Raw genomic sequence first — 1,097,500 nt, forward strand, 5'->3', positions numbered from 1 at the left:
CTCTTGGCTTCATGCATTTCTCTCTGGTTTGGTCAGAGAACTTGGTCTGGCTCCTTTATTCACAGCGCAGTCTCGTTATGTAACAGCACATTCCACAACCTGCAGTTAGTCTCCTGCTGCTGTTCACAAAGCAGTGAGTCAGCTCCATTCTGGACTGCAGCACTGATACCGACACACATTAAACACTGTTAGACCATGTTTGTGTGCAGGGGGAGTACAGTTCCATGTTATTTGCACAGCATGGGCTTCCTGCACTCTGCTACAGGACCTGACTAGCATATTAAAGCCAGAACCTCCAGATAACGGTGAACTTTGAAGTGTCATCAACTTGTATTGGTGTCCATAAATATGAGTCACAGTGATGCATTGTTTTATCCACTGCAACCTTTACACATGCAACTTTATTAATTTATTTTTAAGTGCAGAGAATGAAACATGATATGACGCATTAAACAGAAATATCAAAAACAAAATAACCCAGAACAGATAATAATAATAATAACTTACAATCTATAGCCATGGGATTCAAAAACAAACAGACTCTTTGTACAAAAATATCAAAAGATCTGCATTATTTCAGTGTTTTGACAGCTCTCTTATTGTTTTCAAGTATTGTTTGGCTTCATTAACAAATAAAATGAAAAATGGCTTTTGATTTGAATATTTGCATTCATGAATATGGAATTTAGCTAGCAATAAAATAAGACTGATTTTATATATATATATATATATATATATATATATATATATATATATATGATATAGTAATTAGCTACCTTAATAGGGGAGATCCAAACAAACACACACACACATACAAAAAAGAAGTTACTTTTAATTTTCTGTATAGTAAAGTAACAAATATCTTTCCAAAAGCTATAAGAGTGACGGCAGTTCCAAAATAAGTCAACTGAATTACAAATAATAGCAGTTTGTATCTATAGCATCATTAAATGTTTGCAAAATTGATGTAAACACTAAAACATACTTCTTTTATTTTACTGACAGGTAAGTATTTTGAGGACCAAATTCAAATTCCAATCATTATTCCAGTTGAGGCCACCAATAAGATTATTCCAGCAGGACACTGCCTGTGTAACAGAGACTATTTCCTTCTGAAACAACGCAGCTTTATTTCACTTTAGTGGTTCTGCAAATCAACACATAAACTCACATGCACGGTTTACCGCTCAGCCATTGGCTACAAGTGTATTAATATGCGCAGAGCGAAGCTTCTCATTGGTTAAAACGCAGCGTTGGCGTTTATATAAAGTTCTTGCACGTCTGATTAAAATTCTGACTCTGTTCTCGGCTGGGTGGTGCTGCTGGTGTAGAGATCACTTTTTTTTCTTCTGACGCAGCATTTATTTCTGAATCAACATGTCAGGAAAGGTCGTGCTGCATTACTTTGACGGACGAGGGAAAATGGAGTCCATAAGGTGGCTGTTGGCTGTTGCTGGTGTTGAGGTTTGTAACAGGCTGAGCACTTTTTAAAGGGAGCCACAGACAGAGACTGTAGATATTCATGCGTTTTCTTATTGCGTTCACAGTTCGAAGAGGTCTATTTGACAACAAGGGAGGAATATGAAAAACTGGTGAATGGTAGGTTCTGCTTTTCTTGGCTCAAACTCCACAGAGGCTCACATAACAGTCCCACCTACGAGCTGCGTGATCCTAAAAGTATTTCTTATCTGAACTCCAGATGGAGCTCTACTGTTTCACCAGGTTCCACTGGTGGAAATGGATGGAATGAAGCTGGTACAGTCAAAGGCCATCATGAATTACATAGCAGGGAAATATAACCTCTATGGAAAGGACCTTAAAGAGAGAGTTATGTGAGTATGAATCTATAACCTCAGCAGCTCTTGATCCTCCTAAACAAGGACCCCTTCTCACACCCCTCTGCTGTAAACTGCTGCACATGCACTTTATTACACACACTGTGATGTACATAACCACTACATACATTACATACCATAATCCTTCAGAATAAGAGCCTCTCACACTTTCCCCTGCTGTAGTTAATGCATATATGCACTTAAACTTGTTGCAATATGCATATTTGATAAATATGTGACCTTTCCATTTGAATTTGCTGTTAATTCCCTTAGATGTACATGCTGTATATATGTACCCCAGTACGGCAGTTTGTGTACCATGTATTTTATGTCTATATATATCATTTTCTATATTTATTTTATTGGATTTAATTTATCTTGACACCTGCACCAAGAGAAATTCTTGGTGAATAAAGATTCTTATTCTGCTCAGGGAATTATCAGCAGGCCCGCTTGAATCCATGCAGACCAATGTAATGTCCTTTTTTCCTTTCTTTCCAGGATTGATATGTATGCAGAGGCTGCTCGAGACATCATGGACATGATCATGATGCTGCCCTTTATCCCACCCGAGACAGTAAAGAGTGAGCTGGAAAAAGTGCAGGTCAAAGCCAAAGTCCGCACCCTTCCAGCTTTTGAAAAGGTGTGCAGCTCCTCACTATGAACCCCTTTTCTACTGCAGGTCTGAGTGAGAATGAAAGGGGAAATCCACCAATTTGTAAAAAACTCTGCATTATTCAGTGCTTGAGAGTAAACAAAGTCATTCAGAGTGGTTTGATGTGAAAGGGATCATTGCAGGGAAACATATTGACATGGATTTCTTTAAATAGGTGGTGACAGGAACCAGGGGTCCTAATGTGTACACACACATTGGCTTTGTTTACATCTTAGACATAAAGGCCCAATCCCATTTCCCCTCCTGCCCTTATCACTTAGCCCTTACCCCTCCGTTCACGTCTAGGAGTAGGGTGTCCTTATGTTTGTTGAGATAGAGGGGTGGGGCGAAGTGTTGGGGCTACACGGCCCTGCAAGCGCAGGTTTTTCAGAGGCTCAATCCAAACAGAGTGTTATGCGAAAAAAGGAAAAATGGCAAGATAGCTGTGCAAACGACCAAAGAAACCCACAAATGTGAAAATTTTCTCAGTTAAAAATTAAGATAACCATTGTATTACCTTAGTTTAATGACACTTCAATGTATTATGGTCCTTTTCCTCATAACAAGAATAAAAAATTGCTAGTAGTATGCTGATGTCTCGGTAGCTAGCTAGTTTAATTTCCCATTCCACCTTAAATAGTCCAGCAGTTCTGACGCCTGAAGTGCCAGAATGTAACTGCTGCTCCATTTAAGGTGGAACAGGAAAATTTGAACAAGAAGATGCAGAATTTCAGAATTAGAAGTAAGCAATAATAAATAATTATCACCCGTCCCCCCTCTTTGAAGGCATATGATTCCCTAAATGTAACTAAAGCCCAGCAGTGAGGAGCTGAACTTTACCCTCCTCTGCTGTCACTGCAGACTGGCAGGGTCGCCTACAGAGCAGCGCTAGTAGCTGTTAATGAAGTAATGCTCTTTTTATCTGAGGGTCCCATTTCATAGAGGAAGATTTCAACCACTACAACTTATAACTCAGTTCCAAGGGGCAAGGTGACCCTGGAAAACAAGGGGAAGGGGTAAAAATAAGAAATGGGATTGGGCCTTAATAATGCAGTAATTTTGGAAAATCAGTGCAATGCCCCTCTAAGCCTTGTATTTATCTCCTTCTTTAAATCTGTCTGTGCTGTATGTCTTTCAGGCTCTCGGTGCTTCTCAGTTTCTTGTGGGTAACCAGCTGAGCTGTGCGGATGTCAACTTCCTTGAAGCTTGTCTGATGCTGGAAGAGGAGTTGCCCACTATACTTTCATCCTTCCCCAACATCCAGGTGAGCTGCGTGTAGAAACATGTAGAACACACCTTTACTGTAAAGCAGTGTTTCTCAACCCTGGTCTTGGAGGCCCACTGCCCTGCACGTTTTAGTGCTTCTCCTGCTTTAACACACCCACTTACTCAATAATGGGCTGTTAATGAGCTGATTAGTTGGAGCTGGTGTGTTGGGAGCAGAAAGAAAACTAAAAAGTGAACGGCAGTGGGTTTTCAGGTTTCATGAGAAACACTATTGTAGAGTAGCTTGCAGAGAAATCTGAGACTAAAGTCTGAGAGCTTTACAAAGGCCGTAGTGAAAGATGCTGTAATATCCCTCAGGGTTGCTGAAGGTCTATTAGTGTGGTAACTAGAATATGCAGCAAAAGGCCTGAAAACATTAAGTAATGGAACCCTAGTTGGCACTTTTAAGCAGCAGTGTCCAGTCTTATCCACAAAGGGCTCGTGTGGCCATATGGTTTCATTCCAAAGAGCAGGAGCACACCTGACCAACTGTTCGGACGCTGTGACCAGTAGAATCAGGAGTGCTCCTGCAGGATTGGAAAGAAAATCTGCAGCCATTTGCAGATACGAGTGGACACCTCTTCTTTAGAGGTTTCAGAAGTCAGCCTTTAACCTTCGTCTGTTGTTGAACAAAGGCCGGCCAAACTATTTCATGAAACCACTGAAATATTTCACCTTTGCATGTCTTTCTCCTGTTTCAGGCATTCCAAAAGAGAATGGAAGCCATTCCAACAATCAACAAATTTCTGCAGCCTGGCAGCCAGAGAAAGCCTGTGCCTGATGAAGTTCATGTAAGAATTGTGAGGGAGGTATTGAGCCATATTTACGAGTAGGAAACTGGAGCACAGTCACAAATCAGTAAAGCGCTTAGATGCTTAATTGTGCCTTATGTGGAAGCAGGATTAAATACAGCTACATAAATTCTTAACGTAATAATTCTTTTCTTTGCAAGAAGCACTGAAGGAGTCTGTCAATGCATCTGCTTATATGTTCAGCTACAGGCAATTCTGAGCGTTAACTGCAAGTGTCAGTCACACAGAAGCATTGGATACCTATAATGCTTTGACCATTATTATTGCATTGACACAAACTAATAATACACATGTATTGTGAGTACTAATAAGTTAAATTCTAGATGAGCTACTGAATGACTTATCTTTATCTAAATCACAGCTATCTTTACAATAGCTTTGTATAATCTGTACACTGCATAATGTTAGCAGTTATTAGGGAATAAGCGACTGTGCAATAAAAGTGTTTATTACATTGACTGCAAGTCTTAAAGTGTACTGACTGTCTGCCATGTCTTTGCATTTCTAGCAGTAAACGCATTTCTAGAAACTGCTTGTGTTTTTTTGATTATTTGAATAACAGCAGTGGCCTTGTTGGGTTTGCTGGGAGAAGGTTAATTTTTTTGCTGTATATCTCTGTGTCTATAGCAAAATTAGGGGACATGGTAAGTGTAAAAAGATTAAAAAATAAGCTTTATTTGGAATGTACAAGGTAAGTATTTTACTCAAACAATGGCACTATCACGTGATTAGTACATACGTGATCCAGAGTTGGTACAATATGTAGCACAATATCTTAAGAGCAGTTTATATCATGGCGATTTTCAGAAGATCAGCAGTCGCACAACCATCAGGAGGCTGAAATCAGAGCACAGAATGACCTTTGGTACACTGCTATTAGACAGAGACATGGGTCAAAAGTCTGAAACAGGACTGACCAATGACCTACATTTGCTCATATTAACTAAATGACCAAAACAAGCACCGCTGATAAGATCTACAAGACTAAAACTACTATAGAGGTTTTTTGACAGAAAAATATATATGAAAATATAATTTCTAAATCTGAGTTTTTATAATAACCAGCTTGTAAGCCAGCTATACTGACAGCTCAGCTTCTGCATTACATCATACTGCTGTATGCAAGAGTTTGGGCACCACTGGCCAAATTACATGTTGATTTTCTAAAACAAATGTATGCTTTTGTGCCTGTTCATGATGTACACTCAAAGCACTTAAGTCTTCACCCTCACAATAACATCCCATAGTCTTCTTATTCCTGAAACATCTCTCAGCTTTTCTCCATGTGTTCTATTAATTATAATGCAGAATTTCTGTAATGGTGAAAAGGACACAGCAGTAGAATGTTAAATCTCAAATCCTCACCTTAATCCAGTCATAATACCTGCTGGCATCAATTTCCCAGAATTCTTGAATCTCACCCCCATCACAAGTGCCAAAGAACCAGAAGCAGCTAGAACAAAGAAAAACATAGAAAAACAAGCAGCGTGGAGTCAGATTAATGTGCAGAAAACATTTCAACTCATTCATTTGGAATAAATGACGAATCAACAGGGGCCAATCTGTATACTCACCAAGCGAGGTCCATATATCATGAGGGTCAGAAGATACCTTATAGGCTCCATATGCAGATATGGTTCCAAAAAACAGTCCTGCTATTAATGATGCCAAGCTTCCTGTGCAGGAATAATGGCATTTAAACGTTACATCAAATAGATTAAAAATAAAAGCTTTGTCAAACATCTCAGTATGAAATGCCACTGGAACGTAAAGGGGAATTCCTCCATTTTCATAATTTCTGAGTCCTTGTGATGTAAACAGTCATTTAGAGTGGTTTAATGTGAAATGGCTCATTGTAGAGACTCAGATTTCTCTACAGTGGTGGTGATAGAAACCAGGAGTCGCCATGTCTACAACACAAACATAGCCATTTTATTCACTATCAAAAAACCACCAGTGAACCCATATGTGTCTGAGTTTTTATATGTAATGTCAATGATGGTAAAATAGGCATAAATGTGAAAAGCTAAGTTTTCTTTGGGGACTATTTTGCCGTACAACACCCTGCATGTACCCCATCCGCCCGCCATGAATGGACTGAAATACATTTTAGGCCAAAACTTCATCACAAAACAGTTATAAAACGTTTCAGACATCAGGCAGCATATCTGCAGTCATTTCATGTAATAACTTGCTGTGAGGGAGCTTTCAGAGGTGGACGTCTGGTTCCTATCACCACCACTGTGAACAATTCTGACTCTGTAAGTTTCTCCAGAACCGAGCAGTTCACACTTCACACCAAACCACTCTGAACGACTTTGCTTATATATTAATCATTTAATTACGCAGAACATTTGAAAAGTCGGTGGAGTTCTCCTTTAATGGGTCACGTGTGGACACAGCATGAAGAATGCAGGGCAACATTACAGGACTAAAACAAGAAGCTAACTGGATAGTTACCTTTTCTTTTATACCCCATAAAACCTCCAAACACAACAGCAGCTGCAAAGCCAAAGCCCAGCCAGTCAACTGCCATACTGTCCGAGAAACAAACAGACGACACAAAGTTGGTTTCCTACTCCACCTTCTTGTTCGAATTTTCCCGTTCCACCTTAAATGGTGCAGCAGTTACAGTCTGGCGTCTTAAGTCTGAAGCGCGAGAATGCGGCAGTTGTACCATTTAAGGTGGAACGGGAGAATTCGAACAAGAAGCTGATTTTCTCCTCGTTCGTCAGTGTTGTTTTACAGTGAATGACTGAAAGCTTCTACAGCAAAACACGGGCTAGCTGGCTTTAAGTAGCTGCTAGACAGACTATAAACACCTTACCTTGTAGCTCTGGCGGACAGAAAGGAATCTGCAGTTACTGAGGCGTTAAAACGAGCGAAAACAGGTAAAACTCGAGCTTCGGTTAATTCGCACTACCGATATTATCAGAGCTGTGTCACGTAGCTACGGCGTTCGCGTTACGTCATTAAGGAAGTAACGGCCTATCGGCAATGCCGGGGTCCAAGCACTAGCACTGTGGATTGTGTCCAGTAAAGGCGAGCAGGGCACAGTACACATTGGCATTTACTGAATAGCCTTTAAAGTATTCGAGCAAGATTTAATATTTTAACATTTTAAGCAACCTACATTTCAGTGCTACAAATGAAAACAAACACTGTGTTTCCAGCACCTACTGCTTGTGAATAATTCAGGCGAACGTGGCAAGAGTGGGAACATTATACCATACCCATAACGCTGCTGTCAGAACAAAACTTCTCCGTTTTTGATGTTTTTCAGTTTTTTACATAATTTGAAAATGCATGTCGTCCTTTACATTGCATGTAGATTTCATGATGAATCAGTCAAAAGTAATGGACCAAAATGGTTCCATTGATTTATATATATAGTTTTCTACATCATTTCAACACACCAGCATTTACATTAACTTACATTAAAAGGTAAGAGTGTTTTTGCCTTCTGTAAAGTTAATATTTTGGAGATACTTGTTTTTCATTGGACAGTGAGGACATATAAATATATATATATATATATATACATACATACACACACACATATATATATATATATACATACATACATACATACACACACACACATATATATATATATATATATATATATATATATATATATATATATATATATATATATATATATATATGCACATACATCCTATGACGGTGCCATATTTAAAGTCACTGAGCTCATCAGTACGACCCATTCTTTTGCCAGTGTTTGTGTATCGAGACTGCAAAACCATGTGCTTAATAGCAATGGGTGTGGCTGAAACACCTGAACTCCACAATTAGAAGGTGTGTCCCAATATAGTGTATGTATATAAGTGTGTGTATGTATATGTGTGTGTGTGTGGAAAGTGAAAAGATGCTATGTCTCGCATAGAAAATTTATTTTTGACCATAAAGTAGAGCTGATTTGATTAATCTGTGCATATAATGTCCAAAAAAATACTGCTTTCAATGTATATTAGTGAGATATTGAGTTCATTCATTGTTTATGTTTGGGAGCTTAGTTGTAACATTGTGTTAAACTAACCCTACTGTGTGTACTTCAACGTGGCTCGCTCCCAATTTGAGTTATTCATATGCTTCAAAATGATACTGTACTACAGCCACCAAATCGGAAAGTAAAATAATATAGAAGTGACTTATTTACACAACTAATTCAAAAACATTTGATTCCTGTAAAGTATGTAGAAGGAAAACTCTGCTTTTCTCATCTGTCTTAAGAACTTCCTTCGGTTAACCTCAGACCTACAGCAATGTTTCCCAACCTTTGTCCCGGAGGCTCCCTGCTCTGACACACCCACTTCAGCTCAGTAAGGGGTTGTTAATGAGCTGATTAGTTGGATTAGGTTTGTTGGAAGCAATGAAAACACTAAAACACTGTCTCAAACCCCAGAAAGCAGCTGAGGAAGGCCGATACGGTAAAGAAGCTTGTCCCATTTTGTAGAACCCTTCAAAATCTTCAATTACAGACACAAATTTGGTCTGACAAGTAGGGGACCAACATCAGGACGCTGAACTTTCTGTACAGTAATAAAAACATAAAACCATGTAAACAAAGTGTTTTTACAGTGACAGTTATCATATTGATATGCAATGCCAATAGTAAACACAAACACAAATAATATTATTAACAGGAATAATAATATCATTCATAGTATGTAGATTCAGTTTTCTTGCCTATTACAATGGCATTATTTTCTATTTGTATGTTGCTAGAAATGATTTGATAACTGTTATGGTAACTAATCAACTAGTGATCACACTACAGTAGTGTTTCTTTCTTTTTGTCATTACTGGTTTTATCTAAATGAAACAATCTCCCACCATCTATCACGTGTTACAACCCCTGGTTATAATAGTACTTTCATGTGCTTTGTGCTGCCATTTTGTGTAGCACAAAGCCATATGAAAAATAGCATAAACAGCTGTGATGATTTGCACCAGAGTTTGTAATGAAAATTTTAACTTAATATTTTTAAATATAAGTTTTGAATGTGTTATTTGACAGACAACTACCTCAACAACTAAATACAGTATAATTTTTTTTCAGTATTTATTGTGTCACTTTTTACATTTATTACAGTTTCCATTCTTTTTAGGAGACTCACTTTCAGTTTCTCAAAGAAATCTGCAGATTTTTTTTTCACACCTCCAAAGTTCAGTCTGTGTAAACAGTTTGGGAAACTTGTTTTTTTCATTTATTTTCCTTTGACTTTCGCCTTCCGTAAATATGTTCTGAGAAATGAATGACGTACTTAAAGGCTGTTTTTACTGGAGTTTAAATAAATGAAGGGCAGTCTGACTCTTTCACAGGACTGCTGTATGGCATCTCACTACGATTTCACACACACTAATCTTACTGCTATGGCAGACTGTTTATAAGTGTGTGATTTTGGGCACAGCTCGGTCCTGCAGTACCGCACAGCTTAGCCCTGCCTGATGATACAGACTCATTAGCTTGATAATCAATCAAGTGTTAGAGCAGAGAATGCACTGCTTACACTGGGAAACTGAAAGAAAGAGACTACATCTGTGGTTTAGATCATCAGTTCTCCACTCAATACTGACCTGACTCATTAAAAGCTGGACACGAGTACTGGAGCATATTTGACTGAATAAATATTTGCCTTAAGATTAACTTTTATTTAATTTGCTTTAAGATTTAACATTAAAAAGAGGGAAAAAGGGGTATAAACACTTTTTCGTCAGTAAAGCTCATAAAGGACAAATCTGGGCTTTCTCTTCAGTCTCATCATTAATAAAGTAAAAGCCATTGGTGGGATGGTCATACAGGTGTCACGGCCAGGGCAAGTCTAACTGAGTACCCAGGGCGCACTCAAAGGGCCTTGGCTAAAAATATTTGGTATATGAATTAAAGAAAATATACACGGTATATGATTTAAACAAAGATAACTTCTTTCTTCCATGGTTTGATGTGGTTTGTAAACACAAAGTTAGATGACGTGATGTTCACTCCTCAGTCTATACACTCGTTAATTCACTGTTTTTTGTGACATCATGAAAACCAGATCATTTACATAATTCTGTCTATTCACCCTACAGTAGTTTAGCTCCACCCACTCACACTGACATTATAAGGAGTGTTTTAACCCAGACTGCTTTCTGAATGAGGTGCAATACAAGGCAGCCAATCAGAACAGAGGTCTCAAAGGCACAGTAACAAAAACAGCCTATTTAATTAAGGGTCAAACAGAGGCCAGAAAGTGGTCATTAAAATGACTTGTGACTTTTTGGTACATAAATCCATACAAATGTTATAAAGTGAATTAGTGTTTTTACTAAATTAATACAGGTAAAATAAGTAGAGAGTTAATTTTGCATCTGTAATAAATAACGGATGCCTCCCCTTCTTCTCTGTTTAATATGAACAACGAACAGCCAACAGGAAAAACCTTCTTTGGTTCATTTTAACAATTCTGTCAATTCTTACAGCCTAAAATAAGTGAGGCTGTTGGAAAGTTAAGCAAATGTTTCAGAACATTTTTTTTCAAGAATGCCACTCATTTTTATAATTGGTTTTAAAAGAAAATGTAGAAAGAAATGAGAATTCTTTTTTGGTCCAATCCCATTTCTCCCCTTGCCCTGAGCCCTCCGTTTTGCACGTTCACGTCTAGGGGTAGGCTGTCCCAATTTTTGTTGAGATAGAGGGGGAGGGCGAAGTGTTAGGGCTACATAGCCCTCCAAATGCAGGTTTTTCAGAGACTCCAAACAGAGTGTTATGAGAAAAGAAGAAAAACCAGAAATATGGCTGCGCAAGCGACCAAAGAAACCCACAATTGTGAGAATTTTCTCCATTAAAATTACGATAACCACTGTATTGTCTTAGTTTAATGTCATTTTAATGCATTATGGTCCTTTTCTTTATAACAAAAATAAAATTCCCTAATACGTCAGTGTCTCGGAAGCTAGCTAGCAAAATTTTGAACAAGAAGTTAACAAATATCTGACTTCATATCACTGAAGAATTAGGGGTGGGTGATAATAAATAATTGCCCCCTCCTTTGAAGGCATATGATGCCCTAAATGTAACTAAAGCCCAGCAGTGAGGAGCTGAACTTTACCCTCCTCTGCTGTCACTGCAGACTGGCAGGGTCGCCTACAGAGCAGCGCTGGTAGCTGTTAATGAAGTAATGATCTTTTTATCTGAGGGTCCCATTTCATAGAGGAAGATTTCAACCACTACCCCTTGTGACTCCGAGGGGCAAGGTGACACTCAAAAACAAGGGGTAGGGGTAAAAAATAAGAAATGGGATTGGGCCTTAATGTGGGGAGGGTAACCATCTGTATTTTTATTTATTTTATTTTTAGTTAGATTTGTAATCATTAGTTGTTTTATTATTTTGGCATATGCTCATCCGTGAAGCCATCACCCTACTAACTTAGCATCTTATAAAAATAAACCTGAGCTGCTTTGCTGGTTAAAAAGTGTCCGGTGTTTGGTCCGGCAGCAGGTCTGGGGAGAGAACCCACTCTTATTTTCTGTTACAGCCTGATCCTAGACCGGGTCATAACAGAATTGGGGGCTCGTCTGGGATTTTACAGAATTATCCCACATACAAGCAGCATGAAGGCAATCCTGAAGGCCTAATGCTTTATTACACTCACAGCCATGCACGGTCACTGGTATGCGTGTAGAAATGAACAAATTTAACAGACAAAAAAGGTGTCATTAGAAAGTCATTTATTGCATGGTTTTATTGGTAAAAGCAAAAAAAGACAGCATACATTTATATGGCCTTCGGCTGACTCACACAGTCTGATATGTGTTGAGGAGCTGTTTTACACTAATATGGCTATTTCAGTCACACTGCTGCAACACGTATTTAAAGGTCTGGCATAAACGCAGCACCAAATTCAGTGACGGTCTCTTACATGTACTGTCCCACAGTTCAATGACATTGAGGGAGAGAGACAAAAAGAGAGAGAGACAGTTATCAGTAATGTAAAGGCCTCCATCTTCAGTATGAACAAATATTTGCTTTCTTAAACACACGTTAAAAAGGTGCTCAGTGCAGTTCATAAAATGCTGTGTAGAGTCAAGTTTCACTAATTTCATGTTTTTGGCGCTCAAAGCGAATAATAACCCAATATAGATGTTTATTTTTCACAAAATTGCTAGAATACTGAGTCTGGGAGAGAGCAAATCTCAACATAAATAAGGTGTCAGAGTACAGACTATAGCTTTTAAATGTACAAATAGAAAAAAATAATAGGTCCAGTGAAGACTGGCTAGCTGAATTTTCTATTTAGAAGATGGATGCCCTAAAAATCATACTCATGCAATTACCTCTGCCATTGCTGCCCATAAGGTGGTGTCTTCACTTTACAAAACAGTTTAAGGTTGTCATTTAAACACAGATGTGTTCATAAAAACTGACTGGCTTTATCTGAAAATACTTCAATAAAGCACTGATTACTTTTGGAGCCAGTGACCCACTGAACTGAACACGCCTTTAAAGCATTTGGCACCATTTATGATGAACAGTAACCCACATACAGGGACAGAAAGAGGACAAAAAACAAAAAAATTCTCAGGATGCACCGATAAACATGTTTTGAAGGCTGATAACAGATCATGAGAGATGTGCTGGTATCAGATACAGTCGTACGCAAAAGTTTGACCACCTCTAATTACATAATTTGTGAAGTTTGCAAAAATAAGATGCCATCTACAGAGAACAAACTTATTTTGTGCACATTTCAATGCAAAAAATGTCTATTTGCTGAGATTAAAATACTGAGAAAACAAAAAACATACTGGCAAATTTTGTATTTTATGTTAAATTCAGCAAATAAACAGTAATTGTGTATTAATATGTGCAGAAGTGTGTCTCTGTAGAGGATGTGTTCACTTATTTACATTTCAAAATCAACAAAACATAGAATTTGATCGGGGGCACCCAAACGTTTGCATACAACGGTATACAAGAGATTCATATTCACCCAGTCGTTTGCAGTATTTCAAATATGTACCTCCCTTAATTTACTAATTAAAGAGTAATAATAAAATACTCCAGATTGCTTGAGTATATTTGCGCTGTGTCAGCCAAAGTCGTATCAGTGCATCCATAAAAAACGTCTTTTAGACAAACACATTTCAGAGCAGACATTTCAATTCAGACCCAAGACCTGAAATTTCAACAACACTGTGTCGGTGTGTCAGTGAAAAGCAGAGTCCATCCACACTGGAACAGCTGCTACCACCAGATATGGACAGTGCAAATCAGATTTAATCACCAGGTAAAGTTTTTAGATGAAGGACAGACAGCAGGAGGTACAACAGATAAACACTGAGCCATAAAATCTATGCATAACCTTTAAAAACTGATCGAGAGCCCTTTCTGCACTTTCAGAGCTGCTACAATAGAGACGCCAATTTCAGATATTTTATAAATTTTTTTTTTAAAAAGAAATGATCAGTTTTCAGTGCTTGTTCAAAAAAAGAAAACATGGGTGGAAAAATAAAAACCAGTTCATTTTGCATTCACACCACCACACAGCATGCATACGCTATAATCTGTGGACATACAAGAGGTCATCGAGTTAACATGTTCTTGTGATACACAGGGATATGCTGGTTATATCTTGTAGCATTTGTGTAATCATTGATCTCAACTCACTGAACTCACTCAAATCCAAAAAAAGTAAACAGAAATCTGGACTGGTTATGACAGAAAACATCCATAAAGCACACACAGTCCAAATTAAATCTGACATCTGAACCCTGTGGACAGCTTTCAGGTAGAATAGTTTTTCAAAGCAAATATGCTGAAATTTGAAAATAAATTCTTATAAAAGCATTTTATGTTCAGTGCAATGAACAGAGCAAAATGTCATCGGAAAAAAAAAACTGCAAAGGCATTTTCACTGGAGGAGAGTAATAAATAATGGGCAACATGACTCAATGTATGAGTGCAATTACACAGTAAAGCACTGTAGGGCCAAAGTTAGACAAGAAGCTTTAGTTTCAAAGGCTTTTAAGTCAATCTAAATCAATACACAGTGCCACTGCTGGTCTAGAGGGGGAGTATTTTTGGAAATTCCCATGCTTGAAGATCATAAAATGTCAGCATTGTGCATGAGGAGAGACTTAACATCGTATTCCCATTAGAATGAACTTGCACATGGTATATTTTGTCAATGACAAGCTAAAATGTTTGCATATACTTTTTTAAAAAGGGACTTCTACCATTTTTGCAAATCCTCTGCATACTTAAATTGCTAAGTTGTAATCAGTCATTCAGAGTGGTCTGGTGTGAAATGCTCTGTTCTAGAGAAGTCAGATTAGTTCACAGTGGTGGTGAACCAGGAACCAGACCTCTAAAAGCTCCCTCAGAGAGCTGGATCTATAAAGTGGTCACAGAAATGCCGAATGATGTCTGACACACTGTTTTATGACAGTTCTGAGTTAAGGCCTGTGTACAGAAGTCCGGAGAGGCCATGAGGTAGATATAATTTTCTGAATTATCTTGAGATAACAAGTTAACTTTCTTGTGATCGCAAGACAACACAGTTGTTACCTTGAGATGAAGCGTTAACCATCTTGTCATCTCAAGATAAAGTTCTTATGAGCTAAGTTAATTATCTTGTGATCTCAATATAATGTTATCTTGAGATAAGTTAATTATCTTGTGATATCAAGATGAAGTTATTATCTTGAGATAAGTTAATTATCTTGTGATCAAGATAAGAAAGTTATTATAACAAGTTGATTATCTTGTAATCAAGACAAAGTTTTTATCTTGAGATGACGAGTTAATTATCTTGTAATCTCAAAACAACAAAGTTGTTATCTTGAGATGAAGAGTTAACTGTCTTGTGATCTTAAGATAGTTATTATGAGCTAAGTTAATTATCTTGTGATCTCAACATAATGTTATCTTGAGATAACAAGTTAATTATCTTGTGATCAAGATAAGAAAGTTACTATGAGATAAGTTGATTAACTTGTGATCAAGACAAAGTTTTTATCTTGAGATGAAGAGTTAATTATCTTGTAATCTCAAGACAACAAAGTTGTTATCTTGAGATGAGTTAACTATCTTCTGATCTCAAGATAATGTTATCATGTTAATCTTGTGATCTCAATATAATGTTCTCCTTCCCTGGAGGAACGTAATTTCACTCCACTGTGTACATAGATGGAATGACAATAAAAGCTTCTTGACTTGATCTTGAGATAAGTTAATTATCTTGTGATCAAGACAAAAAAGTTGTTATCTTGAAATAATGAGTTAACTATCTTGTGATCTCAAAATAACAATCCAGAAAATTATAGCAACAGCTCATGGCCCCTCCGGACTTCTGTACTTATGCCATTTGTTTTTTTTACTTATTTAAATGCTTTTATTGTGCTTTTATTACACACAGTACGCTGTAAATCTGCTTTTAATTACTATTTTAACATTTTCAGCATTTACATATAAAACTCTGATGGCACCTGTAGGTTCACTGGTGGTTTTTGATAGTAAATAAATGGCTATATTTGTGTTGTAGTCATGGCGACCCCTGGTTCCTATCACCACCACTGTAAAGAAATCTGTGTTGGTAAGTTTCTCTACAATAAACTATTTCACATTAAACCACTCTGACTGACTTTTTTAACATTTCATTGATCACATAATGTAGAAATTCTGGAAAATGTGGAATTCCACTTAAAACAGAGCCCAGATTATCTAAGAAGATTACATGAGTAATGCAGGGGGCATGGAATTGTATTATGGCGTCCTGACCAACAGCGCATCTATTGCGCAATACTGGTAAAAAGTGCTAGAGCAGCCCAGTAGAGGGAGTCCATGTGAAGTTCAGAGCAATTGTGTTAACGCTCTGAGGCTGCCTAGTCCACGTCTGTGATTTAAAGGCACGTACAGAGTTGATCGAATGTCACTGTGTCAAGCCTTTCTTTGAATTCGAACAGCTTAACAACTGCAGTTTTCATTTTCATGCGCAGTGTTGATGTTTTTGGGACAAAATAACCACCAGTAACCATTAAAAGCAAAACATTTGCAAAATAAAATAGAATACAGTAAAGCAATGCATATACTTATTTGTTTTGAGAATAAAATACTATAATTGAATAGCTATAGAGGTAACTGGGTTAGCTTTGACTGTTAAAGGCAGGTTACACTGTAATGCCCCATTACACTCTACCTAATAAACATGTATGCATTATTTACGCCAACAATACATCGCTCTCATCAATCAGGTTACACTTTATAAACTCAACACTCCTACATCCTGCAAGTTTGGCAATATTTTGTGATACATTTAGCAATTGTGCAAACAGGTAAAATTAAAAGCCCGCTTCAGTGGACTGTTTCGATTTAATTAGAGCAAAGAAATAATAAACATATTTGATGTGTAACACAATAAAAAAATCATGCAAAACCAACAGAATTAAAACAATCAAGATCCCAAACATACAGACAACATTATGAAGCAATAGAGATGTCAGAAGAAAAATAATTGCCAAAATCCCATCAGAATCAAAGCCACAAAAACCTGAACAGTGCTCTCTCTATGGGAAAGCAGAAGACAAAATGAGCCAATAACCCAACTAAACATCTCTTCCTTTCTTTTTTTCCACTTTACATGGTATTAAAGAGGATTGTATACTCCAGATGAGCTGGTGAAAGGTAAGGAAACCTGCATGACGCACATGTGTACGACCCAACAGAGATAACGAGATGAAAGAAAAGGGACAAGAAACGATGTGCTTTTTCCCTTAAAGGTATAAACTAGAGATGGCATATCAGTATTGATGGTTATCGGTATCAAACTGATATCAGCAGAAAATGCTGGATGGGATATCGGAGGGAAAAAAAATTAAAAATCTGATCCAATCCTGTAACTAATCTATCCTGAAACAGCACTCACTCACACTGCTAGCTGTGTAGTTCTTCCTGTGGGGTTAAAAGAGTGACAGTAGTTTCAGCATCATAGGATCAACATCTCTACTTTTTGATGCTTATCTTAAGAGATGCGCTTCAATTAAAGCTACACTATGTAAGATTACCGGCAAAAAACAGGCTAAAATATGGTGAGTGAATCAGTGATCTAAAAGTCAGAGGTGTCGGGTCAGATTTCACAGGAGTTCTCAGACCACGTCATCCATCTTTATGTCACACGATGTTTAGATCTCAAATGCTAAACCAACATTAACTGATGAAGATATGACAACAGCAGACAATTCCACATCCAAGTTTTGACTGAGTTCTCTCTGAATATTCTCTCAACACACTCGCAATCTTTAGATTCATCCTCTCAGGAAGGGGTCTGGAGCACCCTAGTTACAAAACGTTCTTCTGCACATTGCATGCAATTACACATTTCCACCAGAGAGGTCTCCAAATCCCTAAATCTTACCAGTATAGCTTTAAAAATAGCACATTTCAAAGTTTAGTTGTATTTAAAGAAGAAATGTCAAATCCGTATCGACCAGTATTTAAGGTTTCAATCGGGGCCCCTGAGCATGTGCAGTTTTGGAAGACCCACAATCTGATAATAATGCCCCCCTTAAAAAGAAAAACAAACTCTGCACAGTTAAATTTATGCAAATTTTTGTGTTAAGGGGCTTTTCACCATTATAAATATAGTGGCAGGGTACCTAATCTAATTTTTGCATCTGCAGTTGTGCCATGTTGTGCCATCTCTAGCTTAGACCTATTAAAGTTGTATGTAAAAGTTTAAACAGCCCCAGTCAGATCACGTTTTATAGATTTTCTAAGTGAAAATACGTTAACACATCCTCTACAGGGAAGACACTTAAATACTGCATTTTTCTGCTAATTGTTGTGCACAATTTCTAACAAAGTGGGAAAAACAAAACTTAAAAAAAGTGCTATAATTTTCGCTAAGGCGACATTTCATAGATTTTTCCCCCCAGTATGTTAAATTCAGCAAATAAACAGTCACAAAATGTACATAAGTGTGTTCTCTATAGAGGATGTGTTCACTTACTCCTGCTCAGAAAATAAACAAAACGTGTCATTTGACTGGGGTACCCAAATTTTTGAACGCAGCTACAAGAGCCACTTTTTTGCGCAAAAATCCTAGGATGTGTGAACACAGTGGGTTGAAAACTTAAGCATCTAACCAGTAAACCAAACATCTCTCCACTGATATGAGTTGGCAGAAGGTCAGTAGCTTCCTTTCTCTTATGGACTTATATGGACCCACAACCACCCAAGAAGAGTCCCACAGATCCAGGTTCTGACATACAGTTTTCTACCTGGTTCGGTTAACAGCATCGGCACAGTGAGGCCACTCAGAACCAAGAGTGAAGGCAGCGTCTTTGTCAGGCTAAGTGGTGACACTCGACCTTCTCCTGGGAACCTGCACTTTTTGCCAGGCTCATCAGACTCATAGAAAGTGGTCATCAGCCTAAAGGAAAGGGTTAAGCACTTTCTGAGATCATGTCAACTTAATACATCTCAGTGGAATAAATTATAAGCAAACACTACATTGCAATCTCAGTTACTGTTGCACTGAAACTGGAAAGAATATTACTGGCAAGGCTGCTAACGGAAGTGGGATTACTCACTTATCCTTAACCTCAAATCTCTCATGCAGCCACCTGCGGAAGAAGCCTGGCTCTGGAGGAATTTCCCTCATGTCCACTCGTTCAAAGTAGATATGCACTCTGGGGCATTCCTTGCACAGGAACTCTGTCAAAGTGAAGCAAGTTAAAGAGAAACTGATAACATATGTTGATAACATATATTAGACATTAATACAGTAAAAAAACAAGTATCTCTAAAATGGTTTAGGTCAACAATGATAATCAGTTTTAAAGGGGAGTTCCATGGAAAATAGTGATTCAACCTGTGGGCCTTGGTGTTACTGCTAGGTGACCTTGGCCATCTCTCAACCCATTTTTTCACCTTACAATGCCCTGCATGTACCTCTCCACTATGAATCATCAAAAATATATTAAAAATATGATTTAGGCCAAAAGCTCATCTTAAAACTACAATAAAACAATGTCTCAGACATCAGGCAGCATATTCATAACCATTTCATACCACTCATACCATCTCATATCACTTCAAGAGGTTAAGGTCAACAATGAAAATTAGTTTTAAAGGGGAGTTCCATAAATACTAGTGATTTAACCTGTGGACCATGGTGTTATCGCTAGGGGGCCGTTGGCCATCTCCCAACCCCTGACCACCCTCCAACCCCCCTTCCAAAAATCTGTTACAATATAGATTTAATGTAACGTTATTTTATACTGACAACTGTTTATTTATGACAATAAAACATCATATTTTTACTGAGCACTGTGATTGGTCAGGCAAAATGATAGACCACTATATTTATATTTTCAGTTTCTTTGGGGACTGTTTTTGTCTTAAAGTGCCCTACATGTACCTCTCCACCATGAGACATTAAAATTATATATTAAAACATATATTTTAGGCCAATAGCTTATCCTAAAACCATCACAAAAGAATGTCTTAGACATGAGGCGGCATATTCATAACCATTTTATGTAATAACTTTCTGTGAAGGAGCTTTCAGAAGCTTGAAACTCTTCAGACGTCTGGTTCCTATCACCACCATTGTGAACATTTCTGACTCTGGTAATTTTCTCTAGAATGGAGCATTTAACACCAAACCACTCTGAATCTAATTATACAGACATTTTGAAAAATCAGTTGAATCCTGCTTTACCATTGGTCTTCAATCAATAACAAAAATTTAGGAAAATGCAGTCCTCCCAGCCATTTAAAAGCATTTTACTGTCTGGTTGTTTGTCTTTCTACTGTGAAAACACATGGTTTAGAAGGAACAGCTCAGAGGAAAAGGAACATGTCCTGAGCATGATTTAAAAGTTCTGCTTTTACTTTCCTTGATTTCACAGAACTACAACACAGCTTCATCCATAAAAATAGTTTACTCAAATATTTCCACAAAGAACTGGTTTAGTCAAAGTCATAGTTGTCCTAACTGTAAGCTCAGCTAAAGATATTTAGGATTATATTTAGAAAGGACGGTGAAGTAGAACCGGTAAGTCATTGTGGTACATCAGTGTTCAAATACCAGTCTGAAGTATTTTAGCACCACCTCTACAAAATTCATGACAATCTTCTAAAATGAGTAATACAATGCAAATTCATACGGATGCACAGACAAACAAATCATGGAACCTGACTCACCCTTATGCAATGACTGAGGCACTTCTACAATAACGTGTGAAGAATGTAGTCATAATATCAATACAGCTACTTAGATGCCATTGCTGTTTATTCCTGTGAAAAACAGGATGTTTTTCGCATGACAAGTGACGGCTTTAATGTTTTTTGGGAGCACCAAAGCGCTTGGAAAAACAGCACGTCATACCGCTCGCTGTTTACAGGAAGTGACAGGAAATCCATATTTATGTATTCTAGTAACTCTGTTGTAATTAGAATGGACAAACAGTAACACATACCTCTCCAGCAAACAGGCGCATTGATAATTAGAAAAAATAAATAAGATGAATAAAAAAAGGAGGGGGACTAATGAAATACCATGAAATCTCCCGGACATCCCATCAAACATCATTATCTTAAACAAAACAATTGTGTTTTTGCAGGGAGAAAAGTACAGTAACCTACATTTGAGCTAAAACGTCAGATGCCAAGGCTTCTGATGTTTTAACACAACCATCACCTGTAAACATAATAGGATCAGGACATCTCTACTATCTGGATGCTGGGATCAGAGATGATCCTGGTATGTTTTATTGGCTAAATAAAGCCTGATCTACTTCCACTCTGTTGTTTCTTAGCACTCTGTTTACACCAAAAACCTTTATAGTATGCTAACATTTCATGTTATATTAAATATCTAAGTTTAAAAAAAAAAAGACTGAAATATAATATAATAAAACATGGCTTAAGAATGATCAGACCTATCTGATAACTGTCTGGGTATGCTCCTAATATTGTCATGAGCACCCTTGATTGACAGCCCTCAGTCTAACATGCCTAGTCTGCAACACCACTGAAAGAGAACTAAACAGTGCCAGCAAAGTAGGAAGAACAAGTGATACGAGTGCTACATACACAGGTGGTGTTGTAGACCCCGCTGTACTCACTCACTAAAACATTATGCAGGTTTAACGTGGTGACATCTTAAAAAATAAGGTTCCTATTTACTTTATTGCTGGAGAAGTAGCTGCACTCCCTTGGTAGAACTTCCAAACAAGCTCAAGGCCCATTAGTTGGAGAAACATAAGGAAAACAGGCTCCAAGACTTCGAACACATCCAAAAGAGGCGCTGCACAAGGCAGTCTGCTGTTCCTTTCTAAATACTACAGTTATCAGTGCATTGACTACAAAAAACACACAAGCAACTGCTGTGCAGGGCTGCAACTAATGATTATTTTGGTAGTCGACTAATCTGTTGATTATTTTTTCGATTAATTGATTAGTGAACGATTATTTCTATCACACCCTCCATCTCTGCTTCCAGTGGGCGTGGCGCCTGTTCCTGTTTTGTCTCACCTGCTTGATAGCTTAATTAAATGCATTTGTAACATTACTACATGTAATGACAAAAAAAGTGAAATAAACAAATTTAATAATGCAAATTAAAGTGCAAGAAGGATTTCAAACGAAGATAATGTGCAAAATATATAATAAATTTGCTTAAAGTGACATTCAAGTATGTAAAAGTAAAAAAAAGTCCATCCTATATAAAATCTTGCTGGGTCTGGAAGTCCAAAGGTTCAAATAAGACTTCAAATATTAAAAAACAGAACTTCTTCCAGTCCAAAATAACTATTAGCAATAGTTCACAAAAGCTTTAAATAGCAGTGCAGGAACGTGAGCATGTTGACGTGCTCTGGCGCGAGGCTGGCTCTCTTCTTTGAGGTGATGTTCCCACGCATTAGCAAACATAACTGAAAGAGTGTCTCTTAGCAAGCACAATCAATGAGCCTTGTTTTCCGACAGGTAAACTAACAAACATTACGACACTAACAATAGTTGGCTGAAGAGCGAAGTGGTAGAAAACACTTTTAGTGGCTTTAGGCCTGATTCTCACATGCTGCTTCTGCATGGCGGGAGCGGTGCGGCAGCGCGAGCACTACAGCTCAAACTCACTGGTCTTTCATACACTCAGCGTTTGTGCTGCAGGGCGGAGCAGCGAGAAAGTCATACAGACATTCCTTATTCCAGATGGATAAACGGCCATATGAGTCACTCTGATCAATAAAGATATAATTTATAAAAGAACACGGTATATTACTTGTCCTGGGCAGAATTCTGACTTCTGGTTCTCGTGGCTTATTTAGTGTATTTTGCTGTGTGACCCAAAAAAATCGGCGCCGGTCTATTCTCTAAACACCACGGCGCTTTAGTGCAGCTTCTGAAGCCCATTTCACACCAGACGCCGTAACAGCACCGCATGACGTGAGCGCAACACACTCCTATATTAATCAATGCAGCCTTTCACACCGGCTGCACGCGTCAGGGGGCAGCGCGGCGGTAACGCGCTTGTGATGCCCAAAAATACGCTTTGAGTCTATTTCTGTTGCGTGCGGCGTGCCAGCAGTTTCTATGCAGAAACAACAAAGAAATGCAATGTCTATCCTATAATATACAATCTAGGCTAATCAACAAATCTAGCTTTAACTCTTTGACAGGCTGACTGAAATCCCTTGAGTAGGTTAATGTTGTGAACACACAGACATCTCCTCTTTATATAGAGCTACATCACCTGGTGAGAAAGCCAGCAACAGTCAAGGAAGCTAGTCAAGATTTTTATTGTTGATCTCTTTTTGTCATCTACATCAAGTTTGTATGAGATAAACGGACAATGTAGACGTTTATTTTACGTGAAAACACAACACAAACAGCAACCGCTCTTGTTTCGCAACGCGTGTGTGTTGCGTCTGGTGTGAAATACCAAGCGTCGTGGAGTGGTTTCAGATTAACATGCACGCCGCGTCACATCCGGTGTGAAATGGGCTGGAGACGATCTGCCGCTTCGCACGCGCAGCCTGTGTGAAAGCGCTGACCGCTTGGGCGCCGAAATGAAAAGCATGGCTTTCCGCGTCGCTCACGCCACACAGACGCAGTAAGTGTGAATTCGACATCACGGCCCCAGGGTGCTTGCGTTTCAGATGCTCTTGCATCACCGTAGTGCTGCTGTGAAATGACATCTCTGCTTCACAGTGTCTTCATTTGACTTGTTTCAATTGTTTATTTTCGCTGAAATGCTGGCATAGTTTTGAAAGTTTCGGTCTCGCTTTTTTACCTCGCCTTCTTCACGCTCTCTCTGTCATCATGTTATTCATTAGTACAGAATTCAGTCGTGCCAATGGAATCGATATCACCCCCAGCACTTCCAGTAATGCGTTGCAGTTACAAATTAATGACGCGTCGACGATGAAATTCTAAGTCGACAAATTTTTATAATCGGCGTTGTCGATTATGTCGACTAATCGTTGCGGCCTTAAAATGTAGCACCTTTTCCTGGAGAAACTGCATTTTGTTCTTCTCTCAACACATCTGTGATGAAAAGAAAAGACAGTAATGACCTTGTGACCTGCATCTAGGGAAGGCTGGTGTGGCTTGATGACCGAATGAACAGATGAATGGGCAATCTTGCTAGCTCAGTTATGTTTGCTTGGTGGTTAGCTGTCTCTCTGTAACTCCGACTTGAACGGACAGAACGAGATCTTAATGGAAGCACAGTGTTGTTTAAGATGTGTTGGCTGGACAAACCACATCAGCCTAGTGATTGATGAGGATAGTGCTCTTCTAGCCGAAGCTAGCAATGATTAGGACCACCCATTTTATGTCAAGAGATGTAAATGTTGGCAAAATACATCGGCCATTAAGTTGACAACGGCAAATTATTCACAACACATACTTTGTACATGTAAGGTTGTACAAGATTATCCCACTTAGAAAGAGAACACACATTTAGGTTTTCTGGGGATTTAACAAAACTGTCTTAATGTCTGATCAGTGGAACTATTTAAAGTGGAAAATGAAATCTGTAAATAATAATGCCACTGTTTCAATAGCATTTAAGCCTGACAACAATCATCACAACATGGGCATGTAAAACGTGAGTATGAGGCACTCTGCTTTACCAGCTGTAACGCACCACGTCTGGTTATAAACTGGGTTTAGCAGTAACAGTGAGTTCAGAAACGAGAAAGAAGCGGCCAATTTTGCACGTGTTAGAAAAATCGTGAAACTGTAGGACATTCACAGCACTATAAAACGGACATTTCACTCGACTCGACTACTGCAATGCTTTGCTCATAGAACATCCTGTAAGTACAACCAACAAACTACAATTTGTGCAAAGCAAGAATATTAACACAGACCATTAAACAAGATCAAATTAGACCAGTTTTAGCATCACTGCACTGGCTGAATGTTTCCTTTAGAATCGACTACAAAGTTTTACTACTAGTTTTTAAATTTCTTAATGGTTTAGCACCTTCACACAGTTCTGAGTGCTGACAGATTTTGCTCCAAATCAAGCTTTGAAATCATCTAGTGCTGTTTCTCCATGTTCCACATGTGAAATTTAAAAAGAGCGCAGAGGCAGCGTTTTGTTTTTATGTACCGAAGATCTGGAACACGTTACCAATAAACATCTGTCAGGCTCCTTCTGTCAGTGTTTTTAAAAAAAGTTAAAAACGCATTTCTTTACTTTAGCGTTTAACAATTTTTTTTGTTCTTTCCTTTGTTTTTACTGGAATATTAATTTTACTTTTATTTTCTTGTTAGGTGCATTTTTATTGTATTGTTTTTCTTTTTTTTATACTTTTATCTTGTGCTATTTAATTGTAATTATTAATATATTCATTTTCTGCTATTTATTATTTTTTATTTATAATACTTTTTAGTGTTTATTATCATTATTATTATTATTATTATTAATAATATTAGAAGTATCCATGTAAAAAACAAACAACGATAAATCACTAGATTGGAGTGTAGACCACTAAACAAATATCAAAAATGATTTTACGTCAGCATTAATCAGCAGCCCTGCATATGTTACCTAAATAACATGGCTGTATTATCTTTGACAGCATAAATACTGGATTGAATTGATATCAGCCAACACTCAATACTGAAGTATCTGGAACCAATCAGGGGCCAAAAATTAAAATAAATAAATAAACAAATGACTGCAAATGTATGATGTATGTGCTGCAATTGTAAAAACTTCATCACTGTACCTGGCATTGAGGGGGCTGTGCGTCTTTGGCCATCTGCTGTCATTGTGCCCTCATAAGCTACAGTGATGTCGTAAACTGCGTCCAGATGATCCTTCATGCTCTGTATGGCTACATATGATGCTTTCATTCTTGGCGTCAGGATGTGTTTCAGTACAGCAAGACCTATGTAAGACACATAGGAAGCCAAATGTAAACAGTGGGTAACTAGGCAACTTCATTTCCAGTCTACTGTAAAGACTTTTTGGATGCAGCTTTGATATAAAAGAGTCGTATCTGCAAAGCAAAGAGCACAATTCTCTCTCACACAGAAGCAGAACATTCAAAAACAATGCTGGTAACTACATTACACACATTTGCACATAAATCAGTTGGGAGAGGAGACTATAAAAGAGGGCAATGAGCTAGGTTAACTAACTGTCTGACATGATTGATGGCACTAAACAACGGGAATAAATGTTTGGTGCTGCATTAACATCTAATTCAGCTTTACAGAACTACACAATTGATTACACCAGTGAGTTCTGAGGTAATTGTTCATTGATATGATCACAGTTGGAAGCTGTCCAAGCACCACAGGATTTTAAGCTAAGGACATTTCTATTTGGCTGTCACATCCTGTTGTGTGTTGGGTAGACACGCCATAATTCACTCATGACAGAATCCCACTGCGGCTCCATTCTAATTAGCATTATAAAGCTTCACCCTGCATTCAACTTTAATCATATCTACGGAATATTATATACATGCCTGACTCTGTCGCTCTCTCACACACACACACACACACACACACACACACACACACACACTACAGAACCCCAACAACATACATCAGGGAAAAACAAAAATTCTTCAAAGTGGTCTGTAATGCATGTTGGAATTAAATCATGTATATATATGTGTGTGTTTGTGTGTGTGTGTGTATATATGTGTCTATCTCCCTGTCTATCTAGTGGCACACACAGATTTAAGAAAATATTTTTTACCTTTAATAAAGGCTAGATTTTTGCTAATACAACGAATAAAAGACAAAAAGTGTATAGACACATTTAGGCTTTGCAGACTGACTCAAAGTATTGCATAGACACATTTACGTTATTTAACAGACGCTCTTATCCAGAGCGACTTACAATTTGGTCATTTTACATAGGTAGGCAAAGGAAGTGTTGGGAGTCTTGCCCAAGGACTCTTATAGGTATAGTGTAGGGTGTTTACCCAGATGGGGGATTAAACCCCAGTCCACAGCATAGAAGACAGAAGACAGAGGTGTTACCCACTACACTATACCAATCACCATGTATAAGTAAGTATAGTGTATAAGTAAGGACAGGTTGACATATCCTCAAACTTAAAAAAATTCAGTGCACTGTCTATTTATTTGCTTAACACAGTGTAGTGTCACATTTTAAGAATGTAAAACATAAGATGTGCCATAACTTTTGCACAAGCCCCATTTTATGTTGTATGTTTTTCACTATGTTAAATTCAGCAAATGAACAATTGTACATTAAACTGTGCAGAAGTGTGTTCTCTGTAGAGGATGTGTTCACTTATTTTCATTTAGCAGATCAACAAAATGTTATTTGACCAAGGATGGCCAAACTTTTGCATAGCTGGGAGCCACATCTGCATTTCTGACAATAATGAGTACAATTTGAGTACCGTATAAACACACACACACACACACACACACACACTTTTCACTTTGTACTATATGAGGCATCTCTTTCAAATCACCCCACATCATCATTGTTGAAGATGAACTGTTACACTAACCTTATGCCTCTACATTTATTTTATATATGCAGTACTGACCAACAGTAAGAGATCACCCTTTCATTTATTTAATTTCCCACACACACACACACACACACACACACACACACACACACACACACACATATATATATATTAGGGGTTCGGGAAAAACTCGATTCTTAGATGCATCGCAATATTGTGGGTAAGTGCAGCGCCCGGACAGTCTGCAGTGGCACATAACAAAAACACCAGTGGATGAGTGAGAAATCCGACCGGCTCCTTCTGCATTAAAAGCCAGGTTAGATCAGGAGTCACAACACAAATGATAAGAGCCGTTTTGTCCTTTCAGCAAAGTCAAATTTAACTGCTGCACCATTTAAGGTGGAACGGGAAAATTCGAAAGAGAAGCGAGTTCATTTTCGCAACTTTTTAGAGAAAGACAGTCTCTCGTGCAGATTTAACCAACCGCGCTGCTTATAAATGCGAATAAGTCCTCCAAATGTTCGTCTTAATCTGTTTTTTCGTTCGCTACTGGCGAGGCCAGACCTCGGTGCTATGTTGAGAACCAGGGCTTTCACGCTATGCTGCACACTTTGGAGCCGAGATTCAGCGTCCAGTCCCCCCCCAAACCGAAACTATAAAATGACTAAAGAAAAAGGGAAGTATGGCTGTAACGAGCTGCGTGGACACCCATTGCCACTGGATCTTATTTCAGGGTAACAGCGCATTTTATCGCAGATGAGTGGCAGCAGCGTCTCTGAATGAGAGCCTTCTAGTTCACTTGCCACATCACTTCCATTTACATTATGGATCATTACAAATACTTTGCTTTAAAACTACCAAGTCCTCAGACAGTAGGAAGATAGAAATCCTGTATAGAGAAAAAGATGCATCGAGATGCATCGATAATCGTTTTATAATCGCATCGCAGCCCTCTGAATCGTAATCGAATCGATCGCGGGGTGCCTAAAGATTCCCACCCCTAATATATATATTCATCTCAATGCTGAGGATGTGGGGTGATTTGGAACCATATAGTTGCTGAATAAAGTAAAGACTGTTAGGGCTAAAATTATGTGAGAAAGTCCTTTTTCCCCAGCATGGCTCAGAGAGGAGGGTACCTTCTTTAGCAGCAAAGGCCTGACTGTCACTGATCACTCCCTTAAAGTCAGGGTTATATCGCGTTCCCTCTGGGAAGATAACAAGATACATCTGTAGGGAAAACATAGTGGAACACAGCATTTAGCGTTTAGTACTGTTAGGGTATTTATGTGTCTACAGCAACCGTGGGACATGCCAATTTTAGGTAAGCGTAAATCAAAGCCTTCTAGCAATTAAGGGCATAACTTGGACATGTAAAACATCACAGGCACAGAAAAATCCTTCAGCTTAAAAAGACTGAGGTGAAGGACTTTACTCCAGCCCGCCAAGTGACAGAAGCGTCTTATAAGCCAGCTGGAAGGCTTAAGGAGTGTCATGGGAAAAAGTCATTTGGCAATAAATCCTCTTATTTCATATAGACATCAAGACGTACAGAGGAAGCATTTTAAATGTCTGGAAAAGGGGCTCACCCTTTTCACCCAATAAAGCAACCTTAAGAGCCGAAAGCCAAGAAATCCCAACATGAATCAATTGTGGTGAGCTTTTAGTGCACTAGGAGGGTTTTCTTCAAGATAAGCAATTCATGTACACAGCATATTTAGCCTTATGTGCTGGTATTTAATAGAAAATGTTGCGTACTTACAGGTGTTCCTAACTCAGCCTGAGACAAGAGTTTCCTTCCCATTATCTTTTCATTAAACTTGGCGCTCCTCTTGACATATATACCACCATGCTTTAAATGAGAATTGAAAGATATCATTGAAATTTCATAGCAAATACAGTTCACTAGATTAATAACAGTATAAAGTAAATTACACTTAAGCAAGAAAAAGTACCATAATTAAACATGCAGTACCTGCGAGAAATACCAGCCATACAGTGGAAGCCATTTCAGACCATCTTTTAAAACATATCGTACATGTCCGAGTGCATTTTGACGAATAGCCAGCATGTCAGCAATGATCCAATCCGCTGTCACCAAAACAAAGAAAAAAACAAATAAATACATAAAATACATGTTTCTCATTCATTTATAGAATTTTATAATAGACAGAATCTAATCAACAGGCAGGACTGATAATTCAAAAATACACGGATGAGCCAAAAGCAACAGTCATAAGCAAAATTCTGAACACTTTCAATTCCTACTTATTCTATTTAGAGTTTAACATATTAGAAAAAAAATAAAACAAAAAAATCTAAAGTGTGCCATAACTTTTGCACATTTTGTGTTTTATTTTGTTTGTGTGTGAAGCTGGGGTTACACTACATGTGGAGAGAAAGCTTTTTAATGAGCACAAGGCACAATCGAGTGTGTGTACATTCAAAAATACCAGACTGATCAGTTTTAAATCCATGAGCCTCACTTAAACATTTTTTCCTGCTGCTTTTTTTACTGTGTAACAGGAGAACATATGAGTTCATGTGGGTTTTGCGCGAGTTATACCGACCAAACGACTTGTCAAGCAATTTCACTGTCGCAGAAAAATTCCCAATGTCGGAATAAAGTCATGAGAGTCTTGCTAGAGTCGCGTCATCTCGATTGTTTAGTGTACGGTGGTCAGGATGGCTGTCTGAAGTCAGCATTTTTCTTGTCTTGATACTGCGATAAAATCAACTGTGCTTGATACTATCGCAAGTTTTAAGTCTTGGCAAAGTCCTGCAAATAGTGATGTGCCAGGGCCGCGTGTCACGGCGTGTGTAACAGTGGTGTAAGGAATGTGCAGAGGACTTTAAGAATGGCATTACTTAAAGGCATTTTTCTTTTTCTGCTTTCTGTTACAGTGGTTTCTAATTATGTTTGTTTTTTAATGGTTTAATTCATATCCCCCATTCAACAATGCTGAATCGCTGCATGTTTTGTTGATGTGTAAATCATGGTAAATAAAAAAGTAACTGCACATTTTACAGGTTCATTTAAAAAATCTTGGGTGATGATCTGCCAGAATATACAGCTCTACGGTGAACTGGGCTGAGCACCAGATCTATACAAGCCCAGCCAAGGTATCTTCCCATCTTTACCCCTACAGAGTGGAGAAGGAAAAGGGTTTCTCTGCTTATAAATTCCCACCAGATGCATGACGGGAAATAATCTTAAAAATCTAGTTGCAGTATTGATAATATTGACCCTGCAAGATTCCCAGTCTTTGCAGAATCATACTCTGTGGCTGAAAACTGTGATATTGTCTTTAGGTGTGAGAGGGTGTCAGACTTTTAAGTCTTTTCAAAGTCTTCTAGTGTATGGTCAACATTAAGTGAGCTCCGTTCGGTTCAGCAACAGCCTAAAAGTTGAGTACTATGTGATCCCTAATCATTACCAACCAGTCAGACAGTGCGAGATGCCCAGTCTTTTTATAATTTGTTAAGACTTTAAAAGTTGTGTAGTGAACCCAAGGCTTAAGTTGTAGAATTTACAAAACATTGAATAACAGAAAAGTTGTGTCAAGTCAAGTGAAGAAAAAATCTTCAGTATTCTGTACTATTTCCGTGGTCATCATTTAAATTTAAGCAAATTTGTGACACTGACCAAGGTCACACTTGTTTTTTTTAGTCTTGTTTCTTCCACTGAAGCTCATGTTCAGAGGAGTCTCAGGTAGATCTGACCTACTCAGAGGCTCTTGCACAAACGTATTCTCTGTAGAGGTCATGTTAGCTTATTTTCACTTAGAAAAGCAACAAAACATGTAATCTGATCGGGGCGCCCCATAATTTTGCATCCGACTCTGTAATATGATTTGAATGTACTGGTAACTGAACTGAAAAAAATAAGACTGCGTACATATTACTGATGGTTTTTGCAATCTACTTCATTACAACTGATTACACTCAGACTTACCTGTGGATTGATGGTTGGAAAGATAGACGACATTCTCCTTTTTCTTTGGTATGTCTCCATAAATGACAATCTGAGCCAACAAATAAGGACTTAACGTTAGAACACAATAATCAGTCTGCCTGCATAACTAAAAAGAAAAAAAAACACGCATTTATGAAATCACAATAATGAAACTCTTTGAGGTAAAAAGTCAGAACTTAAACAGAAAGGCTGGACTGATAACCACTTATTCATGACATGAAAAAGAGATAAATGATTAAATGACAAAAGAAAGCTTGACGCTCTGCAGTCACCTCCAAAATCTTGATGTCACAGTTAATATTACACAGAGTAACAGAACTAACAAATGAAGCTTATTCTAAATTTAAATTTCACTGATGTAGATCAGGGACACACTGACCTGGAGGGCCTGTGTCCAGAGCTGTTTGATAGTTTTCCTATTCAAACACTTTCACTTAACTTGGCAACTAACAGATTAGTTGAATCAGCTGTTTTTGAGCAGCGAAATCACCAAACTGTGCTGGACATCAGGCCACTAGGACCAGAGTTGCACAACCCTGCTGTAGATCCAGTGTTTCCCAACGCAATTCCTGGAGACCTTAAACTATAAACTGCACAGCAGTCAAGGGCCAAGATTGGGCAACATCAATGTAGATTTTTGACCAATAACCTGATTCAGATCTGCAACAGACACTCACCATTTTGCTGAGCAACAGACTACATGACTTTTAAACTGAAAGAGATCAGTGTTCTTTAACTGTGATCCTGGGTTAACTAGGAAACTGTTAATTAGTTAACATTTTTAAGTCCTTGGAACCACCAAAACGCACTGTCATATTCTTTACTTCATACCTTTCATATTTCATAAGATACATTCAAAAGGTGGGGGTCGTATGAGAGCTGTAACTGTCTCCTTTCCAGTCAAATAGATGGGTAATGTAATTTTAAACCCTAATTATAATAAAAGAAGCTGAACTCATCTTTTTCTACTAAAAGTCGACCCATTTTTCCACAAATCTGGGCTATAAACTGGATCTTAGATGGCGTCTCTTCAGTGATCTGCTCTGTAAAAATTATTTTTAATAAAATAATACACAGAGCGTCTAAGATTTGTGGTTTTCAACAGTAAATTGTGAGTATATAGCAATAGGTGTATGATCATAAAACATATTTTCTGTTCATTTGAGGAGCTTTTACAAAAAAAAAAAAAAATTACATTTATTTCATGCAGTTACTGAACAATTTGCCTTATGATTTGGGCGTGTAAATTCAGATGGAAAAACCAAAATATACCCACGAGCATAAGAGGTCAAAATAATAATAATAATTAAGCTTTGTTTACAGAGCTATTTGTGCACAATTCAACAGAAAAAAGAGTGGAAATGAGTGGAAATGTTACATCTGACCCCAGAGGCAGGGTTAATTGTCACAGGCTGAGGGGCTACTTATAAGATTTACTAGAAAATATACATGGTGGGGACCAAAAGTCTGAGACCACACTGCAAAGCTGGGATGTAAACCTGGAAATAAACTGAAAGTTGAAGAATTTAGAAAACAAAGAAAAGTCTTGACAAGTCAAACGAAGACATAATTTTCAATATTCTGCACTGTTTCTTGGTCATTATTTAAATTTAAGCACATTCGTGACTCCAACCATTTTAAGGCCTTTGTACAAAAAGGTCACACTTGTTAATTCTTCCACTGAAGCTCGTGTTCAGAGAGCTGTCAGGTGGATCTGATCTATTAAGAGGCTCTTACGCAAACTTGTGGAGTTTATTTTGTTCCAATGTGTAAAATTCAGCAAATAAAATAGTAATTGTGCATAAACATGTGCGTGTTCTCTGTAGAGGATGTTTAGCTTATTTTCACTTTGAAAATCAACAAAATGTGCTGTTTGACGAGGGGTGATCATTTTGATGTGAAGGTACTGCTAAATCAGCTGAAAAAAAGACTGATAGTTACAGTCTAATTCATTACAGCTGAAAACAATAGTGGAGTTCATGGCAGCTCGAGTGTCATTAAAGCAAAAGATACTGTACCAAATACTAATAAATTCTGAAATTCATGTTTAAATAGCTGCCAAAATCAGCTGACGACTATGAAAAAGTCCACAGGGCTGTAAGGCTGCTCTGTCTAAGTCTGCCATTCTTCAAGGCCAGTGGTTCTCAATCCTGGACCTGGATGATGTCTGTCCTACACATCTACGAGTTTCTCTGCTCCTGAAACGCCTGAGACAAAAAATGAATAAATAAAAGCCAAGTAATGAACAAATCCTTCCTGAGGTGAACTGGTGTGATAGAGCAGAACAATGAAACATGCAGGGCAGTGGTACAGGACCAGAATAAGCACCACTCATTGGGTCATAAGCACACACACAGTTTTAGGCAAAAGTTTGGGCACCCCTGGTTAAATTCCATGCCAATCTCTTAAGTGATAATAGGTTAGCACATCCTCTACAGAGAACACACTTCCGCACATTTTAACGCCCAATTTTTATTTGCTGAATTTAACATACTGGGGAGAAAAAACAAATGTAGCCTGTGTAAAGGGCACATTTTATATTTTATACCCCCTCCATTTGTTGAAAATCAGTAAATAAGTAGAAATTGAACACAAAAATGAGCAGAAATGCCATATTTAATTTTGCTCCCTATAGAGGATGTGTTAACGTCAACAAATTCAACAAAACATGTAATTTGACCAGAGGCACTTAAAGTTTTGCACACAACTGTACACGTACATACAAAGTCTGAGACCACTACTTAAACGGCTTCTATTTTGCATTATTTTCTAACTTAATACAAAACATGTCATTACAAATTATATTATCCGTATAACAATTTGAAAGAAAAGTAGAACATTTTAAATATTTACATAAATTTCAGAATTTCTTAGCATTTGGAATGTCAGATGAGTACATCAAATCCTGAACACAAGCTTCAGTGGAAGAGATAAGACAAAGAATGAAATGGGAAAAATTTGTACCTGTTTGCGCAAATGCATTAACACTGAGTTTACATGCACTCAGTGCTCCAATTATAATTTGATTTCTGTAGTTATCTGATTATTCAAATGGTCATGTTAACAGCACACTCCGATTTCTTAGATTTCTTAGAGTAAGGTCTGGAAATCTGATTAAGAAATCTAATAAAAAGGCTGGATTTTAGCTCAGTAATCAGATTTCTCAGTGCATGTGAACTACTCTGATTTCTTTCGGATTTCTCAGTCTGCGCATGTGCGAAAACAGACGGCGATACCGGAAAAAAGCAGCAGCGTCGCCGCGAGGCGCAGCAAAACACTTTTGGAGCGACTACATGCTTGACGAAACAAAGGATTTAAATGTTCTTCATCTTCTAGATGATATATGTTCATATTTTCAGGTAAAGTGGCGCATTTTTTTTTCTTCAGCAGAAATCTGATTACTGTCTGACTCATGTAGACCCAGAGTTTCCCCATTATCCGATTACTCAAGTGCATGTAAATGCGTTGATTGGATTACTGACCAAATCTGATTTCCTGCAGTTATCAGTTCATGTCAGAAACCTGTTCAAATTTAAACAGTGACCCAGAAATTCTTACAATTTCTTCTTCATTTAACTTGTCACAACTTCTCTTTATTTTGATATGTTCAAAATTCTAACATTTTCTAAAGTGTCTGCCTTGAAAGTGATGAGGAATATCCAGTCCATGTTCTATGAAAGTTTACTTACTTTCAGACATTTTTTATCGATTATTTTTTTTCATTCCATTATAAGTGTGTAAAGTATGCTTGTAACTCTGCGGCCTTCCAGATTTAATGTGATGAAGCTGAGCACTTCAGTGAGCATTAGAATGAAAGTCCAAAGGCCAGAGATCTGGACTGGGCAAATGTCATTCCTGTCCTGAATCAGCTAAACATTGGCTGTTTATTTATTTTAATTAACCTGTGAAGTTTCCTACCTTCTTTCACAAAGTCTTCACAAACTGTAAAGTAGTTTTGATAATATCTAAATATGAAACAGCTGCACTCTTCTTTTTTTGCTATCATGTCCATTTTAGTGCAAAACCCTGCAAACATGGCTTATTTTTTCAACAATTAAAAATAAAATCTTAGCCAACAAAAATTACACATTAACAAAAGACTGGATATGCCGGGATGAGGCCGATCAATGCAGCATAAACCAACAGGCTAAAGACTGTGACCTGGCACCACATCCACTCTGCCTTTTGAACACACCCTTGTGTGCACCTTATCAGTCAGGGCCTAAATAATGTGATTTATTGATACAGCGATAGCACCATATCTCTAACCTACAGTGACTGACCGTGTCCAACAACACTTCACGAATCAGATGTGCAGCGCAGTTAAAACTCACACCTTTTCAGGTGTGTCAGTGTGTTAGAGGGTCACCGAACTTGCTCTGCAAGTCAGCCAGGATAGTCTACATTACAGCCATCCATGTTGCAACAGAGGCAGTACCAAATAAATTACTTACTATGTTTGACCACGTAAAAGTATAAAAAGCTTAGAATGTATGCTTTACATTGTGCAGTTCACGTCTACTGTAATTTAGAAGGAATGTTTTCAGTCTGTAGTGTAACAGATATTTCTATACTGTAACCAACTCAATATATTTGCGCAATGGATGCATTTATCCATTTAGGGTTTCTATACAAAATTGTGTTCCCCCACCTTTGCAAGCAATTTTGCCTCTGTTCTGAAGCCTACACAGGGTAGACACTAGATCAGGGGTTCCCAACCATTTCTATCCCAAGGCCCACCTGTTTATAAATACAAAGAATAGCGGCCCACAGAAAAACTAAAATCAACTTTTAATTTTTCTTTTCTTATCTTAAGAGCTGAAACTAAAAAACCTGAGAATCAGAGCCTCAGCAAGATAGGACGTCCGTTTTGGCTCAATCACAGGTCCCAAAATTTGCAATCACGTTAAAAAATATATTTGCATAGATGTTAAAAAAGGGGGGAAAAAGCAAAAAGAATAGAAATGTAAGAGGTAGATGTGGACTGTGATTTGGAGCTGTAGTACATCACGTTTTCACTGAAAAAGTCCAAGACCTTTGGTCTCGAGATTTCTCTTTAGTTTTGAGGTTGTTTGTGATTAATTTGAAATAGCCAAACTTCACTCCACTCACCGGGCTTCTGGATTAGCGTCGTCACGATCAACAAATAATACAGGGACATTCACTCGAAAGAGGCCCCGAATATTCTGTTGTAACTCCCGTTAGGATGAAGCAATCTGAACCAAAAAAGTGCGCTACATACCTTTATGTATGTGTAATTGATTGCATTACATGCGATGCTGGAAGTGAGCCTCGTTTTTTTTTGTTTTTTCGTCTCATCACTCCGACGCAGGGGCATCCCGGCTTGCCCCATATACTGAAGAGCACACTGCATGTTGTGTGGTTCAGATTGCTTCATCCTAGCAAGAGTTATTACAGAATATTTGGGGCCTCTTTCGAGTGAATCTCCCTGTAATTAACCTTACTTTATATCTGCTTCGTCACTGGTTTATCAATTTGAGTTTAACCACTCACGTCACTGATTCTTGGCTAAAAATACGTTCTGATCCATGAGCCAAAATCAAATGTATATCTTCACTATTATTTTATTTTGCAGCAGTTTCTGGTGTAGAAACAAGAACAAACGAGGGTCTGTAAAGAGTGAGACGTCAGAACAGGCAGATTACGCTAACAGTACAGCACCAACGTGTCGCTAGAAGAGGAAAGCAAGCTCCCCTCACTTCATCATAGACTGCTTCCCACCAGAAGCCAGGGTTCGTGTGGAAGCAGACCACAGTTCAGCTGTCTGTTGCAGAGACGAATAGGGGTGATGTTTTCACAAATGTCAGAACAGAGCGAGCTAAAGGAAAAGTCTGGTAGGTCCACACCTAACAAGGCGGGTGTGAAAGCGCCCCGAGAAACTTCTCCATCTCTGGCTCACTAACTGTCTGCATTGCGCACCCGTGCCTCAAACTGACTACATGCAATGTTTTTATTTTTACGTATATTATTTATAATTTGAAAACGTTCGCTTCTTGATTCTTAATTATTAAGTTAATCTATTTTCCACTTATGTTTTTATGACTTAAAGTGAGGTTACCGGCCCACTAAGAACTACCATCTCCCCAGAGTTCAGGCCCGTGGACGACTACAGAGTCACTCAGGCCACCACACCAAATAATCTTGTGGCCAAAGTTAAGAATCTGTAGTAAGATTAATGGAAACATTTATCGAACGTACATTGTGTTTACAGTTAACAAGCTTGCTTTAGTACCAAAAAGAAGCCAGGTGTTCTTTAAAACAGATAACATTTGTTAAAAAATGTGCATTATAAAGAACACTGCTGTTGTGGTGACCGTGGTGGTCCCCCTGCTGAGCTGGTCTGCGCTCATGTGATCTAAATTACTTCGTACTGGTAAAGTTCTGCAGTGAGAGTCTCTTAGTATAACTGTAGCTTATTTACAACTTCATTTGTTTAAAATGTCGATTTTTAGAGTGATGTCTGCCTCCGAAACTTTATTTTGTTGTCTTAGCCAACACAAACCACAAGCACGCTCGGTAGCAGTAGTAAAATGTCTATAAAGTGTAAAGCTGTGACAGATATGAACATAAACCCACTGGCTTCAGTCATTTCAGTGTATGTCATTTGAGCACAGACTCAGACTAATTTAAATATTTAAATAGTTTTACGTATTTAAATAGTTTGGATTTTTAAAAGGGCCAACATTTTTCCTGTATTTTATTTTTTTCCCTTGAGGTCCACTTTGTACTGTTGTGGTTTTATGAACCAAAAATGTCATCGTTCATTTCTACATGACCATTTCCAACCTCTCTTTAGCCCTCAGTATTAAACAGGCTGTTTCTGTTACTGTGCTTTTAAGACAAGATAAATTTAGATAAATGAGCTCTGCTCCGATTTGCTGTTGTGCTTCATTAAAAAAGCACTCAGAGCTGAAACACTCCTTATAACGTCAATGTGAATGAGGGTGGGGATAAACTGTGGTAGGCTAATTAGGTTGATATATGTGAAATGAGCCTAAACAGTTTTTGCAGCTTAGTTTCCTCATATCGACTGTGGACCGGGGAATGAACGGTACGTTTTGAAATGAACCATGTTTACGTATTATTTTGAAATTCTTTAATTAAAACAAAAAACAAAATTCAGTTTTCCATTACACGAGCCCTTTATACACAAATAAGGTTTCAAATTGTGTTTTTATAAATATATTTTATCACACTACAGTATACTGTGTAAAAAAATAAATATACAGTTCTGAAACGACAATACGAATTTAAGTCATACATGGTACAAAAACATGATTTCTCACTGGGGGAGAGGGTGGGGTTAGAGTTCTGGTGGGAAAATTAGGAAACACACTATAGAATTTGTCATTATTCTGTGGGTCATTTAGTCTTGAAGACATCAAACTGCTTTGCCACACTTTCCTAAGTCTTTAAAATCATTTAATAAACTACGTCCTATATATTCTTCACTGATGTCCACAGATCATCAACAGTGGTTGGATTTTCCTCTCCACACATTTCCCAGTGAAACTGAACAGACAGGATAAACTAGTAGTTGGCAATATACCAGTTCATCTGGTATACCGGCTGAAATTCTGTTTAAGGTATTAGTTTTGTCGTTATCTTCATATGGTAGTGAAAATAAATGCAGATAACATGACGTTCAAACAGCTGAAAACACGCTGATTCCCTCCCTCACCTGTGCGATGAGCGGGAGTTTGAGGTAAGTCAGTCCAGTTTATTGTCAAAGGAGCGACATCAGATTGTAGTAGGTTAATGAGTTCGCATGGAGAAAAGAGAGTGGAAGGAAAAGCCAGTCTCTTGGGGTTGGCTGTTAGCTGTTAGCCCAGCATGGCTAACTATGTGCACCGCCTGTGGCGCTCCTCACTCAGCCAGCTACTTTAGCCCTCTCACACTGAAGTTATAAGGAGTGTTTCAGCCCAGAGGCGCTTGAACCAATGAGCCAATCAGAAAACAGCTCGTTTTCATGCACCAGTATTAAAGGCACTGCAAAAAAACGCTGGTTTAGTTCTAAAGGGATAAAGAAAAGTTTAAAAATTGTTGTGTATAAAAGAATTATGATGTCTTTGGTATGATAACTTTGTGGTAAAGACACCTGATGGGACCAGCTCCCACCTACTGTACATTCTGTAATAATAATAATACTTTAAGAGCATTCATGCATAGATTCAGGGATTGTCCAGAGGTGTTTATTTGTTGGAATAAGGTAACTGAAATGATCTCAGCATTAACAGCTCCACATTTCCTATTGCATAGAGATTACACAAACTACAGCCTGACAGCTGCCAAAAATGACTGTTCAGCACCAGCTTCCACCTCACACTCTTACAATCACACTCTGGTTGCAATCCTTTTTAAGACATCCTTTATTTAGAATTATCTTCAGCTAGAGTTAATAGAGCAAATCCAGCTACAGTGAGGATACGACTGAAAGGAACCGATAATGTGAAGATCTGGCTTTTATCATGAGGAAGTATGAGTGTGTGTATATATATGTGTATATACATTGATCAGGCATAACATTATGACCACCTCCTTACTATATAGGTGCACTTTGTAGTTCTACAGTTACAGACTGTAGTCCATCTGTTTCTCTGCATACTTTGTTAGCCCCCTTTTACCCTGTTCTTCAGTTGTCAGGACCCCCACGGACCCTCACAGAGCAGGTACTATTTGGGTGGTGGATCATTCTCAGCACTGCAGTAACACTGACGTGGTGGTGGTGTGGTAGTGTGTGTTGTGCTGGTCTGAGTGGATCAGACACAGCAGTGCTGCTGGAGTTTTTAAACACTGTGTCCACTCACTGTCCACTCTATTAGACACTCCTACCTTGTCAGTCCACCTTGTAAATGTGAAGTCAGAGACGGTTGCTCATCTGCTGCTGCACAGTTTGTGTTGGTCATCCTCTAATCCTTCATCAGTGGTCACAGGACGCTGTTGGCTGGATATTTTTGGTTGGTGGACTATTCTCAGTCCAGCAGCGACACTGAGGTGTTTAAAAACTTCAGCAGCACTGCTGTGTCTGATCCACTCAGACCAGTACAACACACACTAACACACCACCACCACGTCAGTGTTACTGCAGTGCTGAGAATGATCCACCACCCAAATAGTACCTGCTCTGTGAGGGTCCATGGGGGTCCTGACCACTGAAGAACAGGGTAAAAGGGGGCTAACAAAGTATGCAGAGAAACAGATGGACTACAGTCTGTAACTGTAGAACTACAAAGTGCACCTATACAGTAAGTGGAGCTGATAAAATGGAAAATTAGCGTAGAAACAAGGAGGTGGTCAAAATGCTATGCCTGATCAGTGTATATGTGTGTGTGTGTTATGTCTGGGTGAGATGGGTTGGGACAGGTGTGGGTGGAGGACAAAAGGGGTTGCACAACATGTCTGCTGGTTGTCATTTTATGTATGTGCTCAAATTAAAAAGTGATGTGTTTGATACACAAAACATCATTGGAAATGTGGAAAATGTAGCTATTTTGTGCCATTTAACCCAAACAAGTTTAAAAAGGGTTTCGGAATAAGAGCCTAATGTAGTTCTCTGGGCTGGGTTTCCCAAAAGCATCCTGGCACAAAGCTCACAGTCAAATGGGAGCAGATAAACACAGGTAAGATGTTCTTAAAACTATGAAGCTTCTGGATAAGGCAGACTCTCACCTCGACACCAGTGTAATGCTCGAAGAAGAAGAGGACCATGCTCTGGTAGACTGTGTAGATGTGGTCGTCTACTCTGTGGTACAGCCTGGCTGGCAGGACAGTTGACAGGAGACGCCAGACACCCCAGGACAGCAGGTAAGCCGGGGCAGTGCCCAACATGACAGCGGCTGGAAACCAGTACCGCAGAGAGTAGGTGTGCACGACCAAGGACAGCAGCATGTTGGAACTTAGGGCAGGAGCAGAAAACGGACTGGAAAGGCGGTGTGCAAACGGAGCTGACTAACCACGGTGCGGACTAATGACTGACAGGCATGGGGTGTCAGTTAACCTGGTGTCAGTGACGGGTGTGTGTGCAGCTACATGAAAGGCCCGGACTTCTGACTTACATGAACGAAAAACCGAGCGTCTTCACGGAAACTGGGCTTGTGCCGGAAGTTTCTGCAGGCGTTCCGTTCATATCAAAACACTTCGGTTTGCTGCGTCTAACTTCACGTTACACTCACTGGCTAAGTTACTTAGCGAGTCCCAAACCAAGCCTCTAAACACACAAACACGTACAGTTACTTCACAGAAGCGAGATTATCTGCCTTATGTGCGCGTCGTTTGCGGGAAAAGTGCAAAAATACAGGCTGCGGTTAAAGACGGAGCTAAATGCTAACTTTAGTAAAGTAACGTCAAGCGGGCTTTCAAACCGAGTCAGCCTAGCAACCCTTAATTAGCGCGTAGCTCATTAACGGGGCCACATAACGCCGCGGGGTTCGGTTTCGGGAGCCCGGAGGTTGTGAATCGGCTCGAACCGGACAGAAAAACTTCCGAAATTTCTTTCGAAATCTAAGTTTAGCTCGTTGTCCGCTCTCGCTGCGCCGAAGTCACCGCCACAGACCCCATGTTGCAAGAAGTGACATCAGCCGCACGGCAGTGTCGCCGCCGCTGATTGGCTGAAGCAGGACTTTCTGCGGTAACGGTTGCTACGGCGAGGACGACGCCTTCGTTCTAGTGAAGCGCGAGTCGTTTCGGGTTTGCTGGTACGGAGTCGACTCCGACTCTCGACTCCTTTCGCCTCTGGAATCGACTCCTCGACTCCACTTCATTTAAAACCTTGAGCCGATGATGCAGCAGCAGATATTAAGCTATCCTGAAGGCACACTCTTAAATAAAGATGGTTCAAGGGTTCTATGAGTTCTATATAGAACCATTGGCGAGCTTAAGTGGTTCTTTGTACGGTGAAATGGTTCTTCAGACTGATGGAGAATGTGTTGTGTGGTTCTGTATAGAACCTTTTTCAAAAAGGTTCTATATAGAACCATATACAACAACCATAGCTATATAAGAACCATAGCTGTTGAAGGGAGCTCTAGCTAAAACTTGGAATTATGTACTGAGAAAATAACCAAATAATATGATTAATGACAAAATAATATGATTAAAAAAACATTATTGGCTTGTTAACCAAATTTAAAGTAGAATTTTATTCCGGAGCAGCTGAATGTTCCTCTTTCCACAAGGCTGGATTTGGCCAGTTTCTTATTTGAATTTTATGTTCCACCTTAAGAGACACAGTATTTATCTAAATAGCCTACAGATACAATGTAACTGCAGTGCCATTTAAGGAATCATAAGCAGGTAAAAAAAGAACTCAACTGAAGTTACATGCTCTGTGAAAAGTATTGTTTACTATTGTTTTTTTTGTTGTTGTTTTCGTTCTTTGTACAGTTTAAAATCCTTCTTTGTTGAAGCCCCAATAATGAAAATGAACTTTGTTTTTCCGTAGCAGACTCGAACAGTCAACTCCAAGCATTTCGACTCTCAGAGTCACAGGCCGAGAGTCGGCTCCGACTCCCAAACGTGCTGGAGTCGAAGAATCGACTCTTTCGGAATCGACTCCCCTTCACTACTTCGTTCTACGGCGAACACGTGGAGAGCAGCGGTTGCAGCAGCAGCGACTACAAAACGTTTCTAATATCACTAAAAAAACCCACAGCTTTACCTTCTGTTCTTTATTTAGAGATTTTAAGAACGCAGAACGAGATTTCAATGATATAACAAGAATGTCTGTGCTTTCTCAGTTGAATCAGAGGAGAGTGGCTGTACTGTACTATGACCTTGAGCATTTGTGGCACATGGCTTACCAGAGCACAGAGCTCATGTCCCACTCAGGGCCAGAGTAAGATTCTAGGGTGCCCCCTGGGCAGTACAGCTATGGTGCCCCATCCCCACAAGCCCACTGATAATAACCTAAGACCTTTTGCGAAATAGATCTTGGGATGGTTCCACTGAAGTGTAGCTGGTTCTAGACTGAACCAGAGTTAACTCCTCAGTCAAGGCTTTTGTTGGGTGTGCCAATAAGAGGGCAGCAGCAAAGTTTTGTTATTTAAATGTAACAAAAATATGTTTTTAACCTTTTTAACTCCTTGAGACCACCAGTGGTTCCAAAACGCACTTCGTCATATTCTTCATAACTTTTATATTTCATAAGATACATTCAAAAGGTGGGGGTCGTATGAGAGCTGTAACTGTCTTCTTTACAGTCAAATAGAGGGGTGATGTAATTTTAAACCCTTATAATAAAAGAAGCTGAACTCACAATTTTTTTTTTTCTACTGAAAGTCGACCCATTTTTCCACAAATCTGAGCTATAAACTATAAACAGATGGCATCTCTTCAGTGATCTGCTCTGTAAAAATTACTTTTATAAAAAAAAATAAAAAGAGCATCTAAGATTTTTGGCTTTTAGCAGTAAATTGTAAGTATATAGCAACATGTGTATGATCATAAAACACGTTCTGTTAATTTGAGGGGAGCTTTTACCAAAAAATAAATAAATAAATAATAAATATTTACATTAATTTCATGCAGTTACTGAATAATTTGCCTTACGATTTGGGCATGTAAATTCAGATGGAAAAACCAAAATATACCCTAAATATTCATGACCGGAAAAGGTGTTAACACATAATTAAAATAATTTAAAATGTGCACTTCTGTGGAGCAACCTTCTGGTGCCCCTGGGCATTGGGTGCCCCCTGGGCAGTCACCAAGGTCACCCATATGGTAGATCCGGCCATGGTCCCTCTAGACGTTTCTGGCCAACCAAAGAACCCAAATGTGCTCTGAGCCAAAATAACCACCACTTGACTTATTTTGTGGTTTTATTTAACAATGCCTTACACAGTAATACACTAACTTAACACAGACAAACGTCCTAAAACATACAAACACACAAACACGTCATCATAGCCAGACATTAAAAATGAGCTGAGAACATATTACTGAGATAAAAACGTCACAGTATCACAGTCTGATCCACAGGCGATGGTCACTCCAAAACGTAGTTGTCATATGGAAGTAGCACTAGATGCGTCACAGAATCTAGATAAGAAACAAAAACAACAGATTTCAGGCTGTGCGCTCTTATACACATTTCTTCAGTTAATAATAAACAAACAGTAAATAAAAAACGAGAATTATATGATAATACAACTGATGTATATTCATAGAATTGATACAAATAATTAAAAATAATCAATAATTGATAGAAATTGTAATAACAGGAACAAAAACAACAAAACAACAATACTACTTCTATTACTATTAATAATAATGATGATAATGATAATAATAACCACAGATGCACCAATATGACAATTATGAGTCGATACAGACATTCATTACTTTTCACGCACATACATATCTGCCACTGAATATACTGGTGCTGATACATAAATATTTATGAAATATAGAAATCGGGATGAAATCTATCTAGCTTAGCATCAGCATTTATTTCTTTTAGGGGTACAAATGCAGCAAAATATATAAACTACTGACATTTTAGTGCAGCAGCCCAAACACTGTGCTTTTCCAGAGTATAATAAATATGCCATCACATACTGATTCTAAATCTACACATATATCTTTTTAATTTGCTTATATTGTTATGATTCCTAATTCCTAATGATGACTATTACAATTAGTATGTTATTTATATTAATAGCACCCCCGCTCATTCAAGGCTGCTACTGAATGTTAAAAAAACAAACAGACAAAGCTGGTGTGGGGGTTCACATGTAATTTGAAAAAGCTCACCTAAAATCCACTGCTCTGAGAGACACTTGGTCCCCTCGGGTTTTTTTCCCTTGTACTGCCCGATGCAGAGGCTGGCCTGCCGAATACTCCGGCACACACTTCCCCCACATAGCTGAATGAGCTCCACCAGGCTACGGCAGGGCGGCTGGGAGAGCGGAGACACAAACATGAGCGGCTGATCCTGGAACAGGTCCTGCTGGTGCTCCCCAGCCGATAGATGCTGCTGCAGCCGGCAAATCTGCAGAGAGAGAGAGTCCTGTTACGGCAAATACGCAGTAGGCTGGGAGGTTCTGCAGGTCCACACCCTGACCAAAGTGGTTCTTCAAGGGTTCTTCAGTAAAGGCAATTTCTCAATGAGAAATGATGATAGAAACAGAAATAAAAACAGAAAGCAGTGATTATTAAATTCTGTTTCTGATTCTGTTTGCACTGAGTTAAACTGAAAACAGTACAATATTTGACATTTTACCTTATGAGCTTTATTGTATTTGTTTGTTTTTTGTTAAATGTACAAATGTGAAGTTGGGACAGAAGCATGTTTACCACTCTGTTGCATCACCTTTTACTCAATAATCAATTTGGGCACTGAAGACGCCAACTGATCCAGTTTTGACAGTGGGATTTTTTGTCATTTTCCATTCTACAAGTCTTAGGCTGCCCAATTGTACAGGACCTTCATTGTCGTATTTTGTGTTTCATAATGCGCCACACATTTTCAATAAGAGGCAGTCAGGCCAGTCTAGCACCTGCACTCTCTGATTGCACAGCCATTCTGTTGTAACACATGCAGAATGTGCCTTGGCATGGTCACGATGAAACAAGCATTGACGTCCCTGAAAAAGATGTCTAGAAGCAGCATATATTGCTTAAAAATGTGTATAAATATTGCAGTGGAACCTCGTAACGTTTTTTAATGTTGTTGTTTCTTGCTCTAAGGCCCAACACACCTGATACAACTAATGAACTAATTAACAAGCCCATCCTCAGGTGAACTGGGTGCGTTAGGGTGAGGAAAACACTACAGCATGCAGGGCAGTGGTACTCCAGGACCAGGATTGACAACCACTGGTCTAAGGTATGTGTTTTGTGTTCATTGTGTCATTTTCTGTTGGGCAGTGGGGTTAGTTAGAGTAGGTTTATATCCACTGTATAGAGTGGAGAGCTATGGCTTATAGTCACCTTGCCTGCTATGCCCAAAAGCATTACGTGCATTTCTGCTAGGTGTTTAATAAAAGAGCACTTTTCGCAGCAGAATCATGGCCTTCCCTTTGTCTCACTCTACACTGATGCCACAATATCTTTCAGTGTTAATGGTGAATCACAGACATGCAATGTACCCATGCCATGAGGACTAATGCCCCACATACCAGGACAGACGCTGACTTTCGAACTTTATGCTGGTAACAATCTGGATGGTCCGTTTCTTTTTTGTCCAGGAGAACAGAAGATGTATTATTTCAATTAACAATCTGAAAGACTGACTTGTTAAACCACAGCAAACATTTCTATGCTACATCAGTCTGTTTCAGATGAGCTTGAGCCCAAAGTATTCAGCAGTATTTCTGTCGACATTATGGCTCTCACTGTGCACAATACAGTCTTAACATGTATTGGTAGATGCGGCAACAAACAGTGTTTATTGGAAAGTTTAGTACAACACTGAATTATAGGGCTTTTGTTTTCTGAAATCAAGGGTGTTAATAGGGAGTTTGTCCCCACTTTGATGCAGTAACAGCCTCTACTCCACAGCCCAATGCTGGGTGATTTATACCCCTCTAGCTGATGCTCGGCATTGGGCATGGTGATTTTAGGCTGCTCCCATTCTTTCATTTGATGTTAGCTAATGTTAGCTGGGGTTAGATTCACTTTCTCCTGAAGTGGCCCGGTACTATCTAACCCCTCACAAACAGCTCACTTTTTCTTTGGGACCCTGACACTTTCCAACAAGGCCAATGAAAGAGGTCACTCGAATTCGAACCCAGCCCTGCATCAAATCTTACAGAATCCAGTCTGCATAACTACATGCACATACACCAGCCCTAATATATAATTAGGCCTGCCAGCAGTCACAGATGATTGGTCAATTTTGTCACTACTGCTGCTTTCATAGTAGTAATTGGAAATAAATCTAACCACATGGCAATAAACCTCATTAGGCTTCTGGCAATATGGTTTATGTGAAACACTTCATTGAAAATCCAAGCTTAATTCAAGTTTCAAATAGGCAGGGCAAGGCCAAACCTAAAACATAGTGATTCATTTTATGAGAATGACTTAAAATTGTATTTATTTTAAGTAGATATGGCACTATCTCCGATACCAGTATTGGTATCGGGCAGATAGAAAATGAATGACTGGATTTCGGATTTGGCACATTTATTTATATCAAATTAAAATTCCTATATTTAAATAGTGAGATTGTAAATTATAATTCAAGAGTTTAACCGAAGAATAAGTTAAGTGGTTTTTAAATAAAGCAAAATGAAAAAAAAAAATGGTATCGGCCAATACTCAGTTTCATTATCACTCTAATTTCTAACCGTCTCTAATTTTAATATCAATATAACAGGACTGAAGTGTACGTGCAACTGGTTTGCATAAACCCAGCTCCCCTGTATTGACCCTCAGCACACAGTGGATGATGGGAACTCTATTGTGCTGGGGACGTGCATGACAGAGGTTTTTGTGACAGCTCTCAGTCAGCGGCTGATCGGGGTAATACATCAAAGATTACACACAATGGCATCCTCTGCGCCTCGTTTGCGCTCCTTGGGCTCCGAGCTGGACCGGCTATTCTCCCTGTCTGAGGGCTATGAATAGCGCAGGCACACACAAGCGGATTGTGCTGGCACCGCTCACATTCACACTGCTGCTGAGGGGGCTCGGGGGAGCTGGGATGTGCTCCATGACCATCATGGGTCATTGACAAGGCTGAAAGGGACAATCTGCTCTGGTTAACAAATACGCCTGGGTGCAGGACTGCATGCACCGCAACCGTTTTAAACTCTGAGGAATCTAGGCTAGGGGGACTGTTATGGGAGGGTTTCGAACTGTCACACTTACGGCATCCACAAAAGCAGAATATAGAAATAGGAGTTAACATCTGTAGTATGTTTTATTACAGTGTTAATTCATACTTCTAATCTCAAGCTATTTTAGGGTGCCTCGTACCTATTTTAATGCGCAGAGACAAAAGACAGAAACGAGCCTCTCAGGCTAACTCTGGCTCATTAATAGTCCTTAGATGGTTATTAATGGACACTGTCCCTGACAAATAAACGACTACAATTAAAATCAAATAAAAAACATGCATGTGCAGAGCATTCTACGTATTCATAAACATGTTGGGGAAGATGGGAGAAAATGCCCATTTAAGAATAATATCCATCAAATTTTAGCATGTACAGCATGATGATGCAACTAGCTACACACAGGCAAGTCAGAAAAGCAGCCGATTTTGGTTTTATAACACAAAAATAAAAGATTTATAAAGGTACATTTTGCCACACAATCAATAATTTGTGAAAATTGTCTATGTATTCTTCAAAAGTTGTGTTAGCACTCTGAAGTATCATATTTTAAATTAAAATTAAGGGCCTTGATCAATTTGTCTTAAAGAGTAAGCTATATTATAAAGATCAAAAAAGGTGGAAATATCTATTTTGTAAAATACAAAACAATTTTTTTTGCAATTTCGCTAATTCTTAATAGCGTTAAAAAGTAGAAAATTAAAAGTAGTAAATAAAAATAGTAAAAATAGCCATAAATTTATAGTAGTAAATTAATAATAATCATTACATTTTATTTGTTAAGTTTTAATTCTAGTCAATCTCTTAATGATCGCTTAATGATAGGATGTAAGGCTAATTCTAGCCAACCAGTGCAAAAGTCCAAAGTCCAGTGAATAAGTGTGTGTTTATGATGAAAATCTGACTAATTGAAAGTTTGGGGCAGAAGACTAAAGGGGGTTTTTGTCCTGTGTCTGAGAGGACTTCTTACCCTAAAGGTCTAACTTCACTAAATTCACAAATTCTGTTTCAAAACCAAATGAATTCCATAATAATCAAATATTAAAAATATGCAATGGTCCCGATGATCCTGATGCATTCATTAGAGAATACACATTCAGTTAGAGGTGAGTAAATATTAGTAATAATATTTTATCAATATCATCATAAAAAATGTGCTTTTTGGATCATACTGTGGATATTGTCAGTAATTATGATGACCAACCAACTTCAAGTTCCTTTAAATAGAGAACATAATAAGGCTTGTTTAATTGCATTGAATTTACAGCACGGTTTGGGAAATACTGAATAAAAATTATTAGACTCATAGTTTGTGATGGTTTTCAATGTGGCACTGCCAGTTCATTGTGTCTGCATGTCAAAATGTTGTAATTGTGAGTCTTTACTATTCTTTATGTGTCTCTTTAGTGTTCTTTATTCTATTTATTGTATTTTTATTTTTTATTACCCTTTTTTTACTATTATTATATATTATAACAGTCTGTGTGCTTGTCTGGTCTGTTCAGTATGTTACATGTCACATGAGTGCACTCCTAGACAAATTCCTTGAATGTGTAACATAGTTGGCGAAATAAAGTGCTTCTGAATTTGATATGTATTGTATATCGTCATATAGTATCATTATATTTTGCCAGACCCCACATTCAGTAAATGCACTGAGATTAAATTTGGCCCCACCATTCTATCAGGAGAAAAAATAAGGTAGGGAGGAGAGGTGGGGAGAATGTGATGGCAGCAACGCATCTCAAAAAAGTTGGAACAGGAGCAGCAAAAGGCTGGAAAAGTAAGTGGTACTAATAAAAAACTGCTGGAGGAGCAATTTGCATCTAACTCACATGACTGGGTATAAAACAAGCATTTTAGAGAGGCAGAGTCTCTCAGGAGCAAAGATGGGCAGAGGTTCACCAATCTGTGAAAAACTGAGTCTAAAAATCGTGAAACAATTTCAACAAATGTTCCTCAACATAAAATTCCACCATCTACAGTACATAATATCAACAAAAGATTCATAGAATCTGGAGAAATCCCTGTACGCATGGGACAAGGCTGATGGTCAATATTGGATGCTTGTGATCTTCGGGCCCTCAGGCGCACGGCACTTCAAAAACAGGCATGATTCTCTACTGGAAATCACTGCATGGGCTCAGGAACACTTCCAGAAATCACTGTCTGTGAACACAGTTTGCTGCGCAATCCACAAATGCATGTTAAAGCTGTATCATGCAAAGAAGAAGCCATATGTCAACACAATCCAGAAACGCTGCCGTCTTCTCTGGGCCAAAGCTCATTTAAAATGGAAAACTGTCCTGTGGTCAGATGAATCAAAATTTGGTATTCTTTTTGGACACCACGGACATCGTGTCCTGCAGACTCAAGAGGAGAGGGACAATCCAGCTTGTTATCAGCGCACAGTTCTAAAGCCTGCATCTCTGATAGAATGGTGTTGCATTATTGCCTATGGCATGGACAACTTACACATCTGGAAAGGCACCATTAATGCTGAACAGTTTGTAGAGGTTTTAGAACAACATATGCTCCCATCCAGACAGCGTCTCTTTCAGGGAAGGCCTTGCATATTTCAGCAAGACAATGCTAAAACACATACTGCATCCATCACAACAGCATGGCGTCGCAGAAGAGTCCAGGTGCTGAACTGGCCTGCATGCAGTCCAGACCTTTCACCAATAGAAAACATTTGGTGCATCACGAAACGAAAAATCCAGCGAAGAAGACCCAGGACTGTTAGAATCCTACATTAGACAAGAATGGGACAACATTCCTCTCCCAAAACTCCAGCAATTGGTCTCCTCACTTCCCAGACGTTTACAGACTGTTGTTACAAGAAGAGGGGGTGCTACACAATGGCAGACGTGGCCCTGTCCCAACTTTTTTGACGTGTTGCTGCCATCAAGTTCTAAACGAGTTAATGTTTTTCATGAAATGGTTAAATGTCTCACTTTCAACATCTGATATGTGTTCTATGTTCTGTTGTGAATAAAATATGGGTCGGTGAGATTTGCTAATCATTGCATTCTGTTTTTATTTACATTTATTTCCATTTTAAACAGCATCCCAACTTTTTTGGAATAGGGATTGTAGAATGTGTGTAAAAGTCAAAGATCCTCTGCAGTAGAAAAATTTATATTTTGCCTACTTTTACTGCTCTTTCAATGACCTCACAAACCAAACCATGATATGAACATATTCATTACCATACTAACCACGATATTACTCACAGCCAAACAGCTTATTGCCTATAAACCTATAAACATTTATGACATTATGCGGTTGCTTTTTCAATAAATTTATGGTAGAGTTTCAATAGCACTGATAATATCAGCAAGCAGCCACTCCAAATTACATCTTTCATTAAGAAACATCACTCCAGAGCCAAAAGCCCCCAAAACGAATGAGCTCTGTGGTTTCCACAGGTTTAGTGTAACAGCGGCCTCCTGCCAAAGCACAGGAAAAAACTAGATTCCTGAACCCGGCAATGACAAATTCCCCTCATCCAAATTAAAAAGGATCAAGCTTTGAATGCTGTAAACTCTGTTTAAGAAAAAAGGAGGACGTTGTGTCATTTCCTTCCTTGCACGGCTTCCTTTCACCATGAAACGTCCGAGGCAAACACAAGCCTCCCACGCGCGGCAGAGGAAGGTGATTCAGGCCGAACACCTGAACTTCGGCATGCGCGGTTCTGTTTTGATACCAGCGTCTCCCCTCTGTGTTCATCAGTCATTTTCAGCACACTTCCAGGACGTCCTCGCATCGGTGCCTCTGTCTAAACATCTTCCTCTCCTTTTCAGAGCAGGGTGGGCTATATGACAATACACTGTCTTTATGGAGATAAATTACATCACAACATGCTTTTCCGAGCACATTGTAGGCATACTGATATTAAATCACTGGGCAAATGAATGCTTTACAAAAATAGTGAAAATGTACCAATATGAGAATTATGGGCGGATGCTGATATTCAATACTTTTCATATACATATCTGCTGATGTCGATTCATAAACACTGGTAGTAGATTTACTTGGATTGGCATTATGGCAAAATGTTACATTTATTTCTGTAGAGGTTAAAATGCAGTAAAATAAATAAAGTGCAGATATTTTAGTGCAGTAACCCACACTCCTTAAAAAGATTGTGTCTCAAGGGTTCTTTAGTACAGAAAATGGTTCTATATAGAACCATCAACACTCAAAGAACCCTTTGCATGATTAAAAGGTTCTTTGCATCATAAAAGGGTCCTTTGCATTGGTGAAAAATGTGCATGAATATGCTACAGATGGTTCTATATGGAACCTTTTTGAAAAGATGGGTGCTACATTAATCCTTTTCATGTTTTTACTGCAAAGAAACCTTTAATCATGCATAGGATTCATTCAGTGTTCATGGTTCTATATATAGGTAATGGTTCTATAGAACCATAAACACTCAAAGAACCTTATGCATAATCAAAGGGTTCTTTGCATCATGAAAGTGTTCCTCAGACTGGTGGAGAATGTGCTGCAGTTGGCTCTATATGAAACCTTTTTGAAAATGGTTCTATATAGCACCCAAAAAGGTTCTTCTATTGTTACAGTGTCAAGCTTGTAACAATAGAAGAACCCTGCATGATCAAAGGGTTCTTTGCATCATGAAAGGGTTCTGCATGAATATGCTATAGACAGTTCTACACAGAACCTTTTTGAAAAGGGTTCTATACAGCACCCAAAAGGGTTCTTCTATTGTTATAAGCTTGACACCATAACAACAGAAGAACATTTTTGGGTGCTATATAGAGTCATTTTCAAAAAAGTTTTATATAGAACCACTTTCTCCATCAGTCTGAAGAACGCTTTCATTACGCAAAGAACCCCTTTAATCATGCTAAGGGTTCTTTGAGTGTTCATGGTTCTATATAGAACCGTTTTCTTTACTAAAGAACCTCTGAAGCACCATTTTTTAAGAATACAGCATCACCTGAACTTTCTGCTCTTCTAAAGTACAATAAAAACATCTTCAAATATCAGTTTGAAACATCAGTTGTCTGATGTTGAGCTGTCTGATGTCTGATGTTGAGCTGTCTGATGCCGATTTTTGTAGTTTTAGCAAATACCTGTTGATGCTGATGATGATACCAGCCATTCCTAAAAAATAGATTTAGACTAATTGTAGAAAGCCTTTAAACAATAACCTGTGAGACCACACAGTCAAATTAAAACTCCACAGTAACAAACAGCAGACTGGATATTAGCTCATTATGCCACCTACCAATTATTTCCTTTTTTTGTGCTCGTTTTTATTATGTTGAATAAAAACAAAATTGTGCATCTTATTTCTGGCACTATGCTCTTAAACATAAAGTGCCTAGAAGAGTTCTATGCCATTTTTGGATCCCTACTAAAAAAAAATAGACAGATCCATTTTTGTGAATGAAATTTGATTGTCAAGAACCTTCTTAAAGTTTTAAGAACTTCTGCCTAACTAAAGACGTAAAGGCTCTAAGAAAAACCCTTTACAATTATGTGATGGTTCTTTAACTCTTTAAAATGTTTGTCACAGTCATTAACCTCGTTTTCAAATACGACTCTTTAGTGTTGTTCTACTGTGTCGTTAAAAGAACCTGTTGTGGGAATTTTTACTGTTTTCTGGGTGCATTGTGCACCGTTTTCCTTTGAAATCTAAATATTGTGGTGCAAATTGTGGGTCATAAAGTATTGTTATATTACATTTTCGCCATATGATCGTCCCTATTTTTGTTCTGTATCTGCACTCTGTAGTCCTGTGTAATATACTGCTGTTGTGTGTTGCACCATGGGGCCTGAAGAACGACATTTCATTACAGTGTATATGTTAAGTGTATGCATAAATTATATTGAGGAATGACAAAAAAGACATCTTGACATCTTGAATTTCTACAACAGCTCTTACAGCAACCTTTCAGATCCCTAAAATGGCAAAGAGGTAAAGATAAAGCGACTGTCTTTACACATAACAGAGAGGAGCATCTCATATTTACTGTAAGACTCAGCGTGTTTATACCCAAGTTCTTCATAAAAGCTATGACGTACATCAAATGGAAAGTGTCGATGCTGATCACAGAGAAACGTCCTCTCAGGTGTTAATGGAAGTGACGGCTAAAGCCACAGGAGCACTGTGGTGATGTCTGTTCTGAAGGACCCCCAAGGGGTTAAGGACAAAACATCCTCTGAGCGGAATTATTTCCTCCCCACAGCACCTGCTTTCCTCATCCGTCATGTCAGCGTTATAGGCCATGCTCTATCACTGTCAATATTAGGGAAATTTGCTGGGCTCTTTAAAATGTAATGGAGCCTGTAGTGTCTCCCACACAACTTGAACATAAAAATATAAGCTTGTCAAAAAATCTGATACTGAAACCTTTAAACGGAGCCGATGAAAATACATTTTAATCCATAATCAGCAAGTGTAATGTTTTAGATGGACTCCCAGAGAGTTTGACGTAGTTGTTTCTTTCATCTGTTCTTTATGCACGTTTTCAATCTTCAAGATAAAAGTTAATTCTTTGCAGACTGAACAAGCTAAATTCAGCCTTGATAAATATGAGCTTTAATGTAATTTGTGCTTTAAAGTTCAGATTCAAAAAGGCAAGCTTAATCAGAGCCGTGAAGTTTTGGATAATATCTGGCCATTTTTTACCACTCTTCAATGGCAAAAGTGCCAAAACACATAAATTCATCTGTCAACATCATCAGGTATCTGTTAACATGAAAAAGTAAGTCCAAAAAGGTGAGCATCTGAGGAAAAGTCAGAGACCAAACCTGTCAAAACGGCTAGCAAGTACGTTATCCATTTTAAAGAGATGTTTCTGAGAAGATTAGATATAAAACTGCAAAAGAAAGGAGACAGTCAAATGAAAATACATGAAAAAACAAAAGTTTCCAAAACTGGATGTCAAAAAATGATAGAGCTACAGAGAAAATGGGGCTCCTAACAACCACCTGGAAGACCTGGTAGATACCAAAACTGCCCCCATCAGATAAACAGCACTTAAAGCTTTCATCTTTGAGAGAGAGGAGAAAATCAAGCTGCTTCAGATCTGAAAACATCCACAGGTGTTTCTGTCCATCCTGTGAGAAGACGACTCAGCGCTATGGGTCTGAAAGGATGTGTAGCTGTCAAGAAGAACCTCACTGAGAAAAGGAGACGGACACACCAAACAAAGAAGCTGGACAACGGACTGACCACCCCAGAGTCCAGACCTCAACACCACTGAATGTGTTTGATTACTTCAGAAAATGATCAACCAGCTTCTAAGACTGAACTTTGGAGGTGTGGCTGTAGATTTCTTTGAAAAACTGAAAGTGAGTCTCCTGAAAAGAGTGGACCCTGGAATAAAGTGTGGACACACTCAATACTGAAAAAATGTAATTATATTTGGTTGTTGAGGCTTCTGTATGTTTTTTGCTTTTTCAATCACACTGAAAAACGAATAACTTGTACTTAATGGCTGTTTTGACTGAAACTAAATAAATAAAGGGTGGTCTCTGACTTCCGCACAGTACTGCACTTTCGCTTGAGTACAAACGTGTTGAGTTGTTGGTAATTACGAGCTGCTCATATGGGCTATTTTTACTTAATTTGCCATAACACAGAAAAGGAATGAGCATGTATGACCGTGATACCAGCTATGTGAACTTCAGATGAATATTTTTAGCTGATGCATTAATAGAGATGAGGAATCTTATTAAGATGACATGAGAAGGACTTTATAAATGATTCCTGAATGAAAGCCAGAAAGTTGTCCCCTTTTATAAACACACTGCTTTTCAGCTCTTCTCTTGAAACAAATTCCAGACAACCCTCTCAGGATGGGAAATGGAAGCTAATGCTTTTTGAGAGTGCTTAAAAAACATCAATATGACGTGAGCGACAACTCAAACTTCTCAAACATCTCAAATATCCCTTCACTTAGGATCTGAGGGGCTTACAATCCTGTTATGGGTTAACATGGTCAGTGCTGAAGCTGAATTTGCTTGAGCAACACAGCTGCATCCTGAAGGGCTTTTTTGGAGTCGCAGTCTCGAAGAAAAACACAAATACTGCCATTGTTGTCCTGTCCTCTTCCACCAGCCTGACCCCAACTGTTTGGGCTTTCTCTGGAAGCAGAAGGAGCATCCAGCGGGAAGTGTTTAATTAGTGCCCTCCTGCTTCTGTCCTGGCTAAGAATCTCCTCAAGCTGCTCGGCTCAGCCAAGGGTGTCGGGTGGTGGGAGGGGCTTTGCCCTCGCTCCCCGGCCGCAGGAGCACAGTGCCGCAGACAAGAGCAGAGTGTGGGAGACCGGTGACGGGGAGAACACATGCTGGGAGTGGGGACCTGCCAAGTGACGCTCTGTTACTACACGCTGACATTTGTCTCCACCTCCTGCTTTTGCCAGAGTTATAAATGAAGCTCACGCACAGCGAGAAGACAATCCTGCACAGGGACACCCACGCAGATGCAGTTCAAGAGTTAGCAGAAGCTCTGAAGTTCTGACACGAGACCACTGGAAGACAATTCTCAAGCAATTCTTGGACGTCTCAAGCAAGAAAAAGCTGAACCTTTAGGCACAAAATGCTGAGAGCTGGAGTTCTCGTCTTGAGCTTCTGCTTCATCCTGGGAGAAGGGTTCTCAATAGGCAAGAAGCAGTATCAGATTCAGAACGGACCATGCAGCTACACCTTTCTTCTGCCGGAGCCAGAGAACTGTCCACCCAGCAGCTACAGCAACCTGGCGCAGAGGGACGACCCAGCTGATTACGAGCAGTCGGTCCAGAGGCTGGAGCAGCTCGAGAGCATCATGGAGAACAACACACAATGGCTGCTCAAGGTAAAATCTCACTTATTCTCATTCATTGTTGAAGAAGAAGACGTGCTTTTGCGCATTGCGACACCTTCCTGGATACTTATTTTCTGCATTCATGGAGGTTTTCATAGCTCTGATTTGTTTCTTTCTATAGGTTCAACCAAATTTATCTACAAGTACTGCAGATATAATTAAAAGCTGTTGTTTTACTGCTTGTTATCATCAGGTTAGTTCACTACAGAGGGCCTTAAAGCTTAAAAACTCCAAGGCAGGGCAGCGGGCTGCACCTGCGGAGTGACGGCAAAACTTTCAGAAGCCAAAAAAACAAACGTTTAGTGTGTTTCCTGGACCAATGTTGGAGCAATGCCATCGCAGTTCATTGTGGCTTCTTAATACCAGGAAGGAAGCGAACGCATATATTTTCACGACTAAACGTCAACTCTTTCAACGGCTTGTAAGACAGCACTGGAAGATGAAGATGCCTAACGTTAATTTATGACAAGTGCAAAATTCCAGGAAAACGAATAACATGTTTAGAAGTTTTCCTAGCATGTTAATTTATACTACATTTATAATAGGGAGGTTACCTATGTGAAGTAGAGGAGGAGAGTTCAGGGCAAGCATCCATACATCCACAGACGGTTAAATGGGCCTTATATGTGAGCAGAACAGGTGCATGTAAACCTCCTGGCTGGACACTTCTTTTTACCCCTTTTCATAGCTTTCATTTGAGTCACACTTATGACTCAAAACAATAAGTTGCTTATACATTACACTCTCTACACTCACTTTAATTGTTAACAAACTGTCTGGTGAGATTCAGCATTACCTTGATTTCTTTCTGTGGGTTCAAGCCAATTTCTACTTGGAGTAAATTAAGCTTAATGTAATGCACATGTAAATAAGAGATGCTCTAAACTGTTGCATCCATAAAAACCAAAATACAGCATCTGAAAAGTAGCCACTTATATTGCATGTGGTATTATCCATAGCACTTAAGTGTGGTTTAATTTGTGCTAAACAAGTTTTAAAACTGAATTAATTTCTCAATTTTCTGTAACCCAATCTAATCTGCTTATTAGGAACTTCACAGAAAGATTTTCCTACTAATTGACAGCAATAGAACATGGATATGATGAGAAATCTCATATCGTCTACAGAGAACACATGTTAATGCACAGTTACTGTTGCCAAATTTAACATACTGGAAAAGTTCTGGCACATTTTATACTGCTTATTTAATTTTAGTTTCTGTTAAACCCAGCAAATACATAGAAATTGTGCACTAAAATTTGCAGACGAATGGCATATTTAAGTTTATTCTTTGTACAGGATGTGTTAAAAACATGCAATTTCACCAGGGCTGTTTAAACTTTTCGCAGACGACTGCCTAATAAAGACTACGGGGCTACAAATAAACCCTCAAACAGTGCAGACAGATGTCTTGGAACTACACCCATATCAGATGTTTGTGCACTTAAACCTGTACTTTTCTACATCTGAGTTGTACCAAAAAACTGCCTGTGACAAGTGGAACAGCCTGTATGTAACAGAGCCCACAGAACGAGCCCTTTCTTTTGAGAGCTCCTGACGCCAAAGCTACAAGAGATGCTTTCAAGTTCAACTCATTTTAGTTAAATAAGCCAGCAGTACTTTATTCATTCATTTATTTATTTATAAGGGCTGAACTTTGCACCTTGTACTTGTCAGGCATGCAGACTGCCATTTCTGGTGCGCATGCAATAGCCAAAACGGAAGACTTTGAAATATTTCATCTTCATGGAGAGCATAGCGACAGTCTGGTGAACTTAGAAAAGAAGAAAGAAGAAAATTTTTGATGTTTAGTTCTGCTGTACTGATAATACACCTTCAATCAGGTGCATTATCACAGATGTTTTCCCAAACGTAGCTACTGGAAAGCAGGTTCGGATGCCTGGAAATGTATGCTGAAAACTTATGCTTTAAAATATTTAGGTAAATTAACTAAACCGATTGATTTCACCTCGAATGCTGGTATTACATGCTTGCGTAAGACTACTATGTAAAGTTCACGATGTGTGAAAAACAGCGTAAACAGATTTTATGGCATAGTTTCCTCTTTGACTGTAATGGTCTGACAGTATACCGGCAGTATCTGTAAACTCAGAGGAAAGGCTCTTCCTCTAAGCGGCACTTTCGAGGTCGGCAAGTCAAGGTCAGAGGAAAGCATTGGACCTCATCTGGCTGTGAGGTCACGCCACAGTTGGCATATTTGATTCATTAGCAGCCAAGGCGCATTTCGTTGGCTTGACGCTAAAGCGGTGTGTCGGCTCGTGGTCTTGCTTTCGTGTGAATGGAGCGAGCAAACAGCCTTTCCTAGAGGAACCCTTAGGGGCGCAAATAGAGTAAACAACTGATAAGATCGTAAGTCATCAATGGAACGTCCTGGTCACAGTTCCGATGACACCCTCCACGTGTGTTTTGCGTTCCACAAAACAGGCGAGGATGGAAGTCCTGAGAGGAAGACAAACAAAATTAGCACTGATTACCGAAGCTGTCGCCTTTTTCATTAACGAGTTAAATATATCCCGACCGCTGCAGTAGAACGCCTGGCTTCCGGACTTCGAGGGCATTAAGATGAACGGAGCAAACAACAGTAGATGCCGAAGGCCACTCTGATGTTTTTCCCCTTGTCACGTTATAGAAATGTTTTCACTGAGGATGCAACTCGTCACTCATCGTGTCCATCCTGTTTGTTTGAGTGCTGACATGTCTGCTGTTCAGGAACTCAACAGGAAAGAGAGCACGAGGACTAGATGAGGGCTGAACACGGGGCTTACAGCTGTGATGTTTGGTGCAGCTTAGTGAATTTGTTTTGACGAGTTTAATTGTACGACTTAGGAAGCGCTAATATGAAGTGCCTTTTTTAATAGATGTGATTTATTATTCAAATGAAGAGAGGGATAAACACAATGCCCAGTTGTCAGTCTGACTGTTCAAACAGAAACAGGCCTACATCCTACATTTTTCTTGTATTTTGTTTTTTCATGACTATTTTCCAGCCTCAGCTTCAATTTTCAATTTATCATGTAGAATTAAATGCGTGCTGTCGCATTTTGTACGAGTTGTAAGGGATGTATTGTTTTCTTAGGGAGGCCAGTAAGAAGATCATTACAGTGATCAACTCTGCCCGCAACAAATGCATGAACAAGCTTCTCTGCATCGCTCTTAAATAGAAAAGGCTGAACTTTAGACATATTTCTCAAATGATTAAAAATTGGACAAAAAATTAAAACACAAAATATAAAATATGACAAACTGCACAGGCCATAGATTATGATATAGATAGTTAGACAGATAGTTTTACTTCTTCCCTCAATCTGTTAAATTCAATAAATGAACAGTAACTGTGCATTAAAATGATCAGAAGTATGTTCTCTGTAGAGGATGTGTAAAATCAACAAAACATAATCTGACCTGGGGCACCCAAATTTTTGCATATGACTGCATGTAAATTATCTCTGTTTTAATTGGCTGCCCTTTATAGTGCTTCATTCAGAATTCGGTATGAGCAGAAACACTCCATATAACTTCAACAAGAATGGGCGGGGCTAAAGTGCTGTACGCATTTTTATATAAATGTGTTGATTTTTGTGACATCACAAAACTGATTTCAAAACAGGTTGTTTTTTGCAGCTTAGGTTGAGAATGAATGGCATATTTCGATTGTAATGTAACAATGTTTGAGGAAAATTTGGTTTTCCACTAAATGAGTCCTTTAAGCAAAAAATTATAAGCACAACAAATTATCCTGAGATAAAGATTCTACTGTTTTTACAGGGCAAGTGTTTAAGTGGAAAAAGAAGGGAAAGCTACAACTTTAACAGAGCTCTAGCTTACTGTAGATATTAATCTAGACTGATTACAGTTCCAAGACTCCTTTAAAAGCACTGCACTGAATCCAAGCTTCCATTCATTCAATGATTATTTATATTGGTTTAAAAAGTGCTAAATTAAGCAGCTCACTCAAAACAGTACAAAGCTTCAGCAGTAAGTAGGCAGATTTAAACCTCTCAGTGGGTTTCATGATTTGTTTAAAGAATCCCAGTTACTGTGCGCTTAATATAAAAAAAGAAAAAATGACAGCTCTTATCATGAGCTGTTATGATAACATACATGAGATGGGAGTCTATTTCCGCTCCGAAGTTTAGGTCACCCAAAATCTGTCCGGCAATACTTGGAATATTTATGGTTAACCACAAGCTAACTGTCTGAGACACTTATGATAACAAGACCACCTGTGCACATAGTGACAGCTTATGAAGTTTATATTAAAGGCCTCAACAAACCAAAGGACATTAGATCTCCATCAGCCAGAAAGGAACGAAGTGTCTGCCAAGAGCACATATTTCTGTAAAGCTGAGATTATTATGCATACTGAAAGTCAAGATACATTTAGTCTTTTGGGTCGGTTTGAAAGGGGTTATGACCCTTTTATGACAAGATCCAATTACCACTTCTCAATGAGCTCTGAAAATTAATTTACCCTGCAGTATATTAAAAGCTCTTTGGACCAGAACAAACCTGGCACAGCCTTCAATGAGTCTTATTCTGAACCAGCCCAGTCTGCATGCTTAAAACTCATTAATACTATCCTTTAATCATGAAAATACAATTCGGGACATCCAGACTTGAGTGCTCAAAGGAAGGGGAAAAAAGCCATGATCTACAAACAAAGGTAACCTTCTCTGAGAGCAGCGTTAGATAGAATATAGTTGTATGCACCGCAATTCAAATGACATGTTGTGAACATAAGTTAACACGTCCTTTACAGGGAATTATACAACAGTTAGTTCCGGCCGCGCAAGCTGATTGGTTAAGAAGTGTTCTTTTTTCACAAACACTATCACTCCACTGAGACGCCGCTGCTAAGCAACAACTTTGACAGCTGTAGGAGATGCTCACACCATTTTTTCACACCATTTTTACTTCTTACTTTGCCACAAACAGAAAATGGACACTTTTAAGATCACATTTGACCGACAGCCGATTTGGTCAGACTCTGAAGATGAGACGACACTAAATTCCCAAACTGTCATCACCACTGAGCAGCTTTTCAGTCGGCAGCTGTGACAGAAGAACAGCTAAACAACCTGGAATCAGCCAGAAATGAACCCAATACCATTCGCCAAACTAAATGGGCTGTAAGATGCTTTACAGACTGGCTAGAACAAAACAAGGAGCTGGAGAACGAACTGCTGGCTGAGCAGCGAGTGAGCGGAGTTCGTTACTCCGACGTAGCAACAAGCTGCTCGTTAAGGAACTATAATTTCGTGAAGGAACTGCGAACATTAAAACATATTAAACGCTGCGTTCATAACTTCTGAACATACGGAGCGCCGCTGTGACATCCTGTATGAATAAAAATAATGCATGGCAAGATAATTAAGTTGCAGCCACGACTTAATAAGACATGGGAATGAGATCCTAATGCGTGGTCACAAATTAGTAAGGAGTGGGAATGAGATCCTAATGCATGGCCACGGCTTAGTAAGGCATGATCTCATTCCTACGCCTTACTAAGTGGTGACCACAACTTAATTATCTCATTCCCACACCTTACTAAGTCGTTGTCACGCATTAGGATCTCGTTTCCACGTGCTAACAAGATGTGGCCACGCATTATTTTTATTTATACAGGATGTCACCAGTGGGGCTCCGTATAAACAGGCCATATACTATGTGTTCCTTTTTTTTCCCCCCAATGTATTAAATTAAGCAAATAAATAAACAATAATTATGCATTAAAATGTTCAGAAGCATGTTGTCTGTACAGGAAGTGTTAACTTATTTTCACTTAGAAAATAAACAAAACGTGTCATCTGACTAGGGGTGCCAAAACCTTTGCACACGCCTGTATGTATATAAAATCTTCTCTTTGTAAATCAGGGAAGTGACCACAGCTGGTAAAAGAGAATCATTAGCAGCGATGATAACATTGTCTTTGTATGTTCTCGCCAGATGTCTTATAGTGAGTGTATTTTCTATATACGTTCTTGATTCTTTAAATATCCTCCCCGATGACCTCAGTCCATCTGCAAAACTACAGTTCTACAACTAAACACAATAACAGGGTATCATTCGCATTAGGCAGAACAAAGAGAGGGTTAATAAGACTCATCACAACAGATCATGTTAAGCCAGAGAGGAGTAACAGCTCTCCCATCTCGGCACGTCCACAGCTGGCTTATTGCATCTGACCACACACCCTGCCTCTGATCCCTTCCACAGCTGGAGAACTACATCCAGGAGAACCTGAGACAAGACATGGCCCAAATTCAGCATGACGCTGTGCACAATCACACAGCTACCATGATTGAGATCGGCACCAGCTTCCTGACTCAGACGGCAGAACATGCACGAAAGCTTACTAGCGTCGAAGTGCAGGTGAGCGTCCCGTATACATGTACATGCAAGCTGTGTTTACTTATGTCTGTCCTCACCCTAATCTCATTCATAACGCTGAACTGTTCTGAACTTGAGGTTAGGACTTCTGGGAGCATTTCACAATTCCTTTCTCCTTAGTAAAGGGGTGGCCGATCTGGTAAATATATCACAAGACATGTGAAAACTCAATGTGTATCATCGTTTTTAGTTTCTCTGAGGTTTGATTAAGGCAAAACTAGTGCATAATACCAACAGCATATTACAGTGCATAATACCAACAGCATATTACAGGCTTTGAACACTGGTTAGTACTTCCGAACAAGTACTCATATACCTGTTCTCATATGAACCTTTAGAAACAATGGGCCTCATTCACCAACCATAAGAAGAAATTTCTTCTTTAAACCCACTTACACAGTTTTCTCAAAGATTCTGACATTCACAAATGTTTTTCTTATTTGGGATTTGTTCTTAGGTAAGAACAGAATCTACTCACACTAAAGAGCACAAAGGTGTGAACAGTTCTGTGATTTAAGAACACGACATGAATCTGACAAACTTTTTCTTAGGATCTTAGGAACAAATTTATATTGGATATATTGGAGAATGAGGCCCAGTGACATTTACGCTTCAGCTTTTATGGATCACTTCTAACACTTTAAGATCCATCATTTATGAGTCGTTTGTCTTCGAGTTCAAGAGCAGTTTTATTTTATTTTTTTTTTAATTTAATTATTTTGTTTGGCTAGTTCACCTTTTTTTAAATCATGGAAAGCAGCAAAGCACGAAAGGCAACACCCAGGCTGAGATGAGCTTAGTCATAGGCAGGTTGAGTTCAGTCATGCCGCTATTTGTCCGTAGCCTAAAAGCAGCGGTTCTCAAACTGGGGGACTGCAGGGAATACTACGGGGGCTGAAGTTATACATCTCAGAAGTTGTATGTCTAGTGTATATTGTAAAACGTGGTACTTGTTTAAATACTATGAAATACGTGTTAATTAATCACAATTTATGGCCACATCGCCCCCACTAAACAAGTTTTCGTTAAGTGAAAGTAATGACTGGGGCAGAGGGCAAAGGGCTGAAATAGCTACTCTTCACAAGTGGGGCCTTAGGCTAAAAATGTTTGAGAACTGCTGACCTAAAGAGATGCTGGCTACAGCGGCTGAAGTCAACTTCACCCCGTGTGAGACTCGTTTGCCGGTGTTCGCTGGTGTTCTCCTGTTTTAGCACTGCCAGAATTCACCATTCAAACAGTTCTAAGGCTCTGAGCACTCTGGTTTTAGTTAGCATCAACCCCACCAGTGCTCGGATACTCATACAAATACTGCTATGCTTACATATTTGAGATGATCCGACAAACTTGTCGTGCCTCCATGGAATACCAGCCACATAGCGTGAAAATCTGAATGCTGAAAAGAGAACCAATTACCAATGTAACAAATGAATACTCATCCAGTCGAAAATGTAAGTCATATGTAACAATTAAACCGAGCTAATTATGCTCTCTTTTTGTAATTAAACATTTAGTTGATCAGTGTTTTTCAAGAACACAGAAACATATGAACTACATGCTAAGACAACTGTGACAAAATTTATCAGGATAACAATAAGTACCGTCAAATTGTCCACACTCACTCAGTGAACTGGACAAATCCAGTAAAAAACATCCATTAGCTTTCTTCCTTTTGGACAATCGTGACTTTTTGACGAGGAAAAAAAAAAAAAACATTTCTCTTTCCTGCTGTTATCATTAATATGATACAATCATATGCATTGATTATAACAGATTATAATAATATTTACTAAGTATGTGCTAATTTTGTCGGGCAAAAACACCTTTGCGCTATAGTTACTCCAGTCATGTATGTGTATTCATTGTATTAAAAAAATCCTGAATTGTACAAAATAATTGAATCAAACTGAATCAAGTCTGAGAGGTCATGATACGCTCAATTGTTTGCTACAGAATAGTCACTGAATTGATTTGGAAAGAGCATCATAATGGCCCCATGGTTCTCCACAGACAGATGCTCCATAGAAAATGCATTGGCTTTTTTGCTGAGTCCACTTCCTTTAACAGTTAAACCAGAAAGGACAACCCAGCCTAAGAGTTCATTAATGAGGCCCATGTGCAGACCCCCTTTCAGTCACAGTAGCCCCAACATCCCCTGCCCTGTTTCTTTCCTTTATTGGAATTTGATTGTCCTGTTTTTTCCTGTGGTGAAAACAGATTTTTTCCACTCATCAAATGCTAGGATGCCCTGTGCTTTGACACCAAGTGATGTGTGAACATCCCCTTCCCACAATTAAGGTCTTTCACACATCCCAGCTCACATGGCACACAATGCCTCATCTTATGTAAATGGTCATCACATGGCCTGTAACCAGCAAAAGCCATGTTATCCTATACACTGGTATGAGTTATGAACCACAGCCTATTCAGGAGCCTTACAGTCAGCAGTAGAATCTGCCCTGAAACAGATTATTCTGGGGAAAAAGTGCAATTGTCAGAATTCATTACATAACAGTGGCTCATATATTTTTGCAACTGAGAAGGCCTGACGCTTTATGTAAGCAAGCCATCTTCCACAACGTGAACACCTTCAAGACATACTGTCATACTGAACTGAGTGAAAACGAAGTGAAAACAAAAAATTAAATCCCTACAGATCTCATGACCTTAATTATGTAAGCTTTCAGGAGTTCAGGCTCTGCCAAATAGTTCACTTAATAGCACATCTCTTCAAGGCTGTTACAATTAAAGCTTGTGCTTATCTGAAATACTTTCTGTGGGAAACGCTGTATGTCTTTTTCATCTTTAGGTTATAAACCAAACAACTCGGCTCGAACGTCAGCTCCTTGAGAATTCGATCTCCACGTACAAACTGGAAAAAGAGATTCTCTTGCAGACCAATCAAATAGACAAGCTGAATGAAAAAAATAGGTGAGTTTCTGTTTTAAATATATGTAAATGTACTCTACATTAAAGAGAATTCCACATATTTGTAAATATGTCTGCATAATTAACAAGTAAAGATGTAAACAATGTCATTCAGAGTGGTTTGGTGAAAAAGGCTCCGTTCCAGAGAATCTTGGAGTAAGAACTGTTCACAGTGGTGGTGATAGGAACCAGGCGCCTGAAGAGTTCAATGCCCCTAAAATATCTCCCTCAAACAAAGTTATTACATGAAATGGTTATGAATGCCTGAGACATTGGATAGTTCTGAGAGAAGGTTTCGGCCTAAAGCATATTTTTTAAAGCCATTCATGGTGAAGAGGTACATGCAGTGTGTTCAAAGGCAAAACAGTCCCCTCAAAAAAGATTTTTTTTTCCAGAGTTACCACTATTTTAACATATTTCAACATAACATATAAAAACTCAGAAGACGTGTTGGTGCACTGGTGGTTTTGGAAAGTAAATAAAATGGCTATATTTGCATTATAGGCATCTCAACCCACTGATTCCTATAAAGAAATCTGAGTGAATGACTTTGTTTACATCTCTCCTACTGAATTATGCAGAACATTTGAAAAAAAATCAGTGGAAATCCATTTTAATTTATTCAGAATAGTTATATATTCCTATATCTTGCCATAGCAGACACGGACTACCAAAATACAGTCCATTTCACACATTTTGGACTTGAACTTCATGATTAAAACTTGATGTCTTATAGTCTTCCAATGAGCCCAATACTACATATTATGCCCAAGTTACTGGGACTGTTACATTTAGATTTAGCGCATACAATGCAAAGCACTGTTAGGGTTTCTAAACTGACTACTCTTTTTGCTCTTCCAGCTTCCTGGAGAAGCGCATAGAGGAGATGGAGACGCAGAGGCAGGCAGAGTTATCGAGCCTCCAGGAGGAGAAAGAGCAGCTTAAGCTGCTGGTGGAAAAGCAGACCAACGTCATCAAGGAGCTCGAGCAACAACTGCTGAGCGCTTCGGCCATGCAGCAGGAGCAGCAGCAGCTGATAGAGAGGGTCAACAGCTTCATCCACACCATGTCTGTTCCCACCCGTAAGTGACTGCGTCAGCATCACAGCCAACCATCACACATGGGAATAGGGAGAAAAACACAGCTCCAGAACAATATTATGCTGTTCCACCTGTTTAAATGTTTGGGAAGTGTACACTCAATGTTACGTAATGTAGATCTAAAGGATCCAAAAGCATAAAAGGTAAACTACAACAGCCAAACAGATCCAACACAATGCTCAAAAAAGCATACAGTACTATGCACCTAAGAAAATTATAAATAAAAGGCTGTTTATTTTGGCAGTAAGCGTTTATCTGCTCAGAAAAACATTAAATATAAAATAACAAAAATACAGTAAGTAGTGATTTTTGTATGTCAATGTCTCGTCCAACCATTTCCAAACCTCTCCTCACTAGCAGCCTTGTATTATTTATAGTTATCACCCAATACCTGGTTTGTCTAATCAATACATCATAAAATTAAATCAGGAGCGCCGGGTTAAATTTAAACAAATCCATGTGATGGCTGGGGGAATCAAAGAGAAATCTACAACCAAACCTGTGTTCTTTCATCTAGTTCAGGCATGTTAAACTGGGGACCTTCCGTACCAAAGTGCTATGGAGATCAGCATTTACCCTCATCTAACACTCTGAATTCAGTTCATGAAGCCCTTGCTGATTAGCTGATGAGCTGAATCAGGTGTGTTTAATAAGGCAGCGTGCTGAAGTCTGCAGTGTTCTGGCCTATAAGGTCTGGAGCCTGACACACGTGATCTAGCTCCTAAAATATTAACTACATATTTCAACTACCTTTTACTGAATCCATGTTTGTTTGCATTAATCTAATGTTATATGGTGTTTTTACAAGCACGAATACATTTACTGCCAAGATTACTGACTATTGCACAGTCCTGTATGCAAACACTGACATAATACAGCTGTATGCAACAGTCTGAACACTGCAGTCAAATTACATGTTCTGCTGATTTTCTACTTGAAAATGCATAATTTCTATGCATTTACTAAATTTAACATAGTAGAAAAAGATAAAACATACAATATTAAGAGTGCCATAACTTTCGCACAGGTCACATTTCATGTTGCTTTTCGTTCTATGTCAAATTCAGCAAATAAACAGTAATTGTGCATTAAAATGTGCAGAGGTGTGTTCTCGGTAGAGGGTGTGTTAACTTATTTTCACTTAGAATATTAATAAAACATGTAATTTGACCAGGGTGCCCAAACCTTTGCGTGTGACTGTATGCCCAAATATGAGAATGTACTGAACAAATTAAGAAGTCTTAACTTCCATTCTCTATTTCCAGCTGGCAAACTGGCCATGATGCAGGACACTCCGTTACAGTACAGAGACTGTGCTGCAGTCTTCAAGTCGGGAAACAAAGAAAGTGGCGTCTACACACTAACCATCCCTGATACAAAGGAGCAAATAAAGGTAAGGAAAACATTTTAAAGCTTATTTCTTATTTCGGACACTACCAACGGACAGGCTAGTTCACAGGTATGCTTGACATTGGATCAGGAGGGGAAAAGTCCAGTGACTTTAAGGAATGTATTTCACTCCACACCGAGAACGCTACAGCCCCTTTGGATGAAGTTAGTTTTGTACATGCCTCAGCAGGCAGAGCCATCTCCTTAGATACTTTTCATGGGCAGTAATTTAAGTCTGGCAATATAACAGCCTTTTAACAGACATCTTACTGTTCTAAAAAAGTGAAGCTTGTTAAATGGGTGTGTGGGGGGCAGTGGCATGCCACATTCGACATGCAGAAAGGATGTTAATGCTTTTAAACATGCTACTAATATTGTTTCCATTTTCCAGGCATACTGTGACATGGAAATAGAGGGAGGTGGATGGACAATAGTGCAGAAGCGATTCAATGGCCTTGTTGACTTTCATCGGACGTGGAAAGAGTACAAAATGGTGAGGCTTCAGCACAAAAGGAAAATTTAAGGACACTCATTTCAAGGCATCAGATTCTATGGTGTTTAAGCTAATGGCCAACATGAAATACTTCGCAAGATGCAATATGTTATTTAAGCCACATATCTGTAAAACATTTTCTTCAAAAGGGATTTGGAGATCCTTCATCCGAACACTGGCTGGGGAATGAGTATGTCTCCAAGTTGACCAATGAACATCAATACACTCTCCGAATAGAGCTTATGGACTGGGAGGGGAATGCAGCCTTCTCTCAGTACGACCAGTTTTCCCTCAGCAACGAAGAGCAAAACTACAGGTAAGAAACTGGCCTTGCCCAAATCTAGCACTGATTCAGAAGCTGACTTCTTGTCAGTGATGTGAACAAAACACTGAGTAACATGTTACCTCAACTTTGCTACATAACATTGACATAACCATGCGATAAACATGTCATGGCAAAAATTAGCATATGACATCAGTACAGTTGTGTCAATGTAACGTAGCAGAGTTCAATAAAGCATCACCAATTATTGTTCAGTATCTTTAGTTGTCATTAGGTTTTGCACCAACACTGAAAACGTACCTGTACCAGAGCCGATACCGACACTTAAATACAGCATCAGAATCGGCAATAAAGATTAATGATGCCATGAAGCAATTTCTGCACCAGTAGAGCTTAACTGAAGCAAATGTTGTGAGATATATAGTTGGAAGCAAGCAGGGATAAAAATTCTCATTGGAAAATCAGTAACGCCAGTATTTTGAGGGACGACACAACCAGCAATAACTTCCACACATCAAACTTAACCCCTTAACATTCCAGGCTTATTACTAAGGCTTATTATTCATTAACTACAGGGACTATAACTAATGGGGCTTTTCTTAGGTTACAGAAGTGTGTAATAAAACTTTGGGCCCATTGGAGAGCCCTTGGCTTGGTAAGGGGTTATTTAAGTATTTAAAGATAAACCATGCCAAAGAGCACACAAAGGTTATCCTTAGTAAGTTTTTTGTACGTTTTTTGTGACATAGAACCTTTTTCACCAAAATAAAATCAAAATCAAAATAAAATAAAATCAAAACTATATCAATATCAGTATTTAGAGGCACCTATTGAGTAGTTGTCGGCAGATACTTGAGGAGGAAGTATCGGTATCGGAAGGAAATAAGGATGAACCCTTAATTGTCATGATAAAATGCCAATGGGAGAATATATCATCACCATATCAAACCTTATCATTTGAACATAGAAGATGCTCTTCACATTGTGTGACAATGTCATGATAAACAGACCAATAGAAACGCTCCAAAGTTTCAAATTACTTGGAATAAAATCTCTTTACATGAACTCACATCAAAAGTGAAGGAGATTTTTGCCTTCACTCCTCCAAAGTGAATATTTTGGACAGCTATGATATACAGTCCACTTTTATAAAACACATTGCTCATTCCACCTCACACTGCCATGAAATCTCACGAGAGGTGGCACACATTTGTCACTGTTCCAAAGTAAATATTTTGGCATCTGGAAATGGTTGTGGCCTATGAGATACAGACAGAGGACAACAGCAGCCCAGAGCTGTCTCCATTCTGTTATTGCTTGCCCTCAAACAGCCAACCACCATTATCCAGGAGCTTTCTGACCACATGACAATACTATTAAATAGGACAGCACTAGCTAACTGTTAATACTTTGTTGATACGATAAAGGCAAGAATTTGCTGTTGTCTGTTTTGAAGCTTGTGATAGATGGAACTAAAGACAGAGAGAGAAAAAAGAGACAGAAAGAGAATATCTTGGTTGTTCTAAGTCTGTAAGCTGATTTCATGCATCACCTCACTTCTTTACTGCAACAAAGGAAATGGCTTTCATCCTTTGAAGGCCCAGTAATATTAACCCCATAAAGGGCGTGACAGGCTTAAAAAAAAAACAAAATCTGATTGGCTCATCCACAGACAAAGCTTCGGAGACCTTATTCTTTTCTTTTCTTTTTTCTTACCCCGAAGCATGTTTTTGCATCAGTAAGCCTTTAAGGAGGAATGAATATCTTAATCTGTTTGTGCTGAATGCCCCCCCCGCCTCCACGTTTCTGTAACAGTAATTATGAACTTCCTTCTGACATTGTGTATTTCTGCATTTCCAATTACACAGGATACACCTTAAAGGCTACAGTGGAACAGCAGGCAAAATCAGTAGCCTTGCCCAGCCAGGAAGTGATTTTAGCACAAAGGATGCAGACAACGACAAATGTGTTTGCAAGTGCTCACAACTGACCACAGGAGGTAAGAATTAGGTTGATTTTATATGCCTCTATCTTGGGTTGGGCGACAAAAATATATTACGAATTTCAAGACGTTTTCTCGATACGCAGCACAATATTTAATTTTTCTCAGGTTTACTAAGACAAAAATAAGCCACATTTAATTAAAAAACTATGAATAAATGACTTTTATTCAACATTTCACAAAATGTACTGGTCTAAATCCAGTTAAACTGGACTAATTATGCTCTCTTTGTAATGAAATGTGCAGTTGGTCCATGTCCAAGTACTGACAAGATCCACGATATGCTCAGAAAACATTGTGACGCAATGTGACAATTTATCACGATAACAGTAAACACTGTCATTTCACCCACCTCTACCTCTACCTATGAATCTATCTGGCCTTTACTAGGCTTACTAGGCTTAACACACTGGTTCCTTCAAAATCTGAACTTTGGCACTTGGCACTTCCCCCAAAACTCAGCACAGAAGTTGAAAGGCGCCTTGCATTTTTTGAGTCTGGGTCACGACTCTCAGGCAAAATTAGCTGGGAGTTAATCACTGATCAGCTCATTTGGGAATTGAGCCCCTGTGAAAGCTGACATTAATGGTCTGGGAACTGCAGACTCACAAAGCTTTGAGTGGAGGTTCTCCGCTCTTTCGCTCTGTTATTCTCGCGCTGCCTCGTGTTCACGGCCCACTGCTAACTCAGCCTTTCTGTCAGGCACTGCAGAGCGCTGGGTCTTGGGAGCAGGCATGAGGGAATCCTAAAACCTTGGGGAAGAGTCAGAGATGACCGGGTCTAAAATGCTTAACGTGACATTTTAGGCAGATATGTTAATCTGAGATGACAGGGCTACGACCCCAAAGCATGAGAGATCCATCCACATGCTTAACAGTTGGCAAGGTGTTCCTTTCATCAATTACTGCTCTTTTTTGCACAAACATACTTATGATGATTGCGGCCAAACAGTTCCATTTTTAGTTTATTAGTCCAAAGCATTTGTTTTAAAAAACGCCTCGTTTGTCTGGATGTGCTTTGCCTACTTCAGACACTGACTTTGTGATCAGATAACGTTTCCTGCTGATCACTCTTCCATGCAGATCATATTTGTGCAAGCTTCGCTGCACAGTAGAACGGTGCAATACAACTCCTGTGACAGCTAAACCTTCCTGCAGGTCCTTTGCTGTCAGTAGGTTTTAATTTGCCTTTCTGGTCAGCATATCAGCAGTTCTGTTTGAGCGTTTTGATTGAGAGTTGATTTTCTTCCATAGTTCCCTTTAATTGTCATTGCTTAAAGATACTTTGGACAGCAAAAATTGTGAACTGGAAGCCTTTTAAAATCTTTTTATAGCCTAACCCCTGATTTGTAAACATCAGTTAGCTTCATTTTCAGATTCTCAGCCAGCTGCTTAGTGCCATCCACGGTTGTTGAGTGTTGACAATTCCTAATGAAAACTCTTGACCTGCCTAACCATCCTATTAAGTGAATTAAGGCTTAATCAGTTATTAATGTTGTTAGACCAGGGGGTTGGCAACATGCGGCTCTTGTACTGCCTTGCTGTGGCTCCACAGCTGGCGTTAATGTATATATGCTAATTCACCCTGTAACCCTGAAGGTTGGCCTGCAGACTGCTGGTCACCATAACAACACAGGCTGTCTCACCTAGCTAGTAGCTAACGAAAAGGCAAATAGAAACATTTAAGACAAACGTTGATAATTTGGAGATGAATAGACTTATTTGCATTTATAATCACTCCAGCTGGTTCCCTGATTCGTTTAACCTGCAACAAGAAACTGTCAACCAAAAGTCGCAAAGCTGAAGTCAGCTACTTGTTAGAATTTTCCCGTTCCACCTTAAACGGTGCAGCAGTTACATTCTGTCACCTCAGGTACCATTTAAAGAGGAAGCAGAAAATTCGAACAAGAAGCCGGCGAATGAGAAGCGACTTCAGCCTAGTAACTAGTCGAACGTTGAGAGAGAGACAACCTATTCTACTTCTACTGAAAAGTTTCCTGCCAGAGATGCGAGAAAAGCTATAGCGAGCTTTCAGATTTTAACAATTCCGACTGCCTTTCACAATTACACTCTTAAAAATAAAGGTTCCCAAATGGTTCTCGATTTACCTTCTGTTCTTCTATTCTTTAACCTTGAGTAGGTTCTTTAAACTTTAAAAGGGTTCTTCACACACACAAACTTCTAGACATTATTTCCACCCGTATTATTGCTTTTTAAACATTTCCCATATATTTTAATGATTGTGATAATGCTGAAAATCATACTTTTAGTTACAGATTTCATGATAGAAAGTTTTCAGCAAATGTTTGTGAGTAACAATCCTCAAACTGCAACAAGCAAACGCCAAAGTTCTCCACAATAAAAGACTTAAAGTTTAGTAAATACATGTTTGGTCTGAACGATTCTTTGTTTGTTCTTCACAGGCTGGTGGTTCGACGCCTGTGGCCCTTCCAATCTCAACGGCGTATACTATCAGCAAGGGCAGAACACCAATCGCTTCAATGGTATTAAATGGTACTACTGGAAAGGCTCGGGATATTCACTCAAAGCGACTACTATAATGATAAGACCAGCAGACTTCTGATCAACAAATGGAGAGTCAGTGAGGCAAAAAAGCTTTCACACCCAATAACGGAACCATATGTTTGGAGGATGAAACGCTTGACATTTATCAAGCTGTTCAGCGACGAAAGCCTTTTGTTTAGAGATGAAACCACTTGAAAGAACAAGCAGATTTAAATTAAGTATTAAATCGGTAGGAGCATGTGTGAAACGTAAAAATTTAACTATTAGGGCTCAGCACAGGGGCAAGTACCATTAAAAAGAAGTGTCACGGGCCACTTAGCTGCTTTAAAATGGACATGCGCTTATGGACTGAATGCTTGATAGGGTTTCCATTATTCCTCATGCAAAAAACGTAAGGCAGACAAAAGTAAATTTTCTAGAGTATCTATATATTTATGAGCATACTGTAAATACCACACAGTTACTTATTATGAGGATGTTTGATAGTGACAATGCAACTATGGTACAAAAGCAGCAAATGATGCATAAGTGTCCTTGACATCAGTATGGATGTGTATTATAGAAACAAAGCAAAACTGAGATGTTCTTTTGTTTACAGCTTTTGTTTTGCATCTGAAGTCAATTCAGTTTTTCTTTTTAATCAGAATATGTTTAGAACTTTTCTAGGAAAATGTCTAAAAACATTTTCAATGGAGCTTAAATACAAAACTATAGCATACAGAACAGGATTTGCACGATTGTCAAGGACGAACTTAATTAGAGTCTTTTTTGGGCTCACTGAACTTGCACAGGATAAAAAGGGTAGTACCAATTTTTAATGTAGAAAAAGGGTATGGATATAGAATATGGATGTAAAAATGGATAGGTTTTCTGAAAACAGCAGTGGTGAATGAGCCGTGTGTCGACAAATGTCTCAAATTCTCTAAAGGTATAAAAGTAGCAAATGCAAATCTGTTTAAAAATAAATTACAAAAATAGGACAGTCCAAAGAAGCCATTAGATTTAGTGCACAAATGTCTCTGACTGAGAGTAGAAAGTTGTATTTTTGCAACTAAATGATTAAATAATTACAGTTAGAGCTTCAGAACTCTGCTTAGTAAAGTACCATTTGCTGGCTTCGTGGGTTGTGCTGGCAATCTCGGTCTTGCTGAGGCCTAATCGCTGACATTTGGTAGCATCTGGGTCGCTAAAAATATTTTTTTTCAGCTTGACTAAATTTTTCAAAGATAATGGTTAAGCTACTACTGGCCTATTAGAGGATCATTTTAAGAATGAATCCTCTGTACTCTGAATAAATGGACCAGCTCTTTAGTTGACTTCAGTTAACTGATAAAGCCAAATGAGCAAATACTCAGCTAAAGTGCCAAAGCTCCATCACCAACAGCTTAAAAATGACTTCACATTACTCACTAATGACTTCTCGTTTTTTGGTTTTCACTCATTTATTTCCTTTGTGAAAGATTATCCAATTTATTCGCAGTAAAAAGGATGCTCAACTTTGGACATTATTGTAAAGATGTCTTTGTTTTTGTTTTACTTTTGCATTTTCTTTATGCAGTTTTCTGTTCTACAACAGAAGAAAGTTATCATCATAGCTGTTAACCTATGAAACAGAGTTGGCATTTTATTTTATAAGAAGATAAATTATTTTGTTTGTGGTGTCAAAAAATCAAACAACAAGACAACAAGCAATGGACAACATAAGTTATGGTTCATTTAACACAGGCTGGATTGAAAACTGGTGTATTTCAATGAGGCATTTAGGGATATTTATTTGTTTGTATTACACATACTTAAACTGTGTGATTAAAGGTGTAATTTTATTCAAGGTCAAGATGACATTAAAAGAAATATCATTACCATTAATGTTTTGCTCTTTATTTTCATTTTAACTTAGCTGAACAGTTATGTTGTATTTTCATTTCATTATAACTTTAGTACTATAGAGGGCAATCAGTAAAGTATACCAGCCCATCTGTAAAACATGGCTGCATGGGCATGAACGGCTCACTCGCCTTTAAAGAGTAGTGACAACTTTTAATGTTAAAAAAAAACAAAAAAAAACAACAGTTAGCATATGGATATACAACTGGATAGGTTTATGAAAACAGCAGCAAGAGGACAAAACTGAAGGCAAGTCTGCATTACTGGGCCGGCAGAGCATCTCCAGAGACGATACTTCGCTTCTGGTCTCAAAGGATGTCCAACAAAGTACTAGAACATTTCTAATTATGATTACGATCTTTGTCCAGCTATTTATGGTTCCCTAAAGCAAACTATTCATTATGTGGACCAGTACAGATGTGAATTCCCTCAAATTAAAGCTGACAGCAGCTGAACCTCATCATAGACACTGAGCGTGTTTACCTGCACTCAATATTCCGATCATAATCAGATTTCTGCAATTATCTGATTATTCAAATGGTCATGTAAACACCAAGAGTACAAATCCAATTAAGAAAATCTGATAAAGAGAGCTGGATTTTAGCTCAGTAATCAGACTTCTCGGTGCATGTAAATTCTTACTCTGATTTCCTTCGGATTTCGTAGTCGGCACATGTGTGAAACAGACCGCGGGACCAGAAATAAGCAGGCAGCATCGCCACGAGACGCAGCAAAACACTTTTGGAGCGATGCTGAACCCAAACATGAAATAAAGGTTTTAAATATTCTTCATCTTCTACACAATGTATGTTCATTATTTCATATTTTGAATTGAGTTTTACGTTACGTTTACGTCACGTCTTCTTCTGTGAGTTTATTGGCTGGTTGTAAAGCAGAAATCTGATTACTGTCTGACTCATGTAGACCTGGAGTTTCCTCATTATCTGATTACTCAAGTACATGTAAACGTGTTGATCGGATTACTGAAAAAATCTGATTTCCTGCAGTTATCGGATTATTAAGGTTATGTATACACACTCACTGTTTAGTTTCAAAACCTATAGTGCTGGAGTACTACAAAAATATTCACTGTCCAATTCACTTGTCCAATCGTCTGTGCATATCTTGTGGTTTCAGACAAATCCATGACTTACAGCAACTGTTATACAGGCCCTCGGGTCAATGATGGATGATTTCACAGCGCACAGAAACACTAAACGCAAGTGGAATGCAGCAAACCACTCCGCGTGTCTTTCCGACAAAAGGCCCATTGCAGTGCAGGCCAAACAAACAGGAACCCTACTGCACCCCTTTTCTAAGCTTTTACTTTCCTCCAAGCAGGAAGTCAACATTTCAGCCAAATCTCCTTTGAAACTCCTCAGCCTTTATTCGCATTGCTTCATACAGGGAATTCCATATGAGGCTTTTCAAAGTGTGTCAGGTAAAAAGTGGCGTCTTTCAATTGCAACTGCCTGTTTGAGAGACCTCTTAATTAAATGGATAATTACCTCAAAGAAAAACAAGATTAGGACGAGATTAGAAGAATGTTCCACTGATTACAAAGTGACAGGAAGAGAGAAAGTTCACTTTAAGCACAGGAAACTGGTGTAAGTGGAGTGAAAACTATTACATTTATTAGCATTATTTTAGATGTTGACTGCAGACCATGTGGCTCATTCTATAGTAACTCTAGATTTGATATATATATATATATATATATATATATATATATATATATATATATATATATATATATATATATATATCTATATCATCACTGGCCAAAGAAAAACAAGTATCTCCAAAATAGTAACTTTACAGGAGAGGGCAAAATGTTCTTTTAATGTTAACTTTTAATGTAAGACAATGGAAAGGGTTTTTTTCCCAAGCAATTTTGGAGCATTTCTATTGGTCCATTCATCACGAAATTATACAAACCAATAAAAAACAAAAAAAAAATCTAAAAAAATATAATAAAATCTTTTAATATAATAAAAAATCACAAAAAAAGTAGGAGATAAGTGCCTTTCTGTGAACAGCAGCTATATATATATATATATATATATACACACACACACACACACACGTACACACATACACGTTCCTTACTTTCAATGTGAGTCAATGTAACAATACATTATTCTAAGTAATTTTAGCCCATTTCTACTGGTCTGTTATTGAATTGTGACACAGTCTAAAGGGGAGCTGTTCTTTTCAAATTATGTATTTAAAACAGAAAGAGACAAAAATGGAAATACAACGTTTTGTTCCAACATTGGCGATGTATTGTCTACAGACAACTACATGCTAATATTCACTTTAAGGGGCACAAATGTGCAACAACTGAGCCACTATTCAATTTTCAACAGTTTATTATTCAGGCACTTAGCTAAACAGTGAAAGTCAAAGTTTATAGTGACATGCACTGTTTAGCTATGTGCCCCAGTAATTTAACTCAGCATCTTCAACGCATCACATCACCCAAGTGATAATTACATAAACTCTCACTGTTAACAACACAATTATATAATACATAATGTGGTTGTACTGTAAAATAACAATTCTGCTTATAGCTATAGTTCTTAGTGCCTAACGTGTATGTAAATGTAATCAAACCAATAACACTTTGTCCACCTACCGGTGCAGCAGGAAAATGATCAGATAGCTCATAAGGCTCCTCTGGAATCCACTGTCTGTGCTCTAGACACCATAAGATCTATAAAGAAATTCATTTTTTTCAGTGTGACCTCAAAATTGCATTACCATTGAATACCTCATATACTATCATATGGGGTGAACAATATGATATGTTACAAATGCTAACTTACACCACCACACTGATTCCCTCAGTACATCGAAGGTATCGGTGGAATTTCTAGAACACTGTCAGTCAGACTGCAGTGCTGAGAAAGATCTGCCATCCAAATAGCACCTTCTTTGTGAGGGTTCTATGGGGGTCCTGATCACTGACGAATGTGGTAAACAGGGGACTAACAAATTATTCAGTAAACTATAAAGTAAGTATGCACAATCAGACTCGTCCAAGACCAGAAACTGTAGATTTTTGCTCAAAACATGAAATCGGCAGCTCCGTGTTGCCAAAGTATGACGTAAATAAAGTGAGGCAGGTAAGCGCTCTCGAGTCTTTGTGCTAAATAGCCAGTTTCCTCTTATTTTCGATGTAGCACTTTATTTGGTTGATGTTATTTAAATAGGCAACTAAATTTAAATTGAAACATTTAAAATGACCGTTTGGCCCATTAAAGAGTAAACAATGTTGTTCATATTGCAAGTTTGGCTAATAAAAAGTATTGGAAATGTGCTACATGTGTATTCACCCCCCCCCCTTTCCCACAGCGTTAGCTTCAGATTAAAAAAAATAAATAAATAAAAAGGATAGTAAAAATTAGCCAAAAAAATCGTCCATCATATCAGAAATTAGAACCAACCCAAAAAAGAATCATGAATTGTGCATCCTTAGTATAAAGTGCACCTACACGGTAACTGGACCTGATAAAATGAACAGTGAGTGTAAGGTAAGTATACCTAATAACGTGGTCAGTGAGAGGTTACTGTACAGTCAAAATGTATCATGATGCTATTTTTGCAGTACCACCCAAATTTTCTATGCCACTACAGCGCTCTTTAACTTTTTTGAAACCAATGATGATATTTTAAACATAATTTTATTATATAATAGCTTTAAAGTGGGCTTTTTCAGAGCTCACTTTGTTTGTACATCTTTTTATATAGTAGTTACGAGTCCACAATATAGATCTTTAGAATGTTTGTGAATCACTGTTTCCCAGGCCTGGTCCTGGAGTGGCTCCTGTCCTGCACATTTCAGTTTTTTCCCTGTTTCAACACACCCACCAACTCAGGAAGGGATTGGTAATGAGCTGATTAGGTGGATCAGGCGTGTTGGTAGCAGGGAAAACACCAAGCACCTGTTTCTCTGGCAGGGATTATGCCTAGTACTGGACTAAACATTCCTTTCAGTGGAGAACCTCCATTCAGAATGCTGTGTAGTCCTGGCTTAAACCCTGTCCCCCCCAAAAAAATACAATCCCAAAATGTGCAGGGGAGGTGTACTCCAGCACCAGGCTGGGAACCTATAAAAGAAGACCTAAATCTTCAGCAACACCCACAGATATCTAAAGCTGACAAAGGTGGGTACTAGATTAATGACTGTGCTGATTCCTAACTTAAGACTGGCAGCATGTGCTATGGTTGGCAGACCCCTGAATTATAGAACTTACTTCTGTTTATTCTCAGTGAGATATTTATTTAAAATCTCTCTTTTCCACTTGCTACTTTACCACTTTGTCTTGCATTACATGTTTTTGCCTGTATAATGTTTTGATTGTCTAACTTTGCTGTTGCGAATCAACCTCTGGTTTAATAATACAGGGACTGCATACACTGTAAAATGTTTGCTGCATATAAATAATATTTACAACCCTGTTTCCAAACAAGTTGGGACGCTGTGTAAAAAGTAAATAAAAACAGAATGCAATGATATGCAAATCATTTAAACCCTATATTTAATTCAAAATAGAATGAAGGCAACATCATAAATGTTAAAAGTCAGAAAATGTATTGTTTTTGAAAAATATATGCCCATTTTGAATTTGATGCCAGCAACATGTTTCAAAAAAGTTGGGACGGGGCAACAAAAGAGTGGTGAGGTTGTATAATGCTAAAAAAAAAAACACCTGGTGGTTAATTGGCAACAGGTCAGTAACATGATTGGGTATAAAAGATCATCCCAGAGAGGCGGAGTCTTTCAGAAGTAAAGATGGGGAGGGGTTCACCACTCTGTGAAAGACTGCACGATCAAATAGTGCAACAATTTGAGAATAATGTTTCTCAATGTAAAACAGCAAAGAACTTGGGGATATCATCATCTACGGTACATAATATTAATAAACGATTCAGAGAATCCAGAGAAAGCTCTATATGCAAGGAACAAGGCCAAAAAAACAGTATTTGCTGGCCGTGATCTTTGGGCCCTGAGGCAGCACTGCATTAAAAACAGACACAATTCTGTAGTGGAAATCACTGCATGGGCTCAGGAACACTTCTGAAAACCACTGTCTTTGAACACAGTTCACCACTGCATCCAAAATGCAACTCAAAACTCTACCATGCAAAGACAAAAACCATAGATAAACAGGATCCAGAAATGCCACCACCTTCTCTGGGCCCAAGCTCATTTAAAATGGAGGCAAAGCAGAAAAGTGTCCTGTGGTCCAAACTTTGAAATTCTTTTTGGAAATCATGGACACTGTGTCCTCCGGGCTAAAGACCACTCAGCTTGTTATCAGCACGCAGTTCAAAAGCCAGTATTCATGATGGTATAGGGGTGCATTAGTGAAGATGGCATGGCTGACGTGAACATCTGTGAAGGCCCCATTAATGCTGAATGATATATACATGTTTTGGCAACATATGCTGCCATCCAGACGACGTCTTTTTCAGGGAAGGCCTTGATTATTTCAGCAAGACAATGTCAAACCACATTCTGCATGTGTTACAACAGCATGGCTCTAAAGTAAAAGAGTCTGGGTGGTAAACTGACCTGCCTGCAGTCCAGACTTGTCACCATTGAAAACATTTGCTGCATAATGAAACAAAAAATATGACACAGGAGACCCCAAACTGTTGAGCTGAAATCCTGCATTAAGCAAGAACTGGTAAACATTTCAGTTTCAAAACTACAGCAACTGGTTTATCAGTTCCCAAATGCTTAAAAAAGTGCTATTAAAAGAAGAAGTGGTGCAACACAGAGGTAAACATGCCCCAATGCCAACTTTTTTGTAACGTGTTGCTGGAATCAAATTCAAAAAGGGCATATATTTTTCAGAAAAACAATAAAATTTCTCAGTTTCAGTATTTAAAATGTTGTATTCATTCTATTTTCAATGAAATATAGGCTTTATGTAATTTGTATACCGTTGCCTTCAAGTTTTATTTACATTTTGCACTGTGTCCCAGCTTTTTTGGAAACAGGGTTGTACATATTTAAGTATTGTCTATGAGATAAATAATTTTGAGAAAGACACAAACTGTGCTGCGGAAGTAGCACGCACCCATTCAAAGGAGAGAATCCAACATCCTCGAGCAATGCCTAGCAGAACATTGAGGGTACGTCGTGGGCTGCCCGACACCACATGTGTGGTACTCTCACATACTGTGTCCACCACAGTGAAGCCACCCAAACTGTTGACCACTTGGAGCACTGTTTGCTGCTTCCTAATATATGCAACAGAAATCCAAACAAGAGAAAGATTATGTTTTCCAAGTGTCGGCATGTGAATGATGAAAATGTAACAATTCTTTCTTTATTTAATTTCCATGCTAAAATCTGTGTAATAGTGATAAATGGAATAAAAATACAATCTATTAGGTAGCTGAATATACTTACTCAGTAGGCATGCTAGTCATCACTAATGTTCTATTTTTCTGAAAAGGAAAAAAGGATATTATTATTATTAGGGTTAAAAAACTTCACAAATTCATGGTTCACAACAAGGACAAAATTCTCCAATGTCACTGTCCAAAAAAATGTTAAAATAATCCGAACACAATAATGTGTGAACATTTCATGATGAATGAACCCACAGAAATGCTCTGAAATTACTTTAAAATCTCATTACTTTAGCCTTTCTGCAGGCCCCTTAGCGGCCATTCTGCCAGAGTAATAGAAATTGAAAACTTAACACTCTGTATGTTAAATGTTGTGACTCTGTGTTGAGCTGCTAGTGAGCAATGAGAGGTGAAAGGGGAGGGGTGAAGACCCCCTGCAGTGAAAACTATTCACACCTCTCCACAAAGATGACCGTGCAGAGATAAAACAAACAACTGCACCTTTCTTCATATCAAACATACCTGCACAACTGACAAAAATGGCATTTTTAAACACAATAAAAACAGTTTTTGAAATGTTGACTCGCTTGCCTACAAAGACTGAAATCTAGTTTGCTTCTGGTTTTGTTAATTATATGCATTCCCATCATACAAATATATACCATTGACGTCATAAAAAATGCATAGTGCAATTGAGGGATCTCCAAAACAGGCGCTTCTGGGAAAAGGGTAACTTATAGAAGAATGCTTTTGCCTTCCAAACCTTACCATTTTGGAGATTCACGTCAACACTGAGCTCTTTTGATGAGGGATGCATTAGTAAGCAACACGTTAGAAGACACGACAGGCCACGCACTTGCATGAGAAACATATGCCGGATGTATCTGCATATTTGGTGAGCGGAGAGGAAACAAGTCCAAGGCCATGAAGAGGGAAAAGCGGTTAGTGTTGTTTAAGCACAGCAACGTGTCCCACCGCTCCATCCGTCCCCTGTACTCTGGCCCCAGGACAGCAGGTCCTCAGCACAAGCACATGAGCGCCAGTCGCGCGCACACGCACACACCACTTCCTCTCTGCTCCCACCACAGGAAGTTGGGGGTTCAGGTCCATCAGCACACAGAGAAGCCAAAACAGCTCCACAGTACATAACATGTTTATAGATATGCTTATTGGCAACTGTGACGATGTGCAGCCAGGTGTGTGCCCTCCTAGCCGTGCATCTGGGCAAAGCCGTGCATCGGGTCACTATCATTTTTTGATAATAAATATTGCTATGTCATCAGTACATTCTGTATTAAATTGAAAACAGAACAAAAACACAATATTTGATGTTTTACTCCAGAGATTTTTTGGAAATATACGCTCTTTTCAAATTCGATGCCTGCAACATGTTCCGAAAAATTTGGGACAGGAGCATGTTTACCAACTGTGTTACATTACCTTTCTTTTTAATGTCAATTAATAATCGTTTGGGCATTTAAGACACTAATTAATAGAGTTTTTAATATATATATATATATATATATATATATATATATATATATATATATGTATATTCTTGCCATTCTTCCGTAATACAAGTCTTCAGCTGTGCAACTATGCAGGGCCTTTGTTTTCAGTGGGGGACAGGTCTAGACTGCGGGTATGCTAATCTAGCACCTGCATTCTCTGATTATGCAGCCATGCGGCTGTAACACGTGCAGAATGCGGCTTGGTATTGTCATGAAGAAGTACAGACGTTCCTGAAAAAGGCAGCATATGTTGCTCCAAAATGTGTATATACATATCTTTCAGCTTTGAGGGTGTCTTTAGAGATGTGCAAGTCACCCACTGATACCCCCTCCCATACCAAGACAGGCCCTGGCTTTTTAACTTTACGCTGATAACACTCTGGCAGGTCCTTTACTTCTGTGGCTGAAGAACACAACATCTGTAATTTCCATAAATAATGTGAACTTGTGTCACAATGTGTCTTGTCAGACCACAATACATTTCTGCTGTGTCAGTCCATTTCAGATGAGCTTCAACCCTGAGAAGTCGGCGGTGTTTCTGGATGTTTCTGACATATGACTTCCACCCAACGTGGCATAGTGCAATAATGGATGCAGCAACAAACAGTATTTATCGACATTGGTTTGTTAAAGTATTCCTGAACCCATTTGGTCAAATCCATCACAGAAGCATGCTATTTTTAACGCAGTGCCGTCCAAGAGACAGAAGGTCAGTTTTTAGTGTTGTCCTTTAAGGACAGAGATTTGTCCGGATCCCCTGAATCTTTTGATGACATTATGCACTGTAAAGAGTGAAATACATGAAATCCTCTCTAATTAAGAAATGTTGTACTTACTTACTGATGTATTTTTTAGCATGGTTGCGAGCACTGACCCATCTTTGCTCATAAAAGAACTAGGCCAGGGTTTAGCAACATGTGTCTCTTTTACTGCCCTGTTGCGGCTCCACAGCAGATTTAGATTTTAGGTAAAAATAAAATAATCCTCCTTTGTAGTAAAATAAAGCTCTGCTGATCGTTCTGGTGTTAATGTAGTACTGCTAATTCGCTCTTTAACCCAGAAGATAGCACACAGACAACAATCTTGCCTAGCTAGTAGCTAACGAAAAGGCAAAGAGAAAGATTTAACATCGATAACTTGGAAAGAATGGACTTTTATTAGCAATACAGGTGGTTTCCTTATATGTCTAATCTACAAAGAAAAACTGTCAACACTAAAAAGTCACGAAGCTGAAGTCAGCATCTTGTTCGAATTTAACTAGGCCTTTCCTAGTTGCTCCGTTTACACCCAAGCATGATTAGATTACCCGCTCTTCACAACACCCCTAATCTTAAACTGCCCCTGTGCCAACTCTTTCAGTATGTGTTGCAATTACAAGAAGAAAAAACACAAGTTGATAAGGTAAAACAGTGAATTTCTTGTTTCTGTACTGCCTTCATTTAAATACAGTCAAAACAGACTTACAAAACACTGCTTTCGGACTTTATTTGCATTTCACTTACTGTCCCAACTTTTTTTTGGAATTGAGGTTTGTATCATTTAAGTGATCTCTCTCACTATCTTTAATCTCAGTGTTGTTCTCAGATTGAATCAGAGTGTGAATCAGAGGAGTTTCTAAATCACATCTTTTGCCAAAATCTTACACTAAACAACATCTGGATAGGATGTAAAAGAAAGCGGTTCTCACCCGAGCTACGGCTTTAGAATAAACGAGCATAGAGCTCAAGGACTCGAAAATAATCTTTTCATCTACCGATCCCCAAACCGTACCCTCAAATACCTTTCTGGACTTTTGGTCCATTTATCAATCGTCTGCTGATCCAGAAACTCTCTCTTATAAAAACACAGAGTTACTGAATGTTGGTGTATTGTTCAGACTCAATTCACAACTTTAAGTGTTATGACTGAGTACAGCTTTAGCTTCTGGGCCAGAGTCAATATGTTCATCATTCATCGGAAGAGGCTGCCCTCTTCACAGTACACACTGAACTAATCCTTTTGCTTTCTTTCGGTGAACCCAGAAGAATGTCAGAGAGCTCAGTGTGAAATGAAGGCTTTATCAAGTTATGCACGATTTCTCTTGAAAAGATTTCCATTTGACGTTTTTCCTACAACCGGAAAACACTGCACCATCGCCCTTGATGTTTAGGGAGAGAATGACAAAGCAACAGTGGCATTAGATAAGTGAATTCAGACAGCCGAACAATAAAATAGTGTCTAAAATCAATCTTTAAACATCAATCCTTAGACGATAAAAGTATTGTGGAAGATAGCAAACAAACACTTTGTGCAACTTCATTGCTCATAATACACTTAAACAACCAGGTAAATTCTGGTTCATAATAAGCAGAGAAGACTTGAACATGCTGATACCAAATGTAAATCAGATGTAAACATGATTCATTATGTAACAAACTACGTAACAAATTACATAAATACAGCACTGTGCAAAAGTCAGACACAATCCTTTTTCAATTTCCAGTCAAAACAGCTACTGCATATAAGAGATTAGATATAAGTTATATTAGACAGAAAATAATCTACTTGCATAAGAAAGGGAAAAAACAGAGTTTGCCGAAGACTCTTTGGACGACACAGAAAACAAGCAAATGGATTCTTGACAAAATCAAACCTAACACCTCACTCGAAACCCAGATAACCAAATTGAAGCTTGTTTTGGACATACGAGAAGAACCAAGGAAAGACAATTATGCTTTGAACATTTGAAATTAAAAGAGGAAGAGGACGACCAGCAACACAATGGACGGACACAATCAGATGTATCAGAAACAAGCCATTAAAAAGCCTAAAGACCCAAACAGAAGACAGGACATTATACAGAAACACTATACATATGCCCTGCGATGGACTGGCAACCTGTCCAGGGTGTATCCTGCCTTCCGCCCATTGACAGCTGGGATAGGCTCCAGCACCCCACCGCGACCCAGAAGGATAAGCGGTTTAGATGATGTATGTATGAATGTACTATGCATATGTTCGCCAGGAAGTGGAACTGACTGAATGGCACATAATAATAAAGGGTCTGAAAGGATGTGTAACTGTCAAAAAGCCCTCACTGGGAAAATGAAACAGACAAAAAAGAAGAAATAGTGGTCTTAGAACAACGGACTGACCACCCCAGAGCGCAGATCTCAATGTCACTGAATGTGTTTGGGATTACATGGATCACAAGAGTCAGAAAAACCAACTTCTAAGACTGAACTTTGAAGGTAAAATCTTGGAAAATTATTCCTACATATTTCTGAAAAACTGCTGAAAAGAATGGAGGCTGGGTTATATTACTTTTAGTTGTTGAGGCTTCTGCGCAATCTTCTGTTAAATATGTTTTCTACTCGTTTCCCCCAACACACCAAAAAGACAAATGCATGAAACTTGTACTCATTGGTCTCTGACTTCGGCACAGTACTATGCATTAAATAGTACTGCCAAGACTAAATGAATTAACTTAAGGTTACTTGCGGGTTAAAAAAAGAAGACTTTAAAATAAATAAAAATTAATAAAAGAGATGTTCCCTGAAACATGTGAGCACCATAAAACACTAGACCATCTACTTTTTATGGTTAAGGTACAAGTATGAAAAAGCTTTGGGCCGCAACAAGACGTAGAATTACTTTAGGATGTCCAACTAGGGCATTTCATAGACATGCCCTTTAGAAGTTCTCTAGCAACAGTGCTAAAACATAGACCACGCACAAGAGCATGAACCCAAGCACTGGTGTGAACTACTTCAAGCGCTTGTTTCCAATACACCCAGCACAAATGAAGGAAATTCTTTAGGGTATGACACACTGAGCTTGGTGGGCAGTTCTCGCACTCTGAGGCTTCTATTCACACACAGAGAGAGAGAGGGGTGCTCAACCACTACATAAGCAACAACAAACTATTTAAAAGGTGGTTGAGATGCAGAAGACTCTCCGTTGTTGTACGTTAAGCCAAGTTTTGACACTCCAGATCACACTACACTGTCACAGCTGTGGCTCAGTTATTCCCCCAGCTTATGAGCTGTAGAATCACCCGTGAGATCATAGACAGGATGTAACCAGTCAAGAGCACCTGCATCCAACGAACCTTCTACAACTTCAACCCCAAAGCCACCCTCAAGAGTATATTTGGTGAAGAAGTTACTTTGAGGTTGTGGAAACCAGTCCCAACTTTCCAAACTGAAAATTCAGACGAAATTGTCTTCAAGAGGTCTAAAAGACTTAAAAGAATGGGAGGTTAAGTGAAAGAGACTAGTCTCATGACTCACTGCTGTTTCCAATAACTGTCGTGCGAGATCCACTGTCGAAAAAGTCCCAGAGGAGAAGGTTCATCCCATTAAGCACTGATTTCAACCCTCACATTACTTATCACACCTGACATCAGGGCCCGGCGTGAGGTCACCCGGTCCATCTCTTTGATCTCTGCTGATACAAGCGAGCAGAATAGCTGCTATTGTAGATAAACCTATTTAGTGCTGGTCTTCTGGAGGTGAGGTGGAGAGCTTACAATGACGACATACGCCCATCTTTCAAAACCTCCACACAACGGAATGCTCTCAAACAAGCGAGCGCCGCGTCGGCTCATGACAAGGCTGAATGTGCCTTGGGACACAGGTCGCATGAAGTGAAATCAAACAGAGATCCTTGGGAGATGAAAGCCCTCCGAGCCACTCAGCAAAAGAGGGAAGTTCCGTCAAGGCTGAAGGAACGTAAAAGGCCAACTCGGCCAGGTGCGATGTCACAGATGCGAAGACGAGCCATGCAGGAAGCCAAGAAGACAACAAAAGAGCCAAGCAAACAGCAACTGCTTCAAAGACAATTATTATGCTCCATTACTGAGCCGTGCTACATTACTTCATAGAGTTGGAGTTGCAGATCAAAAAAAACTTTGAGTTAGAACGACACGGCAGAACCTATAAACCAGTTCAAAGTTTATGGGTCATTCTCCATTTGCAGTGGGAAACCAAGGTTGCAGGGCTTAAAAAGATGCTTTAAATATCAGGCACAGCTCCAAAAGTCAGTATGTACATTTACATAGTTGACCTAAGATTAAATAACACTTTTCCCTTATGATTCCTCTGATTTCTCTTTATTTATCCTGCTTCATAGTCGCTCTGCATCTGTAAAACAGCTTGTCACAAAACAAAGTTTTCAATATTTTAATATAGAACAATATTTTTAAGAGGTTTAACTTAGAAATTTGTATAAAACAGATTTATGTTTACTTTTTATATCATTAATGTTATACTACATTTGAAAAATATGTATTTTATTTAACAGATGTTGGTCACTGGTGTTATCAGGACTCATATTACATTTTAACATAGCATTTCCAGCTCTATTAAACTGGTTCTTTGGGTCGAGGCTCATCAGAGAGGAAGCATCTCAAGGCATGAGAAGGCGAGTCACACTCACTCACTGTATTTCATCAATTTACGAAAAACTTTGTTTATCAGGCAGCGCATAACCTTCTATGCGTCACTGGTGTTTGTGCTTTAATTGCTGGGTAATTAAAATTGTGTCAAAATAATGCCAAATATAATTTTTATTACTGATTTTAAATAGTTGCACTTGGTCACCTGACGGCCAGTGAGTCAGCCAATTTACAAAATCCTCAGTTTTAACCAGAATGTCACTGGAGTCACCGTCACTGGTGTTACACCATATTCATACAACACCAGTGACTGTAAAATGTGATTGAAATTGAGCTCTCCCTTTTGCATACATGATAACAGGAGATGTTAATGGACATAAGATTATTTAGTGCTGGAATGAAAGAAACTGATTTTTTAAATATGTATCCACCTGGATTCCCACTCCAAATGAAGGATGACCCTTACATTCAAATATACATGCACATCTAAAAAAACATTGGTTGTGAAGTCAAACCATTTTGGTGTTGGTCATGAAGCCCTTGCATTCCCACCACAACACGTTTCTCTTTTCATTACAATGACAAACAAATGGAGCCCTGCCAAGACGTAAACTCCCTCCTCTGACTGTATCAGATAACATTTCCTTTATTTCTTCATCGTTTAGATAAGGCAAGTCAAACAACTCGCTAACAATTCAATCACACGTTTATTGTCAACATGCTTTACTGAACAGATGGCTGAATAAATGAGAATGATATTCATGCATCATTCTATCAAACTACAAAAGGTTATAAAATAATCTCAATAAATAAAGTGATTGATTTTACCTTCATGTATCTGTCCGTTTTCATAAGCCCCTGCTTGCTACACATTTCAGAACAGCTGTCAGAGAGCCCATCTGAGGTGCTTTTACTGTCTTTGCCTACAAATGAAAATATGCAAAGGGGGGAAAAAAATAGTTCAGACTAGTGCAGCACACCACAGATGCATCTACGCAGCTGAGCTCTTTCAAAACCTTTTCTAACGTGTTGCCTCAGCAGACATAAGATACGTGAAAGGATGTAAGGACATGAAAACGTTTATTTAGGATTATAAAACAAAAGTAACATGTTTGCAAGTACATAAGCGTTTATCAAGCTGCAACCAAAACATATATGCATTTTCACACTGTCAAAAAGCAGAAAACAATCTCAAACAAACGAGAAAACAGCAGCTTTCAGAATTGATCAGTTAAGTGTGCAGCTGATAGTAATCACATTCACTGATGTTATTCTTAATACTATAAAACAGCCTTACATTTCACACAAAGCTATGAGTAGATCTGTCAGGATTATGACATTTTAACTGATGATCCACTGCCTTAAAAATAGCTGCAATTAACACTGTCCTTTTCCTAGATCCTGGCATGTAATGATTAAAGTCCAAGTCTAAAGTGGCCAGACTGGATGATTGGCTATCTTGCTTCCTAGCTGATGATACTTATCAGCTCTCAACTGATGACAGCCACAGCTCAAGCTCAAACCAACAAATTCTATCAAATGACATATTAATATACAATTATTACTGCTGCCCTCTCAAGACCCATGATGTGTCTCAACAAATGCATTTCTGCTTTCTTTGATTTTCATGCATTTGCCTCAACCCAACAACCGCGAAAGATAATTGCAGTTAGTCATGTACAAAAGTTTGAATACCCTTAGTCACATGACTGTTGATTTTCTAAGTGAAAATAAGTAAAAACATCCTCCACAGGAAATTTTAGAGCATGATTTCTATTTATTTGCTTGAGTTTAACATGTTTGGAAAAAAATATTTAAATATAAAATATATAATGTGTTATAACTTTTGCCAAGGCCACATTTCATGTTTGACCCCCCCCCCCCATATGTTAAATTAATTATTACAAACAGTAATTATGTATTAAACAGAGAAAGTGCTTGTTTGATTTTCTACATTATTGATGTTTTCCCCCAATATGTTAAATTCTGCAAATAAACTGTCAAATTGAGAAAGTGAAAATCAGTTAACACATCCTCTAAAGGAAACAAACAAACTTAAATGTGGCAATTTTGTGCCAATTTCAGAGCACAGTATTTATTTATTTGCCTGAGTTTCACAAATTGAACATATGTCGTGCTGCTGTCGGAACAAAACTACAATTTTACAGGAAAAGGAAAAAACCTACTTTACTTTTAATGTAAGTCAACAGAACAAGAGTTATTTCCAGGTCATTCTGGGCCATTTCTGTCAGTCCAATCATCATGACATTTACACACAATGTAAAGAAAAACAGGCATATTCAAATTATGGTAAAAAAATTTAAAACAACAAAAATGGAAATGCAAGGTTTTGTTCCGACAGCAGCTCTATATATATATATATATATACACATATATATATACACATATATACATATATATATATATATGTGTGTGTGTGTGTGTGCCAGAACTTTTGCACAGGCCGTTATATATATATATATTTTTTTTTCCCCCCAATATGTTAAATTGTATTAGGATGTTTTAACTCAAATTGCAATTTGACTAGGGGCGCCCAAACCTTTGCACAATTCTGTATGTAATAATTGTGACAGGTCTTGTAGCTGCTTTCGTATTTGTACATGAATTTTGCAGTCTTTTTAAATCCTGCTCTGAAAGTAGCTCAGGGATGGTACTTATCCTCCGAACAGGCACAGCCTGTTGAGGCTGGCACCGTTTCATTCTTGTTAGCAGCACTTTGGTTAGGAGGGTTTTTAACCATCCTTACTTTCTGAATAAGTGACCGAGTTCTGCTGGGTTCTCCTCCTCTGTCTCTTTGCAGCAGGCTCCTGCTTCATCTCCTCACATTTGGACACCACGGGCACTGCAGATACCTTGGACTCACTTGCTGAACCAGACGTCTTTGTGATCACTTCATCAGATACTTTAACGGACACCCTTCTTGAGCGCGATGCCTCTGATGTGTGTTTGCCATCGAAAACCTTTTGCCTTGTGTTTCCAGTGCAGGGCTCCTGAGGAATACTTTTGCGCCTATTTCGGTTTGGAGGCTCGAGGTCAAAGGTGGGTAAATTCACTGCTTTAGAAGATGAGTCTATCAAGACGACCCTGCGCCCTGGTGTGTTCTTGGCTGAAGAGAAATAGTCCTCAAACACACAGTCATCATCATCATCATCATCATCACTAGGGTTAGTCTCAAAGCTAGTCACCACAGGAGCTGGCTTTTTTTTAGAAGACACTTTTTGGGCAGTTTTTGGAGTGGTCAGGTCCTTAGGTTGAGCTAAACGATTGTTTTTGGGAAGAGAAGTGTCCACAGAAGGTCTTCTAGAGTGAGCTACATTCAAATCTTTCAAGCATATTGGAACTTGGCTTATTCCAGATTCCACACTGCTAAGAGGTGAACCGCTTCTGGATTTCTTAATATTATATGATGACCTTCTAGGTTTTTCATTTGCGCCATCTGCAGGTTTAGGAAGTGAGGGTGAATTTTTTGAGGATGTTTTATGCACGAAACAATCTAAGGAGGACTGCTTTGTCGGTCCAGAGCACGATGCCCTTGTTTTTTTACTTTGTGGTGCTGCTGGGGCTTTATTAGGCTCTTTAGCCTTATTTGAAGAGTGTGTAAATGTGACATCTGAGTGACGAGATGCCTTCTTAACTCGGCTTTTAGATCTCGTCTTTGTTAACGGAAGGTCAAAGTGTTCTTTATCCACTTCATCACTGCTGGAGTGTTGGCGGGTGTCTAACAAATCAGGCGCTTCTTCTTCTTCTGCATTAACAACAAACAAAGAAAAAAAAATGACTGCTGTCTGACTGTCACTGTCTGGTCATCCAAAATCCCCCCAGATATATAATTCCCTTAGTCATCCATATATATATATTTATACACGCACAAAAAACAGTGCCCTCCACAAATATTGCCACCCCTGAGCAAAACAGCAAAACAGGCTATAAAATTGTTTTTGATCTTTCATTCAAAATATTGAAATAAATCTAACCTTTATTTGAAGCATAATGATTGGAAAAAAAACAATTTCTTCAAACTTCATCATGTAATAAATATTTTTCTTAAATCTATGTGTGCCACAATTGTTGCACCAATTGTTGTTGTTGCACCCCTAGAAAGTCTTATGAGTAAAATAATTCATATTTTATGTTCTCAAGTTCACCTGAGCGATTAGGAAGACTTAAATGGTCAGCCATGACTTCCTGTTTCATTGGAGAAGATATAGGAGATGAAACACAAGCCAAATCCTCTTAGTCATCCATCGTTATGAGAAAGACCAGAGAAAGCAGCAATTATGTGCGACAAAAGCTTGTTGAGCTTTCACAAATTAGAAAATGGCTTCAAGAAAACAGTTAAACAGTTGAAAATGCCCACTGTTTCACTATCAGGGCAATAATTAAGCAGTTTAAAGCAGCTGGAGACACAAATCTGCCAGGAAGAGGACGTATGCCTATACCAACCCCACGCACAGTAAGGAGGATGGTTTGAGTGGACAAAGAATCTCAAAGGATCGCAGATGGAGCATTAGTTAGGTCTTGGTGTCAGAACGTCTCCCAAACTACAATAAAATGCTGCCCAAATGACTACACTTTGGGAGGGCTGCCAATAGAAAGCCTCTGCTGTCAGGAACCAACAAACTCAAGCCCCTACAGTTTGCCAGATGCTTCTGAAACTTTCAGTGGGAGTGTGTTCTGTGGTCAGATGAGACCAAAACAGAGCTTTTGGCAACAAACACCAGAGATGAGTTTGGCACAGATACAAAGACAGCCATGCAAAAAAGTACTCATCCCCACTGTTAAGTATGATGGTGGATCTGTAATACTGTGCGGCTCTTTTTCTTCCAAAAGCACTGGACAATTAATTTGGATGCATAGTATCACAGACTCCATCAAGTACCACCAGATATTAAAACAAAACCTGACTGTCTTAGCCAGGAAGCTTAAACTAGGCTGTGGTTGGATCTTTCAGCAGGACAATGATCCAAAGCACACCTCAAAATCATCACAAAAATAGTTCACCAACCACAGCATTAGGTTTTGCCATGGCCATCCCAGTCCCCTGACCTAAACCCCATAGAAAACCTAAGGGCTGAGCCGAAAAGGAGAGTCTCCACAGTGTGGACCTCGAAATCTGAAGGATCTGGAGAGGTTCTGTGTGGAGGAATGGGCTCAGAACACTTGCCCTGTGTTCTGTAGTCTCATTAAGCACTGTAGGAGAAAAGTCAGAGCTGTTTTCTTTGAAAAGGGAGGCTGCACAAAGTATTAAATGAAGGGGTACCAATAATTGTGGTAAAAAAAAAAATCATTTCATAATAATATTTCAGTTTTTATTTCATAGTTTTATTTTATTTGCTAACAAGATTTTTTACAGCCCATTTTGCTCATGTTTACCAGGGGTGCCATACAGTGTACTGTGTGTGTGTGTGTGTGTGTGTGTGTGTGTGTGTGTGTGTGTTTATTTATTTACTTTTTTTTGAGAACAAGAAACACTTTCATCCTCACCCAGCAGCTGTTTGCAGAGATCTGTTGGAGTCTCTCCAAGTGAGGGTCTTGGGGAGTCATCCAGTTCTGATTCCTGAATCTGTGAAGCTGAGAAAGGAGTAACAACAGCATTACAGTTAGAAAAGAAACACTGCAAAACACATGACATGTATTCACAATGATTGAGATGTATGTGAACATCTCAATCATGTTCCCACTTTGTTTCCTTACAACATTATAAAAGTACCATACTTCAAACAAAAACGGTGCTTATAGTGTCCTGACCTAATGCTGTATCCTCAAGACGTTGCTAGTCACAATACAAAGACACAAAACAATGCGCTGTAACACAGCTCAATACAATATGATCTGTTGTACTGTTACATCCCTAGTAGACACAGCACAAGCATCCTAGGTATCTGAGAACGTGCGTATTACAGACATCACATTTGAGAAAATTTAACCCCATATGAAGACAGCGTACCAGTGGGCGAGAGATTTTCACGCTGCGCTCTCATTTCCTTCAGACGCTGAGCCATGGTGTCAGCCCTTCTCGAGGAGGGGCTGTACACTATTCCATTCTCCTCATCAATAATGAACGGAGACGTATCTGAAACTGTACACACAGACACTTCATGTGAAGGACTAATGAGGAAGAAAAAAGCCACTGAGGAGGGAAAAAAAAAAACCTGTGTCTTGCCTATGGGGGATGAACGAACCAGGCCTTCCATCATTTTGTCCAACTTTCTCTTCAGTCGCTTAGGGGTGCTCAAAGGAACGTCCCTTGGCTGCATGCATCGGTGCTATAAATCCAAGAGTTGTTGGTTGCGATTTAAGATTAACACGTTGACAGTGATTATGTTAAAGAGAAAACATGCTTTCTGTTTAAGAAACTAGATCAACCAGCTCACCGTTCTTTTTTTCAATTGACTGAGCTTCGATTCCTCATGTTGAGCAGGGTAAAGGCCCTCATCGACATGCTCCGCATTTTCTTTGCACCTGCACAGACCAGTGGTGGGATAATAAAATTTCACCAGAAGCACTGTAACCTTGAGTGGTGGAGACATCTAATGGCCAATATGAGAAACATAAGCTCAATATTTCAGATTGCATTTACAGTGGCTTTAAACTTTACACAGGGCTACATTAATCAAACACCTCTAAATCACTGTACTGTCACTTTTTCACTTCATTAGCTTCTTTGCAAAAGCATCTAATAATTGTAGGGTTCAGGTGGTGGACTAATGTTGGACCAGATACCCTCAATATTTAAGGCACAGACAAAACAGTATGTTTATTTCATATAAAAGCTGCCTTCTCCTAAGCTCTGAAAACTGAATATGATGATTATATATTAGGATAGAGTAGTTATAAAGTCAAGGTTTAGCCAACTGACTAATTAGACAGTAGACAGGAATACAGAATATAGAGGTTAGCCAGCCAGTCAGCCAGCATTAATAATTAATAACATTTTAATACAGTAGTACTTTTTTGTTATTCTACCTGAAGCCATGAAGGAATTAGATATAAGACAAGCAGCGAACTACCAGCCAGGTACTGTTTGTAATCATGTTATATTAATTTTCCTTATTATAGAGTACTGTGTAAAATCACCACCTATCATTTATTTGATTTCCAGTCAAAATGGCCATTAAGTGCAAGTTATTCTCCTTTTTTTGTATCAGAGAAAACATAGCTAGCAGAAAATTTCACAGAAGCCTCAACAACTAAATATGATACTTCTTTCAGTATTTAGTGTGTCACTCTTTGTCTTTATTACAGCTTCCGTTCTTCTCAGGAGACTCGCTTCCAGTTTCTCAAAGAAATCTGCAGGGATATTTTTCCAAAGTTTAGTCTCAGAAATTGATTCAGTGATGTTGAGGTCTGGACTCTGGGGTGGTCAGTCCATTGTTCAGCTTCTTTGTTTGATGGGTCCGTCTCCTTTTCTCAGTGAGGTTCTTCTTGACAGCTACACATCCTTTCAGACCCATAGCGCCGAGTCGTCTTCTCACAGTGGAAGGATGGACAGAAACACCTGTGGATGTTTTCGGATCTGAAGCAGCTTGATTTTCTCTCAAAGATGAAAGACGTTTTCATTGGTTTACTGAGTGACTAAATTTAACCATTTAATGTTTTTAAAACAAATGGCATTATTCACACCTTTAAAAGGGGTTACCCCATAATATATAAACAGAGAGACAGTCAGGGACAATGCAAAATAAGCCAAAGTGTTATTTACACTATAGTCAATCAAACCAAAGGCAGCATAGTGCCATAATAAGCATGTCATGATCTACAAAACGGTGGTCTATCAGGTCTTGCACGGTTGTTGAGTCTCATTTTCTCTGTATCTTTTAATTAATATTTGAACTCTTGTTTTTTCCATCTTTTTCCCCTTGTCTTTCTCCAACCTTATGAAAGCAGATCATCTTATCTTTAATTTCCTCACAAATACCTCCTGAAAAACATATTTAACTTGTACCTAATGGCTGTTTTGACTGGAAATTAAATAAGGGTGGTCACCACTGTTGGGCAGTACTGTACATACCATGACTTTAATGTTTAGAGTGAAACATTTGGAAACAAGAAGTCATTAAGAGATAAATAATACAGTGTGATAATCTATTTGTATCCTCAAGCTCTCTGCCTGGAGATTTGATCATCGCTTTATTACTTCTGAAATGTGAAGTGTTTATAATATTAATCCAAAACCAGTTTGGATTCTGATTATCTAGATGATCTAGAATCATCTACACCTCTCTTCATCATTTTTCTTCTTACTTTCCTAATAATGTTTTTAAATTACAGGTTTACCTGGCCACCCAGTGGACAGATACAGTCTTCACACCCAGTTTCTTCGCTTTATTCCATGTGGACTGATGGCCATGTTTGAACACTACATGGGTGACTTGTTTGTTGAATGTTTTAGATACCTGCAAGGCAAAGTCATATACCTGAACAACTGGAAATACAAAATTACATTTAAAAAATGTGTCAGAGTAATGTTAGTGCTGTTACCTGAGCACCCATGTCCTGAAGCTGCTGAATAAAGGGGTTAGAGTAATTCTCTGTCTTGCTTGCAGACCACACATCAACATACGCCACAACATCTGTACAATATGAGAGAAAACACCAATTGAAGAAGACCAGGTAAAGTATCAAAAACACCCTATTCAAATATCCTTTTAACTGGATGTATATTGACAGTCACACAAATACATTTTGACCCATTTTAACTATTTCCAAAATATTTTATACTGATATGAAAAAGGGCACACTTTGCACAACGAGATTTCAATTTATTAAAAATATAATTTACTAAAAAAAATTTCATTATAATTTGTCAAATCAGACGTCTTTATTTCTTTATTATTCTGAATCATGCCTTATTTGAGCACCAAAAATACTCCAAAATGACCCAAAATATCCACCATAGCTCCTCTCAGCTTTATTTCAGATCAATGGGAAACACTGACGATACACATACAAGTGATGCACAGTATGTAACACAACAACGTTTTTCCTAGTCTGGTAATGGGCATCCCAAAAAGATGGCTTGTCAGTTAGGTAACTGTAACGATATTTGAATCATATCGTATCAGCAGATAATACTTGAGAAAAAGTGGACAAATGCTTAGATTTGATTGACAGAACACTTTTGCATTATTTTATTGCATTTGTAGCCCAACAATAATAAATAGTACATTACTTCAAAACAATAACCCCGGCAGAAGTAGTTCCACTTCCTACATCTAAGAAATGTTTATGTATCTGCATCAGCACAAAGCATCAGGCAATACAAAATATCGGATCTTGGCATCGCCCCCCCCCAAATTCAACATCTGTTCATCCCCATTATTAATATCTCCTTTTAGAGAATCTGTACTGTATATAAAGTGATCTTTAGTGCTTTATATCTTTGTTCTTTGATGTATCACTAATCCACTTTCCTATCAACTTTCTTTGCTAAATTTAACTTAACTAATGTACAAAGAAGTACCTTTAAGGACGGCTGCAGAAATCCTTTTTGTTGTCATGGTTGAGTAGAGGCGCCTTTGAGGACGGCTGTCTTGGGCCCTGCAGTACGACACCAACAAACACCACTTAACTGAGAGTACAACATACAGAGTAAACCAAATATATCACAGTAAAAAACACAGCTCTTCTTAAGTGAAATACAGCTAGTGACCCAACCTGTTTATAGTTCTGTCATTACTTAGTTAAATAGGTCCAAATTAGCAGGGGAGACCTAATGTACACCTCTGTTACTTCTACCCTAAACTTCTCTGCTGAAAAAAAACCTTCTAAACTGCTCTGCTGTTGGTTCCTGGTGGTTTTGTAATGACCTTTTTGATGGTTTAATATCATAATGCAAAGGATCCTATTGGTTTAAGTGACCTGTGACTGATCCAGACGCATTTGATGGTTTTCTAATAGGATCTAAATGTGTTTTAGAGGAAACCAGTGGTCTCTGTAACGGTAACCATTAAGCCAATTCCCATTAGAAAGCAACCCTACTGGATCGATTTGTCTTTTTCAAGCAAGGTTTTCTGTTAGCATTGTTCTTTTTCAGAGCTGTAACATCTTCAGCTTACTGTGCATTTATTACTGTCATGTTAATTCAAATTTCAGCAACAGCTTTGACACCGCCCCATATGGAAATCTGATATATGGCCATCAAGAGTCAGACATATGTTTCAAAATATATATACATATGTTGTGTACATTTATGGAAGTTTCAAATATTGGCCATTTGTGCTTAATATTTGGAGCATATGTGTCTGATAGGTGAGTAAACATAAGTGTAACATCTGGTTTCTATATTACCTGTTTGCTTTTAAATATTAAATAATTTAAATGTTTTGGTGAACAATATTCTCATTTATTTCAATGACGGTATTTTATACTAACTTTCACTTTATCAGGAAGTATGTGGATGAAAAATGCATGTCTAGATATTCTTATCCATATACACAGTCATACACAAAGGGACAAACAAAAATTGTTATGTAATAGGATGCTAGCATATATAATATATGCCATACATATGTGAACAATGTTTTCTGTCCATATGTGTAAATACATGTATTTACACATATGTTTCGTATATGTTGATATAGGGCTGGGCAATACGGCAATATGTATCCTTATCATAATAAATTATGTCACAATACAATACGCTTGAATGTACAGTGAATATCGTCCGTACTTGCAGAACACTGACCAACTGCATAAAAAGAACAAAATTAGTCCCATTTCACTGAATTTAACTGCGATACTGTGTGCAAGAAATTGAATAAAAATCACTGCGTTCACAGCTTTATCATTTTTTTTTAAATGCAGCACTTTTTTTTCAGATCAGATGTCTGAAACAATATTGTGACATATTGTGTATTGTGAAAATGTATCACAATATTAGATTATTGCCATATCGTCCACCTCTATGTTTAAATATACGGCTCAATACTCTCACTAAGCACTTTATTAGGAACACCTGTACACCTACTCATTCATGCAATTATCTAATCAGCCAATCGTGTGCAGCAGTACCAGGTAATGTTCATCCAAGCCATCAGAATGGGGAAAAATTGTGATCTCAGTGATTTTGACCATGGCATGATTGTTCGTGCCAGACAGGCTGGTTTAAGTATTTCTATAACTGTTGATCTCCTGGGATTTTCACACAGAACAGAATGGTGCAATAAAGAAAAATCATCCAGTGAGGGGCAGTTCTGCGCCTAGACGAACGACTACGCTAACTGAGATGACCCTTCTTTACAGTTGTGGTGAGCAGAATGCACAACACTTTGAACCTTGAGGACGGGCTTCAACAGCCTCAGCTTCCCACAGCCAGGGAAACTGAGGCTGCAGCGGTCACACAATCACCAACACTTGATAGCTGAAGACTGGAAAAACACAGCCTTTCTGCTGAGGCACACAGATGGTAGGGTCAGACTTTGGTGCCAACAGCGTAAATCCATGGACCCAACCTGCCTTGTGTCAGCAGTCCAGGCTGGTGGAGGTGGTGTAATGGTGTGGGGAATGTTTTTTTGTCACACTTTGGGGCCGTTAGTAACAATCAGTCATTGCTTGGATGCCAAAGCCTGTTTGTTGCCGACCATGTGCATCCCTTCATGGCCACAATTCTCCATCTTCTAATTTTCTTCTGCCTCAAGCTCCATGTCACAAAGCAAAAGTCATCTCAAACTGGTTTCATGAACATGACAGTGATTTCAGAGTTCTTCAGCGGCCTTCCCAGTCACCGATCTGAATCCAACAGAACATCTTTGGGATGTGGTAGAACGGAAGATTCACAGCATGAAAGTGCACCTGAAAAATCTGCAGGATCTGTATGATGATGCAGTCAGCATGGACCATAATCTCAAAGGAAGGTTTCCAACATCTGGAATCCATGCCATAAATACTTGAGGGTGTTTTGAGAGCAAAGGGAGACCCTACCCAGTACCTAATAAAGTGTCCCATATTTGTAAATGGTAAATTTCAAATAAACTAAAATATGTGTAATATAAGGGAAATCCACATGTGCTAATATATGTCATATATCTGAAATCCATATATTGCCAGATGTCAGATATCTGTATGGGATTAGCTGTGCTATGTTATTTACCGCTAATCTCTCACTGATCTACAGGTTCTGTACTGACCTTAGCATGTTAGCCAGCTAGCTACGTTACCTGGCGAGTTTCCATCAACCAAAGAAATGGCGTTTTTTAGGTCTACAACAACTGACCTCCAAACTGACCTCTATAATTAAATGTTTACGTTAAAAAACAGACCGTGGTGTAAAATATAAACTCATCCATCCACCGGCGAACCTCACTTACCCTTAGTAAACTGCGGTTAGCCGGGTTAGCCGTTTGTGTCCTTTAGCCACCGCTAAACCTCCAGCGTAGCAAATCACCTAAATATGACCACACAGCTCCGTCCAAAGACCATGACTGTTGGAAATGCGGATAAAAATGATAGGAGCTGCTGTCAAAGACCTCAGAGCTACTTTATCTACACTTCATGAAGAATATTTTCGCGGTACAGTTCGCATTTCTTCTTCTTCCTCGAGGTTTTCGTTACAGAGCTCAGTACTACAACCTATCGGACATGTTCGCGTTTATTTCCTGCGCTGAATTCATGCGAAGTTTACTTCAGTACATTCTTTAAAAAGAAGGTTCTTTCAGGGTTCTTTTGTAAAGGGAATGGTTCTGTTAGAACTATGAGTTCCATACAGAGCCATTTGCATGGTGAAATGGTTCTTTAGATTGATGGAGAATGTGTTGTATATGGTTCTATGGTTCTACATAGAGCCTTTCTGAAAATGGTTCTATTTAGCACCAAAAAGAGTTCTTCTATTGTGTAGAAGCTTGACATCATAACAATAGGAGAGCCCTCTTTTGTGCTATATAGAACCGTTTTTGAAAAGGCTATATAGAATCATATACGACACATTTTCCATCAATCTGAAGAGTCATTTCACCATGTAAAGAACCATTTAAGCATGGAATGGTACTATATAGAGGTCATGGTTCTAAATAGAACTATTGCCTTTTCAGAATCGTTTTTAAGAGGCTTTGTAGGTTAACCTTTAAAGAGCCCATGTCATACGTTTTTTGATATTATTTTTGACCCTGAGGTCCATTGTTGGTTTATGTATCAGTATTTATATATAACCATCTCTTACTGTGTATTTGTTTAAGACTGATACTTGTAAGTGGTCTCTGTTCTGATTGGTCTTGTGTTACGCTTCTTTCAAAAAGCAGTTTAGGCTAAAACACTGTGTATCTTTAATGAGAATGGGTGGGGCTAAACTGCTGTAGGCTGAGTAGGTGGGTTCAGGTAAAGGCTATGGTTTTTGTGACATCACAAAAACTGTGAATTTCAAATTGTGCTGTTTTTGCAGCTTAGTTCATATAAATAAATAAATATATACACCGATCAGGCATAACATTATGACCACCTCCTTGTTTCTACGCTCATTGTCCATTTTATTAGCTCCACTTACTATATAGGAGCACTTTGTAGTTCTACAGTTACAGACTGTAGTCCATCTGTTTCTCTGCATTCTTTGTTAGCCCCCTTTTACCCTGTTCTTCAGTGGTCAGGACCCCCATGGACCCTCATAGAGCAGGTACTATTTGGGTGGTGGATCATTCTCAGCACTGCAGTAACACTGGTGTGGTGGTGGTGTGTTAGTGTGTGTTGCGCTGGTCTGAGTGGATCAGACACAGCAGTGCTGCTGGAGTTTTAAACACTCTGTTCACTCACTGTCAACTCTATTAGACATTCCTATGTCGTTGGTCCACCCTGTAGATGTAAAGCCAGAGATGACAGCTCATCTCTTGCTGTACAGTATGAGCTAATCATCCTGTAGTCCTTCATCCGTGGTCACAGGACGCTGCCCACAGGACGCTGCTGACTGGATATTTTTGGTTGGTGGACTATTCTCAGTCCAGCAATGACACTGAGGTGTTTAAAAACTCCAGCAGCACTGCTGTGTCTGATCCACTGAGCGTAGAAACAAGGAGGTGGTCATAATGTTGTGCCTGATCTGTGTATATATATATATATATGTGTGTGTGTGTGTGTGTATGTGTGTGTGTGTGTGTGTGTGTGTACATACAGTGGAGGAAATAAGTATTTGATCCCCCACTGATTTTGAAAGTTTGTACTCTGACAAATAATTAAACAGTCTATGATTTTTATGGTAGCTTCATTTTAACAGTGAGAGATGGAATATCAAAAAGAAAATCTAGAAAATTAAATAATATTTAAATAAAAAATAATTTGCATTTCATTGAGGGAAATAAGTATTTGATCCCCTAAAAACCATGACTAATGTTGGCTCCCACAGACCACTGACACACTCTAATCTCAGTGAAGTCGTTACCTGCATGAAAGACACCTGTCCCAAATGGTCACCTGTATAAAAGGCCACCTGCCAACAGACTCAGTGACACTCCAACATGTCCACCATGGGCAAGACTAAAGAGCTGTCTAAAGATGTCAGGGACAAAATTGTTGACCTATACAAGGCTGGAATTGGCTACAAAGCCATAAGTAAGAAGCTGGATGAGAAGGTGACAACTGTTGGTGCAATTATTCGGAAGTGGAAGAAGTACAACATTACTGTCAGTCGACCTAGGCCTGGAGCTCCATGCAAGATATCACCTCGTGGAGTCTCATTGATCATGAGAAAGGCTAAAGATCAGCCAAGAACTACACGGGAGGAGCTGGTTAATGATCTCAAGGCAGCTGGGACCACAGTCTCCAAAAAAAACATTGGTAATACACTGAGACGTAATGGTTTAAAATCCTGCAGTGCACGCCAGGTTCCTCTGCTCAAGAAGGCTCACGTCCAGGCCTGCCTCAAGTTTGCCAATGAAAATATTAATGACGCCGAGAGAGACTGGGAGAAGGTGCTGTGGGCAGATGAGACCAAAATTGAGCTCTTTGGCCTCAACTCAACTCGACGTGTTTGGAGGAAGAAAAATACAAAATATGATGACCCTAAGACCCTAAGAACACCATCCCCACCGTCAAGCATGGTGGTAAAGGAATTATGTTTTGGGGGTGTTTTTCTTCTAAGGGCACAGGCCAACTTCACCGCATCGACGGGAAGATGAACGGGGCCATGTATCGCAAAATCCTGGGTGACAACCTCCTTGCCTCCGCCAGGGCACTGAAAATGGGTCGTGGATGGGTCAACGACCCAAAACATACAGCCAAGGAAACAAAGGAGTGGCTCCATAAGAAGCATATCAAGGTCATGGAATGTCCTCCTGACCTCAATCCCATAGAAAATCTATGGAGAGAGCTGAAGCTTCGCGTTTCCGAATGCATGCCTAAAAACCTTAAGGATTTGGAGATGATCTGCAGAGAGGAGTGGGCCAAAATTACTCCTGAAGTGTGCAAACCTTATAAAAAACTACAAGAAACGTCTGACTGCTGTGCTTGCCAACAAGGGTTTTGCCACCAAGTATTAAATGATGTTTTACTAGGGGGTCAAATACTTATTTCCTTTAATGAAATTCAAATGAATTTTTATTTCTCATTTCATGTAATTTTCTCAGTTTTTCTTTTGATATTCTATGTGTCACTGTTATAATAAAGCTGGCATAAAATTATGAGACGTTTCATTTATTTTTTTTGTATTAACTTTTAAAGTCAGTGGGGGATCAAATACTTATTTCCTCCACTGTATGTGTGGACTATATGGACTGGAGAGTGAACTACTTTTGAAACTAACAAATTACACATCAAAATCTTTTATTTCTTTGATTTTAAATGACATGGGCCCTTTAAGTAATGTGAGGAAAGCACATCTGTGTCTGATTCTCAGATTTTAACATGCCCGTTGTATGTTGATATACGCTTTCTGGTGGGGCTGCATTTTGGTGTCAAGTAGCCTTAAAATCTGAACATACAGTATGTGATGTGTAGCCATTTGCAAGATGTTTTTCATTGAAGTGATGAATTTGTTGAATCGTCTCAATTTAATAAATTGAATTTATTGAACTCACAGTGCTGTATTGGACTTGACAGCACTGCTGAGTTTATGCACTTATTGAATAAAATTATCTTGAAAAAGTCACAAAAAGACCTACATCAGAGTCAACTATAACCCTAGTTGGGTAACTGACACACAGCATGACTGAGCCAGATCCTATTCAGGCCACTGTTTTTCCTGCATTTTGGTCAATTTCATTGTTTTCTTGCAATATATATAATGATGAAACAACCATCCTGATTCTGTCCTCTGCTCTGACACCACTCTGCAACTAAAACATCAAAATGTGTTTCTGTTTAATAAAAGCGTTTTAAGTCATTCATTTATTTGATGTTTTTATTCTCATGAATGCATTACTTAATTTCCAGTAATCATAAAATATTGCTATTTTATCAAAAATGTTGACATGATCATGTTTTTTGTCAGGGGGTAAAGTTTTATTTATTATCTAGAAGTCTTTGAGTAACTTCACAAAATTGTTTGTACACATACATTTTTTGTGAACACACCCTCAAAAAACAACAAACAACAAAAGAAAAACACTTGTTTACTTGTGTCACACAACAGGAAAATGAGTCACAGGAAAGCACAGAGGGATGTGAAAACAAAGCACAGCTGCTTTACAAAGATTCAAGATTTCATGATTTCATTCAGATCACACAAAGAGAGCATTAAAAACTTTTTTTAATTCATTAAAACCATTAAATAAGAACACTTTTTGGTGGAATCAGATCTGATGCCATTTCTTCTGCCATTGTTTCTCAGAACTAACTAACTAACTAACTCAGTTTTGTAGCCAGGTTATGGTTTCCTACGTCTATGTGCCGTGCACACACAGGATTGACAGGCAAATACTGATGCTTATTTGTCCCGAGTAACTGGATGTTGGTGATCCACAGTTTGTGGTTTTCTCTCATTAATGAGTCAGGAGAAGCACAGAGACCAGATCTTTTTCTCTGAGCATGTATTTTATTGACAGCTGCCAGAATATGAAGAAAAAGTCTTCAAATATTATAAAATGTTCAGACTTAACCCTTGTTTGGTGTTGATGTGTGTGTTACTCAGTGGTCTGGTGGTCCCACCACATTATTGTATTTTTAAATCAATACAGCCATAATAATTTATGTAAAAATACCAGATGTTTAAAATATCACAAGTGGCCAGTGTAGGGTTCTCCTTTAGCAGCTGTAGCGAGTCAGAAGCCTGTCCATGTTGTCCACCCTCTCTCACACACACACCCACATATACAAACACACACACACACATACATACAAACACACAGACACACACACACTAACAGCAGGCCATGTAGGAGGAGAACAGAGTGAAGGACACAGCACCTCCACACTTTTACTCCCCCGCGGGTTCACCCAACACCACATGTGTAATATAGATGTGTGGGGGGTGAACAGAGTGAAGACACTGAAAATGGGTTATTTTATATGTTCTTCACAGAAAATGATCAAAGGCCAAGAATCTGAGGTTGAAATAATAATAAATCTCATCATTTTTTCTTTTGGTAAACATTGAAAATGGGTCCCACAGACGTGAACACCACACAAGGGTTAAATGTCCATGACCCCACCTTTATATACTGTACTAACACTATCTATTGATAAACAGTCAGCAAAACATCTCAGGCTAGAAATCCCTCTGGTCAGTGGTCAGCATTTGAAGTCATATACTTCAGTGTTTCAGGATTTGGTGTAAAAACTGAAACACTCTCCTGTTTTATATGGCAAAGGAACTAAAGCTGTATAAGGCAATGTTTTTCACACATTAGTTAACAGAGCTGGATGACATGGCAAAAATGTAATATTATACTTTGTATAGTTTTCGCGATACAAAATATGTCATTTTACTTATTTTTTCTGACATTGATGAGCTGGAAAAGACAAAGTAGTAAAAACTATGAATTCAATGATTTGTGTTCGACATTTCATATACTAAGCTGCACTAAATCCATTGAATCAGGACTAATTATGCTTCCTTTTTAATCAAACATGCAGTTGGGATGGATTTTTAAGTACTGACAATACAATCTACTCAGCAAAGTATATTGTGACATAGTGTGATGTAATTCATCACAATAACGAAATTATGATGATTATTAACTATGGAGCTGTACTTCAAATAAAAGTCAAACAATCTTACTTTTGAGTTCATGATGCAAAGGCCTGCCAATTAACTGCTGCCAGATGAAAACAGGGCTGGGAAGACTTCAAAAATCAGGTAGGTTGATTTATGCCTGCTTTTATCACTCTGTGGCAGCTTTTTATTTTATCTCGGTCCAAGATGGTGTGGAGCTCATGCTGGTGTGCCATGATAGAAATGAATATAAATTGAACCGTGATTAAAACATGGCTGATTGAAGAGCCACTACACAAAGTCAGTGGCATACCTTCATATTCTGGTGTTTCTGTCATTTTTTGTTCTTGTTGGATGTAAGCCTTGGTATTACTGACATCAGCAATAAACCTTTTTTAATAGTATACAGTCTTTAACAGTATGAAATAAATGTCATAGTTAAATCAAATGAACGTAAATGAATGCAAAATCAGGAGGTCTAAGAAGTCTAACCAGGACTCCTAGTTAGCAAACATGGAAAAGAGTAAAGTATTTGTGTTTGACACCACCCCACCACCCTTCGTTTATTTAATTTAGTCAAAACCGAAAAGTTATACACTTTTCAGCATCAGGAAAAAAACTGAACACATATTTAACTGAGAATTACACAAAAGCCTCAACAAAGTGCAGTTGCTTAAGTAAATGTTAGGGCCTATTTACACCTTGCATCAACATGTGTTTTCAGTGATTGCATCATGTTTGAATTTCATGTGACCACATAAAAGGCAGGTAGGTAGAATCACCCCCAATATGCATTGTGATGAAATTACAATTGAATCACTCAAACCTCACTGGGAGGTGGTCAGTGATGGATCTTGGTCTTCTCGGCCATTTGCCTCTGAGTGTGTGGAAGCACCATTCCTCTCCAGACTGGGGGTGGAACTATCCCACTTCTGGCACCAGTGTGGCATAGAAGAAGACGCGGGAAACACTGTGGTTTATCAAACAAATATCAAGGGAGAACTGCTGCTCAGTGCTCCTGAATTGTCATCTCTAGCCACACATGTCCAGTCCATGGTCACACAGACCCACTCCCACCAACCCACAGCCCAGCACAAAATATCACACAGATAACACATAAACACACTCCAGGCTAACAGCAAAAAACTATTTACAACATTTAAAGTCTCCCAGGCAGCAGCACCTCCCAAGAGCCTCTGTGCATGGCTGCTGTGGATGGTTATGCCTCCCACACTTTACAATAGTACAAAACACAAATGCCTTAACGTGACTGAGAAGTCTGAAATAGTGCAGCTAGGCTACCTGTCATAGCTGAAGTAAGGAAAAGTATTTCTCCGTTCTCAATGTTAAGCCAGCGTGTTTCCACATCACCCACTGATTAGAAAATAGTTTAACAATTTACCTTGTGTGGAAATTTATCACTGCCCCTCATCCACAGTTACACTGTTAGCTCTAGCATTAGCTTATATTTTTATTTAACCCACAGTGGCTGCAAGATTTCCCTTCACTTTTGTATAATCAAAGCAGTCTTTTTAAAAAATGATAGTTATTATGAACCCAACAGCCTGAATTTGTTTAGTAAAGGCATACAGCCCAGTAGCATCGTGTAATTCCAATGATTACAGGCTAACTAAACACATGTTTATTAGCTATATGTACAATGTGCATGCGCAAACATTTGCACATTCAAGTTTAAGCTTAATAAGTGGATTTTTGATAGTGTCAACTATTTTCATTACATCAGATAAAACATTTAACACAGTTTTGTGATTTCTCTACTCAAACACATCCACTAAGTGTGGCAGTTTACAGATGAGTTGAGTTGGGTTTAGTCATCAGGGAAATCAGAGTTGAGCACACCTGTACTAAAGTGACGTATTAGAAGGAAAGTTGTCAGTAGAACAGGAGGAGCTTCAGCTTTAAATCATAGCTAAGACAAGACGGCTGACAACCCTCAGACACTCTAAAATGGACAGAAGTATTGCTTGCTGCTCTGTTTTATTCGCTTTGCACTACTTGCCAAAATGACTTGGAAAAAGGTCTGGTTCCATTGACTTACATTAAAAGTAAAGTATGTGTTTTCCTTTTCCTGTAAAGTTACCATTTTGGAGATACAAGGTTTTGTTCCAACAACAGTGATACATACACACACATATATATGTAAAGCCTTGTGTAAAGCCTTTCCAGAAGAGTAGAGGCTGTTACTGCAGCTAAGGGGGAAAAACTCTTTTTTTTAAATATTCTTGATTTTGAAAGAAAGTTGGGTGAACAGTTGTCCACAAACTCTTGGCCATATAGTGTATAAGTGTTTGGTCTTGGTTTGAAACCGTAGAAACCCACAGGCCTCTGTTGAATCAGTTTCCAAAGCAATGTCAAATGCTTGTGTGCTGAAAGAAGCTTTGGACATTACTGACCATGTATGTTTTTGGGAAATGAACCAAGCATCGATGCAGTGGTTCAACATTACTATCGTGCAGCATGTAGAATCTGATTGTTAAGGTATAGTAGGTAAGGCGTACAATTTTTGTTTGGCTTTCAGTTTGGAAGAATATGCATTTATTTTTAATTATTATAAAACGAATCACTGATATTCTACAACTACTATTAACATTTTAGATTTATTCTTAACTGCAGCAGTGGTGCACAGGGCCTTAGAATTTCAGTGGGAGAAAACGGACACCAATTATACATTCTTTGTCACACAGTTCTGTGACAGAAAACAATACTGAAGTTGTTCTTTCTTGAGTAATTCTAAATGTTACATACTTCATTTTATTATTTTTGTAATAAATTTGATCTTACTATTTTATTGGAACTGTTGCCTTTGATGTTAATTCTTTTACTGTTCTATTTTAGTAAATGACTTTATTTCTAAGATTTTTAGTTTTCTTACTGTTTATTATCTTGGTTCTTTTACTTACTTTTAATGTGTTTTCATTATATTTATATAATTTTATTGCTATTTTTATGCTTGTTTCTTTTTTGATCTGTTGTTTTTTTAATAAATCTTCTTGTCTTGTTGATTTTCATTTGTTTTAGTTGATAAAATTCCTTTTTTCTTTTTCAGTCCCTGTGTAACTTGCTTGGCTACACTGTAAACAAGAATCATCCTCAGTGTACTTCTGAGTCTAAACAAAGGTTGATAAGTTAAAGATCCTCTGTAACTGCATGGATAATAGCCACATAAAATCAGTTTTGTAGTTGTAGCTGAATCCTAAATCTCTGCTCAGACAAGTTTATGAATAGTTGCAGTGTTCTGATTACAGCTAAGCATCTGCGACTGTAGGAGGAGTTTTGGTTGTAGATTGTGTTGACATGCACAGTGCACAACACAGAATACTATGCCGGCAGTAACTTGGCTTTGACTGTAGAATCCAGGTGAAGCAAGCATGCTTTTGACTTTTAGTTCTGTCAAAAGAGGAATTGAGCAACAGCATACATGTGTACTGTAAAAGGAAAGCACAGACATATTGTAAACTGCTGTGTTTAGTGACTGAAGGCATCTCGCAAGCTTTGTATGTGAAGACACACCAGGTTTTGATCAGGATTACAACCACTTCCATTTTTTCCTTACTAGAAATTTTCAGAACAGTGAAAAGTGATTGAATGTCCGTCATGTTGTCATGGTGTAAAACAGGATGAACTGAAGAAGAAGCAGGATGCAAGTGGGTTTTATTTAAATCCAAGACAAAAATCTAGGCAGCAAAGGAGAAAACAAGAAATGGGGAAACAAGACCAAAACTTTTATAACAAACAAAAACAGAGCACACAGGGTTACAAGGGAAAAAATACGGCAAGCAAGACAAAAACAAGAAGTTTAATAAAAACTGGGGAAAATGAACGAGAAACACCTGGGAACAATTACAGGGCTTTGCTACAGACCAGACACAGGTGAGGGGAATGACAAAAGGGCTGAGAAAGCAGTATCAAACACATGGTTGGAGAGTCATTCACTTTAGTTCTTCTGTGGCCTTTCAGTTCTCACAAGCTAGTTACAGCTGCCTTGTTTACTCTTTTTTATGCATGCCTGAACAGCATACCATCACATTACTATGTATGTTTACATGCACTCAATAATCCGATCATAACCGAATTTTTGTAGTTGTCTGATTATTAAAATTGTCATGTAAACAGCACACTCCGATTTCTTAGATCGGAGTAAAGTCTAGAAATCCGATTTTATTAAGTACAGCTTCTTGTATCTACACCCACTGTCTATTTTATCAGCTCCACTGACCATCTAGGAGCACTTTGTAATCCTACAGTTGCAGACTGTAGTACATCTGTTTCTCTGCATACTTTGTTACCCTGTTCTTCAGTGGTCAGGACCCCCACAGAGCAGGTACTATTTGGGTGGTGGATCATTCTCAGCACTGCAGTAACACTGATGTGGTGGTGGTGTGTTAGGGTGTGTTGCGCTGGTCTGAGTGGTGGAGTTTTTGAACACCTCAGTGTCACTGCTGGACTGAGAATAGTCCACCAACCAAAAATATCCAGCCAACAGCGTCCTGTGGGCAGCGTCCTGTGACCACAGATGAAGGACTGGAGGATGACCAACACAAACTGTGCAGCAGTAGATGAGCTATCGTCTCTGACTTTGCATCTACAAGGTGGACTGACAGGGTAGGAGTGTCTAATAGAGTGGGCAGTGAGTGGACACAGTGTTTAAAAACTCCAGCAGCACTGCTGTGTCTGATCCACAAAGAAGTTAATAAAAAAAGTCACATGTATTTAGGATCACTGAGACAAAGTATTATTACCGCCCCTTTAAAAGTGTTATACAAGTAAAATTGATTTAAATCTATTCTCCTATAAAACTCTTCCTCTGGATAGGGACTGAAAAGCAATGGCTTGTCTGATTGGCACTGGACATTGACTACTTGACTCAATAGTAAACATAAATTAAGATATTTTATAGATTTACTCCATTGATGTTCACTAAGTGGCGGATATTCGTGCCCCTGGCGACAAGACAACTAATTATGTTAGATCAGATTTTTTGTTTGTTAACTGTAACTGCGATTGCTAAGGTGACTGTGGTGGTTCCCCTGCTGAACTGGTCCGTCTGGCATCACAGATGCTGATTCACTTGCTGAAGTTTGATAATATGACTCTATGAAATACAGTCTGAAATGAAAAAGGTGTTAAATAAGCTGCAGTTGCACTGAGAGGATATCGCCGCAGTAACTAAACAGTATCTGGTGAAAGAACCTAGGCTGGATGAGGCCAGGGCAAGGGGGACCACCAAGAGACACCACACCAGTAATGTTCTTATTAATATAATAACATAATACATACATACATACATACATTATCTAAACCGCTTATCCTTCTGGGTCGCGGTGGGTTGCTGGAGCCTATCCCAGCTGTCATTGGGCGGAAGGCAGGATACACCCTGGACAGGTCGCCAGTCCATCGCAGGGCAGACAGACAGACATACACATTCACACCTAGGGGCAATTCAGCATGTCCAATCAGCCTGACTGCATGTTTTTGGACTGTGGGAAGAAACCGGAGTACCCGGAGGAAACCCACGCAGACACGGGGAGAACAGGCAAACTCCACACAGAAACGACCCTGGTCACCCAGCTGGGAATCGAACCCAGGCCATTCTTGCTGTGAGGCGACAGCGCTACCCACTGCGCCACCGTGCCGCCAATAACATAATATAAATTTTAAAAAAAAATTAGAAAGCATCTTTTTTTCAATGCAGCACACGACTGTTTTTTGGTACTGAAACATGCTTGTTCATTGCATATACAATATATGTACGTTAAACATGTTTCTATTATTCCGGCCACACATTAATTTCAAGATTCACTGGCTTGGTGGTCCGACTGGCCAGTGCAGATTATTACGTCTATCTACCCCTGGATTCACTTATCTTATCATTTCCTCCCATAAATATGTCTGTATGTGTGGATTACATATTCTGCAGTTCGCTTTCTTGCTGTCTTTCACTGAGGGCCTGCAGTATGTCTAATTCATCCACATTTTGGCACCAGTGTAGCAATAGTTTTTTGGGTTTTATGATCAACTCTCCTTCGCTGCTAACCGTTTGAGAACACATTCTAACGTGCAGTTTGTTGAGAACACAAATGGAGGCCAGTGAAGAGAGTGAGAGCTAAAGGAGTCAAACGAGACTCCTTTTATATCGCTGCTGTTGGAACAAAACACAAATCTCCAAAATGGTAACTTTACAGGAGAAGGAAAAAACATACCTTACTTTTAATGTAAGTCAATGGAACCAGACTTTTTTCCAAGTCATTTTGGACCATTTCTTTTGATCCATTCGTCATGAAATTTACATGCAATGTAAAGGGCATCAGACATTTTCACATTATGTCAAAAACTGAAAAACTACAAAAGTGGAGATACAAGGTTTTGTTCTGACAGCAGCGATATGTGTCTTCATTACAGCAATAGACTACCATGGCAAAGAGAACATGATGAGGGCTTTTATACTATCAACACAGATAATCAGTTGTATCTGAAAATAGTTGTTTTGAAACATGTCACACCTGTGCTTATGCTGCCATCTACTGTCTAGATACATTTCCTACACGTCATTGTCATATTGTTTCTTTTCCAGTATGATTGTGTTCATATGACTACATCAACACTAAGTAATTACACTGCTTGTGAACTTCATGAGTATATTGTGTATTATGCTCATTATGGACTCAGAAAGTGCAGTCAAACTGGCAGAGGTGGAAAATACTTGATTTAATACTATAATTCATATAATTTAGATTAAATGGTTCTTTGCATGGTGAAACAGTTCTTCAGATTGATGGAGAATGTGTATGGTTCTATATAGAACAATTTTAAAAATGGTTCTATACAGCACCAAAAAGAGTTCTTCTATTGTTATGATGTCAAGCTTGTATACAATAGAAGAACGCTTTTCGGTGCTATTGACAGAGATTTTGAATAAATATTCCCTTAATCAGTAATCAAATAGATTAGATGTTGTAATCAATAACCAAATAGGAAGTATTGCCTAACAGAGAATATTAATTTAACAAAGGGTCGGCCTTAGACTGTCTGCATAGGAGATTCTAGACACTGGAAAGCAGCTGGGTTCACAGACAGGCCTGTGTGTACCTACTGACCCAGTGAAGAGAGGGGCAAGTTGACCTTGAAAGGTAGAGCAGGCTGGTAAAAACCTGTTGAAGCCAGTTTTGAGGAGTGAGCTCATCAGGCGATGGCCAAATTGATGGACAAAGAGATGCACCTATTAGAGAATGAGCTAATATCAAAATTTGAGAAGGAGGGGGGATATCACATTACCCCAGATAAACAGTATATAAACTGTTGTTTGGAACACTGTTTTTGCGCAGTTGGGGTCTCTCGAGACCCTGTGCCACCTGATGCTGAAATAAAGAAGAAGCCTTTTTCTCCCTTCCACAAGAACTCAGCGGCTGAAGTCTTTTATTCTACTTTCTTTTATTTTTCACTGAGGTTTATTTTATTTTGCGTTTATGACGAGAACGAGTGATTAGATTTATTGAAGAACTGAAACACAGTTATAGAACAGATCAGGGTTTAATCATCCATATGTTGGGGCTTTGAGCAAGCAGGAATCGCACTTGGTCCCGACACTATATAGAACTCTTTTCAAAAAGGTTCTGTATATGACCATCTACAGCACATTCTCCATCAATCTGAAGAACCCTTTCATAATGCATAGAACACTTTAATCATGCAAAGGGTTCTTTGAGTGTTTATGGTTCTTTATAGGACCATTTTCTTTACTAAAGAACCCTTAAAGAACCATCTTTTTTAAGAGTGAACTTTACCCAAATATTTTCAAAATTGAATACTTAAATACTCTTACTCAATTACATTTCCAAGACATGTCCACATACTCAGCTGAGCTGACAGCGATGATTAATGGCCTAGATTATGCTGGTCAAATCAAACCACTGTTTAATTTGTTTGCAGGCTAATTTTTGGCCCTATAAAGCTTGTGGTCTGCACATTGTGGGAGACCTAAAGATTGAAATTCTCTCTGACTTGCATAAATTTGTGATAATGTCTGTGGTCTGTTGTGTTCTTGGTGCCATAAGTATAGCTGTAAAACAGGATTTTTCAGGAAGGTCCAGGAGGGAGGAGGTTTTACTGAAACTGGCAATATTGAGTCATACAGCAGCTATTAGCCCAGTCCCAAATGGCTCCCTAAGCCTTGCGGTCCCCCTCAAAGTCCATGCTTTGGTGACATCAACAACATGCAGACCTATAGTGCAGGAAACCTTGAGAGTGCTTAGTTTAACAGTATGTGTTTAAGACAGACTCATGCGATGTGCAGGTTCTGCATGTAAATCAGTCGTGCTTGTTTTTTTTAAATGAGCTAATCTGCTTGTCTACAGTGGATCAGTTAAGATTTATAAGCATGGTGCTGCTCGAGTGTCAAGTTAAGAGACAAATGCATTTCTACTCACATCTTAATAACTTTCTGTTCTCTATGTTGGTCAGCCTGTATCTCAAAGAATTCTGAGCAAAAGGCTGCTGCTAAGGCCTCAGTAAGTGTGCATAGAGGGCGCTAGTGAGTCTGTGACTCGCAATGTTTACAACACAAATACAATATTCTTTATATGAGTTATTTTATTTAATGCTAATTGTATTTTATGTAATGCTAATTGTAAAATAGTGGTGCATGTTCCTCTCCACCGTCAAAAGATTTTAAATATATGTTTTAGGCCAAAATTTTTATAGCAACACTATCGTAAAACAATCGCTCAGACATCAGGCAATAACTCTCTGTGAGGGAGCTTTTAGAGGTGGACGTCTGGTTCCTATCACCACCACTGTGAACAGTTCTGACTCGGTAAGTTTCTCTAGAATGGAGCGTTTCACACCAAACCACTCTGAATGAAGCAAGAGTGTGTCAGGATCCATTCTGTAATGTCCTTTATATAATCTTCTTAAGCTGGTATATTTAATTTGACTTGGCTGATACATATAGTTTAGTTTTTTGTGTTACACGGATAATTCTATGGTGTAATATCTTTCTATATAGTGAATCTAGTGCACAAGTAGATGAGTGAACAGTGGTCGGAAGCAGAATAGTACAGTTTAAAAGTGTACCACGTGCTTTGTATATAATATGTATATTTATATATGTATAAAGCAATATTTATATCGTTGCTGTCCAAAGAAAAACAAGTATCTCCAAAATGGTTTTTAAAATGGTTTTTAGGCAAAAAAGGGCAAAAATGGCCTTAATTTTTAATGTAAATTAATGTAAAATGATTTTATTCTAATTGATTTTGGGGCATTTCTATTGGCCCAATCATCATGAATTTTTCACGTGTTCAAATGACATAGAAAAATGAAAAAAATGGAGATACACGTTTTTCTTTGGACAGTGATGACATATGTATATATTACTTTTTGCTTTTTCACCTAAAATATTTTCATTCTGAGCAGCACATCATTATTTCATATAGTATAAAAAAGTAAGCATTCGCCCAGTTTCTGTAGAATCAGGTGGTAAGCCGATCATAGCCAGTTCTCTGGGAACTTGTCAATAAAACCAGTAATCATGCTGGGCATAGTGGTTTGCTTGGTACGGTAGCAAGATGAAAAACCAATATCATGGCTCAGGTGCAGTGTGGAACAAGGTAATGATCCAAAACTGCCTGAGGGGTCTTTGTTGATTCCAGTGGTCAGTAAATCTAGAGTATGATTGTAGTGAGTTGGCTCTGTAACATTCTGAGAGACACAACTTCAGAACGCAGTTCATGAGTTCATTTTAGTGGGTCTTGTATATGATAAAAATGAGCTGGATCTACTACATTATGAAAATAGTTAGCTATTTAACTTAAAGGGGAATTCCACTGATTTTTCAAAATTTCTGGTAGTTGAGATATAAACAAAGTCATTTAGAGTGGTTTGATGTGAAATGGTGCAGTCTAGAGAAACTTGCCCGATTTCTTTACAGTGGTGGTGATGGAAACCAGGGGTGTAAAGACAGAATGAAAAGAAAAAGCACTGAAGCTAGCAGCAGAAAAGAAAAGAAAAAGAATCTAAAGGGGAAAAGGTTGAACAGAGATCCAAAAGGAAAGACAATATCAGGGAGGTTGGTGAGCTGGACTGGGGAAAGTTCAACTCAGCCTTGATTCTATATCAGAGTTTTCTAAGAACGAGCTGTGCACTGTTCACACTCTAAGTTTGTTTTTCTCCTCGAGAGTGAGGGTGGTTCTGTGTTTCTTTAGTTTTCCCTCTTAAAGAGGTTTCTTTGAGCATGCCGGTATTTGGCGTCTCCTTTGCTGCTGTCTCTTTTCCCTTTGCTTCTCGCCACACAGTTACACCAAACCACATTTATTTCACTTCAACACCTCATATTAATAAGACTTTCACAGACTACAAAGACAGTAATAAATGAACGAGTGACTAAACGCTCAAAAGCTCCTCGCTTAGGCCCGCCAGTTTGAGTAAATATAATAAATCACACTAAATTGATTTCAGTAAGTTGTAAGGAACTGGACTGGTTGTTTTTATGCATTACTCTTAGAGTCAACATAATATGGTTCTGTACTGAAAGCAGATGAAGCAACATAAGCTGCGTTTAAGTTAGATCTACATAACAGTAGCAGCATTTGGGTACATAGTAACTCACTCTTGCAGCCATGAATGTGGCTAGATAATGAACTAAGGAGAATTAAGAAGTTGCATGCACAAATGAAGGTAGGCCGGTGAAAAACAGCACGAAGAGGGCGCGTAAAGCAAATAAAATAATATGCAAATAGCCAGTGCCAGGAGCCAGTGGGAAAGATGTTGAGTTTGCATTGATCAAACAAAGACTTAGCAGATAAATCTGTCAACTGATTGTGCTTCACTGAAACAACACAACTGACTCAGTTTCACTCAGATACACACTGTAACCCGTTCAGAAATTGTTTATTCTGGATTGTTTGTTCTGCGGCAGTTATTTTCTCCAGGGACTCTGATGGGAGAGCCTTCTGGTGCTGTTTTTCCTGAGTTCAGGGAGATCAGGCTAGACTACAGCTGGCAGACAAGCAAGCTAGACATAACTTAGGCATAGTGAGCTCTGTTAGTGAATTCCTTCCATGTGTGAGGCAAGGCTGGAACCAGAGACAGCCTTAAATAAAGCCTACAGAAGCTGTGTGTCCTTCAATAGCAGAAACACTGTGATACATTTATCAAGTAACATCAAGAAGAGAAAAAATATTAAAGAGTTCTTTTTTTGAGTGGAGCTAAGAAATATTCAGTTCTAATCCAGGATTCTGTGAAATGTTAAGTGTTAAAACCCTGAGAAATCATTTTATTAACTGTTTTTTTTGCCCATGAGGTCTTATATTCAGCAGTACTGGCTTTAGATCAAAGGTGCTGGCAATGAAAATGCAAATTTCAATATTTGCAGAATTTTGTTCCATCATCTCCACATTAAACATGTAAATCATGTAAATGCTTTGGCAGTTATTGTAAGTGAGCATCATTCGTGCTACATGCCATGTGCCATGCAGACTGTTTGTAAGTTTTTGTGGTGGGCTGGGGGGTGGGGGGGTTGAGGGGCTATATAATCAATAATTCAGTTTTTTTTTACAACAAAAAAATATGCTATTTATTTGTAGGTCTTATTTCAGACTCATTGCTACTGGATTTTCTGCCAAAATAAATGAGAGCACTTTATTTGGCCTCTTTCCCCAATCTTTCCTGAACATTTGACTGATGAAATATGCTGCTTATTTTGTATTATTTATTTCCCTTATTTCCCTATAAATATCGCAAAGTCACTTCTTTGACAATTTAAAACATTTTTAAATCTCAAGTCTGTGTGTTTTGTATGTTTTCATTTCTCTGCAGTAAACTTAACTTCCAATTTCTTTCTCATTTGTTTTTATCAGGAACTAACTAGGTTACATTCAAAACATGTTCAAGAAATATATCAGGCTCACAATCATTGCAGTTTTACTGCAAAATCTCCCCCATAAAACTGCGTGGAAATATTGCTGCCAATATTGTGAAAAGCTGCTGCAAAGTCAAGCATTTTAGACCTAAAAGGTTTTAGAACAATAAAAGGTCACAAGATCCTTCTGGGATGACTAAAAGCTATTTGACTGCTGTTAGTGCCACCTTTTAGAGAATATTCATTCTGCTAAACATGATGAATGAGCAAAAATAAAAGTTGTTAATGACCTTAGACTGAACACCGGCAACAACAAAGCATCAATCCTTGTCCTCTTGGACCTTACTGCTGCATTCATCTCCGCTGTTCATTGTTTACTTTTAGACTGACTTTAAAACAGGTCTTTCTAGAAATGTGGTTTTATCACATATCTGACTGAAACTTTATTTTGTTACCCTTGGTGAATTTGTCATTGAGAAAACATGACATTTATTGCGGTGTACCACAAGGGTCTATTCTCGGACCGCTCAAGTTTTCGTATAAATGCTGCCATTGAGCCATATCATCAGCAAACATGGGGTCAACTTCCAGGTGACACCCAGCTTTACATTTCTGTTGCAGCTGATGAAATAAGTGCTGTTGATCAGCTAGATTGTCCGGTATAATAAATCGGATGAACAGCAATTTGTTAAATTATTTTTAACAGTTTCTGAAATTCTACATAGTTTATGAATTAAGAACATACTAGGGAGCTTGATGACTTATATAAAATCTGTGCCAGACCTGAGTGTTATTCTTGATTCTGACCTTAGTTTTAAGTATCACATTGATTGTAAAACGATTTATTTCTTTTTAAGATTTTATTACATTTTGTTTTCATTATTTTATGCTGCCTTTATGTAAAGTTTATCATTTTATTATTTATCGGTTTATTATTACTCACTCTTCATCTAAGCTGCTTATCCTTCTGGGTCTCGAGGGTTGCTGGATCCTATCCCAGCATTCGTTGGGCAGAAGGCAGGGAACACCCTGGACATGCGCGCGCGCACACACACACACACACACTTATACCTAGGGGCAATTTAGTATCTCCAGCTGGCCTGACTGCATGTCTTTGGACTGTGGGAGAAAACCCATGTAGACATGGGGAGAACATGCAAACTCTACACAGAAAAGACCCTGGTTGCCTAGAAGGGGAACTGAACCCAGACCCTTCTTGCTGTGAGGCATCAGCGCTGCCCTCGCTACTTCACAAACTCACAAAGAGGGGCTGCTGAGCGCTAGAGCACGTAGCATGTCAAAATCCTGTGTTGCATTCACTACAGAGCTCCCACTTGCCTCTGGAAGCAACATCAGCACAAGAACTGTGGATCGGGAGCTTTATGAAATCGGTTTCCATGGTTTTGCAGCTGCACACAAGCCTAAGAGAACAATACCTACCATAATGCATACTAAAGTAAAGTTTGGTGGAGGAGGGATAATAATCTGGGGCTGTTTTTCAGAGTTTAAGCCCCTTAGATCCAGTAAAGAGCGTTAATGCTACAGCATAGAAAGAAATTTTGGACAATTGCATGCTTTCAACTTTTGCGGCAACAGTTTGAGGAACACCTTTTCCTGTTCCAGCTTCACTGTGCCCCTGTGCCCTCAGCAAAGTGACCTGCACAGAGCCTTGACCTCAACCCCACTGAACACCTTTGGGATAAATTAGGGCATCGATTGCAAACCAGACCTACTCGTCCTCATGCCAGACCTCACAAATTAGCACAAACACATTCAAGTCTTGTGGAAAGTCTTTTATAGCCTTTTATAACCACACAGAAGGGCAACTCTGTAGTCTTTGGAATGGAATGTCCAACAAGCTCATATAGGTGTGATGGTCAGATGTCCACATACTTGTGGCCATATAGTGTTTGTATAACATTTATATTGCTGTGATGAATGCAGACTGATCATTGCACCCACTGCAGTATATCTTTAACAAGATTTTTCAACAAAACGAGCCAAATCTGAAAGAAATGCATAGGATACACCGGAGCGCACGACCATAAATCTCTGATCTTTGTATTCCAGGTGTCGAAAAGTTGAGTTTCTCTAGCTCCAAACCATGGTTACACAATTAGACCGCTTCATGTCAGCCCAGATCTTTCATATCAGGATGTCTGGCAGTCCTTTCCTTGAGAACAAAGCAAATTCGAAGGGCAAATTCCCACTGCTTTGGTGTTTTGCTTCCCGCTTCAGTCGGGACAGCTCATTCCCTCTCTTCCTTCCGGCACGGTTTAAAAATTCATGTCTTCAGACAATTCTCCTCATCTCTTGTACTTTTATGACAAAGAACTTGCACCATTTGGAAATGTTTCAGTTATGTGTTGCTCTTGTTTGTGTCCATGGGACTTTCTCTGTTTAGTTTTTGCACAGTGCGGTCATCTTTTAGGTTATGGGCCCTTCTGTATTCTTCTGTTATTCTGCCCTCTGCTGATGGAAGCTTTCAGTAAGTGGTTCTAGATGAGAGTCAATTAAATAAATATCACTGGTTAAAAACAGGAACTTTTGGAATCTTTGGCCAGTAGAGGTCTCTCTTGCACTAGATTGAGCCCCTCAGGTTTCTACCTTGTTTACAGTCATAAGTGATAATATACTGATGTCAGTATTACTTTACATTTATATGGACATAATTATTGTTTTTTTATGCAGAAGTCACTCAGTGAAGCCTAACCAGACTTAATAGTGGTATCCTGCTCCAAACATTCAGCCAAGTGATGGTATGAGTGATAAATTATATTCAGAGTAATCTGAAGCATGGATTCAACTGTCAGTTTGTCTGAATCTGAAATCTGTCATGTTTCATAAGAATCTTGATTAGACATGATCCAACATGTGGCTGCCTTTTATTATAAGTTAAACTATGCAAACCAGGCAGATTTATAAAGCCGAATGGCATTTCTATACTAAAATACACTACATGGCCAAAAGTATGTGGACACTCCTAGGCGTTTCAGCCACACCCATTGCTAACAGGTGTATAAAATCAAGCACATAGCCACGTGGTCTCCATAGGCAGTGGCAGGTTGATCACGGGCCCCTAGGCTACACCTTGAACACCCCCTCATCCCTGTCCCCCAAAACCCAAACTTTCTATCTACCCACTACTGGCCAACAAGATAAAATACCAAGCACCCAAGTACAGTAATGAAGCTGTTAAATCGGTACACAGCAAATCTGAGAGCTGATTATACAGTAAGCTTTGAGATCAACCATACACTACATAATGGCACAGTTGACATCCACCTCCTTGGGTGAGTAGATTTTTATATTTATAGTTTAGATAAATATAAATACTTCTATTCTGCACCAGCACAAATTTTGACAAAGGGCTTTCACCACTTATGTTGGTCACCGGCAAAGTCATAAACGGTCTAAGAGTGAAACAAAATGCTACCTCTGGACAGCGAAAACAGCAGCCATTCTCTTGATACGTACTCACCATTTGTGAGTTTTCTTTTGTTTTAGAGAAAGACCTCTTCTGTTGTTTATGTTGTCTTCCTGATTGTGCAACATTCGCATCTTTGTTCTGACACGATTGCCGGCCCATTTTAGCTCAGCATGCCTGCATCTGTTCATCAATTTTAGTCCAGCATGCTGGGTCTGAGCTGTAAGGGCCAATCATTGTAATGATGGTGGGCACCAATCCCTGTGTGGGCCCACAGGCTGCAGCCTAGGGTAGGCTGTGCATTAATCTATCCTGTCCACAAATACTGGCAGTAGAATGGGTCGTACTGAAGAGCTCAGTGACTTTAATCATAACACTTCACGTCATAAGATGCCACCTTTGCCACAAGTCAGTCTGTGATGTTTCTGCTCTGCTAGATCTGCCCCGTCAACTGTAAGCGGAAGCCTCTAAGAGCAACAACAGCTCGGCTATGAAGCGGCACACCATGCAAACTCACAGAAAGGGGTTTCCATGGCCGAGCTGCTGCACACAAGCCTAAGATCACCATGCGCAATGCCAAGTGTTGGCTGGAGTGATATAAAGCACGCTGCCCCTGGGGTAGGAGTGGAAACACATTCTTTAGAGTGATGAATCACACTTCATGATTCATTATCTGGCACTCTGATGGACAAATCTGGGTTTGGCAGACACCAGAAGAACGGCACCTACTGTGCCCCTGTGCATAAAGTAATGTCCATAAAGACAAAGATAGGTGGTAGAACCCCAGTGGCCTGCACAGAGCTCTGACCTCAACCCCTCTGGGATGAACTGGAACACCAATTGTGGGCCAGGGCTTCTCATCCAACGTCAGTGCCTGACCTCACGAATGCTCTTTTCACTGAGAGGGCACAAATTCGCACAGACACTGCACAATCTTGTGAAATGCCTTCCCGTAAAAGTGGAGGCTGCTGTAGCTGCAAAGCGGGGCAACTCCTTATTAATGCCCATGGTTTTGGAATGAGATGTTCAACAACCTTATAAGTATGATTTGTCAGGTGTCCACAAACTTTTGGCCATGTAGTGTAGATCTACTTGCTTATGCTACACAGGGCCCTTTTAATAACTTCATGAGATTTCTTCTCACTAGGTGAAGAAAAAGGGCTCCAACGTGAGAAGAAAGTGGAACTCCCCTTTGATGCCTGCGGCCTGATGTTCTGCATTCAGGACCCACGCTAGCCAGGTCGAAAGGGAATGGCTCGAACAAGAGAACAACAATATAACTGAAGTAATCAGTCAGTCTCCCAGTCAATTTCTACTTTCATTTATATGTGCGTGCTGGAACATTTTGTAGCATGCCATAATATGAAAGGGGAAAAATATTAAGGGAGAGGCCTTCATCATTTCACACAGAGTTCATGATACTTTGATTATTGATGCATTTGATTACAGTGCAAGGCAAGAACTCTCGAAAAGCCGGCAGCTGTTTTTCTCCTGCCCATGTCGGCATGTCCTGGCATCTACCTGTAATTCAATTAAGCCTGGCGAGATGTGGGCTTCAGCTATGCAAGAGCAGATGCACAGGAGCCCAGCTGCTCAGAGACGGCTTGACACGATGGTACTTAGGTGTATGGCACAGGGTCTGAGGAAAAACGTGAGAGCGTCTCTAGTTTTGCTATTTTTGATTTTTTTCCTCCCTTCCCCGCTACAGTTGGCACAAGCCTAATGTGTGCGACTGAACAGCGAACAAAGCAGCTCGAGAAAGCTCTCACCATCTGCCCAAAGCTCTCCCGCACAGCTGCACCCCCTCCCTGTATCTGCGGCACAGCAAACAAAATCTAGCGTTTCCATCTAACAGGTATTATTCAGGGGGTGTTCTCCATGCTGGAGTTTTCTTATTTAGAATATCTTATCCAATGATTTACGTATTTGTAGTATATAATTAAGTCAGTTGTGAGCTATTAAAGGGTCACTCCTGCCAAGATAAAAAAATTTAACCATTGCTAAATATGTTGTAAACGTGACTCTTATACCTCTTAGTTGTGCCACGATAGTCCTAAGAGTGAGATTTTCAGGTTTAAGACTAAACACCTCTTCTAATGATGTAACCTGAAGGTGGGAGGAACTTTTGAAAAACGTTGGGGCTGATCTTTACTTGCAATGTCTTTTTTCAGTCCTGCTGATTGGCTAATGCAGAAGGAATTAAGGTTGCTAATGTTACTGCTAAGCCGATCGCCATTGGAGAGATTCCATGACATTCTTGCAAAAGCTTGCTGGGTATTGTAGTGAGAAAGCATTGATAGACAAAAAGGTTCTGTCAAGACCAGTGAGGCTGAGAGATGCAGAGCTGCTCTGTGAAATACTATATACACTATATGGACAAAAATATTGGGACACCTACACATTACATCTACAGGAGCTTTCATTACATCCCATTCTAAATCCATAGGCATTTATATGGAGTTGGTCCCTCAGCTGTAACAGCTTCCACTCTTCTGGGACACTTTCTACAAGATGTTGGAGAGTGTCTGTGGGAATTTTTGCTCATTCGTCCAGAAGAGCATTTGTGAGGTCAGGCACTGATGTTGGACGAGAGGGCCTGGCTCGCCATCTCTGTTTTAGTTCATCCCTAAGGTGTTGGATGGGGTTAAGGTCAGGGCTCTGTGAGGGCCAGTCAAGTTCTTCCACACCAAACTCACCCAGTCATGCCTTTCTGGACCTTGCTATGTGCGCTGGGGCTCAGTCATGCTGGAACAGGAAAGGTTAGAAGCGTTTAATAGTCCAAAATGTCTTGTTCTGCTGAAGCATTAAGATTCCCCTTCACTAGAAGTAAGGGTTCTAGACCAACCTCTGAAAAACAACCCCATAGCATCATCCCTCCTCCAAACTTTACAGTTGGCACAAGGCAGGTAATGTTCTCCTGGCATTCACCAAACACAGACTCATCCATCAGACTGACAGATAGAGAACAGGTCGCCATGCTTTACACCACTCCATCCGATGCTTCGCATTGTGCTTAGTGATGTAAGGCTTGCATGCAGCTGCTCGGCCATGGACACTCAGCCATGAAGCTCCTGGTGCACAGTTTTTGTGCTGATGTTGATGCCAGAGGAGGTTTGGAACTCTGCAGTTATTGATCAGTAGAGCACTGGTGACTTCTATTCTCTATGCATCTCTGTTACCATACGTGGTCTGACACTTCGTGACTGAGTTGCTGTGGTTCCTAAAGCTTCCACCTATCAATAATATCACAGTTGATCATGGAACATCTAGGAGGAAAAAAAAAAATTGCAAACTGACTTGTTGCAACGGTGGCATCCTATTACAGCCCCACGCTTAAATTCAGTGAGCTCTTTAGAACGACCCATTCTTTCACTAATGTGTGTAAAGCCAGTCTGCATGGCTAGGTGCTTGATTTTATACACCTGTGGCAATGGGACCGAAAACACCTGAATTCAATGATTAAGTGGTGTGTCCTAGTACGTTTGTCCATATAGTGTAACTCAACAAATAACATATATTAAGAAGCAGTTACTAAAAGGGGGGGTTACTAAAACAGGTGCTAATTAAGAACTTCCATGCAAATGAACACAGGTGCGACTTCATAATCTGCATATGAGCAGCACAATATAAACCCCCGTTTGGCTCACGTTCTTTCTGTGTGAAAGCCTGTTTCTGTCAGGTATGAGAAAAAAGAGCTTTTTAATCCTTCTGTTTCAGCCTCAACGTGACACTCATTAGGTCGAAATAATGACTTACTTTCTCAGGATTTGAGTTAGTAAGTGAAACTAATGGCCAAGTTGAAGTTTTTACTCTTTTTTTGATGTTCATTTCCAGCTGGTGGGATGAGCTGAACTTGAGTTCTGTGCTGAGTTCATTTCATTCAGAAACTGCAATATTGTAAAATCCTTGTGTAATTTCTCCGAGTGTGTCCTGGCTGTTTGGGAACGGTATGATTTTGAAGTTGGTGAGTGTGACCTGTTGACTGAGCACTGCATCAAAGGCTCTGACATTTCTGCTACAGTCTGCTGTTTAGGAAATCAGGAACTGCAGAGACAGAGTTTCAATATTTTACGATTGATTGTGAAAGAAAACCGTTAAATCATTGTGTAGGAAAAACTTTCTTAAGACACTTATATTTTGAAATTTGAGTTTAAAACATTTTTTGTAAAATAATCTTAATGTTTTTTTCCTTTTGCAAAGTGCAAATGTAACATTCTTTGCTTATGATTATGATTAATTTGATTATGACTATGATTAATCTGATTATTACGTTATTTGACTTAGAATCTCAAAATAATTACTTAATTTCTTAAAATATCAATTTATTATCTCTAAAAAGTTACTTGTCTCAAAATATTGACTTAGTATCAAATAATGAGTTTCTTACAATTTTGAACCAGTTTTTTGAAATAATGTCTATTTATATCAAAATATTGGCAGAGATGTCAAAATGATGACTTATTTTCTCAAACCTTTGACTTAGTATCTAGAAATAATTACTTGTTTTCTCCAGATGTTGGCTTATTGTTTCAAAATAATGGATTACTTTCTTTAAATATTGACTTATTTTCTCAAAATATCAATTTATTATCTCTAAAAAAATGACTTGGTATAAAAAAATGACTTAAATATTGAACTAGTTTTTTTTAAATAATGACTATCAAAATATTGGCAGAGATGTCAAAATGATGACCTTTTTTCTCAAAATTTTGACTTAGTATTTTGAAATAATGACTTTTCTTCAAATATTGACTTTTTCAAAATTATGGCTTACTCTCCTCTTAAAATTTTACTTTGTGCATCTAAATAATGACTTATTTTCTTAAAATTTTGACATAGAATTTCAAAATAATGTTGCAGTGATGATCCCCCATGGTCTTATGGATAATAAAGAGCTATTATGCGTATTTAGTAAATCACCATAGTTACTTTTTGATGCCAAAGTAGGGTTTAAGGATAAATGGCTGAAAAGGAACTGAATGGCGTGAAGCTCAGTAAAATTGCGCTTCATTGTAATAGTTTTCTGTTCCTTACAATTGGAGTCCTCCAGAAACAGATCTGTACACCCTACACCCTGCAGAACACTGAGGGAAGAGCTAAATAGACCTCAGGGTGTTGTGAGAGAAGGCTACTGAGTAGATGAGAAGGTGGCTTGAGACTCTGCTTTAAGCACAGGAGGGACCACAGCAGTACAAGTGCTTCAGAATTCTGACCTCTGGAGTTCGGTGTGTCTCAGCCTGAACAGTGGCGCTCATGATCTTGAGGAACCCTTGAAATATTGACGTTGTGTAGTCAGAGCTTAAAGTCACCCGGAGTTGGGTGAGGGATGATCAGTGAAAAGCAGGAAAGCAGCCACGGAGGGCAGAAGGGTTACACCCAAACTGAGCGACAGATGATCTCCTCCTTTTTTTTTGGTCAGGCTCTGTCTGCGGTCCCTGCGCAGCTGTCTAGAATTCTTTCGCTGAATATGCATGCCAATTAATTATTGATATGCTGGACCACTGACTGTCCAAGCTTCTGACTTAATGAGGGAGAAGAGGAGAGGAAACACTTTGCCACAAGTCACACTTCGCTTCCTTGTGTGTCAAGGCAAATCAGTTCAGCTTAACCCATTAGAGGCTACTTTACACAGGAAACGATAAGATAGATCTTAATTTTGGGTTTAGCGCATTAGAACACAAATTATCTCAGCTTTTGCGTTTTAATGAAGTGGATTTCTGAAATACTGAAGCTCTCTATTGTCTAGATTGGGACGTCGAGACATTTCAAAGTTAATGAGGTGATTTCAGCGAGAAATTAATCTCCTCATTATCATGCACAGACTGCATTCATCACAAGTATCTTAAATAAATAAAACACAAAATGCCAAGCGGAATAATTAAAAAATACTAAGCGGTGCCATTTACGCTGTCTTAATGTGTGTCACTGATTTTCATTGAGAAGCAATTTCAGCAAAGTTAGCCGTGGATGTGAATCACGAGCTGAAGTTCTCGGAGTTGTTGTGTGGAAAACTATCACAAGGCAGCACAGGCTTCGGATTAGTTATGAAATCCAGGACTCGCACCAACTGTGGCAGCTGAATGAGTTATGAGAGGGCAGCTGAATGAATTATGAGACAGGTTCCCACTGTAAAGATAAAGTCTGGTACATTCTGCTTCTTTCCTGACTACAGCAGAGCATTATCCAAACAGAGAAAAACAAATAAGCACATGCTTCTTTGTTAGGCACTCCTCTTACATTATTAAAGAGGATGTGTGTTGTGTATGTTTAACTGGCCTTGCTTATGTTCATGTACACTTTGCCTTATATATCCTTTAAAATTTTTGAATGGTGATCCACACTGTATTGATTATCTACAGGTAACGTTTCTTTGTCTAATTGAAATAGATACATAAATTAATAGGAACGCCCAGTGTCACTGATGTGAAGCATTCATCTTATGCATTAAAACTATGGTGCCCCCTTGTGGAGATTCTGTAGCTTGCTAAATGTGAGTGAGTGAGTGTTAGTTAGTTAGTTAGTTAGTTAGTTAGTTAGTTTGCTTGTTACTTCATTCATTAGTTATTTAGGCCCAATTTCACCCCTCACCCCTACCACTTGGCCCTTAGCCCTTCGTTTTGCACGTTCACGTCTAGGGGTAGGGTGTCCCGATTCTTCTTGAGATAGAGGGGTAGAGTGAAGTGTTGGGGCTACATGGCCCTCCAAACACAGGTTTTTCAGAGGCTCACTCTAAATGAACTGTTCTGATGGGGGAAAAAGAAAAACCGGCAAGATGGCTACAAAAGCAACCAAAGAAAGCCACAAATGCGAGTTTGTGGCTTTTTTCTGTTAAAAATCACGATAACCATTGTATTGTCGTAATGTCAGGTCATGTCAATGTATTATGGCCTTTTTTTTTCAAAACAAGCATAAAAGGCTGCTAGTAGCATGTTGATGTCTTTTTAGCTAGATAGCTGAATTTCCCATTCCACCTTAAATAGTCCAGCAGTTACATCCTGGTGCCTCAAGCGTCAGAACTACTGTACCATTTAAGGTGGCTTTATAACACCAAAGAATTAGGGGTGGGCGATTTAATAAATAATTGCCCCTTCTTTGAAGGCATATGATGCCCTAAATGTAACTAAAGCCCAGCAGTGAGGAGCTGAACTTTACCCTCCTTTGCTGTCACTGCAGACTGGCAGGGTCGCCTACAGAGCAGCGCTAGTAGCTGTTAATGAAGTAATGCTCTTTTTATTTGAGGGTCCCATTTCAGAGAGGAAGATTTCAACCACTACCCCTTGTAGGGGTGCGGGAAAAACTCGATTCTTAGATGCATCGCGATGCGGACGTGAACGATTCTGAATCCATTCATAAATGTCAAAAATCGATTTTCTAAATATTTAATTTATAACGTAATGTTGACGGAACGCAAAAGGCGGAACTGGAAGTGGGTAAGTGCGGCGCCCGGACAGTCTGTGGCGGCACATAACAAAAACACTACTGGATGAGTGAGAAATCCGACCGGCTCTCTCTGCGTTAAAGCCAGGTTAGATCAGGAGTCACAACACAAATGATAAGAAGAGCCGTTTTGTCCTTTCAGCAAAGTCAAACCACCTCGGGAGCCGCAACATTTAATGCCCAGTATGTCTCAGTGTGTGATAATGTCTTAGCATAGACTAAACATATAAACGAGAGCGCAGATTTACTTCGCTCTGCTTTAGCTTTAATAGCCGCTTTCCTCCCATCTCCGCCAGAACACCTTTCTTCAAAACTAGAAGAGTTTCTTGTAAAATGTCTCAGCGTCCGGCTGTTTTACGAGGCTGAAGTCGCTTCTCATTCGCCAGCTTCTTGTTCTAATTTTCCCGTTTCACCTTAAATTCTGCCTTAGGCGCCGAATGTAACTGCTGCACCATTTAAGGTGGAACGGGAAAGAGAAGCGAGTTCATTTTCGCAACTTTTTAGAGAAAGACAGTCTCTCGTTGCAGATTTAACCAACCGCGCTGCTTATAAATGCGAACAAGTCCTTCAAATGTTCGTCTTAATCTCTGTTTTTTAGGTCGCTACTGGCGAGGCCACACTTCTGTCTGTTGTCTGTTCTCAGCCGTTGAGAACCAGGGCTTTCGCGCTATGCTGCACACTTTGGAGCCGAGATTCAGCGTCCAGTCCCCCCCACCCCCAAAACCGAAATTATAAAATGACTAAAGAAAACGGGAAGGATGGCTGTAACGTGCTGCGTGGACACCCATTGCCACTGGATCTTATTTCAGGGTAACAGCGCATTTATCGCAGATGAGTGGCAGCAGCATCTCTGAATAAGAGCCTTCTAGTTCACTTGCCACATCACTTCCATTTACATTATGGATCATTACAAATACTTTGCTTTAAAACTACCAAGTCCTCAGACAGTAGGAAGATAGAAATCCTGTATTGAGAAAAAAGATGCATCGAGATGCATCGATAATCGTTTTATAATCACATCGCAGCCCTCTGAATCGTAATCGAATCGAATCGCGAGGTGCCTAAAGACTCCCACCCCTAACCCCTTGTAACTCTTGTAGTTCCAAAGGGCAAGGTTAACCAATTATACATTATGATTTTCCAACCTCTCTTTGCACCTTACAATTAGCTGCTGTTGTTTTGATGTCTTTAAGACTGATACATGTGAAATGACCTCTGTTCTGACTGGCTGACCATTGTTGTCTTGTTCAAAAAAACAGTTTGGGCTGAAATGTAAAAAAAAACATGCTGTTATCTGTAGACTGAAATCATCAAGAAAATCAGAAAAATAAACTTCATGCACTCCTTTTAGATGTCTGTACTCTTTGGATGGCTGCAGCTTATCGACAGACAGGAATAGTACAACGTTTAATAATTTTCCTCCTGTAATTTTTGCTCCAGTAGACCTCTGAGGTTATGCATTGTTCTGTAGCCTGCAACATGCCCAAATGTGAGCTGGGAGGAAAAATAAATAGTGATTTTGAAAAATGTGTCACAAACACAATAAATTCACTATGGTCTGTTTTTGCTGTGTTTGGCCTGAATGGACTGAGAAGCTAATGGCCTGTTTTGCAACTTACTAAAGTTTCAAAGAACTGCTCTGCATAGTGTAAACAGGGGCACATTTGTTTGAATGGGTTCTTGCCCATATTAAAGTCTGTTTGACGCACTGACTTATGTGTTTAACATTTAGAATCACTAATGAGTAGAGCACGATATGCAAAGTGAGGTTTGTTATAAACATTTATATTTATTCTCCTCTTGTAGCTTCTCAGTATGCGCTTGGAGGCTGTTTATCTTTGACCTTGTTTAATTAAGTCCAAGTCTTACTTGAGTAAGAGAATATGATTAGTGCAAGACACACCCACATCGACTCTAGGATTTATCACTCCCAGTTAAGGCACGGGGAGGGTGCTGTATGAATGGAGAGGTCAGATTAAAACTATGTGGGCGACTGCCTGCACTGCTACTGGACTACAGGGCACTTCACTGGGTGTGAGAAATAGTAATCATTAACATACCATAAAATAAAGGTACAGTGCAGGTAGATATTTCATTCATCAAGGTACAAACAATGTAAATGCTCCCTTAAAGGTACAACAGTGGTTTTCAGGTCTGATTGTGAACCTTAAATAAGTTTTTCCAGGTGAAAAGTTCGTATCTGTACCTTTTCATAATCTAATGTTTTAAAACAGAACAATAAAATAAAATGCCTGGAGACGAGACGGGGTGTGTGGAGACAGCACAACTTAAATATAATTTCAATGGATTATGGTACAGTTATGTTCCCTCACTGAGATGTACCCTTGAGGGTCCCAGTGACAAGAGGGGCCCTGCCCCAGTGACAGAATCATACCTTTATTTCTGAGAGTGTACTTGAAATAAAAGAATTTGACTATTTACTCACACTGACATGATCACACCCAACCATCATGACCACTGCAGATGGGCTTTTAAAAGATATGGAAAAAATATAACGTCACAATGCTTGATGACATGAACATCTTCAATATGTATCAGAATATTCCATTTCTGAGGTTGTACCAGTTGTATAATGGACAAAATGCACCTGCCAATCAGTAGTGCCACTTTTAAAAAAAGGCTATAAAAACTGTTCAATGGTAAACTGTGCAATGGTATAATGGGCTACATCCAGTCAACTTGTTTGTATTCAGTTTATGCAGTTACTGTATACTAATTGTTGTTGTTTTCAGCCCATAATTGCTCTAAATCAGTCTCTTTGTTTTACAAGTACTGACAATACCCATGATATACTCTGAAAAGCATATAGTGGTGAAACAACATATAGACAGGTTGTGTCGTCATTCTGTAATGGGCATCATGCCCTTATTAGGAACTCTAAGTTGGTTTTCTTTATGACAGAAATGAATGGCAATTTTGAAAACTGCTGCTATTACACCCTTTCATAGTTATTCACATTTTAATTATTATCTACAGATAAAGTGTCCTTGTCTAATTAAAATATACATAAATGAATGAGAATGCACGGGTCACTAATATGAAGCACTACTCATATGATGCATCAAAAACTGATAATGGCGCCCCCTTGTGGAGAATCTGTAGCTCGCTAAATGTGAGTGAGTGAGTTCGTCAGATCCCCTCTTGTGAGGACACGATTCAGCCAAAACATGACTATTGCAACATGCAATCTATCACTGCTGCACACTGAATTGACATCATAACTAGAGATGTGCACGGGTAGTTAAGAACTTGTTCAGCTGTTTGAGTTGCCAGTATTAAAATACTGAAATCACTCTCCTGGTATTCATTACATTTCATCATGGAAAGACAGAGAGGCTAGCATTTCAGGATAAGTGATTTTAGGTTTTAACAGGACTGTAAAATGCGACAGTATTGCAAGTAAGTTTATTATACTTCATTACTACAAAACATGAGTGCCTGAACATGAGCATGTTGCCACGGATGCATTCAGCGAGACTTGTTGTCAGACCAGGAGTTACATGATTTCAAATTTGTGCATTTCCATCTTCATTTTTCACTCTTATTTAATATTTATTCGCTATTGAGATAACCAGACTAGCTAGTGATAGAATTAAAACAGGCAAAAGCTGTTATTTTAAGTGTGGCATAATCATGACAATGCAGCATTTCTCCTGCCCGCCTGCTTGGATAAGTCTTCATCCTCCTCAAGTAGCTTTTTAATTTTTAAGGATCTTTTTATTCTTATACAAATTTCCGTACTTTAGCACCTGTAGAGGCTTCTGAATGTAAGTGTTACACCATTTAAGGTGGAACGGGAATGAGAATATGAAGCTAACTATCTATCTATCACTGTACAAGACGGAGTTACAGTTAGCAAAGAGGGGCTCTACACTGAGGTGGAGGTGGATCAGAATACTGAGGTGAATGCCGCTAGCCCTGCTAAAAAATCATAGAAACTATTAAAAGCTTCTGTTGGTTTCTGGTGGTGTTCAATAGTCACCTGATGGGTTGATATCACAGTGGAAAGGACTCTAATGGTTTAACAGGTGTTCTGGGAAGCATTGATGGTTTCCTAAAAGAAATTTTAAAGGTGTCCTACAGGACACTAGTAGTCTCTAATGGCCACTATTTAGCCAATTCCAGTTAGAAAGCCAAACTACCAGGTTTTAATCCTGATTGTCCTAATGGTCTTTTTTTTCAGCAGTTTAACCTCTAAATTCCTGAACATACAACTGGATGTAGTGTTTATAGTTTGTCTGAGCATTCTTGTGCCAGTATGGTTGAACAACTACTGGTAAATGTTGAACAGTGCTAAGGAAAGCAGAGCCGATTATGCTAGCACTAGCTTAGCAGGCTTACAATTTAGCTGGACACACCACAGACCAGGTTAGATCCTGTGTTTCTGTCACTTAAACTCCAGTCTCTCAACTTCTCTTGCTCAGATTTGAGTCTGTTTGCTAAACTTGCGGATATTGAACGTGTTGTATGAAAACTATTTTATTTTTGAGCTAATTTTTACTTCAGATGCTGCAAGGATGGAAGGAGATTAGCATATCTAATGGGTCAACACACAAAAAATGATTCACTGCCTCAGATTTGAGTATTTATCCTCTAAAAGCAGCCTCAGTGAAGTCTTTTTGAGCCAGAACCGAACCTGTGTTGTGAAGCTATTTTCTGGCCTGCTCACTAAGCTAACGTTAGCTCAGCAGTGGTTTATAAGGCTGTAGCATGCTACTGCTGCCTGCTGCTAGGACAGTTCTACACACCGCATTTGGCAGTTTATTAGATAGATGTAGAACAAATTTCTCATTGTCATGATTTTAAATACCAACATCATTAATTTAGTCTAGCTAACTGATAAAATATGTCTTAAACATTATGTAAGATACACCTTTGTTTTGCACCCTAATAAAGTAGCTCTGAGGCAGCCTGTTGTGACAGTTCTAAGTGAGTCGCTGCAAGTCCATCTCAATCACAATGTCCTCCTATAAGACATCAGTTTCAACAAAACATGTCCTGACATTTTTGTGCATTAAATCTTATGAAGAAGCGATCCAAGTCAATGTCATGTCGTAAAGAGTTTCAAAGTCGATTTCTGTAAACAAGCGTCCGCAGACAGCCTAATGAATACGGCTCTAAGCCCACGAGACATATCTGCTTAAATTTCTCTTAAAGCTCCAAAGCTGGTTTTGAGGAAGTGTACATGGCTTTTTATTGAATTTGGAGGTGGTGACCCATAGTGTCTGCTCTATCAGAAATCCATTACAAAAGTTCTTCTTCCCACAGACGGATGGCATCGTGAGAACTTATTACTTAATAGCCTTAAGTACCGAGCCCTCCCCTTCTCAAGGTTACTGGTGAATAAAAACAAGGTAATTAAACTTAACCTAATTTCCACTTGCCTCTCCCCCAGTTTGAGAGCAGGATAATCACTTTCAGCCCAGCACATCTTAGATCTCATAATGCAATCTGCTCTCCTGCTTATTATAAAACATTCCTGAGGGCTTCCAGTCTCTCAGTCAGACTCCAGACGAAGAAGAAAGGAAAAAAACAGCCTTGTGGAGCTGGGTTGAGCGACTGGCAGCAATGGTGAGATGCATCTGACCTGAAAGCACCTCGCAACATGGAAAATCACCGGCAGATTTTGATCTTTTGCCTGTTTTTTTTTTACTCTGCTTGGCAAGTTTAAGCAGACAACACATCTCCCTAGTATCTCCCCAGCTGAAGCTCACTGTCAGGAGCATCCCACAGCCCGGGCCGGCCTGCGCTGGCATTTATTTCCCTAAGGACTCGGACTGCATCAGCTGCACCAGCCTGCTGAAGGTGAACATGGAGAGATCAATACTGAAGCACGTTTATCAGCCTTTTTAACTGCAGGGAAATACTCCGGCTTTCTTTGTGCTCGCTCTCCTTACATTTATTTTGGTAGCTTAGATAAAGGCTGAGAGCCCATCGATTGCCTTTTATTTCTTTAAACGCTGGTCTGAAGGGTGACTGAAGTGAGTTAATTCATTATTTATTTTAGGAAGCATTTGGTCAATGAGCTTCATAAATTTTTCCATCACCTACCCCATCCAAAGGAATCTGGCATGGGATTTTATCTTGTATTATCTCTAGAAAAGCATTGACCAATAGAACGGGATGCTCTGGAGCAGCCGCACATTAGCCTAAGAGTCAGTGTGAGCCCCCCAACACTGGGCTGTGGAACTGTGTTCTCAGGAGTGATGGAGCTCCATCCAATACCTTTGGGATGAGTTGGAGTGATCCAGAACTAATCATCCAACATCAGTACCTGACCTCACTAATGCTGTTGTGGCTGAATGCAATCAAGTCCTCACAGCAATGCTCCAACATCTAGTGTGGAGCCTTCCCAGGAGAGTAGAGGACGTTACTGCAGCAAAGTCAGACAAACTCCCTATTAATACCCTTAATTTCAGAAGGAACACTGGAGAGGCAGGCATCTGCAAACTTTTGGACACACAGTGTACAATTTTTCTGGCAAAATATCCATGCTTTTTACAAAATAAACAAATAAGTGTCATAAAAAGCATTAAATTAGTCCTGTGGTGTTGTATTAAAATATATCAGACGATCAAAATAGTGGATAAATTACACATTCCTTTTGAGTCTTGTGCAATCAGGCTTTCTTTGCTGCACTAAAAAGAAAATACATTATTTCAAAAGCACTCAAACATCCCAGGGGCTCCAGAGATTTTTTACAATAGAAATATGTAAATTGTTCCTGTTTGCAAAACAGCACTATCTCAAAGAATAGCTGTGGCAGAATGCAAATAAAATGACAGTAATTGTGTATTTATTAATTCTGCATGCACGTGGGCAAATGTAATACTAAGAACCGATGTATTTTTAAGGATCTGGAAATCATGTGAGTAAGCATTTATGCGCTCATTAGAAGTGCCAGCAAGATATGTTGTTGACTGTATATGTGTATATATGTGCATATCTTCACTGTACAAAGAAAACATGTATCTCCAAAATAGTAACTTTCACAGGAGAAGACCAAAACTTAACGTTTGATGTGGACTCACTGAGCACTTTATTAGGAACACCTGTACATCTACTCATTTGTGCAACTGTCAGCATGTCACAAACATGACAGTGAGTTCAGAGTTCTTCACTGGCCTTCCCAGTCACCAGATCGGAATCCAGTAGAACTCCTTTGGGCTGCGGTAGAACGGGAGAGTCGCAGTGTGACAGTGCATCTGAAAAATCTGCAGGAATTGTATGATGCAACCGTGTCAACATGGACCAGAATCTCAAAGGAAGGTTCCCAACATGAGAAATTGAGGCTGTTTGAGAACAAAGGAAGGCCCTGTATTAGTACAGTGTTCCCAATAAAGTGCTTGGTGAGTGTAAGTTAATGTATTCCAAGTATTTGTTTTAAGTAAGTATGGGAACATTGCCATTGTGGAATATTTTGAGTGGACAGTGTTTTCACCATAGAGTTTATGTGGCTTGTAGAATGCATTACAGTCTTTGGCTATTAAACAATCCATGCAGAGCTGGAACTATCGCATCTTATAACTCATTCAAGATGGCTACTCCTGACAGTGTGGTTTCTCTTAACACAACCACATTTCCACATTTTGAGCTGCCTTTTTATGCATTAGCCTCAGATATAAGCAATTCCCAAAAAGCAGCCCTGCAAATATTCCAAGTCTGTGAAACATATAATGTACAGTTTTAGTGAGACAGCGTCACAGGGGTGCTGATTCAGTTCTGTGATCATTTTGAGGTTGTATAGTATTTAGCATATGGTACTGTCAAACAGCCATGAAGTACAAGTTATTCATTTTTCAGGAGATATTTCTGAGGAGATCATGCATAAGTAGAGGAAAGCCAACAGATAAGTGAAAAGAAAGAAAATAAGTAAAAAAAATACAAAGGAAAAAAATTAGAAGTTAGGTCATTAGGTCATTTGGGACCTCATAACTTAAAAAATGACAGGATTTTTAATTCCTTTAAGTATTAGTCACAGTGTTAAGACCATAGACTACTCCTTAAATCATAGGCCTATTATGTACTAAAGCTTATTATTCAGTAACTACAGGAAATTCAATGCAAACTGGTTGAGCTATTCTTAGGTTATAAAAGTGTGTAATAAAACTTTGGGCCTGCGGGTGGGCCCTGGCCATTTAAAGGGGAATTCCACCAATTTTTCAAAGTTTCTGAATAATTTAGTCTTTGAGATGTAAACAATGTCATTCAGAGTGGTTTGATGCAAAATGGTTGCTTGTAGAGAAAACTCAGAGTGGTGGTGATAGGAACCAGGGGTCATGATGTCTACAGCACAAATATAGAAATTTTAATTACTTTCCAAAACCCCCAGTGAACCTAAACATGCCTTTTGAGGTTTTTATATGTGATGCTGATGTTGGTAAAATAATCAAAAATAAAAAAATGTGAAATAATCTGAAAATCTGAAATAAATTTTAAATTTTCTTTGCGGACTATTTTGCCTTAGAACATGATTTATGTATCCCTCCACCATGAGTAGAGTAAAATAAACTATTTACACTACATTTTAGGCCAAACTTTTATCACTAAACTACCGTTAAACTATGTCTCAGACATCAGGATAAGTATTCATAACCACTGCATGTAATAACTTTTAGAGGCATTAAACTCTTCAGAAGTCTAGTTCCTGTCACAGCCACTGTGAACAATTTTCTCTAGAAGTGAGCATTTCACACCAAACAACTCTGGATGACTTTGTTTACATCTTAATCATTTCATTATGTAGGATTTTTGAAAAATGGATGGACTTCCCCTTCAAAACATTAAACACTTTTTATTTTTGCAAGGGCAAGCCAGCATCGTATGATGCAACATCAAGTTGTGTCCACCCTGTTATGCACAAACACAATGTATATAATAAAATATATAAATTATATTATAAAAACACAAATTCTGCTGTAAACTATAGAGTCATTTTCAGAGAGGTATTGTGTCTCCTTTTCAACAGTAATTCTTATGGCCCCTCAAAATCTTTTAGAGTTATGGATTTTGTTATAAAATTTAGTCTCTTTTCCCACCAGATCTACATCAGATATCCTTTTTCAACCCAAACAATAGTAACAGTGAACATCTTTTTCACCATCCAGGCTGCAATTAAAAAATCATCTCATCTCCACATTGAAGAAAATGGTATACAATGTACAAAATGTACTTTAAAATGATGGTTAACATCCCAAAACATTCATAAAAATGTGTTCATTCAGAGTAAAACTTGAAAAATGAATTGTTCCACAGTGTTTGTATGAAGTTTAATGACTATGCTGGGGACACCAGGGGCAAGTTATATTGATATTGACCCAGCTGCTGCTGTTTTCTGGAGTCCAGACCTCACTTGGGTGTGGAAAAAATATCCCTGAAAACTTATTTGAAAAACTGAAAGCAAGGCTCTAAAAGAATGGAAGCTGTAATAAAGGAAAAGGTTGGGCACATTAAATACTGGAAAAAAATACATTATATTTAGTTGTTGAGGCTAATTTTTATGTTAAATGTGTTTTCTGATTTTTTTCTTGACACAGAAAACTAACTTGTACTAAAAGGCTATTTTGACTGGAAATTTAATACCACTTCTGCACAGTACACACTCAGAAATAAAGATATGAACCTGTCACTGGGGCAGTGCCCCTCTTGTCACTGGAGCAGGACCCTCAAGGGTACATCTCAGTACCTTTTAGTCAGGGAACATAACTGAACCATAATCCACTGAAATGATATGTTCTAAGCTGTACTGACTCCACACACCCCGTCTCGTCTCCAGGCTTTTATTTTACTGTTCTGTTTTAAAACATTCGGTTATGAAAAGGTACAAATACAAACTTTTTACCTGGAAAAACTTATTTAAGGTACATAATTGGACCTTAAAACCACTGTTGTACCTTTGAGGGAACATTTACATTGTTTGTACCTTGAAGAATGATAATGTACCTGCACAGAACCTTCATTTCTAACATTGTAGTAGCTAATCTAGTTTAAGTTTTACAACCCCATTTCCAAAAAAGTTGAGATGCTGTGCAGAATGTAAAAAAAATTAATGCAATGATACGCAAATAATGTAAACCATAATTTTTAAAAGGAAAATACTACAAAGACAACATATCAAATGTTGAAACTGAGAAATTTTATTATTTTTTGAAAAACATGCCAATTTGATGCAAAACTTTGCATTTAAGGCGCACAATTGGACCTTAAAACCACTGTTGTACCATTGGGGCAACATTTAGATTGATTATACCTCGATGAACGAAAAATGTACCTGCACAGAACCTTTATTTCTAACAGTGTACTGTATCTCTGAGGATTTTTGTGTAGGATTGTATGTTTGTATATTCGTGATAGTGAAATTTGGTAATTTCAGATTGTTCCTCACATTAAATTTGCAGCTTGTAACTGATTGACAATTTTGGCAGCAACTTTTTGTCCCTCGTTAACTTTGAAAACTCCCATTTTCAAAGTGCTGATGGCCTGTTAATAGCCGATACACACGGCTAATTGGCATTGTACATAATATGATTTGCTTGTATAGCTGCCTTTGTAGTCGTGTTTCAGTTTCTTCAAAGTTAAAGACCTTTTTCATGCAGCCTTTCTGTTATTTTGTGCCAGCCCCCTGTGGTACGTGTCTCATCCTCTCTGAAGAGACAGGCTTGATTAACCTCTGTTATTGCGTTCACAAAAATATGAATGTAATCACAAATGCTGCCTCTTATGTTAGACGAGAGACAGGGTCTGTTCCACAAGGATCTGATTGCTCTGCCTCTGCCTTTAATAATTTTATTTTTTAAAAGAAAAAAAATCACAGCTTCTTTTTAAAAAACCCATACCACGAATAAATCTGTTTACTAAGTGAAGTAATTGATGATACAAGGCAAAGTGATATTTACCTGGAGATAGACAATACATCATAAGCTGCGGCAGAACCGCTAAAAGGGAATCATGAAATATTAATGGCTAATATTTTGAATGTAAAAAGTTGCAGAGCCTGCTTTGATCTTTTCAAAGGTAGGAAGGTTGACAGACTTGGAGAGTGGGTTTCCAGTGAGGGAGGAAAGAGAAGCTATTTTCGAGGACTAAGGACATGAAAAGAAAATAAAGTAAGAGTCTGAAATGGTACACTAGACTTCACATGGAGCTTTTGTTAATGGATCACCGCCAAAGCTCCAGACACAACAAACAGAACACAAGTTGCTCTAATGCATCGCACACGTTTAGTTCAATCCTTTTAAGGAAATGCAAAATAGTCAAGTTAAATTAAAATATTTTTTAGCTGCTTAAAGGCTTACCAGAATGAACCTTAAACCTGTTGTACTTCTATAGACTACAGGAAGTAAGCTTGAGACAATGTTTTGTGGTCTGTGTGTGATCGCTGACATGTTATATGTAAAGTACATCACTACTACCATCACCGCCTTTCAAAATATAACCTATTACTCAGTTGGTCTGACAAAAACGTACTACTCTTCATCTTACAGGGTCCCAGTTTTTCAGCTAGAACCACAAAACATTGCATGATTTAGGAGCCGTTTTTTGTACAGCATTGTACAGTGGGACACCATAGCAATGTCCTTACAACATATTAGCAACATAACATAGCATTAACCTAGCAACACCTTTGCAACCACCTGGGATATCATAGCAATGGCCTAGCAGCACCGAAGCAACCACCTGGGATATCATAGCAACAGCCTAGCGTCACCTTAGCAACCATCTAGTATAATATAGCATTGACCTAGCAACACCTTTGCAACCACCTTGGATACCATGGCAACAGCCTAGCACCTTAGCAACCACGTGGGATATCATAGCAATGGCCTAGGAGCACCAAAGCAACCACCTAGGATACCATAGCAACAGCCTAGCACCTTAGCAACCATGTGGGCTATCATAGCAATGGCCTAGCACCTTAGCAACCACGTGGGATATCATAGCAATGGCCCAGGAGCACCTTAGCAACCACTTGGGATAAGGCAATGGCCTAACAGCATCTTCGCAATCACCTGGGATATCATAGCAATGGCCTAACAGCACCTTAAAAAAGCCAGTGCTGTGGTATCGCTACTGGCTTTGCAGCACCATAGCAATCACATGGGAAACCATAGCAATGGCCTAGCAACACCATAACAACCACCTGGCCAAAGGCATTTCTAAGTAAAATATTTGATTTCCTCCATTTTTCATATTTGTCACAGTACATGGTTTGAAATCCTCATACAAAATGTAATATAACAAAAATAATTATTAAATTATTGTTTCATTTATTGAAGTAAAAAGCTTTACAACACCTGTGACTCATATGAAAAAGTAATTGCGCCCCGCTCCCAAAACTTAATAATTGGTTGTGCCACCTTGAGCAGCAACAAGAACAACCAAACGCTTCCTATAACTGAAGTTCAGTCTTTCACATTGCTGTGAAGGAATTGAGGCCCACTCGTCTTTGCAGAATTACTTTATTTCAGCCACACTGTGGAGCTTTTCAGCACAAACTGCCCGTTTAAGGTTCTGCCACAGCATCTAAGTGGGGTTCAAGTCAGGATGCTGACTAGGCCATTCCAAAACTTTCTTTTACTCTAAAACCTTAAGTTTCTTTTGAGCCATTCCGAGGTGGACTTGCACCCACGGATTGACAGATTGATATCCAGATATTCTCCTGCAGTATTTTCTGGTAGAGAGCAGAATTTATGATTCTATCAATTGTGGCAAGTTGTCCAGGCCCTGAAGCAGGAAAGCACCCCCACACCATCACACTACCACCACCATGTTTCACTGTCATTGTATTGTCATTGTGGAATGCTGTGTGAGCTTTATGTCTGATGTAATGGTTCTCTGTCATCCAGAAAGTTTTACTTTTGATGTATCAGTCCACAGAACACTATTCCAACAGGATTGGAGAGTCATCAGGATGCTGTTAGGCAAACATGAGACAAACCTTCATGTTCCTTTTGTATTAGCAGTGGTTTTCACTCTGCAAATTTCACTTAGATACCATTTGTGCCTGGTCTGTCTCTACTGGTGGAAACAGAAAGACTTGCAGTCCCTTGGATGTTTGTCTGGTTCTTTTCCTGGATGAGTTGTTGCTGTGTTCTTGGTAGGCCAGCCACTTCTGAAAAGATTCATCACTGTTCTTAATTTTCTCTGTTTGGAGATAATATCTCGCGCTGTGATTCACTATTTCTATAACCTTCTTTCTTATCTCTTTCAGATTTTTCTTTTCATTTCACATTGCGGGAAAAGTTCTTTGTAAGTGACGTTTAGATTCCACAGGGCTGGTGGTCATCAAGCCTGGGTGCGGCTAGTTTAATTGATCCCAGTTATAAACTAAATTTGGTCAATTGAGTTCCTAAATGGGCAAATTACCTTTTCACTCAATTGGTGCTGGATAACTTTTTTTCCCTCAATAATGAAACAATCATTTAAAAAAAAACTATTTTGTGATTTTTGGCCTTTATCTTGTATTAAATTTTGTTTAAAGATCTGCAACAATGACGAATGACAAATATGCAAAAACAGACGAAATCGGCTTACTTTTTCACAGCAGTGTAGATGAAATATTGATTCAGCTCTGTGTTTTGGTTGCAGTAGCCACAAGTACAGAAACGGGCTGCAGAAGACGTTGCGTTTCCTTAGATCTCCCTTCAGCTCTTTGGTTTCTTCTTTTGAAGTCGAGGCTTGTTTGCTCAGACGGAGTTAATGTTTATGAGAGGCGTTTCTCTCAGCTACTGGCTGCAGATATAGATGTGCTGGTTGGTAATTCCTCACCCAGGCTTGCTCTTCCAGCCTGAAGTTCAAGAGTGACTGCATGATCAAAGATGCATCAGCCCAAGCTGCCATGATGCAACTGAAAAATATATGTCTCGTGGTACTAGGTGAGCACATCTCACTATTCTCGCATTGAACAGTCCGGCTAAAATGTTGAGCTTTCTTCTTAAACAACACCTTCTCTGTTTATTCTTTATTCTGCCCCACTATATTATTTGCACACCTACAGTGCCACAGTTTATGCAAAGCTAAATGCGTAAAGAGGACTCAGATCTGAGAAGAGCCTCCTTGATTTTGACATATATGTTCTTGTGTTCCAGCTTCAACATAATGTCTCAAAATTGGAAAGAAGAAAAATGTAAAAACTGTTCATTCTGGTCCTTTTACAGACACTACCATTCAAAAGTTTGCAGTCATGTCATATTAATAATTGCTGCTATTTCATTAATAATAACTTAAACAGTGTGGGGAAATACTTAGCTAGACACCATAAGGTCTTTTAGGATGTTTTAAGTTCTTTGGGATCATCAAGAAGTTATTAAATGATGAAAATGTACTGTAAATATCTATTTGTTGTCATCTCTTGAAGACCGTAGGGTTCTATCAGCAGATTTCAAGTTGTCGTTGTCCAAACAAAAACAAGTATCTACAAAATAGTAACTTTACAGGAGAAGGCAAAAATGTTCTTAACTTTTAATGTAAGTTATTATAAAAAAAGAGTTTTAATTTAAGTTTTATTTGGAGCATTTCTATTGGTGCAATTGACATGAATATTTCACATGATATGAAGGGCAGGAAAAATAAATATTGACAGAAAAGGAGATAATATTTTTACATTTTTTACAGCTTCATACAAATCATTTGAAAACTAAAGTTGAAAAATAGGAGCATCATACTACAACTATTTTATATATACCTGCTACAAACTGGATACTACTGAATACAGCAATTCTAAACTGTTGAATGGTACTTTCAGCTGTACTAAGGCCTGATATATTTGAGTGGTTGGATCGGAAAGCTATTGGACCCAGCAGGTCTATTTGTATTGCCATATAAACTATGGAATTTTTGATAATATAGACAGCCTAATGAAGGCTGCAACAAACAGGCCTGATTAACTGCCTAAACTTTAATGTAATGAGGTTTATGTTAGGCAAATGTTTACAGCAGGCTCAATTTACTCTGAATTATGTCTGAATTATGTAGTCAAAAAGGCTGGAGACATTATAACAGCTATAGCTACCATCTTGACTCACTGATGGTCACCTCTCATGTTGCTTCACAGCATATTTGGACGGAAGACAGGAATAATAGTCATAAATAATAAGCTAGTTTGAATTCCTGGTCAATTATGGCCTACACTGAATGAAAAACTAACACCATAAACTGGCATAGAACTCAAATGGGCATATCGGATATGAGACAGGTAAGAATGATTATGTTTTTGTTTCTTTTTTTGTTGTTAACAAAACACTGTTCATTTCCATTTTTTGTTTTACTTTGTCAAAACAGTTCAGCAGTGATAGACATCAACTATTAAGAGGCCCATATAATAGAAAACTGAACTTTCCTCCCTTTGAGTTAATGTAGTGTGTAAACAATGTTAAAGTTTCAAAATGTACCATTTAACATATTCTTACAGTCCATGTATGGAAACTAAGCTGCAAAAACAGCCTGAAGTCACTGTATTTACATATATCCACCCACACTGACGTTATACGTCGTGAACCTGGGCTGCTTTTCGAATGAGGCACATTACAGGGCAGCCAATCAGAACAGAGCTCATTTACTTATAACAGTCTTAAAGGTTCAATAATAAAAGCAGCCTGTTTAATTACAAGAGATAAAGAGAGGTTGGAAAATGCTCATGTAAAAATGAATAATGATGGTTTTGGTACATAAAACCACACAAATGTAATAAGTGAAGCTCAGGAGGAAGCAGGAAAAATAACATACAAAAAAGTAGGATATGGGCCCTTTAAACTTAAATGCTGGAAAGCTAGTACCCCAGAGCCCTCTCAAAACCAGCCAACACATCAATAAAACTTTCCATCATATACATGATATAGATATTATATATTTCATCATATATATCATATATATTTTCAGTTAAAGCCGTCTATCTTGACTGTGCAACAAGAACCAGAGCTGATTAAACACCTCTCATCCTGACTCCCCCCTCAAAGCCGCAAGCTAAATTAAAAACTGTTTGCTGAGACTTTGTGGTTAATCCTACAAAATTTAGGGATTGTGAACTAAGACTGCAGTATTGTTAGGCCTGTAGGAAGCAGCCTAATAATGTAATGTGATGCAGATATATTAAGACTTGTGTTTTTTTATCATATTAATATTATTTTCTGCAACATTGAAAGGTTCTGCCGTTTTTCATCTTTTATTTTGGCTGATGTGTTGGCACCGTGCAGCTGTGAAGGTTTGGTCAGGTTGAACTTAAGGTGTATTCAGGGGTGGAAAGACTAGTTGTACTTAATTACCGTAGTATCTTGGAATATTGTACTTTTACTGTAGTGAAATTGAATATTTGTACTTAACATTTCCAACAGAAAAATATTTTTTACTCCTTATATTCAAAGTACTTGTTACAAATTTTAAAGTCCAGGAGATTCTTCTTAGGTTAGAGGTTAGAGCAGGGGTCAGCAACCCAAATGTTAAGAAGAGCCATTTTGTCCTTTCAACAAAAATCAAACCACCTTGAGAGCCACAACATTTTAGCATCTTGTCCATTTTACCATCTTGGCTGGAAATATGTCTCAGTATGTGCTACTAGTATAGGCTAATATAATACAAATGAAAACGCAGACTTGTTTTGCTCTGCTTTAAGCTTTAGCTCAGCTATAGCTGTTTTTTCTCACATCTCCAGCAGGAAACCTTTTTGCAGAAGTGGAATAGTTTCTTGAAACATGTCTCTCAATGTTTGATTTTTTACGAGGCTATAGTCAGCTTCTTATTCACCAGCTTTAATTTCCCATTCCACCTTAAATGGTGCCTGAGATGCCAGAATTTAACTGCTGCACTGTTTAAGGTGGAACAGGAGAATTCAAACAAGAAGCTGGCGAATGAGAAACTGACTTCAGCTTTGCAACTTTTTAGCGTTTGACAGTTTCTTGTTGCAGATTAAACGTATCAGGAAACCAGCTGAGTGTTCATAAATGCAAATAAGTCCATTCGTCTCTAAATTATCAACGTTTGTCTTAAATCTTTCTCTTTACTGTTTCGTTAGCAACTTGCTAGGCGAGATTGTTGTCGTTGCTTTGGTGACCAGCAGTCTGCGCACCAACCTTCAGGGTTAAAGGGTGAATTTGCAGTTATAGGCTACTTTACTCCAGCATTTAAGACCATTCATGTTAAACGAGTGTTAGAACGATCAGCAGAACTTTATTTACTACAAAAGAGGATTATTTTATTTTACCTAAAAATCTGATTCTGCTGTGGAGCCACAACAGAGCAGTAAAAGAGCCACACGCCACTTCGGAGCCGCAAGTTGCTGACCCCTGGGTTAGAGACTACACTTTTTAAACAGGTAATCAGTAATCAGTACCAACCCTGCCTAATATTGAAAACCCATTCAAACTTTTAGGCCAGCTCCACTGGTATAAAGGTATGTAATACTTCCTCCATACTTTCTTTGTTTTCTCTTTGATGGAAATGTCTGAATGCAGCAAAACGCTTAGAAGAATGAGTCTATGAGTCATGGCTGTAACGGATGAGAAAATGAACATTCGGTTGATTAAACAAAGCATGCAATGTGAAGTCTGATCACTCATTATCCTTTTTGTACTTCAGATGTTTTGCCAGCGAGCCCCGCCGTCTATCTCGACAGCGTAAAAGTTTCAAACAGCTTTTCTGTACAAGTCTCAGATGTATTCAAGTGGCATAGCTAGAGGTTACTTCTGGGAAAGAACTGCCAATTAGTTGTGTCAGTATAAATAAATGGCCTAGCACAATGAATATCAAATTAAAAATGCAAATGAACGCACAGTGTCTAATGCATATTAATCGAATGTTGCAACAATGGACAGAGGGGTTTAACTGTTCTTTGTAGGAAATCATCATCGAGAAAGCTTTTTTATGCCTGCCGTGTGTAGGTATACGGCTAATCCGCACATATGGCGCCTGAGGAGCGCAACCAATGTGGCCAACGTATGATATCCGATTCATGTTTTGAACCAGAACCAATCTGAGAACAGAGATCATAACCGACTCAAAGCCCTGGGCAGAGCTCCTCACAAGTTGTCTTTCAGCCCCAGGCATGTTCCCAACATCAGTGCTGTGCATGTACCATAAACTCCAGATTGTCACGCCGACTGATTGGTGTGCGTCGGCTCGCGCTCGCTGTTTGGTATTCTAATTTCACCTCACCTCCCGTTCCGTAATTGTGTGGATGTTTACCTGCTGTGGTATTGTCACCCAAGGTGCCTGCCGTGATAAAATGAGATCGCATCCTCCTCGAAATCCATAAATAGTGTAGCACTTGAGGCTGAGATCAGAGGGCAGGCTGCGGTGAACATTATTATTTCTCCAAGCCCTACAGCTGTCGTGCTTAGCATGGCTGGCTACAGCGATTAAAGGAGCGCTCTATATTTCTCTCTTAGGCTCAAAGTGCTAAAGAATAGGTTAGTGCTTTAGCAGTTGTTTTTTTTTTTTATGTCAGCTCGGTGTAGCACTGCAGGTGGCTTTTCAAGAGGAGGGAAAATAATATTTCAGATGTGTTCAGAAAGCAGTGGGTTTCATTTAATGTAATCCTTACAAGTGTCTTGTAAATGAATCAGCAGTTTTATTATAATAATGTGCTGCTCTTTCACACTCACCTTTTTATTGAGTTGGCTTAAAAAGGCCAACGTCCTGTTAGTTTTTATCAGAAATTTGCCATGTTAGTCCTTCCAAAGCTTTTGAGCTAGAATGCGGGTGTGAAATGCAGTGTCTCAAAATCAAAATTCTGGGGGGTCTCTAAAAATAACTCATTTTGATGTTATGCTATGCTACACAAATTCAGTGAAAGAATTGTTTAGCTCATTTTTTAGCTGCTTCGCCCACAAATCGGTGAGCTTTTGTCTATTTTGGTATTTTAACTAACTAGAGGTGCAGCAGTGGTCCGCCTCAAGGTGGCACTGTAGCAAATTGGTTCACCCAGTTGGTCCTTCCTAGCCTAGCAACTGTAACTATGCTCGAAATGCCTCTGATAAATTTTACACTATGCCGTAGCATATTGGTGAATCTGAAAACTCATCAAGTTTCCCAAGGGTTTGATGGAAAAAGTGATTTGTTACTCAGTTCTCAAACAGAAGACAGAAGAGATGTGTCTGACCCAATAAAACATGTGTAAGAGCACATTACCAAACTAGAAAAGAGCTTTTTCCAAAAGAAGAACTGTTTTTTGCCATTGAAGCTAATATCAGCACTGCTATAGCAAGTGAGTTAGCAGCCAGCCAGCACTGGAGTATCCAGCCAACATGGGACCCCTTAGAACCATGAAACTTTGCTCAAATATGCTGTTTATACCTTTTGAACCAACTCAACTTATGGTGTTCATACAGCGTTTCAAACAATTTTTTACCAAATAAACGAATGGAGTCATTCTGTTTATTTAAAACATAATGCTTATAGCTCTACTTATTATTACAACACACGCAATATACACTCTGTAGCAGCACATTAGCAACCACCTGGGACACCATTGCAGTGGCCTAGCAACACCATAGCAACCACCTGGGATGCCATTGCAATGGCCTAGCAACACCTTAGCATCCACCTGGGATAGCATAGCAATGGCCTAGCAACACCATAGCAACCACCTGGGATACCATTGCAATGGCCTAGCAACACTAGAGCAACCACCTGTGATAGTATAGCAATGGCCTAGCAACACCATAGCAACCACCTGGGATACCATTGCAATGGCCTAGCAACACCACAGCAACCACCAGCGATACCATAGCAATGGCCTAGCAACACCTAAGCAACCATCTGGGATACCATGTCAATGGCCTAGCGACACCACAGCAACCACCAGGGATAGCACAGCAATGGCCCAGCAACACCATAGCAACCACCTAGGATAGCACAGCAAGGGCCTAGCAACACCATAGCAACCACCTGGGATACCATAGTTATGGCCTGGCAACACCTTAGCAACCACCTGGGATACCATAGCAATGGCCTGGCAACACCCTAGCAACCACCTAGGATAGCACAGCAAGGGCCTAGCAACACCATAGCAACCACCTGCGATACCATAGCAATGGCCTTGCAACACCTAAGCAACCACCTGGGATACCATGGCAATGGCCTGGCAACACCATAGCAACCACCTGTGATTGCACAGCATTGGCCTTGCAACACCATAGCAACCACCTAGGATAGCACAGCAAGGGCCTAGCAACACCATAGCAACCACCTGCAATACCATAGCAATGGCCTTGCAACACTTAAGCAACCACCTGGGATACCATGGCAATGGCCTAGCAACACCATAGCAACCACCTGAGATACCATAGCAAAAGCTTGGCAACACCTTAGCAATCATTTATCAATCATCAAGCAATGCCCTAACAACAAGCTCCAATACCACATCAGCCGCGTAGTAAGCTGATGAATGGTATTTTCTGAAACTATAACAATGTTTACAAACCTCACTAAACTCTGAAATGATGTAATCTATGATATGCACTTAGATTAGTACTATAACGGATGACCACATTTACTAAAAGTTCAGTTTGAGGATTCAAATGAAATGCAAAGTGTAAAATGATCTAAAAGTTAGATTAAAGCTGCTCACCTTCTTAACAGAGCGAATATCCTCGAGCATTTGCAAAGGTTCGTAGCATGCCAGCTTTCTCAGCCAGGAGAACCTTTCTCTCAGAGGGCAGAGGCAGCCTGTTTAACACTCAGGCAATTCCAGCCCCTCCCAGCTAATAAAACACTAGAACTCAGTGGCATTCTGTGGCATTCTCTATCCATTACAGATGCATGAACTGAGCCTTAAATAACACTGCTCATTAATATTTTGAAAGACTCACAAGACTCATTTTCAGAACGTTCGTCTGATGTGTCATCCCTTATGATATACTCTAACTCTTCTAACTATAAATCCAATTTTAAAAAGTTGGAACAATAAATAAAAACAGAAAGCAGTGATTTGTACATCTACTTTGACCTATATTTGAATAGAAGCAGTACAAAGACAAGATATTTAATGTTTCACCTCGTCAGCTTCACTTTTTTTTTGTGTGTAAATATATGTTCATGCTGAAATTGATGCCTGCAACATTTTCCAAAAAAGTTGACCCTGGGTAAATTTAAGACTAGGAACTTAATGAAATATTTAAAAAAAAAAATCATTTTAAGCAGGTGATGCAATCAAGCTCCTTTAAGAGCGAGGAGGGGTTGAGGCTCACCGCTTTGCCAAAAATGCATCAGCAAAAAATCCAGCAATTCAAAAATAATATTCCTTAACCACAGACTGTAAGGATTTTAGGCATTTCATCCTCTGCAGTGCTTAATATTATCCAAAGATTCAGGTAATCAGAGGAATCACTGTGCATAAAGGACAAGGCTAAAAACTAAAAATGAATTCTTGTGACCTTCGAAAGGCCCTGCATAGACTCAGGAATACTTTGACAAATCATTGAGAATAAACACTGTTCATTACAGCATTCACAAATTGCACAGTAGAAGCCATTTGTCAACAGCGTTCAGAAACGCTGCCAACTTCTCTGGGCTTCAGTTCATCTGAAATGGATTGATGCACAGTGGAAATGTGTGCCATGGTCTGATGAGTCAACCTTTCATATTATTTTTGGAAATAATGGACGCTGTGTTCTCTGGACCAAAGAAGAGAAAGACCATTCACAATGTTACCAGCATAAGTTCAAGGGTCTATTATGAGCTGAGGGGTATTAGAGGGCAACCTGCACATCTGTGAAAACACAATTAATGCTGAACACATTTTGGAGCAACATACACCAATCAGGCATAACATTATGACCACCTCCTTGTTTCTACACTCATTGTCCATTTTATCAGCTCCACTTACTATATAGGTGCACTTTGTAGTTCTACAGTTACAGACTGTAGTCCATCTGTTTCTCTGCATTCTTTCTTAGCCTCCCTTTACCCTGTTCTTCAGTGGTCAGGACCCCCATGGATCCTCACAGAGCAGGTACTATTTGGGTGGTGGATCATTCTCAGCGCTGCAGTAACACTGACGTGGTGGTGGTGTGTTAGTGTGTGTTGCGCTGGTCTGAGTGGATCAGACACAGCAGTGCTGCTGGAGTTTTTTAACACTGTGTCCACTCACTGCCCACTCTATTAGACACTCCTACCTTGTCAGTACACCTTGTAGATGTAAAGTCAGAGACGATAGCTCATCTGCTGCTGCACAGTTTGTGTTGGTCATCCTCTAGTCCTTCATCAGTGGATATTTTTGGTTGGTGGACTATGCTCAGTCCAGCAGTGACACCGAGGTGTTTAAAAACTCCAGCTTTTTTTAAAAAAAAAAAACTCTTTTTTGGGATCTGTTGCAGGCATCTAATTTGGATTTGAGCATATTTTTACAAAATACAGTGAAGTTCATAAGTTAAAACATTAATTTAGTAAAGGGTTAAACAGAATAATCACTGCCTTCTGATTTTATTAGCATTTCACATACTGTCCCAGCTTTTTTGGAATTGGGTTTGTAGATAATATCTATGGTATAGCAGAGTGCTTCATGCTTGTCTTAAACTGTGTTGAAGAATTGGCAGTGCTCTAGGTCACAAAGATGTACTGGGAAGCTATATGTGTATAAGGATGAGACGTGTCCAGGCTGGACTGCTGCAGAGAGAAATATAGTGGGTATTGGCTCTGGCTGTAAGTAACTGCTGAACCTTTACAGTTCTGTGGATCCTTGAAATAAACAATTAATATTTACTCTTGCAGATTCACAGAAGGGAAAACTGATGTACATTGTTTTCTGATATAGCTAAACCTTGAAATTTTAACATTATATTCTTATTGGAGTTTTTAGTTTTAATATACATTAAAGCTGCAGAGAACTCTAGCGCGTCTTTCGATGATGTGATTGAATTATCTATTATTGTCATCATATCTTCATCAGTATAATGTTTATTTTGCATTTGAGACCTAAACAATGAGCTGGAGCTTCTTTTTGAACCTGTGCATGAGATGTTAATATGTAAAGACATAAGACATTGTCTGAAAAATTCCCACCAAATACCACCCGATGCCTCTGACTTTTAAATTATTTCAGGGTTTACCGTATTTCAGCATATTTCTTTCTCCTCATTGTTTAATGCTGCTTCTTTCACAAAAAATCTGACATTTTGCAGCTTTAATACAACAACAAGTAATTTTAGACTGTTTCTGTTGGTCCATTCTGGAGTATCAGGTCAGTAGAAAATGTCAGATGGAAAAAAGAACAAATCATACTTTTAGATGCTCATCTTAAAGGAATGCATCAATTAAATTTAGGTGATTTCAAAACCTGGAAAAAGTTTTGGAAAAATTTCAAAACTTGGAAAAATATTGCTGGCATTGAAGCTCTAGTCCACTGAAAGTCCATGAAATGATGGGTAGCTGATTTCACCAAATGGAGTTAAATAATCAGATAAATAAAAAGGTTTTTATATTACAGTGATGATATTGTAGCATCAGTGAAGAAGACAAAGCGGGAAACATTGGGCTTTAAAGGCAAATGATCTTCTATTGAACAGGCAGCCAGGGAAAACTGCCACTCACTGCCAATCAAGTGGCTGAGATAACAGGCAGGTCAATTCTGGCCAAACATCTCCACTCCATAGTAGACACCAACCCACACAAACTGAACCAAAACCTGACACAGAACAACACATCCAACATGTAAACACATCAAGTTAACAACAACAACTTACCTACAGTAAGGCCCAATCCCATTTCTTATTTTTACCCCTACCCCTTGTTTTCAAGGGTCACCTTGCCCCTCAGAACTGAGTCACAAGGGGTCATGGTTGAAATCCTCCCTTTGAAATGGGACAAACTTTAAATAAAAAGAGCATTACTTCATTAACAGCTAGCGCTGCTCTGTAGGCGACCCTGCCAGTCTGCAGTGACAGCAGAGGAGGGTAAAGTTCATCTCCTCACTGCTGGGCTTTAGTTACATTTAGGGCATCATATGGCTTCAAAGATGGGGGATGCGATAATTATCTATTAGGTCAGATATACGCCAGCGATAATTATCTATTAAGTCAGATATACACCAGCTTCTTGTTTAAATTTTCCTGTTCTACCTTAAATGCTGCACCATTTAATGTGGGATGGGAAATTGAGCTAGCTAGCTACTGAGCCAGTATGGATTTTTTGTGCTTGTTATGAAGAAAAGGACCATTATATATTGAAACGACATTAAACTGAGATAATACAATGTTTCTTGTAATTTTTAAAGAAGAAAATACTTTCATTTGTGGGTTTCTTTGGTCTCTTGTGCAGCCATTATGCAGGTTTTTCTTTTTTTCTCATAACACTCTGTTTGGAGTCTCTGAAAAACCTCAGTTTGGAGGATCATGTAGCCCTAACACTTTGCCCTACCCCTCTATCTCAACAAAAAACAGCCAGGAAGCTTAAACTGAGCCATAGTTTGGATCTTCTAGCAGGATAAAATTTGCACAAAATTGTTCACTGACCACAGAATTAAAGTTTTGCCATGGCCACCACAGTCCTCTGACCTAAACACCATAGAAAACCTGTGGGATGAGCTGAAGAGGAGAGTCCACAGTTTGGACCTCAGAATCTGAAGGATCTGGAGAGGTTCTGTATGGAGAAATTGGCTCAGATACTTTGCCATGTGTTCTGCAGTCTCATTAACCATTACAGTAGAACAAAAATCGGGACACCCTAGCCCTCAAAACGGAGGGGTAAAGGCTAAGTGGTAGGGGCGAGGGGTGAAATGGGATTGGGCCTAAATGTCTCTCCTACCGCGACTACGACACTCCCTCAGAGCCTCTTTGCTGGACGATGCCTCACGTGCTCCTACAGTGGCCAGTAGCAGGATGCCACAATGTATCATGCTGTTAGTTTTCAGTAATCAGCATGTTCTGCACCTTTGTTGTCCGTGATATAACGTCCACTTAACAGCAACTAGCAATAAACAGCTTATAGACAAACACACACACACTGACACTGTTCAATGGCAGTGGTTCTCAGTCCTGGTCATAGATCACCTCTATTCTGCATATTTCTCTGCTTTTTCCTCTGTTCAAACACAACTGGTTGAGATAATCAGCTAATTAACAGCCCTCGCTGAGCTGAAGTGGGTGTACTAGAGCAGGAAAACCATTAAAACATGAATCCCTCAGTGTGAATCAGACCAAGTCGAACAATTTGCACAGAAATAAACAAAGCAGTGTTGGAGACTCTAGTCAACTGCCTGGACTTGAGACCTTTAATTGACTTGTGACTTGAGACTTAAGACTCATGAACTTTCATCTTGAGAAAAAACATGAATAAAACTACATTTAAAACGCCAAACTTAATGTCGTAAATGAATAAAACCCTTTATTTCCAAACTTTTTTTTAGTTTTGGTGTGGCCAAATTTAAGAAAATCTGGTATATCTGATTCAACTTATCAGCTAATTATCAAGCCCTTCGCTGTTAGAAATAAAGATACTGTGCAGGTACATGTTTTGTTCTTCAAGGTATAAACAATGTAAATGTTCCCTGAAAGGTACAGCAGTGTTTTTAAGGTCGAATGGTGAACCTTAAATAAGTTTTTCCAGGTGAAAAGTACGTATTTGTACCTTTTCATAACCGAATGTTTTAAAACAGAGCAGTAAAATAAAGGCCTGGAGACGAGACGGGGTGTGTGGAGTCAGTACAGCTTAGAAAATATAATATTAATGGATTATGGTTCAGTTATGTTCTAAAGGTACTGAGATGAACCCTTGAGGGTGCCAGCCCAGTGATGAGAGGGACATTTTGTATACTAGTAGGACTAAAACATGATGTAAAGTTAACTTACATGAACCTCTTGTTTTGTATATTGATGGTTTACTCTGTTTACTGACAAATATGAGTGATAAATCATGTTATACCCCGTAATTGAAGAAGGGGGTTGCATCATCACTAGACTTCACTTTGACAGTCTGCTGTGGCTGCTGTGAATTATAAATCTGGCCATGTTTACATGAAAGTAAACAAAATCACTTTATACCATTTCAACACTCACTGTTTTAACCATTTAGCCTCTGTAGTGGTTCCTTAACATTATATCACATAATCACAAATTATATTTTAGTAAATTATTTCTTAACACAGCCATAAGGGTTCCACTATTTCTCCTCTTATTATGCTGTTGAGGTAACCGTGTCATGCTGTATTTGCTGTTTAAGAGTCTCGTATGTGCATTTTGAGTGACTGGATTAGTGAGCGGTTGGAGGAGGCTGGTGTTCGAGACAGCCACGCACTGATCGACCGGTCAGAGAGATTACATCCCAATAAGTTGACAATTAACCTCTGCCCAATGACAAAATAAGTCAGTCAAACAGTTTGGCCTGGGTTTAACCAGTGCATCAACTTTCAGACAGTATAAAAACCGCTCCCCCTCAGTGAACACGGAATGAAAATTCTCTCTCCGTGCAGTCAAAAAAGGATCGGAATGGAGGTCGATAATGAAAAACCAGAGCATCTTAAAGGAAGAATCTATTAGCTAAAGAGATGAAGGTGTCTCAGTTGGGCAGGCTTGAATTGAAATTGATTTGTCAAGAGCACCCAATTCCACAGGTTTTACTCCTCCTCTGTTTAATTAGACCCATGTTGGAGCTGAGTGCAAATTGTGGCCAGCTCTGTCATGCATTATTTTCTGAATCTGCGGCTAGGTGTGATGGTCATGAGCACCAAGTTACACACTGAATTGTTTTTAATGTGTAATGTAGAATAAGAATGTCATGAGAAGGATGGTGGCTGTCAGGTCAGGAGATGTGCGGTCCTGGAAGATGAAACACTATTCCATTAAAAATACATACAGCACTGTGCAAAGGTCAGAGACCACCCATCAGTTATTTCATGTCCAGACAAAACATGCCATACAAGTACAACAACAGGTCACTCATTTTACAGGAGAAAATCAAGCTGCTTCAGATTTGAAAACATCCACAGGTGTTTCTGTCCATCCTTCCACTGTGAGAAGACGACCCAGCGCTATGGGTCTGAGAAGCTGAACAAAGGACTGACCACCCCAGAATCCAGACTGCAACATTACTGAATGTGTTTGGGATTACTTGAATTGAGAGAAGTACAAAATGCAAAACCAACTTCCAACAGTGAACTTTGGATGTGTGGACATATATCCCTGCAGATTTCTTTGCAAAACTGGGAGCTAGTCTGGATGAAAGTTGTAATAAAGGTCAAGAGTGGACACACTGAATACTGTAAAATGTGGTATCATCTTAAGTTGTTGAGGCTTTGTCATATTTCCTTAAATATATATTTTCTGTTTTATTCTTGACACTGAAAAATAAATAACTTGCACTTAGTGGCTGTTTTGACTGAAAATTAAATTAGTGAACGCAATGAATTAAATTAATGAACGGATTTAATGTTGGCTGTCATAAAAAGGGCACTGTACAGGTACATTTTTGTCCCCCAAAGTACCCTTAAAGATACAACAAGGTTGTCCAATTATTAATGAGTTTTAAATGTACACTACTTTAAATGCACACCCAGGAGACAGATGCATATTTGTGCTTATCTTTTTTAAGTAGAAAAATAAAATTAAAAGCTTTGAGTCAAGACACCCGAGCATCAGTGTTTGTTCTCTGGATTCTCTGCTCTCCCAACTGCTACCACGACCCTATCTGGATTGAGCGGTCAAAGATAACCTTAACGGCAGCCCAACATTTCAACCCAGCCATCACTTTGGTCCTCAGTCTAACTCTGGTACCAATCATAATCCTAACATTGTTAGCACAGTTGAGAATTAAGTGAGCAGACAGTTTGTTAACAGTTTAAGCATCTGTAGATGATCTATCCAAATAAAGTTGGACTGAATTTTCCATGGCACTGCAGTTTATGTCCACAATATTCAACATGTAAGTTGTCATATGTGCAAAGTGTTATTACAGAAGTGTTTTCTTACATTGTAAAACAGATGTTGTCTTCTTTAATACTGTTTATTTGAAGTCAGTGAAACACTGGTGCATTTAACATGTGTTCTAGAAATGCCTTTAGCTTGTGTTTGGACCCACAGTGCAGTTTCAGGAAAAACTGTCCTAAATGAAACAGAAACAGTGAATCTGAAATGCAGTGTAAAGTGTACAACTATAGCTTAGAGTGTTATTCCAAGAACGTGTAACTTAGTCAACTAATGCAGATCCACCCTAATGGTTACATTTACATTTACGGCATTTAGCAGACGCTCTGATCCAGAGCGACTTACAAATGTGCTTTGTTGTCTACTCTGAGAATGTATCCTACCTAGTAGACATAGGTTAGAGAGAAAGCTGGTCCTGAGCTCAGATACTGCTAGAGACAAAAGCCCATGTTGATACCCAGAGAAAAAGAAACAGAATTAGACATAACGCAGTGCAATACAGTACATTTCAACTGAAAGTACTTGAATTAGTGCTCACTTAAGTGCTGTAAAGGTTATCATAAGCATCAGAACCTAAAGCAGTTATGGAATGAAGACTTTATCAGGTCTTCACTTAATTTCCCATTTCAAGGTCAGTTTATTTCCTAAGGATTTCACTTCCAGACCAACATCACCCGACACGTGGTCCGCTTTAAGGGAGTAAGTATGTGGTGTGTACTGATCAAGATATGCAATAAAATTTTCATGGAGAGTTTTCAGCAGTTTAGCGGCAGTAATTAGGTTGAGCGAAAGATGTTTTGCTTCCAGAAGCCAACCATTTTTGCAGATAATATGAGGAGTTAATGTTTTATGTGTTCAGAAAAATCCCATGACTCAAAGACTGCATAGCACAGAGTGCATGGAATGCAGCAATCCCAGACAAAAACTAAATAAAAAAAAACCAAACCATTTTGCCCTTTGCCTTTTTCAACTTGTGATACAACCTTGAAGTGTTTTTGTAGCTTCGTTTGAGTTTTATGTAATTCACATTCTCTAAAGCAGAATCTTTTCACTAACAAGCAATTCGATTTAGAGGCTTTTAGAAAGTTGTCTATACAAGCAGCTGACAGGTGCTTCTTTTTTTGTAACAGAGCCATTATGTTGTGCATTTCACGGGCCAGCAGTTTTCATTGTTGCAGTCACTGGTTTATACCGTTCTCGTGTTGGATAATGCTTTTAACAAGAGTGCTTCTCTCATCTTTTTCTGCCAGTCACAAAACGGACTATTTAACAACGTTGTTTCACAGTAAACATCCACCGGGGCAACTCCCAGAAGCACTGCGGGCACAAGATCGTTTTAAATAATGGAGAGAGGGTTTGAACGACAACGTCTACCATCCTGCAGCGCTCAGAACAGCACAATGCTTTTGAGACACAAAACCAATGTGTGTAGAGGAGATTTTGTCTTCAGCTCAAGCTAATTCCGATGAGATGGCCTTCCATTTCTAATAGCGTACCCCTTACGTGCTTCCCCAGTGTTTGGCAACAGCAGCTGTCTCATCTTTCCTTTCATTGCTTGGACACCAACCGAACGTGCCTACGACTTGATATACATTGATTAATGAAAGACCGCGCTTTCCAACAGACAATTAACCACTGCATTAGACCTGGCAACAGATGTTTATTTCATACAGCCTGGCAATGCCAACAAGGACAGAATCTAAATTCTCCTTAATGCTCTTAAGCAGCGTCATCAGCGGCACCAAAGACAGCTGACAAGTGAGCGACACGCACAGGATGACTTCACAGATTCACTCGCACGACCCCCATCAGGAATAATTAGCAAAATCAATACGTTGGCTAATGAAGCGTGTCGAAGTGCATTTAAAGAATTCCCAGTTGAGGCAATGCATTTACCGTCAATATGATGGAAAGTTGTAGAGGGTGAATTTTTAGTAAAATTATTGGGTACTGCTTCAGCATAAGGCCCAATCCCATCTCTTATTTTTACCCCTACCCCTTGTTTTCGAGTGTCACCTTGCCCCTTGGACATGAGTTATAAGGGGTAGTGGTTGAAATCTTCCTCTATGAAATGGGACCCTCAAATAAAAAGAGCATTACTTCATTAACAGCTACTAGCGCTGCTCTGTAGGCGACCCTGCCAGTCTGCAGTGACAGCAGAGGAGGGTAAAGTTCAACTCCTCACTGCTGGGCTTTAGTTACATTTAGGGCATCATATGCCTTCAAAGAGGGGGGATGTGATAATTATTTATTATCTTTGGTGATATAAAGCTGAAGTCAGTTATTTGCCAGCTTCTCATTTGAATTTTCCCATCTTAAATGGAGCAGCAGTTAAATTCTGCTGCTTGAGGTGTCAGTAATGCTGGCCTATTTAAGGTGGAACGGGAAATTTAGCTAGCTAGCTACCGAGACATCAGCATGCTACTAGCGATTTTTTATGCTTATTATGAAGAAAAGGACAATTATACATTGAAACAACATTAAACTAAGATAATACAAAGGATATCATAATTGAGAAAGTAGTTAAGTGACCCTTATTAGTGCCACAACGGGGGAATTTCACCTCCGCATTTAACCCATCCATGCAGTGAAACACCACATACACACTAGTGAACACACACACTAGGGGGCAGTGAGCACACTTGGCTGGAGCGGTGGGCAGCTCTGTCCACGGTGCCCAGGGAGCAGTTAAAGGTTAGGTGCCTTGCTCAAGGGCACTTCAGTCACGTGCTCTCGGCTCAGGGGATCAAACTGGCGACCTTTCGGTCACAAAGCTGGTTCCCTAACCTCCAGCCCATGACTGCCCCCCCCCCATACTCACATTTGTGTGTTTTTCTTTGGGCGACATCTTGCCAGTTTTTCTTCTTTTCTCATTACACTCTGTTTGGAGGGCCATGTAACCACAACACTTCGCCCTACCCCTCTATCTCAACAAAAATCAGGACACCCAACCCTACACGTGAACATGCAAAACGGAGGGCTGAGGACTAAGTGGTAGGGGTAAGGGGTGAAATGGGATTGGGCCTAAGACTGCCTTTATAAAGGGTTTATATGGCCAGGGCCCACCAGCAGGACCAAAGTTTTATTACACATCTCTAAAACCTAAGAATAGCTCAGCCAGTTTGCATTGAAGTCCCTGTAGTTACATAGTAATAAGCCTTAGATAGAAATAAGCCTGGAATTTTAAGGGGTTTAAATTAGTTTAATAATGGTCAATAATTAGGTCATAAACACTTTAGAAGCATTAATAAGCAGGTATAGCACATTAAAAAAAAGGGCAACAGTGAACTGCTTCTTGCCAAATAGTGAGTCCACATTCAGCTATGTTGTTAAACGTCAGATCTTGCTGATCTTACTTTGTCTTCTCCACCAGTCAGCATTAAACTGAACTAAAATCTGTCTGTCTGTCTGTCTTTTTGTCCACCAGTCAGCATTAAACCTGTCAGCTTCAGCAAAAACTTCCTGAGAGCAAAAGGAAGAAACCTTGAGAGGAACCAAGACTCAAATGGGGAACCCATCCTCTATCTGTCTGTGTCTGTCTGTCTTTTTGTCTATCTATTTATCTAGCTACCTGTCTGTCTGTCTATCTATCTATCTATCTATCTATCTATCTATCTATCTATCTATCTATCTATCTGTCTGTCTGTCTGTCTGTCTGTTTGTCTTTCTGTCTGTCTGTCTGTCTATCTATCTGTCTGTCTATCTATCCATCTATCTATCTATATCTGTCTGTCTGTCTGTCTATCTATCTATCTATCTATCTATCTATCTATCTATCTGTCTGTCTGTTAGTCTGACTGTTTGTCTTTCTGTCTGTCTGTCTATCTATCTATCTATCTATCTATCTATCTGTCTGTCTGTCTGTCTGTCTGTCTGTCTACCTCTGTTGCTTTGTTTACCGTTTAAAGTGCTGTGAGGTCAGTGGATTTGACTAAGAGTAAAGTTCTGTAAGATTGCAGTGATTCAGTGTTCGGAGGACATTGCACATTAAGTGCTCTTGAGCAAGGACACAGCTGAATCAGATGTACCCAGATACAGGAACATTAGAACCTACAGATCACCAGCATTACTGCCACTGTCCTTTTTTGCCCTTTCAGGCACATCATCAGCAGTTTACTACTGTGCAGTCTGTGGTTCCAGCCTAAGTCTGCCTAAGTCTGATTTATTATTTATCCCTGAGAAAAAGGGCCCATTGTTTTGTTGTGTTCTTCACTGTGAGGATTTTTTACAGTGAATCTTAAAGTCAAAGTTTTGATTCATCATATGTACAATATGTACATTGAAGTTCTTGTGGCGAGGCTTTGGTAATTTCTCTCTACAACACAACATACAGAGATTTATATGTACAGAAATATGCAAAAAAACGAAACATCAGGTTAATAAAAAAATAATCTGTGCCGTTTCAGTGTGAATATTTTGCAAAATGAATAAATACGCATATGTGCATAGGAAGTTAACATTACTATTGTAGTCAGAAGAATGAGGACTACAAGCAGTTTAGAATACAGTTATAGAATCATTTGCACAAATAAGTATGAACATATGCAGTGAGAGTGTATCTATAGCAACAATAAAGTGCCATGAATGCTATGAGTGATTCAATCACAAAGTGTTTTAAATGAACAAATACAGCTTTAACACAAAACCAGGCTTATTACATTCTAAGGCTTATTGTTCAGTAACTACAGAGACTTCAATGTAAGCTAACTGAGCTATTCTTAGGGTATAGAAGTGTATAATAAGGGTTTGGGCCTGCTGGTGGGCCCTGGCCATTTAAGGGGTTAAAAGCTGTAGTTATTGATTAGCTATTCCCAGCAGATTTCTCAGTACAGAGATTTCCATGAGGAGCTACTTCAGCTCAGTGACATTTGTTCCAGAGCAGTAGTTTCCAGCTTACTACTCTGTCATTTTTGGCTCATGTCTTTTCGTTGATGGCTCATGAGCGCTGACCTTAGCCAAATTACACAAGCCTGCAGATTCCAAGATTTTGTTCCAGACTTGGTTTCTGTGGTTTCCTGGAAAACTGTCTGCTGTACTGGTGAAAACATTCCACATTGTGGTTAGATTTTTTGCAGTATTTTTTTTTTCTACATTATTTCTTGATGGATTTTCAGACTGCAAAAAATAGTAATTGTCCCTTTACAGGGCTGTAGGGTTTTTCTTTTCTTGTTACACTAACAACTGAAGATTTTTAGGTCTCTAAATTATGCCAATTAGCTAAAATGTTCAAAAAACTGGCACTAACTTTTCCTTTAATTGGGGAGCATTTATTATGGTGCAGTAACCATTTCACCATTAAAGACTGCATGTGTGATTATGTTGCTTTAAAAAAAGACAAATGAAAGAAGCTCCTTTTGTTGGCTTTTTCAAACAAAAAGCTCATATCTGTTTACCACAAAAACCCATGAAATTGTCTGACCAAATTCACTGTAAATATGGACAAATATCCAAAATCTGAGATATTTATACGGCACTGTAGACCACCCTTCATTCATTTAATTTCCTCTCAAGTACAAGTTCCTCATTCTTCAAGACATATTTGTGTGGAAATTACATAATCCACCTGCATAAGGAAGGAGAACGTCAAAGCAAAACAAGTGAAAAAACAGGAGTTTCCAAACTGCAGGTTCAAAAAATTCATTAAAAGTTACAGAGAAAATGGGGCTCCTAACAACCACCTGGAAGACCTGGTCGACACCAAAACTGCCCCCATCAGATAAACAGCACTTAAAGCTTTCATCTTTGAGAGAGAGGAGAAAATCAAGCTGCTTCAGATCTGAAAACATCCACAGGTGTTTCTGTCCATCTTTCCACTGTGAGAAGACGACTCAGCGCTGTGGGTGTGAAAGGATGTGTAGCTGTCAAGAAGAACCTCACTGAGAAAAGGAGATGGACACATCAAACAAAGAAGCTGAACAATGGACTGACCACCCCAGAGTCCAGATCTCAACACCACTGAGTGTGTTTGCAGAAAATAGAAAACCATCTTCTAAAACTGAACTTTTGAAATGTGTAAAATACTAAAAAAGTCTCCTGAAAAGAATGGAACCTTGAATAGAGGGAAAGAGTGGACACTGTAATTTTCTGTTAAATATATATATTTTCTGCTTTTTTCCTGACATTGGAAAATGAATAACTTCTACTTATAATGGCCATTTTGACTGGAAATGAAATAAATGAAAGGGTGTTCTTTTGTACAGTGCTGTATACACCATGTTTTCACCATTTGCTAACACCAATGAATGTAGACATTGGTGAAGAAAGTGCTTGGATCTTTCAAAGCTTTGACTGCAACTCAGAGAACTTTTATCAAGACCTACATGTTGTCTTAGCTCTAATGACATGGCATGTCCTTGAGTTCGTTTCCTGTCTTTGAATTTAATCTACGTTAATGGGTTCATTCAGCAGACCTAAGTCTAAGTTTTGATGAAAGAAAGAGACCAAAGAAGATGCTTTGACATCTGACAAAGACTCACCACATATCTTGTTATTTACTGGTTCTCCAGAAAACTAAGGTGTCCTCTACCTTGAAAAGGCTCCACAAAACTGCCCTACTCATGTGAAATGATGTGAAATAGAAATTATCATCTAATTAATCTGCAGGCCTTGAATGAAATGAATGGCACAGTATATCAACTGCATACCAAGAGCAGGCTAATTCAGTGCCATGCGGCAAGATGGCTAACCTCTGAAGCTAATAGCAAGACAAACAAGTTCCTTCTCCCGGCTGGTATGAGCCACGATTCAGAATGTACTTTAAATTTGGAAGCTAAGGATGTCACGGATCCCATATTTACAAAAGTCTTTCACGGTTAATTGCAAATTTCATGTGATTGCTTGGTGGGTTGCTGCTCAGAATGAAATAACTCCCTCCTGGCTACAACTCAAGAAGAGAGAACCTGCAGTATCATCTTATATCATCCTTACTGATCACGTTTGTGGTTTGAGCATGTAGACGATCATTTTTTGTTGATTTTTGAAGAGATGAAGGCATGATGCACATGGTGAAAACAGAATCAAGTATAGCCTTTTGCATGTGCACATACATCTGTATAAAAAAGTTAAATACAATAAATAAATAAATGCAATTGTGTGCAAACATGATGTGTTTTGAAAAGTAGATAATACCATTTCTGCATGGAACAAACATAAAATATGGCACGTCTCCAAGTTTAAATGCACAATTATCACCTTGACAAAGACCTGAAATAAAATGTGCCGTATGTAAAAGTTTGCAGTCAGTCCACTAGTGTTTTTTAAGGACTCAGAGCTTATTTGACTCATTAGGCCTCAATCCAAGTCAGGTGTGGGCAACTCCAGAGTGTAATAAATTATGTGACCCTTTAAATTTCTCAGGGCAGGAGTTGTGCTTACACTCAACAGCTGTATCTCATCTAAGCAGCTGACTGAAAATCTGAACTAAAGATAACTGACTGTCAAAAAAACAAAAGAAAACTATCAAAGATATATAAACACATCCTGTTTGTAATTTTGAATATCTATATTGTTTTTAAGACATTTTAAGGAGAATTTAGAACTACTGAAGTCAAAACAAAACCTGGAAGACCAAGAAAAATCTCTGCTAGAACTGTTCATAGACTGGTCAGGAATGCAAAGCAAAATGCCCACATCACTGTCAATGACCTAAAGGAAATTTGACTAGCACAGCACATGTACTGGTCAACTGTGCAGTGTTGTTTACCAAATGTCATCTGCACAAAGGTTGGCCAATCCTGGCCCTGCACAGTTTGTCTGATCCAGGTAATGAAGAGGCTTTTAGGGGCATCTGAATAATAGTCAAGTGTGATGGATCTGAACTCTCCTGGGTGGTAGATGTCCAGGACCAGGACTAGGCACCACTGATCTACATAAAAGAGTTAACACAGAAGATCATTTCATCATGAAAGTCGATGTCTAAAGTATGCAAAAGAACACTCAGGTAAACCCGAATCATGTTGGAATCAAGTGCTGTGGACTTTTTGGCTACTTTCACAAAGGTATGTTTGGAGAAAAAAAGAAAAGCATTTCAATGATTTCAATGAAAGACAACCATGCTAACTGTTAACCTGGCAGTGGGTCTATAATGCTTTGGAGTTGTGTTACATCTAGTGGTACAGGAAATATTGTGGGGATAGAGGGAAGAAAGGATTTTACTACATATATACAGGTACTGGAAGCTACTGTTCCATAGAAAGTGAAAAAACTGAAGATGAAAAAGGTTGAATATTAAAACAATACAATGATCTATAAAAATACATCAAAATCAACCTTGAACCAATTCAATAAATAAAAGATTATGGTTGTCCCATGACTTAGTATTGAAATCCTTTGAGTAGATATGAAATGGAAGCATTTTGCAAGCAAAAGTGGATAAAAACCCAGAATCAAGAATGAAGAGACTGCTAGCTAGCCAAAAGAAGTGTGTGAAGGCTGGGCCGGGTGGGGGGTGGTATCCACAGGGAATCCACTGGTTGCATTGTTTGTTTTATATTTTTCCAATATGTTCAGTTCAGCAAAAAAATAATAAATGTTTGACCAAGGATGCCCAAACTTCCACATAACATAATGACTGTAGGTAGCAAATTGTACCATTTGTACCAAGGCATTTGCACATATTTTTATTTTTATTTTTTTTCTCTTAATTCCTTTGTCGCTCAAATGCCAATGCTGTTCATTCCACAGCAGGATGCCTCCTGGTTTCTCACACCCTCATGCACTTCAACAATATTGACCACTGCCTTCATTATCAACATCTAACTGCCCCTTGGCATGGATTTACTTTGGATTTGCTTCATTCTCCCATTAGTGCATGGGACCGTTCGCTCCCTTTTCAAGCCAACACTCTGTAGTCACATCACAGACAATCTGTCTCCACCGTTTGAGGGTGAACTTTGAGAACCTTCAATATTCAAACAAGCAAGAGCTGTCTCATGTATTTAGAGATAAACATTTTGATCTTATCAAACCATTGTACCATACGGTGTGCAGCTGTAAACAAACTGTCATTGGGTTGTCAGTTGATTACACAGCGCCTTACATCTGGTGGGACGTTTGATTTAGTTTTTTTTTTTGGGCCTGCACCAATGTGGACGAGCAGAAGGCTGAGGAAACATTTCAAAATCCACTCAGCCTGTTCTGCCTTGCGACGTAATTGGATCCTAGCCTCGCTCCTCAGGTCGCGTTGTGGATGATGCTCTCCCGCTCCTGTAGAACAGTGTGCACCACCTTGACCGTGCAATTTTTGCTGTGTCTTGTGAAGTCTGTTCACAGCGCTGTTTTTTTGGCTTTCGTTCTATCCTTAAGGAAAGAAAAAACCTTCTTCCTCTTTTGATGGCATAGTCCAAGTTCGAAGCATCAAAGCCAGAGTGAAGATGCTCTGATTTGACCACACTGTCCTCATTGTGACTCAGAGAGCACAACCCTGAGGTGAAGCAAAGAAGCGAAAGATGGCGATGGATCAGGGATGCGAGCTGAGTGATGCTATGATTCGATTTACCAGGCCTTCACGTTTTACTCCAAACTCACTGGAGAGCTCACCTTGGCCTAAGAATATGACATTTCTGTTGTACCTGCAAGACAGTTCATGACATTTGTGCTCTCTACTGCCAAGCCTCTTTCTTCTGCCTGTGAAATGTGAGGCGTGCTGCGTACCACCACTCCGGCTCGCGCTTTCTTCCACCTCTTTATACAGGAGACGTTATTGATGTATGTCAGAGTGATTTTTTTCGAGGCTCTTCAGAAGCTCGCACAATCTCTTTTAGTGCCACAGTAGTCTATTCAGGTCAGGGTCTTCTCCTTATTCCCTCTAAAGAGCCCGGGTCTGCTCTGTCCATTTCAAAACACTCTGCCAGTGACCAGCCATGTTAATGTGCTCTGCTAGATGGTCTGACCCAGGCAGACATGTTTACTTTGTTCTTCTTAAAATTCAGACCACACCAGGGAATGGAGTTTTGATTGAGTACAAGGAAAGTGCCTCCAAAAAAAGAGGCACTGCACCTCGAAAACATTCTGCATGGTGGTTTTCTGTGTTAAGTGATCTGCCTCCTCTTCTGGCGTCCTTTTTTATTAATATTATTATAGAAAAAATTCTACTTCAGATCAATAGACCTCTGAAGTTGTGTGTCATTTTGTAGTCTCACATCAGGAGCTCAGAGTCTAAGCTGGTTTTCTCTATGGCAAAAATCAATGCCGTTTGTGTCCTGTGGTAATTAAAAATGCTCCAAACCTGACATGTTTTGCCGTACAAACATTTTTCCTCCAAATGTCACTGGATCCTCTGAACTACTAGGTCGTTAACTCCTTACAATCCCAGGCTTATTACTCGGTAACTACAGGGACTTTAATGCAAACTGGCTGAGCTATTCTGAGGTTATAGAAGTGTGTAATAAAACTTTGGGTTCTGTCGGTGGGCCCTGGCCATTTGAGGGGTTAAGGAGTTGAAATATGACTGTTGCTACATGCAAACTAAGATCGCTGTGCACTTAACTGACATCATAAGACTGACCTCAACAAAACACCCCACACAAACCAGTAAGCTTCATCAAATGTGATAATTGAGCTGCTTTGGCAGTTTTAGGCTGCAATTTGAGTAGCTGGTGCTGGTATATAATAGTGTTGTTTTACAGTAGACTTACTGTTGTTCAGTGTCATTTCAGTGTGCAGATTGTTAGCTTGCTTGTAGCATGTACTGTATGTACTACTTTGACTACTTATCAAGCCCATAATTCAGGTAAACCTGTGAAAAATGTATGTAGGACAACATATCTGGTTGGATACTGTTTTGTTCCTCATCTTACCTTACTGAAACTAAAGATGATTGACTCTTACAAAGCAAAAGAAGAATATAAAACATATCTAAACACATCCTGCATGTAATTCTGACTATCTGAAATGTCATTAGGAAATGAAAGTTTAGGGGAATTGCTAAAATCAAGACACAATCTGGAAGAAAAATCTCTGATAGAAATGCTCATAGACTGGTGAGGTATGCAAAGCAAAACCCCCACATCACTGTCAAGGATCTACAGAAAGAGTTGGCTTCCTTAACAGTAGAAAATTTGTGTGAAGTCACTTCAGTGTGCAGGAGTGTTAGCTCACTTCTAGCATATATTTATAGCAAAATTCATATTTCGACTAGTAAACAAGCTCATAATTCAGAGGTTCCAGTGACACTTTAAAGTTTTGTTTTTGAGATACTCGCACATGTCACTTACAAAACTTTCGTGGAACATCCATTAAAATGTCTTAAGAATAATAAAGAGTTTATACATTACTAAACATGACCAAATGAGCATTCTGATCACATTATAAGACAAGAGATTTTAGAAATATTTCTTCCTAAATAAAGTTTTAAAAAGTGTGTATATAAAGTCCAATGTCATTTGAACCCACCATCCTCCTTGAAATGTTTTATACCGGTTTTAAAGGCGCACTGGAGCTGTTAATATAAAGGAAACTTATGCAGAATAACTGCAGAAAAATGTAAAAATGCTGACACAGAGCTGTCTAAACAAAACAGATTTTTGCTGTCAAGTTTTTCCCTCATAAATCAATAGTGCAGCATATTGTCTGGTTTTGTGTTAAGATGTCATGTCCTCTCCACCCCTGCAGTGCAAATGGTTCATTTTAAAGTGAAGGTACAGTTGAAGGTGTTCTGGTTCCATGAGTGAGTTTCTTGATGCGTAGGTGGATAAATCAGTATGTTGGTGAAGATGTTAGGGGGGCTTTGAACAACAGTCTTACATTGTTCACAGTGCTATACTGTTCAAGAACAGTTTGTTCTACAGTTTTGCTTTTATAGCTAAGACGCAATTCTTTGAACAAACACTACAGTTTTGGCCAGTTGTATGCAGTAAAGTCATACACAGTCAGGTTGCTCATATTAATATCCATAGCTTGCTGCATGCTAAGTAAGAGTCAGAATTATGAAGCTATAATAAGACAACGAATAGTGTTATGAAACTTTTGGCATGTTTTAATGTAGTGACAGGTTCTGATAAGGCAAGTGAGGATGGGCAAGGAGCCTACACATGAAATTCGCAAGGGGCTCAAAGTTCCTACCAGAGCCTGTGTTGGTGATTCTGGAGCCAAAAAGCTTCCCTAAGAAAAACTTACACAGAATCCTAAGACAAGCACTAAGAAGTTCAAAAGAATGTTTTTGAATGCAATTTGAATGAAGTTCTCAAATTAAAAGGCAAAAAATTGCCTTTGTGTATGAAATGTGCTACATAAATAAACAGGCCTTAATAATTGATGGGGTAAACCTCTTATACTGTAAGTTCTAATGAGTTTCACTAAATATAATTGTTAAAATGAACCAAGAAGGATTTTTTCCTGTTGGCATGTGTTTCCACCATCACTTCTTTTTTGCTACATTTTTAAATTAATCTTGCTTATTTTCTTAAAGTTTGTTTTTGTATGTATGCTATAGGTTGTCATGTACATGAAAAGAGGGTTCTTCAAGGGTTCTTTAGTAAAGACAGTGGTTTAAGGCAGAACCACAAACATGCAAACAACCATTTGCATGCTAAAATGGTTCTTTGCATGGTGAAAAGGTTCTCCAGGTTGATAGAGAATGTGTTGTATATGGTTCTATATAGAACCTTTTTGAACTTTTTTATATGGTTCTTTACAGAACCTTTTATACAGCACCAGAAAAGATTCTTCTATTCTTATGATGTCAAGCTTGTGACAATAGAAGAACCATTTTTTGCTATGTAGAATCCTTTTCAAATAGGTTACGTATAGAACCGTATACAACACTCTACATCAATTTGAAGAACCTTTTCACTATTCAAAGAACCATTTAAGAGTGCAAAGTGTTCTTATGGTTCTATACAGAATCGTTGTCTTTACTAAAGAACCCTTGAAGAACCATCCTTTTAAGGTTGTAGACCATCAATATCATGATACATTTTACACATTAACAGAAATTCTACCATATTTCCATTATTACAACTGTTATTCAGTCTAATCAGAGCCCAGGACAGCAAAATGAAGGTAAAACCCAAATTTAAAAATATATATATATCGTAAAAAGAAGTGATAGTGAACACATGAACCCTTAGTTCATTTTAACAATTATATTTAGTGAAACTCATTAGAACTTAGAGTTTTGCCCTGTTGGTTCTTAAGGCAAGTTTATTTATGTAGCACATTTCATACATAAAGGCAAATCAAAGTGCTTAATATAAATAAAAACAAAAGAAAATCGAAAGGGAAATAAAAACAAAGTGTTCAGAGTGAAAAAAAATAAAAATAAAGAGCTAAAAAGATGCAAAGTATCAGAGAATTAAAGGAAAATACAAAGAAAAAAGCAAAATAAAACCTTAAAAAGTTCATTAAAGCCAAAGGGCTTTAAGTGCAGTAAAAGTAAAATGCAAATTGTAAGGTTAAGAAAAGATATTAAGAACCTTTTTTTTTCAAGAATACGTCTTGTTCTTACAGTTGCTTTTAAGAGAAAAGACAATTCTTAGGATATTTTTGAAGAATAATAATTTATCTCAACTATCTCAAGTATGTATGTATTTAAGAAAAAAAGGCAGAGTTGAGACCGTTTTCTGAATTTGAGACACTTTTGTGAATCTGGCTACAGCTTAAAGAGTCAAAAAGGCCACACAACACAGAGAGTAACACATGAGTAGAAATGTATTTCACCCTTCATTAGAAAACAGGTCACTTTCTGACAGGCACAAAGAACAGAAATATCAGTGGTGCCATCTCACTCTTGTGTTCAGTTGCGATGCCAGTTAGCCTCAATACCTGAATTACAATGGGACGTTTTATAGATTTACGACTGGATGAATATTCTCTGGTTATTATTTTTTGGTGCCTGCACCTGCTCCGCATTTTTTTTACACACTACTGCATTGCATTTCATTTTTTTGTGAGATTGTGTCTCTTCAAATAGGGAGATAAAGAGGCACTGATTGAAGCAAACTATTATTATCAGCTCATTAGCATCAGAGGTGCAGAGTTGGAGGATCCAGTGCAGCCGCAGTGAGGCCGGTGAGCCCGGAGAGTGGGATGTATTCTGCCCGTGAGCGAGCCATGTTTTGGTTTCTCTCAGTGCGGCTCACCTAGGGGGTCCTTAACAATGCTGATGGATCATGACTCAGCAGATTCAACAGTTACTAACCAGTGAAGCTTTGATTTGCATGGATCACTGAAAGTCACACATTCACTGACATTTTAATCTCTGTGTACTCAGCAATGCTGAGTGTTTACCGTGTCTCTAGTTGGCTCGAAATCAACAACCTGCTCTACATTGTGGATGAATCCGAGAACAAAGCAATCAAAGCTCCAAATGTTGAGACAAATCCAGTCCAAGCCATCTACACTCTTAAAAGTAAGAGTCAAAAAGTTCTTTGGAGCCATAGAAGCACTTTTGGTTCCCCAAAGAAGTGTTAGCAGCAGGCCCAAAGTTTTATTACACACTTCTATAACCTAAGAATAGCTCAGGGAACAGGCATTTGAAGTCCCTGTAGCTACTGAATAATAGGCCTTAGTATGTAACAAGCATGGGATTTTATTGGGTAAGATGCAAACAATGTCATTCAGAGTGGTTTGAAGAGAAATGGATTATGGTACAGTTATGTTCCCTGACTAAAGGTACTGATATGTACCCTTGAGGGTCCCACCCCAGTGACAAGAGGAGCTCCGCCCCAGTGACAGTTTACTACCTTTATTTCTGAGAGTGTAGAGAAAATTAGTCAGAATTGTTCAGAGTGTTTGTGATAGTAACCAGTTTGTCCCTCTAAAATCACATAAAATCACACGAAATGGTTATGAATACGCTGCCTGATGCCTGATGACATTGTTTTCTGACAGTTTTTGACCTAAAATCATTTTTAGAATCTACAGACAGGTACATACAGGCCACTGTGATGCAAAATAGTCCCCAGTGAAACATATGTTTTCAGATTTATCACTATTTTACCATCATCAACGTTACATACAAAATTCGGAAAACTCATATAGGTTCACTGGAGGTTTCGATAGTAAATAAAATGGCTATATTTGTGTAGTAGTCATGGCGATCCCCTGGTTCCTATCACCACCACTGTGAGGAAATCTGAGACTCTATAGTTAACCATTTCACACCAAACCACAATTTTCTTTTTTTACATCTAATCTTTTGATTCACATAAAATTTTGAAAAACTGGTGGAATTTCCCTTTAGAAAAAAGAAGTTACCTTAGTAATGACAACAGTTACATACACAACTATGACAAATTAAAAGAACCCATAAATGTTTAAATGGTTATCGGCACAGTGAAATGGTTCTCTATATTGTGTATGGTTTGTTAAAGAACTTTTAAAAATGGTTCTATAAAGCACCAGAAGGGGTTCTGTTATTGTCACAAGTCAAAGAACTGTTTTTTTGTTCAAAATTCAACCCTTTTTGCTAAGATTGAACCCTTTTAAAGCTTAAAGAATCTCTACATAATGTAAACGTTCCATAGCTGTTAAAAGTTCTTCCTAAAACTGTACATGTCCAAGCCAAGAACCTTTTAGAAACATTTATTATGAAAGCTTTATTATAAATAATATGCATTACATTGACACAGTTCAAGAAGGCATCAACTGTGTTGATGTAATTTTATTCATGCAAATTTAACATGTTTAATTAAATGTTTAATTAAAACATTTTACTTTAATTTAGTGTGTGGTTTTATTAAAGCCAGATATTAAAAACTCTTTGTTGATGAGAAAACTATTATTGCAAGAAACAAAGGAGGACTTTGTTGAACAAGCTGAAATTAAATATCATACAGTATCAGACATCAGATTTCATTTACTGAATTTCCAGTAAAAACAGCCAATTACGACATCTTTCTATTTTTGTTAGTATCAGGAAAAATTTGGAAAACATATATTTAACAAAATTCCATTCTTTTCAGGGGACTCACTTTCAGTTTCTCAAAGAAATCTGCAGACATGCCTCCAAAGTTCAGTCTTAAAATTTGGTTGTATTTTCTGCTTCTCAGCATCCAAGCAATCCAAGTAAGAAAGGAACATCTGTGGATGTTTTCAGATCTGAAGCAGCTTGATTTTCTCCTCTCTCTCAAAGATGAAAGCTTTAAGTGCTGTTTATTTTAAAATGGGGGCAGTTTTGGTGTCGACCACGTCTTCCAGGTGGTTGTTAGGAGAACCATTTTCTCAGTAACGTTTAATGAATTTTTTGAACCTGCAGTTTGGAAAACTCCTGTTTTTTTACTTGTTTTGCTTTGACGTTCTCCTTCCTTATGCAGGTGGATTATTTTATCTAATCTCCTCAGAATAATCTCCTGAAGAATGAATAACTTCTACTTAATGTCTGTTTTGGCAGGAAATTAAATAAATGAAAGGTCTCAAATTTGTGCACAGTACTGTGTTTATTTATGGGAAAACTTAAGATATCTTAAACAAAGCTTGGATGATTTGGGCCAAGCCATTCATAAGAGTGCACTATTTTCTATCATGGCATTTTGTCAATTTTTTGGTCTTTCTGAAAGTGTTATGTACTTTTTATGTCCCACTATTGCCATTTTATTGCCACACCTACCCACTTTCTCACTCGAGGTATGTGGGATTCATTGCATTTATTCAAAACTGACCATCACTATTGATGCCAAAGTAACAACATGTCTTCGGAAAGTTGAGTATCATCATAGCTCCTTAGTTGTGAGGGACGATGGTTTGGGCTCCAAAAAGGCAGTTTGATGCTTCAACATTGATCAGATTGAAATTAACTTCGGAAGCTCGATGGAATTTACTCAGACCAGATTTTTGAGTCGCGTCCAAAAACAGTGAGACAACATTTACGTTCATCATCAGCATTCAAACACGCCCCAAACGTCCCTCTTCTCATCGACATTGATGCCAACATCCTGAAAAAAAACACAGAAGCAGGTGGTGCTTAAACGGCCCGCATAACAGGACGGAAAGCAGAGGAACTTGAAAAAACAGTACATGCACCTTTTCTAATCGCCGTGTTTCAGCACCACAGAGCGGACAGCGACACCAAAGCAGATGAAGTGACTGCCCTCAAAGAGGACGCACAACTAAAAAACTGAACACAAACAAACTTCTATCACAATAGTTCGTTAGGTACATACTACAGGAGGCAATGGGTGGGGTCAGCATGTCAGGTTTATTCCAGGAGGTTTAGTATGACTTTAGTCAACCACAATTTTAGAGGTGTAGCCTGAACCTCAATTCAAGTAATATTACTGCAACTGAATCATGACTTTCCAAAAAAGAAAAAAAAAATTGAGTAGAGGGAAAACAGTGTCTGGTCAAATGTCAGGTAACTTAAAGAAGTGCAGCAGGGCCTCTGAGCCATCAGCATAGGCACTAATAGTCTTTATTCTTCTCTTTTTAGGCCCTTTTGGTCTAAAATAAAATAATATACAAAAAGTCAGATTTGTGGCCAATCAGAAAGCAGTACAGATACTCTGACCAGCACAACATAATGAAATTAAACACAAAGGAATTAGTAATTAAATGCTAATAACTACAGGCAACTGAGTAAAAATTAGAGTCCTTTCCTCATTAATATACTTGAGTTAAAAGTATCATACAAAAGTATTATCATACATATTATCAAGTACAAATCCATACCCCAATTGATAACCAGGGAGAATTAATAAAGCTTTTTAAATACAATGTTACCTTATATAGACCTTTCTACCAACTTAGTTCAACCCCAGTTCCACATAAATAAATAAATAAATAAATAAATAAATAAATGCAAAACAAAACTAATTTAAAAAAAGTATTCAGAAATTAGATATTTACAAGGAATATGTTCTGATCTATTTAAACCCAAAGCATTAATACAGATAGCCTAAAGCCTTTTAGTCTAAAGTCCAAGTCAGTTAAAAATCCCAAATATGTCATTGCATTGTCTCTCATTGTCTCTCATCATCTCTTATGGTCTCTCATTGTCTTATATTGTCTCTCATTGTCTCTTATTGTCTCTCATTGTCTCTTGTTGTCTCTTATTATGTCTTTGTATCTTACTGTCTCTCGTTGTCTCTTATTGTGTCTTATTGTCTTTTATTGTCTCTTATTGTCCTATGTTGTCTCTTATTGTCTCTCGTCTCTTATTGTGTCTTATTGTCTCTTACTGTCTTATGTTGTCTCTTATTGTCTCTCATCTTTTTGTCTCTCATTGTCTCTTACTATCTCTCATTGTCACTTATTGTCTCTCATTGTCTCTTGTTGTCTCTTATGTCTTTGTATCTTACTGTCTCTCGTTGTATCTTATTGTGTCTTATTGTCTTTTATTGTCTCTTATTGTCTTATGTTGTCTCTTATTGTCTCTTACTGTCTGCCGTTCTCTCTTATTGTGTCTTATTGTCTTTTATTGTCTCTTATTGTCCTATGTTGTCTCTTATTGTCTCTTACTGTCTCTCGTTGTCTCTTATTGTGTCTTATTGTCTTTTATTGTCTCTTATTGTCTTATGTTGTCTCTTATTGTCTCTCATCTCTTTTTGTCTCTTATTGTCTCATACTATCTCTCATTGTCTCTTATTGTCTCTTGTCTCATTGTCTCTTGTTGTCTCTTATTATGTCTTTGTATCTGACTGTCTCTTGTTGTCTCTTATTGTGTCTTATTGTCTTTTATTGTCTCTTATTGTCTTTTATTGTCTTATGTTGTCTCTTATTGTCTCTCATCTCTTTTTGTCTCTTATTTTCTCTCACTGTCTCTTATTTTCTCTTGTCTCTTATTGTCTCACATTGTCTCTTATTGTCTCTTGTGGTTTCACATTGTCTCTTATTGTCTCTCATTTTCTCTTATTGTCTCTCATCATCTCGTATCGCCTCTTGTCTCTCATTATCTGGATTAAGCAATAGCAACTAATTGCAAGACAATACGTGATTAAAGCTTGATTAATGAAAAACATTGTCAGCACTTTCAGGAGATTTTGCGGAGTAGCTGATTTTCAGTTTACTTCTTTTGGCAGGAATCGCGTTGATGTAGCGCATCTTATCGACATGTTTAAATTATGTAAAAGCCGGTTTCTCAGTGTCCCTGCCTGCTTGGCCAACTCCGTTTAAAAGAATTTCAGCAGATGGCAGCAGAGTCACACTTTATATCTCCTGGCTGGTCAGAAATGGGGCCCTTCAGATTCGTGGGCACGTTTTTGTCCCCGGTGATCGTCTCACTTCCAGTGTGATGCGTGAACTGTGTGTGTGTGTGTGTGTGTGTGTGTGTGTGTGTTGTCAGTCTGCTTCATTTTGCTATTAGATGTTTATTAGGTCGACTGAATGAAGACGTGCCAGTTGTTAATCTACACAAATGGGATGCATAAACGCACAACCTCTCTCTACCCCTATCTCTCTCTCTCTCACCCACTCTCTGGCTCTTTTTGCGTGTCTCTCGCTCTGTTACGCACGCACACAGGTTTCATGTTGCTGTGTGGGAGGCGTCCTTTTCCTAACACGTCTAATGTGCGTGCTTGATTTTGCAAAAAGAAATGAGAGATTGAACTAAAATGAATGTAAAGATGGGTAAAACAATCTCTACACCTTTTTACGATCACATTCACGTCTTTTTTCTCTCCTCTGCCCCCGCAGCCCACCTTCTTATCTCTTTTTGTTGTCGTCGTCCCCCCCCCCGACCCCTTTCATCGTTGCCAGCTCACAGCGCTAATGTTGTAAGCCTGCTGTAGACGTTTGGTCAGGTACGCGCGAGCGGAGCAGCAGCGCGCGCGCCGTTGAGGGGAGGGAGGGCTGCTATACGTTCTCTCTCTCTCCTCTCTCTCTTTTTTTCCCCTGCATCGCACCGCGATGGTTGAGTCCAGCGCACTGCCTCGGCTCCCCCTGCTCTCTCCAGCCCATTCCGCTCCCGCCACCGCACCGCTCCGGCGCTCCGCTCCGTCTCAGCAGCTCCCTCTGCGGCTCCTCCTGGGTGATATGAGCGCGAACGCAGGCAAGCCCCTGCACCACGGGCTGCGCCACGACTCCTCGCCAAAGCTGGATCTCTATGCCTTACTGTGATCGCTGAAGAAGAAATCGGCACAGAGCGAGGAGGGCTGGTTTGGGGAGGGAGGAGGAGGAGGTGGAGGAGGAGGAGGGGAGGGGGGGCAATGCTGCGTGGAATAACAGCGGACATGCCTGCCATGGGGACATTCAAGCACATCCTGCTGCTTTTCGCAGGTCTGATCACCGCAGCGAACGGTGAGTTTCCAAAGTGCTTCTCTCTTTTTGCGGTGTTGGTTTTGTTTTGGCGTCAGCGCAATCGGCCTGGAAGAGCGACTGACTTCTTCGTCAGGTGTGCGCCCCCCCCCCTTACCCCTCATCACCCCTCATCCATTCCCACCAGAGGAGCAAACGCTGTGCGCTGATGCTTCATGGCTTTTTTGTGGTGGAGCTACTTCACAACAACTTGCTGTTGCTGTTGCAGTGTATAAGTTGCGATTGCGCCCGTTGTAAGCTGGCGCAAACGGATTGGAGCACCTGCTAGGCTTGCTGTCTGTTATTGAACGTAGGCTGAGACGTGGGGGGAAAAAATCCCCCCTAACTTCAATCCGAATGGGTGACTCATGAGCTTGTCAGTAAGGAGAAATGGCAAAATTTAGAATAAGGCTGCGTGGAAAGAGCCTACGTGTGCGCCTGGAGTGGCAAAATGGGAAAAGAATGGAAAGATAAAGCATCCAAGGGGATTTTAGTGCATTTTTTCTTATCTATTGAGGGAGAGAACTGGGGGACATATGGGGGGAAAAAAGTTAGGCCCAGCCTAATGGGCAGACACAGTGTGAGATAAACTTTTGTAGAGCACGGTGAGCCAATAAAGCCCAACGCAGCAGGGCCCAAACAGGCGTCCAGCCTCTTCTATTAACTTAGTCTGTTTGACATTGAGTAATCATCACGACTTGTTGACTGAGCCTTCGCCAGGCTGGTGCCTCCTTCACCACGACGCTGATTTATTTAACCTCACTCTATAAGACCATGATGACGGTGAGGGTGCAGCAGGATGGCGTGGAAGCCTCCATATCTGATCTCTAAGCCTTCATGGTTGAGCAGATTGAGGAGAGAACTTGCTTTTCAGCTGCTCTGACCAACCTTGGAGACCATTCATGACCGCAGCCATGCTGTCCAGCTCTACCTCTTTATTGGCGTTCCTAATCTGGAGATCCTAATCCAGTTCCTGGAGATCTACCACCCTCCAGAGTTTAGCTCCAACCCTAATCTAACACACCTGATCCAGTTAATGAAGGTCTTCAGGGGCGTCAGGTGTGTTGGATCTGAGCTCTCCAGGGTGGTAGATCTCCAAGAGCAGGACCCCTGTCCGTCACGTCCGGCCTGTTTGACGCGCTCTAGCTCCGTGCATGCGCTCACCGGCCGTCTGGACGCTTGATGTAAATTCGAATGTGTCCCCAAACGAGCCCACGTGCCCAGGTCAGCCCCCCGCGAACGCTCGTTAGGAGACAGTGGGAGGAAAACGGCGACGCAGTGCAAAGTGAGTGGAGTCAGATGATGCGCGCTCTCCACCTTAACCTCCATTCATCTCACAGCCAGTCTCATTTATTTATTTAACGAGCACCTTTTACCTTCTCTGACCGGTCCGTGAGCTGGCTGTGTGGTCCTCCTCGCGCTGTTCCAGAGGAGTCGGTGATGCTCGGGCCGCTGTTTTTCAAGCTGGAGAAAGAATCATTAGTTTTGTCATCAGAGTTAATGGCAGTGACGGGAGCTGGTCTTTGTTCAAAGGCATGCGGGGAATTTTGGGGGACAGACAATTAATCTGAATTTATCAGGCATGAGGTTGCGAATAAAAAAGGCAGTGCAATCTGAGGATCGATCCAGCACCCCTGAAGGGGAATTCCACCGATTTTTCAAAATTGCTGCATAACTCAATCGTTGGGATGTAAACAGAGTCATTCAGAGTGGTTTGATGTGAAATGGTTGTTTGTAGAGACTCAGATGTCTTTACAGTGGTGGTGATAGGAACCAGGGGTCACCATGACTACAACACAAATATAGACATTTTATTTACTGTCCAAAACTACCAGTGAACCTACAACTGTCTTTTGAGTTTGTATATGTAATGTGTGTCTATATATATATATATATATTAGTTGCCCTGCGATGGACTGGCGACCTGTCCAGGGTGTATACTGCCTTCCGTCCAATGATAGCTGGGATAGTCTCCAGCACTCCACCGCGACCCAGAAGGATAAGCGGTTTAGATGATGTGTGTGCGTGTGTGTGTGTGTGTGTGTGTGTGTATGTATATGTATATAGTTCCCATCACCACCACTGTGAACAATTCAGACGCTATAAGTTTCTCTAGAATGGAGCATTTCACACCAAACCACTCTGAACGGCTTTGTTTACAGCTGAACCATTAAATTATGAAGAATTATGAAATTTTGAAAAATAATTGGAATTCCACTTTTAAAAAGGAGTTCTTTAGTAAAGGCAGTGGTTACATATAGAACAACAAACTCCTAAAGAGCTGCTTGTATGCATTCTACACTCTTTGCATCAAATGGTTCTTATATAGCACCAAAAGAAAAGATTCTGTGACTTGAGTGCTTTCTTGGTGTTGTATTTTGTACAGTGTTTTTTAAAGAGCCATACACAACAGGCTTTCTGTCAGAGAGGGGAGTAATTTGACCATACACCCTTAAAATTGTTTCTTCAAGGTTTCTTTAGTAAAGGCAGTGGCTATATTTAGAACAGCGAATACTCAAAGAATGCATTGTACACTTTTTTGCAAAAAAGCGTTCTAAAACAAGAGGTTTTATGATCTGTAACAATAGCAGAGTGCTTTTTGGTGCAATGTTTAAAAAATACTTTCTTTAAAGAACCAACTAGAGCAGTTTTTTATCATAGAGAAGAACCGTTTAACCATGTTCATTTTTGCATTCAAATGGTTTGAGTGTTTGTGGTTCTGTATACAGTCATTGCCGTCACTAAAGAACCCTTGAAGAACTATTTTTAAGAGTGTATGTCTAAGTGGTTCTATGATGGAAAACCTGTGGTATATGTTTTCTTTAAACTGTCTAAAATGGCTCTAGGTAGCACCAAGGAGGGTTCTGTTTATAGAACCTTCATACTACAGAGTACCCATTTTGCCAGGAGTATAGTTTATCTGTGAAGGAGAAAGCTTCATAAGATTATCGAAGAACATATCACCACTGTCCAAAAAAAAAACTAATAATAATCACGTATCTCCAAAGTGGAAGCTCTACAGTAGAAGGCAAAAACGCTCTTAACTTCTAATGTACGTTACTGTAAAGAGATTGAATTTCTGAACATTTCTGTTGGTCTATTCGTGACATTTTCACAGACTGTAAAGGGCAGCTGTGTTCAAATAACGTGGAAAAAGAAAAATTGAAAACAATTGAAATACATGTGTTTTGTAATGGACAGTAATGATATGAGGCATTTCATCCCTATTTATGAGAAAGTAGTGCTGTATGATGCAAAGATGACCATTGCTGAGGTGTAACGAGCAGATTCGTTCTCTTAATCATGCTTCCGCATCAAACATGAGTGAAAAACTGTAGCACATCAACATTCAATGGACAGTGAAACAGCTCGATGCTAGCTTTATGTTACCCTGCACGTTTTTGCTCTTGCCAGTATGTACAATCACTCAGACTGTCAAGACTGAAAAACCGTCACTGCCAGTGGTCAGCAACAGTGTTTGATACAATCTTCTCAAGCATGAAAGGGACGCAGGCCCAATTTAACAACGTTACCCACTCGCTATAAGATGCCTGCTTGATGGCCCAAGGCAGATCCACAGTGACAATTAGATGACATTGAGTTGTTGCCAAACTGCAAGACATTCTGAATGTGTCCGACCTCAAGCCCCGCATGCAAATGTGACATTCGAGGTCTTGAGGGAAAAGAGATTGAGCAGAGGCCTTTCAAGGCCCCGTATATTAAAACGCAAAGGCCCATGTTGACTCAAGCCGCCTAATTGAGTTGAAATGTCGCTTTGTTGATTAATATATGTTAATTTCTCTCATGCACGTAATATTGATATACTGTTTAAAAGTATTTTACAGCTGGGATATTATTCAGAAGTTGAATGATTGGGCAGTGAAGAGATTTAATACGTTATTCTTATGAAAAATAAAGCCTCCACTTACATAAACAAACACGCAAACCTGCATGTTGGCCAACGTTGTGAGGCAGCTAAAAAGAGGCCTGTCAAATAATTAAAATGCTGATCCTGTATAAACATGCCACATCACTAGAATGAAGTTGATTAGTCTGGCAGATGCAAAGTTAGGAGCCAAAAACATCAATTATTTACTGGACAGCTGGCTCCGATGTGGCAGAGGAACCTTTTATTTTAAGTCAGTGACAGCTCTTCCCTCACCTCAAAATGTCCTGCCTGCGCTGGTGTTTATTTCTTTGTTTGCATCGTTTTTCTTTCTCCTTTCTTCCACTGATTGTTGTGTGGTCATCACTTCTGAGGCGTCTGGGTTCCGGACAGAATGGCCGATTTAAAGTACGCATGTAGGGGACTCTGTCATACATATATAACCGATTAAAGCATTTGCATTTCAAAGCAGACCCAGTCAGCAGAAACGGTGTTGCCTTTTTCATCTATTAATGTGATTTTAAGGTTATGGAGATCAGCAGCAGAAAAGGAGAAGGCCTAAATGGCTTGCAATTCAGAAAAATATGCATTTTAATTAGGCCTCAGGTTGGCACTGTTTTGGGCTCATTTGAACAAGGTTTCTTGTTTCTTGTTGCTTTTTTGTTCATTTTTTCATTATGTCTGATGTTCTGGCACAGACGAAGCCACCGATGACACTAAGCTGATAGATTTGAGACTAAATTTGGTCAGGCATTTTGTGAAGAGGGGGAAAAAGTGGCGCCAAAGCATGGGAAAAAAAGGAAAGGTGTGAAAAATGCGCTTGTATTATATTGAGTCAAGAGACTTCAAGGATTTTCTTTCTGAAGAGGCACTTTATATGCACTCTAAGTCTGGCCATTGTTCCATTTAACTGCACAGTTTCAACTTTTCCCTTCATGCCTTTCTTTCCCACCTCTCATACAAATAACGTCCTGATTCTGAAGGTAAGTTGGTGCAGAGAGACATGTTGGCGGAGCTTTAGTGATACCTAAACCTGGACTCAATATCAAACTCGTCCAAAAATGAAAAGTATCAGGTGCTTCAGAAAAACACAGAGAAAGCCGTGGCGAAGGGTGTTTATGTAGTGAATTATCGTAAAGCTGCACTATTCAGGTTTTGGGGATTTGGAGATCTCTCTGGTGGAAATGTGTAATTGCATGCAAAATGTGGAAGAACATATTGTAACACAGGTTGTGCTTCAGACCCCTTCCCTGAGTGGATGAATCTGATGACTGAAAGAGAATTCAAAGAGAACTCAGTCAAAACTTGGTGAAGGGCGCATCTTCTGAGGATGTGAGTGAATTATATACTATTGTCATCATATCTTCATCATTTGAACACTACAGTTGTCCTTTGCACTGTGTGGAAATTCCATGATGAATGGACCAATAGAAATGCTCCAGAGTGACTAGGAATAACATTTCCTTGTAATAAATAGCATTAAAATTTAAGAGATTTTTTTTGCCAGTCCTGTAAAGTTACTGTTTTGGAGATACATGTTTAGTTCTTTGGATGGTGATGATATCATAGAGATTTAGTGAGAGGTCTGTACTGCTATGTAAGAGGAAAGTATAGAATGACCAAAGCCAGAGAGAATTCAAAGAGAACTCAGTCAAAATTTGGTGAAGAGTGCATCTTTTGAGGATGTGAGTGAATTATATACTATTGTCATCATATCTTCATCAGTATAATGTTGATTCTGCATTTGAGACCTAAACATTTCCATTTACAGCATTTAGCAGACGCTCTTATCCAGAGCGACTTACAAAAAGTGCTTTGTCTATCTAGAGAAAGTATCTTTGCTAGTTACGAATAGTTTAGAGAGAAAGCTCGTTCTGAGCTCAGATACTGCTAGAAACAGATACCCAGAGAAAAAAGAACAGAATTAAACACAGCACAGTGCAATACATTTCATTGAGTGCATTACAATACATTACAATTAATACTTAACTCAGTGCTCATTTAAGTGCTGCATAAAGAGACGTGTTTTCAGTCTGCGTTTGAAAACCGTGAGAGACTCTGCTGTTTGAACAGCTAGTGGGAGTTGGTTCCACCACCTGGTTGCCAGGACATAGAAAAGTCTTGATGCTTGTCTTCTACGCATTATGAAGGATGGCGGGTCAAGCCATCTGTACTTGAAGCTCAAAGGGCTCAAAGTACAGTTTGAGTTTTGACCATTGGCATCAGGTAGGGAGGGGCTGACCTTCTTTCTGAGCCTGTGCATGTGATGTTAATACATAAAGATGTATGACATGGCCTGAAGAAGGAATTAAATCTGCAAAATCCAATGCCGCTGACTTTTAAATGACCATTTCAGGCTTTACAGGGTGAATCGCAGCAGCGCACACAATATTTTAGCCTGTTTTTATTCTCCTGACTCAGTAACGTTACTTCTTTCAATTCTAACAAAAATCTTACATGGTGCAGCTTTACAAATGGTGAAACTCAGTATCGCAGGTGCGCTTATTGTCAAAGAGTCTGGACATACGGATGGCCAGGGAAGAGGCGGACATGAGTTCTGCAGTCGACAGCAGCATCAGCTTGCCCATACAATCTCACTCAAATTGTGTAGCTCACTCGAGAGTTTACAGAACAGCAATTCAGGACAGCAGTCCCAGTCCAATATCTAGTGAATGGCTGAAGGCTAAACTGAGGACAGCATTTCTCAGCTGCCACCTTTGTTGACAACATTTAGTTCGACAGTGTTCGCGCCGAGATAGCGATAATCCGTGCTTAATAGACACGTTGTTTTGCATTTAATTTACCTTTACAATGGCCTGTAGTGAGACTGATTATAGTGAAGGCAGAGGAAAGCAAAAATGTTGCACTTTGTAGCAGCTTTGTGGAGGCAACAACTCCCCCACGCTCACTGCATCTGGTGAATCAGCATGGCGAGTTTAGACATGTTGCTATGGTTTTTACTGTTGATAGCCACACTCGTTAAAGTAAAGGTTCCTGAATGGTACTTGGCTTAGGTAAAACTATTAAATGGTAAAGAATCTTTACATTCTTTTAAAAAAAATCTTCTTGCACATCTCATGTGTGAAAGTAGTTCTTCCATTGAAAGGATGTTAAGGCAACCAAAAGGAGGTTCCTCTATGGTTCCGCTCCAAAGAACACTATATGACACCTTTATTTTTAAGAATGTGAGAAGAAGACCTTTGATATACAGCGCTAGATTGACAAATGCTCTGGCTTGGTATGTTTATCATCATCATTATCATACTATATCAGTGGTCAAAAAGGGAAAAGGCAAAGAAAAAGATTTAAGACGAACATCAATAATTTGGAGTCGATTTGCATTTATAATCACTCCTGCTGGTTTCCTGATACGTTTAATCTGCAACAAGAAACTGTCAAACACTAAAAATCATAAGAAGCTGGCAAATGAGAAGGAATGAGAATTTTCCCGTTCCACCTTAAATGATGACTATAGCTGAGCTAAAGTTTAAAGCAGAGCAAAATTAGTCTGCGTTTTTGTTTATATTTTTAGTCTATACCAGCACATTAGCACATACTGAGACATATTTACACCCAAGATGGTAAAATAGACATAAAATTGTGGTTTGATTTTTTGCTAAAAGGACAAAATGGCTCTTCTTAACATTTGGGTTGCTGACCCCTGTACTATATTATTGTCCATGTATCTACATTTTTTTCAATTCTTTTATTTTTCTACATCATTTGAACACTGCAGTTGTCCTTTGCACTGTGTGGAAATTCCATGATGAATGGACCAATAGAAATGCTCCAAAATGACTAGGAATAACATTTCCTTGTAATAAATAGCATTAAAATTTAAGAAAAATTTTGCCAGTCCTGTAAAGTTACTGTTTTGGAGACACATGTTTAGTTCTTTGGACTGTGATGATATACAGATTTAATGAGAGGTCTGTACTGCTATATAAGAGGAAAGTATAGAATGAACAAAGCCATACATAGAATACTACTGTTATTTAAAATGAATTCATTAATTGAACGCTTTATTTATTTTTACACCATTTGAAACTGATGGCTACGTTTTATACTGTGTGAACATTTCATGATGAGTAGACCAATAGAAGTACTTCAGCATTACTTGGAATAAAACCTCTTTACATTAACTTACAAAAAATTAAGAACATGTTCACCTCTTCCTGTAAAGTTGTTATTTTGAAAAAACATATTTTTTCTTTTTTGGACAGTGATATCACACAGACTTAACGACAAGTCTCTACTTGTATGTATGAAAGTATAGAGCCCAAACCCAGGGCTTGTGGGCCAGATCAGGCCCACGACACAATCCTATGCAAAAGTATTTTAATTTTCTGTTAATATTAGCCTGTTTCACAATGCGCTGCACTACAATCCCCAGCATGCACTGCAATGTAATGTGCGCTCTAACGACAATGTATTGGACAGTGGTCACACCTCAATTCTACACAGTTATGTGCAATTCCACACCAGTTGTATCACCAAACGTACTAACTGCATTTCAGCTGCAGTTCAACCAGTGTGAGCACCTAACGTCAGCACAGCAGCTCAGAAATTGAGTCTGAGTATTAATGAATTTGCAGCATAGAAAGGATGCCAAGTGTCTAGTTCAGGCAAATAGATAGGTTTAGAAGACCTACTTCCTGGGGACATTTAAATTTGGAATATTTGAAGTGCCCATGTAATATTTCAAGGTCTACTCAGAGCCGGTTTATGAGGAGCTTGGCCACTTCCTTTCCCCCCCATTATATCAAAAACAGGACAACTAAACAGCAGAGGGCGCCCGCGAGTGAGTCCTCAATGAAAGGGAGTGAATGGAGCTCAACGACTAAAAACTAAACAGTTAAAATAGTTTCTAATCTCTCGCCCAGAACGTTTCTTTAATTTTAGATTTGGATTTCACTAAAAAAACAAAGAAATCTCACCTGTATGTTTCCTTTTTTCTACAGCAACAGGTTTTTTGGGCAGCAGGAGGCGGGCTTTACTGCTAGAGCGTGATGACTGATTGGCGAGCGGAGCAGCTCATTGGCTGTTCGCGCTCACTGACGTCATGAACGTACATGAGGCGCTGTTTTAAACTCCTATAACTCGAGTTTAAAAGCTCTTAAAAACATAACATGTTAAAATGTTTTATGCTGTTCTGTGTTCAGGAAATGAATGAATTCTTTTACATTAAAAATGTTTCAGCATTTATAAACTATGATTTTGCTCAAATTGCTCCATATCAACCCATTCTTTTTGGACTCACTCAGGAGCGCCCTCTAGCGTTTGAGAAAACCGGAAGACATTGCAGAGTGGGAATTCTCCTCTCTGGTCTACTACAAGTTTCTGTATTTTACTGCTGAAGTTTTTGCGTATTTTGAATAAACAATGGCCAGATTAGGTCATGGCACATTAATTAAAAATGAAATAAATTCGTTGAGATTTTTTAATATGGCCCCTTTAGTGGTTGAGTTTGACACCCCTGGTATAGGTTACACATAGCATCGCACTGTTTTTTATTTATTCATTTGTTTTTCACCATTACAGCTACCTTTGACATTGTGTGAATGTTTCATGATGAATGGTCCAATAGCAGTGCTCCAAAATGATATGGAGTTAAAAGCTGTTACATTAACGTAAAGTGCTGTTCTTCCTTCTCCTGTAAAGTTCTGAAGTTATCTCAAGACAGTGACTTGTGCATTCTCTTGTGCATTCACTGAATATAAATATAAAATGCATCACAACAAACAAGCGCCTGGCTGACTATAACTATTACAGTAATTCCCTTAAAACAAGGAATTAAATGTGGCCGTGTTCTGAATTACATACCCAATTAACTACCCATTAACATTGTTACTCATTCATGAACCAATTAATATTTCAACCACGCCAGTTAGATGCAAAGTTCAAGTTCACACCAGCTGTGATGTGACTGAGCGATCACGTGATGCTGATCTGACGCGCTGCTTTGCTGGTCCATCAACACAGCGACAAAATATGAAACTAACTTGAACATCTAGTTCAATATTGGCTAAGTGAGTGGGAGGAGAGCTTTTAAATCTTCCTCTCTCTCGTCACGGCATTTCCCCAAACACTCCCACAATATCCAGTAGCTGGAGGGTTGGAAGAGTTTGAAAAATTAGTTAATTTTATTTAAAAATGCCATCAGCTCCGACTAAAAAACATGAGGGAAACATGATAGAGTAGAGTGCTGGAGCCATAGGCTAGCTGCGCACTACTGAGGCAGTCTGCTTTGGGAGAAAATGATGAGTTTATAGACTGTATCACAGGGCCAAGAAATTTCTGACAGAACAAACACCCATTTTTGAACCAGTGAGCTGGGACTATGCATGCGCTGAAAAGAGAAAAAATGGTCCAAATTGCTTTTTTTGCTGCGTATTCGTCATTCAGATACATGTGCTGTGGCAAATTGTTGACTGGATTTCATGTGAAGATGATACCGTCTTCGTGAGAGCAGAGCAACTTTACTTTAATGCTTCTTGCGCCCGAACACAGAGAAATAATTCATTTCACCAAATGGTTTGTGTTTCTTGCTCACATCTGTTTTGAATGTAGGCCTAGAAAAGTCTGTGGTGCTCACAATGATAGCTTCTTCAAATAACAACACATAGAAGCAGGCTCACGGCTATTGAAATGTGAATTCTTCCTGAAAAGTGATTGCCCTGGATGTTACAATTGACCACAACTGGCAGTGTAGAAAGGGAACCAAAAGGAAGCTTCTACTGTTCAGCTTGATCTTATGCACTAACTGAGATTTCCTCTGAATGAGTTCAACTGGCACCTTTGAAATGAACAGGGAGTGTCAGCGCTCCAAATTTAGACTACTGTGTAAGTTTTTTGGTGCTGCTGTTTCTGCTGTAGTCAGTCAGTACAAATATCAATATCACTATTATCATTTCAGTCGGAGCTGGAGGTCATGTAGGCAACTAGCCAGTGCTTGGAAACAGAAGTAGCATTATGTTTGATGCAATGCAGTGCGTTTTGGCCCAGTGGTGTTCAAGAAATGCCAAGAACTTCCTCTTTACTGCAGATAAGTCATCTTGATCCAAACCCAAATGGGTTTTGGAATATGTTTTGGGGATAGGCCTTTCATCAATATGAAATTTTAGCTGACGATTAACTGCATTATAAAAATATATCTGAATTGTCTTGAAGTAAATTTTGTTTTGTTCATTGTACGCGGCTATTAAAGAACATGTTTAAAGTAGCCACTGAAAGGGAAACAGCTGGGGCTTGAATAAACAAACATTACTCACTGCAAGGGTGTTTTAGCAATAAATCTGAAGTTTGAATTTGATTTATTTATTTTTGAATAAGTTTTAATTGTACGGCTCGCTTCACAGTGCAGTGAACAACAATGAAAAATACATGTAATAGCAGCTGAGTATCTTTTCTGTCTTTCTTTATTTTTATACTGAATAAAACAATCAAAGGCAACAGGGTTTTGTTCCTTTCAACCCCCAATAAAAAAAATATTTTATTTTTATGTATTTGCTTCAGCCTCAACTGAAAATGCATTCAACTGACATTCTGTTTGTTGTGATGTCAGGAAAGATCTGTGAAAGCCAACAACTGTGGAAAATAATTATGGTCACCAAATGTGGTGCTGATGTAATACGTGACTATTATTTATTTGGGAGATATCATGACATGAATATTTTGATTTGCTTATGATATTGTATTAATTTCATGAAAAAAAAGAAAAAAAAAATACTTTACTTTTAATGTAAGTCAATGGAACCAGACTTTTTTCCAAAGAATTTTGGGACATTTCTTTTGGTCCATTCATCATGAAATGTACACTCAATGTAAAAAGCAACAGGCATTTTCAAATTATGCCAAAAACTGAAAAACAATATACACATACACTGATCAGCCATAACGTTATGACCACCTCCTTGTTTCTACGCTCATTGTCTATTTTATCAGCTCCACAACACAAACTGTGCATCAGCAGATGAGCTGTCGTCGCTGACTCTGACTACATCTACAAGGTGGACTGACAAGGTAGGAGTGTCTAATAGAGTGGACAGTGAGTGGACACAGTGTTTAAAAACTCCAGCAGCACTGCTGTGTCTGATCCACTCGTACCATCACAACACACACTAACACACCACCACCACGTCAGTGTTACTGTAGTGCTGAGAATGATCCACCACCCAAATAGTACCTGCTCTGTGAGGGTCCATGGGGGTCCTGACCACTGAAGAACAGGGTAAAAGGGGGCTAACAAAGTATGCAGAGAAACAGATGGACTACAGTCTGTAACTGTAGAACTACAAAGTGCTCCTATATAGTAAGTGGAGCTGATAAAATGGACAATGTGCATAAAAACAAGGAGGTGGTCATAAATGTTATGCCTGATCGTTGTAGATTTATATATGGATTGATTCCATCAACATTTATCGGTAATATATTAATAGTTTAATTTTAGGCTGATACCATAGAATTTCCAGATAGAGCCCAGATAAAATGCTTAGTTTATTCCTTTGCACCAAAAGGGTCACTATGGATCTGAAAAACATCCTTTTGATAAATTTATATTGCATTGGCTTTTAAAACAAGCATATAAAGCAACAATAACTCCAGCTAACAAAGGACCATGTCGCTAATTGTTCCAAAATTGGTTCATATAAACCATTATGAATCACCTTCTTTGTTTACTTTCCATTTTTCACTTTTTTTAGTCACTTGCTGAGTATTTCATTTATATTTGGTATTGTATGTGCGATACCATGTGATTTGAATTGCCTGTATGTGGAAGTCATGCTCATTTATGATTTATAACTTTGTTTATTAACATGCTGTGTGGTATGAACTGCTGTAAACCTAATGCATTTTATATTACTCCATGTGTCAGAGTATCAGGTTGCAATTGTGTCCAAGGCTTGGTATCTAATATAGAGCACCATATTGTTGCTCTAATATTGAAGACAAATAAAATATATGGAAAAAAATGTTTGTGCATATGTGTGTAATATGTATGCAAACCGTGCTGAGCTGATTCTGTGATGGAGAAAAACGTCATGTCATTTGGAGACACTGAGAGGGGATAAGGACGTGTAATTATCTCCGAAGACATCACACGGGCATTTTAATTTGGCGTGTCTTACGTTTGTCAGTCACAGAGGCTCTGCTGATCTAGACGGGACTTGTTCTCTCTCTCTCTCTCTGCCACTCACTCACCTATTCTCTCTCACTCGCATGGTCCGAGTTCAAGTGTCTGCACAGGCTTGGCTGATCCGTCTGAAAAGATCGTGGGAATCCAGAACTGCAGAGAGCTGCAGTCTCGGACAATAGGATGAAATACGCCGTCCATTGTACACATAGCAAAGATACACTGAGAGTAATTGATGCTGTAGATCTGAAGGCAGAGAGACTCAAAGGAAAAGCTTCAGGAAACTCTTATATAACGCTTCAAGTAAATGCCAGCAAACTGATCAAAATCCTCAAAAGGGCAAAAGATACCCAAAAATAGGAGCTAGCAACAGCTCGCCATCTGACATTTACCTTTTTGGGGTGAATTTGGTGGACAATTGCCTTATGTGTTGTTCCAAACCTGTTGTAGATGCATTTGCTGTCAGATGTGTTTACTAAGTATGTTTGAACCTCTGTAGTTCTGTGGGGTTCAGCCTAAGAAGCTTGTCGAGGCCTTGCAGCTGCAGATACTGCTCTCCTGTTGGGGTACAGCAAGCCCTGCTGGTGACATCCTTCTTAGTAAAAATAATGTGTGACCATGGCTCAGTAAGGTGTGTGGATGAGATAAATTATAGCCACAAGAATGAAATAATTAAGTGGTAGCCACGACTTAGTTTGCAGTTCAGGTTGCAATTGTATAGGCCTTTGTATATGCCTTACTAAGTTGTGGCCATGACTTAATTATCTTATTCTCACACCTTATTAAGCCATTACTAAGTTTGCCATCAGTTGGCAAATATATAGTTAGCCACGAGTATCTTGTTCCCACATCTTACCAAGTCATGGACACTATTCAATTATCTCATTCTCATGGCTGTGACTTGGTTATCTCATTCTTTTGCTTTACTAAGCCATGGCCACAATGTAGTTATCTCATTTCCAGGCTTTATTACGTCCCTGCCACAACTTAATTATCTTGTTCCCGTGCCTTAGTAAGTTGTGGCCACTACTTAACCACTTAAATGGCCAAGGCCCTCCGGTAGGCCCAAGTTTAAATTCAAAAACTTCTATAATCTAAGAATAGCTTAGCTAGTTTGCATTGAAGTCCCTGTAGTTACTGAAAAATAAGCCTTAGTATGTAATAAGCCTGGGATTTTAAGGGCTAATTATCTCATTCTCATGGCTATGACTTAACTATCTTGTTCTCATGTCTTACTGAGTCTAGTTATCTCAATCTCATGGCTGTGACTTGGTTATCTCATTCTGGTACTTTATTGAGTCATGGTCACAATGTAATCATCTCATTTTCAGGCCTTTTTAAGTCCCATCCACAACTTCATTATCTTGTTCCCATGCCTTAGTAAGTTGTGGCCACTACTTAGTGATCTCATTCTTGTGGCTACAATTTAATTATCTTGTTCCCATGCCTTACTAAGTTGTGGCCACTACTTAACTCCTTAAATGGCCAGGCCCAAAGTATTATTGCACACTTCTATAATCTAAAAATAGCTCAGCCAGTTTGCATTGAAATCCCTGTAGTTACTGAATAATAAGCCTAAGTATGTAATAAGCCAAGGATTTTGAGGGGTAATTATCTCATTCTTGTGACTTCGACTTAACTGTCTTTTTCCCATGGCTTACTAAGTTATGGCCACATCCTGATTATCTCATTCCCATGCCTTAATAAGTTGAGGCCATGACTTGATTATCTCACTAAGTCATGGCCTCAATGTTATTATCTTATTCTCAGGCCTTACTAAGTACTAAGTAACTTAATTATCTTGTTCCCATGCCTTAGTACATTATGGCCTTAAGATAGGATATCAGTATCAGGGCTCTGTATAATTCTATAGATTTGTTAGCTGGCATTGTTGCGCAAAAAGGAACTAGGAAAATCATATGTACTGAGAAGCTATTGCACAGTATAGTTGTAGCATTAAACAATTGCATTTTTGCACAAGCATATTTTTTGGGTCTTGTTAACGCTGCTTTGCAAGATGTTCTACTCCACTGGACTTTGTGGTCACTCATTACATTTTGCGCCTTTCTTTAAAACAAGACACTGATGGTTGGTTTGAGTTTTAAACATAATCCCAGCAGCCTATACAGGACAAAATCATTACCCCCATTGCCTATTAGGCTGTTTGTGATGTTAGCCACTTTTAATTATTTGTGCAGCTATTCAGAGATCAGATTAGCAATCATTTGTAGCCGTACTGCTGAGGCTGGCCGTGATTGCTATTGATTTTGATCCTTTTTTTTAAATCTGTATAGTTGGACTGAAGCCTATTGATATTCACCAGCATGTGTTTAAGACACATGTCTGAAACTGACTCTTGCTTTCAACTTGTTCTGTTTATGAAGTTCTGCTTACATCGTAAATGACGTTAAGGCTTTTCCATCTAGATGTAAATTAGTCTAATCTGTTCTGTGGCTGAAAACGACTTTTTGTAACATAGCGGTTCCCATATGAGAACAAGTGTCTGAACACGGTGCGTTTCTGCCCCGATAAGGACTCTCATTTCAACCTGCCGTCTCCTCGCAGATCAGGTGGTAGATGAAACTCCGACTCAGGTATAAGCTCCTCAGGTGAATCTCACCTTGCGCAGGTTGTTTGTGAAGACGCAGAACTCGTCACATATCGATGCCGCCTGTACTCCATTCATCATTTCATGCATAAAAGTGTCTGACAGTGCGTCTTGTAGCAGTCCGTGTCGTTTGCCTGTCATTTCGGCTCCCCTAAGTAACAACTCTTATTTGCTTTCGCCAAGAAGCAATTGAGCATAAAGGGTACTTGTCAGCCATTGGCAGATTTGAAGACCCCCTGCTGTCAGACACCTACATCTATGATCTGTGAAAGAGTGCATGGCACATTTCTCCAGGGTATTGACTTAAATGATTTAAGCGAACGTTAAAATGTTATTACACGCCGAGAGAGAAGATTTTTATCTGTGCTAAACCAACTGGAAAGAGGAGGTGTGGCCAGAATGGTCAGCTAATCTTCAAAGTGCATAGTGTATCTCGCAGTATATCAAAGGTTCAGTCAAAAATGGACAACATCAAGGCCGTTTCTTGACATTTACAGGCCTTGAGTGACATCCTACTTGGAGGACCCCCACCCATAATCATATTATTTTCCACTCACATTGATTTTGATCTGGGAAAAAGTGTTTTAAATGCTGAGGCAAAGACAATAAAACATGAACAACTATATGCAGGAGAAATACAGTATATTAACCCCTTTCTGGAGGCCTACTAGTGGGACTTCCACAGGCAGGATGGAAAAAACTCAGATATTTTAATTAATATTATCAAATAAAACAGTTTAATTCAAAATATATTGAAAACTGTATTAAAATATTTAGAAAATTCTGATTTCATTAAAAATATTAACATTCCAGGAATTCATGGGCCTCAATCAGGCTGAGATTGCATTCTATGGGTACTGTGAAAAGCGGTTAAATTGCATACAGGATTGTGCAAATGTCAGAGTTCACCCCTTTACTTTAATTACTTATTTATTTTCCAGTCAAATTGCCATTAAGTTATTAATTTTTCACTGTGAGGGGAAAAAGCAGAAAACATACCTACCAGAAAATTACACTTACGCCACAACAGCTACTATTCTTTTCAGAGTTTTTCAAAGAAATCTGCAGGGTTTTTTTCCACACTTCCAAAGTTCTACCAGAAAAACTCAAGAGACGAACGTGAAGGAAGAAAAATATACTAATATAAAAATAAAATAATATTTAACAATTTGATAGATCCTGGGGGGGCAGTGTCCAGCACAGTTTGGTGATTTACCTCCTCATACACACCTGATTACACTTATCTGTTAACTGCCAGGTTTGATGGGAGTGTCTGAGTAGGGAAACCTTCAAACTGTGCTATACACCGGCCCTCCAGGATCAAAGTTGTGCACCCCTGGTCTAGATCGTTACAGATCCTGCCCTCTGGGCAACCAGATGGGGCTCAATTGGTCAGAGTAAAGAGTGACGTAGCACTGCAGTCTGCCTGGCAGAACCTGTGCTATAGCTTTCATTTCAGTCTTAGAAGTTGGTTGCACTTTCTGCTTCTAATGATCTGAGTAATCCCAATTATAGACTCATCAGTCCATAAAACCCTCCTCCACATCTCAGACTCTAGTGCAGATTTTTTCCTTTTTTGCCCGTCTCCTTTTCTCAGTGAGGCTTCTTAACATCTACACATCCTTTCAGACCCATAGCGCTGAGTCGTCTTCTCACAGTGGAAGGATGGACAGAAACACCTGTGGATGTTTTCAGATCTGAAGCAGCTTGATTTTCTCCTCTCTCTCAGAAATGAAAGCTTTAAGTGCTGTTTATCTGATGGGGGCAGTTTTGGGGTCTACCAGGTCTTCCAGGTGGCTGTTAGGAGTCACATTTTCTCTGTAGCTTATTGCAAACTCCTGTTTTTCTCACTTTGACTTGTTTAAGTGGATTATCTTCTGTCTAATCTCAGAAAATTCTCCTGTAGTCATTTGAGATGCTCCTGAGAAGGAAATATGTGAGGCAGCTGAGATGAGTTTACGTAGTTGTTTGTGTGAATGTTAGTGTCACTTTAAGGGGAAACATAAGGTCAGTTGGATCTTTGGGAGCAGCTTTTGTTGGGAGGACGCAGCTGTAACTGGCTGGGTTTAAAGTGGCAGGAGGTGCACAGAAGGTAGAGTGGACAAATTAAACAGTGAAAGATTTGATATTATATTTAGTTATTTGGGGTCTTTTGTATAATTGTCTGTTTAGTATATGTTTCCTGCTTATTTTCTGACACTGAAATATCTTGTCATTAAGGGCCTTTTTTACTGGAAATGAAGTGAAAGAAAGAGTGATGTCTGACTTTTGCACAGTCTGTATATGGAAACAAAATAAATAAAGTAACAAAATAAATAAATACTGAATGCTCACAGGCACCCTTAGTGGCCTGGGGGCCCTAAGCTACTGCTTATATGGTTTATAGCAAGAAATGGCCCTGCACAACATATAACAGTGTATTTCATTTTCATAGGGGTTTTCATTTTGAGTCCCCCACAGCCACAGGAGAAACACTCGTCTTAATATTGTAGTCTGTGGCCTTTTAGAAATGCGAAGGCCGTTTTGGTTTTCTTTATGTACATGTGACCGTGGGTTCCTCTCTCCTGCTGTACCCTGTGGGTAAAGTTTCAAAAACCAGTAACACATTATGGCGCATGGTAGAGTCCAAATGGCACTTTTGCAGCTTGTGAAGGACAGTGATCATATTTATTCCTCCATCTTCCACAATTTCCACTAATGCCTCTCACCAACCTCTTGACTTAAGTGTCAGTGGCCTTCATTCTTCATACTGGCAGCATCTGCACAGCGTTTGCATTGCATGAAGCCTCTGTGAAGAAGCGTTTGTTGCTGAAGTTGCTAAATTCTTTCAGCAGTATTTGCTGACGGTAAAGCTGCAGTGACAGAGCAGACTATTTCAGCTAAGCCATAAGTTCTCTCAGTGTGTGCTTAATCAGGAGCGTTTTGGATGATCTCTCTTGAGTTTATATTGTTTATGGCTGCGTGAGCCTCCATAGAAAGTTTAACAGTGTGAACAGCTACACTTTTAAAAATAGAGGTGCCAAAATGGGTTATTTGGAGTAATGAAATGGAAGAACCACCTCTGGTTCCCAGAGGAACATTTCTTTAAATAATCAGTGTTTGGGTAGAAGGAATCTTTTCAAACATTTCAATAGCTCCTACTAAATATACAGGTTCTATAACCATTAGAGATTTTTCCTAGAACCATACGTCCAAGCTAAGAACCATTTAGGTTTTTTGGAGTCATGCCATGGATGAACCACTTTTGGTTCCCTGAAGAACATTTCTTTAAATAATCACTAATGAGATGTTTGAGTATAAAGAACCTTTTTAAAGGTATCAAGAGCCTCTACCAAATACAGGTTCTATAACCATTAGAGATTTTTCCTAGAACCATACATCCAAGCTAAGGACCATTTAGGAACCTTTATATTTAGTAACTTGACAGTGGCCATACACTCTTAAAATGATGGTTCTTCAAGGGATCTTTAGTGAAGAAAATGGTTCTATATATAGAACCGTGAACACTCAGAGAACCCTTTGCGTGATTAAAGCGTTCTTCAGATTGATGGTGAATGTGCTGTAGATGGTTCTATTTAAAACCTTTTTGAAAAAAGTTCCATATAGCATCAACAATGGTTCTTCTATTGTTATAAGTTTGACATTGTCACAATAGAAGAACCCTTTTTGGTGCTATATGGAACCATTTTCAAAAAGGTTCTATATAGAACCATCTACGGCACATTCTCCATCGATCTGAAGAACCTATCATGATGCACAGAACTCTTAAATCATGCAAAAGGTTCTTTGAGTTTTCATGGTTCTATATAGAACCATTTTTTTGACAAAGAACCCTTGAAGAACCATCTATTTTAAGTGTATTGGTTTAAATTCAGAACCCTTTAACACAGATCATAAAATGAAATTTAAAACGTGATACTGGTTTAATGTCACAGCCTCCAAAAGCTGTTTTTCAGCACTTTGTTTGCAGCTGCTGTTCTGTCACGGAAATTGATGCAGTAGATGATGCTGGAGCTTCACAGCTTCACAGCTTCACTACAGATTTACTAGAGTCTTAGCAAATAGGGTTCTGTATAGTACCAAAAAAGTTCTATAATGTGTAACAGTAACAAACCCCTTTTTGATGCCATTTTTTCAAAGCGTTCATTAAAGAACCATATATAACACGTTCTCCATTATAGAGAAGAACCATTTTACCATGCAAAGAACCATTTATGGATTCATATGGTTCTTTGAGTGATCATGGTCCTATGCACATCCATTGCATTTACTAAAGAACCCTTGTAGAACCATTTTTATGGGTGAAGTACATGCTAAACCATATTCTTGAGCTTGTTGCTTCATTTTTGCACATTTTAAAGAATTAAGGTTGCAAAATGGAACCAAACAACTTTATTTGGAGTGATCGCATAAAAGAGCCACTTTTGGTTCAACATAGCCCAACATGGCTAGACGTGAATGTCTGGGCCAAAACATGAGACTTTTTTGGGCTAAATATGGATCAGAATGTAGACTTATTAGTCTAGGTGAGAACAAATTGAGTGTGAAAGTTCTAAACCAATTAATTGCCTGAAATGTATGGGGTGGTGATGTAATCATCAACATTTTCTGATGGACAACAAGAGAGTTACCAGTCCATGGATGAAACATATGTTAGCACGGATGAAAGTGCTCCAAAAACTCTCTTTTTTATGGGTGTAGCCAACCCAGCCAATGCTTAAACACAAATGCTGAATGCACAAATGTTAGTCAGGGAAGGTTCTATTTAAAGAATAGTGTCTTTGGGAAGAACTCTAGGATCACCCTGCTAAAGGAATATTGATTGACTAACTTAAAAGAAGAGAGGGCCATAAAAGTCACTTCCTCTCAGGTCAAGCCTACAGTCGCCTCCGTTTCCGGGCAATGCTCAGCGCACTACCAAAGTGGCATCAGTTTTCCCATTAGAGGGAGGAGCAGAGGTCATTTCAAATGGACCTTAGCAGACAAACAGTCCATCCATGTGGATAGATGGAGTCAGTTCATTCCATAAAGAATCTGAATTAGATCTAGACGCCACTGCAGGAAGGATGCATGACTCCAAAGTTTAAGATGACTTGGTACACAGCACTCTTAATAATACAGGTTCCTAAATGGTTCTTGGCTTGATTGGTATAGAACCTTTATTATGTGGACGTCCTTTAATCTTTAAAAAAGGTTCTTCATGCTCGCACATCTCATCACATCAAACTGAACCATCCATTGTAAGGTTGTCTATGGAACTACACATGCTTCCATACAAGAACCCCTTTCTGCACCTTGCAAGAGCTAATTCTGAGTCGAGTACAACAGAACTCCTGGGCACTTTAGATAAGTTTTCAAGCAGTAGAAAGACCTGGGATGACAGCAGAGTTTATCCAGTGCCTAGAGGTCCTGCAGAGCTTTCATGAGTGTTGAGTATTTAGATTAGTTTGCTCTGGAGCATTGTTTATTCCCATTGGCCTGATACCAAATTCATTAACCTCACTGAACAGTAATTTTGTATGTCCAGGGAACCTGGAGTAAGTGGTGTTCTTCGTCTAGGTCAAGTAATTATGTTTAGGTCACCTCTGTACGTTGACCGAAGAACATTTCTTCAACTAAACTTGCAAAGTATAAAATGTCACATAACCAAAGTTAGTCTGCCATCAGTAATTTGTTAGGCAGAGACTGTGTTACAGTCTATTTGGCATATTTGAGCTGCTAGACTGTTTAGCGGTATAGATAATGAAGTGTGCAGTTGACTGGGTTTTTCCAGGAGACATTCAAATATTGTATGCTGTGATACCACCCTTCCCCAGTGTGTGTTTTCCTTGCTAGCGCAGAATAAATTGCACTGGGGTCAGACCAATCCTCAGAGATATGCTTCTTTTGTTCTTCGCTGCTCTTCAGTGCTTGCTAAACAACATTCTTGAGCTTGTTGCTTCATTTTTACACTCTCAAAGAAAAAGGTGCAAAATGGAACCAGAAGGCATTATTTGGACTGATGCCATACACTCTCAGAAATAAAGGTACTAAACTGTCACTGGGGCAGTATCCCTCTTGTCACTTGGGTGGGACCCTCAAGGGTACATCTCAGTACCTTTAGTCAGGGAACATAACTGTATCATAATCCATTGAAACTATATTTCCTAAGATGTACTGACTCCACACACCCCGTCTCGTCTCCAGGCTTTTTATTTTATTGTTCTGTTTTAAAACATTTCAGTTATAAAAAGGAACAAATGTGTACTTTTCACCTGGAAAAACATATTTAAGATTCACAACTGGACATTGGAACATTTACATTGTTTGTACCTCGATGAATGAAAATGTACCTGCACAGCACCTTTATTTCTAACAGTCTAGAAGAGCCGCTTTTGGTTCAATATAGCCTGACAGGGCCAGACGTGATCTTGTACCTGAGTAACTAAGTAAATATTGGTGGGAATGTAGATATATTAGTTTGGGAGAGAACAAACTGAGTGTGAAAGTTCTAAACCAATCCAACACCTGAAGGCGGAACTCAAAGTATGGGGTGATGGAGCCCTCGTCAACATTTTCTGAGGGCAAGAAGAGCATCACTAGCCCATGGATGGCACATATATTAGCATGGATGACAGTGCTCCAAAAAAACTCTTACAATTAAGCATGTAGATGTGTCTTGTGTCTTGTGTTTGCAGTTAACATATTACATGCAGTACAAATAGACATTACCTTCTTCAAGGGAAAACAGTTGCATTAGTGACTTAACGATAGCATTTTACTAGTTAGCTTGTTTTACTATTGTGTTGTTTTGCTATTGATTGTATTCTGGGCATTAAAACAGCACAGACTAAATTTGCAGGTGGTTCTCCTTTAAAACCAAGAATAGCCAGTCGGTCTCTGCTTGATAATCTCCATTGCATTGCTATCACTACTAAACTGATGGCATAGCAACTTTTAGTTTATTACTGCTTCACCCAGAATGAAATAATTAATCCCACCAGAAAACAGCTTTTGCTGGGTCTGTTTGAGTTCTGCAACGACGGTGCATCCGCGCTAAGAAAAGAATAAGTCGGTATAGAACCAATTAATATCACACTGACACTCTTAATTTAGCTTGAATCTCGAAAATTATTTGCCTTGCTCGTGATAAATTGAATTTCCTGTAATGTAATCTGTTTAGGAAACACTCTCATTTCGCTGCAGCAGGCAGCACCTTGTGGACTGCCAGGGAGTCCCCGGACCCCGGTTTGAGAACCGCTGGTGTAATGGGCAATCCCACTGTGCCGTTGCACAGTTCAGTGCTTTGAAATTGTGTTTAAGAGAGCCCCGTATTTGATCAACAACTTGTTTTTCCTCATTTGATCTCGACTCCCTCATTCTTTCAGCAATTTAGTCTTGTACTGTATGCATTTTTGAGGCGTATAGTTTCCATGGCAACTGATGCAGCACTTATGTCGAAGATAGTCGGCGGAAAAAAAAGGGAAGTGCTGAGAAACTTCTGCCAGAGCTGCCTGTCTCTCTGTGGCCTCAAATTTGAAATCTGTATTCACGCAGGATGCCATTCGCATGATGGTGTTCATTAGCGGAACCCTATTTCCTTGTAGTTTTGGGGCCCAATCTTTGCCGAGCACGACCCATGAGGAGTGAGACCAGGAATGAAACTAGAATATTAGACGCTTTTCAGAGGGGCAGCAACGGGCTTCGGATTTGGTTAGTTAATTATAGATTAAAAAAACCTTAAAATGAGATTCAGGTCTCTGTTGTTTTGAGGTCTGGGTGGAAGTTTTTATTATTTTGATGGGTAATATCTCAAACTTCTTCAGCACATATTCTTTACTCATGTTTTCCTTTCATCTTGCTGTCTGACCACTTTGTTTGCTCCATCCAGAGTAAAAATTCTGTTGCCTGGGGAATATGCAGAATTTTTTAGCTTAAGATGGTATTGATGTGACATCTGACATTGACATTAGCATGTAATCGGCATTAGCCTTAGCATTTTTGCTTTTTTCCTTCCAAAATAAAAGATATTTTATTAATCAAACGGGATCAGAAGGGGTGGCGGACCCCTTTGGTGAAGGAATGTTCACAAATGTCTCCCTAGAAGATAATCCTAACTCAGCGGGAGAATAGAATCAGAAGGCACTAAAGCACTAAGGCACATCCATTCTAATGGATGCCTTATTATTCATCCAGCAGTCTAATGTAGTCTCTGGCTCTTGAAGAAATCTCCATAGAAGTGCTGATAAGAGCAATTCCTCTTTAAGAGCTCGAAACTTGGAGAAGTTTTTTGCTACCTCTTGTCTGTATGTGTACAGAATTGCCCTCTCCTCTAATAGCATGGGTGTGCTGTGTGAGCGGGGTCATGCTGATTGCGATGGCAGGACGTGGAAAACGAACAGCATGGTGCCCTTAAACCTTTCCCCTTTTGGTTTTCACGCTACTCAGCGCACACGTGTCGGGCCAGCATGTTCGCCACATTCTAATGAGCTGTCAGGCACAAATTGATGGCTTTAACTCTGGCAATTTCTAAATTAAATTCACGGCTGCATGTAAATCGTCACCGCAAAACATAAAGCTTAAGCTGATCTATTACAAACGGTCATGGCGAGGCCTGGCCTGAAGATTGCTTGCCGTTTGTTATGAAGCCACTGGGTGCCAGGAGTCAGAGGGAAAAGGATAAATGTCCTTTTATGTGAGAGTGTTTGTCAGCTCCCCCTGCTGCTCTCAGAATTCATGACGATGCCATTAAAAGAGCTTTTTGAAACCTGGCAATGGTTTTGAAGTTAAGCTCATGAAGAGAATTGAGGGAAAACTAATTGAGCCCAGAACACATAATGCACCCTGCTCACCCAACTCTTGTATTTCCTTTTAACAAACAAAATAAGATAATGGAAAAGTATGAAACACACTTCTGTATGACATTAATAACAATTTTGCTGAATCCAAAAGTAAAATATAGAGATTTCAAACCTCTTTCCATGAAACTTGATACTGTAAACAGGGGTCATTCCTTTTTTCAATAATCTCATTTTCCATGGAAAGGGTTAGGCCTGTCACGATCGTGACATTTTACCTGACAGTTATGACAATTTTCATATAAATAATTGCAATTAAGAATTTAGCTTTTTAATGTTGTTCACTGTATGCATCTGTCAAAGGGCCTGTAATGTGACAGAACCAGCCAGACCCTCGTGGTTAAAAAAAAACAAGAAATGAGGCTTTAGTTGTAAAGGGTTTGGCAAGAATCGTAGTTGGTGAACAGGCATATGTTAAATCTATAAAAGACGAAAGACAGAAGAGGACAAACATAACAAAGTCAACCAGATCCAAAAAAGGCAAAGTCGGAAAATCCAGAAACAAGGTCAAATACACAAGAAGGCAAAACAACAATCAGGAAACGCTCAGTAGCTCTACTAGGAGAAGCAATACCTCGCAAAGTATCTAGTCTAAAGCCCAGGCTTATAAACTAAACTAGGACTAGTCACATGACAAACAGACCAGGTGAAAGATCAGTATTCAGGTGATTGTGAATGGTGATGGGTGGATTGTGGTAGTCGAACAGTCAAGTGATCTCCCACATGATTCTGGGAAACAGAGTTCTTCTGTGAGTTGGAGTTAGAGAGGCGTGACAGGGTCTATAATTTAATGTAGTAATGGTGTGTATTTAAATTTTTCCCCTGAGGTCCACTAATAACATTTATGCTGTTTTATGTACCGAAATCTGTCATAATTCATTTTTACATGACCATATTCCACCCTATCAGGCTGTTTTTGTTACAGCACCTTTAAGATTGACTATCCTAATAAAGCCTCATTCCAAAAGCAACCCAGGATTGAAACTACTGCAGTAGGCTGAATATGCAGATATATGTAAATGTGTTGGTTTTTGTGACATCACAAAAACAGTGAATTCAAAATAGGCTGTTTTGGGCAGCTTAATTTACATGATATAGGCTGTTGGGACTGAGAGTGAATGATACATTTTGAGACTTTAACCTTTACATACCACATTAAGCTCTTGTATTTTCTAAAGTCAATTAAATTGTGGTTTACCATGATATTGGCCCTTTAAAGTACCAAGCTAAAGTAGCCAAATTGGCCAATTTGACTTCTTAGCTGTCAATTCTCATGGCTTTCAGCTTCCATTTTCTTGTTCATTGCATGCAGCTATTAAAATACATGGTGAAAAGTGGTCACATTGCCTGATGAGCTATGCTTCATAGCTGTCAATACTTAGTAGCTCCCAACTGAAATGGAAACAGCTGGAGCTCAAATAAACAAAAATTACTCACCACTGTGTGTTTTAGCACCAGTCAGAAGTTAGAACGTGTTTTTGTTGTATTTGTAAGATCCATGACCTATTTCTTTCCTCAAACCGATGCACCACGTCTCAAGTGTCTCAATAAACGTTTTCTGCTTGTTTTATTTATATGCGTTTGCCTCAATGCCACTCAAAAATAAATTAATTAACTAAAAAGAAAAGCAGCACTGAGAATCAGTCTGGAGGTGACTGTATGCAGGCCTAATTCAGTCAGATTCGTCGTCCACACAGGCTTGTGTTTTGTATCTCGACCAACATCTGTGTGGATTTGCTACAGTCTTGAAATGCTGGGGATGAGGCGGAATTTGACAGCCGCGCATCATGTGTAATCAGACTCCTACTGCTGTAGATTACTGGAGATTAACTGTTTCCGTTCTAAATGCTATTCATCGGTGATGAATAGCGGCACTTATGTCCGCTCTAGCATCTCAGCTGGGTTTAGAACTGTAGATGTGCCGATAGGTAAATGAGATCATGAAATCTGAGTGTGATTCATTACAGTGCTTGGTGCAGACTAGAATGCATATACTGTAGTATAGTGTTGTATGAATCTTCTTTAACAGACTAATCCCATTATGGCTCAGAAGGCTCATTTCTTAGGTTTGTGGGGTGTGTATATGTGTGTGTGTGGGGGGGTGCCAGCCCTGTCACGTGGGCTACAAGTAGATGCCTTCTATTGTACATATGGGGGCCGCGCTCCCCACTTCATTCCACAGTAGCTGATCGCAATCATTTTAATACAGTCGACCCCCTGAATGAGGTCCACGGGGGGAAATTGGAAGGGGTGACACACTCTGCAGACACGAGTCTCAGTCCGTATCGCTGTATCTTCCCTTTGCTTACAAATTGAGCCAGAGCTCCACGTGACGGTTGATTAAATGCTGCAGTATCAAAATAGTGGGTGGATGAGGAGGAACAACACAAGCAAAGCTTGGCGAACAAATCCACACTATTAAAATTGAAGGTTCTATAAAGGGGTCTTAAGCTTGAAGAAGAACCACTTTTGGTTCCTTAAAGAACCTTTCTACAGATGGTTCTTTAAGGAACCATGTTTCTAAATGAGGATCAAGTGCAAAGAACCTTTTTAATGTTTAGAGAACCGCCACATTATGTCAAGGCTCTACACCAATTACAGGTTTTTCCTACACTTAAAAAAGGTACCACAAAGGATTCTTTGAGCAAGATCATAGAAGAACCACTTTTTATTACCTACATAACCTTTCAAAGAACCTTCACAAAATGTAAGGTTCTATACCAGTTAAGTTTCTCCTACACTGTTAGAAAAAGGTGCCAGGGTTTTTGAGCAGTACCACTTCTGTTTCCCTAAAATGCATGTTTGAAAAAGAGACTAGTAACTGTGTTGAACCTGTTAAAGCATTTTAGAGAGCCTTTATAATCCATAATATAAGGTTCTATACCAGTTTAAGGGTTCTTCCTACACTCTCAAAAAGGTGGCACAAAGGATTATTTGAGCGATGCCATAGAAGAACCACTTCTTGTTCCCTTAAAGAAGCATGTTTGAAAAGAGATTTGTGAGTGTGAGGAACATTTTTAAGGCTCAAAGAACCTTCACTTCATGTTAACGTTCTGAACCAGTTAAAGATTTTTACTACATTATTAGAAAATAGTGCCAGAGAACAGTTTTTGAGCATTATCATCACATTTGTTTCCCTAAAGAACCATGTTTAAAAAAAGAGACTAGTGAGTGTATTGAACCTTTTAAAGCTTTTTAGAGAACCTTCACATAATATAAGGTTCTATACCAATTTAGGGGGTCTTCCTACACTCTTAAAAAAGGTGCCACAGATGCCATAGAAGAACTACATCTGTTAAAGAAGCATGTTTGAAAAAGAGATTTTTGTGAGTGTGAGGAATGTTTTAAAGGCTTAAAGAACCTTCGCATAATGTTAAGGTTCTAAACCAATTTTTTCTTACACTATTAGAAAAAAGGTGCCACCGAAGAGTTTTTGAGCAGAACCACTTTTGTTCTATACCTATTTAACACTTCTTTCTGGAATCTTTACATTATAAAGAGTTTTTTTTAAATGTTTACAAAAATGGTTCACTAAAGAATCATCTACTGAAAGGTTTTTATGGAACCCAAAGTGGTTCCTCTATGTTTCCCTTAAGAACCATGTTTGAAAATAAGGGTTCTTTAGTGATGCCATAGAAAAAACAGTTTCTGTTACAGAAGCATGTTTGAAAAAGAGATTTGTGAGTGTGGGGAACACCTTCACACAATATAAGGTTCTATACTATTTTAAGGGTTCTTCCTACACTCTTAAAAAAGGTGGCACAATGGTTCTTTAATAGTGCCATAGAAGAACCACTTTGGTTCCTTAAAGACGCATGTTTGAAAAAGAGATTTGTCATGGTGAGGAACCTTTAAAAGCTTTAGAGAACCTTCACACAATATAAGGTTCTATACCAATTTAATGGTTCTCCTACACTCTTAAATTATGCCACAAAGGGTTCTTTAATGATGCCATAGAAGAACACCTTTGGTTCCTTAAAGAAGCATGTTTGAAAAAGAGATTTGTGATGGTGAGGAACCTTTAAAAGCTTTAGAGAACCTTCACATAATAGAAGGTTCTATACCAATGTAAGGATTTCCCTATTTGCTCAAAAATGGGTTCTTTAGTGATGAAATAGAAGAACGACTTTGGTTCCTTAAAGAAGCATGTTTAAAAAAGAGATCTGTGGTTGTGAGGAACCTTTCAAAGCTTAAAGAACTTATAATAATAGAAGGTTCTATACCTTTTTAACGGTTCTTCCTGGAACTTTTAAATTATGTGAAGGTTCTTTAAATGTTTACAAAAATGGTTCACTAAAGATTCATCTATTGAAAGGTTTTTAGGGAACCCAAAGTGGTTCCTCTATGTCTCTGGATGAGTCTGCATCCGAACCAAAAAGCATTTAGGGACCTTTTTATAACAGTGTGGATAAGAAACAGCAGGAGGCAGGCGTGAACATTTCTCACGAGGGTAAATGGTAAATGGTCTCTCGCCTGGTGGCGATGCTACCTTGCTTTCTGCATCGTCCCTTAGGGCGTCTCCAGGTAATAAGTATCTAAGTAGGGATATCTATCATACTGAATGCTAGCATTTAGCATAAAGCAGGAATGCACGCTTCAATTAACCGCTTCCCTACAGCTGGAAAAAAATGGATCCAAAAATCAATCAAAAGGAGACTCAAGCAGGCATGACGAGGTGGGAAATGCATCACCCCCTCCCCCCTTTTCAAATCGCGTTATCTTCAATAGCCGAGGAAGAGGGTGGCATTTATTAATACAGTGACAAACAGAATAAAAATGGCAAAAGCCAAGGAGCTTAATCTGAATCTCTGAGATATCATTTTTTTCACTGCTGAAGGATCAAGAGGGTGCAGATCTTACATACCGTACTGCTGGGGGAGTCGTCTGCATACGTACGGCTCTAAACGCTTAGCAGAGAGCGCTTGAAACACCGAGCCCACGGAGGACCCCCTCACAACCATCAGTTTTAATGAAACCCTCTTTGTCGTCACAGTGATCCGTTTCCAAGGTGTAAATGAGACTCAGTTTTATGAAAGATGGTTTGCTTTCGTCAAGGGACTTTTGTCTCTACATCTGTGAACTTTTGTTAGCTACTGAATGGAAATCATAGCCGTGGTTCCTCATCAGTGCATTGCCACAGTTCTGGTGCCTCTACAAAGAGGCTCTTTCTGTGAAGTCAGATTAGACTACTCTCATGACAGACTAAAACAGCTATCATGACAAATAGTGGTGACCTAGAATTTTTTAGCATAATTAAACTTTTCTGTAATAAGCCTTCATTTGAATTGGCACTTGATTACAGTTGTAGGCTGATTGTTACGGGATTTCTTGTCACTTGGAATCCCTTGGAAAACTGGGAGTAGTCCGTCCTTCATTACTCCAGGCAGGTAGATGCCGGTAGGAGTTTTGGGCCCCCTGAAAATATCACGCGTGGTCCCCTTGCCTCACCTCATTTCCGTCAGCATGCCACTGCATTAAAATGTGCCAAATTATCAGTCATACTTATAAGATTCCAACTCTTACTTAGCATAAAGCAAGATGTGAATATGAATATGAGCAACATGACTGCATTTCACTATACTGTGAAGAAACTCATTTAATCAAACATTTGTTGCTGCTCAAAAGTGCAGCTGTTGAAGCAAAACTCAATGATGACCTGTTTTTGTCTACTACATGACGTATATAAGGACGACTGAGCTGTTGCTATAATTTTCTGGATTGTTATATTGAGATAACGAGTTAAGTATCTTGTGATCTCAAGTTAACAACTTTGCTATCTTGAGATTACAAGATACTTAACTCGTTATCACATGATAACAACTGTGATCTTGAGATCACAAGATAATGAACTCATTATCTAAAGATAAGTTTGTTATCTTGAAATAAGATACTTAACTCATTATGTCAAAATAACATCTTTGTTATAGTGAGATCACAAGATACTTAACTCATTATCTCAAGATAACAACTGTTTTCTTGAGATCACAAGATAATGAACTTATTATCTCAAGACAACAACTTTCATCTTGATCACAAGATACTTAATTTATTATCTCAAGATAACTTTGTTATACTGAGATCACAAGATACTTAACTCATTATCTCAAGATAACAACTTTGTTGTCTTGAGCTCACAAGATAATTAACTTAAATTATAACTACCTCATGGCCTTTCTGGACTTCCATACCAATAAACTATTCAAAGTGCATGAAAATCTCCCCAAATATACCCTTTCAAATTAAACCTTTACATTTTGAGAGAACATCTTAAAGAGCCCATATCATGAAAAACCCAATTTTCTTTGTTTTTTTGAAATAAAAAGTTACATACAGTCCATATATGGAAACGATGCTGCAAAACTGTTTTGAATTCACTTTTTCTTTCATGTCTTAACATATTTACACATTTACATCCACCTATACTGCAGTTTAGCCCCACCCATTCATGTTGAAGTTATAAGGAGTTTTTCAGCCAGAACTGCTGTTTGAATGAGGCACAATACAGTACAGCTAATCAGAACAGAGCTCATTTACATATATCAGTCTTAAAGGCACAATAACAAAAACAGTCTGTTTAATTCTAAAAGATTAAGACTAAAAGATAAAGAGGCTGAAAACTTGAAAAATGGTCATGCAAAAATGATTTGTGACTATGGTGCATAAAGACGTTATTTGTTGTCCTCAGATTTAAAAATCTAAATAAAATGTAGTATATGGGCCTTTAATGCACAAACAAATTATGAGGTTTTGTTGTACTACTGAATTATCAGGGACAAACTTGAAAATGCTGTAAATGAGCAGTAGTTTTACAGCTGCAGTTAGTTTAGCATATGCTTCCTTTCTATGAACAGCTCCAGTATATCTATATAACCCACCCTTACCTCTGAAAAACTGAGAGATATAGCAATTTTGATATTTGCATTGCTACAGGCATTGTATCTAAAACTAGGCTTTAATTTTAGTTTAATGAATTAAGCATTTCTCTGAAGAATTTGAGTATGCCTAAAAATAGCATGAAAATCTATACCTGCACATATAGACTGACATCTTGTGTCTTCTATCCATATTTTGTATAATATGGAATATATATATATATATATATATATATATCAATATTCTATCCCCTGTGTACCCTGCATCTCATTAATCTACCTCAGACTCACATATTGCATATATGGAAATGTGGAAACTGTACATATCATAGCTTATTTCCATAGCTTATATTACTGTTACAAAAACTGTACATTGGAATGGTGCAATACTGGTGTATATTAATGTGTACTTTAGTTTTAATATAAGTCAATGGAACCAGACTTTTTACAAGTAAATTTGGGACGTTTCTTCTGGTTCATTCAACATGAAATTTACACACAATATAAAGGGTAACAGGTATTTTCAATTATGTCAAATACTGAAAAACGACAAAAATGGATATACAAGGTTTTGTTCCAACAGCAGCAATACATGTATATTTTTTTTCTTAATTTTATTTTGTATATTTAAGTACTACAAGGGGGGTACGCACCTAAGATTTTCACTCACCTTCACACCTGTGTAAATGTGACATTATAATAAGCTTGATTTGATTTAATTTGATTTGAAATAAAAATATATCCAGCGACAATCTTTGGTGGGTCCTGTCTCTTCGGAGCTTGTTTGAATCCCCCCACTATGGCGCTCTTGGCTGTAGTTGTGCACTAGATGATGCAAAACATACATTAGCACAGCTGTAGTGAGAGCATGCACTTAAATCCATGCTGTAGTAGAGTATCTCAGCGCAACAGTCATAATGTTATGGTTGCAGCAGATCCTTCATTTGAGAGAGTGTGGAGTGAATGGGTTTTAATTCATGCATGCTGAAGGTGAGCTTGGGCAAACCGTTCAGAAGGAGAGCAGAAGAAAAAACCCAAACAGGCTAGATCATATACACAGAGGAAATGAAGTGGAAATGTAAAGGCAGCGTGAGCTCGAGCTTAGCTTTTCCACAGGAAAATACTTGCCCCCCACCCCCACCCCCACCAGAGAAAAAGCAGCATGTGAAGTGATTTGATTTTTCTTCCCCAGTTTTCCGTACTTCGTTCTTTTCCCTCAGTAATCCTCAAAATTTCACATTCATTTTTGAGGTGGTGCTCCTTTCTGATTTTCTTTCAAGTCGATTTATTGCTTTTTCACCAAGACCACTGGCCATGTAACTGCGAGATGATGTGAAAGCCGGTGGATCTGCGAGACAGGAGGAGTTAGTGTACAGTGATGGATGACGAGGCTCAAATCTCCTCCAGTCTTTTCACCTCTTTTGGCCTCTCTCTGCCAACCAGCACTTCTCCGCTGCCTTCTGTCGTCCAGACTTTTTCCAGTTTCATAATTGGTTGGCTCAGTCTTCAGTTGGAAGAAATTTTCCCTCTGGTGATTTATTTATTTATTTATTTTTTTTACTCCCCCCATCTCTACAGAATCGGAACAAGGCGCGTCACAGGATTCACACTAATTGCTATAAATGTAACCTGCGAAAGTGCTTCTCTCATGTCTCGCCTCTCATCAGGCGGGTTCGCAGCTATGGCATTGAAACATGGCTGTCTTCTTTTTAGTGCCATCTACAGCTCTGTGGAAAAGAAAATGGAACACTATTATTACTTTTAATAAGAAAAGAACATGTAACATTACTTGTCTTTTGGAATCTTTTTAGCGATGCACTGATATGAAACTTCTGGGCTTTATAACTGAGAATGAAAATCTTGTTAGGCCAACACTGATTTTAATGACTGATATTTATTTATTAACCTATTTTTTCCATTTTAACAGTTCACACTGTAATCCATATGTTAATAATCTTTATTTGTATGGTGTTTTCCGTTTTAGTTTCAATATCTCCAAGTGTTTTATACTGGATTATAAGTTAAACATTGGAAAGATAAAAATTACTATGCTGTAAATCAGGGGTGTCAAACTCAACCACTAAAAGGGCCATATTAAAAAATCTCAACAAATCCGTGGGCCAGAGAACGCCTGTGTTTTTACTGCTATAACCCAAGCTGACCATTGTTTATTCAAAATACACAAAAAGTTCAGCAGTAAAATATAGACACTTGTAGTGGACCTTGAAATTTACATAAATCCTTGAAATATTCCAGATTTAAAATGTCCCCAGGAGCTCAGTCTTTTAAACCTGCCTATTTGCTTGAACTACTTGGGCATACTTGGGCTCAATTTCTGAGCTGCTGAAACGTTAAGTGTATATCGTATATAATTTATGTATATAATATATATAATAAAGTATATTGGCTGAACTGCAGCTGAAATGCAGCTAGTGTGCTTGGTGATATGACTGGTGTGGAATTGTGTAGATTTGAGGTGTAACTGCTGTCCCATAGACCGTTGCTGGAGTAGCACAGTTGGTGCACTCATTACATTGCAGTGCATGCTGGGGACTGTAGTGCTGCCAATTATGAAACAGGCTGATGTTAATAGAAAATTAAAATACTTTTGCGGGCCGGATAGGATTGTGTCGGGCCTGCGGGTCTTGTTTTTAACACATGGGCTTTAAATGAAAACACCACAATTACAAACAGGAGACAATGAGCCACAATGCTAGGCATAAGCTAGCCTAAACAGATAATTTGAATGTAAAAACATGAGTTTGCATTCCTAATATTCTTTTGGAAGTGTATTCCAGAGTTCAGGAGCTGTATAAGAAAATGTTCGTCCACCAGCTGAGCTGTAAGAGATCCTAAGAATCTGCAGTAAGCCTGCTTCAGCTGAGTGAAGCGGTCTGGATGAGCTATAAGAGATCATTAAGATATGCCAGAGCAAGGTCAATATATATGTTCCTGTGTAAAAGTTATATATTTTCTGTTTTATTTTTTTCTGAAATATAAATTCTGCACTAAAATTAGCAGAAAATTGTATATTTCAGTTTCTTGTAGAGGATGTTGATTTCTTGTCACTTAGAAAATCAACAAAACATGTAATTTGGGTGTCCTGGGGGTGCTCAAACTTTTGCATATGACTGAACATCAGACCATTCTTTTATTTAGCATAGCGCCATGACACGACTTAATCAGCCTTTATTATTGTAAACAGAGCCATTTACAGTGACAGGTGAATGTAACATTAGTAGTCTTGCCCAGGGACTCTAATTGTTATAGCAGAGTGTGCTCATATTCACATGCTTGTAACATACCTATTCAGATGGGGACTTGACCCTGTAACCTCCTGTGAGTTGGCTGTGATGTCAACCTGAATTGTTGTCATTATCAGCTGTAATTCAAAATTGGGTCCATTTAATTGTGAATATTATTGCATCCCTAGATTTTTTACATTTACAGATTGGCAGAGATGTGCTAGACTCCAAACCATCATCAGAAATCGGATTTTAGCATTCAGGCACTTTCACGTCACGTCAAGCCGCTCTGCCCTGACTCATCGCTGCGCACTATTTACCAGCTCAGCTGACAATATAACATGGAGCTTTGTTTAGACCTGCGCTCTTCCTCCGCTGCTGCCTAGTTCACACTTGACTGACTGGCGCTCTGGCTACTACCTCTCCTCCTGGCCTAGACGGTGGATCGTGGTCTCTCTTGTTTCCAGCTGAAGAGAGCGGACCAGGGTTTCATAACCGCTGCAGATCAATGCTCCGGCACCTCGCAGCAGAAGGCCTCCCAGCAGAAGCCTCGCTTAATTGGCTGGACCACCGTTTCTGCAGCCCTGACGCTTCGCCCTGCAGTCCAAAGTCGCGGAGGGGGCTCGAGCAGAGGCCAGCGCAGAAGCAGAGTCTCCGCAGAGCTCGGCTGGCAGCTGTTTCTCCAATAAGGCCGCTTGATGGAACCGCTGTCACCGGAAACAGCACGCCGCAAGCCTGCAAACACTTCCCTGCATCTTCGGCTGCGGGCCGAAGTGCTCAGTTCCAATTTACTGCTCAAATCTGATTTTTTTTTATTTGGTCATTCTGTTCTGTGACAATATTAGAAGTAAACGATGGTTGACTGTAGCTAGCAACCGTAGAGATAACGCAAGCAGAAACTTCAATGACGTGTATTTATACACAACGTGACAAAAATGAGTTCACATTAATAACACATTAGAATGATAAATAATAAACACTACTATTTAACACTGTTAACTGCTCATACCATCCATAGTTGCACTCTGAAGCCCAGCTGCTCGGTACTGTTGATATGACTGTGTGACTGTAGCTCTCGTTCAAATACAGCTTTTAAATGTTAACTTCCTTTAATGGATCTCTTGATAAAACCAAATTTATTTCCAGCTACTGTCATGCTGTAAATTTGTTTATGACAAAAGTGAATTGAGTCTAAAGTAAGTAAAACACAGCTCTAAAGAGGCAACATCAGTAATATCAGTGATGAAAGTCTGGAGGAGGAGAACCATGGACAACGGTACTATGGACGTAACATCTTACGTTTGAACGTGCAGCCACTGTTGCTCTTACTGGACGTTGGTGATGTAAATTGGAAACTGTGTTTAGGCTCATGTTCACTGTATGTTTACACAGTGAAAATAATAGTTACTGCATGGTCAGTAGTAATAAATCAATTCTGATGAAGCTTATTTTGTCCACTCATATAGCTATAACACAATGCACTGCAGTTTAAATGGGAAAAATCTCTCTTTTTTAGAGTCAAAGTTGATCAAATAAGACAAATGTGATTAATCGAGATTAACTACACAAAGCAATGTGATTAATCATGAATAATTGTTTTAATCATTTGACGGCAATACAAAAAAACCAAACCATTCAGACAGAAATCCATTCACATACAGTTCAAGTCCATTAATAAAGAGTCAACTGGTTTGAGGGGTAAGAAATCCAAAAGCTTTATTGAGAGTTGAGATACCAAGTGAATAATCAATCTACAGGGTCTATCAGAATTACATTTTCAACCAAGGTGGGCTCAAGTGTAGCAAAGACTCATATGTAGTCCATTTGTACATAAAAAAATAAGGGACTTCAGCGATAAATCAGGACAGCAACATGTACCAGATGCCTTGAGGTCGCAACAACGTCTGGTGACAGGAAATTTTAACTTTAGAATTGACTACAGGGAAACCTGATTGGGTCTGATGGCTTCCTTCACTTCCAATCAGATTCCACTCTGAAGATCATCAACTCACAGAGTCTGTCCATCAATCAAAGCCCCCACAGCGAGTGCTGTTAGCCTTGGCTAAGATGTTTAGTTCTAGACTATGAAATTGATATCAAAGAGAATCAATCTTTCAAAGGTGTGCCAAATTTATTCTGTTCATTTTAAGTAATTAGCAAACAGCATCAATCCTGTTTGAATTCCCACCTTGTTTTTTAAGATGCTATTTTTGGCTTTGGAAAAAAATGACCTCAAGATGAAGAGCTGATTCCATAGCAGTGGCTGTCAGAACCCAGGTGATATTATGTTGCATGGAATTTGAGGCCTAGCACCACAGAGAAAAAACTTTTCTCTTCTGCTTGTGCAACAATAAGAAGACCATGTTCTCCACTAGTGGTGGGGGTTAGAATAGCACATTACAAAACATTAAACCAAAGAGATTCTGGTAACAGTTCACATTACCTTTTTAACATGACCTATATCAGACACTAGTCTGAACAGATCATGTTCATTGAATGGCCCACAACAATTCTACTGTCTGTTCAGAGATGCACTGCCGAGGGAGGTGGAAAGTAGAGGTGCTGAGGCGGCAACAGGACCCCCAGATTTTGGGATTGTTTAACTGCAACTGCGAAAAACTTGCACATCTGTATTGTTGTCTTTCATCACTTAACCCCTTTTCACAGTAGCGATAAAATGCAATTTCCACCTGTTTTGCGTTTACGTTCTTCAATAACACTGATGTGAGCAGGCAAATCAACACTGTTAAGTGCTTTTACTGTGTTTAAATGTTGTTTTATATTGTAGCAGTTATACAAGATTTTTTTAATATGAAGGGAGCTGCAGTTGTGCTGTCACTTCTATCACAGCAGGATGTATTTCACCCTCGTTGCTCACTAGCAGCTCAACACAGTCACATTTTCCACACAGAGTCAGCAGTCCTAGTTCATCTGATAACAGAGTTACAGAGGAAAATATTTTGATTTGACTACATTAATTAAAAATATCTGAGTAGATTCTGCTGGCGGAATGGCCACTAGGGGGCCTGCAGAAAAAGGCTAAAACACCTTCCCACATCCCTGGCACTACCACTGCCATCTGACTGGATATATCAGATTTTAATTCCACATATAAAGTGGCACATTTCAGAATTGGAAATACCAGATTCAGTGTCACACCATCATTAAAAAAAATAAATCTGTGTCACACATGAAGGAAAAATTGGATTTAGGCCAGTTTTTCCCGCAGAGCAAACAGCCCTCGTCACCCTGGATAAAACCTCCTTCGCTGCACTCACTAACTTCCCTTCTGTCACTAATCTGTGCTTTTGAGGTGCTAAGCGCCAAGGGGGCCCTTTAATCAGACCCTGCTGCTGCTACATATTTATGGTGTGCAACAACAAACAAAAAAAAGTACAGTACGGTTCTCAGAGTATTGCACCCTGGAAGCTGCACATCCGTGAGCAGGAACACTTGTCATTGTTATGGCTTCATCATTCCGTCACCGTTAGGCGCTGGCGCTTAGGGGTTATATATGTAGGCCCTGATAAAGTCAGGTTTAATCAGCTAATCAATCGTTTTTTCAGGAGCTGAAAAGTGACCATCATCTCGCTTACTGTTCGAGAAGGTAATAACATAGATCGGCCTTAATGAAACACGGGCGAGGAGACAAAATACATAATGCGCCACCGATGCATAAAGGGAGAATAACAAAGTGTGAGACTGATGGGCGTTGTTTATGGATCGCTTGCAGCTGTGGAAGGGGGAGGATGCCAACAATTACCAAGACTGATTTGAGTCCGTGATGCAGGTGACGCAGAAGGCCACTGTTGATTTAACCGTCAAAACAACGTTTATTAAAACCGAAGGCACTGCGGCACATAAATAAATAAATAAATAAAAGGGCAATACCGAATGAAAATGGTGCTTTGAGTTAGACACTGACAGGGCAAGTCACATGAAAGGAGACACAGAATGAAAGGGAATTTTAAAAGACCTATAAGCAAGTAGTTATGCCAGCAATGGGGATTGGGGGGGCTGGAGGGCAGGGGTTTATGTTGGGGGTGATTTTATTTGTCTTTTAATAGGTTTCATCTAGAAGTTCAAGAGAAAGTGTGCAGTTTTGTTGTCAGCCAAGATCAAGGATCTTGTACTTATATCATAAGTGCTAAATTATTATGGGAAGTTAGTGGCAGGAACGCATGGTTCAGTTTGTGTTGCCCTCAAAATTAACTGTTTTGTTTTTGATACGTGAGCTGGCAAGAATTTTCCACTGCGTAATCAGAGTCCGAAATCAGCAAAAATCAGACATTGTGTATATGATAATATAGGTGAAATTTTATATGTGAAACAGTTTTTTTTAACAGTGTGAACAGCACAAAATCACTGAATCCGACATTTTCAGGTCCGATTTGGTCCAACATCATATGTGACGCTAAAATCTGGTACATATCTGATATTTGGCAATGTGACCTTTGTTTGAACAATCAGATCAGAGTTCATGCAAATTCATGAAAAATGTAACCATCTCTATATTTGTTGTAAACATGCCTACTAGCTTCTTACAGTGATGCTGCAGCAGATTTTAAACTGGGTTAAAGATGAGGAAACCCCCCTTATGATGATGTTCTTTTTTGCATACAGAATCATGATCTGACTTGGGTTGTGTATATAATGTGAACTGTCAAAGAACTGAGCATTGTGTGCAGTGTGAACATAGTTACATAGTTTACCAGTGATGTATACACACACACACACACACACACACACACACACATATATATATATGTATATAGAGAGAGAGAGAGAGAGAGAGAGAGAGAGAAAGAGAGCTTTTCATTTATTTCCATTTTTTTCATTTTCTGTTTGTCACAATCCTAATCAAAGTCATTTCAAACACATTCACACAGTGGAAGGATGGACAGAATCAGCAAGAGTGGAGCTTGATTTTCTCCTTTCTTTCTCAATGGAAACTGAAAGAGGTGAAATGCTGGGGTATTGTGGGAAATGTAGTGTCTCTAGTGAATTTGTGATGTCATGTTTGTATCAAGTTTAGTCCAGCAATCAAAGCCAAAATGGGAAACTCTGTGGTTTGTGTATTGATTTCTTTCCTCTGATAATATATATATATATATATATATATATATATATATATATATATATATATAAAATGTTCCACTGACTAATTGGAGGCAATTAACCATCTCTATAAAAATGCTGGTGCAACTGAGCGCTAACTATCCATAAGTGTTACTTCATTCTCTCTCTCTCTTGTTCTCTCTCTCTCTCTCTCTGTCTGCTGAGAGAGGCTGACAGTGGTTTGATTGCAGGATGAGGACGTGGTGGTGTGTGTGCTTCTCCTGCTGCTCGGCGTCTGATTCATGTGTGACTCACTCTAACGCCCAATGCTGCTCTGGACCACTCCACTGAACACTGAACATGGCAGGTGGCTCACTCCCCCCCATCCCCCCAAACCCTTAGTGATGTCAGACTTGACTGTCCTGGGGGTCTTTTGGCCACACTGGGGAACGCACAGGCATGGAACAGGACTGTATCACCTTGAGAATTAGCTGTGCATGCTAGTGCGGCCCACAAGGGCACTGCTTATTTGTCCTCTCTATTAGTGCAGCCCGTATTTGGCCAGGACTGGAGCCATCAGGGGTTTATATGTTTAACCTCAGTCAACTGACAACCAGAGGCCGTATTAGGCCAGTGTGTCATTTTAGTGTGTCACATGTTGCTCTAGGGGCTGGCAGTGTTAGTTTCTTTTTCTGAGCTCTAAATATTGATAAAAAGCTGAAAATATCAGTTCTAGAGAAAAAATATATAAGGATACACAGAGTTCAAATTTTCTCTCCCAAATACTGATTCTAATTCGTTGTATCGGGCAGTGCAACGTTTCGTTAGTTGGTCAGTTTGATCCTTTGATTAATATTAGGAAGACAAACAGAGCTGGAAGGGTTACCTTAAAAATGTATTCTGATTCAGATCACTTGTTAAAAGTGTATGTCAAGTCAGAGTTTGTTTTTATAGCGCTTTTTACAACAGATGTCAAAAAGCAGCTTTACAGAAAATATCCAGGTCCGAGCCCCCATAAGCGCTGCAAATGGCGACAGTGATAAGGAAAATCTCCCTAAAAGGAACAGGAAGAAACCTTGTTAGGAACCAAGACTCAAAAGGGGAACCCATCCTCCTCTGGTCGACACCGGACAGCAAACAATGTAACCCGAACATTAGTAGATATGAATGGATTACTTTTCGTTTTCATTCCCTCAGTCAGAAGCTGATTAAAAGAAGCTATTAAGCCTTTTGCACCAGCTTCATTTTCTACCCACATGTTACTGTATGTATGAAATTGGCACACAAGCCTAAATGTGCCGTTTATGGGCTGTATGTATGTAAAAATGCAAAATGCCCTTCTCTTCCTCATGCATATGCATTTGAGGGAAGGCCAGGGAAAAAGTGGGTGGAGATGTTACACATGCGGCTGATTACATAATCCATTTGATTTACTAAAGTTTGAGCACTCGTGCCCTGTTAGCAACTCACTCTATTTTTATAATAATGCAATCTGATTATGCTTTTCCTTGTTGTAACTGTAACAGAATAGTGTTACCTTCTGTATCCAGGTTATGTTGTTACATGAATAGTGTTACTACCCAAGTCTAAAGACAAAGTATAATCAATTACACAGCAAAAAATGGTATCTTGTCAAGTGATATTACCTCAACAATAGTCAATAAATCTAATATTTCTCCTGTTGAGATTGTTATAAGCTTAATTTAAGATTACCTTATTTTTAGACATTTTACTTGTAATCTTATTAAGTAAATAATCTCACTATATTGGCAGATATTTGTGCTTTTAAGAAATGTGCTTGAACAAGCACAAAATTATATTTTTACTTAATTTTACTTGATAAAATCACATAAAACAAGTGAGAAATGTCTAGAAATAAATGAGATAATCCTAAGTGCACAACCATCTCAAAACTGGGAAATGTTAGATATATTGACTAAATTTAAGATCATTTCACTTGATACCACAAGATACCATTGTTTTGCAGTCTATGTACTTTATTGACCGTACACTCCAAAAAATAGTATCTTGTCAAGTAAAATTATGGTAAATCTAGTCAATATTTCTAATATTTCTCCTGTTGAGATTGCGGTAAGCTTACTTGAAGATTATTTAACTTATTTCCAAACAATTGTTACTTGTTTTGCTTGTTCTCACTATAGTATCACATACACATTACCTTGCTTGAAACAAGGTAAATTATCTGCCAGTATAGTGAGATAATTTTACTTAGTAAAATTACCTAAAACAGGTATAAAAAGTCTAGAAAATAAGCTAAATGATCTTATAATAAGTGCACAACCATCGCAAAATAAGAAATATTAGTTATATCAACTACAATTAAGATAATTTCACTTCACAAGATACTATTTTTTGCAGCATTTATCATTTGGCTCATGAGCTATTCCCAGTTGGAGAGCTGCACAGCATCACCAGGGCCCAACCAGTTATACTTAATAAGTCCTGGGATTTGAACCCACAACCATCCAGCTGTTGGCACGCCTTGCCTAACGCTATCAACCCTTTAATTACCTTATCACGGCCATTTTTCCCCCACAATTACAAAGAGAAGGCACAGTCGTTAATTAAGTCGCCATCACCTTTGATCATACACTATTTGCATACATCCTCAATGGTTTCTTCGCTCCAAACTGACTCGCCTCAAAGCAGGAGTGGCTCTTTTTGAAACAGTTGCTGTCATAAAAGCCCACAACAGTTCTGTGTGGCACAGCCAGTTATGGGAGCAGAATGGAGCAGATGGTTGGAATACATTGAGTCACTATGACAATGAATGCAATAGACCAGTTATGATGCCCTCAGGAAAGTCAAGACAAGAGAGTCTGCGAGCCTGATTGATGTTCTTCGCTCTGTGTGGAAAGGACGCCCCCAAGAGTACAGAGCTAGCATTCTGGAGGCTCCATATTCCAATGCAGATTCGAGTTTTTCGCATGGCTGATGATGACACCATGGCTTACTTGTCATCGCTAAAAAATCAGAGATTACATAAACGTGCAGCATACAGCGTTGTCTATGAGGGATATGATGAATTTTGTTCCAGCACCTAGGAGGGTGTTATGAATGCTAATGTGCGCCGTGCACTGCAAGCGCTCGCTGAGCGCTAGCCGACCAGCATGGAGTTATCCATTTTTGTGTTGCTGTTTGTAGGATTTTAGCATGAAAAAGTGGAAATAGCATGATTGTATGTGTGAGAGAGAACGAGAGAGGGAGATGAGGTTGTTTGTGAATGTTCATTATAAGTGAAAATGATAATGGTTGCAGGGTGGGGAAGAGGCTATTCTTAGGAACTGGAGCCAAGTGGCTCAGCATCTGGAGGAGATTACAGACATCTCTCCTTATTTTCTGCCTTTCTTTTGACTCAGCGTGTGGGAGTACATGCGTTTTCTGCTGCAAAGGAAGAGGAGGCCAAAATAATAATGATAAAAAAGACACTATAGATAAATCCACCTTTCTGTATGCCTTTAGATAAAGGAGAGCCCAAAGCCTTTGTGAAACGGCCTTTTCGCTACTGTTTTCTCAGCCCTGGTTCCTGATAATGGGATGATGCTTGTTCTAGCCTGCTCTTTAGAACCTACGAGAGGCAGAGTTAATGAGGGTAGAGTTTGATGAGGTTTGCCCCAGCCTCACCGCCTCCTTTTAACTCCTGCTAGCTTCTCTTTTTAGCTCCCGCAGTCACTGCTGGTTTGTCTGGAGGACTAATTTAGCACTGCCGTTTGTTTGTTGCAAATGTTTGTTGTTTGTCCCTCGTTTGTCCCTCGCCTTTAATTAATGTATTTAGGAGATGCACTCCGTGGGCAAGCGGAGGCGGTGCTTTTTCCATTAGGGTCCGTGAAGGCGTGAGACAAACCGCTGGACAGAATTAGCGGTCACTTAGACAACGGAACATTGTGTCCATCTGCTAATATGTACAGTCGTGCCTCAAAAAAAAAACATGATTATGATTTGATTAATTTTCTCCTGCAATAGTTATCAAAAAAAAATAAAAAATATAAAGACTGTAAAAAGGGTCATCTGGGGCAATTCCAAAAAGGTACTTTCAACTGAGTGGCTTTATGTGAGATCCTTCTAGAACCGTCCATCCAAAGGCTTTTCAGGGAACAAAACATGATTCTTCCATGACTGTGTTCTTCACTTAATCTCAGAGAAATTTGTAGGCTACATAGATAGCTGACATCTAGGCTACTGTTATGATTATGATTGATGCGCCTCTCAGTTAATCACAGTTGTCTCTAAACATTCCTTCCTCCATCAAGCAAAGGAAAAACTTCTACAGAGCTCATCATAACAAACCTGCAGTGAGAACGGCAACATTAGTAAATTAATCTGACTTATTAGAATAAGAAATGGTGCAATGGTGGTGCTGAGGAATTTGTGTTGCCTGGTTCATGCTATCTTGATCGTTTGGAACATGGTGCTGTTTTTGTTTCATTCATGAAGCTGAACAGTTTCACATTAAACCCTGTGGAAGACCAAACAGCTCAATGCCAGAGCTACTAACGGACAGACTAATGCTGGCTCTAGTTAATTATATTTGCCCAAATACAAGAATATGTTGGGATCAATTGCTAATTAGTAATCTTACAGCTTGATAAATCAGTCAGATTGAACAGGTCTGTATAGCACTCAAATTTCTGATTAATAAATTGATGTACAGATGCTATTATTTGTACTGTTTTATTAAAGTTTTCTCATGTAAAAGACGCAGAGTCATACTCATCATCTAACATCGCTGACTAGCTACTAGCTCCAGTGTTAGCTTTAGCATTAGCTCATCTGAAGGGGTAGCTTCCATTGCTAAAACCTTTCTTATTAGAATGGAAACTTGCCTCCTTAACTTTGAGTAACTAAACCATTTCCCTGGTTTGATTAATGTTCAGAATTAATTTTTTGTTCACTTAAATTTGCTTACATTCATATTTTGTCAGTTTTGTAATTAAACCGACAGTAATATATAAACCAAAAATGATATATTATTATTAATATAATCATAGCTCTTTTCTGTTTTCAGCAAAGTATTGAATATGGCTGCTTTAATAGGGATGCTTGTAATGTTACAAGGGTAAAAAATGCTTTTCCACTCTTTCTGAAAAAAAAATGTCTTTCCATAATGCTTTAACTTAGCTAAACTAACCTCACTAATCTTGGCTACTGCATTCTTTATTTGGGTCATTTTAGAACAGCTAGCTTGGCCGTTCTTTATTATGTATGCGTTTTACGTTGCTGCAAGTGTCTGATAGCTAATTTAGCTAATGTAAGCTAACATTTAAGGTAAGCTAGTGCTTAAGCAGCCCAGCCAATAAGCCCAGTGAAATAGTGGTGCTTATTGAGCATTAGAGCTTCTTTCTGTGAGGCGAATGGTAAAATTATGTATAATATCACCTTATGGTTATAAAACAGTGCAGTGTTCTTACTGTACCTTCTTAAAATACATTTTTTTCTGGGTAAAAAATGCTTACGGCTAATGCTTACATTAACAGCTAGCAGTAAACATTGTGACATATTGCTGCCTTTGAAGCGCATCTCAAATGCAGCTCGGTTCCGGATACCTTCATCACAACGCTGCTTTATAAGGCTCTGACTTGTGGAACAGCACGGGCAGTAAGACACCGAGCAGCTGCCTTCAGTTTGGACGCAGCTGCACTGTGACACTATGTCTTTTTTATTATTAGAACATACTAGACGTACTAGTCTTATGTATTTGAGGATTTCACCCACAGGCCGCGATGTTGCCTGTGGGGTGCACCGTGAAGAACACTGTGCTATGGCATCTCTCCAGAGAACCCTTTTGGCACATTCATTTTTAAGAGTTTCTGTCTAGATGTTTTCGTTCCGGCTCTTGTCATCTGTGATTATGAGGGGTCATAATCCTCTCAGCCCCGAAGGCCTCTTGCTTGGACTAGTGCAGGCATCCAAACGTGGACTTTCGGGACCTTTTCCAACTCACTGGAGTGCACCAGTCGAGTCTGTGCCTTTTTCTCTCGCCACAGTCTCATACACAGTCTTTTGACTGGAGGGTAGCTCGTTCCTTTCTGTGTTCCGAACTCTGGCACTGCCAGCTCCAGAAAAAAATGCAGCATGTTTTCTCAACAGTTGGCAGCTGTTCCTTAGTGTTTTGAGCTAGAATGTGCTGCGTCTTAATTTTTCAATAGCTTTCCTAATGGAAAAATAGAGAGGCTTAAGATTTCTTCCCTTCTGTGAAAAAGAAATGCATTCACTGGTTTTGGCTTGAAAGTGTAGCGACATGTTCGGGCTTTCAAACCAGCAATGACCAGCACTTTGCAAGCGTGTGCCAGCCTTCAGTTTATGCTAGCCTGTGTTGTTTCTTTTATCAGCGAGGCTATGGCCTGGAGTCAAGAATTGTAGCCCTTACAGGGAAGATTCACTCTGACTAAATGAAAATAAAGTTTTTTAGTTAGCAAATGAGTACAGGTAGCCACGCGCTGCTCCAAGCTGCAGGCATTTTACAAAAATTACATGTACACTCTTAAAAATGATAGTTTTTCAAGGGTTCTTTAGTGCTATATAGAACCATGAACACTCAAAGAACCCTTTGCATGATTAAAGGGTTCTTTGCATCATGAAAGGGCTCTTCAGATTGATGGAGAATATGCTGTAGATGGTTATATAGAGCACAAAAACAGCTCTGCTATTGTTACGATGTCAACCTTATAATAATAGAAGAACCTTTTTAGTGCTATATAGAACCATTTTCAAAAAGCTGCTATACAGAACCATCTACAGCACATTCTCCATCTGAAGAACCCTTTCATGATGCAAAGAACCCTTTAATCATGCAAAATGATTCATTTTTAAGAGTGACAGGGTTTAACCTGAGGTGCTCTGGAAGTGTCTTCTGGTGTAAGCCTTCTCAAGAGTAGGTATATACTGTGTCCTGTGTATTTACTGCATTGTGTTTAAAGGACTCATATCCTATATTTATCTTGCATGAGTTTCACTTATAACATTTGTGTAGGTTTATATACCAAAAACAGTCATAATTCATTTTTGTTCCACCCATTGTTATGCCTTACAATTAAAGGGACCATATCATGGACCCTCACTTTTTTCAAAATTAAAGAGTTTGACGTAATATTTAAACATTTCAAAGTTTCAAAACATACTGTTCACTACTCAGCCATTTATGGAAACCCTGTTGCAAAAATAGCCCATTTTGAATTCATTGTTTCTGTGATGTCAGAAGAACTACCTCATTTACATTCATAAATCTGTTCTGCCTGCAACAGTTTAACTCCACCCATTCATACTGAAGTTCTAAGGTGTCGTTCCACTCAGACTGCTTTTTGAATGAGGCGCAATGCAGAGCTACCAATCAGAGCAGAGCTCATTTACATATCTCAGTCTTAAAGGCACAATAGCAAAAACAGCCTGTTTAATTCTAAGGGATTGACAAAGGTCAGCGGTAAGTGGACCTCAATATGGACCTTGATATGGGCCCTTTAAACAGGCTGTGCCTTTAAGACTAATATATGTAAATGAGATCTGTTCTGATTGGCTGCCCTGTATTGTGCTTCATTCAAAAAGCAATCTGAGCTGAATCGTGATTTAAAGTGTCAGAGAGGGTGGGCGGAGCTAAACTGCTATAGGTTGAACAAGTGAATATATGTAAATGTGTTGGTTCTTGTGGCATCACAAAAACAATCATTTTAAAATGGGCTGTTTTTGCAGATTATATTTCACACTGATGATGAAGAGTGAATTATACACTTTAAAACAATGTTTACACACTATGACAAACTCAATTATTTGGGAAATGTGATAAAAATTCAGTTTTCCATGATATGGGCCCTTTAATGCTGGGCTTAGTTGAGCCTAATTGTATGTTTACTGTATTGTAGTTGGTATTATGCTGCACTTTCATGTATTGCACTCTATATAGTCTATGCCTTATTCACTTGTTCTATGTAGTCCTGTAAACAGTCTTGCGTCTATGTTGCATCGAGGCCCTGGAGGAACACTGTTTCATTCACTGTATGCTTACATATCGTTGGGAGGATTTTATCTTTGTTTTCTTGATATGTTCTAGTTTCAATGATGTAATGTTAAAACAGCGTCCAAGATCTTCCTACGTTCCACTGTTCCCTTAGTGTAGGCACTGCTGAGTCTACCAAAGATTCTGAAGCACTGTCTTGTTACCTTGTTAGGGTTACCATGGTTGCAGTATCATGTGCAAGCAAACTAATTAAAGCTCAGCCCAGCTCATTGTAGGATTATATTGGTGTCTCCTCACCCCGATTTTTAAAATCAACCTGTAAAATATGCATTTTTTAAACTTTTTTATATAGTATCAGGATCTACACATCAACAAAACCTGCAGGATTTCAGAATTTCACCATTTGCATGTAAACAAAACCATAATAAGCAAGAGAAAAGAGGAGCAGGAACAAATAAAATAAAAAAAAACAAACGGAAACGTGACCCCAATTACGATATAAATATATATATATATATATTTGCTGATACTTTAAAACACTAAATAGTAAACCTGATCTTAAAACTAAACAATATTTCAAATATAAATAGCAGCAACCTCAGCCAGAGACGTTATAAAGAACTCTGGCTGAGCGCAAAGGAGCCCAACAAAAATGGGGTTTCAGGTTGATTTTGTACAAAACCAGGCCTCAGTTTGGCTTGTTATTTATGTAGTAGATTTGTATTTTTACAGAAATTTCATGCACACTTACATTTTCACTCTCTCCCTCTCGTAACACTGTATCTATAGTTGCAATAGCTCTTGAGTTTAAGGAGTGGGTGAATGTGCCCTTGAACGAGACAGTGAATGATGAGAACAATGTGCGAACGGGCTGGGGTGAAAGGTGTGACGTGTTAATGTTATAAGTTTCGGGCCTGGTTAAAAAATATTCAGAGCTATAGCCCCAGAAGCTCAGGTCAGGCGACGACCCCGTCTGTCTCATAGGTTAAGATCTGGTGACTGTGAAGGCCATTGCATATCATTTACATCATTTTCATACTCATCAAACCATCCAGTGACCTGTTGGGCCCTGTGGACGGGTGCACTTTCATCCTAGAAGAGACCACTCCCATCAGGATAGGATGTAGGAGATCAGTCAGTATAACACTGTATTGATTTACAGCGATCCTTCTGTGATCCCTCTAAGGGGACAAGTAGATCCGAACCATGCCAGAAAACAGCCCCCCACAGCATGACATTCAATATGTTAAATTCAGCACATAAACAGTAATTGTGTATTAAAATGTGCAGCACTCACTTCACTTATTTACACTTAGAAAATCAACAAAATATTGATTTTGACCGGGGTGCACAAACTTTTGCATACAACTGTATATAGTTAGTCCATTCATGGATGGGTCAGTTTAGTTACACGGCATTTAGACGGAGAAGAGATGGTAATATTGTCCTTGTCTTTACTCTTTTAGAGCCTGTCTCACTCACTGGCAGCATTCACATCGTCTTGACAAGTGTGGGATGAGTCACTTTTTGTCTTAGAGCTAACTGACATTAGCATATCAGGCTAACACATGGCGAGTGACCCCTTAACCCCGTATTAGTGCTGAGTGGTTGGGTTTCTGGGTTTTTTTTCACTGTTTTGACTTTTTGGATTTTATGGAAATGTTTTTTTTTATTTTTTTAACCATCACCAAGAGCAAAACGCAGCTAGCTCAGACGACCTGTGGTGTGAATATTAGCACTAGCTGGAAACATACACTATATGTTCAAAAGCATGTGGACACCTGACCATCACGCCTACATAAGCTTGTTGGACACCCTATTCTAAAACCATAGGTATTCATATGGAGTTGGTCCACTTTGTGGCTACAAGAGCCTCCACTCCTCTGGAAACCTTTCCACAAGATGTTGGAGAGTGTCTGTGGGAATTCGTGCCCATTCAGTCAAAAGAGCATTTGTGAGGTCAGACTAGAGCACCTGGCTGGCAATCAGCGCTCCAGTTCATCCCAATGTGCTTAACTTTACTGATGGCACTATGCTGCAGAGTCCAGTGGTGCTGTGCTTTACACCATTCCAGCCGATGCTTGGCATTGCACATAGGGATCTTAGGCTTGTCTGCAGCTGCTCTGCCAGGGAAACCCATTTCAGAAAGCTCCCGACACACAGTTCTTGTGCTGATGGTGCTTCCAGAGGCAGTTTGGAACTCTGTAGTTAAGTAATGCAACGAAGGATAGGTAACTTTAACATGCTATGTGCTTCAGTGCTCGGCAGCCCTGCTCTGAGAGGCCGTGGCTGAGCTGTTGTTGCTCCTAGGTGCTTCACAATAATAGCACTTACAGTTGGCTAGGGCAGATCTAGCAAAGCAGAAATTTCACAAACTCACTTATGGCAGGGGTGGCTATGACAATGCCAGGTTTAAAATCACTGAGGTCTTCAGTATGACCCATTCTATTCATCCAGGCTATGTGGTTGATTTTATACACCTGTTAACAGTGGGTGTGGCTCAAACACCTGAACTCAGTAAAGTGTTATATGGGTATTGTAGTTTTTACGATGCCTACTCTGAGCTAACTGTGTTCAAATAACCTATGAAACTACAGCTTCTAAAAGCTTCTAAAAGCAGCTTTTAAAAATTTCAGCATATTGCTCAGCACTGCCTCATATAATAGGTCTTTCAACATCTGTCCCAACATGTTAATCAAACCACCGGGTTGTGAGAAACTGACATCTGCCCATAGCCGCTGTGTACTGAGGTAATCAAGCACTATCAGTTTTATGAACTCGGTTATGAAGCCGACTCAGACAGAGAGGAAGGGCGTGGTATCCTTGAATTTAATTGCCATTAGACGTACGGGTCTTTTCCGTTTTTATCTCCGTGGCGTGTATGCCGCTAGCACACCACACTGTGAACAACAGAAACGGCTGTCTTTTAATGCCAGACAGAGTCACCTTGTGTTTTATGCGCCGAGCTCATTGGCATTTAGTTTTATGCTGCAGTTGTGGTTGACAGTATCTTTGTTTTTAAGCTGTGATTTTTTTTTTTCCTTTCCTCTGATGTTTGATGTTCTTTTTCTGGTCTAGCATGACTCTGCGGTCGCCTCAGTGATATTGTGGGGCTGCCATTTTAAGTTTTGCTGTGTTTTTTAATAAACATGTAACAGCTACGAGTTTCAGACATGAGGAACTGTTCAGAAGCAGCATTGCTGCAGTCATGCTCAACATCCAGACAGAAGAGCTGAAGGTTATCCGTCAGAATGAATGTGGCAGGATTGCAGCGAGAGAGTGGTAAATCAGGGAATACAAGGCAACGTTATATGCACATTCTCAAAATGCCACCTAAAATGAATTTATTTCAGAGAAATATGAGGAAAAAATATATAAAGAATGCTGCAATTCAGTGTAACAATGAGGGTGCAACACTTTACTATGGGGTTCTGTTCTTAAGTCTACATGACACCTATATAAGCGTGTCATTACAACTGACATAAGCCTACATAACTGTTTATGAATGCTCATTCCAATAGGTGACATTCGCTATAAAGGTCGCATTTGCTGATTTTGATCAGAGTTAGCCTTTATGACAGTTGACACCTGTAGAAACAATTATTTAAAAACATTTTTAACACTTTACTGTAGGGTACTGGTCATAAGGCTTTATGACACCTGCATAAGCTTGTTATGATAACTGATATAACCCTACATAAATGTTTGTTAATGCCTATTCCAATAGGCATAATTCGCTAAAAAGGTTATATTTGCCAGTAAGCTAAAGTAGCCTTTATGACAGATGATGCCTAAGGATATAAGCATTTATAAACATTTATGTAGAGTTATGTCAGTTGTAATGACATGTTTATGTAGATGTCATGTAGCCTTATGAACAGAACCCTACAGTGAAGTGTTACCGAAACATTTATCTCCAAAATGAACTTTACAGGAAAAGGAAAAAACATACTTTACTTTTAATGTAAGTCAGTGGATTTTGAGCCATTTCTTTTGATCCATTCGTCATGAATTTCACACACACTGTAAAGGGCGAGAGGCATTTTCTAATTATGTCAAAAACTGAAAAATGACAAAAATTTTGTTCAGCAGCATCATGTAAGTGTCATGTAGCCTTATGAACAGCACCCTACAGTAAAGTGTTAGCAATGAGGCTATGCGGTAGTTGCCAGAGCAGTTGTACTATTTAGGAACAGCTCAGAAAAGCATGTCAACCTCATTTAAGACTGTACTAATGTACAAACTTTTCAAGCTGAGTGGTTGATTGAAAGAACTCACACACTGATCACAATGTGCCTCTGATAGATGTTAGCATGAATGTTAAAAACAAAACCCACAATGGATTCAGTTAGGGATGTAAATGATTGACCGATTAACTGTTAACCGACAAATATGCTATAGTTTGATGAATGCTGTCAGTTACAAAGAGCTAATTTTTTTGTTCATTTCCATAAACAGTTCCTATTTTAATCATCGCAGTCACTATTGGCAATTGGTTACTCTAGATACGCCTCCACAAAATTAAGTCTCGGGGGTTCTGAGAGGACGACTGACTACAGTGATGTACCATATCGATAGCAAACATATACAAGTGATAAGACAGGCTTTGTGTTGTCTGAGAGAAAATGTGATGCATGTTGGTGTGAGGGAATCACACATGGGTGTGCAGAATTACAGAAAAGCACGTGGAGGACAGTGATGGCCTTTGAGAGCCACATGAGGTTCACTGAGCTAAATCTGCCCCGGTCACAGAATGTATGTTTGTTTTATCTGGGGCTAATGAGACATGAGTGAGCTAATGAGCAGTTTATGGAACATTAGAGCTTTAGAATATAAAACGTTCGACAGACCATCGTTTTAATTTCCAGTCATTTCGTCAACTTTTTAGTTTTTGGTCATTTAATCATAAACATACTATATTTGCATCCCTACTTTCAGTACGTTGTACAAAGCAAGATTGCTCAGTTAGACAGATAACTTAAATCTGAAGGCAATATTATCTAATATTAATGTTGCTTAGCTCTTCTTCTATTAGACAATCCTGACTTGTAATGATGGAAAAACAAAAAATAAGAGTTTGATTTATGTAAAATTGTTAAAGTTTCAAAAACATTCACTTTCCACTCCTCACAGTCCATATTTAACCACTGAGCTGCAAAAGCAGCCCTTTTTGAATTACTATAGTGTTTTTGTGATGTCACAAAAACCAACATATTCATATATAACCACCTACAGCAGTTTAGCTCTGCATATTTAGGCTTAAGTTATACAGAATGTTTTTGTCCTGACTGCTTTTCTATCACTCAGAATACAGAGTGGCCAATCAGAACAGCTTGTGTCATTCTAGGCCTGCGGTCGGCAACCCAAATGTTAAGAAGAGCCATTTTGTTCTTTCAATAAAAATCAAACCACCTTGAGTGCCACAACATTTTATATCCATTTTACCATCTTGGCTGTAAATATGTCTCAGTATGTGCTGATGTACTAGTATAGGCTAAAAAAAATAATATAAAGGAAAATGCAGACTTTGCTCTGCTTAAAGCTTTAGCTCAGCTACAGCCGCCTTTCTTGCATCTCCAGCAGGAAACTTTTCCACAAAAGTAGAACAGTTTCTTGAAAACGATTGAGTTTTTACAAGGCTGAAGTCAGCTCCTCATTCACCAGCTTCTTGTTTGAATTTTTCCGTTCCACCTTAAATGTGCACCTACGGCACCATTTGGAACAAGAAAATTCGAAAAGAGAAGCTGGCTTCAGCCTCACGCATTTTTAGCATTTTAGTTTTCTCGTTGCAGAAAACCAGCTGGAGTGATTATAAATGCATATAAGCCCTTTCGTCTTCAAATTATTAATGTTCATCTTAAATCTTATTCTTTGCCTTTTCGTTAGCTACTGGCTAGGCGAGACAGTCTGTGTTGCTATAGTGACCAGCAGTCTGCACACCAACCTTCAGGGTTAAAGGGTGCATTAGCAGTTCTACATTAACTCCAGCATTTAAGATCATTTATTATTAAACTGTGTTGAACGATCAGCAGAGCTTTATTTTACTGTAAAGGAGGATTATTTTATTTTTACCTAAAAGTCTAATTCTGCTGTGGAGCCGCAACAGGGCAGTAAAAGAGCCGCATGCAGCTCCGGAGCTGCTTGTTGCCGCCCCCTGTTCTAAGGCATAAAGAGAGGACTGGTGGTACTCTTGTAAGGATGAATTATGCCTTTCTCACTATATGAAAATGCAAATGTTATAAGTTCTGGCTAACTGAGAAATCCTGCTTTGTGAAAGAAGCTCGAACAGAAAACTGATCACGCTGAATGATGTGTTTGGTAATTACAATTTATATCATCCATTTTATTATGACCTGTGAGCTTTAGTAGGCCTAATTATCTTTTAAACATCCTTAGAGGCAGAGTCCACTCTTCTTTCTAGTGAATTAATCTAGTTATGCAGGCCATTGTTATGGAGGCCTCTACTGCACTGTTGTTCATGATATTAGCACATTAGCTTTGTTGTGGTGTGCTGGTGCTAGCTGTAACTTACTGGCAAGAGATCACAGCTTTTTAGTGGCACAATTTTTCCCATCTCCAAGCTGCAGGACATTTCACAAAGCAAGAGGTCTGTCCAGTAGGACTGTCCCTTATCCCCTCTACCGCTGGACAGGCCTGACCTTTGGATTAGTTATCTAGCTAACAGAGAAATCCTATTTTGTGAAATTACCCCTCACATGGATTTGCAGGCAACATCTTGTTCATATACAATGCCTACAGGTGAGTCGACTCACCAACAGCTCCTTCAGCTGCACTTCAGCTGAGCTAATCTTGCTAATTAACCAAGGGTGCTCGAGGCAACGGTCACTGGATAATGACATTTCACCCTCGTTCACAGGTTACATGAAGTATGTTAAATGTTGATTTTTGTGCTTGGGCATGCAAACTAGGAGGATTGCTGGATATACTGAAGATGTAATAGGCCAATTATGTGTGATGATTTTTAATAGGCTGTTGCTGAAATCTTGGCCAAGTTGCAGTGAAAGAAAATACCAAAATACGTCTAGATGACTTGGATGAAGAAGTTTGTAATGCATGATTGAATTTCAATTTCAATTTGATTGAAACCGTAACTGAATATTGACTGAGTATCTTATTGTTGTCCCAAATAAAACTGCCCTGTAGCTTAAGGCCATAGAGGGCGATTCCACCGATTTGCAAAAATGTCTACATAATTAACTGGTTAAGATGTAAACAAAGTCATTCAGAGTGGTTTGGTGTGAAACGCTCTGTTCTAGAGAAAATTCAAATTCAAAGTCAGAATTGTTCACAGTGGTGGTGATAGGAACCAGACGTCCACCTCTAAAAGCTCCCTCACAGACAGTAATTATTACATGAATTGTTTATGAATGCACTGCCTAAAGCCTGAGACACTGTTTTATGATAATTTTGAGAAGCTTTTGGCCTAAACTTTGTTTTAAAATCCATTTATGGTGGAGAGGTATATGCAGAGTGTTGTGAGGCAAAATAGTCAACAAAGAAAATGTGTTTTTCAGATTTATCACTATTTTACCATCATCAGCCTTACATATAAAAACTCAGAAGACATGTGAAGGTGGTTTTGAATGTAAAGAAATCTCAGACTTTTCTCTACACTGCACCATTTCACAACAAACCGCTTTTAATGACTTTGTTTATGTCTCAGTGATTGAATTATGCAGTAATTTTAATATATCGGTGTAATTCCCCTTTAAAGTGCCCATATCCCACATTTTCTTGTATTTATTTTTTCCACAGAGGTGACATTTGTGTGGTTTTATGTAGCAAAACAGTTATAATTAATTTTGCATGACCATTTTCCAGCCTCTCTGCATCCTTAAATTAATTTCATTAACTAGGGCATATGCTAAATTGCCCCTAGGAGTGAGTGTGTGTGTGTGTGTGTGTGTGAATGTATATGTCTGTGTGTCTGTCCTGTGATGGAATAGCAACCTGGCCAGGGTGTTTCCTGTCTTCTGCCCAATGACCACTGGGATAGGCTCCAGCACCCCCTGTGACCTAGAAGGATAAGCGGCTTAGAAAATCTTTGTGTGTTTGTGTAGTTAGGGCATTTTTGTAACTGTGCCTTTAAGACTGATATGTAAATGATCTCTGTTCTTATTTGCATCAGTCTGGGTTGAAACACGGCTTATCATTTTAATGTGAATGGGTGGGCTAACACACAGTATACAATATGTGAAATGGATATATCTGAATGTGTTGTCTTTTGTGACATCACAAGAACAATGAATTCAAAACAGGCTTGATTTAAATATATGGCCTGTATTGATTAAGCTAGAGAATCAATAATATATTAAAAATTTTAACAATGTTCACCTACTGCTTTAAACTCTTTTATCATAAAAAAGGCGAATACAATTCAATTTTCCATGTTATGGGCCCTTTAACGTATGGCTGTCATCAATATACTCGCTCTCCTCGGAATTGTTCTATATAAGCGCAGACTGGAGTCTTAAATGAAAGGGCCATCTCTCAGTCTGGCTGTGTGCTGCCTCACCAGACTGCTTCCCTCTCTGTACCTCAGCCGTCAATGACAGAGGGGAGCGCGCAGCACCAAAGGGTTTGTCCCAGATCTGTATGGAGAGAGAATTTGATTGAGTGCCCACTGTATCATCCCGCTCCTCCTAACTTCTCTTCATGTGCCATCTGCATTATGAATTAAACAAACCCTAAGAACAATGCCACAACGCCTCAAGACCAGCCACAATTGGAACGCTGTTTGCTGTTCGAAACGCTCGCTATAAAGGTGATAAATATTGCAGAGCCTTGATGGAATGGCTCTAAATACTGCAGCTAATTGCTATCCAGGCACGAGAAACCGTCTAATCTAATATATATTTCAAGAGACCTGCTTCTCCATTTCGATGTGCACATGCTGTGGGTTTTATTTAGCACCCTTGATTGCATTGTTGATGAGGTGGCCAGCTTTAAGTTGGTGGCAACAATCAAACCAGTGCTTCTCATACCATTTGCAGGATTTAAGCAGTAGCTCCCTAATTCAAAATCTGATTAGTCTGAAACGGCGTTCGAGAGAGTTGGTATAGTTTGGTGGGCTGTGATATAAATCTGGCCTGAGACATTATAATTCTGGCTTAGCCTGCTGATATTTAAACAGATGTGCCAGGAATGCAGAACAGACATTCAGGTTGTTTTTCAAGCAAATTAAGTGTAAATGAAGGTAAAAAATATATCTTTATCTCACAGAGAAATATGGCTCATCTTCTATAGGTCTAGTCAGGACTAAAGGGGGGTTCACATGGTTTTTGTGGTCTGAGGCCTTTTTTTATAGACCTCTGAGGTTGTGTCATTCTGTAGTCGGGGTCATTCCTATATCAGGAACTTCAGGTCTAAGCTGGTTTTAAATAAGGGAGGGACAAAATATCAATAAGGCTTATCACTTTCTTTTGTGATACATTATTGATACACTGGCGCCAACTGTTGATTTATTTATTGAAACATGCATGCGCTGTAAACGCTCTAAACGGACTCTCTCTCCAATTTGATTTACCAGATTCACTACTTCATGACTCCACATGGTGGCGCTAATCAAATGAATAGAGTGAACCTGCGGTGAAGAAAAAGAAACTCACTGGGGAGCAACAGGGGGAAACAAATCAGACCAGCACTGTCTTCTTTTAAGTCGAAGGTCTGGGCCCACTTTGGCTTTTACAGCATTGAAGGGACGAATGAAACAGACAAAGACTGCGATTTTCAATAACTGTCTCGTTAAAGGACCCTCTAATTAACCTCTTGGGCCTCCTGAATGTCTCAAAATCACAATTCTAGGGGGTCCCTAACAATAAATTTATGATGTTATGCTGTTAGTTAGGGAAAAACAGATGCGCAAATACAAATTCAGAGAAAGCTCATTGTTTAGCCTGGTTCACCTACTGCCTTTGGTATTATTAGCTAACTAGAGCTGCAGCACTGGTCTGTCTCAGGATGGCGCTGTAGCAAATTGATGCACTCAGTTGGTCCTGTATAGCTGGGATAACTCTGAAAAAATGTAAAATATGCCTTGGCATATTTGTAAATATGAAAACTTGCCCAATTTCGCAAGAAACTGGTGTAAATTGATGCTTATTTCTCTAACTGCATTTCCAAAAGAAGAACTGTTGAACCAAAGCTGTTGTTGCCATTGAAGCTAGCATCAGCACTGCTAAGGTGGGTGACTTAGCATCCAGCCAGTGCTGGAGCAGCCTGCAAATATGGGCCCCCCCCGAATACCGAGGGGTATATGGTCAAAGGTAAGACGGGCCTTCAGTAGTTGTAATGCAGGAGGGATTAGTGATTGCGGTCCTTCATGGGTCTAAATCATTACAAAAAGCAGCTGTTTTAGTTTAGCTTGTTTTTGCTAAAAGCACCATGTTTGTTAGTTAACATTAACTTTTGCTCACTTTTAGTTGTAGGCCATGTATCAAAGTGATAGCTTGCTAGCACAACTGTGGTCTTATCAGGGCAGTGCATGAGATTTCAGATAAGTTTTTCATTGTTTTGTTATGTTATCTATAATTAACAAGTAAAAGGTATGGCTAATTTTAGCTATCCAGTTAGCTACTGCTAGCTGTTGCTTAGCAACATGGAGAAGTGCAGCCCAACAACAGCCTTCAACTTCAACACAAAAAAGTAAATAAACACCTGTATGTTTGCACACCTAATGTTATTTTTTGAATACATGTGAAAAGTCATCACGTGAAAATACATATTTTTATACACTTCACATGTGGAATAAATGACTTTTCTATTCTATGAAACATACTTCCTTTTTTGAGCCTTAAAAAATCCAGTGTGAATCCCCTAAACCTTTTGTTTCTTTTTGAAAATGACTCTTTTCGCATTGATGCAGATGATCTGCCTAATGCAGACTCAATGCATCGACACTATTGAGAAATTAATGCATTGTACTGCCTCTTTTCTGTGGAATATCGATTACTTCTTTAGGGCCTAATGCTCCCCTGCGAGAGGAGGGGAAAAAGTGTGTCCTTGAAGAAGCACACCAAGGGATGAGTCTGAGCTGAATTAATGTTGATAGAGGCTGTCATTTTCAGTGGAAAAGCCCAGAGAGGAATATGCATAAAAGCCTTATTCTCATCCCAGAACTCTGGCCACTTTAAAATGCACAGCAGAAGCTTATCCACGGCGGGAGTGAAAACGGAAGATAGCAACATCAAGGTACTGAACTGTGCTTGACCACAGTAAAAAGGCGGAATATGGAAATTTTCTCCGCTGCTTTGGCAAAATAATTGTGCATCTGGCAGCAAACAAGTGACCATTCACTGCAAGTCAGTTTACCACCTATTATATGGGGAAATGTATGCTTGTACTTTTATTTTGCAGAATAGGATGCTCATTAACATGGTTATTTCAGCATTTATTTTATTTTTCTTTCTTGTGAGGATTAGTCTGAAGACTCTAGCGGTCGGTGTAGCATAGTGGGTAATATCGCTGCTAGCAGACAAGGATTTGATTCTCTCCCCATGTACACACACCATGCTTTGCCAGTAAAAGTCTTTGGGCAAGACTCCTAAGAGTACATCCTCCTACTTCTGTAACATGATTCAAATGCAGGACACTCTGAATAAAAGCGTTTCCTATTGCTCATAAATACACACCGATCAGGCATAACATTCTGACCACCTCCTTGTTTCTATGCTCATTGTCCATTTTATCAGCTCCACTTACTATATAGGTGCACTTTGTAGTTCTACAGTTACAGACTGTAGTCCATCTGTTTCTCTGCATACTTTGTTAGCCCCCTTTTACCCTGTTCTTCAGTGGTCAGGACCCCCATGGACCCTCACAGAGATCCAGAGCAGGTGCTATTTGGGTGGTGGATCATTCTCAGCACTGCAGTATCACTGACGTGGTGGTGGTGTGTTAGTGTGTGTTGCGCTGGTCTGAGTGGATCAGACACAGCAGTGCTGCTGGAGTTTTTAAACACCTCAGTGTCGCTGCTGGACTGAGAATAGTCCACCAACCAAAAATATCCAGCCAACAGCGTCCTGTGACCACTGATGAAGGACTAGAGGATGACCAACACAAACTGTGCAGCAGCAGATGAGCAACCGTCTCTGACTTTACATCTACAAGGTGGACCGATAAGGTAGGAGTGTCTAACAGAGTGGACAGTGAGTGTTCAAAAACTCCAGCAACACTGCTGTGTCTGATCCATTTGTACCAGCACAACACACTGGGCCTTATTTTATACTGCAACACAGTGCTGAGAATGATCCACCACCCAAATAGTACCTGCTCTGTGAGGGTCCATGGGGGTCCAGACCACTGAAGAACAGGGTAAAAGGGGGCTAACAAAGTATGCAGAGAAACAGATGGACTACAGTCTGTAACTGTAGAACTACAAAGTGCACCTATATAGTAAGTGGAGCTGGTAAAATGGACAATGAGTGTAGAAACAAGGAGGTGTTCATAATGTTATGCCTGATTGTTGAAGATGTGCATGGTTAAAATCTAGCAGGTCACTCTGTTATACAGAAATATGCTTCACTAACACAGTTGTAGCCACCACATCAAACACTTTCAGTCATTGATCGTCGCATTGAGTCTGGAATTTGCACATAACGAAGGCCGTTGTTCTTTGAGTGTTTCTCTCGATGCTGTGGCATTTTCGAAAGAATTCTACTGATGAAATAATTGAACAGAAGAAATAATTGCCTGCATCAAGAGCATTCCAGTAACTCTACCTGCAAAGTAGAAGTGACATTGTGTCCTTGCAGGCCTCCATATGAATTCAGTTTGACCACTGAGCAGTCACAGAAGGCTGCTAGTCCACTGCATTGCCATTTCAGGATTTGAATGGTCCTCATGTTGATGCTGCGTGTAGATGTTATTCCACTCTGACACATTGTTAAACTTTGAAAAGGGTCATTCTATAATTGTGGGTACATCTCACGTCTCCACAGGACCTGTGCTGATCAGACATTAGAATCTATTACAATTATAAAATATAATAATATATTTTGATGAAGATGCATACAAGCTATAGGGAGTGTCCAAAATAACAGAAATACCACATTAATACTCATTGGCCTTTTTTATCTTCTACATTTATGGCTTTGTAGCATTGTAGTCCATCTATTGCTGCCCAATTTATCAGCCAGGGGGGGCATCATCTACCCTGTGCATCTGTGGAAAGGAACCACCATAGGACCACCACTGACCAGATATTGTCTCAGTAGCGTGACTTTATGTTATGTATTTCCTTCCTTAAGAGTCCAACATGGTAATCAAGGTTAATCGAAACCTTTATTAAAGCTATCATGTAAAGATCAGGCCAGATAATTCAGCCCTTTGTTCCTCATGTGGGAGATCAGGGTTCAAGTCCCACTTCAGACAGGACCTTGGCATTCAAATATCTGCCATTGACTTACATACATGTAATGGAGATATGAGGTTTTCTTCCGACAGCATATATATATTATATATATATATATTATATATATATATATGCATAAGGGACATGTTGTCGGAACAAAATAAATCTTTACAGGAGGAGAAAACAGTTTTTAATATTTCGATGTAAGTTAATATAACAGTGTTTTAATAAGTCATTTTGGACCGTTTCTATTGCTCAGTTTGTTGATGAATTTTGACACACTGTATACAACAGCTGGTAATTTCAAATAATGTAGAAAATGCAAAGATGGAGATACAATGTTTTGTTCTGACAGTGACAATATATTAATAAATGCATCAAAGATTTAACCCACCAACTCACAACTGTAGAATCACGTGTATGGTGCCTCTTCAAACACTGGATGGCAGTCGAAGGACTTTTAAGGATATGACTGATGCTATTGCAATTAGCTACCCTCGCAGCTGTTACACTCGAGTTCAACACGTTTAACAACATCGCTGGCTTTAATGACTCGGCATTTGTGAAGCCGGCTTGCTGAGATGATGTCTTTGGTGGGAGGTGAGGGATGAGGTTGTAGTTAATTAGATCAGATTGAGGCTGAAGTGACTACATAAATCAGATGGACAGATGGGATGGGCAGGGGAGGATTAATCATCTCCTTGCGTGCGGGTTCGCTCCTGCTTCGTGTTTACAGCGCACGGAGTGCCTTTGTTAAGCTTTAAGGCTCCGAAAAAGCGTCCTTCCACCAGGAGGCCTTCAAATTACAAGGCAGCGTATGACTTATTAGCGAGTCGGTGTCATTCCCGCTACTTGTACCAATATGGTCTCGCGGGCCATGCCAAGTCTCCAGCCTACGTTCGCTGCCGGGGTTTAGTTTTTCGTCCTTCTCTGAATAATATAGCGCATTGATTAGGGTGTTTGATGAATGTTCGGCCTGGACAGAGACAAACGCACACAAATATAGATCACGCCTGAGTACCCATTCTTTATCAGCATTGATGGGCTGCGTGATCATGCAGGCGTCTTGTTTCTGAATTTTTTTTTTCTTTCCAGCTCCCTGTAATTAACACCGAGCCCCGTGCAGCTCAGAACATGCTGCTTTTCAGGGTATCAATGGCTATTAGACGAAATAATTCAATTCGCCGGTGACTGTGGGGCAGCCGGCGGTCCTGCTGAGACTGCGCTTAAATGAAAGAAACAAGTGCACGCCTGCACGCATATGGCTCTTTTATTTGCCTAGGGTTGATGCAAAGGACACCCCACCTCCGCTGATTACTCCACTGTCTTCTGTTGTCCTTGGGGAACTGTGCACCAGAAGCAGGGGAACAGGGACATAATGGCAGGATCTGCATGTCTTGGTTTTATTAAAGGTATTCCATTAGCTTGCTGATTAGTCTGGGAGAAGAATAATTCGGAGGTATAAAGCGAGGCATGTCCCAGGGAAACATCATGGATCACTAGTATTGTGTGTTGCCAAATGGAGTGTTTATATTACCCCAAGAAATTATTGCGCCGAAAATTGCAGCGTGATGATAATGACTCATGCTGGCTGGAGGTACGTGTTCCTCGCTCTTCCTGCAGGCCTTATTGTTTGAGGTTGCAGAAAATCCACGCCGACTCGAGACGGCTCGGCTCTCCCCTGCGATTTTCCGGGCCTTTAGATTAAACGTTCTGATGCGGACAATGGCTGCAGAGAAGCAGAATGGGCCTTTACCGCATGATAAAAGACCCGAAACCCAGCCAAGCTGCCTCACATTCAATCACAACAACAAACATGTTTCAGTACAGTCCAGCCGTACATCTGTTCTCGCTGATGTTCCCGTCTTCTTTACAGCTCCTTGTTTACCTGTTCGGATTTGTGTATCTTCGTTCGCTGGTCTGACATGCCATGGTGTCCTGATAAGACCTCGCAATGTCCTCAGGTGTGGATTATGGATCATATCGAGATCAGAATGACCTGCCTGCAGACAGTGTGCACTATGAAAGCGGTGCTAGCCAGGGGAAGCATGTCCTTGAACTGCAAAATCGCTACCTCTCCTCTGGCCCTGGCGGGGCTGGTAATTAATGGTGCACAGAATTAGCTGGATTGAGGATTCAAACCCATTACCGGCGTCTGGGAGACAGAGACTTGGTCTGAATCGCCAGCGTTCACCACACAGGCCTGAAGGCGATGGCAGGTTGGAAGACAGGCCGACTTAATATGGCATTAATAATGCACATTATTCAATATCCCACCCTCTGTATGCGCTCAACTCTAATTTAAATATGGCAGTCCTGTTGAGTTGAGTGACCAGCAAGGTTCTGATGGCTCCTTCAGAGTAGCCGTCTTAAAGATTTTGCAATAATGGGTTAAAGAGTGTTTTTTTTCTTGCACAGTGAGCTCAGGCTGAGTGAGCAGTAATGAGAGGAGCAAGCTTCACCAACTGGCCTTTATCAATCATAAAACTATAATGATATGACCTCACCTCCGGTACCTACACAGACATTAAAGACCATCCTGGTTCTTGAGCAGTTTTTAAAATGATCAATAATGTTGGTCTGCCATATATAATCAGTCTGGGGAAAAAAACATATCAATTTTATGAATTCTGAGGTAATTTCATTGCACGTTCAAAAACAAGAATTGACCCATATGACAACCAATGGAACTTAGGGTTCTAGTTCTACTTCTTTAGGAGCAACATCATTTAAAATAGACTTATAAACACTGAAAATGTCTGCATTAGCATAACATCACCTTAGCAAACTCTTTACAAAGTGACAATTCTAAAAGTAGTACTTGGTGACTTTATCTTCACCTGGAAGAGTATAGAATTCGCTAAATTGTCCGTGGGCTTCAGCTGCAAGTGTTAGCAAACACAATGAAGATCAAGCTCAAATAAACAATCTACTCTGCCCTCTGTATATGTTATTGCACCTGTTGCTTAATAACTGTGATAGCTTTGCCTGCATAACAATGCCTGCACCTCTTTATTATCCCATTTAAAATGATTTAAAAATGGCATATGCCTAACCATTCAGCAATGAGCAGTGTTGCTAGCCCCCTTTAGGTCCTGTTGGTACTAATTTTGTTGGTACTGTTTAGAAAAAAAACCCATAAAACTGGATCCTTCAGTACTGGACTGATGGCCAGTGAAAAAAAGTACAGTTCCACATTTCTGATGTCAAAGGTTCTGGCACTCTGCAAAGTGGAAAAACACCTTTAGAGTTTTAAATAAAAGTGAATGCTGAATATGTATACTTAAGCAACAGAATGATAGAATAGAAGTGTTATTGTGAATATTCATACGTCACACAACAGTAAAAGCAAAAGTAGGTCAAAGATGCCGCAAATATTGTATCAGATGTGTTTTTATATTGGTGAGTCCCAAGAAAAATGTAGTAGCCTTTTGCATCAGAGAGGAAGAAAACTGTCACAATATCAGGTTCAGCTCAGCTTTTTTTTTTTCAAAATTCACCAGATGAAGCTGAATGTGGTTTAATTTTTTTTTTTTATTTGTTCCATGGGCAGAATGATGGCACACTAAATTGCCCCTGGGTGTGAATGTATATGTCTGTCTGCCTGCCCTGTGATGGACTGGCAGCCAGTCCAGGGTGTTTCCTGCCTTCCGCCCAATGGCCGCTGGGATAGGCCCCAGCACCCCGTGACCCAGGAGGATAAGCGGCTTAGAAAGTGTGTGTGTGTGTAATTAGTCCATCACATCTGCTGACCAAGAAGCTCGACTAGGTCCTAATTTGATGGCCTGTAGTCACTCTATTGAAATATTATCTTACAGACATTATCTAATGTGCCCATTTTTGTATGTGCTGAAGTAGAGTATTTGTAATGAGATAGATGCTGCATAATGTGTTGTTATTTGTAGGCAGAATGTTCTCAACTAATCAGACTGAGTCATTGGAACTAACTGTTCTGCAATATGTAGTAAATCCAATAAGACCATGATATTTTGAATCCTGATAAATATGAACAATAATCACAAATGCTTCCATCCAATGTGTTTTAGGTTTCTCTCGTAATCAGTTTGTATAAACAGTTTTTTTCTGAATTCTGTGGTAATTTAAAGCGCTTCCTTGCCTCTGAACGCAGATGATGAATATGCTATGTCGTAATAGATATAAAATGCTAACCTCAGGAAAACATGAATCTGACACAGGCCTGGACGCACAATAGCAACGATAATTTACTGCATTTTGCAGGACGTGAACATAATCCTGTTGTGCTCCCTCAAGTAATAAGCGTTTAGCTAAACATTTCGTCTTATTCAATCCAGCACACTTTTCATGTAAGCTTTCCACTTGGATAGTCTCTCTTGGCACATTTAGCCCAAGGAGATGGCGATGCCAGATGGCTGAAAGACCAGTCATTTCAGTGGAGATATGCATGTTCACCTCACAAAACAACTGATAATTGACTGAAAAACAGCTCCCTTGAGTGTAATAGGCCCTTGGACCCAAGGCATAACGACTCTTTTTAATTGCCTCCCCTGTCTTAATTCAAATTCTATCACTCTTGGAGCAAGATGGAAGAAAACGCCAGTCGCTCAAGGTGCACTGCCCTTGCTGCATAACTTAGTTCTTTGCTGGTATGCTGTATAGCTAATGATTTGTATTTTGTGTATTTAGTGAAGGAGTTTAGTTTGAGCTTTGCACTGCTTTGTCTAGATGTATGAATGATGAAATTGGCAGAGAACAAGTTTTATTTCTGTTTTTCGCTTAGATTTGGCTCTGAATGTTTCTCAAAGCTTGTGACTTGAATGTTCTGCTGAATTCATCGCTTCAAAGCCATTTTAAATTGCCCATTTCACTGAATATGTGATGCCAGATGTAGCATTTAGCCTGACGTTTAAGATTCTGCTTCTATGCACAGAAGAAAATTTGTATTTAGATATACACTGGAGTGGAAATGGGCCAGAGGACACCAGAACCCTGTTCCTGGGAGTAAAAGTTGGGACGGAACGGCATGCCGGCTCAGATTTAACAAATAATGGTAACTATTTCATAAACCACGTCAAATTGTTTTGCTCTGTTCTAAAGTGTATGCATGAAATACAGTGTCTGGTGAACGCACCACAAGTTCATCCCGTTCAGCCAAGGAAAGCCACAGTGTGCCCACCCAGTCTCCATGGTAATGCAAGCGGTGTGTTGGGAATGTGAAAGTAGCCAAGGACAATCAGTAATAAAAGTGTTTCACTGTGTAGTTTCTTTTAACCTCAGTGGCATCTTGTGGATATCTAGTCTACCCAAGATTGTTTTGGCAATTTGTGCTTTTTTGTTGAAAACTTACATCTGTGATTTCATGTTAAATGAGCATGTTAGCCAATGTGACTCGGAGCGTAATGACCAATATAGAGCTAACTAGCCTGCTAATGTCAGCCATTTCTCATGGGCTAGCATTGTAAACATGTACAATCTGTGATATCAACTCATCTACAGTAAAAGGAGCTAGACAACAGACGTTTTTGACCACTTCATAAAAGAGGTAGTTTAGTGTTTTGGTTGCGATTAGCTTGCTGAAAAATTGCTCTGTTGATTTTTGCACTTTCTGTTGCCAGTTATACTTAATTTTTAGTACTTAGTACTTCTTAATTTATAAAGCAGTTTGTCAATGTTTTTAATCATTTTGAAGACTGACTTCTTTTTTCTGCTCTCCATAGAAATGGTATCATTTATATTTAAGGAAAAAAATATTTAACATCCAAAGTTTAAGTAGCAATTAAACTGTTTTGCATGGGTGAATTCCTGATGTTTAATCAAAGCATTAACGATTATAAGGTCTGTAATGAAAATTCCACTTGATTTATTTGCAGCAATCGCAACAACAACAGTGCTGTAGGCAACATGCAGAACTATGGTGTTTCTGTTCTTTCAGCTTTAACAGAAAAGGTCAGAGAGCCCTAACATAAGGCAGTAATGTTAAGCTTCTTAGAAAAAAAATTCATGCTTTTAATTCTTCAGTTCAACACTAAGGTTCCCCCAGTAAATTCTGACCATTTCCAGCCCTGGATATGCATCTACAAATGACTCGGACTGTCAGTTATGCATTTCAGTGCTCAAATCTGCTGATCGAGGCCCTTTTTTAATATTTTTTTGCTTCCTTTTTATTTACGTGCTTTTATAAATCATTGCATATTTGAGACAAAACAAAGCAGAGATTTGATTATAGGTTTTATCAACCAGACAAGGTGGCAATTCCAAATATCAGGCCCTGGATGTAAATGCCGAGGTTTTGGCGCGCTGGATGAATTATTGGTGGTTTAAATGTGGAGCAAAATGTCACCAAAAAAAATGTCTGCCCGCGCTTCTTAATGCATGTAGAGTTAATGGGAACCCATCCTTTGGAAAAGAAATTAATACTAATTATGCTAATTAGGCTCATTGGTGTTGGAGTCATCGCAGGAAATAAGGAGGTTGTGACAAATCTCTCACTTGTCAAGTTCATCTAGTTTCTGCAGGCAGCCAAATGAATGGCACATGAGATAATCTAATAGTTCCTCGGAATGAATCACCATCTCATCTGCTCTGTCAACAGGCCACACAGACGGAGCAATAACATTCGCCTTCAATTACTGAGTGTAAATACTTTATAATACCTCTTGAAGTGGTCGGGAGAGGGGTTCCCATCTCAGCATGCAAAGTATGTGATTGAAAGGGGAATTCCACAGAATTTTCAGAATTCCAGCATACTTAAATCATAAAAAAAGTCATTCAGAGTGGTTTGGTGGGAAATGCTCCGTTCTGGAGAAACCTAAAATTAGAACTGTTCACAGCTGTGGTGATAGGAACCAGATGTCCGAAGAGTTTATATTCCAAGGGAACACGGTGTGAAATATTTTAAATTGTGTAAGGTATAATGCCAAAATTGAGTGTTATATTAAAAATTAAGTAAAGTTTGATACAAATATAAAATAGCATTGCCAAAATTTTGCTTATCAGACTTTTCTGAGAATTGTCTGGGTGTAGGCTAATATTCTGATGAGACTATGATGGACAGCCTCCATTCACCAACACTCCCAGCCTGCTACACTACTGAAGCAAAGCTAAACAGAACAGCGCAAAGAGAAATGAGTGAAATTGGCTCTACATATTGCTGCTGTTAGAACAAAACCTGAAAGGCAGACACACAGACATATACAATAACACACACATTCACACCTAGGGGCAATTTAGCATCGCCAACTGGCCTGACTGCATGTCACTGGACTGTGGGAGGAAACCCTTATAGACATGTGGAGAACATGCAAACTCCACACAGAAAGGACTCTGGTCACCCGGCTGGGGCATCGAACCCAGGCCCTTCTTGCTGTGCTGCCCCACTATTAGAAGACGTGTAGGTTCACTGTTCACATTGGAAAATAAATAAAATGGCTATATTTGTGTTGTGCACATTGTGACCCCTGGTTTCTATCACCACCACTGTAAAAAAATCCTAGTCTGTAAGTTTCTCTACAATTAACCATTTCACATCAAACCACTCTGAATGACTTTGTTTACGTCTCAACACATTCATCATGCAGAAATTCTGAAAAATCGATGGAATTCCACTTTAAGGAAAAAATTGAGCATTGAGGAGCCAGGTGCAGAATTTGATGGTGGATTGTTGGACTGTTTGGCCTTCGTCCGTTTGACGATACCTAACTTCAGTGCTGGGATATGAAAGTGAGAGAACGGTGTGCTGCTGTTGTTGACCGTGTTGAGCGACTACCTCATTGCAGTTTAAAAGGGCATATTTGACGAGAGCCGACAGTCTAAACAGAACTGGAAAAACAAACCAGTTTGGGCTCATTTGGACCTGGGCTGTAGGCAAATATTGGGCTAAGATGCTATGCTACTCTTACTGAATCCGCTTTGGAGGTTAATCCTACGCTGTGGACTAAACCTTTTTCTCTGTAGCTGATTAATATCAACTAAATCCTCTCTTAAAATGGTCGTATTATGGATTACGTTGCCTTTTTTTGTTTCCTTGCTCATATAAATATACTCTCTCTCTCTCTCCCTCTCTCTCTCTCTCTCTCTCTCTCTCTCTCTCTCTCCCTCTCTCTCTCTCTCTCTCTCTCTCTCTCTCTCTGTTGTACACAGACTCACAGTTCATGCTCAGTCAGAAAGAATAAAGGGACTAAATTAAAAATATATATTTATACATATTTACAGTGTCTCTCTATCATTGCAATGGTCTCGTTGTCTCTGATGAAAAGAATAAGAACAAAGTTCTAAGAATAGAATCGTGGGCAGCCGTGAAAGAAACCTTGTTTTAAATTAAGGGGTGAGATAATGTTGAGCTGTGCGATAATGTTTGCCTGAACTCTTTTCCAACTGAATTTTCCTAAATGACCCTGATGAGGTTGCAGTGTTCTGAATACAACAGCTAGAAAAATCTTGTTTTTTGTACCCCAAAATGGCTCTGCTGGGTTTCGTGCAGCCAATTAATGAGTCATTTAAAGAGCCCGTATCATGAAAAAACTAATTTTACTCACCTCATAAAAGAGTTGGAGGTACTACCTAAAATTGTTGATCAAAAAAACTCATTAACCCATCTATGGAAACTAAAAATACTGCAAAAACAGCCAGTTTTGAATTCATTGTTTCTGTGATGTCATGAAAATGACACATTTACATATATCCACCTACTCACACTGAAGTTATAAGGAGTGTTTCAGCTTGGAAATGAGGCACAATACAGGGTGACCCGTACAGAGGTCATTTACACATAACAGCCTTGAAGGCACAGTAACACTTGCCTGTTTAATTCAAAGGGATGAAGAGAGGTTGAAAATGGTTCTGAAGGCAGTGTGAATGGGCTGGACTAAACTGCTTTATGCTGAAACACCAGTCCTTACAGTCCATATATGGAAACTAAGCTGAAAAAACAGCCAGTTTTGAATTAATTTTGTGATGTCACAAAAACCAACTCATTTACATACACCCACCCATTCTGCCTATAGCAAATTTAGCCCTGCCCATTCACACTGAAGTTTACATGTTGCTGCTGTCGGAAGAAAACCTTCATGATGAACGGACCAACAGAAATGCTCCAAAAGTGCTTGGAAAAAAATCTAGTTCCATTAACTTCCATTCAAAACTAATGTTGTTTTTTCCTTCTCCTGTAAAGTTAACATTTTGGAGATACAAGGTTTTCTTCCGACAGCAGCGATATACCATTTCTGAAGCCACAGAAACAACAACCACCTGTTTAATTCCAAATAATAAATAAATGCTGGTAAATGGTTATTTACATAAGAAATGCACCTCGAGGGGGAAACTGAAATACAAGTAGAATGTAGGCCATGAGCTCTTTAATAGGCAGGCTGTGTGAGTGTCGTAGTAAATGCCTCAGATTATAAAGTAGCAGGTTTGAATCGCTTTATCCATCCATCCATCATCTACACCGCTTATCCTTCTGGGTCACGGTGGGGTGCTGGAGCCTATCCCAGCTGTCATTGGGCAGAAGGCAGGATACACCCTGGACAGGTCGCCAGTCCATTGCAGGGCAGACAGACAGACATACACAGTCACACCTAGGGGCAATTTAGCACGTCCAATCAGCCTGACTGCATGTTTTTGGACTGTGGGAGGAAACCGGAGTACCCGGAGGAAACCCACGCAGACACGGGGAGAACATGCAAACTCCACACAGAGATGACCCTGGTCACCCGGCCGGGAATCGAACCCAGGCTCTACCGTGCTGCTCCTGAATCGCTTTATGCTACATTGAAAAATAAAACGTTGTGAATAAATGATGATGTGCCAAAAGATGTTGTTGGAGCTTTTCCTGGTGTTTCTTTCCAGCCCAAAACAGACATCTTTAAATCTGGCCATTTTAACTGTAACTGTCAAAATAAAGGTTCTGTGCGGGTACATTTCACATTCATCAGTGTACAAACCCTGTAAATGTCCCCTCAAAGGTACGACAGTGGTTTTAAGGTTTTTAAGATTTTCCAAATACATCATGAAGGTAAAACTCTCAGCTAGCTTAGAGACCCTGATACAGAATTTCACTCCCAAATACCTCACCGTACAGAAGGAGGATGAGTTACATTTCCAGTTCATGTTGACTTTAAGTTCGTGCTTTGTTTGGGCACATGAGCTCGCCTATTGAATCTCTGTGAGGAGACTCAGCGTTGCGGTAAATTACAAACCCAATCACTGAAGTGAGCATCTGGAATGAACAATGGGACGCCACAGATGTTATACAAACTGATTCCGTTCAGAAGCACCAAAATCCAACCCTCAATCTTACTCTGAAATGGAAATAGCAAAAACAAGCTGAAAGTAGTTTAATGTATAATGTCAGCTGCTGTTACCTGAAGCACAAACCAATACAGTGCCTTATCTCTGCTAACTAGATTAAATTAACCAGATACTGAGACACATTTCCAGCAAAAGACCCAGCAGGTATAAGACACTTATTAAATTACCAAAATAATCCCCTATTTTTGAGTGTGTAGCTTAGTTGGGAATATACAGCACTGTGCAAAAGTCAGAGACCAGACAGACAAAATGGCCATCAAGTATTTTCAGGAGATCTTTCTGAGGAGATTAGTTATAACCATTATAATCCACTTGCATAAGAAAGAAGAAAGAGGAAAATAAGTAACAACCACCTGGAAGACCTGGTAGACACCAAAACTGCCCCCATCAGATAAACAGCACTTAAAGCTTTCATCTCTGAGAGAGAGGAGAAAATCAAGCTGCTTCAGATCTGAAAACATCCACAGGTGTTTCTGTCCATCCTTCCACTGTGAGAAGACGACTCAGCGCTGTGGGTCTGAAAGGATGTGTAGCTGTCAAGAAGAACCTCACTGAGAAAAGGAGACGGACACATCAAACAAAGAAGCTGAACAATGGACTGACCACCCCAGGTTCCAGATGTGACTGAAACCCTAGGATACAAAAATAAAAATGTAGAGGTCATTTTACTCGGCAGTGCCCAATACATTTTGGACTGAAGCAGAAGTATGAAGATAATCACATACTTGACTGAGGAGGAAAAATACTGGGCTGGGTCTTTAAGGGTGACTTTACGGATATATAGGATTTATCCTGTTTCACTAATGATTCACCTACAGATCTCTGGAAAGTAAAGTACTTATCCTATAATTTATTATGTTGTCTTACACCAACAGTTCTACAGCCAGTGTGGATAGAAGGGGGCTGAGAGGGTAACCTTGTCTTGTTCCTTGTTCCAGTGGGGATGGTGCTGACCTGTGCTGGTCAGCGTGGGCCAGCACACAAGGGGTATTCCACAGAGCGAAAGGGTATCTTAATTAAAGAGCAGCCAACTGTTTGCAAAAACAAAGGAAACTTTATTCAAGAGATGATCAAATGCTTTTCTGTGCTCTCAGCCGAGGCCTGTGCAGCCTATGTATGTGTGCTGTATTTGGGAAACCTCATGAACCCAGTCTGGTCACATATGGTCCAGGCTGTAAGGCATGTCTGGATGTGGAAGGCTTAAAGCCTGTAACTAATACGGTTCAGTGAAAACATTTTTTTTCAATATTTATGGTACCGTTATGATTTTCTTGCTCATAATTTGATAATGAGCAATAACGTCAGCAGTGTATGATGCAGGCCAGGTGCTAACCCATAACTGGCAGCTGTATGCAGTTCAGTTCAAGTTTACGGGGGCCTGTAATTCATCACTTCTCTCTGTAGTAAGCATGAGGAGGTGTCTAAATTCTGATGCTTAATATCTTTAAATATTTAAATATCATTAATTTTTCAGTTCTGGCCTCTCTTCTCTTTCTGTGATCTGCATAAACTTTGGAAAATCAAGATTAAGGAGATAAATAATTCACTGCTTTCATTCTGATGTGAGGTCTACCGGTCAGCTGCCATGAGCCAAAATGATACTATTTTCACTACATTTGCTGTGTTAATGTCTGTGGGCTGGACAAACATGGACATAGAAATGTGAGAATGGACTATGGAATATTCATGTGCTTTAATATGTAAGTGGTCTTTAGTTTGTGAGACAAAAACAATTCTACCTTTGTAAGCAAAATTTTGAATAGCCCTGGTCAGATGACATTTTTGTTGATTTGTTGTTGAAGTGAAGATAAGATACACTCAAACAGAGGACACACTCCTGGATGAGTCGTTGATGTGCTCGTGGTGAAGTTTTGGTGGGCCGGCCACTCCTGGGAAGGTTCGCCAGTGTTCCAAGTTTTCTCCCTTTGTGAATAATGGCTCTCACTTAACAATGGCTTTGCAAGCTTTTCCAGACTGGTAGATTTTAATGACTTTGTTTTGCATCTGTATATGAATCTCTTTTGTATGTGGCATCATGTACTGCTTCTGGAGACTGTCTATCCTGCGTCACACTGCCAGACAGGTTCTGATTTTGTAGCTAAGGGGGCAGTTACTTTTTCACGTAAGGCCAGGTAAGGCTGAGCGGCATTTTTCCTTCAATAAATGAAATCATTTAAAACCGGAATTATGTGTTTAGCTGGGTTATCTTTGTCCAATATATATATATATATATATATATATATATATATATATATATATATATATTTGTTTTGTTTTGTTTTGTTTTTGTTTTTTTTATTGTTTTTTTGTCCCCGTATGTTAATTTGACCGGGGTGCCCAAACCTTGGAATACATACAAATGTATATTGCAAATTAGGGTCAGTACAAAAGTACATTTTCCAAAATAGGTGCATATATAAGCAAAAACTCCAGTTTCAAGACATAGTAAGTTACAGTTCCAGTGAAAAGTGTTATTGTAATATTGTGCTCGAGCTCTTCAGTATGTTCAGACTTTTCAAGCCTTCAACAAACCCACTTTGATTTGTTTGCCGTGAGCCTGAAAACGTGCCTGGCTTTGAAGTCCTGAAGAAACCCTCCTTTAACAGCAGTGCCAGTGATCCTTGCAATGGCTCCTTCTGCTAGGTTTCTCTCTGGACAACTGCATGGCTTACAAGGCTGTGCCAGTGGGCTGGACTTCAACAGCTTCCACACCCACCCTCTAAGACAACTGATATTAATGGGCAATGGACTGAGAGAGCCTTGGACGGCCCGTGTCCAGTGCACCATCTGTCCACTCTCGAAGATCTCTGAGCCACATGCCCGTTCCGTAGAGCAGAAGCTCCTGGGAATTCATTACCACGGTTTGACTTCATCTGCACCCCAAAGGCCTTCGTCCTGCGGCAGAAATCGCTTCAAGCGTGATATTGAAGGAGTAATCGCCTTTCACTATAAACAAGTGATGATTGGACTCTCATTGACCTGCTCAATGATTACCTTTTCCTTTTTTCCCCTGGAAATAGACTTCAGATGGGGAGAGCACGAAATGAAAAAAGCGAAAAGGTTTTTTCTTCTTCTTCGTCTTAATAGGGTATTTTCTGAATGACCTCAACTGACCTTTAAGTCTGTGAAGAACATTGTTGGGTTTTTTTTTTTCTCGTCTCACCTGTGCCCTAGGAAACTTGTCATTACTTTTGGTTGAATGCCTGAAGAAGTGTTGCTGCTCCTACAGGATTAGTTCCTTTTCATACCCCATTTAGCCATTTAAAGGGCTCATATTATGGAAAACTGAATCGCTTTTATGAAATAAAAGAGTTTGATGTAATACATAAACACTGATTAAATTTAAAAAAAAGTAGTCCATAAAGTTCATCTGTGGACACTAAGCTGCAAAATCTGCCCATTTTGAATCCATTGTTTTTGTGATGTCACAAAATGTATACATATTAAAAAAAGAAACACTTCACCAAAACCCACCAGTCCATCTAGTCCATATATGGGAAGCAAGCTGCAAATATAGCCAGTTTGAACTCATTGTTTTTCTGTGATGTTTACATATATCCTCCTACTCAGCCTACAGCAGTTTAGCTCTGCCCATTTACACTAAAGTTCAATGCAGTGTTTCAGTCTGGACTGCTTTTTGAGGCACAATACAGGGCAGGCAATCAGAACAGAGCTCATTTACATACAACATATGTCCTCAACACTGTAAACTTAGATTAGTTGACTTTAAACATCGTGCAAAATTATTAATTGATTTATAGGCACTTTTTTAGTGATCCACACTTCTTTAGCATGCAAGGTTAACTCAAACAGCCCAATCATTTTAAATAGCTTCCACTGAGCTGGAGGTTCTCTACTTTTTTGAGTTGTGTTTACTCTCTATTAAGACAGGTCAACTTGAATCAGCCTAGTCGGGTTAACCTCTTGTTTAATTGCACTTTAATTGCAAATATCCGTCCGTGTGCAATAACTTTGAAACAACTCCATAATTTTAAATAGATTGTTTCATGCAGTAATGAATAAATAGCTGTATGTCCAATAATCCTGTCCATTTGTACAAAGAGTTATGAAAAATGAATAAGACAAGAATCACTCAAATAGCTTCAAGCATCTTTGCTATTCTGTTCAGAAACTGCTTTGGGGCTGATATTTACCTGAGCACTGATTCCTCACGTTTGACTGAACTGGTAAACCTGAACAAAACACCATCATGGTGAGAATATATACATTCAAGCTTAACATTTTAGCATGAGAATATATAATATATATGTTTTTTATTTTCTGAAAAGCAGCAAAACTACTAAGAATACTGGAAAGCGTTTTGGGGCCAAAAGACAATCTGTAGGACTTCTTGTTAATTGATCTTAACTACATCGGTCTAAGTAATTAAGCCATTATACAAGAAACACTGAGTGTTACTAGATCTGCTTTAGTAAGTTTAACAGATAAGTAAAATAAAAAGTTGCAAAACTTGCAATTGGTGCAGTTGGTATGTTACAGTGAAGGTCACAAAAACAGCTTTTTTAATTCTAAGGGTTAAAGGAAGGTTGAAAAATGGTCATGTAAAAATGAGTTCTGACTGCAACATAAACCCAGACAAATATTATAATCAATTTAAAGAAAAATGTTGGACATGAGCCCATTAAACATACCCCAAGCCAGAACTACTCTTTAGTTGAAAACAGAAAATGAACGACTGTTTTTCGTTTCATGAATACAGCATCGCTTTATAAAAAGTCCTTACGTACAGTTCTGCGTCACCCAGAAGACGTGGCGTCATCCATCACAGAAGCAGGAGCATTGTGAACGGGGGGCTGATTTATGGAGCTCGCCGGGTTGGAAAAGATGGGACCCCAACGGTGAAATGCAGTTTAAACTGCTAGTCAGGCTTATCCTTACGTGACGCTTTCGCCCTGAGAAATTTATCCCAGGCCTACAAGTTATTGCCGGGGACAGTGAGGAGCACTGATGAGTGACACAGCCTGTATACCTCAGTGTGAGCTCATTTCTCCAGCTGTCATATCATAGAATGACAAGGCAATGGCAAGAGCCGCCTCGTATTCGGCGGATTAAATCTAGAACTCACTATTGGATGTTTGACAAATTGAAGTCGCATGCCACCGACGACAAAAGGCTGATGTGCGTGCCAGAATCGGCAGCCGTTCTGCGGCGGAGCTGCTTCAGTAGACAGGTCATCCAGGCTGCTGCGGACAATCACTAAGCTAAAGAATGGCTACCCAGAACTACAATTTTAATCGGGGGGGAGCTCCGCAGAATGTGCAACGCCGATAACAGTCGTGCTTCATAGGCGGCCGGGTGCATTCCGGGCCAAAAATGCTGTGAGCTGCCCTGACAATGCTTAAGTGGCGCTCCATTTTCTATTCAGGGGGCCTTGAAAGTCTGCGGAGGCAAAACAGGAGTGTGTGGCAAAGATAACATACGCGCCTGCAGTTCAGAGGCAAGGCAAGGCTCATTTTACATGCCTTACACACTGGCACCATTCGCCTCATCACTACCACCATCGCAGCACAATCGGCCACTCATCTGACCAGACATGCCGCCTTTGAATTCATCTTTGAGAAAAATAAATAATAATAAATAAAAACCCAGCTGTGCTAAACACTTTCTCCTGCGCTACTTTCTCAGAAAGCATTTAAATAACTACGACAAGCGGGACTAAAACGCCCTCAGCCCTGCTGGATAAGTATTGATTCTCCTGTGTTACAGACTATTGAGTGTTGCGGGGCTTGTAGCAGACATGAGCGCCTGCACATGCAAACGCATGCTCACATGTAGGCCTCCAGTGCACGCTCAGGAATTCCTACAAAACAATGTGCATTCTGCTACGGTCTGGGGAATGGAATTGTGAGAATATGGAATACCTGAGTTATCGGTGAGATTACATGTGTCGCTGCTGCAGGCTTCACTTTGGGAAATCACTTTTTGGCTCACTGGTTATTTGCTTGTGCACTGTAGCATGCTGTTATGCCAGTCATTCTAGCAGCATGCCATACATCACCACCGCAGAGTTTTGCTAGGGAGTCTTCTTGTATTTTTTACCCTGCTCATCACAAGTTTGGGGTCATCTACTTTGCCTAAATCAGGGGTCGGCAACATGTGACTCTGGAGCCACATGCGGGTCTTTTACTGCCCTGTTGCGGCTCCACAGCAGAATTAGATTTGTAGGTAAAAATAAAATAATCCTCCTTTGCAGTAAAATAAAGCTCTGCTGATCGTTTTAACACAGTTCTAACAATAAATGGTCTTAAATGCTGGAGTTAATGTAGAACTGCGAATTCACCCTTTAACCCTGAAGACTGGCGCGCAAACTGCTGGTCACAATATCAACGCAGACAACAGTCCCACCTAGCTAGTAGCTAACGAAAAGGCACAGAGAAAGAGTTAAGATGAACAGTGTGAATTTGGAGACGACTGGACTGCAGCTGGTTTCCTGATATGTTTAATCTGCAACGAGAAACTGTCAAACACTAAGAAGTCATGAAGCTGAAGTCAGTTTCTCCTTCACCAGCTTCTCATTTGAATTCTCCTGTTCCACCTTAAATGGTCCAACAGTTACATTCTGGCCCCTCAGGCACCATTTAAGGTGGAACGGGAAATTTTGAACAAAAAGCTGGCGAATGAGAAGCGACTTCAGCCTCCTAAAAATCGAACATTGAGAGACATTTTTCTAGAAACTATTCTACTTTTGTGGAAAAATTTCCTGCTGGAGATGTGAAAAAAGCAACTATAGCTGAGCTAAAGCTTAAAGCAGAGCAAAGTAAGTCTGCATTTTTGTTTGTATTATATTTTTAGTCTATACTAGGACATTAGCACATACTGAGACATATTTACACCCAAGATGGTAAAATGGACATAAAATGTTGTGGCTCTCAAGGTGGTTTGATTTTTGTTGAAAGGACAAAATGGTTCTTCTAAACACATGGTGTTGCTGACCATTGATCTAAACGATTTTAATAAATGATCACGTTTTCTTGTTTAGTTTGCAGTACCTTAGCATAGGCTGAATCTCAAATGGCTCCCTACTTCCTCTAAAGTGCACTGCATATGCCCTAAAACTTTGGCTTGTAAACTCATATAGTGCTCTAAATGTTAGGTAGAAAGCCATGCAGCTAATGACTGAACATTAGTGGCTTTTTTTGACAAATAAAGCACTATTTGGGTGTAGAAGCCACCATTTCGTGACCTACATAGTGCACTACATAGGGAGTAGGAAGCCACTTGACATCCAGCAATTGTAATCTGTTTAGATCAGGGGTGTCCAATCTTATCAGCAAAGGGCCGGTGTGGCTGCAGGGTTTCATTCCAACAAAGCAGGAGCTCACCTGGATCAATTGTTTGAAGACGGAGACTGATTTAACGAGCGGAGTGAGGTGTGCTCCTGCCTGTTTGGAATGAAAACCAGCAGCCTCACTGGCCCTTTGCGGATAAGATTGGACACCGCTGGCTTAGATCTTGCATTTTCATTCATAGAAACTGAAGCAACAACCGACAGTGTTATTTTGGGAGTTGTGTCTCAGCCCATGCATTTAGTCCCTTTGTTATGATGCTGGTACTCAAACCATTCAGTTGCTTTGTGGTAAAACATTGACTGTGTTGTAAATAACAAACTGCACACCACACGTTACTCTTTATAGTAGTATACAGTATAGACCCATCTCAAGACCTGCCCCATTTTCTTTAGCCTTCCAGCTTAGCAACTGTTGCTAGTTGATTTTCTTCTCTTTAGCAGCACATGTTGGTCAAGAGATGCCTGCTGAGTTTTGAAAGACACCACGACAGAGATGACAAAAATAACTTCAAAAAATGTCAGCATTGGATTCGTCTGCATGGTAAACCTGTGTGGTTTCTAGAAACACTTACGTTTTCCTACATTTGCTAGAAGGTCTGTCATTTTATTTTACATTAATTGGTAAAATGAGCTAGTTGGACTGAATAATAAGCAGATGTGAGCCTGAAAAGCTGATGCTGTGTGGATTGTTTGGTTGAGACCAACTTTAGTGAGTTGCTGGTCAAACCATGTTATCTATGCAGTAAGTGAATTTTATTAAATAGACAAAGTAAGTAAACCCACCTTAAGATCAATAGAGAATCTGATGGGGTTTCAGCATTGCACAGAGCAGAGTAGCAGGAAAAAGGATTTTCCTTCATTTCATTTCTGTATACATATAAGGCTGAATCCAGGTTATTAAATTGTTCAGAACTAACTAGGCAGCTGGTTCTGTCCTCCTGAAATGACCTTGTTGTATTTTGGGATGCCATATATCATAAATTGCATTTGGGATGAAGTATATCTCTGGCTGCGTACTGGAATATTTGACCAGAGCCTTTGGGCCCAATCATTATTCGAGCAGTATGAAGTAGATTGTTTCTAACACAGCCATTTTCAATAAGTGCTTTTAACAATAGTTTGGAAAAGAACACTGTCAAACAATTATTTAGGCAAAACTTGCTCTTTATCCTGCACTTTAAATCATGAGCAAAGGGCTGTTTTATGTTTAGAAAACGTTGTATGCATGCTTCATATTCAGTTGAAAAGTGAATAGTGAAAACTATTGTAAATTATCAAGTGCTATTATAAAGTCATTTTCCGACCATATGGATAGTGTTCGTCCTGAATATCCTGTCTTCTGTTTGGGTCCTCATAAAACATGGAAATTTCACATGAAGGCAAACTTTGACAGGCAGTATACATTACATTTGTGCTTTTGGTAGATGCTCTTATCCAGAACAACTTACAATTTGAATCATATTACAGAGGTGGTAATGGTAGTATTAGGAGTCTTGCCCAAGGACTCTTACTGGAATAGTATTGCATGCTTGCTCAGGCTGGGAATCAGACTCCAGTCTGCTGAATGGAAAGCAGCTGTGTTATCCACTACACTATTCTATTCCAACCAGCTTTGTATATCCAGAACTTTGTAGATGCTGGCTCATCTGACATTTCATCTGAAATCAATGCAAATTGGATGAAGACTCTAGAAAATACAGTTCCAATGCTCTGTAGCCCAATACTGGAGACTTATACCGGTGTGGCTGCAAGGTGCAACACTTGGCAGTGGGTATAGAGAACTTAGGTTTATATGCAGCTGCTCCAGAGTGTCCCATTCTATTGGTCAATACTTTTCTATGAAGATTATACAAGTGTATCAGCAATGGGTGGACCCTAATGTGGCTGAGTCACTAATTAGAAGAGCCTGGGTGGATACTTTTGGAAATACATTGTTTTCCCTCTATCTGAGAACACCATACAGATCTTTCTTTAGTCATTCATTGCCTTATATTCAGATGACCATTTCATTGCACAGTTTTTATCTTGGTCACGAATGCAGCGCTGAACAATGTGCTCAGGATCGCCATGTCATAATGGCACTGTTGCGTCTCACAGCCAGGCGCTGGGATAAACAGTAGATGCTCAATTTACACCACCCAACTCGTGCACCCCCAGCCAAGGCTGTTCAGGGGCAGCCTTTGTCCTCAGTGTAACTCTTAATTAACGAGGTGAAGGAAAAATAATCTCCTTTCCCACTTACCACTCTTTTACTGCTTTGCGGAACGAGGCAAGTGCAGTGTCCAATCCATTAGCTGTCCTCCTGTATGTCCGCAACAAGCCAAAAAACACAATTCAGTCTGACCTCTAGGCATGAGTTTGCACAAATGGAGGGGACTAAGCAGGGAGTTGGTTTTGAAGCCATGCCCAGAGACGGACTGGCCTCCGCTGCTGTCACTGAGCCGGAAAGAGCACTCGCAAGTCTTGCAATATGACCCCATCTGCACACTTATCCAAGGTGAAATGAAACGAGCACAGACGTGTGTGCGTCCACACGAAGAGACCTACATACAACACATATGCAAACAGACATACATAGAAACAGGTCTCTTTGCCCTCCTTTGAACTGAGGGTCAGCGGAAAGCGGTTGTCCGTTTTGTGCAAAACCTAAGATTTAACGTCAATTATAATAGTAGTTTATTTGTAACTTATTTATTTATATAGCATACATTAAAGCAGGACAATACAGGTGGGAATTATAATTTTGTTCCTGTCAATTGTTTTTCAGATTTGTACATAATTGCTCCTACATGTCTTCTTTTAATCTGTAATCCTAAACATGTCAAAACACAACAGAAATACATTTATGTAAATATATTTTTTCTGTTTTAATTCATGCCCACAGCAAGAAGAGCCTGGGTTCAATTCCCCAGCCAGGCAACCAGGATCCTTTCTGTGTGGAGTTTGTATGTTCTCCCCTTGTCTGTGTGGGTTTCCTCCCACAGTCCAAAGACATGCATTTAGGCTGATTGGAGACACTAAATTGCCCCTAGGTGTGAATATGTGTGTGAATGTGTGTGTCTGGCCTATGATGGACTGGCGACCTGTCCAGCGTGTTTCCTGCATTCTGCCCAGTGACTGCTGGGATAGGCTTCAGCTCCCCCTGGGACACAGAAGGATAAGTGGCTTAGATAATATGTGTTCTAACATCATCCAAAGGCAGAATATTTGTTATATGTAAAAGTATGTATGCTTAATTAGATGCAATCTCGTTTATATATATATATATATATGTACATATATATATATATATATATATATATATATATATATATATATATCATTCTACCAAATTTGTTCAAACTCAGAGTTCAAAATGCATTTTGGACTGAAATCCTTTTGCTTTGAATGACCCTATACCTTGATGTTTTATTTTATTAAAACAAATGATTTAACGTTCCATTTTGTCACTAATAAAACAATCATAACACTACTGAAATTTTACCAAATGTTTCAGTAGTGACCATTTTTAATGTTCCAAGCTTATTTTCAGACTTTGGGACACATTTACTTCAAAACAACGGGATCTAACTGATCACCATGTGGCCATGAGGAACAGGGATGCAGCCTCAATATCTGCTCTAAAGTGCAGGGGCGTGGCTAAAATAAGGCTCCGCCTATGAACTAAAATTCTGTTGTTTCTGTGATGACACAAAAATTTTGTTTTCACTCATGATAAATCTAAATATTTCAACTTCACAATAAAAGAAAACAAAAAGGCATAAAAAACATAAAAACCCACCAAAAAATGTAAATATTATTTTCACAAGCATAAATTTAGTGTTAGGGTTTGGGACAGACACCTACCAATAGAAAGTTCCAAAAAATGATGATTTTGTATATATTCAGATTGTTAATGTCTCTATTAATGCCTTGGGGTTAAAGAGATCAGAATCCTTGTAAATATCTGAGGCCTGAATATGTCATTTTTTACTATGGAACTGCAGTTCAAAGTTAATTGATAGAATGGTCCTAAATGTTATTTTGGGGTCAACTTAAAATAAAAAAATATTTAACTTTAATATCGACTGGCAAACATTCATTGTGATATCTATTATTTTACAAAAAAACATACTATATTTTGCTATAATGTCTCACTTTCAAATGCAACTCAATGTGCTTTACAAAGAGACAATAAATAAGAAAGTAACATAAGACGGCAGCATAAATTAATAAAAGAAGAACAAACAAGGAAGGAAATTTAAATAAAATGAAGATGATGATGAATAAAAACTGGAAATTTAGCTTGGCAAAGCAATAAATAAATATGAAAAGCTAAACTAAGTTTTAGAGCATAAATACTAAAAGCAGCCTCATCACTTTTTTGTATTTTGCACTTGAGACAGAAAATAATCCTGTGTATGATGATTTCAGACAACATTGAGGAGCATATGAAAGGCAGCTTTAGTTGTAGTTTTCTGTGTCTGCCTATAGAGTTGATTCTTGCTCCATAAGCTGCCCTTTATTTGCATGTTGATTTAGTAAAGTTTAGTACATTTATTTATGAGCAGATGTTTATGAATAATGGCTGGGCAAAGACAACTAATGCAAAACTGTCAGTTAGTCACTGTACGAAGCATATTTAGAGGCTAGTGGTAAGCCTTTGCATAATTGACCAGAAAATGCATGGTGGGCTTAGTTTCACGCTCGTGTCCCAAGGGTACGCATGCTGTAAACTACACAAGAACTATAAGGAATCGACAGATGTCCAGGCAAAGCGAACAGGTATTGACTACGCCATGGATTGACGTGCTAATCTCCCCTTATTATCTGCTCGGGCAGTGGAGATACTGAAGCATGGAAACCACTCAGGCACTGAACCCTCAAATCCAGAGAGGTCTGAGCATTTGATTTTGGGCCGTGCTCCCTGGCACTCAGCCGTCAACTTATCTTAGCCCCTAGGTGACATGTAAGCACGGGAGGGGAGCAGCGCTGAGTTTCGAGAGCGCTGCTGGGTTTCTAACTGAGATGTGCAGCAAGAAACCTGCACAGCAGTTTCTGCTTTTTCAAAGGCGCAGCTCAGTCATACATGCTAACGACGGCTAACTAAGTGGCTACTGCTAATTGAAAGGTAGTAGTGTCAGTTAGCATGAGATTAAAGCAATGTCATGTGAAGCTTCTCTCATTCCAGGAGGCTAGAGCAAAAAGGTGAGCCTGTCCACTCAGCAGCAATCTTGGCAGTGCCCTCGGGCAGTCATTTCCAGTCATGCAAGACCAGCCTCCACTGGAATGAGGGAGTTGAAGCTGGTTGCTATGCTAACGATTCCAAAATGTATTTGAAATCACTAACAAATTTGACAAAAAATGGCATAAATAAATTCTGGCTAATATGTTTGCTCACATTTTCAAAACAAGGAGGCTTTGTCCTGCTTTTGCCTTCACTAACCAGGTGATTGGCTGTTGTTATTGAAGGAGGCGACTCTCTGTAATGATTAGCATTATGAGCTTTCCTTAATTGGGCCAGAGATTTCAGCCTGAGAACTTTCTGTCCAAGCCTGACTTGACCTGACTCACAGCACCAACTTTGGAGCTCAAATCTGAGCCAGTCCCAACAGAATTTTGCCTGAACTCAACCCGAACCGAACAACATGATTAACTTTTGTGTCCAACAAAATTCTGCCTGAAACAGACCTGAAGTGGTCCATCACCCAAAGTACCAAAAACCCCTGATATTTCTACTGACTTGTTAAATTAGTAGTATGTAGTAATAGCTAATAGTCAAGCTATTAAAAATAGTGATAGGATAAAAATAATATATAAAACGATAAATTGAATTTAATTTCCTTCTTTACAAATTTAATAAGTAATGCTTTCAAACAACATTAAACATTTTTATTCTATGTAAACTTGTCCTGTTCTTGTGCAGTGCTTATCTTTCACCTGTTTAATCTTAAAAGTCCACTTCTTACACAGAACATGTTACATGTGCCTTAATTTTTTGCCAAACAAATGAAATATTAAACATCCTTTTGCCTGCACTTAAGTGTACTCTCCTGAATCAATTCGCTGTTTTATTTCCTGTGCATCCATTTCTCATCCATTACTCCCTCTTAAATTTACAAGTATTTTCAAGGTAGTGAAAGTAAGAAAAATGTCAGAGTAAAAATAAAATGCAGGGTAAAATCAATCAAAGGAAATCCTGACTGTTAAGACATGTAAGCCTCAATATGATATCCAGTACTGCTGAAATATGTTGTATAAACTAAGCAAAATACTTTATTTATTATTAAAAATAGACAGAATTTGTGTACTTGTAGGTTGCTATTTTTGTAGTGGCATCAAATGGTTGTGCTCTTGCTTGTCCATTAAACAAAACACCAAAGATCTAATTTAACTCAAACTTTTTGTCTTTATTTCTGTAGAACTTCACAGAGTTCATCAACTTTTCTGTGGAAAAGGTTTCACTCCACAGCAACCATATTACATACTAGAATGCAACAGTGGTGACGCATAGATGGATTTTGGTTATTTGTCATGTTTTGTATTATAAACAAAGTGGACATTCTGTCAACATAATGGAAATCAGCATAAATATTTTGTTTGCATTAATATAATTACATAAAATCTTTTCACCTGTAACTCTGTTATCAGGTTAACTAGGATGCTGTTATCTCTTTGTGTGAAATGCTATGTTGAGCTGCTTATAAGCAATGAGGGACGAGAACTACTGCTGTGAAGAAAATTCACACCTCTCCACAAAGATGGCAATACAGAGATAAAATGGAAAACTGCAGCTTTCAACCCTGTAAAACTGCCCCAATAAGACTAGATTTCAAACACTATAAAACAATTTTATAAATGTTGACTTGCTTGTTCACATACAAAGATGAAAATACAGTTTGGCTTTCATTTATTTGAACTTTCAGTTTTGTAAATCATACACATTTCCATCATACAAGTATACTCCATCTGCATTATGAATAAACAAAAATCCTTCAGTTTAATGAAGGAAACTCCAAAACAGGTGTGCATTGCATTTTTTGACTACAGTGAAAAGGGGTTAATAGTATTGGAGATGTACAGCACACAAAAGGGGAAGGCTGGCTGTGAGAACCTGAACAAAAAATTTGGACCTGACCCGAGCCAAACAAATATTTGTGAAACAATCTCAATCCAAACTCAACAATTATTCAAGCTCTAGTCTCTTTCTCTGATAATGTCTCTGGGTATGACCAGAGCCCTTATTTGGGTACGGAAAGCAGTGCTAGAACTGACCTAGTTCCAGATCCAAAAAACAATACTGGGCCCACTCCAAACAGCACCTCCTCGCTGCCAACTACGGACATGGGATGAATATTTCAGCGCGGCTAAATCCATCTCTCTCCCATCTGAGTCCCCACATTGTCCCCACTCTTTCTTTAAGCTCCTAAAAGAAATGATGGGTGGGGATCCCAGCCTGAACGCTGGTCACACCTCCAGATGTAAAAGGCAAACGTTGTAACCCGGTGCGCTACTTTGGCAGCCGTTACATCAAAATTAATGGAGCTGTCAGAGCTATATATAGTGCTGTGGCAGCGCCATGATTTGGATTGAATCTGGGGCCTGGTCTCATTAGCTGCTTTCCCCACCTCGGCCAGCGGAATAAAGACGGAGCAGGCGTCGCCGGGTCACATTTTAATAGTTTTAGAGAAGGTGTCGTTGTGTTCCTGTTCTAAATGTTCCACCCTTCACTTGTGGCCTGTTAATAAGTAACATCTGCGGCCCCCATGCCCCTCCCCCCCATCACCTCTGAGTGGAGAATTACAGCAACAGGGGGAAAAAAGTGGGGACCCAGAGAGTAATTGCTTCAAAGGATAATAGGGTGAGTGATATTACTACTTGGGTGCAGTCTTAGCCACCATGGCAAACAATCATGGTTCTTGACAGCTAACAGACCACGGTATCATTATTAGGCGCTCAAGGTGTATTTATATTCCTCTCTTGCTGCTCCTGCTGCTTTTTTTCAAAGATGCAAGTGCAGTGTCTCTAGCCTGATGGGCCATAATTACTTGTCAAATTTCTAAAGCCCCCAGAACACCCTGGCATACATAGCCATTAAGTGCCCTCCATGCAGGTCCTTTGCACTTTGCAACTTTTTACCTGTACCAAAAATATAAAAACCCGACAAGGCATCTAACAGCTTGGGTGGAAAGTAGCGTTATAAGCTCTAATGCATTAGCACATGTCAGAAGTGGCGTTTTGACTGGCAGCAGAGCCAGCTTGCATCTTAATCGCTGGCCCCTTTACCCCACAGAGCCGTGTGAGAACACAGTGGGTGGAGTTTTGCTGAACAGAGCTTGTTACTTTCCATTTCATCATCGCAACTTGGAATATTCGCTTGTCCACCTTCTGTTTTCTGCTAGCAGTCAATTATCTCTGTGCATGCCTCCACATCTACGAGAAATTGGGAAACGTAAGCTACATCATTTGTAGAGTTTTGGTTTCCATAAAGCTGCAAAATGTTCTGAACAAAGCTCCTGCAACAGATGGGCATTTAGACTCCAATTTGCATTGCAGACAAATTATTTTGCATATAATTTTACGTAAACGTGGGCTTCTTGGTTTTAGTTCAGTACACTGTGGACGGACCAGCAGTGGGGAACTCTCAGGGCTTTCTAAGCCTTTTGGAGGCGTAATGATTTCTGTGAAATAAGAAAAATATACATGTCCCTCACTTTTTGTTTATTCTTATTTAATAGAATTATCATATGTGTGGTATTTAAACTCTGCACATATTGTAGTACTACTGGTAATTTGTGGTTGGAAACAAAAGGGTTAGGTTCCCTGATGGTTGAAACACCTAACGGAAACTTACCCAAACAAAATTTTGTGACCTCAGGAGCTCTCCCATTGGTTAGGACTTCAGGAGCTGAACTGAAGGCCTAATGTGTCAGATTAACAACATGACCTGTAGCTGACAATGGGATCAACCAATCAAGTTTCAGTTTTCAATTGGTGGAGCCAATTTCATGAGAAAAAACATCGCTCTAGGCCAGGGGTTCTCAATCTGTTCCACCTCAAGGCCCACCTTTTTATCACTAGAAAGCATCAAGGCCCACACGAAAACAAAACTCAATGTTTTTGCTTAAAAAAATGTCATTTTTGGGAAGTTTTCAACACAGTGGTATGTGGGGGCCGACTCCTGCAATACGTGCTGTATATCAGTGAACATGAAATATCAGCAGAATATTGGTGCAAGTGGAACTGAAAGGTCAGGTGTTTCTAGAGGCAAAGAGCAAAAAAATTTACGAAGCTGCCTTCGTGCACTGTTGTTGAGGGGCTTATATAAATGTTGTTAACTGTCTAAAACATTTTATATTTGCTTTTTTATTGTGAAGTCAATTATTTTTTTCCACTGATTTTTCTGACAAAGTGCCTTCACAGGCCCACTGCGGACCTCTGACCTCCCCTTAGTAAGGGTCCAAGGACCTCCAAGGGGTGTCTCGCGGCCCACTTCTAGTCCAGTGGTTGAGTAACCGTGCTCTAGGCCTTCTGGAAGTTCTAGATTCACCACTTAAGGCAAGATTACGTGGCAGCCTGATCAATGCATTTCAGTCAGACTAATGTGAACAGTCACCGTAAAGCTGCTACAGGGTGAAGTATATGCGAATGTCTTTTATAAGCTTCAGACAAAACATGTAATGGTTTTATACACTTCAGATGTCTGTGTTTAATCTAAAGTGACCAAAAATGTTTTTGTGAATCAGTGTCAGCTCAGTGCTAACATGCTACTAAAAGCACATAGGAACGCTAGCAGGAATTAGCATTGTCATTGCGGTTGGTTTTAGTTGTGACATTTATGTCCCGAGCTGAGGGCCTAGCTCCAACAGTCATGGTTCACCAACGCAAACCGAAGACGTTAACTTCCTCAGAGCTGTGGACATGATGTACGGCGCAGAAAACAGTCTTGTAATGCTAGTTGCATGTTACAACGTTTACTCATGTAAGTCTAATTTGCCTCCGTGTTTTGCAGCATGTAAGAGGCGCAGACACTTTGCTACATGCAGACGCTTTGCTAAGTGCACTATAAACACGCTGTGTCTCACTTGAGGTAAGAGGGTGAGACGTTTAGTGGTGAAACGGGCTCTCATACACACACACACATACACACAGCTTGCAATTGCTGAGCCTCTGCGATGCTCCGCCTTTCCACAGTAAACTACATAACAAAGCGCACGACCACAAACAAGTCCGATTTCCAATCAGCAAAGTGGTCAGTGAGAGTCTTTGTCTACTTTATCTCGGAGAGAACTCTGAAGACACACTCCTGCCTGCCCTCTCTCTCTCTCTCTCTCTCTCTCTCTCTCTGGCTCCCGGTCCCCCGGAAGAAATGCTATTAGTTTCCATGGCGACAATCTCCTTGTCTCATGAATAGAATTCTCTTGCACTGAGGACTGGGCTGCTATTTGCATGCCGCCTCAATAGCACTTGTGAGGCTGTCCGTCACCACTCGTCCAGCCACGTTCTTAGGAATCAAGGATTTTACGCCTAGGCCTTACTGACCCTCCCACGTGGTCAAATAATGAGGTCAGATAAGAGCCTTGCTTTGTTTGCCCAGCAGCGTCTCTAAGGACGTATTCTCTGCCATGACAATGCGTCTGCTTAAGAGATTCGGGTTCGAAGGACTCCAAAACCACTTGATTTATCTCAATGGGGTTTAGATAGTGAGAGAGTGGCTCCCCGTCCACGGCTCACTGTGGGGTGAGGTCGCAGTGCTAAATGAGATGAAAAAATTATGCAGATCAGAGATCCATGTGGTAATTCTCAGGGCTCTTCAGTTTGGGTTCTGGAGGGCCTTAAAGCCAGAGCACTCTGACCCAAACTCCAACACACACCAACAAACCAACGTTTTGGATGGTGGTCTATACTTCATGAATGTTCTCCCCCTTTCAGAACATTGTGCTCCCCTGTTTATATTTATCTACAATGTTCTCCCCCGTTTACACATTTCTGGAACATTCTCCCACATTCATGTTCTAGACTCTTCACCCCATAGACATTGCTCTGCAATGTTCTCCCCATTCACTTTCACTGGAATGTTCTCCCTCATTCAGAATGACGCGTTCCCACATTCACATATATCTACAATGTTTTCCCCCATTGCCCATCTTCTAGAACATTCTCCTTATTCGCCCTGATCTACAATGTTCTCCTCCTGTTCACTTTGATCTAGAACATTCTCTTCATTCACACTTCTCTGGAATGTTCTCCCCATTATCATTCTTCTAGAATATTTTCTTCTATATCACACGGTTCTAGAATTGTATCCCCCATTCACATTGCTCTAGAATGTTCTCCCTATTCGCACTAGAATGCTCTTCACTCATCCACTGTTCTAAATTGTTCTCTTCGTTCACATTTTTCTAGAGTATTCTCCCTATTTGCCCTGATCTACAATGTTCTCCTCCTGTTCATTTAGATCTAGAACATTCTCCTCCATTCACACTTTTCTGGTATGTCCCTAATTATTATTCTTTTAGAATCTCCTCTCTTATTCACATTGTTCTAGAATTGTATCTGCCATTCACTTTGCTCTACAATGTTCTCCCCATTCAGACTGTTCTAGAATGCTCTTCATTCACCCACACTGTTCTAATTTGTTCTCCCCATTCACATTCTTCTAGAATATTAAAACTGTTCTAGAACATCTTTTCTATTCACACTGTTTTAGAATGTTCCCCCAGTCACACTTTTCTAGAATGTTCTTCTCTAGTTACCCTGTGCTAGAATGTTCTTCCCTATTTACAATGTTCTAGAATTTTCACTCCCGTTCACACCATTCTAGAATATTCTTCCCAGCTCACAATGTTCTAGAATTCCCCCCCTTCACACTGTTCTAGAATGTTCTCCCTCCATTATGAAGTTAACATTACTTGTCTCAAGAAACTTGTCTCTGTTCTAGAATATATTTTCTATTCACACTGTTTTAGAATGTTCCCCATTCACACTGTTCTAGAATATTGTTCCCTAGTTACACTGTGCTAGAATATTCCCCCCATTCACAATGTTCTAGAATGTTCTCCCTTCACTGTAAAGTTAACATTTACTTGTCTCAGAATGTCTCGGTGGGCTGTGGCCTCCTCAAACATACTTAATTCAACTCAACAGTTTGTGACCAGACATCACCAAACTGAGCTGGACTGGTGCTCTCCAGAACCTTAACTGGGCATGCTTGATGAAGATGAGTCAAAGCCATATGCAGTATGTTCTCTTTCTCCAGTTTGTCCTTTTCGTGATGATGCCTCGTAGGTGCCTTTTAACTGAGACCATAATGCTGTATGTCCTTGTGCTGAAGGCTTCAGTGAGCATAGCTCTTATTTCACTGTTTCCCATCTGGTCTCTGATGCTTGTGCACGTGAAAGTCACACTTCCACACTAAAGAAAAATAACCCCTCCACACCTCTCCGTGTTTAAAAGCCGGCAATATTGTCCAGCTTCTTCGCCCGTACCTTTTTTTTTATCGTTGATCTTTAATCAGCTCCTCTTGATCATCTTGTGAGATAATCCTGAGCAGACGCTGATGAAATGTGAGGTGTAGGGATTGAGTGGGTAACGCTGGGGCTAGCGCTGGCGCATCTGCTCTGTTGACAACGCCTCTCATTTGTCACGGCTCTGTCAGCTGCACGCGCTATGAGGCCCAAGCAGAGGCTGGTCATAATGAGTTCAGAGCGCACTGCTCTCATGGGCCAGAGATGGCTAAAGCACACTGTTGCAGCTTTTTTGGATGTTTATATATTGGGTAATACTTTAATTAAACTCTGCTACATAACGTTGACATAACCATGCCATACACATGTCATGGCAGATTATTTGCTGTCATGAGTTGTGATGTACTGTGTACTGTAGTTGTAGTAATCTGCCCTGGTAACTTCACATTGTTACATCACTGGGCATAATCTTTCATGACAATTCACGATAGCATATGAATGATATCTCATATATTTATGGCATGGCTATGTCAATGTTATATAACAGGGTTCAAATACAGTCTTACCTAGACACTGGTTGAAATCCATTCTTTCAATAAAAACATATTTAACCCACATAAAGACTTCATTTGCATGCATAAGCATGGAATAACATATTTCTAAAGTAATACTTGAATAACAGTTTAGTAATCAGAAGATGACGAGATGGTTTATGGAGTAGATGATGCTTTGACATAAGGGGACTTATACTAAAGACTAATGCTTTACTGAAGTGTCATGTTCATAATGCTACATGACACCTGCATAAACCTTTTATGGTAGTGGTTAACATTGGCCTATTTAGGCCTATTTAGAAGCCTTCAAGTGTCAGTTTTCATAATTTTTGGGGTGAAATAACATCATAATTGGCTACACGAGCCTTTATGACACCGGACTCTTTTTAGACTAAGCCCTCATTAATGTTAATGTAAGTGTATGTCATTTGAAAGCTTTATATCTGTAAATGTGTTTAATCAAATGCCAGCCCTCGGTAAAGTGTTGCCAACTAGAATGACGGTTCTGTTTGTAACACTGTTATGAAGCATCATTGCCGAGTAATAGAGTTATTACATTTATTGTATTATAGAAAGAGACCTTTGTGGCTGCAGACAGGAAACCAGTGCAGTCACATAGATCTCCTTATTAGAAATGGTACATTTGTATTTTAAGTTGAGTATAAATATACAGAACTGATAAATGGTGGTCTTAACTAGGCCTCGGCCTTATAAGCTCCATTTCTTGGGAATGATGCTTCAAAACAGTGTTATAAATGGAACAGATGTCTTTCAATTTAATGTCACTGTCATTTACTTCATTAAACGTCTTGGACTGGCCAGAGTCCAGACCTTAACATCACTGAATGTGTTTGGATCATGAGAAGCAGAGAATGCAACCAACTTCTAAGACTGAACTTTGCAGATTTCTTTAAGAAAATGAAAATGTTCTGAATAGAATTAGCACCTGTAATAAAGGCAAAAGGTGGACACACTAAATACTTCTGTGTAGGCTTCTGTGTAGTAGAACATGTTGGATGAAAAGATACATTAGTATTTCAGCCCCTGATTCCTTGGTCTTTGCTCATTTTCTGTGAAGAACATATAAAATAACCCATTTTCAGTGTCTTCACTCTGTTCACCCCCCACACATTTATATTACACATGTAGTGTTGGGTGAACCCGCGGGGAATAAAAGTGTGGAGGTGCTGTGTCCTTCGCTCTGTTCTCCTCCTACATGGCCTGCTGTTAGTGTCTGTGTGTCTGTGTGTGTATGTGTTTGTATATGTGTGTGTGTGTGAGTGTGGACAACATGGACAGGCTGCTGACTGGCTACAGCTGCTAAAGGAGAACCCTACGCTGTCCACTTGTGATATTTGAAACCTCTGGTATTTTTACATAAATTGTTTTGGCTGTATTGATTTAAAAAAATAATAATGTGGTGGGTCCAGCAGACCACTGAGTAACAAACACATCAACACCACACAAGGGTTAAATTAAATAAATGAAGCGTGGTCTCTGACTCACTGTATATTATTTCTCATTTATAAGAAAAAGAAAAGTAAATTTTGATGTGTATTCTGCAGTGTTAAAATCTGCATTGTTTAAGTAATTATAGTGTATTTTATGTAAAAATATGAATATGAGAAGTGAAACTTTTGAACGGTAGTGTAATATGTGAGTTGTAGTGTAGTATGTGTTTCTTCTCCCATGCAAAGCCGCAGCAGTGCTGTTGATATGCTCCATCCTCCCCAGAGACTGAGCGCCGAGTGTGTGGCTGCTCAGTGTGCAGCTTCTTGGACAACCTCCAGGATTATAATTAACGCAGCCCCCAAATCATCTGTGGTATAGCCACCTGGGTCAGAAGATGAGTGCGCGTGTGTGGATGTGTGTGGAATGGGAGGCATCAACTACCACGGCTCTTTATTAACTCGACGCCGCACAGTATACAACTTGAGCAGCCAAGGTTGACATCCTAGCGTTGCCCCATAAAGCGTTTTTGCATAGCAATGAAAGAAAGGTAGCATGAACTGGCGCGTGGCTTTTCTTCCACCGCCGTTTACCGCGCTGTAAGTTACGAACGCTGTACGTTCCATTAATTTCAAAGCACACGTGCAATCCTGTAGGGACAGAACGTTATGGGCTTATTTCCCTTATGTGAGCTTAGTCATGATCTATGAGCTTCCTGCTTTCTAACAGTAATGGGCACTGATTCATCTCACCTAGGCTGCAGGGGCATCTCCAGCGTCGCAGGGAGCACTGATGTCGGAGTAATCATTAAATCAGGATGTCTGGCAAAGGGGTGACTGTCTGAGTTTGATGATTTATCAAATGCTCTTTCGGTGAAGATGCTAGTTTTACCCACAAATCAGAGCATATACGCTCCCGATGAATATGTCATTGTCAGCAGCAGCTGATTTGTAGACAGCACATGACTGGAATCAGCGCCAGCTGTGGAGGTTTGCTAATGCAGTAGTGGTGTTGTGGAGAAGCGAAAGAGAGCACTCCTAAAAATGAAGACTTCATTAAGGGGGTTTCTAAGTGGCGCAACCGTCTAAGTCAGCGGTCGGAAACAGGCGGGTCTTTTACTGTCCTGTTGCGGCTCCACAGCAGAATTAGATTTTCAGGTAAAAATAAAATAATAATCCTCCTTTGCAGTTAAATAAAGCTCTGTTGGTCATTCAAACACATTTTTAGGAATAAATGGTCTTAAACAGTAGAGCTTATGTAGCCTATAGCTGCTAATCCACCAACTTTTGACCCTGAAGGTTAGCACGCAGACTGCTGGTCAGATAGCAATGCAGCAGCACAGACAGCAACCTCGCCTAGCTAGTAGCTAACAAAAAGGCAAGGCGAAAGATTTCGGATGAACGTCGATAATTTGGAGATGATATGACTAATTTGCGTTTATAATCTTTCAGCTGCTTTACTGATACGTTTAATCTGCAATGAGGAGCTGTCAAGCACTAATAAGTCATGACAGTGAAGTCAGCTTCTTGTTCGAATTGCCGCATTCCACCTTACATGGTGCCGCAGTTACACTGTAGCACCTCAGGCATCATTTAAGGTGGAACGGGAAAATTCAAACAAGAAGCTGACGAATGAGAAGCTGACTTGAAGCCTCCTAAAAAGTCGAAAGTTGAGAAACATTTTACAGAAGCTGTTCATTTATAGCTTCTGGTAAGAAAAGTACATTTTGATATGTGGTATGCAGTGTTAAAATCTGCATAGTTTAAGTAATTATAGTATAGATTATATCAAAAATTATTAATATGACAAGTGAAGCTTTTGAACAGTAGTATTTTACAAGAAACTGTTCTACTTTGGAGGAAAAGTTTCCTGCCGGAGATGCGAGAAAAGCGGCTATAGCTGAGCTGAAGCTTAAAGCAGAGCGAAGTAAGTCTGGATTTTCATTTATATTATATTTTTTAGCCTTACAGCCAAGATGGTAAAATGGACATAAAATGTTGTGGCTTTCAAGGTGGTTAGATTTTTGTTAAAAGGACAAAATGGCTCCTCTTAACATTCGGTTGCTGACCCCTGGTCTAAGCATTGGCTCTGTCATTGGAAGTTCAATCCCTGGTGATGCCACAGCCATCTGTGTTTATGGTCGTCCTCTCTCTCTCTGGATGGAGAGAACAGAAGAACCATCCCTCATATTACTTCTTGCTAACCAACGTGGGCATCTGTTTAAAAAAATGAGCAGTTAGCATTTTCCTCCAAGCATGTTGAGCTATCCAGTGACATGCTTTAGCGGCAGTTTGAAAGATGTGGTGACCCATCATGTGTCTTGGAGGAAGCACATGCTAGCCTTCACCCTCTCTGCTGGTTAGCATTGTGTGATGGGAGGGACATAACTAGTGGGAAAAAAGCCTTTGATAAAATTGAATGCATCTAAAAGAAAGGTCAAAAAAGTTTCTACTTTATTTCTTGAAAGAGACACTTTTGATTTAAAAAAGATCTTTCAATGGATAAATCTTTAAAGGACCATTTTTCTAAATGATACATGGCATTCAAAGTTTCAAAAACTTTCACTAATTAAAAATAAATGTTCATAAACAGTTCTTGGCTTAGATGTATGGCTCTAGGAAACTGTATGTAAACTCTATGGCTTTGGGGTGGCCAGAAGCCTAGTGGTAGGAGAAGTAAGCCAGCAACTAGAAGGTTGCAGTTTCAAAAATATATATTAATGTTTCTTATAAGCTTCAAAAAACATGCAATGTCTTTTACCAGCTTCAAATGTCTGTGTTAACATACTACCAGAGTCCCATAGGGGTGCTAACAGAAATTACCATTGTTTTAAAAGTCTTCTTTCCCAGTTCACCTAGTTTTGACAGTTATGTCCCAAATTGAAGGCCTAACTCTAACAGTCACGGTTCAGCACTGCTGTACACTCATACCTATTGAGAATACAGCCATGTTTTCAAGAATTTTCTATGAGAATATTATTGATTTTCTACAGTAGTTAAGTGAAACCAATAAAGGAGACAAAGTGTGAGAGAAAACAGATTGATGTTCTGTGCCAAACAAAGGCGAACTGTCCACATCAGGAGTAATGTCCACTCACCGTATGAATTGGCCAGAAAGTGGAAAGTTGTTGGGAATTAACAGCACTAAAGGAAATGATTTCTCAAACCAATTTATTAGGAAACATGCACAATGTACAGAACACCACAATTAACCGTTCAGGATGGCTCTAATGAACGTATCTGAAAGGGTAGTTAGGGAGTATGAGCTGCACTAAATTGTGCATGAGTTAAATACAGGAGAAAGAAATGATTGAACACACTGATGGAGGCGATGGAGGTGATGGAGGTGGAGATAAGCAGCCTTTTCAACCTAATCTCTAACTGTAGCATATGGTCGATTACCATAGACAGTCATTTTGATGCATGTGATGACAGAAAATCTGTTGACTCGAAACACCCTTATACTAGAAGCCAGTGGCCAGTTGCTTCAACAGCTGCCCATTGGCTGAGTTTTGAGTCAGCAGGCTTTCTGTTCAGGGAAGCGCGCTGTCTGTGCTTGTCTGTGCTAATTGACCGTACGCTACAGATGCAGCAGATAGAGACTCGGTTGGAAAACACTGGAGTATTTCTTTAAGTACACAGAGCCCTATAACAATGACCATTAGGCTGGTAAAATTCCACCCTGCATTATTCATACTGAAAAACCGGATAACAGATAAAGCATGGAAGTGATAATCAACAGCAGAAGAACCCAGCACTTCCCCAGCGTCTTAACAAGGTCTGCAGTGCACGGTCACGGTGTAATAAGTGAAAAAAGAGCATTTGGCAGCATTTTGATCTGAACATTTTCGGGAAAACTGTGAAAAAACCCAATCCTACAGCTCGTGTTTGCACTCAGAGGGCGAGCTAATTTAATAGAATAACAGCGGAGCAGAACGTTATTCAAACACTCCGAATGCCGGTAATTAAACACAATGTACTGAATGCGAGCCACAGCTATTCCTTGGGGTTTCTTTAGAATCGTTTAGAAGTGCACATGACCTTACTTGTTGCCGAAGTACTCTCACCCACTTCCGCCTGACTCCGCATCTCAGCGTCGAATAAGTGCAAATATACCCTCCCTTTGATCACACCTCAGTGAGAACTTCAAATAAAACCCTTGACAGCAGGCGAGTTAGCTCACTATTTCCACAACACGCTCTTCCTCATGAGTGATCTCAATTAATCAGTTTGAGACTGAGGAATACGTGAGTGTGTCACGCAGGAACTAGGAGCATACTTCTGATTCTGAGCCATATTAACCCTTTAATGATGAGGTTATTTCTGCCTTTTAGTCTGTTCTGCTTTAGTAACATAATTTCTCTTTGTATTTATTTTCAGTGTTGGGAGTCATGTGGTACAAAGTAGAGCATTACAGTTACTGAATTAATAAGAATTACATTACTTGCATTAGTTATATGTCTCTAGAACAATGCTAATTGTTCATGATGCATTTAAATATATTTCCTCTATATAGATTATCTAGACCTTGTTTTTGTATGTAATTTGTATGTGCATGTTACCTTCACTGACAGCTGACTGTGTGACTTCAACTATAAGTATAAGCAGGAGTAAGGTCTAGAAATTCAATTAGGAAATCTGATAAAGAGCTGGATTTTAGCTCAGTAATCAGATTTCTCAGTGCATGTAAACTCCTTCTGTAGGATTTCTCAGTCTGTCCGTGTGCGAAAACATACTGCTGTACCGGAAATAAGCGAGCAGCATTGTCGTGAGATACATGCTTGACGAAACGACGGATTTAAATTTTCTTCGTCGTCTAGATGGTGTATGTTTCATATTTTTAGGTAAAGTGGTGAAATGATTAAAAAAAAAAAGCCGCAGTATCAAATTTGAGGTTTACATTGCGTTTACGTCACGTCTTCTTCTGTGAGTTTAATGGCTGGCTGTGAAGCAGAAATCTGACTCATGTAGACCCGGAGTTTTTTTTACATTATCTGATTACTCAAGTGCATGTAAACGCATTGATCAGATTACTGACAAAATTGGACTTTCTGCAGTTGTCAGATTATTAAGTGCATGTAAATGCCCTCACTGCAAGACTTTTTAAATGATGTTTACTGTAATTGGTATTGGATATTTATTTTTTTTATAAGTTTTAGGACTTTTAACTTAGAAGCAAAGTAATGAGTAGTGCTAGGAAGTAATGAGTAAAGGAACCCAAATACAGTTCTAGAGCACTTTTTAATTCAAAAAGGCCCTTTTTATCATTACCCTGATGAAAAAGATCAATATAATCCTTGGTGACCTGAATTGTGTTCTTAATTTGTGCGCACGCTCACTCTGAAACTATAATCCAACAATAAAGGCAGCGTGGATCTTCCTTCAGCACAAAGAAAGCTCCAATTCCACACGCTGATCTATTTTACCCTGACCAACATGGACATGTTTGTGTTTTAAATACCCTGATAGCAGATTTGAATGAGTTGAAAGGACAAAGCCAAAGACAGGGTTAATAGAAAAATGTTGCTAATGAATGCTAATCATTGTTTTGTGCATACTGCATAGTATCTTAGTACTAATGAACATCTAATGAATTCAGTAAAGATGATGCACAACCAGCCACTTTTTACCTTGTAGCTCCTTGCTGGTGTACAATTAAAGTCTATAGCCCATCTGTTGCCATGTATTCATGTTAACTGTCCTCTTGTGCTTCATCAGTGGTCAGTTGCGGAACACAGAGCAGCTCTTGGCTGGATATTGAGTGGTGAACCAGTCACACAAGTGCTCCACACACTAACATGCCACCACCATGTCAATGTCACTGCTGTGCTGAGAATAACACTCAAGTATTCTCTGGTCAGCTTCATCCCTGTGGTCAGAAATTGGCCGATGATGAATAAAGAAGAAGGTGGCTGACATGCTTTACATAATTTTGGCTGAAAAAATAAAAATGCTGAGCTAAGATGTTTCCAGTTGTTTAAAATAGAAATACTAGGTTCAATAGGCCTACAGGGAAATTTCAAAATATAGAACTTTACAAATCATTTTAACGGAGGATGAATTTTGATTGTTACAATGGCTTTAGTGATGAAAACCCTTTAAATTTTCATAGCTTTTAGTTTTTTTTCCTTCCTCGTTTCCACACAAGTTTTATTTCCCCCATCTGCCTGTATTTAGCAAGAACCGCATTAATGCTCAGTCCTGTTCCTTGATTGTGAGACATACTTTGGACCCCATTGTTTTCTAATGATGTATTCAGACGCTGAAAGTGCCAGTCCAGCAGGATGTGCAGATGCGAGCCCATCTCCACGATCGATCAGCAGCGGGCCGGCGCGTCTGTAGCCCAGTATCGCAGAGCTGAGGATGCGCATGCCGTTAACAGGAGCTGACACCGCTGACGGAGGCTCATTATGTACACAATGAACCATGGTGCAAATTCTGTCCCCCAAACTCGCACCGGTAACAGCTACGATGAAGCGGAGCTATATTTCTGGGCCTCACCTGGAACCACATGGAAACTCTATTGACCTTATGGATGTCCATATTGTGTGCTGACTCCAGGCATTAAAAAACCATAAAAGCCCTAAACAGGTGCAGTGAAGCAGGTATTCTAAAATATCACTTTGTCCTTCAAAAGTCTTTTGCTTGTTTTCTTTTCTTTTTTTAGATTTAGAGAAATACACCTGACAATAAGAGTAGTTCAGTTCTAAACCCTCATAATAAGCACTGCAATGACTTCTTAAAGAGAAAGTGACCAAAGAAGTCATTAGACCACAGATATTTGGTCAAATTAAATTTTATAGGTACCTACCAATAGTGGCCACTATGAGGTCTACTGCATAGAGGAACAACCAAGTGCTGATTTTGATTTAGCAGATTTTTTTTTAACCTTTGCATAATTTATAATGATTCAATATCTTTAATAAAACCTACAAGGCCACAATGTAAATAAAACATTTATTACTGAAATATCAGTTCTTTCAATAGGACGTCACTCTATGTTACAGAGAGCTGGGTTGAGAATGAGCTGTTAGCACTGAATGTGTCACCAATAACTTGTAAACAGGAGAGAAAACAATGTCTTTTAACCCCTATTCATAATTACCATTAACTACTAAACAGACTCAGAAAATTCATGTAGGAGTTTCTGTAGTTTCTGAGCTGGTTACTAGTATTTGGTGAATAATGTATAAACAATTTCAAATAATTTGTAGTAGTTTCTGAATAATTAATAGAAGGTACTGAATAATTCCTTGTAGTGAATAATGAACTGGATAATACATAGTAGTGAATAAGTGATAGTAGTTACTGAATAAGTCATAGTAGTTACTGGGTAATTCATAGGAGTTACAGGATGATTCATAGTACAACCCCATTTCCAAAAACGTTGGGACACTGTGCAAAATGCAAATAAAAACTAAATGCAATGATGTGCAAATCATTTAAACCCTATAATTTAATTGAAAATAGTACAAAGACAACATATCAAATGTTGAGACACAGAAATTTTACTGTTTTTGAAAAATATATGCACATTTTGAATTTTATGCCGGCAACACATTTCACTATATTTTGCACAGCCACAATATGGTGATCAAACTCAAGGCTTCTGAAGGCTGCCGTATGGCCAATAGAACTCCTCAGGGAGCTGGAAACTGACGTCCCATCTGGGAATAGAAGACAACTTCCTTTTTTCTGTTCTGGCGGAATAGGTCAACAAGTCAGTAACATGACTGAGTATAAAAAGAGCATCCCCGAGAGTCTTTTAGGAGTAAAGACGGGGAGGGGTTCACCACTCTGTGAAAGACTGCATGGACAAATAGTCCAACAATTCAAGAATAACGTTTCTCAACATAAAAAAGCAAAGACCTTGGGAATTTTGATCATCTATGATACATAAAATAATTTAAAGACCTAGAGAATCTGGAGAAATCTCTGTATGCAAGGGACAAGGCCAAAAACCAGTGTTGGCTGACTGTAATCTTCGGGCCCTCAGGCGGCACTGCATTAAAAACAGACATGATACTGTAGTGGAAATCACTGCATGGGCTCAGAAACACTTCTGAAAACCACTGTCTGTGAACACAGTTCATCGCTGCATCCACAAATGCAAATTAAGACACTGCCATGCAAAGAATAAACGGGATCCAGAAACACCGCCACCTTCTCTGGGTTTGAGCTCATTTAATATGGAATGGAGGCAAAGTGGAAAAGTGTCCTGTGATCTAACACATGAAAATTTTTAATTCTTTTTAACATCGCATCCTCTGGTTCAAAGGGGAGAGGAATCATCTGGCTTGTTATTGGCACACAGTTCCTAGTGCACATGGCATGGGTGACTTCCACATCTGTGAAGGCACCACTAATGTTGAAAGATATATACAGAATTTAGAGCAACATACGCTGCTTTCCAGACCACGTCTTTTTCACGCGAAACAAGAATTGATAACCATTTCACTTTCAAAATTACAGCAATTGGTCTCCACTTCAGTTCCCTTCTTTTATAACTACTTAGCAGTTTCATAACGGTTACTGAATGATTCAGAGGAGTTAATGAATGAGAAGATTAATAACTAAACAGTAAGCCTTGGGCTCAAGGGGTTAAAGCCTCTGAGTATTGTTCTAAACGGATATAAGGCTATAAGAGGAAGATCTGATGAGCTGTTGAGAAACCCTCGCGCTGCAGGGGGCACAGTGGCATGTGGTTTCAGTGTTTGTGTTTCTTTTAAGGGACGGCCTCTCATGTCAGTCCTACAGACATGACATGAGCTGTAAGCATCAGGCATGTGACATCAGTCATACTGTTCTACTTGCAGTATCTGTCAGAGCAGATCTCCTCAACTGATGAGCAGCCTCGGGCTAATTGTGCAGGTACTAAAAGTGATGTTGAAAAGGCATTCTCTGCCTGCTGTTACCCACTCAAAGGTTATCTACTGGGAGATGCAGTAGGACGTATAGATTTCTCCAGGCACGGGTATGGGCGTTGGAAGTAATTTTAGCAACAGTCATTGTATAGCATTGGAATGCATTATGCTTGTGCAGCACTCTGTGGTCTTTATTCATACACGCGATCAAACCTATATGAAACATATGGATGGCAAAGCAGAAAACAAGTATACAAAACCATAAAACATGCAGCTCAGTATAATCCAAGAGACACTTCTGCTGAAGAATAAAGATCCTAGCAGTGAAATAGAACGGTTAATCCAGATAAGCCGACATTTCTTCTGTTTGATTGCAAAGTAAATTAGATGGATAAAATCAAATAAAATTACACCTTCCTTGTTTGTATTCTTGGCCATGGATTATGTAGAAAAATGTACAAAATCTCACCGCATATCATTTTTGCAAGTGTGTTGGTCCAGCTAATCAAGTCTAAAGCCTCACACTGACATTTTGTAACAATATATTTCTGAAGGGCGCTGACTATAGCTGTAAAGATGTGATTGATGCTGTTCTTTTTGATATTAGAAAGGATCAATCTGTATCTCCTGTATAATACATCCTCTCCACATGCAGTATGTCCATTAGGTCTCCTTTGAATTCTTTGTCCCTTCGTCTATTAGAGCTACAGAAGCTCCACAGAGCAGCTTTCATCAGTTGGGGAAATAATTGCTTTAAAGTAAAATGAATGGCTTTTGCCGTTCATACGTGAAAGAGGAGATTGCTTGGGGTTTCTGCCGTGACTGTACGGTTCTGTGCTTTTTCACAGAAACGGAGGTAGTCTTCTATTCCCAGATGGGACGTCAGTTTCCAGCTCCCTGAGGAGTTCTATTGGCCATACGGCAGCTTTCAGAAGCCTTGAGTTTGATGACCATATCGTGGCTGTCCAAAAAAAAATGTATCTCCATTTTTTCTGATTTCTGATTTTTATTTTTGTACATCCTTTCAATACAGCAACTGTTTATGTTTTGTAAAAAAATTTATGATAAATGGAATATATATATATATATATATATATATATATATATATATATATATATAAATTTTGTTCTATAAAAAGAGGCCTGATATGTATAACTGAATTAGTACCCATCTATATATGCACACACACAGTGTAGTGTTTTAGTTTTTACATACGACTGTTAGTACAGTTGTATGCAAAAGTTTGGGCACCCCAGTCAAATGGCATGTTTTGTTGATTTTGAATAAGTGTAAATAAGTTAACACATCTTCTACAGAGAACACACTTCTGCACATTTTATTGCACAATTACTGTTTATTTTCTGATTTTAACAGATTGAAAAAAAGAACCATAACTTGAGGCCTGTGCAAAAGTTATGGCACATTTTATTTCTGATGTTTTATTTTTTCCAACATGTTAAATTCACCAAATAAATAAATAAATAACATTTGCATATTTTGGATTTGGTAATTATTTGCTTTTTTGTACTGTTTGCAGGATCATAAAGCTGATGTGGCAATAGTGTGGTTGTGTTTTTGGGATTGATCGCGTTTACAGTTTTTGTACAGATTTGTTCAAACACAATTTTTTCCGCAATATTATATATATAGATATATATATCTATATCTATATATATATATATATATATATATATATATATATATATATATATATAGATAGATAGATAGATAGATCTAGCAACACCTAAGAGACCTGGAATTTCAGCTTGAAGTTTGTTCATGAACTTTCCTCCTCTGATTAAGTTTGTCCCCGGTAGCGGCTGCGTTAACAGAAAATCATCAAAATATGTAGTTTGACTGGGGTGTTTTAAACTTTTGCATGCCACTCTACTCATGTTATCATGTACACAGCACAGGAGTATTTGGTTGCTTCCAATTAGTCTAACGTATCTTTAGACAGTTGACAAGCTCTGTATTATTAGGTTAAATTTCCACACTTAAAACTTGAGATAATGTTGTTGATGATGTAGGCAGTAATTAAAATTGCAGCACTTGCGATTACAAAATTGCACTCTATCAAATTGCGCTTTCAATATAAAAATGATTAATCTTTCAGCCCTACAAACATACTTCACTCAGCTGTTTGTGGCTTATTGAGTGACATCTACTAAATCTAAAAAAGCATCACATTGCTTAGAGAATGACTCTCAGACGAATCAGCATCATCAAATGATCTTCATTACATACTTTAGGGGTGGTGGGTTGTTCTGCAGTGGTGCTTGCATGAAGATAAGGTGTTTTTTTCCATCAAGATCCTATAGATAGCAGCAGTGACAAGACAGAGCTTAATATTAGTGCAAGTGTCACGCCCCCACACATGCACACTATTTCTGTTGCCAAGCAGCAAGCCCTTAATGCTTGAACGACAGGGTAATGACATTATACTTTTGGATGGCTCCCAAAGGTAGACTTCACATTGTAAGAGGAAACAAAATGACTCATAAGTCATATTGCTTAAATGTCAGACTCAGACGTCGTCGAGCCCAAGTTCTCGGTTTCACATCTTTAAATAAAGAACTGCAACGCTTGCAGCACAATAAGGTTCAAACAAAGCAACTACGTTCTCACCAGCTGCTAATGATTCTTCCATTGTGAAAGATAAGATGACTAATGTTTAGACATTCTTCTGAAATTTGAACAGATTTCCAATTTTGCAATAAAAATCCCATCTCTTTTGATGTGTTGAAGGCCACATAAAAAACAAGTAATTTGTATAATTGTCCCAAAGTGGGAAAAAATCTTAAGATCACCCAATTTGGATTATACTTGTTTTATAACTTGAGATTGATCAGATAAGAACATCAATGTGCCTTTTTTTTTGCCAGAAAGCGCTAGCATTATGTGCTAACATGTCATCATAAAAGGGACGAACGCCATTCAGGTGAACAGATGAAAAGGAGTTTGGTGCACGGAAAAGTGTGATTCATTCATGTCAAGGTTTTGGCTCGTAGTGAAAGCGGCTTTATATCCTTCAGGCTTTTATATCCTTCAGGCCAGCCGTACACAAAGTGAAAATAGGGTGAGAGAAAATAATGGTTATTGTAAGTGGAATTAAAAGCACATTTTCTTCCTTTCTAAGCGATGTGGACATGTTTGACTGAAGCCACAAGGGTAAAGACACACGCGAGTGTGAGGGGTGATTTACATGGGCTGTTTACAAACATGCTGTAATGACCATGCTTATTTGGCCTTTGTGCTCTTAGTGGATTAATGTATACCTCACTGATTGTCCAATTAGCCACTTTAGCATATTTTGACAAGGGCTAATTTGTGCCGGAACCAGTTCTGGCTCTGAAGAAACATGTAAAATAATCTTTTCTAGAAACAATGTGCTATATCTCCACAACAAATGTGGGAAATTTGACTAAAAGTAGCTAGCTATGAGATTTTTACTCATCACATGTAAGTCATGGCATGGCCTAGTTCACATTCATGCTCAAGTCCTTTTTGGAACATCACTACTGTGAATAAGCTCTGCAGAGTTGTTGAATTCAGGCCCAGTCACACTTGCGTTTGCCAGCGACTGTATTGCATATCGCTGTTGTCAAAGAAAACCTTGTATCTCCAAAATAGTAACTTTACAGGAGAAGGAAAAAACCTACTTTACTTTTGATGTAAGTCAGTGGAACCAGACATTTTTTGCACATCATTTTGGGCTGTTTCTTTTGGTCCATTCTTCATAAAATTTACACACAATGTAAAGGGCAACATTTTTTAAAATTATGTCGTTCAGAGTGGTTTGATGTGAAACGCTTCATTCTACAGAAACTGAGTCAGAATTGTTCACAGTGGTGGTGATAAAAGCTCCCTTTTAAAAGCTCCCTCTTAGAACAATACTACATGAAATGGTTATGAATGCACAGCCTGATTTCAGCGATATTGTTTTAAGATACTTTTGAGATAAGATTTTGGCCTGAAAACATATTTTTAAGATCCGTTCATAGCAGAGTGATACATGCAGGGCATTGTAAGGCAAAACAGCCCCTAAATAAAACCTTTTGTGAGAGCTATCACTATTTTACCATTATCAACATTACATATAAAACTGTGTAGGGTCACTGTTGGTTTGGGATAGTAAATAAAATGGCTTTATTTGCATTGAGGTCATTGTGACCCCTGGTTCCAATGACCATCTCTTAGAGCTGTTTCTCCACAATGAACCATTTCCCATCAAACCACTTTGAATGACCTTGTTTCTAAATTAATGACTGAATTTTTAAGAACTGTATTATTCTTTTAACTATTCTAATATTGTATTGATGTTATTGGTAAATCTATTACTGAGCTGCTCCCTCTTGGACCCAACAACAGTCTTCTGGAACCTGGTGATTTCCAAATATAGCACTCAGTTTGAGTGACGTAGCACAATGAGAGGGAAAAGCAGAGCCAGAGCTGTACATCGATGCATCTCTAGGGCCGACTCAACACAAGTACGTCAAAGGAAAATTTATTGGCAAGTCGTGCGCCCGGTTCCCTCATTGGCGCAGATACTCAGCTTCCGTCTGCTGAAGCTTTTCATCCGTCACTGACCAAAAAACAGCACACCTGCTTTCGCACATATGGCGGGATCCTGTACGGGCTCATGAATGCAGGATGTTTTCAGCTGCAGGGCCGCTCTTGACACATTGTAACAGAGACAGGCTGCTACTCGCCTAAAGAGGGAGGCAAACAAGCACTCTATCCGTATCAGAAACATGTGGGCGTTGCTGAAGCTTCACTGTGTCGCCCCATTATACAGCCATTCTTCCCACATGCACGGTCATGACTGAGCATTGCACACAGCTTTCGCCAGCATGAGCCACTTTACTCTGCTCTAATAGCCCTTTAACAGTCTGAAAATGCCATCCGATTTGATGCTCCATCATTATACCCTGCATGGAGAGTGGAGTTTTTAAGTCTAAGAATGACCTACTGATTGATGCGTGGAGTGTGGCCAAACGAATGATGTAAGGAGAACTTGCCAAAGGGTTACGAGAGTAAAGGTAAAGTCACTGATGGAGTGTCTCTGCCAGTTCATCAAAGCGGTGATGGATGGCCTCCATGGAGATTATACTGCTTTGCCAAATGCATGGTTCCTTATACAGCACGTCGAGAACTCAAGGGACTTTTTATTTGTACACAGAAATCAAGTAGAGACATTAATGCTTAGTTATTGCTGTTGCTTTGCTGTGCTGTTTAGAAGTCAATTCCACAATTACATAATTAATTACATGGATATTTTGATCAAATTTACATTTATTCATATTCTGTATTGAAACGACGATCAATGATACAAAAGCACACGATACACGATAATAACTTTTTGCAAAACTTAAATCATAATAAAATATCTTCTCTTCTACTTAAAAATATAAACATGGTGTCAATTGAAAGTTTAGAATCTGCACTTTCCACAGAGTACCAGTGGCAATAATGAGTTTCAGTCAAAACAAATACCAATTGGGTATTTCTTCTTTAAAAACTACTACGCTATGAAATGACCTGTTTTTATAAGTCATTTAATTTCTGATCAAAACAGACATTATGTACAAGTTATTAATTTTCTAGCATCAGAAAAAAAAAAACATATGTAAGAAAAAAATTACACAGCCTCAACAACTAAATATAATAGGATATTTTTCAGTACTGAATGAGTCGCTCTTTACCTTCATTACAGCTTCCATTTTCCTGGAGACTCACTTTTAGCTTCCCAAAGAAATCTGCAGGAAAAATGTAAGCAACTTCTAAGACACCTCCAAAGTTCAGTCTTAGAAGCTGGTTGATCATTTTCTGAAGTAATCAAACACGCGATGTTGAGGTCTGGACTCTGGGGTGGTCAGTCCATTGTTCAGCTTCTTTGTTTGATGTGTCCGTCTCCTTTTCTCAGTGAGGTTCTTCTTGACAGCTACACATCCTTTCATACCCATAGCGCTGAGTCGTCTCCTCACAGTGGAAGGATGGACAGAAACACCTGTGGATGTTTTCAGATCTGAAGCAGCTTGATTTTCTCCTCTCTCTCAGAGATGAAAGCTTTAAGTGCTGTTTATCTGATGGGGCAGTTTTGGTGTCTACCAGGTCTTCCAGGTGGCTGTTAGGAGTCACAATTTCTCTGTATCTTTTAATCATTTTCACTTTGACTTTCTCCTTACTTGTGCGAGTGAATTATCATCTGTCTAATCTCAAAAATATTTCCTCAATAAAAAATAACTTGAACCCATTTTGACTGAAAAAGGGTGATAAATTAATTTAAATTAATAAATTAAGGGTGGTCTCTGACTTTTGCACAGTATCGTAACTAACATGACAGCACACAGTATGAATGAGAGCTCTTTTGATTTGATGAAATCTGATCCAGCATTTGCTGTTGATATCGACACACTATCTACACCTGATATCAGATCAGTGCCACTATCAAATTACACCACATATTTCCTATCATCATGATGACAAACATATACATAAACATATATATAAATAAATAACTATGTGGAAATGATTCAGTGTCGAAAAAATAAGACCCAACATGAGATTAGAGGATCAAAAAGATCTCGCAACTCATTCAAATATCATTCACAATAAGCAAGATGCACTTAAATTTACTATTACTGAATACTGAATTCTAACACATCCCATATAATGTATACATCTAACATTCAAAGGAGGCCAGATGTAGGAAGGGTAATTTCTACATTAAGAAATGCAGAAAGGGTTATCGGGTACAAACCTTGGAGTGCTATGGCAGACTGACTCAAAGCAGACACGGAAGTATTCATTTGAAATATATCACCATAATCAATGGCTGACATGAAGGTCACCTGGGCAATTTTCCTTTCAATTACAAAACATGACTTATTATTTTGAAAGCAATCCCATTTTTTCCTTCGTGCTAAGCTTATCTATGTAGGTTTTAAATGACAACCTGCATTTATCTAGAGGACACACATTTAATTATGTCTCTATGCAGAACTGCAAATATTATTGTTGATGTAACTGACTGACCTGTAGACTAACACCTCTGTAGTTTTACCTCCTTGACCACCCGTCTGTGGATGAAATCTTATACCAATGTTCCAGCGCACTATTAATCATGACTAATCATGTTGTTTTGTATAGGTAATCATGATTATGTCTCATCCCTTACATGGCCAGGACCCACCGGTGGGCCCAACGTTTTATTACACACCTCTATAACCTAAGAATACAGTTTCTTCCCCCCTGGGTCATCAGGCTGCTGAAAAGCCAGTAGTGCTGGTGTATCGGTCAGTGGGCCTGTCACTACACTTCTGAGTGATCATCATGATGATCTCCATGGACAATCCACACCTCATCCACACCTCAACAGACTCTGATCTTACTGCACCTTCAATTTAGCAAATCTATGATTACACATATAGTTTGACGTCTTGTACATCTTCTATCCATATCTTGTATAATCTGGATGATGTACCTGCATCTCTTTTATTTATCTACCTCAAACTCACTAACAACAGTGCACAACAGTACATATCATGGTTTTATTTCATTCAGTGTTTTATTTTATAACTTATTACTGTACAACTGTACGTTTGAAATAGTGCAATACTAGAGTATAGTGTGTATGTCTGTATACATTTAGAGTCGGTGTATATATATGTTTTTCTTCTTATATATATATATAATTTTTTGTATTTAATTCTACAAGGGGCTATGCATTTTCACTCACCTTGCACCTGTGTAAATGTGATGTGACAATAAACGTGATTTGATTTGATTTAGTTACTGAATAATAAGTCTTAGTATGTGATAAGCCTGGGATTTTAAGGGGTTAAATTTGACCATAAGGAAAGATTTCTGTCTATTTAAAAGGACATTTTGTTGTAGCTATATGAGTGGACAAAATAAGCTTCATCAAAATGTATTACTTACTTACTTAATTACTTAATTACTTAATAATTCAGTAACATTCAGTGAGAACAACAGTGGCTGCATGTTCCAACCAATGAGAGTATATATATCAAATATATCATACACTATATGGCCTAAAGTATGTGTATACCTGACTATCACACCTATGTGAGCTTGTTGGACGTCCCATTCCAAATTCATGGCCATTAATATGGAGTAGGCCCTCCTTTTTGCAGCTGTAAAGGCCTCCACTTTTCAAGGAAGGCTTTTCGCGAGATTGTGGAGTGTGTCTGGGGAAATTTGTGCTCATTCAGTCAAAAGAGCATTTGTGAGGTCACTGATGTTGGCCTGGCTCGCAATCAGCGGTCCAGTTCATTCCAAAGGTGTTTGACGAGGTTGAGGTCAGGGCTTTGTGCAGGCCGCTTCACTAACTTATAACTTATATGTCATAACAGTACGTGATTAGCTAACTACTCCAAAAAACGTGCAAAAGCAGCCTTGTTTAGTCACAATTTGTCAAAATGTCTTTGCTTTGAACACACATTCAAAGCAGAACTATCAATGCAGCAAGTGTGCACATTGGAAGCAGACTGCAGAGATGTTCTTCCAGAGCTAAGGTCCACATCCTCCATACAGAGAAATGTGATGAGCTGTGTTGTTTCAGTATACATCTTTGGATGGTCATGACCCAAAACGGTTAAGAAGTGCTATTCTACTGTGTGCTGTGCTTCTGAAGCAGCCCTTGTTGAGCGTAATTTTATTTTTTTTTAACTGATCAGACATGCAGGTTTCACTGTCGGTGAAATTAGCTCTGCTTTTTATATCTCATCAATAGGCACGTTGCCAGTAATAGGTACTTGCACAGCAGTTTCACTTAGTAACCCGGGTTGCTTAGCAACCATCACTGTGACATGTTTTCACATGAACACGCACCACTAAGACTAGTCTAGTTATGTCTAGTCATAACTTTGGTTGGTGCAACAGATATAAAGTCTCTCCTGAGACTGGTATTAGCTACGATCAACTTAGCACTCAAGACCACTTGTTGGAACAACCAGCCCCGAGTGTACTTAAGTCACAGATTCTGTCATAGCATCATACAGTGCACTGCAGCTGGGCTTCAGCCTGCACTGCTATAGATGGGTCAAAGGGTCAAACTAGGAAAATGCTTTAGCTGCGTTATAAAATGAGTGGCTAAGCGTCAACCCTATTATCGGGAGATCATGAGTTTGATGTCGATGATACCACAGCTACCCGTGACTGGAAGACCAAGAGAGCATTGCTGGCCTCACTCATTCTGATTGACTCCAGAATGAGTGAGGAGCCCTCCCTTTGCCCTTATCATTCAGCATGATGCTAGCCAATGTGGTCATCTGTTAGCTGGCATAACAGAATTAGCTGTTAGTGTTCTTCTCCAAGCGTAATGAACTGTCGGATTATGTTACATTAGCAGCAGTGGCTGGCTTCATATGTCTCAGAGGAAGCCTTCAGCCTTCTAGCCCTGGTGCTGATAATAATTTATTGTGTTAATACGTTATTACTGATAGTCCTGGCACAAACGTACCAACACGGCCTCTATTCTTTAGCTTGGATATCAGGAATAGCTTTTAATAGTAGAAGTTGTACTATTAATTTAGTTTTTAATTACATTTTTACCTCTCTTATTGCATTTAATTTTTAATTTGAAATTTGAAATTGCTTCATATAATGTTAAATACTCTTAACTTTTATTTATTATTCATTTTTCCGCTCTTACCAGACAGTAACTATAAAAGAAGACAATCAAACTCAACTTTCATTTCTTCTATTACTGTTAAACTTTATCACCTGTCTGTAAGGCAGTTCAACTTGCCACCAGTATGAGAAGTGTATAATTTATAGTTATTATTATTATTATTATTATTATTAATATTATTATTATTAATAATAATAATAAATTGGAGAGTACATGTCATTTAAAAGCATTACGGCTACCTTATCACTATCAGGATGTATTAAGGGAAGATATTCAGCATGAAACCCCCTCACACTCGCTCCAGTGACACTCAGTTGAAATCTGTCTTACGTGCAGACATGCCATTTCTCTCTCTCTCTCTGAAACAAAAAAACATTAAATAACTTCAATTTCAATTGGCCACAGATGCATCTGCTGACACCTGGTCAAGACTGAGCACCTAATCTAACCCACTTTCTCCACTGAGGACTTTGTGAGAGCAATCTGTCCTGAGCTCAACAAACAATATTGTTTCACCATCCAAAGTCTCTTTGGAATGTCAAAGGCTTTGTAGCAATTTCTCTACCTTGAGAGGCTTAAAAATTGCCATTTGATCTTTTTGCTCTGTTCTTCTGTTTTATCTTCCTCAGGGAAACTCCACAAGTTGTAGAATTTGGTCTTTTTGTGCAGAGCATTGTCCTTTAACACTTAGTAAGTGCACCTGCATAACAACGATGCTCAATTATGGGTTACATTTAGAAAATGGGACAGCCACTGCCCTGGGCTCTATGTCTGTCTAAAACACTGCAAACATTACTGTAATTGGTCATTATACTAATACAAGGTTCTTTAAAAGCTTTGTTTTTGCCCTTTAAGGAAAACCTCCACTGATCTAACAGTGATACAGTAAACAAATTGCAGAACGTTGTGACCTAAAACAAATGTTACATGCTTAAAAATAAATTACGTCATAGAACAGTGGTCTCCACACCTGGTCCTGGAGATCTACATTCTTGCAGTCATGTACCAACCAGAATGCTCCAGCTAATTCACCACTTCAGTTCTAAGTTCTTCTTTGGCTGGATTAGATGCTTTAGTGCTAGGTGAGGGGGCAGCATGTTAGACGCAAGCTGGATCGAATCTCTTCAGGAGGTGGTTTGGTGGCTACTGCCATAGAGGAACCACTTGTGGTTCCCTAAAGAAATGTGATGGTTTTTAATCCTATCAATCCTATCCATGAACTGTTCTGATAATTTGGCGATGACCCCTTAAATCTCATGCCAAAGGAGTTACCACATTGAAACGTATCCACATGTGGAAGCGGAGTTTTCTGGGTGCTGCTGCTTTTCCTATCACTGTATAAAAGATGCACAAGGCCTCCTTTTTTGTTGGATGCACTGTGTGAGCGCTCGTTTCTATTCAGAGAGCTGTTTGGATCGGTAAGAGCTTACCAATATCCACGTTTACATGCAGCCTAATAATCCATTAATAATCTTACTAATAGCTCAATCGGAATAGTATACGTCCATGAATACACCTCAATCGGAATAGACTTGTCTCTGATTGATCAAGGTCGGTAATCCTGTAAATAATCAGTTAAATAGAAGAATAATATCTGTGTAAACACCTGTATCTGATTACATTCCCTATCGGAAAGTTTAAGTACGTTCTGATCATGCTCGTCACGTCATAGTGAAAGTTTATACCGTTCAACATGGCGGAGCAGAAACTGGTCTGCAGAGGAGACGAAGTTTATGCTCTGATCTTTAAAAGATGGCGGTGGGACGGACGTCCAGCTTATGTGTCTCAGAACACGACGTCTTCCTCTCGGCCTTCTTTAATAAGGACATGTGAAGGACGTTTTCCTGAGTCTGACATCATTTTAAAGTTATTAAAAACACAAGCGCTGCTCACTGCTGCTTGTCTCACTCGAACTGGACCTCACATGATGCTGGTTGTCATGGTAACATCTACTCTAAGTGGTACTCTATGCATGCATGTGGTTTTGGATCGGATTACTTGTAGTGAGCATGTAAACAGTGATTTTTTTATGTCAGAGTGTTGAGTAGAGTGAGCATATAGACACCTCAGTCTTCATCCAGAATCAGAATGTATTTAAACGGATTGGCAAAAATCTTTACATGTAAACACAGCTAATGCCTGGGTTCTTAAGAGTAAAGACAGAAAGTGACTGAAGTGTGACTTACAGATGTATGCAAAAGTTTAGGCACCCTGATTCTAAGTGATTCTACAGAGACCACGTTTCTGTATATTTTACTGCACAACTACTGTAAATAGCCGAAAAAAATGGCATATTTAAGTGTGCTCCCTATACAGGATGTTTTAACTTATTTTCACTAAGAAAATCAACAACATGCGTAATCTGACCAGGGGTGTTCAAACTTTTGCATACAACTGTATAAACCTATTCATGTGTTCTTGTTCAAAAGTATAACAAACTTAATCAAAATATACAAACTTTCATCTTTGTTAGATCACATTTTTTATATATCAAGTAAGTGTAACAACAGTGTTGAGAAAGTACGTTATGAAAGGAGAGGAGTTGGTTAAATGGCAGAAACATTTTTCACATGGCCTTGAAGGGTTAAAGGACCATTTTATAAGTAAATGTACAAATATGAAAAATCTACTGACACCTTAAAGAACATATATCATTGAAAAACGTTTAAAAATTTCTCTTGCTTTTTTTTCTTTTTAAAGCCCACTTACACAGTTTTCAGGAAGATTCTGACATTCACCAGTGTTTTCTTGTGTGGGATTTGTTCTTAGGTAAGAACAGAATCTACACACACTCAAGAGCACAAAGGTGTGAACAGTTCTGTGGGTTAAGAACACGTCAAGAATATGATGTAGACTTTTTCTTAGGATCTAACTTAAGAAAAAACAGATAAACACATATTGGCCCAATGAGTTTCAAAACGTTCACTCACCAGTCCATACATATATGCACAAAACTAGCACATTTTGAATTCATTGTTTCTGTGATGTCACAAGAATCAAGTCTATTACATACATACATTTATTAAGCCTCCAGCAGTTTAGCTCCACCCATTCACGCTGAAGTTATAAGGGGTGTTTTAGCTGTAAATGCTTTTTGAATGAGCAATACAGTACAGCCAATCAGAACAGAGCTCATTTACATATATCAGTCTTAAAGGCACAGTTTAATTCTAAGGGACAAACAGAGGCCATGTGAAAATAAAGTATGACCATCTTTGCTACATAAAACCATACAAACCGTATAAGTAAACATAACAAAAAAGGCCTTTAAAAGCCTTTTCACATAATGTAAAGGTTCTCTACCAATTAAAGGTTTGTCTTTAACCTGTACATCTGAGCCAAGAACCATTTAGGAACGTTTTTTTTTAAGATTGTACATTTACTGCAACAATTTACTGCTTTTCTCTGACATTCTACAGTGATACTGTAGAATCATGAGGGGAAAATGATGTGGAAAAAGTTTTAAGGCAGTGCGTCTCATTAATAGATGTGAAATCAGCTCTTCTGCTGAGAGTTAAATTATGTACCACTATCAGTATCATTAAGGAAAAACTTTTTGTGATATTTGTGTTCCAGTTCATTAGATCGGCTGCCAACTAGCTCAGAGATTCTCAAGCCAGTCTTTATCCCTCTGGAGGAGAACAAAACTGTGGACTTTCCTCAGCTGATAATATGGTTCTAATGGCATTTTATAAGACAATAGACTTAAACACATGCGGCGAGTCGCTTTTGTGCTGTGCGCTTATTTAAGGAGTCATTGTTAAAGCACAGCGAGATGAACTGGGCCAAAATCCAGAAGAGTGGCTGATATGTCTTGGGCAGACTCATGGGTACAGGAGGTAAAGTGATGTTAGCGAGGCTAGAGGGAAGCTGGAGATGAGGCAGTCTGTACAATAATACCAGACATGCTGGAGGACTCCTGATGATATTTCTGGCACGGTGACCCATGCAATATCTGAGGTCGTGGGATCAGAATAGTGTTTGCAGATTGAATCCCACCCTGATTGATTTACTTTTGGCAGCGTTCATGGGACAATGGCAGCTGGCTTCCTCTCTGGTGAAAACATGCTTATTTAACTCAGTGTGGCAGCAGATTTGGAGCCGGTCGTTGTTAGTTATAACATGGAGGCAAATGGAGTGAAAGTGGGGCCCTGTTAGATGGTTTGTGCGTAGACAGCAGTGTGGCGTGCTCACGGGATGCTTGCAGCAGAGCCGAATATAGAACTGCATGTGTTTGTGTAAGCAAAGAATTAGGTAATTATTTTTGATATATTAAATGCCTTTAGGTGGCAATCTGATTGGCTCAAATGTGGTGTTTATACACTATACGTCCAAAGGTTTATAGACACCTGCTCAGTGTTTCTTCTGAAAAAAGCAGTATTATTGGGAGTTTGTCCTTTCTTTGCTGCAGTAACAGCCTCTACTCTTCTGGGAAGGCTTTACACTAGATGTTGGAACATTGCTGTGAGGATTTGACTGCATTCAGCCACAAGATTAGTGAAGTCAGGTAGTGATGTTGGACGATCAGTTCTGGATCTCTCCAACTCATCCCAAAGGTATTGAATGGAGCTCCTTCACTCAAGAGGACGTAGCTCCACTGCTCCACAGCCCGATGCTGGGAGGCTTTATACCCCTCCAGCTGACACTTGACATTTGGCATGGTGACCTTAGGCATTCTATTGGTTAATCCTTTTGGGTGCACAGTTTAACGCATTATGTCAACAATGGGTGCACCTAGAAAGGCTGTCTGAATACTTTCGCCCATACAGTACAGTACAGTACTCATGCATTGGCATATCTTTTATTAAACCTAATCACATTTGTATTAATAAAAGATGATTTTATGTGGTTGCATCAACCACGTCGGGAGTGACTGTTGCCATGGATATCTTTAGTCTTCACTGGCAATCTGCTGGCAAAGGATGATCTATAGGCTGATGCTGTTTACAAGCCTTTCCTAATCTATTCATGAACTAATATGCAGCAAATTTTGAAATTGGATCATTTAGTTTGCACAAATCGCCAATTACAACGTTGCAAAACCATCCTCCACCCTTTTCCCAGTGAACTGCGCATGTTTATTGAATGAGTCATTTTCATTAGCACATGTATGACAGCCTCTGTATGCTAACCATATTTGAATATGAGTCTTACATTACACTCTATCTGATCTTTAAATAGGATTTCTTTGCTGGCTGCCTTCCATCTTTGATTAGGCAGTGTACTGTATGCATTGTTTTGAAATATAGGCCAAGCTACAGTACACAACGGAATGCTAAAATAGCACGAGCGTTGGTGTTGATGTTCTTACTCAAATAGAAATAGCCTCACTTTTTGGCTCTCAGGAACAAACTCTACTATTACAATCCACTGAGAGCACAGATAACTAATGATAAGGCACATTTTGCATGTTGCTAGCAGTGTATTAGGAGCTAAATTAAAAGTTTTATTTTAATATAACTTGATAAAATGAGCATGAACCACATGCCAAAGTTTTTTATTTGAAAGCTGGAATTTTGTAGAACTTACAGAGATATGAGGTTAGCTACATATATACAGTACTGTGAAAAAGAACTGATTATATCTGAAAAGCTGTTGATCTGAATCTGGGAAGAGTTTAGTTATTAAACACTAATATTAAAATTCATTAAAATGATGTTAATACAGTAAGTACGGGTTTTACCTATGGCAATGTGTTCAATCAAGTGTACTGGTGGGGATTTGAACATATCTGGCTGGGGACATCCAGAAGAAATCGGAAAACTGCATTCTTCTAAGCTCACAACTACTTTTTTTAATCATAAAAAAATTAAAGTAATATTGTTTTTTACTTGCAAAAATATGCTTAATGCTGATATAAATGGTTTTAAACAAGTTGCTTAGGTGCCTAAGACTTTGGCACAGTATTGGAGAACAGAGCTTAGCCTAGGCCTTTTTAGTTTTCAGTTTAAGAACAACATTACTCAATGAGTGATTGCATGTATTTTAGGTTTTTGACCCTCTATGGTGAACAGTATCATCAAAAGATTCAGAGAATCAAGAGAAATGTCTTTGTGTAAAAGGCAAAACTGAAAACCACAACCAAACCCCCATGACATTTCACACTGATTATGGAAATAATGGACATCATGTTCTCTGGGCCACAGATGAAAAGGGCCGTCCCGATTGTTACCAGTATAAAGTTCAAAGCCAGAGTCTGTCATGGTATGGGGGTGAATCAGTGGGTAACATCTTTACATCTTTAAAGGCACTACTAATGCTAAAACATATATATACACATTTTGGAGAAACATATGCTGGAATGTTGGAAAAAAATAAAATAAAATTATATATATATATATATATATATATATATATATATATAGAACATATTTATGAACTTTGAGGATATAACGTTTTCCCTCAAAATACATTGGCTCATTGGCTCATTGGCTCATTGGCTCAATCGCTCAATCGCTCAATCGCTCAATCAACTCCCTCCCTACAGAAATGCAGTAAGCTCTTTAAATAGACATCCACTAGTCTACGCAACCCAGCACATACCAGTCCTTGTCCTCTGCAGGGGGACACAATAAAGACCATCAACAATAAATGATAAAGTAAATACAGAATCCAAGCAAACTTTGTTCAAAATGGATATTTGAATCTTAACAAGCTAAAAACCCACAGAATGAACAAGATCAAATTAAATAAAAAAACATATTTCAAACTATATCAACCCCATAACCCCCCCAAATGGATCACTCCAAATGGATCACACCAAAAGGGTTCTACTGAGCATGTCCGAATTTACCCAGGCATTATTTAAGGACAGCTAAAACTAAGCTTGGGCCTTTTCCCAGACCAGAAAGTACTGCAGTCCATGTAAGTATTGTAAGTTATAAACTTGCTGCTAGTATAATGATATAAAGCCCAGTAGCATTACTTTAACTGTAAAAGGTGATGGTATGTACCAAGCTATGTAAAAGTTAATATTGCAGTGAGAAGTAAACAGCAGCATTAGGAGAGGAAAGTGTATGAACTACTGTGAAACTGGAGCAGAGACAGAACGGGACTGAAATAAGGGGGATATGAAAGGAAATAGGTTTAACTGGGGAAACTAGTTTGTTCATTCTGTCACATTCTACATGGTATAAATGTGAGCTGCATAGTTAGAGACTGTGGGTGCTGGTTTGGCTCGTCTGGAGTCCAGACCTGTCTCACTTTGAAAACACCTGGAGCATTACGAAGTGCCAAATATGACAAAGACCCCATACAGTTTTGCAGACCTAACGGAAGAATTGCAAAAAGTACACCTTTTAAAACTGGAGCAATTAGTGATGTGACACAGTGGTGAACATTTGAAGTGTGTTGTGAGCATCAAATTCATCAAAAGGTATCGTGTTTGTATACTGTTTAATTTAATACAGTTCAAACAGAATTTGCTAATCACTACTTTCCAAATTTATTTGCGTTTCACATACTGTCAATTTTTTTGGTTTCATTTTCTTTTAATTCATCACACAAAAATAAGAAACCTTACACAAGGCTAAACGCTAACACTAATATCTCACTATAGTATCACGTTAGGATACTTGAGTGGTCCATGTATACCATATATTGCAAAGGTTTGATCAAATAACATGGTCAAATATGGTGATAGTTTGTTGACTAATATGTCAAATTAGTCGATAATACACAATTACAAATAAGAACAGCTGAGCTGAGATTTCTTCTTTTATTTGACTGATTTAGTCACTGTACTATTGCACAATTTCACGTGTTACATTTATTCACGTAATGTTTACATCTACAGTGAATAGTCCAGAGTGTTTGAGCTGTTTCAGGGCCCCTGGCCTCACTGGGCTGTTCAGTAATTCATTCCTGCTCCCAAAGAACCACATCTGGTTCCCTAAAGAACCTTTTAAATGAGACGTTCCAATTAAGTTCTTTAAAGAATGATCCATTAAAAAGGTTCTTTGTAGAACCAAAAGAGCTTCTTCCATGGCATGGCTTTATTTTTCAGAGTGGTGATAAAAGAAGTGGAGTTCAGCAGGTCTGGTATTAAGGTTTAGTGCAAGGTGGCTGGTTGTGTATTGCTAGCTGTTCTCCTTCAGTAGGCCCCCGTTGATGCAGAGCAATATCTAGATTCTGCTCTTGAAAGATAAGGGATTTATTGAGCCTCGGGATTTCTTTCCATCTTCTTGTTTCTTTTTTTTACGGAAGGTGAACACGATGATCATCAGCCTTTTAGTACAGCATGCTACACTTTAGCAGACCTTGTATGTGCGGCGCATGTACAGCTAGTGCGAGAGGTGAGTGAACTTATTTAACGCAGTGCCACAGTCTGGGGAGGCTTATATACTATTAGACGTAAAATCCTATAGATCGTGTGAAAGCAGAATATGGCAATATTTTATCTCTCCTCCTCTCGCCATCCATTAAGTGCATAATGCAAAGCAGCAGGAGGGCAGGAGGTGGAGTGTGAATGTGTCCCAAGGGTCCTCGCCAATCACTCACAGATTAGCCGAGTGTGGCCACGCAGTACAGCTTAATGTCTGGTTAACGGACGTTACACTGTACCGTAATCCGAGCGCAAGCGATTTCCATTGAAAGATGAAAACAGACTAATGTAGTGTGTCAATGCTTAAATATGTGCTGCTGATAATGCATTCAGTACAGATGCTTCTTGTGTTTTTATGAATCATTTTTATATATGTACAGTTGTGTGCAAAAAATTGGGTACCCCTGGTCAAATGGCATCTTTTGTGAAGAAAAGTTAAAACATCCTCTGCACATTTTAATGCACTATTACTGTTTATTTGCTGACTTTAACAGATTTTATGTGTATTGTAAAGAAATTGTGCACTAAAATGTGCGGACAAAAGTCAGATTTAATGTCATATTTAAGTTTGTTCACTGTAGAGGACATGCTAACTTCTTTTCACTTTCAGTCAACAATCAACTAAATATCATGAGACCGGAGGCAATCAAACTATTAATGCCACTGTGACCAAATCCGAGAAACGCTGAGAAACTGAGCTAATTTTTGCCACACTGCACCAACACTAAAACCCAGAAATGATGTAGAGAGTAGGAGAGTATGGTCTATGTACAGCCTATATTACCAAGACAATAAAAAAAATCACTAAATGTTTACCTTACAAGTCTTTTCAGTCAAACAGAGTGAGCACACACAGATTTTGCTTCCACAAATGTTGACTTTTTGCCTCTGTTTAGCTAGCCTACATGTCTCCACCTGTATTGGGCAAGTGGTTATGATTGTGTTTGTGTGTTGAAAAGTGGGCTGAAATCACAGCACGTTTGGCAGGAATTTGCCAAAGAAGGATGTTTTAACGTTTAATTTTAATAATAGTGGCATTTTATTTTTTTAAATGAAGTAGAAATATTTTGACTTACCATGAGCTTAGTTTTAAAAAAAAAAAAAATTCTCATGTTTTTGTCACCACCAAAAGAGTTTTAGTCCATAGGTGGAGCCTTATTTTGGCCACGCCCCTGCATTTTAGAGCAGGAAGTGAGGCTGCATCCTTGTCCCTTGTGGCCACATGGTGAGCAGTTAGATCCCATTATTTTAAGGTAAATGTGTCCCAAAGTCTAAAAAACAGTGGAAATTTAGGAATGGTGACTATTGAAACAAATATTCTGCAATTATTTTTTTTTCTCCATGATAAGTCATTAAAGGAAATGAGTGGACACACTAAGTACTTAAATTGATATTATATTTAGTAGCTGAGGCTTGTAATTTTCTGTTAAATATATTTTCTGCTTTTCTTCATTGATTAAAAATGAATAACTTCTTTGCCATTTTGTCTGGAAATTAAATAAATGAAAGGGTGGTCTCTGACTTTTGCACAGCACTGTATTTTTTGATGAGCATATATTTGGAATGGTAACTGGGAAGTATTCTTTATAAATGAAATGGCAATTGAAGCTGACAATAATTTGGAATAAGGAAAATTACGCTATGTTTTCACAGCCTCATTTAAATATAAAAGCTTGTGTATTTGTTTGATGTATCAGTGAGTGATGACAGCCAGGATAGAGGGAACTCCCACATAATCATTAAAAATAAATCCATAAGTAGGAACAAACAGCCTTTTTTTCCTCTCCCAGCACCACAACCGCTTCAGATAAAATACCGCCTATCCTACATAGCACAGCCCTGATTCTGGTTTGTACAGAATGCCAAGAAAAGAAGCAAAACTCTGCCAAGGCTCAGAAAAAGATTTGATCTTTCCTCATTTATTTGTATCACTAAGATGGAAACATTGTTAAATGAATCATGTACTGCAAAGGATTTACTGTCCTTTCTTTTTCCTGCTGTGCTGTGCAGAGTGTAGAGTCTAGCTTGAGATCCTGTAACTTCAAGTAGGTAAAGAGAAAGTGCACTTCTCTGATGAATCATTCATACCTTCTTTATTTGTGTCCTTTCAGCCATTTTCTGATCTAAGCATCTGAGCTGAGATGGGATACTTTTTTTTTTTAACGTGTTTGTTTGGATGACCAAGTGTGACATGACTTTAAAAGCCAAAGCAGCCATCTTGAACGATGATATCCCGAGAACGCGGCCCAACGGTAGACCGGAGGAACTGTAAATCTGAGGTCGGACACCTCATCTGATGTTTCCTGAGCAGAACTTCAAGGACACAATCCGTCATTATGTTTCCTCATGAAGCCGCGAGAATAAAAAAAATGGTTATAAACACGACGTTAAAGCGAAATAAAGTCTGAAGGCCCTGGAAAGATACCACAGCCAGCTTGGCACATAAATATCAGCCTTGGGTCACTAAATCATGGCTTGTGCAGCGATGCAGGCCAGTAGATACATCAAACAATGAAAGAAAAATATCCCAGAGTTCCTCCCTGTTGGGTACATTGGCTTAAGTGATGTACTTAAACCTCTTGAACCTGAGACTTATTATTCAAATTTTAATCTGTAGACTGATTACTGATTAGGGCACAGCTTATAAATGTAATGCAGATTTTTAATGTAGTTACACAGATTTAAGAACATGCCTTAGGTAACTTTCTTGTATTCTTGTTATCTCATCTGTGGGTTTTGATGGCAACTGGACAGCACAGTCGCAGAATTATTTTCATCATACACAGCGTTGTTTCATTAAGCATATTCATTTTGCTGTGTATGTTTTTATAAGTACATAAACAACAGATTATATTGAAATAATTGCATCTAGACCATGTTTCTCAAACCACGAGACAGCTTCACACTGAGGAGGCATGACTGTAATTTGGATATAACTAGCTAAACTATTATCCTGATTTAGGCTGGTAGTTAAATCTGCCTTTGTGGATTCATACATGAGACAGTTGGAGATGGTGAGTCAGAATTACAGTAAAAAGCAAAACAAAAAGAGCAAAAGTATTGCTGTACGCTCTTATACAGACACATAAATAGAAGATATATGATAGAATATACTAAAACTACCATAAAATATAAAATGAGTGGAATTATCAAATTAATCTACTGAGATAGCAGCTTCAAAAAGCTCTGACAGCATTTCTTTAACCTCACTGGCATTCAGTCCAGTGCTATTACAATAAGTCCCATAAAAATCTACTGTTAAATGCATTTTTACATAATTTAATTGAACGCTAAAGTGTTAAACATGTTATGTATTCATACTACTACTACTGTTACGCTCAACAACAATAATATTTACTTGAATGATAGTCATGTCCAAAGATTTTGCTGTAACTAATGTTTGCTTCATTCACTGAAAAAATTTGACACAAGATTGATCTTGACTTTGTGTTGTTTTGATGCATGTCTTCACTTGAGTGACAGTAATGTCCAAAGACTTAAGGTTAAATGAAAAAATACAAGCACTATTGTGTCCACTTATACTTTTACTTACTGGTGCCTTGTTTTCGGTGAGGCCTTTTGTTTACAGACACTTAGGTTTGTTCTGTAGTGTTTGAATTACCTGATGGACTACAATTACCACAAACACTAGAACCTGCATCACAGCTTGCATCACTTTCTGGTTTCAAGTGCAAGTTGGGCAGTAGTTTTCTCCAAGAAGGTGACGGAGGCACTTAAGATGCGCTTAAATTATGTATGTTATGTTATGTCTATGTATGAAGACATATTCCTATTTTATTTTACTTATAGTTTACAATGCTTGATAAAATGTTAGATGGAAGACTTCACATAGTTAAAATTAATAATTAAAAATATGTGACACTTTTTTACCTGCATTTTTTCAATCAGCCTACCTTGGAGAAGACCACCCAGGTAGTTAGAGAATGAGCTTTCTGGTCTAGACTTTTCTAGCAAGCGTCACAGCTAGCACCTCACTCTGTTACAGATGATCCCACTGACACTCATAATGAGCAAAACAAACTTTACTTTTTCATTTGTAGCACAGATGTGTAGGTTGACTAAAAATACACACACACGTCTTCTAAGCCATTTATCCTTCTGGGTCACGGGTTGAGCTGGAGCCTATCCCAGCAGTCACTGGGTGGAAGGCAGGATACACCCTGGACAGGTCACCAGTCCAGCGCAAGGCATATCTAAAAATATAACCTTGCTAAAATATTTTATGAATGATTTAGCAAAAGCCAAACTGTGCTCCTGTCTAACTACTATAAATGATGCACTAACTACCATGAATTGTAGGTTATGTAGTTATGAGAGAGAGACACTGAGCATACAGGCCTGTAGGGTTGAAAGGGTTAAATAAAGACTCTGTTAGCTTCAAAATATGCACCAAAATCACTCATCCCTCTGGAACCACCCAAGCTCCATTAACTACATTATCTGCTTTTCCTCGTTAATTAAAACTTTCATTTGGCGCGTCTCTGAAGGAGTGCGAATGAGGATTTGAATGCTGACCTTCTTAAATCTGTAGCATTAGGTCTCTGGCTGATGAACGAAGAGTTTGCCTAAAGGTGGGCTCCAACCAGTGACCTGCCGAATTTGACGTGAACACTCTAGCAGTTGATTTAAAGGCAGGGCTGCCTGTAGGGCAGAGTGTAGCGGTGCTCTCATCTTTCTCCAGGAGTGAGTCCTCCCTTGCACTAGCTTACGTATGTCCCGGCCTTGCTCCGCTACACTAACATGGTCTAAATGCCAGTTTGCCTGGGGCTGTAGAGGCAGAGGTCAAAGGGGGAGGGGGGGTGGATGCGGCGAAACTCAACCAGTGCACTCAGACAATCGAGGAGGGGAGCTGTAACTTTTGCTTCATTCACTGAAAATTCAGACACAAGATTATTGATCTTGACTTCGTGTTGTTTCGAAGGATGTCTTCACTTGAGTGATAGTGATGTCCAAAGACTTAAGGTCATATACAAAAATACAAGCCCATCCATTATATTTAAAACCCACATATTGTACTCGCACTCTGGTAATTTGTTTTTGGTGAGGCCTTTTGTTTACAGGCACTTTGTTCTGTAGTGTTTGAATTACCTGATGGACTACAATTACCATAAACACTAGAACCTGCATCGCAGCTTGCATGGCTTGTTCCTTTTAAGTGCAAGTGGGGCAGCACTTTTCTCTCATGGAGGAACTTGTTCACCCAACGTGTACGTTCATGTGATCTATGTGAGGGATAAACAGAACACTAACGTTGTAAAATGAGTCTTGTAGTTTATTAGCTAGCTGGCATTTATCAGTGTGGCCTATTTTACTGGTGTTTTTGAACTCATATGAAGCAGAAATAAAACGTGGGTTAACTGTACATGTTTAAATTTCTCTTTAACATTACCATTTGTTGTATTTGTACAGATTGCTTTCCATTGTTTGACTGTTCGTTTCTCTCTTCTGGCCCGAGATGAAAGTAGTGTTGACATCGCAACTCGGCCAATTGGTGCTTGGGCGTTGCTAGGCCAGTTTTAAGGGGGGCTGAATCTTATTACAGTATATTGTGAATGAGAATAAACTATAGATGATTTGGACTAGTAATGTACATTTACTCAGAAAGGGGGGCTAAATAACATTTACCCTTACTATGTAAATCATCTGTAATTTATTTGTATTCACAATAAACTGTAATAGCAGGGCGAGACCTGGGGGAGGCACTGCTGCTGCTTTAATGCAGCGCTGCCTCTGCTGTGAGGCCAGAGATTGACTAACATAACGTTCAGCCAATCATATCAGACCTCATACATTGTAAGCCAATCACATCAGACTTGGGGGCGGGTCTCTGTTAATGAACTGCAAAGTAACCGTTAGCTGAGCTGAAGACAGGATTTTGGCTAAAAGCACACTAAAAAAAACATTAGACCTCATTCAGAATCTATAATATACAGAGAAACAGTGTGAAACGGTATATATCCACCTACAATATGGATTTGTGGCAAATTATGGTCAGTGTAGCTGGATATTTGCTTGTTAACTCTAGCTAGCTAACTTTAGTTGACTTTGGGTTTAAGTGAGGTAACAAAAAGAGGCTAGGCTAGCACTAAGGTTAGCTAATTAGCTAACAAACCAACTAGTTTAACCCACAGAGTCTCTGGTTTAACCTCACTTTACAGTGAGTGTGAGTGTGAACGAGCAAGAGGGATAGAAATAGTGTTACTGACAGCTCTTTACTTTCTTTGTTGTTAGATTTCTCTTCAGTATTTGGAAAGAATGACACCAGTAATGACACCTTGTATTGTTATTTGCAGTACGTTAATGAGTGAAAAGGCTGAACCTGTTTGCCAGACTCTTGTTTGCATTTTCCCGCCAGAATGTAACTGATGCAGCATTTAAGGTGGAACCGGAAAATTCAAACAAGAAGCTGACCAGCTTTGTGTGAAAGGTCATCGTAACAGTTTTGTATCCCTCAATTCCTCAACCTGTAGATGGAAATTAAGAGGCGGCAGCTCCGTCGAAGGTCGGTCAGATGAGATTTTTTTTACCAGTAAAAATAAATAAGTAAACAAGTAAATTTGATCCTTATAATTTCCTTGAGTTCTTGTAAATCTGAGCTTAATAAAGTTAATGTATTACTAAACCTAGGAAGAGAGATGACCCAGGAAGCTGATGGAGACTGACAGGACTGAAGGAGCATATCTAGTGAAGGTTAGTGATCAAGACGAAAGCGAGGTAGTTGTATAAGCTTTCAGTTGAAATTAATACTGAATTTAATTTAATTTAACTCAACAGAGAAAATATAATATTTGTCACCATGACCATGAAATGTTGTCACCTCACTTTTTAAACATGCCTACAGACCAAAATCACACTGTGTCTGATTGCACCAGTAAGACTGAACAGATCTATAACTTGTATGTTTAAATAATATATCTAGGACATTGCAGCTTATCTAAGAGAGAGGAGATGCACTGCTTGACTTCAGTACCTTCCTTGATCTGTGCCTGTTGTAAGTGGATGATATAGTGTTTGTTATTCTGGCTCTGTGCTTGATACAAATTACGGAGAGACAGATCTACTGTGTGCCAATTTGACCAGGTAACCATTTTTGATATACTTAACACGGCTGATGTACTTGACATTTTCTGGCTGATGCTGCTCTAAAAGTGCATTAAAACATTTTGGGGCCATTAAAAAAATTCTCTTTGGGGCCATGACCCCAGACACTCTTAGTAAGGGCTTAGCCCTCCTACCCATGAACCTCTAGTGATGCCCCTGTTGTGCTTTACTGAAAAATTTTATATACCCGACTTCCTAATCCGACTTCGAAGGCCGCTCCTCTGGTGCCTTCTGGTGGGAAACTCATTTTTCCAATGAAACCAAGACCTCATGAAAGCAGCAACTACGCTGAGGAGATGACTTGAGCAAAGGCACGCCATGTAGTGAGAGATGTTCATGCATTACATAATAGACTACAATTACCATAAGTACTAGGACTTGACAAAATATTTGAATGGATATATGTGTAGTCGTATGAAAATGTTTGAATGCCCCAGTCAAATGATATGCCCAGTTGATTTTCTAAGTGAAAATAATCCTCTATAGGGAACAGATGTCAATATGGCATTTTCTGCCAATTTTAGTGTAAATTAAGTCAATAAACAGTAATATTGTGTTAAAATGTGCACAAGTGTATTCCGTGTAGAGGTTGTACTTATTTCTCACTAAGAAAATCAACAAAAACATGTTATTTGACCAGGGAAAGTTTGTTCATCATTTTTTTGTATTTAAACAAGGATCATTCCTCCAAGCATGTGCCACAATATGATTGCTTTGTACATCCCTGTATATTGCTGGTGTCCGAACAAAACCTCGTATCTCCAAAATGGTAACTTTACAGGAGAAGCAAAAAACGTACTTTACTTTTAATGTAAGTCAATAGAACTAGAATTTTTCCCAAGTCATATTAGGCCATTTCTTTTGTTCAATTCATTGTGAAAGGACAACAGGCATTTTCAAATTATTTCAAAAATAGAAAAATGGAGATACGAGCTTTTGTTCCAAAAGCAGCGATTATAATGACTTTTCACTCCAGTCACAAGACTGGAACTGAAATGTGCAACAAATCTCGCAACAAAAATGAGATTTTCTATCAGCATCAGCGTTATTAGACGCCACATACTAAATAGCAGCGTAGCAGAACAGCACTAGTGCATTAGTGCTTTTTCGATAAGTTCAGTAAGTAAATTAAATGTGGCTTTTAATCTGAGACAAAACGTGACTCGGTCTTGACGTTCAACTCATGACTCCAATGCATGTATTCCTACATGAAGAGCAATAGCATGCTGTTGTGTTGAACACTGCTAACCTTGACAAGTCTGCAGTCTTTTTACTCTGCTGCTGCCAAAGGAAGGTCTAATATCACCATGTGCTGTTTGGCTCCATAGTGTAGCCCACTGTAAGACAGTGTTAAAGGCCTCCAAGGCCTCAATATTAAATCACAGGGCTACTCATGGGGCAGATATGCCTGGCTTAATGGAACATCCCCAAAATATGGTAATGTTGCTAACGTTGGACGAAAGCTGCTAAAATGCTAATGTTCCTAAAGATGAATGAATGCTGTAGGGCTCGGTTAGCATTACTGTGCAAATGAGATCGTGCTAAGTGGTTTTTGCCATCTTTCATTCATTGTTAGTCTTGTTAGCATTTTTGGCTAAAGTATTCCTTTGAAGTAACATCACGTCCCTCTTTTTGGCTGCCTCTGTAGCTAAACAGCGCTTCATTTGAATCTCCTCACACCGCTGACCTGGCCTCAGTATTCCTGTTTACAGTCTCTTGGATGTTATTTAGATAGATACCGATATGTCTTTGTTTTTAAATGTGAGCGAGGGTTCTTTGTCACCACATAAGTACGTGTCTATTTGTATTGGACATGGCATGTAGTTAGGGCATCATGGACTCTCTGCTGTTCTCTGATAACCTTTTAAGACTACACTAAGCCTTTTTATAAATGTGTTAGACATAGCTCTATGCTGCATTTAGGCAATAAATCACACCTGTCACCCTCCCTTTCATATTTCATCCGACACCTTGTTTATTTATTTATTTATTTATTTATTTAAGCCTATTAGTTGGTTCATTCGGTTCCAAGCTAGACGATAAAGTAAGTCAATTAATTACCCATGGACACGTCTGTATTAATTGTTTCAGAAGATTGTGGGTATTCGCTTAATTTCCGAGCACTGGCTCTTTCCCACAGCACACGCTATGTGTTGCATTGTTATCTAGGAAGGAGTCAGTGAGAGATAACGAGGCTATGGGATTTTTTGTGCGTGTGTGCGTGCGTTATCCCCTAGAGATCCTTCCCAAAATGACAGTCTCCATCAGAGTGCTGCTCCCAGCCTGTTATCGTCAGTGCTGCACAATTAATCACCAACACAGAACAATTACTCACAGATCTGTAATGATCTGCACTTCATTTCACTAAATATAAGGTACCTTGATTCATTACGGCTACTTAAATTGTCAAAGATGATCATGTTCTCTAGGTTATTCTCTAGGTCACCCATTTATATTTAAAAATATATGTGTATGTGTATATACACATACACACACTTATATTGTAGCCACCCACTCAGAGAGGCTTGGGAGGCATGGCCATGTGAGTGGCGTGCTTCTCAAAAGGGACATGTTGTTCATGTCATTGTTTATTAGTCTAAAGTGTGTTAGTGTGTTATTTGTGCTATTTTAAGATACAACGCAGCCAATCAGAACAGATCTCATCTGTCTGTCTGTGTTTCACCTACATTTTTTTTCAGGTCGGGTTGCAGACCTTTCACAGCTACCAGTGTTGTCGTGCATACATGGTGTCATCAAACATGCAGGGCTTGACGTAGTATAATTGCAAAGAGTTATTTTTTACTACGCTATATTTACACAGTGACTAAATGTTATACATTTTCTACAAGAAGTGTAATTGTGATTGTAAGAGTTATTTTAGAATCACTTAATTTATATACAAAGGGTTCATGTGTGACTGAGAGCTTTACATGTAATCATAAAGAATAATTTGCATATATTTCTGTAGAAATGCACAAGAAAAGTGTTAATAGTTCCTTAAAACTAATCAGTTGTACACCCTTTTTGTTTGTATCAACACTAAATACTTTTTGGACTGTCACTTCTATAGAAACGCCCAAATAGATCTGCGTTTGGTTATAAGGCCTTGTGAAGAATGCTATAGGAAGTTGATTGCATACGTTTGCAACCATTGCAGAGGGAGCTCTCACTGGTTTTACTCCATGCTTTAGCTTCACTTCTTATATTATTCCCTTTTTAGGAGTACAAAATAGGTTTCAAGGAAACTAAAAGCACCCCAAACTATTGTCTTTGATTTTGCAGAAACAATTTTTTAATGAAATTAATCATCTGTGTAATGATTTAAGCCCACTGTGACTAGATGCTAGAAGAATACGTTGCTCCTTCGGATCAAATCATCTCGTCTCTGATCAGTTCTGTGCTGTACTTGGGATCTGAATGTAGTCTGTCTTTAAATTATTTTGAAATAATTATTTTCAAAATTGAGCAAATACCACAAACACTGAGTGTTAGGAAGCAAGGTGAATTTGGATCGGTGTGTGAATTTGGCCGTTTGAGCCGTCCAGCCTGTGTTATTGAATGGGAATCGCTGCCTGTCATCTTAAAGCCACAGTAACAATTCTAAGGGATAAAGACAGGTTGGAAAACGGTTGTGTAAAAGAGAATTATTTGTTTTTAAATGTTATTGTTTGATTATTTTTGAATGTCAACAAATAAACTACAAGGAAAATGTGAGCTATGGGCCCTTTAAAGACTGGAACTGAGTATGCTAATTAGCTTGCGTCCTATGTGTCAGATGATGGTGTTTGATATTCAAAGTCAGTCATGTGAAGTTTCCACCTGGTACACATACCGCCAGATAAAGTGCTATTCAAATGAGGTAAAAAAAAACAGGATGGCTGAATGGATATTGAAATGATTTCCCTTTTTATTTCCTTTTTTTCTGGCCACTGCATATTTAGTGACACAAATGTCATTCATACTACTGTGATTATTTATGAGGTTGTCAATCATGAAATCCAGATAGCACATATTTACCTTATTTGCCATATTTTCATACAAATTTGGTAGGCGTCTGTATCGTATGACCACTGTTTTTGTAAACATCATTTTCTCCTTGCCATAATAATGGACCGCCAGTCTATTTTTGCGTGTGTCTCTTGAATTTCCCCTCTCTGGCCCCTCAAAGGAAGCTCAGAGAGAAAATACAGTGTGTGCTGTATTTTCAGCGCTGCTATTTCAGAGAGAGTATTCACAGCGGCGCATGCACACATGCCGAAACCATGACCACATAGAATCGTTTAGGACATTTCCCCAACTATGACATTAAAGTCCTTGACTGAAGCCTTTGTGGGGACTTCACTGAGCCTTGCTCCTTCCAGATGAGTCTCTCTCTCTCTCTTTCTCTGTTTCTCTCATACGCACACACATTCCTTCTCTCATTCCAGCCTGCGAGCCCCTGTTTCATATCTATCTCATTCGTTTGGCGTTTATTTCAGACACAGAATCCAATCAGGCTCAGTTGGCCTCTTGTCCTGGCTGAGGTTCTATCTAACCGGCACTGCGACTCTCTTATCTCGCCATGTGGCCTGCTCATAGCGGCCTGCCATCGCATGAGGAACAGACTTTAATACACCTGCTGCAGTGGTTTTCTCCATTGATCAATACATGGTCTGTCAGTCAACCTTGTCACACTGCTAGAAATAGGAGCCCCGCATTAACATTCCCCGGAATTCTCTTTTACATCTCCATTCCTTCCTTTTCCGGTTCTTGGGGCACACTGTGCACCATCTCTTATTTTTACCTCTAGGAATGTTTTTGTCCAGCTGAACGTTATAAGTATTAATTCAATTAATGATGTATCAATTCCTTTTTTTCAGACAGAGTACAAGTACGCGTTTTTTAGTACTCGTTGAGTACGATACCATACTGAGTAACCTACTTAGAATGAGGTAGTTGTTAGTGTAAATGAGTGCAATGTCCTTAACAGTTAATCAGTTAAAATCTAGCTGATTTCAAATTACATGCATTAGCTAGCTTTCTTACATTGGTTACCTTGAATCGAGTAGCGCTGCAGTGGTGAAGAGCAGGTTTTATCAGAAAAGTGCTTTTGTATGGCTGTAAATAAAGTAGCTTTCATAGTTTTGATCCTTATCTGTCTCTTTCAACAACAGTCTCTGTAGCACAGTGACAGCAAGAATCACATGCAAGGCTAACGTATCTGAAGAGCTCACTTGTGGATTCTTTTGTCTTGTTGGAGTCTTTTGTTTGGCTGATTGAGCTGTAGTTGAATGTCCTCTAAAGCCAGACATACACTGCCATTTTAGAAATCTTGTTCTTTGATGACACACTGTACGTTTGAATAGTCCATCATGTACGGACAAAGCCTGCGGTTTATATACTCACACTGGCCCATGTTTATCAAACATCTCAGATTAATAGTGCTGATTTGGTGTCAGTTTTTTGCCTTTTACATAGCATTGAATAGAACAATATGGACTAAAGAGGCCTGATCTAAGATCAGTGTTCTTACACTGGGGCCCTTGATAAATAAGGGCCACTTTACAAAAACGCTCAGTCCATGCTACGTGAAGTGCAGCATCTACAGAAAGCTTTGGCTGAAAACAGTTTCATATAAAGCTGTTTCATTCAAAATAACACACTGTGCACTAAGTACTGAGCAAACATGCTGAGAAACTCAGCTACAGCAGCTCGGCTAACTCTGTGTGCTGAAGCTGAAAGCAGTGTATGTACACAGTAAGATGATCTGTCTAAAGCCTGTTTTACAAATAAAAAATCACTATTATTTATACCTTGTAATTCTTTTCAGTCAAAGTCAAAGACTATGGTAGCAAATGTTGACTTTTTTGCCTCCATTTAGCTAGCCTAAATGTCTGCTGCATGTCTCCACCCATATTGTGGTTGTGGTTATGAATGGTTATGATTGTGATTTTTACGAGTGTTTAAAAGCGAGCTAAAATCGCACAATGTAAGTGTGGTGGGAATATGCCAGGTCAAAATGTTTAAAGTGACCTTGATAGTTAATTCTGCGTTCACATGAGAGAAAATATGCAAGAACTGAACCGATTCAAAGTATTTTGGGGTATAGTTTCCTAAGTTTAGTTTTGCCAGCTTTGATACTAACTTGCATCATATACCAGTCCTTGTGTAGGTAATTTTAGGTACTATCTAGAACAATTCATTGCCCAGATTTGTTGTTATCTAACAGTTATTATACATGCTGCCACTGGAAATACCTTTCTGCAATGCACAAAGAACTGGAACCTTTGGCACCAGAAAACTGGAACTATGCCTTTTCCACTAGTCCCCAAGTCCAGTCTCCTAGGCCGCTGGTCTTGTACCAAAGGTTCTGGTTTTATTTTGTTAGGTACCTGCTCACGATTGGCACCAAGAAGACCCAATGGTACTCAATTGTTCTCCTCTGTGTTTGTAACACTTGCAGCTGAAGCCAATGACAATTTCAAGTTCTTTACTCTTTCAGGCAAAGATAAAGTCACCAAACACTGTCACATCACAATTAATGTAAGCTAGTATATTAAGATAAAGTCCATCATGTTAATGTCTGAGTGTCATATTTAGAATTATTACTTTATAAAGGATTTGTTAAAGTAAGCTCCCTGCTGAAAAACAGCACAGGCGAGCATGAATTCCATGCTTGTTTAAGCTGGTTTATGCAGGTCTGGTGCTGGTAAACCAGCACACCAGCATCCAAAACACAACATATGCTAGTTTTGATAAGCTGGTGATCAGCTATGTTGATCTATACTGGTTGTTCTAGCTAGAAAGCTAACAATAAAACTATTGTACTGTTGGCATAGAGAAAGACACAGGGAGGCATGAGTCCACCATGAGAAGTGCTCTTTATTAAACACCAGGACAGAAAGGCACAAACAAAGCACTTAACTCACAGGGGAGGTCAGCACCAGCCACAGACAGCAGACCAATTCCCAACACAAAGCTCACTAACAACCCACATTCCCCAACACAGGATAACACAATAAACACATGCCACATACCTTTAATTGACAAACAACAACATAAGCAACATTTAAATCCCTTTACCAGAGGGCGTGTGCCTCCTGTGGGCCTCCTAGCGTGGCCATTAGCACGGCTAAGCCCCACAAACATCTAGAGGCCTGCGCCAGCCATTACCAGGTCGCTACACTATAGCACATATGATAGCCTCTACGGAAAGAGTGGTTTTTGTCATATATTTACACGCAACAGAGAAAAATATAGGCATGTTTCTGTGTAATTGGCATTTTGCGAGAGTGTTTGAGCACAAAACACTGCAGTACATCGTTTCATATCAGCCAATATGTTAAGCTAAATAAAACTAACAAGAAGGGTAGCTAATCATTAAGCAAGGCTATTATAATCGTTCCAGTCATCTCTCAAGTAGGTGGAAAATGAGCTAGAACTAAAACCAGAAGTTCCGGTGGTTCAGGTTTGGGTCAGTTCTTGTTTTTGAAAGTGCAGTGGAAAAATGTCCAAAAATGACCTCTTAGATCTTTACAACAGGACTGTAGGTACCTTGTGCTGAGACAGTTCAAGCCCATCATTCCGAAGATAACTGCTGTAGAAGTATGATTCTTCCAAACCATGCAATTTTGTGTTCTGTTGTGTACAATGGTGGCTTTTAGCATTGCATTGTTGTTCAGAAGAAGAGGAAGAAAATGCAAGTTATTGACTTACAAACATTCGGAAGCTGTTGTATGTGCTGTATGTCCAGACGCCAGCTTTTCCTACCTTTCTTCTGAAATTGAGGGTAGTAATCGGGAGTTTGCTGCAGTAGCAGCCTCTAGTCTTCCCGGGAAGGCTGTACACTATATGTTGGAACTCTGCTGTGAGGATTTGATTGCCTTCAACCACAAAAGCATTAGTGAGGTCAGGTATTGATGAATCACTCCAACTTATCCCAAAGGTATTGGATGAAGCGCTATCACTCTAGAGAACAGTTTCACTGCTCCACAGCTCACTGCTGGGTTTTTTTAGACCCCTCTAGCTGATGCTTGGCACTGGGCATGATGACCTTGGGCTCATGTGCGGCTGCTTGAGTGTCTCATTGTGTGCAGTGCTTTTCTGTGGAGATTATCCAATGGGTGCACCTTTTACATAGCTGAGTTCCCTAATTAGGAGGGGTGTCAAACATTTTCTCAGCATGCTTTATGAGCCCTCTCCCAACTGTGGAGATCACACACAACACAGCTGTGGAGTTTACTCATCTAAATCACACAGGAACGAGACCTGCCCGACACGAAATGAGACCCATTAAGTCCCAGCCGTATCAGGCCGCCATCTTGTACATATTTGTGGAGCGCTGATACAATCGTTCAAGCCCTGTGTCAACGTGAGAGCCAATTACATTTGTTAGAAAGAACAAGCATCACGCTCCCACACTAATAGCAGCAGGGGATATGATTTGAGCTAGCTGGAACTCCATCGTCTCCGTGCCCGTGTTGGATGTTGTTCATAAACCACCCCCCCCCCCCCAAAAAAAAAAGAAACATGTGGTTGTTCTGTTCGAGACACGAACAGGAGCAGTGAGAGGAATTTGTGGGAAAATAATGCTATCCATCTATCTCTCTCACTCTCTCTCCCCAGCCTCAAAAGCCCTTCAGCTCTTTTGTTTACGTCAGCCATGCATTATTTAGCGTCGCCTAGATGAGGGGAAACGCGCATGTGCCGGCAATTTGAGGCCCACCACCTCCGCCATGTGATCATTAATTAATCTGTTGTGGGTGTGTGATATGTGATATACTCTGTACATCATGGCTGAGCAAGGCCACTGGTTCTGCCAATGTTAAATGTCTGTGTGTTTTGCTCTCCCCCCTCCCTCAGCCCCTCAGTGACTCAGTGAAGGTTACGCTGCTCAGCTGGCGCTAAACAGCATCCTGTGACTGCATGAACATGCACATTTATACGTGAAGCGCTCTCCTTGAGTGTGGCTTTTTTCCGTTTTTTGCTCGAGTTGCTGGCTGTTTTGGTCAGAAACATGGAGCGCGCTGCATAAATTCCGGCGCAGGCTCGTAGCGAGCTGCTGTGTCACCATGGAAACGAAGGATTAAAGCAGCCTGCGCTGCAACTTTATTCATGTGTGGCGCAGGCTAAGTTTTAATGCAGCCCCGCAATCTGTCACTCTCAAATCCGCTCTCCGAAGTTCGCTGTCATTCACTCGTGCTAAAATATTCTGTTAAGTAGCACCGCACAGAGCTCCTGTGAAGCATTTTAGCATGTGGGTTAAACTGCACAGTGTTGGAACGGTCAGTAGGGGGCAGCGTGGCCTACAGGAGGGGAGACGATGAAGCTAGCGAGGCTAGCACATCATTTGTCCAGTTTGTGCCATTCAAAGCTCTCCGCACAAGAACTTAAAGGGGAATTCCACCAATTTTTCAAAATTTCAGCACACTTCAATCATTACTATGTAAACAAAGTAATTCAGAGTGGTTTGGGGTGAAATGCTCCGTTCTAGAGAAACTTGTGGAGTCAGAATTGTTCACAGTGGTGGTCATAGGAACCAGATGTCTGAAGAGTTTAATGCCTCTAAAAGCTCTCTCACAGAAAGATATTACATGAAAAGGTTTTAAATAGACTGTCTGATACATTGAATTATGATAGTTTTGAGGTAGGACTTTGTCTGAAACATATTTTTCAATCTGTTCAGGGCAGAGAGGTACATGCAGGGTGTCGTGAGGCAAAATTCTCTCCAAAGAACCACTATTTTACCGTCATCAACATTATACATAAAAACTCAGAAGACGCATGTAGGTTCACTGCTGGTTTTGGATAGTAAATAAAATGGCTATATTAGTGTTGTAGACATTGTGACACCTGATTTCACACCAACGTAAAGAAATCACAGTATGTTTCTGAATGATTTTGCTTACCTTTCAACATTTAAATTATACAGAAATTTTAAGAAAATGGTGGAATTCCCCTTAATTCGGCTTGAGATATGCAGAAGCCATTTATTATCTAATGACAGCAGACAAGGTTTTTTAATTTTGTTAGAGGGTTTCTTGTGAGCCAGTGTCAAGTATTAGCTAATATGCTAATATATTTGCTAATAATAAGCTAATCTCAGTAATCAGTCAGCGTATTAATAATCACTTCATGTATAACTTTCTGTTTTTAGAAGCATTAAGCTCTTCAGACTTCTTGCTCCCATCAAACCAATGTGAATAATTCTGACTCAGTAAGTTTCTCTAGAATGGTCTATTTCTTATCAAACTGCTATGAATGAGTTTGGGTTCCCCTTTAGGAATAGTTCAGCCAGTTTGCATTGTTTTCCATGTAATTACTACATAATAATACTGAAAACTTCTAAATAATGAGCCTTAACACATTGGTGCCCAACCGCTTTGTCTTGGGGAGCCATGTGCAATGATTGTGGTAGGCCAAGAAGGCAAAAACATACAAATAGAGATGGTGGGTGGGTTTTACAAGTGTGTTTCATAATATTACACTACATGTTGTTTCAGAAATACTTCAATTTTAAAGGGAAAATAAGTATTTAATATGTTATACATTGCATTAAAATTTATTTGTTCGCTCATTGACTGAGGGGGTGAGGTTAGGGTAACTTTATGCGGGCAAATCAAACGTTCTCACAGGCCAACTTTGGGTCTGTGGGCCTCACTCTGGGCAGTCCTGCTTTAAGATCTATTAAGCCTGGTAAGTTTAAAGGGTTAATTATGCAGGCATTTGGAAAAATGGGTGGAATTCCCCTTTAAATCCAAGGATCTGTAATAAAATAAAGGTGCCTAGTGTGATTGTGCAAACGTCAGTGTGTATGGCAACAGTATTGAATAAGTATATTAATAGCTGAAGGCCAGATTAGAATGGACCAATAGAAGCCAACCACACTGTGACTTCTGGTGTTTAAAAAAATGTACCTAGACTTTTTTTTATCTTCTTACTTTAGTCAAAGGTGAGGTAAGCTGTGATTTATTATTTTTTTTTCTGAATCCAAAGCTTTCAAAAGGCACATTAGGTCAAAAGAAGTTATGAATCTTTAAACAAGGTCATGTTTTTGAGGCCTGGAGGGGATGTATTCAAAATCTGTTGTGAAGTCAATGACTCACTCAATGAGATTTGGACATGTTCTCGATGCAGAGAGCAAAATGAATGTGTGAAAAAGGCATGCAGTTAATTACATATTGTACCAACATGATAATTAGGCAGTGAGTAAAATCAAAAACTGCATCGACTCCTATTTAACGTCTTTGTGTTTGCAGTATTAGGATCCATGTTTAGCGCACATTCTTTGAAAGAAAGAAATGTTTGCGTAATTGGTTTTGTCACCACATCCCCATTATTTCACAATTCTTGGTTGCCAAATGTTTTCAGACGTGAATTGCTAATTCATCATGCTGTCCCAGTTGACACAGCACATATCAATCAAACCATATCGAATAATAACCGACGCAGTGCCATGAATACCTTGCATGTTGATTTTTGGGCGCATCAAGCTGTGTTGGCTCGCCGCGTTCTCACTTCCACCCACTCTTCACATTTCGTTACACAATGGAAGTCTGGATTTGAAATTTCAGCAAGGATACATGGCTGTGCCAATGCGTGATGTGTTTGTGGATGAGAAATACAATGTGATTTGAATGGATTACTGCATAGTTTCTTACAGAGTGTGGAGCAAGATGTAAACATAATGTAAAAAGATGGGAGAAAGAGCATGAAAACATTTCAACTGCACTAATCTGCTTAACTTATGGAGTGTGAGTTAAGAATAAAGGAAGCCTGTTTACCATTCTTATCTACTCAGTGGACTGACGGTCAATATATACATTATACTTAAAGTCAAATAATCAAAACTAGTGTTAATGCTACTAACTACACTCCTAAATAGATGGTCCTTCAAAAGTTCTTAGAGTTAGTAAGGGACAATGGTTCTGTATAGAACCATGAGCACTCAAAGAACCATTTCCATGCTTAAAATGTTCTTCACATCGTAAAATGGCTCTTCACGTTGATGGAGAGTGTGTTTTTGGTTCTATATTGCAACAAATGGGTTCTGCCATTGTTACAGTGTCAAGCTTGTAACAATAGAAGAATTCTTTTTGGTGTTATATAGGATGCTTTTTTAAAAAGGTTCTATATAGAACCATATACAACATGTTCTCCATCACTCTGAAGAACCATTTCAACATGCAAAGAACCCTTTAAGGATGTAAGTGATTCTTTGAGTGTTAATAGATGGAGAATGTGTTGTGTATGGTTCTATACAGCACCAAAATGGGTTCTGTTATTGTTATGATGTCAAGCTTGTATCAATACAAGTATCATTTTTGGTGCTATTCAAAAAAGTTCTATATAGAACCATATACAGCACATTCTCTTAGCAATATGAAGGACCATTTCAACATGCAAGAAACTCTAATCATACAAATGGTTCTTTGAGTGTTCATGGTTTTATACAGAACCATTGTTTCTCCTAAAGAACCTTTAAAGAACCATCTTTTTCAAGAGCATACTAATTATTACAATGTAATCAAGTGTTTGCATATGGGCCTACATGCAAATGAGTGCCTTAGGGTGGCCTATATGGCCAAACGTATGTGTGCACCTGACCATCACACCTATAGGAGCTTGTAGGACATCCCATTCCAAACCATATCCAATGGGAGAAGAGCTGTGGGACACCTTATTGGAAAATCATCAACTTTTGGAATATCCAGCGTACTGAGAAATCCTGCTTTGTGAAATACTCCCTCTGGACTAGCAATCAGTATTTAAACAAGGTTGTGTTTAGGCATGTTTTTTGATACAGGCAAACTCACAGTAGAACATTATAGTGATGTGCATCACTGTGATATTCGGGTATCCGCCAGAGATATTCTTTTAACTGCAGGTAAGAAAAAAAGCTGAAAATAACTCGTGGATGGAGTTACTCTCTTAGGTGACAGCTCTGGTGTTACAAGGCTATAAAAAGTAGTTGTACATAAATTTAGCAGCAAGCAGAGGAATGCATTTGAAAACATGTTTTATTATTCAAAAACAGCTAAGGGGAAATCAGTAACGTTCTGTTGCATGAGTAGCAGACCCTGCCTCTTCAGATGAGCTGAAACTAGCTAAGTGGTACAACACTGGACGGAATCGTTTAGCCACTCATGTTTGGAGCACCTCAGTGTAATATACATACTTACTCACACATAGGAGCAAAGCTGTAACATTTTACCATCTTGTTTAAACATAAGCAATATTTGATTGAATTGTTAGTCTCTATATTTTCTCCATCTTTCTGCAATGAAACAAAACAAATACTTGAATAGTGATTTTAGTGTTAAAATATTGGTGCATCACTAGTACATTGAGGTAGACATCAAGTCCTTTTTCCAAAGAACTGAGAAAGAACTGACCAAGGCCAAAAACATCATGGAAATGCACATAGTTTGTGCTGTTTGCTGAGGGAGGTCTTGGAAAAGACCATAGAAACATTGCTGTCCAAGTAGCTGGAGGTGGATCTCGTCTCCTCATTCTACAGATGCTAGAAGAAGAAATGGCGTAGCCAAACAGAAAAACCGATAAGGCGACTGTGAAGAAGTGTGTCTTTAACACAGCCTGTGTTGGCTTGCTTTGGACTGTGGAAGAGCAGCGGGTAGAAGAGGATAAGTTGCCCACTTTGATTTTTCGGCGAGTCCCTTCAGTGCTTTGCAGTGCTCAGGGGCAAGAGCTGTTGTGCAAACCATTTGGGAGTCGACTATTGCCAAAAAGTAGTCTTTTTGTGCACGGATGTGCATTTCAACCACATCATGTTTTTGTAAGTCGTAAGAAAAGAACATCCTTTCTAGCTTGTCAAGGCTAAGCGATGCTCTTAAAGAAGTCTGTTCATATGAGGTGCTTAGCAAAGAAGCAGGCGAAACATATTACTGGCTTTATGGTATTCATAAGGAACTGGGTTCCCTTTTGTTTCAGCCCTCTTTTATAGATCTAGTTGACATATCTAATATTTATTATTTTGAGATTGCTGTGAGAATATCATATGATTTTTTTTTTTAACCTATTTTTAGACATTTTTACTTAAGTAATTTTATTAGCAAAAATGATCTCACTATTTTGGAAGATTTATTTAACAGTTATACTTGTTTTAAGTAAAAATAACCCTTGAAACAGGCAAAAATAGCTTCCAGTATTATGAGAGAATTTGATACAGGTTGAGGTAGAAGTAAAAGTAATGAGTAATAATGTTTTTCCATGAAGTAAGAAGTAACAGACAGAACTTTGACAGAAGTAATCAGTAATTTGTAGTGGGCAACTTTTGAGTAGTGACCCCAATACTGGAGCTATCTGTGCTTACATTAACACTACACACTTAAAAAGATGGTCCTTCAAGGTTTCTTTAGTAAAGAAAATGGTTCTATCTAGAACCATGAACACTGACAGAACCCTTTGCATGGTGAAAGGGCTTGTTTCATTGATGAAGTGGTTCTTCCGATTGATGGAGAATGTGCTGTATCTGGTTCTATAAAGAACCTTTTTGAAAACGGTTCAGTATAGCACCAAAAATGCTTAATCTGCAGTCACAAGCTTGACATTGTACAGTCTTAAAAAAGATGGTTCTTCTAGGGTTCTTTACAGAAGAAAATGGTTCTATATAGAACTATAAACACTCAAAGAACCCTTTGCATGCTTAAAATGGGTTCTTTGCATAATTAAAAGGTTCTTCAGATTGTTGGAGAATGTGTTGTTTTGAACAGGGTTCTATATAGCACCAAAATAGGTTAATGTATTGTTACAAGCCTGACATCATACATCGTTTCTTTGTAAAGAAACTGGTTCTATATAGAACTATGAACACTCAAACCTTTTTGAAAATGGTTCTACAGATTCATGAAGAATGTGCTGTCGATGGTTCTATATAGGACCTTTTTAACAAGGATTCCATGTAGCACCCAAAAGTGTGTCTTGACATTGTAATAATAGAAGAATACTTTGGGTGCTATATAGAACCCTTTTCAATAAGGTTCTGTATAGAACCATCTGTAGCACATTCATGCACATTTTTTTAACAATCTGAACCCTTTCATGATACAAAGAACCCTTTAATCATGCAAAATGTTCATTTGAATGTTCATAGTTCCATGTAGAACCATTTTCTTTACCAAAGATCATTTGAAAAACCATCTTTTTAAAGAGTATAACAATAGGAGAGCCCTTTTTAGTGCAATATAGAGCCATCTACAGCACATTCTCCATCAATCTGAAGAACTCTTTCATAATGCAAAGAATCCTCTGCTTATGCAGCTGGTTTTTAGAATGTTCATAGTCCTGTATAGAACATTTTTCTTTACTAAAGAACCCTTTTTAAAGAGTGTAGCATTATGTACAGTCTGCCGCGCTCTGTTCTGACTGGGCTGCATATTGGAATAGATGATTTAACATCAACTAGTACAGTATATCTAATTTGTTTTTGTCATGGGGCCTTCGGCTCATGGAGGCCCTCGGCTGCCTTCCTTTGCCTAGTGAATAGCGGAAGGACTGCCAATGGCTGCGCTCGCCTCTTCTTAGAAATAATAATACTGAAAGAATTGAAAACGTGTTTCTGCAAGGACTTGGTAACGCTTTTAGAAAGTTTTTGAGCTGGTTTCTTCAGTGAGCTATTATGCATCCGATTTTAATCAGTCTGCGCTTTCAGAAGTGGTGGGAACAAAATCAAAAGCATTTCAAAAAAAGTGGTTGGGACATGTCCCTGGCATAAATTACGGCTGTGCAAGATAGTTTTGTCACTTTTGCAAGTTACTCTGTTCATTTAATATATTTTATTAATGTGGAAATGATGTACACATTTGAATCAATGTAGTACCCTTTCAGCATAAAGCTTCATTACAGGGCCAATAAATGAGCCATAGCATTTGAGATGAACTTGATCATCCTGTGTGCACGTCTCGGCCAGCTGATCAGTATTTATCTGCTTTTAATACAGTGGATATTGATTAATTTCATGGAAAATAACAAAGTCTTGGATAGTGAGAGTCAACATGCATCAGCTCATGGCACCAAGGAGTCGCAGGTTCTGGAGGGCAAGTGCTCCACACAAAAATGAGCAGTTTGAATATGTAGCCTAATGCTGTTGAAATGTGGGTCATTCTGTTTTTTAAAATAGTTCCCACACATTGGTAAATAAGCTCAGCCGTTACACAACTACCTACCAGCGCCGGTGACATGACCTCTAAAGCAAGCGACCAAAATAAGCTTCCCTTCTACCTCTGCACTTTTCAAATGTTTTGAAAGGCAAACAATATTTATTCATAGGCTTTTTTATTTGCAGTGTGCCTTGTACCTTGGGAAACCTTGAATGCATCAGTTAGAGAGGGCTGATACTATCTGTGCACGCGGGGGAAAAACCTTGCATTTGTCTGGGAAGTGACATCTCTTGTGATATGTGTGCTCGATTTTTCTCAAGGTTGCAAAGGTGATTACTGGGGTCCAAGTTGCCATCAACAAAACCTCTGGAACTTTTGCTTTTTTTTATGGTTTATGTTCCTTTTTTTTCATAGACGTTCTTAGCGCAGTACAGTATGTGCCAACATAGACACAGTAAATCCAAATGAAATGGGCCTGATTTTGTAACAGTGTTTTCACCTACAATCCTAAAAATGCAGTCTTTTGGTTGTTGCTATTTAGCAAATGCTCAAACCCAGAGTTACAAAGTGCTCAGTAAGCAGTTAAAAGCAGCTAGAATAGTGATATATTCTATTCCTTTAAAATTCTTTAGTAGGTAAAGGGTCCATCAATTCAGTTTTTCAATTTTTTTCCTACTTATGTTGTTTAAGTGATTTTATAAACCAAAACAGTCATAATTCCTTTTTACTATGACTGTATGTAATATATATGTAAATGACCTCTTTTCTGATTGGCTGTCCTGTTTTGTACCTCATTGAAAAAGCAGTCCAATCTGAAAGACAGTTTATACCTTAAGCACGAATGGCCAGGGCTAAAGTGCTGTGCACTGACTAGGCTGATATACATAAGTGTGATTGGTTTTTGTGACATCACAAAAACAATGAATTGAAAGAGCTGTTTTTAGAGCTTCATTTCCATATTTGGACTGGATGAACTGGGGAGTGAATGAGTGGACAGTGTGTTTATAAACATGAACAATGTTGTATGTACATAATTTGCATGTATGTATACATATGTCTCTGTTGGAACAAAGCCTAATGCTTCATGTAAGTTTTTTTTTAATTAAAAACTAATAACCGTTTCACACACATATATGTATATGTAAAGTATGTATCTAATCCAAGTAAGCGGGTGGCTTTGACCATTAATTATGCATATGGATATTTATTGGTTTTTTTGTTTTTTTCTCCTGCAGATATTTGATTTTGCACACAGCTGTCGTGAATTGGTTGTAATCACAGCGCAGTGAAGATATTTTTAAACCCTGGAGATAATGTGCATCTACATGGAGTAAATTGATATTTATGGGTGATTCGTGACGTTAATTGTGTGCGATTAAGATGCACAACAGCAACAACTTCCACGTCCTCCGTAGGAATTATAATGCTTCTCTATTGGCTGCGTGATTGGTCCACGCCCCTTTAGGCATCCATTTAATTGTAATGTGTGTGCAGATGTCAGTGGGAGTTCTTTGTAATTGAAACATGGCATTTTTCATTCTTTAGATATGTTAATTACTGTGTCTTGTAGTGCTGCTATCCAAGCAGTCACCAAATCCCCATATGTAATAGTCAATTATAGCAAATAACAAGCCAGAGCTCCGTAGCATGCTTATAAAAAGAAATAATACATTCAACATGAACATGCAAAGATATGAATGGATCTTTCATCTATTTTTTTTTTAAACCAAAGGCAATTAAATTAATTGAATGAATTATATTTAAATGCTTAGAGCTATACTGTTTCATGTGGACTTATTTGTTGCTCCAGCTGATGTCATTCTGACTCGTATGAAGGAATATTTCTGTTGATTGCATGCTGCAGCAGAAATCTGGCAATTACAGTAATTAGTCATTATACACCTTGATGAGCTCCTTTAGCCATATTCAGCGAAACCTTTTCTGTTTACCTCTGGGAAGCTTTACAGACCAGTGTGACTGCCTTAGAGTCACAGCACACTGAATGTTAGTAGAAAACAAATCTCCAGTTGATTCGGTGGCCTTACTGCTTTACAGTGTTTGGCATGTTGATTTTGTTTATGCATAAATGAGAGTTTATGTGAATGTAATCAGGAAGCTGTTTGCCGCTACGCCAGCATGCATAATATCACTGCTTAAAAAGTCATAGATCACTTACGAGTAATAGGTCACTTATACAATTATTGTTAGCAATTGATTAATTAAATTCCCACTGTGAGCCATAATATGGAGTAATATGCTGTTATACAGACAATAACTTTGTTGTCAACGTCTTACCTTTAATGAACCTGATATGCTTGTGTCTTCAATGTCAAGCATTTTTCTATCCGACCTAAGCATGGCTCCTATACCCCAGAACCAGCGTGGGAATTTATTGACTGCTGACCTCAGGTTGGGCACTATGGTGATAACACCTACAAATCAATACAGAATACTATCAGTGGGACAATTAAGGCTGTATTTCTTGCCCTAGATTACAAGGCGGTCCGCGGCAAGGGCAGAGCAGCCTTGCGGCTTGTCACTACAAACGCTGCGTTCATCTGTATTCTAGGACAAGCGATGAGGGAAAGAAAGCAGCCTCACAGAACCAGAAACGAGAAACTTCTCAGGCCTGTATCAGTGTCTTCACTGGAAAAGTAATGAACATCAGTGCAGGAAAGCTTTCAGACTGAAAGCAAGTGTAAGCCATGAGTGCTCCTCCTCACTGGATCTTGTTTAGGTAGATCTTGCTATTTTCAACACAAAAGGCACTGTTGAAAATATTTCATGAAACATTTAAAATTTTAATTCTGTTACAACTCTTGAATAGTAAAAGGACCATTTGAATGATGCAGTTGAGAAAATAGTTCTTGGCTCAATCCCATTTCTTATTTTTACCCCTACCCCTTGTTTTCGAGTGTCATCTTACCTCTTGGAACTGAGTTATAAGGGGTAGTGGTTAAAATCTTCCCCTATGAAATGGGACCCTCAAATAGAAAAGAAAAATAACTTCATTAACAGCTACTAGCGCTGCTCTGTAGGCGACCCTGCCAGTCTGCAGTGATCGCAGAGGAGGGTAAAGTTCAGCTCCTCACTGCTGGGCTTTAGTTACATTTAGGGCATCATATGCCTTCAAAGGGGGGGAGGGGCAATTATTTATTATCACCCACCCCTAATTCTTCAGTGATATATAGCTGAAGTCAGATATTGGCCAGCTTCTCATTTCCTGTTCCACCTTAAATGGTGCAGCAGTTGCATTCTGGTGCTTCAGGTGTAAGAACTGCTGGACTCTTTAAGGTGGAACGGGAAATTTAGCTAGATGGCTACCGAAACATTAGCATACTATTAGCAATTTTTATGCTTGTTATGAAGAAAAGGGCAATAATACATTGAAACAACATTAAACTAAGATAATGCAATGGTTATCATAATTTTAACAGAGAATATACTTTGGTCACTTGCGTAGCCTTCTTGATGGTTTTCTTTTTTCTGAGAGTGAGTCTCTGGAAAAACCTCTATTTGGATGGCCATGTAGCCCCAACACTTCGCCCTACGCCTCTTTCTTTTTTCAAATACATACGTGGCAGAGAGGTACATGCAGGACACTAAAGCAAAGAAAACATTTTTCAGATTTTCCACTAATTTACCATCACCATCATTACACATAAAAACTCAGACACATGTAGGGTCACTGATGGTTTTGAATAGTAAATAAAATGGCTTTATTTGCATGGCGACCCCTGGTTCCCATCACCACCACTGTAAAGAAAATCTCTACATTGAGATTCCACATCAAACCACTCTGAATACTCAAAGAAGCATGAGTTTACAGTTTGCATGTATGCCTGGCTCATGCTGCCTTTACATTTGAGGCCAGAGGGCCAGTTAGAGCCTCAAGCATGCAGTAAATGGTTTGATTAAGTCCTTCAGTCGGTTATATTTTTCCATCAGTATTTCTCCCACAACTTTAAACATTGTAATGCTGGAATCTTCTTAGATTAGAACAGATTCAGGATTCAGAGTTATGGTTGTCAGCTGCGGTCCTGAGGGCCAGTTTTGTTTTCCTTACTTTAAATCAGCACTTAATTTAATAATTTAAGGAACAGGGGTACGATTCAAAAGGAGGACATCCTGTTTGAAGAGTGCTGAGCAGGATGTCAAATGATGAGTACTGGGACATCATCCCCTAAAGAGGGAAGTGATTTAAAAGAAGGGGAAGGGAAAAAAAAGACTCCAGTTGTGTGCAAATGTCGTGATATAGAGCTGAGATTTTCCACTGCGAGTATCTGTAGCTTCGCGAACTAGAAAGAAAAGCCCTTGCTTAAAGACGGTAGGACTTTTTAAGCTCTAAATAGATTTCTACATCATATGGCTGCAGTGCATGTGTCTTCTAGACATATTCGGTGCGCTCAGCGAGTGTCAACAACTCTCCGAGATGGTGCGTTCCATCTGCGGACTGTCAACCATTTCGCCATGGAGTCTGCTGGTATAAAAACACCTGTTTTATTTTCCCCGCTGTTAGCAAGTCTCAATTGTGTGCCAGCTGTGTCTGCTTGTTTTTCTTCCCCATTTTCAGCTATAGCTTAGTCAGAGCTAACATCATCGTCTCCTAAAAGAAGGCTTTTTTGCATCTGAACCATGATTTTGAAGTAATGCGTCATCCAGTAAGCCCCCATATGTTCGACGGATGAACATGTCGGCTGCCTTTCTTCATCTCTCTCAAAACGCCCAACGCTAAGCTGATGACTGTTTTCCCTCAGCAGAACATTATGAGCAGTTGCCCTCATCAACCTTTGCACCCATCACTGACTGTTAATGTGCTCACTGACTATATTTCGAGCCCGTCTAAAGGGAGACGGTTATTTAAGTTTTGGGCAAAGAGCTGCTCCATCAAACGGCCCTTTCCCTTCACGCTGGGGCTGCATTTGGGGCCACCGGTGATGGATAGGTACACAGTGGAAAGGTGAGGAACGCGCAGGCCTGATTGATGGAGAAGTGAAAGGATGGAAAGAACGACGGGTTCGCGACCCCGTGGAGAATACATGATTTAATCTCCCCCTAAATTTATTTACAGGGAGTCAAAGTGAAAAGAAGGAGGCCACACGCAGAGGGAATTAAAATGAAAATGTATTTATGCTCAGCATCGCGCAACAACTTTGCTGAGGTAAAAGGCTACAGTTCTTTTTATGCACTCCATTAAAACGCTGGCATCATTAAACCAGACAACAGCAGACCAGAAAAATGCAATCCAACATCTCTCTCAAACAAACACTTACCAATTACAAAAGGGTTGAGCCACATTTTAACACTGTGCTACTCTCATAAAAACTGCTTCTATTTGTTTCTTAAAAGAAATGACATTATGTGGAGGTTCTTCAAACTTTTCAAAGGTTCTTCACACTTGAACATCTCATTTAATAATAAAAATATCTTTTATTTATAGAGCACTTTTCATACTGGTGGCAGCCCAAAGTGCTTTACAGACAGGTGGCAATGTTTAACAGTTATAGAAGAAAATATGAGTATTCATTCAAAATCAAATTAAAAAGATAAATACCAAGAGATGTACGGTTTTGATTAAATGCTAAGTTAGAGGGATACGTTCTCAGATGTTTCTTAAATGTGCGAACTGAGCTTAACTGTCTAATAAAAGGTGAATTGAGTTCCAGAGTTTAGAAGCAGAATAACTGAAAGAGTCTCTCCACATTTTCTGTATTTTACGGAAGGTGTTTGCAGAAGGTCAGTGTCTACAGATCTAAGATCACGTGCTGGAATATAAACAGAGCGACTTCCTGTGATGTAAGCGGTGCTTTAGGGTCATTTAGAGCCTTAAAAACTAGTAGCAGAACTTTAAAATCTATCCTGAATGATACAGGCAGCCAGAGCAGCTCTTTTAAAACAGGAGTGATATGATCTCTCTGTTTGGTTGTTGTTTGAATCTGTGCTGCTGCACTTTGTACAAGTTGTAGAGGATGCATTGTCCTCTACACCCTGTACTTCCTTTGAAAGCCCAATAAGAAGATCATTGCAGTAATCAATTCTGCTTGTAACAAATGCATGAACAAGTTACAAAAGTGGTAGCCATTTTAATTGATATTCTCAAGTGTTCTTTCACTTTCATAGTCCATGTCCATATTTACATTATTTTTGGTTTCCCCTCTTTGTTCAACAGTATATCTTATCTGCAATATGTGCCCCACTTACCATTTACCATTCTTTGCAGTTTAACCTACAGCAGACCCATAACATTAAGTATGCTTATGCTCCACAAAGACAAGAGAACATGTAGGTCAGGGGTTGGCAATCCAAATGTTAAGAGCCATTTTGTCCTTTCAACAAAAATCAATCCGCCTTGGGAGCCACAACATTTGTATGTCCATTTTATTTAAGTACAGTTTCACCATTTTGGCTGTAAATATGTCTCAGTATGTGCTAATGTCCTAGTGCAGACTAAAAAATATAATATAAACGAAAATGCAAACTTACTTTGCTCTGCTTTAAGCTTTAGCTCAGCTATAGCTGCTTTTCTCGCATCTTTCTCGCAAACTTTTCCACAAAAGTAGAACAGTTTCTTGTCAAACAGGATAGAGCTGGAGAATCCGAATGAGAAGCAACTTCAGCTTTGTGACTTTTTATTGTTTGACAGTTTCTCATTGCAGATTAAACATATCAGGAAACCAGCTGAGTGCTTATAAATGCAAATAAGTCCATTTGTCTCCAAATTATCGACATTCGTTATACGTTTTTCTCAATGCCTTTTTTTGTTAGCTACTTGCTAGGCGATGTTGTTGTCTGCATTACTATGGTGACCAGCAGTCTGCGTGTCGAACTTCAGAAATAAAGGGTGAATTAGCAGTTCTACATTAACTCCAGCGTTTAAGACCATTTATTGCTAAAACTGTGTTGAACGATCAGCAGAGCTTTATTTTACTATAAAGGAGGAAATTATTTTTTTCACCTAAAGTCTAACTCTGCTGTGGAGCCACAACAGGGCCGCACAAGAGCCGCATGTGGTTTCCGAGTCGTATGTTGCTGATTTCTGATGTAGGTATTGGTGAATTGCTATGTGCAGCAAATACTTTACACAGTTTACCCTGGAATCATTTTCAGGCCAGGTGGTAGAAAAGGGTTCTATATGGCACCAAAAAGGGTTCTTTTATTGTTACAAGCTTGACATCAAAACAATAGTAGAGCCCTGTTTGGTGCCATATAGAACCCTTTTTAAATAGATTTTATATAGAACCATATAAAACACACTCTCCATCAATCTGAAGAACCATTTCACTATGCAAAGAACCCTTTATGCATGCAGATGGTTCTTTGAGTGTCCATGGTTCTACTTAGAAGCATTGTCTTTACTAAAGAACCATTGAAGATCCATCTTTTTTAAGAGCGCACCGTAAAATAAAGTGCTACCTCCCTTTTTGGCACCTTTATTTCTAAGAGTGTAGTCTAGTGATTTGCATCCTCTGACAAAAAAAAGTGCACTCGAGACAGCCGCGAAGTGCTGCCAGGGAGCCGAAAACAGGAGTAAGTTGAAATCAATGGCGGCATCTATATGCAGATACACTCCTGTCTGTGTACCCTCAGTTAATGGTGCTCAGCTGAGGGTGGAAAGATTTAGCCTTATTCAGAGGAAAAAGAGCCGGGGAGGTTGAAAGGACAATGGTATAATCTCTTTTCATCAAGGATTATACACCTCTTTAATGAACCCAAATGCTTCGCTGATGATCGGAATGCAACACGGCATGCGACGCAACGATTGGGCTTGTTTTGATTGCGTACTCTCCTGGTGCTAGAGATAAGCTGAATTATGATTGAGGGCGGGGGGTGGGGGGTTGTCTGTGGATAGCATGAAAGAAACACGCACACACAAATGCGAAAGGAGAGCGAGCGCAGTTTTCAGGGTGTAGGACATACTTCGGAGTCTGGAAAAGTGAGGTTTTATGCACCATCTGTATGTGTGACCTTTAAATAAGGGTACCTTTACGCTTTAGGCCTGTTCTTACTGTGGCTCAATGTGATGGGCCATAAATTATTATTAAGTATAAGAATAAGAAAATGTTGAGAAACAAGAATCAAGCCAATCTAAACAGTGTTCAAATACTGTTTTTTATCATTAAAATCTCTTTTGTTTTAAAGCAGAACATCCCCAAGATGATCAAATCATTTTATTGTATTCAAGGTCAGAAAATAATCTGTTTCATTGCAAAAAATTGTACAGGGCAAGATGTTACAGGAAGCACTGTAGGTTTGTAGTAGATTTAATGCACTAGAATGCATTATGAATGCACACAATGTATTATACATAAAGATTTAAGACATTGTTCCCGTATGTACTGTAAGCTGCTAAATGATAGATGACCTCATTAAAAGGAAAATGGGTTTGGGGCTGGACCTGCAGTTTTGGCCTTCATCATGATTAACCGTACAGTGATCACTGACTGGGGACGCTCTGTGGCAGCCCTTCTTGAAAGATTTTAGATTTTATTCGGCCTGAAAATACTTTAGTATTTTATCATCAATTTTTATCAATAACTTCATTTGAAAGGCCAAATCCATGTGAATCAAGATCACATAAAGAATGTATAAGGAATAAAGGTTGGAGATTGATTAAGGTCTTGTTCTTTGACCAGTAAAGCGTTATTATCATTATGCACTAAGCTTTATGCATTATGACCTGTATTAGTACATAACTGGTGTGGAAATCACTAGTAATCCCTATATTAGTTGTAATAATGCTCAGTAAATACTTATTATTATTATTATTATTATTATGATCTTAATTATGCAAATTATTGAGCATGGATTATCATCTAAATTCACAAACGTAAAATGGGCAGCATTTTATCCCTGTAAGTTCTAGGTACTGTCAAGTGACTTCTGGACTTTGTTTTAGCACTAATATCAGTTCAATAAGTCACTTTAAGAAGTGTTAGTCATCAGTAATTACTTTTTAAAAACTTTTTTAGCTTTCAGTAACTCAGTTTTTATTACAAATGGCACATTTAATCACAAATTTAATACCTATTTATTACTAAAATATATGTAAAAGATTGAATACTTCGCTAATATGTCAGTATTGTGTCCTAAACAAGAATTAAATGGCTAAAAGTGGATGGAATACATGTGGAATACATTTCACATCAGTTTTAGTGATGTATTAAACTCTTTTTAGGTCTTAAGTAATAAACTGCAATAAAGCAATGAACTTGACACTATCTAGAACCTCTAGGAATCAAATCCTGCCAATTATGTACTAATAAGATGTGAATTTGGATCACAATTCACGGTAATTTGCATGGCAGAAATTATTTGGAAGAAACTTACATGAACTTCTATCACGTTTTTTCCTTCTCTGGTAAAATTACTTTTTTTTTGGAGATATAAGGTTTTGTTCTGACAGTGATGATGCATGGATACATATCGCTGATGTCGGAACAAAACCTCATATCTCCATTTTTGTTGTTTTTTTGTTTTTGACATAATTTAAAAATGTCTGTAGCCCTTTACATTCTGTGTAAATTTCATGATAAATGGACCAAAACGAATGACCCTTGGTAAAAAGTCTGGTTCCATTGACTTACATTGCAAGTAAAGTATGTTTTTCCCTTCTCCTGTAAAGTGACCATTTTGGAGATATGAGGTTTTGTTCCGACAGCAGCGATATATAATATGCCTGTATGTCATATTTTCGTGTGGGCAGAGATGCTGATTGATTTGTTCTCCGGCTTCGTCCTCAGGTCAGCCTTGTGGTGGTGTGGTGCAAGGCCTGAACGGAACCATAGAAAGCCCTGGCTTCCCCCATGGTTACCCCAACTATGCCAACTGCACGTGGATCATAGTGACGGGAGAGCGCAACAGGATACAGCTGTCCTTCCACACCTTCGCGCTGGAGGAGGACTTTGACATCGTGTCCATTTATGATGGACAGCCACAGCCGGGCAACCTGAAGATGAGGTAGGAGATCCGTCTCAATCCAGCTGTCCTGGTTTGAAGCTCAGGTTCGGTTATGCGCAGCGTTTGACAGGATACCACTGTTGTCGTAAAAGAGGACATGAGTGATAACCCTGCCCTTCGTAGAAGTCAAACCTTTGTGTTGCGGTGAATACCCTCGGCCTTTGCACATGAATGCCCTCGGCTCGTACGAGCTCGCGCAGGCCAAGGGGAAGTACATTATCATCTATTCTGAATGTGCTTGAAGATCTCACTGGGCCTTTATTTAAATATAAATGGTGCCACTTTATACAAAGAGGACCCAAAAAAGCCTTCTCACCACGTATTGCTACCAAAAATATAAAAAGACATTCCAATTAAAGTTGTGGTGCAAGACGCAGGGCCCATAGTTGCCAAGGCTCCACGGACGACTTTTAAAGAATGCCAGTAGGTGGGTATTGTGGGCCTCATTTTAGAGAAGCTTAAAGTGTTTAATGGAAAGCTGTGATCAATAGGCGCGAAAGCAAAGTGCTCGGGCTCCTGGTGAAAATGGAGCGCCTATAATTAGACGCAGAATGCTTTTACGGGTCGGACGATTAACCCAAAGATTTGCGTAAAGGCAGTTACGAGTCATTTTGAGCTGCACGCGTTCTTTGGGTGTTGGGGGGAGTATAGAACTGAATGTTTACTGATCCAAAAAGGTGTTTTAAGTGAGCGGGTAACTGGTGGTCAAAAAGCGCTTTTGTGCGAGCTGATTCTGCAGAGCAAATCCATCTAAAGTAGCACTTAGGCCTCCGGTGATGTAGATGTGACGCACGTTTGCTCCTTTGCAGTATGAAGCTTGAAATGTATGGAAGTGGCCCACAGGCTTCAAATGCATTTGTCCCTGTACAATAACTGCTATTAGTGTTAGGTCTCTGATGTGGTTCAGGTTTTCTCTCTCTTCTCTCCCTCTTTCTCTCTTTTTCTTTCCGCCTGACTTGTGTGCTTCATTTCCACCGCACGTTTACAACCATTACTAAGTCTTGTGCGCCAACATGCAAATATCAATCGTAGAGAACAAACACGCGTGTTCTGTAGCCAAATTATAGAGGGTGGCTGACAGCCCGATATTTATCTCTTCTACAATTTTCGTTAAAAGACAACTTAGTCAGAATTACAGTGTAGAAAGCAACACTAATATAAACATGAATATCAAAACAGACAGCAACAGGCTTTTTTTCTTCAATGAGAGTTATCATTTAGGCTGTATCTGTACGGTTAAAGCTTGAAACAGCACAAAGTGGCCGGGGAGTCCATTTCTACAGGTTCAGCAGTAGCTAGAGACACGGCGTAAGTGATTTCACAGATGCTTAATGTACTCTGATCTGAAAGGCAACACATTGGACGGGTAGTTCCGAAGAAATAATACGTATGGTTTGGCAGAGGCTACTTCAGTCCAGTAAATCAAGGCAGTCAAATAAAGAGGCACTCTAGTGCTTACAAAACAGTACTTTTCTTCATAGTGTCCACTGTGTATCAGTGTAGTTATTTGATTTACTGTTTCTTCTGTTTGTACTGTTATTTTGATTCTTTCAACAGCCAAAAAGTACTGAATAAAAGCCCTTAAGTCTTCATATGCATCATAATAAATGCTTCTGTAATCAGATAATGCCCTCTTAAAGGTGCGCTATACATTCTGGAGAACAATTGTTGATATTTGAGCTCAACAGCAAAACAAACACACCCCTCCGTTTAGTGCTCCATCAGAAGCGCCCCCTCACAAATTCATGGACATGCATTGCCGAGGCGAACAGCGATTGTTTTGATCTTTCTGCCCATAAAACCCTTCACAAATGTTGTACAGACAAATACCATGATGTAACATTGGAGCAAACAACCACACAGCAAGTGATGTGACTAACGTTAGCAAACTGTCACTACAGTTACTGCTGTGAAGCTAGTCAGTTGCTGTCACAAACGTTAACAAAGTGGACAAAACAATACTGACCTACTGGTGCTGTGAAACAGCAAAAATAAGTTAATGTTGCCAACATGTCAAGCAGAAACAGAGCAATCTCCTCATCCCTTTTCATGCATTTCAATTCAATTCAGAACCATCAGCCAACTGTGTTTGCACACTGTGGAGTTAGACCTCTGCATTTAACCCATGAAACTGGCCACATACATGCACACTAGAGAACACACTTGCCCGGAGCAGTGGGCAGCCCTATCCACGGCACCCGGGGAGCAATTAGGGGTTAAGTGCCTTGCTCAAGGGCACTTCAGTCATGTACTGTCAGCCAAGGGGATCGAACCGGCAACCTTCCGGTCACAGGGCTGGTTCCCCAACCTCCGGCCCACGACTGCCCCTATTCAACTCTCAATGAACCTTAAGTCAGCTTCCTTTTCACCAGCTTCTTGTCTCATTACGCCTTAAAACGTGCAGCAGTTAAGACTACATTCAGGCGCCTCAGTTTCTTGTGCAAATTTTCCCGTTCCACCTTAAATGGTGCAGGCGCCTCAGCTTCCTGTGCGAATCTCCCACTCCACCTTAAGTGGTCCACGCACAATGCTGTGTGGGCAGCCACTGTCTGAGGAAGGCAAAACAAAACATGGCGAGGGCTAACATTTTCACACAGCGGCACTAACATGCATGCGCGACCAGAACCGGCTATGAAAACAAAAAAGAAAGAAGCTCAGATTACCCCAAAAACAGAGGTGGTGTGACTTCATTTGCTTCTCATCACTCCATCACTCCCCTATATCTTTACATAGAAAATAGTTGTTTGCTGCTATATTAACATACTGTATATACGACCTTTAAAGTCACGTCGAATGGTTGAGTAGATGTTCACTCTCACCTTTGTGAACTTTTGGTTGGTGTGACATAGTTCAAAATGTTCTCCTAGCAGATTTCTAAAACTAAGAGCATCACACATTAAACATCAAACGTGCAAACTAGACAATCTCACCGTTATCCCAAGTCTTATCAGGTGATAGAAACAAAGCTAAACTAAGCCTTTTGCACACAAAAGAAGACTAGCAAAAGGACAAATCAACAGATATCATTCTATTCTGTGGCGAGAGCTGGAGAAATGTTTGACGACGTCTCTCTGAAAATACCAGAAGGCCTCAGATCACTCTGAAAATGACTCATTTCCCCTCTCACGTGACCAGATCACCACTTCTGACCAAGCTTAGATTACAGCAAACTTGTGACCATTTTAGTGATTGTTAGGGTCTTGTGACTGAGTCTAAAATACATTGTCTGTTGAGCTGTTGTTCTGGGTTTGTTAGGAGATGGGGGTGGGACAGAGTGGTTGCCCCAGACTTAAGCAGACATGCACTGAACCCCTTTTCACCCCATTGACTTGAGAAGTCATGCACCATCTTGGTTTACCTTTATCTTTGATTCAACAGCTGGACTAACATAGTATAAGGCTATGCAGATAATGCTAAATTAACCTAGCTGGCTATATATGCTACTAATACAATACCAAATGACAGAGTACACACAATACTAATACAATACCAAAGAAATGAAGTTTTTGAATCTGATATTGTCATTTGGTTTAAGGATGATGTGATGTTTGGAGCTTGCAAATAGAAATACAAGGCTAATGTTAATCTGTTTTGGCTAATACCAACATTTTGACCTGCTGTAGGTATTTTGGAAGTTTTTGAAGTATTTTGGAAGATGAGACAGGCCAGGAAAAAGTGTAGACTTGTTATTTGTCTTCAGACTGAAATAAGAGCTCAGTTTGCTGAGTGTTATTGTGTATTTGTGGCCCTGAAAGTTTCGTCTCACAGCTTTAGTGGGTGCTGAAATTCTAAGTTTAGCTTTTTTCAGGCTGAGGCACAGTTCTCACATTAGTCACTTGCTGATGTATAAAGTAGACCTAGCTTTCTCTTGTCAGGAGTTGTTGTACATGATTGACATTTTCATGTATTTTATTATTTTTTGCTCCGTTTGAAAACATAACCAGCGCTTCACGTTTCACAAACATTTCATGACAAATGAACCAGTAGAAATGGAGATTTTTTTTAAATAAACATACATTCAGGCCAAAATGTTCATTTCCTTCTCCTATAAAGTTTTCTGTTTGAGGGGTTACAGCACTGAATTGTTGAATGTAGACGTGGTAAATCCTGATGATTTTTAACAACATCTAAAGTTCTGGGTCAGCACCTGGATTGGGGGAAAAGTTGATAGCCTTGGCAAATCTGCTTCTACCAAAGGTGCACTGTCTTTGCAACACGTTTCCAGACATCATCAATCTTGGATTAGAGTGTAGCATAGGCATGCAGGTGGATATGGATGCAGAGGTGTTTGAATAAAACAAGATGCTTGACAAAGTTTGGAACCTAAGTTTCTTCAAGAAGTTACCTGGCAGTGTCTAATAACTGCACAGATCACTTTGGATGCTTTCACATATAGCTTTTTGGTGCAGACCAATCAAACCTTTTCTTTGTAAACAACTGACCTGCAGACCACCAAAACCTAAAGTAAAGATAAGCTAAACTCAAACCGATGCAATCAATCCACCTTTATGCAAATTAGAGATTAAGTCAAGTTTTTTTTCTTTATTCAATTGTGAGGCATCTAGATATTCTGCATCTCTTTTATGGCGAGGCACTGAACAGGGTGAACAGGGTATTTTTTTAAAAACAATAGATATCACAAACCATCTTTGTCAGTTGATTAGTGATATTCATACAAATTATTTTTGGATTAGAAAATCTCCCTGATAAATTACATTTAGATATGCAAATGAGATCTGTCTAATCAAGCATGCATATTAAAAAAACAGCCTTATTGTTGTTTGTTGTTATAATATAAACATTTACTTAATTTGCAAAGCACAGTCTAGAGAGTTTCAGTGGTTTATTCTTTAATAAAGAAAAAAAAACATGGATTTTTTTTGATAATGTTCTTTAGGCTATTTTGTTGTACAAGATCTAGCATAAATTGGTTAAGATGTGCTTCTGTAATATCCTACAGAATATGGTTAGGAATTAACATAGAAAACAAAAAAAGATTTTTGGTACAGAATGCAAAGAAAAGCTAATTTTGAGAGAAACTATTTTAATAAGGTGCCTACACTAGCTGGTGAGATCTCAGAAATGTGCTCCATTTGTGGGATTGCTGTTGTTATTACAAAGTAAATAGACCTATTTGGATTGTCACTTTTTTTTTGTAAACATGAAAGTAACAGAGCACTTGTATATCTGCCAAATTCCTGTCAATTCAAAGAACACCCACATAGACTGCAGCGTGAAACCAAACAAACCAAAAGAAAAGAATATGATGTCTCTAAAAGCCAGACTCTGATGTGGACTTCAGCACAACAGCCTTAGAGTTCTGCAGTCAAAGACGGGCAGAAGCTGCTGGAGGAGCTGTGTGGGAAGCAGAGTTCTATGAATCTATGGCTGCCTTTAAGAAGGATAATAAAGAAGCTTGTTTATGCTTCAACAGGTGCTTAGAATGGAGGGCCTGTGGAGGTTGTGCTGTATTGTAGCACTGCTTCCACTGCCTAAGTAGCAGGTGAGGTGCTTAAGAAGCAAAGGATCATGACGAATGGTAAAAGAAACCATTAAATTATTTTGTATTTGTGAGGCAGATTTACTAACATTTTGAGCTGTAGCAAACTCCATTCTGACATTGAAAATGTCTGTCAATTTACTAAAGAGAGAACAGACTTTTTGCTACTTACTCTTCAGTGAAACCAATGAATATCAGTGCTTTATTTCAAGAAAACTATATTTTAAACTGTATTTTTGTAGTTGTCATGTGAGACTGATAGGATTAGCTTAGCTAATGTTAGCATGCTATAATGTTTCCACTGGACACTTACTACTTGTCAATATTTATAGCTGAATATTAGGTCATTTTTAAGGAAACGTTAATGTTATCTGTGTAAAAAATGTTATAGATGGCTAACGTCAGCCTACCAACCAAGTTTCATAGCTACCCTACTCACTTAAAAGGGTTCTTCAGTATAGAAAATGGTTCTAGGGTTAGGGTTATAATTCTTCAGACTGATGGAGAATGTGCTGTAGTTCTATGTAGAACCTTTTTGAAAAGGGTTCTATGTAGCACCAAAAAGGGTTCTTCTATTATGTTGTCAAGCCTGTAATAATAGACAAACCCTCATCATCATCTACAGCACATTTTCCATCGATCTGAAGAACCCTTTCACGATGCAAAGAACCCTTTAATTATACAAAGGGTTATTTTGAGTGTTCATGGTTCTATATTGTATTATTTTCTTTACTGAAGAACGCTTGAAGAACCACCATTTTTTAGTGTGTAGTTAATGTTGGGTAACTAGACAAACTTGGTTTGACTCTATATCAATGCCCCCCCCCTTCAGTGGGTGGTATATCACTTTGGATAAGGAGTAATTTAATAGTTTGTCATTACTGAGCAATATTTTGATGATTTTACATTGATTTTTTATTTTTATTTTTTTTAAATATAACAAAAAATTTAAATGAGCCCAGTGCTGGGTCAAAGTAGCCGTACTTTAGGGGAACACTAATGACCCAGTCTTTTGGGTTATATGAATAATGCCAGATGCCAGATGACAGATTAACCCAGCGTGTGTTCTGTTACACAGTGACCGAGCATTGTGTAATAGAAATGACCCAAATTGGGTTGTTTTTAACCCAGCATTTTTGGAGTGGATATGAGCCACTTTTACCTCATTATTTTGACCTAATGAGACTGAAACAGACTGATAAAAAGCCCTATTTCCCCTCTTATCTGGAGAAAATGGGCTTTTAGACAAAAAGCATGTGAGCCAAGCATGTTATATTGCCCTGGTCATATGTGAATTACGAAGTTGTTTATGGAGTTAGATTCATGCAAACAGAAACTTCAATTTAAATGCAGAAATCTGAATTTGAATATTACTGTTTTGAATCTGTATCAAACCATCTGAAATTGAATTTGAACTAAAGTGGAATTTAAAGGTTTGTAAAGAGGAATATAAACTCTAGAACAATTTTTATGGTTGGTGATGTACAAATTAACGTCTTAACGTTCTTTCTACATTTTTGTCATTTTTCAGTTTTTGACGGAATTTGAAAGTTCCTGTTGCCCTTTACATTGAGTGTAAATTTCATGAAGAATGGAATGAAAGAAATGGTCCAAAATGACTTGGAAAAAAGTCGGGTTCCATTGACTTACATTAAAAGTAAAGTATGTTTTTTCCTTCTCCTGTAAAGTTACCATTTCTTCCGACAACAGCGATAAATTGCAGCAACAGATGGTCTACAGTCAGTGCAAGTGTAACTGTACAGTGTTTCTGATAAAATGGCCAGTGAATGTTGGTACAGGGTGGTGGTGGTGGTTAAATTTCAGGGGTTCAACTATACATCAACTGTAAAATTCAGTTTCATAATTTATATTGATCTTTTACAAACCTTAAAATTCAATTTTAGTTTAAATTTAAATTTTAGATGGTATGATACAGATTCAAATTCAGAGTTTTGCATTTCAATTCAAATTTCTAACGACACAAATCAGACTATATAGTTGCCTGTGTTTATTTGCATGGAGGTCCTTAGCAGATAAACCATTAAACTGGCCGCCCCCACCAGCTCAGAGTGTTGATAGACTGTTGGTTATTACAGGCTCTTTGAGTAAATCTGCCCTCGTGCTTTCAGTGAAATGTACCAAGAGCTTATGTGGTTCCCAATAAAGTTAAGGTGGAGTTATGGTGTAGAACAGATTACAGATCTCGAATCTGTTTGTAGCCTTATTCCATCATTTGCACTGTTTGTACATAAAATAACTCATCCTCAAAGAATTTTATACGACTTCCTTCTCATTAATTTTTCCATTCACAGGCTGCTCACACAAGCTTAATGAACTTCTTATTGCCATTTTTAAGTGGTCTGAGAAACCTGCTAGAGGGAGTTTTAAAAAAAAATGATCCTCTTAGAATGGGCGAACTGGTGAAGTCATTATGAAATGGATTACAGTACAAATATCATCAAATTTAATCAAGTAATTAAGTCATCTTCTCCTTGTCTTTATCATCTTTCTTAAGAGGATGATTATACGTCCCTTCCCTCCCTCCGATTAGTGATATTGAACAGAACTTGATACATATATGCAGCTAACTGAAATCTTAACGGGTGCCGTCATAAATTAATTACTTTTAGAGGTCGTAATCCTCTTGGGGCATCTTAAATGAGGCGACACCATCTTATAGGCAGTTATTGCCTATATTGCTGAGCATTTTGAAACAGAATCTCCAAACACATGCTTCCGAGCCGGGAATAATCACAACAATGTTCAGTTTTAATAAAGATTGATGTCAGTTTATGAATCAGCGGCTGCCGTATTATTGCAGGATATGAAACTATTGATGCAGCTGCAATGCGATATCGCAATGTAATGCGGGAGGGGTAAAAAAAAAACAAAGAAAAAATGCCATATTGTGATGTCTTTATCAGGGGTCTAAAAATAACAGCGCATGCTTGTTGGACTGTGCACAGAGACTGCATGGTCTGACAGATGAAGTTATGACAGCAAATTGACATCCGGAAGTCTTTGATGGCTGGTTCAGTCGGAATGAAGACAAAAAAGAAGAGGCGTTATGTATGTTTAAAGCATTTGCTTTAAAGAGGAATTCCACCATTTTTTAAAAAAATCCCTGCCTTAAGATGTAAGGTCATTCAGAGCAGTTTGGTGTGAAACACTTCATTGTGAAGAAGCATAAAAGTCAGAATTGTTCACAGTGGCGATGATAGGAACCAGACGTCTGAAGAGTTTAATGTGTCTGAAAGCTCCCTCACTGAAAGTTATTACATGAAATGATTATGAATTTGCTGTCTGATGTCAGACACATTATTTTATGACAATTTTGAAAACGTTTTGGCCTAAAAAGTATTTCTTTTAAATCCATTATGCAGAGTATTGTTTTTTTTTATCGTTATCGTGATATGAGTCTCTGCGATAAACACATCATTAAGGGCTGCTGTGACAGTAGATCAAATGAAGTCGCACACAGGGCCTAATTGACATTATTAGCAGTGTTAGAAGCTCAAAAAGTGCTTTGCTGTGCTTGAACCCTGTTCACCCGCACAAAGAACAAATGACTTAACCATTCAGCTAAACAGTCAGTCACTAAATACCCACATGCACAGCTCAAAGACTATTCTATCCTGAACTACTAGCCTAAAAAATGCTTAAAATGTGTTTATTCCTGCTGTCATGGTATGGTAACATGTAGCAGTAATGGGTACTGTCACAACAAACCTGCATCATCATAAGGAGCATTTAAAAGAATTTAATATATGGATCATTCTACTGAATTAGTTCAAACTGTAGTCCCACAGTAAAAAATAAAACCTATTTAAAAAGCAAGTAAGGATGCTTTACTTAGATATTCACAAGTATTATGTTATGATCCTTATAAACTCAAGGCATAAATGGAGATAGTAGCAACTAAATATACACAAAAACATCATTTATAGAACACTTTCTGTTGGGAGGTGTTTGAACCTTAACCTCCTAACTTGTAAAAAGAATATTTGTTTTTTTTGTATTTTCTATCTTTATGATTTCTTTTAAATCGAAGTTTAGATTTGTCATGAGTTAAAAGATTAAATAAAAAAAACTGTATTCAAAAAATGCTGTCCCACATTTTCGTGTCACTACTGAAACACAGAGTTTTAGTCAGTGGGCAGAGCCTTATTTTAGAGCAGGAGGTGAGGCTGCATCCCTGTCCCTCATGGCCACATGGTGAGCAGCTAGATCTCATTGTTTTGGAGTAAATGTGTACCAACCTCTGTAATTAATTAATAAATTTAATTAACATGATTAAGTAAACTTAAAAATATTGTGATGTGTGTGTACAATTGTGTACAAAGCTGTGTTTGCTGGTCCTACACTGGATGGCATTTTTGAGTTCTGCTCAAAATGAGCTAAAATTGTCACCACTGAAACATTTAGTAAAGTTTTGGTTATGGTATGATTACGGGATGAGTGACAAAATGGAATTTTCAATCAGTTGTTTTAATAAAGTAAATATAATTGAGGTGTAAGATCACTCAAAGCAAAAGGATTTCAAAATTTTTAGTCAGTTAAAAATCCAAAATGTGATTTCAACTCCAAATTTAAAGCAATTTGGAAAAATGATCCTCATATTTATTTGTTTTTGTACGTCTGTATTGCAAATAAAAATATACATATTTTTGTGTTTGTACTCTGAACTATTGAACAATAGTTCAGGGAATCCTGAATGTTTTTTGACTGATGCACCTCATGGGTCTTGCTCACGTTTAGCAGGCTAGACATTCTCCACAAGGGGCGCCATTAGCAGTCAAATAGCTTTTGATGCTTCATAAGAGCAGCACTGTACATCAGTGACACCTTGTTCAGCCTTATAGTACACAAAAATATGCATGCAGTTCTGAGGTAATTGATTATTAGTGTCTCATTATTTTTATTTTGCACAATAGTGAATGGTCCTGTGGCACAATAGTGAATGGTTGTAATTTTGTGGGTCTTTTTGCTATTTGCTTTAAGTTTAGAGTTTAGTTAGAGGCACACTATTTTGATAATTTATGGCTTCAGCTTTATCAAACATTGCATTGTATGTCCATACCATGCAGCCCTAGTGGAGAGGTACATGCAAGGAGCTGTGAGGCAAAATAGTCCCCCATGAAAACTGTTTTCTTTTTGGAATTGCCACCATTTTATCATTACCATTACATATAAAAACTCATGTTCACTGGCTTTGAATAGCGAATAAAATGTCTAAGTGTGTGTTGTAGACATTGTGACCCCTGGTTCCTATCACCACCACTGTAAACAAATCTGAGTTGATGCATTTCTCTAAACTGAATCATCTCACCTCAAACCACTCTGAATGACTTTGTTTACTTCTTCACCCCTGAATTATGCAGACATTTTGGAGAATCGGTGGAATTCCCACTTTAATAAACATGCTGGTGTAATGGTTAGCATGCTAGCTGCTCGTTCTGCAGCGTTTAAGCATCAGATCTGATGGTACTGACACTGTGTGCTCGTGCTAATTAAGCGGAAGCCATTACCAGAGGGCGTCTGTGGCGTGTGTGAGAGTGAGACAGAGCGGGGAACAATGCAGGAGAGCTCAGCGCAGCCTGTCTCATGGGCCATGATGGAGCCGTGTCTTAGGGGCTTTTGAGACTGACACCATACATACTGTGACCGCAGTGTCAAAGCAGGAGCTCGTGACACACGAGCTCCGTCTGTTAGCTTCGCGCTCGGCCACGCTCCGCTCATGGAGTTAATACCTATGCCGAGCCGAGCGTCAATCAACCGGCCACGTCTCTCTCCCCGGACAGCCGCTGTGTCTCCCCGCCACAAGGTGTCAGTGGAACCTTAATCCAGGTCTTTTTATGCTAATGAAATGCACGCATCACGCATGCATAACAGGGTATCCTACATTCAGCGAGAGAAAAATAGGCCACGCACAGATAACCAGTGACTTGAACAAATCCAGCACATGGGACAGAGATTCAAGCTAGCCGAACTAAGAAAGGCATTTTTTATTTATTTAGTTTTTTGGGGAAAGGGTGCTTTAGCCTGCTTGTCTTTACTTTGATAATTCTATAAGCTCCTTTATTCATACATACAGCAAATAAGGCAAAGTTTTTCACCCCCCCACCTCCTTTCTTTTCCCTCTAATTTCTCACAGATTGGCAGAGAAATTGAGGAAAGTGACATGCAGAGTCATCTGTGCGTACAAGGACTGAATATTGAATGCGGATGGATAGAGCAGGCCTGAGCAATCAGAGTGATCAGTGCTTAAACTGTCACTCTTGTGCAAGCCGAGGCATTGCATAAATACTTCATTTGTAGACATGTCGCATGAATACTGCATCAGAAACGCTCAGCACTCTGCACCTGAGACACATGCACGTCACTTGCCGAAAGAGGGGTCCAGAGAGAACGCGCTGTCCAGTACAGCAGATCCAGCTCCCCGTCATCCTGACTGATAACACACATCATGCTGCACAGCTTTCCTCCCCACCACGCACCTGCACATGGCGCACATGGCGTCCACAGTCTTTCTTTACAGCCAGGACTTTCCAAGCCTTTGCAAAATACATGCAAAACATCCACAACGTTGAAGTTAACACTTCTTTGAAACAAATAAAGTTTATGTTGGATAAAATAAAGCATAAAATATAAGACTTTAATAACTTGTGCAAGCCACGTTTTCCCCCAGTGCATTAAATCAAGCAAATAAACAGTTATTACGCATCAAAATGTGCAGTTCCCTGTAGGGCAGGGGTGTCCAAACGTTTTTCAAAGAGGGCTAAATCGTATCGTATCAAAATACATGAGGGCCGAAATTTTATTCACAAATGATTTTAAATGTTACATTTTGAAAATATCAGTGCAACAGAGCTTTCTTTGAGCAGCCGTGTTTCCTATCACTGTATCAAAGGTGCAAGAGGCTTCTTTTATTGTTAAATCGCTCATTCAGAGCAATTTGCATCAGTAAGTGCTGTAACAAACTTTGTTTATAAAGATTTTGTTTAGAATTGTTCAAGACTAACAACAAAACATGTTTAATGTATTAAGTTTATTCCTATTCTAGCATTCAAAATATGATTTGTGAGACAAACCAAATGAAAATTTGAAAGTTTTCAATTTTGTTATATAATGTTCTTTACATAACAAATAAATGCAGCAACTGCATTCAGGAATGAGCAGAGCAAATTAAACTGCATATTTTGTACCACCTTAAACAATAAAATATATTGCCTGTCCCTATGTGGAAGCAAGTATAAAGAGGAGTAATTTATGCAAGGCAATACAAGTATGTTTACTTCTCTTCCAAAACAGACCCTGTATACTCAGTTACATATTTTCCAGATTATCATAAAGAGCAAAAAAGATCTCACGTCTCAGTTTTGCAGTTGGTGTCTATAACCAATGAGGAACCTTTGTCCGAAGGCCTAATGATTTCTCAGAACTAAAAAATACATTCCTGTAATTTTTATTTAATATAATCACCCTGCTTGTTGTGTTTAATCTCCAAGTGTTTTACTGATACTCTATTTTCTCTTTCTAACAGTGCTCTTCATTGTTAAATTTTGGTTGGAAACAAAAGGGTTAAAATCTTGAAACACTCAATGGAAAATGATCCAATCAGCATTTTTTCCTGTGTGGTATCTCGGTAGATAAAGCCAGTCGAGCTGTCCCATTGGTTAGGACTTTTTCAGCTGGACTGATTTGTCACAGACTGTAAATACGAGTCATAGTCTGATTAGTTAGTTGTTAGGGAATGGAAAACAGCAGCAGGAAGAAGTCACTGTAAAACTGATACAAGGTAAAATACATGTTCATGTTCATGTACATAAGTATCAAATAAAACATATGAGCTTTAACAAGCTTTAAATGTTTCTATGCACCAGCATTAGCTTAGTGCTAACATACTATTAGAAATCCCATAGGGGTGCCAGCAGTAATTACCATTATTGTATTGTTTCTTTTTTTTTACTAAATTTTGACACCTATGGTTCATTTTGAAGGCCTAAATCTAATAGCCATGGTTTGCCAATGTCTCTAAACATACCTGATAAAATATATGGTTAAACTGTAAAAGTTAATTTCAGGAGATCCTTTCAGTTTAGTTATTCTTACAGAGATCAGAAGATTATTTAAATTTAGTCTGTGTAACATGATAATTTTCTTCTTACATTCTGATTTTCTGCAAATATGTTACCACCTTCTGATGTCATTGCATTCTTGCATTGTGCTCAGCAAATGTGTTTGAAGTATGAGAAGCAAACTGTGAGAACACAGTCACACTAACAAATACTTATAAATAGCCAGTTGAGGAGCAGTCCCACCAATTAAAACATTCTACATAATTTAATGATTGAGATATTAACATTCAGAGTGGTTTGTGATTAAATGGCTCATTGTAAAGGAACTTACAGACTCAAATTTCTTTATAGTTGTGGTGATAGGAACCAGGGGTCTGAATGTCTACAATATAGCCGTTTTATTTACTATCCAGTACCACCAGTGAACCTACACATGTCTTCTGAGTTTCATATGGAATGCTGATGATGGTAAAATAGTAGTAAATCTGAAATAATAAGTTTCTTTGGGACTATTTCCCTTACTTGCCTTGCACGTACCTCCCCACCATGAATGGATTTTTTTATGGAACATGTTTTAGGCAAAAGGTTGTCACAAAACTAATGTAAAACAATACCCCGGGCATCAGGAAGGATATTTATCAATATTTAATGTTTCCTGTGAATTTCTGTGAGATTTCTCTTCACATGTCTGGTTCCTGTCACTACCACTGTGGACAGTTCTGACTCGGTAAGTTTCTCTAGAACAGAGCATTTCACACCAAACCACTCTGAATGACTTTGTTTAAATCCTAACCATCTTAACAAAGTTAAACCTTCACTTTGCAAGCTGTACTTCTTATCTAGTTACCACTGCTATGACAATGCTAATGGTATTTGCAACGTTATGTTCATTCACTTTACCACACTCTGTTTCATTTTACTTATGGCAGCTCTGGCTTAAATGAAAGATTAGTTTGAATATCAATCTACACCGATCAGTCATAACTTTATGACCACCTCCTTGTTTCTACGCTCATTGTCCATTTTATCAGCTCCACTTATTATATAGGTGCACTTTGTAGTTCTACAGTTACAGACTGTAGTCCATCTGTTTCTCTGCATACTTTATTAGCCCCCTTTTACCCTGTTCTTCAGTGGTCAGGACCCCCATGGACCCTCACAGAGCAGGTACTATTTGAGTGGTGGATCATTCTCAGCATTGCAGTATCACTGACGTGGTGGTGGTGTGTTAGTGTGTGTTGTGCTAGTCTGAGTGGATCAGACACAGCAGTGCTGCTGGAGTTTTTCGCCTCAGTGTCACTGCTGGACTGAGAATAGTCCACCAACCAAAAAAATCCAGCCAACAGCGTCCTGTGACCACTGATGAAGGATTAGAAGATGACCAACACAAACTGTGCAGCAGCAGATGAGCTATCGTCTCTGACTTTACATCTACAAGGTGCACTGACGAGGTAGGAGAGTCTAATAGAGTGGACAGTGAGTGGACACAGTGTTTAAAAACTCCAGCAGCACTGCTGTGTCTGATCCACTCGTACCAGCACAACTCACACTAACACACCACCACCACGTCAGTGTTACTGCAGTGCTGAGAATGATCCACCACCCAATAGTACCTGCTCTGTGAGGGTCCACGGTGATGTAAAATGCCTGATTGGTGTATAGTCACCCCTCCATGTTCATTCTCAGTTTATTTGAGACTTTTAGGAAGCATAAGACATTTTGGAAAGGTGTGTGTTTTACAGCGACGTTGTAATCAAGCTGACAGGCTACATTTGGGTCACAGTGAAGCTAAGGTGACAGAGTGGCACCCCTTCTTCCTTTTGCTTTTTTGCATTGCAGATTCTCTCCCAATGTGTTCCTCCCATTTTTGAGCTCTTTTCAAAGTAGAACTAAAAAGCTTCTAAGGGACTTTTGATGCCAATGCCCTACAACCTCATACAACCACGTCCATATTTCACAGAGGGGATTATACTGTTTTCTGCATGACCACCCCTCTTCCTATGCCAAACCCAACTCTGTGTTTTTGGCAAAAAGCGCTGTGTTGTTCTCATCTCACTATAAAGCCCAATTACAGTCGAAGTTTCAATTACATTTAGCAAAACGTAGGCACTTAGGTTTGATGAGAGTGTGAGCTTTGTGCTGCTAACCTTTTCAAGTAGCTTGTTTGCATACAAGTGCAATTTTTTATAGGTAAGTTCTTTATGAAGTGTTTCTTTTTCAAATTTATAGGAATATTAGCATTTGTATGTTTCTGATCATTGTTGGTAGATTAAATAAGTTGTTTCAACCCCTTTTCACAGCAGCAAAGCTCACGTATAATCCGATGTTTTGGACAGCCCTCAGATGGACTATGCATTCCTTTCTTCAGTAATGTTGATGGAATATTTCAATATAAATGTGTATGATTTACAAAACTGGAAGCAAACTGGATTTTTATCTTCACTGCTGAGCACAGAAGTCCATATTTTTTGCAGCAAGTCGTTTGTATTGTGTTTAAATTCAATTTCTGTGGCATCACACATTTTAATGTCAGTAAAGCTCTCTGTTTGGTCTCATTTAATGTCTTTGTGGAGAGGTGTTGATTGTTTTTACAGCAGGGGTTTCTCACCCCTCCCCTTTCCCCCCCTTCATTGCTCTTTAGCAGCTCAACACAGTCACAATATTTCAAACAGTGTCCTAGTAAATCTGAAAAAGGAGTTACAGGGAACGCGATGTTTTATTTCATTTCATTAATTAACAGATCAGTCCGTTTCCATTCACCTGGTGGCAACTAGGGGGCACTGCAGAAAGAGGCTACAGAAGGATATTAAAAATATTGCTGGATTTTTGCCATGTTTTGAGTGTAATATTACATTTTAAATTATTTTTTCCTACCTATTTTAGCTTATCTTCTTGGATGTCACAAAGTGCTGATGCTTAGGTGAATTTCTTTTGTTAATCAGTTCCAATGCCTAGTAGGATGTAGGATATAAAAGAATTGATGAAATCCAGCTACTTTGTATGTGTACCTTTGTTCGAATGCATCACATAGATCCTGTATCATCTGGTTCAGATGTATGCTTTTGAATCTTTCATTTTGAGATGATAAATGCAGCACCAAAAGTACATTTATTGTGGAAAAAGAACTATAAATGCCTCTCTGTTGGGTTCTTATGGAAATATGAAGAACGCATGCTGGAAATATGGGAGCTACAGGGTATACATGCTGTTGTGAAGAAATCCGCATGCCAAATCAGGGATAAAAGGCTCTGAGTTATCCCCGAGTGTTTTCACTCGCTGCCTTCGCCTAGACCCCACAATATACACTTTCCAATTTACAGTGGATCAGTGGCCACATGGCTGCTTCTGCATGCGTCATTTCAGTGAAGGAGGTTTTATCTGGCCCTGATAACGCTTCGAATAACAGATTCTGTTCGTTCGTAGCGGATATGCTTGCTAATGTAAGGACAAGGCTTTGAACAGGGTGAATGTCAAACGTATGTAACATACATTGATTGTCACTGATAAACCAGCTGCTGTCCAAGGCTGCCGTTGGCATTTGCATGCACTGGGACGAATTGAGAGTGAGGGCTGAATCTAAAGGTGTGCTCTTTTGGAATGACAAGAGTAGAATCAGTTGTGCCAAATCCAAAGGGAAAGGAAGTAGTTAATTAGTAGACTAGTGCAATTAAAGGTTCATTAATCCAATTAGGTTTGCAGTTAAACTCAGAAAGACAGATTCCCCTCAGGGGCCAGAGTAATTCCATTCCTGGTGTTGCTTCTTGTGTATTTGGTGAATGGAAGGTGTATTGAATTTGCTTGGTTTTACGGGAAGTGAGTATAATTGTTGGAGAGAGTTTCATCTGGCTCTCATGCGGGTCAATTAACTCTGACAGCTGACTGACCTTATCTCTTTGCAATGCTGTATTGTTTTGACAAGTGTACAGTAGGTGGGTTCCCAACATATGGTTACTCTGCATTTGTTGTCTATTCAAAGACTGCAGTCACTACGCTGAGCATTAGAAGTGGAACTGCAGGGAATTCTCAGGGCTTGGGTGTAGTGCTTTTGTTGGGCCTCTTTCCAGATTCAGAACGATTTACTTAATAGCTTGTTTTGCTAGTCCCACACCTGGGTTGCCAGATTTCAACAATCTTTACATATATAAATGTGTTCATCATGAAACTTAGAGTAACAGTTTTCAAATTATATGTATAATCCAGAAGAAAAAAAAAAAACATGACGTATCAAATTATTTAAAAATGCTTTTGTTTACTTGTGTGCTTTTTGACATATATAAGATTATTAAATATACAAATATTCAGTGCATCCAAATATTCATTTTAGTTTCTTTTTGCTTCCAAAAGTCTAAAAATGTCAGGTACAATTGTCCAACCATATACAGTGATTAAGTAAACTATCAAAAAAGATAATTTAGTTAAATAATTTTTTTTTTTTTTACTAAATAGTTAAAACAGTTATGATTTTTTGTTTGACAACTTTAAAATAAAAACCATGTTCAAAAATAAGGCAACTTTAAAAACATTCAACTCACTAAAACCTTTGTTCTTACTTCCTGAAATGTCAGGCAGCACAATCAAAAACAACAGACTTTTATTTTGCCAGGCTTTTACGAAAGAGGAGTCAGGGTATTGTATCATAAAGGAGACCCCAAGTGACCTACAGGGTTCCGTGTCAAGATCAGTAGCCCTTTCACATATTTTGGAAATGTGATTTTCGAGTCATGGGTAGAACGGTTCAGTTTACCATGTTAGGTTGTCTGACCTCAAGGATAAAAGTTTGAGTGTCTAAGTAGATGCCTGTTTAATTTTAAATTAGTCTGAAAAGTCAGGTGGCACAAGCAGTAGTGGTTAAATGGTGCAGCCAGGCAATTAAAAGCTTTGATAACACTGCATATAATAAAGATATAAAAGGCACATGGATATAAATGCAAATATGTATGCAGATATAAAAATGCATATCATGTCCCTTTTAGAAAGATTTTATAAAATTGTAATTTTTAAAACCTTATACCTTATTTTATATATTAATTATATTTTATATATATGTATGTGTGTGTATATATACATGGAACAAAACCCTGTATCTCCAAAATGAGAACTTTACAAAAACCTACTTTACTTTTAATGTAAGTCAATGAAACCAGACTTTTTTCAAAGTAATTTTGGGCCCTTTCTGTTGGTCCATTCACCATGCAATTTACGCACAATGTAAAGGGAAGCAGCCATTTTCAAATTATGTCAAAAACTAAAAAAAACAACGAAAATGGAGATACAAGGTTTTGTTCTGACAGCAGCGATACATACATACATATCAAGCCAGTAAGAGTAAAATGTTCTCATGCACTAATCTTCCTGACTGTGAACCAGATATGAACAAAAGTGGTTTTGAATAGAAATTGAATTAGTGGAGATATTCAGACAGAATGGCTTATACAAAGCCCCATTAGACATGACTTTTTTCACTCCCTGAATAGTTAGAATGAATTGTTGCTTCATGATCAGTTACAATAATATTTGAACAACTCTGGAAATAGATTCTGGAATGGAGCGAGCTTTAGCTCTGTAACCCAAGGTCACAGATCCAAATCTCTCCACAGGAACAAAGAAATACCAGAAATCTCCAATGTTTAATCTTCTGTTGTGCTATTGATCAAGGTGAGATATGATAGATACGGCGCAGAAGTTCCCACTTTGAGCAGATGTACTGAACTCTTTCTTTCAAAGAGACTTTTTATTGAATGATCAAAACCGTGCCATACAGAAAAGAAATGTCTTTGGTCAAAATTTCATTCCTAAAATCAACCCTTTGTCATGCCAATAACGCACACTGCTTAGAAAAAAGAGAACCGTAAGAGGGCTGGAGGGCTAACAAGAGTTACTTGATGAAAAGCTGCTCCCCTATAACAAGACTACTCAATTCCAATCCCAGAGGGATTAGACTGAACTGCAAAGTTAAGTGTTTTCCCAGCATGGCATGATAATTAGCTTGATAATTAGCCAATGAGTTAAATCAGGGAAAGTACTGAACCTTGCAGTGTTGTGGCCCTCCAGGACAAGAAGTGCCAGTGTTTCTCCAGTAAGGGACAATTTCAGGAACCCCAAAGTGTTTGCACCTGAAACTTTTTCTTTCAGGACACTGCAGCAGAGGTGCACGCTTCCAGTCCTGGATGACCAACACAGTTCTTAATTTCAGGGGGTTCCCTGCTCCCTGGGCCAGTTCAGTTCATCAGCTAAATGTCAAGCCCTACATGAGTTCCACCAGGTTTTAGAGTAGAGAAGACACTAAACCCTGTACACGCTCAAAGATAAAGATCCTGAGAGATTCCAAAAAGAACCACTCTCAATGTGGAGGTTGCTTCTTTACACTTGCATGTCTCATTTACTAAAATGGTTCTTTAAAGAATCATGGTTCCGTCGGGTTTTTCTGTGACCTCTCTTCAAGAACCCTTCACTCTTGAAAAAAAAAGTGCCACAAAGGGTTCTTTGAGTGATGCCATGGTAGAACCACTTTCAGTTCCATAAAGGTTCCAAAAGCGATTCTAAAAAGAACCACTCTCAGTGTGGAAATCTGTTCTGTGCACTTGAACATCTCATTTACCAAAAGGGTTCTTCTATGACCTTGCTCCAAGAACCCTCATTCATCATCTAAGCTGCTTATCCTTTTGGGTCACAGGGGCGGGGGGTGCTGGAGCCTATCCCAGCACTCGTTGGGCAGAAGGCAGGAAACACCCCGGACAGGTCACCAGTCCATCAGAGGGCAGATACACAGATACACATTCACACATTTTACACCCAGGGGCAATTTAGTATCACCAATTGGCCTGACTGCATGTCACTGGACTGTGGGAGGAACATGGGGAGAACATGGCTACTCCACACAGAAAGGACCCTGGTCACCTGGCTGGGGAAGCAAATCCAGGCCCTTCTTGCTGTGAAGCAACAGCGCTTCCCACTGCACCACCATGCCGCCTTCAAAGAGCCCTTCGCTTGGTTCTTTACCAATTTAATTTTTCCCTCTATTTCCTTTTTTTATTGTGTGGAGGTTCCATAAACCTTAAAAATGATTTTCATATGCACACATCATTTGCCCAAAATAGTTCTTTATAGAATCATGGTTCTTAAGGGTTCTTCTATGACCTCTTCTGTTTTCAAGAACCCTTCAAGAAAAAAAAAGTGCCACAAAGGCTTCTTTGAGTGATGCCATAGCAGAACCACTTTCGGTTCCATAAAGGTCCCAAAAAGGGTTCTAAAAAGAACCACTCTCAGAGAACAGAGATCTGTTCTTCGCGCTTGAACATCTCACTGACAAATGGTTTGTGATTCTTTAAGGTTCTTCTATGACCTTTAAGAACTTTTCGCTCATTTAAAAAAAGGTGTCACAGTGAAACATTCTTTGAGTGATGCCAGAGTAGAACCGCTTTTGGTGACCCCTAAAGAACCATATTTGAAACAGAGATTTGTAAGTGTGAACTACCTTTTAAAGGCTTAAAGAAACTTCGCACAACATAAAGGCTCTTTACCAATTTAAGGTGCACCCTTTACATTATATGCCGGTTCTTTAAATCTTAAAAATGGTTCTTCGTGTGCACACATCTCATTTGCCAACATGTATTTTTTAAAGAATCTTGGTTCTTTAGGGTTCTTCTATGACCTCTCTCCAAGAACCATTCACTCTTAAAGTGCCACAGAGTGTTCTTTGAGTGATAGTATAGCCATAGTAGAACCACTTTCGGTTCCATCAAGGACCCAAAAAGAGTTCTAAAAAGATCCACTCTCAGTGTGGAGATCTGTTCTCGTTTACCAAAATGGTTTGTGGTTCTTTAAGGTTTTTCCATGACCTAGCGTCAAGAACCCTTCACTCATTTAGTGTCACAAAGCATCATTCTTTGAGTGATGCCAGAGTAGAACCACTTCTGGTAACCCCTAAAGAACCCTTTAAAGGCTTAAAGAACCTTCACACAGCATAAAGGTTCTATACCAATTTAAGGTGGCACCTTTACATTATATGAAGCTAAAGAACCACCCACTGAAAGGTTCTTTAGGGAACCAAAAGTGGTTTTTCTATGGCACTGCACAAAGAACCCTTTCTAGCACCTCTACTTTGTAAGAATGATTGGAAATCATGTGTGCTATGCAGTAAGTCTATGAGAAAACAAAACAAATCAGGACGTTCGCAAAGCGGTCTGCCAATATGACCATTCTGATTTGACCCTCTGAACATGCACGGCCACAAATTGCTTTACCTTCATACAAAAAATTTCCGTTGGAACAAAACCCTGTGGATTCCCTTTATAAAAAAAAAAAAAAAAAAACACCAAGACATTAATATGACACGGGCCTGGCCAGTCTGACTCCCGCAACCTCTTTTGATTTATTATAGCTGTCACAGACAGACTCTTCTCCGAGATGATGCCTGGTCACGTGACCTGCGCTGCACCATGAAACATTTTTTTCCCAGGCAGCTCCTTTCATCTCAGGCTTCAAAACAAAATCCTATACATATTGAAGATTAGGAAAAGGGGGAAATCTGTGTTTGCCCTCTCTTTCTCTCCATCCAAGTCCATTTAGATTAGCGCAGATGTGGCGTTTGGCTGCTGCAGAGTCAAATGCAGCTCCAGCCACCAGCCCAGGAGTAATTATGGCTAAATACTACTGGTATGGGGTTGAGGAGTAAGTCCGTGCGAGCACAGTAATAGAATTAGTGTAGCATCGATTTCTATGATTCTACGGATGGGAAAAGTGAAAATGTAATCAACAATGTGGCAAAGCTGCTCAGCGGGTTAATGCATGTCCCAATTCGACCTTTGTTATTTACTTAATACCTAATAGAGGCACCAACAACGGCTGTGCAGCATCCTTGCATGCTGCAGCGATCTTTAAATGGGCCCCTCGCTATGTTGGTCATTTCCCAGCATTTAAAGAAGGATGAAGGGTTTTAATTCTGCACTGAAAGCCGTCGTGATGAGATCCTGTATGGCCTGGGGCTGTCGTGCAGTTGTTTGCACGAATAGTTGACCCATAACAAGTCATCACCTTTCTCAGCACCAGGCAGTGCTCTTTCATCATACGCTGAGAGGACTCGGGCTACTCATGCGTTACACCCCCCTCACCCCCCCCACCCCTGTAATCTTGATTCAGAAGTGTCGAGAATTCGCCACTGGGCTGGAGTGCCTCCAAATTGCTTGCCTCTTCAGTGCTGACTTTGCGGGTGCATGAATAAATGATTTTGCCAACAGTGGATAAAACCCCTGTAAGCTTGTGCCACTGTTTTAATTGCTTCAGCCACGCTGTGTGCATACAGTGGCACGGATGAGGATGGAAAAAACACACGCCAGACATTTTGCCGCCTGTTTTGGCCCCTCACTTCTGCAAAACATACACGTTCTTCAGACGTCTTGATCATTTTAGAGTGGCATTTATTAGCTGTCAGTGTGGTACTTAAACATGACCTGCAAAGCTTCCTAAAATGCTCCACATGAACGTTTCTGTTTGAAACAGACACAGACGCGTTCATATGTGTTAATACTAGCAATAAACAGCACTGTGCTAAAGTTTTAAGCACCTTGGAAAATTGGATTTGACATTACAGTCCCACTTTGTTGTCTCTAATAACTGTGTAGTAACACTTCAACAGTACATGCAACAACAGTGTAACTGCTGGTGATGTATGCACTGTTGCAGATGGATTACAGTATTACAGCTTATGCAATTACATACGGGAATCTTGATAGTTGCAACAGCATTTTTTCTCTTATGTAATTACATATGTGTAATTGGGTCATTACATTAGTATGAACCGAGGCTTTTCTGATTATAAGAGGTGGTTTATATTTGCCTACATGATTAGAGCACATTAATCTGCTCAAATGACAGCATTCCTAACACTTGGCTAGCTCTAACAGTATACCAGTGGTTACATTATTGTTACAAGTATTGTTGTATTTACACAGTTATAATGTACAATATAAAGTGGGACTGACATTACTTTTCCACACTAAAATGCAGAATACAAGCCAACATGAAGAGCAAATGTCTGTTACTTTGTTTTTACATCACTAAAAAACAGGACACTGAATTTGGATTTAAAAAACAAAATGCTGAATTAGTCAATCTTGAAATGTGATCAATGTACAGTTGTAATTCTTCCCACTGTGCATCACATACAATCTTCCAGAAATGCAATCATTTCAGACAGTGAAAAGTGAAATGCAATTCACAAGTTGCGTTTAAATAACAACATACAGAAAACATGTAAAAGTGAACAAAGATCTGTCAATTTGATTAGATTGTTTGTAATACTGAGTGGAAAGCATTATAGCTGCATATTGACTACATGCCAAAGTGGATTGTATTTAATTCTGCCATTGTGTTTTGCTTTTTAAATGTATATATTCATGTAATTTTTTTCAGTAAAGAGGTCAAGCAATGTGAAGACAGTGTAATAGGGGTTTTTCTTTTCGTTCTGGCACAAAATAGGGTAAAATTACAGTAAATTACAGGCTATTCGATGCTTTATGATCAGAGTGTTTGGACCACAGAAATGAACAGTAGTAAGCTGCTAAAAGTCTATTTAAAAATATAAAAAGGACAGTAATCTCCTGTAATGCACCTGTAATGCAACTCAGTAGCCTGCAATTTACTGTAAATGTACATATTAAAATTACTTCTAAGTTAATCAAATTAATTTTTTTATTCATTAATGTCAAACATGCATTTTTAAAATGTAAAAAACACAGTTTGCAGACATTTTAACTTTGCTTACAATTTGCACAAATCGATAATAATAAATAATAACATTTTTGTCAACACCTCAGTGTTCTAGCATTTACACAGGTAAAGTACATAAATAAATAATACGGCATAAAACTGTAAAAGTCCTTAAAACCTAAATCATATGAATGAAATAAACATTTTAATTAAATTAAAATTTAGAATTATGCCTTTTTAACTCGGTTGCTGCCAAATCCAGTCATACAGTGCTGTGCCATACAGCTCAGCATCAACCTCACAGTAATTTGCTGTGTTATTACAAAGAAAATCTTAAGATGAGTTGATTTCACAACAAAATGATGATTATAGTATTTTAATGTGAAAAGCTAGTGCTGGCAGCAATTAACAGTGCCTGTCACTATGGAAACGTAATGTCCTGTGTCCACTGCATCTCACGTTTTTCCACTGTAGTGGCTGCATTTTAATTTGGCACAAGCTCCCCTTCATATTCTTCATCCTGTAGTCGTTACTTTACCGTTTGCCTTCTGTTTAGTTTTTTGTGCGAATGTTTCCGAAGTGTTTCGTGAGGCCCGTACCATCCATCGTCGTGTAATTATGCATTATAGTGTGACCAGCCGAGACTTTTTTGATGTTTTCCCCAGGCTCTCCAGCTGTTCTGCCTGTTTGTCAGGCAGACGGGTCGGCGCTGATTTCCACGCCATGCTTACACAGAGAAAAAGCTTGAGTTGTTATCGCTGTAATCTCGCATTAAAAAGTGCACGGTGCATTGATTTAACACTTCTCCGATCCTTTGGAGTAATTGAATGAAGATGTTTAACGCGTCCTCTTTTAGACATTGCTTCAGCAGACAAGAGAGCATCGCCAAACAATTCGCAAAGGCTAAAAGGCTAGTTGATAGATGCAAGGCGGGCTTCGTCAAGGCTTTTTTGCCATTGTCGCAGGTCAAACAGGCCACTCTCCACTCTGGAAAGTTGATCTAACTTTTGCTGATGACCCTCCTCCCACCGCCACCCCACCCCGTTATATAATTGCATGAATTAAAACTGTTGTTGTTAGTTAAAGTAATTCATCATTGCTGTGAAATTGACCCAGCAAGTCAACAGAGCATGTTGCGATTCATCCGTATGCATGGCTGAGGCGAGAGGTGCAGAGGACTCCTAATGCAGTAACTGAACTGCCACTCTGCCTTCAGCTTTTGCTTCATGCTCTCAGCTCAGGCAACCATACTTAGATTTTTTGATAGATGTTCCAGCTTTGAAGCGACGAGGTCATTAAAAGTGAATCGATTTATTCGCGCGCACGAAAGCAAGAACCACATATTGGCGAAACAGCATGTTCCCCCCAGGAACTGATCTTTTAGTAACAGGTGGCGTGGGATTCGTGCATATTGTGCATTTTAGATTGAGCACTTCTGTCAGCGTGGTACTTTAACCTGACCTGCAAAAAAGGCTTCCTGTAATGCTGCATAGAACTACAGTCATATGCAAAAGTTTGCACACCCCTGGTCAAGTTACATTAATTATACATTTTCTTTAACATATTGGAAAATAATAGAACAAAAAATATTTTGGTTTTTTTTTCCATTACGTTACATTCAGCAAATAAACAGTAATAGTGCATTAAAATGTGCAGAAGTGTGTTCACTGTAAAGAATGTGTTTACTTATTTACACTTATTTACTTATTTACATTTAGAAAATCAACATGTCATTTAACAAGGGGCACCCAAACTTTGCAAATGACTGTACTCTGTTTGAAATGGCTGCATTGATAATTATTTTTTAAATATTTTCACAATCTAACAACATACAATACTGTGCAAAAGTTCATCTGGGCAGTAATATTACTATAAATACACAAAAAAAAACATTAATCCAGTAAGTTTGCCTGTCAGTGTTGTCATTTTACCATTTCTAAACCCACTTTGTGGAAGCCCAGTACTAATACCTGGTTTGGCTAATCAATACCTCATTAAGTTAAATTAAATGTGCTGCTGATGTAATTTAACAAATCTATGTGAAGGCTGGAGGCGTCCAAAAAAAAAGTTTTTTCCTTCACAAGATGAGCACTTTTTTAAAATGAAGAAATTCCTGTTTCTTTCTGTGTCTTTGCATTTATTTGCATATTATCTAATCATTTACTGTGATTTTCCAAGCACTTATAACTCAGATAAATGGTTTTAAACAGTGTGCTTGGGTGCACAGTACTGTACATGCTAGAGCTAGGGCTGGCTGATATGACTCTATATGAGTCTATATCATTTATCCCAATATGCTTTTTCTGAGAACATTGTGGGTGTCTGCAGCACTTCTAGAACACCGAACAACTGCATGTGTGATATAATAGGGCAATGAGCCACGAGATGCCGTGCATTACAGTGATTTTAATGAGTTTACAAAAAAACGGCTTCTTACATTACCAGTCAGTACGCTCAGTGGATCATGTGAGCAGCACAACATCCCGTTCACATCTTTCACATCTTTCACAACATAATGTTATTTAGTGACTTGGCTAATTAATACAGAAATCAGCATTTGATATAGATATTTGATTTAGAGACAGCACCATAGCTGTCTCTATATCAAGTATTTTAAAATGCGGAACTAACTAAACTAACCAAGCGTCAACAAATTTAGATTTTACAAATAGTTATTGCAAAAATAACATCAAACAACTTGAAAACATGTTCCTGCTACACAATGTCTGCAAATATTCACAGAGATTTGGACCAATTATAGAAAGATTATAGAGAAAAGATTGTGATTACTGAAAGATTGTGAACCACAACAATCAGATTATAGTAACTGTAAACACTGCGTAGAACATTGGATTAGATGTCATAATTTTATATTAGTAATTAGTTTTTTTACCAACTGTTTTTTCTTAAATCGTTCATTTTTCCAAATGTTGAACATCAACAATATCATTATACACAGTTTATATGTGGCACTACTGTTTTTCTAGTGCATGTTGTCTGTTTACAAGCCTAAATTTCATGATATATATTGTGTATCATGAACATATTCAAGTATTATAATGTTAGTTTTTCTGAAACTGATGGTAGAATCTGAATTTGGCAAGTTGATGTCTGGTTACAGTGTTGAAACAACATACAGAAACACAGCAGTTGCTAAGGTTTAAGTCAGATGTCAATAAAATGTGTAATTAGTTTGCTATTTTTTAAATAAATTGATCTAAATTGTGAAGTTTTTTTCATAATTGTTCATTATTTTGATGTTTCGTGTCTTCGGCTTTGTTTGCTGACTTCTTGGCCATGGCTTTATTTTATCTCACTGTAACTACCCTAGTTAAGAAAAGGTAACATGCATAGAAATCTAAAACATAATGCTGTTCAAAACTTCATTAGAACAGGTCCTGGTATTATTCTTAATTTAAAGTCATTCATGTTTATTGTTGTTTTACAGAACTAGAAAAACTCCACTTTAAGACCTTTAGTTTGTGTTGTGTTTTATGTGTTGGGGGGCTGTCAAAAGCAGAAGAAAGGAAAAGGTCAAGCCCCTCACCTGACCCTTATCCCTTTTGTAGTGTTGGACTGACCACACGCTGCTGCAAATACCTGCTGTTGTACTGTAGGTGCTTGAGTTTGTTCTGTACTTCAAACAATGTGCTAAACATTTCCCACCGAGTGTGTTATTGAGGCCTGCAACAGAAAAACATTCTCTCAATCCAGCCAAAACTCTTCAGAGCAACACGCATCACACTTCAGGATATTCAGATGCTTTTTTGGCATGAAGAACGCACACAATTTCCTCTTATGTTTATGATAAATGCTACAGAATGGATTTTTCCTGAAATTCAGACTCTCAAGCGTATATATTTCACCCAATTCCAGCCACATAGGTGTTAAAACGACAGAGTAATCCATCACAAGCGATGACCTTTTCCATCGAAACGTGTTCGGCTGTGGAGTGCGTGCAGGCCAGCGCGTGGTCCCTCTCGTTAGGCCTGCGCTCGTGGCAAATTTAAAATGTTTACCGTGAATAGTCTAATCAGCGTTGAAGCAATTCTCACTGTAGTGTGGGGGGAAAAAAGAAAGAAGACAGAAAAACAGTTAGGATGTGTTTATTCCAGTATGGCGCTACACTGCAATACATCAAGTGTGCCTTACTTTTGGGTGGGGGGTGGGGGGAAAAAAGAGAAATCCCATCATCCTTTTCTAGCACAGCAGTCACAGTTCATCTCCATCCCACTGTGCCTTGTCTTCTCCAGTTCTTTATCAAATTTGATTCCCTCTTTGTTCGCCCTCCAACCCAAATGCGGCCCACTGCAAGCCTTTACCTTTGCAGCTGTGATAAAATACCCCTCGCTATGCTGGAGTGACAATCCGGAGGCCCCGAGCCGAGCTTTTTTATTATTATATTTTTTTTTATCGGCGCAGAAAGCCGCACTGGTGTTCACTCGAAAGAGAGAGAGAGAGAGTCGGGCGAGCGACATGTGAGGTTGCTGTCATGTTTTCCTCCTTTTTAGAATTATTGTAATGTGTGGATGGGAACGGCAGCGCTGGGGCCCCGCTCGGGCTTCCTGTGGGAGAATAATTGCTCTGGGGCCTGCGATAAAGAGCAAAGAGAGGATGAACCTGCTTCTCTGAGTGATAAAGAGTGTCATAGAGGAGGCCTAGAGGAATATTATGAAGGTAGAATGATTCCTTTATGAATATGAATGTATATATAAAAAATGGCCCTAATGCTGATGTATGGATGTAAGGGGGGTTTGGGCCAGGTTGGAGGTTGGATCGGGCCGTTGCTTAGCTCAACAGATGATTTGCATTACAAAGCATTTAAGGCTGCTACTTTTAAGGAATTATTTGAGGCTGTACTCTGAAAATGAAGGAGAGTTTTTACTGTTAATCTCTGTTTATCCTGAACGATACATCGTCTGTGCAGATATACAGTGATATTGATGTGATATTAGTGTTTTGGTCTTGGACTCGAGAGCGTAAATGAATAGACTTGGTCTCGACATCATTCGGACTCGGTCTTGGGGTAATATGGACTCGGAAATTGTTTCAACAAAACTTTCAAACAGAATTAACAGTCCTTTCTCTGCATGTTTATATAAAACCTGTTTACTGCAGGTTGAGGTTTTAATTTATCTTTCCATGAAGGCTTAACTGGGTAGTATTTGTTTGTTGATGTTTACTGGTTACAACATTGACATCCTCTGAGGGCAGATCAGAATGATACTGGAACTATGTTTTCATTTAATAATTGAAAATGGATGTATATTGTTTGGTTTATATTCAGTTGACTTTAGGTGGTGATTCTGAATGAGTTTTAGAGAAGAAGGAACAGAGCACCTCACCATTTCTCTGCTGTCAGAACAAAACCTTGTATCTCCATTTTTATTGTTTTTTCACTTTTTGACATAGTTTGAAAATGCCCACCTCTCTTTACATTGTGTGTAAATTTCATGATGAATGGAACAAAAGAATTAACCCAAAATTACTTGGATAAAAATGTGGTTCCATTGACTTACATTAAAAATAAAGGATGTTTTTTCCTTCTCCTGTAAAGTTACCATTTTGCAGATATGAGGTTTTGATCCAACAACAGTGATTTACTTCCAAAAGTTATAATGTAAGGTTGGACTAAGATCATAACATAGTAATAATAATAATGAATAATATTTTTAGGGTGTGTTATTTAATGCGGTCACCTGGTCTCAGTGTTGTCTCAGGCTCAATGTGTCCTGATCTTGGTCCTTAACTCAGACTCGCATCTAGTGGTTGACCACAACACTAATGGACACTGTGATATTGCTGTTGAGTTTCAGCAATATTTCAGCGATACTAATAGATCATGATGTAATGACCAAGAACTTTCATGTTTTTCAATTTTATTTTGTGCACTTTATTACTGATATAGGGCAACTGTATGGAAATATTAACATTTACAATACTGTTTTGCTGAAAATGAGTGAACACATCCTCTACAGAGAACACGCTTAAATATTGCATTTATCTGCACATTTAGTGCACATTTTCTATTTATTTGCTGAGTTTAATATATTGGCAGAAAAACAAAACCATATATATATATATAATGTACCATAATCTTTACACAGGCCATGTATGTTTCTCAGTATGTTAAATTAAGTAAATAATCAGTTATTGTGTATTCAAATGTGCAGAAGTGTGTTGTCTGTAGATGCGCTGTAATATGATTCAGCCTTTTAACTTAAAGTAAGTGACCCGGTTACCTTAAAATGAGTTCATTGAACTTCTACTAGTAAGTTAACAGAACAATAATCTGCAATTAAGTGTTTTACATTCTGTTCTGTTAACCTATTTGAAGTTCAGTGAACTTAAAATTTTAAGGCAACCAAGTCACATACTTCTTTAACTTAAAACATTGAATCATTTTCTACAGTGTGATGTGTTCACTTACCTTCACTCAGCAAAATGACACTTAACAAGGAGTGTCCAAACCTTTGCATAGGACTTTATGGCAGGTTTGCAATTTTAGCTTAGAGTAGCTTAGAGTAGTAGAGGAAGCACAGGCTCACTAACTTTAACACAAACGTAAACATTATCTGATACCATGATACATCATTATATTTGAAATATATTGTAATATAAAATATTATTGATTCCATCTAGCACTGCTCTACATGCAAAGCAGCTTAAATTGGAAAATTCTGAGTAATTACTTTTTGTTCTGCTCTACTATTCAAATAGTTTGACACACAAGGTATTGTTATTGATATTGGCAGATATTAACATTAGAAATGTTCAGCATTGTCTAACAATTCCCATATCGGTGCATCCCTAAATATTATTATGTATAGTGACTATGTTGGACAACGTCTTGTATATGGTCCTTGAATAACCTTTTAATATAGTTCTGTATAGCATCAAAAAGGATTCTGAAAAGCATTATTGTTCAATCGCCTTTTTCTAATTAACCGTTTTTTTTTGTTTTTGTTTTTTTTGGTAAAACCACTTTTCCTAACAGTGTACATACAAACAAAACATGATTTGGAATCTGCATGTTTGACTGAATTTCTCTGCTTGTTTAATATCATATTACTATCAGCTGATATTTAATGATACCATGTTTTTGTAACACAGGCAATTCAAACACAAACAAGTTGTCTATCAGAAGAAATAGAAATCCATACAACCTCAAAACATGATACAAAAACCAGCTTTAAGGTTGTTTCTAATCATCGAGTGGTTTTGTTTCTGAAGGCACTGACCAGCACGTTCCTCACACCAGAGGGGGAAGATTGATACCAGTGAGGAAGATCTTTAAGAGATAACCAAAGAGATGAGAGAATGGGATGGAATCGTAAAAAAACGTGGATAAGAGTGACAAGAGATGGAGAGATACAAAGAGAAAGAAGAGGAGTGAGAGAGACAGAGGAACAAGAAAGCATCAGGGGAACTGGCTGCAGTCAGACTTCCTTGAAGAGAGAAATGAAACCAATGTTCAGTGTTGTATAACTTTTGAAAACCCCAGGGCAGGGGCAGAAATTGAACAGTGTAAAAATAATTAGAACACCAGGTGTGGGCACAATGAATCTGAGGCAGCGGCTGTTGACAAACCAATGCGGCCCTCTTCCTTTCACACTGTGTGAAAACTCAATTTCAAGTTTCCTCCATAACGTTTGCGTGGCGACCGAGAGCAGACAGTCAGCGGACCCCGAACAAAGAGTGGGGAGAAAAAAAAGAAACAAGTCAGATCCAAGGGCTGAAATCAATCGCGCTAAAATACTGAATTATATACGCTGCTTATAAGCACACAGAGTCAGTAGAATGGTAGCAAAGATGATATCTCAGTGGCCTACAAAGATAAGTATTGAAAGGCAGTTATTAGTTACGCGGTACAATCTTAATGGTTTTTGATGGCTATAGCTTCACCAGCATGGACATTATGGTCCATGGCCAATTGCTTTTTGTGAAGTAGTCCACCATCATTTTCCATGATGAGCCGTGAGTGAGTAATTTATGGATTTCACTGACTCAAATATGTAACTGGAAAAGGTCAGAGGGTTTGATGTGTGATCTTCCTCTTCATTAATGAATTAATTGTGTAATAGGTTTTTACGACACATGACCACTGAGGCTGGCCTGTTTCTAAATGCTAATTTATTTTAATATCACTTTATGGTGGCACTTCATTTTCAGTGGTCCTTTTTAGATGAAACAAACACTCAACAGTCTCTCAGTAACACGTAAAAAACATATGAGGGTTAGGATTAGGTTTTGGGCTGAAGTTAAGGTTAGTGTTAGGATTAGGTTTTGGGCTGAAGTTAAGGTTAGTGTTAGGATTAGGTTTTGGGTTGAGGTTAAGGTGAGGGTTAGGGCCAGGGTGAGGGTAAGGATTAGGTTTTGGGTTGAGGTTAAATCTAGGGTTAGGATTAGGGCCAGGGTGAGGGTAAGGATTAGGTTTTTGGGTTGAGGTTAAATCTAGGGTTAGGATTAGGGCCAGGGTGAGGGTTAGGATTAGGTTTTGGGTTGAGGTTAAGGCTAGGGTTAGGATTAGGGCCAGGGTGAGGGTGAGGGTTAGGATTAGGTTTTGGGTTAAGGTTAAGGCTAGGGTTAGGATTAGGATCAGAGTGAGTGTTAGGATCAGGTTTTGGGTTGAGGGTAAGGCTAGGGTTAGGATTAGGGCCAGGGTGAGGGTTAGGATTAGGGTCAGGTGAGTGTTAGGATCAGGTTTTGGGTTGAGGGTAAGGCTAGGGTTAGGATTAGGTTTAGGGTTGAGGTTAAGGTTAGGGTTAGGATCAGGTTTTGGGTTGGGGTTAAGGTTTTGGGTTAGGATTAGGGCCAGGGTTAGGATTAGGGCCAGGGTTAGGATTAGGTTTTGGGTTGAGGTTAAGTTTAGGGTCAGGATCAAGGCCAGGGTGAGGATTAGGTGTTGGATAAGGTTTGTAAGGTTAGGTTTTGCGTAATAGAAGTAACATATTAACAACGCATCTACTTAATGTAAGTAATGTATCAACAGAACATCTACAATATATTTACTTCATGCTTCACTACTGCTACTGCACTGGTATGTTGTTGATGTGTTACTGATAATCTGTTAAGAGTTTATTAATCATCTACAAAGGACCACTCCAACTTAAATGTTACCTGCTTCTTTTGTAAGTGAGCAAACAGTGGCCTCTTTGCACTCTTTTCCTATGTTAGTGTAGCCTCAAACCTGTTTTGTGGTGGGCAGAGCTGTTAGTAATCTAGTTCACTAGCTCCTCTCTTCTAGTTAGCTGCGACGTTAACATTTAGTAATTTTGCAGTTAATGAACAGTTAGGTTGATGGTTTGACATATATTGGAAGATGGATTAAAAATTGTGCTCTGCATTCATTCATTAACCCATCCCACTCGAAAGGTTCCGCAGCACAGTTAGCTAACACAGGATTAGATGATAATGACTCAAATATGAGGAAGTGTAGTCGAGTGACTGGTGTTGGAAGGATAGATGAAATTAAACCTATTCTGCCTGCTAGAATAAACAGTATAGACCAGTATTGTTGGTCAACAGTGGAATCAACATATCACTGCTGTCAGAACAAGCTTATGTTTCCAAAATGATAACTTTACATAAGAAGGACAACAACGTATTTTATTGCTAATGTAAGTCAGTGTAACCTGACTTTTTTTACAAGTAATTTTGTGCCATTTCTCTTGGTCCATTCATCATGAAACTTACATGCAATGTAAAGGGCAAATACCAATTTTAAATTATGTTAAAAAAAAGTGAAAAACAACAAAAACTGAGACACGGTTTTGTTCAAACAGCTGCAATTGAAGTTGATATGCTCATCACCAGCAAAACCAGCATATGTTGTGTTTTAGATGCTGATGTGCTGGTCATCCAGCATGACCATGCTGGGTGATCAGCTAAACCAGCACCAGACAAGCATAAACTAGCTCAGACCAGCTGATGACTGTTGTTCAGGACCTCTAAAGTTAAAATGTTTTACATTATTTACTCCTCACTGCAGGAGCTGAACCCTGTCGTAAACAGCTGCATCTCTCTCTCTCACTCTCTCTCTCTCACTCTCACTCTCTCTCTCTCTCTCTCTCTCTCTCTCTCTCTCTCTCTCTCACACACACCTCTCTCTCTCTCCACTGTTTGTTTACTTGAAAAATGCCCTGTTTGTTTTACTTGTAAAAGCAACCTATGTGGTTGTGCGTGTTGTAAGAAACTATTACAATTGAATTCATTAATGAATGGGAAAATATTCCAGTCAGCTGTATTTAATTAGCGAGTGCAATGATGTCATGTCTAAACTGAACTCTTAAAAAAGGTGGTATTTCAAGTGTAATGGTTCTTTAGATTGACAGAGAATGTGTTGTAAATGGTTCCATATATGACCTTTTTGAAAATGGTTCTATATATCACCAAAAGGGTTCTGCTCTTTCTACAGTGCCAAGCTTGTAACAATAACAGTACACTTTTTTGGTGCTGTACAGAACTGTTTAATGAACCATACCCAGCCATACAAATGTTTTTTTTCCATCAATTTTAAGAACCATTTCACCATACATAGAACCATTTCACCATGCAAATGGTTCTTTGAGTGTTCATGGTTCTATATAGAACCATTGTCTTTTCTAAGGAACCCTTGAAGAACCATCTTAAAGAGTGTATTTTACTTGAAAAAAGAATTAGGTGCAATATATAAAGATCAGAAAAAAAAAGCTGAATTCTTTGCAAAAATACTGAAGCTGAATGATAAATTGCCCATGAATCCAAGCAGTAAGATGGAGGTCAAAATGGCTGTGTAGAACTTTTTACAACATGTCCTTAATTTATCACATCTAAAACTTTTAAATGAGCTCAGTGGAGCTGAATTGCTTAAAAAAAGTATACCTGGAGTGATTATCTTCATTCAGCTAAGTTAATTTAAGTTTTAGTTGTGATAAATTGAAGATCTCTCTCTTTTCATTCATTCCTTCTTTCTATTTAATTCGATCCGTTGTAGAGTGGTGTAGAGCAATTCTTTTGCTGATTATTTAGGCAGTTGGGTTTATTGAATCTTATCATCTACACAGTCAAAGTCATCAAGCTTTTCATCAAAAACTAAACAACAAAAACAGACAAAAAAGACTTAATAGGAATTTCACAGGAACTAAGACAGGTGAGATCAATCATGTTCTTTTTGTAATGTAGAGTTTTAAGTTACTTCAGTGATCTGAAAAAAGCATATAGAGTTCAGAAAACCAAGTTAAAAAAGAATCAAAAGCAAAAACATAACGCACTGGTCACCTCCCCTGGAGATCTACAGTAGTGTGGACATGGCATTCCAAACAATTAATTTCCAAACAAAACAGCCATTAAGTAACTAATTCATTATGAGCATCAGGAAAAAATGGAAACATATATATTTAACAGAAGCCTAAACAACTCACTATTATATAAAATGCTTCAATGTTTAACATGTTCACACTTTCCCTTTATTACAACGTCTGTTTTTTTCAGGAGACCCACTTTGTGTTTTTCAAAGCCATCTGCTCTGCCAAAGAAGTCAGTTGCATTTTCTTGTAATTATAGTCATTCCTGTAGTTGGTGGTAATCCCCAAAACATTCAGTGATGCTGAGATCTGGACTCTGGAGTGGTCAGTCCATTGTTCTGAGAACACCAGCAGCTTCTTTGTTTGACATACAAATGTTCTTCTATTATGATGACATTGAAATTAACTAAATAAAGGATCTCTGACTTTTGCACAGGACTGTTTTGTTTTAACTGTGTTGAACACTGGTGCCTGTGGCTTTATGACTGTGACAGGGAGCAGAGCGGCTCATGATATGTGGCATAAAAGCCAAAGTTGGTCAAGATTAGCCTTGAAGTTCATGAGTTATCTTCACTGCTTATTGACAAAGGTCTGCTAAATTCATACACTGATTGATACTTGATAATACACACAATACACCAGAAATTAGGTTCTTCGATGGTTCTTAGTAAAGGCAGTGGTTCTAAATAGAGCTACTAGTTCTATACATAAACTTCTGCATGCTTAAATGAGTCTTTGCATGGTGAAATGGTTCTTCAGATTGTTGGTGAATGTGCTGAACCTTTTTGAAAAGGGCTCTATATAGCACCAAAAAGGGTTCTATTATTGTAACAAGCTTGTATTGTAACAATAGCAGAACCCTTTTTTGGTGCTGTATAGAACCATTTTCAAAAAGCAACCATTCACAACTCATTCTCCATCAACTTGAGGGACCTTTTCACCATGTAAAGAACCGTTTAAGCAAGCAAATGGTTCTTTGCTGAAGAGCCCTTTTTTTTAAGAGTGTGTGTTACTAGTACTACCACTACCGCTAATAATAATAATAATAATAATGATAATAATAGTGATAATAATGATAATAATACAACTACTAAACCTACTACTACTACTACTAATAATAATAATAATAATAATATCTAAGTAATATCTTTCAAATGCATTTGTTTTGATGTCAGTTGTTTTTTTTTCATAGCTTACTGAAATGAAGTAAAATCATTCATGAATAAATTGATAGAGACTTCAGTTTTATTTTGAAATACACTATATATTATATAATATTTTTACAACACATTCTTTAATATACAACAACTAAAAATATTGTGCTTATAAATTATACAACACCCATTTCCAAAAAAGCTAGAATGCTGTGCATAATGTAAATTAAAAAAAAATTCAATGATGTGCAAATAATTTAAACCTACTATTTTCAATGAAATATGGGGTTTAAATGATTTGCACATCATTGAATTTTGTTTTTTTCGTCAAATTTTGAATTTTGTCAAAATGGGCATAATTTTCAGAAAACAACAAATCAAATGTTGAAACTGCGAAATTGTATTGTTTTTTGAAAAATATATGCCCGTTTTGAATTTGATGCCAGCACCACGTTCCAAAAAAGTTGGTACAGGGGCAACAAAAGGCTGGTAAAGGTGTGTAATGCTAAAAAAAACACCCAGTGGTCAACATTTGATATGTTGTCTTTAAAGCATTTTCAATGAAATATAGGGTTTAAATGATTTGCACATCTTTGCATTGTTTTTATCTACATTTTTCACAGCGTCCCAACTTTTTTGGAAGTGGGGTTGGGCAAAAATGAGATTCCCTTTTATAAATTTAATTTTTTGTACTATATCATGAAACCTGTCTGCTCACAACATCATCCTGTACATGATAAACTCAGGATGATGATACAGTAAATATTATTCGGGGGCTTCTTCCCCATCTTCTCATACTTTGTTGCCAGCAACCAGATTCTGCAGTTTAAATTAAGTCCAGTGTTGATTTAAAATAACCTTCATGAGCTCATACTACATGATCTCTCTGCAGTCTGAATGATAGTTATCTTTTAATGTGCTTACGCATCGTTTCTTGCCAGCTCTTAATTTCGCACCTGCTGTTTCATTAGTTAGCAATTAGGTTCTTCAAGGTGAAAAACATGGTTCCTGAACTAATTCACACTCAATCTTACAGTGGTAAATAACTGAATGTAGCGCTGAAAAGGCTGACCTATTTACTGAGGAAATAAGGATGAGTAACTGAATGGTTTGATATTGATGATCAGACAAGACATGTTTCGAATCCAAATTTTGCTTCTTTAGTTTAGAACTGGAGCAGCAAGGCTAATGTTGCTAACACATACTAGGAATCAATAGTCACCCAAATAGCCCAAATCATTTTTTGTAAAAATATATCACCAAAACGTCCCTCAGGCCACTCAAACCACATCCAGGTCTTCATTAAGGTCGAACAGAACTGTCAATGTGGTTTAGAGCACAGTATGACTTACTGAGAGCTATAAAAATGAGCCAAAACTCTGAGCAGCCACTTCAGACAACATGGTCTATATTCACAAACTACCACATTTAAAGGAAAGCTGATCTAGGATTAGTATTTGTGATAATGACTGTCATAAATATGGAGGAATCTGATCCAGTATTAGCCCTGCTTTGTGAATAAAAGCCTGGCTACCCATAAAGATGAATTTTTTTGTTTTATTTTTATGATTCATAGTAAGTCTTACTGTGCTTTACACCACATCAACAAGTCTGTACAATCTTAGTGAAGACCTGGAATAAAGCGAGCTGAGTTTTGGTGATTTTGGTATTTTTACAGAAACCATTTGGGCCATTTTGGCTATTTGACTGACTACTGAGCTGTTTGTTAGCCTCATAGGTCTGGTTCTAAACTAAAGAACTAAATTTCTATGTCTATGTCTGGGGTACACTCTCATAAACAAGGGTACGAATCTGTCACTGGGGCAGTAACACTATTGTCACTCAGGTGGGACCCTCAAGGGTTCATCTCAGTAACTTTAGTCAGGGAACATAACTGAACCATAATCCACTGAAATGATATTCCACACACCCCGTCTCGTCTCCAGGCTTTTATTTTACTGTTCTGTTTTAAAACATTCGGTTATGAAAAGGTACAAATACGAAATTTTCACCTGGAAAACTTATTTAGGGTTCACAACTAGACCTTAAAACCACTGATGTACCTTTTAAGGGTACATTTATATTGTTTGTACCTTGATGAATGAAAAATGTACCTGCACAGAACCTTTATTACTAACAGTCTAACTGGAAAATTGGGTCAATTTAATTTTTTTGAACTATTCATTTTACATCTGTAGCTGCTCTACTACTCTGTCTAGTTTAACTAGCAGACAAACAGTGACACGGTCAGGGATGCTGTAATAGTAATCTGAGTAATATATCGAGTGCTTGACCTTCAAATACAATAAAAAAAAATGTCAGTGTGTCCATCTCTATTGATAAATGTGCTTGTATACTTCAGAAACTAGCAGATGTACTGAATAAATAATTATGAAACCTAGACCCAAAGGGAAAAGAGGGTTTGAAGAACATGTCTATAATACATTCAGCACAGAGTGCCTTATGGTCTGAACTGTCCTGGAGAAAAAAAAACAACAACAAATGGATCCCCAACTACACTAAATGCATCTCCTCTACATCAAGAATTTGTTTTTTAGGGCATTGAGTGCATCCATTTATTTTTTCTTATCCAGCCTTAACACAGCTGGTGGGGAGACTCTGCCTTTGAACATATTCCCGTTTGCCTCTCACCACCTCTCTGCAGCCCCGGAATAAACAAATGAAGAGAAAAGGGAATGGATAAGTTGAAAAAAATTCAATCTTTCTTTATTTTCCAAAGACAGAGAGTTTTTCAGTAGTGGAAACAAGAAAAAGTGGCATTATATCCACTTTAAATGAGAATATTACATTCTCTTTGCTGTTTTAACTCTTGAATAAGGATCAAATCATATTTTAATTAGAATAGTGTAAAAGTACAAACCGTTTTCTGTTTAATTGATTGCATCCTAATCTCGATTAAACCTTTCCACAATATTTTCAAAAATCAGTGTTTAAATTGCAGTGTTGCTAAAAAGGAAATTGCATCACACTCACAGAAAAGCCTTTAAACATTATTTAACAAACAGCATCTACTAGGTCTTTCATGCATTCGCTCTTGTTCTTTCAGGACTAAACAAAGACGGACGCTTTGATTTGCATGTCAGAGTCGTCACTGTGTGAACACTTACGCAGAGAACTGTGCTGGTCAGAAAGAAGCAGGACATTACATACAGGAGGAGTGCTACACCTGCTCTCAGAGATAGATCTACCTGTAGAGTTCAGATCCAGCTCTAATCAACAGACACAATCCAGCTAATCAAGCTCTTCACGGGCGTTAGCAGCAGGTGTGTCGGATTGGCGGTGGAGGTTAACTCTGCTCATATTAGGCAGAACTTAAGGAGCAGAAGTGGGACTCTCATTCATTTCTTTAGCTAAGACTGTTTTTCCAATAGGTACTTTTAATTAGATTATGATTGCTGATTTTTAGTATTATGTACAGAAATCAGAGACCACTTTTCACTTATTTAACTTCCAGTTTTTAAGAGTCAGAAACAAAAGGAGAAAACATTGAAAATGGCACAGCCTAAATATCTCAGTATAATATCAATAATTTAATATACTTCCACTCTTTACCTTTATTACAGCTTCCATTCTTTTCAGGAGACTCACTTTCAGCTTCTTATAGAAATCTGCAGACACACCTCCAAAGTTCAGTCTTAGAAGCTGGTTGATCATTTTCTGAAGTAATCAAACACATTCAGTGGTGTTGAGGTCTGGACTCTGGAGTGGTCAGTCCATTGTTCAGCTTCTATGTTTGATGTGTCCATCTCCTTTTCTCAGTGAGGTTCTTCTTGACAGCTACACATCCTTTCAGACCCATAGCGCTGAGTCGTCTTCTCACAGTGGAAGGATGGACAGAAACACCTGTGGATGTTTTCAGATCTGAAGCAGCTTGATTTTCTCCTCTCTCTCAGAGATGAAAGCTATAAGTGCTGTTTATCTGATGAGGGCAGTTTTAGTGTCTACCTGGTCTTCCAGGTGGTTGTTAGGAGCCCCATTTTTTAGCTTTTAATTATTTTTTTAAACCCCAGTTTTAGAAACTCAGATATCTATCTTATTTTCTTATAAATATTTTCTGAAAAAGGAGTACTTTAAACTTAATGGTAACTTTTTACTGTAGATTAAATGAATAAAGGGGGGGCCTCTGACTTTTGCACAATACTGCATGTGTGAATTGTACCAGAAATTGTCATATTGTATTCAAAGCTAGACAAGAGATTATTTTTAAATACTTCTAAATGCTTTTTGACCCTTTCTCTCCATCAAAACATGCCTCTAAGTCAAGTAAGTAGGTTTGGACTTACAATAATAAAAGTCACATCAGTCTCTTGATATCTCTTTGATTCAGAGTGATAATATAAATATGGCTGTCAAGTTTTGGAAGACTGAAGAAAGTGAGCAGGAATTCAGTTTTAATACGGTTATTTTCATGCTGTAATGTCAGTTACTGGCCAGAGTCCATCAAAGTTGGTAGGCTGACTCAGAGCCAGACCATATGTCTGTGCGTCAAGTTTGGTAAGGATTAGACAAAGCTTTAAAAATTACAACTCTTCTTTAATCTCTATAAGTAGTCAGGCTGTGGCAGCCTTGCAATGACAGAATATATATGGTTGCACTATTTTACTTACTCTTTTGAATTTGTGCAGGTTTTTCAAATAGTGTAAGCTTGCTCAAAAGCCCAAAAACTATCAAATAAAAGTGTCAGCAAGGGTTCTTTGGAGTGATGCTGTAGAAGAACAACTTTTAGCTCTTTATTCCTTGTGTGGTATTGATGTATTTGTTACTCAGTGTTCTGCTGGACCCACCACATTATTATTATTATTATTATTATTATTATTATTATTATTACATACATACATCATCTAAACCGCTTATCCTTCTGGGTCGCGGTGGGGTGCTGGAGCCTATCCCAGCTGTCGTTGGCGCTACCCACTGCGCCACCATGCCGCCCGTTATTATTATTATTATTATTATTATTATTATTATTATTATTATTATTTAAATCACTCCAGCCATTACAATCTATGTAAAAATACCAGATGCTTAACATATTACAAGTGTCCAGTGTAGGGTTCTCCTTCAGCAGCTGTAGCCAGTCAGCAGCCTGTCCATGTTGTCCACACTCACACACACACACACACACACACACACACATATATACAAACACATACACACATAGACACACACACACTAACAGAAGCCATGTAGGAGGAGAACAGAGTGAAGGACACAGCACCTCCACACTTTTACTCCCCGCAGGTTCACCCAACACCACATGTGTAATATAAATGTGTGGGGGGTGAACAGAGTGAAGACACTGAAAATGGGTTATTTTATATGTTCTTCACAGAAAATAAGCAAAGGACAAGAAGGTTGAAATAATAATAAATCTCATCATTTTTTCTCTTGGTAAACATTGAAAATGGGTCCCACAGACCTGAACACCACACAAGGGTTATATTACATTTCTTAGTGGATGATTTTTTTGAGGAACGATTTTTGTAAATAATAAATAAGATGAGATGAAGTGTGGAAAAACCTTAAGCTGTAAAGTGAAGTTTAAAATAAAGGTTCTGTAGCATAAAAATGTTTTCTTAGAACTGTATGTCCAAACCAAAGACATTTTAGGAACCTTGAGGTTTAATTAGGGAACCATCAGGGCCTTTTAGGCCTTCAGAGCATCCTAATGATTTCTGTGTAACAAAAAATACATCTGTATAATTTACAGTTAATTTTCTATTTATTATAATCATCATGTTTGTATTTTGAACTCTGTGAGTACTGTAGCAGTGCTTTTAATTCATTGTTAAATTTTGGGTGGAAACAAAAGAGATCAAATCTTGACACCCCCAATGGAAAATCATCCAATCAGGATTTTTATGTTCTGATCAGAACAGATGTGATGCATTTTACTTATGTTTTTAGGTGCAATGTCATGTCTGAGTGTTTGGAGCAGCAGAAAAATAATAGATTTTCTAAACTTTCAGTGCTTGGAATGCTAATAAATTGTAAGTAATGTCAAGAGAAGGAGATAATTACAAGGAACTATAATTAATCCAGTTGATCTAATGAATGTTTCTACTTACTGAGCCTATAATAGCTTCCAAGCTACTCATAAAATATTTAGTTTTTATTTCTATGAAATAGAAGCGTTCCTAATAAACACATATCTGAGGCAGGATACAGACAGTTTGAAGCCAAAATCAGGTGCCAAAGTTAATGAAACCCCTTGTTTTATTACCACATTAAAGACAGCAAGCATTCTTCTCTCAATCATCCATGTTTTTCCAGAGAGGCTCTTTCCAGAAAAACCGTTCAGCTCTTTTTGGGAAATTACTCTCGGTGACAAGATTTCCATTATTGTCTCTTTCAGAGTTTAACAGCCTTTCTCTCCTACAAGCTCCAATTCTCACTCCTGGCCCATTTTTTAATTGCTGTCACTCTAACAGCTGTCATCCTCTCACTGTCCTGTTTGCCACCTTCATCATCGCCAGTCACTGAAATTAGAATTGACCAGAGAAGGCTGAGAAAAGGCAGAAGATAGATCATGCTAGAAAAATGGCCTGCTCTGCAGAGAGGGGGGCAGAATTTATAGATTCATACCGTGGCCGTAAACAACAACATGACCTCTCTCTCTCTGGATACATGTTGATTCAATTTGTATCTATTGATGCAGTAGTTGCAAATCTCTAGGTATACGGTTCTTTTACTGATGTACTAGTGTCAGGGTGTCTCTGCCAAGGGTTCTTTGAGGAGACCTTATTTTGAGGCTTCTGGAGCTTCACTGGTTTATTGAAAGTGGCTCCAAAGTGGGCTTTCCGATAGTCAAGGAATTCTCAGAGCTTTTAAAAGCATACGCTTATAACAAGATGCTAATTACGGTGTCAAAACACCATAAACATCTTCTGGAGATAACAATGCAGAAGCACATTATCCCTCTAAGATGAAGGCGCTAATAACAGGATGCTCCTTCATGGAGGTACTATGATAAGCTACACATTAATTGCTGCTTTGGTCATGCGCTCGAGGTGAAAATGATACAAGAATCATTTAGTCATTATTGTACAGCTTTTCAATTACAGTATCTCCCAACATCAGTGGGTATAGACCTTCTGCGTATAGAATCAATTACTTGGAGCTGGCCATTAGAATAGGCTGTTCCACACCTGTGCGAAAGGCAATTAGAAAAGTGGTAGACTGGCTAATGAAATACGGAAAGCTCCTTAAAAGTGGTGCCAATGATTTCGACTTTATTTGTCATCTGTTTAAATGCCCGTTGCGCGTTGGCGAATGCTTATTGCCCCTATGGAGACATGATCACGCAGGTCATTATGGCCGTGTTTAGAGATCTGAATGCGACTCGACATGCAAATTAGTCTGGTTTAATTCTCCGCCGCAACGGTTCGTCATCAAAGATTTATTAGCGTGCCGTTTCCGTGTCTACGTAACGCATCTGTTGGCTGCAGTCTGTTGCTGATACGCAGTAAGAGAAGGCAGGTGCTGAACGAGCTTGTCTCACTGTAGCCATGAATCAGTGGAGTTCAATGAAAAGCGGCCCGGCATGTTTATCCCCTGCCAATACGTGCTCTTTTGAACCCTTTGATTCATGAGAACATGGATAGATTTACAAAGACAATGGAGCTTCAGGGCAAGGAATGCACCAGACCTTATGCATAAATCAGTGTGAACTCACGCTATTTCTGTTTGCACACAGGTAAAAGGGGCTGCTCAACAAACACGCTGCTCTAAAAGCATCTTCTTCTTGGTGTAAGCATGGGTAGGTCAGAGGGTGGAGGGGTTCACTTTTGGATGAGCATTAAGTGTAGTATGTTTTTTTATTTCCCCCCATTGCTTTGCAAAGCAGCCAGTAAGCATCTGTTCCGGTCTTTTGCATTTAAACTATAATCCGAAAAAGAGCTAGTTTTTCATTGGGATTTATGAAAAATGAAAGAAGCTCTTCATTGGAATTCTGTATGTTAAGTGAGACAGACTCATTTGCTCTTTTGATGATGTTTGATATTTGCTAATGGCTTTACAACATATACCAGCATTTAATTTTACAATATATTGAATCAGTTATAGGTTTGTCCATTTGAATGAACATACGCTCTTTAACTCCTTAAATTGCAGGCTAATTTTTACACAGTACTGTGCAAAGGTCAGAGACCATAGTTAATTTTTTTTTCCTGGTCAAAATGGCCACCAAAAACAGGTTATACATTTCTCTTGTGAGAAGACTGGACAGAAGATAATCCATTTGCACAATAACAGAGAAAGTCAAGGCCAGATCTCAACATCACTGAATGTGAAAAGATAAATGCAACCAACTATTAAGACCAAACGTGGAAAAATATCCCTGCAGATTTCTTTGAACAACTGAAAGTGAGTCTCCTGAAAAGAATGGAAGCTGTAATAAAGGTAAAGAGTCGACACAGTAAACACTGAAATATTTGATATCATATTAAATTGTGTAATTGTCTGCTAAATAAATGTTTTCTGTTTTTTCCATGTTAGCGAGAGTGAGAAATTGAAGTATAGGCCTGCATATGGGTCTCTAGAAGTTTAAGAGGTTTAAAGGGTGTGAGGTTATTGATGGGATTGTGGATGTTTCTCACAAATAGGTGATGGTTTGGAAAAACTGAGTCTGTTGTTAAATTTATTATTGGCAGTAAACAGTTCTAACGCCAAGCAATTAACAATAAGATATGATTACAAGTCAACAGTTCTTTATATACACTATTATGTCCAAAAGTATCCAGACAGCCCTTCTAGTGAGTACATTCAACAACTTTAAGGTTTAAGCATTGACTAATAGAATGGGATGTTGCACACGAGACTAAGATCACCATGTTCAAAGCCAAGCATTGACTAGAGGTGTATGAAGCCCCCCAGCATTGGGCTGTGGAGCAGAGCAGCTGTGTTCTCTGGAGTGATGGAGCTCCATCCAGTACCTTTGGGATGAGTTGGAGTGATCCAGAACTGACCGTCCAACATCAGTACCTGACCTCACTAATGGTCTTGTGGCTGCAATTAGATCCTCACAACAATGTTCCAAGCCTTTCCAGAATTGTAGAGGCTGTTACTGCAGCAAAGAGGGACAAACTCCCTATTAACACCCTTCATTTTCGAGGAAACGCTGGAGTCTACAAACTTTGGGACACAAAATGCATCTACATAATGATTCCTTGTTTTTTTTGTTAATTGCCATATCAATACAGAATTTGATAGATGTGTACAGTCATATGTGGGTTTTACAGCAGCTCAGCCAATCAGATTTTAAAATTATCTGTTTTTGTAATGTTCAATTCAGTCAGCCGTGTCTGCACTTCTGATTTTTTTTTCTGCTTATCAAGAAATAGCATGTCAAAAATGTAAAAGTTTATCAATTTGAATATTAATATCTCCTATTCTACAATTGTGGTAGAGACTGAATAGGTAAAATCCACATTTATTACAGATTTTCCGCTTTTTTCAGTGAGAAAAAAGAAACAAGTACGAAGTAATTAAGCAAAATATAAGGAGGGGTTATAAGGTTTACACGCCACAGGGAACCTAACAGGGTTAATATTTTGTTCTTTGTCTCTCCTGGGCAACTGATGCTCACTGCATCAAGGTGGCGATCAGAGCTGGCAGTGCTAATTTTCTTAATAAAACCATACACCATACCACACAGCATGCTGATTATTCATTAAGCCCCTCATATAATTGGTTTTGGAGGGAGCGTATTTTGAAACGGTTTCTCAGGGAGAGAATGGTTTGTCATTCCGGCAAACACAGACATATCGGCTGTTCTTCAGTAGGCTACTTTATCTGTAAATATCCACAGTAATCGATGTAGATGGTCACAGTGATTGTAATGATCAATGACAGCACATTGTGAAATGCATCCCAATTGCAACCTGTTATTAGAGTATAACCTCCACTTCTTTACTGAAGGATTTTTTAAACCAAAATATTGTCAATACATGCATAAACCATAAGTGGTGAGGATGAGGACAGACTACTTCAGTTTGTTGTGTTCTCTGATCATCCGAGGCCAAACTGGAGTGCCTGTAATGCATTTGAATAACCACAGGCATGATGTGTGCTTGCCCAGAAAATAGCTTTAGGCAAAGGGAAAACAAAAAAGCCCTCCAAATGTTCAGATCACATGGGCAAAGATTTCATTTTTTATCAGCTTGTCTGATACAGCCATAACACAAATGATCATTCAGCCCTAACAGATGAAAGTCCAAAAGCTTGAAGGCTTAATTGTGCTGAACAGGTGAATTACAGAGGGTCATTTATCATTTATGTAGGACGAGACATCAGATAGAAAGTTGAATATTAAACATGAGGTACAAATATATAGAAATTACAAATAAACAGTAATTATGCTAACTTATAGTAATTGTGTTAACTTATTTACACTTAAAAACATCAACAAAAACGTGGCTCAAATGAAAAATCAACATTATACTGATGACAGTAATAGATAATTCGGTCTCACTTTATTTGGGTAGTCTACTATAGTCTCCTATAGATTATCTACAGATGTTCAAATTGTTAACAAAGTATCTGTTGAAACTCTGGTGATTCTAAACAGTGGTGGGGTTAGGATTAGGATTTGGACCAGGGTTAGGGCTAGGACCAGGGTGAGGGTTGGGTTTAGGTTTCAGGTCAATTTAGTCAAATTAGTAGATTGACAGTTTAGTTGAATGTAACCTGAAAGTATATTAAGTATTTACAAAGCACCTGAAGTGGACTACCCAAACAAGGTGTTACCGATAATTCACTTATATCCTCAGAAGACACATCTTTTAATAAATTTTGATTGAGCTCTCATTGAATTTTCTTTCAACATGCTTGCAATCAGATAATCAGATTCATCTGCTTGGGGAAGGGGTCCAATACGCAACCCATGATACAAAATGTTCTTCCACATGTTGCATGCAATTGCACATTTTCACCAGAAAGGTCCCCAAATCTTACATAGCGCAGCTTTAAATGTGCCACAACACAAGGGTTAGGGCTAGGACCAGGGTGAGGGTTTGGTTTAGGTTTCAGGTCAGTTTAGTCAATTTAGCAGATATTTAGTTGAATGTAATTTGAAAGTAAATGAAGTATCGACAAAGCACCTGAAGTGGACTATCCAAATAAAGTGTTAGAGATAATTCACTTATATTCTCAGAAGACACATCCTTAAACAAATTTTGAGCGCTCATTGAATTTTCTTTCAACACGCTCGCAGTCAGATAATCATTCATCTGCTCGGGGAAGGGGTCCAAAGCTCAACCCATGATACAAAATGTTCTTCCACATGTTGCATGCAATTGCACATTTTCACCAGAGAGGTCACCAAATCCCCAAATCTTACATAGTGCAACTTTAAATGTGCCACAGCCTTGGTACATGTTACATTGTATGTTTTATTTTTTTCCCAGTACGTCAAATTCACTAAATAAACTGTAATTGTGCATTAAAGTGTGTAGAAGTGCAATGCAGCAAAAAACAGGGGTGCCCAAAGTATAACGATACTTCAGTCATTTAATCAGATGTCCAACAGCCAAAAACTTAATTGCGCTAAATAGGTGAAAAATCCCAAAAGGTCGTTAATCTTATGTATGATGAGATGAGACGTCAGATAGAAAGTTACAAATGAGCATAATGTAGGTTCATGATTAAATACTATTAATGGAATGCTGTAAAAAGAATTAGACACCCATAAAAGCTAATGTGGCTAACCATGAGTAAAAACAAATGGGTTCCAGTTAGCGTAACGAATGGTTACCTCATGCACATCATGCTAATTGATCCCTACTGGCATTGACTCAACGTTTTGAGCGTCCTTTCAGGTGAGTGGCACATGTGATTTGTTCGGGCTTTGTAATAAATGGCATATCATCCCACCGAGGCCATGTAATCCTGATAATTATTCAAAGCAGCAAATGTGACCTACGAGGTGCCGTTAAGAGCTACCATAAGAAGCCGCGTGGACGATAGTGGTATTAGCGCTGGGGCAAGTTTGGCTCATAAGTATGCATGAGGAGCAGAGATAGTGTGATTATACCTTGTTTTAAGGGTTTGAAGCGGACCCTTTTGCTATGTGTCACTCACGTCATGTGTCACTCAAGCCTCAGCTCAGCTGGCACTCAAATTACCATAATCCAGAACTGCAACACAATCTTGTCGACCTGTAATCATTCAAGAGTGGTCACTGTCAAAATGATGTTATTCCTTCAACATTTTAGGCTAGCAGAATTTACATTTTTCGAGTAACCAGCTTGAAATTACATGCCAGTCAAAGCTCAGGTATATTGGGGAAATAAAGGAGCAACTGCAGTGTTGTGTCGGGGAGAAAAACATGATTAATGTGTCAAATCGAGTTCCTATCGCAGCTGATTCTTATTGTGCCTTAGGTGCAGCTGAAGAGCCCCTTATATCAGACATAGTCAACCAAAACTGTATGTATGTTAAACAAAATCATGAATAAAGGGGTTTTTGAAAGCAACGTTATTGCCCACCAGCATCAGCCTGGATTTAGTTCGTCAGAGTGACAGTGTCTGATTTAAAGACACTTTGCAGACTTTATTGAATGAATATGAGATTCAGTAGACTGCCGTGCATGTCATATTCGTTTATTTGTTTATTTTGGCTGAAATTCTTAAGTGCAATGGCCTGTATCGGGAGACTAATCAGCCCTGCTCTCAGCCGTATGCCCCGCGCATTGTTATTTTGGTCCATGCTCTCAACGCAGCTAAGAATATCCCCTCAAAGTTGGCAAGCTCTGCTATGAATGGAAAATGGGGCAGCTCTATTGATACCTTATGAATTGTTCAAGTTTCGGCTCAGCTTTTTAAAAAACTTCAAACGGGGTAAACAATGGGGCCTTGCGGTCTGTTTCTAAGCCATACATTCTAGGCCAATCCAATTTGAATGTGATATTTTATGATGCTTAATTCAATGGTATAAAGGTGAACCCAGAGAAGGTACTGCAGATGTGAATTTAGCACAATGTGACATACAGCTCAGAATCCCCAGAGAAGCAGATGACCCACTATCTGATGAGTATTTGATAAAAGTCCGTACAATATTAAATGGTAAAATAATTATTACTTTTAGCTTTTTTATAAAACATGAAACTATGTTAACTTTCTGTTTCAGAGCTCTAGTTTCAGATTTCTACTTTCAAATTTCAAATAAGTTTTCTGCTGCTCCGCACTGCTAGCTAACCAGCACACTCTCAGTTATGTATCTCCAAGAATAAACAAGAGTTTTCTAGCTAGCTTGCTGTCTGCAGCATGAAGAAACTAATTTTGCACGCTTTAAGGCTGACTTTATTGAGTTTAGCACTTGCTGATTGCTAATGCTGTATTTTTCAGGTCTAGGCATACATGAAATGTCTTTGTAATATGTTAATTAAGAAATATGATCAGGTAATAATTGTCTGAATTCACAACGCTGAAACATGGTAATAATGCAAGTAAATGGTCACATTTCAGTTGTAAGCATAGAAACATGGAAATGGCCTGAGGCGATCTGTATGATCCGTTTGATGGTATAAGCTTATAAAGGTTTACATATTCCTTAAAAATAGTGTGCAAATGATAAAATGAAGAAAACATTTATTTTTGAATTTGGCAAGAGCAAAACTAAAGTGGAATATATTCATTTTTAATAACCACTGCCTTAGTAAGTGCTAAAAAATAAAATAATATTAATAAAATAAAATAAAATAAAAATAATATTTTGGTTAAGTTTTAGAGTTTATCACAGTATACAACAAAATACTGTACTTAAAGAAAAAAAAAGTAAATTATGTACTGTAAAAAATAACAATGTTTAGGCCTCTACAGTTTATGAAATGTAACCATTAGCTTGCATTTACTACCATGTTTGGTCATTGAGAATGTAGATCATTACTTCTTGTTCATACTTTATTAACAGAATTTTAATTAGCAATTAATGATTAATGATCAATGATTAATGATTAATGATTATTTCTTATTATGGTTATAATTTTTGTATGGTACACAGAGCATCACACTAACACTCTCTCGACCTGTTCAGATGATCTGAACAGTAGATGCCTTTGGAAAATTAGGCCCTGCTCTGTTTTACCTAATTATGCTGGATCCCCTGGATTAGCATTTTATGCTATGTGCTATGAAAATATTAATGAATTAATGTCTTTATTACTATATTCGTGTTATGTCATAAATATTTTGCATTTAACATGCATTTAACTAAATATCTATAAAATTCACCTTAATTTTGCCTAACTCTAGGCAATCTTAATAACCCTTAAAAACTTCCCTAATCTAACAACCTTCACCCTGATTCAAAACCTAACCTATTAAGAAGAAGAAGAAGAAGAAAAGTTGTTTTATTATTAATCATCAAAGAGAAACATTTTTCGAGTTATTATCTTTATAGAAAATTCATGTTAATGTGTATTACTTTGTATTAAATTACATTTCTAATTTATTAACAGATCTTTAAATATTTTATATCTTGAAAATGTTGCGTTTCTAAAACAGAGGGGGGCTGCATTAGTAAAATCGCACTGTGAGCACGGAGTTTGTCAGACTGTCAGTGTGCAGCAACACTTAGTGAGGCATGAAGCCGAACTTCATTACTTTTTATGTGTATCAGCATTATTTGATTATTATCCATCTACACAACAAAATGTTCACATATGTCAGGGGTGTGTCCGCAAAGGGCCGGTGTGGCTGCAAGTTTTCATTCCAACAAAGCAGGAGTTCACATGATCAGTTGTTGAAGACTGAGACGAACTGATTAAGCCGTTGGATTCAGGTGTGCTTCTGCTTGATTGGAAAGAAAACTTGCAGCCACACTGGCCCTGTGTGGATACGACTGGACACCCCTGTCTTATATAATTCCTGCCAGTAATATTGTGTTTTACTGTTGCCATAAAAGCATTAGTTAGTAGGAGAATATGGTAACTAGGAGTCCTATATTTACCTAATTTAATGTATGAAATCTGCAATTTTTTTGAAGTGCTAATATTGTATGTAGGCTATAGCCTCTCAAAGTTGTCCCCTCCCACTTCAAATCTGCACCCCTGGATGTAGGGGATAACGATCCATGTAGGATTAGGCAATTACATTCTCAATGCTAGGAATAGATGTGCTGGCAGATATACAATACTTTTCTCTGGAGGCCGTCTGCATAGCCTGTAGTTTCTAAAGATGGAGAACTGGAGGAGGTAAGACTGTCATGCGCAGTGCAAAGATTGACTTGGGAATAAGGAGGGAAAATCCAAATTCTGTTAGGAAAGTGCTTAAAAAAACAAGAACATTAATGACCATTATATAGAGCCCATAAAAGAGGAAGTGCACACAATGAAATTGCTCTTGAAATAAGATGTGGGATGCAATAAAACAGATATGTTTCTAATCTGGGATTTAAAACACGCCCACACGAAGACATATTACCTAGCATTTGCATGGAGAGGCACAGCATAAAGCCTGCGTGACAGTGCCTCGGCTTTCTCCCTAAGGATTACAGAGCCATACTTGCCGTAATGGGCCTATAACAATGCCAGATTAAGTTGATGGTCATAGTGGAACTGCACACTTTATCTAACACCTGTGACCTTCCCTCTAATGTCTTCTGACGCAGATTACCTTTTGACTTTTCGATTCACTGAGCTATATACACTTTACATGAGTATCCTTTGACTTTGTGGAAAACTTTGCTTTGATGATTCCCGTGGGATTTCGTTTTGCTGGAAGCGGGTGACCTTTAAAGTTACTGCTACTGTTAATAGTAGCCATTCTAATTTAAGCTAAATGATGAGCAACACATTGTCAATAGAGCTACATAAAGGGCACGGTGGAACTAAAGGTCTGTAGCAGCTGGAGCAAAGGCCTGCATTGCCGAGGATAGCCTTGAATTAAAACTGCACATCTGCGTGTGAGTGGTGAGTTGATCTTTAGGAGAGCTTATATGCAAATGACCAGGAATCTGGGCTGAGGTTCTGCTGCAGGGCATTCGCTGCAGTACAAGTAGACCCGCCATCAGACAGCAAGTAGGGAACTTCAAGGAGAAGGAACAAACTGTCAGAGCTCAGCCTTCAACGATTGCTAGACATCTGCACCTGCACCCTGCCACGAAAAAAGTTTCAGATATAGACAGTTGTTGAGCTGTAAAAAAAAAAATTCAGGAGGCATGGTGGGTTCAGCTGACAAGGGTTGGGGGGAGTATGTCGTCTTATAATGTAATAAGCCTGATATTTGGTATTTCAAATGATGCTTTATATACCAGACTTTTTCACTTTCATAATCGTCTTATACACTACATGGCCAAAAGTATGTGGACACCTGACCATCACACAAGATTATTGACATCCCATTCCAAATCCATGGGCCTTAACAGCCTCCGCTCCTTTGGGAAGGCTTTCCACAAGATGTTGGAGTGTCTTTGTGGGAGTTTGTGCCCATTCAGTCAAAAGAGCATTTGTGAGGTCAGGCATTGATGTTGGATGAGAAGGCCTGGCTTCATCCCAAAGGTGTTCAGTGTGGTCGAGGTCAGGACTCTGTGCAGGCCACTGACTTCCTCCGCAACTCGTCAAACTATGTCTTTATGGGCCTCACGTGATCCTTAAACTGTTGCCACAAATTTGGAAGCATATAATTGTTAATGTCTTTGCATGCTGTAGGATTAACGTTGCTAGAAGGGAAACAGCACCAGACCATTATCCCTCTTCCACCAAACTTTACTGCTGGCACCATGCATTCCAGTATATAGCGTTCTCTTGGCATCCACCAAACCTAGATTCATCTTTTCCACTGCTCCAGAGTCCAGTGCTCTAGTGCTCTACACTACTCCAGCTGACACTTGAAATTGCACATAGTGAGCTAAGGCTTGTGCGCAGCTGCTCGGCCATGGAAACCCATTACATGGAGATCTTGATGCACAGTTCTTGTGCAGATGTTGCTTCCAGAGGCAGTTTAGGATTCTGTAGTAAATGATGTAACAGAGGACAGGCCATTTTTTCAGTACTCAGCAGCTCTTAGCTATTTTGTGGGAGAATGCTCAGCTTTCAAACATAGCCATCTTCCATCCTCAAGAAAACTCAGTACTGCTTGCTATATGTAATGCTAGATAATTTATTGGTGCCTCTCCACCTGTTAATTATTTAATCAGCGTTTTATTCCACCGAACAAAACTTTCTGCAGCACTTTTAGAATATCAGGTTGGCATAATTCCTTCAATTATCAGTTTTAATAACCTCACAGATCTCTCAGGGGTTAATACTGGTTATCGTGTCTGTATTTCCAATTAAAGAGTCGACAGATGTTACAGTATTTTTTGGTGTTCTCTACATTGGTTGGGTTGCCATGTCTAGCAAATATCTCCCACCCAAAGTTTCCTTAAAGTTTTCATCAGAAACTGAAATCTTATAATGCTCTCCACCAACCATATTTTCAAACTAGCCAAATTTGGTGGGAAACCGTGAACATGGCAACCCTGACAGGTCTGCGCACTGCGCCAAACACTCCAGAGCACTATCAAAGAAAAGTGAAGGCGCCTGACTCCACATTTTCTGTAGGTGTGTGTGTTCTACTGTGATCAGAACTCATTTGTTTGAGATGAAGAACTCCTGAAGTGTGTAAATCTCGCATATGGATGAAATGAAAATATCGATAATAGAGATCTTAAGAAATCCAAAGGGGAAGAAAAGGGAGGATGGTCAATTTACAAGAGGGATGGTTTTTGTCCTTTTTTATCCTCCCCAAAGCTAACACTGAAACTCGCCCATGACAGCACTTGATGGCTTACTGTGCATTAGCCCAGTCTCTGCAAATTAGTTACACAGTTTTTGCTAAGATTTTAATTTCCTGAAGGTAAAGATAGGAGTAGGAGATATAGCGGCAATAATCATATTAATGAAACTATGTGCCCTTGAGAGTCCACATTTCCTCTGCCAACAGGAAAAGTCAATTTTGTTGAGGCAATATAAAGGAGGAAAACTCATTGCAGGCAATAATCTAGGTTGTCATAATGAAAAATTCACCTAGTTTCATCTCAAATGCTGAATGCATAAAAAAGTTGATTTAAAAATAATAATAAAAAAGAAGTGTATATTACTGGTAGCCCATTGGCCATCAAGCCTGTGCACAAAAGCAGGAGGCTTGTTGTTGTTGTAGTGCAGTACGCTGTCCTCCGAATAAGATTGTGTTTCTTTTTATTCATTTCTGATGTGTGAACTGGCAACCCTATGTAACTAGGTGATCGTATTGAAGCCTCTTTTTGATTTTTTTTTCTAGAGTTGGTCATTAAATGACAAATTGGTCACTGAAAGTAATCTTTGTCTTACCTACAATCCTATGCAAAAGTTTGTGCACCCCTGGTGAAATTACATTTGGTTGATTTTCTAAGTGAAAAAAGTTAACACATCCTCTGCAGACATGCACATTTTAGTGTGCAATTAGTATTATTTCACTGAATGTAGTGTATTAGGCAAATATAAAACTTGGCCTGGGTAAAAATTGTTTTTCCAAAATGTTAAACTCAGCAAATAAATAAAAAATTGCACAATAAAACTGTAAGAATAATGTCATATTTAAATTACCTATAGATGATATGTTAGCTTATTTTTGTTATAAAATTACTAAAACATCATTTGCATGAGGGTGTTCAACTTTGCATATGACTGTAAGCACTTCTCTGTATGGTTTATGGGCATGTAGAGCAGTGTTTCTTACTCCTGGTGAACCACAGCGCTGCTGAGTTTCAACTATTCCTTGACTCAGCACACCTAATCCACTTAATGAGGGCTGGATAATCAGTTGATGAGCTGGATGAGGTGTGCTGACTGAGTCAGCTGAAACTGTGCAGTGCTGTGGGTCACCGTAAGCAGGATTAAGAAACACTAGCTAGGTTTCCATCCAAGTATTTTCATGCAAATTTTGACAAATTGAATAAAAATGACTTGGTGGAGACAGAAAATATCAAAACTTCCAAAATTCACATAGAAGTTTACACAGAGATTATTTTCTTTGTTGCCATAAAAAAAAGAAATGTGATAAATTTTGGTGGAAACTGCATTTGGACAGTAAATAATGCAAACCCGGATAAAATAATAAAAGGAGATTCTGTTATGCAAATCAATAGCCATTAAACATAAAAGAATGCAGCAGGGACCATTGAACTAATAAATAGGTTAAAAATAGGTTAAAGTGTTAATTTGTCGTCACAAAATCAGCATGTAATTTGACTGGGGTGCCCAAACTTTCGCATATGACTGCATGTTGGCACAATACTTTTTTCAAGAGGCCCTGTAGCTTCTAAAGATGGAGAGCTGGAGAAGGTGAGACTGTCATGTGAAGCGCAAAGATTTACTTGGGAAATAAGAAAGGAAATCCAAATTTTTTTATAACCCCATTTCCAAAAAAGTTGGGACGCTGTGCAAAATATAAATAAAAACAGAATGCAATGACATGCATATCATTTAAACCTTAAAATTATTTGAACATAGTTCAAAGATAACATATTAAATGTTGAAACTGAGAAATTGTTTTGTTTTGTTTTGTTTTTTTTTTTAAGTAAATGCCCATTTTGAATTTGATGCTAGCAACATGTTCCAAAAAAGTTGAGACAGGTTTAAGCCGAATGGTCCCTCTCCACTTTGGCTCGGAGGATGCAGTGTCAATGATTGCCAAAAAGAATTTCAAATTTTGATTTGTTGGACCACAGGACACTTCACTTCGCCTCAGTCCATCTTAAATGAGCTCAGGCCCAGAGAAGGTGGCAGTGTTTCTGGATCCTGTTTGTATGTGGTTTATTCTTTGCATGGTAGAGTTTTAAGAGTTTTTAGAGATGCAGTGATAAACTGTGTTCACAGACAGGCTTTCAGAAGTGTTCCTGAGCCCATGAATTGATTTCCACTACAGAATCATGTCTGTTTTTAATGCAGTGCTTTCTGAGGGCCCGAAGATCACAGCTAGCCAATATTGGTGTTTGGCCTTGTTCCTTGCCTTCAGAGAATGACATGATGTACCGTAGGTGATGAAATCCCCAAGTTCTTTGCTGTTTTACATTGAGAAACATTATTCTTGAATTGTTGCACTATTTGCCTGTACAGTCTTTGACAGGGTGGTGAACCCCTCCTCATCTTTACTTCTGAAAGACTCAGCCTTTCTGAGATGCTCATGTTATTGATCTGTTGCTAATGAGCCTAAGTAGTTGTAAGATGTTCCACCAGGTGTTTTTTTCAGCATTACACAACTTTACTTTTATTGCTCCTGTCACAAATTTTTTGGAACAGTGTTGGCATCAAATTCGAAATGGGCATATATTTTTCAAGAAACAATAAAAATTTCTGTTTTCAACATTTGATATGTTGTTTTTGTACTATTTTCAATTAAATATAAGGTTCAAATGATTTGGACATCATTGCATTCTGTTTTATTTACATTTTGCGCAGCGTCCTAACTTTTTTTGGAAACAGGGTTAAAATGGAAAATGGTTAACAGTAAATGACTGTTATATAGAGCACATAAAACATTCAGCAGGAGGAAAGACGGAAATGAAATTGCTCTCAAAATAAGATGTGGGATGCAATAAAACATATGTTTCTAATACCTTTATCTTATCAAAGCAGAAAACATAAGTGATTTAGGGCAGTAAACAGATATAAAGTGCCCTGGAGCTGATCTTCAGACATTTTATTATGTCAGTGTGTTTTGTCTTTGTGCTCTTATGATGTGAAATACGGCCATAAAATGAAACAAAACAGCAAAGAGAAGCTGTTCAGCATCAAAGATTTTTCTGCCAGCTTGTTCCATTTTTCTCAGAAGTGTCCCAGAAGTCAAACTTAAAAGGTATTTGAGCAAGATTGATCATTTTTTATACAAGCAACCTAAACATCTCTGCTACAAATGAAATCACAGATTTTGTTGCCAACACCTACCGTTTGTGAACAGTTCAGCTGAAAGCAGCATCACTGCAAATGTTACAGCTTACCCATGGGTGGAGTTACTTGTAACAGATGGAGGAGCTATTTTAACAGTCACTGAAAAGACTGGTCATTTGAAGCGAACATAATTAATTCAATAGTTTTGTTTTGTTTGAACCAGATGAGCTTTTCTTAAATAAAACTTAAATATTTGCTTCAGAATAAATATGATTAATCGAAAGAAGCTGCGGCAATTTTATTTTAACCACAAAGTGGTGGAACTAATAGCAGCACAATCAACTATATAAAATATCTACGTTAACTTTTACCCAGCATTTTACTTAGAGTTTTCAATAGAAATTGAATTTTTTGATAGAAAAACTATCAGTGCTATATGTATATATATATATATATATATATGTGTAATGAACATTATTATATATATGGAATGAACATTATTATATATATTATATATAAAAACTATTGTATCAATAAATCGGTAGCACAGTGATCCCTTGGATAGAGTGATCTGAGAGTCACTAATAAATGATGGGTGGATCTTCAGTATTTACATATTTGACATTGTGCAGAAGAAGAGTCAGATGAAGCCATAATTTCTGTTTGAAAAATGCTCTTTTATTGAGAGGAAGGGAAAACAATGCCACTTCAAAAGCAACTGAAAATTGAGGTAGGTCACTCCTAGCCCTACTCTTTCTTCTGATGGTTATCGAACACAAGCGCACTCTAACTATAACCCCAAGCTGGGCACAAAAAACAGAATAAACACATTTACACACTGTAACTGAGGAACAACATAACATTAAATAACAGCGTAATGTAATATTAATCTCAAGATAGATCTTATAAAGACTAACACAAACACGCATTTAGGTTAACATTACATGCTATTGGATGGAGATACAAGTAAACAAGAAAATTATATATATTTTTTAATTAATTTGAAGTAATCTTTGTTTGGGGTGAGGCATGCATGTTTTTGCACTGTGGATCATAAGATCTTAGTTACACAGCTGAGTTGTGTTGACTAAATCATTAAAGTAAAATTTCTTTTTAAAAGCGGCTATTCTGTGTCGAACATTAATCAAGATTCAGTAAGAATCACAAATGAGAAAGAAGGCCATGGATGGAGTGTGGCTTGTGACACTTTTGCTCCGCCCACAACACTGGCTGGCCTTTCCATTGGTTGAATTATCATCCATATTGCTACATTTGAAGGCAGTCATCACCATTCAGATTCACTTCTCTAGCTGTCTCACTCTGCTGCTTCTCCTGGCGTAAGACTTTGTCTGTAGGTGAATGAACAGCCAGTCAGTGATGAAATATGCAAATAAATATATCAAGGAATTATTCACCTCTTTGTTCTTGCTGTCACACCCATTACAGTTTAGAGTTGTTAGGAGTTTGGGGTTTAATCATCTGCTGGAAGGTGTTTGATGTGAAAATTACCTTATGGTTTCCAAAAATGTGCTGATAATAGAGTGACAAATCTGTTTCGAGAGATAGTGATTAGATAGTAGTGATTTTTCACCTGAGCTTTGCTGAAAACGGACTATTAGATTGCTTTTTAATGGGAGTTGGCTTAATGGTTACCATTAGAGACTACTAGTTCCTTGTTGGACAACTTAAGCTCCTACTTGGAAGCCATCAAATGCATCTGGAACCAGTCCCAGAACACCTGTTAAACCATTAGAGTCCTTTACACTGTGATATCAACCCATCAGGAAAACACAGAATGCCACTGGAGATTATTGGACACCAGCAGGAACCAATACAAACTTTTATTGGTTTGTATGATTTTTTTCAGGAGGGAAATTTTAGTGAGGGGGAAAAAAGGCAAATTACGTAAAAGAAAAACCTTGAAAATACAGAATAGTACAAATACAGACTGTAGCCAATCTCTTGTCATAAACAACTTGTCAAATACCCAGTACGTCATTCAACATTGGTCAGTTTCTGGTTGTAGATCAGGTATTGTTTGGGTGATGGACCATTCAAAACACAGTATGTCAGTGTCACTGCTAGGCTGAGAATGATCTATCATCCAAAAATATCCAGCCAAAGTGGCTCTGTGGTCAGAAACCGCCCAGGGCTAAAGGATGGCTAACAGAAATTGTGCATCAACAGATGTGCTATAGTCTCTTAGGACACTTTTTCCACTGCACAAAGCACCAAAACCTTTTGAAAACTGGAACTACGCCTTGTTCACTGCCAATCTGTCCAGAACTGAAGGGTCCAGTTTTATGGTTTTTGGGACATGCTCCAGACTGGTTCCAGCAGGGATTAATGCTACTTGAGGGTGTTCTTCTTTGTGTTTGCTAAAGAAAGCCAACAACTATTTAGTGAATTCCTTATTCTTTCAGGTTAAGATAAAGTCAGTAAGCACTACTACATGTAAATAGTGCTTTGTCAGAGCATAGTCATCGTCAAAGCACCAGAATCTAAACTAGGATGGTATGTTGATATGTTGATTGCTATTTTTAGAATTATTACTTTGTTAAAAGTTTGCTAAGGAGACACAAACTAGTGAGGAAGCTAATAAAAAGAGATTTTACATTGACAGTGTGAAATAGAAAGCTTTGCTTGATTCTGTGGGTGAGTCTGTGTAAATGTAGATATTTTTGTGAGAGTGTGAGAGCAGAACAGTGCTGTACGTTGTTTCATATAAGCTGATAAGTTAAGCTAACGTGTAGCTAATTAGCCAAAAACGGTTCTTGGCAACTCCGAGCACTGTTGAATTTCACAGCACATCACAGTGCACTGCTGAGCATTTTGCAATTACTACACTGTTAGAAATAAAGGTTCTGTGCAGGTACATTCCTTTTTCATCAAAGTGCAAACAATGTAAATGTTCCCTCAAAGGTACAACAGTGGTTTTAAGGTCCAACTCTGAACCTTACAAGTCACACAAGTCTTTTGCAACCTAAAAGTATGTGTTTGTACCTTTTCATAACTGAATGTTTTAAAACAGAACAATAAAATAAAAAGCCTGGAGACGAGACGGGGTGTGTGGAGTCAGTATAACTTAGAAAATATCGTTTCAATGGATTATGGTATAATTATGTTCCCTGGCTAAAGGTACTGAGATGTGCCCTTGAGGGTCCCACCCCAATAAAAAGAGGGGTACTGCCCCAGTGACAGTTTACTACCTTTTTTTCTGAGTGTATGTTACATTGAAGCCATGTTGAGACCAGAGAAAGCCATTGCAGATCACATGTGGCTTGAAAATGTACATAGAGTAAGCAAGTCAGTCTTTGAGATAAGTTTGGAAAGTTTCATTTCATTAAATGAGTTTTATTATCACCCTCACTGTGACACATTCTATGCAGTGCAGCAGCGCTATTGTACAGTACCTACTGCATAATGCTATGTGTTATGTCCAGTTTGTGGTGGCCTTTACAGCGGTTCCAGCTGTCTCTCAAGTAGAAAAATGAATTAGAACTAGAACCGTACGTTTGTGTTGGTTCTCATTTGAGTCAGTTCTTGTTTTTGATTGTGCGGTGGAAAAGCACCCTAACTGTACACCAGAAAGACGAAGCTACGAGGTAGGTGTTTCTAATAAAGTGGCCTGTAAGTGTACCAATATTTCACAATTAACCCCTCAGATACTAGAGCCACTGTCTTTAATGTGCCAGCGCAGAACAGCAGAACATGCTGTACTCGGTCCACTCCCTCCATTCTGATTCTGAGCTGTCGCTTTGAAATGTGCCAAAGTGTGATTTTCAGCTCAGAATCACAGTAAAGCGTCACATAATTATAGTAAGCAATAAAGCATTGCTCGCAGGCTGGGTGCTTGAACGAGAGGAGTTTGCGAGTGTTAGCATGGAAAAGTGAGATATTACCCTGCTGTCAGCCATGCAAGTGCATTCACAATCCAAATTACAGCGTCTAGGCCCACCGTTGACATGTCGTGAATGCTGAAAGCTCCCACTCTAACACCCTGGAGGAGTATGGGCAAGGTCACCGTGTTTTATTTGCTTCATAGTCTGAACAATACTCCTTCTTTAAAAAAAGAGGCCCTGCTTTAAAAAATGCACGTTGTTTATGCATTGATTTTTTTTTGAAAATCTTTGTAGAAACACACAAGCTTCAAATATTAGCAGGATGTACATCAAATAAATTGATTGCCGCATGTTCATTAACCACTTACCATCTCTTGGAAACCTAAGCAAACAGGAAAGTGCTCATAATAACACTGCATTGCACTCAATACCATAAAGTGTCTATTCAAACAAGCATGTCTTGCACTTGCCACCTGCAGAAAGCTGCCCAGCGGGGTGTGTTCTTTAACACATTTAATCAATATTTTCTGAACTACTTGCCACTCAGTTCTGTTTCTTTAGAAAGGGTTGCTGCTACTCCATATTGACTGAGTTTAGCCTTGCTATAGGTTCTGTAGTGGCTACTTGGCCCTAGCTACTGTGGCTGTGCTACTTCTGTAGGGCTCTGATACCACTGAGTTTGAGCAGTCTCTGTGAGCAATGAACCGTCATACAGCTACAATTGCCCAGTGTCTTTTTGTCTAATTTGTTAATTCATCAACGTGTCATCTTCATTATTTGTGCGTTTCATTGCGGCTCCCATAATCACTCCTGAAAATAAAGCGCTGAGGCTTGAAAAGAATAAGGCATGAGTGCTCTGCAGAGGTCAGACGGGAGAAAATCTGCAGTTTTCCCCTTCAGCTCATCTATGCAGATACCAAAGCGATGGCTGGTACTTCTCAAACACTAGTCGTGTGAGGAATGTTGTCTATATATAATGAATGCTTTGAATCTGAAGCTTAAATCACACATTACACAACAGTTTATTATTGCCGTATTTTCAGGGTTGGGAGAGTGACGTTAAAAATGTATTCCAGTACAGATTACTAAGGGCCGATCCTGGATCAGATTCCTCCATATATATGACAGTCATTGCCACAAATACTGTTTCTAGATCAGCTCTCTGACTCCTGAAGAAGCCCATACTGTGTCCTGCTGTAAAGTCTTTGCGACCTTAATGTAGATCTGGATATGAGTTGAGTTAGTTGAGAGAAGTTTTGGTGTTATTTTTTACAGAAACAATTTGGGCTGTACACAAAAAAAAAGGTACTAAACTGTCACTGGGGTGGTTCCCTCAAGGGTACATCTCAGTACCTTTAGTCAGGGAGCATAACTGAACCATAATCAACTGAAATTATATTGTCTAAGTTGTACTGACTCCACACACCCCGTCTCGTCTCCAGATTTTTATTTTATTGTTCTGTTTTAAAACATTCGGTTATGAAAAGGTACAAATACAAACTTTTCACCTGGAAGAAAACGCATTTAAGATACACAATCGGACCTTAAATCCACTGTTGTACCTTTGAGGGAACATTTACATCGTTTGTACCTTGATGAACGAAAAATGTACCTGCACAGAACCTTTATTTCTAACAGCGTGGGTTGTTAGTGATGTTAGCCTTGCCGCTCCAGGTATAAACTAAGGAAGCAAAATTTGGAACCCAAACGTCTTGCATGATCGACTAAGTGGAAAATTATCTAATTTTGATTTGTCGCAGAACTATTCTTTTAAGATATGTAATTTGTAACCAAATCCAAAGGATTATGATATTAAAATATTGTAATCTGATTACTTTTATCTTATTTTAGATTATTGCCTTTTTAAGATGTAATTAATTATAGACAAGAAAAAAAAGTGATTTCAACACTACATTAACATAGGCATACAGGAAAAAAGCACTGTTTTATAAAACAAAATGATATTGTGGTGACATAATTGGCTGCACTTTATAGGTGCAGTGTGTACATTCATATATCAAATACAGGTTATTAGGTATTCAAATAAGGCATGTGTAGTTAAGAACAAAATAAAAAAAGTAAGAACATCTATATTATTGCTGAACTACCCAGCAGGCCAGCCTGTGAGAGTCCCAGTCTTTTACTGACTGACTGACTGACTGACATCCATTGTTGAAATGTGAATGTGCAAACGTCACATAAGACAAACTGTGGGCAGCACAATAAACCTAATTAAATGAAACCAAGTCGACATGCCCCGATGTAGGGCTCAAATATGAATAATAAAAGGAAAGGGAAATCACTGAAACATGTCATGGGTCTTAGAAAAACAACAACAGCTCTGCATAATAATGAGAGCAGCAATACAGCGGTGAGTACTGAGTGCTTATTTAAGCTCAGGCTGTGTCTGACTTCAGTTGGTGATTCTCATTTTACAGTATAAGCAGTGTTATTTAGATTTTTTTCACTCTTTCAGGTGAGGATAAAGTTATCAAGCTGTACTACACGACCTCCAAGTGCACCAGAATGTAAACTGGAATAGTATTTTGACATGTCGATTGATGTTTTTATAATTATGTAACTCAAACTATCGAATTATAACCACTGCTTCACCTGTTTTTCCCCATTTGTGTATTCTAATATTTTTGCTGTTTGCTGTCCATTGTTGACCAGAGGAGGATGGGTTCCTCTTTTGAGTCTTGGTTCCTCTCAAGGTGTCTTTCTCTAGTTTTTCTGTGTCACCATTGGCAACGCTCATGGGGGCTCGGACCCGGATTTTTCTGTAAAGCTGCTTTGTGACAACACCTGTTGTAAAAAGCGCTACATAAATAAACCTTGACTTGACTTGACTTTTTATAATTATCACTATGCAAAAACATTTGCCACTGTAACATTTGCTAGCTGGAATATGTGATATAGTTATTATAATACATGCTTTTGCTGAAGAGTGATGTTTTTAGCTCATGTTTTTACATTTTCAAGAGAAACTGTAAAATTTCTGGGGTTCTGGATAACACAAGGAATTTGTGTGCCTGAGTGTGCATAAAAAATCATTTTAGAGCCTGGTAGAGTCTGTTATGCTAATTACAGCCCTAAAATCTGCTATTGTGTGACTTTATGAAGTTTTAATGAAGGATTTTCAGTAAAAGTGCAATACAAAGTGAAAAATATCACTGCTGTTGGAACAAAACCTCATATCTCCATTTTTGTTTTTCAGTTTTTGACTTAATTTGAAAGTACATGGTGCCTTTTACATTGTCTGTAAATTTCATGGGGAATGGACAAAAAGAAATGACCCAAAATTACTTGCAAAAACGTCTGTTTCCATTGACTTACATGAAAAGTAAAGTATGTTTTTTCCTTCTCCTGTAAAGTTACCATTTTGGAGATACGAGGTTTTGTTCCGACAGCAGTGATTATGCTGCTTGAATGTCTCTCAAGCTTCAAAGTGTCTGTATGTAAGCCGCAGCTCCTGTACGTAATATTAAACCCAGTGTGGTGAAGTGAATGTATATGATTTTTAGCTTGGCGCTAACATAACGTTACAAATCCCATAGAACGAGGACGAAAATTAGCATTGTCGTAACGGTGGCAGTCTGATAAGCAAAAGCTCCTTATTGCTATCAGCACAGCTACGCATCGCGTCTTTGGCTTAAAGGTTCTTTTTTTCATGGTCACGATTTTTTTGTTGCTTTTCTCCTACTCCGACAGGAAGTTGCTACACAAAGAATGGAAAGCATGCATCCTGTTGTGTGTCTTCTGCGCCGAGCGGCTCCCGAAATTCTGCTTCGAGGATGATGCTTTACTCCCCCACATAATCTGTTTGATTTGATGTACTGTAGGTTTCAGGTTATAAGTGAGTGGGTGGAATAATATCGGTGTCCTCGTTTTTACTCCAGTTTTTACTGGCACATGCTGGCAGAATCACACAGCATTCGCATACTTTTTTTTATTTCTTGTGTCAGGTTTCAGAGGCCTATTGTACGTCTGAAGTTTGCTGGGGGGAATATATCAGAACGCTGACATTTTTCTGCCCCTGTGGGTCAGTGCCTTTCAGCAACATTTTAAGTGTTTTTCCACATTACGCACCTGTGCAGCCATGCATAAGTTTACTTACAGTATTGAGAGTGCTAGTATCGTTGGCTGTTCTGAGTGCGGTGGCACAGGAGTGCATAGACCAAAGTGAGGTGACACTGTTCGCTAAGCAACAACATTCCCTGGGAAACAGTACAGACTGAATAGATTGAAATAGTAGCTGTGGATACATCTGTGATATATGGTAACATCATAGAGAGCAGCATGTAAATTAGCATGTCATTAGAACTCCTTAGGGTTTCTGGTTAGCTAGCATTTGTCATAGCTTGCTTTTAATGCTAGCCTGCTAGCTCACTTCAAGTCAGATATGATCACCCTACTAGTGTGATAGTGCTCTTTAAAATATGTTATATTACCATAACAGTATCTCTCAGATATTATTGTTCTCAAACAAAATGTAATAGCAAAATATTAGCATCTCTCTGGGTTTCTGATTACCCAACAATTGTTGTGGTTTGTTTTTAGCTAGGCTGCTATCTAGCTGTCTAGTGAGACAAGTGAAAATCTCATAGTTTCTATGTTCTCAAAATGTGATAACACAATATTATTAGTATTTTTATGGGTTTCTGGTTGGTCTATACTGGTTTATGCTGGTCTTGTGATGGTACCAGCATCCTAGACACAACATGTACTGGTTTTGCTGGTGATCAGACATGCTGGTCTATGCTAGTTTTTATAGCAGCCCTGCTGAAAAAAGAACCCGTTAAGTGTTTCTGTTGGTTCCTGGTGGTTTTGGCTTTTTTAATGGGTTGATATCACAATGTAAAGAATCCTAATGGTTTAACAGGTGAACAGTGGTAGATTCTATGTGCATTTGATGGTTTTCTAATGGGATCTAAAGGTATTCTGCAGGAAACTAGTGGCATCTATTAGAAACATTTAAACCATTAGAAAGCAAAACCATTAGGTTTTAATCTAATGGTTTTTAATGGTCCTTTTTTAAGCAGAGAGACATTAGCAGACCACTGATATAATCTATAATATTTGAGCAGCAAACTGACATTCTGTTATCAAACAAAATGCAATAGCACAAAATTACTAGCGTCTTTTGGTTGGCTGATGTATATGAGGTTTTTGACTTTTTTAATGTTACCCTGCTAGTTTTGCTTCAGTCTGTATAGTCAGACATTATGCCCTATGGTGTAATATCAATTTGACATTATTATTTTATCAAACAAACAAAAATATCACACTATCATTAGTATCTTTTGGAGATTGTCGTTCGCTGATATGTTCTTAATAAGAGCCTGCTAACTAACACTGGTTCTGCCAAAAAAAACAGCATGGACCAGCATCGCTGATCACCAGAAAATCCAGCCTACATTGAGTTTTGGATGTTGGTATGTTAAACCAGTAGCTGAACCAGCACCAGACCAACACAAACCAGCTCAGTCCAGCATGTAATTCATGCTAGTCTAAGCCATTTGTTTTCAGCAGGGGGTGTAATAATTCCTGAGTGACAATCTGACATTCTTGTTGTTTTAACTGTATGTAGTTTTACCAAAGATATCAAATCATAACTGCATTTTCACAGAGTATCAATACCTCCAACACTCGCTTTTGTCATGTTGAAGGATCATTTGCTAATATTTAAAATTAACATACTGGAATACAAATTCATTTCAAAAGGTATCAAACAGTGAAGTGCATTAGACAGATATTTGAGAAATACATTTACATGGGTTTATTTTCTGTAGTACATTTCTATGAGTAATTTCTCTTGAACATTTAAAAATAAATGCATCTTAAAATAAATTTAGTTAATTTGACATTATATGCTGAAATACATTTTAGTGTTTGAAATGTACGGGAAATGAATGGGAATGCAATGAGTGGGAAAAAATGGCTGTTATATCTGAGTGAGCCCGCTATGACGACACATTTCGCTTTTTACGGTCCTGTCAGGACGAGTTCAAGCACCTTTTCAGTGTCAGCCCACATGAGTGCAGTGAACGATTTTATCATGCAAGACTAGAGAATACAGGGCGACAGATATTACACAGTGTAAAGAGAATTTCATCACTAGATTATGGGGGAAGATCATGGTTCTGAATTGGCTGTACAATTTTTTTTTAGCTTTTTATGTCGATGTAGATTATTGTCTTGTAGGTTCTGCTGGTGCTGTGGAGGATGTGAGCAACTGAAAAGGCTTGATGATCACAGTTGGATGTTGTACAGAATAAATCTGCTGCTTGCCTTATGATGTGTGCATAATTTTGATTGTAATGCCTGTGTGTGTTTATTTAATGTAGATTTGTCTCTGTACTCTGCTAGTTAAGCTTTTTGTTATTGTGTATTTTAGGCTGTTTCATGGGTTTTATTAAGTGCAAATTTTGTATTTGTAATATAGGTATTTTAAGCTAACTCTGGCTCACTTACAGTTCTCTTGGTACTGTTTATTAATGGGCACTGTCAATTTTACCAATAAATTAGTAAATGAAGTTCTGGTCAGATATCGAACAAATGATCAGGCGGTGCAGCAGTGTGGTTATGTTAGCTTATAATAACATATGTAGTGAGTCAGTACATAATAAATACAAATTTGAGCACATGCTTGGCCCCTGCAAGACACTGATGACTCAATTATGTGCGACATGGATGCAGAGACAGTATGCAACAGCGTGCAACATCATTAACTGGACAGCTCATCCATTATACTGTGCTTAGCCATACTGCAATTTTTAAGATAGAATAATTCAGTAATTTTACCAACATTACATCAGTCATGCATAACAACGTACAGTGCAATTCAGCCTTTCTTCATTCGATGAACAATACTAACATAATGCCAATTTCTGGTGTACCTAAGCAATTCATAGTAGCTGTAGCTAAAACACAGACAACTGAAGACCAAATAGACAATCAGTTAACAATTTGGTAACCTTTCATCTGACCCGTCCAGTAAAGATTTAAACTTAAAGTCTGTAACTGAACGTTTCTGAAGGAGCCTAATTAGCCTGTTTAGCTGTCAGTCTGTTAGCAGGTCAGTCTGCTTTATTGTCGTATTTTGCCATGAAATTAATAAATAAAGCCCAATACTAGTAAAAAAAAAATAGCGTGTAATGTATGATTTTGTAGGTAGTTAGTAGTGAACATTACTGCAGCTTTACTTGATGTTAAAGTACATAAAGACTACTGCTAGTGGTTAGCTAACTAGCTAACAGGTTGCTATGAACATTTAGTTAGAACAAAATTGATAATTGATAAGTGTGAAATCTTAACATTTAATACTTTTCAAAGTGCAGAGGAAAGTGAGACAACATTCAGGAATTGTCTTCTATTTTAAACCTTATGAACGCTGAGCTGTAGACGTGGCACTATTTCCAGTCAGGGTGCATAGTAACAGTCAGCGCTCACAGTTTTTATGGTAAATTGTGGGAATGAAAGTGCACTGGAACGATTTTGACACCCTTGAAAATGGCTGACTCCCTGTTCAGTACCCTGACTTCTGAACTGGGGAGCTCAGTCGAGGTTTTACAGTTAATGGTAATCTCAAAGCTTGACTTTGTACCTTCTATTTGTTATCCTTGCCTCTTCCAGTTACATCGTTATTTGAGACATATATCACCTTGCCTGAGACTGTTTGAAATCTGGCTTTAAACCCGTCATTACTCACATCTGAGAGAGAAAGGAAAGCAAACAAAAGAGCAATACTAAGCTATAGTTTCTTCATAGGCCCACGACTGCAGCTCGGGCATCATGAGGAGAAAGCTGTGTAAAAGTGCTTGGAGGCCGTGGACAGGAGCTCTGTCAGGAATTCAATTCTGTAGCAGGCCAAGAGAGTTGCTGGCCCTATGATTGATGCACTTGTACTGCAAGTCAAAGAGAGCCAAGGCTTGCTGAGCCATGTGATGGATATACCAATATATTGTGTCTACACCACTGGTGGTCACCACTGGTGTGCTCACCCTTTTACAGGATGACGAATGTTACACCTGGTGGCCATTTCACAGTATTTTTGAGAGGGTCTTAGAATGCAGGGGACTGAGTGTGCCTTCTGGAGAGATTACTCATCGAATCTAAAATTATGTAGGTTGTATATACTCTTTACAAAAATAAATGGACTTTGAACAAATTAGTTCATTTTATTGGTTTTATTACCTTTGGTCAACAGTATTTTGGAGAAACAAGAACCCAGTTGCTAGAAAGAGCGATGTAGTCCAACCTGCTTTAGGTTCTTGTCCAGCCTGCAATAACTTCAGTCATTCTTTATTGATTAAGGGCCTACGTTCCATCTTTTCAAGGCTCTGTTGTCAGCTATCGTCCAGTCAGATGATAAGAAACGAAAGCACCGTGAATCGCCAGAGCGCTCCTGTTCACAACGGCCCAGCCGCCAAAGATATAACCTAAAAATCCATAATATGCGGAAAGGGAAAGGGGAAAATAAAAATATTACAGCTGAGCCCATAAAATCAGGCGTATAAGGCAACCTGAAACAAGTTAGAGTATTTTTTATTATTTTTTATTTTTTCACAGCTTCAGTTGTTCTGCAGAGGGGTTCAAACAGCCACTGAACTAAATCTTTCCAAGGAGAGAAGGATATTCAGTGTGAGCAAAAGCTGCCCTCGTGGAGCTAGCTCGCTTTAAAATGTACGACAAGCCTGAGAGAGCAGCACTGCAACTTTTCCCTCAGACTTGAGACAAAAGACTTGATTTTGTGCTCATCTCAAGTCTTCTGTAGCATGTTTTTTTTTTCTTTTTCTCAAAGAATTAGACCAAAGAAAATCCCTCAAAGAAGCGGCGCTGTACAGACGCAGCTGCACATAACCCGAGTGGTCATATGTAGCTGAACTGTCTAATTTTAGGTTCTCCTTAAACATCAGAGCAAAGACATGCTATTGTCTTCCAAGATCACCAGCCTGGGATTACATCATTGTGTGGAGCTGCTCCCTTCTTTCTCTTACTGTGCTCCAATTATTTGAAGAGCACACTTTGAAGGTCAGATCCCCATAATCATACCAGTGATGTTCTGGGGAGTAATTACATATGCATCTCTTATTTTGGAAGAACTGAACAAAAGAACACAAGGAAGTTTCAGGGTGGGTTCATTATCCACCCTGAAATTGCTTTGAAATTGCCTCCATCCAACATTTTTGCACCCCTCAAGATGCTCTTTGCTTTGAATTCATTGAAGTACAATATAATTAAGGTGAGGATCAAGTAACTAGGGAAAGTACTGGATACTCCTGAAGTAATTTACGTAATTTGCGCTTTGGACTTCATATGTAGTCTTTTAAAATCCCTACATAGCCATGCTGACCTCTGCTACCACTTGATTTGACAGATCCACACCGAATTTTTATAAAAGCATGCCTGGTATGATAATTGCCTCTGAATTAACACTACTTTGAACATCGCTGTATTATATTTCTGGCCATTGTGCAATTGGCCATTTATGCAATTTGTTCAAAATGGCTACCTTATTTTAGCCCCAGTTACAGACATTAACAGAACTCTTTTTCCTGCCTGAATAGTCTGGATCCTCTCCTGCTCAACTGTTTGGAGTCAAGTTTCAAATTCATTGGAGGATCTACCAGTTATTTTGGCTGAGAATTATGAGACACTAGCCACGTTTACATGCAGCGTGATAATCTGTTAATTAATCCAACTAATAGCTCAATCAGAATAGAATGCATCCATGTATATACTTCATTTGGAATAGACTCGTCTGATTGAGGCCATTCGGAATACAGTTTCTATCCGAATGAATGAGGTGGGTAATCCTGTAAATAATCCATTGAATAGAAGAATAATAGCCATGTAAAGCCTGTATCCGATTACATTCCCAATCAGTATGTTCTGATCATGTGTGTCACGTCATAGTGAAAGTTTATACCGTTCAACATGGCGGAGCAGAAACTGGTCTGCAGAGGAGACGAAGTTTATGCTCTGGTCTTTAAAAGACGGCGGTGGGACGGACGTCCAGCTTATGTGTCTCAGAACACGACATCTTCCTCTCTGCCTTCTTTAATAAGGACATGTGAAGGACGTTTTCCTGAGTCTGACATCATTTTAAAGTGATTAAAAACACAAGCACTGCTCACTGCTGCTCATCTCACTCTGACTGGACTCACGTGATGCTCGCTGTCATGGTAACATCTTCACTAAGTGGTTCTCTACGCATGCCTGTAATTTTGGACCGGATTACTTGTAGTGAACATGTAAACAAAGATTTTCCATCAGATTGAGTAGAGTGAGATATAAACACCTCAGTCTTAATCTATAATCAGAATGTATTCAATTGGATTGGCAAAACTCTGCATGTGAACACAGACACTGTTCAGTGTTTCATCAGACTTTTTGTTTATTCTAGTTGCATTTGTGGCCTTAACGCACAGGAATCACTGCATCTTGTTATTAAAATGGGTGAAACTTTCAGAGTTTAGATTAACGAGTGTTAAACTTTATGAAAGCACAATATAAATTCAGGTATTTGGACAAATATTAGACGAAACTTTCACCTTATTTCTGCTCTATTTACGGTAACCGGATGTCCCATATTTCTTTGGGCAGTCTGGTACAGTGCCTTGCAAAAGTCCTAAACCCCTTAAAAGTTATCAGATTCATCTGGGGTACAACTGACACACAGATCTTTAAAAATCTGCAGATCTTTAAAAAATTCAAATGCAGCTTTCATAAATATTCAGTCAGTAACAGATTTTAGTCTGTTGGGGTAAGTTTGCACACGGTTTTCACCTGTTCATCCTGGCAGATTTGCTCCTGACTGTTCAGATTGTTTGAATGAAGCTTGTGGACCACAATTTTCAAATAGTGCCACAGATTCTTGGTGGGCTTAAGATCTGGATTTTGACTTGGACAGATGAACATTCACTTTTTTTGTTGTTCAAAATGGAGTGGAAAAATGGAGAAAAGTATTGCACGTACACTGCAAAAATACACAAGTCTATCACAAAATATATATAATTATTCCATTGAATCGAGCACAAAAAGCCAGACATAAGCCAAGCAAGTTCACAAATCCGGAGGCCTTCCTCTGTAATATTCTTTTATCCTGATCCCTGATCCTTGTCTTTGCAGCAAAACCTTCTTGTTGTTCAACCAGTCCTGCGCTGCTGTGGTCTTGTGCTTGGGATCATTGTCCTGCTGGGAGGTGAATTTTCCCTCCAGCTTTAGTTCTTTAGCAGACTGGAGCAGGTTGTCTTGCAGAATCTCCTTGTATTTTGCATCATCCATTTTTCAGCAGTGTTCACTGAGATATCCAAACATTTCAGTCTTCATTTTCACAGCTTTCCTTAAGGTCCACAGTCTGACCAATGGTACCTGAATTAAAGGAGTCTTTTATCTAGAAAAAGGTGATTTTTTTTTTTTTTAATAATTATCAGATAGAGGCCAACTTTAAGCCAGCAATAGCTTTCATCTGTGTAAACACCACAGCACAGGGGTTGAATACTTATGCAAACAGCATTTTTTTAAGTTAGTGATTTTTGACACAAAATATTTCTTTATAAAATCATTTCATCACTTTAATTAATTTTGAGGGTCAGTCTTTTAAAATAAAATGTGACAGTCTGTCAAAGTGTCATTTGTAATCCAGATGAACCTGATTACTTTAAAGGTGGTTGATTACTTTAGCAAAGCAGTCAGCTTGATTTGAGGTATCCCAGCCTTTTCAGTTTCAGTTCATTTGACTACTTTTATTGTTGGACCAGTGTGTAAAATATGGCAAAAAAAAGTCCCGACAAACTTAAGCCACCACATTTCATCTGCTAAGCATTGTCAAGATCTTTGTCTCTATTGATATCAGAGCAGTAGCCTCTTCTAAATTACACTGAAATGCCTAAAAGATTCGGTCTATTAAATGGAAAACTACTTATAATTGGATAATTATTGTCATAAAAAGGTGGTAAGTGCAAGCAAACCTGCAATAAAGCTGACTATAATGCCACATGTTTAAGCATGAAAGTAAATCAGAGGAAACCTGAAAGTACTGCATAGTTAGATGAGGTAAAATGACAATATTAAGTACAAAGACTAAAGTGTTCTTTTCTATTACTTGCTGTGGATCCCTGATTTAATTAGCAGCTGCAGACACAACTGTGCGTTTAATAAAAGCGAAAAGAGTATCTTTAAAATTAGATGTACTTTCATTATAAAGTCATTTCACTATATTATAGCTCTACATTCTTTCCAGAGGTTTTATTGGAGTACCATAGCGTTAGGCTGTATAAAAATCTGTTAACCCTTAGAGAAAGATGTTTGTTATACTGTCTATACTAAGCTTACAACACGTTGGATGGAATAAAATGTAAAGATCTATAAAAATCTTAGTACGACTCATTCTTCTACATCTCATACATTGTCTTTGTAGCAGGTATAACTTCATAGTTCTTGGAGATTTTTTTATTTACTTTCCTCATTAAACACATTACATTACAGTGAATTTTAGTGCAGGTGTGTTTGTACCGCCACCTGGATGCTCCAAGTAATTATTCAATTATGAGATACTGAACTGTGTCTTTTAGCTTAATAGCTAGAACCTATTAGACATATCAGTGTAATGTAATGTAATTAAACTGTCTTGGAACATAAAAAGTTTCCCAAAGTAATTTAGTACAACCTATTACATTGGGTTTTTTCTAGGTATGCAAATTTTGACATTCAATTTAATACATTTTATCAATAACAAAATGTCATTAGTCTGTGATTAATTATTAATCAACAAGCCTAAATTCAAGCTTGCAAACCATTAAAATATCAATTATAAAACAGAAACTTCTAGATCTATAAGCTGAAAAATGTTGTAAAATACCTGTTATACGCACACTAATGAGCTCACACCTCAACTACATTCTGTATTAACGCACAGAGATATTAAGTGTTCTTTGGATGGACCATGGAACTTAGTGCTGATAGTACTGTACGAAAACATGTTTAAACTGAGGAGCTGACAACTGTAATATGTTCATGATTTTACGGCCAAAAGCTAATAGTTGATGAAAAGATGGAATATATAACAGTGGTCTCCTGAAAGGTCTATATTCGAAAGCTCTGTCCTATTTACCAATCATTACTAGCCCAAGTCAAAACAAACATAAAGACCAAGACCACTTTAGCTTAGTGACCCTCTGTAGCTCTTAAAATCTGACATCATCCACCACAGCCTTCTCCATAATTCTGCACACCCATGTATAATGTCCTCACACCACGTGCGTCAGTGTTTCTCTTAGAGAACATGGACCAAATATTTGTCTGTTTTATTGCAGATGTAAGACCATTATTTTAATATGTGCTAAACTTTTAGGAGGCCTTTCCTGCAAAACCGGTTGCCTACTGCATCTTCATATATACACTGTAAACATGTTCCTCAGCTTGAATGATAATCATATCAATTCAAATAGGAACTGTTGTTTTGTTGGAAATGAAATAAATGTTTTTAGCATTGGTCAAACAATCATTTATTTCTCTGTTAACAGCAATGTCCAGGCACCTGCTAGGCCACCTCTGACCACTAGGAGGGCTGAGCGGTAGCAGCTGTGGGCACCCTACTTAAGGGGTGCTCACACACTGCTCAGTGCTCAGTCTTGAGCTCACACTAATAAACGCACATTGCTCTGACTCAGCCAGTAACCTCTGGATCTGTCTCAAGTTTCGAGTCTTTACTTTTCACAAATTGTTTTCCAGCATAAGTATAAGAATCTCTTGAGTGTGACTCTGAGTTTAGGGAGAGGCGAAGGTGAGATTAAAGAGAGGAGTATTTGGTTTCAGTTTTTGGGAGCTCTTAGTTTGGGTCATCAAGTCTTTAGTCAGCACAACCACTGTCCCCTTCAGTGATTGAGGGGGTTGATTCCCCTCCCGTGACCAGATACTTTCCTTGTTCCTGTTTTAATTAATTTTAATTTTGTTCCTTGTCTAGTTTGTTTTCCCAGCTCTTAGCTCCTTTTGTTTCTTCTCTGAGTTGCACCTTTCTCCTGACCCTCAGTTGCTCTGCTCTTGAGGCCTAGTGTCCGCCAGGTGATTCATCTCGTAGTGCTCCCACCTACTAACATAAGGGCTTTGTGTTCGATCCTCCCTCAGGGTGAACCCCCTGGTGCATTACATATTTGGTTAATCATTTAAGTTCCAGTTATTAACTGGTAAGTAAAGGAGTGTAAAGGAATGCCTGCTGTTGTGATCAATGGCCATGTTTTATAAGAAAGGGTACTGTCTCCCATATATAAGAAAGGTGATAGATGAAAAACTATGTAGCCTAATAAGTGCAGTTGTTTTTGAGGCTCCCCCACCATCCTCTGGACCCTTCTGTCCTATATCGGACCACGGAATATCTCACTGCCCTTGGATATCCATATTTTGACTTACCAACAGAACAACCTCACTAAAGGTCATTCCAAAAATTCCTTGAAATCTACACCCAAAGGAAGATGGTGCTGTGGTGGACCGTTGGAGTCATTTGGTAAAGTCATGATTGAAAGGGAGCCAAGTCCCCTCTTCACTTTGAGCTAATGCACTCTGAACTGACCCCTCCAGAAACACAGCTGCTCCAAAGCTCAGCTTTGATACGTGATGTAATAAAAACCCAAGACAGCTGAGCTGCACTGCCATCTCACCAGTGTTTGCGCCTATGAGAAAAAGAGGAAACGCTACAGCTGCCCAGTGAACGGGGCAAAGATTACAGCAATTTACCACCTGGAGTATGTTGGCCTTTAAACTGCTCACATGGGTGAGACAACACTTGTCAAGCTGAGTTTGGACGAGTGCAGCAAGGAAATTAGGCATGTGTGCTGATTGGGTTCTACTGGTTTACATATGCTTTATAGAAATGAGAATATGAAGCCAAACAGGTTGAAGCAAATGGTTGCAAAATGCAGCGAACAATTTTTGTTATGGTAATCATTTTGATGCAACAATTATGATCTGCAGTAATGATATACAGATTTTTTTCCCACAGTATTGTCAGCACGCCTGCTCCTGCAGTTTTTCATAAGCATAGCTTTTTACAGGTAACAGGCCGCTGTCATAAAGAAACAACTCATTTCATGCATGGTGAACCAGTCAACTCTTAAATTATTTCACCGAGAAGAGCTAAGATCTAACACATTCAGGGCTCTAGTCTGACGGCGGAAAATCCTGCCTGACAGTTTATGAGACACTGGGCACGTCAAGGTGAAGCCTGCTAATGCATATGCGCGGCGGTACCTGGATTCTCTGGAGGAATGTCTAAAGATGTTGGTTTTAACATGCATACATTTACAGTGGCTGCTGAGGCTATGTAAGACTTTTAATCATAGCCTACCCCCGTCACACCTTGGTAGAGAACTGCAATGAGTGATTGCTTCATAGTTCGAATGAGTAGTAGCTCAATAATACTGCTTACGACAGAGATGACGCTTCCATTTGGACTGTTAAATGCATTTCTGGGCCTGTTATCATAGCTCATCAAGCTCACCTTAAAATACCTCCTGTTCTAATAACCTGCCACTGCTTATTGCTTATACTATGCCGTTTTTATAGACCTGACAGTAGCAGGAGGTGGGGGGTTGCTTATGCAGTGAGTTTGAGGTAATACTGTGAGGCATTTGGTGTGAAGAAATTTAACTGAGGGATGTCAGACGACATCCTGATCTGCTCACTGTCAAGGCGCTTCACAGGCAGAGCTAAGAACCCGAGACAGTGATTTGCGTGTTTGCGAGATATGCATATCCTGAGGAGAACGCTACCTAAACTTCAATTCAATGCACTTCAAACTATGTGGCAGATAGCATGTCGTGCGAAGCGAATGCTTTCTTTTCGCATTTCCCAGCATTTTTAATTGTATTTGAGGGGAAAAAAAAACATCAGCATGCATACAGCTTTTGCATCTCCTTTTGTATATCCTTGCGTGGGCTTTGAATTTACAATACACTCCAGCAAGAAGGAAGCAGATGAAAAGTTGATGCTGTTACACAAAGTCCCCTAGCGTCATTCAGTCAAAGGGGCTGCCACTGCATGACAGCGCAAGCACCTATAAATTTTGACCTTACATCATTTTCAAAGGGCTTATCCTGTTTTACAGTAATGCTCCCGTCTATCTCCACATCCGCTGGCACATTGTTTCCAAGCAGACATTTTATGCCAAGCCGCCTGCGTTTGGATATTTGAATTCATGGATTCACAATCTCCCATCCCAGCATCGTATGTTAACAAGCCCAGGGAATACAGATCTTAGCATAATATTCAGCTTAACATGTGAGGCACAACGCGGGGATCCATTTGGGTTGGCTGAGCACCGCCCCATTATGCGCCGGCCCACAGACGAATAAATGCATTCCGCAGGTGAATAAGACTGTCATTTGCAGGGCTACATTTCAATGGCATTCATTTTTCTTTCAGGCCCCCTCCATCCATTGAGGCTAGATGAGAAACAAATAAATGATTCAGCGGAGTTGTCCCGCGTAACAATATCAAATGAAAGATTGATACACCACTCAAGTTCGAAATGAGACAAAACATGGAATGCTGTGTAGAACAAACACAGCATCACTGGTCATAACAACGGGGAAAAAATAAAAGATTGATCAAAGACACGCTTGCCATGACATGATAGTTGCTTCACCAGAGAAAATGGCAACATATGTGCAGCTGGAGGCCTGCGAGTCCGAGCAGAGGTGTTCAGAGCGGTGCATTCGAAATGTACGTTCTTAAAATAACTAATGTTTACTAGCAGAGCTCTGTACTATAAGCAAGCTTTCCCTTTGCAAATGAGGCTGATTTGGGCCGATTTCTTTGGAGCTTTAGGGGGCCGGAATTGTTCAGCTCTGCTGTTCTGCTGCCCTGGCAAAGCAAAAGCAGAAGACTGAGCCATCCGAGGTTACCACCTGAAATTTTGGCTTTAGATTGAAGGTCACTGGACTAGCAGCACTTAACTGTGCTCCCTGAAGAATGAGGCCGTTGTATCTACCAGGGCTTTCATCAAATGAACATGTCTGATCCTTCACCTGCACGCCACAGAGGCCGCCTTTACTTCAGTAGACCTGGGTTTGATCTCCCTCCTGTGCCCTTGTAATTTACCTGGGTTGTGGCAGAGGTCAGATGGTACCCAGAAGCCCAAGGCTAAGAATGTGTGGTCAAAGATTCAGCCTGGTGCGCTCTGCCTTTCAACAAATAACAAATGCATCCGAGTTGTTGTTGTTGTTGTTGTTGTTGTTGTTGTTGTTGTTGTTGTTGTTGTTGTTGTTGTTGTTGTTGTTGTTGTTGTTGTTGTTGTTGTTGTTGTTGTTGTTGTTGTTGTTGTTGTTGTTGTTGTTGTTGTTGTTGTTGTTGTTGTTGTTGTTGTTGTTGTTGTTGCTTTTTTGCTGGACTGCCCAGCAGGCCCCTCTGCAAGAGTTGATATCTCTCACTGAGTCACTGACTGACTAACTGACTGACTGACTGATTCCCATGTGCAAGCATCACCCGAGACAATCAGGTGGTGCTATACACCATTAAATGTCATCCACATGTTCTCCCAACACTACTGATATAAGACTAACAATGGAAGAAAGAAATATATTCAATAAACACATCATTCTAATAACAGGTACAGTAACACATCATACTATTTGTATTTGAGCTCTAGCTGTGTCTGACTTCAGTTGGATTTTTTTCTTCATCTTGCTATATTTAAGCAGCCTTAGGCCTGATTCACACATACTGCGTCTGTGTGGCGTGAGCAACGTAGATGGTCTTGCTTTTCATTTCGGTGCCCATGTTAAGTGGTCACCGCTTGCACACAGGCTGCGCATACAAAGTGGCAGAACTTTCCAGGCGCCGCACTGAAGTGGTGCAATATTTAGAGAATAGGCTGTCTTTTCACGCACCGCACGTGTCACACAGCAAAATACACAAATAAGCCATCAAAATCAATGAAAATTTAACCTAAGACCATATACAAACTTCTAACATTCTGATCTGCAAACAGATTTCCCAGTTTGTTTTCCAGGCCTGAAACTTTTGCCTAGGTCCAGGTCAAACAAATTTACCGTGCACTTTTATAAATGATATTTTTGTTGAGCAGAATGACTGAAGTGACCATTTATCCCTCTGAACAAAGGAATGTCTAATTTCTCACCGTTCCACTCCGCAGCACAAACGCTGTATGTATGAAAGGCCAGTGTGTTTGAGCTGTAGCGCTCACGCTGCCGCATCGCTCACACCAAGCAGAGGTAGCATGTGTGAATAAGACCTTATTTAGCTATTCTTTACTCTTCCAGGTGAGGATGAGGTTATCAAGCACTACAAGAGTGCACCAGAAAGTAACTTAGTATAGTTTTCTGTAGTGTCAGTTGCAATTTTTAAACGATTACTTTGTAAAAAAAAAATTGTTCTCCAATAAAACAATGAAACATGCATTCTATAAGCTATTAGCATGCATGCTAGCGCCTAGAGAATGTTTTTATCTCATGTTTTTATAATAGAGAAAGTGTACATTTTATTTGACACATGATTCTGAGCAATTGTAGACACTTTGTGCAAAGATATGTGTAAATAGAAATCATCAGTTTGATGGGTTTGTTACTATGTTAATAGTCTGTTTATTATAATTTAGATCCAGCTGCACAGCCGGCTAATTAATCTATACTGATTTATTCGTGACAGTAAACACACCATGTCAGAATTATTAAATAAATTATCAAACGAATCCATGGAGAATACAGAGTTATCTGCTGCTGCTCCTTTTCCTGGATAATGATAGTGTATCATATTTCCTTGGATGCCACTGCTATAATAATAATAAGAGACATATAATTTTACTGTTTACATAAGGTGGCTTAATTTGCTTAAACAATTATTGTACATTCTACTTATTATTATTATTATTATTATTATTATTATTATTATTATTATTAGTGGTAGTGGCGGTAGTGGTAGTGGTGGTCATAGTACCCATCACACACTGCAGGCTGACTGAAACATTAATTTGCCATCCAATACATAACGTTTGTGGTGTTCTTTTTTTTTGTTGTTTTTTTTTCTAGCCTATGGCATTTCAGCAAAACTAGGTTTGCCCAGTCTTGTTTGGTTTATTCCCCAGCCACATCTACCTACACTAATGTCCAAAAGTATCCCTTTTAATGAGTGAATTAAGCTGCTGAATGTGCCCCCACTGCTGACACAGATGCTCAACTGAGCAAACACAGCTTGTATAATTTCCATAGAAAAGCATTTGGATGCTCTGGGGAATCTGCACATGAGCCTAAGGTCACCATGCCCAATGCTAGCTACAGGAGTGTGAAGCCCTCAAGCATTAGGATGTAGAGCAGTGGAGCTGTGTTCTCTGGAGTGATGGCGTTCCATCCTGTACCTTTGGGATGAGTTGGAGTGATCCAGAACTGATCATCCAACATCAGTACCTGACCTCATTAGTGCTCTAGTGGCTACAATCAAATCCTCACAGCAATGTTTCAACATCTAGTGTCAAGCCTGCCCAGAAAAGTAGAGGCTGTTATTGCAGCAAAGGAGCAAACTTGCTATTAAATGCTGGATGAGCAGTTGTCTACAAACTTTTGGACGTACAGTGCAGAGTCAGGCTTCTGTATTTTTAGTCTAAATTTCAGGCATATAATGAGGGAAGCCGCTGATATGTGCTGGTGACGTGTAGTGTTTTATTTCCTCCTCACCCACTCAGGCCACACTCATGTTGTCCTGGAATTACCATAATTATGAGCTTCTTACTAGGAAAAAACACATATTGAAGTGTTACTTTGCGTCTCAGGATAATTACCTGTTGAGAGCACAGGCAAGAAAATTGCAAGCAAGTGACCGCAGTTTCCAAGTTCTGACGTATGTTGAGTGACTCTTATCTTGCACTACAAATGTGGTTCAAAATTGCATAAGGTGGTCTATCAATAGCTTGGAATAGCTTAGAATCTGAAGAAGGAATAAAGAGAAAATAGTTTTGTTTTTTTTTTCTGTGAATCAGCATTCTTGAACTTTGTCACTACAATTCAGCTCGAACATAGTCTGAGCTTCCAAGGAGCACCAACCTTCAGACACCAAACTGTGCTATCAGTATTGGTCACCAGGGGGCATCTCCTAGCTGTAGCCTTTTATACGATGGGCCAGAATAGTTCTTTACAATGTACAAACCAAACTTGCATATTGGCTGATTCCGATGATGAAATTAATTTGCTGCAAAAGTTAAAGAGTGAAATACTTTCAAAATAGTCATTTCAAAGTAGTTAGCGGTTAGCAAGACAATGCTTGGTAAGTGGTAGTTATTGCTTCTGTGATTTTGAGCATTTTCAATACATATGACACGTTTGTGAACATAAGCACTTCCTCTCAGAAATAAAATCCTCATAACACCATGCAGTGTTATTAAAAGATACTAATTATCACTTAATCCCAAATGGCCCCCTGCTCCCTATATAGTGCTCTGTGTAAATATGGCCTCAACACTTAAATAGTGCACTTTTTGTCTATTAGACAGCCATTTGGGATTCAGTCTTGGTTGCTATTTAACATGTGAAGCACTGTTTGGGTGTAGAAACCAAAGTTTCAAGACTTAAATAGTGCACTATACAGTCCAATATGTTAAATTCAGCAAATATACAGAAATTGTGAACAAACATTAGCAGAAAATGCCATATATGAGTTTTTCTGTAGAGGATGTTAACTTATTTTCACCTAGAAAATCAGCAATCCATGTAATATAACTGGAGGTGTTTAAACTTTTGCACACAACCATACGTCACACACTGTTGTGATGTCAGCACTTATCTAATCTCAGATGTTCAATATACCCAAAGTATTAGCAAACAGATAAGTATTAATACGAGCTGTTTTAGGTTAACAAAGGTTTTTTTCTTTATTGAAAAGTAATAGTGAACAATTTCAACAGAACGCAAGGGCTCCCGAAACTTTTAATGCAAAGTGTATGCATGAGAGGTTACCAGTTCATCCAGGTGTGTGTCATGTTGTCTTTATATATGTGTATGAAATGGATGTAGCCAGATCACAAATTTGTTATTTGTAATGTAATTTATTTGTATTCACCTGCCATAATATATATAAGAAAGAAAATACTGGAAGGATGGTTTTAACATGAACCTGATTATTGCAATGTCTATAATGAACATTTTAAAGGGCTCTTCTCCCCACATACAATATCTTCATAACACAGAATAAAATAGAATATATGTGTTTTAATGTTTTCTAAAGAGCTTCATGAAAATATAACTCTATGTATATTTCAACATCTAATTTTAATATGCTGCAACATATTTAAAGTATCTGTATTAGTATCTGTATTCATTTACTAATTTTGAAGTTCAGTTGATATTCAATGAAATGTGGCATTGGAATCCACTTAAACGACTCTCTCTTTTTCAGGTTGTCTGGCTTCATGTTGCCGTCGCCGATAGTAAGTTCGGGGTCTATACTAGCACTGTGGTTCACCACAGATTTTGCTGTGAGTGCCCAAGGATTTAAAGCAATCTATGAAGGTAAGAGACAATGGTTTTTGCTCCAGTATTCAAGTCTGGCTCATGTTTATGTTTTTTGTTCATTAGAGGGCGAGTACGCCAGACTCTGCAGGAGAGAAAATTTGTATGATAAGTGAAATGTCACTAGGGAGTACAGGAATTGGCCAGCAAGCATGTTAGCCTCCATTTATGCGGTGAAGCTCATGTACTTGCTATTCCTCAGGGGCACTGCCTACAAGATCCAACTCCCATTTCAAGGAAAGTTTCAGATCTGTTTTTTGTTGTTTTGAGAGAAGTTGACATCTTTGTGCCCCTACCCTCAATTTTACCCCCTCAAATGGAGACTGCTTAAGGCAGATTCCAGGCAACTGTCTCCCACAGGTCCCTCAGTCATTTGCAGGATTTCCTGGAGTGGAAAAAGGGACATGGAGATATCGGCCTATTGATCCTCAACAAAGAAATTCATATAAAATGTATCATAGTAACATTCTCAAGCACAGCTGTTCACTATAGAGCCACTTCTCCCTCTAGTGGACAAAAATCTGATGAGTACTTTGGTTTGCCTTCTTATTTCTTGTTAGACTGGAAAAGTGAAGTTGCACTGACAGCATCCCATAACGGATTACCGTGCTTGATAAATAAATGTTTTTTTTCTGGCACATGATGTTAGAATGAAAGATGGTGCAATGGTGCACTTATAGTGCCAGAGGGGCACTCTTGGGTTTTTAAAAAGTGTGCTGTCATTGCCTCATGTGTTTGTCTTTGTATGCTAGCCTCCTCCAGATTGATTGCAGGGCTTGGGTAAAAGTAGACTTATCCTCCCTGCAAACGTATCAATGAGCTCTTACAATTAGTTACAGGATTAAAGGAGGCATCCCGGGCTCAACTGGACCTAATTCAATGCCAGCTTTGCTCCTCTGAGCTATTTGGTCCAATTTAACTAGAAAAATGAGGGTACGGATATGATCCCCACCAGCGTTCTTATTCACCTTAACACTTGCATAAGAAACTTGGTTACATCCCTTCTTATATTGCATATTATCACTCATCCGTGGCATGGAAACTCTTTTTGATGGAGGCCCTGCAATGTAGTGATTTTGCTTTTAATGGTGGGTTACTTTGTTTGAATGGATGTGACTGAAAATACCAAGTCAAGTACAATGAGAATTTCCACTGATCATCCTATTGCGCAAACCTTTTATTGCAGAACCAAGGTCTGATCTCGTGCCTCACGATTCCTCAATCACGTACAGGTCAGATGTGCCAAATTAGGGCTGATTTTGGATACTCCTCAACCACCGAGAGTTCCAGGAAAAAGCAATGGCTCATAGATTTTTTATGGCGTTTAAATATCCTCAGAGCTTAACCCAGGGCCTTCTCTTTGGAACAGATTCAGGCACTGCCGTGTAGGGCTCAAGTGCGTGCCTCACGAGACTTCTGGCTTATGAATGATGCACAACCATGTCACTACGTTACAAGACCTATCTGTTTAGAAGCCTATTTTCATGCTTTATCCCCCTTTTAACCTCATCCTGAATATGGATTACTGCCATCAACTCACTGTTAGCATGAGTCTCTTGGCTGCAAGCAGCTCTGCAAGGTTTTACATATCTAAAAGTCGGGTCTCTCACGTTTGGCATTGCCCATTGTTGAGTGCCAGAGAAGCACAGTCTATTTTTATGACCATATGGCAGTTGTTGAGACACTGCTGTGGAATGCAGATGTTCTGACAATGTGTGCTTTGTACTCGCTGTGAGACAAAGATCCTTTTCTCCGTGTGAGGTGTTATTCCCACATTGCACTAGAAGCAGCCCACAGTTATGCATCATGCTCTCATTACACAACTAATCATCCATTATGCCGCGTCCTTTGCTGCTCAGGTCGTGCCGGATACAGTAGACCTGCGTTTAGCAGGTCCGGATCCTCTGCGTTTGATGCTCCTTCTTATTCATGCTGCTTGTCACAATCACTCACTTGGATGCCACATGAATCTTGCCTTGATGTAGTCCACACTGTCGCTGACAATTGAGATGTTAAGAAATTGCTTTCCGATTCCGTTCCGCTCGCTTGTTTTTATGTGTATTAGCCAAAGTCCACTGAAGTCATCACTGTCTAACAGATACAATGACTGTGTGACCTTTCTCTGTTATGCATTAGGAGGCTCTTGCACGACTACAACCCAATCCATCAGGTTAATGGTGTTTTATAAAGGCGTTCCCTCTGGTGGCAAGAATGAACACTGGCTAACACAGTGCAGCTTTTTTGGGGTTTTATTTTTTGCTACAGCCTAGCCAGAACTTACAGCCTTGGGTTTTCAATATTAGTGTCTCATCGGTTAGAAAATAATAATAATAATAATAATAATAATAATAATAACTTTATAATGACAGTTGCTTCTCTAGAGAGTTTGAATTTCTACTACTATGGTAAATGTTGGATAACAGAATTGAGTCTTTAGAAGTGTAATAACAGAAAAGCACTCTCAGTGCTTGCAGAAGGCCACTATCTCCAGATCTAAGACCATGTATTGAAACATTAACAGACAGACATTCTGTGAGGCATGCAGGTGCTTTAAGGTCATTTTTACAGCTTTAATAACTAGTAAAATAAAAAAAACGTCTATCGTAAAAGATACAGGCAGCCAGTGGAGTTCTTTCAAAATTGGGAAGCTATTTTCGCTGCTCCATTTTGTACAAGTTGAAGAGGATGGGTTGTTTTCTTAGGAAGCCCATTAAGAAGAGCATTACAGTTATCAACTCTGCTGTAGTGCATCAACAAATTTCTCTGCTCTGAGATAGAAAAGGTCAAACTTTAGCAATATTTCTCAAATGATAAAAAGCTACTTTAGTGACTGTGTTTACATGCGGGATAAAACAGAGCTCAGAATTGAAGATTACACCCAGGTTTTATACTTCAGATTTGGTATGCAAAGAAAAAGAGACTAGTTTCCCACAAGGCAGCTTAATCTTAGTACCAAGGATTGTTTTCTTTCCTAATTTAGTTGTAGAAAATTTGTGACATCCATGGAGAAATATCTGACACACAACTGGTAAGCCTGTCCACAGGGTCTTGATTTCCAGAAGGAATGGTGGTATAGAATTGTGTGTCATCAGCATAGCTGGAAAAAACAATTTTTAAACATAACAAAGAGAAAAGTAAAGGCCCTAATATTGAACCTTGTGGGACTCCACAAGAAATGTTATTTTTTTACGAATGATTGCCCAGTGAAAACAAAAACTATCTATTCATTAAATATGATTTCAGCCATTCTAAAAGCATCCAAAGTACACAGTGCAGACAGATAGCAAAAATAACAACTATTTTTTGAGGTTTCTGTGGTGTTTGGCTGCAGAGAAGTTGAGATGCTTTTATGTAGGCCTTTTCAAAGTTTATTTTCAGAACACTGTTTGTCACGTTTGGTTAGTTAGTGATAGTTAGTGATGGCACGAATGTGAGCCGTGGCAGGACAACGACATAATTGGTTTCATTCTCTGTTCAACAGGCTAGATTAGCACTCAGCAAGCTTGTGAAATGAAGATCATTATGTTTTAGACAGCAAGTATTCCTGTTATGCCTCAAACAATTCTCAAGTTGTTTCCATAGGAGAAAAAATGCCCGTGTGTGGCTTCGCCTTTTCTTCTTTTCTAAGTGTTCAAATATTTGGATGGAATGCTGAAGTGTTGTTGGAGAGGAGCCCCAGGCTGATGAGTTAGAGCTTGGGAAACAAAAAAAAAAAAAGCTGGTGGCTTAGAGGCGCTTAAGTTCATAATGTGCACATCTAAATGTTAAAGTGAGTAGCTCTATTTCATCCAGCCCCATTCGGCGCTGTTTAGATCATGTCATCCATAATCATCCCGCAGGTTTCCCAGCAGCCTTTAGAGCAGGGCTTATGGGCCATTACACCAGACTAATTGTAATCTATTTGCCTGCAGAGTGCTGAGTGGCACAGCAGTGTGCTAGATGAATATAGAACCTAGAAGCAATTTTCCCTCCCTTGATACCCCCGAAATCCAAGATGGCAGTGTTTGCTGATTTGATCAATAGTGCTGCAGTTAATTAAGAATAAATAATAAAAAAGAAACCCCTGTCTGACAAGTCTCGACCTGTAACTAGCCCCACACACTTAATATTCTTCCCTTTTCTCATATTCATACTTTATAGATAGGCCAAAAGACAGCATATTTAAGCAGTTAATGATTGGCTCTCAGACCTGCTCAGCCCTCATATCTCACCCATTTTAGCACCAGTTTGGTTAAAGTGTGGAGCTTACATGACACCAGATGCCAATACCAGATTTAATCCCAATCAAAGTACAGTTGTATGCAGAAGTTTGGGCACCCCGGGTCAAATGACATGGTTTGATGATTTTCCAAGTTAAAACGTCTCACACTCTTAAAGAAAATGGTTCAATATAGACCCATGAACACTCAAAGAACCATTTGCATGGTTAAAGGGTTCTCTGCATGGTGAAATCGTTCTTCAGATTGATGGGGAATGTGTTGTGTATGGTTCTATATAGAACTATTTTAAAAATAATTCTATATAGCTTTAAAAAGGGTTCTGCTATTGTCAAGCTTGTAAGAATAGAAGCATCATTTTTGGTGCTACATAGAACCATTTTAAAAGGTTATAAAACAATATGCAACACATTCTCCATCAGTCTGAAGAACAGTTTCACCATGCAGAGAACCCTTTAACCATGCAAAGGGTTCTTTGAGTGTTCATGGTCCTATACAGAACCATTTTCTTCACTGAAGAACCATCTGTTTTAAGTATATACTCTGTGCACAAAAGACTGTCAAACAGATGGGCTGGAATACCTGTGATTTATAACGGAGTACATGCATTAGGGTTGCTGAAAGAATGGTCAGTCCTCAGCAATCTGTCCAGCGATGAGTGAATATGCCTCGCCATGTTCAAGTTAGAAGCTGAGGTGCTTACATATTTTGTAATATTTGCTTAGCATTGTTTCATTTTAGGTATTGATTTGTGTTGAATAAAACCAGTTAAATTATTTGTTCTCACATGATTTTTTTTTTTTAGATTGAACTGACAAACCAATTGTTGCAGCTGGAGTCGGGGTAGATTGTCTTTGCTGTAAAAGCTGGAGTCGGGGTAGATTCTCTTTGCTGTAAAAGTTGGAGTCAGGGTAGATTCTCTTTGCTGTAAAAGTTGGAGTCTGGGTAGATTCTCTTTGCTGTAAAAGTTGGAGTTTGGGTAGATTCTCTTTGCTGTAAAAGTTGGAGTTTGGGTAGATTCTCTTTGCTGTAGAAGCTGGAGTTTGGGTAGATTCTCTTTGCTGTAGAAGCTGGAGTTTGGGTAGATTCTCTTTGCTGTAGAAGCTGGAGTTTAGTAGATTCTCTTTGCTGTAAAAGTTGGAGTTTGGGGAGACTTTATTTGCTGTAAAGGTTGGAGTTTGGGTAGATTCTCTTTGCTGTAAAAGTTGGAGTTTGGGTAGATTCTCTTTGCTGTAGAAGCTGGAGTTTAGTAGATTCTCTTTGCTGTAAAAGTTGGAGTTTGGGGAGACTTTATTTGCTGTAAAGGTTGGAGTTTGGGTAGATTCTCTTTGCTGTAAAAGTTGGAGTTTGGGTAGATTCTCTTTGCTGTAGAAGCTGGAGTTTAGTAGATTCTCTTTGCTGTAAAAGTTGGAGTTTGGGGAGACTTTCTTTGCTGTAGAAGCTGGAGTTTGGGTAGATTCTCTTTGCTGTAGAAGCTGGAGTTTGGGTAGATTCTCTTTGCTGTAGAAGCTGGAGTTTAGGTAGAGACTTTTCTTGAAACTGTTGAGTTTGCTTTGAACCTGTTAGCTGTAGTTGAGCTGTCGTGCTGGAATTCCCATTATCTCTGTGCTAGCGTCTATACAGTCTGTTCTCCTCCTCCGCTATCACGTGGGCACATTGTGCTTTTGTATCGTTTTAATCACTGGGAAATAATGCTAATCTTGTTTGCTTTTGAGGTCACTGCAACCGAGCAGTTGCTGCTCATATTCAGTGTCTTAAATTAAGTATCTCATCAGACCTTTATTGAAAAGATGCAAAGAAATGAATCTTTTTTTTCTTTTCTTTTTTTCACCGCTGAGACTTAGATAAGGGAAAGCTCCACCAGGGCTCTGCTCCAAAAGATATGAATCAATTAATTTCCCTACTCGCAGCCAAACCCTAAGATAGTAGCTGGCCTGTCAAAAGTGATGAGAGTCCGACCAACATTTAATCAACCCTGCAGAGCCAGGATGTGATACAAAGGCCGGACAAGTGGAAAGATTGGATTACACTCAGGGACTCCCTTTGGTTATCATGGGCACTGGTCTCTTCCTCTGTTTGGTCTCCACCCCAGTCGTCTGATGGTGCTTCAGCTGTCGCTCTCCAAGCTTGGTGAAGTCTGATTGTGGCAAAGGTCTCATGTTCAGAGAGACAGGTCTTCATTCTGCAGAATACTTAAGAATATGAAAGAATAATGACCATTATAGAGAAATATCATTTTTGAATGCCTTCTGCATTAGATATCTCTTGCATAACATAATTCTGTTATACTGTGTTTTTTCCAAAAAGATACAGTATGTTTGCTGTAGACTACAGATCCCTGCTGCTGACATCCCATCCATCCATCCATCATCTAAACCGCTTATCCTTCTGGGTCGCGGTGGAGCCTATCCCAGCTGTCATTGGGCGGAAGGCAGGATACACCCTGGACGGGTCGCCAGTCCATCGCAGGCTGCTGACATCCCGTATAAATAAAAATAATGCATGGCTAAGATATAGTAAGGGATGGGAACGAGATTAGGCGTGGGAAGGAGATCCTAATACATGGCTGTGACTTAGTAAGGAGTGGGAATGAGAATTAAGCCTCGACCACATCTTAATAAGGTATGATCTCGATCCCACGCCTTACTAAGCCATGACTTAATTATTCTGTTCCCGTTCGCATTATTTTTGTTTAGATTTGATGTCTCCAGCAGGGCTTCGTAGTAGTACAGATACTGTAGACCAGTGGTTTTCAGACTGGTCCTCAGTTGCCCCGCATTGGTAAATACATGGTAAACATTGAATTTTGTAAAAATAATTGTAAATAAAAACTATATTTTTATATCAGAATTATACCAATGCAATTTTTGGTCTCAGTTTATTTGGATAGTCCACTATGGTCCCCTATAGATCATCTACAGATGTTCAAATTGTTAACTATCTGTTGAAACTCATTGATTCTAAACAGTGGTGGGGTTAGGATTAGGATTTGGACCAGGGTTAGGACTAGGACCAGTGAGGGTTGGGTTTAGGTTTTGGGTTGAGGTTAAGGTTAGGGTTAGGATTAGAACAGGTTTATTAAAATTATGGTCAATTTAGTAGATATTTAGTTGAATGTAACTTAAAAATAAGTTAAGTATCTACAAAGCATCTAAAGTGGACTATCCACATAAAGTGTTAGCCAGTTTTTAGTGGTATAACAATGCATAGAATTTAAATACTGATTTGATACAGTTTTGTCTTAATTTCACATTTTTCAACAGCAAAAATAAGGAGTGGCTGAAAATCCACCTTACGTTAATGTTATTGTTTCCATTTTCAGTTTATTAGAGCATTCAACATTTCAAAGGTTAAAACTTACAACAAGAGCTGTGCTTTATAATATCATGACCTAAAGCTCTAACTTCGAGCTAATATATTAGTCCCAAGCTAACGCACTAGCCATGAGCTAAAATGCAACAGTGCAATGATACAGCTCAAAACAATGATATACTGTAGAGCCACAATAATACAGCATATGTACTGTTGTTACGTATTGTTTTATGTATTGTAGAGTTTTGCCAGCCTAGGTGTGGTTGGTTTGGCTGCATTGCCCCTTTCATAACTTCATTTACAATCTAAAGATCCAAAGTTTTGCCGACTACAAGATAAAATCTTTAGTAGGCCCCCAGAACAGAAAAATGACCATTTAAACTTCTGTTTCTCACCATTTGATTTATTGTGCATGTGTTACAACCAAGAGCAGCTGGGGGAAAAATGAAAAATAAAGACAGGAAAATAAGCACAGTGTGATATATGGGGCCGATTAAACTACATTTACATTGATACTGTGTTATTTTTGTTGCACTCGGTACAAGTGTTCCTCACCACAGAGGACCGAGAGTCTAGACAGAGGAGTAGGCCTTAATAAATCCCTCAAAAACACGTCCAAATCATACTGATTGAACGATGCTAAACAATCACAGTGATTGTTCATGCCGCAAACCAAATGGTAGGCTAATTACACAGCAATGAGAGGACTATAGAGGGCTGAGTATATAGGGGAATATAAGCCCACTTGCACTTTTAATAATAAATATTTGACAAATACAGTGTATCTCATCCAGTTCACACATCTTCTCTGTCTATTGCCGTGAGCTTTGAAAAAGATTTGAGTTTGAGATGTCTGTGTTGGTACAGAAGGACTGTCCTGAGCACAAGCTAAAGCCAAAATATTCTATATAATATAATTTTCAGAACTTGGTGGAACAAACAAGGACAGTAAACACAAGAAAGTGTTAGTATCAGTATATAATTAGGTTAATTGTGGGAATTATTAATGGAAATCTGTATTCTTTTGATTCTAAATTAAGAATGAATTTTTTTTTTTTGGTAAAATTTTGTGTGTATTTGAGAAAATGCATGGACTCTGTAAGCCTACCACCAATGTCTATGGTATTTGTCAATAGATTCAAAAGAAGACTTTCATTGACAATGAATATCTACAAGTAAAATGTTATTAGTAGATTGGCATCCGCTAAATTTATTAATAATCCGCTAAGTTTATTAGTTCTTATTGTTTGCTATTTTTGAAATAGTCTTTTTGTTATGCATAAGCTTCTTAATTACAATAAATATTCTTTTCTGAAATAAAACAATGACTTGCTTTATGGCAACACAGGTGTACCTCTTTAAGCCCAGTCCAGACTTTTCATCATTTCTGCTGTATATTTCATTTATTTTAAATAAAATGATTCATATACAACTTGCTTTATGTTAATGGAGAGATTAATCTATAATTTCATTATAACACATTGCTTAAAACACGTGAACATGTAACAAAATATGTTTATTTAGATCTAGGTGGGTTTTCTGGGGGCTTGCGTATTGCACATACTTGCCCACAGACAGAGGCCTGAGGTTGCAAATCTGCGAATGAATACTGTTTGTTTTTACCCTTTTTGACTGACCTTCACTTCTGGTTCGGGTCCAGTTGGAATATTCTAGAATAATAATGTAATTATGTGAAGAGACAATTTCAATCTCACTCTCGCCCCATCATTCTGAAAAGTGGTGATGCTAGGCAGTACTGATAAAATTCAATATCGTACCATTTTCCATATTCCATATTGTACTGTGGTAATTGATATTTACTAAACCAGTGCTTCCTGAATGCTGGTAGAATGGCTCACAAACCTGAAATAGCTTGTTTGGTCCTGTTTTGTTCTGTTTCATAAATGGCAACCAGGCAGAAACCCCATTTCCAGAAAGGACACTTACTATTTATTTAGCTTTTAATTAAACTGTTCTTCTATATAAATCTGAAGCACTCAGCAGGTAACATTAAATGTCAGGTCCTGGATAGCTTGGGTACAATGCACAAGACAGAATTTAAAAAGCTAAAAGCAAACAAGGTGATTTTATAGCTATGATGTTGTTATGGATGCAGTTCTCATTATCTGTTGATACTGTTAAAACTAAAAATGAATTTCCCAGCGTAGTGGCATCCCACCCAGCACTAAAATGAGAAATGACAAGAAGATGTAACGTTGTATCATTTGATTAACACAGTGATCAAAAAACAATTGAATTATGACCTGCGGTTGAACAGCTGAGCTGGACAATCGATTGCTGCTTATTGCCAGACGATATGGACGAGCGAAGCCGGTTCCAATGAAATTTGAAGAGTTTAGCCCTTCATTGTACTATATTCTCTTCACTGTCTACTTTGCCAAGTCCAGTTTTGTCCTGATGCTAAATCTAGCTGTAGTCTCTACAGCCACTATTGTTTTTTCAAACGCAAGGCTCTAATATGTTTCACTGAGGACTTTTCAATGCCATATTGAAACACTAACATTACATTTTACATTTACCAGAGTGGAGCTGAATCCTTTTTCATAGATCTTGATGATGTGTCTTTAGATAGACTTGGGGGAGCCCACTTTTGTTTTTTTGTTGTTTTTTTTTATATAAAGTGGGGATCTTTTCCTTCTGTTCACAAAAACTCAGCGTCTGAAGTCTTTTTGAAAACTCAGAATTAAGTTATTAGTGTAAGTGTACAGTCAGTGTTAGAGATCCAACTATATGTCCAGGCCCTGACCTGTAGGGCTGGCTCTGGGTTGCGACAAGCACCCTGCAGGGGGGTCATAGACTCTATCATGTCATTGGACAATGATGGGTCTTTGGATAGAGTTGGGGTGACCACACAATCTGGGGGGGGTCATAGATATCGACCATGTGTCTTTTGTACAGAATTGGGGGACCCCACACAGTTTTTGGCAGAGTGGTCATAGATCTCAGCTGCGTGTCTTTGGACAGAGTTGGTAGAACCCATGCAATTCTTTGGGGGGAGGGTCACAGAACTTGACTGTGTGTCTTTGGATAGAGTTGGGAGAGCTCACACAATTTTTCTTTGTGTAGGTCTGACTTTGCCAACCACTGCACTTCTCTGCTCGAAAGGACAGAGTCTTATCTTCTGACAAAGCCTGAGAGCAAAACTCTCCCCACTTGTGATACGCCTTAAAATAGATTTTTTTATTTTGACCGAAATAATTTACTTTAGTTGGATTATATGAACACTTGTTCATCAAAACACCAGAAACTTATCTGGAATTGTGATTTGTCAAAATGCCCACAGTACATAATGAAGAAAAATACTGTAATTGCTTAGATGGCTTCTTTGCATATGACAACTTTATTGAATATCAGTATTGCAAAAGCCAACATCATGGTAACATTTTAGAAATGATAAATTGTGCAGCACTGGTTTTTATACACTTTAACTAATAAAGTATAATTTTTCTAATCAAATATTAAACTCACAGCAGTGCTTTGGTCCTCCAGGTTCTCATTTAGCTCCTTTACAGTAGTAGGTGAAGAATACGGTCATAGTCATAGTCTTATGCTTCCCTAAGCTCTCGTGACAAACAATATAAAATATTCCTCAGCAGCCCATTACTATCTATGACCCCCCCAGATTGTGTGGTCAACTGCAATGCTGTTGAGACTTATTTTTTTCTCCTCTTTTCTTTTAGCAGTTACGTCTGAAATACACCCGAACTGCGCAGAGCGCCTGTGAATAAGTAGTACTTCTTGATGTGAAAGCACACTGGGTGATGACTTCATCGATTTCTTTTTTTTTCCTCTCTATGTATAAGATATGAACAAACTGCTAGCTTCGTCTGAAGACACCTACAGAAATTCTTGATCTGCAACAAATCCAGCCGTGCAGAAGTCGCGTGCTCAGCGTTCTTTGGCCTCACCATTATTTCACCTCTGAAATTTTCACAGGGGATTAAGCGTTCCGTCTGATGCAATTCTCATGACATTTGAGGGAATTTCGTTCTCCACATGGCAGTAAGGCGCTCATGTTGCTGCCGCTTGCTCTGTGCACAAAGCATGACGAGAGTCTCTTCTTCCCAGAATTGGGTTCGAAATGCTTTCGTTTGTAATTGCAAGAGTTTGACCAGTAAGCATTTTTTTCATAGCTTTCATTTTTTCCTCCCATGTCCTCCTGTGGCAGCAGGGCCATGCCTAGTCTAGCAGGGCCAGGCATGATCTCATAATGACAGCACACGTCTGAGGATAAACTGCTCAGCTTTTGGTGCTGGATTGTGGCATAATCTGCTGCATACAGGAGTATGCCTGGGGCCATCTTTACCTAATAAGTGACATAAGCAGCTGCTTAGGGCCCAATGGCTGCAAGAGGGCCTCCTTACAAGTATTTTTACTGCACGGTGCTTGAGTGAGGGGAAAAAAGCAAGTGGTTATTTGAGTCTCAAAAATGATTGTAGAGCCAAAATGAGGAGCCAAAAAGCAGAAAAGAAAAAGAGAAGATGAGGAGAAAAAGCTTAAAGATAAAAGTATGTTTTATTTTGTGGTGATAACGTTATGCCATTTGTTCTGGTTTGTAGTTGGACAACAAGTAGTCGATCTGGGGTCTGTCTAACAAAGCAGATTCAACCTGAACAGACTTTCTGACTGGGTTTCAGCTTCACAACGCCCATCAAAAACAAAAGCAGTTAACAACTTTCTCTGATTAATCCACATGTGCATGCACATGAAAGCACGACCATGAGCAGCCAGTCTCATGAAAAATAAGGGAGTTGACGAAGAAGGGCAAAGAAATTATCCCAGCTTATGTAGAATGTAATGTAGAAAGTAATGCATTAATAACAGTAACAAATCAGTGCTCTTGCAACTACTACCAGGGTTTGAACCAACTAAGCTTAAAAGTTGTCATTTAAATTAGAACTTATTAGAACCCATAAACAAGCATCCAATCATCAGCAATATACAAAATAGCCAGCTATACATTTATATAATTTATACAACTAGTGGTTGTCATTGTTATTAGTTAGCTTCTAATTTTACAGTGCATCATCTAGCAAGATGGGAGCCCAAAGATCCTGATTAGGGCCCCTCAGAGGCTAGAGCTGGTCCTGGGTTCCCCCTTCTAATCTTCCACCCCCAAATTCTTTTAGTATGTACTGCTTTAACATGTGTGCAATCAATAAAACAAGCAAAGCAATCTCGCTACTTCAACAGTATCATTAGCTAACAGAACTGTCTACTTTCCCACCTTCATTTATCCCAACATTTCTTTTAGCTGTCCCCAGATGTTCTTGTTATGAGATCATGTCTGGCTCTGCAAGACTAGGCCATGTTGGGACCCTTAGAGATGCTTAAAATTAGCCTGGAAAGGATGACGTGCAAAACTTGACTTGCAGTGTAAAATTGAAAAAAGAACTTTCTGAGAAATTGAATATATTAATTTCAATATGAAACAGTAACGTTATAAATGTGATCAGTCATAACTACAGTATGACTAACGACAAAATCAGAATTTCAAATCTACCTGATGCCAAATAGAACAGTGTGTTCTTGTTCTTGACTGTACTATAATAGTGTACTATCACAGTACTGTAATAGTGTGGTATTTTCAATCTTGACATTAGGTCAAGGTTTTAGTGATATGACAATGAAGACTTTACAAACTGAATCTCGCTGTAGTGCTGGTCATATCCATGTGTGACTTTTAATAGGAACAAAAGATATAGCTGATATAACTTAAGAGGATGGTGGGTGCATACATTTTCACAGCTCTGTCTCTATATTTGCACTCCATGCGGTCGTGAATCCATTTTCATTTTACTGTGACGCATGATATATGACCTGTTATTCTTTTTTTACTGAGCTACAATTACATGCTTCCTGGAATAATTTACGGAAAAGAAATGTCCACCGGAGGGAAGCGAAGACTTGAGTTATTGCTTCTTATTGCATCCCCCGACCCCCTGCCATGGTGACATCGATTGCCTCGCCACCGAACGTGACTTTTTGGTATCAGAGCACAGGTAATGCCCACGGCACTGATGGACTAGCTTTGATTACCTCCAACAGTCAAACAAATCGTTAGCGTCAATGAGTGGGGGAGTACATCCGCACATATATGCGCACACACACACACACACACACACACACACACACACACACACTACAGTACAAACTACCAGTGTTGAGGTAATTATACTTTGTATAAGTGATCCATTACATATTACTAATTACTAATCTCAAACTGTAATAGAGCTTATAGAGTAATCACACTACTCATTACCTTATTTCTATGTTAAGGCTTTCTGTGTTACACTCCCTTTATATATGAAACCGTTTTTAACAGGGGTGGGGGGATTGGTTGGGCCCAATCCCATTTCTTATTTTTACCCCTACCCCTTGTTTTCAAGTGACACCCTAACCCCTTGGAACTGAGTTACAAGGGGTAGTGGTTGAAATCTTGCCCTACAAAATGGGACCCTCAAATTAAAAAATAAATAAATAAATAAACTTGCTTCATTAACAGCTACTAGCACTACTCTGTAGGCGACCTGGACCCTCTTCAGTGACAGCAGAGAAGGGAAAAGTTCAGCAACCTCGCCGCTGGGCTTTAGTTACATTTAGGGCATCATACGCTTTCAAACGAGGGGGTATAAGACAATTATTTATTATCGCCCACCGCTAATTCTTTGGTGATACGAAGCTGGCGCTTCAGGCATCAGAACTGCTGGACTATTTGAGGTGAAACGGGAAAATTAGCTAGCTAGCTACCGAGACCTTAGCATACTATTAGCGATTTTGTGCTTGTTACGAAGAAAACGACCATAATACATTGAAACAACATTAAACTAAGATAATACAGTGGTTATCGTATATATTTTAACAGAAGTGGTAAGTGGTAGGGGCGAGGGGTGAAATGGAATTGAGCCTTGGTCTAAGATGCTACTATGCACATGATTAGTCAATCATCATGCTACACCCAATGTTTTGTATATGCTTCTAGCGGCCAAAAAAGTGAACCTAAACTTCCGGAGTGCTACTGCGGTGATTGCTGTGCAGGCCTGGTATTGAAGGCTACGTTGATCAATAGAGGAGGGTTTGAATGCATCACTTTGTATTGGCTGAATTTTAGGAATGCGCTGGGAAGATAGATAAGCTGACATTTTCCAAATTGGTGAATATTTTGATTTGCTTTTATCACTAAATATCTACCAATTTATCTACCGCAGTCTTACACCCAGTATTTTCCTTTGCTATTCATTCTGCTGCATTGATGCAGTCATCATATTTTTGATTTATTGATATTTTTATTTTATTTTTTTTATCTTGGCATCACTTTTGTTCCTGTCTTCAGTGTTTTTCAATCCTGTATTTGCAGCCCTGATAAAATGTTTGTTAATGATTTCCATTCCTGAGGATTTCAGGACTGCAACTGCTAAAAATAATAATGATAATAATAAAAAGTTGTGAACTTTATAATAATTTGAGCAAACTAAAGACCTGTTAGTGTTTGTTTTAGAGTGGAGTTTGTATTTTAATATTCCATTTAAATTTTTTTTTCAAAACCTGCAGTAATGCTGTGTTTTCATTACAGTGAGCCGAATTGCTTCCCTGCACAGCTGCTGGCCTCTTTGGGGGCTCATCACTAAAGCACACGCAGGTTGAGGTGCAAAGAGGGAAGGTGCATGTAGAGCTATAGGCCAGTTCTGAGCACCAAAGCAGCCGGACTATTATATTATTATTATTATTATTATATTGACTGTACTATTTTTAAACTAAAAAAATGTATCTAATGCAATGACATTTGCATCAACTGTTAAATCTCCTACTTGTTGCGGCTTCCAGTGTTAAATCTCACTGCGTGACTGTGGACATGACACAGTAGGTTGTGATCTGATTGGCCAGTCAGTTCATTTGCATAAAGACTCTCCAGAATGAGAGAGCAGAGTAAGAATGTGCATCAGCCGTCTTGTGTCAGTTATATTTATGAATTGTATTTAGCATTTAACGACGTTCTGTTTGATGTAAATAATAGAAAAAATCTAATGGAAAAAGACACATTTTGCATGATGTCATCGTTTACATCACATATATGCTACCTAAAATTTAGCACCCCCAAATTAAAATACCTTCAGCAGAAAGCAGCCAATAGCAACCTACACGTACTCAAAAGGACAAACACTGATGTGATATAGGCTGATATGTTTTAAATTTCATGAGAAGATTTAATCCCATCATTTACATTAATTACTCCGCCTCCAATAACATACCATGTTTGTGAATGAGATCTGTAAGTGCCAGCCTTCTTCTGCCAACTTTGCATTGATTCTGTACCAATTAAAGGTTTCTCCTAGAACCCTTATGTGCAAGCCAAGAACCTTAAGGAACCTTTTCTTTTTTCAGTGGTAACCCAGAATAAAACTACTACACTAGTGTTCACTTTGGACCTTCATCCCGTCATGTCATGGTGGTTATACTGAAAAAGAAACACAGCAGGAGCTACATGGAACCTTTATACATCCACACGCAACTCCTTTTAACTGACCCATTAAGTGCTCACAGCAAGCTGTGCAATATTGATTCCCTTTCTCTCCCAAAAAACCACGTCACGCTAACTTGTATCTGAGAAGTATGTAAATTAGGACAAAAAAGTTGATATTTTGATAAATGGACTGACCCACTGTTCGTCTGGTCAATGAAGTGATGTTCAAGGACAAACTTCTCAGGACACGGTGCCCTACCTACAATCCATTAAAATGTAATCTTCCTCCCAGAGTTGTGCCCTTTTCCCTCTAAGTCTCTTTGCACTTAGCTATACACTAAAATGGCCACTCTCTCTCTCATCTGAACGTCCCTCAGGGAGGCATTCTTGTCAGGTGAGTTCCTCCTGTCCTTAAGGGACTCAGACATGTGAAAAGGAACGCTTGGAATCAAAAAATACGTGTATTTTGTGGAAGCAGAGAACCTGCTTTTGTGAGCACTGCTGTGCAGTGTAGTGTTTGAATGCAGTTGTCTGTAGAAATGACTGCACCATTATAGTGATGATTATTATTTATCAGGCCTTGCATATAGTATACTAGCATTTATTGGTCTGTGAAGAGCAGTTTTTATGGGAATTAAAAGCAAAACATTAGTTTATTTTAACTACTTAACAACTTATTTTAACTACTGAACTACTTAAGGACAGAACATTTATTAGACAAATATGTGTGTATATAAACTGTAATTTGACCGGGGGGTGTTCTGACTTGCAGATGACTGTAAATAGCCTTATAAGCCATTTGTGAGCATCTCTAAATGTCCATATAAAACTTACACAGTACTCTTGTTATATAGTGTATAACAAAATCATAATAACTTTACCCGTACTTGAGTTTAGCTTTAATAAAGTATTACTGTTCTTTTTAAATCCTTAATAACCATTATAATTTTCACATCTTCCAACTGAGGAAGCATAGCTAGTCTTCACTAAACAGGCAGTGTTTTTACTTCTTTTACATCTTCTTTTAAAAGCTTCTCATTTTAGTTATGACAAGCATGGCATTTCTTTATTTTAAAGCTAAAGCTGCTGAACATGTTGGACTGCAAATGTTAGCTTGCTAAGTTAGCTAATGGGCAGACAATAAGCGTAATGTGACTTTGAGTACTGTACCTTCTTTCTATGTGGAGAGCTCACACATTTATTGACTAATTTAAAGTAACTCATAGTAATTACTTGGATAATTTTTCAATGAACAACTTTTTTACACTTACTGAAGTAATCGTATTAATACTAAATATAATATATAAAATACATAAATAAATAATAAATCTGTACACTATTCAGTTCTGTTTTTAACTGTTCTGCACAATAACGATATTTTACATGTACTTAAGTTGTTGTACATGCTTCTTATTACTAATTATATAATAGTAAATACTGAATATATACAGTAAATAAACAAAAGTAAGTTTTCTTAAGCATCTAATAAATATAATCCAATAAGTAAATGCCATCTAGCCCAGCTGAGTGTGTTTTATTTGTGATGCAAAGCATAGATTTTACCCAAAATAAAATATTTTTAAATGTACCTGTATAAATATCAGGACTTATATGTGAGTTAGGTTACATACAGTTAGTGTCGGTATCGGTACTTGGTATCAACCGATACTGAAGAATCAGGTATCAGTATTGGTATTGGAAGGGGAAAAGTGGTATCGGTGTATCTCTAGTTGTAAATATTGTGACCGCTGCTTCCTATCACCACCACTTTGAAAAAGTTGGTATGTTTCTCTACAGTGAGTTGAAAAATTAGTGGAATTCCACTTTTTAGAAAGAATCTTAAAATGTTGTTGAAATAAAGATAAGGACGTGCTGTGTATACATTCTAATAAGGTTTTATTTAATTCAGTGAATTCCCAACTGCAGAACACTGTATATTTTAAGGTGATATGGTGCATCCAACAGTTACTAGCATAAGCGCCAGTTTTCCAGGCAATGATTAAGCCTAGTCTTGCGCTAAATTACACTGTCGATGAGCACTACCCATCGAAAATCGCTCAGGCTTGTACTAGGCCTACAGGCCCACGGAGCTGCATGCACACTCAAACTAAAGCGTGCTGTTGCTTTGCTGTCCGTGTTTGCTCATGGCAAATCATTAGCAACGCTGTTGTCATTGTCTCAGCCACGCTTGGCGATATAAACATGGCTTTAAAAATGGATGAAGTACTACATTAGCTCATCCTCTGCCCTTGACAGTACTCCGGGCATTTTCTCACCCTCCCACCCCATGCTGTGCTGTATGCTCATTTTCTTACCTTTAGCTTAAAGCAAACGCATTTGCTATTCCAAGATCCTATTTGCGAAGATGGTCGAGACACGTTCACTCATTCAAATCTGCTTTGCTGAAGTCTAATGAAAGAATGAAATTGAATATAAATTCAGGTTAGCTTGGCTAATTATGTGTAATCTGTGCAAGTAAAATGAGAACAAAAGGGAGAAAGGAAGAAAGACAGGAAGAGGAGAGAAAAAAAGCTTTTGAGGCCAAAAAAGGCTTCTTGGCACTTAAGAAGTTCTTTCAGAAGTGACCCTTATGTTTCCCGTGCTCAGTACAGCTCTGTATTGTGGGATTGTGGATGTTGCACATTCAGCAGATGAGGGACAAAAGCTCCTTCTGAAAGCCAGGGACTTGGAGCAGGACCCCCGTGTGGTCTTCTTATATTAGTCTGAAGGATGTTGGTGAGACATTAAGCAGTCATGCCTGGCGAAGCTGACAGAGCACTTGATCCTATCGTATCCATATCGCTGACAGTCCAATCAGAGAGTTTGGTGATGTTTGGTTCCCTTTCACTCATTAAAGCAGAATTCCGCTTATTGTTTGGTATATTTCTTTATGATTAAACGGTAACCAAAGTCATTCAAGGTGGTTTGCTGTGAATGCTCTATTCTAGATACGCTTACTGATTCAGAGTTTTTCACAGTGCTGGTGGGAACCAGATGTCAGAGTTTAATGTCTCTAATGAGCTCCCTCACAGAAAGTTATTACATGAAATGCTTATTAATATGCAGCCTAAAATCATAGACATTGTTTTACCGTAGTTTTATAATATGCATTTAGTCTAAAACAAGTATTTAAAACCCATATCACCACCACCTGAGCTGGTAAATTTCTCTGTGATGAACCATCTCACACCAAACCACTTCGAATGACTTTGTTTACACCTTCATGATATAAAAATGTAGAATTCCCCTTTAAAATCTAGTAGCTGGGATGCATGCTTATCATGCTTACATACATACATCATCTAAACCGCTTATCCTTCTGGGTCGCGGTGGAGTGCTGGAGCCCATTCCAGCTGCCTTTGGGCGGAAGGCAGGATACACCCTGGACAGGTCGCCAGTCCATCGCAGGGCTTATCATGCTTATCATGCTTATTATATTAAATTTGTTGAGGTGTAGAAGGAAGCCTAAACCTATAGTGATGTTTAAAAAAAAGCAATGTTACTTCAATTAAAGAATGACTGACTGAAGTAAAGTTATAAGTACTGTAGCAACACTCTACTAGCTAGCGCTGGCTCTGAGAGGCTCAGAAGGTGTGGCCATGCAAGTGGCCATGTGTGGAGGCTCATGGTAGGTGCACACTCTCCATAAAAGGGACTTTAATATGTTTAAATGTCATTGTTTGTTAGTGTAAAGATGTGTTAAGTGTCATTTGTGTTATTTTGTGCCAGGGTGTTTTGTGTTGGGTGCTGGTCTACGTGAGGGTGAGGCCTGTGGCTGGTGGTGTCCTCCCCTGTGAGTTCAGTGCTTTGTATTTGCATTTCTGCCCTGGTGTTTAAAAAAGAGCAATTTTTGTGGTGGAATTTTGCATCTTACTCTACATCAACACTACAGTACCTTTCCAAAAAATACAGAATGCAAAAGTAACAAAGGTACTCTATATTAGTTTTAGAGATTGAGACCTCTCTGGTTTAAATGTGGAATTACCCACAAAATATGGTGGTTTTAGTATTTAATAATGTGGATTGCCCTTCAGACTCCTTCCCTGAGCTGCTGAATCTGATGATTGTGAGTGTGTTGAAAGAGAATTCATAGAGAACTCAGAACTTGGTAAAGGTCATGTCTTCCGAAGTAGGTGGGTGAATTGTCTACTTTTGTCATCATATTTGCATTTGTGCTTTTTTCTGAAGCTGTGTGTGTGATATTAATACATAAAGACATGGCATAGTTTAAAAATCTCCCAAGGAAATCTGACCTCTAACTTTTATTTTAGCATTTTTTTTCATCCTAACTCATGGTACTTTTTTCAATTTAAACAAAAAAGCGATGTTTTCACACATTTTTGACCACGTTTAGACGTATATGGCCCAAACTGAAGGCCCAGCACTAATAGTCACTAATAGCCACTGGTGTAATTGGAGGTTTGTGTGCTACTGTGTTTTCTATCAATGTATAAAAGAGGCTCCATGCTGCCTTCATTGTTGGATGGTCTTTTTTGAGTTAGCATGCGCACACATTCATGGTTTATTATTGGTTCGTTTCATTAGAGTAACAATAAAAGGTGACTGATATGAGAAATACTTTGTGCATTTGTTTGCTCAAAATGGTTGTTTGTGACTGAAATAGTAATGTTTACTAATGTTTAATAATGTTTTTTTTTTATAGATCATGCACATTACATATTATAATAAAGGCAATGACAGCATTGAGAAATCATGTTATTAAAAGGAGAAATAGAGCAGAACACTTTCATGTTGCCTTCGCTTCAGGCCATTTTCAGGTTGTTGATGTCAGTAATTTATTTTGAAAGTCACCAGCCCTCAAGACGGCAATAATACAGATGGCTGGATTAGTGTTTACATTTAAGAGTCTGTAAGCCATGTCTGCTACTTCACTATAAATAAATAATAATAACAAAGTAGATTGTGGGCAAAGATCTGCCAATATCTTTACAAAAGAAAATCTGGAGCTGTTAAAATGGCACTACATTAAGAGACTGGCATGTTGTACATCAGTGAGTCATGACACGAATTAATTACTTCCCTGAATTCCCTGAAATAGGGTCTCTACAATTGAGTACATGCAACTGCCTCTTTTTCTTGGACTCTTTTGAGCCGGTTCTGCTGAACCTGTCTTTGTTCAGGTCTCTGTGAGGACTAATTGGTGATGCTTAATTTAGAGCTGCAGGTGAGTGAGATGCCTGTCATGTGTCCATCCTCATTGATGCATTACTGACAGTTTTGAAGTCTTGAAGGCCTGTCTGTGTTAGCATTAGTGTGACCTGAGACTGAAATTACCCCGTGGCCACTTGCAGCTTCACAATTCCTGGAATGGTTACTCAGCTGTCATTCTAAGAAAGGGTGCAATTTTAATACTCTGTCTTTTCCTAGTCGAGTGTGATGCTTCCAAAACGTACAAAAAAGTACATGACTAAGGCCTTTGATGAAGGCTACTGCCCTCCAAGTATGCTAGAAGGCATATAAGTATGCAGGCCAGTAATTCTTCACCCACTTGTGCTAATGTGGCTAACTATGGATGTAAGCTAGCGGGTAAGAGCTAGCGTGTAACAACATGATGCAAGACATAGTGTTAATTGCCTCAAACTAGCTTTCATTTATGCTAGTAGTATAAGCTTTTCTGGTGCAAAAAGCTCTTTTAAGTCCAGAAATATACATATGAATACAAGTATGTGAACACAAATCCCTGCTGAAAAAGGCAGCACAGACCAGCATGAATTCTATTCTGGTCTTAGCTGGTCTAAACTGGTTTATGCTGTTGGTTGACCAGCATCCAAAACACAACATATGTTGGTTTTGCTGGTGACCAGCTCTGCTGGTCAGTGCTGTTTTTTTTTTTTTCTACCATGGATGACAATGCCCAGATAAGAAATTGCAAAAGCACAGTCCTGCTGTACAAACTCACTGTGCGTTCTTACATAACCATGACTGTTAAAACACTCAATACTTAAGCTATAGAGGACAAATGGAGCTCGCTTTGTGCACACAGGGGCACAATCATGCTGGAACAGGAAAGGGCCTTCCCCAGTCTGTTCCACAAATTTTGAAGCAAATAATTGTCTAGAATGACTCTGTATTCTGTAATATTAACATTACTCTTCACTGGAACTAAGGAGGCCAAACCCTGAAAGCAACCCCAGCTCATTATTCCTCATCCACCAAACTTTACTGTAGGTACTGTTCATCAGCCCGTTAGTGAAACATGATTTCCACTGCTCCAAAGTCCAGTGGTGCCGTGCTTTACACCACTCCAGCCGACGCTTGGCATGGCACAAGGTGATCTTAGACTTGTGCAGTTGCTCAGCTATGGAAACCCATTTCATGAAGCTCCCGACATGCCGTTTTTGTGCTGAAGGTGCTTTCAGAGGCAGTTTGGAACTCTGTAGTGATGCATCAGATGATAGGCAATTTTTACGTGAATTGAACACGGAAGCTAGTAAGAAACAGTTTTCCGTATGTTAGCAACATTAGCACTTGGGGGAAAGTCAAGTCAAGTCAAATTTATTTGTATAGCGCTTTTTACAACTGATGTCACAAAGCAGCTTCACAGAAATCCATTAAAGACAAAGTTTTAACATAAAATGTAAATCCTCCAGGTGAGCAAGCCAGGGGCGACAGTGGCAAGGAAAAACTTCCTTTAGAGCTGGGGAAGAAACCTTGGGAGGAACCAAGGCTCTCAAGGGGGGCCCATCCTCCTCTGGTCAAACTACCTACAAAATTATTATACTACTAATATTAGTAGTAGTAGTAATAGTTCTTATGGAGCAACTTAGGACATTTTGTGAGTTCAGACCATGCTTTCAACATATGGTGGAAGTAAGAGGGAAGACTGATTAAGGGAGGGGGGAGAACTCTGAGAACTTGGGCTGGAGTTCTAGGCAGCTTCTGCCTGTAGCAAGAGGGATAGACTTCCATCATAGCTGTAGCAGGCCTGATGTAGGACAGAACAGAAGGTGAGGATGTAAATGTGAGGCCGTTAGACTGGAAGAGGGAGGGGTTTCAGGCATGCCCCCCCCCCAAACTTCAGTCATAACATAACTACATTGACATTATCGTCTAGTTGTCAGTTCTACACATCTGCCAGTTAAAGTCTGTTATGTATAAATGGCCTTTAATGTGGCTCTGTTTCCTAATGTCAGAATGTAAGCTGGTGGGGAAACAGCTTCTATTTATCTTAGCAACATTAGCATCGCTGTGTAAAGTATTTTTTAACAGTAGGATTATCACTTGATAATCAGGTCTACACTTTTACCTATCACAAACCTATTTATGGAAGTGTGAGTTTGGCATTGATCGTATCCTCATACCGTCACATTCACCTATCATTCTGCTAGAAGCTTGGCTAGGCAGCAGATGTGAATGTGATCTCCCAGCTGCCCGTTGGCGAGAGCACGCATTAATAAGCACACTCTGTAGCATATTGTATTAGTATGCAGGCCTGCTGGCTGTCCTGAGTCCGATGCCAGAGCCCTCAAACTCGGCAGCCCCATGATAGCATGTGTGAAATGCATTAACTTCCCTTTAATTGCAGCACCTTCCCACCCTCGCAACTGAAGTATGCTGAGCAGGTTGAGCTCTGCAGTCCAGGAGTATCTCACCTTTAGACAGCGACTGTGCATCCCAGCGCCCATGTCAATAGCATTTGGTTTAACATCTGCGGCATGCAGATTTATTTATTTATTTATTTATTTATTGGCTAAAAATATTAAGCATTGACGCATCTGCGTCCCCATGTCTGTGCCTTACTTCTGCAAGTGAATAGCCCAGTGCTGATCTTACAACAGCGAATCTTTTAGACGTGCAATCAAAATGCATTATGTAACTGTGTTTATTTTTGGATCACGGCGTAATTAGCACACAGGACTTCATTTTTAGAAACAGGGTGCGAGCAAATGGCCACAGACGTCAGTTAATCAAGGCTTTTCACCAGACCTCAATTACAGAGTGACAGATAATTTGTCTGGGACGGATGCTGTGGAATCATTCGGCTCTGACATCGAAATGGTACAGTCGAGACTCTTGAATGCAGAGGCAGCAAATCAGATGCAAAAGAGGTTAACGTAAACTGTGACCTGTTCATTCCACTCATTCAAGAAGGAATCTTCCTCCTTCCTTGTAAACATCTCATGTGCACAGTGCAGTCCATAAGTAATCGGACAGTGTACAGGCAACTCTTTTGTCCAGCACACTGGATTTGAAATGAAGGAACGAATGCAGCTTATGTTGGCTTTAATTTGAGGGCATTTATATTTGTTGAACAGCTTTTTTTATACGGTCACCAAAAGTAATTGGACAGATTACCTTAATAAAAATGCAATAATTGTGATTAGTTCTAGTTGCAAATCCTTTACGAATCCTTCAGTCAATGGCTGCCTGAAGCCTATTACCCATAGACACCACCAGACACTGAGTATTACTCATGATGCTCTGCCAAGCACGTAATGCATAACACGGCCATTTTCATTTTCGGCTTGCTTCACTAAGTGAAAAGCATTCTTAGCAGGTTCAGGCCAGGTGATTGGTTTAGTCAGTCTAGAAAATTCCGCTTTTTGTCCATGAAAAACGGCGTAATTACTTTAGCGGAATGTTATGGGTGGTTGCCGAGCTGTAAGGTGAATCTGTCCAGTGAGTTTAGGCCTTTAGTTAGTCAAAATGCTTCTTTTCAACTTCAGAATTCCTCTCGCTGCTGCCATCGACAGTTAACGCGTGCCACCATGTTTCACAGGTCAGGTGGTATGTTTAAATAGTGAGCAGTTCCTTTTTATCTCCACTCTTTCTTCTTTTCAGTTAACCACTCCTGTTATCTTTCAAAGTTCTCCGGGTCATTTGCCAAGTTCATCAGTGAAATCTTACTTTTTACACCAATTGATTTTGACCAATCGATTTATTCTGCGTCTTCAGTCTCATCATGGCCTTCTTTGCTAAAACTGATAGTAAAGCAGGTCCAGTTAAATCAGCTGTAGAACTCCTGATAGCTCTCTTGTGCATGAACTAATGATGCAGTGACATGCAGCTGACCAGGAAACAACTGAGCAGCCAAATGTCCAATTTCCAGTCGTCCATTAAAAGGCCCATTTCACGCAAAAGCAGAATTTTCCTCTTTTTTCTGTAAAAGTAGTTTGGCGTAGTAGGTAGACATTGTTAAAGTTTAAAAAATCCTTTACACTTTAAAGTCCATACTGTCCGTATATAGAAACTGAGCTGCAAAAACTGCCTGTTTTGAATTCATTGCTTTAGTGATGTCATAAAAACTAACCCATTCACATATATCTGCCTAATCAGATTACAGTAGGTTAGCCACACCCATTGAATTGAATCAGGAACAGAACACGACGGCCAATCAGAACAGAGCTCATTTACATAAATCAATCTTAAAGATGCAGGAACAAAAACAGTTCTAAGTGATAAAGAGAAGTTAGAAAATGGTCATGCAAAAATAAACGATGTTGCTTTTGGTACATAAAAACACAATGTTAAGTGGACCTCAATGGAAGCAGTAAAATGTAAGAAAAATGTAAAAGGGCTGTAATTTATGAAAGTGTCTGAAAAAGTCACCTTGAGAACCAATAAACTGTCTCTCCATCCATCCTTCTTTTCACCCACTTGCATATTTTTCTATGAAAAAAGTAAACTCACTATTTAATACTTTAAATCTGTACCAACTGGAAAGTAAAAGAAAAACCCAATAACCTCTGAACGGCGCACTTACGCTCCCCTTAACATTCGCAATCAGTCACGCAGTCAGCTGTCACAGGGTAGCACACACGTACAGATTGCACACAGTCATATTGATATTAATAATAATTTATAATTAATTATTATCTCTTTTAGAGACTTACGAGTAACACAGATAACGTAGTTCTTATCAAGTCAGTAACTATGATTATCACTATCCAAAGAAAAACATGTATCTCTGTTTTTGTCGATTTTTCATTTTTCTACTTCATTTCAACACACCTGCTGTCCTTTACGTCGTGTGAAAATTTCATGATGAATGGACCAATAGAAATGCTCTAAAATCACTTGGAATAAAATCTCTTTCCAATAACTTACATTGACAGGTAAGAGTGTTTTTGCCTTCTCCTGTAAAGTTACGATTTTGGAGATACTTGTTTTTCTTTGGACAGTGACGTTATAAGAATTCAAACTGTGATGCATTACATTACTTTGTTACAGGAAAACGTAATCACATTACTGTAACACGTTACCTTGTCCCACATTCCTCCCAACACTGAGAATGACTTATAGTCCCTAACTGTACATAAGCAAGGTGCGTCCACATAGTGCACCTATACTCCTCTCAGTGTAGGTAGAATGTAGGTGTACCTAACAAACTGGCAACTCAAATGCTCATCTTGTTTTTGTCCCTCACATTTTGAAATATGTCTTTGCAGCGTAGTAGACAAACATAAAACATAGGGCTCATTTAGATTTCACGGTCATATACCACCTACTGAGTATGGAGAGAACTTGCTGTTACTTTGATAGTCTGCGTTTAGCGCAATATGTCAAAAGCCATTCGGGGCCAATAACTGGAGCTTAACTATATTTGTTTTCTGTATCTCGCTGCCGACTGGCATTTTGGCACTTTCTTGGATGGGCTTGCTTTGAGTTGTGGCCTGAATTCAAAGTGCTACACATGTATTCCCTAAGCCTTGGAGTAATCAATTCATTGATCTCCCCCCTAAATCCAGGTGCAAATTGTATAACTCACAGATGTAAGAGCATGCTTGGCATTTGGGAAGAAACGAGGGCAGCCCACTCTGCGAGGTCAGTTGATTATTGCCTGGTGTGGTGGCCAGTGCATATAGGTGAAGTGTGGAGTTATTTTAGCGGCGCCGTATGTCTGTTTTATCTCAGGCAAACTTATCGGAAAATGACTTCACCCCGAGAAACAACATGACAGAGTGAACTTTTTTTCCACAGCGCCCTCCCGCTGATGACTCGATACAGATGGTCGCCCGATTCCTGGAAAGTAATTCCATTAAAGCACAGCCAGATAAATAAGTTTGCAAGAAGTCACAGTCTATCCAGGACACATCAACAATCTAGCTTTGCACTCTGTGCTGAAGTGCTAAAGAAGGTAAAGCAAGTGTTGGAATGTGCCCAGTCAATAAGACACCTCAGTGTGAGAGCATGTGGGGAAAATAACAGGCTGAGGTGTGACATACAGTATTTTAAGGGTATTTAGGTAACAGGAAGTAAATGTGTAGGCACATGATTGATATGCTTATTCTTGGTGGGGATGCACGGATCCAACTTCTTTTTTTCCTGATATTCATTCCGATATCTGAACTTAGGGTATCGAGAGATTATTGTGTTGCATGCAAGCTCTAACTAGTTTTTAATGTCTTCAAACAGATTTTAAATTCACAGAGCTAATCATTTTAGATAAATAAATTAAAACAAATATTACAAACAACTAAGAGAAAAAAATAATGACTAGGCCTAATGTGAAATGATTTTATAGAAAATGTTGCTGACACTGTTAAAATTTTTTTACCCATTAAAATGATTTACTAAACTAATTTACAACGTATAACTAAAGAAAGCTGGTAAAGTAAATAAGACTATGAGTAGAAAATGAGCGATAAGTGGAATTTTGTCTAATATTCTGCTTAACCACTGGTGGGTCACCCAGAAAGCACTGAGCAAAATGCCAGTGGACCACCAGCTTTGCCATCAGCGGGCCAACAGTGGCCCACTATCCTCTTGCTATCAGGGCTGTACTAGTGCTATTAAGCCAAATATTCACATATTGTAAGTTAAGGCTGATAAATGAATCATTTATGTAAATTGCAATTTAAAAAATCATCGTTTTCAAATCACAAGAGCTCTAATTTCACTGAAACTCAAAGTTTTAAGTGGGGAATTTTTTATCTAACGTCACACCTAGATAGCCATCAGTTATTGAATTGATCTTCAAGCATCAATGTGCTAATCTGATGTTGTTTCTTAATCTTTTTTGCACTGCAAATTAGTATTGAAACAAAAATTTTGTTCAAAAGGACTCCACGGCTACCGTAATTATTTTTTAGAAATACTGTAATCATCTTTTAGAAATCCTATTACTACAATAAAACACTGATAAATCTTTTGCAATCAGGCAAGAAATACAGCTTTAACTAGTTGTTGTACTAGAAGCACAGAAGTAAGAACATTTCTGTTATTTCAATAGAGGGCAGACACATTTCTCAGCTCAATAAATGACCATTAATTAATTAATTTTCTTTTTAAAGGGAAAAAAAATCTTTTTAAATTATGAATTTAAATATGTTCTTTCCTCTTAAAGACAGCAGTGAGCTGTGAGGAGCACTTTACGTTGTCCATCACATGTCTGTCACGTGATCTCATGGTCTGCTATAAATCAATGTTTATTCAGTATCATTACTGCCAACTTTAGGGGCTGACGACTTTCATCTCGCGGTCAAATGCATTAATATATATTCAGTGTCACTGTGGCCAACATTAGGAGCTGCTGACTTTCACTGATAGTGTAATGTTAATCCAACACTGTTGACATTGAAATTTCAACTTCGGCCAAAATGATGATCCTGGTGAACAATCAATGGATCAGTGTCTGGGATGGAGCTGTGAACTGCCTGTAGATGAGTTAGATCAATCAGATGCAGAGTTCAGTGTTTGAGCCTGAAGCCAGAAAACGTGGATATCATCGCTGTGCAGAGAAAAACATGTACCTTCATTTTTTTGTGATTTTTACTTTTCTGCATCATTTGAGCTCAGCGGCTGTCCTTTACATTGTGTGATGAGTGGACCAATAGAATTGGACAATTGCTTAGAATAAAATCTCTTTTCCATTAACTCGTATCAAAAGTTAAGAATGGTTTTGCCTTCTCCTGTAAAGTTACTGTTTTGAAGATAGTTGTTTTTCTTTGGGCAGCGATGATTTGCTGGTTGTCTTGGCATAAAACAGGCCTGGATCTTTATTTATAGAACATAATTACAGTCACAAAAGTGGTCAGAAGTATTGCAATTAGATATTTCCTCCAAATCATCCAGCCCACATTACACACTGTGTTTTCTCTTGTTAAAATGCTCCGTCTAGTAGCAGATTATGTTTGTGTCTCTCACTGATTCAGCAAATCTCAGTGACTGCAATGAAAATAATCACAACTGTGCTAGTGCATTAATGTATTCATCTCTTTATCACAGAATATATTTAACCAGTATTTCTTAACAATTATGCACCAATATTCTTTGGAGGATTAGTCAGATTTGAGTTGTATTGTTCTAGAGCAGGGGTCTCAAACTCAAATCACCTGGGGGCCACAAGCCAGACGGTCTATTCCAAAAAATTATCAGTATGAATTTTAACTATATAAAGTTTTTCATCCAATATTTTACATAGTGTTCTGTTAGAGCACGTGTGTCAGGCTCCAGTCCTCGCAGGCCAAACCACTGCAGACTTCAGCACACTGCCTCATTAAACACCTGATTCAGCCCTTCAGCTAATTAGCAAAGCCTTCATGAACTAAATTTAGAGTTTTAGAGGAGGGTAAACGCTGATCTTTACAGCACTTTGACATGCCTGTGTTAGAGGTCAACCCCACTGAACGCCTTTGGGATGAACTGAAATGTTGATTGTGAGCCAGGCCTTCTCATCCAACATCAGTACCTGACCTCACAAATGCTCTTTTGATTGAATGGGCAAAAATTCCTACAAACACAGTGGAGGTTGTTAAAGCTGCAAAGGAGGCCGACTCTACCTGAATGTCTACGGTTTTGGAATGGGACGTCCATTAAGCTCATATAGGTGTGTTGATCAGGTGTCCACATACTTTAGGCCATATAGTGTACAACCACCTCCGCAGTACTGCTTTGTGAAAATGACACCGAAAATATAGTTAATTTAGCTTTGAACTTGTATTGTTATTTTTCTTTTAGATACAACATTGCAATAATATCGTAAACCATGCTAAAAGGTCAGGTAAGTATTGTAATATAAAATGTTTATATTGTCTTTTATAAACGTTAGTCCTGTAGCGTGGACCAGGCATTAGAAACAGAATTGAATGTGAATTGGTCACATCTAGCTGTTAATCAATACTGATACCACATACTGGATCACTAGTGAATATAAACTGGTGCAGATAAACTTCCAGCAGATACTCTTTTGTGTCAAGTGCATCCCTTCTCCTGTGCGCAGTGGAGGTGGAAATTATTATCAGCATGGCCTGATGAACAGAATTAAAAGAACTATTGCGCTAATTTGTTCTTGAACATTGGCCATACATTACTGCAGTAGCTCAGGAAAATAAATGACATTGTTATTCCTATCTCCTCATGTGAATTAAGCCTACGTTTTCTGCTAGCGTGCCACAGCGAGATACTTTAACCGGAGTAGATAATAAACTCTGCCAAATTAGATACAATGTTGATTTGTTGCTTCAGTGAATATCGGATTGAAATTCAAATAAAAACCTTTAATGTCATGCACCAACTGGGCTGCACTGCTCCTGAATTGCTCTTCCTGGCATCTACAAGCAGCAGCTGGCATTGGCGTTTCAAAGAGGAGAGGCATTTTTATTTCCTTTAGTTTGCTTCGATTAAAATCAATGTTCTTAGAGAATTATATCAGCATATTGGCTGAGGATGAAAGTGCTTTGAAGGAATCCCTATGGCCTCTTGAAGATCGTGCCTCACTCGTTTGGAAGCGCAGAGTTGATAACAAATGACTTTGCCGACATGCTAGAAAATGTTATGGAATAATTAAGTCCTATTCAGGGCTGCCAAATGAAGCGGGAGGGAAACAGGGGTGGTCAGGAGAAGTGTAACCTTAAGTGACTTCCTTCAGCGTGAACACGTGGGGTTTTGTGGTATTTTGGAAGAAATTATGTGTTTCAGGCCATTGGGGATTTATTGATCTTCTAAAATGAAAGGAGTAATATAAAAGTGAGACGATTGTGACTCAACTCTTAGATTGAATCAAAGTCGGCGGCGTTATTTATGTAGTAGCATTTGTCTCATGTTGTGATAAGAAAGAAAGTAAGACAGAAGACATCTACAGTACATTTTGTGGGCTCTTTCATTTAGTTGATGTGATAAATTTCCCATGGGCCTCAAAGCTGGCTACTCAGCTCAGCTGCTGGATTTTCTGATCGCATTTCATGGAATCGACTTCACACGCCAATGACCGACATGATTCCAAAGAGACAGACTTCAGATAGTGCTGGGCGGCATTAATGGCTAAGAATGTCACTTACCTGATAAGTAACATTCTTAGCCATTAAAGGGCCCATATTTGTCTTGTATATTCACGGTATTTTATCAAATATACCTTTGTAGACACCTGCTTCTCTACAATAAAGTTGTTGATAGTGAGTTTGCCCCCCTTTGCTGCAGTAACAGCCTCTACTCGTCTGGGAAGGCTTCACACTAGATATTGGTACATCATTCCCAAGGTATTGGATGGAGCTCCATCACTCCAGAGAACACAGTTCCACTGCTCTACAGCTCAATGCTGGGAGGCTTTATACATTGGGCATGGTGACCATTGGGCAGCTGCTCTAGAATGTCCTCTTCTACTGATCAGTGCTTTTCTATGGAGAGTACACAAGCTGTGTGTGCAATTGAACACCTGTGTCGGTGATGGGGCACCTTAAAGTAGCCGAATGCACTCATTAGTAAGGCTGTCTGGATACTTTTGGACATATGGTGTATATTAGGGTATTTAAGTGATATTATGATATTGAAGTTTGCATTAATGAAGTTAATAGACCCTACTAAGGCTTCCAAATGGAGCCCTACATAGTAGTAGAAACCAGACAGAAACCACATTTACTGAAATTAAACTTACTATTTATTTAACTATGTAATTTTAACTGTTCTTTCAGAAACACCTGGTAAGTGACATATTTAGCCACATCCTACATTTGTATATTCACAGTATTATGTCAAATGCACCTTTGTGCACCTGCCTCTGTACAATAAAGTTGCTAGTAGTGAGTTTGTACCCCTAAGAGGCTCTACTCTTCTGGGATGGCTTTACACTAGATATTGGAACATCATTCCCAAGGTATTGGATGGAGCTCCATCACTCCAGAGAACACAGCTCCACTCCACTGCTCTACAGCTCAGTGCTGGAAGGCTTTAAACGCATCTAGCTGAGGTTTGACATTGGGCATGGTGACCTTAGGCTCATGTGCCCCTGCTCCAGAGAGTCATGTTCTATTGATCAGTGCTTTTATTTGGAGAGTATACAAGCCGTGTGTGCAATTGAACGCCTATTTCAGAAACAACTGGTAAGTGACATTCTTACCCATTAAAGGTCCCATATCCAATTTTTTTTTGTATTTTATTGATTTCATTGATGTCCATTTATGACATTTGTGGATTTCTATCTTCTTCCATTATCTCCTTTGAATTAAACAGTTGTTTGTTACTGTGCCTTTGAGACTGATATAGGTAAATGAGCTCTGTTCTGATTGGCTGCCCAGTATTATGCTTGATTCAAAAAGCGGTGCGATCTGAAACACTCCTTATGAATGAGCGGGGCTAAACTGCTATAGGCTGAATAGGTGGATATATGTAAATGAGTTGTTTTCTCCGACATTGCAAACAGTGAATTTGAAAACATGCTGTTTTTTGCATCTTAGTTTCTGTGACAGACTGTAGGAACCGGGGAGTGAACCATATGTACTGAAACTTTAATAGTCTTAACATACTACATAAAACACTTTTATTTAAAAAAAAAAAGTAAGGAAAGTTTGGTTTTGGTTTGGTTCAACGTATGGACCCTTTAACTGTAAGATCACGGGCACCAAAAAAAACAAAAACAAAGAAAAACAAAATAGAATGAACAGAACTTATCAATACCACTGAAAAAAACTGAAAGGTGATGCTTTACTTGAACCCTGCTGCATAACATTAGCATAACTATGGCATAAACATGTGATGGCAGATTTCATATGCTGTCATTTGTTGTTATGACAGATTATGTCCAGTGACATAACAGAATCATATTACCATTACGATTGTCATCACTGCTATAAGGAGAAAAACTAGCATATAAACTGTTATGATATTAAACATTATGGCATGTGTCTAGACCAGGGGTCAGCAACATGCAGCTCTTTTACTGCCCCCTTGTGGCTTCACAGCAGCATTAGATCATCATCATCTAAAACCACTTATCAGGGTCGCAGGGGGATGCTGGGGCCTATCCCAGCTGTCATTGGATGGAAGGCAGCAGAATTAGATTTTTAGGTAAAAATAAAGTAATCCTCCGTGGCAGTAAAATAAATATTTGCGGTAAAATAAAGCTTCGGTGAGCATCCAAACACACTGTTCTAATAAGTTCTAATGGTAAATGGTCTTAAAAGCTTGAGTTAATGTATAGCTGCTAATTCACCAGCTGTTAACCCTGAAGGCTGGTGCGCAGAAAAGGCAAAGTGAAAGATGTAAGACGAACATTGGTAATTTAGAGATGAATGTGCAGAGTCATTTGCATTTATATGCACTCCAGCTGGTTTCCTTATACGTTTAATCTGCAATGACAACACTAAAAACCACTAAAAACTGTCAAACACTTAAAAGTCGAACCTTGAGAGAAAGTTTAAGATACCGTTCTTGCGGAAAAGTATCCTGCCAGAGATGTGAGAAAAGCGGCTATAGCTGAGCTAAAGCTTAAAGCAGAGCAAAGTAAATCTGTGCTTTCGTTTATATTTTATATTTTTTAGCCTGTGCTAGCACATTAGCACATTCTAAGACATATTTACAACCAAGATGGTAAAACGTTAAACCAATAAAAGGGACAAAATATTGTGGCTCCCAAATTGGTTTGATTTTTGTTGAAAAGAGACAAAATGGCTCTTCTTAACATTTAGGTTGCCGACTCCTGGTCTAGACAGTTACCAGTAATGACATGTTTATGACAAGTTTATGTCAGTGTTAAGTAGCAGGGTTTAATTAAAGTGTTTCCAACTAATATCAATAGCAGCGTAACAGTACTGATGAAACTTCAGATTCAAAAATGTAACCATGTTTACATTCTCAAGGCTTTGCCTGCTAAGCTTTTCATTGCTACAAGACTCTTAACAGCCAGTGTGGCAGTTTTCATTGTTTAAAGAGCTGCATCCTCTTCCTTTCCTGTATTATTGAACAAAAACCCCCCGCATCTCCCATTCTCACCCCAACAAGTGGTATGAGAGACAGGTCTCCTCTTTGACAGCGAGGCTGGCCTGAGGAGACCTGAGGGAAAATGTTTATTTTTAGTTCCCTTTTGCAGAGACCGTCTTGGGAGCAGAGGGCACTGAGCTGTGGATGATTTCCTCAGTCAGCCCCATCCCAGTTCGCTTGGTATTCTGACGACCGTCCACCTCCTTTGCCCTCCAGGCCCAGACAGCACCTTTGGAGTTTTTGCTTTTGTAGACAGCGAGTGCTGGGCGAAATTTTTTTCAAAAGCCGACCCGTCGTCAGTGGCGAGTGATTAAGGATTCACAGGAAGTTCTTTTTTTCCCTGCTGGCCAGAGACAGAAAGAGGCCATCTCGCATACAGGGCATGGTGGTCGTCTGTGGTCTGCTGACAGACCACAGTGCCACCGTGTCCGTTTTACTAATGGACGTTCCTGACGAGTTGGACTGCTTTCCAAGTAGATTATAATAAAAGTTTCACTATGTACTTTCTTTGTATACATACATACATACATCATCTAAACCGCTTATCCTTCTGGGTCGCGGTGGGGTGCTGGAGCCTATCCCAGCTGTCATTGGGCGGAAGGCAGGATACACCCTGGACAGGTCGCCAGTCCATCGCAGACTTTCTTTCTATGTGCTTTAAAAATAAAGATTTCTAAAAAGGTTCTTTGGAGAGAGGCCATAGGAGAACCAATTTTGGTTTCCTAAAGAACCTTTTAGTTAAGTGATTTTGTTTGAGTTTTACAGAACAGATTCTAAAATTCTGATTGGCTGAGTCCAGTTCAAGGCCTCAGTATAGTCACACCAATGTCCACCTAACACCTGAATGGTTTCTCATTGTGTCAGGTCACTTAAAACTGTTGTGCTTTGTACTAATAGATGAAGTCAGAACCTGGTCTTGTTTAAACTGAGAGGCCTACAACTTATTTTCTTTACTAGGCTAAAAACGGCTCAAATTTACTGCATGATTCACTGTGAAACTGCAATTTTAAATGTTAAGAATATATTACTTGAATGTTTTACAAGCTTCAAATGCCTGTGTTTTCCTCAGATTCTTTTGTAACTAGTATTAAACCCAGGCTGGGTCTCACTTGGCTCCCTATTCCCTACATAGTGCATTATGTGAGCTGTAAAATTGTCTTCCACACCCAAACATTGCACTATTTGACTAGTATGGAATTATGCACATGTAGAATCACAAATGGCTCTTTGTCAGACATATTATGAGCTGTTTGGGTGCAGGAGCCATTATTTTCTAAGACCTATGTTGTGCACTATGTAGAGAATAGGACGCCATTTGAGAATTAGCCACCTGAATGGGAAAAGGGATAGGGAGATTGTTGGCTTGCTAACATAACATAGATACAAACAGATATGCTGGAAATTAGTAGTCATAATTAGATGAGCAAAATCTTTTAAAAAATATCTGCATAAACACTGCTATATTATATTTTTACTATTTATTTACAATGATGCCTTCCGCCCAATGACAGCTGGGATAGGCTCCAGCACCCCACTGCGACCCAGAAGGATAAGTGGTTTAGATGGTGTGTGTGTGTGTATTTACAATGATGGCAGATGGAAAATCCTCCTTTAGCAGTCCACATTTGCTTGCCAGCAGTATTCCAAAATAGGCATGTGCTGGTCATAAAAAAACTGTCATGATTATTGTTTAAGCTTTTATTATGGCTTGTGATACGATCACAATGTTCCATTATAAAACAAAAAAGAACAACATTTTTAAAAATGTTTTAATGTCATAAAGATACATTCTAAAACAGTACACATGTGCAAAGTTTACAATAAAAACATAATTAAAAACAAAAAACAAGACTATTAGCAGTCAGGACTGGAGGTGAGAACCTGCTGTAGAACATTGAGACCTTCACCAAGAGCTGTGAAGCTGCTCCGAGATAAAATAGCCTACAGCGTGGAACATTCTACTACTTTACCAACATATAATTGCCATATACTGCACTGTATGATCTGTGTGTATGATAATCATGAACATGTGACACGTGAACTCTGTTTATCGAAAAACACTGGTGATAATGCTAATTTCTGCAAGCGGGAATATGAGATTTTCCTTTATATGTTAACATCAAGCTAATGACGTTGGAGTTTCTCCCCATTGGGTTCAATACTACACAACTCTAGAGTACATTATAGACTATTATAGAACAAACAAGGCATGTAATAGACATTCAAGCAACTTATTTTTACTTTGTATAGTAAAGTTTTTTAATGAAGCCTGCTAGCCCTTTAGCAGCCTGCTGAGCTGCTTGATAAACAAAACCAAGTTAGAGTTTGGTGTATTTTTGTGCTTTACTTCCCACACATGAAGCTTGTGACTGCAAATATACATGTTTGTAAGAATCATGATGGGTGAGATGCGAGTTTTCATCTTTTTTAAGGAGAAAGGTTCTCTGTCTGCTCCTCCTTCTGCTGTGCTGTGGCTGTTAGGATTGCTCGTAATAGGCTTGTGAAAGCAGTGCTGCATTTAAAATAAAAAAAAATCTGATGAAACTTCAACTTGTTTGACTAAATTACAAAGTGGCCACGATAACATTACTATGTGTGTTTAATACCACTGTATACAGAATTACCAAATACATGTCTAATCCAAACTAACTACTTTTGAAATGAACTACATTTCTTGGTTGAAGAATTGCTTATTGTGAATATTATTAATAATAACAATATATTTATTTATTTTTTTATTTATTTTGTATTTCACCATGTTTTATGTGGTTGCTGTTTTATTAAAGTAACAAGCCACTTGAGGTCGTACATTAGTGTTTCCACTATGGGTAAGGAGTAATCTAGGCGCGTAAAATCACAGTAATTCACAGCTTTATTTTAAAAAACCTTGTCTCCTTTGACCGCTCCGGAATCTGCTCTTCTCTAAAGCAGAACACATTGCATCAAACACTTTTGCGTGATTTAAAAACATTCGTGTTGGTGATTTAAGATGATGTTCTCAGTCCTGATCGAGTGGAAGAGTGAGGCGGCCGAGCAATAGCCTAATCCTCTCAGAGCAGACCCGGGTCAAACGTCAATAATGAACTGCAGCTAGAACGGATGCCTGTAAGCCACCCTCCTGCGCTAGTGCTAAAGCATTTCTGACCTTTTGCCATCTACTGTGGCGGCCTGTTCGTCCCAGCGTTCCAGGGATGTTAATGCCGCGCAGCATCTCTGCAGACTCCGGCTACTAATCTTACATTCTCAGGACATTCCCCAAACCTCATAAGCAATCAAAGGGGCTGCTAACAGATGACAGCTCCCCAGCAGAGCTGGGGGGGGAAACACCAGAGCCTCCGCAGCCCCTCACGCTAATAACCCGTGTCAACACTGCGAGTTAAAGCCTGCGCTTAATTAAGAAGGACAAACAGCGGCAATCGTTTCCAGAAAGCTATAACCTCTGGTGACTTTTCAAATGAGTTTTAAAATGCGACCGTGCCACAGGGACTTTGCGGCACCATGCCACAAGTGCTCTCTGTCTCTGCCTGTCTCTTCTTGTCTGCTCTCCTGGTGCTCTCTGTGCTCACTGTGACGAAAGGTGCAATTCAAGATATGTATTTTTAAAGCGTATCATAGGAGGGTTGATTTTTCCTTTTGTTCTAAGTTGAAGAGATATTGGTCGACAGTTAAATAGATAAAGCTGATTAATCTATATTTAGTAAATGATGCATAAAACCACTACTCATGCTACAATACAACTACTGCTAGCAAAAATAGGTTCTATATAGAACCAAAAAGTTATAGGACTTTTAACAATAGTGAAATACATATCTGTCCAAAAGTTGATAAAGGGTATTAATGGGGAGTTTGTCCTCTTTTGCTGCAGTTACAGACTCTTCTGAAAGGGCTCACTAGATGTTGGAACATTTGCTGTGAAGATTTGATTACATTCAGCCACAAGAGTATTAGTGAGGTCAGGTACTGATGTTGGATGATCAGTTCTGGATCACTCCAACTCATCCCAAAGGTATTGGATGGTGCTCCAAAACCCCAGATAATGCAGCTCCACAGCCTGATGCTGGGGGGCTTTATACCCCTCTAGCCAACACTTGGCATTAAGCATGGTGACCTTAGTCATGTGTGGCTGCTGCAGTGTGCCTTATGCTATTGGTTGGTGTTTTTCTATCAAGATTATATAGTCTGTCCTTGCCCAATTGAATTCCTGTCAGCAGTGAGTGCACCCTAAAGTAGCTGAACTCACTCATTAGAAGAGCTGTGCAGATACAGTGTACATAAAACCGTTAAAAATTACTTTGAAGAACCATATGCGGAGCCATGCAATGAACGCTTTAAGCATTCACGTTGTCCTTTGAGTGTTCACAGTTCAATATACAGGGTGATTCAAAAAGATTGATCTGATTTCAACATGATTTATTTGACTTGTAAATCATTTCAGATCAATGCAGTGAACTGTAAATGGTTTAAATAAGCATAAAGTTTATGTAATTTTACAAGTGATCAATATGAACCTCCTCCAGCTGTACGGACAACATCAACGCCATAGTCAAATTCATCCCATACTCGATTGAGCATGTCACTGTACTCACTTTCAGTGGGATTTCAGAGATCATCCAGTGTTGTGGAACCAACGACGAACACTCTGAGCTGTTGGAGCTTCACTGCCCACGAAAATCACGTTGCAGAGTTATGACTGATTCACTCTTATTGAAGAAGAGAATGCAAAACACTTTCTGCTCAGGGGTCTCATCTCCTCACAGACTGAAGGGAGCCATCTTCCACTGACAGTCAAACTTTATGACCCCCTCTTTCAATTGGTATGTGATTGGTTCCTAGACACCTCACGGTTGTAAAAATATGGTGCTTTGGATGAATCCTTTTGAATCACCCTGTTTAATAAAAGTAATAATAGTACATTTTATTTCATGCTCCTTTAAAAGTACTCAAGTTCACTCTACAAAATATTAAATAAATCTTAAAAATATAACAATTACATTTAAAATTCAAAGTTAAGACCCACAAAAAAGTCCACAGCAGTACAATTATTCAAAAACCATAAGCGTGGGAAAAACGTTTTAAGTCAGGATATGCATTTGTATATACAAATGTATATAATAATAATAATAATAATGATAATAATAATAATAATAATAATAATAATAATAATAATAAACATTGTATTTTAATTGCACATTATACACATTATCTATAATAAAACATAATATAATGATAGAATCTAAATGCCTGAAATCAAATGGCTAATCGGACAAAATAACAGAGATTTGCATGATAAGACATAAAAGCAAAGCATTGAAAATAAACCAGAAAATAACTAGAAAAGATTCAAATAATAGCAGGTTATTCATTAAGACAGTAATCCTTGCTTGCATAAATGTGTAAATTACAGTTGCCCACCCAGGCGAACAATTAAAATGTTCAGCTTTGCAGAATTATTTCAGTTTAAATGATCAGGTCTGAAAAGCACTGCAGGTTACTTCTTTATGTGCTGCCAGCTTGCTGTACACTGAAGCTTCCCCTGATGAACGCAGGTGGATTTTAACCCTGCTGGTTGTTCTTACCCACGGTTCAAAGGAGCAACACTGTCAAAACATTATTAATTTCTGCCACAACAGAATCACAGCAGTACTCAGGGATATCTGTTAAAGGGTTGCTGCCCTGTGTGCTGTTGCTGAGAGGTTGGCATTGGAATCGGGTTTGTAGGTCTCCTGAGCAATAATTTCAAAAGGTCCTTGATTTGACACAAATCTGACATGTTGACCTTAAAGCAACAAAATGATGGCTCCTGTGTTCACATGCGGCAAGGTTAGGTGACACGTTTTGTTAGATGTAGGTTTTCTTCCACTGTCCGACTCTTTTGTGGCGCGAACAAAAACTGGAAATCGTTTTGAAGGAACTGTTGAGGAAATAAAAGAAAACTGCGTTCGAAGCTGTCGCTTTTAATTCGCCGAGGCCGTGCAGTGAACATCAACAACACACAAACTTAAACACTTGCTGTTCCAGCAGGCAAAACTAAGAATTCTTCCCAGCAATGTCAGTACGAGCTACTTTCATTTTACCATGGAGCATTCTTTGAAGACCCCATATATCTCTCTTTTTAAAATAAGAGTCTGACGAAGTGTCTAACCTTTGGTAACGTTTTTAGAACATACTATTAACTCAATCCGTATGGTCCATATATGAAAACTAAGATGCAAAAACAGCCTATTTTGGATTCCTTGTTTTTTGTGATGTCATATTCAGCCTATATTAGTTCAGCTCTGCCCATTTACACTTAAGTTATAAGGAGTGTTTCAGCCCAGACTGCTTTTTTAAATGAGGGCCAATTAGAACAGAGCTTGTCATGTAGAAATAAATCCTGACTGTTTTCTGTACAGAAACCCCCACAAACCTCAGGGAAAACAATAAAATACAAAACACGTAGTGTGTGGTCCCTGTAATGGTATGTCAGTAGTGCACTATAATTCTAAAAGTATCCAGACAGCCATTCTAATTACTGAATTCAGCTACTTTATTTATTACCCATAGCTGACGCAGGTGTTCACACAGAGCTTGTACACAAATTTCCATAGAAAAGCATTGACCGATAGAATGGGATGTTCTGGAGCAGCCACACATGAGCCACACCATGTCCAATGCTAGGCATCAGCTAGAGGGGTATAAACCCCCCCAGCACTGGACTGTGGAGCAGTGGAACTGTTCTCTGGAGTGATGGAGCTCCATCCAGTACCTATGGGATGAATTGGGGTGATCCAGAACTGACCGTCCAACATCAGTACCTGACCTCACTAATGCTCTTGAGGCTGAGTGTAATCAGATCCTCACAGCAATGTTCCAAAGTCTTCCTAGAAGAGTAGATGCAGTTAAAAGCAAAGAAGCACAAATTCATACTCTTGATTTAATAAATGCTGGATGAGCAGGTGTTTACAAACTTTTGGATGAAAGTGTGTGTCGTTTTAATTATGAAAAAATATCATATAATTTCTGACAAACTTAAAAAGTTACTCAAAAGTTATAAGCTGGCTGGCCTACTTACTTTTGATGACTATATTCAGTGGATTACTGTCACTGGAGAGAAGTATTTGGGCCGTCCAACATCTATCCTCCTTTTTTCCCCACATCACACTTATATTAGGGGTATGTTTAATAAAATTCAATATCACAATATTTTCATAAATATTTTCATGGTATCAAATGATAGTAAGACGTAAGAAAAATGATAGTAAGACAAGTTTGCGTTCATAGAGCTAGCGAGCTTTAGTGCTGCTGCTTTATCCCTGAGCGCCAGAGAATGTCTTACAAACCTTTCGATGTACATAATGTGGTCAAAAGTATGTGGACACCCCTCCTAATCGTTGAGTTCAGGTGTTTCAGCTACACCTTTTGCTAACAGGTGAATAAAATCAAGCACAGCTATGCAACCTTTACAGACAAATACTGGCAGTAGAATGAGTTGTACAAAAGAGCTCAGTGACTTTAAACGTCGCACTGTCATAGAATGTCACAAATCAGTTCATGAAATTGCTGCTGTGCTATATCTGCCCCAGTCAGCTATAACTGTGAAATGAAAGCAACTACGCAAGAGTGCTGAAATACGTAGCACGTAAAAATCGCTTCCAAACCACCTCTGGAAGGAACGTTTGAGAAATGGGTTTTCATGGCCAAACAGCTGCACACAAGCTTAAAATCTCTGTGCAAAGCCAAGCGTCAGCTGGAGTGGTGTAAAGCACACTGCCACTGAATGGTGGTAACGTGTTCTCTGGAGTGATGAATCACACTTCATTATCTGACAGTCTGATGGATGAATCTGGCTTTGGCAGAACGCTATGCACTAGAATGCATAGTGTCAATAGTAGCATTTGGTGGAGGAGGGATTATGGGCTGGGACTGTTTTTTCAGGATTTAGGCTGGCCTACTTACAATTGTCTAAAATTTTAGACAATTATATGCTTCCAACTTTGTTACAACAGTTTGGGTAAGGCCTTCTCACCCAACATCAGTGCCTGACCTCACAAATACTTTTTTTGACTAAATGGGCAAAAACTTCCACAGACACACTCCAAAAAAGAGTGGAGGCTGTTGTCACCACAAGAAATAAAGGTATAAGGTATACCCAACAAAGGTATAAACAATGTAAATGTTCCCTCAAAGGTACAACAGTGGTTTTAAGGTCCAATTGTAAACCTTAAACAAGTTTTTCCAGGTGAAAAGTACATATTTATACCTTTTTATAACTGAATATTTTAAAACAGAACAATAAAATAAAAGCCTGGAGACGAGACGGGGTGTGTGGAGTCAGTACAACTTAGAAAGTATAATTTCAATGGAATATGATAGTTATGTTCCCTGACTAAAGGTACTGGATTGTACCCTTGAGGGAACCACCCTGGTGACAAGAGGGTCAATCCCAGGGACAGTTTACTACCTTTTTTTTCTGAGAGTGTAAAATAATGCTCATGGTTTTGGAATGGGACATCCAACAACAAGCTCAGATAGGTGTGATGGTCAGGTGTCCTCACACTTTTGGCCATATAGTGTGTATACATGATGACATGCTATTTTAAGCTCAAAATCATTTTTATTTCTCATATATATTCCAACACAATATGTTCAAATGATATCACAGCATGCATGTGAGGAAGAAGAACTCACGTCTGATTCAACATAAGTAATACATGAGCAGTGGCAGTGTGTTCCAGTTACAGTTCGCCTAAAGAGTGAGTCAGACAAACACTCATAGAGCATCCCCCTCTCTCTCTCTCTCTCTCTCTCTCTCTCTCTCTCTCTCTCTCTCTCTCTCTCTCTCTCTGTCATACACATATGCACGCACACAAAAAATCATAAATTTTAATCATATTCTGTGTGCGTGAGAAGTCTTAAACTGGACTTGTGGAAAGAAACGTACATGACATTCTGCATTACTTAATACCGAGGGCGTACCCAAGGTAGCTCAAGGACTTTGAAGTTAACCAAAAATATAAAATCAGGGAACATAACTTTGCAGCAAAAAAGACTGCTAACAGCCATATGATAATTTGCTAATTACTCTGCGCTCTTTTGGTTGCACTTTGAACCCATGCGCCCCAATACAGCCCTACAGAACAGCGCTTCAATTTGGAGGGACTACGATAACATCACTGTTCTGCAAGGTAGGAAGAAAATGCAGTGATTGGGGAGGAAAGAGGAACCGCAATATCCACCTAACCGCACATTACCCTCTTCACCACATGCAGTGCTGCAGACAAAAATCAGTAAAAGGTAATTTCAGAGAACAACTGCTCTAATCTTCTGAGGACTGATTGGGGCAGCAGACATATTGAAAGCAGAATTGTTTTGCAGTCTCGGGGAGAAAGCTGAATTGAGATTTTTCAAAATATGTGCATTTATTGAAACGCTGCAGAGCACATGACACTATGGCACCAGTGTGGCAGAAAGAGATGATAAACAGTGCTGTGCAAAAGTCAGACCACCCTTTCATTTATTTAATTTCCAGTCAAACCATTATTAAATACAAGTTATTTATTTTCAGTGTCAGAGAAAAAAAGCAGATGTTTAACAGAAAATCACACAGAAGCCTCAATGACTAAATGTAATATCAAAATTTTCAGCATTTAATGTGTCCACTCTGTGCCTTTATTACAGCTTTACAATTTGTGTATTTTTTTTTCTGTACTTCCACAGTTTAGTCTTAGACGTTGGTTGCACTTTCTGCTTCTCATGAGCAAAGCTGTCTGTTTGATAAGTAGGTCTTGGTCTTCTCAGCAGTGTGCTTGAGGTTGTTATCTTGCTGTAGAAAGAATTTCTTCCCAGTCAAATGTTTTCCAGATGACACTGCGTGGTTTATCAAAACTTGAACATTCATGAGGCCTTCAATCAAAACAAATCACCCAGTCCAGATGTTATTATACATCCCTAAACTCACACTGATCCTACACCGTGCTTGAATTATGGTTGATGGTTCAAAGAGTCTTTCAGTGCTTCTCCAGCATATATACTACCTTATTTTACCTGCATTCTAGATCTTAAATATAGACTCATTCGTCCATAAGACCTTATTATTTATGTCAGATATCCAGTTTGTGTTCTAGTGCAAATTTACTTCTTTTTTTGTCTATTGACTTTTTTCAGACAACTACACAACCTTTCAGATCCACAGTGTCGAGCTGTCCTCACCGTTTTGACTGGAAATATATACATATATTTATAACATTATAAATGTATAGACTTAAAACCTTATAAACTCATTGTTTATTTTTAAATTCAAATTGCCAGCTTTCCTTTATATTGTGTGAACATTTCCTAATGAATGGACCAACAGAAATGGTCCAGAATGATGTACACTGAAATTAACCTTTTTTATTCTTACGTAAAGTTACCAATTTAAGAAGGTTTTCTTACAACAATAGCAATATATAGATCATTCTTCCGAATTGGTTCAAAGTCAGAGTTAAAATCATATCTTTGACTTTTAATTGACTTTAGACTATTTTTTTTTTCTTTGAGTGACCCTATATCTTAATTATGATTATTTTGTTAAGTTTGAACATGCCTACAGTCTCTCTTCCTGCTCTAAATGCAGGGGTGTGGCTAAAATAAGGCTCCGGCCATAGTCTAAAACTTTGGGTTTTCAGAGTGACATGAAAACATTGGACAGCATTTTTAAAATAGTGTTTATATTTAAAAACTTAACTCATGATCTAAACCTTTCAACTTTAAAATAGATCATAAAGATCTTCAAAAAATGGGAAAAAATGTATCATTTTCACAAGTGTAAATTTAGGGGTTAGGGTTTGGTGTAACGTGACAGAACCAGCCAATACCAGTAGTCAGTAACAGGCGTAGTTCAAATCCAAAGAAGACAAAATACAGAAAAAGGACAAACATAAAGATGTGATCAGGCAACCAAAATCCAACAGTCCAAAGGCCAAAAGGCAAAGCCAGGAAGTCCAGAAACACGGTCAAGTTCACAATAAGACAAAATAGCAAACAGGAAACGCTTAGTAGCTCCACTAGGAAGTTTCTAGTCTAAAGCCTGGGCTTATAAACTAAACTAGGACTACTCACATGACAAACAGAGCAGGTGTAACAGATCAGTATTCAGATGATTGTGAAAGGTGATAGCTGGATTGCGGAAGTTCTACAGTCACATGGTCTCCTGGAGGTTCTGGAAAATGGAGTCCTTGGGTGAGTCTGAGCCAGAGGGATGCGTGACATTGCCAGAGGGATGCGTGACATTTGGGACAGACACCTCCCAAATGAAAGTACCCTATAAATGATGATTTTGTATATATTTTGCTCATTAATATCTCCATTAAAGCCTTAGGTTTAAAAAGATCGTCACATAATCCCTGTGAATATTGAAGTTCTGAATACTTCATTGTCTATTTTAGATCATTTCAGACTGCAGTTTGAGCTAATTTGGTAGAATGGTCCATAGAGTCTCCATATAGTCTTCATAATGGAAAAATGATGTTTATTTGTGAAAAAATGAAAGTAACCTGTCTTATTTGTCCTAGCATTGTAAGCAGGAGACATTGCATGTAATCAGTTTCCTATTCCTTCTAACATTTCCCTTTTATTATGATTGTATCTGCCCGCTTTGTTCAGCCTGAACTGTTGAGTGAAAAGTCTATACTCTGAAGATGATGTTTGTTTACTTCACACTGCTTGGTCTCCTTCACACATGAGTAAATGCAATGGTTATGTGTTGATTGGGTTTTATTGTAAATAACCTGTGCACTCTGACCAAGCGTGAGACATGCTCTAATAATCAGTGTGGCTCGTCTCAATATCTGATGTTCTTAGCTGTGGAACATTTGGGAAAAACACTGTCTGTTCCAACCCGCACTGTTCACAATGAGCAGCATTAGCGCTTAGCTTCTTCCTCCAGCTCTCGGTGTCATTTATCAGTCTTCTTGCAAGGAAGCTCAGGAAATGACGTTAACCCTCCGCGAACCGTGCGGAGATGAGTTACTCATTTTCCGCACGGACGCTTATTTTTGCTCATGCATTTGAAAAGTTTTGGAGGTTACTAAAAATGCACCGTCACACTGAATGCTTTTAGTGAGATTTGTATTCCTGTGCTTGCTTCTACTTATAGAGACTTTCTTCAATGCTAAAAAAAACACAAATCTTTGCAAATGGAGCTCGTCATTCTCCACGAATACTACATTAACAAGTCGTAAGTAGCTCAGAGAAAGTGGCTACAACGACTGACATGTCAGATGGCATTCAAATCCAGTCCAACGCCCCCTAAACAGATGGTAAATAGAAACAGGCCTCAGGTCATAAGACAGCTCACATCAGTGGCAGAACGCAAGTAGTCAGCAGGGCTGAGGAAGTGAAGCAGAAAAGCACACCAGGTGTGCAGAAACATCAAGAATGCAGTGATGGCATTTACTGTGATTAAAGTCACTATACAAGCAATAGGCTGAGCCATTCAAGGCACGATACAGACCACCACTGAAATCTAGTGGTGTGTGTGATTTGTAGACCGATATATGTGTAACAGAAGCTTGTTTGTAGAATTTTGACTTGCAACTAAATGTCCGTATAGGAGGAGATTAATAAGAGCAAATTCTTTAGCAGCTTTTCAGATGTAAATTGGTCGTGAATGTGAGGCTTGATCAATGTGGTCTTTGGTGGACGAGAAAAACTGATGCGTATCTGATGTGCCGCAATGCGACTCAGTCAGAACAGCCAGATCGGAATTCATGCGACTTTTACGTCAGTCTAACTCGACATTCATCATAATTTTGCACTGCTGAGACCTCATTAACATTTAGGCTGATGTTTCTGTACAAAAAATTAGAAGAGACTCATCCAAAACCCTCCGTGTTCAAAGCGATTTCAAAAGAAATGGCTGAATGCAGCCGTAGAAGAACGAACAGTTAAAAGTCTGAAAACAAAGTTTAAAGAATCCGAGGACACGAACCAAAGAAGTTTCTGCGCCCTTTTTACGGTGAGCTCCAACACATTCTGGGTGATGAACCCAGCTGTTAGCCAATGAAGCTTCATGATGGCTCCTGTGATGCTGGTAAAGAGTGACTGGTGTTGCTTACAGTCTACCTCTGGATGAGCCACGTGAAGCACTGTTCCTTTGCGCATGTGGGTTGGTTTAGGAGCTGATCTGTTCAGACTGATGTCGCATACAGGTCACATTTAAAAGATAATGTAAACAGCCAAACAAAAAAAAATCAGATTTGGTGACAAAGTCAGATTTGGGCCACTTTTACCTGCTGTGTGAATGTAGCCTTTAAAACTGATATATCCAAATGATCTCTGTTCTGACTGGCCACCTTGTTTTGTGCCTCATTAAAAAAGCAGTCCTGACTAAAACACCCCTTATAACTTCAGTGTGAATGGGTGGATATGTTTAAATGTAGTGGTTTTTGTGATATCACAAAAATTCAGAATTAGGTCAGAAAGGGCTGTATCCTTCTGGCTTCAACACGAGTGGGTGGGGCTAAACTACTGTAGGTCTAATAGGCATATGTATGTATTAAGAAGGTCTTGGTGATGTTTACAAGAACAATATGGATTCAAAAATGGGCTGTTTTGACAGTGTATATATATAGTATATATAGGGAGTGAAGTGTACATTTTAAAACTTTTAACAGTGTTTACATACTAAATTAAAATTTTTAAAAAAAGATGGAAAATGGTTTGGTTTTCCATTATATGAGCCCTTTAAACATGTAGCGAAGTCACATTGATCATTTCGTGCCTTCTTCTAGACCTACTGTACATGTAGATTTAATCATCAAACCTGCCTCTGCTGTAAATCACTGACCGAGCCCCCCGAGGTCATGTGTGGTCCCGCTGAGCGATAGGCATTTCAAGGTTAATGGTGAGAGCTTGTATTAAGAGAGCTCTGTTCAGTGTTAAATGTCATGTCGGCAGACACATAGAACCAATATCTCACTGCGTGGAATAATATGGATGGTGATGTATTGTGTTTATATTGGTTATTGTAAAAGTATTTAATGAACTCATCTGACAAGGATGATTTAGCCTATTAAATTTGTCTTTTGTTTAGTATCCTAATTAGGCAAAGTAGTAGGTTTGGACAGTAAGAATTAGAGTATTGCCAAGCTATATTACAGCATATTATGGAGAAACAAATATATAACAAAAGAATGAAATCAGACAGAATGTAGGCATGACAGTTCCTACACAGTTTCAAAGGCTTCATTAGCCAACCATGAATTGTATTTGCGTGTGTTAGAGCTAATGTTAAATAGTCTTGTTATATTTTTATATCTTGTTTTGACAATTGATTATAATTCCTACATGACCTACCGGACAGCTAGCTAGGCTCTAGGCTAGCTCTGTCCATTAACTTTAAATGGGACAACATCAGGGCTCCAACTTGTATTTTGTGTATTTTCACTTTTGATTTTTGATGTTCTCCATGTAACTAGCTTAGAGGAGCAACTAGTGACAGCTAGCCAACAGCTAACCTCCACAAAGGGTTCAGTATCAGATAAGTTAGAACAATTGAATCACCTCTGACAGTGATGGATATTTCATTGACCTGACTGCAGCACACACAGGCAAATTCACTGATGATCCAGTCACACTGGCCCTTTATTTATCAAATTTGTGTAGAAACTAGCACAGATTCACATCCAGAGTGAAATCCAAATTATTCTGCATCTGATTTATGAACCTGTCATATGAGCGCAATCAGTAAATCATCTATATGGAAAGAAGTACATATGATTTGCATATGATTTGCAAACGACACCTCAAATTTTATGCCATATACATAACATTAGCATTAAACATGTGCAGGTCAGGGAGCCAATAGAAGTTAAGTGTTCAGCAAGTTCATAAGTCAGTATTAATCCTCCTCAATGGAAAAAATTCACTTCTACATGGAATACTTTTTGATGTGTATGTGTAGAATTGAGGTCTTCTGGAAGTGCTGGATCTCTGAAAGTGCCATAATTGCACACCTGTGATCACTGAATTTTGGCCTTGCGTTTTCTCTTCATTACAGAGCCCTGCTGGTGACATCCCGTATACACAAAAATAATGCATGACCACGACTTAGTAAGGTGTGGGAATGAGAAAATTAAGTCGTGGCCACGGCTTAGCGAGGCGTGGGAATGAGATCATGCCTTAAGTCATGGCCATGCCTTAGGATCTCGTTCCCACACCTTACTAAGTCATGGCCACCCATTAGGATTTTATTCGCATGCGTTAATACAGCACGGACACGCATTGTTTTTATTTATATGGTATGTCACCAGCAGGGCTCCATACTTTACCATAAGTGAGCTGCATAAAACATCTTCAGTAAAAAGTGGAAAGTGAAAAAAATCCATAATTATAAGTTGAATTTTAGTTTAAATTTCAGCACCTATAACATTGACAGTTGCAAAATGTACAAAATTAACAGCTTGATATATGTACCTGAAGGATTAAACTCAAGATAACTACTTAAGATGTTTTTTTGCAAGATAGATTGTATTGAGATTGAGATCTGATTGTATGCTATGTTTAATCAATAACTGCCTTTATAAATACAAGTGCATGGGTTGTGTGCTAATGGCACCTTCTATAGTTGGGCAATATTATGATAAGCAGTATGGTTTTCTGAGCATGTAGTAGGTACTAGTGTTTAAAGAACACTGACCAGTTACATCTTTCCTTACAAAGAGAGCATAATCAGTTTCTTTTAGTGGCACTACTAGTGCATTGTAAATACTGTTACATGGTATTTTTGCCATATCGCCCACCCTCACTGCCTGCAGCGCTGTTGCTACTCTGCCAATCTGTTTCATCATTCTATCCCAGGAACTACTAAACAGTGCTTGTATGAGGCCAGAGACAATGCGAACCCTGTGGGGCTTCCTCTCCGAGGCCGAGCTGGAGTCTAGCTGTTTGCTCGCTCGTCCGGGCTCCGCTGGACTCCTCATTTAAGAGAGACTGATAGAGGATTTGCTGGAGCATTGCTCTGACCTGGCGTTTTGCTGATAGCACCAGTCCCGGCTTATTCATGACACAGACAGTATTAAAGAGGACTGTCTGTATCGATGGGATGGGACGAAGATGGCTGCAGGCGCTGAGCAGATAAATACAGTGCCTCGCCACAGAGTGTTGTGCATTATTTTGGGCAAAAGTGACAACTTTACCATACAACCAGCGAGCGGCCAGCTTTCTGGTGGGTTTTAAGGATCAGGGAAAGGCAGCCATCCTTCCTCAGAGTGCAAAAGAGGCAGGAGAGGAAATAATCTGAATTTAAATGAGCGATGCACATAACATAGTAGCAGCAAACAACCAGCAGGTGAGATTTCCTGCCTAGATGGTGTTGGAATAGCAGAGTATTAGTCTCGATATAGAGTCACTTAACAGAGGGCTAAACCTCAACAGGGGTCAATGGTAATGCTTGCAAAGGAGGAATAAAAAAAGACCTCAGCATGTCCATTTGTCATGAAATTGTTCTATATAGAACCTTTTTGAAAAGGGTTCTCTATAGCACCAAAAAGGGCTTTTCTATTGTTACGATGTCAGGTTTGTTACAGTAGAAGAACCCTTTTTGATGCTATGTAGGACTCCTTTTAAAAAGGTTCTGTATAGAACCATCTACAGCACATTCTCCATCAATCTGAAGAACGATTTCACGATGCACAGAACCCTACAGTCATGTAAAGGGTTCTTTCATTGTTCATCGTTCTAATATAGAACCAGTTTCTTTACTAAACGTCATTTTTAAGTGCGTACATACAAATACTGTTTCACTATGTAGAGCAGCAGCAGACTCCTCCAGGTCCTAGTGCCCTGCTGTCCATTGTATTTTTAATTTGATGAGATGGATAATGGATCAACGAGAAAAACTATTGATGACAGAACGATAATATATCAATAATGAAAACAAATAACGTGCATATATTTAGGGAGGCTAAAGAAAATGTTGGGGGGGGGGGTGGTGTTTAAAGGCCTGGCATGAATCTTTTTTGGTGATTGGATTCCATAGAGAATGTAGATCTGGCATTGACTCAGAACATCTGTTTGAGTGACTGAGACATAAATGTGCCGGATTTCTAATAAAAACTTTAACGTTCTTCAATTAAACATAAAGCTGTGCAATATCTCTGCCATAGCTCTATTATATTGTCTTAAATTTTTAACAAGCACTTAATGATAAAATATTTTTTGCTAATGTTTATTATCATATAAATTATGTTATAAACCTAAATAGCATTTAAGCCCATATTTTATGGTCAGTTTGACAGTTTAATCGTGCCAGAAATTTATGAGGGCTGGGCTAATAGGCATTTTTTGTTACTCTCCTTAGGAAAATATATAGCCTCTATCTCAAAAAGACTAAGATCTGAGGGAGTTTAATTTAGATAATCAGAGATAGAGATTATTAGAGTTAAAGATCTCACAGAAGTTTGGCATTTTCTTCTTACTTTTTCCATCTGTGCTGTTAAAAGGTCTGTTGTTCTCACTTGAGTTATGAACAGTAAAAGGAAACGATACCATTTTCTCTCCAATTTAGGAAGTTTGAGGGTGCAATTTCCCTCTCAAACCAAGAAAGTCCACAAACGTCCATGGGAGAGCTCAGATTAATTAGAATTTTAATGATCGCTCTGCCACCTCGCTGTCAGCCGCTAATGCGGTGAGGTTGCCTTGCTAATGGACTACTTAAATGGATAGGTTATAAAACGGTATAGTTAACCTTTAAAGGACCTTTAAGGAGGATATTGGATAGAGTTTGTTGGCGCTAGACTGGGCCATGTCTTTAACACATATGTGCAAATTTCAGATGAGGCTCGACAGAGCGTAAAGCGTAACAGCATCAGATATCTAAAGGCGCAGATCAGCACTTCGGAGCGAATGGAGGAATCTGGCCTTCAGAGCTGTAGGTAGAAACTGAGTGTGTGGATCTTGTGTCATGTGTGTTGCCCGTGTTCTGTTATGTGGAAACAATGTGCTGCGGGTAAGCGCTGCGCGTGTGCCGTCTGTGCACGCCAGAACGCTACCTTGCTGTGTTATTATTAGCCTGTGTCCTGAAGCACTGTGTGCTTTAAAGCCTCCTGTTTACTGAACTATAGGGGAATACATAGTGTGTTTGTGTGTGTTGCCAAAAGTGAAATTGTGCTTTGTAAAAAAGAGCAAAATTGAAGCTTTTAGATCTAATTCTGATGAAAATATACAGATTATACTATACTGCAAAAATACTGTGGTTATGGATTTAATGTTTCAGTGATTGTTGTTGCAGATATGAGAAAGGGTTGCTTATGTGTAGGCGATATGCAATCTTGCCTATTATAGCTTTGTGAATGAGAAGCAGTAAACATACACTCATTACAAATAGTCATTACAAATGCCATTGATTTAAACGCAGGGTTGGCCTGAATTATTTGAATACTTGACTGTTCAATTGTTATGTTGATATTTCTGTACACCGTTTAGAAGTGATCTCTTTTTCAAGCCACACATTGTATTTGAGTTGTATTGTATTGAACTGTATTGTATTGACTTGTAGCCTAAACTATACATTTCATCAGCGAAGGCCTTTAGAACAGTAATTGCATATATAGAGAAAATGTTAAACATAAATAATAATAATAATAATAATAATAATAATTTACTGTAATGGCACTCTCACTGTGCACTTTAGACTGTAAATACTGCTGATATTCCTAGTTGTGTTTGTACTCATTGTGTTGGAACTACTTCATACCACTTCTCATGTAAATACAACCAATCTGTCTAATATGCTATGTAAATAGGCAAATAGATGTTCTTCTATTTCTACGCTCTCATACATGATTCTATACAGCACCTTTTTGAAAAGAGTTCTATATAGCACCAAAATGGGTTCTTCTATTGTTAGAAGGTCGTATTGTAATAATAGTAGAACCCTTTTTGGTGCTATATAGAACCATATACAACACATTCTCCATTAGTCTGAACACTTTTATGATGAGGTAATCATGCAAAGCGTTCTTTGAGTGTTCATGGTTCTATGTAGAACCATTTTCTCTACTAAAGAACCCTTGAAGAGCCATCATTCTGAACAATATGCAATAACTATACAACCACTGTGCATTGAACATTAGAGGAAACAGACCAGCTGTTGGTCCAGCAATAATAGTCATTTGTTTTTTTATCAGTGTACTGTTACTCAACAATATTTTTTTATACATTTTTTTTATTGTTTTAAGTAATTTTATCTTGTGAAAGTTTCTTATTCCATAGGCAGATTATTAGACTTTCTTAAGAAGTAATTTTTAAACAAGTGAAATCATTTACCAGTAGAAAAACTCCCATAAAATAAAATCTATCAAATCTTCTTATATTCTTATGACAATGTTATTAAAAATTATTAGAAATAGTGACTACATGTAAGATGTTTTCACTTGGCATGGAAAGAACTATAACCACCTTCTAAAAGACCTCAACTATAAAACATCTTTAACTGCGTGGAAGAATATTTAACTAGAAAATGTGGTACTGGAACATAATCCTACTCTTAAATGTAAATTTTATTTTGTGGATCAGAACCGCAGACTTAAATCTGACTGACCTGTAATAACAATAATACAATAATAATAAAAGAACACTTTGCTTGTGTATACATTCACTTTATGGACTACATGCAGATTCTGTTCATCTTACTGTGTCATGGCTCTCTTATTACTTTGTACAAATATGTCATTCTTCTCTATTTACTATGTAGTGTGTTGTGAAAGCTGTTCATTTCAGTTTGTCCAGGACTCTCGATTGTTATGCGGGTGCTATTTTAGCCATTAGTTCAAGCTCATTTCATTAAAAAAAAGAGTGAAGCCCTCCTGAGCGTGAATTTTTGCTTCTCGAAGGAAGAATCTGACACTTCCAACCGGCACAAGCGGCGCACTCGATAATGAAAGAAGGAAGCCCATGTGTGATGAGGGGATATTGGACAGCGACCCCTTTCCGTGCGCTCTAATCAATGGGAGCTTTCACACATATCAGGCCTTTTCATTCGTATGCAAATGACGCGAGTCCCGGCGAAAAAGTAGGATGGACTTCCTGGAAGGATCAATGAGCCCTAAAGAAGCGGGACATGGGTTTGTGTCGAGACGAGGGCATGTGATGAGATGCCACTTCTCACCATCACTATGCTGAAGGAGGGAGGGAGCAGAAGACAGAGACAGAGAGAGAGAGAGAGAGAGAGAGAGAGAGAGAGGGGACTGACTAGCTTATGAGAAAGGCAACTGTCAAAAAGGATTTGGCCAGCTTTGGAAAAGAGCAAGATGCATGAAAATAATCAGATGTGTGGTTGTTGGAAGGCAATGCAATTTCCATGCAAATTCATTTTGTTTTAGTTCGCCTTTTATTGTGCCTTTTGTTTACCCTCCCTTTATTTTAGCTACACTTGTTTCTTGCTGTCCATTTTGTGCACTCTATTAGCAATGTCAGTATTATTATGCTAAACACTAAATTCAAGTGCTCATTTTGAATGTAGGTTGCAGGTTATATAAAGGCCAAAACTCACATGTAGAGCTGTTAGAGCTGTTGCTGTGAAAACATGCACCAGTGCTTGGACCAGTGATATGTGCGTATATATATATACATGCAAATGGGGGACCAACTCCATTAATCATTAATATGAATGTAGAATGGGATGTCATAAAAGGTCCTGTAGGTGTAGCGCGTAGGTGTCCATACAATATATACATATGTATTGCTGCTGTTGGACCAAAACCTTTCTATCTATCTCTATGTATCATTTTTGTCATTTTTCAGTTTTTGACATAATCTGAAAATACATACTGTCCTCTATATTATGTTTAAATGTCATGATGACAGCACAAAATAACTTGGAAAAAAGTCTTACGTAAAAGAGCAAAATTGACTTACATTAAAAGTAAACTACCATTTTGGAGATACAAGGATGTGTATATATATATATAAAATCACTGTTTTTGGAACGAAACAGAATTTGAAAACATAAAATCCAAATTTTATGATGGATGGGCCAATAGGAAAGCTCCAAAACTACTTGAAAAAAATCTAGTTCCTTTCTTTTTCATTCAAAGTTAAGAATGTTATTTCCTTTAGTTACTATTTTGGAGATACAAGGTGTGATATATAAATTATTCTACATTCTGATTGCTCTGAAGTCAAAATTGAAATCACAGACTTTTAACTGACTTGGACTTTAGACTAAAATCTTTTTGCTTTGAGTGACTCTATACTTTAATTATATTTGCTTAATTAAAACAAATGATTGAAAATTCCATTTTGTCCCTAACAGAACAATCATAACACTACTGAAACTTTATTCAACGTTTCAGTAGTTTCGGTTGTGACTGTTTCGGTTTTGACAATTTTCAGCTCATTTTGAGCAGAACTCAAAAAATGCAAGACAGTGCATGACTGTCAAACACAGCTTTGAACAGCTGTACACACAGAAAATCAAAAGGCTTCGTCTATGGACTAAAACTCTCTGTATTTGAGTAATGATATGAAAACATGCAACAGCATTTTTAAAATAGTTTGAACTCATGATCAGTCTAAACCTTCCAACCTTATTTTAAAAGAAATCAAAAAGATCTTTACAAAAATGAAAAATAATATAAATATGATTTTCACAAGTGTAAATGTAGGGGTTAAGGTTTGGGACAGACATCTCCCAACAGAAAGAACCCTATAAATTATGATTTAAAATACATTTATCTTATTACTATCTTTATTAATGCGTTGGGTTTAAAAGCCTTTGAATACATTGTTTTCAGAATTTTTTTTTATTTTTTATATTTTTTCTGTGGGACAGCAGCTTGAACTACTTCAGTAGAGTGGTCCATGTATATATAAACCAGTACAAAACCAGTAGTGAAAAGAAGTCAGTCCTTTACTCAGGAGCACTGACCACAGAGTGCATTTGTTTTGTTTGCCAACATATTGGCATCCCATTTCGTTGGTGCCATTTGTGAAGCTTGGAGCCCCCTACAGGTCACCATGGGGAGGTGCATGACCACAACTCCAAGCTCTTGAGTTCTCCCCACAATACCTTTCGTCAGCTAGAACATGACAGCTGCAGCTAAACAGCAGTGCAGCAGTGTGATGACACCTTCAACTTTGTGTGCATATAACCAAAACCAAAGCAGTGATTAATAAAGATGGCCTCAAGCCTGGCCATTTATATTGAACGCAGTCTGTCCTCACCTACAAAATGCTTAGGTTACTTTTACGGCTACAAATGACTTGCAGAGCAAATATTTGCTTTGAATCAATTCTCTATTTGCAGATTTAACATATCTGCTGGCTATTCAGCTGGAAATTGCAATAAATATGATCTAAGCGGGCTGGAGTTGCCAAGATATGATGATGGTTCGCCGCATATAATAAAGCCTTCATGATGAGGTTTGCAATTTGCCATCGGACAAAAACAAACAGATATCTCAATGCCAGTGTTTTCGCATTCCCTCCAATACTCCGGCTGAGGAGAGTAAACAAGTACATGATGAATGGAAGTGCAAAAGAGAAAGTTCCCTAATTTGAAAGTTTTGTCAGTAAATACGATGAACAATCAAAGGAGGGCTTTATTTCTATCACTGTCCTCAACTGAACATTGAATGGAAACCTTCCAGCTTTGGGTTTTGTAGGCCTGTGGCTGGTGCTCTCATTTTACTTTTGAAATCCTCTAAGTGAGAAGAATAGAAGAATGCAGCAGCATCTGAGTCCTTTATCGTTTTCAGCACAAAGCAACGGCTCATTCCCATTTCTGCCTCTCATCCGGTCTTTTAAATCAATTTAATACACATATTCCATACTGCATTAAAGACTACCTGTAGATAAAGAGGCTCAAAGTACACTTCTGTACTTTGGCACACTGTAGTCCTTTGAAAATAATGAATGAACACTGATAACAATTCTTATAATTGTTACCATTAAGCTATGTTTGGTTTGCAGCAGACACGAAAATGCTGTTTTCATTGAAGGAGATGCAAGAGGCGGGCTACATGCTATTTTTGCCAACACTCCATTTCTACCTCTTTTGAATCCTGTCTTTTTTTCCTCCGGCCTGTCCTTGGATGCCAGACAAATCATATACAGTACTTTCAGAGACAGAAGCCTAGAGGTGCTGTCATTTCAGGGAGAAACGGCTCTAAAGCACCTTGACAATGCACTCTTGAGTGAGGTACAATGGAAGTGCCGTTTATAGCTGCCACAGCGCTTACTCACATCGTCTGGATGGAGACCATACACAGTAAGCCCACCTCTGACATTAGTGGGCCTATGACCAGGGCTGCACTTAAGGAGGGAAAGGGGACGGCGTCAAGGGGCCTTGCCACTAGGGGGGGCCCAAGAGGCTGAGTGTTGTTTTCAGAAGAGTCTCATTCCAAAATGATGTATATCCATTTGTAACAGTTCTGGATGTGGAAGTGACACATAATGAAAATCAATCATTTTAATTCCTCTAATAAAGGTGGTGTTAATCATAATTTAGCACTGATATTTCTTGCACGTGTATAGCAAACTAGAAGCAAGATAAGCGCAAGAACTGTGCGTCGGGTGCTTCATGAAATGGTTTCCAAGGCCAAGTAGCTGTGCAGCCTTAGATCACTATGTGCAGTGTCAAGCACTGAGTGGACAGGTGTGAAGCATGGACTCTGAAACACTCTATATTAATATTAATGCAGATGGTTTTGGGATATAATGACCAATAAGCTCATATAGGTGTGATGGTCATGTGTCCACAAACTTTTGGCCATACTGTGTAGCTAGCTAATAGTGTTTGTAGATTAATATTGCTAATGAGCTCCATCTGTTCAAACAGTTAAAGTGGAATTCCACCACTTTCTCAAAATTCAATCACTGAGATGTAAAGAAGTCAGAGAAGTTATCATCAATCAAAAGTGCTTCTTTCTAGAGAAGCTTACAGACTTACTCTACAGTGGTGGTGATAGGAACTTGGGGCCGGATTCACGAAAGTGTCTTAAGAAAGAAAATCTTCTTAAATTTGTGTTTTTTCTTACCTTCATTCTTAAGAAAAAAAGTTATGAAAACTTGCTATTCTTCAAATAACTTCTTAAGAATTATCTTATTTTCTTTTCCTAACAATTGTCTTAAGAATAATTCTAAGAACAAGTGGTTTTTCTTGCTGGTATTCTTGTTAATGGTACATGGTAAAATGCCACGTAGCCTACATAAGAAAACAATGAAGATATTCTTAAGAAAACCTTAAGAAAATAATTAAGATTATCTTGAGACAATATTTGAGAACTTATGAAATTCTTAGTGTTTGTCTTAAGAACCTTTGCAAGTTTTTTCTTAAAGTTTTCGTGAATCCAGCCCGAGGGCTCATGATGTCTACAACACTAACATAGTCATTTTATTTACCCTCCAAAACCACCAGTGAACCTACACGTCTCCTGAGCTTTTATATGGAATGTTGCTGATGGTAAAATAGTGATGAATCAGAAAAAAAAGTTTTATTTGGGGACTATTTGACCTCACAACACCCTGCACGTTCCTCTCCACCATGAATAGATAAAAAAAAAAAACATGTTCAGGGCCAAAACCTTCTCAAAACAATCACAAACAATAGAGAGCAACAGACTTTTTCATGGACCCAGTAATGTCTGTGTGCAGACCTGCCTACAACACCAGACTCTTGTTTTGTTTCTCACAGGTCAGGTGCCGTCACCAGCACTATTGCATAATGGTCCAGCTAACGGTAGTGGCTTTTTTAAACACCGATGTGTGTCCTGCTGTTGACATAGCCGTAACACTACATGACACTATGCACTTATGGAGCAGACATCTCCAGTGCACAACATCTGCGGCTTGCTAAGAGTATTTCTTTTCCTGCTTCTAAAAGCTGACACATACCACTGAGTGCTGATGACACAGAATGTGGGCTATATCTCTCCTGCCCAGATTTGCCGTCTCTTCTGAGTGGGGGGTTTTGCTGGCTTGTCATAGTGTTCACTCACAGCTGCTACAAGGTATAAGCGTAGCTTTGGTGCCTGAGTTATGACCTGAAAACTCCTTCGCGAAACGTACGGGTGGCTTAGGAACAAGGCTTGTGAACGAAAGCCCAGGCTTGTTGGGTTTACCCTTCAATGGCAGAACAGATTTAACCTTTTCATGCTGAGGCAAAAAGTAGCCATTACTGCCTTTTTAGAGGAGATGTGGCAGGAGGAAATGATGGTCTGCTCAGATTTTTTGGATAAATTGCCTCTATAATCATGTCTTTTGTACTCATAAGTCTGTCAAAACTCACCAGAAAGGTGATCATTCCAGCATCTAATTGCGTTTTCTACGTTTTCTACTGCCACACCAGCTACATCTGTATAACAAAGGTGCATCATATATGACCAAGTTTGTCCAGTTCAGAAATTTTGTAAAGATGACAGCATCATTTTTTTCTGAAATCTCATTGGCTAATGCAGCTTTGAGTCCGATGAAACCATTTTTTTACATACAGAACCAAATCTAAGTTTCTTTTTTTCTCATTTTACAATTACCATTGGATGACGTCCAGGAGAAGAGACTGATTAATAAAATCAAACATAACATAACTAAACAACAAAGGCTTTCTAGGAGGTAATCTAGTATCCAGTTGCTAACAGGACCATTTTACAAACATCAAGGGTTACACAGTTACACAATACAGACATGCATACATATCACCTTTTACATATCCTCTTAATTGCTTGTGATAGTTGCCCTAAATAGGGCATTTTAGGATCTGTTTCTCCCAGTATTTTGTAAAGTATTCCATCCTCAGTTGTAACATAAATGTAAGTCTGCCCATTGAGTAACTTTCATGGACACTTTCAAGCCACTGTTTTGTTTTTTTTTGGGTTTTTTTTTGGTGGGTCCTGCAGCTTCCATTTTTTTGTTATAACCTTTTTACTAGCTAACAAGAATATTTTAAGCAGATATTTATCTTTCTTCCCTACTAACTGGAGTACTTTCCCAAAATAAAGATTCACTCATGAAAACTCATGCATAATTCCAAATAAGTCCCCAAAAGAATTTCCAATCTCTTGCCAAAAAAGCTGAATTATTGAACAGCCCCCAAAAATATGAAAAATAGGAGTATAAAAAACCTAACCAAACATTTCCAATTCAATGTTCTTAATAATCTTGAATGTGATGTTGAAACTATCCATCTGCAGAAGTTGTCCCAATCTTCATCTTTTTGGAGATTTATATATTACATTCTTCTTTCCCATTTTAATGTTATATATGAGGTTGAGTCTCCTTTAAAAATCTCAGTTTCTAAAATGCCTATGTGAAATTGTACATGTGAATTCCTAGGCCTGTTCTGAAGGACATTACAGAAGCATCAGTATATTCCTGCTACCTGAATTTATGCTAGATTTCACACTACCAAATGATATGAAAGACAATTTTATTGGTTCATACCACACTGTCACAATATAATTTGTATTTCCACAATGGTAACTTTATGAGAGAAGAAAAAAACATTGCAAGCTTCAAGTATAGTGACAGTATTTATAGTCTTGTCATTACAACTAGAGATTATTATTGATAGACATATGATATTATAACCAAATTATAATAACCTAGAATATGCATTTGTGAGCTATTAAAGTGACACAGATTAGATTAAAAGAAACTTTATGGCAGTCATGGCACAGCTCAGTGTGTGTTTACGGCAAGGCAGGTAATAATGTATTATACGAGCTGGGACTTTCTTTTGCACTGACTGTATATGTTAACAATTCATAAAGCAATGTCATTTCAGCTATATATAAGTACACAGTAAAACAAAACGACATTCCTTCAGGACTATGGTGCAACACAGGAGCACAAAGTGTAAAACAATACAATACACCTAGTGCAGACAGTACAGTGCAATAAATACAAAGGACTTGCAATAAATACAAAACAGAACACAGGCAGTACACAGTACTGAGAGTATGTGGAGCTGTGCAGAGCAGGATGTTACATACTATGACATATTAGCAAATAGCCTAGCATATATGAGCATAGCAGTCACTGAGGTAGCAACCAGAACAACGGAATGCAGTATTTAGTTGACCAGATGTATAAATTATATTAAGTATTTCAGTGTGAAATGCAATAATTATATTTAATAACAGTATCTCAGACATAGTCTGGAATTGCAAGAAGTGAGGAGCAAGATGGTGTCGTATTGTCATATGTGCATGTGTGTTTATGTGGGTGTCCATCAGTTTACTTTGTGGGAATTGAGGAATCTGATGGCTTGGGGGAAAGAAACTGGCTGGCTGTGAGGGCCCGAATACATAGTGTTATATATTATTTTAAGTATTTATCACCACATTTGTTATACCGTATGAATGCATTATAACATGTTATGAATGGTGTCTTGCAGACATGGTATTTATAGAAAGTTTTACCGAATATGTTTTACATTTCAGTCACCTTTTATTGTTCCTATGAGCGAGCACATGCTCATAAACATTCGCAGTGCATCCAACAATTAAAAAAGCCTTGTGCATCTTTCATACAGAAACATTGGGAGAAACAAATTCAGAGTAAATTAGATGCGTATCTCCTGACTGTCAGAGACACAAAGCAGAGACAGATCCTGACCAAGTACAGACTCATGGACCACAGCCTGGCCACAGAACAGGGCAGGTATAAAAAGTCCTGGCTGCCCAGAGAGGAGAGGCTGTGTGGTCACTGTATGACAGAGATGCACTTTCTTCTTCACTGTGAAAAGTTCAGACCAACACTAGGAATTTAAACACAAACATGTTCAACCAATTAATCCCACATTTTAAAAAAATGTTCATAACTAAAGAAATTACAGATCCTGAGGGCCAGTGGGTAACATACCCCCCCCCATACCCCCACTCTACTCAACCCCGACATTACACAACTTTGTTATACATTAAATATATATCATATGTTTACTAATTAGTATCATTATAATCACAATGATAATAATATTGTAACATTGTAATTCTAATAATGAATATGCTTATTATTATGTGTCCTTTTGTCTTATTTTGTTTTCGTTATTGTTTTCATTGTTCATTTCCACTATTCTGATGCTTTAGTAATACTGTACCTCACATTCATGCTAATAAAGCAATTCTGAATTGAATTGAAAAACAGAAAGCTCCAAGTCCACATGCCACAAAGCTTTAATTCCACATAGTCCATTTTGCTATCTCCAGCGAAATGCCTTGAAAATGCACCCTGGTATGATGTTGCTTTTTCTTCCACACATTGCTTCATCAAAACTATTGTCTTTTTTTTTCACACTGTCACTTGTAGAAGCTTAATTGACTGTTTAATTATGATCTAATTGAACTTTGGTGGAGCAGTTTTTACACACCATGAATATCTTATCTCTCCATGTACTGAGCGCACAGACCAGCACAAAAGCACAGTCGCTCACCTCTAACTTTCAGAGGGAGTCTCAGTGGACTGATTATGCAGCATTATTTCACAGTGAGGAGAGAGGAAGAGGAAGTGACTCTGTTCTGATGACCTGAGAGCTAAAGGTTCACTCCCAACTCCCAAACCCGCCCGTGCCCCTTGGCAGCACTACTTAAACTGATGAACTTTTGCATAAATCACCCTCGTTTCATACCCTTTAGATGAAATTCATTTAAATCAAAGACCACCACCTATTTCTGGGCACAATTAAACCAAGAGACTGGGTTGTAACACTGATTCCCTTTCACTTATGAGGCCAAATGGGAATCCAGCAGTGGTTGGCTGGGTTGGAGCTCACTAAAGCGTGGGCACTAAAATGTGGCATGTCATTTGTTAGTGTGGACCAGGGGTCACCAATCTTATCCACAAGTGCCGGTGTGGCTGCGGGCTTTTCATTCCAATCAAGCAGATGCACAGCTGATTCCACTTGTTCAATCAGTTGGTCTCAGCCTTCAAATAATTGATTACAGGATCTGTCGTCCTGCTTGGTTACAATGAAAACCTGCAGCCACGCTGGCCCTTTGTGGATAATGTGCTCAATGTGTGTTGGTCATCTCTGGTGTAGATCCTTCGAAATCTCCAACCAAAGTACAGCCCGCTAGCACACTGAATAGAACTGGAAAAGTTCATCGAATTCTTGTGCTAATGCTTCCTCCAAACTGGTTACTTCTGCAGATTTGTAGGTCCAAGAATATTAATTTCTGCAATTTAAGCTGTTAACAGCTGCCAATCTATGTGCTTAAAGCAATTGTTTAGATAAACGCAACACAGTGGTTGGTGTACGATGTTCGCTTCTTTGATTTTGCACTGCAGTTCTGAGGCTAACATTGATACCTAGTACACCCTACCAAATAGAATTGTGCAAATTGCACACTCAAACTGTGTTGAGTTGTTAAGTAAGCTTAAAAGCTGTGTTTCTCACACCGTATGACACACTTTTTTTCTGTAAACGTGGACAAAAATACTTAACATGCGATCCTGAATGGCACAGCTTTACAAGCATTGGCCGTATCATTAGGATATTCAACATCCGTGGCCAGAAGCAGTGGTCCGTTGTAGATGATTAATAAACTCTTAACAGATTATCTGTAACACATCAACAACATATCAGTGCAGTAGCAGTAGTGAAGCGTCTGAATACACTGAAGTAAATATCTTTAGATGTTCTGTTGATACATTACTTACATTAAGTAGATGTACTGTTAACATGTTAACTTCCATTACCCAAACCTAACCTTACCAACCTTACCCAAAACCTAACCCTCACACTGGCCCTAATCCTAACCCCTAACTTCAACCCAAAACCTAATCCTCACCCTGGCCCTAATCCTAACCCTAACCTCAACCTCAACCCAAAACCTAATTCTAACCCTCATATGTTTTTGACATGTTACTGAGAGGCTGAGTGTTTTTCATTTAAAAAGGTCACATAATTATCTCCTCTCTCTTTGGATAGGCAGGATGACCGGTGCACCTCTCAGTGCGATGCTAACTGACGCGGGCATCTGTTAGCTAATGTAAAAAAAATAAAAAATAAAAAATCAGTTAGTGTTCTCCTCCAAGCGTGTTGATGTCCAGTGACATTGCATAAGTGGCAGTTTGAAAAGCCATGGTGGAGCTTCACACGTCTCAGAGAAAGCTTGTGCTGGCCTTCAACCTCCCAGCTTGGTAGCATTGTGTGATGAGGACACCTAGCTAGTGGGTGGAACCAGACATGATTAAATTGGGGAGAAAAATGAAGGAGAGATGACCTTTAAACAGAAGAAATACCAAATATGTGTTTGACATTTGAGTAAAAGTACATTTGCTTTTCAAGTAATTATCACTTTATCTAATTACTAAGTTATGACAGAGTACATACAGTGGAAAATGGACAGTCTACACACATTTTTATCATTCTGACCGTATGCTAAAGCATACTGGATTTGGATTTCAATGCCAGCTTTGGTGAGAGCATATTTACATATGTAGTTGTCGCTGCCTTTCAATGCAAATGTTGGAGAACTCTAAGAATAAGTAACTACAACCATAAATAATTGGGAAAATGAACATGCTCTTGGTTTATAGTCCTCTACTACTTGGTCACAAATCCATTCTAGATCCATTATCGTAAACGCCCAGTGGACTTTAGCTCAGGTGACTGACTTGGCCATTCAGGAATTCTTAATTTTAGTTCTGAAAAAAGCTCCTGGTGCCAAGCTTACCAGTGTCTTCTTACATCTTAGCAATGTACCGAACAGTTGATTTTGGCACATTTAATTTCTTGGCTCTGTCTCTGATTGATTTATTCAGATTTTTCAGCTGCACAATAACCTGCTTTAAGCTACATTAGCGTTTGCAAGGGCCATTCATCTGAATGGAAATTGCTGCAATGAGTAATTCCACGTCACAGACTTCGGGCTGAATAAATTTTAGTGTGAAAAACTTTGGTGACCTTCGAAACATAAATTCACATTTTCAACCAACAGTGTGACTGCTTTGGCTGTATTGACCTCTGAAGGGGCGGGGCTTCATATAGCTACACTGAATCCCTATAATGTATCTAAGCACAAACCATTTTACATTTTCCCCACTTGCTATAAATAACTACATGAAAGAGAGACAGCATGATACACAGTCAGAAAGGGGACTATCATTATCTCTACTTTTGTTAGCCAGCTTGCTAACTGCTATGTTAGCTCTTTGGCTAATTGCAGCTGCACACGTCACCCCTCTGCCATTAACCATGCTAATTATCTATATGTTGTTGCTACAGATCCGTGTGCCGCACTTTGCTGTGGAGAGTATGTAATTATCTGATGTCATTGTGTTCATGGGAGTTAGCTGGCTGGTTAACTGCACCAAAATGGCAGGATTTTTTGGGCACCAGTCTTCCAGACCAGCCTGTGGCTTTACTGAAAATGATGCTTCTGTGGCTCTCATGTTCACAGCAGCAACAGACTCCAGATGTAAATGGCACTTCTGAAATCTCAAGACCATTTTTTGGCTCTCTTGTGCATGAACTAATCATTCAGCAACACACAGCTGGCCAAGAAATTGTCCACTTATTTGTTCTCTGCTAAAACACAGGGACTATGCATAACAAGGGCTGTAACTGGCACTGCATTCACCCAAAATGGGCATATGTACCTGTAATTTAGAGCTGACAGTCTGCACATTAATGTCATGGGCAGCATTTCATTCCAAATTCAGTGTGTTGGAGTACAGAGCCACAATAAAAGCTTTGTCTCTATCAAATGCATATGGGCTGCACTCATACATTTAGCATAGTATTTATTGACCTGCTCCGTGGTGAGAGATTCTTAATCATGCAGTGAAAAAGTGGGCTGGAACAGTTCGTGTTTACATAATCAGCCCACATTACACAGTTTAGTATCCCTCATATTACATAATAATAATGAACATGACTTCTATAGCATATTATATACATTTAGAATGCAGCTGAAAGTGCTTTACAATGCAGAATTGAGCACAAAGACATGAAAAAGAGAAAAAGGTAGTCAAAAATAGAAGCAAAGAGAAAAATAAAATAAATGCAAAGTAATAAAATTACAATGTAAAAAAAAATAAATAAATAACAAATTTTTAATAATTTACTTGCAAAAGGAAGGCCAGAATTAGAGCTAGCTAAATGCTAAAGTAAAGATTTATTTTTTTAGTTTTGACTAGTTTTACCATGTCAGCATGAGTAGTAATTCTGTATCTATCTTATTTTTTTCATGTGATAACTGTAAACTGTATGTTGAGATTTTGGACATAATATGTAGCTGGGAAACTGAAGTGTTGTCCAATAATGTTTCAGCTAAATCAAGAAAGTCTACGTTATTGTTTTATATCCTATTCAATGTCTCTGAGGCATTTCTGGGACACCATGCAGTTTGCAATTGTCACTACAGGCATAAATCTCTCAAAATAGTGCAGTGCTTCAAAGGACATAAGAATGTGGCTTCATTATCACTGCTTGAAAAACCCTTATGTCCATAAAATCCAACTAAATTAAGAATGGCCAGTTAAACTTTACAGGCTGCTGCTAACAGATGCTCTTTAATTTGTTCATATATTATATTCTTTGTAACTAGATATACTCTATCTACCCTCACTAGAGTAAGCTGAGCAGGTGAGCAAAAAGCTAACCGGCTAACACTCCAATAATAAGACTTCGTGTTCAAGCCTTCACAAAATGAGTTACTTAAAAACTGAGAAGTGCAAAGTGAAAGATATGCAGCTTGACTATTACAAGCTTAAAATATCTGTATTTAAACTAGAGCTGACATCAGAATGCAACATAATGCTGGGCTGACCCTGCTAGCTTGGCACTAACATACCATGTGAGGAGCACGATCTTAGCACTAGTTTAAATAAGTCAAAACTTAAGCGAGTTAATAGATCTCTGCATTAAACATTGCTGTGTAATTATACTGCTGTATGGTTTTATGCCTGTACCTAACTGTGGCAACAAAATTAAAACGAATGAAATTAAATTACTTTATTAGCATAAGGAATTCATGTAGGCTATAAATAGAATCTCTTTCTCTCACACAGGTTCAGATTTCTGTTGACACATCAGCTGGCACACAAGCATTCCAGCATCCCAATAAATCACATTAATCAAGATTATTTACATATTTATTTAAGCTATCATGTCAGGATGTTATTTGCATTTATATTTAGCATATCATTGCTGTTGGAGCAAAACATTGTATCTCCAAAAGAAGTAACTTTACAGGAGGAGGAAAAACAGTCTTAACTTTCAAAGTAAGTTCATGTAAAAATGATTTATTCTACATAGTTTTGCACCTTTTTGGTCCATTTGTCATGAAATGTTGACACAGTATAAAGGTCAAATGATGTTTTCACATTATGTAAAAACATGAAAAATGGCCAAAATGGAGATGAGTTGTTTTGACAGCGACGATATATATAGTCTGTTTACACTTTTCAGGACGTTCTGTCCATAAGCCACTCAAAGCATCATGGTGGATAAAGAGGCCAGTGGGTCAGTGAATAGATACTGATTCAGCAGCACCTTCACTCTAATGCTTCACTCTTAAGCAGGAGCACTATCCTGAATGGAATACTTCATCTTTTCACTCTTCCGGTGGCCAATTTCCAGATTTACGAGCTGCTGGCCACCACTGTCCCCTCCCAGAAAGTATTTTCCATTCACGGAGCGTTGATGCAGCCGTAAATATCCGAGCGGAACCTGTTGTGAATTTGCCTCCCGTTTCCCTTTTGTGGCTTTTTCGTACGGGTCGTTGATAAGGAGCTGAGTTTTCTGTCTGGGTTCTGGAATTAATTCCCATTGTTTCGGAGGCGCTCATTACGGCTGCTATGCATGGACTGGCCTGTCGATACGACTCGCTCCGTCAACTGAGGAAAATGGCAGCACGCGGCTCGTGTGAACCGTGAAAGAGTTCAATGCGGCCTAAAAACGCATTTATGCTCTGCTGCTCCGGGCCTAGGCATGGAGGCCTGGATTTACAGGGGGAGTTTGCATGCGCTCCCTCCAAACCATTACCTCGATCAATAATGGAGGCTGCCTTCAAAAACCGCCCAGCTGCTGTTTTTATGTATGTAATGAAATTGTTCCCCCTGTCTTCCACTAATAAGTGAACATTATGACATAGATGGGCAACGAGCCACTTACATGAACTGGAGTAGTGCTTTGGGTTGCATGATATGCGTGCAGTTATTGTGCCCAGGGGGTCCAATATAATACATAAACACTGGGATCAGAGAATTGTGTTGATGCCTGGAAACCTACTAACATGCAGAACATTGCTTGTGAATTTGTTTAGCAGTGTATATGATGATGGCTTATAACACGTTTAGCAGCTTCTGATGTCCTTGTTATTGTCCCATCGCTCTGGTTCACTCTCTTAAAGAAGAGCTTTGCAAATGTCCTTGAGGGCTTGCAGGACACTCACTGTGACCATTTAAAGCTTGAAAAATCTTTCTGCTTCATTCTTCATCAAATGTGTCCTCCATACCCTGGCCTACCGATACGCATAAAAGTTGAATTGTGTCATAGCTGATGAAATAGTGCACGTTCTGCCAAGGATTTTTTGCTTGATAGCGTTGGGGTAATGTGGACCAAGTCTTTGATTGAATTGGATCCCTGCAGCATGGAGTGATCATTGACTTCCCATTGAGTTCGCCCACAGTAATGGAGCTCTGACGGAGACGGGGGAGCGGGGTGACCGTACCTGGAGGAGCCCAGAGGCCACTCTGAGTGTTATATGCCTTTAAGGCAGTTTACTCAAGTGTGACAGCCGGCTTGACAGTAACGGATGACAGCCGACTAACACTTCAAAAAAACCTATTTGACCTATTCTAGTCCGAGGAGATGGCAGAGGAATGAAGTCTGAGGCGTGAGTTAAGCTGATGAGGCTACAAAAAAGTAACCCAAAACTGCCAGAGCTTGCGTTTATCTTAGCAGATTTGGCCGCAATCATACCGCTATTAAAGCCAGCTTTTGACAGTATGGAAGGCACCTGAAGAAAACCTGGGAAGCTTCTTTTGCCACTGTAGTTAGAAACAGGGCTCCAAAGTTTGTACAGTGATTTTTAGGCTTACTGAAAGATTCTTAATTGAAACTTTTCATTTACTAAATATTAATTAGGGACTAGTTTTAGACAGCGTGCCAAGGTTGTTTGCAGTCACACGATTCCACTGACGCACAAAATCCAGATGGAGCGCAGGAGGTAAAAAGCAGAATGGACGAGATGGAAGCGAGCTCGTGCTGTGCTAGTTTAGACAGTATTACGAAGGAAAAGTATAAACAGAAAATCACAGCATATGTTGGACGTGATCGATGTTATGAAAAGGAGCGATTTTTCGACTGAAATAAGAGGCAGCAGATATAAGCAGCTACCTCATCCTCCAGACATCCTTCTACTCTAGAAAACAAATGAAAACATACAAAAGTATGGAAGCATACAACTTTACAAGGCTCAAGTTGGCTTCCTGTTCTAATTTTCCCATTCCACCTTAAATGATGCAGTTATTGTTATAACACCTGACACCAGACTGTAACTGAAGCACTATTTAAGGTGGATTAGGAAAATCCAAATAAGAAGCTGGCGTGGCAACGTAAGTTATTTACATTAGGCTGTATTTTGGGTAACTGTTAACCCTGATTTAGGTAGTAGTGGTGGCTGGGTTTCGAGTTTGACTTTGCTACTAGCCTCTGTTTTTGTGTTGAGATGTCATGTCCTCTCATATATAAAAGTTTAACTTAAGTAAAGTAAAGCTGAAGTAGAGAATGGCTCCAAGACTGAATTTCATACACTATAGCTGGATAAACAAGTATGTTTGTGGAGATTTTAGTGGACTAAATGAAGTATCTGTCCTATAGAAGTCAAGAATTGCTCATCCAGAGGTAAACAATCACAACTGCCAACGAACGCCAGTCACTCCCAGAGGGTCCAGTTTCGGCCTCGCCAGCATCACAGGAGCCGTCATGAAGCTTCATTGACTGACAGCTAGGCTCATCACCAAGAATGTGTCCGAGCTCACCGTAAAAAGGGGACGGTCACTTATTTGGTTCTTGTCCTCGCATTCCTTAAACTTTGCTTTCAGACTTTTAACTGTTCTTTGACACTGCAGCCTCGTTCTCCTACGGCCGCATTCGGCCATTTCTTTCAAAAGCTCTTCAAACATTTTGGATTTTGGATAAGTCGAATGTCGAGTTGGATTGACGTAAAAGTTGCATGAATTCCGATCTGGCTGTTCTGACTGAGTCGCATTGCCACAGATTGGATACGGATTTCAGTACCATATATGAAAGCATCTCAAATCTGAATTGAAAATGTCGGATTCAGTGTGTTTTGCTGTTCACACTGACACACAGACACACATCTGTGTCACACATGAGGAAAAAGATCGGATTTGTGCCACTTTTACCTGCTGTGTAAACAGAGCCTTATATTCATATTCACAGGTTGCTGCATGCCAAGTAATAGTTAGAATTAAAATTGTTGAATTGAAAATTCTGGCATATTTTAATGTTGTGACAGGTTGTGCCAAGGCAAAAGAGGTGATGCAAAGTGGCCAAATTTTCAGGGGGTTCAATATCCCTCCTGGCGTCTCTGCATGGTGTGAACTCTTGTTTACAATCTTGCTTAGTACCTTCATCACCAAGTTCATCCCAGTACAGTGGAGACACAACTGGTTAGGGAAAAACATCCTTTGTTGACGTTTTCGGTACAATGACGGGTCGCTGCCTCGATTTTGATGCCACTCATTAATTTGGGATGAATTACTCAGCACTTGTTTGCTGTTTTGTGAGGGCAAACCAGGCTACAGAAGAGCACAGCAACAGCGTTCCCTCGGGATATTTGGAATAAACACAGAATGCTGTTGCATCAGATAGTGGCTGTGCCAACATAACGTAACCCAAGGATACAACCTGCCTCTGGATTTAGGGTGGTGTTTTTTTTTTTTGTTTTTTTTTTGCACCTGCACAGAGCCAAAATCCACAATGACTCTGAAAACGCATTTTCTATTTCCAGATACAGCAGTGGTGAAAAATGATTGTAATCTGTTCAATTAAACATCTCAGCTCGGCATCTCATATCGCAAATCAAATAACTGATTCACGGTGGGCTTTTTCCAAGAGCACCCAGTTTATGTCAATATATTGAAAAGAAAATTAGTTCTAAACATAGGTCTGAAGCCCAGGGACATGGCAAGCTTTTTGATTTCAGGCTTATGCATATCGCTCGGGCCTTTCATGTGACTAAAACTGTCTGTAAATCTGAAGTGTTTGACCTCTGTGTTTGCATAAGAGGCTTCACTTCAAAGGGCACAACGAATAAAAGGCTACAGTCTTTCTTTATTACAGTATTTTCAGCTAATCAAACAGGAAGGCCTTATGCTAACACTGAGCCAACGTTGTATTTAACGTTTTATACAACTGTACACAAATCTATAAGGGGGTTTACCCACTGACTGAAAAATGGGCACCTGTGGATGATGAATACTGCAAGTAAACATGCATAGAAACATTAACATTGGTTATATTTTGTATTTCTACTTTGTAAGACTATGAGACAAACTCAATCAATCATTCATGAATCCATAGGGATAATAAAAAAGTGGAAGAGTTCTTGAAGTCCTAGTTGGCAAGGATGTAGTGGTAAGGTGGGTAAAATGTCCAACTGCATGACTGCAGATGACTACATACACACTTAAACCAAGCATATATTTTCCTCTCTTTAATCAATGTAGTGTTTTATTTCATGTGAGCTACACTGCAGTTTGGTTTCCTGTATTGCATATATGTTAGTACTTTATGTAAATGAAAGGTTTTAATATTTAAATGATACCAAGTGATACTGAGAGCGTTTACATGTACTAACAATCTGATAACTCCAGAAAATCGGAAATTGTCAGTAATCCGATCAACATGTTTACATGCACTTGAGTAATCAGGTAATGGGAGAAACTCCAGGTCTACATGAGTCAGACAGTAATCGGATTTCTATTTTGCAACCTGCCAATAAACTCACAGAAGAAGACGTGACGCAAACGTAATGTAAAACTCAAACTTCATGCTGCTGCTTTTTTTAAAAACATCACACCACTTTACCTAAAAATATGAACATCCATCCAGATGAACAATATCTAGAAGATGAAGAATATTTAAATCCTTTATTTCGTCAAGCATGTATTTGGTTTCAGCGTCGCTCCAAAAGTGTTTTGCTGTGTCTCGTGGCAACGCTGCTTGCTTATTTGCGGTACCACTGCGCAGACTGACAAATCTGAAAGAAATCAGAGTAAGAGTTTACATGCACTGAGAAATCTGATTACTGAGCTAAAATCCAGCTCTCTTTATCAGATTTCTTAATTGGATTTCTAGACGTTACTCTGATCTCAAGAAATCAGAGTGTGCTGTTCACATGACCATTTAAATAATCAGATAACTGCAGAAATCTGATTATGATCAGATTATTGAGTGTATGTAAACACACTCAGTGCCTTTTTATTGAAGTTCTATATGAATAAAATATGAAATAGCCAAAATTACTTTAGTGTAGCGTTTCATTGATCTTAAGTTTTCTAGCCACATGTCTAGTTTAGTGGTGTGTCTGGACGGGGGAACCTGGAATGGACATTTGATTGCCCCACACTGAAGCTGGTAGTTGAAAGGTTATTAGATTGTCAGTCATGGATAGGGCCGTATGTCGTCTGCTGATTCTTTTTAGGAATTGGGAGAAAGTGTTTCTGTTCTGCCCTGTCATGGACTGACGACCTGTCCAGGATGTTTCCTGACTTCTGCCCAATGACCGCTGGGATAGGCTCCAGCACCCCCCAACCCAGAAGAATAAGTGACTTAGATAATGTGTGTGTGTGTGTGTGTGTGTGTGTGTGTGTTTCTGTTCTACTAAAATCAAATTATTCCACATTTTATTCACTGTTCATTTAGTTACAAACTGCATGACCTTTATTAATACTGGAGGCAGCACAAAGAGAAATGTTTCAGCAAAGCTGAAAGAAAACCGGTACAGGACCTTCTAGTGACATAACCAATGAAAATATTCATAAAGGTTTATTTCAGCAAGCAGCAGTTATCATAAAGGCTGGTCAGTTTCACTCCAGGAAGTGTTAAATGCTTGTTGGAAGAAACCTTCATAAGGATCATTCTAACAAAATTGGTCCAAGTCAGAGTTTAAAACACATTTCAGATTTGAAAATTCTTTTGCTTTAGTCTTCATTTGATCAAAATAAATAATTGAACATTCCATTTTGTCACCACTGAAACAGAAACGACCAAAACATGATTTAGAACAATTTTGGCTAATTTTGGGCAGAAATCAAAAATGCTGGCCAGTCCTTGACTAGCAAACACAGCTTTGAAGAGTTATACACATTAAATCATAATATTTAAATTAAAATAACAAAGTTTACAGAAAATATGTGTGGCAGTGATTATTCTTAATGTTCCACACTGATTGTCAGACTTTTGGACATTTACTTGAAAACAATCTAACTGCTCACCATGTGGCCATGAGGGACAGGGATGCAGTCTCACTTCCTGCTCTAAAATGCAGGGGTGTGGCTAAAATAAGGCTCTCTCTGTGTTTCGATAGTGACATGAAAACGAAGGACAGCTATTTTTTAATTAATTCTTTTTATCTAAAAATTAAGCTTATGATAAATCTAAATCTTTTTTATGTTTTTATGTTTTTTTGTCTCTGGTTTTGTTCTTGGTGGTTTTCATGTAATTCTTAGCCATGTTTCCAAGTAAAAGAAATTGAAAAAAGTAAAAGAAATTGAAAAGATCTCTAAAAACATTTTAAAAATCCAAAAAAATGTCTGTATTGTTTTTACAAGTGTAAATTTAATGTTAGGGTTTGAGACAGACACCTCCCTATAGTGTGTACCCTATAAATGATGGTTTTGCATGTATTTAGCTTATCATTCTGTCACTGAATTAATTGGCTTTACTGTGAGAATGCAGTTCAAACTAATTTGTTAGAATAGTCTATAAATATTTATATAGGTGTACGCCATAGTGAAAGTGATATGCCATTGGTCCCTTTGGCTCTTTTCACATTGCATTAATGGAACTGGGAGGTCTGGAAGAGCATTTAAACAGAATGGAATCTGCAGTCATAATCAGTGAAAACAAGATATGTCAAGAAAACCCTATAAGTGAGACAAACAGCATTTCAGTGTGTTTACCCTCCACTGCATTCCTGAATGTTGGGTGCTGATGTCCCACTGCTGTTTTAAACTTAATTTGAGTTCTAGCCTCTTTATTTTTATCGCTGAAAAGAGTGGGCCTCGTTTTATCAACTAAATATGCAAGTACACTTCAAGACAACCGCATCTAATATATATCAAGCAATATTCTGATGACATTTGATGCATGCATTGTTCTTAATTGGCTGACCAGCTACATAATACAACTAAAGGTAGAATTCATCTTAATAGCAGGAGGAAAGCAGAACAATGGCTGGAGACAGCATTGTGAATACTTTCCTCTCTGTCTTCAAAGGGGAGCTTCAAAGGGAAGCTCTGGTGCTTGAGAGAATCAATAAAGAATGAAATCACAGGATGATAAAAGTGAATGCCTGTAATCGTGACCCGTTTACTGTACGTCTCGTGCATGTGAAGGCTAGGTAGGCATGCCTCTAACTGATCAGGAAAACAAAGCAGGATTTGGTTAATGGGCTCTGTGCTTTCAGCAATTAACAGTCTGAGCCAGGGATCAGCGCTCTACATTCACCAGTCCATACGTCTGATTGAGCGAGTCAGACAAACGGGCCGTCACAGCCCTGCTGTCTCAGAAGGACAAACTGTAAACCTTTCCAAGCAACGCACCAAGATGGAATAATTTCTATTCATCTGTAAGTCAGTTTGTCTGGTTTTGAGCTATGGAATGTTGTGGTTTAACAGAGAGAAGCTTCACTGTCACTGTTTGACTGACTGGCTAACACTAGCTTGATTTTCCAACTATCTAAGTACCTTTGAAATTTTCCAAGGCCACTTCTGAATGTGTTTTTTTTTTTTTTTGCACAAATTATTGATACTTTAGAATGACTGATGTGATAATACTGTAGCTTCTTAGTGATTTTAGGCAATTTTAGACCCTAAATTGCAGCTGCCTTTTGAAGGCCATTACAGAGAGCATCATCATTTCTTTTACGCCACATGGCCAGTAGTGATGTGTCAACTTGGTTTCTAAGTGAACACCTGGGGTGGACTCTCATTGAGAAGTCTTTTTTATGTTTTTTTTTGGTCTCTGGTTTTGTTCTTGGTGGTTTTCGTGTAATTCTTAGCCATGTTTCCAAGTGTACCTTGTTAGTTTTTCAGATTTTTTTTGACAGTTTTTCTGCCTTAAAAGATATGATAGATAATACTGTTTACTTGGCTAATTTTGGCTATTGAAGAGCCATTTGGGAGCTGAAAGAGACAACTCTTATTGATCTGACTCACTGAAAATAGCCGGAATGCCCAGAAATGGTACCACATAAACATGTTTGGAATAAACTTGGATGGAAATGTAGATTTAGACAAACACCATCTGCAGAATTATCTCGATAAATTATTTTGAAATGAAGAGTTTTACCCTATAGCTTGCATTTACCCAATATAATATAGTTACTATACATCTGGCAACTAGGCTAGCTCCTAATATTACTTAATAATTTATGATGATAACTATATTCTGCACAGCCAGCATGTAACACTGTTAACATCCAGTGGTTCTCTGTGGGCTGGAAGCCTATATGTTGCTAAACTGGTGCATTGCCACCCTTCTTCAGGTCATTGTTGTCCATTTCACTCTCTACCAGTGAGTAGATCTAATGAGGCTCTTTGTTTCATTTGCATATTTACCAACATTTTTTTGCTAGACTAAAAGTGCCATTCAAAACAAGTATGTATGTCATTATTTAGTTGGTGTTGAGTCATGTTTTGTGTTATTGCATTTTCCAGTATTGCAAATGCAAATGGGTGTTAACAGACTATAAATAGGGCAGACTCTAGAAAAAAACAAAACCAAAATAAAAATCTTTATATAGCATGTGTCGCAAGTTCATCTAAAGCTGTCTGATTTTTAAAGAGCTAAGAACCCCGGTGTGTTATCTTCTCTTCATGACACCCCTGACATTTCCATTACATGGGTGCAGCTTCACCTCAGAGGCTGTTGCAAGAGCTTACACCACCAGCTCATTTTGTGTAGCTTTGGGATACTGAAAATTGGTCAAATATATGTTTCGCTGCTTAAAAGGTGATTGGGTCAAACCAACATGTTCTGTCCTGCATTGCGGTCCTTTTGAAATACATTCTTAACTTTTAGAAGTCAAGAGTTATTACTTTCGTTTTGCTGTACTGTTCAAATGTAATTACTTAAATGCATATTTAATTACCAATGGAAATGATGCTAGAGCACAGTGTTGTAGCGTGTTGCAGTTATAGCTGGAGGGCTAGAACGCAAGGGGAAACCAGTGGTGAGTTAACTAATGCCATCCATTTCCTGCTGACAAACAGGAAATAGATGGGCTCACAAACACAATGCCACCGTGCCATACGACACCTATACATGAACAAGTGAAGTAGCAGACTTTTAACTAACAACAGCACTAGCTCTGTTTAACAGCAACATTAAAATTCACAGTGCTAGGTAGTTGTGGGGGAGAATGCAAATGAAATGGCCACCATGCAGGGCTCAGGCTTACAACAACATATTAGTGTTAATGTTGCACAAAACACGTATTCCCACATCACCACATTATGTAATAGGCTTGCCCAAATGTTGCATACACTACAACAGCCTAAAGCAAAAGTTATGTTGGCAGCTTGAAGCTTAAATCTTCTATCCTCCAGCACCCCGAAGCCAGTTTTAAATGGCTTCAGTGATGCAGCACAAACAGCAAACCCGAACCACTCCCAAACACCAAAGGTCTTGATTGACAGCTCAACATAAACATGTATTGCTACTCATAAATGAGCAAATGAAGTTTATATAGACAGCATTTGAGCATGCCTATTAACTGTTAAGTGTTTGAGTGTCAACACAAGCTAACCTGCTGTGATTATCACTTATCTTATCCTAGCTATTGGCTACTTTTAAATAGCATTATTTCCTTCAGCATGTAGTCCTACATCATTACAAAAAGCATGCATGTTTGATCCAGGAAGTCACAGAAATGTACTGTAGGGCGAAGCACAAGAGAAGTTTAAATGAAGTGTCAGCTGCTGAATTGCGGCAGCTGCGAAAAGCTGGCAGTCCAGGGGGGGTGGGCTCTTCTCCATATGCAGAACATAAGAACTCTTAAAATTGTGCCTGGTGTAATGTCCTGTAAAACATTCATTTAAAAGTACATACCCACAAAATTTACTTAACATACATTTTATAACAAAAGCTTAGCAGCGTTAGCTGCAGTGGGTGAACATAAGCAAACACGCCACTGTGTTAAGTGCATGTCTAGAAGCTTCATGCAGTACTGCAAATGCACCGCAGCTCTTTAGAGCACACACAGAATGTCCTCTGAAGTGTTTGATGTTGCCGTGAAAGCGGTTGTGATATTTTCCCATCTGTGTATTTGTGGGTAGGCAGGAGTTTCAAAATTGACCATGCTGAGAACTGGGCATCGCAGGTGAAAATAGCCTGAGATTTTTTCCAGGCTTGGAACAAAGCAAAAGGAAGAAAAGCTCAGGCTTCTCAGTTATTTATGTGGGATTTAGGCACTGAGGCACAACGAGTGACATTTCCCAAATAACTCAGTCAATATATTCCTCTGCCTTCAATCTGTCATATTGTATATTCTGACATATTGTCTGTTAGGCCGCTTTAGCCTTGAGTCGCTAAATACAGAAAATTAAGATGCTGATTGAAAGCTCCAGAATGCTGATGTTGCGCTCTTTGGGGGGTGGAGGTTGTTCACATTACAGTTTTCTGAAGGTGGAAAAGATGCAAAGCAGAATGCTTCTTGGTGGTTCACACTGCTGTGTTTTTCAAAGTGTTGTTTTGGGCTGTGCATCTCCCTGTTGCTGTGTACTGTTTTCTATTTCTTATTCTATATTTGTCAATTTGAAAATGTTATTTTACATCCTCTCAGATCGCTGCCTCATGTTTATTTTCAAATACGTTAACCTACTTGTGAGGGTTGGTCCAACAGTTGGAGGAAAAGATGGAATTGGAGTCAGTATTAGGTAGGAGTGGTAATCACAGGGCACGATGATCTCACGATACTGCGATTCTGTGATACTCAAAATATTGCATGACAATCCTCTATGATTCATCATGATATTTATGTAACTGAAGAAAATAAAATACTCCTAAGTAGGCAAATAGCAGGAATGATGTATTTATTAGTGTCACAGAATTTGACCACCAATGTTCAAACAATGTACAACAAAGCGCTGAGCTCAGCTTCATGCCTCTTTAAACACACATACACTGACTGCGTGTGTCATCATTCCAATGTGAAATAGCCATAAACTGCCAGAGAGCAGAGCAGTTCTGGGGTTAAAATCTCTAAAGGTAGAACACGACAGTGCCTCAATAAAATCTGTATGACGATGAAAGCGATAGACTTAATAACACTTGTAGTCCTCAGGCACGTAAAAGGAAGTTTTGATTAAAAAACAGTGTTAATTGTAGGCTTTGAGTTGTGGCAATGTTAGCTGTTTTCTCAACAACCAGATCAGGACGATGATGGTGGATATGCATGTTCGTTGTGTTGTCTGTGTACTTTATCTTAACAAGACAGTTCTTGCAAATCAGTCTGCAATGAACATATCATGACACAGCAATGTTCAATGCAAAAACCTTCACTTGTAAGTACTTTTTGGTCACCAAATTACCACCACGAGTCTTATACAGCACACCGTGTTGAAATTTAAATACTCCTGCACCCCAACAGTGTATAATATAGCTAAAAAATATTTATTAAAAATAGTCCTAGAAAATCATTTGTGACTCAGCCACATCCATACTCAACACACAGTGTGTTATTTGGCTGTCGACGCTAGAATTTCAAAACCTCCATAGCTAGCACACTAAGTACATACAGAGTGTGGGATTCAGCCTGGGGTTGACGTGACTTCTGACTGAAACATGAACATTTGAAGCATGTGATCTATTCAAGTGACAGTTTTTAGACTTTTATATTGCAGTTTTACAGTGAATCATTTCATAAGTACTTTAATTCAAGGCTGTGATATTAATGATGGAGTTGTTTAGGCTGTTGGTTCTTTTAGCCTGTTAGCTAGCTGACCAGCCTAGTTCTAGTTAAGAATATAAGTCTCCAGCCCCTCAGTTTAAACAGAAAATGGGTTCTTACTTCATCAATATACTCAGTGGTTCTTACGAGCAGCATGAGTCAAAGAATATTCCATTAACAGCACGAGGCTTTCTCATGATGTGATGCAGAAATACAGAGTTCAGTCGCTGTGATGCGGTCATACATGTGCATATATCATGTATTTTACAACAGCTTCAAACACAGCTCAGCCAATCAGATTTTAGGACTGGAACTATCCGTTTTATAATAGACGTTATAATACTGCGCAGTGAAAGTTTACACTTCAGATCCAACCCTGTAACAGCGCCCCCTAAAAAGCACACCTGCTTCTTTTTAAGCATGAGAAGCAGCGTTCCTCATATTTAAACAGCCATGATCTGAACTCCTGCTTACAGCTGTAACTAAAGGCCTGCTTTACCTTTCATATGATGAGTCAACACAGATATAAATGCTCATGACGTAAACTACTTGACCCCGCGGAGCTGAACTTTTTTCTACTCGGGGTGCCTGAAGTGCTTCGTATAAAAGACAGACGCACATGGTGCACAAAACCAGTGAACAGAAAGTGCCTCTCCCTTTGAAAACAATTGGAAATAGGCGTGTTGGTCCGTGTCGGTACAGTGCTTCCCCCCCCACCCCAATACTGCAAAAAGCATGTAATATGTACAATGTAAAAGGATGCAACACCCTGACATTCACTGATTTTAGCATCATTTAGCAGACAGAGGCTTGAAAATCATATAAATCAAAACAGTCAAAAAAGCTCCATGTACTGAAGCACTGGAACATTTGAAAACTCTGAATGGAAATTATTTTAGTGTCTCATGGTCACCTGGTAATTAGGGCCTGTGTTTGAAGGCATTCAAGGCTTTCAGAATTTTGTCACTGTGTATGGATGTCAGCGCTCAATACTGAAACAAATTATTCCGTCTTATCTGTCCTTAAATGTTGACTGTGTCTCCTAATGCATGAAAACCTGAATTAATTAATTTCACAGACAAGTGAATGAAGGGCAACGATCATGCAACAGATTGAAATTGGGCAAAAGGAAAAGGAGAGGAGCTCTCATTAAATATTTATCTATCAATATACAACAGTTGCTTCTGGCGTTAATAATGGGTGGCCGCAGCACAAAGGCAGGAGGCTTTAAGACTACCGAATCAAAAGGCTCTCCCGCTATAAAAGAGCAGTATGCATGTTAGAGGAAGTGTGTAAAAATGAGGGACGTGTACGTTTTCCAGCCAGACGGTAAATGTACACATTTCCTGCAGCGCATGTGTTTGTTTGCAGTGCTGTCTTTCCTGAGGAATTGTTTTGATAAACCCACTAATATTGCAGCTTTAGGCTTATAGCAGTATCCAATAGGATACTTCATGAGTCCCAACAGGCACCACATAGTATGTAAACTAGAGATGGAGCAGTACTTTTATCTTAATGCTTCATGTGGACCTCCATTAGCAGCTGCTACCACAGCAGCTATTCTTCCTGGGGACACTGCTTTTTCCTTATTGATACCAACATTGAAACCTTGAGGATTGGCTGATTTGTCCTCTTTAAAAGCTACTAAGTTTTAAAATGAACTATTTTTAATAGAAGCACTTCACTTAAAGTCTAAAAGTGAAAAATAATATAAGTGAAAAGTAAAATAATAATAATAATAATAATAATAAAGCAATCTCTACACTCTTAGACTTCTATGCAGGTAAATTTCTCGTTCATTAAGGTACAAACAATGTAAATGTTCCCTCAAAGGTACAACAGTGGTTTTAAGGTCTGATTATGAACATAAATAAGTTTTTCCAGATGAAAAGTTCGTATTTGTACCTTTTTATAACCGAGTGTTTTAAAACAGAACAATAAAATAAAAAGCCTGGAGACGAGACGGGGTGTGTGGAGTCAGTACATCTTAGAGAATATCATTTCAATGGATTATAGCTCAATTATGTTCCCTGACTAAAGGTACTGAGATGTATCCTTGAGAGTAAACACTGTAAATACTGTAAACACATTTAATGTATGTTGAAAGCAGTTTTTTCTTTGTAACTTCACTATTGCAGTATATTTTCATTAGCATGTTTAATATATATTTTTTAGTAAAAAAATTTTCCATAACTCATGGGAAACTTTGTTTACTCACCACAGTAAAATCAATCTTTTGTCAGTGAGGGCAGCCCATAAACATAATATCCATGTTTATAGGGTAGTATAAGGAGGAGATATTGGCATTATGGCCTGGTGATAATATAGTTATTCATTTTCTACAAACTCGTTTCCAATGTTTGTGCAACCAGAGTAAACAATTTTGTGGACTGTCACTGAGCTCTGTGACAAAAAAGGCTAGAAAGTGAAAGAAAAAATAACACAAACTAAGGATGCTTATATTACAACCTATTACATTATTAAAAAATGGCGTGTTGATCAGGACTAATTCATTAGTGACTATCTGTGAAGCTGCTCCAGAAACATGCTTTACTGCAGTCAAAAATTTGCTCAGTGCCTTCCTGAAGAAAATGGATCCGTTGGCAGTGAAGCCCCCCGACTTCCAGAGGAGGATTAGTGTTTTGCAGGCCTAATCTCACTCTTTCCTTTATTGAATTTCCAGGACTTAGTCCTGCGGCCAACCTTTCCTGAGACTCTTTCAAGACTCTTTCACAGCAATACAGATTTTCTTTTGTGCAACAGTGATAAATTCATAATGCCATTCTTTTAGGTTGCTCTGAGATTGCATCAACACCGAACTGTGAACCTTGAATGGAACACTAATAATTTAAGCACATACGTAATGATTTGTACACCATCCATTAGAAGAGTTCTGATTTATAGACTTGCATGTTGAGCCACACAAACAGTGAAGGCGTACTTAATATACTTTATACATGAGAGAATCTATTCAGTTTGGGAGAGCAGAGCACAGACTAACATAGGGGTAGAATGTAGCACGGATATTTTATGTACTTCTCCAAGTTCAAATGGAGCATTCTTTTGTTTTCTCATAGCAACGTCATCTGCACATTTTGCCAGCAATCAGACAGATTTTCCCTTAAGAGTGTTTTAGTGCCGTAAAAGTAACTTTTATCATTAGTGGTTTTGTTTACTGAACTGTGTTTAAGTCACATAATTCACTCCTATATTACAGGGTGTCCCAAAAAACTGACATCATTTCGTTGTCTATTAACAGCCAATTCTCCCTCAAATGATCTCAAATTTTAATAAAATGTGTAAAAACTAACCAAGTTTAATTTTTAATGTTTTATTTTTCAGGTTGAAGAACGGCGTTCAATAGAAATGAAAAGGCGTTTTGTGTGTTCGAATATGCTCAAACAAAAAAAGATTCAAAGAGGAAGGCTGTCTGTGCAGGACAAAGGGGTCTGGACGACCACCAGTATCAGAAGATATTACATTTGTGAAGCTGTGAAATCAGTTATAAAATCTACATCCCTCTGAATTTCTTGTTCGAATTTTGATAAATAATCTTGTATTGTTCAACATGAAGCCTGTTTAATTTCGTTTGCTGAGGACATGTAGTTACTCAGATAGTCACATCTCAAATGATGTAAATTTTTTGGGACACGCTGTATTTTAATCTCCATTTGTAGCTGTAGGATAGCTCTGTTGAAGCATGTGAATAGCTCACAGTGAGACCTAGCCAGGCTAAAGTACAGCCTCCACACAGGGAGTAAGCTTTAGCACAGTGTTACGACTAAACCTCCCAAAGTAAAAGTGGCCATGCATTATTTTTATTTATACAGGATGTCACCAGCAGGGCTCTGTAATATTTTAATTTTATTAGCTGATATTTGCTCTTCTGCTCTTTTTTGTGGCTAGAAATATGTGCCACATTTGAAAGAGCTTATTTTCACCAATCATGATTAATTTGATGAATATTTTTATTTATTTAGGTTGGTTTAAATAACAAATAACATGCCGCTTATCCTTGTGGGTCATGGGGAGTGCTGGAGCACTCTCTCCACTTTAAGCTGAATTGTTTATGAGCAGTAGGTGCTGGAAACAAGGCCCATGTTTTTGTTTGTAGCAGAGATGTGAAGGTTGTTTGTGTATATTTATATATATAAAATGTTTCTTAAATTCCTATAACATTATTAAGCAAAAAGCACTACAGTATAAACAAACCACTTTTGTATTGTCCAGCCCTAAATGCTCAGTGTCTGTGTGAACAAAGCATGAAAGAAGAGCATTGTTAACCAGGAAAACACAACTGTAACCTTGTCTGAGTGAAATGTTCCAGTCGGCTGCTTTTAACAATGCTTTAAGCTCACTGGCAGGTTTTGGACAACCGCTAACACAAAGCAAAAGCCTCCAAGTGTGCTGTCTACATGCATCAAGTGTGCTAGTTATGTACCACATATAGCATTCTCACCCTTCACCTCTTATCCTGCTTCCATTGTGTTTTGTAGAAATTCATCTCGTTCTAACCTTGACTGGCTTTGCTCGAGATAGCGTGATCTTTTTTGTCATGGTTTCTCCGACGTTGTACCCCAGTTTAAACACCTCTAAAGCCCAGAACCGAACAGTGAATCACTGGAGACCAAGGGGAAGCCACACCTGTGCAGTGCAGCGATAAAAGGTCCAAGTTAATTTCCTTTATCTCTTGTGATGTGTGGAAAACACGTGAGTCATCGTGGCCCCACAGCTATAGTTAAACACAGTGCAAAGCATAGTTTCTGACAAAAGGTGTCGCATGCATAATGTAAAAGCTCACACTTGTGATAACGATCCTTTGAGGTGGTACCCTTTTTTGGCTTCACCGTTTTGGTTTGAATGAATTGTTGGAGTCAAATTAATGTTCTCTCGCACTCCCTCTTGGAAAAATTCAATAGGAGATTGTGGAAAGAAGCCATAATAATAGATCGTAATATTTGTCTAGCCAAGTTCTCATCGAACATGTAGGTCAAGAGGGACTAGGTAAGAGAAACAAAACAAGAAAAGTAGCCTCATCAAGTCGATATTATTGACTAGCAGCGCTTCCCTCAAATGTTTTAAGTCACTGAACTCACTGAACTGAGATGAATGTGATTGATAAAAGACAATGTAAAATTGTAGCATATTCCGAAAATAAGTCTTTGGTAAGGATATACACTGTTCAAAAGTATCCAGACACCCTTATTAATCAGTGAATTCAGCTGCACCCAGTGCTGACACAGGTGTTCAATATACAGTATAATCTGCATAGAAAAGCATTGACCAATAGAATGGGATACACCGTGCCTAATGCCAAGCATGGGCTAGAGGTGTATTAAGTGGAATTGCATCCTCTGGAGTGATGGAGTTCTATCCAATACCTTTGGGATGATTTGGAGTGATGTTTGTGATCCATAACTAATCAATCAACATCAGAACCTGACCTCACTAATACGATTAATCATGATTAACCACAAAAAAAATGAGATGAATCGTAATTATTTATTAATGCAATTGTTTGACTTGGTTGCAAATTACTTGCAGTAAATTATGTGACATCTGGACATCACCAGACCTTTAGTGCAGCTGTTTTCAGTTCCTGCTTGTTCTTTTAGGGCATGCTTGATTGGATTGAGGTCAGATGATTGACTTGGCCATTGCATAACATTCCCCGTCTTTGCCTTCTCCGGTTGCTTCCATGAAATGCTTCATGTCATTGACCATCTGCACTGTGAAGCACCATCCAATGAGTTTTGATTTGGCTGAATCTGAGCAGAAAATATAGCTCTATACACTTCAGAAGTCATCCTCCTGCTTTGGTCAGCTGTCACATCATCAGTAAACACAAGGGAACCAGTTCCATTCACAGGCTTGCATGCCCACCCACTGACACTACCTCCACCATGCTTGACAGACTAGCACACTGACTGTTACTGACTCTAGCCCGTCAGTTCTTGCACAAGTTGTCATTTAATGCTGTGCAGAGACTGACCCACCATTTAAATAATATCTGGTCAGCGGTGGTCCTGTGGCGGTTCCTTTCCACTGATGGATGGGGTAGAGGGAGGACCATAAATTGATGGGCTGCCTGATAAAATAGCCTAAGAGTGTAAGTACAGCAGGTGTATTTTGGTCCAAAATACTTTCAGACAAATTAAGACGACTCCCATGCAGTGGTCCTGATGTAGGCTGGGGTGGAAGTGGCCTCACACTGTGCTTTCGTTGTCTCTATCATACCAGTGAAGTGGTAGACGGGTGAGGAAGGACTGAGCAGTCCGATATCTTAATTGGGTGGTGTTGAGGCACCCAGGAGGTGTTCTGCAGCGGCAGGGCTGAGATGCAGGCTAGAGGGCTGACACCTGACTTTGTGAAGGGTTGAGACAGGACACAGTGGGGCGATAATTGACTCAGGTAGGCCCTGATATTTGGCATGGGCAGATAAGGCTTGAAACTGAGGAGACAGACTGTTCTATACACTAAGCCCTGCTGTTTTTTGTGCTATGTGTGTACTGTATTAAGATATTTAGCTTGCAGCTTCCTGATGGCTTCAGCATCTCTGGTTCTGACAAAAAAAGACATATATCTATATATGTTGTGCAGTTGCGTTTATATAGATTTGGTGAAAGGGACTGAGCTTGAGGGTTGCGGCGTGGCAGAATTTAAGTTTATTGAATGTTTTCATGCCAAGGCTGAGCAACATAGCTGCCTGTCTTTTGTAATAAACTGCTCATAGTCAATGGATCATAGCATCTCTCTTAGGGGACTGCAGAAGCCTTGAATGCAGAGCACTACTGGAGGGTGTTAGGAAGACACTCCAGGAGACAATTTTACAATGTTCACACTTAATTTCACACCATGTAATGTTGAAAAACGCTATTTAAGTGATATACACAGAATGCGGATGCGAGTAACAACAGATTTTAGGCTCTTAGGCCCGAAGCACAGTGGTATTATTTGGGAATAATCCTGTGTTACATCAAAAAAATTGGTGGGGCAAAAACATGACTACTTTTTTCCCTCTGGAATCTGGTGTCAATGTAGGAGAAGTTATAATACAGTTATAATGTTTTATATGTAAGTTCTTATATTTTATATTACAATTTAATGTTATGTATGATATGGAATTCTTACCAAAATCCCACCAGACCTTTAATGCAGTGCTTTGTGTTTGCAAAACATGCAATTGCCTTGTTTCTTTTTGACTGCAGTTCATTATTTTTGTTTTTAAATATATGATTCTGTTTCATGTATTCTGTTGAAACACAACCCTGCACAGAACTTTAAGAAGAGTAGAGATGCACAGTGATATTGGATTTATTCAGGTTTTGGCAAATAGTTGTCTGAAAACAATTAGTGGCCTCAGCCAGATGCTTAGTTTTGACCGATATTCCAAGCCGATATTTGATGACTTATTTATTATTGTACTCTGAAAGAGCTGAATGTATCAGCATATGTGAAAAATATCAGCATCAGTCCCTTATGAAAGGATTCTTCTTTAGGTCTTTGTGTGTTGTCATTAGATAAATGGAAAAAGCGGTAGACCTGCTGAATACTGTAGAAATGAATGAGCACGCATTGCAGAAGGATGCATGCAGTACATTATTATTAATCACACCCACACAGCAAAATCCCTAGTGTTAAATTAATTCTTACAGCGTTCATTTGTGTCCAGCTGGAGCGCTGTAGGTGTTCATTTAGCAGGTGTTAAAGGAATGGTTCAATAAATAATGCTACCGAAAATGAACAGGTAGCAATTAGCATGGTGAAAATGTAGGACTGGCCTGAATAGTTTGGAAAAGTTAAGTATTTGTTTGTTACATTATTTCAATTCTCTGAATGGTACCTGGAAGCTTCGTCTTTTTTTCAAGCCATAATAATTTTAGCCTAATCTACAACACTTTCCATTAGCAAAGACCTTTATAAAGAGCAGTGCTTGTTAATATATGAAAAATGTTTAAAAATAGTTGACTATTTCATAAATTCATGCCAGGCATCCACATCACCTCGCATCAAAGTGCAAGAAACTGCACCACTTTTTACATGACAAGAGAAGAGATGCCTCAGAAAGGTGCATAATGTGTTACAGCACTTTAGATTATGTTATGCAAAATTTACAATAAGAGGCTGGTATACCTTGGAGGCATGACAACTGAAGGTTATTCAGTGATTCTACTGCCTTGCAGTGTGTTCCCTGAGCTCGGTACCACCACCAGGAGGACAGGCTGCACCAGCCAAGTGGAGTACCTGCCAAGCTACTTCCAGGGTGGTCCATTTCATGTTTGGATGAACCTGTAGCTCCAAAAGCTTCTAATCCTCTGTAACTCGTTCTCAGTGCTGCTTTCCATGACAAAAACAAACAAACAAACAAACAAGGCAAGCTATCCAAATAATAAATACTGAATAAAGTGACTAAAAACAACTAAAACTAAAACTGATGTTGATTAATAAAACAGTTCTATTTTATTACACCTTCAGCATCTGCATGACTCATAAAAGCTATTTTTAAACAAGAGTGCCAGAAACTTAGGTCTATAATTACAGACTGTAGTCCATCTGTTTCTCTGCATACTTTGTCAGCCCCTTTTACTCTGTTCTTCAGTGGTCAGGACCCCCATGGACCCTCACAGAGCAGGTACTATTTGGGTGGTGGATCATTCTCAGCACTGCAGTAACACTGATGTGGTGGTGGTGTGTTAGTGTGTGTTGCGCTGGTCTGAGTGGATCAGACACAGCAGTGCTGCTGGAATTTTTAAACACCTCAGTGTCACTGCTGAACGTAGTTGGTGGACTGCTGATGGTAGTCCACCAACCAAAAATATCCAGCCAATAGCATCCTGTGACCACTGATGAAGGACTAGAGGACGACCAACACAAACTATGCTGAAACACATGAGCTGCTGTCTCTGACTTTACATCTACAAAGTGGACCAACAAGGTATGAGTGTCTAATAGAGTGGACAGTGAGTGGACACTCCAGGAGCACTGCTGTGTCTGATCCACTTGCACCAGCACAACACACACTAACACACCACAGATGGACTACAGTCTGTAACTGTAGAACTACAAAGTGCACCTATATAGTAAGTGGAGCTGATAAAATGGACAATGAGTGTAGAAACAAGTCATAATGTTATGCCTGATTGGTGTGTGTGTGTGTGTGTGTGTATGTATATATATATATATATATATATATATATATATATATATATATATATATATATATATATACACACACATATAATGGTAACTTTACAGGAGAAGGAAAAACCTTCTATACTTTTAATGTAAGTCAATAGAACCAGGCTTTTTTTCCAAGTCATTTGTGACAGTTTCTCTTGGTCCACTCTTCATGACTTTACACACAATGTAAAGGGCAATAGGCATTTTCAAATGAACTGCAGTACCGAACACACTCAAGTACTCAATACTTAACCAATACTATGGTTAATTATGATATGTAAATATTACTATTGGTAACTTTGAGGATAAGTATTCGAGTATTCATTCGGAAATACCACTGAGTACTCAAAGTCTATAAATTGCTGTTTGTGCCAGCCCTATTAAAATGACATCGTGCTAACTGGTGGCTACAGGTTTTCATTCACTGTCAGATACATTAGAATGCTTGATTTTGCTGTTCCTTTAATTCAGCTTTGTAGGTAACAGCACTGAAGATTTTGCTGTGTTGTTTCACTGAAAAACATATGGCTATTATCTGTCTTTCGGTGCAGAAGTTGGTTGTTCTGGCCACCTTGCTGAAACAACAGGAAAGAAAATGTGACGCTCGTGCGCTCGCTGTAAATCAGGCCCCCTGGAGAGTGTTTGTCATTGCTTATCTCGAGCTCTCTCAGTGGTGCGAGAAACAAGGCCCTTACAGTAAATGGCCTACGTGTATAATAGTGTACGTTCTTCGCCTTCCTTTTATCTCGAGGATATTATGGAGGCGCCAAGATCAATAGGTACCGACGCATCTTCAGTAAACACGCTCTTTAGGGCTGCTTTGTTTCGCACCTACTCCCAGTTCTACTCAGGCCTGCGTGTGCAGCCTGGTGCTTAAGAGCTGCATCATATCTAGAAGACAAATGCACTTCTACTTGACAGGTGTGTGCTGGTCACGGCTAAGTGTTTACTCCGTCTCTATAGAGAACACCCGTTCCCTGCACGCTACCAGCAGGATGCAGCATGTAAAAATGCTCCCGCACTGGCAGAGCACACTAAAGATTAATCATAAAACCTGGCCTAATCCCTCTTGCATGCAAATGCATATATGTGCATGTTATATATGTTAAATGTATATGCATCTGTAGGTGTTGCATATGCATGATGCATGTAAATTCACGAGCACATTCCTACCTGTGTTATTAGTCTAGTTATACATTAGGGATGCACTAATCATTAATTTTTATTTGATACAGATTTCTTCACAGCCAAATTGGCTGATAGTGGTGTTTTTTGGCCAGGTGGCCTTTTTTTATCTTGCACTGTGAGCTAAAGGAACACATGAAGCACTCTAGCACACTTCTAGTACTTTCTATGAGCCAAAGTTACAACAGAAATAACATTATGTTGTCTTTAATGGCCCAAATTAGCATTTTAAATTCTTAAATGAAAATATGTTGTCTATTTAAATAAAAATGAATTTAATAAAGGACTGCATTGAAAGTGAGAGGCTATTTAGTCCTATGTAATTATGATACAATATTTTGGTACAGGTGTAGCAGCGGAAGTGGAGGAAATGGATGTTGCATATATATAGAAAAAGTCCATTAAGAGGTCTAGAAGCTGAAAGGTTGGACCAATTCAGTCAATGACGGAGCCAAACCAAACAGTTTTGTACATTGTTAAGAAACAAGAATGTGCTAGTGAACTTTTTATCATCATCATGAACTAAAACTATTAAATACATCAAGTGTTAGGACGTGTCAAATTCAGGGACAAGTCATTGTTTAGCCCTTATCACCCACAATCACCAGCTTCTGTCGTTGGTATTCTCAACTAACTAGTGATGCAGCACTGGTCCGCCTCAGGGTGGCGCTGTGGCAAACTGCCTCACCCAGTTGGTCCTTCATAGCTTAGCAACTGTAGCAATAGCCAGGACACCTCTGAAAAGTGTGCAATGAAAAGTGCAGCATATTTGTGAATCTGAATACTTGCCCAATTGCCTTTCTAAGAGACTGGTGAAAATTCTTACTTATTTCTCAAACTGAAGACAGAGGAGGAGATGTGTAAGGTCTCAGTTAATGTGAGGAAGGGCACATCACCAAACTAGAAAAGAACATTTCTAAAAAGGAGAATTGTTAAACCAAACAGTTTGTTGCCATTGAAGCTAGCATCAGTGTTCAGCAAGAGAGTTAGCAGCTGCCAATGCTGGAGTAGGCAGCCAACATGGAATCCTCCAAAAAAAAAAAAATATTTCACACACTGAGGTGAAATCTATGGGTTACAGACCTCAGGCAAACTGCAAAGAGTTTGCCAACTAGTACCAAACATGGCACTTTTAACATGTTAAAAACGTTTTAATAATTTGTCTAGTTTCTTATGGTCCACTGAAATGAGGGGCTATATATAAAAACTGTGATTCCTACATAATTCACCTAAGATAGCTGTAAGTGCTGTCAAATTAAAACTGTCCTTTAACTTCAGTTCTAATGCAATGTGCTGCAAAAACAGAAAAAAACTGTCCAAATAAAATGTAAGCTATTTACATTCTACACTGTAAAAAGGTAGATCTTAGTAAAGTTATCCTTGCATTTCATTGTCTATAGATTTAACTTTTCTTTTTAATTTTAAACAACAGTATTAAAAATAAAGGTGCCAAAAAGCAACAATGCCACAGAAGAACCACATTTGGTCCCTAAACAAAGAAATTTCAGTGAACAGCTGTTTAAAGAAACATGTTTGTATGTGAGACGTAAGTAGCCTTTTTAAAGTTTTTAAAGGTCTTGAAGAACCCTTTTAAAGTTTGAAGATCCTCAATGTAATTTAAAGGCTCTTTGATTTAAATGTTTTTCTTAGGACCGTACATCTAAGCCAAGAACCCCTTAGATAAAAACATATGATATAATATATTGTACAGGCCAGATTTTTTTCTTTACAGTAAATTTAGCAAAAAAACACATTGTGTGCTAAAATCTGCTGAAGTATGTTTACTGCAGAAGAGGCGTTAACTTATTTTTACCAGGGTTGCGCAACCTTTTGCATACGATTGTACCTCAATTGAATATCTGAATACAACTCTCAGTTGCTTCTTAACCATCAGGCTGCTCTCAGTGGGTCGGCTGGTCGGCCGGTCAGGGCAGATCCAGCTACGGCCGGCCACTGAAAATAACACGCAGCTGCAGCATTTCTGCAGGAAACTGACTCATTTTCCCTTCCAACTACATGCATCTTCATTTAAAGCCTCGTGCTCACCTTTAAATTTGTCATACTGGGTGCAGTGGGGATTGATGACCAAAGCCATCATGCAGCTGATATAGGGGCTATGTATAGGACTTTTGTAACAATAGCTCACACGCCTCCGAACAGTGGCTGCGGTAATGAACACAAAATGGCCCTCCCTGTTGTCTTCTAATGGGAAGCTCGATAACAACGACGCACTAATCAGGTTATTTGGTAAGCCAGTGTGACTGAAGATCACTTATTTCCCCACACAATGGCTGACAGAATTAAATTCCAATCACAGAGATGTTTTTGCGCCGGCCTTCTTCATCTCTGCTCACTCACCCCCTTGTTTCATGGTGAGAGAGTTGATTTTTTTTTCCCAAAACATGAGCCGTGGAAGCTTTTCTTTTTTTCAGTGATGAGGGAATCACACCAGGGAGGATACTGCGTCCAGCAGATGTAATCTAATGCATACGAGGCCTAGAGGTTGTGAGAAAAAGGTAATTAGCACATGTTTGCAATACACTGTCCCTTATCGCACACCATGGCGAAATAGATGGTCTTTTAGGCATGACAGAATTTAGACGTTGACCATTTATTCAGAGGGAACAGCCTTCATTGATTTTTGCATTAGGGGTGCCTCTGGTGAAATATCATTCTCAATAGATATGACATAGTAAGGTGAGAAAAGTAAACTGCTCACTTCGTAGGTCCCCACACAATCGTAAAAAGGTGGCATGGACATTAATCTGCACCACAAAGTGTTGTGCCGGTGAGTCCACTTTACATGTTGTGAGAGTTGGTGGCTCAAGTTAGGGCATCGTCCTGAATCTCCAACTAAGAGTGTGAGGAGACACTGTTATATATATTCAGGTTATTTAACAAAAAACATAGACAAAGTCATTTTTACTGTTACTTATATTCAGATACAAACCTGAACGGGGTGTGGCTCAACCCAAAAACAGTCATGAATGGTACTGGGATTGTGCCAGAGTCCTTATAAAAACCCAACAAAATTGTGCAGGTTGTTCTCACTACACTGAAATAAAGGTGCTGTGCTGGTACATTTTTCATTCATCAAGTTACAAACAATGTAAATGTTCCCTCAAAGGTACAACAGTGGTTTTCAGGTCCAATTGTGAACCTTAAATAAGTTTTTCTAGGTGAAAAGTTCGTATTTGTACCTTTTCATAAGCTAATTTTTAAAACTATAAAATAAAAGCCTGGAGACGAGACGGGGTGTGTGGAGTCAGTACAACTTAGAAAATATCATTTCAATGGAATATGATAGTTCAGTTATGTTCCCTGGGAACCACCCCAGAGACAAGGGGTGTCTTGCCCCAGTGACAATTTAGTACCTTTTTTACTGAGAGTGTACTGCATAATCTTGGTAACGGCCCTGGACAAGAACAGACTCCTTTTTCTTTGAATGCGGAGAGACATATAAACTAAAAACTGGTAAAATCTGTTTAATGGCACACAAAGAATGTTTTTCAGGTTGTTCCTGTTACTTTGTACGTGCCTAACTCCACAATATCAACCATATCATGAATAAATACATTATATATAGGCCTTGATTTTTGCTATAAGAAGTGCTCTTTATTAACACCTCCAGAAAAGGTGCATAAACACAGCCAGGGATAGGTCACTATCCCCACGCTAACCCACAGCCCAAAAATAACACATACACACAGCTTAAACTAAAAAATGACAAAATTAGCAACAGTAAACAACCCTTTGGCAGAGGAGGGCTGGGCAGCTCTGCCCCCTCTGCGAAACGGGGCACATGGCAAATATTTCGAATGATTATTATTCTGTAGATTGGAATTTTAGAAGTTTGTATTAAAGAAACATAGTTTTTTTTACAAGTTTATAAGTGTATGAAAAAAAGTCTACAAATATAATTAGAAATATTCAGAGGGCAGCACATATTCGGATGGAACCCATTATGTATTTGTATTCAGGAACACCCCTTCTCCGCACCCTCCTGCAGAATAGCTGCCCTTCATCGCTGGCCGCCAGTGTTAACCTGTATTTCCCCCCCCGCAGTTCTGCACTTCTGCAGCCCGTCCACCAAAGCCCTCAGCTCAGCTGCGATTCTCCACACTCTCTGATCCGTGTCATTCTCCTGCCAGGACGCTTCGGTCTGCCTCGTCCGTGCCTCTCCAAGCAGCGCCATGGCGATGGCCTGATCCTGATGAAAGGAAATTGGAAAAAAGCTCAGCCGGCCCGAATTAGGCCCCCAAGCCTGTGTCAGCCCGTAACTACCCTATTGATCTCTCACTGTGTCAGGGAAATGAAGAGAGGTGCAATTAGGTGCTGAGGCACTAATCAGTGCTGGGGTTGCCATTCAAAACAACCCAGCTCTACAGTGGGACTCCTGACAGCATTATTAGCGAGAGACATACAGAAGCAGTCAAAGAAAATTACCGATAGACACAAAGTGGTTTAACTGGTCAATTGCTATCATCAGAGGAGCATTAGGACCGAAATGATTGTTTAGGCAGAGTGAAAGTCAATCATTTGTTGGCCCGAGTGTCAAGAAACATATGGGAAGCCCCGCCTTCGGTCTCGCTGGCAGCTTTTTGAGAAATTATGATATCTGCGTAACGAGCAATAAAAGTTGGGGGCATACGGAGATGTGTGCTTGATAAAAAGAGGTGTTTCTGAATAATTGCTCCCTGACAAGCCAAATGAAATGGGTGCCTTTTGGAACCGAACAGAAATACCACAGATTGCGGTGTTCAAATTCCATTACATTGACCCTCATTCCTTGCCACCGATCGCTAATCAGACAATAAATCAAATGTTTACCAAACTGTATGTTCCCTCCAACGCCGGTGCGGCAGAAGACACCATCAATTGAGAGCGTGATTAATGAACATGGCTATTCCAGTTGCCTGTGATCTCTCAGGGGAGAGACATTTCCAAAATGAATTATTGCAGATTAAATCAATCGCAAGTCCTAAATGCTTAAAATAGAGCTGGAGACAGACAGGGTTTTTCTCTCTAGCACTGGTACCTAGCAGTGTGATTGCATCCAAGTCTGAGCCCACTCTGAAGCCCAGACTGCTGTATATGAGAACTGTGGTGCTAGCATCTGAGGTTTGCGTTCGTTTCCGTGGTGTAAAACAGTGCCTGCCAACATTTCATTGACCCAGCTAGAAACTTGTTAAAGAAGAAAGCGGTGTACTTCTGAGACACGTGGTATTTGAGAAACCAGCAATGTATATCTGTAAATCCAGGTGAATCAGCTTTTAGCTCTTATGCTAATTGACGAAGCTTGAAAATGTCAGCCCTCTTGGTTTATCGCTTTAGGTTTCTCCCGGGGCGCCAAAACTTTGTAACATCTTCCCACGTTCTCCGGCTTGATCTTGGGGATGAAAGTGTCTTAATATAGATGTATCGTGCCTCGTTGGGAAGAGTTGACTCTCATGGTTTAAAATTCAAAACAAAGTATGCAAAGAATGCACTGGAGGAAAAAGTGCTTTGACATTCATCCAAGTACAGTGAGAAGTACATTCTTAAAGGGAAGCGTACATAAGTCGAACCTTCATTAGCATTTTAGTGGATACCTTAGAATATGAGGAAAGAAATATGTAAGAGTGGTTGATGTTTTTGTCAAAGGTGTAGATAGTCATTAAAAATCAGTGTAGTGGTATTTGGTATGTCATTTTTGTGGTATTTTGTGGGTTTTCAACCCAGTCTCTTCCAGCTGCATCTGTAGAATATGATTGAAATGGGCTTCCAAAGGCTGCAAATTGGTCTGCCATATTTTTATAAATAAATACCTGAATGCCAACAAAGTTATTGTTATTTTAGCTGTCTACCACAGAATATTGGAGTTGAAAAGTGATTGCACAAACTAAGATAATCAGAAAATAATTCCTGAAATCTGGAACCCATCACCAGAACCCACCTTTGGTGGTGGTCTATCAGGCTTTTCCTGCAGCTGTGTTCAGCTCCTGCTTGTTCTTGAAGTGTTCTAAGTTTTGTTACACCTTCAGTTAGTGAAATGCTTGCTTGATAGGATTGAGGTCAGGTAATTGACTTGGCCATTGCAGAGCATTCCCCTTTTTTGCCTTGAAGTCTTGGGTTACTTTGTGTCATTGTCCATCTGCGCTGTGAAGCACCATCCAGTAAGTTCTGGTTTGGCTGAATCTGAGCAGATAATATAGCCCTATACACTTCAAAAGCCATCCTTCTGCTTTGGACAGCAGTCACATCATCAATAAATACAAGAGAACCAGTTCTATTATGCCCAGCCAATAATACTACCTCCACCATGCTTGACAGAGAAGGTGGTCTGCTTTGAATCATGAACAGTTTCTTTTTTTCTCTCCTTACTAGTCTCTTTCTATCATCCTGGTATCATCATCTGCCCATAGGATGTTGTTCCAGAACAGTCCAGGCTCTTTTTTAAGTGTTTTTTCTTTTGGCTAATCTGGCCTAATCTGGCCTCCCTGTTTTTGAGGCTTACCAGTGGTTTGCATATTGTAGTAAACCCTTTGTATGTACTCTGCTATACCCCTCCACCATACTTGCACCAGTGATTGATTCCCAAGATCTTTCAGCGTGTGCCCACTGGCCTATATTCTATGTTTTAAATCAGTGGATTTTCTTTTCTTTTATGAGTTTTATGAGAAATGTTTTAAAATTGTTGTCCATGGCAATCAACCATGTGCTTCAGATGGAGCAGATAGGGATTAGGTTGAAATGCATTGGAGCATCCCCTTAATCTCTCTTAGATGTGCACACACTTCAGTTTCTTATGTTATACATACAGCACTGTGCCACTTTTAGGCACGTCACGTTTATGTGACTTGATTACTGGCATCTTCTTTCAGTGTCACATAACAAACAGCATATTCAGTCAATAACAGGCTGGACGTTTGAAGCACATATGAGCTGGCAAAATGATCCCTCCCTCCCAGCATTCGTTAGACAGACTAGTCCCCAAGGCTGATTTGCCTTCCGGGGAATTTTGCCTTTGACACAGTTGTTTCCACTCTGACAGGATCCAGCGATGCTCTTTGACACTGCCCTCGGGAATACTGTGCTGGGGAAGCTCAGTCTTCATCCAGAACCGTCACTACATGTAGCACATACTGACCTTACATTTCATCTCTCACTCTCTCTTTGCCATTCCGATTAAGGAAAGGTTCTTTGGTCAGATATAAATGTTGATGTATCTTAATGTACATCTTATTGTAGGTCATATTCTCAGGTTTTTTTTTAAAAAAAGCAATAGTCTTCTTTGCAGTGTGTACATAAAATGGGTTATTTTCACTCATATCAAAAACTTATTGGTCAATGGGGAACTAGAACTGGTCAAAATCAGTTGGAATAAAGTCTTCAAAATCTTTTCTTGTTATATATAAAGTAACCGTTTTAGAGATTGTGACAAACTTAAATTGACCATTAAATGCTTGAGGCCATCTTGCTGCTTCTGTGTACTGAGTAATGTTTGATTTTTGCTTCTACATTTTAATTAAATAAGAAAAATACCAAAAACATCTTTTTTTTTCATATTTTGGGTATATTTACCTTCAGCTCTCATCTTCATCTTCATCAAAGCATCTTCATTGATATGAAGTACAGATTTTGCCTAAATAACAATTTGACAGTTTCCTTTTCCAAACTGTTGTTTAAAGCACATTTTAAAACTCTTTTGCCAAAAGTGCTTTGACCAGCTGAAAGGTTTTCAGTGCTGACATCACAAGAAAGAGATGAAAAGTGTGGGGTGTGGCATTATTCCCAGATTAATATTCACAATGTTTACATGTGTGATATTGCTTTACTTGAAATAAGGCATGAAAACCTAAGTTATTGCAAATGGACAGACAACATGCTCATGAATATTTCAAACATTTTAAAAAATAACATATAATTAAGATATACACCATGTACCAACAATATATATCTATAAAGTGCATAAAGCATGATGTTATATATTGTCTTTACTGTCAACGGAACTGGAGATTTCCACATTGCTGTTGCTTTGGTTAGTTTGCTACTTGTTGATTTATTGATAATTATTTTTCTGACATGCTGAATTGATAAACAGATATTGTCTATTAAAGTTTACAGAAAAATATCATATTTAAATTTGTAAATTTAAATAGAGAGGATGTGTAGAGGATGTGTACAGGATGTGTTAATTTAACTTAACACATTAAGTTTTTTAAGTGTTTTGCATATATATGAAAATATATGAAATAATTAAATTACAAAAGGCGTTATAGAACACTTTTTCTTCTTTATACACTGGGTGTGAGCATACCAATATCACCAGTATCGATAGACACTGTATTGTGATACTATATATTTATACTTACTTTGTATGCTACACTTTGTATCTCCATTTTGGGGTGGGGGGGGTGGGTGGGGTATCTGCTGCCCTTTATATTGTATTAAAATTTCATGAATGGGCCAATAGAAATGCTCTAAAATCTTTCTGCATTAACTATATGCACATATATGTGCAGACTTGAGCTTGTTATTAATTCACTGGGCATTGTACGCTGCATTTGTATGAAAAACAAAGAGCTGTTCGTCTCCCTTGTCTGAGCAGTCTCCAGTCTCAGCTGAGAGTATTGGAGTAGGCTCAGATGTGAAAACTTCATAAACATTCTCATGGAACCTGAAATCTCTAGAGAATTGTTTTTTTTCTGGCTGTGTATGAAGATGAAAAGAGACTCTGATCTGACCCAAAGAAGTGAGTGAGCGTGAGGTAGTACATGAAGAACAAACCGGACAGTGAATGGCACATGCTTGTGTTCATCCCTCCACTCTCAGAGCACCATCACCCAGCCAGGAACATGCACTTACGCATGTCTTATGTTTCTCTGTGTTGTGTTTTCCAGTGCTGCCCAGTCACACATGCGGAAATCCGGGGCTCATTCCTCGAGGAATCATTCATGGGACGAGGTATAACATCGGGGATAAAATCCGCTACAGCTGCGTGATGGGATATATACTGGAGGGTCACGCAGTGCTCACGTGCATTGTGAGCCCTGGGAGTGGTGCATCATGGGACTTCCCAGCACCGTTTTGTAGAGGTAAGATATGTACAGAAATTGTATATATAATTTTGCACATAATTTTACAAAAAGATATTTTTAGATTCGTAACTATTACTTGTATATAGTACCAGTCACAACACCTACTCATAGAAGGGTTTCCATGTTGTTGCTATTTTCTACATAGTGGTGACATCAAAGCTGTCAATTAACACATATGGAATTACACAGTGCCCAAAAAAAGTGATAAAAACATCAAAATCACATCATATTTTAGTTTCTTCAAAGTAGCTCCCCTTTGTCTTAATGCAGCTTTACACATTCTTGATCATTCTCTTAAAGCAGCTTCATGAGGAGCCACCTGGGACATGTTTCTAACGGTCCTTACCTTGTTTGCTGAAAAGCACCTGTCTACATTTGTCTATATTTATCTGTTTCACACATTTCAGCTTTAAGCCTGTAGATCAAATTGTCTTTAAGATTATGAAACATATATTCTGTCAGATGTGTCCACGTTTTTGATTGGTACTGTACTAGAGCCCAATCTCATTTATTTTACCCCTACCCCTTGTTTTTGAGTGTCACCTTGCCTCTTGGAACCGAGTTACAAGGGGTAGTGATTGAAATCTTCCCTACAAAATGGGATCCTCAAACAGAAAAGAACACTACTTCATTAACAGCTACTAGTGCTGCTCTGTAGTGACCCTGTTGGTCTGCAGTGACAGCAGAGGAGGGTAAAGTTCAGCTCCTCACTGCTGGGCTTTAGTTACATTTAGGGAATCATATGCCTTCAAAGAGGGGGCAAATATTTGTCACCCACCCCTAATTCTTCAGTGATATGAAGCTGAAGTCAGATATTTGCCAGCTTCTTGTTTGAATTTTCCTTTTCCACCTTAAATGGTGCTGCAGTTACATTCTGGTCTTCAGGCAGCAGAACTGCTGGACTATTTAAGGTGGAACGGGAAATTTAGCTAGCTAGCTACCAAGACGTTAGCATATTGTTAGCATTTTTTTTGTGCTTGTTATGAAGAAAAGGATCATAATACATTGAAATTGCATTAAACTATGATAATACAGTGGTTATCACAATTTTTAACTGAGAAAATACACAGATTTGTTGGTTTCATAGATCACTTGCTCAGCCATCTTGCCGTTTTTACATTTACTCTGGAGTGTGCTTCTGAAAAACCTCCGTTTGGAGGGCCATGTAGGCCTAACACTTCATCCTACCCCTCTATCTCAACAAAAATACCCCTAGGCGAAAATGCGCAAACTGGGGAGCTAAGGGCTAAGTTGGAGGGGTGAGGGGTGAAATGGGATTGGGCCTAGGAGTGGGCAAAATCATGATATTCATCAATATCATTATAGATTACACCATATTATGTCACAATATGCTTTTCAAAGCATATCAGTACTTTGAGAACACTGATCAACTGCCTATCTCATTACAAAGCATAAACAGATATATATTTCTTATGTTGAGATTGTTGTAAGCCAATTATAAGGATATTTAACTTATGTCTAGATATTCTGTACTGTTTTTAATTTATTTTATCAAGTAAATTTATCTCACTAAAGTGGCTGATAATTTTGCTTATTATTTCAAGCATATTTCTTAACATAAGTCAAATGATCTGCCAATATAATGAGAAAATGAGATTACTTGGAAAAAAAAAATATGTAAACAGTAAAAAATGTCTAGGTGTAAGTTAAATAATCTCATAATAAGCTTACAACAATCTCAACATGAGAGATATCGGATATATTGACTACATTTAAGATCATTTCACTTGCCAACATACCATTTTTCTACCTTTCAGACCAAAGTTCACTCAGCCCTGGGAGTTCATTTGTGCCTCCTTCCCAAACAATGTAGCGTCTGAGTCATCCCAAGATTTTTATATTTGCATGCAGTTGTTTGTGTAGATACTTGTGGTACCTTAAGTTGGAAATTGCCTAAGGAGGATCCGGACTTGCAGAGATCCACATTTCGTGTTTCAGAGGTCTCAACTGGCTTGCTTGAATTTTCTCGTGCTATCTGGAACAAGAAAGACGCTGACTCTAAAGGTTAAATAGAGCCACAGGTGCACCCCTAATTAACTCCTGATTATGACAATTGGCCAATCAGAAGCTTCTAAAAGTCATTACAACAATTTCTGAAATCTTCCAGACTGTTTAGAGAGGCTGTCAGCTTGGTGTTTGTAAAGTTTTGAACCTACCAGAAATCTGATACAGTGAATTAAAGCTGGAATAAATCCATCTTTAATCGACTGTTTTAAAGTGACCTCTGATATGAGCAAAGCAGAGTAGTTGTAAAAATTGAGACTGAATGTCTTTAGCCTATGCTCATATAAACGATGGTTCTTCTGGGGTTCTTTAGGAAAGAAGATGGTTCTATATAGAACCATGCACACTCAAAGAACCCTTTGCATGATTAAATGTTTTTTTGCATGGTGAAATGGTTCTTCAGATTGATAGAGAATGTGTTGTATATGGTTCTGTAGGGAATCTTTTTGAAAAGGGTTCTATAGAGCACCAAAAAGAGTTCTTCTATTCTCACAAGTCTGATATAATAACAGTAACAGAACCATCTACAGCACAATTTCTAGCAATCTGAAGGACGCTTTCTTGATGCAAAGAACCCTTTAATCATGCAAAGGGTGCTTTGAGTGTTAATGATTCTATGTAGAACCATTTGCTTTATTAAAGAACCCCTGAAGAACCATCTTTTCTTTTTTATTTATTTATTTATTTTTACCATTTTTTGTAGCTGTTTGTATACTCAACTGTAGTTTCTCTCACTGCCTGGTGCATTGCTTGCTTTATCATTTTGTATACAAATTACTTTTCACTCACCATTTTTTCATGGTGTATAGAGTAGGCTGCACAATATGGACAAAATACTAACACACACACACGCACACACACACACATTATCTAAGCCCCTTATATTTCTGGGTCGCAGGGGGAGCTGGAGCCTGTCCCAGTGGTCGTTGGGCAGAAGGCAGGAAACTCCCTGGACAGGCCGCCAGGCCATCACAGGGCAGACACACAGACATACACATTCACACACACTCAAAATACTAATATTCCAATTATATACACGTTATATAATCCTGCATATCCTGCCTGCAAGATATTCAGTCTATAAGGTAATATGGTGACTGACTTGCATTATTTTTTAACCAAATTTACTTTTGCTGGATGACATGAATACTTCGATTCATCAAAACACCCACAGAAACACTCATCCTCAACCCTTATTGGTCAAGATGCTCACAGCACACAGTATAAAGCCTTGTGAGACTTATTGCAGACTTGTTTGCAGCTTTCTGCAAAATCAGTATGGCCAATATTGCAATAAAGATAAAAATAATGACGTGCAGTTTTGTGATGTTGGTACAGAGGTACAGTGCAGCGGTATAATGCTAGTACTTGTACTGTGTAATGCATAAAATGTTTCTTTTTTAATTACAAAACTATTTTCTCTATAGAACATAAAAAGAGGTCAGTTGTTAAGCACATTGCAACCATATGATATCAAATACATACTACAATGGCTTTTCTTTCTTTCTTTTATTGTTTTGGTCAGCTGAAGGAGCATGTGGGGGCACATTGAGAGGGACAACAGGGACCATATCCAGTCCCCACTTTCCCTCAGAGTACGAGAACAACGCGGACTGCACGTGGAGCATCCTGGCAGAGCCTGGAGACACCATCGCCTTGGTCTTCACAGACTTCCAGCTGGAGGACAGATATGACTTTCTAGAAATCAGCGGCACAGAAGCCCCCTTCAATATGGTGAGTAAACAGACCATGACCATGACTGGGAGCAGAACGCTGCTATCTGTCCTGATCTCAGGCACCGTAGCATGCATTAAAAGAAGAGCATAATCAGTTTGAAATTAGGGCTGAGGATAATAACACAGGTTGAATGAGTAGGATGTTGTTGCAGAATTGTTTTCTGATCAATAGCGAAAGCAGAGACAGGGGCTAATCCTGCTCATCTAACAACAGGGACGCGGTGGAGCTCTCTTTGCATGCTCAGGAAGGTAATATTCGAGGTAATGTTCCCTGCTAGACCCTCCAGCAGAAATGAAGTGGCGTCTCAATTGATCCCACTGATGGTTTTGAAAACACGTTGCTCCGTTCCTCCCACTGTTCAGACCCTCCTACTGTTCAGATTGGTTACCTAGTCATTAGATACAAGCTGGGTCATTAGAGACATGCTGGGTAGGTGGAATGTGTTTATTTGGCTGTTAAGACAAGGAAGAGAAATTTTTAAATACAGCAGTGTACCTTAATACCACTATACCGCACAACGCTGAGTTAAACTGTCTCGGAACTTATCATGTTACCTAAAAGGATTATCTAGTACTTTGGAGTTTGTACCTTACACTCACTTGGAAAATACCTAGAACATAATGGACTGCAAAAGAAAGCGATACTGTTTACTTCTGGCAGCTGCACCATAATTATAATGCTGAACTAGAGTACCCTTCACACTCCTTTTCCTCTCTAAGTTTTGTAATGATGGGCAAATTGTGAGAGGTACCATAGCGAGAGAGAGAGAGAGGTAGAGAGACTGAGAGTTCTGTGCGAAGATTCTGGCTGAACTCCATTAACTTCACGCTCGGCGAATAAACACGTCCTCACTCGTGATGTAGGGGGCATTGTGGAGGCAGTATGGTCGGTTTGGCAAACTCAATGAAGGCCTGTCACAGTTAAATTTGTTTTTCTTTTCTTTTTTTTTCCTCCTTCTTATTCTTCTTTCCCTCTACCAAAAACAGAGGCTTGAGATCTTACAGGAATGGCATTATTTCACTGGCTCGGTATTCATCACCTTTTTTTCTGTTCGAGCCGCATACGAATGTGCCAGAATGAATCTGCTGGGCTTTTTGACGGGCGTAATTTCAGGGGCCTGATATGGTCTATTTCGGCAGCCTGTTAAGGAAGAGGATCTTGAACTCCGCATGCGTTTGCTTGAAGTTTTACCCAGAGGCCTCGGAGGCAGGTGGAAGTGTCAAGGCTGAGAATTCTACAGTGTGGGCTAATAGCCCTTGAGAGACTGCCGTTTGAGCATTTGAATGCAGCTTGAATTAGGTGTGCTGGAAGGCAGCGTCTGGGACATTGGCTAAGCAAAGTCTAAGCTCCACTGAGCATCAGTGTCAAATGTAAATCAGATCTGAGCAAAATCAGTCTTGTGTCCTGCTGCCTCTCATGTTCCCTGTGTGAAGGATCCATCTGGGTGCTGCACTGGATAAACAAGGAACGGGGCACTACCCACAGAGAACGGCACTTCAACTACTTGGAAGAGAGCTGCCAAGCCTCAGTTGCTCGTTAACCGGCAATAAGTTGATCTAAGATTCGGTTACGCTGCTGCTAGCATGGTCTCAGATGGCGACGGTGATTTGTTTCCAGTTTAATTAAAATGTTTGGGGAGATTGCCCTACAATGATAAGGACAAAAATTATGATTTGTGGAGACGGATGAATGCTTTAGCCGTGCCACTTCTAAATTCTGGCCAGAGTAATTAGCATATTTCCTATGTTTATGTGGTAGCTTGCTTAAAAATTGAGTTATACAGTACTGCAGAAGGTCATATTAAAAAAGGTGCTCCGCAATACATTTCTCATGCATGTTCTTCACTAATCACTATACAGAGTATTGATACTTTGATGGTTCTAAATGATTCATTTATAACAGAAAAAGCTGTAGGACAGTATGAAGTTCACTTATATTTTATTTTTTTTCCAATGAAGAGTTTAACCTCATCAAAACTAATGTAACACCAGTGCTACATTCAGAGACCTTTAACTCTTTACTTCATTAAAGCCCATGTGTCAAACACAAGGCCCGTGGGCCAAGTCAGGCCTGTGGCACAATCCTATTCGGGCCACAAAATTATTTAAATTTTATATTTATATTAGCCCAATTTTACCATGAGCTGCAGTACAGTTCCCAGCATGCACAACATAACATGTGCTCCCACCCCCTCCTCAAAAATGATCTCTGGGACAGCACCATAAAAACAAAAAAGATGTCAGGCGTTTAGTGTAAGCAAATGGGCAGTTTTTAAAAACCCTATTGTTCACTGAGGATGTTTAAAGAGGTTCAACAATTATCTACAGCTAGTAGTCTATTGTTTAATGTAGTCTATTGTTTTATATAAAACAATTTGTTTTTATTTAAAATTATTTTTGAATCGTTTAAGGATTCAGTGCCTGTTTTTTTGCCGTTGTAATTTTGCCATATTTCGAACAAACAAAGGCAAGTTAGGGTCATGGCAAAATGTTAAGTAAACATAAAATAAAAACACAGCTGAGGCACAGATTTGTTGAGATTTTTTAATGTTCATAAATATTTGTTTTAATGTTTATAAATAAATATTTAGATCTCTGAGAAATTATTGATTTGTTTCACCACAGTAACAATTAAAAGCAACTGAAAGCTGTGAAGTATCTTACAATTTATGTTTAAAATGGTAATTTGTGACATTAAATCTGTAAACAAGGTTTTTCAACAACTTTTCCATGAATAATTAGTATGCTGTTGTTGGTCTGTGTTTTAAAGTTTATTATTCAAACATATATATTGTACAAAATATATTTTTTGCAGTTTCATCTCATAAACACATTGACAAAGTTGAGTTATTTCTTTTTACTTGAGCTACATAATGCTTGTTTTGGTTCACATCCTCACAAGGAAATCAATAAAACTAAGGGATTCAACAGTTAAAAGTAATACGAACTCTTCTTTCTCATGAAAAATATCAGAAATGAGAAACAGATATGTGGACACACTGCAGCTTAAAACTTAAAGATGAAAAACAAACATTTTTCTGTAGCACAGAGCTCCAATTGATCCACTATATTATATAAATGCAGTTTATCTGTGTAATGATTATGACACTCAATATATTTGGACATGATTTGAGGTGGTTTCATGACAGTGACCGAGATAAGCTCTCCTGATGTGTCTCATTTCACAAGATAACCAGTCAAAAAAGATGGTGGGTAAAATGGAACCAGGGAGCGTACACAAGGCTGTACATTGTGGCAGTTTAGTTCAGATTTGCCATTTTAAAAATATTTAATTCCAAGATAAACAATAATTCACTGCCATATGTACCATCGTCTACATTGCTATCATTCAGGTTTGGCAATAGATGATGACCATAGCTTGAGTGGTTCACTCACTCCCCCTCTGCCCGGCTGTGATTTCCGGATGCCCCACTCAGGATTTAGTTCTGATGTGGGGCCTGAATAACTACCAAACCACACTAACAAGTTTCTTTTCAGAAACACCAGCATGTTCAATGTCTCTGGTTTAAGCAGCTTCTCTGGCATCACCACATGAGAAAGGAACTGTGAATATGGACTGAGTAGCTCCTCAGTCTGTAGGTTAGGGTTAGGAGCAGCCTCTCAGTCAATATTCGCTTCACTTTTCTGAAGAGCACATTAAAAATAAGCCCAGATGATGCTAGAAGTGCATTAAAAAATATATCTAAATTTACAAGGGATGTGCAAATTGATGCATTTATAATGTCAACATAGTCAATGAATCAAAGCAGTCCTAAAAAAAAGTCTTAAAACTTCTATAAAACTGTAGGGCCGCAACAAACAACTATTTTGATAGTCAAATAATCTATCGATTATTGAAATGAATAACCAATTATAGGGATTATGAATCGCTCAGTTAGTGTTTCCTCTTAATATGCTCCAGCATGGAGGATGTGCTCCCATGCCAGCTGAGGTTGGCTTTACAAATAGCACAACTGACAACCTTTTTTCAGAGTTTAGCGTGAAATGCTCCCACAATTTTTGTTCTTGAGGCTGCTGTCGTGCTTTGGTTAACTCTCCAGTAGGTGGCAATGTGAAAAACATTCCTAGTTAGTGCAAGAAACACGCGTGATGACGTCACCAACTAATTGACTATTAAATTAGTTGCCAACTAATTTGGTCATTGATTTTAGTCGACTGAGTCGATTAATTGTTGCACTCCTATAAACTGCTATGCTCAAAGCATCATGATTTAAATGAATCAGAACTGTTTAGCCCTATGATAGAACCATGCCGACCCTTTGAGGAGGTCACTGTAAATGTGCTGAGTCAAAATGAACAAAGTATTTTTGTGTTTTTAATTAAACTGGCAAAAAGTATTTCATACTGCCCCCTAGGGAGGGGAAGAACAGAAGACTGCTGTCTCATTACATTTCCCAAACCTTATCAAAAGCCCTAGACACACTTCAAAAGTCCTTGTCTGTCTGCTGCTTGTTCTGAATGGGGGACTGCTCGGTGTCCTTTTTAGGTCGTCTTGAGTGAGTTTAATTGATTGGAGTCTCAAAAAATATTCTGGGGGAAAAAAAATACCTGCAGTCAAAATATCCTGCTCATCCCATTAAAAACCTGGCCTGCGTTTTATTTTAATGCCACTAAAAAAAGAGATCAATACTCAGAATGCTTTGAATGTCATGGTGGAGGAGAGGTTGAGGGGAGACTGTGCTGTAGTGATTCGTATGGAGCTTCGGAGCACCTATTTGTTAAATGCCATGACTCTGCTATCGGAGTGGCTCTGTGTCGTGGTATTCCTCACTCATCCTCTTTGACAGGAAATGTATTGTTTAAAGCCCCCAGAAGCGTTGGGGGAAAATCAACTGCGGCGAAATCGATAGCTCAATAGCACAGGAACGCAATAGCATGAGAGCAGAACGTTGTGACAATTCATGCTCTTGATACTTCGTAGTGGTTTCAATTTTCCTTACCACCACTGCTTTGAGACAAAATGCTCTACTAGCATTGGGTTCTTTTACACCCCTACACTGCAGCAGTGTGCAGGGTTTCTTTTTGTATGTGTGCATTTTGTAGGTGTGAAGAATAGCTGTGTGCTGCAGTGGTGTACTGGTGTTATTGAAATCTCCGACTAGCAATCTATTCATGCTGTTTTTACAGATTTGACAAGGTGCAGGCCGATGGAGGGTCTTTTGAATAAAAATACGAAAAACCTGTGAGCTCTACTGACTCTCACAGTAGACTGATCTTCAGCCGAACAGAACAGAAAATTCCTTAAAGGGAAATTCCACTGAATTTCAAAAATGTCCGAGTATTTCAGCCAGAGATGCAAACAAAGTCATTCAGAGTGGTTTCATGTGAAATGGTTCATTGTAAAGAAACCCAGCCACTCAGGTTTCCTTAGAGTGGTGATGGTAAGAACCAGGGGTCACAATACCTACAACCCCAGTATAGCCATTTTATTAATTACACTGTTAGTAATAAAGGTTCTGTGCAGGTACATTTTATGTTCATACAAACAATGTAAATGTTCCCTCAAAGGTACAACAGTGGTTTTAGTGTCCAAATGTGAACCTTAAAGAGGTTTTTTCAGGTAAAAACCTGTACCTGTACCTTTTCATAACCTAACATTTTAAAACAGAACAATAAAATAAGAAGCCTGGAGACGAGACGGGGTGTGTGGAGTCAGTACAGCTTAGAAAATATCATTTCAGTGGATTATGGAACAGTTATGTTCCCTGACTAAAGGTACTGAGATGTACCCTTGAGGGTTCCACCCCAGTGACATGAGGGGTACTACCCCAGTGACAGTTTAGTGCCTTTTTTGCTGAGAGTGTAACCAAAACCACCAGTGAACCTTCATGTGTCTTCCGAGTTTTTATATGTAATGTTGATGATGGTTGCATAGTCATAAATCTGAAAAAACACATGTTCTTTGGGGACTAGTTTGTCTCACAACACCCTGCATTTATCTTTCTACCATTAATGGTTTTACAGAATATGTTTAAGGGCAAAGTCTTCTCCAAACCATCATAAAACAATGTATCAGGCATCATACAGTGTATTCATAACCATATTATGTAAAAACTTTCTGTGAGGAGCTTTTAGAGGCATTAAACTCTTCAGACAATTCCTGTCACCGTCACCACTGTAAACGATTCTGACCATTTCACATCAAACCACTCTGAATGACCTTGAATACGTCCTAATCATTTAATTATGCAGACTTTTTTTTTTTTAAATCAGTGGAATTCTCCTGTAATCTATTTCTAATTTCTGTTTTCATTGTATCTAGAGAAACTGTTTTATTCTGTTGCTTGGCTTAAACATTATTTGTTGTTTTCAAGCATCAATTTCTCCAAATAAGTTACTTCAAACAATAAATAGCATCTAGGAATAAGTTAAATGTTCTTACAACAATCTCAAAATGAGAAATATAACATATATCTACTATATTTAAGACATACTTGCCAAGATCTTTTTTTTTCCAGCGCACAACAACAATATGAACTTGTGTTCATGGTTTGTTAAGTTTGTAAAGAATTAATTATAGCCTAAGGTTTTCCAGAGCACTGCATTTTTTTTCAGACTCTATAAAGCCACAAATGTCCATAGGCTCATTTCAAAAACATTTGCTGGTCAACAAAACAAAAAGAGCATTATCATTTTTGCAGATCATAGTCTAAACAACATCATCATTAGCTTCAATCACTCTTTCGTCGCATTGTTAATGTTTTGTGATGCTAATGTTTTACACTCAGGCCCAAGTGTTTTTATTTATTTATTTATTTATTATTGAGGAAGCCATTAGGATGTTGGTGCCCTCAAGTTAAGGACTTTGATAGAGATTCGCTGGGACACAATGGAATGAGACTGTGGAGGAAAGATTGATGCCTGACAGGTGGTCACGTTCCGAAGTCGCGTGTCTGGACAGCCTCCTCTTCCGAGGAAACTCGCCGATTGATTTTGGTGAAGCAGATTTCCGGCGTGCGGGCCTCGCAGACAGACGCCTAGCCAACTGTCATGTCAGGTTTTGTCACTTAGTTGCGGAATGAGGACATCCTTTTTTTTATTGGTGTCACATTGCATGGCATGATAGATATGTTCATATCGTCATTGAACTTTAGTGTCAGTCTTGGATGTGGACCCCGTCCACACAGACACACGCATGTTCCCTGTAGTGCGTTATGTGTGCCAGAGGAAAAAATAGAAGGACGTCTTACATGTTTGTCCCAGTTGTGAAGGCCATGTGTAAGATTTGACAGTGGTTTGGTCTTCGGCTGTGGGCTGTGGTGTTAATGTACATACAACAGTTTAATTCAGTTGTAGAACATTTTACATTCAGGGTTTGGAGGGTTACTTTAAAAATATACTCCTAATAACCTGCAAAGGACTATGAGATTCAAGTACCATTATCCTACTGCTCTCTATTACTTTTTGATTGTCATACAATTGAATAAATACCAGAGTAAAAACGATTTCAGCAAGACAACCTCCTAACAAAAGATAAACAGAAATGCACAGAAACAATAAAGTTAATGAATTACAGTCTGTGCTTTATGCTGTCTGGCATCATCCCATGGGTTATATGGGTGCAAACCCAGAGGCCTGAACCACTAGGGGGCCCCCGCAGGCAATTATGACAAAAACTGTTTTGACTCATGGTGGGAAGTTTAATAGCAGCACAGCGAAACTAATTTTACAGCTGATCATAATTGTAACTTCCCACATTTTACCAAAACGTCAGCTTCATTTTCTCCTCCAATCACTGTTTTACTACCTCAGTCAAGCTTTCAGTTTTTTTAAGTGGTCAGATAAAATATTTTCCATGCAAGCTGTGGCAGCATGCTTTAGCTTAGGTTGCTAGGTGGTTTTGGTTTTTGTGTTTGCTTGTTTTTGTCATCTTTATTATGTATGTTTCAGCTGTCCGATTTCAATTAATGTCATGTTCCTAGAATTAAATGCTGTGTTTGTAAAGAGTGGATGGATGCTTGGTTTTGTGCAACCAAGTGCATTGGTTGATGAGTTTATGTTAACCTGTGCTTTCATGAACATGTAAGTAATACTGCTATTGTTTTGTCTCGATTGGAAGAAATTTGCAATATAGCAAAAATGTGCCCAACCCCATGTTTAGTACACTGTTAGAAATAAAGGTTCTGTGCAGGTACGTTTTTCATTCAACAAGGTACAAACAATGTAAATGTTCCCTCAAAGGTGCAACAGTGGTTTTAAGGTCCAATTGTGAACCTTAAAAACATTTTTACTGGTGAAAAGTACCTATTTGTACCCGGTATTTGGCCTGGTATTATGTATGCTGTATGTCTGTTTGAAAATTATCAAAGATTTTGGTGCAGGTATTCAAGAAAGGCACACATAGTTTGGGATATAAAAATAAACATTGGAATATTGAGCTCCTTCAGTTGTATTTGTTGTGCATGGTCTAACTAGAGCTGGGGCAATATGCCAATATTTATCTTTATTGTGGCAAAAATGTCACAATATTTCACAATAAACTTTTCTGAGCACCATGTTTCATTATAGAGAGAGCATAATTAGTCCTGGTTAATTGGATATAGTGTAAAACATTGAATTAAAATAGTTTGTACTGAAAGTTTTTGATTTTTTTAATGTTGTGCTACTGGCTTTTTTTATGCCTGTTCCAACATATTAGATGTCAGAAAAAGTAAAGATTCTGCCATATCGTTCACCACTAGGTCCAACCCTCGAAACTGATTCAGTTTATACCTTTCAATCTGTATGAGTCTATCAGCCATGGCTGCATGCTGCTGTTCTCAGTCCAGGTCATTTTCTGTGAAATATGGAAAGCTTTTTATCCCAACTCATAACTTACAACGTTCCAGCGAGAATATAGACCTACATCACTGCCAGTCGTAACAGCAATGAAAGAACTTGCAAAAGAAAATTGAAATTTACCACATAAAAAGCAAAACCTAGCTTCGCTTGGCTATCAGTTATAAGTTAACATCATTGCCAGAGTAAATGTGCTGTTTTTTGTGAGATTTTTTTTGTGTGAGTTTACTGATCACCACATGCTGCCTCCGTTCAGCAGAGCCAGAGTAGTTTCAATGTAATTCTGTCGGGAATCGCTCAGTTTTATAATGTATCTGTAATCTGATTATTGTCTTTTTTCTGTAGCTGTGATGGAATACACTTACCTTTTTTTGGTATCCTGGTTATGTAATGCCGTTACATGTATTCCATTACTGCCCAACCCTGTTTACAACAGACATTTTCACAAAATGCAGGTCCAGGCCCCTAATGAGCATCACTGAGGGTGACAGTGGCAGCAACAGCTCCATAATAAACACTGAGGGGAACCACGACTCAAAAGGAGAACCCATCTTCCTCACTGCACTGACGAATAGAGTTATGTTCAAAGTAGTAAGATTACAAGTAGGTTTAAACAGAAGTGCTTTCCTCTGCAGCTGTGAGATAAGCCAGTGTCTAATGTTACAAATAAAGAAAGTTAACCCTTAAGTCTCCCATTAATAATAGCAAAAGTGCAGAGTAGCAAGCGTAGCAGTTCTGTAAGTAGTGTGGTTTCTGAGTAGATTGTGTAAGTAGACTTTGCAAAATGAGAAATGGTTTATTATTTTAATAAAAAGGTATGGGTAAGGTCTTATTTTGCAGATAAAAAAAATCATCTTTTACATTTTTGCCGTGTGTTTGTCATTTGATTACGTTGAAACAAATGCAAAAAAGCTGGAAGCACAGTGTAATGTAGGGGCTGAGGCTGGTTGCAGGTGCAAAGTGACTTTATTAAGGGCATTATGATGCTCGTTGTCGTAGCAGGCAGGGGTCAACACACAGGCAGGCAGGAAAAGATGCAGATCCATAATCAGACAAAACAAATAGAGTAGCAGGGGTCAAAAACAGAGAAAACCAAACACAAGAAAAAGGCTCAGAACTCAGGTATTGAACACAGGTAGCAACACAGAGACTTTGCAAACACGTAGTGGAAACAAAGGAGTATATGTAGCGGTCTTAAACAGCTCGAAAGGAGCTGCAGGTGCGTGGGAGAGGAGGAGAGTGGGCGGGGCCAGGGAGAGTCCAAGTCAGTCTCCCCAGACGTCACACAAAGACTCCACCTGCTGAAATAGAACGAAAATGTAATTCCTTACACGAGTATGTGGGTAATCATGTACTCATTCACAAGTTTGGAATCACTTGTCATATCAATTATTGCTGTTCAGTGTAATTGAGTGGAATAATTAATAAGAATGCACTGCAGATTGAAATGTTATAAACAAGGCACCAAAATGAAAACCCTGATGAAGTCCTCATCAAATTGTTTGTTTTGTTGATTGAAGCATTGAGCAAAATTTCTATTTATTTGCTGTGTTTAACATAGTTGGGACAAAACAAAACGTAAAATGCAACATGTTCCTTAACGCTTGCACAGGCTATTTTTTACATTTTCCCCCCAGTATGTTAAATAGAGCAAATAAACAGTAGTGGTGCATTAAAATGTGCAGATGTGTGTTCTCTTGTTCTCTATAGAGGATGTTTTAACTTGAGTTCACTTCAACAAAACATGGAATTTGACCAAACGTGCCCAAACTTTTGCATACAACTGTATGTGGCATTCTGGATATTAATTTTATTGGTCATTCTCAATGGGATCAATGGGATCATTTACAGATCTGTTTATCATGGAAATTCATCTTTCTACAAATTGTTTGAAATCTAATTTTATACAAGTTTAAGCAAAAAATTGTTTTATATTATTCTAAACACTGATTCCAAAATTTTTAATGTTAATTCCACACTTTAGAACTCTTTGTCTTTTAGAACTTTGTTGTGTTAAATGTATACAGCAGTGGTCACCAGCCCTGGTCCTAGAGATCTAGATCCATGCATCTCCCTGAATCTACTTCCAATCCACAATCTGCCATTCCAGCTCCAGATAGTTAGCTTCTTCAGAAGTTCTTGATTGGCTGGATCAAATGCATAAGTATTAGGTAAAGATGTGGGCAGCATGTTAGAGACAGAACTAAACTCTGCAGATCTCCAGGAGGAGGATTTGGTTGCCATTGGTGTGCAGGATGTTGCATCCAGGAACAAGGTATGCAAGATCTATATGAGTCTAAAGCAGGCGGTGAGACCCTGCAGGAAGTAGCAGTTGTGAAGGTCGCTGTAAATCATGACAGGCGGCCAAGAGGGAAGTGATGATAGGCTAAATATGGAACAACAACCTCTACTTTTAAAAAGAAAGGTGCCAAAAGAGTGTTGTCTGAAGTGATGCCATGAACAAACCACTGCTCATTAAAGAACCTTTCCATAGTTTAACGAACCAAATAATGTAAAGATTAAGGTTTTCCCTAGAATCATACTTCCAAGCCAAGAACAGTTGAGGAACCTTTATTTTGAAGAACATATCATTCATTTTAGCTGTTAAGCATTATAGCTCTTAACCATGAATTTGATTAATATCTAAACAACTCTCTTCTTCACATAATCCCCTTTTGATATACAACATTAACAGAAAAAAATCCAACTTCTCCATTCCTTAACATGATTTTCATTCCAACAGAAGGGAGAAAATGGAGAAATCTGCACACTAATAGTTTGCAGCCCTCCTGTCATTCCCCACACTGATCATAATCTGATCCACAGACTCCATTCCCAACGCTTTATTGCCAGCAGTCATCAAAGTCCAGATGGGCTTGTTCTCATGACCTCACTGAGTCGGCTGCTAGAGCTTGAATGAATTTTGCAGCAACCTCTGAATAAAATAAAGGCTTTTTCCTCTTTGAAGACTTTACGGCTCTTTAGTTATTCATTAGAATCCTTATTTAAGGCTTCCCTCAACTTTATTATGTGTATCAGAGAATCATCTGGTGCTGCTAGCTGTCATCTCAACATTTGTTCTAAGGAATGAAAACAGTTGCAGGGGAATTGCTGTGATCACGTACCTGTAAGATCAGGCTGCTGTACCTGATAGTACTATTTGGATCGAGACTGAGTGACTACTGGAGCATGTGCTGCGTATCAAATAGCCCTAGTCTTCTGGAAGCCCCTTAGACCCAAAAGGAAGGTCAGAAGTTGGACTTGGAAGAAGAGTTTAGACTTGGACGCAATGGGGAAAATCATTTAAATCTGAGATGAGACTTCTTAAATAGCAGTGCTGCAGGATCTACGTCAAACTGCTGCCTGGTGACACTGTGGTCTTTTATTAGAAGAAACTTAAGACAGTACAGATATGACAGCAAGCTGCGGAAGTTGCCTTATCAGCTTATATTAGCTTATCAGCCATTGTGCGTAAAGCTATCATTATTACCACAAACAGTCCTGTAAAACTGGCACAGAATGCAGTGACGTCCAAATGTAGTCTTATTTAAACCGTGTTAGCAGTGTTGCTTATCTCTTTGGAACTATATGCTCATTTAACAAGATATATTAGAATGACATACTTATTAATGTCTTCATAATTCTGTGCTTGAGATGTAAGCAAAGTCACTCAGAGTGGTCTGGTGTGGAATGGTTCATTAGTAGAGAAGTAGAGAAACTTATCGACTCAGATTTCTTTACAGTGGTGGTGATAGGAACCAGGGGTCACGATGTCTACAGTGCAAATGTAGCCACTTTATTTTCAATCTCTGAACCTACACATATGTCCTGAGTTTCATATGTAATGTAGATGATGGTAAAATAGTAGCATATCTGAAAAAATATGATATATTTGGGGACTATTTTACCTTACAGCACTCTGCATGCACCTCTCCAACATGTATATGCTTTCAATAATATGATTTGTGCCAAAATCTTACCTCCAACTATCGTAAGAGAGTCTCAGGCATCAGACAACATATTTGTAACCATATCATGCAACACTTCTCTGTGAGGATGCATTACAGGCATTGAACTCGTATGTCTGGTTCCCATCACTACCATTGTGAACAATTCTGATTTGGCATGTTTCTCTAGAATGGAGCATTTCACACCAAACCACTCTGAGTTATGAAGATGCATATTAATTATGCAGGCATTTTGGGAAAATGTTGGAATCCCCCTTAAAAGTGGAGCGAGATTCTGTCTCACACAAGCATGAGAGTATCATGAAAAGGTAATGCCTTCATTTTTGAGCATTGATTGCATTGCTAGTTGTAATCCCCATTTATCGACGTCCTTAAACGCAGGTTGGATTCTTGCCGCTTCTCCACAGCTTTGCTCTTCATTACCGTTTGGTTTGCACTCTGCAATTTGAGAATTAAGGTGTGTTTTTCTTCCTCTGCTTCCACGCCAAGCTCCCTCACAGTTTTGTCTCCTTTCTGCCGTCTCCACTCTTCTGTGCTCCAGCATCTTCAAACAGATTGAGCTCGCTGCTACAGGTTTACTCTCCCCCGTAGCTTGACTCTCGTAAAAGTGCACTTTTTTCTTGCTCTCTTACCTCCTCTGCCTCTTCAGCGCAGACTGGTTTTCATGCTCCGCTGAACTTCACTTTCCTGAAAAGAAATAGAGGGGCCTCCAACAGCACCCTCCGTTAATTGCAAGTCACTGTGGCTTAATGCCAGACTCCACTGTTCTCTCCGTCTGCCTCACCAGTGCGTTCTCTGTCACGGAGAGGATATGCGGGCAAACTAACTGTGGATAACAGCTGAATAATCAAACCTGTTTTTGTTCCTTGGTATAAATTACTTAAAGCACGAGGAGTAAGAATCGACCCTGTTTGTTAATTTTCCATAAAGTAGGGAAATGGCTGGTCTTAAGCAAAACATGAGTGAGTAATAATGAATGCTGAATACTCAGCTGTCTAAAGTGAAATGTTCAGTGAAACATGCACACTCAAAAGTCTGCTGAAATTGAATTATTCATTGATTGACCCCCGTGCTAATACTTTGGCATTTTAAAAGCAGAAACACCAAGATATTGCCATAATAATGGGCATCTTCACAAGCTCTCACGTCTATAAAACATATTACCAGAGTAAATGTTAAGAATAAAAGCTAGGATGACTTGGTATTAATATGTATCTGTCACGATGCTGCCCCCTCAGACTACCTGCAAAGGTTGCACACCCATCATCCAGCTGACACAAGACACAGTTTCTTGTATTTTCAGCCAGCCAGCCAAGTCATTCTGAGAGGAAGTTCAGTTTAAGACACCTTAAAAGCTCATATCATGGAAAATATATTTTTCCTCTCTTTCTTCAAATAAGAGTTAGTGAGTATGTTAGCACCGTTACATGTTTCTATGCACTCACTAGTCCATACAGTGCATTTAGAGGAACAATGCAGCATAAACGCCCCGTTTTGAATTCACGATTTCTGTGATGCCACAAAAACCAACAGATTTGCAGATATTTGCCTGATTTCACCAACAGCACTTTAGCTCTGCCCCTTCATACTGAAGTTATAAGAAGTGTTTCAGCCTGATTGGTTGAGCGGGAAGCTATATCCAGTAGCACTGGGGTTGGGATAAAACACAAAATGGTTAATCAAAACAGCATGAGATAAAGATATATATTTTATCGCATCCATGTTACTTCTTATATCCATTCTCCTTCTACTACACTACATGCCCAATTTCATTTTCTGTACATTTTGTTTGGCAAATGCGGCACTGTCTCCTAGCGCACGTATCAACAATGTGCAGATACAGCTGTATCCAAAAGTTTGAACACTGGTCAAAATAACATGTTTTGTTGATTTTCTATGTGAAAATAAGTTGACACACCCTCTATAGAAAGCACACTTAAATATGGAATTTTCTGCAAATGTTAGTGTGCAGTCTCTGTTTATTTGCTGTGTTGAACATATTGGGAGAAATTAAAAGATAAAACATAACTACAACGTTTGCACAGGTCATATTTTACATTTTAGTTTTCAAATTCAGCAAATAAACAGTAAATGTACAGTAAATGTGCCTTAAAATGCGCAGAAGTGTGTTCTTGGTAGAGGATGTCAACTTATTTTCACTTAGAAAATCAACATTGCACCAGGGGTGCCAAGACTTTTGCACATGGCTGTATGTTGGCAGGCACCTATACGTCTACACATAATGCACATGTTTGCAGATTTACAGATGCAGAAGTGTAATTTGCCCCTTAGGTCTTCGATGAACTGCATGACTTTGAAAGTCCTAACAGATTATAAAAAGACTGTATCTCACACTGTCTCACTTATTTTATCAGGTTTTTTTTTTGGTGACCTGAAATACTGGAGATCATACAACAACACCTTATAAGTTCTTGCTGGACTGAACTCACCGAACTCACACAATGTCACACACCCTCTTATTAATAGCAGACCAGACAGATAGCAAAACCAACATGGACCTGTTGTTTTCATCACCATTTGTGCTGAGAAAGTAAAGAATAAACTTGTAAAGAACATCTGGATGATGATCATGGATGTACTGATTGTACTTGATTGGGCTCTGACCATTAACCCAGAAAAAGCTCTACCTCACACATGAATGTCTGGCTGCCATTTTTCTTTACTTGCTTGATGTATTTACTTGGATTGCACTCTGAGTTTTCATTGGCCATTAGTGGGATCCATTCAGGGTGAGTCATCAAAGAGTATAAACTACTAGACAGTGGCGAACCATGACTATTAGAGCTAGGCCTTCAGTTCGGGCCATAAATATCAAAAATGAGGAAAAAACACCTCTATGTTAATGCTAATTTCTGCTGCACTCGTATGGGATTCTAGTCGTATGTTAGTGCTAAACTAACAGGGATTCACATGAACGTTTTTTGGCCATTCTAGATAAACATGAACATTTGAAGCTTCTGACAGACGTTATATTTTACTGGTAACATTTTATTTGGAGTGGTTCTTTGTAGATGATTAATAAAAAACTTAACAGATTATCAGTGGCACATCAACATTTTAGTGAAGCAGCAGTAGTGAAGCATCTGAATACACTGAAGTAAATATCTTGTAGATGTTCTGTTGATACATTACTTACATTAAGTAGATGTGTTGTTAATATGTTACTTCCATTACGCAAAACCTAACCTTACCAACCTTACCCAAAACCTAACCCTCACCCTGGTCCTACACTCTGAGAAATAAAGATACTAATGTCACTGGGGCAGTACCCCTCTTGTCACCGGTGTGGTTCCCTCAAGGGTACATATCAGTACCTTTAGTCAGGGAAAATAATTGTACCATAATCCATTGAAATGATATTTAAGTTGTACTGACTCCACACACCCCATCTCGTCTCCAGGCTTTTTATTTTATTGTTTTATTGTTTTAAAACAGTAGGTTATGAAAAGGTACAAATACATACTTTTCCACTGGAAATTATTTTTTAAGATACACAATTGGTCCTTAAAACCACTGTTGTACCTTTGAGGGAACATTTACATTATTTGTACCTCGATGAATGAAAAATGTACATGCACAGAACCTTTAATTCTAACAGTGTAACCCTAACCAAAACCCTCATATGTTTTTGACATGTTACTCAGAGTTCATTGAGTGTTTGTTTCATCTAAAAAGGATCACTCAAAATAAAGTATCACCCTTTTACCTTGTATGAGTTTTACAGTAAAGAGCCCATAGAGCTGATGCTGTTTTCCATTTCTAATATCTGAGTAAAACAGATTGAATGACTATCTCTCATACTTGCATTCAGTGACATGTGTAGAACATCCAAAAGGCCCATACTGACTTTATCACACAATTGGTCCCATTGTAAAGCAGTTGACTCCACTGTCAGCTCCTAATTATATTAGTAGTTACTCTGACATGTAAGACCTCAGTTCAGCTCTCGAAGTCCTGGCCAATGGGAGAGCTACTTAGGTACCACATGGAAAAAAAATCCTGATTGGATCATTTGGGTGTTTTATGTTTATCCCTTTTGTTTCTGACCAGTAATATATGAGTTTTACTGCAATACTTCTAGAGTTTAAGTACAACAAACATGATGATTTTATTAAATACAAATGAACTAATAATTACAGATGTATTTCTCTGAAGGCCTAGAAGGCCCTGAGGGTTCTCCACTGCTACTAAATCACATCCAGGGTTGAGTCAAAAAAAGAAAAAAAAAATCAAACAGACTCGATGTACTCTGACTGGTCTGAAAATCTAACAGGAAGCAAAAAATCTTGCACACTACTCGATTTTCTCTCCCAACTATCGACTCCAACTGCCCCAAAAAACCAGATACTAGAGCCAACCAGCACAGACTTAACCCGGTGCCAAAAACAGGTTAAAATGGTGTAGTGCAACTCTGGCTGTGGGGGCTTTTTTCCCCCTATGTTTTATCTTGAATTATACCACTGTTACTTCCAACTTTGCAATGTGATTAGCTGAAAGGCATTCTATGAATGCCAGCATCTCCTAATAATGGCACTCCGAACAAATCTCTTTAGGTATCATTCTGCCTTATTCACCTGTCATGTAGCAATGACATGCAGTCCATTAAAAAGTAACAGCCAGAAACCTGCCAAAAAGGCAACAACTACAAAACTGAAATGCTACTATTGTAATCAACAAAGCTGTTTACATCAGATGTGAGTGGCAGAGCACTGTTATTGACAGATGCCCTGTTTCTATTTTTGACACATTGACAATTTTTAACATTTCTGCATAATTTAATCATTGAGATGTAAGCACAGTTGTTCAGAGTGATTTGATGTGAAACAGCTTATTGTAGAGAAACTTACCAGCTTCTGATTTCTGATTTCTTTACAGTGGTGGTGATAGGAACCAGGGGACGCAATGTCTATAATGCAAATACAGCCATTTTTTTACTGTCCAACATAAGCAGTGAACTTACACGAGTCTTCTGAGTTTTTGTATGTAATGATAATGATGGTAAAATGGTGCTAAACCCAAACAAAAGGAATTATCTTTTGGTACTGTTTTGCCTTACGACATCCTGCATGAATATCTCCATCGTGAATGTATTTTAAAAACATGTTTCAGACCAAAATCCTAAAGCAAATCCATCATAAAACATTTTATGTAATAAATTTCTGTGAGGGAGCATTTAGGGGCATTAAATTCTTCAGACGTCTGGTTCCTATCACCACCACTGTGAACAATTCTGACTTGGTATGTTTCTCTACAATGGAGCATTTCACACCAAACCACTCTGAATGACTTTGTTTACATTTTAATCATTTAATTATGCGTAAATTGTGAAAAATCAGTGGAATGCCCCTTTAAATACTGTGGTTAAGCAAACTGCCTTTTGTCAAATCATAGGTAAACTAGCCAAAAATGGATGAGGTTAAACTGATCCATGAGGTGGAAAAAAGTGAGCTCTAATTTTTATAAGGCCGTTACTACCCTGCTGGAAATTTCAGCTAGTAGCACCATGTTTTTAATCTGCCATGAGCTGAGATTGCTTTAAATGTGCTATTGCTTTTAAACAGTCTGAAGCTATTAACTGATTTGTAGTTTGTTTACATTTTGTCTTGGCCAGCAGACGTGACATTTCCAGTGTATTTAGTAGCGTTTACATGCAGCAGCACTAGATCTGGGCTATTTTTCTTTGCGGAGTGTGAATAAACTATATTGTAAATTTTTTTGGATCAAAATTGTCTCAAAATCTAATAATAAAAGTCAGTAATGAAACTGTGGTGGTATAATCAAAATAATACACTGGAGATTGTGTGATACTTTGATATTGGCACTGTTGGTAACTGTTAATTCTCAAAACTATGTTGTCACAAATATAGACCTCTGTACTTTTTCCAGCAAACCCTCCTGTGAACTCTCAAAATGATCTACCAATCCCCCCCACCTCCACGGGGTCAGCCAGTGCCTTACTGTACTCTAGTGTATGGCTGCCAGTGATTATGCTTGTGTGGGTACTTACATCACCCATGACTTGTGACATTTTTGTTTCTACCTGCAAATAAAAGATTTATTGTTTGAAGTGCAACATCTGTTCCATCGGTCAAAGCTTGACAGGCACCTGAAGCAAAGAAAAATCCAACTGCCACGAAAAAGAAATAAATAAGTAAAATATCTCATCGTGCAAGGAGTGAAACATCGCCGGAGCCTTGTTACTGCTGCAAAACTCACATCCTGGAGTTTCTGGCTAGTGCTGTCGCCGTCTCTTGTCGAGCCCCTTGTGCTGAACTCCAGACAAGGAGTCAAGCACTAAGCTCACATCACATGACAGCAAGTTTACGCACCTGAAGTTCCAGCGGACGGATGTGGGGAAAAAGTTTTAATAGGCATTCTAGAAGTGGAAAAGAAATAAAAAAGAAAGGAGGAAAAAATAGCTGCAGGTAAAAGAACGAAACATCCGGAAAAGACTGAAGCCGCATCTTTCCTTTGTGTTCAACAAAGCAAGATATACTGGTTTTCCCTCAATAATAAAGTCAATATTAATAGGCATAGCGCTTTCTTCTCTCTCTCTCTCTCTCTCTCTCTCTCTCTCTACACTCTCTCTCTCTCTCCTACCTGTGACTTAATCCGTGCGCTCCAGTGTGTCACAACAAACACGGCGAACATAGTGAGATTCCTTTAAAAGCAAGCAAAGCATAAAACTCTTTAATGTCCACATCTCGACGTGGAGATTACTGGCACCCTGCTGCTAACTGAAGTAATGAAAGGCAACACGCAACTGTTGACAAGACGCGTAATAATTAGGAATCGGAAGACAAGAAGTGTTTGTTTCAAAACCAGACATATTTATGCAACTGCAGTCATAACTTTTAATTTGCTGTCCTGCTCGTCCTGCTATAATCAACAGAAATTATAGGGAATTAAGCAGTTTTGATTAAATGTATATGTGTGTGCGTGAGCTGCATAAGATATCATAAAGGCTGCGGCTTGGAGCAATGCAGGAAGAAGTGCTTATTTAAAGGGGAAATCCACCAATTTGTCTAAATTTCTACATACTTTATTGGTTAAGATGTAAACAAAGGCATTCAGAGTGGTTTGGTGTGAAATGCTCCGTTCTAGAGAAACTTAACAAATCAGAATTGTTCACAGTGGTTGTGACGTCTGAGGTGTTTAATACCCTCCTCATAGAAAATTATTACATTAAATAGTTATGAATTTACTGCCTGATGTCTGAGACATTGTTTTATGGTAGTTTTTGAGAAAGTTTTGGCCTAAAGCCTATTTTGGAGTATGTCCCATATCCTACATTTTTACATTTTTCACTTTTTCTCTTTTATTTATTCACAGTTTATGTACCAAAAACAGTCATTATTCATTTTTACACAGCCATTTTCCAACCTCTCTTCACCTTTAGAACAGGCAGTTCTTGTAACTGTGCCTTAAGATTGAGTTGCCCTTTAAAATGCATGCATGGCGGAGAGGTACATGCAGAATGCTCCAAGGTAAAACTCTTTTTGGATTTGTCACTGTTTCAGCCTAAACATTACATATGAAGGCTATTTAAATGTAGTTTCACTGGTCATTTTCGATTGCTGTATTTGTGTTGTAGCCATTGTGACCCCTGGTTCCTACGACCACTGCTGTAAATAGCCATGAAGTTTTACAATGAACCATTTCACATCAAACCACTCCGAATGACACTGTTATTTCAACAGTTAAATTATGCAGACATTTGAAAACAAGTGGAATATTTTCACTTTAGTCTTAACAGTGTAACTTCATCCTATATTCTCTTATTGCTTGTCTTTTTTAATTTGATCTATTGACTAAAATAAGCAGCTTACAGAGGAATTTTCAACCAAACAGTACAAACAATTTGACTGGATTAAGCAATGTGAACTGATTGCAAGAAAATAAGGAATTGTAAGCTGACTATTTTAGTACAAGTCAGGGTTTTCTGTGTATAATAACCCACAGGTGTTGGGGATAATGAGGAAATGTTCCCACGAGGGGGGCCAGGAGGAGTCCAGTGACAAGCCCAGAGAATAATGATGAAATTTCATCTTTAGCGTCATAATATCTATCTTTTTTTTGTTGTAGTTTAGCTAAATAAATAAATAAATGAATAAATAAATCAATTAATAAATAGAACAAAAAAAAAAATAGGCTCTTCAGGCGACCCCCAGCGTTCACCTAAAAGAGCCGACTCAAAGAACCGACTCATTCTCGAAACAGCATCGCTACTGTGTTATTGATTGCGATCTGAACTAGGGCTGTGGTACTCGAGTCCGGACTCAAGACGTATTTTATTGTCTTGAACTTGTCTCGGACTCGGTAGTCTCTGTACTCGGGCTTGTTTTGGTTTCGGACAACGGTCTCGCCACATTGATTTTCTGGTCTCGACCGAGTCCAACCACCGTTTACAAAAACCGGTTTCTTTCTGTTTAACGGTCGCCGGCGCGCGCTGACTCTCCCTCAGCAGCTCAGCGGTCAAACTGGGCCGGAGCGAACCGGAGTTTAGCGTCTTTGGTTCGTCTTAACGTGAAACAGAGCTGAGCTCCGGTGCTGTAAGTTGATGGAAATGCGAAGGGTTCCGTAATTTAATCTTTGTAAAACTCATTTTAACTGTTCAGTTGTGATAAACCACCTTTAACCTCGCCCTCCAAGTTCGTTCAACGACGTTTGTTTAACCGTCATCGGTTTAAACGGCCCTTCTGTCGATGCCACCCCGTAAGTATTGGCTAACCTTGGTTGGTTCGTTTATGCTATTTCATTATGTTTTAACTCGGTAAATAGATTTGTTTAAACCTCAACAAGTTGCATAGGTTATGTGCTGTTATTTATTCTGTTAAATCTGATTACATTTCTGTCGCAAAGGTAACTAACGTTAGCCGGGGTTTGTGTGCCGACTGTAGTTAGCTTAGCTGTTATGACTGAGGAAGGTAGCGTTAACGTTAACTCAAACATTTGTTCATACATTAACCCTGTGTCTGTTCATGTAAGTGTAGTTTTTTTTACTGAATTTGACAACTTTGCATTATGTTTAGTCTACTGTTTTGCTAGCTAACTAACATTACCCGTTTCTATGTGTAACAGTTACGTTTGCGCTTAGCTAGTTAACCTAGTTAACGCTAATCAGAATTTAAATGGTTAGCTGTGTTTGTTAGGCTGGTTCACAGTTTGGAAAGCATGTTTGATTGGATGGCGGTAAAGTGCTGCACAAAGAGGAACCGTAAGTTTTAGGTTATGTATAAACACTATTGGACTGTGTTGTGTTGTAGGTGGGCAGCACGGTGGCGCAGTGGGTAACCCAGGGCTGTCGCCTCACAGCAAGAATGGCTTGGGTTCGATTCCCGGCCGGCCGACCAGGGTCATTTCTGTGTGGAGTTTGCCTGTTCTCCCTGTGTCTGCGTGGGTTTCCTCGGGGTACTCCGGTTTCCTCTCACAGTCCAAAAACATGCAGTCAGGCCAATTGGACGTGCTAAATTGCCCCTAGGTGGGAGTGTCTGTCTGTCTGCCCTGCGATGGACTGGCGACCTGTCCAGGGTGTGTCCTGCCTTCTGCCCAGTGACAGGTGGGATAGGCTCCGGCACCCCACCGCGACCCAGAAGGATAAGCGGCTTAGATGATGTGTGTGTCTGTGTATTGTAGGCTCTTAAAACAAGGGGTAGATGATTTAAACAGATAAAAGGACAGGAAGGGTTGTTGATTGGAGCATTTTGTGTGGCCAGTTCAAAGGGTTTGGTTTGACTGTCGTTTCTGTCAGAAATGAATCAGAATATATTTTGATATAATTTTGATGCACAAATTCAAACAAGGAGTACTTAGAACAGCTAAGTAAATGATTGGATTTAATGAAGCCATCAACCCAAAAACAGATAGGCTGTTGTTTTTATCACTGTTTCATGATATTTCATGACATAGCTAATGGTTGAATAGAGTGAGTATTATTTGCATTAATTCAGAGAATTGAGTATGGGCATTGGTTGGATTAATTGAGAGTGTGCATTGATTGCATTGAAACTCCTTCTTTTAGATTTTTCCAGTAATTTGTATGAGATAAAGACTAATTAAGGCCTGTTCTTGAAGAGTACTCAGTTTTTTGGGGGGTTTTGTTAGTGACCCAGTCCTGCTTTCGTTTGAACTCCAACAAGTTCCAACAAGTCGGCGCTGTCAAAAAAAAGGGAGTATCCCTTTTTTTTTGCGATTTTTAGTTTTCTACATCGTTTGAGCTCAGCAGCTGTCCTTTGCATTGTGTGAAAGGTTTTTGCCTTCTCCTGCAAAATTACCATTTTAGAGATACTTGTTTTTCTTTGGACAGTGACAATGTCATATCATAATTTCCTGATCAAAATGGACAAAAGCAACCTTAATAGAAGTTGTGTAGGTTAATGACAGTCATTAAAGGCTAGAGCCATGTTTAAAAAGCACTATTGATAACTTTGAGTCCAAAGATTTGTATTAAACATTGGTATTTCACGTACTGTATTACACTAAATCCAGTTAAATACACAGAATTATGCTCTTTGTAATCAAACATGCAGTTGAGAAGTGTTTTCTAAGCACTGACGATATCCACAATGTGTTCAGAAAAGTGTATCATGATATATTGTGACATAATTTATCACGATAAGGATAAACATTGTCATATTTGCCAGCCACAAGTGTTACACATATTAGGTGACATCAGTTAAGGCACAAAAAGGCAGGCCAGAAGAAAAAAGTCCCTGTAGCCAAAGTCTTAATAGCACCCAGAGGCCTTCTCAAGAAAACTCGCTGAGGCCTCCCCAGCCTTGATTTACAACGAACACGTGTAATTTAATGCTGCAAATTGCTTTCTCAATCTCCACATTGCAAAATTTGTCAAAACTCGAACACCTAATTAATCTCATCTTGTAATGATTAAAATGCAGCGCTCTGCAAATTTTCCATTCAATTTATTTCTCTGTATCTGACCGTATATTTGATGTCTGTTGCCCTTTTCAGTCGCTGTTAAGATTCCACTGAAATGAGAATCTTGTCTTTGCAGGCTCACTGGCATGAATCTGCCATCGCCTGTCATCAGTAGCAAGAACTGGCTGCGGCTGCACTTCACGTCCGACAGCAACCATCGACGGAAAGGATTTAGTGCCCAGTATCAAGGTAAGGGGGGTCTGTCTGGGGAGGGAAGGTCTCTCTCTCTCCCTCTTTCTCTCTCTCTCCCTCTCCCTCTCTCTCTCTCCCTCTCTCTCTTTCCCTCTCTCTATCTCCCTCTCTCTCTCTCCCCACTCTCTCTCTCTCTCTCTCTCCCCTCTCTCCTGGCAGATGTGGGACGCTTGGCAAGTGAGTGACGGCATGTCGCCTGGCATGCTGTCCTGTAACATGGCTAAATATGACATCTTGGCTTGTCTTGGCGACTCTGTGCTGCAGGACCCGAGCTCCTGCTGTGGACTACAGCATGCCCCCTCCACCCCCCGTAAAAAGCAGGAAATAAATTACGGAAACTGCAGAGGATTTTACATCTTTCCCACATGAATAACGCAAAACGAGGCATTTTTATATTGTTTCCATGAAATGAGTTGATGATCGCGCATGCAATTTGCATAATGAGCAGGTGATGCAGCGCAGCCCGCGAACGTGAATATTGAGTTTCGCACAGATCCTGATGTTTCCTTTTCATGTGACAGGAATATAGATTTCTCTCAAATCGAGGACCTACTTTTCAGTTTCTGCGCGTTCTATAATGCATTATACAGCGAGTAGTATAAATGCACAGCATCAACAGATGTGTGATGTGCGTCATTTTTTCCGTATCACAATAAGTAGGTTATCCTCACTTGCAAGGTTAGCACACTAACTTTTCCTGGGAAATAAAGATAATTTCCTATAACAGATCTTCTCCTCTTTTGCCCCAGCGCTTTCTCATTATTGTGTGTATCCTGTTTATCCTTCGAAGAATAAAAAAGAGAAAAAAAGAACAATAGCATCTTTCAATTTCATTACAGCCTACTGATGGGGTGATGTCACACTGAGAGAAAATTATGCAAAGTTAATTTATCTCATGATTCTTGGGTCATAATTGGCGTCCCATGCAGCATAATTACAGGACTGCAACTTATGAGCTACACCAAAATCCATATTGGCTCCAGATGATGTGAACATCCAGGAAATGTCCTTCCAGTGAGGTGGCTGCTTGCAAGTGTCCTTATATGTCCAAACGGCTCTTCTGGTTAGTAAATTAAGCTACTTTCAGGTGCACACACAGGTGACACAGGTGTTCAGTTGCCAAAGTGTAACACAAGAATAAATACAAATACAGTAAAAAGAAAATGCAGTAAAATATAAGTTAATTGAAAGCATACTATAATCCTCTTTATATATAAATAAATATATACAGGGAGATTCACTCGAAAGAGGCCCTGAATATTCTGTTGTATCTCCTGTTAGGATGAAGCAGTCTGAACCAAAAAAATGCGCTACATACCTTGACATATGTGTAATTGATTGCAATACATGCGATGCAGGAAGTGATCTCCGTTTTCTGCCAGACACATGAAGGGGTATGGGAGGTATGCCCCTGGAAGTTGCAAACAGAGGTTAAATGTCGCGACGGCTGTCCGGCGCTTACGTCATTGTTTCGATGCAGGCCATCGCGGCTTGTTCAAAGCTCCATATACTGAGGAGCACATTGCACATTGTTTCAATCAGATTGATTCGTCCTAGAGAGAGTTATTACAGAATATTCGGGGCCTCTTTCGAGTGAATCTCCCTGTATCTTTCTTATGTAAATGAAAACATTGATTCCAAACTTTTACACACATGCATATATTCAGATTCATCCAAATTTCAGGCCTGTTTAAAGCTCTGTGTGATTCAGGGTGTTCTTTAATTCTTGCGTTCACTACAGTCATGTTCCCTGCTTCCCCCTGGCTGCGCTGCTGTCAGTCCTGCTCTCTCTAGTCACTGTGTTGATGAGGGAGAGCACACCTGAAGCCTCATTTGGAGGCCCAGTACAAGACCAGCTCCTCCAGGGTTACATGCTAGTGGCAAGAGCTCATTGAGGTGTTGGCACATTATGCCACTCTGGTACTCTGATCATTTTTTGCTAATTGCGTGAATGGATTATAAAGCGCCCTACATTTTCTTTCAGTGTTCTTCATCCCTATCCTCTCTCTCTCTCTCTCTCTCTCTCTCTCTCTCTCTCTCTCTCTCTCTCTCTCTCTCAACAGTGAAGAAGGCCATAGAGCTGAAGTCCAGAGGAGTAAAAATGCTTCCGAACAAAGACACAAACCACAAAAATGCTGTCTGTAAGTATGCTGTTAAAGCCCAGATTCAAAGATTTTCTTTGTTCCCTTGTACTATTGTTATATGTATGTGTGGCTTTATGTACCTAAAACATCATAATTCATTTTATCGTGACCATTTCACAACCTCTGTTTATCTCTGAAACAAGGTGTCTTTGCTACTATGCCATTAAGATATATTTATTCCAAAATTAGTTCAAGCTGATATGTATGGAGCAAAGTTTTAAGCTTGCTCAAATTCAAGAATGTAGACAAGATAAACTTCAGCCACTCTTCACAGATGTCTGAATGGATCCTTTGAAAGGCTGCAGTAATACAGTTTGAACACCTCCAGTCAAATGACATGTATTGTTGATTTTCTAAGTGGGAAAAAAATGAATACATCCTCTACAGATAACTTAAAAATACAATTTTCCTGCTAATTTTAGTGCACAAATTTTAGTTTTAATATAATTTTTAGTGTTTACCATGGAAAATTAATACATCCTGTACAGATAACTTAAACTTGCCATTTTCCTGCCAATGTGAGTAAACAATTTTTAGTTTTAACATAATTTTTAGAGCTTAACATGAAAAAAACAGAAAATATAAAAAATACATATAACTTTTGCACAGTCCGTGTTTTATTATTTATTTATTTTTTTACTTAGAAAATCAACAAAACAAGTCATTTGATGCCCAAACTTTTACACACGGCTGTAACTTTGCTCTCTAACAGCCAGGAACAGCACAATCTTTTTCCCTCCACTTTAGTAACTCCGCTAGAGACTGTCTGCAGCCTGTATGTTCTGGGGAGAGTTTAACAAACCTTTTTATTTTAATAAAAGCAGGAAAATTCATAACAGGATATTGGCCCTCAAAGCATCAGCTGTCTCCGGCAAATCACTAAGCAGTGTGACAGGAAGAGCCCAATGACTGAGACTCCATGCGTAAATATTTCATTGATAAAGCCACATGGCTGATGTGAAGTGAAAAGTTGTGTGTTTCAGAAACGTATCAGTGGGGTTTAACGCATCCGCCCCATCGAGTTCAAAGTAGCGGAGATACAGAGCAGATCTGAAGCTTCTAAAGCTAAATATATTCCCCATAGGGGGTAAAAAAAGTGTATCCACACATTTTTTTAATACACAATCAGGAGCAGTTACATAAAGCAGTTAGGACTCTCGGCACCCTCTTAACTCCTGCCTTGTTTCTTTCACTCCTACAAGCAGTCTTGCGGTGTTTGTTGCTGCTCACATGCCTCACATCCCACCCTGTGTCCCTAATGCATTCGGTAGAAGATGCCCTTGACGAAGCTCCAAATCCTCCTGTTAAACACCAGATTATACCGTATCAATAATTTGGCCCATTCTCCGCTTCATCAAGCGTGTTTTGTGGCAATTAACACCGCAAAAGGCTGCTGACTCCACTAATATAATGCACTTCGACTGTGCTCTGTCTGTAGAATTCACAGAGTACATTTACAGTACCAGTCAAAAGTTTGGACACAACAGTTTAACTGCATGTATTTTAGAATCTTAACAATATTTTTGTTTAAACACATTAAGCTTAGATGTTTGAAAATTAGTTTATTAACTAATATGCATAGTAACATTGATGTCTGTGAATTACTTTATTTCTAAAACAGCCAAATGTTTAGCATATGTGGAACAAGTTTTGGAAAAGTGTCCTAGGTGGCTCCTCAAGGAACTGCTTGAGATAATACCAAGAGTGTGTAAGTGTGTGTCAGCATCAAGACCAAGAGGGGCTATTTTAAAGAATCTACCGTATAAAATGGTTTTAATTTGTTTACCACTTTTTTGCAGCATTACATGTGTTAAATACATAAAAGGCTGGTTTACAAGGGAAAACAAAAGCATTGCTGTTGGGCCCCAAGTCTGCGCAAAATAAGGCTGCACATTTTATCCTTGACCTTAATGGTTGGTGTAACACTTGGATGCCAGTTTATCATTTGAGTCCTATATCAGTTATATCTCTAAGGCATTATCTGCAGTTTTTTTTCACTTTCAAGAAAATCTTCATCCCTGCCTGCAGCGTTTGTCTCCGTCCACAGGAGAGCGTAAAAATGAATCAGAATGATCACGTGAGCATTCCAGCCCAGTAAAAGGTGATAACACCTCATTACATTTGATGTCAAACGAATATTGCAAGCATGTTTACCATGCAAAATGGAGCATGCCGTGAAGCTGAAGCAGAGAGTTTCTAAAAAAACTGACAGCTGCGTTTGGTCGTCCACACAAAAACACTGAAAACTAAGGTGTCTGTAATCTCCACCCTGGAGTGTTTTCAAAAACCTCTGTCTTCAGTGAGGTTTAAAGCCTTATTAACCAGTGCAGACCACTTCACTCAGCTGAAGCAGGATTACCGCAAACATCTAGGATCTGTTGCAGCTCAGCTGGTGGAAGATCGTTTTCTTATATTGCTTCTAAACTATAGAATAGCATTTATTTTGAATGCAAGATTGAAATGTGTTTTTAAATCTAGATTAAACTATAATTTTTATGCTAGCACATGCCTTGTAGTATTGTGGCTCATTTTGTCCAGAAAGTAATTGTGCCATTATTTTCAATTTGTTTCTTCATTCTGACATCACTATCATTCTGAAATGTGGACCTGTAAGCAGGAGTGTCCAAACTTTTGACTCATACTGTATTACAGTATTGGATCATCTTATTTAGAGATGCTTCGATATAATTTTTTTTAAAATTGAGTACGAGTAGATATTTTTAGTGCTTGCTGATACTGAGTCCAGTAACATACTGAGTAGTCTACTTAGTTGTTAGTGTAAATGACTGCAATTTGCCTTAACAGTTAAATCATTAAAATCTAGCTGATTTTAAATTAAGTGCATTAGCTAACTTTGCTAACTACATTAGTTACCTTTGATGGAGTAGCGCTGCAGTGGAGAAGAGCGGGTCTCTTCTGAAGTCTTTTGTTTGGCTGGTTGAGCTGTAGCTGAATGTCCTCTAAAGCCAGACATACACTGTGTGATTTTAGAAGTCTTGTTCTGTAAGTCACTGTAAGCTGATGACCATCATGAATTAACAAAGCCTACGGTTTATATGCTCACATTGGTCCATGCTACTTAAAACGTAGCCTTACAGAAAGCTGTCTGTAAACAATTTTAGATAAAGCTGTTTCATTCAAAATAACACACTGTGCGCTGAGTAAAAACAGCAGCTCGGCTAAGCATGCCGTGCACTGAAATGTAACGTTGCACGGTAGGACAATATACTCTCTGTACAGCCTATTTTGCAAAGAAAGTTGAAAAAAAACCATTAATACCTCGCAGTTATATTCAGTCAAATAGAGTAAAGTCAGTATATATGGACTTTGGTAGCTAGCAAATGTCAACTTTGTTTCCCCTCTGTTGGGGAAAAGGATGTGATTGTGTTCGTGTGTGTTAAAATAGGCAGGAATCTGCCAGTCCGGAATGTTTGAAGTGACCGGCAGCTTTCTGTCCAACCGCGGCATCAGAAACTCTCCTCTGTGTGGGCGGAGCCTCCTTCATTGCCAGTTTGAGTGGTTCGTTCATTAGTGCGGCATTATACACTCGGCTTACGGCACATAGTACCAGCTGGTGTTGGAATGTTGGTATCTGAATTTTTATGAACATGAGTACAATTAAATGAGCACAGTATTGGACTGATACCAGTATCGGTAGTGGTGCGTCCCTAATTATTAAATTATAACAATGTAATAACTATTACATCTAAGTTGTTACATTCAAACACATCCATTGGGGTTCCTCTGCCAGTCCATCTACACACAATACAGTGTAACTGTATGCGTCATAAGTGGCTTCTCATATACACAGCCTATAAGACCTAAGCCTGAGCATATCTCTATATTTCTGACTGCAACTTGGTGGTATGTTACAATATCATGAAATAACTGAACAAAAAAATTAAAGATAAAAAGTGAAAGTGCAAGAGAATAACACACAGTGCCTTGATCAGATCTGTTAGTATATTTCTATTTTTAATTGAGAAACATAACTAGTGCAGATGCTTCCAGTCAGGTGTACTACATGATACAATTAAGCAATTAATATCCTATCATGCTCTGTGGCGTGTACAGAAATGCGGAGCAGGCCCAGTTGACCTTGATTTTTGAATCAAAATGGCAAAAGTCACAAAGAGTGCTTAACTGGCCAGTGTTTTAGTAGGAACAGTGAATAAATTGACTTCTGGATTTAGATCAGTAAATAGACATTCCATGAGTGTGATGCTTGTGCATTGAGGGGATATATGAAGAAAAACAGAAGAGTCACTGTTGCTCAGGTAACTGAGAACATCAATGCAAAACGTGATCAGACAGCAAGAACAGTCCATCCGCTACTACACAGTGATGGATAATATAGTAGAGCTGCAGTGACTAAACCTTCATTACAAAAACAATTGACTGTTTGAGAGTTCAGTGGTGTAAAAACCATCAGCGCTGGTGTACAGAGATGTGGGGAAAAAATGTGACCGGGTCAGATGTTTCCTGTATGCGAAAGTCTTTGAACATCTGAGAAAATGATAAAAGATATTTAATAAAGCTATTAAAAAAACACTGACATTATAATAACAAACAATTAAACAATATATTGTGATCCAGTCCAGTATTTACAGTTACCATCCAATACCTAGTTTATCTAAACGATCCAAAGCTTATGGAATTTAACAGGCCCATATTTTACAATTTTATAGTATTAAACTGTTTTCCATGTCCACTTATAATGTTTGTTTGAGTTTATGCAACAAAAAAGGTTCATAATTCTTTTCTGTGTGAACATTTTCCAACCTCGTTCATTTCTTAAGAATTAAACAGACTGTTTTGGTTACTGTGCCTTTAAGAGAGTGACACATGTAAACACAACAGAGCTGATTGGCTGTTCTGAATTGTTTTTCATTCAAAAAGCAGTTCAGACTGACGCTCCTTATAATTTCATTGTAAATAAGTGGGGCTAAACTGCTGTAGGCCGAATAGGTGTACATATGACATCACAAAAACAGTGAATTCAAAACAGACACTGTTTTTGCTGCTTAATTTCTATAGATGGGCTGTGTGCACTGGAGAGTAAATGGTACGTTTTGAAATGCTAGCAGTGTTTACATACCACAGCAAACTCTTTTATTTAAAAAGAAGTATGGTACATCATATGGGCCCTTTAATACATCCATGCAATAGCTGGAGTGCAGGAACCAGGAAGCAAATGTGTGTTCTTCTAGCCATATCAACGTCTTAATAACTATTAAAAAAACTAAAATGTCTTTTACTTTTTACTCTATATGTTTATTTGCATGTTTTCTAATGTCTGTTGATATTTTACGATATGCCATGGATGCTCAGGCGATTTCAGGGTGGTATAGGAAAGACGAAAAGCAGAGAGCGAGGAAAAAAAAATCATGCCCCGCTTTGATCACGCAGAATCACTTCTGAAACTCGTATCAACAATCAGAGGCGATGACATTTGAAGACCACATCAAACGGAAGGACATGACAGCTGATCAAAAGGGTTTTAGTGAGCGAGCTGCTGGCCCAGACCGCTCGTAAATCCTCTGACCTTGCGCTGAAATCGCATCCCTCGCCATGGTCACAGATAGACGCCCCGGCACAGGGCAGGTAATGCGATTCTATTACTAGTTAATTAACTCTGTGTCACATATATCAAATGCATCCCCCAATTATGCTCCTCCTTGACGGTATTTCCTCAGACCATCTTACTGTTTTGCTTGCATACTGGTGGAGCATTTAGTATTTACTGATGATTAGATGTTTCCTTCTGCATACGTTTTAAAGGGCCCATATCCTGCATTTTTCTTGTATTCCATTTTTCCCACTGAAGTCTTCTTATGACATTTGTGTCGTTTTATGTACCAAAAACAGTCATCGTTCATTTTTACATGACCATTTTCCAACCTCTCAGTATCCCTTAGATTTAAACCGGCTGTTTTTGTTACTGTGCCTTTAAGACTGATATATGTAAATGTCCTCTGTATTGTGCTCTATATTGTGTCTTATTCAGAGAGCAGCCCAGGGTGAAATACTCCTTATAACTTCAGTGTTAATGGGCAGGGCTAAACTGCTATAAGCAGAATAGGCATATATATGTAAATGAGATGATTTTTGTGACATCACAGAAACAGTAAATTCAAAACAGGCTGTTTTTGCAGCTCAGTTTCTATACTTCACAAAAGTTTTGGACCCTCTGAGAAAACTTAAAACTATTTGTCTGAGCAGTAAGTGTTTATTTGCTCAGAAAAACACTAATATTAGAATAAATACATATCAGTATAAAAAGTAGTGATTTTGCATATGTCACTGTGTTAATTTAAAGGCACACTATACAATTCTGGAGAATTGTCCCCAAATTCATGGATGCACATTACCAAGTCGATAGTCACTGGGCTGGCAGACATGTCTTTTTAGGTCTTAATGGCCATAAAATCCTTATTATCCGGACTAATTAAATCCGGACTAATAACATGGTACAATGTTAGAGCGAACAACCATGCAACAAGTAGTGTAACTAACGTTAGCTCGATTGGGGTTTAGCAAACTGTCGCTACAATTACTGCTGTGAAGCTAACCAGTTGCTATCACAAACATAAGCAAACGGGACAAAACAATACTGACCTACTGGTTCTGTGAAACAGCAAAAATAAGTTAATGTTACCCACCTGTCAAGCAGAAACAGGGCAACCTCTTTTATCCCTTTTCTTGTTGTTCAACACTCTCGCGATGAAGCTGAAGTCAGCTTCTTATTCACCAGCTTCTTGTTTGAATTTTCCTGTTTCACCCTAAGTGATGCGGCAGATACAGTATATTCAGGCATCCCAGACGCAGAATAGAACTGCTGCATGATTAAAGGTAGAATGGGAAAAAGCGTATAGGAAGCCGACTTCAGCCTCGTCAACTTCAAAGAATATTCAGTGGAGGAATATTTAGAAGGTGGCTTTCAACTGAGCACACACAGTGCTGTGTGGGCGGTCACTGTCTTTGTCTCTTGCAGAGGAAAAAACAAAATGTGGGGAGGGCCAGCGTTTTTACAGGGCAGAACTAACATGCACGTGCGGCCAGACCAGCTATGAAAACAAAAAAAGGAGAAGCTCAGATTACAACACAAACAGAGGGGGTGTAACTTTATTATTCAACTATATCTTTACATAGAAAATTGTTTGCTGCTATATTGATGTTTAGAATGTTGTGTGTAGAACCTTTAGCTATTTCCAAACCTCTCCTTCTGGAAGCCCAATATTAGTATCTGGTTTGGCTAATCAGTTCTTAATTATGTTAAATCAGGTGTGGTGGTGATGGAGACTAACAAATTCGTATGATGGCTGGAGGTGTCCAAGAGAAATCTGGAACCAAAATTTGTTCTTCAAACTAGCTCATATAACATCAACTACTTTTCTCAAAATACAAAGTTCTCATGACTTTTTAGTATATTTATGTTTATTTGCATTTATTCGAATAATATATGGTGTTTTTAAAAGCAAAAACAGACGTATTGTCATGATAAAAGGTTTTGAATTAAGTGCTTAGGTGCCTAAAACTTTTGCACAGTATTGTATGTATAATATATATATTTTGGGATGGGTTATTTAACATTTACACATGCATATCTAATGTGTATGTTCATGGGGCTCATAGGGGCTCTTGGCCTAGTGCGAAGTCTGCCCCTGTTTTCCGTGTGTGAACGGTATGGCATGTCTTGAAATATTATCCATGTGTGTTTACATACTGCGTCAAACTCTTTTATGTAAAAAAAACATAAAAAATAAAAATAAAAAATGAGCGTAAATGTTTCCATGATATGGAAAATAGTGATGAATGATAAAGCACCATTGAAGGTGTTCCTATAGCAGGCCGGTAAAGAAACGAGTCCGTGTACTCGTGCATGAAATTCAGTTTAATTGAAAACCATCTCAGAGTTTTCAGCATATAAATTGTTTTGGATTTATAAGACTGGGCTTTGGAGGAGCAGCAGTTTGAGAATGTTTTATGAAAAGATGCCATGCTATTTCATTCCTTGGTGATGCAAACACAATGGAAAGAAAGAGGGAGAGAGAGAATGCGAGAGCGCGCGCGAGAGAGAGAGAATGCGAGAGAGAGAGAGGTCTATTTCTACCGCCCTGCGCCTGCAGCAGAATCTGTAAGCTGACCTAATGTGATTTTGGCCAGTAAATGAACCCAGGCGGTGTCAGGGAGTGATGCAGCGTTTGAGGTGAGAACGCAAACGCGCCGTGGCTCAGGAGGGCCGCAGAGTGGACGTGACGGACACTTGCTGTGACCTTTCCTTGTTTTCCTTCTTCTCTCTCTCTCCCTCTCTCTTTTTTTCTCTCATGTGCTCGCTCTCTGTGTCTTTTATGGGAAATAGCCTTGAGCCCCTGATCACTAAATCCCCTGTCACCACAGCTAGAATAGATATTTCATCTGCGAACGCAATCCGCCCAAGCCCAGTGATGAATACTGCACCTTTCTCCAATGTACAGGATGCTGTTTTAATTCTGCACACCAGCCCCATTTGTTGTTTTCTATGAGCTTTTATTCATTTTTTTTTTTCTTCAAAATTTCTGGAGGTGACTTTGAAATTCTCATAAGCTCGGAAGCCATGTTATTTCTTTGTCCTTAAATCTGATGCTCCCAGCTCAGAAACATTGCATTCTTATAAATAAAGGTGCTAAAAGGGGTTATTTGGAGTAATAGCCTGCGGGAACCACTTTTGGTCCCCCGAATGACGTTTCAGTGAATGATTCTTTAAAGAACCATCACTGTAAATGAGATGTGCAAGAAGCCAGTGTTGTACAGCTCCATAGATTTCAAATAGGTAGGAAGCGGGAAAAAAGAAGAAATGTTAGATGTGTCTGGAGTATTACAGTCACACAAAAATGACTTAAATACATAGTTATAGTATAATATTTTATCACAAATACAGCATTTTATGTATTCTGATTATTAAAATATTGCATAAAATATCTAGAATATCTTTTAGTGTGTTGTTTCATTTCACACTAAATGGGCTACTACTATTTATTTTCAGAATTTCTGAAGATGCCCTTGAAATTGAATTAAGTGTTTTACTATGCCTTTAGGACTGATATACGTAAATTACGTCTGTCCTCATAGGCTGCCTTGTATTGCGCATCATTCAAAAAGCAATCCGGACTGCATCACTCCTCATAACTTCAGCGTGATTCAGTGGGGCTAAACTGCTGTACACTAAACTGAAATGACATCACAAACCTAAATTCCAGACAGGCTTAGTTTCCATGTATGGACGGTGTGGCTGGGGAGTGAATGGCATATCTTCAAACTTTAACATTGGTTTTCTAAGGAGCCTGGCTGGTGACATCTGTATAAATAAAAATAATGCGTGGCCACGCCGTTTTAACTTGTGGGAACGTGATCATAATGCAGTGAGATAATAATAGTGGCCATGACTTGATTAGGTGTGGGAATGAGGTAATGCCTTATTAAGCTGTTGTCAAGGCTTAATCATCTTGTTCCCATGATTACTAAGTTGTGGCCACGACTTAATTATCTTGTTCCCATGGCTTACTAAGTTGTGACCACACATTATTTTTATTTATACAGGATATCATCAGCAGGGCTCCGTAGTTTTCAATGATATGGGCACTTCAAAAGAGTATAATATTTAATCAAGTATACAGGTTTTTACAGGGGTCTTTTATTTTAAAATAGCAATGGAAAAAGAGTTTTCCATGATATGGACACTTTACAATATTAGAATAAACTTTAATCAAGTATACAATATGTATTTTTTCTAATTATTGACATTTTAAGTAAAACATCTAAAAATACCTTCTAGTATGTAGTTATTATATTTCTATGCGTGCTATCTAGGCTATTGTTCTGAATCTGTTTATTTTTAACGTTTCTGAAGGTGCCTTTGAAATTCCCATAAGCTCAGAAGCCACATTATGTGTTTGTCCTTAAATCTGATGCTTTGAGTTCAGAAACTGTTACATTCTTACAAATATAAATGCTAAAAAGGGCTCTTTGGAGGGATACGCTGGAGGAACCACCTTTTGGTTCACTAAATAATGTTTCAGTGAGCGATCCATCATTGTAAATAAAAGGTGCAAGAATAAAGAATCTTGTTAAAGGTTTAAGAACGTCCACATGATTTAAAGGTTCTGTACCAATCAAACATACATTCAAACCAAGAACCATTTAGGAACCTTCATTTTTGTGTGAAAATTCTGATGTCCATCTCTATAAACCATAAACCAAACCAATGGTGTGAATACTGGCGCGGTTATGCTGCTGTGTCTGCAATAGATTTTGATTTTAAAGCGCAACTGAGTGGAATTTTCCTGTGATTGAAACTAATGGCCCTGATCTTCTTATAACATGAAGTAACGATTTAGAGGGCTATTTTTCTGATCTGTGCCTGGAGTCACTGTAGGCCTTTTTTTCCTGGTCCTGCCTGACACATAAAACCTTCTCATGTCAGCGTTTCTTCACTACTCTCTCTTTAAGGCAGCAGCTTATGTAGAGAATGCTGCTCTTTGGTGAAAAATCACTTTCTTCTCTTATGTGTGCTAGCCCTTAAATGCATAGCTCAGGTTCCTGGGTTATTTTTATAAAATGATTTATTTTGTTGTATTTTATTGTATTTTACTTTATTGTCTATTTTCATTTACATTTTTCAGCATCAGAAAAAAAGCAGAAAGCATATATTTAACATAAATTTACACAGAAAGCTTCCATTATTTTCAGGAGATTTGCTAGCACTTTTTAAGGAAATATGCAGGGATATTTTTCTACACCTCCAAAGTTTAGTCTTAGATGCTGGTTGAATTTTCATGCATATTCATTCATAAGCATGTGGACAGAAACTCCTGTTTATTTCCTTATTTTCCTTTGACTTTCTTCTTCCTTTTGAGGAGAAAAATGAATAACCTGTACTTAATGGCTGCTTTGACTGGAAATTAAGTAAAAGAAGTTTCACATACATAAATCAGTGATATTAAAATATGTTGTTGCAGACACACATATAAAATGATTTTATTACGATGTTAGAACTCTACAAATTCATACGTTTCAAAAACGTAGGAGGTTGTAAAAGAATAGAAAAGAAATGTGAGATTAACTAGAATGATGAACATAAGGAAGACGTTGTAATACACTTAATATATGAGAAGTGGTGTAAGTGGTAAAACATCTAAAAACACCTAGTATGCAGTTATATTTCACTCCACACTGCATAGGCTGTTACTGAAAACATTGACAGCAATCATTAATACCACAAACCTGATTCCTGGTTAATGAACAGTGCTGTAAGTGTGGATGATCTGAGGTATGCCTGAACAGTTAATGAAACATCACATTTATAGGTTAAAGGTTATGTGTTGATTGAGCCTTGTTTAATGTTCTGTGATATTTACTCTCCATTCTGTTTATTTGATGCAGTGAGTCAAGGGGGGATGGCGGCGGATATTTGTCCAGATCCAGGGATTCCAGAGAACGGGAAACGAATTGGCTCCAGCTTCCAGTGAGTCCTCACCCTGCTTCTCTTATTTGCTACACTTGTCCGGTGTAATAGGAGCTGCATGGCTCTGTCGTAATTAGAGCCGACCCTGCTGTTTGACATATGCAGTGTGAGCCTCCATGCCGCTGCGCCGTCAGGGCCTGGGACGTACAAGTCAAATTTGCTCAATTACAGATGTCCTAGTGGAGTTATATTGCCCCGATCGCAATCTGAATCATTTTCGTAAGTGCCAATAGCATGTTTTGAGCTAAAGTTTGTATTTTTTGTAGAGAACAGAGCCAAACAGTGCACATATGTAGTAAAATTAGCAAACCTAATCCAATTTAGGCTGCTAACTGATTTAAAAGGCTGAATGACCTGGTCTACCTTTTGGACCACGTTTCTGAAATGGCCGTTTATGGTTTTCAATAATGTACTACTTCCATATTTCAAGGTGCTCTAACATGCACAAAGTTGTGTACTGACATGATGTTACTACTAAATGTTTAATAGCTGTGCACACACACCTACGGAACAGGTGGTTATGTAGAATCACACACTTTCACTGTTCATTGGTTTTGCTGTGGAGTGTTTGGTACAGGGCATGCACCCACAGTCAGGGTTGCCAGGTCTGCAGTTTTCCCACCAAATTGGGCTAGTTATGCAGTTACGGACAACCATTATAAAGTTTCAGCTTTTGATGGACGGCTTTTAAGCAGAGGTTGCGTTGGAGATTTGTTGGACCTGGCAACCCTGTCCACCCAAAAAACAGGTATGATAACCGCTGTTAGCTAATGAGAGATGTTTGAAGCTAATAAAACTGAAAATGGCAACCTATAAGCTTAATAATTAGTTAATTCAAAACACCTATAAAAATTTTAGAAAATGTTGCACTGCCCAGCTGCATCTCCAAGGTGAGACTTGATAAACTAACTTAGTGGCATATTACTGCCAGAAGTGTTGCTACAGTAAAGTGTAAATGCTATATGTTGTTAAATGTTGCAGAGAGTTTTGTCAGAGGGAATAAAAAGCTGATCAAAGAACTAACATGGAGAGGCACCAGTACATTATTTGGCCGTTGACCAAGCACTCCAGTTTTACATGTGGCTAGAAGAAATGCGGCTGGCAATCAGAACACTAGAATTACAGATATTACAGTGGCTTTCGGGCTATTTTAACGTTCCACTTAGTTCCAAACTGCACAGATTCAGGCTTAAACATGCCTCACTGACGTAAGTGAAGATGGTTGGGATGTAATAGAATTCAAGTATTGGCAATAAACATTCACAATATAGAGATGAAGAAATGAAGTATGTATATTCAGTCCATGTCACATTTTAAAAAAGGCAGTATCTGTCAGTGACAGTGATTATGAGCCACAGTCTAACCAGGGTTCAGTCAGATATTAGAAATGTAAAACAGTGGCAGCTCTATTGCAGGACTCTTTACTAAAGAGTCACTGTGAAACTGATACGTAGAAGGTAAAATATATTTTACAAACTTCAAATGAAATGAATGTCTTTTATAAAGTCTAAATGGCCATGTTGAAAATGTTCATGTGAATTGCCATTAGCTTAGCACTAACATACTACTAAAATCCCACAGGGGCACTAGCAGAAATTAACATTACATTAGAGGTGTTTTTTTCCTTGTTTTTTGCTGTCTTTTGACATTTACATCCTGAACTGAAGGCCTGGCTCTAATTATCTGGGCTTGCCACTGAATCGATATATAACAAGCAGAGAAATTTTGGAAAAATAATGAATATACATGTTCAGTCCATAGTACATTTTCTTTGTAAGTATAATAAAAGATTTGAATTTGATGAGAATTTTTGTTTTTGACGAAAGAAAAATTACTCTTTACAGTTTTTGTCATGTATTTGTCATCTTTTGAAGTCAAACACTGAATGAAAAAAGTAGACTAAAAACTTTCAAAACAGAATGTAAATCAAATGTAAATGCAGTTGTTTACAAAGCTAATCTGTAATGAATTATATAATTGCATAATTCTATTGAAATGACATAGAAAAATGGGACATACTTACGCTTGATAGTTCTCAAGCTCATCCGGAAGACGCAGCCTCCTCAGTGTAGCCTGAAGTCTTGTCTCTAGCACTCAATTTAATAGAACTGCTTTGGGACGACTGAGAAAATAAGGGGGCTAAACTGGGCCTGAAAAAAATCCTTGTTTATTGCAGGTTTAGTGACTGGAAGGCGAAAGTCCGGCTGCTGAGACAAGCGCTTCGCGAATTGCATTGCTCTCCCACCACCCTTTCCAATTTGACAAAAAGAGAGAGAGAGAGAGAGAAAGAGAGAGTGAGAAGGCCTGCGAGCTTGCAATGAATGTGTGTGATTTACGTAGCAGGTCATTCGCTGACGGTCATTTTTTTCCCCCCTCAAACTCCCGCAGGGTCGGAGCCAGCATCCAGTTCTCCTGCGATGACAGCTATGTGCTGCAGGGATCAAAGAGCATCACTTGCCAGAGAGTGACTGAAACCCTGGCTGCCTGGAGTGACCACAGGCCGATCTGTCGGAGTAAGTGCGAATATGGCTCACCCCGGCCCTGTCCCGACACTTTCTGTAAGGACATTGTCAAATGCTGTTAAGCGAGATGCGCGCCACATGCCAATGAAGAGCAAAGCCGTGCAATCCATAGTTTTATCCGGGGTAGCATCTGGCAAGGCCTGCAGAGTTCATATTCTGGTGCACTGCAATTTAATCACGCACATGCACAAAAGACATAATCCAACCACCACGCCATACGTACTGTTAATGCTTTTGTTTACACATAAATCTAAACATGAAGCTGTACATATTATGATGGCCCAGCAGAGAAATAATTCACTGCTAAAAATTATATCATGTCAAGTGAAATAATGTTAAATCTAGTTAATTTATCCACTACTTCTCATCTTAGATTGTTATAAACTTATTATATAAAATTATTATAAAATATATAAAATTATTTAACTTTTTTCTAGACCTTTTTATTTTTTTAACTTGTTTAAAGTAATTTTATTACATGAAAATATCTCACCATGTTGGGAGAAATTTTGCTGGTTTCAAGCATATTTACAACAATCAAAATTATCTACAAAATAGTGAGATCATTTGATATATTGACTAGATTTAAGATCATTTCACTTGCCAAGATTCTTTCTACACTGCAAAAAAATGCTATCATAGCAAGTGGAAACATCTTAAATGTAGTTAATACATCTAATATTTCTCATTATGAGATTGTTATAAGAATATTAGATTATTTAACTGATTTCTATACATTTTTAACTGTGTAAAGTAATTTTATTTAGAGAAAGTCTTATTCTGTTGGCAGACCATTTAATTTTGTTTATTTAAAGCAGTAGTGCTCGAAACAAAGTATATGTCAGTGTAATAAGACACTTTAATATAATATGATAAAATGACAAGCAAAAGTGTCTAGAAATAAGTTAAATAACTTTGATAATGAGAAATACTACGTGTTTGCTACTTTTAAGATGTTTTCACTTCCTAAGATATCATTTTCAATTATTTAAGATGCAAAGCCTGTGCACTCTTTTGTGGCAGCCTTTCTACAAAGTCGTATGATGTACAATAGCCTTTTTGTGCCCGTTGCAGGTTTTTGGCAAGGCATTCATTCTTTGTTTCCCATCCGCATTCTGTTGTTTCGTGCATCCGCCTAGCAAATTAATTAGACGTGATGTTTGCTTTAATTACACTCAGTCATTTTGAGTGCCTACCCACAGTGCCTCTCTTCACATCTCAAAAATGCACTAACCTGGACAGAAGCCTCATTTAAATACACAGTTTCAACTTTAATTAAACTTTTGCTTGCTTTTTGCAAATGTGAATGTCTTCTCACTGCACTATGGTGAATTGATGAGTGGTGGCACAAGGAAAAGAGTCTGACGAGAGCTTGTTCAAACACAAGATTCCGGACCAGGGATTTGCGTCCCTTATATTTTAAAGTTTATGGAGAGTTTTGTAAAGTCTAATCAAAAATATAGCCAGTTTTTTTTTTTTATCACAGTTTAAGATTGACAAACTTTTTTGTTTAAAGCCCGTAACTGATGGCCATGCTGCCAAAAATGACTGATTAGGCCAGGGGTCGGCAACATGCGGCTCTTTTACTGCCCTATTGTGCGGCTCAAGAGCAGAACTAGATTTTTAGGTAAAAATAACAGTTCTTCTTTGCAGTAAAATAAAGCTTTGCTGGCCTTTAAACTGCAGGTTGGCATGCAGACTGCTGGTCACATAGCATCGCAGACAACAATCTCGCCTAGCTAGTAGCTAACGAAAAGGCAAAGCGAAAGATTTAAGGCGAACATTGATAGTTTGGAGACTAATGGACTTATTTGCGTTCATAAGCACTCAAATGGTTTCCTGATACGTTTAATCTGCAACGAGAAACTGTCAAACACTAAAAAGCCAAACACTAAAAAGTAGCTGCCGCATGAGAAGATGACTTAAGCCTTGTAAAAGATTGAACATTGAGAGACAGTTTACAATAAACTATTCTACGGAGATGCGAGAAATGCGGCTATAGCTGAGCTGAAGCGTAAAGCAGAGCAAAGTAAGTCTTATTATATTTTTAGCCTGCACTAGTACATTAGCACGTTCTAAGACATATTTACAGCAAAGATGGTACAATAAACATAAAATGTTGTGCCTCCCAAGGTGGTTAGATTTTTGTTGAAAGGACAAAATGGCTCTTCTTAACATTTGGGTTGCCGACCCCTGTCATAGGCAATGTATCAGAAAAAAAAACTAATCTACGAAAACAGGAGATATACAGGGGAAGAAAAAGTCATCCAGGTAAAACTCTTATCACTGCCCTTATCTTCTATAACTGCTCTTAATAAGAGTGTCTGCATAAACAGTACTGTAAATAGTACTTCTTTCACTGCCTCAGACAGCGCCTCCTACAGTACAACATATCATAGCATATGATTCGTGCTCATTCGTCCACATGTTTATTTACTGAAAACAGACATTGATTATTTCTAATTTCTTTGTTACTGTATTTTAGTTCTTATTGCAATAAATAGTCTAAATATCTTTGCCAACAATTTGTTTACAAGTCCCGTTGCATTTCTTAAAGGCTGTTTCATCCAAATAAGTGAAAAATCCCTCTTTTAAGCCATTTTAGAAAGAATGCATGAATATTAAGATCATTTATTGCTGAAAAATATAATGGCCATAAGTAGAAGAAAACATCTCTTTATGTTACTTTTAATTAAAATGAAATGCTGAAGCTTAAAAGTAAGAGATGTAAGCATCAACAACACAGTCCAGATGCTGAATCAACCGAACAGAATCAAATTAAACATAAACATTTAATTAATAACTCAAATGAAAGGAGCTGAGTAAGAAAAAAGATTAGGTTTCTCACAAACATACTTATGTACAAGAATTATCATTTGAAAACACTCAGAAGTCTAAATCCATCACAGCTGTCCTTAAGTACATGTAACTGAATAAATGTATGGTTGCTATCCTCTTCTGTTAATATATGATAAGAGGACAATGTGAAAGTTTAAGCTTTAAAGTTAGGGCTTATGGAATTATTTGAAGGCTGTTAGAAAATACAAGTTTTCCTCTGTCTACAGAGCTGTCTTCAGTTTAAATGCAAATTCCTGATTTTATCCAACTCTACTATAAAAGTAGGGCAACTAATTAATTTAGTTGGGAGAATCTTTCACTGAGATTTCAGTTGCAGTATTAAAGATTAAAGATCACACTGATAAAAGTCAAGAGGTGAGTTTATGCAGAAATGTTGTGGAAGACCTTGCCCTACCTTTCTAAACTCGAACAACTGAATTTTATTACACCGCATAATGAATCATACAGAATAACCTCCTCACTCATGCAAACCAAACTGAAATAAGCAAAAATAATGGTTATGGGATTTTCTCCTCTGATTCCTAGGGCTTGTTTATGTGCTGCATTAAGGGGTCATTTTGATTCTGAAGCCTCTTTATTCAGCAGTATTGTGTCTGTTTCATAGCTCTTATGTTCATTACCCCTTTAGGCCTTAAATAAGTTAGTTTACACCAAAATTGCTTTGTTGTTCACATGGATTCTACTGACAAAAATAGGTTTTGAGTGAGAAGTTCAATTATATAGAATATAAAACATAAATAAAAAATAGAGTTGTTGTCGCTGTTGCTGATGCTATGTGCATGTATTGCTTTATAGTGAATATTGCAGTATAGTGAACTAAACTATACTGAAGAATATGCTATTCATTTATTATTAGCCATTTACCTTTTATGATGTCTTTCTGGAAATGAAAATTAATTCATAAAAAATGGCATCTTTTAGATGGCTGCTATTTTGGATTTAGTGAAGGTTTTATAGTGTTGTTCTTAGAATTAGCAGCTATTCTGCATGAACGTGTCATTTGTTGTGTATTACAGTATATTACTGTTTTTCTTGCTTTTAGAAAGATCTACACAAGGTAGAGATCATGAAGTGTTTTCCCTGGGGATGCATTATATTTTAGTAGCTGATGTATTATTTGACCATAAATGAGGAAATTCAATTACTGTTATTATCAGTCTGACATTGGAATTATAGACAATAATTCCAAATAATGATTTGGCACCCTTTTAGCCTATTTTTAGTGCTTTATTTTTAAGTAGTATACCTGTTTTAATTCATTTCTCATTCTTTGCAACTGACCTAAAAGGCATGGTGTATAACATGCCATAATAGGGCTTCTATCCAAACATTTTTGTAATTTTTTTTGGAAATGTTGGTAAAAGAAAGTGTAAATTGAATATGACATGACCAAACATGTGACTGCAAAATCATCACTTACTGACTCCTTTATCGTTTTCCACATTTCTCCTTTGTCAGTAGACCAACTATTCCACCTCATCCAACTTCTTTTAAGCTATTCAGGCATTTTTGTTTGGAATTCCTGTTTTTTTTCATCCTTTTTTTCAAATTGTATGAATGAGAGTTATGAAATTACAACATTTAACATTGTTAAATTTTCAAAATGTACCGTTCATGCCTTCATTCCTGCCGTTTATATATGGAATGTAAGCTGCAAATACAGCCTGTTTTGAATTGTTTGTTTCTGTGATTTTCCAAAATCCTAATTCCAAAAGGCCTATTCAGCCTATCAGCCTATAGCAGTTTAGCCACACCCATTCACACTGAAGTTATAAGGAGTGTCTATAGAAGCGTATTTGCATATACCAGTCTTAAATGCACAGTAACAAAAAACAGCCTGTTTAAGTCTATGGGATAAAGAGAGAGTGGAAATGGTCATGTAAATTTGATTAATGACGATTTTTGGTACATAAAACCACACAAATGTTATATGTGGACCTTAAAGGTAAAAATAAAAGTGAAGAAACATTTAGGATAGGGGCCCTTTAAAGTTTTAAGAACCACAAACCTGTAATGTGTAATGTTATGTGTCGACCACTACAAGGCATTAATTTGGAGTACCATATCAACCCAGAAATTCTACACCAGCGCATCCCTAGTCTCACCCAAGCAACATGCTTGACAGTGGACGCTGTTTTCTCAGGTTGCATGTAAGGGTTAAGCTGAGACCTGGACCGGTTGCTGTCTTGAAAGGCAGTGAGGACACAGGCCCCCTGAAGACATTAATCAAAATTAAATAAGGCAGTATTTCAGACCTTGAGGCAGAGGAGTAACCGTGTTTGACAATTTCTTTGCGCAATTCCCCCACATCGCTGATTGATCCCGACACTTTTTGTCTCGGCATCGCCAAGTACCCTCTTTAAAGATAACACTTAAATAGCTTTTTCCCCCCCCCTCTTTCCGGGGATAAGTTAGGGGCTGAAGGTATAAAACAGAAAGTTAAAAAACTCTTTAGCCTCATGATTTAATAATTCCCTGCGGGTTTTCTTTTTTAGCGCACCTCTTGAAGAGAATCATTGGTGATCTCAAGAGATTATTTAGACTTAATTACAGACTACGTTGCAGACCTATAAATGAGGAATGGCTCCGTTTGACTCTTCCTCGTTCATTCAACACACTGGCTGTTAGGTAATTAACAAGCCTTCCGTTTTTAGTGGATTGTGTGTAACATCCATTTGCAGCTACACAGACGGGGCCAAAAGCCACCGCTGATTCTACAGAAATGTGAATGAAATACATTTATTTATTTATTTTGCAAAACAATAGTTAAGCAGCGCTGTTAATTTATAGGTGCTAATCATATAGCCATACCTTTATTATTACTCACAGCAAATACTGGCAGCTACAACTGAATCCAAATCATTCTTTGCTTCTTGTGAATGAAGAAGCTAAGAAGCTGATGATGTCTGTTGTTTAGCATCTAAGCAATGAATGAATGAGTACCTTTTTTTCATAAACAACTGATGGCCAGAAGTTAATCAATGAAGCACAAAATACAGCATCACACCACAGCAGTCTACAAATCATTAAAAATAAAAGTGCTAGAAAGCATTCTTTGCATGATGCCACAGAAAAATAGAAAAATATGGTTCTTTAGAGAACTATATTGTAAAATGAGATTTGTGAGTGTGAAAAGCCTGTTTAAAGGGCCCAGAACATGGAAAACTGAATGTGAAGTAGTATATTTTAACATTATTACATTTTCAAAATGTGCTGTTCACTCCTCTGTCAATACAGTCTATATATGGAAGCTAAACTGCAAAAATAGCCTTAAAGACCTAAAGTTCTAAAGTCCTAAAGGCACAGTAATAAAAACAGCCTGTTTAATGCTAAGGGATAGAGAGAGTTTGGAAATGGTCATGTAAAAATGAATTTTGTCCATCTTTGGTACATAAAGCCACACAAATTTTGAAATTGCTGAAGAACCTTTACATTATGTGAATACTGCGAAGATTTATAACTGAAAACAAGTGAAAAGCAAAAGAAAATCTCTTAAATGTAGTCAATAGGTTGTAAGAATACTACAAGATTATTCAGCTTGTTTTTATTATGTGTACTCCTTTTAAAGAAATTGTGTTATTTCATTGGCAGGTCATTTTACTTGTTTTGAGAAATAGTGCAGATAGTTAGCCTTAGTTGTAGATAGCCTATTTTAAGAAATGCATAAAAAGTAAAATGATATGCCAAGGGAATAAGGCTTTAATGAAAGAGAATCACTTAAAATAAGTAAAAATGGCTAGAAATAAGTTCTTAAGTATTCCAACAGCAGTCTCATAATGAGAATTAATGGATATATTGATTAAACTTGAGATGTTTTAACTGGCTAAGATATTCATGTTTGCAGTGAAGGTTTTTTATGCCTTTATAAGGTTATTCACACTCTCAAATCTCATTTACAAAAGTGGTTCTTTAGGGAATTAACATGGTTCTTCTGTGGTGTTACTCAAAGTACCCTTTTCTAAGAGTGAAATCCCGCTCAATACTGGTAATATTAAGTCTTCTGAGTTCTAGAAAGAAATTTTGTCGTTTATAGAACAGTCCACTGCTTAGGGGTTAAAGAAGGATTATTGTGCTCCTTTGCTTTTGATGAGCCTCTTTATAAGGGTCCTTTTTATGTCTGTGTTTTTTTTTTGTGTGGGGACTTTACTCCCAGAGCTTCCAGAGTGATTTCAGAATGTCCTCAAAGATGAACGTGAATTCCCCATTTGAGAATATCTGCAGCCTAATCTCTTCACATCTCTACCTTTCCAAAGCCCTGGCAGAGTCCCACCGAGGATCAGATGAGGCCACAGTAAAGATGCCAGCATGTTCTTTCAAGTTGCCAATGAAAATCCTCGACTAAACCCAAGGGACCATGAGCAGTTAATACCTGCTCAGAATAAACTTGGTGCAAGAAAAAATATGTCTACGCTATGCCAGAGATGGAAATTATACAGAGGCGTGAATCACAAACGAGGCCATATTTACAGACTGGTTCTTTTAACATTTCCAAATATTGAATATGATACAGGGTTTGGCATCGTGAATCCATACAGTAATAGTAATGACCAATGTTGGGTTAGTTGCTCAAAAATTATAATTACAAGTTTACTTTTACTCACTACTTCCTAGAAAAAGTAATCTCAAACTAACCTCATTACTTTACTTGTTACTGTGTAACTCTCTAAAACCCCACAAACATCAGTACCAATTGGAAAGTAAAGGTGAAAAGCCAGCAGTCCTTTTAGTATTTTATTTAAAAAGAAAACAGAGTAAACATCATTTAAAATGTCTATCAGTATCCCTGCTTTCAAACAACACAGTCAAATATACTAAGAACAGCTGATGATGTTTAAAACTGATAAATTTGCCACGAGAAACAGTCTAAAGTAAAAGCTTAGTGTTGTTTCTGACTAAAAATGAAGTCTGTTTAGAAGAGGATGGATTTATATTAGTGTGATTGAATATTTCGACAGGTCAAAGCAGTTCCTGCAGTTGCGCTGCTTATATTCAGAGTTGTGCAGGCAGATTTAAGAGAAAACACACGCATGATAATTACATACAAGACAGTTAAAGATGATCTGTGTAGAGGAATATATATTTAAAATACCTCACTCATATTTAATATTTCTCCTCTTGAGACATAGTCATATGCAAAAGTTTGAACCCTTGGTTTTGTTAATTTTTTAAAAAGTGAAAATAAAGTATTACATCCTCTACAGAGAACAAACTTAAATATTTTTAATTCTTAAACATTGTTCTGTACATTTTTGTGCACAATTTTTGTTTTTTGATGAGTATAACAAATTGGGAAAAACAATAAACAACATGGCTTTTGCATAGGCCATACTTTATGCTTTATTTTTTTTTCCAAATATGTTAACTTCCACAAATACACAGTAATTGTGGCTAAATCTACATTAAAATATGCAAAAGTGTGCTCTATGTAGAGGATATATTGGGTTATTTTCATTTAGGAAATCAACAAATCATACAATTTAACCAAGGATGCTTTGGTTACTTGCTTTGATTTTGGTTATTTGATTTAAGTGGCCAATATCTTATATTTTTCTTTTCATTTTTTCCTCTGACTCCATTTACAACATTTTTGTGGTTGTATGCACCAAAACAGTCATATTTTATTTTTACATGACCATTTTTGCACTCTTTTCTTTAAACAGGCTGTTTGTTACTTCGCCTTTAAGACTGTTATGATTGGCTGCCTTCTATTATGCCTCATTCAGAAAGCAGTCCAGACTAAAACAATCTCCTTTTAACGTCAGCATAAATGGGTGGGGCTAAACAGCTGTAGGCTGAATAGGCAGATATATGTGAATGTACTGGTACTCATAACATCAAAAATACACTGAATTTTAAACAAGTTGTTTTCACAGCTGGGATAGGCTCCAGCTCCCCCGTGACCCAGAAGGATAAACGGCTTTTGTGTGTGTTTTTACAGCATAGTTTCCATATATGGACTGTATTGACTGGAATCGTATGTTTTGACACTTTAACAATGTTTGCATACTATTCTTATTCCAAAAAACAAAGGAAATTTTGCTTTTACGAGATAACAGCTTCTTAATAGGTTGAGTTGGAAATGTGATAGCAGATTAAGTTTAGCCAGTTTTAGTAAATGTTGGATCAACAACATACACAGCACTGAATTTGAAATTCGTTCCATAAATCAGTGAAGTTCAGGTAAAGGGTGTTTTTTTTTGGAGTGCTCCTTTGCCCTTCTTCAGTTTTGCATTATCTTGTTTGTTTTTCTCACCTTTACAGCAAGAACCTGTGGCTCTAACTTGCGAGGTCCGAAGGGTATTATCACGTCTCCGAATTACCCCGTCCAGTACGAGAACAATGCCCACTGCGTATGGGTCATAACAGCGGTAGATCCGGAGAAGGTGAGTCTGCATTTTTTTTTTACTTTCCAGATAAAGCATTGGAACGAATGGTTATGTGGGAGAACAGTCCTTTTCTGAGAGGAGTCAGAGCATGCTGTTCTTGTGCAGAGTACAGACAAGCCTCCAAGAAACATGAGGCTGTAGTCTTGCATAAATGTCAGGAAAACAGTTTGAAATATTTCTGAGCCCATGAGCATAGTGGTCCGCCAAGTTTTTCATAATGTTCAACCTCTTGCCCTAGTTGTCTAAATTATTACTGTCACTTCCATCTTTGTGCCTGATTAGTTTTAACCACATATCTGTAGCTCTGTATCTGTCTGAGCACTTGCATTACGATTTTAATGGACCACAGTGACCTTGACGTGAATGGGCGTAACAGTGCTTCATTCAGCCATAGACACTCAGATATTATCTAAAATAAAATGTAAGTACATGCTAGACAGATCTATATTTCTTTCCTGTTGCAGTTGATTTAATGTCGGTTTATGTATGCATGGCCTAATATAATTGTATCTGCAGACCTTGGAATAAATGTTCCATTGTACTCTGTTGTCATTAAGGATGCATTAGAAGTAAGCCTTACCTTTTGACATTACAAATGAAACTGATTGCATTATCGCTATAATTGACATGCTAATGGAGGTTTACATATTTCCCCCTATTTATGTGCCATGTTAAATATCAATTATCATATAAAGCAACTGTTAAAAGCACAAATACACCTACCATTACTTTACAGTGTTATGCAAACTTTGCTCAGTTTTCTCATTTCCTTTTCCCCCTCAGAGCTCACTGCAAATCAATAGAGTGTGACAAATTGCTGTTTTCTTGAAAAACTGCACGTCATTAAAATGAGTCACTGTACAAAAAAAGCAGACATATTCTGTCTAGTTGCTACCCTCGATTATCTACTGCAGTGGCAAAGAGAACATCAGATCCATCATATGGATGTGCTATAGTTTTATCAAAATTGGATTACAGTTGAATACGAAGGTTGGGGCACCCTGGTTTTGTTGAAGTGAAAATATGTTTGAAAGTTTGAACAGTCCCTGTTTTGTTGATTTTGTAAGAAATACTAAGTTAATACACACACAAATCTGCACATTTTTAATGCACAATTACTGTTTATTTGCTGAATTTAATGTATTGGGTAAACAAAATAAAACATAAAATGTGGCCTTTGCAAGAGTTATGGTACAATTTATATTTTATGTTTTATTTTTTTCCCAATGTGTTAATCTCAGCAAACAAATAGAAAATGTGCATTAACATTTGCAGAAAAAGTTCATAGTTTGTTTCTTATAGAAGATGTGTTAATCCTTTAAATGGCCAGTTTTATTACAGACTTCTATAAACTAAGAATAGCACAACCAGTTTGCATTGAAGTCCTATCAATGCAAGTAGTTAATGAATAATAATCCTTAGTGTGTAATAAGCCTGGGATTTTAAGCTCTGATGGCTAACTAACCAAGCATTCCACCAGTTTGGGTTCCTCAAGTTCAGCTGTTGATCATATAACCTCTCTCTGAGCTAATTGAGACTTTGTTGGTCCTTCATAATTGTAATCCAAAACTGAGATCTATTCAGACTTTCTTAGATTAGCAAACTTATTTTGCAGCAAAGCATCACATAACAGAATTCCAATTTAAATACTTGAGTGACTGAAACAGTTAAAACTGCAATGCCATTTTAAGCTATGTGATATAGTGTTGTGAAGAAAAGCAACATACATGTTTTGTATTACACAAACATTTTTGACTGTGTTATCAGTTTCACCATCAGCGATGCCACAGCCATCCATGGATAGGAGTCTAAGAGAACAGTCTTCTGTCTCTCTGGATGGCCCTTTTTCTCCACTCATCACTCAGTGCGATGCTAGCCAATGCGGGCATCTGTTTGTTGACATAACAGAATTAGCAGTTAGCATTTTCCTCTAAGCCAGTTGAGCTCAGGGGTTTAGCCACGGGAAAGCCTGGCCTACCCAGATTCGTCACAGACACAACCAGTAATGTAGGGAAAGAATATTTCATTAAGCTGCATTTTTAAAAATAATATTTGATTTGTTTTCTGTGACTACCGTCATTGTATTATTGCCAGTCAAAGTAATTATGCAAAATAAGGTATAGTCCAGTCAACCAATCCCAAGCTTTTTATTTAGCATCTGTTGCTATCCGCAGTTGCCTCAAGCCTTCAGGTCTTTATCAGCATGCCAGTGTTAAAAAGCAATTTTGATGCTCCAGATGTACTTGGGGCATGTGTAAAAGTGGGATATTGTATGGTAAATAAACATTTTTCACGCCCACGGTGACAGTATGCTTTATCCTAGGATGATCAGGTTTAAGTTTCAAGTTTACTGTGATTTTTTTTTTACACGTATCTTCTGTCTGCCTTTTTTTTTCCTTCCCAGTTTCTCCCCAATTTAGTCGTATCCAATTCCACCCAGCAGTTAGGACTCCCCCAATCACACGATACCATCAGTGCTAGGAGGGCGAAAGCTAGCACAGGTGTCCTTCAGGACCTGTGAAGCATTGCCGCATCTTTCGAACTGCCACTAACGTAGCGTCGTTGAACAGCTGAACGTGCTCCGAGAAAAGCGCTGACCTCCAGTTCTGTTACATCAGCCAACAGACGCCTGCACTAGCTAGCATCCACTGGGTGATGCGGGAGACGGGCGGCCATCCTACCCACCCAGAAAGTGTGAGGCCAGTTGTGCTCTCTTGAGCTCCTGGCCATGGATGGCTGTAGCATCACCAGGGATTGAACTCCTGTTCTCCTGATGATAGGGTCAACGCTTAGGGCTAATGCCCGTCCACTGTCTGATTTTAACTTGTTTTTGTCAGCTTCATTGGGCAAAAGATATACCTGTGGCGAGCAGATGAGTGCTTTATAGTGAAGAGTGATGCAGTGTTGCTTGTGTTTAAGCGAATCAAGCGTTCTTGTTGATGCGCAGACAGTCTTGGTATTGTTTGTATTGCCATAAGGCGGAAGTGTTGGAATAGGTAAGGTGATGACTAGGCTGCTGTCAAGGAATAGGCTATGATGTTATGACATTGTGGGACATTTGGAAATGGTATCTATCTACAGTTTTCACAGGCCTACCCAAAAATTGATTTCTGCCTAAATCATTGATTGAGCTGTCCAATGACGTTGCATGAGCATCAGTTTAAAAAGATGCAGTGGCATTTTACAGTACTCGGAGGAAGCTTGTTCTAGCTTTGTGTGATAGGGAAAGACCTGATTAGTGGGTGGAATTGCCCACTGCTAAATGGAGGAGAAAACTGGGTAAAAACTCAATAAAAAAGGAATAAAGATATAAAACCAATAAATCATAAATTAAATTACAATAAATACAAATTGAAGTACATATAAAATGAATTGAGGTGTTTGCATATCAGAGAAATATGTATAAAAGTGTGAAGGAGGGAGGGATAGAAAGAAAAGATAAGAGGAGGCAAGATGCTTCAAAGCCAAAGGAGAGACAACATGAGTTCTTTTAAGGTATTTGGGCCATCAGTTATAGCATACAAGAGAATTAAGGCTGTTTTACCAGTCCGAAGTGATGCATGTTAATGACGAACAGCGTCCAACAAACTACACCAACCCCACTGTGGAACAGAAAATTAAGGCTAGTGTTGATGCACCCAGTTGAGAGTAGCTTCTGAGAGGCCCATAGTCATTTATCACGCTCTAGCTTTATGCCTCTGTCACTGGCCGAGCATCTGGTGGTGATGAGCACATGCTGTTTCTTTCGGACACGCTCGGCCCGTGTTCTCCATCATTGTGGTGCTGGAGCCCCGCAGGATGACTGCTTCTCTGTCCTCCCGGTGGAATGAAAACATCCTTTGACTCTGCCTCTTCTGAGAGGAAAAGGCTCTTATGTACGGTGTGCTTCTCTGGCTAATGGGTATGTTGGTGGCAGTCATGGTCGCAAATCTGCTGGGGCTCCACATGTTGTGACAGATTCAACTGTGGCCCATCACTCAACGGCGTCTGCATGTTATAGCCTACTCTCTGTTTCTTCGGCGGTGGAGTGGTGTGGGACCATCACAGACTCGGGAAGCAGAAGTGGGAAATGTGTAGAGACACTGTACTTAAGTGAAAGTTCGGGTACTGTGTCAAAAACTTACTCAATTAAAAATGGATGCATAGAGCCACAAATATACATATAAATGTGCTTGAGTATATAAAAGTAAATGATTAATGTAGAAGCCTAGATCAGCATTTCCAGTTTTATTGTTTTTTAACATTTAAGTAACTTCCAGTAATACCCCTTGCAGCCTAAACTAGCAATTCTGCCTCGTCTTAACACTTTACAACAAACTCTTCTTGGTAAAATATTCGTAAAAGTACACTTAAACACTAGGATAAACTAGGCATGCATACATTAGAGGTCTGCACCAGTATGAAAATGAAGCCTGAACCCATCTGTACTTTAAGACCTACACAACCAGGCCCAGCTGATACTGCTATATTTAAAACCCAAACTCGACCCAAACCTGTTCGCACTGACATTAAGAGAGACTGATTGTCACAGTTTTACAGGGCTTTGCTTTGTTACTAAGTGATTGAGTTGATTGATAGAAGATGTGGAGTAAACTGGTAATTTTCACATCTGTAATACACTAAGTGTATTTATGATCAGTACATTTTTGTGGAATTACTGATCGTACCTGACAGAGAACAGCCTTCACCCTCTTCTCATAAACTTTTAGCCCCCCCAGCACCAAAGTTCTTCATGCTACTTCTCCTACCGCAGAAATGCTTAACTCACTTCTCACAAATTTAACAAGCAGAGGAAAGGGTTTGCTGTAACCTTTCACCAACCCAGTACATCGCTCTCATCATCCCCAACACGTTCACCCACTCCTCAAACTCTGAAGCTATACTGAATACTGCTAATGTTATGAGAGAGAGCAAGTGCAAAAGTGAGAATATCTACTACATGAAAAATCACTCATTAAAAAACAGGTCTGAGCTTAACCTGAGTCCAATGCTGCATGTAAAAATTGGCTTTAAACTTAATATTTTTGCCAGGTCCTCTTGAGCTCAGGTCAGGTACAATACATAGCATACATAGTGTAATGCTGTCATAACCACTGCATTGCACAGTAGGATCCCTCACTCAGTCTCTGTCTAGCAGCAACATTATGTGCTCCTTCAGACAAAGATTAGCGTAGAAGCGGGCAGTTTCGTTTGACACTAATGTGAGTCTGAGTGGATGGTAAGTAACTGGACTGCTTGCTGATTGAAAAAAGAAAAAAAAAAACAGGTAAATCTTCTGGCCATTAAAATTTGGAACAAGTCCTTTGAAGGCATAAAGAAAAATGTAAGGAGTTTTTTTTTCTTCTTGGAAATGTAAATAAGTACAAGTATTCAATTTCAGTAATATTTGAGTAGTACAAGTACAAATCATCCAAAATCGTTCAAAGTAATACTGAATTATAGTAGTAAAACACAATTTAATATCTCTTATGTGCATAATTGTCTGCGATGGACTGGTGACCTGTCCAGGGTGTATCCTGCCTTCCACCCAATGACTGCTGGGATAGGCTCCAGCTCCCCCTGCGACCCAGAAGGATAAGCTGTTTAGAAATAGTTGATATATACAAATCCTAGTGGAATCTCAATGGATATATGAAGTATACCTGTGTATCTTAAAGACTACATCATTGGTATCAAGGTATGTGGATGTCCCTGTCTTGCTTCAGAAATACCAAGTGTGTGTGATCGGGAGGTGGATTTTCTCTCATGTCAGTATATTCCCCAGTGATGAAACCATGTTTTTCTGAAGATACAGCACCAGTTTGGCAAAGTGAAGGTCAGCCTCTTCAGGTACGCTTAGTTTGCCCATCTTGGCTTTGGTTCTTTCAATTTGAGAGGAATAGATTTCCAATGCATTTGACTGGGCAGCCTGCTAACTTGCAGATTTAAGACCTGAATGAAGACTTCCTCCAGCTTTGGCAGGAACCTCTGAGGGCTGTGGGCTCTCAGTGCCTGGGGTCAATCTTGTTAGCTCCCTCCACTAGCTATCCTCATCTCAGAGGTGTTTCTAGACTGAAATTCCTCTGAAAATGACTCAAAAAAGCATAACAGACTAATATTTATTTGTTTTTAAGTTGTCAGAGAGAATATAGTATCACCAGTACGGTACGTGTTTGAGAGTGAGCCCAGGAGGCTAATTTTCATCCATTGTCCCTGGTGAGATGTTTAAAGGCACCCTAAAGTAGCTTACATTCAAAATTACACATTGACACTGTTCTAAAACAAATGGAATATGACAAAATAGCATGCAGAACAGTTGAAAGGCACAAATGGCAGAGTACACTGAACATACAGAAGATACAATAGCATGCATATAGCTGTTACAGTCAGGATGGTAGAAATGCACATGTAACAGGGAAGCAGAACATCCATGAAGCCACATAACATTTTGATACAGGAAGGCAAAGATGCAAAGAGGCAGGAGGGAGAGACAAAAAGTGACAAGACTATCAGCTAAATAGTCAGTAATATGACAAAACAACACAATGATTTACAAATCTGGCTTTGAGAAAGTCACGACTGACCTTTTAACCCTTTAAGGCTGACACAAAAATGTGGCAAATTTTTCTGTTAAATCTGCTGTTCTCCTTTAATAACATGATATCTCAGTGCTATTATGTCTTTTTGTATGTGATCTAACAAAGCTGAAAAATTGTAGATTGTAGATTGTAGAACAAAAATCGCATCATGCATATGATACTCTGCATCTGAATGAGCTTGTGCACTCACTCAGAAAAAGTCATAGCGCATCCAACAGTAAAGGAAGCCTCATGCATCTTTAATGCAGTGATAGAAAACACAGCAGCATGCAGAAAGTGCTGATTCTGCACAGATGCACTTTATTATGGCCAAACATTCATATGCTGTTTTCTAGTTTTACAGAACAACTGATGATAGTTGTGTTTTCATATATTATTACAATACTGTTACAGTAATATTACATACTGCTTGATACAGTATAATCTGCCTGTACTGTGAGTGTTTTCCCAGAATTTAACACAACATGCTGTAGAAAACTGCAAAACACATTTAAAGTGTCACGCTGGTCTGAACACAGTATAATATTGTAGAAATTACAGAAACCATTACAGTGTGTTTCACCCAGAATGTGTTATTTTTTTGCAACAATCTGTTATATTTAAGAAACACATATTTTTTTACTGTTTCTGTTGTAAATTTACATCACTTCTTTACAGTGGAGACTTGATGTGTAATGGTACTGAATTCCATTTATGTAGTGCCTTAAAAAATGTTGGTTGGTTAAAAGTAGCCTTACACTCCAGACTGTCACTGCAGTGGTGCCCTCAAGGGTACTTTTAGATAAGGTAAATTATTGTACCATATCCTATTGAAATGATAGATTTTTAAGTTGTATTGAGTCCACACACCATGTCTTGTCTTCAGATTGTTCTCAGATCATTAGGTTATGAGAAGAGTGCCTTACTTATTCGAACTTAAACCACTTGCTTTTAATTGTGTACTTTCGGTAAACTTTTATAATGAGTATCAGAACACATTGGGAAACTAGCAAATCTGCCATATCCACATTACTAGCATAGTAAATGGCTTTACGTGAGAAACTAAAAGCTAAATGATATCTTTATTTAAATGGAGGCTGCCAGGCCTACATCAGCTGCAGACACTTTACCTGTAATATTATAAGTGTCTGCAGGAGGGAAAAAAAACATGAGCACAGAAGCTTGCTAGACGCTGATATTAAGTATTCTGAGGCAGGCTCTGCACGCTGGATATCTGTAACTGAGTGAAGATATAGATCTGCACACAACTGGACAGCAAGCATGGAGCTGACCAAGACTCGCAATAGCCGCCCCATGCAGCACCACACACTTTTATGTTACTGTGATGCCCAACGGGTGTGTTTTCACCATAGAGGGAGTCAACAGTATTTTGGACTTCTTTGATATCTTCTCTTCCCAAGTAATACCAATTTCTCTCTATATTTAGTTCATGTTCACAGTACTTTTGGCTGCAGTTTACTGTGTTAATCTTTTTTTTTTCTCTGCAAGTGCTAGTTGGCTTTAAGAGTTGAGGAACAACAGGACCCTCCAATACAGCCGAAATGTTTCATATTCATAGGAATTTCTAAAGTTTATCTGTGAAAAGGGGATGGATAAGATGAATGGAATTGGAACATTTAAAGACACTTTGCTCGTATTTCAGCTTATGCATCAGGAACAGGTTTATGTTGGGTATATTTTATACAAAATAAAGGCATCATATTCTGTGCTAATGGCTACATCACAAGATAATAAAAAAGGTTACGATTAAACTCCTTTAGGAATGTACGTTGTCACTCTACTGTTCAAGAGTTTGGACTCACTTGTCATACTAATAATGGCTGTTTTTTTAATAATAACATTGTATATTGAAATACTGTAAGCTAGACACCAGAAGATATTTTCAACTTATTTTATTCAATATTCTAAATCTTTCATTCACAAGAAGGTATTCAATGATAAATAATATACTTTAAATATCTTATAGTCATTTCTTGATAAGTTTCTGCCTTTGATCATTACTTTTGAAAGATGAGGAATTCTAATTATTAATTTTAATATAACATCATGGAATCTTCTAAAGCTCTTCTAAAGCTCTGTTCATAATTTTAGACATCTAAATTATGTCCGTGGTTTTTATTACTAATTAGTTAAAACCTATGAAGTTGTAGAGTAGAAACATGAGGAACAAGAGTTTAAATTCAGACTAACTGCTGCTGCATTGTAGATTTTAGCAAAGATTTATAATGGTGTGCTGTACAACAACGTCTTTATCTCATTAAAATCAGCCGTTAGAGTAGTTGGTAAGCATGCATGTCTTCATTGGTCACAGTGAAAAGCATCAGCACATGGAACTGGAGCTGTCTGAGTTGTACCGTGCTTTCTATCAATGTATAAAAGAAGCAGGATGCTGCCTTTATTGTTGGATGCACTTCAATAGTTTCTACGCAAACTTGCACATCAGGAGTGAATCCAAGGGAGGGGCCACAGGGGCACTAACCCTGCTATAGATATGTTTGGCCCCTTAAGTGACCCTCTCTTTTTACCCCACGTCTCCAAGCACGTCATTAATTAATATACATGCATAATTGCCGCCTTACTGTTGTTTGAGACCAAGAGAAGCAGCTACAACTCTTATCTGAAATTGATGCACCTTGGCCACTGACTGAGTAACTAAAACTACCTTTCATGTCATGCTAATAACATGTCTCTGTAAACTTATTCATAAGAGCTTTGTGATATTGTATTGTTTTCTCGTTTGGTTCCGCTGGTTTCACACCACAGCTGCTAAAGTGGACCAGATTACACAAGGCGATGTTTGTTTGTGGGTCAACAATTTTGGAGGGATGTAATCACTCTGTCATTGTCACATTTACCACCATGAAAATGTAAAAATAGAAATAGAAAATATAATAAACCATATGTTATGTCTGCTTCTTTACGATCGGTTTACCTATTTGAATTTAACCAATCAGGTTGCTGTGATTCAGGTGACAAAATTAAAATCGTATCTTTGCTATTATTTCTATTGCCTGTCTGCCGTTGTTATCAGCAGCTCATGCTGCAGGAACTGACTCTGTAAATAGGAAAATGTTACAACAGGCAGATAATGTGGACAGTACATCACTGATGTGCATTGAGAAAAGATTCTGGTGCTTAAATGTCTTGTTTGGTGTGGACCGTCGTAAAAATGTGTTCCCACTATCAGCAAAGTCAAACAATTTTGATTGTTTGAATGCTGATTGGTGAGTTTGACTGTCTCTCTGTTCGTGTTGGTCAGTGCTCTGTAAAGTTTAATTTCTTTCTAATGTAAGCGTTCTGAGCTCATAGCAGCAGCCAGAAAGTGGGGGGTCGTCACCCCAGTACTTTGAAAAGTGGTGAGTCAAAGGTCTGCTTGCTCCAGTGGTTCCGTCAGCTCTGCTTGGCTCCCTTTTTTATTCTCAGAGAGCACTAGAATGCTTAATTATCATGTTAAAATCAACAAAACTTTCTCCTGGGGGGCCAAGCTTCTGGACCACGCTTCAGGAAATTTCTGAATTTGTCATGTTATGGATACATTCAAAGTTTGCATGTCTGAATGTGGTAGTTGTGAAATTATTAGTGTCATGATTAGATAGTTTATGTCTGCAGCTAAATGTGAAGGCATTTATTTGGCCCCTGGACAGGATTGGTGGCCCCATTATGGCCCCGCCTAAAAAATCTTAGAATTGCTACTGGTGCACACACAATCAGAATGCACTTCATATTGCAATGAAAACCTTTATTATTGATGTGTTGATTCCTATTCATGTATTTGCCTGATCAAAATGTACTCATTTTTAGCTTTTGCTAGATAATGTGCTTTACACATTAGAATAAATGCAACAACAGCGTTGAGAGATGACGTTGTGAAAGCAGAGGAGTAGATAAAAGGCAGCTCTTTTGCTTTAAAGGCAAAACAAGAGCATTAAAGGTTTAGGCAGATGGATAATGCAGTGTATTTTTGGTCAAAAAAATCTTGGCTTAGCCACCGAGATGTAAAACGCAAAAACAATAAATACGGAAACTGCTTAGGGTTTTGTTTTTGTTTTTTATCTTCATTTCTAGATGAATGGTAATGCACAAAACAGTCACAAACATTTTCAGTGAAGAGCATTTGAGAGCGTCTGCTCTCGCTACTTGGAACAAAGGAAGGCAAATCAGAGCCATTGAACCAGTTGTCAGACTTTTCAGTTTTGTGTAAAACGAAGAAATCAATAGGCCGCTAAAACGTTGTAGTCAAGCCGGTTGAAGGAACAATCACCAAGACGTTCTGTCACGTTAGGATTGTGTTTATATAGAGCGTGAGTGGTGCTTTTCGCCTCCTGCTAAGTCTTGTGTAAAAAGCGTCTTTACTTTTTGACAGGATAATTTAAAGGGCTGTGGTTTGGACTTCTCGTTGAAGCCACGCCAAGCGACTCGCTTCTAAACAGTTTGACATCTTACACCGATTGCCTTTTAGGTGCGTCTGGGGTCCATAGCTGGCTCCCTCAAAAATGGCCGCTGATGGCTCAACTGGTGTGACCTTGTGCTGGTGTTTTTTCTTGTAGCGTTAATGGATGCTGTGTGTGTGTCTTTGTCTGTATGTCTTTGATCCCATTGTCATACACAGTTTCTAGTGTGATCAGTTAGACACATTTCTATAGGCTTAAGAGCACTTTTAGAAACGGAAGCGTAGTTATTGTTGTGCTTAGAGCATACCAGATTGAATCGAGTGACACTAAAGTACCTTAAGAAGCTCTTCATAAAGTTATATTATAAAATCCCTGGTGATGGGGTGATGTGTCGATGATTTTTGGCTTTGCCCCTCAGCGCTCCACTTTGCTTCGTTCTTCCGAGAACACTGCTCCACCTGCTAAGGTTACGGCTGCAAAAAGGAAGGAATATGAGTGATAATAATGTCTCTTTAATTGCCCAGTTGAGAGAATGTGAGGATGCTGATAATGGGCCTGTCCTAATTAAGCTTTATTTTTTTCCTCCCTCCTCCCTCTTCCTCCTTCAAGCAATCTCTCCTCAAACCCAATTTTCTTTCAACTCACACATCAAATGCGTGTGTTAGCTGCTCTGTCTCAAGGCTTTGTTCTTCTCCATGCAGCATCCATGGCTGAACCTCTGCAGCTGGTTTTGATTTAAACAAATTTATTAAATTACCATGTTATTGCTCTTAATGTATGTCTTAATGTTTAGCCTTTGTACGTCTCATGCTAGCCCCCATTTCTTACCCCCCTCCCCCACAATGATTCCTCTCTCAGAACATAGAGTAGCATACAACTGTTTGGGGTTACATGAGTACCAGCATCATCTTCCCAGCATATTAACCTGTGGTTTCACTGTTTGTTCTTTTTCCAGGTCATCAAGCTGGCCTTCGAAGAGTTTGATCTTGAGAGAGCTTATGACACCCTAACTGTGGGTGATGGAGGGAAGATCGGTGACACCAGAAGAGTGCTCTACGTGTGAGTGTTCAGAGAGCTTTCTTAGATATAAGCCACAAATACCAACATTCACTAATGTTCAGAAATCAGCTCAGCTCTTACATATTCATAAACTACCTTTTTACAACAAAAACTACCTGCATCTTACACTTAACATGTAACATTAGGGTGAAATTCAGTGCAAGTTTGTTTGCACTTACCGACGTTTTATTCCAAATAGTCTTAGAATTATGAGATGCAGTCATAAGTAAAAGTTTAGTTGCCCCGTATCACATTATAGGTTTTGTTGATTATCTCTCAATAGGAACAAACTTATATATGCCATTTTTATACAAATTTATACATAATTTATTTACTTCTAAGTTTAACATATTAGAAAAAAATCTAACAAATTTAAACTGTGCCATAACCTTTGCACAGGCCACATTTTTCCCAGTATGTTAAATGTAGTAAATAAACAGTAATTGTGCATTAAAATGTGCCGAAGTGTGTTCTCTGTAGAGGATGTGCTAACTTATTTTCACTTAGAAAAATCAACAAAACCTTATTTGACCAGAGGCGGTCAAATATTTGCATACATCTGTATTTTACTATGTTATTTTTCACCTTAATAACTAGAACCTATTAAGCATTTCAGTGTATTTAAGTAAGACTGTCTGGTTACTTACTAACTCATGTTACTCAGAATAATTACCCAGTACTTTGGAGTTTGTTTCTCTTGGTTAATACATATGGAACTGTAATTAGCCAAATTTCTTCTCCTAGTATGGATTGAAAATGATCCAAAGTGTTTCAATGTCTGCCCAGCAGGAAATAACATCAAATTATACCATGATTTTGTTATTGTGTACAATAACTACAACATCAGAGGGTTAAAAGCAAATAATTTTCTCTCAAATACAACTGCATACAAAACCAAAGCTAGATTACTCACTGAATATTAAAGAGTGCAGTATCCTTGTTACATGTGCGTATCTAAATCATGGTGTGGATCCATTTTTGTGTGTGCATTGCAGTCTGACAGGCTCCAGTGTGCCTGATTTGATTGTGAGTATGAGCAACCAGATGTGGCTGCATCTCCAGTCTGATGACACCATCGGCTCTCAAGGCTTCAAGGCCATATATGAAGGTGAGTCGCAGTCATCTTCTGAAAAGAAGACAGCCTTTCATGTGTTCCTTCTTCAGTATCTTAACATCAGTATTCAGTAATAAGAATAAAGATTCATAATCTTTATTATGCTCTACGGCTCTCACAATAACTCGATTAACCTTGATGGCCCAATAAAAAAATGTGTGTAATTTTTCATGAAAGTATGTAATTAAATATAATAAATATAATACAATTTTAAATAAAATGTACCTCCTTGATTTGCATGGTAGCAATGCATATTTTACATTTTTCTGTTGATGTCTCTTATAATAAGAAACCTGATATACTCACCCGTATGCATTTTTTACCACAATGTTTATATACAGTAATGTGCAAAGGTCAGAGACCACCCTTTCCATTAGTTAATTTACAGTCAAAACGACCATATATACCATAAATTACACAGAAGCCTCCAACACTACATATAATATCAAATCTATCAGTATTTAATTTGTCCACTCTTTGCTTTTGTACACTACTGTCACTCTTCCCACTCGCCCATCCTTATTGAATGTGTCTGAGATTGCTTGGATAGTCAGAACCAACTTCTAAGACTGAACTGTGGAGGTGTGAAAAAAGTAATAATAAAATCAAAGAGTGGACACACTAAATACTGACAAATCTGATAATTGTTGAAGCTCCTGTGTAATTTTCTGTTAAATATGTTTTCTTTTTTCTTTTTTTAACTTGAATTTCTAACTTGAACTTAATGGCTGTTTTGAGTAGAAATTAAATAAATAGAAGGGTGGTCTCTGACTTTTGCAAGTAGTGTATACTATATACAAATTTATGTATATTACATATATATTTACTGAAATCATTTAACCCCTTAAATTCCAAGGCTTACGTCCTAAGTTTTGTTATTCGGTAATTGCACGACCTTCATTCATGGATTTATTCTTAAGGTATAGTGCGTACCTAGAATGGGAAAGTTCTTGGATGAACGGGGGAAAGCTGTTGCTGAAATTCCAAGTGGTTGCTAAGGTGTCGCTAGGCTATGCTGTGGTGTCCCAGGTGGTTGCTAATATGTGTCTATCTATATTCTGTTTATATATATATATATATATATATATATATATATTTACACACACACACAGACACACACACACACACACACACATCTGTATATAATGTATAAGGATATAAGGTATCCTTTCTGACATCATTTGTGTTATTTTGAATTTTCTCAAGATTTCACCATGCATTTCTTTTTGTGGGGAAAAAAGTTTCATGGTTTCATGACCCGTGAAAACGGTACAGTAAGTTGGCCTCTTCAAGTCAACTAAATAATCGATAACCACTGATTGGCTTCTATGATTAGTCATAGGGTTTCGTTGGTTAATCTGATTTCTGTTTTTGTATTATTGTTTCGCTATCCTGTGTCGATCAGAGGAGGTTGGGTTCCCCTTTTGAGTCTTGGTTCCTCTTGAAGTCTTAGGGACTTTTTCCTACCACTGTCGAACTTGATGTTCACTTGAGGCTTGAACTTAGATGTCTAAAAAGCTGATTTCTTATAAAAAGAGCTATACAAATTTATTTGAATCAGTTTGAATTTAAAGACATTTAGACTCACCATTTATAAAAAAGAGGATAGAGGGTTCCTAGTTTATATTTTTTATCCAATAAAATATTTTAAATTCTTTGAAAGGCAATGCATAATTCGTTATTGTTTAGTTAAGTCTGTTTTTATTGTTTAACCTTTTGTACAATCTGTGATTAATTGATTAATTGTAAAAATAATTAGTAGATCATGTAGTCAGAAGTGATAGCCCTGGTATGCTCCTATGAGAAGAATGTTGGTACTCATATTTGTTACTTTTTCCCCCCAGTGGTTCTAATAGCTTTTTTATCTCTTTTCACACGCAATTTTGCAAAATGGTTTCAGCCAAAGCGACGTTGAGTTGTGCCAGCTTTGCCAGCCGCGTGCAAATTGAAAACAAATGGACCGGCATATGTGCTGTGCAGACATGTTTGAAATGCTTGAACGAAATGCACTACCTGGTCTTCGGTGTGTATGAAAATAGCATTAAAGGAAGTTTGAGAATAAAATAAGCATCTGTTTTTATAAACGCTAATGTGTAGAAGCTGCCAATCCAGCAGGATCTGTGATTTTTTTTTTTTGCACATCATCAGATGGTCAGACTAACAGAATCTAATTTGTTTAGCACATTACAATAAACCTGGCTTACATTGTCATGCGCTAAGTGGGTATGGAGTGACACTGTTGAATAAGCTGATAGTATTAGAAGTAGTAGTAGCATGTTTGCTCAATTTTTTCATGACCAAAATGTGTTGTTTCAACAGGCTGGTGTGGAACCGATTCCCCAGTTACAGCACTAGCCACTCTAAACTGTAAGCTCACAATTGAGCAATTCTCACTGTCTGGATAGCCTCAGCACAATGACACAAACCCAATTAACTTTGTGTAAACCCAATTTCACACTTGTGCTTCTAGTCACGTTGTCATGTTTGACAACAGGCCCACCAGGGACGGCCGGCTGGACATTTCGCCTGAGCCTCTCTAGGTGTCTAGCACAAATGCATCTCTAATCATTTAAAAGTTTTGTTTTTCTGACAGCACGGCTTTGCTTCTATTGGTAGGCATCAGTTAGAGTGGAGTTAATGAGGGGAACAAAGTCTAAACTGTGTGGAATTTGCAAAACCAATAATATCTGTTCACAAATGTTCCACACTAGCATGAACAATATGGTGAGGGTTAGCATTGTTCTCTTGGGATTGGCAGCTGATAGAGCAGAAAGCTCAAAGATATGAGATTAGACCAAGCAATTAACACCAGTGTGCACATGTAACTGAAATGCTGCCTCTACTGAAAGATGTAGGAGTAAAACTGAACTAGCCTGCGGGCCATCCTGGTTAGTCACTCCACAACCAGCCTGGCTTCACAGATGTTCAAACCATCTGGTCATTTCCATATTCCCTCAGATTTCTGCACAGGCTTGATGATTGGCTGCTGTTCTTTGCCTTACTAATATTAGACTAGAAATGTACTGTATGTGTGGAAATGTGCTTTAATGTTGTTTAAATATATTTTTGTTTGCTCTCTCAGTAGAATCTCTTGATTAGACTCAGTGATGACAAGATTACTTGATTAAGTGATGTATGCATTTTTTATGTTTTAAAACTTGGATGGAGTGAAGCAACAACAACAAAAACCCAGAGAAGAGCTTCTGAAAAACACTGTTGCCTAAAGCATATTTTATCTTCTTACTTAAAGCCTCAGAGAAAGTAATCCATGGTTGCTTTCTTATTACGTTCAAGTTGCTCTTGTCATAACACAGTATGCAGGTACATAGCAGGCCCTATGAATTACTGGTGAATATCTATGTGTACTTGTTAGTTGTACATATTCTACATTATATGTACCATAACTTTTGCACAAGCTAAACGTTCAGCATTCAGCAAATAAACAGTAATTGTGCATTAAAATGTGTGGAAGTGTGTTCTCTGTAGAGGATGTGAACACTTGTTTAAAGAAAAAGCTTCAGAAAAACTTATTTTCACTTAGAAAAAGTTTTTTTTTTTATTTTTAATTGTAATATGTGTGTTTGTCTAAGCAAAAAACTAATGATGGTGATTAGAACCAGTCAGTCAGGGTGTGGCCTCAAAAGGAGTGATTCAGTAATTAGGACCAGTCACAGTCAGAGGGAGTGGTCTCAGAAGGAATAATGCATTAATTAGGACCAATCACAGTCAAGGGGAGTGGTCTCCAAAGGAATGATGCAGTAATTAGCACCAGTCACAGTCAGGGGGAGTGGTCTCAGAATTAATGATGCTGTAATTAGGACCAATCACAGTCAGGGAGAGCACACCACACTGCACAAACTCAAATCACTGCACACATCGTTTTGGCCAAAAACACGAAGTTTTGCTTTGAAGCATTGTTTTCGTTTGAAGTATACTGTCGGCTTAAGACTTTTCACAGTACTGTATATAACATTAGAATTTTAGAACCACTCTTAGTTAGTTAGCACCCAATTTAACTAGATTTTGAATAGTCTTTATAGCCATGTTCGTAGCTGTATGTTGTATTTGTCCTTTAATGTTTTATATAAAACTCAATTTTTTGTATTTTTTTTGTGTGTTTTCTAGGACTGAATTGAGATGTTTCTGAAAAGCCTTTTTTAGATATTTGTTTTTGCATTAAACTGATGTTGGTGGATGATCAGCGTAGGAAAAGAATATTTTCCTCTTGGATACACAAGTTTGAAGAAATTGGGCCAAGGAAGGCCCCAAGGCTAGAGCAGAGCAGATTTACAAAAGAAAAGTGATTTAGAACCACAAACAAAGCGAAAAGCACTTCTTAAAAGCTCCCCATCTGTTTTTGATCACATGCTGTTAATTTTGTTTTTAGGTTTGCCAAATTGCTCAAAGACAGATTCACTTAATATTTAACGCAAACAAGAAGTCAGATCCATTTGCCTGCAAGTGTAAATGCATCAGGCATTATCAGACACTTACGATAATGGCACAAATGGAATTTTGACCAGGTAAATGTGTTTTCATCGGATAATTGCATTAGCATTGATTTGGATTTAACGCCCTCGCTAAAAGTAGGCATGCTGTTCATTTTCCACGGCTGTTATTGCCCTCTACCTTTTTGATTTTGAGTTAGCTGAGGAAGGTTTCCGACTGGGGTGAGCGGTAGGCTAATTGTACATTTAGCCATTGACTTCTCAATCATGAGATCAGCGCGAGTCCGCTTTGAAGACGATAGCCCAGCGTCTTTGCGGATCGGACGGCTAATTGCCGCTGGCAGCTGCAGAGGTATTTAACTTGCTCTTAACACCACGCAGAGGTTGTTGAATCGGTGGTGAGGAGACGGAGGGGGAGAACTCATCCCCCTGCAGATTATTGGCTGGCTGGGTCAGTGAAGCGCTTGCTGCTGAGTTGACACCGTGGTTGTTAACACCAAAATGAACTCTTCCAGAACGTCATTCATTTGTCACTGTCATTTTATGCTGGTGCAAAAAACTACCCCAGGTTCACCACCTGAAAACGCAGAGAAAGTCTAAAGGAAGTAAAGAAGCCCCCCCCGCTTCCTCCTGTGTTTGAGTGATGAGGCTGGCCTTCACTAGATATAGATTATAGATATAGATATGAATGTAGGTATACATATACGTATTGTTTACATCTATTACTTGCACAGAATACTACTGTTTACATCTGTTAATGCACTTTATGAACAGCTGCTCTACATACTGGCACTACGCACATGTAACTTGCATTTTCTTCAACTTTGCACACATAACTGTACTTTTGTTTTTAGTGCTATTCTTATATTTTCTATTTTCTATTTTTTTTCTCTATTTTTCTATTTTTTATTCTAAGATTATATTAAGATTATATTTGGTGAATGGAGGAACAGCAAAGTAAGAATTTCATTGTGCAGTGTAACTGCCTGTTTCTGCTGTGCATATGACAATAAAACTCTTGAATCTTGAATCTTGAAACGTATAGTTGCCTACATATAGTTATTGAGAGTGAGGAAGATTATTTGTGACCAGGCTGTTATTTCTTACAATGTGGTTGTTTTTGTTGTTCCATCAGGTACATCAGTGCATTATATGTAAGCTATTCAAATAAATGATGGTCAGGTTTCTGTTTCTGTTTATTTAGTCTTTCTTCTTTAATTTGTTTCTCATTCTTTCATTAAACTAGTACATGAAATGTTTAAAAGAAGCCATTTAACCAGTGAATTTATTTATTTATTTAATTTCTTTCTTTCTTTTTTCTTTCTTTCTTTCTTTCTTTCTTTGTTGTTTTTTTTTTCTTTATGCATTTCTATATTTCTATAATAATGTGTCATGACATGTAAGGTAGATGCCATTTAATCAGTATTTCTTTTTCTTTCTTTCTTTCTTACTGTTTCTTTCTTTCTGTCTGTCTTTCTTCACTAGTATATGTCAAAGCAGCAGAAACCTTTTGTAATTTCTCCATTACTTTATTTCTCATTCTTATATTATGTTGCTACCTACAATGCTTAATAGAAAAGTTTCTTTTTTTCTTATCTAATACAACAATATTTCTTTTTCAGTTATTTCTTTATATATTTTATGTTATGTTAGTGCATAAAACATTCAAAAGAAAGATGGTAGATCATCCATTTAATCAGTAAAATGCCTTTCTTTCTCCATTACTTTATTTATTTACTTTATTTTCTTTCTTTGTTCCCTGTGTGTTATGTCAGTGCAACAGAATTGCACTCATCTCAAGAAAATCTCACGGTTAAGACAAACAGAACTTTGACAAGTCTTTTATTTTTTCTTTCCTGTACAGAGATCGATAAAGGAGGGTGTGGAGACCCGGGCATCCCAGCCTACGGCAAGCGAACGGGAGACAGTTTTTCACACGGCGACGTGCTGACCTTTGAGTGTCAGGCCGCCTTCGAGCTGGTCGGCGAGCGGACGATTTCGTGCCAGCAGAATAACCAGTGGTCTGGAAACAAACCCAGCTGCGTTTGTGAGTCCTCTTCCAAAAGCGAGCGGCCGGCTATAATTAACGCTTTGCCATTTAGGATGATTAATGCGCTGCCCTGGTAAGGGCTTGACGGATAGATGGTGCGAATCCGAATGCCAGTGGGTTGGCCGGGGAGACGGTCATTCCCGAGCAGACTGTTCTCAGGATCAATTATTACTCGTTCATTTAGTATGTCAGTGTTTTACAAATGCTCAGCCACCTAGCTTGTCTGAGATTGTCATTTATTGTAAGGTGTTTGTGATGGTTAAGGTGTTTTACTTAAGATATTGCTTTGTAGATTGGGCCAAGTGCCTGCTGAATTAATAATTTTGTTGTTGTTGATTTTTCTGGGCCAGCTCCGGCTGCCTGAGTCACAGTCTACTCGCACTCGCCAAACAGTCTGTGTGAAGATGTTAAAATCATGTTTGTAGCCCCCTCCTCCTTGATCACTGTATTAGACTTTGAAGCCAAAAGTTCTATTATCTAAAGCCCATAGAGCTATTTAGGGGCCCCGGCTCTTAATGCTTGTTTTTATTAGGATTCATGTTATTTTGTTGTCCTTGATTCCCAAAAATGAAAGCTTCAATGAATGAAAATGAATGTCCCTGAATCAAAGTGTGTAACGGATTGTTCTGCCTCTCTTCTTCCCCCTGCAGTTTCCTGCTTCTTCAATTTCACCGCCCCATCAGGCATCATCCTCTCCCCCAACTACCCGGAGGAGTACGGCAACAACATGAACTGCGTGTGGCTCATTATAGCCGAGCCGGGCAACCGGATCCATCTCATTTTCAGCGACTTTGAGGTAGAGCCCCAGTTTGACTATCTGATCGTGAAGGATGACGGCATGCCTGAGCCCACCACCTTCGGCACCTTCTCCGGCAAGGACGTGCCCTCTCAGATCGCCAGCAACGGCAACATCATGCGCCTGGAGTTCCAGTCAGATCACTCCAACACTGGGAAGGGCTTCAATATCACCTATACAAGTAAACAATGTTTTATTATTGCTGAGAGTATCTATAAAAATGTGTGGCTGAGAGTATCTATAAAAATGTGTGGCTGCTACTGGTGTTTTAGCTATACAACCTGCTTTTATCCAATTTAATAGTTAATTAAACATGTATCTTTCATTGTCCACACCAGGTTTATTTGAGATTACTTAAGAACTCAATGTGTTTTGAGCTAAGCGTATGATTTTAGAATTTTTTTTTGTTATGTAGTATATATAATAGTCCTTAGTGCCACATTGTTTCATTCAGCTACACTGATTAGATATAATTCACAATTGTATATCATTATCATGTTTTTATTCATCCAAGTTCTGTCACTACAATACCTAGAATGCATAACACAAATACATCAATCATTATCAATCCCTGTGATATCAACCAGTTCTGACTACTAGCATAGCCACTGCTTTTTAAATACAACCAAGCTAACATTAGTGTACCTTTTATCTCAGTCCGTAAACAACGTAGCTTTTTCTTTAAATTCCAGTAAGGTTTTTAAATATCTTCACATTCAAAAACTTCTCTAGATATCCAGGTAGCTACCATGCAAACTTTAGCATTAAGCTTGCTGTCCTCCTGGAAGGTCATTTCTCTCATTTGAGCAATCCATTCTCTCCATCGTAATGATGTTTTGCAGACAGTTACCACAGTTACACAGTTACAAAAAGATACTTGGCTTTCTGGCAGTAACATTGACTCTCTGACTTCATTCTGCATTTGCCAGCTAGGAAAAAAAATACTAGACCTGTCAATTGAAACAATCATAATTAATTGCATTAGTTTTGTAGTTAATCATGATTAATTGCATTTTCCTTACTTACTCAAATTTGAAACTAAATTTTTTCGTCCATTTTTGTACTGTAGCCATGTGAGTGGACAAAATAAGCTTTGTAATAAGAACATATTTATTACTTAATTCAACTTCAACATAAAATCTTGTAACAAGAAGAGTAAGTGACTGCAGTTTCCAGTTTTCATTAACGTCCAGTGAGAGCAAATGTGGCTGCATGTTCAAACCAATGAGTCAGTCAAATATATCTACAGTCAGAGGTTCCAGCTTCTCTGCGATTGTAGCGTCTCACTTTCATACTTCTGTGTTACATCTTGCTCTAAAGGAACTGGAGCTTTCCACTTTTGTTTGTTTACAAATTGTTGAATTGTTGTTCTGCCACAAGCGTTATCGAGCGTTACTTATACTACTAATATTGCTAGCATCAGCACTGTATTTTGCTTGCAAATTATCAGACTTGATGTACTTTGTTGATAAACAGATTCACAGCATGGCTGTAGATGGAAATGACTGGTTTTATTAAGAGAGCCACCAATAGAACTTCAGAATTTTACTTGAGAGGGCTAAAGCAATAGTGTGCTGCAGCTGAGATTCAGCCTGGAACTGGGGGTGGTTTAAAGGGTAAAACCAGAAAAGCATTAATGTTTCAAAAATTTGTGGCGTTAACAATTTGTTGCATTAATGTTTTAGTAAAAAGTTAACTTTAACACTACTACAAAAACAGAAACGTTTCAGACAGCCCCTCACCAAAAAAGTATTTTCTACAATTCCTCCCACCTTTAACATACTTCAGAAAGACGTTCTCATGGTCTTTAAACCAGAAAATCTCACTCTAGGGTCAAGTAGATCTCTGTTGTAGGATGCAAATAGGCACTTCAACAGCAGTAGTGATGGCTCAGTTTTTCATATTGACCAGAGTGCCCCTTTAGAATGCAGTTTGCATGATGCTATGGGTGAGAACAAGTTTTGACTGTTTATTTAGCAATATTAGATTTCTAGCTGAAGGCCCATCCTTTCTTAAGTCTTTCACATTGTAAATTCATTAATTTTAATAAATCTGGATTCAAATCCACACATTGTTCTGACAGTAATATTACTTCTTACTATAGACTGCAAAATTACATCTAATCCAAAACAAAGGTGCTAGCAAAACACCTTCATTTAGTAAGTGCATTCATTTCATATTGTCCAGTGGACCCTATTGTGCTAAATCGCTTTGCAGGGTTGTTCCTTTTTCATGCAGTCAGGCAGAAACGTTCTTCAAGGATATTGCTTTATTTCAATCATGCATATTTCAGAGCACTTCATTCTAACAGAGTCTGATTGATTGGCTCATTTGTAACATCGACTATTCAAAAAGGTGATTATTATGAAATCTTTTATTAAGTGTATTTCCTCTTTTACTGCACAAAGGACAGCCTTGACTGAATTCAGCTTTTCAAATCAGCGTGTAATTAACCCTCAATTAACCCTTAACACCTGTGTGCATTGCTTGTTCGCATATGCATGTAAAAAAACAATGAAACTTTGAGTCGGTTTCTTACTTTTTAATGATGCATAAGCCATATGATCCCAAAAGAAATGTACCAAAAGAGGCATTTGGGAGAATTTGTGAAACAAAACCTTGGCAAACTCCCTTTAGAATGTTTCAGTTTCAGATTTACTCAAAGAGAGGAGCTTTGTTGAGTAGTAGCTGCAAACATTTGGTTTCTGCAGGCTTTGGAGAGGAAATATAATATCGCGTCCAGACATGCCATGAGGGAGAGAATTGGCCACACCACCGTGCTGTAAATTGTCTCTACTGGTTCTGTTTTTACACCGTGGTGGTCCAAAGCACAAGCCAGTCCAGCTAAGTGGGCAGCTCCAAGATTTTTACTCCTTTTCCTCGTCACTTCTGCATGAAAATATTTTTTGTTACCAATTTTTATAGTAACAGAAATGTTTAGCCATTACTTTGTGGATATTGGCACATGGATAGTAACGTGATTAATTTACTCAGTTCAGTGCATTTGAGAATCAAATGATCACACTTTTATTTACACTTAAGGACAGTGATTTGCAAAGGTTTAGTCAAATTACACTGTTGATTTACTAAGGGAAAATAAGTTAACAAATCCTCTACATCCTCACACTTGTAATACACTTTCCATTTGGAAAATTTAATATATCATAAACAAAAATAAATTTGGCCTTTGAAAAAGCTAAAGGACATTTTATATTTTCTCTTTTTTTTTCCAATATGTTAAACTAAAATAAATTAATGAATAAAACTGTGCACTCAATTTAACATTTAAGTCAGTTTAAGGCTGTTTTTGGACCTGATACTTTCGTACTTGTACTCGAGTTTTTTTTTTTGTTTTTTTTAAGCTACTTTTACTTCTAATTGAGTTTATATTTCCTTTAAGTCCATATTTCCTTCTGTTAATGGGAGGCTAGATGGTTAACACAAACTATGAACTGGCTGCAGACTCTAAACTGTTCACCAGCAAAAGAGGGGTTTCTAATGAAGTGGCCATTGAGTGTATCGCGTTCGTCTTAGGAGCTAAATGCAGACAGACTGTGGTTAAAGAGGAAAGTGGTCAGTAGGGAGCACCAACCAAATGTTACTGAAATAGAGGAACAGCAATTTGGAGCTGCCAAACGGCATTGCTGTGTATGTTCGCTGTTGCACAGAACCAGTAAAGCCAACAGAATACAACACGGTAAAATCCCCAGTGGTGATTTAACATGTAATATGTTCAATTCCAGCAGGACACGAAGACTGTAAGAGTTAATTCAGCACTGGGATTTTTCCTGTGAGAGGTTTTTTATTGTCTGTCATTTTGCAGTATGTAGAGCTTGGTGGCTGGGTGTTTTTTTTTTTTTAATGCTATTTAGTTGTAGCCAATTCCACCCATATCTAGGAAGAATCCTGTGCTAGTCAGCAAAAAAAACATATATTTAACAGAAAATTACACAGAAGCCTCAACAACTAACTATAATATCCAAGAAGGTTATATTTTCAAGATTATTTTTCCACCATTTTTATCCCAGACATGTCTCAGTGTAAGTGAGCGCGTGTGCATGTGCAGGTGGTGGATTCAGCGGCTTGTATGTGTTTGTTTTTAATGTGAGATGGTGGCTGATGGGGGTGGTTTGTTGGGGGTGTGGGTGTCAGGTGATTGCGTGGTTTGATATCTCTGCAGTGGAAGCTGTAGTAATGGGGTGTGACCCTCTCAGACAGGAAGAGACATGTCCCAATACGGAGCTGGAGTGTCTGGCAGAAAGGCCCGTAATAACAACCACACTGTCAGCGGGGTCGTAACCTCGGCCCTAGTGCCCTCGTCCCCATGCATTAGCCATCCTGCTGCCACAAGGGTGGAACAAACAGATGTTTCTCACCAATTGAGGGCCACAAAAATAGCCTGGCAGGGATTTTGTGTGCTGGAGCTCCTGCGCCTATCGAATAATTGAAGGATCTCGTCTGACACTCGTGACACCCACGTGTCACTCAAAGAGCTGCCCACGTCAGGCATTAGAGGATAATTGGGAGTTCACACAAAAAAATCCAAGTCAGGTCTCATGTTCTTCAAGCTAGGAATGGAAAAATAATGTTGTCAGATATAAATATAGGAGCACAGTTAGGCAAAATCAAATTTACACAATTTTCTCCTTACCCCAAATGTATTCGATTTACCAAGACATGCTTGCTGCCCAAATGTTTGTTTGCTTGGACAAAAGTAGGTCACAAACCTGAACTTTGTGCACATTTGTCCATTTTATAAACAGGATACTATACAGTGTCAGAAATCACTTTAGCAAGTCTATTAGAGATGAACAGCTTGACGTGTTTTGGGGCAAATGTGTGATGATTTTGTTTAACATATTCGAAACCATGAAGCATAAAATATAACGTGCCACAACTTTTGCACAGGGCATATCTTACATTTTATATTCAGCAAATACATTTAAATTCAGCAAATAAACAGTAATTATGCTTTAAAATATGCAGAAGTGTGTTCACTGCAGAGGATATGTTTTCATTATTTTCATTTAGGATATCAGCAAAACATGTCATTTGACCGGCGGCGCCCAAACTTGTGCATGACCGCATGTATTGTGCAAAAGTCTCAGGCACCAAAGCAAATTGTTAAAATCTGCACAGTAATAGTTTTTTCAGTAGTAAAAACACCTTATATCATTAGAATTCATACAAATAAACAATAATGTAGTAAAAGTAACAAGAATATCTTTCAACAAAAACAACAAAATGTAATTTGACCAGAGGTGCACAAACTTTTGACTGTACATTGTCCAGTGCAAAACTAAACATGCATTAAACATGTCTATGTTGATTTGGGGTAATACATTAGATTTTTTTATTTTAATGATGCATTTTTATTGGATTCTTTTTTTCAGCCAAGCCAGCTGATGTGACCAGCACTGTGCTCTTTAGCATTCTGTCTTTCTGACTCCAACATTGATTTTTTTTACTCTCATCTTCATCCTGCAGCGTTTGGCCAAAACGAATGTCATGACCCCGGCATCCCCATCAACGGCCAGCGCTTCGGAGAGCACTTCTTACTGGGCAGCTCGGTCCTTTTCACATGTGATGAGGGCTTCATCAAAACCCACGGCTCTGAGTCCATCACCTGCGTCATCCAGGACGGCAACGTGGTGTGGAACGCGGCTGTCCCTCGCTGTGAAGGTAGGCAGCCTCGTTGTCTTGCGTAAAGTTCTTTAAGACAGAATAAATGACCTCTGCTGCTATGTGTGATATGGCTTTCATTTACTTCGAAGTATTTAACAAGGGATGCATTGTTTGCCTGTTAAAATAACACAGATTAAATAAAGCATCAAAAGTAAAAGAAGACTGGTTTGGAGCAAAAATCTGCTGAAACTGGTCTTAGCCAATTCCAGTATCGGAATTTATAGTGACTTATAGTGGTAGGCAAATGTAGTGTTGGAAGTAGGAGAAGAAACAGTTAACAGGGAATGAAAACAAAAACTGAAAGCATTTGATAAACATAATACATTTAATAAACATAATAAAAACTTTTTACTGTTTTTTTGGATAAGTGACATAGTGACAGATTTAGTGTAATTGCTATTGTAATAAGCCTAATATTGTTATGTATATATTTTTCTTAAATGGATTACTTACTAGGGAGGGGCACAGAATGACATGTTCGCATGAAACCAATATAGTTTATAGAATAAAATCAAAAAACTAAATGTAACTGGGACAAAATAATTATTAATCATGCAAAAGAGAGACCTGCTCAAGCTTGCTCTGGTGATTTATTCCAGAGGTATAATGGAGAGGCAGTAAGGTGCTCTCTGGTAATGAGGCTTCAAATAACAATACAGTTACATGGGTGATTTTTGATTTTTAAACACAATATATAAGTGGTGTGAAGTGAACTTTAAGTATTAATATTATTAACCCTTTAATGCTGAGACTAAAAGGCCTTCTCATTTTGTGTCACAAGCTACATCCTTGTTTTGACACTCCTTGTCCATTTTATCAGCTCCGCTTTCCATGTAGGAGCACTTTGTAGTTCTACAATCACAGGCTGTAGTCCATCTCTTTCTCTGCATACTTTGTCAGCCCCCTTTTACTCTGTTCTTCAATGACCAGGACCCCCATAGCAGGTATTATTTCGGTGGTGGATCATACTCAGCACTACAGTGACACTGTTGTGATGGTGGGGTGTTACTATGTGTTGTGCTGGTACGAGTGGATCAGTCTGTACAGTCTGTAATTGTAGAACTATAAAGTGCACTTATATGGTAAGTAAAGCTGATAAAATGGACAAAGAGTGTAGATGCAAGTAGGTGTACATAATGAAGTGGCCAGTTGGTGTTTGAATAGGAATATACTTCATGCTTCAGTCAAGCTGTGCGAGGTGGTACTGTTATCCACTTGCCATCCAGCCTCATGCCATGAAATGCTTTCCCCTCAGATGCAGGACTGTTTTGGGTTTAGAGGGGAGGTTTGTTGATAGTCTGATTTTTCTACTTCTCTTTCCCAGCTCCCTGTGGTGGGCATTTAACGGCTCCAGCAGGAGTGCTGCTGTCCCCTGGCTGGCCTGGCTACTACAAAGACTCCCTCAACTGTGAATGGGTGATTGAAGCCAGGAAGGATCATGCCATCAAGATCTCTTTTGACAGGTATCGATTTTGAGCAAGTTCAAATTCATAGCCATGACCCCAGCTGAAGTCCCTCTTTTTTTTTTTCTTTTCATCCCCCATATTTTATGTTCATTACCTCCTGTACCTAACCTCTAAACTTCTTAATTAAAATTTTATTAAACTAACTTGAGAGTGAAGAACGCTGATATTTGTACACATACACTACCATTCAAAAGTCTGAAATTCAGTAATTCAGTAAGAACTTCCATAAGAAATCTTATAAACTAGACATTTCTGTTGGTCCACTCAATGGGCAACTGCCATTTTCAAGTTATATTAAACAAAAAAAATATTTAATTCACACAGAAATGATGAACACATCAAGTAAATTCATTGCATTTAAATCCAGTTCAATTCAGATTCAGTAAAAGTCAAAGCGACCACTTTTCAAATATTAAGCATTATGAATGTTTATTTCATTCTAACTTCATTCTCGATGCTCTGAAGTTGTTATGGAATCATCTACAGCTCTGCTTATCATTCTGGACACATCTTTCAGCTTCCTACAACATTATTTGAAACCTATTAAGTCGCAGAGTTTGAGTGTCATATTAGAATTGTATTTGATGTAATTCAAACTAAATTGGCTTTACATTGTTGAAAATGATGATTCCAAATTGTTCTGGTCCCTGACAGTTTAAGGGGTTAATCATTCATAATCCTGTTGAAATACCCGGGCCGTAAGCATATGTTCTTGCTCTCTGCCGCTGTCCCCCTACACGCACAGGTTCCAGACCGAGGTTAATTACGACACGCTGGAGATCCGTGACGGGCCCTCCAACTCGTCGCCGCTGATCGGAGAGTACCACGGCACCCAGGCACCTCACTTCCTCATCAGCACCGGCAATTACATGTACCTCCTCTTCACCACCGACAACAGCCGCTCCAGCGAGGGCTTCCAAATCCGCTATGAGAGTGAGTCAACCTTCCCCGGGACTCTGCGCAAAAACATTTTGGCTCAGTCCAGAATGACTCCCTAATTGACGTGTAGAGCACTACATAGCGCGTAAAAGCCATTGGCTCATGCCCTACGTGAGTGCACTTTAACAGCGAGCAGGGAGCCCATTCGGATTCAGCCATTGCTTCATGTTCGGCAATAGCTCTGCAATGCTGGCGAGTCTGATTGGAAGCTGATTGGAGCCGGTTGTCTCCTTAGTTACAGAGTTTCAGGCCAGCCTCAGTCTACAGGCTCTGCTAAGACAAACGAGTAGCATTTCACAGCAGATTCAGTGATAACATCACGTCACCAATCATAATAATAACCAGAGGCAGTAGATAACTATAAGAGTGGTTACCAACCTTATTGAATTATTAAGCGTGCTGTAAGAGAGAGTTGAATATGGAAGGCTGTTAAAATAATAGCTGGGGGACGTTTTATAAATAGCGATTTACAATGCAATTAAACTTTAATATTATGTTGATATTATTCTATGAATTCTTTAGAATCCATGCTGTGAGCCGAAATAGTGAATATATTTAGTCCACAATGCTTATATTGTCATCTTAATTACTGTGAAACCAGGGGTGCAAATTTGTTCTGAGAAGTGTGTGTGTGAGGCGGAGGGGGGGCTGACACTGAAAGCCTGTAGCCTACATTCAATACTAGCACCAGATTTCACACATAATACTGGGTTAACAAAATACCATAATTACAGGATGTTTAATACTGTTTATGTCAATATTAAAATACATAAACAAACAATTTTAGTCATTTGTAAAAGTTTGGGCAGCCTGTTCAAAATACATGTTTTTTTCTAAGTTAAAATAAGTTAATACATCCTCAGTGCTTCCTGTTTCTGTTTATTCTGTATTTTTTCTGTTTTATACTGAATTTAAAAAATTGGGTAAAAAATAAACATAATATGTGGTCTTTCAATTTATGGCATATTTTAAACTCATAAACACGAATTAAACAAGCAAATAAACATAATTCATGTGTTACAGTTAAATGCCATATTTAAGTTTGTATTAAAGTATTATTTCAGTATTTAGGAATGTGTTAACTTCTGTTTTTTACTTCTAATTTGACCATGGGTGTTGACCAGGCTTTGGGTATCACTGTATCAACAGCGTGTACATGTGTGGAGGCGTTGTAGTGTTCATGGATAATACTCATGTAAAGTTAACAGATAAAAGGTAGTGAATTTAGTTTTTAGGCATACTGACAGAATTTTTTTCAGTTTTTTCTTGACACAACTGTACACCCACTATCCGCAGTACGTTTTCACAGTCGCAGTCGCCCTCTGTTTAAACTTGTAAAAGCAATGATATTATTGTTTTGGGAGATTTAATGGAAAATACTATCAATAAGATAAGCTTCAGTACTTTGTTTGACAACCATCCTGCTACCCCACAAAATTTATCTACCCATTCTGCTACCCCCTCAATTTTTCACCAATGTAGTTAACATAGTAATTAGACCTAGATGCGTAGAAATGCACTGCTTTATTTCTTTGAAAATATATGTGCACCATCACACTGATTATACTGTCATTCCTAAAAAATGCATAAGCCTTCTTGACCAGCGCCAGGTGATTAGGCAAATTGTTTCCAATTGCTTTCTTTTTTCAGGGCGGATTGAATGACACCGTTGTAATATAATGCACCGCATAAGGAGAGAGAGAGAGGGTTGAGAGACCCAGTCGCAAAGAGAACACGGAGGGGGTGGCTAGATTCACTTAACAGATATTCATGACTCACAATGAAGTGATTCTGACAGCACACCTTATGCAACCCTGCTATCTCCTCTGAAACTCATTGGAGTTGATGGATTATTATTCAGTTATTTCAAACCTCTCTCACAATCTAGTTAGAAGCCGCGAAAATAGAAATCGCCTTTAAGATCCTCCTAAAGATAGAAATGTCCGCCCAACCCTGGACTTATATAGCAGGAAATAAGCTGAGGGGCACAAAAAGGGAAATGTCAAGGGATTTAACTGCATTAAGAAAGCCACCACATTAACCGAACACTGCATTAAATAGTATTCTCTATTTAGAGAGACTGTCAGTTAAAGAGAGAAAGAGAGAGAGCTTCGGGGGTCTAACCTCTGCTGATTTATACTGTATGAAGTGCTTTTGACACCACTCTCTGTCCAATTTGGGCGCCAGAGGTGGAATGAAAGAGTCTTCTCCGTTCCCGCAGGCATCATGATGGAGAGCGACTCGTGCCTGGATCCGGGGATTCCCGTGAATGGGAAAAGGCATGGGAACAATTTTGCCATTGGCTCTAGAGTGACGTTCAGCTGTGATCAGGGCTACACTCTGAGCGATGACGAGCCTATTGTGTGCGAGAGGAACCATCAGTGGAACCATGCTCTGCCCAGCTGCGACGGTAGGCCTCTTCTCAAAAGTCTAGTCATATCAAGGAGAACTTTGTTGTCGCATCTGTATCCCATTCCAAAGTTTAGAGTGGTATTAATTTTATTCAATAATGGCTTATACAGTGAAGTAGCATGTAAACATTGTTAAATTTTCAAGACATGCCATTCACTGCCCCAGTCCTTACAGTCCATATATGGAAACAAAGTGGCTACAAGAATCCATTTTGCAGTCAGTGCTTTTGTGATGTTATTTACGTGTTTACCTATCAGCCTATAGTTAGCCCTGCCCATTCAGCCTACAGCAATCTGGCTCTGTCTATGCATATTGAAGTCATATGTAATGTTTCAGCTCTGAATGCTTTTTGAATGAGGGCAGCCAATCAGAACAAAGCTAATTTACATATATCAATCTTAAAGGCCCACTAACAAAAACAGCCTGTTTAATTCTGAGGGATAAAGAGAGGTTGGAACAAGGTCATGTAAAAATTTGTGGCACTGTTAAATGCGTTGTTAAATGTTGATCTGTGGCACGAGATCATAAACATTTTGTTTTTCGCTGTTTATTTTACAGCTGCAGACTTTCTTACACATGCATGTATGTCCTCATCTAGACCTCTACTTGTGCTGCTTCCTTTATGATTACCGATAAAGAAAGTTTATTCCTCTTCCTCATCCCTGTGTTCTGACCAGTAGTCCAGAGTGAACCACACCCATCATCAACACATTTGATTTATTAAGGGGGATTGATTTTTCAAAGCTTAGTGTCTTACATGTACATGGTGGCACTACACACATGCATGAACGCAAGGAGAGAAGCAAGAAGTTTAATGCCTAAGGGATACAGAACTCACACCTATTTAATATTTTGGGCCTCATTCACCAGCTGTTGTTAAGAAGAAATTTCTTCTTAAAACCCACTTAGGTAAAAACAGAATCTACACGCACTTGAGCGCAAAGTTGCAAACAATTTAAGAACGCATCATAAATCTAAGGTAAACCTTTTCTTAGAACCTTTCTCAAGAGCAAAATTAAGAAAAAAATTAGAAAAACATTGGTGAATGAGGCCCAATGCGGACGAGCATCATTAGTACCTACAGGAATAACTTTCCTAGAAAATCTATAGTTAGTCAGGTTCCCACTATGGTACAGTACCTGGCTTTGGTATACAGATAACTGTTACTGGCTCCCTGAAAGGAAATGCTATTTTCATGTACTGTAAATAGAATCACCTATAACCACTTTTAACAGACTTCTCGATGGGTATCTCACTGAGTGGAGCAAACTTGTTGGACACATGAATTGGAGAGAAGTATGGGGGAGCCATAAGATTAGTTTCGGCTCTCCATGTATGATGCTGAGGTACCACCCATTCACCCTGCTGTTGTGGGCATGCTGTCTCTCCCAGAGGCACCCAGAGCCTCTGACAGTGAGTCTGAGCCCTGCTTACTAGCCCTCCTCTTTTCTAATGTCTAAATGCACATCTCTGTTTGTATAATATTCTCTGTCAAGCTAACTAATTTTCAACTTATTATAAATAAAGTAAGCAGAGTCACTGATGACAGAGAAAGAGGAAGGTAAATTGGCTAAACATGTTGCATTTAGAGCACAGCAAAAGTCTGCCATCTGATACTTATCTTGCTTCATCGACTGATCTGATTATTTATCAAATGTGTCTTGAGGATGCGATGGGGAAAAAAGTTGCTGAATGCCTGTGGTTATAATTGATTTCAAATTAATGTGAAACTATGTGTACAATTTCTACTTTCCCACAAATCATTTGGAACTTGTGAAGCAAAGTACAAACAAACCTGTGAAGCTGTATCATTCTAGGATCACATTAGAATCATTTGTGCACATATATTAGTTTGGTATGCCTGCAAACAGTATTTCCAAATTTTTAAACAGGGATGTATGCAAGCTTGGAACGAAACAATAAAAAAACAGCTGCCTCAGGGCATTGCATTGAAATAAAAGACAATGCCAGTGCTTCCTGGACCACATGGCACATATGACCAGGACTACACACAGTACAATTAAGCAAAACAGTGAAGTGCAATACTAAATCGTAACAGGGCACAACTAGGCCCAAAGCCCAACAATAAATTAAATATAGTGAATACAATAAAAGCACAGGACAAAACAGTGTAAAAACAAAGAAAACAGTATTAAACAATGTGACTAGTGCTTAAGTACAGACCTGAGTAGATTAACTGTAGAAGTATATAAGCAGCTTAGCATAATGTAAGAAAACTTTGCATCTCTAAAATACCTTCTTTATAAGAAGAAAAACAGTGAAAAATGAAACGTTCACAGAATGGCATTTTCTAATCACGAGTGAAAAAGGAAAAATAAGTTTTCTTATGACACTGACGATGACATAGTACAATTCATAGGTAGTCCATTGCAGATAGCAGTATAATAATACATAACACCAGCAAAAACTGTTCCTGAGTGGTAAATGTGGACGCTTCAGAGAAAGAAGCTGTCGTGTGATAAAGTGGCTAGTGCAGTGGGGAGTAGCCCCATTTTCTCTATCTCCTCCATTCCCCATTCAAATGCACCAGTGTTGGGAGCCATCCAGCTCATGCCTTTTTTATCAGGGTGAGAAAGGGTAAGCAGTCTCGACGCTCCCCCGAGACGTCCATTTTTGATGAGCCGAGTGCTAACCTGAACGAACAGTTTCAAAGATAACTTTGTAGATGGAGAAGAAGGAGAAGGAGGCCATAGAGAGTCACTTGGCTAGATAGGGAGGAAGTAGCTACAGGAGAGTGCTCACTCAAGCTGTTTATCTTATTTGTTTCCTGGCTGTGGGAGGGATTGAAATAAGCGTGTGGAGTGTTTTCCAGTAAGTGCAATCAGGCCGCAGCCCATTTGGTTTCGGAATCTCCAATTTCCTCCTCCGACGGCTCCTTATCGGCCGCTTGCCTTTTTCCTCTAATAGACTCCGATTCAGCCTGATGTGCTCTCATCAGAGCCTGACCTTCATTATAGGCGGGACAGCTGTATCCACAACTGTTCTGGGAGATAGGAATGTATGTTTTGGAGACATATGTTGTGCGCTTGAGTTGACTGTCTATTCCGTCGGCTAATATTCGTAAATCTTCAGCCTCTGCTTGCGTACAGCATAGGTTTGAGTTAATGCTAATAGGCTCCCTCAGAAAGAGAAGGAATATTTTGCCGGGATTGGTTCTCACAGCTGCTCCTTGCAATTAGATACGTTTAGGCATAAGATGCTTTATGGCATTATGGAAACGATGAACTTGAATATGATCAGATATCTAATGACCAGATAATCGGTTCACCAAATTTCTCAGCAATGCCTGGGACTTGAGATTGGAAATATTTATGGGTCTCCAGAAGCTGGTATTACAGAGCCTGAATCAGCTGGCCTCCTGGGTTTGCCATGGTATTGCAGACAGCGCTTATGAATATGAATGTGAGAGGTAATAGCGTTAGGATTTGAACAGTCTTACATTCTCATATGAACATCAGCTTTAAGATCCTCTTTTCAAGACACAGTGTACTCCCAGTGGCAGGGGCATAGTTACAGGGTGCAGGGAGGACCAACCCCTCATCTTTCTTTAATACAGTGATAGAAACATAGTAGTTCAAAGAAAGCTCTAGTTCTACAAACTTCATAAAATGATGTTACTGATGTAATGATGCAAACAGTAGTACACACATGACCAAACTCCTCAGATGACAGATTTAAAGGAGTGGATTTCTCTTTCCTGGGGTAAGAACTTGGCTAAGTTTTACTAATTCCTATAGGCTACTTATCCTGCTGGTGAGTAAAAATAATTGATTGTGGTGAAGAAAACGAAGTGAAATACTACAAAAAAAAAAAACAAGAAAATCACTGTTCACTGCTTCTGCTGTGGAATTAATTGACCCTTTACCTATCAGCTGTTACAGTAGCAAATATTAGCCAGTTGAATGTGAGGCAAGCAATCATGTGTTGTGTTTAATGCTCAAAAATGTATTTTCCTTCTGACAGTGGCAATGGGTGGGTAATTTTCTAATGATTTGGCTGTAATGAATTTGGCTAATTGGTGGTCACCATCCTCACTGTAGCAATGTGTCTGGGGCTTAATGGTTGTCAGCAGGCCTGCAAAACCTGTATTCAGCCCTCTTTCAAATGAATTTCAGGATATGCGACTGACCCATAGTAGCGACTGTAGCAGGAGGTGTAGAAGATTTAAGACAGAGTTTAGTTGTTCATTTCATTGTTCTTTTTGATGTTTTGTGTTGATCTACCACAGCAGTGGGCAGTATAACTATATATTAGGATATCTGGGTCCACTTCTGTTCTCCTTGTACACTAAATCATTGGGATCTGTGTTAAACTCACATGGACTTATCTTTGCTATGCTGATGACACCCACTTCTTTTTTCCGTCCACCTCCCAAATCTCTTTCTGATATATTTTCATGGATAGAGACTCACCACATGAAACAGACAAGAGAACTCTACTCTACCTTCCTGTAGAGCACCACACCGGACCTTTCTGTAACTGTTGAGTCTGTCCATCATGCAGGTCTAAAAATTTTGGAGTGATCTTAGCTCACCAGCTTCATTTCTCAGATCATGTATCATCTATCACCAGATTCTGCAGGTTCCAGCTTCACAACATCAGATGAATGTGATCATCTTGATTGCAGAGTTTGTTACTACTTGTTCATACTCTAGCCATCTCTCAAATTCTTTGCTCTCCCAGACAACAAGTGAGTATACAAAGACTCTATTAATACAACAAAACAAAAAAGGAAAAAAAAACCAAAAAATCTAATAAAGAAATATAAGTTAAATACATAGGTTTTATGTAACATACTGTACAGCCTTTGTATGTTTGTAAGATGTAACAAATTCTATCAGACATCAGCTGTGCAGTTGTTCAGTGTATATTACATAGCAGTCTACTGTTAAATTGCACATTGTTGTGCATGAAAGGACAGAAACATCTTCATATCTGGGGGGTCGGTTTTGGTGTCTACCAGGTCTTGCACGATTGTTGTCCTAGTTTCTCTGCATCTTTCAATCTTTTTTTGAACTGTAGTTTTGGAAACTTCTGTTTTTTTTTCACTTATTTTCCTTTGACTTACTGCTTCCTTATGCAGATAGATTATCTCATAGCTTATCTCATAGCTCCAAAAGTAAAGTACATTTCTCTAAAGTACTCCACTTTAGAGAAATGTACAGAGTCAGAATTTTTCACGGTGATGGTGATAGGAACTAGGTGTCTGTAGAGTTCTACCTCTAAAAGCTCTTTCAAAGAAAGTCATTACATGAAATGATGATGAATGCAATGTCTGATGCCCTAGACATTGTTTTGAGAAGATTTTGGCCAAAAACATATTGTAGCATCAGCGTAGAGTAAGACACAGGGGAGGCCATGTTTCCGCTACGAGAAATACTCTTTATTAAACACGAGGGCAGAAACATACAGAAGCATGAACTCGGGGGAGGTCACTACTAACAGTACACTTCACCCTCACCAACTAAAACCACTCCACGACACAGAACAACACAATAAACACATACTTTTAACTGCTGAACAAAAACAGAAGCAACACAAATATCCCTTTTCCAGAGGGTGTGTCCCTTCCATGATCCTCCTGGCATGGCCATCAGTATGGCCACACCTCAAGAGCATCTTGAGGCCAGCAGCAGCTGGTAGCGGTTCACTACAGTAATTTTTAACCCCTTAAAATTACATACTTATTACATACTAAGGCTTATCATTCAGTAACTACAGGGACTACAGTGCAAACTGGTGGAGCTATTTTTAGGTTATAGAAGTGTGTTATAAAACTTTGGGTCCGCCAGCAGGCCCTGGTCAGATAAGCGGTTAAAAGCCATTCATAACAGATGGTACATGCAGGGCATTAGAAGGCTAAATAGTCCCCAAAGAAAACTTTTTTTTTCAGATTTCCCACTAATTTATGATTATTAACATTACATATAAAAACTCAGAAGAACATGTAGTTCACTGTTGGTTTTACATAGTAAATAAAATGTCTATATTAGTGTTGTGGACCCCTGGTTCCTAGCACCAACACTGTAAAGAAATGTGACTCGTAAGTTTCGCTACAATGAACCATTTCCTGTCAAACCAGTCAGAATGACATCGTTTACATCTCAACCACTGAATTATGCAGAAAATTCTAAAAATCAGTGGAATTCCCCATTAGATTGTGTGCTCTGGGTAATTAACCTCAATTTCAGTTTATTACAGTCTGCTTTTAAGTGGAATGGCCAGTTGATAAGGTCCATAAGGTTCAAAGGTCATGGAAAATGCTACATTGCCAAATCTTAGCTTATTACTTACTCAGTTCACACATGTATTTGCTTGCACACCAAGACTGTCCAAGTCTTCCAGAGAGCACTGATAAAAAGTGTGTGTTATTTTCCTCAAACGTTAAGAGCTCTCTGCTCGTGTACTCTAGACACATGCTGGGGTGCTATGCCATTACTAGACTTTATTTGTCTCACAGTGAAAGAGCTATTCTCGCTGATTAACTTTCCATTGTGGCCTGGGGCGTATATGATAACATGCACACCACGAAGCTCCATTTAATCACCAGCATCACTGTAGCCTGAAGAGCTGGGTGGGATCACTAGCGCAAACACCATACGCTTGCTTACAAAAAAAAACTAACAGTGCTATTTTGGGAAGAGTCCATGTCCAAGTACAACAAACCTGTGTTGTGCTATATTTGCTAGATTAGTTTCAGGATAAAATGTGGTGATTCAGAGTGTTTTACATTTTTACAGATATACAAATGTGTATGAGTATGTGTCATATATATATATATATATATATATATATTATATATATATATATACGATGATTTGACTTATGACGATTGTGTGCTTTTATGTACCAAAAAGAATCATAATTTTCCTTTCTGTTTTCCTTACAATTAAACAGGCTGTTTTTATTACTTTGTTTTTAAGACTGATTTGCTGCCCTGTATCGTGTCTTGTTCAAAAAGCAATTCTGATTGAAGCGCTCCTTACTTTTGCATGAATGGGCCGGTGGGCAGGGCTGAAGTGCTGTAGGCTGAATGGGCGAATATATGATGATTTGTTGGTCTATGTGACATCACAAAAACAGTTTAAAACAGACTGTTTTTGCAGCTTAATTTCTATATATGGACTGTATGGACTGTGCAGTGAACAGTATGTTTAGAAACGTTAGGGATGTTTACATACAACATCAAACTTGTTTCACAAAAGCAAATTTTGATCTTGCTGTTTTGTTTTTCTATGATATGGGCCTTCTAATATGTTCTTCCTCTTAAGGAAATTTTCGTTATATTCATGAGAAACACTTAATTGTTGTCTCCTATAGGATATGGGTTATTTGTCGTATAAGAATCAGTTCTATCTTGATTTTTTTTTTACAGTCATAAATTATGTAAGATATGTTTTCAGTTTTAATTAAACGTGATTTGTGTTTACGTTTAATCTGATCAGCGCCTGAGGACAGAAAAATGTTGAAGAAACGAAATAAAAGCTTACAATTTTAAAACTTGTCCCAAACAAGAACTACAAGTTATGGAGGAAATATACAACAGGAAAAATTCATCTTGCTCTTTTATAACAATTATATATTTGTGAGCTCATTAGAGTTTTAGAGCCTCACCTTTTCAGCTCTACGTGCCGGTTTCCCGGACCTGGATTACGCGTAACGCTGGGCTAAATTTCAGTGTCGGGTCAGTTTTAATGCATTCAAAATGATTTGAAACCTGTAATATCACAGTTATTTGGGTATAATAGTTGTACATGTCCAAATATACAGAATTGTGATTTACCACACAGTGAGATTTTACATCAATTTACAGTTAAATGTTTTCGTTATTGTTTTCTTCTTTCTGCTTTTTTATATTTCTTTATGTTAGCTTGTGTTCTGAGGCTCTTCTCATTCATTTAGTCTCAGGCTGTTTTTCCTCTCTAGTCGTGCGCATGAGGTTAAATAATGTCAAATATTTAATTCTGTTTTGATACATAAGCGCATGGACAAACAGTATTTTTTAATTTAGTGCTTGCAGAAGTGAAACTGTGCTACAGGCAAGGGCTAGATGTGAAGCCGGAGGAAACAGCCAATAACAACAATGGGGAGAATCACCATTGGAAATTCTTTTCGGTCTAGGCTTAGTCTAACAGTCTAACACAAGTGTGAAGCTGATGTAAGGTCAAGAAATTGTTAAAGAGCATCAATATGGCAAAAATAGATCACAATATTTAAAAACATTTTTACAATACATTATATATATTGTGGTATTTTGAAACACAGTGCACTAGTAGAACCAAATTTAAAGCTGCACTGTGTAAGATTTTATTAGATAAAAATAAGTAATGTTACTAAGTCAGGAGAAAAAAAACACTAAAATATGATGCGAGTGGCTCTCTAAAGCCTGAAATAATCTTTTAAAAGTCAGAGGCGTTGGGTCAAGAGTGTTGTGGACCACATCATATGTCTTTACATAATAACATCATTCAAAAAGAGAGTCTCAAAAAGAAGGCCTGACTCGATGTTTAGGTCACAAAGGCAAAATCAACATTATACTGATGAACATATGATGACAGTAGTAGATAATTCACTCCCGTTCTCGGAAGTCACGTCCTTCACCAAGTTTTGAATTCTCTTTGAATTCTTTTTCAATGCGCTCGCAGTCATCAGATTCATCTGCTCAGGGAAGGGGTCCAGAGCACAACCTAAATCACAGCATGCTCTTTTGCATGTTAAATGCAATTACACATTTTCCACCAGAGATGTCGCCAAATTCCCAAAACGAATGTAGTGTAGCTTTAAAAATTAAACAGAACTAAATATGCTCTCTTTTCTTTAGGTACAGACAATATCTGTGTTATGCTTTCCACAGCAAACACAATTTATTATGTTAACAATAAAATATTGTCATATTGCCCACCTCTAAAATGGTGACAGCCACCTAAAATGAGAAATAGCACAGATGACGGTTGTGGTGTTACAAGCTGATTTGCATATTACATGCCATATAGAAATCTAATTTCAATCCAACTAACCAGAGACACCTGTAAATGTAAATGAGGTAATTGAAATCTCATTAAGATACAATCAAGATAAAACCCACATAAAATAACCTGGCATAAACTCTTACTTTATTTTGAAGTAAACAGGAAAAGTAACCCCCAACCTATAGCTCAAGGACATCTTGAGGCCTTTTTTCATTTGAGTTCATGCTGAACTAGACTATCATCTGTGGCTCTTCACCTTATGAAAATTTGCACTCATTCACCAACCATTCCTAAGAAGAAATTTCTTCTTAAAACCCACTTACGCACTTTTCACACAGATTCCGACATTAACCAATGTTTTCTTTTTTGAGATTTGTTCTTAAGAAAGAACAGAATCTGCACACACTCAAGAGCACAAAGGTGTGAACAGTTCTGCGCTTTAAGAACACGTCATGAATCTGACGTAGACTTTTTCTTAGGACCTTTCTCAAGAACACATTTAAGAAAAAACTTGGGAAGATGCTAGTTTATGAGCCACAATGTCGTGGCCTCCAATTTGTTAGTAATTAACAGTTGGTTAAATTCTCATCTACATTTCTGTTTTCTCATTGTCAGTAGTGTTGTCTGTCTAAGTAACACTGGGAAGGAGTTTAAGTTTGTTTATGGAATTTATAAAGTGCATATTAGATTCTCAGTACCGAGGGATATTGTTTGCAGAGTCTGACCTAGATTTCCATATCAAATCCGCCAGGACTTTTTTTTAACGCTGCAATTTCTTTGAGTAATTTTCACCACAATTGGCATACTAATCAAATCCAATCTTAAGAGGCAGTCCAAGGCCGTAATCATTTGCATCTCTGTATTACCTTTTTTAGTTAGCAAAATAAGAAGATTGATATATAAAGCTATATATGAATAATTACAGAGCATCCGTGTCCCAGACTGCACTCCAGGTGTTTGGAGAATGGTGGGGAGCCCTTTGTTTCAAATAAAGCTATACTGAAATCATGCTTTGAACTTACCCATCAATAATTGAAAACTGTATGTGTGCTTTTTTCCTCCTTCTTCTTTTTCTTCAGCTTTGTGTGGTGGTTATGTCTACGGAAAAACTGGGACCATCCTGTCTCCTGGTTTTCCAGATTTCTATCCAAACTCATTGAACTGCACATGGACCATAGAAGTTTCTCATGGGAAAGGTAAGATGAAAGGTTACGCCTGTGAAAGAGTAAAGATTATAAGTGGCTGATAATTGTAGACACTTTGACTCTGTAATCCCTCCACCCTTATCAGAACTTTCAACATTAAATTACTTTGATTGTATATGCATCCTCCGCGACCCAGAAGGATAAGCGGCTTAGGAAGTGTGTATACACATCTAAAGATAGCAATCCAGTTGCATTGATTTTGGAATGTTAGAACTGATTATAATCAGTTACAATAATACTAAATACAGTATGTGTTATATTTGGCCCAAATAAAATCTTTAAATCCACTAAATACATTTAATTTTAATTGAAATGTCACTTTTTGAAAATAAATGTGCTAAGAACGGAAAGCTTGGTACATTTGGATTATTATAAACAAATAAAAATATTTGAGTGTCATAATCAACATGTAGATAAACAATATTTATATAATATAGTAGATCAATTGGCGCTCAATATGGAGCAATAAAAAGTGACTAGAGTTCATTATTCTGTTTTAATGTTTTGGGTTTTTTTTGGGCTTTTTTTTTTACTCTAATTCTCACAGTGTGTCCACATATGTGTTTCATATTACTGATATTTATCCTTTTTTTGACTTTTTAATTAGAAAAAAATTATTTGTATTACTTTTAACTGTTGAATCCATTAGCTTTAATGGTTTCCTTGTAAAATATAATAATGTGAACCAAAACAACTAAATGTTCTATGGCAAAAAAAAACAGTTGCGATAACGAGATAAAATTGCAGAACACTATATTTTGCAAAAAAAAATACATACATATTTATTTTTACAACTCCCATCATATGTTATGTTTGTGAAAATAACCCATTTTATTATCTACATCCCAATACCGTCTAAACAGTTCCACCAGTCAAAATAAATCAGTACCAAAATAGTCTAATTGTATCAAATGATGGTGAAATTTGAGATTTCACGATGCACTGAATCATTTCCTAAAGAATCGTAATCCAATCAAATCATTATGAGGTCAGAGATTTACAGCCCTGCAAAATTACCCTTGATAAGGAATTTACACTCGAACGTTCCCTCGCTGCTTTATTATCCGGCACCCTGTTGGGGGTGATGCGGATTTTTCGTCTTTTCTTCTCGCCAGTCCCGTGCACCCACCGCAGCCTCGCTGTGGGTGGGGAAAAAGCGCAGCCTCCGGCGTGTGACGGACGGCGCTCTAATCTCATCTCTCGCTCCGCAGGGGTGCAGCTGGTCTTCCACACGTTCCACCTGGAGGACTCTCATGATTACCTCCTCATTACTGAAGACGGGAACTTCGCTGAGCCCGTGGCCCGCCTCACGGGCTCCGTGCTGCCGCCCTCTGTCAAGGCCGGCCTGTTTGGCAACTTCAGTGCACAGATCCGCTTCATCTCTGACTTCTCAATGTCTTACGAGGGCTTCAACATCACCTTCTCAGGTAGGTTGTTACTCGCTGTTGCCATGACAACTGATCTCATTGCTTTTGTGAAAAGTGAAAAGTAACTTTATTTTGGCAGTCTTTGAGAATCTAACCTTATCATTAATCAACTGAATGTCAGTTAACATGAGCTTAACTTTTACGTAGCCCTAAAAGCAGCATTCAGTTTAACCCTAACCTTAACCACAACTCAAAGCAATTCTAATCGGAATCTTAACCCTAAACTAGTTTTATCCCCAACACTAAGCAGGACTGTGTGGTGAAAATCAACCAACTGAGTCTGTTGAAGGGCCCATATCATGGAAAACCAAATATTTGGAATAAAATTGTTTAATGTGGTATGTAAACATTGTTACTCGTTCCAAAACGTGTTATTCACTCAGTCCATACAGTCCATATATGGAAACTGTTTTGACCATTCAACTATTTTGAATGCACTATTTTTGTGATGTCGTGAAAAACAATCATTTGCAGATATATCTGTCTATTGTACCAACGTCAGTTTAGCTCCACTCATTTATATTAAAGTCATAAGGTTTTTTGAGGCACAAAACAGGATAGCCATTCAAAAGAAAGGTCATCTACACATCAAATCTTAAAGGCAAAAACAGCCTGTTTAATTCTAAGGGATAAACAAAGTTGTCAAGTAAAAATGAATTATGACTGTATAAAACTACAGTTATGCATTATAAGTGGACCCCAGGAAAAAACTGAAATGCAAGATAAATGTAGGATTACACAGTGTTCCTCTTACCTCAAACAAAGTTAATCTTTTAAGGTATATTTGGTGTTTGAAGTTTCTTAAGTTTTGCACACAACTGGCTAATATAGTTAGCATGTAATTAAAGCTTATAGCCACTGGGTTAGCGCTGTGAAAACTGCCTTGTATTTGTGGTTTCTGACACTGTAAGACAAATAAAGTATATTACATAGCTAGTATAGTAGTACATGGGGCTTCCTGAGTGGCGCAACCTTGGTCCTATCATCAGCTAGTTCAGTCCTCAGTGATGCCACAGCCCTCCACGGCTGGAATAGAACATAATAGACTTTGCTCTGTCTGAATGGGAAGATTGGTCCTCCCCCTCTACCACCCCCTACCCGCAATTTTAACTCAGAGTGATGCTAGCCAGTGTGGGCATCGGTTAGCTAATGTAACAGCAGTTAGTGTTCTCCTTCAAGCATGCACAGCTGTCCAGTGTGAACTGTGCAGTTTCTAAAGATACGGTGGAACTTCATGTGTCTCAGAGGAATCCTACCAGCTTGGTAGCATTGTGTAATGGGGGGGGCTTGCAAGTGGATGGATTTAGACACGATTAAGTTGGGAGAATATTGGTTAAAAAAAAAAAAGAGTAGTACTTTTGTCTATTTTTATAGGTATCAGTACAAATTACAATAGCCTCATTGTGTCCGAAGTGCAAAATTAAAGAAGAAAGTTTTGTAAATCAAGCATGTCTTGGCTGATGGACCATGTGTGGGGTGAAGATTGTATTAATGCAATTTTTTGCAAAACTATCATTTTAAGAATCTACTGATTTTTGCCAGGCAGTCTGTTAATAATTTCAGCATCTGTAGATAATCTATCAAGGACCAACCAAATAAACTGGGTCCTTCAGTGGAGCTGCATATTCTGCTAGATTTGTTTATTTGTTTGCACTTTGCAAGGCTTTTTTATTGATTTTTTTTGAATTCCAATTGCCTCCTAATCAGTACAGTGCTGTGTCCTTCACAGAGTATAATCTGGAGCCATGTGAAGACCCTGGGGTTCCAGCCTACAGCAGGAGGGTGGGCTTCCAGTTTGGAGTAGGCGACTCGCTGATGTTCACCTGCTTCTCGGGCTACCGTCTGGAGGGAGAGAGCAAGATCACCTGCCTGGGAGGAGGCCGGCGCGTGTGGAGCGCAGCCTTGCCCAGGTGTGTGGGTAGGTGGACACATGCTTTTATTATCCTTACGATGACCAAGAAACAAAGGCCATGTTCACTTTAAAAACAAACACCAGCATTTTTGTGCCACATCTCTATAGCACAGTCAGTTACCATGGACAGTAATCCAGTGCTCTGAAAGTTGATGAAGCTTTCATCATGTGTCTGTACTAGGGTTGTAACTTGTATTCAATGCAATATATTCTCATAATTCAGTTTGATATCAGCTGCAAAAAACATTTCTTTATTTGAGGTATTTATATTGTTTAAAATGGAACCCAAAACATCCTAGAAGAGAATTTTTTCCTGTTTCATTTCAGACTAAAGCCTTGACAGCTTTGCGAAAGTGGCACTTTAAACATGCAAAGTAAAAGAACAGGCTTGTCCCCTTGGTTGCCACCTCTGACAGGCTTTCAAGCTTGGCAGATCAACAGCAAACTTTTCAATGGCAAAGGCGGAGAAATAGCTTGTGAAATTTGCAGTATTTTTGGAAAAATACGTCCATTATTTCAAAAAAAGAGTACACACAAAGGTCTCCACTCCAGTGTGCATTTGAAAGCTGCAAACATAACACTGTCAAATAGGGAGTCCAAATAATTACTATTTATAAGGGCAAAGCAAGCTACACTGTAATAACTTCACAGAAGTTGAGTAAAGGTGTTTTTTGAGCTTTAAATTGATGAAAAATTTTGCTTTTGTTCATCTAACCTAATATTTCACTTTGCGTTGTTTCATTCATTTATTTGAGTTACCACTGCAAAAAATGACATCTTAGCAAGTGAAAACATCATAAATGTAGTCAATATCTGTAATATTTCCCATTATGAGATTGTTGTAAAATATTATAAGATAATTAAGATAATACTTAAGTTCAATTTGTTTACACACATTTTTAGTATTGTTTACAATTTACTGTTTTATCTATCATTGTCTGATAATTTTACTTATTTTGAGAAATATTGCTTATCTGCCGCCACTGGAATAAGACACTTTATAGAAATAAGTTATATAATCTTACAATGTTCGAATAACAAGAAATCTCTTAATAAGAAAAACTAGCTTTACTAACTACATTTAAGATGTTTTCATTTGCTAAGATTTCAGGTTTTTACAGTGTGAACCGCTTCAACATTGACCTTTTCCTGTATTCATATTTGAGCGTCTATTTCTCCCTAATTGGCATCATAACACCATAACATATTCTTAAAGTTTATTTTCAGAGACCCCCCAGAATTCTGATGTTGCTTTCATAGGGTCCAAAGGGTTATTCGCACCTCTCAGCCCTAAATATATTCAAAAGCTATCAGATGTCTCCCTAAATCACATTAGAGTTTTGTGTGGAGTATATTAGCTCACTAGTTTAAAGAGTTCTTTGCGCTTTTTGTGCTTTGTTAAATAAGGTTTGACACCTGCAACACATACAAAGCACAGAATACAAAGCCTTATGAGTCACTGGCTTAGTATTATGAAATACTCACCGCCTGAATACCTAAAAATACTAGCAGACAATACAGAATTCATGACTCAGACACTAATTTAGTGAGTGTTAAGTGAAAGATGTATAGCTCTTATGCTGGTGAGTCAAGATGAATTTGGTCAAGATGCGGCACTTACAGTATAGGTGGAGTTCTCCGTGCTCTTTTTGTCCCTCCACAAATGATTGGCTGAATGTTGCCTTACTTTGAACTTTTCTAATAATAAATCAAGCACATTTTGTCAAATTGCATCGACAAATCTCTCATTTTATTAAAGATGTATTTCTAATGGAACTTGGCAGAGTAGACGTTCTCGTTCTTTTTTCAGAGCCCAAATTATGGCCAAGGGTATTTGTGGAAAGGAATAAAGATGCTGGCTAAATGATCAGTGCTTATTGTGCAGGGCTTTCAGATGAGATTATTACTGTAGTTAATCATTTAACAGTGTGTGTGTGCGTGTGTGCTCATTTGTGTGACTGTGTGTGTGTGTGTGTGTGTGTGTATGTGTATGTGTATGTGTGTGTGTGTGTATTCAGCTCTTTATAGAGACCTAATATCTTCAAGACAGCTATACACCAAATGTATATAATCTGGTTGAAAGTGACACTTTCGGTTTGATAAAAACAGGCATACAGTGAAGTATGAAAATCTAACACTTGACATATATATTGAACATTAATGAAAATGAGGCAGGAATTAAAAATGCTGTTTGTTCCTTTTGTCCCTTTGCTCCTCCGGGTCACCATAAATGTGTTCAACAGTTTGAGTAGGAACAGATCAATAGTGAAACACTCAAACTTGTTGCAGCTCTATATGGTACCTCTAGTTTTTAGAGGTGTTGCTGCAAACATGCATTTAGTAGATCCTGCTGGTGTGAGTTCATGGCTGTTTCCTTGCTAAATGATGAACACTTAATTGACTTGTGTGTTAACAGTGCCCCCAGCTGCCAGACTGTTAGATGCGAGTTCCAAAGCCATGCTTTACATATTAAAAAGTATGTATTTTCTGTTATCGGAGTTAACAGAGGTGCTCTGGAATTCAGATGCCTTTGTGAAAATATGAAATGTTATACTTCAGAATTTTACAGCTTTTAATACATACAGTGCAATAATATTTAGATAGCTGCTTAAATTAAATTTTCCAGCATGGCAGTTTTTGCCTTGACTTTTTTAGCATTGTCAGCGTTATTATGTTAATTCAAAAACATAAATAAAATGACAAATTATACATAAAAGAACTCTCTTCTGAATTTCGGTTTTGGTTTCAGTCAAGATTTTTTCGTTTCAGTGCATCGCTACTCTAAGATGATGGAAAACATGAATAATTTCCTCTTTAAGGTGCTCCCTTTGCTGACACAGGTGAACAAAACGCTCTGAAGCAGTTGCACATGAGCTTAAAGGCACCATCCCCAGTGCCAAGTGTCAGCTAGATGAGTATAAAACACCTAAGCACTGGGCTGTGTAGCAGTGGAACAGCATTCTCTGGAGTGATCCAATACCTTTGGGATGAGTTGGAGTGATCCAGATCTAGACATCCAGCATCAATACCTGGCCTCACTAATGCTTTTGTGGCTGAATGCAATAATACCCTCACAGCAGTGTTCCAACATCTAGTGTAAAGCCTTCTCAGAAGAGCAGAGGCTGGCACTCCAGCAAAAGAGGGGACAAACATTATAAACTTAAACTATTAATACGCTTCATTTCAGAAGAAATGCTATATGAGCAGACGTCTGCAAACTTTTGGACACATTGTATGCCCCAGCAGTATTTAGCTATAGCCATACAGAAGTCAGTGGAAATACCCAACCAAGATAGTAATACAAACGTGTATGAGTATGTTTGAGTGTGTGTCTCTGTCTCTAATTGGTGCAGCGTCTACAAGAATTTTTAGCTTTCAGAATTTGAGATTTATTTATTAGCTTTATAAAGTGACATATTAAATTGAACATTACTTTGTCGCATGCAGAGATTTTGACTTTTTATTCAATACAATGTCCCCATTTGTTTCGTCTCCATATACTCCTCACACCTCAGTAAACCTATGAGCTCATGTTTCATAGTATAAAAAACTGTTGAAGAGCTCTACTGTAGTTGTTAGAACGAATCATTCCGTTCAGAATCTGGGAAAACAGTTTTTTGTTTTTTTTTCCGTGCATTTCAGGACCCGTGTATTTATATACTTTTAAAAGTTAGGCTATCAGGTAGTCACTGCAAGAGTTGTGGCTCTGGCTGCAGAACTCAAGGTCTTGAGGCAACATCTGCGTATATACTAGAGCTACAAGAGCAGAATATTAACGACAAGGACATCTGATTCTAGTGCAGCCCTGGGCCTTTGTGACCAACACCTAACTAATGCATAAAGCCCTGCGTTAATTAGTATTCCTCGGAAGTTTGCTGTTGTGGTGATTCATCAAAATGACAAAGGCTCATATTCCAACTGGTGCGAGAACCCTGACTGGCCTATCAGCAGGAAATAGAGCAACAGCTGTCAGGGCGCTGCTAGCTTAATTATTTCAAGAGAGCGCTACTTTTAGGGACAAGAGCCTCTACTTTAAGGGATGGCTTCAGGGGAAGATAGGTGACTTTTGTTGTTGAGCTGGCAGGTATTGTATAATATAAGGAATCTGATTGTTTCCACCCTAAACTCTTTCGTTCATGTGCTGCGGTTAGTGGTGGGATGAAAATTAAATTTTAGCATCATAATAACTGACTGAAAATTCACAATAAATGTTTCATGTCAATAACAGCATTTCACTTCTGTCAGAACAATTGATGGGCAGATTATCTCAATCTTATCTTAATATAAAAGACAACACTCATATTTGGTTCTGTCTTGTTCTAACATGTTCAGTGCTGTCTATTGTTTTGGTGTTTCTGCCACTAGCTTAGTGTTTACAGAATTAACTCTGCACTTGTTTATTAATCACAGGTTAAAGGACAGAGTTTGACCAACCGGACAAACACAAACAAATACAAACATTTGGTTGATGTACTGTTCCTGTGTTTGATTGTTTGAAGACGCTAGGATGCACTCTGTCCATCAAAGGTGGAATATGTTTGAGTAATAGTACTTTGTTATTGTACTGTAGTAGGAGATAATGTGCGTTAGTGATAGGTAAGGGGAGCACCTGTTAGATACAGGTTGGGACTAATGCTGCTTTCAGGTGGTCTCAGTTTTATCATAACCATCTGTAGGTACCACACGAACGCACTTCGAAGTTGGATGATGTTCTCAGGTACGTCAGAATTTTTGGTGCAGAACGAATTGGCGCTGTTTTCCTCATGGCGGAGGAAAAAAGTTAATGGTCAAACAATGGAATGCAATCAGATAAACTGTAAAAATGTAATAAATGGTAAAAGTTAAGTACATTTTAAACATGTGCAGTTAATCCAGATTTTATTTCTAATTTATTTAAGTTAAAAAAATACAGTAAAATAGACCAAAACCGCCAGCATAAATGCCAGCTAGCTACACTCATTTTATAAACTCAGTATTCTGTTTCTCTCACATAGATCACGTAAACGTGCATGTCAGTCAAAAGTTTCTTTTCAAAGAAAAGTACCCCCCACTTGCATTTGAAAGCAGTGAAACATTTACTTGAAACATTTACTTTTTACTTTAAGTACTTCAGTATCTTTAAAGCTGCACACTTTTTGACTCACTTAAGTATATTTTGACTCCATACTTCCACTTTTAATTGAGTAAAATTTTGACACAGCCTTTGCTCTCCACCTCTGTTCTCTATTCATTCTAATTATTTGGGCTTGTCAGTTCTTTTTCTGGACATTCTAAGGCCAACTGCAAACACTGGAATATTCATCATTGTGCGGTCAGGGTGCTCTGGCCTTAAGGGTCAAATTATTAAAAGAAGTTTCACAGGTTTTACTTTCATTGAGTGTAAGTGCATGTAATCAGTGAAAAGCAGTATGATGAAAATGATACATTGAAAAACATGGGAGAGGCCTTTTCTTGTATCTTGAAAAAAATGGAGTTAGCCCTCCACCCTAACCCTGTTCATCTCTCTTTATCTCTGTGTCTCTCTCTCTCTCTCTCTCTCTCTCTTTCTCTCACACCCTCTCACCATTCCTCCTCCCTCTGTCCTCCGGGTTCTGGCCAGCTGAGTGTGGTGCCTCCTCCTTGGGGAGTGAGGGGTACTCCTGTCCCCAAATTATCCGAACAACTATGACAACAACCACGAGTGCATTTACCGTGTGAGGACTGACAACGGCAAGGGGATCCAGCTCACAGCCAGCAGCTTCCAGCTCCGAGAAGGAGACTTCCTCTTGGTAGGGCTGATCGCTCTCATTTCAGTTCCAATTTAGTTGAAATTAGAGGTGGGAAATGTGACAGTAATTTATTGTTATAGTGTTAAATTACAACACAATACGCTGTTCTAAGCAAATTGTGGATATTGTCTGTACATAAAGGACAATGAACAGCTACTTGTTTTACTACAAAGAGAGTATAATCTGTCTTGTTGATAGCATTCAGTTGACGTCACACCTGTCGCCATCGCCATATTGTCAACATACCACCGTTCAATGTGGCGATGACTGCCATGACAGTGATGCTTACAGAGCCACTGCTTTGTACATCGTTGGTCAATTAAGCATCCTGACACATAAAATATAGCCACAGTGTGTTGCGTCGCTTCAAAAAAAAAACAAAAAAATGTACAGTTTTATAGCATCTCAGCTGTCCGACGTTGTGAGAGGAAAGAAACTGAAGAGCTGAGCCAGCGAAGGAGAAATTTTGGGATTTCCACAGGTAGACAATTAGGACTGTAGTTTTGATCATTGTCAAATGCTGAGGGGCTCCCGAGTGGCACAACCGTCTAAGCGTTGGCCCTATCATCAGGAGATCGCGAGTTCGATCCCTGGTGATGCTACAGCCATCCGTAGCTGGGAGTCCGAGAGAGCACAATTGGCCTCGCTCTCTCTGGGTGGGTAGGATGGCCCCTCCTTCTCCCCCCATCACTCAACGCGATGCTAGTCAGCGCAGGCGTCTGTTAGCTGACGTAACAGGTCTGGCGGTTGGCGCTTTCCTCCGAGCGCGTTCGGCTGTCCAGTGACGTTGCGTGAGCGGCAGCTCGAAAAGAAGCGGTGGTTGGCTTCACAGGTCTCGGAGGAAGCCTGTGTTAGCCTTCACCCTCCTAGCGTTGATAGCATTGTGTGATTGGGGGAGTCCTAACTAGTGGGTGGAATTGGAAACGACTTAATTGGGTAAAAAAAAAAAAAATGCTGTTTATTGCTAACTATTTATGTCTAGATCTCTTATGCCTTAGCTAGACAATGAATGCAGGAAATCTCAGAATGCTAGCAGGGCTCATATAACTGAAGCTAACACCAAACCAACACTGATTAACCCTGTCAAACACAGAGGAGGGCGGATGCCTGCCATGATCCTCTGCACGTGGCTGCTGTCGTGGCCATGCATCCAAGCTCCTCACAGCCAGCACCAGCCAGTAGCAGGTTACTATAATGGGAGTCTAGCGATTTGTATGCATTTATCTCTTACGATGTGTACGCTGATGCAGTATTTACTGGACCACAGATGTCTGGATGTGTTATCGTGGGCAGTAACACATAATCGAGACTCAAAGATAACTTATTGATTTAATATGGATCAACATCTTCGATCAAATTGACTTTTTTGTTATCTTAATTTGGAAGTCATTGCCAGCATTGACTGCTCAAATACATTATGCTGACGTGGGTTGATTTTTCCAGGTTTTGCAAAAAATGTCTTTTGAATTCAATTTAGTTCAGCGCAACGAAACATTAAATATAAATCATTGCACAGAAAGTTTGTGATAGAATGTATCACATATTTATATCAGGCAGTACTTCTGCTTTTATTTTGTATAAACTTATCAAACCTTAGAAAACTGAAGTACTGTGATGTGTTGCATAACGCAAAAAAGTCTACAAGTGTCCATTTTACGTTTTTCCTGTATCACACACCCTTAGCTGAAATATAATTTCATTTTATATGTATAGCATTTTCTACAACAGACAATGTCACATAGCAAGCTGTACAGAAATCTGCATCCAGACACTTCATGAGTGTCACAGAGGGTGAAGGAGAAACACCGATAGGAACTGAAACTCAAAAGGAGAACAGATCAGATAATTATAAATTCACAAGATTATGATGTTGAAACTGATCTCTAGCAAAAAAGTGTAGATAACTGGTGTGGTTGGTGGTAGTGGGGTGACTTGTGTGCAGTTGTGGTTACCAAAGGTTCTACCATCGCAGTTAGCAGGCTTGCTTACTCGTCTACCACAGACAATAAGACAAAAGTAAAGATGATAATACATCATATCACACAGTATCTCTCTCATGCGTTTATAGCCAGTGGGCAAGAGATGTGCTTAGACACTGGTTAAATTAGTCTTTGCACTGTTTTGGAGGTTCAGAGCTATGAAGGGCTGCCCTTTCAGAGGTTGAGTTTGCTTGTCAAAGTTCACCGAAGTTGAATTGAGTACACCTGCCAATTATTGGCCTTGATATTTGTGATGTGAAATCGCACATAAACAGTGAATTCCTTTGAACTGAATGTAATTTTACTTGCAGAATTTCACTGATAAATGCATGTATGACTGGGCCTTTAATATGAACCAGTGGGAATACGGCTTCATAGTGGCTGCTACTGCTACTTTTACCTATGCAGCATGTTTTTGGCCATTTTTGTACATATCAGCATGGCATACAGTGTCATGAGCAAAGTTTTATAAGGGTGTTTATTGACTGTTTAGTTTGGTATGATGTGATGAAATTAGCAGTCTGTAAGATGTTGGTCATAAGCTTCTGTTAGCTTCCTGTCAGCTGTTAGCTACGTTCTGTTTTCATCAGAGGTCATCACAGCCAAAGCAGTAGCACTAATGGTTGAAGATGTAAATATGCCAAAGTTGAATTAGATGTGAAATTTTGCACATGAAATTTATTCACCCCAGAGGTTTGCAGTGTGGAGCAGCTAATCGTTGCAAATTCCACTGAAATGAATGTAATTTAGCTCAAAAAATGGGCTCTCAAAGGCAAGTGTTGCAATTTTTAGCTAAGCAGCATGTTTTTATCCATTTTTCTACATATCAAGATGATAGATGGTGTCACAACAAAGTTTTAACAGGTAATATATTAATGACTGTGTTTTGGTGTGAAGATTTAGGCATGCTTTTTACATCATTTTAATTGGAGGTTATAAGCTTCTATTAGCCTTGTAGCCCCAGTGGAAAACCTATTAAGCAAAAATTTAGTAGGTTTTTAGACTCCTTTAAGACAGAATTAATAGAATTCTGACTTCATGCTTTGACCTCCTACTCTGGAGCATAAGTATGCATGCCAAGTGTGGCTCCTTCACACCCTTCAGCATTTTTAATTCACTGCAAACTCCCCTCCAGATCAGCCCGCACCTCTCAAAGGTCGCCTGTTTAAAGAGAAGATAATAGATTAATAAGGTACCCCAGCTTAGTGTGATTAGTGTGGGCCGTTTTGCGCGGCTCTGCCGAAAATTAAGAAGTTTGATGGCAGAGTTTTGTCCGTTGCGTCATCCTCTGCTGTTTGCCGCATGGTTAACATGTAAGAGCTTGTAATCCACAAGGTACCCGGCATGTGACTTTGCCAAGGCATTAACTATTCATAGATTCATTTAAGTCTCAGCGCTCAAGGCGCCCATAGCTTCATATAAGAAAGGAGCTCCCTGAAGACTACTGTGACCACTAATTAAGTAGCCAGAGTGTGAAACAGTGAAACAGCTTTGCAATCAGATGCACATTAATCTTTGTTATAGTCTCATTCCTGCGGTATTTCCATTAATCCCAAAAACATTATTTCCATGAATGTGTTACGGCTAATTGACTCCATTACGATCTTATTCGATACCAGGCGCGTAATTCCAACACGTCCCTCGGCAAGCTCTTTTCCGTTAAAATGATGACTACGGTTAATTCTGGCTTCGTGAGCAATTCCAGAAGTGATTCTTTTGGCTTGGTGGTATCTCTGTGTGATGCTTTGTTTTATGTAGCTCTGAAGATTGGAGCTGGAAGCATCTCCTCACTCTGGCAGAGGATTCCCATTCCTCTGCAAACTGACAGCCTGTTCTACACATGCAAGCCAGAGTCACATGATCATCTATTCCATCAGGGCTTGAAACAATGTCCTCCGCACCAGAAAAGTGGAAAACTGCTGCTTGACGTTGATTTATGACCTTTAATATTTCCTACCGTGCTGCCGTGTTGTTGCTTTTTTTCTTCCTCTTTTTATGGAGGCTACTGTCTCAATATGAATGTAATATCCAAAAGCAATTACAAAATCAGCAGAGACACCAAATTCAACATTTTGTTTTGGGGGGCAGAAAAAAAAACCTCCCCATGAATATTATGATGAGATGCATGCGGCTGTCTCAAGAACCGTTTTTCAGACAAAGCCTTGAGAAGCAGTGCAGCAGTCCAGCTCTCAATAATGCTGTTCCTGTCTTCTGTCCCTTCCTTTTTACAGGTCTATGATGGCCAAGACAGTTCGTCGAGACTGCTGGGCAATTTCACAAAAAGCGAAATGTCCAACGTCATCATCAATAGCACCTCCAACCATCTATGGATTGAGTTTAACAGCAATGGGACAGGAACCAGCAAGGGCTTCAAACTGATATACACTAGTAAGTGATTTCCTCAAGGTACTGTAACATAGAAAACTTTACTATCCTTACTTTTTAAAATAAAAATAATTTGATGTATGTAAACACTAAGTTTGACAGTGTACCATCTACTCTTTAGTCCATATGTTCTATATGTGGAAATGAAGCTGCAAAATCAGCAACATTTTAAAGTATTATTGGTGATTTCACAAAAAAACAAGCCATTGACACACACAGTCATATGAAAAAGTTTTGCACCCCTGGTCAGATTACATGTGAAAGTAAGAAAAAATAACACACCCTCTACAGAGAACACACTTCTGCACAGTTTAATGCACAATTACTGTTTATTTACTGTAAAGATATTGAGGGGAAAAAATAAAATATGGCCTGTGCAGAAGTTATGGCACAATTTTTAATTTTAGGTTTTATCTTTTTCCGATATGTCAGGCTCAAGTAAATAGAAATTGTGCACTAAAATGTGAAGAAAAAAACATATTTAAGTTTGTACCCTGTAGAGGAAATCAGTAAAACCTGTCATTTGACTGAGACTGTTCAAAGTTTTGCAGACCACTATATATTGAAACTAAGCTTCAAGAACAGCCCATTTTGAATTTATTGCTTTTGTGACATCACAAAAATCAAACCATTTACATATATCGACCTCTTCAGCCTGCTGCAGTTTATCTCCATTTTTGTGTTATTGATTAGTTTTTTGACAGATTAAGTTTGGGAAAATATACCACAATGTTGTTGATTATATGCAAATTACACTGTAATTTTCACTGAAACCATTTAAACAAAAATAATGATAATGATGGCAATGAAACAGTAGTAATGAAATAATCATTTTTCTTTATTTTCCATCATCATCTTGGCTCAGCTCAGCTGAGAAGCAGTGGGGTAGATGAGCGCATTCTAGTTCCGTTCCAGGCTGTCTGGTTTACGATGCCTTTGAAAGTGCTTTAGCGTGCAGTTGGAACGTGGGGGGATAAAATGAGTCGTACGGCTACAGGGCAAGCGCACAGATAAAAGATGATCTTTCAGCCGAGCATATGTTGTGCCAATATTAATTTGAAACTGCCTGCTTTGGGCGGCGGATGCAGCAATCGCAGCAGGCAGGTGCCTTTTTTATAGGACAACCTTTATGTCATTATTAAGCAAGAATCAGCCCCCGCCTGCCAGGGGGTTGATTTCAGTGGACAGATGTCCTTTTTTCTTTAAAAAAAAACTCTTTTACATTCTGATGACCTCGCCTCCTGTTCGGTTCCCTTTCCAAGGCTTTGACCTTGTCAAGTGTGAAGAGCCGGGCACCCCTAACTACGGCTACAAGATCCAGGATGACGGCCATTTTGCCAACACATATGTGCTGTACAGCTGCAACCCGGGATACACCCTGCACGGCAGCAGCACACTGACCTGCCTCAGTGGAGACCGTCGGGTTTGGGACAAGCCACTACCATCCTGCATTGGTAAGAGCATGCCTACAAATGATCGTGTTAGTTATTCACTAACAAATGTCTTGACAAAGTCTACAGTTAGCCATCAAAGCCAATGATCATGAAAATGTTTTGTAGTATTGTAAAAAAAAGGAGAGATTTATTTAATTTATTTAATATCCAGTCAAAACAGCCAGTAAGTAGAAGTTATTCATTTTTCAGGAGATATTTCTGAGGCAATTAGATATCCAAGATAATCCACTGGCATAAGGAAGGAGAAAGTCCGAGAAAAATGTTTCCAGGGGTTTCCAAAACTAGAGTTCAAAAAATGATTACAAACTACAGAGAAAATGGGTCTGAAAGGATGTGTATGTTTTAAGAAGCTCTCTGAGAAACAGAAATAGACAAAAAAAAAACAAAGAAGCTGCTGGTGTTATCAGAAAAGTGGTCCAGAGTCCAGACCTCAACCACATTGAATGTGTTTTGGGATAACATGGAATGTTGAGAAACAGAAAATTCAAAACCAATTTATAAGACTGAACTTTGGAGGTGTGAAAAGATATACCTGCAGATTTCTTTGAAAAACTAGAAGCTCGTCTCTTGAAAAGAATGGAAGCTTTAATAAAATCAAAGAGTGGAAACACTAATGCTGATAATGTTTTATATCGTCGCTGTCCAAAGAAAAACATGTATCTCCGTTTTTGTCAATTTTTATTTTTTTACGTCATTTGAACACGGCAGTTCTCCTTCACATGATGAATGGACCAGTAGAAATGCCCCAAAATCAATTAGAATAAAATCTCTTTACTTACATTAAAAGGTAACAGTGTTTTTGCCGTCTCCTGTTAAGTTACCATTTTGGAGATACGTCTTTGGACAGCGATATTTAGTTGTTGAGGTTTCTGTGAAATTTCCTTTTATATTTGAATATTTTGCTTTAGGATGAATTTTGGTAAAATGCAGCAAAATTGCAACTATGAGTTTAAAAGGCTTTGTCATCATCATTGTAATTTTAATGATGTATAATCACACACACATCCTTCATTCAGTCATCTTCAGTCAATCACCTATTACATGACTTAAAAGATCTGCTCATGATAAAAAATATATATATCCTATTACCAACTGATTTTTTACATGTGCGTTTTTTACTGAAATACATCTACAGTTTAATTTAACTTTCTTCAGCCTTTTACAGAACCATCCCATTAACAGAAATTATTCAACACAGAGGGGAGGTATTGGACCACACAGTTACGTCATGTGCTGCGATAAAAAGTTTTCCCTGTAGGATGCATGTGTGTTTCTTCACTCTCCACTCTCCTCACTGCTCCATTTCTTCAAATGCAATTAAAGAATTGATACATCCTCAAAGATGTTGGATTTCAATCGATTTCCAGGTCACAGGCTGAAGGACGGAGGAGAGAGGAATCGAGGACACAACAATTAGGCTTTTAAGATCCCCCCGGAGCGCTTTAAACAAAGGAGCAATCCGGCAAAAAATCCAATTTGCTTACTTTGTTCTTACCCCAAATGTAGCTGAGCAACCAAGACATGTTTGGAGTCTTATCTCAAAACACATAGGGTGGTTTAGTAATCCCAAACAGACTTTATGAGGTTTCTGTTTATCCATGAAACTGGACAAAATTAAGTCACATAGCTAAAAACAGTAGTAATGGCCGTATTAACTGGAGTCTATCTATAATTTTTATGTAGAAGAATTTCAACAGTTAGACGCCACATAAGCAAAACTATTTAAGATCGCTTAACAATTTGACATGGTTTGAGGCAAATTTGTTATAATTTACTATGCGGTTAGCACCATGCTAATTGTTGAGGTGTTAGCTTCCATTGCTTATTAGCTACATTAGCCTCATAGCTCCAGTGTTAAAACTAAAGAAGCGTACTTCAGACATCAAAGATGTTTTAGCTGACTGGCTACATTTAGGATCAAACAGCGTTTGCCAAACTGGCCATGTTAGATTTTTCTCTGAACTGTTCCTTTAAAAAAATTACGTTTGTCATCAGAGTAATGAGAGAGAAGTATTTTAAAACCATCCCAGCTTCAGTCTGACTCTGTTATGGAATATTAGGCATTGGGTTTGTTTAACTGTTGTGCCTCTTCACTGATTGAAGTGATTACTCTCTCTCAGGCTCACTCTTTGTTTCAAACATTTTGCCTGTAGTACAAAAAGATGTGAAGTTTCTACCCTACGTCACAAATAATCCATTAACTGCTTGTCATCATTTGTCATTATTTACAAAAATAGTATCAGAGGCAGATGAGAAAGGAAAAAAAAGGCAAAAAAAAAGTTCTGGAAATAATAAAATGATTCATTTCAGCAGTACCGTATTTGAGAGGCTGTCAAAAACATCAGCAGAGTCATTTATAGCTGACTAAGGAAAGTTTACTTGAGAAAGATAAATGTCATCGCATGTCTCATGGAGAACTTCTTAGTGTATGGAAATGCTCAGTCAGGCGCAGAGTACTGCTAGTGATAGTCATAAAGTATATTGTTTGACAGAAGATTAGTCAGAAACTGGTTGAAGAAATGTGAAAGGTCTCTGTGCAAGACCTGAATGTTAATTTGTTTAATAGTGGATTTCGATCGTGTTGTTGAGGCTGCAATAGGCCTGTATAAGAGCATGTGAGGCAGTAGAAGTCTGCTGTGCTGTGTAAGGTAATGACTTTTAAAACCCACACAAAGGAAAATATTAGTACAGTGCTGCTCAAGTATAACAATACCAACCTAAAAAAATCCTGCGAGTTGAGCTACAATGGGATGATCCTTGCCTGCGCTGTCATGTTACTAACGGTAGGCCCGAGTCTTTGTTAAAGCAGCAAATTTAGCTGCTACCTACTCTGTAATTTTCCTTTCTTTTGTTTGAATACGCATGCAGATCTGACTGTGAAACATACTAAATCTTCACACTGTCCTGGTTCATTCACCACTATAAGAACATGCACTGGCTGCTTTATTAGAAACACTTACAGTACCTTGCAAAAGTCAGAGACCCTTTATTGATTGATTTGTTTATTTCCAGTTAAAACAGCCATGCCTTTTTTCAGAAGATATTTACGAACATTTCTGAAGAGAATAGATGTAAGATTCACTTGAACGACCCCTAGAAAGGTCTTTTTGACCAATTATTTATACCACAACAGAGAATAATTTTAAAAACTAATTTTGTATTGTTGGAATATGTTACAAGAAATGTCTGGAAAACAAATTTCAATTATGGGTTTTGCAGTTAATTTATAAATGAATCCATATGGGTCAGTACTAGTATTACACAACAGAGGCCACATGTTATCTTTCACATTAAGTTCTTTCTTAAGTGAACAAAAAGAACAATAAAAATTCTGTTGCGTATTGGTAGCTTTTTCTATTACCATGCAGCAAAAGTCTTGCATTTTTACTGCTAAATAGCCAGTCATACTGACTTACACAGAAAATTTGATGAAATGTTCATAAATGCATAAGTACTTCACAAAATTAACAAATATATATAATTAACATCTTTTAGTATAGTTTAATATTAATTAGGACAGATTTGGCTCGCAGAGATGAAAACAGTCTAATGTCTGCCAGTGGCCTCGAGATAGAAACACACTCTGCTCCTTTTTGTCTTTTTAAATATTGAGCTCATTAAAATGTCAGACTGAAATATACACTAGTTTAATAAAAGTAAGTGAACAGTAATTTCGGGTTTTTTTTTGTCTGAATTATCATATAAAAATTTTAAAACTGTCAAAATAACTGTCTTGGCCTTTGAAGTGATAAAAGAGGGGAACATCAAAGGGAAAAAAGTTAAAAACAGGAGATAACAAAACTGATTAAAAGCTGCAGAGAAAATGAGAATCCTAACAACCACCTGGAAGACCTAGTAGACGCCAAAACTGCCCCCATCAGATAAACAGCGCTTAAAGCTTTCGTCTTTGAGAGAGAGGAGAAAATCAAGCTGCTTCAGATCTGAAAACATCCACAGGTGTTCTGTCCATCCTTCCACTGTGAGAAGACAACTCAGCGCTCTGGGTCTGAAAGGATGTGTAGCTGTTCAAGAAGAACCTCACTGAGAAAAGGAAATAGACAAGGAGAAAATTTGCACTAGAACACAAACTAGATATCTGAGAGGAAAGAAGAGGAGGAAGGTTTTATAGATTGATAAGTCTAAATGTAAAGTGGCAAAATAGACCAGATGCTTGCGGTAAAAAAAAAATTGAGGCTTCAATATAACGAGGATCAATCAAAAAAGAGCAAAACAAGCGATGGTTAAAACCAGAGAAAGACTACTAATGGTCTTTAGAAACATCAAAGGGATTGTCGAGAGCCAAACAGAGGTCAAAACCAAGAGGCAAAACACGAGAAAAAGCAGACCAAGCCAAAAAGGACACATACAAAAAACCAAGGTTAGAAAAACAAGCCAGGTCAAACACAGAGCAGCAGCAGAGAAAGAACGCTCGATATGCACAAGAACAGTCGGCAACACTTTATTTGGAGTGGTCCTTTGTAGATGACTAACAAACTCTTAACAGATTATCAGTAACACATCAACAACATATCAGTGAAGTTGCTGTAGGTGAGCTGTTAATATGTTACTTCCATTACACAGAACCTAACCTTACCCAAAACCTAATCCTATCCCTAACCTTAACCTCGACCCAAAGCCTAACCCTAACCTTAACCACATCCCAAAGCCTAACCCTAACCCTCACATATTTTTGACCTGTTTCTGAGAGTCTGTTGAGTGTTTGTTTCATCTGAAAAAGACCACTCAAAATAAAGTGTTGTCACCGAACAGGCTGTGACAGTACTTCACAAATCAGTGAGCAAAGTGAACCGGTCTTTATAGGATGAAGTAGATGACGGTCAGGTGTGGCTGGTCAGAACTCAGGTGATTGAGATCTGGAGAGTGGTCAGTGATTGGCTGATGCAGGTAGGGTGAGCGTCACGTGCTCTCCTGGAGGATTCTGGGAGTTGGAGTATGGGAGAGGATCAGTGTACAGAGTGTTACTGACTAAAGAGCTGGAGGGAGGCATGACACTAAATTTATAATTGAGATTTCTTGGATCGTGAGAAACAGAAAAGGCAACCAACTTCTAAGACTGAACTTTAGAGGTGTGAAAAAATATCCCTGCAAATTTCTTTGAAAAGTTGAAAGCAAGTCTTCTGAAAATAGTGTATGCTGTAATAAAGGTAGAGTGGATATACTAAACCCTGAAAAAGCTAATACTATATTTAGTTGTTGAGGCTTTTTGTTCTTGATGCTGAAAAAATGATACTTTAAAGCCTGTTTTGACTGGAGATAACAAATGATGGGTGGTCTCTGACTTTTGTACTGTACTGTATCTTATAGCTCCACCCTGCTGGTTTACAGTAAGTGTATAGTGAAGTGGCAGAGTGCAAGTGTCTTTTTTAACTGTGATATACAGAGTGCATCCATAAGAGACTTTATTCAGTGTAATTACATGGAACTGCGAGGCCAGCGCTTAGCTGAGAGATGAAGTAAGGATCTCTCTTTGCTCAGAACTGCAGCAAAGCATCTGCGATTGGTTTTTAAAACAGCCCAGCAGTTTTCGAATGTGCACCTTTGAAAGGAGACACATGGTGCCGTTCCGCATCGCTCCAGTCCCCATGCCCTAATTAAAACGCCTTGAATGAGATATACTGCAGGTGCTTGGCATGGAAAATGGATGATATTGCCCAGAGCGGTCATTGTATTCATTTGTTTGAATTAGTCAACATAATAAGGCCGTTTCCTTTCCCTTTGAGCCGACTTCATGTTTCACACGAAGAAGAAAGACTGTGAGAACTAGCAGGATTCTCAAAGCACTAAAGCAGACTGGGTTGTTTGGAATAAACTGTTGTTCAGCCGTCTTGTTGATATACGGCACCAGTCAAAAGTTTGTCCTTTCTTACTGTTTTTGATCATCTTAGAGACATTTTGATCTATAGATTAATTGTTTAAAGGTTTGATGCCTAAGTTTAAAGGTGATGCCTAGGTGTGAATTTATTTTCAAAACAAAAAATGCTGAATCAAAAAATGCTGTTTTGAAATTGCTCCCCCCAAATACAGTTTCAGCAACAAATGTTCAGCATAAATTAAATAGCATGAAGTAGTTTCAGTAGAATAAAAATGAAAAAAATGTCATTTTATTTGTCATCATCATTTCACTGTTATTGTAAAATGTGAAAAATATAATAAGGAATAAAATGTGTATATAAGGATTAAGCAAAAAATAAAAAAAAATACCCTTCTATAAGTAGGTACTGTATTCCAAACTCGTCTTAGTGCTGCTGCAGCTTATTTGGGTCCCTGCAAAAGGCACGAATAAATACAATATTGTTATCTTATTATGTCATTTATAAGTAGGATTTGGACAGGGTGTGCAACCTAGACCTGCAGAGAATGCAGGAGTGCCTGTAACTCATGTTTGCATGTTTGTCACAAACAGCATGTATATGAACTTCAAAAGAAAATGCATTGTATTGTGAAAGACTGTGTTTTTCTCTGCAGAAAACAAAAATATACTCAATTCTGATGTGTAAACAACCTTAAGTCGTGTGTGTGTATATATATATATATATATGGGTAGAATGGCTGCCCCTCTCCCCCCATCACTCACTAAGTGTGACGCTAGTCAGCGCAGGCGTCTGTTAGCTGACGCAACAGATCTGGTGGTTGGCGCTTTCCTCCGAGCGCGTTCGAAAAGAAGCAGTGGCTGGTTTCACAGGTCTCGGAGGAAGCCTGTGTTAGCCTGTGTGATTGGGGGAGTCCTAACTAGCGGGTGGAATTAGAGACGACTAAATTAGGGGAGAAAATCGGGTAAAAAAAAAAAAAAATCTTCAACTCAGCAAATAAACAGAAATGGTGCATTAAAATGTATATATTTGCATATATGCATGTCGTAATGTTTGTACATTTTATTTATGCATTTTTTCCCCCAGTATGTTAAATTCAGCAAATAAACAGTAACCGTTCCTGTGCAGAAGTGTGTTCTGTGTAGAGGGTGTGAAAACGTATTCACTAAAAAAAAAACAAAAAAAACGTATTCATTAAAAAAACATGGAATTTCACTCGGGGGCGCCCATTCTTTTGCACACAGCTATACATCTACAGTCAAAAAACACATAAGCAAATCGATTTGAAATTGAATTGCATGTGGTGTGAGATAAATGTGTGATGCAAATGATTGGCTAATAAACAAACAAATGGCTAATAAACATCTATTACTTGATAGCTACATTAGCCTCCTGACTCCATAGATTATATTTGGAGTAAGGTTGAAAACTGTATAAATTAACTTTCTATCATTTGTAATATCTGTGAAAAAACTTAGTACATGCAATAATGTTTCTTTTTTTTGTGCTTCTCTTGCCTAGCGGAGTGTGGAGGCCACATCAGCGGTGCCACATCTGGTCGCATCCTGTCTCCTGGCTACCCGGCCCCCTACGACAACAACCTCCACTGCACCTGGTCCATCGAGGCTGATACAGGGAAAACCATCAGGTACCGAAACCCATGAATTCCTCTCTGGGCCCCAGCTTGACAGCAGGGTGTGGATTTTTCACTGCACCTCTGTTAATTCCCATGTAATTCCCACACAACGTATAACATGGCATGGTGATTGCATCGCCGCCCTGCTACGAGGCCTACCGCTGGCTGGCATCTGTTACTTCAAGTCCATTATCGTAAGAGTAGAGGGGAGACAACGGCGAACACAAGCAGAGATAAGCCAATTAGGCTTTCAAAAATGGGCTGAACATCAGGTAAGCCAATTCAGTTTAAAGAAGAGATTGCGGCAATAGTGTGATTTGACAGCACTGCTGGATGCGCTCCATTATTTCAGAATGGAAAGGGTTTTTTCCCTCAAATTCGCACTCAGTGTCTCCCTCTCGGTACAGAAATGTCGAGACCGGTTGAAGTATTTGAATAAACAGTTCTGTGTTTACGCTCACGCCGCCACCGAGGGAGCCCAAAGATGTCCACCCACACGTCCCAAAGGGCCAGTTAGCGTTGTTGTGACTACTATTGATGAATGGCTTGTCTGCAATGTTTTCGCTCCGCTAACGTTTGCTGTAGTTGACGTGAGGACAGGCCGCAGCCTTGTTGGATCTAAATAATCGGAGCTGCAAATTTGCACAGCAGCCTTGCAATTTTGAAAGGCTGACTCTAAGCAAATAGCCAAGGGGCACTATGGCACTGCACACAACCTCATAAGGAGGAGGAGATGGAAGGGTGAAGATCACTTTATGTGCTTTCTCTGTTCACATGTGAGTTAAGAAGATTTTACTGATGTGGAAACTGGGCCCCGAACACAGTTTAAATAATTACAGAATGTGGAAATTATTTAAAATCTAAAAAAAAAAAAACTGTGGTGTACAAATTAACACTGAGTTACATTTACACCCACATAGTTGAAATATAGAACATAAGTGTTGAACTATAAGACTTAAGAGAAATTTAAATCTGTAAATATAAAGTTAACTAGGCTTTCAGCTGGTTTGAGTACAGGCATCTACTGTCCACTAACTAATTGCACTAAATAGCACTGATCAAAATCAGCAGTCCTAAGCTCTGAGTTAAATTTATTCCCACAGGGTTGAATTGCAGGACTTAGAAGCCCATATCATACATTTTACTTGCATTTAATTTCTTTTTACTTTTTATCTGTATTTCATTTCTTTAATGTTTGTGTAGGTACCAAAATGACCATATTCAATTATTACATGACCAGAAAGCAACTTAGGCTAAAACACTCCTTTGAACTTAAGCAACAGCTGGTGGGGCTAAACTGCTGTAGGCCAAGTAGGTAGATATATGTAAATGTATTGGTTCTTGTGACATCACAAAAACAGTGATTTGAGAAGGGCTGTTTTTGCATCTTAGTTTCCATATATGTACTGTATGGACTGGGGATGTTTTGAAACTTTAACAATGTTTATATCCTGTTTAAAACTCTTTTATTTAAAAAGAAAAGCAAGGAAATGTTGTTTTTCATGAAATGGATCATTTAAGAGTTAAACAATAAGACCTTATAGTCTAATCATGGGACTAAAGTATTAATTACAGATCTTAACTCATCTTTAATGGTTGAACCTATGGTTCTGTAAATCTGTAAATCAACAATTATTGTGCTACACTCACAAGTAAAGAATAATAACAGTCTTATACATTCAGCAAACAATCTAAATACACAAATTAATGACCTGATGAATTAGTGAGATCAGCTTTATCCTTTGTTAATTTCAATAAGTAGTACGAGATTCCAGATAAGCACTCTTCCTTGGAGTTAGAGTTACTTAAGAATACAAGTGGTGTACTGGTCAAGGAGTGACCATGTTCTGCATATTTCTCTGCTCTAACATACCTGATTCAACTATTTAGCTAATTCACAAGCTCTTCCTGAACTGAAGTACACTGAAACACATAGTGCTTGGAATTTACATGATTCAAATGTGTCAAGTGGTTGCAGATGAATGAAATATGTTACATGAACACAATTCTCGCTAAATAGGTAAAGTGAAAGACAGCAGTTGTGTTGATGTAATACATTTTATTTTTGTGCAACCACTTGACACATTTGAATCATGAAGTTTTTTTCTTTAGAGCTAGGAAAACACTGTAATGTGGGCAGCTTGAACAGCAGGTTTAGGAAACAGTGATTTACAGCAGTTAGTGTGAGTTTGACCCCTGGAGCCATGAGATTTATCATTCAGTAATTGCTATTAAAAGGGAATTCCACCAATTTTTCTAAATGTCTGCATAATGAAATGGTGAAGATGCAAATAAAATCATTCAGAATGGTTTAATGCGACATGCCACTCACATGTTCACAGTGGTGGTGATAGGAACCAGACATCTAAAGAGTTTAATGCCTCTAAAAGCTATATCATAGAACGTTATTACATGAAATGATTACAAATACACAGCCTGATGCCTAAGACATTGTTTTACAAAAGTTTTGAGAAGGTTTTGGCCTAAAACTTGTTTTTAAAAGCCAATCATTATGGACATGCATCTACAGGGTGTTGTGAAGCAAATAAGTCTCCCAAAAAGCTTATTTTTTACATTTACAACCATTTTTACTATCATATTACCATCAACATTACATATAAAAACTCAGTACACACATGTAGGTTCACTGGTCATTTTGGATAGTAAATAAAATGGCTATATTTGCATTGTCCCCCATGGAAACACAGCCCCTGGTTTCTACCACCACCTTTCTCGAAAAAAAATCAGTGAATGTCACTCTACAGTGCACATACTCAAGTTTCTGTACAATTCTTAAAGTCCTTGTTTGACTCAACAATTGAATTATGTGGAAATATAAAAAGGTGGAGTTCCCCTCAAACTAATATGTAATATATTTATGACCACTGGGATAGGCTCCAGCGCCACCAGTAGTGTAGTGTACAAGAAAAATATTGTATGTTGTTGACACCTGCTATAATTCTCATTTTGGTGAATTTCTCCACTTGATTCAATGAGCTACAAGTGACAACCCTAAAGGCCTGTATATGCGCCCATACTCTTATAGACACATATAAGTTTGATATGTAATATGCCTTAGTATGTAATAAGCCTGGGATTTTAAGGGGTTAAGAATCTTTGGCCTCTAACAGTTAAGAGAGTAAGCATGTATGTTTTGACGTCTGCAGCCTCCACTTCATCGTCTTCGACACGGAGGTGGACCACGACATTCTGAAGGTGTGGGACGGCCCGGCGGAGAGCGGGATCCTGCTGAAGGAGTGGAGTGGTTCCCTCCTGCCCGAGGACACGCACAGCACCTTTAACATCCTCACACTGCAGTTCGACAGCGACTACTTCATCAGCAAGTCAGGCTTTTCCATTCAGTTCTCCAGTAAGCAGCTCCTGCTCTCCCTCTCCAGCTTCCTCTTGCTGTCTCTCACCCTTGTTTCATCTCCCTCACTGTCATCATATCCTCTATTCTGTCTGTAGTTTCCAGCTTACGCGTTTCATTCCTGTTCTATTTATTTCCAGCGTATAGTGTCAGAAATATACCGCTCAAAGGGCCCTAATTACTCATACATGCTGCTGTGAAACTTGTATAATTAAACTTGTGCTTGAAATGTGACAAAGTAGATGAAATAGGGCTATTTTTTGTATCTCTGTAGATGTGCAGCATATGCATATGGACTCTGTCATGTGAGTTGTTGGGAGGCTCACAGCATGGCATATTTAGAGGAGAGCAGCTGTCTCTGCTTCTCTCGCTCTCTTTCTGTCTCTCTCTATCTCTCTCTGTCCCCCCTCCCATCCCTTGGTGTCTGATGTATGCCCCACTGATCTTAAACTAATCTAAAATTTATCTGCGTTACTTCAGCTACAACTGCCTCAACCTGCAACGACCCAGGCATCCCCCAAAACGGCAGCCGCTATGGGGACAGCAGAGAGCCGGGAGACACCATCTCCTTCCAGTGCGACCCAGGCTATCAGGTCCAGGGAGTGTCAGAGATCACGTGTGTCCAACTCAACAACCGCTTCTTCTGGCAGCCTGACCCTCCCACCTGCATAGGTCAGTTGCAGCTGCGTTTTATGTTTCCACAGTGCTTTTTTCTTTCCTTCAAAGTAGTCCCACTTAATATAAAGTGTCTGTTATAACTGTGTAGTTACACATTAACAATACATGCAGCAACAATGTAATTACTGTTGATGTATTTAGTGTTACAGAAGGATTCCAGAAGTACAGCTTATGTAAGTAAATGTTTGTATCAGCTTCAGTTTTACATGTAGTTACACAAGTGTGTCTTGCGTAGTTGCCAGAACATATTTTCTCTTATGTAATTATACATTGTGTAATAGAGTGAGGGTACTTACATTTGTATTAACTGTTTTTCCAACAAGACTTTTCTGATTGTAACATGAGGTGTTTAATTACCTACATTAATTACAGAATGGTTTAATACCAGAAATATTAGGGTACCAACACAAGTATATTGCTGCGCCTAGCTAAATGTTTCCTTGGTGTTTCCTGAGCAGATGCAGCATAACTGCTCTCATAATGTAGGTATTTAAACCATTCTTGTGCCAATCAGAGAAGTCCTGTTGGACAAGCAGGATTTCATACAAATGTATGTAGTAGTTACATTGTTGTTGCATGTGTAATTACACAGTTTTTACAGACAATATAGTGGGACTGCAATGACTTGATGAGGATTTTGAAAGGATTTTCTCTTTACCACAAATGTAGTCAATTGGCCAAGACATCTGAAGTGTGCTGCTGTAGTATTGCACTGGAGCTAGGAGGTTAATGTAGCTGTAATGGAAGTCTGTGGGGACATTCAGACAACGCTTTATTTCTTTGAAGCAGGTTAATGCATTTGATTGACAAGCAAGATTGAGACAGTGAAGACTGAAACAATCGATAAACATTATACATTATCCCCTCTTTATGACACATAGGGGGATTTTGGGGGGATTTGGAGACTTCTCTGGTGGAAATGTGTAATTGCATTTAATATGCAGAGACCATTTTATATAGAAAACATATATAATAATAAATAGAAAACTCTCTTTCACGTTCAGATGGTGGTAGTCTTTGCGAGGAGCTTGAGGCTAAATATGCTCATAACAGCATTAGGTAGCATTTTCTCCATGTTGAATAAGTGATTTGAGAGATCGTTTTTAAAACTAGACATGCATTTTGCAGAATAGAGGACGGCTTTTCAGTCGCGATGTGCAGTGTTCCATCAACAATAGTGAAACAAATTGTGTTTGAGAATTTGGATAGATGTGGCTTGAACGTCCCCTGTGTCACCCAAAATCTTCAATCCTAGATGACAGAGACTTGAGTTACATTAGTCTTGTAGCTCCAGTTCAAAATGATGTAAATTTTATTTTTCTGCCAAAACATCTCTTTGGCCCAGTGGTTCTCAGATCTGGTTCTAGAGTATAACTGCCTTGTACATTTTAGAGTACCCTGCTCCCAACACACCTGATCCAAATAATGAACTGATGAATAAGCTCTTCCTGAGGTGAACTGAGTGATAGAACAGGAGAACGCTATGACATGCAGGGCAGTGCTGCTCCAGGAGCAGGAATGGGTACCACAGCTTTTATCCTTAGAAGTTATTGCCAGTGATAAAAGCATGTTCTAATTTTTATTATTTTTGACACTGAAACAACTAGATAAATTCAGAAGTGCAGACGCAGAATAATAATCGAATGTAATTCATTACATGAATGTCTTAATATTTATGTAAGCAATTATGCAATGTAAATCCAATGTATAGCAAACCAACAATAACTCTAGACTCATGCTTGTGTTCAGAATATGGCTTTTGACTTCACAGACTGTTTGTCCTTGCATGTAGAGCACTTTGTAGGAATTTAAGGGAGTTATGTAACATTCCTCCAAGCACAGCTTTATAGGAGCGAGTCAAGCTGCTAGCTAGTTTATTGTTTCCTAAATTACAGTGTGCGCTCGCTATTGCCTGCTCCTGGACCTCTAATTGTTTTCTGCTCTATTCCTTTTATTTCCTTCACCACCTTGTGCAGATGTTGAGGACGAGCATTGTCTAGCATGTGTTGGGAAGCCATATGCGTCAGGGAGCACATTTATCAGAGAATGTCTATATTCAGATTGTGTCTCCAAACCGGTTGCCATGTTACTGCACTGCAATGTTCTCAGTCGCTCTTAAGAGCTCCGTGACTGAGGCTTAAGCGCTTGTGACCAAGGTTGTTTTCATGCTTGGTGACTAGCCAGCCTGGCGGTATCGCTTAGGTCACTGCGTTTGATATATTAATTATTACTTTCAAGATCGAGAAGTGACATTTACATATCCTTCCAGATAATTGTACCGAGCTCTACTAAATCTTCTTGATAATTCATCGCATTATTGATCTCCGCCTTTTTTTATGTTCCCAGAGTCCTTCAACTGTTATTGTCCTTCAGATAATGAACCCAGAGTAATCACTGTGTAATCAATTCAGCGAACGCTGTTCATCGTCTGCGTGCGTATGTGTGTGTGTATTTATTGAAGCCCTCATGTTAAAGCTATCTCTCGCCCTCGCTCTCCTTGTTGTGATAGCTACCTGTGGAGGCAATGTGACAGGACCTGCTGGGGTAATTCTATCACCCAACTATCCTCAGCCCTACCCGCCAGGAAAGGAGTGTGACTGGCGAATAAAAGTCAGCCCGGACTTTGTCATCGCTCTAATTTTCAAAAGGTAATGTGCTCGCTCGCGGTCGGAGGCCACCCACTCTGACTCTACCAGATGGGCGCTTGCATTATACTGATGCATGTCACGGAGTGGGAAACAGTTACAGACCAGGAAACATTGCCTTCTTTCAAAAAAAAACAAAAAACAAAACGGACAGCACAACAAGTCTCTTTCTTTCATTCATGAAAATTAACGTTTTACTTTTTACGTCATTCAGAGTGGCTTGGTGTGAAATGCTCTGTTCTAAAGAAGCTTACTGAGTTTGTACTATTTTCAGTTAAATATATGGTTTAAATGATTTGCACATCGTTGCATTCTGTTTTTATGTACATTTTGCTAAGCACTCCTGGTTTCCAAATAAAGTGGTTGTATTTGTGTTGTAGACATTGTAACTCCTGGTTCCTATCACCACCACAGTAAAGAAATCTGAGTCAGTCAGAACTGTTTCTCATCAAACCACTCTGAATGAGTTACATCTCAACAGCAGAATTATGCAGGACTTTTGAGAAATCAGTGGAATTCCCCTTTTACCCTTGTGTTTAGATTGGGTTAGCTTTTTTTTTTTTCCCAAGTCTGTGCATTTTCTATTCTCATTATTTTGCTATAATGAGAGGTTGTCTAGCTAATGGTAAGATGAAAACCGAACCTTTTATCCTATGTATGACAGTCAGGATAGTTGACAATGTTATAAACGAATGTTGGGTAAGTTCCTGTCAGCATTTCACATGCCGCCATGCTGAACTCACCAGTTAATTAACCCCTAAATGACTACTGTTTACAGTTTGTTTGTGTATTCTTGTGTTTGTGTTTGTGGCTTTCTGTATGTTAACCCACAGAAACTGGTCCAAAATTCCGGACTTCACCCGGCTCTCCCGATTACCCACTTCAACAATGCCATAAGGGATTTTGAGTATTTTGGGAAACTGTGATGAATAGTATACTGGAAATAATTTAGGTGTCCTGAGTATTTATTAGAGATGGAGCAATACCAGTTTTCCTGTACGGGTACCATTATTGAAACCTTGAGTATCAGCAGATACCGAATGAATATATTTTCTTTAAAAACTACTAAGGTTCTTTTCTAATTGAATGACTTCTAATGATTTAAAAATAATAGCGACTCAGTCACTGTTAACCGCGCAGGAAGAACTATGCAGCTAATACAGTGAGAGTGTATGCTGTTACAGTATAGATTTGTTACAGGATTGGATCACATTCATAGTTTTTTTTTTATTCAATATGCGATCCACCATTTTCTGCTGAAAACAGCCCAGTGTCGATACTCATCTATATCAATATGCCATCCCTTGTATTTATGTTATTTTAACTAGAGATGGCATTGATCCAATAATGGATATCGGTATTGGGCACATAAGAAGACTAAAGCTATGACAACAAGAAAGACCACTAACTTTACTTTCGTTGATGGAGAAGATGTGGAAATGGTGGACAGCTCAGATTATTACCATCAGAGGATCCAGCGCTCAAGAAGTATGACACATTGGCTCTTGGCAGAACAAGGACGAAGGAGCTTGAAAAGATCTTTGAATGAAATTATTTGTCTCTACAAACAAAGATCAGAACTGTCCAGGCTTTGGTTCTTTATGGATGTGAAAGCTGGACAATAAACAAGCAAGACAGGAAAAACATTGATGCTTTTGAACTTTGGTGTTGGCGAAAACTTCTAAGAGTACCTTGGACTGCAAAGAAAACAAACAAATGGATTCTAGACAAAATCGAGCCTCTGCTCTCACTCGAAGTCCAGATAACCAAACTGAAGCCCTTATTTTGGACATATTCTGAGAAGAACCAGTTCAATGTAAAAGACCATTATGCTTGGAAGAGCTGAAGGTAAAAGAGGACGACCAGCTACAAGATGGACACAATCAGAGGAATCATGAACCAGCCATTCAGAAGCCTGAAGACCCAAACAGAAGACAGGATATCCTGGAGAAACACAACCAGATGGTCACCAGGAGTCAGACACAAATCAACAGCACTTAATAATAATAATTGGGCACATTTCAGCAAAAATTGCTAGATTTACAACTACATATTTACATATACATATGTAAATATCTACATACAACTACAAACATTTTTTAAGCCATTTTAGAATCTGCAGCTCTGTCATACAGGGCACATCAAAAAGTTCACTGACTCTACTGAAGGGCAGCATTCATAAACCTACATGACAACTGCAGGAGCCTACAAAAAATCTGTAAAGGTTTGTTTCAGCAAGCATCAGCATCATGTCACCTGTCATAAAAGACTTGTGCAGACCTCATGAACCCTGCCCTTCAGTGAAATGTAACCAAAATTGCTTCATTCTATACAGCGTTTTAGCTTCATGTTAATTATTTAATATTTGTGACTTTGTACAGGAATAGCATATATCATTTTATACATGTCACTTTTTAAATATCTACAGCCAAAGTGGCTTTGTTATTCAAAACATTCATTACAACCTTTACAGTTGTAGTGTCTATTATTGCCATGTATCTCCTAAAAAAACATCTATTAATGTAACTGACCTTGTAAGTGGTATTTACAAATGATGTAAAAACAAGAAACGAGCGTTCACATGACATATCATATGATAAAGCTATGTTTATACACAATTAATCTGCATTTACTTGCTGTCATAGTACATATAACAATCAGATTCTGTAGTGAAAGTCCATGGGAGTAATCAGCCTTTCAGATTTATAATGAGAATTGAGGCTACCTACCTGTCTCTGCAACAAAACAAGCTTGACAAATCAGCTGTGTCCTTCATTTCTTTCTCCTCCAACTTCTTTTGGGGCCTCTTTATCTAGATATTGATGGAATACTGGTGGTGAAGAAAGGCCCGAGAACACATGACAACTGTCTCTTCAACGTCTTCTAAATGATAAAATTCTGAACTTTCCTTCATTGCTCAGTCCTTAGTACTGCTTTCTTGTTTATGCAGCTTTAACATGGAGCCCAGCTACGACTTCCTGCACATCTACGAGGGTGAGGACTCTAATGGGCGGCTGATCACCAGCCTGCAGGGCAACCAGGTGCCTGAGCGCATCGAGAGCAGCGGCCACAGCCTCTTTCTTGCCTTTCGCAGTGACGCCTCCCTCGGCATGTCTGGATTTGCCATTGAGTACAAAGGCAAGTCCCTCACCATCACTATCAAAGGGCCCTGCACTCTTGAAATAAGTGTGCCAAAAAGTTCTGTGGAACGACATCATAGATTAGAAGTAAACAGAAGTGGTTTATCTATGGAATCGCTCCAGAGAACCCTGTTATTTTTAAGACTGTGGGTAGTGTTGTAGGGCCAAATCAGAATCAGGCTTTATTGGCCAAGTATGTTTTGCAAATGCAAGGAATTTGTAAATCTTCCGTTACGCATTAGCTCACAATGCACAGTATGCTGACAAAAATAATGCACTGAATTTACCTCATTCATATGCATACATAATTTCCATATTAATGAAATATATCACATCAATGCACTTACTGCTAAAAGTAAGTAAACTGAAGTCAAAATTGTGTTGATGTAATGTATTTTATTCACATGGAAATAAGGTATACATTTGAATCAAGCACATTGAATGCATTACTTTGCAGCATAGCTCCCAATAGTGCTTTTTAGAAAATGAATGTCATATTAACATCTCATCCATACCACTCAACTCCAGTGGTGGGGACTCACTGCCCTGGAGTTTTAAGAATTCTCTGTCCCGAAACACTTGATCCAACTCATAAGCTTATTCTAAAGCCTTTCATAGAAAGGAGTGTTGGGGCAGGGACTGAAATTTGGAAACACTGTTATAGGATATTTTAGGCCTTGAAAGAATGGTTTAATCAAAAAGTCCTGATGTTGCCTTTATGACAGCACACAGCCACCAATACATTTATGGAAAATAAATTATGGTAATTGGCATCTACCATGTTTCCATTCTTACAAGGGCATTTCTAAACTGCTGGTTTTACTATGGCCCAGTCTTTTGGTGTATTTCCACCAGGCACCGTGGTCCAGCACAGTATGTTTACAAATCCAAACCTAGAACTGTTTGTACTTTCCACTTAAACAGACACATCATTCACTCCAGTGACACCATGCAGTGAATCTATGATTATTCCTATTGACCAAGCAATGGTTTGTATCATTACTAGCTCCACCCATTCATTCCAGCTTGGCCACTTGGTACCTTGGTCCAAGAAGGCTAGCTAAATTCAGCATGGGTGTTCAGGTATAGCACATGTTATTTGGCAGTAAAAATTATGACAAAAAGCGTTATTACAGATTTGCAACCACAGCAATGCCCAGTACAAAAATGGCATAAATTAATGGGGACAACTCAACCTCTTTGTTTGCCAGTCGTAAGGGCAAAACAGTTTGCATTTACAACAGAAAGCTGCATCTTTGACTGAATACTCTGACCAGGAAAGGTTAAAAGATTCTCTTTTCTGCTGAAGTACTGGCGTGGGCACAGAGACACTCTTATTTGCTTTGATGTGTGTCTTTGTCCTTCAGGTCTTCTCACTTTTCTACTTGTGATTTTATGTGTGCATCATTAGTTCATGCTAGATAACTGACACAAGCTTGCAAAATGAGAAGCTGATAAATTTACATTGGGCCTCATTCACCAATATCCTCCTACGTTTTTTTTCTTAAATGTGTTCTTGAGAAAGGTCCTAAGAAAAGTCTGCGTCAGATTCATGTCGTGTTCTTAAACCGCAGAACTGTTCACGGCTTTGTGCTCTTGAGTGTAAGTAGATTCTGTTCTTACCTAAGAACAAATCCTGGATAAAAAATTGGTGAATGTCAGAATGATCTAGAAAACTGCACAAGTGGGTTTTAAGAAGACCTATCTTCTCAAGAACGGTTGGTGAATGAGGCCCAAGGTTCCTTTTATTTAAAAAAGAAATACAACATTAGTGGTGTATTAAAGGCAGGTAGACTATATAAGTGGCTAATTTAACTAATGGCTTTGATTTAACGGTCTAATATGAATTTTTGGTAGGCGCTAGTGGTTAGCCCCTAACTCAAGCATCAGCATTACTCTGGGTGCTCTGTTTGTAACATTTATATAGCTGTGCTGCTAAGTACTTGCCTACAGCTAGCTCTTTATTGAGAACAGTTGCTGTACAGTCTGATATGGAAACTGAAAGTGTTCAAAGGAAGTATGGTGGGTCATTGTGGGAAATGTAGTGTCTGTAGTGAATTTGCACATGTTTGTGTTTATTTTAGGCCAGCAGTCAGGGTTAAAATGGGAAACTTTATAGCTCACAGTTTGACTTTTTCATATGCTTATAGTGGGGCATGGCAGCATTTAGGTCTAGAGACACCCCTGCTTTGTAAACAACTGTAGCTGTTTTCTTTAAGAAGAGCGTAATCTAATGATTTGGTTCATGAAATTGTGCATTGCAGGTGGGCCTTCAGAATTTAAGATTGTAATAGACTCTTTAGCTCTTTCTGGACACCTTATCTTGATAAATAAAGTCAATGGTTGCCTAAGCAGTTAGCTCGGATTACATGTTAGATGAAGTGCAATTGCAATTGCATTAAGAGTCTCTCTGGACTGTGGAGTTAGTCTAAATTAAAGTCTGAATGGCTTTTCCTTGATTACTTAGATCGCTAGATTAACACACATTGCTGCTTACTGACAGTGCAGTCATATGTATGTTTATTTTATGTCTGTGGAGGCAGGTGATGCTTCGGCCATTGCTACTATCTCTTCTATTCAGCTTTGTGATCATTAAGAGAAGAGGAAATCCAGGGAGGAGAGTAGCTGATGGAGGTCAGAAGAGTCTTTACGAAGCCCACGCTTCATTACGCTTTATATACTTAAGATGCTGTTACTGACATTCCTTGAAGTAATATGTGGAATTTTCTTACGCCGTCACTCGTTGTGCATCACGTTAGAGCGAAAGAGCCATGCATCTGTTTAATAGCACATTAAGTGTTCGGTGGAGTAATAGCCGTTCTGTCATTAGTCGGCACGCTGTTAAGTGGTTTTGCAGCAACGTGCATGTGTGTTGTATATTAAGTCAAATATTGTGCATCCATTTTGCTATATTATTAACCTTTCTACTTGAATACCTAGTAATTTTCCTCAGGGGCAAAGCATGTTTCTCTTTTCTTTAAAGGATGTACTTAACGAAATGCCAAAGCAATTCAGCACAGACAGCACGTCCACCCCCCAAAAAACATGTAATGTGGCTTTTTAATTCAGATGGCCCGCCCACCTTTCATAGTGACTGTGGTTATTTTGAAATATAAAACATAAACTGAGCATTTCTTTTCTTTTTCCATGCCTGGACTACAAAGCTGCTGTGTTTTATTTCCGAGCGCATTGCCACTTTTCAAGCAGAATATACAGAGCACCAAGTGATACTGGCCTGTGATGCTTGTGAAATGAGAGTTTCTCAAAGCCTCTGGGTGCAATCACACTCTAGGCCTATGCATCTTGCCCAGTTTTCTCTTGAAAGCCTTAAAAGAGACAGGATCTGAATGGGTATTTGTATGGAAAGCAATTCAATTCGAGTGTTGTGATTATTCTCATTTAAATCCCAAGACCTCACCTAATACCTTTTGTCTTATTTTCATACCAAATCGTTCATCATATTTAGTTATAATATTACATTGTTTCTCAATTCTGGTCAGGAAGTCCCATTTTCCTGCAAAGTGCATCATTTTCCATACTGACTTTCCATACTAACATACCCACTTCAGCACAGACTTGTCATCTTCAGTTATAACAAAAGCTACATGTGAGAAATTTTCTCTGTACAAATTATTTCTCACATGTAGCTATTTTAAATGACTGGAGAAATTCAGTTAAAAATGGCAGATTCCAAACTGTCAACTGTCAGCAATTTTTTTTTGTGTTCAAAAAGAGAAGATATTTTATCATTTAAATTTAATGAGGTGTTTTTTCTTTGCCATATTTTGATCATTTTTGACATTGGAACAAACAAAGAAGTCAGACATGCAGATTTTAACTTGCCGAAAGAGAACGTAAAATGAAGGTAAGTTATTTTGAGACTTTGGCTTTGTCCCCTTTAACTCATTAAAATCTGCCCCAGAGTATTTGTGACATGTGCTTGTCCATTTTGGTCATAGTAAACTGAATCAGTGTGTGGGAATTGGACCTTTCTGCATGCTACTGTTTCCTATTACTGTGTAAAAGAAGCACAAGCCTTTATTACTGGATGATGAGCGTGAGCACACACTCGAAATACGATTAAACCTTAAAGGCTTGTTTTTGATTTGTTAGAGTAACAACAATCATTTCAGTAGGACTCACCAATGACTGATTTCGTTTCTCGAACTTTCAGGGTGAATAAATTTAACTTTGGTGAAGATTTTGCACAAAATATCCTTAGGAACTCATTAATTTTGGACTCACTCTGGAGCGCCCTCTAGTTTGACAAACTCGGAAGACATTACTGAGTGGCAGTTCTCCTCACTAGAAATTCTCTGGTGCTACTGCTTTGGCCAGAAGCAGAGGCAGCTCTTCATATAGCAGCGCCGAACCTCTAAAACAGAGGAAATGCTAATTTTAGCAGTGTTTAAGCACAAACCTTTAGACCTTGTTTCCTCACTAGCTCTAAACAAACACATGAAAGAGAATGTATAATATGCAGTCAGTTGGGAGACAGTCTGATTATCTTTATTTTTTTTGTTTCACTGGTTAGCCAGCATGCTAAATGGAATGCTAGTTTGTTTGCTAACCACAGCTGCAAGTCACCCCACTTTACCCATGCCAGTTATCTTCACTTTTTTTTGCTACGCATCAGTGTGCAGTACTATGCTATGGCAAATGATGAGTTTAGTTATCTGACATAATTATGTTCATGTTTTTGTTTTTAGTGTTTATGGTAGATTAGTTAGCTAACTCACTAACTGCAGCTGCACACAAGTCACCTGACTGCCGCCAACCACAGCTATCTACATTTTTTTGCTACAGGTCAGTGTGCAGCACTATACTATCATGGTTATATTATAAGTATAATGATATAAGTTAACTGCATCAACAAGGAGGATTTTTTTCTAGGCTGGTCTCCTGGTTGTCATTTTTCAAGGTAATGTGAAGTGCGGAAGTCTTGTGTGACTGCAGCTTTATGCTGTTATTAACTTCAAAAAGGCAGTGTATGAAACAAAATAAAAATCTGAGCATTGGTCTTTCTGATCATGTTCTTTGTATATCAGCATAAAAGTGACTACATCATTGAGAAACTGCATTCTTGGTAATCCTTGGTGGAAACACGCTGCCTGTGTTTTGGTCACTAGTGTCATCTACAGTGTCTTGTTTGTTCTAAACCGAAGGCCTTCGTCTTTGATTTGGCTCTCCTGTGCTCTCGAGGTGCAACACTATTGATTCCAGTTCTCCCTGCAAACTCATTACTCCTCACACACCGGCCATAAAGCAAGCAATGCCTCAGTCCATTTGCCTACTCTCCTTAAAGGTGAGCGATAGTCGCCGCTGAATAACTCATCCTTCCCAAGACAGAGTCTAATGCTCGCTTAGCCATAATGCAGCAGATGGGATGTGACATTTTTGATGGCAAACAGTGCAGCTTTCTCTTCTCCCCTGTCATTTGTATTACCTTTTTTCCACTTTTAATTCATATCCTCACTTAGCCGGTATATTTTTTTCTTTTTCTACAAAAGTCAATCTCCAAACCGTTATTGTTCATCACACACCAGTAGGCACAGTCATTTGCTGAGTTATTGGGTGAAAGACGCGAATATCAAAACAGCGCCATCCGAGCCGCTCTCCTTCTTTAAGGGCGGGAGGGGAAGAAGAAGAGCGTCTACTAATTATGAAACCCAGATAATGTGTTAATGCTCAAACTCAAATTCTAGTCTCACCTCAGCGACTGGTAACTGTAGGCGTACACTTAAAATGAAGGTGCAAGGGTTCTTTTGGAGCGATGCAAGAACTGTTGGTTACTTAAAGAACCTCTCAATGGATAATTCCTTGAAAGTAAATGAAACCTGAATTTCAAGAACCTTTTCAAAGTTTAAAGAACCTCCATGTAATGTAAAGGTTTCATACACCCTTTATATTAAAGGTTCCCAAAATGCTAAAAGCACAGTCTCAGACATCTCAGTTAGCTACGTTATAGCTGTATGTTTCATGCCATCACCGTGTCATCTTAGTGTCACATTTCAGCATATTGGACTGTGATAGGTTCATGCTTATTTGTGGCGTATCATACTAAGCTGCTGCATAAAGCCTCACAAATCACCTTTTCTATATAATCATATGTCAACCAAGTTAACAATTAAAAAAAAAAAACGCACATTTTTGTCTGTAGGGAGTCTTTAAACAACTATCCACTGAAGTGTTCGTTAGGGAACCAAAATGAGTTTTTGGCATCACTCCAGACAACTCTTTTGGCAGCTTTTTATTTTTCATGAGTGCAGTGCAGACTCAGCTCAGGTGTTGCTCCTGTGTTGTTACCATGTACCTGCTTTCTTTTTATTGCTTAGTTCTTTGTTTGTTCTGGTTGTATAAGGGTTTCATTAGCACCTTGAACATGGATGGTTGTTCAGTCTCAGGTTATTTTTCCAGGATTTAAGCGTTCAGTGAAAAAATATTTACACAGTTTTCCTTTTACCTCAAAAATAGTTGATCAGCTAAGACATATTTTGCTTCTTTAGTTTCACTCTGGAGCTACAAAGTGTAACGTTGGGGCTGAGGCAGGTTACAAGTGCGAAGTGACTTAATTAGGGACATTCAGATACTCAAGGTTGTAGCAGGCAGGGGTCAACATACAGGCAGGCAGGAAAAGATGCAGATCCATACTTGAAATCAGAGAGAAAAGCAAGGGTCAAAACCAGTAAAACCCAAAGACAAGAAACAGGCTCAGAACTCTGGTAAAATACACAGAGACTTCACAAACACACAGTGGAAACAAAGGAGTATATGTAGCAGTCTTAATGAGCTCCAACAGGAGCTGCAGGTGTGTGGGAGAGGAGGAGAGTGGGAGGAGCCAGGGAGAGTCCAAGTTGAGTCTTCCCAGAGGAGGGGAGATGTGATACAAAGCTGTTGTAGCTAACAAGCTATGGATTGAATGCCACACTAGTTAGCACTGTGCAGAATTAGCCTGAATCGCATAGCTAAGAACAGCACTAGTAGCCCACTTGAAGCTTGAATTTAACTTTTGTCCATTTTTATGAAAGACGGTGTGTTGCACAGTCTCAGAAACCACATAAGCAAGTCTATTTGAGATTACTTAAAAGGGAATACCACCAAAGTCATTCAGAGTGGTTCAGTGCTCCATTCTAAAGGTGATAAGAACCAGATGTCTGAAGAGAGGTTCCTATCACCACCATCCTGAAAATCCTGCTAGAAAAAAACAGCATAGACCAGCACAGCTGGTCACTGGTAAAACCATCGTATGTTGGTTAAAACCATTTAAGTATGCAGGAATGCAAAAGATTCAATGGAATTCCCCACTTAATAACTTGACATGCAGTTTACCCAGTGTTAGTTGGTGGTATATAAGCTTTTCGTTACTTATTAGCTGTATTAGCCTTGTAGCTTTAGTACGAAACAAAAGAAGCAAAGTTCTGACAACAAACATGTCTTGGCTAATACATTTAGTGAGAGTGAAGAAAAAACTGTACATTGGATTTTTTTTTTATCAAAATATAGCTTTAAATTGAAGCTGTTGAATTGATTTCTTTACAGATTTCATTGATTCTCATCACTTGAGTCAAAGCCGTACTTATTATAGTTACCCGTGTGAATTTGAAATGACGTGCCTGTTTTAAACGAGGCGTAATGCGCTCAGCGTGCGCTCCTAATTCTTCCCTCGCTGGAGGAATTTGAGGAAAACAGTGTTGTGCTGGAGAAATCTGAGCGATATGTTCTCCTTCCTCACCTCCTCCCACTTTCGGCAGTCCCTGAAGCACGAGCAAAGGGAGAAGTGGGCTGTTAGCTGTCATCCCGTTTGGCAGCCCCTCCCAACGCCACCTCCACAGCTTTCTCCACTGCCCGTTTCCCAACGGCTGGCCTGCTGCTGCCCTCTGCCAGCTCCCCTCGTCCACTCCAGCACTGCTGGACCCTCTCTAATGCACAAATGGCCTAAAGCTATTTTTCCTGCTGTTCACCCCCTCTGGATCTAGTTTCTATCTCTCTGTCTTTCCTCTCATGGCTGTTTTTCTCATTTTCACTTTACTTTCTTTCTTTCTCTTTCTTTCTTTATCTTTCTTTCTTTCTTTCTTTTTTCCACTTCACCTTTTCTAACATTCTCTCTCCTTTTCCTCCTCTTATCTCTCTCCTTTCCCTGTTTTTTTTTCACTCTTGCCTCTGTCTTTCCCTTCTGCTTCTCCTTGACCTTCTCTCTCCTTTCCTCTTCTTCAGGATCTTTCTAATATTCTCTTTCTTCCACTCCTCTCTTACTCTCTCTTCCTTTCTCATTCTCACATATCTCTCTTTCCTTCCTTGTGCATCTCTACTCTGCTTTTCACCTCTATCTAACATTCTCTTTCCTCTATTCCCTCCTTCTCCCTCTCTTTGCTTTTTATTTCTCACTTCTTCTTTTTCATTTCTCCTTTCCTCTCAATTTCTCTACTTTCTTTCTTTATCTCTCTAACCTCCTCTTTCCTTTCCTGTCTCTCTTTCATCCTATTTTTCTCTATTGTTTGCTCTTTCTACTTTTCAGTTTTTCATCTCATTCTCTCTAACTTTCACTTAACCCTTTACTTGTTCTGTTTTTCATCCCCTCTCCCTGTTCCCTCTCTTCTGATCTCTCTCTCTTTCTTTCTGTCTGCCACACTCTGTCCCTTGGCCGCCAGTATACTGTAGTGGCTGACAGTGGGTTAACTTCACCGCTGACTCTCGTGCTGTTGTGGGCTGCTGCAGCATCTGATTAGCGCTATTCAGGATCAAAGCTGGCTTTAATTGAATTACAGGTATTAGTGCCATAACTTTTTTTTTTCCACTCGTACTGCTTGGGCACAGTCGAGCAGGAGTGTGTGGGTGGGCGGTGTGCTTTAAAGTCTGCGGTGGTGATTATTTCTTGTAAGTGCCTTTAATGGATCTTGCCAATGCTCTTTGAAAGCTGATTACGTTAGCGCAATTATTCATTTGCATCAGTTGTATCGTTTCCTCCTTGTTCTTGCAGAAAAGCCGAGGGAAGCGTGCTTCGACCCTGGAAACATCATGAATGGAAGCCGGCTGGGAATGGACTACAAACTTGGATCCACTGTCACATACCAGTGCGACTCGGGCTACACCACCTTGGGCCCGGCCACACTCACCTGCATCATTGGAGCTGACGGAAAACCTGTGTGGGACAAAGCTCTTCCTACATGTAAAGGTAAGACTCCTGTGATTTGCTTTCTGGATAGGGCAATCAAACAGACTCCCAACATAATGTGTTTTTCTCCCTGGCCACTTTATTAGAAACCCCACCTTTCTGGTGTACTATAGACTGTAGCTCATATGTTGCACAGTTTGCATTAGTCATCCTCATCAATGGTCAGTTTCTGATGACAGGGCTGCTCTTGGCTGGGTATTTTTGGGTGGTAGTCCATTTTCAACCTGGCAGTGACACTGTCCAGACCCCAGCAACACCGCTGTGTCTGATGCACTTATACTGGCACCACTTCCTGTCTACCACAGAAACTGACAAATGATGAATGAGGTAAAGATGGGGGCTGTCAAATAAAGCCTCTGCCTATTGTGGGTGGACAGTAACCGCAAGTACAAGGTATGTGTTTCTAATAAAGTGGCCAGTGAGTGGAAGCACAAAGTTGATGTTTCTAATAAAGTGGACAGTGAGTAGAAGTACAAGGCAGGTGTTTCTAATAAGATGGCCTGTGGGTGGAAGTACAAGCTTGGTGTTCGTAAAGTGGCCAGTGAGTAGACGTACAGGGCAGGAGTTTCTAATAAAGTGGCCAGGGAGTAGGCAAACAGGGCAAGTGCTTCTAATAAAATGGCTGGTGAGTGAAAGTTCAATGTGTTAAGGCTCTTGATCACATATAGATTATTACAACTGCAAAATCCAGTTGATTAACTCCAGACCTTCTTTCTTTTGCAACTTTTTGGGATTCCAGCCCTTTGATCCACCTTAATTTTTGCGTTCTTTCATTTTGTGCAGTCAGATGCATTGCATCGACTTATGCGAATTTGATTAAGCGCTCCGTCATCCGGAGAAGCCCACAGCACCCTTCTTATCAAAGACAGTATTTGTTTTCGTTTGTTTTTGCCATCCTGAGAGTTAATTGATTTAGCTCTTTGTTCCACGTATTTTTTCTTTTTTTCACCGTGCCAATAGTGTTATTCATTGGTTTTAGAGAGTGCGTTTGGATGCTGCCTCTATTGAATCACACGGGGGGAGCCAGACGATCGCCTTGCAAAGCCTAGGGCTGAGTTCTTTTGTGCCCTATTGACAGGTGGGACAGCTCGAGAGGTGACAAGTGACACTCACAAGTGACTCACTCTCTCTATTCTCTCTCTCTCATATATTATCTCCTTGGACGCCCCTCCATTCCCGGTTCTTACCCCGTACTTTTCTTTGACACACTCTGTCCATTTCTCTTGAATCCTTTTTTCCTTTTCTCTCACACAGCAGAGTTGGTATCAAACAGTCTTCTGTATGCCAGATCAGTCCCAGCTCAGCTGCTTTTTCTGCCTAATGCCCTTACACACAAACACACCAGGAGAACCCTATAATCCGAGGATATGACAGCTCCTTTGTTAGAGAGGCCCAGTCGCTTACATCTTTGTGTCTCTTCCTTGCAGTACCTAGAGTTTACTCTCATGATAATATTCAGTATGTGTGTGTGTGTGTGTGTAAATATATATATATATATATATATATATATATATATATATATATGTGTGTGTGTGTGTGTGTGTGTAAATATATCATGTAGTACCTGTGTGAGCAGATAGAGAAAGAAAAAGAACAACTGTGGCTCAGATTTACAAATAGAAGTCTGGGAACATTTTTCTTAAAATTAAAGGTAAGCAGTCACATACAGCATATGCAAGTCTGACTAACTTTCCACCTTCAACCACTATAAAAGAAAACATGCTGGTGTTGATTCTGAAGCTGTAGAATGGTCAGTAAATGGATAAAGATCAAGATAGCCTCTTATTCAAATTTTGGTTCCTGTATTATTCAAATTTGGAAAGGGAGTATTTAGCTGCTACTTCAGAAACCTGTTAAAAATTTAGCAGCTTATCCTGTCTCAGTAGTACATACATTATCTAGCTAACTACATATAGCTGGTTAATTAGCTTAAAATACAACTTATTCTGTACACACATTTTCCTGTGGTGCTAATTTAGCTCTTGGGCAATAGATCCTTAGTTCTTTTTCACATTTACAGACTATGTTAAAAGCCTAATAACTGATTATTAATCATTTCACACACATGATCATAATATTTGTTTTTTGAAGCCCTCGTATGCTTTAAACAATATCAACCAATCTAAACCAATCTAATAATTTATGAATCAACTTGTAAATTTCAGTGTAATGGGTTCCCAAGCCTTAAGTAAAGGCATGTTGGGTAATTTCCCACTAGAACTTAACCTCAGGGTTCAAGTTGTTATTAAGATAAAAGGCTGCCTGTTTTGAGGCATCCAAGATTCAGAGATTGTTTTTTTTTGTTGTTTTGTTTTTTTTGTTTTTACAAAAATTTCAATCCAAGTAATCACCCATTAGCTAGATCTGCCCATTTCACTTGATGCTACCAAGTTGGGAGAGTGAAGGCAAACATGGACTTCGTACGAGACACATAAAGCTCCACCACGTCTTTTCAAACAGCTGTTAATGCATTGTCTTTGGAGCTCAATACGCTTGGAGGACAATGGTAACTGCTAATTTTGTTATGTCACTTAACAGATGCCTGTGTTAGCTAGCATGACCACTTAGAGAGAGCTAGAACAGTTATGTGCTCTCAGACTCCCAGTTGCTGTGCAAAGAGATTTGTTTTTTGTTATTTGAACTTTTTTCCAGTTATGAGTTTTGTTTTGTGTGTTGTAATCTGCAAATGAATGAATGAAATTTTCATTGTTTAACATTGCCAGGTTATAAAAAAGAATAGATTTCAGCTTGTGTACTTATACTTTTCACTAGTGTTGTATATTTACTCTCTGTAAATGTGTTTTGAGTTGTTCATTGTATACCAATGGCAATATCTTAACCTTCACAGTGAGCCTTCTCTTAGCCTGCTGTGTATTCTCCTTACCTCATAAACCCAGAGCGTTCGGAGAACACAACAGGGTTATGTTGCTCTACACAGTGCCACGCTGCTAATATATTTAGCATTGCGAACACCATTGACCCCAATCTGAGGGTCAAGCAGGGCAGATTCCAGCAGGCGCCGGTTGTGTGACCTCTTTTGACAGTGCTGCGATGCTGATGCTTTTCCAAGGCTCTGCCTCATTTGTACACTCCGCCAGCGTTTGTGCATTTGTCCTCACTGATGGAGTGCTTGGCACCTTGCCGTCCTGGGCTTCCATGCACATGTCGTCACCGTGGCGGGGACGTATTTTCTTCCACAGGGTGCTGTTTATGAGGCGAGCTTTCTGGGCCGAACGGCTGATGTTGTGTCATACTGTACATGATGCATCATTCTTGAGGGAACTAGCACATAATTCGTTGTGGCACAAGAAAAGCTAGATTTGATGTTTATTTGCGGTATGCAAAACCACTGGTTCTGTATGATTATTGGGAAGAGGAAAATGACACTACATAGGTTTTTCATTGGCATGGTTGACGGCAACACATTTTGTTCCTACCTTTGAAAAAGTCGATCACGGGTGAAAGCACATGTTCAGTTTAGGGACATGTTCAATTCAACTCCATCACTCCAAAGAATGCAGTTCCACTGCTCCACAGCCCAATGCTTGAGGGCTTTAGAACTCTCTAGCTTACGTTTGTCATTGGACATGGTAATCTTTAGTTCATGTACGGCTGCTCCAGAGCATCAATGCTACAAAGTCTGGATAAAACTTGTCCTGGACTGTATTTTCCTTGCAAAAGAGAATCTCTATTTGGCATACTGTGTAGTACAGGACTAGACCTAATATAGTGTATGTTAACCCTAGATTAGAGTTATCACCAACATTTTACAATATTATATACTGTCAGTAATGTCTGAATGTTAAAATCAGATTTACATTCAGTTTACAGTTTGTGTCAACAGGTTAAAGTCTACACGTCTGAATTATTTTAATTAAAATAAAATGACAGAAACACTGCAAAAATATAAAGGATGGTTTTTCTTACCGCAAAACAAGACTGTTTGCACAAGAGTAATTTATCATGAAATTTAAATTATAATAAAATTTTTCTTTTCCTACTCACAAACACAAATGTGGTATCGGTTGAAACCTTTGAATCTATATTTTTTGGTAAAATTTCTCTGCTTGTTTCAGTGAGCAGACATAATTCAACAAAATGTAAGAATTTCTGGAGACATTCCTATGCAACACTTAAAGCTTTATGATATCAGCTTTTCTGATGAAAACTGGTCTATGAAACCAACTCATCCCAGCCTACTCCCCAGCATGATCGCAGGTGTTATGAGCGTCAATAAAGTCACAAGGAGTGTAATGATATTGGAGTGCACTGTGGGATTGATTTTTTCTTTGGACAGTGTGCAGTTGACTTGCACTTCTGGAAGTAAGTGGATTATACGGGCGTTTTAAGTGTACTCATTTGAGGTAAAAAACATTTTCAGTTCAAGTGAACTCAGTCATTGCACCATACAGTGCGGTGCTTTGAGCTGTGGCTCTCAGTCTTGAGTCATTCTAGCCCAGCAGTCTGAGTGATATTTTTACAACAGGCACAACCTCAACCTTGTCCGTGTCTGCCAGGCAAAAGCTTTTAATTATTAATTGATATTATCTATACAGTCATCTGCAAAGTGAAAATAAGTTAACACCTCCTCTACAAGGGACAACTTGACTATGATTTTTTTTTCTGCAAACTTTAGTGTGCACTTTATATTTATTTTAAAATAATATTTTAATATAACAATAAGAATAATAAGAAAATCATTAATCATTTTAGTGAAACACACAGCTTTAGCTTTCCCTATTCTTGTAGAACATTCCGGTATTTGAGATAATAATAGAATAGATTCAAAAATTAGAATATTCAGTAGTTGCAGCTTTAGTAACATTAGCCACGTTTACATGCTGCCTGATAATCCGTTAATGATCTGACTAATAGCTCAATCAGAATAGACTAGTCCGATTGAGGCCATTCGGAATACAGTTTCTATCCAATTGAACGAGGTGGATAATCCTGTAAATAATCAGTTAAATAGAAGAATAATAGCCATTTGAACACGTGTATCTAAATACATCACCAGTCGGAAAGTTTAAGTATGTTCTGATCATGTGTGTCGCGTCATAGTGAAAGTTTATAATGTTCAACATGGCGGGAGCAGAAACTGGTGTGCAGAGGAGACGAAGTTTATGCTCTGAGCTTTAAAAGACGCCGGTGGGACGGACGTCCAGCTTATGTGTCTCAGAACACGACGTCTTCCTCTCGGCCTTCTTTAATAAGGACATGTGAAGGACGTTTTCCTGAGTCTGCCATAATTTAAAGTAATCAAAAACACAAGCGCACCAGCTAAAAACTCTGGCAAAGACACCGCTGCTTGTCTCACGCTGACTGGTAACGTCTACACTAAGCGGTTCTCTACGCATGCACGTAATTTTGGATTGGGTTACTTGTAGTGAGCATGTAAACAGAGATTTTCCATCAGATTGTTGAGTAGAGTGAGCACATAAATACCTCAGTCTTAATCTATAATCGGAATGTATTCAGTCGGATTGGCAAAAATCTTTGCATGTAAATTTGGCCAGTGTGGCTAGGATAGTAGCTGAGGTAACAGACCATTAGCATTTGTTTGTTTTTTCTGAGTGCGAATTTGAAACGTCATCTACTATTGATTTTTGTGGTCTTATTCTGGCTTTAATGCAGTCATAGCAACAGAACAATAGAGCAGTGCTGGAGGCTACCGTGTGGCAACCTGTTGACACCAAATGTTAATTAAAGTTTTAATAGTAACTATAAATAACTGGGCTTATTAGGTGCTTTTTTTAGTTAAAGCTATTGCCAAAGCTTCAGTCTCAAGGCTCTTACAGACAAAGGGAGTGTTACCTTATAAAGGCAAATCCAAGTCATTGGTACATTTATTATTTAATACAAATTAATAAATACACTTCGGGCTAAATTCTGTAGAATGTCTCCCCTGCCATCATAGATCTGTGATCATTTTCATTCAGTCTTTGTCCGGTTCTGTCCATAGCTGTAGGAGAGGCCTGTGGTGGCCGTGGTTCATTGATTTGGAGATGGAGGTTAATTCTTTCAGCCTTCTTCATCTACCCCCTCTTCACAGCACTTTAACAGAGAGGTGTGAGTCTGGTTGACCCAGTCCATAGAGCACTGGTGATTCACTGCGCTTTTATATCCAGCCACAATGGCCTTCCCTTATCAATAGTGCTAGCTTAAAGGAGAAGTTAATGAGCTAAATAGCTTGTTTTGGCACTTTCAGCAGAGGTGCATGCTCCTAAACAGCCTGCTGAAAGCCAGGAGGATTTGACGGGCGGACTTCGACTGGGGTGGGTGTCCGGCTTTATTTTCCCAAACACACAGGTATATAAAAAAGCTTTCACTGGCATTGAGGAGGCACTTGGAAAACCAAGAGAACGTAAAGCAAATATTTCTTTTTCATGGACCATTTCTTCATATTTTCTGCCACTTTTTTCCTCCTCAGAAATCAGTTGTGTGTCATCTGCAGGAGAGGAACCAGCACAGCAGCCCTTCTCTCCGTTTCTGTCCGTTTCATCCACGGCTCGGCACAATTCATGAAAGACATGAATTGGTGTGTTAAAGCCATAGGCCAGGTTAATACATTTAACAATGTAACAGAAGAGTTACTGATGCACAGTGGACCCCCAATTTGTTCAGGAGTGACCACAGTTGTGTTTATAAGCACACTAAAATTGACTAACTGCAGAAAAGTAGAGTGATGGTGAAAATAGCATGCATACTAATAATCGAGCTAGCTAATATTACCTTAGCAAAATGATCATTCTAAAAATAGCCAAAAACACATCAACAAAACATTGCTAGTTTACATTCGGGTTCATTGAGTGATCATGTACTACTGCTTGGTGCCTTTATCCTCACATGGAAAAGTAAAGAATTCCCTAAATTGTGTTTTCATAAGTCTTCTTAATAATGGCAGTTTCACCTGTAAGTATTAGCAAAGACAGAATAGAGCTTCCAGCTGAAAACAGCCGTGGCTTGAGCTCAAAGAAATAAACAGAACTTGCTTGCTGTAACACGTGTGTTAGCTTTTTGTCAATGAAAATTTTTATGCAAATTATGCAAATTGTATGGAATTATGTTGATTTCAATAGAATTCATCGCAGTGGTATAGCATCACAGGTTTCCAAAGTAATTCAGACACATGAAGTTGAAGCAGCAACCGGTATAGCACAACTGCTTTAGTTGTGTTGACCACTGAAGGACTACTGGTCCTTTTTAATATTATTAAGGAAGATCCAAAATAAAATTATATTTCTTCCCAACTGGCTATAAATGAGTACATAAAAGAGAGGCAGTAGAGGGTGCAGTCAGTCAGGTGTGTTGATTAGGTGGTAGAGGAAAAAAAGATGGCCCCTTAAGAATAAATTCCATTTACTGTAAATAAACCTAGACTTATTATTATTATTATTATTATTATTATTATAATAATAATGATAATGTTTTTGTTGTTGTTTTGTTATTGTTATTGTTGTTTTGGCAATGTTATTATTACAAAAAGCAATTTAAACAAAGCAAGAGCAATTATCTTTGTATGTTTTTCACAATTATCATTCAGTTGTTCAGTGTAAATAATTATTAGACATGACAGATCAGGTGTGGATAAATCTCTTTAGAGCTGCAAAACTCGCAGGCTCATCAGAAGAAGACTGAAATGATTCCCAAAATGTTTAACTCCCCTGGTCAAATAACATTTTTGTTGTTTTTTTCTACGTAAAAATAAGTTACCACATCACAAAATATGGCATTGTTCTGCACATTTTAGTGCACAATTTCTATTTTATCACCTACTGGGGGGAAAAAACATAAAATATAAAACATACCATAACTTTCTACATACATGAGTCCTTAAATGTGATCAGATCTTAATATAAGTAATACCAATAGACAAAAAGAACTCTATAAAACAAATAATTTAAAAATATTTGAACAAATAGAACAAGTTTGTTGAACAAACGATTGTTTGCTTTTAGTCGTCGGTGTGACCCCCTTGAGAAGCAATGACCCCATCCAAATGTTGTTCAGCCCAGTACATTAACCTGGAGGAATCTTGGATTGTTCCTGCTTTAATTGTGGTATTTTGGTGGGCCTTCTTGCATGAACACCATATCTTGGGTTCTGCCACAACATTTCTGTTGGATTAAGGTCTGGAATAATTAATTCCAGTAATAGTCTTTCGGCAGGACCCATGCTGTTACGACGTAGAGGACATCTGATCTCTAGGTATTAGGGCAGAAATTTACATACTGGTAAAGGGATCACAAACTTTCAAGCGTTCATTATGTATCTGTATATATGATGTGTGTGTGTGTGTGTGTATACAGTGCTGCTTGAAAGTTTGCATAGCAAATAAACAGTAATTGTGCATTAAAATATGCCGAAGTCTGTTCTTTATAGAGGATATGTTTGGGGTTTGGGGGGACTTTTTCTTACATTTTCACTTCAAAAGGAAACAAAAAACAAAACTTCTTTTTCTTCCAGTAATCATATTTTTTTAGCCAGTCCTGTACAGTTTAATATATACACATAGATCGCTGTAATCCAGATTAGATCAACTGACCCTAAAAACTTCCCACGTCAGTGAATTCCAAAATGAAATTTCAAACTTCAAGACCCTTCAGTAAAAATGTAAAAGCAATGTAAGTTAGGTCTCTGAATCTGAACTGACAGACGCAGCATTGCTTTAAGAACCTCAACCCCCCCCACCCCCAAAGAGCTCAGAGTGGCAGAGAAGGCAGGCAGTCTTGTGGCGGATATGCAGATCAGGAAGAGGGAGACAAGGAGAGACTCCATTTGAATGTTAAGCTCCGCTCCTGCGACGGCCGTCTCAGATGGGAAAAAAAACCCTCCTAACATTCTCGCGTTCTCTTCCAAAAACATTTCTCTCCTGTTGTTCTATTGCCTAGTCATGACTGAGGGTTGATGGGAGTTTGCACGTTCTCAGGCAGAATCCTCCCAAATAAAATCAATAAGGTGCCTGTTAGGCCTCTTGTCTCCAGTCAGTTTAACAAGCGTGAGCCACTTCAACAAAGGCGAGGCGATCAGATAGGTGTGTTTTAGTATTGTTTGTGGCAGGTTAATAAGAGACGAGAGAGACAGCGCTTTTACTTCACACTTGCGGCCCAATGAGGAACTAGTGGACGTTTACGTGGCTGAGATTTTTTCTCTCCCTCTCTCTCTCTCACAATCTCGTTCTCCTCGTCTTTTAGAATGCTGATGCACTCAGAGCCACTTCCTTGGGCTTTTAGACAAAACTAATTAGAAAGGGGTGAGATTCCTTTAAATAATGAAGGATTCTCTCCCCCCAACCTTTTTTTTCTCAGCTCCTCTTACCCAAACAGATCTTTTATTCGTTTCCATAGTAACTAAAAGACTGTCTCAGTGCTGGTGAATGAGGAATCTTCCATGGCTCTGTGTAAAGGGGGGGTATGGGGGGGCGCAGAGCGGTAGAACGGCGCCTCCCAGAGGCTGAGCGAGGGCAGAGCGTGATTTCAATTTAGACAGTCGTCTGCGTTTGTGATTCCGTGTGCAGCGCTGTCTCTGTTCAAACTGCAGAAATACAGCAGTGTGCTGCTCTCCTCTGTTAGTACTGTCTCCCCTCTTCCCTCTCTGACCCTCCTCTCACTCTCTCTCTTCTCTTCTTTCTCCTTCTCTCTCTCCCATCTCTCTCTCTCCCTCTCTGCTGTTCAGCTGCTACTCTCTCAGTCACCTGTCTCTCTCTCACTTCCCCTCTTTCTCTCTCCTTCTCTCTTCCTGTTTCTCCCCCTGTCTCTCGCTCTCCCTTTGTGTCATCTGGGTTTTTCCTACCCTCTCTCTTCCTCTCTCTCTCTCTCTTTCTTTGCTTCTTCCCTTTCCCCTCTCTCCCTCTTTTCCTTCTCTTTCTCTCTCTCGCTCTCTCTCGCCACCCCAGGCCTCTCTCTTTCACTTTCCCCTCACTCTCTTGTCCTCTTTTTCCTCACTCCTTTCTTCTCTCTCTCCTGTTTACTCTCTCTTACTCTCTCTGTCTGTCGATTTCCCTCTCTCTCTCTCTCTCTGTTCATTTTTCTCTCTGTCTTTCTTTCACTCTCTGTTCATTTCCCCCTCTCTCTTTCTTTCTCTCTCTCTCTCTATATCTCTCTCCCTCTCTGTCTGTCCCCCCCTTCTGTGTGTGTGTGTGTGTGTGTGGCTCGTCTGTCTGTGTTCGTGGATGAGAGTGGGTCAGGTGGCGCCGCATCTGTTGTCATGAAGTCCATGCGAGGGCTGAACACATGGGGTGCTGGATTTCTCCCTGCATTCAGCCTGGCCCCAAACAACACACTGCTGACCAGTGGCATCATGCCCATTGACTGTCAGGCCAGCGTTTGGGGAAAAGTAAATAAATCAACCAATAAATCACTAACAACAACTTACTATATTAATATATTGTACATTCAGTTTCTGGAAAGTGAAACGAGTGAGGAAGAGAACCAAAAAAACTCAAATTATTAACACATTGGTAACTTACAGGATTGACTTTATGTAGTGAGACCATTCCGTCTTTATCACAGTAATGCGCGGCTCCATCCCATTCCATTTAAAACCTGGTATGTGCGGTAGAAACATAGCCTCCTCTCCATGAAGGGTGACATGATCACTTGTTATTGGTGGATAATAGACAGTATTCTCATTGGCGATGTTGTTGATGTTTCATCAGCATAATGTGTTTGAGCGGTCAGTGCCAGCTCTGGCTTCCATTCAGGATATCAAGAAAGTCAGTTTGATTGAAGGTGTTGATCCGTACCAAATCAATAAGTTATTTTTGAGTTCCAATTATGTGTTATTGCCTCCAAAAACATCCATTCATCCATAATTACCTTAAATACTGCATCAGCCTGCACACCGCAGGAGCTAAAAGCACACAAATTGCTAGAATCATATAATTATTTGGTCTGTGGAAGGGTCAGTGATATTCTGTCTTTCGTACCATCAGCTACACTATCAAATGTCGTCATGATCACAAAAGTGAATAATAGCTGTGTGCCAATGTTTGATGTTTGGTGTTAGTGTTAGCTTGACGTTGGTTTAAGTTACGTAGCCCTGCTAACGCTCTGATGTTAATCGGATTGATTGATTAATTGATTGATTTTTTTTCCAATCAATTCATTTCGGTGGTAATTGTATCAAGATGTAGTTCCCTGTTGTAACACAATACACGTAAACATACAATGTAGCACATATATAATAAACAATATGCAATACAGTAGACAATATACAACATTTAGTATTTGAGAATCATGAACAAATACACAGTAATTTCATCTGTGCGCTCTTACAAAGGCTCTAAATCTTATGAACAGACTATAAGAAAACATACTACTCAAAAGAGTTTAGTAACCTTATCACAGTAGAAGAAAACCTGTTCTTGAAACGGGTTGTCTTAGTTTTTAAAGATCTATAGCGCCTCCCAAAAGAACATGGTTGGAAAAGATGGTACACTGGATGAGAGGAATCTTAAGATTAAAACTCAAGAGAGCGCTGAATATAAACAAAGTCAGCTAAAGGAAGAGGTATTCCGGTTATCTTTGAAGCTTTACCGACAGTACCTTGCAATTTATTACGAGGTTGAATATCTATTTTTTAGGTGTTTATTGCCTGGCTAAAACATAAGGGATCTAAGCATAGTTGGTCAGATTGCAAGTCCATCATCGATCAGCGTCAGCTGTCAATCATGAACTTTCTCAACACTCGAAAATGATCAAAACTGCATAATTCCTTCTTCACCTAACTGTCTGTCTGTGACAGACTGATGAGGGCAGACTGTGGTAGTTATGGGGAGACGGCTGAAGGTTTTTCTTGTTTATTTTCGCTATCCAAAGATTTGTCCTTCACTGGCTGAGCTCTTTAGCCTCTTTCTCCTCATGATGTTGGACAGCCAGGATGCAATAAATGCTTATTTATAATTTATAATTAGTTTTTTTTTGTTGCTGTTTTTTGCTATAACCATGAACAATGCAGGACATCACAGCTATATTTTATCTGTCTGGATACATTATTGACGAACAATGAACAAACAGGGGCACTTCTGTCGCTGCTGTCATCACCGCCTTGACCGGTAGCATGTCAACAATATGGGGGCGGCAAGAAGTGTGACGTCAATCGATTACTATCTATATCCCATCACAAAGCCTAGAATGCTGCATGTGTGTGTGTAAGAGAGAGAGAAATACATTTAGAGTGAGACTCAACCATCCAATCAACATACCAACTGTACACCAGACAACAGAGCTTAGAACTGGACTGTCTTGTCCTAAACCTGACACCAGCAACCCTAAATTCGTAATTCTTTTAAACAGTTGTGTACTTTTTTCTACAGAGACTTGTATACTTTGTTCTATATAGACAAATACCAAATAGCATTCTAATCACAATATATTTGACATATCAGAAAAGGCCTTCGAATTCCTTTGCAATTTGGTCACTGGTAATACACGTATGTCTAATGTAACCTAGGTGACTCAGTTTGCTACAGAGAACACACTCTAACGTTAACTGAGAGCAAATTCATCTTCAAACCTTAAAATGCAATATGTATGTTTACATTTCGTGTTTGTGTGTGTAGGCTGGGGGGAGGGCAGGGAAGGATGGTGCCACCCCAAAAATGTAGTTTGCGTGATGCCCCTGCTGCTAACAACACACAATGAACTGCCTGTCTGCTATAAAAGGAGAGACCTTTCCTGCAGCGAACTGCACTTATGCAATAGCACACACACCGAAGCTGCGCATCGTGATGGTGTGTGCAGTGCTGATCAAATCTGTGCTCAATGACAGACCGTGACACGCACTGGATAAGAAAAGGTTGAGTACATAACCAGTGTCATACTTTAACCACAGAACAGATCAATTGTTAACTCACAGTCCAGGAATAGCCTGTGTATCACATGCGCTCTGTGTTAGTCTATGTAGGTTACATTATTTTGATCTCTTTTGACGGCTGCCGTTGCTTTTTTTTTCCGAGAAGCAGAAGCAGAGATGATAATTTGTCCCATTTTCTGCGCTCTCTCTCCGCATAAATATTGGCTAAATCTCTCGGCTTGTTCCGCTGACATTTCAGTTCACGGGCTTCGCAACGCGAGCGTGCATCAAAAAGGCCAGTGACACGCAACAAGACAATCTATTTTGCAACAATGTGAAGTTCGTCGGGTTTGAAGAAGTCTGCTAGTTTTAGTCTCCAAGGTCTGCTTCAGATTTTAAAGGCGAAACTTAAATTCACTTCTTTTGTTAATGTCAGTGTTCAGTCTCGTCACCATGTCAGTGGGAAGAGCCAAGTTTTTCAGTGCGCGCGTTTAATATGGATGAGGAAGTGGTTTGAAGTAACGAGATGAGCAACTTAAAGAGGGACAAAATGTCAAAAATCCAGCGTCCTTAATGTGAGAGGCTCTTGAAAGTAATTATGGGAAGTTTATGCTGTGTTAAGGTGTGCGTCGAGCACCTATTCAGCTGGAAGGTTTCTTTTACGTACAAACTGCTTTATTATGAAAATGGTAAATAATTTAAAAATAATAAGAGCCAAGCATAGGAGCACCTCAGAGGTAGGAAGAAGAAAAGCTGATGATGGGAAAACTCCAGGGCTACATGAGTCTACATGACACATGCAGCTCTTCAGTTGCATTGCAACCAGCCTGTAAACACAGGTGTTGGTGTAGATGTGATGTCATTACTGTAAAACAGAAATTATAATACCTTTTTTAATTTTTTGTAACCTTTTTAGGTGTTTATTAAATTGTCTTTATATTAAGCCTTATCAAGCAAATAGCCGGCCATAGACTGTCTACTTGTTGATTAAACAATAAGTCATTGGCCAGAGTACTTTTATTTGTGTTATGTCATAATTGTTTGCACATCATTTATATATATGAAGACATCCAAGTATCACTTTGCCCAGACACTAACTATGTTTACATGCACACCGATGATTCAATATAAGTCTAGGACTACTGGTCTAATTAAGCTAAGCATGTAAATAGCACAGATTATGTTGCCATGGTCTTAGCTGACTGAAGCTTAGTGTAATTGACTAGTTTTTAAACAGCAGAAACTCAAACAAGGACAAAATTAATTGTCATGAAGACATTTACAAGTATAAAGTCAGACTCTTAAGTCTCATGCACTGACCGTGAAACTCACACTTTGGGGCCAGATCTCACAGTTTCACATCAAACCTTTCAAATCTCACACATTCTTTAAACTAATACATCAGTTTTTTTAGACTGAAACTAATGTATTAGTACATATAGTATGGAGTATTATGTGTATTATTATGTATAACATAGAGTTGGCCACTGTATGCTCTGCAACATGAGACATTATGCAGTCATATGCTAATTCTGTAATGGCCTTCTCTGTGCCAGAGCTTCCCAGCCACTGGTCTGTGGGCCAGTACCGTGCCATAGATTGTTTGATAAAAGGCTCCAAGAACACGGCAGCAGGCAGAAAGCTAGCAGCAGCCCCTACAGCTGAGGTGGCACCAAGTATAGCGTTTCCTCATTTCTGCCTGCGTTTTCTTTTAACACTACCAGAAGAGGCGCGACGTGATATGCGAAGTGAGTTATTTCCACGGCACTGTTTTTGTGAATGAAAAACACTGTACATTCTCACATGCACATTTGTTTTGAAGGCTCTTTCTGCCAAGGCGCTTCAGTGCAGCCAGGACCAGTGGAGATGGAAGAAGTTTTTTGAATGTTATTGATTACACATTTTATTAAAGAGAAAAGTATTTAGAAATAATATTGACTGATATACCATGAACATTTTACATTCATGTCCGTAAACGCTATAAAGGTGTTTTTTTTTTCTCTGTATGGTGTACAAGTATGCAGACAGTGCTACGTGTATATAAAGGAAAGTGTACATGCACTAATCTTATACATAGCCTCTGTAAATGTCCACTTAGACTAACTGAGAACTTACTCTGGCTGTTGTGTGCTTGTTAACCTTTTAAACGAGACTCAAGCTAGCAGGTTTAGTGTTGACTAGAAACTAAGTTGATGAGTATAGTTCATGCAGACCTAAATAAAGCTTATGACCCAAAAGTTAACACCTGGTTTGCAAGAAATCTTCATTTTAGAATAGGAAATTTCTCCTTTCACGAAGATTCCTGTAGTCATTTGAGATGCACATCAGAAAGAAATATGTGAGGCAGCTGAGGTGAGTTTAGGTAGTTGTTTGTGTGAATGTTAGTGTCTCTTTGAAGGGGAATATAATGTCAGTCAGATCTTTGGGAGCAGCTTTTGTTGGGAAGATGCAGTTATAGCTGTTTGGATTTAAGATTGGAAGGATGGAAGAGATAAAGTGGCAGTAAAGTGTGGGCAAATTAAATACTGACAGATTTAATAGTACACATAGTGTTGGAGGCTTCTCTATAATTTTGTTAAACAAATGTTACTCATTTTTTCTAATTCTGAGCTTGTACTTAATGGCCATTTTAACTGATAATTAAAGTTCTCAGACTTTTTCTCATTACTATGTTTTTGTGCACACTCATGTTATGCAAGCGCTGACTGTTGAAAATTTGCAAAAAAATAGAATGCAGAACATCAGTTATACACATTTAAATTAAGTTGCTGACATTGAAATAAATCACATGAATAAATTCTGTCCATGTGTAAAGGCTTTTAGTGTGTGCATCCATCCAAGTGTTTCGTGTTTCACTCCCAGCCTTCGCATGGAGAGCATGGGTGAAGGTGATGTGATCAAAGGTGCAGGAGGGAGTTTGATATGCAGACGACCAGAAACCTCAGCTGCATCCCTGACATCCCTGGCTTTTTTTTCCCCCCGTCCATCTAACCCCCCAAACCCCCCTGCCTTGTGCTCACGGAGGCATTGTGAGCAGATGAAGGAGCAGACCAGTGGGTGCCAGAGCCCAGAGGCTTAGCACAGGCCTGGTGTGCTGAGAATCTCAATTGAAGATCATTGTAGCAAAGAGCAGAGGGTGGGGGGGGGGATGAAAGGAGCAAGGAGAGAGAGAGAGATCACAGGTGGGAGGGCATGTGGTGGGGGGTTGGGAGGGGTCGTAGTCCAGGGTTCTCTTAGTTTGAAAGAAAATGACAAGCTGGGCTGACCAGAGATTTAGGATCCAGCACAGAAGAACACAGTGGTGTTAGAAGTTCTCTCCAGGTTCATCAGTAAGCCTCAACATTATTGGACTGTTAGCATAAATGGCATAGGTTTATAATCTACAGCAGTGAGTTTTTAAACTGGTGTTGCCTCAGGACCCACATTTGTCCTTTGTTAAGTCACCACCCCAAAAAAATGTTTAGGTAGTGTCATCGATTTTGGTTGAATTTGGTGGACCCGGAGCTCCTTTGTTACTAGTAGGATTAGGAATACATGAGTAATTCTGTTTGAAATGACCTCATGGTAAGGTAGCGACAAAAGCCAGTAAAGCCCTATTTAAGATGGATTAGTATGTCTGAAGTTATTAGTAATCTGCTAAATTGTAACTCAGGCAAAAAATACCTTCTATAATTCGCCAAACCTGGAGCTCCCTCAGTAAAAGATTTAGTTCGAATCAACCTCACAGTAGTGTAACAAGAAAACTGGCTAATTGAAAAAAGCCTGAAGAAAGACTGTTTACGACCTGAAGACTAACTGCTAAAATGTAGCTCAGTTTGACCCAATTATTTAATCCACACGTTGGTGACAACAGATGTCACCCCACACCAAAATGAAAATGTCATTTTTTTTGTTTGTTTTTTTTGTGTCTGTTTTTTTGGTGCCATATTTGCCATTCAGCCGCACAATGGTTGCATCCAAAGCCCCTTATTATTACGAAATTGTATGTTAAAAATAGCTCACCACCTTTAGTATACTACTTATAGTAGCGTGCAGTTCTGGATGCAGCCAGTGTGTTATTTTTCAGAAGAGTGGCACTCGTTGCATAACATTTACATGAATGTCCATGCAGCAATGTTTCGATTAGGGTGATTTAGGGTAATTTGGGGACGGTAAACAGATCCTTTATCCTTTATGAATCGGCCAACTTTAAATCACTCTCACATGACATCGCCGAACCTCAGCAGTTCCTTTATCCTTGGTATTACTGTAGTCTACAACATTTTTGCTGATGGCCTAATTAGGAGAATGAAAATGAAATATCTTTAAAATACTTCTTGCATTGCGATATCTGTCCAGTTTGCGGACATTTGTTAAATTTAATTAACTTACTTTGCTAGCCTAATGCTATTCTATCTGACATGAACTTGAATCTAGTTTTTGTTTGTTTGTTTGGTCCAGTTTAATTTTAATCTCAACACTCAAGTGAATGTGTGGGCTGTGACGTTTTGATTCATACTATCTGGGGTAATTTGGAAAGTGGGTGTGTTGGAGCACAGGAAGCACTAATATGTGTGGAGCACTGGTACTCCAAACGAGAGAACCTGTAAGAGTTCTGTAAGAGACTGGAGTTGACACTGGTAATTACCCGCCTTACAGCCGTGTCTCTGACCTTCCTGACCATGTGTGTTTATCCATGTGCTGTCACGCGTGCATGTGGCATCTCCAGTGCTGACCTGGATTAACCCTCCTACTTCTCAGACACCTTCGACACCTCTCATTACTTTATGTCTGACTGTTTTTCAGTCTTAGCTTGTTAAAACAGATGGAGAAACTCTGTCACATGCAGATTTTAAACTTGAAATCTGTGCCAAATCCGCATGAAAAACCACACATTCATACAGCACAGGACAATTAAAACTTGGGTAACACTAGTCACAACACAACCACAGTATACAGTTAAGCAAGGAAAACACATTGTTTTGTTAGGATCTGATAAAATGTTATTTGGTGAAAAGTTTTTGTTTTGTGACAAAAAATCCCATACATTTTTCCATATTTTTTTTCCAGAAAAAATTAGAAATGATGACTGGAATGTTTCAATACAGGATGTAATTTGAATATAAATGTAAGTGATTAGATGACTAACTCTGTAATTAAAGGGGAATTCCATCAATTTTTCAACATTTCTGCATAGTTCATTTGTTGAGACACAAACAAAGTCATTCAGAGTATTTTTTGGTATGAAAAGGTTCATTGCCGAGAACTTACCAATTCAGATTTCTCTACCATGGTGGTGACTAGAACCAGGTGTCGCAAATATAGCCATTTTATTTACTATTCAAAACCATCAATGACCTCCATGTGTCTTCTGAATTTTTATATGATAAAATAGTGGTAAATCTGATAAAAACACATTTTCTCTAGGGAATACGTTGCCTTGGAATGCCCTGCATATACCTCTCCACCAGGAATGTTTAAAGAAAAAATCACTCATTTCATTCATCAAAATCATTCATAACCATTTGATGTAATAGGAGGTTTTAGAGGTGGATGTCTGGTGTTCATCACCACCAGTGTGGACAGTTCTTACTGGGTAAGTCTCTCTAGAACAAAGTATTTCATCATACCACTCTGAATGACTTCGTTTACATCTTTATGGCTTAATTATGCAGAATTTTAAGTGTAAATAAGCAATTATATATAAATCATCATGCAATGTAAGTTAAATGTATAACAAAACGATGACAGTAATAACAGAACACGTCTAAGGGTTAATAATCAGTATTATTGGAATAGCAGTTACTGGCTTCAGCCTGCTTTCCCTGCACTTGAGAAGAGCAATCATGATGGTTTAATTGTTGCCCATTTTAGCAGCAATGACACAAAGCTAATTAAGCATTAAATCAATGCTAAAGCCAAACAAACAGAGGTAAGTACATTTTCCAGCCTGATATTATTGGCTTGCTTTATCCAATATGTGTTTCAGAGTGACATGGTCTGCTGGGTACAGGCTGCATTGATGTAATGTTATTGGTCTGTACAGAGCCACATTGTTCATGGACAACGATTAGACTAGATCTGAGCTGGGCTGAGATCGAACCTTGCTGGAGGTACTTGGCTATGAATAATCCTTGAAATAAATCAAATCAAAATCAAATCATGTTTATTGTCACATCACACATTTACACAGGTGCAAGGTGAAAATGAAAATCTTAGGTGCATAGCCCCCTTGTAGAACTTAAATACAATATATATATATATAAAAGAAAAAAGAAATATATACACAGACTCTAAATATATTCACATATACACAATATACACTAGTCCTGCACTATTTCCAGTGTACAGTTGTACAGTAATAAGTTATGAAATAAAACTGATATATACTGTTGTACACATTTCCGTATGTGCAGTTAGTGAGTCTGAGGTAGATAATAAAAGAGATGCAGGGTACACAGGGGATGGAATATTGATATAGAAGTCTTCCAGATTACACAAGATATGGATGGAATATCTACAAGATGTCAATCTGTATGTGTAAGTTTAGATTGCTAGATTGAAGATGAACTGTGTGCAATTTACAATTTAAAGTTATATGTAATAATAATCATGCTAAAAAGTTCTAGATAGAACCATTTGCATGATTAAATAGTTCTTTGTTTGGTAAAATGGTTCCTCAGCTTGAAGGAGAATGTTACATATGGTTCTGTACAGAACCTTTTTGAAAAAGGTTTTTAAAAAGGTTCTACATATAACCTGAAACACAAACATATTCGCCATCAATCTCAAGTGCTATTTCACCATATAAACTATTTAAGCATGCAAATATTTCTATGTAGAACTCAAGTTTCTGAATGGAACCATTGTCTTTACTAAAGAACTGTTGAAAGCCATCTTTAAGTGTGTATATAATGGATTTTTAGGATAGGCTGTCTCCAGAGTTGACTGTAAAATGTGTGCATGCAATGAGACAATTTAAAGATCTGAACAATATTATTGTAGAGCATATAGACAAGCCTAAGGCGTAGAATGCTGGCACAAGACAGGCCAAGTAGTCATCACCAGCAAATTAGCTTTCTTACTTTCCTAGTCATTTTGCATTTGAATGGTCTCCTCATTGGACTCCATTGATGGTACGGTATTAGAAATATATTGGTACCAGACTTCCAAGAGCTCTTCAGTTGATTGAATTCATGTCTTGTGACATATTGAATGGTGAGCGATGGCTGTTAACATGTGTTTCTCTCCTTTTAGCTCCTTGCGGTGGTCATTACACGGGATCAGAGGGAGTCGTGCTGTCTCCAAACTATCCTCACAACTACACTACAGGCCAGACCTGCTCTTACTACATCACCGTCTCTGGAGAGTTTGGTGAGAAAATAAGGGCTGCTGAGCTATCTGGTCTTATTTTGGTTTTACCTCACTGGCGGTTTCTTTTCATTAAAGTCGCATTGCATTCTCTTTGAACACATTTCAACACATTTCATTCCTTGTTAGTCACAAATTATTATTGCACTTCACGACAACTGACACAGACCTACATAAACATTTATAAACACTTCCAATTCCAGTGTAATTTGTCAAAGGTTGAGTTTGCCAACTTTGATGTCAACATAACATCTATCTCAGATCACACTGATTTATTTTTTTAACAGGTTGTCATGACACTTTCTGAAGTAAAGTGGTATAGATCTTGTAGCTCAGTGTATGTCAGTGACATGCTGATATGACATACCTTGCCAAATCAGGCTGGTTGAACTAAAGTGAGCATTTTCTGTGGCCCGTAGGTAAGGTGAGTTTAATTGTGTTTATTAGATTTAGTATGGCTAAAATGGCTAAAAGTATGAGGACACCCCTCCAAATTATTGAGTTCAGTCGTTTCAGTCCAACCCTTTAGTAACAGGTGTATAAAATCAAGCACCATCTCCATAGAAAGACCTTGGCAGTAAAATAGGTTGTACCGAAGAGCTCAGTGACGCGGTACTGTTGTAGGAAGCCACAAGTCAGTCTGTGAAATTTATGCCCTGCCAGATCTGGCCAGGTCAACTGTAAGTGCAATTTTTGTGAAATGGTCTAGGAGCAACAACAGCTCAGCAGCAAAGTGGTAGACTGCGCACACTCACAGAGCAGGGGCTGCCAAGTGCTGAAGGGCATAGTGTGTAAAAATTGCCTATTCTCTGTTGCATTACTCACTACAGAGTTCCAAGCTGCCTCTGGAAGCAAAATCAGCATAAGAACTGTGAATTGGGAGCTTCGTGAAATGGGTTTCCATGGCTGAGCAGCTGCACACTAATAGCTAAGGCTATCAGATCACTGTGCAGTGCCAAGCGTCGAGTGGAGTGGTGTAGAGCATGCTGCCACTGGACTCTGTTGCAGTGGAAATGTGTTCTCTGGAGTGATGAATCATGCTCTGCTGTCTGGCAGTCTGATGGATGAATCTGGGTTTGGCAGATGCCTGGAGAACACTACCTCCCAGAATGCACCGTGCCAACAGTAGGGCTGATGGTCTGGGGACGTTTTGCAGGGTTTGGGCTCAGCCTCTTAGTTCCAATGAAGGATATTGTTAATGCCACAGCATATAAAGAGATTTCAGGCAATTACAAACTTCCAATTTTATGGCAACAGTTTGAGGAAGACCCTCTCTTGTTCCAGCATGGCTGAAACCCTGTGCACAAAGCGAGCTCCGTAAAGACATGGTTTGATGAGTTTGGTGTAGAGGAACTCCAGTGGCCTGCACAGAGCCCTGATTTCAACCCCTGTGAACACTTTTCTGGGGAATTGGTACATTGTTTGTGAGCCAGGCTTTCTTATCCAACATCAGTGTCTGACCTCAAATGCTCTTTTGACCGAAAGGGCACAAATTCCCATAGACACACTCCAAAATCTTGTGGAAAGCTACTATGAAGAGTGGAAGTTGTTATTAGAGCTTGACTGATACTGGATTTTAAGACTGATACTGATAAATATATATTTGAGGATTTGAAAATCCGATATATCCGATGTATTAGCCAATATTCTTTTTTTCTTCTTTTTCAGAAATATATAACAAACATGACATAATGCGGTTTAAAAAAATACTGGGCAGAATATCTATGAGAAGGTCCTTTATTTCTCACAAAACATGCAAACTGTGAAACGTGAAACTGTGCGAACGTATAGTTTCTCCACCTCATTTCAGGAGCTAAAACTAAATTCTTAAATTCTTTTGCACATAGCTCGGCTCTCTGTACCTCATTCTTCAAGTGCAAATAAGATCTCATTTGCTCCTTGCACAGTGGGCATACTGTGACCGTGTGCAGGATGCTTTCCACTTAGGAAAAGCAGAAAGAACAGAGAGTTGCTCCACCTCATTTCAGGAGCTAAAACTTTCCCTCACAGGTCTGATCTCCATAACTCAGTCTGCGCTGATTTTGGAGATGCAGCAGCTCCACCTGAGGCGAAGCACAAACAGGCCGAGCGTTTTTAAGTGCAGTAAGATCTCCTTCGTTCCTCACAGACTGAGCAAACAGTGACACAGTTACTGTCCATTTTGGAAACGTGAACATAACGTGAGGCACCAGAATGTTACTGCTGTACCATCTAAGGTGGAATGGGAAAAATCTGGTGAATAAGAAGCTGGCTTCAGCTTTGTCTTGTAGGCAGAATAAGTTAAATGCTATAGTTTAATCGCTCAGTAACGTTAGCTGTTTTCCCCTGATAAACATAGCATTAGCTAGCTTTGTGGCTAACCTAATTGAGCAACGAATAGTGTTAAAAGTTGTGGCAAGCAGCCAGAGTATTTTAGAGCTAGGGAGAAAAGATATTGAATCATAGTTTTTCGCTCCCTAGAAGTGCCACACTGTTTCTTAAATAAATCTACAAAGTTTGTCAGCATCTTAGCTTACACTGCTCAACAAGTGTAATGAATGTAGGCTAATTTTGCTGTTTACCTGACGGGACCAGCCTTCACGTTACTATAGCAAAAGCAGGCATGGCTGACATGAATGTTGCCAGACTTATTTAGGGTAAGAGGAGAAGTGATGGGGATATTTTTATTATTATTTAAGTGATGCATTTCATGTACACTTATCAGATCTTCATCATGCAGTAACATTACTGTGCTTGACTCTGCTTTTGTCAGTTGATTGTGAACATGGTTGAAGCATCTGTCATCCGTCTCTCTGTTATAAGCACCGATATGGATTTATCTGCTGCTAGCTTATATGGGCTGATAACATCGGCACGCCAATTTATCGGTCAGGTTGTTATAACCACAAAAGGGGGACCAACTCCACAGTAGTACCTAGTTTTGGAATGGGATGTCCAACAAGCTCATATAGGTGTGATGGTCAGGTGTCTATGTACGTTTGGCCATATAGTGTATGTCATATCGTCAGCATTATATTATTAAGGTATACATAAGCTACAAAGTCAGTTGTCATAACATGCCAAAAAAGTGTCATGACACAACCCTGTGTAAGGAAAAAAAAATATGTAAATTAACACGTTAGTCTTTCTAAATGTTTATGGATATTGAAGTCAATTGTCTTGGTAAGCTTATGTAGGTGTCATGTAACCTTATGAACTGGCCTACGGTAAAGTGTTATCAAATAATGTATTGTAGACTTAAGACTATATTAATTTTGCCTGGGGAGGTACTATAGTTTCTGTGATAACCACTAGATCCCTAAATCACGTACTGTACAAATCTGCAATGTCCATAATTTGTGTAGTCTGACAGTGATAATTGAGTGAATGACCTTCATCTGTGACTCACTGAATCTGCAGCTCCCTCAGTAAAAGTACTGTTCAAATTGACCTCAGGGTAATGTAATAACAAAACCTGCTAACAGACTTCTGAGGTTCTATTTTGTAGTTGGCAACATGCTGAAAAAGGACTGTCTAAATCATTTTTTCTAGGAAGGAAATTGTTTTTAGCCTGTGCACATTTTCATTCATCATTATTACCAACACTAGCCACTCAAACTGTAGCCTACTACTGACAAGGCCACTTAACTACCACATTTGAGAAAGCTTGTGGGTTTGGGCTGTGTATTTTTGGTGAGGTTGTCAGTCATATGACTTCAGTTCAATGTGCAGAAACTTGTATCTATCACGTTTGTAGCAAAGTTTCTATTTCTCAACTATTTAACGATAGTTCTAATTTATATGGCACAATGATTATTGGAGAGATATTGGAAAATGTACATAGTACAAAACATATAGGCTTTCATTTTTGCCATAAAATACCCAATCATAGACAAATACAGAGCTAGTTGAACTGCTTTATGATGCACCCTCAGAGGTCTATAAACACATTGTGCATTGTGTTGGTTTTTGTTACTGACTATGGCTCCTGAGAGGTAGCAATAAGGTGTATGCCCAGATGAAATTTGATGCTCGAATATTCGTCGCATCCAATGGAAAAATGCACATTTGAATGTACAACATGTTCATTTGAATGTTTAAAGCTCTGCTGCGGCTGCTAGTATGTTCCAGATCAATTAGTTACTAACACTGTCACAAACAACGACTACCAAACAGCAGGAGGAACATGTCTTTGCTGATCATAAATAAACAAAACAGCTATTTAATTTAGCTTAGTTATAATTTCTATATGGATATTTACAAACATAAGACAGTTTGTTAGCAGCTAAGTCACTCTGAAAGAAGTGATGCTTACCTAGCTGAATAACTAATGGGCAGAAATATGTTCGCAAATGGGGTAAGTTAAGTAAATGAACTACTTCAGATGGAAGAGTTTTATTTTGACAAGGCAGCCCTGCAAATGTGGACACTTTGTAGCACAGTAATTACTTATAACAAGGTTTATAAGGTGGAGTAAGAAAGTAATCTGCTAGACTAGCTGCATGGCTAAGCTGCTGCACAACTGTTGTAGCCAGTTTTAGACCTCTCGCTACAATCAGTGTGTTTGCATTTTCAGCACAGCCTACTTACATTTACATTTACGGTATTTAGCAGATGCTCTCACCAGAGCGTCTACAAAAGTGTTCTGTTGTCCACGCAGAAAATGTATCCTAGCTAGTACAAATAGGTTAGAGTCCAAACTAGCCTTGAGCTCAAACATTGCTAGAAACAAAAGCCAGTATTGATACCTAGAAAGAAAGATTCAGAATTAAACACAGTGCAATGCAGTAAATTTCAGTAAGTACTTAGATTAGTGCTCACTTAAGTGCTGTACAAAAAGATGGGTCTTCAGACTGGGACAGAGTCTGCTGTTCAGACAGCCGGTGGAAGTTTGTTCCACTACCTGGGTGCCAGGTGCCAGGACAGAGAATGTGGCCACATAACATTGACATAAACATGTCATAAACATGTCATAGCTGTTATGTTAAATGCCGTTGTCATGACAGATTTTGTTCAGTAATATAATAGTGGCATGTACAAGTCGTTATCATATCAGATGTCATTATATTTGCTTCAGTATAGCGTCAGTGTGCTGGAATTGCTGGTAGTTTAGCCTTCTAGCTAAACTAACATTAGTCTCTGGTTCTAACTGCTAACATGGATATTAATTAGAAGTCTTTATTCTCTAAACTTGCGTAGTGCTTCAGTGAGCCAGAATGAACCTGTATGGTTTTGTGTAAAGCTGTTTAGACCTTCTTGCTAAGCTAATGCTAGCTTCTAGAGCTAACAAAGACATTGAAGTAAAAGTAGCTGAAGCCACCCAGAAGCACAGGTTTACATCCTCAGATTTGAGTGTGTGTTCCCTTAACTTGCGTGAGTTTCATTGAGTCCGATTGAACCTGTGCTGTGGTGGATTGAAGCTGTAGCATGCTAAGCTACTGCTGTAGAATGATACCTGCTACTAAAACAGCTCTACATGCCTTGTTTGACATTGTATTAGATGTGGAATATAAATTTGGCGCCTTCATCAACAGCTTACTGCACACTCCAGACATTTCAAACAAGTAAGCTACAATATAATCCTAATGATACCTGTCCCTGCATAACATTTACTTAAAAATCAGGCATTTACCAAAGTGATGTATTCTCTGCAAAATAATGTAGTTTTATTTAAAATAATTTAAATTTAAAACTGGGGGCAGTTTGTTTTGTATTCTGATCCCATCTGACAGCTTTAATGGCCAGGCTGTGATAGTTCAGTCAAGTCTGTCTATGCAAATTTGGAGAGAATAGCTTAGAAATCAACCTGTCAAATCTCTTGGAAATAACATAATATAATATCTTCTGGTAACACTAATGCAAATAGCACTTTAATTGCAGCTTTAATTTAGTTACAGGCACTCACAGACTTGTATGATGTTCTTTCATGTTCATATTATTAAAATTAAGTGATTTAAGCAAAAAAATTAACCAGTTTGTAAAAGAAAAAAAAAGGCTGAAACATAAAAAGCTCAAAGAGCTCCTGTGTTGTCGCGGAGCTTTACGTATAAAGTAAAGCTCTGGCGGCTGAACTTTGCAGATGGAAAGCCTGAGGGCCATGAGGAAATCCTTTAGCTCTGATATTTACATAGAAGCAGGGCCAGCTCCCCTAGGGCCGTTTTCCGTAGGGCTTACGCTGGAGGCGAGGGCAAATATCTAATTAAAGAAGAGATAATAGAGTCATCTTCACCTCGGATGCGGCACCCTGCTGCCCCGACACACTGCACCCCAGGTTTGTAATTGTCTGCTGCCTCCCTCCCAACAGGTATGTGTGACCTCTGGCATCCCTGAGAGCTTAAGTCACCTTAGCATTGACCAGAGATAAAGGGAGATGCGCAGCGTGGTTTGTACGCATGGAGAACACTTACATTACAGGTGTAATAGTAGTGGTAGAACATGAAGAACATGGGTAGCATGTAACAAACAGTGACATATGGTCACTACACTGTAAGGTATGTGAAGCACTGCCATCTGGAATTTCCCAAGTTTCAAAGACTGTTCTGCACAAAGTCTTATACCAGTGTACTAATCTACATATAAAGCAATGTACAGGATTGTGTCAATGCACATTGTGATCTAATCAGATTTCAAGGCATATTTTGGTAAAGTAGCAAATTTACATCTTAACTCAAATGTAGTTGATCAGCTAAGACATGTTTGCTTCTGTAGCTTTGGCCCTGGAGCTACAAGGGGGTTTGCAGCTAGCCAGTAATGGAAGCTTATAGTGCACTCATTAACATCATCAGACTGCATTTGTAAGTCACTTGCCTCATGAAAAATCAAATTTAGACAATTTTCCACTTTCCCCAGATGTAATTGCTCAGCCAAGGCATGTGTGGTGTCCCAGTTTTCCCAATGTTTTTATTGTAGCTCTACAGTTTGAGGGAGGTCGTCCATATGTTACCAGGATCTTCTGTGTCCGTTGTCCTGTGTTTGCTCTTTGTTACCATGGCCCTGTGTTCATACTTCTGATGTATTTTTAAAAAGTACATATTCTGATATTCTGATTATAGACAAGGTTAATTAATGCTGTGCCCTGACTTATCAAAAAACGGTTTGCCTTACAAAATTTACTTAGATAGCTGATTAGCTTACCAAGGTTAGCATAGCTGAGGCAAGTATACTCCTGCTAAACAAACTACTCCTTGTTGTGCCCTGTATGTCACATCATGTAAAGAATATAGAGCCCTGGAAACGTAGGGCCCTGACAAAGGACTGTTGGAACATATGACAGTGAAAACACAGGGCTCTGGAAACATAGGGCCCTGGGATCACTGGACAATGGGAACATAGGGCCCTGGGAGCATAGAACCCTGGAAATAAAGATGTGCTCCCCTATAATTCTAATGTTGCTATCAGAAGAAGTCAGTAGTCATCCAGTTCCATTAAAAAATGCCCAAAACCCCTGAACCTTCTTAAACCAGATGAAGGTCTTCATTAAGGCCGCACAGACTTGTCGATATGAAATTTCACCAGACTTTGGTCTAGAGTGAGTCACTGAACATGCCACTCAAGTCCTCATGACATACTGTTATTTATAACAATAGACAAAAGTTTATATTAATTTAGATTTAAGTCTGTTTTTAGCTATATAACATACTTTCATCCATATGTTGAACGGCATATCAGATGGTGTCAGAAACAACATTGAAACACACATTTTTGTGAGGTTACATTTTTTTCTTTTTTTTCTTTTTTTTTAACAAAATATCACATTTGTGAGTCACAGTGTGTGACCTTCCTCGACGTGTGGTTCTTGATTCAACCAAAGCATTTTCCTTGTTCATGTCTCCACTGCAAATATATGATCTAAAGAAAGATTGCGCAGTGAGAGAATGCACACTTCAGAGTAGACGGATGATGTGTGCAAGAACACTTTTTATTCACACATAAAGCCATCAGAGAGAATGCATCTGTGGAGAAATTAATAAAATGTTTAGGGACTTTATTTAGCTGCAGGTACGCCCCCATAGCGCATATGATAGTGACACGCTCAACCTGTTCTGCTTTGCCTCCTCAGTTGTCTTTGGGCAATTTGCCTATTTCCAGACAGCCATGAATGACTCTGTCGAGTTGTTTGATGGGCCCAATCAGAACGCCAGGCTTCTGAGCTCCCTGGCTGGCTCTCATTCTGGTAAGTAATAGCTTTACATTGTTCTTACTGTTTGTTGCTGCTTTGTGTTCACTTTGAAATGCGCAAATGTAAAAAAAGATGAACCGGCATATATGGCTTCTGCGGCAAGCAGGAAAGACAATTAAGTGCATTGAGTTTAGCAGCGAAGGAGGTCATGAGCCAGGCTTAATGGCTTCATTCAGGGAGGAAAATATGGTTCCTGTGGGAGCAATACAGTAGCACATCTTTGCTAATCATTTTAACTTATTTTAAACTTAGAGTGCATGGGTCCATTTTCCTGACGAATTCTCGACCAGTCAGCAGCTTGAACAACCTCGAACCAGCACTGAGTTTTTATACATAATTTTCATAATGGCAGGTTTGTTTGTTTATTCATTGCTCTACGGCTTTTGGCGGTTTTACACCCTCGCTCGCTACTTTGTTAATTCCTCACAGATTCCTATTAAAATAAATTTTTATTTTAGACACAGCCTCATGCGGATTTATTGTTGGTGTTACCATTAACGGCGAAAGGTAATAAACCGCCTAAAAGGGAATCGGCCCTTAATTCCACGCTCTTCCTAGGATTGATGAAGGCCATTGGACATAAACTATTTGTACGGCACTTTGATACTTTCTGCTTTTATGGTCTGTCGTGCAACAATATAATCCCCCAAAGATGTGCTGTAAATTCCCAGTGTTTCTGTCTGAGCCGTTGAGCCCAGCAGGCCAGAAATCCCGCCAGGCCCGTCTATTCACGCTAGAGCTTTTAACCCTGCAGGCTCAACCGAGCGCTCTGCTTATCGTCCGTATCGCTGAAATTAATCTGCCTGCTATTGTGGTTCTTGCTGTTTGTGTGGATTTCGTATTTTTAGACTCCTGTCTTCTCTTATTGAGACTAACACAAACGTACGGCTCTCAAAAACACCTTGGGCAGTTGTGGACCGCCTCTGGAATCTGGTCAGCTGTTTGTTATTGAGCTTTTTGATGCACATGTGTATTTCGAAGGCCCACCTAGGCAGGGGTACCCAAGTATGTCATTTTCGAGGACTCAATCAGGGAGCCCATGCAAAGCCACTTGGCAGGCCGATCTGGCCCAAGGCTTGAGCCCTGGGCTTTTCTGAGCAAGAGAAAGCCTCAGTTTTTCTTCGGCTATCAATCTGTAGATGTCCCAGCACTGCTTCTTCTCTCTCCCCTGCCTTTCAGCATGTCCAGCAGGGACACTTTGGTTATTAAGCCATCCGTCTTATATAGTAGCTCAGCACTGCGTTTATTACAGTACATTTGCTGCCACATGCAACTCCAGAGCGGGGAAGGGGTGGGGGTGGTGGTGGGGGTCTCAGGGACTTAAACGTGATTATTTGGCATATTTCTGTGTTGCAGGAGAGACCTTGCCCTTGGCCACTTCAAACCAGATCATGCTGAGGTTCACCACCAAGAGTGGCCCTTCCGCCAGGGGATTCCATTTTGTTTACCAAGGTACGCATACCCTCACCTCTACTGTATTAACAGGTCACCTTAAAGAGACAAAAAGCTCTGCTTTTAATCTTCTAATCTCACACGCAGATCTCTACTCTTCCAGTATAGGAGCCAGTGCTTCAGCAGCCAGTGGCTTTTATTATAATCATGATCCTGTTCTTTCATTACAAACAAAATTATTGTTTGTGGTAATTCAGTATATGCTGCAGATTAGCTAAAAAAATTATTTGTTTCTGTAAAGTCTGATTTATACTTCTGAAAAAGATAAACGTATTTGCCTGGCGATGCAGAGAAGGGGTTTAGGGATAATCGTAGCTCACAGAGGAGCTGATGTGCACAGCTCTGAAATCTCAACTACACGTGTAAATCTGTGAGGCTGTATGTCAATCAAACCCTCTTTGGTTGAGCGTTGATGCTAATCCTTTTGCACTGGGGTTGGAACAACAGCCAATTGGAACTAAACAAAATAATTGACTTTAGATGCTTAAAACCTGCTCTTAAATATTCATTTAAATATCAGTTTTCTTAAAGTTTGACATACACACAACAGTAAAATCAAATATATAAGTAAAGAACTCTAGATAGATGGATAAAAGACAGATGTATGTGCATATGTATATAGATACAGAAAACAGCTGGAAAAATATACAAAAATAATATAAATGCTGCAAATATGTAAGTTACACCTTGTGGCAGACTTTATAGCCAGAACAGTGTATCAAAAATACAACGTGCTTATTTAGCTCACTAATGGAGTAATGTAATGATTTGCATTTTTTAATTACTCCATGTTACTGTCAAGTTGCACGGAAATTATGTTGCAGGCAACTCACAACATACAGGTTGCATGAATGTTTCACCATGTAAATCCAGCCTTATGTATATACTGATTTAGTAAATGCAGCGCTGCCCCCTAGTGCATGTGTTAACATTATGTAGAACTATACACTACACCTACACTTCTTAGATTCACAGGTGCAGAAATGTAATTCAGTCCTAGAAGGGTCATTGGGCCACTCAAAGAGCTTGGCATTGTGGCGGGAGTTTTAGGGGTCTGGTGTGCTCATCAGCATGCTTGAGCCGAGCCTCCGGGGGAAACAGCCCAAACGGTTCAGCCGGAGGAGCCAGCAGCTGCAATCACAGTGTCATAACCAATACACAATAGAGCCAAATGAAAGAGGGGTGCTGGAATGTGATGTAATTTGTAATGCATTTACCTCTAAATGAAGTTGAATGGGGGAATAATTTTTGAGTGGCTCTCGTGAGAGTGGTGGAGGTCGGATCTTTGCGGGTTATCCCCAAAGTAGGAGCTGTTTTAATTTGGTTCCTCCACCTAGGTTCCTACTGGCATATATAAATGACTCTTCTTACATTTTATTTAACTATTTCTCACTTGTAGCTCACTGCACCAAGCACGTGCAGTGTCTAAACTTCAAATTGGTACCAGAGTTCAAATTTTATTCTGATTTGGATTTGATAAAAATGTATTATTATGTGTGCGGTCTTATTTTGCAGCAATACAAGCCTATGTAAAAAAAAATGTAAATATAACCAAATGTAAATCTTATGTAACTAGTAATTAGTAATAATGTAATTTAAATTGAATGTATAGTAACAGTAATAACTCAGTACCTGACTGGAATAGTGTACAGTAGGACATGTCATGCCGTTGCCCTTCCCCCTCCGGTTTAAAAGAAGCCATAAACGAGACGTGTGAATTACATGCGCTTTTAAAACTCTCTTTGTCAGCTGCCTCGTAAAAACGGCTGATCTATTAGGGATCTTTTCATAGGCAGATTTTGCCGCACGCGTATTGCGGGCAGTAGCGTGCACACTTTGTCTCTTTTTATCTCTCCTTGCCATTTTATGGGGCAAGGCATAGGATGGGGGGAAGGAAGGGAGGCCGTGAGAAATATTCCCTGACAGTTAGGACAGTTCATTTGGCACATGGAGGCAGCGGAGCGATGGTGCTGAGTCCTCCCGGCCTGCTTCTGCACATCCACAAGCATCAGATGAAAGTCAGACACAAGCATCGGCGGCATCAAAGATGCTGCAGAGCTCCGCGGGAAAAAAAGTATCAGAATCCAGCTAAAATGTCCATACAGTCCTGCAACTCTGTGATGCAAAGTTCAGAAGGATCCTGCTCATTCAAGCTAAGGGGAACACATTCTCTGTCATTTTTTTTTTTCAATCCTTAGAGAGCCGGAGTTTTTAATGTTTTTATACTATGTAAATATAATTACGTAGTTAAATATTTGATTATGCAGTTAGTTACACAATGAATTACGTTCTGTATGAGGACACTGAACTGAAAATGCTTATTATAATGCACTCTGGGAGACGCCCAGCAGGGACACGGTTCTAGGTGCTACCGTAGCCTAACAGCTTGTTAATGCCCTGTATTTGTCTGTTGTTCTAACAGTAAAATTGAATAAAACATTGCATGTACACATTGTTTAATGTAATGTAACAAGTGGTCTAAAATTAAATTGATCCTCTCTTGTATCATGTATTTAAATTCTACAAGGGGCTACGCACCTAAGATTTTCACTCACCATAGCACCTGTGTAAATTTGATGTGACAATAAACGTGATTTGATTTGATTTGATTACTTTTCTATCAGTACGTTTTCCCAACATGGCAGTTATCATCTTTGAAACATTGCTATTGTCGATCATTGCTGATGTCTGATTGCATTTCCTGGGCCTAGTGTAACTCTGGACACACATGTGATTTTGATTAGAAGTTTCAAATTTCACTTCTGCTTATTTAATTGAGTTACAAGTGAGAAATAATTAGTACTGAATTACACCATGCTTTTGATATTGCTGGCTATAACCGCAGTTAAACCTTATTTAGATTCCTGAGTTAATTTGTGAAAAAACACCACTTTTTCTGAGACGCTTCTACGCATGTTTCCTTTCATACATAAGCTACAGAGCACAAAGGCTGTCAGTAGCCTCGCCACATTTTTTAGTTAGCCACTTGACTGTTTTTACTTCCACGTTCCACAGTACAGAAGCTCTCCTGCTATTCCTTCGAGATGGTATTGTCAAGCGGTAGCCAGCAGCCCACATTCTTACAGTTAAATAAACAGCTGAAGTTCAAACATAAATAATATAACAGCTGTAGCACAAGGAGGAGGATCTCAGAATTCTTAGTTGGTTTCAGTTAATTGGGTCCTTGTTATTTTTTGTCAGTTCTCATCAAACTCCACGTAGAAAGTTTTGTTTTGGATGCATTTTACTAGGCCCGTCATAATTATTACATAATTGCTTGACTGTAGGTTTTTTTGAGCTGATTGCAATCATTTTCGCTGGCCGCAGCTCCACAGTGGTTAGCTTTCACAGTCATATGTTTATGTTGTAACAAACAGAATGTGAATTGGGGGTGTTTTTACCAGCTGGATTACAGAAAAGGCATGTTAATAAAAGAAAACAGAAAATGCATTTAGATTATAATAAAAACAACAAAAGCTTCGGACTGGTGCTATAAGCCTTTCTAGGGCAGCAGAGAGTAATGTTCATTCATTTGATATTTGTAAATAACACCTTTAGAGGACGGCAGTGAGTAATGTTTATTTGACTTTTGTCAAAAACACCTTTAGAGGGCAGCGGTGGGTAATATCTGTTTACTTGATGTTTGTTAATAACACCTTTGGGGGCAGTGGTAAGTGATGAGTGTTTATTTGATGTTTGTTAATTACACCTTTAGAGGGTGGCGGTGAGTAACATTTGTTTATTTAATATTTGTTAATAACATCTTTAGAAGGTGGTGATGAATAGCATTTGTTTATTTGATGTTTGTTAATATCACATATAGAGGGCAGTGGTGAGTAATGTAATGTGAGTAACATTTTAGGGCTGAACTTTAGTTTATTAATAATTGCATACCTTAAAAAAAAGTACTATTAATTGTTAATTGCAGTTATTTATCAGGTTTCATGCCTGTGACGGGCCCAAATTGTACAAGTTGTTGTTACTCTTACAATGATGTGCTCAGATTTTGCAGTTCATCCTGTACCGCTGTAATAAAAGTAATCAGATTAATAAACCAAACAGAAGGATAACAATGTTGCCTGATGTTATTGATGCACCAGTATGTTGGTCAGGTCCTTGAAATTGTTCGTTCTCATGCTGCATGATGCCCCTGGTGTAAAGGCACATTTACATTGGCCATTCGTGTTGGTTCGTTGTGCATGGGGGTTTGCCAGCTCTTACAATCTCTAATTACAATAACGGTGCTTCATTCGAAAAACATGGACAATAAAGGAGACTTGTGTGTTGAAAGTGGACAAGGTGCCATACAACACATCTGCTCTGTTTTGATTACAAATCCATTTGCGCCCATCTAGCCGTGCCACGCACCAGTGATACCCAGTGCAGCTCCATCCCAGAGCCCAGATACGGCAGGCGAATCGGCTCGGAGTTCTCCGCTGGCTCCATTGTCCGCTTTGAGTGCAGCCCAGGATACCTTCTCCAGGGATCTAAAGCTATTAAGTGCCATGCCGTCCCCAACGCTCTGGCACAATGGAACGACACCATCCCCACTTGCATAGGTAAGCATTCGTCTCGATTTCTATGAATAATATTTCCGTTTTGTTTATGCTTTTATTCAAAACACAGACAATCGGAGAGGGCTCAGCAGGGTTGGAAGGCAGTCAGAGGGCTTTTTACTGTTAAGGCATGAGGGTGACATTTCCAGTATGAACACTAACCTAGCACTGCCCAAATGCACAGTGCTTTAGCCCCTGAGCAAGGGACATAACCTGTACGCTCTCTGGAGGAGTGTAGGGCAGCTGACCTTGCGCTCTGACCACAACTGTAATAGCCCACTGGGAAATGCTGAATGAAGGAATTTTATGTTTAAGAAATCCAAGTATTGTAATCAGAATTGGTTTTACATGTCATACATGATATTATTCTTACAAGACTTTGCAGTTGCAAACTTTAATGCAAGCATAGTAACAAGTTGCTTAAAAGTAAAGGTTCCTTAATGGTTCTAAAAAAATCTTTGGTAACACTTTACTTGAAATCTACTGTATAACATTGACATAACCATACCATAAAAGCATCATAGCAAATGTCATATACTGTCTTGAATCGTCATAAGTTTTGTTCAGTAATATAACAGTGTCATGTTACTATTACCATTAATTGTCATGACAGATACCAGAATGTTTGATGTTATGATGAGTAACTGTAGTAGACTTAATTAAGTCATCTAAGCACTGGTCCTATCATCAGGAGGTTGCAAGTTCAATCCCTCAGTGATGCCACACTCTCTTTCTCTGGAGTTACGTTTTTACTCATTGTGTTGTAAACTTCCTCATACCAATATCCTGCTCTCATGCAAATACAACAAATCTGTCTTTTGTTGTATTTACTCTCTCATACTTCAGCTTATGCCTGTCTTTTATTTCTGCTTAGTTAATGTCTATTGTTTATTTCTATTTTTATTGGTGCCTAACATATGTGAATTTATGTACAATTGTATGTCTTGCTACTGTAACACTGCAATTTCCCTTAAGGATCAATACAGATCTAGCATAATTTGATGGTGGAGACTTATTGAGCACAGCTAAATTGAGGGAAAAATGGATAACAAATGTAAATAACAAACATGGGAGTAGTGATTTTGAACCTCCACCGATCTTTACTGTATGTCTAAAATACATGATGTACAGATTGAATGGTATATACAGATTGGACAATAATGCTAAAATGCAGACATTTCAGTGTATACCAATTTAACAGTATATTGTCAATACAAGTATTCTTCTTCTAAAAAAGGTTTAACCAACTTATTAAAGGGTATGATTTTGCAGACCAGAGATCATCACCTTTAAGCTACGAGCCCATTCACTGAAAGCAATTTGAGAATGCTGGCTTTTCTCTGGAAGAAGATTTGGAGGCTTGCCATTGTTCTGGCAACCTTGGAGCAACTGTTTGGGTCAAGTATTTTAGCTTCAGGGCAAAATGGCAGTGTTCACTAGGATTTAGAGTGTCAACCCACTGTGTTAAATTTCTTGGCTTGACAGCATCTCTTAAGAGGCACAAGTTCTGTCCACAAGTTCTGGTTTGTTTTGCCCATAGCCCTGAGCCCTGTTTCTGGACTTCTATTCGGAAACCCATTTGCTGTCAGATTGCGACAACGTGGTTTTTGGAGCCTCTGAAACACTTGCTGATGTGCATTTTTCAGTCACTCGTTTTTTTTTTTTTTTAAATACTCTCACCTCTTGAACTTTCCTGGCAAAGATTTGCCCATCGGCACATTCCAGTAGCTCATGAAATATGCATCATTCCATATTCAGTAGACTTAATGAAACTTGAGTATGCGCTACTTCCACATTCTGCCTAGACTTAGAAAGCCAAAGTCAGGGAAGGAGGGTTCTTCTGCAAGATTATTTTTTCTTCAGTACAGCTGTGAAAGCACAAGTGTCTCTAGAAAGATGATTTTTTTTTTTTTGCTTGGCATGCACCATGCAAGGATGCAGTTTTAGCAGGACGATGATAGGCATAGTTCACGTTGCTTGAGGGCAGCAGCATCCTATGCCAAAAACGATTCGATAGAGTCTTTCCTGCTATTTCTCTAAACCTGCCTCTTCTTTCCTCCTCCTCCACAGTTCCCTGTAGTGGGAATCTTACAGAAAGACGAGGCACCATCCTTTCCCCTGGCTTCCCCGAGCCCTACGGGAACAGCCTGAACTGCGTGTGGAAAATCGCTGTCACTGAAGGAGCCGGTATCCAGGCAAGTACTGCAAAGAGGCACACCAAAACTCATCAGAAGCGGCCGAACGACACGGCAGGCTGGAGCACATTTCATCTCAGAGTCACCCGCCCAACTGCTGAATTACAGTGGCTAATTTTAGAGTTGTGAAATAGGCTCGGTGCAGATGGCGGGAGCAGTAAATAGCATGAGGATATTTTGGATTTTGCAGTTGCATCAAGCGAAGCTTTGGCAGGATCAAACTGTAGAGGCCAAAAAGACATATACAATAACAATGCATCACCACACACTGATGAATATCCAGTACAATCCTAATCCCAGAAGGTGCGAAAAAAGTAATGCTTCCACAACAGTCATCATTTAGAACCTTTTGTACCAGGCAACATTATAAAATGAGAATTGTAATACAGATCGTTCTGTTTCTAAAGTCTGATCCGCGCTGAAAGTCACAATAAATTCTCATATGGCAGCATTAATTGAAAACTGTATTAATGTGCCAAAAAAAACCCACATGCTGTTCACTGAATAATCTTTGACCATTATGTTGCTTGGAAAAAATAGACTCCTGTTAATGAGCTACATTGCTTTACAAAAAAAATGTTTATTGCGATCATTATTAGTAATAAGGTCTTCATTGAACAGTGGTGTATTTCATTATATTACAGTACTGTGCAAAAGTCAGAGTCCATCCTTCATTTATTTAATTTCCAGTCAAAACAACCATTAAGTACAGGTTTCATGTCTCCTCCACCTCCAAAGTTCAGTCTTAGAACTTGGTGACATTTTCTGCTTTTCACAATCCAAGTAATCCCAGTGATGTTGAGGTCTGGACTCTGGTGGTAGTCACTCCATTGTTCTGAGAACACCAGCAGCTTCTTCATTTTCTTTTCTCAGTGAGGCTTCTTGACAACTACACATCTTTTCAGACCCATAGCGCTGAGTTGTCATCTCAAAGTGGAAGCGTGGACAGATTTTGGATTTTTTCAGATCTGAAAATCGCTCAAAGATCTCACAAAGATGAAAGCTTTAAGTGCTGTTTATCGATGACGACAGTTTTGGTGTCTACCAGGTCCTTTTAATAGTTTTTAGAACTCCAGTTTTGGAAACTCCTATTTTCCACTTACGTTCCTTTGACTTTCTCCATCCTTAGGCAGTCAAATTATATCTAATCTCCTCAGAAATATGCCCTGAAAATTAAATAATGTTTCCTAAAGGCCTGTTTTGACTGAAAGTTAAACAAATTAAGGTCTCTGACATTTCTATGTTGTTTTATAAACACAATGCGCCAGGAGAGGCTGTACATTACAGTGATTTTATCATGGTTAAGGGGGGTTTAAGTACTTTGCTTTGCATGCCTAACAACAGCCCATAAAATTGCTGTAATGGATGACCTAACATGTTTTATTGGTTTACTCTAAAGCAGTGGTCACAAACCCTAACCTGATCCATCTTATTATTGCCTTCATTGTGTCAAGTCTGCTGCTTAAGTAGGAGAAACCTTTCCAGCACTTGTATCTAGAAAGTTCCTCTTCAGTGTTTGCTCATGTGAGACATCAAGATGGCCTTAGTAGATTGTACATGCCACAGCTTAATGACCTTCCTCAGCTGCATCCTTAGCTTTCAGGCACATCACTTGGTTTGCTAAATGAGGATTTAGGTTTAAGATCTCCAGGAGGAGGGTTGGTGACCACTGCTTAAGAACTACAACACTGGTAAGTTACATTAGCTCCCCTTGTTTGCAAAATGAACATTTATTTTCCTGATTGCCTCACAGATCCAAGTCATGAGCTTCGCCACAGAGCACAACTGGGACTCCTTAGAGATATACGATGGTGGCGACATGACTGCGCCGAAGCTAGGCAGCTTTTCAGGTGCGTTTGCTCTTCATTAAGCTCTTTTTAATGGCTTGTTCCGGTAGTCAGTCCATTAGGCCGACGCCACTCTGGCAGCACATGGTGACTGTGCTCGTCTCCACATTGTGTCATTCTTTCTGAGCTCATTATTTTTTTATATCACAATAAAAGCTCGTTGCCGGTCTCTTCCACTGGTTTTATGCCCTTGAAATTGTGGAAGTAGTGAAGTTGGGAGCAGGCCAAGGCCGCCCCCGTGCCATCCTCTACACAACAGATGAATGCCCTCATTTAAAAGTTGGACGAATAGCAGTATCAATTCCAGAGACCTTTTGGGATCCAGTTGGCAGCTCACGTTGCTTTCTCTTCGTCCCAATTAATTACAGCAACAAGATTCCTACAACTAAACAGCTGTGTGTGTTTAATTGAAAGACTGGATGTTATGACTGCTGCAGACAATGCCATTAGTATATGTGTCATTAATTTCCTTGTGCGCATAGAGCATTTTAGCGTTAACTGTCCATGCAGGAGTGTAAAGAACACTGAATTGACCAGTACTTGAACCGTTTTGTTAATTAAGGATGCCCGCAGCATTATTTATTTTTAAACATGTTGTCTTTTTAGGATAGGAAAAATCAGATTTTAAAAAAAGAAGGAAACAAGTTATTATTATTATTATTATTATTATTATTATTACTATTATTATTATTATTATTAACAAAAAACACCATTCTGGTTTTTGAATAATAATTTGTTAAAATAATCTTTCTTTTTTCTTTTTTTCATTATTATTATTATTAAATCAAGAAAGAAAGATGCAATCATTAAAAACATCAGGAAGGTGCATCATTTGCTTTTTGTTTATTTGTTTGCTTGGATTGTTAAATTAAGTAATAATTAAATTAGTGAATGATGATGGTAGCAATATTACTACGAATAATAATAGTAATATTTCTAAAGCAACCCAACATGCTTCACATTTTTCCTATTTTGTATTGCAACAAACAAATAATGCACTTGAATTTTCTAAAAGCCTGATTTTTTCTAAAAGACTTTTACTTTTAAATAAATAAATCATATTAGTCATCATCTACATCATCTTTATTTTTAAAGCCAACATTTGAGTGCAACCCAACATGCTTCACATTCTTGTTTACATAAATAAACATTCAGTGGGTCAAATCCAGTCTACAGGAAGTAAGACATTGTCTGCAGTGCATTTTCTTTGTACAATATATTTATGTAGTACAGCAACCAAACAAAGAAAAGCGCTCACAGCAGGAGAGCAGAGACGCTGAGGTCCTCCTAAGAGGGAGGAGGCTTAATCTGTTTCTGCTGCTTCTCCCGGCGGAGAGATTTGTGGCCAGGCCTGCAGCAGCACTTTCAACATGCCTGCGCCGAACTCGGCCCCAGTGCTGCGCTAGTGCACCAGCGAAAGGTCACTCGGCTGGGGAGCATGGGCTGCTTTTGGCTACATTCATCCTGGCATGATCTCACACCAACTCCAGCATAGCTTTCTTTCCCCACTGCCCTAATTCTCCCAGCACACTTGCTAAACGTTGCGACGCCCACTCACTACCCAGCCCAGAAAAAGCTCCGAAAGTTCACCTGATGCATTCCTGTGATCAAGAAAGCTCACATGGTGATGAAACAGGCATTTCTTCTTCATTTTTCACTTACGGTGATGTAGAGCCATTCTCAAACATGGCAACAACATGACGTGACCGGGCTGCGTTTGATGTGGTGTTTGGTGGCCCATTTAAAACACGCTAGCCCCTCGTCCATCGTCTGACTGCTCAGCCTTTTTGTCTTCAGCCTGCTTTCTCGTCACAATCAGCCGTTTCATTCTTCCTCTAGTCACAAATCCATTAGGATAATACCCTTAATTAAACTGTCAGATATGTTTTGTGTTCCTGTCTCCCCTTTCTTTTCATCATACAGGATTAATTGCAGCTCATCACATCCCAATTCAATTACAAATGTGCAAGGTTTTTTTTTTTTTTGTTATCGTTCAAAGATATTTTTATAATTACTTACCTCATTTGGACAGCTTGCTATGATACATTTCAGTATTGTGAGATGTTATTTAAGTCTTTTAGGCAGGTCATACTTTTCATACTTACTTTGAAGAATGAAGGCATTTAATTACATGATTGTATAAAACAACAGTAATTCAAATTTTCCATTAAAACTGATGGATATATTAAAGGGGCATTCCACCCAAAATCTATTACATAATAATGTGATTCCTCACCATGAAGACAGTTTAGAGGAATTCCGCCAAATTTTGCTGCAAAACAAGCTCAGAATGCATTAGCATGTCAGGCGATTTTTATATTTCCCCATCTATTTATTAGAGATGTCCTAGCACTCATAGCATTACTATCATCTCATCATTCCATTATACACAGTGGGTTTTTTTGCAGCTGGGACTTTTATATGGAAATTTAGTCTAGTTTGTTGGCCTTTGGTGGCATTCACTTTCCTATCTCAAACTGCTGAGTCACCCAGCTGCCAATTCATTGCTGTTTTATTTTCCAGCTAGAGCAGATAATTAAGTTGGCTTGGGGAAAAAGTCATCTTACTGTTCTTCAGTTTCTTCTTCTTATCATTCTTATTCTTATTCTACTTTTATTTTTAGAATTCTTCTTCTCCTACATTTTTTTCAGCCTATCATCCACAAACCTTCAAACCTTACATGCCGTTTTTGTCCTTACATGCCCGAGTAAGCCAGAACCACCAGTACTGGTTCAAATACACTGATTGTCCAAATGTTTGTAGACACCTGCTCATGCAGCGTTTATTTTTAAATCAAGAGCATTAATTGGTGATTTGATTATATCTTTGCTGCAGTAATGGCCTCTACTCTTCTGGGATGAGTTTATAGAAGATTTGCTGTGAGGATTTGATGGCAGTCACAAGAGCACTAGTGAGGTCAGGTACTGATGTTGAATGATTAGTTCCGGGTCACTCCGACTCATCCCAAAGGTACTGAATGGAGCTGCATCTGTTCAGAGAATGCAGTTCCACTGACCCACAGTTTAACTAACGATGGGGGACTTTTTTACCTTTCTAGCCGACGTTTGGCACTGAGCATTGTGGTATGCAGTGCAGCTGCTCCAGAGCGTCCTGTTCTATTTTTAGCACTTTTCTAAAGAGATTTTACACACACATATATATATACATATATATAATTTAATTAACTATAATTATATATAATAGTATATATATTATATAAGCTGTGTGTGTAAATGAACGCCTGTGTCGGCGATAAGTGCACCTTATAGTAGCTGAATTTGAGCTGAATTCTAATCAGGATGGCTGTCTGGATACCTTTGGACATACAATATAGTATGCAGATTTTGCACTAAGAAATTGTGCTGCCTGGGAATGACTGAATGACTAAAATTCCTTGCATAGGCTTTTAATTTTAATGTTGCACAAAAACACTCATGTTGCAGGCTATACAAGAATGATCAGGTAAAATGTATTGTAAATGTTTAATGAACAGGTTTTTGCAAAAATTGAGCCATCTTTAAAATTGCTTATTCCTACACATCATGCAAAAACAACAGGCTATGGTTGGTCATTTTGTAAATAAGTAAAAACACCCCTTTCTGTTAAAGTAAGTGGTTCTTGGTGATGCTGCTAGCATTTTATTTTCTCCATGTTTTCATGACTGCTGTTGACCTAAGGTCAAATGTATCTGAAGAGGCTAAGTAGGCTGTCATAGCGGACAGCACCCAATCAGAGCACACTGTATTAACGTAGAAGCAAATCAGCTGCTGGCTACAGGTGCATTTCATTTATTTCCATGTTGTTATTTCCTTTAGTATATAGCCCTGTATTCATTAAAAAGATATGGATTTTTGATAGAAGGGGTCATGGAAGTGTGTGTTGCTTTCATTTCTTTTGGTGAATAATTTGGTCAGACATTGTGTCTGAGTATTTTGTTTGTTTGGTCAAAAACTGTCACCCAGCAGCCAATGAACACCCTAATAGGAAACCTAACTGAAACACACACCCACTTGTTTTTCACCACTCATCTTTGAGCCTTTCTCATTTATCCCTTCATCTTCCCATAGAAACCACTTTCAACGTTTTAGCAATAGCTGTTAGACCTGGTATAAAAATTTAGTTCTTGACCAAAACACAAACTGCACTTCATATGAATAGAACTCACCTGTCTAATCCAGTTATTCATTTATTCGTACCTCATCTCATAGAAACAGTTTGACTTCATTCTCCTTCATTTTTTTGAGGCATCAAACATACAGCTATCAAATATGATCAAACTATTCATAAGTTGACCCAAAAAATGACAATTTCATGCTGACTGCAATATCTCGGCACATTTTTTAATTCTTAAAACCTGCTTTTCTTTCTTTCACTTGTGCATCCTCCTGTAGAAACCCAGTCATTTTCTGCTTTCAGCTACAACTACTACATTTTAGAGAAAGTGTATGGCTCCATAAGCACACGACTGCTTTTATATTGAGAGCACTCATCTATCTAACACTGCTATAGAAATTGAGTGATTTCAAGTTACAACCAATAAATCTTGTAGAAACAATATTTTGCTCTAAAGAACTTGCATTTCACACTGGTAGCTTAATGATAGTCACATTTCTAGTCACATAGTTTCCACGTTTTTCTTATAGGTTTCTGATGGACTTTGGCAAGCCAAGTTCACAAACTTTACTTTGCAGTTTCTTCTAAACTTCATAGTGAATAATCTAACTGAACTGTAGGTTTTGAATGAAATTCTCTTTTTTGGCTGAAGTCTGAGAGTCAGACATGCAGTTTCCTTCTATTTCTGTTTTCATGCCAAGCCATTTGGCCAGGCATAAGATCAGCAGCATGCCAGTTGCGTGATTGACAAGCGCAACACAAAACTGCTATTTATTGCTCCTTTAAGGTCTTCTTTAAGCACACGTGGGCGCGACCTCTTTTTACAGAAATTAACACAGCATAAATGTACCATAAAGCCTTAAAGGAAATGTTTACTTCAGTGTATGCAGGAAGAACATTCCTCACTCTTCCCACGAAAGGACCACCCACTCTAAGGCTGTTCATCACTAATAGAGGTATTTCCTTAGAGGTATTTCCTTGTCATAACAATTGCTGCTGGCATCTAATGTAATGCACTACTCTAAATGTACCATATTCAATCCGGCAAAATCTATTTAGGCTCATCACACGCTCATCTGACAGGTCTAAGAAATGCGGCAGATTGCCGTCTAGCTAATGGAAATGAAGGAGTGCTGAATAGCCGGACACTTGACGAGCTCTATGGGGCTGTCAGACCTCATCCAGAAATTATTAGTCAAGTCATTCAAGCGCAAAGGAGCATTTTTCAGGCTTCAGTCATCAGCGTAATGCACTGGGACTAATACATGCCTACTACTGACTAGAACAGCATGAGTCATACTATCACAAGATCCACACATTACAAAATGCATGTCACGTAGGAATAGCTTGGCCATCATTGGTCGCTGGTTTTGAACACTAGGGTTCAATCATACACTCACTGACCACTTTCCTGTGTGTATTTTCTTAGGGTCCATTTTAGCTAAAAATTGTGAGAAGACAGCTCAACTCTATGGGTCTGAAAGGATGTGTAGCGGTCAAAAAGCCTCACTTAGAAAAGGAAATAAGACACAAAAGAAGTTTCTGGTGTTCTCAGAATAATACCGAATGAGTTTGGGATAAATTGGATTGTGAGAAACAGAAAATGCACATGACTACAAAAACTCAACTTTGGGGGTATGGAAAAATATTGTGCAGATTTTTTTTTGAAAACTAAAAGTGAGTCTCCTGAAAAAATGGAAGCTGTAATAAAGGTAAATACAGAAAAAATGATATTATATTTAGTTGTTAAGACATCTGTGTAATTTTCTGTTTTTATATATATATATATATATATATATATATATATACATATATCTCCTGAGGCTGACAAATAAATAACTTGTACGTAATAGCCATTCTGACTGGAGATTAAATAAATCAAAGGTGGTCTCTGACTTTTGCACAACACTGTAGGTGTAGTTTGAAGTTTAATTACCAGGACCAGCCCTGAGCAGATGTGCGCGTGGTGGATCATTCTTAGCACTGCAGTGGAAGCTGACATGTTGGCGGTGCCAACAGCACCAACAGCATCATGTGGGCTTGTGTGTCCTGTGACCACTGATGAAGGACTGGAGGATGACTTACACACACATACAGTCATGCCACCACCACATCAGTGTCACTGCAGTGCAGTCATGCCACCACCCAAATGATACCTATGGTGGTCCTGTGGGGGTCCTCACCATCAAAGAACAGGGTAAAAAGGAGCTAACAAGGTATGCAGAGCAACAGATGGGCTAGAGTCTGTAGTTGTAGAACTACAAAGTGCACCTATATGGAAAGTTTAGAAAACGGACAAAGAGTGTAGATACAAGGTAGGTGGCCAGTTATTGTTATTTATTTAAATTTGATTGTATTCAAAGATTTTGAGATGTTTTCTTGATTTTCTAAGTGTAAATACGTTATCACACCCTCTGCAGAGAACACATTTCTGCACTTTTTAATCCACAATTACTGTTTAATTGCTGAATGTAATGGATTGGGGAAAAAATAAAACGTTAAATGTGGCCTGTGGAAAAATGATGGCACATTTTATGTTTTCTGTTTTATTTTTATTTTAAACTCAACAAATAAATAGAAAATGTGCACAACAATTTACAGAAAAATGCCATATTTAGTTAAATATGTTAACTTATTTTCACTTCACATCCACAAAACACAGACGTTAGACCAGGTTGTTCAAACTGTGTGTTGCTTTAGTATTTTGTCAACTGAATGGATGACAGACCACATGCTTTATTCAAAGCTTCAAATACTACTGCCAGGAACAGTGAATGAAAACAAGATTGAATTATCTTATTTGTGCCCCATGTTCACATTCTCCATTAGCAACGTTAAGACTGTTTCTGTGTTCTTTTCTATGTTCGTTTCTATGTTAGCAACATAATTTTCATTGAATTTTTGAGTAATGAATTCCTTTAACCTAAAGCAAAGGACCACATTTGTGTGATCCATCTGGATTTCAACATACTGAGCATGTGCAGTCTTTTGTTATTCATTTTTCTTAAACAGATTCGTCTTATTTACGTTAGATACGCAGTGTTTGAAGTCTACCTTAATTCCCATAAGGACATCAGTAAGAGAAATAGGAGGGGGGAACAAATAAAGAAAGGGAACCCTGTGGGGAGACTGATATGTTTGTTTCTGGTGAATGCTAATGATTACTCATGTTCCAGCTAATATAGGCCTGAAGAAGTCTGAATTACAGCTTTCTTTTGAAGAAAGGTTGCCAGGTAATATTATAAATGACAGTATTTGTGCTGTACATGGACTGCTGTGTTAAATAATGCCACAGGCATGCAGATGCCTACATGTGAGGTTTATTAAGGTGTAAAGACACAAAGACAGCTTTACAAATACGAAAGGATTCATCATGACACGGACAAATATACAATTGCTGCTATTTCTATGCAGTCATTCTGTTTGCTGCATTTCAGTCAGTTTTGAGCTATGAACAAACTGTCAATCAGTTCATTCTCGGCATGCGTACATCTGCAGCATGCTATATAAGCGAATGTCCACCTCGCATGTAGTTGAAAGCATTATGAGAAAAGTGAGGCCACTCAAAGCAGAAATAACATCCCTGTTTTCCTTTCTTTTTTGAGTAGGATAATGATTGACTCCCCTAGAGACATGAGATGAAAGTTCTTTCATTATAGCTTGGGTGTTAGAAGGCCAGTGACAAACTTCAATTACAAGGGCCTGTCAAAAAAAAAATATGAATTTTTTGTTCCCCCTTCAGTTCTCTTTTTACTTGTCTTTCGTTTCATTGGATGACCTCCAAACAGAGCTCGCCTTTCATGAGCGAGAAAGATTCCTGCAGCATGATTAACAGCTGCTCACCTTCTCCCGAACCGCCGTCCTTCTGTAAGCGCTCGGCTAATTTGGCCGACCTCGGCTCGAAGGCGCTTTAGAGTTCTGCTTCTCTTCTCTCGCTCACACGGCTCTCATATTGTATTCCAGGTACGACAGCGCCAGCCTTGTTGAACAGCACCTCCAACCAGCTCTACCTTCACTTCCACACCGACATCAGTGTCGTTGCTGCCGGATTTCACCTTGAGTACAAAAGTGAGTACACACACTGACGTATGTCCATACATAGAGAGAAGGAGATGTGTGCACACATAGTACTCGTGCAAAGAAGGAAAAAGAAAAGTGAAAAATAGTATGTTTTAAAGCAAGGGTGCTCAATCCTGGTCCTGGACATCTATCACGCTGGAGATTTCAGATCCAGTACACCTGGCTCTAATATTCAGATGCTCCTGAATTCCTTCAGTATCTGGATCAGGTGTGTTAGATTAAGGGTGGAGCTAAACTCTGCAGGGTGGTGTAAGTAGCATAAGTAGTTTGTAGTGTGTCCAGGAATTCTAGCAAGTCGTATTATGATGTCCATATGTCATGAACAGTAGAGAACAATAGAAAATAAAGATGATAAAAGTATTATTCAGATATCAGTCATTTAATTTTCAATGTCCATTAAATTCAAGTCTTCCATTTTTTCAGAGATATTTCTGAGGAGATTAGGTAGATAATCCATTTGCATAAGGAAGGAGAAAGAAAAAATAAGTGCAAAAACTAGTTTCCAAAACTGTTCAAAATATTATTGAAAGATACAGAGAAAATGGACTGTCTATCTGTCCATCCTTCAACAGTGAGAAGACACCTCAGCACTATGAGTCTGAAAGGATGTGTAGCTGTTAAGCCCTTAATGAGAAACGAAAATAGACAAATCAAAGAAGCTGCTGGAGTTCTCAGAACAATGGCCTGACCACTCCAGAGTCCAAGCTTCAGCATCACTGAATGTGTTTGGAAGTATTAGATCATGAGAAAACTGGACTTTGGAGGTGTGGATTTCTTTGAAAAACTTAATGCGAGTCTCTTGAAAAAAATGGAAGCTGTGATAAGGGTGAAGAGTGGACACACTAAATACTAAAAAAAGTGATATTTAGTTGTTGAGGCTTTGTGATATTTACTGTTAAATATACGCTGTTTTTTTCCTGACACTGAAAAATAAACAACTTGTACTAAATGGCTGTTTTGACAGGAAATGGAATAAGTGAAGGTTGTGTAATACTCCACAACTTGCATAATGTTGTGGTAATGATTCTAATATAATATACACTGTATTATTATATTAATTATAATAGCAACAGTAATAAATATGATAACAACAAGTAAAATGTGAAGTTATTGTTCAGCAAAGCAAAATTAATGATTACAACAATAATTTAAATAAAATGAAAAAGTAACACAAAGTAAAAAATAAATTAAATGCTCCTAAAACAAATGAAGTACCAAAGAAAAGTGAGTTTGACAGATTTTCCACAATTTCAGCACGGTCAACAATTCATGTTTAACTCAAGCACAAAGTTCAGATTCTGTGAAACGTACTGCATGATTCTTACTATTTGAATTCTTTGGAAAGTTGTTGACATAGATCAGTGAAATTCCACTTTAACTTGTTACTAGACCATCAACAAAAGGCAAGATCTGTAAAGCATGTGTCACCTAAAGGTGTTTACTTATTTGCTGATGTAGTGTTTAATTTGTTCACAGTGCTGTGCCTTTCATTCACCCTTTTATGTTGTAATTGCTTAAAATACATTTTGTAGATAAATGACAGCTCTGTAGCCTGCGGCATTTTTACACTTGGCACACTTTGGTCCTAAAAGCTCCTTAAATGCTGGTGACATTTTTGGAGAGAGCAGCGTGATGGAAGTCATTTTCTGGAGGGATGTCTTTAAGTCTCCAAGGCAAGGTGCTGCAGTTTGGGGATGTGCAGTTCTCCTTTGTATTCTGAGATGGGGTCCCGGCCTGTGACCTGAACTCTGATAGCATCAGGGATCCTCCGTCTCCTTAAGTATGTGTGCATGTGGCGTATGGCCTTTTGTCCACTAGGCCCTGATGTACGCCAGCTCTCCTAATTCACTTCCCACATCCCACATCCATTTGTCTATTTCTACCCTTAGTCCACTCAACTGGACAGCCCAATTTGTCTGCCTCTCTGCCTGCATCCATTTAGAAAGCCGGTCAGTAGCTAGTGGCTAAAACAGCATAGCACAGAGTGATGCCCCCGTCCGAAAGAGCATTAAGCACTTCCCTTATCTTAATGCCTGCCATTGTGCCTATCAGGTAGCTCCGAAAATACTGCAGATATCTTTCACTCCTCCAGCCCTCTGCGCTAAATCACCATAAATAAGTGAACTCTAAAGGCGTCCCAGAGTTATGGCACACTCTGTCAAGGGAGAGTCCAATTAGGCTCCCTGAACCGGAGGTGTAATGGCCCATGGTGGTACAATAATAACAATCAGCTCGGCTGTGATAGCGGCTCAGTTGAGCATCTGAACACAGGATAAAATGTCAAGTCTGAATTACTGACCGCAGCGTCCATTATGATTCCCAAACAGAACTGCTATTAGTGCAGAAATAGTTGTACTTTCATATGGACAGCTTGCTCACTTGCTCACCTTTACAATTGGCTGTAATATGGGTGTGACCAGTGTGGCTTTCAAGTTACTAAGGATGCACCAATCGTTCATTTTTATAGTTGATTTCTACATAGCCAATCATTTTTGGGCAATTTTTAAGCAGCAACAGGCTACAAACACAGTAAGATTGCTAACCCAAAATGTGCGCTTTGCAGGTTAAATTAACAAACTAATATAAAACATAGTCTGAAAAGATTTAAAGATATGCTTGCACCTGAGACAAAGCATTTAGAGCATCAATGTGCTATAAAAGTAAAAACCTTATTGTTTTTATAAGGATAAGCTTATAAGTTATTGGACTAAGATACATACACAAATCTAACGGTTTAAAGTTCCTTTTTTATTATTTTTAGTTTATTTTATTAAAATGATGTGCAGTTTCTTTTTTGGGCATTTCTCAGACTTCATACCAGTGACAATAAACACAAAAGACTGACAGCTGTCTAGCAACATCGTAAGTCATTATCCACAAATTTTCAAACCTAGCTATTTATAATCAATTTAGTTGCTTTTTCATGCATTTTGGCAGGTTTCATAGTAGGTAAAAGCTATTAGAATCACAGTCTGTTAAAAGTGACTAACATGCCAGATTCAGACAGGCCTGAAATCACTAAGAAACACCTGTAATAATTACATTATCCAACCTCACCGTGTAAAACTAATCTTATCCAAATAGTACTTAGTTGGGTCCAACCACTTGGCTAACAAAATTACTTTTAAACTTTCAGACAACCAATTTTTCAGGTTTAGTTGTCCAAAGGGGTCTGAAAAGCTGGTGGGATTTGGGTCTTGTGTACTTTAGTCTCTAGTATTATAGTGCTATTTTATTGCACTTGTGTAACGTGCATGTAAACATGACACCCATTGTCTGTGACACTGGGGGAAATTACTGAGCATTTTAAAAGCAGGCTGTTGCAACAGGGCCACCCGCTGAGTGCTGCAATCTAAACAAAGGGAGCATAGAAAGCGTCCTCTCTTACACCCCTAACCAAAAACATTGCTATGGTAACGTCCCCACTCAGCATTCGATATAATATGGAATTCCCTCAAATAGACCTGCATGTTAAATGGAGATGGTTGAAGGACACATTTGGGTTTCCATCCCATGCTCCAGTACTGACCTATTACTACAATAATCTTTTAAAATCTTTTAAAAGCTCTGTAGCTTTTAATCAGTTTTTGAAATAATTAGAAAATAAGACTCCTAACAACCACCTGCAAGGCCTGCTTGACACCAAAACTGCCCCCATCAGATAAACAGCACTTAAAGCTTTCATCTGTGAGAGAGAGGAGAAAATCAAGCTGCTTCAGATCTGAAAACATCCACAGGTGTTGCTGTCCATCCTTCCACTGTGAGAAGACAACTCAGCGCTACGGGTCTGAAAGGACGCGTAGGTGTCAAGAAGCCGTCACTGAGAAAAGGAGACAGACAGAAAACAAAAAGCATTTGCAAAATAAACTCAACACTATCTCCTATTACTGCTGCTGGTGTTCTCAGAACAATGGACTGACCACCTCAGAATCCAGACTGAATGTGTTTGGGATTACTTGAATCATGAGAAGCAGAAAGTGCAACCAACTTCTAAGACTGAACTTTGAAGGTGTGGAAAAATATCCTTGCAGATTTCTTTGAAAAACTGACAGTGAGAGCCCTGAAAAGAATGGAAGCTGTAATAAAGGTGAAATGTGGACACACTCAGTACTGACAAAACAGATATATTTAGTTGTTGAGGCTTCTGTGTAATTTTCTACTGTTAGGCAGGCTTGGATGAACATGAGAGGTTTTGCAGTTGGTCAGTGTATTGACGCTTGTCTCTTGCTTTCTGTGTTTTGTCCAGCTGTGGGTCTGACTACCTGCCCGGAGCCTGTAGTGCCGGCCAATGGCATTAAGAGCGGTGATCGGTACATGGTGAACGAAGTGGTGTCGTTCAGCTGTGAGCCTGGATATGTACTGCAGGTAAACCACTGAGCATCTCTCTGCACAAACACACACTCTTATAATACTGTACAAAAGGAGAACACAAAATCAATATGGTAAGAAGAATTTCTTGTTTTCAAAAAATGTTTTTGACACCTTGTGAGATGGTTGGAAGAACATAAGTACTTTTCAAGGTAGCAATTCCGCTACCAGCACACCTGATTTAACGTAATGACATGTTGACAAATCTAACCAGGTATTGGATGGTAACCACTGCAGGTGTGTAACAAGGTACAAAATAATGCTTTACTGTAATGTAATTACTTTTTCCTGTCAGAAAGTACTGCAGCATTAAAGGTTAAAATCTTTTAATTACATTACCGTTCCTGTCTTTCATTACTTGCTTTACTTGTATGTATCTAGAGCCCGATTCAAGCTGGATTAATTTTACCAGAGGAGTTCCAGTAATGTAATTTGTAGGGAGTTCAACTGGTCCATTAATGTGGGATAAAGCATCTTTGTAATTTTCCCAAATTACCCTAAATAGCCTGGATCAAAGTGCATTCACTTTAATGTTAAGATCGGAATTATAGGGCTCCAAACAAACAACCAACAAATTGAACTACTAGATCAAACAGCATTAGGCTAGTAAAGTGGGTTCATTCAACTTAGCAGATACCACCCAACAGGACAGAAATGCATTGTCGATTTGGAGAGGACTTCTATTGCTGAAGCAGCTCAGAGTTTGACGAATTTTAGAAGGTCATTCGCTCCGGAATTATTACTTAGCAGACTTGTAAAAACTATAGACTTTTTTTTCATAAAAAACCCAGCCTCATCCTAACAGACCACACTTGATTTTCACTTCAATCATTTCAATTAATCAATCTGGCCGCACCTTTTTCAAAGGCAGGGCTACTGACAGGCCTTTTGAATGATGTTTAACAAGATTGGCTATTTCTTTGCTTTCCAGCTGGGTGTGAGTTATAGAAAGTAACATAGAAGTAAATTTATAAGTGGTAAGATTACTTTTTTCTGTAAGTATTGAGTAAAGTAATCCCATTACAGGTTGCGAGAAGTAATCACTAATAGTAATTTGTAATAGATGACTTTTTTGACTAACTATGCTGATAGGAAATATTGGACAAGCCCAACCAGGTTTTGGATAAATACTACAAAAAGTGTCTCCAGGAGAGATTTGGAAATGGTAATATTTTTCTTTCTAGAGATGGCGCAACGCCACTGAAGAATCCTTTTCTAATCCTCCATATTTTCAGCTGATATCGGCCAGATACCAGTATCGCATCAGTCCCATCTCTAACTGTTCCTTTCTTTCTTTTTTAGGGTCATTCTCACATAACGTGTATGCCAGGGACTGTAAGACGATGGAACTATCCGCCTCCTCTGTGTATCGGTATGTCCCCTAATAATCAATTCTGCTTTATTTTAATTATACCAGTACAGCTTACTCATTACTCTCACTGATGCGACATGCATGGTACACCTAATAATACAAAAGTGCAAGACAGAGCACAATAGACACAGTAATAAAGTCCATTACAGTGCTAGACAGTTCACGCAGTGCAGATAGCTGACAGGACAATAAATGCACGCGTGCTCCATGGCACATCATAACTCACTGTAAGTTTAAAAAAATATTATCTCACGCATGATGTCTTGCTTATACTCCCATCGTTTAAAAATTCATGGCATGAAACTGGCGATGGTTCTCTCGATGTTTTTGTATGAATCAGCCAAGTGTGGAGGGACCCTTCACGACATGAGTAATGTGATCCTGAGCCCGGGCTTCCCTGGCAACTACCCCGGCAACCTGGACTGCACCTGGAGGATCCTCCTGCCCATCGGATACGGTGAGCCTGCTGAGAGCAAATGAGCCACTGCCGTGAGTCGATTGGCTGCAGCTGTAGGGCCACAAACACTCTCTCCTTGGGGAAACTGACTTATCTTTCACACATCGCTTCACTAGACCTGGATTAGTAACTGCAGAGCTTGAGGCCCAGTCGCATTTCAGTTCGCACGGTTCCATTCAGCAGGTTGAAAATCAATTCGCTGGACATTCAGTAAGCAGATTTTTTTTCAAATAATTAATGCCTTTCACTTCATGAATGTATCGCCAAAGGCTGATGGGAACTGATGGAATCGACTCTACCTGGACGTATAGGTTTTTCTGTGCTTTATCTATTAATATTGAACATGTTAAAAAAAAAACCCATATGCTACCAAGATTCTGTAATATTCTAAATTGTTATCCTGGTGCTTTTGTGCTTTACCACCTGATATAAAGCATCAGACTTTGGAGGACAGCATTATAAAACGCAGTAATCTGCATTCATTAGTTAGGTGTATACATTTCCAATGCATGAAGTACACTTCTTTGCTGCTGGAGGAGAAGGAGGAAAAAAAAACATCTATGAGACAGCGTCACCGTTTAATAGAAGCCGACTGAAGGCAAGCTGTGAGAAGAATGGCCATGGCATCAGACATCACCCTGCACCATTGGACTCAAGACCACTGATAGCCAAGCACTCAGCTGGGATCAGAGATCGGTAAAATAGCCTAAAATCACACTCAAGTAGAATTATTGTTTCTTCCATAAAGTAATGACTCAAGTAGAACATCACAACTTCAGTAATACACATAGAACAGGTGAAAACATAAGTATATTCTTATAACCTAAGGTGACAAAGACGTTCTTTGGAGCAGTACTACATTAGAGCTGATTTTGGTTACCTGAAGAACCTTTCACTGTTTCATTCTTTAGAAATACCATTGTAGATGAGATGTTCAAATCTAAAGAACCTTTTTCAAAGTTTAAAGTTCTATACAAGTTAACAATTTCTCCTAGATCCCTTATGTGCAAAACAAGAACCATTTGGAGACCTTTATTTTTCAGATTGTACTGACTTCCCTGTAGATTTTAACTGGAACTTTGTAGTATATCCAGCATATATGAGCATAGGAACTGCAAGAAGACTTGTCCATTTAAGGGATATTACCAAATGTTATGGCTCAGAAGTAAGAGATGTGAGTAACAGCAAAGTTGCCATTAAAACAGAATTAGTTTAAAAGAGTGAAAAAAATGAATTAAATGTAAATGACTGTCGCAAGCCGTGTCTCACGGATGCAGCCAGGGAAGACTGCATTTCTCAGCTATTACGTCATGGATGTCGCGATTTGTAGGATCCTTTAAATGCAGCGAAAAAATGTGTCCTTTCTTTGTGAGAAAATGAAGGACTCTTCACTGGTATATCCTTAAAGAGCTTCAGTCACTCACAATACTTCTTGCACAATGTAAACTGTTTGAAAAAGAGCAGAAACAGACGCAAGAGGTGAGATGCTGTACCGCCAGACTCCGTAATGAAAAGTTTAATTTTATGTTTTTAAACGTGTCCTGTTGGCGTGTTAGTTCAGCCTGCTCAGACCACTAGGCTGGTGTACCACTGTTAGGAAGGTCTTTCCTACCCCCACTGCAGCCTTTACTTTATATTAATTTAATTAACTGTCTTAACTTAATTATCATTCTCAACTGTGTATTGTCTCTAAGCCCTTTTCATAATCACGCAATCTACGCAATTCCTGAAGAAAATGTGACATGCTTGCACCGTCTGACAATGCAGGAATTTGAAACTTTATCTCTCACTTGAGCAGTTTTGACAAGAGTTCTTGATCCAACTCTGTCAGATGTGCCTGGCTATAGCTCTAACAGTTCAGAGACACTGGGCAAAGTGGGCAGTGGCCACCAAACTCCTGCAAACGCAACTGGGAAAATCAGTTCTGAGCAGACGATGTGCCAAATAAATGTGACTTTCAGTCACGCTAGTTTTCTCACTTCTCCTTTATCAATTAACTAACTTTTCTACCTCACCCAAGCATAAAAACTTTTTTTTGCAATATTTATAGCTAGATTAAGGGAAACTCCTGACATTCTCGCTCCAGTGAAATGGAAGAAAAACTCACATACTCATAAAAATCCATGGATGAATGCGGAAATGCACCAGCTTAAGAGAAATTATCGTACATCAGAGCACTTAAAGAGGAAAACTAAGCTGCATATTCTCAAAGAGCAGGTCTCCACCTACAATAATGCTATGAAAATATCCAAACAGTCATACCTCTCTAGTGTAATTAATAAACACAAAGATAATACAAATATACATGTGTGTATATATATATTTGTACATATATATATATATATATATATATATATATATATATATATATATATATATATATATATATATATATATAAAAGTTCTTTTTTCAACCTTTGACCGACTAATTAACCCCAACTTTTTTGCTAGTGTGTCTCATGGTGATTTATCTTGTAAAATTTGCAAAGAGTTTGCAATTCATTAAGCCTTAATAAGACAGAGCAGACGTAGCTCAACCAGCTGAAACAAGCTCCTGTAACCTTCCTGGTAAGCCACCTACATCAGTAATGGCATCTTTCTCTGCTATTAATTACCAGGAGCTGACAACTGTCATAAACAAATTAAGTTTTAGGGCCTTTGCTTTTCTCTTTGTACATGTTACCTCTAGGTGATGTTGGGATGTTAGGAAACATAATATGGATTTCCATTCCTTCTGATAATCAAGACTGTTGAGGCTTACTGGCTGTGTGTCAGACATTTCTCAGTAGACATCAGAAAATCTTTCTACAACTAAATCATGAAAAAAAAATGAATACTGATCGTTCATACTAAAACTGCTTTAGAGGAGAAAGCTGCTCTAGGAGAAGCTTGGCTCTTTAGCTTAATTTACAAACCTGAAGTACGAAACCTGGGTGTGATCTGGGTCTAATCTTAGAGCTCTGTTTTATCCCACATGTAAACACAGTCACTAAAGTAGCTTTTTATCCTTTGAGAAATATCGCTAAAGTTTGACCTTTTCTATCTTAGAGCGATGCAGAGAAACTTGTTCATGCATTTATTACTAGCAGAGTTGATCACTGTAATGCTCTTCTTACTGGACTTCCTAAGAAAACAATACATCCTTTACAACTCGTACAAAATGCAGCAGCACAGATCCTAACAAAAACTGAACAGAGACACCACATCACTCCCGTTTTAAATGAACTGCACTGGCTGTCTGTATCGTTCAGGATAGATTTTAAAGTTCTGCCACTAGTTTTTAAGGCTCTAAATGACCTTAAAGCACCGCCTACATCACAGAATGTCTGTCTGTTTATGTTCCAGCACGTGATCATTTTGTACAAAAAAAGAGGTGGATGAAAAACCATAAACTGTCGACTTTCAGTGAACGATACTTGCAAATGCGTCCTGCTTTCTCATCGGTCATGTTACAGTTACTCGAATTGAATCTGAATAGAAGCAAATGTATCATTAAAAAAAAACTAGTTAATTCATCATGTAGCACTGAGTAAATGTAAGTCATTAGAAAGCACATGTGATTGTGATTTATTCCATTTCTAGTCACCCCTGAGCTCTCAGCCTTGTGGTAGCCAACACTTGGGCCTACTTTTAAAGAATTTCTCACTCGCAGGCCTGCTGGAGTAATGATTTATCTTTTGGTGGCTGTAAATGGAAAACATTCAGACCATTTTCTAGTCTAGAGGAAACAAAGCCACTGATTGGCCTTTTCTCATTAACTTGATTGAATTAACAGGGCAGGTTCGTCCATCAGTAGCTTACCCAGATAGACCTGTTTGAAAAATGCTGCTTTGGAAGGCGCTTGTTTGAGGATTTGTTCTTAAAATAAAGATTGCCCTTGTCAACCTCTTGGCTGTGGCTTTGAAAGACACAGTACAGGCCTACTGCTTCCTTTTCTGCTACATTACACTCCACAGTCTGGCCTGCCAGCATCTCCTTGTTACACTGTTTTATTTATCTCAACTTTCGAGATTATACGCGGTCGATTCAGCTCTCCAGCCTCATTGAGCTGGAGTCATTTGGTTGCGCTTGCTTTCTGCGGCCTCGTCATTCAGACGAGAGCCGAACAAAAGGGCCTTTCCAGATGTTAACGAGGCAATTGCTTTTTGATTAAAAGAAAAAATTGTTCACACTTGCCCACACGCTTCTTCTTCCTCTCCAGTGTGACTTAAGAAAAATAATGTAACATAGCGAGCTGTGGGTTTTTGACAAAGAACCAGGAAGAAGATTAAACACAACAGACAAAAGCGATGACTTACTTAAACATCTTTTTAACTGGTTCTTTTCAATAAATTTAAAATGAATTAAACTGTCCTGAATGGATCAAATCAAGCACTACACAGTGGTTATGTCTATGCTGTAGGCTGAAGACTGCTAAAATATGAACGTGATCATTCACAATTTAACCACATTGTAAGACTCAGAGTTGATCCCACAATAATCAATTTCTCAATTCCAAGCATTTGGGAATTGAGAGGCTGACTCCAAACCTTTGGATGTTTAAGTTTGCTTGCACCCATGCACACATGGAGTGTGAGATATTCTGCTGTCACTGTCTGTCTGAATACATCCTTCCACAGCACATACATTGATAGTCCAGAAGTATTCACTTTAGACACAGTGGACAACAGAGTAATGTGTAAAATTTCTAATGAAAAATTGGCTTTCAATGAAACAGTTTTGCCAGTGCCCAAAACCTTCCCACCTGAAGGAGTGGACAGAGGAGAATCAGACACTTTGCAAGCCCCCCATTAGTCAAAAGTTCATTTAGCTAGTTTTAGCTCTCTACATTTCCTAGCCAAGGTCAGTTATAATTAATATTAAAATACCTTTGCTCTTCATTTTTGCTAGATGTCCTTCTATATGTCTTGGTTTTCAGAATCAAAGTTATTGTATGTAATCAACTCCATCAATTCCCATCACTTGGAATCAGAATCAGCTCCAAATTGTATAGAATTTAACAGCATTAATACATCGTAACATATTGCAGCTGTTTGCTGCACTCACAGCCTCTGCTCTTCTGGGAAAGCTTTGCGCTAGATGTTGAGACATTGCTGTGAGGGTTTGATTGAGCATTAGTGAGGTCAGGTGCTGATTTTTTTAATGGTCAGTTCTGGATCAGTCCAACTCAGCACAGAGGTATTGGATGGAGCTCCATCAGAACACAGTTCCACTGCTCCACAACTCAGTGCTGGGCTTTAGTCCCCGTTTAGCTGATGCTTGGCATGGTGGCTTGGCTGGGCAAGGCATTGTGACCTTAGGCTCATGTGTGGCTGCTCTGGAGCATCTTATTTTTCTGACAATGGTTTTCTAACTAGAACACCTGTATCAGTAATGGATGTACCTTAAAGTAGCTGAATCACTAATGAGAAGAGCTGTCTGGATACTTTTGGACATAATTTGTCTCACTACAGAAATATAAAATATTTTTATCCATTTCCAACAGAATCTTTTCATACATTTCTGTGTTTCACAACACTGGTGTCCACCCATTTATAGGTAGTGTGCAGTGCTGTCAAAGGCTCAGATGCCATGACAATAAAAAGCAATATTTCAAGGCCTGTCCAAGCCTTCACTAAAGATCTCACTTTTGGGTTTTCTTTTGTTATTGGATTGTCTGGAGTGTAGCTTTTTTTTTGTTGAATTAATTGTCGAATTGTTGTGCTGTCAGCAGCGACAGAGTGAGTGAACAAAATGGCGAAGGAAGAGCTCAAGAAAGTGTTTTCTTTCGTTGTACAACAGAATCCTGAATGACTAATGGCCACTCTAAAATTGCTTTGGCCTAAATATGTCAAAGATGACGTCACATCTGTTATGTGGAAAAATGCTTTGTCTACAGGAGCCCTAGTGGTCCAAAAATGCATCTGTTTTGAAGATGCTGCTAACTGTGAATAATGATAATGGTGTTTGTCCTGGAGTGACATTTCATAGGGCTTTTTTAGCTTGCTGTCTTTGACAGATGGTCTCTGTTTCTTTTTGATAAATAGGCCCATATATAGAATCAGAAATTATCTGCACAGTAGTTACTATGAAACACAGTCCTGTTACTATAGTTATTGTATCACTACTGTGCGGATACATGTAGTCCTGATGGGTTTGGGTGGTGATGTCCTTTAAAAGAATGAAAGAAGGCCCAAAATAGATCAGTGTAACCTCTTTAAAAAGTCGTTTGTTTAATACGGTGTTTAACAATTTTAAAACCAGAGAAGATTTTAAAAATGAGCCTATAATAACTCTTAAGAAGTAAATTCTGTTTAAAATATTTCCTTTTCTGCAGTTTCCACATAGCTTCACAGTTCATAAGGAGGCACTTAATGAGCAAAAGAGGCTGTGCGAATTTTCCCCGCAGGTGTTAATGTGAGTGAGAAGTGGTTGGAGCTTTGCCCATTAACAGCAGTTCAGCACACCGGCTGCCCTTAGTGTTTTTAGCCACGTCATGCTTTCTTGGCCAGGCTCAATTCCAGCATGAAAAAAAGCATCTGGGCTTTTGCTCAGTTTCCCATGTGTGTTAAGAATTCTAACCTGGCAGTGGTGACGAAAACGACAGCGATACTTATCAGAATCAAGTGCTTTTTTTAGATATCAGTGCTCGTAATGTAGGTTTGAGGTAGGGTGCTGTGCAAAAGTCTTAGGCCATCTAAAAAAAAGGCATGTAAAGCTGTTAATCTGGGCAGCAAATGTTTTATTTGTTAAAAATAAAAATACTAACATTGGTATAAACAGTCCATTACAAGCATAACTATTTCCAGAGCTCCCCTCGAGGAAGCCCAGTTATCATCCAATACCTAGTTTGTCTAATAAGTCTTTCGTTGAATTATATCAGGTGCTTATGAAAAAAAACAAATCCAAAATCAGATATCAAACCTGTGTCCTTGTAACTGCATCATTCAAACTAACATAACTATAACAAAAAAAAAAGAAAAGAAATTCTCGTTATAGCTGCACTATGTAAGATGTTAGAACTCCCGTTTTTAGGCCTCGTCATACGTCTTTTCATATTAACGCCACATGCACAGACTCAAAAAGAATATTCAGCTTGATGTTTATGTTTCAAATGCAGAGTCAGCACTATACTGATGAGGATGTGATTCTGAATCACAATCACAATGTTACAGTGTTCTTCTTGCATGTTGCATGCAATTACACATTTCCACCAGAGAGGTCTCCAAATCCCCAAAACGTGCATACTTTAAGTTTACTGTACTTTTTTGTGTGTTTGTTTTAATGTCATTCAGTGTTTTGTACAGATAGAAACGTACATACTACCTAGATAAATAATTTTTAGCACTTTTCAAGGCTGTCTAAAGGCCATTACACACCAAACGCAACATGAGTGAACAACATAAGAATGTAAAACATTCTGTCGTAATTTTTCTGCATCAAAACTATGCACACCGAGCCACGACGCAATTTGTTTTGCAAGTTTGCACCATGAAAAAAATGAACAAACAGGCGGAATGCCTTCAAGTGACAAAAGGGAGGGTGATAAAGTAGTTCAGCACTTTCATTGTCAAAAAATCACGTTGGGTGTGTAAGATATCCATTTCCATACATGCTCAAATAAATTTGTCATCTGAATAAATTCTGCCTTGGTTTTCTCCACGTTCTGCAGGAGCGCACATCCAGATCCTCAACTTCACGTTGGAAGACAACCACGACTTTCTGGAGGTCCGTAACGGACCCCAGCACAGCAGCTCCCTGATTGGTCAGTACAGTGGCAGTCAGCTCCCGCCTCCTCTACTCAGCACTACACATGAGACGGTCATCCACTTCTACAGTGACCACTCTCAGAACCGCCAGGGCTTCAGGCTCACTTACCAAGGTGAGCTCTGCTCCTTCTTCATTTTCTGGGATGTGCATGGAAGAAGCACTCTCTGATAGACGAGAGCAGATCAATAGTGTAATGATTCTTCAAATCCTGACATTTCCTTGAGAATCAATCTCTACATAGTAATATTGATAGCAAGTAGCAAATATTAATAACCAGTAATGCATCCAGTAGTTTTAACCTTTAGAACTCTGAACCTTTTGTTACATACTAAGACTTATTATTCAGTAATTACATAGAAAACAATGCAAACTAGCCGAGTTATCCTTAAGCCATAGGCGTGAGGAATGCATGTCTGGTACTGTTGATGGTTCAGTATAATTTAAGAGCTTAATGTTTATTTGAAGCTGAAAAAAATGATAGTATCACAATTTTAGGATGAGGTTTACAGCGATAGACACTCATACATCCATAATTTTATGAAATGACTGTTATTTCTTGAGGAGCACAATTTTCAGTAATAGGTTGATCAATAGGCACATACTGGCTTAGAGTGGACAATGTAGTTAAAAGCAATGCAGAGACTTTCAGATATTGTAGTGATGTCTGCATTAACCAACTGTGACTGTATACTGACTTACAAGTATAGTGGCAACAATATGACACACCAAAATTGCAGTATTGATAGAAAAATGAGGAAAGTTCCCTGCAGTGTGTGTAATTTCTAGAGATAAGCCTCCCCCCACATGAATATACCAGAACATAATTGAATATACATCCAATACGATTTTCCTCATCATTTGATCAGGACATAAAATAAGGAGATGCATCTTGCCCTGGGGGGAGCTCCTTCCCCTAAGTTACCTTAAAGTAAAATTAAAAGTACTAGTCTCCTTTAAGGAAGTGTTTTGTGTCTGATTAACATTTACAGTATTCTGGGAACTTCCCTTTAGTGTCATTTTAACAGAAGCAGAACAGAACGATCCAGTCAAAACAAGCTATATCAGGTTTGTAAGACATTCTGCTAATACTTTCCTGAAGGGCAGCATTCGTATGGCTATGTGGCACCTACATAAGACTGACATAAACCTACATAAACGTTCATAAAGGCATCAGCTGTGATGAATGTCTTTTTTGATGTCATTTCACATCTGAAAGTGTTATGACAACTGATGCTTGTTGCAGTAAGCCCTCATAAATGTGTATGTAGGATTATGTGAGCTGCAATGAAAGGCTCAGGTAGGTGTCATGTAGCTCTTCAGTAAAGCATTACCAACATTGTTTTAACATCCACGGGAAACATAGGTTTATGAGTGCCATCTTAAATATCATCGAAAACAGTAGCATGTTTGGAAAATGTAGCGATATTGAGTTTTATCAACATTGCCCAGTACTATTTTGAAAATACTGGTATTGGGATGGTAGCCTTGGTATCGCAAAAGAAAATCACCATCATTCCCCATCCTTACTGTCAGAGCGCCTGGATATCACGTCCACTCGGCATCTGCGCAGGAGTGACAGGCTCTTATCCGAGAGCATCTGGGCTCCTCTGATCATGAGAAGCGTCTCCGGCATCCCTCTGTCTAACATCACTGGAGGGGCTCTCCATTATGACAGCTCGTGCCTAAAAGCATTTGAAATCAATAGGCCGGTGCACGCATACGCCATGCTGCCGGTTCTCGCTTGATAAAAATAACCCGTCATTGTCCGCGCCGTGCACTCACAGGTCAGCTTGTTCGCGCGCCGCCTCTTGTATTTTCTTTTCTTTTCCAGCCTGATGGAGGTTCAGGAGTTGAAAATATCTCGGCCTATCCTTGATCTTCAGCTTTCAGTGCCTGTTTGCCCGGGGAAAGAAATCAATGGGGTGTTTTGATATCCTAGAGACAGACTGCGGATAGATGGATGCATTTGTAATGGACGATAATGAATGAATTGCATGCGAAATAATCTCAGATATCTGAAGGAAGGGATTTCTGTGCAGGGGCGCAAGAGATTTGGCTTAATCTTACTTAATCACTCATAATACTATTGAAATCACACCTTAATTGGATGATCGACATGTTTTCCTATATTGTTGTGCCATATCTGAGAACTCTTGTCTCATTGCAAATGATGAACAACATCTTATTTCTGTTTTTTTCTTTTTTCCAGCATATCAGTTACAGAATTGCCAAGATCCATATCCATTCCACAACGGATATATTGTCAACAATGACTTCAATGCAGGCCAATCCATAACATTCGAGTGCTTCCCTGGATACGTATTGGTCGGTCATCCGGTGTTAACATGCCAGCATGGAACCAACAGAAAATGGAACCATTCATTTCCTCGCTGTGAAGGTAAGCAGCATGAGGGAAAAGTAAAAAGAGAGCATTAATACGATTTTTGAATTTTTGATTCTTTTCTGTTTCTTTTGTTTTTATTGATGTAGAAGTGAGCTCTGACTCCGAATTTAGGTTTGCGTTCGCTCCAAGTTTTTCAAAAGGAGCATTTGCCTGCTTTTGCAGGCTTTAAGAGGTATTATCCATCCATTCTGTGCTCCCAAAGGTCTTTTTAATGATGCTCTTTAAGTGAAGTGTTGCTGCTTTGTGTTACTGGTACAGTACAACAAGGACTGCAGTGTTTTTTTTTTGGTCTTTCAAAGCTGTCTTTTAAATTAAGCACCTTGAAGACTGAACCAGTGGAGACCCAGGCTACAGGGACCTGGTCTGAATTGCAGCCTTGATGATCAGTGAGAGCGGTGTAGTGTGAAAGCTGTCTGGCCTCTAATCAATCAATAACGCTGCACTTTTCCCTCTTCTTCTGTCGATCTCTGAGCATTAGAGACCGCTGCCTTCTTCTGTTCAGCACCATTCTCAGACTGAACCACCCCCCATCTTGTCCCATGATCCTCTGATAATCCTGATAATTCCAGAACAGACGGCCATGGTCCCCCGCCTGACACTGTCGTCATTAGTATTATGATGTCGCATTTCCCGCAGCTGATCGTATGCCGCGAATATCGCTCACAGTAAGATGGATGAGCGTTGCGCCCTTGCTCAAACTGTATTTGTCTTTGTGTGCAGCGCCCTGCGGCTACAACGTGACGGCTCCAAACGGCACCATCTTCTCGCCCGCCTACCCCAACGAGTACCCGGACTCGCAGGATTGCACCTGGCTCATCACCGTGCCACATGGCCACGGCGTCTACATCAACTTCACACTTCTGCAGACTGAGCCCGTCACCGACTACATCGCAGTGTGGTGAGCGCTACCACTGACCTGCAGTAAAGTGATAGATTGGCCAAAATTTTTAAACTGACCAGCTTTCCCCTCACCCCAGGTGTAGTCAGCCAAGACATGTTTGGTGTCTGAAGTTCTCAGACCTTCTTCAGGTTTGCACTGGAGCTACGAGGCTAATGTACAGTCCTATGCAAAAGTGTGGGCACCCCTGGTCAAATTATGTTTTGCTGATTTTTTAAGTGAAAATAAGTTGACATTTCCTCTACAAAGTACACTCTTTTGCACATTGCACATTTACTGTTTATTTGCTGGAAAAAAATAAAAGCATAAGTTGTGGGCCTGGGCTAAACTTATGGCACGTTTTGTATTTTATGTTTTTTTCCAGTATTTTAAACTCAGCAAATAGACGTGCACTAAATTTTTATTTGTTTTTAATTTTTTAAGTGTTCACTTTAGACGATTTGTTAACTTATTTTTACTTAGAAAATCAACAAAGCATGTTATTTGAATGCGGATGCTTAGCTAACAAGTAAGAGAATCATAATGCAAACTACATTCCTAAAGCACACTCTCCTCAAATCAGCTGATAAACAATCTCAACTAGACTTGCCTATGTAATTTCTGAAGCTATATCAATGGTGGACAAAGTACTAGAGTGAAAATACTTGAGTGAAAGTGAAGCTTCCTTGGTGCAATATTATTAGTCAAGTAAAAGTAGAAGTGCTCTATATTTTTACATGAGTTAAAGTACAGAAGTACTTGCATTTAAATGTACTTTAATTCAAAATCATTATTGTCATTTCTTCTCATCTCAGATGTGTTGAGAAAGGGAAAAAAAAATTTAGATTCTCCCGGACACGGTGCTACATTTGACACAGAACAGCAGCAGCAGACAACAGGGCAGAAAGACAATAAATATGATAAATGCATACAAACTATACAGATACACCACAGTAAATTCTTCTGTACAATATACATTAACTATACAACCATTAATTACAAGACGAGAGAAAACAGACCATTCTAACAGTCCAACATTTCTCCTCTTGTGTCTTCAGTTTAGGAATCTTTCCATCTAAACTCCTGGGATATCCAGTATCTGATTTAAAAATACTCCAAACAGTGTCTGAAATCTGAAAGCTTGTCAGAGGTGCCTAGGCCTAGTTACAGTTATTAAGCTGTAATGGGATATTCACTATTGAGGGGTGAGATATAAGGGAAGGTTTAATGTGTCTGCGTTACATATGAAAATTCATTCTTGTGGAGGAGGTAAAAATGATGATATACTGTGAAATGTAGCAAAGTGAAGGTAAGTCTTAATGGAAGTATTTCAAGTACAGATACCTTAAAAAAAAAAAAACTTAAGTACATGTACTTTGTTACTGTTCATCACTGCACTGTCTGACATACCGTTACCTAAAAAAATGGACAAAGGTATGGAAAAAAAGTTCAGACTTCATAATGGCCACTGTCAAGGCCGTTTCTGAACAGTTTGGAAGGGCTCTAGACAGCATTTTATTTGTGGGACCCCCTAACTACCCCAGTCTTGTCTATGCAAGAATGAAAAAAGTAATACTTTATTCTCTTTAATCAAGCAGAATCTATAAAATTCCATATATAAAATCAACAAATGATGAACAAATACTGTGTACACATGGGTGGCTTGGGTGCCCTAAGCTTACTGCATATACTGCTTATTGCAAGAAACGGCCCTATCTGCTAGTGTGGTGCAACTTACTTTTGTCCGTGTCATACAGTGTCAGAAACCACATAAGCAAGCCTGTTCCAGATTTCTCAATGAACTGATGTAATTTCAGTAAAGGGTGTGATGATTTATGCATGCATTTAGCACAGTGCTTATAGGTGGAATATGAGTTTCTATTACAAGAGAGCTAAAGAAGCCAACTTTGGATATTAAACATGTCTTGGATGGTGGACTACATGTGATGTAAGGAGAAAACTCTGTCAGTTTGATCTTTAAAAAAGTAAGAATGTATATTATATACACAGCTGTTTAAAAGATTGAGATCACTTGTTATATTAATAGTTGCTGTTATTTTATTGAATGAATGTAGTAAATATCGCAGCAAACAGCAATGTAGGGGACTAAGCACTACAACTCTAGTAAGGCTAGTGATGAGGTAAAAGAAAACACAAAATGGTGCTATAATGCCAGTCAACCTGATGGGCGGATGACATCACATTTTGCAGGATCCCCATCATGTTTTGCAAGAGAAAAAGAATAATAATATGTACTAATAATAAACATGCTTTGACCCCTGATTATCTATTTACAGTCATTTCTTGATAGACTATCTGCCTTAACATCACCATGTTTCAAACTTGAGGCATTCCAAATGTTAATTTTACTAAAACTTTTATTAGAGCTTTCTCTGTTATTATGGAATCCTCATACTGGCTGCATCTAACATTTCTTGATTTTTACAGCTTCCAACAAGTTAGCTGAAACATAGGAAGGTCTTATAGTTCTAGCATCATAATAGAATCATTTCATACACATATCTACAATAAAATGGTTTGATACTATTAAAAAACTAATTTCAAATATTTCAATGGTGCAAACTTTTAGTAATGTAGTGTAAAACAGTGCTGAGTTGCTGTATAACAGATAGGAGTTCTTCATAGCATGAACTATGAGCTTCACAATGATTTAACTTTGAACCACTTGGTGTATTCATTTTTGCTTCTTTCTAACAATGGCAAAATGTTTTGAACCCATTCCAAGTAAAAAGATTGATCATAGTAATTAAATGTTTCATGTAGTGAGCTAAATATGCATGAAAGTGACAGAAATTACAACTTGTATGACTTGTTCATGACATTATAGAGATTTCCTCTCAAAACTGTTTGGCGCACTTTTGGAACATCATACTAGTAATTTGTATTGCATAATTAGAATTCCTCCTAAGTGGATCAAAAAATGTGTAGCAATGGAGAAAAAGGGCCCTATCTCGGCCCTTTTCTTAGTTATGTAGGCCATTAATCTTCGAAAGCCATTAAAAGAGTGAAGTAGTCTGTTAAGTCATCATTTTTCCTGTTTTCATTCAACACGGCCTGTAATGTAATGGCTTTACATGAAAGTCAGCACAAATCGAGCCATAGATTTGAAAGTAAATCAATTTTCTCAAACCACTCTGAAATGGCGAGGCGTTATTAAACCGTTTAATGCAGGAATCGGGAGTTTGTAATGTATTTCCAATGGTGCGTCTGCTCTCTTTCAGGGACGGCCCTGAGCAAAGCTACCCACAGCTTGGAATCTTCAGCGGCAATACGGCCCTGGAGTCGGCCTACAGTTCTTCCAATCAGGTCCTTATCAAGTTTCACAGCGACTTCTCCACGAGTGGATTCTTTGTCCTCAATTTCCACGGTTAGTTTCTCTTCTAAATGAAAATATTGTTTAAAAAATATTGTCACAGGAGTGAAATACATACCATGCATGGGACGCTCTGATAGTTGAAGCATAAAGCAGCATGACGGCAGCTGCTTCTGATGACATCAGCGTTATTTCTCCATATTACATGAGTCCAAAATAGAAGCCTCTTTTATACATGAGTCCAAAATAGAAGCCTTTTTGATATCAGTGTCAGCATGCAGGCCTGTGTTGACAAAAATGTGCAATCTTTAGTGTAAAAATAAGCCATGCTTTCTTTTTTAACCTCAAATTTGTGAGTCAGTATGAGGCAAACATTAGCATTATACATTTGTTTAGATACAGTGTGACCTGTAACTGTAGTCTGTGAGAACACTTTTGGAAACATGCAGCGCATTTTGTTTTCATACTGTATGACTATGTCATTAATATGATAAAGATGTTATAGAGCTGTAGGCAAAAGTTTGGGCACCCCAAGTCAAATGATAGGTTTTGTTGATTTAAAATTAAGTACACATCCTCTACAGACAATACTTTTATCTATATTATAATGCAAAGTATTGTTTATTTACTGAATTTAACATATTGGAAAAATTAAAACAGAAAATTTTGACTGTGCCATAAACTCAAGAAAATAAGTAGAAAAATGCACTAACATTTGCAGAAAAATGCCATATATAAGTTTGTTCCCTGCAGAAGATGTGTTTACTTATCACTTTGAAAATCACCACAACATGTAATTTGACTGGGGGATTTTAGACCTTTGCCTGTGGCTGTGTATAGCATCTGAGATAAGGCATATAACTTCAGTACATTTCTGTGTTTTTCAGCTTATCGTCTCAAGAAATGCCCCCCTCCCCCCACTGTGGAGGAATCAGAAATACTATTTGAAGATGAAGACTATGAAATAGGTATGTGTGACACTGCTAAGGCCATAAAAACTCGAATATGTGTTTAGCTGAATCACTCATTTTCACAAAAATGTAAAAAAATAAATAAATAAATAAATAAAATAATAATAATAATAAAAGGGAAGATGTGAGAAAATGTGAGACAGAGAAGTTACACTTGGGGTCTTCCTCTCAGGGAAGATGGGGTTTCAGACTGACAGGAAATTATTAAATATGTAGCGCATGTCAGAGGATGAAAAGCCTCGTAACACTCTTTCCGATGACTGCCATGACACTGCAGTGGAGGTTTAATTTTGCACCAGGATTCAGGTGCTGTTGATTTTCAGTTATCAAGGTCACACGGTATAGTGACAGACCAGTGAATGCATGTTTCTTTAATCTACATTTAATAGTAGTATGATGAATTTAAAATGTTGTATATCCATTTATAACAATTTTAGATATGACGAGTTTTTGAACAAAATAACTGGTGTATAATGGAAAATACATTTTTATATCTGTAACTAAAAGTGGTCTATAATGTGTTGTAAAATGAAACCTTTTACATACTAATAACAGTTATAATACAAGAAAAACAATTAAAAGAAATAAAGAAAAAACAGGTAGTACTACTAAAGGTAAGTAAATGTGAAAATAAAGAAATACAGTACTATGCAAAAGTCAGAGACCACCCATTTTTCACTTTTCACTTCATACAGCCATTAAGTTGCTCATTTTTCAGCAGGAAACATAGATTTAACAGATCACACAGCCTCAATAGCTGTGTAAACATAAACGAAAACATAAGAATTTCCAAACCGTGCAAGACCTGGTAGACACCAAAACTGCCTGTCAGATAAACAGCACTTAAGGCTTTCATCTTTGAGAGCTTCCTTTCATCTTACCTCCACTGTGAGAAGACAACTCAGCGCTGTGTGTCTGAAAGGATGTGTAGCTGTCAGGAAGCCCTCACTGACAAAAGAAATAAGACAAAAAAGAAAAACTGGACAGGTCCCAGATCTCAACATCACTGAATGTGTTTGGGATTACTTTGATCGAGAGAAGCAGAAAATGTAACTAACTTTTAAGACTGAACTTTGAATGTGAGATGTGGGAAAAATATTCCTGCGGATTTCTTTTGAAAACCTGAAAATAGGTATTCTGAAAAGAGCAGAAACTGTAAGCAAGGCAAAGAGTTTATTAACCCCTTACATGTCCAGGGTCCACCTGCAGGCCCAAAGTTTTATTACGCACTTCTGCAACCTAAGAATAGCTCAACCAGTTTGCAATGAAGTCCCTGTAGTTACTGAATAATAAGTCTTAGTATGTAAATAAGCCTGGAATTTTAAGGGGCTAAAACTGAAAAAGTTGATATATTTAGCATTTAGTTTTCTGTTAAATATATGTTTTCTGGTTTTGAAAAATGAATAGCTTGTACTTAATGTCGATTTTGACTGGAAATTAAATAAATGAAGGTGTAGTCTCTGACCCTTGCACAGTACTATGTGTTTTTAGTTGTTTTTTTACATCAGTGATAGAGGGAAAAACATATTTATAAGTAGTGAGTTTCAGACTGGATTTGGTATAAAAACAAAAGGCTGTTTCACCACCGCCTTCAAGCTTCATATCAAAATGTGCAGAAGGCTAGCACTGGATAATCTTAAGACACAGCTTGGAGAGATTCTCAAGGAAAGAGGCAGCCAGTGGAGTGATGTTAAAACTGTTAAAAATGTAGTAACAACAAATCTGCATTTGCTAATTGTACATGATCTTCAGAGGAATCTTATAATTTGGTGTAATATAGCTGAAGGTTTTGCAAGTGTAACTCTGTTTCACCCTGCAGGTGATGTTGTGAGATATCACTGCTTTCCTGGGTTCACCTTGGTCGGCAACGACGAGCTCACCTGCAAGCTTAACTCCCACCTGCAGTTCGAGGGCCCTCCCCCGGTGTGCGAAGGTAAATGATAACATGAGGTTCAAAGTCAGGTTTAAAAACACAGCCTTCAGAGATACCTGCTGAGGTGATTACCTTACAAGTAGAAAAAAAGGGAGAAAAGGCAACATGGAGGAGGACAGAAAAGGGTCAGAGATCATCTATTTATCATTGAGTGGTGGCTAGAGTGCTTGTGCAGAGCTTTGCTCAAGACTTTATTCATAGATAGGGGATACAATGCAAGAGCAAAGGAAGGAACTGATAAAAACAACCAGCCAGAAATAGTGCAAGAGAGCCAAGCTAACTGGAGAGCTTTCAGCTATTGGAGTGATTATTCATTTTAGCTGAGCTACACCATACACTGCATGGCCAAAAGCATGTGGACACCTGACCTGTCCATCACACCTATATGAGCTTGTTGGACATTCCATTCCAAATCCATGGATGTTAGTGTGGAATGCCCCCCCACACACACAGCTATAACAGACCCCACTCTTCTGGGAAGCTTTCCACAAGATTTTGCAGTGTGTCTGTGGGAATTTGTGCCCATTTATTTAAAAGAGCATTTGTGAGGTCAAACACTGTTGTTTGATGAAAAGGCCTGGCTCACAGTCAATGTTCAGTTCATCTCAGTGGTGTTCAGTGGGGTTGAGGTCAGGGCTCTGGGCAGGCCACTAAGTTTCAAACCATGTCTTCATGGACCTTGGTTTTTGCAGAGAGGCACAGTCATACTGGAACATGAAAGGGTCGCCCCCAAACTGTTGCCACAAAGTTGGAATTGTCTTAAATATGTTTCTATGCTGTAGATTTGACATCACCCTTCACTGGAACCAATGTGCCTAAACCCTGAAAAACAGCCCCAGCCCATTATTCGTCCTCCACCAAACCTCACTGTTGGCACTATGCATTCCAGTAGGTGATGTTATCCTGTTATCTGCCAAACCCGGATTCATTCATTAGACTGCTAGACCATGAAGCGCGATTCATAGAACACGTTTCCACTGCTCTAGAGACCAGTGGCGGCGTGCTTTACACCGCTCCAGCCAACGCTTGGCATTGCGCCTAGTAATCTTAGGCTTGTATGTAGCTGCTTGGCAATGGAAACCCATTTCATGAAGCTCCTGATGTACAGTTCTTGTGCTGATGTTGCTTCCAGAGGCAGTTCATAATTCTGTTGTGAGTGTTGCAGGAGAGGATGGGCCATTTGTCACTCTATGCACTTCAGCACTTGGTATCTTTACTCTGTGAATTTGCATGGTCTACTGCTTTGCAGCTGAGCTGTTATTGTTCCTAGACACTTCCATTTCACAATAATAGTACTTACAGTTGACTAGGGCAGATCTAGCAGGGCAGACATTTCACAAACTGAGTTGTGGCAAAGGTGGCATCCTATGAAAGTGTCACGTTTAAAGTCATTGAGCTCTTCAGTACAGCCCGTTCTACTGCCAGTGTTTGTCTATGGAGATTGCATGGCTATATGCTTGATTTTGTACACCTGTTAGTAATGGATTTGATTGAAACACCTGAACACAATGTTTCACCATCTGGTGTACAGCCATCCCAGAAAAGTAGAGGCAAAGGGGCACAAACTCTATTAATACCCTTGATTTCAGATGAAATACTGGATGTGCAGGTTTCTCCAAACTTCTGGCCGGATTTACTAAATGGTTACGGTGACACTAATGCAGTTTGCACATGCAAAAGCACTCTCAGCTGATTTGTTTTCACAGCTGCAGGTTTTAGTGCACCTCACTTCATGAATGTGCATTTTAGGGGGTGGCACTGGTGACCTGACAAAATAGGGGAGGAGACCAGTAACCAGCTGGAGCTGTTTTTTAAGCTAAAGAGAGGGAGGTTCAGTTACTTTGATAATGGCCGCTCTACTGAAGGCATGACAGAAGACAAATTTCTTATTAAACACAATCGTGTCTTTTTGTCTCTTTCTTTACAGTGGATAATTCTACTTAATTCTTAGGATTATCTCTGTTGTTAAAGTTTCAAAACCATTAATTCCAAAGTCCATACTGCCCATACATGGAAATTAAACGGTTTAATTAGCCCATTATAAATTCACTGTTTCTGTGATGTCATGAACTTTCAAATCATTTACACATAGTCACTTATTCAGGCTATAGCAGTTTGGCACTGAGTGTTGTTGGTACATAAACCTACACAAGTGTGTAAATGGAAATCGTGGAAGAAAATAAAACGCAAGAAAAGTGGAGGATGTAGGCCCTTTAAAGGTAGAAAATGCAAACAAATCCACAAAAAAATCACCAAAATAATATAAAGTAAATGTTTAAAGGTTTCTTCCTGTAACTGTTGAAATGCAAGTCATTGTTTTGGTTGTGCAAAATATAGGACAGACATTTTTGGGACAGTCCTGTGAAATACAGAACAAATGGTCACCCTAATTTCAAATTGGCCAGTTTGCAGGTGACGTCCTTTACATGACATTACCACAGTAAATCACTTGCAAACTAGCTTGAGCGCTGCAGGTTTTACACACTTCTTAGTAAATCTGGCCCATAGAGTGAATCAGAAGCTGCTGTCCATGGTTCTGGAATGCCCTATGTCTTTCTGGCTGTCCTATAGTGAAGAACAGAAGCCGCTGTCCATGGTGCTGGAATGTATTATGTCTTTCTAAGCAAACCACAGAACAGTAGCCGGTTCTACACTAGTTTCTTGAAACTTTACACATGTTCATGCAGCTTGTATGCAGTCGGGAAAACATGTTAGTTGCTGTTCTTAGACTGAGGATCTTCCTTTGTGTTTTTTTTTTTGTAACCTAAATGTAACAGGTATCGTAGACTGTATGTTTGAAAGCTCTTCAAAATGTCTTGGCATCGAGTTATTATGTCTGCAGTCAAAGCTACTTAAAAGCATTTAATGCCTTTTGGGCCCATATCATAAGAGTAATGCAGCATATAAAGCCCCTCCAAGTGCACAAAGCTGCTAATGTGTTCTCCAGAGGTTTCAGTAGTAAATCTAAACAGTTTGATGTGTCTGCAGTTGTTCTACAGTGCCACAAGGAAACAAGCTTTCTCTCAGTTTGTTTCCATCTCCCTCATGCCCACAAGGCACATTAATGGGAAAAAAAAACAAAACAAGAAAAGGACTTTTTTGTCTTATCAACTCAGGACTCATTCCTCAGGTGAAACCAGGAGAAACAAGTGTGTTAAACATGTTCAACCAAAGTTTCAAACCTCACTCAAGAGGCTCGGCTTAGAGCAGCCGATCACATTGTTCATTGTTCTTTGAGTTAGTCTGATCACAGCAATTCTTTTCAAATCCCTATAATGGTCTCCCTGCTCTTGTCCTGACAGCTCAGTGTCCTGCGAATGAGGAGCGTTCGATGTCTTCTGGGGTGATTCTGAGCCCGGGCTTTCCCAAAAATTACCCCAACTCCCAGACCTGCTCCTGGATCATCAAAGTGCTGCCCTCATTCACCATTTCCATTTACGTGGAGATATTCCAGAGCGAGAAGCAGTTTGACGAGCTAGAGATCTTTGACGGTAAACATTAGGGACGTGCTGGTTCTGGGCTGATACGATAACCAATAATTAATACCTTAATTTGGCCAATACCATATTAGTAACAATAGCAACACTAGTTTTTGACATTTTAAATTAATACTATAACCCATATATATGTACAGTGAACATTAGATACTGTTCAGATGGGTTTAATGTACACACGGAGGTGGTGTATGTCATTTTACTGTAGGACAATCTGTATGTTTATGACCACGGGATGAGAAAAATCAATTCATGCATTGGCGTTATACCAAAAAACGCAATACACAGCTGTGCACAAGAAGAAATCATGTCCAAACATTTAATTTAATTGTAATTACATTTATCGTAACCATTTACCTAGTTGTATGAAGTGAATGCAGTGTGTCGTTAGCGTTACTGTTAGCTTGGGAGTTTGCAGTCAATAGCACAGCATAAAATCAAACTTTGTTCTGTCATTGTACATGTTTTAACATTCCAAGTCAATTTGAGACAGGAGAATACATATTGGCTTGATTTGGGGCACAGAGAACTAGAGAATCATCGCTGTCATGCAAAATCTCCAACTGTTTACTTCACTTTTTTGCATAATTTGCTATCTCCAGTTGCCATTTGCACTGTGTTAAAATTTCATAAATGGACCAAGTGAAATGGTTCAAAATTACTTGGACAAATATCTCATTGCGTTATCTTCCATTGTAAGTTAAGAATATTTTTCTTTCTCCAGTAAAGTTACCACTTTGGACATACAAAGTTTAGTTCCAGCAGTGATAAAAAGCTTCTTGGAGCTCCTTACTTCTATAACATTAAAACTTCTTTTCCACTGGATTTGATGGAATATTTACACTGCAAAAAGAAAAAAAAACATCTCAAGTCTATGAGATTGTTGTAAGAATATTATAAGGTTATTCAACTTGTTGCTGTACAGTATTACTTGTGAAAGTAATCTTATTCCATTGTCAGCAGTAGCATTTTACTTGTTACAAGAAATAATGCAGAAAATGTGTTTGTTTCGAGAAATAAGGTGCTTTAGTTAGATAAAAATTGTTTACAATTCGTTAAAAAAGTGTTTAAAAATATGTGCCCAGAAATTCAATAATCTGAGAATATTCTAACAATGTCAGAATGAGAATTAATAGATATCCTGACTAGATTTAAGATGTTTTTGTTTGCTATCATTTTTTGCAGTGTATATGTCAATCTGCACAGGACCTGCAAATATTTCTACAGTTCATTTTGTAGTGGCTAGGAGCCTTAGAATCTTTACCGACGTGGGAGAAAAATGACTGACACAGCTAATTCTGATAGAACTAAATCACTGAGAAATACTATTTATAATGACATTACCCACCCCATGTAAGCCTAATTCTGTTCCAGAGGTATTAAGCCAGGTTAAAAGTATTAAGATGGATAATTAATTAATGTTACAAAGCTGTGAAACAGCTAAATTAGACATTTTTCAGTTATTGTTTACATATTTAAATCACACACAACAATGTTGAATGTTAGGCTAAAGGAATGGTTTGGCAAAAAATCTAATTTGCTCAATTCTCAATCTCTCCCAGATGTAGTTGATCAACCAAGACATGTTTTGCTGTCTAAATTTTGCTTCTTTAGTTTGGAACTGGGGCTACAAGGCTAACGTTGCACACTAGAACTCAACAGTCACTCAAATAGCCCAAATTGTTTCTTTAAAAATACAGCACCGAACACCTGCTTAAACCACATCCAGGTCTTTATTAAGGTTGTATAGACTTGTTGATTTGGTTTAGGTCATAGTATGACAGTATTCAATTCCAATATTATAGTAATAACAGAATTTCCTCATTAGTGGGGAATAATGTATCAGCCGCTGATATATTGTGCACCCAAAGTAAACATTTCTCATGACCTTTTGCTTCAGCGCCCCCTTGAACTTTCATTCTGTCTCACTGAAAGTAGGTCTTGCCTAAGATATTCAGCTCTGTTTTGTTGTGGTTGTCTTGTTTTGTTTCTCAGGACCATCTGGCCAGAGCCCCTTGCTGGTGGCACTTAGCGGAAACCACTCGACGCAGTTGAATTTCACGAGCAAGACCAACCAGCTTTATCTCAGATGGTCGACTGACCATGCCACCAACAAGAGGGGGTTTAAAATCCGCTACACAGGTTTGTGCTTCGTGTCTGTATTATAACTACAGCATAGCCGCATGATTTCATATTTTGAAAGCCGTTCGGAAGCAGATACGTCTCGCAGCTTTGATATATTGCAGAGACGCTCCCCGTCGTTAGTGTTTGCTGTTTGTTGCACAACACAACAGTCTGGTATTGGGCAGCCAGGGAATGTGAGATACCAGCAGTGGACAACATATTCTGTTTTTCTGCCTTTAGTGTCAGGGTGGATTACTTCCTAAGCTTCTGGCCTCCAAGGCTCTTGCTTTGGATCCAATTTGGGTCAAAGAGGGAGAGGAAGTCAGCTTTTTCTAAGTTAGCCCTCATTAGACTAGGACCAGACGTTTCGTACCTTCAGGGAGCCGTTGCATGGGCCTGACATAATGGAGGTCAAAGATTCCGTAATGAATTTCAATGAATAGCTGCCGCATCCCATGCATCGAACCTACATTTCCACCAATGGCCAAACTTGATATATTGTGGACAACAGCCCTGTGGCTATGATTATTCTCCATCTCTCTCCCTTCCATCTCTTCTGTCAGTTTGTCACATGCACACACATAAAGACACATTCATGAGGGACCGATATGGAAATTTTTAGGCGCAGTTGTTTTTCACGTACATATCTACTGATAGTGATACACAAATATTGATAAAATATAGACACTGGGACATAATAAAAACAATAATAGTCATTCGCTGCTATGGAGGTTAGCTCATTGTCAACTGAGAGAAAGTTTCTCAATCCGAAAGAGATTTTCGGTTGCTGCTATGCAGGTTAGCTGGTTGTCGGCTAAGGGAAAGTTTCTCGGTCACAAAGACGTGTTTGCTTGATGCTACTTAAATTGGCATGTTGCCAGATGAGAAAAAGTTTCTCAGTCCGAAGGAAATCTTCACTCGCCACTACAGAGTTAGCTTGTTGCCAGATGAGAAAAAGTTTCTCAGATGGAAGGACATGTTCCTTCGCTACTTAGATTAGCTTGTTGTCGGCTAAGAGAAAATTTTCTCAGTCAGAAGTAGATTTTCACTGGCCACTACGCTTTTAGAAATAAAGGTACTATACAGGTAGGTTTTTAAACCGTGGTTTTAGGGTCCAATTGTGTACCTTAAATATGATTTTCCAGGTGAAAACTACGTACTGGTACCTTTTCATGACCTGATGTTTTAAAACAGAACTATAAAATAAAAAGCCTGGAGACGAGACGGGGTGTGTGGAGTCGGTACAGCTTAGAAAATATCATTTCAGTGGATTATGGTTCAGTTATGTTCCCTGACTAAAGGTACTGAGATGTACCCTTGAGGGTCCCACCCCAGTGACAAGAGTGGTACTGCCCCAGTGACAGTTTCATACGTTTTTTCTGAGAATGTAGAGAGGCTAGCTTGTTGTCAGCTAAGGGAAAGTTTTGCAGTCCGAAGACATTTTCACTTGCTGCTATAGAGGTTAGCTCGTTGTCAGCTGAAAGAAAGTTTCTCAATCTGAAGGAGATTTTCAGTTGCTGCTATGCAGGTTAGCTCGTTGTTGGCTGAGGCAAAGTTTCTCAGTCAGATGGAGATTTTTACTCGCCGCTAGAGAGGCTAACTTGTTGTCAGCTAAGAGAAAGTTTAGCAATCCAAAGACATTTTCACTTGCTGCTATGGAGGTTAGCTCATTCTCAACTGAGAGACAGTTTCACAGTCGGAAGGAGATTTTCGCTCATCGCTGTAGAGTTTGCATTACAGAGAAACCTACCATTTATTTTCATGGGGTTGCAAATGCAGTAACATCAGTAAAATACAAGTAATTTACTGCAGCATACCAAATGATGTGTTTTTTTCAGATGATAATAATTGTTGTCACTCAGATCTGAACTTCAGTCTGATACCATTTTTTTAATGCAGTGATCTGATACCGATATGATTTCGATATCATGGTGCATCACTAACAATTATTCTCTCTCACTCTCTCTATGTCTCTGTCTGTTCAGTTCCATGCCCTGTTATTATTCCAGTTTATTTCCGCATTTCCCTGCTTCCTCAGTCCTCCTTTGAAAGAGTGAGCAGTGTGTGATTTTACCCTAGGAAGCCACTTCTCTCACATGGAAGCTCAGCATGCCCGACAAATAATCATTCGGGAAGGCCTCTGAGCAGCTGCACAGTTTGTAAACACTTTGAACAATGAAGGAGCGTCGAGCAGAGCGCCGTAATGCACCTCCATCTCGTTTTATCTTTGAAAATGGCGCTGAGAGTGAAGACTCGGCCCTTTCCGCGGGGCTTTTCTTTCCTTTCTTTAAACACTCCATTGGGTTTTCATTAAACTAAATTAGAAAGCTGTGTTGCATGGGATTTTTTTTAATGAGGTCTAGACACTCTCTACCAAGACTGAGCAAACGTCTTCAGCTCAGTTAGTGTGATGCTGCACTTGATTTTATTTGTCTAAAGTGAGATTAGCTCTAAGCTCCCCAGAGCCTCTGTTTTTGCACGCAGATAAATCAGCTTGTATCATTTTGAAATGAGTTCGCTCATATTGACTAAGTTGCCTTGCTCAGCTGTAGTTATCTGTTGATTAATCAAAGCTTGACAGATAGTAATTTTTATTTTTGTTGTTTATATATTATTTATTTACCTGTATTATTAATTGTATTCCATCTTACTGTACTTTTGATTGTGTTTTGCCTTTTCTTGCTTATTATGGTTTCTAAGATGCTCATGGTTACTTGTGTTCACTACATATATATTTTTTACTTTATTAATTTTATTTATGAAGATTAGTACTCTTGCGATATTACTGCTATATTGCTATTACTGTATTACTGTTGGTATGTCCGTCAGACTCTCAGTTGAGGCTACCTGGTAGCATCTGTAAGAACTTGTGCTAAGAGACTAAAAAGTTCAGCAGTGCAAAAAGAAAATATAAAAGCACAGATAGAAGCACTTGAAAGACTTAAGAAGTATTTGCAAATGTTTTCCATTAAAAAATAAGGTGGCTCCACAGGATATTTAATACAGACACACATTGAAAACTGACAAAATATGAAAATAGGCCAATATAAAGCACAATAAAGGATTTTGTAATTCTGTAGCTGCCCCTTCAGATGAGCTAACACTAGGGCTAAGGCTAAAGCTAACACTGGAGCTAAGAAAACTCATCTTAACATTGCTGTTTTAGATATGACATTAAAAGAAGCGCTGGTAAATATTGTAACAGATGACATTTAGAGCCTGTTGACGTTCACAACATTTTCAGTTTCAGGAATTTAAAAAATCATCACCGCTCTCCCCATTAAAGAGGAGTTCCACTGATATTTCTGAATAAATCATTAATATAGAAATAATTTCATTCAGAGTGGTGTGAAATCCTCTGTTTTAGAGAAAGACAGAATTGTTCACAGTGGTGGTGATAGGAACCAGACATCTAGAGAGTTTAATGCCTCTAAAGGCTCCCTCACAGAAATTTATATGAAATGGTTACGTAAATATTTTCTGATTTCTGAAATATTCAGAATAGTTTGGAAGTAAGCTTTTAGTCTGAAAATGTATTAATTTGTTAAGAGGTACTGTAAGGCAAATAGTCCCCGAAATCGGGGCCTTAAAATTCTCTACAACAAAGCATTTTGAACCACACCACTCTGAATGAGTTTTGTTTACATCTTAATGACTGAATTATACAGAAATTTTGAAAATCAGTGGAATTCCCCTTTAATACCTTTCTCACCTCTCTCAGCCCAATAATTCTGACTAATGTACTACCAGTGTCATTCTCACAGCAGGTTTGTTCTGAGGAGTTTTGTTGGAATTTTTCCTTCACTGATGATTCTGATATCCATACCACTGTTGGCTCTGTTGCTTTGACAATGCTTAATTTTCCACATTCTCCACAGCATGGCTGTATGAGCATTGCTCGCTGTGTATCTGTCTTGTGTTTTGTTGTCTTATTAAATGTGATCCAGGTTATTTGTGTCTGCTATACAGTGCTTTGGGTATTTGAAAATACGTTAGAAGTAATAGTCAATATTAGGGTTTAAATAATGTTAATGATAATACTTATTTGCGTAAATTGACCTTTATACTCTCTGCAGTTTCTTCCCGCTTTACCGTTGTCACATTGCCGTCATTCAAAGTTTTTATGACCAGTAATTTCTTCCTTTATGGTTCAAGTAAACAGTACCATATCACCCCCTATGCTTCCTGAAGTGTTATGCCATCTGTAGGAAGGACTGTGTGTATCGTGTGAACATTACAGAGCATTATAGAGCACTGTTTTCAAATAAACAATGCAGCAGAGTTATTCCATAATTAACAGCATAGACAACAAACTGAGCTTGTAGGTCAGGGGTTCTCAAACTGGGGGCCGCAGGGGGCAGTAAGATGTTGTACATTCCTAGCTAGCAGTTTTTAGTTGTCAGTTTATTTATATTTAAAAATAAATGTATTTATTTTTAAAAAGTGGTATTTGTTTAAAACATGGTAGCCGTAATTGTTTACACAGTTTTCATTTTTTGTCCAATCTCCACAGCGGCTTATTGCAGTGTCAACAGCGCGCCCAAGAACGGTGGGGTGATTAACAGGACGAGAGAGCGACCCGGCAGCAGGATCCAGTACTACTGCAACACAGGCTACAGGCTAGTGGGGCAGCGCAATGCCACCTGCAGACTCCATCCCAATGGCCTGTACCAGTGGGACGCCCCAGCACCACTTTGTCAAGGTAAACTCCACCCCTCCCCTCCTTCTCCCCACTAGCATCTAATATTACATGTTTCTTAGACTACTTATTTGGATTTCTATATATTATTTGTCAGTGAAGTTATTTATTATGTAGGTTGGAGGAATACAGTTAGAAGAACACAGGTTTGGTTCTTGACTTCTTGGTGCACTCCAGCAATCGCATGAATTCCATCAGCAGCACAACTGTATCAATTGAATGAAGGATTGGTTAGATAAACTAGGCATTGGATGGTAACTAAATACTAGACTTCCTTGAGGAGAGATTTTGGAGATGTTTTAAATACTTAGATATGTGAACTTAAAGCTCAGTGATACCTTTTATCACCCTGACCAAAAACTGCAAATGTAAGTGTATGTACATAGTATGCATGGACTATTCTGTTGGGTTCTATTTGCGATCAGTTATAAGATGGGTATGCTAGGAAGCAGAACCTGGGCTATTTTTGTAAGCGAGTGCTAAATGTGCCAGTGTTAATGAACTGTTAGGCAGAGTTTGAAAAACAGGAACTGAGATCATTTCGGTCAGTGGTGGATTAATTTGACAGAGAGAAGCAGCCCTACAGCTGTAGCAGCTAGCTAGAGAGATCAGATGAGTAGAGGAGGTCAAAGAGTGACATGTTGCTCTCTTGATGAACTAGTTATTCTGAACACACCCTTTTCTTCCCCCTTACCTTCATCCTTCTCTCCCCATCGTATCCATTTTGCAAAGCTGTGCAGTCCAACCACGACGCTTTAGGCTAGGACTAAATAAGCTGGCTCGCCAGCTAGTTCAGCTACACATCTCGGATTTTAAGTCCAAATTGGGGGGGCTGGTCGCTGCATGCTCGCCCTCCACTATGGGCCCTAGTGCAGCTGTCCCCCTTATCCAATGAGATTTGACTGTACGCACATTGAACAAGGGCCAGTATGTCCAGAATTGTCCAGGCACCGCCTTGTTCAGCATTTCATCTGAAATGAAGAGTATTAATAGGGAGTTTATCCCCCTTTCCTACAGTAACAGCCACTACTCTTCTAGGAAGGCTTTACACTCAATGTTGGAACATTGCTGTGGGAGTTTGATTTCATTCAGCCACAAGAGCATTAGTGAGGTCAGGTAGTGACGTTAGCTGATGGCCTGCAAATGGTGCTTCAGTTCATCCCAACAGCATGTGATGGTGCTTCATCACTCTAAAGGACATGATTCCACTGGTCCATAGTCCAATAGCAGGGAGCTTTACAGCACTCCAGCCAATGCTTGGTACTGCATATGATGGTCTTAGGCTTGTGCACAGATACCAGAAAACTGCAGCAAATTTAATGGCTGTAGTTTTGTATATTTGTGTAAGGGCTGTAGTTTTGTGTTTGTAGTCATGTGTGTCAAAGGTTTATTTGTATAATTCTATCGTCATTGCTATTATAAGTGTATTTCGAGTCAGTATGTTTTCTGTTTTTTTCTAAGTGAAATGTGTTAAAATTATTGTTTGTGGTAATTGACAGTATGATACAGGTGTGGCAGATTAGATTGAAAGACACTTCCTTTAATTAGAAGGGGTGTCTGGGCACTTTTGGTCATAGCGTATGACAGTATCTGTCACCGTGCCGATTCCATTACATCTTTCTGATGAGTAGTGCTTTAGAACACGTCCTTTGTCCCAATGTCTTTGGAGCGTTCAGTCACGGCGAGACAGATCCGTAATCGAATGTGTTTGATGTGTCTCGACCTCCTTTAATTTCATTGTTCATGCTTCTCTACTCTGTTCATTGGACAGCTAATTTTATCCTTCGCCCTGCGTGCCACTGCGTCCCCCCGTCTGTGCTCCTTTGCTCCCTACCCATCGTCCTCCCACTGTCGCCACAGAGAGAATCCTCTCTGTATGTTCATTAGCAAGGAAAGTTGCCGAGAAAAGGCAGTGCATTAGCATAAAGGTGGGAGCGGGCTGAAATTTATGCAGGGCTAATTGTTTTGGGGGACTGTTATCTGTGCATGCTTGTTTGAGGGAGTTTATGTGAGACAATTACCTGTTTAGAGAGATTGGAGAGAGGAAATGTGGCTCATGTGGAAGTGCATGCCCCCCTCCACCTCCCCCCACACAGCTGTTTTCTGGCTACAAGGAGTTATAATGGTAGCGTTGATCCTCCCATTATCTAGTTTGGTTCCGACATGGTTGTAATCCATATGAGTCTGAAGATGGTTATTATCATCAATCAACATGCAATCATGCACTGGCATGTTTGTGAGAAAATGTCATCTTTTGTTAGCAACTGGTGTGATTTCCACAGCGCTCCGCTGGCAATCTGCAAGATGGTTTATGCAATCACACAGTTAATCCGAAGCTTTTAGGCTGTTAAGATGGCGCCCGAGGCTTCACTGTTTTAGGACGTTTCAATCAGCCGTCCCCTGCCAAAAATGTCTCACCTAAAAAAGAAACCCACCAACATTTCAAACGAGGAGTCTCATTACGGGTAATCATGGAGAGCTAGATGACACCTCACCAAGGACTGGAGGTTACAGCATTAATATTCTTCCCTCATCTCGAAGCAAGTGGAACAGGCTTGGCTCTGCCCCATCTGCGGAGCCAAGCCAGCCAGAATGTGAGCTAATTAAGGCCAATCATTTCTTTAAATGGTGGGAACAATCCAAGCAGTCAGTCTAGAGGTCAGCTCGGGGCAGGCCAGGGCTCGGGGCGTGCTTTTTTTATGTCCTCTCTACAGTGACCGGCCCTTGATCCATTCTGACACAAAAGCGCTTTAATTGGTCCCATTGCATTTCCCTGAGCGGAGGAAACATCTGTTTGCTTGCATGTGTCTTTAATTTTTATTACAGATCCAGCCATGCTCCCAATTTAACTCCCATTAAGCAGAGGAAAAGATAAAGTGGCTCGCACTGGGCTTTGTGTTTCTTGCTCCACTTTGCTTGCCATTTCTTGTAACAACTAAATGTGATCAGAGACACTGCAGTATGTATTTAGATTAGATACAAACCAAACGTTGGTGTGTTTAAACCACATGGGTATGAGATGTTGGAAGTGGGTTTTAACTATTTCCTGTAAAATGAAGTAATAAAAATAGTAATAATATGTTTATTCCATTTTGCCTTAAAATGCAAATAATACACTTTTTCAAACTGAAATTCTTTAAGCTTAATCATCAAAAATGATGGGCCTAGCTTTGGGATATCACAAGTTCGATCCCAGCGATGCCACAGTTATCCATTACAAAGAGTCTAAGCGAGCGTAACTAGCCTCGCTCTCTCTGAGTGTGTATTATGGACCACGCTGTCCCCTCATCACTCAGCTGGGGTTGGCAGTTGCAAGGTTTTGGGTTTTAGTCTCTGAATGTATCCATTTATTGAAGCAAAAAAGGGTTGTAGTTCACCCCCCTCCCCCCACATTGTTTGGATAGTCATTAATAATTTGATCATCCTAATAATCTTAGGGTGGGAATAATAATCACGATTACATTTTCTTTTCTTAAAATTAAATGGTTCTACGCCTTTATGGCTAACAGCTAGTGAGCTGACTAACATTAACTTAAGCTAAGCTAATCTTAGGTAGCAGTAATACAATATTATCTAAATATTAGTTATTTGGTGATTTATCAACATGAATCTGACATATCTGTTTTTTCTGTATTGAACATTACTGCTTCTGACCACTGCTCTGAATATGGAGCTGTAAACGTGCATGATTAGCATTAGCTATTTTAACTAATTGCATAAATACCAAAATATAGTAAGACATTCATATTAAGATTAATGTAGTTAACTAAGATAACCTCTGCTGACAGATTTTAAGTAATAAAAAGGAACCTTGTAATATATGGATATTGTTAAAATCGCTCACTATCTTTCAATATCTGTGGTCTCTTTTTAGCACATGTGTCAAGGGAGCTGTGAGAATGGTGGGGATTGAGAATGGTGCCTTGCAGCCATATCTCACTCTCCCTAGAGTCACTCACTCTCCTGCTCTTCTGTGTGTATTATTTCTGCTCCTGGCTAGCTGTAACCTGATGTAACACCCAAACCCTGCCCTATGCCTCCCTGCTGAAGTAAGAGGAAGAGCACAGAGAAGCAGAAATTTGCAAAACTAAAGTTGCGAAAATGATGAAAGATACTTTAAACACAAACGTTGGTAGGTTGCCAGAACTGTCACCATCAAATAAACTGTGCTCAAATTACTTGTACATCATCACTGAATATAATTTTGATTGCTTGGACTGTGAGAAGCAGAAAATGCAACCAATTTTTAAGACTGAAAATATCCATGGAGATTTCTTTGAAAAACTGAAAGCAGGCATATTGAAAAGAGTGGAAGCTGTAATGAAGGCAAAGTGTGGACAAAAACTACTGAACCTTTTGATATTATAATGATAACTTGCTGTTAAATTTGTTTTCTGCTTTTTCGTGATGCTGAAAATGAATAATTTGTTCCTAATGGCCTTTTTGAATGGAAATAAAGTGACTTTTGCACAGTACTGTACTGTTTTGTTGTCACAGTCTGTCAACCACCCTCTACCCTTTTCACCAATGGTCAGTTTCTGATCATAGGACCACAGCTGACCAGATAATACTTGTGTGGTGGTCTATTCTCAGTGCAGCAGTGAATGAAAATTGCGAGTATGTATGTACAGATAAGACAAATATTTAAATCAACCCTTTGTTTGTGCCTCTCCAAATAAAGTATTTGTACTCAGGAGCGTCCCTAATAATGACTGTTGTGTTTCCATCGGCAGCTATCTCCTGCAGCGTTCCAGAGAATCTAGCCAACGGCTCCTTCCATGGCCTGCAGTACACCGTGGGCAGCAAGGTCCAGTACCAGTGTGATGAGGGCTACCAGGCGGAGAGCGCCGCCCTGCTGTCCGCCATCTGCCTGGAGGACGGCACCTGGAGCAATGCGGCCCACCCTCCTCGCTGCTTACGTGAGCCCCTCCCTGCTTTTCTGTTTCCATACCAACAGCATGTTCAAATGTCTTCTGCTTTAATTGAGCCCATTGCAGCCAGGACCCTCTGTCGACTCACATCCACCCACTGAGAACAGTGTAGGCCAGGTAATTGGCCAAATGAACGATAATGGCTTGATTTTTTTCTCACGGTTTGGTACTCAAACGAGACAAATGCTATGGTGTGGCATGTCCTCCCCCCTCCCTTTGCACTGACCTGAATTACCAGTGGCCCCTGAAGCAGTCTGGGGGTAATATATGCCCGTGGTGCCGTCAGCATAATGGCTGCATATTATGCGTCCCCAGGTCAGTGTCCGAGATGTTCATTACAATTGATGGTCATGGAAAACGAAATGCAGCTTCTGTTTTCTTTAGACTCCTATGAAAGGACACATGAAAAGCCATGTGATGTCAATAAGTTTTATTCTAAACTATTTTTTTTACTTACTAGAACCTTTTGAAAGGCCACATATTTATTTATACTCCACTTTCAGAAATTCCTACTTCAACCTTAATATATTCTTTTCTTGAAAAAGCATGCAGAACATTGCAATTCTGCCTATTATGACAAGAACAGAGCAAAATATGAAGAAGAAATATGAAAAATATGGCATTTATGGTCTGTGTATCAAACTGAATATGTGCAAGCCTGTTATGTAACTGGAGCAAAATACAACCAGTAGCCGCAACAACAGCATCCAGCCTTAATATATATATATATATATATATATGTGTGTGTGTGTGTGTGTGTGTGTGTGTGTGTGTGTGTTTGTGTGTGTGTGTGTGTGTGTGTTTCTTTTTGCTTGTGCCTGTTGCCACAAAGTTGGGAGCATGTAATTAGTAATTCTCTAAAATGTCTTTGTATGCTGTAGCATTAACATTACCCTTCCCTGGAACTAAGGAGCCTAAACCCTGAAAAACAGCCCCAGACCATTATACATCCTCCACCAAACTTTACTGCTGGCATTATACATTTCGGTTGGTAGCGTTGTCTGTCAGACTACTAGATAGTAAAGCATGATTCATCACTCCAGAGAACATGTGTCCACTGCTCTGGAGTCAAGTGGCGGCATGCTTTACACCACTCTAGCTGACACTTGACACTGCGTATAGTGATCTTAGGCTTGTGTGCACCTGCTCAGCCATGGAAACCTATTTCATGAAGCTCCCAGCGCACAATGCTTGTGCTAACGCTGTGTGCTTCAGCACTTGGCAGCCACACTCTGCGAGTTTGTGTGGTGTACTGCCTCGTGGCTGAGCTGTTGTTGCTCCTGGATGTGTTTGTTTCACAATAATTGCACTTACAGTTGACCGGGGGAGATCTAGCAAATTTCACAAACAGGCTAGTGGCAAGGGTAGCAGTGCCACATTTAAAGTTACTGAGCAGAATGTCCCATTCTACTGCCAATGTCTGTAAATGTAGATGACTGTGCCATGGCTATGTGCTTGATTTTATTCACCTGTTAGCAATGGATGTGGCTGAAACACCTGAACTTGGAGAACATTGTAAGGTAAAATAGTACCCACTGAAAATTAATTGTTACCACTATTTTACCATTGTCAACATTATATATAAAAAAAATACATACATACATACACACACACACATATATATATATATATTTGTACATATAAAAAATGAAGGCATATTTGTCTCATCTGTACATATATACTTTCAACTTACTCAAAAATTCAGATAAAAATTTGTGTAGTTCTCTTTTAATGCATCAAAGCCGAAGAATGAATGCCCTGATGGTACATCTCAAACTTTGCCTAACAGCTAAATTGCAACTGAATGGGTGAATGTAATTACATTGTTTGAAAGGAATCTAAAGAAAACCAACTAGACTGAACGTCAGGCTGCTGAAGAATGGCGTGCACTTTTGTTACTTTCTCTGGCCCAGGCCTGCTTACCTCACTTCACATGGGCTTTTTCCATTAATGCTTTCTTGGCTTTGTGTCCCACAGCGGTTCAGTGCCCCAACATTGAGAGCATGCTCTCGGAACACATGGTGTGGCGTCTAATCTCAGGCTCGCTGAACGAGCTGGGGGCGCAGATAATGCTAAGCTGCACTCCTGGCTACTACCTGGAGGGCCGGAGGACTATCAAGTGCTTAGCCAATGCAACCTGGGGAGGACTGGAGGAGAAGTCAACCTGCAAGAGTAAGCCTGCACTCTAAGACCCAGACGCACATGCACATATTTGTTTTTATGCATACCGTACTGAGCAAAAGTCTCAGGCATTTAAGTACATTGTTTAAAACCATTTATCTGGGCAATAATGTGTTTGTGCTTGTAAAAAAATTAATTTCACATTAGAATAAATGCTAATAAACATCAATACAGTAATACAATACTATATATATATAGTACAGCTGATTCTGGGCACATCTAAAATCTCTTTCTTTCCCTGTTAACAGCTGTTTTATATACTAACAGCTAACAGGATTTTATATACCTCGATGTAACACGTACATATTACCTATAGCACTGTGAAAAAGTCAGAGATCACTCTTCATTTTATTAATTTCCACTCAAAACAGCCATTAAGTACAAGTGATTCATTTTTTTATTGTCAGGGGGAAAAAAAAAGCAGAAAATGTATATTTCACAGAAAATTACATAGAAGCATCAAAAGCTAAATATGATATAATTTTTCAGTATTTAGTCCATCACTCTTTACCTTTATTACAGCTTCCATTCTTTTCTGGAGACTTACTTTCAGTCTGTAGGGCTATTTTTCACACCTCCAAAGTTTAGTCTCAGAAGGAAGTTGGGCACATGTTCTGCTTCTCATGATCCAATTAATCCTAACTTTAGATTTTCTAAATTTAGACTGACTCCAAACCCTTAACCTAACCTTAACCTCCTTAACCAAAGAGGATTTTGCTCTTTCAGTTGTAAAAATGTAATGTAGAGCTTTGTAAAAAAAAAAAAAGGCACTTTAAGACATTAGGAGTTGTGTTGATCCTAAAATTGCAGGGATAGTGCTGTGTTTCTCTGGTTTTACTACAGATTCAGGACATTTAAGTCCCTTTTAAAAAACAAGCGCACACACAGACCACCTTCCACACTCTGAGAAATTCATTTGAAAGCCAGACAAAAAAGAAAATACCACATTGTTTGACTAATTTGCCTGTAAGGCTCTTGACGTTTTTTAAGACCACATTTCTAATTACTGAGCGCCGTCCATTGTGTATTTATGAATCTAATTTATTAGAATGGTTAATATGTCAGAAATCCGGCCCTTCTTTATACCATGCCCGCTTTATTTCTGTACTGATCCCGCTTTATTTCTGAAGCCTAATCCCCCAGATTTGGTTTGCAGGCGTAAGATGGGGGCTTGCACTGCCCGAGCTAGCTCTCTCTGACCACGCTCCTGTTTCATCCTCTCAGACAGGCTGAGTAAACAGCACTCTGATGATTAAGCCATCAGCTGGAATGTGTTTTATCTAATTAGGGGTCACGGAGCGAATGTAAATATTCTAATCAGAGAAAGCTTAAGTTTTGTAATGTGTTTACCCACTCTGATGAGTTTAACAGAAAAACCGGTGCTGTTCCACGTTACTGAGCTTTTGGACGTCTTTTTGATCCAGACAAGCCAATGAGGGATCCATGTGTGATCGCCCTCTCTAATGTTTGAGGAAAAATATGAGTGAGTGTTTCACTGTTTAAATTGGGAGCGCTGTGGTGTGGAGTGCTGCTAACCACTGCAGAGTTCAGCTGGAGTTCACATGAACAGTAGCTGCTGATTCACCTGGGCTCGAACGTGATCCGACTGCAGAGCATATGCTTACAGGGTTAGCACTTCTTCCCTGATAAATTTGGAACATAATTCTTTTCTTTGCCATTCGTAACAAAAACACACAACTTGGTCTTTCATGAAAATCAGATTTTAGCTGATGATTACTTCTCATTTTGCATAATTGCAGTTGTAACTGTTAATTCTCGTCCTACCTAGCTGTCAATACATAGTAGCTCCAAACTGACCATAGACACAGGTCAAGCTCAAATATATAAACAATACTCACTGCCACCCTCTAAAGATTTTTATTAACTAACATGAAATAAACAAACATTACTCACTGCTGCCCTCTAAAGGTGTCCTTAACAAACATTAGTTAAACAAACGGTACTCACTGCTGCCCTCTAAAGGTGTCCTTAACAAACATTAGTTAAACAAACGGCACTCACTGCTGCCCTCTAAAGGGTCCTTACAAACATTAGTTAAACAAACGGCACTCACTGCTGCCCTCTAAAGGTGTCCTTAACAAACATTAGTTAAACAAACGGTACTCACTGCTGCCCTCTAAAGGTGTCCTTAACAAACATTAGTTAAACAAACGGTACTCACTGTTGCCCTCTAAAGGTGTCCTTAACAAACATCAAATAAACAAATGCTACTCACTGCTGCCCTCTAAAGGTGTTATTAACAAACATTAAATAAACAAACTTTACTTACCACTGTCCTCTGAAAGTGTTTTTCACAAATATCATATAATTGCGCTCGGCTCAAGTAATTGCTATCAGGCACAAACAGGCTTTGTGCTAATTGTATTCAGTGGCAGAGCAAAAGATCAGAAACAATGGTATGAAAGCCTATCAGTATCAGAATGAACATGTAATATGTAAAAATGCAGTGTATTTGTGTGTTTGCATTTAAATCTCCTTCTTATATTGGCAATGTTGTGCTCAGAATGAAAATTCAAATTGAGTTCTGCAGTTTTAATTTGCAATTTGATATAATCATATTGATCATATAGATGCTTTATGTGTAGCTTTATTTAAATTCAAATCTACTTCCACGTAGATTCACACGCTCGATTAAACGCTTTCTCTTGGGGTTGTGTGTAAAGACATTATGCATCACATGTGGCTATATTTCTCTTCTTTACCTCATCTGTTAATGTAAGAATAGCTATAAACTGTTTGGCCGCCTTATCCACTGGGAGTGCTGCTGGCTCCGCCCTGATGGGATAATTGACAGGTCGAATGCATTTTCAGAATCATTTTAGTTCAGAATGAGTGCAGTAGGTGAGAATATGTAATTACAAACATAAGCGGCACTGTTTCCCATTTACATCTGAATTTTGCTGTCTTTCTAGCTTGGTGCTTTAATAATGTAATTTAAATGCATTTACTAGAGAGTGAAAATGCATAAGATAAATTACATTTTAATTATCATGATGCCATTATTGTGTAATCACAATAAACATAAATATACAGTTCTGGAAATACATTTTAATTTAAATAAAGGTACTCATAAAGCATCCAAATCTTTGTGTAAATGAAATGTCCATGCGAGTATAGCCATGGTAATGAAAAAAAGTACTGAATTTGAATTTTGAGCTCAACGTTGCATATATGAGGGGAAATTTAAATGCAGATATACAGATACGTTGCCATTTTACACATTTCATTTTCATTTATTTTGATACTGATATGCTTCCATATAATGATGGATTTGTTTCCTTCAAGATGTAAAAAATGCACCAATCCCAGTCTTTCCTCACGCTGCTCTCTACATGTAGGCAGTTGTCACAGTTGGCAAGAACAGCCAGTTCTAATAATTAAGAAACTTCCTGCCTTTTTGTAACATGTTGGATTTCCTGTGTTGTTTGCAGTTATCTCCTGTGGGGAGCTCCCTTCACCTCCCAATGGCAAGAAGATGGGCACCCTGACCACCTTTGGTGCAACAGCCATTTTCATGTGCAACACGGGCTACACATTAGTAGGTTCTCACGTGAGGGAGTGTCAGGCTAATGGCCTCTGGAGTGGAGTGGACACTAAATGTCTGGGTAAGTGAACTTCAAACTTCTACATGTCTCTAGGCTTTTAAAGGCACACTAAAGATGTTCAACACCAGGAATGCCCTGAGACTCAGACAGAAGAGGTCAGGGACCTGAGGGATCTCTCTGAATCAGCAACCTATTTAAACAGACGACATGTACAGGTACTCCAGGACTCGGTTAACCGTTCCGGGTACCAGGTACCAGTACCTTAATGTTTTCTCTTTTTTGGATTTACACATTATCATGCCTTTTATAAATACAAAATAAACCTGAATGATGTAATTGATTTTTAAATTGATTTTTTCTCCACACAATAAGACCAAAGTTAAATAAATATGTAAAAAGTAACAAGAATTTCTTATTTTGAAAAAAAAATTTGTGTGTGCTATTTTGAGGAACATAATTTGGTTCTAGATCTCCTGGATACTTCTGGATTATAACTACAAATAACGCTTGGCTTCCTCAAGGTTTGGAAATAGTTAAATGAACACAGTGATATATGTAAAATTACTATTTATTGTTGTAAGTAGCTCTATTGTTAGATCTGTAGATCTCTTAGCTCATCCAAAGATGTGCAAGTTACTATGTGACACAAAGACATACTGCTTTAACCTACAGCAACTAAAATATAAACTTTTTAAAATAATAAATCATGTTTTTTAAAAGGTACTCATCTGTGTGGTGCCGAATGTAACTCTTTAAATTAATACTGTCAGGTAATTTACCACAGCTTAAGTGAACTTAGAAGCAAATAGCTAAAGTGAAAAAGCACTCAGTTATAAGATGTGTAGGAAGATGAACCCAAAAAGCCCAATTAAAGACCAGGAGTCAGGATTTAAAATGGAAAGATCTGAAGTCTCAGATAGATAATTTTGAAAAGTGAAACCAGAATTAAAGCACCATAAAATCCAATAACAGCTGTAGTCTCTCCCCTCTACTCTTACTCCACATATAGAATGCTCATACTTTAATGCAGATCAACTGTAAATCAAATTAAATGAATTGTAATAACTAAACAAAATAAATCATCGGTCAACATTAATCACTGTAGGTGGCATCATATTCACATCTTCTTGTCCAGTTTCGATGACCATAGTCTACCATCTTCTCCTGGGCACAACAGGGTCTTTTCATCTCAACAGCAGCCTTCAGCAGGGACACTCAAAACGTCTTGCCCCTGGAATAATACAAAATACAAAAACAGCAGCTTACAAAACAACAACCTTCAAGGCCTAACAAGCGATCACACACCACAAAAACAGCAGAAAGAAAAATCTGATGTTCTCTGCCTCAATGTGAGCAAGCCAAAAGGGTGACAGCGGTGGGGAAAATCCCAAAATTTCGCTTTCAGGAAGAAACATAGAGAGGATTTCAATGAATGAAAACTTTTATTAATTGAAAAATGTATTTTATTCCGAACAGAATTCCATTCTAATGAAATCTAAATAATTTGCACTGAAATGTTTTGATTTTGGTCCAATAACATTTGAACTTTGTTAAGATAAAAAAAAAGTTTGTGTAAACAGATAGATTGAATGCAAGTGTGCGTTGCTTGGGAATTGAGCTGTCCCCAAACTTTTGAAGGACCGTGTATCTAAAAAGTCCTTTTGAAAAGCAGTGGCAATATGCAGTTTGATGCAAACAGCGGGCTTTTCAAACAGCAGATTGTGGCTTTGAGCGATTTATTATTAGATTATGCCATAAGACAAAGCAGACATCTAATGCACCTTCTGCAGTACATAATCCATCGCCCTCTTCTCCTGCTTCGCCATAACGCGGGGGCTATAAACACGCCAGAATCCTTAAGCAAGCAGCAGAGGCAGATGAACTGAAACACGTCGCTGTTAGAAGAGCGCACTCCCTGACCCTTAGCCGCATCGCCCGCTGCTTGACCAAACAGTACTGAGGGCGTTTCATCAAAATGTCAGCCACTGACTGCTGCAGAACAGAAAGCAGGACTGCTGTCTCTCTCACTCAGCCACTGTTTAACATGGCTTTCGGTTGCCGTCTCGATTCATATTAGCTTGTCACGCATGCTTTGGTTTCTTGCGGATGGGCGTTAATGATGCAGCCTTGTAACTGTTTGTTGTTTGTCGCACTTTTGTCATAGCTGGCCACTGTGACTCGCCCGATCCCATTACTAATGGCCACATCAGCGGCGATGGCTCCAGCTACAGAGACACAGTGGTCTATCAGTGCAACCTGGGATTTCGCCTCATCGGAACCTCGGTGCGCATCTGCCAGCAGGACCACAGGTGGTCGGGGCAAGCACCTGTCTGTGTTCGTAAGTGTCTACAGGTTTAAAAATAACCTGCTTTACTGCTTTAAAAGGAAGGTTTGCAGATTTTTTTTTTTTTTTTTCTTGAAATTTTCCAACATGGCTTTAGCCTGTGTGTGTGAGAGGGGTGGGTGCTGAGTTGATTGCTAGGCTTTACCTTGAGTTTCAACATGTCGATTTATTCAGCTCATAATGGGGTTGAAACTGGGGTTTGGCCTAATGCACATCCATTATGTTAACTTCTTAAAACTCAGGAGATGTGCGAGGGCTCCCAGGTGGTGCAGTTGGCTAAGAAGGCGGCACAAGTTAAGTTTTCAAGCGAAATCACAGAAATTAGTAACCAGCAGTGCGAGAGGGCTTTGTTCCTCTCTCACTGTCAATGCAAAGCAGGGGCTGAATTACAGGGTAGGTTGAGAGGAGGGGTCTGATCCCCTTTAAGTAAGACTTCACCCCTCAGAAGCTAAGTAAAAGAAAAGTCGGGGGGTCTTTTGCTACCATGTTATTTGAAAGCGTTCTGCATACACTCACTTCAGAACACATGCATAAGCATTGAATGCTTACCCAGCCATCACCATGTCTTGGAATATCTTAAGACACACTTATGAAGACATATTAAGACATCTTAAAGCATTTCCTAAGAAACCAACTATTAGCTGGTTTTAAGATGAGAAAATATTTATTGTTGACAAAAAACCTCACATCTCCAAATTGGCAACTTTGCAGTAGAAGGACTTTCATTGGAAGTTTTATTTGATGCACCTGGTGTTTCCAAATTATGTCAAAAAATAAAAAAATCGCAAAATTGAGATGCTCCTGTTGCTCCAACAGCGTCAGCATGGATGAAAAATCAGTGGAAATCTCCCTTTCCAGTTATCACCATTTGATTGGAACAATTTGACTCCTCACTGGATCCTAGGGTATCTCATTATCTTGTGTTTTTTCTCAGCCATTACCTGTGGGCACCCTGGAAACCCAGCCAACGGGCGGACAAATGGCAGCGAGTTTAATCTAAACGACGTGGTGAACTTTACTTGCAACACAGGCTACGTCCTGCACGGCACGTCACGGGCCCAGTGCCGCATGAACGGCCAGTGGAGCAACCCTCTGCCTGTTTGCAAGGGTAAGAAGCTTCTGCACTCACAACTTCTTCTGAACCCTGGAGCACACTTCCAAAACTCCAAACAGACATGAGCTGGAACATCATCTCATTAACCACAGTAACTTCTAAAGAGGCTGTTTGACAGACACACTGCACTGGCTGGGTGTTAACCAGGCCAAAGCAACATTTGCGATCAGGTCCAATCTGTAGCTGAATGACAACAAGCAACTTTCTATAATTTCCATGATTACAAACATGTTGGTTTGAAATTTGAACAGACATTCTGGCATGATGTAGGACTAATCATCAAACGCATCTTGCCTCAACAGTTAATTACAACAGAAAGGTGTGTATGAAATTATAGATGGCTGTCAGGTGGATTTGAGTCATGACAACAAACAGGGACGTATCTGCATACCTGGTGTGGTGAGATATGCCTAGCTGTGCTTTACAACTCTGTGGAACCAATGCAACATGTAGCCAGGTACACTTCACAGCATGTATAAAACGAAACATCAACCAGGGACTGCTAAACTGAAACCTTGCCTGTAGGTTTAGACTGTGAAGTGTGTCTTACTTGCTAGATGAAAGGGTTGACGTTTGCATTTGGCACCAAATGCGACTCTTTGGCACTGCCGTGCAGATGCTCCACCCTGTGCGGAACACCCTGTTCCTGGATTCAGTCCAGAAAAATGTGTGAATTTGAATAAAATAACTCGATTTGTCGTTGTCATTCCCATCAAAACCGAACCCTCTTTGGAACTCTTTGTTATGCCAAGAGTCACAGTCAGTACTGAGATAGCAAAAAACATTCCACCCTTGTTTTTGTAATATTATCGTTCTGCTCTCATAGAATTACATTGTCGGTCTCATATTTTTCTCATAATATTATGACTTTATTTATGTGAAGCTTTGACTTTTAATCCCATAATATTTTGCCTTTTTTACCAGAATGGATGAGAATATTAAATATTCATATTAATCTGTCTGCTACAATAAAAAGTTTATTGCTTCTTTGTTCTGCAGTAGCCCTAAAAAGCTGCTCCAGCCACTAATTGTGCAGCTTCTTGAAAGACGCAGACTTTGGTTTCACCAAAAAAAAAGTCGCAATTGATTCCCCTTGCTTTTCAGACTTGCACTCTTTTAGCCACTCCCAGCAGGCTTTTACTTTCAGAAGGGACCCCAGGAGCACACAATTTCACTTTGCAAAAACATGGCCAGAGCTGCATATCCCATGAGAATTAGCTAGGTGTCAACATGCTGTATTTAAGATACACATATTCCCTCCTGGCTGTGGAGTATAGCAGGGCTAAAAGCTGTGACCTTCAATATCACAATGTGAGCACAAACATTGCAGTAACTGTGCCTTATTTGGCTCTTTTCACCCCAAATGAATGTGCTAACCCTTTGAGACTTATTACTTTTGATTTACTGTTCAAATATAGTTATGTAATTTAATACAACAGTGGCAAACCATGACTATTAAAGCTAGGCCTTTAGTTTTGTGCTATAAATGTACAAAATTCAGTATGTAATGAAGATAACGCTAATCTTTTAATAACACCCCTATGGGATTCTAGTAGTATATCACTGACAGCGATTCATATGATCGTTTTTGGCCATTCTAGATTAAAATCTTTTTCTGTGCCAAGGAGTGTGTCGAGACAGCAGGGTTTTCAGGAATTATATCTTTCATTCAAAGTGTGCTCTGTCTGTCTGTCAACCCAGTCTGACAACAGTTCAAGCAGACAGACTTTTCTACCTTGTATTTCCCCTGCAGCTATCTGTACATAGTCAATAGATATTCCGTTGTAAACGCAAACAAGCATCTTTTTATGCAATTACTAAGAATAATAGCCATTTTGTTGTAAATCAGGAAAACACCTATGATTAAAAGTTGAGCTAGACACCTGCTAGCCGTGTGAGCAGTAAGCTCTGCGATTTTAAATAAGTAAATACAGAAAGGAAATAATTTTCTTTCTAAAGAAAGAAAGTAAAATAAACCACGCACAGACATTTGTAAAAGATATTCTATGTTGTATTTCAAGTTAGTGACATTATTATATGTTTTACCTTGTGGCAGTTTAACAGTGACTCCTTCAGTAAAGAGGCATAAAGCAGCATAACACAGCCATTTTTCTGATTTTTTCTAACTGAAAAGCATTCACACTGAGATGTATTTGTCAGGTTAACGCTCAAACTCACTGTCAGTGGTGTTTTTAGAGTTTCCAGAACGCCTGAAGTGGTGTTTTTTCTCATGGTGTTGCCAATTGTAATTTAAATCATGATTGTTAATTACGCTGCCAGTTCCTAATTAGCTTCACAAAAAAGAGCACTACAAGCTCTATGGTTATATAAAATAAAAATGAACCAAAAATTACAGACATTCTCTGAAGGCCTAGAAGGCCCTGGGCTTTTCCCATTAAATTACAAAGTTACTCATATTTGTGCTACACAGTGAAGTACGTTTACATTAGATTTACATTCTCAGCTCTGAGCCTGCAGTTGTGACTTTGCTGTTCGTTTCAGGGCCAGGAACTTACAAACATGGCAGAATGTAAAGAATGTTTTTCTCTCTGTACATAAAATAACTTTCCAGTTCCAGTCTCCTGTTCTACATATGAACACTCGTGGCATAGATTGAAAATTTTGAATCTGCACTTTTGACAAGATGCCTCTTTCAGTGAGCTATAACTAAGAAATAATTAATATTGCATTGCACCATACTTTGGTTGGGTTAATATTTTATGTTTCTGCTTCAGTGTTTTTTTTTACAGTTTTTAAATTATTTACGTCTCCTTATATCCAATTTATTGAGACAATCATAAGGCACGCCGTCACTCCACTTAAATACTGCATGACTACTGGTGCTTATATGCTGTAGATCCAGTTCAGATTTCACACTCTCTTTCTCTCTCTCACACTGTCAGTCTCTAATTGATAATCTCTGTTGCAAAAAAACAGGATTCCAGTAACCGTTGTCCATTTATACACTTTTAGTACCCCTCTGTTCTCCTTTCCGAAGGGCCTTAATTGATCACCAGGACACTGGCAGCTGTCAGCGAGGCAGTTACAATCTGTTTTGTTTCGCTTGGGCGTTCAGTCCTCCACTTGTTTTTCCTGGTGAAAGGACAGTGACTGAAGACAGTATTGAGCCAACTTGGCATGGCAGGAACAGCAACTTCTAGTCGCCTTGGTTCATTGTCAACACAAGTTGTCACGCTTGATTTCAAGGCAACAGGGTTTGCAGGAAGTCTGGCAAGTATTGTCTAGGAATCCCAAGGGTTGCAACTGGTGAAGGAGGTTGCGTCCTGTTGCATCGTCATTGTTTACTTATGGCGGATAAGTTAGCATGTTAAAACTAACCCCACTTGAGGAGGCATTCCTGACTCTGTTTTACAGCCACACCAGAGGGAGAAAAAATAATATAGGAGTGAATTCGGTGACTTATACACAACTAAGCGAAAAACAGTTACGATGAAAAAAGTGTTACTTTTATGGTGCAAAAACAGTAACACTTCACTGAAGGACAGCTTTCTTAAGGCTACATGACACCTACAAAAGCCCTTCATGACAACTGATGTAAACCTATATAGACATTTATAAACGCAGATTACAACAACTGTTTAATATCATAAGGTAAAATGATATCAAAATTGACAAAAGCATCTGTTATGACAACTGACGCCTGTTGAAAACCTTTATGTTTATGTAGGTTTATGTCAGTTTCTATCAAAGGCCTATGTAGGTGTCACATAGCCTCATGAAAACTACGCTATAGTAATGTGTTACCCTTGTCTTAGGGGTGAATCTGGAGAAATGTCTGTCAAATAGCTGTCAAAATTGAGTGATAATGTTGCTATGGGAATATGCAGTGGTGACCACAAGCATGTTACATTTTACCATGTGTTATTGCTAGAAAGCTGAGACTTTTCATCTTTACACCCATGTTTGAAACTCAAAATATGCTTAAGCGTCAAAAGTGACTCAAAATGATGGAGCAGGTCACAATTCACCCCACTCTTCAGTCCTGAGTGTCTCCCAGCTTACATCCACAACTGAGGGGACAGCTCCGTCCTCCAAACAAACTGTAGGGTGGTTTTTGGTTCTGTCCTCAATGACCTGTATTTAAAGGACTCCACAGAATCCCCCTGTCCAAGGTCTCATTCCACTCTCTCTGCCCCTGTAACCTCTGACCAAACTCAGTTAGTTCCTCCTCTTTTGTATCATGACCAAACTGTTAAGAACTGTCCACTTAGGTGAGGGTAGGGCAGCACCTCAAAAAGGCCTAGTAGAAAATGAGTTGCCCACATGAGCCGTGGTTCTCAAAGATGCACTGACAGCTTAACGTGACTCAGAAAAAGCATGTGCTTGCCTTTATTCTGCCAGATTGGTGCCGTCAGATAGGGGAAGTAACATTTGGGGAGAAAATTGAACAAGAGTTAAAAAAAAAAGCTTAAGAGAAAGTAAATATTCTCTTCTGCTGTGCCTTAATTCTGCTATGTTTTGCAGTTGTCAGCAAAATTACTCGCAGGGCCAGCTGTGCGTGTTTAAGTTTTAGTTAGTTCTGACAATTTGGCCAGCTGTACGTGCTTTACTTTTAGTTAATTCTGACACTGTTGTGAAAGCATTTGTATTTATATGCCTTTAAGCCTTTATGCTCACAGGGTCCTGCTGGCCTTTGTGTTCTTCCATGCTAATAATAAAATAACATGTAGGAACTGTAACGAAGACAAAATAGCATGAAAAGTTTTGCCATATCAAATGTAATGTGTTTCTGCCCATAAAATGAAAGTGCATGTGCAAAAGTCAGAGACAAACTTTAATTTATTTAATCTCCAGTAAAAACGACCATTAAGTACGAGTTATTCATTTTTCAGGAGGTGTTTCTGAGGAGATTACATATAAGATAGTCCGCTTGCATGAGGTAGGAGAAAGTCAAAGGGAAAAACAGGAGCTTTCAAAACTGCAGCTAATGATTAAAACAAATGATTAAAAGATACAGAGACAATTGGGCTCCTAAAAACCACCTGAAAGACCTGGTAGACAAAACTGCCCCCATCAGATAAACAGTACTTAAAGCTTTCATCTTGAAGAGAGAGGAGAAAATCAAGCTGCTTCAGATCTGAAAACATCCACAGGTGTTTCTGTCCATCCTTCCACTGTGAGAAGACGACTCAGCACTATGGGTCTGAAAGGATGTGTAGCTGTCAGGAGAAGGAAACAGACAAAAAGAAAAACATTTGTAAATCAAACAAAGAAGGTACTGGTGTTTTTAGAGCAACAGACTGGCTACTCCAGACCTTAACATCACTGAATGTGTTTGATTTTATTTGGATGGTGAGAAGAAGAAAATGCAAAACCAACTTCTAATTGTTAATTTCTTTCTTCTAAAAAAAAGGGAATGACTTCTACATAATGGCTGTTTTGCCTGTAAATCAAATACATGACATTTGCTCAGAAGTTAAGTTCATGATTGCTGCATATTTTTTTGGATTTGCTAAATGAGAGCCAAACTATATTGCGAGCAGGTGAGTGATACGAAAAGAGACAGAGAGAATCACTTTCCTTTGCTCATATTTTCAAAAACAATGTCAAGAATGAGGTTCATTGAAATTGCTCTTTTTCCTCCTGTTTAGTGTCTTCGTCTTTCTCCCTTACAGACATTAAACATCAGCTTTGTTTGTGCTCCTTGTCCCCCCTGCCCCCTTTTCTCTTCACCTGGTAGTGGTAAACTGCTCTGATCCTGGCTTCGTGGAGAACGCTGTTCGTCATTCTCCTCAGCGCTATCCCGAGAGTTTCAGCTACACACACAGCGTGATGTATCACTGCAAGAGGGGCTTCTATCTGCTCGGCTCGTCTGTGCTCACCTGTCAGTCAAACGGCTTGTGGGACAGATCGCTTCCTAAGTGCCTTTGTGAGTAACGCCTCCGCCACCGTCTCCCCTCCACCCCTCTCTCTCCTCTGGGTTGATGCAGCCACAGAAACAGAGCACAAATCAGGACTGACGGGAGATTACTTGACTTTATGTGACAGAGTGAAGGTTGTGTTTAAAATGCTTCGATGGTAATTGTAAAATCAGAATCAGCATTGGTTTTGTTTGGCCGAGAAAGATAGCACTTGGAAGGAATTTATCTTGGCAGTAGCTAAAAAGACTGAAAAGATTAAAAAGCTTAAAAGAAATGTAATAGCAAGTAAGCAAACTTAACAGAGGAACAATAACTGAATACGTAAATTTAATAATTAGAACTTCCATGCAAATGAAGACAGGCGCAATTTCATTATTTACATATGAGCAGTGTAGTGTAAGACCCCATTTGGCTCGCATGCTTTTTGTATGGAAGCCTGTTTTCACCAGGTAGGAGAAAAAAAAGACTTTTTTTGTTTCAGGTTCGAACGTTGACTCATTAGGTTGAAATAATGACTTATTTTCTCTTTTTTTTTGCTTAGTGAGTGATTACTTGTTGAGAAAATATGTAATGTTTTAAGCATTACTTTAATAAAATAAGTATAATAATAAGTTCGGCATTATAAGTGAAATTAGCAATTATTTTGACTTTTAGTGTTGAAACGCCTATTTTAGGTCGGAGGAAGGAGCTGTAGTTGAGTTTGTTGGGAACTTTTAAACATCTGAAAAAACCTTTTGGTGAATAGTTTGTCATATTTAAATCAATATTGTATATAGTGTTATTGTATATAATAGAAAAATGGAACCAAAAATTGGAACCGGGTGATTCCAAACTTTTGAACCATGCATCACTTCAACACAGAGGATTTTGTTGTGTTTAGAATGTCTATTGATTTTTTTTTGTATGTACCTACTAAACAGTATGCATAGATACACTGAGGAACAGTAGTGCAGGAACAAATATATGTAATTCTACAAAGTTCACATACTTAGTAGGTATGTCTGATAAAATGGCCAATGAGTGTAAATTGGGTATACCCAATAAACACAAATCTCAATATATACAGAATACAGTGTAATGATTTAATTGAATTTCCGTTTTAGTGACAGGAGCTGTGTAGATCTGTGCTCCACTGTGCACACTTTTACAGCCATTAAAAGAAATTTAATTAGATGTTTGGTAAAGTGGTCAGTGCAGTGAGATTATGCAGTAAAACCTATAAACTTTGTTTTCTGTTTTTCCTTCTCTCTCTGTCTCATTCTCTCCTATCTTCCATGTCTCCTGTAGCCATATCCTGCGGTGATCCGGGCACGCCGCCCTTTGCTGTCCTGTCGGGCAGGAATTTCACGAACGGGGCACTGGTGCACTACTCCTGCAGCCAGGGCCGGATGCTGGTGGGCAATGCCACACGCCAATGCCAGGAGGATGGCCGCTGGAATGGCTCTCCGCCCTACTGCTCTGGTACGCCACCTAACAGTCAGAGGCGAGGGGATTAATTCACAAAGCAGGATTTCTCACTTAGCCTCAGAATTTAAAGCGCCTATTTCACAGGAAAACACCTTTTCCTTGCTGTTTTGAAATCAGTGTTTTATTTGAGTTTATATATGTTGTTAAACGTTTCAAAATATCATTCACACACCAGTCAATATGTCCCATGTGATGTCACAACCATGAACATGTTTACATATGACCATCCATTCATCCTACAGCAGTTTCGCCTCACTCATTCATATTAAAGTGGTAAAGACTCTTTTAGCCAAGACTGAAAGAGACACAATACAAAGCAATCAGAACAGACATCTTTTACATGGATAAATGTTAAAGGCACAGCAAGAAATACAGCTTGTTTAAATCTAGGGGAAAAAGGGGTTGGAACATGCTCATGTAAATATGAATTATGACTGTTTTAGTACATGAAGCCACACAAAGGCAAAAATGGGGAACACAGGGAAAAATAGAAGACTAAATAGTAGGATATGGGCCTAACAAAGTTATTGGACAATTCTCACTTTTGAACTATGTAGCTCACTGAGAAATCCTGGTTGGTGAAACAATCACAAGGACACTGATGATGATTGTGACTCTTGAGTTCAGTCCCAAATGTGTCACTCACATGCCTTTGACTCATGCAGTCCCAGACAATAGCTATTGTTGAAACCTGAGCAGTCAGCATTATCTCAGCTGTTAATGATCTGCAGAGCAGGTGCACAACCCTGCTACTGGTGATCTACTCTAATGCAGATTGTAGGTCCAACCCAAATCTGTCACACCTCATCTAGTTCATCGGAGTCTTCCACAGCCTCTGCATGTTAGAGCCAGGTATGTAAAGGTTAGATACATGAAGGTTAGAACTAAACCATGCTGTGGGCAAATCTCCAGTGGCCGCTTTGGGCATCCCCGACCTACATGTGTTGAAACGGTGAAACATAAATGCATCTTTTAGGATGTGCTGCTGCATATGTATTCATAGTCTCGGGCTATACACTGCCTGTCATTTTCAGAATGTTTTAATAGTAAAAAGCCTGCTTTCTTTGCATGAAAAAAAAATGCAGAACTTGAGGGAACATTTGACAGAAGTCCTAAGTTGCAGTAAATGGCTTTTCCTGCACATTTTTCTCCATGTTGTAATGTTATTAGCACTTATACCTTTCAGATGTTTAAAACATTTAGAATTTAAAATTATTCTTGTTTTGCTGTACTACTTGAATGTAATTACACAGTTCTATAAGTGATTACATAGTTACATTAGAAATCACATTTACACTCTTTGACAGGTTCCCCAGAGTTTCAATATTAAAAGCATGGCAAAATATGAAAATGTTTTTTTTTCCTTTCTGCAAATTGCACAACAGTAACTTTCTATCAAATTCAAATCATAATAAAATATAGCTTTTACTACTTACAAACACGAGTGTGTTGTTACTTGAAGGTATTCATTGTGCACTTCTCACAAAATTTCTCTGCTCATTTCAGTGAACTAAAAGTGAGAAATAATTCGTATGAAATCACAACCTGCTTGTTGAGTATTATCTCTCATTGCTTTAGAACTGGTAAGGGTTGAACTACCTCAGGGACAAATTAAAGGGAAATTCCACCAATTTTTTTTCACCAATTTTCCAAAATGTTTTGCATAATTAAATGGTTAAGATGTAAGCAAAGTTGTTCAGAGTGCTTTGGTGTGAAATGCTCTAGAGAAACTTAATCAGTCAGAATTAATCTCAGTGGTGGTGATAGGAACCAGACATCTGAAGAATTTGATGTTGGTAAAAGCATTAAATGCTAATGAATATACTGCCTGATGTATTGTTTTATGATAGTTTTGAGGTAGGTTTTGCCTGAAATAATATTTTTTTTAAAAATCAGTTTATGGTAGAAAGGCACATGCAGGGCATTCTGAGAGAAAATAGTTCCCAAAGAAAATGTAGTTTCTTTCAAATTTACCACTACTTTGTGATTATAACCTTTACATTATAAACTTAGAACACCAGAGTGGGTTCACTGTTTTTTCTTTCTTTTGCCATAATAAATATAAAATGGCTGTATTTGCATTGTAAACTCTAAGTCTGGTTCCTTTCGTAAGTGTTGTAAAAATTCTGAGTATGTAAATTTTTCTACGGTGAACCATTTTACATCATATCACAAGTGACTTTGTCTCAATCTTTATGTTTAAACCTAGAATAAATGGCAGAATTCCCCCTTTAAGATGTGCTTTTAATGGAAAAGAAAGCTATCAAGTCATTATGTAAGCATAATGATGAACATGAGGCTGACCCAATTAGTCAATAGTTTCTTTGTGCTAATAAAACTTATACAGAAGTTACAGCCAAAAGCAGGCGTCCCCAAACTTCTGTATATGAGTCAGCATCTTTTCTAATTAATTGGATGGTTCATGCATGAGAGCTGTCTTTGATTTCCAGGTGGTAGTCCTGGCTTTTGCGGAGACCCCGGAATCCCCCCTCATGGCTCTCGTCTGGGTGAAGAGTTCCAGGCGAGGAGTCTCCTGCGCTTCACCTGCGAGGCAGGATACATGCTGATCGGCTCGTCGGAGCGCACCTGCCTGCAGAATGGCTCGTGGAGCGGCACCCAGCCCGTGTGTGAGGGTAAGGGTCACAGATGGCTGGCTGGGAGGGAGGACGTAGGCACGCAAGCACACATACACATAGTGCTCACACACCACCAGAGCAGCACTGCGTTTTCGTGCTTAATTCGTTTGGAACTGGCAAATGCTGTTGCCTCCCGGCAAACAGCAGGGTGCACACCCAGTTGCAGAGTCGAGAAAGAGGTAAACTTCTTAGGAGGCACAATAAATCATTATGAGTTGTCTTTGCTTTTGAATCAGATCTGCAGATACCCAACCATGCTTGTACTCTCAATCGTAGATCCTGACATTCTAAGACCCTGTTTACACCTCATGATTTCAGGTGATTAGGATCTGGATTGTATCCTGATTTGATTTTAGCCACATGCATGTACACTTGGTAGTCAGGTGCATCTACGTTTAATCGGACTGAGATCTGATTGCTGTGTGTGATGGAATATGCAAATCTGCTCAATACATGGCAACTAATTACCAGTTGTTTATCCATTCAGCCTCTTCATTTGCAATTTGTTTTGCACAGTAGTGTCTGTCCATATTCCTATTAAGCATTTTGTTTCATCAGGTCCTAGACCATGTGCGTCCTCCGTGATTATCTTTCTCTCAGACACAGATTATGTGCCCAGTGACGTACTGCATGGGGAGGGGTATTGGTTGTACTGGGAGGGGTTTTGGATGTTCTTGCAGAGATGGATATGTTTACACTGCTGTAACATGTGGCTCAAATGCATCTCAGACCACATCCTGAAGTGGTTTGAGCGATTCAATTGGTGTCTGTTCTAAATGCATCTTGGGTGTGTTTACACTTGCATTTTTACATAGCTTGGCCTTGTCCAGATATAATCCTGATACTAAAGACACATGAAGTGACCAGATGTAAACAGGGTCTAAGTGAACAAACTTTGGCATTTGTTCTGCAAATTTTATAATTTCTGTTTATTTGCTGAGTTTAAAATATAAGTAGAAAAGATGCCAAAACATGTCATTTGACCAGGGTTGCACAAACGTTTTGAATATGATTGTAGACCTGTGGTTGTCTGTTATCCAGAATCAAGTTCTGTTAGTACTCTAAAATAGATTTTTTGCTAGAGCGCCTAGCAGGCCCGACTACAACAGTCCCTGTCTCTTAATGAGTCACTGGCTGACTGAGTGACAGACTTGCACCCATTGTTGCAACACACATGCACAGTCATCACATGAGACAAACAGTAGGTGAACGCTACACACTTAACTAAATGAAGCACTGTTGTCTCCCCATTACTCATCCTTATGATATGTAAGGCTTACTCATCCTCTATATTTCGGCAGTACATGATCACCTACTGCACCAGAATGTAAACTGGAATAGCAGTTCGAGCTGTTTTATAATTATCACATTATAAAGAGTTTATCATTAGCTAGTTCGGAAGCTATAATGATATAATGGTATGATAGCAACTAGAGAATTTTATCTGTGCATACATTTACAATCTTCATAGAAAATGGTAAACTTGCTTGACTTTATGCATGTTCCTGTTTAACTGTAGACAATTGTGTGAGTGTAAGTGCATGTAGAAATCATCTTTAAGTCTGTTAGTTAGTTCTTTGGTATAGCTATGCTGATAACTCTTAGACTGTTATTAGCATAATAACATAATCGCATGTGCTTGGTATATAATAGTGTTGAAGTGTATATAATAGTGTTGAAGTGAAACCAACTACAGAGAGACTAATGCCTTCAGAGGTCTGTTATTAGTAGCAGTAGTAGTAGTCTGTGTGCGAAATACCCCTTGGTATTTGGAGGGTCCCATGTTGGCTGCCTTCTCCAGCATTGGCTGGCTGCTAACTCACTCACCGGCACTGATGCTAGGTTTAGTGGCAGCAAAATGTTTGGTTTAACAATTCCTCTTTTGGAAATGCTCTTTTCTAGTTTTGTAATGTGCTCTTCCACACCTTAACTGAGATCTTACACATCTCAGTTAAGTCATAAGTCTCTTGGAAAATTGGGCAAGTTCTCAGATTTAGAAATATGCTGTATATTGTAGGCATATTGTAATTTTTTTCAGAGGTATCCCAGCCATAGTTACAGTTGCTAGGCTGTGAATGACCAACTGGGTGAGCCAGTTTTCCATAGCACCACCCTGAGGCAGACCAGTGCTGCATCACTAGTTAGTTAAGAATACTAACGACAGAAGCCGCTGACTGTAGGTGAAGAAGTCTTCTGTATTTAGCACATTGGTAGTAGTAGTGTGATAGAAAACTTGTATTTTTTGACAAAAAGTGGCTAGTATAAATTTAAGTGGGCCTTCACCAGACACTGCAGGCAAGTGGACTGCAATGTTATTTTTAGCACATAAGGCAAAGGTATATCCTATACCACAGGCACATGAATAGTACAAAAGCCACACAGCCAATCGCGGTCCTGGAAAAAAAAACAGGCTTCCCTAGTCTTGTTTATATGCCGACAGGCCTAAAATCAGTAATTGCCTGTTAATTCAATGACACTAGTTGATGGGGATACACAAAAGCCCCCATAATTACTGCAGAGTGTAATGATACATTAAAATAATGAGGGTTTGTGAAAAGATTGCTCTAACCAATGCGTGTTAGCACACAAACACCAATTATTTAGTTACTGGACAGTTGGCACTGTTTTAAAAATGAATGCCAAGGACTATGCTGCAGTGTTCCAGACAAAACCAACATTCATTGCAAATAAGCAAACTAAATATAAGCATTATGTATTGTCTTTGTGATAGTTTATGAAGCAAACCTGCCATAATTTCATGCCTAAAATATGTATGTTGGTGCAGTATTATACAAACAAACTGCAATAATTGTGCCACAGTATATGATGAAAGTCAAGTTTTCTTGTAAATAGGCTTTGCAAATCAAAAATAAGCTTCAAATGGTGTGCTTTATCACCACTTGCAAGCATTTCATACTAAAATATGCAAACAGGTCTAAAAGGTAGATGAGAAAAATGCCCCATGATAAATGTTAGTGGTCTTTTGTCAAACGTAGAACATTGTGCCAACGAGCACGGCGAGTAGATGCTAGTATGCAGTGCGATTGTAGTGTTTATTAAAAACAAATCTGTCCGGCAACACCTCCTCTCGTCTCACCGCTGATTTATTCCTTTGTTTGTTTTCGCTGCCAGACTGAGTACAATAAGCCCATGGATTGTGTACACGAGATCAATAAGATGCATTATTTAGAGGCCATTCATAATTGAGTAAAGGGCTTTAACGGCTGTTTTAAGGCAGTAGAGATGGATAAGCGCGAGGGGGAGTGCAGTTGGGGGCTGCTGCACTGTCCTGGGGATACAAATAACAATGGCCAGGTACTAAATGTAAATTCTAGGACACAGGGGAACACTAACCTGCTGCCACTTGGAGAAAAAAATGACTTCAAGTTTGGAAATATATCTGCCTATTGCAGCAGCTCAACTACACCTTCTACTGAGATCTTATTAACTCTTTATTGAACTCCTTTTTTCTCTATTTATTAAAGCTGCTGTGTATATGGTGACTGATTACATGAGGTAGAGTTAAATCTGCTTTCAGTAAGGCCTGTGAAGTGAAATGATACACTTGCGCTGATTACAGTAACGATTATCCTGATAAAGATTAACCATCTTGAGGGGTTAAAGCTGAAGACGTTAACACTGTGCAGGATTGTTATGTGTTGGGCTGTGCATTATGTTAAAAGGGGCTGCCTCAGTTACAAGCTTGTGATTTAACTTGGAAACCATCATTTATCTTATATACAGGATGTGTAAATCTGTGTTTGCTTAAGGTAGTATTAACCTTTTATACAATTACTCAGCACCTGTGTGATAATTAAGAACGTTAATTAGGGACTTTTGGATTTTTGCCACTGAAGATTTTTGCCCAAAATTGTCAGAATTGGCACTTTGGGTTTTCAGCCAAAAGATAAAAGAGGTCAGAAATTTTGGTCAAACAAAAGATTGAATAGTTCTTCAATTAAATGTCAAAATCTAACACTTAACAAATCTGAAAAGGGATTAAAAACACAATTTTCTTCGCTCTCCTGTGCCGGTTGCCGCAGATGTTTTCAAACAGTTTGAGCAGCAGTAGATTAACAGTCACACACTCAAACATGCTGCAGCTGCGTTCTGTATGGTCTTTAGCTTGGTTTTTTAGCTTTAGCTCTGATTTAATTTATTGAATTTAATGGAAATTCCACAATGCTGAGTAACTCAGTGTCTTTTGGTAATAAACTTTTTCACCTCTTGTTTTGAAAGTTGTTATCGCAAACACTTGCATTTTTTAGATCCTGCTGGTGTGGGGCTTCTGGCTGTTTCTCCTCTAAATGACGAACACTGAAGCAACTTGTGTGCCAATAGTGCTGCCAGACTGCTAGATGGCAGTTCCAAAGACACATCCAAGCTCTTTACATATTAAAAAAATGAGGTGTCTTACATCATTATAGGTGCTCTGGTATTCATCTATAGATGCCTTTATATATTTTTTATATGATATTTTCATAATTTTACAGCATAATCTTATTTAGCAAGATGTTTCAAAGTAAAATTAGCCATCGTTTTCTCAGTTCTCCTTGCTAACATGACAACAATCGCATTTGAAGCATCATTAGTATTATTACATTAATTTAAAAGCAGAATTAAAAGAAGCAAATTATATACAAAATAATTTTCTTTCTGTTTTTGGTTTCCGAAGGTGTCCTGAATTTGGAGTTTCAGTTGAGCATTTTCATTTCGATGCATCACTGATGTTAATGCATTTAGTCAGATTTGCTTAAAAATCATTAGAAACCTCTGTAAAAACGTGTGCACAGCGAGCCCCACTCACAGCACGGATACACACTTCAGAGATGTTGAAATAAGGTCTCTATTTAAGGGATAGACTCTAATAAGCTCGCAGATCTAATGTGGTTAATTACAGTTACAGCCCTTATCCCAAAATGCCACTCTAAATTACTCTCCAAAAGTCTCTAATTAGACTAAATCTTAATGTATTTGATTTTAATGGCCTTCTTTTATCAGGTACTTGACCTGCCCTACTCTCTTAAAAAAGTGTACTTAATGGGCTTTTGATGGGGTTATGAGGTTCGTGATGTGACCATTTGTGACCAAACAGGGCTCTTTTTTGTAAGATTTAACTTGCCTCTTTGCGGTCTCAATGACTGTAGCAGCATAGAAAGATTCAAAGAATATTGTAGGCAGCTGAATGAACTGCGGCAGTGGTGCATGTCCCACAAGGTCACTGGTTGGGACCACTTTATGATACGCCAAAAAAAAAGGATTAAAATATCAGAGACTTGGCTTCTAATATTCATGGTACTGTGTTACAGCACCCTTGAACAAGGAGCATCCACAAGTCGTTCTGAAGGCAGTGATTTAAGTGGTTCATTAACTCTTTAACGTTCTGGCTGGTGCTGTATAGGGACGAGCGGAAAGCCCCTTAAGGTTTCGACAGCAGTGTTGCTACATTTGAAAAAAATGACAATGTTCTGAGGGTAATTGGAGGTGTTTTGCATAATTGTGCCAGTCCTTGGCGAGAGGTTTTCTGCTGCTCTCCTGCTTCTTTGTGACAGTTATATGAAGCGTTCTCTTCTAATATGCTGCTTCCATTGCTTTCCCAGCTGTGTCCTGTGGAAATCCTGGAACTCCAGCATTCGCCAGAATCGTCTTCAGTGACGGCATGCTCTTCTCCAGCTCAGTAACATATGCCTGCTGGGAGGGCTACAAAACGTCTGGCCTCACCACCCGCCACTGCACCACCAACGGCACCTGGACCGGCTCGGCCCCGGACTGTACAGGTCAGTGCCACGCTCTTCTCTTTAAATAATAGCATATTTTTATGTAACCATTATTGTAAGCATTTTGTGTACAGTCACAAGAACAAATCACATGCCATGTAATTAGAACACATGTTTGTGTTAAAATGTGAATAAATCTGGCACTGATATTGCTATGTTGTCTTTAATTGGATTAAAAAAATGTGTTGTTTTTCTAATGCATGTTTTCAGAGCATAAAACCTCATTTCTAAACCAAAGCACAGAACCAACCATTAGCATCACGCCAGTGACATTGTGCTAAGTGGTGGCTACTAGCTTTCCCTAATTGAACTGTTGTGTGAGGAGAGGTCATTGCGATAAATGGATGGAATGTGTGTGGCCACCATGCTTTTATTCCTGCTGGTCCTGTTCACTCTGCACCTCCATCAATGGAACATGTCATCTTCATTTCAGTTATCAGCTGTGGAGATCCCGGCCCTATTGCCAACGGAATTTATATGGGGAATGAGTTCACCTTCAATAAGACTGTTCGCTATCGTTGTAACCCTGGCTATGTTATGGACCCTCCGGGGCTGGACACTCTCCGCTGCTCTAAAGACGGCTCTTGGAACCAGACCAAACCGAGCTGCAGAGGTAAAAAAAAACAGTCATTATCAGAGACGTTATATTACTGAGATACCCAGAACAGAGAAATAGAGAGAGAGAATTTATCATGGCAACAAGGAGCAAAAAAGTGGGAGCGTACAGCTGTGCGTTGCCATGGCAATCAAGTCTTGCATTAGCAAAGATAACCACAGAGCTAGCTCACTTAGCCGGCCGCACGTGTGTGATGCGCACGTCTCCTAGATAAAGCTGTTTGTGACGAACGTAGCAATTTAACAGATGTATGATTTCCATGCAGGCATTTCCTACACAAGTGCTGCTTGTGGATGCTTTGTGAATATTGGCCAAATTAGCTTTAGTGTGCATGAAAAGAGAACGTGGAGTGGTGGTTTAATGGCTGGACCATCAGTACCCATTCATTCTCAGTTAGGCTGAGAAGGTGGGTAGGCACATCTGGTCAGTGCTCCACATCTGGAGCTCTGTGGGCACTTGCATGAAACATCTCAAATATTTGTCTTCAATTAAATACTTTAAAGATAAATTTACCCAGGCTAAGAGATGTACTTAAAGGTGAATTCCACCGATTTTGCAAAATTTCTCCATAGTTCAGTGTCTGAAATATTAACAAACTCATTCAGAGTGATTTGATGTGAAACAGTTCATTGTAGAGAAACTTACTTCTTTACAGTGGTGGTGATAGGAACCAGGGGTCACAATGTCTACAGCAAAGACATAGTCATTTTATTTACCATCCAAAACAACCAGTGAACCTACGCGTGTCTTCTGAGATTTTATATGTAACATAGTTAATGATAAAATAGTGGCAAGTTTTCTTTGGGGCTGTGTTGTCTTACAGTCCCTTTTTGGATGAATGCATTAAAGAATAGGTTCCTAACTTTGGTCCTAGAGTACGAGCTGCCCTGCACGAGTTGGATCAGGTGTTTTGGGAGCAAACACTAAAATGTGCAGGGCAGGGGCTGTTGCAGGAAATTTGAAAACTATCATTAAACACTGTCTCAGGCATCAGGCAGTATATTCATAACCATTTCATGTAATAACTTTCTATAAAGGAGCTTTTAGAGGCATTAAATGCTACAGACGTCTGGTTCCTATCACCACCACTGTAAACAACTTTAACTCGGACAGTTTCTCTAGAACAGAGCGTTTCACATCAAACCACTCTGAATGACATCTTAACCATTCAGTTATACAGAATTTTTTAAAAAATTGTTGGAATTCCCCTTTAAGGGACAAGTGAAAACCTAAAGGGCCATCTCACAAGCATGTTTAGTGAGAGCAGTGCTGTAGGTCACTAATCTAGTGAATGTTTTTACGGCAGTTATGTTTTTATTTCCTGGGTTTTTTTTAAATAGAAATAAGTGTAGGTTTATTTAACTTATCAATATATAATTATCGCATGACCATTTTTCCAACCTGTCTTTAACTTTAATCAGGCTGTGCTTTTAAGACCTGTATTTTTACATAAGCTCTGTTCTGATTGGATGTCCTGTATTGTGCCTTGTTCAAAATGCATTTGAAACACTCCTTATAACGTCAGTGCGATTGGGTGGGAGTTAAACTGCTGTAATTTTAAAAAGTGGATATATGCAAATACATTGGTTTTATATAAATGCATGACAAAAATAATTTATTCAAAATAGGCTGTTTTTGCAGCTTAATTTCCACATGTGGACCATATTGACTGAGAAGTGAACAGTGTTTGCGCATTGCATTAAATTCTTTTATAGTATCTCAAAGAAGAAGCAGCAAGGAAAATACATTTTTCCAGGTTATTGGCCCTTTAAGGCCAAAAAAGATGTTTAATGCAAACAGCCACTGGTTGTAAGCCCTGTGTGACATCATCCAGCGTTCCTGCTGTTTCTGCTTGTGTTCGGGTGTAGGGCGTGACGATGCAATCAGAAAAAAAAGTGCCAGGAGAACCGTTTAAAGTCTAAATATCACAATGGCATACCGGAGTCGCTGGCATCCCCACATCAAAAGCCTTTCTGATGTTTTGATCTTGTTTTGAGTTCTGTCTGCGGCGTTTCAGCCCCCCTTTCCTGCAGCGAGCGGGATTATTCACTTACAAACACTGAAGGGATGTTACCTGTGAAACGTAAGATCTCCGCTATCAGATGTCAGCCTCGAATCGCATCAAGCGGCCAGCATGCGCAGCTAGCAAGCACAATCTGGTCTCTTAAGAACCTGGCATAGACTATTTTGGAACTTTTTTTTTGCAGTGCAGCATGAGAAATACAGTGCATGCTCTGTGCGAGCGGTGGATTGAGGCAGTAATTCCAGCTAATCATCTCTTTCTATCCCCTTTTGATTCAAAAGCACACATGCCCTCCCTCCTTGCAAATGGAGCGTAATGATCAAGGAAGAAAATGGCAAATAAATAGCTCTAAGGCTCTTACGTTAGCAGAGCGTTTCTATTTAGACCCGTTGCTCTCAGAATCTGAGAGGAGGTCTGAGGTTGCTGTTGGAATTATATCTTCAGGTCGTGATGATAATGACAGTGATGACGATGATGATGATGATTATGTATTTATGCCTGCAGTCATCATGTGCGGCCAGCCCCCCGCCATTCGCTATGGAAAAGTGGAGGGTTCTGATCTACAGTGGGGCTCCAGTGTGGCCTACAGCTGCTTCGATGGCTATCAGCTCTCCTCTCCAGGAATAGCCACATGCGAGGGGAATGGGACGTGGCGTGGCGACATCCCTCAGTGTCTGCGTGAGTTTAATGGATTAATGCTTTACCACAAGCAAGCACAAACACAACAAACACAATGGTGGTGTTGTTTTTTTGCGTGTTTTAGAAATTGAGAACAAGGCATCCTCTTAAATTGTAAGAGCTGTAAGTCGTTCTTTGATTTCAAACAGTGGGATTTCAGCAAAGCTTTAGAAGTAGCAACAAAGCTTGTAGACAGAGTACTTTCATTGTATGCTTCAGTAGCTAAACTTCCATTCAAAGGGTTTTTAGGAAAATTGTTTTTTTTTTTAGTGCTTTGAATCGTTTTTTTGCCGACGAGATGTTTGCTATGGAAACAGAAATTGTCAGTAATATTTCATAAATGTAGACAAATTTAGTGTGATGCGTACAGATTTCCTTCATGTGCCTCTTACAGCAAACCTGTGGCGTAAGTTTCATTTCATTTTTGGGGCGACCCTTTGCTTAGCCTTTGATGCTCAAAAAAGTTCTAAAATTAGCTTCTTTTAATGCAATTCCATATACACACACAGATCTCTGATCTCTCTAACACAGATTAGTGTAGCCCTTTGAGGGCAGAGAGAGAGAGAAGCATGATGATGAGACTAGAATGTTCTTTATCTGAAGACTAGACACTATGGTCCAAAGCCGGACTCCTGGCAACCCTAGTTAGGCATAAAGTTGTTTGTAAAAGTTTGAACACCCTATTTAAATCACATTTGTGAAAATTTAAATATAAATCTGAAACATTTGAAATTCCTAGGTGAAAATAAGGTGAACACATAAGTTAAGTTATAGTTAAGTTGGTTAACACATTCTTTACAGGGAATAAACTTAAACATAGCATTTTTCTGCTAATTTAGTGCACAATTTCTATTTATTTGAGTTTAACATATTGGAAAAAGTAAAACATAAAATGTAAAATATGCCATTACTTTTGCACAGGCAACAGTTTTTTTTTTTTTTTTTCTGCAGTATGTTAAATTCAGCAAATAAAGTATGTTCTCTGTAGAGGATGTGTTGTCTTACTTTCACTTTCAGAAAATAAGCATCATGTCATTCGGCCAAGGACTCCCAAACATTTACATATGACTGTATATTACAGCCATGAAGAACAAGATTAAAATAATATAGAAGTCAATTCTGTGACCTCGAAATGCTCAAACTTTTGCATATGGGTGTACGTCGGTTTCATGCTAACACAGGGCTACATCTTCAGATGTAGAAGCGTTGTTCTAGGTGTGAAGAAGCAAATCAATCAGTAGGACTTACTAGAGTAGTTAGCTAGCTGTCACTAACAAGCAAGTCCAGAAGCAATGAAAATGACAAACTATCATGTTGGCACATACCTCATGTAGAAGATGACGAGTCCTTGTCAGTATCCAACTTGACATTTGTGAGCTCTTATTCACTCATCTGAAGAGGCAGCTTAAGTGGCTAATAGCTAATCCCACACGAAAACCTACTTGGCTGTTTGTGAATGATAAAACACGTTTCTCTGCCTGACGCTGTATTTTTGTGCAACATCGGTGCTGCCATCTAGAAATGTGAGCATACAGCCATACATTTTCTTTACTATGTATTTATTTATTTATTGTGTTTTTGTTTTTGTTTTTGGTTTTTTTTTTGGCCGTTGTTTTCTTTCTCTGTGATTAACCGGATATATGTTCATCTCCTACATATTGCTGCTGTTGGAACAAAACCTTGTATCTCTAAAAAGGTAACTTTACAGGGCAAGGAAAAACATTCTTAAGTTTTAATGGAAGAAAATGGGAAAATAGTTTTTTCCAAGTAATTTTGGACCATTTCTATTGGTCTGTTCATCATGAAATTTTGATACAACATAAAGGGCAACTGCCTTTTTCAAATAATTTAAAAAAATTAAAAAAACAACAAGAATGGAGATACAAGGTTTTGTCCTGACAGCAGTGATATATTAGAGTATGAAAATTGGTCTGAATGCTCATCTCTAGTGACTACATGGAAATAGTTTGCACGTTTTGTTGTATTTTTGGACCTGTTCAGAGGGATGTTGGTTGTGTTATAGGGTTGCAGCCTGTGACAAGTCACAAAACTGTTTTGACGTTTTCGATACTAGGGTTGACATAACACAAATATATCCTTTAGCCAGCTCTTACTGTCTACATGTTCCACAAGGTATACAAGGCATACAGCCCAAATCTGTTGCTAAAGCCCGCAGGTTTTGATTGTAAGTCTTTGACACAGTGTCAGAGGTAATATTAAAAATCCATGTTAAAAGTGCGGAGGAAACTTCAAGCCCTGAAACTGTTGTTGTTTGCTGCCTTCAGGAGCGAGCAGCAGCCAAACCTCCAATAGTTCCTACAGCAGTAACAACCCAGCAAGCAATTCTGCCTCCATAAAAACAAGTGGGCAACACAGCAACATGACAGACAGCACAAGAATAAGAGTTGAGCCTGTACTGGGCTATTTCTACTTATTTTGCGATGTTTGTGATTGACACCGCATATATACAGTGCTTTCCAGAAATATTGACCCCTGGTAAGACTGAGAAATAAAAGGCTCTGATGAAATAGCAGCTGAGGTAAAATTATTCAAAGAAAAAAAACAAATTGCTATACATTTTTTTTTTTCCAAAAACACATATGCCATTGTGTGGACAGTTCGAGTACACTACCATTCACAAGTTTGGAATGACTGTGTTCAACAATTTGTAACTGGGTTTGTTGCAGGTACATGTGAATATAAAACTATAAAAATGTTAGATGTGTCCAGAATGATAAACTGAGCTGCATGATGAAACTGCAAAACATTGAGGAAAAACGTCCAGAATGCCTCATATTTGTGGTGATCAGATCTCAAGGCAGATAACATGTTGAAGAATTACTGTAGACAATAACAGTATGAATATTTTAACATTTAATTGCTTATTCATGCCCCTCATTACAAAAAAATGGACCAATAAAATAGTCTAAAATTATTTGGAAAAAATCTTCCATTACAATTTAAGAATGTTTTTCTTTCCCCTGTAAAGTAACCATTTGTATAAGGTGTTGTTCAGCCTGTGATCATCGCTGTACAAAAAGAAATGTATTTCCATTTTTATCACACACACAGCAGCTGTCCTTCACATTGTGTGCAAATGTTATGATGAATGGACTGAATGGAATGAAAAATTGCTTGGAATAAAACGCTTTTACATTACATTACTTAATTATCTCATGCACTGAGTGTCCTTCACGTTGTGTCCTGTACAGCTGTGTTATGTGGGGACCCCGGCACCCCTGCAGAGGGCTACAGAGAGGGGATCCAGTTTACATACAAGTCGGAGGTGGCGTTCTACTGCCGCTCACCTTTCCTGCTGGTGGGCTCCCCCAGGCGAGTTTGTCAGGAGGACGGCTCCTGGACCGGAATCCAGCCCTCCTGCATCGGTGCGTATATATCAGCGTTCCGACAGTGGTAAACAGATTACCAACCCTTTAATCACCTGAGGCTTGTAGTTCTAGGATAGTGATTAACATGTAACGTGTAATTGTAGATCCAGCATATAATGCGTGTAAAGATCCCGGAACCCCTGCGTATGGAATCCCACTGCAGGCTCAGGGATTTGAGGTAAAGAGTTTGAGTTTTTGAAAAGTTTTATTAAAAATTTGAACCAGAGGGGTCTAAACTCACAGTTATAGTTTATATGTGTTTGTATTTGTTTCTAATGTCCCTCAATGTTTTTTATGTTTTTTTAGGTGGGGAGCAAAGTTTTCTTCAGATGCCGAAAAAATTATCACATTCTAGGGTCAACTACAAGGACGTGCCTGGAAAATCTGACCTGGAGTGGCATGCAGCCTGAGTGTGTTGGTAAGAAAGCATTCAGAACACACCAAGTGACTGTTATGTGGTTAGTCTGTGTAGGGCCATGCTCAGGAGGTCAGTTTAAAAAAGGGCAACCTGAACATGAATTAAACTTACAAGTACAATATACAGCATATTGCAAACATTATCAAGATGAGTCTAATCAGAGCAATCATAGTGCTGAGATTTTCTGAAGACAGCCTGAAATATCAACATTACTGCCTGAGCAGGGATGTGAACCCTCGTCACCTTTGACGAGCTTTGTTACCCACTATGCTGTCTAATTTCCATGAACCAATGAGTTCTAACTTTTTTTAAGAGCTCCATGGAGCCTCACATAAATCTTTTTTACAAAATAATGTTTAGCAAGTTATTAATGCCCCTCACTGCCAAAATTATTTTTGTTTTTTGTTCTAAATAACCACATTATTTCCACAACATGCAGGATTTTCAGCACTGTAGTGATGGGGTTGGTGTAACTGAGGGGGCTGGTACTGCACCAAGACAGCTGAAGTTTGTGGGACTCAAGCCAATCCACTAGCTTTAATCCCAGGCCTGCTATGCTAACTGACTACTATGAACCAGAAATAAAGAATGACCATATTAAAACACAGTCAGTGACAGATATGAAGCAAGGGAGGGAGAGATGGAGAAAGTGTTGCGAGTTCGTGTTCATTTTTGGGTTCAAGACACACTGGCCAGCCCAAAGGCATGTCATCACATTTTTCATAGAGCATGAGAAAAAGCATCTCTGAGTGTAGAGGACGTCTAGAGGAAAAGACAGCCTGGATGGCAGTAGCTGGGTCAGTTGCTAATGCAATTTTTTGATTTATTCTAATCCTTTGTTTGTAAATGTTCTCCGAAGGGGTGTCATGTACTTGAGCTGAAACCCCTTTACGTCTTTCCAAGTGATTATGTCCTAAAGCTCTACATATAGACTTAACTGCAGAAAAAACACAGAAACAGAAACAGCAAGGGCCCGTTTCAGATGGAAATGATCGCTTGCAGTGGCTGATTTCCAAAAGGACAAAAGTGGGGATTGCTGGCCTCAGCAGAAAGAATTAAAGTTAGGCAAGTTTAAGCCGCTTGTACTTGGGTTGTAAATCTGTGGGCGAGTTTGACAGCCCACTCCGTGAAATCCTCGGGGCTCCTCACTCATATAAAGCGCCTTCACTGTCTGAGCCCAAGAGCGTGAAGACACAAGTCGACTAACGGCGAGGTGTGAAGACCCGGTTCATATATTATGTAAGGTAGCAGCACTTAAGGCATGTTCCAGAACTTTTCCCTACAATGGCGCAGCTCCGTTCGCGGCCCGTGAAGTATTACTTTGTGTGGGAGTCGGCCGGCTGTGCGTCGATCAGAAAGCCTCAGTGTCGTGCCCTTCCCCAGCTTATTCTCTCTATATTCTTTTCTTGTTCCTCCTTCTGCATAGCACACGCCTGCCGGCAGCCCGAGACACCATCTCATGTGGATGTGAGGGCCATTGACCTGCCGACGCTGGGCTACACCCTCATGTACACGTGCCAGGATGGCTTCTTTCTGGCCGGTGGATCCGAGCACCGGACGTGCAGGCCAGATGGCAGGTGGTCAGGCAAACCTCCCGTCTGCAAAGGTACTGACCTTTACCTGTGCCGTGAGAATCGGCTGGATGTTCAGTGTAATAGAAACGTTAACCCATGAACTACAGCTGAAAAGAGTATCCAGTGATTTACTGGGTGCTCAAATGGCTTTCTGACAGTGTGCTTCAGTGCCCATGCCTACTTAACCTTTAGAAGTCTTAAGGTATTATCACTGTTTTACTGTACTATTTAAATGTATAATCTAATTGCTATACTATTTCAGTGTAATTTACGTAAGTAATTACCTAGTTAATTACGCAGTGAATTATACTTACAGTCAATTTATATATAGTATATATATATAGTGAAGAAAAAATGGCCTTTTTATCCGCTTATCTGTTTTTGGCAACAGTATGTAAAAATATTATCTGGGTCTCTAAAAAAAATGATATATTTTCTCAAAATATTGTCTTAGTATCTCTTATTTTCTCAAAATTTGACTTTATATGTCAAAATAATGAGCTGTTAAATTTCAGATAGAAAGATTTTGATATATCAAGACAATAAACTATTTCAAGATACTAAGCCTATATCTTTAGAAAATTTGTCAACATTTTGAGGAAATAAGTGATTATTTTGAGATACTATGTAAATGTTCAGAGAGAATGTTTTTTTGAAAAAATAAGTCAGTATTTTGAGGTACTAAATCAATATTTTGAGAAAATATGTCATTATTTTTAGATACTACTATAATGTTTTGACAAAATAACACATTTTTTCAAGATACAAAGTCAACATTGTGAGAAAAAAAAGTTTTTATTTTAAGTTACTTCGTCGACATTTAGACATACTGCTGCCAGAAATTATGGTCAGAGAGGCCATTAGGTAGTTATAATTTTCTGGATTGTTATTTTAGGATAACGAGTTAATTATCTTGTAATCTTAAGTTATCAAAGTTGTTATCTTGAAGTTAATTATCTTATAATCTCAAGATAATTATCTCAAGAAGTTATAATTAACTTGATAACTGTCCAGAAAATTATAGCAATAGCTCATGGCCTCTTTCTGACTTTTGTAAGAAACAGAGAAGGAGATTTTTTTTTTCTCATCTACATGGTGGTTATGGGCTTCCATAACAAATGGCAAAATTTTAAAGGATATGTTTTTCTGTTTGTTTAACAAGACAAGTGCACACAACATTTTGTTTAATTTAAATCATAATACCTACTACTACTACAGTACTACATAATACTACTACTACTACACTATGATCTGAGTTAATATCTAAAGTAGACTGGAATAGAGTTCTGGACCCACTGACAGGTCCTCAGGGTTAAAGAGGTTAAAACTGACTTTGCTTTTAAGCATTGCTTGCATTAGGAATACATTACATATAAACTTCATCCAGTAGGCTGACGAAACCCTATACGGTCTTGACCGCTGCAGCAGCATATGATATGACACATTCAGGAATGCTAATGAATCATTCTATGAGGAAAAAATATGAATTTAACAAGGAAGCTTTAAATAATAGTCATTATCCATGTTCATGCATGTAAGGAGTGTCAGAGCGCACCTGCAAAATGTCAACTTATCAATTATTTGTCCTGTCTCCTAGTTGGACCCAAAATAAACAGCAAGTCAAAGGGAGACTCAGACGTACAGAAAAACAAGATTCGGGGTACGTAACCTTTTCTGAGCCGTTGCTGTGGCCGCTGTGCCTTCGTTTTCAATTTGCCAAGAAGCTTCCATGTTGAGGTCACCTGACAGACAGTTCTAAAACAGTAGTTCTAAATTAGGCTGAAAAATAGCATAGAATAAATGATAATGCTCATAGCTTGTGATTGTTTGGGGAAACAGTTTGCTCTCTAGTCGTGTACTTACAGCATTGATAAACTGCGCACTAATTCCCACATCATGCATGCTAATGTGCAGTGTTATGTTTGTATTCTAAATTTTATTCACGTCTGTTCAGTTCCCGCGGACGTTTTCTCTTTAAACTCCGGCTGGGCGGGCTTCTATGAGTACCTTGGCAAGAGGCAGGCTGCCACAATAACCGTCAATGCATTCAATGCCACAACAAGCCGAGTCAATGTCACTCTACTGGAGCAAAGCGGAGTGCAGATCAAGCTCTCAGGTAAGTTATTAAACATTTAATAAAGTCTCATCACCTCATATTAAATGCAGTATTGAATGCATAAGCAGTAAACATGACAAATCAGCATTGATGGCTGAGGGCAAATGACAGAGATATGTAAATACCACAGTGTACGTTACACCACCTTTTTAGAGAAGCTATCATTTTTAGAAATGTAACGGAATTCACAGAACCACAGACCAAATATTTAAAAAAATTAACGCAACACATGACTTCTGTATAATAAAACAGTATTTTGTCTTTGACCACAAGAAGAAGCATTGTTTTGGATGCCTTCTATAATAAAGAATGGAAAGAAAGTGACAATAATAATTGTTATTCATCACCAGTTTCTACTGTGATATTTGACTGATTCTGAACCCATTAATTTTACAACAAAATGATTCCAGTTGAGCGTGTTTCCTGCCAAACATGTTTCTTTACATTTTTCTTGTCTTGTTTATTGAGCCGGGCTTCATTTGAATTTAGACCGTTTTAATTTTGGCGTCGAGATAAGTGTTAAAATTGCATTTAGTAGTGAAAATTGAGAGTCTTATTGTTCACTTTGCACAGGAACGTACAAGAAAGAGGAAAATCATCTGTTACTGAAGGTCTACCAGATAAGAGGCCCAACAGAGCAGTATTTCAGTAAATTCAAAAATGACAACTGGGCAATGGATGGATATGTGAGTACCACACAGTTATGCTAGCTTTTTTGCAGAAGCTGTTATTTTTAAAACAGTACTGGGCCTCACAACACCTACACAAAAAAAACGTGACTGATAGAAAAAAATCCTGTGAACATTCTTGTGACGGGCCTTGAATCTTGAAACAGAATAGTCACTCATCCATGGGCTTGCATAAATAAAGGTTGTTGTATTTGATTACTATTTTCTGCCTTTTCTCTTTTTTAAATCCAGGTGACAGCAGAGTCTGAGAAGAAAATGTTTGTTTACCAAGGTCATATCCACAGTAAAGATTTTGGGAAGTTTCAGCTGACAAGACAAGGTACAATGATACCTGCATGCACTTTTGTTTTTGTTTTATTTAATGAAAATTGCCCATATTTATCAAACCCAAGTCTCTTACGGGTCAAAAGAGCTGATCTGTGTGAGCTATCAGGCCTTGTCCCCTGAAATGTTTCTTAAATATATTTCAAATAGTGTAAAATTGTTGCTGTTGTAACAAAATTTTGTCTTTTGAAAAAAGAATTTATGAGAGAAGAAAAGAGCACTCATACCTCATGCCAGATCATTTCTATTGATCTATGCATTGTACAAAGGGTGGTTTACAATAGAAAGGAATTTGAGTATTTAAAGGGCCCACATCATAGAAAACTGAACTTTCTCACCCTTTTAGAAAAAAAGTATGTGCACATTAACAATGTTTTAATCTGTACTGTTTACTCCATAAATAGAAACTATTTTTTTTATGATGTCACATTGACATATAACCACCTATTCAGTCTACAGCAGCTTACCCCACCCATTCACACTGAAGTTACAAGTTGCAATGAGGTGCAATACAGGACAGTCAATCAGAACAGAGCTCATTTACATACATCAATCATAAAGACACAGTAACAAAAACTGCCTGTTTAATTCTAAGGGATAGATATAGGTTGGAAAATAGTCATGTAAAAATGAATAAAATTAATTGCTTTTGATACATAAAAGCACATAAGAATAAAATACAATAAAATTGCAGGATATAGGTCTTTAATTTAGAACTTTGGATCTAGCTGGTATAGTTATGTTTAACTTTGTGCTAATTGCTCACACATTTTCTCCCATTACAATTACAGGTCTTATCACAACAGATTTGGATTCTTCCAATCCTTACTATGGCACAAACAGCAGCTCAGTGGCGGCTGCTATACTGGTGCCGTTCTTTGCTCTCATTCTGTCAGGATTTGCTTTTTACCTCTACAAACACAGGTAAGCCCCTCAGAGAGCACACCCTGCTTTAGCCATGACGTTCTGTCCATTGTTGGATGTTGATTTGCATTTGTCTCGCTGCAGTTATGGGGAAACTCCTGTGCCCACTCAGTAAATGTGGCTGATTAGCAGCAAGATTGATTAGAAGTAAAGTTGATACATTTCACATTTTAAACTGTGGCATTGTTTGTGTAAAAATTTTCAAAAAAAGGAAAAAAGTATGAAGAGCATTGGAGTTTTCCTAAGTTTACCAAAGCAAGCAACAGACGAATGTGACATGCAGTTAAAAAAAATCTGTCATGATGGGTGACAATTGCCCAATTATTAAAACAAATAAAAAAATTGGCAGGGTACTATCACAAGAGACAGATGACAATGAGAGACCCAAAGACGTAATCAGGGCCGGCTCCAGGTAAGACCCCAGAAGCTAAATCACTAGGCAACGAGCCCTCTGCTGCCACATCACCATCGTCTCCTTTTCTTTTTGCTCATCTCGTCAGAGTGAGAGGAGGATGCACGATGTGTGTGGGGAGGGGGGTTTGGGTGGTGTTAGGCCTGTCACAGTTATTACATAACCAGCTGTTGTTTGAGATAATCGCAGTTATTTAAGCTGATCACAGTCATTTTCCTCTGTCGTTAGATTCAACAATCACACGTTTACATCAACAAACAGAATATGAGTTGGATGCACCTTCAGGCAAATAAATGTAAAAATAAAACACTTTTATTGATACACATCATTGGTCTAACACAAACAACAAAAGCTCTTCTGTAACACTGTACTGTAGGGCAGTGTTTATAAGGCTACATGACACTTGCATTAGCTCTTCATGATAACTGACATAAACCTACATAAACATTTATCAAAGCATATTCCAGCTGTTGTTGCCTGTTATTGAAGGCTGCTTTTGTCCACTTTGATCTGTTCATCTTTTATTGGTAACACTTTACCGTAGGGTACTGTTCATAAGGCTACATGACAACTGCATAAGCTTGTCATGACAACTGACATAACCCTACATAAATGTTGATGAATGCTTATTCTAGTAGGTGTCATCTGTCGTAAAAGCTAATTTAGCTAACTTTGATCAAAATTGGCACGTTGCGTTTAGTGTTTATAAATATTTCTGTAGGTTTATGTCAGTTGTCATTAAAGACTTGTTTTAACGGTCCATCTACCTTGGTAATGTTTGTTTATTTGAGCTCCAGCTAAGTCGATCCTCAGCTGGACGTTCTCCTCTACCTTCGGTAAAAACCCACAGTCTTACAGAAAGACGGTTTAGCTTAGGGGGTGGGTGATATGGCAAAAAAATAATATAGCAATACTGGGAAAAGTACGTGTTATTATGTTCAGTTTGTCTGAGGTTTGGTGATTTGGAACAGACAAAAATGACCTGAAGTGGCACATTTAAAAACTACAAAGTACAAAGATGTTTAAACATTTCACATACTGCACTGCGCTAAATCCAGTCAAACAGGACTAGATATTCACTCTTTATAACGAAAGCAGTTGGTCAGTGTTCTCTAAGTACTGACTATATCCACAATAAAATTTTGTAACAGTGATGATAAAATATTATTTTGCTCACCTTTTAGCTAGTTTAACTAGTTCTTAGCTACTCTAAATGATCACCCTGCACTGTTAGATGACCACTAAGTGCCCCAGAATGCAAACTAGAATGGTGTGTTTGAGTTAATTACTGAAGGTCTACAGGTCTAAATAATTAAAAATTATTATTTTTTTTTAATATATTGTAACTTTGTTAAAGTAACCCTAGATAGTTAAAATCAACATCATAATTGCTAACTGCAATTATTTATGATAATTGTAAGATAAAAGTTTCTGATCGTGACAGGCCTGGGTGGGGATGGTAATGGGGGGAGCCATGCTACGTTTGTGGTCTTCATCTCTGTCTCTAATTCTACCAACTAAAAGCCATCTTGTTTATTTTCCGTTTATGTAAATGTGCCACCAAAATGTCATGAGTCGTTTTCTTTTTCTTTTTTTTCTTTTTTTTTATTTGGAGTTGAGGGTCTTTGAAGTGTGATACAGCCCTCGCGCTCCAGAGGGGAGGGATTTTGAATTTGGTTCGAGATGCAGGTCATTTATTTAGATTATCGTACAATTTGTGTGTGACCATAAATCATGGCTGCGGCGGGGCAGCTGGGGAAGGGGCTATCAGTTACACTTCTCTAACTTCTACGGATTGGGGAAAGCAGTGACCTTTCCAGAGCGGGATTATTTTAGGCCTTAATTATTAGAGCCGAGAAGAAGAAATTTCTCCCCATCAGGCCTTATGGAGAGAGGCATTATGTCTCTAGCTTGTTTCCTGGCATTTTTTTTAGCTTGTGGTCATGATGGTCATGATGTGTTTTTTTTTGTTTGTTTGTTTGTTTTTTCTGCATGCAGTACATAATAAATGTGCAGTTTTTGGCCAGCAGGCATAATAGCCTCCCACTCACATTGATTCATGCTCCAAAACAGGTTGGCAGTAGTTTGAAAATGGGGTTTGGATGTATATGTTGTTTTTATATGTTAATGGCAACCTGCTCAAACACAGGGGGCTTTCTGCAGTCGCTCAGTTTTACACGGCTTCCTTTATTGGAGGAAGTTCAGCAGGGTCCAGGCTCCCAGTCATCTTTAACATTTAACCTTACCTCATTGCTGTGGAAAGGCTTGGCTGGGCAGTGCAGCATGTTAAATATCTGCTTCAAAAATGCTTGAAATGAGTGCATGCGCGGTCAGCTGGGGCAAAATACTGAAAGAGAAAGAAAGTGAGATAATGAGGTTGGGAGGTTTTTTCTTTTATTTTTTAACTTGGATAGCACACATCTGTCTCTCCCCATCTCTGGACGAGGGCATCATGTCTTTTTATTTATTTTATTTCTTTTTTGTAAGGCTCGATCTAACATTTCTAATGTCTATGTTACTCTTTAAATCATGCAAATATATAAATATATATATATACTTTGGAATGCACTGCTATTTTTGTGAATGTCCTACTTTGGAAGTTGAACTCTTACAGTGTTAAAAAGAGAGAGATAAGCCTCAAGCTTTGGCTTGTTTCCAGTGGTAACATGATCGATCTCTTCCTTTGGCAGAACAAGACCAAAAGTACAGTACAATGGCTACGCAGGGCATGAGAACACAAATGGTCAAGCGTCGTTCGAAAACCCGATGTACGACACCAATATGAAGCCGACGGAGGCCAAAGCCGTGAGGTTCGATACTACGCTCAACACGGTGTGCACAGTAGTATAGCCTTCGTTAGCAGCTCCGGACTGCACCAGCGTGCTCTATTTCTTTTTCACTGAGCGCATTTTGGGAAGTGGGCGTGAACTTTACTCCTCCGCAAGCTCACTCTGATCATTTCCGAACACGGACGGCTATTTCTGTTTTTTTAAAACAACCACAAAAGACAAAAAAGGGTCAAAGATACAAAACTGAACCTTTTTTTATCTGAAACTAAGCTCGCGTGCTGTCTGTGGTCATAACAAGTGACCGGAGCAAGGAACAACACCACTAACAGCACACATAGGATGAAAAGGATTTTTTTTCTATCCTCTCTTTTTTCATGTCGTTCTTCCCCTCCCTTCCAAAAAAAACAAAAAAAAAAACAAAAAAAAACAAAAAACGAACAATCGGGAAGATGTTGAAGTGTCTTTAAAAGCTGCAAAGTTGCTCTGGCCCAGTGTATTTTCTTCAGTGAAGACGAAGGGACAATGAACAGAGCAACTGGACTGTTGTGGCTCAACCACACGTCTCCGACAGAACTGGGGATGTTAGGATTAGCGCAAGACTCTGATCTCTGTGCTGTGGACGAAACGGTCAGCCGCTGTGTTGGAGGGGGAGGAAAAAAAAGAATAAAAAAACTTTATCGCACAAATTTTGCACTAGTATGAGAAGGACATGAACTCAAATGAACACAGAAAAAAAGAAATAATATACAGGGTTTCCGACCATATGTATATAAACATATAATTCCATATCCATAAAGAGCATGATGTCATGCTATGTCTATCAAGAGAGAGTCTGATTATATTTTCGAAATTAGCTCTGCAAATAAAGTTCTGTTTATGTTTACATGAGACCTATCTGAAAGGTTATAAGGACACACTTTAAAGCTTTGAAACTGTTCTTTTAAGCCAGCCATTCCATTTTTATTTCTCTTCATTCCCTTTCCCTCCCGAAGCACGTTTGACGCGGACGCTACCGTCTACTCGCTGATCTAATCGGAAAGAAATGTCTGGTCAAGCGCTTTGACAAGTCTAGACGTGAAGCGTTTTTTATTTTTTTCCACTGAATATTTAGACACTCATTGTTCAGCTTTCATGTTCATTTACACCTTATTTCTTCTTCCATTTTTCCTTCTGCTTGATCTCATCCCACTTTGCTTACAGTGTATCAAATACCTCTTGTGCGGAAGGATAGATTTTTTTTTTTTATTGTGCGAATCTTTATTTTGAAGAATGCTGCACTTACGTTGAATCACTGTTTTTCTGTTGATCTGTCGGTAATCACGTGTTCTAGGCCATCGTCTGATGCCTTTATGAGATTTTCCAAGTTAATTCTGTTTTTGTCATCTTTCCCCTTTTGTTCCACTTTGACTTGTCCTGTATCTCCCCACACAGTTCTCTGAGATACAGAAGCACTGAGATGAAGATGAAACATCCTCTCGAAGAAACACTGCCTTATTAGAGATTCGTAAGCATGACGGGGCCGTTACGATTCCCAATGACATGTATCATCACCTAGTTAAAGAGTCTAGGGCTTCTTGGGTGCATATTCACTGTGATTTTAATCATCAGTTTGCTGGGTTTTTCTGACCATGCTGGTAAACAGTGCATGTACTCAGTGTAAATGCTCACTTTTTTTTTTAATTCTGTAAACTACCTGATCCCAGTTTTGTTTTTCTTAAAAAAAAAGAATATGCTGTCATACGCACTGGCGCTTCAACACGTCACTGGCTCAGCATCCAATGTACGCGACGCCACTGTAACATGTTTGCTTCTGAATATCACTGATTTTCGAACAGATTGTAAAGAATCTTGAGGAGTGTTGTCACACCATTGTGTAAAACCCCAGACATTTGCTTTATCTCGACGCAGTGTTCCTAAAACGCTCTACAGTCAAATCCCTCTGCCAGACAGAACCGTGTTTATGCACAAGTTATGCACTGTTCGTGCTGTGATGGACTGGTCAGGTTAAAGTGAGCCACTTCTAATGGTCTTTGGTTCTGTCCCCCTCAAACTGCGAGCGCCATCTTACAACAACCTAGATAATCCACATCTTGCCTTTCTCCAGGCTTGCTGCAATAATGTCGACTTTTCTTTTTCCCTTCCATTTCCCCACCTCTGTAAAATAGTTTACCAACTTGACAAGCTGTAAAACTGCGTTCAGACCACCAGTCACGCTCTTTACTCACTCACATCATTCTATCATGTGCTGCTGACTTGAAGTAGGTGCAAAAGAAAATTGTTTTTGTACAGAAATATATTTTTTATGAAGAATTTGTAAAATTATTAAATATGCTGTACTTTTTTGATTAAATGTAGGTAAAATTGTTAAAAATAAATGTTTTTACTGTATAAAATGTAAATTAATGGTTTATCTACCTATAAGTATATATCTATGGTTGAAACATTTTCCAGCAAATGTCAGTATGTACGAGCTTTTATGGCATATCCCGCTCGTATGTGTTCTTTGACGTGAGAGAAAATGATGAACCTTAGAGAACTGTACTACAGATTGTTAAAAGACACATATTTTGAGAAATATTATTTCAGATAAATATTAAAGTATTTTAAAATATAGATTCACTTTTCTTTCCATTCCACTATGTGCTCTTCCAGGGAAGAACAATACAGGTAAGTAATGGCCAGGTGCTGCTAATAACGTATTTTACCAGAACTCTCCAATCTAATACAGACAAATTCAGATGGAAAAATGTATTTATTATCATAAACTATGTAATCTGGAAGTAATTAACAGTGATGTTTTTGTCATTTTTGATGTTTCTTTTGGCTCTGTTCTTGAGCACATCAGAAACTGTGAAGCTAAAGTGCACACTGCCAGCCTTAACTCAATGATACGCACGTCCATTTTGGCTCAGCTATCTAGGAATTATAGAATTACAGCCCTTTTTATACATAAACCTCTAGGGATGCACAGAAAAGAAAGCCCAAACTGAAACCAAAATTAAGACACACCTGGCTGAAAACTGAAACCAAAGTTTTTTTGTTGTTTTTTTGCTCTTGTATTTATGGGCGGCATGGTGGCACACTGGAGTCTGGGTTTGATTCCCCAGCCAGGGTTCGTTCTGTGTGGAGTCTGCGTGTTCTCCCTGTGTCTCTGTGGGTTTCCTCTGGGTGCTCTGGTTTCCTCCCACAGTCCAAAGACTGGTCTTTGGCGAATTGGAGATGCTAAATTGCCCCTAGGTGTGAATGTGTGTGTCAGTGTGCATGTCTGTGTGTCTGCCCTGTGATGGACTGGTGGCCTGTTCAGGCTGTTTCCTGCCTTCTGCCTAATGACCACTGGGATAGGCTCCACAACCCAGAAGAATAAGCAGCTTAGATAATGTGTGTGTGTGTGTGTTCTGTTTATGCTTTGGACTAAATATACTAAACATAAAAATATGATATAATAAAGAAAATACTCTTTTGTTCTTGATCAAATCTGCAAATCTAAAAACTAAAAGTATTACAGTATGTAGGCCATAGTATGTGTCTGTGAAATCCAGCATTCAACAGAAAACGGTCATCCAAGGCAATGAATCCCATAATTTTTGGATGTTTTATTGTCTTTTCAAGTCCTGTGGCTACAGATGTGGTTGTGCTAGTAGTGGATTACCTCTCTGCCTCTGTTGTTTTGCTATATTATGCATATCGAGGTGGATGTTGTTTTGTCAAGTGATGTCAAACCACTTTGAACCAAAATTTTCTTTTTTCTCTTTCAGTCGGAAAAGTGGCACCTGTGACGGTTTTTGTCCAAAATGTTTCAATGGCCAAAATTTTGCTGTATCCCTATAATTCTTCCATTTTTGTGGATGAAAAGTATTCAGACAGTAGGTTACTCAACTGTTAATTGAACAGCTGCATGTTGCTGTATCAATAGTTCATGCACAAGAAAGTGAACAGAAAGTTTACATCTGGGGTCTGTTGCGGTCATCTCACAAAACTCAAAAAAGATCTAATGCCAGTAAAGCAGATCATGATGAGGCTGAAAGATCAGAATAATCAGAAAACGGTTCAGAACATTAAAAATGTCAAAGTCTGTTGTTTAAATGCACCAGCAGTGCTTGGAAGACTACAGCAGTGGATGACCAAAGAATACTTTCAGAAACTTTAACAGATCAAGAACGGTATCCAGGATGTAGGCACAGATGTGTCGAAGACTAGCAGAAAGAGAAGAACACACCCGCACGACTTCAGAGGGTTCATCACAAGATGAAAACCACTGGGAAGCTTCAGGAACGGAAAGGCCAGGTTACAGTTTGCTGAAAAGTACATAAGAAGCCTGTAGAGTTCTCAGACAAAGTCTTATGAGTTGCATTCCAAAACTAGGCTGCAGTCTTGGTGGGCTGCATTCCTAGAGCGCTATGTCATTCAAGGCTGTGCCCATCAGAAGAATTCTTCAAACACGGCAGTGAAATGCAGCCTACATTCTGACCGTTTTCGAGGATGGTACTGAAGTGTCCTTCACAGTCTTCTGTCCACCGTAATTCTGACCCGAAAAAAGTTCAAGAGAAACACTGAAAGGTGAAACAGCTGCATCTGCAGAATGTGTTCAAAAGTAAGTGGTTAATATAAATTGAATTCCAAAAGCTTGTAAATGGTGAAGTTGATATTTTAATTAAAGGTAGCATGTGTTTGTAAGAAGGCCTGGCTATACTTAGCTCATTGGATCGCCAATACTAACAGTAAAAGCTTTATACAAGTTGTTCATATTGTTTTAAAAGGCCAGTAAAATATACAGTATATACAAACTGTTTTAGAGGGTGTAAATTGAATGCAGGGAGTGAAATGCACCTGATTTCAGAGTTGAACAGTTTTTAGCTTGCAAAATAGCATTTTATTACAAACGAATGTCTTGCTTGCTAGCTTTCTGTCATTCACATCAACAGTGTTTTCTCAAATTTCAAATTCTCCTACAGCAGCGCGGCCAGTGGCGGGATGCCACATAGGCTCTCCTTCAAGTGTCAGTCATCCTGGCAAACTCTCAGAGTTCAAGCAGAGTTCCTGGAGGGGCACGCCGCCTCTTTCGCCTCCCTCCAGCTGGCGCTCTGCTACGGAGCCTCGCTGCACTGCTTCTTCCACCGTCTCCACTACCGGTCCTCATCCTGCCACTTCTTCTGCAGTCTCTGGCTGGGCTCAGTTTTCTCTGCCGTTCGTCTTTGACCTTTGGTGCCTTTGAAGCAACATTCCTCTACAGGCTGTTAGGGGGTGCAGTCCCACTTCTGACACCAGTGTAGTGTGGTGTAGTGTGTGTGTGTGTGTGTGTGTGTGTGTGTGTGTGTGTGTGTGTATATATATATATATATATATATATATATATATATATATATATGTGTGTATATATATATATGTATATATATATATATATATATATATAATTCACTCTTAAAAATCGCTTTATAATTGGTATATAACTTTTACATTATGTGGGGGTCTTTACGACATAAGAAAGGTTCTTCACATTCACACATTTCATTGAAGAACCATCCATTGAAAAATTCTCTACCAGATATATTTTTTTCTGTGGCATAGCTCCACAGATCCATTTTTGATGCCTTTATCTTTAAGAGTGCAGATAAAAATACCCTCAAAGCTGACATTCTGCACTTTAACTTTGTTTCATTTCCGGTGTGCTAGAGTACAGAGCTGAAACAATAAAACTGTATCAGTGTCCAATTGCTTGCAGAACTGCACAGTATGATCAGCTGTGCCCCTGCACTTCTAACACCCTGTTTTAAATATGCCAGTTTATTCATATTGGAAATGTTATTCACAAACCAGTAGGGTTCTGTTTTTTCTTATTGAATTGGGCCTTATTGTGTTCACTGTTGTTTATACGTCCTGTATATGTTACACTTCCTCTTAATTACTTTAGACCTACTTCTCTCAGCTTTAGTCACTGCATATTTGGCTCACCAGTCAATGGTATTGATCTGAGGTAGCCTCCTTCTGCATGCTAGACGAACAGTGGCTGATGGACCTCTGCTGGTTCTTTATAATTCCTGAAGGTGATCACATGCTGATTAGAAATGCCACTGATTCTTAACATTTTTTCTATGAGTAGAGCAGCGTCAGTTACTGTATCCATACTGTAGAAGTAAGAAATAAATATCTTGACAGTTGTAGATGAAGAGAACATGTTTTTAACTCCATGTTTTCTGATTTTTTATTTCATTGTCTTGTATGCAAAAATGTGGGCACTCCTGATCAAATTACATTTTGTTGATTTTTTTAAGTGAAAATAATCCTCCATATTCTCTAGACAGAACACACTTCTGCACATTTTAATGCACAATTACTGCTTATTAGTTGGATTTGTTCCAACTAATTCCAAACTTTTGAATTGTGGTGCAAACATTTTGCTGAGTGAAAATAAGTTAACACATCTTTTACAGAGAACATACTTAAACATGGCATTTTTCTTCAAGTTTTACTGTGCAGTTTCTATGTCTTGCTGAGTTTAACGTATTGGAAAGAAATAAAAAATAGAATATAAAATGTGCCATATATTTTGCACATGCCACATTTTGTATTTTTTTCTTTCCAATATGTTAAACTCAGCAAGACATAGAAACTGCACAGTAAAACTTGCAGAAAAATGCCATGTTTAAGTATGTTCTCTGTAAAAGATGTGTTAACTTATTTTCACTCAGCAAAATGTTTGCACCACAATTCAAAAGTTTGGAGTTGCTTGCCATAATAATAGTTAATTTCAAATGTTAATTTGAATATTATAAAAAGGTATTTGTAGAATTCATTGAACAAGAAGCTATATAAATATCTATTTACATAATTTTTTCTTTTTCTGCCTTCTGACATTTGATCTCCTAGAAATACGATGAATTCTGAACTTGAAATTTATTGAACTTATTTGGTAACATTTTATTAGAACCCTGCTACATAACGGTGTCTTAACCATGCCATAAACATTTAATGAGAGATGTCAGTGTCATATTACCACATTTCCATTACCATAAATTATGACGTATGTCATAAAATTTGATGGCTATTTACAGTACATGTGGTTAAAAATTAGCATGTGATATAAGCTATCATGGCATCTGTAATTATCAGTAATGAGATCTTGAAATTTTAATATTACTGAACACTGTCATGACAGCTTATGACATTATATGACGTGTCATGACATGTTTATGGCATGGTTATGTCAGCGTTCTGTAGCAGAGTTAAAGTAAAATGTGACCCTTAACTCGCAATGCTTTTTTATATTTTTATTTTTATTGAATGCTTTCTAGTGTACTACTAATTATTTGTAACCTGTAAAATTTTATAGAACTAGCAGCCAAATTAGTTTTATTGTATTGAAAACATTTGAAAAGCACCTTTACAATGGCAGCGTTCTTTTGTTAAATTATATAATAATTTTTAGCCGCTTCCCTCCTCTCTTATGTCCACGCAACTGAAAGTGAGCAAAGCATAAAGAAATATCACATTTTTGTCCCAGGATAAGAGGTGAGTGAGTAAGTTATGCACAGGAACATACTTTCTTGGCTCACTCACCTGTCTGATGGCTGTAAATGCGGTTGCACTTGGTTGATGATGCTGGTTTCTTGCAATTGAAACAGCTCGTTCCTGGCATGAGGGGAAAAATCTATAATCAGTGCAATCAGTGGCGCATGTTCAATTTATCTTGCTCAGTTCATGTTTGCTGATTGTGGCTCCCATCCAGTTTCCTGCTTATGTCCTCTCAGCCTTGTCATTAGCTGTGGTCGAAGGGCACACCTCTGGAGCTCATTAGCTTTAAATGCTAAACACTCGCTTAAACAGAATCATGAGTAAACACAATCCGCCCGGTGAGCCGCTCTGAGTCTGTTTACACCCATCATTATTCCTGATTATTCATTCAGTGTTCGTTTACTGCCTAAACAAGAAGTAATGTGGCTCGTGGTAGACAGTAAGACTTGTAAACCGACTCCACTGGCAGAGACCAGCATTAACAGGTGGGCTCAGTTCTACGCTAAAGTGAAGCATTTACTAACTGAAATTTTATCACAGATGTGAGAAATGGCAAAGTCAGTCTTCACGTTTGACGCTTGATTTTTCTGTGACTGGTGCGGTTTGAAGTGAATCCTCCATCTCTGTTCACATTACTTGTGTGCAGAGTTGAGTTTGTTTCAGACAACAATAATTTTACTGCTACTCGTACATTAATGAAGAACAGGTGTGAGTAGTGTGTCTAAATATACTTGATGAGTGAAAGCCAAAAAGTCTTTAAACATACTCAAATATATTAAAGTAAAAAATGTTTTTGTTTGGTGTAGCAGCTAATTGTTACAGGTCCCCTCAGAAAAAGACAGACTTGCACAGTAGTGTGCGGTTTCATTTTAAATTGATATAAATTTGTTAGGATGTATTAATATCAGTACACTAAATTGAAAAATAGAGATTTAAAAAGTAAAGTAAATGTATGTTTTTTCTTCAAAGTATCCAGTTAAAAAAAGTAATTTTCCAAATTTTCCACTACTCAAGTATTTTCCACCCAGTCTTCACGTTTTATTACAGAAGTACGTTAAGTTAGTAAGTAAGTAACACAACTTCTATAGAGAATTTGATGACACTTTATTTTGAGTGGCCCTTTTTAGATGAAACAAACACTCAACAGTCTCTCAGTAACATGCCAGAGACATGTGTTTAGGGTAAGGATTAGGTTTTGGGTTGAGGTTAGGGTTAGGATTAGGATTAGGGCCAGAGTGAGGGTTAGGTTTTGGGTAAGGTTGGTAAGGTCCGGTTTTGCGTAATGGAAGTAACATATTAACAAAACATCTACTTAATGTAAGTAATGTATCAACAGAACATCTACAAGATGTTTACTTCAGTGTATTCAGATGCTTCACTACTGCTACTGCACTGATATGTTGTTGATGTGTTACTGATAATTTGTTAAGGGTTTATTAATCATAATCATTAATACAAATGACCACTCCAAGTATATTATTACAGAGAATTTTAGTGCACAATTATGGTTTATTTGCTGAATTTAACATTTTGGGAAAAGTAAAAGTTATGGCACATTCCATTTTTTAGTTTTTTGTTTTTTTTTCCCCAGTATGCTAATCTCTGCGAATAAATAGATTTTTTTTTCTTCTCAGAAAAATGCCATACATAAATGTGTTCCCTGTCGAGGATATAGTAACATATTGTCAATTAGAAAATCAACAAAACTTGTCATTTGACTGGGAGTGTTTATATAAATGTAAATTACATAATAATTACATAATCACATAATTTTATATATGTGTAAATTTATGTAAATTGCCAACTGAGGGCGCAGTAGGTGTACAGGTGTTCCTAATTAAGTTCTTTGTAGGTGTGTTTATATATTAAGTTTTTATGTGCTCAGTTTTTGTGAGCTGTTACTTTTGTACCTCTACAAATTGTTTTTCTTTTACTGAAGTCAATATTTCACTGAAATAACAGTACTTTTACTTGAGAACAGAACAAGAGGTCATGATGTTGATTGGTAATGTCACCTCAAACCGAATCACGCTCAGCTCAGCTGACAGAAACTGCAGGTGATTTCTGTTCCACTTCGGTGCTGCAAAACATCCAATAACCAGACATACGGGGAGAAATAAAGGCTCATTGAAAGAAGGCTACTGTAGAAGGTGTCTTGCTTGTTTTGAATGAAAAAGCAGTGGCCTACTTTCAACTGTGTCTCAAGTTTGGTGTTTGGTGGAATCTTCAGCAAACTTGCTGGAGGCAAAACTTGAGCTTAAAAATGTTACTTGTAGCTATAGTGACAGTTACATCTGGTGTGCCTTTTAAAATCTATCACATTTTGGCACGCTGGTAGAGAATCTGATTTTACACCGTTTGACATCCCAGTTTGCCTTCCTGTCATTCACACGCTGCAGCATGCAAAATTGAGCTTCAGCATTTATAATTAAAATCAAACGTCTTGCATAAGCGCTTGATTAAAGAGCCGCATTGGACTTGGAGGTTCTTGTTTTCATGAACCTTCTCCAAACGAGCCATTGCAAAAATTGTTTAGCCGTGACAAAAGAGGCACCTCACGCAGGAGGGGGGGGGGGAAACACAGCTTCAGATGGCCACTCAGCCTGACTGGGCAGTGTTTGCTTGACTACAAATAATAGCTGTAATTCTAACGGTTGTCCGGGGACATTGCTGTCACTACGGTTTAAGCAGAAGCTGTGCTTTCTTTAAAACAGGGTTCTTAGGCTTGTGAACGGTGCTGTGACTCCTAATAGAGTTCTGAGTGCTAGTGTTTATTTGTTTATTTTTTTTTAATGGTTCCTGGATGGTTCCTTGGCGGTCTGAAGAATCATCTCAGTGCAGCAGTGATGAAGCAGAATGAGCTGTGGCAGAGGCAAGAGCGGTGACATCTCTTACATCTGTCATCAAGAAATCACAGGGTCAAATCACTTTATGATACGCCCTAAGTTCACAATGAAATGTCAAAGACACGAGGGCTTCTAATATTCCCAACCCTGCTTTTTATGATTATGTCCCCAAGCTGTTGTGTTAGACTTTGGAGAAACCTTTCATGCCAGGTGGAATCATTCCTTGATGGTTCTTTTCACAGCCTTGAAAGGGCTCTTTTATAGGAAAACCTGAATACCCCAAGCATTTTTCTTAGAAGAGCATTGGAAAGAAAAAGATTTACGGTCTTACAGCGCTGTGTCACATCAATCTTTCAGACCCTTTACTGTCAAATCTAATCTTTCTTCTCGGCTTTGTGGAGAAAGCAAAAATGAACCCTTTGTTGTTCTGAATATCACCTTATAGAATACATGGTCCTAAACTGGCCAAAAGTATGTGGACACTCTTCCTAAATATTGAGATTCAGCCACACTCATTGTTAACTGGTGTATAAAATCAAGTACATAGTCATGCAGTCTCTATAGACAAACGCTGGCAGTAGGAGGGGTCATACAGAAGAGCTTAGTGACTTTAAACATTGCATAGCATGCCACCTTTGCCACAAGTTTTGCCCGGCTAGATCTGCCCTAGTAAAAGTGTTATAAACGTGAAACAGAAGCGTTTAGAAGCGACATCTCAGCCACAAATTGGTAGACCACACAAACTTACAGAGCAGGACTGCTAAGTGGTGAAGCACATAAAAACCTCCTAGCCTCTGGGTACATCACTCACTACAGAGGTCCAAGATGCCTCTCAAAGCAAAATCAGCTCAAGGACTGTGAATCGGGAGCTTCATGAAATGAGTTTTCATAGCCAAGCAGCTACATACAAGATGAACCAAATTAGTGCACAGTGCAGCTACATCCATTAATATATGAAAAAATACAGCTCAGGCTGATCAAAATTTTATATATCACTGAGCTTTAACTTCACATGTCCAAGTATTTAAAATATGGTATGGAATGTATCATTATTTACACTGGAATGTTTAGGTGACTGAGCTGATTATAGTGTTGTCATATTTCATGGATGGGTCTCATAGTTAATAGACTATTACATAATATACATTTTGTCTGGAATCACTTATTGTAAACAAACAACTGCAGGCATCATAGAAAATGGCATGTAAAGTTGTTTATCTAGGCAGTTGAAGTTTGTGTTCTAGAAACTCTAATATTAGAATAAATCATAAGATAAAGGAATCTTCTCTATCTTTGTCATTATTATTCAAAGGTCATACAGTGCCATGAAAAAGTGCCACCTCCTGATTGCCTCTATTTTTGTTTGTCACACTAAATGGTTTCAGATCTTTAAATAAATATAAAATAGGAGAAGATAAGGAAACATAGACAGTTTGTAATCTTCTCATTTATAGCAGGGAAAAAAAGTTTTGCAAAACCTATATCACTCATGTGAAAAAATAATTGCTTCTCTAAACTTAATAACTCCTTGTACCAGCTGTAGTGGCAAAACTGCAAGCAAATGCTTTCTCTAAGTGGAGATAAGTCTTTTTGGCCCACTCTTCTTTACAGAATCGCTTTAATTCAGCCACATTTCAAGCTTCCTGCCACAGATCCTGCCATAGCATCTCACTGGGGTTTAGGACTTTGACTAGGCCACGCCAAAGCCTTAATTTTGTTTCTTTTGAGCCATTCAGAGCTGCTTTGGATTGTCATCTTGCTGCGTAACCCAAATTGCGCTTAAGCTTCAGATCACAGACTGCAGGATTTTCTGGCAGACAGCAGAATTCATGGTTATGTCAATTATGGTCACCAGCAAAGCATCCCTGTATCATCACACTACCACCACCATGTTCCACTCTTGATATGATGTTCTTATTGTGGAATACTGTGTTAACTTTTTGATACTATGTTAACCTTTTGGTATAATGTCCTGTGGACTGATAAGTTGAAAGTGGATTTTTTATGTCACATGTAACAGGTCCTATTACATTATGCATAAAAAAAATCCACTTTCAACTCATCAGTCCACAGGACATTATACCAAAAGGTATAGGGCTCATCAATATGACACAAGCCCTTTTGTTTAGCAGTGGTTTCTGGCTTGCTTTGTGAGGCATGCAAGGCCTGAAGTTCCCTTGATGCTTATGTAACTTCCTGGATGAGTTGCCACTGTGCTCTTCGAAGAGTTTTGGTAGGCCAGCCACTTTTCTCCACTTGGCGACAATGGCTCTTGCTTTGGTTCACTGGAGTCCCAGATCTTTAAAAAAGGCTTTGTAACACTTTCCTGACTGATATGTTTCAAGCTGTGTATTTCAATCTATTGCAGATTTTTTATTTTTTTAGCCTATTTCACATCACTAGAAAGGGTCTGTGTAAGTGATGTTTAGATTCAACAGGGCTGGCAGTAATCAATCCTGGGTATGTCTAGTTTAACTGATCCCAGTTGTCAACCAAATTTTGTTAACTAAGGAGCACATACTTTTTCACTCAGTTGGTATTAGACAACTTTTCTCCTTCAATAAATGAAATGATGATTTAAAAGTAATTTTATCTTAACTCGTATTGTCTTTGTCTTATGTTAAATTTTGTCTGAAGACCTGAAACAACAAGTGTTACATGTGCTATAAGAGAAGAAATCAGGAGGGGCAGATCCTTTTTCTGGCACTTCTTGTGTTGAAGAGAAAGATGCTGATTATAAGCCACCAATGAAATGTCACTCCATGTCATAAATGCAGTTTGAGAGAAGGCCACTCAGCTCTTGTTCTGAATAGGAGGCCTTTTCAGGAAATGCAGTTGGTCTTTTACAAAGAGAATGGTCAGCAACATGGTTTCAAAAGATTTATGTCTCTCCTACCCTTTCGTAGAAATGCATTAGCTTTTTGTTTATTTATTTATTTATTTGGATGGCGCTTCACAAAGGTATACACAGAAGGTCTTTTCTTTAGACCTTGTTTTGGATCTCGGTTGCTTTGAACTCAGGAGAGTACTGGCTCTTCCTATGTGAGAAACTCTACAAAGTTGTATAAGGGCACTGCAGCCCAAGAGGGTGGTGATGGACAAATATTTTATTTTCTGCTAAATAATAAATGACTTAAAAATTCCGAGCGTGTGGCTTTCCCCCTCTAGGGACAGTGGCTAAATTTGTGCCTAAAGCCAGAAATGTGAAAAGTTGGAGAACGAATGGCATGCTAATATGCCTAAATGGAGAAAGATGCCTATGGAAATGAAGGCGAACCTCGTCGCACTCTGATTCTACCACAGTCCACTTTGTTTACCATCCTCGAGATGAAAGTTGGAGCAGTTTTTTATGAAATATTTCTTTGAGAGTACAGAAGGTTACATGTCTTTGTCAAGAAGGATAACTGGGTTGAATGAGTGCAGCTGGCTGCCTTCATCTTTATAGTTTTTGCTGTCACAAGTCTTTCTCAGTCGAGTAAAGGCAAAGTAACTGTGAATTAGTGTTCTCCAGACTGGCTTTGACATTAGACAAGAGTTCAAGGAATGGAAATGGCTTTTTCCAGCTTGATGCAGTCGGCAACAGTGTAATCTGCATTATGCTTTAAGAGAGCTGTCTTTCAGTAGCCTTCATGATAGCAATCAGTTCTCCTACTCAAAACAGATGGAGGCAGAGCGTGAAGAAGCAACATGATCAGATTCAGAGGCATACATTATGTATGCACTCTTAAAAAAATGGTTCCTAAATGGATCCTGGCATGTATGTATGGTTCTATGAAACAGTCTTGACTTGGTATGAGAGATGGCACAATACCATGTTTTCTTTTTGATTGTCGATACCGATGTTGCAACCTTGAGTAATGGTTGATATCAATATCTTTTCTTTCAGAAATTGCTAAGCTTTAAAATGAGCTTTTTTTGTTGAAGCACTTCACTTATGAAGATCATCCAAAAGTATTCTATGCTTAAACCATGCAAACACTGTATTACCCCACGGAAGAAATAAACAGTTAACATCAACCCAGCTACAGTGCGGTGGAAAAGTATTTGCTGCTCCCCGTCATTTCTCCAAATGGAGAAAACTTCTCAGTCATCCCAGAAGTGGCTGACCTACCAAATTTCATCCCAAAATGTGGCTGAAAAACTTTGCAAAGAAGACTGGGCCAGAATTCCTGCTGCTAAATTTGGCACAAGCAGTTGTTAAGTTTGAGATGGCAATTACTTTTTCACATGGGAAATAATAGGTGCTATGAGCCTCCGCTTCATGAGATAAATGAACATAATTTTGTTATTGGACAAGTTAGATGGTTGTTACTGGTCATAAAAACCAATCAGTGTCACTGATTCGAGGTGGGCCCATGTAGAGCAAGTCTCTTCCCCCTTATCTCCAAGGTCCAAACTTTACTGGTAAAGTTATGTTGGTGCTGACTGAGTAGGAACATTACAGGCAAAAGGTTAAATTAAACATATTGAACATACTTTAAGTAGTTATGAATTAACAGTGACATATCGTGTTTACCTTGTAAAATATTCAAGTCTTTATTTTATATGTAGAAGTATTGCAGTTAATAACTAGATACAAACATGCCCTCATGAGATTCTGTTAATATGACTTTGCACTCTTTCAATAATCTGCATAAAAGCTGCTTTAGAGCTCCCCCTAGTGAAGAAACATCAGCCTGTTAAAGATGTGTGAGTTCCAGGCCTTTTCAATGAGGTGCTTGGCATCTAAAAAGTTTAACATTTCTTTATTGCATGCATCTACCGTAAGAGATGATGTCCACCTCTTGATTTGTTTGATTTAGTGGTTTATCTTTGTGTTAACATACTCCCAGTTTACCTACAATTTGATAACTTATACTGCACATCATTTTAGTGTGAAATATTTTCATATATTGCTCTGCTTAGATGTAGCCCTTTTTCCTTAACAATAAATACCTCATATTGGATCACTGTCATCTCTACTTCACTGCACTTCTGCTATCATTGTCTTTTGTCTCTGAATAGGCCCCTTGCTGGCGCATTAGGCCTAGGTGTTTTGTGCTTGGACCCCGCATATTTCCACTTGTGGCCATATTTAATTTTATTTATCGTGTTTACAGAGCTGACAAGAAGGAAAAACTGAGCACTGGTTGTACCAGCTTTTATGCATGTTGACCAGTATCCTGCTTCTTTTAATGAACCTGTGTACTGATAGTACACAGGTTCATTAAAGTAGTGATTTTCAAAAAAAAAAAAAAGAAGAAGAAGAAAAAAGGTTATTTACAGGTTGAGGCCAGTTTACAATTGAAATTCCAATTTACTGGTCCTTGAACTGTCCTCTTGTAATGTTCGTAATGATTAGTAGCTGCATATAGTGCTCTCTACAGCATGTAGGTAATATTCATATCTAAAAAGGGCACAGCATGTATTAGTCTGTTCTATGGAGTTACAATGTATGAACACAATGAAAAAAACATGAGTTGTCATTAATGTTTCCAGCGGAAGATTATTTTCAGTTTTATTGGCCCTGCAATAAACATAAATATAGTATCACAAGGATCTTCTGTCATGAGTTCAAAGGGCATAACATTGATGTGTGGGTATATGTATATCTATATATGCATGGTATGCGCTGATATCACACAGAATAATTTATCATTTTCAGGATATTCAGAGAAGAGTGTGCATGGAATTACTCCAGCATTCTGGATGCACCTCACTACCGATCAGTTTTGCAGCTTGACACCCGGCGTGCGGCCTGCATTTCAATACGGCTAACCGAATCTGTGGTCAACAATGGAAGCCACCCCTTCAAAGCAGAGGAAGAGCGTGAGTGAAAGTTCCATCAAACAAATCATCGTTGCACTTGTCAGTTCAAATGAATGGCGAGATGCCTCATGAAATAAGAGCAGTGCTCTTGTTGATGCTGCTTCCTTTCATTTACTCGACGGATGCGGGTGTTCAACCTTTTCATGTCAACCTACTTCGCCAGCATCAATCTGAATTTGACCCGAGCGAGACAGATCTTTTTCCCCTTCTTCACCTTCCCTGCCACCCACCCCCCAACCCCCCGGTCGTGGGCCAAAGTTGACCGAGCTGCCTTGCTGAAATATTGTTAGGTAATAGAATGCTTCTCCCTTTGACAAATTTTTTCTCAATGGAATGACAAAGTCCTTTACTTTACAAGGCCCTGTCTGTTGTTGCTCTTTGGCAGGACCAGAGTAGCAGTTTCATAGCATCTTTCCAAGTAATACTTCCTGATATGAGCCTGCTTCTGTAGCAGCTGAATGAATTACAGTAGGGAGGAAAACATCTGAGGCTTAATAAATAAAGCCAAATTCATGACATGGTGATCCTATTTTTCAAAGCAACATGGAATGTTTCCTTTCAAATTCTGTTGGGCATGCCAGGCAGCAGATTAGAGCGTACAAGGGAAACGGTGAGTAAAACTTCACTGCACTGTCTCTGCACAGAAAACCACCGTATAGAGCAGCGCGCTTCCGAATGCTGTTTGCTATTGTGTAGATTAAAGAAATCGAGGCTAGCAAAGCAATGTGGAGGGGGGGGTAAATCTAATGCTGATAATCCTGCAGAGGGGTTTTTGTTATTTTCCACAGAGAGAAATGATTAAGACTCAAGCAAATGCAAGCGCTGCAATGAAAAGCTTTCGTTATTTTGTTTGTCCAAAATAAAGCAAGTTTAGCAATGTGCTGAATCTGAGACATGACTATGTTAATTTACTTGAATTATTGATAATGTTAATTTACTTGAATCCACTTCAGAAGCTTAAATGATGGGAATGTTCTCACCACTCATTTAAACTTTTGTAGCCACTTAGATCAATCAGTCAGTTGATCAACCAGCCAACCTTTATTTAGACTCACAGAACATTGTGGGTGGCCCTCACTTGCAAAGTAGCCAAGTATGACATCCAAAAAAACAGGGATTGAAAACAAAAAAAGTGAAAAAAACACTTGCAAAATATAATTTGCAAAAAATATAATTGCTAGTTAAAAGTATTAGATTAAAAAATCACTAAAGGGTTGGCGTAATATCCTGTCACTCTCTGTCCCCGTCTTTCTGTTTTTGCCTTTTCTTGTTTCCCTGTGTCATGTGCTTTTGTTTACATCTATCATTTGCGTTTGTTTTCTAGTGCCATGTGCCTTTGTTGTGTTAGCTCCTCCCCTGTCCTGCCCTGACTTCAGCCTTCACTTGTTCCTTGTTACCTAGTCCTGCCCTTTCATTAGTCTCGGGTGTTCCTTGTCTTCTGTGTTAGTTTTTATACCCCTGTGTTCCTGAGCCAGCATTGTTTGATAATTAATGTTGATGTCCCTGGTTTAAGTTTGTTTGTGATCTTTGTGTTCTTGTTTCTCTGCTCTGTTTTCTTTGTGTTCGTCTAGACTTTTTGTTTCATAGTTTGTCCACTCAGTTTATGTTCTTAGTAAGGATACTGGTTTCAGCGTGAATCAAAGCTGGTACAATCAGTGCTCAAAGTGTTTCCTTCTCTTTAACAAAATAAAATAATAATAATAATAATAATAATAATAATGCAGTTGCAAGTAGCAACACACATGGTCCAAGCATAAATTGGCTCTTTGAGGCCTATTCAACAAAAACAAGTAAAATCAAAAACTAAACGGTCAATCAAAATTAAGTTAACAACAAGAACAAATAAGAAATAAGTGAAAATACCAATTAAAAAAAAAAAGAATTTCAGCTTTATTTCCTGATATTTACATCTAGATGTGTTAAACAACTTAGAACATGACACCTTTTGTTTGAACCCAACAAATTTTCAAGAGACATACTGGAACATGTGACTGACAAGTATTTCTTGTTGCCCATTTGTGCCCTGTCACGTTGACCGTTGCACCCCTTAAATGGCCAGGGCCCACCACCAGGCACAAAGTTTTATTATAAACTTCTATGACCTAAGTATAGCTCAGCCAGTTTGCACTGAAGTCCCTGTAGTTACTGAATAATAAGCCTTAGTATGTAATAAGCCTGGGATTTTAAGGGGTTAAACAATGAATAGCTCTGAATGTCTACTCTTGGTTTGAGCACTGGGTTTCACCTGTGAAGACTGTATATGTTATTAAAAAGGATAAACCAGCATGAAGATCAGAGAGCTGTCTATAGGAGAAAGGCAAGCCATTTTTTAGCTGAGAAAAGAGGGAAAATTGATCTGAGCTGTTGCACAAGCACGGCATAGCCAATACAACAACTACTGGTGTACTAACAACCAGGCGTTGAACAGATCAGCCATGGAGAGCAACAGCAGTTGATGACAAACTTTGTGAGAGCTGTGAAGAAAAACCCAAGTGACATCGCCAACAAGCACCACAGGGCAGAGGTGAAAAGTGGTAGAAATATAGAGGCTATTCTACAAACCACTTATCAGCAGCAAGAATTGGAAGGCAACATTGGTACCGGCAAAAAAATACAAAGATGAGCCATGTTGGAACAGCTTTATGGACTGAAGAGACCAAGATTAACCTCTACTAAATGTACTGAAAAGGCCAAAATGTGGAGAAAAAGATCTGCTCATGATCACATATGAGCGCATTGGTCAAGCACGTTGGAGGTAGTGTCATGGCTTGGGCCTACATGGCTGCTTCTGGAATCTGTTGATGGTGTAACTCATGATGGTAGAAGCAGAATGAATTCAGAAATCACAGTCTGACTGCCAATTTACAGAGAAATGCATCCAATCTAATCAGGTGGAACTTCATCAAGCAGAGAGACAATGACCCAAAACACACTGCCAACACAACAAAGGACTTCATCAGGGGAAACACATGGAAGGTTTTAGACTGGCCAAGTCAATCACCAGTCTCAACCCTATTGAGTATGCATTTCACCTCCTGAAGAGGACATGAAGGGAGACCCCAAAAAAAGAAGCTTTGGAAAAGCATCACAAAAGAAGAAACAGTTTAGTGATGTCAGTGAGTTGCCCGCTTGATACATTTACATTTACATTTACAGCATGTAGCAAACGCTCGTATCCAGAGCAACTTACAAAAAGTGCTTTGTCTATCTAGAGAAAGTATCTTTGCTAGTTACGAATAGTTTAGAGAGAAAGCTCGTCCTGAGCTCAGATACTGCTAGACACAGAAGCCCATGTTGATACCCAGAGAAAAAAGAACAGAATTAAACACAGCACAGTGCAGTACATTTCAATGAGTGCAGTACATACATTACAGTTAATACTTAACTCAGTGCTCATTTAAGTGCTGTATAAAGAGACGGTCTTCAGTCTGCGTTTGAAAACTGTGAGAGACTCTGCTGTTCAGACAGCCAGCGGGAGTTCCTTCCACCACCTGGGTGCCAGGACAGAGAGAGGTTTTGATGCTTGTCTTCCACGCGTCTTGAAGGATGGCAGGTCAAGCCAAGCTGTACTTGAAGCTCGAAGGGCTTGAGTTTTGACCATTGCCATCAGATAGGGAGGGAGGGGCCAGTCCGTTTTTGGCTATGTAGGCAAGCATCAGGGTTTTAAATCTGATGCGTGCAGCTACAGGAAGCCAGTGAAGGGAGCGTATTTATTACAAGCAAGGAGTATGTAACCAAACATTAAATGTTATTTACTTTACTTACTTTAAGACTATCTGTTCCTATTTTATTGCTCACCTAAAAACTGAGTGGTCTGCTACCAAAAGTGCTGTATCCAAAGTGTCACATCTAGATGTAAATATCAGCAAATAAAAGCTGAAATTCTGATCTCTTATATCCGTCTTTTGATCTCAAACCCAAATGTCTTAAACAAAAGAATCGGCCTTGCTATTCCAGCACTTTCAGAGGAGACTATGTAGCTGAACAGACCTGATGAAATGTCTTCAAAATTATACCACAAGTCCAGTCGCTTTGAATTACCACTAGTAGATCAGTGGTCCCAGTTCTGGTCCTGAAGTACCCCTGCCTACACATTTTAGGGTTTTACTTGCTCTAAGGCTTGTTTCACTCATACTACCCTTGTGTATTGTGAGGGATCTGGAAAGTCTTGTTTTTCATTTCAGTGCTCAAGTTAACAGGTCAGAGCTTCACACAGGCGGCATAAGCAGAGCAGCAGAGCAAAGTTTTGAAAACTCCCCCCATCAATCTAATGAAAAACTTGTTGGGAAACTACCCAGTTTGGCAACACCAAAACAAAACATTGAAATATTACATGTGGGAATCTAGGCACCTCATAGATCAATTTGATTTAATTCAGGGTCCCAAGATGCAATTATAAAATGGTTCTCAGTGGATCATGATGCTCACTGATTTGTGAGTTCTACATCAGGCATGTCAAACTGGGGACCTTCCGGGCCAAAGAGCTGCGGAGATTAGCGTTTACCCTCCTCTAAAACTCTGAATTCAGTTCTTGAAGGCCTTGCTAATTACTTGATGAGCTGAATCAGGTGTGTTTAATGAGGCAGCATGCTGAAGTCTGCAGTGATTTGGCCTGCCAGGACTGGAGCCTGACACATGTGGCCTACATTACGCTTTTGTCCTGCATTGGTCATTAACAAGCAGTATTAGCTTAGCTGAATTTGAATGTAGCCTAAACTCTGCACACTTGTTAAGTATGTGTTTTTTCACCATCTAATAGTCTTAAAGTAAAACTTTTAACTTCAGTGAAACAACATCTTCTATAATCTTTGTCACTTACTGTTACAGCACAGCTCAGTGTTTTTATTTTTCATCAGAAATGTCGGGTACTGATGAATTAATTCTTTAAAAAGCAGTGCTGTGCCAAATTTTGCTCCTTTATGTCTCTGTGTACATATGAGCTTATTTTACATTAGAGCAAATGCAGAGGCTACTTAAAAGTCTGATTATGAGGTTTTGAATCAATTCAAAATCTTTCAAGACAGAATTAATAAAATATTCAAGACAGGGTTGCTCCAGGACCAGGGATGGGAACAGGAGTGTTTCTGAGCATTTTAAGTCCAGGCTTCTTAGGAGCTCCGGGTCATCACTTCCACTATCCCCCCAGCTGTGACGCCCCTGATTGGGAACCACTGTTTTAGATGATGCTGAAAAGAGTTCAGTGTTTACAGCTTTGGGTTTCATGGCGGTACGTCTTCCAAGCAGATTGAGGTGACTTTAGGAGCACAGTGAATATGAGGCAGGGGCAGTGTCTCTGGGACTGGGTTTAAACTGCAGTCACTTTCCACTTGCAGCTTGGAAAGCTCCACACGCCCATCGGTGGGACTTTGTGTACACAGCCATGTCGCAGACCATAGCAAGGATCAAGCCGACTAATCTTCGGGTGATTGAGGCGTCCTTTGCTTTCGGATTCATTTCACATGATTTAGAGTGAAAGGAGCTTAAAGATTCAGCATGTGAACATCACAACACATCAGAAATGTTCTGCTAATCTGCAGATGCAATAATAATGGTAGTTTTCCCCAACATAGAAAGTTTAGTAAGAAGGCTGATTTTGAGAAACTGCAGATAACTGCAGAATTTAGGTTAATAACGTACTGAATTGGACCGACTAACACGGCGTTGTAGCTCAGTGTGAATGTGCTTATGAGCAATAAAACACTGTCAGCTGTGACAGCTGAGTAAACAGTGAACAGAGTCACACCAGACTGCACTCAAGCCTGCCTAAGCTAAGAGCAAAGTGAGACACAAAGACACACACAAAATGTCCTGCAGGCCTGTCCATACATTTCTTATGACTAATCCCTCTACCACCCATCAATCTGTTAATAAACTAATAACCGTCTAACTTAAGTAAGGTGACCAGATTTTATTACAGAAATCTGGGGACATTTCCAGTTTGACGGTCAATATACCATTAAAATATCCAATGTTTTTATCTATGAAATAAAAAAGGGGGGACAGTTCCAGTTTCATGTATTTTGGCCATGGTAACCGCTGTACTGTAATAAACTATGGTGAAGGCCGACTGATGAAATTGTACGCTAAGTAAGTAACTTTGCAATCCGTGTCAGAAAATCATACAGTAGCTACCATGGTGTGTGAAGTGATGGTAAACTATGAAAAAAGAGACCCATGGCTACAGAAAAAAGACCCGTGGCTACAGCCCAATAGTCAGAACCTAAACACACCCCTGGACAGCTTCAGGTCTGGAGAGACAGAGACGCTGCTATCAACATGTGCCATATGTCATATATGGATGGCTGAAAAAGTGATGCAGCTTAAAAAATGATGCACTATTTGTAGATCACATATGTAGATTGTATGCCTGTATAAATCAGCCTACGTTTCACTTGTCAGTGCAATTTAAGCCTCTGCTTTTAATCCCTGGGTTACCTCATGTCTTAAAAAGATGTCTGTGGTGATGCTGGGGACTCAGCTGACACTTGATAGCTTCTGGTCGAGTTTTACACAGCAGTATTCTCCAAAACTAGGTGAGCAAATGGTAGAAGGGGTCAGTAGTTAGCTGCAGCCCCCTCTGTTGGCCAAAACAAGCACAACCCAAGACGTCTGCCCATCTGCTATGCTGCAGGCCTTTATTAGGACTTTCTTGTGTGTTTTTAATCCACGGTTAAAATTCACGGTGATGCCTCCAGTCAGGCACAGGCCAACAAAACCGGAGACTGTCCCTGAAAAATACAGGGACGTCTGGTCACCCTGAGCTTTAGTCGTTAGAGACAATGTATCAAACTTTGGCAGCAGTAGGCAACAGTACTGTGGAGTGTAATTGAAATCTGACAAACGGTATTTTTTGGAGAATTATTCAACTTTAATCAGTGATTCCCAGTCTCAGTGTTGAATAACCCAGTGCTCTGCATGACTTTGTTCTTTTCTCTCTTACCTAACATGCCTTAGAAAGCCTTCTGTGTGCAGGGAAATTAAGATTTTTATAAGCTTCTATCAAATATTCCACTAAACGAAAATGACAAATTAGAATTCTGAACATCTTACCATTACTTAGGTATGGAGTTAGCTATTGTTAGCAAGCTACCATTAGATCAGTTGCCATTATAGCACTTTGAAATCCCTAGCTGCATATTACAAATGGCCTTCTGTCAGTAATGTTGCATAGAAATACAGTAATTGAAGGTCAAATATATCCTTCAGTTTGCAGCAGCGCCAGGGCTGATAGAACTTCAGTGATCCTTTCATTATAGAAAGACAGCCTGAATGATTTTTTTCATGCAGTTCAGTTCTTAAAGAAAAGAGGCAAAACAACTTGAAACGGTTATCTAGTTTGGATAGCTAGTATGCTAGCTAGACAAAAAAATTAATTTAGCTTAAGTTTTAGTAAGTTACAGATCACAATTCTTTAAATGTTACTAAAACTGAAGTTGGACCATGCTGGCCTAAGCTGGTTTATGATGGTTTATGCTGGCCTGGTGCTGACTGACCAGTATGACTGCATCCAAAACATAACATAATAGTTTTAGGTGGTTATCAGCTATGCTGGTCTGTGCTGTGTTTTCTCACAGGGTAACCAACTGTTTCAAATTGTTTTGTCTCTTTTTTTTTTTAATATTGCATTTACTGCATGGAGTGCTTCAGTTGTGTCCTCCAGACTGAGGGTTTCTCTATTTTGAAAGGCTCATTATTTGTCAAACCTGATGGGCTTTAAGTAGGGTTTACTTTTGGACAGTGCAATGTCTGCAGATAATAATGAGACTAAACTAAAATGATCTACTCATCTACTCAAGGCTCAGACCTTTACCAGAGACTCGAGATTCGACTCAGACTTGCATGAAGTGACTTGTAAACGTTTCTGGTTCCAGTATGTCATGTGAACATGTTACATGAGCTAAAATTGGCTAGTACAGTGTGCACTGAAATACACTGAAGTTCTCAATTTCAGACACATGGACTAGAACTGAGAACCACTGAGTATAAGCCAGTTCCTATGTTAAACATCTTCAGCTCTGTCCATATTCTAACTCTGTCTGTAATCATTAGCATGCACTCTTTCACTAACCTAGTTCAGGTGTGTTGGGATTAAACAAAAATGTATAGTCAAGCAAAACTCTTGCTTTAAAAATCCTTTTACACTAGTAAACAAGCCACAGTTGGGCCCCACATTGTAAATGTTAGTTACAGTTACAGAGCCAGATAAAGCGTTCAGAGTATGGCCTTTTCTGATGAGAGAAACGGTGAGAGATTAAGCCACAGTCCCTTAAGTACTGCTGCCATTGACACAACTGCCAATTTTGGCGTTGCAGTGCTGAAATGCCAGCATTGATTTTATGCAGGGAAGGAGAGAAGCAGAAGCCATGCACAAATGCTTTCCAGCGCTGAGGAGCACGAGGCTTTGTTGCCTTAAATCCATGTCCTTATTAACTCCTTATTAGCAAGTAAAGCACCAACTTCCAGGGCAACAGAAATTCAATGAAATGTCCCTGCAAAACAGCACTAAAGCTCAATCTTCTAGAAACGGCTTAAAAAGCAAATGCTTAAAACAGAGAAACTCATGAGTCCTGCAGTTCTTTTTTTCTGTATTTTCTGCTGTCGGTTGATTAATGAGAATTTAAAATGTAATTTGAAGTTGTAGTTTTAATGAATATTATATTAAGTTAGAGGAAATTATTTTATTTGAAAAATGTATTCATGTCATTTTGGATCTGCTGATTACAGGTGAATAGAAAAGGAACAATATTTAAATATTTATGTTGCTAAAGACATTTCCGAGTCAGTTTTGTTTGCATCTTCAAATTCTATTTTTAAAAACAATAAAAATGCATAATTATATGTTGAAGCTATAAGCAAGCTCATTCGGAGTGGTTTGGTGTGAAATGCTTCGTTCTAGAAAAAAGTCAGAGTTGTTCACAGTGGTGGTGATAGGAACCAGACATCCACCTCTAAAAGCTCCCTCACAGAAAGTTATTAAGTGGTATGGTTATAAATACACAACTCGATGCTCAAAACATTGTTTTATGATAGTTTTAAACATATTAATCTAAATTGTATTTTTGCTTAAATCTGTTCATGGTGGAAAGTTACATGCAAGGCGCTGTGAGGCAAAATAAGCCACAAAGAAAACTTACCCTTTTTAGATTCATCAACATTACATGTAAAAACTCAAAAGTGGTTCACTGGTGGTTTTGGATAGTAAATAAAATGTCTATATTTGTGTTGTAGACATTGGGACCTGTGGTTCCTATCACCACCACTGTAAAGTTTCTTATTTCCCATCAAACCACTCTGAATGATATTGTTTATATCTCAATCACTGGATTATAAGAAAATTTGAAAATTTGATGGAATTTCCCTAATACCTTGTTAATTTCATGACTGTTTTTAACTGGTGTAGGAAAAAAGCAAGTTAAAACAGAGTCTCTGTGCCAGATGTCTCAAAACTGATGCTAAAACTAAGCTGACCCTTAGCATCATTGCACACAGCATGGATCTCTCTCCTGATTTCTGGTCATCCAGAAATGCTTTGGAATGTTCCTGAAAAGAAGACATGCTCTTGTTTAAAAAGGAGCGGAGCCCATGACTCATATCTCCCCCTGTGCCTGTGGCTCTAGTGCCTCACATTATGCTGCTGCACTGTAGTCAGTTTTTTTCTGATTTGATTTGATTTGGTTTGAAACATACTGTAGGTCGGTGTAGGACACCCCTCACTGACCTAGAAGACATCAGGATTCAAAGCAGAATTACAATAGATGCCAAGGGCAAAGGTCTGGAGCATCTCCTGCTCAAACAAGAACCCCACCAAGATGTGCCGGTGGCGTTCAATTCAATAACATGTTCCAGTGTTAAAGGTATCACTAAAACACTGAGTCTAACGAGGAGAGCCAGTCAAAGTGGGCCAAGGACAACCATGTGTAATAGCCAAACCCGTAAACGCTGTGAGCTTCACTATATAGATCATTTATGACTACACATTTGTATGCAAAAGTTTGGACGCCCCGGTCAGATTTCATGTTTTGCTGATTGTCTGAAGTGAAAATAAGTGAACACATCCTCTACAGAGAACACACTTCTGCACACTTTACTACACAATTGCTGTTTTTTTTTAATAATTAAATTGTTAAAATATTTACATTCAGAGTGTTTGGATGAGAAAAACTCAGCTTTACAGTAATTTTAGCTTAAAACATCTAAAATACACTCCATTCATGTGAGAGCGTTAAATGCAGGCCGTTGTTTCTCTGCGATGTACCATCTAACTTTGTTTCCATCTAAACAATTAAATTATTCAGAAACTTTGAAAAAACAGTGGAAGTTCCCTTTGATGCCTTGTTAATTTTATTATTATTTCAAATTGGTTTAGGCAAATGCAGGCAGAACCAGAAGGGAAGGTTTTCTAATTTTACGTTGGCTTGACGAAGCCATTGGTCTGAAATCACAGGTGGTTAATAAGGTGTTGCTCAGCTTGTACTGTGTTATCCCAGGTGGTTGCTAAGCTTTTGTTAAGCTATTGCTGTGGAATTCCAGGTGGTTGCCAAGATGTCGCTGTGGAATCCCACAGTGGTTGCTAACATACTGCTAGGCCATTGCTGTGTTATCCTGGGTGGTTGCTGAGATGTTGCTATGGATTCTCAGGTGGTTACTAAGGTATTGCAGGCTGTTGTTTTGGAAGCCTAGGCGGTTGCTAATGTGTTGCTAGGCCATTGCTATGGTATCCTATGATAGAAGTTACTAGGCCATTGCTATAGAATCCCAGGTGGTGCTATAGAATCGAAGGTGTTGCTAGGTCATTGCTATGGAGTCGCAGGTGGTTACTAAGGTGATTCTGGGCACCTAAAGACTTCAATGCCTCTAAAAGTTACATTACAGAAAGGTATTATATGAAATAATTATGAATATGCTGCCTGATGCTTATGATATTGTTTTATGACCGTTTTGAGAGAGTTTTGGTCTAAATCACATTTTGAAAATCCACATTTTGAAAGTGTGCTATATTAAATGCCAACCAAATATTTTTTAAAAACAGGCCACATTTAGATGTTTAAATATGTTCTTCTAAGTTCTGAGTTAGAAGTAATCCTTTAGAGAGAGTGTTTTGAATTTTTGGTTTTGTTTCAGGTGCACACATAAGAAGACAGCACTTTACATTTCATAATTATAACTTTTCTGGATTGCTTGTCATTGTTAGTGAGATATTTTAAACTATAACAAGCCTTTGGTTTCGAAAAGTAGGCTTCTCATTATATGAACCCCAGTCAAGCTTGCTATCTCTTCAGAAGCTAGTACAGCGAGCAGAAGGCTTTGTTAAGAAAGCAGTGACTAACATGCCTGACAGATCCTCTGTAGAGGTCACCGGTGACCTCCGCTACATTATTATGTCTGGTTCTCTCTGCTGGTCCATCGCTGGGCTATGTGATAGAGCTGAACTCAAACTGCTCCTGACAGTAAATGTGAGTTTAAAAGTATCAAGGGCAGGCCTGACCTGAATAGCGATGTGAAATCAGCATTGATTAGAGAGCGGAGACAGACCACGAAAGCCTCAGAACATGTAATAACACAGGAAGCAGTCGTGTCTGTCCTCACGTGGAAAAATATAGCACTAGCTAAATAATGTGTTGGATGATCACATGGCCATTACTTCAGCATTATATCTATAGCTTTAATACCAACAGTAAGCCAGCGCAGCATCTTACTTGCTATTATTTAGCATCTCTGCAATGATGATTTACACAACATGTTTTTGCTAATCACTATTACTGCACCCTATGATGCTTTGCTTGATCTAAGGGCAGAAACGTCTGGCAAAGTGTAAACAGACAATATATAAATGCATTTGAGAGCCAAAACCATAAAGTATATGCCATTACATAGCAATGTTTAATGTAGAAATATTTTACCTCTCCTAAAGCTACATCATGTAGGTTTTGGGGATGTTATTGCATGCAACATGTGGAAGAACTTTTTGTAATGTGGACTGTGCTTCGGACCCCTTCCCCGCACGGATGAATCGGATGATTGCGAGCGCGTTGACAAAGAACTCAGTCTGAACTTGGTGAAGGACGTGTTTCTGAGAATATGAGAAAGTTGTCTACTACTGTCATCACATCTTCATCAATATAATGTTAATGTTGCATTAGCAATCTAATCATCGAGCTGGACCTTCTTTTCGAACCTGTTCATGTGACGCTAACGTGCAAAGACGTATGATGTGGTGTGAAAAACTCACCCCAATGCTTTTACCTTATAAATAACTATTTCAGGTTTTACAGGGCAACTCGCAGCACCACACACACCATATTGTAGTGTGTTTTTTTTTTCTTCCGACTCAGTAATGCTACTTCTTTCAACTTTAACAAAAATATTGTACAGAGGACAACTTTAGGTCTAATAAAAAGTGCTATGGTAATGTGACGGAACCAGCCAGACGCTCGCTGAGGCTTTACTTGTAAAAGGTTTGACAAGAATTGTAGTCGGTGAACAGGAGTAGGTACAGAAGTACAGAAAAGGACAACATAACAAGGAAGTAATCAGGCAACCAATTGCAAAAAGGCAAAGCCAGAAAGTCCAGAAACACAGTCAGAACAGAATAAAACAAAATTCGCACAGGAAACGCTCAGTAGATCTAGAGCAGGGGTGCACAACTCCGGTCCTGGAGGGTCGGTGTCCAGCACAGTTTAGAGGTTTCCCTGCTAAAGCACACCCACTTAACCTGGCAATTATCAGATAAGTTTAATCAGGTGTGTTGGATCAGGTAAATCGCCAAACTGTGCTGGACACCAGCCCTCCAGGACCGGAGTTGTGCACACCTGGCCTAGAGTAAGGCGCAATAGCCTGCAAAGTATGTAGTCTAAGCCCAGGCTTATAAACTAAACTAAGGCTAGTCACATGACAAACACAGCAGGTGAAACAGATCAGAATTTATGATGATTGTGAATGTTAATTGGTGGATTGCAGAGATTCTACAATCACATGATCGCCCAGGGAATTTTGGGAAATGGAGGGATGTGTGACAGCTATGATGATGCTAGTTCTACTAGTGACCCTGGTATTTTCACCATGGTTTGTTAGCGCCAGTTGAGTTTTAGCATCAGCTATAGTTTAAACACAAACATTTTAAGGTCATAACAAGCACACAAGTAACATATTGTTTACTTTGTAAGTTGCAGTATTAAAGTAACTCCTTCTTCAAAGGCATGAACTCCAAGTCTGTCTTTTATTATTGAAGTGCTAGCCTGTGAGCTTTCTGCTGACCTGCTCAGCCTACTCTACTGAGAGCAGAATAGATCCAGTTATAAAGAGAATATGAATTGTAAATAAGAGGCTGATAGCAGCAACCAGTGCTGTTCAAATGGCAGTTTGTCAAATGGTTGGATTTTATAGGCACAGAATTCAACAACAGTCAGGCTTTTCCAAGCAGAGATTATGAAGCTACATTATCTTCTGAATTTGTGCACTTGTTCCTGTTCTTGCCGTACTTTCATCTTTACTCAGCTGTAAACTACACATTGTCCCAGAATGCCTCAGAGACTCATAACCAGATAAAGATTCAGAAGACTTTCTTTTACTATGACATTAATGAACACTTTCCTTTCCAACTCAATATTTCAGCCGTGATCTCAAAATACAGTGATCATGTGAATAATAAGGTGGATGATTTCTTTTTCAGAGTACTTTCTAGACACTACCACACTTATCCTTGACCATATGTTGACATAAGACAGAAATTAGGAGAAAACCAATATACTACATTTTGCAACCTAACCTAAACCTAACTAGTCTTGCACTTTTCAGAAAGTCGTAATGTACATGTTGTCACTGTTGTGCAAAAACCTTGTATCTCTATTTCTGACATTTTTCACTTTTTGGTATAACTTGCATAATGTAAAGTTTCCCTTTACGTTGTGTTTAAATTTAATGACAGACCGATATAAATGGTCCAAAATACTTGCAAAAAATCTTATTACATAAACTTCCAATACAAGTGAAGAATGCTTTTCCTTTTCCTGTACAGCAGCCATTTTGGAGATACGAGGTATTTGTTCTGACAGCAACAGTATACAGAAATATACATAGATATATGAAGGCGTAGCCGTGGTGGGATGACCAGGAGTCAGTACATTTTTCTTAGACACCTTTAGGTCAAGGCCTAACTTTTACTCCTCTGAGGCAGCAGTATCTTTCCACTGATGCAAAACCCTAATATCATGCGCCATTGAGCTTACTTTGAATTTGCTGCAGCGGCAAAATTGTTTGTAATGGAAAAGTTACCAAAAGTTGTTGTGCATGGTGTCTTAGAAGTGTATGAAAGGTGATATTTTCTCTCTGAGTAAAGAGTAACACCTCGTCTCGGCCATTACATTTCGGTGGGCAAGTGCTTTATTTCAGTCATTATCATATTATTGGTTTCCAAGTGCTGTCAATCTTGCCAAACAGCCACGTTTAAGTTGCCCGTTGAAGTTCGACCTTCGTCTGCATTCATTTATAAAGACACTGAGCGTTGGCTTTCCTCTGCTTCACAGTCTTTTCAATGATGCAATAGCAGTTTATTCCTGTTCAGACGTGCCCCCCTTCCTCTTTCTTTTTCTTTTTTCACCCGTCTCTTAATGACATCTGTGCTGGTCTTCCATAACACATAATTCAGTATGACTGATGTTCAAAAAAGAATGTCACATCTGCCAGGCTTTTAAATTGGCCTGCACGTGAGTGAATTCTAATGAGGAATTGTGCTGTGCTCTCTTGGCCCACGCGTGATGCAGATGAGAGCTGACATGCACTGCTGGAGGTGGGGAGGAGGGTTGGGGTGGTCTCCCACAGGCTTTGACAGACATACGGATGGGCAGATTGATGTGAATCTGTGAGTCGAGCTCCTTACCCTGGTGCCACCAGCACTGTCTTAACTTTTGAGACCTTTTGTAGATGCACCGAATGCAACACACAACGATGACTCACAGAGTTACAGTGTAGATTTAGATATCTATTTATGCTTGACATTAGCAGTGAATCTATAGCTGTTGAGGGCGAAACACTGAATGAGTAGACGCAAACTTCATGGAGTTTCTTAATGAGTCAAGGGCTGCTCCTCAAAACTAAGGCTCCACTTTGAAACTTTTATGCAACTTTAATTGCTTTAAACTTGCATGAAACTAAATTGCATTTGAGTTGCATAATGTAAAGCGTCCTGCAACTAACCTGTAACCCAGCCATAATGCCTGCAACCCTCTCAATTTTTTTTTCATGAAACAGCCAAGATAAGGAGTTTATATCAAACCACTGATTTCACTGGTTCAATGAAAAATTAAAACAGAAGATTTGTTTAGCGTTTTGTTTTGTCAGTTTTCTAAAGCTTTAAGCTAATGTTCTGCAAACAGCTGGTAAGAGCACTTTAAATGTTAACTTGCTGCCATCATGATCTTCATAGCTAGATTATTTTGGAGATTCCTTTGGGAATCAACGGATGAATATTATAACAGAAGACCCAATGCACTCCTTGATGAACTTGTAGTGCTTCTAGAACAGAATGAGCAAAACATCAAGTACAGCCACAATGTCTACATTAAGTTTCAAAGTGAAAACATACACAGAACAGATAAAAATGTCAAATATACAGTTTGCTAAAGAACTGCAGATAGATATGTACAATGACAGCTGGACAAATTACTCAAAAATGATTAAAATGCTGCACACATGCAAATGTAAATATGTATCAAAACCTAAACTAGTGGAGTAATCACATGTGTGGAATGCAACTTTTGAGTTGCTTCATATAACTGCCAAGTTGCACAGAAATTATATTGCAGACAACTCACATGCATCTAGCTGCACTAAAGTTTCACTGTGTAAAGCCAGACCAATAAATAAGGTACCAGCCAGTGGCAAAATTTGGTTTTTGTCATTGTTTCAGTGGCCCCCAAAAAATGTCTGTTGACAAAGTCACTTTTTTCAGTACCTTAAATATTATCTAATTAATTAACTGATTGAGTAAAGATGGGCTGTTTAGACCTACTTGAATGTGTCTTCTTGCCAGTTGCAAAGGGAACAAATGGAACTGTGTGTGTGTGTGTGTGTGTTTCTTTTGTTTTTCAGTTAGCATAAGGCTAATTTCCACTGTAGCACCAAAAGGGTTCTCTATGCTGTGTTACTGCCAACCTAGCAGTGGTGAATACTCACATTTTGTGGTATTTATTAAAAATATGTACAGACACAATACTGTCACTCAAGTAACATACATACATACATACATCATCTAAACCGCTTACCCTTCTGGGTCGCGGTGGGGCGCTGGAGCCTATCCCAGCTGTCATTGGGCGGAAGGGTCAGCTCGTTTCCATCTTTTAAAAGGGGGTCCTTATTACAATACCTGTAGGGTGCATTTTTGTATCACTGTTAATCAGCTTTGTCACTCAAGTAACATATTCTTAAATTTGTACATCTTAGGCTTCAGTAAAGACCAAAAATTAAAGCCTGTTTCTGAATATTAATGGAAGTGACTGTTGGCCTGTTGTCTATCCGCTTACCTGGTCAGCGTACTCCAATGAGGGCAGAATATATTCCAGTTATCGAAAACAGAGTACAGACAGTTGCATAGAACCTGCAACCAGCATCCAGAAGTCTCTCATTATTTTTAAGTAGCTCTTTTAAGAAAATGGTGTTTAAAAATACGTACACTATATTGCCAAAAGGATTCACTCACCCATCCAAATCATTGAATTCAGGTGTTCCAATCACTTCCATGGCCACAGGTGTATAAAACCAAGCACCTAGGCCTGCAGACTGCTTCTACAGACATTAGTGAAAGAATGGGTTGCTCTCAGGAGCTCAGTGAACTCCAGCGTGGTACCGTGATAGGATGCCACCTGTGCAACAAGTCCAGTCGTGAAATTTCCTCGCTACTAAATATTCCACTGTCAACTGTCAGTGGTATTATAACAAAGTGGAAACGATTGGGAACGACAGCAGCTCAGCCACAAAGTGGTCGACCACGTACAATGACAGAGCGGGGTCAGCGGATGCTGAGGTTCATAGTGCGCAGAGGTTGCTTACTTTCTGCAGAGTCAATCGCTACAGACCTCCAAACTTCATGTGGCCTTCAGATTAGCTCAAGAACCGCGTAGAGAGCTTCATGGAATGGGTTTCCATGGCCGAGCAGCTGCGTCCAAGCCTTACATCACCAAGCGCAATGCAAAGCGTCAAATTCAGTGGTGTAAAGCGCCGCCAACTGGACTTGTGTGGAGACGTGTTTTCTGGAGTGACAAATCACGCTTCTCAGTCTGGGTTTGGCGGTTGCCAGGAGAACAGTACTTGTCTGACTGCATTGTGCCAAGTGTAGAGTTTGGTGGAGGGGATTATGGTGTGGGGTTGTTTTTCAGGAGTTGGGCTCGGCCCCTTAGTTCCAGTGAAAGTAACTCTTAATGCTTAAGCAGAACAAGAGATTTTGGACAATTTCATGCTCCCAACTTTGTGGGAACAGTTTGGGGACGGCCCCTTCCTGTTCCAGCATGACTGCGCACCAGTGCACAAAGCAAGGTCCATAAAGACATGGATGAGCGAGTTTGGTGTGGAAGAACTTGACTGTCCTGACCTCAACCCGATAGAACACCTTTGGGATGAATTAGAGTGGAGACTGCGAGCCAGGCCTTCTTGTCCAACATCAGTGGCTAACCTCACAAATGCGCTTCTGGAAGAATGGTCAAAAATTCCCATAAACACACTGCTAAACCTTGTGGAAAGCCTTCCCAGAAGAGTTGAAGCTGTTATAGCTACAAAGGGTGGGCCGACATCATATTAAACCCTATGGGTTAAGAATGGTATGTCACTCAAGTTCATATGTGTGTGAAGGCAGACGAGCGAATACTTTTGGCAATATAGTGTATGTGTGACCTAGAAAGAATTAAGCAATAGACCAGATGAGGGAGTATGTTGCCTAAGAATATCATGGCTGTAATTTTGGATAATTTTATTGCTGTAGACTGGAGAATAGTCTACTGTGAGAGACCATGGGGGGCTAGTGAAACAAAACTGTAATGAAGAAAAATTAGGATAATTAGGGGATTTATACAGAATATGTATTTTGTCTGTACAGTATTCTTGTCATTTATCACTCATGTATTTATGCTTTATTTTATTTTTGTAAATCTCCACTTATGGGTTGTAAAAACCCATTCCATCTTTTTTACATAGGAGTTTGTGTATCATGGTTCCCTTTATTCACACTCACTGACAATATGTTACGCATTGCATTTATTGATTTGATTTATTGACCATGCCATATATTGCATTTACTACATATCTTGTATCTGGATACGGTTATACAACACAGACATTGTTTACTTCACTGAATCATCAAGGTATTATTACATGGGGAACATGCTCCCATTTCCAGTGATGGAATTACAAATTATTATTTCAGCTAGAATTACTTCAAAATGCTCGAGTTATCTTTGCATGCATGTATATCTGGTGCTGTTTGTGTTGTTTCCTGGGAAACAATACAAGATCTGGTCTACCTCAGTAATTAAGGCGAAAGCGAGATCGTGTAACAGCCTACAGCCGTTCATTAAATACAGCTTATGATGCCATCACACAACAACTTCACATTATAATTCAATCTCCTTTATTATAACTGTGCAAGCAAGCGGCATCGCTGTGCAAGCAAGCAGCATCAGCAGACACGATGTAAATATGCTGCTTTCACAGTTTCGTTCCTCGCCTCTGTAATGGGTGTAATTGCCGGAGCGCTGGTGTCAAACACAAGCCGAGCCGTGGCGTGAACAAATGACGACTCATGGCAGATATTAATAACGCCCTGTTGCTTACGCCTTGCTGCCACGTCTCCATGGCAACCTCCAATCACTACACACCCCTGCGTTCTGCGCCATGTTGGGCTACGTCACTCTACTACAGCCTTTTGCTACACACCAGTAGGCCTCGTTTTGTCTTTCTGCAGTTGGCATCTTACCCTCCTTAGCAACTTGAGGAACTATAAGCAGATTTTCTCTATGAGAAAAATGAATACCATTTTTTGAAAGTTGCCTTTGTCACACTTGTGGTATGGTAGAAGTGTTCCAAGGCTGATATAATGTGTATATATGTATATATTTGTAGATATTATATCCTTTTTTCCCCTTAATGTCACTGGATCTTCATTTCACTTCAAGAATCAACAGTATATTTAATTTGGCCAGGGGTGCCCTACACTGTATGGTTCCACACGACACCTGCTCATCCAAAATTTCATCTAAGAGGATATCTTAATGATATTCATAGTGTGTTTGTCCCCCCTTTGCTGCAGTAACAGCCTCTGTTCTCCTGAGAAGGTTTACTTTAGATATTAGTACATTGCTGTGAGGTTTTGCTGTTGCTCCTAGAGAATGATAATAGCAGTAATATCACATACAGTTGACCAGGGCAGATCTAGCTGAGCTGAAATTTCACAAACTGACTGGTAGCAAAGGTGGCATCCTATAACAGTCCCTCGTTTAACCCACTGACCTTATCAGTACGACCCAATCTACTGCCAGTGTTTGTCTAGGGAGATTGCATGGCTATGTACTTGATTTTCTACACCTGTTAGTAATGGGTGTGGCTAAAACACCTGAACTCAATAATTACGATTCCATTTAGTGTTCTTTGGTTAAGAACAGCTGTCAAAGTTAGAACAGATGTCAAAGAAAAGCTCTCAAAGTTGACTACCTCAACATCCCCTTCATACCACTAGAATTATGTGTAGTGTTCACATCTGTTTGATTTTGACTAGATGTGATTTGGTATCCATATATCTTTTACCCCCCATATCATGGTTTTGTAGCCTAATGTTTCTGGAGTTCTACAGATATTTCCTGAAGAAGTAGGTCTGTGTAATTTTGAATACAGCTTTACTTCTCCCAAATCTACAAGACATGCTTTCTTGAGAATATCACTACAAACAAAATGTACTAAGCTCCTGTACATTTAGCTTTCAGAAACGAATGATTAATATTGTTTCTGGCCTGTGCTGTAGGCTGTTTCAGTGGGATTCTGTGCAGCATGTTTGCCTTTTTTTCCCCTCGTTTTCCGTCATGCTTTTCGATTGCTCCACTAAAATCAAATCAGCAACGACGCTTTGACTGTTCACAGATACACATAAAAACATCCTCTCCAATTCAGCTGATTTCTGTCTAATCACGCTCAGCGCATGAATGATTTTCTCTCAGAGACTATGTCGTTCAGTGATGGAGTCGTGCTTGCTCTCCCTCTTTCTGAGATTCAGAGATCAGAAAAAGACCAACAGATGGCAATCCTCAGTAACAACACCACAAAATATGCAACAGTCCTGCAATAATTGCCTCATGTATTAGACTGTGAATCACATAAGCTTCCTAGCAACAAAGACAAAGATACCTTTCTTCACCCTGCCTGAGGCATACTCAACTGTAGTCTGCTTTACAGCTCTATGTGGAGGCAACCAGCATTAATGATTACTGACTGCACCTTGTCCTTTTATTTCAGTCTGACACCAGAGCAATAACGTGAAGGGTAAGCACCCATACATACGTGTGGCCTTAATTAGTGAGGCTTCATCTGTATAGAAGATAAATATATATTTTTTTCCATACTCTTAAATGAACAGAAACATGTTCCACAGTGGTATGCAAAGGTCTTGGCACCCCGCCAGATTACATATTTTGTTGATTTTTAAAGTGAAAAGAAATAAACACAACCTCTGCTGCAATCTCTTTTAAAAGAAAAGTTTTTTTAAAAAATATTTGGTCCTGCTAATGTCAATGCACAGTTACTTTATGTTTGGCTATTGAAAAATAGAAGAAAATAAAATATTAATTGAGGCATGTGTGAAAATTTTAGACATCATTCCAGTTGTAAAGACTAAGAACTTAATGAACCCATTAGGCCTTAATCGACTCATTTGTACTGGTTAGGCAGGTCAAGAATTATCATTAGGTATTGTCAGCTAATGAGCATAATGAATTCTCTAACTCTTCAAACCCTGGTCTAACAGTCAACCACCATGATCTCTAAGCAGCTGGCTAAGGATCTGAAAATGAAGCTGATGCCTCCAAAGCAGGGAGAAGGCTATAAAAAGGTATCAAAGTGCAATTAAGAAATGACAGTTAAAGAGAATTGTGGAATCAAGGCAAGATCTGCTTGAAGATCATGACATTTTCATATAGATCTGCTTTGGTGCACCATTCTACTGTAAGCATTTCTTACACGAACATGATCTGTATGGAAGAGTCATCAGAACGAAACCACACCTGCGACCTTGTCACAAAAGTCAGTTAATCAATTATGAGAAGAAAAAGAACATCTAGATAAGCCAGACGCATCCTGACAACAAGTGCTGTGGACTAAAGAAGTTAAATTGCAAGTCTTTGGCTAAAAATAAGAGCAGCATTTGATGAAAGGAACACAGTGTCAACTGTTTAGCATGAGGGTGGATCTATTATGCTTTGGGTTTGAGTTGCAGCCAGTGGCACATGATGCATTGCACAGGTAGATGGAAGAATGGATTCCACTAGCTATCAGCAAATTCTGGAAGCAAATTTCACAATAGGCCGTGATCCAAAACTTACAAACAATCCACCATGAACTACTTTAAGACACAAAGGCTGAAGCATTTGGAATGGTCCTGCTAGTCCCCAGCTTTTGCTGACTAAAAGGTGGTGTTACTAAGTACTAGCTTAATAATGTGCCCAAATTTTGTTTTTTTTTGTTTTTTTTTATATATATATATATATATATATATATATATATATATATATATATATAAGTTCATGAAATGGAAAGTAAATGTGCACTGACATTTGAAGAAAAATCTTATTTTGTAGATACTTTGCTACAGATATTGTTTTTACTTATTTTAGATCTCAAATCAAAATATGACAGTTAAAGAAAACTGGAGTTTTCTTTAGGAGTGGCCAGACTTTTGCATACAATTGTATATTGTTCAATATCAAAACCACCACAGTTCATAAAAAAAAACCCTCATAAATCATCATAATGTTTTCATATGTCCACTTGATATTCATTACGTTACCTTTACTCTGGTTGAGGATGAGACATTAATCAATGTCTCAGCTGAGCCAGGGTGAAGATGTACTGCATTTGTTTCAGCAGAGAAACGATCTACACTGTATATCCAAAAGTTCCCGCATAAAAGCTCAGGTGTAAACACACCCAGGATGCTTTGTGATCCCATTATTCCCCCAAACCTGTCTGTAATTCCCCCATCACCTGTCTGTAAAGCATTTTGAGCTGCCACCGGCATGAGAAGGGCTATATAAATAAAAAATATTATTATTATTATTACTATTATAAAAAGATCACTCAAAATATATTCAGAGGTGGTCAGAGACGAATCTTGACCATATTCAACACAAGTATAAATGATCTACATACACTTATGTAAGCGTAATTGTATGCAAAGTTATCCTGAAATCAAGAGCCCTCTTGCACTCTAGATCAATGAAGCATTCAAACCAGGCTTCCTAGTTCATATAGTAAAAGAAGGAAACAGTAAAGAGAATGAAACTGGAAACAATGTATGTGTTGATGTGCTTTTTACATGGGAAAGTCAGAGGCGAAGTCAAGTCACGTTTATTTATATGCCATTTTTTACAACAGACATTGTCACAAAGCAGCTTTATAGAAAAATCCGGGCCCAAGTCCCACTGAGCAAGCCGAAGGCGACGGTGGCAAGGAAAAACTCCTTAAAAGCAAGAGGAAGAAACTTTGAGAGGAACCAAGACTCAAAAAGGGAACCCATCATACTCTGGTTGACACAAGTATTTCGATTAATGAGTGATAACAGATGACCACTGTTAGTGGCCTATCATAGAAACAATAAGAAACAGATCTATGAAAATCCCTGACTATTACTGATGCGCTTCAGTTTGGGCCATAAAAATAAATATTTTATGAAAAAAAGGAAAAGGACACCTCTGCTATAATGCTGATTTCTGCTAGCATCCATATGGGATTCTAGTAGTATCTTTTAGTGCAAAGCTAACATTTTTTGCTGTTCTAGATTAAACATAGACATTTGAAGCTTGTAAAAGACAGTCCATATATTATATTTGAAACTTGTAACAGACATCAACACACATTTGACCTTGCAGGTATCAGTTTTACAGTGACTCAGAGTCTTGGTGCAGAGCTGCCATGGTTTCTAACATCTGCCTGAAACCTGGCTAGGCTACAGCTCATATTCACAGTCAATGACATCTAGAACTTCCAGAAGGCTGAGAGTGATGTTTCTCATCATGAACAGGTCCTTGTCATCGTAACTCAGAGCATGTTTGGTAGTTTCTGTCACTTTCTAATTATGTTGGTATTTAATCTGAGGATTCACAACTTCAGTCCAGCTCCTGAAGGCCTAACCAATGGGAGAGCTTGCCCAACCGTTTTTACCTACATACAATAGAGAATAAATCCTGTGTGCGTAATTGTCTAATTGGGGTTCCATGAATTTAGCCCTTGTGTTTCCAACCAAATCTTAAAAAAGAAAGTAGTACCATAATACTTGCAAAATTTAAATACAACAAGAGAACACTGATGATTATATAAAATAAAAATGAACTAAAAACTTAGAAGCTACGGACATTTGACAGAAATCATTAGGCTTTCTCTGAAGGCCTAGAAACCCCTGAGGGTTTTCTACTGGGGAAGGTTAAATCAGATCTCATCACCGGGGATGCATTTTAGTGAAAAGTGTAAATGTAATCATATCCAGTGTATATGGTATGATCTGATCGTTAAACACATGTTAATGCAAGTGTATAATCACATTGCCGCTTTAATGTGCTCTGTGCACATAGTAGGTCGACATCCATAACAGATGGTGTCTGTTCACCTCGAGGACAACTGCAAGCTGACGTTTGCCATTCTATACCAAGAATGAAGGTGCAGCTGGCCTGAAAACATGCTGTTCTGGTTTTAGTTAAGCATACACTGAAGTGCAGTGACACGTACTGTGGCCACCTATATTTGCTTCTTTTGTTACTATGTGTATATGTCAGCCGTGTTAGAGCTAAAGGTCAAAGTAAGACATCAAACGCACGTAAGCACTGTGTGAATTTAGGAAGGAAGGTTGAGTATAATAGGATTTCCGACAGCCCGTACAGTATATTCAGCCAACGGCACTTTGTGCTATGGATATTCTTAAATTCTTAAACAGTGTTTAATCACAAAGTCGTACTTTGAAGTTCAGAAAGTTAGTTTCAGAGGACAGGAGGAGGTCTTTGATCACTGCAGGGGTGAATTCAATTTATGGGAGGCCCAGACATAGTCACATAAAGGAGTAATCAAAGAGCTTGAGTGACTATCAACAAGTTACGCCCTTAAAAGAAAGAAGGCAGTCGTGCCCCCGGACTACTGCAAAGCTAGTTCAGAGCAACCCTTTTCTAAATTAGTTGCCACTTTATTTACTGTGCTGCACTGATTTTTAAGTGCTCAATTAAGTATTGCTACTGTAACACGCATTATACAGTGACTCTAGACTCTTAAATCCTCTCATCTATGTTTCCCTTCGTCTTTACCCCTGAGAAAAAGAAGCATGCTTCAGTACACTATATGGCCAAAAGTATGTGGACTGACCCCATCTCACCTGTATGTGCAGTATATTGGATATACTGTTTCAAAACCATGGGCATTAATGTGGACTTGGCCCCTCTTTGCATTTGGAACGTAGTATAAATGTACTACTGAATGTACGGACACACTTGGTACTATTTGAGGCACTGGAATGCATTTTAAATTATATTTTAATTTCACTAAATAAACTTAAAAACATTCAGCGAAATTAAACATATTTAAGAGTAGTTTCATATTTAAGTGTATACTTAATTTTATATTATCTTGGAATAACTAAACACAATTTAGATTCACTTAGATGTTGAATTCAGTTAACTTAAGCAATTGTTAAGACATTACACTTTAAATATATTTTAAATGTAAACATATGGTGCACCAATACAAATATTTGATTGCTAATTAGTTTTAGTTATATTGTATACTGTAAAATTCATTGCTTTAAAATATAGATCTTAAAATATGCTTTAGTTTATGTATGCTTCAATATATCCTTATTCAAGAGTAGAATTCCTTAAATTCTAATAAAGTGTAATTTAAAAAACGTAATTTTACAAATATACTTTAGAAAATACAGAAGACTAGATTTTAGGTGCTTTCCCATAAATGCATGGATTTTTTTGTACTCTCTATATACTACTGATGTATACTATATGGTCAAAAGTAAGTGGACATACCCCTTGCTAACAAGTGTATAATATACCATGCAGTCTCCATAGACTAACACTGGCAGTAGAGGGGGTCGTACTGAAGAGCTCAGTGACTTTAGATGTGGCATCTGTCATTGCATTGTAAAAATTGAAGTATCTTGCAGCAACAACAGCTCAGCCACAAACTTCAAGTGCTGGAGTACTTAGCACGTAAAGATCACCTATCATTACAGTACTCACTACAGAGTTCCAGACTGCCTCTGGAAGCAATAGCAGCAGAAGAACTGGATGTCAGGAGCTTCATGAAATGGATTTTCATGGCTAAGCAGTTGCACACAAGCCTGAGATCACTATGTGCAATACCAAGCGTCCGCTGGAGTGGTGTAATACACGCCGACACTGTGTTCTCTGGAGTGATGAATCTCACTGCACTGTCTGGCAGTGTGATGGATGAAGCTGACTTAGGCAGATGCCAGGAGAACACTATGTACCACAATGCATAGTGCCTACAGTAAAGTTTGGTGCAGGAGGGATAATGGGCTGGGGCTGTTTTTCAGGGTTTGGGCCCCTTAATTCCAGTGAAGGGTGAAGTTAATGTTACAGCATAGAAACACATTTTAGACAATTATATGCTTCCAATTTTGTGGCAACAGTTTGGAGAAAACCCTTTCCTGTTTCAGTGTGACTGTGACCCTGTACACAAAGCCAGCTCCATAGAGGAGGAACTGACCTCAACCCCACTGAACACCGCTGGGATGAATTAGAGCTTTGAGTGTGAGCCAGGCCTTCTCATCCCACATCAGTGCCTGACCTCATAAATACTATTTTGACTGAACAGGAACAAATTAGCACACAGACTCACTCCAAAATCAGGTAGAAAGACTTCTCAGAAGACTGGGGGCTGTTATAGTTGGGGGGCAGCTCCATATTAATGCCCATGGTTGTGGAATGGGATGTCAATCAAGCTCATATAGATGTGATGGGCATGTGTCCACATACTTCAGTAAAGGTAAAAGATGCGAGTCTTATGGTAAACCAGCAGTTTTTAATTAAACCGTGAGACTTGACAGCTGTTTAGCAGGTTAGTTAGGGGTCTTGTGACATCGCAATAAGCCAATAGGCTAATTTTCTCATCATGCTTTGTAAATGTAGCATTTCAAGCCTGTGGCACGCGTCATTGAAAATAATGTGAACATTTGTATCCACGCATAATAAATATGCATAATGAAGCAGTAGGCTATTCGGGTCAAAATCTGCTCCCGTACGGGGGCTCCTAAATTGAAATTCTGGTTGCATTTTTTAAAATAAGAAGGAGTGAATGTGAGCATTTTCCTCACACTGTAGAAACCAGAAAATGTAGGTGTAGATTTCCTGATTATGTCTGTTGTGCTATGGAGGCCTTCACAGAAATCTGGTGACTTGCTTGTCATTACTGACGACTTGTTGCTTCTATGTCTCAGGTGAAGTACAGACAAAAACATTTTGCTTATGCAGACAAATTATCCAAAGTGTGTTCAGCAAATTTGAATCTGAATTAAAGGAACAGAGGCTGTCAGAGAGAACAAGCGCATTAATCTTGCTCAAGGACATCATATAAAATATGGCATATCTAATGAGCAAATGTCAATCCCATTAAGATACAGTAGGAATGACAAGTGCCTGCACAGCACAGCCAAAAGTGCCTTTTACATGACCTGTGCTCAGACTACTTGCAGCAAAAGTCTTCTGATAGCATTTGCAGTCATTACTGAAACAGAAATCAGAGAAACTGCAGCAGCGAGCAGAGGAAATGCTAATGAGCCCATCACAAAAAGTTAACTGGAGACACATGTTGTTCAGATACTTGTTTTAATTTAGCTGGTAGTGCTTTTCCAAAGATCTGATATGTAATTAGGCATTGCAGGCCCCTGTAGCCTAAACATGGATTAAAGTGGGTTTTTACCCTTGTGAAAGGAAAATGCTTTCAAACATACTTTTCAAATTAAGAAAAATACATATTTTAATGTCTACACACAATATAGATACTGACACAACTGTACACATATGCCTTACAGAAGGACCCAAGTTAGCTTCCATCAACACTGTACAGACAGAACTGATCTCCCTCTTATTCATAATGCAGCTCATCCATGGGACCCATTTTCAAACTGATCCTTCACAACCTGCAACAGCATATTCATTATTTATAATTTAATGAAATGATAAATAATTAGGCTAATGTAAACATTTAGATTAACATTAGATGCTAGTGGGTGGAGTGGCATGCTGTGAGAGCAGTTTGTTTGAGAAATAACAATAGCAAGTAAACAAGGAAATTACAGTGAAATTTTTTATTTATTTAAAGTCATTTTTGTGTGGAGGCCCCATACAATCCTAGTTACACCACTGGAAATAAGGGAAGAGAAATCGTTGTGACATGGCAGTTTGCTTATTGACATTACCAACTTATTAAGCTTTGCTTTGCAGACTCATATTAATGTGTTGATTTACTTAGTTAAAGTGAAGCAACTGGTTTCCCCACTTTTGTTCATGTAAACTCACTACAGTTAACAGTGACCTCACAGCAAGTAGGGCCTGGGTTCGATTCCCCGCCGGGCGACCAGGGTCCATTCTGTGTGGAGTTTCCATGTCCTCCCCATGTGTGTGTGGGTTTCCTCCCACAGTGCGAAGACTTGCAGTCAGGCCAATTGGACATGCTAAATTGCCCCAAGGTGTGAGTGTGTGTGTCAGTCTGTCTGCCCGGTGATGGACTGGCCAGGGTGTTTCCTGTCTTCCACCCAAGGGCCGCTGGGATAGGCTCCCCCCGCAACCCAGAAGGATAAGCGGCTTAGAAAATGTGTGTGTGTGTTATATTAGCCAGTATAACTTTAAATTTATGTATATATTTTTTTAAATTTTTTATTCTAGAGCCAGTTTTTTTCCAGACCACCTAAAAATGTTATTCATGGGTTTTTTGACAAAGGTAATAGTTCTATATAAAACTGTGAACACTCATAGAACCAATTCTTTGCATGGTTAAATGGTTCTCTATGATGGAAATCTTGCTGTAAATGGTTCTTTAAGTAACCTTTTTTTTTGACTCACTGATATGATTACTAATCGTCACACTTTTTAACTATAATAAATTGATGACATTTTTTATCAGTTCTCCTCATGATTTTTTTGTTTGTTTGCTGTTAAGTTATTCTCTTGCTAAAGGTTAGGTATGATACATTTCATATGTGTTTATTTTAACCATGGTGGTGTTTTGTTTTGATAGTCACCAGTTCAGCATGTATCACCATCATACAGTTAATCAGGGGTTTAGTCATAAGGGGCTCATTTGACATGACTGAAGGTTTGGCCCTCTCCTCAGGAATATTGCTACTTATCAGCACATTAACAATAAAACCGCAGGTCATCCATATCAGCTAGAGACGTGACGCTATTACCAGTCAGAAACTCTCTGGCACAGCTGATGTGCCCTGTTTTTATAGTGCATTTTTAAAAACTTTTTGACCACATACAATAGTGCATTTATTCTTGTAGGCAGGAGTGCAAATAGAGGGTATGCAAGCATATCGTTACTGTCGAAACAAAACCTTAAATCTCCAAAACGGTAACTTTTCATGAGAAGGAAATGTGTTCTTAACTTAATGAATGTTTTAATTAATCGGTCATTTTACATTTTAAAACAAGCTCTGCTCCAACGGCTTCGTTTTCCCTCTTTCTCGTCTTTTTTCCTTCGCGTCGTTTTTGCAGAGAACTGTGGGTAACTGAAGGCCTGGAAGGATACATCTGTTGCATCCTCGAAATCACTCAGAACGAAGCCTGCATTTTGAGGCTGTATACGAAGGGTCCTTCACTTTAGGACAGCCTTCTATGACGTAGCGGCCGAGCAATACAGAGCAGCCTATCAAACAGAGCTCATTTACATATATATATATATATATATATATATATATAAATACATATATCAGTCTTAAATGAACAGTAACTAAACCAGCCTGTTTAACTCTGAGAGATAAAGAGAGGATGGTAATGGTTGAGTAAAAATGAATTGTGACTGTTTTTGGTAGATAAAATCACACAAATATTATAAGTGGAACAAAAACAATGCCTTTTAATAGTTTCTGTCTGTGATTCTATGTTAAGAAATGTATGAAATGCTGTTGGCTGTAGTCGCCTATGCATTGGCTCATTAAATTTAGATGAGACTTTAAGCAAAGTAGAACAGTTCTCTAATGGCTCTTTGCAGAACTCCCTTTACTTGAGCCAAAAAAGGTTCCCCAGGCCCGGTCGTGGAGTGTCCCCCTGCATAGTTTTCTCTGCAGTTTAAACACCTGGTTCAACTTTTGAAGGACCTGTAATTAGCTGATGAGTTGAATCAGGTGTGCTAGAACAGGGAAAGAGCTAAAGCTAAACTGTGCTGTAGAGCAGCACTCCAGAACTGGCTTTGGGAAGCGCTGCCCTTCAGGGTAAACTGAAGAACCTTATTCGTTTAAGTGTCTGGCCACTCAGGGTGTCACTTGATGCACTGTTGTTGGCTGCCTGCTAATTGCCGTGCTATCAAAAGTGGGCTGTGCGCTAATTAGCAGAGGCAATTCTGCTGATTTGAAATGCTTTGCTTGCCTGTTTTGCTGGAGTTAGTAAGGCAGGTGGTGAATGCTGTGGCACAGTATGTTATTGGGATGGCACTGCATGAACTTCCCTGCGTTCAGTAAATTAGTTGTCTGGCCAATCTTGTAGTTTCCTATATTTTCTTGTATTTTCAGATCAGCTTTTTTGTAGTTTTATGTACCAAATATGTACATAATTCATTTTTACGTGACCATTTTCCAACCTCTGTTTATCCCTTAGAACTGAACAGGCCGTTTCCATAACTATGCCTTTAAGACTGATATATGTAAATGAGCTATGTTTTGATTGGCTGTCCATCATTCAAAAAGCAATGAGCTGAAAGTCACCTTATAACTCCAGTGTGAATGGGCAAGGCTAAACTGTAGGCTGAATAGATGGATATAGATGGATATAGACAGACAGACAGACAGACCGATAGATAGATTACTTTATAAATCCTAGAAGGAAAGTTGTCTATTACAGCAGCACAAAGTACAGTAAAGAGCAAAACAAGAGCAAAAGTATTGCCGTACACTATTATACAGATGCATAAATAAAAGGAGTAAAGGTATATAATGAAATACCAAAACAACCATCAAATATAATGTGTAGCACAAAAATAAGTTAGATCGCATAAATATTATGCAGGTGACAGTGCAGTGGATATATGAATATGAGTCGGTTCTTGTGACATCACAAAAACTGTTTTTGCAGCTCAGACTAGGAAGATAACAGAACTTTAACAAAAGAAATTGGAATATTACTCTATACACTGATATTAATAAAGCTGTGCACAAAAATATTTTTATCTTTTATTCCTTCATAGAAGGATGTCAGAGCCACCTTGACAAAGGGGAGATAAAGACACAAGGCCGTGCTGTTGGGCAGCAGTGATCAGTGAGTGGGCAGAGTCATTAGAATGCAGTCCTGTATTATAAAGTCTCATCCAAGATTTAAAGCAGACGCTCTTTATGTGCTGTGACACAGCAGAAGACCTGAACAGCACCTAACAATTGTAACAGGAGTACATCGAAACATGAGTAAAAAAAATCTACATGATTAAATTAACATATAAATATCATTTGATAGTGGTTTGATATGAAACGTTCCATCCTAGAGAAACTTCTCGTTCATGGTGGTTAAAGATGAGACATTTCTTTAATATTTTAAAGAAGATCACTTTATTTCCATCTTTTATCAAAAAGCACAAGGGCCTGAATGCCGAATGCACGGTCAGTACTTAGTAACTCTCCCTTTGGCAAGAATCACAGCTTATAAATGTTTTTTTTGTAGACAGAGAGTTTTTCATTTATTCTTTGGGGGATTTTCATCTATTCTTCCTTGCAAAAAGGCTTCTAGTTCTGTGAGTTTCTTGGGCCGTCTTGCATGTACTGCTCTTATGAGGTCTAACCACAGATTTTTGGCGATGTTTAGCACATGGTTTCAAATCTGTGTGAAGGATTGTTTAAGACGCTTATGAAGCCGTTTCAGGTCTTGACAGTTTTTTTTTTTGTTTTTTTTGCTGTTTTTGTCTCCCGGTTCTTTAAATATATGATAATACAATCTTTAAAAGGTAAACAGAAACATCAGCCAACTTGATGAGATTACAATATTGCTTCTGCCAGCTTTCTTTACTCATGCTGTCCTTGTCACTGGCTACTATTATATGTCACTCCCTTTGCGATGCTTGATCCTAATGAGAGTGAGTGTAGAATTCAGACACTCTGCTCTTGTGCTTAGATTACAGCTGATGGTAGAAGTGCAGGCGTGAGGCTTTTCCTCTGTAGTTAAGCCTGAGGCTGGCCCTGGGCTTCTGTGGAAAAGATGGAAAAGAGCCATAAGTGCTGCATTGTGTACCCAAGAGCAGATCTGGGAAGGAGTTTATAAAGTCAGACTTAATCACTTTTAAAAGTTATGAAAAGATCTGTTAAAAAAAGATTATATTTCCTTCTGGAACAGTCACACAAATCTCCACTTATTAGAGTGTAAAAAGTCATAATTAGCCCCAAAGTCACGAATGTGATACTCCATACAAATTATATAAACTATATGGTTCCTTGACATACAGTTGCATGCAAAAGTTTGGGCGCCCCTGGTTAAATTCCATGTTTTGTTGATTTTCTAAGTGAAAATAAGTTCCTCTAGATCAGGGGTATCAAGCTCAACCACTAAAAGGGCCATATTAAAACATCTCAGCAAATCTGTGGGCCAGCTGTGTTTTTATTTTTTTTTACCTAACTTTTTGCCATGACCCGAACTGGCTATTGTTTATTCAAAATATGCCAAAACTGCAACAGCAAAATAGGCATTAATGCTTAAATATTTAATAGTTAAAAATAATTAAAACTGCCTATTTGCTTGAACTCGACACCAGGCATCTTTTCTTTTTGTGTAACCGCTGGCCCATAGATTGTTGTTGGGGGAAGGTGGGGTCAGAACACATACTGTGTTGCAGTGCATGCTGGGGACTGTAATGCATCTCAGGGTGAAACGAGCCAATAAGTATAGAAAATTAAAATAATTTTGCAGGCTGAATAGAACTGTGTCACGGGCCTGACTTGGCCCATGGGCCTTGTGTTCGACACATGGGCTCTAGAGAGAACACACTTCTGCACATTTTAATGCACAGTTACTGTTTAAGGGGGAAAAATAGATGGCCTGTGCAAAAGTTATTGCACGTGTTATATTTAAGTATATTTAAGTTGTTTTGTAGAGGCTGTGTTGATGTATGTGTATTTTCACATGTAATTTGACTTGTGGGGTATTTCATACGACTCTGTGCAAATGACATCGCAAAATTAATTGATTCAAAACAGGCTGTTTTGCAGCTTAGTTATCGTATATGAACTGATATAAAAAACTCTATCAGTTATCAGTGTTTACATGCTACCGGAAACACACTCACACACATTTTCTAAACCGCTTATCCTTTTTGGGGGTGTGGGGAGCGGCTGCTGGAGCCGATGCCAGCGGTCATTGGGCGAAAGGCAGGATACACCCTGGACAGGTCACCAGTCTATCACAGGGCAGACACACAGATGCACATTCACACACACACATTCACACCTAGGGGCAATTTAGTGTGTCCAGTCGGCCTGACTGCATGTCTTTGAACTATGGGAGAAAGCACCCGGAGGAAACCCACAGCCTTCTGTTGCCCATTATTATGCTTTAAAAATTTACTTTCACTTCAAAAATCAGCAAAACATCTAATTTCTAATGAACTTTAGCACAGATCTGTAGTGATGTAATGTTGTTTTAAACCATCTGTTGTTACAGGAATAAAACTCGCAGCGATCCCTGAGGCTTTCAGGACTGTGCAGTAACACGGAGGACGCGAGATGTGATCATGTACTGCTGGAAGTCTCAAACTCATCCCTTACGTAAGTGTGAAATCTTAATACCGCGAGCTGTTTATTTTTTAATTGGGCGCTCCCTGTTCCCATGACAACAGACTGTTTCTATTTGAAATCAAACATATTACGTATGCTTTATGAGCTGGTAGGAGGAGAGAACACAAAGCTGGACACTTGAAACCTCGCAACCGGTAGCGTGTGCATGTTTGCACACACATGCTGAACGGGTGCCTTCGCTGCTCGGTTATTTGGCACAGGCTATCTGTATGGGAATCATGTCTCAATGCAGACTCCAGTGCAGCCAGAATATATCTTTCTGCCTCAGTTATTCATTCTGCCAGACCCAAAATTGAAGTCACCTCATTTGGGGGATGGGGAATAGATGGGCTATATAAGAGTACCTCTCCCCACAGGCCACGCGCTCTCTTTGAAGAAGCAAAATCTTGAGTAAGGTAGGTTGTAAAAAAAAATACCTCCGAGATCATTTTCAGGATCATAACGTGCAACAGAAGGACAAAGCAGACAGCGGTCTTAACGTCATGATGATATCTTGTTTTTTTGTCTGCTTTAAAGCACCCCTATCATGGAAAACTACATTTTTTAAACAGGATTTCGATGTAGTATGTAAACATTGATATGGTTTCAAAATCCATTCACTGTCCAGTCCATACAGTCCTTATATGGAAACTAAGCTGCAAGAACAGCGTGTTGTTTTGGAAGAACTGATTTTCTTTCTTTAATTTTAATGTTTTAATGTACATTCTTTAATTTTAATGTACATTCATGTAAAGAGATTTCATGCAAAGCTCTGTTTGAACATTTCTTTTGTTCCAAACATCATGAAATGCTGAAAAGTAAAAGTCACAAAAATGGATATATATATATATATATATATATATATATATATGTGCATTTTTAGACAGCATTTTAGACAGCAAAATCTGAATATTAAGCCTCCAGCTGTGTAGCTCCACCCACGACCTAGCTCCATGAAAGGTATAAGTAGTGTTTCTGCCTAGATTCCTTTTTGGATGAGCCACAGCCAATCGGAACAAAGGTTATTTGCATATATCAGTCTTTACTCTAAAATGCATGATCCAAAAACCTGCACAAATACATGATAGGGGTCAAAATCACCCACTTTGGAATCAGTGCCTTTAAAGAGAAGGTATTCTTTTTTTTTTCTATTACCTTTATCTTAATCTTTTAATTTTTCAGTCAGGTTTATTTGATCACAATTGATACAATTGATCAAAATTCTGTAGTAAATGAATTGTCTTTTACAAAGACTAGTAGCCATGTATTTTTTTTTACCTCAAAAAATGTAAACTTGACATTGACAAGTTTATCTGTAATTTAAAGTGTAACTTCTTAGAACCAGTTATAAATGTACATCATGTAGACAGTATGTGTTAGTCATTGTTATTAGTTGGCCTCTAAATTTACGGTCCATCAGCTATCAAGGGGGAAGCCTAGAAATCCTGCTTAGGGACCCCAAAAGGCTAGAGCCATTTTGAAGATTTGGAGTAGTGATAATTTTTTTTTCAGAACCTGTCCAACAAATGTTGAAATGACATTCAAAAGGCTACAAACAGTATTTTTGAGGAATACACAGAATATGAACAATTAAATGCTTTTATGGATAAAATATTCCAAAAACCACATCCTATCAGGTCACCCTTTATGTGTTCTAGAGTTAACGGTACATGCTGTTTAATTCTGAAGAATTAAGAGAAGATGGAAAATGATCATGTTAAAAATGAATTATGTCTGGTTTTGGTACATAAAACCACACAAACCTCACAAGTGAACCTCAAGGGAAAAATATAAGAAAAAAGTAGGAAAAGTAGGATGTGGGCCCTTTAATCTCATTCGGCAGAGCCAGTCCAGAGCTCACTGTACACATCCACTTTTGTTTTCAGCACAAAGCTCATGAGGAGAATCTGAAGGGATACAGAAACTAGTGGTTTTGCCAGCAGTTTCATAATTAAGATTTATTTATTTTTACTTCTTTATTCAGAGCCTTGAGTGGTCCCGAGGGGATCGTTTTCAGCAACACAAGACACATTTATAGCAGCTGCTTGATTTTCTCTCTCTGGTAGATGGCAAATGAGACCACAGATTTCACAAATAGATGGTGGAAAAAATAATAGAACGGTCTGTCTTGGTCTCTGGAGGAGGCGGTGATGGTATAAAACCTTGGGAAAAAAAGCAATAAAAGATCTCTCAGATTAGCTGTGAGGTGGAGCTGAAATTGAAATTGATCAACTACAGCAGCTATGAATCTGAAACCAAGAGGGAATAAAACATGGGGCCGAAGTACAGTATGTTGAGGATTTCCTGAGGGCTTGCAATTTTTAGGGACCCTGACATTCTGTCATTAGCTGGGCAGGAGATGGAAATGCCCCTGTATAATAAATTGACATGACTGGCACATTTAGATGGACATTAACTAGATTGTTAATGCATTAAAGTATATTTAACTAAAAGAAGCTGCTGTCTAATGATCATATAAAGCTAATGAATCTCTTAACTGTAGTTAAAGACACAGAGCTGAGTAATAAGAAGGAAAATATTAAAAAAGCAATTTCCACACTTAAAAAGACCTGCTGCATTGTTACATTACATTCCTGCTATATAATGATCATTTTTGGTATCATTTTGTCCTGTATTAGTGGAGGTGTGTTATACTTTTAAAGCTTTGTGTACCTTCAAGTTAACTTTATGCTCCCTTTTATTCAACTCCATCTCCAGCTTCACTCAGCAGATAAATCATATCAGAAACGAGGCCTCAAAGCTCAGCGGCTCAACCCTTCACTTCTGTAACGGCCAGAAATATATAGTCTCATTTTTAGACTCTCTTCTGACAGAACCCTGCCTTAATGTGTCCCCCGAGAAGATATTTTGTTGAGTAAAGGAAAGATTTTTCCCCAGAATTTTATATAAATATATATGTGTGTGTGTGTGTGTGTGTGTGTGTGTGTGTCTGTGTGTGTGTCTGTAATATCATCTATTGTATTATATATAATAATATATAATATTATTAACCAAATATTACCATATATATATCTTGAGTAAATGAAAGCTTTTTCATTTTTCAGAAGTGATTATATTCTAATTAGTACATATATATATATATATATACACATATATATATACACACACACATACATACATGCATGATTTTTTTTTTATGCATGCTTTTCACATGGTTGTCACTGTTGATTATAATAGTAACCAAGTAATCTTCCAATCATTGTGATGATTAATTGAGTAAATAGAGTTTTTGAAAATTACTAACCAAAAAATGGGCATAAAAGGACACGATGTGGCCAAAAAAGCTTTATCATTAGGCAAGTTGCCAACTAATCACTTCTGATTCATTGAAGGGGTTCATTTTAATCAACAGTTCTTTGACTGAGTTGCCAAATTGAATCAATTATTAATGACAGCCTTAGCATTTATTGAATGTTTTTAAATGTGCTCACAGAATTATTTCCACTCATAATCTGAAGAACCATTTCACCATGCAAAGAACCAATATAGCATGCAAAGGTTTCTTTGAGTGTTCATGGTTCTATATAGAACCACTGTCTTTACTGAAGAACCCTTGAAGAGCCATCTTTTTTAAGAGTGTGTGTGTTTGTGTATGTGCAGATTCAGTCCTGCCTTTTAACTGAAACACTCATACTGTTACTGACTTTTGACCTGTGCTACTTGTACTGATGCTCTGTTGACGACAGTATAAATTACCCAGCAGTAGTAGTTCAAAGCCAGTGAGTAAATAGATTGCAACCTTTCTGGCTTTTTGCCCATTTATGAGCAATTTGGATTTCCATTTTGACCATAACAAGAGCAATCATCTTCGTTTATGCTCTTGTTTTTCATGCTGCAAAGAGCAGTGGTGGATTTCGAGGATTTTACAGTTTACAGCGTGGGCATTATTAGTCCCCTTCTGCGAAATATGGCCTTGTTTATTTTAGCATTCTGTGCAAAATCAATTTTGGATCCCTTTGTCATTTTTTCCCTCTGTGACTTGTCAGGGAAGATATGTGGTAATACTCCCAGAGGAGACCCCAGTGTTGTGGGGGACAATAAAAAGACAATGATGTCCTTACTTGGTTCAACCTTTTTTTCCTTTTATTGAGATCCTTTGTCCTCAAGACATTGCCTCTCCGGCCAAGGAGAGATTGACCGTTGCTCCATTTAAGCCATATATAAGTACAAAACTCCTCCATATATAAAAGGGACTGGTGTAATTTCAGTCTGACTTTCAGGGGAATGGACCACAAGCTCTCAAGGCATCCATTCTTATCCCCCCAGTGAGCCGCGGGCCACACTGCCCCCGAAAATTGTAAACAAAGGAAAGAATGATCACCTCCATTTTTTGTCCCAGCCTGTATTTTAGAAGCCTTCCAGATTAAGCAACTTTAGCACTTTGGGCCAAAGGCAAGGTGAAATGCTGCCCACAAATAATTGAGATATATGTTCTTTGTCATTGAGCAAAAGCCTGTGCCAGCATAGAAGTGCTTCTTACTCTTTGATTCTTTTTTTTTGAGTCTTTTTCTCCTTTATCTTCAATCACATTTGAATTTTAAAAAATGAAATTAACATTCTTAAAGAGTTACAGTTGTATGTAAAAGTTTAAGCACCCCTAAACAAAATACAAAGCTATTTTGTTGAGTTTTAATAAACATTCCTGCAAGTGTTAATACATCATTACTTTATATTTGATTAACGTAAACTTAAATTATACAAAATAAAATGCTAATTGTGGCATGTGCAAAAGTCTGGACACCCCACTAAGTCAGTAATGGTCAGTTCTGCCAGAAAGACTCAGCAGGCAAGAGTGAAGGAGGACAATGTTTTATATCCTCAATGGAATTTTACAAGTGAAAAGATAACAATTCAGCATAAATTTAAGAGTCTTTGGTGTAGGCCTCGTCCTCTGTCCAGGTCTTGGGGCATCGAGTTCCTCACTGATCCTGCCAGATAGAGACCCCCCCCCCGACAACCATACAGGGAGACAATTGGTGATGGCGGTGAGGAAGTTGGGGAACGTCAAAACGTAGGCACCTGAAAGCAGCAGAACAGGTACATAAGTCGAGCATTTAAAGACCAGGCCCGTGATTGGTCAGGAGTAATAAATGAGTGACGAGTCTTCCTGGCAGAACTTTTGCTAAAGCTTCCGTTAATGCCTTTTGTAGCCATTCTTTTTTGGAGAATGTGAGCTGGAAACACTTTGTTGTCTTTGCATAGCCTTCCCCTGTTTTGCAGGGGTAAATTAGCTTCAATTTCAGATCCTCAGCCAGCAGCTTAGAGGAGCCCATGGCTGTTGAGTGTTAGCATGAGGTTTGAAGAGTCAGAGAATTTATTATGCACTGGATTTGTCATCAGCTGACAGTCCCTAATGGCAGTGCCTGTCCTGCTAGTCCTAACAAGCCAATTAAAGCTACATTATGTAAGATTTTTTGTTAAAATTAAAATAAGTAGCATTACTAAATGAGTTTTATTTGTAAATGTCACATGCTCAGGCTCAGAAAGAAGATCTGACTTGATGTTTAGATCTCAAATGAAAAATTAGCATCATACTGATGGAGACGATGACAACAGTAGATAATTCACTTACATCCTCAGTTCATTCATCAAGTTTTTAATTAGATCTCTTACACTTCTCTTTCAGCGCACTCGCAATTCAGGGCTCTAAAGCACAACCAATGTTACAAAATCCAAATCTCCAAAACTTGCATAGTGCAGCTTGTTTTGACTAATTTATTTGCTTTTGATTGGCAACTGCACTTTCCTCATGTAGGAACCTTTGTATTGTACAAACCTCAAACCTCCACCAAGGCTATCGCCATGCCTCCTGGCACTTATTCATAATGGAAAGTGCTGTGTGCTCTTGCTTTATTAGATTTACTCCATCATTAAGTGTCATTTTTGCTTGGTCTGAGAACTTCCTCACACACATGAATTCATTTTTTTTCCCGAAGGCACCAGAGAGTTTTCTCATGGAGTGCAGGCTTGAGACTGATAAGTACTGCTGTTAGCCAGATGATGTGCTGATAGCAATGTTTACAATGAAAGATCACAACTAATCTTACCAATAAACAGGAAAGATTGTCTTCCTCTGCAAGCAGCTGAAAACTAATCAGTTGGAGCAGCTTCTCATTTTGCATATGGGTTCGCAAACCTCCGTTCGGTCCACCAGGGAGGTGTGCTTGGCTGAATCGTTAAGACGGCAGGCTTTCAAAGCATCACACTAGGCTTATGTGGAAACAAAGGGGATATGATCAGTTGTGGACAATAAGGAAAACAAATTCAATCTTAAATGGGGTCCTTTTTTCTATTTATGGACATTTTGATGGATGTTCTTGTTATTCGATATGCCTCTTACTTCAAAGGAGGACCTCAAATATACTCTAGCTTCATGTCAGTTAACTGAAATAGCAAAGCTTTTGGTCTGAAAGCAAAAAATATGATTTAAAAAAATGATGTGCATATTTTTTTTTAAAACAATACAATTTCTCAGTGTAAACATTTGATATTTTGTCTGTACTATTTTCATATACATATACATACTTAAAAAGGTGGTTCTTCAAGAGTTCTTTAGTAAAGAAAATGGATATATATAAAACCATGAACACTCATAGAACCCTTTGCTTGAATAGAGGGTTCTTTGCACTGTGAAAGCGTTCTTTAAGTTGATGGATAATGTGCTGGAGATGGTTCTATGTAGAACCTTTTTTGAAAAGGGTTCTATATGGCAACAAAAAATGTTGTTCTATAGTAAAAGTAAAAGAACCCTTTTTGGTATACAGCACATTCTCCATCCATCTGAAGAACCCCTTCACGATGCAAATCATGGAAAGTGTTCTTTGAATGTTCATATTTCTATATAGAACCATTTTTATTAAGTGTATAGGGTTTAAATGATTTGCATATCATTGCATTCTGTTATTATTTATATTTTGCACAGCGTCTCAACTTCTTTGGAGAAACAAGGTTGTACTTTAATGAACATGATAATCAGATTAAATAGTCATGCTTTCATATAGATTAGGGACAATTACCTGCTAGCCAGTTTCCCTCTAGGGATTATCAGAACTAAAGTCAGATTATAATTTGACAGTTATATGCTAGCCAGTATATCTCTTACTTCAAAGAAAACCTCAAAGATACATCATGGCAATCAGCTGACATAGTGATGCTTTCAGCCTGAGAGCAAACAATATAATTGCTTTCAAAAAAGCGGTTATCAGAACAAACTTGACCATTATTTGTTAGCCAATATTCCTATTCCTTCAAAGGATGACCTAAAAGATACTTCAATATTATGGCAATCAGCTGAAATACTGGTGCTTTCAGCCTGAGAGCAAACCTTGGGAATAGGGATTATCAGAACAAAAGTCAGATTATAATTTGACCATTACCCCTGCTCAAACCAGAGCAGCGGGCTCCAAATTCTTAAGCAATTGTACTCTCCAAAAAGGGCTGTGATGGCACTCTGAACCCATCATTTATTCCAGGGTATTAGAAGAGGAAGATCAGTCCAAATGTGCAGCTTGAATGGCTAAGTGAAGCGCTGTAGGCCACGTATCCCTGCAACATTATCATTTTAGCTCATTTGAAGTGAGAAACAGATCGTCTGAAATAAGAGAATTGCTGATGGGAGCGACCATCAGGCCTGTCTGGTTTCCATAGGGACCGGTGCGCCGGTCCGCCTGCGATGTCTCCACGCGTCTGAGGGGGATTGACTCTGCCACGTCGCACCTGAGAGAGCCGGGGAGAGGCTTGTTCTCATCGTCTAAGGTTCTGAATCAGTGTGAATCCGGCCTAATGGAATCATTGGATGGAAATGGGTTCTGACTGAAGGACGGGTAGGGGGAAATATTGATAATCACTTTTGTTTTCTCGCTGAGGAGCATGACACCGAGCGAATCGCATTTTCTATTACCGGTCTCCACCTGGCTCTATTATCACTGGACAGCAGGTGATAGGATATGCTGCCTATGAGGCCGGATAACTACTGCTCTCTCTCTCTCTCACTCGCTCTCTCAGTCACTCAGTCATGGTGTCTGTCGAAAGGCACCAGCTTAGACCCAAATGGGCTTTGGACATACCTTTCACGGGTGCGAAAGGATGGTAAATAATATGGGCCCCCTTATTGCCTGACCCTCGCAAAAGGCGTTAGCTGTCAGTGTAATACGTTGGGTCATTTAATTTTCCACTGCTTTCTGGATCCCCCGCTTCACCCCCCTCCACATCCCCCACCCCCCTCCACCCCTTTTGTTGTGCTTGACAAATATAAGATGAGTTAACCATTCTTTTCCTCTTTTTCTCTCTCTTTCTCTCTGTCCGTTGCTCTTCTCTCCTTCTTCCCTCACACTAAAGCGCATTTTAAGGTGAGCAATTGCATCATTTACCAGACTAGACATTAAATACGCAAAAGTCTAGGAATCGTATCATTTAATTTCATGTATTGTAGCTCGACAGCGAACGGTTGTGCCTTCAAAAGTACCCCACGTTCATTAATTTCACTTAAAGCACGCTCAGCAACTGGAACCAGCGTAATAAAAATCAATGGGACCGCCATGCAAATATTCCTATTAAGAAATGGAGTGTTCTAAGCAGTTCTGCTTTCTCTAACCGGCCACAGCGGCCGGCCTATGATTGTAAGTGTCAGTGCTTATTAATCAGCCTCTTATGTGTCCTCTGGTAAGATGCATCCAAAATTGGTATGTTAGCTTATATATTGATGAGGCTCTTTGGCGGAAGAGCCATGCATTTAATGCACTTATAAGTGTTTGCACCATAAAAGCAAACAAAGAAACAAAGTTGCATTTCTCTGCATTTGATCATTTTAGTGTGGTGAGCCAAGGTAGCTAATAGGGGTGAATCTTTAAGATGACAGCGGGTCGATTTGATTTGCGATTCTCTGGTTTTCTGTTTGAATTATGAGAATTAAAAACGATGTTTGAGAATTTAAGAACTATTCGGTAATTCCATTTAGCAGTTTGAGCACATTTAAGAATTACTGTAATAAACTAAAAGTATTTATGTAACACTAGAAAGGCAAAATTCCTAAACAAACTAAGTTGGCTTGACAAAGTGAACTGATAATCCTTCAAAAGTTGAAGCAGTAATTCCAGGCAGTTGCTGCGTGCTAGGTGTTGATACGAAGTTGCTATGGTATTCCCACCCTTTTTGCTAGAGTGTTGCTTGGTGGTTGTTAGATGGTTGCTAAGGAGTTGCTAAGCTGTTGCTGTGCTATCCTAGACAGCTAGGCTGTTGCTGTGGTAGCCAAGATGCTTGCTTAGGTGTTGCTACTCTGTCGCTAAGGTAGCCAAAGTGGTCACCATGGTAGCCAAGGTGGTGGCTAGGCTGTTGCTATGGTATCCCAGGTGGTTGTCAAGGTGTTGCTAAGCCATTGCTATGCTATGCCAGGTGGCTGTTGCAAAAAAGCCCTATATGTTGTGCATAACATATTTTTGAGAATGTTTTTACATAAAATCTGTCCAGTTTCTTATAGTAATGTTATTGTCACAGTGCTTCCACTGCTGCTCTGCTAATAGAGGACACTGTTTACGGTAACACATTTAACAAAATCAGAACTGCAAAATTTCTGTCTTTACTTTTTAATGCAGAACTACTTATGAGGGACAGTGCTGAGTGGAATACAGTCAAATTTATAACTTATTATGGCACATAGTACTTAGTCTTCATCTAAGGTCAGATATCAAAGCTGCCATTTTCATTTGGCCTATCTGGCTTTTGAGAGAAAAAGTTTGTCAAAGGCAAGTTTTTAAACTTGATGTTACCTGCTAACCTCAGTCCAGTTTCCAAAAGTCATCTCAGTGTTGAGATCATCTTATACGGTAGAGAAAGTGTTGGCTGTGATGCTCGATCTACCATTCACAGTTTCTGTGATTGCCAATAAGCATTTTCAGTTCTGAGTTCTCTTCTGAAACTCTTCCTGCAGGGGCACAGCAACACTCTGTTTGGACAAAATCATGAAGAATGTTTTACTTTCTTCAATATAAAAAGCACTCAGTGTCCACAGTTTCCAAAATGCTTTAGTTCTCATCTCACTCAGTCTCTGCCTTTAACAAAACTGCATTTCTGAAAATGAAAATTTGCAAATTACACAACTGTTAGACTTAATTCCCGAACCTTTACATTAAACATTAAAATAAACTGCATAAATTGGGTAGCAGTCCTAGCAGTGTATTAACAAAAAAAAAGCTAATATGAAATGCAAGATATTAAAATTAACTATATAATAACTATATCATATTAAAGGAACATTATATGATTTAAAATTGAAATTATTTAAAAATAATAAAAATGATATAATTAAAAATGATAAATTAAATAAAAAGGGTGAAAATAAAAGAATGTGCCAATTTAATGTAATGCAGAGCAAATAAATCTTTACTGTTTCACAGACTTGCATAAAATAGTGGATCTACCTTCATGCCAACAGTTGTTAGTGTTCATGAGGTGATTGTGCTGTGAGTGATAAAGTATTCCTGCTGTAAGAACATTAGTGTTGATGTTTGGATGTAATGTGTTTATTCTGAGTCCTGTTTGCATTGTTTTGGCAGCTGTACAAAGTTTTGGGTATAAAATGAACTGCTGAGCTACATGCTCCTGCAGAAAGGGGTAGGAAGAGTTTTTAAAAAGTGAACTTGGCATAGAAAAAAATGCTTAGCAGTTGTAAACAACTATAAAAAGTCATCTTTGTGCTAAAATCATCAGCCCAGTATAAATAAGGTCACTAAATAATCAATAGGTTTATTTTAAAGATAATTTCAGCACAGGTCTTATGAAGATGACCTGCAGCGAACTTCTCCCTGTCCTGTTCATTTGTGAGAAAACTCCCAAACTCCCCCTTCCTATCCCTGTAGTACACTGGAACTACATACGGTATTCATTGTGAGGCCTTTACTGAGCTGAGTTAGGCGTATAGAGTTTAAGCTCTCCAGACCTGGGATTGAGAAACAATGATGTAGGCCATAAAAAAAGCAAAAACTTGAGCCAGTCCTCCTGATCACTTCTGAGAAGTCTGAACACACAAACCCTGACCTTTGTATACAATAAAGCTTGATATTGCTTTTGCCTAACTGTTCAAAAATGAAATAATGCCAGATAAAGGCTAAATGATTTTACAAATGAAAAAAATGATGCAGTTTTCAACAGTTGAATGAACCCTTTAAACGAAAAGATAAATAGCCTCTGAAGTCATCTTGATGGTTACTTCCTTGTCTTTGTTCGTCCTTCTAAGGCATATTTTACATTTGGTTCATTCATTTACTACGCATTATTCTTCACCTTGGTTATAGGCAAAAAAAAAAAGAGAGAAAATCACGATTCAATCAGTCGTCTCTTCACACATGCAATGGAATATTTTATCAAGGCAACCTTGGCGCAGTGTTCAGAAATCACAGTCATGGCTGATCTGAGCTTAAGATGTGCTTTTCTTCTTTCAGTAGGGAAGTCAGATATTGATTTTATAAAGGGCTTTTTATTTGGCTTCACAGGGCAGCGGCCTACACAGTCAGGCCAGTGTAGAGAATGGCTTGAAGGTTGACAAGTCCTTCCCTACAGGTCTGTCCTGGCTAACCTGGGTGTGCTGTCAAGTAACTCCGTCCATATGATCTGCAGATGATAATCGCTGTGACAGAGTGATCCGAAACAGCCAAAGACAAATATTTTTACCTCTGAAAACTGTGTAGAACAGGCACGTGTGCAGATACATCCCAGAGGGGCCTCGTCCCTCACTGACCCTTTGCTTTCGGACGGTGCCGTCTTGGTTGATAACTGTACTTTTATATTCCTTCCGTTTCAGTGAGATGAGGCTCAGCCTCACCCTGCGAATAGAACTTGTGGGCCAGATTGAGTTCTACAAGATTCACTGCTCTTGGGCGCCACCTCTGGTGCAGTATGTCTACCAGTGTTTTTTTTTTTCTTTTTTTTTTATAGATGCAATTATTCATAACAATTATAACACACCACTACAACATACACAAATACTACACTAAATGGGTAAATTAACAGCAGCAAAATACTCTAAAATAACAAAATGAAAGCAGACAAACAAACAATAGATACATAAAAACTAAATAAAAAAAAAAGCATAATGATAATCAGACATTACACACACAAACACACACACACACACACACACACACACACACACACACTCATCTTCTAAGCCACTTATCCTTCTGGGTTAATCAGACATTAGGGGAATCAAAATATATTGCAAAGCTCCAGATGTCTGAGGAAAGTGTTGCTCTTCTTATCATTCATCACTTTAAGAGACGCATTTGCAAATTTGTTTTCATGAATAAATATGTTTGGCAGATAAAATAATTGACAACATACTTAAGGGAGCCACCAGTGGTTCTCCTCAGTAATTCCAACCTGTCACGCGTCACCACAGCGCTGGAATTCTGATAAAACGATGATGTATTCCATAGATGCAGCAATGTTCTTATTTCAGCTCCATAACAACCTTGTAATTCCAAGGATTCCGTGACATTCAGTGGAAGACTGTACACAGGACAAAACGTATCAGGTGTGGAACCTTCTGGTGGATCACGAAGCGTGATGTGGCTATTTTTTTTTTTTCAAAAATCTCGTTCTTTTATTGCCATAGAGAAATCCAGCTAAGACCCAGAGTTGCATATATAGCAGTGGGCAGTTGTGGGCTGGAGGTTAGGGAACCTGCCTTGTGACTGGAAGGTCATTGGTTTGATCCCCTGAGCCGACAGTACGTGACTGAAGTGCCCTTGAGCAAGGCACCTAACCCCCAACTGCTCCCTGGGCACTGTAGATAGGGCTGCCCACCGCTCTGGGCAAGTATGCACACTGCCCCCTAGTGTGTGTGCATTCACTAGTTTCACTGCACGGATCGATTAAAATGTGCATGTGAAAATTCCCCATTGTGGGACTAATGAGGGTAACTTAACTTAATATGGGCATGACACTGACTACAGATTGACACGCACTGTTAGAGTTATTGTGGTTATTGTGAACAACAAGCAAGCATAATGTTGCCAATAAGGGGAGTTAATGACTGTCTACACTAAGTTTTCATTACTGTGAAAAATAGAGCTTGCACGGGACTCTGTGGAGCTCTTAAATAGAGTTATAACTAAATGCTACATAGGGATTAAATAGTGTAGTGAGTAATGCCATGGCTTTGTGTGCTGGCAAGTGGGGTTTAAATCAGTAATGTTAGTGCTTTTGGCTGCCTTTGGAGAAACTCTGAACACAACGTCTGGTTTTATCTGAAACGTGATTACACTGCCTCTTTTGATAACAGGGATTGGAATATACAGTGAACTAAACTGAGTTTAATTCAAGCTGCCCTTTTTACCCCCTTGATCCCCATAAAATGTCTGTGCGCAGGCCTGTACCCGGTGACCTATTCATATCTCTGCTGAAATAGTTCAGAATTTCCAATAGATGTGTCTGCGCTTATCATTTTCATACCTGCTATTGTGGTTAATGTTATTATATTACCTTCAAAGTTCTTAAACAGACTCACAGGCTAAAGATAGTACAGATGCATATTCAAACAAATCTTGACCTTTAATTCCTGCAAATGAAAAGAATTTCCTGTCTTAGAAATATTATCATCCAAGCTATTAAATTGTTTTTAAATTATAACTTTTCTGAACTGACTAGATTCCTTTACTGTGTGGTCTATAGAGGAGAGCAGGGCACAAACTAATGCAGGGTAAAATGTAACATGGATTTTTTTTTTAATTAGTTAAACAGGTTTAAGTAGAACAGGCTTTTAGTCGTCTTCTTGTATTCTCATTGCAACCTGACAGATATTTCTCCATATTCAGCGTAAAGGCCATAAAAATACCATGAAAGTAACTTTTTTCATCAGTGATTTTCTGTTACTGTGTTGCGTGTAAAAGTCACAGAATTCACTCCTATATTATTGTAATCTCTCTCGGTGGCTGTAGTTTAGCACTGTTTACAGTCTTACAACTAAAGGCCTCAGCATACTTCTTACAGAAATGATGCTCGCCTGGCATTTGCAATCAATATGATGTGCTTCTGCTGAACTTCACGAACGAAGACGCTATGTGACAAAGCCTGTGATTGGTCAGTAAAAAAGAGGTGTGCCATGAAACAAAGATGGACAACAAGAAGTATGCTGAGCACTCATTGTTAAACATGCTAGCATTAAGTACCAGAACATACAGGTTATCTTATATTTAGGTTGACAGGAGGACGAGGCTGAAGTTGGCTTTCTATTTTCCGGCTTCATGTTCGAATTTTCCTCCTTCCTCCTTCCCTCCTCCACCTTAAATGGTGGCAGCATTCTGGACTCACACGTCGTCATAGTTAGAACTGTGATAGAATCGTTTTCCACTAGTCATGGAACTTATAAAATGTTATAGCATCATCTGCATTAGTGGAGCATCCACAGCAGCCAAAACGTAACCGCAGAAAGTATGCGAGGCGCTTTCAGCTTCACGCTACCTTCGAGATTTTCATTTCACAAGAAGTACACTGAGGCCTTAAGCCTCCTACAATGAACAATGACAGACATCCATACCCCCTCCCCCCATATGCATTCAAAACAGTGCATTTTTTTGCACAGACTCATTGACAGTGTGCTACAATTATAATGTAATTAAAATATTTCACTTTTACTATGCTAAAATTTCCTCTTTTACCCTTCCCTACTCCTCTTCTAAAATAAATTCATCACATTTGACCCACTCTCTTTTCCTTTTTTCTACAGCAAACGTGTTTTGGGCAGCAGGACGCTAACATTACTGCTAATGAGTGCTGATTGGTTGGCGAGCAGAGCAGCTCATTGGCTGTTCGCGCTCACTGACGTTATGAACATACATGAGACGCCGTTTTAAACTTCTTTAAATGAGTTCAAAAGTGCTTAAAATATAACAGCTATGTTAAAATGTTTTATGCTGTTCAGTGTTCAGGAAATGATTGTATTCTTGTACATTAAAAAATGTAAGCATTTTTAAAATATGATTTTGCTCAAATGCTCCATCTTAACTCATTCATTTTGGACTCGCTCGGGAGCGCCCTCTGGCGTTTAAGAAACCTGGAAAACATTGCAGAGTGGGAATTCTCCTCGCTGCAAGTTCTTTGATGTCACTAAAACACATGCAGGCTGAGGTGCAAAAAGGAGAAGTGTGTGCAGAGCTGTAGGCCATTTCTGAGCCCAACAGCTGCTTAATATTGTTTTTTTAACTTAAAAAAAAATGATGTCATGCACTTAGAATACATTCATTTTTTATCAATCGATATATCTGCCGCTTGTTTGAATGTGTGCTCTCCCATGTGTGTTTGAGTGTGTGACTGTGGGCACGGCACAGTTGCCGTTCCTCACATCAGCAGTCTGACTGGACATCCCTCAACTCACATAAAGTTCATCCAGACGGACAGAGAGCAGAGAAATCAGGGTGTGCATCACCAATGTAATGTGTCAGTTATGTGTGTATATTGTCGTCCCTCACCATGTTATAGAGAGTTGTGACACACTCTGTTTAATGTGAATTATCTAAAAAATTCAAATGAAAAAAAGGCAGATTATTTTGTATGACGTCACCGTTCACATCACGCATATACTGCTTAAAATTTCACCACCCCTCTACTTCAATGTGCAAGCAATATCTAGTAAGCTTTTTGGAACAGAACCCTTGTCTTAAAAAGTATTATCGTCCAAGCTGCCTATCACCCGAGCCAATCACAGCCAGTGCTCTGCTGGAAGAAAGTGAGGGGAGGAATGCAATTTTACAGTTTGGCACATTGGATCTCACTAGAGCAGGTTGCCACGAGTCCAAAACCCCAGAGAGCGAGCAGCTCCCTGCAGTAGTCCTCCAAAAGCATTCGAGTCAGTGTCCTGTAAATAAATGCCAAGCCTCCGCTCCACCCTCTTCTTCTGGAACGGCTGCTGTCCGCACAGCTTGCCATTGTCTTCCACTTGGCCTGTTAAGAGCTGGCAAATATGCAATTAAGTGTGGCTGCATACTCCTGTGAATTTCAGCCTCGCTCTCTCTCTCCCGCGCTATCAATGCAGCTGCATTTCCACATGACTTGTCGGCTTGATTAGCAGTCGATGAAAAGAGATGAACTCTGGGAATTTCGATCCCTGCTCCTCTCCACAAACAGCCCTGTCATTTTGCATTCTTGCATCATTTCCAGATTTTTTTGTAAATGCTCAAGGTACCTTGCTGCTCCCCACTTTCAGCAGGATTTTCTTAACTCCTTGGCAGGGGTAGCTCATTCTTAGCTCAACAGAAGTATGAAAGCTGGGAGCAGTTTTTAGTAGCAAAAGGTTTTTATTTTCGGGCTGGTGCCCGTGATGGTCCCATGGATGTAGAGTTTGGAGGTACGCGGCACAAAAAAGAATTAATGCAATTTGGGATTAGACCAGAAGATCCGGATCACTAATGAGCAAAACAACCTCCAGCTAGATGCTGAGTTTGTTTGGCTGGGGCACAGTGGAGCAGGGTCGGGCTCGTTTGCGGCAGCAGCCACTCTGTCACCTGCCTCGAGGCTGTTCCGTGAGGGCTCTAGGGTTTTTTTCGCATGTTTCATGGCTCACCTGCAGTATAGCCCATAGCCTTTAGCCATCAGTGTGCTGGAGGTGTTCGGTCTCCACATCTCCCCGCTCTTCTCTCTCGATGCTCTCCATCATACACCAGCTTTCACGGGAGCACGAGGTATCCCTTCAAGGCTCGTCTTGGAAGAGAGTGCTATTTTTTTTTTTATAAAAAGGGCCTGCTCGGCTCACTGCTGCACGGAGGAGCGGTAACAAGGCTCGGGAAATCTGCACTCCCAGACCGGCTGCAGCTTGCCAGGCTCTTGCTGTGGGGCAGCAGTGGCGCTGAGAGATCAGTATTACCTCAGGTTGTCTCCAAACTACGAATCAGTGGGAGATTTATCAAAGCAGGAGGCTCGGGTAGCTTTGTTAAAGCTTTGTCATGTTCGGCTGTAACCCACATCGTTGGCCTTATTTATGCAGAACAAACCTGTCATCCTCAATAAACGATGCATGGTAATAGGTGACAGAGTTGCTTTCTCCTTTTTGCCAATTTATTCAGTTTTACATCCTATAATTTGTAAGGAACCTGAAGTGTGGGGGAAAAAAAAACAGAATAATATTTCATAATGTAACATATACCTCCTCTACCTGAAGCCTCTTGGTCATGGTTTATTTAAGCTGGAGAGGAAACACTAAAGCAGAAAACTTTTATTATGAACTTGGAATGGAAGAGAGGACAGAAAGAACAGGAAGACGAAAGGCGACTAGCAGAAATCCAGTGAGGGGGTCCACTAACCATCACTTGAATGTTCTATGTGCAAGAATGTAAGTTAGCAAGTGTACACGGCAGGGTGGCTATGACATGGAGAGCTAGGCGTCAGTTTCTTTTTGCAGTTTCTTTTTGCAGGAATGTCAGCAGGTAGAGTGAAGTGAGCTGACTGACTTCCATTGTTGAAATGTGCATATACAAGAGTTTCAAGGGATGAGGGTGCCACCATTTGAATACCAACAATACCACTTTACTTGAGCCCTGTTACATTCAGACATAAAAACTCCTGAGCACTGAAAAAGGTTCAGAAACGAATCCCCTGTAGCCAGATCCAGTGGCTTCATTCTTAAGAGAAATCCTTAATGATTTTAGCATAAATTTCTGGTCTGAGATTAAAATACCGGGATAATTGCTATGGAAACAACAAGTCATGTCCAAATATTGCACTATTTTCTGGGTATTTTGATTTATTTGTAAAATTTGTGGCTTACTATAGAATGAAATTGTTAAAAGGTCAGTGTGTATGAAATCTTCTTTTGAGACGTTGCATCTGTTACATACCAAGGCTTTTCTAAAAACACTTCATTTGTGTTTTACTGGTTCAGAAGTGAGCTTGGACCCCAGTGATTGCCACTTGCAGTGAAATCTGTAGATGGTCATTCAGCTGTAATAGCAGTTGAGACAGATGATCAACGTGTTCTACATATATTTCAGACAAAAACCAAACCTAACCTGGTCGTCTTTGTTGATAACCATCATTTACACGTTCATTTTTTTGTCCACCATTTACAAAAATAAGTGAATATGCAAAAATGTTAGTTCTGATAGAAAAATGACACACTATATCTGTGGATGGCTGAATAATGACAGTGAAATGCTACTGTACTGTAATGATGAAGGGACTCTCTCTTAGAATTCTCTGCTGACAGTAGACCCCCCTCCTCCTTCCTAAATTTTTTTGATGGCCTATATTTTATGCCTTATGCGATTATTTTATTCACTTCAGTTTGCTCATCTAATGTACACTGGGTAAGCACAGAATACATGTAGAAATAGGGCGACTACTTGTGCAGATGATGCAACAAATTAGGTATTTAACGTTTAGTAAATTGAACTCTGCCTAGCTGCAAAACTCATTTACAAACACATCTCAAGCTACTAATTCTAGCAGAACGTCTAATGATAATGATAATGCTAATGATATAATGCATAATGCTAATGCAAGCTAGCCAGTGAAATTCTCCAGTGAACAACAATAAAACTTATTATAAATGCATAGATCACTGTAATCCAGTGGCAGAAAATTAGAGCCACTGAAAAACTGATGTTTGGTCAATCTGTTATCAGACTAATTGAGACACGGTTGTCTCTTTGTGTGTGAAATGTTGTGACATTGAGGGGTGAAAAGGGAAATTCCACAATTAAAGCAGGCACACATGTATTATATTATATTTGGCCCATCATGTGGTCAGGGTAGAATATAAGAAGGGGGGCTGCACTTTGAGTTGCATTTGAGAAATACAGCTCAACCACAGCTGTATGATTTTAGTAGCAGGCTACTGACCATCACTTTTACTTCTGAGAGGAAACGAAACCTCACAATAGGCCATTATACACACACACTCTTCCAGACTTCTCCATTACGTTTGTTACATCTGTGCATACAGCTGAAAAACTGACCCAGTGAGATGAGGTGTCAGCCGTTTGTCGGCGTATTTTGCCTTTTAATGAGGTATGTTTGCGTACTGTAGCAGTGCTCTTATTTGCTTATTTCCCAAAGCCGAAAAACAATACTGCATTTTCTCAGTCCTCAGTTGTAGGGTATAAAATTATCAACGTGTCACTGCCACCGTCATTGGAAAAAGATTTTGTAACCAAGCAAGTAAACAGTCTCGCTATAACATTTCTAGAAATGAGACAACAGCAACATGTATCACTAGGGAAAAATGAAGTACATGCTTCAGATGTATTTCATATAGGCCTATATTTGTGACTTGCTTTGCATGTTCTTTTTCTGCAGGCCCCCTAGTGGTCATTCTGCCAGTGGAAGCTATATCTCAGACAGTTTTTAATCAATAATTAATAGCATCTAATAAAATATGCTTTGTTATCAGATTAACTAGGACACTGTTTATGAAAAGTTGTGACTCTGAGTGGAACTGCTAGGGAGCAGTGAGGGGTTAGAGGGCGAGGGGTGAGAACACCCGCTGTTAAAAAAATACACATCTCTCCACATGATGGCTGTCCTGAGAAAAAATGGACAGCTGCAGCTTTCTTCAAATCAATCGATCCTGTACAACTACCGCAGTAAAAATAGTGTTTAAACACAATAAAATGCTTTTGTAAATGCTGACTTGCTTGCTCACCTATTAAGATGAAAATCAAGTTGCTTTTGTAAACAAAACACATTTCTAAATATATTCCATCAACATTATTGAAGGGAAAAAATGCGTAACTCAAATGAGGAATCTCCAAAACAGGCAGAAATTATATTTTGTGGCTGCTGTGAAAAAGAGTTAGATAGCATAGATAGCTTGCTTGTGAGAAGACTATTGGTGAACTTGTAGCCAAATCCAACTTAATCCATTTAAATGGAGAACTGTCTTAATAACATGAGTGTAAATGAGTGCAGTTCTTCAGCCTTTGTACATAGTGCAAAAAGTACTCAGAGATGCAAAGGCCAAGTGCCTGATGATCACTCCAGTGCTATGAAGATGTTCGCACTAAAACAGATAAAATATCCAGACATCAACACATGGTCATTGCTGCTGCAGAGGGGGCACGCAAGAGCAGTGAAACTGAAGGAGCCCAGTAGGCACAGAGAGACCCCAGGGGTGACTGACCCACCATCTATATTCTCGATGCTGAGCCCATTGTGCCTTGCTGAAGCGGATCTTGGGCAGTGTTGTAGCCGCGGGCGAGACACTCCGCATGCACATTTGCTCCGTGAGCCACCCGGAGGCCATATAAAATATAAAAATTATTATACATGCCAGCCAAGGGGGCACTTGTACAGTCTGCAGGAGAAAGGTCAGGCACTCAAGCCCCACCCCTCCACCCCCCAGGGTTTGTCTGGGCACATGTCTGATGAAAACTACCACTTGGAAATGAAGTACTTGTGCATGAGCTTAACCTCCACCTACTAAATGAGACTCTGACGTCCACACATATCTTTACTGATGAAATGTATGTTAGACAGAGGTGGGTAGCAGCACATTACATTTACTCCAATACCTTTACTTAAGTAACTTTTTGAATAAATTCTACTTGTATGAGTCATTTTAATAGAGGATACTGCATATTCACACTTGAGTCTATAGTCGTGCAGATGAATAGGCACCCCTGTTTAAATGACGTTTTTGTTGGATTCTAAGTGAAAACGTCCTCTACAGAGACACACACACTCTGTGAACAAGACACAAATGACAAGTTTGACAAATGACAAAGTTTGTCTCTTGATTTTTTAACTTATTTTCACTTAGAAAATCAACAAAACCATGTTACTTGACTGTTTGCGTACGGCTGGGTTTGTAAATGAAAAAAAGAGTAACTTTATGTATATTTTTATTTTCATTTTTAAAGCACTTACCTCATTTTGTTCTTCCTGAGATCATTCCAATTGGTGCCTTTGTTGTCTATTAGCCACACCCCCACACCTTCATCAAATCACAATGATGTCACATTTACATGAGTCTGTTTTTGCCAATCAAGCGTAGCTAGTTACATGCATAAGGCAGTTGGGGGAACTTGCGCTGTAAAAGTGAAGCAGTGATTCTGCAGCATAACAGCCACAATGGCTAAAAAGGGGTCTATTTTGTGGAGGGAGACCACCCCTGGACTCATATTAAAGATATGTTTTCCACACAAGGTACCAAAACCAGCAATCAGTGTTCAAAATATGGGTGCCAAGAAGAGTTCAGCTCCCCTGAAAGGGACTTGAGCTCCCTTAAAAACAATAATATCTGAAGTTTGAGGGGTCATGAGTACTGAAAATGAAACATTATCCTAATTTATAACAATATACTTCTGCTCTGGCTCACCTATAACGAGGCACAAGTGTTGGTTGTTCATGAAGGCATGAAAACAGCTCTTCTCACTGGTGACTGTATGTGTGTGTTATTTGGTACAGCACATCGTCTGTTATTGCTCAGTGATCAGTCGTATTGTTAATATATGGTTGTTGCCTTTAAATGTCATTGTGGAACAATGGCGTCTTAGTCCTGTGACGTAACTCACTGATTGAGTAGACTTTTTTCCAGACACTTACTCTTAGCGATCAAATGGTGTAGCATATTTAGCTAAAAATCTGCATCTGAACTACAGGGAGGTTTTGCAAAGCAGAGAAGGAGCAGAGTGGATCTTTATGGGCAGCGTTATGGGTGGGAAGTTCAGCACCACAGCACACATCATACTAAATGGATAGACTCAAGAAACTGGCACTTCCTGCAGTTTTATAGAGGAGAAAGATGAGGAGAAAAAGTCCACCAGCTTTAATTCCTCCTAATAGACATATAAACTTTAACAATGTTAGTAAGTGCCCTGAACACCACAACCAGCAAACAGAGAGAGACAACATTGTATTTCTGCATGATATTAAACGACTTACCAAGCTATAGTGGGGAGGGCTAGTAATCACCTCTTAGCTAAGCCTTTTTTTGGCCAACTTCAGTTGTACTGTAGAGGATGGTATATATACCAGTAAATTAATATTGGGCTTCAATCTTAATTTTTTTTAATCACAAAAGCAGGTAAAACTGCTCAGCCCCTTGTTCACTCCCCAGTTCAATTTTTTGATTGGTTACCTTGTGAAAGTGACACCTGACGAGCAAAGGTCTCTCTGTCCCCAAAAACATGAACACACAGCCCTGCCTTACAATAAGTGTCTCTGTAGGAAAACCCAGCGAATAAATGCTGCAGAGAAACCAGCCCAAAACTAACAGGAAAAACATTTCCCAAACATGCTACAATCATTTTGCTGTGCACTGAAATAAGGCTCATGATTTTATTGTCAGGTGTTTGCACATAAAGAAAACACAATTAACACAATCGCTTCCTTTAAGTTTATTTGTTTGGCAATTATTGTGTTCATGTAATACATTTTATTCATGTGCAACCATCTGACATATTGTAATTATGTCAAATCAAAGCACCATTTTTAGTGTAAAGGGTGTTTTTGCAGCATTTTACTGCATTCTATGCATAATCATGTTAAGGTTCTGTTTTTGTCCCGCCCTGACAAGCCAATCTGATTGGCCTGCTTTCTCTCAACACATCATAACTGAGCTCTGATTGGATCTCTCTGTATAGTTGTCCTGGCATTTAGCCTGTACGGACTGCGAGATAAGGCTTACATTTAAAAATAAAATGTGCACAAATATTTATTACCTATTTTTTCTATGTTAACAGAATATTTTAGATGTAAATACAAAAGGAACATAGTTCTTCGCCAGCGATCAATGAAATGACCGTTTTTGAATCTTGGCCCGCAGCCTATTACTAGCGGCTCCAAGAATAACAAAGGGACAAAGTGGACTATATTTCAGTACTGAATGCAGCAATATGGCTTGCTGTGATAAAGAGGGACCACTGTTCTCCCACTAATCACTTAATCACAGATAGCTAGTTATGCAGATGGATCGCATTCAAGAGTGACATCCAAGAATGGCTAGCTGACAGTGTTCCCCACAGGCTACATCCGCAGTCTGCCTAAAGCAGGCCTGCCTAGTCTTGTTAAAAAATAAGAAAGCAATTCATCTGTGTGGTTCTAGGCTCTGCAGAGCCGTTCATTAGAGTGACACTGACTTCTGTGCGGACGGAAGGAAAATGAATGAGTCCCACAGGGTGTGAGGACACCCTGCAGAATCTCGTCGTTTCTGAAGTTCATACAAGAACGAACTTAACCTCTGTAATTGCCATGATGAATTCCTACCATGTACCGTTGCATGATGAAGGGACGAGAGGAGGAAAGGCCAGGTTATTTTCTCTGTTCTCTTGCTTTCTCTCCGTTTCTTTCTCCTCGTTTTTGCCACTGTAACTCAAGTCAAAAGCAAAGATTCTGCCTTATGGAATGTCACACGGCGAATGGTATATTCCAGAGCGCTTCGCCTAATGTCATCTGACCTTTCATTACGACACCAGTCCTAATTGCATTTAGAATAATTACACCACATAATCACTTCCATTGAGATCATGAAAGCCATAATTAGAATGTGTAATTGACATGCTGAATGGAACAATGGGGTCTCTGAACCTGCCACTGATTAGGATGCTTGCACTTATCAATGGCCTTTAAAATTCTCTGAGTAAGGGAGTCTAAATATCAGTTCTGTTTTTCTTGGGTAACAGGAAGAAGCTACATGTGTGTTTGGCATATTGAGTACTGGTTATTATTTAACACTGAGGATGCCTCATTAACAAAACACAAATGTTCTTCATGTTCATATTGAAGTCTTTTTTTTCCACACTTTTTTCCCCATGGATGTGGGCTGTGCCATATTTTCTTCATTAAATGTTATCGCATTGTGGGCCACTGTAATGTAAAGGCCATGATATACTGTCATACGCAAAATTTTGGGCGCCCCTGGTCAAATTGCTTGTCTGGCTGATTTTCTAAGTAAAAAATAAGTTTATAGATCCTCTACAGAGAACACACTTCTGCACATTTTAATGCACAATTTAACACATTGGTGGAAAAAACAAAACATAAAATGTGGCCTGTGCAAATGTAAATCAAATTTTACACATGAATTACTTAGCACATGAATAGAAATTGTGCATGAAAATATCTAAATGTGTTCTCTGTAGAGGATGTGTTAACTTATTTTTACTTAGAAAACCAACAAAACGTCATTTGATCAGGGTGCTCAAACTTTTGCATCATGCTTCATTTATGTAATTTCCAGTTAAAACAGTCATTAGTTGTTTATTTTTCAGCATCAGAAAAAATGGAACATATATTAGACCGAAGTTTTGCAACAACTAAATATGAGATTTATCAGTATATAGTGTGTCCACTCTGCCTTCATTACAGCTTCCAGGAATATTTTTCCACACCTCCAAAGTTCAGTCTTAGAAGTTAGTTGCACTTCACACCATACAAAAAAACCCAATTACAGATTTAGACTGTATTTGTCTGTAAAGCCTTACTATATTGTCTCCTTTTCTCAGTGAGGGATTCATGACAGCTACCCATCCTTTCAGACCCATAACGCTGAGTTGTCTTCTCAGAGTGCTGTTTATGTGATGGGGACAGTTTTGGTGTCTACCAGGTCTTCCAGGTGGATCTTAGAATTTTAGAAACTGTTTTTCCATGTTTTTTCCTTTGACTTTCTCCTTCTTTATGTAAGTGGATTATCTTCTATCTAATCTCCTCAGAAAAATCTCCTGTAGTCATTTGAGATGCTAATGAGAGGCAAATGTGTGAGGTTAGCTGAGGTGAGTTTAGGTAGTTGTTTGTGTGAATGTTAGTGTCTCTTTGAAAGGGATCATAATGTCAGTCAGAGCAGCTTTTAGATAGATAAATTCAACTTTGTCATTGCTCAGTACAAGTACAAGGCAACAGAATGCAGTTAGCATCTACCAGAAGTGCAAATAGTAGCAAAAGTGTATACACAATATATATATATATATATATATATACACAATTACAAATATATCTATGAATTATATATATGTATAAATAATGCTATAAACACAATATATACGGTATGTTACATACTGTAAAAAGCCAGCTTTTGCTGGGAGGACGCAGCTGTAACTGGGTGGGTTTAAGACTGGAAGGATAGAAGAGGTAAAGTTGCAGTAGGTGCATAAAAGTAAAGTGTGGACAAATTAAATATTGACAGATTTGAAATTATTCTTAGTGTTGGATGCTTTTGTGTCGTTTCTGTTAAATAAATGTTTCCTGTTTTTTTCTGAGACTCAAAAAGAACAGTGTGTACATAATGGCTGTTTTGACTGGAAATTCAATAAACACAAGGATGACCTCTGACTTTTGCACTGTACTGTTTTTTTAAATTGAGCTGAAATCTTCCTGACTCATATCAAAAGTTTCATTTTGATTCAGTTTGACGAATCAAAGTGTTCAAGCGGTCCAGCAAAAATAAAAAAAAACTTTCAATCAAAATATTTCAAAATAATATTTGCCTGTATCTCTTATATTGCAAGGGATGCCAATGCAATGTGTAGCAATACCATCGCAATAGATTTTGTCCATATCACGCGGCTTCAACTCGGGTTCTCAGTGACGAAGAGTGTCAGCCGGATCAATGTGTCAGATCAGCTGAAAACTTTATCTCATGAAACATTAACGAGAGAAATGGAGAGAGTAAAAAGAAAACAAGTAATAAGCAGCGTAGTTTGAGGCAGTTGCAGCAGCTGTCAAGCAGCAAGGCAGCTGTGTGGTTCGAATGTCAGTTTGTCAGTCTGTGGCAGCATGAGTACCATTTCTGGATGGTTTCAGTTTGATGGACACTCTTGTGTAGGGTCAGTATAGTCTCAGCATTTCTAGCCATCATGATTTGGTAAATGATGCCTGGATTCGGGACAGTTTCCCATCGGATTTGAGTGGAGTGAGTCAGGTTGCTCATGTGCACTGCAGACAGAAGAATTAGGACAGTGTTTGTCAGTCTAAGTTCTGGGAATCCCAAGCTCTACATGTTTATTTGAACTACGGTTTATTCAGTCTGATGAAGAGTGTTCTCGAAATGTCACGGCACACTGGTGAGAATTAAGACGCCCATATGATGGATCCTGAATTTTTCTCTCTTTTTTTAAATAAAGTTTCCAAAACCATTCACTTCTGAGTCCATACGGTGCATATATGGAAATTAAGCTGCAAATACAGCCAAATCTGAAAGGCTACACTGATTATGTTGTATTTACTTGCATCGGGCCAATTAAATTTAAAAATTAAAAATTTTGCTGGTCACAAAGGCTTTGATGGTTGGGCCATGAGTTGCAATAGGTTGTGAACCCCTGAGCTAGGAGAAAAGTAGCGTCATCACTGAGTAGTCGCCAACATGCTCATATAAGGAAATCTGCGTCTGGTTTTCACTATGGAAAAAAATGATCTGTGTTTTTGATGATGGCTGCTATTAGGCCCTTTGGTAAACAATGTCCCAAAGCCAATCTGTTTTTCTTCCAAATATCAGTGGATCCTCTGAGTTATGAGCTGATTTAAGGAGTCACAATATGAATATTCCTACATGCAAACTAAGTCTGCAGTGAATCTCGTCTAGAAAAAAAGTCATCAAGTATCATTAGCCACATTTACATGCAGCCAAATAATCGATTAATAATCCAACTAATAGCTCAATCGGAATAGAATACGTTAGGGGTGGGAATCTTTAGGCACCTCACGATTCGATTCGATTGCGATTCAGAGGGCTGCGATGCAATTATAATTTCTATTTTCTTACTGTTTGAGGACTTGGTAGTTTTAAAACAAAGTATTTGTAATGATCCATAGTGCATTTATGTCCAGTATCTTTTATTAATAAAACAAATGGAAGTGATGTGGCAAGTGAACTGGAAGGCTCTCATTCACTGCTCGTTTGGAGACGCTGCTGCCACTCATCTGCGAAAAAATGCGCTGTTACGGTGAAATAAGATCCAGTGGTAATGGATGTCCACGCAGTACATTATATATTCTTTAGTGATTTTATAACTTCAGTTCTGTTATAAATTTAATATTTATTGGACGTCCAGCTTATGTGTCTCAGAACACGACTTCTTCCTCTCGGCCTTCTTTAATGAGTACATGTGAAGGACGTTTTCCTGAGTCTGACATCATTTTAAAGTAATTAAAAACACAAGCGCTGCTCACTGCTGCTCATCTCACTCTGACTGGACTCACGTGAAGCTCGTTGTCATGGTAACGTCTACCTCCAAGTGGTTCTCTATGCATACGTGTAATTTTGGATCAGATTACTTGTAGTGAGCATGTAAACAAAAGATTTCCATCAGATTGTTGAGTAGAGTGAGATATAAACACCTCAATCTTAATCTATAATCAGAGTGTATTTATTCAAATTGGCAAAAATCTTTGCATGTGAACACAGACATTGTGTGGTTGGTGATGTGCCTGTATAAGGAAATCCAGGTTTTGTCCTCTGAATATTTTTCCTCCAAATATCATTGGATCTTCTGAGCTGCGAAGTGAACTATGAACATTGCTTCATGCAAGATAGGACCGTAGTAAATCCAATCTCATTACGTCTATAGAGTTATTTCATTAGCTGGAAGAAAAGCAATGATTTATATTTGAAGGACACTCTTATAAAAGGTAAGGATGAGTGCAGTACAGTGACATAACTTATCCAGACAATAATGTCACCTGGAAATAGCTGCTGGAATCAGTCATTGTCTGTACATAGTTCAGCACTTCTGAATTTCTCTTAGGGGCTTCTGTTGACATATAGTAAGTGTTCTGCTAGGTGTTTTTCCCTCTGGCTATCCTGCTTAACTTTTCAGTGCTCAATGCAAGCCTGGCCACTTGTTAGAATACTGACGTACGTAAGTGCCATTTTGAAATTACACACATGACTAAAGGTTAAATGCAAATGCCAATTACCTTCACATAATCATGAAAGCAGTAATTATCTTGTTCACAGTGTTGCTTCAGTGGCTTGCAGAGATTGAGCGTGTCTGCCGTGCCGTTAGTGTACAGTCGATTATTTAATGATTTTTTTTCTTTCTTCTGCACAGAAACATATAAGTATAATGTCTACTGGGAAAATGGCTAGAGGCGATCACAAACTATCAGGAGAGAGAATTCGGTACTGATGAGGATGAACTGAGACTCCTCGAAAGGCGCACTCTACAATGTCAACATTTGCTTTGAGGCAGTGCCCTTTGTTTATTTCTGTGTATATATACGCTTTGCGTTTGAGCTCCAGGTTTGCAGTTCACGAAGGTGGCAGCAGTTTTTCAGAGACAGAACTGAGCCCCTAGGGCATGAGTGACTCTGGCTGTGTTCTCACCCCACCACCCACCACCACCCCAACAACCCCCACTCACCACCGAGCCAGCCGACTGGCCAGCCTTGTCGGGGCTGCGCTCATGCTCCAGCTAAGCATAATACATAAACATTACCATAGCCTGAAGATGTTTATTCGCTCAAAAATGAGGCATTAACAAAAACCAAATATCATACATACATGCATACATACATTTCTCCTCATTTTAAATTATTCATAATGTATTTATGTATGTATTTGAGTATTTTCATAACTGCTGTCATACTAGTACATCTCTGTAGCACTTGGGAATGGATTATGCAGCAGGTGAATGTAATGGAAACAATTTCAGCTAAACTGTGATAATGATCCACCTTCAGCTGCCCCAGTATACGACTATTGGACTTTCATTTTTTAGCTGTAGTATATTTACAGACAGGGCTCCAAACTGCTTTGAAGAACAAAAACAAAACCAGAAAAACTAATCGTCCTGCTCTGAACGGAAATATTAATCTGAAATCCTTGTTGCTGGTTAGCAAAGACACACACACACACACACACACACACACACACACACACACATTATCTAAACCGCTTATCCTTAACTTGGACTTGTAGCTCCTTATATGAGTATATGCCCCCTCTGCTACCATAGCACCCTCTGGTAAACAATTCTGGGTAGCTTTATTTTGGTCTGATAGCTATATTATTGAAAAATTTATTGATTCATAAACAATAAAATGCCATAACCTGTGTGTGAACATGTCCCCATCTTTACAAACACAGCAGCTGCTTCCAGCAGCCGAATTAAACCTACTCTTTAATTACAGGCTGACATACAGACTATGTGAATGGAAATGTTATGCTTGTGTTGGAACCCTAGAAAGGAAACATTAAAATATTGATTCCGCTCAGAGTTATCCGATTAGTTTTGTTCATTTCTGAGCCTTGCTTAGAACTGAGTATAGTAGGCCTACATGTGCTCAGCCCTGTCCAGCCTTGGCTCGAATGAAAGAGTCTGGAAATGCCACTGCACTGTCCAGAGCATCGAACGCTACCTCAGATTTTAAAAACAGACCAGTCAACCATAAAACAGGGGGTAATGAGTGTGGCGAGCGTGCCAGCCAAGAGGCCTGAGCGTTGCGTGAGTGGATAATGCAGTTATTAACCTGCCGACATTGGTGAATATTAACAACACTCGAGCCGGAAATTAGAAATACCGTTTCCATAACTCGAGTCTGCTCCGCATGCTGGAAAGAGTGACACCCCAATGTGTTTCTCTAAGGGAGAACAACAAAAGACGTGTAACCCGGCAGGGGGGGTGGAAATAAACCCCTCAACGTCCCAAGAATTCGCAGCCCAAGCCTGAGCTGGTGCCTGGTGTCAAAATCATCTGGTGGATACTCAGTGTGGCGAAGCCCCAGCGATCCAGAGGTTAATGCAGTTTCTAAGCTGCCGTTGTTTTTGTTTTCACCTCTCAGCCACAATGCAGCTGGGGACGTATCAAACGGAGAGGAAAATAATGATGTTCAGTCATAACAACTAAACAGAAATTACAATGCAGGCATGTTCCGCTGATAGGCAGTACGCTAAGCTCTTGCGAGACGTCTCCCGTGTTATCTTCAATTAAATACAGTCTATCTGGCATGCATAGAAAACACTATAGTGAGGATAAGTCCGCGGGGTTATGTGAGTTTTACCAGTAATAAAATGAAAGAAAGTAGTAATACTGTAAAAGTACACTGTCAACAGTTGTTTTCACCTTGAGTGCAAATGCGCGTAATGTTAAATTATGAAGTTAAACAGACTGCGCCCTCTGTGCCAGGCATTTCTGTTTTTTAACCTCTGAGAAAAGGGCGAGGTTGGAATGGATTAGGAGCGACAGGAGAGGCACCTCAGGCACAGCCAGCGGAGAAGGCCAGAGCTGAATAAGTGACACCCTTAATCTAACGTGACTTTCAGAGTCCTCCGTGTTTAAATGAGTACTTTTGGAAAACTCGCTTCCTCTGTGACGATACATGTACAGTAATTACAAATGGACAGGTCAGGTGAGAGTCTTGCATAATAGAGCAGATCACACCAAATATACAGTGACAACAGGCTGAATAAAACAAATCATGACATACAGTTGTATACAAAAGCCATAGTCAAATTAGTTTTGCTGATTTTCTAAAAATTAATTACAAACATCCTCTGTGGAAAAAAAAATAAAACAAAATGTGTGCCATAACTTTTGCACAGGCCACATTTTGTGTTTTATTTTTTCCAACAATATGTCAAATTCAGCAAATAAATAGTAATTGTGCATGAAAATGTGCAGAAGTGTGTCTCTGTAGAGGATGTTTTCACTTATTTTTTACTTATAAAAAAAAAACATTAAATTTGACTGAGGCACACACATGGCATGCAGCTTTATGCAGATATGATAACGATGGTACAATAAGTATTTTGAAATCTGCCTTTTCTAAACTGCTTTGCATCATTTAAATGTGCCAAAGATAATGTTTTACTGTCTTACTGCAGAAAATTACCTGAAAATACAATGAGGTCCATAAGTCTGAGTGAAAATGTTTTTGATTTTTGAATTCTTTTCTAAATTAATACAGTTTTCATTACAAATTATATTATCCACTAAACATTCTGAGTGAAAAGTAAAATATATACATCAATTGTATAATTTCTAAGTATTGGAAAATTCTTTTTGTTGACATTTTGTTCAAAATTCTAGACATTCTGTTGTTTATTTCTAGATATAAATAAAAATCCCAGATTCTCAACATGGCCTTAGATTTTGGACCCCACTGTAGATGCAGAACATGATGAGAAATAGTTGTTGAATTTTGCCAATACTAATTCATTGTATGTGTGAGAAAAAACAAATCTGAGAAACTAACGGCAAAGACAGCATCCATGATTGTGTTTAGATGTACCTGTTATCTTTCTAATAGTTTTAATGGGCAAAATAGCCTATAATATCTGTGACTGCTTGATACTGATACCATCAAAGACTGACCTAATTTCAATCTGTAACCTCTGCTGTGGTACAGGTGGGAAAGCCTGTTTTCTGGTGAAATTTTAAATGCTTAAGATTCTAACAAGGCATTATCACCCCTTTATACCCCAAACAAACAACATTCCTAACACTTATTTAATGTAATGCCATGTGTTTCACATCTATAGAACCTGGCTTTGCAGAATATAGCTGTTCAGAATTGGGTTAATTCAGTAAGCTTACTCACAACACAAAACATACAGTCATAGTAACGGCCAAATGCACTTCAGTGGCAACCTAGTGGTTTACCAGTAGGCATATGGTGTACAGCACTGTACAAAAGACCACCCTTCATTATTTTAATTTCTAGTCAAAACAGCCATTAAGCACAGGTTATTTATAATTGAGTTTGGTGGAGTTTAGATATAAGATAATCCACTTGCATGAGGAAGAAGAAGGTCAAAGGAAAAAAGTGAAAATAGAGGAGTTTCCAAAACTGGAGTTCAAAAAATATTTAAAGTTATAGAGACAACTGAACTCCAGACTAACAATTGTGCAAGACCTGTTAGACACCAAAACTGCCCCCATCAGATAAACAGCACTTAAAGAGAGAGAGGAGAAAATCAAGCTGCTTCAGATCTGAAAACATCCACAGGTGTTTCTGTCCATCCTTCCACTGTGAGAAGACGACTCAGCGCTGTGGGTCTGAAAGGATGTGTAGCTGTTCAAGAAGAACCTCACTGAGAAAAGGAGACGGACACATCAAAGAAGCTGAACAACAGACTGACCACCCCAGAGTCCAGACCTCAACATCACTGACTCTGTTTGCGATCACGAGAAGCAGAAAATGCAAAACCAACTTCTAAGACTGGACTTTGAAGGTGTAAAAAAGTAACCCTTTAGATTTCTGTGGAAAAAGGAAGCTATAATAAGGTCAAAGTGTAGACACACTGAACACTGAAAAAAGAACTGATTGATTAAACTAATTAAACTGATATTTAGTTATTGAGGCTTCTGTGTGGTTTTCTGTTAAATACATATGTTCTGCCTTCTTAGGCTACAAATGAATAACTTGTGCTTATTAGAGTATGTTTTTAACTGGAAATTAAACGATAGGTGGTCTCTGACTTTTTCAAAGTATTGCATATTTCCATATCACATTGACTACACCTCTGGGAGGTGGCATTGAGGAATAATTCTGAAAGTTGTATTGTACATTACCTTGTGACCACTAGAGCTCCAGTTGTACCTATTGCCTTTTTAACTTTTCCATTTCATTTACTATACTGGACTCTCGCATGTGATTTGTTTGCAGGTTTTGCACTAACACTTTGACGCTAAGGCCTTCTCATGCTTCACTGCATTCATGTTTCTCTGCTTTTTTCCCCATTTGTTGGAGCAAAATGCATCTAAAGAGCCCAGTTTGAAAATTAAAGCAACTAATAATTAGCTAAGGGACAAACTGCAGCAAAATCATTGATGGGGAAGAGGAACGCAGCGGCACAATAGACTGGGCATGACACAGCACATCTGTCTGCCTTCTGATAAAGCCATTGTCTGTTGGTCTTTTGGAACTGGGTCCAGTGCAGGCTTGCCTTAGGTGACCATTGCACTTTCACAATGTGCTTGTGGGAAAGGGAATCCTCTAGCCAGGCAGTAAACAGATCCTAATGCCGTCCTCACTCGCTGAGAATCGAGAGGGAGCGGCCTAGAAAGCGGAAATCAGCAAAAATGCCTGGCTCAGGCCAAAGGGGTTTAGATAGACAGTGAATGGCGGTGGGGATCCTAGCCGCTAACCCAGACAGGCTCTGCGGATTGTGTGGAAAGCAGAGGTAGGAGTTTCCAGCCTCTGCAGCAGTGTGTTTGGGAAATGCTTAAGGCCCGAGACTATGGGCATCGCTTCTTTTATAGCCGACTTTCCTCTAGAAGAATGAATAAGGAAGTTAGCTTAGCAGTTATGCCTGATTGCTTCGTCAGTAGGCTAATCCTGCAGCCGAATTAGATTACCACCGCCTTAAAAAACCGGAGCACAATCGCCAATCAATGCCTCTCTTTCCTCACAGCCACAATCAACCAAACATCGTGTCTTCACACATTCATCCGTGTCTTAATCTTCCCAAAGACGTTTAGCAGCAGCATAATCTGATAGCCTAGCATTTCACGGCCCATGCGTGCAGCTGTGATTTAGACGGGGGGGGAAAATCGCTGGGCGTCTTTTTTGAAACACGCATTGTTCACGCCTCAGAAGCCACTGGCTGTGGAGTTCAGGTTTGCATTAGAGCCCATTCAAAGAGCAGCAGCAGTGCACACAATTCTGCGTGTTGCATAATGTGCCTGTGCTATCGTGGCAATGATGTGGGCGGGGGGGGGCCTTTTGTTTTGGATTTCTAAGTAGGACAACTAGCTGAACGGCTGATTTACCCACAGGTTCCACTGCCTCTTCCTCTCTCCATCCCCGTTCACCAGGGCCCGCACGGCACACTCAGACGACCCACATTTCCCTTAATCCGCCGTATTGTTTCGCCTGTGCTGGGGAATTACAGCAGGCACGGCACTGTAAAAACAATGGCACGCCAAAGTCCTCATATCCGAAGGCCCAAATACTCCGCTATGTTTTTTTTCCCCTTTAATTTTATTTTATCTCCACACTGTTGGAAATCGTGGCCCAGATGAGGAGACTCCACTCGCAGGAGAGCTCATTATTCCCTCTCTTTCTCTCCGGCTCCTACAGCTAAAGCAGTCCTCTAATGTTCCACTTCATTTCAATTTAAGGAGTTCAATAGGTTTGCGTTTGTCTCCTGCACCCACATGCAAACATTAAATCATTGATCTTAATCTTATTTCATTTTAAATGTATGTAATAGTCCAGGCCAAGACGAGGCATGATGCTCTCAGTAAGGGAGATGGGGGAAGGTTATAAGAAGGGCTAAGTTGTAACACTCTCAGTTACCCCCAGTTATTAATGGAGGTTAAATGTTCAAACTGATATCAGCAGTTTCTGTAATTTACCTGGATGTGTTAAATGTATGCTAGTTTCCAGACCCATAGTCAGACATTCCGGGGGCTTGACTGTAACTAGCTATGAGTACATGAGGTCCAGACCTCGGTAGTTTCAAAAGGATTCGGAAGGGTTTTAAGAGATTCAGTGTGGAAAAAAGTGACATAAATACCGAAAGTGCAGTGACTAGTTCTTGGCTGACCTCAGAGCAGCTGTGGCTCGGCCATAGACTTAACTGCTCGCTCTGTTTATCTCTGTTCGAGCCGCTACACATCCCTGAGAGTAACTTTGACTTCTTGAGATGTTCAGGGATGCAGCACACAAGCTATATGCTAATAAATCGCTATGGTAAAAGTGTATCTAGCTTCTAGTTTATGAGCGCAGTTAACATATTAAGATTGTAAAATGCAAACCCTGTATTTCATTTTGGTTTGGACTGATCGTAATGTTGCTAGCTAAGTCAGCATGCTTTAGTCTGCTCCAGTAACTGCTCAGGTTATGCTGCAGGCTCCATAGTTGGCGATATTAGTGATTAGATGAGAAATTATATTGTACATATTGTATATTATCATAACATACTACATCAGCATGGGAAAGTTCACTGTTAACTAGCGTAGTGATGGTACAGCATAATGTAGCTAACTTTATTCAGAAATCAGCAGCTACAATAGGCTGTATTTTATCTCATTAACTGTATGAGTAGCTGCCTTTCCTGTTAGCTGGGCTTTGGTACAGACAGCCTTTTATAACGAATGTTTAATGTGTGCTTTTTCAGTAACAGAGATGCAAAAGAGACAAGCAAAGTTATGGATGGGTAAAAAATGGCAAAAAAAAAAACTAAAGGAGAGGCCTGTGGTTGATGAGTTTATTTACCATGAGATGTAGGTCACATTTCTGCAGAATGGACATCAATCTAGCCCTGGTGAGGAGGGCAGGGGCTTAACCTGATAAGACATTCTTATCCACAGAGGCTTGAGAGACATGAGAGTCTCATCATGTTTCAGTGGGAAACACAAATGCAGTGTTAGGAGTCTTGCCCAAAGATTCTTACAGGTGGCTTAAAATTATGGAGTTTCTGCCCAAATTAAACTCCATGCAGGACAGTAGTGTTAACCACCACACTCTAACTGTTCGTTCACATTATTTGTGTCAAGTTTGTCTCCTATCTTTTCGTGTTTAAGGCCTCTCTTGTTGTCGTGTCTGTGCGTGTACATTGCCCAGCTTCTTACAAGAAAATCTGGTAGCACTTTGCAGTAAGACTACCCTTATAAGGGTTTTAATGAATGTTTATTAGTTATTAACCCTCTAGGGTCAGTGAACTCACCTGCACATCAAATTAGATTTTTTTTTTATGTAGGTTTCTGTATCTTTGCGATAATCCAGTACAGAAATACAGTTCAAACATTTCCTGTATCTGTAGAGTTGTCCTTTCCATTCCATCTATCACGAGATCATATGTGACTCACATCTGGAGTTATGGGGCTATGAAGAGGGGGTTAGATACACAACATCTGCCTCTCACTGTGTAATTTGTGGATTGGTGTGTCTGTCTACATTTTGTGTGAAACTCAGGAAATCACTAAGGACTGACCCATCACGTTGAAAACCCTTCATTTCTCATTCAGTCTACATCGTGTGAAATGGCGTGCAGAGAGTTTACAGCTGCTGAAGTTGCTGCAGCAGTTTTGGATGCGATAAAGATGAAACACATGGGTGTCATGTTATAGGCAATTGCTTTTAGAGGCGAATTTAAGAAGACATGCACAAATTTAGAAAATAACCTTAGAGCCCAGAGGGTTAATGGTTATTAATCAGGCCAGAAACACCTTAATAATCATTAATAAGCAGTTATAACAAAAATAATAAGGGCAGCTGTTAAATCTGATAAATATGTTTATCCGATGTATAATGCTGACTGATGGAGCAGACAGATTAAGATAAGCAACCAGCAAGATCTGAGCTTTAACAGTATAGATGTATGTAGGCTCACTGTTTGGCAAGCAACAGCCCCTTTTTATTTATGTACTATAACTGCTTATTAATGATTCTTAAAGTGTTTGTTACCTAATTAACTGATATCAGTTTAGAAAGAAATGAACAGCTTATGTCAGGATTCACAAGATGACTGAAAAGGGTTTAATGAAGTATTTAACATTGTATTGACATAATAGACCTTGAGCGAAAGTGGCAGACAGTTGTTCCATGTATAACAATGCCACAAGGCATCATTCGCGAATAATCCAACTTCTAAGCCAGAGGCCTAGTTAAGAACACCATATATCAGTTCTAGATATTCTTACCAAAGTACAGTTTCTTCTGTTAGAGAGAGAGCTGAGTAAATCAGCTCTTCATATCTGCAGAAACATGTTCTCTTAACAGAAAGTGTCCATCATAATAATGGACTGTACTAACTGTAATATCTTATATCATTTTAATTATAATATTTTAAAATTGTTTAATATTATTATGAATATTACATTAGAATATTTCATACAACTGATATATGGTGGTCTTAACTAGACCTCTGACTTATGTTTCATTACTGGAGTGATGCTTCATAACTGTTATAGAAGGAACAAATGTCTGTTACTTTAGCAGGCCCTCAGTGGCACCACAAGAGGGAGGAGATGGGATTAGGACAGTTTCAAGGACCCCGAAGAGAGAAGGGCCCACAAAGCTTCTTAATTTCATTCATTGAATAATTAAATAAAACATAATTTTGTAAATACTGAGATAAGCCGTTCAGAAATACTTAGATATTGCTTTTTAAGGTCTTTTTATTTGGGGTTTTGGTATATAAACATTAGTTTCTTTCAATACAATAAGAAAAATATAATGCTTAGTGAATACGTACATATGTATTTCATCAAGGGAACAAAACTCCCCTTGTCAAAAAAAAGGGAGAGCGGCTGTCAGGGTCATCAAGGAATCCAAGATTTAATACACAGCATGTATGTATATACCATCCTCTCATCATTACATGCTATACGTTCAGTTCATTTTATTATAGGTTCAGCTGAGAGTTGTTGAAGTAATTTATAAAAAGTTGCCGTATACTATGGAGTTTACTGGCCTTCACTCTCTGTAAAAATGTCATTTTTTCCAATTCAAAGCTTTCCAGAATCTCTTTCATCAGAACTGAGTAAGCTGGAGGTTTTGTTCGTTTCCAGTTAAATAGTCTCAGTCTGCATGCTAGCAATGTAACAAATGTAATTACAATGTATTGATTATTTCACATATTTATAGTAATATCAGTCTGTGTGCTAGCAAAGTAACAAATGTAGTTACATTATGTTGATGACTGGACAGTACTGGATTCGTGATTTTAACACCTGACCAACCTGTAGCTGGATCTGTATCAAGGGCTTTGTCCAAAATGTCTGGGAGAGACTGATAAACTTTGGGCCAGTAACTGGTAATGTTAGGACAATTCCAAAACATATGATGCAACGATGCTGGCGCTTGTCCACCATGCTTACAGGCCAGATCTGTATATGGAAACATTTCAGGAAGTTTTCATTTGGAGAGATGTAATGTGTGTAAACTTTGAACTGAAATAATCCATTTCTAACACATACCAAACATAAGTGAGCCTGTTTCTGTGCTTTAGTCCACTGTTCATTTGAAATATCTGTTCCTAGGTCCTCCTCCCATGCTACTTTTAGATGCTATAAAGTTATTATTCAGTGACTACACAGTGCAAACTGGCTGAGCTATTCTTAGTTTATAGAAGTGTGTAATAAAACTTTAGGCCTGCCGGAGGTGGCCATTTAAGGGGTTAACAAGAGGGATAGGCCAAAGCGATGAGTCCATGAGTGAACTAGTTGGTTTATTGGGAAAAGAAAAAAAGATGAAATTTTTTTCTTCACAAAACTACAAATTTCTAGAAATGTAAAAAGTGTGAGTGAGGTTCAGTTTAGCCTGCAGTTGTTGGAATGTGGCAAAGACTTTATTAATTAACAGGTCTTTGAATGAGTTTCTAACTTTTTATACCAAGTGTGGAATATTGAGTCTGAAAGAGATGGTACAGATGAGTAGCAGTCAGAGGGTCAAGGATGGAGCTTACTTGCCATCCAAAGTGTCTCCTGATCTGTGACCAGATTTTAACTGTGTGCAAGATAACAGGGATTGGTGGCAGATATAAATGGGGTATGGGTACGGCCGAATAAGTTAGTGCTGGTAGAGAAGAAGGGGAGCAGTAGTGACTTACAACACTTGACCACTCAGACAGTTTTTCCTGAAGCCAAAATGAAAGAGCATGACCAATAATAAAACTGAAAAAAGGGTAGCCCACATACCCCCCCTGTCATTTTGTAATTTTTTAATTACTAATTATTATTTTTAATTCTAGACTCTTTTTGTTCCATATAAATGAAGAAATATTGCTTTTTTTAAAGAAGTTATTCAGTGCTTATGCATTCATTTTTATGTTAGTGGCCTTCCAATAGTGTTATTTCCTGCTGGCATTTCCTGCTTTGAATGTTTACAAATAAATAAATAAATAAAAATAATAAATGAAAATGTAATGGAATAAATAATAATAAAAATGTACCTCTCCGACTGTCTAGGTTGTAACAACAAAGCTGTTGTATTTGACATCAATAACAAGTATTTGATTTCTTCAATACTGTTATTTGTATCAAATATAAGTATCTTATATAACAGTTTGAAAAAAAACAGCACAAGCAGTGTTTCAACCCCCCCCCCCCCCCCCCCCCCCCACCACTCCCTCTTACCCACTAGAGAAAAACACTGAGCGTAATAACCTGAACAAAGCAGTGCTGCTGTTAATACATTCACCATCTCAGGGAATAAACAGCCTATTTAGTTCCCAGCATCGATCCATTGAACTGAAGCCGTTCAGTCATTTCCGCTGCACAAGTCTATAGCTGCCAGTTTTCAAACTACCATTTAAAACATGTAAGCACATAAAACAGACGAGCGCTTAAGCAGACACGTCTAACAAAGCGAAAGCTTCATCAGACACTCGAAATATTGTGTATTTTTCTGCAAACTCAAAAAGTTAATAATTAGAGGGAGCGGAATGAAACGTGGTGGTGTAATTAACATCATTCTGAATGAAAGCAGAATACTAATTGGTTTCAGTAGGATGACTTGTTTTCGCACCATTCAGGATTAATTGGATATCAAATTTGAATTACAACAAAGATATTAATTTCCTCTGTGCCGTTACTCAGCTTTGATTCTTGGACAGATTGTGTATCTAGCTTTTCTTAATGTTATTCTTTGGTGATGCTCGGCTTGCAGCGCACAGATGAGGTGCTCGCTGGCTGATGAATTACTAACGGACTTGTTTATAATTGAAGAGGTTTTCTTCCCTTTTTTAGTTCTGAGCCTTCATCACCCTTCGCGTCTGCTCTCTCTATATTACACAAGGGGCGCCAACGTTATTTCAAACAACGTACACAGAAGCAGCGGTTTTGGTTCTGTTTATCTGTGTTTTGGGTGCAGAGTTGAAGAGAGGGCAATTAATGAGGTCTTTCTGGAACTGCATTATAAATGACGCTGTTACCTCGCAGGCCGGTCCCTGGAAGCCCGCTGATTGTGATCCTCAGTGCGAGTCGATATCGTTCAGCTCTATCTTGGGCAGGTGCACTCTTGAGCAAGGCATTTAACCTCTGTTTACTCCAGGGATCCAGGAGTAGGCTGGACTCTGGGCTCTGATCTTTACCTCTGTCTGTATGTCTACATTCTAATGTGCACCAATTTAATAATGACATTCTAGTACTGGAGTGGTTCTGTAATGGTTCCTTTGAAGTTAATTCTGTTTTTCAGACCGTAAACATCATTTATTGTCCTCTGAAAAGCAAATTCATGTCTCCAGCAGAGCTATGGTACATACTGTTCATGGCCAGAAGTATGCGGACATGCCTCCTAATTATTGAGTTCAGGTGTTTCAGCTACACTCATTGCTAACAGGTATATGCAATCAAGCATATAGCCATGCAATCTCCACAGACAAACATTAGCAGTAGCTTTCATTTTTCAGTGTCAGAAAAAAAGCAGGAAACATATTTAACAGAGAATAATACAAACTGCCCACCAACATGTGCATCTAAAATGGCTAATAGAGATATTTCTAATGCACCTGCATTAGCAAGAGGAAAGTCAAAGGAAAATAAGTTAAAAGACCAGGAGTTTCCAAAACTGGAGTTTAAAAGCTACAAAATGGGGCTCCTAACAGCCACCTGGAAGACCCGGTAGATACCAAAACTGCCCCCATCAGATAAACAGCACTTAAAGCTTTCATCTTTTAGAGAGAGGAGAAAATCAAGCTGCTTCAGATCTGAAAACATCCACAGGTGTTTCTGTCCATCCTTCCACTGTGAGAAGACGACTCAGCGCTGTGGGTCTGAAAGGATGTGTAGCTGTCAAGAAGAACCTCACTGAGAAAATGAAATAGACAAAAAAAGAGAACATTTTCACTACAAAAAAACTGAACATCTGGAATGTGAGGAAGGTTTTATAAACTAACTTCGTAATTGCGATTATTTGGTTTGTGAGAAACAGAAAATAAGACCAGCTTCTAAGACTGAACTTTGGAGGTGTGTCTGAAGATTTCTATAAGAAACTGAATTTGAGTCTCCTGAAAAGAATGGAAGCTGTAGTAAAGGTAAAGAGTGGACACACTAAATACTGAAGAAAGTGACATCATAATTTTTAGTTGTTGTGCTTTCTGTGTAATTTTCAGTCAAATATGTTTCCTGTTTTTTTTCCTGGTGCTGTAAAATGAATAACTTGCACTTCATGGCCCTTTTGAATGGATATTAAATAAATGAAGGTTGATCTTTGACTTTTGCACAGCACTGTACTTCGGTCTTGTTCTCCAGAAGACAGGACTAAGACAACTTAGGCAGAGATATTACTTTTGTATATCTCCAGCTTGGCCATACAGATCGAGTGCATTGTCAGCAGCCACACACGTTACGGCTGGAAGAATGTCAGTCAAGCAGTTTGATGTTCAAAAATCAATGATCAATTTAAGATAGAATGTTTTTTTCAACAGCAGTTTAATCACAAATACTTGATGTCAAACTGCGTCGTCAAATTCGCCAAGGCCCAAAAAATGCATCGCCAGCCGATCGAAGTCTGTCTGACGCAGCAGTATGACTGACACCGCTGAATAAATGTGTCAAGAAATGTGCACAGAGACGCAGCTCAGATTTGTCAGTCTTTAACAGATTGGGGGAAATGGTACCCCTGGCTGTTGGCTTGAGCCAAGCTGAATCAAAATCTGTACTTGACAGTATTCAACATTTTCTTTAAAGAGATTTTTACATTTTTCTTGTACAACTACAAGTTTATATTCATCTACAAACTACACTATACAGCTCAAAGGTACCAATTCTAATTTGTGGATTCAGTGTTTCTGGCCACACCCACTGCTAACAGGCATAAAATCAAGCATACAGCCCTGCAATCTCCATACCCAAACACTGGCACATCGAGGAGCTCAGTGCCTTTCAATATATCACTGTCATAGGAAGCCACCTGTCAAATAACTCAGATCATCATATTTCTACCTTGCTAGAGCTGCCCAGGGCAACTGTAAGTACTGTTACTGTAAAGTGAAGCTGTCTAGGAGCAACAACAGCTCAGCCACGAAGCGCTAGACCACGAAAACTCACATAGCAGAGCCGGCGAGTAGAGGTCTGCACGGCCCTGATTGTTAATACACGCACCCGTCATATTCAACCACTAATCATGTCTGCCTACGCCCGCAAAATCGAGTCTTGCCCATTTCCATCCCGCCATACTTACTATCTTTTTAGCCTTCAACCAAATGCCATGCCCTGCCACACCCACCTACTTTGGGCTATGCATATGCTCCTCATCAACTGCTGCCTGTGTTTGCTGTAATATGCTCCACTGATGTAGGACGTGTCTGCGCAAAACCTTGTGACACGTCGGAACCTCCAGACCCATCACACCTCCGCACACCCAGCCACACAAATAAATGTTTCAATATTGCAAAAGAAAAGTAAATATTTTGTATATTTTATGCTAATCAAAGCCATGTGAACTTGCAGTGGCACCACACAATGAGCGAACAAACACAGGGGCAGCAACACAGGCAAAAAAAAACAACAGCAGCGTAGCAGCTTGGCTTTGCTACTAACATTATTTTTTTCTGTGTCAGCGTTATATTGTTACCTAATTACTCAGCTGAAATTCATTTGAAGCCAAAACAGAGACTGCGGCCGCAGCACAGCATACAAAGCCAAAAGAACTTCTTGTGGAAACAGTTTGATTTTGTGATTTAGATATTTACTGGATGCTCTACAGCTTCATGTGTTTACTGCAATGTGTTTTTGTCTGCAGCACTCTTGCAGCTCATTTGTTGCTTGCCTGTTCGCTTCTACAAGCAGCCAATCCCATCCCACTCAGCCAGCCATAATACCCGCCCGCACGAGCCCACAACTTGTTGGCTGGTTTACCTGCAATGACTGGGGTGCTTCAAAATGAATCCCACCTGCAAATTATTTAGCAGATCATGTGGGACTCACAGGTGAACCCCCCTTTGCAGACCTCTTCTGACAAGTGCTGAAGCATGTAGGAAGTGAAAATTAGCACTGGAGCAATGGAAACACATTCTCTGGAGTGAAGAATCACTCTTCACCATCTGGCAGTGTGACAGACAGGTCTGAGTGTGGTGGACACCAGGAGAATGCGACCTGTCTAAATGCATTAGCCCACAGTAAAGTTTGGTGGAGGCGGGATAATGGTCTGGGGCTGTTTTTCATGGTTTGGGTCCCTTTGTTTATTTCAAGATAACAATTTTTGTTATCTTGAGATAAAAAGATACTTAACTCGATACCTCAAAATAACAAAATCTAGAAAATTATAACCACCTCACGGCCTCTCTGGACTTCCATATAAAGGTCTGTCTTTATTGATTTTGTTGTTTTTGGAGATTTTATATATTCCGTGTTGTTTTAAGTGCTGCACTGATTGTGTTTTGAAGCAGGCTGGTTGTGATGAAGGTTGGTCTTGTGCTGTTCATCTGTAGGTTGATGCACTTGATGCTGATAATATGTGCTGTCCAGCAGCAACCCTGCACCTCATGGAGCTGGCCTGTAACTCCCACTCTCCTAAATTTAGCAGGATGAAGGTTCTCTACAAGGAGAGTTATTAGCGCTCAGGTAGCTTTTGTGTGCACCATTAAAATGGAGGAAGTTTCATAAATAACAGTTATGGTCACAGTTTTGGTTATGATGTAGGGAACATTGAGTTCATCAGCTAGGTTGTGGATGACTACAGGCAAAAAACACAGCGGGGTGGCATGGAAGAGTGGAACTTTAGCATCAGTGACACAGTGAGAACAGGACAAAGCAGGAGAATCTGGTGTGAGACTGAACGTCTGTGTTAGAGTGATGAATAACGGCGCCAGCCTCCCAGTTGGCAAAGCCACACCGCACCACTGCTTTTAAATCACTTAACTCTTTTAAACTCTGCTGTCAGTAGTGGACGTGTATGTGTCCACACTTGGCATACATCACTGTATGCAAATGGAGCTTTCTGTGTGCTACTGTGTTTTCCAGAGGTGAGAACAAGTCACTAAGATGCAAGTAACAGGTAAGACACTCAACTCCCGAGTCAAGTCCCAGATCAAGATAGTCGAGTCTCAATTCAAGTCCCGAGTGAGTACAAGTCCAGAGTCTTAAGTCGAGTCCCAAGTCAATAGTCCTAATCTTCGAGTCCTAAACAAGTCAGTCTGCATTCTTCAGCTAATTTAAAGCCATAACACTGAATAAAGGTAACAGTACTACAGCCTTTTAATGACAGCGTGTCAGTGGTGTGTGGCTGTATATTCATTTTTCATTCTTTTTTTTTTCCTTTCCAACCAAATACAAAATCCATGATACACACATATCCACACTCTTAAAAAGGGATGGTTCTTCAAGGGTTCTTTAGTAAAGAAAGCGGTTCTAAAAAGAACCATTAACACTCAAAAACCTCTTTGCATGATTAAAGGGTTCTTTGCATCATGAAAAGGTCCTTAAGAATGTGCTCTAGATGGACATATATAGCGTTTTTGAAAAGGCTTCTATACAGCACCCAAAAGGGTTCTTCTATTGTTACAATGTCAAGCTTGTAACAATAGAAGAACCCTTTTGGGTGCTGTATGGAGCCCTTTTCAAAAAGGTTCTATATAGAACTATCTGTAGAACATTCTCCATCAATGTAAAGAACACTTAATGATGCAAAGAACCTTTTAATAACGTAAAGGGTTTTTTGAGTATTTGTGGTTCTTTTTAGAACCATTTGCTTTACTAAAGAACCCTGGAAGAACCATCCTTTTTAAGAGTGTGTGACAGACGCACTGGTATACACACAGAGTAGTGCACTACACACGAAAAGAATTTTAAAAGTACTACTGAACTTAATTAAAAAAAGTTTTATATTTGAAAATAGTTTGAATTGAATTTAAACCAAAAAAAAAAACTAAATTACCAATCTGAACAAAGTTTACAGAAAAGACGAAGCTGAAGTCAATTTTTTTCACCAGTAGCTTCTTAGTCGAATTTTCCAATCCACCTCAAATGGTGCAGCAGTTACAGTCCCGCGCCTCACTGCTGCACCATTTAAAGTGGAACGACAAATTCCAATACGAAGGTGGCGAATAAGAAGTCAACTTTAGCTTTGTGGTCAATGTTGCACTTGTTTTACCTGCAGAAGCTGTTATAATCGGTCAAATAGAGAGAGCTGTGTTTCTTTTGTTTTGCTACCATGAGGAAAATGGTCAGTTCGCGCGTTAAGTTTCTCCAATAACATGGGAGTTTAAGTGCTGAGGGCAGTTGATGCTCGCTTATTTCCAGCTTATGGAGGTGAACTTGAACTCTAACGCTTCTCTTGTTCTCTGAAATGAAATAACCTGAGCATAAGCTCAGCATCGAGCACCTGGCGACGTTGCTGTATATTCAGTTTAGGAAACGAATCCATTCCCATGACAAGTAACCAGCAGTGTAGCGTCTGCAGTCTGACTCTCTCCATGTTTCTTCTGCTTTGTGTCTCGAGTCTTTCCGAGTCTTAAGGCTGAAGTCCGAGTCAAAGTTAAGTCTCAAGTCATCAAATCCCCTTTCACATCCCCTTTTTTTGGTAACTTGTGACAAAATAAATAGGCATGGATTTTCAGCTTTGGTAGATCATGCACTTTACATATCAAAATAACTGTATCAACAGCTTTAAAAAATATGTTACTAAAACAGAGGAGTTGCTTCAAACACAGAAACAGTTTTGGAATTTTTGCTATTTTTTTTATTTGAAATTTCTAATCTATTTTAAATAAATAAGTAAATAAATACAATTTGTGTGCCTCCAATAAGCTAAAAAGGCAGAGCCAAGTCCCCACATTGGGCAGTTTGACTGATTCCCTTGGCCTCACATCAAACAGCCAATGGTCACCCAAAGTGAACACTGGCCATAAGCTCCACGTCTGCAAATGCTACATGGTGGGCACCTGGTGTGGAGCCCCTTTGTTCTTGTAGTGAGAACGCAGTCAGATTGGAGGGGCAGTAACCACAGGCAATTGGTCATAATGCGCACCTGGCCAGGCAATACATGGGGACAGGCTGTCCACTGGCTGCTGTGAGGGCACTGTTAGCACTGGCTGAGGGTGGCTGCTCAGAGCTGGAAGCTGAGGACAGCGGCAGGAATGATTGGAGCTCCCCCGAAGGCATCGCTTGTTTGTTGTTCCAGCAGGTGTGGTTGGCTCTGTTTACCCCAGCTTCAGGACGCCTAAACAGCAGGGACCCAGCAGTAAATACGGATTAAAGTGTGTTCGCCTGCCGTATGTTGGAATCTGGGCTGCCTCTTCAGACTTTGTGTTTAGACCAACCGCTGAAAGTCCACAGAGCTGCTGCTGCAGTCTGTTTGCTGGTTGCATTGGACTTTGGTTTAATTAGGCTAGTTTAGTTATGGAATAATAACACTGATGCCATGTGTGCAGCAATTATTATGAACATTTCACCCATCAGCAGATGGTACATCGTTTTACATAGATAATAGTATCATTTACTGGAGTTTATTATTATTAGAAATAATTATAGCTACATCGCATACGCCAAACATGCTGCTGGGGTCAATCCATATTTGAATACAGATGATGGAAATTAAATGAAACAAGCTACGAAATGCACTTACTGGCGCTTTCATTGTACCTGGTAACCATATGGCCAATTAACTACACATGCAAATCAGTTTTACAAGCTTGAACACTGTTGGTTTTCTGAGTGCTCTCAAGTGTCCAGCAGATCTCAGTACTGCAGAGTTTATGAAGCACTCAACCTACATGTTCTGTGTCCTCTATAAAAAGATTCCGATGACTGTTTCATGTGCCAGATGATCATTATATAGAAATTAAACAGATAAGCACAAAAGAGCATGTGCATGTTATTGAATGTTATTATTAAATATTCGACTTTTCCATTTTTTAAATATTTGTATTATAAAATGTATAGAATTTTATCAAGTATTTGTTGCAGCTCTAGTTACATCTCATGACCACTGTGCAGTGGCCAATAAGACCCTATATCAGGGGTCAGCAACACGTGGCTCCGGAGCCGCATGCAGCTCTTTTACTGCCCTGTTGTGGCTCCACAGCAGATTTAGATTGTTAGGTAAAATAAAATAATCCTCCTTCGCAGTAAAATAAAGCTCTGCTTATCATTCTAACAGTTTTAACAATAAATGATCTTAAATGCTGGAGTTAATGTAGAACTGCTAATTCACACTTTAACCCTGAAGGTTGGTGCGCAGACTGCTGGTCACCATAGCAATGACAACAGTCTCGCCTAGCAAGTAGCTAACGAAGCGGCAAAGAGAAAGATTTAAGACGAACATTGATAATTTGGAGACAAATGGACTTACTTGCATTTATAATCACTCTAGCTGGTTTCCTGATACGTTTAATTTGCAACGAGAAACTGTCAAAAAGTTGCAAACTCAGCTTCTCATTTGAATGTTTCTTGTTCCAAATTAAACGGCGCAGCAGTTACATTCATTTAAGGTGGAACGGGAATATTAGAACAAGAAGCTGGCGAATGAGAAGCTGGCGAATGAGAAGCTGAATTCAGTGTCATAAAAAGTCAAACGTTGAGAGGCATTTTGCAAGAAAATATTCCACTTTTGAGGAAAAGTTTCCTGCTGGAGATGCGAGAAAAGCAACTATAGCTGAGCTGAAGCTTAAAGCAGAGCAGAACAAGTCTGCGTTTTTGTTTATATATTTTTAGCCTGAACTAGTACATGAGCACATACTGAGACACATTTACAGCCAAGATGGTAAAATGGACATAAAATGTTGTGGCTCCCAAGGTGGTTAGATTTTTGTTGAAAGGACAAAATGGCTCTTCTTAACCTTTGGGTTGCCGACCTCTGACCTATTCATAGTACAATTAAGAACACTTTGCAAACTTATAAACATGCTGCAAACACAGAAAACACTTTCATAAACATGACAACACCTGACCTGCATTACACAAACACACTGCAAACACAGAGAACACTTTCATCAACATGACTACATCAGAGCTACATTTTACAAATAAACTGCAAAGAAAGAAAACACATGCAACTTCACAAACGCTGCAAAAGCGTCACAACACAACGGAAATCTTTCTGGAAGACTCAAAGGGCTCAAAGTGGATGGAATATCTGTGATGGAAAACCACTGACAGAAGTAGAGAAGACCACAGACACTCGGACACTCACATCCCAAGTTCATGGTTAACCTGGCTGGCTAGTTTGCTCTCTGACATGTCACAGCTGTGCTGTGGTAGTTAATCTGGTATTACTAGTTAAACGTTTGCAGCTACACTCTGCAGCTAATTCCCATTATGATACAGTGATGTTAATAATCTGCTCAAATAAAAGTTAACTTACTTTTACCGGTGAATGTTTGTGCTGCATATAATATAAAAGTCTGAATGGCTCTGTCCTCTCCCGAGTGTCCTCTGGAAGCATCTCCATTGTGTTGTGACTGGCTTATCTGCATTGTACGTCTGTTCATTGCTGCAGTTCAAAATATATCCAGTATGCAGCAACAGTCAGGCTGAAGCCCGGCTGCTCACGCCTCTTTGTTGCTATAGATACGATTGTAGCTCTCTTGTTCAAATACAGCCTTTAAAAGGCACATAGATGCTAAGAGTACAACAAATTTGAATTAATGTTTTATTTATCATCATTACGATGTTAGTTTTAGATTGTTTAAGTTGTTTTTTTCACTTTCTTGAGCTCTTCTATTTGGCTAGTTTACCTTTTTTCATCATGGAAAGCAGCAGTGAGGGCGACAAGTAGGCCAAGATGAGCTCAGTCATAGCCAAGCTACAGAGAGAGATTCTGTCCAGTTCCTTGGGAGTTAATGCATTAAGTGTAGTATGGTCATTACTGGTCATGTTTTATGTATAGCACCATTATATCACACATACATTAAATATTTTCAATAATTTAAGGCCCATTAAAATTCACATATAACCAAAGCAAAATAATGCTAATTGCACCTTCATTAAAGATGCATTTTGCACCTGAAATATTGAAGCAAGGTAATTTTCTGACACTTATTTATTTATTTAACGTTCCATGCTGCCATTTAATGACAGACAAAGCCTCTGCTTACAGTATACTGAGTTGTTATTATTATTTATTTTGTGTGAATTGCGGTAGCACTCCCTGAAGGCAAGAAATTAAATAAGTGGCTGATAAGTAAAATACTGTAACTGTGCACTGTGCCGTGAATGGGAAGGTTCACTGAACCTGAAACGGCAATTTACATTTTTTACCAGGGCTCCAGATGGAAAACAGCGACTTTTAAAAAAAGATATATTTAACGGCTATTCCCAGCATGGGTTCCCTGCTTATTCTAATCAATGCTGAACGGACGCAAACTTTCATCTTTCATAAAATCACTCATGAATTATATTCTGCCCCTTTTTGTTCCAACGTTTGCTCCTATGCGGCTTCCTCCTTGATGCTGTCCCCTTGTGTTAGAGCAGTATCTGCTGTATGCACCTAACTGAACATGAAACATTAGGAGCGACATGCACTAAGCCCTTAGTGCCAGGTTTTAGGCTCCAACAGGATGCAGTATGCCCAAAAAAGCATGCGGTCTATAAAAGTGAACCTAAACATGCAGGTTATGCATCATGTACATAAACAAAACACAAAATGTGTTCCTGTTCGTCATACATATGCATTTGAGGGAGGACTGCAGAATTGGTGCTGATTATAACATATTCCACAATATGCTATTGATTTATATGGATCAGTCCATTCAAATCAATTACATGTAAGATTTACTGAAGTTTTGGTGGAAAGGCACAAAAACAAGCAAAAGTTAGTGGCAGTGTCTCAAAGGCGTGCTGGGGGGAGACGTCTCATAACAGCGGCTCCGTGGCTAGATGAAAGCACAGGTAGTGCTGTAGTCAATAAAGCTACAACCAAGTCAAGAGACTTTTAGTAGTTGAGTCCAAGTCAAGATTGAGACCAGGAGTGTCTATATATATATATACACAAACTCTTGGTCTCAATCTTACATATATATATCCCTCAGATTTGTTCATTTCATACAAATTGTACATTCATTGATTATACATTACACATATTAATACATAGTATACTTTTTTATAATAGATTTTGTAAAATATGACATTAATTAGCGTATATAGCTTAAAACATTATTAATTTTAACACTATAATATAGTATATATTAGTATTAATATAATATAATATTAGTGTAGACTATAATATAGAACTTAGTCAAACTGTAACTAGAGGCAGTGGTGAGGCTCTCTGTTGCTTTCTTTTCTACAGCTTATTCAGAATCACCACATAAAGTCAACTGATCATAAACTAAACTACATCTATTTATTACATGAAAAAACAGTAATAATAACATACCAGTCTGCTCTCAAGGGAGGTTTGAATTTTGGAACCAATGAAGATCAACAAACAAATAATGCTCAGGCAAACTCTGCTGGAAAACATGAATTAGATCCTCAGCCAGCAGATTTTATTTAAACCTACACAACAGTGGTTTTTAACCTGTGAGCTGCAGCCCCCAGTGGGCCATGGCGGTACAGCAGTTGTTGTTTTTTTTTTAAATGCAAAAATTCATTATTTATTTGCAAAAATAAAACATTATGTTTACAAGCAAAATGCTAGTTATTTATGTTCATATTTTCAAAGCAAGCAAAAACAGAAACACAGCAGTGAACACGCAGCTCTGGGCTTCACATGCCTAAGAACTGAAAATGAGTAACTACTGCTCTGTTTGCTCAGGGGTCTTATCAAACGAAGCTTTGAAACCCAACAACTCACACCTTCACTCGGAGTGTGAACATATCGAATATGTATCTAAATCTGTTGAATTGAGGCAGAACTACCTTTGCTGCTTTCCTCTCTTCAGCCTGACCTCCAGCACTCTGTAGCTGCCAAATCAGCTGTCTCATTAAGCGAGTCAGAAAAAAACGTAGAAAAATTCACAGAAGCTTTCGTGGTTGTTTGTGTGGGCTGGGAGTTGCAAAAGTTTGGGAACCCCTAATGCAGAGAACGGACTGTTTTATTCTGTTGATTCTGGTTTTGTTGATATTCAATAATAATTTAGCTTCCAGTTACCTCAGATGGAGTCATCACACTCACCTGGTCTCAACAACAAAATGCACTTTACACAGAGACTGAGAAAAGACCAAGTCCAAACGAGACCGAGACTGCTAGTTAATGGGTTCAAGACCGGACTCGAGTATTAAAGCGCTGAGCACAGGCCTCAAAGAAAGAATATTTGTGCTGAAAGAATATTTGCTGACAGAATGACACTATTTCAGCTCTTTGAATTGCACTGAATTCCTTCTCAAATTCCAAAAAAATCTGTTTTTTTGTCCAAAATAAAAGTATGTAGACTGCTTTGGTGGGAAAGAACTTCACTTATTGAAACTGCTATCTCTTCATCATTGAACTGGCATTCTCTCTTTTGTCCTGAGCTTATTCACAGCTTCCACTGTTCCACTTTGCCTTTTAACAACAGTCCAGTTAGCAGGTGGTTCTATGCACAGTTTGCATGCTAAGCTACAGACTAAGTAAACTGAACATTTTTAGGGGCATTGTGAGCATGTTGTGGGCGCATGAAGACACATTTTGCGCTGCGCCTTCTCATGAACATATGTCTGGTCCTTAGTCTTTGATCACTTGTCTTTGATCAAGCTTAGGCCTGTTTCACAGAACGTCCTGCTCATGTTAGCAGGTCAGAGCTTTCACAAAGGCTGCACAAGCAGACAACAGCTGTGCCTATTTTTTTTCTGCATGCAACACACAGCAAATTACAGTGAAATAGGCTATGAAAATCAATGAAAATGAAATAGAAAACCAAATAAAAACTCTATTAAACACCAATTCTTCAATTCATGACAAAATACTAGTTTCATGCTGCTTACACAAGGGTGCAAACTTGGTTTGACAAGTGTGGGGGATCAACATCAAGAGGCTTAAACGTACATGCAGCAATTCAAATGTAAAACTGGGTAAACAAAGTACGTCTATATTACGTTTCTCACATGCTTTATATGTCAGTATGAAAACACAATATCACATTCAGTAAAGATATTCAGTTTTGTTGCTTAATACTAAAATTCTTAGTCTGATCTGCAAGTTTTTGTAAACATTTTAGGAAATGTTTATAATTAAATTTTTATAAGGAAATTGTCTATTAATCACTGTCATGGCACAATCATAGTACATAGATGTACTTTTTTTTCAACAACCTTCCTCTGACCCTCCAAATTACCTCAAAAAAAAGTGGAGGGGACATGTCCCCCTGCCCCCCAAAACATGTGCATACACATTTTCCAGTAGGTCTACCATGCTTGAAATGATCGCCCAATCGCAAGTCTGAAAGCTGCAGAGAGTAAACAAATATATGTTGCTCTTTGACGAATTATATTTTTACTGAATGGACTACCGATTTGGAAAATATGGTTGGACGCTGAAAGAAAATGTTGGTAGAACACCGAATGTGTGAATGGCCATCATATTGTCCTCTTGGAATTATGAGGTTCTATCTAACATTTTTGTCAAAATTGAGTGTCACATGTTCTTATTCTGTGAGGATGTCCTAACATTATGTGAGGTGTTTTTTTTTGTATGCATTTTTGGACTCTTTATCTAGAAAAGAAAAAGGTTCTATCTCCAAGGTCAAACTTAGTTCTATAAGGTTCTATCTGTGAGCCAATCAGCACTTCAAGTACACACAAGAGAACCAATCTGGTTCTGCTTCTTAATCAGGTCGCCGCTCTGCTCAGTGGCCCCAGGAAAAGTTTATGAAACATGTAAACATGTTGCTGAAATACTGCATGCAGTTCTTTAAAAAGTCTTACTGTCTTAAATTTTTAAAATATTAACGTCACACTTCCCGGTTCTCAGTCGGACCCACACTTGATTACGAACTCCAATTCCCAAGATCCCTGGATTTGTCATGTGACTCCGCCAACCAGTCATTCACCAACAAGCAGATCCCAGTCACCTGAGTACTGATAGCCATCACCTGTTTGCCTGTGTATAAATGCCTGATCCTGCTTTGTTTATGTAGTTTTTTAGATTCTCCCGTTGGCTTTGTTTACCTGTTTGTTAGATCTTCTGGTTCTGATCCTCGCTGGTTTATGATTATGGTTTTGCCTGCTCAGATGTATTGTGTTTTGCTCTACTCGTTTTGGATCTGGTGTTTTTCTTATCAATCCCTTTTTCAGTAAAACGGTTTATTTTATATCCGCAAGTGTCTGATTCGTCAGCCCAGTGTTACAATTAAGCCTTGAAGGTAATTAAATAGTAAACATTCAAATTGATAGCTTAATTTCACAATAAATATTAATTTCATTCATTCATCCATCTTTCCTTTTTCTTCTTGCTCTTAAAATAAGACATTTTGTTGCACTACAGTCAAAATTTCTGATATAAAACAAAACCTCACACCTTTAGACCTCTACACTGGACTATATCTATCAATTAATGCTTTTTGACTAAGAAAAAGATGATTTGTCCTTTAAAAAAGAAGGAAATGTCATAAAAAATAAATAGAATGCATTATATTCATGGAATGCATCAGATTTATTGTTCTGATAATGTAGACACTCTGTAATAACACTAATTTTACGTTTTTAAACAATTTACGAGTAAACTGTTCGTGTTTCTTTAAAATCATGTTTTGTCAGATAGAACCTTATAATTCCAAGCAGAAAGTGAGTTCTTAGGATTAGAAGGTTCTATCTGCATTTGACCTGCTCCAAAAAACATTTACACTCCTTTACAAATCTGATAGGATTTTGATGTTGTACATTTAGAATAAATTCAGGGTGTCTATCACTTTCATGTATGAACGAGGCGTGTTCTACAAATCAGTTTTGCTATTTGGAATGAAAAATCTTTGAAGCTCAAAATCTCAAACCTGCTCAGAACTCAGACAGAACCTTATAATTGCAAGGGGACGACATGTGAGCTGTAGGACCCATGTGGTTGCATCGCTCATGTCCGAGGTATATAGATCCCATCCCATCCTATATCATCCTCTCCAGACAGAGCACTGAGATGGCATTACTGCATTGATGTTCTATTTCAAGAGTTTCTGTCTTTTCAAAGGAAAAAGGGCAGAGGGGATAAAAAGGCCTGGCCCATGTATGTTGCCACTGTGTCCTCCCTGCATTATTACAGAAACCACTCTCTGAAACGGTGAGCCGGGGCTTCATTTTTGCTGTTGCTTTCTGGAGAACCAGAGCCGCGTTACCGCCACTTGATTTCTGGCATAAATCCAATACCATTTGTGCATCAAATCTGCTGCATCGGGATCAGGAGGGTGCGCCATTGAACCGCTGTTGATTCATTTAAATTGGCTTGAAATGCAGTTTGAAAGCTACTTGTGCCGGGCAAACCCAAAATAAATTCCCAGATTGGACCAAAGCCGTGCTCTGGGAACAGTCGGATATGTGAATACAAGACGAGTGAGCGCGTTTGTGCCAAGGTGCTGGCTTTAAGACCCTGTATTTTACAGCCTTTGTTACTGTAATTGTCTATAAAATATATAGACAGGATCAATATATCCATGGGGCTGGCGTACCTCAAATGCCTCCACCTATTAACGAAAGCATTTCCATATTATCATCCACTCTTCAATATTCCAATCATATTCTCCTCATTTCCTAATTTTGTTCAATGGCGAAATTTGCTTGGGGCAAGGTTGGCTCTTTTGAAAGCGGTCCTCTTTATGCAGTTCAGAGCAAAACGCCTATAATTTGGGGACTCAACACAATTTCTGAACGTTTAGCAGTCTACCATGACAGTCAAGTTTGGGGACGTGACTGTAATTTTAACACAGGCCGATATTCTGCTGGATGCTCCCAACAATGGCTGTTAGTATATGCAGGCTTAGCATCTGATCTTTATAAAATATGTATTAGTAAGATGTCTTTTTTCTCCGGAAAGCCAGCGCGCCTGCTTTCTCACTTTTAGCTGATTCATAGAGCCGGCCCCGCTCTGTGAAAGGATTCTAAATGAAACTGTCTACACATTCTTACTGGAACATTTGGAGTGACTCTGTTTTGGGAGTGCTGCACTATCAATAGCCTTTGGTCAGAGATTGCAGCCTTGATGTCTCATGCCATGGGTTTTCATCTCACAGCTTCCCCTCTGTCTTTTAACAGATAGCTTTAGTGCAGCTCTCTGTCCCACACTGCCATAGATGCAGTTTCAAAGTTCTTACAGATTTCCAACTTTTACTTCCTTCCGCTCGTGAAGCAATAAAAGGGATTTAGCATGAAACCCAGTGCGATTAGTTTGTTAAAAAGCAATTAAGCATTGTTGGTAATAAAATCTAATGATACGCATTGAGATTTTGTTAAACTGTAGCTCCCTGTTGTAGTGAAACAAAGTACATTCATCAAGGTGGATTATAACAGAAAAGATCTGTGAATTTCCTAACCACAGGAAATTACTGTAAAATCAATGTCATCTCACATCGCTTTTCATGTGTCTAACTCATTTCCTTCAAGGCACTTTCTTCAACAACAAGAAGAAGTATTCAAACTTCCCTTCAAGGTAAAGTGATTTTGCAAATGTATAGTGCCGTGCAAAAGTTAGAGCACCCTCATTTATTTAACATCCAGCCACATAATTCATTTGTCAGCAGTGCAGGGCTTTTCATGATCCAAGTGATCTCAAACACATTCGGTGATGTTGATGTCTGGACTCTGGAGTGGTCAGTCCATTGTTCAGCTTCTTTGTTTGATGTGTCCGTCTCCTTTTCTCAGTGAGGTTCTTCTTGACAGCTACACATCCTTTCAGACTCATAGCACTGAGTCGTCTTCTCACAGTGGAAGGATGGACAGAAACACCTGTGGATGTTTTCAGATCTGAAGCAGCTTGATTTTCTCCTCTCTCTCAGAGATGAAAGCTTTAAGTGCTGTTTATCTGATGGGGGCAGTTTTGGGGTCTAACAGGTCTTCCAGGTGGTTGTTAGGAGACGCACTTTCTCTGTAGCTTTTAATACTTTTTTGAACTCCAGTTCTGCTTTTTCACTTATTTTCCTTTGACTTTCCTCTTTTTTTTCCTCAAATTGATAATCTTACATTTAATCTCTTTTAGAAATATCTCCTGAAAAAAAAAAGAATAAGTTGTCCTTGATGGCTGTTTTGATTGAAAATTATATAAATGACTAATTAAATGATTTTTGCACAGTACTGTATTTTGGTCTGATATGCCCCAGTCAGTATGCACACATTAAAGACCCAGTTAAGAATGGTGGTGAATGGTAGGATAGTTTCTGATTTAGCAACAACAGAATCAATGTGCTACACACAAATGAACAAGCCAGCTATTTAATTCCAGGGTAATTCTTTCTATACTGAAGGCTAACATAATAGGTTTTCTATTATTTTTGCTATTAGTGACTACCTGAAGCCTGAGACACACAGACATCATCAGATATCTTCCCGTTTTCTTGTCTCTGCTTGTTTGGGGGAATTCTTTGCTTTCACTTATGTTCTCAGCAAGATTTACACTTAATGGGGTTATAGATGACTGAGTCTGTCAGTCAAGTAATCAGCTGCTTCAGCAGGAAGTTCAGGGTCACCGTCTCGCTGAAGGGTGGAACACTGTTCACTGAGTTTCGTGGTATTTTGTTGGATTTGATCAGTTATGTTCACTTCAGAATTCATCTTCCATCGATTCATCCTTCACATCATCATACATGTCCAAGCCCCCCGTTTCACAGATGATGTCTGCTTCAGATCCTGTACAGTTTCTTTCTTCTCCATACGTTCCTCTTTCCATCACAGGTTAATCTTCATCTCAACACACTCAAGACCCAGAACTCCACAGGCTTTTTAGCTGACTGTCACCTGGATTTTCTGTTCTTGGAGCTTCCCAGTGGTTTTCATCTTTGATGAACCCTCTGAAGTCATGGAGGTGTCTTCTCTTCATGCTAGTCTTTGACATGTCTCTGCCTGGATGCTGTTCTTAAGAGGGACGATTCTAGTATTTTACCATTAGGGGGCTCAGCCCCGCGAAGAGATTTCATTTTTATTCAGCAGTCAGTTTTCACGGATTGTCAACGCCGTTAAGGGTTAATTAGCATGACTAATGATAGCAGACTCTACACTCTTAAAATGGATGGTTCTTCAAGGGTTCTTTAGTAAAGAAAATGGTTTTATACAGAACCATGAACACTCAAAGAACCCTCTGCATGCTTAAATGATTCTTCAGATTGAGAATGTGCTTTAGATGGTGTTATGTAGAACCTTTTTGAAAAGGGCTCTTCTATTGTAACACGCTTGGCATCATAACAGTAGAAGAACCCTTTTGGGTGCTATACAGAACCCCTTTCAAAAAGGTTCTATATTCCAACATCTACAGCACATTGTCCATCAATCTGAAAAACCCTTAAAAAAGATGGTTCTTTAAGGGTTCTTTAATAAAGAAAATGGTTCTATATAGAACCTTAAACACTCAAAAAACCCTTTCCATGATTAAAGGGTTCTTTACATCATGAAATGGTTCTTCAGATAGAGAATGTGCTGTAGATTGTGTTATATAGAACCTTTTTGAAAAGGGTTCTACATAGCACTCAAAACAGTTCTTGTACTGTACCAACCTTGACACTGTAACAGTGTAAGAACCCTTTTAGGTGCTGTATAGAACCCCTTTCAAATAGTTTTTATGTAGCACCATATACAGCACATTCTCCATCAATCTCACAAACCCTTTCATGACGCAAAGAACCTTTAATCCTGTAAAGTGTTCTTTGAGTGTTCACGGTTCTATACAGAAACGTTTTCTTTACTAAAGAACTTTCGAAGAACCATCATTTTTTTAAGAGGATACTGTTGAACTGCTGACTAGTAGGAGTGATTGAGGCAAAAGAAAGTGGTTCTATATGGAACCATAAACACTTAAAGAACCCTTTGCATGATTAAAAAGTTCTTTGCATCACGAAAAGTGTTCTTCAGATTAATGGACAATATGATGTATATGTTTTTTAAAAAAGTTCTATATAGCACCAAAAAGGGTTCTGCTATTGTTATGATGTCAATCCTGTAACATTCAAAGAACCCTTTTTGGTGCTATATAGAACCTTTTCAAAAAGGTTCTATAGAGAACCATATACAACTTTAATTATGCAATGGTTCTATACAGCACCATTTTCTTCATTAAAGAACCCATGAAGAACCGTCTTTTTAAAGTATGTTAAAGGAGTTGGAGATCAGTTTTTATTATTGTATGTCAGTTCCAAAATGTGTATCGTTCTCCTTTGCATTGAGACACTGTCTCGTGTTCAACCACCTGTCAATCAAATGTGTTAACACGCCCCCTAAGAGGCCTTTATCTTACTCTTTCAGTCTCATGGTGAACTGTTTACTGACACTGACCCTCCTCTGGTCCTCATGTTGACAACAGAAACTGAAAAATGATGCAAATGGCACTTTTAAAATCAACTCCAGACCTTTTGTTCGCTCTCTAGAGCATAAACTAATGATACAACAACCACAACAGGCCGCAAAACAACTTAACCACCAACTGTCACAAAAAAGCTTTAGTTCCGACTTGGTTCACCTGACATGGTCATATCTCCCTTTTAACCAAGGCTGACCCTGTGTGCTTTAACTTTATAGTCATTGTTTCAATTCAGGTCCAGAGAGTACAGAGACACTGAGTTACTGTCCAAAACACTTACAACCACCACTATGTATGTATATTTAATGTGCTAATTCAGAGCTGGTGGCTTACAGTGCTGGCAATTCATGCTATTTCCAGACAGTCTTTCTTGGGTAAAATTAACCCTTAAAAAGTTCACATTCTATACATGTTCCACATTAAAGGGACAGCAGAGCCAAAATGATTTTAACCACTGCTACACCTGTTGTAAACTGTTGTAAGGCCACGACTTATTGAGGCATGATCTCATTCCCATGTCTTACTAAGTCGTAGCCACGACTTAATTATCTCGTTCCCACTCCTTACTAGTTTTGTGGTCACTCATTAGGATCTCGTTCCCACGCGTTAATGCGGCATGGACACGCATTAGTTTTATTAATACAGGATGCCACCAGCAGGGCACCGTAGAAAACCACCTTCTGATGTATCTTATAGATGGAAGTAAATTTTGAAAGACTACCAATGCTTTGCGTTTGGCTGCCTGGAATATACCTTTAACATAAGGAAAAGTTTGATGACCAGTTGAAGTTAGTATTAAACCACTAAAGCTAGAAGATAAATACAGATGTATTTATTAGCCTTTAGATCGGTGAAGTCAGGATTTGTTGAGCATCACAGGGATAATCAATGGTTGCTGAGTACTGCAGTGAGAGAGCACTGATGGACAGAAACACAGAATCATGAATTTTGACAATAAGCTTAAGGGCTACAATGCTGCACTACAGAATACTACATAACAACAACTAACACATTAAATGGTCCTTGAAGCCAGAAAGCCCCTTTAAGGTTTGGACACAGTATACATCTAAATCTGTGGTATCGACTGGCCTTGTTTGTGTAATTCACTCAAGTCTGCTCAGATCAGATTTGTCTGCGTCAGCCGAACAGCAGCACAGATGTTGAGCAGGAATGGCTTTAGTTTCTGCAGGATATGAAGGAAGTCAGTGTTGATGGAGTGATCTGATTAAGTTTGTCATTTGAAAGTGAGTTCCTCTGTTGAGACCACTGAAAATGGATAGCATCCAAGCTCTGAAAGCAAGTGCTGCGTCGTGCTCCAATGCATCGCGCCGTGTTGTTTTAGCACTATAATGTACCCCTCTGATCAGCAAAAACACATCAAGCTAAGAGCCTGCTTAACTTAAACAGCCTGCCCCCTCCAATGCGACCTACATTTTTAAGTGCGCTCAGGAACGGCTGGAAGAACTCCGCCATCCTTCATCCGTTCCACAGGATATCAGCTTATGCAAGCTCGTTATTATCAAATAACACTGATGTATTGGCTGGCATGTGCCAAGTCTTTGGGCCGCAACCTCCATTTCTCATATCCATTTCCTATCACTGTTATTAAAAAGGTTTCTGGACACCTATCACGGGGGAGTAAAGGTATTAACCCCTGTTTCTTGGCTCAACTCCAGCCACAGGACGTACTAACATACTGACCACTCGTTCACCCCCTGAAGCTGTATCAATCACAGTTATGTACTGGACGTCCTTTGGCTTAGCTTTTCACATTGGCTGGAATATGTCTCAAGATCTTAGTGTGTCATCACTGGACTGGATAAGCTTAAAATCGCTGAAAGATCATGGGACGAGGGACGAGGGACGCACTCGGTTAACCAGTCAAGGTGACAGCATTTGAATACTGAAATCAACACGGGAAGCAAAAGTGCAGCTGGCTCTGCCGCAGCTTTTTGCTAACTAGGCTAACTACCCTAGCTGATGTTAGCACATGCACATAGCGATGCACATAGCTAACATGTTTTGTGATTGTTGAGGACTAAAATGCTTAATTTTGCAGCGACATTTTTCAAAATTGGTGGGAGAAATTTTTGACCATTTTTTTGGTTGGGGGGCCGTGTTGCAGTGTAGACATCTGAGTCTGATATTTATTTAACTTGTTTCAAATGTAGCCTAGTTAGTTTAAACTAAAAGGAAATTTAGGGTACATCTTAGCCTTCTCTTCAGCTAAAATGTTTGTTGGTAAATGTGAACCGTCATCCATGGCTTCATACTCGTAAGCGACTTCTGCCTTAACATGGCAGAACTGCCTACTTTGACAGGAAAGGGACGTTTGACTGACATGCAAAATAACCAACAACAGACTGGTATTTTAATGTGACGTGTGAGAATATGTCGCTTAAAATAAAACATTTTTTCATTTTTTTCCCAATTTTTTCAGTCCAGCCCATATTGCTATAAAAGGCACAGTCACAGCACAGAGTGGACAACTGCTTGCCAAAAGCATGGAGGAGCGTTCACACAGACGCACAGATCAGATCAGAAAGAAACCGACAAAATCAAGACAGTTGTAGCCAGCTTAGCTTAGCTTAGCTTAGATGCTCCATTGACATAGCAGAACATAACATAGAAGCTGCACGCTTCCTTCCAAAAGCACTTCACAGATTTGCATGTTTAGCCCAGAAATAACTTTAACTAACTAAAATTGTGAGCTCTGGCAAAAGAGGTTGAATTTTTCAATTTTTGAAATTGAACATCTGACTAATTAGAGCAGGGTGTCAAACTCAACCACTAAATGGGCCATGTAAAAAATCTCAACAAATCTGTGGGCCAGAAAAAAAAGTATTTATTTTATTTTTAACTAATGTTGTGCTATAAGCTGAACTGGCCATCGTTCATTCAAAATATGCAAAAAATTTAGCTGTAAAATATAGGCACTTGTATTCAACCTTATATATATTATATATTACATTAATCCTTGAAATATTCACAATTTAAATGTCCTCAGGAGCTCAGCCTTTGAAACCTGCCTATTTGCTTGAACTAGGCACCTGGGATCCTTGCTTTGCTGCAAATTTATTAATACTTGGGCTCCATTTCTGAGCTGATGTTCAGTGTTTATGTTGGTTGAACTGCAGCTGATATGCAGCTAGTGTGTTTGGTGATATGACTGGTGTGGTAATGCGTAGAACTGAGGTGTAACCGCTGTCCCACAGACTGTTGTTGGGGTAGGAGAGTCAGATTGACAATTACGTTGCAGTGCATGCTGGGGACTGTAGTGCCGCACATTGTGAAACGAACTAATATTAATAGAAAATTAAAATAAATTTGCGGCTGGATAGGATAGTGTCTGCCTTGTGTTTGACACATCAGAGTTAGCATTAGCTCATTAGCTCCTCTTAAGACACGCTAACACGTCCAACATGAAAACCTTTTAAGAATAATTAAACTTGTTTTCAAATTTTAACGTCCAGTGCTATCACATGAATTTTTCAACCGACATCCTTTTTTTCTTTTTATCGTTGCTTTTTCCTTCCTTCCTTGCAGTTGACTGGATATCTGTTAATTACATCACACATCAAAATTAGATTGCACATCCCTGCTTGGGACAGCAGGTGTAGATGTTTGAAATGGATCAGCAATCTGGGCAAAAGTGTTGCGTTTTGCATCTCAGTGCTACGACGCACTGAATCAGTCTACCATCTCATCCACAATGAAGACAACAGGTGATGCAGCTGCACAGAAAAGCTCTGCACAGCTCATTCAAAACCAACACGGCATCAGCTGCACAAATTGCGCAGGCTGTCTGAATAGGCAGATGGGACAAAGGGTGGTTGTTAAACCGTTCTCCACTAGACGCAAGTGCTTTAATTCGTTTTGGTCTTTCAGACTTTACTCCTCGGTACAACAAAATAAGCCCTTTCCATTTGATTTCATTATTGCTGCATCAGAATATAGAGTAACTTGCTGAGAAGAATGCGGCCTGGTTAATGGAAAAAAAAGGCTGACAGGCTTTGGGCTGCAATATTACCAAGCTCATCTCTTTTTTTTTCCCCTCCTCCCTGTCTACTGTTGTATTTATGAGAAACTCCAACATTTTTCTGTTGGCATGGGTCTCTTGTTCTGTGTGGTGGAAGCTTGCATATCTTCAAAGCACTTTCACCCACTCTAAGATTATCTGCAAGTGCAAATGCCTGGTGTACTCGGCGATGATAACAATAGCAAACTTTGTACTTCAAAGTAATCTCAGATTCTATTTATTGAAAAGGTTCCTACACGCAAGAGCACGCTTCTCCCAGAAATGCTTCCCAGCAGGATGGTGCAATATACATCTTTGTCGTGATCTTTGATTGCGTGCGGCTGGTATGGAACTTGCGGCACGGAACAGAACGCGGTCCAAAACCAATCATATCACTGTGACCACTGTTGTCACGTGTGCGTTCCTGTCGAAATGTGAGCCAAGTGATTGCGCTGCTGATAGGGTTTCCACTGCATGCGGAGCTATTAATAACAATCACCCGAACACCTGCATTTTCTGACACTTCTGAGCCTGTTTGTATGTGGGTTGTGTATTTTTTTGGTCTTCTCGTGTGGTCATGGTCTCCATAATGCTCGGAGAGAGCCTGATTCCGAGAGATTTCGACTCATCCCATGACTTGGTGTATTTGGAAAGGCATTTTGTCCACAATGCGTAGTCGTGTGATTCACCTTCCCACAGCAAATCAATGTGTAAAATTGAGCCCCATAATTTGGTGTCTGTGCTGCTTCTCCCATTGGTTCAGTGGGTTTCAGTGCTGGACTCCCCCTGCTGAGGCGCCAGTGCCACCATGTGGCCATCTCTCCATCAGTGGCAGGCTCTCACACTGTCCTACGAGCAACTGGCCAGCCATAACAGGTGCAACAATAGTCGAATACCCATGTTTGGCGCTGCAATCTGTTATGGAGAGCAGGATCTTGCCCGAGTTGCGTGCAAATACAAATCAATATTTTTCTGTAGGGTAAAATGATACATCACAAAGCGACATCTTGTAAACATGTCTGGAGGGAGGATTTATGGATCTGTGCGAGTTGCCATAGAAACCTATGACTTCTAAGCAAATCATTTCCAGTGATTAAATATGCATGATTTAATTAAAGTCACATTTGAAATCTAAACAAGTTCAATTTCCCTACATTTTAATTATTCTAATCAAATTCCCATTGAAGTGCAATGATTACTGGAGCCATTTCATCAGCAAAATGGGAGCGGTTCGAAAATAAACTATTTCCATTTTTGACTGCTTCGGAGTATTAAAGATCCGCAATCGTTAATCAAGTCGTAAAGGCGGGGAAGGCGAATAATGAAAAGCAGAATGAGAGCATGGCTAAAATGAATGTGTTTCCCTGCGACAGTGGTACTGAAGCCATTCTGCGTGAAGCATTGCCCAGAAAATGCGAATCAGTCGCACGCTGGGCGCCGAATTAGGGTGCGCTTCCACTGTACTCCATGAGCGGCATTCTGTACACATGAATTGTGGGGAACAGCTTGCGAGTGGGCATGGCGAAAAAAAGTGCTGATGCAATTCAGATAGGGCCCAGCAGCTCCTCTAATCGCTTTCGTCCTTTACTGTCGCCGTGCATTCGCGCACCGCGCAAGTGTTTTTGAGTGTGTGTTTGTCTGGTAAGCAACAAGCACAGCATGGTGGAAGTGACTGTGGCCTAAGCGAAGGCCCGACAGCTCCGGGGCCATCCATCCCCACTTACAGCAAACACCTCAGGATTCCGCCACCTAATTGAAAGTGCAGCTTTTAAAAAACAGAGATTTAATAAACTAAACATCAAAAGCAGGGCCATTTTTCACCAAAGCACCTCCAGGGAGAGGCAGCCAAATTCATTAGAGGCCCATTCCGCTTAAGCAACCCAGATGACAAACTGTTTCACAATGTTTTTTTTCCTGTTATGTAATGGAGAAGGTACTAAGAATAACCCGACCCCATCTTTTCCACTTTCTACCTTCTTTATTTTCCTTCACGCAAGGCTCTGGATCACTGCAGAAGACTCGGACAATGTCCTCGTTGAAAAATTACATCTATGTTTTAGTAACTTTCATTATTCCATGGCACGCGTAACAGATTAATCCCTTAAACTGTAAAGACCAGTTGGTGGGTCCAGTCTTCAGTTCCTCACCCTTGTAACTACATGCTTTATATAGCAGATACTGAAAGGGCCCATATCTTACATTTGTTGTGAGCTCCATTAACATTTGTGGTTTTATGCACCAAAAACTTTTATTTAATTTTTACACAACATCAATCTCTTTATCCCTTGCAATTAAACAGGCTGTTCTTGTAACACTGCCTATAAGAATGACTTGAAAATGTGCTCTGGCTGTCCTGTGTGGTGTCTCATTCACACTCATACACATTCACATTACATTACTTATAACTTGTATTACAGATTGGTGGAGCTACACTGCTCAGTGCTAGGTCGATACATGTAAATGTTTTGGTTTGGGTGACATCATAGAAATAGTGAATTCAAAATGGGCTGTTTTTGTAGTTTAGTTTCCATATGTGGATCGAACAGTGTTAACACACTATATCAAACTTCCAGTAAATCAAGGGAAAGTCAGTTTTCGGTGATATGGGCCCTTCAAGATTAGGTGAATAACAAGCCTAGAGTTTAAGGGGTTAATCCTGTTGCTGTTGTGCTGGAAAAGGACGGCTCACAAAAGGCTCATTTACTTCCTCCTGGATGGAGTTGGGGACTTCACGCCTCGGCCTGGAGCGGGGGATTTGGGGGCCTGGGGTGGGGCTGGAGACTTGGCAGTGGTGGGGGTGGGGCTAGAGGGCTTGGCGGCAGTGGGGATTACGATGGGTTGGGTTGGAGGCATGATCCTCTTGGGTGAGGGTGAAGGGCTTGATGTCTGGGATCTTGTCTCCGTGCTTGTAGACGCTGACCACGATGTCCACGGACTCACCGCCGTACTTGTTCAGCACGGACATGGTGAACTTGCCAGAGTCCTCCAGGGTCACGCCCTTGATGGTGAGGCTAGCAAACTTGCCCGAGTCCAGCGAGATCACGTACTGGTCGCCGGGCTCCACCTCCTGGTCGCTCTTGTACCAGGTCACCTGTGGCTTGGGGTCACCGCACACTGTGCAGGTCAGGCTCAGGGTCTGCAGGATAGCAAAGCAGAGAGTAGACTATAGTTGTGCATTGTTCTCCTGCAAGATGTCCTCAAAGGATAAGGCAGTATTTTCAAACCAAATCACTTTTTATCGCATCTGTGGCAGGCTGTCGTTCATCCCCAGAAACTCATTTCAGATTTGGGTCTGCATTAAAGTAATTTACCGCAACAGTGACTTTTCTCACTGTTCCTCGGTGAAACAACCTCAGACGAAAACAGAGCCTTAGAAGATGCTAAATTTGTTTCAAACTGCAAAAACATCAGGCTTGGCAATCCATATCTTAAGATGGTGCTCATATGTCGTAATTCTCTTCTAAGTGTCTTTCCCTCTAAATCAATTTTCTGTATGGCACAGTGCTATACTTTGCAACAGACTTTGCAATAACATAATCCTACACTCATTTCTCCTTAAATGGACAGCCTGAAGTATTCATAAATATACACATCATCTGAGCTCGGCAGCTTTATAACTTAAATGTAAAGTCTATTACTCCTTATATTGTTCTGCCATTCAGTCCAGAGGTGTTATTCCTTCTTCTTTTATTTGCATATATATACTGTATAAAAGTGACCTTGGTCCAGTTTCCTCAAAGGCAAAGGATTTAGCTGTTCAATATTTCTAAAGCCTCACAGTAAACTTTCTACACTTCAACTTGTGTTCAGAATAACACATAAAAACAAGGTTGCTCACATGGACTGAGTAGAGATGTGGACTTAATAGAATAACGCATCTGTTTCAGTGCTATAAAAAAGTACCATCTACCGCACTCTCTAGCCTTAAGGGAGCTCTCATCAGAGAATCTCTCAATGTGAAAGCAAAGGTCCTGGATGGTCAGCTCCTTGCCTTTTAATGGGACCTGTGAGCCACGGACCTACCGCATTCACTGGATCTGAAAGAGAGAAAAGACGCTGGGCATTTTCCACTGCCGGCCATTCAGGCGGATCACAAACCCGCCAATATTCCTCCCGAAGCTGAATAGATGACATTCCCGCAGTCGCCTCCCTGCTGCTCCCCAACAGTGGATTATGAGGCTGGAGACAATGCAGGGAGGCTCTAGAGCGGTAGAGGAGGAATACCAAGCCCTCCAGCACACTCTCTCCTTGCAGAAAGAGAGGAGATGATCCTCTGCCCGGCCCACAGACCATTCAAAGTCGCTCCATAAAGAGGCCCTGTGGCATCCCGGATCACTAATGCAACAGCATCAGCACCACAGGGCCAACTTAATGGGCTGCAAAATGCAAGCGAACACAATTCGCCCATACCTAGTAATAGACTTTCATTCCAATGATGTTTTTCTCCAAAACCCTAAATGATCCCAGGGCCCAAAATGAGGTTTGTACATTTTCGTAATGTTTACGTTACACCACACTCATACTGAGGTGAAGTCAAACCTTCTTTTCCATGATGGTCACAACATCCGGCAGGCCACCGACCACTTTGCCGCGATCTGCGAAGGAAAACATCACACCCCAGTCAGGCTGAAGGATATAATTATATCAATAAAAGACCCCACCAAGCGCCTGAGACTTGAATGAGCATACTCACTCTTTTCAGCATATGCTTCCGCTCTGAAAGGCAAGAGAAGAATGGCGTTGTTAGTGGGCTCATTAGCGCACGCTAATATTTTACCCACACGCTGACATGCGGCACACATGCTCTGCATTGCTAAACATTTGGGAGGACCAAACAGCCTCCGAAGCAGTGATTATCTTACTTGAGTCTCTGGAACTCTGCATAGGCATTCTCATAGACTAGAAAGGGGGAGAGAAAAGACAAGAAGATAAAAGTTAAGTGAGAGACTAGAAAGAAAAACTATTTGCCGGCCCTAGCCCCTGCTTTCTTCTCACATCCTGAAGGGATGGTATATATATTTATTTATATCAAATAAAAAAGTTCAAATCTCATTATTTTAATAGCTTTGTTTTTGTGTTGCAGGGCACCGCACTCCTTCCTCCTACTAATTACTGCCTCTGCTCGACAGACCGCATGACCTGTCAGACACCACACAGGCTTTCAGTTCTGTTTGCTGTCAAACAGTTTGTTGACTAACTGCTGCCAAAGCCAGGATCTGCACCTTTTGATACTTCTGTTGCCGCTATTTCATCCCTGGACTTGCCCGATTATGCGGCCTGTGTGCGCAGCTGCGGCGCTGGCCTTTTCTTTCAACTGCAAATCCGGGCAAGGCCCAACACAGGGACATCCATAGGAGGCATTTTGCAGAGGCGAAAAGGCTCATAGCCGCCCGATGAAGATGATTTAAAAAATGAGGGATTCCTGAGTAGAGAAGATCTGTTCTGCAGGATTCATGAGCAAAACAACTTGGAAATAAATAAATAAATAAATAAATATGCCATCTTCTGAGTAGCTTAGAGCTGTGATTGGCTGCATTTGGTTAATGTTGTGGTTTGAAGGGATTTGGAACCCTGTAAGGGTGTTGTTATGATTATTCAGAGGTCAAAGAGTGTGTCCAATTAAAACCTTTCACTTGAGTTTGGTTTTAATTGGCCTTTTTAGTCTTTGCCAAGAAGACAGCCACTGAGAGGCACTGTTAATGTTCAGCTTTTTTTGCAAATCATCTTAAAATCGGGATTTTAAAGGATTAAGAAACAAAGGAATTAAGGGGGAACACTCTGTTTCAGAACAAGCTTCGCTTACCTTGTCCAGAGAGTTCGAGGGTGCGAGTGTACGACTTTTCATTGTCCGTCAATTCAAAGGTGTACACGCCCTTATCCTTTTCAGTGGGTTCCACTATCTCCAGGCTGGCCATGGCTGGAGTTCCACCAACACGCATTCTTTCAGAAGCTGTGACTTTAGTATCCCTGTTAAATATGATGAGCAAGTTGATATGTTGCAGCAAATATCTAATAATGAAGTCCCACAGGTATGTATTATTGTACATTACATGAGACATTAGAAAATAGTAGTTTATGTGTTTGTCTACTGAGCAGTTTGAGTTCCCAGTCATAAGGAGCAATTTGCCTGGTATCTTACATGCTGCGGTCAGTGGGTGCATAAGTAATTGCCATAAGAAATCCTCGCAGCATTAATGCCTGCTCTGTGCACATTTCTCAGCGTGCATCGGAGGGCTGGAAAGACCCGCAACAGCCACTTCAAAATGTTAATGCAGGGATTAGAAGACCCACGTGCACGGAACAAAAGTGGCTGAATTAGCCTACACATGAGAAGACGAGCTAGCACAACTGCCGGAAGAAGCTTTGCCTGCTGAGTTAGTATTCTGCACGCTACCCAATCACCCCCAGGGCCGGAGCATTAGGTAACTGTAAATCTGATAGATTTGTTTTGTATTGACAGTCGCACAGAAAGCGCGGCCGTCTCTTGTCACTTGGCCCGGGTAATTTCCCGTAGTTCAATAATCGTTTTCTGGCGGCGCACACTAAAACGACACAATTATAGACAAAAATCTCCAAATCGTGTTTACATGCAGAGCTGCTGTCACGCTTGGGGGCGTGAGAGAGCATGTGTATTTCATTTCCATGGGTATTTCCACCACAACATTTCTAGGAATTCTCTTCACCAGAAGGAAAAAGTGTGCATACCTGTGCGTCCAGGTGATCTTCATCTCGTCTGTATAGTATTTCATATGGCACTGGATCATAATACCCTCAGAGGTGCAGTGAATCACCAAATCTGCAGCACTGGGCCCTGTTTGAGAAAGAGAGAAAGATTCACCAAACTTAGGATGGGCTGCAGGTTTCTCTGTCACAGAATATGTCAGCCCCTGTTTGGGGTGCAACTAGGGAGGTTTCCAGTAGAGTAACTGGTGATTGGTTTGGGAAAAGGGGATTAAAGCTGGGATTTGGAAGGAGGAGGTGGACACGTTATACTCCCATAAGCCAAAAATGCTGCTAATGAGTGGCTCACAGCGACCAAAAAAAACAGGAAGCAAAACCACGCTGTGCTGTTATCTCCATAGTGTTTTTGACTCATCAGCTATAATGCATGGGCTATTGAGTTATTGGAACATCACTGTTTATCAGCGGGCCTAAAAGCAAGTAGCAAGTTTCACATCATTCAAATCATGAATCATGCATTTATGACAACAGCCAAGTACGGGATATGAAGGAAGAGTAGCTAACGTACAGTACTTGTGTACAATGTATTGATAATGAATTAAAGAATCATCCTCATTTGCATTCTAGGAGTTTGTAGGCTTGACACTGAGCAAAACTACCTCAGGAGCAGAAGCAGTTTTCCATCATGCCTCAGCAGTCCCTCTGCAGCAACACTAAAGATGATATGTGGGAAACCATAAAAGACTTAATAATCTGAGTTCTGATTCTGCTTAAGATAGACACCCAGTCTTTGTATTTATTGAAGGGGAGTGAAATCTGGGATCGATCTGAGATTGATCGGTGAATGCTGACCAGCTTTAAAGAGGCAGGGCGAGCAGCATAGCATGCGGAAATGCTAATCCTTCTATACGTACCAGCAACACGCGAGAGGTCGTTAATGATGTTGTCAAAGACTGTGGATGAGAGAAAAGGTGAGTTAAGGTCACTTTCTGAGACGCAAAAATGTGCTTTCTACAATGTTTTCACAATGTGAGTGCCATTACCTTTGCCAGAAATATCAACCTGAGACACGTCTTGTCCTCTGTCATCGCTGATAGTTGCTTTGTACACGCCCACACTCTTCTTGGAGAACTGGAGGCAGAATGCCAGGAAACAAATAAACACAGTGTTTTGCTGAAACAGTCCAGTTGAGTAGGTTTTCTGTGGGCTGCTCATTCAGCACAGCTCACTTATGGAGTATTATATGTTCTGCGCTTTTCAGTGGAACTTCGAGATTTCAATGAAGTGTTTAGGCAGCAGCGGCTGTGAGGCTGAGACCACCCACTACCAGCATTTTGAGTGCTTTGGTTTTTTCCTGAAGCACAAACTTCAGCTCATTATCTAATGGGAGCTTATGTCCTTGCAAAGGAAGTGAGTTTAGTTTATTTGGAAATGCGTCATTATGTAATTTTAAATTTATGGTAATACTGCGGAGTACCAAGTGTATATATCCATGATTCACATCTGATAAATGAACTGCTTGTTAGTTCTTAGCTAGTTCTCTCTGGCTTTTCACTTTTCCTCTGTAAAACTGAGAAAACGAAATAACATAAAGGTAATCTGTATGTTAGGAGGATTTGTAGCCATTGCAAGATGTGCCTACGTCAATAACTGCAGTTGGAAATTTGCACTTATACAGACTGTTGCAGTGAAGGTGACAATATTTTGCCTAGAGAACCTTTTTGGAGTGAAGTGAAGGAGAGGATATATTCAGGACCCATTATTTGGCTGTACTAGTAAACTGTCTAATGAAGGACATTCATTTTACTCTGGCTAAGACAATACAGTTTGCGAAATGGTAATGTGGGCTCGTATTATGAGGCCATATAATGCCATATTTTGAGCAGCGCCTTCTTAGATATGTATATGTAGTCACAGCAGTTTAAACACTGTTATTCTGATGCCAGACATTCTTTCAGCACAGGTTTGAAACTCATGCCTCCATCTAACTGCTGTGTCTGCTGGGATTCTAAAAGGAAGTCTCTTGGCAGCACATCTTTAAGAAATCCTGCAAATTTATGGCTGGTTTTAAAAGGCAGAGGTAAATCAATGTAAAACCGGCTGCCGCAAGTTGATCGAACTTTAGTATAGGGAGCAGAAGGGATGGGTAGTGATGGGAATACATGTAACAGCTTTACATAATCAGGATATAAAAAAGGTAACTGTAATCCGAAAAAGATATTAATCAGATTACAGGTACATTGTAAAAATAATGTGATTACCAGCAGGATTACATCTTTATTTAATTAAACATCTTTAATTAAAGACAAGTAATCCAATAGTAATGGAAAGTAATCAGATTACATTATTTTGATATAGTAATCCTTTGGATTAGGTGACAATTACATTTTAACAGGTAATCAGTAATCTGTAGTAGAATACATTTATAAAGTAACCCTCCCAAACCTGTGGAGCAGAATACATATTCAGCCACTTTGCTATTGTCTTCACTCACTTTTTTCATGATTCTCTCATGTTTTTGCCCGATCCTCACTAAAACGTGTACGTGTGAGGAAGAGAAGGGCTTGCATTTTACTATAAACTGCACGTTTTGGCTGGTGCACCAGTTTCATACATGACATGTGGGCAAAATGCATTCGATTTGTGGCTGAAACTGGCACAAAAAGATTAATACATCTGGCCCTCAGTGTCTAAAAGACCTCTAGGAACCTAAAGAACTAATGTGACACATCTGAAGAACAACCCGCTTAGGAGTCTGAATGCAGCATATTACGAACAAGTACTGCGCCCGTTGAGCCAAATGTAAATAGAAAAAAAAAGGTGGGGTATATTTATTCTGCCAACCACTGTGGCTTAAATGCCTGACTGATAAGGGTTTAGTTAAATCACTCCTTCATTAAAAATGTATTTCATACATAGCTGGCCAGTGTGTAAAGAGTATCTGCAGTTATTTATTTTGATAGTCAGTTATGGCTATTTCATGATAATTCTTTCAGTTCAGTTCTGCAGAAAGTGATCAACACATCAGTCAATCAATGGTATCCAATCTTTGGGTATCATCATCTGCTCTGGCAGGAAATATCAGCAGATATGTGGTTTTGTTATTATAAAACCATTGTGCATTTTTGCTTAAAATAACAAAAAACAGTAATAATTTATTTGGATAGTCCACTTTAGATGCTTTGTAGATACTTAATTTACTTCCAAGTTATATTCAACTAAATATCTACTAAATTGACCATAATTGTCTTTAACTCTAAACCTGGCTGTAATCCTAACCCTAACCTTAACCTCAACCCAAAACCTAAACCAAACCCTCACCCTGGTCCTAACCCTGGTCCAAATCCTAACCCTAACCCCACCACTGTTTAGAATCAACTGAATTTCAACAAACAGTTTGTTAACAATTCAAACATCTGTAGATGATCTATAGTGGACTATCCAAATAAAGTGAGACCCAAAAAACTGATTTATGAACCTGACTAAGGGTCCCAAAAACATCAACAATCCAGCAGGAATAATGAATCTTTCATTTACTCTGTACATCTACACCATGACACAAACCAACCACAGCAACCCCCCATACTTCCTTGTGTGTTACTGGCTAAGCCCAATAAAAACAAAGCTATTTTATTCCTGTGCTAGCTCAGTAGGGAGTGAAGGCGTGATCTCACCAGAGACAGCGGGAGTTTGCAGACTCCGGAGCTGAGGTCGGCGGGCACCTCGGGAATCACTTCTACATCATCCTTAAACCAGTGGAACACCGACTCCTTCTTCAAATTAGCCACCTGAGGGGAGGGGAGGACACACATCAGGCGGCGAGCATGCGATGATGGAGCAAGCAGGAAATATGGCCATGCCGCCAACGCCATCTGTCAGCCCTGTTCCTCCTGCGCCTCTGAACACCGAGTGACCACAGTGATCTCTTTATGACAGAGATGAATGAAGCCTGGCGCGTTACTTATTTGGATAGACGGTGGTGATAACCCGGGTCATTTGTTTCAGTTTGGCCGATCTAATTGCAGAAAGGACGAGTGTTACTTGACTTGCCTTGCAGATGAGGCTGACGCTGGCATCCTCCCCAATGTGGACCGACAGGAACTGGCTAAAATGAGGTCCTATAAAGAGGGAGATTAAATTAAAATCCCCAAATTAAAGGGATTATTCACCTGAAAATGATAATATAACCAGCAACGACTTAAAGCCATAGTGGTTTAAACAATTATCGTGGTCAGATCTGTGTAATGCTTAATGGAGCCTGGTGCCTTTAGTAATTTGAAATGTTTTAATTTTACCAGCTTTCCAACGTATATCCTCTGACTCACACGTCAAATTCATAAAAAGGGTAAACCTAAAGGGGGATTCCAGAGATTTTTTTACATTTCTGAACACATAAATAGTTTGTAATTTAGAGTGGTTTAGAGTGGTTTGATGTGAAATGCTCCATTCTAAAGAAGCATACCAGATCAGACTTTTTCACAGTGGTGGTGACAGGAACAAACTGGATGAAACATGATTATATACACTGTCTGATGTCGAATACATTGTTTTACAACAGTTTTGAGATAAGGCCTAAAACTAAAATGGTGGAGGGGTACATGAAGGATGTGGCAAGGCAAAATAGTACTAAAAGAAAACTTATTTTTTCAGATTTACCACTATTTTATCATCATTAACATTACATACAAAAACTCAGAAACACATACAGGTTCGCTGGTTGTTTTTAATAGTGCATAAAATGATTATATATGATTATATAAATGATTATTATATATTGTGACATCTCGTTCCTATCACAACCACCGTAAAGAAAGAGCTGGTAAGCTTCTCTACAATAAGCCATTTCACTGCAAATCTATCTGAATGACTGTGTACATTTTGATGTTTGAATTATGTGGAAAATTTCAAAAATTGGTGGAATTCCCCTTCAGACTGTAACTGTAAGAGCTTTGCTGTTTTCTGCTGTTGAGCAGCTTTTGTAACAGCTTTAACTGCACACTTAAAAACTAAGATTAATTTGTGTCACCAAATGGTAGGCCTACTACTGTTGCACAAAAAAGAAGCCAAATTATGCTCCAAATGTGTTATGACTAAATTATGTAGCAAACAATGATGAGGCATAAAGTAAGAGAGAAACAGCATGTGCGTTACTAAACCACAGATAGGTATTTGTTTTAGTGCTTGTTGCTTCTTTCAGCTTGCACTGATGCCCATGCAGAGTTCAGTACCCTCTTTCACACGGATGTACTCTCTCCTCTGGTATTCAGCTTCTGCTAGGGCTGCCTTGAAGGCTGAATGAAAATAAAAAAGGAGGCAGCATTAAGGGTTAGTGAGCCAAGCTTGGAAAAAGAACATTGTATCCCAGATGAAACTGGGATAACCCCCTAGCAGCGGCACTAGGCGGCTCACCATTTCCGATCAGCACCAGGGAGGACTGGGCCTTCGCTCTTCCATCCTGTATCTGCACAGCGTATGTCCCCTCGCTCTCCTCAGTGAAGTGATCCAACACCATCTCGATAACGCCTGTAGCTACGTCGTGACTCATCTTAGTTTGCTGGAGACAGAGGGGAAAAAAAAACAGAAAAACAAACAGTGAGGTAAATAGTTCTCTCTGGTGCTTTTGCTAGAGGCAGCTGCAATGGGTGGCGTTCGCTATTTATTTCTTTATTTTTATTTTGATCGAATTAAATCTGTTTTGTTGGATCTGTTATTACATTTCATTGCCAGAGCCGTTCAGGGTAGGTCTATGTGCACTTCAGGGTCAACGTGATACAAAACCTGAAGTGTTCTTGCAGAATGCACGTCGATTTACGTTGGTGTCACCAGTATGGCTGCAACTGTCAGTACCACTTTGCCTGACATTTGCTGCCTTACCTCACAGTTGACGAGTTCCTTGTTATTGGCAAAGAATTTGTAGGTCACGGCAGAGGAGATGCCCTCGGTTTGAAGCCAGAAGCGCACGCGACCTCTCTCCAGAATCTTGTATGCCAGCTCGGTCTTCAGAGGGATAACTGAGGCGGAAAGAGAGGTGGCCATGGTGACAGGGTGATCTTTTTTTTTTTGTGTGCTGTCATGGTTCACGCACATGACCTCAGAAACAGTACAAAACACAGACTCAGCTTGTTCCAAATTCTCAAAGGAATTAAGTGTGCTGATAAAAAACATGAGAGACAGAGGAAACGGTCAAAGCTCATGCCATAATCCCTGCCCTTAACTCATCTCTACTGTTGGGATACGTTTTTAGGCAGTGCCGTAATTAGTCAGTGCAAAAATAGCAAGACTGAAATAGTTTCTGTGGTCTGTTACTTACTCGGGTTGCGGATGTCGTAGCTCAGTGCCAGCATTTTCTCAAGCTCTGAAATGTGGGACAGAAGTACATTTGTATAGCTTTAGATGTTTAAGATCACTGTGCAAAGGAAATTATGCACTGATGAGATAAAATACATATGCTTTCATGAAACACACAAGAGCTTTCATAAAACGGCAACAATGAAAAATCCAGGTTGATCCAAAGACCTTATTTAAGATGGCAATAAGGCTCTGTACAGAATGTGTTTTAGTTATATGGCGCACATTTCTTGACAAGCTTACAGCACATATAAGAACTTATGAATTGCTTTACAAAAGGGCAAAGGATGCCAGAGGAATAATGGTTCCTCAGAGAGCTACAAAAATCTTTCATCTAAAAATATGCCTTTGCTAACTACTTATATGAAATGCATTTGACAGCGACTTTGCTGCTAGAAAATGCGACAATGTCGATGTCCTTGGCCTTTCAGATGATGTTATTTGTGCAGGTCAACATCTGTGTAAGTGATGTTGAGTGTTACTCTGCTTGGACTGCATTAATAAGTAAGCTGAGGATCATAAGATATTAACGGCACAATCCAGGATTTCGCAGTAACAAACTTCATAATACATTATACTTCCTTCATGATTATTTCATTACCAGGCCTCACCTTCTGCTCTGATCTTGTAACTGGCTGAAGCTCCATCAGTGTTTGTGACAGAGACTGAGAAAGTTCCTACATCTTCTTTATCTGGGTTCTTGAACAACAGAGTTGAGCTACACAAACATAAATAAGTAAACAACACAGTGCATTTAAGAGTAACACCTCAGAAACAAATGCAGCTCAAATTTCATGCTCAGAAGCGGTGCTGGGCAGGGCCTGACGAATGTGAAAATGTTAGACGGTCAATATAAGTTCATGTGGACTCCAGGAGCTTTAGCTAAACAGTGCTTTACTGACTGATCTGACTGTCAACCGTCAATACCAAATATGACTGTCAATTCTCAATTCTTACAATTCTTACACTCAAAGCAGAAACTCACAAAGTCATAAATAAAGGCTTAAACAATATAAATATTATAGCACTGAGTTTCCAAGCGTTCTTTATTTTTCTTTTACCCAATTTTTCCTCCCAACTTAGTCGTGGCCAATTCCTGCCCGTTAGCTAGGTCTCTTCCTATCACAGTGCTACCAAACTAGGAGGATGAAGCCACTGGATCCTTTTGAAGTAACCACTAACTCAACATCATTGCTTTGATCAGGCCTGAAATTTTTGTCCGAACTCGAATACAGTCTGAGAATTTTGTTCGACTCAACCCAAAAGGTCACAAACTTTCTCAGTCTGAACCCAATCTGAGCCCGACAAAATTCTGTCCAAACCTGACCACATCTAAACAATATAAGTTTTTAGTCCAAAACTGACCTGAGCTGAACAAAATTCTGACCTAAACCAGCCCATCATCACCCAAAGTGCAGAACCAAACCTGAAAGGATGCCATTGGTTACTGTGTGGCAACAATAATAGCCATCACTAGTTTCCGGAAAAATAAAATAAAAATAATCTAAAATAGTTATATATTTATAAAGATAACAATCAGCTGTCCAAAATTAAGTTTTAATTGCAATTTAACGAAAGTAGTGTTTTTAAACAACATCCTACACATTTTTAGTCTGGATAAACTTTACATGCCGCGCTGTGCGTTCCTGATGTAGCAGGATGCCAGCCTTTACCTGTTTATCTGTAACGCTCTATTTCTCTTTACATAGAAAATATTAGCCTACATATACAAATATATACTTTTGGCCAAAAAAAAATAAATATAAACTTCCTTTCAGATGCACTATCTGTCCTCTCCTGAATCGATTTGCGATTTATTTACCTGGCATCCGTTTTCTCACGAGCATGAGCCTCAATTTGCTAAATTTTGTCCACACACAGTAAGTGACTAACATGCTTTGATGAAAAACTGTTTTATGGTAACGAAGGTAGAGAGGAAGAATAAAGTAAGAAGAAAAACTAAAGCAGGGGGAAATACAGGGTAAAATCTGTTAAAAGTGGGAGGCGGTCTGCTAGAATCCATATGTGAAATTTGACCTGACCGGAGCATGACACACATTTCAGAAATGATGTCTGACGTAAGCAGTTGGCTCCCGATAAATATTTCAAGCTCTAATCAGTGGACAGCTTAAAACACTTGGAGAAGAACACTAACTGCTAATTCTGTTATGTCAGCTAACAGACGCCCACACTAGCTTGTATGCCATCCAGAGATAAAGAGGCCAGCTGAGCTCTCTTGGACTCTTTGCCATGGATGACTGTGGCATCATCAGGGATTGAACTCGCAATTACCCGAAAAACAGGGCCAACACTTATGTGATTGCTCCACTCTGGAACTCAAAGTGAGCCACATATAAGTAGTAATGCTTTACCGAAAACTTAGTATTAGCCACATTTATAGGTCAAACAATATATCGGTCGGGTCCTACTGATAACTTTCTTTGACTGCTTTGTTTTTATGCTTACCGGTTGCCTGATGTTTTAATGGAGATTCCTTTGGAGAAGTCAGTGATTTCTTGGTAGGACTTCTTCCACACGAACTGCGAGAACTCTGTCATCTGGCAGCTCTCAAAAGAGAGATAAATGTCGCCGGTCTGCTCATCCACTCCACATACGATTTCCTGGGCGCCTGCACACACAAGGCATGAGAAGAAGACGGCTTACACGTAGGCCAGCTGAAAATCCGACACTATGTAAAAGAGGTATGGAACAGCCATGTTGGATTTATGGTATGGATATGTCGGGATTATGGGTCAGTGTGCTTCCCACATCTGCCTCCAACGCAGGGGTTCATGCAAGGCTCTCACTGTTCTCCTCTGTGAGATGCTGCAATGTTCCCACACAGACAACCCCACAGTGCGCTCTGCTGGCGGAAGACTGAAGAACCTCCCTTTGCTCGACTATGAATGTTTTAGGGCTGCTCAAGACGAATCATCATCTCGTCTTGTCCGGCAGCTGGTTTTTTCTTATCGGCAGTCGGGCAGACAGCTGCTCCCTGTGCCACTTCAGAGCACCTCCCATAATGGCTCCTACACTGCAGAGCCCTCGCTCTCACTTTCTCTCTGTGACCCAACACGAGCATCTCTCAATTCAGCAATCTCTTTCACCATGTGCCCGAATCCTTCACTTCTCACTTAAAGTTTGCCTGTATCAACAGTAGCTAAAGTGTCTGTGTGTATTACCTGGCAGAGCCTTGGCACACACTGGGTCGGAGGGAGCTGAAGGCTTGCCAATGCCCTGGGCGTTCTCGGCTCGTACACGGAACACATAGGACGAGCCTGTCTCCAGGCCCTTCACCTGAGGATGAGCCATCATTAATGTTAATAAAGCCATTCAGTATGCCACAGTCCTGTACATTTGGCTCTGTGGTGCAATGTTGTAGACTCCACTGGAGAGTTTGTGGGTCTCTTTTTCACAGATGTTTTACCTTGAGGTAGCAGTGGTTGACAGCAGCTGTGCTGGCAGCTGTCCAGGTTTCGGTGCCCTTCTTGCACATGTCCACATGGTAACCCGTGATGCCGCTGGCACCTGTGTAGACAGGAGCCTTCCACTCCACCACCGCCGAGTCATCTCTGATCTCAGTGAAGCTCAGGTCATATGGTGGGCCTGGATAACACATGCATTTTTTAGTGCAATGTGTAAACCTGAAGGAATGCTTTTTTCATTTGCAGCAACTGTCAGAAATAACAAAAGCAAGTTGTAATTTAACATTTCTCACATGTAGCTATTGAAATTAGGGGTTATTCTTACAGACATGAGGAATACTGTGACCCAACTTCAAAATATTAAACTGACTACAGCTTAATGTTCTCTATTTTTTTGACTTTACAAACAATGATGTCTGCTTGAATGACTAAAAACAAGGAGTAAAATGGTCAGTAAACGACAGCTTTCCCTCCATGCTTGTGTTCTGACAAACCGAACTACTAAGTACACTCAGTTCACACTGTAAGTAACTGTGACAAATCAGGACGAGCCAGTGTTCCTATAACAAACGCCACTAAAGCTCAGCATGTTACATTACTATCATTAATGTGAGTCACTGGAATCTTCTAAACCACATCAGTTTTTTGTTAATTAGAAGCTGCTTTTACAGCTACTTCAAAAAACTATTTAACATTCAGCAGCTCGTCCTGTCACAGCATTAGCATTAGCATCACAGCATTCAATCCTCTGTCCATCCGATTCTTTGTATGTAAATGTAGCTATGCAAATTGGAAGGTAAATTGTTTTTATTAATATTATTCCTGATTTTTGTGACCTCTATAGAAGAGATTCCAAATTTCATTGTACCTGAGTATAAAGATTCGATTCTATTCTATTCTATTCTGTTCTATTGTAAGCATTACATACATTAGCAAGATAAATACATCAACTGATTAATTAGTTTAAAATACAACTCATTCTGTCATTCTACATTTCACATGAAAAAAATGCCATTCGCTCTTTCTGGAAACCTGTTCACACAGAGCTTGTTTAATGAACTAGCATGTTAAACTGGTTAAATGATGCTGCAGCCTGAAGAGCTATAATGCTAATCTAAATATGTATTACTGTATCACTTATTAGCTATTGGTTATTACTTACTGTAGCTCAAAATTATGTGCAAGCTCAAACAAAGTGCCACTTTTTTCTGTGGTAGTAATTTAGCTCTTGGTGAAGATTATCTCAGTTTGGCAGAACATTTTATTGTTGCACATCTTCACATTTACAGGCCACTTTTAAGCTGAATAACGGATTATTAGTAGATTCATTTACATGAATAATCGAATATCAAAATAAGCCTTTTTTGGCAGCCCTATATCTTTTATGGACAGGTTTGCCACTTTATGACATTGAAACAGACAGAAAGAGTTGATAAAGAATGTAAATGAGATGTAATTTATTATGCAGCTAACTATGTAAGCAATTATGTACCTGCAGAAATACATTTAGTACAGCAAAATGGCAATAATAACCCTAGATTTCTATAATGCATGTGTGGGTTTTTTCTTACCAGGCTCAGGCATGGTCCAGGCCTCACATTTGAATGGTGGGCTAACAACAGAGGCTTGACCCAGTCCCACCAAATTGGCACCATAAACCCTGAACTGATACACTGAGCCGGGGGTCAGATTAGGAACCTGGAGACACAAAGCATAAAAATCAGCCATCATCCCAAGCTTTGTAATAGAATGATAACATGCCTTTCAAAGCACCTCGACAAGTTATGTCTGCAATAACACTAACAAAGTCATGACATGGGTGGTGATTCTGCAACAACAACAATACCTTGTACAGCCTCTCCTTAATGGGTGGCACATTGACCTCCTTCCATGCTTTCTTGGCCACGTTGCACTTGTCAATGTAATAGTCAGTGACCTCTGCGCCTCCAGAGTGGGCGGGACGCTTCCAGTTGAGCACCATGGATTCCCCGTCGCAGTGGAGAAGAGCGATGTCATAGGGAGCGGAAGGGAGCTCTGTGGAGAAGATAGATGACTAGCACTGCGTCCCGCCATTACTCACTGTCCACAGCAGCAGGGAGCGCTCTGGGTGCGGCGGCTATCTCTGGCTTTTAATAAAGCCAATTCGTGGCCATTTATTGTCTGCCGCAGCTTATAATGTGAGAATGAATCACGGTGGATTTGATGCATTACATCTGCTGTTTGTTGCCAATTATGAATATGAATTTGAGCTAGAAGCAGAAGTTTAAATCAACATCCCAAAATTGGGGACCATAAGAGACTAAGCAAGTGTCTGTACCTCCTACACATGCTGATTTATAAAGCCTGTTTGTGCGACATCAGCTTTATTGTCTTCATAATATACACATATGGTTGTGCTGCAATGTTCAGTACACTTAAGCGAACAGCTTGCTTCAAACAGTGAAAGAACCAAACAAAATGAAACTACAACTGAACACTTTTAAGTGCACCTGAAGGGCAATTCCACCAATATTTCAAAATATCTCACTGCAAAAAATGATGTATTATCAAGTGAAAGGATATTAAATCTAGTTGATATATCTAATATTTCCCGTTTTGAGATGGTTGTGCACTTATTATAAGATTATCTAGCTTATGTCTAGACATTATTTACTTCTTTTAGGTGATCAGGTAAAATTATCTCACTATACTGGCAGATAATTTTGCTGGTTTCAAGCACATTTAAAACAAGCAAAATTATCTGCCAATATAGTGAGATAATTTTACTTAATAAACTCACTTAAAACAGATAAAGAATGTCTAAAAATAAGCTAAATAAGCTTAAAATAAGCTTACAGCAGTGCCACCAAGAGAAATTTGTTTATTGACTATATTTAAGATAACTTTACTTGACAAGAATGTGTGTGTGTGTGTGTGTGTGTGTGTTAAGCCAAAAGCTTCTTACCAAACCACTCTGAATTACTTTGTTTACATCTTAACGACTTAATTATGTTGAAATTTTTAAAAATTAGTGGAATTCCCCTTACGCCTTGCGAACACTTGACACCGCTAAAGGCTCCATGCAGTGATGCTGGCAACCATATGATGTGGATCAATCTCAGTCAGGGGGAGGTCTCTGAACAAACAATGTGGTGACTGGTTTGGTTTAGCAGCTGTACAAACCTCAAAGACATTGTTTTGCTTTAAATGTCTTTTTTTATTTGAAACACACCTTCTGTCTTAACTCTGCGCACTTTATCAGAGAATCAGCAAGTGCACATTCTTCCCCCCCAAAACAAGGACAGACAAAATTCAGGCTTTAAGATGGTTGCTTATGTTTTTAGCAGTGTGACACAATTATTGTGCAAAAGTCAAGAACAACCTGAATTTATTTAAACTTCTGTACTACATTTTTGTCAATAACAGTTTGTCATAATATTAGAAACCATGTAAGTTTATTTGATATAATTTGAAAATGTGATGTGGTTTGTGGCAACTGTGTTATGTTAGCTCCATAATAACTGGCAGGATATAAACTTCTATTACTTGTTAGCAACATTAGTCTGCTAGCATTAGTGCAAAACTAACAAAGACTCCAAACGTGTTTCGGGTGATGGTGCAAATTAGATTTTACGCTGAAATATCACTTCAAGCATATTTCAGCTGCATATTATCCAGACATTAAAGTCCCATAATTTGCTGCAACCAGTACAATGTACTGGGATTGTTTAGGGAGTATATCAACACTCAACAGTGCTGCCCAAAAAGTGCTCTATAAAGAGCATTCTATGAGGATTCAGTCCTCATCCTTGACAGCAAGCAAGCGTTCGCCCACAGCCTTTATACAGCCTGTAAAGTGCTTTGTGATCCACCATACTCCCCGAAAGATGTGCAGTCACATCTCTGTTATCCAGCCATTTGTGCAGGAAAGGTGTTTTAAAGATTTCATGGACTGCTCTTTGTAAAGTGCTCGGTTCCAGCAAAATGGCCTCTCTGCTCCAGTAAGCTGTGGTTTCTTTTGTTTTTAAGGGCATTAATGCGCAGCACTAGAAACGACGACGCTGTAGTTCTTTATATTTTTTTAGACTTCTAATAAATAACACCTGAACAGGTTTGGAGAGCATTTTCCACAGTACCGTTTATGTGTGGTACAAGATTAAACACCCAATTTTAACACTTGTGGACCTTTGCTGAATCCAAATGGATGTCTCCTGTCAGGTGCTGCGTTTCACACCAACCTGCTCTGGGAGTTGCAGACAAAAAAGTGCTTGGAACACAAGGAGAAACAGAAATTTCTTCAGCGGAAACTTTTCCTCCTGCTTACTACTGCTGTTTAACAAAACTCACAAACAGATGCCACTGTCTTTCAAATAGAGATGACTCTAATTTCGAACACTTCTTTCACCAATAATGAAACGCCTTAAAAGACAAATCTGTGAATGAAAAGCTGGAAGTTGTGATTTTTCATGTTCTTTTGTTCTTGTTTATGCTTGCCGTATCTCGATTGAATTGCGGTGAATAACTAGCACCTCCTGCTGCAACTGAAAGCGCACTTTTGGGAGAGCTGTCATGAAATATTTGTTTTTTGGAAGGAATGCACTGACAAATCTGATGCTTTGAAATCACTTGATGCAAACGGGTACATCACCACTAGGGATGCCAATTCTGGTAAATGACTTTGACAGCGAACCAACCGTCATTAGTCGGTGGTTAATCATTAACCGGGAAGCTTAAAATCAAAGACATGGGCCATCAAAACATCAGTAATAAAACTGAAACTTCCAGATCTAAAAGCTGACTGGCTAAGCTACGTTCAAAGGCGTTGTAATATACCTAATATGTGAATGTCTGTGAGTGCACACATCAACTGAATTCTATATAAATGCAGCAAGATATTAAAGTGTTTCTGGTATGCATAGTGGAATGCAGTGCCTAAGCTATTTGTGATGTGCAGTCAAAGTGTGACTGGGCACATGTAACAAAAATGAGCTGTGTTATTTTACCATCTGTATGAACATAGCAGCGTCAGACAGGATGTCTACAAAGCTCCATTACCTATCAGAAGCTGAAAAAAGACTGCTGACAGTGAAATGAGACAGTAAAGTGCAGGTAGCTACATGTTGTATTGCTCTCACCCTAACCCAAAGTTTTGCTTTGTATCCAAAGGAGGGTTAGCACATGGTGGAACACAGTACTGACAGATGGAATCAGGTACAAACCTGTATATGAAACAGCACAAAACAATATTAAACATACCCTATTTAAGAAACTGGTTTTGTTTAAACTGAGGGCCTCATGACTATAAATTTTTAGTGATTTTATGACTGAAAACCGAAAAGTTGATGAAATGGCTGGAATATAAACCGATTAGGCATAACATTATGACCACCTCCTTGTTTCTACGCTCATTGTCCATTTTATCAGCTTCACTTACTATATAGGTGCACTTTGTAGTTCTACAATTACAGACTGTAGTCCATCTGTTTCTCTGTATACTTTGTTAGCCCCCTTTTACCCTGTTCTTCAGTGGTCAGGACCCCCATGGACCCTCACAGAGCAGGTACTATTTGGATGGTGGACGATTCTCAGCACTGCAGTAACACTGACGTGGTGGTGGTGTGTTAGTGTTGCACTGGTCTGAGTGGATCAGACACAGCAGTGCTGCTGGAGTTTGTAAACACTGTGTCCACTCACTGTCCACTCTATTAGACACTCCTACCTTGTCAGTCCACCTTGTAGATGTAAAGTCAGAGACGACAGCTCATCTGCTGCTGCACAGTTTGTGTTGGTCATCCTCTAGCCCTTCATCAGCGGTCAAAGGATGCTGCCCACAGGACGCTGTTGGCTGGATATTTTTGGTTGGTGGACTATTCTCAGTCCAGCAGTGACACTGAGGTGTTTAAAAACTCCAGCAGCACTGCTGTGTCTGATCCACTCAGACCAGTGCAACACACACTAACACACCACCAACTCATCAGTGTTACTGCAGTGCTGAGAGTGATCCACCACCCAAATAGTACCTGCTCTGTGAGGGTCCATGGGGGTCCTGACCACTGAAGAACAGGGTAAAAGGGGGCTAACAAAGTACGCAGAGAAACAGATGGACTACAGTCTGTAACTGTGGAACTACAAAGTGCACCTATATAGTAAGTGAAGCTGATAAAATGGACAATGAGCGTAGAAACAAGGAGGTGGTCATAATGTTATGCCTGATCCATGTATAATGATGGGCTGCTGAAAGTTCTACATTCTAAAGTTATATTTGCCACTCATTACCAGCCTGAGATAAAACAAATATAAAGACCAAGACCAGGGCAGCTTCAGTTTAGTGAACCTCAGTGGCTCAAAAGTCGTCATCCACCATGTCCTTCTCTATAATTCTATGATATAATGTATGATTTCCTCACACCACTGTGCATCACACTTTCTCTGCTTTTGGATGTTTGCTTTCTATGTGGTAAATTCTTGCAGTTGTGCCATCATCCTTTAAAAAACACTAATTTTAAGCCTATCCAGCGGAACTAAATGCCTATTGCACACTCGTGTATGATTCATAAACTTGAATAGTAAACCTCCTTTTTCAAGTAGAATTTGTTGTTTGTTGGAAATGTGTTGTTTATTTGTTGGTTGGCAGTTAATCAGTTAATCATTTACGTTCCTAATTGCCACATAAATAAAGGTGTCATTTACGCATGCTGTTTACATGATGCTGATCGGTAATATATAAAGACAGTTTTGTCTTTAGGTTTACTTTTGGCAATAATATGTTGATGTGATGTAATTAGCGATGCACAGTGATATTGGAATCATATCAGCATCAGAAGATAATTGTAAAAATAAAAAATTGATGACGTTTATTTTACTCTGTATAAGAAGAATGCTGGGCTACTTTCTGCAATTGATTCTTTTTACTGCATCTGTAACCCGACAGCAATAAATGTTAGATTTATCGGCAATGCTAGTCCAGGTGGATTTAATACCAGTTTATACGTTTTTTTTAAATGTGTACATATATTGGCATTGGCAGAAATGTTCGTAAAAATTACTGGATTTTGGTACATCCCCAGATAAACTGTATCACTGTGTTTATGATGTACACACATGAATGAAGTGAATTCCATGCATCTCTTTTTTTCAGTGTAGTGAGCTGATCAGGGCCCAGTTTCCCAAAAGCATTTTAGTTTTAAGATCATTTTAACTGCTAAAAAGACTACAATTGTTGTACACTCTCTAACTGCTAGTGTGATAGCAGAGTGATAAGATGCTTTTGAGAAACCTGGGGCATTGCTGTTTATGAGATGTGGGTTGATACGTACTGAGAGCAGCTCTGACGGAGAGAGGTGCAGACTCCTGCGACTCATCACTGAGGCCCAGCTCATTGATGGCCTGTACACGGAATACATACGCCTCACCTGTGGTCAGGCCATGGACGACAAACCTGCAGGAACAAAAGCAGCTTGTTTGAGGCTGAATCCACACTGGGTCCTTATTCCCTACAAAGTCCAAAGCACTAGACAGGCTTTTGAATTCTAGGTGCTGCCCTAGATGACAAGTAAGGAATTTTTTTGGATTCCGGAATCCAGCGAAAGAGGATCTTTCACTGGGAGGCTGCATTACTCTCATGAAGACTCCCAAGTCATATCACCTGAGGTTCTGTTCTTTTTCTCGACAGATTCCTGTGATGCATGGGTCTGTTTACCAACCATTTGTAAACTGTGAATGATTTCCTCTATTTTTGAGGAATATTTTTGTCCCAGAATAGTTTCAAATCCTTATACAAAATGTAAAATAACACTAGGAGAGCAAGTGGAAACACAAAATATACTTTTAAACAATGATTTCATTTATGGAATAAAAAATTCTTGCAACGGTTTTATCACCGATATGAAAAAGTAACTGCCATCCTCTAAACTTAACAACTGGCTGTGCCAGCTTTAGCAACAACAACTCCAGCCAAACGCTTCCTATAACTGGAGATCAGTCTTTAACATTGCCCGATCTTCTCTCCAGAATTCGTCATTTTTAATTCAGACACATTGGAGGGCTTTCGAGCATGAGCTGCCCGTTTAACCCCTTTAAAAGCCAGGGCCCACTAGCAGCCCAAATGTTTATTACACAGTTCTATATTTTAAGAACAGCTCAACCAGTTTGCATTGAAGTCCATGAAGTTGCTGAAAGATAAGGTTTAGCGTGTAGTAAGTCTGAGATTTTAAAGGGTTAAGATCCACAATTTCTAAATGGGTCAATTCAGGACTTTGACTTGGCTACTCCAAAACCTTAATTGTGTTTCTTTTCAGTCATTCAGAGTAGTACTTGTTCTTGTGCTTCGGATCGTTGTCTGGCTGCAAATTTATCTGTATTTCAGCTTCAGATCACCAGGCCTATGACCAGACACTATCCTGCAGGATTTTCTGCTAGAAGGCAAAATGGTCATGGTTCTGTCAATTATGGCAACTGACCCTGAACACTACCCTGAACATTATTCTTGGGGTCATCAAGCTGTTGTTTGGCAAATTTGAGGCAAGCCTTTATGTTCCTTCTGGTAAGCAGACGTTTTCACCTTGCAATTATCCCATGGGTACCATTGTTGCCCAGTCTCTTTCTAATGGTGGAATCATTAATGCTGACCTTATCTGAGGTGAGTGAGGCCTGCAGTTCCTTAGATTTTCATCTGGGTTCTTTTTTGACTTCCTGGATGAGTCGTTGCTGTGCTCTTGGAGGAATTTTGGTTAGACGGCCACTTCTGGGAAGATTTACTCCTGTTCCAATTTTTCTCCATTTGGAGATGATGGCTCTCAATGTGGCTCACTAGAGTCCCAGAGCCTCAGAAATGGCTTTCTAACCATTTCCAGACTGACACTTTTCAATGACTTTCTTTGTCATCCGGAATTTCTTTTGAAACCTGCACAGTGTGCTGCTTCTTGAGACCTTGTACTACTTCACAGTACTAAGTGATCTAAGTGATGCTTAGGCTCAAGAGGGCTGGCAGTAATCAAGTCTGGCTGTGTATAGTTTAATTGATCCTAATTATCTAGATATGGCACGTACTTTGTCTTGTTGTGAGGCTTGTGGTTAGCAGAGGTCCAGTTCTTTGATCCTTTAACACATGAGTCGATGTAATACCCAATAAGGTTGTTGGGATCCTTCGGAGGAGCCCACTGGATCAAGACAGAAGTGTCAGTTTCTCTCGTGGCCACCACCTGACCGGGAGCTGACGGCACGCCTGGAGGAACAGAGAAAAGAGTCACGCAAGCCTGGTCAAATTTCCCAAAGACTTACACTACGTGTATTTGAACTGCTCAGAGAAGTTCAGATTAATTATTGATAACAACATCAAAGTTAAGCCTTGAGTAAAGCTTCAACTCAATGTAGCATTTCTGATCATTCAACAGGCCATTTATCCAGGGTAGGGAACCGCAGGTTTTACTGAGAGGGATATAAAACCAGAATTACAATAAGTTTATTGGCCACGTACATTATAAGGAATTAGTGCTAATGTAAGTAGACAAAGACTACACATAGTAAATGAATAAATAATAAACACCCACAAAAGACATTCCAAACTATGCATGCCTCTAATATGTAAACTCAGCATACAGAATTACAGTGTACAGAAAAACAAATCAGATGGGATATGACTGCAATAGGTGCAAATGTGCAAGAAATCTATTAAAGAATAGATTCTTGTATTCATTAATAGACTAATGGATGCTGCTCCATGTCATACATACAATAATAGCAATATAAGCGTATTGTGACATGACATGCTGTGCAAGATGTGCAAGACTTATTTATTATGCAATACTTGTACCATGCAAGACGTATTTTCACTTAAAAAAATTAAAATGTTATTTAACCAGGAGCCCAACCTTTTGCATTCGACTGTAGCCACATAACAATCATGTGTTATATTACTGGAAACGGTTTTCAGATTTAACAATATATCAAATTTTGGTAATACACAGGGTGATTCAAAAAGATTCATCCGATTTCAAAATGATTTATTTCACAATCAATACAGAACAATGAGGTAAACTGTAAATGGTTTAAGTGAGCATAAAGTTTATTATGTAATTTTTCAAGTGCTCAATATGAACCTCCTCCAGCTGTACGGACATCAACACCATAGTCAAATTCATCCCGTACTCGATTGAGCATGTCGGGTGTCGCTGCACTCACAGCTTTTTCAGTGTGATTTCGGAGATCATCCAGTGTTGTGGAACCAACGACGAACACTCTGAGCTGTTGGAGGTTCACTGCCCATGAAAATCACGATGCAGTTATGACGGATTCACTCTTATTGAAGTGGAGAACGCAGAACGCTTTCTGCTCAGGGGTCACCATCTCCTCTCAGACTAAAGGGAGCCATCTTCCGGTGACACTCAGAGACTCTATGACCCCCTCTTTCAATTGGTATGTGATTGGTTCCTAGGCGCCTCACGGTTGTAAAAATATGGCGCTTTGAAATCGGTTGAATCTTTTTGAATCACCCTGTATAATAACTGAACTTATTTCTCCCTGAATAGCTATTAAAGTAAAATAATTAAAAATAAAGTAAAAATAAAACGAGCTATAGCACTATTATTGATAACTAGCGAGTCTCACCTCTTAACATAGTTAACAAGCATTTTTTCCAGTTTTACTTCCTTACCACGCAGTTCCTGAGTTTTGATTGGTTTGGTGGGCTCAGAGGGTTCGCTGATGCCATACATGTTGGCAGAGAGAACGCGGAACAGGTACTCCTTCCCCTCAGCCAGGTCGAAGACTCCATAGCGTGGAGAACGGACCGGCACTTGCGTGTTCACTCTCTGCCAGGATCCGCTGCCAACCAGAGACTGAAAGGAGACATTGGAAAGTGTTCTATTACTTCACAGAGCCATATAAGCTGAGAAATAAGAAATGATTACGCTAATGTGGGCCTCTTAATTCACTGATTTAAACAGATGGGTAATTGTGCTGTCCTTAAAGTGATAATGTCCGCAATGAAAGTGATTTGATGACAGTTTGGTGAGCTTTCTGGGGGGGATAGTAAGTACCTGTTGGTAGGTCCAGATTTCCCATCCTCACTGTATTACTACATGACCTAATACATACAGTTGTTTGAAAAAGTTGCAAGTGCTCCTGGTCAAATTACACATTTTGTAAATTTTCTAAGCGAAAAAAGTTAACACTTCATCTACATACATATAACATATTACAGCTCTGTCGATAATGTGTTAAACATATTCTGCCAATTTTAATGCACAGTTTATTTTTTACTTATTTTAAGCATAGTTTATGTTAAACTCTGCTGATATCAGAAACTATGCACTTTTTTCAGAAAACATTGTTCCCTGTACAGGACGTGTTAACTTTGTGTTAACTTTGACCACAAGTGTTCACATTTTTGCATACAACTGTATAATGTGTATTACATATTGGTTACAATACAACACAGAATAAAAATTGATGTTTTCACAATAAAAAAAAGCATGGTGTAATTTTATATTAATTATTATTAAAGTTATTATTAATTATTATATTAATTATTATTTCTCACTGTTACCCCATTGAAACAAGTGGAGAAATTTTGTCCAAAATGCGGATTCTAAACTTTCAATCCACACCACATTTGTGCTCCTAAGTGATAACTCCTAAGGGGAAATATTTTAGATGTTTTGATTCAAAAACTTAAAAGTTCATTTGAAATTGATAAGTTATTGTTTTTGTCGTGTTGTGTTTTGTGAAGAGAAAAAAAAATCCTTAACATTTCTTACATGCATTTGTCAATTTTTAACACACAAAAAATCAGAAGTGCAGGCTGAAACCTGTTGATACGGAATGTACATTAAATGTAAATGTAATTCTTTATATAAACAGACACTTATTTGTCTAATTGTGCAATTACATATAAATAGTTCAGGAAAAATGCCAGTAACTGGTCTTTACTTCCCTGGGTCAATATGTGAAGTGATAAGCCTAGAGTTCAAGCTCAAAGGGAAACTGTGATTTTTTTAGGCCTTAGAGATGAATTGAGACCAACCTTTTCGATATAATACCACATGGGGGCTTTGCCATGGTAGACTGGGGGGCTCCAACTGAGCACAACATATGTTCGGTCAGTCTCTGAGGCGTAGACATTGGAGGGAGCTCCCGGAGCGTTTCCCTCAGCTGCAGCCAGAGTACATCAAACAGAATTACTGTCCTCACCAAACTGCATGTTTACGTTCATTCTCTCTCTCACACACACACACACACACACACACACACACATACGCAAACACCTCTAGGGAATGTCCTCCCAATGTCATCAGTTCTGCTTTCAAAGATACTAAAACAGCATTAGATTGAGTGCATCATCTGCACTATTGCTGTACACACCCGCAAACCCACACACACTCCTGACAGTGGTTGATGTGTTCATTTCAATGTGAAAAAGTGCCACAGATGGTTGGCCGTTCCTTTCCTGATGGAATTCTCATCAAAAACGAATCAGCACCTCACAGATGAGGGACAATTATGGGCCGTATAATTACTGCTATTTTCAAAAAACTAAACTGCGAAAAGAACAGTGAAGATCAACTGGAAAGTGAGGACCACTGGCATGTTTAATTGCATATACAAGAATTAATAAGGCTTTACTGTAGGGCAGTGTTAAAAAGGCTACATGACACCTACATAAGCCCTTCATGACGACCAGATCTGCCCATATAGGGGGTGGGGGAATGAAGAACGCTTTCAGGGTCCCTGCCACAAAGTGGGGGTGTGTGTGTGTGTGTGGGGGAGGGGGGCTAAAGGCTGAGCACTGACAGTTTTTTCCCGCAACACTCCTCAAGCAGAAAATATTAGGGATGCCGAAATTGTTATCAGAGCTATGATTGCAAAAAAAAGTTATTTCACCATAGTACAGTGTGATTAACTGCAAAACCAACCATTAATAAATGATACATTAAAGAACTTATTAAAGAACTTGAAATGGGGAGATGGGGGTGTATAGTTCTCAACAGCAGCCATGTTTACATGCAGCCTATAATCCGTTAATAATCTGACTAATATCTTAATCGGAACACAATGAGTCCATGTATACACCTCAGTCGGAATAGACTAGTCAGAGTGAGGTCATGTGGAGTACAATTTCTATCCGACTGAACGAAGTGGGTAATCCTGTAAATAATCCATTAAATAGTAGAATAATAACCATGTAAACGCCTGTATCTGATTACATTCCCAATCAGAAAATGTAAATATGTTCTGATTATGTGTGTCGCGTCATAGTGAAAGTTTATATCGTTCAATATGGCAGAGCAGAAACTGGTCTACAGAGAAAATTTATGCTCTGATCTTTAAAAGACGGCGATGGGACGGACGTCCAGCTTATGTGTCTCAGAACACGACGTCCTCCTCTCGGCCTTCTTTAATAAGGACATGTGAAGGACGTTTTCCTGAGTCTGACATCATTTTAAAGCAACTAAAACAATAGCGCTGCTCACTGCTGCTCATCTCACTCTGACTGGACTCACGTGATACTCATTGTCATGGTAACGTCTACACTAAGTGGTATTCTACACATGCGTGCGTGTAAACTGAGATTTTCCATGAGATTGTTCAGTAGAGCGAGCATATAAACACCTCAGTCTTATAATGTGTACATTCGGATTATGCCTTATAATAATGTATAATCAGAATATATTCAATCAGATTGGCAAAAATCTTTGCATGTAAGGGGGAACTAGCCAACAGAATATTTCAGGGACCCAGCCATGTCTTTGTGTAGGCCTAATGACAGCAGATACAGACCTACACAAACACTAAAGCATTAACAAAAAAAAAAAGTTTGCTTTTACTAACTTTAATGTCGGCTTGCATAACACCTGATGAATTTATGCTACGCAGCTAATATATTTATAAGACTGCAACTAAGATCAGAGAAATCACACTACCTTCAAGGTCATCGTGATAGGACACAACATCAAGTCTTCCGCCAAGTCTTGTGGCTGTTCAAATGAAAGGCAAGAGAGTAAATCCTATGTCTTAAGTCAGATATAAAGTAGTGATAGGCGAATACGATCCATACATATTTGATTTTTTTTACCATAAAGTCTTTCAAACTCAGTTGGGTCCAGTGCGGCAATAGGTTCGGACATCCTGGAGGGCCTGCTGATGCCATGTGAGTTGACAGCACGCACACGGAAGTAATAGGAGTGTCCCTCGAACAGTCCAGACACGGGGTACTTACAGATTTTGATGGGAGAATCGTTACACTGCACCCAGTTCTCTGTTCCAACCTCGCATCTGTCAGAGTTCAGATGAGCAATAAAAGGAAAAGGTTAGTATTTTTTTGAAAAGCAGGCAGATAACCAGCCAGTGTGTCCTATCATTACCTCTCTGTGTGATCTAAAAGACAGTGGAAATTACAGCCCACTTTTAACATCAGACTGAGATATGAGAAGAACAACCTGTACTCATAACTGTGTATCAAAGCTTTTCACCATCTGATTACGTGTTTAGCAGGGAAGATTTTCAGTTCTTGGAGCAGCACAGCCTCAAACTGTGCAGAAGAAAATAACCCTTGCTTTTATTACTATGCACAGGATTCAAGGAATAAGGAAATATGATGGCGTAAGCAAAATTGGTAAAGTCTATAAAGTTGCCTCAAAAGGAATGTTATTTAAAAACCTCATTGTTTTCTTCTTAGATTGTGGAATATTAACAATTAAAATGGCTGGACAGAAGGAATCCATTGAATCACATGCTTAGAAATATCTAGTGACATTTAAGCAAATGGTATAGATAAGGTCTCCAATGCACACACACACTGGTAATCAAGGACAGATAAAACCACCCAGCAGCAATTAGTTAAGATTCACATGATGGTAATCAGACATCTTAGCCAAATCAATCACCGATCAACAAAGTATCCAATGATGGGACCCTCAGTGGTGGTGTTGGGGGGCTTCCAGGACACGATAACGTAATCTCTGTTAGCATCATGGATCTTAATGTCCATAGGGGCTCCAGGGGCCAAAGGAACTGGTGGAGGACCATCTGTAAAAGAAGATGTATGAAGGGTGAAGTTCTACAATGTGCAGATGTGAACTGCTTAAACTTCAAACAGTTCAGTCAATTAAGGCCTAATCACACCAAGTACAAGGCGAAAAAACGCACACAGTGGGACCTTCACACCAAATCCAAGCCTTTTTTTGTATAAACACTTTGAGAAGCAGTGAGGATTAATTATTTTTCTTTCAAGACTCCAACATGGGGTTCCACTTCATACAAGAGCTGTATGACGAAGTTACTTTTGTATGTCATTGAGGAAGTTTGAGGCTCTGCTTCTGCTTCTTGCTCCTCTCGTTAAAAATCAGCAAGGAAAGCTTATAGTTTGCATTTCATTGTGGACATGAACAGACTGGGAAGCACCCAGATAAACTAAAATATGGCTTTATAGCTACTATAATATACTGATCACCATTCCCCAGCCTTTCAGCTCTTCAGTGGTCTGCCATATATTTTCTTTAACTTCTGCATTTTTATGGTCAGCTTGTCGTTTAAGCTTTTGTGCTCTGCTATGCGGTGCGTCCAGTGTGTGATGGCCTTCAGTGCAGCATTTGGACACTGGACTCAGCAGCAGCTTCTAATCCAACACAGCAGAGAAGACGATATTCAGGCATGAGCTAAAATGCAATTTTTATTAGTTTCATTTGTTGATAAGCTGCATTATACTTATAGTCTACATTGAGCCACTGTAGATAAGTAGATTAACTAAAAAAATAGCATAAACAATAACATAATTTTGCTGGACAAAGTATATGTATAGCTTATGTGTTGCACAAGTCAGTTCCATTTTTAAATCTAGCACTTTTAAATCTAGAATTTTTTATATTTGGTCACCAAAGTGAAGACTTTGAGGACTTAGGGGCACCTTTTGGGACAGTTTTGTCCATTTTTATAGATCACTAAGCCTGTTTGTCATTAACAACTCCACATGGTTTGAGGCAAGAGTCCGATGATTTACGCATGCAGTTTGCATGATGCTAACTAGTTAGGTATCAGCTTTCATTACTTGGTAGCTACATTAGCCTTGTAGCTCCAGTGTAAAACTAAAGAAGTAAACTTTGGGCTCTTTGGACAAGTTTTGGCTGGTTCACTACATTTGGGGTAAGATGGAAAATTATGTGAATTAGATATCTAGTCACTTTAATGAAAGAGAACCAAGCGTACCAAAGTATAACAAGAGTAATTCTGTGTCAGCATTGTTCAGTTAAGAGTTCTTTACCTTCCACAAAGACATAAGCCCTGTGGACTGCATCTCCTCCCTTGGTCACCATGCGGAGGGTATAAAGACCCTCATCATCCTTGGCGAGATGAGTCAGTGTGAGCTTAGCAACACCTCCACCAGACTCCATTTTCACCCACTTCGATTCTTTCAAAAGGTGCTCTGGAAGTTGAAAAAAAGCACACACACACACACACACACACACACACACACACACACACACACACACAAACAAGAACACCATGTCTTTTGTGAGTGTAAATGAAAAACAACTCTTCCTTTAGAATATGCTTGTGATTTGGAACAGAGGTGTAATTTGATCATGTTTTTGAGAACAGCAGGCCAGAGACGACACTGTGAGTCACAGAAAAGAGAAAAAGCAAAGTTCAGTGCCCTTGTCATGGACCTGGACTGTAGCTTAGGAAGTACAAATTGCAAAAAAAATACATCTATAAAAAAATGTAAAGACTCAAAATTGGTGAAAATGTGAACTGTGAGCAGCCATTAGATGACTGAATGGACTTGAGGCATGTTTTCAAATTCATGCTCTTTCACCTTGTGTTATTTTCAGGTCAAAATAACCCCTTTATGAGACATTTATTAGAGCTAAAGTAGTGTAGACTTTGTTCATGTTTTACAAAACAAAATGTAGCAAACATTTGCATCATATAGTTTTGTTGAACCACTATTGATGAGAGCCAGATACATAATAATATTGTGAATTGATAATATAATAACTACACTGTCATTATTTGCATCAAAACTATTTGGCAAATAACTTTTAACCAAAAAATGAAAAGGTATATTAGCTTAAGCATGCAAAAGAATTGTTTGCTTTTATATATATATATATATATATATATATATATATATATATATATATATATACATATATATATATATATATTCCTACCATCTCTGTACCACAGGGCATCAGGCTGCAGATTGGCAAGATTGGGGCTTATGGTCATCTTACAGGCCAGAGTGACTTGATCTCCCTCTTTACCGAACGTCACATCAAACGTCTCCAAAAAGGTGATGTTAATCCTTGTGTATTTAATCTCAGGTAAAATTGCATCTGAGGAATACATACAGTAATGAAATGCAAAAAGTTTATGAAAACCTTTCATTTTAGGGTTCATACCTAAGAGCTTCATTAAACAATTATGATTATGGCTATCAAAGTTAACACATTAATAATATGTTTATATGATTATTAACATGACTAAATTATTTACATCACATTTTTAATCCATTAATGCATCTTCCTCAGCTCAGCCTTCAACCCGTGCATAGTAGCTCCAGGCTGAAGCCCAGCTGCAGTACACTGTATATTATGTCTAACAGAATCCTCTCATTCAAATGCAGCTTTTAAATGCCTTTTAAAGCAAAACCTTCAGCACCTTCAGCAGAATACAGTGCTTACGGGAGACCTACGGATAAATCAATGAGCAGCAAACTAACAAAAGCAACAGCAAAGTGAAGCTCCAGTTCCCTTTGAGAGTCCCCAGTGTAACAAGAATCCACAAGCGGCAAGACAGCAACAGGCTACAGTCACAGAGGAGTTAAATGTATAGACTGTATATATGATACACATGATCTATTCACTCATTGGTTGGAACATGCAGCCACTGTTGCTCTCACTTTATGTTGGTGATGACTCTGCATTTACTTTATATGACTTCTCATGTTCAATTTTATGTGAACCCTGCATTCACTTGACGAAAATAATGTTATTGAATTACTGAAGGCAATAAATACATTCTGATGAAGCTTGTTTTGTCCATACATATAGCCATAACAAAATGCACTGCTATTTAAACATTTATTTAGGGTCAAATCTGAGGAAGTAAGAAAAATGTGATTACAGAACTATACTAAACTATTAATGTGATTAATCATAGTTTATTATTTTAATCATTTTACTCACAGCCCTAATTATATAAATTGAAAGTTTTATAATTATAACTTGCTTATAAGTAATAAATATAAATGTATGCATATAACCATGTAATAACATACACTTAATGTTGACTTAAGCATTTATAAATGAAAAATGTATGAGCAGGTTATACATCTGTTACTAATGTTTTAAGAGTTTTAAGAGTTCTTAACCCCATAAACTGTAGGCTTATTATTTAGATATTAATCTCAAGATTTATAATTCAGTAACTATAAATTATTTGGCAATAACTATCAAACTAATACGTAAGTCATGTGGCTCACATATGAAATTTATCAGGTTAAGAGATTTTAAAAGAAGAGTAACCAAAAAACTTTCAAACTTACATTGGTAAGACATCCAAGAATAAGGAGAGGGTCTCTCCTCCTCTTTGGGCCCTATAAAACATGCATAACAAGGAATTCCCAATTACAGAATTACAGTAAAACTAGGATCCTGAATAAGAACAACTCCTCAAATCAAACAACATGCAGTTATATGTAAAAGTTTAAACACTCTCTGTCAACGTACACTCATCCTCAACAGGGAACAAACTAAAATATGGCATTTTTCTGCAGATGTTGGTGTACAATTTCAATTTTTTTTTCTGAGTTTAAAGCAGCACTATGTAAGTTTTGAAGATATGGAGGCTGCTCTGCTGAAAATGTGTAACTGAATGCAATGTGTGGAAGAAAATTTTTAATGTCAGCTGTATTTGAATCTGATGGTTGAAAGAGAATTCACAGAGAACTCATTTAAAATTTGGTGAAGGACGCATCTTCTGAGGATGTGAGTAAAGATCCACTGTTGTCATCATATCTTCAACATTATAATGCTGATTTCGCATTTGAGATCTAAACATCGAGCTCCTTTTTGAGCCTGTGCATGAAACATTGACATATAAAGATGTAGGATTAATATTCCAGGCTTTAAAAGGCGACTCTCAGCAGCGCACACGCAGCATATTTTAGCCTGTTTTTTTCCTCAGCAATGCTACTTCTTTCAATTTTAACAACAAACTTACAAAGTGCAGCTTCACCATATTAAAAATATAAAATATAAAAGGTGTCACAACTTTTGCATAAGCTATATTTTATGCTTTATTTATTCACATATGTTAAATTCAGCAAATAAACAATAATTGTGCATTAAAATGTGCAGAAGTGTGTCCTCTGTAGAGGATGTGTACATAATTTCATTTATACAATCAACAAAACGTATCATTTGACCACCCAAACCTTTGCACCATGCAGTATAAGAGTTTATGTTATATAGATGTTTGTGTAATTGCTAAACAGACTCACTCTTGACAATCACAGAGGCCTGAGAGGAAGCCTGGCCATGGGAGTTGGTGGCTACAGCTGTGTACATGGCAGTGTCATCAATCGCACACCTGTATAAGAAACACAGACACACTCAGGTTGGACACTGTATCTCCACTCCCAGACACCTCCCCAGGTTCAGATCAATACACAGCCAAATCAATAGCATTTTCAACTTTATTAGACTCATTAATCAATTGATAAGTCTGCTAGTGCAGAGCGATATCTGCTTTGATTGGATATATGGCATGGTTTCCTAATTGACATTTAGACGGCGCATGAAATTCCCCCCTCCAGTCTGAAATGGATAAGCTGCCTATGATACAGTGCTGGGAGGTAAGGAGGACGTTGGTTGTGTGCAGCGTCAGAACGGGCAGAACATGGGCAGCAGTGAGGCGTGAATGGCAAACATGTAAGGCTGCCAGGAGAGAGAAGAGAGCAACAGTAATGTGACCTTCAGTCTGATGCAACTATTTTAAAGCAGACTTCGCTATCTGTGGCACCCGTGCTGCTGGAACAACACGTTCGCTGTTGCAAAGGGACCGTGAAAAGGTTTCTTTGCTCATCGGAGGAAGAATGCAGAATGCCATCAGTGTCGCTGTTTGAGAAGCGCTTGTCTGCCATGGCAGAAGCAGACAGGGGTCAAGGTTTTGACGCTGGATGTTCGCAAGATTGACGCGGAGACGGAGGAAAGTGATCCTCTGCTCTTTAAGGAGCTGCCAGGCTCGGGTGACACTGAGCTCAGCACTTGGGCATGAACAGCTGACAGGAGCCCAAGACGTGGGCGGAGTCACGGGTCAGGGCTTGGGCTAAAATGGGAAAACGCTCACATGCGCCCACATTCTCACAGCTTCCTTTTGCGGAAAGCTCAGCAGTGAGCAAACACAATGGCCCATATTCATTAGGGTCACTTAGTTTCAGTTAAAGTCAATGTTTTAGTGTTTACATTAGAATGAATGCTGTTATATGGATAGTGGCTACATGATCTCTAGCTTGCAGACTTGTTAAACACATTTTGCCTTACTTTTAGATTAGAAAAGATTAATAATTTTTATATCAAAATCTCAGTTTGAAAACGTGCAACTGTCAAATCACAAGAGCTACAATTTTAATTATATCCTACATTATTCAATGTTTTGTTAACGATTTTTAAGTGGGAGATTTTAACCTAATAACACAGAGCTCATGGACAGGCAGTCTGGAACTCTACATTTGGTGTAGTCAAGTCATCTGGTGGGTCAAGTCCAAAAAATGGGTGTAGTAGTCTTCTTGCCCAAAAAAAGGCCCTGAGCTTAATTTATAGAAAAAATGCATTTAAATCAATATTTTGTGTATATTTTATAGATTTTAGTTTCAGTTTTTTCTCACCACAAGCATTTCAATGCATGAATGTCCTGACATGTTGAGCAAATGACAAATAAACTTGAAGCTTCAAAAACTTGAAAAATCACAACTGCAATATTGGTCAGAAATTGGAAAAACTGCAATTATATTATAGATATTTCCCCTAGTTTCTACTCTACAACCTCTCCCATTTGTCAATATTTATTTATGTATTTTAGGTGGATAGCTTATTTATAGATTTGGCTTAATTTATAACAAATAATCACACTGATTATTGCTATCACAATATTGCAATATTGGTCAGAAAAATCGCAATTTGATATTTTCTCCAAATCATTCAGCGCAACTTCTAACAGATATTCAACATAATATGAGAAAATTGTCTAAAAATTAACTATTGTTAATTAACACATAATTTTTAGCCTTTATCTGAGACAAGATGTATAAAAGTGGGCGAATGTTTGATAAAATATGCTAAGGACAGGAGTGTAGTATGTAAATTATATGTTGCATAAATTACTAAAATCTACTTAAAAGCATAAAAAATCAAACACCTGTTGTTCTCTTTTGACATTAGGGGTAGCTATTGTTCTGCCACAGACGTATGAAAAGCAAAAAAAATAGAAAATATAGAAATTAAAGCAGTGTATATGCTTGAAAAAAAGGGGCCACAAAGGGTTCTTTGAGCTATGCCATTGAAGAACCAAGAGTCATGTTTGAAAACGAGATGTGTGAGCTGTGAAGAGCCTTTACATAATAGGCAGGTTCTATACCAATTTAAGGGTGCAGAGGTCCTCTGAACTACAAAAAGAACTTAAAAAAGGTTCTTCACACTCACATACAGTGGTATGCAATAAATTTGAACATCCCCAAATTACATGTTTTGCTGATTTTCTAAGTTAAACTAAGTCATCTTTCACTAGGAACAAACTCAAATGTGACATTTTTCTGCAGATTTTAGTGCACATTTTCTACTTATTGGTTGAGTTTAACATACTGGAAAACAATGAACTTTAACTGTTGCAGAGGCCACATTTTGTACAGTATTTTTTCCAAATTGTTACTTTCAACAAATAAACAGCAAATATACATTAAAATGTTAAAGTGTTAACTTATTTTCACTTAGAAAATCAACAAAACGTCATTTGACCATGGGCACCCAAACTTTTGAAAACGACTGTATCTCTCCTATGAAAATGATTCTCTAGAAAACATCAATTAAAGGTTTCTTTAAATAACTAAAAGGGGTTCTTCTATGGCATTGTGCAAAGCTTTGAAGAGTGTAGTACGTTGATAAATCTACAAATGCATGAAAAATTAAACAGCAATTCATGTTATTTCTTGCAGAGAGGGCACAGCATATGCAGGACTTAGCAGTTGGTCAGCTTCCGACTGTGAACTCATAGATGTGAGCCTACAGCTGATTACAGCTTTCTATTCAGTGCAGGTCATTATTCAAGCAATAGACCCTGAATTACATGCATTTAGCCCTGATGGTTAACACCTGCTGGTCGAGAAAATCCATGCTATTGCCTTAATTACTTTATGATGGTCAGGCTGTGAATTCCAGCGCTGCTCTCCACGAAGTACTTTCCAGACGAAACGTCCAGAAGGGCATCATCCTTGAACCTGTCAAGAATGAGAAAGAATATGATTACAAGAGGAAGAAATGCCTTCTGCCAGGTTCTTTCATATGCCTTCATGTAATTCAACATTCATATACAGACTTCTTACTGCAACTGTAGACCTGATTTAAGTTAACTGTACGTTAAATATATTACTTTGACAGACTCTAGCCCTGCATCGTGTAGGCCTTTCAGTTGAGTTTTGTCATTCTCTCGTTAGATGGAGGGGGTTGTTTCTCAGCGTGCAGTGGCAGTCTGATTCACCAACGTCAGGCCTGCTTTATTTTGTGTGTTGGGTTGTGATAATGCCACGCTGACAGGGCCTAGTCAGAAGCGTACTCTGCCCTGGACCTCTGTCAATCACCACAGCTTTCGTATGATGGACCGTTGGCAGCTCGGCTTAAGTCCACCTGACAGAGCGCGACTGGAGAAGGGAATTCGCCATGGTTCCTTTGCATTTCAGATGTGTGATGTCTGAGTCATGTAGGAAGCTTTGGTCCACATTAGCTTCAGGGGGAACGCAAACGCTCCTATATTACTGCTCAAAAAAGTGTGCAATCGGTTGTCATGTTCATTTTTGTTATTTTCTATACAATAATAACTTGCATATATTTAAATGTTACAGTGTACATCTTTTTTTCTATGTTTTATTTTATATATTTTAAGTATTTTGGGAGGAAAATATGTTATTAAAGGCCCATATCTTATATATTTCATTTTTTTCCCCTAGGGTCCACTGACGAGTTCTGTGTGGGTTTATGCACCAAAAATGATTCATTTTACAACTGTATCTATCCCTTAGAATTAAACAGGCAGTATGTATTACTGTGCCTTTAAGACTGTTATTTGTAAACAGACTTTGTTCTAATTGGCCTTTCTGTATTGCACCTAATTATCAAAGTATAACACTCCTTATAACTTCGGTGTGAATAGGCAGAGCTAAACTGCTGTAGGCTAAATAGGCAGATATAAGTAAATGTGCCAGTTTTTGTGACATCGCTAAAAGACCCAGTCAATTCAAGACAGGCTGTTTAGGCAGCTCACTTTCCATAAATGGACTTAATGGTATGTTTTAAAGCTTGAGCAATGCATGCACACTTCATCAAACTTTTTCATTTCAAAAACATGAGAACATTCAATTTTCCAAGATATGGAACTTTACATTATAATTGATATAGTGAGCTGGTACGGCAAAGGTATGATATTTATGATGATTGTTTGTCAAGTTGTCTATCAAGAGATTTTGAAATATGAGGCATTCTGGATATTGATTTTGTATTAACTTCATTCTACGTGTTATTCAGTCATTTTATAATCATCTACATCTCTGTTCATCATTCTGGACGCATCTAAACCTGTGAAGTTCCACACGCTTAGCATGTCAGACTCATTTATGCATTTATCGGCTACTCAAATGGCTTCATATTATTGAGTGATGATTCCAAACTTTTGAACAGCACCATACATGTGCTTGGCTCGTGTCACGGACTTACCAATTGACATGTGGAGTGGGGTAACCCTTCACAGTGCAGAACAGCTTCACGGCAGAGTTCTCAAACACAATGTGTGACCTGAGCCTAACCAAGAACTTGGGGCCTCTGATCATGGGCGTCTCCCAAATGTACTTTTCCGGAAGCTTCTTCTCCACCTGTTAGGAAAAAAGAACGAGGTGTTTTATGACGTTGTTCCACTTCGTACATCAAACAGAATGTTCAGAGGACATAGTGAGCTTCACGAGAGCACAAGTCACCTTTTAACCTTCTCTGACCTGTTGGCAGGTCCAAACATCCTCACTTCTTTATCTTATTAATAACACAATCACTTTGCATTACTTTCCTCTTAGTTGCTAAATAATAAGCCTTAGAATGTGGACAAAGAAACCTAAGGGGTTAAAGCTAGGAAGAAATATGTACCATACTGCAGAACCCATTTTCTAACCCAAACAAGAACTGTTTTTATGTTAGACGCTAGGGCAGAATGTAGAGTTGATGTAAAAGCTGTTATAGAGGCAAGATAACTGTAATTAGATGTGTGAGCCCAGGAGCTACTCAGCACCATTTCTTGACATAATGTGTAGGTGCAGTCCTTTACAAAAGGATCTTACCACTTTCTGGACATTTCTCTCTGTTCTGTATTCATAGCTCACATCTTCAGCTTTAGAGCTAAAAGCACAGAGATTCACATTCGTTACAATGACAGTGGCAAAGGATTGTAAGTCAAAAGACATTGTAAGGTTAGTACTTGCACTCACATACACAAAACAATCAGTACAGAAACATTTAGGTCCATTCTTTATGACACCTAATGACAACCTAGGTTGTTTTGGGTCAGGTACAGATAAATAATATAAACTTAATATTCACTGAAATGTTTTTTTTTTCTGGCATCTACTTTTATTAGCCTCTATAACTCCAAACCAGTCATGACCTTGACCCATATGTTTAAAGTCCTTCCATGTTAACATTCTTAAATAAACTAGCAACTTAGATAAGATAAAATGGTCTGCAAACCATTTGTTATCAATTTTCATGTGAACAATTCTTATTAAATTGCAAGTAGCACTTCTGGCACTTTCAGCTACTTCAATGATACAATACCAATGGAGCAAAATATGAGATTAATGTCAATAAGCATATTGCAATACTGCAATTAGCTACTCCATTATGAATATTATAACTATTTTATTAATGCCTCCTTATGGCTGTTCAGTGAATTAAATCCTTTTGCCAATAATAGCTCTTGATGAGGGAAATCATTTGTGGCAACCATGCACAGCATCTCTTACCTGGAGTATTCCTGGACTACGTATTTTGAGTGTTTACTACGATAGTCGTGAGTAAAATGCTTGCGCCTGGCGACGACTGCAGCCATATTTGACAACCTAAAAGGACCTATGAACAAAAACCAACAATAACCACATGCACTCTGCAGGAATGACAGATTCAGTAACATAATAGCATAATGCACTTGCAACTATAAGCTGAACCTGATTGTTTTTTTAAGCCATTTTCGACCACTGTACTGTAAATAATTCCATTTTTGCACGATTTGGGTGTTGCATCAGTACATTTGGAAGAGCTGTGGTAGTACAGCACTGAGCTGGACGCCAAAGGCAAGACCAGCTTCAGTTTAAAATTAGAGACTGGGGTTGGGAATCATAGAGGACTGGATTGTGGTAGTCTATAATACCATATTATGCAGTGTAGATCAAGTTTATCTGTGAAGGTTTCCTTCATATAGGTGCATCTGTATACTCACCATGGATACTATTACCACCATCAAGTAAAGCTATACCAGGACATAGATACTGTACCTTACATCACTGATTTAAGCATGCGTCATGCACAACGATATTTCATTAACTTTAAATACACTGAACTGAAACTATGAATACAATCTTTGTTAAAGGTTTCACATGATGTGCTGCACTAAATCCCAATAAACAGGACTAATTATGCTGTCTTGCAAGACAGCATGCTGTTGCTCACTGTTATTTAACTACTGACATGCTCAGGAAATGTATTACTGTACAATAAAATAGTCATATTCCCAGTCTTTATCGTAGAACTTTATGATCAATAATACTCTACAGTGACTATAAGGTTGAGTAAAACTGTTTGACTGCAAACAAGAAATGTGAAATAACTGTACTGTCATATCTGCAGTATTCGTACCAAGAACTAAAAAGCAAGCCCTCATTTGCAATTCAAAAAATGGCTGGACTGTCTCATCCAAGGTTTACAGAGGTAAACAATACTCTATCCATCATATTCCTGATAGAATAACCAAATTTAGTGCTGATAAATTATTCCTAACTATAGATCATTCCAAACCTTAAAAGATAAATCCAACATCCCAAAAAAATTATCAAAGCTAAATTTGACTCTCTACGTTCCTGTATTAAAAGGTGAACCATTTATTTTTTAATTTCTAAATAATTAAATGGTTTAGATGTAAACAGAGTCATTCAGAGTGGTTTGGTGTGAAATGCTCTGTTCTAGAGAAACTTACAGAGTCAGAATTGTTCACAGTGGTGGTGATAGGAACCAGACGTCCAGCTCTAAAAGCTCCCTAACAGAGAGTTTTTACAAGAAATAGCCAAATCTACGCTGCCTGAAATCTGAGACATTGTTTTGTGATAGTATGTGATAAAGTTTTAGCCCAAATTGTTAATCCATTCATGGTGGAAGGATAAGTTACCTGTATGGCATTGTGAGGCACAGAAAGTCCCAAATGAAACCTCCTGTTTTTCAGATTTTTCACTATTATGCTATCATCAACATTACATACTGAAACTCGGAACACATGAAGGTTCACTGGTGGTTTTGTACTGTAAATAAAACGGCTATATTTGTGTTGTAGACATGGCGAACGCTGGTTCCTATCACCCCCACTGTAAAGAAATCTGAGTCGGTAACTTTCTCTTCAACGACCCATTTTACAACTTACATCACTCTGAATGACTTTGTTTACACTGCAACAACGGAATTAGGCCAAAATTTTGAAGAATTGGCGGAATTATCCTTTAATACGAAAGCACTTTAAAACTAAAGGCCCCCCAAATGATGGACCGTTTGCAATGAAACCGTTAACGCTAGCTAGCTAGGTTAGCATACTTGACCTCACTCAAATTAACGATTTCAAACGTGACTGAACCAAAATATATCTAAATAAAGTTTCTTTCACATCACAGAACACAAAGAAGATATTAAGTCGGCTATTTCTGCGTTTATACAGTTTTATCCTAACTTAGTAGTTAAGCGCTTTGTATGCTAACTGTGTAGCCGCAGCAAGCTAACGTTAGCTAACGGTAGTCAGAGTTCGTTGCGAGCTCACTTTAACAAGTTTGAAAAACATTAATATTTTTTACAGAAATAAAAAAAAATAATAATCGTATGTGACCAAAACAGGTCACCTTCTCAATCAATTACTATCCGCCTCTCTATTCACACACGAATAGGCCTATTTGATTAGTCTGCGTGATCAGCAGCAGAGCTAAAAATACGAGGTAATAGGTCTAATTAAGCGCTCATATTCCACCGTTATTATCATCACGGTAATCATCGCCGTCATTAGCATTTAGGCAGGCAAGGACAAAGCAGGCTGTTGAGAAATAGTCTCCATCATCCTCTAGTCCTGAGTAATTTCTTCTAGCGGCTATATAAGGGCTAATTTAAGGACTTCTGAGCGAAGTACAGCAGCAAACTCACCCTTCAGGAGCGGGAAGCACAGATAGCCAACAGCTCAGCCTGAGCCTCAGCTCGCCCTGCGCTGACCAGCTGAACAAAACCAAAATATTACCCGCCCGGAATGCATCCCATGTATGGACAGGCAGACGACTATATATAGCATTTACACAAACTTCCCACGTTATTTCTCACCAGGACAGGATAGAGGCATATCTGACAAAATTTTAAAGGAGAATTCCACCAATTTTTCAACATTTCTGAATAATTCAGTGCTTGAGATGTAAACATCATTCAGAGTGGTTGAAATGGTTAATTGTAGAGAAACTTACACAGTCCTTCTTTTTTTAACTTTTATTATGCACAAAAGACTAATTATGCACAACAGACTAAACGTGAGAATTAGGATACAAAAAATAAATCAATAAACAAAACAGGACAAGCACAAAAAAAGCCCAAAAGGGTTTGCACTAGGTACTAGGTGAATTACAGGCTTCTCTACGGTGGTGGTGATAGGAACCAGGGGTCACCATGCCTATTCACTATTATAGCCATTTTATTTACCATCCAAAAACACCAGTGAACCTACACGTGTCGTCTGAATGTTTGTATGTAATGTTGATGATGGTAAAATAGTCATAAATCTGAAAAAAATAAGTTTTCTCTGGGGACTATTTTGCCTTACCACACCATTCATGTACTCTTCCACCATGAATGTATTTTAAAAATAGGTTTTAGTCCAAAACCTTCTTTATTATCATCATCAAACAATGACTCAGGCACTCCAACAACATGTTTGTTGTCATTTCATATAATAGCTCTCTGTGAGGGAGCTTTTAGAGGCATTAAACTACTTTTCTGAGCATTTCACATCAAACCGCTCTGAATGACTTTGTTTACATTTCAACCATTTAATTAAGCACAAATTTTGAAATATGGGTGAAGTTCCCCTTTAACAGATGCATGCACTAATTCAGTGTTCTTTCCCTGTCCTGTACAGTTCAGTGCTTTTTACAGCTTCCAGCACATCTGAATGAACTACTCAGCCAAGCTTATTTAATAAGCTCTTCACAGGTTAATTTGGGTGTGTTAGTGGACAGAAAACACTAAAAACCGCAGGAATTGATATGTTTGCAAGTGAAAACATCCTAAATGTAGCCAATATCTCTAATATTTCTCATTATGAGATTGTAAGAATATTGTAAGATGGTGTAACTTATTTCTAGGGATTTTTTACTTGTTTTAAGCAGCATTTCTTAAAATAAGTAAATTATCTGCATTATTTCTTACAACAAGCAAAATAAAGTGCCAAAGGAATAAGACACTGTCACTATGCAAAATTGCTTAAAATAACTAAAAATGTACAGAAACAGATTGAATAATCCAAGATATCGATTTTGCAGTGATTGTACTGAGTAGGAGAAGCACTGAAACTAATTCATGGTAACTTATAATGTTTTAGGCCTTGGCTGAGAAATAAGGACTTTAATTTGTTAATATGAGGTAAAAAAAAAAATAGCAAACAAACAAAAACAAATTTTAAATAATAATAATAATAGCAGTATATTATGTAAATTAAAAATAACCTATATAAAATTCATTTAAAAAGTTTTAATAAGTGTGAAAACTGTTATAAAGCTGTGAGTTTTTAATCAGTTTTGCTAAAAGCTAGTTTAAGCCTTGCTGGTAGTCTTGCATTAGTTTCTTGAGACATCCCCCCTGAAGACAGTGATACAGCCGAGTCCTATTTTTAACAGCAGATTAAGTTCACAGGGACAGTAAGGGCAGCACTGGGGCCAAAGCCAAGGCACAGCATGCTATGAACTGTATGTCTGCTCTAGTGTAATTCCAACATGAGATCACTCTGTCGATCGAGTTGTCAAACATGTTAACCTAAATAGTCAAACCCACATCTCACATTAGTGTACTGACCAGTGGCCTGAGAAAGCAGACACAAAGCAGCAGTTGTCTTTTCTGCATAGATGCTTTTAAACCGCTGTCATGGTTAACCAGATATAATCTGTGACAAAATATCAAAATCTGACTGTGAAATTGTGAATTTAATGGCTTCACAGCACTGTTAAAGCAATGAAACAGCACTTTATCTCCCTTTGATAACAACAAAGTCTTTTTGAATTTTATTTTATATAGATATTTTTCACATAACCAGCATTAAATTTAAAATTGTTTAATAATAGTAAGCTTGGCAAATAGAGTAGTATTAGCATTATTATTTATTATAAATTATATATTAGCTAATATAATAGGCCTAGTATATCTATAAATCACTTTGGTTATTTTTTACTTCATCATATTCCTTCAAAGTTTTATACTGATGATGCTGTTAGGTAAACTGTACTCCATTTTCTTTTTTTCTTTACTTCTGTATATTTTTTCTTGCCCTGCATCCATATACTGTCTTTTATATATATATATATATATATATATATATATATATATATATATATAAATATATATATATATATATATATACACCTACTGTATAGAGACTGTAGTCCATCTGTTTCTTTGCATAATTTGTATCCCACCTTTACCTCTGTGGGGGTCCTGGCCAACACTGATGTGGTGGTAGTGTGTTAGTATGTGTTGCACTGTTGAGAGTGGATCAGACACTGGATCCAGTGCTGCTGGAATTTGTAAACACTGTGTCCACTCACTGTCAACTCTATTAGACACCCCTACCTTGTTGGTCCATCTTGTAGATGTAAAGTCAGAGACGATAGCTCATCTGCTGCTGCACAGTTTGTGTTGGCCATTCTCTAGTCCTTCATCAGTGGTCACAGGAGGCTGTTGGCTGGATATTTTTGGTTGGTGGACTATTCTCAGTCCAGCAGTGACACTGAGGTGTTTAAAAACTCCAGCAGCACTGCTGTGTCTGATCCACTCAGATCAGCGCAACACACACTAACACACCACCACCACGTCAGTGTTACTGCAGTGCTGAGAATGATCCACCACCCAAATAGTACCTGCTCTGTGAGGGTCCATGGGGGTCCTGACCATTGAAGAACAGGGTAGAAGGGGGCTAACAAAGTATGCAGAGAAACAGATGGACTACAGTCTGTAACTGTAGAACTACAAAGTGCACCTATATAGTAAGTGGACAATGAGTGTAGATACAAGGAGGTAGTTTTAATGTTATGGATGATATATATATATATATATATATATATATTATATATATATATATATATATATATATATATAATGTGTGTGTATGTATATATGTACACATACATACATATATATGTATATATATATGAGTGTGTATGTATATATGTGTGTATATATGTATATATATATGTGTGTAAGTATATAAACGCGAAATCACATGTCACGTGATGCTGGAGCCGCGTCATCACATGACCAGCTCATCCGCGCAAACTCAGTGGACGAAAAAGTGTCAACATATTCACCACGAAGTTTACTGTTTACTGTGGCAGTCCGCGGACTTCTGGGAGAAGTTAAGAGCTTGTTTCTTGCCTCGTTTATTGCTTTTAACCTCTCTTTTATCAAAGAAAAACGGAGGCGCCGTGGTGAGGAACTTTCTCGTATGCAGACCGGGCTGGTAATAACAAAGCTCGCCTGTGTCTGTTAGCTTAACGCTCTGAACGCTAACCTTATTTCATTGGGACGGAGAGAGAGAAGGAGAGAGAGAGAGACATAGGTAGGACACAAGCTCTGCTCTGCTCTTCTTTTAGTTTGACTTTGTTTAAGCTTTCGTCTCTGTTCTGTGTCTCTGTGATTACCATTAGCTGTTCACCAAGGAACCAGAGTAAATAGCAGAGTAAGCTAACGTTACAGCACCTCTCCAGTGCTTTGAACCGCTTTTCGTTTTAACAGTCTCTGTTCTTTCACTTCTTATTGATTAATATAAACAAGACTCCAAATGATGCTTTAGACGTTCAGTGTTTAAAGTATTTAGCGAACAACAAGAAGTTATTATATGATTAACTATTATCTACGGTGTCTGTAGGAGCCTCTTATTAAAGTGTCCCTGTATATGAACAATATATGATATCATAAATATTCATTTATCACGTTACTAGTCATTGATTTTGGGATCATCTACAGCTCCATTTATCATTCTGAACACATCTAAAATTTCTTCCTTTTCCTTTGTTAAAGTTGGCCAAATTGAGCGGTATTAGCATTATTTTTTGTTATAAAAATATAGAAGTGTACATAATAGGCCTGTCTTTTTAGAACACTTATTTTATTTTCAGCTTTGTAAAATTCCCTCAAAGTTGTACGTTTATGAGGAAACGTAACCGTTCAGCATTTTTTTGAAACTCATGATGTTTCACAGGAACATTATGCTGGTAATATTTTAATTATATATTAAAAACAAGAGGTTTGTATTACCAGAAACACTGATTCCAAAGTATTGAGCAGCAGTGTCACTTAACATTTTACCTCTTTTAACCTCTTATTTTAAAAACAGTCCTAACTTGGGTCTGTCCTCTGGGTTACTTCTGAAGAAGAATGAAGTCGATTGCAGTCTTCCTGTGTCTTGGATGTGTCTTCATGTCGCCGGTGGATATGCATCCTCGGTAAGGTGGATTTAGTTATTTGAAATGACATGTAAAACTTCAGTACACCATAAATCAGCATTCTGTTCATGTCATGAATGGACTGTGCTTCTTTTAGGCGAGACTGGACCAAACTCATCTTGACTCACCACTGGCCAGAGACGTTTTGCACCGTAAGAAACCAAATGATATTACTGGTTTTATAAATAGAAGCTGTTAAACTAGTTGAGTCATGCAGATTAGCCTGCATAGATGATATTTCTGTCATTAAGTGTGGTTCGTGAGTTTAACAGCATCTGCTTTGTTTGTTTGTTTGTTTGTTTTTAGATGGAACACTGCACTGCAAACATTAGTTATTGGACCTTGCATGGATTTTGGTAGGTTCGAAATCCTAAAGTTTTACTTGGTGGCATAGCAAAAGCTTTTAAAGATAGGTTAATCTTTCCAAACTGTTGATTCAGATGAAAAATGTCTTTGTGACACAGGCCTAACATTGGTATCAGTTGCAACTCATCTTGGCACTTCGATCCAAGTCTGATAGAGGTATGTGAGCATGTCTCTTTTGGGTTAGAGGGTAAAACAGGCCTGTGTGGCTGCTACTGGCTGTCGACCAGTATGTTTTTCTGGGCTAATACCAGTATTGATCAACATTGTACTAAGGGCCAATTAACCAGTACATAGGGCCAGCATTCATTTGGCATACATTTAACATTTATAGTATGAAAATTCCTTCACAAAATGAACATACATTAATGTAATGTTTAATGAAATATTAAAAATAAGCATTTAAACATTATAAAAATAGTGCATGGGGCATCCAGACAGTATAATTATGTAAATGATAAGAAAATGTAGTAATACATCACTAAATAATCACTAAAGAAATATTCAGATAACTCTTTATAAAAATAATTAAATTAAATAAGTATTATTGGGTATTATTAAGTAATCCATTAAATATCCCTGCATAATCAAACACATAAATTTATGATCGCATGAGACAGGCTTTGGATAGCGCTGTGGGCGAGACTCTGAGACAGGCTACTGAAGCTTTAATTGGTTGTATTTGATATGTGATACTTATTTCAACCAATCCAGTAAGGCTGTGGCTGTGACATTGAGCCAGGAGAGTTTCTGTCAGTTGCAGTTTTGTTAAAGATGCATGTTGGAAAGAAAACTTAAAATGCTGACTCTAATTATCGGAAAAATGATCATTGTTCCTTGTGGGTGCAGACATGAAAAACTGAGTTAGCTGTTCCTGTCTTCAGTCACACAGATCTCCTTTACAGAAACTGTTAATGGAAATTCTTAAGTGTATTTAAAAGCAAGTCACACGACAGATAGAGGGCTGAAAATTGAAACAAAACGAAAGGGTACTTTGTCCACCACTGGATCTACATACATCACAGAAAATGCCTTCCTGCATTTGCATGCTTCCGTTTGTCTGATTTTCAGGACCTACTTCCAGAAATGAGAAAATTTTGGCCAGATCTTCTTCAGCCTGCATCTACATCATTTTGGTATGACTTCTAAAAACTACAGGTTTCACTTCTGTAATGTTGTGTAATGTTTGCCGATCCCACGACTACCACAACTTTGCAATGAAGCACTAATGGCCTTATTGTTGTTGTTATTCAGGAAGTATGAATGGCTGAAACATGGAACGTGCGCCGCCAAAGATGAAGATTTAAACAGTCAACACAAATACTTCAGCAAAGCCCTCGAGCTCTACCACAAGCTGGATCTTGATGGGTGGGTGAACATTTGCAGTGTTAAAGGGATATTGAGTTTTAGTGTGCCGTGCTTAAAGGAATTACAAAATGACACAATTATCTGCTTACACCAGATTTAGTTAATCAACAAGGGTGTGTTTGGCATCCAGTTGTTATTACTTCTTTAATTTAACGCTGGAGCTATGAAAATAACTTTGCTAACAAATGCTAGAATTATTAATTAATTATTATTAATTAATTATTAATTAATGGTTCACGATGAGCACTGCTGTATAATTGCAGGAATATGCAAGAGTTTAGGCACCGCTGTTCAAATGACAGTGCTATTGTTGATTTTCAAGTGAAAATAAGTGGACACATCCTCTACAGAGAACACACTTCTGCACATTTTAATGCACATTTACTGTTTATTTGCTGAATTATTGGGTGGGGGGTGGATACAACAAGAATATGGCCTGTGCAATTTATATTGTACTTTTTCCCCGCTGTGTTAAACTCAGCAAATAAATATAAATTGTGCACTGAAACTTGCAGGAAAATGCCATATATTTTTTTTTCTATCCCTGTAGAAGATGTGTAACTTTTTCGCTTAGAAATCCAACAAAATCCAGGGGTGTTTAAAGTTTTGCCTTTAACTGTATTTGTGCAGCTGGTAAATGTTCTTGATTATATGACGAAAAACAAAAAAATATATGAAATGGCTGGCACAGTGCAATATGAGTAATACAGCATTATTATGAAAAATGTCCTAAAAAGCATTACATAAAATTTGATAATATCCATAGAAACCCCGCTAGTGGAGATTGTAGCTAAACATTACGATTTATAATCATTAGTCACCCATATGTTTTCTTTAAATACATCCCCAAACCTCTCTCAATCTGCATCCAGCTCTTGATTAAGGTCACACAGACCTGTCAGTGTGGTTTAGGACACAGTATGATTTACTATGTACTATAAAACTTCACTGTGTAGCTAAAAGCAACAGTGTCAAATTCACCTCCCCACAGAATCTGACTCCACTTTGCATGCACACACGTCAGACGGGCATGTGGACGCTAAATTATATTTGTGATTTCTGTTTTAAACATGTATCTCCTGTTAGAAAATTCACTATTACTAGTTATCTATAAACAGAAACAACAAAAAACTGTGAACATGAAGTGTGGTGTCCATATGCCTGCATGATGTGCGCACACACGAAGGGGGAGTTGGTATTTGGCTCCACTAAAACAGTTGTCTGCAGCATTAGTACATGCTATATACATAAGGAATGCATATGTATGTAACACTATGCATTTCATACATATGAAGTACATATGAAATGCATAGTGAATATTTATAAGCAGTTGTGTTTTACTCTTGTGCCACAGAAGGTCAGGAACTGATGGAGTTTTGCAGTACTTGTTGCAGCACCCCATGATTTCAATTAAGTCATTGCACAAACACTGTGAACAGAAACCAGGTCTGTGGTTGACATGCTGTTCTTTCTCAAGTCATCAAGACTTTTTTTTTCTTTTTTCTAAATTTAGAGCCCTGAAGAAAAGCCAAATTGTACCCTATGAAAAGTACTACAAGGTGAGTGAGAGAGGCTCCTGGCTTCTGACTACTATAATTATAATGTGGACGGAACTGTGCCCTCATGCAGATGAATACAAAGTAGAACTTATAAATATTTTAGACTGAACTTTGACCAGAAATGCAGTGTGGGCTGTTCGCAATTGATATTCATATTTTAAATAATGCAAAAGATGGGCGTCGACGCCATTCTTAGCACAATGGTTCGGCCGCATGAACTGTACATTTTAAGTAACCAGCAGCGGCCTGGTTTCCCCATAGGCGTAATTATTTTAAAGATCATCGTAACTGTTCAGAGTTTCAAAGTAGTACCCTTTTCTGCCATAATACTCTGTTCCCTGTGCTTTGATTATTTTGGGGAAACGCTGAGAAACAAACCTTCCTGACAACCTTCCTGTCACCGTTCAGACTGTGGTGTGTTTTTGTATGATCATCAGTTTGAGGAATGAAGAACATACTATACGAGAAACACATCAGCTGAGCTTGTAAAGCAACTGTGACTCATTGTTCCTGTTAGTCAGGTGACCATACTGAGCCACTGGTTGTTCAACTTATCAGTCTTGTGATGGTCAAATTTCTTGTGGCTGTGATTGCATGTCATATGATTATTTCCCTATTCTTTTCTTTAGCTGGGAGATTTGGAGGAAAGCATCATGAATTCTTATGGAGTAACACCAAAAATTCAGTGCGTTCCAGGAAAGGTAGGAGTCGCAATTCAGTCCTAAACATGTTAAGTAGGACATATTAGGAGGTATTTTCTACTGAAAGCATAGGGGTGATGTATGTTGGACGCACTGGAGATATGCCCCCACCGCTTTTTGAGAATGTAGTCTGTAGAAAATCTTTCACATAATTGTGTACGAAAGACGAATTTCCGGACATTTCACTTGAAGACCATGCGGGGAACGTATCTTTAGCAATTCCTCATGGATCAGACTTGTATCTCACTCCCTCACGTTTAGCAGGCTGAAGGTTCTCTGCAAGGGGGCGCTATTAGTAGTTTTTGTGCGTCATTGAGATCATAAATGGCATATATCTGAATTAAAGGCCAAAAACCGAACTAAACATACATTATGTAAGAACACAGTTTTGTTTACAACCAGCTTGTTTAGATAGCTAACATGAAAATAATATTTAGAGTCTTGTTCAAGTTGTTTTGAAAGAACATTTCAAAATACCTGGATAAATATTAGGTATCCTTTCGCACTATCTATCCTGTATAAGGTTCCCTTTGGTGTAATTTTACAAGAACAGAAAATTTAAAAAGATAATTATTCTAGTCTTTTTTGTAGCATAAAGTACCACAAATGCCTGCCACAAAAATCACACAAGTTGTATCAAATACAGGTTCAATATGGACAAACCCAGCGTAATTTGTTTTAACCCTGTGTTGAGTTGATGGTTTTCACCCAGGGTGCTGGTTTGTGGGTTTTTACCCAGCTTAGTGGGTGAAAACAACTACATTGCAGGGTTACAGACAATCAGGCTTAGTTAATTATTTAAAAAAACTACAATTCAGAATTCTGGGACATTTAAATCGATACCATACGTGCACACAATTACACACATGCAAACTAACAATACCATATAAGTAAAAATCAGTTATTTGTAAGTTCAGAATAAAGTTTACAATAACAGTTGATCAGGGATTGTGTTTATGAGGACGATCAGGATTTTCTGGCCTAGTTTGTTAACTTCTGTGAACACTAAAATTAAAAAAATAAATTAGCAGTACACAACCACACCACAAATGCACCCTGACAAACAGTCAAACAGAGTCTTTTCATCAGGTTGTATGTTTACCGACAGTTTAGCCTTACAGCAAATACTAGCCAATAGCAATTAATTTATTCCACTGCTAAAGTTATTGTCTACATGAGTTAATATTTAATATTTTTAACTTAATATTCAGCTATAAATTCAGGTAAATATCGTATATTACCGACTATGATGGAAATAATCCAACATAAGACACTAACCACATGGCTGAACTGCCAAGAGAGTGACCCAACAGACTCAACCCAGCAGTTTTGATTTGAGTGTGTGATTTTTGTATATTTGGAAAAAATCATTTAAAAAAATCAACAGTCTACATCAGGACTAGTTTTGCAGGGCCAGACGTGAGCTTGTAACGAGACAACCATGAGAAGTTTTGGTCTAAATTTGGGTGTGAACAGACTTATTAAGGTGGGATCAACTGAGTGAAAAATTTCTAAACCAATCCAGTGTCTCCTTAACCCTTCAATGTCCTCACCAAGAAAAAAGAAATGGACTTTCATATTTTGTATTTTTTATTTGTTTGGTGCTTTTTTTTCGTTTTTTTTTTAACCCATAATTTTAAAAATATTCATGTCTACCAAACGGGTGAGATGTCACTTTGTGGCATATATAGTGACTCAAAATGTGCTCTACCAAATGGTTGAGCAGAACATTAAAGGGTTAAGGCAGAGCTCAAAGCAGAGAGGCATTGGTGTGCTTGGCAGCATAGTGATGAACAACAAGCCTGTCAGTAGCCCATTGATGTAATGGAAGTTAGCATCACTGAAAAGACCTCAGAAATAAACATTACCTCTTGCAAGGCAAAAACAGTGTGTTAGCTAACGATAGTGGTTTGCTAGCTAGCTGTTTTTTGCATGATATGAATTGAACTCTGGATGTTAAAAGAACACAGACCAGAGGTATTTGAGGGTGGATTTTAAAGAGGGTAAACTCTTGTAAGCAGCACGTGTGTGTGTGTGTGTGTGTGTGTGTGTATATATATATATATATATATATATATATATATATATATATATATATATATATATATATATACTGTCTTACTGGCTGTGCTGTTAATGTCACTGTTGATCGCTCTGGTATTGTTATTGTTACTGTTATTGCTGTTGCACACTGCAAAAAAACAGGAACAGAAAGTTCTGCCAGTGGTGAATATATTTCACCATGCTTATATATAATTTGTTTTCCAGGGAGGCCAGTTCCAGACCCTGGGACAGATAGAGATCTGCGTTGACAAGCAATTTCAGCTGACTAACTGTGAGAAGACCAGCGAGGAACTTCTGATCAGTGGCAACGAAGTTCTGCCGTTTGTCTCCCTCAGCCGCTCAGGATTCACAGTGTGTGACCCCTCTGTGCCAGTCTACTACCCTCCATTATCCGCTAAACACAAAGGCAGAGGCTTCTTTAAGGCTTAGAGGTTTGCAACACTCCACGTGTGCTAGGCCTGTGGTGCAATTGCTGTTGAAATTTTTAGAGCAGTTTGGCTTCGCTGTTTTCCTGTGCCTGTTGACCATTGCAGAGCAAACAGGGCTTTCTTCACTTGTTTTTACTAAAGTAATCAGGTTAATGCAATTTACACTGGGCATATGTTTTGTATGATTTACATGGTATATCACATGCATAAATTATATGCTGGAAGATCTGTTAAAACTTTAACGGGATCCCTGTTAATAACTCGTAACAGTTTGGCTAGTTGAGTGTAAATTGTACGTTAAACTCCTAAGCATTAAAGAACATTTAGAATATTTTTTAGAATATGTTGGAATGTATGTCATGGGATCATTAAATTACATAGCACAACAGATCAGCGTCTTTTGGGTACGGTGCAATACCTCTCTTTTTAAGGCTATTGGGTTTTGGGCTTGGTCGGTTTGTTAGCTTTTTTTGGATGTGAATGTTTACACTGTGTACTTCTTTCTCATTTGTCTTACTTTATGTTTCATTTGAGAAGCTAGTTGCTGTGTATTCTGACCACTAGGTGTCCAAATACAGTAAATGTGTGCATACAAGTTTTTAACACTAGGGGTCAGCACCTGCACTCTCAGTATCTCTTCAATAATCAGGTGTTGTGTTTCTGAAAGAGACAATGTGGTGGGGAAAGACATTTTAAGAAGTTAGAAAGTAAAATCTAAATTATACAACATTATCTGTCTTTTGATTAAATCTTTTGTGAGAATTACAGAACTACAGCATTTTTTAATGCACATTTTAATGGTTAAGAGGTGAAGAAAGTAATTCAAAGTGGTTTGGTGTGAAATGCTTCATTCTAGAGAGTCAGAATTGCTCACAGTGGTGGTGATAGGAACCAGACGTCCCCCTCTAAAAGCTCCCTCACAGAAAGTTACTACATGAAATAGTAATGAGTACATTTACTGATCACAATGCCTGCAATGTTGCTTTTACTAGTTTTGGATTACATTTATAATAAATTCAAAGTGTAATATTATACATTCATGGCAGAGAATGAATGTAGGTCAGTAAACTAGTACCTAAAGAAACATAATTATAAACATATTCATATTTACCATGATTTTACCATCATCTACATTACATGTATTAACTCAGATGTGTAGGTTCACTGGTGGTTTTAGGTAGTAAGTAAAATGGCTGTATTTGTGTTGTAGACACTGTGACCCCTGGTTCCTATCACCACCATTGTAAAGAAACCAGAGTCAGTAAGTTTCTCTGAACCATTTCACATCAAACCACTCTGAATAACTTTGTTTACATTTCAATGTTTGAATTATGCAGCAGTTTTGAAAGATCAGTGTAATTCTGCTTTAAGTCGAATTCTCCCGTGTCATTCTGTTGATATGGATGGACAAATCTCTCTCAGTTGATTTAAATGTAACCTGGGCATTTCATGTTCATGCTGTGTAAGTAAAAGTTAATGTCTGTATATTTCCATTTTAAAAGGCATTTCCAACACTCCCTGCTGTTTGTCTACTGTGTCAGGACTGGTACAGTGAGATGGTGGAGGTCTGTAGGGTTTAGATTTGGCCAGCGCTGCCAAACTGAAAGCAGCGTAAATCTCTAACTCAAAGACAGCCATTGTTTATCTCGGCCTTGTAGACAACTGTTAGATGTCAGAACAGTTTAGATTTAAATCATGCTCCTCTCTGCTGATGATGTCTTATCCCTGTTAATCCAGGGCTGTTTATTACTTGAAAATACTGATGGACGTTTTACTTTTTTAAATTGGGAATTAAATGATTGTAATGCATTGATTCAATTAAATAAAACATGAGCTTATTCAATATCAGTCGATTATTTATTTCATGTTTAATACACAGTAAGTTTGCATATCAGTTATTCATTTCAGCTATATAGTGCACGATTTCAGTTGGCCAGGTGGAAGAAAGTTGCTTTTAATGTTGCATTTACTAGAGCAAGTTAGGAAATAAATCGGGCCAATTCAACCAATTGTTTTACCAGGTTCTAATTATGGGAATTCAATTTGATTTCCAGTACCTCAACTACAAAAATATTATATATAATTAATTAGGGGTGGGAATCTTTAGGCACCTCACGATTCGGTTCGATTACGATTCAGAGGGCTGCGATGCGATTATAAAACGATTATCGATGCATCTCGATGCATCTTTTTTTTCTATACATGATTTCTATCTTCCTACTGTCTGAGGACTTGGTAGTTTTAAAACAAAGTATTTGTAATGATCCATAATGTTAAATGCATTACGGATCATTTTCGAGACTGGACGCTGAATCTCGGCTCCAAAGTGTGCAGCATAGCGCGAAAGCCCTGGTTCTCAACGACTGAGAACAGACAACAGATAGCATTTATAAGCAGGGCGGTTGGTTAAATCTGCAATGAGAGACTGTCTTTCTCTAAAAAGTTGCGAAAATGAACTCGCTTCTCTTTCGTATTTTCCCGTTCCACCTTAAATGGTGCAGCAGTTACATTCGGCGCCTAAGGCAGAATTTAAGGTGGAACGGGAAAATTAGAACGAGAAGCTGGCGAATGAGAAGCGACTTCAGCCTCGTAAAACAGCCGGACGCTGAGACATTTTACAAGAAACTCTTCTAGTTTTGAAGAAAGGTGTTCTGGCGGAGATGGGAGGAAAGCGGCTAAAGCTAAAGCTAAAGCAGAGCGAAGTAAATCTGCGCTCTCGTTTATATTTTTAGCCCATACTACGACATTAACACATACTGGACATTAAATGTTGTGGCTCCCGAGGTGGTTTGACTTCGTTGAAAGGCAAAATGGCTCTTCTGAACATTTGTGTTGTGACTCCTGATCTAACCTGGCTTTAATGCAGAGGGAGCCGGTCGGATTTCTCGCTCATCCAGTAGTGTTAACCGCCGCCACAGACTGTCCGGGCGCTGCACTTCCGCACTTCCAGTTCAGCCTTTTGCGTTCTGTCAACATTACGGTATAAATTAAATATTTAGAAAATCGATTTTTGACGTTGAATGAATCGATTCAGAATCGTTCACGTCCGCATTGCGATGCATCTAAGAATCGAGTTTTTCCCGCACCCCTATAATTAATTATACGTGTTAGCAGTTGTCTATATTCTTCAAAGCCACTAACTCAGGAGCTTCAGAAATCTTTCTCGCAAATACTTTAACTCAGTGACACAAAAAAAAATGATCAGTACATCCATAATTTGACATCATTTATTAATACCAAACAGCTTCTTGCTCATGTGTCTGCATGTTATGATTAGTACTATTCACAGGCATTTCTTATCTAAACTAAGACCTGTCTAATCATAGGTGGGGTCATATCTAAGCATAGTCAAATTATTTTGTGTGCAACAGTGAAAAATAATGAATATTACTTTCATTTTTGTCAGGACAAAATGGAATGAATTCTAAAGAAAACATAATAAAACGATATATAGAGGGATCCTTTGTCCATCCATCCATCCAACCGCTTATCCTTCTGGGTCGCGGTGGGGGCTCCTTTGTAAGATGTGGTATTTTCAAAATATACCATTCACTTGCTAGTCCATACAGTCCACATACAATGGTGCTTGAAAGTTTGTGAATCCTTTAGAATTTTCTATATTTTTGCATACATTTCACCTAAAACTTCAGATTTTCACATAAGTCCTAATAGTAGATAAAGAGAACCAAATTATACATATGATACAAAAATATTAGAGGCGTATAATAGTCCGCAAGGTCACAAAGGAACCTAAGGTAACTTCTAAGCAACTAAAGGCCTGTCTCACAGTGGCTAATGTTAATGTTCATGAAACCACCATTAGGAGAACACTAAACAACAGTGATGCTCTCCGCTGCTCTCCAAAAAGAACACTGCTGTCCATGTGCAGTTCGCTAAAGATCACATGGACAAGCCAGAAGGCTATTGGAACAATGTTTTGTGGACAAATAAGACCAACTTATATACTAGAATTATACCAGCAAATTCTAAACGAAAATATCAGGAAATCTGTCCGTGAGCTGAAATTCAACAGAACGTGGGTCATGCAGCAAGACAACGACCCTAAGCACACAAGTGCTTAGAGAATTGTTAAAGAAGAATAAACTAAATGTTTTTGAATGGCCAAGTCAAAGTCCTGACCTTAATCCTATAGAAATGTTGTGGAGTTGAGGCTGTTAAGAAGGAATGAGCTAAAATTGTGCAGGACTAATCAACACCAGATACTGAAAGGTTTACATACTTTTGCCACTCACAGATATATCATATTGGATCATATATGACCAAGTGTAATATTTTTATCTCATTTGTTTAATTTGATTCTCTGAATCTACCATTAGGAATTATGTGAAAATCTGATAATGTTTTAGGTCAAATGTGTGCAGAAATATAGAAAATTCTAAAGGGTTCACAAACTTTCAAGCACCACTGTATGCAAACTAAGCTGCAAAAACAGCCCATTTTGAATTCATTGTTTTTGTGATTTATATATATCCACCTATTCAGCCTACATTAGTTTAGACAAAAAACAACCTGTTTAGCCCCAAAAATGTCCAGGGCCCACCAGCAGGCCCAAAGTTTAATTACCCACTTCTATAAACTAAGTATAGCTCAGCCAGTTTGCATTGAAGTCCCTGTAGTTACTAAATAATATGCCTTAGTATGTAATAAGCCTGGGATTTTAACGGTAAAACTGAATTATGACTGTTTTTGGTACACAACCCATACAAAATGGCCCCTGGGGTCCTTGCTGCTTATAGCAAGAAACAGCCCTCATCATACCCGTGATGTCAGGGCTTTTTCAGTAAAGGCAGTCTGTAATGGAACCAAACTGGCCTTCACTGCTGGGCTCCTTTACTGCAGTGTCCTTGACTTGTGTCGTCAAGCTTCTAAGCATTCAGAGGATAGACAGAGTGCTTATTACTCCAGACACTGTGCTGTTTGTGCTCAGTGGAGCGTGCGCTGTATATGAGAGCACAATCTCCTGCAGTGTATACGTTCTTATTACACACTCTTAACCCAGCCTTGGGCTGCCACTAGCTGCAATACACAGCATGATCAATCTATATGTTGTATGTCTAAGTGTCGGCGTCCTGCAGCTGGTATTTATACATGCCTGTTTTTGAAGTACAACAACTGTCATCATTTAATTTATCACTGAGCTCCTGATTTTTGGTTTAATACCATTGTGTTATGAGAGGGACATACAGTTGTAAACAAAATTGGTGCCCTGGTCAAATGACCGCTTTTTATTTTCTAAGCAGAAGTTTGCATCCTTTACAGAGAACACATTTCTGTACATTTGAAGCACAATGCTCTTTATTTGCTAAATTTACCATATTGGGGGGAAAAAATAAAATGTGGCATAAAATATATAAAAGGCAGGGTGTATTTTATGTTTTGTTATGTTAAACTTAGCAAATAAATAGAAACTGTGCGCTAAAGTTTGCAGAAAAATGACACATTTAATGTTGTTCCCCGTAGAGGACGTACTCAGCAAAACGTAATTTGACCAGGGGTGTAATGACTGGGGAGAGGAGGCAGGATACATGTGTGAAGTGGCTTTATTATGGGCAATTCAACACTCGTAGTCAACACAACAGGCAGAAGTCAACACACATACAGACATACAGTGTAAAGACAGTAGAGCTCAATCTGAGTGTGTGCAATGACCACAAAGTGCCAAACAGTGTACATGTATGTTCTGGAGCGCTAAACATACATTTAAAGAATTCATTGGTAGTTAGGTTGCACAGATCTCTGACATTGCATCAAAAACAACTACACCAGCGAGTTCTGTGCCTCACCAACCACCAATCCCGTGCCTGGCGGAGCCCAATGCAGCATCTATGTGTGAATGGCTGTGGTGGAGACACCATGAGAGGGGGCACTCAAACTTTCTCATACAACTGTATTGTAATAAAACTGCATACTATTTTGTCAATGTTTTGCTGTCATGAGGTCAGTTTTGACATAAGCTGCCAGAGTGGACTGGATTTCACGTTTCACTAAGGTGTAGTGTATCAGGATGAAAAGTGATTTCTTGTGAAACACCTCGTTTCTTACCTTGTAGCTCCACCTCACTGGTATACAGTTAGAGAATGTAGCCCATCCATAGATGCACATCTCATGTTAGCCATGCTCTAGAAATCATTGGTCATTTTTTGTCAACTTGGCTGGACGTTTTTGGGTGGTGGACCACCCTAGCAGTGTCAGTCAAGTTTGCAAATGATGAACACCAATCAACACCTCACTGCAGCACTCCTCTTGTCTCCCAGCTCTAGGGTTGTTAGTAAGGCTATATTCTCTTTTTTCTTCCTTCAAATTCTGTTCAAAATATTGTGAGAATACTGAATCGTGAACCCAGCCTCATTAATCTAATCAAATGTTGGGCAAAGTGCATTGTTACAGTCACTGCTAGTGTCACTGCTGTGCTGAGAATGGTCATCACCAAAGTAATGAGATTAACAAACTGTAAATTGTCCACCTATATAGTGGACGTATGAGATAGAACATAAAGTGGCCACTGAGTGGAAGTACAAAGCAGGTGTTTCTAATAAAAGCTTTAGTTCACTGTTAAAGATAAATTCCACCATTTTTTTTATAAAATCCTACATAATTAAATGGTTAAGATGTAAACAAAATCATTCAGAGTGGTTTGGTGTGAAATGCCCTATTCTAGAGAAACATACCGAGTCAGAATTGTTCACAGTGGTGTTGATAGGAACCAGATGTCTGAAGAGTTTAATGCCTCTAAAAGCTCCCTCACAGAAAGTTATTACATGAAATGGTTATGTATACACTCCCAGATTCCTGAGACCCTGTTGTATAACAGTTTTGAGAAGGTTTTTGTCCAAAACATGTTTTTTGAAATCCATATCAAAACAATGTCTAGGGTGGAGAAGGACATGCAGGGTGTTATAAAGCAAAATAATAACAGTAAAATATGTTCAGTTTTTTAAAAAGGTTCAGATTTACCACTAATTTAGATCATCAATACATACAAAATTTCAGAAGATATGTGTAGGTTCACTGGTGGTTTTGGATTGTAAATAAAAAGGCTATTTTTGTGTTGCGGTCATGGCCACCCCTGGTTCCTATCACCACCACTGTAATTAAATCTGAGTCAGTACGTTTCTCTTCAATGAACAAACTGACTTCATTTACACCTCCACCTCGGAATTATGCATAAATTTTAAAAAATAGTTGGTAGCAGTCTTTAATGTCAGGTAGTGATACAATAACTTGTTCACATAATGGTAATTTTGTTTGAAGCCCCTTTTGGCCCTGTAGCGCAGGTGCTGGCTTACAGTCCTCAAGACAAGAGGCCTGCCATGTGATCCATAACCGAAGTGGGTCATCACTGGCCTTCTTCCTCTGTCCATTCAGAGGAGGTAGCTAGACGTAGCCCACTGGCTTTTACGCCGCCTGAGCTGATGAGAGCCGGCCGGGGAGATAATGGCCGTGGCTGAAAGCTGCCCCGGCTGCTTTTTGAAACCTTTTCTTCTTGCCTCTCGCTCACAGCTGAGTAGAGATTGGAGATATCCCGGTCCATATCTGTGCCTGTGGAGAGTAGGGGTAGTGGAGGCCAGCCATGATTCATCCCCCCGCCTTGAGTGGAGCCAGTGGGAACAGCCATGTGAGAGAGGAGCTCGCTTGGGCTGATATGGAGACGCTGTCCTTCAACAGTACCTTCATCTCTCTGACCAAGGACGAGGGGACACTTGAAGCCAGCCAGGGGCTCCTTGGTTTAACAGAGGTTAGCTGGTCTGTATCTGTTTGTGCACGTCCAAAACGTGCATCACATGTGCTTTTGAATGTAATGCTGACCTTTAATGTTTGGTTACAGTTATTTTACTATTATTTGCAGTTACTGAATACAGTTATTTTACACGTCTTCTTTGGTGAAAAGATCAAATCTCCTTTGGTTAAGAAGCACATTTAAACACAGAGATAGAAAGATGAAAGACAAAATCACACTATTGTGGCTTCAGTTGTTTGAAAAGTGCTTCGCTAAGCAAATGACCGAGGGCCGGTCTCAAAGTTCTTAGACAGGGTTCCTGACCGACTTTCAGCTTCACAAAACAAATGGGCTCATGATGAACTCCTTTAACTTGTCTTCTCCGTTAACCCTTGTGTGGTGTTCAGGTCTGTGGGACTCATTTTCAATGTTTATCAAAAGAAGAAATGATGTGATTTATTATTATTTCAATCGCAGATTCTTGGTCTTTGCTCATTTTCTGTGAAGAACATATAAAATAACCCATTTTCAGTGCCTTCACTCTGTTCACCCCCCACACATTTATATTACACATGTGGTGTTGGGTGAACTTGCGGGGAATAAAAGTGTGGAGGTGCTGTGTCCTTCACTCTGTTCTCCTCCTACATGGCCTGCTGTTAGTGTGTGTGTGTCTGTGTGTTTGCATGTGTGTGTGTGTGTGTGTGTGTGTGTGTGTGTGTGCACGTGTGTGTGTGTGCACGTGTGTGTGTGTGTGCACGTGTGTGTGTGTGTGAGGGTGGACAACATGGGCAGGCTGCTGACTGGCTACAGCTGCTAAAGGAGAAGCCCTACGCTGGCCACGTGATATTTTAAACATCTGGTATTTTTACATAAACTGTTATGGCTGTATTGATTTAAAAAAAACCATAATGTGGTGGGTCCACCAGACCACTGAGTAACAAACACATCAACACTGCACAAGGGTTAAGTCAGGTTTAAAAACTCTTGCTGATTAATCCTCATGCGCGCACGAAAGCATGATGTTTATGATGAACAGCCAATAGCGTGAAGTGAAGATGACTTGAGCAGCTTATTTTGTAAAAGAAGGAAGAAAAATCCAGAACCCAGGACTGCATTTGTATGTGCTGTCTTGTTTTGTGTAACAAAAAAACAGCCTTGATATTTTTGCCATGTTTTTGTTGTTGTTTGCTTTTAATTTTAATTTTTTTACTGTAGCCTTTAATTAAAACAGGCTTTATAAGAGTCTAAGATGAAGCTCTTGGTTATTTATTTTTTTTATTGGCTGATTTTTTAATCACAAAAGTGAGTTAAAACATAAACTTGTTGACACCTAAGAGTATGTCATTAGCCAAAAAGGTCAAGAAACAGACAGGTGCCTAAGGGGAATTCCACCTAATTTTTTATTTCTTCATAATTCAGCTGATGAAATGTAAACAAATTCATTCAGAGTGGTTTGATGTGAAATAGCACACCGTAATGAAATTTACCAACCATCATTACAGCGGTGGTGAGTTTTAATATGTAATGTTGACAATAAATGTAAAATGGTAAAATAGTGCTAAATATGAGGAAAAAAACGTTTGGCCTTACAGTGAAAATGCCTCTTTTTTTCTCCATTTTGCCTCACAGTGATCTGCATTTACTTCTCTGGCATCAATGGAACGAATAAAAATGTTTCAGGCCAAAACCAAACGGAATTAATTACATAACCAATTAACTATGTGATTGTACAATTGGATGTAGTGTAACAAATGACAATAATGACTACACCCCTTTTCAAGATGACAGTAGAAAGCGATGACCTGGCACTGTGGGAAACATCTGTAGCTATGTTCTATTTTTTCCATTATTTGGCCTGGCTTTGAAAATCAGAACCTAGAAACACTCTTAATTCTCTGCGCAGCGCTCGAAAATCTAGTTAACCTCAGCTAATCCCTCCACATTAAACCACTCACAATGAGACAAAGCTTTTCAGATTTTCCAATAAATCCTTCAGTGAACTAGAAAATGGTACAAATGCAGCGCATCTGCATCCAAGCTGACCACCACATCAGATAAACTCACTGTGTCTGGTGTGTGTCTCATTCATAGTGGCCATTATTTGCTAAGAGATTGCTAAGTGAGGTCCAAATGTATTTTGAAGTTATTTGCAATTATATGCAGTTATAATTTGGCAGTAACATAAGATGTGGCAATAACACTGTTTATATGCAGGCAGACAGATAGGAGCAAGTGAGTAGGGAGATCTGGAATGTCAATGAGAACGTGAGCTGTCCCAGCTCCTCTGGGCAACAGAGAGAGAGAGAGAGAGAGAGAGAGAGAGAGAGAGAGAGAGAGAGAGAGAGAGAGGAGAGGAGAGAGAGAGGCTTTGCGGCAGACAGGCTGAATTAAACAGCAGGGCTCCTGACACTCTCCTGTCTGATGGATTACTCTCAATATGAATGGAAGCTCCGGTGCAACTGTCTGACGAGATAACCCTTATGGGCGAGTGACTGACACAGCACGGAGAAAGAGAGTACGGTGCCCTATCGTATCTGCCAGCTCACCACTACTGCTCCTTCTGCCACTTATCATGTCGCTCATCATTTGCATACATAAAAACAATGAAGCAGAATCAGGGCAGAATGTCATTTATGCCTGTATACCAAAATGAGTCTGAGACAAAGCTTCATCTGGCCTGCTGAGGCCGTTGGGTTCATAATTATTAATCAATGTTATGAACCTGATATGCACCAAGATGCACTGCTTAATAGGCTTATAATAGCAGTCACTAGATTTCACTGGTTAATCTGAATACTCTAAATATCTGTCCAATTACAGGCTTATTTCTTTTCATTTTTTTCAGCATTCATTGTCAATTCTTCATTATTTATTCATATTCGTCTTGTTGTGTTATTGTTTTGCTCTCGGTGTCGACTAGAGGAGGATGGGTTTGAGTCATGGGTTTGTTTTATGGAGTTTTTCTTGCTGCTTTGAGGGAGCTGGCTTGCTCACTCTCTGTGAAGCTGTTTTGTGATAGTGCCTGCTGTAAAAAGTGCTATACAAACATTTTAATTGAGTTTAATTAAGACTAAAAGACCTATTTGTCACGGAAGACCACGTTAACTACACTTTCACAACAATACTATTTTTTCCACTGCAAAAAATGGTCTCTTGTGAAGTGAAATGATCTTAATCTAGTCGTTATATCTATTATTTCTCATTTTGAGATGGTTGTACACTTATTATAAGATTATCTGTGTTATTTCTAGACATGTTTCATTTGTTTCAGGTAATTTTATTAAGTAAAATTATTTCACTATACTGGCAGATCATTTCGCTGGTTTAAAACTCTTTTCTTAAAACAAGCAAAACTATCTGCCAATATAGTGAGATAGGTTTACTTGATAAAATTATTAAAACGTTAAAAAGTTAAAAATGTCTAGAAATAAGTTCAATAATCTTAAATTAAGCTTACAGTAACCTCAACTGGAGAAATATTAGACTTTTTGGCTAGATTGGAGATTATTTCACTTGACGAGACACCATATTTTTCCTTAATAAAATTCCTTAAAACAAGCGAATAGTGAGTTAAATAATCTTAAATTAATCTTACAACAATCTCAACAAGGGAAATATTATATTTATTGACTATATTTAAGATAATTTTACTTGACAAGATACCATTTTTGCAGTGTCCAGACTACTACTACTACTATAACTACTTTTCTAAGTGTTACAGGTCTATTAGCTTTTACACACCTTGGTTCGGTACGCCCTAGAAGCAGTGTCTTGGTTGAGGGGTGCTTAAGCAGAGGGACCAGTTATATTACATCCATTTAGTTTTTAGAGGTCAGTTTCACTAGAAAAGCACTTATAGATCATTAAACCAGCACTACAGTATAATGCGCTGTGAGTGTATGCTATTGATTTTATGTTTCCTTGCAAAGCAATCAGCAAATTCATCAAGATACAAGGCATTTGCCTTTTAGACCCAATACTCTCATCCGCTATGGTGGATCTAAAATGAGTTTACGCCAGTTTGAGTGGAGAAACTCTGCACATGGGAAGCAGTGCTGACTGGACGGCCTGCAGAAAAGACTTTGCTTTGCTAGGCAATGGAAAAATGTTGTTGATGGAAACAGGTCACTGTTCAGCCAGCAATGTAATGTTAGCTTCCCACCTAGCTAAATATACAGCAGTCAACACACAGCAGCTAACAGCATTTAGCCACCGTAGTTAGTATTAGCATACTAGTTCAGCAAGATTCATAATTCCACAATCCTGACTGTAATAATTACAAATCCTGACTGACTACCAGCATAACTTAAACTGTGCTTTAAATAAACTTTACAGGCCTCGACATTAATGCTTGTCCATTTATCCAGGAAAAGTGAAGGTCTGCGTGATGAATTCACTTGTCTAGACAAAAAAATTCACAAGGTAAAATAACAGACAGGACCACCTGGTAGAGATGGGCCATATGATATATGTCACAATATTTATTTTTTCAGACATCTGATCAGTTGGAACAGCGAAAAAAAGAACTAGTAGTGCTACATTTAAAAAAAATATCAAAAACTGTGAACACAATCATTTTCAGTCAATGTTCGGCACACTGTGTGGCACTAAATCGAGATAAATGGGACTAATTTTGCTCTCTTTATAATGAAACATGAGGTTGGTCAGTGATCTACAGGCACTAATGATATGAACAATATGTTCAGAAAAGCATATCGTACTGTATTGTGACATAATTTTTCACGAAAATTATATTTATTGTCATATTGCCCGGCCCTACTCCCTGGACTATCTAGAAGAGCAGAGAGTCTGTGGTTTTCACCTATATTGAGGAGTTGTTAATTGGGTGCTATGAATTCAAGCATTTTCTGTGTTTCCTATTGCCTTTCTGCATTCAGATGCAGTTTTTTTTTTATATTTTGTAAATGTGTGCTCTAGAGTCTCTTTGACAGCTGTTCCTCAACACAAGATTTGAATTTGAAGCTCAAAGTTATTGAAGAATAATTCCATACCGCTGACATATCACCATTAGCCAACTACCGCATTTCTGATACTGGATCAAGTACTTAAAGTGGAAGATCAGCCAGATACGGAGTAATATCAATACTATCAGTGCAACATTAGCCTTAACCCTACCTTTTCTTCCATGTAAACATATCATATATGATGTAATAATCAAAGATGGTTAATGCACACTCAGCATTTTTTAACTTTCCTGCAGGAGCTCTAATCTCTCTCAGTTTAAGTTTATTTAAAGAGCCTTCTTATCCCTGAACCTCTGGATGATTAGAACGTGATACTCCGCTCCCTTTCCCTGACCGGAGGATTATACACATGCCTAAGATAAAACCCCACAAACTTCAGTCTGAATGCGCTGCTGGATGTTAGACTGGAGTGCACAGAAAGGTAAATGTTCATTCTATCTATAGGTGATTATTTATCAGCATCACAGCGCAGTTCAGCAGACGCTTGCGTAATCTCCCCGCTGGATTCCCGGATTCCTTGTGGCTGATTTGATTTTGCTAATTGGCTTTATATTGTATTAGTGTAGATACAGGAGTTGAACGTATTTCCTAAGAGACTGCTGCTGGTTGCCTAAAGTTATCATGCAACTAAGAAAAAACAGAAAACTCACTGACTCAAAATGCACCCCGCTTCAGATTTGGTTCAAAACTAGGACTAGGTTGAAAAACACTAGAGTTTTCCTTTAACATACAGATTGCAGCTTCAGTTAATAATATATGGATATGAAAGTGCGTGGGTGCACAGTAGTTATCAGTAGAAGAAAATTAGGAAAAACTATGAGCCCTGAGTGAAATGATGCAATTAGCTAGAAAAATTACACAGAAGATATTACTTACTAATGATATATGATTGTTTGGCCTTGTAGCTTTAAATTAAAACAGGTTTTATTCTAAGTCTTATCTAAGTCTTAGATAAAACTCTTGGTTTTTCCCACAAAAGTCAGTTGAAACATAAACTTGTTGACACCTAAAAGTATGTCATTAGCCAAAAAGGTCAAGAAACAGACAGTTGCTTAAGCAGAATGCCACCTATTTTTTAATTTCTACATAATTCGATGGTTAAAATGTAAACAAATTCATTCAGAGCGTTTTGATGTGAAATGGCACACTGTAAAGACACTTACCAATTTAGATTTTTTTTACAGCGGTGGTGAGTTTTTATATGTAATGTTAAATGTAAAGTGGTTAAATAATGCTAAATCTGATTATTTCAAATGGTCATGTAAACACCATAATCTAGAAATCTGATTAAGAAATCTGATAAAGAGGCTGGATTTTAGCTCAGTAATCAAATTTCTCAGTGCATGTAAACTCTTACTCTGATTTCTTTCAGATTTCTCAGTCTGCACGTGTGCGAAACAGACCGCTGTACTGGAAATAGCAAGCGGCGTTGCCGCGACACACAGAAGAAACACTTTTGGAGTGACGCTGAAACCAAACACATTCTCGACGAAATTTACCAACTCAGATTTCTTCACCACAGCAGTGGTGAGTTTTTATAATGTTGTAATGTTGATGATAATTGTAAAATGGTAAAATAGTGCTAAATCTGAGAAAAAAGCATGTTCTTTAAGTACCATTTTACTGATACAGTGGTGCATATATTTTTCCACCATCAATGGATATGAATGTAAATGTTTGGTGACACTTCATTTGGAGTTGTCCCTTTTAGATTAAATAAACATTCAATAGACTCTCACTGACATGTCAACAACATATCAATGATGTAACGGCAGTGAAAACATTCAGCAGGTTATCAAGAGACTTTTAAATAACTGCGTAAATAAAATTTGTTTATAATCTGCTGAATTCAGTTGTTTTTCACTTTGTGTCCAAATTCATATCTGTAGATGTTTAACCTGAGAAGTGACTGGACATGTAACTACTATAATACAGGCCGTCCCAACATCATCAACAAGCTGTTATAGACACACTGCTGACACCATTCTGTAACTGGAGCTCGACTGGATTAGGTTTTGGTTAAGGTTAGGGTTAGGATTAGGGCCAGGGTGAGGGTTAGGGTTAGGTTTTGGGTTGAGGGCAAAGTTAGGATTAGAATCTGGCCAGAGTGAGGGTTAAGATTAGTAAGTAAGTAAGTAAGTAAAGTTTATTTATATAGCACTTTTTACAACAGGTGTTGTCACAAAGCAGCTTTACAAGGAAATCAGCATTACAAAAAGAAAAGAAATCCGGGTCCAAGCCCCCATGAGCGTCGCCAGTGGCGACAGTGGCAAGGAAAAACTCCCTAAGAGAGACAGGAAGAAACCTTTGAGAGGAACCAAGACTCAGAAGGGGAACCCATCCTCCTCTGGTCGACACCAGATAGTAAACATTGTTAGTATAAAGTATTATAGTACAAAAACAGGGTAAAACGTGGAGCATACAATTAATTTGAAAAGCATTAGACAAGCATTTGGGTTGAGGTTAGGGTCAGGATTAGGGTTAGGTTTGGGGTAAGGTTCGGTTTTGCGTAATGGAAGTAACATATTAATAATACATCTACTTAATGTAAGTAATGTATCAACAGAACATCTTCAAGCTATTTGTATTCAGATGCTTCACTACTGCTGCTTCACTGATATGTTGTTGATGTGTTACTGATAATCTGTTAAGAGTTTATTAATCATCTACAAGGGACCACTCCAAATAAAGTGTTGCCAAATGTTTTAGGCCAAAAACTTACCTGAAAACTGTCTTGAAACAATGTCTAAGATGTAACACAATGCATTTGTAACCAGTTCATGAAATACCTTTTTGTGCGGTAGCTATTAGGGGCATGTCACGCCCTGGATATCTGGTTCCTTCACACCTGGTTCACTTTCACTATGAGCAATTCTGACTCAGTACATTTCTCTGCAGTGAGCCGTTTAACATCAAACCACTCTGAATGACTTTGTTTACTTAACAAAATATCATCTTAACTGCTTAATTACGCATTTTTGTTTCCTGTTAATGCTTTCTAACAGACCACATTACAGTAACTCTATATTTGTCCACTCTGGGCATCACCACCTCTGACCAAGCTGTGTCATCCAAACATTCTGTTCTCTACTGTATTATGTCTGTGATCATAATTCATTATGACACACCAAAAATGAGTCATGCAGAAAAGAAACAGACGACATGACATGACGAGACAACACTCAGTCATCAGTTTTTCAGCCTTTCTCATCAACTACTATGTTTTAAAAATTACGCATAACACGAGAGTTGATTGAGTGCGGGAAAGAAGTCATGATCCAGCACCTGCAGTGTGGCGGCACTTCGTCATCAGAGCCTGCAGCAGTGTTTTTTAACACATCTTATCAGTGACAATGGTGTCAGATGGATGACTGGTACACTTAGTTCCTCTAAAGCTCTTGATAAATATTCACAGTTGTACAAGCAAAGTCACGGCTTGTACGCCACACCACATGTCGTCACTCTGTATGACTGAGTAATCTTAAATTGACCTTGAAAGAGTGAAGTAAAGTTCCTCCAGATTACTTGATGAAGTGAATCACAAAGTATATAATAATAATAATGATAATAATAATAATTACTAGAAATATGCATTTCCTGCGGGAAACACAGAATGGTTGCACAGCTTAACAACAGGTTGTTGCTAGGCCGTTGCTATGGTATCCCAGGTGGTTGCTAAATTGTTGCTAGGCAGTCTCCATGGTGTATGGGGTGTTTATTTAATTGTTCATAGAGAGTTGCCAAGTGTCGGCTATGTGTTGTTGAAAATGAATGTGAGTCTATGTGAGGAATGATGGATGAAAAAACGACACATAGAGAAGTGTGGGTGAGTATGGCTGTGGATTAGAGCTTGGAAACCTACCCTGAGTGAGTACATGCATTTTGGTGTCTGTTGGGCAAAGTAAAAAAAACAGGGCTGGGGTTTGGGTGAAAATGAATGGCACTCTATGGGAGGAACGAGGAATGAAAAATGACACATAGAGGAGTGCGGGTCAGTATGGCTGTGCAGTAGAGTTTGAGGTCCTACCCTTAGTGAGTACATGTAGTTTGGTGGCTGTAGGTCAGCAGAGTAATAGAGTTTGCGTGCTGGCAAAAATGAATGGGACTCTATGGGAGAAACGAGGGATGGAAAAAAAATGACAGACAGATGAGTGTAGGTCAGAACAACATTGAATTCGTGCTTGGGGGCCTGCTCTCAGGTGGTATATGCGAAACGGTGTCTTTCGGTTGAGCAGAAGTACAGTAGAGGTTCATGCACCCCATTCATTCTTACGGAAAAAAATTGGGAATTTAACAAAGATTGTACGAAAACTGCGCATCCAGTCAAAAAGCTGTATACAAGCCCAAATCACACAATCAGACTGGACAACAACAACAACAACAATAATAATTGTTTTAACAGATATGTTACAATCCTGCTTAGTGCAGATAATCATGGATAAGCAGAGTCAGGATTACAGTCAATACAAGTACAGATGTAAACACTGCCACACCAAATTTGAAAATAAGTACAGGGTGAGTTTTATGGCCATTCCTAATGGCCTAATGACAATGGCTCTTTAATGTCTCAGCAGTTGTCTTGAGGACGTTAAGAGGTGGGTGGCTGTGAATTTCCTCCAGCTAAAAAGAAGCAAGTCAGAGGATTTTATTTTTGGTGGTCCTCATCAGATTAATAGTTTCTCTAATAGCCTTGGTCATTTGTCCCCTTGTGTCAAATTCTCTGTTTTTCTGACCTGGAGGAAGTTTTTCATGCATTCATTTCCTCTAGAATTGACTACTGTATTCTTTAAACATTGGGATTAACCAGTCTCTATTGCAGCGCTTACAGTTCGTCCAAAATGCAGCAGCTAGGTTACTGACTAGTACCAAGAAAAGAGACCATGTTACTCCAGTCCTTGCTTCACTTCATTGGCTACCTGTCCAGATCAGGATACAGTTAAAAGTGGTTTTATTTGTTTTAAAAGCACTTAATGGTCAAGTCCCCTTGTATGTTGGCAGTATGCTCACTCCCTCGACCGCACAGAGAGCTTTGAGATCATCCTCGCAGAACCTGCTGGCTGTTCTTGGGGCTCGTTTGAAGCTGAAAGGTGATTGTGCGTTTGCAGTCTATGCTCCGAGACTATGGAACATTCTACCTATGGAACATCGCTGTTTTAAATCAAGTCTAAATACATACTTATACGAACTCGCATTTGAATAGTGAGGGGCTGTGGTAATTATACATGTTTGAAACTGTGTTTTATATCTTTTTTACTCATCATCTCATCTGTATTTTATCTCTTTTCTTCTCTTTTTTTATTCATTTTTCTCTTCCTATTTTATGTAAATTATTGTTATGTAAAATAGAGAAACAGGAAACCAACGACAGATGTCCAAAAGTATCCAGACACCCCTTCTACATAGTGAGTTCTGCTATTTTAAGGTGCACCCATTGCTGACACAGGTGCTCAATTATGCACACACAGCTTGTATAATCTCCGCAGAGGAGAATTGACCTATAGAATGGGACATTGGAGCAGCCACACATGAGCCTAAGGCAGGGGTGTCTGACCTTATCCAATCAGTTGGTCTCAGTATTTAAACAGTGGATCGTGTGAGCTCCTGCTTTGTTGAATTGAAATCCTACAGATAAACTGGTCATTTACTGGTACGGTTTAATACCCCTGGCCTAAGGTCACCCTCTCCCTGTTATTACCCTTGATTTAGGAAGAAACGTTAGATGAGCAGTTGTCTACAACTGTGTCTCCCCTTAGTCGTATCATTCTAAGATGTCTGTCTTTAAGAGTTTGAGAAGTAAACCAGCCAAAACAGGTCAATAATACCCCAAATGCCAAACACAATACAAAACAAAACACTGCACCTAAATAAAACACAGTATTTTCTATTCTAAAATTGGAAAAATACATTCCCAGTGGAGCAGGAGATCGGCAGTCCACAAACCTACACTCTTAGTTTTCAAGCCCTTAATCAGGTGAATGAGGTCTGATGGTGGAGAACTAGATCAAATATATGGAGCAGCAGGTGAGAGATTAACGTAGAAGGTCAGAGCTTTACCTGCTACTGGCAAGCAGCTGGCTATAGCAAACAAATAGGACACTGTCAAGTAATCACATAAAAAAAATCTTATTAAAAATGCTCTATAAATATCCTATGTCAACGATCACGCTGGATGGTAAGAGTCAGTCATCGTATTCCCACCTTGATGGAATTTCAGAGCAAATAACTAGGTTATTTATATCTGTATACCACTGCTGTAAACTGCTGTCCAAAAATTGGCACTGACAGGGTATGGAGCAAACTGCAGTTGGGTATTTTGACTAATTTGTTGTTGTGATAACAGTCCTGACCAACAATATAATTTTTTTGCAGTTATTGAAGACAGTGCTTGGTAACTTTGCCACTTAAATGAACACACGAAAGTGTGAAAGAAGTGATTCCTCATACTCTGATATAAGCGACCGTTTTTGGGCCATTTGCAAAAGTTCACTATCAGCAGGCACTGCAGGAAACTATTGAACTCCACTATGTGGCCAAATTATGAACTGTGGACTTTAAAAGAGCCAAAATAGACATTTAGATTTTTCAGTGAGTCCCTTTTTTGGAATATGAATGCTGATACTGTTGTGCATGCCTACCAGACAGCTAATAATTTCTGGTATAAAACTATTTTGGAAACTGATAACCACTTTAACAACCTGCAGCACTATATCAGCACTGTAACAACATGTAGCATTACATCAGCACTGTAACAACATGTAATTCATCATTATAGCAACCTATAATATTACATCAGCACTGTAACAACATGTAGTACTACATCATCATTATAGCAGCCTATAATATTACATCAGCACTGTAACAACACGTAGTACTACATCAGCACTGTAATACCGTCTTACTTTAGACCAGCACTGTACCAACCTGCAGCACCACATGAGCATTGTAGCAGTCAGTAGCACTCCATCAGTATTGTAACAGCTTGAAGCACTACAGCAACAACGTATAGCACCACATCAGCACTGTAACAACCAGTGGTACTACATCAGCACTGTAACAACTTGTAGTACTATATTAGAACTGTAACAAACGGTAGCACCACTTCAGCGCTTCAACAACCTATAGAAAGACATCAGTACCGTAACAACCCGTAGCACTGCATCAGCACTGTAACAACCTGTAGCATTACATTAGCATGAACAACCTGTTGCACTGCATCAGCGCTGTAACCACTGGTAACACTACACTGGCACTGTAACAACCTGTAGTACATCAGCACCGTAATAAACTGTAGCACTACTTCAGCACTTCAACAGCCTGTCGCAACACATCAGCACTGTAACAACCAGTAGCACTACATCACCGTTGTAACAGCTTGCAGCATTGCATCAGCACTGTAAAAACGTGTAGCACTGCATTAGCACTGTAACAGCTTGTAGCACTACATTAGTACTGTAACAACCTGTAGCACTGCATCAGCACTGTAACAACCTGTAGCATTACATTAGCACTAACAGCCTGTAGCACTGAATCAGCACTATAAACATCGGTAGCACTACATCAGCACTGCAACAACTTGGAGCACCACATCAGTGATGTAACAACCTTTTGTACTATATCAGCACTGTGACAACCTGTAGTATTACATCAACACACTAACAACATGCAGCACTACATCAGCACTGTAACAACTTAGTACTGCGTTAGCACTGTAACAATGTATAGCCCATCAGCACTGTAGGAACCTACAGCACTTCATCAGCACTAACAAACTGTAGTGCTAAATCTGAACTAACAAACTGTAGTCCTACATTCCTACATCAGCACTGTAACAATATACAGCACTGCATCAGCACTGTAATAACTCACAGCACTACATCAGCACTGTAAGAACCTGTAGCACCACACCAGCACTGTAGCTATCAGCCATTCTACCATCCTCTTCACCCTCAAGAACTCAAGATCCCTCATTTGAAAGAAGTGCAGTAATAATAACGGTGCCCAGTGAATCACTGCAGTGCTGTAAAAAAGATGTTTGGGTTTTGATCATATTTGCATCTTTCTGATAATAATTATTATGAGATGCTCAACGATGCTCAACGAGTAGTGAATGTTAGGCATATGGAAACATGAATGCGCAAATACCACAAAGTGCATTTATGTGAGAAAATTTAGCATCTCTTAGTGTCTTCCTGTAAAAAGGTAATTGGCCCCTTTACTCATGTTTACTACGTTTAGGTTCAGTGACTTCCTGGCTTGCTATTACAGGCCTGTTTCTCACATTACAGTCGAAGACATTTAGTCTGCTTCTCCAGCACAACTGATGTAACTCCATGACATTTTTTAAGTTTTTGAGCATGAATTGCTCAAACGCTGTCACAACATCTCAATGCAGTTTGACACTGAACTTATTTTCAAGTTATGGAAAGAAGTAGTCTACATTCTTCAGTAAGCCTCTCTTATTTTGGAGTGAATTCATGTATTTTCTTTACTAATAGCCAGTAGAAATACAGACAAATTAAAAAACACACCTAAGACATGACATTACCATGCTTAACCACTTGTATGATGTTCTTACTGCTGAAAGTGGAAGGCTATTGTTTCCCAGACATAATTGGACTTGACATTGTGTTTGTTTTCTGACTGTCTGTCCACGGAACGTTAGAACATTCCAGAACATTCCAGAACATTAAAGAACCACTGAGGCTCTAGCAGTCGTTTGCACCTTGTTATTCTACCATCAATTCTAAATTCTCCTTATTTTTTGGGCTTTCTGTTTTTCTTCTTTTCTTCAAACTGTACTTTGTACAGTCTTTCTCAACTTCATAAAGATAAGTCTGACTGTCGGTTCTACAGATTCTACAGATTTTAATGGTTTATTCTATCCTTTAGAAAAGGTTTTGGGACTGTTACCATACTGACAGGGCTCACTTTAGGCATCAACATTTTCTGTGAATGTCTTTAGAAATATATTGACCCTGTGACATTTTGTTCTTCTAGATGCTATGAGCTGCTTCATGCTGATGGTTAAGGAAAAAAATCTGTCTAATTTGTATTTGGTTGGTTCCCGAATCAAACCCAATTATTTACTAAAGCATTCCAGCAACAGATTGTGATTATCTCTAGGCTATAATTAGGCTCTGTTCACCAGAGGGGGCAATTACTTTTTCACACCCGAAGACAACATAACACCTTTAACTACTCAGCTGGCCAAAACATTGGTGTCTTTATTCTCTCAGACTCACAGCAAGCCAGGAATAAAACATGTGGGCCTTTGGAAAATGTAGAAAATGAGATGAGGGTGAGAGATTTTCCCAATCAACAAGCAACATTTTACTGCAATGTGAACATTTTACAAGGAGAGAAAAACATCTGCCTCTTCCACTGTTTTGACCTAATTATCAAAAAACCTCAAGTAAATTGATTATACATTACTGCACTGTAGTTTTATATGTGCAATTACAATTATACAGTCCATTACACAAATACAATCAAATACAATACAATTACAATAGGCTACATTACATTACATTACATACATTATGCTGTAGTGCATGCTGGGAACTGTAGTGCAACATGTTCTGAAATGGGCTAATATTGAGAGAAAATGAAAAATAATTTTATGGGCCAGATAGGATTGTGCTAGTATTGGTTAATAAATAATACGTTATTTTTTCTTGACTCGCTAGTTTGTATACAAATATTTTGCACCTGAGGAACTGTCACTGAGGTACATTATAGACCACCAAACATTCACATAATTTACAGTCCAAGTAGTCATTAAGTTCAAGTTTTTCACTATTTGGAAAACATTTATTTGGTAGGCAATCACACAGAAGCCTCACTGAAATGAAATACATCGTATTTTCCAGCATTAAGTGGGTCCACATTTTGCCTTTATTACAGCTTCTATTTTTTCCATTCTGCCACTTGTTTTTCACAGAAATCTGCAGGGATATTTTTCCACGCCTCCGAAGTTTAGTCTCAGAAGTTGGTTACATTTTCTGCTTCCTACATTTCAAATAATCTCAAACACATTAAGTAAATGTTGAGGTCTGGACTCTGGGGTGGTCAGTCCATTGTTCAGCTTCTTTGTTTGATATCTCCTTTTTTCAGTGAGGTTCTTCTTGACAGCTACACATCCTTTCAGACCCACAGCGCTGAGTCGTCTTCTCACAGTGGAAGGATGGACAGAAACACCTGTGGATGTTTTCAGATCTGAAGCAGCTTGATTTTCTCCTCTCTCTCAAAGATGAAAGCTTTAAGTTTATCTGATGGGGGCGGTTTTGGTGTCTAACAGGTCTTCCAGGTGGTTGTTAGGAGTCTCATTTTCTATTGTAGCTATTAATAATTTTTTGCCCCTAGAATGTGCATCTCTGGTATGGCTTGGAAACAAACTACAGTCTCTGTGATGCCCAAAATCTCAACCTGAAACACATCCTTACCAGCTGCAAATCAGCTTTGACCCAGGGCCAGTACAGGTGGTGCTACGACCAAGTACTCTGACAGCTGGCTGAGGTTTTGGAGAAATGCAGGCTTGAACTCAATAAAACCAGCCCATCATCTGCCAAACCACAGATATGCTTCTTCAGGCAAAGAATTGAAGCGGAAATCATCAACCGGAGGGAGTGGTCCATACTGAAACCTGGATGCGAGTGGCAGATGAGGGTTGACCTTAACCAGCAGCTTAAGTTTCTATCCGAAATAGCCACAACTTCCCTACGGCCAGACATGGTCTTGTGGTCCATCTCTGCCAAGACAGTAAGCATTGCAGAACTCACAGTACCTTGGGAAGAAATGACAGAGGCAGCCTTTGAGAGAGAAAAGGAGAAGTACAGCGAGCTTACTCCAGGATGCACAGGAGCAGGGTGGAAAGCATGCACCTACCCTGTTGAAGTCGGATGCAGAGGCTTTGTTGGAAAATCCATCCAGCAGCTATTGAAAACCCTCAGAGTAAAAAGAAGGGAACATAAGAGAACTAGCTGAGGAGGTAGAGAAAGAGAGCTTCTGGATGTGGCTCAGAGGAAGAGAAGGACTTAGGGCCAGCTGTAGGGGGTGGAAGGGCGACGTCCAACCACTGTCCCACCACCCTAGAGACATTCTAGGTTTGAAGGGGCGAAACTCTGTGAAGGGTGGCTCCCAGCTGACGACCCTGCAGCTGACCCACTGGCACTGGCGGAGGTGCATCAGGCAGAAATGCCTTGCAGGCATCGAACACCTGTGCTTCTACCCATTTGGGGGCTTTATACCCCTCTTGCTGACACTTGGCATTGAGTAAGGTGACATTAGGCTCATATACAGCTGCTCTGAAGTGTCAGAATCTGTTGTGAGTGTTTTTTATGGAGATTATATAAGCTGTGTGTTCAGTCATTAGAAGGGCTGTTTGGATACTTTTGTATATATCATATACAGTGTACTTATGACTTGAAGACATAACATGCAGAAAAGATGTGGGATATGGTAACATACACTAAATCACTGGAATATGGTAAGGACTGGAATATGTTAAGGAATTGTTCTCAGATGGCAAATGTCCTCATCTCCCATTCCTATTGATCAGCTAATGTGAGTTATGCAATCAGTGGATAATCCCAAGGCTATCAAGGTTTTTTAAGGCCACTGTTCTCACTGTTGTGTTTTTTTTCTTTTTTCAATGTACCACACTATATTTAGTCATGCACAAATAGACATTGATCAGCTTGATTGATTGACACATAAGTCTAGCCGCCCTGGCCAGATGCATCTGTCAGATGTAATGAATGGTGTCATTACTCCACAGGGTTTTTGTTCTTTAACCCATTAAAAAGATTATGAAGGTCATTCTTCTCTCTCTCAACAAGGGAGGAGTTGTTATGAGCCAAATTAACATGTGTGTGTATTTTGATCTAAAAAAATGTATAACAGTAACAAGTTTCTCACGTACAAATCACAGGCTGCTTTGCATAAGAAGCTGAGGAGCTGCATCACCCAAACGAATGGCAGGTGGACAGTTCCTATCTATGATGTTATGTCCAGTCCTAGTGACTTCTGAGTATGAATGTGTAGTCCTATCCAGTCCAAGCGCAGACAGACTGCTCATATGTACAAGCATGAACTCCTAGTCAGTCCAGGTCAGAGTGGATGAATTCATAGCCAGTCCTAGCACAGGTGGATCGCTTGTGCTTACACTCCCCCCAGCCAGTCCTAGCAATATGCATGACCTACATGAACTACCTGCGAGTATGAACTCCTAGTCAATCGAAACCTAGGCAGAGTTCTCATGCATAGTAATACCAACTCTTAGCCAATCCTAGCACAGGAGGAATGCTCAAAAACACAGATGGGTGTACCGCTCTCAAGCAAGAGCATAATGTGAGCGTGGGACGTTAGCAGAAATGCAAATAAAACAGAAAGCAGTGATTTGATCCACTTTGGACTTAATGTTTACCATTTTTCCTGAGTGTGTTAATTATGGAAGCTCGTTTCTGCCATTGAAAAAAATATACAGCCGTTTAGCAAGTCATACTACTCTGAAAGTTTTCCATAATTATGACTAAGTATCTCTTAATTATGCTTTAGTATCTCATCATTTTGACCTGCTATGTCATAATAATGAGGTCCTTTCTCATAATTAATAACTTAATATCTCATAATTATGACTTAGCATCTCATAATTTTGACTTAGTATCCCATAATAATGTACTTTTTATAATATTGAGGTTCAATCTCATATTTATGACTTAATAAAAACTTAATAAAAATATCTTCTCATAATTATGATTCACTGTCATAAGTATGACTTAGTATCTCATAATGACTTACTTTCTCATAATTATGACTTAGTATCTAATAATTATGACTTATGATTTAACAATTACAGTGTCATTGTAATGAGATACTAAATCATAATTATGAGACACTAAGTCATAATTATGAGAAGGTAAGTCACAATTATGAGGCGCTTGTCATAATTGTGAGATAATAAGTCATAATTATGAGACAGTAAGTCATAATTGTGAGGTGCTTATCATAATTATGAGATACTAAGTCATAATTATGAGAGAGTAAGTCATAATTATGAGGTGCCTATCATAATTATGAGATACTAAGTTATAATTATGAGAGAGTAAGTCATAATTATGAGGTGCCTATCATAATTATGAGATGCTAAGTCATAATTATGAGAGAGTAAGTCATAATTATGAGGTGCTTATCATAATTATGAGAGAGTAAGTCATAATTATGAGGTGCTTATCATAATTATGAGATACTAAGTCATAATTTTGAGAGAGTAAGTCATAATTATGAGGTGCCTATCATAATTATGAGATACTTAGTCATAATTATGAGAGAGTAAGTCATAATTATGAGGTGCCTATCATAATTATGAGATGCTTAGTCATAATTATGAGATGCTAAGTCATAATTATAAGGTGCCTATCATAATTATGAGATGCTAAGTCATAATTATGAGATGCTAAGTCATAATTATGAGATGCTAAGTCATAATTATGAGAGAGTAAGTCATAATTATGAGGTGCTTATCATAATTATGAGATACTAAGTCATAATTATGAGAGAGTAAGTCATAATTATGAGGTGCCTATCATAATTATGAGATACTAAGTTATAATTATGAGAGAGTAAGTCATAATTATGAGGTGCCTATCATAATTATGAGATCCTTAGTCATAGTTATGAGAGAGTAAATCATAATTATGAGGTGCCTATCATAATTATGAGATGCTAAGTTATAATTATGGGAAACTTCGTCTTTATTATGAGTGCCTAAATGTCTCTGCGGTCCTCCACAGCAGAAGGTCATGTGTGCAGTTACTACCCATCTCTGCTTACGAGTGTCAACTCAGGTCCAATCCTCGCGCAGGAGGCGGGGCTTGTCGGACTATGGGCGGGAAAAAAAGCACTGGCACGCGATTGGGCCGCTGAGCAGCTCGAGCGTTTGGGAGGGAGGTGAAGGTGCTCAGGCTGGCAGAGGGGGACTCACAGGCATGACAGCCGAGCGCCGTGCTGAGGACACCTGCCTGCGACCTGAGCCCGGAGACGCTGCAGCAGCCGGAGCGGTCAGCCGAGACTGACCTCGGGCTGGTGCTGTTGGTGGTTTTTGTGTTTTTATTTTGCCGGTTTTCTTGCGGTCGTCTCTCCTGCTCATAACTCTGCGTTATGGATTAGTGGAGGGGGGGCGGCCGAGAAGCTACTGTAAATCCCCCTCACTGTTACTGTGCGGCTGATCTGGATTTAAGCCCAGGACAGAGATAAATTGCCTTCAGGAGGAGAGCAGAGCGAATTTGGGCCGGTATGGACACGAACATGAGGAAATTCACAGTGCGGAGGTGGTTTTCGGTCTACCTGCGCAAGAAGTCTCGCTCGAAGAGCTCCAGCCTGTGCAAACTAGAGGTGAGTGTGTGTGTGTGTGTGTGTGTGTGTGTGAAGGTCTGTTCTGGTATTCTGTGAGGTGTGAGTTTACACTGTAGCACAGCTGAGAACTACTACAGCAGAATATCCGCTGCTGAACTCTGCAGGGTTGATTCAGTGTCCGGCTGGGTTTGTATGAACGCTGCCGATGCTCAGTCAACGCTACAGTGACTCTCTGTGAAGGTGGTGAGGGTGTCAGTGTGGTTCGGCTCTGTGGCGGAATGTCAGGCTGACTGAGGCGCAGTGCGCGTGTTCCAGTGTGGAAACCTCACCAAACTAACCTTACAGAGTTTCCTCCTCCACAGAGATCCACCCCATACCGAGGAAGACCATAACACTGAGCCCCTCCTCTCTTTATCACGGCAGTGTGGCAAAAATGTCTCGAAATACACACTTATCATCTCAAAATGATGACTTATTATCTAGGAATACTGACTATATCTCTCTCAGAAATTTGACTTCTTGAAATAGTGGCTCATTTTCTCAAAATCTTTACCTACGGTGTCAAAATAATGGCTTTTCCTGAAATATTGACTGGGTATCTCAAATATCGACTTATTTTCTCATCATATTGACTTAGCATCTTGAAATAATAAATAACTATTATTATTATAATTGAAATTCTGACTTAGTATCTTGAGATAATTACCTGTGTTCTCAAAATATTGATTATCATGTCAAAAACGGACTTGCTGTGTCAAAAAAAATGACTTTTTTCTGGAAATAATGACTTATTTCTTCAAAATATACTTTGTCAAATTTTGACTTAGTATCTTAAAAATAAATTGTTTTCTTGGAATATCAACTCGGATTATGAAATAATGGCTTTTCCTGAAATATTGACTTCTTTTTTCAAAACAATGACTTATTTTCTCAAAATATTAGACTTAGCATCTTGAAATATTGTGCATTCTTTAAAATTCTGACTTAGCATCTTGAAATAAAGGATCTGTTTTTTCAAAATATTGACTATTGCATTAAAACATTGACAACTGATGTAAAAAATATTGATGTCAACGCAACGATTGATGTCAAAATAATGACTTAGTGTCCTGTATAATGGCTTATCCCAACAAGTTATTTTCTTGAAATTTAATATCTAATTTTTGACATAGTATCTCAAAATCTTGAGAAAAATAAGTCATTATTACAAGAAAAGTCTTAGAGAGTTCAGAAACTCTCTGCCAGTATTTTGAGAAAGTAAGTCAGTATTTTGAAATACTAAGTCAACACACTGCTGCTAGAAACAAAGAAGAAAATAAAAGAGTTTTTACCCTCTACCTGGGGGGATCGGGCTGTTATCTGATATAGACTATCAATTTAAGGTTGCACAATATTTTGTTGTTGTCTTCATTCTTTTCTCTAAGCACAGCATCAGAAGATTATCACAGATTTCAGTTTTGTTTTAAAGGGGCCGAATCATGGAAAACTTCTCCTCACCTTTTTTAAATAAAGTTTTTGGTCTCTTTGAAGCTTGTAAACATTGCTCAAGTTAAAAAATGTACCATTCACCCCGTCAGTCCATCAGACCATATATGTAAACTAAGCCACAAAAACAGCCAGTTTTGAATATATTATTTTTGTGATGTCACAAAAACCAACACATTTACACACATCCACCTATTCAGCCTACAGCAGTTTAGCTCCGCTCACTCACACTGACGTTATAAGGAGTGTTTCAGCCTGGGCTGCTTTTAATTGTGTCACAATACAAGGCAGCCAATCAGAGCTCATTTACATACGTCAGTCCTAAAGGCACAGTAACAAAAACATCCTTTTCAGTTGTAAGGAATAAGGAGAGATCATGATCATGTAAAAATGAATGACCGTTTTTGATTCATAAAGGCACACATTGTTATAAAAAGACTTCAGGGGGAAAAATAAAAAGTAAAAAGAAGGATATCAATGAAATGTATCAAAAGGACACGACCTCAAACGATCAAAAGATATCAAAGTTTATTATAAATGATGTTTATTGTTTATCTTAAAGGCATATAATAGTAAAAACCTCTTTTTGAAGCTGTATATATCATTATGATTACAGATTTGATCAGTCTTTGATCAAAAAGGTCAAGTATGGATATCTTTTCTTTATATTAGTCATATTTTACATTTGTATTGAGAACAGCTCTGTTAACCTTGGGATACTCATCAGACATATTTTCTGTTTCAAATTTAAGTAAAATCTGAACATTTTTTTCTGAGTAAACAGTAAAAACACATGAGCAGAGTCTAGTCCTGTGTTTGTTTTCAAACAGCACTGGACGCTTTGACATTGTTTTTCTTTTTTTTTGCTGAACGCTGAAATGTCTGCCGACTCAGATGATCAACCTTGACATACCTGTCTGGCAGTATTAAAAGTTAAGTCATCAAACTGCTTGACTTCTTGTTTGATGACTGCATTTCAGCTGACGAAGAGTAAAATGCAGTGGGACGTCTGTGTTATGTTGAGTCCAGGTGTCCTGCTGTTGAAATGTACTACACAATTGGGTCCATTTCTGTTCTAGATATTTCTGACACAGACATTGCTATACTATGATATGTATTTATATTGTTATGCTTCTGTTTTTAGGGTGATGATTCATTTAATTGTAGCTCCTATGCTGAACCTGCCTATTAGTCATAATGTCAATTGTGGAACAAAGTGGGACTGAGATATTGTGCCCTTGAAAATGTGGACGCCTGCATAATATGTTTACCTGAGACAAGCATTGCATTAAGTCTGTCCCTTTATTGAAGTGCCATCTATTATCTGTGGATATTTATAACAAAGTGAGTATGGATATAATCTGGTCAGTATGCAAATGAGATAATATAATAATATTATTTTAAGAGCAGACCTGAATGAAGGAAAATATTCAGCAAATGGCATCCAGAAGTCTGTAATATTGTTTTTATTTCAGCATGTATGCGTAATATCTTAATGTGTAAATATAATTTAGACTCTAACACTTTTAAAATAGAAGATTTGGTAATATGTGACCATATGAACATGAAAAACTCTACTAGCTTCACTGTAGGGAAAGGATAGTAAGCTGCAGTGTCACATATTCATAGCCCAGGGGTGTCCAGTCTTATCCAAAGGGCTGGTGTGGCTGCAGGTTTTCATTCCAAAAAAGCAGGATAACCAACTGAATAAACAAATTAAATTAGGCGTTTCATCTTGATTGGAATGAAAACTGCAGCCACACTGGCCCTTTGTGATTAAGATTGGACACCCCTGCCGTAGCCGGAAGGTCACAGGTTCAGTGCCCAGCATGGTGCAGTAAAAACCCTGTTAAATGTCAAGGATACGAAGGATTTAATGACTCTATACATCTAGACTTCGTCCTTGAATAAGATGGTAATCCTGAAGCTTGGAGTGTAAAGGTTATATGGCTCCTGTTGTTGCTATTATGCCTCATTTGTACAGTTTTGCATCAGATGGGAATTCTTTAATGTTTGTTGATGATATTAAGAAAAGTATGTATATGGCAGCTTTTCTCAAACTTTCTCAGAAAACCCTATTTGAGCTGGATTAGTTTTCCTAGAAGAAATCTGGTTGTGTGATCTGTGCATGATTTGACTGGTCCATTCATATAGGATGAAAGATCTGTGTAATTTCCCCAAAATACCCCAAATAGCCCAGATCAAAACATCATCATGTGGACTTTCCCATTAGTGTTATCCAGTATGCGCCATGCTTCCACAATGACATGGCTAAATGGCAAGCACGGCAGGGAAAGACTCGAATTGCGACTCTGTGCTAGGCAAGAGACTTTACATCTCATTTCAGTGTGGGTTGACACCCATTGTCGTGAACTTAAGAATTAAGAAATTGGGTCGTTTTCTTTTACCCAGTTTTGTTGTTACATTACTGTGATGTCAATTTGAACAGGGCTGCTGTTACTGAGGGAGCCTCAGGTTCACCAAATTATAGAAGGTAATCCGGAATTATTAATGGTAAAAACTGTGGTCACTGCAGATTCATACTGGGTTAAAATCACAGCTCTCACTGTTAATCACTCCCCAGGTAAAACTAATCCAGCTCAAACGGGGCTCAAGTCCCCCTTTGTGAATAACAAGTGCCTCACTCTATCCCCTCCCCCTTGCCCCCCCTGCCTCCCAGGTCATTACTTTCACTTAATGAATGAGATCCATGTCTTACCAGACACTTATACATAGCTTTCTCCACAGCTATCACCACACATGACAAGAGACATGGACTGGACCTGTGACATTACAGATAACTCATTAAGAGGGCCCAGTATGGCCGTGAATATTGATTGGTTGGCACACGTTTCACTCGAATGACATTTAATAATATCTAGCATTTTTAACTCCTTAAATGGTCAGGACTCACCGGCAGGTCTGTAATTTTACTACACACTTCAGTGACCTAAGAATAACTCAGGTGGTTTGCCTTGTAGTCCTTGTAGTTACTGAATAATAAGCCTTACCATGTAATAAGCCTGAGATTTTAAGGGGTTTAAACTAGTACCACTCTTTTTATAAGACCAAAGCAGATTAAATAAACCGACAAAGTTAAAACTGACTAAGCAGAGATACAACTTCAGAGATGGTTCTGTGACCCCCACTGAGACCCCTAGTTTGAGAACCGCTGATCTACAGGTGGGACCAGAAGAACATCAAGAATCTCTCTTATGTTGTGAAAAGTTCAGTTCAGCTAATATGACAGTTTGTAAATATGCTTTTTTAGCCATACTGACTGTGCGCAAAGCCAGTCAGTATGTGGCCTGTTTCAGAGGAAGACTCCTGCCTAGAGACTAAAAATAATACACTGTACTTTAGGGGCAGTGTTGCCTTTAGGCTGTTTTACTGTAGAGGCCTCGGTGTACACCACATTGCAGGGCTGAGCTGCTGTTACAGGAGCTGATGTCAGTGAGCCCCAGGGGCCACTGTAGAGAAGCGCTCGGGAGGGGAGCGTAACGGAGCAAATCTGGTACATAGGTTGCTGCACTGGAAGACTCCCTCGCACAGAATAACAATGAGTGGGACTGAACTGTACTGTGGTCAGTGCTGCCTTTTGGTCTCTTAAAAGAATATTCCAGCGTATTTCAACCTAATCTCCTACCTATCTCTGTGTCTTTAGCATATGGTGGATTATCATAAATAATAAAGCCCTTGTCCTTAGAAAAGAACAAACACAACAGACAGTTATAATTGAAGCCAGTAAGTTGGTATTTCAGCATCTGCCCTTTAGTTTCTGTTAAGTTTACACACACTCTGTTCTTTATTGTATAGGGAAACCTGTCAGAATTGTTTTCTATGATGATATAGTTATTTTACTGCGATATAGATACAGCAGATACACATTAGGTTGGAAAACGCTGGAGAATTCCTTTAATATTTGATTACGAAACACCAATATTACCTAGAGCTGGCATGAACAGCATTTTACAGACATTTAATACTCGTTGTTTTTCTGGACGAATACTTGAATACTAATTCTCACCGTGAACCTTATAAATACCTTATAATAATATTTACATTTCAGAATTAACCATGATTAAGTTTGTTAGTTTAAGATGTTTATATTTTAGGTGTTAGATATTTCTCTGGTAATCAAAATATTCTAGCTTTCAAATATTTTTACACATTTATACGCCCAGTTTTATGATTGACGTTCCAAAGAGGCCGAGACTGTTCAGATGTGCTTTAATGTTATGTCAGATAAAGGAGACCGATAAGTCTGATTGAATTTTTGTATATCTACATGGTGATGGTACAGAAATTCAGGATGTAAATCAGTTTCGCTGGTTTGCTGAATGGAGCCAAATTCATATTCCAATGCTGACTTAGTGGTCCAAGTTCAGGTTCCATCGTTATTAAATAATTTTGTTGAACGAACATAAATCTCATACAGGATTGATGACCCAGTGGGTTATTTCAGTGTTTTATACTAAATGTGTATAAATTTATGGCTGTTCATAACTCACAGGAATCAGCTGAACCCATTAGCTAGCTCACTCTCTCTGTTTTCATCTTTGAGCTCCGCGCCGGTTAAACAAGTGACAGAGGATGTGTTCGGCTTCTTCATGTGAATGTTCAACAGTGAAAACTGTAGCCAGTTTCTCTTTGTTTTAAAGGTTTACCATTTTAATCATTTTCACAATGTCACTATTTTTCTTTAAAAGACTGAAGCAAGATAAGCGAGTAAAAATGATTAAAATGGCAAACAACACTTAAAACAAAGAGAAACTGCCAAATACACATTCATTTGGCTTCTTCATGTCTTTCAACAGTGAACACTGTATCCAAACGAGTGTGTATTTGGCAGTTTCTCTTTGTTTTAAATGTTGTTTTCCACTTTAATAATTTTTACTCACTTCTCTTGCTTCATTCTTTTAAAGAAATATATTGGCATTGTGAAATCTTATGGGGCTTCAGCCTTTAGCTAACATTACATGGGTGTGACAGTTTCATAGCCTAATATCACGTCCATCAGTAGGAATTATCTTAAGCATTGTTGTTGTAGTCAGATCAGTCCATATCCCTATTCATTATTTCTTGTAATTGTTGTTTTTGTTGATATATTGTGTGTTTTCAACATTACAGTAACATTAGCTATAGTAATTTGAGACTTTCCACCCTCAGTACTGGATTGTGTTGAAATTAAAGTTTTGACATTCGTCCTTTTAAGAAGGGCTGAATGATTTTGGGAAAAAGTCTAATTGCAGTTGACTGATATAACGATTGAAATGCAGTTGTTTTCTACAAAAGCTCCAAACCTTAATTATTTGTTCATTTTTTTTGCCAAGAAGCCATTACATCTATTTTTTGAATGGTCACAAGATCTGTAAAATTAAATTTCCACATGTAAAATATTAAATAAAGTAGGAAAAAATTAAAATTACAGCTCTTGCGATTAAAAATTGCTCTCACATTGTGATGGTGATATAAAAACGATTCATCATTTAGCCCTAAACTGACACATAACCCTCCGCATGTGCGCTACAGCTCTGGTGTTTTCTAAAAGGCTAAACAAAAGATGAAGCTTCTGAGCACTAAATAAAGGACTGTATATCGGCATAATGAACAAATGCTTGGGTATTCAACTCACTCAGGCCAGCCATTACCATTCAACAATGGAACCATCTTACTAAAATGGTGTCTTAAAATAAAATTGAATGTCTGTCAAAGTTATCTATTTCTTTTTTCCAGTTCTTTGTCCTGTTTGGGAGATGAATGCAGTCCTTAGCCAGCCATCATCAGAAACAGAAACCTGGCCCAGTCACAGCCTTTTCAGTTGAAAGTGGACAGAAGCTTCTAAATCAAGATAAAAATTTTGGGCGTTTGTGCTTAGTAACTTGGAAGCATACAAAATGATCCTGCATCCTGCATGATCCAAGATTTTGTCCTCTATTAACTGACTGTAATGAGTCCAACACAAAGACTACTTTGAATGCTTTGAATACAGTGAATACTTTGAGTTATTGGCACTATGAGCCCAGTCAGCCGAAAAGGACAAAGCTGAGCTGCATCTTCTCCCTTATGGATTATCTGACTGGTTCCTCTTTATGATCTAAATCAATACAGTTGCTGTTCCGTGCTTGAATTATGCCCACACACACACACACACACACACACACACACACACACACACACACACACACACACATATACACACTGGATGATTTATATACTAGTAGGTACAGTTTAATCAGGACTCAAATAGGAGAACATGTGAGAATCTGTCTTTTTAATGAGTTCACTGGCAACATTATCACCCTCAATGTCAGCATTTCAACCAGGGATCATCCACATTAGGGGGGATATTTGCGTTAGCGCTGAATGCTGAAGGGGCTGTGATAGTTCAAGGTGGTCAAAGGCAGTCAAAGGTCCTGTACAGTTGAAAAACAGCACTGGGCTTTAAAAAACAGCAAAATATGCTAAACGCCACCTGCTCATCCAGTGTTTCATCTGAAATGAAGGGTATGAATAGGGAGTTTGTCCCAATTTGTTGCAGTAACAGCCTCTACTCTTCTGGAAAGGCTTTGCACTAGATGTTGGAACATTGCTGTGAGGATTTGACTGTATTCAGCCGGATTTGATTGTATTCAGCCACAAGAACATTAGTGAGGTCAGGTAATGATGTTGGATGGTCAGTTCTGGATCACTCCAGCTCATCCCAAAGGTACTATATGGAGCTCCATCACTCCAGAGAACACAGTTCCACTGCTCCACAGCCCAACACTGGTGGGCTTTATACCCCTCTAGCCTATGGTGACCTTAGGCTCATGTTCCAGTCTGTTCAAAGAAATGATGAAACACTGTGGTACAAAATATACTTGGGTGGCTGCCAGTATATACTTTGGGGGTGGGGTGGTGGTGTTGGGGTTGTTGGTGTGTGTGTGTGGGTGTGTGTGTGTGTGCATGTGTGTATACTCAACACCTTGGTCAGCAATGACTGCATCTTAGGCCCAATCCCATTTCACACCTTTCCCCTGCCACTTAGCCCTTAACCCTCTGCTTTGTGTGTTCACGTCTAGGGGTAGGGTGAAGTGTTAGGGCTACATGGCCCTCCAAATGGAGGTTTTTCAGGTTTTTCACACTCCAAACAGAGTGTTATGAGACAAAAAGCAAGATGGCTGCGCAAGATAAGAAATCAAAGAAACCCACAAATGTGAGTGTTTTCACCGTTAAAAATTACAATAACCATTTTATTGTCTTAGTTTAATGTTGTTTCATATTATGGTCCTTTTCTTCACAAAAAGCATAAAAATCACTAACAGTATGCTGATGCCTCAGTAGCTAACTAGCTAAATTTCCGGTTCCTCCTTAAATGGTGCAGCAGATACATTGTTGGCATCAGCACCATTTAAGGTGGAACGAGAAAATTCAAGCAAGAAGCTGGCGAATAGCTGACTTCAGCTTTATATCACCGATGAACTAAGGGTGGGTGATAATAAATAATTGTCCCCCTCTTTGAAGGCATACAATGCCCTAAATGTAACTAAAGCCCAGCAGTGAGGAGCTGAACTTTACCTTCCTCTGCTATCACTGCAGACGGACAGGGTCGCCTACAGAGCACCGCTAGTAGCCTGTTAATGAAGTAGGGGAAGATTTCAACCACTACAACTTGTAACTCAGTTCCAAGGGTCAAGGTGACCCTTGAAAACAAGGCGTAGGCGTAAAAATAAGAAATGGGATTGGGCCCAAGGTTGTCTGAATACTTTTGGGTATACTGTGTATATTACTCAGAATGCAAATTTATTTCTATTTTTCCCATGAGACGAGCCTCGACTGCTGAATAATACATTAACTGTTTGTTCTTAAATTGCTATCGAGAATAATATGTGTAATATGTGCCACAGAACGTGAAGAACGTCTGATTGTTTTGCGTGCCTGCCTGGGGTGCATGATGCTCATTCTCATATAGCATGAGTAATCAAGCATCTGGAGTGTTTTCCGATGTGTGCTGAGCGGAGTCAGTGCACGTAGCACTTGAATGAGTCATGCCACTACGCTAACATAGGTTGCCTATCGCTCTCAGCCAACTTGGGCTGTTGAAACTAAAGGTCAAGGCAAGAAATGTTGCCCAGAGAAAAGAAGAGAAAGGAATTCCGTTGGATAGCGAACCTCCTACATTATCGCTTTTCTAACCCACCAAGTAAAACCAATTGGTCGAATTAAGTGTGTACGTTGGCAAAGCCTTAGAGACAAAATTAACCTCAGTGCGCCCTTAAACTCAATTGAGAGGTAAATGGATTGAGACGGAAAGAAGGTTAGGTTGTTTCTGCTCAATTCCCCAAGCTCAGTCTGCCAGCCTCAGCCTGACTGTGGACACAGCTAAATGCAGCTGCTGCACCGTATTGCATCAGGCATGCGTTAGAAGCTGCTGCACTATAGCTTTGTGCTCGGGGTCTGCATTATGATGTCCTGGCAGCGAGCATCATGTCTTGGCGCAGACAGTGCAGAGAGAGGCGAATGGTGTTGTTCAGTGCCAGCTAAAAGGGAAAAGCAGTGTTTAGTTGTGTGGCCTTATGCTTCTGTAAATAAACAGAATTATATGTTCATATAAATGAGATGCTCTGTTTTCATGAGAGATGCAGTGGTACTGCTACACTTGTTTAGGGATAGTTAAATCTTTTCTAAGACTAATGCACATTCCTATGCAAAGGTTTGGGCACCCCTGTTTAAAATTACAAGGTTTGTTAATTTTCTTTTCTCAAGAAAATCTTAATATATTCCGAAAAATTGGCCTTTATCTAGATCTATCTATGAACAGGGATTGTCACCTTAAATGTGGAGTGTTGACTTTTCTGGCAATTGTTTGTCATTGCTGAAGGGCCTTGTTTATTTGTGGACAGGGATTTTTAACATTTTTTCTAAACTTGGACTTTGTTGTGTTTCTTTATTGATTTAAGAACTTGCTGGCCCTTGGAAATACCCTAGTTTCTAAAGTGGTTAGATATAAGAAATAAAAGGTACAAACTATGAACAGCTTTGCTCTAAATCTATATGCTTTGGTTATAGGATTGCGAGTAGAGATAAACTGATAACACAGTATTTGGTCTTTTAAGTTTATATGGTCTCACAAATACCTTTTTCATTCAGTTTTGATCACGTATCCTGCTCATATCACAGTTGTGGCACACAGTTAGTAGTGGCCGATATTGATCTGGCTAACCAGTTAAAATTCTTTCAGTCTTTTATCACAACTGTTAGACCACTGTGTGCGAATGATGTACAAACAGTGCAGAACAGGCTAAGGGTTTCCCATTTAGCTGAATGGCTGTGAGGGATGTTTGTCATGTTTTAAAGGACTCATATCTTGGCAAACCAAATGTTCCTCACTTTTTTTAAATAAAGTAATTTGATATAGTGTATAAACACTGTTAACATTTCAAAACATACTGGTCACTCCCCAGTCCATACAGCCTATGTATGAATACTAAGCTGCAAAAACATCCTATTTTAAAGTCACTGTTTCTGTGATGTCATGGAAAACAGCCCATTTACTTGCATCTGCCTATTCAGCCTACAGCAGCCCATTAACACTGAAGTTATAAGGAGTGTTTCAGTTTAGACTGCTTTCAGAAAGAGGCGCAATACAGGGCAGCCAATCAGAACAGAGATCATTTACATATGTCAGTCTAAAAGGCACAGTAACAAAAGCATTCATGTTTAATTATAAGGGATAAAGAGATGTTGGAAGATGGTAATGTAAAAATGAATCATGACTGCTTTTGAGGCATAAATCTTTGTTTACACGCACACTACAAATTATCTGCATTCGTGGAGTACCGCTTAGTGTAGACGTTACCATGACAACGAGCATCACGTGAGTCAAAGCGTAAACTTTGTCTCCTCTGCAGACCAGTTTCCAGTTTCCGCTCCCACCATGTTGAACATTATAAACTTTCGCTGTGATGTGACGAACATGATCAGAACGTACTTAAACTTTCCGACTGGGAATGTAATCAGATACAGGCGTTTACACGGATATTATTCTTCTATTTAAAGGATTATTTACAGGATTACCCACCTCGTTCAGTCGGATAGGGATTGTGTTCCAAATGGCCTCATTTAGACTAGTTTATTCCAATTGAGGTGTTTACATGGATGTATTCTATTCCAATTGCGCTATTAGTCGGATTATTAACAGATAATCAGGCTGCATGTAAATGTGGCTACTGTGTCAAAGGTTCATGACAAATGGACTAATAAAAATGGTCCAAAATTACTTAGAACAATTGTTATATTAACTTCCATTGAAGGTTTTCGTCAAACTTTTCCATTATTTTTTTTCTTGTTCTGTAAAATAGTTTTTTTGGAGAGCCCATTACACTGCAGAGTAGTATGGTTAAACATGTGACTTATAAACTCCAAGGAAGGGGCCTAACCATCATGAAACAACATGAAAGCTATAATTTCTCAGTCACTGTCAAGAGCGGTGCTCTCTACACCTTTTTCCTCAGAATCCCTGAGCGCCATATGAAACCATTCATTATGGTGTGCTTAGACTCATCTATAGTGCAGGGATTACAGCTATATTGACACTCTAAGGTGAAAGAGTGGGTCATTTTCCTGTTTCCTGCTGACTATTGGTTATAACAACCCCCACTGCACCAACTCTTAGCTGCCAATAATGTCTGTTAGTTTTCCAAAATAGAAAGAAGAAAGATTAAGCTTCTACTAAGGTGCAATGAAGAGGAGTGGATGAGTAGCAAAAAGGTGTGAAAAGGCTTCAGAATGAAGTGGAAGATTGAGGAGGAAGGTTGAGCACCATCATATTTCACAGAGGTTTTTCTTTCCTTTTTAAAGCCCCTGTTAAAGTGACTGCAGAGTCTGATCTTTGTGGGTTTTTGAACCAGACTGTACAAATTCAGTGTTCATACTGACACAAAACTGAGTGCGGCCTAGCAGGTTTGGACAAATGTACGTAAATGAATGTAGACACACTAATTTGACTTCACAGTCTCTTTCAATTCTCTTCGCTCTTCGCTAGTCTTACTGTAACAGTAGCAGGGTATCCATTCAAATAGTTTGGTGAATTTTACTCAAAATTTCCAAGAAGTCATTAAAAGTAAATGCAAATTAATAAGTGCTTCCATGAAATACTGAAGATGATGTGACAGGCTGACATTGTACAGCACGAGACATGAGTCTTGTGGAGGGATTCAAACCTTTATTACCTCTTGGCAGGTGTGTGTGCAGGCAACATGAACTTGAGTCAAATTTAAGATCATTACAGCATGTTGCAGTCAGTCTTAAGAGAGGCAGTGTAATCATGTTTCAGAGGAAACCAAATGTAGGGTTAAGAGTTTCCCCACAGGCAACCAAAGGCACAAGTGGTGATATCTATGGAGGACTTGAACCCCCATCTCCAGCATGCAAAGTTATGGGATTACTCAGCACACTAATTCATTGCTCTGTACCTTGTAATCATAACTCTATTTAAGAGCTCCCTATAAATCCCTGTGTTTTACAATAATGAAAACGTATTGTAGCAAGTTATTTATACTCCCTTATTATCGACATTATGTTTGGTTGTTGTTCAAAATAATCTCTTGATGAAATATAGCACTTTTTTAAAGAGACTGTCAGTGTTTATTGGTGAGATTTCCAGTGCTGTGGTGATGCGTGACAGGTGAGAGTTACTGAGAGAACCACAGGCGGTCAGTGCTGCACCACTGACTCACTAGACTCACCAACTAAGATGACGCCTGTACAGTCTGAGGGCAAAGGGTCAGGACCTCAAGCCCCCCTGAGGTCTATCTGTGCACATGTCTGGCTCTTGGTAGAGCGGTTTTGACAGCACTACATGGCTGTAGCCCAAACAGATCAGAGACACTGGGTAGAGTGGGCAGTGACCCATTTAATGAGGACTAAAGTCGCTATCTGATGATGCCGTCGCCCCTCAAAGGCCACCGCAAACAGTTCTGAGAGTATGAGGCAGTCGTGGGCTGGAGGTTGGGGAACCGTCCCTGTGACCGGCAGGTTGCCAGTTCAATCCCCAGAGCTGACAGGACATGACAGGACTTGAGCAAGGCACCTAACCCCCAGTATTTCACGGGTGCTGTGGATAGGGCTGCCCACCCCTCCAGGCAAGTGTGCTCACTGCCCCCTGGTGTGTGTGTTCACTAGTGTGTATGTGTTTCACTGCACGGATGGGTTAAATGGGGAGGTGAAATTTCCCTGTTGTGGGACTAATAAGGATCTCTTAATCTAATCTAATTTTTTGCCGGTTTGTCAGCATATATTCGAAAAAAAACCTTTTTTTCACCTTTGTCTTTTATTGATTAACCAACTTTTGCACCTCATTCAGATGTAAAAACTAATTTTGCTATATTCAGGCATTTTTTGAATTTCTGGCTGACATTTTCAAAATCCACATGCAAGTGTTGGGTGGAAAACCTTCCAGTGATTTAGACTTCTTCATCCTGATGTTTTTAATTTTTAACAAATTCTCATTCTCATATTTGTTTGTTTATTCATGCATATAGATTATGTTGACATTGATCAGCTTTTGTTTCTGTCTATTAACATGAGTTTTAGAGGTTTAAGTTGTTTAAAAAAAAAGTTTTCATGCATATGCCTTTTCTACTCAAATATGAAACTTTGGACTGAACTCAGCAGCTAATTTTCAGTTGGCCACCCCTGCATTATACGTTTTTTTAAATGGTTCAGTGAATTTCAATCAAATACATATTGATTTCTTTATGCGAAAACACAGCTGACAGCTACTGTAAGTTTTTATTAGTCGACTGGGTCCGACTTTTATTCTGATGGCGTTCAAAATGGGATTTTTGTTCTTATTTATGTATATTACACTACACTGCTCATACATAAAACAGTGTGATAGCAGTCTGGCCTCCAGCAAAGGCATTATATCAGCAGATATAGGGCTGGATACAAGTGTAGTGACTGATCTCCTCTTTCTTGTTTGTATTTCTCTTTTGGAATTAGTACAAATTGTCAGGTGGTTAATTTACAGCATTACCCTGTTGATCTGAACAGCTGCTGACCTAGATCAGTCCATTCCTCACATGCTGCCATGTTAATGAATGCACTTAATAAGCACTACTTTGTCCTCTCTGACCCACCTGATTCCAATTTTACTGTTTGCTTGTTGATTTGTATTTGGCACTGTGGCTAATTCAGGCCGTGGAGTTTGCTATCACTGTATCATGTAAAGTTGCCTTTTATATAGACATAGTTTACAGTAATTTAATATTATGAGTTGATGCTTTTAATTTCATTTATCAGCTGTTCATACTTGTCCTGCTCAGTTATACACTGGTTATGTGATTTGTATCAGGTCTTTATGAGACCATTAACAATATATTATGTCTTCTGTTTTACCACTAGTTATGCAAAGTCCCCAGCTAGATTCGATTAGCTGCCCAAAACATGAAAGCCCATTGCTGAAATAAAATACCTAATCAATCTATATCAGTAGCCCATTATGTAATATGGCCCAGGTCGTCACATGGCAGATTTGCAGGGACATGCTCATGCTCTCCAGCATGTGTTTTAGAGACAGAGATAAAGTTGCAATTGAATTTTTGCAATACAGAAAAATATTTTAATGACTTCTGATTAGATTTAAGCCGTAATTGCGTGGTGTTGCCATACGGCAACAACTGCTTTTTTTTGCCCGACTCCAATTTATCATGAAAACTTTCCAAGTAAGGTGGTGAGGCCCATCTTCTGAGGGTTTCTCACAGCATATGTATAATTCAGTGCACATTTAAGCATAAGCTGTAGGAGGTTGGATGCTGTGAGTTTTATATAAAATGAAAAAATTTATTTGTTGCCATATGACAACAGCATAAGTTGATATTTTATCAGTGTAATTATTTTCTGTATTCTCAAAACATGTTGGTACATATGACCATTACGCATGTGTGTGTTTTTCCATGTCTGGATGATGAAAGTGTTCATTGTTGCATAGTATCAAATTTATCCCTGAAAAAGTCTTTTTAATTTTTTTTATTAATTAAGTTATTTTCAATAAGAAAAAATCAAAAGTAAATACCTAAAATCAATCAATTATTTCATAATTCATACAGTACACAGTTTAAGCCTTTGTTGCGAAATGTTTAAAGCAAAACTAGAACACCAAAAAGTAAAAAATAGTCAGTTTTTTTTCTATAAGTGAAATAATAAGGCAGCGAAAAGCAGCACAGTTTGTGATGTATGCATAATACTGAGTCTATTAGAAGATCCTGCTCAGGGCAAGAATAGAGAGAGGGTTTTTTGTATGCTCATCCGTGCGCCTGTGTGCCATCTCTCCAAAACGTGATGTGTGTGGAGGAACAGCTGGCTCTGCTGCCAGTTACACAACGTTTGTCTCAATATTCCCCGACACGCACTTTGCTCCACAAGCCTCTGTTGCACCAGGGGCATCCAGGGATTCATTGACACACCGCGCAGTTGCATTTGTTGAATATGAAATCTTCGGCTTTGGCCTAATCTGATTTAGGCATTGAAATGTTCTTATGCGCTGCTGTGCAACATCGTTGCTTGTAAGACGCATTCTCAACCTGTCTGGCCTCCCGGATCAGCAATGATAGGCTTAAGGCCTTATCCAGCATAATTATAAATAATTATGAGTATTTTTTGCTTTCTTTTCAAGGCATTATCCAGTGCAATTATATATAATTATGATCAGGTGTAGTTGGATTTTTTGTTATCCAAGAAGCAGAAGAAAGTTGAGGAAAAACCAAATAATTGGTCTGATGGTCTCAATATGAATCAAATGTAATTATCTGATAACCCGGCTTTTTGTGAAGGACCAATCTGCAGCTGTTGAGCCAAATTAGTTAGATAAAATCCATGAGGATTTGTGATGTCTTCAGTACGGGTATTCTCTGCGATATGGCAATTGAATTAATTTGAACCTTTGGGTATTTTCAAGTGACTTGTCGTTTGCCTTTTGTTGTTGAAGATCAGGTTGTTGTGATGTGATGAACAGTTTTATTTTCGGTGCTGAATTATTCAGCTGCTTTGTGATTGAGATGTCATTGAAATGCAGACATGGACGCAGGTGTCTTTGTACATGTTAAGTGTTTGGCAGATGTCTGTCTGCAGGTGGACCAGCATGAGCATATGATATTGTTTTGTAGGCCCTAAGTTTTTGCTCTTTTTACAGTGTTTTGTTAGTCAATTCTTGTAACATTTAAAAATACAGCCACACATAGCAATCATAGGGGTCCAAGCATTATTTCGTAAACAAGTCCAGTCTTAGAACTTGCTGTTATAGTGTTCCCAGTTGATCTGTGACTACTAGTCTTTGCAGGCTGCTTCAACAAGTGGGTAAGACTGTATTAGGCCTTGAACATCAGCGATGAAATGTAAACAGCCATGTAAACCTATGGAAAAAAAGTGGGACAGTTATTCAAAGGCCATAATTGCCATGTTGAGAAAAAGAACTGACAGAGAAGTAAAGAGGACTCATTTAATTTTAAACAGCATGCTAAATAATTTTAAATAATAAGTATGCAATATTTTATTCACTTTTCCTATTAAAACAGTACATTATTATAGAGCATTCATGAGCCTCTAGGCAACGGTAGGTTTAATTCTCCATTGCTTCTGCTGTTTCCCAGAGTATGACATACAGTCTGAGGAAAATTCTTAGCATTTTCCTTACAGTTTTATTGTCTTGATGGTTTAGATGAGGTGTAAAACTGTAACACGTCATGGCTTCCCACATGCATCTATAGCTGAATTCCAGAGCAATTACACTGTAACGACAAAAAACACATTTTTTATATATATTGATATATTTATGAAAGCACATGAATATGGCTTTGAAATGTGCTCACTTAAAGCAAATGCTAGAGTCTGATGTTTCTCCAGCAGAGATGCTATTAGCATGCAAGTTGCCACGAAACCACACCAGCAGGAGCTTATGAATTAATGTGTTTGCAATAACAACTTTCAAAACAATTGATGGCTTGTTACTTAGATTTTCGTAAATTCTGTTAATATTAAAGAACCATATGAGCTAAAAATAGAATATAAAATAGGTTCTAATTGCAGCCGACACTGTGTGTATGTGTGCGCAGGGGGCAGGGTGAGGTGATATTATAGATAATCCTGATGTGCTAATTATTTTTATATTTCCCTCAGGCATATTGTAGTGAGTGTATTACTTTTGGGTCCCTAGTGATGATAGTTTTTCTCCACTGAGTCCATGTCCACATATTTACAGGCCTGTTTGATTTATAAGTCAGCTTCTCGTATCTAGGTTGTCCATCAGATTTGCCAGCCTAGTCATCACTTTGTTAAAACGGCCCTCGTTGGACATCCAGGGTTACGCAATGCTGTTCTATGTTTATTTATTTTTTGTGGGGTGTGAGATAAGCCGGTTTAAGAGGGCTTTTGGCCGTGTCAGCCTCACCAAGCCTGCTTCAATCAGCGGTGCTGCTCAGCGTTGGCAGTCTCATGCTTGTCCTGGGCACATGTCTGCAGCATGGCAGCGTCCCCACCCACTCTGTTCACTCTGCTCTGGCCAAGGCTGCGGCACTGAGAGGCGTTTCTGCAAACCATGAAAATGGACAGAGATGCTGATCTGCAACTTGCCTTTGTCCATTTACACAGAGAGGAAACTACTTTTGTTTTTGATATTCCACTTTAAATTTACACGCATAATGTTTTTTGACTTTGAACTTATAAATATGAACAAAGAAGTATGTGTTCATAAGCATAAACAAAGACAGGTTTAAAAAACATAATTGATAGGAAAAAGTATTCACCACAAATTACACCACAAATGAATGACATTAGGACTTTGTTGAGAAGTCAACGGTAGAGAAAGGATTTTGCAGCCCTGTGGGTCAATTTTGGCACGTTCCTCTTGGCAAATGGTCTTTAATCCCTCAAAGCTACCTTCCATATATTTAGTCTGAGAGTGTGTTGTGAAATCTTGCATGGCGCACCTGTCCAGGGACGATTAGTCGTGCTTCTGTGAACTTCCCAATTCCATATTTTTGAACGAGTTGTACTGACGGAGATGTTAAAGGTCTTTGCTATGCCTCTGTTATGTTTTATAATGTTTAATAATGAACTTGTAGGAAGCTCCTTCACCTTCACCATGATTGCTACTTGTTGCGTTAAATCTTTCCAATCAATGGCAGCATCTTTTACAATGACACCAGGTGTAGTTTTTTATTTTTATTTTTATATATATATATATATATATATAGGTTAAAAATATGTATATTTTAATGTGGTGTCTGAATACTGAATCTATTTATGCTTATGAATACACACTTTACTCTAATTTATTAAAGTGCAAAGTCAAAACATAATGTGTATATATTTAAAGTGGATATATGTGCTGGAAAAGTGTGAATGCTTGGTTTTCTATGTAGTTGCAGATAACAGTACGTCATACAGTGTCTTTTGAGATTACATAACAACTCAGCTCATAGAGAAAGGTGTTTGCTATTGCAGCTACAGTGCTCACCCTTACTGGCATGTACAGTACCTGTACTCGTGACAGATAATGGATGCAGATTACATATAGCACACTTTAAAATCAGATGTATTTATAGATATGATTCAGTCGTTATGCACACTGGTCCTGTTTGGTTTAGCCCCTGTTAGTCACAGTGGAAATCTCTCTCTTGTACATGCACGCACACACACACACACACACACACACACAGAGGAGCGTATGGAAGGAGTGTTTGTTTGTTTTCCTGCAGTCACATGACATATATCTGTACCATCTGTTGCCTTTGCAGGACGACAGCATCCTGAAAGAGATTGATATAAGCAACCATGTGAAAGAAGGCTTCGAGAAGGCCGACCCCTCCCAGTTTGAGCTTCTAAAAGTGTTGGGACAGGGCTCCTATGGAAAGGTGAGGAAAAACTACAGCATGCAGATCACACTGGTCATGCTACTGTCCTTCTTAAAGGACCAAATCAGGGGCAAACTAATTTTCTTTTCTTTTTTGAAATACTTTGATGTAGTATGTAAACACTGTTAAAATCTCAGAGGTTGCGAGTTCTGGCCAGGAGTCCAAGACAGCATGACTGACCTGGCTCTCTCTGGGTGGGCAGGATGGCCCTCCCTCTCCTCCAATCATGTAACAGAACTGGCAGTCAGCGCTTTCCTCCAAGCACGTTCAGCTGTCCAATGACTTTATGTTAGCAGCAGTTTGAAAAGATGCAGTGGCGCTTCACAGGTCTCGGAGGAAGCCTGTGTTTGCCTTTGCCCTCCTAGCGCTGGTGGTATTGTGTGATTGGGGGAGTCCTAACTAGTAGATGGAATTGAATATAATAAATTGGAGGAGGGGGGATTGGAAAAAAAAAATCTGCCCCCCAAAAAACAATATCAAAATGAACTATTCACTTCTCAGTCCATGAAGTCTGTAAATGGTCGCAGCCCAAAAAAATCTTGAATATAGTTACTTTGCAGGAGAAGGCAAAAACATTCCTTTTACAACTTGTAATGTAAGTTAATGTCAAGAGATGTTATTCTAAGGAATTTTGGAGCATATCTGGTGGTGCATTTGTCTTGAATTTGTCACACAGTGTCAAAAAAGGAGATACTTGTTTTTCTTTCAAGCAGTGATATAAAAATTACGCTACAAAAACAGCTTGTCTTGAATTGTTTATGTGATGTCACAACATATTTTACACACACACCCACCTATTCAGCGTACAGCACTTTAGCCCATCCATTCACTTTGAAGTGATAAAGAATGTTTAAGTCCACATGAGGAGCAATACATGGCAGCCAGTCAGAGCTAAGGTAATTTACATATCAGTCTTAAGGGCACAGTAACATAATCAGACTGTGCAATGCTATAAGTGAAGCTGGAAAACGGTCATATAATGAATTATCATAATGTTTTGGTTCACAAAGTGCCATATGTGAACTTCAGGAGGGAAATAAAATGTGAAAAACAAAGAGAAGAATCCAAACCCTCTTGATACCAGGGGACTCAGTCTGTTGTCTGGACAAGTGAAGTTTTTTTGCACAGGTCCCAGACACCCAGCTAGCCCCTAAGACATTGGACTGACACAGTTTTATAGCTGGACTGATGCCAAGATTAGACCCAGCTTATACAGGACAAGTAACAGGTGTGACAAACATGACCATGTAGGGGCAAACACAGAATAGGTGGCCTAAAATACAACTTCAGCACATTCACACACACATTTCACAACAATACATTCCCTTAATAGAAATAAAATAAGCACAGCACATTTCACAACAATACATTCCTTTAAAAGAAATAAAATAAGAAGAATTAGAATACGGCCCATTGACATAGCAAATTCTTATTCAAAAGGCCTATAACTGCTTACAGGACTTTTATGGTGATGTTGGAATCATTCGTTTAGTAGTTTGGCAGTTTGTTTGTCTTAGCCATAGATAAATGTTATGGTTTCTTTTTTCACAGGTATTTTTGGTGAGAAAGATTAAAGGCTCGGACACTGGGCAGCTCTACGCCATGAAGGTGTTAAAGAAGGCAACTCTGAAAGGTAACATAAGTGTTTTTTTGAGAATTGTACTAACTTGCGAACATCTTGTGAATATGCCTCCAGAGCATGTGTATGCGACATTTTGACCTTTTAAACTGGGTTTGTTTAAAAGTCCTGCGCTTACATTTTAGCGCTGCATGTGTTAACATGTGACTCATAACTGGAGAATGAAGAGCTCTCCAGCTGCTTTTTAAAGAGGATCTGAATCATCGTGAGATTAGCGCCAGGGAGAAGCTGTGCTCAAGCACCTGAGCCGTCCTGCAGCGTGGACATTTTTCCTGCAGGGGCAAGTCCCCAGTGCTCCTCACTGTGACAGTTGAAAGAGAGAAATACAATACATTCAAATACCACTTATATGGGTGTCCAAGGCCATGCATTTAAAGATGCAGCAAATGGCATTTTGTGCTTTGCTTGTCAGGTGTATGTCACTAAGTTGCCGTGGTCATTGACCGCTGTACATAAGTCATTTTTAAGTACACGGATCACCTTGAATTCACCTCCAATTATACTGCAATTTTACTAAACAATCAATAAGTAACTGTCCACTTTTTCTCATGTCCTCCAGCTTTAAAATGCATGTTATTGCTCTATTTACGCACAATTTGAGAACAAAATAAGGCACAAAATATTGCTTTTCCATTCATTTTCCCATTATCGAGTCACACCGTAATCAGAATAAGCAATTTGTCTGCGCCTGAAGTCATTATGGTGATTCACAATGTTTGTTTCGGAGGCAGCCTATTCCGCAACCTGTCCGCAACCCACGTAACATGCTTGCTTAGTGTAACCATGGTTACTTACCATCTTTCTGACATGGGAGTCGGCCTTAGCTGTTGCTCCAGTGAGAGTTTCTTTGTGTACTTGTGAGTGAAAATGACACCACAAGTGATGCTGGCACCTCAGACTGCGAAGTTCAGCACATAAGCAGGAAGTGCTGAGCCGGTCCCGAGAACACCCGTGTAACTAGATTACACCAGCTTTCATTCATGTTTAGCTGAGGTAGCCGTTTTGGGTGAAGTGGTTTTGTAAGGCTGGAGTGCGTTTTTAATTTCAAGGGATTGAAGGACAGTGAGAGTGGGATAGGGATTCTTTGTCTTTATGTATATTGCATGCTGAGGGGTTTCTAATGCATGAACAAGCTGCAGCAGTCAAGCAGTTGTAAAGAATTCAGACGGGTCCTGAGCTTATAAGAGGAGGTTCACAAAAGATGTGTTTTGGTGGGTGAGGTTCTTTTTTTCTATTGTTTTCAATGGGAGAGATGCGTTTTGCTTGCTTTTTTGCTCACCACGTTCCTAAAATTCGGTACCTGTCCACTGCAGATGAATTCATCAGCTGAAATTTCACCTCTGTTCTGTTTGAGTGGGCATAACTAGTGGATTGAGGGGAAAATTGGAAAAAATACCCCAAAAAAAACCAAAATGTACTATTCACTTCCCAGCTCATAAAGTCTGTAAATGGTTGCTGTCCAAAAACATACTTTGCAGGAGACAGCAAAAACATTCTTAACCACAGATCACATAGGACATGCTAATGTATCCTTCTTTGAGCCCTTTAAGAGAAATGGAGAAGGGGAGAAAACACATTTTCTTCTCAATTTTTGAAATACTTTGTAGTAAACATTGTTAAGATTTCAGAATGTACCATTCTCTTCCATGAAGTCTGTAAATAAATAATGCAGTCCAAAAATCTTGAAAATAGTTACTTTGCAGGAGAAGGCAAAAACATTCTTTTTACAACTTTTAATGTAAGTTAATATCAAGAGATGTTATTCTAAGGAATTTTGGAGCATATCTGGTGGTCCATTTGTCTTGAATTTATCACACAGTGTCAAAATAAGGAGATACTTGTTTTTCTTTGAAGCAGTAATATAGAAGTTAAGCTACAAAAACAGCTTGTCTTGAATTGTTTTTGTAATGTCACAACACATTTTACATACATCCACTTATTCAGCCTATAGTACTTTAGCCTGTCTGTTCACGTTGAAGTGATAAAGAAAGTCTAAATGAGGATCACATGAATTCATCAGCTGAAATTTCGCTCCCATTCTGTTTCAGTGGGGAGTGGCGCAAAAATGTGTGAGGGATTGTGGGATCTCAGACAGCAAAGTTCAGAGGAAGGAAAGTTGAGCTGGCTTTGAATTCCTGCAAATTACACGTGGCAGCCTCACAGGCAGGCAAAAGCAACTGCCCACTGTATGTAAATAATGAGGATTTGCCTACTTAATTCTGTCTTTTAATAATAAAATAATAATCTAAATACTACTACTACTACTGCTACTAATAATAATAATATTTTTTTATTTATATGCAGTTTTCAATCCGGTGGCAGCTCACAGTGCTTTACAGAAAGATGATAAAACTGAACAGTAATACAAGAAATTATAAGTATTAATTTAGAATCTTATAAGAAAATTACAGATCAAATTAAAAGATAAAAAGACCACAAGACTTTAATTAAATCCTAAGTTAAAGAGTGGGCACTGAGCTTGACTGTATATAAGGTGGAATAAAATGTGGAATTGAGTTTAGAAGTAGAATAACTGAACGAGGCTCTCCATGTTTTCTGTCTTTTACAGAAGGTGTTTGTAGAAGGTCAGTATCTGCAGATTTAAGATCACATGCTGGAATATAAACAGACACACTCTGTGATGTAAGCAGTGCTTTGAGGTCATTTAGAGCCTTAAAATCTGGTAGCAGAACTTTAAAATCTATCCTGAACGATACAGACAGCCAGTGCAGTTCTTTTAAAACAGGAGTGATGCTGATCTCTCTGTTTTGTTTTTGTTAGGATGCTGCTGCATTTTGTATGAGTTGTAAGGGATGTATTGTTTTCTTAGAAAGTCCATTAAGAAGATCATTACAGTGATCAACTCTGCTTGTAACAAATGCATAAACAAGTTTCTCTGCATCGCTCTGAGATAGAAAAGGCCGAACTTTAGTGAAATTTCTCAAATGATAAAAGCTACTTTAGTGACTGCGTTTACATGCGGGATAAAACAGAGCTCAGAGTCTAAGATCACATCCAGGTTTCGTACTTCAGGTTTGGTATATGAAGCTAAAGAACCAAGTTTCTCATAAAGCAGCTTTCTCTGACTTTTTGTACCAACAATCAGTATTTTTTGTGATTTAATTTAAAAATTTGCAAAAGACTGCTGAGCACCTGCAATTTTCCACCTTCAGAAAAACACTATGTGACCCCCCCCTTTATTGAGGAGCGTCTAGGCCCCCTTTATGTTTGATCTCATGTATAACCCACTCTGTTCTCCTTTTCTCTTCCAAGTGCGGGACAGGGTGCGATCCAAAATGGAGAGGGACATCCTCGCTGAAGTGAATCATCCTTTCATAGTCAAACTTCACTACGGTGAGTAACCTCCTCTTGTAGAGCTACATCCCAGAATTACAAGCACATCCTATTATGACTCTATTATGGTGTTATTATGCTATAATGTGACCCCATGTTGCATTTGACATTCAAAAATAAGCAGTTATAATGCATTTACAATAAAGTAAAAAGAACAGATGTTTCAGCCACAAATATCGGTCATGAGCAGTTCACCATGTGCAATAGCTGCTGTAAAAATGGATTTCAGCTACATGCGTCAGACGGCCGCTCTTAGCATTCCGGCCGGGTTCGCAGTGAGGAAGAACGCTGCTTTGATGTGATGGTTGTGTTTATTGTCTCCTGCAGCCTTTCAGACGGAGGGAAAACTCTATCTCATCCTAGACTTCCTCCGAGGAGGCGATCTCTTCACCCGCCTCTCCAAAGAGGTCAGTTCATATGAGCTGAATGAATTTCATTTAAAAGTCATGATGACTGTTACTACTGATAATGTCATTAGCCAAACAGCTTACCAGTTATTTTTTATTGCCAATTAATTGAGTAATCAGAGGCCCAAACAATAATAATCGACAACTTTTCAAAGATTCTGAAATACTTTATTAAAAAAAGACACTAGGAATACTTTAAAAAGACAAAATTACACAATAAATGCAAATAAATATGTGTGTTCAACAGGCTCTGTTTCTTACTGTAAGAGCAGATATTATGTTCAAAGCGCTACTTATAGTTTGGTGCACATCCTTCAGATCATCCTCAGACCACAGCGTCAGGTTTCAGATACCAGACAGTGTGGCTTCAGGTCTTGAGAAAAACATTGTCCTGTCTCAGGTCAAGCTTAGTCTAAGCCAGGGGTCGGCAACATGCGGCTCTTTTACTGCCATGTTGTGGCTGAATTAGATTAGATTAGATTAGATTAGCAGAATTAGATTTTCAGGTAAAAATAAAATAATCCTGCTTTACAGTAAAATAAAGCTCTGCTGATTGTTCAACACAGTATTAACAGTAAATGGTTTTAAATGCTGGAATTAATGTGAACTGCTAATTCACCCTTTAACCCTGAAGGTTGGTGCGCAGACTGCTGGTTACCATAGCAACGCAGACAACAATCTCACCTGGCAAAGAAAAAGATTTAAGACAAACATCGATAATTTGGAGACGAATGGACTTATTTGCATTTATAATCACTCCAGCTGGTTTCCTGATATGTTTAATCTGCAACACGAAACTGTCAAACACTACAAAAGTCGCAAAGCTGAAGTCAGTTTCTCGTTCGCCAGATTCTCATTTGAATTTTCCCATTCCACCTTAAATGGTGCAGCAGTTACATTCTGTTAAGGTAGAACAGGAAAATTCTATCAAGAAGCTGGTGAATGAGAAGCGACTTCAGCCTTGTAAAAACTAAACGTTGAGAGACGTTTTACAAGAAACTATTACACTTTTAAGGAAAAGTTTCCTGCCAGAGATGCAAGAAAAGCAGCTATAGCTGAGCTAAAGCTTAAAGTGGAGGAAAGTAAGTCTGCATTTTCGTTTATATTTTTTATCCAATACTAGGACTTACTAGGAATTATGCCATAATGCCATAATTTCTGGCTGACTACATTTAGCAGAAATTAGCACAAAACAGAAGATTTCATGACGATTAACGGTAGTGGCAACGTGACAAACTGATAAAAATCCGTCATGCCACCATACAACATCTACCATGACATGTTTATGGCACTGTTATGTCAGTGTTATGTAGCAGGTTCTTCACTCTGTTAATGTACTTTTTAATGTCCCATGAGTATCAAATTGAGGGTCCCATCTATAGCAATACAGCACGTCATACTGTTCCACCCCTGGTCTTTATGTGAAGTGGTAGTTAGTATGCATCAGATCATTTAGTGGAGACTTCTTCATGCTACAGCAGCACCATAACCCGGTGACGAGAATGTTCTCTAATAGAGATTTACACACAACACTGGGTAATTACAGGCATGTCTGGCAGCTACTCCCAGAATGAATTGACCCACCGTGGTGTAATTGGTGCTGCCAGTCCCTTGTTATAATTCTCCCTAATGGACCCTTTGATTCGCCTGATTGCATCACTTATCTTTCCTATCTTATCGCCCATGAAAAACACCATCCTAAGATCTGTGCCTCGTTCCTTCAAAGCTCAAACGAGAGATGGTACAGGAATAGAGCAGATGCCAAGTCCACGGTTGTTACTAAGAGGATCTGTTTCTTATAGCAGGTGAAGGACAATTGCGGGTGGTGCCATTGTGAAATACCATAGTATGGCTGATATTTCTAGAAAAGTGCCTTGTTCTACACTGTATTCCTCTCTCAGCAGTACATTGATACTCTGTATGCGTGGACTCTGTAATGAATATGTCTGCATGTTTGCTGGCAAAGCTCTCAGCGTTCTTGGTTTACCTGCGCTCTAACAGTCCTCTCATTTCTGTGGCAAATCCACTGCCTCTTTTATAAGTGCTCATTCTTTCTGAAATACATATAAAAGTGGGTGTAAATAAACATTAGACTTGGTCAGAGATGTCCTCCTAATTGCACGATTGTTATCCAGGGTGAGGGTTAATGGCTCTTACAGCCGTGTGCATGTGTGAGACTGCAGTGATGCTATTCGAACGCGCACTTAATGATTGCAAGAGCACTTAATCCAAGTGAAGAATATAGACTGAGATGGCTAAGAATAACTTGTTGCCTTGGTGATTTCATAGGAAAGTTGTTTTAGAAAGTCCTATAACGTTAAGCTTTCCAGTGTGATGAGGGTTGCTAATATTAGATGGTGTTGCTATCCTCATCTAGAGTGTTGCTGTCTTCTCCTCTTTTGGGACAAAAGCAGAGATAATCATAACAGAAGAAAGCCAGGATGAAATATATTTCCTGTCAGTCTTTTTAGATGGCAGCCAACAAAGTGGCAAGAGTGCACTGATTTACAGGACAGTTATTTCGCTCTGTTAGAGCCCCAGTGGTCAGACCAGGGGTCAGCAATGCAAATGTTAAGAAGAACAACTTTGTCCTTTCAACAAAAATCACACCACCTTGGGAGTCATAACATTTTATGTCCAATTTACCATCTTGGCTGATGTTCTAGTATAGGCTAAAAATGTAATAGAAACGAAAATGCAGACTAGCTTTATCTCAGCTATAGCCGCATCTCTGGCAGGAAACCTTTCCGCAAAAGTAGAATAGTTTCTTGTAAAATGTCTCTCAATGTTTGACTTTCATGAGGCTGAAGTCTCTTCTCATTCGCCAGATTCTTGTTCAAATTTTTCCGTTCCACCTTAAATGGTGCCTGAGGCGGCAGAACGTAACTGCTTTAAGGTGGAACAGGAGAATTCTGGCGAACGAGAAGCTGACTTCAGCTTTCTGACTTTTCAGTGTTTGACAGTTTCTTGTTGCAGACTAAACGTATCAGGAAACCAGGTGGACTGATTACAAATGCAAAGAAGTCAATTCATCTCCAAATCATCGATGTTCGTCCTAAATCTTTGCCGTTTCGTTAACTACTTGCTAGGTGAGACTGCTATGGTGACCATCAGTCTGCGCACCAACCTTCAGGGTTAAAGGGTGAATTAGCAGATATAGGCTACATTAACTCCAGTGTTTAAGACAGTTTATTGTTAAAACTGTGTTAGAACAGATCAGAAGATCTAAATCAGCAGAGCTTTATTTTATGTTGTCGACCCCTGGCTTAGACGTTGAGAGCTATTGCTACACTGTTTGCTAGACTGTTGAGTTGCACAAGGCTTTTATTTTTATTATCTTAGCTTGTTCACACAGTGAACAGTGTTCTAATATTGAATAATAGCGCTCTTTTTTGCGCTCACACTCACAAATGTGTACAATTATGCAGAATCATGTAGAATCAAACAAAGGTCATATTTTGCTCCGTTGAGCATGAAAATATGAGAAAATATGGGAAATTAGTTTTCTAACTAGCTTATGTCACCTTAGCAAAAACAGCAGTCGACACATCAACATACCATCTTAGTTTACTTTCCTGGTGACCTTATTGGTGATATAATAGTGCTGGGAAAGTTTATCTTCACCTGGACCCGAATAATTGAACTGTCATTAGTTTCAGATGCAAGTTTTAGCAAACACAGAGGAGAGCCTCCTTGAGTAACATTAAGTCCTGTTGGTATCTGAACAGATACCAGAAACCGTAAAACTGGAACCTTCAGCACTGGACCAATGGCCAGTGGAAAAAGGCACTTTGTGTCGTGGAAATACGCCTCTAGAATTCTTTGAGTTCACTGTGATGTCTTTGTCATTACATGTGGTTAATAGATCCTGTTTACCCAGAATTCCTTGGGGAAACTCCCACTCAGCTTGCATCTGTGTTTTTGCACTCCAAACGGGCTTCAGAGATGCAGCTTTTATTGCATTCTCAGACCAGGCTGAAAAATGCTGAGGTTTTCTGCTGCTTTGCTGTAAACAGCTCCCCCCAGAGTTCCTTTAGGCAGAGCTTTTCTCCAGACAGTGATTAATGGGGGCCATTGGCTATTCTCCTTCCCCCAGCTAAACTGCCCGCTCTTTTTACCAGTACCAGCTTCTTGCACTGCCTTTGCTGATTAATTACACTTGGACCAATGGGCTTTATGAAGTATCATAAATTCAGCTTCATATGAGGGTAATAAGTTGATATGTGACCAGGCAAGTCAGATGTACCTTATCGACCCCTGCTTCCTTATCTTATAGCTACTTAAGGAGGTGATTTATATGATTTTGGATATAAAAGTGCAGAGCACCCAAAGTATTATTGTACATGAAGCACAAGAATTTATACCACACACTCATTCACACCGTGAATAATCCATTATTGACTGGCTGCTGCTACCTAATAAATAAGAATCGTCTCCAGCACACCTCCCGAGTGTGGGGTCTCCCATTAGCATTGCTTCTAATTCGAACTCTTCTCGAAATAAGGACAGTTGATTGGACGAACTCTGAGCGCTTTCTGTGGTGTGATGCGTGAATCTTGATTTAATCGTCATCCTCCGAGCAGAGGTACGCTTCAGGAAGGGAGACGTGAATTAATTACCACCGGTGGTGGAATCAGTCATCTGCCAGCAGCAGCTGCCGCGCTCCTGCCTGGAACTTGTTACAATCTGTGCAAGCCAATTTTCTCTTCTCAATATTCCACTATCTATCCCCTGACGTGTCCTGTGCAGAGGCTAAATAAATCTCCCAGTGGTTAAAATTAGCTGCGTAGCAAGCTGAGAGTAGACTCGTACGAAAATAAAAGATTCCTCAGACAATTTTCCTAAGACAAGAGCAATACAAACAGTAACGTGGTCAGGAATGGAGCTCATGAAGCTGTGGAAATCAAGCTTACCCTGATGCTCTCTTAACCCTTGTGTGGTGTTGGGGTCTGTGGGACCCATTTTTAATGTTTACCAAAATAAAAAATGATGCGATTTATTATTATTTCAACCCCAGATTCTTGGTCTTTGCTCATTTTCTGTGAAGAACATATAAAATAACCCATTTTCAGTGTCTTCACTCTGTTCACCCCCCACACATTTATATTACACATGTGGTGTTGGCTGAACCCGCGGGGTATAACAGTGTGGAGGTGCTGTGTCCTTCACTCTGTTCTCCTCCTACATGGCTTCTGTTAGTGTGTGTGTGTGTATGTGTTTGTATATGTGTGTGTGTGTGTGTGTGTGTGAGGGTGGGCAACATGGACAGGCTGCTGACTGGCTACAGCTGCTAAAGGAGAACCCTACACTGGCCACTTGTGATATTTTAAACATCTGGCATTTTTACGTAAATTGTTTTGGCTGTATTGATTTAAAAAAAACAATAATGTGGTGGGACCACCAGATCACTGAGTAACAAACACATCAACACCACACAAGGGTTAAGCTACCAAAACTCAGGTTAAAGTCTGTGGTTTTGCCTAATTCTTACCCACGTCTGCTGCTCTTAATATCCCTGACAGGTGATGTTCACTGAGGAGGATGTGAAGTTCTATCTGGCTGAGCTGGCTTTAGCTCTGGACCATCTTCACAGCCTGGGCATCATCTACCGCGACCTCAAACCTGAAAAGTGAGTGAAACTGAAGAACATACTGTATTGTAAACCATGCTCTTCAGCAAGATCAGGACCTGGACTGTCATCCATACCTGCATATGTGCACCTCATCAACCCTGTCTGTGACTTAATTGCTCACCACAATCAAGGCCTGATTTGGTAGAAGGTCTTAAAGTGATAATTCATGAAAAATCAGATTTACACAGATTTTCCTTTTTACCCAAACGTAGCTGACAAGTTTGCTTCTTTAGTTTTGTTTTAGAGTAACTGTGCAAACTGCCTACCCAAATCTTCACGATGCCTCAAACAGTATAGAGTTGTTAAGTAATCTCAAAAAGACTTGCTTATGGTTTCTGACACCTATTGAGCAAAAGTATGGATGAAAATTCAGGTTGCTACTATGTTTTTTTAGCTACAAAACATGCTTTTGTCCATTTTTAGATAACAGTATGTCATACAGTGTCAGAAACCACAGAAGAAATTCTCTTAGAGATTACGACTCAACACTGTTTGAAGTAAGGGAGTGATAATTTAACCCTCTATTGCATGATGTTGCCTCAGAGCAACAAACTAATTTTCCTCACTTTATAATGACTTTATACATATTTAAAGACAGTGATAACCATAAAGCGAAGGGTTTACTAAGTCAATAAAAAGCATGTATTTGATCACACCATCTCTTAATGGGCACATTTAAACCTCTTTTTTAACATTATGTATCTGGAGAATTTGCAGAAATATATTCGTTGCCTAGAAGCAACATTGTGTGACAGAGGAATGGATTTGGGCAGTCACAAGCCAAGTCTCACCACTTCAGGGAACACGGCTCTATACCATTTATTCCCATTGTTGCACAATGTTGCCTCAAGGCAACTTACTCCAAAAGGACCCCTGCACACATTATTACTATTTTTTTTATGTTTTTTAATTTAATAAACAGGTCTGAAAAAATAAATCAAGGACCATTTTATGCAAAAAAAGTGAATTGAATATATTTTTTAATTGGTCTCATAATGTGTGCAGTAGAAGGTTAAGCATGCAGTTAGCTCTGTGCTAATTGTTGGGATAAACTTGCTTGTTAGGAAGTATCTCAAAGCAAAATTAATAAGACAGAAATAATTAATATTAAATTGCCCATGCTTTTGCCACCACTGGCAATAACAGCGATTTGGAAGGGATAAATATGATCCAAACTCTTAGGTGTTTTTCCACTTCACATTCAAGAACAAGTACTGTGTCAAATGGGAACCAACAGAACTTAGGATTCTAGTTCATTCATCTTCTGCTCAAGAACAGCTGGAGCTGTCACAGTAACAGCGATTAAGGATTTCACTGTCTTTTTGGTCGTTTCATGCCAATATTAAGCGTCTAATTTGGCTAATTAGCTATTTTGCTTGATAAATAGCCTTATTGGCTCACTTCAGACAGCATTTGTTGCCTATGTTTGGGGATAGATTTTTTTTTTACTGAACTTTTATTTTACCACAACAAGGTTGATATGTAAGCCTTGTAGCTTTAGTGCAAAACTGAAGAAACAAACTTGGGACGTTAACGCTTTGAGGCCGATGCTCTAATGTGGCTATTTCTAACCATTTAATCTGCTCTTCTTAGTTGATCACGTGAATCTCAACGCTGTTGTGTGCTTTTTTATATGTAAAGAAAAACAAAGCCAAAATTGTTTTGTTTTTGTTTTTTTTTTTATATAGTTTGTGCCAAAAATGACCTTTTTGACCAACACACTAATAAGAATAAAAGTCACACATCACTAGCATTTTATTGTTAATCTGATTAAAGAGAACAGTAATCGCTCACCACTTGCTCTTAAAATATTATCATTATCATTTAAACAGTAATAAAAACATGGCAGCACACAGAAAGCACTGATTCTGCATGTGAAGACATTTCACTGTGGCCACATGAACATGCACACCTAACTTCTCTGGCGGAAGATTTAAATAAGTCACACAAGGCATCTTCCGATTCTCAGAGAGGATCGCCAGCGAGCCGCTTGGTTCCATAAGGTTAAACAGGATTTTTTGCTGAATTATCACTTTGACCCGCGCCGCTCCAAGCCTCAATGGATTGGAAGGATTGTGGATTAAAGGCACCCAGATGGAGACCCCAGCATAATTCCAGTCAGAATCTGCCAGTTCAGCTGAGGTGATATAACCCCTCAGAGAGCACTGCTTGACTTTGAGCGGGAAAAAAAAAACACACCTCATCCAGGTGCCGCGGTGCGATTAACACAGCAGCTGCGTACGGCTGGATTTAGAAGCACTGTCAAAGCTTTTTCTCCTCACAGACAACTGAAACCTACACCTTCCTTCTGCTCTGGCAGACCGTAACACTCCAAACATGGTTTCCTTTTCAGCTGAGCTCTACAGTTTACTCCAACAATAGCAGAACAACAGGCTGGCTAGTATTTTGAATTGGCTCTCGAGAGAGAGGATCAACGAGAGATAATGAAGTGGTGCTCATTGAGAGTGCAAGGGAGGCATCTCCTGCCCTTGCTCATTTTCCCTCTTGGGAAAATGTGTTGAGGGGGGTTGGAGGGCGAGGGGGTGTCGTTGGTAGAGAGCTTGGTAAGGAGCTAAGCACTGGACGCTGTGTTTTCAGGCATGCTGCGAATGATTAATGACATGTAGCTGAAGGCGGCCCGTAGGACTCCAGGCTACTGCAAACATGTCTTCAATCATATCAGCCGAGTCTCACGCACAGCAGTCAGCAGAGAGGGTTGTAAAAATGGCTGTACAACATGTTCTTTTTCTAACTACTAATGGATCCATTCTTGCTGCCTATGTTAGCCAAATTAGTGTGATTTTAAACCTTTTTTGAGTGAACATAAATGTGTTATTGGCAGTGGTGGACAAAGTGCAGAATTGCTGTACTTGACTGAGAGCAGAAATACCCTTGGTGAAATGTTACTTGAGTATAATTAGGAGAAGAAGTCATCTAAGTCTATAATGCTACTTGACTTAAAGTACAAAGTGCTTTCTTTTAGGTGTGCTTAAATTAGTGAGCTGTTAGCTGTGCAAGTCTCCTTCACAGAAACTGTTCAACACAATGATATTATAACTGTAATAACTTACAGTACTTTTACTTTTGATGCTTAAATACTCTACTTAAACTCAAGTAGAAATATACAGTACTGAGCAAAGATCTGAGACCACCCTTCATTTGATTTCAGGAGATGTTTCTGAGATTAGATATAAGATAATCCACTTGCACGTCAAAGGGAAATAAAAAGGGGTTTCCAAAACTGGAGTTCAAAAAACAAAAAAACAACAACAGTGCAACACCTGGTAGACCCCAAAACTGCCCCCATCAGATAAACAGCACTTAAAGCTTTCATCTCTGAGAGAGAGGAGAAAATCAAGCTGCTTCAGATCTGAAAGCATCCACAGGTGTTTCTGTCCATCCTTCCACTGTGAGAAGACGACTCAGCGCTGTGGGTCTGAAAGGATGTGTAGCTGTCAAGAAGAACCTCACTGAGAAAAGGAGACGGACACATCAAACAAAGAAGCTGAACAATGGACTGACCACCCCAGAGTCCAGACCTCAACATCACTGAGTGTGTTTGGGATCATGAGAAGCAGAAAATGCAAAACCAACTTCAAGACTGAACTTTGGAAGTGTGGATAAATATCCCTGCAGATTTCTTTGAGTCTCCTGAAAAGAATGGAAGCTGTAATAAAGACAAAATGTGGAGACACTAAACACTGAAAAAATTATATTATATTTAGCAGTGGAGGCTTCTGTTTAATTTCCTGTTAAATATATCTTTTCTGCTTTTTTCCTGACACTTAAAAAATGAATAGCTTATGACTTAAAGGCTGTTTAATTAAATGCAGGCCCTCTTTATTATTGTAAGTCTATTTTGTAGTTTGATCATCACTGGTTATTAGCATTTCAGTTTCAAAAACAATGTGAGTGAAGTTAATTTCTCTTGTTTTAATTGTTTTTAGCATTCTTCTTGATGAGGAAGGCCATATAAAGATCACAGGTAAGGAAGCTTCTCTTTGTTCTTTTCCATCACTTGATCAACTGTGGAGAGTTTGCTTTTCTGACCTGTCGTATCTCTCTTGCTCTTTTAGATTTCGGCCTAAGCAAAGAAGCAATAGATCACGACAAAGCGTGCATACTCCTTCTGCGGGACCATTGAGTACATGGCCCCGGAGGTGGTCAATAGGAGGGGGCACACGCAGAGCGCTGACTGGTGGTCCTTTGGAGTCTTAATGGTGAGTGTCTTTGGGGCTGAGGGCACTGCTCCCACTTCATAACTGTAGAAGCCTAGAGATGTTTCCTCAGGTGACCCAGGAAGAGCTGTAGACTGTATCAGGGTCTGGATGAACCTTCCAGTCTGCTGCAAGATCAGAAACACATGCATTCCTTTGGACTTTTTCTTAGTGATCCTCTGAGATGGTTAATGATTAAGATCATTGAATGATTTAAATAATTTTTCCAGCTTGCTCTTCTTTCCTTCCATAATTAATGACGACTTCAATGCAGAGATTTTTCATAGGAGACAACTGTGGCCTAAAACAGCAGCACTCTTTAAAGAGCCACCCTTGCAGACACATTCAGACGTAAATACGAACCAGTCATTTTTTTGAGAAAGAATGTCACACCACTGTTTGTTTGTTTGTGTCTTACAAAGAAAAAACATGACATTTTTAGCAGCTCTGCAAATCCCATAAAAAAGAGTAGACAATTGTTTTTGCACAAAGCTTGGCTGGAGTTGATTCTGCTCAGAGTGAGGATATGCCCTTTGAGATTTCTCATTTCCCGCAGCTTAAACGTCTTGATGACTCAGTGGCATTGTTGGGCCGAATGACATTTAGCGCGGCGCTCGGCTCCGGCAGAGCAGATAAGAACAACAGCTCTCACTTACAATGACAGCAGCTTTTAAAGAATTAAAAGCCGGAGAGTTAAAACAGAGCAGTTCTGCGCTCCGACTACAGGCAAATACTCGAAACTGAATGAAGTGTGCACTGATTGCTAATATCAACTAACGGTTTATTTTGAGCTGTAAACACAGTCTTTCCCACATATGGATTACGTGTGCCACCATCCGTAAATGGCTGATATCATTCCAATGCTTTCGTCTTTGAAGGTGGCATTGAACAGCAAATGGATAAATTTAGCAACTGAGCGCTGGCCCACCTCCAACTATCCACAGCACAGCGCTGCCTGAAAATGTGCTCACTCACTCACAGGGAAGAATAGATTACATAACTCCAAGCGCAGGGAGAGGACACCGGCTGCGAGAGCTGTTGCTCTGAAATGATGCTGAGTATATATCGTTATTATAACGTCTGTAATGAAAGAAAAAAAGAAAGCAAGCCTGGTAGCTTTAAAGCCTAACGCTGCTTTTACTGTCTCTCTGCCCCCCCCACAGTTTGAAATGTTGACTGGATCTCTGCCGTTTCAAGGCAAAGACCGCAAAGAGACTATGGCACTCATTCTCAAGTAAGACTGGTTTAAACTTTATTTTTCTTTCTTTGCAAATACTAAGAAATGTGGGCAGATCTGTGGTTAATGTTCTTCTTTTTCAGGGCAAAGCTCGGGATGCCACAGTTCTTAAGCCCAGAGGTGCAGAGCTTACTGCGTGCGCTGTTTAAAAGGAATCCTTCCAACAGATTAGGTACAGTATCTGAAGTCTGTGATGCAGATATGAAGCTTGCCAGCTTTTAAAATACTAACTAAAGGGGAACTCCACTAATCTTTAAAAAAATCTGTATAATTCAGTAATTCAGAGTTGTTTGATGTGAAATGGTTCATTGTAGAATAGCTTTACTCTTTACAGTGGTGGTGATGGGAACCAGCGGTCGAGATGTCTACAACGCAGATATTCTAGTTACTATCCAAAGAGTCTTTTATATGTAATGCAGATGATGGTAAAATAGTGATAAATCTGAAAAAAAGAGTCTTTTTGGGGACTGTTTTGCTTCACATGTACCTCCCCAACATTAATGGGTTTAAGGCCAAAGCTTTATTGCAAAACCATCAAAAAACAACATCTTAGCATAATTTCATGTAATAGCTTTCTGTGAGGGAGCCTTTAGAGGCATTACCTTCTTCAGATGTTTGGTTCCTATCACCACCACTGTGAACGATTCTGGCTTGGTATGTTTCTCTTGATTCTCTAGAGTATTTCACACCAACCCACTCTGAATAAGATTTGTTTACATCTTAGCCATTTAATAATTTAGAAATTCCCCTTTAAAAGGGACATTCAGCAAAACAGTCTCTCATGTTAATTGCAGTATACACTCACTATCCGCTTAAGGACCCATGGTTTGTTCTTCCATTCACTGGCCAGTTCAGCCCCTCTGTTGTCATGCACAGTTTGTCAGCCCCCCCTAACTCATTTATCATTGGTGTTTCTGACCACAGGTGCTCTGTTGTCCAGATATCATTTTGGATGTCTCAACACAGCAGTGACACTGACACAGTAGTGGTCAACACCGCTGGACACAGCGGTATTGCTGAGTTTTTTTGTCACACGTCAGTGTCACTGCTAGGTTGAGAGTGGTCCATCACCCACATAATATCCAGCCAAGAGGGGCTCTGTGGTCAAAAACTGACCGTTGATGAAGGGCAAGAGCAGGGGTGCTTAGATTTTTTGTCTTGGGGTGCCAAAGTGCATTATTTGTGGTGCGCTGGTTGCCAAAAAGAAAAAAAACAGTATACATATTTAGAAACATTTAGAAGGTAAATCGTTTTTTAAAAATGTTTTTTGTAACATTGCACTACATTTTATTATGAAAATGACAAAAATAAAATAAGGATTTAATCATAAATACAGTATGTTTTATTGTTATTATTAAAAAAACACAGTCATATGCAAAAGTTTGAACTCCACCAGTTAAATGACATGTTTTGCTGATTTTCTGAGTGAAAATAAGTTAACACATCCTCTGCAGAGAATTTAAATATGGCATTTTTCTGCAAATTTTAGTGCACAATTTCTGTTTATGTGCCGAGTTTAACATATTGGAGAAAAAATAAAACATGAAGTATAAAATATGCCATAAGCCTTGCGCAGTACACACATGTTAAACTCAGCAAATAAACAGTAATTGTGCATTAAAATGTGCACAAGTGTGTTCTCTGTAGAGGGTGTGTTAACTTTTGCATAAAACCGCATGTAAAATTGTTCCGTCATTGAGTTAGGGGTTGGGGTCAGGAAAACCTTCTGGCTGGCCAAATCAAACATCCTCATGGCCCAACTTTGGCTCACAGGCCACACTTTGCACAGCCTGTGCTAGATGAGAGCTAAAGTAAAGTGGACTTACAAGGTTGCTGTTTCCAGAGAGCTGACCAGTGAGTGTGTATACAGATTATTTGCCTTCCTTATATCAAGGTAACCATCTTACTCTGACAGAATGAATCTTATTTAAGCCGTAGTAAATGATGATCTGGGTGAATGACTGCAGGCCACATTCAGTCACTGTTGCAGCGTGTTTGTCTAAACTGCGATTGAATTTGAGTCACGCTCTACATAATTCATGAAGCAGAGAGAAAATGCGGCTGATGCGTCTTGCTGAGCTCAGCCAGACATGCGTCAGCTTCGCATTAGCTATCTACTCATGCACAGGCAAGTCCTCACTCACCTGCTACTGATACTCCACTGGGAAAGCGATAGTGATACATACTACCCTATATATAGTGCCTACCAGGCAAATGTGGGCAAACTGAGATGAGTCAAAAACATAGAGCTGCAAAACAATGCTAACGTGGTTGATGATGAACGAAAGCTAATGTCAGCTGGCATGATGTCTTTATTCCATCACAAAAGGCCTGGCTGAATAGGCTGTTAGTCTAATACAGACAATGCAATTTTGTGCTATTTGAGCACAAAATGTTTTTGATAATTGTTCATGTAAGATGGAAAACACTTCTAGACTTTTGAGCCCTTTAAAGGAGGCATAGTAAACAGAACTGAAGTCTGCCATTTTGGTGCATTTTCCTTTTACTACAGGCTGTTAGGATTTGCATCCTGTCCCACTGAATAAAGCCAGTCTTCAATCTTTAACTGTCGTAGCTGCAGTTTCAGTCCACTAATGGACTGTTGGACAAGACAGTGTAAAACTGCAATGTAATGTCATAAATCACAAACATTAAACTTCTAAGTTGAAGTTAACTGTGTCTTTGTGGGCTGATTAGACCATATTCTGCCTTCTTTAGAGGACTTTGGGCGTGTAGAAGTGATGGGCATTCCAGCTCTTTCGGTCCCAAAACAGCTCTTCATTCAATCAAGTTAGCTGTATTATCTATTATTCAAGAGTAGACAAAGGTAAATGTGTAAAACATTACATTTTAAAGGCGAATGCTCTTTTATTGATCAGGCGGCAAGAGAGAACTGCTGCTCAGCACTGACCAAGCAGCCGGGATAGAATGCAGGTCACTTCTAGCCGTGTTTTCACTCTGTGGTAGACACTTTAACCCACTGAACTACCTCACAGCCCAGCACAGTATCACACAAATAACATATACACACATTTCCACTAATATCCACAACTATGAATGTTAAGGTCTATTCTGCCCTGACTGCGGTGCCTCCAGAGAGCCTCTTTGCATGGCCACTCTGCGTGGCCACGCCTCCTGCGCTCCTACGGCAGCACAGCCAGTGGCGTGACGCCACCATATGTTGTAATTATCTAATTAACAAAAATTGCATTATGTTTAATATTTTGAAAAACATCAAATAAGTCAGATGTAGATAAGTAATGTGCCCTGGATGAATTTCGAGAGGCAAGGATTACAAAATAGGCACATGGGCAAAATGCCGGCAAATCTGTCAACCAGTCATCGACAAACAAAGGCAGGCAAAAGTCAAAAATCAGGAGAGCTAACGAGGCACACTTGGAAACACATCTAAAAATTACATAAAAACGACGAAAACCAGAGCCAAGCTAACACAACAAGAGCAGATTTAGGGATTATGACGGGACAGAGCTAAACAGGGGATCTTTGTTTTGTTTTAATTTACCAAAAATGTCTTCATTTACAAACAGAAACATCTCTTCAATGCAAGTCAGCTAAAGTCACCTAAAAGAGCCGACTCAAAGAGCCAACACGTTTGTGAATGACACATCACTAGCATACAGCTAAGCTAACAGGCTGTTTGGAGACATGTTGTAATGTCCTAAGTCTGAATTATGTTACTTGAATGTCTGTTACAAGCTTCTAATACCTGGGGTTAAGCTGGAGAGCCGCTTTAGAGTGATTATACACTCGTTATCTTTGTGCTAATGAAACATTTAAGCGCCCTCTAGGATACTAACAAGAAACAGCATTATCTTAGCAGTGACAAACAAGAAAAAAAAGTGAATCACAGGGTTTCCGCAGTAAACATTGCTGTGTCATGATGTTTTTGGCTTGCACAAAGAGTAAAGAGTAATAAAATGAAAAAGAATAGAATAAAACGGGTCTCCTTTAATGTCACAGACAGCGTGCACAAGAGGGTTGTATGATGTGGACAAACTACAATTATTGTGATTAAAATGCTACATATTGTAACACACTTATAATATTTTAAAAACATGTTGGTAAACTAATAACGTGATTTAAGGTCTGCATTATTTTGAGCAATGTAATTTACTTTTGTTAGATTACTTTATTACATTCTAATGGCCAGTGTCACAATAATTAGTAATGTAATGTGCAGCCCTAGTGGAGAATAGTGGTATGACATATTCTAATCTTTACTCCACTGTTTCATCCATAGGAGCCGGACCTGATGGTGTGGAGGAAATCAAAAGGCATCATTTCTTTGCAACCATAGACTGGAATGTGAGTGTGATCGCTTAACTACCTTCTGTCTCGATCCAACTGGTTTTAATGTTAATGACATTACATGAGAAGAAATAAACTGATGATATCACGATTTTATAAGGATGGATAAACTGAATATTGCCCTCTTACTCCCCACTTCTGTTCTCGCTCTGTCACACACACACACACACACACACACACACACACACACACAAATAGACCTTACATAAACCTCTTACAAGATAGTCCACTCTCAGGCTGAATTGAAGACTGTCTCTAGATTGCGGGAGTTGTTTTCAGAGTGACAGTGAATAGAGAGCACTCTCCCCTTTCCCTTTCTGCCTTTCAAATTCTACCTGTTCCTCTTCTGCTCTCAAGTTGCCTTGTTAACCTTTAAAAATTAGCTGTTGAAATTGGATTTGAAAATGAACAAAGTCACAAAAGCCCTGTTCCAGTGTTGCCTTAAGCCCTGCAGTCCTCCTCCCTGCAGACGTGTGTGACTCTGCTCAGTGTAGATGACAAGCAAAATGCAACTCATTGAAAAGATAAATTAGTAAAGAAGTGCACGTTGGTCAGCTGTAAACAAGCTCATCCACTCTGATTGGTTCCAGCCTGTATTGCAAGGTGCTCGTAACGCTCCTTTGAAGACTAAACCGAGAAATAGGAAACTCTACAACCTCGAATGCCTCGTGGGCATGCATAAATCAGGACTGCGAGTGCACCAGTTAGGAAAGGACCAGAATTGTGTTCTGAAACAGAATTGTGACCAAGACCCAAAATTCTAGAACAAACATCAGTGAATGAAGAACAGGTTTTGTGTACTTGTTTGACACTCACTGAAGTGATTACCTGCTTGTGATCTACATACACTGTTAGAAATAAAGGTGCGGGTACATTTTTCTTTCATCAAGGTACAAAAAATGTAAATGTTCCCTCAAAGCTACAACAGTGGTTTTAAGGTCCAATTGTGAACCTTAAATAAGTTTTTCCAGGTGAAAAGTTTGTATTTGTACCTTTTCATAACTGAATGTTTTAAAACAGAACAATAAAATAAAGAGCCTGGAGACGAGACGGGGTGTGTGGAGTCGGTACAGCTTAGAAAATATAATTTCAGTGGATTATGGTTCAGTTATGTTCCCCGACTAAAGGTACTGAGATGTACCCTTGAGGGAACCACCCCAGTGACAAGAGGGGTTCTGCCCCAGTGACATTTTACTACCCTTTTTCTGAGAGTGCTCAGTATGTAGGATCTGACTTAGAAGCGAACTTTGTCCAAAACAGAACGTTATAATAACCTGGCTGGAAATGATTAGAATGAGATAATGCCATATTTGCATCTGCTGAAGGCTCTGTGGTAGTTGTTGAATGAAACTATGACTTCAAAGACAATGAAGATCTTTTTAAACTTTGTATCTGTGTCTTGTCATGCAACAGAAATTGTACAGAAAAGAGATCAAACCTCCATTCAAACCAGCGGTGGGCAGACCAGAGGACACCTTCCATTTCGACCCTGAATTCACCTCCCGCACACCAACAGGTAACTGTGAAGTGCAGCAGTGAAATAAATTCAGCAGATGTGAGTCCTGTGATGCAAATGTGAGTCTTGTGAGCACAGGAAAAAACACGTAAACAACAGAAACAGAAGATGCATTTATTGAGACACGTCATGGATCTTAAGAAAAAAAACAAAAGTTCTAACTTCTGTTTTGAGGCATTGACGCCATTAGAGGGCTGCAGTGAATAATGTTTGTTTATTTGAGCTTGAGCTGCTTTTTTGGGAGCTCGGAAACGGTGATCAGCCAGTTTGGCTACTTTAGGCAGATTAAATTAAATTGCAGACTAAATTGTTAAATGTAATTATTTATATGGTGTTTAATTGTCAGCTAAAATTTCACAGTTGTGACAGGCCTACTTTCCACTTAGATCTTTTAAATGAGGAAATTGTGATATATTTCTTAGGCTGGCGTTACGGTTAAGGATGAAGTGAGTTTCCAGTTTAAAGTTAGTCATACGTCTTTCTTAGTTTATTCTTAATTCCTAATTGAATTGTTTGCATACGAACATTTGCCTGTAAACATGCCCAAATGCCTAAGTAAAGAACTCCAAATCTGAGCTGGTTTTCTCTATGGGAATGACATTCTCAAAAAGCGCTGCTATGGCACCCCATGGATCCTCTAATTACAAGGTTGGTAAAAGGTCTAAATATGAACATTGCTGCATGCTGGGGCAAATGTGGTGGTTAAGTTGCTTTGACAGTAGTAGCCTACAGTTTGAGTAGCTGGTGTTGGTATAGAATAGTGTAGACGTGTAATGCTCGATTCTTTAACAGCCTTATAACTCAGAGGATTTAGTGACATCAGTTGGAAAATGTAATCAGGACAAAACATATTAGATTTGGAAAATGCCATTCACTTTTCCCATAGACTAAACCAGCTTAGACCTGAGTCCTTCTGTGACTGTGCAGTCACTAACTAAACTCCAAAGTCAATAACACTCAAATATCTCACCCATAATGCTGTTTTTTGCTCAGCAATGCTCAGTCTCTTAGTTTTATATATCGCTGTTGTCGGAAGAAAACCTCGTATCTCCAAAACGGTAACTTTACAGGAGAAGGAAAAAACATACTTTACTTTTAATGTAAGGCAATGGAACCAGACTTTTTTCCAAGTAATTTTGGGCTGTTTCTTTTGGTCCATTTGTCGTGAAATTTACATAAAATGTGAAGGACAACAGGCATTTTCAAATAAAGTGAAAAACTAAAGAATGGCAAAAATGGAGATACGACGTTTTGTTCCAACAGCAGCGATATGAAAGGTAATACCAGCTTTATTAGAGAAACAGAAATGTGTCAGTGTTTTATATGTCTTTTTAAACCTCCTCGTGTTGTAAAAGCATTTTGAAATGAAACATATATATATATATATATATATATATATATATAAGATGCTTTCTGCTGTCGTATTTAAACGTTACACAGTTTGTAGTCTCACAAAAATGCCACATAACTTACATGACACTGATAAATTGCTATGTATCTGTAAAATGTAAATGAATAGCTGAATTTGAAGATTTGTCTTCATTCTCACTGAAAGGTTACATGATAAGATATGCAAATTGCCTCGCCGGTGCTCTAAGCCTTTGCTCTGAGACATCTTGTAAGTCAATGAATCCAAATGCCACATTCATAATGCTGCAATTGGACAATCCCATTTCCATGTCGTTTTACCAAATTAGCATACTATGCTTTATTGATTACATCTGTTTATATCATTACTAATTACATCATTGATTCTCATAATGTGTTCCCTTAAAAGGTTGTTTGACAGACTATTTGCAAAGACAAAGACTTGTACAGAAAGCTTCAAAAGAACAGACAAGAGCATGGACAGAAAGTGGCAGCAGTTAAAATGCTGTGAAGCCCATCTCAAAGGGTCTAAAATAGGATAATACCTCAGTGTACTTGACAGTTTTGATCTTGCTGAAAAGCTGTAAGTGATGCATCATTTTAGTGCAGCGCAGCAACTTTTGAGCCCTGTTTCCAGAAACGTTTCAGCACCCAAAAAACTGCATGAGTTTGTCGGAATTACCTCTGACGTAACAGTCTGTGCTTGACAAGTGTGAATAACATGGAAGCACCAGTCATTGTTCTGCTTTCAGTACAAAAGCCAGCAGCCAGCTCAGAAGAGCCTTCAGGCCTGATCTGTACAGTGAGAATGACCTTCTGCAAAGTCAATTCATACCACTCACAGCAGATCAATTGTGAGTTTCCATCCGTGGAGAGTCTGTGTCCTAGTTGCCTTGCTAAGTGTGTGTGTGTGTGTGTGTGTTGTCTGCCCTCAGACTCACCCGGCGTTCCTCCCAGTGCTAATGCCCATCAGCTCTTCAGAGGCTTCAGCTTTGTGGCCACTAACCTGGGGCCGGAGCAGTCTATTGCAGATACCAGGCAGAACTCTGTCAACCCCATAGTACAGGTGAGCATGATAATGTCCACTCGGAGAGAACTACCACACTCAGGTTGCAAAGCTAAAATCAAGTTTTGATTCATTTCTGCGTATGAAAAAGGGTGTCATTCACTTCAGTGGCTCCTAGTCTTGGTCCTGGAGTGCACTTGACCTACATAACATGTATCTTCATTTTTTCTGATTTTTCTTTTTCCACATCATTTGAACACATTGTGTAAAAAAATCAGGGATCAATTGAAATTGTTCATTAACATGCGTTTAAAGTCAAGAAGGTTTTTGTCTTCTCCACAGGTACTATTGTGAAGATACTTGTTTTTTTCTGCAACAATATTCTGGCGTTCTCTGCTGTAAAACATGCTTAATCCAACTAACTAGCTGATTAACAGGCATTTACTGAGTTGAAGAAGGTGTGGTACGGCAGGGAAAACATTAAATGCAGAGCGGGGGACTCCAGGACCAAAGTTGGAATGTTTTAGGTTCATTTGATTCAAATATGATTTTACTAAATGCTTTTAACCTTAAAAATCAGCAGCTGGTTAAGGCAAGTTTATTTATGTAGCACCTTTCATACACTCAGGAAAACCTAAAAACACAGGAAAACACGAAGGCAATAACAGACAGAAACACTCAGCAGCTCTACAGAGAGAAGCAATAAGAATGTATACTAAAGCCCAGGCTTAAATACTAAGCTAGTCATATGATAAACATAACAGGTGAATTGGATTGTCGAGTTTCTCCCAGAGAGTTCTGGGAAATGGAGTCCTTCCGAATGTCAGAGCCGGAGGGATGCATGACAGTTTTTCACTATTAGAGGACTTAAATTTTAAGATGATGCCTAAAGACTTGGTTGAAACGAGTAGTTCAGAATAGTCAACAAAGGCAGAACAGCAGAAATATCTAGCCAACAGCAGCCCTGTGTCAGAAACTGGTCACTGATGAAGAGCCAGAGGATGGCAGAACTGATAAAAGTGATGTTGAAAAGCCTGTGCGAGAAAAAGGAAGAGCTGTTAGTAAAGCTACGTAGGGAAACTGAGAGGAGAGCTACTGAGCTACGTCAAATGTTATACAAGGCTTATATCAACGTTTCATTTTCAACTGATCTGTTTGAATTAAACATAAAGACATTAATACTTGTGATATTTGAATTTGTGTCTGTTGTTGTGCGTTGGAAATGTGCAACCTTGTAAAAACAAACTTAAGAATGTTCTGCTTTGCTACCGTTCTGCATTGCGTCTGGTTCAAAACAAGCCTGCATTAGCTTTGCCCTGTTGATATTCTATGTTCATTTTATGTGCATAGCGTTGGGAGGCTAGCCAAAGCATAACTAAGTCAGCCTAATGCAGTGATGATAGACCAAGTGGGATGGGTAATATGGCAAAAAGTATTTTGTCGTTTTACTTTAACACATTTTCACGATGCATAATATGCGTCACAATATTTAGTTTTTCTGAGATTTCATAAGTTGGAACAGACAAAACAGAAGCTGTTGTGCCACATATAAAAATTACTATAATAAAAATAATAAATTTGCGTCTTGATTTTTATTCAGTGTTTTACACTGCACTAAATCAAAATAAAAAGGACTAATTCTGCTCACTTTGCAATGAAACCTGTTGGTAGTCAGTGTTCTTTTGGTATTGATGATATCAACGATATAATTTATGACAATAAAGATAAAATATTGTCATTTTGCCCAGCCCTAGATAGACCAGTTCTTGTTTAATACTGATGTATTTATTGTTTGTATATGTGCTAACCTACCTTACACTCATCGCCTCTGCAGTTGTCAGTGCTATTTGTAGTACTTTAGAAAAAGGTTGCAGTCTGGGGATAAAACGAGCTGTTAAAGTGTGATATGGCATTCACTGTTGCAGCGTTTGGCATGTATTGTTGCAAAACAGAATGAACACCAAATCATAACATCATTGATGTGCTTTTCACACAACATAAATGCAATTCATAAGAAGACATAAAAAATATTTTTAAGCAAAAAAAAAAACCCAAAACAACCAGTGAACCTACACGTCTTCTGAGTTCATATGTAATGTTAAAACAGTGGCAAATCTGAAAAACATGTTTTATTTGGGTACTATATGCCATGAATGGATTTAAAAAAGTGCATTTTAGGTCAAAACTGTCTCAAAAAATCATGTCTAAGACATCATGCATCAAATCAAAACCATTTAATGTAAGAATTTTGTGTGAAGGAGCTTTTAGAGGCTTTAAAACCTTCAGATATCTGGTTCCTATCACCACCACTCCTATCACCACAATTGTAAACAATTCTTATTGAGCTTGTTTCCTGAGAACGCAGCATTTCACATCATACCACTCTGAATGACTTTCTTTACATCTTAAGGATTTAAACTATGCAGAAATTTTGAAAAATTGGAGGAATACCCCTTTAATTTGTCTTTGCCTTCTTCTCAAGTCATTGTATTTAAAGCCTGACCTTGGACTGGCACTGCAGATGCAGCCTTTTCAGGCCCACTGAGACTCACTTATGCATTCCTCTGAAAAAAGGAGGAAGACCAGGAAAAAAACAGACTCCCATTGCATAAGCTGATCTGATTCTGCCAGATGGATCCTACCTGGCTGAGTAAATCCACTGAAGTGTCTAGGTGGAGTGAAGGCTATTGATTTGGGAGAACACACAGGTCTCAGGATGACTGACAGGGCCAGATGTTCTGATCTGACATTGTGTTGAGATCATTTGTGCGCTTTTATTGAACATGAGGCTGTTAAACTCTCACCGTGAATCCATATAAATTTTTAGACTTGGCGGATTGGCTGCTGGATTTCCCTACAAAGCACTGCATGCTTCGTGTATTATTTGTCTCTTCTCTCCAAAGAAACAGTATTTTTGAGTTACTTGCTTGAGTTTCTTCCTTCTGTCACTCCCAGTGAAGCGAGGAATGTATTCGGAGCTGAACGTTTGTAAGAAATAGAATGCCACATTCCGAAGGCATTAAAAATGATATGCAAAAAAGAAAGTATGTAAAATTAGAGTGACGTGAAATGCTTCTGAGAACGTGGAAGGATTAGAAGGTTTTTCCAGTCTGTAGCTTAAAGATTATGACATATGCTAAAGTGAAAATGTCATGTCTGAGGCTTCACGTAAGCGAATTTTCCATATTAGCAGAAGGTTTCTTTTGAACCTCTGGACGTCTGACTGACTTTCTGCTTTGTGCTTTGTTCCAGCAACTTCACGGCAACAACGTCCATTTCACTGACGGCTATGAAATAAAGGAGGACATCGGCGTCGGCTCGTATTCAGTCTGCAAACGCTGCATCCACAGAATCACCAGCGTGGAATATGCTGTTAAAGTGAGGGAATTTGGACTTTTCTTGCTTTGATCCTCTCCCAAAATAGCATTCAGTGGCAGTAATAACTTTATTTCGGTAGCACTTTTCATACATTGAGCAGGATAAGTTGACAGTGGTTTCTGGGGCAGTGCTGTGACAGGTTTTGTTTTCGTTTCAGATCATTGACAAAGCTAAGAAGGACCCGTCTGAGGAGATTGAGATCCTTCTGCGATACGGACAGCACCCGAACATCATCACTCTGAAAGATGTGAGTCATGTTTGAAGAAAAACAGCTCAATTGTGCAAACTCACACTTCACATTTCTATGTTGAAGAACATCATTCTTGGCAGACTGGGGGTCTCACCCTGTACTGTAATTGTGCAGTTCCTATCACAGGGGTGTCCAGTCTTATCCACAAATGGCTGGTGTGCCTGCTGGTTTTCCTGACCTGTTGTATACTCAAAGAATCATAATATAAGATAAGACAATAAAGGATTTTATCTATATCGAATATCTTCCACAGAAAAAGGAACTAAGTTTCAAAATGTTTCACTTGCAATATTGTTCTGAGGTTTGGAATCACTTGTCGTATTAATAATTGTTATTTTATTCGATAACACCTTATACAATGTAGTTTGAAATATTACAAAGTAGATACCAAAAGATGTTTTTAGAGGTCTGCACAGGTGTGAAATCGAAGCCTGACCCCGACCCTCACCACGACTGAAACCCAACCTGACCGATACTGTTAAATTTAAAGCCCGAACCTGCACAAACACGGTTTTACAGAGCTTTGCTGTATTACTAAACACTGGATTCGGCTGACATAAAATGTGATGCTGGGATTAACTGGTATTTTTCACACGTGCGTTAGCTGTCAGTATATTTTTTGTGAAATTGCTGATTGTACCTGACGGAGAACAGATCCACCTTCCTCTGATCAGCTATTATCCCCTCAGATCGACAAGTAGAATCAGACACACTCATACTTGATTGACCCTTTGAGGATAAGATCAATCAACACAACACATCCATCTCATCATCCACGGTTTCATTCAGAGCACATTCACCTATTCCTCAAACTCAGGAGCTTCTCCAAATGCAGCACTACGTTACGACAAAGAGAGAGAAAGCGGAGAATGCGAGAGAGCCTGAAAATCTACTACATAAAAAATCACTCATTTGAAAACAAACCAAGCTACAAGAGAAAAATCAGCCCAAACTCGTCAGGCTCAGGTCGAGTAGCAGACGTCTAGTTTTATTCAATATTTTAAGTTTTGGGAACTTCTAGAAATTATTACATGGTGAATTATTTGCTATGATTATTTTATAGTACTTTCTTGTCAGGTTATCTACCGTGAGAGGTGATCACCATTTCGAAGGAAGCATGTAATGCAGCATTCTCAGTAATTATGGAAAGAAATCATCTGCAGCTCCTCTCATCATTCTCATCTTTAATTTCTTAACATTTGACAGGTCCCTCCTAATTATCTGAAACTTGTGTAGCTGTGGAGCGTATTCAAGTCATTTCATGCATGTTTCTGCAGCAAAATTGGTTTTAAAGTAATGAAAAGAGTGAATACTAGTGTATGTGCATATGCTCATATGTGTATGTGTGTATTCAAACACTGTACTCAAACTGAAGCACAACAGTATGACCTTCCAAGCCTAGGATCTGTCTGAGAGGTCAATCTAGGAGTCCATTGCCTGAGGACCTGAGAGTACACTGAATATTGTAAGGGCAGCAGAGCTGACCCCAATAGATCTGTGCTCCACCATGCATGGCTTTGAATGTGAGCAGCAATTTGTAAACACGTGATGATACTGGTATTCATATTAATGAATAGGGTGATGTGCAGCTAGAAACCTATAATCAAGGCATAAAGCTAACCCCATTCGACATTCACCTCAGGTGCCTCGTCCTCTCCATGCTACCTAAACCGTGATGTGACTGACCCTCCTTTTTAAAATGATGTTGTGGTTGCGTAAGCCCTGCACTCTGCTGGCTGGCCTCTGGCCCTGAGTGCAGTCCTGCAGTGGGCCGGAGGGAGGGAGAATGAGAGAGTGCTGTGTTGTGTGCTTCTGCAGGTCTATGATGACGGGAAGTATGTGTACCTGGTTATGGAGCTGATGCGAGGAGGAGAGCTGCTGGACCGAATCCTGCGGCAGAAGGGCTTCTCAGAGAGAGAGGCTTCAGCCGTGCTGTGCACCATCACCAAGACTGTGGAGTATCTACACTCACAGGGGGTGAGTTCTCTTTCTCTATTTCACATACATGTCAGAATCAAACTTTATTGGCCATGTGGAGCACTGTGCAAAAGTCCACCTATTCATTTATTTAATTTCTAGTCAAAATGGCCATAAAGCTTTTCATTTTTCAGTGTCAAAAAAGCTGGAAACATATTTAACAAAAATTACACAAAAGCCTCCAACACTAAATATAATACCAAATCTGTCAGTGTTTAATTGGTCCACTCTTTGCTTTTGTCATTATGATTCCCTTCAAATAGACAATAACATTCACACCAGCAACTCACCTCAGCTGCCTCCCGTATTTCTTTCTCATGTGCATGTAAGGTGGCTAAGGAAGATACTGCTGAGGAGATTAGATAGAAGATAATCCACTTGCATAAGGAAGAAGAAAGTCAAAGGAAAATAAGTGAAGAAACAGTTTCCAAAACTGAAAACTGGAAAAGGGCCCATAATTTGGAAAACTGATTTTTCCATTCACTCATACATACCATTCACTTCTAGTCCATTCAGTCTATATATGAAAACTAAGAAAAACAGCCTGTTTTTTGTGATGTCACTAAAAGCCACTTATACTGAATGTATAAGGAGTGTTTCAGCCTGGACCACTTTTTGAGAGAGGAACAGTGCAGGGCAGCCAATCAGAACAGAGCTCATTTACACAAATCAGTCTTAAAGGGACAGTAACGAAAACATCCTGCTTAATAAAGGGATAAAAAGAGGTTGGAAAATGTTGAAGTAAAAATGAAGCAGGACTGTTTTTGGCATATAAAACCACACTATTGTTATAAGTGGCCCTCATGGGGAAAAATAAAATCCACGAATATGCAAGATATGGGCCCTTTAAAAGATAAAAAATTACCCCTATGTAGATCCACACACATAAAACCTATTAAGGGGCTCTGTTCTGTGCACAGAGCTGAAACTGAACACGTTTCTTTCATCTAAGCTATCGGTTATATAAACATTCCTCTTACTTTTAGCCTATTGGATATCAGAGGATTCTTCTTCGAGCTGTTGCACTGATCTTTTGTAGGACACCCACTCCTGAGAAGAGTAGCAATCGTGCTGAATTTCTTCCATTTGTACACTATCTGCCTGACCGTGGACTGATAAGAGTCCAGATTTTATTTATTTATTTTGTTTACTGTAACTCTTTACAGCATTATGAGCATCAACAGCTTTACTTCTGAGATCCTTTGAACTCTCTATTGATTGGCCCATATTCCACTTGAACTGATTCCTCTTGTAAATAGCTGGGGTGTTATTGTTATATGATGCGGCAGCTCAAACCTACCCCGAATTGACATTTGAAGCGGTCATTATCCTAGAAGTTCACATACTTTTTCCATTAATGACATTGACTGTTTGAAGCATTTGTTCAGTAGAGATATGGCAACATCAAATATTGTTTGCACTCTTTGTGAAATGATGTCTTACTGAATTAGTGTGAGCATTTCACGACTAGCTGGTGAAGTATTAAAAAACTGTATACATGCATGTGTTGCATCACAGTATTTCATTTAATGACCATCACTGTGGCTTTACCTTCCTGCCAAGGTCGTACATCGAGACCTAAAGCCTAGCAATATCCTGTATGTGGATGAGACGGGAGACCCAGAGTCCATCAGGATCTGCGACTTCGGCTTTGCCAAACAGCTCCGAGCTGAAAACGGCCTCCTTATGACCCCCTGCTACACTGCCAACTTCGTAGCACCGGAGGTATTGAAACATTCTAAATTCTTTCTATGACTGTTTTTTTAGTGGACGTCCAGCAGGGTCTTTATATAACAGCCAGAAAGAAGGCATAAAACCTTCAAGACCAAAAAAGAAGAAAGCAGCACAGTCAAATATAACTGTCAAGTAGTGCTGGGCGTCATTACGCAACAGTATTAATATTTAGCTTTAGCAGTGTTGATAGACACAAAAATGTAGTTTACTGTAATTTATACAACAGTTAGTTCCGGTCACGCAAGCTGATTTCGCCATAACATCACGTTTTTTTCACAAACACTGTATCACTCCACTGAGACGCCGTTGCTAAGCAATGAGTTTAACATGCTGTAGGAGACGCTCACGCCATTTGGACAGTTTTACTTCTTACTTTGCCACAAACAGAAAATGGATACTTTTAAGATCACATTTGACCGTTAGCCGATTTGGTCCGACTCTGAAGATGAGACTACACTAAATTCCCAAACTGTCATCACCACTGAGTAGCTTTTCAGTCGGCAGCTGTGACAGAAGAACAGCTAAACAACCTGGAATCAGCCAGAAATGAACCCAACACCATTCGCCAAACTAAATGGGCTGTAAGATGCTTTACAGACTGGCTGGAATAAAACAACATCAATATTGATCTGGCAAAAATGACAAAACTGAGCTAAACTTGATATTGCGGCAGTTTAATGGCTCAGTACTTCAAAAGGCGAGGCTTACAGCAGACTGTGCAGCGAGTGAGCGGAGTTTGTTGCTCTGACGGAACAACAAGCTGCTTGTTAAGGAACTATAATTTGGTGGAAGGAACTGCGAACATTAAAGCATATTAAACGCCGCGTTCACGACCCAGTTTATTTATTTATTTATTTTTTATATATATTTATATACATTTATTTATTTATTAGCTGTTGTATAAAAGCAATAGAACACTCAGATTTGTGTGTTATCGCGAATAACATCATGTTATTTCATGATAACACACTCCCTCTCGTGTTCTATTGCTTAAGTATGTATTTTGTTGGGTGCTTCTGGTTGCTTTGAACAATTAACAATTGAAAATACATTGTAACGTTATCGTCATCGTAAAGTTATGTCTAGTTAGTATTTATTACACTGTGCAAGTTTCCCTTTGGTGCAGTTTTAAGAGAAGCAGAGCAGAATAAAACAGTCCAATCAGAACAATCTCTGAGACACTCTGTGACCATAGAGTGGCACCATTAAGCATGGGTTCATTAACTTTTTAAATTTAAGCTTAAATACCATCTTATGCTATGATACTGGAATACATTTGGAATATAATGTGCCAAAACTCAACACAACACCAGTCCAAGTGCTGATTAAAAAACACACCTCTAGCCAGTATTAGCTTCCTTTTGTTTCTATCATTGAATACAGAACAGAGACATAAGACCACTGAAAGTAGTATTTGACTCTCGTTATGCCATGACATGCTGTGATGTGACCCAAATAGCCTGTATCTGCTGCAGGTTCTGAAGAAGCAGGGATACGATGCTGCCTGTGATATCTGGAGTCTGGGAATCTTACTGTATACCATGCTCGCAGGGTGAGTGACCTGGTCTCCACACCCTCTCACACTAACACGCTCATGAATGTCAGTGTGCCTTTTAAAATGTCACTCCAAACAATGTTATGACAAAATATAAAACACAAAACTAAAACAAATGTACGGTACACTACATGTGTCTAACTGTGTTCATGAGTGATATGGCAGATATATAGCATCACAACATTAAGTGATGTTTTCATGATACACAATATACGCCGCAGTATGTTTTTTTCTGAGGTTTGTTTGAAATGGGCAAAAAGCACCAGTCAAACAGTAATGTAAGACTTAAAATAAGGCTTTGAAAAACTAAATTTACAGAATTCTATACAATTGTATGTATGTAATCATGGTTTGCAAAAATAAACTGTTGAAGACGGGACAGGAGGAAAAATCCAACAGTTAATAAAAATAAATTATAAGACTGCAATCAACCAAGACCAGAATCTGCAGACTTTTACTCCAAACTCATACTCAGCATTCATTCGATTTGATATTCTGATTTTGACTCATCTGTGTTGCAGTTTTATGAGGTAAATAATGTGAGGCAGGTAAGAGCACTCGCGCTGTATTTTAATTCTACTGCCACAAATGAACCAAAATATTGTAATTATCGTAATTATCATAATTATCTTAAAATAGCATAATTATGCATTAGTCATTGAACTAAATAGCCAGTCACCTTTTACTTTTTTAGCCCTGTATTTGATTCATGTTATTTAAATAGGCAATGATTTTTCATTTGAGAACTTAAAATTCCCATTAAAGAGCAGATAATGTTATTTACATTGTGCCTTTGGCTAATAGAAAGTACTGAAAATGTTCATTCAATGTTCAGTCGGCCACACAATCAACGATACACCAATTGGCTATAAATATCGCTGCTGTCTGAACAAAACCTTGTATCTCCAAAATAGTAACTTTACAGGAGAAGCAAAAAACATACTTCACTTTTAATGTAAGTCAATGGAACCAGACTTTTTTCCAAGTCATTTTGGGCCGTTTTGTTTTTTCTTTTGGTCCATTTGTCATGAAATTTACATACAATGTAAAGGGCAACAGACATTTTCAAATTATGCCAAAAACTGAAAAACAACAAAAAATGGAGATACGAGGTTTTGTTCCGATATACATGATTAGTGCATCCCTTTTAGTGGCATAATAGTCTGACATCCAATCAGCTGCTTGTTACTATGCAGTTACTACTGTTGCTATACACTGGTTATTGTTGCTGTTTACAGGCTGTCTATAATTCATCTAAATTTGTCTTTTTCATGATCAGCTGTTTAATGTTCTTGAACTACTGACAAAGATGACGATGTACTGATGTAAAGAAATGCATCCTGATGTAATTATCAGCTTCACAACACCTCAGGATTAGGTGTCCTCCCTACTTGAACATACCTGAGTCACCTCATTGACTCGTTATTAATCCCTTCCTGAGTCGAATCACTGAATCAGGATCAGGAAAAACTCTAAACCTTGTGGTTCTTCAGGTAGCACACCAATAGAACTGGATACGAAGATATAAAATACCATAGCACTGAGTAAGTGTGTGGAAAAGGTGATGCAATACATATTTATATCACAAGTCTAGGCCCCAGTAAGACAAACACTATTGCAGCATTGCAGGCTTTCGCACAGGCGTTACATGAGCTTCCCCATTAACGTATTCAAGACTGGCTACTCACTGAGGTTGGACATTTTAGAAAAGAGCTCATCCCTGAGGGAAGCGTGTAAGCCACTGTGAAGTGGAGCATGAATTTTAGTTTCAGCTCTATTATTATTAAAATGCAGGTGCTTTTTATGACTATTTATATGCTTTGCTCAGTCTCACAGCTGCTGTTATAAATGCAGGAGAGAGTTCATTTTGCTTTATTCAGGTTTGTTTATAGGTTGATGCCGGTTCTGTTGTTCTCGCACTGAAAGCGCTACTGCAGACGCATTCAGGCATTTAATGTGAACTTTCTGTCTTTTCCACCAGCGTAAAGAAAGGAAGTTCAGTGTTTAGTTCAGTGTTCCAGTTTGGCTGATCATATTGAAACTGATCATTATCATTATCGTTAAATTTTCTAAATTAATTCCATATTACTGTTAAAGGGGAATTCCACCCATTTTTCAAAATATCACCAGTAGTTAAGATGTAAACAGAGTGGTTTAATGGGAAATGTTCCATTCTAGAGAATGGTGTGCTGGTGGTTGGAACCGGACGTTTGAAGAGTTGAATGGCTCTAAAAGCTCCACAGAAAGTTATTACATAAAATGGTTATGAATACACTGCCTGATGACTAAGACATAAAACCACAGAAGACACGTATAGAGTCACTGTGGCTTTGAATAGTAAATAAAATGGCTATATCTGTGTTGTAGTCATGGCGACCCCTGGTTTCTATCACCACCACTGTAAAGAAATCTGAGTCAGTAAGTTTCTCTACAGTGCACCATTTCACATCAAACCACTCTGAATGACTTTGTTTACATCTCAGCGAGATGTATTTCTGAAGAATCGGTGGAGTTCCGCTTTAATTCCCCATAGATATTCCTTGTAACTTTGAGCGCTGATCTACCCAGATTGCACAGATGTGTTTCAGTCTGTTAAGGCTTATGACCGAAGTTAAAACAACTGGTGAAATCTGTAGTGCTGCAGACTTCCATAGCACAGATATTTGAAATATGCTCCCTCGAGTCGACAGCTTGGCCTTGTGGGAGTGATACAGCCGCAAAGCCGTTCATGCAACACCTGTCCATACTTTAGATGAAATCTGCCGCTGACCCATCTCCCTGTGGTACAAACAAGTGAGAACACTATTCAGAAGCTATCTCCCTCCCACCGCCGCTCGTACAAGGACTAATTTCTGAAGGGTCGCAGGGATTACAGGGTGAACCTGGGTCACATCAGCGGCCGGCACACAGAGTAACTGTGCTATCGGGAATCGAGCCACGCAAAACAATTTAATGTTCCTGTCCGTTTGTTGAGCTTTAAATCTCCGTGTAATCAGGACATCTGAAAAGCCGTATTTCATCTCGTTTAACCTGGCCACATGCGGCGGCTAAATATAGCACCTAGAAAGGTTTTAACATAATGGAAAGGAAAAAAAAAAGGAAATAGAGTGTTTTCTGTGATCTCTCTTGCTTTGTTTTGCCAGTAAGACTCAAGCGAATGTAATTTTGCCTTCTCAACCTTTCACACACTCTCTCCCGACAGGTTCACACCCTTCGCCAACGGGCCAGATGACACCCCGGAAGAGATCTTGGCCCGAATCGGCAGTGGCAAATATGTCTTATCTGGCGGGAACTGGGATACAGTGTCTGACGCTGCTAAGGTTAGAGCACTCTCGTCTGTGTTCATGAGAAAACATTTGGTCAAATATGGAGTAACTCCATCTAATTTTGATATTCATGTATTGGTTCATGAATGCTTAACTGTGGAGCAGGAAAAAAAAGTTTTTGGTCGTAGAGGATTCAAGAAGCAAGTTAAAAATATTTCTGCGCACGTGGTTTTGGAGAGGGGGAAAGTGCACTCATTCCCCCTTATGCAGGCAACAGATAATCAAGTCTATCAGAAAATTGTGCCCACTTCACCAAACTTTAGTAATTACTTTTTCCCCTTTATGGCAAACTTGTGGCCATTTTTTGATTGCTAGGGTCTTGTGACTATTTTGGCAATTTGAGACTGTTTGAGCCCAAACAAGAAAAATGTGTCTTGTTTTGGGTTTGTTCACGTCCTTCTGCACAGTCTGCTATTGTTGCCCTGGGAGACGAGGAGGGGCGAAGTGGATGACACCAGACTTAAGCAGACAGGAACTGCATCACTTTTCATTGCATTGACTTAAATAGGCATGCACTGCCTTGGTTTACCTTAAATACGATCTTTGTTATGGATGAAAGTGAGTGCAGAGCGTTAGCTTACCTTTTTAGGTGACTGTTGTTGCACAAAAATGTATCATCATGCGGAGCAAAACATAAAGCGCTGATGGATGTTGGTGGGTTTACATGTTGGATGAGTAACAATGGATTCTGGCTCTGATAAGGTAGCCTTATAATGAGCTCAAGCTACAGCTTAACTGGTAACACTGGATGCTGATGGAGACTCATACAGGTGTTATTTACCTCTTTAGCGGATAATGTGGCATCATTAGTTTGTCAGAGAAATATATTTTAACTGGCTTCTGGGCTTAACATCAGCCTATCCTGTTAAGCAATAAAAGACACACCATCTCTACCTTCTCAGTCACGTCCTTATCAGCATGTCCTTGGCAACACGGCGGTGTTAAGGTGCTTGCTTGCAGAGCAGCAAAGCATAACAAAACATACTTAGTTGCAAATATAAGCAAATTCAGTTTTATAGTTGTGTTAAAACATAAAATCAGCATATATGCATATTTTCTCCATCTTTCGGTGATGAAACACAACAAATACCTGAGTAGTGATTTCATTATTTGGATACTGGCACCTCAAATTAAAGTTACCTGTGTTCATTCCTCATTTGGAGGTACATTCCATAACCGCATGACTCATGTAATTGTTGGAATTACTGTGGTATGATCTCACATAAAAACAATCCTCTGTAAACTCTGTTTTCGCAGGATATTGTGACTAAAATGCTGCACGTTGACCCTCACCAGAGGCTGACCGCCCCTCTGGTTCTCCGCCACCCCTGGATCGTAAATCGAGATCAGTTATCTCAGAGTCACCTCGTTCGCCAGGACGCGCAGTTGGTCAAGGTAGATTTTATCAAGGCTGCCCAACATTACATCTTTATACAAACCTTTGCCTTATTGGAGGGGGGTCAGGCTCTTGTCCTAAGGGTCCCCAAGCCTGCACAGATTCGTGTCCTTCCTCTTCTAATAGTCAACACAAGTCTATAGAGCTGATGAGTTGAGTCTGATGTGTTAATAAAGGCAGAATGCTGAACTCTGCAGTGCTGTAGCCCTTCAGGACAAGTCTTGACACTCCTATTGTAAATTTGTTTGTCCTTTGTAATGTGATAAGATACAATATCGCCTCCACCTGGTTGTCTGAAAGATTGCATCAGTATGTAAAGGTCTTAGGTAGAGGCTTAGTTTTACCAGTTGAGGTTGTGTAACGGAATTTGTAACGGACTAGTCGAAGACTGTCCAGACTTACTCGCCAAGGGTCAGTGCGGCTGCAGACTTTCATTACAACAATGCAGGTGCGTCAGTGACCAGTTCTTCGAACACTAACTGATAAAACAAGAGGAAAAAAATCCAATGTATCCCTGCTGTATAGAAATGAAACCAGCGACCACACCAGCCCTTTGTGGGTAAGATTGGACATTCATGGACTAGCAGATTCATACAGGATAACATATCTGTAAAAAAGGCCATGACTTGAAAGATTAGTTATTACACCAGTTACATCAGTTTAATTTCAGAAGTATTACAATTATTAATAGAGCTCTGGGTGCAGCCTATTACAGAAGGTCATTCACTCTGGAATTATCAAAGTGCATCTAAAAATGTTGAGTCATAATTTGTCAAATATTTCTTTTATTATTATATTATTATTGTTATGCCCATGAAGCTACTAAAAGGAGGAGCGTTCCTAAACCTTTACGATAATTAAGGATACAAAAATATGCACGGCTATGCAAATTGCCTCCTACTTTCCAAACTCTGCCTCTTTCCCCCACTGTCCTACGAGCAAGACGCAAGATTGGGAATTGAGCGAGTAGAGCAGAAACAGCAAATAAGCCTAAGCTTCACAACTGACCTGCCAGAAAGTGGTCAACCATCAAAATCAACAACAAATGCTAAATGTTAAGCAGAGAATACAGTGGAGTTGGCTTTGCTAGCACTAGCTTGGCAGGCTAATAACTTAGCTCAACACACCACAGTAGGTTAGATTGTGTCTTTCCGTCACTCCATCACCAGCCAATCACTCATTCCTCTAAACTTGTGTCAGTGAAGCATTGGTGATCCTGTGTTGTGGTGTGTGATGCTCTCTTTGCCTGCCAGCTAAGCTAACACAGCCTCTTTTGTTAACAACGTCAGTAAAGTGAAGCAAGAGTAGCTTAGCTAACAGCTCCACATGCAACAGCAAAGTTTCGCTCCTGCAAATGTCTAAATATGTGTCAGTGAGGCTTTTTGCAGGAATGAAACCTGTGCTGTGGTGTGTGAATCTGGCTATTTGCTAAGCTAGCACTACCTGCTACTACATCGCTAACTTAGCCAGGCCAGGACACTAACAGTTCTAACTTATACACCATATTTGACAGAAAGAGTGGAATATAAATTTGACAACGTCAAAAATACACCATTTTTTAATCTATTTAACAAACTGCAAACTGCTCAACTTTACGTTCTTCTTTAGCTGCAAGTTGCCGTGTCATAATCTTCTTATTAGCACATTTTAGTATGTTTTAGGACAGTGATAGTTTCGCTTATTTGTGGCTGCTGCGTTCGACCGAAACTCTGACTTCCGACTAAGAAAGATGAAAGGTCGCCCTCAACTGGGAATTCCTACTCAGAATGTCGGGATGATATTCTCAACTCCCAGATCAGGGTGTGACGTTGAATCAACGTGGCTGCTCTCATCGTCAATAGTCAGAAAGAATCATTTCTCTACTTTTAAATGAGATTTGCTTTAGATCAGCCAATATACAGAGAGTTGTTCTAAATCTGTATCACTGTAAATTTATAACAGTGATGATGAAGTTTGCAGTTTTGAGAATGTAGATGAACGTTAACATAAATCACTAATGTTAGGTGGCTAGCTTGTCGCTAACAGTCCTTGCTTTCATGGAGCCATCTGTGTTTTTCCCCACTTTGTAGCACAAACGCGCAGAAGTTGAAAATAACTTAATTCTAAGCTCTGACTTCTCATTTCCAAGCCAAGTAGAACACAACATAAGCTGATATGTGCAGGAGGTCTTTAATGTCAGACAGATATTGCCAGTTCATATTGGACAAATGCTGCCTTCAAGTCCTGTCGAAAATATCGGATTTATGAGATGAATGCACAGGAATGCCACCACAATGTCGTATTTACTAGTGGGAAACTTGGATTTTTCAGTGAGCCCCGAGTTTCCGAGTCAACAAAAAAGCAATGATAACCGCTGATAAACTGGCTGTATTTCAGTTATTAATCAGCCACAACCTTAACACTGCAGGCTAAAACCATCCACACATGGAAACATGTATATAAGCACGTTATGTGACACATCAAACTGCATAAAAAAAACATTACTCTTCTCTAAGCATCCTCTGCTCTTCACTTTGCTGCAGTAATGCAAAACACACAGACTGTCTTTCATGACAGAAAAACAAAAAAATCCAGAAACATTATTTCCAGGGTATCCATCTCATTCCCAACCAAAACCACTTGAACACAAATCAAGTCATACTTACAACCTCTGAATTCATAATAAAATCACAGATCTCACTGAAATAAAAGTACCTCTACAAGTAAAACTAAGCCACCAAGTTTGGACTTGTCACGTTATACATAAGGCCAGTGTGAAGTGATTTAACCACTGTGACAGATGAGCTCTTCAGCAGTGTATTGTTTGACCTCCTAGGGGGCGATGGCTGCCACGTACTCGGCTCTCAACCGAACGCCACAGGCTCCGAAGCTTGAGCCTGTCCTCGCATCCTGTCTGGCTCAGAGGAGAGGCATGAAGAGACTGACATCCACTTGCCTGTAGCTCGCCATCCACAAACAGCGTCCCCTACGAGCTGTGAAGATATCCGAGAGCCCGGCCTTGGAGAAGGAAGCAGGCGGACCCCCAGAGCAGAAAGCAGAGCAAACAACGTGTCCACTGAGGCTGAGCAACGGCAGAATTTCACAACGGATTTGACTCCACACACACAGCTTCTGGAAGCTCAGAGGCAGATAGCTGCTAATATTAATGCTGAGGTCATTAATATTAGATCTAGAGCTCCTGCTGGATTTCTTTGTGTCACTGCTGTCAGGTGTAGGTCTAACTTTGTGAAGGAAAGGCACTTAACCTGTGCATCATAGTGATGGAGCAAGAAGTTTAGAAGAAGTTTATGTCACTAACCAAGAGCACAAATCGTAGGTTGGTCAGAAACCTGGTCTGTCAAGGCCTTCACTGCTTGCTGCACGCTAACTAAGCTATGTTCAACAGCTGGGGTGAAACCGCTGCCATTCAAGCGTACACCCACATATATGTTGTATGGTTTGGTGAGCAAGATTTTTGAGTAAATTGGTTGATTTTATGACCCTGGCTCATGTCGGCGTCCAATTAAACACAAATCTGGCGGACCGAAAGAGAAGTAGCAGCAATTCACGTGGTGAAACGTAATTAACATACTAACAATGAACCTCTTGAGCAGAAATTACCAGCATTATTGACTTTTTTTGACAATACAAACAACATGCATGCGATGTAAGTGACTTTATGAATGAAAAAAGGAATTGGTGTACATACTTCTCACTTGCCGCAGGAAGCGCAGTGAACATTTTGAAAGTTGTGAAACATGGTTCACCCTTACTGTGTAGTCCTCTTTTTATTATGTGGCTTCTTCATCAACCGTCTCTTTTTCCTTTGACTTATTGGCTTATTTTGTTTTCCTCAGTTGTGGTCTCCTGCCATGTAGAGATCATTTAGCTTATTGCTAGCTCTTTATGCAAAACAAGAATTATTTTTTTAAAAAAGATGCTTTCATTTGTGCACTTATTTATTTATTTATTCACCTATTTATTTATTTATTCATTCATTCCTGAAGATAATATTTCTCATATTTTATTCTAATTAGGTCAATAGTGTTTTGCTTTATTTTTGTTGTTTTATTTATTCGTTCATTAGAATTTATTTATTTATATTTATTTTGTATAAGACACCATAAAAATATTTATTTTATTTGAAGTGCACTTCATAAGGTTTTGCTTGATGGGAAAGTTTGTAAATAAGTGCCACAGCTTTGCACTAACTTTTGCTGACAGTTTTTAATAAACAGCATGAAGAATATGCAGAATGTGGGCAGAGTACGAGTAGAGAATGTAAAAAAATGGACAAAGGCATAGCCATCTGAACATTATCGTTAGAAGCCTATGGTACATGCGATGTATGATTTAAATTTTAAAATCTTAGAAAGGCCAGGTGCACACGCACACACACACACACACATATGTGTGTATATATATATATATATATATATATATATATATATATATATATATATATATATATTATATAAATCGCTGCTGTCAGATCTCCATTTTTGTAATTTTTCAGTTTTTGAGATAATTTGAAAATATCTATTTCCTTTTACATTGTGTGTAAATTTAATGAAGAATGGACCAAAAGAAATGACCCAAAATGACTTGGAAAAAAGTCTGGTTCCATTGACTTACATTAAAAGTAAAGTATGTTTTTCCTTCTCCTGTAAAGTTAGCATTTTGGAGATATGAGATTTTCTTCCGACAATGGTGATATATATATGTGTGTTTACACACACACACACACACACACGTATACATACGTTAACGCTACACAATACAAAACGCTATTTATGCACTGCATTTATTTCAGGTTGCACATCTAACATTAAGATTACTGTACAGAATATGTAAGATAAGGCAAATTCACACATCCTATTTAACAGTGGGCTTCATGCTTTAATTTAAAAACACATGAAAGCACAGCTTTAATGGCAACATAATGATGTCAAACTTGCTCTCCTAGTTTATTCATTACATTTAGGAAATCCCAGTGTACTTTACTTGGATTTGTAGCAGTCTCTCAAAACAAACGTCATGATAGGGGTGCAGAGAAACAATGATTTTGTATAATATGCACAGTCAACACAGGAAACAGAATATTTTTGTACCACTGTGAAATTCCTTTTTCAAAACGAAGCTTGACAGGATGAGATTCTGCTGCGTGTTTCCTAAGGCCTCGGTCGCGGCTTGTTTTTTATGTGGGAGAAATTGCTTTAGATTTGTTCTCTTAAGTGTAGGCTGCCCAGAAATCAGTGCACCGACCTGCAGACTAAAACCAGTAACCTAATGTATCAGGAACAGAAACATGATCAACCTACAATGATTTCAAACACAACGAGCAGGACTGCTTGGAGATCCATGTTGCTGTTTTGCTTTGTATTGGCTTGCATGCCAACCATTTATAAATAAACCGCTTGAAAAATATACTGTCTGAGTTTATCTTAATGAAAATTTTCATTTAATGAGTCTTTTTTTTTACCTCAACAGTGCATATTTTCAAAAAAGCCAACCATTAACTTGGCTTGGAATATCTTCTTGTGATAATATTTGTTTTTATTATTAACTATGCTTTATTTACATCCCCTTTATTTTAACTACAGGGTGTCAAACTATGATGCTTATATAATTTTTACAAAATATATCACAGTTACTGTTCTCGTTGCAAAAGCTCATTTCATGAACTGAAAGAAAACAAAGCTTTATACCAGATAAGGTCTAATACGGTTAAAAGCAGATGGCTGTTAGGTTTCAGAGTTACATAAGGTTTTAATTTTTTTCTAATTTTAAGTAGTCTGCGTCATATTTAATAATCCCACTGAATCTGACTCACAGCTGCGAGAGGCACAGCTGCGCTCTGTCTCCCTCTACATACGAGTTTTGGTGCTGCCTCGATGATGAACTGGATCATCAGTCAGAGCGGCCTGACTGAGCGCACCGCGCTGGTGTATAATCAAGTGGACTGTTCACATTTCTAAACGGTGTAAACTCCACTTTATACACTTCCTTAAATTAAATAAACTTAATTACTTCACTTTATGAGTGACTGACTGAGTATACTTCATCAGCTCATTTTACGGCCACACAAATACCCGTGTTAATCTATATTACTCAATGATATTGCTGCCTATAATATGTAAAGGATCCCTCTAACAAAACAAAAAAACATTGTTTCTATTCTGAAAAACTGTGGGTAGTTTGACGAATCCAGCATTCATTTTTGAAGAATAGGTTAAAATATGTTGTAAGCCTCTCACGTCAAAAGGTCTCCAAAGTACATTGTTAGAAATAAAGGTGCTGTGCAGGTACATTTTTCATTTATCAAGGTAAAAACAATATAAATGTTCCCTCAAAGTACAAACAGTGGTTTTTAGGTCTGATTAAATAAGTTTTTCCAGGTGAAAAGTTCATATTTGTACTTTTTCATAACCTAAAGTTTTAAAACAGAACAGTAAAATAAAAGCCTGGAGGCGAGACGGGGTGTGTGGAGTCAGTACAGCTTAGAAAATATCATTTCAGTGGATTATGGTTCAGTTATGTTCCCTGACTGAGGGTCCCACCCCAGTGATAATAGAGGTCCCAGTGACAGTTTAGTACATTTATTTCTGAGAGTGTACTTTTAAGAGGAACGCCACCGAATTTTCAACATTCCGAGAGCAGCAGGAAGCGGCCACATCACGGCCACATTTATTAGCAGATTACCAAAACAATTACAGCAAAAGAAGAAAGAAAGTAGGAACGGAAGTGCAAAAAACTAGGACTCTTAATTTATAAGAAAGGTCGCAAGCATAGAAACTACATTTTCAGAATGTATCAATATCTACAACACTTGCTTTTGTCCAGTTAAAGGTCCATTTACCAACATTTACAATTAAGATACTGGAGCACAAATTCATTTCAAAAGATAGAAATTCTCTTCAAAAGGCAAGAGATGATCAATGGCGGCCGCTAATAAAAGCGGCCGCTATGTGGCTGTGGTGTGGCTTCCGCCTGTCACCTGGCACCCAGAGATCCAACTCGTAGTGGTGGAGAAGTGTACAGATTTAAAATTCTTTACAGTGGTGGTGATAGGACCCAGGGGCTGCAAACACAAATACAGCCATTTTATTTACCATCCACAACGATCAGTGAACCTAAAAGTGCCTTCTGAGTTTTAATATGCAATGTTAATAATAGAAATAAATAAATATATAATCTTGTGTATTCCTATTTTTCCTTACAATGCCCTACATGTATCTCTGGGTTTAAAGAAAAATGTCTTAGACCAAAAGCTTGTTTCAAAGCTATCGTAGAACATTATCTCAGGCATCAGGCAGCGTATTTATGACAATTTTATGTATTTATGTTTTATATAGCTTTGTATGAGGTAGCTTTTAGAGCCGTTAAACTCTTCTGGTTCCTATCACCACCACTGTGAACAGTTCTGACACGTTCATTTTCTCTATAATGCGCTATTTCATATTAGTCTTTGCTGTAAATGACATTGTTTACATTACAAGGATTTAATTAGTTTTACGAACATTTTCAATATTCGGTGGAATTTCCCTTAAATATATACATATGTATATATAATGTATGCATATATAATCCTATTTTAGTCTTATTTTATGTCTAGTTTTTTATGTTGTTTTTTTTTTCCTCGTTGGCACGAACAGCTGGATTTGGAGAATTTGGAGCTGCAGGTCGACTCTCAGGCTGCGTCCCAAACCGCATATTACAGCACTAAGTAGTGTGTGAGAAAATAGTGCACCACCGTTAGAAGCGCGCTCTTTAGTGTAGTGTGTAAAGCGTAGTAGGGCGCGGTTTGGGACGCAGCCTCAGGCTTCCTGTGACCCGTCACATTTCCTCAGTGAATGTTTGAGGAAGTGTCAGAGTGCTGGTGAAATACGAGCTAAACCGCTTCAGTCATGGACAAACTTCGCCGTGTGCTAAGCGGCCGAGAAGATAACGAGGAGTTAGGGCTCACAGCACAGGTGAGTTTCAGTTTGGTTTGCTGTGAATTGGTCTTGTTGTTGTTGACTGTTTATCGCTGCTGAACAGTCGCGCTGGTGAAGCTAACCAGCTAGCCTGCCCTCTGCAAATGTCCGTTACTGACATTACCACCGTCTTCTAACTTCAGCAACATATTTGTCGACTAATTTTTGTGTTATTTTTCATTGTACACGTGAAAACTGTCTCATTAAACCGAGCACACAGACTGTCTTGGCTTAAAGCAGTCGCTATGCTAAGTTAGCTTGCCAGCTAAGCTACAATACGAAGGTGATGTCAGCTTCTCGTTCGAATTTCCCCGTTCCACCTTAAATGGCGCAGCAGTCACACTCAGGCGCATGAATCGAACGTTTGCCTGAATGGACCTGCTGCACCATTTAAGGTGGAACGGGGAAATTCGAACAAGAAGCTGGCGAATAGGAAGCTGACCTCAGCCTCGTAGTTACACTCCTCTCGGACTCTCAGTTGATCAAAATGAGCAGAGTCAGCCAGCTAATATCACCAAAAATGACCTAATGTTTGCTTGTCGACAGTATCCAGCCACGTCTGTTTAGATATAAATGCACATTTCTGACTTATAGTCCGTCTAGTTGTAGTGTTTTAGAGAAACGTAGTAATATCCTAATGGACTCTTTCTGTTAGAATACATAGAGCATACAGTGCTGTGCATTATAAGTAGTTATGTATGTTCATATCAGTTCGCAGTTCAGGTGCATTCTTAAAATAAGATAGCTCTAAAAGGCTTGTTTAGTAAAGGCAGTGGTTTTAGATAGAACCATGAACACATAAAGAACCATTTGCATGCTTAAATGGTTCTCTGCATGGTGAAATGGTTCTTCAGATTGATGATGTGTTGTATATCAATGCTGTCAGAACAAAACCTTGTATCTCTATGTTTGTCGTTTTTCAGTTTTTGGCATAATTTGAAAATGTCTGTTGAACTTTACATTGTGTGTAAATTTCATGATAAGTGGCCCAAAAGAAATGATCCAACATAAACCTGGGTTTGATTATATTGACTTACATTAAAAGTAAATGGTGCAATATTGAACCATTTTCAAAAAGGAACCATATACAACACATTCTCCATCAGTCTGAAGAACGATTTCACCATGCAGAGAATCATTTAAGCATGCAAGTGGTTCTTCAAGTGTTCATGGTTCTATGTACAACCATTGTCTTTACTAAAGAACCCTAGGAAAACCGTCTTTTTAAATACTGTAGCGTGTCTAACTGGCTTTTTTATTTTCACTGTTTATTTATTTTGTGTCACTAATGTTACATGCATTCAGAGGATGGATCCTAACAGGTAAGGTTCTGTGGTGATGACTTCTAGATTTTCTTTTTTTTTGTAGTGATTGTATTTATTTATTTTAAGAATATAATATGGAACATAAAGCAAAACACATTTCACCCATCCCCACCCCAAACACACTGCAGTAATATACAACCCAAAACACCAGACACTTCACTTATACAGCTGAAATATGGGCAGAGACAGCAGACAGCATCATTTCTTTAAGCCAGGAGTTTCCATAAAAGTAATATTCCACGCATTGACCGTAAGGGAGGCGAAAGCAGTGACATCAGTTTGCTTGGAAGTTGTGGGAGTCCCAAAAATGGCAGTCTATGGTGATGGCTGTAGATTAATATTATTGAGGTTATGACCTGTAGATTAGTGGCATGAAAAGTCTTCTGAAATAATGATTGTGTTGTTGATAGATTAAGCCTAGCTTAAACATGATCAAAACTTTGACTTCAATATCATAGTGATAAACCTTAAAACCAAAGAATGGGTTCAGTTATGATAGATAGATAGATTGATTGATAGGTGGGTTACAGCAACAGCAAAAAGGGCTATTTTTTAGGGAGAACATTTTATCGAATTTACAAGACTTATGATTGACAAACAATACTAAGGGTTTCCAAAGTGTGAATGTTGGTGCATATGTACTTATAATGTGCGGAGGCCTGGACGAAGTAGAAAAATGTGATGCTTAAGAAGTAATAAGGTAATTGCTGACTATTATTAACCAGTTAAGTGCCTGTGTCATGAGGCTTAGCAGCATTGTTTCTGAAGGAAGTGAATACCTCCCTTAGCTATAGTTTAATGAGCCAAATGGCCATGAGTAGGAATGACTCTGCAACTCTGTTATTACTAGTTGACATTGTTCTTTGTCATGGCCAAGACTTTTGATAAGCAGTCCGCACCATAGAACCGTATTTTGAGTGAGCTTATGTGTTGAAATGTATCTAAAGGGGAATTCCACCCATTTTTCAAATGCTCTAGATAATTAAGTGATTAAGATGTAAACAAAGTCGTTCAGAGTGGTTTGATATGAAATGCTCCTTTATAGAGAAACTTACAGAGTCAGAATTGTTTACAGCAGTGGTGATAGGAACCAGACGTCCGAAGAGTTCAATGCCTCTGAAAGCTCTTTCACAGAAAGTTATCACATTAAATGGTTAATGCCTGAGGCATTATGTAGGATATGTAAAACGTTTATTTCTGTATGATTACAAATGCAGTAAAATGAATAAAATACTATCGTCCAGCGCAGGGGTCAGCAACCCAAGTGTTAAGAAGAGCCATTTTGTCAAGTTTCAACAAAAATCTAACCACCTTGGGAGCCGCAATTTCATGTCCATTTTATTGATGTAACTTTTCACCGTTTAGGCTGTAAATGTGTCTCAGTATGTGCTGATGTCCTAGTATAGGCAAAAAATATAATATAAACATCAACTAAAAACCATAAACTTACTTTGCTCTGCTTTAAGCTTTAGCTCAGCTATAGCCGCTTTTCTCTCATCTCCAGCAGGAAAGTTTTCCACAAAAATAGAATAGTTTCTTGTAAAATGTCTCTTAATGTTCGACTTTTTACGAGGTTCAAGTCGCTTCTCATTCGCCAGCTTCTTGTTCGAATTTTCCCATTCCACCTTAAATGGTGCCTGAGACGCCAGAGTGTCGCTAACTACGTGGCTAATTGTTGCACCATTTAAGGTGGAACATGAACATTCGAACCAGAAGCTGGCGAGCGAGAAGTTGACTTCAGCCTTGTGACTTTTTAGTGGTTGACAGTTTTTTGTTGCAGACTAAACGTATCAGGAAACCAGCTAAGAGCTTATAAAGTCTATTCGTCTCCAAATTATCAATGTTAGTCTTAAATCTTTCTCTTTGCCTTTTTTGTTGGCTACTAGCTGGGCGAAACTGTTATCTGCGTTGCTATGTGACCAGCAGTCTGCGCACCAACCTTCAGGGTTAAAGGTTGAATAAGCAGTTCTACATTGAGGCATTGTTTTGTGTTAGTTTTGAGATAATATTTTGGCCTTAAACATATTTTAATCCGTTTATGGAGCAGCGCATGGAGCGTGTTATAAGGCAAAATAGTCCCTAAAGACACGTGTAGATTCACTAGTGGTTTGGATAGTAAATAAAATGGCTATGTTTGTTTTGCAGACATCGTGACTCCGGCTCCTGACGCCAACACTGTAAAGGAAACAGTCTGTCAGAGTTTCTCTAAAATTAAGCTTTTCACACTTAAAGATGTTTTTTTACATCTCATTGACTGAGATTTTGAAAAACTGGTGGAATTCTCCTTTAACAGAGTAAAATGCACCATGACTTGTCAACAAGCATTGCATGTCCCTTTCTAATTGTGTTTAGCTCTGCATGTTTTGTTTGTACCTGCTGGTTTTTTATGTATACAGTGGAGATCAAAATTAGAGACCAACTTACATTTCAAAATCACTGCTTATGCCAATTTAAAGTTATCCTAACATGAAAAGAAGGCATGTAGATGATGGGTTTTTCATAATTCAAAAATATTCCATATCAAAAGAAAAAAAACTTAAATGTGAAATTTAAAAGAGAACAGTGATCAAATGAGAGGATGCTTTGGGATACTACACAGTAATTGGTGCTAATCTGGCACTTGGTGCTAATTTCCTTAATTATCTGACCAGCCCTGTTTATCTGGCAACACCCAATCATTTTGCGAGATGGCGAGCTGCTCTGAGTTGACTGAAAGGCTGCGACAGCAGGTTGTTCAGATGAAAGCTGAAGGGATGACCCTTTCAGCCATTGCAAGAGAAGTTGGTTGTCCCAAGAGTTGATTTCTAGAATATTGAACTTTACAATGACACTAATTCATTGAAGTCCACAAAAATGCTGGTCATCCTCATAAAACAAATGCACGAGAAAACAGGATGTATCGGTTCAACACTGCAGCTGAAATTGCTCTGCAATTCATTGCTGAACAGGGCAGTGTTCTGTCTCAGCATACAGTGTCTCACCATCTGAGAGAATTCAGACTGAAAGCTGAATTGTTTGAAGAAGTCAGTTAAGTTCGGAGGAGGAAGCTTCATGGTTTTTGGGGATGTTTTCTGCAGCTGGTGTTTGGTGTCTTATACAGCTACATGGCAAGGTGACTGCTAATGTTCATCAGAACCTCCTTCGGCAGCACGCGGTTCCTTCTCTCTGAACATCTGCCAATCAGCCAGCAATTTTTATGCGAGACAGTACCACTTGTCACACTGCAAAACGGGTAAGGCACTTCCTTGAAGCTGAGAACACTGAAATATTGGCCTGCCCAGAGTCCTGATCTGAACCCGATTGAGAATCTCTCGAAGATTATTGGCGACGAAGTTATGGCTAAGAAACCCACTACAGTTAGTAAACTGTGAAAGAGACTAGAAGAAGAGTGGAACAGGATCAAACCAAAGCAGTGTGGGAACCTGATGTCCTGCGGCCGCAGATGTGCTGAAGTCATTCAAAGCAAGGGCCTCTTTGTTATTATGATTGCTGTATTTTCCTTGCTTATTTTACATAACATGTTAGTAGAACAGTGGTATACCCACCACTAATATTCCTTCACCTTTTGCGTGATGAAGGTCACCAATATTTGAGAAAAAAAAACAGGTATTTATGAATCATTCTCTAAGTTTGATCTCTACTGTACTTTGCAAATTTTGTGGCCTATAACCTTATTAGACTGTTGCCATTGATTATGTATATGTTCCTTGTTTTGCATGTGTTATAACTGTAGTGGTGTATATTGTCTTGAATTGCTAGAAGACTGATGGTGAGTCTTGTGTCAAGGGTTGGGATGCACTGATATGGGAGTTCTGGGCTGATGCAGAGATTCGGTATTTTTCATGAACAGTGCCGATACCAACATAAACATTTATAATGGGGAGAAATTTGGACTAAAACTACCTGGATATGTAAAACGTTTATTTCTGTATGATTACAAATGCAGTAAAATGAATAAAATACTATCGTCCAGCGCAGGGGTCAGCAACCCAAGTGTTAAGAAGAGCCATTTTGTCAAGTTTCAACAAAAATCTAACCACCTTGGGAGCCGCAATTTCATGTCCATTTTATTGATGTAACTTTTCACCATTTAGGCTGTAAATGTGTCTCAGTATGTGCTGATGTCCTAGTATAGGCAAAAAATATAATATAAACGAAAATCCACTAAAATCCATAAACTTACTTTGCTCTGCCTTAAGCTTTAGCTCAGCTATAGCTGCTTTTCTCTCATCTCCAGCAGGAAACTTTTCCACAAAAATAGAATAGTTTCTTGTAAAATGTCTCTTAATGTTCGACTTTTTACGAGGTTCAAGTCGCTTCTCATTCGCCAGCTTCTTGTTCGAATTTTCCCATTCCACCTTAAATGGTGCCTGAGACGCCAGAGTGTCGCTAACTACGTGGCTAATTGTTGCACCATTTAAGGTGGAACATGAACATTCGAACCAGAAGCTGGCGAGCGAGAAGTTGACTTCAGCCTTGTGACTTTTTAGTGGTTGACAGTTTTTTGTTGCAGACTAAACGTATCAGGAAACCAGCTAAGAGCTTATAAAGTCTATTCGTCTCCAAATTATCAATGTTAGTCTTAAATCTTTCTCTTTGCCTTTTTTGTTGGCTACTAGCTGGGCGAAACTGTTATCTGCGTTGCTATGTGACCAGCAGTCTGCGCACCAACCTTCAGGGTTAAAGGTTGAATAAGCAGTTCTACATTAACTCCAGCGTTTAAGACCATTTGTTGTTAGCAGAGCTTATTTTACTGCAAAGGAGGATTATTTTATTTTTACTTAAAAATCTAGTTCTGCTGTGGAGCCACAACAGGGCCGGGAAAAGAGCCGCATGTGGCTCCGGAGCCATGTTGCTGACCCCTGGTTTAGCCCCACCTTCTCTTTCAGAGTACAATAAATAAATGATCAAATATTGGTTTCAAATATCTGTTAAATTTAAACATCTGTCCGATGCTGATTCATGTCAGTACTGGTATCTTCCAGTACTGATATTATTCCGATATCATTGTGCATCCCTAGTAATCAGGCTAGCCTAAATGTGAAGTGGAAAGAAGCATTTTTCTTACTTTATTCTGTGTGGATAGAGAGGGTTTTTTGGTTTTCCTGTTAATAAGAACTTTCACTTTGTGGTGCCAGTCAGCAGTCTTCAGACGGAAAGGAAGCTCATTGTGTAGCATGGCACTGTGGAACTGTGTGATTTCCTCCCATTGTTTCCCCACAGGTGCTGGATGCCTCCACGCTCAGTTACGGCACACGGATCAAGTGGTTCGCCATATGTTTCGCTTGTGGGATTCTGTGCTCCATCCTCGTGAGTACTTTCCCCCCTTTTCCCATTTACCCTTTTCTTAGAAGCAGAGGTCAACACGAGCACATGGTCTAACACATGACAGATATGCCTTGCAGGAAATTAAAGGCCAGCACAAAGAAGGAAATATCAAAGCCAGGCCTCCAAACCCATTCGAGGAAAGAAAACAAAAAATGTAAGCGAGCAATATTTTGATAGGGAAAATGACAGAAAATATAATTGTCCTTAATTGTACTAGAAGAGAAATATCCATTTGAAATCTCTGTTAAGAGTTAATAAGTTTTTTCTCATTCTGTGTAACTCAACAACTTAACAATATGAACAAAAAATTATTTATTATTAATATTCTTGTCTAACCTCCAAACTTCCAGATGTCTGTGGATCAGCAGCATGTGTGTTTTACACATGCTATGCTGACTGTGTGTGAGTGAAAGTGCTAGCTCTGGCTACATTATAGCATCTCCACTCTTTTTGACTGCAGTAATTACACAATTCAGGGATGAACCAGAGTAAAACTGAACATACTATAAACATTTTCTCAACATAAACCTGGTGGGGACCTGAGGGCTGAAGAAGGCTTGAGCTGACTGATGATAATATGGTGAATTGGTGATAGTGTTCATCTGTGACTGCCAGTCTTGTTGGACAATGTAAATGTAAGAAAACATGCGCTCATCGGCTTATAAGATGCACACAAGTAATCAGATTTGTCTCATAATCTTTGTTTTCTTTTAGTGCTTTCTTTATTTGGAGCATATTTTAAAACTGTGGTCGTGCTTGTTAAACAAATAAATCCGTGCTGCCGCCTTCCAAGCACAGAGCAACTTCCTTCACGAAACATGAACAAGGACTTAAATGATTTTGACGTCCTGATTACATCAAAGTTAATAAAGCTTTAGGCCAAGGGTGTCAAATCTTATCCACAAAGGGCCGGTGTGGGTGCTGGTTTTCCTCCCAAACAAGAAGAGCACAGCTGATTCCACTTCAGTCTCAGTCTTTAAACAACCAATCAATGTGAGCTCCTGCTTTGTTGCAACGAAAAAAGCCTTTGCGGATAAGATTGGACACCCTTGCTTTAGTTATTTTAACAAGAAGCGATTTATTAAACGTACATTAAAACTACCAAACCATAGCAAAAACAAAGTTAGCTTCTAAGTTTCTTTGTAGAAACTCAAGCGTGTTTATTTTCTCGTGTTTAACGCAGTCTGCCATGCTGAAACGGGTTTTTGGAGAAAGGATCCGCAGATATTTGCCCAACCTAACTCCCTATTCTTCTTACATGGACATAATGCATTACAGAAAGTCCACAGGGCCATAGGGCTGTTTCCTTTTGCCTTTCATCGCGAGGACAAAAAGGGGATAATGCAGCCATTCTGTGAACTTCTAGAGAGGGCACATGGGATACAGGGCTCATGGAGTTCCAAAAAATAATAAATAAAAATTAAATATACAAATGAAGAATGTCTTCCAAAGTAAATCATGTAGAATTCGTGTGCAAATGTGCATATTTTGGTGTCACAATCAACTAAGGAAGTGGCTTGACCTGAAGTTGCTTCTCATTAGTGTACGTTCACAGCCATGAGGCCTTGCAGAACGGATGTTGAGCACTTCAGTGGACATCACAGAATGTTGGTACTAAGTCCATGAGACTGAAGGTTATGGGGCCGAAGTCCAGAGATTTTAGATTGGGGAGCTGATTAAGAGAATCTACAGTCTGTAAGTTAGGAGCACAGCTGATTTTCTGAAAACACCTTCACATCGTAGGAAAGCCCTGCGATGCTTTTGTCAGTCTACCAATGGCTAGAGGGCACGGACAGACAGTAGTATATTGCATGCGATTTCACAAGACTGGAGTCCAGCAGAGTTTGGTAATTGCTCCAACACACCAACCCATCCAGGAAATTAACTGCAGAGTTGAATCAGATGTGTTTGAACAGGAAAAATCATTCAACTGTGCAGGAATCTGGTTCTTCAAGATGAGAGACAAGCCTGCGTTAGATAATCAGGACTGTTTGCTGTTTGTTGTTTGTTGGTTGTTGTTAAGCTATCTGTGCCATCATAACAGCCTAAACAGACATAACAGCATAATGGGCTGTGAGCTGTCTGATTTTGCTGCTAGACCAAAAATCAGAGCAACTTATTTTCTAAATTGCTCCAAGTCTCCACATGTCCTTATAAATACGAACACAACTGCCTGGTCTGAATGCTTTTCAAACATACGGTTTGTTTATATCAGGCCTATGAAGAAGAGACATAATGAACAATAAAAAAAAAAATTCGAACTCATTTAAGAAAAACAGAAGCATTAGAAAGTGTTGCTCTGCTAAAAGAGAGACGATTTGTGTTTTGTTCTGTGTCTGATCCCTGGTCTGTGCTCAAGATGAGGCGCATACATTTATAAATGCGATCTTTGGTTTGACGTGACCGAGGCAGGATCAGGTTAGCCATTTTTCAGTGAAGATGGACTGAATGCCGTAGTTCACCTTTTATTTTCGTCAGTATGAGTACATTTTAAGAAAGAATCTGTGTACTTTCTAGTCCGTTCGGCACACTTAAGCATGCTTTAAGTAAAATTGGACATGTGAGTATATTTCATGATACATTAACCTCAGGTTTTAGGGATCAACATGTAAAGCCAAATATTCATATAAGAGTCTTAACTGACATTTTTGATTTGAGTGATATTTATATTATAATGTGTATATGTATATGTATGTATGAATGTATATTTATGTATATGTATGTACACACACAGTGCTGTAAAAAAGTATTTGCCCTGGTTCCAAATTTCTCCTATGTTTTGCATATTTGTCACACTTGAATGTTTCAGTTCATCAAAGTACTTTTAATATTAGACAAAGATAATCTAAGTAAACACAAACACTGGTTTTAAATGATAATTTCATTTGTTGAAGGAAAAATGTTGTTCAGCCGTACCTGCCCCTGTGCGAAAAAGTGCTTGTGTCCCTAACAACTAAATTAACCAGTTAAACAAATTCATTTGACTATTGAGTTCAGTTTCACTGACCGCACCCAGGCATGATCACTGCCAGACCTGTTGTATCTAAACATCATTTAAATAGTGGCAGTGGCAGTGTGAAGCAGCCTAGAAGTCCTCAAAAAGCAGCACGATACCACATTCTAAAGAGATTCAAATACAGATGCAAAACCCAAAATCTGAAAATATCTAACAATCTGGAAAGAGCCATTCCTAAGACTCAGGGACTCCAGCCAACCACAGTGAGAGCCATTACCCACAAATGGAGAAAACTTTGAACGGTGGTGAACCTTCCCAGGAGTGACCGGCCCACCAAAATGTCACCAAGAGCGCATCTGTGACTCTTCCAGGAGGTCACAAAAGAACCCTGACGAACATCTGAAGAACTGCAGGCCTCACTTGCCTCAGTTAAGGTCAATGTACATGATTCTATAATCAGAAAGACACTGGGCAAAAATGGCATCCATGGGAGAGCTGGAAGGCGCAGATCATCGCTGACCAAAAAAAGGCTCGTCTCACATCTGATAAACGTCTAGACGACCCTTAGATTTTTGGAATAATATTCTGTAGACTGATTAGTCAAAGGTGGAACTTTTAGAAGACATAGGTCCTGTTACATCTGCCATACAGCTAACACTGCATTCCACCATAGGAACATCATACCAACAGTCAAACATGGTGGCAGCCATCATTGTGTGTCCTAAAGCTTAAGCACAGTTGCGTTATGCAGCGGCAGGACCTTAAATGGGCGGTTCATGCTCGAAAACCCTCCAGCGTAGCCGAATTAAAGCAATTCTGCACGGAAGAGTGGGTCAGAATTCCTCCACAGCAGTGTAAAAGTCTCATCGCAAGTTATTGCAAACATATAACTGCAGTTGTTGCTGCCACGGGTGGCACAGCCAGTTATTAGGTGTAGGGCAACACTTACTTTTTTACTTGGGTGATATAGGTTTTGAATAAATCTTTATCTTCAGTAAATTGAATGATCATTTAAAAGCTGCAACTTTCATTCAACTGTTCATTCGTGTTTTCTTTATCTTATGCTAAAATTAGTTTAATGATCTGACACTTTTAAATGTGACAAATTAGCAAAAATAGAAATTGGGTGAGGGGCAAATACTTTCTCACCACACTGTGTGCGATTATAAATAAATACCACCTAAATGGGGCAGCAGTTACATGCTGGCAAGTGTGTAGGCTAATGCTGTCTTTAAACATCCGGCCATTTCTTTACGTTCACTGACTTGAAAACAAAATGGACTACTTCAGATATGTTTTCATTTTCAAATTAAAACATAGTCAAATGTTGCTCTGAAAAAGCATTTTTCCTAAAAGCTTTACATTAGTAGGAACATTGCTGTTGTTTCCCCTGCCAATTTGGTCCGCCTGATCATTTCATTAGGTACTGTTTAGCCTCTGCAGTGACAGTCTAAAGCCACCTCACTTAAGAACTTTTTTAGTTAAGGTTGTACATCATAGTGTGTCCGCATCTGTGACGCCGGGTGGATCAGCTCAGCAGAAGGAACACCACGGGACCATCACCTTTACAATTGCAGTGGATAAAATTAAAAGATTCTGACAAACTATGATCTGACGCTGTTAGTTTCGTGTTAGACGACAGTTTTCTTAAAAAAATAATCTCCACTCGGGACACAGTCTCTGCATTTTTAGTAGCCAAAATGTGAAATGTTGTGTCCAGGGCACCAAACAATACATCTACTCCTGTACTTACAGATACAGATGCACCCAATAGGCCAGAGGTCACTAATAGGCAGACCGCGGTCCAAGTTTGGACCAAGACACTGTCCTATGCAGACCTGGGCCTAAAACCGATAATCTATGGACAATTATTTAATTTTGACAGGGTGGTCCTATTTTAATCTGCGTAACTTTTCTAGCCTTTACGGTACGGCTTTAGTGGCCCAGGAAACTCACAGACCAAACGCCCACGTTGTAAATATCACACGTGACGCAACTCAGCCAATAAGATCTGTGCATTACGATGAGACTCAAGTGAGTGACGCACACACAGGGGAGGGACGGGGCGAAACACAGCAGTCGGAGAAGAAAGTGAGTCAGAGGGAAGTTGTTTCACATGGCACGCTCTAAAAAGAGAAAACGGACAATAAATGTTAAAATATGACTGAATTGTACTGTATTGTTTATTTGATTTGACATTCAGTTGTTGACTGTATAAGATGTTGATATACGTACTAGGCTACTTAAGTAAACAGTATATGGCACTGAATCATGGTGCAAGTTTATGAAGACGTTATGACGTTCCTAACTGGGCCTTATTGAATCTTAATTAAATACCCCTGCAGTAGACTATAGGCTTTTATTGTCTTCAATCTAAAAATAATTTATAGTGCTTGTCTTTTTTTTTTCAACCTCATCTGTGTAGTAAAAATACACAGAACTACCAACAAAGCAAACAACAAACTACATCAGTGACTTCACTCTTTTGATGACTTCTGCTCATTCTGTGGTCTTCCTTCACTCTGTGCCACTTCCCCCCACTGTTCTTCAGTGAGAGGTTGTCTTAACTGCCCGTTGGTTTGTGGGTGTGTAGATAACAGAGAGCCGATAGTTCACAATGTGTTAAACAGCCTCCTGTTTGCCCTGACAAGTGCATGCAAAACTCTCACTCTTCGCCTGACTGCTAGTGCAGGAACACCATGTTAGTACACACTAAGCAGAACACAGGGCTCTTTTTAATTGAATTGTTTTATAGATGAGTTCATGCAGGGTCACATTTGAGGTCATTTGTAAGGCTACTTTCACAAGACCCTCCACTGAGTTGTTGGTTGTTAGTTAAAAGGCACATTGTAAAAACAAATTTTCCTCATTTCCTAATTTTTTTTGAAATTACCGAAGTGAAAAGTTAACACATCCTCTAAAGAGCAAACACTACTTCACATTTTAATACACAGTTCCTGTTTATTTGCTGAATTTAACAGATTGGTTAAAAAAAATGTAACATAAAATGTGCAAAATTATGGCACCTTATGGCACATTTTATATTTTATGTTTGATTTTTTTCCCAGTATGTTACATTTATTTTTACAGAAAATAAATAGGAATTGTGCACTAAAATGTGCAGGAAAATGCCATATTTATAGGTGTACAGGATGTGTTTTTTTCACCTATTTTACTTAGAAAATCAACAAAACATACAGTCTGACCTGCATACAACTGAATATCCATCTTAAAGGTGCAGTAACAAAACAGCCTATTAATTCTGAGGGATAAAGAAAGGTTGGAAAATGGTCATGTAAGAATGAATTTTTTGGTAGCCCTCACAGAAGTTACAAGTGGACATCAGGGGAAACAAAAAATAAAATACAACAGCATTGTAGAATATAGGCCCTTTATCAATATCTTAGTAAGACCACTAGGTGGCAGAATGCCTCCAGCTTGTCTTCAGTCTAAATGACTAACATTTTTATTTTGTATTTGTTCTAAACAGGGCACAGCACTGCTGTTCTTGCCCAAAGGATTGCAGTTGTTTGCTGTATTCTACACTTTAGGAAACGTCGCAGCCCTGGCTAGGTAAGGTGACATGAAGAAATCACTCTGTATGTGGAATCTTTGACATTTTTCCCATCTCAGTCCTCAAACTTCTCTGTGGTAATCAGCAAAAGGCTCGATCAGAATTTGCTGCAACAAGAGTTCTGCACATTCGCACCAATCATTGACACCAGCATGTCATTTTCACAACTTTCACTACGCTCTTTGTTCGTAGAGTCAAAGTGTGACTCATGATGGCTGTGTTGGCATTTCCTGATCGAGGCTTTAATCATTAAATGTCTTGAAATGTTTTTAAATGTAAATAAGTAAGCCTGCCTGCTTCTCTCTGTCTTTTCATGACAGACTGCTGTTTGGCCACTTGCTTTTGTTTCTGTTGTTGCATAAGTGTCCCAAAGTATGCAAAGCTCTTCTCCGTGGAAACGCTGGTCTTCTGTGCAGGTGACTGAGCAGAATGTGATCAGTGCCCTCAGTGACCTGCAGTCATGGACCCTCTGTAACCTCCAATGAGCGTTCTTAGTCATCTGTGTTTGTCTCGTGTATTTTAGTAATGGCAACATAACCCGAACCTGGTTGCATAAAAAAATGTCCAGGATTATTCTCCTAAAACCACGCATGTGGTTTCATAACTCTATCCCTAGTAACTCCACGGGGACAGAATATAATGCTTTTATTTTGTTCACCCTCAAGTCAGCCTTAGACAACAAACTTATGTAATGTGTGAAATTCATGCAGTGTTAATGTCGCCTTTCACAAGAAACCAGCAAGAAGAATCACCCACCCACTCTTGCAGTGTGAGTATTCCCTTGGATGTGTGAAAAGTAAGACTTGGAGATCCACTTGAGATTTAATCAGAGCACACAGACTGAATGTACAGTAGCTGTTCTCATCTGCTAATGTTTTTGGGTTGCCATGAGATCTTGACCATTAGCACTAGTCAGACAGGTCTACCTGGTTTTCTCCAGTCACTTAAGGATCACGCGTGGGAGCTGCTGGCTCTAATTGTGCTTCTGCAGCTGCTGCTGTTTTTTTTTCTAGCACTGTTTTTTTCCTGATGAAAGCACCTGTCTGGTGTCTCCTTTTATTGGCAGTTGGAGAAGATACGTTCAAGAAAGTGGGTCACTGTTGTGTGACGTGCCCCCTGTTTAGCATTCAAAACAGACACCAGCCTGATCAAGTTCGTTAACGCAGTGCTAATCTTGCCGCACGTTCTTTTTCTGGCCCCAGTGCCAAGAGGTCAAACGGTTTAGCTCATCTTCCATATTCCAGTGTAACAAGTTCTATTATTCCGGTTACAATTATGAACTAGCATCCAACCAATATGTTGGTTAGCTCATAAAATCGTCCAGTGTTCCATATATATATATATATATATTTATGTATATATGTATGTGTGTGTGTGTGTGTGTGTGTGTGTATGTATGCATGTATATGTGTGTGTGTGTGTGTGTGTGTGTGTGTGTATATATGTGTACATACATACATACATATACATACATACATACATACATATACATACATACATACATACATTAAAAAAGTTGATGCATTAAGCCTAATGCATCAACTTTTTTTAATGTATGTATGTATGTATATGTATGTAGATATGTACATATATGTATGTATGTATATGTATGCACACACACACACACACAGACACACTCACTCACTCACACACCGATCAGGCATAACATTATGAGCACCTCCTTGTTTCTACACTCATTGTCCATTTTATCAGCTCCACTTACTATATAGGTGCACTTTGTAGTTCTACAGTTACAGACTGTAGTTCATCTGTTTCTCTGCATACTTTGTTAGCCCCCTTTTACCCTGTTCTTCAGTGGTCAGGACCCCCATGAACCCTCACAGAGCAGGTACTATTTAGCTGGTGGATCATTCTCAGCGCTGCAGTAACACTGATGTGGTGGTGGTGTGTTAGTGTGTGTTGTGCTAGTACGAGTGGATCAGACACAGCAATGCTGCTGGAGAATTCATATCTAAGGAAACTGATGACCACAATAACACTGGGTTGAATCTAGCTGCCTTAGTTGGAAAGCAGAAGCCATCCCTTGTGACAGTTCTTTCCAATCAGTTACGGAGGAACCAGGAAGAAGCATAATCATTAACCACAATTAGAAGATATGAAAATGCCCTAGAATTCCCCTGGCACCTATTCTCATTGGGCTGTGCCTGTAGTCAGCAGGCATGTGCACCGTGCCGTGCCATATACCTTTAGTTATAAAAGTCTCATTTATTTTCTACATGGTGCTTAGTTTAATCAGTAACCAGTGGCTTGCTTGCAGTTACAGGCCTATCCAGACAGCTCTGTTCTGTAAGTCTGGGTTAAACTCCTTTTAGGACTTGCTAGTTGAAAAAGCACAAGTCTGCACAGCGGCATTCAAACAGTTTGAGCCGCAGCACATCAACAGTGGAAACTAACAAGGTTATATAATCAGATTTATAAGATTATACATCTTATAAATCCGATTATACAAGATTTATAATCGGTGTTCATGTTGAGTACCAAGAGAAGGTAAAAGACGCAGAAATGTTTCCACTACAGGTTTGATACCACTTTACCACACGACATCCCACTCGAGACACAGAATACAGCGAAACGACAAAAGCAGAAAGTCTCTGCGAATGCACTGACCCTGTCTCTAGCCACAGGTTTTGAAATGATGAAAAAATTCACAAATAGCAGTTCGACAGTGCAAAATGTAACTAAAAAAATAATGGAATTTATTACCTTGAATGTCCAGCCATTCTCTGTTTGGAAGGGTGTTGGATTTTGTGGCACATACTGTAGCCTGCAGACTGCAGTCATTTTAGTAAGTTTACTTCATGCAAACTGTTTTTATTTATTGTCAGCTCAGTTATTGCCTTGTAGTTTATTTTTTTGCACTTTTATTTGAAAGCATAATATTTGTTAAACAAATAAAAAAGAAAAAGTGCCAAAGCATTCTTTTAGTTTCCGGTTTTGGCCAGGTGTGCCCTGAGTCTCGTTTTGGTGCGTCACTAATTTATTGTAAGTGTTTGTAGCAAAATTGGTTTTGTTGGGGGCGTTCATGGGCTGGAGGTAAGGGAACGAGCTGTCGATTGTCTGAGCCAACAGCATCTGACTGAAGTGCCCTTGAGCAAGGCACCTAACCCCCACCTGCTCCCTGGGCCGCTGCGGATAGGGCTGCCTACCACTCCGGGCAAGTATGCTCACTGCCCTCTAGTGTGTGTGTTCACCTGTGTGTATGTGGTGTTTCACTGCACGGGTGGGTTAAATGCGGGGGTGAAATTTCCCCATTGTGGGACTAATAAGGGTCACTTAATCTAATTAGTTTGATGAAAAACATTGAGTTCAACCTTTTGAGCGGTTAATGTAGGTCTCACACTGTCTAAATAAAAGCTTGTGTAGGCTAATTGTACCACATTAGCTTTTACAGTGACTTTCCATTCACATTTTTTGCTGGTTCACTTATGTGATATTTCAGATGAGCAAATTGCTGGTGCAGGAAGGATGTGCCTGACGTCATCTCCCGAGGGTCAGAGATGGCCTTTTAGGTCAGGTGGTCTAGACGCCTGATCTTCTGTACGACGTGTATGATGTCACCGTTCTCATGGCCAGCTAATGCATTAGACCTTCTCTGATCTAATGAACGGTTCAGTTAGTCTGCTTGACTAACACAGTTGGGAGATCCTCAGCCCTCCAGGGCACGGACTTTCACCCTGCTGGTCCCAGTCAGTGCAGGATAGAAAGAGAAAATGTCTCTGCGTCAATGTGACGCTTTCTTTAATCTGATTTCTTTGATGGCTTGTAGTTTATGTTCTAATCAGTCTTTTGTATTGAATTATGGCTTCTGGTGTGGTCTTCAACGATCAGCGTATCTTCGTCCCACTGTGTAAATCCGAAATGGATTGTGACAAAGCTTTAAATACAAAGTTCTAAACAGTAATGCATGACAGTGAGTGCGTATGCGCTCAATAATCCGATAACTGCAGAAAATCAGATTTTGTCAGTAATCCGATCAACACGTTTACATGCTCTTGAGTAATCAGATAATGGGGAAACTCTGTGTCAACATGAATTAGGCAGTAATCAGATTTCTACTGTGCAACCAGCCAATAAACTCACAGAAGAAGACGTGATGTAAACATAACGTAAAATGCCACAAAAGGACCGCTTTTCTGCCGTTTACTGTCTTTAGCTTCAGGTTTGGCGCTGCTGCCACGGTAATGCTGAATAATGGCACAGTAAAAATAAAACATATGAATTCTGATCTGAGCGTTCTTATTCAGGTCACATGGCCACAAATCCAATCTAAGACCATGTATAAAGTTGGCTCAGGTCAAATTTGAAGAGATCAGATTTGTGTGCCCACACTGCTCTGAAAGCATCAGATCTGTGTCAGATTAAGGCAAAAAATTGTATGTGTGCCACTTCAACCTGGTAATGTGAGCGTAGCCTTTCATATGTTCCATATATAGATCCGGTTTGTGGCCATGTGACATGAATGAGAACGGTCAGAATTTTTTATTTTTAGTTTCTACATTTGGTAAAGGCTAATTGCCATTTGCACACTTGGACTCCTCTTCTTAAACTTGTGACCACGGAGGGCTGTGGCTTCATCAAGATTTGAACCCATGATCTCCTGATGATCGAGCACTTAAGTAGCTGCACTCTCAGGAGACACTTGAAAGTTAGTTTAAAGTAGTTTTTTAGTAACCGCAACGAGAGTTTGAAGAACTTTTGTTACAGTAAGTTATGGTGACTTTGCAGCTGGTTGATTGAAAATTTTATGATGATTTTTTTTTTTTTACAGCGTCATTTTTACTGTCAGTTCAGGCTCAATATTACAATAACAATATTGTACACTATATATTATGTCTAGTCCAAGTTATGATTTAAATTACAATATATGTATCTATGTATGTCTGTTTTCTATTCACATATTACTCTTTTTTGCAATTTGTGAGTTTTCACCCCGTAAAGATAAGTCAGGGCAACTTGCTTTACAACTTCAAAGCAACTGTCTTAACTCAATTTAAGGGCACCAGTGGCATCAAGCTAATTTAAAAAAGCTATAATTTTACAAGATTTTTTAAAAAGCTATGATTTTAATTTTTTACAATGCAGGCATAGCGGTGCATTTATCCTGAAAGCTTTTTTGAGGTTGTACTGCCCGTCCAGGTTTTGCTGAAGAGTGAGGGATGGGTTTGTGTGTTGTGTTTGAGCCTTTTGCTGTGTCTGTTCCCTGCAGCACCTGTTTCCTGATGGGCCCGCTGAAACAGCTGAAGCGCATGTTCGAGCCGAACAGACTCATAGCCACCTGTGTCATGCTGGTAATTATCATACCCTCTTTGCTGTCTCTTTTCCACATCTGTCCACATCTGCATTCCTGGAAAACCTAGAGTCATGGTCGTGAATGCATTTTGATCTCATTGCTCTACTATATGCAGTACTATATGTATGTATATCATCTCTGTTGCACAATTTTGAATAATTTGAAATCTCCAGTTACCCTTTACATTGTCTTAAAATTTCATGATGAATGGACCAATAGAAATGATCCAAAAAATGTACAATAAAATCTTGTTACATTAACTTCCACTGCAAGTTAAGAGTATTTTTTCCTTCTCTTGTAAAGTTACCATTTTGAAGATTAGGTAGTTTGGTAGTTTTTATTTTATTTTATCATTATAAAACACCAGCTGTCCTGTACATTGTGTGAAAATGTCATGATGAGTGGATCAGCACAAATGAAGCAAAATTACTTTGAGTAAGATCTTGTCCCATTAACTTCTATTCAAGGTTAATGATGTTCTTTCCTTCTGTTGGAAAGTTACCTTTTTGGAGATAAGAGGTTTTGATGATTCCATGTTAAATGCAACACCGAGTGCAGGAGTAACTAGATTTCATTCCTCACTGAACAATCTGTGGTGAGAAGGAATGACAGTAAAATTGACTTTGACTTTGAGCCAAAGTGAGAAAGAGGAAAGACAGTTCTGCTGAAAAATGTGGAATCACTTATCATATTAATAAGTTGTTGTTGTTTTTCAGTTCAGTAATAAATTTAATGGTATAGATTTAAATATCAACTGACAGCAAAATCTTTTTAACAGTCATTTTAAATGTTTGATTCAGTACTTTGGAAATAGCAAAAATGTACTGAATTATCTATTATATTTATAGGATTATAGTGTTTTTTTACAGTGGAAGTATTTTCTGCATTGTAGATATGAGGCATTCTGGATTTCTTTTTGCAGTCATCTGCATCTCTTTTCTGATTTCATCAAAATGTACCTGTAAAAAATGTAAATCAAAACTGATTTTTTTTTGGTTTACCTTGTTAGTTCATGTCCCTGTTCATCATATCATTTAAAGACAGTATTTTCCCTTTATATTATATCAAAACCTAATGACTTTTACCAACCTCTAAACACATTTTGATTGTTGATTACATTACCATCTACCAGTAATGGCAAGGAAAATGATATTAACCAATAACAAATTGTTTAATTTCCCCCTCCCTCCACCCCACGTATCAAGGAGAGACAACGCTCAGCTAGCTCAGAGACCCTCACCGATACTGTGTTTCACTCCAAAGTACCTCACAGTATGGAAAGAAAATGTGTTTTGATTTCTTATCTACACTGACTTGTTTTTTAATGTTTTCCGCTTCCTACAAATCATTTAAAACCTATAAAGCTGCACAGGTTTAACATCACTTTATACATGTACCTGCAACACAGTTGGTTTTATAGTATTGAATACATTGATTCCAAACCAGGGAGCCCTACAGCAGCTTGACCCAAAAGGAGCAGCAGACTCATCCTTATTTAGCGCTTTGGCTGTAACTGTAACGAGGCTGAGCTTAGGCAGCCTGAGTCACTCTACTCATTAAATACAATCACATATGCGCTTAGGAGCCAGTGAGGCCTTGTGGAGGACTTCAGCAATCAAAGACCAAAGTTCTAAAACTACTTAAGAGCCCTTGGCGGCGTTCAGAGGTTCTGTAGAGTGTCGTGTTAATCCAGTGAAGAAGGCAAAGCCAAACATGCATAACACTTTCCCTGACACTCTATTTTGAGGGGTCCACAGTGTGTGAAATGTCAGTTAGGGTGGAAAACCATCCTTATTGCGTTCTTGTGTTTGCATTTTATATATATCTATATATACATCATACACTACGTTCACATTCCAGGATGGCTGTTGTTAAGTAGTCATTTTTCAAATGCTAAATCAGACCACATGGGATTATCCCAGATTTTAAATCCCTGTCCCAAATGAAGAATCCGAGTTATAGAAGTGTCCTGAGCAGTGACTCTTTTTAATAAATGCCAGCTGTTAAATCCCATTCTGTGCTGTTTTTCAAAAGATTACTTATCATCCAGGAGTGTGTTAAACGTGTCTGTATTTTAAACAGGCTTATACATGACTGAAAGGAATCTAATGCATTTCACAGATATTGTATCGTGATCTCATGTGTGCTTGTTTTTCCCTTCCCAGCTGTGCCTTGCCCTGACATTATGTTCAGTATTTTGGGTAAGCAGCTTTTTTATAATGCGCTAGTTTAACAAGAGCGTTGATTTAATAATAACAATAAGAATAATAACAAGTTTTCCTAGAGCTGTTATGACTTTGAGTTTGACATTTCAGCAGCTATAAAACAATGTTTTCCTTTTTCCCATAGTGGCATAAAAAAGGCCTGGCTATCATCTTCTGCATTTTACAGTTCTTGGCTATGACGTGGTAAGTTATGTACTCCTTCTTCTCCTCTCCTATCTATTACTTTGTTTTGCTGCAGTTAAAGATCTCATGATGCAAATTTTACCATATTGTGGAGACAATGAGCTCAAAAATGCTAAACCAAAAACAATGTCACACTCGAGACAAATTCAACTTAAATAATTATTTTAAGATCAACGGAAATGAGTTATAACCCTTCTGTTATACTCTATTGGACAATACACACATCATGCAGTAGTATAGAGTGGTAAACATTATTATTATTATTATTATTATTATTAGTAGTAGTAGTAGTAGTAGTAGTGGTGCACCAATTTGAGTTGCACCAGCTATTGAGTGACGCTTGCTTGTGTGCCAGCAGATGGACCTTAACTTGTCAGCAGTGTGGGATTATTTCACACTTAGTAAAAATAGCTAAATCTGTAACACCATTATTTTAAGGGACGGTACAGCCAGAAAGAATATCAGTACATCAAATTGAATTAAATATCAATATTACATATAAAGAGCACAGCAACTTATCATTCAACTTATCGTTTAAACGTGAAATTATCCAACCAGAAGATGCCGTTCATTCAAGATTAGTCTGTTGTATTTGTGACACTGAGCACTGCTTTTACCAAAATTAAATATTGACAAAGTCAAACTGTATAAATGTGGACTCTCTGGGGGTCTCTGAGGACCAGTTTGAGAACCACGACTCTAGATGGATGATGTTAGTGCACCTCACACAGTATAGCGGTAAGAGCTCTCTGATGTGTATCTGGCATTTGCTCTGATTGTAAAGGTGTCTCTGATTTCTCACCCTGAATCTGAAGTTGGGATTCAATCAGGGTGAATGCGTGGAAGTCTATGCGTGTGTTTTTGTCAGTCGTGTGAGGCTGGACTTACCAAGCTAAATCCGGTTAGAGGGGTAAAGTCATGAGCCGTGCACGTTCAGCTATGCTGTGCCCAGCGGCCCTTAATCGACTTGGCAGCCACTTCCCCTCCTCTCTGGACCACGGCCACCTGGAAGCTCCAGCAGCAAGCAGGGCCTGATTAGGCCTTAATTAAGCTGTGCGGTTTGCCATTAAGCGCGTGCTGCTGTGTTCATTTAGCTGGTTCAAGTCCTCAGCAAATCGAGCAAAAAGAACTTATATTACCAGCATGTTGAGTTGAGCATGTACCAGCTGAGTGATAGGACGGGCATAACCAGAATCAGGGGGGTTGAAAAACGTTACTCATTAGAACTGAGCTGGCTTTTCCAAAATGCTTTATTCTTCCTTTACTTTATTACTTTTTGAAAATACAAAAGGTTATACATGCATAGTTACGGTGGATAATTTTCACAGACATCTTTTTTTCACCATGCCTTCTTTAGCAGTAGTAATTTAATTAGGACCTGAGCAAGTAAAAATTCAGACAACCAATAATTTAACATTGTAAAAAAAATAGACTCCAATAGTTTTAGATAAGTAATGCTTTTACTGTTTTGTGTGATTTTCAGCTGTGAATTGACAAATATGATTGTCGATTCTCTGTCAGTATCGTTCAAACCATAAGTTTATTTAAAAAGGAATTCTTCAGCTTTTACCAAATTTTTGCATAATTCAATCATTGAGATGTAAACAGAGTCATTCAGGGTGGTTTGATGTGAAATTCTAGAGAATATTCTAGCCTTTTTCTTTAAAGTGGTGGTGAAAGGAACCAGGGATCATGGGGCTACAACACAAATATAGCTATTTTATTTACTATCCGAAACCACCAGTGAACATACACAACTTATGTAATTTTCTGAAAAGTTTTTTTTTGGCTTACACAGCTGACATGTACCTCTCAGCTGCGAATTGATTTTTTAAATTAAGTATGTTTTAGGCCAAAGCCTTCTCAAAACTGTTCTAAAACAATGTCTCAGGCATCAGGTAGTGTATTTGTAACTACTTTGTGTAATAAATCTGTGAGGCAACATTCAATTCTTTGGATTTGGTTCCTGTCATCACCACTGTAAACAATTCTGACACTTAAGTTTTTCTTGAATGGTGCATTTTACACTTAACCACTCTAAATGACTTTGTTTACATCTTAACCATTGAATTATGTAGAAATAAAAAATGGTGGAATTACCCTAACTTATGGCTTAGTATGGTTTAGATCTATGTCAGTATTCATGTCCTATCCCAACTATATCATAGGAATGCATGTGTCTGTTTCTTGGCTCTGTGAATCTACAGCTGGTGGTTGTTGTCACCTGAACCCAATGGAGGTTAGTGGGTTTGATAGAGAGCAGCAAGGGCCTGCGTGCCCACATTTCTTTGCTATAGCTGAGAGTCAGAGGGAGAAGGAGAGGACAGAGGCAGATGGCAGCGTCCCCGGCTCTGTAAATCAGCTAAGCATCTGCGTTAGTCCGGAGAACCGAGCTAATCTGATCTCTATAAGCACATCTTGACCCTTTCCGTTGGCTACAGGCACAGCACAGGTGTGCGGCACTCAGAATAGCAGAGGTTGAGAAACAAATGGCCAACTTTATTTGCATTCCTCACCCTCAGTACGTGTGTGTGGGGCCTTCACACACGTCAGTGGGCCAGACTTTATTGGCCGTATAATTGCCGTCATTTTCACTGACGGTACGTTCTCGTCCCCCATGCCGTGACTCACTCTGCTCCGCCAGGCTGCCGGCGCGAGAACCGTTGCCCTGGCAACCACTTGTCGCACAGACACTTGCTGGCTCATGCCAATACACACCGCACACAGAGACGCGTGGAGGCCGGTCAGTGTTCGTCAGCGCAGGAAGCAAAGTGCATGCCTTCAGCCTGGTCATGTGTAACTGCAGGATTCCATACATGCCTGGATAGGACAGTCTGTTAATACAGCATCTGTCTAACTAATACTGCATTAAGACACTCAACCAGCACTTTTTAGCATTTAACCATCTGACAGCCATTTTAATACTTTCAAAAAGGCAGATTGTGAAACTGAAATGTGTTTGTACTGTTATGTACGATTACTGGGAATTTCAAGCCGTTTTGCTGTTCCAGATCAATAGTTTTAAATGAAAATAAATGAAAATTAAATGTAAGTAAATTAAATGAAAAGTATTCAGATATGCCAAAGAGAAAGCCTTTTATTTAGTTATACGTAAAAAACCAAAAATTGGAAAGTGAAACATTCTTTTAAACTTGTGTACAGCTAGTATAAGAGGTGATCCAGGAGATTAGATCTGTATAAATCTGTATTTTTTTTTTATTTGAAATATCCTTACAGTGTAAATATTTTTTGCCTTTTTATTTATAATTGTTTATATTGTTTATTTCTGTGAAGAGTTTATTTGAAGGATAGAGGTAATATTTTTTATCTTTAGTACTATATATATTTTGTATATAGTAACAAGTAACAAACTCTGTCTTAAGCAATTAACAAGGCTAATTACTTGCTTGTTAATTTTCCTCTTGTTACTTATTTTCTTGTCTTGCTATCCCTTTACTGCTGTAGCCCTGTGAATTTCCCCGCTGTGGGAGGATTATCTAATAAAGGATTACCTTATCTTATCCTCTGTACACAAGTGTCCAAAAATCTGAAAGCACTGGTGAAAATTCTTTTATTTTGCATTCGCTTCTAATTAATAAAATTTTTTAAATGCAAATTATATTATCAGCATAACAATTTGAGTGAAAAACAGAAAATTAAAACAATCACTAATCACAAGATTGAATTTCATAATTTCTTAGTATTTGGTACAGTATGTCCCTTTTGCTTTAATGACGGTGTGTACTTGAGCTGACGTGGACTTTGTGCACATGGAGTCCAAAGTATCATATGGGTAGATCAGACTCACCCGTGAGTCATCTGAACACTTCAGTGGAGGGGATAAGACTAAAAATATTTAGTGTCATAAGTTTGCTTCAGTCTGAGTAGTCACAGTGCAGGATCTTGAATATTTCTTAACTTATGTAACTTTGCTTTGTCTCTTCATTTCCATGTTTAAATGAAAAAATCCAATATTTATAATGTTGTCTCAGATTGTTGCACCTCACTGTATATAGTGCTGCCATTTTGCCGATATCAGCTGTTTATGTTGCAGCATTCTTTTCTGTGACAGACGATGCACAAGACTACACGTGCTGTATTTAAATGCCCCATTAAGTAAACAAACACTAAGACACATTGCAATATCTATATATTTTGATAACCAAGCCCTTTTCTGATAAATGGACAACTCATTATGTTTGTGTGGAGAATCTTGTGCATTACACGGTAATATCTTCTTCTAATCAGATTCTGCTGTGACTAACGGCTTGTTCATACTGCAACAACAGAAGCTTTCTCGCAACAACATTGCCTGCACTAATATATGTCCACTGTGCATGCTTCTCTTGCCTTCCAGTAGTAGACAAAAAGCCAGGTATTGATCTGCTTTTTGTTCGTTTCTGTTTTAGGCTTTAAACTGATTTATTCTGGAGTTCTTTTAATTATTTTTTACCAAATTTGGTTGAAGGTGCAGTGGGAGTTAAGTCTATTACATAAGTCTACTACATTAACATTTTCCATTCATTTAGAAGTCTTCACAGTACCACAGCGAGCTGGCTTACCTATGACGTTGTAATGGATTACTTGGCTCTAATACAGTTATTCCACAAAGGTCTTTCCCACCTGTCAGTTTATTTGGGGCTGAACTGCCTTTTATTGCATCCAGAATTGTGTGCCAAAATATTTTTAAGAGCGGCCAATGTGTTTGGGTTGATTATGGATTTCATTCTTCTTTTCTCAATGTGCCAAAATTCATTATATGTCTCTCTTTTTTTTCCTTTCAGGTACAGCCTCTCATACATTCCTTTTGCTCGGTAAGCTGAAACAGTTTCCTCATGTCTGTATGTCCTTACTTTGTCTGTCGAGTTCTTTTAGCCTGAAATGTAAATAGTAAGCAAGTGTAATCTTACGAATCCAAAGTTTCCAACCAAGATGGCAACTCAAATGTAAGGTTCATCACTAGACCTGTCACAGTTATTACATAATCATCTGACCAGCAGTTATTTTCGTTGACCATAGGCCTGTAATTGGTGACATTTAATTGTGTTACTGTGGTAACAGAGATTGATGTAGAAATGCAATTGCAGTTGCACTGGTTAAACACGCCCTGTGCTTCAGGCAGAAATCATGCCTATGCAAAAAGCCGCCTCTGTGGTGTGGTGAACATTTTAGGACGTCCTTACACCACAAACCATCAGGTTTCAGACCGAACAATTACTTGTCTTTGGAAAACTGAGTAAAAACATGCCTCAGCTCTCGTTTATTAGGCGAAATGAGTCTTTTCCTTTCAGGCAAAATGTCTTTAGAGCAGAAAGCCCATTTCACAGCAGATGCGATGTGGCGTGCATAGTAATCCAGAACCATTCCACGACACTTCACACCTGACACGACACACGCATCACGAGGCGAAAGCGGTTTCTGTTTGTGTTACATTATTCACATAATACAAATGTCTTTCTTGTCCGTTTATTACTTAAATAAACTTTTGTAGATGACATAGAGATCAACAATAAAAACCCGATTTGCTGCCATGACTTTTGCTAGCTTTCTCACCATGTGATGTGTAGCTACACAGCTAGGTTAACCTGCTCAAGGGATTTCTGTCAACTTGTCAAATAGTTAAAACTACTTTGTTGGTTTGTTTATTAGCCTAAATTGTGTATTATAGTATAAGCACTGCATTTCTTTACCGTTTCTGCCTAGAAACTGCTTGCATGCCGTATTTTTCCGATTCATGCCCGCATTAGCACCACGGTGGCACGTAGCCGGTGTGAAAGGTTGTTGCCATTGATTAATAAAGGAGCGTGTTACACACAGCACAGCGAGGCATGTCAAACAAACAGGCTAAAGGACGAAGGATGAAGCTAAATGGCCACAAAATGATGAAGTTTGTGACATGCACAAAAATGAAAGATGACAGTTTATTACAACCGCAACTATTACAGAAGTGCGCTTCATTGTGTTCTTTTATTTGACAAAGATTGAGACTGAAATGGAATCACTGTGTTTTCTCCTGAGTCCACTTTATTGTAAGGGACCTTCGGAAAATTATAGGACAAAACAATAAAGCAAAAGAAAAAATACCCCCATCCCCACACCTGGTTTCACCGTTTACTGTGGTTATTTTTCTCATGATTACCCAAATAAGTGTTACTGGCATCAGGACTAGCTGACTGCAGTTATTTTCCACAGTTGTTAGCCTCCACAATCACATCTTTCCATCACAACAAACAGAATGAATGCGGGTGCATTGTCATCAGTTAAGTTGATGCTCATGCATGTAATTAAAAGAAAGCAGAACATGCATTTTTTGAAACTCATCATGGGTCTCACAAAATAAACAAAGGTTGTAGCTCCTGTCTGATGCTCTAACACATTTAGAGGGCACTGGTGATTATTAAGTGTTCATTTGAGCTTGAGATGCGTCTGTCTTTCAGCTGGGAGCCGCAATACCTAGGACTTAAGACAGCTAATCAGCCAGTTTGCCCATTTTAGGCTTGTGCTTTAATTGTGAACAATAAAAGACAATTAAATTAAGTTAATCGCAATTATTCAAATGGAAATTAATTGTATGCGAAAAAAATTCATCATCGTGACAGGCCTATACATCACCAAGTCTGTTAAAGGGGAATTAAACTGATTTTCAAACTTTCTGCATAATTAAATCGTTAAGATGTAAATAGATTAATTCAGAGTGTTCTGATGTTCTGAGAATTGTTCACAGTGGTGGTGATAAGGACCAGACGTGTGGAGAGTTGAATGCCTCTAAAAGCTCCCTCAGAGGAAATGGTTATGAACATGCTGTCTGATATCTGAGACACTGTTTTACAGTAGTTTTGAGAAGATGTTGGCCTGAATGTATGTTTTAAAATAGATTCATGGTGGAGAGATATGTACAGGGTGTTGTGAGGCAACATAGTCCCCAAAGAAAACCTCAAACTTTCCGTTATTAACATTGCATATAAACCCTCAGAAGACACATGTAGGTTCATTGCTTGTTTTGGAATATATTTGGAAAATAAATAGATTTGCATTGTAGACATTGTGACCCCTTGTTCCCGTCACCACCACTGTTAAGAAATCCATGTTGGTACGTTTTTCTACAGTGAACCATTTGACATCAAAACACTTCGAATTACTTTGTTTACATCTCAGTGACTATGCAGAAATTTTGGAATTCTCCTTTAAATTCATTATACATATTTTTCCTTATTCTGAATTTGTCCCCTGACTTCATATTATTTGTGTGATGTATCAGGCAGATCCATTCTGTGAGCAGTTACGCTTGGCATATGGGATCCAATAACAGGATACAATTCAAATCGCTAGACTGAGGAGTACAGAATGTCTCCAAATGGCAATGTGTAGGCTTGCTGTTTTTTTTGGAGAGGGCGGGTAGCTGAATGAAAACATGTTGTTATTTACCCATGGCTCCGTGGCTGCTGTCCTCCACCATATGGCACTAATCCTATCCTGGAGCATGCAGAGCTCCCAGTGCCACGCAAATAGCTGCTTGTTTTGTTTTTTTTTCCTCTCTCCACTCCCTTCTTGAGCCCCAGGGCTGTTTGTTTTAATTCCTTAATACAGAAGTCAAAAAGCCATCCCTGCTATCGGGGGAGCTCATCCAGCTGCGGACGTCCCGGGCTTCAGTGTTAGGGTCTCTGCCTAGGCCCATGAGATTGGATTAGACAATGGGCTCTTGATTAGACCATGGAGGATCATGTGTTGTTGATGATGGAGATTATTTCTGTAAAGATCTCGTGTTATTGGAATATTTTTACAACCTCTGCTTGTTTTTCTGGTGAATAAAGGTTCTTAAATGGTTCTTCTGCTTAGATCCACAGTTCTTGGAAAAACCTTTAAAAGGCCCATAACTGAATTTTCTTCACTTTTTTTTAAAATAAGAGTTTAATGAAGTATGTGAACATGAAGTTTTAGAACGTGCTCCTACATCCATACACTTTGTATAAGTAAACTAAGCTACAAAAACAGGCCATTTTTAATTCACTATTTTTGTGATGTCACAAAAACCACTGCATTTACTTATGCATCCATTTAGGCAACAGCAGTTTAGCTCCACCCATTCAGGCTGAAGTTATAAGGAGTGTTTCAGCCTAGATTGCTATTTCAGTGAGGCCAATACAGGGCAGCCAATCAGAACAGTGGTTATTTACATACATCAATCTTAAAGGCACAGTAACAAAAACAATCTGTTTTAATTCTGAGTGATAAAGAGATGATTTTTTTTTGTTGTTTTCGTACATAAAGCCATACAAACATGAGTGAGGATATAATACAGGAAGAATATATCATCCATTTATTTGGTACAGAGCCTTTACACAGTGGACGTTCTTCAAACTTTAAATGATCTCATTTACAGAAATGGTTCTTTTAAAGGGTTCTGCAGTGATTCTTCTAAGGCATTGCTCCAAAAACCTCAACAGCTTTTTTTTGTATATCACCCCAACTTTATCTGCAGCATTTCCAGCCACGCTGTTTTCTCTGGCTGCTTTTTATTTTAATTTATTTATTTATTTTTAAACCATAAAGAGCAGAAGCTTGTCCCCATCTGCAGCCATGTCTGACGCCCCCCGCCCAGCCTGGGGTGCTTCAGCGCATGGGCTTCTAATATAGCCTGACAGCCGTGGAGCCCCTGAACCCCACACCACCCCACCCCCACACCGCCTGACTCTTCGGGTAGCACAGAGACATGGTGGATGAGTGTTTGGAAAAGAGAAGCTGCTTTGTCTCATGAAGCCTCACACCTGCAGAATGTGGGCTACTGTTAGTAGTATTTTAAATTGCTATTTACATTAAATTGCCTTTAAGACTTTGGGGCTCTAGGATGCAACAGTTAGTTGACGATGATGCTGAATATGGAAAGAAGATTCATAGATCACTTAAAAGCAAAGGCACTGCACACTATAATGTGATGTAATGTTGCTATAATACGTACAGTCATTCTGATGGAGTGAGATTGTCTGTAATATCGCTTCTATTGTTTTATTGCTCCATAAAATGATAAATCGCTTGTCGCAGAGACAGAACTTTGAATGATGGCAGCTTTAAAGTGTAAATGATTACAGAAATTATCATTAGCTGCAGCGCTAATTAGGCTTAATGCTGTAACGCACCACCTCCCTTCTCTGGTTTGCTTTTTTGTTGTTTTTTCCTGTGTTTATCTGAATGGAGACACGCCCTTCCTAAAGCGTTTACTGCTTTTCGTGGAGTGGCTCAAAAGCCCTCGGTTAAGACTCTTTTCATTGGGTCTTTATTGGATTAGAGGGGACTGGGGGTGACGTCACAGGCTGTTGTTCAGCCGGCCCTGTGTTTTTTTTTGGACGTGGAGCTATTCACTTAATGAGAGTAATGCTTTGCTTCCTCCAGCCCCCACCCTCTCCTGCCTCAGCATCACCACGTAGCCCTCGTGGTGATACCTTAACATATTTCACTCATCCCTTTAATGTGTACAAAGTCCGTGATGTGGTGTTTACCGCCCCAAACTCTACATTAAGGCTTATTCAGCTTTTTACAGACACACAGCTGTCCTCAGCAGTCCTCAGCTAGGGGACCCGTTGCACACGGGTTTCATCAGCACCGCTTGGAACTTAATCATCATTTATTCATTTGCTGGTTTTCAAAGCTAAGCACTAAACCGGTTGTCTAACTGTAGCGTCAAATGCGGGGCAGGCTGGTGCGCGGACGCGTTTGACCTGGGGGGGAGGGGAGGGGTAACGTGGCGTCTAGAAGTATGTAGGGATGATGTCACCAGCCACTTCTCCAAAAGCCCCTCCCCTCTCCCCTCCCTCAGCTCACTTCTCCCCTCTTCTTTTTAACCTTCACTGTTTTCACACCTCCTTCTCTCGGAATGCTGAGCACCAGGGTAGTCTGCATAGCAACACATTTAGGAAGAGAGAGAGAGAGCTAGAGAGCAAAGGAGAGAGAGGGAGAGAAAGAAAGAGGGGGGTGGGTGGTGGAAGTGGAGGCAAAGAAGGCGCCGTGACCTTGTTCCACTGTTGCCGTGGTGACTGTGAGGGTTGCATCATCCCTCTGCCTCCGTACCTGGCGTGATGGGTGGCGCCTCGCTTTGAGCATGTGCCACTTTCCCGCCAAAACAGAATAAAATATGCAGCAGCTCCGCCCAGCCGCAACAAAGAAAGGAGCAGGTCCAAAATCAACAACTGTGGATTTGTTGTTGTTCATTTTAATGGAGGATTTAAGCAAATGAGCAAATCAAAACAGCAGGTTTTAGTTTTCTCCTAAAGCCAAGTGATTGTTTTGCTGTTCCTGTTTATTACTGCTTTATCTTACATTTAAGGCTTATTATATTGTGTGTGTGTGTGTGTGTGTGTGTGTGTGTGTGTGTGTGTGTGTGAGTGAGTGTGTATTGTTATTGTGCGTGTGTATTTTGCTGTCGGAGCAAAACCTCATATCCCTGTTTTTTGTCATTTTTCAGTTTTTGAAAAAAATACCTGTTGCCCTTAATATAATGTGTAAGTTTCATGATGAATGGACCAAAAGAAACGGCCCAAAATTACTTGGAAAAGAAGTCTGGTTCTATTGGCTTACATTAAAAGTAAAGCATATTTTGGAGATATGAGATTTTGTTCTGACAGCAGTGATTGATATGTGTGTGTGTATATATATATATCTGTGTGTGTGTGTGTGTGTGTGTGTGTGTGTGTATGCATTCATTTAATTTATTGCAATATCAGTGTTAAATCGTGCTTCGTTTTGTCTCCTTGCAGGGATGCAGTTATAAAGTGCTTCACCTCCTGTTTGGGCTAAAGCTGCTTTCCTCAGAGCCACCTTAATGTGATGTCCAGTCAGAATTTTCAAGCCAAGAGTATATATGTAAAATATATTATTTTGAAGATTATTTTCTTTTTTTTTTTTATCTCACTCACTATTCTAAGGATACCTTCTCTCTCTGTTTAAACATCAGTTTTACTAATGATATAAAAACAGTAGTAGTAGTGTAATATTTGCCTTTAATATGCACATCTATGATGATTTCCTGTTTCTTTTTATTTTCTCTTCTCTCTGATGGTGTGTAAGCGTTGGTGAGTGAATAACGTGTGCCTTAAAAGACTATGTATTTAAGAAAATTTCTCAGTGATTTAAAAAGAGACTGCCGAGCTTGGTGCCAAGTGCCTTATTTTACTGTCTTAATTTCCAGATGTGACATTTGTAAACTGTTTTTATGTTTTGTTTTCTTTTTTTGTATGGAATATTTGAGTTATTACCAGAGGAAACTGTCTAATACCGTACTGCACTTTGCCAAATAAACTCCATTATTCTCCATCATGTTCTTATTTCCTTTCCATCTGTTTCGTAATGCGTCGTTTAACGCAGTGCAGCCAGCTGAATGTGACAGGATTCTCTGGTCTTCGCTCAGATCAGTGCTGTATGAATATGCGTCAGACTAGCTGTGTGTCATGTATGATGGTATGATATGATGGCAGCTCGGAGGCTGTCTGGCTCTCACTACGTCACCTGCAGTTCTCTCTGCACAAAAGAGATGAGCTGACATGTTTTCCCCCCAACTTTACTGTTTTCCATATGCTCATATATGGCATTGTCCTCTATCTCAGTGCTGTGAGTGATCTAAACATGACCTAATAACCCAGTGTGGTGGGTTTGTTGTTGAATTGCTTAGGCTGGCAGTCTGCGAGTCCACAGCTGCGGTTGCCATGGTTACGGCAGAGCACGCTCCATACCGAGCAACCCTCCTCCACCAGCGAGTGCCATTGTGTACATCGCGCATCACGTGCCTGCCATTATGCTGATGGGACAGTACATCCAACTGTTGGAGCCTCTTCATCTATCTCAGCTAACTGTTTTGTTTATAGGGGTCAAGGAGCTTTTCCTCGCTTTACGCCAACGCCTAGACAAAAAAATGCCATTTACAGGCTGGTAAACACTCGAGAGCCTTTTGTAAAACAAAGACCACACAGCATACAGTGCTCACTGTGTGGTCTGCGCTTTACATAACATTGTTCTTGTTTGTTTTGAATGTTTTCAGCTTCCATCGCATGAGAGGAAGACAGTATTAACAAGGATACATAATGATCTAATATGAAGGAACCAATTTTAAGTGTCTCTCTTGTGAGAGTGTGTGTGTGTGTGTGTGTGTGTATATATATATATACACACACACACACACTCGGTGCCTCGGTGCTGTGAAAAAGTATTTGTCCCCAGTTTCTTCTTTTTTGCTAATTTGTCACGTTTTAATGTTTCGGATCATCCAACTAATTTTAATACAAGATAAAGACAACACGAGTAAACACAAATTGCAGCTTTTAAATGACCATTTAAAACCTATATCACCCGTGTAAATAAGTAATTGCTCTCTTAAACCTAATAACTGGTCTTTACCACCCTTGGCACTAAAAATCAAATGTTTGCGATAACTTGCAATGAGTGCTTTGCATCGCTGTGGAGTAATTCTGGCCCACTCTTCTATTGGAGAATTGTTTTAATTTGGCTATGTTGGTTTTCAAGCATGAACTGCCAGTTTAAGGTCTTGCCACAGCATCTCAACGGGATTTTAGTCATGACTTTGACCCTGGCACTACAAAACCTTATTTCTGTTTCATTTAAGTCATTTAGAGGTGAACTCGGTTCTGTGCTTAAGATCATTGTCCTGCTGCATAACCCAGCTGCGCTTGAGCTTTAGGTCACAAACTGACTTCATCAGTTCACAGAATATTATTCCAAAAGTCTTGGGGGGTCATCTAGATGTGTTTTGGCAAATGTGAGATGAGCCTTTGTGTTCTTTTTGGTCAGCAGTGACTCTCCCATGGATGCCATTTTTGCCCAGTGTCTTTTCTTATTGTGGAATTGTGGGCATTGACCTTAACTGAGGCAAGTGAGGCCTGCAGTTCTTTAGATGTTCATCTGAGATCTTTTGTGACCTCCTGGATGAGTCACTGATGTGCTCTTGGTGAAGTTTTAGTGGGCTGGCCACTCCTGGGAAGGCTCACCACTGCTCCACATTTTCTTCATTTGTGGAATATGGCTCTCACTGTGGTTCTCTGGAGTCTCAGAGCCTTAGCAATGGCTTTGCAACCCTTTCCAGACTGTTAGATTTCAATGACTTTGTTTCGGATCTCTGTTTGAATCTCTTTAGAACGTGGCATCATGTGCTGCTTTTTGAGAACTTCTAGGCTGCTTCACGCTGCCAGACAGGTTCTATTTAAGTGGTGTTTAGATTCAACAGGTCTGGCAGTAATCATGCCAGGATTGAACCCAGTAGTCAATTGAATTTGGTTAACTGGCTGATTTAGTGGCTAAGGGGGCAATTACTTTTTCACATAGGGCCAGGTAGGGCTAAACAGCATTTTCCCTTCAGTAAATGAAAGCATCGTATAAAAACAGTGTTTGTTTTTGCTTAGATTATCTTTGTCTAATATTGAAAGTAGATTTATGATCTGAAACATTCAAGTGTGACAAATATGCAAAACATAGGAGAAATTGGGAAGGGTGCAAATACTATTTCACAACACTGTATATGAGTATATGCCAGCTGCCTTTTTTCATGACAATATTTTTATGTGACAATATAAACCCGTTTTGTCACAAAAACGTATAAAACTATTCTAATATGATGCCAATATTCTACAGGTTTCAAACAATGTGTAGGAAACTGTAAAATTCAGAGCTTTTCATTGATGAACAGGGATGTAGATTATTCCATAGTGATTGAGAAAGCTGTATAACATCAATCCTAAACTTAAATAAAGTAAATATTTTGAATAATTCAAAAAAGTGGTGCCCAAAATCTCACTGATCAAATGGCTGTGCATAGTAATTTCATTCTTAAGACATTACTATAAATAGATAATGAAGGTTTATTGTTTAATGACATTTTTACCAGGTCATAACTTTGTGTTGTTCCCAAAATACTTTAAATTGTGAATAAATCATCAGTTTATGTTTCGGTGTACTTTATAATAGTGTAATGTGTACTGAATATAGTATTATTAAATAACAATTTTCAATATGAGAAATTATTCCAAATTTTTGATAGATAGACTATATTTGTCATATGGTGTACATCACGATCTGCTGAGATATGCAGACTGTAAGATATGCAAGTCTTGCAGTAACAGTGTGTAAAGTCCAACAGTGTGATGGAGTGATACTGTATGACATAATTAACATAAAAGTTGGACCATAAAACTTCACACTGTCCAGCTTTCATATGTTTTCTGCTTTCATCTGAAAGGTATCAAAATAAGATGTATTTATACTGCCTTGATAATAATTGTCATCTTTTTCATACTACATTATTGTAATGAAAGGGGAATTCCACTGATTTTTCATAGTTTCTGTGTATTTCAGTAGTTTTATATGTATGTAATGTTAATAATGATGAAATATGTTTTCTTTGGGAACTATTTTGCCTTAAATGCCCTGCATGTACCTCTCTTCCATGATTTTTCTTTTCATGTTTTATACCACTGTTTTTCAACCCTGGTCCTGGAGGTCCACTGCCCTGCACTTTTAGTGTTTTCCCTTCTCTTGAAACACCTGGTCCAAGTAATCAGCCCATTAACAGCCTATTATTGAGTTAAAGTGGCTGTGTTAAGGCAGGGAAAGCACAAAAAAGGGGCTGTTTTGTACCAAAACCTTCTCAAAACTACCATAAAACAATGTTTCTGTGAGGAAGCTTGTAGGTGCATCAGACTCTTCAGACGTCTGGTTCCTATCAACACCACAGTGAACGATTCTGACTTGGTGAGTTTCTCTAACACCGAGCCTTTCAGACCAAACCGCTCTGACTTTGACTTTGTTTACATCTTAACCATTTAACTGTGCAGACATTATGAAAACAATAGTGGAATTTCCCTTCAAAACTTAAGGACAATATGAGGTTGAAGACGGCAAACAGTCCTTTGTGCCAACAGGGGAGGAGAAGATCAAAGAGCAGGAGCAGAAACCTAAACAGGGTTTATGTGTATTTATGAATACAGGATGTTATCGGCTCATTGTTGATGTACAGTGAATTTGGTTCTGGGGCGGTTTTAAAGCAAACACAGCCATATTGATCTTTACTCAGTTCACAGTGGCTGGGCGACTTCACAGCTGTCACGATGAGAGGAAAGCAGTAAAAGATGAGAGCGTCAGATCAATAGCACAGTGGGGCCTGACTGTCTTTAACCTTTCCTGCGCTGCCTCAAGGTCACTGCTGTAGCTATAAAAACACTTAATGATTAATGTACAAAGAAAGCAGAGTAGAGTTTAAATATTATTACTATGCGTAAATAGCAAGGCTGGACTAACTAATGTTCCTGTTGAGTTCAGGGGAAAGCCCTCATATTTTGCACCTGATAAGGAAATAAAAATGCTTGTTAGGCTAAAAATAAAGACTAAAAGGGAACTCCACCGATTTTTCAAAATTCCTGTGTGATTAAATGGTTAAGATGTAAACAAAGTCAGAGTGGTTTGGTGTGAAATGCTCCACTCTAGAGAAACTTACAGTCAGAATTGTTCACAGTGGCAGTGATAGGAACCAGACATCCAGCTCCTTCACAGAGAATTATTACATGAAATGGTTATGAATACTCGACCTGATGTCTGACACACTGTTTTACGGTAGTTTTGTGATAAGGTTTTGGCCAATATTGACCTATTTATTATAATCTATTCATGGTGGAGGGATACATGAAGGGTGTTCTAAGGCAAAATAGTCCCCAAAAGATTTAGATTCAGATTTACCACTATTTTACCATCATCAACATTACATACAAAAACATACAAAAAAAGTCTTGTAGGTTCTCTGGTGGTTTTTGATAGTAAATAAAACGGCTATATTTGTGTTCTGGGCATGGTGACCCCTGGTTCCTATCACCACCGCTGTAAAGAAGTCTGAGTCTCTACAATGAACCGTTTCACACCAAACTTAGAAAAATTGGTGGAGTTGCCCTTTAAAACAGAACGCGGTGGGAAGCTCATCCGCCAGACGTCACGCTGGTGGGACGCTCCTCTTCTCTGATTGGACGGAAGCCCTCAAGCTCCCCGCCCTCTCGCGTCAAGACGAATAAAGGCCCGGATCAGCGCCTCCTCCTCCGGCAGAGCTGCTCAGTCTGGAGACGTGGAGGAGCTCGGCGGTGGAAGCGGCTGCTGTGTGGCTATGAATGGACGCATTTAGCGTTTTTTATCCGCACGTAGTTCCGCTGTGAAGCCTCTAAGATGCCTTTCCCGCCTATAAACTTGCACTCGCGGATATCTTCGCCGGGGAAGGAGCTCTTCAGGAAGAAGAAGCCCAGCGCTGGCGTGGTGCCCCCGCCTCCTCAGCCTCTGCTCGGCCACAAGGCGAAGGCGGAGAAGGAGGAGATGGAGAGGGAGAAGCTCTCCACGTCGTGGCCGGCGGCTAACCTGAAGCAGCTGGGACGAAAACGCAGCAGCAGCAGCATCATCATCAGCAGCAACAGGCGGGTAAGGTCAGCGCAGAGGGCGCAGCTCCGCACCTGGAGACGGACACTAAGAGCTCGTGGGTGACCGTGGCGAAGCCGCTGGGCAGCTCGTGTGAGAGCGTGCCCCGGTCGAGCTCCGGGGAGTCGGCGGCGGCGCCCCGCAGCAGCAGGCACTCCTCGCGGGCCTCGCTGGGCAGGGAGGGGGAGGAGGTGGAGCAGGAGGTGCGCTTCTCCCTCAGCCTCACGCCCGAGGCCGTGCTCGTTATCCAGAAGCGCAACCTGGAGAAGCAGATGCTGGCCAAGCAGCAGAAGTGCTGCGGGTCCGCGGACTTCAGGCACCGCCGGGTCTTCCCCTCCAAGAGGGCGCAGGGCGGCTCCAAGGGCTCCTCCGCGCCCGCGGCGAGGCCGGACTGTCCCGGCGACATCAGCGCCATCGTGAAGATCTCGCTGCTGAACGACCAGCACAAATACGACGACGTGGAGTACGAGGAGGAGGACGGGGATGTGGACGAGACCGTCATGAGGAAGTGCAAAGAGTGGCTGAAAGGCGTGGAGAGCGCCGCCGCCTTCAGCAAAGTGGACAAGCTCTCGGCTCTGCCGCACCTCAAGGGCTGCTGATGATGGCGATTCGCTGGGAAAAGACACTGTGAAGGACTCCCTTGAAGGGGAACTCCACCGGTTTTTCAAAATGTCTGCATAGCTCAGTGGTTGAGATGTAAACAGAGTCGTTTGATGTGATGGTTCGTTGTAGAGACTTTTTACAGTGGTGGTGATGGAAACCAGGGGTCACTGTATAATATAGCCATTTTATCTACTATCCGAATTTTGCTAGTTAGCCTACGAGTTCTGTATGTAGTGTTGAGGGTTTTAGTCATAAATCTGAAAAAATAAGTCATTTGTGGGGGCCTATTTTACTATTTTGCCTTATAACACCCTTCATGTATCCCTCCACCATGCATAGATAATAATAAATCGATTAAAACTCATTTTAGGCCAGAACTGTCACACATGAGGCCGAGTAGTCATTACATTTCATGTAATAACTCTCTGTGAGGGAGCTTTTAGAGGTGGACGTCTGGTTCCTATCACCACCACTGTGAACACTTCTCACCAAGTTTACCTAGAACGGATCATTTCACACCAGCCGCTCTGAATGACTTTGTTTACACCTAACCGCTTAATTATGCAGAAATTTTGAAAAGCCGGTGGAGGTCCCCCTTGAGACACTTTACCAGCTAACACGGACAGAGATGTTAGCCCATCAGCTCCGGTGTAGCCCGCCAGAGGAAACGGCTGGACGCGGTTTCTTCTCTCCCAGTGACTTTCACTGCTCTCTGTCTTTCTCCGCACGCGGCGATGCCGTAACAGTTAGTTTATTTATTTATTCCTCTTTTTCTGTTTTTGCACTCGCCTCTTTCCACTCAGGTCCGGCTTGCGCGCGCGAACTTGATTGGACGGCGCAAAGAAACGCGTGAAGTTGATTGGACAGCGACTCGAGGTGGCGACCAATAAGCGTTCACTTTCTTTGTGCCAGGAAAACAAAGGCTGTCACAGACGGCTGTGTCTGACAGTGGAGGCAGAGACGTTGAGAGTCGACTCCGGTTCCGATTCCGCGTGATGGAGTCGATTCCGCAATCTCGATTCCAAACACCAGGACTTACAGAAGGATGTCTGACAAAAATAAGTACATTATTGATTTTATTTACCCAGAGCGAGGAGATGTGGAGAACCTACAGTAGCTGAACGCTGTTGGGGGGAAAAAAATCAAAAACTGGTGTTCCTAATGGTGTCCAGTAGCCACTAATGGTATTGTTTGACTGATGGGCTGGTATCACAACTGACTCTAATGGCTTAGCAGGTGTTCTGGGACTGATTCCACATGCTGTTTTCTGATGGGATCTAAAGGTGTCCTTCAGAAAACAAGTGGTCTTTAATGGTGGCCGTTAAGCCAATTCCCTTTAGATAGCAAAACAATCATGGTTCTAATGGTCTTCGTTCAGCAGGGATTAAACTTCCCTACTGTAAAAAAAAAGGTTTCTATAGGTTCCAGTAGCCACTAATGGTATTTAGTGTTTTCCTGATGGGTTGATGTCACAGTCTAAGGGACTCTAATGGTTTAACAGGTGACCTGTGACTGATTCCAGATGCATTTGATAGTTTCCTACCGGTTATTTCTAATGGTAGCCATTAAGGCATTCCCATCAGGTTTTAGTCCAAGTGGTTCTGAAGGTCCTTTCAGAAGGGTGACTGGCAGGGACTTGGCTGAGCTGCACCTGATTCTCTTCTGTTATTTCTGTCTTGGTGTTTTGGCACTGTTGAAGTCTAAGCCAGTTTTAACAAATTTTCCATTTCATTTTCCACTTTTGTCTAACATGAAACGCAGCTGTTGTGAGTCGCTGTGTGGAATCGAGCTCCAGAGTCGACTCTTCATTCCCCGAATGCCTGGAGTCGGGGAATCGGTTCTTTTCGGGATCGACTCTCCAGCCCTACCTGACAGAAAATAAAAAAAAAAAAAAACATCAAGTTTTGTGCGGGAAGAAAAAAAATGCACGAAAATGTGGTTAAATAAACCAGTTTTGTACAGTATTTATTTTAAAAACGTTAAGCTGTATTTGTTGTGTTCGATATCTTGTCATTTTTAAAGTTTTTTTAAGAAATAAAAGGTTGAATCGAGTATTTGTTTTCATTTTTTCCCGCGTCCGTAAACACCCGTTTCCATGGAAACGCTTAAGCCTGTGCAGTCTGGTTGACTGTGGAGGGAAACATCGCGTTTGTCTGGTCTTTGTTCTCATGTGGTGGTATTGGACGTCTCACTGTCTGAGCTCTGTACGCAGGTTTAAAGGGGAATTTCACCGATTTTTCCAAATGTCTGCATAATTCAGTGGTTGAGAGGTGAACAGTCATTCAGAGTGGTGTGGTGTGAAATGGTTCATTTGCAGAGAAACTTACTGACTCAGATTTCTTTATAGTGGTAGTGATAGGAACCAGATGTCTGCGACACAAATATAGCCACTTTATTTACTATCCAAGCCCACCAGTGAACCTCCACGTGCCTTCTGAGTCTTTATGTAACACTGATAATGGTAAAAACAATGGTTACTGTGGGGGGGAAAAAGTTTTGGGGGGACTATAACACTCATTTAAGTGATAGGAACCAGGGGTCCCTATATAATATAGCCATTTAATTTACTGTCTAACATGGCCAGTGAAACACGTCTTCTGAGTTTGTAGTTTGATATTGGTAAGTCATATGACTGATATAATTAAGTCTGAAAAAATAAGGTTTTTGGAGGGACTACTTTGTCTTAGAACACCCTTCATGTGTCCATCCCACCTGAATGGGTTAAAATAAATTGATTACGTTTTAGATCAACCTTCATCACAAAACTACTGTGAAACAACGTCTCAGACATCAGGCAGTGTATTCATTTCCATTTCATGTATCTTTCTGTGAGGGAGCTTTTAGAGGTGGACGTCTGGTTCCTATCACCACCACTGTGAACAGTTCTGACTTTAAGGTTGTCTAGAACGGATCATTTCACACCAAACCACTCTGAATGACTTTGTTTACATCTTAACCATCTAATTATGCAGGAATTTCGAAAAAAAATCGGTGGAATGTCCCTTTAAGGAAGCTGAAAATAGACATCAGTAATCATTTGGCATCATTTTCGGTTCTTTTGCTTGTGCCGGATCCGAGTGTTTGGAAGATGTTTGGGTGGAAGATTTTGCTCTTTTTGAAAATCAAAATGTCCACATTCTTATCATAGCGAACGGCTAATGCTAATTAGCAACGAAGCTCCTCTTCGTCTGCGTAAAGCGCAGTGATTTTAGACTGAACAGGTGTGTTTTAGCTGTGGGTATCACATTTCACAGTTCCACCTTAAATGGTGCAGCAGTTACATGCTAGCGTCTCCGTTTAAGGTGGAACGGGAAAAAATCGAACAAGAAGCTGCAGACTAGGGAGGCAAATTCAGCCTCGTCGTTTTATATAACCTATTATTGTTGGATGTTTCTGCCGCCTTTAGCGAAATGTGGAGGGAATAAAAACCAAAAGAAGCTGAAGTTGTGAAAGAGAGAAGCTTTGAGGCTCGATCTGCCGTCTCTATGGCAACGGCCTCCTCAACACTCACTCTGTGTGTGCGAGTCTGCTGGCAGCGGCCGTGTCGGTGACTGATCACATTTACGTTAAGCGGATCGATCAGATGTGCAGACTGAGGTAAGTGTGATATGGACCGAGGGGTTCAAACATAGCAGCTCGACACACAGATCAGCACTGGACGCTGGTCAGATTCAACAGTTTCAGTTGTGGTAAATCACCGCTGTAGGCTTATTGGTCTGCAGTTAGTGTCTGAGAGCTTTGAATGAAGAGCATTCTTAAAGGGAAAGTCCACTGGTTTTTTCAAAGTTCCATATAATTAAGTGGTTAAGATGTAAACAAAGTCGTTCAGAGTGGTTTGGTGTGAAACGCTCTGTTCTAGAGAAACTTACAGAGTCAGAACTGTTCACAGTGGTGGTGATAGGAACCAGACGTCCACCTCTAAAAGCTCCCTCACAGAAAGTTACTACATGAAATTGTTATGAATGTCTTCACTGTCCAAAGAAAACCATGTATCTCCATTTTTGTCGATTTTTATTTTGCTACATCATTTCAACACGCCAGCTGTCCTTTACATTACAACATTTCTTGATCAATGGACCAATGTAAGTTCTCTAAAATCACTTGGAATAAAACCTCTTTACATTAGCTTACATTGAAAGGTAAAACTGTTTTTGCCTTCTCCTGTAAAGTTACTATACTGGAGACACTTGGTTTTCTTTGGACAGTGATAATATGCTGCCTGATGCTTGAGGCATTGTTTTACGGTAGTTTTGTGATAAATTTTTGGCCTAAAACGTCTTGTTAATCCATTTATTGTAATACATTCATAGCGGAGGGCTACATGCAAGGCAAAACAAAATAGTCCCCCCAAAAAATTTACATTTTTCAGATTTATCACTGTTTTGCCGTCATCAACATTTTATATAAAACTCAGAAGACACGTGTAGGTTCACTGGTGCTTTTGGATAGTAAATAAAGTTGCTACATTTATGTGTGTAGATATGGTGACACCTGGTTCCTATCACCACCACTGTAAAGAAATCAGAGTCAGTAAGTTTCTCTACAAATGAACCCTTTCGTATCGAGTCATTCTGAATGACTTTGTTAGCATTGCAACAGTGGAATTATGCAAGAAATGTGAAAAATGGGTGGAGTTCCCCTAATGCCACGGTTCTTAAATCAAAGGTTTTGATTTGCCAGCACAGTTCATTGATCTTCAACAACATGACGCTGAAGGTGCGAGATGTTCTTCACACCAGCTCTCTTCCCTCCATCCTGGACTCTTACGTGCCGTCTGAAGGCTTTGGAAAGGTATGTGCAGTTCCGGTCAAACAAGATCACTCTTTAAATGGGCAGTGTGAATTAGTCCACAGCAAGTTACACAATTTTAAGGTAACAAACTTTAACATTGCATTTTCATGTAAACCATATTTTTAAAGGAAAATACTACAGACAACATGTCAAATGTTGAAACTGAATCAACCTAATATATTACTGCCTATAAACTCACCAAATTAGAGAGCAGTGCAAATGTCAAAAACACGGTCAGAAGAAGTGCTCTGGGTCAGAAATGAAGTAAATGATATATTGATATAATCCCAATAAACGGTCCAGTTTATCAGTTTGTGCTCATTAAAATGTTCAGAGACACATAGACCACCCTTAATTTGTTTCATTTCCAGTCAAAATGGCCACTGAGTACACTGTTTGAAATAAAGGTGCTGTGCAGGTACATTTTTCATTCATCAAGGTACAAACAATGTAAATGTTCCCTCAAAGGTTCAACAGTGGTTTTAAGGTCAAACTTTGAACTTTAAGTAAGTTTTTCCAGGTGAAAAGTTCGTATTTGTACCTTTTCATAACCGAATGTTTTAAAACAGAACAGTAAAATAAAAGCCTGGAGACGAGACGGGGTGTGTGGAGTCAGTACAGCTTAGAAAATACCATTTCAGTGGATTATGGTACAGTTATGTTCCCTGACTAAAGGTACTGAGATGTAACCTTGAGGAGACCACCCCAGTGACAGTTTAGTACCCTTATTTCTGAGAGAGTACAATTTATTCATTTTTCAGTAGATGTGCCAAGAGATCAGATATAAAATAATTCACTTGCATAAGGAAGGAGAATATAGGTGAAAAATGGGAGTTTCCAAAACTGGAGTTCAGAAATGTCCAAAAGCTTCAGAGAAAATGTGTCTCCTAACAGCCACCTGGAAGACCTGTTAGACACCAAAACTGCCCCCATCAGATAAACAGCACTTAAAGCTTTCATCTCTGAGAGAGAGGAGAAAATCAAGCTGCTTCGGATCTGAAAACATCCACAGGTGTTTCTGTCCATCCTTCCACTGTGAGAAGACGACTCAGCGCTATGGGTCTGAAAGGATGTGTAGCTTTTCTCTCACTGAGAAAAGGAGACGGACAGAAAAGAAGACCAATTGCAGTAGAACACAAACACTGGGCATCTGAGACATGGAGGAAGCTTTTTTACATACTGACTGTTTTAAATCTGTAATTTGGATTATTTGGATATCTAAGACAGAACTTTAGAGGAATGGAAAAATATTCCTGCTGATTCCTTTGAAAAAAACTGAAAGTGAGTTTTCTGACAAGAATGGAAGCTGTAATAAAGACAAAGAGTGGACAGACTGAGTATTAAAAATCTGATACTATATTTAGTTGTTGAATAGCTTGTATTTAATGGTTATTTTGACTGGAAAATAAATAAATGAAGGGGGGTCTCTGACTTTTACACAGTACTGTATCGATCCCCAACTTTTTGTAATTTGTCGCCCTAGTGAATTAAAACGAAGCATTTGCTCAGCTCTAAAACGCTTCTACTTACACATTGACAGCGTTGCCAGGAAGAATTCATTAAATTCAGTTAGTAGATTAGCTGGCGAGAGATCAACGATCACCATAGCAATGCAAGCAAACTGGAGTGAAAAATGGTGTCGTAGTGTGAGGTCACAGCCATGTCAGCGCCCTGGCCCTCCCCCCAGTTCTTGGGACATCATGCACACTTATGTGGAACTGTTGCATAACAGTTCTTCTGTGCGGACCCACATTTGGTGTATTGTTCCCGTCCGTGCCGGCACAACTGCTCCACACATTTTCCTTGTTGGTGTAATTCATTTTGTGTTCAAGTGTGGACAGCTCGTACTGTGGAGCCTTTCACAGCGGGTCTCTGTGTGGGGTGGCAGCTGCGGAGTGTAAGGGTTTGATTGGCTTACATCATCAGCGAGCTGTCTAAAACCCAACACTTTTGTGTTCCCATCTACCGGTGGAGAGGAACTAGAAGAAAGAAAATACAAAGAAATGACTGCTGAGATGGTCACCAAGGTTACAGCCAGCAACACAGTCTCCTCCACCACCACTTCCATCCCACTGAACCTCCAAAACCTTTTTTTGTGGTCAGAAAAGTCATTCTCTCCTTTCGATTCAGCTCCTTTCACACTTTCTCTGCCCTGTTCTGCAGTTCTGTTGTCTGTAGCTTCTTCCACCTCTTTCTGTTCCCCTTCTTTTATTTCTCCTGTTGCATATTCTTCACGTTCTTCTCTTCAAATTCTGTGGGAGTGAGCAGGATGGGTCTAATTCTGGTCATGCTCGGGTGCTGGTAGGCTTAATGTGAGGTCTGGTCTCTGATCTTGTCCTCTTGTGTTCCTCTCAGAGTCCAGCAGTATAGAGCTGATTCATGGTGGACATGGTCAGACAGATAGACGATGTTGTCGCCCAACTCTCCGCCATCACTCACTGACCTCTTCTTTATGTTGTTTAGCAGCAAGATAACTGTATGGCCCCTTTACCCTTTCCTTTATGCATTGCTGTGGCAACTGAGCTGATAAATGCCACTTCCTTCTAATGTCCTTTGTGAGTGTCCACAAAGCCCAGACTTCCTAAACAGGCTGGCCCTGTAAAATGTGGGAACATGGGCATTGAGGGGCTGCCAGCCGGGCGTCTGGCCTTTTCCTCAGGAGAACAAAGCAGAGACTGATGAAGTCTCTGTGCTTTCTTAATGGGACAATATACTGCAACCTTCCACATTCAGTAGCCATAATACTGAATACAGGCAATCTCTTATCACTGCCCTTTTTATGGGGCTACATAGAGGAAGGGACTCTCTGATTTGTATTATGCATATACATATCTACATGATTTATATTCATAAACAGTCAAATGCAAAATATCTCTGCTCAAAGTGCACATTTTGTGGATTTTCTAAGTGATAACAAACTGAAATATGCCAACTGAATATATGCAAATTTTGCATGATTTCTGTTCATTTGCTGGTACCCCTTTAAAATAAGTCTACTTTTTATAAGTGTTTAAATGGTTTAAAAATAGTTTGTTAATATTTATTAGTTAGGTCATAAACACTTCATTAATCATTAATAAGCTATTATAACACATCAATGAAAAGGGCAAAAGTGGCTGTTATATCTGATGAATATAAATATGTGATGAAGCTGACAGGTTTAATGCTGACTGATGGAGACAAAGTAAGATCAGTAAATATAAAAATCTGCAGTTTGACAGTATAAATGAATGTGAGTTCACCGTTAGGCAAGCAACAGGTCACTGTGCCCTTTTTAATTATGTGTTGTAAATGCTTATTAATGATTTTAAGGTCTTTAAGACCTAATAAATAACCATTAATGAACTCATTTTAAACCATTCACAAACTATTTATAAGGATAGTCTTATTTTAAAGTGGTACCCATATTAGAGAAAAATGGAAGCTAAAATATAAAATGTGCCTCAGGCCACATTTTGTGTTTTATTTATTTTTTTCAGTATGTTAAGTTCAGCAAATAAACAGTAATTGTGCATTACAATGTGCTGAAGTGTTACATGTGTTTATATATTTTCACTTGGAAAAGCAATAAATCATGTAATCTGACTGGGGTGCACAAACTTTTGCACAAAACTATGTATCTTAATTTCTTTCTTTTGGACCTTTGAACCCCAGGATTATCATTCAGTTTTTATTCTGAAGACTTAATATTCAGTAACTACTAACAAAACTAATGTGTGAGTTGTGTAGAGTGAAAAACAGAAGTGTGGGCCCACATATGGACTCACAGCGTTTTTAAATTTAATATATTTTTTGTGTATTTAATCGCAGTCAGACCACTGAGCTGGGAAACCGTGTTCAATCAACACTATATTCAGAGGTAGCGCGGTCTATTATTGGTGTCCTGTGTGGGATTTGACTAATCAACCATCCAGCGAATAAATCATACCAAGAATTAATGACAACGCTCACTCAGGCAGAGATGGTCACCTTGGAAACCTTAGTAGGGATTCCAACTGCTTCTTGAATAGCTTCAAAACTGTTTTGTGTGGTCCAGTGCCCCCACAGTCTGTTAAATGTGAAACTATTACTGGAACTGGCGAGTGGGAGGTATTCAGAAACCTGCGCTTACAAAGGAAGCTTGCAAAAGGAAACTGGAATGAAGCCTGGACTAAGTAAAGAAGTTACTATGAGTGCTCCCTTCCAAGAGTTACGAAACAAAGGCAGAACAGGGACAGTGACATTTCGAGATATCGTAAAAGTTAGATTTGAGACGTTTTCCAGTTTTAAGTAAACTTTTGTGTATTTATTATGAACAGTACATATTTTTAATGTTTATATACGTTTAAAACATACTAAATATATTATTTAGGAACAACTCATGACATCTTAAGTGTACTTAAATTGCGATTATTTCTCCACTGTCCAAAGAAACACAGGTATCTCCCAAAAAGTAACTTTACAGGAGAGGGCAAACACAACCTTTACTTTTAATGGAAGTCAATGTAAAGAGATTTTATTCTAAGCAGTTTTGGAGCATTTCTATTGGCCCATTCATCATGAAATTTTCACACAATGTAAAGAACAGCTGCTAGGGCTCCAATTATGTTTAAGCATGCTGCAGTATGTTAAGTCTGTTTCTATTTTACTATTCCTTTTTATTCCAGTGTATTTCCTTACAGCGTATGATTTATAGGCTGTTCTTTGGTTGAGGGTCCCTAAAACCATTTGAAGCCTGAGCAGATATCATCTTGCACACACTGGCTCTAGAAGATGAGAAGAAATATCTATTGTTCCATCTGGGTGTGTGCTGATATTTAATTATAAGATATGCTGCAGAGATGTTCACAAGTTGAGTCATGTGAGTCTGAGTCTGCTCAGATTTCTAGTAAGTGAACTTTAGTTTTGTTACTATTGTATAAAAGTTACCACCTCCTAAAAACCTGTCAGGTTCACCATCGCTTCAGTATGGCCTTTCAGTATAGAAAAACCGGTAACACTTCACTATAGGGTGCTGTTCATAAGGCTATATGACACCTACATAAACTTGTCAGGACAACTGACATAACCCTCCATACATGTTTATAAAGCCTTATTCTAATAGGTGTAATTTGCTATAAGGGTTACATTTGCCAGTTTTGATCACAGTTAGCTAATGTGTGGTTAGGTAATGTGTGGAGTATTAGGATTAGGTTTTGGGTTGAGATTAAGGTTAGGTTTAGTATTGGGGCCAGGGTAAGGGTTAGGATTAGGTTTTGGGTTGTGGTTAAGGTTAGGGTTAGGATTAGGGCCAGGGTTAGGATTAGGTTTTGGGTTGAGATTAAGATTAGGGTTAGGATTAGGATTAAGTCTTGGGTTGAGATTAAGGTTAGGTTTAGTATTGGGGCCAGGGTGAGGGTTAGGATTAGGTTTTGGGTTGAGGTTAAGTTTAGGGTCAGGATCAAGGCCAGGGTGAGGGTTAGGTTTTGGGTAAGGTTGGTAAGGTCCGGTTTTGTGTAATGGAAGTAACATATTAACAACACATCTACTTAATATAAGTAATGTATCAACAGAACATCTACAAGATATTTACTTCAGTGTATTCAGATGCTTCACTACTGCTGCTTCACTGATATGTTGTTGATGTGTTACTGATAATCTGTTAGGAGTTTATTAATCATCTACAAAGGACCCACTCCAAATAAAGTACCTTAACTCAAATAAATACTTCAACTTTTAATGTAAAGAGATTTTATTCCAGGCTATTTTGGAGCATTTCTGTTGGCCATTTATAATGAAATTTTCACACAATGTAAAGAGAACTGAGCTCAAAGTATGTAGAAAACTAAAAGAATCAAAAAAACTGAGATACCTGTTTTTTGGGTTTTTTTTATTTTTATTTTTTTCTTGGGGAAAAGTATTCTGGCAGTTGCAAGATGATGATCAGCTGTGGCAAGATAAGTGATGTTATGCGCCTACTAACTGACAGCTGTAATCCAGAGGCTCCTGTCTGGGGTCGTTAATTTTGAAATGAGGTTGTGAGAAAAATCTGGAACTAAAAATGGAAAGAAAAGACATGATTTATTTTCTTGGCATCACTGTTGCCTTCTGGGTCTGAAAAGTCGATGCTAATTATGTCAGTATTTTGGATCCAAATGTTATTCATTTAGAAATCCTAAAGCTTTAGGGTCATTATTGGCTTAAAATCACACCCAGCTCTCGTCTGCTCTTTCCAAGAATCAGCTGTTTGAATGTAACAGTTGACTGTCTTGTTCTAAGCCACCTGTTGTGTCCTGTTGTCATAGCGTAATTGCAGGTTTGCATTCCAAGTGAGCAAACTAGCCTCTCACTCTGTTGCGTATGAACCTGTGCAACTGGTACGGTCAGAAGATGACCATCACTGCCCCGACTGACCCCAAGGGCAGCTCCTGACGTGCAACATAGACATTGTTGTGCAACACTGTGAGCAGCAGCATTACATAAGAACAAGAGTGTTCTACACTACATGGTAAAGGGGGGTGTTATTGTGTCCTCAGCAGTCTTGTATTGATGCGCTGGTGAACAACAGCTTTGTGAAATTGTTTTCTGGGAATTTACGTCCAGAAGAAGACCAGCACGGTTTGAGGTTGCACGTCAGAACACTTTCCATCTCAGCCTTTCCTTCAAAGGTTGTGCGAGGGGAAATGGGCCCTTCTTGACATCTGTGAGAACACAATGTCTGGGCAATTTGAGTGTGATTACTGGCCTGTTCAGGACAAATCAAAGCGATTACTGACTAATGGATTATGGTCTGAGGCAGAAAGACAGATGCATCTTGTTACTTAACAGGCTTATAAGTGTTTTTTTCTTCCTTCCGCAAAAGACCGCCCGCGTGGTCAAAACTGTGACGCAGATGAAGAAGCTGCAGGCTAGAAAAGACAAGGAGGCTGTTCTGCACTCCGGCCCGGCTGCTGATTCTGACGAAGCGGCTGAAGCCAAACAGAAATTTCTGCTTGATCAGGTACCAGTAAGGAATCACACCATTCAGCAAACATCCTTCAGTATAAATCCCTTATATCTGCCCCATAAAACAAAATCAGTCTATTAAAAAACTTTGTCATGATTATTGCCATTAGGGAAAAAATCAATCACAAAAAAGTCTAATAATTACTATTAAAAACATGCACAAAAACATGGGCAGTATTAGATATAGGCATTTAGGCATAGTTGCATATTTGATCACAGTTATTTTATGACTTATGTTGGATGGTTTTGGGAAAAAATTGCCTGTAGAGCTCTGTACTCTGCATTTTCAAACCTTTGTTGCAACTTCCTCTCCAGTTATGTGTCATTGCTATTATGGTACATTTTAAAGGGGATTTTTGCTGATTTTTCAAAAATTCTGCATATATAAATTGTTAAATGTAAACAAAGTGAGAATGATTTGATGTCAAACAGTTTACAGTTCACTGTCAGAAATAAAGGTGCTGTGCAGGTACATTTTTATTCATCAGGATACAAACAATGTAAATGTTCCCTCAAAGGTACAACAGTGGTTCTAAAGTCCAATTGTGTATCTTAAATAAGTTTTTCCCAAAAAACAGGATAAAAAAATAAAATAATATTTTTAAAGATAATAGTATAAAGGTCTGACATCCAGAAAGCTGCTTGTCACTGTAATGTTTGTGCAGTAAATATACATTGGTTGTTGTTGTTTACAGACTCTCTATAATTAATCTAAATCTGTTTTTTTCATGATCCCTGCATTCAGTGTTCTCAAAGTACTGAACATAGACATAATTTAGAAAAGTGTATCGGGACATAATTTATCACGATAGCGATAAAACATCATCACATTGCTCACCCCTGCCTGTACCTTCGCTGAATCTGACACCAAGTTAATTATCTTCTGTCCTAAACTTCTGAACGTTTGCATTGTTTAGGTGGGGTTGAATTGCAGCATAATTATAGCCCTGATAATCAGAGTGACATTGATGGATCAGCAAACTAACACCAGAACAAAGATCCCCAGTAACACTAACACTTCAGAGAACTTCAGGTGCAGAGCTGGTTAGAACAGTTTAGAACAGATTGACACAGATGGCAAAGTGAGGGCCTTATATAAACCTTTTTTGGGAAAAACAGCATGTAGTTGGAGGCTTTCTCTTATGTGTTGTAGTATCAGCTCTTCATAGTTTATTAGTATATTGATTGTACTGAGGTTTAATTTCAAATTACAGTCAATATTTCTAGGCCTACCTTCAGGAAACAAGAAATATCCCTATAATTTATTATAATTTATTTATTATATAATATTATTTATTTATTATATATAATATTATATAATTTGTTACTCTAATAAATAATGTAAATAATCTTAAATTATAATATTGTGTTGCTTAATCACTTTAAAGCCCAAAGGCCCTTATACGGGCCCACACTTTATAGTTTCATAGTAGTTCATGAATAATTTTTACAAAATAGTGACTGAATTTTTTTATTATTATTTGTTTTATTCATACTTAATCATTATGTATTATGATTTAAAACATTTGTAAGTCTAGGGTTCAGAGTTAGATTATCAAAATACATTGAGAACAGACACTTTTTAAACCAGTTGGAGTTAATAAGTTACATTACATTTCATTTAATAATTGAAACATGCACTATGTAGACGTAATATCCGTCCAGTCATTGGTCTCTAATGTAAGAGTTGATCATTTTTCATCCCAAACTGGTGTTTCAGCTGAACTCTCAGATGGTTTCTTCACTCTATCTTCTTACACTTTAGCGCCATCTAGAGACGTACCACAGGATTCACCGCCTGAGGGACAGACTGTCTCACCACTACGCTGAGTTACTGAGAGAGAAGGTCCAAAGACAACGACTGGAGATTAAACTACATGATTCAGCCACTTTGGAAAACAGAGCAAAGCGCATTGAACAGGTAACTCCATCTATACACCAGTTCAGGTCTATTATATTGTATTTTCTACATTGTACAATATGAGCCCCAATCTTTCAAAATCCAGTTTTTTGCAGATTACATGGATAGTGGACTGCACCCATTTAAAATTGCTTAGTACACTGGTTTGAAGGTCCAATTGTGAACTTTAAGTAAGTTTTTCCAGCTGAAAAGTTTGTATTTGTACCTTTTCATAACCGAATGTTTTAAAACAGAACAGTAAAATAAAAGTCCTGGAGACGAGACGGGGTGTGTGGAGTCAGTACAGCTTAGAAAATACCATTTCAGTGGATTATGGTTCAGTTATGTTCCCTGACTAAAGGTACTGAGATGGACCCTTGAGGGTCCCACCCCAGTGAGAAGGGGGGTCCTGCCCCGGTGACAGTTTAGTACCTTTATTTCTGAGAGTGCAGAAAAATAATACAAGTGCTTGATAACCTAACATTTTCATTGTGTCCCTCCTATTTCGGAAACCACTGCTGCTCCATATGTAGTGCACTATTTAGGTCATAAAGTAACAGCTTCTGCACTAAAATTGTATACTATACACTACATGGCCAAAAGTATGTGGGTAACTGACAATCACAGCTATATGAGCTTGTTGGACATCTCATCATTGCAAAACCATTGGTATTAATATGGAGCCAACCTCACCCCCCTCCTTGTGCCCATAATAGGCCCCATTGTTCTGGGAAGGCTTTCCACAAGATTTCTGAGTCTGTCTGTGGGATGTTGTGGCCATTCGTTCAAAAGAGCATTTGTCAGGTCAGGCACTGATGTTGGGTGAGAAGCTCTGGTTTGCAAACAATATTCCAGTTCATCTTGAAGTTGTTCGCTGTGGTTGAGGTCAGGACTCTGTGCAGGCCACTGGAGTTCCTCCACACCAAACTCATCAAACCATGTCTCTATGAAATTTGCATTGCACACAGGGGCTCAGTCAAGCTGGAGCAGGAAAGGGTCCTTCCCAAACTGTTGCCACGAAGTTGGAAGCATATAATTGCCTAAAATGTCTTTCTATGCTGTAGCATTAACATCCTTCACTGGAACTAAGAGGCCCAAGCCCTGAAGAACAGCCCCAGCCCATTATCCCTCCTCCACCAAACTTTACTGTAGGCACTGTGTATTCCAGTAGGTAATGTTCTCCTGACAATCGTCAAACCCAGATTCATCCATCAGACTCCAGTGAAGTGTGATTCATCACTTCAGAGAACACGTAAATACACCATTACCCCATGCTGAATATTTTGGTGTTTCTCCTGCTCGGACACCCCTGATCCAGCTTTTCAGCTAAATAACAGGAGCTGAAGTGGATGTCTTAGAGCAGGGATGTGCAGGGCAGGAGGACTTGGGAATTGGGAGCCACTGCAATAAAGGAATTCCCATCTTCAGAGCAATTGCAGGTTGTCACCAGCAGGTGGCAGCAAATGAAGACGTTTCAACCATTGCTTTGCTACTTTGCGAACTGTGCTCATAGAGAGAACTGTTAAGATACTGCTTATTGTGAGTGACAAATACAAGCCCTGAGACTGATATAAAATGCACTGAAACTAGTTTATTATATTTTGTAGTTTTATTTAAAGTGGTCGATGCTGACTGTGGGCAGTCAGGTGCCCTAGAAGGCTCTCTTTTGCTTTCCTGGTGAACCTTTCAGTGGCTGGTTCGTTTTTTATTTTCTGCATAATTCAATATTTAAGTTATAAGCAAAGTCATTCAGAGTGGTTTGATGTGAAATACTCTGTTCTAGAGAAACTTTCAAAAAATCTCTCAAAATTGTTCACAGTGGTAGCGATAGGAACCAGACGTCGGATAAATTCAATGCCTCTAAAATCTACCTCAAAGAAAGTTATTACACTAAATAGTTACAAATGCACTGCCTAATGCCAGATCTATTGTTCATAGTTGTGTAAAGATAAGATTTTGGCTTACAATGAATTTTAAAATATGCTTGTAGTGGATAAATACATGTGGGCTGTATAAAGAACACTTCTTTTTTCAAATTGACCACTATTTAACCATTATCAGCATTACATATAAAAACTCAGACGTGTAGGTTCACCAGTGGTTTTGGATAGTAAAAAAAATAAAAATAAACTGTAACTGTGCTCTGGTTCCTCTCACCACCACTGTAAAGAAAATTTGAGTGGTGAGTTACCCATTTCACACCAAACAACTCTGAATGACTTTTACATGTCAGTGAGTGAATTATGTAGAAATATTGAAAAATCAGTTGAATTTCCATTAGATTATACATTTTTGTGAATGTGTGTGTATGTATATATAAATATATATATACAGTCTAATTGAACTATCCACACCTAGAAATTTGTTCATTTTTAAGAGTCAAAATAAATAAAAATAACATTAAATGATGAAGTCTTACAAGTTAAACTACATCATTCAGCTTCAACTTTTGAGATCGCAGGCCTCAAACTGCCTCAAAGACTTCCTTTTTCATCCTTGTTTTATCCTTAGATCTTTCAGTTTATCCAGGACAGTTGTATATGGTAATGAAATCTTCAATGATTTGACGCCTTTCCCCCTCTGAGTCTGTGCCTCAATACACAACTGGGAGAATCAAAGCCTTACGCCCATCTATAGCCCCCCACTTCACTCAGCACACAAATACACACACACACCCCACTCTAGCTGCAAAACAAAGTATCCCCATCAGCCTCCATTTCCACAGATTCATTTCCTTTCGACCACCTTAACTCAGGATGTGGTGTGAAATTCAGAGTATACCTTTGGAATCTTTTCTACAGCAAATATCGTCGCTGTTGGGACAGAACTTTGTACCTCTTGAGGTCTTTTTCCCCTTTTTTTTTAATTACAGATTTTGAAAATGCCAGCTGGACTTTACATTGTGTGAAAATATCAAGATAAATGGACCAATAGAAGTGCTCCAAAATTACTAAATTACTTTGAATGCATTTTTTTTATATTAGCTTCCATTAAATGTTTGTTTTTTCCCTCTCCTGTAAAGTTGCCTTTTTGAAGGTATGAGGTTTTGTTATGACAGCGATGATATGAAGAATATATAATATATAATATATATAATCCTCCAAAGTCACTCACATCCTTGAGTGGAGCGAGTTGGAAGTGTAAACGAACTGAAAGCATTAAGTGCCAATTATTAAAGTGTCAAAATGTGTTCATTGTCCAGTATAAAACAACTTCACTGTGTGACCACATTGGATTTGATGCTGTGTTTTATTTTCACTAAGTAGCCTGTGTGAGTTAAAACTGCTGCATCATAGCCTACTGGGAAATAAAACAAAAAACAACAGTGTGTGCTGTACCTGCGTACAGCTTTGAAGTGCAGGTCTGATGCTGTTTAGGCCGAGAAGATTGAGGAAGCCCCTCATTTTAATATGGGGGCTGGGGGCTGTTGGTGCAGACTTGTGATTGACTTTGATTTTGGCCGTCTGGGCCGAGGACAATGAGGGTGAGAGAGGGAGAGTAGTGGGGGCGTTTAAGGTAAGGAGTCGGGGGTTGGCAGCTTTAGACGGATCCTGTCTTATCAATCTCCTCCTATAAAAGCTGGGCTTCTTCAGTGGGCTGTAATTGTCTCCCCTAATGACCCGCACTGGAGAGGAGGACAAAGGCAGCGCTATAAAGGACTTTATGAGCCTGCCGGTAGGAAACCTTTGGTGAAAAACAGAAGAAGAAAAAACTACTGAGCAAATGAAACTGCCCCGTTGTTTCCTCGGCCCAGGCCAAAAAAGCCCCCCAATCGAGTCTCCACGACGGGGCAGGACCAAAGCAGGCAGAGCCAAGGCCACCTGCTGAGGCCTAATTGGTCCCTGCTGCAGTTAATGGCTTCCTGTGGCTGCGTGTTTACTTCTCATTTGCTTTGGGTGCTGGGTTTCCCAGCCCTGCTGCAGGACGAGGCTCCTCCAGAAGCCTCAGTGTTCTCACCTCTTATATCTCTTTTGATGCCCTCTTCAGTTCTCTTTCTTCTCTTCCAGAGAGCTCGAAAGCTGACCATCCAGAAGTTCGCTGGTTCAAGCCTTGAGCATGACGACACATACCTGAGGGCTCTACCTAAAACACGCTATTACCTGGTGAATCTCCCATATTGCACGTCTTAAAGGGCCCATATCCTACATCTGTGTACTTCTGGGGTGCGATTATTACATTTGTGTGGTTTTAAATACACACATTTTATGTCATAGTTCTTTTTTACACATCCTCTCCTTAGAACACATCCTTCCTTAGAAATTAACAGTCTGTTTTTGTTACTGTGCCTTTAAGACCAAAATATCGCTACTGTTAAAACAAAACCTCGCATCTCCATTTTTGTCATTTTGTCTTTTTTACACAGTTTAAATGGACCAATAGAAAAGTTCCAAAACTAGCTCCATTAACTTCCATTCAAAGTTTGAATGTTTTTCCTTCTCCTGTAAATTTACAATTTGGAGATACGAGGTTGAGTTCTGATAGGTAAATAATCTCTATTCTGATTGGCTGCACTGTATTGCGCTTCATTCAAAAAACAGACCAGCCTGAAACACTCCTTATAACTTCAGGACTGGGTGTGAATGAATGTGGCTAAACTTCTGTGGGCTGAATAGTCAGATATGTGTAAATACATTCGATTTTGTGACATCACAAAAACAATTGATTAAGAGCAGACTGTTTTTTAGCTTAGTTTCCATGCAGGTTTATGCAGAAGTCTATTAAATTGCTTGTTTTGTTGATTTTCTGTGTAAAATGAAAATAAGTTTGTCTACAAAGAACACACTTTTGCACAATTGTATATTGGCGGGGGGGTGGTGGTTATGGCACAATATATATGTTTTATTTTTGTCCAATATGTTAAACTCAAATAAATTGAAATAAGTAAAATGGTGCACTCAAATTTGCAGAAAAATGTCAATGCCAGGTTTGTTCTATGTAGAGGATAAACTTATTTTCACTACAAAACTACAAAACATGTTTAATTTGAACAGGGGTGTTTAAACCTTTGCAAATGACTGCATATAGACTGTATGGACTGGGTAAATATGGAAACATTAACAGTATTTATAGACTATAGCAAACTTTTTTAAAAAGTGAGAAAATTCAGTTTTCCATGATTTGGGCTCCTCAATGTAACACATTATCCCTCCTTCAATGGCCTCTAGTGGTCATAACATGAAGAGTGTTTGAAGCATATGAAACATGTACAGCTCTTCTGAGCTCTTTCCCTCATTGTCACTGTCATTGTCATGTGGTGACCGTCCACTGAGAGATCCTGGAGCTTCAGAGGCTTCTGAGCCAGCGAGGATGTCTGAGGGGTCCCAAGGAGCAGGAGGTGTTCAGGTCCTGGGTGGACCAGCATAAAACAGCACAGCTGGATAGACAACTGCAGCAAATGGGTGAGGAGAACCTGGAGAGTTCTTTCATCAATTCTACTGGTCATTATCAAGCCTTTAAACTGGAAGGTTTGGGGCCACACTTCAGTTCCTCACTCTCACAGCTACACACTGTTAGAAATAAAGGTGCTGTGCAGGTACATCTTTCATTCACCAAGGTACAAACAGTGTAAATGTACCTTGAAGGTACGACAGTGGTTTTAATTGTGAACCTTCAATGTGTTTTTCCAGGTGAAAAGTACGTATTTGTACTTTTTATAACCGAATGTTTTAAAACAGAACAGTAAAATAAAAGCCTGGAGACGAGACGGGGTGTGTGGAGTCAGTACAGCATAGAACATATCATTTCAGTGGATTATGGTTCAGTTATGTCCCCTGACTAAAGGTACTGAGATGTACCCTTGAGGGAACCACCCCAGTGACAGTTTAGTACCTTTATTTCTGAGAGTGCACAAACTTATATACTGTTGTAAGCAGTGTAAAATTTTCCAAGTGTAAAGAAGTTACACCATCTCTACAGAGAACACACTTCTGCACATTTTTATACACAATTACTGTTTATTTACTGAATTTAACACATTGGAGAAAATAAAACTAAAACTAAAATAAATAAATAAGTGTATATGAATAATATGATGTATAATAATATGATAATATGAATATAGTTATGGTGCATTCTGTATCAAATATTTTTTCCCATTTTTAAACACAAATAAGTAGAAATGTGCACTAAAATTTGCAGAAAAGTGCTAGATTTAAGTTTTTCCCCTGTAGATGATGAGTTCAATTATTTTGCCTTGTAAATTCAACCAAACATGTTGGAGATATTTGCATTTTTATGACTATTTATAGAAATAATTATATCTAAAGAATAATAATATATTATAAGATTCAGACAATAAGATTTGAGGTTAGTAATCCAATAATTTGTCAAGAACAAAAATAGGAGATGTTTTCAATGATAAGTAAGTCTGTTTGAAATGACTGAGGACCGATATATTTTAAGTAATTTTTCATGTAGATAGAGTTCAGTATTAACTATGAATTTGGATGTCAACAATACCTAAATAAAAATGCTGGGCCTGAAAGTCTCTAAAAAGCTGAGTTGTTGAGTGGAAAACTGTACAAAAGGGTTCAATCTTAAATCATATTCACTGTACAATAAAACATTTTTGGGGAAATCAGGCCTTAATAAATGACAAGATATCAAACTGAGTGTGCTTCTCAGGATTGTATCAGATGTATTTAGTCTTTGAGGAGAAGACCAGTCTCTGAGAGATGGTCTCATGATGACTGAGTTTCAGTGTCCACATTAAACTGCAGCTGTGTTGCTCATTTCATGTTGTCAGCGCTTTGCAGCAAGTCTGCTCCAGGGATGGAATTGGAGGACTTACTGAAGGAGAAGCAAGAAGTTCTGCCAAAGATACAGATCTCAACTGATGAAAACCAACAGGAGGAACAGGAGCATGTGAGGATCTAGTCATACTTCTCTCTTCCTTGACCAATGATTGTGCACAAGTTAGAGACCACCTTTAATTCGTTTAATTTCCACTCAAAACGGTCATAAAGTCGAAGTTATTCACTTTTCAGGAGATTTTCTGAGGAGATTAGATATTAAATAATCCACTTGCATAATGAAGGAGAAAGTAAAAGGAAAATAAGTGAAAAAACATAAGTTTCCAAAACTGGAGATGAAAAAAAGATTAAAAATTTCAGAGAAAATGAGACTCCTAACAACCACCTGGAAGACCTGGTCGATACCAAAACTGCCCCCATCAGATAAACAGCACTTAAAGCTTTCATCTCTGAGAGAGAGGAGAAAATCAAGCTGCTTCAGATCTGAAAACATCCACAGGTGTTTCTGTCCACCCTTCCACTGTGAGAAGACGACTCAGCGCTCTGGGTCTGAAAGGATGTGTAGCTGTCAAGAAGAACCTCACTGAGAAAAGGAGACGGACACATCAAACAAAGAAGCTGAACAATGGACTGACCACCCCAGAGTCCAGACCTCAACATCACTGAATGTGTTTGGGATTATTTGGATTGTAAGTAGCAGAAAATGCAAAACCAACTTCTAAGACTGAACTTTGGAGGTGTGAAAAATATCCCTGCAGATTTCTTTAAAAAGTTAAAGCAGGAAAAAATGGAAGTTATAATAAAGGTTAATGTGGACACACTAAATACTGAAAAAACTGATATCGAAGAGAATTCTTAAAGGGAAAGTCCACTGATATTTCCAAAGCTCCGTATAATTGAATGGTTAAGATGTAAACGAAGTCATTCAGAGTGGTTTGGTGTGAAATGCTCTGTACTAGAGAAACTTACCGAGTCAGAACTGTTCACAGTGGTGGTGATAGGAACCAGACGTCCACCTCTAAAGGTTCCTTACAGAAAGCTATCATGTGAAATGTTTATGAATGCGCTCACTGCCTGATAACTGACACATTGTTTTACAATAGTTTTGTGATAAAGTTTTGGCCTAAATGTCTTGTTAATCCTTTTATTTGAATCCCTTAATGGTGGAGGGGTACATGCAAAGCAAGGCAAAATTTACATACATAGATTTATCACTATTTTACCATCAACATTGTATATAAAACTCATGTAGGTTCACTGGTGGTTTTGGATAGTAAAAAATGGCTGTATTTGTGTTGTATACATTATTATTTCTGGTTCCTATCAACACCACTGTAAAGAAATCTGAGTCAGTACGTTTCTCAACAACAAACGATTCCACATCAAATCACTCTAAATGATCTCAACATTCAATTATTTGGAGAATTGGTGGAATTCCCATTAAAATGGCCTTTTTGACCAGAAATTAATAAATGAAAGGTGGTCTCTTAGGAGTTTCTTACATTTTGAGTTAAATGTATATACTGTACCTACACGGTACTGTCCATATTACAGACATGTGGTTGTTGTAGAGGGGGGGGATCTCCACTTCCTAAATCAGTGAAATGGATTAGGTCTTATCCCTGATGACTGTGGTGAGAGAAAAACCAACAGAAAAGAGTTTGAACTCAGCTCTGTTTCCTCTGCCCTGGCTCTGCCCTGTTGGCCATGCACAAACACACCTTCTGCTGGAAGCTTGTTTAGCCTCAGCCCCATGGGAAGAGATGGTCGAGTGCTCACGCAGCAGTGAGATGACCAAACAGAACCCCCCCCACCCCCCCAAAACACACACACACAACTCTCCCTCTGTTCACCACAGCACGGACAAACATCACCCAGGGGCGAATGTCTAATTCATTTCACATACAAAAGAGACAGACCAATTTGGCCTGGGATGTCACATCATGCCAGTGTAGGTCTGTTTAGAAACTCCTCCACCGAGTTGACGGGCCCCTTTCCAAAAGGCTACCTTAAAAGCCTTAGGACTACCTTAACCTACCTTTAGAGTGCAGCTGGCTTAAAGGGCCCACATCTTACATTTTTCTACTATTTTATTTTTCTCACTCTCCCCTTTAAGACTGATGTATGTAAATGAGCTCTCTTCTCATTGGCTGCCCTATATTGCGCCTCAATCAAAAAGCAGTCTGAAATACTCTTTATAACTTCTTTGTGACTGAATAGGTGGATCCTGACATCACATATAAACAATAGGCTACATTACACTACGTACATTACATTGCAGTGCATGCTGGGGATTGCAGTGCAGCACATTTTGTAACAGCACTGCAGTAATGTGTGTGGTGGTGGTGTGTTAGTGTGTGTTGTGCTGGTACGAGTGGATCAGACACAGCAGTGCTGCTGGAGTTTTTAAACACCTCAGTGTCACTGCTGGACTGAGAATAGTCCACCAACCAAAAATATCCAGCCAACAGCGTCCTGTGTGCAGCGTCCTGTGACCACTGATGAAGGACTAGAGGATGACCAACACAAACTGTGCAGCAGCAGATGAGCTATCATTTCTGACTTTACATCCACAAGGTGGACTGACAAGGTAGGAGTGTCTAATAGAGTGGACAGTGAGTGGACATAGTGTTTAAAAACTCCAGCAGCACTGCTGTGTCTGATCCACTCGTACCAGCACAACACATATTAACACACCACCACCACATCAGTGTTACTGCAGTGCTGAGAATGATCCACCACCCAAATAGTACCTGCTCTGTGAGGGTCCATGGGGGTCCAGACCACTGAAGAACAGGGTAAAAGGGGGCTAACAAAGTATGCAGAGAAACAGATGGACTACAGTCTGTAACTGTAGAACTACAAAGTGCACCTATACAGTAAGTGGAGCTGATAAAATGGACAATGAGCGTAGAAACAAGGAGGTGGTCATAATGTTATGCCTGATCGGTGTATAATAATTTCATTGGCCAGACAGGATTGTTCTGTGGGCCTGATCTGGCCCTCAGGCCTTGTGTTTGACATGTAGGCTTTAAAGGAATAGTTGAACAGATGTTGAGAAATGGCTTGAGGTGCACTGTTATACATGATTAGCAGTTCGGCATACAGAGTCAAAAGCACAGAACACTGCTGTCAAAACAAACCTCATATCTCCAAAAAAGTAACTGTACAGGAGAAGGAAGAAGCTTTCTCAACTTTAATTGTTAGTAACAAGATTTTTTTCTAAGTAATGTTGGACCCTTTTTATTGGTCCATTCATCACAAACTTTTGACCCAGTGTACACAACACCAGCCCTTTTCAAATAAGGTAAAGAAAAAGACAAAAATGGACACAGAAGGTTTTGGTCTGTTAGCAATGACGAGCAAGCCTATTTGAGATTAGTTAACAATTAAACGCTTTTTGAGTTTGTAATGATTTAGGTATACACTGAAATACTGCTTGCTGGGGTATAAGCTTCCATTATTTGTTAACTCTAAAGCAAAACTAACGAAACAAGCTTCAGACACCAAATGTAACTTAGCTGATTGGCTACATTTGGGATAAGACAGGAATCCAGTCTTATTTGCAAAGGATAAGTGTGGCTGCAGGTGTTTGTAGACTGAGACCATCTGATCATACAGGTGGAATCAAGTGTGCTCCTACTTTGTTGGAATGAAAACCTGGAGCCAATCCAGCCCTTTGTGGTTGAGATTGAACACCCCTGGGAATATGGGGAAAATGTATAGAATCAAAATGCTGATGTTTGCTCTTCAAACTGTTCTTGCAATGAATGGCTGGCTTTACATAATGAAACTTTAATGCAACTAGTTTTGTGTCGTGCATGTCATGAGTTGACTGCAACATAATTTCCCTGCAACTTGACAGTTACACAAAGTAATTAAAAAACAAAGTAATACGCAACACATTTAATTACTCCACTAGTTTGGGGAAATCTATGTTTTAACCACTCAATAAGCCATTTTCTGTTTGATTTTCTTGTCAATCAATCGTTTGAAAGTATGTTGTTGAAAGTGATCACATGTTGTGTTATAGCTGTTTTGATTGGCTGTTTCATGAAATTTGTTGCAACTGTTGTGGGTGAGTTTCAAACAAGTTGCAAGATACTTTCCGTTGTGCAACTCAAGCGCAATTTAGTTTCATGGAGGTTTCAAGAGGTTACATGAAAATTTCACTGTATAAAGGCAGCCTGTAAAAAAGCTAAGAAATAGCTTAAAGCAGGCTCTCAAGCTTCTTCTGATGAGTCATTTTTGGCTTGAGATATTGGTTACAGACCCTAATCTTATTGGCTTTCAGATTGGCTTATTTTCTCTAAATGTTTTGAAAGGTATAAGAAGACTTCCTCCTGCTTGCTGTTTTGTGGCTTGTTGTCTACAGTGGCATACAGATGCGAAGTGCACAGTCATTCTGGTGGCTGCTGAGCAATTAAAATGTGTTGACTAAATGTGCTCATGATGTTAGCCAGGGACTGTTAGCCTGCAACCCTCGAAGGCTCTGAATGCTTCGAGCGTTAGGACGATCAGTAGAGCTGACGACTCATCAGCCTGTACAGATTCTCACCACTGGGCCTTCCGCACCGTCCACCTCTCCTCTGTAGCACATTCCACATTGCCATGGTAAAAAAAACAACGCTCCCAATGCCATGTGACCCGAGCAACGGCAGCTGAGCTCAGAGGACAGGCATATCCGAGCTTCTATAAGTTATATGTAAGAGTGAGCAGCCGTCCGATGTGTCTCTATTTATTCATTACGGTGTGTTTATTTTCCATGAAAGACACTGAGTCATGATGTCTCCTCGACCTGTTGAATTTCACACATATTTATTTTCAGGACAGATGGGCAAATCTGGCCG

At 38.9% G+C, this 1,097,500-nt stretch overlaps 12 protein-coding genes across 13 annotated transcripts in view; 8 read left to right on the top strand and 4 right to left on the bottom strand.

Moving 5' to 3' along the window:
• Nucleotides 1–5,097, top strand: part of LOC118810144 (glutathione S-transferase 3-like) — an 18,309-nt gene extending 13,212 nt beyond the window's left edge. The window contains exons 2-7 of the mRNA XM_036573704.1: nucleotides 1,423–1,464; nucleotides 1,548–1,599; nucleotides 1,700–1,832; nucleotides 2,337–2,478; nucleotides 3,629–3,754; nucleotides 4,458–5,097. Coding sequence (XP_036429597.1) covers nucleotides 1,423–1,464; nucleotides 1,548–1,599; nucleotides 1,700–1,832; nucleotides 2,337–2,478; nucleotides 3,629–3,754; nucleotides 4,458–4,589 — 627 coding nt within the window. The 3' untranslated portion in view covers nucleotides 4,590–5,097. The remainder of the gene's footprint in view (nucleotides 1–1,422; nucleotides 1,465–1,547; nucleotides 1,600–1,699; nucleotides 1,833–2,336; nucleotides 2,479–3,628; nucleotides 3,755–4,457) is intronic.
• A 124-nt stretch (nucleotides 5,098–5,221) lies between these two features.
• Nucleotides 5,222–7,574, bottom strand: LOC118810147 (transmembrane protein 14A-like). Its single transcript, XM_036573707.1, has 5 exons — nucleotides 7,396–7,574; nucleotides 7,029–7,105; nucleotides 6,143–6,244; nucleotides 5,934–6,021; nucleotides 5,222–5,405 (listed from the first exon to the last, which is right to left on the bottom strand). Exons 2-5 carry the CDS (start codon nucleotides 7,102–7,104, stop codon nucleotides 5,372–5,374), a joined length of 300 nt encoding a protein of 99 aa, XP_036429600.1. The 5' UTR covers nucleotide 7,105; nucleotides 7,396–7,574; the 3' UTR covers nucleotides 5,222–5,371.
• A 4,712-nt stretch (nucleotides 7,575–12,286) lies between these two features.
• Nucleotides 12,287–41,443, bottom strand: agpat5 (1-acylglycerol-3-phosphate O-acyltransferase 5 (lysophosphatidic acid acyltransferase, epsilon)). Its single transcript, XM_036573709.1, has 8 exons — nucleotides 41,225–41,443; nucleotides 31,514–31,583; nucleotides 29,534–29,649; nucleotides 29,321–29,410; nucleotides 28,698–28,788; nucleotides 25,822–25,983; nucleotides 19,165–19,288; nucleotides 12,287–19,004 (listed from the first exon to the last, which is right to left on the bottom strand). Exons 1-8 carry the CDS (start codon nucleotides 41,441–41,443, stop codon nucleotides 18,779–18,781), a joined length of 1,098 nt encoding a protein of 365 aa, XP_036429602.1. The 3' UTR covers nucleotides 12,287–18,778.
• Nucleotides 41,444–44,360: 2,917 nt separating this feature from the next.
• mcph1 (microcephalin 1) lies at nucleotides 44,361–102,012 on the bottom strand. The gene is made up of 15 exons (XM_036573710.1): nucleotides 101,780–102,012; nucleotides 98,935–99,011; nucleotides 97,953–98,044; nucleotides 97,749–97,867; nucleotides 95,846–95,933; nucleotides 95,635–95,737; nucleotides 95,419–95,550; nucleotides 94,956–95,042; nucleotides 92,218–93,216; nucleotides 90,279–90,373; nucleotides 82,621–82,658; nucleotides 82,286–82,448; nucleotides 78,832–78,909; nucleotides 45,308–45,545; nucleotides 44,361–44,593 (listed from the first exon to the last, which is right to left on the bottom strand). The coding sequence occupies exons 2-15, from the start codon at nucleotides 98,969–98,971 to the stop codon at nucleotides 44,541–44,543; spliced, it is 2,322 nt and encodes a 773-aa protein (XP_036429603.1). The 5' UTR covers nucleotides 98,972–99,011; nucleotides 101,780–102,012; the 3' UTR covers nucleotides 44,361–44,540.
• Nucleotides 56,636–75,530, top strand: angpt2a (angiopoietin 2a). Its single transcript, XM_036573711.1, has 9 exons — nucleotides 56,636–57,172; nucleotides 63,419–63,574; nucleotides 66,399–66,520; nucleotides 67,379–67,599; nucleotides 68,883–69,010; nucleotides 69,398–69,499; nucleotides 69,649–69,815; nucleotides 71,651–71,781; nucleotides 74,207–75,530. The coding sequence occupies exons 1-9, from the start codon at nucleotides 56,918–56,920 to the stop codon at nucleotides 74,365–74,367; spliced, it is 1,443 nt and encodes a 480-aa protein (XP_036429604.1). The 5' UTR covers nucleotides 56,636–56,917; the 3' UTR covers nucleotides 74,368–75,530.
• Nucleotides 102,013–178,214: 76,202 nt separating the features above from the next.
• Nucleotides 178,215–775,221, top strand: LOC118810153 (CUB and sushi domain-containing protein 1-like). The gene is given in 73 exon segments (XM_036573713.1): nucleotides 178,215–178,315; nucleotides 331,142–331,358; nucleotides 414,190–414,302; nucleotides 512,824–513,018; nucleotides 516,572–516,768; nucleotides 516,770–516,780; nucleotides 540,585–540,697; nucleotides 542,764–542,841; nucleotides 554,266–554,347; nucleotides 556,736–556,860; nucleotides 565,990–566,111; nucleotides 578,039–578,142; nucleotides 579,138–579,250; nucleotides 585,569–585,751; nucleotides 586,405–586,731; nucleotides 592,038–592,232; nucleotides 593,560–593,698; nucleotides 594,447–594,634; nucleotides 596,862–597,050; nucleotides 607,122–607,238; nucleotides 608,459–608,674; nucleotides 610,404–610,592; nucleotides 616,186–616,218; nucleotides 616,221–616,354; nucleotides 620,565–620,721; nucleotides 621,981–622,172; nucleotides 629,525–629,651; nucleotides 632,807–633,009; nucleotides 633,490–633,681; nucleotides 636,197–636,335; nucleotides 639,283–639,470; nucleotides 648,450–648,644; nucleotides 668,676–668,792; nucleotides 676,828–676,941; nucleotides 678,304–678,399; nucleotides 682,755–682,958; nucleotides 685,026–685,150; nucleotides 686,904–687,000; nucleotides 695,074–695,178; nucleotides 699,437–699,555; nucleotides 700,861–700,930; nucleotides 701,271–701,387; nucleotides 709,039–709,248; nucleotides 711,346–711,534; nucleotides 712,261–712,438; nucleotides 715,660–715,805; nucleotides 716,639–716,719; nucleotides 718,542–718,655; nucleotides 721,958–722,146; nucleotides 724,145–724,291; nucleotides 728,787–728,975; nucleotides 733,706–733,891; nucleotides 735,881–736,075; nucleotides 739,537–739,710; nucleotides 741,815–741,988; nucleotides 742,929–743,102; nucleotides 748,810–748,998; nucleotides 750,278–750,451; nucleotides 752,908–753,090; nucleotides 758,694–758,870; nucleotides 759,304–759,483; nucleotides 762,014–762,187; nucleotides 765,400–765,573; nucleotides 765,681–765,754; nucleotides 765,883–765,994; nucleotides 767,421–767,600; nucleotides 769,166–769,228; nucleotides 769,523–769,684; nucleotides 770,258–770,370; nucleotides 770,605–770,692; nucleotides 771,489–771,621; nucleotides 771,971–772,033; nucleotides 774,724–775,221. Coding segments are annotated over 73 exon segments (10,773 nt in total). The 5' UTR covers nucleotides 178,215–178,224; the 3' UTR covers nucleotides 774,884–775,221.
• A 113,139-nt stretch (nucleotides 775,222–888,360) lies between these two features.
• On the bottom strand, nucleotides 888,361–930,624 carry myom2b (myomesin 2b). Its single transcript, XM_036573714.1, is given in 37 exon segments — nucleotides 888,361–889,280; nucleotides 889,282–889,538; nucleotides 890,942–890,997; nucleotides 891,096–891,118; nucleotides 891,265–891,301; nucleotides 892,206–892,369; nucleotides 893,108–893,213; nucleotides 893,998–894,036; nucleotides 894,127–894,214; nucleotides 896,758–896,871; nucleotides 897,134–897,201; nucleotides 898,312–898,374; nucleotides 898,493–898,637; nucleotides 898,958–899,094; nucleotides 899,394–899,438; nucleotides 900,043–900,149; nucleotides 901,898–902,060; nucleotides 902,614–902,728; nucleotides 902,859–903,037; nucleotides 904,428–904,554; nucleotides 904,703–904,890; nucleotides 910,152–910,273; nucleotides 911,884–912,058; nucleotides 913,487–913,670; nucleotides 914,858–914,985; nucleotides 916,755–916,808; nucleotides 916,907–917,106; nucleotides 917,718–917,859; nucleotides 919,091–919,252; nucleotides 920,004–920,168; nucleotides 921,380–921,430; nucleotides 922,337–922,425; nucleotides 925,241–925,327; nucleotides 926,817–926,971; nucleotides 927,428–927,485; nucleotides 928,109–928,214; nucleotides 930,534–930,624. Coding segments are annotated over 36 exon segments (4,257 nt in total). The 5' UTR covers nucleotides 928,195–928,214; nucleotides 930,534–930,624; the 3' UTR covers nucleotides 888,361–889,102.
• A 3,272-nt stretch (nucleotides 930,625–933,896) lies between these two features.
• Nucleotides 933,897–943,411, top strand: rnaset2 (ribonuclease T2). 2 transcript variants are annotated; one of them, XM_036573716.1, is made up of 10 exons: nucleotides 933,897–933,993; nucleotides 934,975–935,083; nucleotides 935,181–935,235; nucleotides 935,390–935,439; nucleotides 935,548–935,605; nucleotides 936,518–936,582; nucleotides 936,701–936,814; nucleotides 938,328–938,373; nucleotides 939,003–939,074; nucleotides 941,343–943,411. In XM_036573716.1, the coding sequence occupies exons 2-10, from the start codon at nucleotides 935,016–935,018 to the stop codon at nucleotides 941,565–941,567; spliced, it is 753 nt and encodes a 250-aa protein (XP_036429609.1). In that variant the 5' UTR covers nucleotides 933,897–933,993; nucleotides 934,975–935,015; the 3' UTR covers nucleotides 941,568–943,411. The 2 variants fall into 2 exon arrangements, with proteins under 2 accessions (XP_036429609.1, XP_036429608.1); XM_036573715.1 differs by having other exon boundaries at nucleotides 933,901–934,197.
• A 24,852-nt stretch (nucleotides 943,412–968,263) lies between these two features.
• rps6ka2 (ribosomal protein S6 kinase, polypeptide 2) lies at nucleotides 968,264–1,030,308 on the top strand. Its single transcript, XM_036573717.1, is given in 22 exon segments — nucleotides 968,264–968,680; nucleotides 987,904–988,020; nucleotides 989,572–989,653; nucleotides 992,933–993,013; nucleotides 993,341–993,420; nucleotides 998,943–999,049; nucleotides 1,003,000–1,003,037; nucleotides 1,003,129–1,003,163; nucleotides 1,003,165–1,003,272; nucleotides 1,004,433–1,004,503; nucleotides 1,004,590–1,004,678; nucleotides 1,008,768–1,008,832; nucleotides 1,010,249–1,010,351; nucleotides 1,012,655–1,012,785; nucleotides 1,015,978–1,016,103; nucleotides 1,016,261–1,016,350; nucleotides 1,018,172–1,018,330; nucleotides 1,019,894–1,020,055; nucleotides 1,021,540–1,021,616; nucleotides 1,024,822–1,024,939; nucleotides 1,026,203–1,026,340; nucleotides 1,029,157–1,030,308. Coding segments are annotated over 22 exon segments (2,202 nt in total). The 5' UTR covers nucleotides 968,264–968,581; the 3' UTR covers nucleotides 1,029,283–1,030,308.
• A 3,822-nt stretch (nucleotides 1,030,309–1,034,130) lies between these two features.
• sft2d1 (SFT2 domain containing 1) lies at nucleotides 1,034,131–1,066,505 on the top strand. Its single transcript, XM_036573718.1, has 8 exons — nucleotides 1,034,131–1,034,293; nucleotides 1,040,845–1,040,931; nucleotides 1,047,396–1,047,478; nucleotides 1,052,707–1,052,788; nucleotides 1,054,956–1,054,991; nucleotides 1,055,140–1,055,198; nucleotides 1,059,983–1,060,012; nucleotides 1,065,947–1,066,505. Exons 1-8 carry the CDS (start codon nucleotides 1,034,228–1,034,230, stop codon nucleotides 1,065,984–1,065,986), a joined length of 483 nt encoding a protein of 160 aa, XP_036429611.1. The 5' UTR covers nucleotides 1,034,131–1,034,227; the 3' UTR covers nucleotides 1,065,987–1,066,505.
• A 4,782-nt stretch (nucleotides 1,066,506–1,071,287) lies between these two features.
• Nucleotides 1,071,288–1,074,296, top strand: prr18 (proline rich 18). The gene is made up of 2 exons (XM_036573719.1): nucleotides 1,071,288–1,071,615; nucleotides 1,071,660–1,074,296. Exons 1-2 carry the CDS (start codon nucleotides 1,071,399–1,071,401, stop codon nucleotides 1,072,238–1,072,240), a joined length of 798 nt encoding a protein of 265 aa, XP_036429612.1. The 5' UTR covers nucleotides 1,071,288–1,071,398; the 3' UTR covers nucleotides 1,072,241–1,074,296.
• A 9,217-nt stretch (nucleotides 1,074,297–1,083,513) lies between these two features.
• si:ch211-130h14.4 overlaps nucleotides 1,083,514–1,097,500 on the top strand; it is a 24,676-nt gene continuing 10,689 nt past the window's right edge. Inside the window, exons 1-5 of the mRNA XM_036573399.1 lie at nucleotides 1,083,514–1,083,993; nucleotides 1,085,764–1,085,919; nucleotides 1,089,906–1,090,001; nucleotides 1,091,171–1,091,297; nucleotides 1,092,644–1,092,762. Coding sequence (XP_036429292.1) covers nucleotides 1,083,772–1,083,993; nucleotides 1,085,764–1,085,919; nucleotides 1,089,906–1,090,001; nucleotides 1,091,171–1,091,297; nucleotides 1,092,644–1,092,762 — 720 coding nt within the window. The 5' untranslated portion in view covers nucleotides 1,083,514–1,083,771. The remainder of the gene's footprint in view (nucleotides 1,083,994–1,085,763; nucleotides 1,085,920–1,089,905; nucleotides 1,090,002–1,091,170; nucleotides 1,091,298–1,092,643; nucleotides 1,092,763–1,097,500) is intronic.

This window comes from Colossoma macropomum, unplaced genomic scaffold, assembly GCF_904425465.1.
Source record: "Colossoma macropomum unplaced genomic scaffold, Colossoma_macropomum, whole genome shotgun sequence".
NCBI lineage: Eukaryota > Metazoa > Chordata > Actinopteri > Characiformes > Serrasalmidae > Colossoma > Colossoma macropomum.

Excerpts from the sequence above, each read along its gene's own strand:
- rnaset2 (XM_036573716.1), top strand. The coding sequence starts at position 935,016 with ATGAAGTCGATTGCAGTCTTCCTGTGTCTTGGATGTGTCTTCATGTCG. Across the intron at positions 936,583-936,700 it reads CCTGCATCTACATCATTTTG|GAAGTATGAATGGCTGAAAC; the intron begins GTATGACTTCTA and ends GTTGTTATTCAG. Across the intron at positions 939,075-941,342 it reads TTCAGTGCGTTCCAGGAAAG|GGAGGCCAGTTCCAGACCCT; the intron begins GTAGGAGTCGCA and ends TTTGTTTTCCAG.
- agpat5 (XM_036573709.1), bottom strand. The coding sequence starts at position 41,443 with ATGCTGCTGTCCTTGGTCGTGCACACCTACTCTCTGCGGTACTGGTTT. Across the intron at positions 31,584-41,224 it reads AGCATTACACTGGTGTCGAG|ATTGTCATTTATGGAGACAT; the intron begins GTGAGAGTCTGC and ends TTGTTGGCTCAG. Across the intron at positions 29,411-29,533 it reads ATGGCTGGTATTTCTCGCAG|CATGGTGGTATATATGTCAA; the intron begins GTACTGCATGTT and ends TCTCATTTAAAG.
- prr18 (XM_036573719.1), top strand. The coding sequence starts at position 1,071,399 with ATGCCTTTCCCGCCTATAAACTTGCACTCGCGGATATCTTCGCCGGGG. Across the intron at positions 1,071,616-1,071,659 it reads GGGACGAAAACGCAGCAGCA|AGGGCGCAGCTCCGCACCTG; the intron begins GCAGCATCATCA and ends AGGTCAGCGCAG.
- angpt2a (XM_036573711.1), top strand. The coding sequence starts at position 56,918 with ATGCTGAGAGCTGGAGTTCTCGTCTTGAGCTTCTGCTTCATCCTGGGA. Across the intron at positions 69,011-69,397 it reads ATACAAAGGAGCAAATAAAG|GCATACTGTGACATGGAAAT; the intron begins GTAAGGAAAACA and ends TCCATTTTCCAG. Across the intron at positions 69,500-69,648 it reads CGTGGAAAGAGTACAAAATG|GGATTTGGAGATCCTTCATC; the intron begins GTGAGGCTTCAG and ends TTTCTTCAAAAG.
- sft2d1 (XM_036573718.1), top strand. The coding sequence starts at position 1,034,228 with ATGGACAAACTTCGCCGTGTGCTAAGCGGCCGAGAAGATAACGAGGAG. Across the intron at positions 1,052,789-1,054,955 it reads TAGCCACCTGTGTCATGCTG|CTGTGCCTTGCCCTGACATT; the intron begins GTAATTATCATA and ends TTCCCTTCCCAG. Across the intron at positions 1,060,013-1,065,946 it reads TCATACATTCCTTTTGCTCG|GGATGCAGTTATAAAGTGCT; the intron begins GTAAGCTGAAAC and ends GTCTCCTTGCAG.
- LOC118810147 (XM_036573707.1), bottom strand. The coding sequence starts at position 7,104 with ATGGCAGTTGACTGGCTGGGCTTTGGCTTTGCAGCTGCTGTTGTGTTT. Across the intron at positions 6,245-7,028 it reads TATGGGGTATAAAAGAAAAG|GAAGCTTGGCATCATTAATA; the intron begins GTAACTATCCAG and ends ATTCCTGCACAG. Across the intron at positions 6,022-6,142 it reads TGATATATGGACCTCGCTTG|CTGCTTCTGGTTCTTTGGCA; the intron begins GTGAGTATACAG and ends TCTTTGTTCTAG.
- mcph1 (XM_036573710.1), bottom strand. The coding sequence starts at position 98,971 with ATGACAACAAAAAGGATTTCTGCAGCCGTCCTTAAAG. Across the intron at positions 97,868-97,952 it reads TTCAGGACATGGGTGCTCAG|GTATCTAAAACATTCAACAA; the intron begins GTAACAGCACTA and ends TTTGCCTTGCAG. Across the intron at positions 82,449-82,620 it reads ATGACTAGCATGCCTACTGA|GAAGCAGCAAACAGTGCTCC; the intron begins GTAAGTATATTC and ends TGCATATATTAG.